Source organism: Myotis nattereri (assembly GCF_964212035.1).
Source record: "Myotis nattereri genome assembly, chromosome: 10".
Lineage (NCBI taxonomy): Eukaryota > Metazoa > Chordata > Mammalia > Chiroptera > Vespertilionidae > Myotis > Myotis nattereri.
Window position 1 is genome coordinate 40,071,426 of NC_138085.1, and position 1,153,433 is coordinate 41,224,858.

Consider the following 1,153,433-nt stretch of genomic DNA (forward strand, 5'->3'; position numbering starts at 1 on the left):
CATGGTTCTGTGGCCTCTAGTTAGGCCTTTACTAAGGGCAGTTCAAATCCCTACTGTATGGTGGGAGGCACAGTTCCTTGGCCCCTTCCCACTCAAACTGCATCCCAGTGGGAGGCTGCTTATAATGAAAGCAGTGGTTGCTTCTGTGGAGCTGGGGGGGCACAGCAGAAGGGTTGCAGGCGGGTCTGGGGAGTTAAGAGCCTGACAGGCCTCAGGCTTGTCTCCCTCTCCTGTCTTTGCCTGGCTGACTGTAGCTAGAAGCAGAGAACTGGCTCTTAATTATCTGACTCTCAGCCATATTGGATTACTGGCCTCAGGCAGAAAGAGCCTCTCTGGGCATAGCAGCATTTTCTTCCTCTGCTTTCAGATGGGCCAGAGCGTGTCTTTCTTATTGGACCTTACTGGGGCCACACCCCAACACGGTGACATTTTTCAAGTCCCCTAAAGTTCCAGCCTTGGTGGGAACATCGTCTAAGCTCCGGAGGCAGTGGGAGAGCTTGGTCAACTGCTCTGCTGCTGTGTAGCAGGGTTCACCACTTCCCAATGGGTGGAGCGGTACTAGCGTACTCCTCCCCTTAGTTCAGCTAATTCCTTCTTAGGGTCTATTACTTTCAAAAATTCCATTCCTGATTCTAATGTCTGGAGAACTTTTTCCTGGTGCAAGTAACACAGACCCATGGCCAGCTGGCTTAAACAGTGTCTGTGAGGAATCTCTCTTTATCTCTCTTCTTCCTTCCTCTTCTTCTTCCTTCTTCCTTCTTCTTCTTGGATTTCAGAGAGGAAGGGAGAGGGAGAGAAAGATAGGAACATCAACGATGAGAGAAAATCATCGATTGACTGTCTCCTCCACGAACGTGAAACCAGGGCATGTGCCCTGACCGGGAATCGAACCATGACCTCCTGGTTTATAGGTCAATGCTCAACCACTGAGCCACACCAGCTGGGCTCAGTTCTGCTTCTTTATGTGGGCTTCATTCCCAGGTGGTTCCTCCCAAAGATGGCCTCATCGGCTTAGAAACCTGAGCCCAAAGCGATGTTTTCCCCCAGTAGTTCCAAAGAAGTTCTGGAGAAATAACTCATTAACTTCAATGAGGAAATACTCAACTTGGGTGGTATGTGCTCATCCCAAGCCTCTGGTCGACCAGGCCTTTATCACATTCTTACCCCTGAAGCCAGGGATGGGCCATCAACCCCCACCCAGACCACATGGACTGAGAAAATGGGAAAGAAACAGTGGTTCCCCAAGGTCAAAGCAGGGTGCTCTTCTCTTGAGGAGGACTGGGTTGCAAAGGGAACAGACATCACACACTCATACATCCATGTGGAAATGCCAAAGCAAATGGAACTCAAGAACAGGTCAGGATGGAGAGGCAGAGCTGAGACTTAATGGATTTACGGTGTGAGTTAACTCCAGGGAGTGCATCAGACTGCCAGGGGAGAAGATAAGGCAAAGGGGGCATGAAGACCTCTCCCATCAGAAGACAAGATTAGGAAAGCAGCAAGAAGAGGAGGTCAGAGAGCCCAAACTAGGCACCTTAATGGTAACCTATAAAGACTGAGGGATCAGGAGAATCAGCCAACGGGTCAAGTCGGTGAAGATACCTGGTGACAAGTGAATTGTCTGACTAGCAGGTGGGCTGTGATCTGGTGGAGCATGTTGCCATCAGAGGGTGGTTGAAACCTGATTGCAGGCAGTTAGAAAGAAGAAGGCAGTGAGGAATGGGGTAGACATCCTAGGAGGCAGGGGAGGGTTGACCAGAAGCCAGAGGTGATGGGGGGATGCACAGTGGGAGTTGAGGGTGACCAGGGCTGGGATTCCAGGAGGGTGGCTGCTTGTGCCAGAAGAGGTCGGGGGAGGACAAATATTATGACCCTTGGAGTAAAGGGCAGGCAAGGCCACTTATTGGAGACGAACCTAGCAATGAAATCTGAGGAGAGGACCTAGGTGCCCGGAGTGGCAGGGATTGGAGAGCAGGGTACAGAGGGCAGGAACAAACAGTGACACACACAGGCGTATTGTCAGGTGAGGTGACATCTTGGTCACTGCATCATGGTACCAATTGTCCAGCCTGTCTTATGGGTGTGGTTCGCATGACATGGAAATAAGCCCATCTTTTAAGAATTTTTTTTGAGATGTAACGTACATCCAGTCAGGTACATGTAGTGCATGAATCTCAAGTATACAGTTGATTGTTTACATATGTATACACCTGTATCACATAAGGTTCCCTCCTGCCCTTCCCAGTCCGTAGAGACCCCTAGGGGTAACCTCCATTCTGACTTTGTCATCTCCAATTTAGTCTGTTCTTAAACTCCACGTATATCGAATCCTATAGTGTGCATTCTGGTCTGGCTTCTTGCATCCATGTTGTTGCATGTACCAATGGTTCCTTTTCTTACTGCTGGGTTACTATTCCGTTATGAATATATGAATATACCACAGTCTAGTCATTCTATTGGTGATGGGCACTTGGGTTATATCCAGGTTAGAACTATTATAAATAAAATGAATGTCTTTTTAAAGATATATATTTTTATTGATTTCAGAGAGGGAGGTAGAAATGTCAATGAGAGACACATCTAATGACTGCCTCCTGCACTCCCCACACTGGGAATCCAGCCTGCAACCCTGGCATGCGCCCTGACCAGGAATCGCACCCTGGGACCTCTTGGTCCATGGGACGATGCTAAACCCACTGAGCATACCGGCCATGCAAAATGAATGCCTTTTTTTTTTTTTTTCTTAAAGAATTCTTTTTGTTTTTCGCTCTCCTACATGCACAGGCCCTTGCACGGGTAGCACAGCAAGCCAGCCCCCTCTGGGAGGTCCGGCCATGGGTTTCCCCTTGCCCCTCTCTCTGGGTCTCTCTGGGCACATGTTGTTCATGGAAAGTCAATTTCCTCACGTGTACGCGGTACGGGGTGTGAGGAAGGGAAGCTGAGAAACCCTTCCTAAGACTTACTCCCTCTCTTCTAGCCTCCTCACCCCTGACTGCGGGTGTCCTGAGCCTTCCTGATCCCGCAGGGGGGCTCACCCGCGGCCCCCCATGAGTGCACCCGGTTGATCGGCGGGGCGGCCGCGGTGGAGCCCGGAGGCCGCGGGGGCGGCGGGGCCATGGCCTCGCTGGACCTGCCGTACCGCTGCCCCCGCTGCGGGGAGCACAAGCGCTTCCGGAGCCTGTCGTCTCTGCGAGCGCACCTGGAGTACAGCCACACGTACGAGACCCTCTACATCCTCTCCAAGACCAACAGTATCTGCGAAGGTGCCGCCGCGGCCGCAGCGGCAGCCGCGGCGTCCGGCTTCCCGCTAGTGCCCGAGCCCGCCGCCCTGCTGGCGGTGCCCGGCGCCCGGCGCGAGGTCTTCGAGAGCACGTCCTTCCAGGGCAAGGAGCAGGCGGCCGGGCCGGCGCCCGCCACGCCCCACCTGCTGCACCACCACCACCACCACGCGCCCCTCGCCCACTTCCCCGGCGACCTGGTGCCCGCCAGCCTGCCCTGCGAGGAGCTGGCGGAGCCTGGCCTCGTGCCCGCCGCCGCCGCCCGCTACGCGCTGCGCGAGATTGAGATCCCGCTGGGGGAGCTGTTCGCCCGTAAGTCCGTGGCCTCCTCCGCGTGCTCCACGCCGCCTCCCGGCCCCAGCCCGTGCCCCGGGCCCACCACCGCCTCGCCCGCTTCCCCCTCGCCCGCCGATGTGGCTTACGAGGAGGGCCTGGCGCGCCTCAAGATCCGCGCGCTGGAGAAGCTGGAGGTGGACCGGCGGCTGGAGCGGCTGAGCGAGGAGGTGGAGCAGAAGATCGCCGGCCAGGTGGGCCGGCTGCAAGCCGAGCTGGAGCGCAAGGCCGCGGAGTTGGAGACGGCGCGGCAGGAGAGCGCGCGGCTGGGGCGCGAGAAGGAGGAGCTGGAGGAGCGTGCGTCTGAGCTCTCGCGCCAGGTGGACGTGAGCGTGGAGCTGCTGGCCTCGCTCAAGCAGGACCTAGTGCACAAGGAACAGGAGCTGAGCCGCAAGCAGCAGTGAGTGGCCCGCCGCGCCCCGTGGGTGAATGTGCCCGGCACTGTTCCCTAGTGGGTGACCCTGTGAGTCATTGTGCTACTGCCATCACCGTGAGTGTGGCAATGAGTGTGTCTGTGTGTGAGGCCATGAACATGTAACGATGGTGCCTGTGGGGCCAACAGTGTCATGGCTGTGTTTAGGACTGTGAGTCCATGATCTTGAAACATGTTCTTTAAAATCTATATGTTATCGATTTCAGAGAGGAAAGGGAGAGAGAGAGATAGAAATATCAATGATGAGAGAGAATCATTGATCGGCTGCCTCCTGCACGCCCCATAGCGGAGATCAAGCGTGCAACCCCGGGCATGTGTCCTGACCAGGAACCGTGACCTCCTGGTTCATAGGTCGATGCTCAAGCACGGAGCCAGGCCGGCCGGTGAAACACATTCTTCACTTGGCTTCCAGGACACTCTCCTGGGATCTCCTTCTGTCTCTTTGCTCCTCCTCAGTCTTCGTTGCTTCTCCTTATGTCTCTGGTCTTTAAGTGTAGAATGATGAAATATGTAGATGTTACGCATCTGTCCCCATAGTGATGCAAGCTCCATGGTGGCAGGAATTTTTCTCTGCTTATTCACTGCTGTGTCCCCAGTACCTAGAACAGTATCTGGTACCAGGAAGGTGCTCAGTCAATGTTGAGTGGATGCATGAACGACTGTGAATGCAATTGGGAGTAAATACTCTGTGACTCTTAAGTGTGCTGTGTGTACATGGAACTCCTGGAGGTGGTAGTGCATTGGGAAGTGTGCTTCTGCATCTGAGAATGTTTCTGAAAAATGTGTGTGTGGTGGGGGTGGGGTTAGGGGATGTTTGAATGTGTTGGTGAGACTGTGCCTTTCTCAGACTGTGTGCCTGCGAATACGTGTATTTGAGTGGGGCTATGTATTGGACTTTGCGTACTTGGCTGTGTGACTGTGTGTGTCTGTGAGTTTGTCTGGAGGCAGGAGGTGGCTGTGTGTGACTGAGTATGCCTGGGGCACTGGGATGTCCAGTTGTGTGGGGCTGGGTGAGTGGGGTGTGAGTGTGTAACTCAGAATATATGCTGGCATTTCTTTTCTTTTTTTAAAACAATTTATAATTTTTATATATTTATTTTTTTAAATATATTTCTTTATTGATTTCAGAGAAGAAGGGAGAAGGAGAGAGAGATAGAAACATCAATGATGAGAGAGAATCATTGATCAGCTGCCTCCTGCACACCCCCTACTGGGGATCGAGCCCGCAACCCAGGCATGTGCCCTTGACCGGAATTGAACCTGGGACCCATCGGTCCGCAGGCTGACGCTCTATCCACTGAGCCAAGCTGGCTAGGGCTATGCTGGCATTTCTGTGTGTGCCATTGTGTGGGACAGTGTGCCTGGGCCTGTTCTATATGTTTCCATGTGACCATGAGCAGACACCGGGGGCAGCTGTGCCCCATGTCGCTCCCCCACTGGCCAGGGACTCCTCTAGAGGGTGGGTGGGCGGATAGGCTGAGGCACGGGGGTAAGAGACTGCTCCGGGCCCAGGGAGGTGGTGCAGATCGACCAGTTCCTGAAGGAGACTGCGGCACGGGAGGCCAGCGCCAAGCTGCGGCTGCAGCAGTTCATCGAGGAGCTCCTGGAGCGGGCTGACCGTGCCGAGCGGCAGCTGCAGGTCATCAGCAGCAGCTGCGGCAGCACACCGAGTGCCAGCCTGGGCCGTGGCGCTGGGCCCGGGCCCCGGGGCCCCGGGAGAGTGGTGAGTGCCCATCGCCCTTCCCTCCTCCACCCGCACACCTGATTTCCACAAACTCCCCTCACGTGTGGCCTGACATCCCCCCTGGGATGCTCCCTTTTTGGCTCTTCCCCGTGAGCAGACGGTAGGCCTGAAGTAGGGGGTCAAGGAATAGGGGAGCCCCTCTGAGGTGGCAGAAGCGCAGGCCTCTGAGGCTGTAGTGGGTGTGATTCAGAGGCCCATCCCTGCAAATGAGAGCCCAGGAGCCACAAGCTGGGCCTGGGGTGCGGGGTGGGTATGCGGAGGCGGCTGGCGAGCCTGCCTCTCGGCTGTCTGTCTACTATTTGTCCATCTTTCCCAACTTTTTTCCTTCTTCTCTCTCCTCTTCTCTCCACCTTGCTCCCTGTTTTACCTGCTCCTTCTCATCCTCTTGCCTCCTCTGCCCTCCTTTCCTTCCCTCCTGCTCTGGGGGCCCACAGCGAGAACACCACGTGGGGATGGCCATGCCTAGCACATATGCGGTGTCACGGCATGGCTCCTCTCCCAGCACAGGGTAAGCCTCGGGCCCACCTCCCTGCCCCCCCACGCAGCCCACCCTCACCCTGGCCCACTGGATGGCTGACCTGTCTGGAGGCTGGTCTCCCCTCTCCCCATCCTCCTTGGGTCCCCTCTGTCCGTCTGCCTTTCCACACTCAGAGGGGGCTCTTGGAAAGTAGGGTGGGTGGGTTGCCCTTGGCCAGCGTTAGGGGTGGGATGGGGAGTTCGGCAGGCCTGGTGCCTCTCCTCCTTACCATCTGCTCCACCCCACCGTAGGGCCTCCAGCCGCGTCCCAGCTGCATCCCAGAGCTCAGGCTGCTATGACAGTGACAGTCTGGAGTTGCCCCGGCCAGAAGAAGGGGCCCCGGAGGACAGTAACCCTGGGGGCGTGGGCACACGGGCCCCGGCTACCAACGGTGGCTCAGAGCGGGCTCAGGCCCCTCGAAGCTCAGGCCTGCGGCGCCAGGCCATTCAGAACTGGCAGCGCAGACCCCGCCGGCACAGCACGGAGGGCGAGGAGGGTGACATTTCGGACGTGGGCTCCCGAACCACCGAGTCAGAGGCTGAGGGCCCCTCGGACGTCCCCCGCCCTGGGCCTGCTGTGGCTGGGCCATTAAGCAGCTGCCGGCTCTCAGGTGAGTCCTAGGGGGGTGGGCAGAGAGGCCAGGCTTCCCCTGGTGCAGGCCCTCTCAGAAGACACGGGGCTGAGGCAGCACATCTCCTGGGCTCCTGCACCTCCTTTTCCCCAGCCCAGACTTCCCACGGTGAGAACGACACTCCCACCCAGCACTCGCGTCCAGACAGGGCGTGCTGCAGCACAGGGCACTCCGGTTGGGTTGTGCACAAGGGTGCCACACCAAAAGGGCTCCATTGATGTGGTGGGTTCACTGACATTTACAGGAGAGTAGCTAGGTGTTGGCTCCGGACTCTGTGGCCCCTGAAGCAGTTGGAGGAGGGGTGCCTTCCCTTATAGAAACAAGGCCATGCACATACGCGGACGGGTGAGGGCCAGGAGGGGAGAGGGCTCCGGTCAGGGTGTGGGCTGCCCCTGTGACTGCTTTGGGCAGCCTCTCACCTGCCTCTGCTCCCAGAGGCCCCATTTCTGTCCATCCATACCCTAACCCTCCAAACACTTTCCTTCTCCAAACCTGATTCAGTTGCCTCATCTCGGGGGTGAGTTCAGACTATGCGATGACATATTATCTTAAAAATAATTTACTTGAGGAAAGACTGCCTTTTCTAATTTGCAAAATTAGGGGCGGGGTGACGCAGAACAGAGGAATGCAGAGGCCCTTGTCTTTCTCCCAAGGCACTGGTCCCCCAGCCTGGGTCCCCCATGCCCAGGGCTCCTGCAGCTCCTACCCTACATCGCCATGCTGGCCTTTGACCCTCCACACTCACCTTTGACCCTTTGGTATTGTGCAGCCCGCTCTGAGGGAGGCAGTGGGCGGGGTCGGCGAGCAGAGAGGGGCAGCCCCTCACGTTCCAATGAGGTCATCAGCCCAGAGATCCTCAAGATGCGAGCCGCCCTGTTCTGCATCTTCACCTACTTGGACACCCGCACCCTCCTGCATGCCGCCGAGGTCTGCCGCGACTGGCGCTTTGTGGCCCGCCACCCTGCTGTCTGGACGCGGGTGCTGCTCGAGAATGCCCGAGTCTGTTCCAAGGTACCTGTTTCTGCCCACTCTCCCTGCCCTCCCACTCATCCCTGCTGTGAGCTCACACATGCACGCGCGCACCCCCCCCACCCCCCGCACCCCCCAGCTTTCCAGCATCTGGTCCCTCCAGGTTTGGTCCTTGCAGTCCTTACAAGACCCCCAACTCTTGCCTGGTTTCCTAAAATGCTCTCATGGAGCTCCTATCCTAGAGCTGGTCCACCTCCAGCCAACCAAGTTCAGGCCCCTCACCCCCGGTCACCCCTCTCTCCCTGCAGTTCTTGGCAATGCTGGCTCAGTGGTGCACCCAGGCCCACTCGCTGACCCTGCAGAACCTGAAGCCTCGGCAGCGGGGCAAGAAGGAAAGCAAGGAGGAGTATGCCCGGAGCACCCGGTGAGGCCGTGGTGGGTGGGTGTGTGCGTGGGTGGGAGGGTGCTCCTGGGCCATAGACCTAGGATTCTGTGGGGATGCTTCTCAGAGCAGGAGGGGGCCACAAGCCTCTCCCTGACCTCTTGGCCATCCCCAGGGGCTGTCTGGAAGCGGGGCTGGAGTCCCTGCTGAAGGCGGCGGGGGGCAACCTGCTGATCCTGCGCATCTCCCACTGTCCCAACATCCTCACTGACCGCTCGCTCTGGCTGGCCAGCTGCTACTGCCGCGCTCTGCAGGCCGTCACCTACAGGTGGGTCCATCCCACCGGAAGCATCCCCAAGAGGGGTCCCTGCACTCTGCTCTGCATACCCTTCTCTCAGGGCTCTCAGGCAGAGACCCAAGAGCTCTGTGGCCTCAGGGAAGGGAGCAGAGGCCACCAGGGAGAGTGGGTGGCCCCAGCTTTGTCTCTTCTCAACAGGAGCGCCACAGATCCCGTTGGCCATGAGGTCATTTGGGCCCTGGGCGCAGGCTGCAGAGAGATAGTCTCCCTCCAGGTGGCGCCACTTCACCCCTGGTGAGCCCTGGCTGGGTGAGGAGGGGACAGAGTTGGATGGGGTCTGTGGCTGAGGACTGGGCAGATCTAGGCCCACTCAATCGATTGTCTGTTGGGGAGACCAGATTTGCATTCATCAAACTGTGTTTAGGTGTTAGGAGCAAGGCTCAACATCATGTCCTGGTTATAGAGTATGACTTTGGGCAACCCAATTGTGCTTCAGTTTCTCAACCTGCAAAGTAAAGGTGATATTAGGGATCTGTTGACTTTATTAGGACTGTTCCTGGCTCAAATGAGATGTGTCCATGAAGCCCACAGGGCCCACAGTGAGTGAGGCGTGAACATTAGGGAGGTTGGTTTGGCACCTGAAAGGCAGTTCAGGGTGGTCAGTGTATAAATGTACAAAAGAGCTGGTGGTTGGTGAGTCCAGGCTGTGGTGTCACTCATGGCTTTCCTTGGAGCTCCTCGAACATGTCAGGCTTTTCTGCTCCCTGCACCTTGACCTCCAAGCCCTCTCTTCACGTGACAGCTCCTCCCAAGCCCTCCAGTGTCCCTGGGAGAATTTGTCACTGCTCTCCTGCCTTCATTCCAACTGCACCTTGTCCCCACCCTGCTATGGCCCACTTTGCAACAGTTTCTCTGTATTTCAGTCTCCATGAGACTCATGGTTCTCAGGGCAGAGGCTGAAATGTCCGTTCCACATCTGTGGTACCAAGGGTGTGGCAGATGTCTGTGGCCTGGGCGAGTGTTGAGGGATGCGTTGTTCAGGGAAACAGCCAGTTTGGTGTGAGTGGTAGGCAGAGCCCAGCGGTGAGTGTGTAAAGGCAGGTCGGGGAACGGTCAGGAAGGCCTTGCCTAAGGGGCTTAGATTTTTGCATTTTTTATCTAGAAAGTGCTGGGAAGCGATTGGGGATTTTAGATCTTAAAAAATGGGGTTACGCCGAAACCGGTTTGGCTCGGTGGATAGAGCGTCGGCCTGCGGACTGAAAGGTCCCGGGTTCGATTCCGGTCAAGGGCATGTACCTGGGTTGCGGGCATATCCCCAGTGGGAGATGTGCAGGAGGCAGCTGATCGATGTTTCTCTCTCATCGATGTTTCTAACTCTCTATCTCTCTCCCTTCCTCTCTGTAAAAAATCAATGAAATATATTTTTTTAAAAAAATGGGGTTGCATCAGACAAGTAACATTTTTTGTGCCCCTCTTCACCCCACTGTCTGCTCCTTCAGGGCAGGGACCATGTCTGTACTGTCACCACTACATCCCCAGGGCCCAGCTCAGTTGTTCTTGGCTTAGTAGATACTTACAGCCATTTGTTGAATGACTGAGTGAGGGAATGTAGGAATGACTGGCTTACCTTTAGCAGCAGGTTGTCTAGTCATAATCCAGATGAACATTGATCATGGTCTGAACTGTAGGTTGAAGACTTATTCAGGAATCGGAATCCATGGGCCTTGGCAGGAGATGAGGGAGGGGGAGTCAGGGATGATCCCAGGTTTCTGACTTGAGCAGCTGGGGTGATTGGTGGGGCCCTTGCCCAAGGGTGAGCCTGAAGGTGATCCCAAAGGAGGATGAGGCTCGGGGTGTCACATAACCAGCAGCTTTCCTGACAGCCCTTCCTTCCCCCCATTCTCCAGCCAGCAGCCCTTGCGCTTCAGCAATCGTTGCCTGCAGATGATCGGTCGCTGTTGGCCCCACCTCAGGGCCCTGGGGGTTGGGGGTGCCGGCTGTGGGGTGCAGGGCCTGGCATCACTCGGTAAGTTTTCCTTGGGGCTAGGGTGGGGTTAGTGGGATGCAGGCATGGGCGTGATACTGAAATCTCAGAGGAGCTCTGGGCTGCAGCCTGGGTGATAGCAGGAGCATCGGGTGGGCGGGAGGTAACCTGGAGGGTTCGGTCAGCAGCACCTCCCCTCTTCCTCTTCCTAGCAAGAAACTGCATGAGGCTGCAGGTCCTGGAGCTGGACCACGTGTCGGAGATCACCCAGGAGGTGGCGGCTGAGGTCTGCCGGGAAGGCCTGAAAGGGCTGGAGATGCTGGTGCTCACGGCCACCCCCGTCACCCCCAAAGCCCTGCTGCATTTCAACAGTGAGTGATGGGGCATGCGGGGTGGGGTACAAGTGTCACCTCTTACCATGCCTTGCCAGCAGGTAGCATAACCAGCTCCCTGTCACTCCTGGTCAGCAAGCGCAGTGCTGGGGTTAGACTGACCAGGGCTCTAGCCCTGGCTTTGCCACCAATGCCTTCTGAGGCCGGTGTGGCATTCAAGGCCTTCTAACATGTGGCCCAAGTAGTTCAGTTCAGCTACATCTATTGCCCTGTGCTCTACCCACATTGGAGACAGGAGCTATGCAGCGGCATTGGCCCCCATGTGAGCCTCCAGCCAAGGGCAGAGGCAGGAGAGCAGGCAGGTTAAGATCATAGGTTCTGGGGCTTGACTGACCTGGGTCTCAATTCTGACTCTACTGCTTATTAGCTGTGTGACTTCAGGCAGGTTACTATACATCTGAGTTCTGTACCCCATTTCCTAAGCTGAATTTCTAGAATGAATGAGAGGATTGAATGAGATGGTGTGTGTGAGCCTCCAAGGACAGTTCAGAGGGAAGACTCCTTTCCCTGGTATAGATTGCAAGTCATGCCTCCTCTGGCCCCACTCCCTCCAGCTATCCACTCCGTCTCCGGTCATTCCTCCACATTCTAGAGGACATGGGTGCCCAGCTTGGGCTGCCCACACCCAAAAGTGAGACCGTCATCCAAGACCATTTGACCCTCGGCAAGACCTCAGGTCCTGAGCACCAAAGGTTCTTTGACCTTATTATTCCCAGGATCCTCTTCTTCCCTCCCCTTCAGCTTCATGGCCTTGCCTTGGACTGACCACCAGAACTAACGGCTCAGCCTTCAAAATCCTGACCTTCAGGACCCTCTCAGCCTCCTGACCTTCCTGCTCCTCCTCTCCTGACTTCATGGCAACATTCGGTCCCTTAAGCTCCCAACTTGTTTGCTCCCTGTCTCCCCTCCTCTGTGCTCCAGCCGAGACCACCAGCCTCACTTCCGCTACTCTGTCTTTGTAATTCACTTCCAAATGCCCAGGCCACAGCACAACTGTCCCTTCTGCCAGGGAAGTTCCCAGAGCTCCTGCACAGCTGTTGCCCACACATCCTCCCAGAGTCCACCGCAGCCTCTGCTGTGACGTCACCTTCCACCTGCTCCCATTGTCTGGTTGAGCCCCGGGGCAGTGTGGGTCTGCTCTCCTGGTTATGATCTCAGTGCCTGGCATTTGATTGCCTCTCAGTAGGTTCTGATTTCATTAGTGATGGGAGAGGAGGCAGCCCGGCCAAACTCGGGCTCCTATCTTACCCACCTTTTCCCAGGCATTTGCCGGAACCTCAAGTCCATTGTGGTCCAGATTGGGATTGCTGATTATTTCAAAGAGCCCAGCAGTCCCGAGGCCCAGAAGCTGTTTGAAGACATGGTGACAAAACTCCAGGTGAGGAATTGGTTCTGAGGCCACCCAAGACCCCATGACCCTAGGCTGGGGCTGGGGATTTGGGTTTGTGATGTGAAGAAAGCTTCACCTGTGTGACCCTAAGGATTGGGCCCTGAGGAGAACTAACCCGGGTTTGCTCTGCAGGCCCTGCGACGGAGGCCCGGCTTCTCTAAGATCCTGCACATCAAGGTGGAAGGCGGCTGCTAACCCGGGTGAGGGGCGGCAGGGCCCCTGCCAGCCCCACCCAGGGCACTCTCTTTGGACTTCCAGAGGGACCCTGATTTGGACTAGACCTTCAGAGGCCTGGTGTCATCTCTGGCTTCCAGGAAGGGGTTGACGGTTTCCTGTCCTCTCCTGGGATAGCAGAACAACAGGCCTGACCCTGGGAACTGTCTCTTCAGGGCAGGGGCTCGGACAGAAGCTGCCCCCTGCCCCTACCCAGTCCCCAGCTGGAGCAGCCTTCTGGGCACAGCCAGCGAGGAGCTGTCACCACCAGCACCTGGTGTCTTCCCCCTGAGGGTCTGCAATAACCACCCAGTGGCCCTTGGCTGCTCTGGCAGGCCTTCATTCTTGAGGCCCAGCCTGCCCTCAGGTCCTCTGCTAGGCCCAGGCAGGTCAGACTTGGTAAGGAGGGCTCTTCTCCTCGCCCTGCTCCGTCCCCGCCCTCTGTGGGGCACCCTTCAGACAGCCCACCGGGGACTGGGTCCACATTCTCTGAGGATAACACATGGGCCGAGGAGCCTGAGCAAGTGTCAGCCGAAGGTGAGGTAGCGGGAGTGGGCTTGGAAGGGCAAAACATTCACTCAGATTTTCTCCCCAGGACATTGAAACCATCTCTCCCAAAGGAAGAAATTGCCAGGAAGAGAAAAAAGTTTCTATTGATATAGGCAAGACCTCCCTCCCCCAATAACCACATTTCCCATACACACAAGAGCTAAATTCTGAGCTAAAAGGTGCATGTTTCCATAACTGTCAGCAATCCTAATCCAGTCACCTGTGAGAAGCAGTTCCCGTCCTCAAGGAATGGCCTTTTTTTTTTTTTTAAATATATATATTTTATTGATTTCAGATAGGGAGGAGAGAAACATCAATGATGAAAGAGAATCATTGAATGCCCTCCTGCACGCCCCCTACTGGGAGGTTGAGACTGCAACCCAGGCATGTGCCCTTGACCGGAATCGAACCCTGAACCCTTCAGTCTGCAGTCCGATGCTCTATCCATGGCATCCAAACCGGCTAGAGCAGGAATGGCCTTCTAATCCAGGTGCTTGGGCAGGACTCTGATGGCCTTTGGATCCCCAAGGCTGTGTGGGAGGAAGTCAGTCACTGGCTGACCTCTGTATGGGGGCCTGGGCGAGGCTGGGAGGCTGGTTTGGTTTGCTTCCTTGTCTGGCTTGCTTAAAGATGTAGCCCTTTAAGGAAGCTAGGCCCATCTAGCTAAGAATGAACTGGTCCCATGGGCTAAGGGCTCGGTTGGGAGTTTTCTGCCCGGGGGTAGTTCTGAGGCCCAAGCCAGAGCCACTTGGCTTAGAAGCCACAGAATGGATGCAAGTGGGGTTTTCACTCACCCTCCCACGGTCCCCACAGGACCAGGTCCCAGCACTGAGACTCAGGTCTCCCAGTTCCTCCTCAGAGCTCCCACAGTGGCTGAGGTGGGTCCTGCCAACCTTCATTTGGAAAGTTCTTTCATTCTTCATCTTAGGGTTTCCTTCTCTCCTGCACAGGACTGGCTTTCAGCCCTAATCACTAGGCAGCTGGTGGCTGAGGCAGGGTTCCTCCAATTTCTCAGTTCTTCCCCGGGACCCAACTTTCTGCTACAACCCAGCTTGAACATCAAGGACCAGCCCTGGGTTACCCTGCAGTGAGGCCCCCAGAGCTGGGCCCCACAGACTCAGCGGTGCACCCCGCTTCCCTGGCTCCACACCCAGTTCTCCCGGCTCTTCCCATTGTTGATGACTTTTCCTCCCATGGCTTATTCTGGCCCTGCCCTTCGAAGATCCCCAAATACCAAGGGTGTCATATTGGCAACTCCCTGTCCTGTCCTGCACGGAGCCTTGGCGGTGTGGTATCTCCACTCCAGAGCAGCTGGCTTTATTGACTCCTCCTCAGCCCTGCCCCCAGGAATCATGGGAAGAAGCACAACTCTGCTGGCCTAGAGGGAGGCGGAGGTCTACTTAGACCTGGCTGCTCTGGGTGCATCAGTCCTGCCTTCCAACTGCACCCTCCAAAGCCCTGCTCCACATGACCCCGGGATCAGAGGTGCTGCCCTCCCTGTCTCCTGGACAAAGCACAAAGGGGTGCCCTGCTTGGCCAGAGCCTGCCCTGCCGGGACCTTTTCTGCCCCAGGAGGCCTCTGTCCCTGAACACAGGCTCTGGGCAGTTTCTCCCTGGGGGGGTGCCCACCGGGATGCCCGGCATCAGCCCTGGGAAAGGAAGTCAGTGCCCGGGCAGTGAGCTTAAGTGGGAGAAAGGACTGATGTCAGTAGCAGGTTTGTTCACTCATTTGTTCGTTTGTGTGACAGCCCTGCACACCACCAGCACTGCAGGCAGCGGAGTGAACAAGACTCCCTCTCCTGCTGGGGGGAAGCTTGCCTCTCACAGGTTTGGCTGTTTCCAGAAAACCCCCCAAGTCCAGCCAAGCGAAGGATGTATGGGAGTCTATATCGTACATGCCCAGGCCCCCGTCAACAGGAACATGGGTTATAGTATGTCCCATTGCACACCTGCCCCTGGGGCCAATAGGCTTGCATGGCTGAGAACTGGCAAGTTTGCAGGCCTCCACCCACACCAGCTCGATGCTATTTTTTGCTTCTCTTCAGGGGGGTGAGCCCTGCTGCTAAGCGGGGAGCTTTTGTTGGTGGGAATGCTCCATTTGTTCTTTGGCAACCCTATAGCTAGGGCTGATGACGGGAACGGATGGAGGGTCCAGCCCTCCCTCACTCGCCCCTATCTCACACCTGACAAGATGCAAAGAGGAGGTTCAAAGAGCAAACCAAGGCAGGTCCTGCTCCAGGGGCCCAGGCCTGTATAGGGGGCCCATGGGTGGGGGCCACTTGGTATCCCAACCACCGTCCTGTCGTACAGCCTGAACCCAGCACCTGGGGACTCCGAGTACTTGGATTGAGCGTTTGGTCATGCTTTATTTGGGCTGCCGCCTCTGCACTGGCAGGGAACAAAGGAGATGCTGTAGATGTCTGCACCCCAGAGGGGGAGGAGCAGGCTGCCCAGAACCATGGCTTTAACTGCCAGAAGAGACCACTGAAGGACCAAGGCAGCTCAGGTATTCCTAGTCCAGTGAATGGAGTTTGAGCCAGTCCCTCAGGAATTGCCTCAAAAAAAGAAAAGCCGCCTCCTTCCTAAGGTCTGTGGCTCCAAGGTTTGGCTCCGTCCTTTGTCTTTGGGCCCTGCCTCTAGTCCTTTGGGCCGTAAGTGGGAGCTGCCCAAATCCTAGTCCTAAGGCGCTAAATGGAAGACCTTAACAGAGTGACTATCGGTGCCAAAGACCCAGTTCCTGCTGGACTTGGGGTGATAACAGGAGATATGGTGAGTGGGTGCAGGGCCCTTGTGCTCAGAGGGCTCAAACTGATGGGATCTGTCCCAGCATGTCACCCCTGGTGAGTGTTACTTCTCTCCCCAAGGGGCCTGGCACATCTCTCTAGCCCTGCTGGCCATGCTTGCTCACCCAGCCTTGTCCCAGGCCTGCATTTCTGTATATATTGCTGTGTATCGTGTATATGTATTTATTCCTGGACAAGTGTGTTCGGCAGCCCTTGCCTGAGAATAAGGTGTAGGGTTAGGTGGAGATCAGAAATCAGAATACCAGGGCCAACTAAGGCAGCCAGGTCCTATTCCCTCCCCAACCCCTGGGAACCGGGCCAGTCCCAAGACCGCCCTGACAATCAGGCAGGCTTCCCCACAAGAGGCCGAGCCTCACCTGCCACCACTGGCATGGCCCCAGGGAGGCTTGGCCCCGGCCTTCCAGCCTCAGTTCTGCCCTGGCAGGGGTCTTGCACTCAACTCAGAGGCCTGAGGTGACCCAGGCTTGCCTCCTGGCTGGCATGAGCAGGCTTGGCTCTAGCGGGCACTGCTGGTGGAGACTTCCACCACTGACCCCAGGCCCTGCCTTCCCTGCACAGCCAGGCTGCAATGGGCCTGAGCCGGGAAAGGGTGGCTTCCCCCACCCCAAGCACATCAGGCAGAGGAGTGGAAAGCATTTTTCGATTTTGTTTAAGTGGTGCCTGTACCTCCAGTCCCCAGGGGCCTTCAGTGGCCCCACTTCTCTGCCACACCAGGCATCACCATCCCAGCACTTTGCTCCATGTCACCCATAGATGCCCTTTGCTGAATGTACCTGAGTGTATGTATTTAAGAGGACTCACACAGGCATCAGAAAATTTATGGCTTTGTATCCAATAAAAGATGGTGAAACTGGAATATCTGCCTCAGGGCAATAAATGGTAGGTGGCCATATTTGTTGGTCTGTGTCAACAAGCCTCTCTGCAGCTGAAGTGCACTGAAGCGGCAAAGAGGAGGGTGGCCAGAGCAGCATCAACGGGGTGAATGAAGCATCAGAAGACCTGTCTCTGGACGCAGACGTCACTGGAGCAGGCCATGCAGGTGACTGCCCCTGCCACAGCTCACTCCCTCTCGCTGTGTGTGTGTGGACAGCAAGCCTTGGTGCCATTTCTGCCTCAGCCAGGAGAGACCACCTTTAAGGACGCCTCCAGCACAAGTGCAGCGGGAGCAGCAGGCACTGCCAGTCCCTCACTGGCCTGGTCACATCCTCAGGAGGCTGATTAGCCAGTCAGGCTTCAGCCTGAGGGAGACACCAAATTGCCCAACATGGTCTGGCTTCAACCTCCCTATTTTACCCAATGGGGTTGCCCCACCGATTTGATCACTCAGGTATGAAATATTAAAAATCAGAAAAACCAACAGGTGTTTATACTTTAAACTGTGTGGCTCTAGCATCAAATAAGTAGATGAGCACTTATCACCCTGTTCCTATCTTCATTATACATTTAGAGCAGCTGAGACTCAGAAAAATTAGTTTACACTAAGACTATCAAGTTAGGATGTGGGATTCCAAAGTCTGGATCTGCCCATACCCCATTTCACCTTTGAGTCCATCTAATTGGGAGTGGTTGGGCTCAGGAATTAAAACAAAACAAAACAAACACAAATAAAAATCACGCCTGGCTGGTGTGTCTCTGTGGTTGAACGTCAACCCATGAACCAGGAGGTTAGAGTTTGATTCCCAGTCAGGGCACATGCCTGGGTTGCAGGCTTGATGTCCAGTAGGGAGGTATAGGAGGCAGCCGATCAATGAATCTCACTCATCATTCAGTTTTTTTTCTCTCCTCCCTTCCTCTCTCTGAAATTTATATATATATTTAAAATCATTTCCCAGTACCAAGCAGCAAAAGCTTCAGTGGTTCAATATGACTTCCATAAGGACCAATGACAGCTAGCTGCGGGCCAGACCTCAGGACTAGCACAGACAAGAGGCAGTTAGATCCTGCTTTCCATAGATCTGTGCTGGCCAATTCAAACTTATCCTGTTCAGAAGGGAGCTTAATGAGACCAGGTGGGTGCTCCTTCAGCCACCCCCTCAATGGACTGCTAAGGAGTCACTACAGTTTAAAAAGGATACGGCCTAAGACATTCCTCCAAGGCCCTCAACCTCAGGATCTTTACTGAGGGACCAAAAGACGGAACCAAAAGAATATGGAGGTAGAGGGGCAGACAAGGTCTATAACACGTTTGCTCAAACCTAGAAAATCCTGGGAGCAGTGCCTGGCGAGGCCAGGGCTAGGTAAGATAAACTTGGGAGAAAAGGAAGCGACTCCACATCTCCCAGCCACTTGTGGGACTGAGAAAGACACCAAAGTGAAACTTCAGGGCCCGGGCCGCTCAGGTGGAGCTCCCTGCAGGCAGAGTGCTGCACACTCTGCCTTAACGCGACCAGACGCTACTGAAGACAGCCCAAAGGAGGGAAGAGAATTTTTCTACCTTTTGGGTGACTGCATACAAAGCTAAAATCCAGAGCTGCAGTCAACGCATTTAAGAGTAAAACTCCTGTCCCCAAATAATTTGCAAAGTGAATTCGAAGTTTATTTAAATAGCCGCCAGTTAGAACAGGGTGGGCCAATCCCCCCCGACCCCTTTCTCATACCATTTAGCCAAGACAAGACAGGGAGAGTAAGCTTGCCCTGCAGCCAGCCTGCCAGCCCGTTAGGTGACGGGTGGGATGCCTCTCAATGGATGCGGCCACGACCTCGGCCCCGGCCAACAGCTGGGGGTGCGTCCACGGTCGAGCGAGGGTTCTTGATGGTTTCATCTACAGACACGATAAGGCACGCAGCCTCCGAGGCTGCAGTCAGGGCATTGATCCGCACCATAGCTGGCTCCCACACGAACGCCTCAAAGTTGTCAGCAATGTCCTCGTTGTTGATGTCTACCCCGTACCACACGCCCCCCTGAAAGATTGGAGAAAGAGGGGAGGTACATGGAACTGCTATGAAATTTCTTCTGGCTTCCCCTCCCTCCAAAAGTTAGGAACCCTGACTCTGAACTTGCTGGCATCGGCCTGTGGCATCACAACAGGAACCTGGAAGTCCGCCTTTTCCCAGCCCCTGCCCCTGCCCACCAACCACGCAAACCTTGGACGTGCTGAGCACATAAGAGCTCTGGCCACCTCCTAGGTATTTCCCTGTTTTGGGGAGGCCCCACCTCAGGTCGCCTGAGGATGCATGGTTCTCAAGAGGAACTCTTTCAATCCCTTGTCTCACTGTATCAGTGCACTGTTTCCATCAGTCCCCATTGGATGAGGAACTGAGACACAGAGGTAAAGCATCAAGTCAGACACAAGGCTGTCACTGAGTATTGCTGCTGTCAGAGTGCCGAGCGCTTAGAAATATTTGCTAAATAACAAATGAAGAAACGAAGTTCTCGGAGAGGTGGCAGAGCCATGGCTGGGCTGAGTGTCAGCAGGGCTCTGAGAGCTTCAGGCAGGGGCCACAGGGCTCCTCTCTTCGCACCATGAGGAGTGATCACTCTGGTAGAAGCACTAAGAAACCTGGGACCTCCAGTCCCGGCACTGTGGCTTTGCCTCTGCCCTCAGAGGAAGCACAGTTGGTACTGAGTTTAGTTTCAGCACTGTCACCTGGGCTGAACACACAGAGTTTGAATGGTGAAAGCCCACACAGAATCTAGCCCATCCCTCCAAATGCCTGGACCCCAAGGAGAGGAGCACCCACCTGGGCATGCCGAGCCCGCAGCTTGTTGAGGATGTTTGTGGCATCGAAGCCAGCATTGTCACACAGCTGGCGGGGGATGATTTCCAAGGCCTTGGCGTAGGCTCCAATCAGCAGCTGCTGCTTTCCAGGAATGGTCCTGGAGTAGTCCCGCAGGTACTTGGAGAGCTCCATTTCAATGGCCCCGCCACCAGCCACCACTGAATCGTTCTGTAGAGACCAGACCCATCTCTCAACACCAGTGGTCCCCCCCTGGTCCAAGCTCCAGCCACAGGAAAGTTGGGCCACTCAGCCAGTAGGTCCCCCAGCCCAGAGAGTGGTCCCTCATTATTTCCTCCTCCCAAGCCCCAGGAAGCCCAAACATGGCCCTTGTCTAGCACATCCCCACATCCACCAGGGAACTTTATGGTTTTTGACCATCTTCAAGGTCACCTGCAGCTTGAGGACACTGGCATATCCCGGGAATGGCTGACTGCCTCAGCCCCTCAGTCTGCTCACAAGACCAAGTCTTAGCCTTTAAGGCAGCAGGACCTCTTTTGAGAGACCGAGGCTATTTCTCTATGATTTGTGAGGCAAGTCAGGGCCCGAGTTCCACCCAGGCAAGGGGTCACCACACAAATGCAGGCTCTCACTGGCTTGGGAGGGAGAATGGGCTGTGCAGGCAGAAAGCTACCAGCCCAGTACCTTGATGGCCCTCCTAACAATCATGATGGCGTCGTGCAGGGATCGCTCTGTCTCCTCCATAAACTGCTCAGCGCCACCGCGGAGGATGATGGTGCACGTCTTAGCTTTGGGGCAGCCAGTGAAGATATTGTACCTACATAAGGGTCAAATCGTACACACACGTGAGCTCCCGTCTGCTGCCAGCCTGCTGTGTTCTGGCCTCACCAAACCCTCCCAACACTCAGCAGCTGCACTTTCGTTTCTCACTAAGGTTCCCCAAACCCACCTTTAGAAGACACCTTCTTAGGAAGGTCTGGGCTATACCAATGGGACATAAAAGATTATGGAGTCAAACTTTAGACCCAATGCAATCGTCTCTCCCCAAACACTCTACATTTGGGCTCTTTGTGCCCCAAAAGGTAAGACTCAACAAGAGTAGCACATGCTGTTTCCCACACCCAAAGGATGGTGTGGGAAGGAGGCCAGACTCAGGCAAGTCTCGCGGCTCTGCCAAGATGCTCACCTCTCGCCTCCAATCTGAGTTTCTTCAAAGACCTGGCAGTGGCCCAACACATCTGCTGTCAGAGCATTCACACTGGTCTGGATGGAGCCTCCACAGGCCTGGGGAGCACAAAGAAGGCAACATCATCCAGCAGCGAAGGCTCACACCAGGCCAACAAACTTCCTGCCGCCCGGTCTCAAAGCCAGTTCCCATGCTGGACTCTGCCATGGTGCCCACAGCCCTGTGCACTGGATAACCCACCTCACCCTTGACCTCGATGACCCTCATCCCTCTGAAAGAAGAAAACAAAATAGAACTAAGGGCAAACAGGCCTAGTTAAAAGGAGATGGGGACCCTTTGGCTCACTTGAGAGCCCTCCCCAAACTAGGATGCTTTGGGCCCAGCAGTGAAGTGAGGACCGATGTTGACTTAAGGCGACTTTGATGAGACACTGGAGAAGGAAGGAAACCTGGCTGGAAGCATCAATACTTGAGTGTATTCAGCTAATCACAGCATGAGTGCTGGGTTCCCTGACTTGTTTTGGTGAGGTAACTTTTATATCTGAGCACATGCACACTGGCAGTGAAGTGCTCCAAGGCAAAAAGAGTTAAGAAGACAGGCCAGGATTGACACACCAACCTAACTGTGCACCCCTGCCCACCAGAGGTAAGTGAAAACCCCTCCAGGCCACGAAGCAGCCGGTGAACAGTGCGTTACCATCATCGTCCTCTTCAGATCCTCCTCTGGCACTCGGCCAGCACAGAACATGTCCCTGTCGGCAAAGTACTGGGTGGCCACATCCCCAATAGGGAGTTTGGACAAGACGACTTTGGCTCCGGAAAAATGGATCTTCTCTAACTTGTCATACAGAATGTTCCACTCAGCATCGACAATTGCCTGATAATCCTGAAGAGACCCAGAAAAGGATGAGGATGCTTTGGAGGTCAGCATATAAAGTGGGCTAAAATGTATCTCCCATGATAAAAGTGTGCTTTTGGGAATTAACAGGGATAAACAGAATAGCTCTTCACAGTCCAAGTAAACAAGGACCCTGTAAGGTAACTCAGGGAACCTAAAACTTTCAAACACAAAAGCAGGAAGTAACCCCAGGACTAGAAGCTACTGCAGAGCTGGCAATGCCAAGGGGTGAGAAAGAGTTCAGTGCCTCCTTTGAGGCACTCACCCATGGAGTTCCCAAGGATGAGACCCCTCCCCCCAAAGGCCGTTCTGTGTTGGGGACACATTCCCCAGAGTACCTGCTTATAGTGGGTAACAACGCTACTCCAGAGACAGCCTTGGTTATATCAATGATGGGAGCACACCTGTCCCTGCAGCGTGGGACCCAGTCTAAAAGGGGAGGAGCCCACATCTGCCCAAACCAAAGGAATCAAAATACTAGGCTCATTGTATAGGTAGAGAGACCCTGCCAGCCCCTTCTCGGGGCCAGAGGATAATATTTCAACAGGTCTGTCCTCTCCCAATCTCCTCCAGCCCAGGTCACTCAGAGAGTACAGGCCCCGCATTTAGACATCCATGTTTAGGGTGACAGGAGGATAAAGGGATCCACAGAAGCTTGGAAAACAGACAACCACAAGAGCCAAGGCTTTGGCCCAGACAGTTGCCCATTTCCACTCCACTGCCAGCTGGTGGGGCCTACCTTAACGGTATGGACTCTGACTTCAGCATTATCTTTCTCAGCTTTCAGTTCGAGCTCCACATTTAAAAGGGCAATCTTTGGGTTGTGGTACTTTTTGGGTTGCATTTCAAACCCAGCATAAGAGAAAGTCTTCTTGAATGCAACACCAGCTACCAGCTGGGACTCCTATTCAAAAAAAATAAACAGTTCAAAAGTTCAGTAATGGAATAAAATGAAAGCAAGCTGGTGGTGTGTTGGACCACACATGTCCATTCCTGTGAATCTGAGTTAACCATGTCTTTATTTCACTGTTGTAACAAAACCTTTCCATTTGTCCCTTCAGTATAAGGAAAATAAGAAGCTAAGCATGGTAAAGGCTTGTTCAGGCTGTTTTCTAAGACTGGCCTTCAAAGAAGTGCCAAGAGATAGTGCTTAAAGCATTTACCTACATGCCAGGAAAGGAGCCAGCCATTTATGAATAAGGTATAGGCTGCCCAATGCCTTCTTCCCCTTCAATCCCAACTACTAACCCCCTGGTCATCTCCTACTGCACACACCTACACATACCCCTCCCTACCTATACCACATACACACACACACACACACACACACACACACATTCATCTGCTACAGCCTAGATGCGTCCTCTGCCCAGGAGATGAAGCCAAAAGATCATAAGGGTAGGAAATTTCCTGCACAGTTCCCAGGCCATCATTGTAGCTTCCCACATCTCAATCCCTCAAAACATGAACTTCTACCTCTTTTCAATAACAGAGCTTCCTGTGGGCTGAAGTTAATATCAGGGCATAAGAAGCATGTTGCACCTGGGATTGACTTTGGCACTATAAGGAGACTTAGATTCATATCTCAGATCTCTCTCTTTTTTTTTACTACTAAATGACCAAGTCTGTGCTAACCTACCATCTTGACCTACAATACTGTAGCCTGTCAGTGAACAGACTCCCATGTTATTCAAACCCACAGCCTCCTAAAGAGGGTGAGACTTGAGCTGAATCAAGATGACAGCAGAATTAGTCAAATGGGAGACAAGCAATCAGTGTCTCTTTCACGTCAATGTTTCTCCCTCACTCTTTCTCTCTCCCTCATCCCTTCCTTCCACTCTCTAAAAATCAATGGAAAAAATATCCGCAGGTGAGGATAAAAAAAAAAAAGAAAAAAAAAAGCAATATTTACACGTTTATAGAAACACAGATTATTCTGGAAGGACACACACTTAATAGTGGCAGAATCCAGGGCAGGAATGGTATAGGGAACATTTATTTTTTCCTCAGGTCCTTTAATACAGTTTGAACTATGTATCATCTATTCAAAATGGATGAATAAAAGAAGGAAGAGCATGGCTCTATCACTCAGAGAAGAATGAACTGTACTGCTCAGACTCATTCATTGAGAGGGTCAGAGATAGCCCTCCTCCCTCCCCCACATCAACACTGAGATTCGGAAACTCAGTCAGTTCAATCCACATTCTTCTGCTGACAAGTAAATATAGGTCCAAAGAGGTTATAGAATATATCTAGTCACAGCCTGCCATGGCAGTGTGGAGAATACAGCCCAAAGCTGCCTGTCATGTGCGCTCTCCTCCGACATGAAACTGTCTGAAGGGTCCATGTGAAAGCAGGAGCCTCCTGGGGAGGCCACAGCAGACTTACCTCTAGGGCTCCACCTTGCACCTTCTTGATGCCAATCATTTTAAGCTGCAGCAAATCATCGAGCATCATTACTGCATCCACCACCATCTTCGCGAAGAAGGCTTTCTGCTGGGAGATCAACTTGGAGCTCAGAGCAGTCACGGCACACTTCTCCAGCAGCCTCCTCTGCTCCCTGGGATATAAGGGTGGGACCTGCATCAGGCCTTGAAAGCCTCTCTTGTCTGATTCTACTGCAATGTGGGGGTGGTTGTCACTAAAATCAGCCCTCACCAACCTCTTCTGTATCTTTAGGGCATATTATCAGTGACAGATGGTGACTGCAGACAAAGACCACATGTGGACAGCTTTTAAACTATAGTCTACCAGCCTCTTTCGAGCAATGTGGGCTGGGGCACAGCCAAGGTCTAGCAAGAGCCAAATAGCCCCGGGGCCCACATAGGGATCACAACCTGCTTCTGCATCCCATTTGGCCATAGAGAGTCAAGTCCCACCACAAACTTACACTTTATTTTCCTTCTTCACAGTCACGGCAATCTCTTTGATCTTGTTAACTGCCTGCCAAGAACAGAAGCTGAGTGAGCCTCTCATGCTACAAACTGGAGAAGAGGACGCCAACCTCTCTTGCTAGTCCCTAATCTGTTTACTCCCAAATCTCAAGCATTTCTACACTACAGTTGAAACAACGTTTTTATGTTGCAGTTGCCCAGAAAATATAAATCTTTATAGTTTAGAAAACTCCCATAGCCTGAAATGTAGAATAGCTATAGTGCTGAAGAATCGTAAGAATATGCCCAGGATTCAGCTCTGGATATGCGGGTAACACACTAAAACAAATGAGTGCAAACAAGCTATGACACTAGATCAAGCCAAACCTTCTGGCTCATGAAAAACATCTACAAAATGTTTAGCACTTTATATATTAATTAGATGTTAAATAGCTCTCACTTACTGGAGCCTACAACATATCTACATCAGACTCTATCAAATATCTAATCAATAGCTACTGAATGGTAGGGCTGAGGTTCCTAGGGAGAATACAGAAAATGTCCAAGGAACTTTTCCCAGTCTTCTCTACCCCCCAGTACAGGTATTATCCTAAGAGAAATATGAAGGTGCCCAGGCACAAGGCCAAGTTAGCCGGTACTCCCATACCAACTGGGTGGCGGTTCGGAAAGCTCGGATGATGATCTGGGGGTGCAAGCCTTCCTCCACATAGGGTTTCACCTGCTTCAGAAACTCTGCAGCCAGCAGGGTCACGGAGGTGGTGCCATCACCGACCTGGAAGAGGATGACAGGAAATTCATGTTTTCTCATGTTCAGGGATAAAGCCCCAACTCCATTTTCAGGCAATCTACCCACTTCAACTGGGCACTGTTTAAATGAGTGTGGAGCTTTAATTTGGAAGCACAGGGGTTTGCTATAAATAGAAGGTGATGGTATTTAGGTGTCCATCCCATCAAATGGTCCTTAGCTACAAAATTAATTCCCCAGCCAGGCCCATTCCCCAAAGAAGACTAATTTGGATAATTAAGTTTCCTTGGGATAGGAAATCATATATGCAAATTATCTGATTATTTATTTATTACATATAAGGCACTATAATAAGTAATACAATCTAGTCATGCTTGTAATAACAATGCTTATATGTCACAAATAACCATGGTAGCAATTGGCATGACATATATATTCTTTAAGGAGTACAAAGTACTACAGGAGTTTACAAAAAAGATATTTTCCAGCCAAATCCCACTAAAACAGCGGTTCTCAACCTGGGGGTCGAACGACCCTTTTACAGGGGTCGCCTAAGACCATCGGAAAACACATATATAATTACATGTTGTTTTTGTGATTAATCACTATGCTTTAATTATGTTCAATTTGCAACAATGAAATTGGGGGTCACCACAACATGAGGAACTGTATTAAAGGGTCGCGGCGTTAGGACGGTTGAGAACCACTGCACTAAAACAAACCTCCCAGGACCAGCCAAAACCCTTTATATGTTAAACACTATTTGGAATAAGCAGACTACATGACATTTTCTATGATGACATCTAAATCCTATTTTTAATGAGGGAGAATAAGAGCTCACAAGAAAACTGGCCAACCTCTGATTTAGAAAAATTTTATGCGAAACTTATTTATATCTATTGTGTAATGTAAATAATTCTCAAGGGGAAAGAGAGTCACTACAGCAAAGGGTCTAAGCTGCCAAATTCTTGGCCAGAAGATATTATTCACTGGCTGAAGACATTAACAGGTCAAATTCAGACTCTTCTCACTTTAATTTTTAAAATGCCATACTATTTTATAGGCTACTGGGTCCTAATAAACCTTTTCACATAACTTCAGAACATAATACAAACCTGCCTTTCAACACTTATTATCAAGACTCCAGTATTAGAAATGGTCTCTGTTAAAATGATGAATTTTGTTATGTATATTTTATTCCCATAAAAAAGGGGGGGGGAGGGGGAATGCCAGAAACCTTAGAGTTTCCAGTCCTATCTTATAAGGTTAAATTATTTACCTAGCACCTCCTATGAATGACAGCATAGGTCCTAAGATCTCAGGTACAAGCAGTGGAACGGTACAAATTTTAAAAGATTATTAATTTCTAGATATTTTTACAAGAATGTATTACTTTTGAAATTATAATTTTAGATATAAATTAAAAAACATTTAGAGAGAGGAGAGTGAAGGAGCAAGCAGGCATGTGTTTCCACCTCCATTTAAAGTTATCTGCTTGATTTTCTTACCTCAGCATCTTGGGATTTGGCAATGTCCACTAAAGTCTTTGCTGCAGGATGGACAACGTCAAGGAGTTTCAGAATTGTGGCCCCATCATTAGAAATTGTGGCTTTTCCTTCAAAGAACACACAAAGTGAAAATTCAAAGACCCTTTCTTAAAAGGTCTTCTGGTTGGACCTGGAGCCCATGCACCCTTTATTAGGATGGGGCAGAGGGCACCATGGTGCACATAAGCTCATCTTTTTATAGAGAGTTCTGTGCACAAAAGGCCCCCCACCTAAAGTCACTAGTCTGCTAAACTTTCCTGCATGGCGATTTTCCGAAGACTCTGAGCACCCACTTTTCTTTGAGCAGCATCTGGCACGCCTCAAATGGATGTGCAAAATATGTTTTAAATGACAATGAGTAATCATTTAGATATTCTTAACCAAGTTAATACCCTGGTATCTCACGTCAATTAATGCACTAAAACATAAAAGGGAACTTGCCCTTTGTCTTGGCACCATGATACCATGGGAGGGATCACATGTTTCTAGGTTGTATCTCTCGACAAGGCAACAGTCTTCTGAGCCCAGCTTCTCCCATATATCCCCACAGGTCAGCATTCAGGACTATGGATGTATGAAGGGGAGCCACTTCGTAGTGAGCAAGCCTTCAGAGATCTGAAGCAGTAAGTGTTCTGATGCCAACCTCTGCTAGCCCCAGCACTCCCCAGAAGCCTTGTCCTGCAGGAGCCTGCAGACGTACCTCGGCCATCCACAAGGAGCTTGTCCATGCCACGGGGGCCCAGGGTGGTTCTTATGGCTTCAGCAATCACCTGGCAGGCACTGATGTTACTGACAAGCTGGGGGATGCCTTGGGAGCTATCAGTCCCCTCTTTCAACAGGATAACTGGTGTGGGCTAGAAAAGAAAGCAATTGACTGCTTTTAAAAATCATCTGTTACAATGAGTCATAAGGAGAGAAGGGCGAGGGAAAATGCTCCCATCTCCCCCATGACTGAAATATCTTTGAAAATCACATTCCCCCACGGTCCACGACATCAACCCCCTAAACAGCCTCTATCTCCAGAGACATGGCCAAGACCACAGCACACCTGGTAGGTGTGCTAGAAAATGGTTTGAGAAGAACAGATTTTGTTTAACTCAAATAGAGATGTGTTCTCCAGTGCCCAGCTAAATGAGCATAGCCTTTTCAACTTCTGACCCCATTCTGTTCTGAAGAATTAGGGCACGGCACAGGAGGAAGCAGCAGGCCACGCTCGGCATTCACCCTCCAGCTAAACATCCACTTATCTGCATTACAGCTTAATCCTAGAGAGGTAGATGGGGCACTGATGCAAAACTGAGGTGTCAATAGCTTCAGGAGTTGTCCTGGAGATGCCCAGGCAGGCAGCTTTACCAATGTTTAGCTGGAGTGTAGGAAAGCAGTCAGGCAGAGAAGCAAATAGCACCTTTGTCTGCCTCACAAAGTGACAACAAATCTAATTCACACAGCAACGTTTCCATTTCTCATGCTGGCTCCATAGAGCTTCCTGTGACTCATCTCCAATCAGATACTCCAAAGAAGTTTTTCTCTTTCTACTTTGCAATGGCCTCTAAAACAGTCACTATCTCTAGAGGTTTAATTTGCAGACCTGCTTTAGAAACTCTGGAAGTCAGGGATACTTATTTTAAAGGGCTTGCTTAAATACCTCTGCGCCACTGATCATTAGCACAGACAGTAATCTCTCAGTTTAGCAAACCAGAGTTCCCTGTCCCTGCATCCAAGCTTGACATGTAACGCTGAGTTCATGAACCAGACCCAGTCTTCCCAGTGACTGTGACTAATTATGTGTTTGTATGAAACAATATATTAAGGGTAAATATTGTTCAAAATCTTTGTTATATGCGTGCTATTAGGCTATGCTTTAAACTTTAGTTATGGAGCGCAATATAAAGTTTGAAAGCTTTTGCCCACATCCACCCCTAGGGGTACTTCAGGTGTCTGAGGGGGGAGGCACAGGCAAGTAAGGACTGTCTCACCCTAACAATAAGGGGTCAGGAATTCACACACCACAAAGGCTAGTGACTCATGAGGATTCCATCACCATATTAACAGGACAACTGCTTAAGAAGTTCCAGTCCTTTGACCAGTGCAGCTGGAGAGTAGTGAATGAGGCTGACGAGGCAGGAGGAAACAGACCACATACTCATTTGTAGACTGTGTTAAGGAGCTTAAATTTTGCTCCTACAAAGGGGAGCCCTGGGAAGACTTGCAGCAGAGGACTGGCATAACCTGATTTACATTTTTTTAAAAAATCACTAGGAAATAGTTAAGAAGAGGCAAGATATAAAATGTAAATGCATAAAGGAGCCGGAAAGATGCCCAACAAACTCTAAAGAGAAAGAGAGTGTTAGTAAAGAGGGTTTTGACACTGAGTTGTATATTTGCTGTTCTGTTTCTTTTCTCTAATGAGCTTATCACACATCATTATTATTATTTTTATTTTTAAAAAAGAATGCTTATTAGATAACCCCATACATCTGGGACCAGGCATAGGGTGGAGGGAAAGTTCCTTCCTTTTCATGGTAGTGTCCCAAGTCTCACCTCAAGAAATGGTTTCTCTATACTCAGCATTCTTTTGGGCCCTTGCACCTTCTGTAAGGAAAGAAGTATCTCCTGGAAACCCCACCTTCTCCCAGTCCCGGCTAATTATTCCTCATGGCAGCCTCAAATCTTCTCTGGTCCACCTCTGCCTCAGATGAAGTCGTAACTTTAAATAAAAAACCAACTTGAGTCTCAACTCCCTTCCTATTGCCTTCAACAGATTCTTCTAAGCCCCCAACAAGTTAACTTATCAAACACATTTGTGGACCCTTTCTCACCTCCACCTCCAAATTGTACCCCCATCTACAAGAGCCACCTGCCACTTGTACCAATACTACTTTCTTAAACATCAGGCCAGGAATTCTTCAAGCCCCAATTCTTCCAGGAAGTTTTCTCGACAGCTAATGGGAGTCCTCAACAGGGGAGCCCCTAACTCTGCCTCTGCTTCTTCTTGTGCGCAGCTTTTATACTGCCATCCTTTCTTAAAATATGAGCTTCCCAAAGGTAAGAGCTATAACAATCTCAATTTGTAGTGCGCCTAGGTTTGGCCACATATGGAATGATATTCAGCAGCTTTTGGTACTGAAAATTCAACCGTTAAATACACATGCTCAAAAGTGCTTGACTCTCACAGCCAGTTGGCCTGGAGGTCAAATCCCCCCAGTATTAACTACAATAATCAAGGCTTAATTACAACAAGACTGCGCAAAAGGACCACTAGGGGGTGCACCAAGAAAGCATAAAAAAATGCGGAGACAAAGAAACAGGACAAAATTGTCAATGGAAGATATAGAGTTCAGAACCACACTTTTAAGGTCTCTCAAGAACTGTCTAGAAGCCAACGATAAACTTAATGAGATCTACAAGAAGTCTAATGAGACCCTCGATGTTATGATAAAGAACCAACTAGAAGTTAAGCATACACTGACTGGAATAAAGAATACTATACAGACTCCCAACAGCAGACCAGAGGAGCGCAAGAATCAAGTCAAAGATTTGAAATGCGAAGAAGCAAAAAACACCCAACCGGAAAAGCAAAATGAAAAAAGAATCCGAAAATACGAAGATAGTGTAAGGAGCCTCTGGGACAGCTTCAAGCGTACCAACATCAGAATTATAGGGGTGCCAGAAGATGAGAGAGACCAAGATATTAAAAACCTATTTGAAGAAATAATGACAGAAAACTTCCCCCACCTGGTGAAAGAAATGGACTTACAGGTCCAAGAAGCGCGGAGAACCCCAAACAAAAGGAATCCAAAGAGGATCACACCAAGACACACCATCATTAAAATGCCAAGAGCAAAAGATAAAGAGAGAATCTTAAAAACAGCAAGAGAAAGAAACTCAGTTACCTACAAGGGAATACCCATACGACTGTCAGCTGATTTCTCAACAGAAACTTTGCAGGCCAGAAGGGAGTGGCAAGAAATATTCAAAGTGATGAATACCAAGAACCTACAACCAAGATCACTTTATCCAGCAAAGCTATCATTCAGAATTGAAGGTCAGATAAAGAGCTTCACAGATAAGGAAAAGCTAAAGGAGTTCATCACCACCAAACCAGGATTATATGAAATGCTGAAAGGTATCCTTTAAGAGGAAGAGGAAGAAAAAGGTAAAGATACAAATTATGAACAACAAATATGCATCTATCAACAAGTGAATCTAAGAATCAAGTGAATAAATAATCTGATGAACAGAATGAACTGTTGATTATAATAGAATCAGGGACATAGAAAGGGAATGGACTATTCTTGGGGGGGAAAGGGGTGTGGGAGATGCGGGAAGAGACTGGACAAAAATCGTGCACCTATGGATGAGGACAGTGGGTGGGGAGTGAGGGCCGAGAGTGGGGCGGGAACTGGGAGGAGGGGAGTTATGGAGGGGGGGGAAAGAGGAACAAATGTAATAATCTGAACAATAAAGATTTAATTAAAAGAAATAAAAAAAAAATAATAAAGATCCCTAAGCTCTTTAAAAAAAAAAAAAAAGTGCTTGAAGTAAGGATGAAGTAAGATACACTGGCTTCTTATTTTTGGGAAAGAATTGGCAGTGTGCTGGCATTGCATTCACTGAGAATTCTTCAGTACAAAGCAAGAAGGGCTGGAAAGGAGCTGGCCATTGCCCCCAAGTGCCCCAGGTTTGCAGGCCCTAGAGAATGACAGGCTGGGTAGAGATCCTGTGGGGAGGGAAAGGTGGCAGAGCTAGACTGAGCCAATCAGGTCAAGAGGATGGGTCCTCTTCCATCATTTCCCCAGGGGCAGGCACTGCTATGGAAAGCCCTGCTCTGTCCCCAGGTTACTTTTTGAAATAAGATATTTCATCTCAGGAATACATATTATATCTTTGGAAAGACACAAATTTTCTTACAGCAATTTATTATTTTTTTCATCCTTACCTGAGGACATGTTTTATTGGTTTTTATTTTTTTAATATATATATTTTTTGTTGATTTCAGAAAGGGAGAGGGAAAGATAGAAACATCAATGATGAGAATCATTGGCTGTCTCCTGCACTCTCTACACTAGGGATTGAGCCCACAAACCTGGCATGTGCCCTGACTGGGAATTGAACTGTTACCTCCTGGTTCATAGGCTGACGCTTGACCACTGAGCTATGTTGGCCGGGCTTACTGATTCTTAGAGAGAGAAACATTGATGGGTTGCCTCCTGTATGTGCCCCTATTGGGGATCCAACCCATAACCTTTTGGTGTATAGGACAAAACTCCAATTAATTGAGCCACCTGGCCAGGGCTGTCCCCAAGTTACTTTTTAATCTCACTCATTTTTATTCAAGTAGAGAAATAATTGCAGAATCCAGTGATCTGCCAAGGGTATCATGGAAGGAATGGTAATTTCAGCTTAATAATCTTCCTGTTCATCCTTCTTAAAAATTATTAAGCATGATGTTCTACAAAACCACAACAGGCCTTTATATTCCAAAGCTTACAGTGGTCAACACCAAAGACAAGAATAATACTTTCTATCCAAGATATACCAAGGTTTCAGGGGACCCTTTCACCTCCCTTCTTAGCAGAGAAGGCTTCTAGAATATCAAGGACTAATCCGATGACAGCAAGGAGGATTTTTGGTGACGGAAGTTTCCCATTCACATAAGCAGCCAATATAGGAGGGAAACAGAAAAACCCACTGTGGTGGTCTGGAGCCCGTTGTAGGTTTTTACCACTAGACAAAACTTGGTTTTGATCCAACTCATGGTGGCCTTGGCAGGAAGATGGGTTACAGGGAGAAGCAAGCAAGCAACCACCGAGCAGAATAGCTAACACTTGCTGAGTGCTTTTACTACATGCTGGACACGTTGTACGGGTTAATTTAACCCCCTCTAACAGGCTGAGGGCCAGAAATTTAATAACATGCTCAAAATCAAAGTCACACAGCTAGCAAGTGGCAGAGCTGAGTTACAAGCCTAGGCCTTCGGCGTGGTGGGAGCCCTTACTCTCCGCTGCCCTCGTGCGCTGCCCTGCATTAGGAGATGCAGACGCCTTCAGGGATCAGTGATGCTGAAGAGGGACTGAAAACAGGCGATGCTGGAGGCATGAAGGGGAGAGGGGAACGGATGATACCAGGTTCCTTCTAGCTTGGATTCATGGGGCATTTGGTAGCAGAATGAACACCTCCTAGGTGTCAGTTTGACATCTAACAGGACAGGGAGAAGGTGCAGGAACAGGGGAAAAAAACAAGAACTGACTCCGAGGGGGAGGCCAAAACGAGTGAACTGCCAAGGGCATAGAGAGCGGCCTCTCAGTCATGGCTTTGCCTCAAACACCTCCTCGGTGTGAGGTGGGTAACGGAACTACCAGGGACACTTTGAAAAGTGTATGATTGTCAAACCCCTGGGCTGTACACCTGAAACGAGTACAAAATAATATTGAATGTAAACTATAATTGAAAAGCAAAATGAAAGAAACCCCAAAGAAAATCCACACATATAAACCAAAGAAAAACACCGCCTTAAAAGCTGGCCCTGTTCAACAGCGATTCAAGAGGTGTCTCCGAGGGTTAGGGCCGGTGAAAAGTACCTGCAACTGTGAAGGGAAGGGGATGCCCTGTGTGGAGCCCAGGACTTACCAACGCCCTGCATCTAGGAAAAGCGGCCCCTCGTTAGGTGGCCAACTGGAGAACTCGGGTCTAATGCCAAGTCCGGAGGCGCAGGCAGGGTCGGAGACAGAGCGGAATCTTCCTACCTCTGATGCAGCATCGCCATCTGCCCTGCCCATTCTCCTGGCTGAGAAGTGTGCACCCCAACAACCAGCGGGGCACATTCACTAGGCACTAAACATGTGTTTAATGAGCGAACGAGTGAATGTACGAGCAGAGGTCGGCTGCCATTTATGCACCAACAGGCGGGTGGGGTACAATGAGACCATCGTTGAGACCGTGCGCTCTGCCCATTCTAGGAAGCACACCTTCTTCACACCCGCATTTCCTAAGGCAGCCGGGGCTTCCAGATCTGGCCACCGACTGCTTATGTATGTTCAACCCGTAATAGTTTAACACAGGTCCCGACTGTGGGGGGCTCCAAAAGCCAGGTTCCCGACGCGAGTCCGCTGCCCTGAAGCACCCTGGGACTTGTAGTCCCCACCCGGTCGACCACAGCCTCCCCTCAATACTCGCCAAGGGCCCTGGCTCCGTGCGTGGGCCCAGCCAGGCCGCGGCGGGCCGGGGTCGCCCCTAGACAGGAGATGGGGCGGGGGGAGGGCAGGATCAGCAGGCAGAGGAGAGCCCTACGGGTCGGGTGCCGGCCAGGCGGCGCCAGCCATGGGCCAGATGGCGGCTGAAGACGGCGGATGGCGAAGGATACGGGAGACACCACTCACCATCATTTTGGAAGCGTCCTCTGTGGCCCGCTACTCCTCTCCTTAGCTCTGCCTCCGGGCCGCCCAGCAACCCCACAATGCCCTGCGCCAGATAAGTCCCCAGAAGGTTCGACCAGCGTTAAACCGGTAGAGGAAGGGGACGGGTCACTTCCGTTACTCTATGGTTCGCTACCAGAGAGCCGGTGTGGCTAGAAGGGCTAGAGGCGGAGCCTCGGAGGGCGCTCTGGCAAGAAACTTTGGTTATGGAAGATTCGCCAAATTTTGGTCGTGTCCTTTTTTTTCCCCCTGAGCATGAAAGATCCTTGCTTGGCCCGCGACACCTACTATCCTTAATTCCATCTTATCTCCTCGCCCTGGACGCCAGACCAAGGAATGAAATAAATGCAAACATTTATTGAACGCTGACTGTGGAGCAAGCTTATGCTAAGTAAGCTCTTAACTTGAGTTTTTTCATTTAATGCTCACAACCTTGTTGCGTTGGTATTGTTACCACGTACATTTTACAGACGAGGACGCTGAGTCTGGGAGCTTAGGAAAGATAGCCAAAGCCACAATTGCACAGAAAGTGGTAGAGAAGCTGTCGTGGGCACCGGGTCCCAGTGTCCGCTTTCCGGCTCTGCACTGGCCAGAGCCTCCTCGAGGGTGGGCTGCACCTGCCGCGTCCTTCGCGCTTCCACTGGGGCCGCGCAAGCACTGGTGGGACTGGGCAGGGGGCGAGCTGGCGGGGCGCCAGCGATCACCTGGGCGGTAGATAAATATCTTTCCGAGGAGGGGGTCGTGGAGGAGGAAAGCGAACTGGGAGAAGGCAAATCACGCCGTGAGGCGGCCGCGGGGAGAATCCCGCCGAGACCGCAAGAGCTGATGACCAGGACTTTCGGCGGCTGAAGCGAGTGCTGCCAGGTGCCCACCTCGTTCCTGGTCATCCCCTGCCAGCCCACCCTCCATTCCCGGAGGTCGCGCAGAGTCCAATCCAAACTGAGGAATGCTGGGGCGGGGCCGAGTGGGGGCCGCAGTTGCTGTTAAGAGTTTAGACCAATCAGCCCTCGGCCCCACTTCTCTCGACCAGTAGGAAGTGGGGTAAGGCGCAGAGGTAGAAAGTGTGGCTAGAAGAGCAGGCGTCTGAGCCAATCAGCCGTGGGCCTCGTTCCCATTCGCCAACCAGCGGCAGGAGCGGGCCCGGGGGTGGGCGGCCGGGGCAGCTGTCAGGCTGAAGTCCGGCGAGCAACGCGCGGCGCCCGGCCGGGCCCTGGAGATGGTCGTCGGCGCCGCGGGCTGGTGGTGTCTCGTGCTCTGGCTCCCCGCCTGCGTCGCGGCCCACGGTGAGCGGCAACGGGCGGAGCGGGGCTGTGCTACGGGGCGGGCCGTCCAGCTTGCGCGCTGCTCGGGCGGGGGGCCACGGGTCACCTTGGGGGACCCGCGAGTTCGGGCGGCTGGGTGGGTGGGTGCTGGTCCTTAGGAACTTGAATTGGGCGCAGCCTGAGCCTGGGCTCTGAGCCTCATCTCCCTACATCGAAGCAAGGCTCTCCCTTACCCCCACTAACGCCGACCAGGCGGCTGAGGGAGCCACCAAGAGGAGGAGGAACCACTAGAGATCCTGCATGCTGTTGATATGTATGTGAGCACATATGGTAACACACATCCCTACACGCGGGCTCACACGCAAGCACAGATGTACATAGACAACCTGCTTGCACCTACACAAGCACAGAAACATATATACCCACACACATACATATACCACGCGTAATTTACACAGATGAGCAAATGCAAAGGCCAGGCAAAGATGTGCGGGGGGGGGGGGGGGGGAGGTAAGGGGGTGTTTAGTGCTAATCCAGGCGGGCTTCCTGGCATTTATCTGTATCTGATGGCAAGTCCTCACTCCCGAGATAAAAGGATGCATAGCCCATTGCCAAGGCAGTGGGGCTCTCCCTGGTGGCTGATCTGGGCAGTAAACAAGGACAACTAAAGCCACAGTCAGCCCCACCCGGGCTCACAGTAGTGGTTTGGTAGTTTGTTGATTGACTGATGGACCGGTGGCCGCAGCTCTCACCCTTCTGCATTCCTCAGTGGGCTACGGAAACCAGAGGCTCAAGTTTAGGTGAAACATTACACTTTGGTGCTAAAGAGAAGTTCCCACACCCCAGAAAAACCTGGTTCTGGCAATTCTCTTCCTCAGTGCAGTGGAGCTGGAAATAGTTGTTCATTCAACAACCCTTATTGTGCACCCACTCTATCCTAGCCACTGTGTTAGGTAATGTGGATACAGCATGGAATGAAGCTATAAACGTATGGTCCTTGCCGTAGTGGAGGAGACAGACATTAAACAAAAAATTATGAATACTCTAGAATTACAAATTATATTGGAAGTATCAATGGAGAAAAAGTATATTTTGAATGGGCATAAAAGGAGGGCAGTCATAGAGCAGATTTCTCTGCGAAAGTGACTTTTTTTTAAAATTTATTTTATTGATTTTTCACAGAGAGGATGGGAGAGGGATAGAGAGTTAGAAACATCAATGAGAAACATCAATCAGCTGCCTCCTGCACACCACCCACTGGGGATGTGCCCGCAACCAAGGTACATGCCCTTGACTGGAATTGAACCTGGGACCCTTCAATCCGCAGGCCGACGCTCTATCCACTGAGCCAAACCGGTCAGGGCTGCGAAAGTACCTAACAGATGAGTAGGAGTAAGCCAGGTAGAGAGGTAGAGGTGGGGTGAGGTGAGGGTAGAAAGCCTCCCACAGAGAAAAGCTTGCAAGAGGACTCAGAGTGAAGAAACTGAAAGGGGTCCAGTGTAGCTTGAACAGAGGAAGGAAATAAGGTTGGAGTAGCAGCCAATAGCCAGGTAGAGCAGGGCCTAACTTGCAGGCCGTAGTTAAGAGTTTAGATTTTAAGTGCAAAGGGAAGCTGTTGATGGGTATTGAAGCCATGGGAGTGGTGACATGACCATATATGCTTTAAGATGTTTTAAGAATATCCTTGGCTGTTGTTTGGGGAATGGACCTTAGCAAAAAGGGAAGGAGGTAGACTGGTCAGGACAAGAAATGAGTCGTGGCCCAGGAGGATGGCAGTGGGACCAGAGAGTCAACTTTTCAGTTTTAATAGTGTTTTGTACCCAAACTAACACATCTTCACTTGGAAACTCTCAGGTCCACTTCAGAGCAAAGACAGATTAACCCTCAGAGATCACACTAGAGCTGTCTTCCTGGCTCACCTTTGCAAGCAGCAGCAGTTATAAATCTGTCTGTACTAACATTTACTAACTCTGTCTGTATCAACTCTATCCTCCCCAAGGCAGGGACCATCTATCTCACCCACCTGGAGGACCCACTTGGCTGAAACTGGGTCCCGAGGCCCTGACTATAGACAGCCTACTTGCAGACACAGGTCCATGGAGGCTTCTCATCTGTACTTTTTACTTTTCAGGCTTACGCATCCATGATTATTTGTACTTCCAAGTGCTGAGTCCTGGAGACATTCGATACATTTTCACAGCTACACCTGCAAAGGATTTTGGTGGCATCTTTGTAAGTTTGGGGAGGATCCCTCCTCTCTGATCCTGTCACCATCTTGTCCCCACTAAGCTGAGGTGATCCCTCTCCTCCCTCCAACCAATACTTGAGTGCTGGGACTTGGAAGGGAGCAGTGCAGGGGCTGCAGTGCAGGAAGGAAGGGCTTCCAGTTACTTCCCTGGGCACCACGGAGGGACCAATTGTCCTTGGAAACACGAAACAGTGAAAAACCAAGGGCCCTGCTAGCTCTACCTCTGAATGATGTAACTTAAGGCAAGTTACTTCATCATTCTGGGTCCGTACCAACTCCCTTGCCTGTCTCCTGGAAAGGGATAGGACAACTATTTTGTGAGAATGAAGTACCCAGCACACAGCAACCACTCCACACCTTTTCTTCACACCTTGTGAGGAACGGATGGATAGGATGTCAGCCTGGTCCTAAAGCAGGTGCGTCTCCTCACACGTCGACCTGTCTAAATGTCTTTCAGCACACAAGGTATGAGCAGATTCACCTTGTCCCCGCGGAACCTTCAGAGGCCTGTGGAGAACTCAGCAACGGTTTCTTCATCCAGGACCAGATCGCTCTGGTGGAGAGGGGGTGAGGAGTGGACAGGCACTGGCACAAGGGAAGGGCAGGAATAGGAAAGCTCCTAAGGTCAATGATGGTGGCAGTCCTTTGAAATAGTTTTTAAATAACTCATCATTTTAAGTCTCTTTAAGGTTATCCATGCTTTTTGGCCATTTATTGATGAGCCTTTATGAAAAACTGTCCATGGTCCTTTCATCCTCCTAGGGTGATGGCCTCGGGGAGGGGTAGCTAAGACCCTGCCTTTCCTTTGATCTCATCACCTTTTCCAGGGGCTGCTCCTTCCTCTCCAAGACGCGGGTGGTACAGGAACATGGCGGGCGGGCGGTGATCATCTCTGACAACGCAGTTGACAATGACAGCTTCTACGTGGAGATGATCCAGGACAGTACCCAGCGCACGGCTGACATCCCTGCCCTCTTCCTACTCGGCCGAGATGGGTGAGGGCTCCTTGTCTCTGGAGGTCAAGGGCAATCACCAGTCCCTCCCACAAGCCTCATCTTGGGGTGAACCAGTTGGAGGGTCAAAAGTCCTTGGGCTCTGGATGGAACTCCCAAGTGATGGGGACAGTGGGGCATGATGGGGTGCTGAGAAAGTGACCATCCCCACCTCTCTTCATGCCCTCCCAGCTACATGATCCGCCGCTCCCTGGAACAGCATGGGCTGCCATGGGCCATCATTTCCATTCCAGTCAATGTCACCAGCATCCCCACCTTTGAGCTGCTGCAACCACCCTGGACCTTCTGGTAGAAGAGTTGGTCCTACCTTCCAGCCAGCTCCAGGCTGGGAAGGGGAAATCCAGAAATTCTGCTGTTTGGGACCTGGAGATAGCATTTGGGGATAGGTGGAGCCGGGTAGAGGAAAAAGGCTTGGGCCTCTGCTAGGCTAAGGGAAGTCACACCACTGTTCTCCCTTCCCCAGGGCCCCCAAGGGTGTCTCATGCCATGGGAAGATGCAAGAAACATGCCTCAGGGCTTCTTGGCTAGAATCTGGAACAAAAGGGGCTAAAGGCAGGTGGCCTGAAAGCCATCTGTGACCTGTCACCTCACCTGGCTCCAGCCTCCCCCACCCAGGGTCTCTTGTGTCCTTCACAGCAGTTACTGGGGTAGTTTAAGGAGCTGGTGTTTGAGGACTTAATAAACCCTCACTGACTTTTAGCAATAAAGCCTCTCATCAGGGTTGCAACTGTGTCCTAGGATAAGAGCTCATGGGTGGGAGGGCCTTCAAACTCACCCATCTGGCCCCATGCTCTTGTGTTGAGGGGAGGAGATTGAGGCCCAGAGACAATAAATGACTTGTCCAAGGTCTTTTAGGACCACTACTCAGATTGCTAATCTTGGATCCCAACACAGCCTCCTGCTTAAGATCTTAGGAGCCATAGTCCCTGGGGAGAAGGCTCATCTTGCTGCCTAGTGCTGGGGAACCATGCTTGTCCATGGAGGATCCTTGCTCTGGGGATTTAGAACATCAGCAAAGCGGAGTGTAGGTGAGACCAGAGATGAGCCTAAACTGGGAAGCTAGAGCTCCCACCTCCTGCCATTATCTGATCTACCTTTCGAGCCTTTTCACCACCCACATGACTGCTGTGTGCTCCAGCAGCTTGTCAAGTCATTCTCCACCAAGCATGCCTTCAGAGCCTGTCACCACTCACATTTTATTGAGAAGGGTGGGCAGGCGGGGGTAGGAGGGGATGCTGGCTGCTGTGAAGGAGCAAGAACCCAATAGGCCAGACAGAAAGGCTCCACCTGGCTCATAATCCAGAGAAGGGCCTGTGGGCAGGCACCTGTCTTCCTAGGATCCCTTAGCAGGGGGATGTGAAGACCCCTTAGGGAAGGTAGGCAGAAAGGAATCGCAGGTGATGGGTTATAATTCCCACAGCTTCCAACACAAGAGTGAGGGGTACTGCTAGTTTGAGATTGGAGGATACAGTCAGGGCTAATCTCCGAGTGTCTAACCCAGCTCTTCTAGTTTCTGGAAGACTTCAGTGTTCCTCTGCGGAGACCCTAACGATGGATCGAGGCCAGGAGAGCCCCTAACTGACCCATATTCAACTGGTCCCAGGGAACCATTCGGAGCATCCTCAGGAGCACAGGCCTGTCACCCCCAGGCCTCAGCCATGCTGCTGGAGTCTTCAGTGGGAAGTGGTGTGAGGAAGGGGTAATGATCGCCCACATGCCCCTTCTGAGGGAAGCAGAAGCCTTTTCTGTACCCTGTGGGGCCAGCCACTGTGCCAGGGCCTGAAAGGCAAGGCACAAAATAGAGATTCTGGAGTTTGGGGAAGGAGTTAGTCTCCACTCCCCCAGATGTCCAAAGAGAGGACGGTAATTCCCCTGGCTCAGTGTTTCCTGGCAGAGCCTTAGGGAAAGTGTTCTGGAGGCCCAGTTCCTCCTTCCTGCCTCACCCAGCTGTGCTAGTAGTCAGGCAGTTGCCTTATAAGCTACAACGATGGGAGGTGGGGAAGGTGAGGGCAATGCACCCACCCTTCTTTCTTCTTCAATAAAGTAAGGCTGTTCTCAGACTGCCACTTTGTTACCCCCTCAATAGCAAGTAGAGAGGGGTGAGGCCGCAGATGGATGGGAAGGTGCAGCCACGGGGCCAAGGGGGGAGAAATACTGTCAGGCCCTGACCTTGGTTCCAGCTGCTCACACTCTGGAATGGAGTACATCAGGAGGAGGCCAATTCTGAAAGGCTCAGCCACAGCGCAGAACCCAAGCCACTCAGCAGCAGTGTCCAGGGCATGAGGTCTGGTGGGGAGTGGAGGGCCTAGGGTCCAGCCTCTGTCCTACCCTCTGGCAGAAACAGCTGGAATGGGGGGTGGGGGGGAGCAGGCAACGGGAATGGGGAGTTCCTTCCAAGCCTCTTCTCTGGGGGAAGGCCCCATTTTCTGGCAGAGTCTGGGGTAGGGCCCCTTCCAGGCATGGTGACATCACACATCGGTCATCTCGTCCCCCAGCTCTGCATCTTCTGCCTCTCCTTCTTCCTCCTCTTCATCCTCCTCCTCTGAGGTCACGTTGGGTTCATCAGCTTCTGCCAGGCATTTGGGGCAGGAACAGACAAACAGATAGTTTTCCCTGCAGCGGATGGAGGGATGGTGAGGGTGAAACGTCAGGCAGCTGCTGGGATAGAGGATCTGAGCCCAGCTGCCCACCTCGTCCCCAGCAGGCACCTGAGGATCTTGTGGCGGCTGTGGCGGCTGCGCTCCCGCTGGCAGCAGTCTAAGTAGCTGATACAGATTTCCTGGAAGGCAGAGGAGAAGTGGGGTCTGACAGTCTGTGCTATTAGATGGAATGAGGGACTCCCCAATCACTACTCTCTCTCCAACTTCTCCATCCCCAAGGGCCTGAGCTGCCCTTCAGTGACGGGGTGGGCTGCCCCGATCCATTCCTGTGTCCTCAGCAAGCAGGTCACTACAAGACTCTAATAATCCACACATGAGGAGAGAGGGGACTGCAGTGGGCCTCAGGCCAGGCTTAAAGGCATTAAGGGCAAGATCAGTGGCCAGGTTTAGAGGTTATCTTGGTGAGATGCAACTTGTCCTGGAAGGTTCAACCAGACTGTGCAGCACTGACAACCAGGACCCCAAACCCACACTAGCTCCCCATAGTCCCAGCCACAGAGCCATCTCCTGCTTTCTCAGAAGTTGCAGTCCTTTGTCACAGGTAGCTGGGGACTAGAACCTGGCACACGGCTGTTTCTCAAACACGGCTCTGAGGCTTTCCGGAGTAATTTTTTAAGAGGTGGGGTTAGAGCATATCTAGGGGCAAAAAGACTCATGCCCTGGGGCGTGGGTGGTTCAACTCAACAGCCGGAACTTAAGGCCCTAGCCACTGCCGCTCCCAAAATCTAGAGAACTTGCAAGGCCCACTGCCACCCCCCCCCCCCCATGCTCCCCACAGCTCCCGGCCCCCTCACCTCTCCTGGCTTAATATCCTCCAGGGCGGTGACATGCAAAAGGAAGTTGTTTTCTGGGAAGGAGGTCTCTGCATTGGGGACACAGCTGTGGTTGCCTGGGTCATGAGAGGCAGGTAATGAGGACTGCTGACTAATAAAAGCAGCCTCAACTCTGCAGAGCACTAGGTCCCATCCTTCCTTGTTTTCTGGAAGGATGGGATCTATCTAGGGCTGTGCAGATCCTGGAACTCAGGTTTGCTGACTCCCTGTCCAGTGCTCTTTCCTGAGACCATTGAGGCACAAGTGTATCCCACATCGCGCCCTCTCCCACCCCCATGTCTGCCCTCCTCACGGGCCACCTTGACTCTCAGTTGTGTTCCCAGCGTCTCACAAAAGAGGGACAGGGCTTTGAAAGGGCTGCCCGTGCCAGACCACTAACTCAGTCCTGTCTGCTACCGGTCACCTGGTAACAGCTGAGCCTAGCCCTCTGAGAGCTTAGTTTGGGAGGATGGAGTGGCTCTGGAACCTGGCAAGAGGATTTGCAGTGAGGAAACTAGAGGGTGGGAGGCTGGGAGCTAGAACAGACAATAGTCTGAGCGCACTACCCCTTCCCAGCAGGTGGGGACTGCCTGCTAGCCTGAGTTCCCTCCTCCCCGGCTCCTGAGGGCTCCCAGGTGCTCACCACACAGTCCCTGCCAAATGCCAAATTTCGCAGGGCAGTGGTGGTGCACAGCTCATACTTCCCTTGAGAAAATCAGAGCTCAGTGCCCTACAGAGCACAGGGCCTGACCCACTGGGAGTTTTTATATATAAACATATAATAAGGCACCAGCAGTCCAATGAATGAATGAATGAAAAACTGATGGGCCAAAAAGGACCAGAGGAATCTCCAAGGGAAGCTCAGATCTAACCCCCCTCCCAGACTCAACCCCATCAGCCTAGAAGGAGCGAAACAAGAGAGATGAACTGTGACTACAAGGGCACCGCTCCTCAATGTCAGGACTCACAGCAGCTCTGAAGCACAAAGAGGCCTGATCCTTCACAGTTAAGGAACTCGCCAGTTGCTGTAAGAAGTAATATGCAGGTGTTATTCTACCCATTTTATAGGGAAAAGGAAACTAGGTTTATAAGGAAAGGCACTGCCTCACCGTCCTGCCACCCTACCACACAAATGAGCTGATCCCAACCATTTCACCTGAACTTACATCTCCGAGGCATGAGCCTTGCTTTTCTGTAAATGATAGCGCTCTATTTGTCCAGCACTCCCCCACCCCCAGCCTTGAGCCTTTGCACAGATCTCAGGCCCATTTCTCATCGGAGTGTCCCTCAGACAGATCTGAAGCTTCCCACAGGCACACAGGATTCTGTCCCCCATCAACTCAGACGTCCCTGGGGAAAACTGTGTCCACTATTTGACCACGGGGGTGGGGGGTGGGGGATGGGGGGTGGTGTCTCCATTTCACCCACCTGCCTCGATGTCCTTGTACAGCTGGTCAATGAAAGCATCCAGCTGCTCGCGGTCCTGTGGCTTCAGCTCCAGAGCGTCACAGGCATGGACCCACTGGCTCAGGGAGCTGGGGGTCCCAGGCAGCGGTGGTTGGAGAGCAGGAGGCCCAGCTAACAGGGCTCTCCACCTCCAGGCACGTTAAACCCATTCCTTTCTCCAGGGTGAGGGCCCCGTCTTCCCCACAGACCAAGAACCCCAATCGGAGCAGACTCCACCAGCTCAGTCTTTCTGGCCCCCCATCACTATGTGCAATGTAGCACTCTGGCCACAGAGTTGCACCCTGTCCCACCTAGTCTTGAAGGGAGCTGTGGCTACCTTCCTTAATCCATTTCCCACCCAAGCCCCAAGGAACAAGTCCAATGTATCTGGAACAGTGTCTCCTAACCTGGTCCCAATTCCTTGGCCATTGGTCCCAACAAGCGCAAAGAGAGACCGGAATCCATCTGGAGTGAACCACTGTGGGGGAGAAAAGAGATGAGCGCTCAGGTTGCAGCCACTTGTTTTTCTTCCTGATACAACTCTATGTTCAGGCAGTCTTCTGTGAGTCAGTCCCACCCCAACTCCCGAAGACTACGTCGGCTGTCGCTCGGCTGTCCCAGTAGAAAATGCTGACCCAGTTGCCCCTAGAGAGCTGAGTGGCTGGGGAAGACACTGGTCCCACCCTCCTCACACTCACCTGGCTGAGTGCTTCCTCATAAAGGGCCTCTGTGAAGAGTCTCCGCAGAAGTTCCAGTTGGCCCTGGTTTAGGAAAAACAGGGAGAGACGTGCATCCCTGAGGATTTCCCATCAGCACCCAGGCAGGGCCCAGACGACCTTGTGAGGGAAGGAAAAGGGCCAGCTCTGTAGACTGAGCTTTCCCTGGGGGCAAAGGAAGGCCACAGTCCTTATTTGCAAAGAGCCACGGCAGTTCACGGGTCTACTTCAAATCAGAATGGCAAGCCCCAAATCCCTCCCTATTTTCCAGCCCTCATTGCCAGCAGGGCCGAGGAAGCCTGGCTTCGAACACCAGTTCTCACCACCAACCTCCAGCCACCCCTAACTAGCCTCCAGACCAGCCCGACTCTCCCCCTGCACCCTTTCCTCAGAACTCAGTGCAGGAAGACCCACCCCAGATGCCTTTCCACACATCTGCCTCCACCTTCACGCAGCTCCTGCGTGGAAATCCACTGGCCTCAGATTTTGTAATTCTTTGATTGGCAGTGGGTACTTACTGCTCCCTGACCCTGTGGCCCCCAACCCTCCATCTTTCATTATACCTGATACACCCACTGCTGTCCTATCATATCAGGGCACCCCTCCTTCCTCTGTCATTATCCCACTTCCCAGTTTGGGGTCCACATTAGGTCATGAAGTTAAATAATGGCAGGAATGTTAAGTCCTCTGAATAGATTTTTCACTAGGAAGGGACCAAATGTGGAGCTCCCTCAGGAAGCCACAGAATATTCCAGGCTATTGGGGTGGAGGGGTCATGGGAAAAGACCAACCTTGAATTTGTCCCCCAAGAGTTTGTGGACAATTTCTTCCTCCTCATTGGCCGTTTTATTACAGAACTGGGAGAAGAGCCTGATCCAGCGATCCTTATCCTTAGCCTGCAGTGAACAGATGTTTCAGGTCACATTCACACACCCCTGTGCATGCATGTGCACACATGGACTCAGACACCACATCCTTACTACCACTGTCGCCCCTGCATCACACCTGAGCTTCCAGGTAGACCCTTCCCTTGATCTGGGACTTCCTTCCGACCCTGTATATCCCCAGCTATCTCCCCCAGCTGGGGCCAATCTAGCCAATTTAACACTTGAGCAACAATAGTAATAGGAGGGGTTAGCATGGCTTCTCTCACTTATGTAAGAGACACAATCCTAAAAAAGTGGTGCTTACAAACCCAATGCATGAATTGCTGCTGCACAAGAATGTCCTCTCAGAGGTCAAAGGCTATAGGCCAGATGAGTGCCCACTCCCCCTGCAGATGTATGGTTATCAACCCCTAAGGTTTCCGTAGGAAGCAGCTTCCCTTAGAAAGCCTAGAGGAACGCTGCATCCCAGCAGGAGACTGAGGCCGAGGGCTGAATGAAGCCTTTTCCGCTTCCCAGCAAGGGTCAGGTGGGCTCACCTGCTTCACTGTGGCCACCATCCGGGCCATCAGCATGATGCTAGCAGTCTCAGGGGGGTAGTGAACACTCCTGGGGAGAAAGAAAAAGGTTTGGCTCAGGAATTCCCTCCAAGTAGCGGATTTCAAGGATGTCCAGTCTGATTGCTACAGACTGGAGAGAGACAGTCATCGGCAAGGGCTTGGACAGGACTTTACATTCCTATAGGCTTAATGGGAAAGTGTAAAATGTTGAGGATGGTGGGACTGGCAGCTCAAACAAAAGGCAGGGGGTTGGGTAATGTGACCTCTGTAAGAATGGGGTGGGGGAATTCTGGGAGATGGTAACTTAAGAAAAATGGCTGCATCTGTTGAGCCCAGGCAGGGAGGCAGGGGAGGGAGGGGTAAAGGAAAGAAGAGATGAAATGCCACCTACCTCCATGCCTCCTGCAGCTTATTGAGAGGATGCAGGGGGTCATCCTGGGAGGGGCCTGGGCACAGGACCCGATGGTATTGCTCAGCAGCTGCCAGCCGACATTCTGCACTGCAGTACATCACCTGTTGGAGGGTGGAGGTCAGCACCTCAGGCTGGTGAAGCACAGATGTCCCAGGTGGTACTCACCTCCTCTAACTGCATTCCTTCCACAAACAGCCCCTGAGCAGCAGCCCAGGGTACTGTGACACAAGAAAGCATACAGTGCTCTGGGGGCACATGAGGGGTCCCCTACTAACCCAGGCTTGTAAAACCATGGAAACAAAGAGAGCTTAGCAGGTAGAGGGGAGAGCCCCCCAGGATCTTAGGAAGAGGACAAGCTCCCATCCAGCCTATTTAGACAACGGGACTGGAACAAGAGGATGAAACTGCAACAGTAGCTGAGCCTTTCAATGTCTTATCCTACATTGTGGTTCTCAAGGGCTGTAACCAGGTCCATCTTCCCTGCTGACTCCCCAAAGAGGACTTCAGTTAAGGTCTCTTCCATCACTCCCTTTCTGGTACCCTCCCCAAGGACACTCACCTGGCAGTGGGGACAGTTCTGGTGGAGGTCCTTGCGCACAGTGCACAGCTCAGGGTGAGGCAGCACCTGGCCGGGTTTCCCCGTCAGCCTCCGGGCATTCTCCTCTGCCTTCTCCAGTGCCCGCAGGCAGTGGTCACAGGCTGAGCAAGAGAGCCAGACATGACAGTGTCTCGAGAGCAGGGTCCACATTTGTCATTTTCACAGCAGTATCCCAGGGCTAGAATAGTGCCGGGCACAGAGTGGACGCTCACAATGTTTAGAAAGTGAGGAAATGAATATGTTAAAGAATGAAATGCCCTGACTGGTTTGGCTCAGTGGATAGAGCGTAGGCCTGCGGACTGAAGGGTCCCAGGTTCGATTCTGGTCAAGGGCATGTACCTTGGTTGCGGGCACATCCCCAGTGGGAGGTGTGCAGGAGGCAGCTGATCGATGTTTCTCTCTCATTGATGTTTCTAACTCTCTATCCCTCTCCCTTCCTCTCTGTAAAAAATCAACAAAATATATTTAAAAAAAAAAAAGAATGAAATGAAGGAATGGATTTCATATGCATTCAAAAGTAGAGGATTAACTAAAGTCTTTCCTCTCTGGAGTCCCCGCCCTGCCTGTCACAGGCACCCTGCTTCTCAATGGGACTTAGTCTGTGGGGCTCCCATCCCTTCCCCCAGACTGGGCTTTCCCCACATTTTGGAAAAAAGTGACCCTCCTTCCACAGTTTATCTCTGGCCTAAGAAAAGAGTGGGGGGAAGCATGTGGCTGGTTTCTGACCCGTAATGCAGCCTTTTCCACCAAGGGGCATGTGGCCTTTGGGCAGAAGGCTCCACTCTGGCACGGAGCCCTTCAGCATGACATCCAGTCCCTTATATTATTAGGGTGGACTCTGAGTTCCACCTGAGTGACAGCCCTCCCCCAGGGAGCACTTCGGAAGAGCCTCTTTCCTACAGGCTCACAGCCCCTAACAGCCTGAGATCAGACAGTGTTCTCAGGCAGTTCTCCAAGGGAAGACAGCCTTTCCTCCTAACATCCCAGGGACACCCACCAGTAGGGAGTATGCAGCTCTCTCCATGCACAGAGGCAGCTGGGCCAGCAGCCATGAGGCATGGGATGTGCTCACCTCGGTAGCGATAAAGTGCATTCCAGAGAAACTGTGCAGCCACCAGGGGCCGTTCTACAAAGATGGTCTCCCCCTTCCGGATCAGCTGCGTGGCAAAAAGCCCCTTTCCCTGAGAGGGCAGAGAAGGAGCAGGATGGCCATTAGAAGGGGCAGAGGACAGTTCCAAGGCTCCTGGAGGGCCTCACCCCACATGCTACCTCTTAGCAGAGGCAGGAGGGTTCACGGAGCATGGTCAGCACCCCATTACTGCCTCCGCTCTGACCTACTTTCAGTCACACTTCTTTCAGCCTGTTCAGAGAAGAGGGCCCGGGCTGTCAGCCACCCCAGAATACCCATGGGGGAATTTTTAGAATGGCCACAGGAGGGCCAGAGCTCATAGCAGGCTGGGGCCTCCTGTACCAGGAGCTGGTAACAGCAGGGCAGCCTTCTCTGAGTCACCCACATGCTCCTCCAGGATCTGGGCAGTGATGCTACTATTAATGGTTGCACAGGAATCCTACACCATGGGAGAGGGAGGCCTAGTTTGGGGGAGAATGTACCCTATTTCCCTGGTTGGACGGAAACTCACAGCACCTGGCATAGTACCTGGCACTTAACAACTTCTCAGAGGTTACTCTGAAAAGAATGACTAATCACAGCACTAATCCTAATGCTTATTTGCTTGAACTTTTGAGCTAATTGCTTCACTTCTTTGCATGTTTCCCACATGAAAAATGAGTATTTAATGATATCGAACAGGTATTTCCAGGATATAGCACGGGCCATGCACCCCATAAGCTCTAGCACCTTACTACTCCAAGTGAGGGGATGGACTGGCAGCCTGGGCATCAGCTAGGAGGCCTTCAGAAATGCAGAATGTCCGGCCCCACCCCAGGCCTGCTGAATCAGAATGACTTTAAGAAGATGCCCAGGTGATTCATGTGCACGTCAGAGTTTGAGAAGTAGTACGTAGTCTAAAGCACCATACACATGGGGAAAAAGACGAAGGATGAGAAGACAATCGCTGAATTGCCTCTCTCAGAGTGCAGAGGGATTCAGGAGACAGCTTTAGAACCCAGGGAAGTTACTGGCCCCCCCGAGGCATTTACTTCACCGTTCCCTCAGAGAAGTGCCTTGCAAACACTAAATTGTCACAAAAGGGAGAGAGAAAAATGATCAGCACAGCAGTTAAATGTCCTGTCATGTGGCCTCACGGGTAGCACCCTGTCTTCTAGCATTGGCGCTCTGGCTAGACAGGGACACCTCCCCAAGTCAAAGCAGCAGGAAGTGCAGACCAGAACAGGCCCTGCGCAACCCATGAGCCACAAAGCTCAACCATCTGAACAGCTCTGGGAGCTCTCACAGGAGAGTGGGGCCGCTGGAGCAAAACCACTGGGCAAAGCCGTGGATGCACTTTGGTTGTCTTCCTGAAAGCCCCACCCCGTACCTTGTGGCCCCTGGGACCCAATCTCCCAAAATGAAATTTGGCCTTCTGCTACGGGACACAAAGATGTGAATGTTATCTCTGACAATCTCAAACCTCAGTATTAGATAAATATTGATCTCTGTCTTGAGGACCAAAATGTAGACAATATCTAGTAATCAAAACAAAGTGAAAAGCAGAACTGTTCCTCTATAAAACCACACATTCCCCCAAACATATGGAAGTGTTTCAAGAAAACATATTTCCAAGAAGCTTGGAGAGAACTGAACCTGAATGGAAAGGGCACAAAGTATGCAAATATATTTCCAATTTGGCAAATAAATAAAAAATGTTGTACAAAACTCTAAGACTGCACTAAATTTTTTAAATCTTTATTAAATGGATGATTTTATAAAAAAATATAAATTGCCAAAACTTAATTCAAAAGTAAGAAAGCCTCGCCTGGTTTGGCTCAGTGGATAGAGCGTCAGCCTGCGGACTGAAGGGTCCCGGGTTCGATTTCAGTCAAGGGCACATGCCTGGGTTGCAGGCTCAATCCCCAGCAGGGGGCATCCAGGAGGAGTCAATCAATGATTCTCTCTCATCATTGATGTTTCTATCTCTCTCTCTCCCCCCCCTCTGAAATCAATAAAAATATATTTTTTTAAAAAGTAAGAAAGCCTAGAAGCCTAGACAGACTAAAAAGCAGTGCTGTTTTCTGGCTGATGTGTACCAGTATGGCATTCTGGTTGGCATCACTGTATTTGATCAGGTTTCTGTTATGATTAGTCACGTCCCTGGCATAAGAGTTGGCAAATTTTTAAGAAAGCATTCTTGCCAATATCCACAGAAGCAATAAAGTGATCAAAACTATCCCATGTGAAGCTCCTAATCTATATGGTTTTATGAGCCAGCTCTGTCAGATGAAAGAATAATTCTCATGCTATTTAAACTATACAGTAATGTAAAGCTTCTCCATTTTACTCAAAAAACAAAACATAACTGATGTGGTAACTGGGGAAATTACACAAAATAAAATCATAAACCAATCTCATTTGATGACTGTAGATGCAAAGAGCCTACTATCTTGTCACTAAGTCTGGGTAGATGTATGCTTTTCTCCAGCAGCAGGTCGGGTGTAGTCATGGGGAGGGCAGCCAGCTCATTCTTCCAGAGCTGGGGTTTTGACAGGACAATTAGGCAAGGAGAGTGGCTGGCGTAGTAATGGAGTGAGAGGGAAGAAGTGAAGAAAGAAGGGGGCCGAGAGATGGGAGGCTAAGTGATGGTAAAGGTGAAAATTTCTGCATGCCAGGAGTGCCGGAATGAGACACCATCCAAGTGCAAGCCAATCAACACTAGGGGCCCTGGGGGGAGATGGAGGTGTGAGCAGCTCCCCGGATGCAAGGGAGTGGAGTGCCAAGCACGGAGAGGAATGCTCCCTGTCCCCTGGGCGGAAAGGGGGCAATGGAATTGGGTTGGGCCTCTGACATGTTGGGCAAGGGCTAAGGATACACACAGCCCCTCCACAGGATAAATGAGTCAACCTCTAGTAAACAAAGAAATGCCAATGAGAACAAAGCAGTACCATTTTGCACATATCAATCAGCAACGGCAACGATCAGAGAGGAAATCCTCAGTGCTGGAGAGAACAAAAGGACGTGTGCTGGGAAATGAGCTGCCCGATCTTTGATCTCCGGGAAAAATCAGGTGGAGCGCAAGGGCCTACAGATAGGGTTTGGCTGTGGACACTGCCGCCCTCCCGGGAATTCAACTAAAACGATTATTTAGCTCTTAAAAACGAATACTCAGAAATAGGTTTAGGAGACGGGAAGATTTACTGCTGCATCAAAAAGCCGTTTCTAAAAATGTGACCTCACATATCTGCACAAGACTAGGATTGCCGGTGATTCCCCCCCCCCCTTCTTTCTTTACATGCAAGTTCACATTTCTTACGACGAACTTTTAAAAAAGCAAGAACAAAAGTGACAAAATCACCTCACTCTCCTGCTCCACCCCTCCAAATGCTCCCAGGGGCTGCAGGCTCCGGTCCAAGCGCTCCCAGGCCCTTCCTCACCCCAATCCCTCCAGAAAGTTCCCCGAGGACCCCCGTTTTTTCAACCCCGTCCCCCCGGCTCACACATCCCCGCCCACGGCGCCAGGGGCCGAGGGGCACCGATCCGCGTCCTGGGTCGGGAGCCCCGGGACCGCCCCCCACCCCCCGGCTCCGCCTGCCGCAGCCGGCCCGGTTCCGCGGAAGGGGGCGCGCACGGAGGCGCGGAGGCCCCGGCACAGCGCGTGACCGCCCCGAAGCCTGTGCGCGGGGACAGACCGAGCGCCCCGCCGCCCCCCCACCCCACCCCGGCCGCCAGCCGCCTGGGGTCGCACGGGGCTGTTCCCAAGGCCGGATGGGGTGGGGGTCTTCTCCGGCCTCACCTTGGAGCTGCTCACGAAGCGAACTTCCACGGAGACCCGGGCCCGGCCCGCCACGCCCATGCAGAAGGAGAACACGTCGCACATGGAGGCCGCCATCTTGGGCGCGCCTCCTCCTCCTGACCCTTGACCCGGGCCCGGGAGGCCCCGCCCCCACTGGCCCCGCCCCCGGTTTGGCTGCTGGGGTGGACCCACGCGCGAGTCCGAATTTGGGTCCGTGTGATCTGTGTTTAGATCCACCGGTGTGTGGACTGGGTGGAGCTGGGCCTGCCTTTGTGCTTTTTAAACGAATGTTTTTATTGATTTCACAGAGGAAGGGAGAAGAGAGAGACATCAAGGATGGGAATCATTGATCAGCTGCCTCCTGCACGCCCCCCACTGGGGATCCAGCCTGCAGTCCCTGCATGTGCCCTGACCGGAATGGAACCCTGACCTCCTGGTTCGTAGGTAGGTGCTCAGCCACTGAGCCACGCCCGCTGGGTCTGCCTTTGTGCTTCTACATTTGTGCAGTTTTGCATCTGTCTGCCTTCGTGGCCAGGATGGGCCTGTATCAGAGCTGGTGTGCTGTGTAGTTTTGTTGTGTGCATCTGTGTCTGAGTTCATGTTTGTGTGTCTGTTGTCTCTGTCCATTCACTGGCGCGTCTTGACTAAAGCAGGTCTTTGCACCCAGTCGAGGGGTAGGACAGCAGTGGGCAGAGTTACTCCTATCCTCTCTAACCCTCAACCAGAAGGGAAGGACTAGCTTACTCCACAAAGCCTGGCACAATAGTTCCCTTTTCCGTGGGCCCTCTGGCAGCGGGGCAGACAGTCCTACCAATGATCAAGTTGGACTTATTCCTGTCTCAGACTCTTCAGCGGCTTAGGGACTTTGCAGCCGGGGCAAGGGGCGGGGTGGAGTAGGATCCATGGTGGACGTCATGTCTGAGATCCCCTAAAATTATATGCAAGTGAGTATACATATGCACATTGTCCTGACAACAAGAGAGGGGCTGTTTTCTCATTCAGGACCCCAGGAAGCTGCAACCACTGGTCTCTAAGTCATGGGTCCCCACAGTCAGGCCTGACCACCATGCCCTGTTTCCTTGTCTTCCAATTGATTCTGTACGCTTGAAAAGGGACCTGTGTCTGCTTCTGCTGCGGTATCATGGCGACATTTGGGGATTGAGTAGAGCCCAGTAACTGCTGAAACGGTAACTGTTGATTTAAAAAAAAAAAAAAAAAAAGTGAGCCAGTTGTTCCTGGAAGAGGCAGAAAAGATTCAGCTGGGTTCTTTGATTAATGGAGTTGCCTTTGGGTCCAGCATTAGGGAGGATTTCCCTGAAGATGGGTACAGAGAAGCGTTCTTGGAGCTGGACTCTGGCCTCCCTCATGCCTACAGCCTGGTGTCCAGGAGAGGATGGTCCACTGCTTTGGGAAGCAGGTGGTTTTCCAAGGCTGACTCTCCTGCCCGCCTTTCCTCTCTCAGAAAACTAGAGCAGCAGGGACCGTGCCCTCTTTCACCACCAGGTGGCAGGGCAGGCCTCCTTCCACCAGCTCACCTCTGCACTCTAAAGAAATACCCGCAACAGCGCCCCACCCAGGAATGTGGAGCCTGAGAGAAATCTGCTCTGGAAATGCCTGTGACTGTCTTCCCTGAGGTAGGCTGTCAGTTAGGCTTCTTAGAGACAAACCAAGCAGATTCCGGGGAAGGAAAGGGAACTATGAGTCAGGGTAGTGAAGAGGGGTAAATAATCACTGTTTTATGAAAAAAACAGCAGAGTTTATGGTAAAATGCCACCTTGGCAGAGGAAGAGGCAAATTACTGTATATAAAAATGAGGGGGGGGGGGGGAGGTTTCAAGGTGGGAAGCTAGAGAGAAAGATGGTGGTCAGGGTAGCATGTCTGCTTCAAGGAGGCACCTGGGCCTGAGCCCCTTCTGAGAGTTATGACAGTTCAGACAAAACAAGAAAGCTTTGGGGAACCTTGTGAGGGGAAGTGGACTAAATAGCCTACCGTTCCCTCTTTTTTTTTTGCTGTCAACTCTACCATTTCTGTCGGGGAAGAATTTTCTATGCCCAGACATTGATTCAAGGAGCCTCTCTCTGCTCCACAACCAGGCCAGGAAGAGATTAATCCCTGGGGAAGCCAGGGCTGGTACAGGCACCACCAACCCAGGTGAAGGGGTCTATAAGCCTTGACAGTTGCCACACACACAGCACTGGGCCTGGCACACTGTAAGTGCTTTACAGACATCATCTTAGCCCTGGGAGCTCTAAGCTATCAACACACCCATGACACAGGTGAAGAAAAAAGGCTCAGAAGTTCAGTAACGTGGCCAAGGACATAGCTGAAGGTCAAAGTCTGTGCTGCTGACCGTTACATTATTGCAGCTCCCAGGAGTCAATATTGAAACGTTCTCAACGGTTCAGATTTCTCTGGTGCCCGTTGACCCCGATGAGACTCTTTGTTAATATGTAGAGCAGGTAGGTCCAGTGCGTGTCCCCAGGAAGAGCTAGCCCAGGCAGCCTGGGTTGAGCCTTCATCCCAATCCTCAGCTGTCCCCTCCTGACTCCGTGTCTTCTCTCTGGATGATGGTGTCAGAGCTGCTGGAGGGCTCGTCTGGGGAGGCAGCCATGGCAGACACAGCTGGTGGTTTCAGCCTTTGCTGCTTCTGATACTTGACCCTGCGGTTCTGGAACCAGACCCTCACCTATAATTGGAGGCAGTGGGCAAAGATCAGAGTGTGACTAGCCATTCTCATTGCTTCCCCCATTCCCACAGTACCCACTCCACTCAAAATTGGCTCTTCCATTTAAGGGAAGCATTGCCACCAGCACATCTTTTCCTTAATTCCAGTTGCCATTCATTCATCGTTCATCCAACAAGTATTTTTTGAGCTTCTATTACGTACTAGGCACTACTCCAGGTGACGGTGATAACAGTGGTGAGCAACAGAGGCATGGTCCCTGCCCCCATGAAGCCCACAGTCTAATAGAGAGAGAAACTAATAACAAGCATGAAAACAAACACCTAGATAAATGCAAGTGGGGGTAAAACAGGCGTTTGAGTCTCTCTGAGACTCAGTGGATAAGAGGCCAGCCTGGTGGGGACCCTGCCCTGGGTATGAACTGTAAGAAGGCTCTGAGGTAGAACCAAACTTGGAGTATTTGAGGACCAGGAAGGAGGAGAGCATCCCTGGCACAACCAAAAGTGAGAAGAGAAAGTAAAGGAAGAGAAAATGGAAGAGGCCAGTGAGGGCCAGATCACCCAGGACTGTGAAGGTCAGGGGCAAAGAATGTCAACTTGAAGGCTTTTAAGTGGAATGTGACATAGTCCTATTTACTTGTTGAGTCTTATTTACATGGCACATCTGGCTGCTGTGTGCAGAATGGATGAAAGGAGATGCAGGGGGATGACAGGGAGGTTCTTGCAGGTGATCCAGCAAGAGCTGGGGCTGATAGGACTGGGGCTGATATGGACTGGGGCAATGGAGAGAGATGAAGCGATTCCCGCAGTATTTTGGAGTAGAGGTGACAAGGCTTGCTGACGGGTTGGTAGCGGGAGAGAAGGGGAAATCTAGAATGACTAGGTATTGTGAGCAGCTGGAGGGATGGTGGGGTCACATGTGGGGAGAGGGACAGATTTGGGGAGGGGAAAAACGTCAAGAATTGAGGTTTTAGACGTGTTAAATTTGAAATGCCTATCCGTAAGACATCCAAGTGGAGACCTCAAGAAGGGAGTTAGATGTACAAGTCAGAAAAGGGAGTCCTTGGCTTATAGATGGTATTTCAAACCATGAGAATAAATGAGATCAGCTAGGGAGAAAAATTTGAAGTCACAAAGAGAAGAATAGCCTACAAAGGCAACAGAGAAGTGGGCAGAGAGCTGAGAGGAAAACCAAGAGAGAGTGTGTCTGGAAACCAGGAGAAGAGTGTGTTTCAATGAGAAAAGGAGCAGCCAGCTGTACTGAGCGGTGGAAGAAGAAAAGAAAGGACCGCATCTGTTGACTTTGGCAACACAGAGGTCGTTAGAGACCCGGATGAGAAGTTTCATAGGAATGGACGGGAAAGAGTTCGCATTGGAAAGAGTTAAGGAGTAGATGGGAAGTGAGGACATGGGGACAGGGAACATAGCCAGTTCTTGAGAAGTTTGTGAAAAGAGCAGAGAAATGGTGCAGTAGCTGGAAGGGAGTATGGGTGTTAAGGGAATGTTTATTTTTAATATTCAGTTATTTGAGTACCTACTTAATTTCACTGCCAGCTCCTTATTTAGCACAAAAACGTAAAGTTCTAGGTTAATATTTATAAACTAGAGGCACAGTGCACAAAATTCGTGCATGGGTAGGGTCCCTAGCCGCTGCTGGCTGCCAGCCACGGCCTTCCTTCACACCCACTTGGCCTGGTGCTGCCCACTCACCTGCTCCACCATCCCACCACGGTCCTGCTCTCATCAGGGCCCATTGGGCCGGCAGCGCCTCCACTACCACCCACTGCCAGCACCATATCACCGACACCCGCCATGTTCTGCGCCCCACCCTGGTGGTCAATACATGTCTAACTTCTGGTCAGTTGAACTCCCGCCCGTAGGGACAATTTGCATATCAGCCTTTTATTATATAGGATATTATGTGATGTTTCCGTAATGTAATTTCAAATGGGGCTATTTTTCTCATTCATGCAGGGAGTATGCCAATGAACACATTTCGTACCGCTCAGGAGTTTTCTCGTGTTTCGCGCGCCATCTGTTAAGGACCGCTCACGACTGTTCTCGTTTTTCACGCCCATGGAAAAAGGAGTGAATCTAGTGTAAATTTTGTTTGGTCCCTCTTCATAGAGGAAAATGTTTTACGCAGTACCATATGTTAAAAAAGTACTAGGGACTTTACTTGTTTCATTGTTTTTGTAAATAAAAATGTTATAATTATTGAAAAACAACGCCTAAAATGCATTATGATGATTTAAATAACGTGCAGTTTGCCCCCAAACGTGCGGTCATTGGCGTATGCCTTAGAGATTTCCATGCGGTACGCAATGTGTTAATTAGGCCTGCCTCCCCCAACAGCCTGGCACGGAAGAAGGAAGCCTGTTTCTTCATCCCAGCCACCAGGCTCTCCCAGAGAGCAGTGTCTGTCCCCAGGTGCCGCCTGGGCCCCAGGAGGCTCTGTCCCTACCTGGTTCTCTGTAAGGTGGAGCCGGGCTGCCAGCTGGGCTCTTTTCTTTCCTACGAGATTGTGCTGTTTTGCAAACACCTTCTCCAACTCTTCCAGCTGCTCCAAGTTAAACATAGTTCGAATCCTCTTTTGGGGTCTCTCCGTGTCCTGAAGGTCCTCACGTGGGGCCCAGCCTGGGGGACTCCAGAGGCCTGGGCAGTGAATCAGCTCCAAACCTAAAGAGTAGGAGGGGAGGTTAACCAGCACCCACAAGCCCACCGCTCCACGGCCCGGCCTTGCCCTTGGCTGGGTAACACAGCAAGGGGCATAGTGGGAAGAGACTGCACAGAAATAACAACACAAGTGAGACAGAAGGGACAGTGTTGTGAGACTCCTGCCGCCACGATTCTCCAGCTGAGTGGCTTAGCTTCTGACCCTAAGAGAAGTTGTTGAACCTTCATCTCTCCTTGCCCTCCACTCCTTTCCTTGGCTCTCTCAGGGACCCCACAGGATGAGCAGAGAAGGGACCCTCAAGGGTTCCCCCTTTTTGTTCATCAAACAAATACTTTTTGAATGTCTGTGTGTCAGGCATGGTTCCAGGACAAAATAGAAAAATCTCTGTATAACAATAGAAAAGGTAAAGAAAATATTGAGTATGTCAGACAGTGATTAATACTAGTGAGAATATAGCAGGAAAGGACAGTGAGTGTGTGTGTATGTATGTTGGGGGGAGGATAATTTGCATTTTTAGAAAGGAAACTGAGGTGATATTTGAATAGGGCCACTATATGCAGTTTGTGCTCTGCACAGGGGTACCCAGCTGGGAGGGTAAGTGGAGTCTGAAATTCTGCTCGCTCTTCACAGGCCAATAGTTGCCCCCTGACAAGGTGCTGTGTCTGCCTGAAGGAAGGGGTGACTTTTCCCAGTGCACACACAGGTGCTATTCAGCTCGCCGAGATGTAGACAATGGAGATGAAGATTCGTCCACCAGGGGCAGGTACCTGAATTATAACGCGAAAGGAACGAGAAAGTGGACCATTTGGCTGTCTGGGAGGGGAGTGTTCCAGGCAGAGGAACGGAAGTGCAGTGCTAAGACCCCCTCAGCTTCCCTTAGTCTTGGGGAGGCTCCCAGGGCTGCAAACTGCTCCAGTGAAGGGAGTGAGGCCAGGACCATGGCTGCCCAGGACACCAACCACTGAGCAAACCAGACTTACCGTAAGTGTAAGCAACATAGCAAGAGGTGAGACACATTAATAGGGTCTGATTAAATAAAGTATGGTGCACCCTTACAATGGACCACTCCGAGGTGTAAAGAAACTCTATGTGTATTGATATGAAAAAGTAAGGCACAGAGCAGTGTGTCTAGTATGGGGGAAAACGTGTGTGTATTCAGGTATTAAATATGCAAAAAGTACTTCTGAAAGAATCAAGAAAGGCGTCATGGATTGCTTGTGGGATGCGGGTAACTAGGTCTTTGAAGGTCAGCCACCTAGTGGTAGAGGGAATTTCTCCATCTCTTAGTAAACATTTTTTTCTTCCTGAAATCAGATACTGTATTAGTAAACATTTTGACATTTGAACTGTGTGAATGTAATAGCTATGCAAAAACGAACTTGAAAATGGGACAACTTTAATGTAAAGAAGTTACGTGCAATTCAGACCTCAGATGGGTGAGGAGGTTAGAAACCGTGGCGGGGTGCGATGGGGCTGGCTCCCGTCTGCAGTGGCATGAATTTGCATGGGGTCGGGAACCCAGGGTTTCTCTCCAACATGGGTGGGAGGCATAGCCCTCCAGAGCCCTGAAATCACTCTAAGAAAGCAGGCTCAGAGAGGTTCAGGGTGGAGATGAGCTCGCAGAGGCGTGAGCAGTGGAGGTGGCACTGGGGCCTGGGGATGGCCAGCTCCCAGCAGCTCCCCGCTAACCTGCACCACCTGTAGCATCTGCTCCTCCCGGCTAAGACGGGGCCATGGAGTCACCATAAAGGCTGCTTTGGGGAATAGTCTGCGCCACCAAGCATGGTCCAAAGGGGGTGTGGGAGGGAGCAAATCCCCCGTGGAGGACGCCGAACCCCCTGCAGTCCCAGCGCTGGCCGTGGTAGCCTTCCGGGCCCCGCTTGGGTCCGCCGGCACCTCTCGCTCCGCACTCGCCCTCACACTCAGCTTCTCCCACCTCAGCAGCCTGCGGGGGAAGCCTGGCGCCAGGGGCTGCTCTCAGCCAGCCCTCCGGGGCCTCGGTTTCAACTGCACGGTCAAGGGTCATAGGGCCCTTTCCACTCCGATCGTGTGCGGTTCCCAAACTCAGGGACTAATCCTCTAACCTGTGCAAGCCACTGTCGGGGCCTCACTCTCCACCTACCCCGCCTGCTTCCCGGGGCACCTCATACCTGTGACGCCGAGGCCCTGGAGACCGCCGAGGTGAGCCGCGCGCAGCCCCAGCGCAGGGGGCTGGGGGGACGGCTGGTAGAGCCCCAGGCTCAGGTAGGCGGGCAGCCAGGGAGCGGGGCACGCGCCGGGCAGACCCGCGGCGGGAGACCGGGAGGGAGCCTTCCAGATGCCCGAGGAGGCAGGGGCGCGGGCGGACAGCAGGGAGGCGGCGGGCGCGCGGGGCGCTGGCCTCGCCAGGATGGCCTCGACGGAGAAGGAGGACGCGAGGTGTCGGGGAGCGCGGGACCCGCCGGGGTCGGCGCGGGGCCCGGGGGCGGGAGGGCAGCCTGCGCGCGGGCACTGGGCCTGGTCCCTCGCCGGGCTGGGCATGGCGCGGCCCTGGCCGGGACGGTGCAGGGGGCTGCGCGAGAGGCGAGGGCGAGCACCCTGCAAAGGGGAGGAAGACTTGCTGGCGTCGGAGCGCCCGGGTCTTGGGCTAGGGCTCTTCAATTTGGCGGGCGGGGCGGGGATGGGCGGGGTAGGATGGGCGGGGCGGGGCAGGGCCGCCTTTTCCCCTGCGGCCCAGGCGGGGCCGCCCGCGACCTGCGGAGCCCGGGCCCGCCATACACTATGCGCTTAGGACGCCCAGTTCCCCAGTTCGGGGCGAGCCAAGGGGCGCGCGGCGCCAAGGACCACACTTCCTGGGTTCCTCCGCATTTAAAGGTGCCCACCCTGTGCGGTGCTGGGGAGGAGCCCTGTCGCTCGCTGGTGATCGTGGGCGAGCCACCCCGCCACGAGGCGCCCCCAGGCCTCTGCTTATCTTAGAAGCAGAGGCTCCAGCCAGATTCACCTGATACGGCGCAGCCCTTTCATGTTTAAGCAATTCCATGTAGATATCTTGCTTATAAGCACAGTGAAAAGTAAATTGTCCACTCTGTCCCTCCAGCCGCTTACTTTCCCTGTCTGCCGACACCGTTGTTTACCAACTTCTTCCAGGAACTTTCTGTGCCCACATTACCTAGGCGCCACTGGAGAAATCTGTCCTCCATCCAGAAAGGGGGAGGGAAGAACTGTAACGGTTTCAGATTTAAAAATACTAACCTATTGTCGATGTATGGGGGTTGACGGCCTACAGAACTCCTGTGTTATGGAGTTGGCGGGCAGGCATTCTATCCCTGTTTTCCTCGTGGGTAACCAGTACTTGCTAGCTGTTGCTCTTGGTTAAGTTACAAGTTACTGTTTGTCTTTCCTCACCTGTAAAATGGTGACGATAGTAGCTACTTCATGGGATTGCTGTGCAGATAACGTAAGTGCTGCAGGCAAAGCATTCAAAATTAGCCTGTGCATGGGGAGCCCTCTGCTGTGACTGTGGGGCTCGGAGGGACGGGTTCCTGGCTGCCAGGCTAAGGATGGCTTTCTGCTTCCCCGAATCAGTCAGTCCCTGATACTGAAACGACTCAGACAGGTGCAGGGCACTTTCTTGTCATTGTCAACTGGGACACAAACATTCCCATCTGCTCTGCCAAGGAGGGGCCAGAGGCACCTTGCTGGTGGGGCAGCTGCTGCCCCACCCACTTCAGGCTTCAACAAATAATGGCTCTGCCTTCTGAGGACCCCCTCCCCCGCACCCCTGCTTCCCCAGCAGGCAGCCTGGAACCTGAGGGTGAAATGATGGGCGAATGGACTGGTCCAAGGTCTGGGCCTACTGTGGTCTGGCTAGAGGCTGCTGGGTCAGAGATGAGGGGACATCAACCAGGAGGGCCCTGGGGATGCAAACCCCCAAGACCCAGCCAGACATCAATGCCAGGATGCCAACAGCATGCTTCATGAAGAGGGGAAGGAGGACCCACAGTTCATGCTGTTGGGGGACAGTGGAGCACAGTAACAGAAAATGTGGAGTTGGGTGTTGGACAAAGCTGGCTTCACATCCCTGCTTTGTCATTGAACATTTCAGCACCTTATTCACTCTAAGACTCAATTTATTTTCTTTTTTAAAAATTCTCACCTGAGGATATTTTCCCATTGATTTTTAGAGAGGGTGGAAGGCAGGGAAGAGAAGGAGAGAGAGAGAGAGAGAGAGAGAGAGAGAGAGAGAGAGAGAGAGAGAAGGAGAGAGAGAGAAGGAGAGAGAGAGAGACAACAATTGGTTGCTTCTCCTTTGTGCCCTGACCCGGGCCAGGTATCAAACCCATAACTGAGGTACGTGCCCTTGACTGGGAATCAAACCTGAGGCCCTTGGTCCGTAGGAAGATGCTCTAACCACTGAGAAACTGGCTAGGGCTAAGCCCCAATTTCTTATAAAATGGGAATGATCTCTTATGTGAGAAAATAATACTTACCTGGTGAAATTGTTATAAGAATTAAATATGATTGTGTTTTTAGTTAAGTGGTAGCTATTATGGGGAGAAAAGGGTCTATTTGCAATGGTAGATGAGCTAGACCAGTGGTTCTCAACCTGTGGGTCGCAACCCCTTTGGCAGTCAAACGACCCTTTCACAGGGGTCGCCTAAGACCATCCTGCATATCAGATATTTACATTATGATTCATAACAGTAGCAACATTACAGTGATGAAGTAGCAACGAAAATAATTTTATGGTTGGGTCACAACATGAGGAACTGTATTTAAAGGGCCAGAAGGTTGAGAACCACTGCTCTATAGGAGATACTATCCATCTTCATCAACAAATAAATTTTTAGGGAAAAAAGATGAAGAGAGACCTATAGGTTAAAAGAATCATAAGAGACATATTAACCAATTGCAATGATTGGACCTTATGAGGAGCCAAAGAAATTATGTAAGTATTTATGGGGTAATTGAGGAAATTTGAGTATGGATATTGGATGACATGAAAGATTATTGGTGGATTTTTTAGGTATTATAATAGTATTTTTAAGTGTATTGAATCTTAATATTTTAGAAAAACTACTGAACTATTTATACATGAAAATATATAATGTCAGAATTTGCTTTAAAGTAATCTCGGATTGATGATTGCCCAACATGAGATTGACCATCAGTTGAAAATTGTTGATGTTGGCTGTTGAGTACATAGTATTCTTTCTGATTTTGTTTCTACTAAAAATTTTCTGTAACAAAAGTAACAATAAAATAAAGACTGGCATTAAAGGAATTGTGTTCAATTTAAGTAAGGGGTTAAAAATAAATAAGGAAAAGTTAAAATAGGAGAAAAGAAAAATATGGATAAGAACATAAAATAGTGAAGTAGAAAAATTGATACAGCTAATGAAAACAGATGACACAGTTGAGAAGATCAATACTATAAAATAAAAAATGGTTCTTTGGAGGCAATACTAGAAGAAACAAACCACTATCAAGATTTATCAGGAGTAAAAAGAGAAAAGGCATAATAGACATTATTAGGAATAATATGGCAGACCTAGAAATAAAACAGAGATTATTCTATTGTAAAGAATTATTATGAATAACATTGTTAATACATTTGCAAACTTATATGAAATAAATATTTTTTAGAAAGGGGTAATTGTCAAAATGGACTTTAGAAAATAATATGCCATTGATTGTTAATTGGAAATCAAAATTTTATTAACCACTTTTCCCTTTCTCCAAAAATATACCCAGTCCTAATGGCTTTATGGAATAAGCATTCCTAGTTTTATACTGTTTCAGAGTTGAAAGAGGGAAAGCTACCCTAATCATATTTTTAATTTTTAGGGAAAGAGAGAGAGAGAGAAAAATTAATGTGAGAGTGAAACATCAGCTGCTTTATGCATGCCCCTCACGAGGGGTCAAGCCCACAGTCTGGGCATGTGCCCCAACTGGGAATGGAACCAGCAGCCCCTCAGTAGTAGGATGACACCCAATCGATTGAACCACACCAACCAGGGATACTCTAATCATTTTTTAAAAATATATTTTATTGATTTTTTACAGAGAGGAAGGGAGAGGGATGGAGAGTTAGAAACATTGATGAGAGAGAAACATCAATCAGCTGCCTCCTGCACACCTCCTACTGGGGTTGTGCCCACAACCAAGGTACATGCCCTTGACTGGAATCGAACCTGGGACCTTACAGTCCGCAGGCTGATGCTCTAACCACTGAGAAAACTGGTCAGGCACCCTAATCATTTTTGAGCCTAGTGTAACCTTGATCTCCACACCAGAAAAGAATAGTTTATGAGAGGACCATAAATTAATTATCTGTATGATGCTAAGGAGATAATATGTTAAATAAAATATTAGTAAATCAAATGTGGCAGTTCATATAAAAATAATAATTAATCACGATCAAATAGGGTTTGTCCTGAGAATGTAAGAAATGTTCAACATTATAAAATCTCTGAAGGAGTACACCATATCAACAGATAAAAGAAAAATGTAATACTTTTTAATAGATGCAGAAGGAAACATTTGATAAAGTCCTACAATCACTTATAAAATGAAAACTTATCTTTTAGCGTAAAAAGTAGTCATCAAAGTAGTACTGCATATAAACAGATTGAAGAAAAGTATAATGATCTTAGTAGACTCAGAAAAAAATTATAAAAGTCAACATTAAAAAAAAAAGTATACCTTTTACCAAATTACCCCAGAGCAAAGACACGCAGCAAGACTCATATTTAAACATAAGACTTCAGAAGAAGTTCCAATTAAAATAAGAAATAAGATATATACATCCATTATTGTAGTGTTCTTCCGTGATTAAAGGGCATAAAATAAGGCCTGAATAAATGAATGGGAAGAATCAAAGTCAAAAGATGATCAACAAACAAACAAACAAAAAATGGAGGTAGATCCAGTGGAACAGAATGCAGACCTCAGAAACAGACCCAGGTGCCTGTGGAACCTGATGCCGACTGTGGAAGGCCATCCGGGTACATAAGGCATTCTACAACTTCCTGGGTGCGGATAGGGAAAGCCACCCTGTGTCATAGGAACTGGGTATTCCAGGGAGAACAAACCACTGCCCCTTCCTCCCAGCACCCTTGTGAATCCCGGTCCGGTCCCTTTTTTCCCTTTTCACTTTTTTACAGTGTCTCTCTCCATCTCATTCTTTCTCTTTCATCTTCCCAAGGACTGTTTTTTGTTTTTTCACCCAGAAAAAAAAATATGTTAACTGGGGCATATGCAGGTCTTTGGAGCCGAGATGGAGGGCCCACACACAGGCCTCCAGTGAAGCAGGGTAAGAGGGCCCTGGGCTGGCTTGGGGGAAGGCCCACACTCCCCCTCTGCCCGGCTGCCTCAGCTCCAGCACACACCTGCTCCTCCCCTCCCCTGCCCCTCCTGTGTCCTCTGCACCTGACGGGCCAGGAGCAAACAAGGTTGTCTGTTTGTTCCTCCCTCCGGGATGCACAGGGACACACAGGGGGCGCGGTAGATGCTAACACACATCGCACTTTGCAGTGACCTACTGTTTCCCAGCTTCTTCTTCTGTATGCTGCTTTTAAGGCCTTCTCTGAAATTCTGTGCTCTTCCAATTAGACTGCAGTCAGCAAACATCTAGTCGTTTGAGGTCTGTTTTCTGTGCGGGGTTTATGAGGGGTACAAAGGAATGAAGAATACAGTTTCTCCCCGTTGGGAACTCACAGCCTTGCGGTGGGGGAGGGAGGAGCACAGAGACTCATCCACAACCAAGTAACCCAACGGTCAAGCTAAAGGGGCCGATTCCCTGGGAATATGAAGGACGGAGATTAGCCATAACTTCAAAGTCTGGGAAGGCTCCCGGAGGAGGCTTTTCTCCGCAGACACCTCCAAAGGAGTGGGTGAGGTGATGCAGAAAGAAAATGCTGCAAGAGAAGAGAGAAGCACTGGCTACGATGGGCCCACTGGGACTCCCGACTTTAAGGATGGGCAAAGACAGAGGAAAGAAGGCATGATCAGAGCGGAAGGACAAGGCCCAGGCAGACAACCCTTGTGCAGTGAGACTGGTCTGTTTTCTGCCACTCAGACTACTTTTAGAGCTGGCCAGGACCTTAGCAGCAAACCAGTCAAAGCACTTTGTTATACAGAAAAGGAAGACATGAAGGTCCAACCAAGTGGGGAGTGATTGGCCCAAAAGGCAAAACTCAGCTCAGGCCTCTGAGCTTCCAGCTTACTCCATACTATGCCCCTGTGACAACCCAAAACTCAGGTCAGCACCTTATTTGTTGCTTTTTCCAGCAGCCATGGATACCTCAGTGCTTAGCACATAGTTGGTACATGCATATTTCCTGAATTAAATTCCCTTATTTTTCCAGTCTGAAGAAAGGGACAAGAAAGAGGAATGGTCCTCTACCGAACCCCTATTATCCTCCAGACTGCGGGGTCTGCATTGATACAGAACAGCCGATTCTCACCATCATGCTGTTATTCCCGTTTTGGGTCTTGGAGAGCTAAGTGACTTGTTTTACAGCTAGTGAACTGTCAGAATTCAAACCCAGGCCTGCCTCCAAATTCCAGAATGAGAGTGTCCATTTCAGTGAAATTAAATGGAATTGAATTGATTTCTCCTCTGTGCTCTTAGAGGAGGAAAGGGTATTTCTTTTTCCTTTGAGGGTGAGTGGGGGGTAGAGTTGTGAGGATAGAGTTGTGACAGGAGTGTGTGTGAAAGAGTAAGTTCTTCTAAGAACGAATATCTTAACTCCTCATAACTGACTGAACTTCCAACACCAGTACGAGAGGCAAGCAAAGGTATAGGTTCTTCTTAAAAAGTCACTGCCTATCTGGCTTTAGGCCCTCTCTGCACCATCAATATAGGTCCAAAACCTCAGGGGCATTGTTGAGCTAGAAAGACAAAAAGAGTTGGATTGTAATGTGTGTGGCCTTTCCAAGAGTCTTGTAAGCAGATGGAGTTGGAGGGGGCGAAACTTAGAAAGAGGTTTCTATGCTCAGAAGAGAGGATAATAGAGATGAAGGTGATGATGTGATGGTGCTGGTGGTGGTGCTGGTGGTGTGTGGGTGTGTGCCGGTAGATGTCGGGTGGTGTTGGTCAGGGGAAGAGGACAGACTTGTCACAGGCCCTGATTACCAGTCCAGACCTTCCCTCAGCTCACTGTAACTTTTATTTTATTTAATTTATTTATTTTAAATATATTTTATTGATTTTTTTTACAAAGAGGAAGGGAGAGGAATAGAGTTAGAAACATCGATGAGAGAGAAACATCAATCAGCTGCCTCCTGCACACTCCCTACTGGGGATGTGCCCACAACCAAGGTACATGCCCTTGACCGGAATCGAACCTGGGACCCTCGAGTCCGCAGGCCAACACTCTATCCACTGAGCCAAACTGGTTAGGGCTCTCTGTAACCTTTTAAGGCGCTTCCACAAGTGGGCTTCTGGGGTTGTCACCAAGCCTTTGCACCACCTACTAAGGCTGGGGAGGTTGAGTCCAGGCCTGGGGCAGGTTGGGAGAGAACTGGTGTGGGGAGGGGCGCTGGGAGTCCTGGGAAACCTCATTCCCCAGGCCAGGTGCGGAGGCTGGGCCTGGCCGCCAGCTGGGGGTCTAGGAGTAGGACCAGGGCGCCGGCTGCCTGTTTGTTCAGCACAAACTGAGGTTCCTGTTAGGAAGTGTCCTTGTTTGTGTCCAGACTGATTTGTTTGCTGTTCACACTTATATGGTGAGCTGCCCCTGGGACTCCTGGCTTCAAACATAGGGGTGGGCGTGGGAAGGGGGTCACGGGTCCAACTCAGAGCTTCCAGGGTCTAGAGCAGTGGTTCTCAACCTTGGCTGCACATTAGAATCACCTGGGAATCTCTTTAAAATCCTGATTTCTGGGCCTCATCCTCCGGAAATTCTGTTTCTTTGTTACTAATGTTGTGGCCCCACCCCATAACAAAGAAACAGAATTTCCGGAGGATGAGGCCCAGAAATCAGGATTTTTAAAAGATTCCCAGGTGATTCTAATGTGCAGCCAAGGTTGAGAACCACTGGTCTAGATAGAGAATAGTCTGGGGAAATTAAGGTCTACAAGCTCCTGATGAGGAGAGGGGCAGGTTGGACGCCACTGGGAGCTCAACCCTGCTTTCTGCTTTTCCAGAGAAAAGCCAAGTGGGGCGTGTCTAATGAGGAGCCCCGAGTCAGAACGGACAGCAAGTCCAGACCTCTACAAACCAGGGGAGGAACTGGGGGCTAAGTTCTCCAGGACACTCTGTAGAGACAGAGAACTCGGTCCTGCCTCCCAGGAACCTGGACTCCAGCGGGCGGGCGGGAAGCTACGGGAGCTTTCCTGGACGGAGCTTTCCTGGGCTTGGTGCTGAGGAGGACCCTGTCAGTGCTCACCGCCTGGGTAGGCTATGCCCACCCACAGAACAAGAGACTCATGAGGCTGGCCTGCGTGAGCAACTGACAGGGCACAGGCCCCATCCGCTGTCAGGATTTGCAGGCTCTGGTCTGGTTCTACATCTCCCTCACTCAGGCCCCCTGTGACGTGGGATGATAGACTTACAGGGTGCAGAGCCAATTCATGGAGGCACCAAATCTCAGAGAGGAAGGGAGAGGAAGAGAGAGAGAGAAACATCGAAGCTGAGAGTCACTGATTGGCTGCTTCCTGCGCGCTCCACACTTGGGATGGAGCCCGCAACCGGGCATGTGCCCTGATCAGCTCGGATCTTGGCCCTGGTTCATAGGTTAACACTCAGCCACTGAGCCACGCTGGCCGGGCCCATCATGCTTTTGTAAGTGCCTGTCCTGCCTGGGTGCCGACCAGCAAGGCCAGGGGATCCCAGCGCCCTGGGAGAGGTGGGGAGCGCCTGGAACCGGGCTCTGAAGGGCGGTCCGACCGTGCCGTTCCCGCTGGAGGCAGCAGGGGGCGCGCGCAGACCGTGTGATGGGGCGCCGGGCTCCTCGGCTGCTGGCGGCCACCGGACCTTCCCCTGGGGAGGGCGCTCAGGGCCCGCGGGGGTAGGGGCCGGGCTCCCACCCTCCTCCCGCCGCCCCGCACGCGGCAGAGTCACGCCGGGCCGGCGCCGCCGCGGGCGGAATCCAGGACGGGGGATTGAGGCGGCCGCCGCGTGTTTGCCCAGCGCCCGCCGCCGCCGCCGCCCGCCCTAATCTCCGATACACTTGCGAGTTGGCTTCCTGCCCGGGGCCCCGGCTGCCCGAGCAAACAGGCGGAGCGCGGCGCTGCATCCCAAATGTGGCATTGGAGCCCCGCGGGAGGAACGCCGAGCGCGGCCGGGCGGCTGTAATTGCCCTTCTCCGCCCTAATCCTCCGCCAGCCCCTCCCGCCGGCTGCGGCCCATTGATTAGGGCGGGAGCCGCGGGCTCTGCCCGCCTCCGGCTCCGGGAGGGGCGCCCCCAGCCCCGCCGTGGGTCCAGGAGACAGGCAGGACCCTCCCCCACCCCAATCTCCCTGTGCCCCAGCCCATCGGGTTGTCAAAACTTCCCCAGGCACACCCCAGGCTGCGGGAGGTGGGACCCCAGACCACCCCTGTCCTTTGTGTGATGAGGGAGGGGGTGCAGAGCGTCCGCAGGGGCCTGGCGGGGCTCGACACCCTAAGACCCACCATGAAGCTGGGGTCTGGGAGGTCCCTGTGTGCCCCAGTGCTCTGCAGGGGCCAGGCCCACTTTGACTTTGGGCGGCCTGCCCGGGGCCCTGGAGCTACAGCACCTCAGCCAGCCATTCACGCCCTGCACACAGGGGTCCAAGCTGCATGACAGACAGGCCTTTACTCCGGTAGTTAATGAGAGAGGTCAGTGCAGGGGAAGAGAGAATGGGGTGACATGGGAGCCTTTGGGGGCAAGCCCGTGGGCTCCTGGGTGATGGCTTCTAAGGGACAAGACCTGGTTCCCAGCTGGAATGACTTTTGTTTCTTCCCTCCCTGTGCCCAGCCTTCCATTCTGGCCCCCAGCATGCACTTCTCCCTCCCAGAATCGCCACCCCAAACCGGGAAAACATTCCTCGGAGCCTGTCTCTGTGTTTAGGCCCCAGTTCAAGGCTGGGCTTCTCTGTGCAAGGGCGAGGCCCCGGCGGGTCCTCCGACACCCCGAGGCCCAGGGAAGAAAAGCTGGGCTGGGGTGGAGGCTGGGCCAGGGCACGCGGAGGTCTTCAGAAATGGAACACAAAGGCAGATGTAAAGAGAAATCAGGCTGGAGGCCTCGATGGGAAGCTAGAGCCCCATGTCCCAGCGCCTCCCCTTAACAAGCCCTGGGCAGGGCTGGGACAAGTGAGGAGCCACCCAGGGCACACATTGAAAAAGGCATTCCCTCTCAAGGCCATATAAGTGCAAGGTCAACATCTGAGAGGGAGCGCCTTCTGGCCTCACCCTGGTGCCAGGCCTGCCCTCATTGCCCTGAGGGAGCCGTCCCCTGGCCCAGTCACCTGTGGGTTCACCTCAGAGACGAACACCACCTTGACCTCACCCCCACCCTTCGCGTGGTTGGTGTTGACTGTCTCTCAGCTGGGACAGAAGCTGCATGAGGGACCTCGTCCCTCAAAGTCACTGCCAATAGCAGTACCTGCGTCGGCGGTGAGCACTAGATAAACATATAGCTGACGAGTGAGTAAATGGCCCTGCATGTCCCACCCGCCTCATCCCCAGTCTGAATGCTTCCCTCAAGACACGGCCAGCTGCACTGGCCACTGTCGGGATTACTGGCTTTACTGCGAACCCCATTTAATCCTCGGTCCCTCCGCCGGATGGTGAATTTGCACAGTTGATGTGTTTTTTGTTCTCGCATCCTCTGAGACCAAGCCCCACTTCTCCCCCCAGCCAGATGCCACCTCCCTGAGGGTAGGGGCCAAGCCTGGCCTGGGATTCCTTCTCTGCCCTGCGGCCCAAACCCCAGGGCGGCCTCAGTACATGCTCATGGTGAACACTTGTGACCTCACGCCCTTCTGGGACTTTGGACAAGTTCTCCTGATGCCTTATTTCTGGTTAAGGAAAGAGTGTGAACCAGGCCGCATGTCTTTGCAGTGACAGAGCTGGCTGAAGGCAGGGCCCTGCACCCCGGAAGCTATGGGCTGTGTTCCTTATGTTTAGTAATTGCATCATGTATGTAGGGTGGGCTGGGGGGTGCTTCTTTGCTTTCTCAGATCCAATGCCTGTGTGAACGGATAGGAGTGTGTGTATTTGTTGGGTGTGTGTGTGTGTGTGTGTGGTGTCTGCTGTGTGTGAATGTGTATGTGTGTGCCTGGGGAGTGTGTGTGTGTGATGTCAGCGGAGGGTGTGTGGATTCTGTTGGATCTGAGTGCAGGTTGGTGGGGGAATGTTGGCTGTGTGTGTGTGTGTGTGTCTTCTGAGTATATCTAGTGTCTGCGTTTTTAGTGTTTTGTAACGAGGAGGGTCAGTGGTAGCTGTCGGGTGTGTCTGCAGAGTATGTGCAGTGCTGGCTGGAATGTAGGGGTGTCATGTCTGCTCTGTGTGCACCTAGGTGGCTGGGGTGCCTGCCTGCAGGCTGTCTTGTGATGCTGCCTTCCAGAAGGCTCTGTGTAAAATGCATGGTGATATCCCCGACCAGTGCCCCTCTGCTTGGCCAGAGCTTGCTGTCCCCAGGCCTGGCTGGCGAGGGAGGCATGAACCCAGGGCCTGGGAAGTACATTGTTTCAGTAGGTCAGGACGCTGAGAGATGGCAGTGACTGCTGTGACCAGGGGCATGGAGACCCCACCAGGGACAGGTGTGGCTGCCATAAGTGGACAGAGGCCAGAGCCTGGAGAATACAAATGGCAAGGTCCCGTGCACCGCGTAGAAACAGGGCAGGGGAGTGGGAACACCAAGTCTGGGTCTCAGTCCAGGCAATACATTCAAGCTCCGGGGAATTCAGGAGAGGGGCCCTGGGAGAAGGCTGAGCTCAGATGGCTGGAGCTCAGAGAGAAGCAGGCCAGCTGGGGAGGGCCAGGGCGAGCCCATGGCACCCTTCTGGGCAGCTGCTCTGTGCCACGGCACAGCACCCAGTGAAGGAAGCAGGAGCAGGAGCTCAGCCCCACTGCCCACCTGGTACAACCTGCCCAGCTGTACACAGTGGCCCTGGACCTTGGCCTTGGCAGCTGTAACTTCCAGTTCCTCCAGGGCAGAGAAGAGGACGGCCTCCTCGGGCTTCGGAGGAGAGGGAAGGCCTGGCCGGCTGGGGAGGGCCTGGCTTTGGAACAGGATAGCTGGAGGCCTGTTGGCTGGGCAGGCCATCTCCTGGGTCCTGGGCTGGCCTGCACGGCGAAAAAAGGGCGCAAGGAAGCACCAGCAATCCAGAACCTTCTCACCCCCACAGAGTGCCAGAACGGCCACTCATCACCCATGGGAGAGCGACGACGGGGAAGACACGACAAAAAAACGGAAGGAGGCTTGACTGGGAAGGGCATCAGAGAGGAGTCCGACAGGAGAGGGGGAGCCTCCGGAACAGTAACAACAATCACCAAGGTGACCCACTGACTGTATTTGTGAACCCTGATTACTAACTTCTTTCTGGCCTCAGTTTTGTCATCTGATTAAGGGGGTTGGACTAAAACAACTTCAAGGTTCTTTTCCCTGTGACTGGCACCACAGACAGAACCAGCCTGGCAGAGGGCTGGCCCAGAAGACAATTGACACGGGCTCCTCCTGTCCTCATTGGCAAGGGAGTCTGGGTGGGGAAGCGGAGTGTGGATGCCTCAGTGCAGCCCCCCCTCCCCCCCTAAAACCAGCCCAGGGCCCAGACCCCGCTGTCTGGAGTACTGTGCTCACCTGTGAACGAAGACTTGAAAGGACCGTTGTGGACTTTTAGTTCCAAGGAGGGCAGCATCTTTATAATAACTGGAGCATAAAAGTTAGAGCTCAATCATCTCTAGACTTCCAGGCTGAGGTTCTGGGACACTCCAGCAAGCCCAGCCCCTGAGCGGATGAGAGTTGCCTTCCACCATTTCTTTTTTCTTGGTCGCTGGGGCCTGGAGGGCAGAGAAGGGCAGGCGGCAGAGAATTCAGGGCCTTTGGAGGTCACGAAGAAAGTGGAGGAGGCAGAGGGAGCCGGGCGCCTCAGCACCCAGGAGGGAGGGGGAAGTGATGAGCAAGATTTTTCACACCTTCAGTAAAACAGAAAAAAAAGATTATTTCTCCTATTTTCTTCCCTGAGATTAACGATAAACGGCCTATCCCCTAAAAGAAAATGATAAAGACTCTAATTTTACTTGGAGGCGTAGAAATGCCATTTCTACGCAAAACAGGGAGCCCGTAATCAGACCAGAGCGGAGCAGCGCTTTGATAGGAAATGTTTTCCTCTCTCCCTCTATTGCGGCCCCTCCTGCTCCTCCCAAACCAAGATGCCCGACAGCTAAGAACAATGCTCAATAAAGTGAAATAATATTTTAGTCAAAATAGGCCGAGACTGCTCCCAGCCAACTGTAAATTAGCATTTTGAGGGCAAATATGCAGACAATTTGAGATAATGAAGCCTGATTATTCAATCCAATGAATGTTAACTAGGGAGCAGAGGCTCCACGGCCTTATCTCACTCCCTTCGATTTATTTTTTTAATCGTTTCACATTTGAACTCTTTATTTGTTTCTGTTTTATGTGCCCCCTCCCTTCTCCCTGTATTTCTCTCTCTCTCTCTCTCTTACACACACACACACACACACACACACACACACACGCACACACACAGTCTCCTTCCCTTCTCCCCCTCCTCCACTCCTGCCCAGGAAGCAGAAAGACCAGACTGGCCCTTGGGGTGGGCTCAGCAAGCCCCATAGAGCACCCACTGTGTGCATGGCCCTTGTGGAGCCAGAGGGGCTGGGGCCGAAGTGCAGTAAAGAGACAACACAGACCCTGCTTTGCAGTGTTTAGAGCAGGGCTGCATATAGGATCTGGGAAAGTCATGCACACTTATAGAAAAACTAGAGGGCCCTAACCGGTTTGCTCAGTGGATGGAGCGGTGGTCTGCGGACTGAGGGGTCCCAGGTTCGATTCCGGTCAAGGGCATGTACCTTGGTTGCGGGCACATCCCCAGTGGGAGGTGCGCAGGAGGCGGCTGATTGATGTTTCTCTCTCATTGATGTTTCTAACTCTCTATCCCTCTCCTTTACTCTCTGTAAAAAATCAATAAAATTTATAAAAAAAATAAAAACTAAAAAAACTAGAGGCCCAGTGCACGAAAATTGTGCGGGGTGGGGGGGGTGGGGGGGTGTCCCTCAGCCAGGCCTGTACCCTCTCCAATCTGGGACCCCTCAGGGGATGTCTGATTGCCTCTCACAATCTGGGACTGCTGGCTCCTAACCACTTGCCTGCCTGCCTGCCTAATCACCCCTAACCACCTCTGCCTGCCTTCCTGATTGCCCCTAACTGCTCCCCTGCTGGCCTGATCGCCCCTAACCGCCTCTGCCTTACCCCGCCCCACATCCGGGACCCAGGATTCCCTCCTCCGGCCGGCTGCAGGCACCCAGGACCCGGGCTGGCTTCGCCCAGGCCGGCCGCAGCCACAGGGAACCGTGGGAGGGCGACTTCGCCTGGGCTACAGCTGCATGTGCCCGGGACCATGGGGTGGGTGCCTTGTCCCTCTTCTGGGCCGCAGCCTGGCTGGTCCCCATTCCTCTCTCCCCAGTGTTGAGTGTCTGAGCCCTTACAGCATGAGGGCGTGAGGGTATGAGGGCGTGAGGGTGTGAGGGCGTGAGGGTGTGACGACCATTTGCATATTAGCTCTTTATTATATAGGATATGCCAAGTACCTGTGAGGTGCGGAAATCAGGGATGCAATGAAAGCTAAAACAACACAAGGAATGCCTTTAAAGCCTTTAAGCCACCCTCCTTGAAAAGGCCACGAGGAGCCACCTGCATCCCCAGGAGTCATGAAAACCCTTTAAAAATTATTCCTCACTCCAGGCCAGACGAACTTCATAATTTGCAGGGCCCAGAGCAAAATGAAAAAACAGAGCCCCTCATTAAAACATTATTGAGAATTGAAAGATGGTGATGGCAGAGCATTAAACAGGCAAGGGGGCCTGCCGATGAGCACCGGGCCTGGGCATCTGCACAGGACACACCATGCGGCCGGCCCCGACTCCAGGAGCCCTGGGTGGAGGCAATCCAAGGAGGCTTTCTGGAGGAGGAATGAGGCAGGAACCCCAGCTGCTGAAGAGCTGTCAGCATGGCCTTGTTTCCCCTTGGCAGTACCTGCTCTGCAGCCCAGAAATGATGCTTATTTGGTACCGAAGACAGCTCCCACCTGGGTGAGATCGCTCATGCTCTGGTGGCCCCCAAGTCTTAGCTTCCTCCTTTGACATTGGCCCTGCTCTTTCCCTCACTGGTTCCTGTCACTGTCCCCATGGCCCTTGCCCCTGTGCCAAGCCCTGCTGCCCGCTTCCCTTGATGCTCATTGAGTGCCCTCATGCTGTGTACAGCAGGAAGTCTCCTCCCAAGCATGGCCTCACTCCTTTTCTGCCCTCTTCTTCAGCATATCCTCTTCCCACCAAACCTCCTGCTCAGTGAGGCTCATGCTCTTCACACTATTCAGACCCCGTGGCGCCTCTGCTCATGCTGGGCCCCTCACCTGGAGAGTCTTCCCCTCCCACCCACCCTTATTTTCATCCCTCTCTCAACACCCAGCCAGAGCTTTGGTGCCAAGCAGCCCTGGTTTACTCCCAGCTCTGCCCTATATTGGCCTGTGCTCTTAGGAAGGTTATTTCACCTCTCTGAGCCTCAGTTTCCCTGTGAGCAAATGGGGATGTACTAGGCCCTGTCTCATGAGGTAAGTGGGAGGACAGAATGAGCTGCTGCAGGGAGCTGGCCCTCGTGAGTGGGCATACATGTTAGCTCACCACTCTGAGAGGCCACTGGGGCCGGCTGCCCTCTCAGAACATCTGTACCAATTGGAGGTCCCATCACACAGTGTGGTCCACAGTCTTGCACTATTTCCTCCACTTGGCTGAGTCTCATGAGTGGGTGGTAGGCACTGAGGATGGGCTCCCTCAATCACTCAAGCCATCCTCCTTTTGGTTGGAGGGATTGGAAAACCAAAAACTGTATTTACCAGACTCCCTTGCAGCTAGGGTTCTGGAAGTGAATAGGGATTGTACCCATCAGTTATACTCATGAAATTTGGAGGGTGAACATGAGGCCAAGGCTGTTTTCTGCATCTGGTTGTTTCTAATGACTACCAAGATTGTAGAAAAAGGATTTTTTTTTTTCCTGCAACAGCTTCCATAATTTACTCTCTAGCTTCTGGGAGTCAAGAGTCAAGGACAGTGGTGACAATGTCAGTAGTGGCTGACTCTGGTTTTTGATCTCCGTATTACAATGGTTTCAAACCTGTAGTTCAAAGAATGGTCTCAGAAGTTGGAGTGCCACTGTAGTCAATTCAGTACTAGTCAGGTTAAAACCCACTATGTTGCCCCTTCCAATAATTTTAAAAGCACCTAATTCTCTATATTAAATCTCTCCTTCGTTAAAATGCCCAGAGGGTTTTTTTGTACAGAACCTTGGTAGACACAGGGATAAACCATGCCTACTTTCCCTCCTACACACCCACACACAGCACCTAACACAGGTCTCCCTTTCTCAAAGAAAACCTCATCCTTCACACCAGCAGGCCCAGTCAGTGCCAGCCTGGCCTCTGAGCTGCCCAGCTCATGTGCTGGTCATTGCCTGTTTGCACATCCATTCATTTCCTGCTCATCCCCTGTTCTGTCCCAGATTCAAGGAGCCAACTCCTGCAAATTACTTTTCCCAGCCAGGTCTGTTCATTGGTTTCCTGCTGTGTTCAACCAAGGCGAGGCCCTGTTGGGAGGCTGGAGGACAGGAGATGGGGCAAGGGCAGGGTACTTCTCATCCTTCCTCTCTTTCTCTTGTTTTCAGCGGCATCTATTCTGTGCAGCCACCTTCTGCCAGGCATTTCCCCCCAAATGACTCCAGCTCCCAGTTGCTGTCCCCTCCAAGTTGTAGCTTTGACCTGGTAGGCCCAGCTCTTGGCTCTGGTAAATATCATCTCCTCCTGCAAATGTTAATCTTGGAGTTGCCTCACCATCCCATTTTCAGCTCTTCCAACACTTTTGTAACTGGGTTCTCACATTAAAAACCCTCTGCAGCCAGCTATCTGGTGTGAACGGGGTTTGCAGGACAAACTGGGGCGTGGGGACTGGGGAGGAGCCAGGGTGAATGGCAGCTTTCACCAACACCTCACTCTTCTCTTCTCGACATGTTTACTCACAGGCTGTCTGGAAAGTGAGAATCCTCCCTAATGGATGTTTCACCCAATTCAATAATTAAATCAGAGTGTTGCTAAGCATCCTCGGCGAATGTCTCCCAGTCCTGGAGGCTCCCTCATGCCAGGCCGTGACTGCTGCCAGCGAGGGTCTGGCCAATGCTGAGAGGACAGAGGCTGGTGGGAAGAGCGAGGAGGCTGGGTGTGTGGGAGTCCCCATATTTCCAGGCCAGGCTGAGGGAGATGAGTGCCCTAGAGAGTGAAGGGGAGGCGGGTGTTTGGGAACGGGAGGCTGGGGCCCACAGGAGGGTGCAGCAGAGGGGAGGCTAAGGATGTATGAGTCTTTCATACTGTGGAATATCACTCAGCCCTTAAAAGGAATAAGATAAATTTACATGTGCGGACAGGAAAAGATCTCTAAGATACTACAAGTGAAAAAAAAACACCCTGCAGCTTAATAGTACATACCGCTCAATTTAATATGAGTAAAAATAACATACACATGCACGCGTATACCTGGCTGTCCACGGAAAAGGGCCGGAGGAAGCACACCAGCATGTTTCTCGGGGTGACCCTGTGCCTGGGCGTGGAGTAGGGAGAAGGCGAGCGTTCTCATTTTACTCTCTGCCCTCCTGACATGCTTGACTCTTACAACCAGAATGTGTTCTTACATCGCTTCTATAATTAAAACACACAAATGTTGTAAGGAATACTGTTAGAAAAAAAAGAAATAGCTATGTTTTTAAAAATGGCATTGCCAAAACCGGTTTGGCTCAGTGGATAGAGCGTCGGCCTGCGGACTGAAAGGTCCCGGGTTCGATTCTGGTCAAGGGCATGTACCTGGGTTGCGGGCACATCCCCAGTAGGAGATGTGCAGGAGGCAGCTGATCGATGTTTCTCTCTCATCGATGTTTCTAACTCTCTATCCCTCTCCCTTCCTCTCTGTAAAAAAATCAATAAAATATAAAAAAATAAAATAAAATAAAAATGGCATAGCCTGGCCGGTGTGGCTAAGTGGTTGAGCTTCGACCAATGAACCAGGAGGTCCGGGTTTGATTCCGGGTTTTGGGCTTGATCCCCAGTAGGAGGCGTGGAGGAGCAGCCAATATCAATGATTCTCTCTCATCATTGGTGTTTCTATCTCATTCTCCCTCTCCCTTCTTCTCTGAAATCAATAAAACATATTTTTTTAAAAAATGGCACAAAGGGGGATGTAGGAGTTACGATACATTGAAGAAAATAGATTCTTAACTCCGGGGAGTCCAGATTCTTGAATCAGTATTTTTCAATCATTTCGGCCCCATGTCATGGTGAGAAATACTGGGATCAGATCCCAGTACACACATGTGTATATATATTCGAAACAGAAGTTTCACGAAATGATGTTTGCATTTCGTACATATTGTATGCTCTAGTGCAGTGGTTCTCAACCTTCCTAATGCCGCGACCCTTTAATACAGTTCCTCATGGTGTGGTGACCCCCAACCATAAAATTATTTTCGTTATTACTTCATAACTGTAATTTTGCTACTGTTATGAATCGTAATGTAAATATCTGATATGCAGGATGTATTTTCGTTGTTACAAATTGAACATAATTAAAGCCTAGTGATTAATCACAAAAACAATATGTAATTATATATGTGTTTTCTGATGGTCTTAGGTGACCCCTGTGAAAGGGTCGTTCGACCCCCAAAGGGGTCGCGACCCACAGGTTGAGAACCGCTGCTCTAGTGTCTTCTATTCTTTTCTAATTTTCTCTTTAAAAATACTGATTGTGATCCTCTAAATAGGTTTCATGAGCATTAATGGAAAGACACTGCCTAAACTGATGGGGCTCTAGGGCCCTCTTAGGAGAGGCTTGCCCAAGCCCTCAGGGACAACCCCACACCCAGCCTGGAGAGGGCCCCAGGAGTCTTTTCCTTTCCCAGTCCCAGGGAGGACAGGGAGAGACGTTCTTCACGGGCATGACCACAGGGTGGCAGCGCCGGCTGTATTTGCTACTAATCCCAGCATCCGCCCAGAGGTCTACCTTAAACCGTCACGAAACAGATTGAACTATTGCCTGCTGCCCACTCCACCCACTCCACCTCCAGGTTTTGAGAGGAGAGAGAGAGAGAGAGAGAGAGAGAGAGAGAGAGAGAGAGAGAGAACCCAAAACACTCCACATGAGGGGCCCAGACCTCCTCCCTCACTGGGGTAGCTCAGTCTTAAAGATGGAACCAAATCCCACCCCAAATTCAAAACCCAAGTTCTCACTCATTGGCTGTGTGGCCTTGGGCAAGTTTCTTTTTTTTAAAAATATATTTTATTGATTTTTTACAGAGAGGAAGGGAGAGAGATAGAGAGCCAGAAACATCAATGAGAGAGAAACATCGATCAGCTGCCTCCTGCACACTCCCTACTGGGTATGTGCCCGCAACCAAGGTACATGCCCCTGACAGGAATCGAACCTGGGACCCCTGAGTCCGCAGGCCGATGCTCTATCCACTGAGCCAAACCGGTTAGGGCCTTGGGCAAGTTTCTTAACCTCCCTGTGTCTCCGTTTCTTTTGAAAACATGGGCATAGATAATAATGCCTCCTTCCCTCAAAGAGCTGTAAAGACAGAATGAGTTAATACATGCAGAGCTCTGAGAACAGTGCCGGAGGTCGGAGGTCGATAAGTATTCGCTATTGTTATATTGCTTTCCCTCCTGATTGCTTCTGCTCTAGAGGTGCTGCTGGGGGGGGGGGGGGGTGCTTTAGAGGTCAATTAGCTGCAGAAATGAATGAAGCCCAGGAGAGCCCATTTCCACCCTGTCCCCTGGCTGGGCAGTGGGCTGGAGCGGAGGGGAAGTGGAGTGTGGCGGCTCAGATGAGGCTGATAAGCCTTAACTCCAGCTCCCTTGTGATTGTGCCCTGGGGTCTGGCCACCCCCCCCTCCCCACACACACTCCCCTGCTGCTATTTACACCCTCAGAGCCAGGCCTATTTTGGCCATCACTGCCCCTGAACCAGGCCCACCATCTATCTCCCTGACCCCTTAGGTTGGGTGAGAAACAGACACACCCCATAGACCCTGAGAACTGCTCACTACCTTCTGTGCCGGCTAATCGCCCTCAGGAAGGTGGGGGTGGCCCACCCTTCCTTCCTCTGCACCTGGGCGCCTTGCACACTCCCCTCCGCCAGGTACCTGGCTCCAGTCCAAGGTCACCTCCTCCCCAGGGCTCCCGTCCTCTGGTTAGCCTCCCTCCTCTCTTCTCCAGTCCTACTAAAAGCACCCTTAATGCACGCTGCTCCCCAAAGCCCTTTCCCTGAGCTGGGCTCCTTCTCCAGACCCAGATCCAGGCCTATCTCAGCCACCACTGGGCGCTGAGGCCAGTGTCTTCCGTTCCACCGTCATCTAAATATCAGCACATGACATAGTAAGAAACCTGCACACCGCACCCGAAAGTACAAGGTGGCCATGATCTTTCTTTTGGGACTCTTTCCACTGAGATGCAGAACACAAGGTAGGACAAAGGAGGGCCAGAGAAGTAGCCCCTGCATTTACACTTGAATGCGGTAAAATTCACTCTTTTTGGCATATAGTTTCACACCTGCAGAGAGCCCTGTAACTATCATTCAAATCAAGATACAGAGCAGTTCTATCACTCGCCAAATGTCTTCCTCCTGTCTTATTTTACTTGCAACCACACATTTCTTCTCCTTTCCTGTAGCTTTACCTTCTCCAAAAATGTCATATCAATGAAACGCTACAGTATGTAGCCTTCTAAGACTGACTTCTTTCGCTTAGCATAACGCATTTGGGATTCATTTTTGTTGCTGCATGTATTAAGAGTTTGTTCCTTCTTATTGCTGAGTAGTATTTCATCATATGGGTGTACCGCAGTTTGGTTATTCATTATGAGTTGATGGACATTTGTGTAGTTTCCGGTTCAGGGCGCCAGAATAAATAAAGCTGCTACATGTATGTTGGGGCATAGGTTTTTGTAAGAACTTAAGTTTTCATTTCTTTTGGGTAAAGAGCTAGGAGTGGGATTGCCAGGTTATATGCAAGTTATTCAAAAATAAAGAATGAGAGCAAATCTTTCCCCCCGTCTTCTAGCTCCGCAGACAACGTGTTACTTTTTTCTTTGTATTTTTCCAAAGATGTGTGCATGTGTGTGTGTGTGTGTGTGTGTGTGTGTGTATGAGAGAGAGAGAGAGAGAGAGAGAGGCAGAGAAAGAGAACATATAATATTAAAAAATACATACAAATTATCAGATAATATATGTTTGCTTTTGTTGCCTTTTCCACTTCAAGGATCTTAAAGATTTAATTGTCTCAGTTTTTTCTATAGCTGCCTTGTATTCCATATACCGATGTACCATACTTCAACTCCTTGCTGAGGGTTCCTGATTTTTTTGGAATTAGTGTTGCAACAAACATCCCTGTATGTGCTTCTGTGCCGTTGTTTGACCACAACTACAGGGTAACTCATAGGTGCAGCTCTGAAAAGAATAAAGTACATCCCAGCCGCCACCGTCTCTCCTTCCCTCTTCCTTGGCCCATAGCAATTTGGCCTGGGCCCCTACCCACCAACGAAACTGCCCTTCATCACTCCTCCTCCTCCATTTCTCTGAGGTGGGCAAGGTTGCTGACCTACCTTCTGTTTGGAATGTTTCCTGTGGGAGCTCCGGGCCTCTCTTGGTCCCCCCACCTCTCTGATGGTCTCGTTCCCATTTCCACAACCTCCCCCAACCCTCCTGCAAGGCATTCGGCCAGACCCACACGGCTCTCTCCTGCGCCCCACAGCTTCAGCCACACTTGCCTTCCAGCTCTTACTCTATGTCCACAGCTCTGACCTCTGTTCTCAGCTCTAGTCAACGTCCTGCCCACATTGTGAGGCCAACATCCCAAACCCAACTCAGCATCTTGCTTCCCCTCAAAAGCGGTTCTCCTCTGCCTGCCTGGTTGCATTTAGGGAGCTGCCATGCCACCCGGGAACGGGAAGGGCTTGTGTCTCCTCCCCCCCCCCCCCCCCCACACACAGCCACCCTCTCACGCTCCCTCCATTAATTAGTTACCAAATGTTGCCCTCCCCATGGTTCTTCCCCTTCCTCCCCGGAGCCAACCATCGGGGCTGGGTTTCCCTTACAGCAAGGGCTGGTACTATCCGCTAGGCACTGTGCAGGAATTACCAATAAGGTGTCTAAACTTCACACAGCTTTAAAAGAAAGATTCTATTCACCGTTTATTTATTTATTTTAAATATATTTTTTTTGATTTCAGAGAGGAAGGGAGAGGAAGAGAGAGAGAGAGAGAAGCATCAACAATCAGAGGGAATCATTGATTGGCTGCCTCCTGGACACCCCACATAGGGGATCGAGCCTGCAACCCAGGCATGTGCCCTTGACCGGAGTTGAACCCAGGACCTTTCAGTCTGTAGGCTGATGCTCTATCCACTGAGCCAAACTGGCTAGGGCTTTATTTGCCTTTTAAAGCTCAGACTTAGTAACCCATCTAGGGAGTGGTGGACACAGGATTTGGTCCCTAGCTCTGCGGAGCCCGCTTGCTGCACGTGATCACACCATTGTACCTCCTCACTCATTGAGATTGTCTTACAACAGACCATCTGGCCTCCAGACCTCACTACATCCAACCAACACTCAGCTCACAAATGGATCTTCCTGCAACATTGCTCTAATTCAGCGGTTCTCAACCTGTGGGTCGCGACCCCTGAAAATACATCCTGCATATCAGATATTTACATTACGATTCATAACAGTAGCAAAATTACAGTTATGAAGTAGCAACGAAAATAATTTTATGGTTGGGGGTCACCACAACATGAGGAACTGTATTAAAGGGTCACAGATCACAATTCTGACCAAAGGCCTTCGCTGACTCCAAATAAAGCCCTGATCCAGGCTTGCTCTTCAGGATCCTCATGCACTAGGCCCAACCTTCCCATGCCCCCAAAATACATTCCAGAGTCATTTAAACTTTTATTGATTTCGTTTTGGGTAATGAATAGATTTACATTGTTAAACACTCCAAATATTAAAAGGATACAAACTAAAAGCCTCTTCCCTCCCATGTCTCAGCCACCCAGTTCTTCTCACAGAAACAAATATTAATATCTCATGTATTTTTTTTTCTGAGCTATTTGCTATGGTAGTTGAAAAATGCCCCCAAATTCTTTGATACTCCTCCCTTGAGTGTGGGCTGGACTACGGCACTCCCTTGTGGTGGTGGGTAGACTTCTAAGACTAGGCCATAAAAGGCCTCCGGCCTCCTCCTTGCTGTGCTCTCCCTAGTGGGTCTGGCCACCATGTCATGCGGGTACTGAAGCAGCCCCCTGGAGAGGCCTGCATGACAAGACACTGGGGCCGCCTGCCCACAGCCCTGTCAGATAACCATCTTGGAAGCAGATCCTCCAGCCTCAGACGAGCCTTCAGATGATACAGCCTCAGCCCACATCCTGACTGCAACCCCATGATAGCCTGGGCCAACCCACCCAGCTAAGCTGCTCCCAAATTTCCAGCCTGCAGAAATTGTGAAATAATACAGTTGATTCTTATTGCTCACCGTAATTATGTTCTATGAGTCGCGGAGAACACTGAATTGTCAAATACTGACCTATTGCTTCTAGGGGAAATACCGTTAGGTGTCTACAAAATTCTGCTCACATTTTCCTAAACTGATCAATACATAACTTCGTGTTATGTGTGTTTCTGTTTAAGAACACCTTATTTAATATTCTGTTGATTCATAAATATTGAATTCATGGCCAACAGCATTATTACTCATTATAAACTCAACAAAGTTTATCCAACACATGTTTTCTCTGCAAGGCATGTCCAGCCGTCTTGTGTTTAAGGGGCCTTTTTAAACAGTGAAATCACCAATGAAAAGCACAAGAATGCAAAAACCCTGGCACTAAATAGAATAAAAGATACCTGTTTACAGTATGAGGGCCGAAATAAGAAAGCAGAATTTGTTCAACCTCAGCTGGGAATGTGCTCACGGGGCAAGTAAAATGTTTGCTGCTCTGCATATATATGCAAATGACCGTGAAAGCATGCTGCGTATTGATTTTGGGGTTGTAAGTTAACTTTCGAAAGTTGGTGAGCTAACAACAACAAAAGAATACATGAATAATGAGATTAACTGTAAATATCTGTTGTTTTAGCTCACTAAGAATTGGGGTAATTTGCTCTGCAGCGGATCAATAATATGCAAACCCTATAATCCCAGTTTTTAAAGAATAATGATACATCATAGAAAAGGATCTGGAACCAGAAATGCCAGTATAAGTAACGTTAGATGAGTGGGATTATGGGGGTTTAGTAGTATTTTCTGAAATAATTATGTATTACTTTGGGATAAAAAGAAAACGCTATTGTTGGATGTTGTTTGTTCCAATTAGTTATTTGATGTTAGACAATTATTTTGCAATAAGTTCCATGTTGTTAGACATTTAGTTGGCCTAACCAATCCATTTTTGGATATTTAAGTAAGTCCATCCGTTAGATTACTTTTGGCCGAATTGTTTTGAGCCACATGTTATACTTCCTATTCGGTCATCCCTTCTTGTTTTTTGTCTTCAACCTCCCCTCTCCAACTCCTTTCCAGACCCTGCTCAGGTCTCGCCCATGAAAACAAACAGCATCCTTCTTTTCCTACGATGCCTACGTTCACTGCTTCCCCTGTCTCACTCCAAACTCTGTCCACTATAGTCCACCTTCGGACTCCATCCATCCAGCAGCACTGTTCCCCCAACCTCCTTGTGGCGAAATCCAATAGACATGTGTCAGGTCCTTTATTATTCTGGGACTCACCACTGCCTGCCCCCCGCTTCCTGAAGCAATCTGTCTGGGCTTCCATGTCCACACACTCCCTCCCTACCTGTCTGCCTGCTCCTCTGTGGCCTCTTTTGCAGACTCTTCAGAGTGAGTGATCCTGGGGCTTCTTTCTCGGTCCTCTCCTCTCCTTACTCTACACCCCCTCTACTGGGAGCTCAGTCACAGCCTGGCTTCAGTTACCTCTGTATGTTGAGGGCTGCCACCAGGTTCCAGCAGCTCCCTGCTGTCAAGCCTGAGCTCCTATTTGTATGTCAACCATCCGCTGGGCCTGTCACTTGGATGTCTCCACTCACTCAGCTTGTCCATGCAGGACCCATCAGCCCCCTCCCCTGGCTTCTCTAGTCTGTTTTTCCCCTTTTCCCATTTCAGATTCTCATAATAGGAACTTCCTACAGTGCTGGAAACTCAGGAGCATTCAATTAATACTAATTTAATGACTTTAATCAACCACCAAGTCCAGTTGATTCCACCTCTGAATGACCTGTTGGCTTCCCCCTGCACCCCCGCCCCCCTTCAGTTGCTGTTACTTGTCTGTCTCTCCATCAGACCTGTGGCTGACTCCCCCACCCCTCACAGCCATGCAGGAGGCAGGGGTGCCTTGGAAGCTGCCATGTCCTCAGGGCTGCATCAGAATGGGCACCTCTTTCTAAATACTGACAGGCGCGCTGAGGTCCATCCACACCCAGAGCCCGGGCCAGCAGGCTGCTCGTCCGTCTTCGCATTGGTTCGGCCTGGTTTAGTCCAAGGAAAGGGCGACTCGGGCCTCCGGGAGGTCTCAGTGAGCCAGGAGAGGAGAGAGGAACAGCAAGGGGAAGGGCCGAGAGGTTGTGTGCTTCGTTGGGCAATGGAGGCAGTGGGCATGATCAGGGGTTGGGAGAAGAGGAAATGACCGATTTACTCACTGCTCACAGACCGCTCTGGGGCCAGCCTCATTCAGCCGGAGGCCCTAATCCAGTGATGGCGAACCTGTGACACGCGAACTCATTTTTTTGGTTGATTTTTCTTTGTTAAATGGCATTTAAATGTATAAAATAAATATCAAAAATATAAATCTTTGTTTTACTTTGGCTGCAAAGATCAAAAAATTTCTCTATGTGACACGGCACCAGAGTTAAGTTAGGGTTTTTCAAAATGCTGACACGCCGAGCTCAAAAGGGGCAAGTGAAATGTTTGCTGTAAGTTAAACATAGGGCCTCATCCAAACCCTGTTAGACCAGCCACTCTGCTGTCTCGGCTCCTTGAAGGAATTGTAGTTCTTGAACCTACCAGCAGAGGGAGCGCTCAATTCACCTCCGCTCTGTGCTGGGAGGGCGGTGTGAGCTAAACCTTGATGGGAAGGTTCTGATAGTGAATGAGGGGAGCAAGTGTGAAGATGGTGGTGACTTACACGTATGGCGTCCAAAACTCGGACATACAGGAGAGGAGCAGTGTGGAGGTAGTCCGGGAAGGGGCGGGGTTTGAACCTGTGGACTCTGAGGTCCTGTAGGAGAGGTGCCCTGTTCAATTGACATACAATTCTGGAGCCGGGAACAGATTGGCAGAAGACATGTAGACTTGGGGTCATCATTGTGTGACAATGATGCAAGCCCGAAGTGGCTGAGACTGCCCAGGAGGCATGAGAAAGAGGCAGGCCAAAGGCAGAGGCCGGGGAAGCACCAGTATCTAAGGCAGCGGCTCTCAACCTGTGGGTCACGACCCCTTTGGGGGTCGAACGACCCTTTCACAGGGGTTGCCTAAGACCATCGGAAAACACATATACAATTACATCTTGGTTTTGTGATTAATCACTATGCTTTAATTATGTTCAATTTGTAACAACGAAAATACATCCTGCACATCAGATATTTACAGTACTATTCATAATAGTAGCAAAATTACAGTTATGAAGTAGCAACGAAAATAACTTTATGGTTGGGGGTCACCACACCATGAGGAACTGTATTAAAGGGTCGCGGCATGAGGAAGGTTGGGAACCACTGCTAAGGGGCTGGAAAGAGAGGGTGTGGACTATCAGAGAGGTAGCAGAATAACCGAAAGGGACTGCGGTGGATGCAAGGGATGAGAGAGTTTACAAATGGATGAGTGTCTCCACTGACAGTCCTCTAAAGAAGACGCTTTGCCAGCTGGTCCAGAGAGACACAACAGAGAGGCTGAAGGGAAGGGGGGCCCTTATCTAGAGAGGTGAATTACATAATAAAACCAGGCAGAAAACATACTAGGAAAAGAAAACCCATGGGAGAGGGGGAGGTCACCACACTGGGGCTTATAAAAAGCTTTGGGGTTGCCCAGCTATTTTGGCTCAGTGGATAGAGTGTCGGCCTGTGGACCAAAGGGTCCCTGGTTTCATTCCGGTCAAGGGCACATGCTCCGGTTGTGGGATTGATCCCCAGTAGGGGGTGTGCAGGAGGCAGCCGATCAATGATTCTCATCACTGATGTTTCTAACTCCCTCTCCCTCTGCATTCCTCTCTGAAATCAATTAAAAAATAAAATAAAATAAATATATAAAAAGCTTTGGGGTTTTCAAGTGTGAGGGTCTCCGGCGTAACCCCAGGATGAAAGAAAATTGTGGGAGGGAGAGAAAAAGGGACTATTGGAAAGCGTGTTTTAGTAGAGTATAAATAAAATCTCTTCTTGATTTTTATTTGGAGGCCAGATTTGAACGAAACACATCTTTGAACCACATAGGACCTCAGTTTTATTAGAATCCATTAAACTTTAGCAAGCTAGAAATAGAAAAAGAAATCTTTCTTACCACGACAAAGGGAAATGACCAGAAATTAATAATAGCATACTTAATGGTGAAATGTTGAAAGCATTCCCACAAAATGTAAGACCAAGATAAAAATTTCCATTACCATTGCTATTATTCAACACTGTACTGAAGGCCCTACTTTGATGAGAAGACAAGAAGAAAGAATAATTTTTGGAAAGAAAGAAATCAAACTATCATTATTGCAGATGTTGTTGTTATGTGCCTAGGAAAGAAAGTTAACTGAAAAACTATTAAAACTAACAAGAGAATTAAGTGGCCACCACAAGATTAACATACAATAATCAACCATTTTCCTACATACCAGTAATAAGTGATTTAAAACCATACAAACCCAAAGATACCAATTCCAATGGCAACTAAAAACTATAACAGGGAGCTCATACAACTTAACAAAAGGAAGATAAACAACCCAATCAAAAAATGGGCAACGGACCTAAATAGATACTTTTCGAAAGAAGACAGAAGAAAGGCCAAAAGACATATGAAAACATGCTCAAAGTCACTAGTCATCCGAGAGATGCAAATCAAAACGACAATGCGGTACCATCTCACACCTGTCAGAATGGCTATCATCAACAAATCAACAAACGACAAGTGCTGGCGGGGATGAGGATGTGGAGAAAAAGGAACACTCGTGCGCTGCTGGTGGGAATGCAGACTGGTGCAGCCACTGTGGAGAACAGTATGGAGCTTCCTCAAAAAACTAGAAATGGAACTCCCATTTGACCCAGTGATCCCACTTCTAGGAATATATCCCAAGAAACTAGAAACACCAATTAGAAAGGATATAAGCACCCCTATGTTCATAGCAGCACAATTCACCATAGCTAAGATTTGGAAACAGCCTAAGTGCCCATCAGCAGATGAGTGGATTAAAAAACTGTGGTACATCTATACAATGGAATACTATGCTGCGGTAAAAAAGGATTTCTTACCATTTGCAGCAGCATGGATGGACCTGGAAAGCATTATGCTAAGTGAAATAAGCCAGTCAGAGAAAGATAAATATCACATGATCTCACTCATTTATGGAATATAATGAACAACATAAACTGACGAACAAAAACAGATCCAGAGACAGAGAAGCATCAATCAGACCATCCAACCTCAGAGGGAAGGTAGGGGAGGGTGGGGGTAAGGGGGAGAGATCAACCAAAGGACTTATATGCATGCATATAGGCCTAACCAATGGACACAGACAACAGGGGGTGAGGGCATGAGTGGGGGGGATGGGGGGTAATGTGGGGATAAGGACACATATGTAATAACTTAATCAATAAAAAATTTTAAAAAACTATAAAATACTGTACATATACATTTATAATGATTAAAGTGGTAAATTTTATGTTATTTATATTTTACACAATAAAAATACTGTACCTAGAATTTAAATGAATAAAAAGGGCAACACCTAAATGAAGAAAACTCTGTCTGCTGGTGGGATTGTAGTTCAGCCACTGTGGTACAGCCACTATGGAAAGCAGTGTGGAGTTTCCTAAAAAAATTAAAAATGGAACTTCAGGAATATAGCCTACGAAGCCTGAAACACCAATCAGAAAGAATATATGCACTCTATGTTCATAGCAGCATTATTTACAGTAGCTAATATCTGGAAACAGTCCAAGAGCCCATCAGAAGAAGAGTGGATGAAAAAGCTGTGGTACATTTATGCAAGGGAATACTATACAGCTATAAAAAAGAAGGATCTCTTACCCTTTGAGACAGCAGGGAGGATCCTGGAAAGTATTAAGCTAAGTAAAATAAGCCAGTCAGAGAAAGACCAGTATCACATGATCTCACTTATATGTGGAATCTACTGAACAAAACAAAATAGATCCAGAGACAGTGAAGCATGCAACTGACTGAGGATTCTCAGAGGGAGGGCGCGGGGAGGGGAGAGACCAACCGAAGAACTTACATGGGTATATGTGTAACCCATGACAGAGGCAATAGGGGAGTGAAGACCGGGGGAGGGATGGGAGCAGAGAGGAGGGGTGTCAATGGGGGGAAAAGGGGAACGTCGGTAATACTTTCAACGATAAAGATAAATTTAAAAAAATTAATTAAAAAAGGAAAACTCTAAAGTACTACTGAAGAGAAAAGAAGAAAAGCTAAACAAATGGAGAGACATCATATTTCTAAGTTGCTATTGTTGTGCAGTATTTTAACGAACTATAGAAATGATCCCTGGAAGTATAGTCTTATTGTTGTGCAGTATTTTAAATTGTTTTAAAACCCCATGAGTTGGGGCTGGGAGGAGAGGAGAAGAGGCGGGGGGGGGGGGGGGGAGGGGGGGGAATAGGGGACATCTGTAATAACGTCAACAATAAAAAATAAACTTAAAAAATCAAAAACCAAAAAACAACCAAACTAACCACCCCCCATGAATTAGACATTATCATAATTATTTCATACAGGCAGCATTTGTTTGTCTACGTGTTCACCAACTTCCTTGTTCTTTCTTGACTCTCTGACCTTCCTTCCAGGATCATTTTCCTTCTTCCCGGAGGGACATTCTTTAGCAATTCTTTAGTACAGGTTTATCGGTGCTGAACTCGGTTTCTGTTTAGCTAGCTATGCCCCTAATTCCCCTCATTCTTCAAAATAGTTTTGCTGAGTATATAATTCTAGCATGACAGCTATTTTCTCTTAATCCTCTGAGGATACTATCTGCCCCTTCTGTTTTCTACTCTTGCTGATGAGAACTCTTTGTCAGCTTCATTTTGTTTCTTTGTCGGTGACGTGACTTTTCTCTGTCATTGCCTTAAAAAAAGCTTTTTATTACGGGAAATTTCCAATGTACCCCAACGTAGAGAGAAGAGTTTAATGAACTCCCACATTCCCAACACCTGGTTTCCGTAGTTAACATTTTTGCCACCAATGGTTCCTTTATTCTGACTCCCTTTCCAGGAGGCATTTTTTTTTTTTCTGCACTATTTAAAGCAAATTCCATATGGATCAGATTGTGTCGTTGATAGATAAGGACTTTTTGCTTTATGTTTATGTTAATCTCGTACTATCATGGAATTCCTCATGGGTGTTCAAATTCCCCTGATTGTTCTAAAGAGGCCTTTTTGCAGTTGGTTTGTTTGACTCAGCATCCGAACAAATTCCACACTGTGCAGTTAGTTGATATGGCTTTTAAGTCTCCCTTCATCTATTAAATCAGCCCCACCCACTTCCTTTTTTATGCCATTTATTTGTTGATAAACACAGGCCATTTGTCCTGTAGAATTCCCCACAATCGGGACTTGGCTGATTACTTCCTCGTGGTGTCAACTCACTTGTCCCTGCAGCCCCTGTGTCTACCACACATTAGTAGTTATCAAAGGGCTTTGACTAGGTTTAGGTTAAATTATTCTGGCCGGTGGCACTGTGTCTTTTATTGCACCATGCCAGGGAAGCACACTGTGTTTGGTTGTTGCACTTTGATGCTAGAGTCATCCATACGTAAGTGATGGGGTGCAAAGTGGTAATTTCCTTCTAATTCTATCATTCCCTCTTCACTTATTAACTGGAACTCATATATTAGAAACCTTTCTTCATCACCTACTTGATTGAAATGCAGCTGACGTTCCACCAAGGTAACTGATGAGTGATGTGCGTGCGTGTGTGTGTGTGTGTGCGTGCGTGCGTGCGTGCGTGCGTGTGTGTGTGTGTATGTGTGTGTGTGTGAGAGAGATCTCATTTGACTTAGTAAAATGTAGTCACTATTTATTAGTATTTTTGATGCTGAAATTATTCCATCTTCACCCAATGTCCCTTCAAGTGGCTCTTACGACCTTTTAGTATTATTCTAGTGGTTACTGACAACTTCCTTACTGTTAGGTTTCATCAAATAATTGAACCGGTCCCCTCCCCTGGGAACTGACCTTCAGGCCACTTCACAATGGACATTCCCTTCCGCTGAGACCACATTCCACTTGCTAAGACCATTCTCTCTCCCCTCTCATCTGGTCTCCAGACGACCTAGTACATTTATAATTCCTTACCACTTTGGCCTCGTGTGTTCCTCCTTCGGCGACCCTAACACTTACTTTATGGCTCAGTGAGACTCCCATGTTCATCGTGTACATTTCCTGCCCTGGTTCGTGTTAGTGAGAGAGAGATTTAGAGAGCAAAATTTCATCACTCAAGGTGTTTATTATTACTTGGTAGTCATTTCTTTAGAGGTTGTGGAGAAACTGGATCTCACACATTCCTGATGAGAGAGTAGAATGGTAGCTACTTTAGAGAATGATTTGACAGTCTCTTAAAAAGTTAGAAATAAAGTTATCATTTGATCCAGCACTTCCATTCCTAGGTGTCTTCTTGAGAGAAGTGAAAACAGATGTCCACACAAAGTTTGCACATGCATGTTCATAGCATCATTTTACTCATAATAGCCAAATCAGGAAACAACCCAATGTCCATCAACAGGTTGGTAAATAAACAAAATGTGATATAATTCACACAATGAAACACTACTCAGCAATAAAATAAGTAACTACTGATTGTTGACATATACTATGATGTAGATGAGCCTCAAAAACATTATACAAAATGAAAATAGACACAAAAGATGATATATTGCATAATCCCATTTATAAGAATGGTACAGACAAGGGAAATTTATATAGATGTTAGTAGATAAATGATTCCCTGGGATAACTTTGGGAATGTCAAAGTTTGGGACATTTGGGGGTGGGGATTGACTGCAAAGGAGCCCAAGGGAACTTTTTGGGGGTGATGGAAATGTTCTAAATATGGATTGTCATGGTAGTAGCACAACTATAGATTTACTAAAAATCATTGAATTGTATACTAACAGTGGATAAATTTTATAGTATACACATGAAACCTCAAAAAAGCTGTTTTGTTTGTTTTTAAATCATAGGTCCAGGGACCAGAGTATTGAGATATTTTGGGGATATTTTATCATTTGGGGGAAATCTGCAATAAGTTCAAATCTGAGTGCTGTATTCATGTCTCTACCTGTCGTATACCTGTGGTAGGCTGGATGTTGTCCCCCACGACGTTTGGGTCTTAATCCCTGAAACCTGGGAATATAATCGATTATGGCAAAAGGGACTTTGCAGATGTGATTAATTTAAGGATCTGGAAAGGAAAAGACTATTCTGGCTTATCCGTTGTAGTGGGCCCCACATGTAACCACAAGTGCCCTTATAAGAAGGAGGCGGAGGGAGACTGACTACAGATGTAAGAGATGTGAAGATGGAAGCAAGAGGCTGGAGGAAGGGGCCCCGAGCCAAGCCATGCAGGCAGCCTCCAGAAGCTAAAAAATGCGAAAAAGCAGGTTCTCCCGAGAGTCTTCAGAGGCAGCCGTGCTGACACCAGTAAAAAGGATTTCAGACTCCTGGCCTCCAGAACAGTGGGGACTACATGTGTGGGTTTAAACCACCAAGATTGTGGTAATTTGTTACAGTGGCAACAGAACACTGATATAATACCAACCTCAAACATATTTGATTTACAGTTTCTAATTTTGGATTAGTTGCAGAAAGGAAACATTTTAAATTTCATGTGTAATCTGGATTTTTTCTTTTTTAACTGAGAAATTAGGCAGCACAGATCTTCCCCATCAACAAGGCAGTAATAAAACTGCCTGGAGCTGAGTACTGACGCCCCATCAGCCTTCACTTCTCCCCGCAGCCTGCTGCATCCTCTGCGTCCGCCTGGCTCCTGCAGGCATGTTTTGTGACTCCCACTTTAGAATGGTTGCCATAGCTTTCTGCTGCCATATTAGTGTCTGCATCCGAGGGCATGACACAGTCACTTGGAGTGGATGCAGCATCTTCCATGGATTACAACTATCTCCCTTTTGAGAGGGTCAAGGAGGAAAGAGGGGTCACTTTTTTTAAAAATTAAATCTTTATTGTTCAGATTATTACATTTGTTCCTCTTTTTTCCCCCCATAACTCCCCTCCTCCCAGTTCCCGCCCCACCCTCCGCCCTCACTCCCCACCCACTGTCCTCATCCATAGGTGCACGATTTTTGTCCAATCTCTTCCTGCATCCCCCACACCCCTTTCCCCCCCAAGAATAGTCAGTCCATTCCCTTTCTATGTCCCATATCTACACTAATAAAAGAGAAAAATGGTAATTGGCGTACAGCAATACCGTTTTCATTGGCTAATCAGGGCTATATGCAAATTAACTGCCAACTAAGATGGCGGCTAATTTGCATATGTAGGCACAATGCAGGGAGGTGAAAGGGAAAGCAGGAAGAAGCCCCCTGCCACTGACAGTGATCGGAAACCCAGGGGGGAGCTAAGAGCTGGGGGGCAGGGCAAAGGCGGCCCTGGGGCCACCTTTGCCCTGCCCCCCAGCCATGATCGGAGAATCAGGCGCCTTTGCCGCCCTGGCCAGTGATAGCAGGAAGTAGGGGTGAAGCCAGCGATGGGAGCTGGGCACGGTCGAAGCTGGTAGTCCCAGGAGCTAGGGGTCCCTTGCCTGGGCCTAAAGCGAAGCCCACGATCGCGCCGCCCCCCGCTGCCACTGCAGGTCCCCGCTGCCCAGGCCGGACGCCTAGGCCAGAGGCGTTAGGCCTGGGCAGGGGCAGAGCCTGCAACCGCGGGGAGCTGGGGGTCCCCTGCCCAGGCCTGACACCTCTGCCGGAGGCCTCAGGCCTGGTCAAGGGGCCGATCCGGTGATTGGTGATCGGAGGGTGATGAGGGTCAACTCCTCTGGCTGAGGCATCAGGCCTGGGTTGGGGGTTGGAGCTGGGGTTTGGGGGGATATGAGGGTCCCCTTGCCCAGGCCTGAAGCCTGGGTCAGAGGCATCAGGCTTGGGCGGGGGTGGAGCAAGCGATCAGAGGGAGATGGGGGTCCCCTGCCCAGGCATGATTCCTGGGCCAGAGGCCTCAGGCCTGGGCGGGGGCCAGAGCCAGTGATCGGGGGGAGATGGGGGTCCCCTGTCCAAGCCTGACACCTCTGGCGGAGGCGTCAGGCCTGGGCAAGGAGCCGATCAGGCGATCGGAGGGTGATGGGGGTCAACGCCTGAGGGTTCCCAGTATGTGAGAGGGGGCAGGCTGGGCTGAGGGACACTCCCCCCCCCCCCCCCACACACACCCAGTGCACGAATTTCGTGCACCGGGCCCCTAGTTCTATTATAATCACCAGTTCATTCTGTTCAGATATTTATTCACTTGATTTTTAGATTCACTTGTTGATAGATGTGTATTTGTTGTTCAAAATTTGTATCTTTACCTTTTTCTTCTTCTTCCTCTTCTTAAAGGATACCTTTCAGCATTTCATATAATGCTGGTTTGGTGGTGATGAACTCCTTTAGCTTTTTCTTATCTGTGAAGCTCTTTATCTGGCCTTCAATTCTGAATGATAGCTTTGCTGGATAAAGTAGTCTTGGTTGTAGGTTCTTGGTAAGGAGGGGTCACTTCTGAAGCTGGCCTGTGTTACCTTGTGCCATTCTGTGCCATATGATGTCCTCCTGTGTCACTGACACATCTGCTGGCTGAAAAGGGACTCATTTCCTGTCAGACTTCTGGCCTTCCTAGAATATCAGGGGGACAGGGGTCTCTCATATTCACACTGTGCTTGCTTTTTCCACTTTGCCATGTGCTGATCCATTGCCTCCTGGAGTTCCAAGACGACCACTCTCTCTGGAAAGATGTTATTAGTGCCTTGGTGGCCTCCTGGGTATAGGAGGGGACACTGGGAAAGCTGTTCTTGAGTCTGAGACAGGAGCACAGATCTGTTTAATTATTTGCTTGGCAAACTTACCTGAAGTCTTAGGGTGAATTACAATGCACACAAAAGTTAATCCTAAAAGTATATAATAGAACGCGCCTGCGTTTAAAGGCCCAGCGCCTCCACTTAAGCCCTCTTCTGGGCCCTTCCTCTCTCCCGGCTCCTGTTCTCCCTCAAGGGAATGAGAAGGACAGCAGTTTCCTCCACCAGGAGTCCTGGCTGCTCCAGCCCCTTATCTCAGGTCAGGATTCGAGGTTGGTCTTTCCACATTCTGACCTTCCAGAGAGACTGACAGCTTTACAAAACCGACCCACTCGCTGCACCCCACCCCCACCCTAGAACGCCACAGCCCTGGTCGGTGCACCTCCCATGTCTGGGTTCTCCAGTCTGGATTCCAGTGTGTGCACAGCCTCCCGAAGTAGCCCTGCAAATGCGCTTCCCACGCACGGCAAGTGGAGGCCACTCAGGGGTCTCCAACATGAGGAGGAGATTCGGTCAGAGTCCCTTTGGCAGCCTGCCTGGCTCTCCTCCCAATTTCCTGAGGGTGACTGCTCTGACCAGGACATACCCACACCCTTGCCCAAAACATAGCTACAGAGACTGCCTGGTCTGAATCATATTTAAAAAAACATTTTTTTTTTTTTTTTTTTTGCCTGGCTGGCATGGCTCAGTGGTTGAGTGTCGACCTATGAACCAAGAGGTCATGGTTCGATTCCCGGTCAGGGCACATGCCCGGGTTGGGGGCTCGATCCCCAGTGTAGGGCGTGTAGGAGGCAGCTGGTCAATGATTCTCTCTCATTATTGATGTTTCTATTGCTCTCAGCCTCTCCCTTCCTTTCTGAAATCAATGAAAATATATTTTAAAAATTTCCCCTCCTAGCCCTAACCCATTTGGCTCAGTGGATAGAGCGTTGGCCTGCGGACTGAAAGGTCTCAGGTTCGATTCCAGTCAAGGGCATGTACCTTGGTTTGGGCCACATCCCTAGTGGGGGGTGTGTAGGAGGCAGCTGATCGAAGTTTCTCTCTATTGATGTTTCTAACTATCCCTCTCCCTTCCTCTCTGTAAAAAAATCAATAAAATATATTTTAAAAAATAAAAAAATAAAAAATGTCCCCTCCTAACCCATAAACGCATTGCTCTTGGTAGGAAATCCCAAATCTTTAAAGTGCCCCACAGGTCCTAGAAAGATGGCTCTGGCCTTTGCTTCCTGCCATCGTCCTCTGTGCTCGGGCTACACCAGCCTTTTCTGCTTCTCATCTTTCTCCGGTCTTGTTCAGTGTTAATTTCCTCAGGGAAACCTTTCCTAACGTCCCATCAGAAACAAAGCCCCTCTATAATGCGGGCTCCCGCCATCCTATGCTCTTCCTTCACCGCGTTTACTGCACTTTTCAGTTTTATATGTTTGTGGTTGTCTGTATATTTAATAATCTGTCTCCCCTGCGAGGGTCCCCAATTATGGGGGGAGCTTCTTGAGAGGCCGTGTCTGTCTGTCCCATGTTTTCTGAGTCAATACATGAATGAAAAGGGATCATTTGCAAAGGCACTTCTCCCCTCCCTCTCCCCCCGCCCCCCCCCCCCAATTTAAACTATGCAGAGATTCTAAAAAAACATGCAGAGCTTCTCACTGTTTCAAAATATTTAATTTTAAAATAGGATGTTGGATGTATCTTCACAATTTCTCTAACCGACAGCCCCGGGGCTTAAGCATTTTTCTCAGAATAAACAAAAAGTCAGCAAAGAAGAAGTCTAGCAACACCAAGAAGCCCTGACATGGGAGACCTTAGCTGGGACTGAGGTCAGAGCGGCCCGCAGCCTGTGGAGGAAGGTTTTCCAGGGTGGGGAGGCGGCTCTGAGGTGAGGAAGCCTCAGCCACCATTCCCCTGTCCTCGGCCACCTGCAGTGCTCACATTTTTCTCAACAGACAGGTGGGGACTTCTTTATCTCTGTTCATGGATATTTAGGCCCCGCCCCACGCGGTTTGCTGTTTTAAGTCACGCAGAAATAAAACTTCTTACAGAGAATTCCTTGAACACTTGTGTGAGGATTTCCACAGAGTAAATACCTAGAAATAGAATTTCCATTAAGGGATGACCCATTTTAAATTGTTGATAGATATTGCTGAATTGCAAGGGTGCCCTTTTGCCCCCTACACTGGCTATCACTATTGTACTAATTTGTGGCTTTAAACTTGTAGTGAGGTTCAGCATATTTTCATATGGTTAATTGCCCTTTGCAGTACCCTATGAACTCTTTATTCAAATTCTTTGAACACTTGAGATAGAACCCCCAGTATAAAAAATAGACTCCCGTATTTTATTCTGTTACGTCAGTGGGGTTTATGCTTATGGAGATCTTTAATCTGACATTTTTAAAGAGTTGGAACTCTATATTTAATATTTATTACTACTATGTTTTTTTACAAATGAAAAGTAAACTTGCCCTTTTCCTACATGTGTGAAATACCATCTTTATCAGAGATGAAATTCCTAGGCGTGTGTATGTGTTGAGGTCCAGCCCCAACAGGTCCAGGGAAGAAACATCTGCACAGCATATGTTTCAAGGGACCTGGCGTATATGGCATACTGTTCTTAATATGTTTGCTCACCTTCTTGGCACTATGTGTTTTAACCAAGGTCACCTCTCCAAGAAAGGTTGTTTCCCCAGGTAGGGATTTTTCCCTGAAGTTAGGGAGGGAATAAAACCCCTTAACTAAATGCCAGGCGGGTAGCTAATCACTTCAACTACAAACAATCACCCGTAAGCTACATAATCTTTACTCCCTGGAATGGAGATAAGAAACGCCCTAACCTTTGCAATTGAAATTGACAGGATTAAAATCAACTGGTATAAATTCAGATGTAACAAGACAATAAACAACAGAACTTGGCTGGAGATCCAAACCAGAACTTCGCTGGAGATCCTGGCTAGAGATCCTGGCTAGGCTGCTGATCAACTGAACACTGTCTCTATGTCATTCCTTCTTCGCCGACTCCGTCCACACCTTTGGGGACCCCTGGACCTGCTGGGGTTGGACCCCAACATGTAGGATTATTTCCAGACCTTCTATTCTGTTTGCTGCTGACTCTTTTTGTCTCCTTCTGGCTCCACCCCACATTGTTTTAATGATTGCAGCATTACAACACCTGCCTGGTACCCAGGCGTCACTTACTGTGAGAATTTGTCATTCTCTAAATCTATCTTTGACTATATTTTAGAGTCAGTTCATCAAAAATCTAACCAGAATCTGATCAAGTCTCTAGATCCAACTAGAAGTTTTTAGGAACTATGTGGGATAGAGAGAAATGTTAAACAACAACTCAGGGATGTAACCAGCAAAATACAGACCACAGGACAAACAATCCAGTTTTTTCAAAATATAAATTGCAAGGGAAAAGAACTAGAAGAGGTACACAGAAACTTGAAAGGCACATTTTAAACAATGAGTAAATACACCAATGGCAGTGAGCACACCCAGGACCCAGATTATGGTTTCTAAATCTCATTCTCCAGTGAAAAGAACCAGGCTCCTTGGAGAAATGGCTGATTCTAGGAGCAGGGCAGGGGAACTATAAGATGAGCCTACATCATTCTGTAACGCTAGAAAGTAAGGAAGTCCTCAGGAAAATAAACAACTCTGGTGCCAACCTGAACACAGATGCCATCTAGAAATCCAGGAGGGAGGGACAGGTAGGAGAGATTAGAGGACAGAACTCCCAAAGGCCAGAGCTGGAACAATTTGAGCCACAAAATAAATCATAATAGTATTGGATTATAATCTATAAAATAACATAAATACCCAGGAGTTTATAGTGCTATCAATAAATGGTTGAGTGAATAACTAAGGTAAATGAGGAGAAGAGAAAAATATTCTTTATGGAAAAATTCTAAATCATACATGTTATTTCTGCCCCCTCCAAGAAATGGAGCTTAATTCTACTCTTTCTGAGTGTGGTTGGACTCAGAGCCTCGCCTTCAAAGAATAGAATATGAAAAATAGTGATTTTTACAATGACAAAACTTGGCAGACGTTACTTACCTTAATCAAGAAATCTAGATGAAAGTCCCTGTGATAACTCATATTGAGGAGCATGTACCCCCGACAATGCAACAAGAAGGGTCCTTCACGTTTGTGCCTTTCTAAGAACTCAGAGCCACTTGCTAATCAAGACAAAAACATCAGACAAATCCAAGCTGAGGGACATCCAAGTGTCCAGCAGAAACAAGGGTCATCTTCTGAGTTACCAGGATCTGCCCTCCTAAAAGGTTTTTAATGGCAACTTCACACAATCAGTATTTATGGGCTTTCTGTCTCCACCCAACACCAACATCCTATGTTCAAATTAAAAAGTTTAAGTTTATGCCCTAGCTGGTTTGGCTCACTGGTCAGAGCGTCCGCCTGCGGACTGAAGGGTCCCGGGTTGGATTCCGGTCAAGGGCACATGCCCGGGTTGCGGGCTCGATCCCCAGTAGGGGGCGTGCAAGAGGCAGCCAACCAATGATTCTCATCATTGATGTTTCTATCCCTCTCTACCTCTCCCTTCCTCTCTGAAATCAATAAAAATATATTTTTAAAATAAATAAATAAATAAATAGCCCTGATCGGTTTGGCTCAGTGGATAGAGCGTCGGCTTATGGACTCGAGGGTCCCAGGTTCGGTTCCGGTCAGGGGCGTGTGCCTTGGTGGCGGGCACATCTCCAGTTGGGGGTGTGCAGGAGGCAGCTGATTGATGTTTCCCTCTCATTGATGTTTCTAGCTCTCTGTCCCTTCCCCTTCCTCTCTGTAAAAAATCAATAAAATATATTAAAATAAATAAATAAATAGATAGATAAAGAAAACGTTTAAGTTTAGAAGATCTGAATATTGGAGACAACCAGGAAGGCATGAGCACACCCAGGGGGTCCTCTAACCCTCCCGGCAGGGGGTGTCTGCGTGGAGGGGGTTGGTGGTCTCGTCTTCTAGAGAGGGAGGCACACCTCTAGGTGGCCAAGTCAGTGTCTGGGTAGTTTCTGCTCATTTTCCCCCTGAAGACAGCTAGCAGGCCCCGCCCTTTCCCCCTGGGCCACGTGGCCAGCAGGGTAGCCCTGCCTGACTTCAGTGCCCTCCCACAGCCCCAATCCGGCCAGCAGGAAGCCCGAGCTTGCCGAACTGCGCGGGCCAGGCAGGGGGAGGGAGAGCTGGAGGAGCCCGTCTGAGTTCTCTCTGCTCTTTCCTAGAGCCTTGTTACCCATGAGATGAGGAGGGAGGCAGGCGGGAGAAGGCAGTCCAGGCAGTTTGGAGAGCTAGGAAACAGATGAAACAGAGAGTGACAAATATATTTTAGTTGTAGTTTGGCAAAGATATCTTCATTTACAAAGCCCTTGGGGAATCCACTCCTTTTAAATTTTTTTTTAATCCTCACTTGAGGAGTGAGGATATTTTTTTCCATTGATTCAAGAGAGTGGAAGGGAAAGGGGAGGGGAAGAAGGTGGGGGGGAGGCAGAGAAAGAGAGAGAAACATCCATGTGACAGAGACACATCGATTGGTTGCCTCCTACATGCTCCCCAACCAGGGGTGGGATCAGACCTGCAACCCAGGTAAGTTCCCTTGACATGGAATTGAAACCTTGACCCTCCAATGCCCAAGCCTATGCTCTAATCACTGAGCAACACCGGCCAGGGCGGGAAATCTATTCTTAAAGTGGGGGGGTTTCATCTTGACTCTGTGACCTCAAGTAAGTCTGTTTAACCCCTTTTTATACCTCAATATCTTTTTTTTTTTTTTGGTGAGGACTTTTTTTTCCCCTATTTTTTTTATACCTCAATATCTTTATCTGTAAAATGGGTATGAAAATACTTCATGCTTAGCTTCCAATGGATGTAGGGCTCAGATGACCAACAGCCTAGTTTGGGGGCAAATTGCCACAGGCAGTAGAATCACTTGAACTGAGTTCAAGTCCAGTCTCTGCAATTTTCCAGTTGGAAACTTGGGGAAAATTACTCAACCTCTCTCTGCTTTAGTTTTCTCATCAGTAAAACTGAGGGTAGCAATCCCACCTGCCTTAAATGGTTGTCTCTTGGGGTAAATGAGATAATACATATAAATGGTAGAACCAGGATGCCAAAGCCCACAGGTTTAGCCATTATACTACAGTTGCCTCACAGGAGCTGGAAAAAAAAAAAAAAAGGAGGGGCTGGGAGCAGCTGGAGCAGAGAAGCCAAGCCTCGCTGCTGCGGCCGAATCAAAGGCCGGGGTCCTGGGTTCTGGAGGAAAACCAGTGCCGGCAGCCAGGGGAAGGAAGGCCTGTTGCGCAAATCTTCGTGAAACGGGCCATTAGTCTATATATATAAAAGCCTAATATGCAAATTGTCCCAGCAGGAGTTCGACCAGGAGACCGATTACTTGCTATGACATGCGCTGACCACCAGGGGGTGGCATGGAATGAAGAAAGGCCCCAGCTGGTAGCCGGCAGCTGGGAAAGGGAGGCCCCAGTCAGCAGTTGGAAGGCCCCAATCGGCCCTGACTGCCGGCCAGGCCTCGGGACCCTACCCATGCATGAATTTCATGCACCAGGCCTCTAGTAAAATATATAAAAAACAACAACATATAGTGTAGAGAAAAGACTGGAAAGAAATACAATAAGTTTTTTTAGCAGTTTTTATTTCTGGATAGTGCAGTTATGATTTATTTTGATTTTCTTCTGTATATTTTCTGTATTTTCTAAGTTACTTTTAGAATCAGGAAAAAAGGCTGTATATGTTGTGCAGGTGCCTGCAGATCATTCGTGACGGTCTCCACTGCATTACAACCTTTGACCACATTTTCTCATGTTTGAAGTAGGAATCATTGTCCCCATTTTCTTGATGAGGCTAAGAGAGGCAAGAGAGCTGGCTCAAACTTCAGGTCTCATTGCTGCTAAGTGGCAGAGAGCCAAGATCCATAGGCAGATCTGACTGCCTCCAAAGCGAGGTGCTGTGCACAGGGATTCTGGAGTGGGGCTCAGTGCCAAGGACTCCTCTACCCCAGTCACATGATCATAGAGTTAAGGTGGGAGGTTGCCAGGATTGGGCCTTGGCGGCTGTGCTCCCATAGGTCTCCTGTACTGGTTGCCTACACCCATATTCCTGGTGGAAGACATGGCCTGCAGAGTGGGGATTTTGGCATCTTCCGCTCGCAGCATAGCAAGTCAAGCAGTACGGTGGAGAGTCTCCCCGAGAAGAAATAAAGGTTTCCAGGAAAAAGGCATTCCATAGAGGAACTGAAAACAATAGCTTACCTATACAAGACTGAGAAAGGGAAGTGAGTGTGAGAGCATTAAATCGTTATCCATCAGAAAGAAGACAGTAATGGCCAGTCCTGATCAATCTAAATATAGCTATGTAAGCATTTTATATAAAAATATGGAGGTAACCACAAGACCTACGCACAAATGGCTGTAAGTGCTATCCCTGATTCCAGGGGTGGAGAGGGAGTTTTTGCTTTCATCGTAAGCACTTCTGTCCTATTTGATTTTTAAAAAGCTGTATATGTGTGTGTTGCATTACATTTTTTTTTTTTTTTTTTTTAAGTACAGGCTCTGAAAGTAAAAAAAAGTTCAGGCTTTGGGGTCATCTCTGTGAATTCAAATCCTTCCTCAGCCAGTTAAGGATCTTGGGCAGCATAACCTCTCTAAATTGCAATTTTATCTTCTGGAAAAAACAGGGATAAAAATTATATTTACCCACCAGGGTTACTCCAAAATGAGGTAATGCATATAAAGAGCACAAACTAATACTGGCTAGAATTCAGCATCTGTAATTATTAACAATTGTTATCACTATTAATAATAAGCCACGCGGGAAAGTAGGGCTTTGCACATAGTAGGTGCTTACGGGGTGAAAGTAATCGTTTGACCCCTCCACCAGAGCCTATGATCTCCCCCAGCTCGTGACGGCTGCGCTCCAGCGCTCGGAGCGAACACTTAAATATTGATGTGGCTCCTCATTTATTCATCACTCTGTTCTCCGCGGCAGTGTCCGCTGAGGGCGAGCCCAGCTCTCCGGCCCTTCGCGCCGCAGCCACGGTCCCCTCCCGCGTGGAGGTTGGAGGCAGCGGCAGCTCAGCTGCTTCCCGGTCGCCGACGCGGGGACCGTCCCGTGGCGAAGAGGGAATCGCTCCTAGTTCCAGCCGGGGGTCTTCCCGGGCAAAGGGCAGGGGGAGCGCGGCTCAGGATGAGGAGGGCAGCCGGGTCTGGCCTCACCGCCACGATCCTGCGCCGAGGGGTTGGTCCTCCCCAGAGGGGCGCGCCGGGCCGGGGCATTTTGCGGCGAGAGCAAGGACCTACCGAGGGAAGGTTCGGGATTGGCCGGGAGGCGCGAAGCGGGCCTTTCAGAACCGGCCGAGGGTGCCGCGCTGGCCCCTAGCAGGCGGGGTTGAGCTGGTGCCCCGAGTCGGGGGCGGGGCCTGCAGGAGCCACGCCCACCTCTCTGCGGAGGCCGCGCGCCCCGCGGCCCCTCCAGCTCCGCGCGCGCGGGTCTGCGGCGGCCTAAGCGCGGGCGCGGGCGCGGGCGCGGGGTCGGCGCCTCCGCAGCGCTGCCGCACCGCCGCGCGGGGCTGGCCCAGAGCCGCGGGGCGGGGCGAGGGGCGGGGCGCTGACAGCGGGCGCTGACGTCGCGGCGCGGCCAGCGGGCGGCCGGGGAGGTGGGGCGGCGGGAGGCGGCGGCCGTTTGGGCTCAGCCCATCCCGCAGCTGCGGCGGCCGGGAGAGCGGGCGGCGGCGGTCCTCCGAACCGGCTCCTGACAGCCCCCGCCGCTGCCCAGTCTGTCACTCGGTCCCGGTGGTTCCGCCGGGTGGGGCCGGCCTCGCCCGCCGCCGCGTCCGCTGCCATGGCCCTGGTGCGGGGCGCCGAGCCGGCGGCGGGGCCCTCCCGCTGGCTCCCCACGCACGTCCAGGTGACCGTGCTGCGGGCCCGCGGGCTGCGGGGCAAGAGCTCGGGCGTGGGCAGCACCAGCGACGCGTACACGGTGATCCAGGTGGGCCGCGAGAAGTACAGCACGTCGGTGGTGGAGAAGACCCCGGGCTGCCCCGAGTGGCGCGAGGAGTGCTCCTTCGAGCTGCCGCCCGGCGCCCTGGACGGCCTGCTGCGGGCGCAGGAGGCCGAGGCCGGCCCGGCGCCCTGGGCCGCGGGCTCGGCCGCCTGCGAGCTGGTGCTCACCACCATGCACCGCTCGCTCATCGGCGTCGACAAGTTCCTGGGCCAGGCCACGGTGGCGCTGGACGAGGTCTTCGGCGCAGGCCGCGCCCAGCACACACAGTGAGTGCGGGGCGCGGGGGCGCACACGGTGAGAGGCCTCCCCGGGCGGGGCGGGTGGGAGAGCGGCACCCCGAACCGCGCCCGGCCGGGGTGGTGCGCCCTCCGCCTCGCGCTCAAGGGCTCAAGGGCGTAAACCGACCCGTTGGTTCTAAGCATTTCGGGGTCCCCCCTACCCGTTCCTAAACGGTGCGCTGTGCTTGGCCGCTGGTGGGCCCTGGGAGGCCCCGGGAGGTGTGAACGGCGGCCTAGCGTTAGATGTAAATTGTCCAGGAACCTTAGGAGTGGGGTCCAGAGGCTCTTGGACTGGGGGAACCTCAAGAAGGAAAATCTCGAGGCCATAGGGCCTCCGGGCTGGTCTCCCTTTCCTGGAAGGGGAGGAGAACTGCAGGCACCTGACCCAAGCCAGGCCCTCAGGGGAATGGAGAGGTGCCGCCTCACCCTGTGGGGGAAGGAAGGGGCAGTGCTGTCCTCGAGGTGCCCCCCGACCTAGAAACTGCGAGGGCATCTGCTTCTTGTCTGGAACTGGGATGTGTCCTCTGCCACCTAGACACACCCCCGGACCCCGTCCCTCTGAGTCCCTGGCCTGAACGCTAGAGTTCCTCTACGTAAAGCGAGGAAACGCTTTAATCAGTCTCAGGCTCCTGCCGGTCCTGCCTGAGGTGGAAACAGCAGTGGCGCATGCACTGCTGGGGATCATCTCCCAGTCACTTCCACCTAGAGGGGCCAGTGGGTTTTTTTTGTCATCATTTATTTTGGCAGCGTTTAACCTTCCCTGTGTGAAGATCAAGGCTTCAGGCTGGGAGCCTCATTTCCTATTTTGGGCGTGGGCAGTGTCTGGAGGCCAGTCCCCAGGGCTGGCGACCTGCTGTGGATCACTCATCCACTGGGGCGACACCTCCCCCGGGTCTCCTGGGTCCCGGGTGGGGAGGGTAAGGGCATGAGGGCAGGGGTGTGCCTAGGTGGGGACAGGTGCTGGGAAGGTTTGCCTGATGGGAATGGCATCCATCGGCGTAAATGTAGGAAGGCTTGCTGGAGGAGACTGATGAGCCTGGTGCAGACCCAGAGGAAAGCAGGAGTTGGCTAGAAAAGGATCTGACCTTGAACATTTTTCAAAGTGTGGGTAGGGAAGGGTCTTCATGGCTCTTAGTGGCCTGGGTGGGAAGCACAGGGCAGGGTCCCCGCAGGTCTGACCTGGCTCCATGTCCCCCTCCCCTGGCCTTCTCCTCTCCTTCCCTCATGACTTGCTGTTTGGTTGCCGGGTGTGGGATCATGTGGTATAGCTTGGCCCTTGTTTTGTTTTCTTTTTTCCTCACTTTTTCTGTCCTCTCCCTCCTTCCTGGCCTAGGGAGCCTACGGGGGTGGGTGTGGGGCTGAAAACTCTCCCCTGGATCTCTTAGCCCTTCCTTTTTTCTGGAGAGGCTCCTGTCCCCAAATTCTTTCCTCCCCTTTTTTATCTTAGTCCTTCGACCTCCACCTCACAGCTAATCTGACCAGGCTGGTAGATGACACATCCGGGGGACACACACCAGTCTCTAGGCTTGTAGGGAGGGGCTTCTGTGAGGTCAGTGACTTGGGAGGGGCCTTTGATCCCCCCCTCCTCCCCCAGTTCCTGCCCTTGCTTTCTTCTTGGGCTGTGGGTCTGACTCAGCTGAGCTGTTTATGCCTTAGGCCCAGGTGGGCCTGTTTTCAGCCAAGGACAGTTCCCCTTGGAGAATTTGACTTGCTACCCCTTGATCAGAATGGGAGCCTTAATTGACTTTGTAGAAGTCCTCTTTGCACCAGGATCTTTCCGCACCCAACCCGCTGCCTTTCCTCAGATGTATTGACCTGGATTATTTATAGAACCTGGAGGGGGCAGGGGGAGAGGGATACTTGTGGTGGACAGAGGAAAAGCCTGTGAAACTGGCCTAATCTCCTAGTCCACTGGACCTCACACCATGCCCACCAACAGAGGGTGAGGACTGCTGCCCCCACTCTGGTCCCCACCTCCCTCCTCTGGCTCTAATGGTCATTCCTGGTGGCCTTCCCTGGAGCTGCTAAGACAGTGAGTCTGCACATTGCCCATTGGGCAGAGGACAAGATGGAGAGGACCGGGGTTTACCCTCCTCAGTTTTGGAAAAGAACAGTATCACACTTTAACTTCAGGAACCAGGTGTGGTGGTCTCAAGGAGGGCAGGTGGTAGCCCTGTGTTGCCAAGACAGGACCAGGCTGGGGAAGGGCAGCCTCACGGTTAAGAGGAGGGGCCTGTGGAATGGCACAGCCCAGATTCCAGTCCCAAACCTGCCAGCTTCTGGCCAGTCAAGTAAATTCTTGATGCCTTAGTTTTCTCATCTGTAAAATGGGGCTAATTAGCACTTTCACAGGGTTGATGTAAGGGGTGAAATGAGGATGCAATTAAAATATCTGGTGTAGTTTCTGGACATGGTTGGTGCACAATGTCTGACGGCTTTGATCTGAGAGACATCCCCTGCCCTGGAAGAGCCTCTCATGTGATGGGGAAGACAATTTAGGACGTAGAGCCTAGGGAAGACTGGATGGCAGGGTACATGCAGAAGTGTGAGAGCCCCTGATAAAACTGGCTGGCCCTTCACAGCCCTCCACCATTCTCCTTACTGCTAGAGGTTGGAGAACTAGGGCTGGCTTGGCGGCCTGCAGTCTTGAAGCCAGGCTTGGCTCAGCCTGCAGCTCTCTTCCCAGCAGCCTTCCTGGGAGCTGCCTATACCCTTTCGGAAAGGCAGGACAGCACAGGGTTTAAGAACCTGGAGATGGGGCTTTCACTCCCAGTTCCATGACTTCCTAGCTGGCAAGTTACTTAACCTGTTTCCTCATTTCTACAAAGGCCATGATAGAAATGAGATAGCATCTATAAAAGCCTTCATGTAGTTCCAGAACCATAGCAAGCTTTCAAAATATTAGTGTTGGGGTTACTCTCTGGGCCCTACTTTGTGTGGTGATGGTGAAGATGGTGGTGGATGGAGTGCTAGACACCTCATCAGCCCCCAAAGATCCTTTGTCAGTGGGATACTCTTTGAGGTGAGGGATTTCACTGGAGACTTTCCAAATAATTAAATTCTCAAAACAAAATTTAACATAATACACAAGGAGATTGGTTATAACCCTTTCCCCTTAGTAAAGCCACACGTGAGTCATGGTTCTGAAAATCCTGAGATGCTTCCCAATTGTTTCCTTTCTGGCTTTTGCCTTCAGCATCCTTCCTAGTGCACTCCCGTGGGTGCTCTGTGTGGTCCTGCCTTAAAGAACCCCTGCCTGTGTGGCTCGGTTGGAGTGTCATCCCATACACCAAATTGTGGCGGGTTTAATTCCCCGTCAGGGCACATATCTTGGTTGTGGGTTTGATCTCTGGTTGGGGTGCATGTGGGAGGCAACCAATCAATGTTTCTCTTTCTCTCTTTCTTTCTCTCCCTTCCTCTCTTTAAAAAAAAATTAAAATAAAGCACCCCTGTCCTGGGCTTGTTGGATCAGTGGTTAGACAATATAGGAGTTAGAACCTAGGAAAGACTGTGGATGGCAGGGTGCATGCAGAAGTGTGAGAGCTCCTGATAAAATTGGAGCCTGGTGGTTAGGGCCTGGCCCCTTGGGAAAGTTGAGGCGGTGGGCTCGCTTGGGTTGGGGTCAGTTTTTCTTTTTTCATTCCTAAGAGTAAAGCTGTTGTGACCATGTACAGGCTGCTGACTGTGGCCCCTAAGAGGTTCTGTCAGCTCTGGTCAGACAGAGGCATTGGTTTTCAGACTGTGGCCGAGGAGGACGTAGGTTTGAGACCAGAGCCTTCTGGCCTGAGATCTCCTGAGGGTGGCTTTAGGGGCACCGGGAGAGGCACCCTAAGGAAAATGCAGCCTGTTGGCCTAGGGTTGGGTGGTCTTTGAGGGCATCCACCTATCCCTTAGCTCCAGATGCCAGGCAGAGTACTGTTGGGGGCAGATGGCACATGACCCCATGGCCTTCTCTCCAGATGTGACTGCTCCTCAGGAAGCAGCTGAAGCCACAAGCGTCCTTGGCTTCCTTGGCTCCTGTTCCAGCCCCAGACCTGGAGCTGGAGGCCTGTGGGACGGCCTGGGAAGTCGGCTTTGGCTGCCAGGGAAGGGTGTGGCTGTACTTAGAAGCCAGTCATTAGGACACAGGAGGCTCTATCTCCCTTAGTTATGGGGCAGTTTTTATGTGGGGTTGCTTGAGCAGCAGTGTCTGGGAGTGTGGGGAGGGGTAGGAAGTGAGTCCCCTATCAGACGGGGCAGCTCCTGCAGGCTGGCACAGCAGCTTCCCCTTCCCCTGCATCTGGCACTGGGTGGGACCCATCTCTGCCCTGTTCTCCCCTCCTGTGGGCAGCCAGGGACAGGCACCACTTAGCAGAGGTCCCATCCCAAGTGACCTGGAGGGCTGTCCCTTTCCTGTGCTGGGGGCTGCCCAGTGCCTTATTATTGCTGCCTCCTGGTGTTATGACTTCTTGCCTTGTCCAGATGTTTCCCCTGCCCTCCCCACCCTGCTCAGGGACAGATGATTAACACAATGGGGGGGATCTGTGTGTTTTATGGGAATCAGTACTCTTTTTCTTCTAGTCCTTTGCAAAATGATGTGATCATGAAGAAGCTTTGCCCTGCCCTGGCCAGGTGGCTCACTTGGTTGGAGTGTTGTCCCATGCACCAAAAGGCTGTGGGTTCGATTCCTGGTCGGGGCACACACCTAGGTTGTGGGTTCTATCCCCGGTTAGGACACATACAAGAGGCAGCCGATCAATGTTTCTCACATTGGTTTCTCTTGTTCTCTCTCTTTCCCTTTCTCTTTCTAAAACCAATTTAAAAAACATATCCTCCATGAAGATTAAAAAAAGAAGCAGCAGCTTTTCCCTTCCTCCCAGCCAAGTAATAGAAATAAGCCCACAATGTGGACTGTCGGTCCTGTCTGGGATAAGTCTGATCACTTTGCTTCTTACTGAGCTGGCTGAGGCCCCCTTACATTTTTCTTCCTCAGGAATGGCTGCCAGACAGGAGAGCTGGGCTTGGCAGGTCAGTCTGAGGCCCAGAGTGGCTGGCCCAGCCCTCACACCATTGAGCAGTAAGCATGCAGGGACCCGGAAAGTTCAGTTCCCAGAAGGCAGCATTTCAAAGGAGCTACATAGGGAGGGGCTTTGTCTCTGGCCACTTTGACCTTCAGCTGACCTAGGTGTGGGGAAGAGAAGCACAGCCCTTAATCCTGGAATTCTGATGTCAGAGCTAGAAGAATGCTTAGACCTGTGGAAATAGAGGCTGGGGAGGGAGAGGGACATACTGTCAGCTACTCGGCAATTAGGAAGGGTGGGGCTCTGTGTGGCTCCTGTTAGGCCCTGGCACCAGAAGAGGAGGCATTTGGGGCCCTGTGTGCACCCCAAGGCATTTTCTGTGGAAGTGCCTATGAGGTTTTAGAGGGGACATTTCAGCTGGGATGGGAGTGGGAGCCTGGAGGCTTATCTGTGGACCTGGTGGGCAGTCTAATCCAGAGGCCTTTCTGGAGTGCCTAGGCGGAGGCCGAGAGGGGGTGTCCAGGGATATGGACACCCCCGCCTGCATGCCTGGAGGTCTTGTTAGGAGGATGGACCCCAACATGTGGATGAAAGACCACGGCCAGGTATTTGGCACCGGGGCAGGGAGCACTGGAGATGTTCAGAGCAGACAGACCCCAGGGAAGGCCTCCTCCAGGAGAGGACACACACCCCCACCTCCTCCGCGTTCCCACACCGACAGCATGTGGCACTCTGTTTCAGGGGGTTATTGTGGCCTCCTTGGCCTAGTGCAGTGATGGCGAACCTATGACACGCGTGTCAGAGGTGACACGCGAACTCATTTTTTTGGTTGATTTTTCTTTGTTAAATGGCATTTAAATATATAAAATAAATATCAAAAATATAAGTCTTTGTTTTACTATGGTTGCAAATATCAAAAAATTTCTCTATGTGACACGGCACCAGAGTTAAGTTAGGGTTTTTCAAAATGCTGACACGCCGAGCTCAAAAGGTTCACCATCACTGACTGGCCTAGTGTGTTATCCATCAAGCCCTTTCTAGGTGCTGCCACTGTTCTAAGGACTTGACTTAAGTTAGCTCAGAGCAACCTCTGGAGATACAGGCACTGTTACTGCGTTTAACAGATGGGGAAACAGAGAGGCCAGGTGACTTTCCTAAAGGCACACAGTACAGGGTAGAGCCGGGAGGTAGGCCCAGGTGCCGGGCTTCCCGCTCTGTTTTCCACCACCATGCTGTACTGCCCGTCTCAGTTTTCTTCCATGTCTCCCACGGGTCAGCTCAGCAGGGCCCGGTGCTCAGCAGCTGTCCTCCGAGGGCTCCTCTCTCCTCTTCAAAGCAGTCCTTGGGTTAGCCTTGGGGGCTCTGTAAGCATCACCTGCTTCTCCAGTGTGAGGCCCTGGCTGACTGGGATAAGCGTGTTTAGTCTGTCTCTGTGCCTGTTGTGTCTGTCTTGGGATGGGGCGTTGCCTGGCACTTTTGGAAGGAAGGTATCACTGCCACCAGGGTGTGTCTCAGGAGATGTGGGAGGCCTGCGAAACTCGGCCTGTGCCCTGGTACTACGTACTGCCCCCCCACCTCAAGGAGATTTGCTCCCCTTGGCTTATGTAGTAGCTCAGGGCCTCGGAGCATCAGCAGAGACAAGACTTCCTGACCTTTCCCGATACGTCACATGCCTGTTCCGCTGGGACAGAACACTCCCGAGCCATCTGGTTCCTCCCCCTACAGCAATGCAGATGCAGTTGCTTGCTTTTTTTTTTTTTTTAAATCCCCACCCAAAGATATATTTTTATTAATTTTAGAGAGAGAGGAAGGGAGAGAGAGAGAGAGAAACATCAATGTGAGAGAAAAACATCGAATCGGTTGCCTCCTGTACATGTCCCGACCAGGGGGTTGGGATAGGACCTGAAACCTTTTGATGCTGCAACCGACTGAATCACCCAGCCAGCCAGGGCTCGTTTGCTTTTTTTTTTTCTTCTCCTTCTTCCTTTTGTTCAACATCTAGGAAGCAATGACAGGCAATGACTATGCCTGGGTCAGGGCTTTGGAGAAAACAAGAGAGAGAAAATGTATAGCTCTTTCCCTAAAAGGGTGAAAATACGTTTGAGACAAGACTTACACAGGAAGGATAATTAACCTACAAAGCAGCATACAAAAAGTGTGAGAGAAGGAAATGATTAGAAGAAGGGCAAACTCACCAGGGTTAGAGTGAGCAGGGTGGGTTTCCTGGGGGAGGTGGTACTTTGAATTACAGGAAAGGCTGTGGGGGGCTGGGCAAATTTCTGAGTGGGAGACTGTCCCTCTGGAAGGGAGGTAAATGTGGTAGAGAGTGGAAGGGAACCAAGCTGAGTTTCCTGTATGCCTTTCCCAGCAAAAGAGCCTTTACTTCTTATTTATTTTTAAGTAGTTCACCTGGTTCAAATGCTAAAGGTAGAGGCTGCATGATGAAAAGCCTCCCTTGTCCCAACTTTGAGTCACCCAGCTCCTCTCTTCAGAAGCAACCAACATTACCAGTTACTTCCAGAGTTATTCCATGCATTTAAAAGCCAATGCATTATGTATTTTCTTCTCATCGTTTTTGTTTGTTTGTACAGATGCAACATTCTCCACACACAGGCCTCTACCTATGGTCAGCCTGCCTTCTCCATGAGGGATGTTTAATGTTTGTTTCTACCCGTAGTGAATCTGAACTGAGACCTTGGCAGAGGGGATGGGCACTTCTTAGGTTTGACCTCCATGACCCAAGACTCATTTTTTTAGGGTGAATCTGGGGTTAGGAGCAAACTTGGGAGGAGGGTGTGGTTAATTAGAACTTTTATTCTCCTTTCTGCCCAAGACCCCCGGGGGGAGGTCATCTTGTTGGTTCTTTCATTCCTCCTGGGCAGATTGTCGACGGTTGGTCTTGGGCCACCTCCCGCCCATGGGCTGATGCCAGCCTACCTATAAAAGGCCCCAAAGACAACAAATCCCAAGTCTTTATGTGTGGTTTGCCCTAGTTTTCAGAGTGCTTTCTCAGCATCGCCTCATTTTGTTCTTTCCTGAAGGCAGGCAGGGTGACCCCCATTTCACAGATGCGGAGACGGGGGTGTCAGGAGGTAGAATGACTGTTCTAGGTCACGTGACTCATTAGTGGCAGCCAGGTTTCTGACCTGCAAGCCAGTGCCTTTCGCCCTGCATGGTGCTTTTGGTCATACATATTTTCTGTTGCTATCTGTGCTGGCTAGACTGGTCTCCAGGCATTTTTATAGCTTTTTTTTTTTTTCTTGCTGGGTGAGTGCGGTCACAGCCACGTCTGAGGCAGCTGATGGTGACAGACCTTTGGAGCCTCCAGCAGTAGGAGGGATGAGGACAGGAGTATTAGCCAAGATGTTTGTGCCCAGGAGGGAGGGAGGCGGACCTGGCTGGGTCTGCAGGGAGCTGAGTAAGACATGGCCACGGAGACAGGGAAGCTAATAAAGTGACGGTTCTAGGCGACAGGGACTGTCTCTTAGTGCCGGGCAGGATGCCAGGGTGGGCGATGAGAACCATCATCTGGCCTGATAAGAGGTGATATCCTGTCCTATGGCTGTGTCAGGCTTGCAGTTCTGCTGTAGGTACCAAATCAAAGGGTGGGTGAGGTGGTGGGGGTGGGGAACCAGAGGGGATTGGCCTGCCACCCGCACATCTCCTGTCCGATCTGTAGAAGGATGACTGCTCATGGGGGACTTGGAGAAGAGGGAAGGTATCTGGATGGGGAGACTCTGGGGAAAGGTTTTCCAGCGTCTCTCCAAACTCTGAGTAATAACAGTTTTGGCTGGCACTTCCCCCTGCCTCTAGCCTGCTTATTTTATCACCCCTTCCCCCCTTTTTTTTAAAAATATATTTTATTGATTTTCCACAGAGAGGAAGGGAGAGAGATAGAGAGCTAGAAACATCGATGAGAGAGAAACATCGATCAGCTGCCTCCTGCACATCTCTCACTGGGGATGTGCCCGCAACCCAGGTACATGCCCTTGACCGGAATCGAACCTGGGACCTTTCAGTCTGCAAGCCGACGCTCTATCCACTGAGCCAAACCGGATTCGGCAATCACCCCTTTTACAGAGGTGAAATGGCTGCATTAAAGCCACTTAATAAGTCAGATTCCGGACGAGACCCCAGGTCTCCTGTCTTCAACCCACTGGGGTCTTTCCACTCTGTCCTTAAAATAATCTTTTTCTTCAGTTTATTTCTGGGACTAGCTGAGCCCTGTGGATTCCATCTCCTTTACCCAGCAGGTATTAGAAAGTGTTCCATGTATCAGGGCCTCGGTTGTGGGGGTAAAGGTGGGTAACAGTACCTGCTGTCAGTAAGTGGGGAGCCTGCAGGGAGTGTCTCTGCCAGAGGGGCCCCTCCCACCTTCCCCATTGCTCCTGTCCTAGTTCAGGGTTTTTTTTCTTTTTCTTTCTTTTTTTTTTTTTTTTACCTCTGCTCTGGACTGTTAATATAGCCACTGCTTCCTTTTTATAAACCAGAATGCCAGTTTATTCATTTATGATGAGAAATAACTGCTAAGGCATAAGGATTTGCTGGGGTTGGCCCAGCCATGGCCCCCACCCCACGTTGTGCTGGCTTCCAGCCAGACCCCCTTGCCTCACCTCTCCGCTGTCCCTTTCCCTGCTGTCCCTCGCTGCCCTGCAGCCCAGCTTCCATCAGTCCTGTCCTTGTTTCGTGCCCTACAGTGCTCTTCAGGGCCAGAGTAAAGTTACAGCTCTTCAGCGTGATGTTGCGGCATCTCCTGTCTGCCCCAAAGCGCCTTCCTGTCTGACTTTGCCTGTCCAGCCTGGGCATCCGCCTATTTTGTTCCTTCCACCTGGACTGTCTCCCTAGCCCTGTCCTTGCCTCCTTCCTGCCCATCGTTCAAGGCCCAGTATAATGCCATGTCATTCCCCATGAAATCATCTTACTGCTCCCCTTTAACCTCCCTGTGCAGTTTGTTTGTGCATTTTTGTGGTGTCGATCACCTTCTGCCTTTATTTGTGTGGCTATCTTATTTCCTCAACACGATGTAAGCTTCTGGAGGGCACCCATTACTTGTTCCTTGTTCCTGGCACATTCTTGGGAAATATTTTGAGCGGAGGCCTGGCTGAGGCCTCCTCTGGTTGGGTGAGATTTCACTGGTGAGTTAGTTACCTGTGCCTCTAAGACAGTGATGGCGAACCTATGACACGCATGTCAGAGGTGACACGCGAACTCATTTTTTTGGTTGATTTTTCTTTGTTAAATGGCATGTAAATATATAAAATAAATATCAAAAATATAAGTCTTTGTTTTACTATGGTTGCAAATATCAAAAAATTTCTCTATGTGACACGGCACCAGAGTTAAGTTAGGGTTTTTCAAAATGCTGACACGCCGAGCTCAAAAGGTTCGCCATCACTGCTCTAAGACATTGTGAGTGCCAGGATGGGGTCAGGATCCCTGTGCCAGGCCCTGTGCTGGGCCTGCAGCCGTGAGTAGGTGGTTAGCACAGCACAGGCACAGGCTCAGGACAAGACCAGGAGCTGGGCTCAGTCACAGGACAATGAGGACAAAGCCTGTGTCTTGGCCCAAGGCTACCCCCCTTACTTCCTCAGGGGTCTGATATAAACGCACTGTTAGTCCCAGGTGAGCTCTGAGGAGAATATAAATAAGTCAGTGCTCCCTAAGTGCTTTAATATGTGTTTTCAACCATCTCCAAAAGATTCAGGGACTTAAAAAAAAAACATACCCATTATATTATTATCACACAAACAAAATCAACAACTCCCCCATAACCATCCAATATCCAGTCCATATTCAAATTTCCCTGATGTCAGAACTCTCTCTTCATAGGTGGTTTGTTGAATCAGGATCCCAACGGGCTCCCAAACTGTGCCTGGTGGTAGGTCGCCCAGTATAACAGTCTCCCCTCTTCGTTTCAATCCTTCCCTGGTGGAGGAGCTGGGAGAATATCCCACACTGCCCCGGCTGAAGGGCTCCTGATGATGCTCTTCCATCCCCTGATTCTCCAGCCCCGAGCGCGAGGTCTGGAAGGCCCGTGTCCCAGGTCCCACCTCCCGCAGGCGTCCTTTCTGTGGGGTGGCTGACTCTGCTGCATGGTCTCCCACACGAAGCGGTGGGTTCTGGGCTGTTCGTCCGACCCAGCCGTTATGAAGCTCTCCATCACCCTTTCTCCCAGTGGTTTTAGTGCCATTGATGATGACTGCACTTAGGTCTCTGCTTCTGCCCTTTCTTCTGTGTCTATCAGGAATGGGGCATAAGGAAGAGCTTTCCCTTTCAACTATTTGGTCGCTCTACATACAAATGGCGGCTGGAATAGCAGGGTGACAGTTTTTTGTCATTTTGGTGATGACTTTCAAATTAAAAACACCCCCCGCCCCAGGAGAGTGGGCATGATACCAGTCATTACGTGTCAGGCGTTTCCTGCCAAAGCTGGGACAGCGTGGCATGACTCTGAAGACGGCTGGTCTTTTGAGCGCAGATGGTTTAATCTACACAACATCTCTTGAAATGGCCAGTGCTGGCCTGGCCTAGAAATCTGGGGCAGACACTGTTATGGGCAGAGAGATATTTTGGTGTTTTCTCCTATAGTTTCCTTAACATTTACTTTTTGAGTCCCTGTGTTCCCCTCTGAACCCTGAAGCCCCCACTTGTTCTAGCTCTCTAGGGAAGCTAGAGGTGGAGAGTGAGGCGGAAAGGAAACCCACCAGGATTTCTTCTTCCTCCACTTTGGCCCCTCACTTTCCCGTCTCGAAGATTTTTCAGCGGGCGCATCAGGGCAGCACAGTTGTCTTTGCTAAGGGACTGCTGGCTTCATTTGCCTCAGGGGTGGAGTTCAGTTCTGCATCTTTCAGCTTTGCAGGCCCTCATCCCCAGCGTGGTGGTAGCTTTTCGTCAGCCTGAGGGAAGGCCAGTCTCCCAAGAGGCCGGGACTGCAGCCACAGCCAGAAAAGAGAAGCTGCAGACCTGGTGGGTTGCAGCTGTAGCAGGGGGGCTCAGGTGGGGACCAACCTGAGGAAGTTGGAGATTGTGGTATTGGGGTCATGATCAAAACAGGCCCCAGTTAGCAGGTACACTTGGCTGTTTTTGTTTCTCTGGAGTCACCTTCATTGGCATGCAGGGTGGTGAGGGTCAGGCTGAGCACTGTAGCGTGACACTGGGGAGTCTCAGGGCGTCTGGCTAGCTTCTTGCCTGTCGTCATGCCCTCCTAGTTCCCTGAGTGGAATCTGGGAGCAGTGCCTGCCCTCTGCCTTGAGGCCCAGCCTGGGTGCCGTGCACTGAGGCAGGAAGGCAAAGGCCTGCCTTCTGCTGCCGTTGTGCCCTCCCTCCTCTAGAGCAGGTGCTCTTAGCCCTTTCTGTGCCATGGACCTCTTCTCAGAACAAGATCTCCAAATACATAGGATTACCAAGTACACCGATGATATTGAAGCACATTTATCAATATATTAGAACATTTGCTAAAGTACCTGGGCTTTATTACTGTGTTAAACAATGTGATCCAGTGGGAGGACTAATAACTTTAAAGTTCAAAGTAAAGATGAGTATAGACAATATTTTGTTACATCTGTAATGTGATAAGAAAATCCCTGGTTTCTCCTGGTGACACACTCATAGGTACTGCTACTCTACTACTACTGTTGGAAAAATTCATAATTGAAGAGATGCTTAATTTCAGTTAGAGATGAGGGGAAATAAAGATGTAATTTTTCTCTTATCTAAAACATACCCTTTACTTTGGAGAAATAAGGAGTGACTTTAGATTCCTTGGTTGGGCAGGGACATAGGAGTTTCTGGGCCTGCAACGTGTGTGTGTGTGTGTGTGTGTGTGTGTGGTACTTGCAGAGGGAGGCAGTCTAGTGCAGTGATCAAGGTCTGGCCAGGCTCTGGAGAAAGGGAGCCTGAGTTCAAATCCTGGCTCTCCTACTTCCTGAAAATACGTAGGTGACTTAACCCAGCAGACTTCTCTGTGCCCCTGTGTCTGCATCTGCAAAAACATAAGAGCTGACACTTATGTGGCGTTTCCCATGTGCCAGGCCCTATTCTCTGAGTGTTTCACACACAATCCACTTACTCCTTTTAGAGTTTTGTGAGGGGAATGGATTTCCATTACCCCCATAGGTGTGGAAACTGAGGCATAGATCAGGTGATCTGCCCAAGGCCATGAAGCCATAAGTCCTGGGGCTGGGGCTTAAACTAGGCAGCCTGGCTCCAAAGTCTATGCTGGTAGCCACTCTAGGGTCAGCCTCCCACACCCACCTCAACAGGGCTGTGGAAAGGATTAATGGGATATACTTTGTTGTGTTGAGTGCTTAGTATAGTGTCTGGCACACAATAGGTGCTGAATGAGAGAAGTTGTTCAAGGTGAGAAGACCAGTGGCCTAGTGATGGGCTAGAGTGGATCAACAGCCACCGTCATTCACAAGTCTGGTCACTTCCCAAATCTGGTTGGCACCTTCTCTCTCAGAGAAGCTAGTGAGAATCTTAGCTCAGAGATGGGGATGAGGGTCTCGGGGTTAAAGAAGGTCCCCGTTGGGAACTGTCCCCTTGAAGCCTGGCTCTGCGGTCCCTTCCTCAGGAAGCGCCTGTTTGGGGATGGTGGGCAGAGAGCCCCCTCTTTGCTCTTTGGGAACCTGGTGTCATGGGTAAGACCCATGGATTTGTAGTAGAAACATTACACAGTTGTTCAGTTGTGAACAGGGACAAACAAGTTCTTAAGTCAATTCATGGATTAATTTGTTAGTTCATTGAACAAAAGTTTGAGTGTCCACTATTTTAAGTGCTGAGAAGCAGAGGTGAGCAGAATAAAATTGCTGCCTGTAGAGCAGGGAAAGACAGACATGACATGGCTGTGCATAATATATCATTTTACCGTGTGGGATGCGTGCATGCCCATGTGCACATGTGCACGAACACACACCTGGGTACTGCTCTTCTGCTCTTCCACATGCCAGGTAGTGTTAAGTATGCTCAAGAAATAAAACAGGGTCAGGGACGGTAGCAGTTGGGAACTCAGGGAAGACAGAGGCATTTCAGATGAACTGACATGAGTGAGTGAGTCCGTGAGTGAGTGAGCCATGGCCTGAGATCTAGGCCCGTGTAAAGCAGGTGCGGTGGCCTTGAGGCGGGAACATGTTCGGGTCAGTGTGGGATGAGACACACAGAGTCAGGGAGCTGGGAGCCAAAAGATAGGTCCTTTCCACCTCTGAGGAGTGGGGTGATGTGCGCTGGCCTCACCTGTTTGTGGGTGGAGCATGGAAGGCAGGGGCAGGTAAGCAGGGAACTGTAATGTCCAGCAGGAGATGGTGGCGGACTGCACTGTAGGGTGACAGTGGTGGGAGGGTTGGATTCTAGATATAATTTGCAGGTAGAGCTACAAGAGTTCAAAGTTACGATGTGAGTTGTGTGGGGAAAAAGAGACAAATGTTGGTTCCTGGGTTTGGGGCCTGAAATAAATGACATGTGGGGGCTCAGGAAGGGCCACAACTGTTTGGGTCATAAGCTGAATTTGGACTGATAGGAATGGAAATGAGTCAGGCGTGCCGGGCCCGTGGCTGTCACAGCTCCAACGCCACAGTCTCTGACAGGAACCCCCTGGCACCTGCCTGTGTTTGATGTCTGCCCTAGGTGGGCCCTCCCAGTGTTGGGCTTTTTCAGTCACGCTGTGTGGCACCTGTTAGCCAGCTTCGTGCCCAGAGAGCTAGGTGTGTTGGACCTGGGAGTCCACGAGCAGGAGTAAGTAGGGCCATGGTCTTGATAACAGGTGAGGCAACCAGACCCCCACTCCTTGCATCCCACCTTTGTCCTCTGCCCCTGTGGTGTGTGGGTAGGGGTCCATCCTGGGGAAGACTGAAAGCTGAGTCCTAAGTGCACACTGGGCCTGCTGAACTTTGTCCGGCTATTAGCATGGGAGAGAGATTGTGGCTGAGCAGGGGCCCTGTACGAGCTTTCCCACGGTGGGCCCTCAGGAATTCTGGACCTTGGGCTGAGGGGGAGGCTCATCTCAGACAAAGGTTTAATGTCCTGGGATCAGGACAAACCCGAGGTTTCCTCAGTGACCTCTCAGGGCTCTGTCCTCTCAGGATTGTGCCAGTCCTTTGAACGGGTTTCTGGTCTCCATACCCATCTCTGTGCCTCTTTGGGAATCTGTGATGTAGGTCCAGAGCCCGCACGCAGTGAGCACACAGTGAGGCTAGGCCAGCCCTGCCGATTCTCTAGCCCCAGGGCGTGTCTCCCTCTGCCCATGCATGGCCCCCAGGCCCCTGTGCACCCACAGGCTCAGGTCTGCATCTGAACAAGACTCAGGGACCCTTTAGCACGTTGCAGTTTGAGAAGCGCTGCCGAATGCCACTCCCGAGGACCAGGCTTTGCATGTATCATCTTCTCAGCAGCCCTGATAGGGTGGTATCCCCACTGGATGGCCAGGGAAGCGGAGGCTTCGGGAAGTAACCTGGTAGGTGGAGGCTACACACGAATGAGTGGTGGGGCCAGCTGTGTACTCAGGGTGCAGAGCCAGGCTGAGCCATCAGCTGTGCCGCCACGTGTGTCCAGATGAGAGCTCTGAGCAAGGGGTGGGCAGAGCTAGGGGGCAAGAAGGGGGAGGTGGGCAGTGAAAAGCTGAGGGCTTATAGCATCTCAAGGCTTTACTGCCAGCATTGCTTCTTTACTTTGGAGCTGTGTGCCTGGGGGGATGCTTGTTAAATATCCACAGGGCATACCGTTTAGTGAGGGAGATCCTGGCCACCTGGGGATGACACCAGGTGGTCAGAGCAGATGTGGCCAAAATGGTGGCAGGTGAGAAAGCTTCCTAGAGGAGGTGGGACTTGAACTGGGCCATGGGACCCTATTGTCTCGTTCCCCGAGGGAGTCTCAGTCTGCAGGGAAGAGATGCTCAGAGCCTGTTTGCTCTGGGGCGTACTGTGTGCAGGGCTCTGTGAAGAGAAAATTTCCATCATTTCACGGAGGGATCGTCAGGCCACAGCAGCTGTGTTCAAGGCTTCCTGACCTCACCTGGGCTGTGCTGCAGTGCCTGGCAGGCCCGGGGTCTGCAGGGGACCCTGTGGGCAGACAGGAGGAAGAAGGAAGCAGGGGTGGGAGGGAAGGATGGAGCAGCTGTCTCAGCCCATGAGGGTCACACTCTGGGAGAATGCCTGCTGTGTTCGGGTCCCTGGGCATCTCAGGTGCCAGGCAGGGGCCCGTTCAGGCCTGGCCTGGAAGGCGGAGGGAAGGATGGTAAGTTGGCAGGAAGATAGCTGGGTGATAGTGGCTGGAGGACTAGAGGCAGGTGCTGACCATTCTCAACCTCACTCTGCTCTGGATGGGAGACTCAGAGAATGGTGAGGAAAGTCTTTTCCCTCCTGGCCCCCCTCCCAGGACCTTCCTGCCCTAAAGGGGGCCTAGGCTGGGTTTGGGGAATGCCTAGGGCTTGGCCTTTAAAGAGTCCAGATGGTGCCCAGTGCTGCTAGTGAGGACCCGAAGCTGTTCTAATTCCTGATGTACGAACCTGCCTCCCTCTTTGGGAGCCTCGGGGTCTCCTCTGTATACCTGGTGTTCTGAGACACACCGTGACACCCGTGGCTGGGTCTTCCTTAGTTCCTTGTGCTGCATGCTTGTGGCCCTTCTGTCCTGGTGGTCATATCCTTCAGTTAAGAAAAACTTTCTTGCATTTTTTTCTTTCACTGTTTCATCCACTTTGTGTTCTCTACATGTACTCTCTCTGTTTTTTTTCTTCTTAGTTAATAAACTTTGTTTTAGACCAGTTTTTTGTTAATCTTCACCGGAGGATATTTTTCCATTGATCTTTTAGAGAGAGGGAAAGAGAGAGGGAAAGACAGAGAGAAACATCTATGTGAGAGAAACATATCAATTGATTGCCTCCTGCATGTATCCTGATCAGGACCAGGGAGGAGTCTGCAACCAAGGTAGGTGCCCTTGACCAGAATCGAACCATGGACCCTTCGGTCTGCACACCAACACTCTATTTACAGAGCCAAACTGGCCAGGGCTAGACCAGTTTAATGTGTACAGAAAAATGAGTGGAAAGTACAGAGAAAGTATGTTTATACTCCTTAAATTCCCTCAGTTTCCTCTATTATTAACACCTTGCAAATTTCCTGGGCTCACTGGTGGCTAAATTTGTTACCACTGATGAGCCAATATTGATATATTATTGTTAACACATTGTATTCGGGAAACGTGTTTACACGTTTTACGTATTTATACGTTCTACCAGTGTAGTAGAGTGCGGGACACGCATTAATACGTTTTTTATAGACTAGTGGTAGAATGCGGGTAACGTATAAATATGTAAACTAAAGTTATCGTAATTTTACTGAACGTTGCCATTTGCGCAAAAAATTAGCAAAAATGGCCCACACCACCTGTTAGCGCGCGATAAAAACTACCCGCAAACAATGTGTTAATTAGAACCTGTAGTTCACATTAGGGTTCACTCTTTGTGTTTTATATTCTGTGGGTTATGACAAATGTATAATGGCATGCACCTATCAGTATAGTATCATGCAGGATGGTTTCACTGCCCTGAGATGCCCTGTGAATTGTTGATTTTTTCAGCTTGCTCAGCTTTGGTCTTGTTTGTGGATGGGAGAGAGGACTCCCAAGCTCCTCACACTCGGGAGCCGATTGCTCTCCTGCTTGACTGTCCAGTTATCTGGGGTGGACTTCCTTGGATTGACGTCTAACAGTTGCTTCATCCTTATCCTACATTCTGGAGGTTTCCTCCAATTCATCTTGGAACACATCCTTTGAATTTTCAGTTTCAGCTCTTATGTGCCGGGGAGGTTACACGTTCTGGGTGCTAGTGTGAGAAGGGGCCTGTTTCCAGATGTGCCTGCCCGCATCGTTTAGGCCTGGTTCCCGACGTCCAGAACCTTTCCGGTTCAGTCTCTCCGCTCACACCTGTGGAGGTGGGCAGGCGTGTGACCTGGGTGAGTGGGGTGGGAAGGGGGCCTATGGAGGTGTCCAGGAGCTCCACACAGATGCCGTGTGGTGCGCCAGCCAGCCAGAGCCAGCTGGGTCAGCCCTTCCTTCTTGGGCCTTCCCCCAGGAGTCTGAGCCGTTGGTGAGGAGGATTTGGGAAGCAGAGGAAGGAAGAGCTCTGCGCACACCCCTCCCCTGTAGCATGGGCTCCATCCCCCCGGTCATGTGTGTTAGGGTGTCTCTGGGAGTGTGTAGTGGGAAGAACATGGGCTTTGGGGTGATAGAAACCTGGCTCCGCCTCTCCCCTCTCCTTCCTGGCAGCTTGTTCTAGGATGAGTGACCACTTGAGCCTCGACCTCCTGATCTGTGAAATTGGGGTCGTGTCCCGACCTTGTGGGCTGGCTGTGAGGTGTGAATAAGTGGGAATGAGGTGAGAAGCCTGCACTCTGTTGTCACACACAGTAGACGCTCACCAGACACCAGCCCTCGCTCCCATCCCTGGGCCTCTTGCTTACGGCCCCTTTGTGCCGTCTTGTCTGCTCCTCCATCTTGCAGAGCTGCTCCTGGTGGGACGTGGGGCGAGTCAGTGAGTGGGTGAGGTGTGTGTGTGCATGTGCTAGTGCTCCTGTGTTCCTGGCCCAGGGCCTGTGGGTGAGCTGTTCTTTCCTGGGCTCACTGGTGGCTCAGAGCAGAGCTCTGGCTGGGACTGGCCAGGGGGGTGATGTAAACAGGGAAGAATGTGGGCAGGTCTGTCTGTAACTGGGGCCTGAGATGTGAGAGTCCTTCCCAGACCCAGCCTCACCTCTCCCGGCCTCCGAGTTCCAGTTGTGGGGGGATGGGGCACTCCAGGGAAGGTGCTGGGGTGGAGGAGCTATGGTGTGGTGACCCCTGCCCTGCCTAGCAGCACCACGGAGCTTCCCCTACTCAGGATGTGGCTTTCTTCATCATGGAGGAGTTTTGGATAGTTTCTCAGCTATGCCTGTGGCCTGGGAGGCAGGGCCTGTGTGTCAGAGCAGGAGCCTGTGGTGAGAGGCTCATAGCCCCAAAGCAAGGAGGGGCCCTGTGAGGTGACAGACACTGAAGGGGAGGGGTGTGGCGGGGAGGGGGGGGGCAGACTCCCTGTGTCTGCGACCAGAGCTCTACCCGACTTCCCATATCCTCTCACAGGTGGTACAAGCTGCACTCCAAGCCAGGCAAGAAGGACAAGGAACGTGGGGAGATCCAAGTGACCATCCAGTTCACGCGTAACAACTTGAGCGCCAGCATGTTCGACCTGTCCATGAAGGACAAGCCGCGGTCCCCCTTTAGCAAGCTCAAGGACAAGATGAAGGGCAAGAAGAAGTATGACCTGGAGTCCGCGTCTGCCATCCTCCCCAGCAGTGCCCTGGAGGACCCCGAGCTGGGCAGCCTGAGCAGGATGGGCAAGGCCAAGGGCTTCTTCCTCCGCAACAAGCTGCGCAAGTCGTCCCTGACCCAGTCCAACACCTCGCTGGGCTCGGACAGCACCCTGTCCTCAGCCAGCGGGAGCCTGGTCTTCCAGGGCCCCGGGGCCGAGCTCCTCACCCGGTCCCCGAGCCGCAGCAGCTGGCTGTCCACTGACGGCGGTGAGCGAGGGGGGCCGCCCCTGCTGTGGTGGGTCGTGGCGCTCGGGTCTCCATCCAGGGAGCAGGGGAAGCCCCTGGCCAGGAAACGGGGCTTCTCTGCCCTGTGCTAACCCTGCCTGTGCTTCCTTTTCAGGCAGGGACACTGCCCAGTCCCCCAAGTTGTTCACCCACAAAAGGACCCACAGCGACGAGGCCAGCCAGATGCGAGCAGCTCCTCCCCGGGCCCTTCTCGACCTTCAGGGCCACCTGGACCCCGCCACCCGCTCCTCTCTCTGTGTCAATGGAAGCCACATTTACAACGAGGAGCCCCAGGGCCTCTTGCGGCACCGCAGCTCCATCTCGGGCCCATTTCCACCCTTCAGCTCCCTACACAGCGGTTCTTCTCGGCCCTCTGAGGAAGGATCCCGGGCTGCAGATGACTCCTGGGGCAGAGGCAGCCGCCGCACCAGCAGCTCAGAGGCAGTGCCTGGACAGGAGCTGAGCACTCAGGCTAAAGCGCTGGCCTCTGAGGCCAGGCACTCTGGAGAGGAGGAGGGGGCCCAGCTCTCAGAGGGGAAGCCAGTGCAGGTTGCCACACCCATGGTGGCCTCCTCCGAGGCTGTGGCAGAGAAGGAGGGAGCCCGGAAGGAGGAGCGGAAGCCCCGGATGGGCCTCTTCCACCATCACCATCAGGGGCTGAGTCGGAGCGAGTTGGGGCGCCGCGGCTCTCTCGGGGAGAAAGGGGGTTCCACCCCCGGCGCCTCACCCCATCATTCATCCACCGGGGAGGAGAAGGTCAAGAGTAGCTGGTTTGGCTTAAGGGAAGCCAAGGAACCAACTCAGAAACCCAGGTATGTCCTTGGCAAAACCAGCTTTGCCCCTTGGGGAGGATGCTGGAGTGTTAGCAGCCTGGACGGGGCTGGGAGGATGGAGCTGCCGAGGTGGCCCTGGGGCAGACTGCTGGGGCTGCTTTGCATGGTTGAGTGGGGCTCTCCCTAAGCCAAGGCTCTTCGCCTGCACTTGGAGGCAGTGAGTGTGAGGGCCCAGTGGATTGAGGAGAACTCTTCAATGGTGGCCTCGCTTCATGGCAGACCCACCCACCGAGGGAGTGGGAGGAACAGGAGAAAAACAGGAAAGCCATTTGTATGAATTTTTGTTTCTTAACCTCCACCTCTTGCCCTTCGGCCTCCAGGTAAGGAAGCCTTGGCAGGTAGAGAGGTGGGGACTGGGGTTACACCTCAGGCTTCCCCACCTCCCTGAAGCTAGCCGACCTCCCCCACTTGCCCCCGCTGTTCTTGATCTCTTCCCCCTAAGAGGGAAGTCAAGTAATTGATGCCCCCCCATATACCCACCTCCAATTGCTCCCCTGTCTTGGCAAGAGGCTGTGGGCAGCTCCCCTGAAATCTGAACCTCCCCCTGTCCCTGGAGACCCTGGGCCCTGGCCCTCTGGGGGTCTCTTGGTTCTGAGGCATGGCAAGTGCTGAGGATGGCCACTTGGTTTTGAAGGTGCTGAGTCCCACCAAAAGAGGGATGCAGGAGTCCTTTAGCTCAGGCCCTGGACAGAGCTCCTAAGAGGGTTCTGATACCAATTAGGATAATGCATCCAGTTCCAGTGTGGGGGTGGGTAGGTTCCCCACACATCAAAGGGATTCTCTGACACCAGCTGGGTGTCCTACAATTCAACTCAACTCTGACACTGTTTACTCAGAGGTAGCACCTGATTCCACAGGTAAAGGACTCAGTCCTACAGGACACCCGCCCTCTCCCACCACTGCAGACACCAGTCCCCAGTCCGTGCTTCAGACTGGCCAGCCCTGCTAGCAGGCTCCAGCAGCTCCCTCCTTGGGTTCAATTAATTTGCTAGAGCAGCTCACAGAACTCAGAGAAACATTTTACTTACTGGGTCACGGGTTTGTTATAAAAGGCTATAACTCAGCAACAGCCGATGGAAGAGATGCATAGGGCGTGGTATGGTGAAAGGGCACCACACTTCCATGCCCTGTCAGAGCACAGCCACTCTCCCCAGAACTCTGAGTGCTCACCATCCGGAAGCTCTCCCAGTCCTTGCTAGTTTTGTGGAGGCTTCATTGCATGGATGTGAGGGATTACATCCTTGGCCATTGGCTCAACCTCCTCCCCCAAAATTAAGGGGTGGGACTGAAAGCTCCAACCCTGTTTATGGTTGTTTCCCTTGGCAACCAGCCCCCTCCCATTAGGTGCTTTCCAAAAGTTACCTCATTACATAAACCCAGATGTGGTGAAAGGGGTTTGTTAGGAATAACAAGCACCCACTTCACCTTCATGGCTCCGAAGTGTTTTCAGGAACTGAGAACAAGAGACCAAGTATTATAACAAAAGGTTCTCCATTGTCATCTCTCAGGAAATTTCAAGAGGTTTGGAAACCGTGATCCAGGAACTTCATCAGAGCACATATGAGAAATATGTGTTTCTTGTAAATCACAATATCGCAGCCCCTGACCACCACTCTGGCCCCTTTGCCTTTTTCCAACTCAGCCTTCCACAGCTGCTGACAGTCTAACAGGGCCCAGGGTGGGGCTCTAGGCCTGGGCGATAGGCCATGTATTCGCCATTCTCAAAGGCCTGCGGCCAGTTCTACACAGGAGCATGCATGGCAACCCTGATGAGTGTGGCAAAGGCAACCGTTCCTGCTCTTTCAGCAAGCCTGCTCCTCCCCTTTACGGATACAGGGGCAGGAAGTGGGGTGGGAAGGCTGGGCACAGTGGTGAAGGGTCAAGTGATAGGGAAGAGGGAAGGTCCCTAAACCTCTTCTTGAAGTCCTGGTTCTTCCTTTCCCTGTGAAATTCTGCTGAGAGGAATGGGGATGGAATGCAGGGCCTTTTGCAGTGTGGGCCCTGGCCAGCTGGTAGCCTCATAGACAGGAATGAGGGTGGATCAGCCTTTGAGTGAGGCTGCCCTTCGCTTCCCCTGCCTAGGACATCACCCTTAGTCCCTTCTGCCGAGCCCCTACCCACCAGAGTCCAGGGGAGCGGCTGCCACTGGTAGCCTAGGGGAGGAAGTAGGAAGAAAGGTTTGGTCCTGTGACAACTCAGATCTTTGTAGGAGGTGGAAGAGAGGGAGGTAGTAGAAGACCCAGACAGGGCATTTGCTGGGAGCAGTTGGGGGCCAGGGTCAGAAGGGGCACAGACGCTGTCATTTATGGGTATCTCCGGGCCTTTTCTGGGCAGGACAGATGCTGGGGGACACCCTTCTGTGAGGTCGTTTCTAGGCGCTTGCCCAGGTTTGGGGCGTAGACCCCTGCAGGCCGTGTCTCTGAGTGCTGCTGGGGCTGTCACTGCTCCTGCTTACAGCCTCCGCTTTCCTTCTGTTTCTCCATGGCTCCTCATGGCCTTTGAGAGGCCAGGTGGGCATAGGAAGCTGTGAGATGTTTGCTCTCCTGTTTGAATTCTGAGCTTGTCCACAGCTGGTTGGAGGGCACCTGGGGCACCCCTGCCCTCCCCCGGGCCCATTTGCAGCGTAGGCTCTGGCCTTGCACCCAGGCAGGGCGGAGGGGCATTTCTTTGGGTGAAGGGGCTTGGCCAGGAGGGGCAGGAAACCTGGCCATTGAGCTCCATCAGTGTGCCCCTGGGCCCGTGTGCCTTGAGGGGGTGGGGAGGCTGGCCTGGAAAAAGTAATGGTCCGCGCTTACCCAGAAGGCTTGCCTAGGGCTTTTGAGGAGAATAGGAGAGCTGAGCTGACTCACTGCAGGAAGCGATAGGCTAGACACCCAGAACTGGACCGCCTGCCTGAATATGGCTGCAGGATCCCCAGCTGGGGACACGAAGCTGTTCCCGGGCTCAGAGGTTTGGGGGGCTCTGCCCTGGGGCTGCCCTTGTGCTCACGCGGAAGGGCAGCGGCGCCCTCTAGTGCTCTCAGGTGGCACTGATGCCCCGTGGAGAGACCCGAAGCGTGTGTGACACACAGTGTCCAGAAAAAAGAAGGCAGTGGCTGGAGGAGGGGAAACAGTGGCTTGAGGGCTGAGAAGAGAGTCCTCCTGTTCCTTCTGACCTGGCCCCTCCTTTGCCCGGTTCTGTGGCTGTTACACTAGGCCCCTACCAGTGTGTGTGTGTCCGGGGGAGGGGAGAATTGGTAACGGACACCAAGCCCCATCGGGCCACTGGACACGTCCCCATTCCCCAGCCCTGCAGTGAGCCGTTCATTTTGAGCTGCAGTGAAGGCTACTTGGTGTGTGTTTAGGGCCACCACGACCATGGGCGCTATCCTGCCAGGTCCAGGTTTGTTTTTGTGTCTGTTCCTCCCTTTCTGATCCTTTTAGAGCATCAGCTTCCCAAGGGCAGACCACTCTATCCCCTGCCCTCCTCCACAAGTGGTAGCTACAAACATTGTTTTAATCGGGGGAAAGTGAAACTACACAGATGCAAGTGTACTGTGGCCTTTCTCCATCTCTGCCTCTGCCCCAGCCCCTCAGCGGGGGTGGTGGACAAAGTCCCCAGAGCCTGGAGGGTGCAGTGGCCACCGGGAGAGCTCGCATTCTCAGTGGAGTAAATGAGTGACTATGCTGTGTGCCCAGTGACTTACAGTTAGTGTGGCCATCCGCCTGTTTGTGCCTGTTTCCGGGCATAGCTAATAGTGTCTCTCCCATGGTTAAAATGTTCCAGTTTGGGAGATAAATCATGTGGCTCCCTACTTACAGCTCACAGGCCCCACCATGTCACCTCATTGTGCCCAGATGCTGGGAGAGAATATGTCCCGTCTCCCAGACACGCCTCCTGGCCATTGGGCACGTAGCAGGCAGAGGACGGGAGCTCATGCCTCAGGACAGGTGGCTGAAGGGCGCTGTGGCTGGGGCTGGTTACACCTCATAGGCTGGCTGCAGCCTTTTGGGAAGCTGCCCGGAGGCGAGCCTTTGCAGATCCACAGGTCATCTCTGGGGTCAAAGTGTGGAAATAAAAAGACAGAGCTCATCTCAGCCTAAGGAAGAGCCGTCCACCAGCCACGGAGGTGGCCCGTGGTAGAGTGAGTTGCCAGTTCCAGGGCTTAAGAAGAGGGGGGCTGTTGGAGAGAACAGGTGATTCCTCCGTTAAATGGCAGGTTTAACCAGTTGTTCGAAAGTTCCTGCAGGCCCTACAGTTTTATTTCCATAGCTTGAGAGGGCAGAGCCATTTGGATTTCTGATTTCTTTCCCTAATTCTTGATCTTAGAAGATGAGTCAGCATACGTTGAAGCCCCCACTGCGTGATGGGAGCACGGCACTGTGCTAGGCTGGCACGGTGGGTTCTGGGGTGCAGGTGTTTATGTCTGTCTTCAGAGCATAACCTGCAAAGCTAAGCACATATGGGCACGTGTCTCATTCTGCCAGGTGGAATGGTAGGGAGGGGATGTTCCAAGGTGAGAACCTTCAGAATGGGCATCTCATGGATCAAGGGTGAGCTAGGCTGGGGGAGGGGTGTATTGCTAGGTAGGAGGGATGGATGGATGTTCTTAGAGGGAGCCTGTCCAGCTCTGGGGAGCCTGCAGGCACCTGGAGTCCCTTACTCCAGGGAGACGTGCTTGCCGGTTCCATACCAACGGGTTTGTGTGCACCTCTGGGGAGGCAGTGGCGTTGCCAGCCTAGGCTGGGGCTCCAGCCTGCTTCCCTGCTGCTCTGCTGCCCTGTAGTTCCGACTGCCGACCCAAACCGCAAGGGTGAGTAGGGCCAGCCGGGGCTGCGCTTGGTGCTGTTTAATGTTGATGGAGCCCTCTTCCCTCAGGCCCCTATGGCCACTTGTCATAAAGGAGACGGGGAAAGCGGTGGCTCAGAGGACCCAGCCCTGCTCCTTGGGGCTGAGACCTGCCCACAGGGGTGGCTGTGTCTGGTATGGGTGCTTCAGTGGAGGGGGTGTTTGATTCACGTAGTGGTGGTGCATCACTTTCCTTAATCCCCAAGGTAGGCGTGTGCCTTGGCCCTGGGGCCTGCCTGCAGTGAGGGGAGAAGGGATGTTTGTGGAGGCTGGGACTCCAGGCCTAGGATCCTCCCGTGTTGTAACCACAGAGGCAGAGTGGTACAGGGAAGCCTCCCCCTTCATCTCTAGGTGGTGGCATGAGACTGAGAACCCGCCCTGGATGGGGACTTACTGTAGCGCAAAAATAGGGGCAGCAGAGTCTCTGGAAGCTGGATTCTTAATAGAAACCCAGGATGGGGACCGGGCTCCCAGACTTACAGACTGTTGGGAAGCCCACCTTTGCCTTAGTTGAGCCAACCTCTTCCCGTCCCCTGCCCACGGTGTTTGTGGACAGGCCGACTCTACCTCTGCCCAGCTCTGTGTGGGGCCTGCTCTGTCCGGGGCCCTGGTTCTTGGAAGAATCCTGGTAAGCACCGGACTTCTTGGCCTCTTTCCCTAATGCCCCTCTAGTCTGACCGGTAGCCCTTAGGACTTCTGCCAGCTCATGGCCTGTCCCCAGGACTTCCCCATGGAAGGCAGCAGCTTGAGGGGGAGATGGATGTGTAGAAGTTCCCATGATGTATCCACTTGGGCAGGGATTAAGAATTGGGATCTTGGGGCTTAGAGTCGGGCCTGAGAGATGAGGCTTAGTAGGTGAGCCCACAGGAGTCTGGATCTGACTTGGGGTCAGCGACAAGGCAGCTGCAAATCGCAGTCTGACTGGGTTTGGGGTGCTGGGTCCTGACTGTCCTCTCTGGCTCTCTCTGTGTCCTGGGAGTGTCCTGGGGACACTGAGAGCTCTAGTTTCAGAGTCTGCCCTGCCCACACCCCTAAAGCCCGCTGCACCCTGTAGACAAGATGCACCTACAGAGGATGCCCCCTCCCAGAGAGGAGGGGGCATGTGCAGGCCAGCCAGTGCTCTCCAGGATTTTGGGGCATGTAGGCTCATTTCCATGGGATGGATTTTCCAGGGGAGCCAGGGATCTGTGTGGGGGGTGGGGGGAACCCAGGAGGCCCCTGGCGACTCCCAGCCAGCTGCTTTCCAGGCTGGCCTGTGGGTGCTGGGGTACAGAGCACCGTCTGCCCGATGCTGGTCCCTGTGAACGCCTGACAGCAGATGTCCTCAGCAGCGCCTTGCTGTCCTCCTTGGACAGTTATGTGCTGATACCTTGTCATGCCTGACAGCAGCCCAGCATCACCACCTGTTTCTGTGAGGGGTTGGCAAAGTCAGTCATGTCTCTGATAGTGAGGGCTTTGTCTAGCCAGATACCAGGCTGGCCTTTCTCTGGCCTCTCCCTCTCCAAGCCAGTCCTGAAGGGATGTGAGGTGCGTTCTGATTGGCTCCCAAGCATAATTCTGGTGTTGAGTGGAATCTTCAGCATGGGGTAGTGGAAAGAACACTTGGTTTAGGTTGGGGCCCTGCCTGTAAAATGGGATTATTGTTTCCCAGGGTTGGTGTGAGGCTTCAATGAACTCCACCCAGCATCTTCCTCCTTGGGTGGTGCCTAATGTAGGTTACATGTTGGGTTTTCCCTCTGTCTGCTGGCCTACACACGTGCCTGAAACCAGCCTGGGTGGCGTGTGGCACCTCGTCCAGGGGCAGCTGGGGGGCAGGGGGCATGGTATTCAGCAGGGGCGTTTCCAGTCTTGGCATTAACCAGGAGGCTCATGGTTTTGTCTCCCTCCACAGCCTGGACGTGTCTCCTCAGGTAGAACCTGACCCAGCTGCTCTTCCTCACCACCTCCCCTGCTCCCCCTGTGCTCCGGCCCCCCCCACTCCTGCTCCCACCGCTGCTCCCATGCTAAGCACTAACCTTTTTGCAGCCGCCTCCCCCGCTGCAGCTGCCGCCACCACTGCCCCTGAAGCTACCCCACCTGGATTCTTGGGTCTCACCAACCCATTCCTCACCTCCTTGCAGAGCAACCCTTTCTTCGAGGAACTCCTAGCCGACAAAGCACTAAACTTTCCTTCACCTGCTCCCTCTCTCCCCAGGGCCTCGAGGGCCGGTCCCACCCCCCTGGCCTCCCCTGGGAAAGCCCTGCCTGAGTGGGAAGACACCTTCAACGTCTTTGCTGCCAGCAGGCTGTGTCCAGAGGCCAGGAGTGAGATCCTGGCCCCTGAAGGAGTGGGGCTGCAAGACCCAGGCCCTGGGGCCATGGCAGTGAAGGCAGCTGAGCCCCCAGGGGGCCCAGGGGGAGGAGGAAGAGGTGGGAGCAGCGAGGGGCTGGAGTCCAGGGCTCCTCTGGACTTGGGACTGGACCACCAGAGTTTGAGTGCTGCCGCCCCGGGGCCCCTGGGGTCTGTAGAGGCCGGCCTGCCCTCCACGTCAGCCTTGCTGCACCTGGGAGCCTCAGACTCAGAAGCAGACAGGGAGCCGACGGCCCCAGGAGGGGAAGCAGGGCAGAGTCCAGCAGACAGTTCATCTCTGTTTAGCTCCCCAGAAGTGATCAGCGTGTGGGAGAGGCTGCCAGGCCCGGACGACGCCCCTGAGGGCCAGCGTGAGGAGGCTTCCAGAGGCAAAAGCCAGGTTTTGCAGGAGCTCAATACGGTGGACGATTCCTGGCCTTGGGATGTGGTCACCCTTTCTCCTGCGGCTGAGATGTCCTCACCAATCACACGGGGAGAGTCTGATGAACTGCCTCCTCCCCCCATGAGGCCAGAGTCACCAGAGCCTGTGAGCCCCAAGGGGAACGAGGGGCTCTCCCAACTGGAGCTGGAGCCAGAGCCCAAACCCGAGTGGATGTTGGACAAGGAGCTGCCGCCCAGCATGCTGCCTCCCAAGCCACCTCGCCTCTTCATACCCTCAGATTTCCAGGAGGAGGAGGAGGCTGCAGGGGGGCTGAGTGGCAGCGGGGCAGAGACGGGAGAAGGCGACGCCTTCCCAAGTGCGCTGGCTGCTGGTTCCCCGGAGGCCAAGGAGGACGGCCAGAAGCCAGGGTCCGAGTCTGACAGCTGTTCTTCCGGAACCCTGCTGGGTGAGCCAAGCCTGGAGGAGCCAGTGGAGGACGCCAGCCCTCCTGCGACTTTATCTCTGCCCACCAGCTGCCCTGAGGGTCCTGCCTCCATGCCCTCTCACTCAAAGAGCCTGGTTCTTCAGAGCCAGCAGATCTGGGGGGCTCTGGAGAGAGGACAAGGCCCTGAGGCTCCTGAGGCCCAGAGCCAGGAACCAGCAGGAGAAGAGCTTGGACCCCTGCCGGGCAGCTCCCCCCAGCCTGACTTGTGGGCTTTGGAGGAGGATGCCTTGAACCCCTTCTTGTCTCAGGAGAGCCGAGATCCCCCCAGCCTCCCCTCCACATCCCCTCCAGAGTCCAGGGAATCATCCATCCACTCTGGACCAGAAGAGCTGCCTACACCCCCGGAGCCCACCTTTCCACCGCCCCCTCTCCCGCCCTGGGCCAGCCACTGCCACGGGGGGCCCAGTTCTCCATGCTCTCCTTTGCCTGGAGCCTGGCCCCTGACCTCTTCCTCCCTGTCCCCCGGGGAGCCAGCCTCCCCCCCGGGGGGTTCCCCTGCCCCACTTGGGGAGGACCACGCTGCAGTCACCCCAGCCTCCCCGCTTGCGCTTCTGCCCTTGGAGACACGACCAGCTGAGGAACCACAGCCCAGTGACAGGTGAGCGGCCACCCGACAGCAGTCTCCAAGAGGAAGGGTGAAGGGGACAACTCAGCCTGCAAGGGCCTCAGCCCTCCAGGGGCTGTCCCTCCTGGGCGAGGGCTTGCTCACCCCGGCAGGACAAGGGGGGCTTTGAAGACGTGGGTCTCCTGTGGTCCCGGCTCTGAAACTGCCTCCATTTTGGGACCTTGGACCAGCAGGTGCCCCCACAGGCCAGGACTCTGGGGGATGACAACGCTGATGAAATGCAGGGGGTGAGGAGTGGGTGGGGAGGTATTGCAGGTGGGCAGGGAAAGGGAGGTGAGAGCAACTCGGGGCTGGTGGGGGGAGTGTAGCTTGTCAGATGCCCCCGTCCCTCCCGTCCTCTGCGCCAGGCCCCAGGGTGAGAGGATGTGGAAGGCAGAGAGCCAGAGGACAGAGGAGGGGCTGGCACTGAGGTCAGAGAGGAAAGCGGAGACACCACTGAGGAGGAAAAGAAAAAAGGAATGCGTCCCACATCTGTGACCCTCAGAAGAAAGGGTCTCTAGCCTCATCAGGTGCTTCACTGGTTTGTGGTGGTGCCTTCAGGGTGGCCCCAGGCGCTTAGGACTGTGCTGAGTTGCCAGTGGTTGCCCGTGTGACTGGTCACTGGCATTGGTCTGCTTTGGAAGAATTATGAGGCGGTGTCCTCACCGGGTGGCTAACGAGGAGTGCCCAGGTCACTGTTGGTGACAGGGTGTGACAGCAGGGGCAGCAAAGTCTAGAGGCGTGCCAGCGCCCCAGGAGGCCTGAGGGGAGCAGCGAGGGGAGCAGAGGTGCTGCTCTGATGAGCAGGGAAGGGAGGGGTTTGGGGAGCAGGGCAGGCTCCAGCACCGGCCTCTGGGAGGCCAGCCCCCGGCTCCTGCATTCAGTCCTCCCAGTTCACTGAGCATCCAGTGTGTCAGACACTTGACAGGGATGAAAGATGCTGTTTCTGCTGTGTTGTCAGGAGTTCCAGCCCAGTGGGGAGGATGGAGGTGAAGCATGAAGGGAAGGCCCAGGGGCCATGCTGATCTGAGAAGGGGTGGGAAGCAGACCGGGCTGCCTGCCTGCGGCTGCAGTGCTAGGTGGTGTGGCCATTCCCAGAGATGTGGGGGAGGAGGCGGAACAGCTTCCCAGTGCCCTCCGCTGGCCCTGCTGTATCCCAGCAGCACTTCCAAGTGCACTCGCCACTTTTTACCCGTTTTATTCTCTTCAGAGTTGGCTTCCTGTCTGTACTTTGCATGTTCCTTACATCATGGGAAAAATAGAACTGTCCCCATTTCTCAGATGGGGACATAGAGTCCATAAGAGCTTCAGGGTCCAGGGTCCCTCAGGTGCAGGGGAGCAATCAGACCCGGAGCCCAGGATGCCTGGCCCCCATTCAGGGTGTTTGCATGCCTCACTGGTATTCCTCCCTGCCCCTAGCACAGCCCATAGGTGGCAGCAGAGCTGCCTTTACGCCCCCTTCCCTAATGCAAATGCCTGGGTGGGAAGGACAGATGTTCTTTTCCCTGCTGCCTGCCCCTGCCTGGGCTCTCTGCTCTCTTCCCAGGTTGTGGGCCTCCCTGCATGTGGGTGAGCCCTTCTGCAGTGGATTTCAGGCCCTGGCCTAAGCCATTTGCTTCCTACTCTCTAATGGTTCGAATCCTCCATGAAGTAGATGTAAAGAGGTCCTCTAGGGCAGTGGTTGGCAAACTCATTAGTCAACAGAGCCAAATATCAACAATACTTCTTCAAAATAGACTCGCCCAGGCAGAAAACTGACTTCTGCGCATGGGCCACGAAGTTTCAATTGTACTGTACGTGCACCCGCACGTGGTATTTTGTGGAAGAGCCACACTCAAGGGGCCAAAGAGCCACATGTGGCTTGCAAGCTGCAGTTTGCCGACCACGGCTCTAAGGGTAGGTTAATTGAATTAGGGGCCTGATGCTTGCAATTTGGGTAACTGTCACAGGTACGGGTGCTGGGGGCCCAGAGGAGGGACAGCTTAGTCTGGGGGAAGCAGGAAGGTTTCCTGGAGGAAGTGGCCTTGCTCAATTTTGAAACCTGAGTAGGAGTTAGCAGGCCCACAGGCCAAGGGGCAGCGCTCCAGACAGAGGGAGAGCCTGTGTCCTGGCTGAAGTGCATGGAGGGCTGGGAGGGAGGCTGAAGTCATGAGCCCGCAGCACAGTGGAGTGGTTGGAGGTGGGCAGGACTCTGGCAGGGGAGTTGGGGGGCGGAGAGGGGGGCTGACTTAGCAGCTGTGGCCAGAGGAGGGAGGTTTAGCGAGCCCTGGCCTGGCGAGGAGGGAGTGGTTTGAGAGGAGGTAGCAGGGCTTAATGTTTGTTAAGGCTAAAGCCAAAGCTGGGGGTTCAAAGGAGGTCCCAGGTTTCTGACTAGAGCCATGGGCGGCGGATGGTGCCACTCAGCACTGGGGAGCCCAGGAAAGGGCAGGCGTGGAGGGGAGGGTGACATGCCTGGGGTGGACCCCACGTGGATAAGCCAGCCCGAAACTGTCTGCGTGGGTCTAGAACAGGGGTGGGCAAACTTTTTGACTCGAGGGCCACAATGGGTTCTTAAACTGGACCGGAGGGCCGGAACAAAAGCATGGATGGAGTGTTTGTGTGAACTAATATAAATTCAAAGTAAACATCATTACATAAAAGGGTACGGTCTTTTTTTTTTTTTTTTAGTTTTATTCATTTCAAATGGGCCGGATCCGACCCGCGGGCCGTAGTTTGCCCACGGCTGGTCTAGAACTTGGGGCTGAGGTCTAGGCTGGAGACCGCTGTGAGGAGGTGGAGGGGAGAGAACCCCCGGCAGACTCGCATTTAAGACGGAGAAGTTGGGAAAGCAGAGAAGGGCATGGGGTGGGGGGAGGGCGGGGAAAATGAGGGAGGAGAGCAGCCCAAAGGAAGGAGTGGTCCCAGAGTCTACGCCACAGAGCGGTCAGGAAGGAGAGAACCGGGTCTCCGCAGGAACGTTTGTGATGGGCTGGTGGGGCCCAGTCCTGTTCTCTGGGTTGAGGAGTCAGTGAAGGTAGGAACTTAGACGGAATGTGGTCTACACGCTCTGGAGAGGCTGGGTGAGGAGGAAGAGGTGGGTGACTGAGGGCGGTAGCCAGGCAAACACAAACCCGTGTAAATGCTGAGGGGAAGCAACCAAGGGAGAGACACGGGCAGCCCAGTGTCCCAGTTTGCCCAGCTCTTTCCTGGTTGGCACGGCAAGTCCCACCTCCTGGGAGTCCCCAGTCCTGAGAAAATTGGGAAACTGGGAGGGTTGGTCACACTCCTCTCCCGCAACCAGAGAAAAGTTACAGTACAGAAGAGGATGGAGGGAAGATGGGAGGGAGGGGCAGCCCTGGCGAAGACTGGGCGCAGGTGCAGAGAAGTCTGGGAGAGGCCTCTGCTGTCCCGGTGAAGGGGCAGGGCCATCTGAGGGAGTAAAGTGGGGAGGGGCAGGTGGCAGGGTGCTGAGGAATGTTGGGCACAGCTGCCCGGAGGCCTTGCTTTGTAGGGGCAGCCACCACAGGAAGTGGCGGGTCTCTGTCCTGCAGAACTGCGGCCCCGCCTTCTCCGTGTGCTGCCCGTCCGTCCCCATAGCGCATCTCCTGTCTGTCTCCGCAGCCCCCACCCCGTGAGGCCGCTCACTGCTGCCCCTGCGGAGGGCAGCCCCGACAGGAAGCAGCCCCGCTCCAGCCTGAGCACCGCCCTGAGCAGTGGGCTGGAGAAGCTCAAGACAGTCACGTCCGGCAGCGCGCAGCCTGTGGCGCCCGCCTCCCAGGTTGGCCAGACTGTGGACGCCAAAAGGCTGAAGGTGAGGCCTCGCAGCATGCCATGGGGGATCAGTCAGACGTGTGGTGCTGGGGAGAGAGGAATTCAGAAACAGGGTGCTGGGCAGGGTGCAGCGAGGAGCAGGCCTGGCCTCCCGTGCCAGAGCCCGGAAGCCAGTTAGGCCGTTTCTGGCATTGGCGACAGGCAGCTCTGGGGCCGGTGGTGGTGTAACTGGGGTGTCGGTGGCCAGGCAGGCAGTTAGGCCTGAGGGTGCCCTGCTCACTCCCGTTCCATCTGCCCTCAGGATGCTGGTGTGCTAGACCAGTCCGCCAAGTACTACCACCTGACCCACGACGAGCTCATCGGCCTGCTCCTGCAGCGCGAGCGGGAGCTGAGCCAGCGGGACGAGCACGTGCAGGAGCTGGAGAGCTACATTGACCGGCTGCTGGTGCGGATCATGGAGACCTCGCCCACACTGCTGCAGATCCCCCCTGACCCCCCAAAGTAGCCCTCTCACCCCCACCCCCCAGGAGGGTGGGCGTGGACCCATTGTTCAAGCAGGGCTCACATCCTCCCTCCTGCTGAACTCACTCCCTGGGCAGGCGCAGTCTGTCCTTGGTTGTCACCCCTGGCTCCCCCTCCCTCCTGCCTCAACTGGGGCTGCTGGAAGGAGGGCCTTTGGACTCCGATTAGAGGTGGGTCTCACCCACCTGCCTATTTTCCTACCCCTTAGCTTTGGGGGTTCCAGAAATTAGAACAAAGAATTTAACCCTCAAGACAGCAGGGGTGAGCTGCAATTTGATGTGGTATCTGGGACATACTTTATTACCCCACAGGGATGGTCAGCCATTTCTCCCACAGCTAAACGCTTTTCCTCTTCATCTTCCTCCAGCCCCTGGAGGGCTCCTGGTATTACTAGGGCTGTGGCAGGGACCAAGCTGCCGATTTGTCTGTGAGTTATGGGCAACCAGGCACCTGCTCTTCAGCCTCAAGTCGTTCTCCGAGAACAAGGAGCCTGTATGGTCTAGTGCAGCGGTCGCCAACCTTTTGGACCTCACGGACCACCAGGGGTCCGCGGACCACCTGTTGGCCACCGCTGGTCTGATGTCCTGTCTGCCATGCCCTGAGTCTGTGTGTGTCCAGCTGTTTGAGAAGCGGATGTGGTGTGGATAGAAGGAGATACTGTGCATTCTCCAGGCCACTCCCTGCCCCCCTCTTCACCGGTCCATGGGTGTCATCTGTGAAGGTGGGGAGAGCCCGGGCAGGTGTGGGCCCCTCCAGGCCTTGGGGCTTCGGGCTATTTGTTGGGGATCAAGCCTCCATCCCTGTTCTCGTTGCCTGTCCAGATGCCAAAACTCTGTGCTGCTACAGGATTTGAACTTTTGGAAACTGATTAAAACGTGCCTTTTGTGGTGGGGTCAGGGGCTTCTGGATGTAGACCCCGCCCTCTGTTTGGCGCCCCTCTCCCTCCCTGTTGAGCACAAGGGGCTGGATCTGGTAGGATGCTAGGAACGGAAATGGATGAGGGGGCAGCCCTGTTGCTGCTCTGCCTTCCCCTAGAGTTAATTTCAGTGAAGGGTCCGGCCAACCTGCTGCTACCCCCTTTACCTACCTGCTGTCTTCTCTTACTCCCTCAACACCAATAGTGGGGGTCCCGGGGGGAAAAAAAACTACATTCTGGAAGTGGGAGGTCCACTCTGCCTATACTTAGGAAAAAGCCTTCCCATCTGTCCTCTACCTGCTGTCCCAGCCTGTCCCTTCCCCGTAGCCTTGACTGGCTTGGCTGTAGTGCACTTTGAACGAAGTGTCTGCCCTTTGGCCCAGCGCTGGTTTGCTTGCAGAAAACAGCAGGCTTCCCCATGGCATCTGCAGGGGACCTTTGGTGGCTTGGGGCACCCTGCCTTAGCAAAGTTGTGGGGTGAGGAGGTGCTGAAGGAGGCAAGTTCGGACCCAATAAGGAGGTAAGGGCTCCTCGGGGATCCCTCTTTTTCTTGAGCTGGCCTGTGGGGTCACTCTCTGGGATCGCTCAGAAAGCCTCGGAAGGAGATTTGCTCTATGGAGGATGTCTTCCGCCAGGACAAAGCAGAGGAGCCCACATATGGGGGAAAGCCCCTTAACATTATCTACCTTAAACACTCACTGAGGAGGAGGAAAGTGTCCACAGGTACCTAGGACTTTGGTCCTGCTTTTGGGGGGTCATTGGATGTTGGATATCGAAGGTATCTCTTCTGGGGGAAGAGGGTCACTCCGCCACTGGGTATTCCTCTGGGCTCTAGTCAGTCCCAGCCCTGAGGCTGACCTTCCACTCATCTTTGTGAACTTCCAGAAAGCCCAGGCCAGGGATGTCTCTGGAAGTTTGGAGTTGAAGCCCAGGTTCTTGTTGGATGTTTCTGCTCCTGGCCATGAGTTGGAAGGGCCGCAGGTGGGGTGGGCAGGGAGCAGGCACAGTTCTGCTTTGCCGTTTGTCTTCCTAGTTGTAACTCCTGTTTATAAAGACCTTGCTCTTCATGTTTCGAGCACTTTATGAAGAATAAAAAGTTCACAGACTGCAAGTGGCTCTGTTGTGTTCCTGGTTTGATGAGCATGTGGAGCAGGCTTCCTGGGGAGGCAGGTGATGGCCTTCTTGGGGAACACTGTCACTGCCCTGACATCAAGGCAGCGGCACAGCATTGCCCAGCGGCCGGACTCAGTCCTTTTCTCCCAGGATACAGTTATTGAATACTTGGGGGATACAGAGGATAAAAGACTTGATTCCTATTCTCAAACCATTTAGCCTTGGAAGGAAAGGTAAGCTACAAATCCAAGGTACAAATGGTTCTTCAGGGCTAGCTGGAATGTCTCTCCAGCTTTCAGGAACGTCTGTGTCTTGTGGTTCAACTGCTGGAGGATGAACTGACAGCTGTGGATCATACATTGTTAAGAAACACATGGGAAGGCATGAGGCAACCCTGCACCTCACCACAAGACAGGAGATCCAAAGTGGGGTTCCCTAGGGTCAGACTAAATATTTCTACTGTACTCTTGTGTTCATTATCCCTGCTGGTGCCTTGCTTTACCATCTGCAGCACCCCCCTCCCTAAAGTCCTTGTAGTGCTCCCTAACCCCCCTGAGCCCCACTGGCCACTCCCAGTTCTCCCTGCCTAGGAATTAGCCCCAGGAGGGATCTTCCTTGGCAAAAGGAAGTGGAGGCTGCTAAGGCTCCTAAGACCTGTGCATTTAACTCAGCCAACAGCTATAGGGTGTTCCCCCAAGATGTATACACACTTTGAATATTAATTCCAATGGGTTAAATCGGAAAAGAAACATCAACGGAGCTATCAGCTTTTAGTAGTGTGTACATTTTGGGGGACACCCTGTATTTGAGTCCCTACTGTGAGCTCTCCCATGTCTGGCACCATGGACTTAGCAGTGAATCAAAAAGTCACAAACGGCCCTGTGGACCTTACAGTAGGAAAGACAAGACACTCAAAACAATTATAAATGCAAGGCTGCAAAAGAAAGGCGTTGGTTATAGTGGGTTTTGTAGAAGTAGGGACATGGATTGGGAAACACAATGTTTGCATTGAGGCCATAAAGAGAGGGAGCCTCAGGCAAAGACAGTTAATAGTTTTCTAGGTACAGAATGTGCCAGGGTGGGCGGGGAGCACACAGCATGCCCCAGGAACCGACTATCAGGGTGGCTACAGAGCACAAGGCAGGAGGCAGGTGGGACAGAACTGCAGGAGTATTCCGCAGTGCAACTCCCGCAGAAAGCCTTCGGAGAGTAACCCTAATCCGCCTCCAGTCCTGGCCCATCAGGTCCGGGGGCCCATGCGCTCCGGGAGTGACGCCCCCCGCAGCAACTCAAACTTCTCGGGGCAGGGGACCGGGAGGGGTCGCTCCGTGGTCCCCTTGGCGGGGACCTGAGACACGCACACTTGCAGGGTGTGCAAACCTGGCAGCGGGAACCCAATCCGGGTCTGCGTGGGCGCAACTCCGCAGTCGAGGGCTGTCCAGCGTCTTGGCAAGAAAAACTACACTCCCCACAACACTCTGCGCCGCCGACTCGCTGCGGTTGCTCATGGCCAATCCGGAGAGGTAGCTGTGGCGGGGGCCGAGGAGGGACATTTTAAAAGGGCCGGGGATTGCGGGCGTCAGTGGCCATGGCGGATACAGCGACCACAGCATCGGCGGCGGCGGCAAGTGCCGCTGGCTCCTCGACCGATGCACCTCCTTTCCAGCTGGGCAAGCCGCGCTTCCAGCAGGTGAGGCCCGGGCTGCGCTCGGAGGGTCGGCGGGTGGCACAGGGCGGGTGAGCGAACTCCTCTCCCAAGTCCCCTTTAGCCCCGGGGTCTCGGACCCGCGGCCACCCCAGAGCCTGCGGCTACTGGATGGGGACAGCGGCCAAAGCCACTCCTTCCCCATTGGCCAGCGGGGTGAGCGAGGACCCCCACCTCGGCTGCCCATTGGCCGTCGGCGCCGTCGCTCTGCGGCTGCTCGCGCCCTCCTGCCTTTCCCCGCGGAGACGCTCTGTGATTGGCCGCTGCGGCCGCGGCCGGGGAGGTGGGCGCCGGGTCCGAGCGGTGCTGCAGGGTCGCCTGGGGCCAGGCAGCTGCCCGCTCGGGGCGGAAAGTTCGAGTCCGGCCTGGAGGAGAAGCTGCCTGGGCCGAGCTGCCGCCTGCCCTTTTCCCCGGTGGGGACTGGCCGCCTTTCCGAGCTTCTGGAGGCGCCCCCGCTAGCGCCAGTGCCCCGGTCACGCTCCCAGCCCTGCACCCCAAACGGGTCCGCCCGCCGTGCGCAACAGGCCCGGGCCCCGAGCCCAGGGGTCCCCTCCGGCCGGCGATTCGCTGACGTGGCGAGTCGGCCGGCCGGTGCCCTGCGGAGGATGCAGCGAGGACTGGCCGGGAGAGCTGGGTGCGGGGCAAACGCTGTGTCATCCCCGGGGCAGGAGGGTGCAGCCCCGGAAACGGGCACCGGCCTCCGCCGCTGCCCCCTCGGCGAGGGGTCTGAGCACCTGAGCCCAGCGGCTCTGAGCGCTTGGCTCTGTCCGTCCTGCTCGGACCCGTCACCGGGGTCCTATCCTTCCGGGACCCCCGGTGGGGCGTCGCTAACTTGGCCACGGAGACAGGGATCGAACCCGCAGCCTGGCCGGGGCCGGGGCAGAGGCTGGGAGGGGCCATTCCCACGCCGCGGGCGCGGGAGCCCAGCCTACGCTTGGGCCCGGCTGCCTGCGACGCGGAGGAAATGAACGTGTTAGGAAAAGGGCAAAAGCCTTGGCTGAAGTGAGGGCCTAGGGTGCGGTGGGGCGGACAGAAGGCAGTTTGCAGGAAGAAAGGAAATGTGCAAAGGTCGGTTTTCTATTTTATTATTTATTAATTATTTAGTTATTACTTATTTTGGTGGTGGTGGCGGTGGTAGAGAAACTGGTTCTAGCTAGGTGGTGCACGGAGCCTCGCGGATAACTAGGGAGCTGTGTTCTAGCTTTCTGAGAAAATGTCCCCACTGTTTTAAAAAATAGGACTTTAATTGCTTTAAAAAAGAAATCAGCACGGCATGTAGGTGTCTGAGGTGAGACTGACTGTGTTCCTGCCAGTGTAGCGTGCTACCCGGGCGAGGCTGTCAGGGGTGCCGCTGCCTGAGCTTGAGTGACCCCTCATTGGCTGCCTCCCTTGCCCGGCCCTAGGCATTGGTCAAGGCTCAGCCAGGCCACCTTCTTCCCTGTGACATTACCCGCCAACCCCCCGACCCCCAGGGTACTGACTCCTTTCCGCCCACCTCCTTGGCCACCCCAGTGGGATCCTTATAAGTCCGCCTGCCCCACGGTCCTCTGATACTCCGATTACCGGTCTCCTTAACTCCTGTGCGCACTTTCTGAGCGAAAGGGCTGGTCTCCATCCTAAGCCTGAGGTGGGGCCGCTAGCCACATAGTAAGGCGCTGGATAAAGATCTGTGCGATGGCTTTTCTCTGGGACTTGTTCTGGGACATTCAGTCACACAGCAGACATTTATCAAGCCCGCCAGGGGACTGAGCCCTTTGCTGTGATCGCTGCTGGAGCCATCGGGCACATTTGGATCCCCTGTTCTGGCAGCCATTGCCAGCATCTCTCTGGCAAGCCTCTGGAAGGCAGGAACAGTGTTTGCTTTTGAAGGGCTCCTCCTCCAGCACAGGAACCTGCACAAAGCACAGGGCATGTGATCCCTGCATGTTAAAGAGCTCGGCTTCCCCCCAAACCTGTTCCCCACCACACTGCTCCCAGCCCTGCAGGCGGCCCCCCCAAACCTGTTCCCCACCACACTGCTCCCAGCCCTGCAGGCGGCCCAACCCACCACCCAACTGACTCCTAAGAAACCTGGGAGTCACCTCTCCAAGTTTCCTCTCCCAAACTTGCTCTTTTCTGCTCTTCAGGCCCATTTTGGGCAAGTTGGGGCCCCTGGACAGGAAACAGAGAGACATACATGCTTTTTCCCATTTGTATTTCAGTCTATCCGGAAATAAGTGGGGTTTTTTGTTTGTTTGTTTGTTTGCTTTTTTTAAAAAAAACTTTCTTGTCCTTCAGAAGTCTTGCTCATCTGCTAAGATAACTGGGGTTAGGTGTGTGCTGTGGGTGTGGTGGGCTCTAAAATCAGCTGAGGTCTACGGTGGCAGAGCCTGTGGGTTGCACGGGGCTCCCTCTTGGTACGGGGAGCTTGCTGGGCAGGAAAACGCACTCTGCGCTCCGGGGTGCGGAGGTTTGTGTGGGCTGAGGTCGGGGTCAGTGGGGAAGTTTCTCATGCAGTTTGCCTGAAGTAAGTTCTGAAGTGAAAGTGGCTTGTAGGTAGTTACGTGTTGTAATGATTTCTATCTTACAGACTTAGTGACTGTTCTAGGGCTGGCCCTGGGGCTGGTTGTGCTGGGGAAAGGGTCAATACCTTCTAGTCCAGTGGCTCTCCGCCCCTGCTGCACATGGCTCATCTGATGCCTGGAGCCCCCCTCAGGCCAGTAGAATTTGAATCTCTGGGTGTCCAGCTGGGTTTTGGAATACCAGGTGACTCAGTGTGCAGCTTGGTCCAGGATTAGTGAGCTGGCCCAGTCTTTTTGCCTTTGAGCCACAGGTTCAGTGAGCATTTTATTCCTAAGCACAGTGATTTAGAGGGCTGGGTACAGGAGGCTGAAGGTTCCTTCTCAGCCCATTGCCTCAGCTGCTGCTCCCAAGGCCCGCTCTCCCCCATGGCTGCGGTGGTGGAAGGCCTTGTACTGCAGGCCCCAGGCCCTGCTGAGAATTAGCTGACTCACCTTTCTTGTGCAAGGAACTGGAAGGAATCACTTAGCTGACTCATTCTTCAGGTAAAGAAAAAGGGAAGGAAAAACATCCATCGACTGATTAAGAAAAGAGGGGGGCTGAATTCTGGAGGAGGGGGGAAGCCATACATTTTAAACTATTGAGAAAATAAAAATGAATTAGACTGAGGAAGTAGGAACCTTCTCTGCCATTCATCAGGCTGGGAGGACAGGCATCAAAACAGCTACAAAGAAACAGGGTTTCTCACAAGGACCCGTTGCATCTAAACAGTGTCCCACCAACCCCGTCTTCCACACTCACTGAGAAATCACCTCTCCGAGATCTCTGGGGTCTCTTATACGGGCACTAATCCCACTCCTGAGGGCTGTGCCCTCAGATCTAACTGCCTCCCCAAGGCCCTACCTCTCGTACCGTCACCTTGACCCTTAGGATTTAATCTATGACTATCGGGGGGAGGGCTCAAATATTCCGTCTGTAGTAAGAACCACATTATAGTTACTACATTAAGTAATTTAATATGGGTAAAATACTTTCATTAATCTATGACCTACATTTTTGTCAGCTGTCTCAGTTGTGTCCTTGAAAATATTCCCACCCCATTCCTGTCCAAGATTCAATCAAGAATCATATGATACATTTAGTTGTCGCTTTAGTTTCCTGTGATGTGGGCTGTCCCTCAGTCCAAGCACAGTGATTTGTCTTTATGGCATTGTCATATTTGATGAGTAAGGCCAGTTATTTTGTGGACTGTCCCTCAGTTTGGGTTTGCTTGATGTTCCTTCATGATTAGATTCAGTCCTTCCAGAATCCTATGTGAGCGATATTGTGAACTTCTCCGGCATCACATCCGGCGGCACACAGTGTCCGTCCCCCCTTCCTTGGTCCTTTTAACATGTGTGTGTGGCGCTTCATTACTTTCTGGCGCAACAAAACGTACCAGTCTCATCTCACCAGTACCTTCCCTGCCCCAGCCCTGGAACTGGCCGCTTCCCTGAGGAACCCTGATGCGTTTTAGTGATAAACAGGGTCTGTATGTCATTCTGCCTCTTTACCATTCACTTGCCATCCATCTGGCTCTACTCATTTCCCTGTCTATTAATTGGAATCATCCTCTTCATACGCATTTCACACCATCATAAGCATTTTTCTGGGTCATAAGCAATCTCTTTTAAATGGCGGCATAGTGTTCAGCTGCCGCCCACCTTTACGAATAATGCCGCAGTGACGTCCTCAGCATACAGTGCACCTCTGACCAAACCTCCGGCTGTCTGACTGTTTCCTTGGGTGACATTATGAGGCCATTTTGCCCGGACAACAGCATGAGCACCGTGGGTTAGGCCATTTGGGTTGTGAGAGTTAGAGAAGCCATGTTTCCGTTAGGAATGGCCCCGAAGCTTGGTCTCTGGGAAAGGCAGGAGGTGGAGAGGCTGCTCCGGGGGGGCGTGCCACGGCGAGCAGAGCTGGAGGCAGCGCTAGAGGCAGCGTGGGGCCTGGTGTGTGCAGGGGACTGTGAGGTGACTCGGGGCCTACGACAGGGTCTTGACAGGGAAGGGAAAGGAGCAGACGGTGGCTGCAGGGTCGGTTTCCTAGTGAGCAAGGGGGTGGAGTGTGGAGGCGTCTGTTCCCTCACTGTGCAGAGCAGAGGACGGTGCTGGGAGAGCTGTGGGGCTCCGGGGAGCATCTGGGACAGGGCCTGGGAGTGTAGCGAGGCATGACCCCCCAGCATTTGCAGCTTCTCCCTTTGTCCCCTAGCTTGGCACCCTGTCTCCTCCCTTGCTTGGCTTTGCCAAGCTGGCTCTGTCCCTAGGGCAGAGGGCCCAGCACCAGGGTTGCCCGGTTTCTTTTCATTGGGCTCTAATGCCTGTGGCCTGCTTTGCACAAAGCCCTTCTTTTCCACGCACCCTGCCCCGGGGCAAGGCCGGAGGGAGTCGGCCCCTGGTCCCGGGCCTCACAGCAGCTCCAGAGCCGTGGGTGAAGGAGGGCTGGGGGCCGCACGCAGGGGGCTGAGGGCTGGAGCTCTGCCTCTGGGGAACTTGACCTGGGAGGGGGCCTTCCCTCACTGGAGAGGTCCTGGCAAGGCTGGGAGGCTGTGGTGGTCAGGGAAGGCTGGGAGAGGGTGGGGACCAGGTCTGACCTCCAGCCTCTGTGCTCAATGGTGGGGGGTGGGAGCTGCCGAAAGGCTTGGAGTGGATCTCAGGGCACCGAGGGAAAAGGGAGAAAAATGGGAGGCACCTTGAAGAGAAGTTGGGACAGTCACTGAGCCGTAATGGTCTTTCTGAATTGATGTTAGAAAGCCCTCCGACTGGGAAAACTGCTCTCAGGTTACTGAGCAGTGAGGCCTCATTGGTATTCATCTCTCATGTTGGGGGCCCCAACAGTGGGGGTGAGGTGGGGGGTGGGGTCCCCCAGTGGCTGGAGGATGGTCTACAGCAGCTGATCTCCTCTCCTCTCCCACCCCCTTCTCCAGACTTCCTTCTATGGCCGCTTCAGGCACTTCTTGGATATCATCGACCCTCGCACGCTCTTTGTCACTGAGGTAAGTCATGGCTGTCACTCTGGGGAGGCCCCTTGGCCTTTGCACCTTGTCACTTTAGGAGATCCGTGGGCCATCTGTGTGTGTCCCTCATACACATTGTCTCATTTCATTTGGATCTCACCATGTCCCTTCCAGGGTAGATAGATCAACACCATCATCATCACCATCATTTCAAACTTTAATAAACTTATTTCCAACTACATGAGTTACATGCTCATTATAAAAGTCCAAACAGTACAAATGTTTAAGTAGAACCAAAAAGTATCCTTTGTACACCCTTCGTACCCAGTTCCCTCCTCCCCTAGGTAATAAGGTATAATTTACCTTTTCCATGTGAACCATGCTATGAATTTTGACAAACATTCAGTCATGAATCCAGCCCCACAGTAACAATGTAGGGCATTTCTATGACCCGAAAATGCCCCCTCATGCCCATTAGGGGTCCATCTCCCCTTACCCAGCCCCTGGCAACCACTTACCTGTTTTCTGTCCCTACTGCCTGGCTGTTTCCAGAATGTCATATAAATGGAATACAACAGGGTGTGCCTGGCTTTCCCTTCACGTCATGCTTTTGAGTTTCGCCTGTGCTGTCGCGGGTATCAGCCCTGCCTCCCTTCTCATTGCTGAGTAGTTCCACTGAGGCTGTTCCAGCCTGTGTTTGTCCGTCCGTCCACGTTGACGAACACCGGGGCTGTTATAAATAAAAGCGCTGCGAGCCTTCTTTGTGTGGATGTATGCTTTCACTTCTGTGGGTGAATAACTAGGAGTGGGATCGCTGGCTCGTACGGTCAGTGTATGTTTCACTTCGTAGGAGTCGGCCAGACTGCTCAGAGTGGCTGCAGGTTTCACATGCCCATCCACCATGTCCCAGTTGCTCGCCATCCTCACCAACACCTGCCCTTGTCAAATCTGAACAGATTCCGTTTACTTCAGCTGTCCCAAGAAGCGTGTCTTTGTAGCCTCGGTATATGTATTTACAAATGTGTGTAGGGATGCATGCACACACAAAACAGCAAAGATTTATTAAGCACTTGCTGTGAGCAAGGCAGTGTTGTAAGCATTTTACATGCATCCGATCATCAGATTAACGCAAAGCAACCCATGAGGTAGATCTGTTTCAGTTCCGTTTTGCAGATGAGGACAAAGACAGAAGGTAAGTCTCATGGTATGAACCAGGTAAGCTTGTCTCGGAGCCCTTACTCTTAGCCAGTTTGCATTCTTGTTCAGGCAACAGTTTGGGGAGCTTTTCCCCAAGATGACTGGGCGGGCGGGCCGCAGGCCTGAGCTGCTGCGCTGGCCACACCCCTGAGCAAGTCACTGAGCCCCTTTGTGGGCTTCCTGCGTGGACAGCACTTCCCTGCACATCTCTGTGAGCACTGCCTGGCTTCAGCCCTGGAGCTGATCAGCTCAGGGAGGGAAGGGCCATGGCGGAAAGGAGCACAAGGCCTGCCAGGCCCCTGGGCCTGGAACACCCCGCACTGTGCGTGGGAGCAGCCAGGGCTGTGAAACGGGGCGTTAACTGGGTATGGTTTCCACTGCCCGTCAGCAGGAGAGAGGGCTCAGGTATTGTATTGCTGGTCCTACCTGCCTCTGGGCCTACTGCCTCCTAAGGACAAGGCTGCTGTGCTCTCGGCTCCATCTGCATTTTCCTAAGGAGTTGTCGATGCGATCACACAAGAATTGGGAAGAGCACCAAACTAGAGAAACCCCTTACCTAGCCTAGGTTATGCGTCTTTCTAGAAAGTTCCAGAATGGTGCAAAACTGGATACAGTTGCCACATAAATCCCAACATAAATGCTACCCGTTGATGGAGGAGTCAGCAGAGGCCAGTGCTGAGCTCAAAAGATGGAGGTGCTAAGGGTGGTCTGAGGGGTGCTGAGAGGCGGCAGAGGGGCACTGAGAAGGTTGGGAGGCGTTTCAGTGCTCCCCAGTCACCGCGAGCCGAGCCAGCCGGGGCTCTGGGGATGGGTGGGCGGCTACAGAGTGACATGCTGCCTGTGCTGGGGGCCCACCCACCGCCAGTCCCCCTCTCCTCGCTCCCAGACACTTCACCTTACTGCTCTGCGCCTGTACCACACCTTTCATCTTCAGCTCTCATTTTGAAAGGCTGCAGCATTCTGGTACATCACTAAACCGTTTGGGTCTAAATCCCATTACTAAATACACAAATCTCCTGCTTTATTAGTAATCGAACTCACTGTCAGAGCAATTATTTACTAGCTAGAAAATAAAACCACTGCACTGTGGTTTTAGGATATTTTTCTGATTTCACATATTCCCTCCCCTCATCAAAGATATCGACTTCCCAGAACGATCTTCACTTTTCCCCTAGCACTGCCTCCACCGCCCCCCTTGCCCCCCGCCCCCCTGCCCCCCCCGGCCCCCCCCACGCCCCCCGTCCTCCCCAGCAGTTGGGGACTGTTTCCACAACTGCCTGCTGGCCTTTTGGAAAGTTTCTGCCCACAGGAGATGTAGGCCCTAAAAACCCTGGAAGAGCCGTGAGTGGGGTCTTCAGGCCTCGCTGGTTCTAGTCGAGGCAGGTGGCTTGGCAAGGCCACAGTGAGAAATCGGAAGCCCTGAGAGGCAAAGGGGCTCTTCCCTGAGCCCCTCCCCACGAACTGTGGCGCTGCCAGGAGGGCCAGCCGCCTCCCCCCCGCCCCCCCCCCCCCCCGGCACTTCTGCTGGGCTCACTGACCAGGCTCCTGTCTCCAGAACACGGCTTCTCTCCCAGGGCCCTTGGCTGGTGTCCTGGGAAGCGGAGCGTGGGGCGCGGCTGCCCAGCCGGAGGACGGGCCAGTTTGCCTGTGAGGGTGGGAGGGTCGTGGAGGACAGGAGGAGGTGGCCCTGGAAACCAGTTTCCCGAGGTGGACAGATCCTGGGCAGCGTGAGCCATCGGGTGCCCCGGTTCTGGGGGCAGTCGCTGACTGAACAGATAGACTTGTCTTGCGAGAGTTTGCAGCCAGTTGTTTGCAATTTTTGAACTGACCAAGCTTTCCAAAGATTCCGACCCTCTTGTGTGTAATGAGGCGGAGGAAGTTGTATTCACAGTAATTTCTCTTAGGAAGAAGGCCGGCTTTGTTTTCTCACTGTGTGGAGCCAGGCTTCAGAGGAGGAGGCTGGTCTGTGTGACAGGGGGAGGGACTGTGCTTTGATCCTGGAGGAGAGAGGAGGGAGGAGGCAGGAAAGGGAGAGAGTGGGAAGGAGAGCAAGTAACCTGGTGAGCCAGTGCCTGGGGGCTCTTTTTAAATGTTTTTAATAGTTTATTGATTTGTAAAGAGAGAGGAAGGGAGAAGTGAAAAACATCTATGTGAGAGTATAACATCCATGGCTGCCTCCTGCACGCCCCCTACCGGGGGAGCCACAATCCAGGCATGTGCCGTGACCCTGAATCGAACCAGCGACCTCTAGGATGCCCAACCAACTGAGCCACCCTGGCCAGGGCCCTGGGGGCTCTTGTGAGGTGGGTCGTGCCTACTGTGCTTTGAGAGTCGTTGACCTGACCCAGGATTGTCCCTTCCACCATCATTCCTGGAAAGCTGTCAGCAAAGTCCGCCTGGCTCATGAAATGTCTGCAAGAGCGGATCATTTGAGGGGATATTGAGGGGGTGTGGGTCTCCGTCAGGGTGCAGTGTGTGTGTGTCGGGGGTGGGGGGGTGGGGGGGGTCAGGCCTGAGGAAGGAAACAGCCGGGAGCCAGCATGGATGTCAGCTTTGGCCCTCCACAGAAGTCATGGGATTCCACCTAGGCCTCTGAGGGCAGCGGTGCTACTTTTAATTATGGGCTGAATGAAGGTAAAGGGATTTGCTATTCTGAATTCAATAACTATTTAAGGCAGTGAATGGTTGATAGATGATCATCCTGAAGAGCATAGAAAACTAATGAAATAGTGTTAATCGCACCATTTTAATACTAGCACTGGAGTGGTTGGTGATCTGGAACCTGGGGCTGTAGTGTAGGCTAGAACAAGTCAGTAATTATATGGATGTTGGGAACCATCATCACCTGGGAGCAGGGAGATACAAATGTGAAGTAGGGAAAAGACAAAGAATTATGTGATGTTGAATTTGAATTGGAGGTATCGGTGTGAACTCATGATTCACACACACACACACACATTTCCCAGTTTCCTGGCTCTGCTCACTGAAAGGGCCTAGAATGATACCTGGTAACGATGTACCACTCACCATCCATAAAAGGAACCGGGGCTTCCTGTAGAGATGGCCAGACCCACACGTGGGGCAAGGAGAATTGTTACGTAAAGTAAGAAAGTGCACAGAGAGTGACCGAGACCCCGTAAATGGCTTGAAGGGCAACCCACTGGCCACATTTGGGACAATTCCAACCTTACGAAGAATAAGAGCGATGGATTATGATACACTGAGTAATAATAATAAATCCATGAGTCCATAGTAATACTAAAAATGTGGGAGAGGGAAGCTCTTTGCAGAAGAGTGTCAGCTAATAAGCATAGAAGGAATAACCATTGTATAATCATTAATGGACGATATTTCCGTGGAGCCAAAGACAGTTGGGGACAGGATATTCGTGTGCTCTTTAACAGTTTCACCCTAAGGATTATTTAGCAATTACAAAGGGGAAAAGGTGCCTTTACGGCGGTTGGAGGATACCCCTTTAACCAGATGGCCACACTTAGCATCACTGACAATGACAATAACGGACTCTGTGCCTCCTGATATGATGTGATTCAGGCATTAACCCCTACATATAGGGAGATATACGAAAGTCTAAAGAAGAAAGTGAAAACTGCTTATTACCCCACCTGCCAGAAATAATAATCTAGCATTTTGATGTATGTTTATGTTCAAAATTAGGATGTTTACAAAATATGTATAAATGTAGCTCTATATAGACACATAAAGAATCATGTATGATATATTTGTATACGTAACATAAATGTATACATAATATATATTCTTTTTCCATGTAACATACCATGAGCATTTTTCCTTGTCATTAAATGTTGTTTTCAAAATGTGTTTAACAATTGCATGTAATTTACCATGTAGTTATTCCATGGTTAGTTGTTTTCTCTATTGTTGACCATTTGAGTAGTTTCAAGTTTTTTTTGCCATTATATTGTAATAAATATCCTTGATCATAAATCTCCTCATTTTCCTCTTTATTTCCTTTGGATAAATTCCTAGAACCAGGATTTCTGCACGAAAAGCATTTTAAGGCGTTTGAATATGTTTCCAATTGCCTGTAAATTGTACCAACCTGTACCAAGATTATATCAGTTTATACTCTCACTAGCGGTGAGTGAGGATGTCCATTTAAATGCATTAGATATTCTAATTTTTAAAATTTTTAATATATATATTATTGATTCTTAGAAAGGAAGGGAGAGGGAGTGAGAGAAACATTGATGTGAGAGTGGAACATTGATTGCTGCCTCCTGCATGCTCCCTACAGAGGATTGAGCCCACATCTTGCAACCCTGGGCATGTGCCCTGACCAGGAATTGAACTGGCAACCTTTTGGTTCATGGGATGACACCCAACCAACTGAGTCAGCCACACTGGCCAGCTTTAATGGAACTATTTTTTATTTTTAAAAAATCCCCAAATGTTAGTACCTATATACACATCAAGTTCTTGCCCATCAGCATACATTTTTGGCATACTTATTACATTGAACATAGACTTTTTGTTTGCTTTTTCATTCATTTCCAAGTCTTTATAACTTTTTTAAAAAACTTAGCCTTACAGTATGGACAACCGTTATCAGTAGACTTATAGGTATAGCAGATAGGTTGTTACTGTCTTCTGTGATCCCACCCAAAAAATAAAAAATAAAAAGACTCAGGCGTGCCGCTTTCACCTGTGCTCAATTTATATTTTAGAATTAATTCCCAAGAGAAGGATATTCAGGCTGGAGGCCACGGTTGTTTTTATAGTTCGTGGGGTAGCTGGATAGATTTATTTTCTAGAGCAGTGATGGCGAACCTTTTGAGCTCGGCGTGTCAGCATTTTGAAAAACCCTAACTTAACTCTGGTGCCGTGTCACATATAGAAATTTTTTGATATTTGCAACCATAGTAAAGCAAAGTCTTATATTTTTGATATTTATTTTATATACTTAAATGCCATTTAACAAAGAAAAATCAACCAAAAAAATGAGTTCGCGTGTCACCTCTGACACGCGTGTCATAGGTTCGCCATCACTGCTCTAGAGGGTGGTAGTACCTGCCATGCTGCCGGGATTATGTTGGCTTACCTCACACAGGCCCCCTGCAGGCGCCCAGGGGCCAGCCGCCCGGAAGCAGAACCTCTCCCCTTTTGACCCTGGTTTCCTCTCCCCTTGGGCCTGCCTCCCAGAGGGTGGCTCGTGGCTGGTGGGAGCCACACCAGAGCGCTCTGCAAGTCCCCGGGCTGCTGGGAGGGAGCAAGGGGGGCCTAGGAAAGCCCAGGGAGGATGAGAGAGTGGAGGGCATGGCTCTGCACGCACAGAAATCGCTAGCATTGGCCCACAAGTCCCACCACCTGGGGCCACAATAGGACTGGATCCAGCCAGGGTTGCAGACAAGGTAAGGATGCACGGCCCTGCACTTGGCAGATGCCAGACTGGCCCAGGTGAGAACCAGCAGACAGATCAATGCTGAGCAGTTAACACGGTGTGACATGACCTGCTGCCCCCACCCCCCGCCAGCAACCCCTGCTCCATTCCCTCACGCACACCCCGCCGCGCTGTCAGTCCATTCTCCCTGACCCTTGACGCTGCTCTTTCTTTTCCATTTTTTCAGTTCTGCAAGCTCGGGATTCCCAAAGCTTTGCCTGAGATGCCCGCGTTTCAATTGTACCCTTTCTCTACACCTGCTCTCCGTTTTCTCTATGTCAAGCTGGGCTTAGCTTTGAATGAGAGTGAAAAAGGACCTTCCTGTTCTTATCCGGGGCCCCCGCCCCAGTAGGAGTCGGCTTTGGGTTGGGGGGCAGGATGCAGGCCTTGCTGTGGTTTCCTTTTGGGACGGCCCTGATCTCAGTTACTGTGGTGAGGACGGGGGTTCTTCCATGCCCACATCTCGGGGAAATGGCCCAGAACTGGGACGGGATGGGTTTCCAGTGCCACCCACCCACTCTGTGACCCCGAGCAAGGAAACGCCCTCCCCTCTGTGGCCCCAGTTTCTCAGGAAGGGGTGGCCACATGGTGCTATGACATACACACACAGGGCGTGTTTTTATTTGTGTCCTTTGTGAGCCGGGCACGGTCTCTTGGAATCGGGGGAATCTGTAAACCCTCATCACCTTCAACGGACATGGGTCTGACACTGTAGAGCAGTGGTTCTCAACCTTGGCTGCACATTAGAATCGCCTGGGAATCGTTTTAAAATCCTGACTTCTGGGCCTCATCCTCCGAGTATAGATAACCATTGTCACTAGACTTATAGGTATAACAGATAGGTTGTTACTGTCTTCTGTGATCCCACCCAAAAAATAAAAAAAAAAGTCTCAGGCGTGCCGCTTTCACTTGTGCTAAACTTATTTTTTAGAATCAATTCCCAAGAGAAGGATATTCAGGACAGATGAGGCCCAGAAATCAGGATTTTAAAATGATTCCCAGGTGATTCTAATGTGCAGCCAAGGTTGAGAACCACTGCTGTAGAGCCTGGATTCCTAACCCTGACCATGCCCTTTGCCTCTCCCTCTAGAAGCCTCAGTCATGCATTTTTGTTAAATGCACATTATATGTGGCCCAGGGTTAGTGATGGGCTGGGCTGGGCATGTCCCGTGGTTCTACACAGATACCTAAAACCAGGCCCCTGCTGCCTGCACTTGGCAATCTCTGACAGGTAATGCAAGCACACAGGCAGGAAGTGGTCAGGCACCTCAGAGAGCGCAAGCCCAGGGCTCTCTGACTGTTCACAGGAGGGGACGTTTCTGGAGGATTCCTGGAGAAGTGAGCCTGGAAGGATGGAGCGGGTTGGTGACGGACTTGGGGAGGAAGGGTGTCGTGGTGAAGTGAATAGTATGGGCAAAGCAGGAGGTGGGAACATGGAGGTACCAACTGGAGAATGGAGGGGCCCTTTACCCAAAGGAGGGTGAGATATTTCTGGGCTTTTCTCACATCCTGGCCAGATGCTGTCACTTCCATCATCTATTTAATATATTAGATATTATTCTACGTTAAATATTTATATCAGTTTGCCATCTTCCCTTAACCATGCAGGGATTATACTCAGTCTGCATTGAGTTTGGGGGTATGCTAGGCTACCCTCTCTGCCCCCCTAAAAAGATGAGTTTTCCTCCTGATGACTGCCCAGCTTTCCTTTCTGTGCCCTTTCCGTCCTGTGTCCCTCTGTTCCCATTCCTGTCTGGCCTGGTCTCCCGCCTCTGTGTCCACCACCCTAACACTCCATGCCTGTCCCTTTGCTTTCTTCTTTCTCTGGGGATTTGGGGCCAGGATTCTCCTCTGTCCAAATTCCCTGCCCCTGGAGCAGGCCTCCCAAGCACCAGCATTTCCTGAGGGACCTTCTGATCCCTGTCAAATACTAGGAGACACTCTCATGGTGACCCTTTCTGGCAGGTGAGCCAGAGGCAGGCAGGCCGTGAAGGAGTCTGGGAAGCAGCAACCTGCCCATCCATGCCCCTGGCCCCCGGGGGCCCCGGAGAAGAGCCCCAGTCTTCTCTCCAGCCGGCTGGGCTCCTCACCTGTCCGCATTCAGGGCCTGGCTGCCTGTTCCTGGTTGAGCAGACTTTCTGCAAAGTTCACCCTCCCACTGGCCTCCAGCGTTCCCCGCCCCTCACCTGCCCAGGGCTTTCCGCCAAGCCCCACAATGCATAGGCGTGAGAGGAGGGTAGACTCTCCAATCTCTCAAGTCTCCTGAAAACAGACCCCTTCTCTGTGGGGAGACCAGCCCCAGAGCAGCCAGCCCTCAGGGACCTAAGATAAGTGGCCGAGGCACCTGTCTGTCCCAGGGTAGCCTGGAGCCCGAGGCCTTCCGCCTCTGACAGGGGGCCTGGCTGAGGGCTAGGAAGGCCCGGAAGCAGAAGAGCACGTTCTAGCTTCCTTCAGTCCTGGATTCTCAGCTCTGTCTTCAGGAACTTTGGATTTAGTTCTCCCTCCACCCATGCCAAGATGGGAGCTCTTGGGAACCCATTCTTGTGGCAGGAGGCCTCCCTTTGATGACCGTGTCAGATGAGATGGAAACTGGCCAGGTTGTTATAGGAACTCGGAAGAATCCCTGGAGTGGGGAAATAATGAGAACACGGGGCCATTCACCATTCAGCGGCGGAAAGTGGAGCACTCATTGTCTGAGGGCAGAAGCTGCGGCCCAGAGAGGAAGCGGGCTTGGGGTGGGGGGCTTGCTGCAGCACTAGGAGGCTTTGAGGGTGGTGGGGGGACAGAGGAAGGGTCTGACCAAACTGCTCACTTTCTATCTGCATGACTTCAAACAAGTTAAAACAGCAATCAACACGAAAAACAAATGTATGAGACTGGAAGGAATATCACCCTACTTTTGCGGCAGTTATCTCAGTGGTGTGTTTACAGGTGATTTAAAATTATTTTTGTGCTTTTTCTGTGTGTGTGTGTGTGTGTGTGTGTGTGCGCGCGTGTTTTCTCCTGGCATTTTCTCTATAAACAGCAGGAATTAATTGAAAGGGGAACCCTGAAAACACAACGCCATCTCCAGTTTGGAAGCACAGCTTCTGGGCGGGCTCTCTGGAGTTTTGGAATTGATGTGCATGTATTTGAAAGGGCAGGGACAGTACTTGCCAGCAGTCAGGCTGCCCCCCAGCAAGTTTTCCTGCCCCTGATGCCCGGGGTTAGACCAGCACGGGCCTCGGGTACCTCACACACAGGCCTGATGGGTCGGGGTGTCCCGAGGGGCAGTCATTCCCATTGTTACGGTACAGGAGGTGGCTGTCCGTTTTTCATCCTGTGAGGCCACCCTTGTCAGCTGGCTCAGCAAACGCGCTGTCTGCTCCACCGGGTGCCCTTCCTGGTGCTGCCTCCTCCTTTAGACCAACGAATGGGCTTATGTTGCGGTTTCGGCACTCGGTTTCCGGCCAGCCTTGTCCCTCCTCTGTCAGAAGGGGAATGGTGCACTGCCAGTGTGGCTCAGTGATGAGCGTTGACCTATGAACCAGGAGGTCACAGTTCCATTCCTAGTCAGGGCACATGCCTGGGTTGTAGGCTCCATCTCCAGTAGGGGGTGTGCAGGAGGCAGCAGATCAATGATTCTCTCTCATCATTGATGCCTCTCTCTCCCCCTCTCTCTTCCTCTCTGAAACCAATAAGATGTATTTTTTTTAAAAAGGAAGGGAATGGTGGCTTCACTTGATTTTTTTTGCCCAAGCTGGGCATCCCTGGTGGCTGGGTCCCTCACCTGACTTTGACATAGGCTACCTTCTATCACTGTTGTCTATTACTAATTTTTTGAGGTGCAACATACATGCAGTAAAATGCACATATCCTAAGCTTTTTGCTTAATGGATTTCAACATATATTTAAACCCATGTAACCACCACTTAGATCAGACCTTTCCATTTCCATTACCCTGGAGGGTTCCCTCATGTCCTTTCCAAGTCAGTATCCCCTAAAGGTAACACTCTAATGATCCCCACCACTGTAGGTGAGTTTTGACGTTTTTTTAAACTTTATATACTATACTCATTTGCATCACACTTATTTTGCTTCTCATGCATATTAGCTGTCCATTGCTATGTAAGGCATCACCCCCAAAATATAGTGGCTAAAACAACAACAGTCAATTATTTTGCTCACGATCCTCAATTTGGGCAGGGCTAAGAGCGGGTGGTTTGTCTCTGCTCCATGCAGCATCAGCTGGGCAGCGTGACAGGGGGACGGAAGGTCCTTTCCAAGGTGACTCACTTGCATGGTGAGCAAGCTGGTGCTGCTGACCATCACCTGGTGGTTCAGCTGGAGCTGTGGGCCAGGCCCTCAGTTGCTCTGCATGTGGTTGTCTATATGGGGTGCTTGGGCTTCCTTACAATATGGCAGCTGAGTTCCAAGAGAGCAACCATCCCAAGAAAACAAGGGGGAGGTGCAAGGCATTTTTATGGCCTAACCTCAAACTCTATTTGTTGAGGCAGCCATGAAAATCTTTCCTGGATCAAGGTTCGGGGGCATGGAGGATGTGAGAAGGTTCTAGAAGAGCATGGGGAATGGGAGATATGGGGGTGGCCATTTTTGGAAAACACATTTGGCTATATTAAGTTTGTCAGATTCATCCACGTTGTAATATATATTTGTAATTTGCTTTTTTTATTGTATAATATTTCACTGTGTACATAGACTACAATTTAGTTTATTCAATCTATTATTAACATTTGAATTGTTTATAGTTTTGGGCTATTTATTTTTATTTTTTTAAATATATTTTATTGATTTTTTACAGAGAGGAAGGGAGAGAAATAGAGAGTCAGAAACATCGATGAGAGAGAAACATCGATCAGCTGCCTCCTGCACACTCCCTAATGGGGATGTGCTCGCAACCAAGGCACATGCCCCTGACCGGAATCAAACCCGGGACCTTTCAGTCTGCAGGCCGATGCTCTACTGAGCCAAACCGGTTTCGGCAGTTTTGGGCTATTTAAATAGTGCTCCTGTGATTATACTTACACAGATGTTTTGGTGGACAGAGGTGGCCATCTATCAGGGTTGCTGTCTCTTTAGCTTTTAAGATTTTAAAAATCATGCAATTCTTATTCTCTTTTATTTTCTCTCTTTCCCCATCAGTTACTGTAGCCATATGCACTTTAGTATGTAAATTTCTGCTAGTGTTTTTAAAATCTTGAAAAGAAATTATAGCAGTAATACATAAATATGTTTTCTTTATAAAAACTTTCAGTATTGCAATTAAGATTAAAGTTAATCTTGACACTCCTTGCCAAGTCGGGCCCTTTCCTCCCACCCCAAGATAACCCTTGTCACCAGTTTGGGGTGGTCTCATCTAGAGCTTTTTTGGATGCATTTACACACAAAAATATTCCCATAGAAAATACTGTTTTCTGTGTGTGTGTGTGTGTGTGTGTGTGTGTGTGTGTGTGTTTTGTTTGGTACAATGCATGGTATCATATGGCTCTGCAATTCGCTTTCTCACTCAAAAAATATCTTGGAGTTATGGCCATAGAATCGCATGTAGATCTACTTTGCTTTTTAAACTGCCGAATAATGTTTCACAGTATTATGATAGCACTGCCATTTGGCCATTTTCCTATGAAAGGACGTTTAGGTGGTATCCATCCTTGTTGTGCAGCGTGTGCCCGATGAACTGGAGGGCAGGCCTGGTACACTGTGATATTGTCAGTACTTGATCAACACAGATGCATTCCGTAATGGGAAAGAGTTTCTGGAGCCCTGGGTCTGTGCCCCTCAACGTCCGCTCTCTCATCCCTGCAGAGACGTCTCCGAGAGGCCGTGCAGCTGCTGGAGGACTATAAGCATGGGACTCTGCGCCCCGGGGTCACCAATGAGCAGGTAAGTCTGGTGGAGGTGGGGAAGCAGGGAAGTCACAAATTCCCAACCTTTCCCTGCAGCCAGACCACTCCTTTTTCCTTCAGTACCTGCTTCCACTGCGACTACATACCCCTGTGGGTCTCTGGCTTTTGGGAGGACAAACTCAGGTCTCGCCAGCACCCTGAGTCTGGTGGGAAGCATGGTGGCTGGTGAGGCTAGAGAGGCCCAGAGGCAGTGGTTTGCTGGAGCTGGCGTGTGTACCTCTTCCCACTTCCACAGTCAGCGACATCATGGTGATAGCTTGAAATCAGCCACGATGGCAATACTTACACCACAGAAACTGGCAAATGCTACAAATTAGGACTCTTTCCCCCAAAGAATTGATTAGTAATTACTAACCAGCATACTACTCCCCAAAAGTTCAAGTTGAGGGTGGGAAAGGGGTGCGGATGGTGGGGATTAGGCTAGGACACTGTAATTTTTTTAATTTTAATTTATCTTTATTGTTGGAAGTATTACAGATGTCCCTCCTTTTCTACCACTGACCCCCTAATTTTTTTAATAGTATGTAGGAACTTGAACTAGAGCTAATTGAAATATTGATGGTTGTGTTTGGTTTGGGGGAGGAGTTGAGGGATGTAGTATAAGGCAACTTTAATGATACAGAGAATGATAGTTAATGTATTGAAGTCATTTTTTTTATTCATAAACTTTATTTCAAAAACTTAAAAAATTAATTTCACATTTTTTAAAAGTAATGTGTGTGTATAGTTCAAAAAGTCAAATAGTACTAAAACATTTGTAAGGAAAAATAGTATGCTGCCCATCATCCCTCTTCAGTTCCCATCCCTTTTCCCCAGAAGTAAATACTTTTAGCTGTCTCTTCAGATAGAAATCTATATTTCAAACTAACGTGTTTATCTATACTGCTATTTCTCAACTAATTCTTTTGTGTTATCTGTTATGGTAGTTGAGAATCCAGCTCTTATATCCACCCCCATAAACATGCTTCTCTCCCCAACTCTTCTCATCATCCCAAGATAGTTATCATGGTTTGGAGGTCTATGGCTGTTGAGAATTCACATCATCATTTTATTTCACATCATTATAAATAACATTTACTGTAGAGTCAAGTTGGTTGTATCATGACTGTGTTTTCTGTTTTTAAACTTTATGTTTTATCTGCAGTTAATGGTTGCCTCTTTTTTCCTTATAAGCATAGTTTTTTTTGTCCCATCTCTAATTCTCACTACACCCTCTAGGGGTATGTTCAGTGCCTCCTTTCAATCCTGAAGACTCCAGCTCTACAGTTCTATTTTTCCCTTGGACATGTCCTTCCTGGGGCCCACCTCCCTCCAGCTCCAGGCCTTCCTTTTGGTGTTTGTACACTTCCATTTTGGTGGAATAACTCTTCCAGTAGCTTTCTGGGGAAAAAATTAAATGGGAAGAAAATTTTGAGTACTTTTATTTCTAAAAAATTGTGACTCTGCACTCAGCCTTAATTGACAGTTTGGCTGAGGAGAAAATTCTAGTATGATAATCATTCTCCTTCGGAATTTTGAAGACATTACTTAGTTGTCTTCCAGCTTCCAGGGTAGCGGTTGGAAAACCCATGCTGTTTTATTCCCGATTCTTTGCAAGCGACCTCTTCTCACTCCTTGGAATGTTTAGGGCCTTTATCTATACAATTTATCGATACAATTTATTTCTGAAATTCCACAGTGCCTCTTTTTTAAAATTCATGATTCAGGATTCTTGGTGACTCCTTTCAGTTAATACTCCTCTCTTTCAGTTCTGGCAAATTTTCTCAGCCTGTTTATTTAATAATTTCTTCTCATTCTGAAACTCCTATCAGCAAATATTCACATCTTAGATAAACACTCAGAATTCAATTTCCGTGAGCTCTTTGACTGGTTTTATTTATTTATTTATAGATATATATATATTTTTTTATTTCAGAGAGGAAGGGAGAGGGAGAGAGAGATAGAAACATCAATGATGAGAGAGACTCATCAATCTGCTGCCTCCCGCACGTCCTCCACTGGGGATCGTGCCCGCAACCCAGGCATGTGCCCTGAACGGGAATCGAACTGTGACCTCTGAGTTCATAGGTCGATGCTCAACCACTGAGCCACGCCGGTTGGGCTATTTATTTATTTTTTAATAGAATCCTCTTCCTTTTTTGTGAATACAGTGTTATCTCATGTCTCCAAATTCTGGGAGCCAAGGAAGGGAAGGAGGCTGGGGTCCCAAAACTCTCTGCAGACTTCCACTAATCTTCCTGCATTCAGCCTCACCTACTCCCACCTTCCACTGTGCTAGTGTTCCCAACTTTGGAGTCACCACACTTCAGTTTGTCCAGAAGGCTGGTAGCCGTCAGCATCTGCTAGGGATGCAGGTGCGGGTGGTAAGAGTCACCTTGCTGTGCGGTGAAGGTCTGGGTATTACAGCTTTGAGGACAGACTTTCGATCGATCCTTGTGATTAGCCCCTTTTTCCCGTGGTCCCCGGTCCCTTTGAGTTCTTAGCTTTGCTGGTATCCTTGGGGTGATGGGCTGGCTCCTTAGGCATGCCCTCTTCAGGCATTAAGGGGATGTCTTCCTCCTCTCTGCTGGGTCAGTTACTGAAACTCTACTCATCTTCCATCCAAACACATGTTGCTGTCCCTCCTCTGCTGCTGTCTTCCCTGCCGTTATTTTGGTGATGATGTGCGCACTGCCCCTCCTTCCTCTAACACCTTCAGGCGCAAAGCCCAGGCTGAGGCTCCGTGCTGCCACCCGACACACCAGTGCCTGCAGGGTGTCCTGGGGGCAGGCGGCTTGGCCATCAGCCCTCCCATTCCAGTGCACTTCAGTGCGTCTTTAGGGAGCACCCACAGGTCAGGCTTGGTGCCAGGGCCTGGGGGACAGACCAGGGAAGACGCTGGAGCAGGGTCTTGCTTCATGGACTCCCCAGAATCTAGGCAACAACAGTGAAAACACGATACTGTGGGAGAGCAGAGGAAGGAGGGACCCAGACGGGCCTCTGGAAGAGATTTCTGTCCGGAGGTGTGAGGGGTGAGAAGGGGCGGTGGAGAGAAGGCGCCGATAGGAAGCAGTGCAGATAAGGGAGCACACGGTGAACGCGGGGAGAGCAGCCCCTGAGGAAGTGGCGGATGTGCTCCACCGGCCCAGCTCCCAAGGGCATGTGCATGGCGGACGCAGCACCTTGGCCAGGTGTCCTTGTGCAGGGCTGTGAGGGTGGCCGAGACGGTGCCGTGCTTGGCTGGGAAGGGGCAACCTCAGGCATCTGAGCTGAGTTGGGGGCTGCAGTCAGCAGGGAGGGCAGGCCTCCATCTCCTCATTCCTAGCCCAGAACTTCTTTCTGGCCATGGGTCCCGGGGAGCCTGGTGGCATTCCTGGCAGCTCCTCTCCAGTCCTGGGCCTCCTTGTTTTCTGTCCTGAAAGCCTCCATGTACCTCCAGGGATGGGGCAGGGGAGGCGGGGGCTTCTGGCCCCGGCTTTGCTTCCCTTTCTGGCTCATGTCGGTGAGGCCTGCAGTGTCCCTCTGCTGGCTCGCTGGCCCAGCGCTCCACCGGTGGACCTGCCCCCAATAAGCAGATCCTCCCTCTCCCTCCCTTCCCATCCTCCCAGGGCATCGGGACTGGGCTCTGGGGCAGCCCTCCCTGGACCTCCGTTTGCAAAGCCATACCTGCCTCTGGCCTCTGTAGACACAGGAACGGAGGGGACAGGTGATGACATTTCAGCTCAGGATTTGGGCAAACCTCAGCAATCTGGGATGAAGGACAGTCCTGGTCCTGGTCCTGGCTGGCCCTGCTCAAGGGTCACTTCTGTGGCCTCTGAGAGGCTCAGGTGGTACTTTATCTCAGTCTGGACAGTGGCCTCATCTGCTCCCAGGCACTGGGCCTGCTCTGATGTCCTTCTGTCGGTGTGAGGGTCAGAAGCCTGTGCCTGTGTCCTGATACCTGCGGGCCTGTCCTGATGGCACGGATAGCACTGGGCACCTGCGTGCCAGCTTGTTATGTAATCTGCCCTCCAGTTACAGCATCTTACCAGTGGGCATACCCTGGGAGATGGACGGACGGTTTGTTCGCACCCGATGGGCCTTAGTTTGGTTGTCTGTTAGTGAGGGTTGGTATCTCCTTCCAAGACTGTAAACTTGTTTTTTTAATCCTCACCTGAGTATATATGAGTGTGTTTTTTAAAAGTGATTTTAGAGAGAGAGGAAGGGAAAGAGAGAGAAAGAGAGAGAGAGAGAGAGAGAGAGAGAGAGAGAGAGAGAGAAACATGGATATGAGAGAAACAGTGATCAGTTGCTTTCCGTACGTGCCCGGACCAGAACCAAACCAGCAACCTAGGTATGTGTGCCGACCGGGAATCGAACCCACAACCTTTTGGTGTATGGGATGTCACTCCAACCAATTGAGCTACCCGGCCAGGGTGACTGTTACCTTGTTAAAAGTTTGCTACACCATGAATAATTAGTCCTGAGGATAAAAATAATTATAATTTACCCTTTGGGCTTAACAGGTGGAAATTTGGTATGCCAGGAGCCCTAATAAGGACTGTAGCTATCACTTAAACAACGAAGCCATAGATGAGAGCGACAACGTAAGTACAGGCAGTGAGGTTTCTGGGGCACGGCCCTGCTGTGTGCACTTTATGTGCTGGGTGGGTTCACATGGATGCAGATGGGTGTGGTTAAATATGGAAGGACACCACCCCCACCCACCACCACCACCATGGTAATGAGCCAACACTCACTGCGTGCCAACCAAGCGCTAGGCACCATGTCAAGTACTAGCACTTGACATCTATTACCTCCATTAGTCTTTGCAGGAACCCTGCTTGGTGGGTACCTCTATTAACTCCATTTTGCAGGCAAGAAAACGGAGTTTCAGAGAGGTTGAATTAGTTACTTGAGGTCACACAGCCAGTATGTGGCAGGACAGGGATCTGACACTGGGCCTGGGAGGCCCAATGCCTGTCTCTCCCACTGTCTGCAGTGGCTTTGGAAGGGAAGACGATACTCTGTGGAGCAGAATAGTGTACACAAACATGGACAGAGGAGTGAAGGGGGTTGTGTCAGAGGAGCTTGTGAGGGTCTGGCAGCCCAGTTAAACCTGTGTGGTCTGGGCATCTGCTGGTTGTCCAATATGCAAACGGTAGCTGGGCACCGAGGGGGAGACTGACACATGCCCTGGTTCCAGCCCCCAGCACAGGTGAGGCCACCACACAAGTGGGTGGCTCGCGGCCAGGCTGCTGGCTGAGCCGCGTGGAGCTAATGCTATGGTAGGTAGACGTTCATCGGCGAGAGAATCCTGAACCTGCTGGTGATTGGAAAGGCTTCGTGGAGGAGGAGTACAGGTGGGCCCTGAGGGTAGATGGAGCGTAGAATAGAGAGACCCAGTGCAGTGGGAGGATGTTCCCTGTAAGTCAGACAAAATCTGAGAAGTAGAGGAAAGAGAGAGAGAGAGAGAGAGAGAGAGAGAGAGAGAGAGAGAGAGACAGAGAGAGAGAGAGAGAGACAGAGAGAGGCAGAGAGAGGCAGAGAGAGGTCAGAGAGGGAGAAACAGGGAGAAAAGATGGGCTTAGAGAGATCGTTGGAGAGGAAGTTGGGAAGTGACAGGGCAGAGTGTGAGAATCTGTCCTGTAACTTCAGGCCGAGAGATGCTGAGTGTGTCCAGTGGGGCAAGAGGAAGCTGCCGGGAGCTGTTGAGCAAGGGAGCAGCATGACAGCGCATGGTGGGGGAGCATTCTGGTGGGTGCCTGGTTAACGGGGCAGGAAACCCGTGTGAAGCTGCTGGAGTGGCCAGGAGGGGTGAGCAGGTCTCTGGAGCCGTTGCCGGCTTCTGCGTGGTGGTGCTTGTGTCTCATCCCATGTTCCTCAGGGGCTGGGAACCAGCCACCTTTATTAAGTGCTGGCTCTGCACCCAGCAGAACGTATCACCCTCTCGGAGGCCCCGTGCAGGATGGACTTCTGCCTGTAACCGACCAAGGCAGCTGGGACCTACCAGACCCTGCAAGGTTCCTCTGGCAGAGAGGAAAGGGGTCAGGGTGTCTGGGCTTTGCTGAAAATAGCAGAGAAAATACCGAGTGAAAATACTTGTGCCCCACATCTTCTCTGGGTGTCGGTAGGTTTGTCAGTAGCTGGTGGAAAGGAAGGCTTGGCTGACCTCCACCCCCTGACCCTGACCCCTGGCCTCAAGCTTCTGGGATGCTGATCAGCACCCTGCCCCTGGGGGCTGGCCCGGGTTGGCCCTTCCAGTTGGCACAGAACAGGCAGGCGATCAGTACTAGTTGGAGCCTTTGCATAACGTGCTGGGTGTTGTGCTGGAGGCTGTGGCTGCGTCCCTGGCTGGGTCACTGCCGTGGCCTCCTGGGTGGTCTCCCACTCTCCCTGGGCCCCTCTGGGACCAGACAGCAGTCAGAGCCGTCTGTGAAAACAGACATCGCTTGTTCCTCTGCTCCAGGGCTCCTCAGCCTCGGCATAATTGGCCTCTGGGGCCGGATAATTCTTCGTTGTGGGGCAGTCCAGGGCGCTGTAGGGTGTTTGGCTGGCTGTCCTATCTGCCGGAACAGTCTCTCCTACTGGGTGTCTGCATGGATCACTCCCTCCTTCGAGTATTTTCTCCAGTGTCCCCTCAAGGAGAACTACCCTCACCACCTCACCATTGTCAGGGCCTAAACACCATCCTATTTAAGACTCTGTCAGGGGAAAATAGTCTTTTCACGTAGCCACTAGGGCCAGAAGCAGGACAAGAGGTGGAATCTTAGGGGGCCAGGGTGGAAGGGGGATCCAGGTACCAGAGGTGCTTCAGGGGGTGGCGGGAATGCAGCCCAGCGTGTCCCTCTTCCCTCTTCCGCCTCAGCTCCAGCCTGGCCTTTCTCTTCATCCCTCCTCCCCATGCAAGAAGCTGTGGCCCTGGCCATGTCATCACGCTCCCTGTCCCCTCCATGTTCCCCATCCTTCACCTTCTCCTTTTGTGTGGGCGCCATTACAATAATTTAAAAATAAAAAATCCATCCGCACTGCCCGTGCACACCCTTTCTCATGTGTCCTAACGCACCCAGTCTTCTCAGCCATCAGAGAATTCACGTACTTATTATTTTTATTACTTATTGTCTGTTGGCACTAGCATAAAGCTCTATGAAAGCAGATATTTTTTAAATCTTTTTTGTTCACTGATGTGTTTCTAATTACCTAGATCAGTACCCAGCACATAATGGCTGCTCAATAAGTATACGTTGAACAAATGAATTTTCCTTAATCTTTGCAATATCCTTGAAAATAAGTATTCACATCCCCACATTACAAATGAGGAAATGGAGGCTCAAAAAGATTGAGTAAGTTGCCCCAGATTGCATGGCCAGCACGTGGGGAATCTGGAATTCAAATCCAGGTGTGACTCCGCGGCCCATGCCTGTGTGGGGAACTCGGGCTGCAGCTGTGGGCCAAGCTGCGGAGCCAGGGGCACGTTCCTCCTCCTCTCGCGATTCTGTAGAACTGGGGGTAGCTGCACCCCACATAGACTGGCGTAGGTACATAGTACCTGGGAGTAACCATGGCAACAGAATTAATGGTAAGGAATAATGGGATTGGCCCAAACGATAAGTTAGGAAGATCTTTAAAATGTTAGTTTATGGAAGCAGCCTTTGCTTTGCAGAAGGATCCCCTTCAGGCTCCGTTTAATTACCGTCTGGAGCTGTTTTAAATAGGCTTCGTCTTTGCTGCCTTCAGAGGCTTGAAGAAGCAGCTTGGAAGGAGGCAGAGGGGAAGGGGAGCAAGCAAACTGGGGGTGGGGCCTGGGCAGTCAGTGCCTCCATCTGGGGTCTGGGGTCTGGTGCTGGGGACATGCCCTGCTCTGCCCCTAGGAGGCAGGGCTTCTCCTTCCGAGGCTTGTTAGGGGCCGCCTGCCCTCTGCCCCTCCCTTGGTTTCAACCTCTCAACCTATTACACGGGGAGGTTCAGGTGGCAGCTCAGCTCAGACTCAGGCCGTTTCTGAAACCAGCAAACATCTGCATTGTTCCAGCAACCTCTCACCAAGACGGCTTCTACACGCCCCCCCCCCCCCCTCTGTCCTCACCCTCCAAGTTAAAAATCAAGCCGGGTCCAAATTCTCAGAACCACAGGGGCTGTTGCTGCAGCCCGTCAGTTCCAAAGGGTCAGGGCTGCGCATTTTTACCTTCGGCCATGGGCACCGAGGGAAATGGGCTGAGCCCAAAGGAGACTGGTCACGCCCAGGAGTTATAGCTTAGAGTGGAGCTGCTTCCGCGGGCTGCCGCGAAGACGCCGGGGGCTCCCTGTCCTAGATTCTCAGTGTGGAGGGACCATCCACGATATCTCTTTTGGACTCACGTTCAATGCTTCACATTCCATCTGTCACCTGGTTGCAGGACTGGCTCATGAAGCTACAAGCTAGTGACCAGCTCTTGGCTTGTGGGCGGTTCCTGCTGCTATTTCTGCATCCAGCATCCGACATATGGGTCCAGCAGGTCCCAGGGAAAAGCCCAGGCCTGGGAGTCAGACCCAAGCCCTTGTCCTGCTCACTCTATAAACGGGGTCTGGCATCCTCAGACAGGAAGGGACCCTGGAGAGACTTGCTTCCTGCCCCTTCTCCTGCCTGGTTAATTGAAACACCCTGTAAGTCTAAGGCAGCGGTTCTCAACCTGTGGGTCGCGACCCCTTTGGGGGGGTCAAATGACCCTTTCACAGGGGTCGCCTAAGACCATCAGAAAACACATATATAATTACATATTGTTTTTGTGATTAATCACTATGCTTCAATTATGTTCAATTTGTAACAATGAAATTGGGGGTCACCACAACATGAGGAGCTGTATTAAAGGGTCGCGGCATTAGGAAGGTTGAGAACCGCTGGAAGGTGTGTGGTGACTCGCACAGGAAGGCCATGTAAGTTAGTGGCTGAGCCAGGGCCAAAATCTGTGAGCCTGGCTAGTGTTGCTACAGGCTGGAGATGGGGCGAGCCTGCTCATTCAGGTCACGGCCAGGAATTTTAGTTTAAAGGGGAGAGGTCCCTCCCACCTCCCCGCAGAGCCCCCTGAGGCGGGAGCATTGCCAAATGTCACAAGAAGAGCCTCAAGCACTATCTTAGCTTTGATTTCTTCCTCCCGCCTCGGGAAATGCGTATCTGTTATCATGGGAGGCAGTTTCCTCTAACCCCACATTGGTTATCTTAGTTAGGGTTATACTAACTGCTGTAGCAAAAAGATCCCAAAAGGCACCAGCTCAAACAACACAGAAGTTTATTTCTCGCCCATGTGACAGTTCAAGGTCCCGGTGGGCAGGTGGCTCTGCCCCACAGGATCGCTCAGGGCCCCAGGCTCCTTCCATCATGCTTCTCCACCGTCTCCTTGGGGTGTCCTCTGCATGGTTCAGGCTGGGCTGCAGCCACATCCTGGCTCCGGCTCACAGGAGGGGGGCAGAAAGCATGGAATGGGAGGCCCTGGTTAGGGAAAAGCACATCTCACTTCCCATCCAGTGCCACTGGGGGACTCAGTCACGTGGATAAGCTTAATTGCAAAGGAAGCTGGGAGATATAATACAGCAATTCAGCCACCTGCCCTGCAAAGGAGGCTGGGAAATGCAGTGCAGCAGGTCGGCTCCCTGCCCACCACTGTCCTATTACTACAGAAGAAGGGAACACAGATTTTTGTTGGACAATAAACAGTTTGTGCCATAGAGGTCGATAAACAGTTTGTGCCATAGAGGTTGTATACCCTATATCTATTTTTTCACGGTTGCTCTTAACATTTCTTTCTTTTTTTTTTTTTTAAATATATATTTTATTGATTTTTTACAGAGAGGAAGGGAGAGGGATAGAGAGAAACACCTATCAGCTGCCTCCTGCACACCCCCGACTAGGGATGTGCCCGCAACCAAGGTACATGCCCTTGACTGGAATTGAACCTGGGACCCTTGAGCTTGCAGGCCGACGCTCTATCCACTGAGCCAAACCGGTTAGGGCTTAACATTTCTTAACAATTCTTTTTTTGAATAAGTAACAGATGAACAAGCTACCGCATTCTAAAGATGTAAAAAACAGAGACTAAAAAACAAGTTTCCCTTCCCCTGCCCCCCAGTTGCCCCCTGCCTCTCCCTAGAGTAACCATTAGTTCCCCTGTATCCTGCAGAAATATCTGAGCACATTCATCCTTTCTCTTAAAATGCTGATGATATAATAGTGACAACTCCAGGGAAATCCTCCAGAGCATGGTTGTCACAGTGAAAGATGGGACAGACACAAAGGACAAACATCGTATGATCCCACGGGTAGGGAACATCTTGAGCGATCAAATTCACAGAGACAGAAAGATGGTGGCTGCCAGGAGTTGGGGAAGGAGGACGGGGCCGGGGTGGGGGCGGGGGGCTGGGGGTGGGGGGTTGGTACTCACTGGGTACAGAGTTCAGTTGGGAAAGATGAGGAAGTTCTGGAGATGGATGCTGGTGATGGTGTACAGTAGTGTGAATGCACCTAACGCCGTCGAGCTGCCACTTTAAAGTGGCTCAAATGGTAAGTTTCACATTATGTATATTTTACCACAATAAGAAAGACTGAAAATAGGCTAAAAGTCCACTCATAGGGCACAGTAGAATATACAATGCATTCATTCAAGGTTTCTGTGAGGAAAAATGAGGTGCTCTCTGTGCTCTGATGTGGGAAGATCTCCACAATATTTTATTTATTTATTTTCCAAAAATAAATAAATAAATATATATTTATTTATTTTATTTATTTTTTTAATTTCAGAGAGGAAGGGAGAGGGAGAGAGAATCATTGACCAGCTGCCTCCTGCACATCCCCTGCTGGGGATCGAGCCAGCAAGCCAGGCATGTACCCTGACCAGGAATCCTGTTTCATAGGTCGATGCTCAGCCACTGAGCCACGCCAGCCGGGCTCCACAGTATTTTAGATGCCCCGAGGGCAGAACGGTGTGCACGGTCGTGCCAGCGTTAGAATCGGGAGATGTGGGGATTAAGAGCGGGGCCCCTGGAACCACACAGCTTGGGTTCAGATCTCAGTGCTTTTGTGGGAAAGTGCTCAGCCAAATAGAAAGCATGGAATGATCTATCGTGTGAGATTTACCACGGCCCATATCGGTGCCACTAGCCTGCCCAGGTCACGTGTGTGGAGGTGTCACTTCAGGGGAGGGAGGAAGGGACAAGCCTGTGAGCTCTGGGTTCCTGGCCTTGCCTGCTGACAGCCCTGCTGGATTCTGCCTTTGCCGATAAGCCAGCACCTGCCTGACTCTCCGTCGCTGCCCCTGGGTGGAGATGAAGGACAGTCCTTGAGCCTGAGGGACACGGATGTCGCCATGGGTTACCGGTGCTGCTTGGCGGGACTTCGGCGGGAGGAGCATCAGCTGCCAGGAGGCTCTGCGCCCTCAGGATGATGTCAGCCAGTTCTCTTCCTCCTCTCACGCCTCGGGCCTGGCAGTCACGCTGGCCAGACCAGACGTCATCTCCTCCAGGGCCCTGGAGAGAGGGAGGACGCGAGCCTGGAGGCCAGGAGGCCTGGGTGCCCATGTCCATCCAGCCACCAGGGACCCGGGGCTGCGTTCCTTAGTCTCTGAGATGAGTTACGTTGTCTGAAAAGAACCTACCCACCTCACAGGCATGTTGCAGGCATAAGACAATAGATGTGAAGTTACTTTAAAATTAATTAAGTCATTAAACATGTTGCTCATTTCAATGACTGTCCCTCTGCTTTAAGTATTTATGGAGCATGTCCTATGGGCCGAGCAGTGTAGATATGTGTATCTCATTTAAACCTCTGTGTGAGTCAGGGTAAGCCAAGTGCTGTAACACACAGGCCCCAGAGTTCAGGGGCTTATACAGTACGGTCCATTTCTCACTCATGTCAGAGTCCAGCGCAGCTCAGGGACTTGGCGCATGACATTGTCCAGGGACCCAGCTCCTTCCCCTTCATGGTTTTACCATCTTCCAGGGCCTCACCGTCCTCCCCTGGATTCTCTGTGGGAGGCTTGGGGCCAGGCCTGGACGTGGCAAACATCACAGGCCATCAGCCAGCACCAGGTCACGTGGGTGGCCCCCCCAATGGTGGGGGAAGCTGGGAAGTGTACGCTTAGCTGTCTGCCTGAGGGAAGCTCAAACTGCCCAGGAGCATCCAGCCTCCGCTCCACCTTCACAACAGCCCATTTCACTGATGGAGAAACTGAGGCATGAAGGCGATGTAATGAGCCCAGGGGCACGCCTCCAGTAAGTGATTTGAACACAGGCCTGCCTGGTTCTAACACCGGCCCTTTACACTGTCCTCTGATGTTTTTTTAGGCCAGTGTTATCTGCCCAGGCTCTTCCTCAGAATCATGGGGAATTTTTTTCAAAGAACTGTACGAAGAAATTTTGAGGTTTTTTTTTTTCTCAATAAAATTTTAATTTTAGAATAGCTTTAGATTTTCTGTGTGGCCGGCGCTGTGGGAGATGCAGGACGGTGCTGAAAGGTTCACGCCTAAAATGGCCCTGGGACTTGGGGGTGCACTTCAGGAAGGCAAAAGAGGGTCAGTCTTTTATCTTTATTTTTTTTCTTTCATCTCTGCTGTATGCTCTCACTTACCTCCTTTGGCTGACACTGATTCTGCATTTGGTTTTTCTCTCTTCAGTCCCTTCTGTTCCGCAATTATTATTTTTCAAAACTCTACTGCCTTCAATCTTCCTGGAATAGCAGACAATCAAACATGTTTGAAATGTATCTAAAATAAGAGTAATTAGGCTGTGAATTAAGGCTTGAGGACTCTGCTGTGAGTATAATGCATAAGCTTTAATATATCGATTTTATAACTTCTATTTTTGCTACCCAGTAGCCTTCTGCAACTTAATTTATGTTCCAGGCAAACAACACTGCCATGTAAAGGAAGCATAAGTGAACTGTTCTGTTACAAAACTAAACTCCACTCCTGGCCGCATCTTACCTCTCACCTCCTACCCTTTTGGCTCCATTAAAAGTGCTCTGGCCCTTGGTTTGCCACAATGTAAATGTTTATTTACCGGGGTTGCTTGCCTCTAACAGGCCCATTTGGTCACATGTTAACATCTCTTAAATGGGATGAGTCTTTGTATTGATGGTGGTCTTGGCATTATGTCATTGTTTTCTTACTTAGCGGCACATAATAATGTCTTCGGATTAACGATGTCTTAGATTCAATGAAAGGCAGTATTTATATCATTTGAAGGAATTGACAGATTGTTCTGTTTCTCCAGCCTGTGCCACATGCTGGTGCTGGAGAGAGACAACTCTTCCACTCATTTGAAAGCAACTTTCTTCTCCTTACCGCCTTTTTATAATAACAACAATAGGAATAATAATACCTACCACAGCAAGCCGCTAAAGGGCACTTGCTTGTGCCCAGTGCTGCTCCACGAACTTGGCACAGGTTTTTTCAACAACGTTAGAGGCACAGCTATTATCCCCATTTTACAGAAGAGGAAATTGGGGCTCAGAGGTGGAAGTGGCAAAGCGGGGAACCCCGGCAGTCTGCCTCGCTCGGAAAAAGTCATGTGAGGCTGCCTCTACCGATTCTGGGGGACAGTTGAAGGATCTTCATTTAAATCAGGCTTTTTACCTGGCCCTACTAGGAAGCTTTAGAAAAATGTTGGGAGAATTCTTAAAGCAACCTTACAGCAGCCAGGGTTGAGAACCCTTCGTTTAAATCAGTGGTTCTCAAGCTGTGGGTCGCGACCCCTTTGGTGGTCGAAGGACCCTTTCACAGGGGTCGCCTAAGACCATCCTGCATATCAGATATTTACATGACGATTCATAACAGTAGCAACATTACAGTTATGAAGTAGCAACGAAAAGAATTTTATGGTTGGGTCACAACAGGAGGAACTGTATTTAAAGGGCCAGAAGGTTGAGAACCACTGTTTTAAATGATCTGTGTGCGATCCCCTCGCCCTGCTGTTCTGGGGTCCCTGACGCCACACCCTCAGAGTAGTTGCCAGACCTGGGGGGACCAGGACAGCCTGAGCCTCTTAAGCCCTTTGCAGCTAGATGTCTTGGTTAGAAATGTGACTTTGAGACCTTAAAGCAGTGGTTCTCAACCTTCTGGCCCTTTAAATACAGTTCCTCATGTTATGGTGACCCCCAACCATAAAATTATTTTCGTTGCTACTTCATAACTGTAATGTTGCTACTGTTATGAATCGTCATGTAAATATCTGATATGCAGGATGGTCTTAGGCGACCCCTGTGAAAGGGTCGTTTGACCGCCAAGGGGGTCGCGACCCACAGGTTGAGAACCGCTACCTTAAAGGGATATGTACTTTAATTTTTTTCCCCTCCCCACCCCCCTTCCTTCCTTCCAGCTCTGGAGTGCACAGAAAATCAAGCAGGTAATCCAATTTTGGCTTCTTTTCCTCCCCTCCCCTCCCCTCTCCTGGACCCTGCCCCCACCTGTCCCAGGGATCCTTTCGTTGTGGGCCCATCTTCTCCCCTCCGCCTTGTTCCTCGCCTTTTCCCAAAGCAAGTACCCAGGGCCTGAGTTTTTGAAGACTGATGCTCACCTTCCCCTGGGCCCCTACGCTCCTTCCCTGTGATGCCTTCCCCACAGTCCTCATTGCAGGCCTACTGTGTGCCAGGCACAGGGGTTCAGGGGGCCCGAGAGGTAGACACAGTCCTGCCCTCCCTGTGTTCAGCTTGGAGCATTAGTCAGAGGACCCGTGCTGATTGGGGCTGTGTGTTAGCTTCCTCTTGCCCCAATGGTGGGAAAGGACTGCCTGGCCAGAAGGCAGGACACAGCCACTGACCATCGGAGTCATTCGGGGGAGGGGGGGGGGACTCTCCTTTCCCGCCTCCTTCCCTTCCTCTCCCTGTGCCCCCTCCCTCTCCCACCGTCACCAGTGCTCTGTTCCTTGCTCTTGCCAGGCTATTCTACACCCGGACACCAATGAGAAGATCTTCATGCCCTTTAGAATGTCAGGTGAGCCCCGGGACCTCTGCTTCCGCCCAGCCAGGGCCACTTACCGTGTCACAGCTCCAGGACCCGCTAGATGTGCCGGCCTGGGGAGGGGAGGGAGCCTGTGACACGCACATGTGTTACGCACATGGCCACACTCACACCTGCATGTTCACATTGACTCAACTGGGTAAGACTCTAGCCAGGCCTCAGAATCACCTGTGGAGCTTTTTAAAAATGTGCCTTTTCTAAAAACAAAACAAAACAAGTGCCTTTCTGCCTGAGCAGCTGGGGTGGGGTCTCTGCAGGTTACTCCCAGGTTATTGGCAGCCTCCGGGGTAACACCTGCTACAGGCGAACCTGCCTCTGAGGAGCCACTCCTCCCACCTGTGCACGCGCTCTCTCCCTCCAGGTCCTGCTCCCCGCTCTGCCCTTCCAGGCAGTTAACCCTCAGACTAACTCGCTGGTCTCTGAACCGGCTATTAACCTGCCCTTCAGAAAGTCCTCACTATATGTGCCCCACTGTGTGCACAGCGATGGCAAATTCCATTCTGTGCCGACTAGTGGGGCAGGGGGCTGGGGGAGTAGCTGGAAGACGCCCGCCTCCCGGGAAGTCCCCATCCTGTGGCCACTAGAAGGACAGTTCTGTGTGGTGAACCTCACAGCCCAGAAAGACTTGCACACACACCGGGCTGGCGGGGTTACCCTGCCTGCAGTGCGGAGGGGTCACAGGCCTTGCCTGGAGTCAGACCTGACTCCTGGTGGATGACCCGAGGTACAGGGTGGGTGGCGCGGCTGCTGGATGCCCCCTTGGGAAGTCCTCAGCGGCTGGAGGAAGGGTCTCTACCAGTGGGTGTTCCCGGTCGGGTAGGTCAGCCAGGGTCCCCACCCCCAGAGAGCCTGACCTCATGGGGGGAGAGAATGAACAGCCATGTGACATCCTTGTGCAAACGGGGCAATTGGTGCCAGGTGACCCCCTTGCCTTGCTGTGAGGAACTCTAGCCATGGCTGTGGGTGCTCCCCAGTCCCTGCACGAGGCCCTAGCAGGCTCCCACCCTGAGCCTGGTTCCTCTTGTACTTCTCCCATCAAGCTTTGGACCTCTCTCCGGAGAATGCGGGTAGGAGAGCGCTGGCTCATGTGCATGCGCAACGACGCGCCTGAGGATGCAACCCTTTGCTTTACATGTAGCTCAGATAGAGGAGCGTGGTTGGCTGCTATCCGGCTACCAGCTGCCATAGTTAGAGGCTGGGGACAGGCGGCTGCCCGTCCACAGCGGTGGGGACGGTGGAGGGAGCCTTGCCATAGCCCCGGGCCATGAGCAGCGAGGAAACAGCGCCCCGGCCGGGCCGGGCTTCGCACCAGCTCTGTGCTGTGTGTGTGTGAGGGTGCCTCGCAGGGCACCGGCGACGGAAAGAGCTCTGGCTCTTAGAGGTGCACCCCTCAGGGGGGGAGGGAATGTCCTTTCTAGAAATGGTCTTGATGCCAGGGAGGGAAGGGTGCGTGCGAGAAAGAAGCTGAGGGATAGTCCAGGGCCTTTGAAGACATGGTGGTGTGTGCAGTGAGCGTGGCAGGGGCGTTGCGCCTCAGGAGGGAAATGATGGGAGGAGCCCCCAGTGTGCGCCCTGGGGCCCGCCTGCCTTCAGGAACGGGTTTGGGAGGGGAATGAGAACTGTCTGGCTGAAGGGGAACAGAGAGAGGGAGGCTGGGGGACAGAGGGGTGCCCTCTGCTCTGGGGAGGACTGAGCTGGGAAAAGGTCTGGGGACTAGAGATGCCTCTCCCCTAAGGGACCTGCACCCCTTCATTGAGGCCACTGTCAAGACCAAGCCCAGAAGTCTCCTCCGATGTCTAAATTGAGAGGTCTGTGGGGCGGAGGGCGGAGTTATGAGGCCTGACTCTTCTCTCTCCTCTCACAGGTTACATTCCGTTTGGGACGCCAATTGTAAGTATTACCTTCAAAGGATTTTATTTTCCCCAAAGAATTTTTAATGTATAACTTTAGGTCATTGCTCACAACTGTTTGACTGAGTTGTTGATTGAGGCTAAAATCCTGGACGTGAATAACTGGCTAATACAGCGCACATTTCTTTTTTATTCTCTTGGTTGTATTGTCAAACGTCTTTCGGTTAGAAGGTGCACCAGCATAACACAGAGCACTGTTTGGGCCTTCATCCCTGCACATCTCCCGTCCTGCGTATTATCATTAAGACATGCTCATCTGGTCACAGGGACGTTCCCCCCAAATCTTGGGAAGTTGGAAAGTAAGGATGATTTCTGAAAACTCAGGTTCAACATTAACTCAGAAAGGATTCAGTCTTCGTGTTGTTCAGTTTTAGATTCAGGGTTAAGTTTCCTTTTTAAATTTTTTACATTAAAATAAAACAAATATACAGAGAGGCACAGTCATCTTAAAGGTAAACACAGCTTGGTAAGTTTTCACAAAGTGAGCTCATCCAAATAACATCACTTAGATAAAGATTCAGAGCAGCGGCCGCCAACCTTTCGGACCTCGTGGACCACCAGTGGTCTGCGGCCCACCGGTGGGCGACCGCTGATTTAGAGCAACCGCAACATCTCAGAAACCTCTCCATCACGACGCCCGCACCACAGGAAACCACCTCTCTGACTGTCTTCACTATCTTCTCATTTGGCCTGCGGTTGAACTTTACGGAAATGGAATCATCAGTATGTAATTTTGGGGGGCCTTTGCTTTCTTTCACTAAAAGTTGCTTGTGAGATGTGTCCTTATTGCTATATGTGCTATTAGTTTATTTTTCATTGCTGCATAATATTCTATTGTTATAACAATATTGACATTTCTTTATTCATCCTACCGTTGGTGAAAATTTGGGTTGTTTCCAATTTGGAGTTCACAACCAAACAGTGCTGCTTTGAACCTGATTGTACAAATCATATATATATTCTCATTTATCTTTAATTACACCTAAAAGGCTAAAGAGATAAGAACTAAATGCAGTGTGTGATCCTAGAATCAGGTTTAGGGCACGGGTGTGTGTAAAATGGTATTACAGTCTCTTATAAAGTTAAACATACAGTTACAATGTGAGCCAACAATCCTAATTTTAGGTATTTACTTCAAGAGAAATGAATACACACGTTCACCCAGAGATCTATATGTGAATGTTTGTAGTAGCTTTCTTCGTATTAGCCTAAAACTGGAAACAGACAAGAATGACCAACAAATGTTAAGACCACTGGGTGGAAAGCCTGATTGGAAACAGGATATTTACCTAGTCTCAAAGTTTCCTATCTATTTCACATATATTATTCCTTCTGTGTTTAATAGTTGGTAACCTCCTGTAAATAAGGGATTTCCCTACTGCCTCCTTCTTAAAACTATCACTATGGTCTCGTGTATTTTTTTGTATCCGGGGGTAACAATTTACTTCTGCCATTATTCATTTTTATATACAAATGGTGCCAAATTTGACCAAAAGGAACTCTTTAAATAAGTTTCTCTGTTCATTTGACATGCCTTTTTAATTTTTTTTAATTTATTGTTATCAGTATTACAGATGTCCCCATCCACTGCCCCCACCCCCCACCTTCTTATTCTTTGAGTACTTAAATACTTTATGGCACAAAATATGGCTATTCCAGACTCATCTTGTAGTTTCTGTGTCCCAGTCCTGGAATCATCCATTTCTCCAAAGAGCCCTGGTTCCTCTCAGAGGGTAATGGTACTTAGAAACCAAGGTCTGGATTCTGGGTGTGCTCACTGTTACCAGGGTGCTGTTGTTGCTAGGCCATCTGAGCAGACAGGTTTAGGAAGTGCAACTTTTAAAAAATCGTGAGTTTATACTACCTCTAATTCCAATCCAGCATCTCAGAGTTCTTCCCCTCCTTCATTCCATAGTTACATCTCCCTCCTCCCTGAATGAGAGGCCAACAGCAACCTATTCTGATTCTCTCTTCTTTTGTAGGTACATGTAAATAAAAGACGTTCAGAATTGCTGTGTCAATACCACTCCCCAAAAATGTATAAGGAAAGCCCAAGATTTCTTTGAAGTTCTTTATGTCCATTGACTATATCCTACTGAGAGTATATAATCAGAGAACCATGTTTAAAAGTTGTTTGAATTTTTTCTTCTGTTGTGTTTATGCTATTTATTTTGTATACCATTAAGTTTATTCATTTCTATTATTAAGTTTCAGTTGTTTCCCATTCTTACTGATTTTTTTTGGAAATATATAAAAGATCAACATGGCTCAAAAGTCAAAGCTATATCAAAACTCATAATGAAAGTTTCATTCCCCTCTCTATCCCTTCTACCTCCTTCCCACCCATCCTCTGGAAGTAAATATTTTATTCTTCCCTTTTCTTTTGTAAAAGTAAGTAAATTTTCTCTAGTGTTTTTTTTTCTTAATGACATCCTGGAAATCATGGTAAATCAGTTTATAGATATCTTCCTCATTTTTTTAATAGCTGCATAGCTGTCTACTATGTAGAATACCATAATTTTTTATCAAGCTAATTTTCTATATGTGGATGTTTAGGTCATTTCCAATATTTTGCCAGCATGAATAATATGAGAATGGATGATCTTGTGCATATGTTTTTTTTTTATATTGACAGTAAATTCCTGGCTTCTATGGAGGACTAATTAAATAGACATTTCTGGCAACAGTGAGCAAGAAAAAAAGAGAGAAGGTGCAAATAAACAATATTAGGAGTAAAAAGTACAATAACTATAGATACAATAGAAGTTTAAAAGACCAGAATGTATTGAACAATCTGGAGCAATAAACTGGAAGATTTAGAAGAAATGGACACATTTCTAGGAAAGCTTAGCTTACAAACAGCCACCTAGCAGGTATAGTAAATGTCACAGTTACTTAGGCTTTGTGTGTGTGTGTGTGTGTGTGTGTGTGTGTGTGTGTTTGGCTAAAGTACTTCTGAGTAATATTCACTGTGTGTGGGCAATGCACTTTGCGAATCCCTGCATATCTGGAAATGTCTTTTCCCCCTCTTAAACATGAACAATAGTTGGCCTGATTATCTTTTCTTTTGTAGGTAAACATTTCCCCTCCCCTGGGGATCCTTTGGTTTTTTTTCTCTTTATCTTTGGAGTCCAGAAATAGCCTCAGGATTTAAAAGTTTTTTTCTTTGTATATTTTATAAAATTATACAAGTAATACATGAATATGCTCTTGGAATTCAAAATTACCACCAAGAATTTTTTAAGACTATTTTAAAAGTTATGCAAGTAATACATGAATATGTTCTCTCAGCTCAGAATTCAAACAATACAAAAAGAACTAGAAGTTCCTCTGACAACCCTCAACCCCAAATCTGCTCTTAGAAGTAAACTCTCTTAGAAGTTGGTCATGGACTTTTGGCTTTTTTCCTATGTATTTGCATACTAGTGGCCTGGTGCATGAAATTCCTGCATGGGGGTGGGGAGTGTCCCTGAGCCCAGCCTGCACCCTCTCCAATCTGGGACCCCTCGGGGGATATCCAACATCCCTCTCACAATCCTGGACCACTGGCTCCTAACTGCTTACCTGCCTGCCTGCCTGATCACCCCTAACCACTCTGCCTGCCAGCCTGCTCACCCCCAACTGCACCCCCTGACCGTCTGATCACCCCCAACTGCCCTCCCCTCCTGGCCTGATCGCCCCTAATAGCCTCTACCTCGGCCCATCACCATGGCTTTGTCCAGAAGGACATCCGAAAGGTCTCCTGGAAAGTCTCCGGTCTAATTAGTATATTGCCCTTTTATTAGTACAGATATATGAATCATCATTTAAACTATTCTTTTGGTTTGCATTTTTTTCTATTAAAATATAACAATATTCTTATTTATCTACAATTAGCTGATTACATGTAGCTGTTTAGTTACTTGAAGGTCTGCTTCATTCATTCATTTATTCATTCATTCATTTGTTTTTTTCCAGCTGATAGTATTCTCTTCCCTAGTGATAGATTTAAGTTGTTTCTTATTATTTGCTAATTAGAAATAACAGTGCTGGGAAAAATCCTTGTAAAGCTCTTTTTGCATAAGTATGATGATTTCTCAAGGGCATTCAGAAAGTGAAATTTCAGTGTAAATGGCTGTGTGTGCACATTTGAATTTTTTTTTTAAAATATATTTTATTGATTTTTTGCAGAGAGGAAGGGAGAGAGATAGAGAGTTAGAAACATCGATGAGAGAGAAACATCGATCAGCTGCCTCCTGCACATCCCCCACCGGGGAAGTGCTCGCAACCCAGGTACATGCCCTTGACCGGAATCGAACCCAGGACCTTTCAGTCCTCAGGCCAACGCTCTATCCACTGAGCCAAACCGGTTTCGGCTGCACATTTGAATTTTTGATAACTATTGCCAAATTTCCCTTCAGAGAGGTTAGATTTCATCAAACCTTTGTAACATGGGTATTCGTATATTCAGTGTTTTCTTTCTTTCTTTCTTTCTTTTTTTGTCAGTCTGATGGGAGAAAGGTATCATCTCATTATGGTTTTAATTGTTTTATTTCCCTGAACATCAAAAAAGGATTCTGCTTCTTTTCAATATTTATTGCCATTTATATTCATTTTCTCTGAATTTCCTGTTCACATCTTTTGTCCATTCTTCCACTGGCTGTATTTTCCTAATTATTTGTAAAAGTTATTTTTATATTTTTGATATTTTTTAAAAAATATATTTTATTGATTTTTTTACAGAGAGGAAGGGAGAGGGATAGAGAGTTAGAAACATCGACGAGAGAGAAACATCGATCAGCTGCCTCCTGCACATCTCCCACTGGGGATGTGCCCGCAACCCAGGTACATGCCCTTGACCGGAATCGAACCTGGGACCCTTCAGTCTGCAGGCCGATGCTCTATCCACTGAGCCAAACCGGTTTCGGCTATATTTTTTATATTAATCCCTATATATTGCAAATCTCTTCTCCCAGCTCTTTCCCCTTTACTGTCTGGTGTCTTTGTTGTAAAAAGTTTTGAATGTTGATGTTTTTAATAATTTTTTTTTCCTTGGCTTGATTCAAATCTTGTCTCTACTTCTCACCTCCATCTCTTTTATTACAGTAACTGGGTTGGTGAGACTTGTGCCTAGGAATTAGCTCTTGGATGCATTTATCAATTCTTCTGTTTTTGTTTTATAATTTATTCATTTTGTTTTTATAATATTCTTTTGATCTCTTATTTCATGGTAGGATTCTTTTTCTTTACTTTTCCCTTGATTGCTTAATTTATTTATTCTCATTCTTCCTTCTAATAAAAAATGCTTAGGGCTGTGAATTTTCTTCTGAGTACATCTAATACCTGACTATATGTAATACATTTTTATATATAGTGATCTATGTTTTAATTTCTAAATAAGTTTGAAATTACAGTTTTGAATTCTCTTTAATCAGAGTATACAATCTTTTAGCTTTAATTAGAAGAACACATTTCAAATAAGTGGTTTTTTAAAAAGGTATTCTTCTGTTATTATATTCTAGTTTATCTTATTTTCAGAAACAGTGATCTCTACAGTTCTGCCACCTGAAATGTATTGTGTGTTTTTTTTTGTTTTGTTTTTTGCAGCATAGTATGTGATTACATCAGTTAGGGTCAGGACCATCTCCATATAAAAAAGTTCAAAATAACAGTGGCTTAAACAATTTAATTTGTTTTTCTCTCATGTCAGAGAAGTTCGGAGGCAGGTAGATCTCCGCCATGCGGTCCGGAACCCAGGCCCCCACTTTCCTATACCATTCTCAGTGCTGCCTTCTACCATCAAAATTCCCTCATAGTCCAACGTGGCTGTTGGTGTTCCACCATCACATCCACAGAAGAGGGAGGAGAAAGAGGGAGGAGTGAAAGGACACACCTCCCAGCTGGGTCAGTTCCCTTTAAGGAATCTTCTCTGAAGGCCCACACAGCAGTTCTGTCTATATTTCATGTAGAATTTGGCTGGATGTCTAGTCAATCCCCAAGTATAGGGATTCAGTTAGTGAGAAAGAAGGAGAACATGCTTGCTCAAGAGGTGGGCAAACAAGAGCCTGCGTTAATAATTGTTTATAAATATTTCATTAGCGCTTGAAAAACATACATCATTTGGCAGTATCATCTCTGCCGAACCAGAGAAGTTGAATTTGGGGCTCATTTCCTCGTAAGAGGCCAACTGGGTCCTGACGGAAGTAATGGCTGCCGTCATCTGGGATGAACCAGCTCACGCGAGGGGTGCCAGCATGTCTCTAGCTCACAGGGTGTTGTGGCGGACGGCCCATACTTTCCCACTCTCCCCTCTTCCTGCCCAAGGCGGGTCAGTCATTTCAGGGTCCCTGCAGCCCTGTCGGCATCCTGGGAACTCGGGTGCTACTGGTCCACTGCCAGGCTGCCAGGACCTCACTGCTGAAGTAGCTGCTGAGAATGTCCTGTGGGCGCCAGTGCTCGCCCAGCCCGGAGCTAACAGCCTGTGCCGGGCATGACGCCCTGGCCCCCGAGACCCTGAATGAACACTTGGCTGAGGTGAGCGAGCAGCATGGCCTGGGCCTCAGTGGCAGCCAGAGCCGAAGGACAATGCTCACCGGGCCCCACTTCTCAGCCCTCCATGTTCATACTCAGGGTTAGAGCAGCTGGCCAGGGGCCAGGTCCTGGGAGGAGCCATTGGACCTGGAGGACCCGTAGGCTTCCATCTGGGCACTTTGACGTGGACAGTGGACAAGCCACAAGCTGCGTGAGGACTCATTGGCCCCACTCCCTCCCCGGGCCACTGCCTTCCCTACGTGGAGGGAGCACATTGGCTGTCCCAGCACTTCCCTCCCAGGGCTGGCTCCCACCAGCCACGTCCGCTCCCCCGAGGCCCCACTGAACATCTCAGCAAATGCCGGGCCTGAACAGGAGTGAAGGTTCCAGTCCACACCTTAGGGAAGCCCCTGAATGACAGAGTGGGTAAGAAATACAGGCATGCAGAAGCCACTGAATGCTCACCAAAATAGAAATGGGGGTGCCAGTGAAGACACTGAGCGCTGAAGGGAAGGGGTCAATAACGTTGGCGGGTACCTTAGCTGAGAAGCTTCTGGAAGCAACACCTGAGCTGCCTCGGCCAGGTGAGCATTCCTGGCCGACCCTGCACCCCACCCCGCCTGAGAGGAGCCCGCCCCCACCTGCTCACTCCCCAGAGCGCAGGGGAAACGAGCTGGTTTTCTCCCAGAGGCTGGTGCCAGTTTAGTCAGCAGATTTCACAGATCCACTGGCACCCATGTAGTGTCTTATTTTAAGCTTAACATTTGAAGATGGAACTTCTCCCCCTTGGGTGTGTGGCGACGAGATCCCGATTTATACATCAGCAGGGCGGCTGGTCCCGCGGCCAGTGCAGCGCAGGCTCCCTGCTCCAGGCCTTTGGCACCAGAGCCCACCACCAGCAGCTGCTGCCGACCACTGGCCGCTCCCCGCCAGGCTCCGCTGAGAGGCTGCAGTGCCACCACTTGCATGGACCTGTGGCTGCGGCAGGCAGGCCAGTGACCCGGCCCCACCTGCCTTCCCCACCTGCCAGCCTGTGCCCTCAGCCATGGCCACCAGAGCGGCTCAGCTGCGGGGAACTGCGTCTCTCATGGGCCTGAGTTTCTCCTAGGTCGCCCAGGCCCCCCCCCGCCCCCCCCCAGCTTTGCTCCCCATGCCCCCGCTGCCTTCCTCTCCCCTTCCCCCATTTTTCCAGAATCTCAGAACTCAAGGCCCCAACCCCATGCCCAGCTGGGGACTGAGGAGGGCAGACTGCACGTCCAGTCCGTGAGTCCAGTGGCCTTGGGTTACATCCAAACCGGAGTTCTGTGCTGGGACGTTCAGAGCTTGGACTCCGGACGCTGAGCCCTCTCCTTTCCTCAGCAGCTGCTCAGGGGACTTTGCAGTCCTCTCTCTCAGTGCTGGTGTGGGTCACGTCATCTGGGGGTGGGGGACAGGGGTGGACCACAGAGGCTCGCTTTACGTGAGGATTTGACTGTGTCCCGGGGCCTTTCTGACATCTCCCAACCTCCCTCACCCCAGACTCTGCTTTTTCACACACTTAAATCCCAGCCCCCATGTTTTCCCACTGTCAACGGCACCAGCCATTTTGGCCCCATGTATGTCCTACAAGAAGTGTCGCTCGGTTATGCTGGGTCTGACCAGTCAGAGGCAAACACTCATTTGACAAAAGATATTGTCTTTCCCTGGTTTGCCCCCTTTAAATAGCAGCACCCTTAATGCACTGGAGTGCTACTTTTCAGATCATTAGTCACATAGATCAGAAGATGGAGACAGAGGAGAAGGAAAGAGCAGGCACAGTGTTGAGTAGCGGGGCTCCTGGCGGGTCTTTGAAAAATGCAGAGGAACATCTGGAATGGAGTGTGTCTGTGTGGGGGAAGGGGGCACGCTGCTTTCCCAGCGAGGACCCCCAGGTATGTGGGATGTGAGCGTCACACGGTCTCCCCCCCTGAAGCTTCTGGAAGCTCTCGAGAGTGGCACACTTTAACAGGTACCACTGAGGCGAATGCTGCAAAGAAAGTAGGCAGGGTGCGGGGGGGAGGGGGACGTATGACAGGGGGGTCTGACCTCAGCTTGAGGGTCAGGGAAGGCTTTCTGGAGTAGGCGACAACTGAGCTGGAAGCTGCAGGGCGAGGAGTGATTAGCCAAGCAGAGTCGGGGTGGGGGGTGCGGACAGTTATTTTGCCGTTACCTTGCTTGGCAAGATAGTCCTGTGCCCCGCAGCCCTCCCCTGACTTAAGTTTCACCACCCCGTTGTTTTGACACACACCCTGTTTTCTCTCTGGATTGGCTACGCTTTTATTTTAAAAATCTTATTTTTTCCTATATTTGAGTTAGTTTTGTATGGACAGTGGCCAAGGGGTGGAGGGTTGCTCCTGTCTCCCACTGTGGATCCCAATATCACGGTTTACAGTGGTCTTGGTCTGCTGTCCCTTGTTCAACTGTTCGTGTCCCCCTTTTGCCAAGCAGATTGGGATATTTGGTGGCACCTTCCTCCCAGATTGAGACCTCATCTCTCCGCAGAGGTTAGGGCACTCAGAAGGAAAAGGGCTGAAGGGCAGTGGTTCTCAACCTTCTGGCCCTTTAAATACAGTTCCTCATGTTGTGACCCAACCATAAAATTATTTTCGTTCTACTTCATAACTGTAATGTTGCTACTGTTATGAGTCGTAATGTAAATATCTGATATGCAGGATGGTCTTAGGCGACCCCTGTGGAAGGATCGTTCGACCGCCAAAGGGGTCGCGACCCACAGGTTGAGAACCGCTGGCTGAAGGGCAGGTGTGGTTTTTCTTGTGAGCCAGCTCCCAGGTGGGTGCCGTTGATTGGCCCCATCCCAACTCTGTCCTGAGACAAACTGTCTTTCGTCGCTTCCAGGGTGGCCCCAGCCTTGGGCTAATGGTCACCAGGTGGAGTGGATGGATAGTGAGGCTACTCAGAAACCAGCATCACGAGTGAAGACATAATTCAAGGTGCATTAATGATACAGAACATTAAAACCATAAAGGACAGCACATTCACTCTTCCTGTATGGTCATCTCTGTATTAACGAGATTTTGCTATGATAGTGCCACGTAACACACAGCCACAGAACGTTAGTGGCAGTCGTACACATTTGTTGTTAGGGATCTGGGGTTTGGCTGGTCTAGACTGGGCTTGACTGAGGCAGTTCTGCTGCTATAACCACAGGCCTGGGATCGGCGGGGAATCAGTGACCCAGGCTGGACTCTGCTCCTCACGTTGCATCCTCCTTGGACCGGGCACCAGTCAGGGCACGTCTCCCCGCAGTGGCGTTAGAAGCACCAGAGGGCGACCGAAGCACACGAGGCTTCTGGGGCCTGGCTTAGAACTGGCACACTGCCACCTCCTCCCACACGCCATTGGCCAAAGCAAGTCACGTGACTAAGCCACACCAAGAGCAGGGAAATACATCCCTCCCATGGCCAGGGTATAGATACAGGGAAGCGTGAAGACTCAGAACCAAACTCAGTCTGCATCCTCTCTCCAAAGGCTACCCCCTCCCCCAGCCCCCATGCAATTCAAACTTTAATAAAAGGGGCAAGGAAGGGATGGCTGGTGGTTGTCATTGTCACGATCCATCATCCATCTTTTTCTGGCCAATAATTGTTTAATGTTCTGAATCAGTTGGCAATGTTTCCGGCATGTCATTTGGGCCCATCTTTGTGCTGAGTGCTTGGGGGGACATCAGGGAGAAAAGCCCTTATTCTACCCTCAGGAGCTCCTGATCCACTGAAAGATAAGGCTGGTGTCCAAAGATAAGATGGGGCAAGATGATGCTCAATTGTGTCAAGCAGACTGGAGTTCAGAGAAAAGAGAGACGGGCAAAGACGGGAAAAGAATGAGATAGGAGGAGAGGACATACTAACCTGGTGGTAAGCGCGGGCTGAATGGCAGTCACTGTGCCGAGTGCTTCCCACGCCTGCTCCCATGACATCGGAGAGGAGCCGTGATCACATGTAACCGATGAGAAAAACAGAGGCACAAAGGACTCAAGTAACTTGCATGTGGTTGCCCTTCTGATAAATACTGGAACCAGGATTTGAGTCCAGCTCTTCCCGCAGCCAGAGCCTGAGAGTTCATCACCAGGGCCCATGGCCAGCCGTCCAAGGGGAAGGGGGTGGCAGAAATAGACAGCTGTGCATAGGGGGCAGTTCCCAGGGGGTGGGTGCTGTGGAGGAGACCCCAGCCATGTTATGAACTATAAATGGGAGCAAAGATAGGATGTGCGATTTGGCCAAGGTCCTGCGGCAAGACAGGGTGGAGGCTGGGCTGGAAATTCTGGCTGTTGGCTCTCCTTCCACTTTCCCTGGTACCAGCCGCATTCTGGGCTCTCTCCACCCATCTGCGCGGCCACGCCTGAAGCGTTTCCCTCTTGGAAGAGGTGCAATCCACTGGCATTGAAGCCGGGTGGACTGGCTCCCTCTCTCCATCCATCTCTTTCCTCCTTTCCCCTGCCATGTTCTGGAAAGGGCAGCGTGAGGGAATGTGGGCAGGTTGCACCAGAGATATACATCTGAGAGCTGAAGGAACATTTATTTTTAATTTAGACTTAAAAAGAAAAAAGGAAGTTATAAAATATCTGCTCTTGCTCCTGGGATTGTGCAGATGGTGCTGCGTGTTGCCTAATAGGGAATGGGGCTGGCACCGCGTGCTCCTGGCCCCACCAGCCTGACTGCAGGGCCTGGAGGGTGGGGTCCCTATTCCCTTCGCCTGGGCTCAAACGGGCCCCTTCGGCTGTCGGGCTGGCCAATGCAGCATGGTGCTCCGCTGCCTTCTAACCTCACCCTTCCTGGACTCCAGTCAGCTGACTTCCCAAGCCTCCTCCTTAAATGAGGTCAGTCTCAGCTGTTCCACTACCCTGAGCTCACACAGGCACACCTCAGCGCCACCTTACCGCCTCCGCCGGAGAGAGCCGGAGCCCACCTACCTCTCCCTGCCTGAACCCCTGTGTGGACATTAGAATTTATCAGATTTACAGACACAATTAAGTGCCCGATTAAACCACCGTGTCCCTTTCCCGACCATGTGGTGTAAAGACTTTCTCATGCACTTTGCTGTTGGGTTTTGGTTTGTTGTGGTTAGGGAGGTTGTATTTCTTTCCTCAGGAGGCAGCAGGGAACGTGGTGCACAGAAGATGCTCAAAAACGGGCATGGAGTCTGCTTCTTCCTTTGTGTGCAAGGAGAAGAGCTGGAGAAGGAGCCCCTCAAATCAGAGAGATGGGGCTCCCAGGCCAGGAATCAGGAGACATGCCTCTTTAAAAAATATATATATATATATATATATATATATATATATATATATATATGTATATATATATTTTTTTTTACAGAGAGGAAGGGAGAGGGATAGAGAGTTAGAAACATCGATGAGAGAGAAACAACATCGATCAGCTGTCTCCTGCACACCCTCTACTGATGTTGTGCCCGCAACCAAGGTACATGCTCTTGACCGAAATCGAACCTGGGACCCTTCAGTCCGCAGGCTGACGCTCTATCCACTGAGCCAACCCGGTTAGGGCAAGACCTGCCTCTTTTTCTAGGAGCTACGAAGCCTTGGGCAGGTCACCAAATGTCTCTCATCCTCAGTTATCCCATTTGCAAAATGCAGAAAGTAATTTCTATTTTTTTCTGAGCCCCAGAGTTATAATAAGGACCATGGTAAGTGACATAAGGGGAAATGCTTAGCAAAACCCATCCATCTCCTTCAGAAAGCATAGGGAGTCAGAGGTGCATGGACGTCAGGCTCGTGTGAGGCAGAAGGTGGGCCAGCAAGGTGAAAACCCGACCGGTTACAAGCCGTGTGTGTGTGTGTGTAGTACATAGCCTGGGTACTGGTTTAGTTTAGGGCTGTGGTTTGTTCTGGAAAAGACTTGATATCATCAGATTTTAAAAATACATGGCACAAGATGAACAAATGAAGATGAAAATGAGACAAAAGGAAATTTAGGAAGGGAAGGGAAGATGAAGTCAGGAGTGGAGTTTGGACACAAAATATGTGCCATGAGGATGTGTACACGGGGCAGAGGTGGGCCCTGGAGCTCTGGCCTGACCTCGACAGTCAGGGCAAAGGGAAGCACAGTTAAAAATGCCCCGTGTCTGCAAGGCCAATGCAAACCAGATGCATTTCTGAACCAGTACGATTTCTGAACCCAGGGGAGAGGACTCATAAGGGTTCCCTCTGATGTAACGAGCTGCAAGGGTCCTGGACAGCAGCTGTGTGGTACCAACAGTGAGTCCCATGGGGCTGCATCGTACCCTCTCCTGGTGGCCAAGCACAGTTCTGGGGGTGCAATGGGGATTGAGGGAAAGAAGGCAATGACGTTCATAACACACCCACGTAATAGAAACCAGCAGATTATGGGGAATGATATCCCCCCAACAGGGAAGAACTACTCACAGACACACATTTGCTGGCTCATGCTGTCTGTTCCCAGCTTCATGCCTCAGCGTCCCCTCTATGGTCTGGCTCCTGACTGGGGTCCGACTAGAAGGAGGTCCTGTGTTCCCCATGATACCTCTCAATTGGGTTGGGGTGGGGCGAGCTCTACTGACTTTATGTGTATTATTTGGAAACTGAGAATAGAGTTTAAACCAAGATAGGACCCCCAAGGTCAACCCCTTCACCCTATAGGTAAGAAAGGCGGAACCCCAAAGGGGACTGTTTTATGCTGGAGATCACACAGGGACGGAACTGGAGTGAGAACCCAGGTCTCCTGTTTCCCACTCCAGTACCCGCAAGCTGCCATGGCAAAGAAAAATGGAGTTACCATCTCATTTTGGGGAGAAAAATATCATCATAATTTCTCACTGGAGCTATGGAATGCCTTTACATTGTATAATTTTATTCAAACTGATATGGGCCAATAAATATAAATGTATGTGCATATTCACTGTTTTAAAAACATTTTAATCTTTAAAACATGATTTACTAATGTTGCTGAGGATGTCTAGAATTTGATTTACTGCATAGGATTGAGTGTTTATACTTGTTCCTTACAAAAATTCTTGCCAAAGAGCCATTTTATCACAGGAATAATAAATAAGTCAATATGTGGATGGTTGTGCACATTTTTTCCCATATGCAGCAGAACTGGGTAGGTGTTATTTTGCACACAAGCACCCAAAAGGTAAACTTCAGAGACCTGTGGATCCCTGAAGTCCAAGGTTTGGCCAGTGTTAAAATCAGACAATCTTGACTTAAAACAAAACCAAACCAAAAACCCAAAACACCAAAGTCAGTGAGTGTGGGCTTTGGGAATAGTGGATCCACACATATGTAGCCATGCTTAGCTCTATGGCTCATTCATTCATTGAACAAATATTTATTAGACATCCATGTTTCGTTCAATAGCTTAAACATGGTGTAGGTTTTGCTTCATGAGGGCCCAGTGATAACATATAAATTCCACCAGCTTGTATTTGTAAAGCACGTAAGGTCTTTGAAATGAGTTCTATTGAATCCTCACAAAATCCTGCTGGGTGGCTGGAGTGTGGAGGAGCCGGGTATGCTGGGCAGAAGTGATGGTGTTTAGTTTGCTTGTTTGTTTTATTGTTCCCCTGCCCACAATTATGAACAGAATGCCTGTCAGCTGTTTAAAAGAATGCAGAAATATTCAAGAAGAATGTGAGGAAGTCCTATGTAACCAGACCTACATGCTGTGCTACAGTTTTTCTTCATGCTTAGAGATATGTATGTGTGTTTGTGTATATGGTTTTATATAAGATGTTTTTCTTTAAAAATAAAAAAGGGGACTGTGCTGTAATACGATGCTACAGCTTGGGTTTTTTTCATCATGCACAGTCTCGCTACGGGCAGCAGGTTGTATGAACACATCGTCCATATCAGTCTGTGCAGATTCAGCTTGCTCTTATTCGTGGCTGTTTAATTTTTATTTGCAAAAGTGTAGGGTGTTTCTTTTGCCTTTTTCAGCCTTTCCTCTCTCTCTCTCTCTTTCTCTCAGGTGGTCGGTCTCCTTTTGCCCAACCAGACACTGGCATCCACGGTCTTCTGGCAGGTAACAGCCTCCTGGAAAACAGTCTCCTGAGGGAGGGCCCAACAGGTACTGGTTAGAACTCCTGGCCTCAGCGTCTCCTCTCCCATCCATGCCCCTTGGGGAAATCACCCCATTTTGTACTTCTCACCAACCCAGAAGCTACTGGGAGAAGCCCAGGTCTTCATTCTCCTTTGCAAGAAGGTAATGAGGGCTGGGCTGGTGCCCTCAGCTGGATGGCTGGTTGGTGGCCGCCCACTCTGTCCCTCGGTTGCTTGTCCCATGGCCAGTGACCTCGAGACCCACAGCCTCTTTGACATCAGCCTCACCCAAATCTGTGGGGAAGGTAAATGCACCCCAACCCCAAGGTAGTGAGCTGGGTGACAAGGCATCACAGACCCTGGTCTCTGCTCTTGAAGAGCGTCTGGGTGTGGCTCTCTGACAGTAGTTGAAGCTGTGTGTGTGTGTGTGTGTGTATCTGTCTGTCTGCAGAGAAAGAGGGGAAGGAAGAAAACCTGTCAGTCTTCAGGAGAGAATGTCAGTCTTCCCTGAGCACAATTCCAACAGTGCTGGTGTCTGGGCATGGCAGGTGGTGCAAGACATGGGGCTGGGATGTTTTTGAAAGAGATTCAGGGCTGTCAGTCATTCCAGGGGCCTAAATGTCTGCCTCTGTCCAGTAAGTAATGTAATAAGGAGGACGAGGCAAAGGCAGGGGATCCATTAAGGGCATGATTTTGGAAGAGGCACTGTCTCTGGAGCAAGTTGGACTGCCGGGGTGGGAAGAACCAGTGTCCTGGTTTGCCAGGAGCTGGGGGGTGTCCCAAGGCTGCGGACGTTCAGTGCTAAACCTGGCACAGTCCCGGGCAAAGTGGATAGTTGGTCATGTTAATAGTGGGATGGATGGACCCACCATGAGCTAGCGACTCAGGTCTTTCTGAAGGTGTGTGGCCTCCCAGGGCCCTGGCCTGGCTTCCAGGGAGGTGAGCACACCTTCCCTGACTTCTCCTCTCCCCCCTTGCCTTTCAGTGGCTGAACCAGAGCCACAACGCTTGTGTCAACTATGCAAACCGCAACGCTACCAAGGTGAGCACCAGGGACCACCCTCCAGAGGTGGGCTTCAGGTTGGGGCGCCCTTCATTCTCCCTGCAGTGCGTCACACCACTCGTTTGGCTAAGCACTGCCCTCCTGTAGGCACCTTATTTACACTGCTGGGAGGGGCTGTCCACGTGACGTGAAGAAGGCCTGTAACATGGGAATGGGGGGCAGCGACAGGGGTCAGCTCCACTGGCTCCAGAATTCTCTGTGGGCGGCTCTTATACGGATGTTGGACCTAGACAGCCTCAGCCAGAGGGAACCGAATTTCCCTACAGCTTTCTCAAGCTTCCCTGGAAGCTGCCTCGCTGCCCCCAGACTATTGGCTACAGAGGGTGAGGTGTGCTGGGTCTGCAGGGACTGTCACCTTCTCCCCTCCTGCCCTTCTGGGACAAACTCTCCATGGAGGCCCAGTCACCCTTCTGCTATCAGGAAGGGGCTGGGCCCTGCTGCACTGGCGAGGCTGCCTTTCCCCCTGTCAGTTCTCTCGGTCTTCGGTCCAAAGTCAGGAAGAGGGGAGGTGGGGTCTTGGTCCCCTTAGGGGGGGTGGGCTGTCAGTTTGGGTAGGAGAGGGTGTGTGCTGGCCTGAGGGGGTAATACTTTGGGGCCTAATATCTTGAATACACACACTCTCCCCATCTAAGCCTTCAGTCCATGTCGCGCTCATATGCTTCACACACGTACATCTCTGCTTGTTCAGCTCCCGTTTACCTTAAACCAAGCATCTCCCATTGTGGTATATAAAGGCAAGTTCTTCAGCTCTTCCCTATTTTTCTGCATTGCAATTTGAGGTGCATTTTTCCATAGAAATATTGAGCAACTGTCATCTATTGCCTGGAAGCACAGCTGCTACCTGGGTCAACAAAGCCTGTGAGCGCCAGCCAGGCGGGAGCCAGCCCTGACCCCGCCATGTCTAGCCAGGAAGTGCTCCAGGGCCAGAGAGCCCACTCACACCATGTGGTCTTCCTAAACGGGTTCTGCTTGCCCAGCCATGGGTGACCCAGTTGACCCTTGCTGCTCTCTACCGCCTGCCAGCAGTGCCTGCCAGTGACCTTGTTAGGACAGGGCAGAGTGCAGGGGGCCCTTTGGCATCTCCCTGGATGTTGCCGCCTCGTATTTCCATATTTAGAACTGCACTGGGGGTGGCTGGGGTCCTTCTGGCTTCCAGAGGGTCCTCTTCCTTCTCACCCGACCCTCCTGTCTTGGAGGCAGGAATGCCCCTTGCTGGCTGGGACTATTGGCAAGGGCAAAGTGTGGGCACCCAGTGGGCCTGAACTTCTGTCTCTTGTCTTCCAGCCTTCACCTGCATCCAAGTTCATCCAGGGCTACCTAGGAGCTGTCATCAGTGCCGTCTCCATCGCTGTGAGTAAGCCCTCCCACCCACCCACCCCACCCCAGCATCTCAGGCTAGACCTTGTCTGAGGGTCAGACCCAGGCAAGGAGTATGGGAGACGGGCTTCTGTGGGCAGGCTATCAGGACTGGCTTTCGAGGCAGAGAAGAGTAGATCTTGGGAGAGCATAGGCTGGTGATTCTGGTTTCAGAGAGCAGGCGGGAGGTGCGGTGGTGCCTATGGGTGACGGGAAGGGCTGCCCACTGCAGCTGAGGGCACATGCCTGTCCCTAGAGGCCGGCTTTGCCTGTCACTCCCCTGAGCGGAGCTGGTCCTCACACTCAGGAGCGCGGCTGATGCAGGAGGCGAGGGCCTCTGGAATGATGCACAAGGTTGGCCCAAATGCCAGCTGCCCTTTGGTTTTTGCCTGAGCCCCTGGGGCACTGTTGTCCCCCCTCCGTAGCCTTGGTCATGTGGTCACATGTCCAGTCTCTCCTGGAGGCCTGTAAGTTCCTCAAGACAGAGGCAATAGCTCATTTAGAGTCCCACAGGACTTTGAGGATAGAGCAGCGATTAAGTAGGGGAGGTTTGCCGACTGTGTGAGCCTAAGGTCGGATCCCAGGTGAGGGAAGAGGGCAGGTGACACTGCGAAGGGCCGAGGCCAGAGCCAGAACGGAAGCTCACGCTCCCAGGACCTTGGCTACATGGCCCTCTGCCTGGATCCCCCCCCGGGAGCACACCCTTGCTCCTGTCTGGTCCTCTCTCGACTCTGGCTGGGTGCTCTCCTGTGGCTGACTCCGGGGCAACTGTCACTTCACAACTTCGTTATTTTATTCATTAAGCAATAAATATATGCAACTGTAGGAGGGAAATTAGAAAATTCAAATAAAAAAATCCACATATAATAATCTTTTTGCAAAACCCAATTTCCTCATCCCCTCCCATGTCATTAAATAAATATCACAATTGTTCATGAAAAGGCATTGACCCATCATCTACTTCACTGTTCTCCTACAGTCGGGATTGGGGCTCTTCTGAAATGGCCTCATTTACTCCACTCCCACGTAGACCAGCTCATCTCCAAAGAGCTGTTGGGTGTGTGTGTGTGTGGGGGGGGTGTCCCCATTTCATGACCAAGAGCGTTCTCCTTCCCTGAATCCTTATGTCTCATCCCAAGGCATTGCCAACTCTGCCCCAGTGGTTGGCCAGGAGGCTCTAACCCACCTGTGACCTAGATGAGACCATTTGGCTGGGGTCATACAGATCGGGGATCCCTGATTCTGTGGGGGTTGCTGGCCAAGGTCAGGGCTCTTGTGAGAGACAGGAAGGGGCTCTGTCACCTCTTTCTTGCCGATGTCACCTCCTCTCCCCTGATGACAAGAGGAGCCGATGGCTCAGCCTCGTTTCGAAGCTTGAAAATCCCGCTTTCCCTCTCTGAGACTGAGGGGTGAGGTGGGGTGGCGCTGGGAGGAGAAGCCACGTGGGGGAATACTGGGGGGCTCTGGTTGGGGAGGGCTTGAGAGGGAGGATCACTGTCCTGGGGACGTCCTCCTCCTGCAGGCCGGGGCCCAGGCCTGCACCCCAGTCCTGCTGTCTCACCCCAGGGGCCCTCAGTCCTTCCATCCCAACCACTTCCCAGGGCCAGAGGCAGCCCAGGTGTGGGGAGGAGATTCTGAGGCCCGCGCCTCCCAGCATTCTCAGGGACTTGGGGTCCTTCAGGGCTCTCAGAGGCGGGGTCTCACCCTAGGGCCTGGGGACCTCACCCTGGGCTGCCCTGGCTCCCAGGGGCTGTGCCTGTGCCTCCTTCCTCCTCCCCACCCAGCTGCCGAGACCTCGAAGAGGCTTTCCCCAACCACACCAGCCCACACCGTTCTCCCCCGCCACAAGTTCTAGAAACTTCTGTCCTTCACACACGCTTGGTGATACCCCATGCCCTGTCCTCTCATTGTTCCGCTGGATTACCAGTTAAAAGGGACGGCCCTGTGTCTTCTCCCCAGAGGGGGGCATGCAGCACTGCTCCATAAATACTTGTTAATTAGGCCGCTGATTGATTGCGGCCTCGGGAGGCCCCTCTCGCTCTGATCCGAGTCCCAGCAGCGGCAGCCCTCCGCCCGCCGTCTTCACACAGCGAGGGTCTAACTCCGGCAGATGGAGTGGAGTTTCTGACTTGGAAAATCTGCAGCTCGCTTGCTTCTCTTTTGTGTGTGTAAATCACAAAACCTCCGAAGAAAGAGGCTTTATTTTATTTTCCTTTCCCTTGTTCTCTGGAACCCCAGGCCCCGCGGCCTCATTAACTGATCTCTGCTTCAATTAGTGACAAATCCCCTCCCAGGGCGAGCCTGTTAGGAGGAGATGACCTGCAAACAAGTGTCAGGGCCCCGGTGGTTGGCCCAGCTCTGGCATTAATTAAAACGAGTCCCTACAAGCAGCCGCGTGGACGGGCTGACAGGCCGAGGGCAGATCCCAGGGACCGGGGACGAGCTGCAGTGGAGGCCAGGCCCTGGGGAGTCCAGCCTCCTCTCTGGACCCTGCAGAGCCCTTTCCCCTCTCACGGGAGCCCATGACCTTGGTCAGCACCCCCCAGATTCAGAGAGCCCCAGTTTGCATGCCCCGGAAGAGAAGTCTCATGCTGGTTGCAGGACCTCCAGTGTGGGGTTCGCAGCCTTTTGGTGAACCCTCTAAATAGCTCAGTGTCTGGCTTCTTGTTCGAGAATAAGTTTGCTGTCTGTTAACAAAGGAAGCCTCCATCGGCCCTCGCTGTGTGTTAGTCGGGAGTTGGTGTTGAGCCCTTGGTGGTCAGCGCCCCTGACCCGGCTGCATGAGGCCGACCCACTCAGACCCTGAGGGGTGCATGTGTGTGAGCACTGTGCAGACACTGGTGCAGATGCACAGACTGGTGTGTCCTGCAAAATGCCGGGAGGGAAAGCTGGGATGTTCTGTGATAAAACCAGAATTATGAAGAAGGCGACCCCTTGGGTGTGGGACGCAGGCAGGGGACCCCTCATTTACACAGGGCTGACGGTTACAGGACAGACCAGAGAGAGGCGGAGGCAGGGCTGTGAGTTCCACAGAGGGGGCACAGCGGGAGGAAACCAGAAAATGAGTGGCATGATGTGCAGAGTGATGGTGACGAGGTGACGAGGTGACGAGGTGATGAAACGGGGTGAGCGGGGGTCACGGAGTACTGTAGTGCCACGCCAGGAACCCCTCCCGGAGTGCAAGACCATGGCGTTGCTGGGGGTGCAGGCAGAAGCGTGCTGGAGAAGTCGTGGCAGGGGGGCTGGCAGGCCCAGCAGATGGACCGCCTTCATGGACACAGGGTCTGGGACGAGAGTGGTCCTGGGGCTGAAGAGGAAGGCTCAGGGCTGACGTCCAGCCAGGAGCTGGTTGATGGAGCCAGAGTATGAGAGCTACTTCACGTCTGATCCTCAGACCCTCCCCACCACAGCCAGGTCTTAGCTGGCTGAGGACTTTCCCTTTTGGAGCAACACTGACCTCCATTTCCAAAGGGCCTTGGCTCCCAGGCCTGTGTTTTCTGGCCAGAGCCAAGTCAGCTACATGCATTTGCCCCTGGTTCACAGGAACCTCTGCCCCTGCAAGATGCACCTGGCTGGCTCTGGGGTCCAGGGTGCACGTCAGGTGTTCTCTGTGGTCAGAGGTGTTCTCTGTGGTCAGGGGTGTTCTCTGGGGTCCAGGGTGTACCTCAGGCCTTGCTGTTCTTCTCTGGGCCTGACGGAGGGGCCGGCAGCCTGGGCATCCTGGGCCAGACTGTTGTCTTGCTGCTGTCACTAGGACTGGCTTCTGAGTCGAGGGCCCATCGCATGGACCCTGTGGCATAATCTGAAGTGTTCCAGAAGCCCACAGAGGGCGATGTGGGCAGTGGGGGCTCTGACATGACTGTCAGCTCTGTATCTATTCTAGGGAGGACGATGTGGTGTCCCCTTCTACGTGGAAGGGGTCTGATGGATTTGGTTTCCCAGCAGGTGGCTGGCTGGTCTCTGTGGGTTATGGTTCAGGGGTCAGGTCTGGTCAGTGTAACCAGCAAACAAGCCCCTCAGGCACAGCAGGAGCCGACTGGAGTTTTAACCTGTACCTGACGCTGACCCAGCCACGTGGCCCTTTGCTCCTGAGCCTGCTGCCAAGCAACAGACCTGCTGGGGTTGCAGGCAAATTAGAGGGTCATGGGCCACTTTGTTACCAAGTTTATGCTACAGGGAGCGCCATCTGGTGGGAGGTTTTGGTACCTCAAAGAGTCTTTGACCTGCCCCAGCCAGTGCCCTCCAGCGCCCACCACACTCCTGACCATTTGGTTACGTTACTTTCCACCACCCGAGAGTGGATGCAGATTCTGACCTCATGCCATCCCTCCTTCCAGGCATGCCCCCTCCTATTGTTCTCCAGGGGCCCCTGGACCCCCGATGGCAAGCTCCGTGAGTCCACAGAGCCCTCTCTGCAGCCTGCTGAACCCTTCCTTCTAACCTGGCTGCATCCTACTCACCCCTCAGGGCTCAGTCAGGCATCTCCCTTCCAGAAGCCTCATGGCCTGGGGCCGCCCCTCCAGGACCCTCCTCCTGGTGGAGTGGATGAGCCGTCCTCGCAGGTGGACTTAGACCCGCGTGTGCAGCACCCAGTGCTGGGAGAGCTGCTCGCTGAGGTGGACAGCCGTGCCGGCACAGGGCGTCTCCTTGTGGCTCTTCGCAGGCCCCTCCTCTTTCAGAAATCACTCACTTGGTATACCCTAGGGGCATTGACTAAGCACCTGCTCCTTTCACCAGGCAGGAGTTCAGTGAGGATTGAGAGAGACAGAGGCTCTGAGCCCAGTGCTTCGGGCCTATGAGGAGAGATGGATGTTTAGTAGAGTCCACAAGTAAAACCGTTTCTGTGAAATTCCGTTTTTAAATCCTACACGCGTATTACTTTGATTTACAACATTTTAAGAAGGTAAATAAGCAGGTACTTACAGACCACGATAGGTATAAGGAAGGAAGAGGCCCAGGGAAGGGCAGTGCTTGGAGGCCCTGGGGAGAGAGCGATCGGGGTGGGGCAGGGAAGGAGGGATGGAGAGAAAGAGAGAAAACTGGCTCATCAGAGGAGCAGGGGCAATGGTGAGGTGGCTGGAGCCCTGCAAGCAAGGCCAGGCCATCCCGTGACGCTGTGCATGTGTCTAATTGCCACGAGAAGCCATGGAAAGGCTAATGCAAGTTGACAGCCATATTTAGGAGGTCACTCTGGCTGCTGTTGGTGCAAGCATGTCAAACTTGCGGCCCTCGGGTCGCATGCCTCGTTTATTTGGCCCGCGTTAGCCTTTGCGTTTGACATGCTGGTGTAGTGGATTGGAGCGGGGCGAGAGTGGAAGCAGGGAGCTGAGCTAGAAGGTGGGCAGTCGTCTAGGGAGCCTGGTGCTTAGGCTAAGTGGTGGGAGCAGAGAGAGAGGAGTAGCCACGTGCCAGGTGTCCAGGAAATGGAACAGGTAGCTCTGCAGGACGGGCTGGACATGGGGTGGAAGACTCCTAGGTCTCCGGCATGAGGAGTGAGCTGGGAATGAGAGAGGAACTGGCATGGGTGAGGAAGAGCAAGGCAACCTTCCTCTGGGGTGTGTGAAGGTGGAATGCCTGAAGCCCCTTGGAACAGAGGCATGCCATGGGGATCAGATGTATGGGCTGGAGGAGAGGCCACAGGCTGGGTGAGAGAAGGCTGCATGCATTGCTCAAGCCCCACCCGGTGTCTCCCTGCTGGCCTTGCCGAACTTAGGGGATGTTGTTGGCCTGGGCAAGGCCCTGATACCTAAGGAGCCAGCTAATAGCCACATAGCTCATGACATTGAAGGTCTGTGTCATGGGGCTCCCACCCCACCCCAGGTCTTGGTGCTGGTCAGTCCCCACCGTGGGGATTGCCAGGAAGCCAGTCTTCCCTCCTCTTGCTCTGCTTCCGCCAGTTGCCATGGCAAAGTCACCAGCCCCAGAGCGGGAGCTTGGCGAGAAGTGGCCAGAGAAGGCCCACTGCTTCCTCAGGCCTTTGCTGATGTCCTGCTTCTGGCTTCTCCCAGGATCCCCGGCTGCTGGCCACATGCGAATTCTTGTGCAAAACCCACACCCTGTTTGTTTTCCCCTCCGCCCAAATGGAGCCCCTGTTTGGTTAATTTCTTCTTGGTGGCTTATTTGGAGGCTGTTAAAACAGACCCAAGGGGACCCTCAGCAGCGATGGTTCCATATCTCATTATCTTTCCCAAACCCGATTATTAGCTCAGATTTTTCTGATCGCTAGCTGCTGTTCGTGATGAGTTGTGTGCCATTAATGCCAGCTGGTTCCCTTAAACAGGACCCACCATGCCAGGGAAAACGAGCTGGCATTCAGAGCCACCAGCCACTTGGCTTTTTAATTATAATGGGCTCCACCAAATGTTCCAGGCCAAAGGGCCCCAAGAAACCAGAACAGACGGGCTCCCAACCCCCGGTCTGCAGCCCACCCTGGCTCTCTCCTGGGCTGTGGCCATCCTCGCTGCTGGGACCATAGGGCCTGTGTTGGGGGCTGTAGGAGCCAAGGGGGTGAGTGGCCACTTGTCTTCCCTGTGTTCATGCCTGTCTGGCACCCGCCCATTATCCATGCCCAGGAAGGAGCCCGGGCCTTCTCCCAGCTATGCCGGTCCCCAGCCCCTTTCCTGGGCATGCGCCTGTTGGCCATGCTCTCAGAAACGTGTGTGTGTGTGTGTGTGTGTGTGTGTGTGTGCCTTACCCGGTCTGTGTTGGGGAGACTCCGGTTGGCCTTGGGGAAGGGGAGGCTGGAAGGGACCTGGGCCCCCGGCATGGCTCTCTCTCCTTTCCTCCTCTCCACCCTGGGCTCCCATGTGGGGTGCGGGAGACAGGCTGGGCCAGTCACTCTGGACTGTGCCATCCTAGCCCGGGAGGGGAAGGCTTGAGGTTAGGAGGCAAGTCTGAATGTTGCTACAACTGCGGCCCCTATTCCTCCTGCCCTGGGCCATACCCCAGCCCTGCCTGCCCGCACGCTCCCTGCTGGCTTCTTGGAGGGCTCCTGCTCCCCACTCCTCTCACACTCTGCCTCGGTCCAAATGAATGTGAGCGCTTTGAACCCAGACCTTCTGATTTCTAGCTTGGGGTGGGGAGTCCAAGAGCTCTGCCTTCCCCCTTCCACTCCTTGGGGCCCCAACCCCAAGCTTGTCTTTCCAGGGGGGCTTTACTGAGCAAACAGCCAGTTTAAATGGCATGTCAGGCATTAAAGCACTCCTCATTGAGGTGTGAGCCAATTGGAAATTAAATAGCACAGTGGTTAAGAACACAGCTTTGGAATTAGCAGTCCCCGGGTTCAATCCTAGCTTCACCTGCCTCCTAATAGCTGTCTGTCCTTGGACAAAATTACTTAACCTCCCTGAACCTGAACCTGTCTGAACTTCTCTGAATCCGTGAGGAGGGGCAACGCCCTATCTAAAAGCCTTGAAGTGGGGCCCGAGCTGGTTTTGTTCAGTGGATAGAGCGTCAGCCCCTGGACTGAAGGGTCCCAAGTTCAATTCAGATCAAGGGCACATCCCTCAGTTGCAGTTTCAATCTCCAGCCCTAGTCAGGGCCCATGCAGGAGGCAACCAGTTGGTGTGTCTCTCCGCATTTATTTTTTTCTCTCTCTCTTTCTCCTCTTCCTCTTCCTCCTCCTCCTCCTCCTCCTTCCTTCCACTCTCTCTAAAATATCAATGAGAAAATATCCTCAGATGAGGATTAACAATGACAACAAATAAAAAAAATAAAAGCCTTGTAGTGGGGTTTAATTGAGGTATTTCATGTGAGGTGAGTGGCCGGGCATCTCCCCATACCCTCCACACTTTCCCTCTCTGCATCTGTAGGAACATGTTCCCTGGTATTTGGGGGTGGGGGTGGGGGTGGGGGGAGAGCACCATTTGAGTCACAGAATTGAAAGTCACTGGCTGCTGGGAGCTGGGAGGACTGGGCTTGATGAGGTCCATCTCAGGCAGGGGCAGCCCTGAAGCAGGGCATCAGGGCCCAGTGTATGTGGCAGCTCCCAGGCTGCTCCGTCGCCCACCAAAATGTGTCCAAGCTGCCGTGCCTCCCAGCATCCCAGCATCCCTTGAACAAGCAGAGGACAAGGATTGGACTCTGAGCACCAGCTTGAGGCTTCCAAGGGAGGCCAGGCACCCAGGAGCCCAGGCTGGGTTTGTGCCTGGCAGCCCTCTGGCTCTGTGGGCCCCTGGGCTAGCCAACGGCTGGCTGGCTGGCACTTGCTGTCTTCCTGGGTCCCTGGACCGTCACTGCCGTGCCCTGCTTTGACTGCTGCAGGCACCCAGCAGCCCTGGAGGCCTCCCAAGGCTCAGCACCTTCCCCAATAATGCAGGGAGTTGGAGCCAGGGCCAGGGCTGTGGGTGCAGGTGGTCTGCTGAGCCAATAGGTGTGCCAGACCAGAGCAGGCAGCCCTCGGACTCCTCCCCGGGCCCTGCCTCAGGCCAGGAATAACGCACAGGGCAGGGCTGGCTCTGGCCTCCGTTGGGGAGCAGGGCCCTCTGCACACCTGTCTCCTGGCCGCATGCATCTTGCTTTCTCTCTCTCCATGCCTGTGCCTATGCTGTTTTCCCCACCCAAAGGCCCTGTTCCTCTGCCTGGACTACCTTCCCTCCTTCCCTCCTCTTCCCGTGGCTGATCTCTCCACCCACTCATCTCTTTATTGGTTCCTGGGTTTAATCCTCAGTCAGCGTGTACTATGTGCCATCCACCGCCTTCAGTGCTGGTCATACGAAGATGAAAAAGACACGGTGCCTCCCTCCCAGCCTGGCGGGGACATCACACCCGTGAGCGGCATTCTGAGTGCCGGGAAGGAGGGACTCCTGATGTGCAGGGCAGGGACTTCCTGCCAGGGAGAGGCGACCTCGTTCTTATGGAGCTTCGTTTATTGAGGCCTCTTACGCGAAACACTTATGTACATTCTCCTAACAGCCCTGGGATGCTGTAGATGTTGTCCCTTTTTACAGACAAGGAAACTGAGGCAAGGCTTAAGAGACTTTACGACTAAGGGTTAAAGCTCATTTACTCCCACTGTAGTAAGTGACACTGGAGGTGGAGATCAGAGGTGGGCCGTAAAAGAGCAGGTGTGGACTGAGTAGAGGAAGGAAGGCATCCCTGGCATAGGGACCAGCATGGGCAAAGGCCCTGAGGCCAGGAGTCTCATGCAGCATCTGATAAGCAGTAACCTGCACTCACAGAAGAGAACATGGGTGGCTGGGGGTTTGGGGAGTTGAGGTCATGGAGGCCAAGACTGCTGCATGGAGATGGTACCTTCCTGCACAGATCATGGGGAGGAGTGGGTGGTGGTGAATGTGATTGGATCTGTGTTCTAGAAAGACGAAGGGCAGCATGGGGATGGACTGGAGTGGGGAGAGCCCAAGGCAAAGGCCAAAGGTCTCTGGTGTCCTGGGCCGGGTGAGGGGATCTGGGGTGCGAGTGAAGACAAGCAGGGAGCCCAGGATGTCCACTGAAACCCCTTCTGCACCCCTGCCCTGCCCTGGGCTGCTCTGCTTGGCTCTGCAGGCACCTGTGGGCAGGTGCATGGATCTCACTCTCCTGAGGCCTCATGGTCTGGCCAGGCCCGTGCCTGGGCTCACAGCGGAGCCTCAGAAATGGGGTGCTGAGAGCCTGGGAATAAGGGGGTCCTACACTACATTTATTTGCAACAGAAACCACCCCACCTTCACTTTTCCCCTCCTCAGAGAGGCCGTGTGTGTGCGTGTGTGTGTGTGTGTGTGTGTGCGTGCGCTCGTGCGTGTGCATAGCTGATGCTTTACCTCATTCCTTCCCTAGGAGCTGGTTACCTGGGATGACAGGGCAGTGATGCTTTAAACAGCCGCACTGCAGCTCTGCAATTGAGGGTCTGGGGGACAGCGGCAGGGGAAGATGGCGCCCCTCGCTCTCCCCCCAGCCTGCCCCCGTCCTCCCACAGGCGGCTGTAGCACCGTGCACTTTCTCTGTTTTCTCTCTCCAAGGTGGGCCTTAATGTCTTGGTTCAGAAAGCCAACAAGTTCACCCCGGCCACCCGCCTTCTCGTCCAGAGATTTGTGCCCTTCCCCGCCGTAGGTAAGACCTGCACAGTGCTGAGCATCTGCATGTGTGTGCGTGTGCGTGTGTGTGCGCGTGCACACATACGTGTGCACGGGCATGTGGGGCTCTCAGGAGCACGTCAGCAGCTCTACACTCTCCTGACATGGGGTGGGGGGTGTTTCTTCGCAGGGACAACTGGAACAGAACATATGTAGATAGAGAAAAAGTGACAGGGGCCAGGCTGACTAGCCCTGTGTCCAAAATTCTACACAGGGATTCTTAACCTGGGACCCCAGGCTCCCGAAGGGTCAGAAGATAGAAGGCAGTGGATCCCATGAACTTGGTGGGGGAAGAATTTATACTAACCTCTAGCTGAAATGTAATGTTTCCTTCCATTATGAATGTAGGCAGCAAACCACAGTAATAAGCAGGTCGGGTGACTGTCACCAATAGAAATCACAGATGTTCCCACGTCTCATCACAGTTACAGAGATCTTAAAATATTGCTCAAAATTAATACCAATAGATCCACTTGTCGATCTTGTTTTTAATCATTAGTTAAAAAGCAGATCTATTACTGTATTACAATTTTTAAAGTATTTTGATAACGTTTCGATATGATTCCTTTGTGGTCCTATGTATTTTGTTTTATGCAGTTAGACACATTGTTTGGAGAGAGGTGCATGGGCCTTACCAGATTGTCCCAGGTTCCTGACCCAAAGCTCCTGCTAGTCTCGTGTTCCTGGGGTATTGTGGGCCCGTTAGGTTTCGGAGCCCCCAGGTACCTTTGGGTAATTGTGGGTGCGTGCGTGCGTGCGTGTGTGTGTGTGTGTGTGTGTGTGTGTGTGTAGAGGGGATCTCGCCTGCCTGCAGCCGAGTCCTTGCTGGTCTTGGCGTCTCTGAGCTCACAACAGATGCCCAGGCCTGGACCCGGAATCCCTCAAAGCCCAGCCTGGCTCTTAAGAAGCCCACGCCTTTTTTGGGAAGAGGACACCACAGTGGGAAGATTTTTAAAAATTAAAAAGAAATCAACAACATCGAAAGAAACCTGGGGCAGTCCGTGACTAGTAATCAAAAGAGGAGTATAAGCCAGTGTTTGACCCATGACACTGAGTTCTCCATCTGAGGCCAGAGGAGAGAGATGGGGGCCAGCCCACGGGCGCGGGGTCCTGTGCTGTCCTTGGTGCCAAGGCTCCGTCTGAAGAGCTGGGAGTCAGACCCAAGTTCATGGTCCAGACCCTGCTCTCCTCCTCCAGAGCTCAATTTCCCCATCTGTACAATGGGCACCAGTACTTACCTTTCTACAGGCCAGAGCTGTGGGAGGATCAAATGAGACCACAGACCAGACTCCCCTCCTAGGAGAGTGCTTGGAACCACCTGAAAAGCTCCCGGGAGATCATTCCTGGGCAGCCCCGCCTCCTCGATGGCCCAGAGGCTAATGAACTCCCAGGACCAACCTGCTCGATGAGCCTCGGCCAACCCAGATAATTGCTATAGCAACTCCACACTTTTAATGAACCCTCAGCTATTCCTAGTGCGGGCCATTAATGGAATAACTCTTTAGATCTGACTTTGTTAAGGGGCCTAATTGAGTGAATACAGCTGCTGTTCTTTGGGTCCTTGCCCTCCTGGGCTGGAGGGTTAGGTGCAGCCCGAGAAGGCGGCAGCTCTCAGCCGCACTGGACTGGATCTGGGACTCGGCTGAGATGTAATCTGTCCTTGAGCCAAGCTCCAGACAAGGACTCCGCCCGGGGCCCATTCCAGCCCTGCTCTACTGGCCATCTTGCTGTGTGACCTTGCGGTGGTCTTCACCTCTGTGAGGCTCCTGAAAGCAGGAGGAGGGTCCCTGCTCTCAGGGCTGACCCTTTCTGTCGTCCCCACCTGAGACTTTCTGTCTCTATTTGGGCTCCAGTTTGATTACTCTCCTGCCTTCTTGTTGGGGAGGAGCCCACAGCCCCTCGCACACCTGCAGCCACCCATGAGGGGCCTCGCGTTCCTGTGTATCCCTGGCCAGTTGCACAGGTTTGCACTCTGTGTGGTTTGCAGCCCTGAGAGTCCTAGGTTGCCAGGATCCGGAGAGAAGCAGGCCCTTCCTGGCCCCTTCCTCAGGCCCAATGCCCAAGTCCTGGCTGTGGACCTGCCTGTCTTCCACCGCCTGCCCAGTCTCCTCTCCCCCACATTCAAGCTTCCAGCTCTCTGGCCCCCAATGCCCATCCCAGGCTCAACTGCAAATGGGCGCTAGCTGACTCCCGTGGTCATTGCTGACGCAGTGGTAGTGGGCATGCCTCTCACTCTCCAGGGGCTCAAAATTCCCTTGGTCCTCAGGCCACCATCTAGTCCGTGCATGCGGCCTCCCTCCACCTTATCCCCAGGGGCCTCTGGCCAGGACAGAGCATCTCTAAGCTTTCCACGGCAGGCTAGTCCCACCAGCGGTTCACCCCTGCTTTCCACGGCAGGCTAGTCCCACCAGCGGTTCACCCCTGCTTTCCACGGCACGCTAGTCCCACCAGCGGTTCACCCCTGCTTTCCACGGCAGGCTGGCCAGACTGGGACAGGCCACAGCTCAGACCACCGAGAAGATGGCTCAGGACTTTCTTTACCTTGTAGAGCAGTGGTTCTCAACCTTCTGGCCCTTTAAATACAGTTCCTCCTGTTGTGACCCAACCATAAAATTATTTTCGTTGCTACTTCATAACTGTAATGTTGCTACTGTTATGAATCGTAATGTAAATATCTGATATGCAGGATGGTCTTAGGCGACCCCTGTGAAAGGGTCGTTCGACAGCCAAAGGGGTCGCGACCCACAGGTTGAGAACCGCTGTTGTAGAGGGTTCTTTGCCCCTTTGGAGGCCTGGACGGGTGGGGAGACAGGACTCACAGAGCTGTGAGTGCACAGGGGAAGTGACGGATTGAGCTCTGGTTGCTGGGATGTGTGTGTAGGAGGCTGGAACAAAAGGGGGTCTTCAGGGTGAGGGGGGTCCTGAAGGGGCTTCAGTGCACTGTGCTCAGAGGCCACCTCCCCACTCTGTCCCTCCTGGGCAGGCTGGAAACTCAGGCTCTGGGGAACCAGGAGACTCCCGGGGGTCAGTTGCTCCTTCCCACCGCTCTGTCCAGCTCCTCCCTGGGCTCCTGACCCAGGCTGAGGTCTGGGAAGCAGGAGGACAGCTCTCTGCACTGAGACCCATGAGCTGCCCAGGAGAGAGGCCTGAGACCCCTGGCCCAGGACACCTGGCTCACGCCTGGCTCTGCTACTCCTACCGTCTCTGGCCTTGGACCAGGTCCTATTTCAGCCCCTTTCTGCTGGGACTGCAGGCCTCCCCTGGGTTTGTAAAGCCCAGTATTCCTGGGGCTCCACAGCTCTCCCCATATCCCCCAGCCGACCTCTGTTCCCCTCAACTCTCCTCATTCTCTCTCTGGGAGGACCCTCGGGCAGAGGGAGCCATCCCATTTTACAGAAGAAGAAACCAGTTCAGACTCACTAAGGGTTATCCTGACCTGGCCACAGCCCAGGCTGCTCCAGTCACTCAAATAACCTTCACTGCAGTAGCTGGGAGACCGAGGGGCAGGGTCCAGAGGCCGGCTGTTCCGTGTCCCACCAGGAGCACCTCCAGTTTCGCCCCTGGTTTTTCAGCCGGGGTTGTGTGTGTGCATGTGCGTGTGCACGTGTGTGTGTGTGTGTGTGTGTGTGTGTGTGTGTGTGTGTGTAGTACGTGGGGAGCCACAAGGACACTCCCTGCAGCCTCTCCCCCGAGAGGGTTTCAGAGCTGTGCTGGGCCCTGGTCTAGAACAGCAATCATGTGGGAAATCTCGTTTCTATTTATACATGGACATGTTAGGAAAGACGGTGCGTGCTGGCATCGGAATCGATTGGGGACTGGTAATTAATTTGTTTAGACCTTAATTAATTCTCCAGTTCTTTCTTATTTGTGGACTGTCACGCTTAATTGTGTTTAGGAGCTCGAGCTTGGAGCAGGCCCTCCATTAATTGACGTGAGGTGGAAGTTAATGGTTTGGGGAGCTGGGCAAACAGTGTAATTAAAGGTCAATTGAGGAGGCATCGGAAAAATACAAACCTCCAGGTCCAGCCGTCAGGCTCCAGGCGCAGTCCATTCCCGCAGAGGCAGGCCCCATAGCAGCCTTCACGGGGGGCCTTGGGTGGGGGCTGGGAGCAGTGGCCAGCAAGAGGAGGTCCAGCCGGTGCCATGGCGAGAGGAGCAGATGCACCTTGTCAGGGATGGGCGGGGCAGGGGCTTTAGCCAGGAGCTGAAGGTGGAGACCCCAGGGTCACCTGGCAAGCACGGCCGTGTGCTCAGGCTCTTGTATATATGTGTGTAGGGGGCAGGGCAGGGAGCTCTGAAGGTCACCCCAGACTGCCTGGTTGAATCCATGCCGAGCAGGGGACCAGCAGGGCCCGGTGCTCATAAAGACCCCCATGTGGGCTCTGAGCTCCCCATGGGGAAGCCTAAGCCTTAGCACCCGCCCGCCGACTTCCTGCAGAGGGAGTAACCTTCCCGCATGGACCAGAAATGCCAGCCTGGGCATCTCTTTGCCGGGAAGTGACTTTTCCCTGTGCTGTCTCCGGCTCTCCGGCTCTCCGCAGTGGCTGCACCAGTCTGCATTCCCACCAGCAGTGCATGCGGGCGCCCTTTTCTCCTCATCCCCACCAGCACTTGTTGTCTGTTGATTTGTTGATGATAGCCATTCTGACCGGTGTGAGGTGATACTTCATTATGCTTTGAATTTGCATTTCTCTGATGATTATCAATGACATTGGGCATCTGTACAGAGGAATGTATTACTTTACAAAGGTCGAGTCCTGGGTGAAGCATGCAGGGCCCTTCCTTCCACTTCTCTGCCAGTGGCTTCACCTGCAGGGTAGCTCCCTGAAGATGGCACCAGCAATTCCAAAGGTCACATCCAGACCCACCACTGCCCAGAGGACAGGAGGCACTGCCTGCTACCTCTTCTTAAATAAAAGGAGTCTTTTCCTAGAAGTCCCCTGCCGCCATCCCTCATTGGCTAGGACCGATCACCTGTTCTTTCCTAACCAATTACTGTCAAGAAAGGGATTATTACAATTAGTTTAGACTAATCGTTTGGGGGTAGAATAGCGGTTGAGTCAGTCACCATAACCCTCCATAGAGTAATATTAGTAGCTCGTTGTCACTTATAATAAATACATTTCCCACTTCTCATCGCATAGCTTATGGAATAGATATTGCATGTCACACTCTGTATTCTAAGGTGCCTCTCGTACAGGAGGCATTAAGACAATAGCCACTGAGAAGAGGAGAGGGCTGTAGTTCTTGTTCACTTGAAGGAATGAATAAGCGTTCACTACATGTTCAATCCAAGTCACTTTCTTCAACACCACAGAGTATGAGTCTCAGCCTTCTCCACATCTTCCAGGGGCCGAAGGGTCAAGATTAGAGGTAGGGATCACGAGAGGCAATGGTGGTTGTGATGCTGTTCAGCAACCATTGTCCAAATGAGATGGTGTCACTTCAAAGCATACAAAAGAATATTGGGGATTTTTTTTATCTGCAGATCCTATTTGGTTATACTTGCAGTTTCATTTTTCCCCTTTACTTGCAGGAAAATGATTCCTGACGTTCTTCAGCTTCCTTAGGTAGTTTCAGACATATAGATGCCTAAGTGTCGGACCCATGAATAGGTCGCACCAATCCCTGCTGGCTTTCAAACTTTTATGATCGACTTCAAGAAGTTTGGCTACTTCTTTTCAATGTTTAAACAAGTAACACGTGATTCTATTCTCACTGTAAAAATGCAAACAGTGTAAAAAATTTTAGGGTAAAAAGTGGAAGTCCTGCGACACCCCCTAATTCCTAAATTTGGTTTCCTTCCCCAAGGAGACCACTCTGTGGTGTGAAGCTTCCAGAACCTCACTTGTGGGTTTCTGTGCACACAGATGTGTGTATACCAATTACAAGGCTTTGCATTCCGTAAACCATTCTGTACAGACTCGGTAGCTCTTTTCATATAGTTTGTTTTGGAGAGCTTCCCATGTAGACTCCGTAAATGGTGGACATTTAGGTTGTTTCTAATTATTTGCTCTTACAAACAGTGCTATAATTAACATCCTTGTAAATGTCTCTTTGTACATATGGGCAAGCATTTCTTTAGGGTAGCTATCTATGGTTTGGCAATTTCTGCTGCCTTTAATTGCATTGCCTGGTATCTGGCAGACGATCTTCCGCATGTACAATAACTTTTTGCGTCCGCGCTCCATTATAGTGTAAGTTTTAAAAAGAAGTTCTAGGCGACAATTAGGGATCTAAGTTTAAGTTCAAATTCTGTGTGGATCGCTGTAAGCAACTGAGGTGACGCTTGAATGAACAGATACACACGGCTAAGTTCACCCACGCCCGGGCAGTTGTGATGGGGAGCAGATAAGATCCCCCTCCCTCAAACACCCATTGTAAGGTATATCATGATTTTGCAAGCATTAAAATATGAGAAAAACGCATCTTGGGATAGAGGAGTTATGGTGTTTTATTTTCCCTAAGAGAATAGATAGCCTATTGCTTCACCCCCATATTTGAAGAGTCCTTCCCTTGTGAGTTGATATAATTGCTTTACTACTAACTCATCCTCCCTTCCCTCCTCGCCACAGGTGGATGTATCTCTGCACAACTTTTTTTCTTGTTGTTAATCCTCACCTGAGGATATTTTTTTCCCATTGATTTATTTTAGAGAGAGTGTGAGGGGAGGGGGGGGGGGAGAGCGAGAGGAAAACATCAATGTGAGAGAGACATATCGATTGATTGCCTCCTGCACACGCCTCCACCAGGGCGAGGATTGAACCTGCAACCCAGGTACTTGCCCTTGACAGGAAATTGAACCCGAAACCCTTGGGTGCTCCAGCCGATGCTCTAACCACTCAGACACACCAACCAGGGCTGGACTATTACCTTTTGATCCATGTGTCTGTTCCTATGTGTCTGTGGTAGTTCAGGGGGCAAGCTCTCCTGTAGTCTTATTTTTGAGAACTTTCTTGCACATTTGTCTTCCGTCTGCTGCTCTTGCTTCTTCCCACACTGTCCCTTTTACACGGGGCACTTCATAGCTGTTCACGCCCAGCATGATGGTGCATCGCGACGGGTCTGATGTGCGAACATCTGCAGCAGTCAAGACCACACTTTCCTCGGGACTTGACACGGCGCTTGCATCAGCACGCAGCGATCTCTCGTTCTCTCTCTCAGCCTGTGACATCTCCCAGCATCGCTGCTCCAACATCAGTTATGCCTGAGTCTTGAATGGTGTCAATCCGAGTTGAAAATGTGCCAGCTTCCTTAGCATTATCACTAACCCACTGTTTAATTAACCTGTACTACTGTCAACCGTTGATCATGCCAGTGTGCTAGAGAGGAGACCCGTGGCCACCCATGGTTGGCCTTGATCTTGGTTTCTCTCTCTCTCTCTCTCTCTCTCTCTCTCTCTTTTCCATTTGCTATTCCCTTGCGGCTCTCAGTGTCCGTGACTCAGGAGTGGACTGGTCAGGAACTGATGGGAGGGACCAGGATGGCTTGGGAGAAAGACAGCAGAACTGAATGTTCTGGGTGAGATCATGGAAATGAAATGACTGAAACAGGCCAGCAATCTCACTGCTCAAAGGTGATAGCAGCTAATCTGTGCATACAGCAGGTGCCCAATAAATGGACAGCCAGTATACATAGTCAACAGGAGAAATGACGGTGCATGTGCCATTTGAATAGGCAGTAAGGATGGGGGTGTTCCAAGGGAGGAGCCTGGGGATTGCCCTCATTCTGAGGTGGCTTTTAGGGTTTTCACTGCTTCCCCCCCCCGCCCCCCCCGCCCCCCCCCCCCAGACAGCTTAGAGGAGAGGGCAGCTTTCTCATTCTGAAGAGTGCCCTGGGGGCGCTGATGAGGAGAGGGAGGCTGGGTTTTCACTCCCTTTCATACTTTATCTTTCGTATCAAGTCATTTTGTGTTTGAACCAGAGTCCTGCTCTGTCCTGATGTGGCTACATCGCACATTTGAAAATTGAGGAGAGCAAGCAGGATGCCACCTAGGACTACTGGGCCATCAGCTCCAAATCCACACTCTTTTCTTTGTCTTTTTCCTACACACATACACACGCGCGCACACGCACACGCACACGCACACGCACACGCACACGCACACGCACACGCACAGCTAGAGATGTCTCCGCCTTTCCTGGCTCCCCTTGACCTGGCGTGAGCACTGGTGCAGAGGCTGTGACCCCATGCAGCCGCTTCATGCAGCCCCTCCTTCTGCACCCAGGGGGCGGGGGGAGCAGTTTGCAGTGAGCTGCCGCCTCCTGACCTGAAGCAGAGGCCCCTCCCCTGGACCACATTCCTGTAGCCTTGCCTTTCAGAACAGCAGTGGCGGAAGCTATTCTCTGAGGTCAGAGACCCATGCCTTTCAGGGCAGAAACCCCCGATGTCCTCTCCGGTGGTTGTGTTGGGTCTCCTGGGAACTGCAGGCCTGGCAGCTCCGGGGGTAAAGGACGAAGAGCATCCCTGTCACCGGCTAGGTGCCCTCCTTCCCAAGGCCACTGTGGGGGCCCTTCCTGGCCCTGAGCCCTGGGAGGGCCTGGGGCTGGCGGGAGCTCTCCTCTGAGAGTGAGGAGGGGGAGATTCGGCATCAGAATTAGAACCCAAGCCCCGTTGTCCTGAAGCCGGGGTTCCCAACCTCTCAGATCCACTTTCCTCATCCTGTGGGTCTCTAGACGTGCGTGACACAGGGGTTTTCAACATCAGCACTACTGACGTTTCGAGCTGGATAATTCTTTGCCGTGGGGCAGTGCTGTGCATTGTAGGATGTTTAGCAGCATCTCTGGCCTCTACCCACTAGATGGCCTATAGCAACCCCTACACACACCAGGCTGTGATCCATCAAAAATGTCTCCAAATGTTGCCAGATGTCTCACAACATCGCCCCCGGTTGAGAGCCACTGTATCAGACCACTGAGCCTGCCTGCCGTGTGGACAGGAGTGGCCTGGCGAGAGGAGGTCTGCCCGTGGGTACCAGTGCGGCTGAGTGTCTTGTGGAAACATGAGAGCTACTCAAAGATGACATCTGTGCTGTAAATACATTTAAAAACTGTATTTGGTCGCCTGCTTTTCTCTCCAAAGACTGCGGAGCCACTTGGTCTTCCCTCTGCCTGTTCCACCTTCCACTTTATTGAACAGGGAGACTGAGGCTTAGAGATCCCAGGGCCTCAAGCCACCCCTCACCTGCAGACCCTGTCCCCCAGCTGCGAGCACCCTGGGCCCCTCTGCTCCCCTGCGTTGGCTCAGGCACCAGGAGCATCTGCGGTCCTCCTCCCACTCCACCTGCCCACCAGGCCCTGCCGCCCTCCAGCTCCCCAAACCCGGGTGCCCCCCCCCCCCACTGGAGGGAGTGGGGAAGCAGCAGGTGTTGATGCTAATCAGCGTTCACAGCCCAGAACTGCAGTCGCTCCCAGGCTCACACACTCCCCAAAATTAAACACTCATTATACAAAATTAATTGACATTAATTAGCAAAAATTAAAACTTTAAACACAGCAAGGCGCTTTGGGGGGAGGAGTGAAGCAGGCGGGCTCCACATTTGTCACCCCCCACTCCCCACCCGCCCACCACCCCCTTGTTCCCCCACTTCCATCCTGGAGCAGAGCTGGGGGAGTTCAGGCGAGGTCAGCACCCACACCTAGCCTTGGGCCTGGGCCCAGGCCCAGCCCTGTGAGTCCCTGGGAAGGCTCCCGAAGCTAGCCACCAGCTCAAACTCTGGCATCCAGTGTTTAACTATGGATCCAGGAACCCTCCCCTCAGCCCAGGCCCCCATGATCTCAGCTGAGATGGGTGGGCATGGTCAAAGGATGAACCAGCCATCTGAAGCCAAAAGCAGAAGGTATTCCCGTAGCGCTGCCTGACCCCGCCCTCTCCCCACCTCCTGGGTGTCCGGAGGACCAGGCTCTGTGGCCTTTCAGCTCTGCCTCACTTTGCTATGTGACCTCGGATAAATCCCCCCGCCACACACACACATACACCCTGAGCCTCAATTTTCCATCCATATGATGAGGGGGCGGTGCTGGGTGAGCGCTGAGGTTCCTGCCGCTCTGGCACCTGCTGTCAGAGAAGCAAATCTCTGGGAACTTGATTCACTCTGAGGAGCAAGGGGCTGGATGTGGGGTGCTGAGTTGCTATGGGGGAGCATCAGGCACCCGTGGGGGATGTGTCTTCAGGCCCCAGAGCCCCCCAGATGGGCACCCCTTTGGCCTGCCTGCAGGGGGCAGTCTCCTTGATAACTGGCCGCTCTCTAAGCCCTGAGCAGTTCCCCCTTCCTCCCTAACACTGGTTGTTTTCCAGCCTTGCGCACCAGGTTCCCAAGGTCCCCCAAACCCCTCACCAAGCTGATAGGCACCAGGACCACACCTTCCCCCGCTGCACTTGCACACAAGCTTGGTGTCTATTCAGAACTTCCTTGCTTGGGCTGGGGAGTCTGGGGCGAAGGTGGAGCCCAGGGGTCCTACCAAGTGGAATGACATCCCCCCCCCCTCACTCCTGCTCCCTTCTCTCTCTCCAGCCAGCGCCAATATCTGCAACGTGGTCCTGATGCGGTACGGGGAGCTGGAAGAAGGGATCGATGTCCTGGACAGCGATGGCAACCTCGTGGGCTCCTCCAGGATCGCAGCCAGACATGTGGGTCCTCCTGGGCCTCAGGGGGCGGAGCATGGGGGTGGGGGTGGGGGGCAGCCACAGGGAGGGTGTTGGTTTCCCCTAAATGTTTTCATTCCTCAAAGACTTTTGCCCACAGCACCCTTGCTTTGTCCTCTTAATCTCGCCTCCTCACCCTGCCCCACCTGCCCTCTGTATGAGCCCCAGCCTGGAGGTCTGGTCCAGCCACGCCCATCCCCTAGGCATCCCTGTTTCTCTCCAAGTGCCCTGTCCTCACCACTGTGAGCTGTCCCCATCTCTCGTAGCAGCCCCTCAGGACCCAGCTTCTCTGATCTGTTAATTGGCGAGGGCAGAATAGGCCCCGGAGCTTTCCCTTCCCTCCCAGGACCGGGACCCTGTCCCCTGGGCTTTCACGTCCTCCTGGGTAAGATGAGGAAGTGTGGGCTCGGGTGCTTGTGGTTCTGTGCTAATAAGCACTCCTGCACTTGGTGCTTCGCTGGGGAGTGAGGAGTGAGTGTGCTAAGGTGTGGGATTTCAGGCTTGCCCCAGGCCTTGCGGGTGGCTGGAGAAGAATGTTTTGTTACTGGAAGGCCCTTTCCCACCTCTGGTTTCACCCTCCTCACCCACTCCAGCAGTTGTAATATTTTTTTAACTCCAGTATGCTTGTGTCCAGCCCTCTTCCCAGTGGTGATCAGTGGCTCTCCCGGCTCTGGCTTCCAAGGGCTGGGACAGGGGGGTTCGGCTGCGAGGTAGCCAAGCATTTCTGCTCCAGGCCCTGTCCCTCCTCAGTTCCCACAGGGGCCCGAGTGGAACCTCTGTCAGGGTGGCCTCCTCTATGAGCCTCCAGTGTAGGGAGAGCCCTCCCTCATCCAGCCCTCCCCTCCCCACTGTTTCGGGGGAAGTGAGTGCCCACCCAAGGCTCTGAAGGGAAGGGGCTCAGGTTGCCGGTGCCAATGCTGCCTGCGCCCTCTGCTTCCCACACACGGGCTCTGGGCCCCTCATTCCCGCTTGGGAGGGAGGCTGGAGGGACCCTCTCCCAGGCCTTCCTAAGGCTGGTCACAAAGAACCCCAGTTCCTGGGAGAAATTTCCAACCCCGAGCCTGTCCTCAGAAGGGATTTGGCCTCCGTCTCCTACCTGGTACCAACCTCCTCTCTAGCCCTATACTCTTTCTTGACTTGCTGTGAGGGAGGCTGATGTTGATGGTCCTCTTCCTGGTCCAAATGGCAGGAGCCCCAAGCTCTCTGCAGCCCTGGGTGTTCCCCAGCCTGGCTACAGCCCCTTGCTGTCTAAGGCAGTGGTCGGCAAACTCATTAGTCAACAGAGCCAAATATCAACAGTACAACAATTGAAATTTCTTTTGAGAGCCAAATTTTTTAAACTTAAACTATATAGGTAGGTACATTGCTATTAACTTAATTAGGGTACTCCTAAGGCTTAGGAAGAGCCACACTCAAGGGGCCAAAGAGCCGCATGTGCGAGCCGCAGGTTGCCGACCACGGGTCTAAGGGAAGACCAGGGACCCGGGGGACTACCAGTCATTCCTGGAGGGACCAAGCCTGTGGGGTTAAATGGACTCCCCACAATGACCGGCAGAGTGCAGGGGTGCCACAGCTGTGCCCTGACTGTGTGCCCTGCTGGGAATCCCAAGGGACCCCCAGAGCCAGGCCCAGGCAGGGCCCATTGGGAGACTCGCAGACACTCAGTGGAAGTGCCTCCCCCTGGTCTCCAAGAAAGCCGCCTCCTCCTCGGACCTTTGTCTTTAAGGGATGTCCGAGAACAGCAACTCCCAGAGTCTCTGTCCCCCCTCGGCACCAGGCCCCAGCTCTTTGCTGGGGTCCTTCCAGGGCCTGCTTAGATTTTAGAGCATCTCAAGTTTTCCTGCTGCTTCCCCCCAAGCCCCTGCACCTGCCACCCACCCGAGGCACCCCCTTGGGCACTTCTGTGTTGCTGTCCCACCCCCACATATGGCAGGTGTCGGGGACCTGCTCTTCAAATGTGTGTGATGAGAAGATGGGGGTGGCTTTTCTCGGTTGTTGGAGTATGGCTTCGTGAGCAAATCCATGAATTATTCCACTCAGCCAGGCCTGCTTAGCACTGATGCACACACCTCGGGGCTCTGGGGTGGGATTGGCTGCCAGGCGGCTGTGCTCGGACCGGGGAGCCCCACTCACCACAGCCTCCGCTTGCTCCTCAGGCCCTGCTGGAGACGGCGCTGACGCGAGTGGTCCTCCCCATGCCCATCCTGGTGCTCCCTCCAATCGTCATGTCCATGCTGGAGAAGTGAGTTGGGGCAGTCAGGACCGTGGGGCCACCACTGGGCAGGAGGGGGGAGGGGGGCTGCTTGCCCAGGTCAAGGGATGGGATGGTGGGGCAGTTTATTCAGACTCTCCCAGGCAATGCGACTGGAATCTGAGAATTCATGGACTTTAACTGTGCAGGACCCCGTGCTAGGTGCTGGGGAGGCTAGCCCTGCCCTGAAGAACTGGAGATTCTGGCGTGTGTGAGTCTGTGTGCATACATGTGTGTGTGTGCATGTGTGTGTGTGTGTGTGTGTGTGTGTGTGTGCGTGTACACGCGCTGTTGCTGCACAGGGCAGGACCAGTTGTGAAGAGAGTGTGAGGACTAAATATGGAGCCAGCACCACCCCTTCCAGGCATCCACCATGAGGCATGTCACTGTCGTGGAGCCTCAGTTTCTCCATTTCTAAAACGCGGACAGTAGCAACCTCCCTGCCTCCCTCAGAGGGATGCTCTGAGAACACAGGCTTGCCATGACTGGAAAGAAATGAAGGAACACAATAACAAAACAATGGTAGAGTGATTGTATTAATTAATGGGTGTGAAATTGAGTCGTGAGGACTGAAATGCTGCTGGAAGGAGAAGAAGCTGAGCAGGGAGGGGGGGAGGGGCCAGGACCCATCTTCACGTGGTTTGGGCAGGAATAGGGTGAATCCAGGAGGAAAGGAGTGGGGAAGGGCCTAGGTGGGGGGAACAAGATGAATAAAAACCTGAAGGTACAGACCCCTGGGGTGCAGGTAATACAGAGGTGACAGCTGTCTCCCTCCTGGGGGTGAGCTCAGTTGGGCCTAGGGGCGGCGTGAGATAAGGGAAGGGTTGGGGCACCCCCTCTGGGGTTCTGGGGCAGGATGTTCTCCTCAGCATGGAGACCTTCTTATTCCCACAACACGAATTATAATAACAGCTAATATTCATCAAGCACTTGACTACATCCCAGTCCTCTCAGCCAGGCCTCTGCCCAAATCCCATCCCAAAGAGGCCCTCCCTGACCACCCCATGGAGCTAACAGACACCCCACTCCCCTCACATTGCCTTATTTTTATTCACAGCACTTAGCAATCTCTGAGATCTTTTATCTGGTTGTCTATTATCTGTCCACTTTACTAGAATGTAATCTTCGTAAAGACAAGTAAATCCCTTTTATTTACTGCCCTGCAAAGCATCTAGCACAGTTCCCAGCACACAGTAGATGCTTCGTGTTTGTTAATGAATGAATGAATGAATGAATGAATGAATGAAGTGAATCATTTAGCCTTCACAACAGTGCAATGAGGTAAATACGGTTTCTGGTTTTACCATATTCCATGAGGAAAGGAAGGCGAAGGCTTTATCACCTGCTTACAGTTGTACCCTAGGAAATGGCAGAGGCAGGCGTGGCCCAGGACTGTGGCTGCAAAGCTGTGCTCTTCCTGCCACACTGGCTGCCTCTTGGGTCTTCAGATCACCTCACATAACCAGCATGTCTTTGGGCCCTGCCCTGCATGGAGACTGGGGAAGAGCAGATTTGGGGGCCTGACCTCAGAAAGCCTGCATCATGATAGGGGAGATGGGTAGACCCACACACAGGTCAGCGGCAGGTGGGACGGGGCCATGTGTGAGCAGGATCAGGTGACCTTGAGGGGAGGGAGCACTGTGGGCCCAGCAGCAAGGAAGGCTGGTCCACAGGAGAGGGGCTGCAGTTGACTTTGAGAGCAGAATGGGACTTTGGCAGGAGGGAGGGCTTTCTGGGCAACAGTGGGCCTGTTGCGTAGACAGCAGGGAGTCAGCCCAACAGAAGCAAAGTGTGCCCCACCCTTACACCTCCCCCCTCCTCCCCTGCTGCCAGGTGTGAGGGTGGAGCACCTGGTCAGGGCACGGTATGTTGAGCTGAGCCCGGGATAGAAGACAATTAATCTCGTATGTAAGTTGCAAAACTAAACAGATCCTGGGAAGGCAATTGCTTCTGTGCCCCTGAGCCTTGTATACGAGCTGCCTTGTGAACTGAGGCTGTCCCCAAATACCAGCCACTGCAGTACACAAGACACCACGGAGAAATTGGGAAGGTAGGGCTTCTGTCTTCTAGATGACCAAGTCCTGAGCCTGGAGTTTCCTGGGGGGGGGGGGGTGGGGGGGGGATGTGGTCTGTGAGGCCTTCCTGGTTGGCATCTGAGTTGAGTTTCCAGAAAGTGCAGTGACCCTTAGTGTCCCATTTGTTTGGGAGCTTAAATTCAGCTTTGAGAGGCACGAAGGTGGGTGGGATGGTTCTAGTTCTGAGCCTCCCTCGCCTGGGATCTGCTCAGAGCCTGGCTGCCACGGGTCTGGCTCAGCTCAAGGTCCAAAGAAGCCCCTTGGGCTCGTACAGACAGGTTGGCTTTGTACTTGGCTGGTCCTTCCCTGAGGCCTCTTGGACAGTCTCTGGGGAGAAGGAAGAGTCCAGCCTGGGTCCTCCCAGGAATATCAAAATGAAGAAGACCCAGTTTGTGCCCTCAAAGACTTACTAATTCACGGACATGGCGGCACTGCAAGGCTGGGCGGTGGGAGGGCCAGTGTAGCAGCACCTGCTGAGACTCCTGGTAGGAAAATGAACTCTGGGTTCTTGCTCTGTCACTATTGGGCCGGTTTGGTTCAAGAGACTCCCTCAGCCTCAGTTTCCCACCTGGAGGATGCCGACTCTGCCAGCTTCTCCATTTTGTCCCCTGGGGCCTGGCATCCGGCAGGCCCTTGGCTCCTTGCAGGGGTCCCACTGAGCACCCCATGGCCTTCCTCTGCGGGGTGCTAGTGGCAGGGCCCTGCTGAGGAGGGGGTGGAGAGGTGGCCCCACCCTTGATGAGGGAGCCAGAGGGAAAAGACAAAAGAACACTTACCAAGCAGCCTGCTTGCAAATTAATGGAGCGCAAACTCGAACTGCTCCAAGTGCTGAGGGAATGCATAGCAGTGGGGATAGGAGCTGTTCGTTGTGTGTGGGGCTGGAGCCCAGCTCGCTTCGCCTGTGGCCTCAGTCTCTCCTCTCTGCGAGGAACCCTCTGACCTGCCTGAAGCCTTGGGTTTCCTGCAGGAGAGAGTGGGCCCCAGGACGTCCAGGTGTCCCTGGCTCTGAGACCGAAAGGAAAGGTGTCTGAAGTCAGAAGCAGAGGAGCCTCAGCTCCCAGCCCACAGTGCGGGCCTCCCTCTGAGGGTGCCCACTCCCCAGCACACATCCTCTCACCTAGCACAGCCTCGCTGCTGAGGAGGAGGCTGGTTTTAGACCCAGGCTGGGGGATTGGGAGATCGGCCCCTCCTCCACAGTCTCCCTAACTCCCAGGCAAGTGCGGGGCTCTCTGCCCTCAGCCCCCCACCCCTGTCCCTGGAGTTCACCCCTCACCCCAGCCTGGGTTTCAGCTGGGTCTGGGGTTCAGCTCACACCCTCCATGGTGGTTCCTGAGGCCGCTCCTGCCTCCTTCATTCCTTGGGATCCGGGTCTTTCCTTTCTCCCAGGCAGTCGCACATCTCTCCATCTGCATATTTTAATTCCCCCAGCTGCCTTTCCCATCCCTCCCTGCCATTTCCCACCTCTCCTCCCCTCCCCCTGTCCTGCTGTGTTCACTCTAGTGCCTGGGCTGGGCTGGGACTTCTACGGAGGCTCCCGCTTGGCTGCAGTCTCAGGCCTGCCTCCTTCTGGACTTCCTGAGTCCCCTTCCCCGTGGGGACTTCAGCCAGCCACCCCGAGGGAGAAGCCAGCATCACGGCCCCACATAGAAGGGGGACCGTCTGGAGTTCCCAAGGATGAGTTCATGGCCTGCCTCTCACCTGCCACCTTCTTTCTCCCTGACACCTTCCTTGCCCTCAGCGACCCCTGGGAATGAGGTCCTGCCTACCTTCCAAAGCTTCGCAGAGCCGGGCCCCAGGTCTGTGTGCAAGTCCGGAGGGTGAGCCCTGTATCCCACCCCCTTGTCCTGCTGGAGAAATCGATCCTCATTAAAAAGGTCTCAGGGCCCATCTCAGCCTTTCTCCTGGCCCCTCCATGACTCCCGTGGAAGCCCAGGCGGCCTGGGGCTGAGTCCATGGCTGGTGGGAGGCTTGCGTGGAGGAGAGGGAGAGCGTGGGGCCACTGGACCGAGGCCAAGGGGGAGGTCAGATGGGCTTGAGTTTGATTCAGGCACTTTTTGTCCTGCAACTCTTGATGCTGTGGAAACTCCCTCTCCAGCAACTCAATTCGGGCTTAATTCAACAGCTGGACAGATCTTGAGGTCTGGGCTGGTGGGAAGGGCTGGAGGATCCCCCCTCTTTCCTGCACATACGAGGGCAATAACAACGCACAATTACTCAGCACTGACTCTGTCCAGGCCTTTCACTTGCATAGAGTGGACAAGTACCTGGATCTTACTGGTTCTTTAGCAGGAACATCCTGGACCAGGGTTTCTCAGAAGTGACTGGGACCGATCACCTGTTTTAGACTCATGAAGGTTGTTTGAAATGCAGGTTCCCAGGTGCTGTACCAACTGAATCAGGATTTCATGGGGAAGGGACCCTTGGGTGTCTGCATTTTCAACCAGCTGCCTAGACACCAAGTTTGAGAACTGCTGCTCCGTAGTAGCTGTCTGCCCCAGGCCAAGTGCTCCTGGGATTCTTGTCCCAGCAGGTGAAGGTGGTGTGGGGTTTACCCGCCCCCCACCGAGGCCCTGCCCCCAGGAGGGCCTCTCACCTGCCAGTGGCCACAGGCAGTCCTGCTCTGGCAAGAGCCCGAGTTATATTGTCTTCATGCCAGGAACCAGTCACAGGCCTGTGGAAGCTGACACAGTGACTGAGGTCAGACTTAGCCCACCCAGCATCCCCTGGCAAGTGGTCCAGTCATCTATCCTGCTGGCACACCCTACCCTAGACCTCCCCAAGCAGGTGCTCAGGGTCCTCACCATACAATACGGTGGACAACACAGTAAAGGAATATCTGCCAGTTGGTATGCCCCCAATCTGTCTGGACAGTCCTTTTTGTCATGGATCTGGGGGGCCCCGGGCCTGGAGGGAGGTTTTTCATACCCCTCTCCTGCCCGGGAATCCCATCTTCGAAGCTTGTCCTGGAGAGTGGGTGTCAGCTGTGACATGCTGGCGATGAAACTTGGGTCCTGAAGGCAGGAGCCAGGAGCAGCACGGGTGGCAGCACTTGCAGGGAGTCAGGAGTCCAGGCAGCAGCCAGCTGGCCTCCCTCAGATCCAGCTTTGGCCTTGGGCAAGTCACTGCCCATCTCTGTGGCTCTTGGATTGAAGTTGATGAATAGTCAGTGGGGTATGTTCTGTCCCCACACACAGAGGGGGTCATCCCCTCCCGGTTGTGTGTATATGTGTGTGTGTGTACATGTGTATGCGCATACATGGGTATGTGTGAATGCACGTGTGCACGTGTGTGAGTGTGTATACATGTGTGGGTGCATAAGGCTCTGATGGACAACATGGTGAAGATATATGTGTGCATGTGTGCACATGTATGTGTATATGTGTCTGTAAAAGGCTCTGATGGACAACACAGTGAAGTTATGTGTGTGTGTGTGTGTGTGTGTGCACATGTATGTGCCCGTGTGTGTGTGTGGTCTGACTCCTCCCCTGCACTTGGCACCTACTCTGGTTTGTTTGCTATTTCATGATGTGCTACCTTCGAAGGTGATCTTACCTCCTGTGTGTCTCTCCAGGCACAGAGGCGACAGCCTCCTCTGTTGTGTCCGCCACATGTTTGCACAGGGCTGGACACATGGTGGGGTGTGGGAAGGGCCCCCACAAGTGCTCATATATGATTTATGGGTGAGAGTTCAACCAGCAATGTCCTTCAGGGCAGGGTGCACTTGGGGAAGATGCAAAGACAGAGTTCCACCGCAACCATTTAGTCACGGGCTGGCATTGGCCTGGAACCATGCTGCCCTGGTCCTGCATTCTGGTGGGACCCAGTGTGGTGACCCAGGGCTGCTCACCCCATCTCAGCTCTCACAGCTGGCCTCCTCTCCCCACAGGACGGCTCTTCTGCAGGCGCGTCCCCGGCTGCTCCTCCCTGTGCAAAGCCTCGTGTGCCTGGCAGCCTTCGGCCTGGCCCTGCCTCTGGCCATCAGCCTCTTCCCACAGATGTCAGAGGTCAGTGAGGGGAGGGGCTAAAGGGCAGGACAGGAGGATGTAGTTAGGCCATTCATTAACAAATCCTTATTCAGCGCTGACGCCCTCACACTGGGCTAGGTGCTGGGGTTAGAACCATGAATGAGACAGACATCTCTGAGCTCAGGGTGAAGCAGTGAACACAACAATGAAACAGGGAATAGAAAATGAAGGATGAGGATTGTTAGGGTAGGACCAACTGAGCTGGATGTGGGAAGAGATAGTGGAAGCGCCCCAACAGAGCCTTGAGGGAAGTGGCATTTTCTGGGACCTAAAGGAAGGGTTAGAGTTGGCTGGGCGCACAGTGGGCGATGGGACACATGGGCTGAGGTCACCTGGGATGAAGGCAGCACATAGCATGTTCAAGAGCTGAGCAAAGTCTGCAGCTGGAGCAGAGAGTGGAGCAAGGTGAGGTGGGTCAGGTGCAAACTTGGGAGCCAACGCAGAGGGTCATTGTCATCAGAAGGAAGGGTTGAGCAAAGCAGGACCACAGATGCTGATTTTGAACGGTCCCCACGGCTGCATGGCGAGGCTGGGTTGGAGCTCTGGGGGAGAAGCAGCCATCAGGAGGCTGTGGCTGGCGTCCAGCGAGAGATGATGGCGGCTTGGACCAGGCTGTTGGCAGTGGGCATTGAGAGAAGCGGGTCCTTTCCGAGAGAGTTAGGAGGCAGCTTCGTGAGAATTGAGGAGCTGCATGTGGTGGGAGGGAAAGGGAGCTGCAGGATGTGTGCCCAGCTTTCTGGTTTCGAACAACCAGGCAGATGAAGGTACCACGTGATGAGATGGAGGCACAAGGCGGGACCGGTTTGAGGGAGGACAGCGTGTTGCAATGGATGGCCACGTGGGGTTGGAGGAGCCTGGGGGAGTTGGCACTGGGTCTGGGAGACAGAAGTAGGGCCACCAACATAAGAGATAGTAACGGAATTGAGGGCGTAGTGGGACCCGCCAGTGAGCCTGTGGAGGAAGGAGGTGCTCGGGTAGGGCTGGTGACTAAGGATGAGTGACCAGGGAGGCAGGGGCAAAGCCAAGCGGGATTCGGGGCTGGTGGGCCAATCACAGAGTCAGACGCTCTGAGAGGTGAAGCTCCGGGAGGTTGAAGAGTGTCTGGGTGTCTCGGGCAGTGAAGGCAAACCCTGACCCAAGGGGCAGGTCCAGCTGAGGGGCGAGGAACCGGGTGGCAGGGCGGAATGCTTGGCATCAACGGAAAAAAGAGAAACAGACCCGCAGCTGGAACGAGGTGTGGGATCAAGAGAAGCTTTTATTTATTTTCCCCTTTTTATTTTTATTTTTTAAAACTTTTAGTTGGATTTATTGGGGTGACATTGGTTAGTAAAACCACATAGGTTTCAGGCGTACAATTCTATAATACATCATCTGTAGATCGTACTGTGTGTTCACCACCCCAAGTCAAGTCTCCTTCCATCAGCATTTATCCCCCCTTTACCCTCTGCTGCCTCCCTCACCCCCCTTTCCCTCTGGCATTCGCCATACTGTTGTCTGTGTCTATGCGCACCCCTATGTTATTTACAATAGCCAAGATTTGGAAGCACCTACGTGTCCATAGTAAAATGAGCGGATAAAAGAACTGTGCCACATGTACACAATGGAATACCACTCGGCCATAAAGAAGAAGGAAATCTTACCTTTGCGACAACATGGATAGACCTGGAGAGCATTATGCCAAGTGACATAAGCCAGCCAGAGAAAGACAAGTACCATATGATTTCACTCACATGTGGGATTTGATACACAAAATAAGCTAACAAACACCATAGAAACAGATTCATAGATGTTTCCCCTTTTATAAACGGGAGGAAGTGGCACTTGTTTGTGCAACAGGAACACACCAAGAGAGAAGTGGAGAAAGAGGACGGAGAGCAGAGTCTATGAAGTGGGGGGTGGGGGTTCAAGGGGGTCACTTTGACAGGGAGAAAGCCCTCCCACCTCAGCAGGGGAGGCAGATGCAGTTGGGGTGGGGTTCAGGGGTGGAGAGGTTAAGGAAGTTGTTCTGATAGCTTCTGGTCTGTATTCTCATGTCTGAGCAGAGAGGGAGCAAGAGGGTGGGGAAAGGGAAGGTCAGAAGTGTGAGGACTGTGGAGAAGCTTCTAGGCCAGGGGTCCTCAAACTATGGCCCGCGGGCCACATGCATTACAAATATTGTATTTGTTCCCGTTTTGTTTTTTTACTTCAAAATAAGATATGTGCAGTGTGCATAGGAATTTGTTCATAGTTTTTTTTTTAAGCTATAGTCCGGCCCTCCAACGGTCTGAGGGACAGTGAACTGGCCCCCTGTTTAAAAAGTTTGAGGACCCCTGTTCTAGGCGTTCAGAGAGTTAGTGGGAGAGACAGCTGACCAAGGAAGTCAGAGAGCCTGATGGCAGTGCAGGTGGGGGGGCGGGGGGGAGGCCTATAGCTCTGTCAGCAGAGGGGAAGCTGAGGGGGGACACAGGCCTATGGCTGTGGGTGGGGCCTGTCCACCCAGAGGTGCTGGGGACCAGCTCCGGGCACCACAGGGCTCTCTCAGAGGGTTTCATCCAGCTGGGTGGGGCCTGAGGGAGGTTGGTAAGAGGTCGGGAGAAGCGGTGGGCTCTGGCATCTCAGCGGGTGGAGGGGAAGGTGGGCAAGCAAGCTGATGGGAAAGCAAGGTGTGAGGCGGTCAAGAGTGGACGGGGAGTGTGGAGTCACTGAGCTCAGGCAGATGGAGGCTGTGGCTGGAGACGGGCACTTCTGAAGCTGCTGTTGCGGGACTCACCCTGCTCTATCCTCCAGAAACAGCGGGAGGGTATCGGTGCCCAGAGGGAAGTCGGGGAAGGTGAAAATTCGGGTCCTGGTATTAGACCTGGCCTGTGAGGACTGGGACCAAGGGTCTTAGAGCAGGAGTTGGTGACCCAGCCTGTAGGCCCTGCAGTCCTAGGAGAGTGAGAACTGAGCCCCCAGAGTTTTAAAAGGAAGCTATGAGGTGATGAGGCTCCTTTCTTGGGGGCCCCCGGGATGGCAAGCCTAGTGTGTGATCTGTGCCAGCAGGGCCCAGCCTTGTCATGAAGCCAGGGACACCCCTCCCGTCTCCTTTCCCCCTCCCCTCTGGAAGCTGCACAGCTATTACCTGATGCTTGGGGCCTCCACATGGAGCCCAGGGCTGCAGGTTGTCTGGAAGGTCTAAAGATGGAGGGAGGGCACTTCTCGAGGCCGTGGCATCCCCCTCCTGGAGGGCCGGACCGGGCAGTCCCCGAAGCCGCTGCATCTCTCTGTATAGTTGGGCTGAATCTGCGGTTCTAGACGAGGGTCCAGGTGCCCCATGTGCTTGAAGGCACCGCTGTGGTCAGATGTTCCAAGCAGCCCTCACAGCCCCCCCTGTCTGCACCGGGGAGGTACCCAGGGCCGACAAACCCAAGGTACAGGATCCGAGACTGTGCCTGTGGAAAGGACTTGAAAGGTCCTGGTTTACCATCCTGCTGACTCTGCTGGGGGCAGGAGGCCCAGAGCAGCCCCGGGACCAGCCCAAAGTCACAGAAGTCAGGGCTGACATGGAGGAACCCCAGAGGCCACTCCCAGGCCAGAGCTCCCAGGAAGGGCTGCACCTGCTTGTCCTGTGGGATTTCCTCTCCTCGCTCAGCCACCTGACCAGCCTGCGAGCAGTGAGAGAGGCGGAGCTGGGGGCTGCCCTACAGCGGGGAGGCATCAGGAGGCTGTGGGTCCTGATGGGTGTTCCTCTGGGGCAGGGAAGGGGGAGATGGCAGGAGACAGCCTCGGTGAGCAGTGCTGGCCTCACAGAGGTTCCATGTCCGGGCGCAGGCTCCTCTGGTCCCCCAGGCCCGCCTCAATAGGCAGAGTTCTCTGGGAGTCTCATTGCAGCCCCGGCTTCTTTCTCTAGACTGGGAAGAATGTAGTCTTTGCACAATAAGGCTGTTCCCTGGGAAAGCGGGGTAGGGATGTGATTTTTCAGCGCCCCCTCCTCACCTGAATCAACCCCAACAGGATGCAGGTAGGCCTGGGCATTATGGGGTGTTTTGAGACCTGTCTGTGACCGACAGCGCCAAGGCCATCAGCCAGTTGGCTGAGAGGACCTGGTCCCCCCCCCCCCCCACTCATCCTCCCAATTAATTCTCTCTAACAAGGCGCTGCCTCTGCCATAGGGGGATCATGTCTCACATCCCAGAAGCCAGTGGGACTTGCCACAATAAGTCTGGACTTGCTTGGGCTGACCCAACCTTGCCAAGAGCCACCAAGGTTGTCAACAGGAGTAATCGCTGGAACACTAATGAATTAATTAGGGAACTTGGAAATTGCACTTAGGAGCTGGTTCCTAGCCTGGCTAAGGCGGCCTTGGTGTGTGGTGTTTGGCTTTCAACCCTCTAACCCAGGGGTGGGCAAACTTTTTGACTCGAGGGCCACAGTGTGTTCTTAAACTGGACCGGAGGGCCGGAACAAAAGCATGGATGGAGTGTTTGTGTGAACTCATATAAATTCAAAGTAAACATCATTACATAAAAGGGTACGGTCTTTTTTTTTTTTTTAGTTTTATTCATTTCAAACGGGCCGGATCCGGCCCGCGGGCCGTAGTTTGCCCACGGCTGCATCCCCAGAGGCTGAGAGAAGAACTTCCATCACCGGGCGAGAGTCTTGTCTGGCCTTTTCAAATCAGTATTTCTGCCTATTGAAATGGTGCTAAATTTTTAAATGAAAATAGCAAATAATAATAATAATAGCTACCATTTACTAATCATCTACTATGCCAGGCAGCATGCCGGGAACCTCTGCATGTCTTGCTGTGTTCCATCTCCCTAATGCCCTTGAAGGATGTTACCTAGACAGTTCGATGTGTGCATCTCGGCCTCTGGGGAGAGATGTTGGCTGGAGACACAGAACTTTAGGTGCCTGGGGGGAACTGAAGTTGAGGAAGGGGTGAGGTCACTGTGGGGAGAAAAGGCATCCAGAGCAGCCAGGGGCAGAGGGGGACTCTCTATGGGGTGGCTTCATTGATGCTGAGGACAAGGGTATGTCAAGGAAGAGGGCGCTCTCTGCAAGAGGGCTGCTGCAGAAGGGACTAGAAGCCGACGAGACTTGGAAACGGGGTGATGGTCTAGACTAGGCGGTGTAGGAGGCAAATGGTAGTCAAGCTTCTCTGTTTAGAGCAGTTGGCTCGGGGCTGAGAAACCACTGGAGAGCAGCAAAGGAAGTTTTATTCACTGGGTGTTCGGTTGAGGGTTGGGAGCCTGGAGAGAGGACAATGATGGGGTGCCTGGGTCCAGCATGTAGAGGGGTCTGGTTGGCTGTGGTGGAGACATAGGGGTCCAGAATGTGACAGTCCTATGAGGTCGGTACCATTGGCTTACAAATGACGAAACCGAGGCGTCCCAAGGTTAAGTTCCTTGTCCAAGGTCCAAAGTTGGTAGTGATGGAGTGAGCTCTGGACCCACGGAAGGATTCTGTTACCCTCCCCTGCCCACCCCACCTCACTATGAAACGAGAAGACCAAGTCCGAGACCCAGATGACTCCCCTTCCACAGCCCTCCCAGCCTTCATGGGGAACCCATGGCCGTGTTCTCAGGGACCTTCTGGGGTAGCTATTCTCTGACCCAGGGCTGCGGGCTTGCCTGGCAGGCTAGCAGGCGGGGCAGGAACCTCCTCAGGAACCTGAGCACGAGAACAGGGGCACAAGGCTTGGCCTCCCTCCCGGGCCCCAGCCGTGTGGCCGTGCAGGGAGTATGGGTCTGCCCTGGCGGACCCTGTGACCTGCAGATAAGGCTATGGGGCATTGGCCAAGGCTAGCTCAGCCAGGCCATGCCCAGGCATCAACGGGCCCATCACACCCAGAGTCTGTTCCCCCATCATAGACACTGGGTTGCTTTCCCCTTCTTCCTGGAACTGGGAGGGCCCTGTCAGAGCCCCCAGCCTCAGGGAGCCTCTATTCTGTGGGGCAGACAGAAACCCAATAAACAAGAAACGTTAAGGCCAGGCAGGTTGTGGAGGCCTCGGTGACATGGTAGGTCCTGATTTGTGATGGCCTTTCTGGCCCTGCCCTCACTGGGAATTGAGGCTCTTGTGTTCTAGGCCAGTGATGGCGAACCTTTTGAGCTCGATGGGTCAGCATTTTGAAAAACCCTAACTTAACTCTGGTGCCGTGTCACATATAGAAATTTTTTGATATTTGCAACCATAGTAAAACAAAGACTTATATTTTTGATATTTATTTTGTACATTTAAATGCCACTTAACAAAGAAAAATCAACCAAAAAAAATGAGTTCGCGTGTCACCTCTGACACGCGTGTCATAGGTTCGCCATCACTGTATCTAGGCAAATGTGGTCATTTGAAAAAGAGTGTCAGTTCTCAGCCTTAGGGACACCCTCTGTATTGAGGGAGTGAGAAAGGAACTGAGGAGGGAGATGGGACGCTGGAAACACACGGCACCAGAGTACACGTGCGAGGTAAGACAGATCCTGGTGAGCTCATCAGGGAGGACTTCCTGGAGGAGGAATCATTGCTAGAATAGTGTGACACAACACACATGCACACATGCTGGTGACTTGGGTCCCTCAAGGGAGATGTTCCAGTCTCTGGGCCCGCGGGCTTTGCTGCCAAAAGAGGCTGGACCAGGGAATGGGGACTGTCCCTCCAACTCTGAGAGCCAGTGCTCCCTACCTGGGGGCGCATCTAATCCTGTTTCATGAACCTCCTGTCTCCCCAGAGCAAGAAGCAGTACCTTGGCCAAGGCCCCCTCCCGCATCCCTGCCTAGCTCTGTTTCTGTCCGTCTTTGTGCCTCTTTCTCCCCTCCTGGGAGCTCAGGGGCTGGGGAAGGGGGCTGCACATACAAGCCGGAGCCATTGTTCAACAATCTGTTTTTGTCTTCATCTTGTTGGCAGGCGGCAGGAGAGGAGCAAAAGGTTAATGAGGCACTGTGCAGCGGGATTACCGCGTGAACGGCGAGCGGCGGGCGGCCGAGCCAGCCGTGTGACAGGGAACTAATTAGGAGCAGTTTAACAGGAGGAAAAAGTGAAATCTCCTCTTCACCAACTGTCAATAATTAGCGGATTTGGTGAGGTTGAAATATGTCCACAGGAAAAGGTGGGGCTCTTCTGTGGAGGAGTGAGGCTCGGGGGAGGGGGGCCCCCGGTGGGACTGTCCTGACCCTGAGGTTGGGGTTGCCCCGTGTCCCCCAGGCCTGCCCCCCTAGGGCTGGCCTCTCTTAGCTCTGTGATCGTGGTCTTGACTTCCAAGACCTCAGTTTCCCCAGCCAGAAGATAAGGTGCTGGAACTCACTTTCTTCCTGGCTCTGTCCTGGAAGTGAAGCTTGGAGACCGGGTCCTGGTCCTGGAGGGGGGACTGCTGACAGTGGGCTGTGTGGCCTTTCGTCCGACGCTGACACTCGGTGTCTTGTCTGAGAGCCGCCTTCTGGGGCCCGGCGTGGCTGGAGAATGTGCCGAATTATGAATGGGCAGAGCCTAGCCTTTCTCAATACACCACTCACTGGGCTTCCCGAGACCTCCAACCAGCACTAGGGGCTGGGGCGGGGCACAGAAGAGGGGGCCGTGTGCCTCTGGCTGGGCTGCGGGTGGAGGGGGCCTAGGCTGCTCTGTAGGGCTGTGGGCTGTCCGAGGGAGTGTGTCTCTCTCTTCCCCCGCATCAGCGCTGCAGGAGCCCAGTGGGGCCAAGGAGTCAGGTTCGCTGGCAGCCAGGATTGTATCCTGTTGGGCCTGTTTGCCCTGTGTTTGTGGGTTTGTTGGCTCCTGCCCTTTGGCCTTCCCTGACACCTCAGCGGGGGACCCCTCCCCACTCTCCCTCTGCCCCTCCAGCTCCTGCCAAACACCTTGACTGGAAGAAAAGACATCATCAGAGCCCCCAGGGCTTCCTGCTCAGAGCTCCATGGCAGCCCTGTTAACCCCCCACCCCTCCCTCTCAGCCTGGCCCCTCCTCACCGCAACCCCAGAGGGTCCAGGGCACTAGAAGCATGTTCTGAGGACGGCTCAGGCCCACTGTACAGCCTCCTACCATTCACAAGCCACATCTTGCCCTGGCCCCAGAGGGTGGCTTAGAGTCCAGGCCCATGTGGTACATGGGATACCTGAGGGTCAGGCTCAGCCACCCCCTTCTCCCTCCTTATCCCTACTCCTCCTTTCTCCCCCTCCAGCTTTCCGAGTTAAGAAACAAAGAGGCATGGAGTCCCTGTACAGGAAAAGGATATGGATACTCCAGTGGGTACCAGAATCTCTACCATCTCTCTTCCCTTGGTGGTTTTGATGAACCAACTTGGCTGGGAGCTGTGACCCACCCAGAAGCAAATGGTTGCCTCTCTGACTCTGGAAAAGCATGTGAACTCCCAACCAAGAGTTGGGAATGAGCTCAGGTCTTCATTCAAGCTGTTCTATAAGTGACCCCTCCTCCAGGAAGTCCTCCCAGATGAGCTCCACCATGATTTGTTTGACCTCACACATGTAGACTCTGGTGCTGTGTGTTTCCTGTGTCCCATCTCTCTTTTATGTCCCATCTCACTTTCTCCTTCCCTTAACACACAGGGTGTCCCTAAGGCTGAGAACTGGCACTCTTTATCAACACCTAATGCCAAGCATGGGTCCTCTGGGCTCACCTTGACCTTGTTGGTTCCTACTTCTCCTGCTCCTCAGGGCTGATGTGAGGCCAGAGACAATGCCCAGGGGACATTGTGTTTTTCCTGAGCCCACAGGTGTTCACCATCTCCCAGAGTAGGGGCCTCCTCCCCTCCAATCTCAAATCCATCTCCTACTTTGCATAGCGATGTTTGTTTGGGGTTTTTCTCGTTTACTGGTTTAATCAGTCCTTCCTGAACTCCAAAGTGGGCTATTTTTGCCATCAGAAATCTGCTGCCTCCCCGCCCGCTGCTTTCTTGGAGTTTGCCTACAGGACCCCCCAGGAGGATGGATGGGAATGGCAAAGCTGCTTGGAGCCCAGGAACGCCAACGCCACCTGTCATATTGCCTGTTCCCCGCACCCCCAACCCACACCTGCGCGTGCATACAGGCACACGCTTGAACATGCACACACATGCCCCTGTGACAGGCCTCAGCAAGGCTGCCTCTCCGCCTGTCCCTCCTGGTTTTTTCTAGGACCTTCTAGAACGCCTAGATGAATTCAGGACAGGGCAGGAGGAAGCTTGGTTGTGCAAAGCTTCTATTGAGAAGATTAAAAGCACCGATATGTGCGAAGTGCTTAACCTTGTGAGCCATGAGGAGATGCAGGTGGCAGGATTGGGCCTGGGCACGGGGATAGCCACAGGGCCCTGCCTTCCTTACGTCGTATCCCATAGGCTTTCTAAGTCTCCGAAGGGCTCTCCCATCCGTTTCTTGATTTATCCTCATCCCAAACCCAAGGGTAGAAAATCTTCCCACTGCACATATGAAAACACTGAGGCCCTTAGGACAGAAAATGATTCTGGAATTGGTCCACCAGAGGGCACTCAGGAACAAAGCTCCGAAATGGGAGGGGGTGCGGGAGGGAGGGAGGGAGGGCGTCTGAGCACCCACTGGGAGGGAAAAGATAAGACAGGATTCCTGCGCTTCGAGAGCTTGGTTCAATGTGATTCAGCTTCTATGGAGGACCTATAGTGACAAGGCACAGGAATGCTGAGCTGCCTCGAGTGGCTCACACTGGGCTGAGGTGGGGGACTGCTGTGTTCACATATGGTTAGTGTACAAATTGGCCTACGACTGGAGATGTGATGGAGATGGAAATAAGTGCCAGGGGTACCAGGGGTGGCAGCATGGATTTGGTCTGAGAAGATCAGGGGAGGCTTCCTGGAGGAGGCAGCCTTAAAAGATTAGGACATAGCTGGACTCAGGCCTCGAAGCCTAAACATACAATGTATTGGAAATAGAGAGAAGCCAGTGAGTGATGAACCTGAAGAAGGTTCCAGAAGGCCTTGAGCGTCCAGCCAAGAAGGCTCACATTCACTGGGAAGTCAATGGGAGCCCAGAGCCAGCACTAGAGGCCTGACAGAGGGTCTAAGGCTCAGGCCTCAGCTACTCCTCCGCCCCAGCCTAACACCCCTACAAACCCATCAGGATAACTTCCCCAAAGGTGGGGCCTGGATGTGTGTGTCTGAGCAAGATCCGAGGTCCGCCCTACCCTGGTGAGAAGGGATGGGATGTGGCTGCCCAGCAGGCAAGTTGGTTCCAGGCCTGGCAGAGGCCTCAGGCACACAGGGCCAGCCAGGTGCCAGGGTCAGTCAGGTTCCAGCCTGGGCATTGGACCCCGTGTCAATGTTGTCGCCACCTGTGGACCCTCGGAGGCCCAAACCCTTGGCCAGGAGCAGGAGGCAGCTTTGAACAATGTCACAGGGTCACGCTGAACACCCCAGCCCCCAGCCCTGTGCCTTTGAAAAGGAGGCAGAAAAGCCACCAGAAAAAAGGCCAGGAGGAGGAAGTGCTTTGTAGTAGGTAAAAGCCCCTGAGAATGGGGCACAGGCTGCGGATCCAGTTTCCTGTTTATGTCTCGGCACCTTAGCTCCAGGTTCAAATATGTAAACTATCTGCTGGCCGCTGGCTGCAGGTGTGTGTGCTCCGAGGCTGCAGAGGCAGAGGGTGGCCCCAAATGCATTCCTGACTCTGGCCCCCCACCCAAGATGCGCCAGGGGACAGAGGCAAATAGCTCAGGGTTAACCCTTCCCCTGCCACACAGGAAGGCTGCCGGGCTGCTCTAGGGGACTCTGGGGCCAGCTGGGCCTTGGGGAGGGGGGTGCTGCGGGATACAGGATGTGGTGCTTTATGTCTGCTACCTCTGATCTTAGTTGCAACCAGTGGTCTGGAGGTAGCAGCTGCGAGGGGCAGCAGGGCCTGGCTGGGTCTAGACGAGAGTTGGGGCTCTGATATGGGGCGGGGGGGCGGGGGGGGGGGGAGGGTGGTGATCTGGAGTGAGGGAGCAGGTTCCGGCTCAGAGTCCCGGAATGCTAGCAGGGCAACAATGCTTATGTCGTGGCAGGGTGGGCATGTTCCCAGCAGACCCACGTCTTCATGGCACCCCCGTTCTGAGGCTGGGGGTTCCATCAGCCAGTGCTGATGCATAACTTCAGCTTTCTTGCTGGTGCCTGCGGCCCCCACCCTCCAGGGCTCTGGCTCCCCATCCCAGGCACTCCCTTCCCTCAAGGGCCCCTGCTGACTGGCCAGCAGGTGTCTGGGGAGGGGTCCACCAGATGAACAGAGGGGCCCTAAGGTGCCGCCTGCCCCCACCTGGCAGCCTGGGACTAGATCTTCTCCCTGTGGCCACTTTTCTCCTTGTCACCCTCTTCCCAGAGGTGGCCCCTCGGAGCTCTTCTGTGGTCAGAACCAAGGCCCTGTCCTGGGGCTCCAGCTTTTACTCAGCTGGTGCTGCTGGCCCTGCCTTGCTGTGCCCACTGCTCCCACTGGGCCCGGCACCTCCCTCCCACCACACCTGCCTGGGAGCCACTGTAGCCACATGCCGTTCATTGTACTTCCGACGTGGCACATACGGCCGGCTTCTGCGTCTTACCCACCAGTCCCCCAAACGGCAGGGGACTCCAAGAGCACAGCACAACTCTCTGTCCCTGCCTCGGGGACTCCGGAGGGGGTAGGGCAGCGGCAGGGTGCTCCACTGCCCTCACCCAGGTCCTGAATCACATTTATTTACTAGCAGGGCCCGGGGTATGATTTCCATGGAGGACACAGCCCCCCATACCCAAGGCAGGTGATCTTCAAGGCAGGGTACAGCCCAGGCGCCCCTGCCCCAGCCTCCCTCGCTAGCCCAGCGCGGAGGAATCCTAGTGGTCCAGATGCATGAGACCTCAAGATGGGGGGCTATTGAGCCAACCCCCCACTGTGGCCAGAGAGCGGGAGGGGTCTTCACCAGTGGCCAGTGGAGTTGGCCCAGGACAGAAGTGAGAGGCTGTGCCTGGGCTCAGCACTGAGTGAAGGTCAGGACATCTGGACTCCAGGGGTCACCAAATCCCAGTGCCAAGACCACAGCCTCTCAGCCTGGTGTCTGTGGCACCCTCTGCCGTTGCTTCCACTCCTTGGGCTGGTCCCCTCAGGCCGCCATCACGGGCTTGTTCCCTACGCCCGCCCCTCAAATGTGCCTGTTCCCCAGGCCTGGCACCCTCCCCTGCCATCTGCTCTCCTGGGCAAGCTCCTCCACTCCGGGGGCTCCGGCTGTGCTCACATCCCGGCTCGTCCTCCTGCCCAGACCCCTGGCCAGAGCCCCAGAGCCGGGGACCTGCCTGCTTCTCCGGCCTGTCTGGCTGGGAGGCTCATCATGGCTGAACCTGAGCCCATCACCTCCCACCCTGACCCATCCCCCTCCCCCTCCCGTGTTCCCTGCCTCTGAGAACGGCACAGCCAGCCACCCAGCTCCTGAGTTAGAATTAGGAATCATCCAACGCACAGTCATTCTCGACACCTCCCTCTTACCCCCACACGGGATTGGTCATCAACTCCTATGGGTTTCATCTTCGGAAAGGATCCCCGCGGGCGCTCTTCTCTCAGCCACGGTGGCAGCGTCTTAGGGCAGGGCCCGGCACCTCTCGGATTCCCACAGCTGCCGCCCACTCCTCCGGTCTGTCCCCCACACCCTCCGCCACCAGGGAGACCTTTCTAAAGGGGAGCTCCCCCTGCCCAGACTCTTCCCCGCTGCCTGGTTGCCCTCAGATGAAATGCTGACACCTCCGCCTGGCCTGGGCTTCGAGCGCCTGCCTGTCCCAGCCCCACCTCCATTTCTTGCCACATACCCCACATGCCCAACACTGCCCACAGCCAGCAGGCCATGCTGGCCCAGGAGTGCTTTTCCTTCTCCCAGCAGGTTTTTCTTGCCCTCTGGTCAAAATGCTCCCTTCTCCTCCTGGCCCACCTCCTCTGAGAAGTCCTCCTTCCCTGCTCTTTCACTAGTCCATGCTGACTCCGCCCCCTCCCCAGTTTCCATGGCACTTTTCTCTCTGGGATCCATCTGCTTTCCTATCTGCTCCTCCCCTAGGCTTGGAGCTCCTCAAGGGCAAGGGGCTGATCTTCTCCATCTCTGTGTGCCCAGCCTTGGTGGATGGAGTTGGCAGCCATACACATCTGCTGGCTTGAAGGCTGATGGAGTTGAAATGTGAGAAAGAGCCGTGCATGCCAGCTCTGTCCCCAAGCCCCTGCTCCTGGGTGCCCCAGTCACCTCCCCCCAGGACCTTCCCACTGCCTGCATCTCGCCCCTGCGTCCCTCCCACCAGCTGCCCTCAGCACAGTGGGGAGCCTGGGGGGGCCTGGGGGGCCTGGGTCTGTGCCAGCCTCCACTGGGAGGGTCACCGGGCCAGCCCTCTCCAGCGAGTGAGCCGAGTGGCCGTGGCCCTGGCCCGTGGCCCTCCACTGTGGTGGTGAGCAGCAGCCTCTCCCTCCGATTTTCATGCGGGCCTTGGTGCTTCAGTGAAAGCCGGCATGGGAAGTTGCTAATAATGGCACTAAAATAAAATATGCTACATCTGTTATGGGTAGCAGAACAAAATTAGCTGCTCACACCTCTGACATCCAAGATGTCTTAACTTAAAATACTCCTTGGCTTACTTTACATCATTTACTGATTATATTTAAAAGAAATACAATTTTGCAATTACTGTTCTTTCCAGCGTGATATCTATGCATCATTTTCCTTTTATGTTTATATATTTCTCCTTCATTAGTGCAGTCTGAAGGGTGATTAGGATTCTTCAAACATTTTACAGAGGTTAAACGTTGATTAAGATTTAATTATTACTGTAAATAGCTTGGAATGACATATGGTGCAAAAGCCTGACATATGTGCATTTGAATAAATGAAGTGCTATTTCCCAGGATGCCTCAGTAGCTGTTTAACAGCTTTCCCGAAGGGTTATGTTACACCTCATGGTAAGATTGCTGGGATGTTATATTTTGTTGGTTTTTGCAGCTGAAAGCTAAGAACAGTTTTCCAGTTTTTTAAAAACATTGAATATTTTAAATACCTAAATTGTTTTGCACAAATTTTTGCTAATTTGTCTAACTAGGTTAAACATTTTCAAAAGCATTTAGATTTTTAAGCGTGGGCGCTGTGCATTGTGTCAGTGGCAGCGTGGGGACGAGGCGAGCGGGTGGAGTGGAGGGGACTCGGAGGCCAGCAGGGGTGGGGACGGGGAGGTGGTTTGAGGCGAGGGGGCGGGGAAGAGGCCCAGGCCTTGAGCCTAGCTCTTGTCTCTTTGGCCCTCTCAGATGGCCAGAGCCTGGGTATTGGGGTACCCGGGACTACAGGGGAAGGGTCCCCCTTCTCCAGAAACTGCTATGCCCACCACCCTAGTCCACATCAAGCCCCCTCTTGTCTGGCCTCTGACCTGCGCAGCCTGTGTTCCACCAAGGTCTTTGCAGCCAGCGCTGGTCTGTGGCACCCTGTGCCTGGGCCCCAGGGTCCTCCGGCCAGAGCACCTTTAGGTGGCAGCATGGCGGGCTGGATTGGGGCAGGGGTGGATTCAGTTCCGTTTTAGATAGGTTCCGTTAAGGTGCCCAGGAGACATCACAAGAATGCTCAGTAAGCAGTCTGTTGTGGGCCCAAGACTCGGGGGGAAATGTGGCTGGAGACTCCTCAAATCGGGGAGTCACAGAGAAGGCTGTGTGTGCAGGGAAGAGAGCCCTACCAGGGACCCTGAACAGTGTCCAGTGGATGTCACACACAAAAAAGGGGGGTTAGCGGTGACCTTGGAGAGAAAGATTTTTTGTGGAACGTGGTGGGGACGGAAGCCAGGTTTCCTGGGGGTTGAAAAGCCGGCGGGAGGTGAGGAGGTGGAGGCGGCTACGGCTGTAGGTAGTGCCTTAAAGGACTGTGGTTGCTGGGAGGAGAGACGCCGGCAGAAGCCACACTGTGACGTGGGGTTGAGGGGAGGTCTTTCTTAGACAGAAGGTGCTGGTCTGTGTGGAAATGCTGGAGGGCAGGAGTCAGCCAGAGAAAAGGTGGGGAAGCGGGAGGGCAGCCCAGGAGTGGGCTCCTGGAGGGGACGGGGGAGCTGGGCTTATGGGAACACCTCTGAGGGGAGGGTGGGGTAGCAGGAGGGCAGGTGTGGAGCAGCGTGTGGGCACCGATGGGAGATGGGACATGAATGGGTTCCTTCTGACGCCTTCTGTTGTTTTCCCTGAGGTAGTGAGGAGGCTCATCTGCTCAGGGCGAGGGGGAGCTGAGGATGAGGAGGCCTCTGTGGAGAATGGGAGAGCGAGGTGCCTGGCGATGTGGCCAGGGGGTGAGGGTGCTGCTGGCTACTGTGAGGATCCAGCCAAAGTCATGGACCCTGAATGTTGAATGTCTCCATTAGGTGGTCAGGTTCAAGTGGAGACAAGGAGACTGCATGATGGGTTTTCTCCAAAGCCAGTCAGGGCTGGAAGGACCTGGGGCTGAAGTGATAGCCCTTCACGTCCAGGTTAGAGGAGGAGAATGGGAAGCTGAGCCCTGAGGTCTCGGTGGTCTAAAAACAGACAGGGAGCCTGGCTGGCCTGGTCCAGGGGTAAGCATCGGCCTATGAATCAGGAGGTCATGGTTCGATTCCCGGTCAGGGCACATGCCCGGGTTGTGGGCTCAATCCCCAGTAGGGGTGTGCAGGAGGCAGCCGATCAATGATTGTCTCTCATCATTGATGTTTCTCTCTCTCTCTCCCTCTCCCTTCCTCTCTGAAATCAATAAAAATATATATTAAGAGAAAACAGACAGGGAGAGTGAGTGGGATGCTGGAATGATTGGGGTCTGGGAGAGTAGGGTTTGGATTTAAGGAGTTTGGGTAGAGCAGCCCTGGTTGGTGACCAGGTCCAGGGTGTGGCCCTGGGAAGGGATTTGTGCAGCACAATGGACAAGGTATTGGAGAGAAACACAGAACTCAGAGGCCAGAGCATAGGATGCTCACCTGCATGGACACAGGGTCCGAGGAAGAGGCCTGGGCAGGAAGGGATACTGTGAGCCCCTTAGCAGGAGGGCAGAAAAAATTAAAGATGGGGTGCCAGGGGCAACTGTGGGCTCCAGAGCAGTCCTAACTGCTACTCCCAGCCTCCCCACTCACCCCTCCCCTCTCATCCCCCTCACCTTTCCTCCCTCTGTTCTCTCTCCTCAGATCGAAACATCCCAGTTAGAGCCTGAGATTGCCCGGGCCACCAGCAGCCGGACAGTGGTGTACAACAAGGGGCTGTGAGTGGTGGCCGGCTGGCCTGGGGATGCAGCCTTGTCCAGCCTGGGGAGCTGGGGGTGGGGAAGGGGTCTCGTGAGTAGTGCCTGCAGGGAGGGCAAGCTGGCCCCACCAGTCCTGGACCACCTGGGGGTGGGGGGGTCTCCATCCACAGTGGTAGGGAGACTAATCTATTCACCTGTTAACATAAGGGAGAGGAATTCTGACACATTTCCTATAAAAATAATCAAGTGCATTTCTGGGCCTTACGTGGGGTTGCCAAAACTCTACTCAGCACAATTATGTGTGAAGCTGAAAAATTGTAGAGTGCCCACAGGGTAGAATTAGGATCCTTTTATACTTTTTATTTTTATTTTTTATCAGAATCAAGCCTTGGTTGCAGCTGCCCAGATGCTGCTAGCAGGTGGTCTGGTGGTGGGAGTAGGGGTAGGCCTGCGGCGAGCTGGCTGGCTTGGTGGTGGGGCTGGTAGATTTAAGATATTGCTGTGGCCAAGACCGACGTCTCCCTGGGTGTTCAGGGGTAGGGAAGGGAGGGGAGGCAGTCTACACCTCGCCGGATGAGCCAGCTATGACTAAGGTCCTCAGGAGGTGGCCCAGGAAATCAAGGAGCACTGGAAGTCTCTGGAAGGTTCCATGGGCAGCTGGCTCAGAGTGTGGCTGGCCTTCAAGATCCAGGCCACACCTGCAGAACCGATTCCTCTACATGAAGCCCAGTGGCACATGGGCTGGCATCACCCTTCATGGAGCCCCGATATTTGGGAGGCGCCGGAGATGACCCCAGCTCCAGAAGCCCCAAGAAGGAATGATGTTGGGCAGGAGCCGGGGGCATGCAGCCCGGCCTTTGCAGGAAGATCTTCCTCCCTGCACCAGGCTGGAAGCTGGGCATTAGGGCCGAGTGTGGGGCTGGAGCCAGGCTGACTGCCACTGAGCAGGAGGGCCCGGTGCCCGAGAGTACAAAGGCCAGATCTCTAGGCACCTATCGGAGAGGAAGCATCAACCCGGGAATCAAAGCAGGCGCTGGCTCTGGCCGGTGGCGTAACCTTGGACAAGCCCACTTCCTTCTCTGAGCCTCCACCCCCATGTCTGGAGCCCGAGGACTGGATCAAGGGATTCCCGCCTGCTCGTCCAGCTAGATCCCGTCTTTGCCTGTCCCGCTCAGATGCTGGTCATCCCAACACGGACACTGGACTGGGAAAGGGGCGGGTCCCTGTGGGCATGGCCAGCAGTTGGCCTCAGGACCCGGACTCTGCTGTTCTGTAAGTGATCCCTCCTCCTGGGAGCACTGGGCCTTTGCCAAACACTTTACAGTTGTGAAGGAGGAGGTAGTATGGATGCCTGGGCTGGAGTGGGGAGCCACATCCACCTGCCGCCTCTCACCCTGCACTGGCCTCTGAGGCCCCTGGCTGCCGGCTGCCGCCTCCCTTCCAGTTCAGGCCAGGAAAGGGGAGAGCTCTGCAGAGGAAATCAGGGCTTGGGTGGGGTGAACAGGGTAATCTCTCGTCTGAAAGGCCCCAAAAAGAGGACGCATGGGTCTCAAGGTACCTCTCACCTGGTCACAACTGGAATGAGCCTTCAACATGCAGCCTCAGGGCTCCCCTGCCCTGGTGCCTGACTCCGCCTGGGGAGACGTGGCTGGAGGTGGACAGGTACGTGCAGGGAAAGGCAGTGCGGGGCAGCGGAGGCCTGGCCACAGGCTCTGCTCCCCTTGGGGAGGGGTTGTGGCGAGGTGGGTCTTCTATAGGCACTGGCCCCAGACCTCCCACCAGAAGCCCCTGCTGCCCTCACCTCCCAGCCAGCTCTGCAGGGTGCAGCCCTAGGGCCCCCACTCTCCCAAGGAGCAGCCCACCCACTGCCCGTCAGGAAGGGGAGAGGCAGCGACACGCATGGAAGACAGAGCAGCAGAGGGAAGGGCTGTGGTGGTGTTGGAGGGTCAGATATTTTTGCGTTACTTCCGCCATAATGTGAATGTGCCAGCAACTGGGGCCTGGGCACGTCTGGGGCCTCTTTTGCAAACTCACCCCACCTTACCTCTTATTGGGTCTTTTTTTTAAAAAATATACATTTTTAATTAATTTCAGAGAGGAAGGAAGAGGGAGAGAGAGACAGAAACATCAATGATGAGAGAGAATCATTGATTGGCTGCCTCCTGCACGCCCCCCACTGGGGATTGAGCCCACAACCTGGGCATGTGCCCTTGACCGGACTCGAACCTGGGACCCTTCAGTCCGCAGGCTGACTCTCTATCCATGGAGCCAAACCAGCCAGGGCTTATTGGGTCTTATTCTTGTGCACTTTACCTTGGGACCAAAACTGCTCCCCCCAGCTCCACCCCCAACCCCTCCAGAGGCCTGGCAGAGATGGGATCTCTCCATCGCCCTCTGGGCTGGCTGCCCCGGCCCAGCCCTGTGGCCCCTGCATCTCATAACCTATTTACTGTATCTCCCAGCTGATTTCCGGTGATGCTCCCAAATGCAGTTTCAGGTGACTTCAGGGGGCTCCTCCTGGTAGGGGTGGTGGCAGCGAAGGATCCTTATAGCTCAGGGTGACGGTGTCAGAGATTCAGCAAGCCGTGCTGCTAGGCCCTGGTCTGGCTGCGAAAAACACCACGAGGGGAAACTTTCAGTTCACATCCAGCCCCTCTCAGCTGAGGCCAGAGGAAGGGAGGCCTCATGGGAAGATGGTTTCATGTCTGGGGAGGAGGCTGAGTCAGGGCAGGGCTGGCCCAGCGGTGCCAGAATCCAGGCCATACCTGCAGCCGTTTCTCCAGCTCTGGTGTATCTGCCTGGCCCTCCTCTGGTCACTTCAAACATTCCTGAAGGCTTGGGATACCCCTCTCCCATTTCCAGAGAACAGTCCGCATGTGCAGGGACCAAAAGCCCAAGATGTCAGGATGGCTGCCGAGTCAGGATGGCCAGCATCCCGTTCCATGTCCTGATTGGGGAGGAGGAGGAGGGGGGCTGTATCCTGTCCTGGGCCTCTACCCTGCCAGAAGGGTGGGGTTCTGAGAGGAAACAGGCCCGTGGACAGAAGCAAGGTGGTTTCCCAGCCCTGGGCCTCGGTCATACCTGGGTTACTTTGCAGTGTCTTTTTAACCTTCTCAGAAAATTTCTCAATCTCTGTGATTTGTGTACTACTAATGAACTGTGGGCAATAAATGATGGATTTAAAGCATCAAGGCTTGGCTTTGTGAATTATGGGTGGAGAGGTGGGAGCAGGGAAACACAGTGGGAACAAGCCAACGGCTACGCAAGGATTTTATAGGAAGGCCCCCGAGGAAGATGCGGACCCAGGCTCAGGAGGGGTCAGAGGGAAGGGTAGAGGGAAGGACAGAAGAGCGTGTGAGGGCAGGAAGCTGGACAACGGAGATGAATTGAAACTCTGCAGAAGGAACCCCCTTTGCAGAGCGGTTGCTGGGCACTTACTAAGGGCCCCACTGCAAGGAACTAGAGTAGAAAAGGGATTTCAGTAGATTCTCCTACTGTTTGTGTCAAGGGGACTAGAAGGGAGAGTGGTGGTGGTGGTGGTGGTGGTGGGGTGGGTGTCATTCTGGGCTGCCTGGGGGCCAAGAGAGGCTACACAGGGTGGAAAGGTTTGAGCCAAGTGGAAAGGTACCTGATGTCCACAGTGTGCCCAGCACCAGCCCTGAGAACTCTGCCCCTCCTAACTCCTCCATAGTCCCTCAGGGCCAGGCCTTGGCTGCCTCCTGACAGCTCTGGGACCTCCAAGCATCTTCCACTCTTGCAGGGTGACCATGCAGTGGAGGTGGGGTTTATGGTTGGGGTCTGGCCAGCCCGGATCCCGGCCCCAGCTTGGCCCCGGCATCACTCATTCACCCATTCCTTGGGTCAGATGTGTGTGGAGCATATTCTGTCTTAGAGCCGTGGTGTCCTTAGCGATAAAATGCCAGGAGCAGCATCGTTCGCTGGACTGGTGGACAGAGGTTAGAGGGACTAGGTGAGGAACTCACCCAGACTCTCCTCTCACCTCCCCAGTGTCAGGGGTGCTGGGCCTCCCTAGGAGGGTGGAGGAGGGAAAGGGGTGGGGGAAGGGTCTGATCCAAAGTGATACTCCTGGGTCAGGGGGCTTCTGGTCTCTGGGGAATTTCTTTGCTAAGAGCCCCACTGGCCACAACCCCCATCCGGGTGTCGGAAATCCTTGACTCTCGGGACAGACACAAATCCCTCCTGGGAGCTGTTTGTTGTTTTTAGCTGGTCTGGGGTCTCAGCTCCTGCCCTGCCCAGAGATCATTAACACTCCAGGAATGTGGCTCCCACCCGCTGGCCCCTGGGGCCTCCCTCCTCCCACTCAGGCCGTGGTTAGAAGGAGAGTCTGAATGCTGGGGGATGAGGGCAGTGAGGAGTGGCCCTTTCCCAAGGCGCTGGGGAGCCTCGCCTTAATTTCAGAATGCAGCTTCCCCCAGTCCCCAGAGCTGCTGCCGCTCCTGCCATCTCACCGGTCCCCATGTCACTGGCTAGCCTGCCACACAGGAACTTCTCAGCCACTCCCCGCCATGCTCCCCTCCCCCCCCCCCTCCGGCCCCGCATGCCCATGCTTCCAGGTGACTCTCTGGGCCGTAGCCGAGAAGTGTTCCCTCTCCATGACCCACTCTGAGGTGCACTAGCTGCTGGCAGCCTTATCTAAGATCTGAGTCTGGCTCCTTCCCCACAAGGAGCAAGAATCTGGGCTCCCCCCAGTTCCCTGGGCCTTATGGAAGGATGGGGAGAAGGAAGGGGAGAACGAAAATAGGAAAGAGAAGGTGAACAAATGGGCAAACAGGCATAGGCAGATGACACCCCCTTGAAGAGCCCATGCAATTCAGCGAGGCAGTGAGGGAAGGGGGCGACCCCTGCCACCTGAGCTGGTTCTCCTCTGCCCAGGTGAGCCTGGCAGAGGGAGGGACAGTAAGCAGGGCCCTCGCTCTGCCCCGTCCAGGGTTGAGCTGCCAGAAGCTCAGTTGTTAGAGAACAGGGGGCAAGACGCTGGAGGTGAAAGAGGGCCAGCTGCTGCAGGGCCGAGGACAGCTGGGAGCCATCAGAGGCTTTCAGTGGGGAAGTGGATTCATCTGGCAACAGAGTGGAGTGGAGCGTGGACTCTGGCAAGACTGCTGGGGAGCCCAGGGAAGAGGCCACTGTGGCAGCCCAGGTGAGGGGACATGGGGGCTGGGCCAGGTCATGGGATGGGGATGGAGAGAAGTGAAGACATCACCACTGCTCAGCTGTTGGTGATTGGCTGTGGGGAAGAGGAGGAGTCAAAGATGGCCCCAAGTTCCCCGCTCGGGCAGCTGAGGACATGGATAGTGGCGCCATTTCTTGGTGCTAAGGAACAGAGAAGGAAGAACAAATTTGCAAAGGAGGTAATGCATTCTGTTTTACAAGTTAATAGAGTTTCCTGCAAGATAACCAAGTTGAGATATCGAGACAATGAATGGGTGCTTGTCTGGAACTCAGGAGGCAGTTCGAGATTGGATATGCAGACTGGCATGTTGTCTATTTATTGACAGCACCTGGAGCTGAACGGACACCGCAACCACCCAGGGTAGTATGTGAGGTGAGAAGAGGAAGGTCTGGGATGTTACCTTGAGGAGTCTCCAACTCTGAGGCCTGGACAGAGAGACAGGAGGCTGCTAAGAAGTACAGCCTCAAGAAAAGTGTTAGGGACTGAACCGTGTCACCCCAAATTCATGTGCTGAAGTCTTAATTCCCCAGAATGTGACTGTATTGGAGGATCTTTAAAGAGGTAATTAAGGTAAAATGAGGTCATTAGGGTGGGTCCTAATCCAATATGACCTTATAAGAAGAAGGAATTTAGCCCTAGCTGGTTTGGCTCAGTGGATAGAGTGTTGGCCTGCGGACAGAAAGTCCAAGATTCAATTCCAGCCAAGGGCACATGCTCAATCCCCAGTAGGGGGCATGCAGGAGGCAGCTGATCAATGATTCATCATTGATGTTTCTATCTGTCTATCCTTCTCCCTTCCTTTCTAAAAATCAATAAAAATATTTTTATTAAAAAAAGAAAAAAATTGAGACACAGACAAGCATCGAGGGAGAATTCTATGTGAACAGGAAAATAGTCATCTGCAAGCTAAGGAGAGAGGCCTCAGCAAAAACCAACCATGCTGGCACTTTGATTGTGGGCTTCCAGCCTCCAGAACTGTGAGAGGAGAAGTTGTTTAAGCCACCCCACCTGTGGTGCTTGTCATGGCAGCCCTAGCAAACTAGACAAGAGGTAGGAGGAAGATAAGGAGAGCATGATAACCCAGAGGACAAGGGATGAGCATCCTTCAAGTAGGAGAAGCTGTTCACATACTTAGTCAGTGCTGAGTGTTTAAGGAAGATAAAGACCAAGGACCTGCAGAGAAGGATCTCAGTGGAGTGCGGTGAGGGCAAAAGTCAGATCTTCCTGGGCTGAGAAGTTAGCAGGACGCCCACTGAGTGCCTGTTAGGAAATTCTTGTGAGGTGGGTAGAGACATGACAATGGCTGCAGCATGACATGGGGCTAAGGGAGGGCTTTAGATGGGAGACTCTCGGGCCTGTGGAAACTCTAATGGGCGAGAGTGGAAGAGACTGTAAAGGCAGAGAAGAAAAAGAGCCACCCAGGAGAGAGGTCCTCCAGGGTGAGGGGAGGATCCTCCTTGAGGAGAGAGGAGCCTGGGTGGTAACAGGAGGCAGGTGGAGAGGATGGGTTGGAGGCAGGTGGTGTGGGTGTGAGTGCGGGAAGTTGCGGGGTGAGAGGGTAGCTTCCCTGGCCCCTCCAGATCAGCTCTGCACCCTTTGCCATCAGCTCTCCATCCCAAAGGCTGGCTCAAATGGACTTGATGTCTGGTTCCCACCACTGGGAATCACCACTAGGAAACTGGTGATTGGAGGAGAGTGAGACTGGGGGCTTTACCTCCTCCCTGCCCTCCCCCCACCCATTTCCTCTGCAGTCTCAGGGCTTCCTGCTACTGAAGGCTGCAGCCCTAGCTGGGGCCCTCTCCACCCAGCTGTCCTCTCAGGTTCTGGTAACTGCTCCTGCCTCTTACCAGGGCTGTGTGAGCTCCCCGTTGTTGCTAACCTTGGGACACTGCAACATCTCTGCTGGCTTTCCAAAATTCATTATTCAACTCTCTTCAAAGTGCCCCACTTGAAGGGGCCGTCTCTTCCTGCAGGCCCCTGACTGATAGGAAGGGGTTCTCTTCCTCTGCTGCCTTTTTCTCTCTGAAGATGCAAATCAAGTCCTCTGCTGAGGGTGAGGGAGAGGAGGTAGGAGGAGAAGGATGACCGTTTGAGACGTCCCCTATGGAGAATGAGAGTGGACTTATCAACAGGGGTGAGCCTCAGCTGAGGCTGGGATCTCGACCTCCAGGGGGGGCCATCGAGCAAGCTTGCCTGGTGTCCTTACAGACTGAGCTGCAAGGGCAGACAAGGAAACGGGTTCAAGCAAGTTTGGGATTTTGCCAGGCGGGTGCAACTAAGGAACAGTGGGACAGAGCGTGTTGGAGAGAGAATAGAGGAGCCTGCGGCAGGGGAATTTCATGAGGTCAAAGCGCGGAGGAGGAGGAGGAGGAAAACTGAGTGAGTGAGCGGGAAGAACATGGGGTCTGGTGGGAAAGGACAGCTGAATGTGGGATTTGAGAGCAGCCACAATTCTGGGGTCTGATAAGGCCTGAGAGTGGGTGGGGATGAGGTGAGAGGGAATGAGAGGCTGGGGTGCTGGGTGGAGGTCTTGGGGAGACAGGAAGACCATAAGCTGGTGGCCACAGTCTTTGACAAATGAGGGGGTACAGCTGGGACATGCAGCCACACTGCCCACGTGCACAGCCGACGGCCCACACACACCCACACAGTCACACTCATGCACACACGCCCACAGCCCTCCCAGACCAGACAGACACCCTCACATGCACTCACCCTCACACACGCCCCAGACAGCAGATGGGGCGCTCGGGTAATTGGTTAAACCTGTTCTGATGTCTGGCTCCGAATTGGCAGCACCCGTCTGACAGGAAAGCTGGCTGGGCCTGCTCTGCTCAGCCTGCTGGCCGCCCTGCCCCTCCCCCTGCATGGCTGCCCTGGAGCACGGGCTCTGGGAGAGGCCTGTGGGCCCAGCCTGGCTCCCTCCTGGCCAGAACCCTGGTCGCGAGGCGTGAGTTCCACAAAGCCCCACGGGAAGCAATCACAGCCCCTGTGAGGAGGAGCTGGTGTAAGCCAAGTGCAGGGATGCTAAGAGCACGAGCCATGCGGCTGTGGAGGCCCGAGGGACCAATCCCGGAAAGTTTCGAGGACAAGAGGATGTGTAAAGATCCTTCCCTGGATGTGAGGCCCAGGGCGTGGGCCACAAGAGTTACGAACAGCTCCCCGGGATTGGTATTCCCTCCTCTTCAGTGCATGCAACGTGGGTCCTCACAGGAGCTCCTCACACCTCAGCCCACTGGACTCTGCAGGGCCCCCGAGGCCAGCAGGGCGGAGGGCTATGGCCCAGCAGGTTGCTTCAGGGAAGGTCTGACCCGGCAGCTCCTGTCCACCATCCTCACCCCTGCAGGCCCTGATCTCCAGGGGGAGGAGTGGTCGGGGAGGGAAGGGAGCATCATTCCGAGGCTTCTGCTCCCCTTCCTGGCTGCATCTGTGTGTCTTTGAGAGAGACTTTGGTTTGTTCCCTGGAGAGGGCCCAAAAACTCCCAAATTAGCAAACCTGGCAAGCCCACAGCTCAGAAAATAGTTCATCCTGATTCCATGTTTTTCAGGCTCACAGAAGCCTTTATTAATGAAGTCACAACACCAATATTTACCGTCTGTGGGGAGAGGCACAACACGGGGGACGGATGGGAGTGCTCGGGGACTCCCGCCCCGCCCCCCGCAGGCCTGGCCTAGGAAGATTGGCAGGTTTCCTTGGGTCCTTTCCAGCTCTTTATCGGATGACAGGGGGTGCTCTGCTGTGATTTCCCTGCACCCTTTCCCTACCAAGTGAGAGAGAATCTTGAGTGGTACGGCTCACCCATTCCTCCGTGTCTCCCCCCCCCCCCAATTACTCATGCCAAAAGGGATGTCTTCTCTTCTCAGTCTCATCCAACCTGTGCACCAAGCTTCCAAGAGGTCATCCCACCTGCCTGATAGCGAAAGAGTCCACCTGAGGTTTAACCGGGTCTTATGCAGGATGTGAGGGATGCATTTTCCTGGTTGATGCGGGGAGGGGTGTTGGGATGGGACTTAACCCTTTGGTGTCTAGCCCCAAGTGAGATGCTCATAGTCCCAGCACAAGGACCTTCTGTGTTTGGATCCCTAGGTGTGCCCCCGGCAACAAGGCTGGGCCTTGGACATCTTTCCAATGACTTTAACATTGACCAAGCCACCAGGACATTCCAGGCACCAAGAACTATGTAAGTGAAGGCACGGCAGAACCCACAGCTCACTGAGGGACAGGGATGCCCTGGGTGAGACTGAAGCAGAAGGTACAGGAGTGATGTAGGAGAGGTCAGGGTGGGGAAGAAGTTTAGGAAGAATCACTTAGGAGACTTAGGAAGGGGGAGACAGGATCCTGTTTGGGCTAAGAGAGCCCTAGCTGTAGCATGGAGGTCCTCCTTTGAAGTGGGCCTCATCCTTGACATCCACACAAACCTCATTATACCTACCGTTCATCCCCTCCCCTCCCAACACCCCAGGAGCCTTGTACACTGTTTCCCAAGAGAGACAAAACCTCAGCCAATTGCCAAGGTGGGCGATCCTGCAGAAAGAGTGGAGAGATGCATTGGGTTTGAAGTGCTGAGGGGCATGGAGTACACCAAATGGCTGGTGGCTAGCTCAGTACAGGTCAGCTGGAGGCGTGAACCAGGGAGCCAAAGACAAGTCCTGGCAGTGGATGCGAAGCCCCAGGCCAAAGGCACAGGACTGACCCTGGGGTGGACAGAGGTGACGAGGCAAGGACAAGACTGGGAAGGACTTGGAGAGGCAAAAGAAGGTGTCAGGGGTACCCAGATGCAGGCAGGGAGGGGCGAGGGAGTCCGGAGGAATGGCCAGAAGATGAGGGCTGGTGAAGCCAGATGAGAGGCAGTTAAGTTTGGCCACAAGTGGGTGGCAGCGATTGACTGCCATCAGCATCAGCAGAGGGTTGGGGACCACTTGGATGTCATAAGGGAAAGGCTGTTAGGAATACGGGTTTTGCTTTTTTTGGAATGAAAGAAACCTTGGTGTGTGAAAAGCAGGGAAGACAAGTGGACATATTGAAGGGCAGGAGGACTGAAGAGCTTAGCGTGCCCTGCTTTGGCACTCTTTCCCAGGCTGGGAGGCCCTGCGTCCTTGGGCACTTGTTGCAGGCCCACACTCAAGTCCTAGTATCCTGGTCAGGCCAGGACGTGGGGCTGGGATTGTCAGCCTCTGTGAAGGGTGCCTCCCCCACCCAACCCCCAGTACTCCCCTTTCCCTCTGGTTTCTCCTCAAATGAAGAGTCTCTAAACATGGGAAGTACGCACACTCTCTGTCTCCCTTGACCCACCTGGACCTGATGCTCATTGCTCAACACGATTGGACGCCTAAGCATAACCTCCCTCATGTACAGGGTCGTCCTTCCCTATGTCTAGCCTCAGTTTCTCTTGTTGTGGAGTTGGAGCTAGAGGCCAGGTCAATGACCAACAAAGGACAGGAGTTAATAAATTGAGTCTCTAAGGCCCCACTCCAGGCTCCCAGGCCCTGAACAAGCTTGCTCTGCCAGTGCCCAGTGGCCCAGAAACCAAAGCCACCAGCCCCAGCTCACAGGCTCTGGGGTTGGAGCTGGATGCCCGCGTCATTGAGAGAGACTTTTATTGTTCCCATAGGGAAGGGAAACACAGGGGAATCACTAAGAACTATAGTGGGTGCCTGGAAAATAAATTAAAACAGAAATGCATCAAAAGGAAAAGAGAAATGGAGAACGGCTGGGAGGCAGCAGTGGCTGTGGGCCTGCCCAGGCAGGCAGGCAGGCAGGCTCTCCGAGGAGAGGGTTGAGCAGTCCCAGGCCTCAGCCAGCCCATTTCTTGTCCCTCCGTCGATGTGGCCCCAGGCTCCGAGCCCTATGGGGCTGTGACTTGAGGCTTCCCCGCAGCTGGGCCGGGGAGTGGCCAGAGTCCAGGTGGGTCGCCGAGGGCCCTGGCAGCACTCTGCTCTCCTGGGTTTGTGGCTGGCTGCCCACCCTAGTCATTGGAGGTGACATCGATGTCCTCCCCGTTGGCCTGCTTGGTGGCGATGCGCCACCGGTTGATGTGGTGGGAGCCCTTCTTCTTCTGCTCCGACTCGGGTCCCTCCTCCTCCAGCTTTTGCCGCTTGTACTTTGTCCTCCGGTTCTGGAACCACACCTTCACCTGGGCCGGGGAGGGAGGGGCACAGGTGAGAAACAGCCGCCAGGACCTCAGCGCTCAGAATGAGCTGGGAGCCAATGGGGAAACCGAGGCCAGAGTCCTTTTCTCTGGCCAGCTGCCACCTTGGGTTTGGAGAGGACGCAGTGGGCAGAAAGGGGCGATTTTCCTGTCCCTCTGTCGAGAGGGGCAGGAAGGATGGTGGAGCTGCCGAGCATCCTGTAGCCACAGCACACAGAGGGGGAGGCCCAGGCTCCGGAGCCCAACAGACCTGGGTCTCTATGGTTCCTAGAGAAGAGATAACAATCACTCTTCCACAGGGTTGATGGGAACATAAATGAGAGGACATACGGAGCCATTGCATCTCCGTCTGTCCGCTTCTCTGGACCATGCAGTTTTTCACTTGGCCTTGTGCAGCCAGTGGACCGGGTCAGCCTGAGTCAGTGACAGGAGCCTCTGCCGAGTTCCTTCCCTCTCTGGGCTCAATTCCCTCATCTATAGGAGAAAGGCTTTCTGGGGCCCTTGGGGCTCCAGGGCACCTCCTGGGCTTTTGCTCCAGAGAATCTCAGGGAAGGTGATGCAGAGTGGCCAGGGTTACAAGGCATAGATGCTTTCCTGGAAATGCCAGCACACTCTGAAGCAAGCAGTGCCAACTGCAGCTAGGGCGATCCATGGTGCCAGTGTGGATGGTGAGTGGTAAGCTGTGTGTGTGGAGTGATGGCGAGCACCTTGATTTTGGCAGCAGCAGTGGCTGCTAAGGGGGGGATCCTTGACTCCTGGGCAGGGTCAAGGGGAGTCCTCAGAAAGACTACCCAGTCCAGCCCCTACTCCCCGAGGATGGGTGACAGTCACCGGCCTTTGCCATAAAGCCAGGCGATGGCAGTCAAAATCAGGCCTGGCATCCAGGTCCAGTTGGCAGTTTCCTGCCCAGGATGCCCCACCCTCACAATTCCCAGGCAGTCCCCTCTGTCCCTTCCATGGAGCCCACCTAACCCAGAGCTGCTCCTACCCCCACCCCCAACCAGGGTTTCCACAGCTCTATCTGCCCTGCCCTTGATTTTAGAGCAATAGGCATAGGGTGGGGACACCAGTGCTCAGTGCTACACAAAGCAACCAGCCAAGGACAGGAAGAGATGAGGGGCCTGGCTTTAGGCAATAAAATGAGGAGAGTACCCTCTTCCCTCATGTCCAGGGCAGGGTTCAAACCCCTCACCTGTGTGTCTCGCCTCAGGTACATGGGGAAGAAGGGGGATGCTCTAAGCCCAGGGCTTCTGGATTCTATGCCCACCTTTCCTTGGGCACAGGGCTATGGGGCCGTTGGGTGGTTCTCAGCATAACCATTTGGCAGCCAGCCTGGCCCCTCCCCCTCCCCCATCCACCCTGGAGCCTGCTGTGACTGTGCCATCCAGTAGGTGGGTGCGCTTGCCCTGCTTCCCATGCAAGGCATGTACATGAGTCACGTCTGGATGCTGGCCTCGGTAGCATTCCTAAGAGCCCAAGGAGCTGAATGAGGGTTAGGCATGCCTAGCCTGTTGGGGTGATTCAGGGCCGCACTGGACTGCACCAGGGACAGAGGGCCCCTTTCTGCACCTTCTCCCTCCCACACACTCCCATCTCTCCTTCCAGGAAGGAGACACAGCTATAGTGGAATGGACCCAACCTGCTACCCTTGCCTAGAATCACTGGCCCAAAGAAGGAAAGTTTCAATGGTGGAACCTCCTGGCACACCCAAATGAAAGTTGATTCTGAATATTTTCTTCATGAAAACAGCCAGTGTCAAGGAGTCAGCTGTCTAGAAACAGGGCTGCAAACCCTCTCCCTGGGCAGCCTGGCTATCTTCTGGAGAACAGCCTTGGGCTGAATGTCCAGATGCTGTTTACAAAGACTGAACTAACAGGGGGATGCTTATGATGTAGTAATATTAGTAAAAATGGCAGGATGCACAGTTTGGGCACAGTGTGAACACAACCATGGAAAAACAAAATCTATGCATGGGGGAAAAAAGACTAGAAGGAAATGTACCCAAGGTATGGGTGACTTTTCTTTCTTTTCTCCACTTTTCTGATTTTTCTTTAATGCATCATTGATAACAATTAATAGTTACTTTTTACTTGGAAAAGAAAAGAAACTGGACTCTGAGTGTAGTGGAAAATAAGAGTGACACTCATGACATCTCCAACCCAGCCTCACCCCGAGCCCCTTCTCTAGAGGAGAGAAGACCTGGAAAGGAACCAGGTCACATAGTATGGCTACCAGCTCCGTGGGAGCCAGCCTTAGGAGGCCGTGCTTCTTCTGTACCTGTTCCCACCCCAATATCCACACACCTCTCTCTAAGCTCCAAAGGCACAGCTGAGATGTTGGCTGGAGGAAGCCCTCACCCATCTCTGACCCCTTGGGGTTGGGGTGAGGTTCCTTATGGTCTCCCAAGTCCCTACCTCATTAAACACTTCTCAGTTTTTCAGATAAGACAGGCCCTTTCAAGAGTCTCTGCTTTTCCCTGAGTTACCCAACCTGAAATGCTTTTAGCCTTCAAAACCCTGCTCAGGTGTTCTGACTTTGGCCCTGCCTCACCACCCATCTGAACTTCTTTAGTACTTTTCTCTGTCTCGGGAGCAGTGACCCCAGCAGTGCACTGATTTATTTGCTCGAACCTGTCTCCTCACCGGACTATGGAACCTGGAGAACCAAAGCAGTGAGTTAGTCCGCTTTGGAGTCCTAGTGGACAGGTTCCAGGTCTGTTCAGCCGGCTGGACAGAGAGATGAGGTGACCCAGCCCTATGCTCTGGGCCAAACCTGGAAAACAGGAGAGAATCAATGGCAGAGGGATTGAGACCTAATAAAAAAAAGGGGGGTTTGGAAAGTGCTAATGGCTGAAGAAATGGGATTCTCTTTTGGCTTAGTTCAGTGGGCACTTCTACAATACAGTCAATCCTTAATTCTCCATGTTATGTACTATATTAACCACTTGAAGGGGGAGTTTGGGGGAGGGAAACATTGTTGGTGGTAACAAGGGTCAGCTTGAGTCAGACAGGATGAAGAAGGTGAAACTGCCCAGCCGGTGTGGCTCAGTGGTTGAGCGTCAACCCATGAACCAGGAGTTCACAGGTTTCATTACCAGTCAGGGCACATGCTGGGGTTGTGGGCTTGATCCCCAGTACGGAGAGTGCAGGAGACAGTGGATCAATAATTCTCATCATTGAAGTCTCTCTCTCTCTCCCTCCTTCTCTCTGAAATCAATTAAAAAACATTAAAATTAATTAAATAAAAAGAAGGTGAAACTGCTGTGGATGAATGAATGAATCAATGCATTAGTGGATTTATCAATTTATGCTTTAATGAATAAAGGCATGCATGTATTAATGTATGATTAAATAGGCAAATGAACTAACAAACAAGGAAACTACAGCTCCAGCCAATATTTCAGACTTAAGTTTGAAATATACTGCTGTTTGAATGAACCAGCTCTGGATCCCTTCTTTTCCACCACTCCTCAACCTTAGCTCATCCCAAATGGAAGGGTCTGTGGCTTCTGGCCCCTGCCTACTTTCAGGGGAATATCTGTCCTCTTCTCAAGGAGTTAAAATACTCCTATTCAGTATTATTTGAGTTTTGTAACTCTGACACAAAAAGTTCCTCCTCATGTCCTACTATTCTCTTGTGCTTTAACTTAAGCCTGTCCTATTCTGTCATCTCAGACACAGAAACCCTCAGACTAGATGGAGGTTTGGAGACACAACTCAAGCCACCCCTCAGCCTGCTCTCCTCCCTGCTCTCTCACCTTGAGGGAGAGGCACAGGATGAGGACTCCATTTCCCATCATGTGATCATGTGAGCTGCTCCCACTCTGAAGGTCAAGCCCAATGCCATGCTAAGCTCAACTCTCACCCCATAGAACTGAGGTCACCTCCGACCCCACATCAACCATAGCCACAACTCTTCCTGAGCCTTCTTTCTCCTCTCTTAGACCATCCTGGATGCTTGCCCTTACCCTCAGGTGAATCACCCGTGTGGGTCTCCCTGACCTCCCTCAGCCCATCCCCACACGCATACCTATGACTTTAACAGGACTCCAGTTGCCCATCCTATGCATGTCACACAAGGGTGCACATTTTGTTTAAAGTCCCACCACTAAATGAGGAATCTCCAAGGCCAAGGAACATGTTTCTGCACCATTTCCCCTCCCAGCTCAGCCAAACTTAAAGCCAGGAAAGGTCAAGAAACACCTGCTGAACTATTCAGAGCGAGACTGGCAGCTGGAAACATCAACCAATCAGCTTGGAGCAACCAAATGCTTCTCTCACTCCTAAAACTAATGTGCCCTCCTCACACACACACACACCGAAGCACACAAGCTGCACTCCATGACGGCTTGCTGGCATCTGGTGTGAACATATGAAATATCACCTGACCTTTGAGCACCAATAACACTACGCCTACATGTGCCCCATATTGTGTGCACACACCCATTATACGCACACACACATATACTAACACTCACTCACTTGCATCACTTGTGGCTCTGATCTGATCTAACCACCAGGACTGAACTTGGATGGGCATCATCCATGTCAGACTCCAGGGCTGCACCACAGCGGTGAGGAGCAAGTGATTAGAGCCAGAAGGGAGAAGAGCCTGAGGCCCGTCCCTCCACCTCCTGGATAAACCCACTGTAATTCCAGCACAAATACCCTACTCCCAACCACACATACAGCTCACCCCGACAAAGACACTCAGGGTGCCCACCTCCCCACACTCCATGCTAAAGCTCTGGGCGTACAGAGACCCCTGAGCTCTGGATTAAGACTCACACACTGATTTGCTTAACCTTCCCAGAAGCTCTATCCATGGATAAAACTAGATCATCTTCTAGACCAGTGGTTCTCAACCTTCTGGCTCTTTAAATACAGTTCCTCATGTTGTGACCCCAACCATAAAATTATTTTCATTGCTACTTCATAACTGTTATGTTACTATTGTTATGAATCGTAATGTAAATATCAGATATGCAGGATGGTCTTAGGTGACCCCTGTGAAAGGATCGTTTGACCGCCAAAGGGGTTGCGACCCACAGGTTGAGAACCTCTGTTCTAGACCAACAATGTAGAAGACAGTGCAAGGGAAAGATAGAAAACAGAGAACAGTGAGAGTAGAGAGCAAGGGAAATGACTGATAAAATTAACATATGGATATGTGTACAATCAAGAGAAGTTTGCCCATCCATTCATTACGTGTTTATGGAGCCCTGGGGTACAGCGAGAAATAGGAAGGCTTGTTCTTCCCCACACAGGCCAGCTGTTCATCAGAATCACCCAGAGAGCAGTTTAAAACTTTTCCTGGGTCCTCTCCTGAAACTACTAAGAGAATCTCCTGAGTGGAGATCAGGAGTCTGTATTTTAAAATTTCGTTGTGAGACAGATACAACCTGTCTACAGACTGACATTTGGACATGGCAGATAATTAAACAATAGCAAAGGCCTGTGCGAACTTTTATATGTAGGAGGTATACTGTGAGCTCTGAGAACTTAGAGGAGGGATTCTAGAGAAACACAAAGTAGAATAATGATGAGCCAGAAATTTAGGGCTGGAAAGAACCCTGGAGTTAATTTCATTCAGTCTTACAGATACTGCAACTGAGGCTGAGAAAGAAGACAAAACCAGAACTGATGAAATGATAGGTAGCCATTAGCAGACGTAGGAATACACTATCTGTCAGTTGGTAAGTAGGTCTATAGAGAAGTTTGACATGGATGGTGTATACACAGAAGATAAAATAAAATAGATGATAAAGAGATCATCAATCGTTGGATAAATAGGAGTTATTGTTAGGAAAATTATCATGGACAGGAAATATAGGAAATAGGAAATATAAATTAACCAGCTTTATGAGGCAGCTTAATGAGAGCAGACATAAGTAATGGCTAGATAGAAAACAGCTATCTGTGAGGGACAGTTTAGGGAGCTCTGAGAGACAAATACAGATATTGACAGTAGAAAGAAATGGCAGGGGGCGGATGGGAGTGACTGATGCTTGACAAGTAGCTGATAGCTGGAAATGACAGGTAAGTTTGCCTGGCAAATACCGAAAGATGAATAGGTCATTAGTTAATGATATAACCCACGTCCAAATGACATTAGGAGAGGGACAGAAAGACAGCTCTGATGATAAAGGAGACTGGATGTAGCAGAAAGAACACTGGACTGTCAGTCAGCCTAGACTTGAATCTTATTGTAATACTAACTTGATATGTCACTTTAAATAAAGGAAAAGGAAGGACTGGGAATGAGAATTAATATTATTTGATTAATATTAAGTGCCTTTACTTCTTAAACAACCTGTTTTCTGAAGGAGAGAACCAGAGTTCAGAGAGGTTGAGTACACTGCCCAAGGATCACACCGTCAGCTAGCAGCCTGCCTGGGAGCTCTGCCCAGTCTCTCCATCTCTGTCACCTGGAAACAGCCTCTGCAAGGAGGTTTCTCAGGCTCAAACCTCCTGTGGTTCTATTGTTAGTTTGTGTTCTGTATGCTAAAACCAGCTCACCTATATAGATGGAACAAGATTAGGCGTGAGTTTTGATAGTGACACTGTTTAAAATGTTTGTTTTAAATATGTTTGAACTACCTTACCGTAAAAATGAAAGAAACAATCATGTTTACTACCTGGCATTGTTAGGAGCAAATACTGACAGGCAGCTAGATTCAGTGTAAGAAAATTAATTAAAAGTGCTCTCACCAAGCTAAAAAATTGAAAGTTTAAAACAATGACATTATTTCAACAAGTGTTCATCTGTGGGTGGTGGAATTATAAATAGTTCTGCAATTAAAATTTAATAACTAGTACTTTTTAAATGAAGTTAACTGTAAACACCATTCATAAATTGGCACCTTGTTTTAGACAAATTTACATGCTGTTTACCAGAAGGGAAAAGGGGGTATTATTTTTTAAGTGGGTTTTTAAACACATATCTTTTTTAAAAAACGTTTTTAGAATTAACTCCGTTTTGTACACTTTATTTCTATGGTTAGAACAGCCCAGCTAGCAAATCATATCTCCTTTAGCGGAGACAGGGGCATTGGCGCATCAGACAGATGGGACCTTAGTAGATACCAAAATGCGACATGAGGACAAGCTTGAGAGGTCTGGAGTTCAGAGGCAGTTAGAGTTTGGACTCTCCCGCTAAGCCCCTCATTGCTCCCCAGGAGACCCCAAGCTGCCCCTGCTACACCCCAGCCCAGCACTGCGCCTTTTCCTAGTCATGGACTACGGTGGAGGGTGGTGGAGGGTAGGGAGCCAGTAGTACAGGAAAGCAGAGTGAAGGATAAAAAGCTAGCCAGCTTGCAGACCTCTCTCATTTGCAAATCTAGGCATTGACAAGGGCGGACACTGAAATCCTCCCCAGGGCAGCACCCGCCCCTCTAGCAAGATTACTTGGGCAGAGGGAAAGCTTAGGCCGTGCTTCCAGGCAGCATTCATAATGGCCAAGTCTTTTCTTACAGTAAACCAAATTTGCTTCCCTATAACTCTCATCTACTTCTTTCAAATTTAAAAAAAATTATCCATAACAAAAATACGTGGTGATTGTAATTTCACCCCGTTCAACCCCACCAATACCTCAGTATAGTCTCTCCCCAGCTCAACAGCCCTTCAGGCGACTGAAACCAGTCCCCGAACATCCAGAATCTCCTTTCCACATTCTCAGATGCCCTCGCATTTGCAAAGCCATTTCCATGGTCCCCTGCCAGCGTGCCTGTGAGGAGACAGGGACACCCGCCCACCCCAAGCACGGCTGGCGGCTCCCTAGCTTAGCCCCTGTCTCTGCTGTGTCTGCCCTGAGGACACGTGGGCTTTCTCCCCCCACTGCATGCGTTAGTGGGCAGTCAGGCCTCTGCCAGGTCTGCCCGTGCCCGTGACCGGCAGCAAAGCCAGTGCGGGGAAGGCCTGGGCATCCCCCGGAGCGTGAGCGCCGGGAAGAGCGGCGGGAGAAGGGGGCAGTGATCACAGCGCTGCGATGGCTCCGTGTCCACTGGTGCGCCCGGGAGTGACGGGTAACCCGGCTCCTCCTGCGGGCTTGGGAGCGGAGCGGCCTTGGTCTGAGGTCTGACCCCACTTCTAGTGAGTCCTTAGGGCTGGATTACAATCCTTCCGGGCGCTCTAAAGACGGGCTTCGCGGGAGCGCCGCCGGGTGGCCTCCTGAACCGGGCAGGAGAGGGCTCCAGGGAAGGCCAGGGGAGGACTCTACCCGCCCGCTCCCACCTCTATGGGGGCTCCCAGGTGAGCGCGGGCCGCCCACTTGGGGCGATTATTACCTGAGTCTCCGAGAGGCTGAGGCTGCCGGCCAGCTGCTTCCGCTCGGCGCCCACCACGTAGTGGTTCTTCTCGAAGGCGCGCTCCAGGCGCAGCAGCTGCGAGGGCGAGAAGGCCGTGCGGATCCTCTTGGGCTTGCGCGCGAAGGGGCCGTGCAGAAGCAGCCCGTCCTGGGGCACATCGCTCGCTGCCCGCGCCGCCGAGGCAACACACGCGGGTACAGACAGAGAGAAGGGGCGCCGTCAGCCGCTGCCCGGGCATCCCTTACTCCCTTGAGAACTCCGATACCCTCTCCAATCCATGGCCCTTCTTTCTTCCCTCCCCCTTCGCCTCCCCTTCCTGAAGTCCACTCTCCTCCCCAACACCTCCACATTCCCAGAGGCACCCTGTTGGGAGCCAGGCAGAAATGCGGAGCTGCTGATGGGCCACGGGTGGGGCCCGGCCTGGGGAGGCGCCTATGGGCCCAAATCCACACCGCCTGCAGCCACCCAAGAGGCCGAGACAGAGAAAAGTCCCTTAGTTCTGTCCATCTGCTCGACCCATCCTATTTCACTCAAAGTGGATCAAGAGCAGAAAAGGGGCTGGTTGTCGGAAAGGTGCTAAGGGGAACAGTGAAGCTATTAGGCATCCCCAAGCCAAACACAGACTCAAGAACTAGAAGATACCCAAGGAACTCTCCCCTCACTTAAACCAGCCTTGCTCAGGCCACTAGCCCCTTAAAAATGCCCACCACTGGCCCAGGCTCTCCCCTGCAAGTGGCAAAAATAGGTCAGCAGTTAGGTCATTGGCCAGGCAGCACCTGCAGGCCTAAGGTCAGGTTCTTCTACCCTTCCCTCACCTCTCTCCCTTCCCCCTCAGGTAAAACCCTCTCCCACAGGAGCCTCTCGCTGCTCCCTGGTGGGAAAAGACCTTGCTTCATCCCTGAATAGTCCCGTGCTAAAGGAGCGTGTTTATAAATATCTCGATATTATCTTTCTCTCTAATATATATAGATATAGGTATATAGGTTTCTGCAGGGGCGTGTGTAAATACATGCTCCAGCCTCCCTACTGTCTTTTTCTCCTATCTCCCAGACAGGGTTTTCAAAGAGTGTGACTGTCTCTTGCAAATATTGGCCACCATGGAAACTCAGCCCCCAGATGCAGGAGGAGGGGATGACATTTGGAGTGGGTGAGGCTGGGGTGGTGGGTCAGAAACTACGAAAGCTAAGCAAGCTTCCACAGACAGTCCCAGTCTCCATGAACTCCCACCCCACCCCCACAAGGCCCCTTCAGGCTCCGTGGCACAGGCTAACAAACTCGAAAGGGTCCTGAAATCACCCGTGGATGCTCACGCAGCCGCATGTAACAGTCCCCCCTGACCCACCAATAATGTAGAGCCCTAGATAGAATGTTTCGACAGAGTTAGCTGACCGAATGAATTTCTTCAGAAATGGCCTTTGGTTTGACTCCATTTGACCTGTTGTTTTGTTCTTAAGACAGTTGTTTAGATTATTCCGTTCAGATCTCCCATCTCTGGAAATATGGCTGTAAGTGAAGCAAGGCATGTAATTGAGGTGATGTTGCTAAAACGCTCCAGGTTCATGTCCCTCTGCTGGTGGAAACTGCCTGACATTACTTTCCACAAGTCCCTGGCTTCAGACACTGACACAAGCAGACAGGGTTGCCTAGGAATGAGGGGCTAGTGCCTGGGGGGGGGAGACAAAGTCCCCTGACTGGGAGAAGTCACTAATTTCCAGTCACCTTCTCTATCTCAAGTGGTTGGATCTGTGCTGCTACAATAGGGAGGAGGAATCATAGACTAGGAAGATAGAGAGAGGGACACCCTGACCATTGGGTCCTTCAAAACGGGGCAGGCCCCGGACTCTCGGGCCTGATTGAAAGAAGAGTTTAACTTGTGGTAGTGGAGGGGACAGATGGCCAGAGAGGTGGTCTGACAGAACAGGGTAAGAGGGAGAGAAAGGAGGAGCTTGATCCAGGTAGGAATAAGGATTTCAGTCTCAAGTGTGGGCAAGAGAACGGTGGGAGAGAGAGGTGGGAAGCCGATACTTCTCGTCAATGTTAAAATAAACTGCTTCAGAAAACACCTCATTCTGAGCCCAGGTGAAGTCCCAACAGGGGTGTTCTCTGGACAAATGAGCCAGGCAGGAAGCGAGAAAGCCTGCCTCACGCCAGCATTTGCAGGGTTTGGCTCCAGCCGCTGGACTGGCTCAGGCTAGTCAGAGGTGAGGTGGCAGACCCTGTAGGTGGGAGTGAATGGGCTGCAGCGGTGTGAAGGGCCATATGGATCAGAGGACGCAGGACTGTGGTCTGGCCTCAGTGTGTGTGACTTGATGGCTCTTTTATAATGTGGTTTGTGTCTGCCCGACCCTTGGGACAGGGGTGCGGTGTGGTCTGTCTCCCCCACCCCCACCCCCATCCCCACCCCCAGTAATTCTGGGCTGTGAGAGTGGGCTGGCAGTTTCAGACAAGGACAGTAGATTAAAAAGGGGCTGTCTTAGTCTTCCCTGGAGCTAGCAACTGACCCCCACCCAACCCAGCTTTCCTCCAGCCTCTCTTGGTCCACTTCAAGGCACTGGCTACAGAACTAGCAATAGAGACTCCCAAGAGCGAGGCAACTGGAGGCGGGAGCTAGGGGTGGGAAGGGCCCAGGGCTGGAGCTGCGGTCTCTTCAGCCAAGACGGCGGCCGGCCCGGGGCTCTAGACCTGACGGCGGGGCTCAGGGACCTGGGGCTACAAGAGGGAGAGGCTAGCCACGCCGCGGAGATAACCTCATCCCCCTCCTGCCGGAACAAAGGCGCCCTTTGAAGCGCCGGCCCATTACCGACGCGGGTCCTAGCGGGTAGGGTCTCCCACAGCCCGCTCCGGACGCTGCTCCCTGGCTTGGAAAGTTCCTGATGTCCGGGGACATAACACCGAAGGGCAGCCAACGCCTGGTCTCCCCCGTCACCTCCCTGCGGGCCTCGAAAGCCGCGCCCTGCTTCTGGCTCCCGCCGCCCAGTTCGGACCATCCCGCGCCGGCTTCTCCTCTTCCGCCGCCTGGCTCAGCGGAGAAGCCGCTTCCCTGCGCACCGGGACGGGGCTGCCGGAAAGCCCAGCGAACCCACAGCGCAGACGCTCCCGTTCGTTCCTGTAGGGTTTCGCTTCTAGCACTAAAACCGGGCTGAAATGAGCATCCCAGAGACCGGGTTCTCTAGAAAACGCGGCGCCGGAAGCCCCGGGCCGGCTCTGCTCGCCGCGCCGAGGCCCCACTGGGACCGCAGGGCGCGTGGCCACCGGGGCGCGCACGGGTCTGGGGGTCCGGCGCGACGCTGACCCGCCCCGAAACCCAAACCAAACGTCTCAGGGTTCTAAAGTCCTTCACTGGCCAACGAATTTCCGCGTTTGAGAATGCGCTCACACTCGGCTCCATCTCCGCATCCAGACACGGTTCTAGGGAGAAAAATCCAACCGTTTTTGCAACTCGACAACGTGCCCGCCGGGGCTGATGGCTCGAGGAGCGGCGGCAGTTCCCTAAAGGGTTTTGCGGAGGATTTATCGGGCCTCGCCTGACTGGGGATGCTCAGAGCCGGAGCTGGATCTCTAGGGAGGCACCTCGGCCCTGGGCGCCCGAGCCCGCGCAGGCGAGGCTGGAGGCGAAAACGATGGCTGGGAGGACGTGGGGCGCGTGGGTCGGAAGCGGAGGGCGCAGCGGGAGAGGCCTTCTCCCGCTGAGCAGAGATCACAGGGCTTAGGACCGGCTGCGCCCTCTCGCCTGGGCCGCTGTACCCTCCACCAGTCCCTCTGCAGAGCTGGTGCAAAGGTTCACAAACACGCGCGACTCTCACATCGGTCCGCGGGCACTGGGCTTCAAGACTCAGGCCAGGAACCAAGCCCATGGAGGACCGAGGGAGTTTGCTCAATTTTGAACAAAACTCAATTTTATCAGTAAACATTGATTTTAATTGACAGGTTTCCCGCCCAAATCGCCCTCCCCCCACACTACACAAACCGGATGAGTTGGACAAATCTTCGAAATCCCCAGGGGAGATGTGTGACCACAAAAATTCTTGTTTCAGTAATTACATTCTCTTATTTTGTGGGAATCTATTGGGTCAATGTCTACCAGCCAGAAGGGATTGAGAAAACAGTCTGGCAGATCGGGACCCGGGACAGCGGCTTCCCGTGAAACAAGCGGCTATAGCTAACACTTCAAGAGATCATTTCTCTCCTATTAGCTAGATAACTGTACCAAACATCCAGTTTACTTTGACTGTGTAGACGGGTTTAGCGCCAGATTAACTCCCGAAGCCTTAGCTCTAGCTATGTCCTTCTCATTTGTTTCACTAAATGCCGGGTTCCCTAGCTCTGGGTCAGGGAACCTCACAAGGCTGAGGTCTAGTCTACACTAACAAATAAAGCCGGAAACTAAAACAATTACTGCACAAATTAAGGCTACTCTTAAAAAAGAAGATGAAGAAGAAGAAGAAAAAAAGAAAGAAAGAAAGAAAAGGGAAAAAACTCCAACAAATTAAAGGAAGAAAACAAACTCCAACAAATGCAGTTCCCCTTGGGAAAAGTCAGATAATTGAAACGTGTGTGTGTGTGTGTGTGTGTGTGTGTGTGGCCAGTGGGAGAATCTTCATTAGCAAACCCATTGCCCATAGAAGACCAGGGGGCTCGGACTGCCCACAACCTTAGCAGCTTTTTGCCCCCACGCCCTGCCTGGGAGGACCGCAGTGCCGCACCCCCTCTCCCCCCCCAGGAGCCTGGTGGGCTCCCAGAGTAGGCAAACGGCGAGGAAGCTGGTGTGCTATCGCAAACCTTCCTCACTCTGGGTCCAAGAGGCGCGTGTGACTTGGAGAAGTCGGGCAGAGGTTGCTGAGAAACATCTCAAGGCGGCAGAGAATGCCATACTGAACATTAACTCTCCAGTTTGCCCTGCCCGCGGTCCCTTCTTCCCAAAGACCCGAGGCACGCGGGTGGACCTTGCCCTGCTCGGACGGGCCAGCTGGGGCGGATCCCTGGGAATCGGTGATGGACGTGACTGCCGAGTACGGTCCCAGATCCAGCCGGGGCGGAGGGAGGGCGGCGGACACTGAGCTCTCCGGGCTGGGACTGGCTCGGCCAGGAGAGATTAAGACAGGCCGCCGGGAGAGGCTCCAAAGATGCTCCCGGGTTTGGCGTCCAGTCGGCATCATAACTAGGAAAGCCTGGACATCCTAACCTGGTTCTCCGGGAGGGAACCCAAGGCGGCAGAAGCGTGATGGGTCTGACGCGGCTCTTCTCTTGGCTTGGGAGTCTGCCTCCGAGGACCCGCAGCCTTCTCGAAACAACTTCCGAATAGCCCCGCGCACCCCCGAGCCTCCCCCGCGCCACCACAGCGCGGGCGCTGGCCGGCCGCTTAGGCGGGCACAGCGTGGGCACTCACCCTGGAAGCGGTGGCCGAAGAAGCGGTTCCGCAGAACCCAGGGGTAGAAGTGCAGAGGGTCCCGGTGCTGGGCGCCGAAGAAAGAGTGCGGGGGCTGCAGCGGGGAGGCGCCCAGCTGGTGCGCCTGGTGCACGGTCAGCGCCGGGTGGTTCATGGCTTCGGGGAACACGAGCTCGGGCCCACCGTAAAGCGAGCGGCCGGCGCCCGCGGCGGCGGCGGCGGCGGGGAAGCCGCTGACGAAGGCCGCCTCGGCCGCGCCGGGGTGAGGGTAATTGAGTGCGGTGGGCCGGAGTGGCTCCTCCGAGACGGCCGTGGCCAAGGGGTGGGAGCCCGCGCCCCCACCGCCATTGCCCCCGCCGGTGCCGCCGTCCTTGGCCACCAAGGACTCGATGGTAAAGCCGCGCTTGGCTGTGGGCTGGAACATGGTCGCGGGCGCCAGAGCCGAGAGAGGCAGCCGGGCTCTGGGGAGCGCTCCGCGTGCGGGCGCCGCCGCCGTGCGGGGTGTGCACCCAGCCAGGCACATGCACTCACACCAGCACCCCTCACCTCCCCCGCCCGCCCTCCCGTGCTCAGCCCCTGCGGGTGAGCCAGGCACGGAGCGGCGAGGGGCGTGCAAGCCAGGGAACGCGGAGTCGGGCCACCGCGCACAGCTAGGCGAGCTGGCCTCGGCCGCCAAGCCAGCAGCTCCCGGCTCGTGCACTGGCGCGGGATCAGTGTGATGCCGGGAGCTGCCTCCACGGCCTGGGGGCTGAGCTCGGCCCCCTCCCTCCCGAGTCCGGCCAGGTCCGACCCCAGCCCCGGGTCCTCCAGCAGTGCCCTAGCCAGGCTTCGGCAGTGGCGCTGTGAGGCGCGAGTTAGCCGGCACCTGCCCCGCGCTCGCCCATTGGCCGCCGCTCACCTGCCCCAAGGTGGGGGGCGGGGTGGGGCGGGGCGAGGGACCGCGGGTGGGGAAAAGGAGCCAGCAGTCGGAAGCAAAAACCGGACTGGAGCATTAGCAGGGCGATCTAGGCTTCCCCCCCTTTCCCCACCCCTTCCCCCCTCGCCGCTGGCTTCTCTGGTCTCCGCCCTTTAGCTGAGTCTGGCGGCCGCCACAAACGTCTCAACCCACGCGGGAGCAGCAGAAGAAGGTGTCCGTGGGGCCGGGGACTTGGGAGAAACTCCAACCCCACTCCCCGGTGTGTAACTCATGAGCCTTCTCCAGTTCGTCCCGGGATGTTGCTTCAGTTCTTAGACAACTTGGAAACGAGTGGAAAGTGGGTGTTTAAGGTTCTCCCAAGAACCAGCTCCCCGCGTACCCACCACCTGTCTCCAGGGCGGCCCTGTTCGTGGAGTTTCGCGTTTTCTGGGTGTCATGGGGGGACAGCTCCAGAAAAGGGACGCTCATTTCTTTTCACAAGGGGCCAGGCCGGGAACAGCGCGAGAGCAGCCGCCAGAGCTGTGGCCCTGCAGCCCTGCAGCCGAAGTTCGCGGGCCTCGGAAGCATCTTCTTGGCCCAACCACCGCCACCGCGGCAGCTCGCACAGGGACCGCCGGCGTCGGCGCAGGGCGAGCTGCTTCCCTCGCCGCCTCGGGTCAAATGCAGGCGGGCCAGGCCAGGTCTGGGCCTCGGGCACAATGCCCTAAATGGGAGCCGACTGAGCAGCCGACTCCGTCCACGAGAAGACACACCGACAGTCCCGGGAACGCAACGGCCGCTGGGCCTCCCCTGACCGTCACCTTAAGCCCGGGACCGCAGAACAGCGACGCGTCTGCTCTGGCCAGTTTCCATTTCGTGCATTAATCTCGCCGGGGGCGAGGGGGCTGGAGAACCCGTACTCCGCAAACTTTTTCTCCCGGGCCTTCCAGGCCGCAGGAAACACCGCGCCGAGGCCTGGGAGGGCGCGGGGCGGCAGGAGGGGGCCGAGACCCGGACGGGCCGGCACAGTGCGGGATGGGGCCCGCAGCGCCTTCCACCTCCTCGCTGACGTTGGGGTCCGTCGGAGCAGCCCGGCCGCTGCGCTCCGGATGCGCAGATCCGGGCTGGGCCTCGGGGCGCCGCGAGGCCAGGGGGTCGGCGTGCCCCGTGAATCTGCAGGCACTCCAGGCCGGGACTTGGGAGTGGCCCTTGTGAGCGCCGGGAGCCCTGGACCGGGAGAGCGCTCCGGGCGCCTCGGTCGCCACAAAGCGGGTTAAAGTCTATTTTCCACTCGACTGCTCCGAAAAGCCCCCGCGCGCCGACGCCGACCCGGCCCCGTCGGGCGAGATGGAGGGATGGGGGGAGCAGCGAGAGAGGGGGAGGTGAGACCGTAGCACCCTGCAGCCCTTCGTGTCCTGGGAAGCCAGGACGGAGCACCGCGGAGGCGCCCAGAAGCGTCTGCGGAAGGAATCCGTGCAGAATCCTCCGAGGCGAGCACTCGCGTCTCTTTTGCTGGCCTCTCGGGACCTGTCTGGCCCTCTGTGCAGGTCTTTCCTCTCTCGCATTTGTCTCGGGCTTTCTATTTCCCCTCTCTCCTGCCTCCCTGCGCCTCCATCCTGACTTTTCCTCTATTTTTCCCCCCCTCCTCCTCTGCCGCATCCTGGATCCTGGAAAAGGGGAGGCTCCGTCCCATGCGGACGAGGACCTCACCAGGACACATCACTAAGAAGGCGGGAGTGCGGTCTGGGCAGAGGCCCCGACGAGGAGAGTGTCGTTCTATCTGGAAAGAAATGCAGGAGAGCAAGCTCCCGGCAGGACTGGACGCGCGTTTCGCTTGATGAGCACTGCCTGGGCCCGGGCTCTGAGAACACAGACCAAGTGCTGGGGGCTGCGAAGGAGAAGGTTCGAGTTGAATCTGCCCCTAGGATCTTGTGCCCGGAGCCAGAGATGAACCCCACCTGTCCAGCCGCAGGCCCTCGGCGCCTGCCTCACGGTGAGGCTAGGCTTGGACCTCAGCTCGCTAAACTGGGCAGGTAGAGGAGCTGGGAGCCGACCAGGCCATTCCTAGACTCGCATCTACAGACCGGCCACGTCTCCTTCCCATGGCTCTGGATATGCATGATCATCTTTAATTCGATAGAATTAAAAACAACACTTTATCTGCTGTGGTGCTTCCCAAATACTTGGACATCCAGCCACCTGTCATGAACCCCATTCTGCAGGTGAAGAAACAGATTGCACAAGACCAGTGACTCCAGTCTGGTCATGGTGTGGTTTCCACTGGGAGGTCTCGGTTGTCTGGACTTGGCTCAGGTTCTACCCCCATGCCACCCCCACCTCTGAAGCTGCAGCCAGCTCTCCCGAGATGGGGCGTTCATAGGGGTCGGATGAAGTGTTGGGGTGTGCTGGATGTTGGGGGTTCTACCTTCATCCTCCCTCTCCTTTTCCTTTCCTGACGCCTCTTCCTCATGTCTTCCTGTAGTTCCCTAATTTCCTTCCTTTGCAGATATTTATCCCTAATCCGGTTTCCTCTGTTTTTGCTTTTCTTAGAGCCTCTTCATCTGTCCTTGCTTCCCCTGACTTTGGTTAAGAGAAGAAGGTGTCATCCTCAGTGGGGGTCTCTGACCTGCCACTGTGTTCTGGATCCAGCATCAATGCCCCACCCGGCCCCAGTATCTTCCTAGGCCATCTCCCCTTCTCAGGGTCTCTGCGAGATCACACCTCTCCTATTACCCACTCCCTCCCCCCTCCTCCCCATGATTATGTATACAAATGCCTCCTCTCCTCACAAGACCCTACCTTAACCAAAACCTGCTGCTCCCTCCCCCACCTCTGTTCCCCAACCCTTCCTCTCTACCTTTCCAGACCTCCCTCCCAGGTTGCCCAGGTCTGTTCCTGACTAGAGGCTGGTCATGCCTTCCTCCTGCTGGAGGGCCTTATCCTCCCCACATATGTGGGCGGCTTGCCTTTCACTGGCACCTGCTCACCCTGCGGGACCACCCGTCCTGGCTCTGGCCCCTCATCAACTTTTCTCCCTTCCTCCATCTCAGCAAAACCCTGGGTTCAAATTCCCACTCTTCCATTTACTAATGGTGACACCTGGGGCCAATAAGCTTACACATGTATGAAACGGCAAGCATTATATGGGAGCTCTGTGAGAATTTAATGAGATGAATATGTGGTGCACAGGATAAGGCCTGACTCCAGAGAGGCAGTAGGTAAATGTTACAGTCTCTACCTTTTGCCCATGCGGGAAACTTGGGAATGGTCCTCAAATCCTCACTCTCTCTCATCCTCCACATCCAATCAGTCACCAGACCTTGTAGTTAAGTACTTCTCAAGTCTAATCCCCTCCCTTTTTGCTTCTTTGCTGGCTAACTTTGTTCTTTACAATTCAGTTCAACAACTCCCCAGGAAATCCCTTCCGCCACCACCAATCTCCACTCTGTTTAGCATTCACCTGCAGGACGGAGTTGTCTGTATCTGCAATCTGTCTCCCTCACCACCCCCAAGCTGGGAAGCTGTAGCGTATATCATGACCCTCATCAAAGCTCAGGCAATGTTTATGCAACAGTGCCCTTGCTCTCACGGAGCGCTTAGTCCAACGACATCCCCAACCATCTCCCTCTGACTTTCCATCCCCCTCTTTTCTCTTCAGCCTCCATTCATCTTCATGTCTCCCTGCTCTACAGAAAGTCTTCTGTCCTCATGTTTCCCTCACTCCGTTAACTTTTCTTCTTCACAGCCCAGCTTCTTGAATACGTTTTAGTCTCTCTCCAGCTCCGTCATTTCCCCTTGAGTCAATAAGCCTTTGCAACCGGCTTCCACACCATCACATTAGCAAAAGGGCTTGGAAAAGCTCCCAGGCTTTTTGTATGGTGTTATTACAACAGCAACCTGTGCTTGTGGGGACCATAATAAGCACAAGTTTATGGAGCTATTGTGAGATTGAACGAGTTATAATCCCCGCCCAATGGGCTTAGAACATTGCCTGGCGCATAGTAAGTCCTTGATACATGTTAGCCATTGTTTTACAGAATTGTGCTGTCTAATATCAAAGCCATGTGGCCATTGTGTGCTTGAAATGCGGATGGCCCAAACGGAGGTGATCTGTAAATGTTAAATGTGGAAGGCTAAGTGTTAAAAACATGTAAAATATCATTAATATTTTCTGTATTGCTTACATGCTATAATGATAAATACAGGATTGAGCAAAAGAAGATTAATAATAATAAATAATACAATAATTAATAAGTAATATGAGAGTAAACTGTTTCATGTACTCACAACTCTAATCCTACTTTTGCCCACCCCTGTATTTGGGATATATTGGTGTTAAGTAAAATACGTTATTAACATTATTTTTACCTCTTTCTTTTCACTTTTTAAATGTGGCTACTAGAATATTTAAAATTACATATGTGCCACACATTATATTTCTATTGGACCGAGTTGTTATAGAAAATACAGGTAATCCAAAAGAATGAGGGAGGGTAAATGCATGTGGGGAAGGGAAAACAGAGATTTTATAATTATCACATCCTACCACCCAGAAACAGCCATCATAAAATTCTTGTAGTATATCCTTCCATTTCTTTTTCTTTATATATATGCCTCCCTTAAAAGGAGGGAAGGGAATCGTGTTGTACACAATTTTGTAAGCTGCTTCTTTATCTTTATAACCAATCACAAGTATCTTTGTGTCTCATTAAATATTCTCTATTGGATATTTATGCTGTTTACAAATTTTCACCAAAATTTTGATCAACAGCCTCATAGCCATATTACTTTTTTATGTAAATGTCTATCAGTATAATTTCTAGAAGAATAATTTCCAGATCTGTAATATTTTAATTATTTGATGCATATAACCAATTTGGCTTCTGGAAATGATGTACCCATTTATTCTCTCACAAGTAGAGTCTAAGGGTTTCTCTTTATCCTCCGAAACATTAATCATGACTCCTTATTTCCAAATTCCAGGGTTTTTTTTAAAGTCATAATTATCTGTGGGCTTTTCAGCATTTGACTACTTTCAACTCCCTTTTCTTTTGGAAATTCTCTCTTCCCTTCACTTTCCTAACAAGGTACTTGCCTGAATTGCTCCTTCATGGGCTTCCCTTTCTTTTTACTTTGGGCATCCGCTAGCTGTCCTTGTCTATTTTATCTATCATTGTTTATTCCCATAGCTTCAACCAATACCTTTAAAAAATATATTTTTTTATTGATTTCAGAGAGGAAGGAAGAGGGATAAAGATAGAAACATCAGTGATGATAAAGAATCCTTGATCAGCCTCCTCTTGTACACCCCCTGCTGGGAATCGAGCCCCTACCCGGGCATGTACCCTGACTGGGAATAGAACAGTGACCTCCTGGTTCATAGGTCGATGCTCAACCACTGAGCCATGCCGGCCGGGCCAACCAATACCTTGATGCAGACCTGTAAGTGTATAGGTTTGTAATGCTACCTCTATATTTTCCCCTAGATCAAGTCACCAATTTTCAAATGCTTGTAAGATGTCTTCATGGGGGTCCCACAGGCTCCTTAGACACTCATTATTACCCCAAAACCAAGCTCAACATCTTCCCCACCAAATCTGTGTCTCTCCTTGGCTCAGTCTCTTCTGATAATGGGCCCACCTTCTGCTCCAGGACACCCAGTCTCAGTAGCTGAGAGGCATCTGTGATATCTTCCTCCCAGTCACTGCCCTGCATATCTAGTCAGTCTTTGCATACATTTCCTTCTGTTCCCCTTACTGCTGGCCTACTTCAGGCTCTTGTTACCTTTCCCTGGTGATTCTCTTATGATCACCCTTTGTGGACTCTCCTGGTTACAATTCATCTTACACACGGCTGCCAGATTTCTACAACACAACTCTACCCTGTTAAAATATTTTGACACAACTGTGGGACCTGGGGCAGTTTCTTTATCTCTCTGTGACTTGGTTTTTCTGGAGATAATAGTAGTACCAGAGAGTTGTTGAGAGAATTAAAATGAGGTAATTCATGTATAGCTCTTAGTACATAGTAAGCATTCAATAAGCATGAACCATTAGTGTCCAAATACCTTAGCATGAATTAGAGGCCTTTCATGAGCAAGTCCCTACCTTTCTAGCCTCATGTTCTCTGCTCACCAATGGGTAGCCTGCCCTGTGGCGTTCATCCACGGAACCCTTGCTCTCTCTGCCTCTCTGTTCATGCCCTACACTTCCCCCTCCAACCCTGTTCAAAAACATCACTTCTGATCGTGTGTCAGTCCAACTTCTGAGAGGAAGAAAATTGTCAAAAGTACATGAAATCAACTATATAAAGTAGCAACTTCATGAGAACTTCATTTATTTTGTTCATTGCTGTGTTCTTAATACCCAGCACAGTTTTCTGGCATATAATGGGCACTCATTAAAGATTTGTTGACTGAACATATCAATTTGAGAAACATAATTTAAGACTTTTTTGAGACAGTGTATGAATGAAAATTTTTATCACAATAGAACATAAACATGAAACTGTCTATGCCCTGTGAGATTTGCCAGGGTGAAATGTTTCTTTTCAACGTATGGATCCAGGCTGCTCTGTCCCTGAAAATTAAGGCTCTTTCTTAGGAGTTGCGGATGTGTTCTTACTCAAATGGAGAACATAGAACTAGAAATAAAGGGCAGGGAGACCTCTATCTTACCTCCCAAGGGGTCTTGACCAGAATTGCCAAAGCCAATCGTGAGCTATTTATACTGCTGAATGCTCACTCAGACTTTCATCCAGAAGGAATCCCAGGCTCTGGGAAATGTACTCATGTCAGACAATTATGTAGTGATAGATTGGCCCAGTGGGACCCTAGGCAAGACCAGCCTCTGGGAGTTCTGGAATGGACATGATAACTTGCAAGCATCCTGTGAGGCAACAGAAAGGGCTAGAGTGGGTATACTTACAGAGCAGGCGAGATTTAGGCTGGAGGTTGGAGACAGTCTCTGCTCCCTAAAACTAGAGAGGCTGAACCTATGAAAGAGAGAAGCTGGATCCTGCTGTCACATGGATCATGGATCATGCAATGAAAAACTAAGCCCTTTGTTAGTTCAATATCAAGACACTTCAGCAGTCCCATCTCTACCTGATTTGGTGTTCTGCCAACCTGCTCACCTGCCCGCCTTCCCAATTTCCCACTCATACAAATTTGTTTGTTCATATCTGGTTCTGAATAGCTTTGTATTAGTCAATACACACATTTCTCACTCTCCTTCAGTTGTCCAACAATTTGACCAGGGTAATCTGTGGATTTTTTTCTTAGTACAATAATGGAATATGATGTCACATTTGTTTATAATAATATGGTAGATTAGATGTCCAGAGAGCCCTCCCAGTATAGCACCTAATAATTCTTTTTATTACATTTTGACTTTTTAATTATAAAAATTTCCAAATATACATAAATGTAGACAAAATACTATAACGAACACCCATATATCCTGTTATCTAGATGTTACAATTAACTTTTTAAAAAAATATATTTGTTATTGACTTCAGAGAGGAAGAAAGAGGGAGAGAGAGAGAGAAACATTAATGATGAGAGAAAATCATTGATCAGCTGCCTCCTGCACGCCCCCCACTGGGGATCGAGCCCACAACCCAAGCATGTGCACTTGACCAGAACCGAACCTGGGCTGCAGGCCGGCACTCTATCCACTGGGCCAAACCGGCCAGGGTCAATTAACTTTTTTTTTTTTTTTCATTTTGCTTCATCCCTTTTTCTCTGAAGTATTTTAAAGTATTTATCTATTTTAAACTAAGCCTTTTTATTATGTGAAATTTCAAACATACTTTGTAGAGAGAATGGTATAATAAATCTCCACATGTTTATCCCTCAATTTCAATTATCAATCTTGTGCCAGTCTTAAAAACATCTTTTTGAATGATGGCTGAGCTGGCAGAAGAATAAGAAAAAATTCTTAATGCCCAGAAATGATAGATAGCTTGAATTGAGACAAACAAGTGAGTTCTGAAGCTAGAGTTTGTGTTGGAACAAATCTGAATTCACTGGTGGCCCATGGCTTGGACTTTAAAGGGCCACAGTGAGAGGGACAGGAAAAAGCTTGGGACAGGAAGTCAAATTAGAGACCCCTGAAAGGTGACATCTTTACTGAGTGAATGAGAAAAAAATGCCACCCTGCAAAGGGAGGTGATGGATGTATGTGTCTGGCTTAGCTTTGGCTAAGTAATTCCATACCTAAAAGAATTGAAAGCAGAGGTTTGAAGAGATATTTCTTATACCCATACTTATTGCAGCATTAGTCATAATAGCTAAAACATGGAAGCATCCAAGTATCCATGGATGGATAGATGGATGGATGTGTGGATGGATGGATATGCAAAACGTGGTATATACATAAAAAGAAAGAAAATTCTGCCCTGTCTGGCGTGGCTCAGTGGATAGAGCATCAGCAAAAGGTTGTGGGTTCGATTTCCGGTCAAGGGCACATGCCTGAGTTGTGGGCTCAATAATGCAGGAAGCAGCTGATCGATGTTTCTCTCTCATGGGTGTTTCTCTCCCTCTCCCTCTCCCTTTCTCTCTCTCTAAAATATCAATAAAAACAAGAGTTAAATAGAACTGACATGAGAGTTGCTGTAGAGTGACACTTTCCAAGCCAAAGTTCTGCACATGGTTTGAAATTTATGAAAGAAAGTTATGGGCCTGACCAGTCCAAACCTACCTTCAAAGTACAGAAACTTCAAGGTTAATTTAAAAAAATTATTTAAAATAAAATTAAAATATTTTAAAATAAAAATATGCATATCTTTTCTTTTTTGTTAATCCTCACCAGAGGATATTTTTCCCATTGATCTTTTTCTTAAGAGAGAGTGGAAGGGAGTGGGAGAGACACAGAGAGAGAAACATTGATGTGAGAGAGACACATTGACTGGTTGCCTCCTGCACGCACCCAGACCGGGTCCAGGGAATGAGCCTGTAACCGAAGCATAAGGTACAGGCCTTGACTGGAATCGAACCTGTGTCCCTTCAGTCCGTGGGCCAATGCTCTAATTACTGCGCCAAACCAGCTAGGACAATAAAATATCTTTTTGGCAAAATTAAAACTTAGCAACTCCTTGCAAATATAAATATTGATTGTGAAAAACCTTAATATTTCTGTATAATTTATTTGTAGGACTAAAAAATAGTAAACATTGAACAACAATAGTACATAAGTTGGGGCAGAGTGATGACAAAGTTAAAGTATATTTGGATCATACATTTTTCTGAAGGAAGGTAAAGATAGTTTAGATTTTTTTAGGAGTTAAACATGCCCAAAATAATGTCTGGCGTAACTACTGAAGGAATAGAAACAGGGTATTACTTACAAATTAGTAAAAGAGAATAAAATAGAATCTTAAAAATCTAGGCTGAATGATAATTAAATAACAATAAAATTGTTTCTTTTTTTGTTAATTCTCACCTGAGGACATTTTTTCCATTGATATCATCTAGACTAGAAAGTGGGAGGGAAAGAGGGAGAGGGAGAGAGAAACATCAATGTGAGAGAGACACACTGATTGGTTGCCTCCAGCACGCACCCAGGACTGGGGCTGGGGATTGACCTGCCCTTGACCGGGAATCAAACCCTGACCACTGACCCACAGCAACCAGAGCTAAAACAGTTTCTTAATAAAAACTATAGTCAGTGGAAGAATCTTAAAATCCACGGTTTCTAGGCTATGACAGGAGTATGCCACGAGGCTGAAAGAGCCCTGCTTTGGGACATTAATCTGGTTAGAAAATAACTGAGAAAACATGGAAAGTGTCATAACAAGAAGTGTTAGAGAATCTGTCATTGGCATTCTCCTCTTGGAGATGGAACACAATCACTGAGCACTTCTAAATAAATACTTAAATCACAGGAATTTAAAAAGTGATGTCAAAACAAAAATTTGAGTTCTATTTTTCACTGAAATGTCCAAGAGTTTGCCATCAAATTATGATGCCAATAGTATTGTGAGGAGTAATTAAGTATTTCACCATCAAGAGTTAATCAGAACTGACATGAGGGTTGGTGTAGAGTAACACTTTCCAAGCCAAGATTCTGCACATGGTTTGAAATTTATGAAAGAAAGTAATGGGCCTGATCAGTCCAAACCAGCCGTGGGCAAACTACGGCCCGCGGGCCGGATCCGGCCCGTTTGAAATGAATAAAACTAAAAAAAAAAAAAAATGACCGTACCCTTTTATGTAATGATGTTTACTTTGACTTTATATTAGTTCACACAAACACTCCATCCATGCTTTTGTTCCGGCCCTCCGGTCCAGTTTAAGAACCCATTGTGGCCCTCGAGTCAAAAAGTTTGCCCACCCCTGGTCCAAACCTACCTTCAAAGTACAGAAACTTCAAGGTCAATTAAAATATTCTCTTAAAACCTTTGAAATCAGATTGCTGAGGGATGACACAGAGCATTGTTAAAGATACGCTATTCTGTTACTCTTCTAGTTGTTCTGCTAACAAAAATTCAGGAGTGAAAAAGCACTTTACTGAAAATTTCCAGAAAACCAGAAAAAAAAGTGTAGTTTTATAGTAAACATATATTAGTGTAGTTTTATAGTAAACATCTGCTCTTTGGTGACATTGCCTTTTGTAAACTACACGGATTAATTGAAACCTAATGAGGAAAGTAAAAATGTATCTAAAGCTGAAAATATTTTATTTCTGAGAAAATTTGTCTACCAAGGGCATAGGGAATCTAATTTGTGAACAAAGGTATTTTTTCTAAAATGTGTAAATACTTTATTTTTTTTTTAAATATATTTTATTGATTTTTTACAGAGAGGATGGGAGAGGGACAGAGAGCTAGAAACATCAATGAGAGAGAAACACCAATCAGCTGCCTTCTGCACACTCCCCACCGGGGATGCGCCCACCACCAAGGTACATGCCCTTGACCAGAATCGAACCTGGGACCCTTGAGTCTGCAGGCCGACGCTCTATCCACTGAGCCAAACCGTTCAGGACTGTAAATACTTTATTAACTAATAAACCAGCTTATCTATTAGCATCCCAACTATAAAAGTTTTTTTGACCCATTTTCATTTTGCTATACTATTCATCCTAAAAAAAGGAAGTGATACGTACAGTGTACTCATGATTTTTTTTTTCAACTTGGTAATTAATTAGAAATTAAAGTTTTCCTCACACTCTTATGCTCCTTTTCTTCCCAAACACATTCAGTGACTTTTCGCTGGTGACTTGAAGTGAAAGAAATGCAAAGGCAAATCTTTTGAGTTGAAAAATACAAGAGAAATTGGAGAGAACTTACAACTAACTTAATTTGGTTTCTACAAACTGTGCAGATTTACTATGAAACTTGGGAAAATTACTTAACCTTTTAATGCCAGTTTCCTTTTCTGAAAAATGGAACTAAATCACAGGACCTGCCTTATAGTCAGCTGGGAAGATTTAATGAGCATATATATGTAAAGCACTTAGAATAGTGTCTGGCACATAGAAAGCATTTATACTTATTGATGAAATTATTAAAATAGACATCTAGCCGAACTGGTTTGCCTCAGTGGATGGAGCGTCGGCCTACAGACTCAAGGGCCCTGGGTTCGATTCCAGTCAGGGGCATGTACCCTGGTTGCGGGTGCGTCCCCGGTGGGGGGCGTGCAGGAGGCAGCTGATCAATCTCTCTCATCAATGTTTATGGCTCTCTGTCCCTCTCCCTTCTTCTCTGTAAAAAATCAATAAAATATATTTAAAAAAAATAAAAAAATAAAATAAAATAGACATCTATATATATAAAAGCCTAATATGCAAAGTGTTCCCTTGGGAGTTCGACCAACCGGGAGTTCTATCACTCACTATGACGTGAACTGACCACCAGGGGAAATAAGGAAGGCCCCGGCTGGTAGCCAGCAGCCAGGGAAGGGAGGCCCTGGCAGCAGGCAGCAGCTGGAGAAGGGAGGCCCTGGCCAGCAGCTGGAAGCTGGGGAAGCTGCTAGGGACCCTACCCATGCATGAATTTCGTGCACTGGGCCTCTAGTTGTTTTCATAAATTACTCATGAGTTAACAATAAGACAACTGATAGTGTCATGATGCCAAACTCAACCTGTGCCGCATTCCTACAGAAAATGCTCAAGACTGTCTTAATGAAGCAGACATTCATAGATGTGATGGGTGTTCTTACACCAGGTTATTATGGAAGGTGAATTTAATAAAATGTACAGCTATTTCTACATGGGAGCTGCTGACACAAGTGAAAGATTTAATGTTATTGCTCCAACGTTTAAAGAAGATGAGCCAAGAGCTTTGTACACACATTGTCATGCACATCTTGGGGATTTAATGGTGTTGAGGTTTGTCGGGATATGAAAGAACTCCGAGGTGATCTCAGTACTGTCAATTCTTTATATGACACTAATCGTGCATTTCTGAAAAGCTGGCAAATTTTCAAAACGTTTGTAAGCAGAGTGAAGGCATAACATACAGGAAGCTCCAAGGTTGTTGAAAACATGTTGGATTGATGGTTGTGATGGAGGAACTTCTGCAGATGACTCAAATATGGGAAGTTGTATCAAGCTATTCTTTAAAAAAATTTTTTTTTAAATTCATTTCAGAGAGGAAGGGAGAGGAAGAGAGAGACAGAAACATCAATGATAAGAAAGAATCATTGATCAGCTGCCTCCTGTACACCCGCCACTGGGCATGTGCCCTGACTGGGGAATCAATTGTGACCTCCTGGTTCATAGCTCAACGCTCAACCACTGAGCCATGCAGGCTGGGCTCAAGCTATTCTTGAAATGCACAGGAGGCTGATGCAGTGAGGTCTTGGCTGACTTCATTTTCCAAATTTGAATTTACCTTTTGTTTTCAAATTTTAAACAATGGGCTAAGCTTGAAGACATTTTTTTTTTTTCTAAAGAGTTTCTAACTGAAACGTAGACATTTTTCTCTTTGCCATCAAAGTTTAGAAGCAGAAGTTCATGGCATATCAGCTGAGAGAAGTGATAAATATTTCAAAATCATTTGGGATAGAATAGAGAAATTATGCCAAAAAGTTATACCCAAAGGTTCCAAAGTGTAAAAGAAACATATATTTTAAGGGAAAAAAGTTCATGGTAATTCAGGTAGTACATTTCCCCTACTACATCAGAAAAACAATTTATAATAAACTTTTATGTCAAATAATAGCCATATTACTAAATTTGTCTTTTCAAAAAGCAATGCCAACATAATGAAAGAAATGTCAGAAATACTATTTCATGCAACACTATATGAAATGAAGACACAGATAAATATATGCAATAATTTCTGGTGTGCCTGCCTGCTGTGGCCCCCCCCCCCCCCCCCACTGCCCTGAGTGAACTACACTGACTTCCCACGGGCCGCAACTGATTGAATTGAGGTGGTGACCATGAGTTTGCCGGGGACCTTGGTTTGGGGCTGGCCTCAAACCATGAGATTCTCTCTCAGGCACCTGAGGTAAGTGACTCAGAGGGAAATGAAATTTGGTAGTGGGCAGAGGCAGAGAGTGCAGCAAACCAGGGAGGCAGGGAGAGTGCATGGAGAGCCTGATGGCCGAGCTTCCGGGAGTCCAGGGCAGCAGCTCCTGCAGAAAGGCCATCCTGGCTTCAGTCTGAAGGTCTATTGTACTTAAGGTCAAAAGCACATCCTTTATCATGGCACTTCTCTACCTATGTCTGTCTCCCCTGAGCGGCTGGTAAGTCCTTGAGACTCTTAGGATTCTTATGTCTTATTATCTCACATCCCCCTATAGATGTTCACCAGGCTCCTTGGGAAATGGATTAATTAGTATAAGAGGACATTTAGGAAATCCAATCAGGTGAAGGGGGTGATGAGTGTGGAAGGCACTGCAGGAGAGGACTCCTACTGGATCCCCAGAGTATTGGTGACATCAGTGTCTGGGGAGAGGCCTGGAGGGAGCCATAAGACAGCTCTGGGAAGTCTCTGGAGCCTGGTGTTGACGACAGGGGTGTGATAATGTAGACACTCATCCCCAGGCAAGTAGCTCATAAGCCGCAGTGCTTCAGTCCAGTGCCTCAGAGACATCTGTCATCTGGCTTCGTCCACTCCTCTTCAACAGACCACGAGCCACCGGCTACCTGGTGTCCTGTTCCCACACATTGTGCCATTATTTTAAGAAAAAAAATAAAGTTTATGGTAATTAACCTTAGTGCTTTTGCTCATGAGGTTTCTGCCACCTGGCATGCCTTCCTCCTCCCCACCAATGCCGATTCTCAACCTTCAAGGCCCGTTCTAGTCTCACTTGCGCTGGGCAACCTTCATCCATGTCCGAGTTCCTAGTACTCCTGGTCCCTGCCCAGAGAGCCTCTGGTTTCAGCTGTTCTCTCTCCTTCTGCCTCTACAAAGGCATAGGATACTTCTCCCAGGCTGCAGCCCACCACTCACCTCACCCAGCCTGGGGACACCCCTGTCTCTGCCCCAGGCTGCAGCATCAGTCCGGGCCCTCAGCCCCAGCACCTGGCTGCCAACCATCCTTCAATGAGCACATTCGTGCTCAGGTGTGGCGAGTCCAGGATTCTTCATAAGCTGAGGCGAGCTTCTCCTTATCCTAATGAGCCGGCTGGCAGCTCCTCTGTCTCGGAACCACAGGCTTTGTTCCCTTTGTTGCACCATTGGGTCTTCCCATCCCGCTTCTACTTGCAGCTCAGGCCTCAGACTTGCTGCCTCCATCCCCCGTCCCCAACGCTGATGCTGTGGTTGGTGGCATTTCTCGTTGCTCAGGCATGAACCACAAAAAAGGCCTGGACATGCTAAGCCAGGCTCTCCCTTGCTGCAGTGGAAGCCCCATCTTGCTTCCTTCAGCTCATCTGCTCTTCCTCCAGGAGGCTGACCACTCTGACTCACTTGGATCTTCTTGTTCTCTCTAGAGACATCTGAAGCTCACAACTGATTCTCCTGGAGGTAGGAATGTTTGTCATGGTATGAGTAAGACTGCCAGGGGACATTGGCCGTACAACCCCACCCCCCATAGCGTGAGTGAAACAGCGGAGATGTAGTAGAAACTAAAAACAGCAGAACTACATTTTCTTTGAACATCTGCCGACCCTTCCTCCCTCCCTCCCTCCCTCCCTCCCTTCCTTCCTTCCTTCCTTCCTTCCTTCCTTCCTTCCTTCCTTCCACATTCTTCTTATTACCAAGGAAATGCATGTTCACTATGGGAATTTTTTAAAATACAGGAAAACAAAAGAGCCACATAAAAATTCTCCAAAATCCTGTCACTCAGATATCATTATTTTAAAATCTTACTGTTATTAATATTAATAACAGCTAATATTTATTGAGCTTTTTTCTAGATATAAGGCACTAGTATAAGACTTTCCATGCATTATTTTACTTAATCCTCTCGACCTTGAGACAGATGCTCTTTTTAACCCCACCTGACTGATGAGGAAACCGAGCCACAGTTTAAGTAGGTGGCAGAGCTTCAACTCGAATCCAGCCAGGCGATAACCAACTCAAGCGCTAGGCAGTGTTAAATTTTTGATGTACATATTTATGGTCTTTTTAAAAGTTCGTGAACTAACGCGAACTCCTTTCCTGTTTCTTTGTACAAATGTATTTTGAAAAATTTCAAGTAACACAGTCATATTATTCAAGTAGTATATTTGTGCTAGAGAAAGTAAAACGTACAGATGATTTTAAAGAGGAAAACTAAAATCACTTGTAATCCTCCCACCCACAGGACCACTGTTCACATTTGGGCGTCCATCCCCCATCCCTGGGATGGATTTAGGATTAGGAACGGAGCGCACTACAGTTCCTAACCAGGGCCGCATTGCCAGGGAGTCTTCCAAGGGGCCAGGAAACCACGTGAACACTCGGCAGCTGGGCGCACGCTGGAGGATGTGAATTACGTTTGAAACCTTGAGGAACGCTTCTGTCTGATGCAGGCGAGTATGTCCCAGATTGTAGTGTTAAATGCTGAACAAAGTCTCTATAAACACCGGGGCTGCAGTGGAAGGAGAACTGGGCCAGGGGTCAGCAAAGCTGGACTCTCCACCTGAGATGCTTGAGCTGGGAAGTCATTTCCGGCCTGAGCCTCAGCTTCCTCACCTGTACAATGAGCTACTACAATTCTGCGGAGCTTCATTTCTGAGCGATCTGCTGTGTTTTGGACGGTTCCTGACAAGTTCCCACCCAGCTCTGGCAGAAAACACAAGAGGGTTGGTACTATGAAAGAAGCAGGGGTCAGGGAACACCAAAGGCTTACGGATGCCCCAAAAGAGGGTGTGAGTTTATTTTCCTGAAGGGCTGGGCCAGCCAAGCCGATTAGGGGCCCGGAGCAGCTGTGGGCCGAGGGAGGCCGCTGGGAGCAAGGGGATTCAAATGGTTCTTTCCCACCCTCTCCCCCACCAGCCAGCTCTGTGTAAAAATTCCAAACTCCCAATCAAACCCCCTTCTCTTTTCTCTTTTCATTCACCTGCCCATCTTCCTCTCCTCTTCTCTCCTTTTTCTATCCAAACTCATAATTAATCGCTCAAGGCAAAAGTAATGAATGTTAATTGGCCATCTGTAGGAAGACTAATTAAAATCTACCACGCTGGGGTTTCAAACATACCTATAGCAACGGAGTGAATCGGGAATGAGGCGAGGAGGGACTGAGGTAACAGCTGAAAGATACAAAACACCATTGGGCTTAGGTGTGAGGGAACAACGCCAGAGAGGGGCCAAGATGCTGGAGAGAGGGGGGGGAGAGAGAGAGGGAGAGGGAGAGAGGGAGAGAGAGAGAGAGAGAGAGAGAGAGAGAGAGAGAGAGAGAGAGACTTTCTTGATTTACTCTTATCACTGTAGGACCTGGTACTTTGTCACTGTAATGTTTTATGTTTAACAAACACACATTACACATTTCCTTCTCACTGGACATGGCTTATGGGGTGGCTGGAGTTTGTCAACACACAATTGTTGTCCCTCAGTCACAGGCTTGGATGCACCTATTTACCCAAAAACACCATTTCAAAATCACACCAAGACAGACAGACGCACACACACACACACACACACACACACACACACACACACACATGCTGGGTAAATCTCATGCACAGCTCTGTACGGGTTCATCCTTGCAAGGCAATATCCTGTCGCATGTGTACACACGCATACCCAGTTATAAACTGAGAGCAACCCAGGGACACAACATGTTATACACAATCACACATAATCACATGTATGCACACTGTTGCATGCTTTTATGCTTTAAACACACAAACCCAGTTATTCAAATATATGTGGGTGTGCACTCACAGTGCACTTGCATTCACACAATAGTCTCACGGGATGTACATATAGTTGTACACCCAAACCCACCTTTGTATACACAGTTTTACATCAAAGTGCTTATATGCAGGTACATACACAATTACACAAGCTCCCCCTCCAGGCATAAGCAAAGTTAAAGCACCTGTATGACTAATGTTAATACTAAGGTGGCAAAGAGTTATAAACACACACACACACACACACACACACACACACATACATACATACACTCTGCTGGGGCCTAGGGCAGGTCCATGTGGGGTTCATATACAACCATATGTGTGTACACAGAGACCCCAGCCCCAGGAGGAAACACCCCAATGGTGGCCTCCTACCTTCCTGAAAGGCAGGGATCAAGTCACAGATCTCAGGGTCTAGACCCCCTCGCTTCCCTCAGAACACCCTGCTTTGAGATCAGGAGCACTCATGGCCTGCATAGAATGTCCTGTCCAACCTCCGGGCAGAAAAGATGGTGGATCTGAGGGGGGCACGAGAGAAGGCCTGGGGGTCGGGATGGGCTTTGATGAGGCCGGGCAGGGGTGAGGCTGCCAGCCTGTGGGATGGGTGGCAGGGAGGGCCTCTGCACCCTGTGTGTCTGGAAAGGCCAGTTCTATGGGTCGGGGAGGCTTGGCCTATGTGGCCATGGCATTGTGGGAAGAGCCCTGACACAGGGTGGTTCCTTTGGTCAGGGTCCCTGTTTTCTCTTACTCAGAGAGACAAGCCAGGGGACTTTCTGGATAGTTTCTGGGGCCTTCCTCATCGCTGCAAAATCTCATCATGATCAGCTTAAATTAGAGCAGGAGGGAGTGCAAACACACACAAAATCTTCCTGACCCAGGGGAGATGAAAACCTGGAAAGGGTTGCCGGAGAGAAAGGGCACAGTGTCCTACCCAAGGATCCTTACAAGAAAGGGTTAAGCATTCCCGTGTTCCCTGGCTTTGTGCCAAACATCTCTGCTCTTGGAGGCTGGGGGTCTGCGGTTCTCAGGCCTCTGCAGCCCAGAGTCAGTGCCCATGGCACACCCTCAGGTCCGACAGGGAAAGCATCTGGGAGAAGGGCAGCCAGAGGAGGGCATGTCCTCCATGCTCCCAGGGAGACCTGGGTGCCGGGGGCATCATGGGGAGTCAGGAGTCAGACACAGAAGGAATTCCCGGCTATAATAAGCAGGATGCCAAGAATCCCCGATGTCCCAGGAGTGGGCGACATGCGTGAGGCCAGGTGCTCGTCGCCACCCCTCTGGGATGCAGGTAGCCTGGCTACTTCACATCCCCACCTGCCAATGAGGAGACTAGCTACTCTGACTGCCCAGGGGCACACGGTTCTAAGTGGCCAAGCCAGGCCACAGAAGTTAAGTCCAGTGGGCTAGCTCTACAGCGGGGCAGCCCCCGGGCTTCTCCCTGTGCAGGACGCGAAGGAGCAGCACCGCCTTCCCAGGCGTGGACTTCCTGGGGAGCCTCCAGGCCCTCGGGGGTCTCCCCCTGCCCGGCTAAGGCCTCCGAATTCTCGGGGAGGAACAGGCACACCACACACACACACTCTCACACTCACACACACAACCCTATGGCAGCTTCCACATTTGGAGCTGACAGATGTGCAAGGTAACAGCTCGGCACCGCCTGTGCAGCTGAGGCCCCGCGTCGAGAGCGGGATTGTTTCCAGCGAGGCTCAGGGAGGCTGCGTGAGCACACACCCGGGCGTGTGTGAGTGTGTGCGTGTGTGTGTGTGAGAAAAAGAGAGGGTATGAGTGTTTGAGAGTGTGTGTGGCTTCTCCCGCAATCTCCCTCCCTCCATCAAAATATGTCTTACTGTATTTGCTAATCTTTCTGTCTGTTCTTCTGCCCATGTTCTCTCTGTGTTTCTTCAATTTCCTCCCACTGTCCTGTTCACCCTGTCAGTCTCACCCTCCTCCTGTTTCTGTCGTGGCCTGGATGCTCCAGGGAGGACAGGAGACTTGGCTCCTCTCCATTCCCTCACTTTGCCCCCAGGCCCCTTCCCTGTCCCACCCAGGCAGGCGCAGGGACAGCCTCTTAGAGAAAGCCCGTTTCGTTCCAGATAGTGCTGCTGCCGGCCAGGGGTCACAGGGGAATCTGGGGCTCTCTTAGGGCCCAGGAGCAGCTCCCCAGGCTTGGTCACTGTCTTCAGGCCTGGCCTTTTTCTCTTAATGGGATGCTCATCCTTTATGTGTAACTTAGCGATTTAAAGGCCAAGAGTGCAGGCCTCTCCCCCTCTCCCATTGCCCTCTCCACATTCCCAACCACAGACCGAGCCAGCCACGGCCCTGTGCTGACCCCAAGTCTGGCCTCACAGTGGTCCTGATCCTGGCCATATATTGATCTTTAATTCTGACCTCTGACCCCTGACCCTGACTCTGTCCCCTGAACTTTCCTTACCTGAGGGACTGCTTCCTTTGATCACTGCCAATACCACATGCGTTCTAAAGTCTCACAGCTCATTTTAAAAATTAATTAACTATTTCCACAGCTCACTTTTTTTTTAAAATATATTTTATTGATTTTTTACAGAGAGGAAGGGAGAGGGATAGAGAGTTAGAAACATCGATGAGAGAGAAACATCGATCAGCTGCCTCCTGCACACTCCCTAATGGGGATGTGCTCGCAACCAAGGTACATGCCCCTGACCGGAATCGAACCTGGGACCTTTCAGTCTGCAGGCCGATGCTCTATCCACTGAGCCAAACCGGTTAGGGCCACAGCTCACTTCTTAATGCTCTAGTGCAAAGTGGGGACACACCTAGATCCACTGAACTGGCACCTGGGTGAAGGAAGAGCTATGGGACAGTAACTGTTTTTTGAAAACTCCCCAGGTGATTCTGACACTGGTCAGCCCCACCCACCTCCACAATACCCACATGTGGGATTTCCTTTAGGGGTCCCGAGGGGGGCTTGAACGGGCTGGGTGGGGACCCATACAGCTGGAGCTGGTCTGCAGAGGCCTAACTCCTAGGCTCTAGGCATCACACCCAAACTCTTCAAATGTTTCACTATACACCTGGCAGTGGGCATTCACTCCCTCACTTGCTCATTCATTCATTCATTCATTCATCAAACACTCAACAGTGCCTCAGTGGTAAGGTCTGGGTAAGATCTGTGGGGTACACACAGCCTCTTGAGCCTGGGGCCTGGGATCGCTGGTATCGAGCTGGAGCTTAAAAGGGCAGGGCCCAGGCAGAAAATACCTCTGCAGCAGTGGACAAAACCTGAACCAGAGTAGCGGCCAGACTCCTTCAGCTCCAAGAGAAGGTACCAGCTCCGAGGAGTGCGCCCCTCTCTTCCCTTGCTATGGGGAGGGGCATGGGCCTGTGGACTAAGAAACCACCAAACAGCTTCCAGGTTAGTCAGCTAAGGAATCTTTCTGAGCCTCTGGGGTCAGCTGGGTGTGTGTGGGAGGGGGGGGGCGGGGGTAGGGTTAGGCCTGAGAGGTAGAGCCCCCAAATTTAAAAATGAACTTCAGCCGGCCAGTGTTTCCCAGTGGTTGGCACCAACCTATGAACCAGGAGGTCACGGTTTGATTCCTGGTCAGGTCACACGCCCAGGTTGTGGGCTCGATCCCCAGTGTGGGCATGCAGGAGGCAACTGATGATTCTCTCTCAACATTGAAGTTTCTATTTCTCTTTCCCTCTCTGAAATCAATAAGAATATATTTTTTAAAAAAGAAAATAGCCCTAGCTAGTTTTGCTCAGTGGGTAGAGCGTTGGACTGGGGACTGAAGGGTCCTGGGTTTGATTCTGGTCAAGGGCACATGCCCAGGTTGCAGACTTAATTTCCAGTGGGGGATATGCAGGAGGCAGCTGATCAATGATTCTCTTTCATCGATGTTTTTCTCTCTCTCTCTCCTCTCTCCCTTTCCCTTCCGCTCTGAAATCAATTAAAATATTATTTTAAAATGAAAGAAAATAAATAAGAAGGAACTTCCTTCTCCCTCCTTTCTCCTTTTCCCCAACCCCTTCCTGAAAATAGAAGCCCAGGGCTCTCCCTTTTCACACTAAAGGTGGGCAGGGCTGAGGGGGATGTATGAGGAGGGTAGGTGAAATGGGAGACAAAGAGCAAAGTAGGGGAGTCTTGCTGGGAAGCAACAATAATTCTGGGGTGGGATGGGGAGGTGGGCTCTACTTCAAAAGTCAGAGACAACATCTAGGCGTGGCCCTGCCCCCCAACACTGCAGGCGGAAGACCTCAGGATTGGGGTGGGGAGCAAGGACAGCTCACTGCATCCTCTCCTCAGCCACCCTCTAACCCTTCCCCAGCTGCCCAAGGCCGAGTCATTCCTCAGTTAACTTCCCTACAAGCTATCTAGTGGCCTGGTCCATCCCTTCCGCCCCCACACCCCACATCACTGAGAGATGCCCCAGTGACTGGAGAGGTGTCCCCACTCTGGCAACCACCCTGTTACCACCTGGGACCCCAAAGGTGAGGGAGCACAGCTGGGCAGTCTTGGGCATGTTACCAGGGGTATGCACAGGTGTTGTGTGATGGAGTTACTGCAGACACATGTCAGCATAGGAGGCCACGTTCTGTGGGGAGCGGCTGCGGTTCATGTGAAGGAGGCCAGAAGGCAATTGCCTGGCGCCCAGCTCCTCAAACTAGACATGGAGATGCTAGGGTGCAGCAGGACACGGGGCTGTGGTTCTGGGCGGGGGGGGGGGGGGGGGGGGAGCAGCAGCTGGGTACCTCCAGGCTTGGCTAACAATGGGCTCGAGCACCAGCCTGCACTGTATTTGAGGGACAAAGGACAGGAATTGGGAGGGGGTGGGGTGCATCTGACCAGCCTAGTCCCAGCTGTCCACCTCGTGGACAGAGGTGCTAGAGGTCCCTGGAATATTACCCTCATTCCCCCGCTCCTCACAGGCCAGCTGCTGCCAGCCCCCAGCTCAGGGGTATTAAAAACACAAAACCAAAAAACTGCCCCACTCATTCATGCCAAAGACAAAGAGAAACCTTGTTTGTCTTTTGGCTAAGCTGAGGCCCCTGCTCAACCCGGCAGCTGGGCTCTGGGCATGTGCAGGCATGTATTGTGTGTGTGCTTGCATGTGCCCCTGTGTGTACTCTGGGAACACAGATTGTTAAACCTCTGATCGGTGGCTGCTCGTGGCCTGGAGGCTGGCAAGAAAGTCTCCCTGCCCCGGTGGTGGAGGACCTGGGAGGCTGAGTCCAGGCCCAGGAGCGAGGCCTGGAATTCCCTGTGGCCAGAGCCAGTGGGTCACTAAGGAGGCCGTGGGGTCCGCCAGGGGAAGTGATCCAGGCCTTTCTGCTTCTCCAGCTCCATGAGGGCCCCTGAGAGCCCAGAACCCTATAGGACATGAAGACAGAGAGACAGGTCTAGGGTCATTTCCAAAGCTCTTAAATCCCTGGGCTCCTAGAGGACAAGTGTCAAGCGTGAGAGGTTCTCGCCACCTCGTGGGGACATGTGGTACTGCTCACTAAGTCCTGGGCAACCAGGCTGGTGGGGAAGGAGAAAAACTGCTGCAACAGCCACTAGGGCAGAGGTGGGCAAACTTTTTGACTCGAGGGCCACAATGGGTTCTTAAACTAGACCGGAGGGCCGGAACAAAAGCATGGATGGAGTGTTTGTGTGAACTAATATAAATTCAAAGTAAACATCATTACAGAAAAGGGTACGGTCTTTTTTTTTTTATTTCAATAGTTTTATTCATTTCAAACATTTTAACAAAAAGAATGTAAACACTAATTATTATAATTTGAAACTTCAAAAAATGGAGGAATCATAGCACAATAACATACCTTATATTGAAGATGGCAAAGGCAAAATAAAATTGCCTAACAAAGGAAAGGTACAAAAGCCTTTCAAATTAAACTTAAATATAATAAAATAATTTAAAACTAAAACAAATAGAAAAGAACAAAATGTGTAAACAGTAAATTAAACATTTTCTTTAGTGCAACTTCCAAATTATGCCCGGGACGTAGATGTAGATGGCAATGTAGACTGGGTTGAAAGGTTTTTGGTCCTTAAAACATCAACTTCAGTGGGAACAGTGTTGTTGGTCTCCTTTTTTAGCTAATGCATCAAAGTCTGGAGTTAGTTTTGTTGTGGCTATTCTCGGGATAGATCTGAGGTGTTCGTCAGTTAAGCTGGATCTGTGAGGGGCTTTGTTGATGTTCATGACGCTAAATGTCTGCTCCCAAACATAGGTTGACCCAAACAGCACCAGTATCTTCTGTGCCAGCCTCCGGATGTTTGGAAAAGTGGCTTCATTAAGTGAAGCATAAAAGTCCGCGGGCATTACAAGGAGCCTCTGGAAGACTGAGAGGTTGTTCCTTCTACTGAATGGGCGGATATAAATCCACCCACTCAGAAGAAGGAGCTGCGGCTGTGTTTCCGACGTTGCCATGTTAACACTGCTGCTGGTGAAGGAGCGGAGGGGAGAGCTAGAGAACCCTCCGCTCTTTCGGCTCCGCGGGCCAGATAGAACAGCCGAACGGGCCAGATCCGGCCCGCGGGCCGTAGTTTGCCCACGGCTGCACTAGGGGTTGGGCTGGCGCTGACTATCCTCACGCTTCCATGGGCACAAGGGGTCTGGTAGGGAAATCCACCCAATACCCACCCAGGCTGGCCCAGCCCCACCTGCAGAGGCAAACCTGATGCCTCAGAGGCTGTCGGACCATGTCTGAAACAACTTAAAGCAGTGATGGCGAGCCTATGACATGCGAACTCATTTTTTTGGTTGATTTTTCTTTATTAAATGGCATTTAAATATATAAAATAAAATATCAAAAATATAAATCTTTGTTTTACTATGGTTGCAAATATCAAAAAATTTCTATATGTGACATGGCACCAGAGTTAAGTTAGGGTTTTTCAAAATGCTAACACGCCGAGCTCAAAAGGTTCGCCATCACTGACTTAAAGGAAGGTTTGCAGGAGGAATGTTAGTGCTCATCTGTCCTAAGGAAAGCCCCGGAAGGGAAGGGCCCTGTCTGAGACCCCACAGCACCTCCATCACAGAGGGAAGTTAGACTGAGGGTTGTTGACTTCAAGGTCCATGCATTTCCCATAGGTCAGTGAGTCCAAGACAAGGTGTCCAGCCTGTAGCCCAGACCTACCGAGGCCCAGAACAAGAACAGCACAGTGAGAGTTCTTGCCTCGGTTTAGCCCGTGGGTGGGCATCTGGGACACGAGGAAGAGATGAAGCTGCAAGTGGGGCTCTGGGCTGATCTGGATCTTGATATTAAAGGGCAATGAATAACAGTAGCTTCTATGGGGCAAATACTGTGCTTAACATTACAAACATTGGCTTATTTAATACAATGGCCCTTTAAGGAAGGCACCTGATAACCCTTTTTTAAAAAAATATATGTTTTATTGATTTTTTACAGAGAGGAAGGGAGAGGGATAGAGTCAGAAACATCGATGACAGAAAAGCATCGATCAGCTGCCTCCTGCACATCTCCTACTGGGGAGGTGCCTGCAACCAAGGTACATGCCCTTGACCGGAATCGAACCTGGGACTCTCCAGTCCCCAGGCCGACACTCTATCCAGTGAGCCAAACTGGCTAGGGCTAATCCTTTTTTTTAGATAAGGAAATTGAGGCACAGAGAAAAAACTTGCCCTGGGTTACAGCTGGTAAGTGGCCGAGCAGGGATCTGTGTATAGCGATTTTGATTCCAGTGACTAAAAAGGCTCTGAGTGAAAAAAAGAGCATGATTTGCTTGCTCCCTCCTAGGAAACCCAGCAGGGCACCCCAACTCCAGCCCAGGGCCTCCCTCCAGCCAGAGGAGCTGCCTTTCCTCCAGGAGGCATGGCCTCGGTGCGCCCTCTGCTGTGCACAGGAGGAACAAAGAGTTCCCTGCTGCTTGGTCAGACCGAGGCGGGAGTCCTGGAGATGGCTGGCAGGGACCAAGCTCTCCTCCCAAATACAGGCCAGGAAGGGGCTGGCTGACCACCACTGCAGAGCCCCCAGCTTGTCCACATCTACTCACCTGCAGAAGCGGGGTTTGGTCCTACCCCTGGTTTCTTAGCGCTTCCCTCTCTTGGAATCTTGCCCACCTTCCCCTAAGGCAGCAGTTCTCAACCTGTGGGTCGCGACCCCTTTGGCGTTGGAACGACCCTTTCACAGGGGTCGCCTAAGACCATCCTGCATATCAGATAGTTACATGACGATTCATAACAGTAGCAACATTACAGTTACGAAGTAGCAACGAAAATAATTTTATGGTTGGGTTACAACATGAGGAACTGTATTTAAAGGGCCAGAAGGTTGAGAACCACTGCCTAAGGCATGTTGGTCCTAGGCCCATTCCAGGACCTGGACCATGGACCAGGTGGGTATAACCAGGAGGGCCCACAACAGGCCCGTGAGGAGGTGGGATCCATTCAGAGCATTGCCATGTGGGCAAGGGGTAGACATGCTGTTATACTGAAATTCAGCGAGTCCAATAGAAAACGCCACAGCCAGAGGGTCGAATATTAGAGCTTTTATTTCAAAGCCGACAGCCACCACGAAGGGCTATTGCCACTCGAAACCTTGAGGTCCCAAAATGAAGTTAGGGGTAAGCTTATAAAGGCAAAAAGAGCAAAAAAAAAATCCTCTGGGATTGGTGCTGTGAGACCCTACGTCAAGGCCTGGCCTGGCACCAGCCCTGACAATTCCGTCTGGGAGCGTCAGTTTATGGCCTTCCCAAGGTGGTAACAACGCTTAAGCAAACAGGTCCTGCAAGACAGATGATTTAAGAGGGAGCAGTGACCAGACCATAGACTGATTAAGAACATACACCAGATTTCCAGCCCCCCCACCCCCCTTCACTTCCCCTTTTTCAAGCAAGCATATTTACAGAAGCTAGAAATAGCATAGTTACTTATCTGGTTTAGTTATATCCTGGAATTAACAGGTCAATGGACCATCTGAGCCTGAGAGGAAGTCCTAACAAAATTTATGGGAATGAAAAGGGATGCCGAAGGTTCAGGTAGAGGGCAAGGGGATGAAAGGAGTCAGTTCTTTCAAGGTCCATTCTTCAATGGGAATCCAAGAGAGCCAGGGAAATGACCCATCCCTACAGGCTGGACCCTCATGAGTAAGTCAAGGGTGAGGAAAGGTTAGTCAGGACTGGGGTCACTGTAGGCAAAAAAGCATGAAGGAACAGGTGTCTGGGAATGCCCATCTTGGCCAACTTTGTTTGAACCTGGGCTTACCACTGGGTGGGACTCGGTGAGAAGAGGCACACAGCCCCACAACTCCTCTGGAAATAAGGGCAGCACCCCATATTTGGGTTAATTGCCTCAGGAACACCCCAGGGCCCAGCAAACCAGGGGATTAGTCATGGGCCCTGTATCAGAGGCATGACTGTACTCCAGGCACTAATAAAGGACAATTCACACTTTATTTGTAACTGCCTTTGACATGTACAAAAACTCTCAGCCCCCCACCCCTCACCTGGGGAACAAACAGTAGGTTCTGGAGAGAGAAGGTATAAGAATGAGGCTTTGAAGTTCAATAGAAGGTCCTGTTACCCTGAGTAAAGGGCATCCATATAGGCTAACACTTGGCTGTCCTCCCTCCCCGCCAGCCCATCTGTGAATCTACTGGGCCCTCCTTCTTGAAGCAGCCTCCCTCCCTCCCCCCATGGACTGGCCATGGAAGGAGACCCAACCCCTTCTCTTCAGTGTTTCAACTTCTTGTCCTACTTTTGCCATCCTTGAGATTCTATTCCTGGAGAGAGAACGCCAGTGCCCATCACTTCTCTCACCTAACTCCCATAAGCCTCCCCCTAACTCAGGGTGCTCAACACAGACTCCTAAGAACTGAGTGCCCCAGTGACCTCGCAGCTGGCTGGGTCTGAGGGCAGGACAGTAGGCATGAGTGCTTATCTGTGTAAAGCAGAGTTGGTGGTGCCGTTGTGGCAAGATGTGAGGAGGCACAGGGCTCCTGGGTGTGCCCGAAAGAGGGGGAAGAGAGCCCCAGGAAACCAAGGATAGGAGCTTATTTATCGAAGAAGTCAACATGGGCTCCAGACTTGAACAGATCTTTCTGAAGCAAGTTTAGCAGTTTCTGGGCTGACATCTTACAATCCACCAGCTCCCCCTTTGTCTTCAGCTCCTGCAGCCATTTCCGCAAGTCTGGGTCCACAGAGGTCTCCCGGGCCACCTGCTGCATGTCTGTGTCCAGGGGCCCTAGGGGAGAAAGAGCAGAAGATGAGGGGGCCCTGCTGTGTGTGTGAAGTGGGGTGGAGTCAAGTGTGGCCAAAGGCAACACTTTATCTTGGCTAATATGTGTGGTCAGAGGCTCCACTCTGTCACTATTGAGCTCAAATTCCAATGCCCACTGAACATGGTTCCTCCAGACCACCCGGTGTACAACCAAACTTATTATCTCCTGCCCAACCAGCGCCTCCTCCTAAGGTGATGTCAGTGAACTCTTATAGGCACTTTCTGTTTTTCATATCAGAACGATAGCACCCCAGAATCTGGAGTTAATGGGCCTCAGGGGCAGAAAGTAAAGAAATCCCGTGGCTGCAAAAGCCAGCCTCCTGATCCTTGAATGTCTTTCAACCACCTGTGCATTCCTGGTGAGTGGGGACTTGCTACTTTGCCAAACAGAGGCCGTCCTCTTCTCCCCCACTTTGGACACCGGTTACAACATTCTTTCAGAGACTGAAATGAAACCACGACCTTCATTCAGGCCCTGGCAGCCTTGCAAAAAGTTCAACTTCCTCCTAATTCCCAGAGTCCGCTGGGATCTAACCCAGTCACATGGCATTCTGGAGTCTGCTCCGCTCCTGGCTGTGGTTCTTATTTGCGCACTGTTGACTAAGTCCTAGGCTGAGCTCAGATTGGCGGCTGAGTTGCCTGTTGGCTGGAAAAGTAGCCGAGTATGTGTTAGGGAGAACTGGGTACTGGAGAGCATGAGGAAGTAGAAATGGCACTGGTCATGAATTTGGAGGTGAGGTTTGATCCTGGGACTTTGATCCTTGGACTTCTGCCACATCTGAACTTTGGTCAGGTCATTCTACCCCTTGGCCTCCAGGGTGCCAAGAGGAAGAGACTATTGGATCTCTAAGCTGCTCAGACATTAAACAATAGCTGTCACCACCTTCTAATTGCAGCAACCTCAAGCCTCACTTTTCAGAAAGGCACAGTGGCATCATGGTATGGTCGCGAGAAACCACACTACACAAGATCCCTGATACTTTAACTTGCGTGAGTGCCCTACCTGATTTACCCCAGAATTTCCCCCACCCCCAACCAGTGTTCCAGCACAGCTCAGGCCGATACCGTCAGCATTCAACAATGTCTGTGTGCTCTTCACTCAACTAGCATTTTCTGCAGACTGATTCGATAGGGTACTCTGCTACGTGCTGGAGACATGCAGGCATATTCCCTGCCTTCAAGGCTTTCCTATCAAGCTAGAGAAGCATACAAATGACGTGAATATAGTGTGGTAAGTCCTATCAAACAATCTGAAGTGCCAACAATTAGATCGCCCTTCACCATGAGGGATTTTCACATATATTTCCTGATTCAGTCCTCCTAACTGCCCTGAGAGACAAGTAGAATCTTCCGTTTTACATGAGGAAATGGGGTACAGGCTGGAATTCAAGCTCTGTCTCTCAAACTCTCAGACTTTCTGGGCCCACTCTCCAGTTCAGGCAGCTCCCCACTCTCTCTCCCGACCCTCTAACTATGGCTCGCTGCTCCTGCCAGGTCTAACCTCCTTGGACCCTTTATTTCCCTTAAGGAATGATGGCTCATGATTCAGGGACACTATATTTGGAGGGACCAGACTAGGCCCCTTGCCCAGCCCCCAGAGGGGAACCAGCTGGTTCTGGGGGACAGGGATGGCAGTAACGTCCCACCTACCTGGAGCATAGCTCAGCACCCTCACACCAGGCTCCTCTGAGGCCAGCACCTTGAACATCATCTCACGGGCCGCCTTCCCCGCACAGTACAGTGTCCAGCCCTTGAAGGGCTGCAGAGCACAGAGGGAAGAGATGTTAACCACAGTCCTGCTGAGGCCAGGACTGTCCGGGAAGGCCCTCAGGATGCAGGAAGTCAGGCAGAGCATGGAGGTTAAGTTCAGAGCCCAGTAGCTGTTCATTTCAGCAGCATCAGCCAGGTTGACGAAGCCTTTGGACACATCCCCAAGCGTGCCTGAAAAACCAGACCTTAAGAATCACCCAGTGCAAGCGGGCTTTCTCTTCTCCTGGCCCTCTCCACATTCCTCCCGACACCGCCTTCCCATCCAGACCTATCGGGGCCGTCTCCCTAGGGGTCCTGAAGGCGCCTCTCCCTTGGGAGCTCTGCAGACGCACACACCGGGGGCGCCCACTCACCCCAAGTTGCAGACGGAGAAGGCCCTGGTCTGGGTGGGACTGGGCGAGAACTCTGGGGCCATTTGCAGGAGCGGGGAAATTTCCTACAACTGGGAGACCCACACCCGGACTCAGGCCTCCGCCAGAGGGCGCCGAGCAGGACGATCGGGAAAGTTCCACGGGGTTCCAGGAAAACCTGGCCTTTAACCGGGAGGGGCGGAGGGCGGAAGGCGAATGGGGCGGGGGGCATGGAATGCAATGCGCACAGGGTCCTCCTCCACACCTCAGGGAAACAGCCAGGACTTTCGGGCGTCTTTTCTGACTCCGAGCAGTCACCTTTAAAGTTCCCAGCGCCGGAGGCAGTGCGAGGGAGAGGGAAAGGGCGCTGAGCATTCCCAGCGCCCACCCGGGGAGTCGGTGCCCGCCGGCGGGCGTCCTACCTGCATTGTTGATCAGCAGCACCCGCTGCAGCCCCTCGGGCCTGGGCAGCGCGCGCACGGCGTCGAGGAGCCGCTGCAGGCCGGCCTCGGCGCCCAGGTCGGCGGGCACCCGCACCACGCGCGGCCCGGGCCGCCCGGCGCCCAGCTCGGCCTCCAGCTGCCGCAGCGCCTCGTCGTTCCGGGCGTTCAGGACCAGCACGGAGCCGGGGGAGAGCAGCGGGGCCAGGAGGAGGGTCAGCACCCGGCCGAAGCCGCGGGAGGCCCCGGTCACCACGCACACCGCGCGCCCCAGGCAGCCCTCCGGGCCACAGTCGCCCTCCATGCCTCCGACTCCGCCGGCTCGCAGGTACCGGGACCCCGGGGCGGACCGGGCCGCGTAGGGAGTAGGCGGAGACCTCGCCCGACGGGGCGGGGACCTAGGGCCTCGGGCTGCGCCGCCCTCGCGCTTGTTTTCTGGGCCGCTGGTGGCCGAGGTGGAGGACCAGCTCCGGAAGAGCCGGTGGCGCCGGGAAAGGGCTAAACCAAAAGGGCGGGGCATCACACCCCCCCCCCCGCCCCCGCCCCCAGGAAATCCGAGCCCGGCTCTGAGCTGGCACGGCTGCACCCTCAGTTCCCCGCCGGCACGCGTTCTCCTCCGAAGTCCAGACCCGACTTCCTTGCACAAGTGACTTCCTCGTGGTCAGGCCAGCTTGCACCGTGGCTCGCATCCTCTTTCAGCCAAAGCCCTAACTGAAGCCCGTGCCAAGTTAGACTTCGGGGTTTCTACCGGGCCTGGGGAGCTCACCGCCCTGTGGGTTACAGGAGGTACCTTCGGGGGAACCGCAGTCGCTCCTCCAAGTGATGTAAAAACCCCTTCTTCCTTATCAGGCCCGAAGCAAGTTGGTGCCAGTGCCAGATTTCTTACTCCCCCATTTCCTAAAGGCCTGAGTACCCCGGGATTCTGTACCCACTCATGCTGCACTCTTCCTAGGGGGCGATTGGGTTTACTCCCAGCTTGAAGTTTGCAGAGATGGTCACCTAAGTCCTCTCCAGGCCTGTGGTTCAGGAAACTCACATTTCGGCCTTGTACTTGTCCATCTGTATTCCTTCTTTAGAAAAATGTCTACTCATGTCTTCTGCCCATTTTTATTTTTTAATTTTAATTTTTGTTTGTTAATCCTCACGTGAGGATTTTTTTTCCCATTGATTTTCAGGGAGAGTGGAAGAGAGAAGGAAAGACAGAAAGAAACATCAGTGTGAGAGAAACACATCCATCGGTTGCCTCCTGCAGGAGCGTGACCAGGGCTCAGGTGGGGGAGGAGCGTGCAACCAACGTAGGTGCCCTTGACCGGAATCCAACCAGGACCCTTTGGTCCACAGGCCAACCCTCTATCCACTGTGCCAAACTGGCTAGGGCTCTTCTGCCCATTTAAAATATATATATATTTTTTATTGATTTCAGAGAGGAAGGGAGAGAGAGAGAAATAGAAACATCAAGGATGAGAGAGAATCGTTGGTTCGCTGCCTCTTGCAGGCACTCCCCTGGGGATTGAGCCTGCAACCGGGCATGCGCCTTCACCTTTTGCTTCATAGGTTGATGCTTAACCTCTGAGCCTCGCCAGCCAGGCTACCCATTTTTAAATCGGATTGTTTTGTGTTTGTTATTTTATTATTATTATTATTTTATTTATTTATTTATTTTGCTGTTGAGATGTATGAGTTTTTTATGTATTTTGGATATTAACCCCTTGTCAGATATATGACTTGCAAATACAGTATTTTCTCCCATTCAGTAGGTTGCCTTTTCATTTGTTGATGGTTTTCTTTACTGTACATAAGCTTTTAGTTTGGTGTAGTCTGATTTGTTTATTTTTGCTTGTGTTGCTTTTGCTTTAGATGTCAGAATAAAAAAAACCATCACCAGGACCTGTGTCAAGGAGCTCATTGCTTATGTTTTCTTCTGGGAGTTTTATGGTTTCCAGTGTTGAGTTCAAGTCTTTAATCCATTTTAACTTAACTTTTGTGTTTAGTGTAACATAAAAGTCCAGTTTTATTCTTTTGCATGTGGCTGTCAAATTTTCTCAACATCATTGATCGAAGGGACTGTCCTTTCTCTATTGTGTGTTCTTGTACAGTATGCCAGTACCATACTGTTTTAATTACTATAGCTTTGCAATATATTTGAATTCAGAAAGTGTGATGCCATCAGCTTTGTTTTCCTTAAGAATTTTCTCTAGGAATTTTTAAAAGATCTCCAGGTGATTCTAATGTGCAAACAAGTTTGGGGACTACTGTAACAGCAATTGGTAGTAACTTTTTTTTAAGGTACAAATGCCTGAAAGGTAAGAAATATTAAAATAGATTTGACAGCCTAAATCTGATAAAGGACATTAGAAGAAAAATTGGTGAAATTTGAATAAAATCTGTATTTAGTTAGTGGCCTTGCATCATTTTCTGATTTTGACCATTACACTGTTGTTATATAAGAAAATGTCTTTGTTCTTGGAAATACACTGAAGTATTTAGAGGTAAAGGGAATCTTATCTTCAACAAAATAGAATGAATAAAGCAAGTGTGGTAAAATGTTAACATTGGAGAAATCTGGGTTAAAGGTGTATAGGAGTTCTTAATACTATTTTTGCATCATTTTAAAAATCTGAAATGATTCCTGAATAGCACATTTAAAAAAAATTAACCTTATTGCCTGGCCAGTGTGGTTTGGTGGTTGAGCGTTGACCCACGAACCAGGAGCCACGATTCAATTCCTGATCAGGTCACATGCCTGGGTTTTGGGCTCGATCTCCAGTAGAGGGTGTGCAAGAGGCAGCCAATTGATTCTCTCTCATCATCGATGTTTCTATCTCTCTCTCCCTCTCCCTTCCTGTGTCTAAAAAAATCAATGAAAACATATATTTTTAAAAATTAACCATATTTACAACCCAATAACAAAAAGACAAATTAAATTGAATTAAAAGAGTAAAAAAATCCATCCTGGCCAGTGTGACTCAGTTGGTTGGAGCATTGTCTCATACACCAAAAGGTCGCAGGTTTGATTCCCAATTAGGGCACATACCCGGGTTGCAGATTTATTCTCCGGTTGGGATGTGAAGAGAGGCAACTGATCGATGTTTCTCTCTCTCCCTCACCCTTCCTTTTTCTCTAAAATCAATTAAAAAGAATATCTTCAGGTGAGAATTTTTTAAAAAATTATTTTTAAGTAGAAAATCCAGAATGTGAGAACATTGATCAGTTTCTTTGAGTCAGTGCATGAAAAAAAGGTCGGAAGAACTGCTTCACACTAAAAAGACATAATCACTCAATATGTTTCAATTCTGATTCAAACAAAGCAATGTAAAAAAACCCTTTTTTAGATAATTGAGGAAATTTCAATATAGTTTGGGTATTAGATGATGTTGAGGATTTATTATTGATTTTAGGTGTAATAATGGAATATGGTTATGTAAGGAAATAATTAAATTTTTTTAGACAAAGTGAAGTGATATGAAGGCTGGGATATGCTTTAGAGTACCCAAGTAACAAAAAAGGGAGGAGAGGAAGCAAACAGGGATAGATAAAGCAATGGAGGCAAACTCTGGATAATTATTGAATCTGGATTTTAGGTATAGCTATGTAGGAAACCTGACAAGCTCAAAAGCTACAGAAGTAACTACACAAAATGATCTGGTTATACATTCCTAACTGGACAGGTCACAGTGGTAATCACACCCCAGGCTTATATTTTTCTTACTAAAAGGTTAACCTTTATCTTAAAGGAGTCCCATTCATTGTTCTTATAAATCTAGGATAACAGACCTTTGAAATACCAAAGTAATCTTCTTTCCCAGACCCCTCAAGGCCTCACCACCCTCACAGGCGCATTTTAATGTTAACTATTTCTCTACACTGTAAATGTTAAATATTAACTCTCTGCACTGCATATGTTCAGTGTTAGCTATCCTGTACCCACCAATGTAAAAGTTTGCCTCTCTCCATTTTGCTCTTTGTCCAAGTCCTAGAGATTGGACTGCTTTGCTTTCTCCCCACTCCTTAATCCACACCATCAGAGGATTTCCTGTACCTTCCTTACACATTTCTAACGCAAAACTGCTATTCTCCAGAGCATTTTTTCAATCTGTTGGGATATTGCTTCTGGGAATATCCTCAGTTTGGTCCAATAATAAACTGTAATAAGCTCTTATAAACATTTCCTGTAGTTTTGAACTTTCTTTTTAAAATATTTTTTAAAAAATATATTGATTTCAGAGAGGAAGGGAGAGGGGGAGAGAGATAGAAACATTAATGATGAGAGAGGATCATTGATCCACTGCCGCCTGCATGCCCCCTACTGAGCTCGAAACCCGGCATGTGCCCTGACCGGGAATCAAACCATCACTTCTTGGTTCATAAGTGCACACTAAACCACAGAGGCACACCGGCCGGACTTGAACTTTCTTTTGTTGATAGGTGTATTGTGGTCCATTATATAATTCTCTTTCTTTTGTGTAAATGTGAATATCTTCTATAATAATAAAAGTGTAATATGCAAATTGACTGAATGACCAAACAGCAGGACGACCGTCCGGATGACCACACTATGGCACACTCTGGCGCCAGGCCAGCCAAGGTGGGTGCAATGCTATTGGTCAGGGGGCCCCGCCATCGCCCCATGTTTGCCCCAAAGAGGGAGGCCCAGGCCCCTGACCAGTGGACTGCAGGGCGATTGATCACAGGGCTCCCAGACGGCGAGAGGGCGCAGGCTGGGCTGAGGGACCTTCCCCCCTCCCCCCAAGTGCACGAATTTCGTGCACTGGGCCTCTACATTTCTATAATAAAACATAATTTAAGCCCTGGAAACTGGTAAAGGTACTAGAATATTCTACTATTTAATAGAATGCCCAAAAGACCTCTGAAAAGGTTAGAATAATTCCATATTACAAATAGCATATAAGCATGTCCATTTCACCATACTAATTTTCTTTCATATCTTTAGGTTTTAGTAAGCTGTGTATATTTATTTCTTTTGTGAGTTGCTCACTCATGTTCTTTGCCCATTTCTTTTTTTTTTTTTTAATATATTTTTTTGATTTTTTACAGAGAGGAAGGGAGAGAGATAGAGAGTTAGAAACATCGATGAGAGAGAAACATCGATCAGCTGCCTCCTGCACATCTCCCACTGGGGATGTGCCCGCAACCCAGGTAGATGCCCTTGACCGGAATCGAACCTGGGACCTTTCAGTCCGCAGGCCGACGCTCTATCCACTGAGCCAAACCGGTTTCGGCCTTTGCCCATTTCTATTAGGCCTCCTATTTCTCGGCTTTTGTGTGTGTGTGTGTGTGTGTTGTTGTTGTTGTTGTTTCCTCCCTCCCTCCCTCCCTCCCTCCCTCCCTCCCTCCCTCCCTCCCTCCCTTCCTCCCTCCCTTCCTTCCTTCTGTTACCACTTTATTTCTTTTAACCCAAAACTTTTTGTTCCACTTACTAGTACTTTTTCCCCTACTGATTTGGAAATGTAAATGTAAACATCACAGTTTGGGGGAAACAATGTGACTGTGGACTTGGAGGCAAGCGGGCCTGGTCCGAATCGTGTTTCTGCCTTTAACTTGTGCAGCCTTGCCCAAGTCACATGGTATGTTTAACCTTGATTTTTTTTATAGGATTGTCTGGTCAACCTTGCACAAATATTTGTTGAATACCTAACATGAACCAAGAAATGGGCTAGTTCTGGTGAGCAACTCAGATAATCCCTGTGTTCATAGAGTCTGGAATAAAGCAGCTAAATATAAAGCACTTAGGATATTGCCTTATGGTTGTTGTTATGATGATATAATGATGACTCCATTTTATGAGAGCTTTGGCACATTTTAATTCCTTCCTCCACACCTTCCCAGGCACCAGTTTTAAAATTTTATGTGGCCTTTATATTTAACTTATTTATATTTACTTTTATACATCATATCTTCCCCTTCAGGAATTATTTTTGACATCTTACTATTTCATCAGCAGGGAAACCAAGTATTTAAGAATTAACTCTGTTTTCTGGTCTCAGTGGTTATATTTTTATCATATCGTATCTTTCATATACTTGAGTTCTTTATTTTGATTAATCTCTCAACTGGAATACTTCGTTGAGTTTGTTAGTTTCAGAGAATTTATATGAGTTGCTACTTCTTGAGCCCTTAAATGTATAGAAGTGTCTTTCTGTTGCCCTCTCTAATGAACAAGACTCTAATAAAACATAGAATCATTGACTCATGAAATTTTGAATTTGATACTCTGAAATGATGATCTGTCACCTTTCTAATATCTGGTATGATCCCCCAAACCGGCTAATGCTGCTCTGTTTTTTATTTTGTAGATAATTCATTTTGTCTCTGGCTGGATCTACTTGCTATGCTTAGGTGTAGATCGTATTTTTATCATTTATTACACAAAAATTTATTGAGAATCTACCCTATGTTCATAGTAATTTAAACTTAATGAGCCCTTTTGTTATGAAGACTCAAATCTTTTTTCAGTTTAAGAACATCTTTCTGCAATTTTACTCATTTTAGTCTTTTTGAGTAAAATTCCCACAAATAGTTCATTTGATCTCCTGGATCTACTTCCAAGTCTTTTATATCAGATTAATCCCTTTATCCTTTTCAGATGAATTGCATAAGTATTTCTGAGCAGTCTTTTTTATATCCCTGTAGCTTTTTATTTTATTTTTTTAGTTTTATATTACTGTAGCTTCCATCGCAGCCATTGTCTCCATAGATTCACCTTTTTGAATAAACAGCTTCAAATGACTACCAACTGTAGGGATGGAGCATTATGTGTCAGTCAGGTTTTATGAGGAAGAAAACTCTACAATCATGTAAAACAGCATTCCTGCTGAGACAATTTTGACCCGATATAACAAGGAATGTCGACTATGAATGCAAGGAGACCGTGTCAGAAAAATTAGCTATCCTGAACCTATTCATTTCTTCTAACCACATTTCAAAACAGCAGACTTCACTTAAAAAATATTTCAAGAAGATAGCTACTTCTACTTTTGAGTCTATGCAAAAATTTAAACAGAAAGCCTGATAAAAAACGTTGCTCTAAGTTGCTATTTTTACTGGTAGAAGATGAAGGATTTTGGGCATTTGATGAAGAAACAAAAATTTCTTTCATAAAATGTGTTACTGAAAAACAGTTTTTAGAATTAAGATCTGTGTGTAAAAAGGTTAATGATATTACTTTTAAAAAAGTGTATCTTTATTGATTTCAGAGAGAAGGGAGAGGGAGACAGAAAGATAGAAACATCAATGATGAGAGAGAATCACTGAGGATTGAGCCTGTAACCAGGGCACATGCCCTGACCAGGAATCAAACCCATGACCTCCTTGTTCACAGGTCAACACTCAACCACTGAGCCATGCTGGCTGGGCTAATGATATCCTTAAATGTGCTATTTCTGTATCTTGTATATCAGACCCTTGCATATGCAGAAACAACTGGAGCCTTAAAAAAAATAATAATAAGATAGCGCCATGGATTGCTGACAATAAACAGAGTAGACCTTTTCCAGCCAAAAACTATGTGATACACAAGAAACTTTGGAACTGCTTTATCATGTAATTACACAAGACATTCTAACAGGGTAAAATAGCAATGGTTACACATTAAGAAGGCCATTTAACCAAAAGAAAGCCTTGCTAATTTCCTTTTCAGTAGCAACAGGGCAGGACTTTCTAACAACTCAGAGTAGCTTGAAGATAAATTAGTTTATTTGCTGGAAGCTTCTGAAGAACTTCTCAACTCAGTTGTTTTGTGAGGGCAATACTTCTTTCACTGTGTGAAACCTGCTATTGGAATGGGAATTTACAAATAAACGGGAGCAGGGGGAAGGCTAGAATGAATCGTGTGGTAACTGATTAGCATTGGAGACATCAATATGAACTCATATTTATCTTAATACAGATACAGAAAGATAAATAGACAAGTAATTGTAGATATGTCTATACACATATATTCCTGAGCTCTGCCCTCTGAGAGGATCAAGAAGCAAAGGCCTGCCCTAGCCGGTTTGGCTCAGCGGATGGAGCGTCGGCCTGCGGACTGAAGGGTCCCAGGTTCGATTCCGGTTCGGGCCTTGCTTGCAGGCACATCCCCAGTGGGGGGCGTGCAGGAGGCAGCTGATCCATGTTTCTCTCTCATCGATGTTTCTGACTCTCTGTCCCTTTCCCCTCCTCTCTGTAAGAAATCAATAGAGCCGAAACCGGCTTGGCTCAGTGGATAGAGCGTCGGCCTGCGGACTGAAAGGTCCCAGGTTCGATTCCGGTCAAGGGCTGCGGACACTTCCCCAGTGGGGGATGTGCAGGAGGCAGATGATCGATGTTTCTCTCTCATCGATGTTTCTAACTCTCTATCTCTCTCCCTTCCTCTCTGTAAAACATCAATAAAATATATTAAAAAAATAAATAAATAAAATAAATAAAAAAATAAAAAAACCAAAACTTGTAAAGAAATCAATAGAATATATTAAAAAAAAAAAAAAAAGAAACAAAGGTCTGCCCTAGCCTGTTTGGCTCAGTGGACAGCGTCGGCCTTTAGACTGAAGGGTCCCAGGTTTGATTCCGGTTGGGGGCACAAGCCTGGGTTGTGGGCTCGTGCAGGAGGCAGCCAGTCGGTAATTCTCTCTCATCATTGATGTTTCTGTCTCTCTCTCCCTCTCCCTCTTCCTTCCTCTCTGAAATCAATCAATTAAATAAATAAATAAATAAAAGCAAAGGCACCTCAGTAGCCATAAGCACACCCAGTACCCAGATTTTGGTTTCTAATACCTTTCTCCAATAAAAGAACCAGGGTTTCTTGGAGAAATGGCTAGTTCTAGAACTGGTACAGGAAATAGCCTGAAGCATCTTGTAGTGCCAGAAGGTTTTTAAAAAAGGCTTAAAAAAACCAAAGCACCCACAATGATTGGGGTATGTCAAAGAGAGACATGGGGGACAACTGAAAGTACTCACAGTAGCCAAAGCAAAATGAATTGAGCAACAAAATCAAGTACTATTGGATTATAACCTAAAGTATAAAATAATGGTCTATGAGTACACATGCTATAAATGAATTATTAATAAACAAGTAAGTGGTCATAATCCCCACTTTTAAAGTGTGAGCTGTGCATAGATAATTCCTTCCAAATTGCACAGCATGTAGTGGGGAAAAAGAGTAACATTTCAATGGAGAAACCTAATAAAAACTAACTTATCCTGGACATCAAGTTCAAGATCAACAGTGATGAGTCATGTTGATAGCATGTAGCCCTGATATAATATGATGATGAGACGAACACTTTACCACTGTGGTCTTCCTCCCCCAAACCAGCAATCGCAGTATAATCATGAAAAAGACATGAGACAAACTCAAATTGAGGGACATTTTACAAAATTCATGGCCAGTACTCCTCAAGCATGTCAAGGTTATAAAAAAAACAAAGAAAGCCTGAGTAACCGTCATTGTCTAAGGACACTAAGGAGAAATGGTGACTAAATGTAGTGCAGTATCCTTGAGCAGGAAAAGAATATTCAGGAAAAACTAATATTTGAATAAAGTGTTGACTTTGGCTAATATCAATATTGGTTCAGTAATTGTGAACAAACATTCTACACTAATGTAAAATAATAATAGAGAAAGCTAGATGTAGGTATATCTTCATAAGTTTTCTGTAAATCTAAAACTATTCTAAAAAAATAATGATCCACTCATTATTTTCTTTTCTTTAAAAAATTACTTGAATTTAGGTAGCTATGTCTTCATGCCCGTAATTTACTTTAAAATGCATCCAAAAGCCGAAACTGGTTTGGCTCAGTGGATAGAGCGTCGGCCTGTGGACTGAACGGTCCCAGGTTCGATTCCAGTCAAGGGCATGTACCTGGGTTGCAGGCACTTCCCCAGTGGGGGATGTGCAGGAGGCAGCTGATCGATGTTTCTCTCTCATCGATGTTTCTAACTCTCTATCTCTCTCCCTTCCTCTCTGTAAAAAATCAATAAAATATATATTTTTTAAAAAATGCATCCAAAAAATTAAAGGGAGCCCAGCTAGTGTGGCTCCGTGGTTGAGCATCGGCTCATGAACAGGAGGTCATGGTTTGATTCTCGGTTAGGGCAATGCCTGCCTGGGTTGCGGGCTCCATCCCTGGTGGGGAGTGTGCAGGAGGCAGCCAATCAATGATTCTCATCATTGATGTTTCTATCTCTCTCTCCCTCTCCCTTCATCTCTCTGAAATCAATAAAACCATATTTTAAAAAAATTAAATGGATCAATGGAAGAATAGAGGGATGACTAAGTGGATACATATACTTTATTATATATGTGATAAAGTGATTGTAGTAACTTGTTTTTGACATTTTTTTTAGTTATAGGTTGAGAGAGAGAGAGAAAGGGAAGGAGGGAGATAGGGAAAGAAGGAGGAGGGAGGGAGGGAGGGAAGAAAGAGAGAGAGAGAGAGAGAGAGAGAGAGAGAGAGACAGACATTGAATTGTTGTTCCACTGATTTATTAGTTGGTTCTTGTATGTGCCCTGACCAGGAATCAAACCTGAAACCTTGGCATTTGGGGATGACGCTCTAACTAACTAACTGAGCTACCCAGCCAGGGCGGTGAATTGTTAATAGTAAAATCTAGGTAGTTATTAATTCCACTCCTAAGTATGTGCCCAAGAGAAACAAAAACATGACTTGTATGCAAATGTTAACAATAGCATTATTCACAACAATCCCAAAATGCAAGCAATTTGAATGCCCATCAAATTGCTGAATGGATAAACAAATGTGGCACAAACAATGGAATACTACTAAACAGTCAAAAGAAACAAAGTCCTAATACCAGCTACAAATAGGTGAAACTCACGAAAGAAGCCAGACACAAATAACTGGATGATTCCATTTACATACAATTTCTAGAAAACGCACAACAATAGAGACAGAAAGCAAATCAAAGTTTAAGATAGAGAGTGGAAGCGAGAATTAGCTGCAAGTCAGCGTGAGGGAATCTTTGAGGGCAACAGAAGTGTTCTGAAATTGGATTGTGGTTTGTGGTTATGGTTGCACAACTGTGAGAGTTTTATAGTTTTAGCTCTTAAAATTTAAGCTTTGGACCCATTTTGACTTAATTTTATATATGGTGTGAGGTAAAATCCAATTTCTTTTCTTTTCTTTTTTCTTTTTTTTTTTTTTTTGCCTGTACATTTCCTGTTTTTTCAAAATACTTTGTTGAAGAGACTAACTTTTTCTCCTTTGAATGTCTTTGGCACCCTTGTCAAAAATCAATTGACCATAGATGTGAGGATTTATTTCCTGCTTTCAATTTTATTACACATTAGACTATATGTCTATCCTTATGCCAATACCACTGTTTTGAGGGCTGTAGCTTTGTAATAACTTTTGTGAGTCAAATTTTATTCTTATTTTTCAAAACTGTTTTGGCTATTCAGGGTCCTTTGAAATTCCAAATGAATTTTAGGATACACTTTTCTACTTTTGAAAAGAAAAAAAACAAGTGACCAAAAAATGACATTGAGATTTTGATAGGAATTATACTGAATCTGTACGTCAGTTTTCCAACCCATGAACATGGGTTGTTTTTCCATTTATTTAGTTCTTTAATTTTTTTTGATGATGTTTTGTAGTTTTCACTATTTAAATTTTGTGCCTACTTAGTTAACTTCATTCCTTTTTTTTTTTTTTTTAATCCTCACCTGAGGATATTTTTTCCATTGATTTTTACGAAGAGTGAAAGGGAGAGGGAGAGACACAGAGAAATACCGATGTGAGAGAGACACATTGATTGGTTGCTTCCCAAATGCCCCTGACCAGGGCCTGCAGCCTGCAACTGACATATGTGCTCTTGACGGGAATCAAACCTGGGACCCTTCAGTCCGCAGGCTGACACTCTATCCGCTGAGCCAAACCAACTAGGGCAACTTCATTTCTAAATAATTTCTTTTTGAGACTATTTAAATGAAATTGTTTTCTTAATTTCCTTTTTGGATTATTTATTGCTAGTATACAGAAATGTAACTGGATTTTATGTGTTAATTTTGCATCCTTCAGCTTCACTGAATTTGTTTATTAGATCTAACATTTGTGTGTGTTTGTGTGTGTATATTTTTTCAGTTTTTCTACAGATAAATTTATGCCATCTGTGTATAGATGTAAATTTACATCTTCCTTTTAAATTTAGATATCCTTTATTTCATTTTCTTGCCTAATTTCTCCAGCTAGAATTTCCAGTGCAATGTTGAAAACAGGCATCCTTTTGTTTCTCCTGATGTTAGGGAAAACACTTTCAGTCTTTTACCATTTGGGAGGATGTTAGCTATGGCTTTTTGTATATGTCCTTTTGTATATCTCCTTCCATTCCTATTTTGTTGAGTGTTTTTCTCACGAAAGAATGTTGGATTTTGTCAAATAATTTTTCTGCATCAATTGAAATGGTCATGTGGGTTTCCCCTTCATCCTATTAATGTCATGTGTACATTTATTAATTTTCATATGTTGAATCAACCTTTCATTTCTGAGGTAAATCCCACTTGGTAGTGGTTATAATCCTTTTTAATGAATTCAGATTGCTAGTATTGATCTGTAGTTTTCTTTTCTTGTAGACTCTTTGTCTGGCTATGGTATCAGGGTAATAGTAAGAGATTTGAACAACATAGTTACAAGTTTGGCTTAATATATATAGCGTATGTATAGGCACAGAGAATTTTTCTATCCACAAGTAGAGAATACCTATTCTTTTATTATCCAAAAAACATTTGTAGAAATTCATCGTGTACAGAAAGATCTCTATAAATTCACTAAATTCTCCTAATCCAAGTAACAAAATGAAAAAATAGAAATAAAATGATTTTTTTTCAAAAATTCACTTGAGCTCTGCCTGGTGGGCTTAATGTTTAGAGCGTTGGCTTGTGCACTGAAGGGTTGCAGATTGGATTCCCAGGCAAGGGCACTTACCTGGGTTGCAGGTTCGATCCCCAGCCCTGGCCTGGCACATGGAGGAGGCAAGCAGTCGCTGTGTCTCTCTCACATCACTGTTTCTCTCTTTCTCTGTCTTTCCCCCTCCCTTTCACTCTCTAAATATTAATAGAAAAAAAGATCCTTGGGTGAGGATTAACCAAATAAAATACATTTTATTTCCACAATTGAGCTATCAGCTGTTAAAGTATGTATACTTTTTGGGGGACACCCTTTATATTTTAATAGAAAACAAGAAAAAAAATAAGTGAATCAATTATTTGCCTTGTGGGAGTTAAGGATCTTTGTTTGCAAAAAAAACAAATCAACTCAGACAAAACAAAACAACAAAAAAATAAGTTTTTGGCTCAACTCACAGCACTGAAAGAGAAAGATGAAAAATCAGGCCCCAAATGGTTAGGAACTTTAAGTGGCTCTAGGGCTGGTTGCTTGCTGAATCAGGTAACAGAAAGCAGAGACTCATATACTAGATGAATCAGCTCCTAGATGAATCAGCTGCTGCTGTTTTCAGTCTTATAATTTTGGTTAAAATGTAGTTGCCATGGAGTGAGCATAAAATTAGCTTAGGTCGGGTTTCATGTCTATTTTTGAATCTAGAAAAGTTCAGTTCGTCTTCATCAATGGTTTCACCAAAGAGTATCCAATGAGGAAAGGATAGTTCCCCAAGAATAGTGGGGATAGTGTCATCAGCAGAAAAGACCATGGATGTGGGGTAACAAAACCAACCAAATGCCCATCACATACCTTCAGATTCTTGCTAGAATGTTCACTACAGCATTTATTACAGTGCCAAGAAGTTATGGCTGTGAGTGCTTTCTCCCTCTCCCTCTCTCTTCTCCTGTTTCCTTCCTTCCCTCTCCCTCCCTCCATGGGGTGTGTGTGTGTGTGTGTGTGTGTGTGTGTGTGTGTGTGTGTGTTACATCCTAACACCCGGACCTATGAATATGACCTTATTTGGCACAAGGGTCTTTGTAGATATAAATCTAATTTAATGAATGATCTTGAGATGAGACCAGCCCTAAATCTGATAACCTTACAAAGGACAGAAGAGAAGGCACAGACACAGAGAAAGTCATGGCCGTGTGAAGTCAGAGCTTAGAGTAATGCAGCCACAAGCCATGGACTGTCTGGGGCCACCAGCAGCTGTAAGAGGCGGGAAGGGTGCTCTCCTGAAGCCCTGCTCACACCTTGACCGTAGATTCTTGCCCACCATCACTGTGAGAGAATGAATGTCTGTTGTTGTAAGCCACCCGGTTTGTGGTGATTTGTTACAGCAGCCCTAGGAAACGAATGTATATACACAAATAACAGTAATCTCTGTACAGAAGATAGATGGGTAGAGAAAATATGCTTTCCCCAAATTTCCATATTCTCCCACAATATGGTATGTTGTTTTAAAATGTGCGTATAAAGGAGGCTAGTAAATTTAATGCCAGCAAAACAACTTAAACAAAAACAAACAAACAAAAAAATTAAGTGTGCCTATATTCTCATGGGCAATTCCGGATGAGATTAGCCACTGTGACTCAGGACACCCCTCCAGCCACGTTTCCTATTCGTTGCTCTGAATGCCTGAGCTCCTGTCTGATCCAACCTCCTTCAGTATCTGTTTCTCTCTCTCTCCCACCCACCTCCTCCGTTAGCTTCCGCTCCATGTCCAGGTTGGCTGGGGGGTTGGATCTCACTCCCCGCCGCTGCTGGGTTCCCAGCACTCAGCATCCTGGATCCCCACTCGTCAGGGGGGCTGTTACCACCTTTCAAGTGCTCAGAGCACAAGTGGAAAAATAAGGAGAAAAACCCAACAGTAACACGCCCATACCACTTGGTGCATCCCAATGTGGTGACTGTTTCTATTTCTAAGGGCTGAGGTGGGGATTAGAGCTGTTGTCTTTGTTGGTGGGTGGGGATGGGAGTGGTCTGGCCGTGAAAGCGCAGGCCACCTTATTTTGGAACCGGGAAGTGGGAGGTGGTGCTCTCGGTATTCTCCGTAGCCAGTATCCCCAGCCACCCCACGGAGCACCGCCATCTAACCGGGCGGGTCCTGGGAGACTGTAGCCCTTTTTGGGAGTCTCACCAGGTGGCGGATCACTTGCACAGCACCATCGTCCCAAACCGGATTTACCCCGGGCTGTCAAACCACCACCAGGTGGTGCCCAAGAGCAGCCGAGACCTCGTGGATCCAAATCCCGCAGCCTCAGCATAGCCATGTCCGGAAAGTTCCAGTATCAGATGCTGTGTGTGGGTCTCTTGAGAAGGGGCCCTGCTCTCTGCTCCCCCGCACCACCAGGGTGAAACTCCCCGGAAGCGGGTATGGACCCTCCACATTCCCACCGGTCAGTGAAATGGAGAAGTGGAGGGTGGGGAGGTAGCAATGCTTGCAGAAGTCAGCCCACAGCAGCCTATAGATATCAAGATTGTCAAAGGACTAGGGGACCAGAGTATGCAAAGGTTTCACGAAGGTGGTTGGGAGAGGGCTGGCAGAGTGGAAGTGACCTTGAGGTCTGGGCCAGTTGTGCTTATACCAAAACCGGCCAGTGTGGGGAAAAGACCGCTTAATCTGTGCCGGTGACAGGCCTGGGAGGGGAAGAAGATGTACGTTTCAAGGGATGCCCAAAGGGCAGGTGGTGACCACAGAACATTTAGATGACCCTCCTATAAGGTACAGAAGTTCCCCATGACTTAGATGCAACATCCAGGGAGAAGGTGGGAAAGGGGAACCATAATTGCCTGGGAAAATCCTGAAAATCCAGAAATTGCAGAGTTTACATGGAATTCGCTAATATTTGTGTATAGTTGATGGGTTTTATTTATTTTTTAAATACATATTTTTATTGATTTTTTACAGAGAGAAAGGGAGAAAAATAGAGAGCCAGAAACATCGATGAGAGAGAAACATCGATCAGCTGCCTCCTGCACACCTCCCACTGGGGATGTGCCCACAACCAAGATACACATCCGGCCCCTGACCGGAATCGAACCCGGGACCTTTCAGTCTGCAGGCCGACACTCCATCCACTGAGCCAAACCGGCTACCGCTGATGGGTTTTATTTTTAATAGTCATTAGGAGTAATGGATACCCAAAGTAGAGGAAAAAATTTGTAACAGAAACAATTATATTTTATTTTACCAAACCTGGATCTGCAGCCTGTGAAATGCTTGCCAGCTACAAATATTCATAAAAATTTATTGCATATAAGAAACCTTAATAACGCCCAAAAAGCAGAAATTGTATAGGCTATATTCTATAGCCATGCTGTAACCAATAAATATATGAACACAAACAGGTAAGCACAGCCACTTGGAAGTCATAAAAAGAGAGGTGGGAGGGGATAATCCTAATAGCAGTAGAGTCACAGAGAAATCAAGATTTCTTGATTCTGTAAAGAATAAGTAAGAAAACAACATATTAAGTCTAAGATATATGGACTAAGCTGTGTTTTCACATATAAAATCATAGCTTTTAAGTGCTTTTGTTCCCTGAGAGAAAGAGAGAATTGCTCAACTGAATATTTTAGAATTTTAGGAAAACAAAAAGTCCTTTATCAGGAGTAAAGAGTCTAGCCAGCAAATAACTATGGAAATAAATTAATTAGGAAAAAAAGAGCAGGTTGGGGGTTTAATGGGGGGATAAGGACACATTTGTAATACCTTAACCAATAAATAAATTGAAAAAAAAGAACAGAGTTAGTTATTTTTCTTGAAACTAGAAATTACATTAGGAGAAAATGAAAAATAAGCACTTCTTATCTGTCTTTCAGAACGCACTTAGTCATCTGTCCCAGCAGAGGGCTCTTCACTCCCTCCAATTTGCCCACTGTGCCCTTCTAAGGTAGGGGTGGGCAACCCCTGGCACTCGAGCCAAACATGGCATGTCAGTAACTTTTGCTGGCATGCAAAACCCTCTCATAATCTTCCATTTACAATTTTTTTCTGAATATCAACTTTTAATTTTTCAGATAAATTCAGTGTAGGTGCATCTTAGATAAATAAATAATTTTACATAACAAGTTATCTTAAAGACCATAGACGGGATTGATGAGAGAAGGGAAGAGCAATTTCTATGCCTCTGCCTTAACTCTCCCTGCCTTCCTAGATCCGACCAGTATGTTTTGGTTTCATCCACATACGCTTGTGAATCTTTGTTCTCAGTGATGAATTTTGTTAAGTCTCGTAATAGGAGTAGCCTGACGGATGAAAGTAGTAGCTCGTGCATATCTCTGAAGGTCACGAAATATAAACCTGATGCAAAATCTCTGTCATCAGTGATGCAGCAGCAAAAGTCCCACTGATAATATCAAACGGAGTCATAAAGTTTTCTGTCGGACTATCAGTGTACATGTATACATTAAAAAATAAATGTATTTTTCATCATCATATACTGTGTTTTTGTCGCTTGAATGAATTTTATTATTTCTTCAAGGTTCTTCACATACATACACCTTAAGAGATATCAGTAGGCATAACATGTTCTCAAAAAATTAGGGTTGGCACGCAGAAGAATTTTGAGTCAGAGATTTTGCTGGTTTGGGCAGGCACTCACAAAAAAGGTTGCCCACCCCTGCTCTAAGGAAAGTCACAAGACATCTTTCTTTGTAGATTAGAGCTTACTCCCACAACATCTAAAGTAACCTTTAAAATCCTGAAGTTCCCACACTACATAGCCCAGATGAGATAGGGAACAGTCCTCCTTAAAGATGACAGCAGGATAATATGAGCTACTATGACCAATCGGGAAGAACTTATCCATGTGTGCACGCTTTAAGTGTGGGTAGGTGTTTCCTTTCAGTCCTAGAATTATTCTGAATTGTTGAATCAGGTAGTCTCTAAGCACCCAATCCCAACACATAAGTACATTTTTTTATGTGTAGCACAATCAGGGATGAGCATGCATTATAAACCAAGGATTTTGACTCACTCAAATTGTGCACCCAAATTTTTTTTAAAAAGAAGAAAACATCCAGAAAAGAACTACCCTGATTTCCTTGTCCACCTTTATCATTCATCTATAATAACCGAGCACCATATACCAGGGACTCAGCGCCCAACAATCATTATTAACACAGTTAACCTCTCATTGCGTGGAGGTACGTACTATTATTATTTCCATGTGAGAGCTAGGGCTCACAGAGGGGTTAAAGTGACTTGCCCTGCATCACACAGCTAGCCCAATGCTGAGCCAAATGAGGTGTGTATGGCTCACAAGATACTGGTCTTATCATTATGCTATGAAAAGTATTATAACTATTTTATAATGAAAGTACATTTTCCAATTATTGTATGCGTATAACAATTAACCTGTGCCCTAATTGGTTTGGCTCAGTGGATGGAGTGTCGGCCTGCGGACTGAAGGGTCCCAGGTTCAATTCCGGTCAAGGGCATGTACTTGGTTGCAGGCACATCCCCAGTAGGGGGTGTGCAGGAGGCAGCTGATCGATGTTTCTCTCTCATCAATGTTTCTAGCTCTCTATCCCTCTCCCTTCCTCTCTGTAGGAAAAAATCAATGAAAATACATTTAAAAAAAATTAACATGTATGCCTGCCTTGTTCTTTTTGGCCCTAGATTTGACCTGAATCAGGAACCAGAGTCTGGCACACTGTGTTGTGGTATGCCCGCCATAAGGTGGCAGCAAAATCTGAAGCTTTTTCGCTGACATGAAGTCCACGCCCCTTCGTGCTCCGCACGGATCTGCCCAGGTAGAGTGGGGGTGATCTGCCTCGGCAGCTGGAGACCCCACTGTGAAGGTTGGGAGCCACCCCTGTGGCAGCACCTCCTACCACTATCATCTCCCCATAGCCAGTTGTCCCAGCCCCTCACAAGCCTCGAGGGTTTTTTCCCCCTCTGTTTTTGGCATTTGAGAGAAATGACTCCAAAGTCTTACATTCATCTAACAGACCCCTTAGTTAAGGCTTAGTAGGTCTGAACAACGAAGGAGAATAGGAGTCAAGAAATGGGGTTGTGCCTGGCAGGCATGGCTCAGTGGTTGAGCATCAACCTATGAACCAGGAGGTCACGGTTCAATTCCCGGTCAGGGCACATGCCCGGGTTTTGGGCTCGATCCCCAGTGTGGAGCATTTAGGAGGCAGCTGATCAATGATTCTCTCTCATCATTGGTGTTTCTAGCTCTCTCTTTCACTCCTTTCCTCTCTGAAATCAATAAATACATATTTTTTTTAAAAAAAAATGGGGTTGCAGTGGAGGGAGGAGTACCCCAAGGTAAGGCGCCTGCATGAGGTGCAGCTGAGGTGGCTGGAACTTGGACAGTGAGGAAAGAGTGGTGCAAAGTAAGGTAAGGGATCTGTAGGGCTAAAATTCTTGGTCTTTATCATGATAGCGATGGAGAGCAATTCAAGGGCTTAAAACAGATCAGTGGGATAATCTGATTTGTGTTTTAAAAGATAATCTGTCTGTAAAATGATTTGGAGTGTAAGGCTAAGCATGTGATGGCCTAAGTGAGAGATGTTGGTGGCATGAGGGTGGTGGCAGTGGAGATGGAGAGACGACCTGGGTAGAATCTGGGGGAGAGGAATGAAAGGTGGGTTTGTAATACAAAGATAAGTTAATGCTCCTCTGAAACATGCTCACCCTTCTGTACACACTCGCACCAACATTTACGCTTTTACTCCACCTTCCCCATTCACTTGGTGCGTGGCTAGTTGCATAAATACCAAAAGATACCACATCCCTGGTCTTCCTCTTCCACTCCTCGGGGGAAACGTTTTCTCTGCCAGTCATCTCAGAGGGAGAACTCTGGAACTGGGTGGCTTTGGGTAAGAAGATAAACATACAACATTCCTCCTTTATTTGTGATTTTGCTTTCCTTGGTTTCCCATGGTCAAAAGTAGTCAAAAATACTAAGTGGAAAATTCCAGGAATAAACAATTCATGAGTTTTAAATTGTGCATTGTTCTGAGTATGATGAAATCTCTCTGTCCTCCTGGGATGTGAATCATCCCTTTGTCCCGTGTATCCACACTGTACGTTAGTCCTGGAGGGGTTCAGGACAGGCCTCCCCAGATGTGCCCCTTTGGCATGTGAATTAGTTTGAGCTGAATGCAATTGAGACCCCTGAAGGCTCACGAGAAACTTGCCCATAATAAGCGTTATCATCTGAAATAACATTTTACGACCGATCCATAGGGCAGGACAAACTTCTAATTACTGAATATCTTTTCTTTTTACCCTGGGATAGATCTTCCTCCCCTCTGAAGCCCCAGGCTCCATACCGTATCCTTGGCTCAGAATGTCATATAGATACCATTTTATCTTACCCGGATTCCCTCATGTATGTGGGATTTTCATTTGTGCATATGTAATTAAATGTGGTCGTATTCTCTGGTGTTAATCTGTCTCATGTCTATTTGAGTATTAGACCAGCCAAAAGAACCTAGAAGGGCAGAGGAAAGTTTTCTTCATCCCTCACAGTAAAATAAGATATTTTGAGACACACACACACACACACACACACACACACACACACAGACCACATTCATATAACCTTTATTATAATATATTGTTATAATTATTTCATTTTATTAGTTACTATTGTTAATTTATTAATATGCCTAATTTATAAATTAAATTTTATTGGAAGTATGTATGCATAGGAAAAAACCTAGTATATATAGAGTTTGGTACTATCCACAGTTTCAGACATCCCCTGGGGGTTTTGGAACGTATCCTCCATGGATAAGGGGTGACTTCTGTACAAGAGATGATGTGAGATCTCAAGGTGTGGGTCTAGCTCAACAAATCTATGACTTTATCTAGCCAGGCTCTCTCTGAGAGCCCTGGAGAAAAGCTGGCCAGCTGTTCCCCTATAGACCAGCTCCCTGTGTCCTGGTCCCTGGAGAAGCTGCACTGGAGTGCCATGGCTACAGTGGTCATGTGACAGATGTCGGCCCCCACCTCCAAGTCCTGGAGTCCCAGTGCACCACAGTTGGAGGGAGGTTTGGGAGCAAGACCCCTGGGCTTTCATGCAGAGCCTCTTAATTGTCTTAGGGACAGACACAACTGAGATGCAATGTTTTTTAATTATACAAAGTGGATTTGGAAACACTGCTTTTATTATTTATTTATTTATTTATTTATTTATTTATGTATCGTTATCCTCACCAGAATATATTTTTGCATTTATTTTTAGAAAGAGTGGAAAGGAGGGGAACAGATAGAGCCAAACATCAATGCGAGAAAGATGCATCTATTAGTTGCCTCCCACATGCACCCCGACCAGGGCCAGGGATTGAGCCTGCAACCCAGGTATGTGCCCTTGACCATAATCAAAGCTGGGTCCCGGCAGTCTGAGGCTAACGTTCTATCCATTGAGCCAAACCGGCTAGGGAGAGTGCAATGTTTTCTGACTTTAGCCCTCCACAAAGAGACGGTCCACCCCAGCCCCAGTGAAGGCCAGATCCACTGAAGAAGGAGAGGAAGACTAGTGGCTAGCCTCTAGGCAACAGAGTCAAAAAAACAACAGGATGGGAATATATCTAAAGGGCACAGGAACCAACCTGAAGGAGCTCCCAGTGGTCAAAGCTGAGACAATTTGAACAATAAAATAATGTAGTGTTAGATTACTACCCGAAACATAAAATAAATGTACATGTGTCCATAGTGACAAAAATATATGTTTGAATAAATGAGTAAATGGGTAGCAGGGTGGAGGATTGGGGGGCGGGGGTGATCTTCCTTTCCTAAGAGTTTCATTGAACATATGCAGATATTTCCTCTTCTAAAAGGCGGAGCTTCGCCCCCCTTCCACACATGAAGGTGGACTTGACTTAGTGTCTGGATTCCGAAGAGTTCGGAAAGGGAAACATAGTACCATTTCAGTGCAGAAACCTGGCAAACCCTGCCTTAGCCATGAGATCTGGGTGAACATCGCCAGCGATGCTCAGTGCATTTATGTGCCCCCTACTGTGATGCAATGAGAAGCCACTTCACCTCTGCGGAATTCTTTTCTAGAAATTCATAACTCCAGTCCAGTCATGGGAAGAACATCTGCCAAAGTCAGACTGAGTGAGATCTAATAAAATATCTGACCAATATTGTTCCTCAAAATCACCAAGGTCGTGATAACGAGGGAAGCTTGAAAAACTGTCACAGGTGGGAGGAGGCTAAGAGATATGATGGCTAAATGCAGTGTGGTATTCTAGATTGGATTCTGAAGTAGATAAAGGATATGAATGGAAAAACCCAGTGAAATCTGAATAAAGTCTGGAGCTTAGTTAGTAGAAATGTCCTAGTAGGATATACTATTTACACCTGTGAGAACACCTGTAGAGTAAATTCCTAGAAGTGCAATTGTTAGATTAAAAATATTGGCACTGCCCTGGCTGGTCTAGCTCAGTGGATAGAGCATTGGCCTATGGACTGAAGGGTCAGGTTTGATTCAGATCAAGGGCACATGCCCGGGTTGCAGGTTTGATCCCCATTAGGGGGCCTGCAAGAGGCAGCCGATCAATGATTCTCTCTCATTGATGTTTCTATCTCTCTCTCCCTCTCCCTTCCTCTCTGAAATAAATAAAAACATATTAAAAAAAAGAAATACTCTTATCAGCATGAAAAAAAAGAACAATAAATGATACATATGAACAGCCAGATGAGGAGATATAAAGGGGTTGATCATAAGGGTTCTAACACAGCAGCTTCCATCCCAGGGGAGTTTGGGGTATACCACCTTTCTGGCACATAGATACATTTAGTTTAGCGCTCCAAACCCCATAGTTCAGGGATTGTATGGAGGCTTCATTACTAGATATGATTGACTAAATCATTGATCATTGATGATTGAACGCAACTTCTAGCACCTCACCCCTCCCTGAAGGTTGGAGGTGCAGCTGAGAGCTCCAACCTCTACACATGGTAGGTCCCCTTGGCAACCAGCTCTCATCCTTAGCTTGCCTAGACGCTTTCCAAAAGTTACCTTTTAATATAAACTCAGGTGCAGTTGAAAGAGCTTGTTATTATAACAAGACATCTGTCTCATCTTTATGGCTCAGGAACTAAGGACAAAGGTCCAAGAGTATAACAAAAAATGATCCCATTGCTCTAATCCCATAAGAAATTCCAAGGGTTCTGGGAACTGGGAACCAGGAACCATAGACAAAGACCAAAACATATAATTATTATAAAGTACAATATCACAGGTTTATAATAGTATGCGGTAGGCAGAAGAGTGGCGCCTAACGAGGTCCATGTCCTAATCCAGTGATGGCGAACCTTTTGAGCTCGGCGTGTCAGCATTTTGAAAAACCCTAACTTAACTGTGGTGCCGTGTCACATATAGAATTTTTTTGATATTTGCAACCATAGTAAAACAAAGACTTATATTTTTGATATTTATTTTATATATTTAAATGCCATTTCACAAAGAAAAATCAACCAAAAAAATGAGTTCGCGTGTCACCTCTGACATGCGTGTCATAGGTTCGCCATCACTGTCCTAATCCCTATGTGACCATGTTACCTAACATGACAATATGGACTTTGCAGATGTGATTAGGGATCTTGATATGGGAGAATGTTCTAGGTGGGCCCAATGTAAGGTGACTTGAAAAGGTTCTTATAAGCAAAAGGGGAATGCAGGAGTGTCAGACTCAGAGATGTAATGACAAAAGCAGAGGTCGGAGTGATCTGATTGGTGGCTTTGAATATAGAGGGGGCCCCGGGTGAGGGATGCAGTCAGCCTGCAGAAGCTGGAGAAGAAGGAAATAGATTCTCCCCTAGATCCACCAGAAGGAATGCAGCACTGCTGACACATCATTTTATTTATTTTTATTTTTTAAAAATATTTTTTTTATTGATTTCAGAGAGGAAGGGAGAGGGAGAGGGAGATAAACATCAATGATGAGAGAGAATCATTGATTGGCTGCCTCCTGCACACCCCCTACTGGGGATCAAGCCTGCAACCCAGGCATGTGCCCTTGACTGGAATCGAACCTGGGACACTTCAGTCCGCAGGCCGATGCTCTATCCATTGAGCCAAGCCGGCTAGGGCTGACATGCCATTTTAGCCCAGTGAGACCCCTTTCAGACTTCTGACATACAGAATTGTGAGATGATACATATGTGCTGTTTCAAGCCACTAAGCTTGTGGCAATTTGTTACAGTAGGAACAGGAAACCAACATGTGGTAGTAGTGGTATAATTTTTATATTTTAGGAAGAAGGCTCCATCACCTCTCCACAACCTAAACCTCAAAACACTTTCATCTATACCCTACTTCCTATTATAATGGATGAATCTCTTGCCCCCATCAAAAGCCAGTGTTAACTGTTGACTCCCCAAAACACCAACAGGAAATAACCTGTTTGTCAAGTTAAGCTTACTTTGTCAGACTCACTGTAATAAAAGAGAATACCACTTGCTGAATCTTAGTAGGGAAGCAAGGACAGGATATTTACAGAGTTTTAGGGCCCAGGTTGGGTGACCTTAAAGTGGGTCTTGCAAGGAGGAGAACTGGTGAGGATTGAACAGAGCATGTAACAGCTTTGGAATGGTGGGCATGAAGGGGCCTTTAGTGAAGGGGAAGTCTTGAAGGAGACTTTAAAAACATTTTTTTTATTATTGATTTAAGAGAGGAAGAGAGAGGGAGAGAGATAGAAACATCAGGGATGAGAGAGAATCACTGATCGCCTGCCGCATGCCCCAGACTGGGGATCGAGCCCGCAACCTGAGCATATGTCCTGACCGGGAATCCAACCGAGACCTCCTGGTTCATAGGTCAATGCTCAACCACTGAGCTACACCAGCTGTACTTGAAGGAGTCTTGATGAACAAGTCATTTTAGTTGGTTCAGCCTTACCTCCCAAGAACAAGTATTTCCTGGAGCAATCAGCTAAGTTGCTTTTACTTGATTTCAAGATTGTTTAATACAAGGACAAGAAAGTATACCTAGTCCCAGTATTGTTAAGTATAGGAACAAGGCATTATGTTGGCGTCAATGCTCACCAAAAACTCCACTAGTGGTCTGGATCTCATTCCCTCTCTCTCTTTTAAAAAATATGTTTTTATTGATTTCAGGGAGGAAGGGAGAGGGAAAGATAGATACATCAATGATGAAAGAGAATCACCGATCGGCTGCCTCTTTCATGCCCCACACTGGGGATTGAGCCTGCAACCCGGGCATGGGCCCTGACCGGGAATTGAACTATGACCTCATGGTTCATAGGTTGACACTCAACCCCTGAGCCACGCCAGCCGTGCTGGCCTATTTCTTCTCTTTACTGAAAGTGTTTAGTCTTATAACATTGCCTCTCTCCTTCTCTACTAGATCATTCCCATGTTGGGGGGGGAGGGGGGTGTGGGGGGAGGGGAGGAATCTCCCCACAGACATTTTTGACATCTGTCCCATTTCTGTTTCCCTTTATTAAAAGACTCGTTACAGAGTTGTCTATGGGTATGATGTTGACCTCTTCACCTGCCATTCCAGATGCTCTCCCTCCTTTTTCTCTATGCTCCCACCACATCAGCCTTCCATAGGCTTCTGGAACCTCCTAATGCAGTGGTTCTCAACCTTCCTAATGCTGCAACCCTTTAATACAGTTCCTCATGTTGTGGTGACCCCCCCAACCATAAAATTATTTTCGTTGCTACTTCATAACTGTAATTTTGCTACTGTTATGATTCGTCATGTAAATATCTGATATGCAGGATGTATTTTCATTGTTACAAATTGAACATAATTAAAGCATAGTGATTAATTACAAAAACAATATGTAATGATATATGTGTTTTCCGATGGTCTTAGGCGACCCCTGTGAAAGGGTCGTTCGACCCTCAAAGGGGTCATGACCCACAGGTTGAGAACCACTGTCCTAATGTGTTCCGTGTTAGGCCTTTGCACTATCTGTACCTTTTGCCTGTATAGCTTGTCCCTCACCCACCATCTTTACATGGCTGGCTTCTTATCTTTCAGAGCCCAGCTTCAATGTCACTTCCTCATTGAGACCTCTAACCATCAATCTAGAAATGACCTGTGCAGGCTTTATTATGTCACTCCACTTAAAATATTTGTTATAATTGGGGCAAAATATACATAACACAAACGAGACCATTTTAACCTGTAGCATTCAGTGGCGTGCAGCTCATTCATATTATTGTGCAACCATGGCCACCATCCAGCTCCAGAACTTTTTCATCTTCCCAAACCTGAACTTTGCATCTATTAAACCACAGATCATCATTTCCCTTGTACCCCAAGCCCCTGCAACCACTGTTTAATTTCTGTCTCTATGAATTTGCCTAGTCTAGGGACCTCATATAAATAGGATCATTTGTGGGGGGCCACTGGCAAACACAACAGGGGGTTCTTAAAAATATTGTCAACTGAACCCAGGGCGCAGGCAGAGCCACGCCCTGGAGGCGGCCCTAGCCAAGAGGCAAGGACGCCACTCAGTCTGACCTTTCCAGCCCAGGTGCTGGGAGGGGGGGGTGGATCCCATTATCTCGCCAGGAACTCAAGGCCCACCCAGATGTGATGTAACTTCCCCTTACTTCGAGTATATATTAAACTTACTTCCGGTGTTGGGGGCTCTGTTCATCTATCAGAGGGCAGACGCCACACCCAGGCCCAGCTTTTCCTCTATTTCTGTCTCAGTCTTGGTTTTTTTTTTCATTCTTCCTTAACCCTCGTCGTGTTCTAATCAATATTCGTGAACCCCCACGTCCTCTCTTTTGGCGCTGGTCGTGGGAAGAGAGAACGTACCCCCATAATCATGCAATTATTGTCCTCTTGTGTCTAGCTTGTTTCAGTTAGCATAAGGCAGGGGTCCTCAAACTTTTTAAACAGGGGGCCAGTTCACTGTCCCTCAGACCGTTGGAGGGCTGGACTATAGTTTAAAAAAAAACTATGAACAAATTCCTATGCACACTGCACATATCTTATTTTGCAGTAAAAAAACAAAACGGGAACAAATACAATATTTGTATTTGCATGTGGCCCGCGGGCCGTAGTTTGAGGACCCCTGGCGTAAGGTATTCAAGCTTCAACCATGTGTCAGAATTACATTTTTAAGGCTGAATAATATTCATATACATAATGTATATAGAAAAACAGACTAAACAAAATATTCATCTGAGGCAGGAGAGTAAGAAGCTAGGAAAATTCCTTGGCAGGTGGAATGGGGAAACTAAGAGCTGAAAGAACTGGCTGAGCAGTTTACAGCCAGATGCAGAAGGTCACCAGGTGGAAACCCCCCGGGGCCTGGCAACGGGCAAAACTGGTGCTGGACCTCACCCCCGGGGTGCCTTTCCTTCCTTAGCATATCCCTGGTCATGAGGTTTAGATCCCCTGACCTTTCCACCTGAGAGATAACATCTAGGCCTCAGTTATAATTCAGCCCCAGGCCCAGAAAAGCAGCAAAACCAGACTGGTGACGCTAGGACAGGGTTGGGCAAACTTTTTGACTCGAGGGCCACAATGGGTTCTTAAACTGGACCGGAGGGCCGGAACAAAAGCATGGATGGAATGTTTGTGTGAACTAATATAAATTCAAAGTAAACATCATTACATAAAAGGGTACGGTCTTTTTTTTTTTTTTTAGTTTTATTCATTTCAAATGGGCCGGATCCGGCCCGGCCCGCAGGCTGTAGTTTGCCCACAGCTGCGCTAGGACCAGCTGCAGTGACTAATGACCCCCTGAAAGGATACACCTGGAAAAGCTGATGAATATTCATTCTATTGAGATCCTCCCCTGGGACCTCCCTGAAATCCCTGTCTTGGAAAGCAGACAAAACCCCCTCAAGTCAAAGAAGCCAGCATGGGCTCTCTCTGGAGCATGCTCATCCCTGATGTCAGGTGCATGTTTTACTTTTTTTCTCTTAAACTCTAAGGGTCCCCATGAGACTTGCAACCAGGGGAGCAATGGGCAGCAGCAGCTTGTTCTGGGCTAACCACCTGAACTTGTCTCCAAGGCCTTCTTTTCTCTGACTTTCCAGTGAGCTGACAGCCGCTCAGGGTGGCTCACTTCTTTCCTATAACATTTCTAGTGAGCCAGAGCAGCCCACCCAGGCTCTCTCTGTTGCTTCTTATACCCTAGGTCAGTGGTTGGCAAACTCATTAGTCAACAGAGCCAAATATCAACAGTACAACGATTGAAATTTCTTTTGAGAGCCAAATTTTTTAAACTTAAACTATATAGGTAGGTACATTGTTATTAACTTAATTAGGGTACTCCTAAGGCTTAGGAAGAGCCACACTCAAGGGGCCAAAGAGCCGCATGTGGCTCGAGAGCCGCAGTTTGCCAACCACTGCCCTAGGTCAGTGGTTCTCAACCTTGGCTGCACATTAGAATCACCTGGGAATCTTTTTAAAATCCTGATTTCTGGGCCTCATCCTCTGGAAATTCTGTTTCTTTGTTATGGGGTGAGGCCACAACCCAGGTGATTCTAATGTGCAGCCAAGGTTGAGAACCACTGCCCTAGGTCTTTCCTTGTTTCACTGTCCCCAGCTTTTTTTATTTTTTTTTTAAGGTTTTTTGTTATATATGTATATATATATTTTTTATTTCGGAGAGGAAGGTAGAGGGAGAGAGAGATAAAAACATCAATGATGAGAGAGAATCATTGACTGGCTGCCTCCTACACGCCCCCTACTGGAGGATTGATCCTGCAACCCAGGCATATGGCCTGATGGGAAATCAAACCATGACCTCCTGGTTCATAGGTCGACGCTCAACTACTGAGCCATGCCGACTGGGCCTAATTAATATTTGTATTTATTAAATTGATTGGGGTGACATTGGTCAACATGAATATATAGGTTTCAGGTATAGGTTTCTATGTTACAAGATACGTATATTGCACTGTGTGTCCATCACCCAGACTCAAATCTTCTCCTGTCACCTTGAGATGGCTTTCTTATAAGTAGCAGAGACTGAAAAGTTTAAAACCCAAAACTTCAAGATTGAAGCCATTTCATGTTTCCAGCCATTTTAAAGTGGAACGGACCTGTGACAGGCAGATCCTGGAAAGGCTGACAAGTTGTCCTAATTTCCGATTGCTCATCTTCTCCCTTTTCCAGTCTGACAAGATCTCTGGGGAGATTTTTTTTTTTAATTCCCTGTGTTTCCTGATTTATGTGGGTGTGTCAGAGGTTCCAGGCAGTGTTTATGTAGAGCAAAACACTGAATATAGCTTACAATCTTGGGGGACAGGTAAGTTACAATGAGAGACCTGGAAAGAGACTTCTGGGCAAAGGAAAGGACCCCTAAATCATGATTACAGAACTTGTCTTTGGCAGGGGCATGGGCAAGGTCTGAGTTCCTTACTAAGCTCCATGGAAACAAGGGTGATGTCAGTGTGATTGTGGTCTCAGGGGCCTGGCAGGGCAGGAGGCTGATATCACCGCCCAGGGGACAGTGAGCTCAGACTCTTGGGAGGTTTCCTCACGGCCCCCAAAGATGCTGGAGCAGCAAACGTGACCGAGAGAGTCCTGGGGGTCAGCTGCTTTCATCTGCTGTTCAATCATTGTTCTTTCACGCTTCTGCCAGCACAGAATCCGGCCTCAGCACTGCGGAGAGACGGAAGAGAGAGCGCTGATGCTCTGCCCCCAGGAGACATTAGGACTTCTGGGAGACAGATTTCTTCCCCTAAGAGAGCCAGCTGCTGGCACAGGCCCCTGCCCCCAAGGAACTCATGGTGTAAGTGGAGAGGCAGACTTGAAAACTAATGAAAGCAATAAAAGAAAGTGTTTGAGCTTTGAGGTTAGGCCTGGCTACGAACCTGAGTCTGTTACTTAGCTATTAGCCATCTGATTGTGGACATGCTATTTAACCACCCTGGGCATCAGCTTTTTTCATCAATGAAATGGAGACAACACTTTCTGCCTCACAGCAGGATGACTGTGAAGATTAAATGAGAGAAATCATGTTAGGTTTCTGGAACCCAGCAGGCATTTAATAAGTGGCATTGTTTTTATTGCTACTACTCAAGGTCACACAGTGTGATAGGGACAATGTAGAATCATCCTATCTAATAAAAGAGTAGCATGGAAATTAACCATCACTGCGTCACTCCGTCACTCCGTCACAGAGATGGCGGCGCCCAGTCCCCTCAGCCCTGCTGCTGAAGTGTCAAGGCCTGTCACCACTCTGGCGGGCTGATTGTGGCAGTGTCCGGGCCTATGGACCCGGCCAGGGCTGTGGGGATGAGCAGGAAGGCATGAACCACCCACCTGTGGTGGGCCGATGCAGCCTTGCCACTCTGCTGCCGCCGCTGCAGTGTCCAGGCCTGTCAGCCCCTCCATGAGGCTGAATGCTGTGTCCAGGGGGCACATGCAAGTGGGTGGGGACTTGACTCTGGGTCTTCTGGTACAGGGGGACTTGATGCTATGTCCCCGTTTGTGCTGGCCAGCAGGTGGACATCCCCCAAGGGGTCCCAGACTGCGAGAGGGCACAGGCCAGGCTGAGGGACCTCCCCGAGTGCACAAATTTTTGTGCACCAGGCCACTATTCTACACTAATAAAAGACAAAGATGCTAATTGACTGTACCTTCGCTATGCCCATCAGCCAATCAGAAGAGTATGCAAATTAACCCAACAAAGATGGCCATTAAATTTGCATACTGCAGGCGGGCGGGGCGGGGCCGTGCCATCCGCTGCCCGCCCCAACCCTGGGATCAGGCCTGCCATCTGCCACCTGGGGAGCGGGCCTAAGCCAGGAGGTGGTTATCTCCTGAGGGGTCCCAGACTGTGAGAGGGCACAGGTCGGGCCCTCCCCCCCGCCAGTGCATAAGTGCACAAATTTTTGTGCACTGGGCCTCTAGTCTATATAATAAAAGGGTAATATGCAAATCGACCCTAATGGCGGAACTACTGGTCATTATGACGTGCACTGACCACCAGGAGGTAGATGCTCAATGCAGGAGCTGCCCCCTGGTGGTCAGTGTGCTCCCACAGGGGGAGCTCCGCTCAACCACAAGCTGGGTTGAAGGCTGCGAGCACAGCAGCGGTGGCGGGAGCCTCTTCCACCTCCTTGGCAGCGCTAAGGATGTCCGACTGCAACTTAGGCCAGGGGAGTGGGCCTAAGCTGGCAGGTGGACATCCCCTGAGGGCTTCTGGGCTGCCAGAGGGCGCAGGCTGGGGGCTGAGGGATCCCCTCCCCCACAAAGTGCACAAATTTTTGTGCACTGGGCCTCTAGTGTATTAATAATACAAGATAGAGATGTTGACAAAGGACCCCTTGATTACCTATGTTAGGAAGGGAAGGCTTGCCTTCACAAAGGAAGGTCACACAAGTTGGATCTTGAAGGATGATTTCACAAAGTAAGCAAGGAGGAGGAAGGTAGGAAGGGTATTTATATAGAAGGAAGAGAATAGCATCACTAAAGACTAAAAAAAGGGACAAGCAGTTAAGTTCATTTTATTTCATGCTTTCTATTCTGAGTCCTTTGCTAAAGTGCTGGGGTCCACAGGTGAATAATAGTATTAACATTAACACTTTAAGTACTTTGAATCTATTAATTTAATTTAATCCTATGAGGTAGTATTATTATTATATTCATAATATGGATAAAGAAACTGAGACATAGAGAAATAAAATAATTTGCCAATCACACAGCTAGAAATTGGTAGTCAAGATTTTAATTTATATTGTCTGACTTTAGAGAGTTCCAATTACTCTGCTATAAGAGACTGAGCTTTCCTGAGGGGAAGACAGTGGTAAAATTGTGTGGTAAATCTTGGGACAGATGTGTACACAGGAGGCTGAGAGCTCAAGTGGAAGAATGAGATCATATCGCAAAGACTCCCCATGGGAGAGGGTGACTCTGGACTTAAGTCTTGAAGAATGAGTGTATTGAGGCAAAAGCTGCCTGGATGGGAAAGGTCTGCAAGAGAAAGACGTCCTCTGCAGCATGAGGGAATCACTCAGCACAGGAAACCGGGGTTTCTGCCTTCTGCCTCTAACCCCGGAGCCCCCAACCCTGGCCTCTGCTCACACAGCTCCAGTCCACTCTGCTCTCCCTCTGCCAGAGCCCAAGGTCAGTAACTATGGATATCTGGTTCAGAAATCTCCCCAACGGTATGTAGTTAAAAAGCTCCGGAGCCAGGATCTGAACAAAGCAGGAGGCAGAAGAACATTCGAACACACAGGGGAGAAACACAGTGTAAAGAACAGGGTGGACATAAAGTTGATAATCCATTCCTTGAAAATTGGAATGATGCAGCCACAGTTAAGAAATGCTAAAAGCCACAAAAAGAATTTGGAAGAGTCAAAGCTCCCCATAGTCCTGCTGACACATGGATTTCAGCCCAGTAAAATAGATTTTGGACCTCCAGAACTGTGAGTAAATGAATTTGTTGGTTTAAGCCACTATTTTTGTGGTAATTTGTTGCAACAGCCCAAGGAGGCTAATAAAACCACCATACTTAAAAAAAAAAAAAAGTGTTGTGCTAGGTGGAATGAACAACATTAGCAAGAATGGAGACAAGTAGATTGATTATAATAGTCCTGGTGTTAGGTGCAAGGACCCAAATTAAATAGGGCAGGAATAGATGGGTTAAAGAGGAGTGGCCTATTGGATATAGGATATAAGGGAAAGCAAGAAATCTAGACTAATTTTTGAGTTTCTGTGAGCATCTAGTGCCATTAACTGAAATGGATTTGAGAAAGGAGAGAGTATAAAATCAACTTTGAACATAATGAGTTTAAGGTACCTGGGAGATATTTAAGAGGAGATATCCATTCAACAATAATAGTTGGAAACTTCATTGTCTTCAGTAATGGATAGAACAACTAGGAACAAGGGAATAGAACACTTGAACAACAGCAAAATACACATTCCTTTCAAGTGCACAAGGAACATTTGAGATAGATATGATAGACCATATCTATACATTTAAAAGGATTGAAATAAATAAAATATGTTTTCTGTGCCACAATGGAATCAAATTAGAAATCAATAGAGAAATTTGGGGATTCACAAATATGTGAAAATTAAACAACATATTCTTAATAATCTGTGGGTCAAAAATCATAAGGGAAATTAGAAAATATTTCAAGATGATTAGAAATGAAAGCACAACTTGCCAAAACTTATGGGATGCACTAAAATAGCACTAAAAGAGGGAAACTTCTAGCTACAAATGCCTGTATTAGAAGTGAAGAAAGTTCTCAAATAAATAACCTAAACTTCCATCTTAAGAAACTAGAAAAAAGAGAAAGAGCAAACTAAACCTAAAAGAGATGAAAGGGAGGAAATAATAAAGATTAAGGAAGAAATAAGTAAAAAAGATAATAGAGCCCAGGTAATATGGCTCAGTGGTTGAGTGTTGACCCATGAAGCAGGAAGTCTAGGTTTGATGCCCACTCTGGGCACGTGCCCAGGTTGAAAGCTCCATCCCCAGTGTGGGGCATGTAGGAGATAGCTGATCGATGATTCTCTCGTTGGGGCTATTTCTAACTCTCCCTCTCCCTGAAACCAATAAAAAGTATTAAAAAAAGATAATAGAAAAACAATTGAGACAACCAACAAACCAAAAGTTGACTCTTTGAACCATCAACAAAAATGGAAAAACTTTTAGCTAGACTGATCCAAAAAACAGAGAGAAGACCCAAACAAAAGAAAATAAAGTACTTAAGAATAAATTTAGTAACATAGAAAAATATCTTATGTTCATGGGTTGAAAAGTTTGTTAAGGTAACAATACTCCCTAAATTAAACTATATCCCAATCAAAAGCCTAACTGGAATTTTTTCCTGCTGAAATTGATGAGGTTATCTTAAAATTCAATTGGAAATATATGAACAACCCTGAAAAAGAACAGAGTTAGAGGATTTACCCTTCATAATATAAAAACTTAACACAAAGATACATTAATCAAGATAGTGCTGTAGTGTCGTAAGACTAGATATAAGACTCAATAGAATATACTTGAATGTCTAGAAATAAGTTTTTACTTTTATGGTTAATTGATTTATTTAAAAATATTTTTATTGGTTTTAGAGAGGAAGGGAGAAGGAGAGAGATAGAAATATCAATGATGAGAAAGAATCATTGATTGGCTGCCTCCTATATGCCCCTCCTACATGGAATAAAATGAGATCACTCAGGGAGACATTGTGAAGTGGCTAGAAAAGGAGGTTGAGAAGAGGACCAACTAAGTAGACAGAGTAAAAAAAAACAAAAAAAAAACGGTGAAGGAAGTTAAGAAGATACAAGCACGGGAGGAGTGATCCAGGATTGTTGCCTGTCCCAGAAGCTAAGGGAAGAGAAACTTTTATGAAAGAAGGCAGAGTGTACTGGATAGCTATTGTTACAATAAAGCCTATCAGCCCAAAAGGCAATGGCTTATAACAAAAAGTATTTAGTTCTCATTTGGAGTTTGTGGTCAGCTGGAGTGGAGGGGCTCTGCTTCAGGCTGCAGTTTGTAGAGTGGTTGGATAGCTTTGCCCCATATCTTTCATTTTTACTGGACCAGTGGGCTTTGTTAGGCATGTCTTTCTCATGGTGATGCCAGAAAGGCAAAAGAGTAAGCCCAATCTGGTATGTACATTTCAGACCTCTGCTTGTCTCTCCCATTAGCCAAATCATGGTATATGGCTGAACCCAAAGTCAAGGGTCAGGGAAATGCACTCTACTTGTAGTGGGAGGAACTGCAAAGTCACATGGAAGAGTGAAGAGCTGGGAAAAATAATGCAATGAACTATATACAGGTAGTCAGCTAGGCCTGCTCACTAACATTTCGTGAAGACTTGGGATAAAGGTATGAAAGGAGGACCACTCCCTTTCTCTTTCTGTTTCCTGTCTCCATTCAGTGTTTGGGGGCAACACTTGTCAAGTATTGGATAGAGATCAGGTAAATGATGACTGCAACATGCCTTTGGATTTGGTGGTTAGAAAGCTTAAGATCACCTGTGAAAAGCTGTTTCTCTGAAGTTAAGACATTTAAGGAACAAGTGGTAGGTAAAGAGAAAGAGTGAGTGTAAAATACATTTCCAAATAATGAAGGGAATGGAAAGAACTGGAATAGCTCAGAGAAGCAAGGTTGAGAAGAGAGATTTTAAAAAAATTTTAATTTCCCCCCAACTTTATTGAGATATAATTGACATATTACAATTTATCAGTTTAAGATATACAAACTGAAGATTTGGTTCAGTTATATATTGCAAAAACAATGACCACTATAGCTTTAACTAACGCCTCCATTATGTCACATATTTACATGTTTGTGTGTGTGTGTGATGAGAACATTTAAGATCTACTGTCATAGCAACTCTCACGTATAAAATACAGCATTATTAGTTGAAATGACCATGCTGCATATCCCCAGAATTTACTCATAACTGGAAGTTTGTACTCTTTAACCAACATCTCCCCATTTCTTCCATCCCCCAATCCTCTGGTAACCACCACTCTACTGTTTCTATGAGTTTGGCCTTTTTAGATCCCATTAGAAGTGATATCATACAGTGTGTCTTTCTCTGACTGACTTTTTTCACTTACCATAATGCCCTCAGTTTTAATCCATGTTGTTGCAAATGCCAGGATTTCCTTCTTTCCCCTGGCTGAATAATATTCCTCTATCTATCTATTATCTATCTATCTATCTATCTATCTATCATCTAATATCTTTTTTTTTTAAATATATTTTATTGAGTTTTTACAGAGAGGAAGGGAGAGAGATAGAGAGTTAGAAACATCGATGAGAGAGAAACATCGATCAGCTGCCTCCTGCACATCTCCTACTGGGGATGTGCCCGCAACCAAGGTACATGCCCTTGACCGGAATCGAACCTGGGACCTTTCAGTCCGCAGGCTGACGCTCTATCCACTGAGCCAAACCGGTTTCGGCTCTAATATCTTCTTTATCCATTTATCTGTTGTTGGATACTTAGGTTGTTTCCATGTCTTGGCTATTGTGAATAATGCTTCAATCAACATGGGAGTGCAGATAATTTCTTTGAGTTCCTATTTTCATTTCCTTTGGATAAATATCCAGAAATGGGATTGCTGGATTATGTGGTAGTTTTGTTTTTAATTTTTTGAGGCACCTCTACACCATTTTTCATAGTGACTGCACCAATTTATTATCCCACAAACTGTGCACAAAGTTCCCTTGTCTCCACATCCTTGCCAATTATTTTGTCTTTGATAAGACACATCATTTTTCTTTTTTAAAAAACATATATTTTATTGATTTCAGAGAAGAAGGGAGAGGGAGAGAGAGATAGAAACATCAATGATGAGAGAATTATTGGTTGGCTGCCTCCTGCATGCCCCCACTGGGGATGTAGCCCACAACCCAGGCATATGCCCTTGACTGGAATCAAACCTGGGATCCTTCAGTCCACAGGCGGATGCTCTATCTACTGAGCTGAACCAGCTAGGGTTCATTTGTCTTTTTGATGCTAGCCATTCTAACAGGTATGAAGTTATATCTCATTGTGGTTTTGATTTGCGTTTCTTTGACGATTACTGATATTTAACATTTTTTCACGTGCCTGCTGGCTATTTTTGCTGACTAAGATAAAGCAAAGAAGGAAAGACTGAACCTGTAAGAGGGAAGAGAGATAATTGTGTGAACTTTTCCCAGGGGAGAAGTTGACTTTGGAAAGTGATAGAGATCCCCATTCTTACATAGGAGATGCCAAGGAGTTGGATGAAAAGATGGTAAAGGGGAGGGAAAATAAGGTTTTAATAATAGACGGTGGTCCTTCGAATGTGAAGGTATCTTCTAGGAGTGAGAAGGATGGGAGCAGGGTTGGGATCTTAAGTAGAGATCAAAGGATTGCACGTGGATGCGGTGAGAAGGAACAGAAGTCAAAGAATGGGTCAGCAGTCCTTAGGGCTCAAATGATATTGAGCAACTCAAATGTGCCCTGGAGCTAGTTGCTATGGTCACAGTCTTCTTTCTCCATTACAATAGAAGGGGGAGGAATTGTCAATATGGGTGTGGTGAAGGTCAAGATGTAAAAGGATTCTAAAGAGTAGGGAAGGCTTAGTCAAACTGATGACTCATAGGCATACACGTGGTGGATAGCAGCTAACAGTTATTCTGCCAAGTTCTGTGCTTACATTAGTTATTTCTAATTCTTATAGCTGCCTAATGCATCTATAATAATAAAAGCATAATATGCTAATTAGACCAGACAGCCGAATGACCTTTCGGATGTCCCTCCCGACGAAGCTGTGGTGGCAGAGGCTGAGGCAGAGGCTGTTAGAAGTGATCAGGCAGACAGGCAGTCAAGCAGTTAGGGGTGATCAGGCAGGCAGGCAGAGGGGTTAGGGGCGATCAGGCAGGCAGACAGGTGAGCAGATAGGAGCCAGTGGTCCCGGATTGCGAGAGGGTGCAGGTTGGGCTGAGGGACCCCTTCCACCTCCTGTGCACGAATTTCATGCACTGGGCCTCTAGTATATTATAAACACTATTTTATATATAAGAAAACTGCAGCTTACGGAAGCCACATAACACTCAAATTACCCTACTGATGAATGGAAAAGCCAGGAATCAAACTCAAATCTCTCTGAATTGGAAGCTTGGCTGGAAAAAAAAAAACCCAACATAAAAGGGAAAAGGTGCCAATAGATTACATAGAATAATGTGTGGTTCCCAGAGAAATTAGGCAGATGAACTGGTGTATGGAAAAAGGCAGAGAGAGGAATGTCAGAGTTTGTGGTCTTCTGGGTAAGGCAGAATGGTAGGGAAAAAGTGTGGCCACGAATGAAGGTATTACCTGTGTGGAATGAGGAACATGGCTGGGATAGTTGGGATACATGAGGTCAGGTGTTGGGTGGGTTATCCAGGTTGATGTTGAAGTGCTTCAGGATGATGGCAGAGAATGAAGTGGAGAGGAAGTAACTGTGAGCCAAGTGGGGAAGTTTCTGAGGAATATGAGCATTAGCAGATGGCCACAGCACAACCTGATGACCTAGATTTCAAAGGGGAGCTGAGAAATTTGGGTTTTGGAATAACAGTTTAGAAGTTGCCGTGGTGGGAATATTGAGAATGTTGACAATGTAAATCGGGTTGGGGAACGTTCAGCCCTCTCAGGTCGTATAAGGCCCACAAAGTCATTTGGTCTGGCCCTGCCAAGGCATTAGGGGTGAGTTAATTACATGTTTGATCAAATATAGCAGGCTCATTTTTAAGTAGATAATTTTGTATGGCCCGAGAATGATGTGATAAATATCCAAATGGCCCTTGGCAGAGAAAAGGTTCCCCACCCCTACTGTGAATCTACGGATGCAGGAAAAGAGAAAAGAACTTCATTTAAAGTAAGTGGAAAGACACCCTAACTGGTTTGGCTCAGTGGATAGAGCATCGGCCGGTGGACTGAAGGGTCCCAGGTTCGATTCTGGTCAAGGGCATATGCCTTGGTTGCGGGCACATACCCTGTAGGGAGTGTGCAGGAGGCAGCTGACCGATGTTTCTCTCTCATCGGAGTTTCTAACTATCTCTCTCCCGTCCTCTCTGTAAAAAATCAATAAAATATATTTTAAAAAAATAAATAAAGTAAGTAAGTGGAAAGAGGTATGTTTGAGATGAGGTCTTCAAAACAATTTGGAAGGGGACTGAGAAGTGATATAATAAATTATACTAATGTAGAAGCAGATGTTTAGAGGCAGAATGACTAGCTGAAGCTCACCCTATAAATTGGCAATGGAAGGTATGGGTGGGGCAGTATGGCCCAATGATCAGGAAATGGGCCTTGGGATCAGATGGACCTGGGTCTGAATACCAGCTTCATCATTTACTAGCTGTGAGACTTGAGGTATTACCAATTCTCTTAACATTCTCATCTGTGAAATAAGATACTTAGTATCTGTTGCAAATGATTGTTGTAAGGATTTAATGCTGTATGTGAAGCGCTTACTTCGTGTGTTGTGCCTGGCACACAGGAAGTGCTCGACATTTTAACTACTCATGCTGGACCAGCATGAAAGGCAGCCTGACTCCAAGCCGAGTGCTTTCTTGGTCCATTCCACACTGACCTTATTTGCAGTTTTTGTATTTAGAAGGCGGGCCATGTTCACTGGGGCTTTCCTATTGGAGTTATTCCAGACTCACACACACTTGTTGGTAATATGTGAGATCTCTGGCCTCTGTGGGGCTCAAAAGAATTGCTGAAAGCAGCAGGAGCTAGTTTAACCACTTCTCTATGTATCTGATCTACACATCCATCTGCTTCTTGACTTGGACAGAACGCTTTTTGCTGATTGAGATGCTAAAATGGGTAACTGAAGGGACCCTCTGCCATGTATTTCAAGAGATCTTTATAAATATGAAAGGCTCCATACTCTCTGTACCCTTCCTACATCCATCTGGAATGGTTTAAACATAAGTAATGAAATAAAATGAGGACAACCAGAGATGATCTAGACACAGACAGGTTTAGCAACTTGCTCACTACCTGGCAAACCAGGACTTGTAACCCAGTCTCTTCACTATTGGTTTGTTTATTTTTAAAATTTATTTTTAGTTAATACTGACTCAATACTTTTATTGAGAAAGTAATACATGCACAAAAGAAAGAATTCCAAAATAAACACATAATTTAAAACTACCTTCTTCCGGAGTGGGGGAGCAATTGGGGGGAGGGGGTAAGGACATATATGTAATACCTTAATCAATAAAGAAATTAAAACAAAACAAAAAAAGAAACTGCCTTCTTCCTACTTCAGGCCCCTTGTTTCCAACCCCTCTCCTGGCTGCCACAACTGTTAGCCTCCTGGGTATCCTTTCAGAAATATTTGATGTATTTATAATATTTTATATATATGTAAGCATATAATATTTACTCTTTTAATAAAACAAATGAAGACGTACTATTTCATGCCTTGCTTTTTCACTTAACACTACAATTGGAAGACAGTTTCGTATCTGAATATAGAGTCTTTTCTCTTTCTCTTCAATGATTGCATAATAAATAATCCATAGTATGGCTATAGTACAAATTATTTAGCCTCAACTTCTAGTTTAATTCTTACATGCCTTTTGTTGTTGTTGTTGCTGTTGTTGATGGCAACACAATTCTCCCAGTGACTCTGCTTCAGACCTCAGAGTAACATCCAAGGGCCCCCTTTCCCATATCTAACAACTCATGCCAATTCTGCTTTTAAATGTATTTCCTATTTGTCCATTCTTTTTCATTTTCATTGCCACTTCCCTGGTTTAGGCTTTAACATTTTGTATAACATTTCCCTGCCGGCAGATTTTCTATTTCTGCTCACATTGCACACTTGCTTTTGATCAAATTTCTTAATGCCAAGGTTCTGATTGTGTCACTATTTTTCTTCTTCTTCTTCTTCTTTTTTTTTTTTTTGTGTGTGAGCATTTCAGTGATTTTTATTTGGAATTGAACTACATAAGTATCCTCAATTTTCAACATCTATTTTATAAATCCAGAAATCACTGAAAATTATAGGAATAGGAAAATATTATTTTAGTACCAAATATTATTTTGGTTTTCTTCCTTCCTTCCTTCCTCCCTCCCTCCCTCCCTCCCTCCCTCCCTCTCCCTCTCCCTCCCTCTCCTCCCTCCCTCCCTTCCCTTTCCTTCCTTCCTTCCTTCCTTCCTTCCTTCCTTCCTTCCTTCCTTCCTTCCTTCCTCCTTCCTTCCTCCCTCCCTCCCTCCCTCCCTCCCTCCCTCCCTCCCTCCCTCCCTGCTTGCTTTCTTTCTTTCTTTCTTTCTTTCTTTCTTTCTTTCTTTCTTTTTCTTTCTTTCTTTCCCTCACAAGGATATCAGCTTTATTTTATTTTATTTTTTATTGGCTACTTAAATTTACTTTTTTTTTATTGTCTAAAGTTTTGCGTATGTCTCCTTTTTCCTCATTGACCCCCCCCCCCCAGCCATTCCCACCCCTGAGGGCAAGCCCCCACCGCCCCAGTGTCTGTGTCCATTGGTTATGCTAATATGCATGCATACAAGCCCTTTGATTGATCTCTAACCACCCCCCCCCCCCCCACACACACCTCACCTGCCATTTGTCTCCGGATCTATTTTTGTTCAGTCACTATTCTTAAAAACCTTCAGTGGATTCCCATTTGTGTTATGTAAAAATTCAAGCATTGACCAATAAATATGATTTTAAAATTCTAATCTGGGGAGTTTATGAAATGCAGATGTGTGGACCAGAATGCAGATGTGTGGACCAGAATGTCCTAATGTAGGACCTTTAATCAGCATTAAAAACAAAAGTTTCTAGGCGCTTCTGATACAATTGGTCATTGGATCAGTAGAGTCATTAGAATAAAGTACACATTTCTCAGCCCAGTATTTCTCTCCAAAGTACTTTCCCAGCCCCACCTCTTACTACAGCTTCTCTACATAGAGCAAATAAAGTTCTTGCTGGCTTTCTGAGATCTCCTCATACCTTCCAGACACACCTTTAAACCTCTGGGCCCAGTCTATGAATCCTTCACACCTGCAAGAGATTTCTGGGCTTGATGATCTGGACTGGTTTACAGCCACAGTCTACCGTATCTCTTTTTTTTACATTCTACCCTATCGCTTATTTTGGGTTTCTTTAGCCTTCTCTCCTCCTATCCCCAACCTCCCAGCTTGTAAGATAGCTGTCCACAGAAACCTAGTTAGTCCTTTCTTATTTTTCTTTTTATATGTTATATTAATTATTTTTAATTTAATTTTATCCTTTCTTATTTTTCGAACTTGTTGAGCCTTTTGAACTTTGTGGCAAGGGCCTTAAACAAGAATTTGTAGGATTAGGGCCAGTGGCTGACTAGATCACCGTTGCATAAGCAGTCGTTACTTGTTGCTGCTGTAAAGCGCGGCTTTCCACGCGTATTTGTGGACTTAATGTGTATATGAGCGGAATCCTGCCTAGCATCGCCCAGAGAACTACGAATCCCAGAGGGTATTGCGTGGAACGTCGGCGGACGCGGTGACGCAAGGGGGCGTGTCTAGCCTGAGGGAGGGGTCGTCCTGCGGGCAGCCGGAGACTGAGGGGGCTCGGGAACCTGGGGTGAGAGTGGGAGCGTCAGGTGAGTGGAGCTGAAGCGGGAGGACACGCTGCGGGGCACCCCAGTCTATGGAGCGCGGTAAGATGGCGGAGGCGGAGAGCCTGGAGACAGCGGCGGAACACGAGCGGATCCTGCGAGAGATCGAGAGCACCGACACGGCCTGCATCGGGCCCACGCTCAGGTATCCAGGGGCCCGGGCTACCCACGGGGGCACGAGCGGGACAGGGGGCCGGGCTCCTTCGGGGCCGTGGGTCTGCCCAGCCGTCGCAGGGTCAGCGCCGGCCCCTCCCTTCGGAGAGCCGGGCGAGCCACCTCCACCCTTGGCGGGGCGGGTCTCCCTCGGGAGCCCCGACGTGGGGTCCCTTCCCGATCGCCGCCTTCCACAGCCCAGGTACCCTGGAGGCACCCCGCCTCCCTTCGGGCCGCGGCAACTTTCCTTCTCCCTCCGAGGCTGGCCGGCGCCCGGCAACTGGAACGCGCCGGACGGATGGTGGCTTTATCACCTCTTTCCCCGGGGACATCTCCCCTCTCCCTCCGACTCGAACCCCATTCCGCTCTGCAGACAAAATAGAATTTCACCCCATGGTCTGTTGCTTGGAAATTAAACTCTTACCTCCTTACAATCACAACCACTTCTCAGAAATGAGTTCCTGAAAATCCTGGGCCAGGAAGGAAGTTTCCCTCGACCCGTGCCCGTCTCCTGGGAGCGGGTGCTCCCTTAACCCTGTCTAGCCCACCTCTCCCCAGGGTGCCGCCTGTCGCGGTCTCACCGCCGGGAAAAAAGTTATAATGATCTCCCCCTGACCATTACTTTGCCCCCGACACCTCCATTTTATTTGGAGGTGTCAAAAGAAACCCCCACTTCCCTCGATTTATTTAACAAAAGTTAGGTGTCACTATAGATAGTGCAAGACATTGTATTAAGCAATTTACACATACAACTTCTTAAACCGGAACACATTCCCGTTAGGTATTATTATTATTACCTTCATTTTACGGGTGAGGCACAAAGAAGTTAAGGGACTTACTTGCCCAACAGTGTTATGGAGACAATAAAGTGGGCGAGCTGAGCTTCCTGGTCAGGCCGTCTGGATCTAGCGTCTGCATTCCTCTCCTCTGTTGTCCTGCCTCCATTGGGGGGTTACCATTCACCTGACCTTGTTAATTACTTGCCAAGCCCAATTGGGAGCTCCCTGTCCCTTTCCCCCCAGGTTCCCAGTGCCCTAGAACTAACTCCTCTTCATCCTTCCTCTGGCCCTTTCAGATCTCCATGCCGCCAGTATTTAGGTAACTGTCTTATCCACCTTGTACCGTCTTGGGTCACTGCTTCTCCCTTCAAAAATGAGTTATTACTCACTGCTTGATTTTTTTTCTCATGGGGATATTGCCTTTCGAAAGACTATTTGCAGGAGGGGCAGGACTGGGGACTTTACTCACCTCCGTCTGCACAGCTTCCTTCCCCAGGGCACGTTGTTAGCACAGCTCTCCAAGGGCTATCCTTGAACATGACCGTCCGTAGTGATCATGATGCTTTTCTCTCTATTCATTTTCTTGAAGTCTTTGAGTAAATGATCCTCATTCATTATCGTTTATAAGAACCAAAGGTTACTTACGAGTATTATAAGTGCATTATGAATGGTTATTACTATTTGGTTTTCACAAAACTAGATGCTGTTAGAGTTACTGAGGATGCTGTTTCAGTATGCTGCTAAGAAATTTGGCTGCTGAGCTGCAGTAGGCAGCCAAGCAAAGCTCCCGCTGGAGCAGTTGGGATTACCAGAGTTTTTAGGAAGAATTCTTTCTCAGACACCGTCAGTGTTGTCTTGAGTTGGTTGTGGTTTTCCGTTGCTGTAGTTCTTGGCTTATATGATAAACGACTTCAACTGATCAATTTGGTTTGTTGTGATTTATAATGTTAACCCTCCACTGAATAGTAATGCATATTTGTATCAACTGAATATTGGCCTGTAATTTTCTAGTATCTTTTAAAAAAATATATAGTTGTATTGATTTCAGAGAGGAAGGAGAGGGAGAGAGAGATAGAAACATCACCAATGAGTGAGAACCACTGATCGGCTGCCTCCTGCTGGAGATCCAGCCCCCAACCTGGGCATGTGCTCTTGACCAGAATAGAACCCAGGACTCTTCAGTCCCCCAGACCGACTCTCTATCCACTGAGCCAAATTGGTTAGAGCCTTTAGTATCTTGACATAAGAATATATGAATTATGGTTCGAATACAAGTTACCCATTCTTCCTAAAATTTGCTTCATTGTGCCTGGCCAGCATGGCTCAGTGGTTGAGCCTATAAACCAGGAGGTCACAGTTTGATTCCTGGTCAGGGCATATGCCCAGGTTGCAGGTTCGATGCCCTTGGGGCATGCAGGAGGCAGCCGATCAGTGATTTTCTCATTGTTGATGTTTTGTTTTCTCTCTCCCCCTCTCCTTTCCTCTCTGAAATCAATTAAAAAAACTATATATATGTATAAAACTTACTTCATTGTTATCACTGAGTTCTTTTCTCACTGGAAAGTGGGGCTTTATGGGGTTAGATGAATTAAGGGATCTTTTGCCCTAAGTGGACATGGTAAAAAACAAACAAAACCAGTTTGAGAACCTCTGTATTATCCTATCAGTTCTAATTGCTTTTCCTAACTCCCTGTATCATTATCAGGGGCTTTTCATTTTTGGCCTTATCCTGTCTTTGGCAGATAACCCTAAATCTTACTGTCAGACCCAAGATTCAATCACTTGAACATCTAAAAATACAAGTAGTATGCACTGTCTTTGTCTTTAGTCTAGCTTGCCTCTGCCCATATTCATAGGGGCTGATCTCACTTTTTTTGTTTTCCCATTCAGAGACAGTAGCATGCACAGACTTGATGCATGCTTTTCCTTGGATGCACCCCCATCATCATTATATCCTGCTTTCTCATCACAATCATTAGCCAGGATTGATTAGGGCAGTAGGCTTTCTTTCGTAACTTTACCCTTAACTGTCTATCTCAAACTCCTCTACCCTTCTTTTTTTTTTTTTTAAATTTATTTTATTAATTTTTTACAGAGAGGAAGGGAGAGAGTTAGAAACATCTATGAGAGAGAAACATCAATCAGCCGCCTCCTGCACATCCCCCAGTGGGGATGTGCCCGAAACCAAGGTACATGCCCTTGACCGGAATCGAACCTGGGACCCTTCAGTCCGCAGGCCGATTCTCTATCCACTGAGCCAAACCCGCTACGGCTCCTCTACCCTTCTTAATCTTTTCTCTTTCTCCCATCTTTTGAGATAGCCCCTTTTAGGCACCAGATTCTTAGCTATTCCTGAGGTAGGTATTGTAACTGAAGAGGAATGAAAGAACAGAAACAATAAATTGATAGCAGACATAAGATTAGTATGTCTATACCTAAAATTCCTGCTCTTTACAGAAATCCACCTAGCTATATTTGCCTAACCAGACAGACTCTTTCTTTTGCCAGCTATTACTTGTGAATCATTACTTGCTTTCTTTCCCATGTATACCAAATTATTCTTCCAGTCATTCCTTTTTGTTTAAAGAGTCACAGTAGCTTGACTTTTTCATTATATAATTCCTTATGTTAATATTGAATAATCATGCAATGTTAGTCAATTCCACATATCATAAGGGAGTGCCTCTCCTTTTTTATTGTAATTCTTAAAGGCCCAAGCATATATGCATATAGAGGCTTTTGCCTAGTAAATCCTTTTGGGAAAGCAGCCATCTCTTTCTTCATCTTAAATATTATTTTGTTAGTTGCAAGCCTTGAATTTGCAGATGATGAAAGAGGCTCATAAGATACTGGGTTCTGTCTTGTTTTTAAAATAATATTGATTCCAGCTTTGTAGCACTAATGCTAAAATATTGATTGCAAATCACTCGTGTATAATAGCTCCATATTCCCATCTCTGTATTTCTAGTTTTCTCTCATATCACTTATTCAGTAGGCCATTTCCTTAATTTGTTCGGTGGATACTAGCAGTTAACATTTATTCTTAATTGCTATTTCAGATTTTGTTTTTAAATTTAAAAAATAAATTTATTGAGGTAACATTGGTTAATAACATATAAATTTCAGATATACAACATTATAATTTGATATCTCTATACTCTGTTTTGTGCTTACCACCCAAAGCCTAGTTTCCTTCCAATACCATATAACTTTTAAGTTTAACAGTAAAATACAATACCTTTAAAAATAGCTTTATTGAGATGCAATTCATATACCATATAGTTCACCCATTTAAAGTGTACAATTCCGTGTTTTATAGTATACTCACAGTTGTGCAAAAGTCACCATAATCTAATTTTGGAACATTTCCATCACTCCAAAAAGAAATCCTATACCTATTAGCAGTCATTTTATATTCTGTCTCCCCTCCCTCCCCAGTCAATCACTACTTTCTGTATTTATGAGTTTGCATAGTCTGGACATTGAGGATAATAAAGATATTTTGGTTCTTTATATCATCGAAGTTGATAGTTTGCAGTATCTGTTAATCATGTAATGATTGATTTAATCACATCAAAATCAAGCTTTCAGCTGAAATCAACTTAGATAGAATTAGTGAGTGGCTTATCTATGAAATGTGTGAATCTGGATTGAGAAGCTGAGCAATGATGACATTTCAAATTTGCTTGTGGTGGGGGGAGGGGAGAAGCAAAAATATTGAGGGGGAGGAGTTAGTAGAAATTGAGTTACACACACATACCTGAGCTTAAACATTTTGAGACCTAAGGTGTCTAATAGGTCATTTCTTAAGTGTCTGCACTTGCTGTGGGAAAGAAGAGTAAAGCCGTTTTTGCAATGTGGTAGTATCTGCTGTAGTATTTCAAAAACAAGGAAGACAGTTACTTAAAGACCAACTGACGTTGCGTGGACTTGGTTCCAATATTTGAATTAAGGAACATTCAGCTAAGAAATAAGTAACAATAATGGGAAATTTAAATATTTTGGCTATTTTATTTATTGATTTTGAGAGAGAGAGAGAGAGAGAGAGAGAGAGAGAGAGAGAGAGAGAGAGAGAGAGATTTGTACCACTTATTTATGCATTCATTGGTTGGCTCTTGTATGTGCCCTAACCTTGGTGTATGGGGATGATGCTCTAACCAACTGAGCTTCCAGGCCAGGCTATTTTGGCTATTTATTTATTTCATATATTTTTATTGATTTCAGAGAGGAAGGGAGAGGGAGAGAGAGATAGAAACATCAATGATGAGGCAGAATCATTGATTGGCTGCCTCTTGCTGCTCCACAGGGGGTCAAACACACAACCGGGTATATGCCCTGACCCAACTGTGAGTCATAGGTTGACAGTCAACCACTGATCCATGCCAACCAGGCAAGAATACATTTTTGATGTATCGAGAGGTATTGAGTCAAAGTGTAACTTCTTTTTTTCTTTTTTAATTTATTTATTGATTTGAGAGAATGAGAGAGAGAGAGAGATGAAAGATATTTGTTGTTCCACTTATTTATGCATTCATTCATTGATTCTTGCATGTACCCTGACCAGATATTGAACCCACAACACTGGCACATCCAGATGATGCTCCAACCAACTGAGCTGCCCAGCCAGAGCTCAAAGTGTAATTTCTTAGTGGAGAAGCCACTTACTGAATTCCAAAAAGAAAAAGACATGGAGGGAAATTAGATGCACAAAAAAAATTGTATTTGAAGGCCTGTACATTTTTTAAAGGCCGTCACTTTGTCACTAGGTTTTCTAGCAACTAGTACAAAAAAGAGACATGTTCAGTTATTTGAGTTATGTTGTTGTAAAATAAAAAAGTAGTTACTTAGGAGAAGCACAACTATTCTTGGTTCTGAGTTAGACTAGAGAACTGTTTCTCCCATATGTCCTCACAAAGAAGGTCCTATATAATGTAACTTTAGTATCCATATAGTCAATGCAGCAATATGTGACAGGCTGTTTCCTGAATTGTCCTTTAGCGAAAGCATATGGCATAACCAAAGCACAATTCAGTAAAAGCAGTTTTCCAGAGAGCCAAAGGAATACAGTTCTCTGCTGGTTTTGGCTTAATTAAGGCATAGATTTGATAATATTTATATTGGGAGTTGGAAAGTGCATTATTCCTCTCTTCCTTTTTTGGATCATTGATCACTTTGAGAGACTTATAAATGCTACAGACACTTTCCTAAGTAAAATGCATGTGTTCAGTCTCTATGATTTCTGATCTGAAAGACTGTATGCATTGCTTATACATTAGTTATTCTTCATAAGTGCTATTTTTAATCCTCACCCAAGGATTTAAAAAACTTTTTTTGTATTTGTGAGAGCGAGAGAGAGAGAGAAAGAAAGGAACATGGGTGTGAGAAAAACATCGGTTGCCTTCTGCAAGCACACTATTGGGGATTGAGGCTGTGACCTTGGCATGTGCCCTGACCAGGAATAGAACCGGCAACCTTTCTGTCCACAGGATGATGTCCAGCCAATTGAGCCACACTGGCCAGGGCGAATAATCTTAATTTTGATGTTAAAAAACAACACCCACTTGGCTGGTGTGGCTCAGTGGTTGAGTGTTGGTCAACCTATGAATCAGAGGTCATAGTTTGATTCCTGGTCAGGGCACATGCCCCGGGTTGTGGGCTTGATCCCCTGTCGGGTGCATGTTAGAGGCAGCTGATCAGTGATTTTCTCTCATCATTAATGTTTCTATCTTTCTCTCTCTGAAATCAATAAAAATATATTAAAAAACAAAAACAACAACAACACCCAACCCATGTTAGCCATTTAAAAAATTGCCAACAAGTAAAATAACTATAGATGTTTTGCGTTAAGCTATATAATTTAGAATACACTGGCAGGAAAATATGTGTCTTATTAGGAAGGTTATTTACTTGGAATGTCTGGAAACTTCTTGTTCTAGATTTAGAATTTAAAAAAAAGTTGAGATATGTAACTCTCAAGGACATAATGATTGTTAAAAGAAGTTTAAGCATATAATATATGTTAGCATAATTATAATTTAGAACTTTAAAATACATTATCTAGTGAAACATCTGTGAGCAAGAACTGTCACAGGTAACCAATTAGATTACCTTAATGTGATTTGTGGTGATACATATGGATTATGACTGTTGAAACAACCAACTATTTCAGTCTTGAAGATATCACATTGATATGCACATTGCACTGTAGTGAATTTACCTTCGGTCGATACCATGGTTTGATAATCAGCTTGATCTTTAGATAATGGCAAAACAATGACATTAACAAAAACCTTTTTTTTTTTAGAGTACTTCTGTCATTCTTTTTTTTTTTTTTTTTGAGTTTAGATACTTCCAGTGTTCTGAATACTAGAAAAATGTTCTATTGTTAGAGAAATGATGAAGGCCAGCAAAGTCACAATGATCCAAGATAAACATACAAAAATTAATTATATTTCTACATACTAACACTTAATACATTGACACCAAAATTAAAAATACAATACCATTTATAATCACTTTTTAAAAAAGAAATACTTAGGTATAAATCTAACAAAACATGTACTGACTTTGTAAGCTAAAAACTAAATAGCCCAAAATAAAGAAAAACAAGAAAAAAAATGAAAAGAAAAAAAAGAAATAAAAAAATTAAAAAAAAGAAAAAAGAAAGAAAGAAACAAAAACAAGCAAAAAAACAAAAACAAAAACAAAAACAAAATACTACATAGCCCTGGCTGGCTTGGCTCAGTGGATAGAGCGTCGGCCTGGGGACTGAAGGGTCCCGGATTCGATTCCAGTCAAGGGCATATGCCCGGGTTGTGGGCTTGTTAATAGTGTCATTGCTCCAGTATACAATATTATAGTGCTAAAAGATATGCTTTTATCACAGAGCTTGTCATGTTTCAAGTGTATACAAACAAGATCAAAACTGGAAGACTATTTTACCCCACAGCTTTTTAATAAAAAAACAAACACAGCAAAAAAGCTTGCCTCCCTGGAATAGTCACTGTTAGCTTAGTCACTGTGTATGCATATTTCTTTTTATATACTTCTGAATTCTATTTGCCAATAGTTTTTTAGGGATATTTATGTTTATATTTGTGAGAGGTATTATATTTAATGTAATTATTGATATGCTAAGGCTCAACTCTGTTTTTTATTTGTTGTTCTATGTTTATTCTCTCCTTTTTTTGTTACTCTATTTTTTTTTTTTTGCTTTGCTTTGAGTGACTTGAACATTTTTTAAAATTATAATTTGATTTATCTATACTGGTTTTGAATGTACCTTTTTGTATAGTTTTTTGGTGTTTTCTCTAGTTGTTAACATTATTTAGTATATAACTTATCACAGTTTACCTGTGTCATCATTTTACCAGTTTGAGTGAAATATAGAAACTTCACTTCCCGTTATGTTCCTTTATCCTCTCCTATTTATAACCATCTTAAATATTTTCTCTATAGACATTTAGGACCATGTCAAACTGTTTTAATTTTTGTCTCAAGCAGCAAATCTAATTTAGAAAATTCAAGAGAAGTAAAACCTGTTATATTCACCCATATTTTTGCTTACTGTGTTCTTTTTTCCTGTATGTTCCAAGATTCCTGTTAAAAAAAAATCATTTCCTTTCTGTTTAAAGAAGTTCCTGTAGACATTTTTTTTTAAAGAGTAGGCAGCAAATTCTCTTTACATAAGACTGGCTTAGTTTACTTCATCTGAAAAGGAATGAACGATTATTTCTGCTGCGTGTAGGATTCTGGGTTGGCAGTTCTTTTCCTTTAGCACTTGAAAAGTGTTGTGCCGCTTCTTTCTGGCCTCCATGGTGTCTGATGAGAAATTTGCTGTCATTCAAGTTATTTTTTCCCTGTAGAAAAGGTGTCACTTTTCTCTGGCTACTTTTAAGATTTTGTTTTTCTTTGTCTTTAGTTTTCAGGAGTTTAATTACAATGTGTCCTGGCATGGATTTCTTTGGGTTTATCCTGTCTGGGTTTGCTGAACTTCTTTAAGGGTCTGTAGGTTTATATGTCCCTTGCCAAATTTGGGAAGTTTTAATTCATTATTTCTTCAAGTAGTTTCCCATTCTGTCATCTTTCCACTCTCATTTTGGGACTCTGGTGACATAAATGTTAGATCTTTTGTTATTGTCCAACAGCTCCTGGGGTGCTGTTTATTTCTTTCATTTTATTTTCTCATATTCAGGTAATGTAATTTCTATTGTTATATCTTTGAATTCACTGATTCTTGCCTCTGTTTCTTAGTTACTGATTCTTGCCTCTGTTCTTTCTGAGGCCATTATTGAGGTTTTCTTTTCAGTTATTGTTTTTTTTAGTTCTAAACTCTCCATTTGGTAATTCTTTGCTCTATCCCCCCCCCCCCCCCCCCGCCCCAGGCTCTCAATCTGTTTCAAGTGTGTTCATAATTGTTTGTTGAACCATTTTTGTTATAACAACTTTAACGTCATCAGATAATTCTGACATCGCTGTCATTTCTGGCATCTACTGATTATCTTTTTTCATTACTTTGACAACTTCCTTGTTCTTGGTGTGAAGAATGATTTTTAATTGAAACCTGTACAGTTTCATATCATGTTTTGAGACCCTGTTTCTCATTTAAACCTACCCTTTAGCTAGCTTTCTTAGACACTGGTCTGGCAAGAGGTGTGGATTAATGCTTCATTATTGCTAGGTGGAGGGAGATGTCCATGTTCCCCTCTTGGACTCTGTTGACCTGAGAGGGGATCCTCATCTGCTAGAGCTGAGAGTCCTGGCTCCATATATGGTTTCTGCTAATAACATTGTGTGAGAGAGGGGATTGTAACCATCTGTTGGGGGTGAGAGTCCCAGCTTCCTTCTTGGCCTTTTCTGACACCCTGACCAGGGTATTGGGTGCTTCTGGAGGTGGAAATCTTGGCTCCCTCTCTGCCTGTGCTTGTGTGAATGTGGGTGGGGCCACAGTTTTTTCTGTCGTGTTTGTCACGAACACAACAATGATTGTGTCAATGTCTTCTATTTTGGTAGGCCACCTCTTTTGTCATCTTTGGATAGAGAGAACAAGCTTTTGTTAGGGCTTTTTTTGTTTGTTTGTTTGCACCTGATTATGTCTCTTTAGTTTCAAGCTGGGATATGTAGTAAAAAGAAAATTCAGGAAACTTACCAGTGTTGTTTCTTTGGTCCTGAGGTCCCAAGCCTATCTGCCTTCTTCCACCTTTCCGATCTTTTAATGTTTGTTTTGTATATGATGTCTAGAGTTTTTAGTTATACGTGGTGGGAAGAATAGCAAAAACTATGTCTGTTTCACCTTCTTAGAATGAGAGACATATTATATGTCTTTTAATTTTTAAATTATTTTTCTTTTTCTAATTGTGATGCATGCTAATCTGTAAAAGTAAAACCAAGCAGAATAGAAAACTGTAAAGATGACACAAATACATATCAGGCAAAAATCTGTTTTTGAGAAATGACCATTATTCACTTTTAGTGAACATCATTCCAGATCAACATCACTTCACACAAATATGCAAATAGGAGGGTGAGTAGAAGAAAGTAATTTTCATAGAAATTGGGTATTGGATATACTATAATGCTGTTTCTATTAAAAAGTATTACATTTAATTTTACGTGAAGAGGAAACTGAAATGAAACATGGAATTAATGTTTATTAAGGTGAATGTTTTTTCATCACAAATAAAGTTTATTTTTAAAAGATCTCTTAAACATAAAATAAAAAGTCAGTTTCTATATTAATAATTAATAAAAACTCACATTCAATTTTAATTGATTTTCCACTATGGAAAAAAAGAAAAATTGGTGCTTTTTCTTTTTTCAAAATAGCTTTTTTTGAGATATAATTGACACACTATGAAATTTATTTATTTAAAGTGAACAGTTTGATGGTTTTTAGTATATTCTCAGGCTACATTACTTCTCCAGAGAAAAATCCTGGAGGCATGATGCCTTGCCTAGGATTAGCTTTGGCTCCTTGAATATCCATGTATGGAGTAAGTATGCAGGGGTTTGACTATTCACTCTTTCAGTTAATCTGTTTGTTTTCAGTGCTTCCATTATTGTTGGCTTTCTGAGTCCTGATCTCCATGATTATGGTTGGTTCTCAAACTCCCTTTTGGATTTCATTTCTTTGGCAAAGACGCTTTTTTTGTGCTACCTGCTTCATCCTTACTGCTGTTTATCAGCTTTTGTCTTCCAGAAATTTGTTGCTATTTCTTGTTGGCTGTAGGGTCTTTTCTTGTTCTTTTGGAGTAATGGGTTTGTACCTTTTTCTGTAAGGGGTTTCAGGAGAAAGGACAGTAAATGCATGCGGTTGTCTCATCACATTGAAATGGAGGTCTGGAAACCAGAGTTACTCCTGCTGGCTCAAGTTGTTACCCTCTAGGGTGAAGCCAGTATACATTAAATAGAAGATATTTATGCCGTGGCCAGGTAGCTCAGTTGGTTTGAGCGTTTTCCTGATATACCAAGGTTGTGGGTTTGACCCCTGGTCAGGGCATATAGTAGAATCAACCAGTGAATACATCAATTAGTGGAACAACAAATTGATATTTCTCTCTCTTCTTTCTCCTCTCTAAAATCAATAAATAAAACACACATACAACACACACACACACACACACACACACAAATGGAAATGGCAGTGTGCATAAATAAATTTTACTGGGAACAGACCAACCCCTTCTAGAAAAAAAAGATATTCACTAGATTTTTTAAAATGAAGGACAACTCTAAAAATTTTCCATAGCCACTAATTGCTCTGTCCCATCCTCCTCCCCTATTCTTAAAAAAAAATAAAATATTTTTATTGATTTTGGAGAGGAAGGGACAGAGAGAGACAGAAACATCAGTGATGAGGGAGAATCATCGATTGGCTGCCTCCTGCATGCCCCCCACCGGGGATTGAGCCCCAAACCTGGGCATATGCCCCAACTGGGAATTGAACCGTGACCTACCATTTCATAGGTCGGCCCCTAGCTACTGAGCCACACTGGCCGGGCCTTTACCCTTATTTTTAATACTGTTTTCATAAAATGTGATGACCCTTTCCCACTTATGTAACTATATTTTCTCTCAGTCTTTTGCTTCCTTCTTTTGTTTTATACTGCCAGTCTTTTGTCACCCAGTCTGCCTCAGTTCTCTCTATCCAAGACTGTCCTCTAGAAGTTTTGCAAACTTATTTGAGTGTCCCAATGTTTTCAGTTCTTCTTTTCTGTTCATATTTTATAGAAAGTGGAGTAGTTTACATGATTTTCCTTCAAGCTTTATTATTTTCTATTTTTATGAAATTATTTTATGTCATATCATGAGGATGTGGCATTCCTAGCTGACTCATTTAAAATTTCCTATTGCTTATGGAGAAACTTTTATGTACCACATACTTTATTTTTAAATTGTAATGGATTTTTAAATATTTTTAAGTTTTATAAGTTTACTAGAGGCCCAGTGCATGAAATTTGTGCACTGGCAGGGTCCCTAGTGGCTGCCAGTTGCTGGCCGGGGCCTTCCTTTGTTCTCTGCCACCCACTGGTGGTCAGCCACATCATAGTGAGCAATCAAACTTCCAGTCGGTCGAACTCCCGAGGGGACACTTAGCATATTAGGCTTATATATATATAGATTGTGAAAAAAACCCCACAATTTAGAAGTACATGAGTAAAATTCCCTCTCCTAAGCTCCCCCATTTAAAGCATTATTATTAGCTTGATGTGTAGTTTTCTAGACTTTTTTTCTTTGCTTATACAAGCATGTACACACACATTTGATATACATGTAGTCTTATAGTTTTCCTTTTTAAGTGAGAATTACCATATACACATCTATTTTTTCTACTTAATAATATATATGTCAGATATCTTTATAAGTCAAAACTTCTAGCTCTTTCAAATGATTGCAGAATATTCTGTTGTATGGAATTACATACTCCTCTGTGGTGGACATTTAGAGAATGTCTCCTTTTCCCTCCCTATATTGTTCTAACAAACAATAATGTAGTCTTATAAATATCTCTTTACATATTGATAGTGATATTTCTGTAAGATAGACTCTTAAATGTGGGATTACTGAGTTTAAGCTTTGTAAATTTAAAATTTTGATAGATACAACCAATTTCTGCCCCATTCTTTTTTGTTTCCAAATTAAGATTACTGTGGAAAATCTAAAATCCACAAAATTCAAGAAAATAATATACTAAATCTCTGTGTACCTTTGTTACAGTCCTAACAGTTAAACATACAACAAATTTTGTTTCATCTGATTCTCTCACTACTTACCCTTTCCCCCACTGCCTACCTTGTCTAATTTTGAAGTATATCCTAGATATCATATCATCTTTAAACACTTCAGTATCAGTGAATTACTTTTGGGAAGTATGCATTGATTTACCAATATTTGCTTTTAATACATAGGCTCCCAGAAATTTATTTATTGAGTGAATCAAGGACTGCCTACAGTTGGCCTGAAATTATTCTTTAAAAAAATATTTATTGATTTTTGAGAGAGGAGGGGAAAGAGGAGGAGAGAGAGATTGATTTGTTCCACCTCTTTATGCATTCATTTGTTACTTCTTGTATGTGCCCTGACTGAAGATCATACCCACAACTTTGGTGTATTGGGACAGTGCTCTAACCAACTGAGTTACCTGACCAGGGCTTGGAATTATTCCTTTTGGCAATAATTACTTATTAAGGCTAGTTTTCTAAGGTCATACCTACAGCCATATAATTGGCATATAAGATACTGCTTTTCATTCTCTGTGGGGGTAGTGGTAGGAAGGGAAAGCAGAGGAGAAGAAAGGCATACATTTAGCTAAAGCCAAAGAGTAATCAAATCCTTAGGGTATGGACTAAACAATAACAACAAAAATCCTTGTTTATCTCACTGAAAATTATCATCTGATTTTTCAGAAAATTTTGTCTGCATTTCCCAACTCCTGTGCCACATTTAAGGAGTAGGCTCTAAGGATCAGAAAAGGATTTCTTTTTGTTTGAAGTCATAAAAATTTTACCTAGAGTCTTAAGCTGAGCAAGGGTCAAAACAAGCCTCATGTAGTCAATATTCTTTCTTTTTACTTTATATGATCTGTATTAGAACAGCTATGCCTCAAGTTTGCCAGCTCCTTGCATAATGTTGACTGCATTTATTGAGGATGCTGGCATGTAATTGTATTGGATTATACATTTTTTACTGAGGACGAGCAAAATATTGTCCTTTAAAATAATGACTCAGACTGTATTCCAGTCAGAAAAGACCACTCATGTGGAGTAGGTAAATTGGCAAAGTGGTTCTTGAATAATTCTGGAAGAAGGAAATCTTTCTAAGGGCTTTATTTAGCTTGAATTTTTAAGACATTTGTATAGTATGGAGGCCTTTGGCCAGTATTAGGTCGTGGTCTCTTTTCAGTATACAACATTCTGGCAGTTTCTTAAGCTGGGAAAATAGCCTCCCCAAAGTATGCCAAATTTAAATTGTCATTGGTTTCAATTATCAAATTTATACAGCATGACCCAGAATTTGCCCTTGTTAACCAGACTTATTTTAAAAAGTCAGAAGTTTATAATAAATTCTAAAAAAAATTCAGGTGCCCTTTTTTTTGCAGTTTTATTTCCCATGTTATTACACAAACTTGGTTAGGAGTTTTATTTTTTGCTGCCTGGCAGCCTTTGACAAACTAGGACAAGTCCCATGTTGTGTAGGATCATTTTTAAATTGCAACAGTTTGTTGATAGGAGAAGCAGATAGAAATTTCTCAGTATACTTGAGGTGGAGATGAAAAGGCTTCATTTCATTATAGCATGCTACCAGAAAGACCTTGAAATTCCCTTGATCCTCCCTGTTTTAGTCAGTTCGCTTGCCCTCTAAGGCCAATCGTTCATGGGGATGGCCTCTGCAGTAGCTCTCTTACAAGTTAAATGAAGGAGAAATGATCACCTGTTTGGTCCAGAAGTGAAGAGGGGCTGCAAAATCCAGATTGCTGTATACCTGAGCAGATTTTTTTCTGGTACTAACATTTTGCACTGTTGGATTCTGTTCATCAAATAAAAAATTTTAAGACTCTTTCATTCAAGTCAATATGTTGTCGCTAAATTTGCTAGTAACTAGACCACTCATTTCTTCATGGCTGTAGGACAGGCTGCATCAGACCGTTGTCTCTTTTTGTCAGAGCTCTAACAGACAAAATAGGCAACGAGACCTATTTAAAACAAGTGAGTAAAATTAAATAAACTCTGAAATAAATGAGGAGAATGAGTCTGTAGCAAAATTATCTAACTTGTTGTACTAGAATCCATAGTCAAAGCAGCAGCATCCTGTTTGATGGGAAGCCAAGAGCCAGAGACAGCTTGCTGTTCTTTGTCTGCAGCTAGAACCCCAGAGCGGTATAGCCTAGTCATTAGTTACTTGGAAAGGTGAGGGTATAGGTTATGCATATAGCTGGGAGGCTCCGGTCAGCCTAACTTCTGGGAACTTTATAGTCAGATGTCTTAAAGATGTCTAATTCACTGTGGAGGTTCAGGTATGGTCTTTTTAGGTTAATTCTTCAGTATGGTTGCTTTGTACAGTTGTGCAGGTTATAGAGTGGATAGCTGAGCTATTTACAGTATAGGTAATATAGATTTATAAATTCATTAGGACAGGTTTCCAGCAGATATTGGGCAAGTATATTGAAGAGGGGAAAGATACCAAATGGGTAAGCATAGACCCTATTTTTAAGTATTTTCAATTTTTTACAAAACTGTGAGACCTCTTTTTAAAGTTGTATTTGTAGATGCAATAATTTTAAGTGCACTGTTCCTATATGTATCCTCTTCCTATATTTATTATCTCTCCCCCATTTTCCTTGTTTTAATACTGACAGCATTATTTTTTCTTTTCCTGGAGAAAAGAGCTCTCAAGTGAATTTGCTATGAGATTGTTTGGACTTTTTTTTTTTTTTTTTTTTTAATGTGTTTAGTTTGTTCACAATTTGTCAATTCTTAGGCCTTAATGTGCATGTTCTTGCCATGTTGAGATGACTTAATGCTTGTATTCTGTTAATAGATTCAGAGTATGTTGAATAAAGCTCACATCTTTGCCAGAGATTTGGGTATTACTCAGTTGTGATTCTATCAGTATGTGGTCAACTGGGATTCCAAGTTCATTTGTCATTGCTCAGAGTTTCCAGAAGGTTGCCCTGGGTAGCAACAGGCTTTTTGATAGTATTCACCATCTAGAACTGTTGTTTCTAAAGTTGGGTTTGCAAGTTTTGTTATTCTTTTTGTATCAAGATTAGTCACAGTTCTGGTGGAGCTGCTGCTTTATTTCTGATATTTTGAATATTTTTGAGGTTTTTATTCCCAGTTTATTGGTATACATTTCATCAAAATTAAAAAAATATATATATTTTATTGATTTTTTACAGAGAGGAAGGAAGAGGGATAGAGAATTAGAAACATCAATGAGAGAGAAACATCGATCAGCTGCCTCCTGCACACTCCCCACTGGGGATGTGCCTGCAACCAAGGTACATGCCCTTGACCGGATCGAACCTAGGATCCTTGAGTCCGCAGGCCGATACTCTATCCACTGAGCCAAACCGGTTAGGGCAAATTTCATCAAAAATTTTCATACATATTGCCAAATTCTCCTCCAGCAAGATAAGTAGTATGAATTAACACTTCCACTAAGTTCTGTGCTTTGCCTGTAAGCTGAAATGGTTTAAAGATAGTAACTTTCTTTAGTCCAGTCTTATGGTAGGAATTTTTTTTTTTCTAGGTAAGAACAATGAGTCTCTTTGTTGCAAATAAAAATTTTAATATTTCAGGGATCAATAGAGAACCATAGCTCTACTAGTTCTGATAAGATTATTTAAACTTGGTGAGCCTCAAAGCACTGTCCTGGACATATACTTATACTGATTATACAGAAAGGAACTTTTCAGATGACAAATGCATTATTTATAAAAGGTATTGTAGAGAAATTATCTTGTCTCATTCTCTTCATTACCTAAATTTTAGTATAGTGTAGTGGTTAAGAGCCTTGTTTCCAGCATCCGACTACAGAAAATGAGTCATGGTAGATACTCAGAGTTTATTTTCATCCTTTATCAAACAACAGTCACTTAACTCTTTCAAATGCTTATCTTAGGTTATAATCTATCATCACCTACTCTAGGAATTGGACAAAGGACATAGAAGTTTATAAAGTTGACTGATTAAAGTGTTTTTTAAAAAATATTTTTATTGATTTCTGAGAGGAAGAGAGAGGGAGAGAGAGAGAGAAAACATCAATGGTGAGAGAGAATCATTGGTTGACTGCCTCTTGCATCTCCCACACTGGGGATCAAGTCTGTAATCCAGGCATGTGCCCTGACTGGGAATCAAACTGTGACCTCCTAGTCCATAGGTTGATGCTCAACCACTGAGCCATACCAGCCAGGCCTGATTAAAGTGTTTTTATTATTACTGGATTTTACATGAATAACTTTTTTTTTTCCTTTGTTGCTCCACATTTCACCAAAATATCTGGGTGGTATACTAAAATTTAGGTAATGAAGAGAATTTCAAGATTGCATTTAGGGTTGTTGGACATTCACTAAAGTTCTGGAGCAGAGGTCCTCAAACTTTTTTAAGCAGGAGAGGCAGCGGCAGCAAAAACACCCGGCGGGCCGGATAAATGTTTATGGCGGGCCGCATGTGACCCGCGGGCCGTAGTTTGAGGACCCCTGTTCTGGAGGGATGGTCACCTCAAAGCTAGGCAGTTATCATTCCAGAGCAGCTGATACTGAGCTGGGTTAAGAGGCCCATATGCCAGTTTGGAGACTCATGCCTTACATATTTAAGGTGCCATACATAGAGAAACTGGTTTTAGTTTGAGCTCCGAATAAAAAATCAAATGGCAGCTTATCTATTTTATAAAAATTTTGTCTGCTTCTAACAAGGGCAGATCTATAAGGCATGCTATATGATTTCTGTATTTATATGGTGATTAATGAGTTTACTGAGCAACATGGCAGTGGGTAGTGGAAGGACAGTTAGTTGTTCATAAATTTGTATTCATCTCTTATCCCTATACTGAGGAGCAGTCTTTACCCGTGGACAACTCCCTTTTGGGATAAGATTTAGAGCAGCTCCTACTGGCACATGTGGCTCCAGTGGAGAGATTGAGGCTGAGCTTTAGTGCCCTCAGCATTCTCTTCTCTTCCATTTTATTAATATGTCTTACATAATATCTAGCAACTTTTTACCCATATCCTATTTGTTATTATAAGTACAAATTATCATGGCATCTTCTTTTTTTATGTACCCTTTTCTTTCTAGTGTAAATCTTTACCTTTCCAGTGACAAAAGGGCTCATCTCCCACTTCATTTACCCCCTTTAATCGTTTTTCCTGAAGCTGTACCTAGTTACATCCACTTATATCTCACTCACTGTTTGCAAGGATTGTCCATTTGATCATTTTTCATCTGACACCCATACCCACTCTTCAAGGCCTACTTTAAATATCTGCCATCTCTTTTTCCATAACTCTTCCAGGTAGTTAAGTAATTTTCTTTGCTTCTAAAGAACATTGTTCATAACTCATATAATAATTTATCACATTATTATAGAATTGACTTGTTAATTTTTCCTTCCCCTCAAGCTAAGCATTTTACCCTCCTATGAATTTTATATTAGGAACCAATGTGTCATAGTAATAGTTAGGGTTTGGGATGGGCAGGGAGTAAGGAAATAGGCAGAACTAATCAATATTATTACTGTATTATAAATGTAGCCTGTTTTAGGCAGATTGGATTAAGGAAGGAGTATATATGGAAATTATGAGTCTGAAATTGGATTATTGAGAAACTATATGCTTACTTACCATTTGGAATGTCTCTGTGTATTATTTGTGTATCCTTTATGTAGGTTTGTGTCTCTTTGAAGTTCACTGCTCTAAAGAAAGTTCTGTGCATTTGCATCAGGTTACATATAAAGGAAATGGTCACAGCACCAATGTACATAATTATGCTAAAACATGGAAACAGTGCAGATGTCCAAAAAACAGTAGGATTGATAAATATGTTCATATAATAGAACATCCTATATAATAAAGATGTAATATGCAAATGGTCATTACACCTTGATGCATAACGACCAACTGGGTAATGACCAGATCATGGATCAGCAGGAGGGTGGGGCAGCAAGCTACAAGTGGGCGGCAGAGAGCTACAGGAGGGGGCAGGGCAGCAAGCTATGGGGGAGAGGGGGCGGGGGAGCTACAGGTGGGCAGGGCAGTGGGCAGAGAGCTACAGGAGGGTGGCAGCAAGCTACTGGTGCACGGATTTGTGCGCAGGGCTACTAGTTATACAATAAGAAAATGAATGAACCATAGGTAAGGGAGAACAACTTGGGGTCATCTCATTATTTACATAATATTGAAAGAAAAGGCATAAAAGAATACAGTACTATATTCCCTTTGTTAAAATTTAAGAATAGGAAAAACTAAGCAATACTGTATATAGATGCATACATATGTGCTCAGATATAAAAAAGAGCAAGGAAATGTTTATCATAAGCTCATGGTAATGGTTGCCTCTGGAAGGAACAAGGTATTGAATTAGAGATATCTGGTAGGTCAAAAGTAACTGTGATTCTGTTAACCAACTGACTTTGGGCAAATTATTTAAACTCTTGGCCTCAGTTTCTTTGGGCACATTATCTAACCTCAGTTTCCTTGACTGTAAACTAGAATTATATAACTGCCTTATGAAAATTGTAAGGATTAAGTGAGATAAACTTTATAAAGCAGTTAGCCCAGTGTCTAACTCTAAGTAAATGCCAATATTTTCCTTATTATATTGTGTTTCTCACTAGATGCTGTATGCAGGCTTTTGGTAGGGAGGATAAAGTTCAAACAAGTGGATGAAATTAAAATAAGAACATCTGGAAATAATGATAAGGACAAGCAAACTACATTTGGGTGCTATCACTACTTTGTCTCACATGCCTTGCTATTTGGGCATACTATTTTATTTAATCTTCAAAATAACCCTGAGACCAGATTCAGTTATACCAGCCAGAGTTAACCCATGTCTTATGACTTAGATGCCAGTATTACTATGTTACATTATATCGGTTTGGTAACTTTTCCAGGGTTCTACAGTTAATAAGAGATAGTGCTGGGATTTGAATCAAGATTTTTTTCACTGTGTTATTTCCTCTTTGGGCATCCCATTGGTTCTTTCTTTTTTTGTTGTTAAATGATCTTTAATTGAAATATTTTCCTTTGTAGTTCTTAACTACTGGGTATTCCACTGCACCACTGTTGATGTCATGAGGGTGGTGGCCATCAACATTGCAGCCCACAGATTGGGCCGTCCCCAGGATCTCTTTAATGGTTCCAGAGAGTTCTCTAGCTAAAGATCAGGTGTTGCATCTGTTGGGCAATGGTGACAACCCCATCAAAAGCGATATTTCCACTGTGTTTAATGTTTTCTTCTTCTTTTTGTCTCTTGGTAGTTCTTTGAGGGTTTTGATGATCAGGGCAGAGGTTGAAGGTAATACCTCTATCTGGGGCTGTCTGTTCTGAATGGTCAGTTTCACTATAATCTTCAGACCCTTGTAATCATGGTTGCTTTGGTGATGTCATCACCAGCCTTTTTTGGAGATGTGCCCAGGGGACCAATTGTGGGGCCAGAGAAGACTTGAAACCAACTTCCCCACTGGTACACCTCAGATATGCTACTTTGATTTTGTTAGAATTGAACTTCAGTGGCATGGTAGAGGCAGCTGGTGTCAGATGAACTCAGATTTGGGATGTCCAGAGAAAGTTGCACCTAAGGCAGTGATGGTGAAGACACGCGAGCTCATTTTTTTGGTTGATTTTTCTTTGTTAAATGGCATTTAAGTATATAAAATAAATATCAAAAATATAAGACTTTGCTTTACTATGGTTGCAAATATCAAAAAATTTCTATATGTGACACGGCACCAGAGTTAAGTTAGGGTTTTTCAAAATGCTGACACGCCGAGCTCAAAAGGTTCGCCATCACTGACCTAAGGCCTTCTCCAATTCGAAAACTGAAAAAAGTCACATCGGTCTTTTCTTATATAGTTGGCAGAAAATTAAGGTTGGCACCATCAGTCACTAGTTCTGATCTTTACAGTATGCCTGAAAGGTAGAACATTTTGATCTCTGAGTCATGAATGAAGCAGTTTTCTTTCCGATAATGTTAATCATGATACAAACATTAACCATGTAATCAGACCCACTTTTAGGAACTTGGTTGACAGCTAAAATTTGATAGCAGGAGACTGGTATCATTATTTCACATTCACCTCCGAAGATGTTGAGGCCTTTGTAAGAACCCTGATGCCTGCAAGCTGTGCGCCAACAAGCTGCATGCACACGTGTATATCCTAGTCTCCCAGACTTTTTCACCTGACAGTCCTTAGAGGTGGGGATACAGCAGGGAGAGACTGGAGAGAATGGAAAGACAGTAGCATTTATTTATTTTATTTTTTAAAAAATATATTTTTATTGATTTCAGAGAGGAAGGAAGAGGGAGAGATAGAAACATCAATGATGAGAGAGAATCATTGATTGGTTGCCTCCTGCACCCCTCACACTGGGAATCAAGCCCACAACCTGGGCATATGCCCTGACTGGGAATCGAACCATGACTTCCTGGTTCATAGGTCGACTCTAAACCACTGAACTACGCCAGCCGGGCAAGAAAGTAGCATTTATTGATTGGAGCTTGATGTGCATGTTAACTCATTTAAGAATAACAATGCTATTATAGATATTAGTATAATATCTCATTTTATATAGCCAAGGAGACTGAGGTTTAGATAAGTTAAAAAATATGCCCAGCCCTCATTGGCTTGGCTCAGTGGATAGAGCATCCTCCTGCAGACTGAAGGGTCCTGGGTTTGACTCCGGTCAAGGGCATATGCCCGCGTTGTGGGCTTGATCCCCAGTCAGGAGGCAGCTGATCAATGATTCTCTCTCATCATTCATGTTTCTGTTTCTCTCTCCTTCTCCCTTTCTCTCTGAAATTAATAACAATATATATATATATATATATATATATATATATATATATGATTTGCCCAGCGTTACATATGGGTAGTAAGTAGAGGAGGAATATTAAAAAATATCTATTATCTAGAGACCATTATAAACTTTTGAACAATAATAGATACAGAGGCAGAGCTGCCTCAAACAGATTGTCAAACTGCAGCGGGAAGGCCGGGGAGGGTTGGGGAGCAGGAGGTAGGGGGGTAAGAGATCAACTAAAGGACTTGTATGCATGCATATAAGCATAACCAATGGACATAAGACACTGGGGGATAGGGGAGGCTAGGGGACTGTCTAGGGCGGGGTGATAAAATGGACCCATATGTAATACCCTTTGTAATACTTTAAGCAATAAATAAAAAAAATATATCTATTATCACCCAGCCAGTGTGGCTCAGTGGTTGAGCATTGACCCAGGAACCAAGAGGTCACTGGTTCACTTCCTGGTCAGTGCACATGTCTGGGTTGTGGGTTTGATCCCCAGAGGGGGGTGTGCAGGAGGAAGCCAATCAATGTTTTTCTCTCATTGATGTTTCTCTTTATTTCCCTCCCTTCCTCTCTTTCTAAAAGTCAGTAAAAACCTATTAAAAAAACATGTTGTCATTTCACTCTGATGACAGTATGTCAGGTACATTTGAATTAGAGATCTCAGGTGAAAATGGTGCTTTTAACATTTTTATAATTCGACTAGAGGCCCGGTGCATGAAATTTGTGTGTGTGTGTGTGTGTGTGTGTGTGTGTGTGTCCCTCAGCCCAGCCTGCACCCTCTCCAATCTGGGACATCCCTCTCACAATCCAGGGCTGCTGGCTCCCAACCACTCGCCTGTCTGCCAGCCTGATAGTCTCCTAACCGCTCCCCTGCCAGCCTGATTGATGCCTAACTGCTCCTCTGCTGGCCCTATCACCCCTAACTGCCCTCCCCTGCTGGCCTGGTCACCCCCAACTGCCCTCCCCTGCCAGCCTGGTTGCCCCCAACTACCCTCCCCTGCAGGCCTGGTTGCCCCCAACTGTCCTCCCTTGCAGGCCTGGTTGCCCCCAACTGCCCTCCCCTGTAGGCCTGGTTCCCCACAACTGCCCTCCCCTGTAGGCCTGGTCCCCCAACTGCTCTCCCCTGCAGGCCTGGTCCCCCCCAACTGCCCTCCCCAGCTGGCCATCTTGTGTCCACATGGGGGCAACCATCTTGTGTGCTGGAGTGATGGTCAATTTGCGTGTCACCTCTTTATTATATAGGATAACTTATTTAAGTCTCACATGATTGGCAGTGTGGGTGGGACTTGTCAATAATGCTTCTTAGAAGATAGATACAAAGGTCTGTCTTAATTCCTTTGGGATTATAGAGAGCTTTATAGTGCTAAATACAAAATTTAATAACAGCAGTTAACAGTCATGTTTTGTGCTTATATCCCTCTTTAAAGAAACAGTGGAAAATTACAAGGTAAACGAGCCTAAACACAGCTGAATTCCACCACATCAGCATTCTCAGAAGAGATAGTGCCAGACATGGCACTGCACCCAGAATCAGCCAGGCACAGCCTATAAAAGAGGCTAAGTCAGGAATTCACTGGAGAGGTTGTGACTCATCCTAGGATCCTGTAGAAAAAGCTGAAGTGAAGATTTAAGGAGTAAACTCAAGTTAAGAATGGGATCATAACTTGCTCAGCCAGTACTAGGCATATGGGAGATTCTTGATATTCCTGAAGGACATATGTTGTTAAGAATGTCCAATTTCAGCATGTTGCAAAATTGAAATGTTGATACTAGTAGTTTGCTCGGCTCATGCACAGGCTAAATGACTAGCCTTCACATTAAACTTATCACCTATATTTGTACTAGATAATTTTAATAACAGCAGTTAACATTCATTGAGTATTTACTTTGTGCCAGACCCTATTCAGTTTTACACATATTAACCCATTTAATGCTGCAATCCCTTGAGGTAAATGAGGAAACCAGCTCAGAGATGTTGAATAATGCAGAGATCATGGCTAGGCAAAGAAACTGGAATTTGAACTGGAGCCTGCATCTAGTGTCTTTGCTCTTGACTGCAATGCTATATCAAAACTTATATGCTATATTAGGAAAGTACTATACGGTAGGTATTGCCTCATCCTTTCATAAATTATTTTAAGGTCATGCTTGAATGGGAAAATATGAATATAAAGTATTAAAAACTCTTTTAGTCATGTCTCGCTTATCTAGCTCAGATGGCTTGATGGATCTTTCTTTTAGTCTTTGAATTTAATAGTGCTGTCTCAGAAATCTCTTTTTGATCTTAACTGAAGTTTGTGTTATAATTAAGCTTAAATCATAATCTTACATTTTCTTAAAACTACCTCTTATGGAAAAAAAAAAACCCAACCCTGGAGATTGAGGCATACAGGCTTTTTAAAGATCTGAGAATTACTTTTTTTTTTTTTTAAAAAAAATATATTTTATTGATTTTTCACAGAGAGGAAGGGAGAGAGATAGAGAGTTAGAAACATTGATCAGCCGCCTCCTGCACATTTCCCACTCAGGATGTGCTCGCAACCCAGGCACATGCCCCTGACCGGAACCGAACCCGGGACCCCCCAGTCAGTAGGCCGACGCCCTATCCACTGAGCCAAACCTGTTTCAGCGAGAATTACTTTTTAATAATATGTAATACATTAAAGATTGTCAGGTAGTTGTTTTTAGAGTTCTTTGTGTTTCTGTGATCAGATTGCTGCTCTAGTCTCTGTAGCTAAGTTCCTGTAGTTCATAAATCATAAAACTTAGCATTTAAATAAACACTTCACTCAGTATTGATGTCATCCCCACTTTCCCCTGACAAAGGCCTAATTCAGGCCCTTAATGTTTACCTTGGACAACAGTTTCCTTGGTGGTGTCTCTACTTCATTCTTTTCAATTTTTGGAATAAATATATACTTACTTAAGGTCTACTATGTGTGACATGCTGTGCTTAGCACGGAGTGTATCAGCAGTAAACAAGACAGATACAGTCTTGCTCTAGCTGAGTGTAAAGTCTACTGAGCAGTCTATTTTCCATACCATTGCCATAAACTTTTCCTAAAATCCAGATCACAACTTTACTGGTTCTCTTTTGCCTACTATAGGCTCTTCATAGTCAAGTTGTAGCATACCTTACCTTTATATCCTTAAATAAATATTTCCTGGTTGTTATTATTCTTTCAGCATCTTCTGCATGCTAGCCCTATTGTTTAGAAAAGCATTTATTGATTCCTTTTTAAAAATAATGTATTACTTTATTTAAAAAATATCGAAATATTTTATTTAACTTTATGCCTGTCCTGAACAGGTATTTATCTTATTGATACTGTGATTGATAAGATGACTCTTTCTTTCTCCTGCTGGGCTATTACAATACTTACTGCTAAATTTGTGCCTCACCTTCAAAAAAGATACATGCTTTCTTAATATGTACCTTGTGTATCATCTTCACTTGTGATCTTAGGTTGCTGCTCTCTCCTATTTTTATTTTATTTAATGTTATATAGTTTGTATCTTTACATGCCACTTTAAATCCTTATACAAAAAAAACAGAGACAGCAGCAATACTTTAGTTTATTCTACAAGCATTGATTGAATTCCTCTTAAGGCATAGTACTAAGTCTTATGGAATATACAAAGGATCAATAAGATATAATATATGGTCCTCAGATGATTTACTTTATTAATGTAGAAAACACTTGATATAAGAAAGGTTAGACAAGAGGGCTTTGAGAGATGATGAGAGGCATACATAGTCTTTGGAGACTCAGGGAGTTTCTGGAGAAGGTAACATTGCAACTGAATCTTGAGAGATGGTTATGGTTTGAATTTGTAGAGAAAGGAGAGATGGGCATTCCAGTAAGTGGAAACAAGTGAGCAAGAAAATAAACTTTGTGGTATTCATTAGGATTATCCACTTAATATTTCTCTTTTTCCTCCCAGGCACATGTTATGTCCTTACCCTTGGAAGTTAGGTGTGACCATGTGAGTTGCTTTGAGCTGAAGTGATGAGTCACTTCCAAATGGAAGTTTTAAGAGTCCATGCTTTCTTTTACTCTACCACAATGACCTGCAGTGCTCTGATTGGTATGTGGGCCAAGTATGTTCTGCTGCCTGTACTTGTTAATAAAGTTTTATTGAAACATAGCCATACTCTTTGTTTATGTATTATCTGCAACTGCTTTTGTATTACAACAGCACAGTTGAATAATTGCAACAGCGTCCATATATTTCACAAAGCTGAAAATACTTATTCTTTGGCCATTTATAGAAAAATCTTGCTGACAACTGCTCTAAATGTTGGCTCTTTCTTAGAGTGAGGACATTGTAGAGGAGAGCCTCCTGCTGACCCACAGTAGTCATATGCCATCAGCAAGAAATAAATCTTTGTTTTAAGTCGGTGATATTTTGGGGTTATTTGTTATAGTAGCATAATATAGTCCATCCCAATAGTCAGGCTGTTTATAGGATTAAAAAAATTGTTTTGCTTGGAGAGAAGGCAATCTTATGGAGAGCAATACTGTGAAGGAAAAACGAACAGAAATGTTAGGGTAGTATTGTGGAAGTACTAGTCTGTTAAGCTCAGGCTACAAGAAATGTTAAAGAGTCTTCTTTAAAAGGAAGAAGAAAAGAAAAAACAACAGGAACATAGTTAAAAGAATAAAATGGCAATAAATACGTACATATCAATAGTCATTTTAATAGTAAATTTCTTAAATGATCCAGTCAAAAGACATAGTGTAGCTAAATGGATAAGAAAATAAGACCCATGTATATGCTGTCTACATGAGACCAACCTCAGAACGAAAGATACATACAGACTAAAAGTAACAGGATGAAAAATGATATTCATGCAAATGGAAATGAAAAAATAGCTGGGGTAGCAATACTTATATCTGACAAAATATACTTTAAAACAAAGGCTATGATAAGAGACAGTGCAGGACATTACATAATGATAAAGGGAGCAATCCAACAAGAGGATATAACCCTTGTAAACATTTATGTACCCAGTGCAGGTACACCTAAATACATGAAGCAAATCGTGATGGTCATAAAGGGAGGATCGACAGTAATACAGTCAGTAGGATATTTTAACACCCCATTGACATCAATGGATAGATCTTCCAGACAGAAAATCAAGGAGACAACAGCCATAAATGACACATTAGATTAAATGGGTTTAATTGATATATTCAGAGTATTTCACCCCAAAGTAGCATAATATACATTCTTTTCAAATGCACATGGACCATTTTCTAGGATAGACCACATGTCAGGACACAAAACAAGTCTCAATACATTTAAAAACATTGAAATCATATCAAGCATCTTCTCTAACCATGATAGTATGAAACTAGAAGTCAATCACAAGAACAAAAATGAAAAACACACAAAGAGATGGATGCTAAGTAACATGTTTCTAAACAATGAATAGGTTAATAGACCAAGGAAGAAATCAAAGATACCTTGAAACAAATGAAAATGAGAACATAATTGGTATGACAGAATTGGATTATGGATTGTGGATTAGATTATAATTGTATCAATGTAAATTTCTTTATTTTGATAAGTGTACCTTAGTGAGATAAGAGAGGAAATACACTGCAGTTTTAAGATATAATGTATACAACAAATTCTCAAATGTTTTAGAAAAATTTACATGTACATATATAGAAAGAGAATGATAAGATAAATGTTGCTAAAATGTTATAAATTGGTGAATTCTGCATGAAGGCTATACAGGAGATTTCTGTATTATTTGTGCATTGTGACATTATTTCAAAATAAAAATTCTGAAGTAATATAGTGAATCTCAGAAGCATATTTTACATATTGTGTTCCATTCATTGTGCTCTGCTGCCCCCTAGTGACTTTTATGCTTATTAGCAATTCATTCTGCAAGTATAATAACCTGGGATTTTAGAGCAGGATAATTTAAAAATAACTTAGTATCAAGTAAAATAATTTGTTTTGAAGGTGAAGAATGATACTGCTATGATGCTGTACCTCACGGTCTCTTATTTTTTGAATGGAAAAGTATGTATTTTTGTGGTGTCTTTATATTGTATCCTCAGTTCCCTTTTATTCCCCTCCTTTTTTAAAAAAGATAGTATTTATTGGTTTCTCATCTGACAGCAACAGGAAAATTTATTTATACTCTTCCCCGTCTCTTTTTCTTTACCACTAAATATTAATAAATAATATTGTTTACTTTATAGTCTTAATATGCTTAGAACCCTGCCAGCCCATTATCTCTGATTTATGATTTGAAAATCCCAAAGGCTCTGAAAACCACCTGTTGTCAAAACCTACCTAAATTCATTTGGCAACAAAACTTAATATGGGATGAGATGAGATATGATATTCTGTATATTTACCACTTGTGGGAATATTCCTACATTTTGCTACAGAAACACTAATGTGATTGATTGTGGAATGTTTCTTAAGACCTCACATATAATCCTCCTATCTAATAATAGAGAAACATGATAATTAACCATAACTTCGCTACCCTTCCCATTGTCTAATCAGTGAGATATGCAAATTAACTGCCAACCAAGATGGCGGCCAGCAGCCAGGCAGCTGAAGCGAACATGAGGCTTGGTTGCCCCGGTGATGGAGGAAGCCAAGGTTCCCCGCCTCCCGCAGCCCAGCTCTGAGCTCCAGATGCAACAATGTTGCAATTATAGAAGCTAAACAAACCCAGGAACCTGCTTTCAGCCAGCCACGGCCTCAGAGCTGGAGCTGGCTCTCAGCTCCAGTGACAGCTATAGAAGGTAAATAAATCCCAGAATTAAAAAAAAAAAAAAAAAAAGAGGCTGGGAGCTTCAGTCACCCGCCAGCCTGAAAATGGCTCTTAGCCCCTCACCTAGACTGGCCAGGCACCCCAGTGGGGACCCCCACCCTGAAGGGGGTGTGACTAGCTGCAAACAGCCATCAGCCCGTCATCCAGGCTGGCCAGGCACCCAAGCGGGACCCCCACCCTGATCTGGATCACCCTTCAGGGCAAACCAGCCGGCCCCCACCCGTGCACCAGGCCTCTATCCTATATAGTAAAAGGGTAATATGCAAACTGACCCTAACAGCAGAAAGATTGGGAATGACTGGTCACTATGACACACACTGACCACAGGGGGCAGATGCTCAATGCAGGAGCTGCCCTCTGGTGGTCAGTTGCTCTCACAGCGGGGAGCTCTGCTCAGCCACAAGCCAGGCTGATGGCTGTCAGTACAGCGGTGGTGGTGGGAGCCTCTCCTGCCCCCTCACCAGCGCTAAGGATGTCCGACTGCAGCTTAGGTCTGCTCCCTGCTGGCAAGTGGGCATCCCCTGAGGGCTGCCGGGCTGCCAGAGGGATGTCTGATTGCCAGCTTAGGCCCAATCCCCCGGGGAGCAGGCCTAAGCCAGCAAGTGGTCACCCCTGAGGGGTCCCAGACTGCGAGAGGGCACAGGCCGGGCTGAGGGACCCCCCCCCCCCCGGGGGGGGGCACAAATTTTTGTGCACTGGGCCTCTAGTCCTGTATAATAAAAGCCTAATATGCTAAGTGTTGGACCGTTCCATCAGTCACTATGATGTGCACTGACCACCAAGGGGCAGATGCTCTGACCGGTAGGTTAGCTTGCTGCTGGGGTCCTGCTGATCGGGACTGGGCGAGACAGGCTGGACATGCCCTGGAGCCAACCTCCCTGGCCTCTAAAATATTTCTTCTAATTAATTTCCTTTCAAATGTGCACAAATCTATGCACCAGGCCTCTAGTGTATTATATATGCATATATTTGTTTTTTCAAATATGAAAATTTCTGAATTATGTAACATTTCTGTACTAAGGATTTTAGATTAGGGATTGTAGACTTGTACTTGATTTGCTTAGCTTTGATTCCCAGGTATTAGGTAGGAGACATTCCACCAGCTTATTCCACCTGCTATCTTTTCTCTCTTATTTTTATTAGTTGTATAATTTTACACACTATTTTTATATTCCATATCGTGTCACCCTTAATCTGATCTTGTTTCTGTCTTAGAGTTGCAGTTAATTATGTTCACTTGTTATTTCTGATCTTTATAGTAGAAGTTTCTCTTGTTATCTACATTAGATAGAGTTCTTTCTCTAGCATTTGTCTTAAGAAGGACTTACATAAACAATAAGTTTTGAGTTATTGTACATGCAAAATGGCTGCTCTATAAACTTTATACTCAAAGACAGTGTGGTTGAACTTCAAATTCTTGGCTTATATTACTTTGAGTATCTTGCCTTCTGGTGTTCAGTGATATTGTGGGTAAGTGATGCCTGCTGCTTAAAAAAAAAAAAAAAAAATAAAAATATATATATATATATATATATATATATATATATATATTTATTGATTTCAGAGAGGAAGGAAGAGAGAGAGATAGAAACATCAATGATGAGAGAGAATCATTGATTGGCTTCCCCCTGCATGCCCGCTACTGGGGATTGCGCCCGCAACCAGACATATGCCCTCATTGGGAATTGAACCATTGACCTCTCGGTTCATAGGTCGACATTCAGCCACTGAGCCTTGACAGCTGGTCTGGATTTTCTTTTTTTAAAAATTGAGTATAATTGACTAATATTAGTTTCAGGTGTACAACATAATGTTTGTATATATTATGAAATGATCGCCACAATAAATCTAGTTAATATCCATCACCACACATAGTTATAATTTCTTTTTCTTATGATCAAGCCTTTAAGATCTGCTCTCAAGAATTTTCAAATATGTAATTCAGTATGTTAACTCTAGTCACCATGCTGTACATTATCCCAGGACTTATTTATTTTATAACTGGAAGTTTAAAAAGTTTGTACCTTTTAATCCCCTTCACCAATTTTGCCCACCTCCCGTCTCTGGCAACAATCCATCTGTTTAAGCTTGTTTATTTTTTGTTTTAAGGATTTACATATGGGTGAGATCATGTGGTACTTGTCTTTCTCTGTCACTTAGCTAATGTCCTCTCCAGGGTCAATCCATGTTTCACAAATGGCAAGGTTTTCTTCTTTTTGATGGCAGACTAATATTTCTGTGTGTGCGTGCATGCTACATTTTCTTTTTTCATTCTTCCATCAGTGTATACTTAGGTTGTTTCCATATCTTGGCTATTGTAAAGAATGCTTCAGTGTACATAGGGACACATATATCTTTTTGAGTTAGTGTTTCATTTTCTTTGGCTAAATACCTAGAAGTGGAATTGCTGGATCATATGATAGTTCTATTTTTCTTTTTTTGAGGAACCTCCATACTGTTTTCCATAGTGGCTGCACCAATTTCCATTTCCATCAACAGTGTGCAAATGTTCCATTTTCTCCACCTCCTTGCCAACACTTGTTATTTCTTGTCTTTGGGATAAGAGCCTTTCTAATAGGTGTGAGGTGGTAATTTAACTCAAAGTAGATTAAAACTCAGAAGTAACTCAAAACCAAAAGGCAGTAAATAAATAAATAAATAATAAACAAACAAACAAGTGGGATAATCTCATTGTGGTTTTTGATTTATTCCCATAATGATTAGTGATTTTAAAAAAATGTGGAGGTTGCCCTGGCCAGTGTGGCTCGGTTGGATGTCATCCCATGCATGGAAAGATTGCTGGTTTGATTCCTGGTCAGGGCGCAAGCCCAGGTTGTGAGCGTGATCCCTGGTGGGGGCATGTAGGAGGAGGGGTGATCAATGTTTGGCTCTGATATCAATGTTTCTCTCTCTCCTTCTCCCTTCATCTCTCTCTATCAAAATCAATCAGTCAGTCAATCAATAAAATAGAATGGGGGCAGCTGTGGGCAGTCTACCATTGCCCATATGTACCTGCAACACTTCCTCAGTTTCTTCCTTAAAAAAAAAAAAAGTGGAGGTTTATCCAGCCTCTCCACCCTCTGCTTTTTGTGAGGCAGCTAGAGTGGCAATGAATGCTCTTAATCCAAGCAGCACAGAGCTGGCTAAATTAGCGTCTGGCTTTGGCAGGGCTGTGGTTGCCTGGGTTCAGTCCGGCTTTATGGTATAGTCCTCCACATTTTCCAAAGATGCTGGAGTGATGATTGGGTCCCCTTCTCTGAGGTGGATACTGAATTCTAATGTTTATTTCCTTCAGACCTCAAGACTACCTGAAAATATGCAGTAGATATCTAACAAATTTTAAATTTTAATCATAGAGTTATTTCTGAAAGGAAGGCAAAGCTTTCCTCACAGTTACCCATTGTAATTCCTTAATTCTGTATATGGAAGCAATCATGCAGTTTTAGTAACCTCTCTTTCAGAAAGATGTCTCTTAACATGTTAAGCTAGTCCCTTTCAAATTCTAATTTTATGGTTTGAGTTTTGGTATCACTTATTTTGTTAATTTTTATTGTTTTAGGACCATTTTTCCAAATAAATTCATGTAGGTAAAGGCAGTGTCAGATTTTATTTTTATCTTCCAGAGTATTAAAAATAAAATCACTTTAGTATCAGTTATATAGTTGAATGTGTATTTGATTTCTTGGTCTACATGTAAAGTGAAATTATTGACCAGAGAGGACATTAAAATGACTCCATGCAGAGACAGCTGATGACAGAAATGAGGTCTTAGTTTAACTAACGACCATGACCACCACTGAAATAATTCTGTCTTGGAACGCAGAGGACTGTAGAGCAGGGCTGATTGTGAATGCCAGGCCATTGTTTTGGGAGTGGGATCCAGATCATTGGTTTTGGATGCTAACCTTTGAAAATGATTTCTTGATGGAGTATATGTGAGCTTGGAATTATGAATTGTCTTAGAATTTCTTTTCAAGGGAAGGAGCAGATGAGAGGAAGGGTAAACATAATATTTTTATAATTTGCTGTAAAGATGACTTATTACAGTTTAATATTTAACAGCTCAGGAGGCCTAAAATTTATCTCACTTGGTCCTAACTGGTGTTTCTCTCTGACACATGGTGTGAATCAACTGTCCTTCCAACTTGAAAGAGCAGAGAGCTTGCTGACGCAACTTCTTTGTTCTTGGGAATTGTTTCCACTGTGCCTTCAAAAAGGAGGGACCTTAAAAGCGTTGGCTCATGGCGAATTCTCTCCAAGTTGGACACAGTTGGGGGGCTGAATGTTGGCTGAAGGAAGTGGGGTAGTGACTTCTTCTATATTCTGGACTTTTTTTTTTTTTTAAAGACCGAACATTAACTTTTTCAAGCTCTCTAATTGACTTTATGTGATTGATAGTCTCTCCTTTCCACTTAAAATGGAACCAGGGAATCTCACAGTTTTATATGTTGGTGTTTTCCAGGATTCTTTTTCCTCAGATCCTATAGAGTTGCTTGGGTTTCTGCCCTTCCCCATAGTGAGTTTTCGTTTGTGAACATATATATCTAACAAAGGGAAATATGAAAATGGATGGTTGAATGACAAAATTATGGTCTCAAAAGATCTCAAAAGTCTGGAAAAAATGGACTATACTTGTAATAGGTAATGAGTTGTAGATTCAGAATATCAACTGAATGAGTATAGCAATAAATAATCAAAAGATTTTATGTGATTTTTAAGCTCAATGTACAACACAATGTGACTGTCAAAACTGCTAAAGCATTATTGTTAGGCTTTTGTAGTAGAAGCTGAGTAACAAAGTTAAAGGAGATGTGTATTTTCCTAGTCTGACCATCCTCAATTTTAAAATTGCTGATACTTGTAGCATGCTTTTTGTGTGCTAGGCATTGTTTGAATGCTTACTTATATTGTGCCATTTAATCTTTACGCAACTGTCTGAAGTGGTTGCTGTTATTATCTGCATCTTACAGATATGGAAACTGAAGTATAAAGTTTAATAACTCGCCCTAGGTCACACAATTAATAAGTAGCAGAACCTAGACTTGAATCTAGGAAGCCTGGCATTGAAGGCTGTGCTCTTGACCACTGTACTATACTGCCTATATTGTTACACTTTAAGAAGAATGTTGACTACTAGAATGTGTCCAGAGGGTAAAAACCTGAATTGAAAGGCTGTTTATATATGGAATAGTTGAATAATTTGGGATTGTTTAGTCTGGAGAAGGGAAGGGAAGGATCAAGGCCTTGTTCCCTGTGATCCTCTGAGGGCACTAATAAGATAAATGGTGAAAATTATAGGAAGGCAAATTTCATTTTTGTATAAGAACATTGTAACAGCTGTTGAAATGGGATTAATTGCCCTGTAATGAATTTTCTTTTACTAGGGATGTTTCAGCAGAAGCTGGATAGATATGTGATAGTGATATCTAGAAAAAATTGAATGTGTGTCTGTGAGTTTGGGCTGGATCATCTCTGAGGTTTCTTTTTTTCTGTACATTTTTGTATTGAAGAGAGATCTTTAAAATGGTCTAGTCTATACTATCTGTAAACAAATGTGGCAGGTCGATTGGGGCCTGCTGGCCAGGGGGAGGAATGGGGCACAGGAGGCTGGCCGCCAGCCCCCCTGGGAAAGGGGCTGCGTGTGTCTGCTGCCACCCACCCTTGGTTCCCCGTTCCAGCCTGGGGACCTGGGGGAGGGATTGCAGGAGGTTGGCCAGCTGGGGGAGGTTGGCTGTGGGAGCTCACTGACCACCAGGGAGCAGCTCCTGCATTGAGTGTTTGCCCCTGGTGGTCAGTGCATGTCATAGCGGCCGGTCGTTCTGGTCACTTAGGCTTTTATATATATAGACTAGAGGCCGGTGCACAAAAATTTGTGCACTGGTGGGGGAGGGGGTATCCCTCAGCCCCACTTGTGCCCTCTCACAGTCTGGGACCCCTCGGGAGATAACGACCTGCTGGCTTAGGCCCACTCCTGGGTGGCTGAGGGCAGGCCCAATCCCTAGGTGCCTGCCCCGCCGCCCCTGGTCGGGCTCAGAGCAAGGCCGATTGGGGAGTTGGGGCGCCGCCCCCTGTCATGCACAGAGCACAGCGGATCAGGAGGTTGTGATGTCACCCTCAGCCACGCTCAGGGTAGGGCTGATTGGGGGGTTGGGGCGCCGCCCCGTCACATTCAAGGCAGGGTCGATGGGGAGGTTGCGGCGCCACCCCTGTCACATACAGAGCCTGCCAATCAGGGGGTTGGGGCGCTGTCCCCTGTCACACACAGTGCAGGGCCCATCAGGGGGGTTGGGGCTCCGTACCCTGTCACACACAGAGCAGGGCCGATCAGGGGTTTGGGGAGCTCCCCCCTTCACGCACAGAGCAGGGCCGATCAGGGGGTTGGGGAGCTCCCCCCTGTTATGCACAGAGCAGGGTGGATCAAGAGGTTGTGATGCCACCCTCAATCACGCTCAGGGTAGGGCCGATTGGGGGGTTGGGGCACCGCCCCCTGTCACACTCAAAGCAGGGTCGATGGGGAGGTTGCGGCGCCACCCCCTGTCATGCACAGAGCAGGGCGGATCAGGGGGTTGGAGCGCTGCCCCCTGACACACACAGAGCAGGGCCCATCAGGGGGGTTGGGGCTCCATACCCTGTCACACACAGAGCAGGACCGATCAGGGGGTTGGGGCACTCCCCCCGTCATACTCAGCGAAGGGCTGATGGCGAGGTTGCGGCTCCACCCTGCCACACACAGAGCAGGGCCTATGGCGGGGTTGGGGCACCGCACCCTGTCACACACAGAGTAGGACTGATCAGGGGGTTGGGGAGCTCCCCCCTATCAGGCACAGAGCAGGGCTGATCAGGGGGTTGGGGCGCCTTCCCCTGTCACGAACAGAGCAGGGCGGATAGGGAGGTTGTAGCCCCGCCCCCTGTCACACACAGAGCCGCAGGGCGGTCAGGGGATTTGGGTGCTGCCCCCTGTCACGCTACTCCAGGGGCCAGGAGGCCTTGCTGCTCTGCTAATCCCGGTGCTGGGAGGCCTTGAGGTCCGCTTGACATAGGGGCAGTGAGGCCTCGCAGCTCTGCTGATCCCGGTGCTGGGAGGCCTCGCTGCTCTGCTGATCCTGGTGCTGGGAGGCCTCGCTGCTCTGCTGATCCCGGTGCTGGGAGACCTCGCTGCTCCGCTGATCCCAGTGGTGGGAGGCATATTACCCTTTTACTATATAGGATAGAGGCCTGGTGCACGGGTGGGGGCTGGTTGGTTTGCCCTGAAGAGTGTCCTGAATCAGGGTGGGGGTCCCGCTTGGGTGCCTGGCCAGCCTGGGTGAGGGGATGATGGCTGTTTGCAGCTGGTCACACCCCCTTCAGGGTGGGGGTCCCCACTGGGGTGCCTGGCCAGTCTGGGTGAGGGACTGAGGGCCGTTTTCAGGCTGGCGGGTGACTGAAGCTCCCAACCTGTCCTTTTTTCCTTTTTTTTTTTTTTTTTTTTTTTTAAATTCTGGGATTTATTTACCATCTATGGCTGTCACTGGAGCTGAGAGCCGGCTTTACCTGTGAGACCTTGGCTGCTGAAAGCAGGTTTCTGCGCTTTGTTTACCTTCTGTTTTTGAAACTTTGTTGCGACTCCTGCTCTGAGATCCCAGCTGACTGAAAGCAGGTTTCTAGGGTTTTGTTTAGCTAGTATATTTGTAACAATGTTTCTTAGAGAGCAGCTCAGAGGCCCGCAGTGGCAGGTGGGGAACGTTGGCTTCCTCTGTCACTGGAGCAAGCAAGCCTCCTGTTCGCATCAGTTGCCTGGCTGCCGGCCACCATCTTGGCTGGCAGTTAATTTGCATATCTCGCTGATTAGCCAATGGGAAGGGTAGCGAAGTTATGGTTAATTACCATGTTTCTCTTTTATTAGATAGGACTAGAGGCCCGGTGCACAAAAATTTGTGCACTCGGGGGGGAGAGGGGGGTCCCTCAGCCCAGCCTGTGCCCTCTCGCAGTCTGGGACCCCTTGGGAGATAACAACCTGCCGGCTTAGGCCTGCTCCCGGGTGGCGCAGGGCAGGCCCAATCCCTAGGTGCAGCCCCTGGTCGGGCTCAGAGCAGGGCCGATTAGGGAGTTGGGGTGCCATCCCCTGTCATGCACAGAGCAGGGCGGATTGGGAGGTTGTGATGCCACCCTCAGTCATGCTCAGGGTAGGGCCGATTGGGGGGTTGGGGCACCGCCCCCTGTCACACTCAAGGCAGGGTTGATGGGGAGGTTGCGGCGCCACCCCCTGTCACGCACAGAGCAGGGCCCATCAGGGGGGTTGGGGCTCCGTACCCTGTCACGCACAGAGCAGGGTCAATCAGGGGGTTGGGAAGCTCCCCCCTGTCACTCACATAGTAGGGCCGATAGGGGAGTTGGGGCACTGCCCCCTGTCACACACAGAGCAGGGTGGATCAGGGGGTTGGGGCGCCACCCTCTATCACCCACAGAGTAGGGCCGATCAGGGGGTTGGGGTGCTGCCACTCTCACACTCAGGGCAGGGCCAATGGGGAGTTTATGGCTCTAACCCGTAACACACAGAGCAGGGCGCGTGGGGGGGCGTTGGGGCGCCACACCCTGTCACACACAGAGCAGGGCCGATCAGGGGGTTGGGGCGCCGCATGCTGTCACACACAGAGCCGCAGGGCGATCAGGGGGTTGGGGAGCTCCCCCCTGTCACTCACATAGTAGGGCCGATAGGGGAGTTGGGGCACTGCCCCCTGTCACACACAGAGCAGGGCCGATCAGGGGGCTGGGGCGCCACCCCCTGTCACACACAGAGTAGGGCCCGTCGGGGGGGGGGTTGGGGCGCTGCACCCTGTCACACACACAGCCGCAGGGCGATCAGGGGGTTGGGAGCTCCCCCCTATCAGGCACAGAGCAGGGCTGATCAGGGGGTTGGGGCGCCTTCCCCTGTCACAAACAGAGCAGGGCGGATAGGGAGGTGTGGCCCCGCCCCTGTCACACACAGAGCCCCAGGGCGATCAGGGGGTTTGGGCGCTGCCCCCTGTCACGCTGATCCTGGTGCCAGGAGGCCTCACGGCTCCGCTGATCCTGGTGCTGGGAGGCATATTACCCTTTTACTATATAGGATAGAGGCCTGGTGCATGGGTGGGGATAGCTGGTTTGCCCTGAAGGGTGTCCTGGATCAGGGTGGGGGTCCCCACTGGGGTGCCTGACCAGCCTGGGTGAGGGGATGATGGCTGTTTGCAGCTGGTCACACCCCCTTCAGGGTGGGGATCCCCACTGGGGTGCCTGGCCAGTCTGGGTGAGGGGCTGAGGGCTGTTTTCAGGCTGGCGGGTGAGTGAAGCTCCCAGCTGCTCTTTTTTTTTTTTTTTATTCTGGGCCAGCTTTAGCTCTGACTCCAGCTCTGAGGCCTCTGCTGCTGAATTAGGTATCTGGTTTGTTTGTGTTCTGTAATCGAAACATTGTATCAACTCCAGCTCTGAGATCCTGGCTGGCTGAAAGCAGGTTCTGGGGTTTTATTTAGCTTCTATATTTGTAAGTTTATTTCAAACTGCAAGCTCAGAGGCTGGCAAGGCAGACGTGGAACGTTGCAGTCCGCCGTCACTGAAGCAAGCAAGCCTCATGCTAGTTTCAAGCTGCCTGGCTGCCGGCCATCATCTTGGCTGGCAGTTAATTTGCATATCGCCCTGATTAGCCAATGGGAAGGGTAGCGGACGTACGCTAATTACCATGTTTCTCTTTTATTAGATAGGATTATACCTCAAGGTATCCCAAAATGTTTGTTCTTATTTGGTTCTTATTTCAATTAATATTTTATTGAGCATGTACTATAAACCAGGTAGTATCATAGACTCTTTTGGATAAATTTCTTCTTTTAATTATGAAAGTAATGAATGTTTATTTAAATAAAATATGAAGTTATGGAAAAGTAGAAAGAAAAATGTCACAATTTCATTATCTAAACATGGTTATTTGTATTATTTTGGTGTTTCTTCTCTCTTTCTCTTATTCTCATCTACCTTTTTCTCCCCTCATCCTTTTTCTTTCATCTTATCCTTGATATAACTAGCAACCTGGGGAAGGTAAATGTTTCTTTGTACTAGCAATATCAGAAAGGTTGCTTCATGTGTGAAGTGAAGATAATGATAAGTATCCCAATGGGATTATTTTTGAAAAATAAGTGAATTAATGTATGTAAATTGTTCAAAAGACAGAACTTGGTACATATTTCTAAAATGTCTATTACTTTTGGTATTACTTTATAATGTTGAGCTGGATTTATCCTTTAATTTGATATTGGTATAGTAAGATATCCTAGGTTAAATTTCTGGGTTGTTGAATAATTGGCCTGTAGTTTTCTATGCTTTTATTTTTTTGTTTTTTCGCTTAAAAAAGTCATATCTTATTTATTTATTTGTTTGTTTATTTACTTATTTGATTGTTGACAGCATTACAGATGTCCATCAGCCCCCGCTACCCCTCCCTTAGCCTTCACCACTCTGTTGTCTTTGTCCATGGGCTATGTATATCTGTTCTTTGGCTACTCTCTTCACCTTTTTTTTATCTATTCCCCCCACCACCCTCCCTCTGATCTCTGTCAGATTGTTCTATGTATCCATGCCTCTGGTTCTGTTTTGTTCATCAGTTTATTTTGGTCATTATATTCCACATATAAGTGAGATCATATGGTATTTGTCTTCCTCAGACTGGTTTATTTCACTTAGCTTAATACTCTCCAGGTCCCTCCATGCTGTTGCAGAGGGTAAGAGATACTTCTTTTTTACAGCCTCATAGTATTCCATTGTGTAAATGTACCATAGCTTTTAAAATATATATATATATATATATATATATATATATATATATATATATATAAAATTGATTTTAGAGAGGAAGGGAAAGGGAGAGAGAGATAGAAATATCAATGATGAGAGAGAATCATTGATCGGCTGCCTCCTGCACACCCCCACACTGGGGATCGAGCCCAAAACCCGGGCATATGCCCTGACTGGGAATCAAAACAGTGAACTCCTGGTTCATAGGTTGATGCTCAACCACTGAGCCATGCCAGCCGGGCTACCACAGCTTTTTTCTCCACTCATCTACTGTTGGGCACTTCGGCTGTCTCCAGAGCTTGTCTATTGTAAATAATGCTGCTATGAACATAGGGATACATATATTCTTTCTGTTTGATGTTTTGGTATTTTTAGGATACATTCCCAGAAGTGGGATTGCTGGGTCAAAAGGTAGTTCCATTTTTAATTTTTTAAGGAAACTCCATACTCTTTTCCAGAATGGCTGTACCAGTCTGCATTCTTACCAGCAGTGCACAAGCGTTCCCTTTTCTCCTCATCCTTGCCAGCACTTGTTATTTATTGATTTATTGATGGTAGCCATTCTGGCAGGTGTGAAGTGATACCTCATTGTAGTTTGAATTTGCATCTCTCTGATGATTTAGGTCTATTGGCCATCTGTATGTCTTCTTTAGAGAAGTGTCTATTCAGGTCCTTTGCCCATTTTTTAATTGAATTGTTTGTCTTCCTGTTGTTGAGTTGTACAAGTTCTTTATATATTTTGGAAATTAACCCTTTATCATATGTATCATTGGCAAACATGTTTTCCCATACAGCGGATTCCCTTTTCATTTTGTAGATGGTTGATTTTGCTGTGTGGAAGCTTTTTAGTTTGATGTAGTCCCATTTGTTTATTTTTTCATTTGTTTTCCTTGCCCTAGGAGATATATGGGTAAAACTATTGCTACCCAAGATGTCTGAGATTTTATTTTCTATGTTTTCTTCTAGGATTAAATTTTTTTTAAAAAAATTAATTTCAGAGAGGAAGGGAGAGAGAGAAACGTTAATGATGAGAGAAAATCACTGATTGGCTGCCTCCTGCATGTCCCGCACTGGGGATTGAGCCCACAACCTGGGCATGTGCCCTGACCAGGAATTGAATTATGACCTCCTGATTTATAGGTGGATGCTCAACCACTGAGCCACGCGGGCCAGGCCCTTCTAGGATTTTTATGGTTTCATGATTTACATTTAAGTCTTTTATCCGTTTGAGTTTATTCTTGTGCATGGTGTAAATTGGTGGTCTACTTTCATTTGTTTTTCATGTACCTGTCCCATTTTCCCAACACCATTTATTCAAGAGACTGTTTTTACTCCATTGTATGCTCTTGCCTCCTCTTTCAAATATTAATTGGCCCTAAAGGCATAGGTTGATATCTGGGCTCTCTGTTCTATTCATTGATCTATATGCCTGTTCTTGTGTCAGTACCAGGCTGTTTTGGTTACAGTGGCTTTGTAATGTAGGTTGATATTCAGTATTGTGATCCCTCCACCTTTGTTTTTATTATTATGATGATGATTATGATTATTATTTTGTTGTTACTGTTAATCCTCACCCGAGGATATTTTTTCCATTGACATCTTTGAGAGAGTAGAAGGCAAGGAGGGAGAGGGAGAGAGACACACAGAGAAACATTGGTGTGAGACAGATACATCTATCGATTGCTTCCCATATGTGTCCCACCAAACAGTGAAAAACAAGACTACCTGGGAGAAATTTTTGTTTTTTTAAATTCTAAAATGGTTTTTTGTTACAAATGGGAGGTGAGAGGATTTTTCTATGAGCCTCACAGTTTCTGCAGAATGTGTCCACTGTGGGCAGGGAGAGAGTATATAATGAGATGAATATGTGAAAAAATATATAAATTATATATATATATATATATATATATATATATATATATATAGAGAGAGAGAGAGAGAGAGAGAGAGAGAGAGAGAGAGAGATGTGAAAGAGACACATTTATTGGTTGCCTCCCGCACACTCCTTGACAGGGTCCTGGGGTGGAACCTGCAACCCAGGGACATGCCCTTCCGTGCATTGACCGACGCTCTAACCACTGAGAAACTGTCCCAAACTTCAATATTGGGACTTTTATTTCTTTTAGAGTTGCAAGGATTAGTTTTAATATATTATTTAGAATTCAGTCTAGACTGCTTTAAAAATTGGCTTAAACTAGAGAGAGTTTTATTTACTTCATTTTTCTCTCCTTCAGAGCAGCATATTTGGTGACAATGGAGTTGGTGAGGCACCGTCCTTCTCTCTTACAGTTGTGCTCTCCCAAGGTGTTATCTTCAGCCAAAAGTGGAGAATCAGATGGCTTACCACACATCTTTATTCTGGCCAGTGGAACACGGAAAAGAGAATGTATGCCTATGTCCATTTCTTTTAAGGACCATTATATTAACTTACATCGCTCTCTCATCTTGTTTTCAAGACCTTACACCATGTGTAATATTTAAATGGAAAGGAGGTTAGGAACCTCAGACTGGGGTCTTTAGCTAAGAGATCATGTGTTCAGCTAACATATCTGCTGGGGTAGAAGAAGGGGAAAAAACACATGATATATGCAGAGTGGGAGTTGGTAATACTCTACCAAAATGTGTTTTCTGGAGATCTTTATTGATAGATGGGATAAATTTTAACCATGCAAAGGTCTTTAAAGGTAATATTTTCTCACTTCTTTATGTTCTTAACTGTTCTGTCCAACAGTGTACAACATTAATTGATCTGCAATAATCCCTCACCAAACACAGTTGCAGTGATTGTGGTTTTGAGAAGTTTTGGGCCCTCTGTTCGGTTCCATTGATCTATCTGTCTGTCTCTATGCCAGGACCAGGCTGTTTTGACTATAATGGCTTTGTGGTATAGTCTAATATCCAGTATTGTGCTCCCTCCAACTTTTTTCTTCTTTTTAAAGATTGCTGAGGCTATTTGGGGTCTTTTTTGGTGCCATATAATTTTTGGAATATTTTTTATAGATTTATGAAATATGCCATTGGTATTTTATTTTATTTTTATTTTTTTTAAAATATATTTTTATTGATTTTTTACAGAGAGGAAGGGAGAGAGAGAGTTAGAAACATCGATGAGAGAGAAACATCGATCAGCTGCCTCTTGCACATCTCCTACTGGGGATGTGCCCGCAACCGAAGTACATGCCCTTGACCGGAATCAAACCCGGGACCTTTCAGTCCGCAGGCCGACACTCTATCCACTGAGCCAAACCGGTTTCGGCGCCATTGGTATTTTAAAAAGGATTGTGTTGATTCTATAGACTTCTTTGGGTAGTATAGACATTTTAATGATGTTGGTGTTAATTCTTCCAATTCATGGTCACAGATACTTTTCCTCAGAAGAAAAAAAAAACTAATAGAAGAACAAAGTGCCCTGCAAAGTTACTGGGAGGATGGGAAGTGTTGTCTTATCTGAGCAAAAATTTTTTCGTCGTGAGAGTCCCAGCAGTTCTCATCTGCAAGTGGAGATGGCCTCAGTTTGAAAAGTGAAATTTTAAAAAAGCATGGGGGAGCAGATCAGACTGTACCAATGAACAGAAAGCAAGATAGAGAGGGCGATGAGGCCATGGCACACCCATGCACCAATGGCAAACATCTCTAAATTCTTTAGTAATCTTTTTACTGGCAAGATCCCTTTAAGGCTATAAGCCCCTAATAGCCTAGCTAGCCTCTATCAGTGGTTCTCAACTTTTCTAATGCCGCAACCCTTTAATACAGTTCCTCATGTTGTGGTGACCCCCAACCATAAAATTATTTTCGTTGCTACTTCATAACTGTAATTTTGCTACTGTTATGAATCATAATGTAAATATCTGGTATGCTATATGTGTTTTCCCATGGTTGGGACCCACAGGTTGAGAACCACCGCATCCAGTTCCCTTCACCAATACAGTATCTAGCCCTGCTGATCCCTCTTTCTTCTGCCAACTTCCTTCTCTTTCCACAACATTTTTAATTCTTTAGTTTACATAGCAATTGTAACAACACAGTCCACAACACAGGACCAAACACATTTTGATTAGGGAGTGGGCTTCTCTTTAGCATAACTTCTGAGCACAATTGTGATTATATTTAGCAGTACATTTTGGGCTGTGTGTGTGTGGTTTTTTGTTTGTTTTACTCACACTGATGTTTCCTTCTATTAAACATTAATGATTGTTTTCCAAAATCTACTAACTTTTTACTGAAGTTCCTATTGGCATCTCTATAGTTTTTTAAATAATGTAGTTTTTGTTGATGTTGTATATGTATTTACTTCCTCTCCCTATGCCAGCTAATCCTTGAATAGTTACAACCACTACAGCTCCTTTTTTTAGATTATAAACTGCTGAAATGAAGCGGTGTCATTTCCTTACATTTCTTGCCTGCATTCCCTCTCTGAGTCCGGAAATGTATTGACATCTTTTGTCTTATCCTTTCCCCTATTTGTCCTTCTCAAGTACTTACTCTCTTTAAATCCTTTGTTTAAATATAGTTCAAATACCATACAATTCACCCATTTAAAGTGTATAATTTTATAATTTTAGTATTTTCAGATATGTACATCCCCACAGTCAATTTTAAAACATTTTCATGACTTCAAAAAGAAAACTTACAATCTTTAGTTGTCATCTCTCCTCCCCTTTCTTCCCCCACCCCCAGCCTTAAGCAACCACTAATGTATTTTATATTTCTCTAGTTTTGTCTGTTTTGAACATTTCATGTGAATGGAATCACATGTGATCCTTTGTGACTGGCTTTATTCACTTAGCATAATGCTTTCAGGGTTCATCCATGTTATAGCATGTATTAATAGTTTTTATTGCCAAAAGATATTACATTGCATGGATATACCACATTTTATTTACCATTCATCAGCTGATGGACATGTGGGTTGTTTCCACCTTTTGAGTATTATGAATACTGGATGCTACTGCTGTGAGCATTTGTTTACAAGTTTGGTGTGGACATGTGTTTTTATTTCTCATGAGTGTGTACTTAGAGGTGGAGTTGCTGTTTGACATTTAGAGGACGGCCCAGACTATTTGTCAAAGTAGCTGCGCCATTTTCCATTCCCGCCAGCTATGTGTGAGGGTTCCGTCTTCTCGACATTCTCAGCGAGACTGCTTCTAGCCTTTTTGTGTGTGTGTCTGTTGTTATCTCACAGTGCTTGTGATTTGCATTTTTTTCTGATGGCTAGTGATATTGAGCATCTTTTCATCTAATATTTTACTTTTAATGGCATTTTTGGAAAGAAAGAGATAAACAAGTGTATCTGATCTGCATTTAAGTCATTTGCATGCATAACAGGAAAAATTCTTCTAAATATTTGAAAACACAGTGTTGTTGTTTTTAATATTTTGTTGAAAAGTCCCCATCTCATGGCTTCTTGCTTCTCTCTGAACAGTGGCCCAGCACATCTGTTGAGCAAGTGGTGATGCCCTCAGTTTGAGGAAAATGAGATTTGCCATGGATTTGAGGAGCTTTGTAGAGAGATTAGACAAAGGAAACAGGGAGCTGAGCTCCATTTGTTTTGTTCACATGTAAGCATCGGAGCATTATTTGTGGAATGAATGAGTTCCAGATAGTTCCATGGAACCAGTAGAACCCATTGTGAGATCTAATCTAGTAGTGGTCAGTTACTTATAGGAAGCCATTTCTAGAAAAACACAGAGTTGAAATTTGTAGGAAGGATTAAAGGGAACTGGAAGGGGGGCCCATTGTCTTGGAGCTTTTGAAATGTTAGTCACTAGATGGACCATCAAGTCTACCTTAGTAAGGGAGGAAGCCAAGAGCTTTGTGGATTGACAGGGAGTGAGTGGATAAATGAATGACCTGGAATTGAAAAATTAACAATGGGCATCTATGCTGGAAGGATAGGGGATGAGGCCCAAGGGTCAAAGGAAAGACTATATTATTCCTGAGGCAGAAATGTTCCTGGTAATAAGGTCTGCAGTGTGGCAGTGACTGCACTGGAGCGGCAGTAAAGGACCCCAAGATGAGATGGTGTAGGAACTGGGAGACTGCGTTATTGGCCGCTTGTCCACATGGATGTTACAACCCTCCGCTGCCTGCTCACCTCTTCACGGCCCCTGCCTTGGGCCCCATTCCACCTTTAGTTCCTTTTTGTTCTGCATTTTTTCTCTGATCTCTAGCTTCAGACATTGCATGGCCAATGGTATAACTCTAGACAAGAAGATGCTAGTGTGGTAGTGAAAGGGGGCTCTGTTTGGTTTTTGTTTTGTTTTGTTTTTTTCTATTTATACTCAGGATTCACAAGGTTTACTGGAAAAGCTACCTGAAGTGCTCATGAGGACGCTCATTCCATTTTTGTGTTTTAGTCTGTACAAGTGGATTTGCCTTCCCTCTAGACCGCTGTAGAAAGGGTGTGTGTGTGTGCACATTTGTCAGGGGAAAAACAATATCCCCCCCCCCCCCCCAACACTCCTATTCAGGGTTTACCCACCTGTGGGATCCTCTGATCACTGACTTCTAAATAATGATTAAGCCACTGTCTCTTCTTCACTAACACTTTCTGAAAAATATACCCGTCCTTGATCTTCTTCAGATGTGGAAGGCCTGTCTTCCCTGCTGCTTTCCAGGACATACAGCATTCCCTGAAGGGGAAGGTGTGGACTGCTATCCCTGTTCCTTAAGGCTAAGCTATGAGGAAGGAGACAGAGCCCATCTCCTCAAACCTCATCAGGGAGGAAGTGGGCTTAGGGGGAGGGCGCATGGTATCTAGTTCTCAACAAGAGCTCCAGGGAACGGTCACTTTTGGAAGCCAAAGGAAGCAATCAGTAGGAGCTGAACTTACTCCTTTCTTTCCTTAAGCACAAGCCCTGAGAAACACTTGTCCCCAACTCAGGACACAGAGAAGACATCACTATTATTACAGAAACATTAGGAAAGTCAATATTCCCCACAAGGAGGGAATTACTTGGGGGTGGGAAATGTTTTCCCCTGGAAATTATAGAGCAGCATTGTGTGTCTAAATCGTGGAGGCTGATCTCTGAACACAGCGCCTCCAGCAGTGGTGAGAACAGCAGGAGGCCCCTTGGCAGCTTGAGGTTTGCAGTTGGGGCTTGGATGGGGCAGAGTCCCCCTGAGGGGCACAGATTGAGGGTGCTTCTGACATATTTGCTGACCTTTTGATGCCACAACGTTTTGGGGGGGGGGGGGTCTGTCCTTGTTTCTGGTATGTCTAGTATTGGTAGAGCCCTGGCCAGCCAAGATAGCTGTGTGGCGGCCGGACACGGCATTTGTCACATCATAGGAGGGAGCCCTGCGCTGGAAATGACGCCTCTGCACTGGCTCTGCCTGGGCCTGCACTGCTCCCTTCTGCACAGGCTTCCCCGACTGCGCTGCGGAGGGAAGGGGCTCTTGGGGGCAGGTGGTAACTACTCTAGGCCGGCGCCCCAGTTTCTCTTCTGGGAACTTCCCAATGTCTGACATGACTCTATAAACTTGGGTAGTTCCAGTAAAGGGAGATCTGCTTTGAAGTGGGCCTCTACTCTGTGCAGATGATATGTGCCTTCCCATTTCCTGGGTGGTTTCTTGCATTTTACATTTGATTGAAGGACAAAGCCTTTGAAAAAGGCTCTTCATTTGATTTAGCAAAAGGCTATCAGAAGGAGCCATCTGTGTTAGGCTGTGGAAAGACTTGCTCCCAAGCATGTCTTCTAAAGCGGTGTCCTGAGAAGGAAATTTCTTCCCTCCAGGTTGGGAAAGTCTCAGTCGTGCATCTCCAGCACCAAGCTCCTTGTATTTGGGGCCTGTAGGCTCTGGGGGAGGGCACACGATTTCTTTCTTTACAGCTGGTGGGGAATTCTGATCCTGGCAGGACCTCAATGCCTGCTTAGGAAGCCATGGTTCCTGCTGCCCCATACTGACTCCGCTGTCCTCCAAGTGGACATGCAGCACCTGGTGAACCTCCGTGTCCACACTGGACACACACTTAGCAGGAGTCAGGGGGGCTTTGTAAGTCAAGATGTCTGAGTCACTGGACATGTCCAGGGGTTGGCCTTGGGCCTGGCTCTGCTTCCTGCTCTCCAACTTCAAGTTCATCTCAGCAATTAGTTGCTTTCTAAGTTCTGATAAGTTAGGAGCTAGATCTGATATTTTAGATGGTGGGTTTTCAGTGGTCACAGTGGTGTCTCTCTCTATCTTTTGGGAGATTCCTGGCTTGCTGGTTGTCAAGACGCCACTAGTTTTGGGTTGAAGAGCTTTGAGCCTCTCAGCCCTGACTATCTCCCTAGACATGCCGGGCCTGGAAGCAGGTTCTGATTTCTCCCTATTTGCGCCCTGTCGTATTTCTGCTCTGTCATTAGAATTCACACCGTTATTATTTGTCTCCTGTGGGGTCCCTGCTCGCCTTGCAGGCAGCTTCGGGGGTTGAATGTTGGCTATCAGAGAATGTATCTGACTTTTTTTGCCACTAATGGTGTTTGTAAGAGGCAGTTTGGCTTTCAAAATTTTTTGGATTTCCTCTGCGAGTGTGCCTTGGATATCAATGGGTTTATGTCTTTTCTTGCCCACAAGTGAGGCGTCAAGGAGAGGAAAATTCAGGTCATCAGCTGCATTTTCTGTTCCCACTTTGTCCCCAAGGAGGGATTCAGAGCTTCCTCTCAGGGGCATGAAGGCCCCAGATGTGGTGTTCATCTCAGAAATCAGTTTGGTTGAGGAGGAAGAGTTGGAATCGATCAAGGAATGAGATGAAGTATCTTTCGATTTGAAGCACTCTTTGGATTCAAGGACTTTGGCGGGAAGGGCTGACAGCATCCCCATCTGAAACTTGGTAATGTGGGGTTTCTGCATCTTCTGTGCACCGCACTCAAGTGAGGGAAGCTCCTGGGATGTGTTCAGGGGGTAGTCCCCACCCACTGATGATGGCAAACTACTTTGCTCTAATTCGGTGTGGAATTTTATGGAAGAAATCTTATTGGTAGTGTGCTGTGAACTATGCTCAGTTTCAGGAAGCTGGCTTTCACTGACTTTCTCAACCGTTTTGCTCACATGTACTTTCTGGACATTTTCCAGTTGTCCCTGAGTTACACTATGTCCTGCAACCATTGAGTTTTCTCTTGACAGACTCATGTCAAAGCCACTTCCCACATCCTTATGTGAGGAGGTCTTTGATTCACTCAGCAGATGAACTTTTGGATCATTCTCTTGGCTGTGTCCCTCCTCCTTCCCTTCATTCTCCTCTATTTGAAACATTTCTGAGCTCCTCTCATAGAAGCTTCCTGGTTGGCTCAATCCAACATTTGGATTTTCACTATTCTGGTTCTTCTCCACAGAGATCCATGAGAGGCCAGAACTGCTCTTTGACTCAAGTATGCCTGAGCAATTGCTCAGAGGCCTCATTAGTGACAGAGACCCATTGATCATGCAGGGCTGGCCCTGGTGGTGTTGGATGAGCCTCTTTCTAAGGTGATGCTCAAATTTATCTCGAAATTCACTGCTAAGAGGAAACTCTACAGGATCGATGGAGATTGCAACATCGCCCTTAGAACTTTGAACCACAGAGGTTAAACCCCACAAACTTTCCTGTTCTTTCAGCAACACATTGCATTCCAGGCGTTCAGTTTCAGACGAGGTGTGACATTCTGATTCATTACTGGGTATGTGGGCATTCATTTCACAGACCTTATTCTGGGTAATGGGACTGGATGGTAGGATTGGGAGTGGGGATTGAAGGTGGGCCTGGGTTTGGATCTGAGTGAGATGTCAGTGCTGGGACTGAGGCAGGGTTTGAAGCAAGGGTTGAGGTTGGACCTCTGCCAAGGATGGAGATTGTAAATCAGAAAGTCCTGGGGATTCTTGGTCTGTGAAGGAATTTGAGATGCTATTGAAGACGATTGAATATTCACCAGAGGCATGGACAGCAGAGGACAAGGACTCGCTGTGCAGAGTTGGGAGACCCCAGAATAGCTGGGGTCTATTTAAAAACCTTAAAGAAAGGTTTTTCTTTAAGTTGTCTTCCCTGGTCTTAGGATATATGTACTCCTGTGCTGAGTCATGCTCATCAGGGCTGAGAAGTAAGAGATGACTAGGATCTATAAGTTTGGCTTCAGGGTCTGCCCCAAAAGAGATCTTTGTCGAACGGAGAGCAAGAAACCCTTGATGTAAATCATATTGTGTCAAGGTCGAAGAGCACAGGTCTTTGGGTTGAGGTGAGGAATGGTGCACTGTCTCTGGAGGCAGAGTTTGACCCAGTGGTGAGGGTGACAGAAAATTACCCAAGGTTGTCATTGAGTTAGAGGGGAGAGTGGAGGGAGATGGTTGGGAAGGTTCAGGCAGTGGAGTTGGTATGAGTTCTCCTGGAGGGACTCCTGAGAAAGCAGAGGACTGATTGAATGATGGCTCAGCCACAGAAGCTGTCACAGGAGCTGTGGAAGCCACAGTAGACACAGATGGAGTAGAAGCTTCCAAAGCCTTTAAGTAAAGCCCACTGATTTCAGTGGTGGCATTGTTACACACCTCACAGGAGGAGTCTGGACATAAAAGTTGACGAAAGCGGGTGTTGTCATAATTCTGTCCCAGGGTGCTGCAGGAGACAAGAGGTAAAAAGATGCAGCCAGGACCAGAATAAGGAAAGGAGGTCCTGGTGAGGGTGGGGCCACCTGAAGCCTGCTGCCCCTTATTACTCCACATCTATGACTTCATAATGCACTCAGTTGCACTCATCCAAAGCATTCACTCACATTCCCCTTCCTATGGCAACCATTCCCATGACTAGGGAAGGCTCCACCGAATCCCTGGGATTGCACAGAACATGTTATAGAGAGACCAGGGAAAATGGGGAAAGACTAGTCACCTTTTCATGAAAGAAATCAGCTCCCTTTCGTCGTCCTCACTGTGATAATGTCTCGAACCTGGGAACCAGGAGAGTGAGTTACATGTAAGGAAGGTAGACATATAGGCATTACACAGGGGTCCTTTTATGGGAGACCATTGGGATAATAGACTGTGAAACACTCAAGAATTAGTAAATGAAATCAAATGGTCAATGATAATATTAATAAGGTGCCCCCCCATGTGTGTGTTGCTTAATTGATAAAGTACTTTTATATGTATTACTAGAGGCCCGGTGCACAAAAATTTGTGCACTGGCGTGGGGGGAGGGGGGGGTGTCCCTCAGCCCCACTTGTGCCCTCTCACAGTCTGGGACCCCTCGGGAGATAACGACCTGATGGCTTAGGCCCGCTCCTGGGTGACAAAGGGCAGGCCAATTCCTAGGTGCAGCCCTTGGTCGGGCTCAGAGCAGGGTCGATTGGGGAGTTGGGGTGCCACCCCCTGTCATGCACAGAGCAGGGCGGATTGGGAGGTTGTGATGCCACCCCCAGTCACGCTCAGGGTAGGGTCGATTGGGGCATTGGGGCGCCGCCCCCTGTCACGCACAGAACAGGGCGGATCAGGGGGTTGGGGACCTCCCCCGTGTCATACACAGAGTAGGGCCGATAGGGGAGTTGGGGCACCGCCCCCTGTCACATACAGAGCAGGCAGATCAGGGAGTTGGGGCGCCACCTCCTGTCACAGAGCAGGGTGGATCAGGGGGTTGGGGCGCTGCCCCCTGTCACACACAGAGCAGGGCGGATAGGGAGGTTGTGGCCCCACCCCCTGTCACACACAGAGCCGCAGGGCGATAAGGGGGTTTGGGCACTGCCCCCTGTCACGCTGCTCCAGGGGCCAGGAGGCCTCACGGCTCCGCTGATTCCGGTGCTGGGAGGCATATTACCCTTTTATTGTATAGGATAGAGGCCTGGTGCACGGATGGGGGCCGGCTGATTTGCCCTGAAGGGTGTCCTGGATCAGGGTGGGGGTCCCACTTGGGTGTCTGGCCAGCCTGGATGAGGTGATGATGGCTGTTTGCAGCTAGTCACACCCTCTTCAGGGTCGGGGTCCCCACTGGGGTACCTGGCCAGTCTGGGTGAGGGGCTGAGGGCCGTTTTCAGGCTGGCGGGCGACTGAAGCTCCCAACCTCTCCTTTTTTTCTTTCTTTTTTTTTTATTCTGGGATTTATTTACCTTCTATGGCTGTCACTGGAGCTGAGAGCCGGCTTTAGCTCTGAGGCTCGGCTCCAGCTCTGAGACCTCGGCTGCTGAAAGTAGGTCTCTGGGTTTGTTTGGGTTCTATATTTGAAACACTGTTTCAGCTCCAGCTCCGAGGCCCGGCTGGCTGAGAGCAGGTTTCTGGAGTTTGTTTAGCTTCTATAATTGTAACATTGTTTCTTAGAGAGCAGTTCAGAGGCTGGCAACGGCAGGCGGGGAACCTTAGCTTCCTCCGTCACTGGAGCAAGCAAGCCTCCTGTTCGCTTCAGCTGCCTGGCTGCTGGTCCCCATCTTGGTTGGCAGTTAATTTGCATATCTTGCTGATTAGCCAATGGGAGGGGTAGTGAAGTTATGGTTAATTACCATGTTTCTCTATTATTAGATAGGATTGCATTTGATGCTCAAAACCACTCTGAAGCAGAGGGGCCAATGGTCACAACAAAGAGGAATCTGATCATCCTGAAGTCAGAGTACTTTCTCAAAGTCAGGAGACAGAACTTCTGACTCTCGACATCTACTAGGCAATACCCATGGCCTAGGTCCCTCACTGCTACTTACCCAGGGACAGCAGAGCAGGGAATCTGAGCAATATCTCAGGTCCAGTCTTTCCATGAGCCTCTCCTCTGAGGGCTCTGTTTCATGAGAGGGGCTGTATCTACCAACTGACAGAGACGTGGACCTGGTACCTCATGGGAAGGAGAGAGAAGGGTCAACCTTGGGGAGCTCAGGTGGAATAGGCAGAACCTTACCTTTTCCGTGTCCCACCTTTCCTTCTCCTCTTGGCTCCGACCCGATGCTGAGAACAAAAAGGAATGAATGGATGATTAGGCCTCATTTCTCTCCTCCTCCCCCTAGGAAACTCAGACATTTACTACTATCTAAGAATAATGTCTCTCTGAGCCAACCAAATACATTTTAACTAATAGAACTTTGTGTTCCTTTTACCATTTTTAAAGCTTTAAAATGTTTTTAATTTTTCCTTTTTTAAAAACTCAAAAGAAGGACTTTGTTTATGGGGTCCACACTTGGTATACTCAGAGGTCCTCTGCTCAAGGTTGGCATATAATCTGAGGCTTACAGTCAATCTCTGTCCCATCAGATAGGACCCGGTAACCTGATGGTGCTCAGGCTGCATCCTCTGCTCACTCAGAGGCTCAGCACTCCCGCTTAGCAGCCCAACACAAAGGCTTGGTTAAGTGATGCCTGCCAGGGCAGGATGACTCAGGATGAAGTGCTGGTTAATTCTGATGTCCTACAGAGATTCCCACGTCTCTAAATAACTGGATCCAGGACTAGGGAATCCCTGTGTTTGGAGCCAGAAACCTGTCACCACACCCCGATGGTCTGTGAGATTCAGATGGAAGCCTGAGTCCTCCCTGAACCCCTAGCCCTGCCTGGTCTCAAAAGTGATGTTCTGTTCTCTCCTCAGATGTCCCATCTTCAGTGTCTCTCTGACTCATCCAGACTCATTTAGAAATGTGGGAATCGAAATGGCAACAACAATGGAGAACTCTTTGGGGGCTCACTCACTCAGGGTTCCTTACCTTTTGGGTATGTTCATTTTTCCAGAAAGTTGGGATGGATGGAATTCCCACGAAGAAAATGAAGAAGAAGAGCAACAAGCTCAACACCAAGATGGAAATTATGTTGAGGTTACCATATAGACATTCTGAGCAGAAGAAGCTCAGATAAAACTCTAGAAGGCTATTCAGAAATAGACTGAGTCCCATTTTCCGAACAACAATGCTGCTTAAAGCAACTGAGCTCTGAGAGCTCCGACTCTTGGCTTTATAGCCAGGCCTGCATCACAGAGCACTGTGGAGTCACAGAGGGTTTCTGAGAGTGGGGGTGGGTCCCGCCCCCCAACCAGCCCAGCAGATTCCCTCCATCTCTTCTGGGTCTCTAGGTCCTTCTGCCCTACTCTCCTAGCCTGTTTTCCAATTTGCCTTTTAACATATCATATATTTATTTACCGTAATGAATGCTCTGCGTGTTTCATCTGTAACCCAGATATTAGCTGGGTCTCCTTTAATGTTGGAGACTTTGACTTTGGTCTCACGAGGTCCACTACGTTACAAGTCTGAAATACTCCCTGGAAATTTTGCTTGTGCCCAGACGTTTACACTGAGGATCATATATGTCCTCAAATCCAACTTACATAAATGTGGGTAAAGAACTTGAAGGTCTTTTAGACTTCCATAGTTTTGTGAATGTTAAATAGAAATATTTTTTTAGTAAGTTATAATTGAATAATAAAGTCTAAAATATCATCCCTCCCCCACCTCCCAAAAATAAATTTCACTGAACTCCCGCCATCATGGGTCCATGGAAATTCTGTGCCATGGGGTTTTCCAAATGCTGTTTGTGAAGGGAAAAGCAGGTACTCATATTGCCCACATCCCCTCATGCGCATGCTCCATTGTCTCCATAAACTTTACTTACAAAGCTGAGTTTTAAGGTAAAGTTATTAAGAATCACAAAATGGTGACAGTGGAGCATTAAACCCAGCACTGAGTGCTCCTGAGTGTCCCCTGAGTGACAGCACAGGTTGTCGTCCTTGACCTGCTCTGCAGCTTTCTTTCTCGCCTCAGTTTACATTCTGGTCTTCCCTCCCTCCATTCCTCCCTCCCATCCGCGCTCTCTAAAATCAATAGAAAAGTATCCTTGGGTGAGGATTAACAACAACAACAACAACCAAAAAAAACCTAACCTAGATCTTTATTGCTTGTGATATGAGAATATGGATAAACTATTTGAGGATAAGTTTTTAAATATACTTTATGGAATCTTAAATAATCATTTTGTGGATGATGCATGAATATTTCTGTAAATGTTCTCTCCAAGTAAACAATTTGATATACTACATTATTTAAGTATCCTGATATTCCATATATATTTACGTACATGACTTACCATGAGCTGATGTTATTTTAAAATTTTACTTTCTCTTGTATTTCTACTTATTTCCCCTTGCTTAAAGTTTCAATACCACTATACTATTAATTCTGAGTTTAGCAATATAAAACAACATTTTTACCCTGGTTTAAACTTTTTTGCTTTAATTTTACTTTGATAACAATATATCTATGTTTGCTTGAATATAGTTTTTCATCTGTTAATGCAAAACTGTCTTGTATCATTTTGAATGTCCCTCTGTATGTATCCAATTTTCAAATCTTGTTTTAAAGCCAATTTTACTTATGCAGACAGTGTCTGCATTTTCTCAACCTAATAATAATTTATTTTATTGCTATCATTTAAAAATTGCGTACTACTATCTTGCTAGAAAATGCTTTATTTGCTTTCATTATAGTTGTTTGGAAGATAAATATTTGGTCTAAATTATCATAAATCTGTAGTAATCTAATAATTAAAACATTAGTTTTTCCTCTATAAATATTAGGTCTAGTTAAAATGTCTCTTTCAGGAAATATTAGGAATGTGGTACTTTTATTATTTTAATTTCATATTACTTTTTAATCTTGGGTTATAAATCACATCAATTTTTACATAATTAATTTTCATATTTTTGAATTTTTATGTATTTTATTATAGAAATAATATTTATGAGCTTTAGGTTTCCATGTGTAATTTTAATTTTTAAAATTTTAATACAGTTTGGTTCAGCGTGTCTGGTTCATTTCAGTTCCTTCACTGCCAAACCTGAGGGCAGGGACTGCTTCAGTTTCTCTGCCTGCCCTGTGTCTGTGATGACCAAGGTATAAAGATATCTTACTTTTCTTCATCTTGACACATTTAGTGTCTTTTCACCTGGCTGAGAACAGGAAGTCATTGATTTCCTCAGTTTTTGGGAGGCATGGCTACTAGGCTTGAAGAGTGTGTGGTGGACAGCACAGCAACTTAAAACAGCGAGGAGGATGTGGGGGCTGGGGGGGGGGGCGTTAATTTTATTTTTTTGGTGTGATTTATTCATATTTATATTCAGTTCTTACTACTTAATTCAGTTATCCTTACTTGGATAAGAGTACATATGCCATTTTTTTTCTTTAAAGTTTTATTTATTTTTAATTTTATTTTTTAAAATATATTTTTATTGATTTCAGAGAGGAAGAGAGAGGGAGAGAGAGTTAGAAACATCAATGAATGAGAGAGAATCATTGATCGGCTGCCTCCTGCATGCGCCCTACTGGGGATCGAGCCCACAACCGGGGCATGTGCCCTTGACTGGAATCGAACCTGGGACCCTTCAGTCCTCAGGCCGATGCTTTATCCACTAAGCCAAACTGGCCAGGGCTACATATGCCATTTTAAATAGAATAAATGCTTGGGTAGCATATCTGAAATTATCTTTTTAATCTTGGCTGGGTATATAATACTTGTGGCCTGGTCATTTTATCTTAAGTCCTGGTAGGAGCATTTCTTTTGTATCATTTTATTACTGAAGTGAAACTCTGGTGTCTTTTCTATTCTGAATGAGTGATTTCAGTATGTATTCTTGAAATTCTTTTTATTCATTTATTTAGAGAGGGAGAAACATCGGTTTGTTGTTCTGTATATTGATGCATTCATTGTTTGATTCTTGTATGTGCCCTGACCAGGGATTGAACCCACAACCTTGGTGTATTGGGACAGCGACGCTCTAACATACTAAGCTACTCAGCCAGGGCTGGGTATGTATTCTTAATCTTCAAAATGTAAAATTTCATTACATCATGTTGGAATTCATCTCTATTCACTTATTTTTCTTAGCTAGTGTGATCCCTCTCAGTTTTCAATTAGAAGTGTTTTCCTCGAATTGGGAGTTTTCTTTATTCGATTTTCATTATTGCTTCCTTTCTAAGCAGAATGCCTATTCCTTGTAGATTGTCTTTCCTTTTATCAATCTGCATTGATATCATCTGCCACTGAATGTGCTCTTTCATTTCATCCCCTTCATGTCTTCATTTATCTCAGGTTATATATGCTTTCATCCCAGAGTCTTTCTGTTACTGTGATTTAGTGTTATTACCCTCTTACTACTTTGGGCTCCTCTTATTTAATGCAGGAACTATTTATAATCTTGCTTGTATCTAAATCAGATATTCCCTACCTTTCCTGAAAGTCAGCATATTTGGGGGTGGGGGGAGGGGGAAGTGTTTTCTTCTTAGCACGTGGGTCTCTTTCTTTTGCGTGTTGATTTTTGAACACAAAGCATTCTATTCTAACTGCCTGAGGAAGACAGTTTTGAGGATTTACATCAATGTCCTCATAATTGGCCTGACTGTTGTCTCCTACGCCTGGAGTTGGACAGTTATGGGGCAAGCCTCACAGAGGCCCTGCATGGCAAGTTTTCAGCAACTTCTGGGGCCTGCTTCCATATATTAAGTTCTCCAGAGTTACAAAGGACACCCCACGCCCTCAGTACTCCAATGACTTATTTCAGTGGTTACTGGACTCTAATGCTCTCAACAGTGAAATTGTGTGCCACCAATTTCTGGTTATTAATTTTGTGTCCTAGTACTCTTCCAAATTCATTTATTAGATCTAATAGTTTTTTTGGTGGAGTCTTTAGGGTTTTCTATATACAATATCATGTCATCTGCAAATAATGACAGTTTTATTTCTTCCTTTCCAGTTTGGATGCCTTTTATTTCTTCGTCTTGTTTGATCGGTGTCTAGGACTTCTAGTACTATGTTGAATAAGAGTGGTGAAAGCAGACCTCCCTGTCTTGTTCCTGATCTTAAGGGAAACGCTTTTAGTTTTTACTTCTGTGATTTTCTTAGGAGTTGGTACTGTAAGTTACCCCTTCTCCTATAATTGAGCCATGATTGAAAACTCAGACATACACCTCCAACTTTTTTCAGAACGATGATAAGTATAAATCGACTTAGCTGTTCCACATGGTGTGTGGTAGGATTTCACTCTATGATAACCATTTAATAGAACACTTAATCCAGGTCAAAATAATGAAAATTTGGTAAGTAATAGGACATTTAGCATTGATTGGCTCTCCATGACTGTATATTATGTGTCTAGTCTTAGTATGGGACTGATGTTTATCAATATGATGTAGAGTTCTTGACTACTTTTATGTTCTACCAAAAACAAACTTTCCCACCTTTTTCCTTAAAAAAGAAAGAAAAGACTTTGTCAATAAATTTTTTCTCTCCTTTGAGAGTTAGGTTGGTAAGGAGCATATAACCATGATGTTTGGGAGTTACCTGTTTCCTTTGTTGCAACTTGATTGCCTATGGTTTAATTATCAGTAGTTGAGAAGGAAAGCAAAAAATGGCTCCAGGTTTACACAGTACCATAAAAAATTTCCACCTGGAATCAATTTTTTTCTAAAAGCCCTTAGGGACTGCTGTCACCCTCCCCCTTCTATTGGCAGCAAGGCCCAGAGAAACCCATTCCCTTCAGAGCCAGGTCTTGTTGCAGTTTAATCGTCTTCTTTCTTCTAGCTTCCAGAGGAGGTTAGAGGAGAGCTAGGGAAATAAATTATTCCCAGACACTTCTCTTCTACAATAGGTTTTCTTGAACCTTTTAAATTCTACCTTTTATTTCTCTTATTCTCCTTCTATTTAGCATCTAGCTGAAGTACCAATTTTTTTTTGCACTGCTAGAACTTAAATTTATTTTTTAGGTAAGAATGTTTATTATTAACTATAGTGCTTGTCTTTGGAGAAGATTTAAATGTTGAAACATTTTTGAGCACTGTTTTAGCTCTTTGTCATTTTATAATGCCTTCTCTGTGGGACACAGGCATTGTTCCAGGTGTAGATCCTCAAAGAATTCATGGTCCTGTAGGGAAGATAGACATGTAAATAAATCTTTATAGTGTAGAGTGCTCAGTGTAGTACCCTTTCAAAAATATGAACAAAAAAACATTTCAAAACAAAAGAATATAAACTCAGCTTTCCACCAGTAAAAGTCATTAGTGGTGGTGCCCATTCATTTCTGGAATAATACTAGGCATTTGTTCATGAACTTTATGTAAAATAGGATGATAGTATTTCTGGTGAAATTTACTTCAACCACACATGGTTTCATAGGTTCAAGGCCAGTTCAAATCTGTACAGTGTTAAAGTGAGGGCCAGGTGGTAAATGAGAATACTATGGCTGTTAAGGGTTACTATACTTGTATCACTTTTTATCAAGAAAGGGCTAGGTGCTTCAACAGATTTTGTTTATTCATTTTTAAACATAATTTTAAAATATACTCCTAAAAAAAAACTAGACTATTACATACTGCAAAATATTTTTATTGTAGATGAAATTGGCCTCTTTTGGGAAAAGATGCCTAATATCAGTATATCACTAAGTAGGAAAAAGTATTTTTCAATATGAATATTCAAAGAATGACTCATGATGCTGTTTGCTGTAAATGCCTCCAAAGAGTGCAAACTTCAACTCTCTGTGGATTGCAAACAGTTTCTTAGGTTCTACCTTATTGGTAAGGAGGGGGAGCTTCTCAGTGTATAGTAGTTGTCCTAAGGAGGGAGGTTTTATAGGAGTGAGTTTTGATTTGGATATTGAAGGATGAGTAAGAATTTTCCAGATAAAGTGTTAGTGAGGAGATTCTGGGCAGAGGGATATAATACACTCAAGGAACTTGAGGTAGAGTTGTAGACTGAATGTGGGGAGCATTCAGAGATAAATTGGTACATGTAAGGGTCTTCTAAACTAGGGACTTTGGACTTGATCCTGAGGCAGGACTTAATCCTAAAGTGGTGTGTGTGTGTGTGGCCGTGTGTGTTTGGCTGTGTGTGTGTGTATGTGTGTGTGTGTGTGTGTTTTCTTTATGATCACGATTTAATTTAAAGGAGATTACTGTGAAAGAAGTATTGAAGGTGGATTGTTAGGGAAATAAAAAGAAAGGTGAAAAGAGTTGAACCAAGAGAGATAATGAGCCAAGGCAGGGGAGGATAGGGAGGAAGAATAGCACAGAAGAGACCTTGTGGAATTTGAATTGGTAGGTCTTGCTGAATAATTGGATTGAGGTATGAGATAGGGAGTGAGGAATGAAGGTTAACTTATATATTTCTTAAAAACTAATGCATAGTTTGAATAACTCGGTAGTTGGTGGTACTTGAGATGGTGAATATAGGAGGGAAGTACAGGTTTGAGTAGAAAGCTAATGAATGATTTCAACTTCTTACATGCAGTTGAGATGTTTTTGAGATGAATGGTGGTTAGATATTGAGGTTTATAGGATTTGGCAGAGATATGCCCTGGTGTTATTGTTTTGAGAAGCAAAGATATCTAATAATAATGAAAGCTGAAATATTGATATCTCTGAGTGAGTATGTATGAGGCATGAAAAGATATGAAGGAAGAAGATTTATTGGAGACTAAGAAGGAATATAAATGGAAGCTCTGGGAGTGGAGATTTAAGAAGGAAGTAATGGTTAGCTGTTGGCACATACAAAAGAGGAGTCAAGTAAATGATGAACTGAAGATTGAATATTTGATTTGACAATTAGCAGGCTTCTTTGACTTTAGCCAGAATTGGTTTATTGGCATGATGTGGGAAAGAAACAGGTTACCCAGGGTTGAAGAGCAAGTCCAATTTGAGGAAATGGAGGCAGTGAGTGTAGATTGCTCTTTTAAGAATCTTAACTGAGAGAGAGAGAGAGAGAGAGAGAGAGAGAGAGAGAGAGAGAACAGAAAGATGTGTGTGTGTGCACGCACGTGTGTGTGTGTGTGTGTGTGAGAGAGAGAAGAGAGAGAGAGAGAGAGAGAGAGAGAGAGAGAGAGAGAGAGAGAGGTGACACCAGAGGAAAATTATTAGAAAAAAGATTTAAATTTAATAGTACCTTTTTTTTTAAAAAAAAGGGGGAAAAAAGGGCTGTGTTGTTTTTTTTTAAGGTAATAGAGATGAAACATTTGAAGGTACAGAAATTAAAAAAAGTATTGATGGAGTAATAACATTCCTGGATAGAGGATAAATGAGATATTTAGAATATAGGATTAGTCTTATATTGAGGTGGGATATTTATTTCATTGAAATAGTAAGGCACAAGTATAAGGGTAGATAGAGATATAGATTTGTGTATTGGAATGTTGGTGATAGATATTAAGTGAATAAGTAGTTTCATTTAGCCCCAAGTTTTCATGTCTCAGTGTTAAACTTGACACTTTGAATTCCATGCAGTGTTTCCTAGGTTAGATTCAATGGGAATCATCAGGTTGTAGATGGATTATTTTTATTTGGCAGCAACATCCATAATTCTACTTTTAGCTGCCAGATTTCATGACCAGCACTGAACACTGCAATGGAATAAGGTCTTATTGCACTTTAACTCAAATTGATACAGAGGACAAAGTGAAGCCACTAACAGGTGTTGTGTCTTCAGTTATTTAGGGTGATTAATTTTTCTAACCATGTGACGCTATCATGGTTATGGCAGTCTCTATATCCTTAATTTGAAGTTTCCTTGCTTTCATTAGTTTATTTCCTAATAATTTATTATTGATTTGAGTGATAGTTTATGACAAGTCCCCTTCTCTACTTTCCTTTACATTTAACCAGTACCAGGCGTTTAGTAGGCTCTTTGGCTAGGTGCCAGTTGAAACTTCTCCACTCTGCTTTTGTCCCTCTGAGAATAGCCATTCTAGAAATGCGGGGTTCCCTTTCTGCCTTGAGGGAGATCTCCATCACAGCATTATTTTGGTTGCATGGGCTATCTTGGTGAAGTCAGTTGGGTATTTTGGTATCTGCAAAGGTGAAAAAGGATTTGAATGAATGTATTTGGTCACCTATAGAAATACAAAATCATTTGGCTATGGTCTACAACTTAGATTTCATTAACTAACACATGTTCCCCTATCATCGTTGATATGCAGTGATCTACTTTCACTTTTATGTGCTCACAGCATTCACATTACCATAGTAAGGTCTGAATTACATTGATAGACAAACTGCAGTAAGGAAGGGCTTTTAACTTTTATTGACCTTCTGCAATTTATCTTTCAACATCATGTTCAAGTCTGGTTTCCAACTTTATTTGTAACTTTTGCAGTAAACAAAAATACCAATGATGCTTTTATGGAGCTTAATGAGAAGAAAATGTTCCAGGACTAAAACGATGACAGAAGTTAAAAAACATATATATGAAAAAGAAAAGACCACAGTAAACTCTGGAATTTTTTCTTCAATTAATCAAAACCAAAAAGCAAATTATTCAGTCTTTTGTATCTTGAAGTTTTTGGTTCTGAAAACATCTCAACAGATAAACTTTGATGTGATTTTCTTTTGCATCTGTCCCTGAGAATGCAATCAGAAGTGCACATTATTTAAGTCTCCTGCCCTTCCTTCTTTTTCTCCATCTTCACATCCGTGGACGATCTCCTTTGTGCCAGGCTCTGTGCTAGATGCTGGAGATAAAATAGGCAAGACACAGTGTCTCCCCATAAGGAGATTACCAGAGCAAATTGGGACTCTTCCAAGAGGAAGAATAATGGAATAGCTGTTGTATAAACAGATGTAACTAAAAGGCAATTGGCTCATCTCGAAGTAGAAGTGTCTGTCTGTCTCTCTCTCTCTCTCTCTCTCTCTCTCTCTCTCTCTCTCTCTCTCTCTCAGCTTTGGGCCAGGCTTCATATTGTATTAGCTTTTCCCAGTTGTATTTTCTGTGGGAGTCATGTTCAGATATATCAGTAACAAGCAATGGAATTTTGATCGAGAGATTTAACTTCTCTTGGCCTCACTTTTCTCCGTTGCACAATAAGGGCTTTGTGTTCCATCTTCAGGACCCCTTTCAGTTCTAGGGGTCCATCTGACTTATTTTGCTTTCCTTGTTCTGAAAGGAGACAGACTGATGTACTCCAGAGGACACTTTCTAGATGTGTGAATTTGGCAGGATACTTAATCTTGTTGAGCGTCAGGTTCCTTATTTATAAAATGGGAATAATGTCTAATTTATAAGATGCATGGGATTTAAATGAGATTCCATATGCTCATAATATTATTTATTTTTCTCTTATGACAAACGTAGTTGAGCTAATGTAGGCTCTAGCAAGTGACATAATCTTATAATGGGCAATGATAGATATTTGTTGGATACAATGCCTGAAGTGCCATTTTATAAGTTAAAACCTCTCTCAATATGTACATGAAGTCTTGGTGGGATGTTCAGAGGTATGCGTCAGATATAGACCCTAGGATAAAACATTCACTTTATAAGGCAGCATTTATATAGTTGAGTCAAAATATAGCCCATGATAAGTTAATTTCCAAGAATTTCTTCTTGTTTATCTTTTACTAGGTACTCGGATATTCTTTGGGTTATCAAAAAATAATTTAACCAGTGATGCCATTTATTTCATAGTCTTATTTAACTCTGACACACCCGGACATGTCAAAAGCACATGACCTTATTCTCAGAATTCTGTTTTCTTCCCTGGTTTGGCTCAGTGGGTCAGCCTGCGGACTGAAGGGTCCCACGTTCGAGTCCGGTCAGGGGCATGTACCTTGGTTGTGGGCACATCCCCATTGTGGGGTGTGCAGGAGGCAGCTGATTGATGTTTCTCTCTCGTTGATGTTTCTAACTCTGTATCCCTCTCCCTTCCTCTCTGTAAAAAATCAATAAAATATATTTTTTAAAAAATTCTGTTTTCTATCGGAAATGTAAATATTAGAGCACTTTATATAAAATGCAATTTAATAACTATAGTTATAATTCTTTAGCCAGCAGGTGTATAGAATATAGTTTTTCAGTTTTTGAGCATTCCCTTGGACTTGGCCACATCAAGTTTAAGCTTCACAGAATGTTAGAAACAGGCCATCACTAGATGGCAGTCTTTCTCTAAGTTACTGTTGGGGTGGGGGTGGGGTGGGCAGGGCAAACCACTCTTTGTTCAGGTACAGTGTTGACGACCAATATTAGGTTAAATTTTGTAGGTCTATGACCTTCCCAGAATTTAAGACTTTTTATTTTTGTTTTTAGCATTTTCTCTCAGATAGTTATGCTGATTTGCACTAAGTAAAGCTGTGTATATACTTGAAATGTTGATTCAAGGTGAACTATTAGGTAGTGACCAATAATTGCCTTTTTCTATGGTAGGCAACTAGAAACAAGACCTTTAAATTAGTGGCTTAAAAAAAAATCACCTTCCATTTTATTAAAATAATTTTTTTAAAGCTTTCATCTTTTTTTTTTAATTGATTGAGAGAGGAAGGGAGAGGTAGAGAGAGAAACATCGATGAGAATCCAGCCGGCATGGCTCAGTGGTTGAGCATCAATCTATGAACTAGGTTCGGGCACATTGCCTGGGTTGTAGGCTTGATCTCCAGTGGGGGCGGGGAGGGGGCTTACAGGAGGCAGCCAAGCAATAATTCTCTCTTATCATTGATGTTTCTATCTCTCGCCTCCCTTCCTCTCTGAAATAAAGATACATTAAAAAAACAGATTGAAAAAAAGAAACATGTATGAGAAAGAAACATCAACATCGATCGGCTGCCTCCTGCCCACCCCCAACTGGGGATCGGGACGAAAGCTGGGCATGTGCCCATCCCAGGAATCGAACCAGTGACCTCATATATGTGCCTCTGCCTGTGCACACAAAAGTAACATAAAATCTAGAAATTGTGGATTTCCTGATGCATACCCATGGAACACACATTTATTAAACATAGTCCCAAACCCCTGTTTTAAACATATGGGTATTACATTTTATTCTAACTTCTAAAATTCTCAAGCTATTCTGTATCAAGACACACTATAAACCTTTCGTGTTATTCAACGTTATTATTAATTAAAGAGAGTATTAGAATCATAAAGGTCCTAAGATAGGAGAAATAGGCAGGGGCTAGTGATGGGATAGAGAAAATTCATTAACTTGCTTTGAACTACCTGTCTAGACTATTCTGAAAATGTATGATTGTTTTTATTAATAATGTATGATGCACATTATTATTGACTGAACTTGAAAGTGGAAGTGAATTTAGAGTTGGGCTGATACTTCAGCGAATATGTAAGTGATTATTTCCTATTTTCTAAAAGAAAGATTAACAGGTTGGCCACACAACCAGGTAGTTAAAATCCATCTTTTCTTTCTTTGATTTATATATTTTTTTATAGGAAGTTCAAGGAGGTGGGGAGCCATTATTCACATGTTATAAATTTCTTAACTTTGGGATTTTCTTCTTGAGGTTATCTTTTGTAATATTAATGTAGACCTTTGGGAGGGAAAAATGAACAGAAGTTTTACATAGTAAAAGGAAATAGACTTGCTACTTAGAAGCATTACTGGTTCAAGATATAATTGAATTTGAAACCAAGTTATCTAATATTGAATAATGTCTGCTTATGCCATTTAGATTGATAAGTTTTTAGTGGTTTTTCCTCTTCTTCAAATGCAAGGAATTTTGATATCTTTACATGGAAACCTTTCTTTACCTTATTTTTTTTTTTTTTTTTAAGGGGAAAGGTTATGCTTATTTGAGGTAAGTTGGAAGGTCAATGGTAGGGAACTAGAGAGAAGAGAGAAATGAGGTTAGAAAGATAAAGGCTAGATAGATTATGTAGACTCCCATAGACCATGGTAAGGGTTTAAGATTTTTTTCTCTTTGAAAAGAGAGGCCATAGGAGAGATTTAAGCAGTGGGATAACATCTGAATTGTTGGTTTTTTTGTTTGTTTTTTGTTTTTTATTTTATTTTTTATTTTTTTATTTTTTATTGCTAAAAGTATTACAAAGGGTATTACATATGTGTCCTTTTTTTTTCCCCCGCCCTTAACAATCCCCTGGCCGCCCCTACCCCCCAGTGTCTTATGTCCATTGGTTATGCTTATATGCATGCATACAAGTCCTTGGGTTGATCTCTTACTCCCTCTCCCTCCTGCTCCCCAACCCTCCCCGGCCTTCCCGCTGCAGTTTGACAATCTGTTTGAGGCAGCTCTGCCTCTGTATCTATTATTGTTCAAAAGTTTATAATGGTCTCTATTATCCATGAATGAGTGAGATCATGTGGTATTTTTCCTTCATTGACTGGCTTATTTCACTTAGCATAATGCTCTCCAGCTCCATCCATGCCGTTGCAAATGGTAAGAGTTCCTTCTTTTTTATAGCAGCATAGTATTCCATTGTGTAGATGTACCACAGTTTTCTAATCCATTCATCTGCTGATGGGCACTTAGGCCCTTTCCAGATCTTAGCTATGGTGAATTGTGCTGCTGTGAACATCGGGGTGCATATATCCTTTCTGATTGGTGTTTCTGGTTTCTTGGGATATATTCCTAGAAATGGGATCACAGGGTCAAATGGGAGGTCCATTTTTAGTTTTTTGAGGAAATTCCATACTGGCTTCCATAGTGGCTGCACCAGTCTGCATTCCCACCAGCAGTGCACGAGTGTTCCTTTTTTCTCCACATCCTCTCCTTCACTTGTCGTTTGTGGATTTGTTGATGATAGCCATTCTGACAGGTGTGAGATGGTACCTTGTTGTTTTGATTTGCATCTCTCGGATGATTAGTGACTTTGAGCATGTTTTCATATGTATCTTGGCTTTCTGAATGTCTTCTTTTGAAAGGTGTCTATTTAGGTCCTTTGCCCATTTTTTGATTGGATTGTTTATCTTCTTTTTGTTAAGTTGTATGAGTTCCCTATAAATTTTGGAGATTAGGCCCTTATGAGATATAACATTGGCAAATATGTTTTCCCACGCAGTGGGTTTTCTCGTTGTTTTGTTGATGGTTTCTTTTGCTGTGCAGAAGCTTTTTATTTTGATGTAGTCCCATTTGTTCATTTTCTCTTAGGTTCAAGTGCCCTAGGAGCTGTCTCAGTGAAGAAATTGCTTCGGCATATGTCTGAGATTTTGTTGCCTTTGGATTCTTCTAGAATTTTTATGGTTTCCTGTCGTACATTTAAGTCCTTTATCCATTTTGAGTTTATTTTTGTGTATGGTGTAAGTTGGTGGTCTAGTTTCATTTTCTTGCATGTATCTGTCCAATTTTCCCAACACCATTTATTGAAGAGACTGTCTTGGTTCCATTGTATGTTGTTGCCTCCTTTGTCAAATATTAATTGAGCATATTGGTTTGGGCTGATTTCTGGGCTCTCTATTCTATTCCATTGATCTATATGCTTGTTCTTGTGTCAGTACCAGGCAGTTTTCAGAACAGTGGCTTTGTAATACATCTTGATATCTGGTATTGAGATCCCACCTACTTTGTTCTTTCTCAGGATTGCTACAGCTATTCGGGGTCTTTTTTTATTCCAGATGAATTTTTGGAGAGTTCGTTCTAGATCTGTGAAGTATGCCATTGGTATTTTAATGGGAAGTGTGTTGAATTTATAGATTGCTTTGGGTAGTATGGACATTTTAATGATGTTGATTCTACCAATCCATGAACACGGTATGTTCTTCCATCTGTTTATGTCTTCCTCTATCTCTTTTTTCAATGTCCTGTAGTTTTCTGAGTAGAGGTCTTTTACTTCTTTAGTTAAGTTTATTCCTAGGTAGCTTAATTTTTTTGGTGCGATGGTAAATGGGATTGTTTTTATAATCTCTCTGAAAGTTCACTATTGGTGTATAGAAATGCCTCAGATTTCTTGGGGTTAATTTTGTATCCTGCTACATTGCCAAATTCATGTATTAAGTCTAGTAGCTTTTTGATGGAGTCTCTAGGGTTTTGTATGTATAATATGTCGTCTGCAAATAAGGATAGTTTTACTTCCTCTTTTCCAATTTGGATGCCTTTTATTTCTTCTTCTTGCCTAATTGCAATGGCTAATACTTCCAGTCCTGTGTTGAACAGGAGTGGTGAGAGTGGGCATCCCTGTCTTGTTCCTGTTCTTAGGGGAAATGGTGTTAGTTTTTGTCCACTGAGCATGATGTTGGCTGTGGGCCTGTCATATATGGCTTTTGTTATGTTGAGGTATGATCCTTCTACTACCGCCTTGCTGAGAGTTTTTATCAAAAATGGGTGTTGGATTTTGTCAAATGCTTTTTCTGCATCAATTAATATGACCATGTGGTTTTTTTCTTTCAATTTGCTTATGTGATGTATCACGTTTAGTGATTTGCGGATATTGTACCATCCTTGCATCCCTGGGATAAATCCTACTTGGTCATGGGGTATGATCTTTCTGATGTAATGCTGGATCCGATTTGCTAAGATTTTGTTGAGGATTTTGGCATCTATGTTCATGATTGGCCTGTAATTGGCCTGTAATTCTCTTTCATTGTGTTGTCTTTACCTGGTTTTGGTATTAGGGTGATGCTGGCTTCATAGAATGAGCTTGGAAGTGTTCCTTCCTCTTGAATTTTTTGTAGTAGTCTGAGGAGGATAGGTTTTAGTTCTTCCTTGAATGTTTGGTAAAACTCCCCTGTGAAGCCGTCTGGTCCTGGGCTTTTGTTTGCTGGAAGCTTTTTTATGACTGCTTCAATTTCTTCCATAGTTATTGGCCTATTGAGATTTTTAGATTCTTCCTGTTTGAGTTTTGGAATGCTGTATTTTTCTAGGAATTTTTCCATTTCCTCCAGGTTGTCTAGTTTGTTGGAGTAGAGCTGTCCATAGTATTTTTTAACAATCATTTGTATTTCTGTGGGGTCTGTTGTTATTTCGCTTCTATTGTTTCTGATTTTGTTTATTTGGGTCCTCTCTCTTTGCTTCTTGGTGAGTCTGGCTAGAGGTTTGTCAATCTTGTTTATCCTTTCAAAGAACCAGCTCTTGGTTTCATTGATTTTCTGTATTGTCTTTTTGTTCTCTGTGTCATTTATTTCTGCTCTAATCTTTATTATCTCCTTCCTTCTGCTCACTCTGGGGTTTTCTTGTTGCTCTCTTTCTAATTCTTTGAGTTGTAGAGTTAGATGATTTACTACCATTTTTTCTTGTTTTTTGAGATAGGCCTGTAGAGCTATAAACTTCCCTCTCAGGACTGCTTTCATTGTGTCCCATAGGTTTTGGATTGTTGTGTTTTCATTGTCATTAATTTCCAGGATGTTTTTAATTTCTTCTTTGATCTCATTGGTAACCCATTCAATATTTAATAACATGCTATTCAGCTTCCAAGTGTTTGAGTATTTTGGGTTTTTATTGTAGTTTAATTCTAATATTATCCCATCGTGATCTGAGAAGATGCTTGGTATGATTTCAATCTTCTTGAATTTGGGGAACTTTGTGACCCAATATGTGGTCTATTTTTGAATCTGTCCCATGAGCCTTTGAGTAGAATGTATATTCCGTGGCATTGGGGTGAAGTGTTCTGAAGACGTCAATTAAGTCCATCTGATCTAGTGAGTCATTTAGGATTGCTGTTTCTTTGCTGATTGTTTGTCTAGAGGATTTATCCAGTGATGTCAGTGGTGTATTAAAGTCCCCTACTATGATTGTATTGTTGTCGATCTCTCCTTTGATATCTTCCAGGAATTTTTTTTATGAATTTGGGTGCTCCTGCATTGGGTGCATATATGTTTACCAGGGTTATATCTTCTTGTTGTATTGATCCCTTTAGTATTATGAGGTGGCCTTCCTTATCTCTTGCTATGGCCTTCACTTTGAGGTCTATTTTGTCCGATATAAGTATTGCTACCCCAGCTTTCTTTTCCTTTCCATTTGCCTGAAAGATATTTTTTCATCCCTTCACTTTCAGTCTGTGTGAGTCCCTTCTAATGAGGTGGGTCTCTTGTAGACAGCAGATGTATGGGTCATGTTTTTTTATCCATTCAGCCACTCGATGTCTTTTGGTTGGAGCATTTAGTCCGTTTACGTTTAAAGTTATTATTGGAAGGTACTTGTTTGTAGCCATTTCTTTTTTCGTGTGGCTGTTTTCTTTCTGAGCTTTTTATTTCTTCTTTTTACACCAGTCCCTTTAGCATTTCTTGCATGGCTGGCTTGGTGGTGATAAACTCTCTTAGCCCCTTTTTTGTCTGTGAAGCTTCTTATTTCCCCTTCAATTTTGAATGATAGCCTTGCTGGATAGAGTATTCTTGGATTCAGTCCTTTGCTTTGCATCACTTTGTAAATTTCCGTCCATTCTTTTCTGGCCTGATGTGTTTCTGTTGAGAAATCATTTGATAATCTAATGGGAGATCCCTTGTATGCAACTTTCCGTCTCTCTCTTGCAGCCTGTAAGATTCTCTCTTTGTCCTGAACATTTGCCATGGTAATTATGATGTGTCTTGGTGTGGGTCTTTTTGGGTTCACCTTGTTTGGGACTCTCTGGGCTTGTGTGACTTTTTTATTCCCCACCTCAGGGAAGTTTTCTGATATTATTTCTTCGAATAGGTTTTCTAATCCTTGTTCATCTTTTTGTTATTCTGGCACCCCTATTATTCGTATGTTGTTTCGTTTCATGTTGTCCCAAAGCTCCCTTAGGCTCTCCTCTTGTCTTTTAATTTTTTTCTCCAATTGCAGTACAGTTTGGTTGTGTTTTGCTTCCTTGTCTTCTAATTCACTAATTCGGTCTTCTGCTTCTCCTAGTCTACTGTTGATACTTTCCATGGTGTTTTTTTATTGCAGCGATATCGCTCTTCTTTTCTTCTTGGGTCTTACTTAAGTTGTTGATTTTTCATCTGTTTCTTCTCGCTTCTTGCGTATGTTACTGATTTTTTCCTCCATCCGGTTTATGCACTCTAGGATCCTTATTCTGAATTCTTTTTCTGTCATGTTGCATGCCTCTGTACCACTTAGCTGCTTTTCTGGAGAGTCCTCCTTTTCTTTCCTTTGGGGGTTTCTTTGTCTACCCATGTTTGATCTCACTGACATATCTAGACGTTGAGTCATTCAGTGGTTGCTCCCTGGGTGGCAGTGGCTCCTTGGGGTGTGGTTGCTCTTCGGGTGGTTGTGGTAGCAGCTGCTCCTCAGTTGGCAGCAGGTCCTCTGGTGGGTGCTGTTCACAGCTGTGGTGGCTCTTTGGCTGGTGGGGGGAGGCTTCACGTACAGCTGCTGTTCCTCAGACAGAGGGTGTGGTGCTCAGGAGGCTGCTGTTTCTTGGATCTGCTGCATTGATTTAAAGGCACAAAATATAACACAACAAAGCATCATGTACCAGGCACTAAACACAAATATATTCACGCTATTCAGAACCCCACATAAAGGTGACCACCCGAATTAAGAGAATTAGGGGATAAGGAAGAAAGAAGAGAAAAAGATAAAAGAGAAAAAAAAGAAAAGAAAAGTAGGGGGGGGGGGAAAGGAGTGCAAAAATGAAATTGGGAAAAAGGAGGGGGGAAAAAAGAAAAAAAAAAGCTAGAGGAGAGACTGAAGTAGAAGAGGGGAAGAGACTATTTATATGAGGAGAAAACTCGAATAGAACCGCCACTTATCCCAGCAAATTCCAGCAACAGTTCCCTGGAGATGAATGCAAACTAGAAACAACCAATAATATCAAGAGAGGCAAGGGAAAACAGAAGCACAAAAGTAACCAGGGAGGAGGGGGAGCTGGAGGGAGGAGAAAAACCAGCAGAGAAAAAGAAAAAGAAAAAGACATAGCTTCACAAGCAGTCCTAAAACACACACACACACACACACACACACACACACACAGAGACACAAAAAAAACAAATAAACAACAACAACAAAACAATATACTCAACAATCAAGCAAACAGCAACAAAACAATAGAAAGATAACAGAAGAAGAAGAAAAAAATTTTGGATAGTGAAGAAAGATAAGGGATATGTATATAAGGATTTAGAGCAGTGGTTTGGAAATAGGATATATAAATAGGGTGAAATTTTGACAGGAGGTAAACAGAAGGAATAGGGAAAATCTAAAGCAGGAATAGGGTAAGAGAAACAGGACAACAAAAGGGGAAAAGTGAGGGAGAGGGTTTTAGCATAGAGGTAAAATTGAGGTAGGGAAAATTGATGCTAAAGGAACGATGAAAATAGAATGGAGAACACTAATCCCAAAATAAAATAAAGAGAAAATAAAATGGCACTTTAAAAAATGGTAAAATGGTAGCAGTAATAATACTGGTTAAAAATAAAAATGTAGTAATTAAAAGGGTAAAATCAGGTGATGGAAAAAAAAGAAAAAAAAATTGGTTTCTTAGTTAAAAGGTGAAAAAAGAAAAAAAAAATTTGCAGTAGTGAAGGTCCTTCGGTTCTTCTACTCGTCAGCCTGGCTTGCCTTAGTCCTATCCAGAGCTGGTTCTTTAATTGTTACCCTGCTCTGTGTTGTTGCTGGGATTGAAAATCCCTCTATTGGCCAGACCCTGTTAACTCCCAGGGACTGATCAGATCATTTTAATCCTTGATCTCCTTCAGGGTGGAATCTGGGTGTGTCTGTGCTCCTTGCCTGGGGGCTAGGTGGAGGAGTCCCACCCTCTGGAGAGAATAGCTGCCTGGGCCCGGGGGTGTCTCAGCACTCAATTCGCTGCCACCTCTCCCGGCCCCCCTTCTCTCCTCAGTCTCTCCCCAGATTCCACTCGTCCGCACCTTCTCCCTCTCTTCAGCACAGGTGAGTGTCTATATCCGAAATGTCTTATGAACAGGATTCAGTGAAAACAAACAAACGCCGGCTGCGGAAACGGGGAAGGCTGAGTTTCAGTAAGCTTTTCTCTTACCGGCACTGCATGGTCTGGTCAGCTCTTCACGCTGCCCCCTTTAGGCTCAGTCCTCTGTGATCACAGAACCCAGATCTCAAATCCCCTGGCGCCAGGAATCCCGAGGTTCTCCTTCCCTCCCCCTCCCCCCCTCATCAGGGGCTGTGCCTGTCCCAAGGGACGCGGCTGTCTGCCACGCAGTCTCCCTTTGACCCTCTGGGCTCAGAGGTCTGGAAAACTTTCCTGCCCAGATCCCTGGTTTTTTACCTTTCCAGGGGAGTTCTGCTCTTCCCGGCTGCAAACCGTCTCACCAGCTGAGTAATTTCGCCAATTCGGGGTGGGTGTTATTAGTTTCAGCTGCTTACTCCATTTGCTCCGGGACACGACCTGGGACGCGTCTGCCTATATCGCCGCCATCTTGTCGACTCCACTTTACTATTCTGAATGTTGAATTGTTGTTTTAACTGCTGTATGTACAGTGTGTGCACGCAGGTAGGGGGTGGGGTACATGAAGAATGGAGAATGGAAACTTTTAGCAAGCTATTGCATTGGTAAGTGTGGCAATGATGCAGATATGGACTGGGGTTTTAGTGGACATGATGGGATGTTTTGGATGTTGAGTTGTCAGGACTTTAATGGATTGGTATGGGGAGTGTGGGATGTATGATGGAAAAAGATGGATTAGGTGTGATTCCTAGATTTGTATTTTTGACTCGGGCAACTGGATAGTGCCATTATCTGTGATGGGTTGGGTGAGTGTGGGTGGGGGGACATTTGTGGAAGGAACAGCTTTGGGAGTGGAGATAGTTTGGTGATAGATGATTTTTTAAAACATATATTTTTATTGATTTTAGAGAAGAAGGGAGAGGAAGATAGAAACATCAATGATTAGAGAGAAACAATGTTTGGCTGACTCGTGCACACCCTCTACTGGGGATTGTGCCCACAACCTGGGCATGTACCTGACCGGAAATTGAATCACGACCTCCTGGTTCATAGGTTGACACTCAATCACTGAGCCACACTGGCCGGGCTAATTCCTCCCCCCCCCCCCCCCTGTGTTAAATTTGAGATGGCTTTTAAAATCCAATTGGAGTTGTTAAATTGTGGCCAAATACTTGCGTCTAATATTCAGGGAAGTGCACTGAGTTGTAGGTATAAAGTATGAGTAGGAAGTCACCACTATATGAATGGTATTTTAAAGCCATGGGATTAGATGGCACTGATTGGTGATAGAGGATAGAGAGAAGAGATTTTAGGAATATTTAGTAAAATAACAGAGAAGAAGTAGCCCATAAAGGAAATTGGGAAAGCATGTCAGTGAAAGGATAAAAACTGCATTAGTGTGTACCATTGAAGTCTAGAGAAAAAAGTGTCTCAAGAAGAAAAGTGTGTTAAACCTTAGCAAATGCTGCTATTAGATGGAGTAAGATTGAGAGTGAGGAAGTGGAAAGGAGTTTTGCTGGGAAGGGGAGCAGAGAAATAAGATGGTCCCTGGAGGGAACTGTGAATATAAAGACAGGTTTTGTAAAGTCATGTATATATATATATCCATAAGAATGATTTAGTAGAGTGGGATAAATACATGATGCAGGGGAGGGATAAAAGGGAATAATTGCAGGAGTCAAGTTCTTGAGACAACAAGGATTAACTAGTTAAGAGCTTGAAGTACTTTTCCATTACAGAAGGGTGGACAGAACAGGAGTTACAGATGCAGGTAAGTTGGTTGATTTTAGTGGGAGAAGAGGACTTTTTTTCTGGGGTCAGCAGCTGAGAGTGAGTGGTGGACATTTGAAGAGAGGAGAAAGCAAGGTTTTTACCGACAGTTATTTTGAAGTATACAAAGTGCCTTTTTTTGTTTTTTTGGTGGTGGTGGTGGTGGGAGATAAATTTAGTAGTATTACGTAGTGATGTTTATTAAGTGCCCAATTTATATTTGTAGTGATAGAGCCCACCTGAGCCTAGCCAGCACAGCTATGTGATTGTTCTCCAGCAGTGTCAGTTTCTTGGGTATAGTCATGGAGTATTTCAAGTTTTGTTTATCCAAAATTAAGTTTTTCTAGAATAATTTAATTGAGGAAGAAAAGTGCAAAGGACATGTAATTCAGTTCTTCATTTTATGATGAGAATTCTATGATGAATACTTTCAAACACTTAAATATTTCTGAATGAATAGGAAGCAGAATTTTGGATTTTCCTAAAAAATACTCATCTAGCATTGAAACAGTATTAATACAACTGGATTACTCTGTGGTTTATGTACTTTCATATCTAATTTCCAAATAAATTTGCTTCTAGGTTTGCAATTCTTTTTCTATTTCTTAGAGTAAGCCTGGTGTAATCTTCATGCCATTTTTTTTTAAGGTCTGTCTATGATGGTGAGGAACATGGACGATTCATGGAGAAGCTTGAAACTCGCATCCGCAATCATGACCGAGAAATTGAGAAAATGTGCAACTTTCACTACCAGGGTTTTGTGGACTCTATTACTGAACTGCTGAAAGTGAGAGGAGAAGCCCAAAAACTCAAAGTAAGAACACTCTAAGAGGGACTTTTTTTCTCTGTCCTTGCTGGGGTTTTGACTAGCATTAAAGGAATAGGGACTACATTATAGGTTACATATTTACTACAAATAGGATTTTTGTATAGTAAGAAAGGAATTTATACTGAAACATGGATAATTGCGATTATGGCTTTTAGCCAAAAAAGAAAAACGTTTTAAAGTTAAATTTATTTGGGATAACTACATGTGATGAGAACCAGTAATAGAATAAGTAATAGTTTCTTTAAAACAGAAATTCATGACATCTATTTACTTCTTTGTTAGATAAAAGTCATCCCTGTAGAATGATGGTATTGCAGGGCCTGGCTATAGAAGTTGGCAGCATGGCAACCTAAGCCAAAGGGGGAAAAAAATCAGTGATAGTTGTGGAGTGTCTTCTACCAAAGCGTGAATTCTTTCTTGATATGACAGATTTAAGTTCAGGAAGGAGGCTAGCCATGCTAGTTTGGTACCTGGCCTAGCAATTTCACTTCTCTTGGGAACTTGATAGTGAGTGTAAAATCATCTATAATAATAAAAGTGTAATATGCTAATTAGACCGGACGTTCTTCTGGGCGTCCTTCTGGATGAAGCCATGGCTGCTGCACCAAGGCAGAGGCAGCTGTCGCAGTGGCGGGAGCCGAGGCAGAGGCTCCTGGCCACTGTGGCAGCGCTAAGGATGTCCGACTGCCGGCTTAGGCCCGCTCACTACAGGGAGCAGGCCTAAGCCATCAGTCAGACATCCTCTGAGGGCTCCTGGACTGTGAGAGGGTGCAGGCCGGGCTGAGGGGACCCCCCCTCCCCCAAGTGCATGAATTTCGTGCACCAGGCCTCTAGTATAAAATAATACACTGGTAAGAAAAGCAAATAAACAGTTTTATTGAGGGGAAAGTGGACTATTAGATGTTTAAAATTATATTTTAAAGCTACAATGATTTAAAAGCCAATTTAACAGCAAAATCTGGCCTGAATGAATATGAAGCTATCAAACTTCTTACTCAACCACCCCAGCTTCACACCCTCACCTTAGTCTTTTTTTTTTTTTTTTTTTTTTTATGTTCCTGGAACACTTGTATTCCAAACTTCTCCCTTTGCTCTCTCTGCCCCTCATGCTGGGTGCCAGGATATTCTGTCTTCAGTTACTGAAATAGTCAAGTGTAGGCAGGTAGCAACAGAATATTGCCTATAATGCTCACCAACTGCTGATTGGTACTCATCTTTTCCTTCAAGTTGCAAATTCCTTTAAATCATTCAGGATGTCCTTAAGGAGAAACAAGAATTAGGGACTACCAGTTCAGGTTTTTTGGCTGCTTAGGCTCCACTCACTCATTCTAAGAATTGGGGGGATTACAGTTTAGCAGTATATCTTGGAGACTCTGTTCTAGGGGGATCCATTCAATTAGGGTTAAGAACCTATGAAATTTAGAGGTTCTTGAATTCTAGAAAAGAGTTTAGAAAATGGAAAAGGTTAAGCATTTACTGTTCAATACTATTTTAACATAACAATGATAAGAAACTAGTCTATAGGAAGCCTGCTATTTCTTTTGATTCACAGCATGTGTGTGTGTCTGTATGTGTGTATTTGTGTATTATGAATCTTGAGAAGTTGCATCCTAGAGGGGCAGTATAGTTACTTTTCATTGTTATGTTAAAACTAGAGGCCTGGTGCACGAATTCATGCACGGGTGGGGTCCGGCCTGCCCACCCTGATTGGCCAATTGGGCCAGACCAACCAGGGGGAGGGGTTGCGAGTGGTTGGCCGGTTGAGGGGACAATTTGCATATTAGCCTCTTATTATATAGGATAGTATTGAAATAGTAATTTCTTATCAGAAGCATTGTTAGGCTATTATGGATACGTTTTAGTATCTGGTTTGCATGAAATCAGTTAGTGGGCCGTGATCAATATTCTTTTTTTTTAAAAATATATTTTATTGATTTTTTACATAGAGGAAGGGAGAGGGATAGAGACTTAGAAACATCGATGAGAGAGAAACATCGATCAGCTGCCTCCTGCACACCCCCTGCTGGGGATTTGCCCGCAACCAAGGTACATGCCCTTGACCGGAATTGAACCTGGGACCCTTGAGTCCACAGGCCGATGCTCTATCCACTGAGCCAAACCGGTCAGGGCTCTTAACAAGAATTGATATGAAATAGGCTAGACTAGACTAGAAAATAAAGTGTATTACATGCAGTAAAGGTAAACAAAGCTTCTTGAAAATTTTGCTTCAGTTGTGTGTGTGTGTGTGTGTGTGTGTGTGTATTCTCTATACTTGTGTACTGGGCTGCAGTATAAAATGTATTTCCTGTAATGAGTTTAAGGAAAAAAAACCTCAGAAATGTTGTCTTTATATGGTAAACAAGGTTTTGTAGCAGAGTCAATGATACTGTTTAGTAATATTTATGGAAGGCTGAATTTTATGAGATGTCCAATTTAGGGTAAAAAATAATCGAATTATTCTAGAATACTTGCTCTAAAGGGATAACACTGCCATTCAGGGCATCTTACCCCATTTTTATTTACATTGCTTGAAAGCTTTTTTTTGCACTGAGTTAATATTTATCCTATTTTCTAGTAACATCCATTTATTGGTTTGAGTACTAAGCACTATTTTTAGGCTAACACCTTTTTTTCTGATGGGTTTTGAGATGTTTGAAGGACAGTTGCTGTCCAGGTATGGAGTATAGTGTATAGTGCCCAGGTTTAGCATATAGTGTCTCCAAGAGAATATTTCCCCCTCTTTGTGAGACAGGCTAAGTCTCTCCTAGAAAAGTTTGGAATTTCAATCAGTTGCCCCTCAAACTCTGTACCTAATTAGTGCCAGGTATCGCTTTCTCCAGCAGAGATTTTCTTGACCCTAATGCATATACAGTTAAGCCCCTGAATGATCAATTGTGAGACCTTACACTCATTATAATAGTAAAAATACACCCCCCTGGGTGGGGATTTAACATGCCAATGAGACATGTTACTGTGAAAGTGCCAAAGAGTCTCCGCCCCTACCTACTTAGATGCCATACTTACACATCATCTTTCCTGTCTCCACTTCTTTAAAACTGTTCTCTGGCTTTTGTTTAGGGAGCAGCATTTCTCTTTCTCCCTTTAAATGTTGCTTCCCTGGGTGCTTGAGCTATATATAATGAGCCCTACTTATGTGGTGAACTCTCTAGATTTCTGTGTTGGGAGTTTCCAAGAACCCAGGTTGGTTAAATGGTAGAAATCTCCTCTTTCATGTAGGATACCTGGGTTTGATTCTGGCCAGTGCACTAGGCCCTGGTCTCTGGTGATCTTTCATTTCTATCCTGGGAGAATGAAAGAATCCTGGGCACTGGTAACATTTCAGCTAAAAATTCCTCTTTCTATTTTTCATGTGGGTAGCTTTGACTCCTTCTTCAAACATTATCACGGCTAATCATGCTTCAGTTTGCTAATGACTTTCCTAAAACATGGCATCTGAATGTAATTCTCATAGTGTGATTTTAAAGACTTACCGTCTCATTTATTGCAGGCCAAATCCAGCTTGCCTCCTATTTTTGTAATTAAAGTTATTGGAATATAGCAGTGCCCATTCACTTATGTTTTTGGCTGCATTCTTGATACAGTGGCAGAGCAGAGTTATTGCAACAGAGACTATCTACCTGCCCCTTTAGAAGAACAATTTGCTGACCCCTGTTTTAGACAACATGTTTATTAATGTAGTCTTAGAGTATTTGGATGGCTATATCCCACTCTCTCTTTTTTAAAATTTAAATTTTTATTGTTTAAAGTATTACGTATGTCTCCTTTTCTCCCCCTTGACCTCTCCCCGGCCATTCCCACCTGCTAGCACCTGCCCTCACCCCCCTCCTGTCTGTGTCCATGGGTTATGCTTACATGCATGCATACAAGTCCTTTGGTTGATCTCTTACCCCTTCTCCCTCACCCCCCCACAACATCACATTCTTAATTCATGTTGAACTCACAGGTCAATAAAGTGTTTCTCATGTGGTGCTATTAAATAAATAATCAAGAGGGAATTTGAGGATTTCTTGCGTCTGTTTTATACTTTATAAGGACTTTCTGGAGGAGGTCAGAGTTCATTTTGTCTTTGAAAGGGGGTGCATATTATAATCTGCTCTGAAAATGATAGTCCAGGTATAGTTTAGGGCAATGTTTTCAAAAGTCCGTTACTGAAAAACTAGTTTCTTGATATGATCCTCAATAAAAGGGTGTTATGCTAAATAACTTTGGAAAAGACTCTGTATGATTTTCCCTTCTTGGGCATTCACAGTGCATGTACTAAATTAAAGGCTCCAAGAAATCCTCAGTAAACTCATCTGTTCAGTGGTATTTCCCATACATATTGTGTATGTATGTGTGTTTGTGTATGTATGTGTGTTTGTGCATGTGTGCACCTCTGTGTGCAAATATAGAGTACCCAATAACTAACATTTCTTGGTGTTTCTAAGGAACATAATAGGAAATGCTGGGTTAAGGGAATGCCTTAAAAGTATAAGTAGTGGCAGTTACTGGTAGAAGGGTAGAGAGCCTTTGTCAAAGAAAGCTTTAGAAGTTAATATTGCTCATGTTTTGATAATGTCTGAGATGGTGAGGAAATTACTATTCTATGTATTTATATATTTTTATATCACTTGAGTCTTCAAAAGTAGATATCCCCAAAAGTGGTTCCAATTCCTTTAAATTATGAACTCTAGATAATTTTAAGGCTTGTTCACATAGGTTTGACTATCTGATGGAGAGATTAATTTAGGAAAATGGGAATATGGAAGCATTATGGGCTGTCAACAATTAATGATACAAAAAAAATTAAATTAAAGTATTTTTTAAAGTTAGGATAATAAATAGGTTAAATTTGGCCTGAGTTAAAAAGTTCAATTTAACTTCCAGGAACACATTAGTGAAGTGAGGAATATCTATGATAAAATTAGTTATTTTTGCACAAAGTAGAGATGGTAAGATTTTGTGTGGGTTATTTTTTCTACTTCCTTTTTCTTTTCTTTTCAAAATTTAAGTACGATTTTTAGTTGTTACAGTATTGTTTGGAATATTCAAAATGGAACATACCTCTTAGTAAATTTTTCTTTTCTTTTCTTTTTTTAAAATTTTTCTTTTCATTGTTGAAGAGGCCATGCGACATTTAGTAGAAAAGTTGATATGATTTCAACCAAGAGGATGCCATTAAGCCCAAATGTGTTGGAATACCGAAGCTACCTGAATATTTATTCTCAGTCTTTTCATTGTAAATTTTGATCTTATCTAACTGTTGCCTAAATGTTTGTTTTTATGAGTTTAAATTGTCTTCTCTCCACAGAATCAAGTGACGGACACTAATAGAAAACTACAACATGAGGGAAAGGAAGTAAGGCCAGTTTACCTTTTGAAAAAAACCTTTTCTGTTTTCTGTCATTCTCTTTTAATGATTATGTTCTTGACTTAGTGGCTTGTAAGACTATAAGCAGTGTATTGGAGGCATTTGGATACTATTGTTGCTGCTCCTAATGTTTATCTGAATTAAATGAATGCAGCCACTAGAAAGCGTAATGAGAGAGGATGTAGCCTTTCTTAGTTGTGTTTTCAAATCACTTGGGTAGTCATCATAAGAACAGTGCTGTTCCCTCTGGCTGGAGTGCTCTTTTCCCAATATTTATTCACTTCACACCTTTCTGTTTTGTAATGAGGCATTTTCTAGCCACCTTATTTGAAATTGCAGTTTCACTCTCAACCCCAGTATTCTTTTTACCTTTCTTGCTTTATTTTTCTCCATTACATCTATCATGCTCTGATGTTTTATATTTTTATTTATATATTTGTGTGTTTTTTTTTCTTTTGGCCTATCTTCTTTTATTAGAAATTAAACTCCGTGAGGTCAGGAATTTTTGTTTGTTTTTATATACTGCTATATCCCCTCTACCTGTCTAGTGACTGGAACTAAGTGGATGCTCCATAAACACTTGTTAAAAAGATTCAATTAATATACTCATCAATTAAATCATCACAGTTTACAACATTATTCTATATCCATTTTCTCACTTGATCTTCATGACAGACTTATGACAAAGTCAGGACAGTTGTTATCACTATTTTATTGATGAGGAAGTGAAAACATGATTTGCTAAATTTATATAGTAAATGGGAAGACTGGGACTAAAACTCTCTGATTTGCATGTAGTCCATTTTAGTTCTTTGTATTATGTACTTTACTTATTGCCTCATATTTATTGTTTATTCTCAATAATTTTGAAGATTAGCTCTTGATCATAACTTACTCAGGACCATTTTGTCTTGTTCTTTTTTGCATGGTATCTAAACATTTTAAGTTATGACTATGGGAATATTACAAGAGGCTATGTAGATAGATTAGTACTTTTTGAAAGTTTGGCACATATTTTAAATTTTGCAGAGAGTAAATTCTTCTAGTTTTATTGTGGTCTGACATTAGACCAAAGCCTTTAAAACAGCCTTGGGTAAAAAATTGAGTTACTCTTCACTAAACTGGAATTTTTGGAAAAGCACAACTTCTAAGTGTATGGTTTATTTATTGAAATAGAGTATTAGTTGAGATTAAAGACTTATTTGAAGTTGTATAGGAAGGGTTACTTTTCTCTAGTACTCTAGCAATGATGGAAGAAATATAGGATTTTTTCAGAAGATGAAACCATAAACCATGAAGAATCTGAATAGGGTTTGAGAAAATCTGAATATTTTCTTGTTTCTCCCTGGATAGCCTCTGAATTTAGGATTTCATTTTACCTAGCCTTTCCTTGTATCTTGAGGAGAAAGTAGGAAACCACAGAGGAATGTTTTACTGGTTGAGAAAGGTGGTTCTTTAGTTACTTGGCAGGTCTTACTATGAAACTGCCTGGGATTTTCTGATGAATTGAACACAGGGTGGAAAAATGTGACTGAAAGCTTTTTATTTACAGCTATTGGCATAATTCAGTTTTTTCCCCTCTTGCCAAGCTGGTAATAGCAATGGAAGAGCTGAAGCAGTGTCGACTACAACAGAGAAATATTTCTGCCACTGTTGATAAATTAATGCTGTGTCTTCCAGGTGAGGAACTAGAAATGGAGTAGGATTCTTGATGCAATTCCTTTAGCTTTAATTAGTGTTTCACTTTCTCTAAATAATGATTGTGTGCTTTTCCCCCTTCTCTTTCAAGTTCTGGAGATGTATAGCAAATTGAGGGACCAGATGAAAACTAAAAGGTAAGATTTTTTTATATTGAATATCTTTTGCTACCTAAAATTTCTATTATTTAGAATACTTTCAAAGTATATATTTCGCATAACCTTTAAAAATAAAGTTCATATAACATCTTCTCTAGACTTTTGTATAGCTATTGATTTATCCTAAGATTTATTTACATATACTAGTGTTATGCTGATTTATTTTGTCATGTATTATGTTTAATAAGAAACACTACTCAGTTTGAGTTTAGAAGACCCAGTCTTCCAGGGGAAAAACCTATAACTGTGTTAGTGATAGTTGGTTTGAGAAACATGCTTTGGTTTAGTATTGTAGTAGAATAAATAGTTACTGGTTCTGGTGCAGGTGTTCTCCATTGTAACAGAACCAATAGAGTGTGTGTGTGTGTGTGTGTGTGTGTAAATAGAGAGAGAGAGAGAGAGAGAGAGAGAGAGAGAGAGAGAGAGAGAGAGAGAGAGGCCACTTTAAGGAATTGGTTCACATGACTATGGAGGTTGGAAAGTCTAAAATCTGTGAAGTAGGCTGATAGGCTAGAGCAGCTGTGGGCAAACTACGGCCCGCGGGCCAGATCCGGCCGTTTGAAATGAATAAAACTAAAAAAAAAAAAGACCGTACCCTTTTATGTAGTGATGTTTACTTTGAATTTATATTAGTTCACACAAACACTCCATCCATGCTTTTGTTCCGGCCCTCCGGTCCAGTTTAAGAACCCATTGTGGCCCTCGAGTCAAAAAGTTTGCCCACCCCTGGGCTAGAGCAATGGTTCCCAACCTTTTTTTTGGCCATGCCCCATCTAAGAATCTCTAAAATCCTGATGCCCACCCCTGTGACATATAATTTTTATTATTCAAAAAGTAAACTCCTATTCATGTGGAGGAAGGCTAAAAGGCCATTAACTTGGTCTAAACAAGCTTCCAAATATCATGGCATCCATGAAAGAGAAAAATAAAAGGACAAAAGGACAGTTGAAGTACTGAGGAAGAAAATTATTAAGAAATTGTTAAAAAAAATGAAGTAATATGAAAATATAGCAAGTAAAGTTTCATAATATATAATAGAGAACTGAAATGCATAAATGTCACAATATATATTTACATACTGTATATGAGGCTCCTAGAACCATAAGAAATGCAAAAAATTCACTGTTAATAACTCATTCTCGAATTGGCCCCCCTTAAAAGTTGAATTGCCCTCCAATGGGGCGTGTGCCCCATGTTGGGAGCACTGGGCTAGAGTATCAGGGAAGTGTAAGTGTTGGTTGTAGCCTGAGTCTGAAGGCAGTATGCTGGCAGAATTCCCTCTTCCTCAGGGGAGGACAGTCTTTTTGATATTAAAGCCTTCAACTGAATGAAGCCCACCTACATTATTGAGAGTAATTTTCTTTATTCGAAATCTATTGATTTAAATGTTAATAATCTCATCTACAACATAACCTTCACAGACATATCTGGAATAATATTTGACCAAATATCTGAATACTGTGGTCTGTTCAACTTGACACATAAAATTAATTGTCACATGGGGCAAGGTCAAGGTTAAGTTCAGAGGATTTCTCTCCTGTGTGTTGTTCTGTTTATTCCAGAGGATATTCTATTGTGACTTTTTGGCTCTCCTTTCCAAACTAGAGTAAGCATCCCACTCTCTCTGCCTTGGGGTACCATGCAGTATCATGGGGGTATGTGAAACTGCAGGATATATGGGACACATCTTCTTGGAATGTTAATTTTACCCAGGTTTTGAGGGAAAAGTTATGAAATTAAAATGTATTTAATATTGAGATAAGAATAGAAATATTGTGAATAAAGATTCTACATTCTCGAGAATTTTAAAGCATGAGGCATCAAAATTTTTTTAATTTCTTAGGATTGTTTCCCAAACTCTATTCTTTTCTCCAGGAGACATGTTCATATAAATGAACATAGATAGAACAATATGAGTTATGAAAGTAGTATGATTTTCCTGACAATCTTTTTATAAATTTTTAATATTACAAAGAGTAAAAAAACCTTGTTTTTTCTCTGAATGAACAAATATTAATAGTTTTCCTGTTTTGATTCATATATATATAAAAATATATATAAACATATAGACAGAAAGAGGTAAAGTATATCATTTTAAGAAATTACAGATAAAAACTTATGTCCCCTTCCTTTGTCCTATTCCTTTCCCTACTCCCCTTAGGAAACCAGTATCATAAATATCATAAATTTGATGAGTGTCTTTTTGGTCCATGTTTTTTTTTTTTTTTAATATATTTTTATTGATTTTTTACAGAGAGGAAGGGAGAGAGATAGAGAGTTAGAAACATCGATGAGAGAGAACATCGATCAGCCGCCTCCTGCACATCTCCTACTGGGGATGTGCCCGCAACCCAGGTACATGCCCTTGACCGGAATCGAACCTGGGACCTTTCAGTCTGCAGGCCGACGCTCTAGCCACTGAGCCAAACCGGCTTTGGCGGTCCATGTTTTTAATACCTATAAATCATTGTATTATTTTATATTTTAAAAAATATTTGCATGAATGGGTCTCAATTCTCATTTTTTTGAGATTCACTTATTTATTCATTCAACAATAATGAATTGAGTACCTAAAGTTAGCATTGCTCTTGATGCTAGCGATACAGCTCTGACCAAAACAAACAAAAATATCTGCTCTAATGGGGCTTATATACTAATAGAGGACTGATTTTCTTTATTTATATAGGTGGATTTCCCTTTATTTTTTTTCTTTATTGTTGAAAGTATTACAGATGTCCCCTCCTTTTTCCCCCCATTTACCCCCTTTACCCCGCACCGTCCCTTTCCAGGCCTTCACCACTCTATTGTTTGTGTCCATACATGCATATAAGTTCCCAGGTTAATCACTCCCACCTGCTCCCCACTCTTACCCCCCACCTTCCCTCTGAAATTTGTCAGTCTGTTCCATGCTTCTATGTTTCTGGGTCTATTTTGTTCATTAGATTCTACATATGAATGAGATCATGTGATACTATCTTTTTCTGACTGGCTTATTTCACTTAGCATAATACTCTCCAGGTCCAAATGCTCTGTAGTAGTCTATTATATGAATAATTCACATTTCCTCTTACAGTTCTAGTGGCTGTTAGAAAGTGCTGTTCACCAGTATCTCTAGCTGATCCTTCTCTTGGCACATAGTAGGATTATATTTTCTTGAGCTCGCTTGGGCTGTGTAACTTTTTGGCTAATAAGATGTGAGCAGAAGTGATGAGTGTTACTTTTGGGTAGGGCAATTAATTTCTAGTGTAAGTCCCTCCAGAGTTTTATTTTCCCCTGGTCATGACAAATGGTAGCTTTAAAAGATGGTGTTGAGTTCATATTTGTAATGAGCAGAGCTTCCCTGCCAACCTGTTATGGGTGTATAACATGAGTAAGTTATAAATCTTTGTTTTAAGCGGCTGAGATTTTTAGGATTGTTGTTACTATAGGATAACTGACCTGACTGATGCTATGCGAGTCATTTGTTATGTTTCCAGTTGTTTGCTATGCAGACAATGGTGCAGTAAATATCCGTGTTCATGTCTCTTTGGGCTTACATTCAAGGTTTCCTGAGAACAGTGCTCTTCAAATATTGCTATGTTTACAAATCACCTGGGGATTTGTTAAATGTAGATTTTGATTGAGTGGGTCTGGGTTGCAGCCACAATGCAACAGAGAATAGAAATAAACATTGATAGATTAGTAGCATCTAATCCTCATACTTGATTTAAATTTAATCATGTTCTTTATAGCAAAAGAATCTAGTTTAAATCATGAACTACATCTAGGGCTCGTGTCCCTTAAGTTTCCTTCAGTCTGGAACTATCCTTAGTCTTTCCTTGATTTTCATGACCTTGTCACTTTTGAAGATTACAGGCCATTTATTATATAGAATGCCTCTCAATTTGGGTTTGTCTGGTTATTCCTAATGATTTGATTCATGTTGTGTGTCTTTGGCTATAATATCATAAAAGTGATCTCATTGCATTCTTTCAGGTGGCAGAAAATTTGATTTGTCCTATCACTGATTATATTCACTTTGATTACTTTATTTAGATGGTGCCTGACAGACTTTTCCATTGTAAAGTTACACTTTTTCCCCTTTGTAATGAAAATTTTGGGGGGAGGTCTTTGTACTTATGTTTATTTTTCTTGTCTTATTGAGCTGGCTAGCACCTGCAGTGCAGTGTTGAATAGAAGATATTTTTGTGCTGATCTTAGGGGGGGAAGCATTTCACCATTAAGTAACATGGTATAGTTTTTTTGGTACATGCCATTCATATGATTGAGACAGTTCCCTTCTTTTTTTGGTTGTTGAAAGTTTCTATTAGGAATAAAAAATTTTTTTCTATGAAAATTTTCATAGAAAAATTTGCTTTTTCTATGTCAATTGAGATGGATATGATGAATTTATATGATGAATTACATTGATTAATTATTGAATGTTAAACCAAGCTTGGCATTTTGTGGAATAATTTCCATTTGGAAATGGTATATGATCTGCTAAAATTTTGTTAAGGATTTTTGCATCTATGTTCATAAGGAATATTTATATTTTTCTTTTTTTGTAACATGTTTTCTGATTTTCGTATCAGATTAATGCTGGCCTCATAGAATGAGTTGGGAAGTATTCCATCTTTGATTTTTCTGGAAGAATTTGTATAGTGTTGGCATTGCCTTCCTTAAATATTTGGTTGAGTCTACCAGTGAAGGCACGTGGACAAGGAGATTTGTTTGTTTTTGGTGAGAAGGTTTTCAACTACAAATTTAATAATAAAAAAATCAATACTGAGTTGTTTGCATATTTGTTTTTTTTCCCAGTAAATTATGCTTATTTGTGTCATTTAGTAGTTTGTCCATGTCACCCAAGCTGTTTAATTCATTAGTAAAAATTGTTCATAATATTCCCTTATTTTAACATGTGTATGCTCTCTATAGTGTTACTTTCTCTTTCATTGCTTATGTTATTTATTTATTTATTTTTTATTGCTTAAAGTATTACAAAGAGTATTACATATGTCTCCTTTTTTTCCCCCTGCCCTTGACAATCCCCTGGACTCCCCTACCCCCCAGTGTCTTATGTCCATTGGTTATGCTTATATGCATGCATACAAGTCCTTCAGTTGATCTCTTACCCACCCCCCTCCTGCCCTCCCACCCTCCCCGGCCTTCCTGCTGTAGTTTGACAGTCATTGCTTATGTTTTATATTGACAATTTATATCTTCTCTGTCTCTCTTTTTTAAAATTTATTTTTCAATTTTAGTTGATATTCAGTATTAATTTCAGGTATCTAATAAAGTGATTAGACATATACCTTATGAATTGATCACCCTGATAAGTCTAGGACCTATCCATTTTTGCCTCTTTGTTTCTGTCTCTCTGATTATTCTAGCTAGAGGTTTATCACTATTATTAATTTTTTTCAAAAAGCACCTTTAGGTTTTATTGATTCACCCCCCCCCCCGCCCCATTGTCTATTCTATTGATCTGTGCTATTAACTTTAGTATTTCCTTCCTCCTGCCTACTTGGGGTTTAATTTGCTTTTTTTCTAGCTTTATAAAGTGGAAGCCTAGAGCATTGATTTTGGTTCTTTGTCTTCTAATGTTGCCATTTAAAACTGTACATTTTTCTCTAAGTCGTGCTTTAACTGAAGTTTACATGTTTTATGATTCTTTTCTTAAATATTTCCTAATTTCTCTTGTGATTTTAAAAATTAAATTTGCTAACTATTTAAAAGTGAAGTAGTTAAGTTCCAAACATTGGGGGAGTTTTTCAAAAATTTTAAAATTTATTTGTAATTTAAGTTCATTGTGTTTACAAATATAAAAAAAATATGGTTTCAACCTTTTATGTTTGTTGAGACTTGTTTTACACCTATCATATGGTCTATTTTGGTGAAAATTCCATGTACACTTCAAAATAATGTATGTCTGTTGTTGAGTAGAGCATTTTTTAAAAAAATAGATTTTTATTGATTTCAGAGAGGAAGGGAGAGGGAGAGAGAGAGAAACATCAGTGATGAGAGAGAATTATTGATTGGCTGCCTCCTGCATGTCCCCTACTGGGGATTGAACCCGCAACCCCAGGCATGTGCCCTTGACTGGAATCAAATCAGGGACCCTTCAGTGTGCAGGCTGATTCTCTATATCCACTGAGCCAAACCGGCTAGGGTGAGTGGTGCATTTTAAAAAATATATATTTTTTTGATTTTTTTAACAGTGAGGAAGGGAGAGGGATGGAGAATTAGAAACATCGATGGGAGAGAAACATCAATCAGCTGCCTCCTGCACAACCCCCACTGGGGATGCGCCTGCAACTGAGGTACATACCCTTGACCAAATCGAACCCGGGACCTTTCAGTCCGCAGGCCGACACTCTATCCGCTGAGCCAAACTGGTTAAGGCGAGTGGAGCATTTTTTAACTGTAATTTTGATACACTTGGTTGATAGTGTTGTTCAAATTTTCTATATCCTAATAATTTTGTATTTGTCAATTGTTGACAGAGGAGTATTGAAATTGCCCATTATGATTGTGGATTTGCATAAGCTTTCTTTTCTGTTCTATGTGTGCTTTGACTCTCTCTTATTGGGTGCATACACATTTAGCATTTGTTATATCTTCCTGATGAACTAACCCATTTATTATTATGGAGGGTTCCTCTGTATCCCGGGTAATATTTCTTTTTCTGAAATATATGTTGTTTGGTATTAATGTAATCATTGCTGCTTTCTTTTTGTTTAATTTTTATATTGTGTCTTTAAAGTTTTTTGTCTAAAATATTTTATCAGGTTTTTTGAGATATATTCACATACTATTTAATTCATTCATTTAAAATGTACAATTCAGTGGTTTTTAGTGTATTCACAGAGTTGTGTAACAATCACCACTGTCAATTTTAGAATGTTCTTATTCTTTCCAAAAGAAACTTTGAGTTTCTTAGACGTCACTACCCAATCCTCTTCTGGTCCCTGTCTTTCCTTGCCATCTATGGGGAACCACTAATTTACTTTCTTTCTCTATAGATTTGCCTATTCTGGAATTTCATATAAATGGAATAATACAATATGTGGTTCTTTGTGATTGGCTTTTTTCATTGAACATGTTTTCAAACTTCATTCATGTTGTATTGTATACCAGTGCTTCATTTCTTTATATTGCTGAATAATATTTTATTATAGGGATATGAATTTGTGCACAGGTGGGATCCCTCTGGGTGGCCTGCAGGGATTGAGCCGAAACCCACAGTCCAATGCCGCCTGCAGCTCCTACCTGCTGCTCCCGCTCATCTCGGCCCCACTGTGCCTGCCGCAGGCTCGTGCCCAATCAGTCCTGATCAGGAGAGGCTCACGCTGCCACAGCAGCGCTCTCCAGCCATGAGCCCTGAGTCTGGCACCCTCCAAAGGGGAGTGGCCTGTGGGATAGGGCTGAAACCGGCTGTCCAACATTCCCCAAGGGGTCCCGGATTGCGAGAGGGTGCCAGCCAGGCTGAGGGACCCCACTGGTGCATGATAGGGCCAGGGAGGGACTGCGGGAGGGCTCCAGGGCATGTCCGGCCCATCTCGCTCAGTCCTGATTGGCCGGACCCCAGCAGCAAGTTAAACTGCTGGTCAGAGCATCTTCTCCTTGGTGGTCAGTGCCCGTCATTGTGAGCTGTTGAGCAGCCTTAGCATATCATTAGCATATTACGCTTTGATTGGTTTTTCCGTTCTGTTGTTTGGTCTATTTGCGTATTTCCCTTTTATTATATAGGATATCACATTTTATTTAGTTATCAGTTGATGAACATTTGTGTTATTTTCACTTTTTGGCTTTTCTGAGTAATGCTGCTATGGATTTTTGTTTATAAGTTTTTTTGTGTGTGTGTGGAGATATGCTTTCATTTCTCTTGGTTATATACGTAGGAATAGAATTGCTAGATCATGTTTTAACTCTATGTTTAACAATTTCAGGAAGTGCCAGATTATTTTCCAAAGCAGCTGTGCTTTTACCTTCCCCCCATATACCAGCAGCATGTGAAGATTTCTATTTCTGCACATCCCAGTCAGTACTTATTTTTATTTGTCTTTTGATTATGGCCATCTTGGTGGGTGTGAAATAGTATCTTATTGTTCATCTTCACTTTTTTGTTTTTTTTGTTTTTTTTATTGATTTTTTACAGAGAGGAAGGGAGAGAGATAGAGAGTTAGAAACATCGATGAGAGAGAAACATCGATCAGCTGCCTCCTGCACATCCCCCACTGGGGATATGCCCGCAACCCAGGTACATGCCCTTGACCGGAATCGAATCCGGGACCCTTCAGTCCGCAGGCCGACGCTCTATCCACTGAGCCAAACCAGTTTTGGCTCACCTTCACTTTTGAAAACTATTTTTGATGGGTATAGAAGTCTAAGTTTATAGATTAATTAGTTCTTAAAATGTCATTTCTTTGACTTTTGGCTTATGTAGTTTTCTAAGGAGAGGTATGTGATCAGTCTTACATTTGTCTGTCTATACTTAATGTGCCATTTCTCCATCTTTTGTAAAACTTTTGTCTTGCCCTGACCAGGTTGGCTCAGTGGATAGAGCATCGGTCTGTGGACTGAAGGGTCCCGGGTTCGATTCTGGTCAAAGGCATGTACCTTGGTTGCGGGCACATCCCCAATAGGGAGTGCAGGAGGCAACTGAATTGATGTTTCTCTCTCATCGATGTTTCTAACTCTCTATCCCTCTCCCTTTCCCTTCCTCTCTGTAAAAAATTAATAAAATATAAAAAAACCCACTTTTGTCTTTATCATTTGTTTTCAGCAATTTGATTTTGATGCATGTGTGTATTTATCCTACTTGTGTTTTGTTTAGCTTCTTGGATTTGTGGGTTTAATTTCCCGAAAATCTGGAAAAGGTTCAGATACTATTTTTTTCAAAGATTTTTTTTTTCTCCTTTTTCCATCCTTATCCTGGGACTTAAATTACATCTATGTTGGAACAGAGGATCTATTCTGTTTTTTACCCCTCATCTTTTTTCTCTCTGTGCTTTACATGGTATAGTTTTTGTGTTTTTTTTTTATAATATATTTTATTGATTTTTTACAGAGAGGAAGGGAGAGGGATAGAAAGTTAGAAACATTAATGAGAGAGAAACATCAATCAGCTGCCTCCTGCACACTCCCCACTGGGGATGTGCCCACAACCAAGGTACATGCCCTCGACCGGAATCGAACCCGGGACCCTTGAGTCTGCAGGTCGATGCTCTATCCACTGAGCCAAACCGGTTAGGGCAACATGGAATAGTTTTATTGCTGTTTTCAAGTACACTGATTTCTCTTTTTTGCATTGTGTAAAAATTCCCATCCAGTGAAATTTTCATTTCAGAAAATATATTCCTTACATTTAGGAGTTCCATTTTTAAAATGTTTAATTTCTCTTATGTTTGTATTTTAAAATACAAGTATATAGCTCTACTCTCTGTTTTCATGTACTTCTTTGCTAGTTCTGTCACTTGGCATTTTGTATCTCTTTCTGCAGACTGCTTTTGTTTTTCCTAGTTATAGGTCTTTTTTGTTGTTTTTGTTCTTATCATGTCTAATAATTTTTGATTGCATAATGGACATTATATTATCTTGATGTGTCTGGATTTTGGGGGGTGTTTTTTTTTTCCTTAGAGAGTGTTGGTCTTTGTTTCAGCAAATAGTTTAGTTGTTTGCAGGTTTGTTTAAACTCCATTTTTAAGCTTTACTAGGCTTACCTTCATTCAGGGATATTTCACAGTAGTATTCATCTTCACTGAGTAACTCAGGAATCCTCAAGGACTCTTCAGCTTGGCTGTTTGAATATTTCTCTACCCTGTCTGAGCTCCTGGAAGTGTTTACCTTACATCTCCATGGTCTCTGTCTCTGTCTCTCTCTTCTCCCATCTTCCCTCCCTTCCCCACTTTTTCTTCCTTCGTTTTGCCTGTCCATATGGAATTTCATTTTTCCTATGCCTGGCCTAGTACTTAGCAAACACTCAAGGGAACCCCTGTGTAGATTTCTGCATTTCTTTTCTGCATTCCTCCTTTTTTCTTTTTGAATTCTGCTGCACAACCTCAAGGTGCATCAGCTTTCCTGAACTCTTCTGTCTGACTCCAATGCTGCTAAGCTGCTGGGTTCTGTTTGGGTTTTCTCTGACTTTGTCCATGATCTAGAAATCACCTTCTGATAGATAACTCAGATAATTATTAAGCTCACCTTATCAGTTTCCCTTTTTCAGAGATTGTATAGTTCTGTGTTACCTGAAGTCTACTATCTGAAAACAATTGTTTTATGTATTTTCACCAGTATTCTACTTTTTAAAAGTGGAAGTTCATGTCTGTTTCTTATTAGTCCTTCATAGCTGGAAGCATAGTTTATTTTTTTTAAAGCTGTAATTACTGATTATACTACTAGGTTTTATGTTCCCTAAGGAAAGATATCCGACCATCTTTCTATCTTTAGCTCATAGAAGGGATTAAATAGTTGTTAATGATGCTCTTTGATTAGGAAAGGCACTAATTTTCTATGGTGAAAGTTTTTATTTCATATTCTTATCATACTATGAATTTTAAAAAATTGTGATCTGCTTTAAAAAATCACTATTAGCCTGGCCGGTCTGACTCAGGGGTGGAGCTTCACCCTATGGACCAAAGATCGTGGTTTGATTCCTGGTCAGGGCACATACCTAAGTTGGGGTTGCAGGCTAGGTTCCCAGGAGGCAGAGCTGATCAATGATTCTCTCTCATCATTGATGTTTCTATCTTTCTCTCCCTCTTCCTTCCTCTCTGAAATCAATAAAATATATTTTAAAAAAAGATCACATTAGAATTTTAAAAACCATTTTTGTGAAACAGTTCTGCACCATGGCAAGGAAGTACCAGCATTTAATTAGCCTAAAATCTCTTCTCATGATAGCATTCGACCATGCCTAAATTATTCTGACTTTAGTTATTCAGTTTATAGAATTTTTTTAGACCTCTTTTCCTGTTACCTTTCTTTTTATTCCCTTTTTTAATTTTATTTATTTTCTTTTTGTTCACATTACTATAAGGTAACCTGCATGAGGGGAAGAGGCAGATAGCTAGCACACATGCAAATAAAGCTTAGAATTCGTTTTTGATTCAGTTTTAATAATGTTTAGAGGTTGCCAAAGTAATGTCTAAATCTTGTTTTAGATTTCCATGGCTGTTGGAAATAGAATTATTTTTCTTTTGGTGTCTACTATACAGGTGTTTAATTGGCTATCATTCTTTAACCTGTCACTGATATTTGAAATACACCAGAAATTTGTATAATCTTTTTGATCTGTTATAGTGGGAACATGAATATGATAGAGAAAAGACAATGGGGAAATAAGGTAACATTCTTTGTTGCCGGGAATCACTGGGTTTTATACTAATTAGCTTTGGTGGAGTTGACCAGATGTTTTCGGCATGCAGCCATGTGTCTCATCAGTGAATGTGTCTTGCAGGCAACATTGTTAGATTTTTCTCATTCTATAAACAATGTTCCAAAATATAACTAAACCCCAAAGTGTGTTTATCTTTTTGGCTTAATTTCTGGCTTTCTGTCCATTCTAAAGTTTCTCTCTAGAGAAATTGCATTTTATTGCACATAGCTTTTTATACCTAATTGTACTATAAACACCATTCTGTTTACACAAACCATGTGAATTGCACTGTTTTTGAGTCTGTAAAAATTTAATAAAACCAACCATTTCAGATTAAACTGTAATTATATTTCTAAATTTAGAAGAAATAAACCTTTCTTCCCTCTATGTATTTGACCGGGCTGGACTAACTTTTTTATTTTTGGAACACACAAAGGAAAAACAACAACAAAAACTTAAAATAAAACCAATCTCTAATCTTTAGTTTGTGGTATTAAATGCATTTGGGCAAGAAGAGAATTTCATTACTGTGAAATTCATTCTTAAAACCTAAAATAGGGCTGTAAGTACTTTATTTATAGATTTGGGATTGAATTTTTCCTATATAAATATATCATTGGAAATTAGGAAATTAAAAACATGAAGAAAATTATCAACCATAATGTTGCTATCCAAAGGGAAAAAATTATGGTTAACATTTTTGTATATATTTTTCTAGTCATTTTTCTATGTCCTTATGTTTGGGTATATTTAGTGATTATATAGTTTATGCATGCATATATATTCATAATCTATACATGTATACATACTTATGATGTTGAAAAATGTTATGATTATACTTGTAAGTTTGGATTTTTTAAAAAAATTCTCAGCTGAGGGTATTTTTTTAAATTGATTTTTAGAGAGAGAGTGGAAGGGAAGGGGGAGGGGAAGAGAGAGAGAGAGAAACATCAATGTGAGAGAGACACATTAATTGGTTGCCTCTCGCCTGCACCCTGACCAGGGCCAGGGTTAGAACCTGCAACCCAGGTGCCCTTGACTGGGAATCGAACCCGAGACCCTTAGGTGCGTGGGCTGATACTCTAACCACTTAGCAGTACTGGCCAGAGCTGTAAGTTCTGTTTTTGAAATAATTTTCATACAAAAGCATTATAAAAATTTTGCTATTTTATTAGTCTTTTACTATATAGATCTATAGTAATGTGTCTAATTCCTTGTTATTTGACATCTAGATTAGTATTTTTATTTGTTAATATAACTAATTCAAGAAACTTATGCATCTAATTTGTGTTTGTTTATTTTTGAAATGTAGCTGTTTAGAGTACTCGTGTTGGTAAAATTCTTTATTGAAAACTTGTATCATTAGTACAAATTTGTTTACCAGCAGGCTGTGAATTATCATTTATTGAAATCCCTGAAAATGTTACCCATGATCTTTTAAAAAATATTTATCAGTTTGAGTGACAAATTTATGTTTTTGATTTGGATTTATTAACATATCAGTTCAACTTCTTTTTTCAGATATGGGCCTTCTAAAAAATTCTTTTAAGACTTTTCTTGTTCACTGCTTTTAAAAAAGCTTAAGTGTATATGTTGCAGATAATCTTTACCAGGTTGTTGTTTTCTCTTTATTCTTTTAATGCATAGCTTATTTTGTTTTTACCTTGTCACCTTTATTATTATGCTTATGGAAGCTTTTCTTCCTGTTAGATAAATATTGTCCCTTTATCGTTATGAAATATTTCTCTGTATTACAGCAATATTTATTGTCTTAAACTATTTTCTCTTATACTAACATAGCTATTTAAGCATTTTTATGATGACTTTTTGCATGGTATATCTTACTTTTTCTGCTTTGTAACTTATTTGTTTCTTAGAATTTAGAGTATGTTTCTTATAGACAACATATAATCATATCATGCTTTTTAAATCCTTTCTGACAATGTCTGCCTTTTAGTTGGAGTGTATGTAATTGTTGATATGGTTGGATTTTGCTCTTTTGTTTTCTGTGTTTTTCATGTCTTTTTTGTTCTTCTGCTTTCTCCCTTTTTTGGAGTTAAATAATTTTTAGTGTGATATTTAAAAATACACCTGTTAATTTTTTAATGATTATTTTTGAGTTATTTTTTTAGAGGCTGCTCTATGGATTATAATCTGTATCTTAATTTATTACAGTCTACTTTAGGTCATTGGTGGTACAATTTTGGTATAATGTAGTGGCTTTGCTTCAACTTAGCTCCATTTATTCCTTCCTCTTTTGTACTATTTTGCCATATATATTATATCTATATATTTTATAGAGTCTACAATGCAGTGTTATAATCATTGCTTTAAAAATCTTTTCATGAAATTGAAAGAAAAGAGAATATTTTTTTTATTATAATTTACTTGTCTTTTAATGCATATATTTATTAATTGTTAATAATTTGAGATTTTCCATGGATGTTTTTATTAAAAAAGTTAATACTGTATTTGTCTTAATGTACAGTGAAAACTAATTCAGGCTAGCAATTTTGCCTGAGGAATATATCTGTGACCCTAAAACAGACTGAGTTGAGCTAAAGGTGATATAATTCCTTTTATAGGCATTACCCTGCACTGAAAACTCTGGAACATCTAGAGCATACCTATCTGCCTCAAGTGAGCCACTATCGATTCTGCAAGGTGATGGTGGATAATATCCCTAAGCTTCGTGAAGAAATTAAGGATGTCTCTATGTCTGATCTCAAAGACTTTCTGGAGAGTATCCGCAAGCATTCAGACAAAATTGGAGAGACTGCCATGAAGCAAGTAGGTCTTGGGTTTATGACAGGTTGGCCAATGACTTTGCAAGTGTTTTGTTAAATTCTTATGCTTTGTGTCTTAATTATTTCTTGTCATTTTAGGGAAGTCCTTCATCTTTCTGGGAACACACAATTAAAAAATGTGTTATATTTTCTTAACAGAGAAAGGAATTAATTATATATATATACATATATATATATACATATATATATGTGTGTGTATATATATATATATATATATATATATAAATTTTTTTTTTCCTGTGTGCATGTTCAGTAACTACTGATTGATTGTAATGATTTATATTGGGGCTTTGATGAGGTTTTTGTTTTTTGTTTGTTTGCGTGTTTGTTTTTAAATACTACCTTTGGCTTTGGAGATGATTTGAAGCCCAAGATTTTTAAAAGTTCTCTTTCTAGTTAATGAGCAAATTTGTGCTGCAGGTATTTTTGGTTGATTATTTACTGTGTAAGCAAACTGTCATGTTATAGATTTGAATATTTCTGTAATTTTTATTTCTGTATTATTGGGTGTCAATGAAAAAGGCCTATGGGAAATGCTGTGAATTATGATCATAGAAGGGATTTATTTACAGCTTATAAATTAACAAATATATTAGAAATCTTTAGATTTTTTTCCTTTAATTTCGTCATCTTTAAGTCACCAACACCACAAGAAGTATCTGGATTTTTTCTGTATTATGAATAAAAGAGCAGGAATGATTTGCAGTGCTACTTGCTTTTTTGAAATATAAGTCACATTGATTTTATTAAAATTTCTTAGTATACCTTATGATGTAGCCTGCAACAATAAATAGAGGATTCATTTGTTTATGGAAAGTATTTTTTTTTAATTTTTTATTCTGCATACAGCTGTGTTCTTGAAGAAGTCATTTGTGGTTCCTATTCTGTGAGGAAGGAGGGAGCAGGCCATGTTTGGGTCATATGCTAATCTCTCAGATGTCTGTCTGATTCTGCAGAGGAGATTTGCCTATTGAGAATCCCTTTCCTAAGGGAATACATATATTCATTTCCATTTCTTCTTTTTAATTTTGTTAGTGTTACATTTTGCAGAGTGGAAAGTTTAAAACTAATTGATGGTAAACCTGGTAGAAATAATGATATCATATCTGTTTTTAGTGATGAAGAAACAAAAGTAATCATTGAAAATATACCTTTGTACTGCTGGTTGACTTTTTTTTTTTTTTTTTTTAATTAAATCCTCATCCAAGGATATGTTTCTGTTGATTTAGAGAAGGAAAGAGAGAGAGAGAGAGAGAGAGAGAGAGAGAGAGAGAGAGAGAGAAGAGAAGAGAAGAGGTAAACATTGCCTCCTGTGCTCACTCTGTTTTGCACTCGCAACCCGGGTATGTGCCCAGACTAGGAATAGAATGCTCCAACCACCTGAGCCACACCGGCCAGGGCATGGGTGATGTTTTGAGTATAGGAATAAAGGTATCTTGTAAGATAAATCTTTATTGTAGTTGACTAATTTTTCCTAAACTTTCAGAATATAGGAGAGTATAGTACAAAGCCACTGTGGAAGTTTCCTTTTTAAATGTTTCCTTTCTTTGGGGTTTGCTTGAAAAATTAACTTGACTTCCTTATTGATAAAAGACAGGATTCCATGAAGATTATTATTTAATTTAATGTGAGATTACTTGGTACCTTTATTCATCTGTAGAAATTAAGGCCCAGGGCAGAGAAGTGACTTGCTCAAGTTTAGACAACTTGTAAAGGTCAGATTTTATAGTAGAATTCAGGTTAGATTGAGGTGAATTTGTCTACTGTGGCACTCTATGTAAAAGGTTACTGTTAGCTATATTTTTGTCATCTAAAGAAATGTTTTGTGAATTCAGGACTTTTAATTAACTGATAATCCTTCATTCTTCCAATAAAAATTTCATCACCCTATAGCTATTTTGCATATATTATTATCCTATGTTATAGTATATACTAGTGGCCCAGTGCACAAAATTCATGCACATTAAAAGGGAATTAGAGGAAATACTTTAATATTGCTATTTGCCCTTTCTCTATAATAGAAGTGTCAGAGATGAAAGAAAATTAGTAAAATGTATATGAAAATCTTCCTCCTGTCAGAGTCTGGGGTATGCCGCGGGACCCAGAGTCAAATCCCCGCCCACCCATGTGCACCTCAAAATCACGTGAGACCCAGACCCGGCCAGCCCCACCCCCGTCAAGGTCTGCCGGGTGGGTGGCGCAGCCTCAGGTCCCCTGGCCCAGTGCTGGGCAGGGGGAGCAGCCTCAGGTCCCCAGTGAAGCCCTGTTGGGCGGTGGGGTGCAGCCTCAGGTCCCCCAGCCCGGTGCTGGGCCGGGGGGGGCCGTAGCTTCAGGTCCCCCGGTGCACCCTCAGGTCCCCTAGCCCAGCACCAGGGCAGGGGGCGCGGCCTGAGGTTCCCCGGCCTGATGCTGGGGTGGGGGGCGTGGCCTGAGGTCCCCCATCAATCCCCATCAGGTGAGCGAGCGCAGCCTCAGGTCCCCTGCCCCGGCCTGGCGCCACGCAACCTCAAGTCCCTGCTGACCACTCATTACGGCTCGTTACGGTTACCCTCCCTCCGCTGTGGGTGCAGCCATCTTGTGATGGTGTGATGGAGTGAGGGTTAATTTGCATATCACTGCTTCATTATATGGGATAAGATCTTTGAATAAGATATCATGCACCTTTTAAAATCCTATATAATAAAAGGCTAATGTGCAAATCAACCAAATGGCAGAATGACTGGTCGCTATGATGCACACTGACCACCAGGGGGCAGATGCTCAATGCAGGAGCTACTCTTTGGTGGTCAGTGCACTCCCACAGTGGGAGTGCTGCTCAGTGCTGCTCACGGCTGGCGAGCGCAGTGGCGGTGGTGGGAGCCTCTCCTGCCTCCGTGGCAGTGCTAAGGAGTGTCCAACTGATGGCAGTCGGACATCCCCTGAGGGCTCCTGGACTGCGAGAGGGCACAGGCTGGGCTGAGGGACTCCCCACACCCCGAGTGCCCGAATTTTGTGCACAGGACCTCTAGTCTTCTGTAATACTCAAATGCTAAGGAAAGTAGGTGGGAGAGAAACTACCATGTACTTTGTAGATAATGGTCAATAAATTTTTGTTTCAATTCATGGAAGTTGGAAAAGGAGAGTAAATGGTCTCCTTTTATGTCAAGCCCAAGATAGTTTTTCTGATGGTTTTCTTCACAATGGTGACTTAAGTACTCTTTCCACTATGTTTCCTGTGCCATCTTTAATATGACTTTGAAGATTACTGCAGAAGGGGAAAGACCAAGGAGTGTTACGTTTGGGAGGGATTTAAGGGCTAGGCATGGATGCAGCACATTATCACTTCTACTCACATTTCATTGGCCTGAACTTAATTATATGGCTATACTGACCTGTAAAGGAGGCTGGGAAAGGATATCTGATTGTTTCTAAGAGGAGAAGGACACAGGTTTGGTAGTTAATTGCTAGTCTCTGACACAGTCAACCCTTCTGGTTATCAAATATCTCTTCACTCTTCCTTGGACTTTTTCTAAGAGTGGCAACCCAATATCCCACCCAGTCACTGCATCCATCTCAAAGTCTAGTATCTTCCAGAGATACTCAACATTCTCCATGAGATCCATATATGTCTCTTCAAGGGCTGGTGATCAGGAACTAGGATGACAAGTTTTCTGGACCTGCGTCCCCTACCATCCCCAATTTATAAGAAAAAAAAAACAAAAATAGAATAACTACAACAAAAACTCCCATGTAGAAAAGGGAATAATGGGAGACACACAGTATGACCTGCTTCATAGAAAATAATGTAATCCTTTTGGGTCAGCATTGGGAAATCATTCCACCTTGGTAGTGAGGGAACTTCTTGCGTAGATGTTGACTTCTTGCCCATTGCTCTCCTGGGCTCCTGGCTGCACACTGCTTTTTCTTTTCTTCTTTTCTTCTTCTTCTTTTTTTCCCTATGTGCTCCATCTATATTTATATCTACAACTTAGTTCTTCCTTCTCTCCTTCTTTCCCTCCCTAATTTCCTTCCTTTCTCTGCCTGCTTTCTGCTCCTGCAAGTGTAGGGGCCTGGAAGTTGTTTGAAGGCTATGAACAGTCAAAATTTATTTAGTCCAGATTTATGGGGTTTTGACACGCTAGTTATCTCAAAACTTAGTAGGCCTTTGATCTGTTTCCTTCTAACAGGTGCTATGTGGACATCATACCCAGTGTCAGGTACTATGTGGACATCATTTCTAAATATAATTTTCAGGAACTTTTTTCTTCTCCCTTGTTTGGTGATAAAGTGGAGGTGGGGAAGGTGCCTCATGTCACCTTCTTACATTAATGCTTTTTTTTGAAGCTCTGTGAAATAATGTGTTGGGAGACTATACCTGAATCTGATCTTTGCCTCAGGATTGAGTCACTTTGTTCAACTAGAAGTCTTCTAGGGATTTTCTTCCTCAAACACTTACCTTTTTTTTTCTTCTCTTACTGTTTAGGATCTATATGTGTTTAGCTTTATAACCCTCTGAGGCCGAGTTTCTGGACTTCTATTCCCTATAAGTTCATTTTGCAAATCAGTAAATTCTTTTCTATGCTCATCTTTTTTTCTATTTTTTTTTTTTTAAATTCTTTCCCAAGGATATTTTTTTCCATTAATTTCTCAAGAGAGTGGAAGGGAGGGAGGAGGGGGAGAAAAAGAGAGAGAGAGAGAAACATTGCCGTGAGACACATCGATCGGTTGCCTCCTGCACTCACCCCTACTGGGGTTGGGGAACCTGCAACCAAGGTACCTGCCCTTGACTGGGAATTGAAACTTCCACCCTTCTGTCTGTGAGCCAATTCTATAACCACTGAGCAAACTGGCCAGGGTATGCTCATCTTTTTAAGTAATACCTTGTTAAAGCAGCAAGTAAATGCCAATATACACTGTGACTATGACTGCCCGTTCACTCATACAGCTGCTGGAGGCACATGGTGTGCTTTTTCATTTGTTACAGGTTTTCCCAATTGTCTCATCACATTATTACAGGGCTCTCTAGGCTTTTGATTTGTGAAATATATATTCTTGCTGCCTACTGTCTGATCTCTAAATTAATGCCTTTTATTTTAAGGTGTTTTTTGTTGTTGTTATGGCCACACTGTTCTTCCAACACCAGTTTCTGTTTTCCTTAAATAATGCTGCCTGCTATTGTAGCTAAGCTTCAAAATCTCACCATAGAATTTTTATTTTTAGCTCATGTAAAGTCTAAAATGGATGTTCTGGTAGGGTGGCACTGTTCCAAGTGATCTTCAAGGATCCAGGACTCTTCCAACTTGTGGCTTTACCACTTCAACCTGTGGCTTTCAAGATTACAGCAGTAGGGAAAAGAGTAATAAATAATACTTGGAGGTTTATTATGGACCAAGCTTGTAAGCGATCCATATCACTTCCGCCAATATCACATTGGCTATAGCTTACACACTGCAAATGAGGCTTGGAAATACAATCTATCTGTGTGACCAGGAGGAAGAGGAAATAGGTTTGGGAATAGCTAGCTAGTCTCTGTTACAACCTGCTATTATATAGCCTAGAAAATACTTGTCTTCCATGTCTCTTGCCTATTTTCTTCACAGTTTATCTCTGACATTTCCCCTACATGTTTGTTTCCCTTCAGATTTATTAATTGAATTTTTAGCATTGTCAATGCTGCTATTAAAAATTTTATTCTTGCCCTAGCTGGTTTGGCTCAGTGGATGGAGCATCGGCCTGCAGACTGAAGGGTCCCAGGTTCAATTCCCATCAAGGTAACATGCCTGGGTTGCGGGCTTGATCCCCAGTGTGGAGCATGCAGGAGATAGCCGATCAATGATTCTCTCTCATCATTGATGTTTTTTTCTCTCTCTTCTTCTCCCTTCCTCTCCAAAATCAATAAAAATATATTTAAAAATGTTTTAATTTTAATTTTTAGTTCAGCAACCAAAGTTTTGGCTTTAAAGAGTTTGTTCTTATCTTTTTTTTTTTTTTTTGAAGCCTTCTTTAGAATCATATGAGAAAGCGTATGAAAGTCTTATTTATATTGATAGTTGGCTGGGTGCCTCCAGAAATTATGTAGGTGAATATGGGTTGCTATAGTAACCCATGGGGTGGGCTTTGTCCTTGGTACAGTGGAATGATAGAGGCAGTTAGTAAACTGATTTGTCTTTGTGATACACCAGGCCAAAACAAACTACTAGAAGGTTTCCACAATAATTAAGCTTTAATGAGCAAATTAGGTTTCATACTTTTATTTGAGATTATAACTTATTTTTTATTGATTTCAGGGAGGAAGGGAGAGGGAGAGACAGAGATAGAAACATCAATGATGAGAATCATTGATTGGCTATCTTCTGAATGCCCCGTACTGGGGATTAAGCCTGCAACCCAGGCATGTGCCTTGACTGGGAATTGAACCAGTGACCTCCTGGTTCATGGGTCGAAGCTCAACCCCTGAGCTACACGGCCAGGCCTAAACTGTACAGTTTTAGTTTGCCTTTGGATGTAGGAAACAATGGTATAGTCCGCTTTAATATGATATCTACGTGAAAGTGTCTGCGTCTTCCACCTGTCTTTCAATATGCCTGGAAAGCTGCACAAAGGTAAGAAAATGTGCAGTTATGATAACTAGGTTAGAAGTTCAATCATTTAGCAAAATTTGAGGAGAAATTTTAACATTGTTCATTCTACTTTTTTTTATTCTACTCTCTTATTACCAATTGAATTTTAGGTTCAGCAGTTGTTTTTATTTTTAAAAAATCTTTCATGTTCTGAGATATATATATTTAAAATGGTATTGGATTGAAAGCACCTATGGGTTCTTGCCATGGAAACAGAGCCATCTTTAAAGCAGGCAGAAAAAACTTTTCTTTTATCTTATCCCATTTTCAATGTTGACTGTCCTTCAGTGCGTTTCCTAAATAATGTGCATATCAGATTTGGAATTACCATTTCAGCTTGAAGTGATTTTATTAAAAAAAAAAGTCTAAAGAAGTTCTTTCTTAATTGTCTATTGTTTTCTAGTTCCTTTGGAAATTGATTTCTGTAATTCACTTATGGAATTGATTTGTACAGGAGGGAAGTTCTGTATTTCTTATTCTGATTAGTTTGCATTAAGCTTTGTGAGACTAAATAACATTTATAATGTAAACATTCTTGGCTAGGTTGATTTCTGTGCGAGGCCCTTTAATGAAGGGAAGGATTTATTTACTTTAAAAATTCTAACTTAGGTTTGCCAAATTATATGAGTTATATAACTGATGTTTAGGCAAGGAACTGGTTCCATAAAAGAAATTGAAAGCTTCCTGCCATTCTTTCTTTAGTAACTAGTTTTAAAGAAACTGACCCTTGGGTGAGATTAGTTGTCACCATGGTCCTTTACACCTTATACTTTATTTGGTTAAGTGTTGATTAGAGCAAAATGTACTCTTTTATTTATTGTGTAGACTATCTTTTGACTTAGATCTGGCACAGAATTACCAACCGAGTTCACACAGGACATGTGATGACTGCCAAGGAAAAGCAATATTGTTGAAACCTCTTTTGTGCTGGATGTTATGCAACACTTCCACAGAATATGGCCTTTGGAGTCAAAGAAGTTGGTATTTAGTTGGTCTGGTATTCTTGGATTAACTTTATATTCACTTTTCTTCTTAATTTTGGTATTTATTTCTTCTTGCTTTTTGCTGATATGGTAGGTGTAAGGTGGAGGACTATGAGAGCTGCTTTATAATTAGGATTCTTGAAGTAGGCAACAATTAGAATAGCTATGCTAGATAGTATGATTTTTTTTTCCTGTTAAGTAATGACAGAAGAAAACTCAGTCATAAACTACTAGAAAAAGTGGATAACAACCCAATTTTTAGTGTTTTGCAGAACCCCCAGGTCTTAGAAATTAGCTGCATCAGGTTCTTCTGGGAAAGGGGGTAAAATCAATGCCCAAAGAGGATTGGTTGAATGTCTATTTCAAAAGCAGTTAAGACAACTGATTTCTTCTCTAGCTATTCCCTAGCAGTCAGCTGCCTTATCTCAGCTCTAGCAGAAGACCAGAGAGAACAGATGCAAGTTGAGGGTAGGGTTACCAAACTGAAAACAGTGAAAGTTTATATGCTAAGTATTGAGATTTATCCTCAATCTCACAGCTCTCTTCTGATTTGGTTCCCAGAACTCTGATAGCCAGGCTTAAATCCTTCGTGTGTGAGATTGTAAGGTACTCTGAATAATATGATGAGTCCAAGAGAAATGTCCTAACGATGTGTCCCATGGGTAGTCCCCAACAAAATGGACAAATCAGATCTCTCTGGAGTCCACAGTTGATCAGACTGATGTACATGCACAGAACTTTCAGTCAGCTTTTTAGCTTCCCAATTTAAAATATAAACAGACAGTAAAGGGTTACAAGACATTTAAGAAGAGCTCTAACATGAAAGAGGTCAGAACAAACACGTAGATATTTTACAAGAAGAGGAAAACCAAAAAGGCAAACCAAAACAAACTGTCATCAATAGTAGCATTAAAGAAGTGAGGAAGTAAATTACATGCAAAAAAGAACAGAATGCTACATAAAAGGAAGAATGTAGAGAACAAAAAGAATGTTTAGAAATTAAAATTATGATAGCAGAAACCACTTAATGGGGGTTTGGAAAACAAAGTTGAAAAATATCTTCCAGAGAGAAAAGTAGAAAGAAAAAAAGGTGGAATGTGGGAAATATAAAATCTATAAGAATACTAAGGAGTCATCCAGGAGATCCAGCATTTGATGCTAGGGATTCTAGAGAAAGAAAACGAACAAAAGGAATTCAATCATAGAAATAATATGGGAAAAATTCCCCGAATTCCAAGACATGAGCTAACAGATTAAAAGACTCACAAAGTAACCAACAGAAGGGATGAAAACAGACTTACTTTAAGGCATGTTCTGAAATCTCAGAAGCCAGAGGACAAAGAGAAAAAAAATCCTGAATGCCTTTAGAGAGAAAAAACAGGTCACATACAAAGATTTGGTGTCAAAATTATTTTAGACAATGCTGGAAGCTATACTGTAAGCTAAACTGAAATGGAGCAGTGTCTTTAAAGTTCTAAGGGAAAATGATTTCCTTAGAAATCATATTTCCATATGTAACCACAATACCAAGAAGGTGTGAGGGTACAAGTATTTTCAGTAATGAAAGGCCTGAAAAGTTTACTTTCCATGAACAACAACCAAAAAGTATCTGATATATTCAGGACATAGATAATCCAATAGAGGACAAAGGCAGATAGATTTCCTAAGATGCTGGGTAAGGGAGGCAGTTGGTTGACAGTGGAGTAGCCGGGCAGAAAGTACAACTAGCACAGCCTAGAGCATTTTAGAAGTTTTAAAACATATTCCTACGAAGATGAATATGATAGAACTAGAGACCCGGTGCATGAAAATTCATGCACTGGAGGGGGGTCCCTCAGCCTGGCCTGCCCCCTCTCATAGTCCGGGAGCCCTCAGGGGCCGGAGGAAACCTGGCCATTAGGGGAAGGCTACATCCCATCACACCTCTGCTGCTGCCACTGCTGGCAGCACAAGCCTCGGCCGGCCCTGGTTACCTGAGCCTCGGGTGGCTCTGAGCGGCTGGGCAGCTGCCATCTAAGACTTGCCTGCGCCTTGGGCTGGCCCTGGGCGGCTGGGGGGCTGAGGGTGGGTCTGGCCACACCATGTGCCTGCTGCCCCCCTGGCTGAGCTAAAAGGACTGTGGGACTCCAGTGGCAGGAGCAAGGAGCGGCTGGACCCACCGGGGCTGAGGGGACTGGGCACTGCCATCTTTGTGATGGTGTGATGGTCAATTTGCATATTCCATCATTATAAGATAGGATATTGGATATATTTATGCATATTAAGAGGATATTTAGATAGTTGGGAAGAACTTGGGAACAAAGTAATGATAAGTACATAGAAAACTTAGCAAACATATACATAAGGAAAAACAAAAGTGTGTAAGGAACGAAAAGTGATTGTAGTATCTTGCATGGCTTGACTGTGAATTGCATTTATATAGTTACTAGAGGCCTGATGCATGAAATTCGTGCAAGAGTAGGCCTTCCTTCCCCTGGCTGCTGCCACCGGCTTCCCTCTAGCACCCGGGACCCGGGCTTCCCTCCGGCTGCCGGCAGGCACCCGGAACCCTGGCTTTCCTCCGGCCACTGGCAGAAGCCCGGGATCTGGGCTTCCCTTGCAGCCCTGGCTTCATCCAGAATGTCATCCGGAAGGATGTCCAGTCTAATTTAGCATATTATGCTTTTATTATTATAGATAATAATTAAATACTAAAAGTTAATTATCAAAGTAATTCATTTATTTATCTTTGTTTTTGGGAGATAGGTTAATGTACACTGTGCAGATGTGTGGTACTGGTGTGTTATGTCTGTGAATGAGACCTAAATCCTCATCTTCCCTGTTGGAAAATCAGTGCTTAAAGGTAATGCTTAAAAGTACAAAAACAAAACAAAACAAGACACAAAAACACAATAATAGTCAAAAGGCAGAAGCAACCTAAGTGTTCATTGACAGATAAATGGATAAATAAGATGTGTTACACAAATTCAATGGAACAATTTTTCAGCCTTAAAATAGAAGGGAATTTGGACACATGCTACAACATGGTTGACCCTTGCAGACATTGTGCTAAGTGAAATAAACCAGGCACAAATGAATGAATACTGTATGATTCCACTTTTGTGAGGTTCTTGAAGTAGTCAATTCATAAAGACAGAAAGTGGAATGATGGTTTCCAGGTGCTGGGGAGAGACGGGATGATAAGTTAGTGTTTAATGAGTACAGAGTTTCAGTTGGGGAGGATGGAGTTCTGAAGATGGATAGTGATGATGGTTGTATAACAGTATGAATGTGCCTAATGCCACAGAATTGTACACTTACAAAGAATTAAAAAGGGAAAATTTATGTTACATATACTAATCACAATCATAAAACTAAAAAACCCACCAGGCATTAGCACATATAACCATGCTGTATAGAGATAAAGAGGTAAGCATCAAAAGAGTAGTTACCTTTTGGAGTAAATAGGAGAGGAGGAAACTGTTGTTTCTCATAATAAACTCTATAGAACTATTTGACTCTGTATGACTTGGCTATGCATGGCTTTTCATGAATAATTTGGATAAAATCTATTGATCAAAAAAAGAAGAAATATAAGTCGTCTGATTTGGAATATGAATCCTATCTAATAAAAGAGAAACATGGTAATTAGCCGTACTTCTGCTACCCTTCCCATTGGCTAATCAGGGTGATATGCAAATTAACTGCCAGCCAAGATGGCGGCCGGCAGCCCGGCAGCTTGAAGCTAACATGAGCCTTGCTTGCTTCAGTGACAGAGGAAACCAACCCCGCCTGCCTTGCTGCCCTCTGAGCTTGCAGTTTGGAATATTGTTACAAATATAGAAGCTAAACAAAACCCCAGAAACCTGCTTTCAGCCAGCCGGGATCTCAGAGCTGGAGTTGATACAGTGTTTCGATTATAGAACCCAAATAAACCAGATACCTGCTTTCAGCAGCAGAGGCCTCAGAGCTGGAGCCAGAGCTGAAGCTGGCCCAGAATAAAAAAGAAAAAAAAAGATAAAAAGGAGTGGTTGGGAGCTTCAGTCACCCGCCAGCCTGAAAACAGCCCTCAGCCCCTCACCCAGGCTGGCCAGGCACCCCAGTGGGGACCCCCACCCTGATCCAGGACACCCTTCAGGGCAAACCAGCTGGCCCCACCCATGCACCAGGCCTCTAACCTATATAGTAAAAGGGTAATATACCTCCCAGCACCGGGATCAGCGTGACAGGGGCCAGCGCCCAAACCCCCTGATCGCCCTGCGGCTCTGTGTGCGACAGGCGGCGGGGCCACAACCTCCCTATCCGCCCTGCTCTGTTCGTGACAGGGGAAGGCGCCCCAACCCCCTGATCAGCCCTGCTCTGTGCCTGATAGGGGGGAGCTCCCCAACCCCCTGATCGCCCTGCGGCTCTGTGTGTGACAGGGTGCGGTGCCTCAACCCCCTGATCGCCCTGCGGCTCTGTATGTGACAGGGTGTGGTGCCTCAACCCCCTGATCGCCCTGCGGCTCTGTGTGTGACAGGGTGCGGCGCCCCAACCCCTCCCACCCCCCAACGGGCCCTGCTCTGTGTGTAACGGGGTAGAGCCATAACCTTCCCATCGGCCCTGCCCTGAGTGTGAGAGTGGCGGCGCCCCAACCTCCTGATCGGCCCTGCTCTGTGGGTGATAGAGGGTGGCGCTCCAACCCCCTGATCCGCCCTGCTTTGTGTGTGACAGGGTCGGTGCCCCAACTCCCCTATTGGCCCCACTCTGTGAGTGACAGGGGGGAGCTCCTCAACCCCCTGATCGGCCCTGTTCTGTGCGTGACGGGGGAGCTCCCCAACTCCCTGATGGGCCCTGCTCTGTGCGTGACAGGGGGTGGCGCTGCAACCTCCCCATCGACCCTGTCTTGAGTGTGACAGGGGCGGTGCCCCAACCCCCCAATCGGCCCTACCCTGAGCGTGACTGAGGGTGGCATCGCAACCTCCCGATCCGCCCTGCTCTGTGCATGACAGGGGGCGGCGCCCCAACTCCCCAATCAGCCCTGCTCTGAGCCCGACCAGGGGCTGCACCTAGGGATTGGGCCTGCCCTCTGCCACCTGGGAGCAGTCCTAAGCCAGCAGGTCGTTATCTCCCGAGGGGTCCCAGACTGCGAGAGGGCACAGGCCGGGCTGAGGGACCGCCCCCCCCCCCCCACCCCAGTGCTCAAATTTTTGTGCACCGGGCCTCTAGTATATATATATGTGTGTGTGTGTGTATAGTGGGAAAAATTTAGTGTACAAAGGAAGAGTGCTCTTATTTAAGAGATTATTTATAGTAACCTTTGCACTATTGGTTTTCTTTCCTGTTTTATAGGGGTAATTGAGAAGTCTTCAGTCCTCTGATTCATAGATGTAACAAGATGGAATTAGAGTTATGTGTAAATTAAATTAAGGTCCATTCAATTCTTTGGTATATTGTGTGCCTCATTAAAGAAGAGAACAGATAAATTTGGTAGAATGGGCAACAAAGCAAATGTTTTTTTTATAATGTAAACATTTTGAAGGTGTTGAAAATTTGTGATAATCAGAGTGATCTCTTTCCTTTGCCTTATATTCTTAAGATAAATATTTACCTGTGTTCAGAAGAGAATATGAGTTCTTCAGCACCCTCTTTTAGTTGCAAAATAAATGTTACACTCTGCCACACCTGCCACTACTACAGGTCCACGCCCTGATTTCGTACTTGGGCATGTGCTCTGATGAATGAGTTGTCCGTACTGCTGCAGGAGAAGATTGGGAAAGAGGGAATTAGAAGAACAATGAAGGAAAATGGTGCTGATAGGCTAGTCTTCATAAAATTGGCTAGGCCTCAGAATTTTGTGGGAGGGAGCCTGCGGCCTCATATTATTTCATTGGGAAACAACTTTTTGTTAAATTTAAAATAAAGGAACATGACCCACAATGTGAAGTTTTTCTTGGGTGGTTTGTAAAATAACTGAACCTCATTCCAATACAATACTCCTAGAATTTGCTACTGCCCCCAAGTGTCATAAATAAATGCACCACACTAATGTGGAAATGAGGTTCAGTTCACTGAACACATTTTTTACTTGAATTTGAGACCAATACTTTAGATCTAAGTTATGAGGTGGAAATGATTGATTTTATTAACATAAGTAAGATGCTATCTGGTTATGTTTTTATTATATAATTTAACCTCTGAAATATGCAAGGATATATAAGAGGTTATTTAAAATGATTCTTTAAATATGATAGTAAATATGTAACCTAAGTACTATTAAACATTATTACACAGGGGGCCAAGAATAATCACTTTATTATTTTTATTATCAGATAAATTTTAGATTGGTCAGACACAGCCTCTCTCTGTCTTTCTAAAAGATGAATGGAAGCAAGATGTATTTTTCATCTCATCACTGTAATGGATTATTAATGCTTTTGTTTAGTAGGTAGTGATCTCTCACTGCAGGTCTAAATGAGCTAGTATTCTTGTGTTGTATTTATTTATAAAGTTACTATCACACTTTGTTTATATTTCAAGTCAAATATAAAAACTGCATGATTGAAATATAGAATAAATATTTTAAAACAAAGACTTGCTTCTCTTTTACTTCCTTTCTCTTTACATGCTAGGTGTTTCCCCCCTTTTTCCCTTCTCTCCCCCCGCTTTACTTTTTTTCTTGCTCTTTTCCTCTCTCTTGGTGTAGAAATCTTGCTTGCAAGACCTGAGGATTCTGCTTCTTTCTTAGCAGACTTACATGCTGACCAATCCAAGTGAGAATCTTTATTTTAAAAAATATCAACCGTGATGTAAGATCTAAAACCATAATAAAGTTTAACTCAAGTGTGAAAGCTATAGTATTTGCTCTCTATTATGTATATATTTAGTTGTGTGGATAATGGTTCTTTGGCTAAAGAACAATTCCAACTATGGCATTTTTAGAGGGTTTAAATTCAAGGGTAAAGACTAGTCAGTTCTGGTTTGTCCCAGAGCCCAGATTTTCTTTATATTCTGATATAATTTTATTATTAGTTCTAATTACATTAAATAGGTTCCAATACCTAATTTGATATCAACACAATGAAAAGTGTACAAAGCAAACAAGGACACCAAAGACATGGTTTAAAATGGTTGTAAATTTTGCCCATTTTTAAATTAAATGTGATTCATCCTTGGATCCTGCCTGCAGATAATTTATTCTACTGTTTTAATTCCATCTTAAATTTGGTAAGTGCTTTCTCACATTTAGTTCTTTTCTATCCTAAGTTTAGGTCTATTTAATGTAATTCTACAAAGTAGATCTTATAGAACATGATTAATATGTTTTGTCATTTCGATTGTCTTTAAAAAATGCTTTTGTTGGGGTGTCAGGGATCATTAATAATAAAAAAATAGGTCTCTTATGTAATTGACTATAGACAATATTGTAACATTTTATAAATAGAAGAATTATGAATTATAAATCAGAATAGTTGGAGAGAAATTAGCACCAATCAAATTTACTTAAAAAAAGATTGAGTTTGATTATATTGATTATAAGAAGACTTTGAGATAATGGTCTAAGATGGTAGATCCTTTAATATACTTAGGGAGAAAGGAGACTGGTTCCATTGTTGACATTCTCAAGGGCTATAGCCATTTACTTATTATGAATTTGACTTGCACTAATTACAAAGTAGGAGAGCTAATGCCTTACCTTATCTTTGTCATTCCGTTGTAGTGATACTAAAAAATACCAAGCATCAGTTAAACCTCTTTCTAATAATTTTAGAGGGTGTAAGCTCATATCTATTCCTAGTCAAGTCTTTTTTTGTAGAGAAAATTTTATAATACTATATAATAAAATATGCAAATCGACCAAATGGTGCAATGACCAGTGGAATGACTGGTCGCTTTGACATGCACTGACCACCAGGGGGCAGACGCTCAACACAGGAGCTGCCCCCAGCCTGCAGGCCTCAGGCCAGCCAAGGGGGTGCCAGCAGGGGCCTCTCTGTCACCCTCCCGGTTCCCCCACAGATTGGCCCTCATCACTGGCCAGGCCTAGGGACCCTACCCATGCACGAATTTCATGCATTGGCCTCTAGTCTTTTAATAATTAAGGAACATAGGTTTGGAATCAAAAAAGCTAAGTTAAAGCATGTCTCTCTCAGTTATAATGTGAGTGGACAAAACATTTAATCCAAGCCTTCCTTTCCTCTTTTATTTTGTTTGTTAATCCTCACCCGAAGATATATTTTTCATTGCTTTTTAAAGAGAGTGCAGAAAGGAGGGAGGGAGGCATGAAGGGAAGAAGGGGGGAGAGACAGAGAGAGAGACACATTGATTGGTTGGTTGTCTCCTGCATGCTCCTTGACCAGGTCTGGGGATCAAACCTGCAACCCAGGTAGGAGCCTTTGACTGGGAATCGAACTGGAGATGTTTTGGTGTTTGGGAGGCAACTTCTCTAACCACTGAGCAACACAGGCCAGGGCCTTCCTTTCCTTTTTTTATTAATAAGAGTCAAATAAAATTATGTAAGTAAAGTACTTAGCACTGTGCCCAACACACTGCATGCCCCCCAAATATGGCATTTTTGGATGATTTTTGTTTTGAAATCAATGTGATTCTTTCAGGCAATTACAGTCTTCACTTGGGGGTATCTTGGGTATTAATAGCCTGATACCAACTGTCTTTCCCCCTCTCCATCTCCTTAGTAAATGATTGCAACTCTGTTTTTCTGTGAGTATTTAAACAAACTGATTTGGAAAAGCATGAGTCGTGACTTTTTGAGGGGAACATTTTTTTAACCTTAAAAGGGTTTTTCGTGCTTTGGTGCTAAGAAATGCAGGAGTTGTTGTTGTTTATTTTTGTTTTTTACTATATCTGTAATGATGGCTTTAATGTCAATGAGAAACTAATCTCTAGACTTGTTTAAGTAAGCAATTCAGACTATAGAAATTAATGAGACTGAAATAGATTTTCCAGAGTGTGAGGCTTGGATCTAGAGCCCTCTCCAGTCCCTATGTGTTCCCTTTGACCTGGGGGACGCCTCTGACTGGTCCTGGAGAAATCAGTGGATAATTCCTAGGATTGTTGTGCTCTCAGCAAGTGGTTTATTCTTATCCTCTGTCAGATGTTTTCATTACTGAGCACAAAAGCTCCATTAAAATAATGCTAAGGGAATTGATGTGTGAGGAAATGAAAAGAAAGGGAGAAAAAAATATTTAAACATGTTCCGGAGAGCCAGAGATATAGACTTAAGGATGGGCTAAAAGAGAGAACTCCAGCTTAGTTGTATTTTCTCACATCCTTCTAGATCTCCTGACAAAGTATTTTAGCAGGTAACCCTTAAAGTAGTTAAAATTTTTTTAAAAAAATTACATACAATAAAATTCATTATTTTTTGGTATGCATGGTTTTTTTAAACATGCATAGTAGTTTCATGTAACCAGCACTACAAATATGATACAGAACAATTTCACCATTTCCCCAAATTCCATTGTGCTGCCCCTTTGTAGTCAAACCTTCTCTCTACCCATAACCCATGGCCATTGATCATGAAATGGATAAAAAAATACAGGATGGGGGCCTTAGCCAGTGTGGCTCAGTTGGTTGGGTAGCATCCTGTGCACTGGAAGGTTGCCAGTTTGATTCCCAGTCTGGGCACATGCCCGGGTTACAGGCTCAATCCCTGGTAGGGGGTGTGCAGGAGGCAGCTGATGTTATGTTTCTTTCTCTCTCTCTCCTCCTTTCCATTCTCTTTGAAAATCAATTAAAAAATCTTAAAAAAAATGGATGTGAAACACATCCAACAAATAATTAGGACTACTAACTAGAACTTTAGTTAATTATTGCTACACTACTCACTGGTGGGGAATGTGTCATTTCTCTTATTCTCTCTTGTTTAGGATCTTTACAGAAATGAACCCCAAACCAAAAACACAAAGTTAAATTTTTGCAATCGAATAGTGACAGACGAACATCTAAATGGTTGTTTTTTCTAGGTCTATGGGATTCTAAGGTTTAGAGGTCTTATCACCTTTGAACCTGACTCTTGGGATGGATTCTTTCTATTTTCATCAGAAGGGGAATGGATAAATGACTGCTCTGAGATGGCTAGGGAATATAACACTTTGGACCAGGAAGTATGGGAAATGGTCAGGTCATTAGAGTTGAATTTTTCAATTGTGGACTTCTCTGTTCTTCGTGAGAGGCTAAGGAGCAGTGTAATGGCAAGAGTTTATACTATGAGCTGAAAGTTTTCCACCGATTATGTTTTATTTGTTTTGAAAGCTTGCTAAAAAAGCTGTTTTGTTGACAAGTTCAGGCTACTTTACCTTCCTGACATACTTTTCTAATTGCACATCTATAGCAAATTTAGAACAGCTTTCAGTTATTACTTGTGTGTGTGCATGCGGAGGAGAACGTTCTCGGCAGATTAGGGCATTTGTTTTGGGGGCAACAAAAGCTTGGTCAGGTTGTGGTGCGTACTTGCACGTGTGTGTGCTTGCTTAAACTCTGAAGTCAGCCAACTGTGGAGGCTTCTGAGTGTGGTTAGACATTAGTGCAGAACAGTGATAATGGACCTTAATGGAAATTTTTAAGCATTTGGAAATTTTTAAAAATTTAGAAAATACTGTTTTAGAAATGAGGGGGACCTGTTAGGGGAGATGATTATACTCTATACCAGTGAGATGTTAATGAGATTGGGAGGGAAGTAGTGAATTGAAGAGCTCTTATTTTTAAAAAGTCTTACAGTGCCAATGATTAAGATGTATTTTGTCCCATGGTACACCACCATGAAGGAAGTGGACTTTAAATGACACGGGACCCACTTGAAGAACAGTAGGTAATAAAAGGGACCTGGGGCAGGCATTTGAAAAAGGGGAACCTATAGTTGGATAGAGTCCAGGAAGGGAACTAAGATGATAATCATTTACTGGCATTTTCTTATGGGCACGTGTCTGAATTGGTTTCATCTTTTCTTTCTCACAGAACCTCGCACACATATTTGTATTAACTTAGGCATTCATCAAATGTTTGTTATGATATATATATATATATACTTTTTTTCTTCCTCTTGGGCAGAGCACTTATGCATTTAGAAACAGGCAATCTCCATGGATATTGTAAAAGTTTTAATATTTTCCTGCTCTTCTTAGGCTATTAAGTTGCTAATGAAACCTATGACTGTTACATACAGCTTTGATATCTCAAGATGCAATTTAATTGATTTTTTACAGAGAGGAAGGGAGAGAGATAGAGAGTTAGAAACATCGATGAGAGAGAAACATCGATCAGCTGCCTCCTGCACACCTCCTACTGGGGATGTGCCTGCAACCAAGGTACATGCCCTTGGCCGGAATGGAACCTGGGACCTTTTAGTCTGCAGGCCGACGCTCTATCCACTGAGCTAAACCGGTCAGGGTATCAAGATGCAATTTAGCTTTGAAAGCCCTGATGAAATTTTTTCACTCACGTATAATTTTATCTTGACTCTCCCCAGTGAACCATTCTCAATTCTATATATCAGTGAAGTTTTTTTTTTTTTTTATTGTGGTAAGATGTACATAATGTAAAATTTACCTTTTTAAATTTTTTTTATTTTTTTTTAACCTTGCTTTATTTTTATTCTCATAATTTTAAAAAGATGAAAATTATGTAGCCAGTGTGACAATTCCCACTGGGAGTAAAATTATAGTATTCTTTTTTTAAATTAAATATTGTTCAGATTATTACAGTAGTTCCTCTTTTTTCCCCCCATATTTCCCCTCCACCCGGTTCCCCTCCCACCCTCCGCCCTCACCCCCCCACCACTGTCCTCATTCATAGGTGCACGATTTTTGTCCAGTCTCTTCCCGCACCCCCCACACCCCTTTCCCCCCCAAGAATAGTCAGTCCACTCCCTTTCTATACCCCTGATTCTATTATAATCACCAGTTTATTCTGATGATCAGATTATTTATTCACTTGATTTTTTGATTCACTTGTTGATGGATGTGTATTTGTTGTTCATAATTTGTATCTTTACCTTTTTCTTCTTCTTCCTCTTCTTAAAAGATACCTTTCAGCATTTCATACAATACTGGTTTAGTGGTAATGAACCCCTTTAGCTTTTCCTTATCTGTGAAGCTCTTTATCTGACCCTCAATTCTGAATGATAGCTTTGCTGGATAAAGTAATCTTGGTTGTAGGTTCTTGGTATTCATCACTTTGAATATTTCTTGCCACTCCCTTCTGGCCTGCAAAGTTTCTGTTGAGAAATCAGCTGACAGTCGTATGGGTACTCCCTTGTAGGTAATTGACTGTCTTTCTCTTGCTGCTTTTAAGATTCTCTCTTTGTCTTTTGCTCTTGGCATTTTAATTATGATGTGTCTTGGTGTGTCCTCTTTGGATTCCTTTTGTTTGGGGTTCTCTGCGCTTCCTGGACTTGTAAGTCTATTTCTTTCACCAGGTAGGGGAAGTTTTCTGTCATTATTTCTTCAAATAGGTTTTCAATATCTTGCTGTCTCTCTTCTTCTGGCACCCCTATAATTCGGATGTTGGTACGCTTGAAGCTGTCCCAGAGGCTCCTTACACTATCTTTGTATTTTTGGATTCTTTTTTCATTTTGCTTTTCCGGTTGGGTGTTTTTTGCTTCTTTGCATTTCAAATCTTTGACTTGATTCTTGCGATCCTCTAGTCTGCTGTTGGGTGTCTGTATAATATTCTTTATTTCAGTCAGTGTATGCTTAATTTCTAGTTGGTCCTTTATCACAACATCGAGGGTCTCACTAGATTTCTTGAGGGTCTCATTAAGTTTATCGGCGGTTTCTAGAAAATTGTTGAAAAACCTTAAAAGTGTGGTTTTGAACTCTATATCCAGTAGTTTGCTTTCCTCCATTTCTGTCATTTGTGTCCTGTTTCTTTGTCTCAGCATTTTTTATGCTTCACTGTGTTGATAGAGTGGCTTTCTGTGCTAAGTGTCTTATAGGGCCCAGTGTCTCAGCCTCCCCAATTACCTGAAGTAGACACTCTTGGTGCACCCCCTTGTGGGGTTTGTGCACAGTCTTGTTGTAGTTAATCCTTGATTGTTGTAGGTAACACTGGGGAGATTTGACCTCCAGGCCAATTGGCTGTGAGAATCAGCTGTGTCTACGGTGGGAGAACTTCTGTGCTGAAGACACCCTTCTGGGGTAAGACTTGCTTCAGTGGGGCTTTGGTGCTCACTAAGTCTGCCCCCTGAGTGTGTCCCTTATGGATCTGAGGAGTTGTAATTGGATGGTTTCACTCTGACCACTGGGTACACTGGCTCTTGGATTTAAGGAGGTGCTAATCTAGCCTCTGCCTTGAGGCTACCCAGCAGAAGCCAGCTGTAAAGCAATGCAAGTTGCCCTGGGGCCTTGGGGCAGCTGCAGTTTGTTAAGTAATTTTCAGATTACAAAGGGCTGGGCCTTTCATATGCAAAAGCCTCCCTGCAGAGCTTGGGCAGGGTGGGGTCACAGGGGTTCAACAGGGCGGGAGGAGCAAGCAATATGGCTGTTCTCAGTCCTGCCCTTAGAGGCCCCAGCAATCACTGCGAGCACCTCCGAGAGAAAGCTGCCCTTGAGTTCCGACCGATGCTAGACAGTCCTGTTTCTCCCGTATGAGTCTGGGTCCCGAGAGACTCGCCTGGAACTGGAGCTCAGAGCTTGAGACTCCCTCCCGATTGAAAAAGACAATCGTGTCCTCAGCCGCCAGCCCACTCCGCATGCACCTCCGCACCTTTGTATTTTACTTCCGCACTGCACCTCTTTTGAGTCTCGGTATGCTTTTCTCTTTCCTTCTAGTTGTAGAATTTCCACTCAGCCAGCCTTCCTGTGATTCTGGATGATGTCCGTTCCATCTTTTAGTCGTATTTTTGAAGTGGTTGTGCGAGGCAGCAATCTCCAGTGTTTACCTATGCCACCATCTTTGTTTCTCAAATTTACCTTTTTTTTTTTTTTTTTTAAAAAAAATCTTTATTGATTTCAGAGAGGAAGGGAGAGGGAGAGAGAGATTGAAACATCAATGATGAGAGAGAATCATTGATTGGCTGCCTCCAGCACATCTGCCACTGGGGATTGAGCCCGCAACCCAGGCATGTGCCCTTGACCGGAATTGAACCTGGGACCCTTCAGTCCGCAGGCTGATGCTCTATCCATTGAGCCAAAGCAGGTAGGCCTAAAATTTACCTTTTTAATAGTTTTTAAATGTGCAGTTTTATGGCATTAAGTACATTAACATTGTAATGATACTCATCGCTACCAACCATCTCTAAAACTTTTTCATCTTCCCAGACTGAAACATTGAAACAGTGAGTTTTAAGCTTGTAATGCGTGTTCCAGTCTGATGAACAAATAACCTTTTACATACCTGCTGAGGAACTTGTGCTCTCTTTGCAGGGAAGAAAAAGAGGCAAAGAGCAAAACTGGAATTCTTTTAATTTAATAAGAAGCAGATTATAATTATTCAATTTTGTAGATTTTTTTTCTGTTCTTCTATTTTTTTTTCTCTCAGAAATTTGTTCAGAAGCAACAGTTGGGAGAAGAGAGAGATTCTGTGGTCTTTTTAGATTGCAAGATATGTATACAGAAAGCAATTTTTTCTTTTAGATATAATCTTATTTGTTGACTTAGGCTGAAGTCTGTTGCTAATTTGTATCTTTTTCTTACTTATAAGTAAACCATATGAGAAAACAAGTGCCAAAAAAAACAGTACAGATTACTTCCCAACAAAACGACTTGAGGTCTTCTCAGTCTTCCCCGCATGGATCTGCTGGCTGTCCTGATGAAGAGGCTGTGGCCTACTGGGCATGTGTTTTGTTTGTCTTTGCTGGTAGGTCTTCAATCAGAGTTGGTCTTTTAACATTGGAGAATAGAAATATGTATAGCAGTGGTTTATAAACATTGTAGAGATATAAGCCTTTTGAGTGTCTAATGAAAGCCATGAACCCTCTCTAGAAAAATTATCAAGTGAATAGAAATTTTTCATAAAATGCCAGGGGATTTAGGCACTCTTTGAAATACATCCAATTACGTATCCCTGGTGGGAACCGTCTGGATGTTAAGGTTCTCGGTATGTATCAGATTCAGTAGTATATTCTGGGATTCTCCTATTCCAGTTTCATCATGATTGGTGAAGAGTACAGAGAAAAGATTGAATGAAGTTGTGACTCTCTCAGTTTCATTTTATACCATGAGCGACAATGGAGGCTATCTTCATAAACACATTGCCAGATAGGTTCAAGATGGTGGTAAACTTTTCTGAGTAGCTGAGTTTAAATAGCAGATAGGTGTCAGAGAATAAGTTGACCTATATTGCATTTTGTTATGAAAGTTGGATAAAGTTTTATTTCCAAACTTTGGTTTGGCTTAAACTTCTCATATGTTTTTGTCAGTTATATTTTTCTCTTATATTTGCTGTACAGGTAATACAGAAGAAATAGAGTAGGGCAAACTAATTTTAAAAAAAGTTCTAATTTTGACTTGAAATAGCTGGAGATAGCATAGTATGAGTAAGCTTAAAAATAGGTATCAACTTAAATATTTAGTGTGACATAAAAAGACATTTTACTTTGGGGAAGACTTAACCTCTTTCTTCCCAGAGAAAACCCTCCTTTTTCTTTATGGGTGACCTTACCTCTTAACCAATGTCATAGAGAAACTGAGGACTATTAGGCAGAAACTCTCTTGGATTTCAGCACCCTTGTTCCTTAACTATTTAGGTCTCCACCATTCGCTAATGCTTTAACTCCAGTCTCAGAGGAAGAGGCTCTTTCTCCTTTTTAAGCTATTTCTTTAACTTGTGCTTAGTCTGATTTTTTATTTTGTTTTGTTCTGTCAATTATTCTCTTATGCTCCTCTCTTTTTCTTCAACCTCCCCCTTTTAGTAACTCTTTTCACTTCATAATTGACATGCTAAGGTCTCCCTTTTGTTGGCCACCTTACTATAATCCCTCTTCCTTTTACCAAACCAACCAATGCTTTTCTTTCATATTCCCTGTCTCATCATATGATATCACTATTTATCCAAGATAGAAATCTGATATGCTAAGAAATTGGATAGTTCTGTAGGGATTTAAGAATAGTAAAAATATTGTGGGGGTGGGGAAGAGTATTCATAATATTGTAAAATGAAATTGCATCGTATTAGTAAAAGCAGAATATAAGAACAATGGAGAGTCTTCTTGGGATAGTTTGAGACTTGTAATGTTTGGAAGTAGAGGTGGACAAATAGCCTGATGAGGCTTTTTTCCAACTTTACTACATTTACTACAGTTACTAGGAATTTTCAAAAAATTTGACATCCATATTTTCAAAAGAAATTGAACATTTGTACCTAATATCTGTATATTTGTATTTATAAATTGTATATGTATATTACTCTCATTTTTTTTTATTATGGACTTTCTTCAGTAAAACATTTTTGTCTATATGTACCCCATATATGTATATTTCATTTATTTATAAATTATATATATACACACACACACACACACACACACATACATATGTACTACTCTCATTAACCACTGCCTTAGAGCAGGATATATATTTAGGGGAGGGATCCATTGTTAATAATACACTTAAATCCATTTTCAATTATCTTGATAATTTCAAATTTTGGGGGTTATTTTCTATCAGATCAGCTTTGATCATTTTTATATTTACCACATGATATGTTTGGCAAGGGGTTCTTCACAGGTGTATCAAATTTCCATTGCTGTTTAACAAACCACCCCATAACTTAATGGCTTAAAATAATACCAACTTATTATTTCTTATGAGTCCATGGGTCATCACTTCAGGCTGTGCACAGCTGGAGAGTTTGCCTGCTGACCTCACCTGGAATCACGCAGGAGGCTGGCTGGCAGTTGGTGCCCACTGTAGTTCTGTCCTCTACCTGGCTTCGTTCCTGAGTGGGGTTGTCTTAGAGTCTAGAGAGAAAGAGAGCTGAAGCTCTAGGCTTCTTAGGATCTAAACACTAGAATTTGAAAATGTCCCTCACATTCTGTTATCCAAAGCAAGCCACAAAGGCAGTTCAGATTCAAGGTGGTGCAGAAATGATCTTTACCTCTTGGTAGGAGATGCAGCAGTGTCACATTGCTAAGGGGCATATGCACAGGGAGGCATAATTCATTAGGGACCAGTATTATAATGGTTTTGCAACACTAGGATAAAGGCAAGTATTCACCCTGCTATTTTCTTGTCAGTTGCATGTGCTAGCATTATTAGTATTATTTGCAGTTTCTTTCTAGGAGTATGTTAAAGCCATTTGTTCATTTTCTACAAGTTTAACTAAAACTAATATAATTTAATTTTAATTAACTGAGCACAAGTAATCTGTAATATATTGCAATAAGATGAAAGAAGATAAACAAATGAGGCTATTATATCAACCACTTTGCAGTCTTCAATATAGTATATCTTGAATTCATTTGTGGTACTTACTTGACTTTCTGACATAGAGTGAGGGTGTCAGTGTTATTTCTTAAATCAAATGTTAGTAAAGCTTAGTGTTGTTTTTTTTAAGGTGAAAATAAGTGTAAATACTAATGGATTGTTTTTACTAAATTGTGGGGGTAGACACATCCACTTTGGAAACCATGGGTCAAACTAATATGGAATAGTTATGTGACACAAGTCTGTACCATTGGTATGCCCATTAGTGTCAACTCTGCAGAAGCCAGTGATTTAGATGGCACTCTTTCTACTGCACTAGACGAAGCCTGAGAGGCCTTCTGAATGTTGTGATCTAGGCAGGCCTTTACAAATAGATCATAGATGGCACGTGAGATAAAATGTGTTTGCTATTCTGGTTATAAGAGATTCATTTGACTCGTGTAAAAGGTAGAGTGTTCATATATTTTATAGTTGGCATTTTAGGAAAAAGCCTATGTGTGTGTGTGTGTGTGTGTGTGTGTGTGTGTGTGTGTGCGTGCGCGGCACCCATATTGGGGTTTGTATGAGGGAATTGGGAGATTATGGCCTTCCATTTCTCCTTTAGCAATATATCTTTTTTTTTTCTTTCCATCAATGGTAACTCTCATGTGGTTTCCATATGCAAAGAAAAACATTGAGAATAATTTCATATATTTTTAACTTGTGTTTGGATGGGAGATGAAACAAGTGTTTATTTCAGATGAGTGAGGTTGGTCTTAATCCTGTTCTCCACAAAAATCAGTTCACAGTTGCAGTTTCCTGGTGTATATGAGTTGCTGTTATCAGTTCTTGGCTTTTGATACATGCTTTTCTATTGTACAGCTGGAGCTTTACTAGCTTGAGAAGCCGTGTTAACATTCTAGTGCAGTCATAGCTACTTCTCGATAGCTGTGCTTTTCTCTGTCCTGGTGACTTCAAAATGCTTCTTCCATGCAGCCAGCAGGATTAACAAGTAGGCAAGCTGAACCCCAAAGTGTTCAGCCTTCTTTCTTGTCTTGACCCCATAACCTCTCCTCGGGTTGGCAGTGTGCGGGTGTTGACAGTTCTCCTGGTTCAGCCAAAGGTGAAAGATAATTGCTTGTGGAGTAGCGGCTGGGATGGTATGTGTTTTAGCAGCAAGCACCCAACTCTCATCCCCAGGCAAAGCTTTGGATCTGGTGCACATTTCAAAGCATGTGTTAAACTTTATGTGATACTGATTAAAATGGAGGGCTCCAGGGTGAATTGGCAGAGCCCCACAACTGCATCTGCCAGATGACATGCAGAGAAATGTCTTGCTACAAATGGAAGGGCTGAATTCTGTCTATCCTAGCATATGCAAGGCTGCAGAAGCAAAGGTGACTCTGGGAATGTGTACATACACAGCCTGCGGAGCATTCGGGATTCTTTAGCAACTCCTTTGTTCCCATGGCATTTTAGCAGGAAAGAAAACCTTCTCATTTTCCTTCTCCTTTAAACAACAATAACAAAACACATGTGGAAATAATAATTTGCATCACCATGCCTTGAGTTTGCCATTCCTTCTGAACATTTATGAAAAGCTTAACTTGGACCAAAGACACGGAGGAGGAAGAAGTGTCTACCTTCCAAAGCTAGACTTATGGGTCACTGGGATGAGATCTATGAAGTTCATTCTTGAAGGAAGCAAGCTCTTATAAAGCAGATGAGTTTGTATTCCAGCTTTTAAGGTTCTAGGTCTCCTTAGGACTTCTTTCTAAAAAGAAGTATGTATTTATATCATATGTATAGATCATCGCCTCCTCAAAGGCAACAAAGACAACATTAGTATCTCAGGCCACATTTCCATATCCATCTTGCCCTGCTTTTATGACAGGGTTAGGATAGAGAGAACATCAGTTCTTTAAAGGGACTTAGGCATTTTGTTAGGAAAAGGTAAGGAATTTTGAGGAGTAACAAGGGTGAATGGCACACACGCAGGGGGATTAAAAAAAAGAGAGAGAGAAACAGGTTGAAGACATTGGTGGAAAGAGGAGGGTGAATTTGCAACCATAATAACAATTCATGTGAATATGAATAAGACTCTTCAATGGATGCTAAAATTATGGGTGAAAGTTTGAGGAGGAACAGAATATTCATAGTCTCAAAGTGTCCCCTGCCAAATAGCTTATTAATTATAAAAGCAAAAAAATGGTAACTACAGGGGAGAAACCTGACAGACCCTACCTTAGCCCAGTGCTTAAAGTTAACGTCACACTGACAGGACAAACCCACCTGTGTGGATGCACCCAGGAGGCTATAGCCTGAATTTAATCATGAGATATCAATTAGACCGAAATGTGGCCTGACCTTCTAAATATGTCCATGTCAAGAAAGAAAAAGAAAGGAACTTAAATGAGACTACAGAGAATAACAACTAAATGCAACATGTGATTCTGAATTGAATTCTGCCCTAGGAAAAATTTGCTATAAAGGATATTATTGGGAAAGTTGTCAGAATTTGAATGTGAACCATGAACTAGATCATTGTAGATTGCTCATTGTTAATTTTTTTTTTTTGATTTTAATAGTTATACTTTGATTATATAAGAAAATATCCTTGTTCTTGGGAAATATTTAGGGGAAAAGAAGCATGTCGTCAACTTACTTTCAAATGATTCAGATATGTGTGTGTATATATGTATGTGTGTGTATATATATTTGAAAGTTAGGAGGGAGGGAGAGAAAGATAATTTTATCTACTTATTTATTTTTTTCTTGAGTTTGTTGCGTGACATTGGTTGGTGGAATTGTGTAGGTTTCAGTGTATAATTGTATAATTATCTGTGTATTGTATTGTTTGTTCACCATCCCAAATGAGAAAAATAATTTTAAAATAAATATGGCAAAATGTTAACAATATGTAATTCTAAGTGATTCTGTGTCAAGGGCATATGGGAGTTCTTTGTTCTATTCTCGTGACTTTTCCTGTAAATTTGAAACTATTTTAGAATAAAAGTTAAAAATGTAAAAAAAAAAAAAAAAAGGAGAGGGAATAATCAGCCAGACTTCTAATTCATGGGCGAACCACATGGGAACAGATATAAGAATAGGGATTACAAAATGTGGAGTAGGTATAAAATATCATTAAAAAGCCACCCCAATTATATTGATGTATGGATTTAAATGGCCCCACCAAACATTGATATATTTTATCTCATTTCTTTCCTGCTCAAAGACTGAAGAATTGTTTGACCCTCTGTGGTATCCTTTTGTTTTTCAGAATGGCTCTAAAGATGGCTTTGGGGACTCACTATGGGATTCTGTTATCATCTCACTTATATTTGAGGTGTTGCAGATCCTGGATTACATTTTATTCTTGCTTTTATACATTCTATATAATAAAAAAATAAGCTTTATACATATAGATATTCCAGTTTTCCAGGTGAGACCATCAGATCTGTTTTGCTTTTAAGTGTTTTCTATGACTTATCATGTTTTTTTGTTAAATCACATTTCTTCCTTTTTTCCTTCTCCTACTCCTTCATCTTTACTCTTTTGAAATAAGGTTGGAGAATTTGCAGGGAATAGAAAGAAAAAAAATGCTGGCTGTTTGCCTACATTGTGGAACTTTTATTGAATTTCATGCAATTTCTTCATTTTCTTCTGGTTATTAAAGCTCAGTTTTCTGTCGTGAAGATACTTATTTCTAAAGAGTATTTTTGACTAAAATTTGTTAAGAGTGTTTTGGGGGTGGGAGGTTGATATCTGTGGGTTTTTTTTTTCTTCCTCTCCTAGAGTCTTGGTTAGGTCAAATAGAATTTGCCCCAAGGATATTAGTATTGAATTCATGTAAAAGAATTTTGAAACACAAGATTCCACTTAATTTCCTCTTTTGGGCTTTTGTATTCTATTTTGCACAGATAGAAAAACGCAACTGGAATGTACTGAACCACTAAATCTTAGTGACTGCCCCTTCTTTCCAAGGATAATCCTAGAGTTTCAAATGGATTGGTTACCTAATGGAAGCTTCCCCTTAGGTAAAGCAGTCTTATCTGATAAAGAACACTATGAAAAAAGAAGAGGAAGATTCTGCACACTTTTGTGTGTGTGTGTGTGTGTGTATGTGTGTGTGTATAGTGAAAGTTGTAGAAGAGAAGGGGGAATATAGAAAAAGGAATTTGCAACTTGTTAGTAATCACATAGTATTTTCCTTACGATAACACTTTCACCTCATGAATTTATTTTATGTCTGAAATATTACCTTTGTTTAGTAATATCTCATAGTTTTAATACAGTTTTTAAAAATGTCAAGATTACTATCTTGATGTTTTACACTTTGTAATAAATTTCAAGCAACAAATACCTATTGAGTGTGTATTAAAATCAGTTCGTATACAACATGCCAAATGGTCATATTTGCCGTGGAGGGAAGTTAAGCAGGGCAGAGGGTAAGTTTAGCTGTTTATTTGAAGTTGGATAAAGTGTTCAGTCCTTTAGTGTTCTATAGTTAGACATTTAAAATTAACCTTGGTATTTTCAAGATTTATTGTCTTTTCACATCAGCTGAAACTCATCATTTTGTTAGAGTTTAGGCTGCCTTTGGTTGGCAGCACTTACTACTTCTGCTTCTTCACTAGGCCAGGCTCTGACTATAAACAGCTGTTTATTAAGTAAATGGGCATAAATATTTGTGATTGTCCTTGTTTTTCATAGTATCTTTGGCTAGTGCAAAGCCAAATACAACAGCAGGTCACCAAATAATTGTATTTGATTTTAAAGAAGTACTTGAAACTTCAAGATTAAAGATGTTTTTATCTATTATAAATATATATATATATATATATATATATATATATATATATATATATACACACACACACATATGTATTTACAATGCATACACATATTTATAATGGACTAGAGGCCCGATGCATGAAATTCGTGTAAGAGTAGGCCTTCCTTGTTTTGGCTGCCAGCACTGGCTTCTCTCTGGCACCTGGGACCTAGGATTCCCTCCAGCAACCGGCAGGCACTCAGGACCCAGGCTTCCCTTGCAGCCCCGGCTTCATCCAGAAGGACAGAAGGACATCCAGAAGGATGTCCGGTCTAATTGGCATATTATCCATTTATTATTATAGATTTGAGACAAAAACGAATTTGGATGTTTTTTCTATTTTTGTTGCAGTCAACATCTTTGATAAACTAACTCATTTTTAGCCAGTTTGGTAGACACATTTGTGTTCTTCTATTTTATTTCAGGGCAGAAAGTTTCAAACTATTTAGTGTTTTTGTTGACACTTTCCAATTTTTACTTATTTTATTCTCTAATAGAGTTTTGAAAAAGCTTTATTGAATCCTTTGCAGTGTTTTCAGAATTTGTCCATTTGCTTGGTTGATAATTTTCATGAAACCTCAGAGTAGTCTGTGTATCATCAATCCAGGTTTAGTCGGAGGAGTGGAACCACTAGGAGAGTACTAACCCAGTTCCCACAATTGCAAGAGATCAATCCCGAAGCAGGGCTGTTATCTTTGTGTCCGATCCTGGAGTTTGAAGTCTAAAGGGAAGGTAGCCAGGAGAAGAAGGTAAATATAAAATAAGGGAGAGCAAGGGCAAGCTGGAACCTACAAGCATGAGTGGGAACCCATGAGAATGGACTGAAACTCATATTAGTTCTTTGCTATCTCTGATCTTGATGATGTGGATAAATTACAGGAGAAACTGGTGTCCTTCTTCTTGGAGCTAAACACACACCTGGCACAGGAGAAATTGAAGGAACACCTAGTCGTACGTGGAGTAACTGCAGGTTTGTTTGCTGCTGTGGGCCATCATGCTTAACCAAGCAGTTAGGTACAACATGAACTACAAGATGACTCCTGCTTCATTTCTACTCTAAATCTTGCAATCCTATGTCTTGTGCCTTACCTGGAGACATAGGGAAGGGAATTATGGGAAATGTAGTTTGGCCTAGCCAAGTTGACACATTACAACTTTGTTGTCTATGATCCCAGGACAATTAAGAAGCATTACTCTGTAGCAGGGGTTGTAACTGCAGGGGTTATAATTAGAACACAGTTTAATTTGTTTACATATTGACTACTTTTGTGCTGCCAAGGAAAGTTGAATAGTTTGCAATAACCACTGTATTGCCTACAAAGCCTAAAATATTTACTATTTGTCCTTTTAAGGACAAGATTACTGACCCTTATTCTGTAGAGACTAAGAGATTCTTTAGACCCCAGAGGACTCATATCTAGAAACCCTTCTCAGAAGCTCTAGATCATTATATTTATCCCTAGGAAGGCTTGCTAGTTTATATTTTCTTTTTGCAAGTGTTCCTGTTTTTCTTTACCCATATATTTTCAAATTTTCTGAAATATTATCCAGAAGTATAATTAAAAGTTATTTATAAAATATTATTAATTGACCTTTTTAGAGCTCTATAAATACAATTGCATATTCATCCTGGTTTTCCCCATAAATTCTATACTAAACTGTATTGTGTGTTAATTTTTTTCTTTTGAATTTTATCCCTGAGCTTATCGTTATATTTCTTAAGGTAGACGTATTAGTTTCACAGGGCTGCTGTAACAAAGTACTACAAATAAGGTGGCCTAAAACAACAACAACAACAAATTCATCCTCTCACAGTTCTTAGAAGCTAGAAGTCTGAACTCAAGCTGTAGCAGGGTTGATTCCTTCTTGGAGTCTCAGAGAGAGAATCTGTTTTATGTTTCTCTACTTGCTCCTGGTAGTTTTCAGCAATTCTTAGTGTTCCTTGGTTTATGGCAGTATAATTCCTTTCCTTAAGAGGATACCAGTCATATTGGATTAAGGGTCCACCCTGATGATCTCATCTTAACTTGATTACATCTGCGAAGAATTTCTGAATAAGGTCACGTTTTGAGGTTTTGGGAGTTAGAACCTCAGTGTATCTTTTTGGGGGACACAATTGAACCTGTAACAGTGGAATTTAAATTGACTGAGTTCTTGACACGCCCTTCTTAGCAGCTTTCTCTGTATTGTCATGCCAAAAGGGAAATGTTGAAACGAGCTCTAAACACCTCAGAAATCTTTAGCACAAGAAAATCTATACTTTATGAAAAGCGAATTAAAACTAAATAGGTATGCCGAAACCGGTTTGGCTCAGTGGATAGAGCGTCGGCCTGCGGACTGAAAGGTCCCAGGTTCGATTCCGGTCAAGGGCATATACCTGGGTTGCAGGCATATCCCCAGTAGGAGATGTGCAGGAGGCAGCTGATCGATGTTTCTCTCATCATTGATGTTTCTAACTATCTCTCTCCCTTCCTCTCTGTAAAAAATCAATAAAATATATTAAAAAAAAAAAACTAAATAGGTATAACAGGCTCTGTATTCAAAGACTAATACTGTATACACAGAGTTGTTGAATTGATTCGAAAGACTGACTCATGATTGTTACTAGTGTTTGTCAACAATTTGTGACTAACACCAGTTAACAAGTCAATAGTGGTTAGTCAGTGACAGCTTTTATGTGATTGTTAAGTATAAGAACTTATACTGTCAAAGAATTCAGAAGAAAGAATCCTTGAGAATCTTTTCAGGAAAGGTGACTTGCCATATGATAGACTGATATTATAACTCTAGAGGCAGCTTGGGAATTAGAGGAGTGATTAGGTTAGTTTTACTTGAAAAATAAGTTATTCTGCTTCTGTGAGGAAATAAGATACTCCTTTTTCTTTATTACTTGTCCCATGGTAATGAAATGACTGGACTATGCATAGGGCCATGATGATATGAAAAAGGCCATTAGTCATTTGTTAATTATAATGTTGCTGTCCTTGGTTATCATGTACCCAGATGTTGCTCAAATGATGGAAACATCATTGATGATATGAAATATCTTTCTAGAGGTTTGTAGGGTCTAATCGCTCCATGTGCACACTTTCACCTAAGTCCATTCAAGCTTCATTTACTACGTTCCCTTCCAGAGATACCTAGTACTGCCAGTGTGACGCAAGTTGCTCACTTTGTCTGGTTACCACTTTCCAGCTTTCAACATCTTCTTGCTGTTGGTTCTTAGGTACTTTTGATTTTTGTGGGTTTATGCCTCTTTTTAAAAAAAAATTTTTTTTTTAAAGCTGTTTAGTTTTGTTTCAGTGGAGTTTTGAAGTTCAGCTCAGCATACATGCTCAATTGCCGTCGTTGACTTGAGATCATAGAAGTTAGTTTTCACCAAAGAAAACATAATTAAAGAAGCTGTACAGCCAGCAGTATTGAATAAAGGGGTAGGTTATATATTGTGCCCAGTAGTTAACAATTTATGTATTTCTGAGAATCTGAGGAAAAAATTGTCAAGCAATTACTTTTTTCTAGACTAATCATAAAATACTATCTAGTAAGAAAAACGGAAGAGAAAGTTGGGGAATAAACTAAGATCTTATGATTTTAGTGTGTATGGGCTGAGTTTCTCTGTGAAGTATATTTGTATTGAATGCCATCACTTGGAGTATATTCCTTAAAGGTATTGTGCAGGCCTCTTCCATTATATTTGGAAGAAAGAAGACTCTAGTAGCAGTGCTTATTTACTACTGTTTACTAGTATATGAGAAGTTCAGAGTCTTTGAACATAAATACTTTAGGAGTGGTTAATTTTATTGATGGGTAAGTGGAGAATTCAGAATCTTGCTTAAGGTTTATAGAGAAGTGTTAAAACAAAGCATTAGGCCTTCATTTCTGAAACCTGGACTTTTTCAGATACTACTCTTTGGCAAAAAATTTGTGCCTCATTCATCAATTGTTTTGCTTCAGTAGGATTATCATATCAAAATTGTATATTCTAAGATACTTATTGAAAATAGTATTTTCAGAGGTACTGTCCTCTTTTAGTCTATCTTAAAGTTTATTAACTCAGTGAACTTCGTACATGGCCTGTTGGTTACATTTCAGAATCCTGTGGGTGGTTTTTCTATCATGACTCTTTTGCCTGTTAGACTTAAAAGACTGAGCCTTCCTAAGGAAATCCACTTTTCAGAACTCGAGACTTCATGTGTGATGGAACTTAAAAAGAAAAACTCTTGGCTGAGCTCGCATGCTGAGACCTAGCTAAGTGGTTTGCTCTGTCTGGAGGACATTGGGAAAAGGGAATTATTAAGCCCAGCAAATGTAGTTGTTGATGGAAATGCTGACAGGACTGGTCCTGCTTGGTGCCACTGTTGTGAGAAGTCAATCAATATTAGATGTATTGTAAGAGTTGCTGCTTATATACAAGTTGTGTCTTATAGACCATGTCACATATAAATAAACCTGTTCAAAAATGTTAAGTGATTTCCATAAAAAAACACTTACTCTGTTCTCTTTCTTAAGCCAAATTCTTGTTGTTTATGGCTTCCTGTACCCAACAGTTCCTGATTGTCTCAAAAAGCAAAACATGTTCTGCGTGGATTAAGCTGCTGAAATGCCTTTCAGGCATTGTTTATGGGTCTGCACTCTTTATTTTTAGAGAGAAAGCGAATACTTTAATGTCTTCCATATTCCATAAATCTGTCCCATGCTACAATTCAAAGCTGTGTGTGTTTTTGTTAGAAGGTACTTCTGGTTGTACTTAGGGAAGAAAAGCTGCCTAACAATGTTAGTGAATATTTGGGTGGTGGCGGCAGACTCCTCTAAAGTGGATTTGTACTAGTTGAAAGTGCTCTTGGTTTTTAGCTCAAGAAAGTAGTCACCAAAGGTGCTGTTACAGTTAGTAGCAGTGTAATTGCTCTTTGATTGCTTTGCACCAGTAGGTTTCCTGTTTGGTTCATCCTTTGGGACCAGTCTTCTCACCAGGCAAGCTTGCTGATTTACTACTTCTAGCTCCACTGCTGAGTAGCATACTGAGTGTGTCTGCTTAGTGGTCTTAGTATATATAGGGAAGTTAGACATCATGAGGAAGTTAGACATCACGTATCTGCTGACTAAGCAAAAAGTAATTTGAGTTGCAGATTAGATGAGAACGGGCGTGTTCAGGGTGGTATGGCCATAGACTTGAGTTGCAGATTAGAGTTTACTTTTTCTTCTTAACATTTTATTTTGAAAACTTTCAAATATACAGAAAAGTTGGAAGACTTATACAATGAACCCTCAAGATGTAGACATTATCATCACCCTAGAAAATTCTATCATGCTCCTTGCTACTCAGTCCTCTACTCTTACCTCCATAAAAGCAACCATTCCACCATAGATTAATTTTGTTTATTGTAGAACTTCGTATAAATGGAATCATACATTATGTATTCTTAAATACAAGATGGGTAAAACGTAGGTTTACAGTTGTGAGTATGTGCGTATGAACAAGGCTTCTTTCACTCAGCATAATGATTTTGAGATGCATCTGTATTGTTACATGTTTCAGTAGTTTATTCCTTTTCATTGCTGAATTTTGTATGAATTTAACATGTTTATTCATTCTCCTATAGATGGGCACTTGAGATGTTTCAGTTTTTGGCTTTTAAGAATTAAGCTACTCTGGCCTGGCCGGCGTGGTTCAGTGCTTGAGCGTCGACCTATGAAGAAGGAGGTCATGGTTTGATTCCTGGTCAGGGCACATGCCTGGGTTGTAGGCTCAATACCCAATGTGGGGCATGCAGGTGGCAGCCGATCAATGATTCTCTCTCATCATTGATGTTTTTATCTCTCTCTCTCTCCCTTCCTCTCTGAAATCAACAAAAAATATATATATATTTTAAAAAGAATTAAGCTACTTTGAACACGCTTGTATAATATGTATTTTTTCTCTGGAGTAAATGTACCTGGGAGTGGAATTCTGTGTCAGAATTTTATGACATACTGGTACTCGCCAACTTTTTTGCAAAGTGGTTGTATCATTTTGTGTCCTACTATTCATTTAGGAAAGTTTCAATTGCTCTGCCTCTTTGCCAACATTTTTGTTATCAGTCTTTTTAATTTTAGTCATTCTGTTCAGTATGTACTATTATCTCATGTGGTCAACATACATTTTTGGTTTAGTGTGGGAAATGAGGAATAAGAGATGGAAGGGACATAAAAACAAGTTGTAATACAAAGGACTTGTATGCATGCATATGAGCATAACCAATGGACACAGACAGGGGTGAGGGCATGTGCTGGGCGGTGGGGCGGCCAAGGAGAGGTCAATGGGGGGGGGGGGGGGGAGGAGACTTATGTAATACTTAAAACGATAAAGAATTTAAAAAAACAAAAACAAAAAACAAGTTGTAATAGCCCAGATAGTGAGTTTTCTGCCCTACTGTTGGATGTGGATGAAGTGAAGAGTGAAGAAAACGCAAAGAAAAAAGTAAGACAGATGGAGTGATCAGTCAAGTGACAAAAGGAGCCAGAACCGGAGGGATACCAGGATTGAAGTCACTTCAGGGATTTGGGAAGAAGAAGAATAGCAGTTGGCTTAGAGAGTTAAAATTGACTTTTTTTCCAACATAAAAACTTTTTTATTGTTTTGATATCTATAGGAGGGAGGGATTAGTATTCATTATTTTAAAATTTCACACACTATATAAAGGTGTATGTAAATAGGAATGTGAGAATCATCCCAGAATCCCACTGCCCACACAAATCAACTTATGGTGAAAAGATTTTTTTCTTAAATGAATAAATGACAGTCATTTATGTATATATGCATTTCATTATATACATATTTGCAGAAATGGGCTTGAGATATACATATAAATTATAGCCCTTTCATTTACAACTTAGACACAGTTAATGTCCATATGTATAAATAATGTGCAAATAATTTAAAATAGCTTATTATATAAATACTAGAGGCCCGGTGCACAAAAATTTGTGCACTCAGGGGGGACGGGGGGGGGGGGGGTTCCCTCAGCCCGGCCTGTGCCCTCTCGCAGTCTGGGACCCCTCAGGAGATAACGCCCTGCAGGCTTAGGCCTGCTCCTGGGTGGCAGAGGGCAGGCCCAATCCCTAGGTGCAGCCCCTGGTCGGGCTCAGAGCAGGGCTGATTGGGGAGTTGGGGCGCCGCCCCTATCATGCACAGAGCAGGGCAGATTGGGTGGTTTCAATGCCACCCTCAGTCACGCTCAGGGTAGGGCCGATTGGGGGGTTGGGGCACTGTCCCCTGTCACAGTCAAGGCAGGGTTGGTGGGGAGGTTGCGGTGCCACCCCCTGTCACGCACAGAGCAGGGCCAATCAGGGGGTTGGGGCACTGCCCCTTGTCACTCACAGAGCAGGGCCCATCAGGGGGGTTGGGGCTCTGTACCCTGTCACGCACAGAGCAGGGCCAATCAGGGGGTTGGGGCGCTGCTCCCTGTCATGCACAGAGCAGGACCCATCAGGGGGTTGGGGTGCCGCCACTGTCACACTCAGGGCAGGGCTGATGGGGAGGTTATGGCTCTACCCCATCACACACAGAGCAGGGCCCGTGGGTGGGGGGGGGGGGGTTGGGGCGCTGCCACTTTCACACTCAGGGCAGGGCTGATGGGGAGGTTATGGCTCTACCCCATCACACACAGAACAGGGCCCGTGGGGGGGTGGGGGAGGATTGGGGCGCCGCACACTGTCACACACAGAGCTGCAGGGCGATCAGGGGGTTGGGGAGCTCCCTCCTATCAGGCACAGAGCAGGGCTGATCAGGGGGTTGGGGCGCCTTCCCCTGTCAGGAACAGAGCAGGGTGGATAGGGAGGTTGTGGCCCCACCCCCTGTCACACACAGAGCCGCAGGGCGATCAGGCGGTTTGGGCGCTGCCCCCTGTCATGCCGATCCCGGTGCCGGGAGGCCTCTCAGCTCCGCTGATCCCGGTGCTGGGAGGCATATTACCCTTTTACTATATAGGGTAGAGGCCTGGTGCATGGGTGGGTGCCAGCTGGTTTGCCTTGAAGGGTGTCCTGGATCAGGGTGGGGGTCCCCACTGGGGTGCCTGGCCAGCCTGGGTGAGGGGATGATGGCTGTTTGCAGCTGGTCACACATCCTTCAGGGTGGGGGTCCCCACTGGGGTGCATGGCCAGCCTGGGTGAGGGGATGATGGCTGTTTGCAGCTGGTCACACACCCTTCAGGGTGGGGGTCCCCACTGGGGTGCCTGGCCAGTCTGGGTGAGGGGCTGAGGGCTGTTTTCAGGCTGGGGATGACTGAAGCTCCCAACCGCTCCTTTTTTTCTTTTTTTTTTCTTTTTATTCTGGGCCAGCTTTAGCTTTGAGGCTTGACTCCAGCTCTTAGGCCTCCACTGCTGAAAGTAGGTTTCTGGCCTTTGCTTACAATGTTGCGATCCTGCTGGCTGAAGCCCGGGACTAAAGCAGGTTTCTGGGGTTTTGTTTAGCTTCTATATTTGTTACATAGTTGCTTAGAGTTGCAGCTCAGAGGCCTGCAGCGGCAGGCGAGGAACGTTGGAGTCCTCCGTCACTGAAGCAAGCAAGCTTCATGTTAGTTTCCATCTGCCTGGCTGCCGGCCACCATCTTGGCTGGCAGTTAATTTGTGTATTGCCCTGATTAGCCAATGGGAAGGGTAGCAGTTGTACGCCAATTACCATGCTTCTCTTTTATTAGATAGGATTATAATTTACTTACTCCGGTGTTTCTGTACATTGGGTTTCTAATATTTTAAAAGCAGTGTGACTGGTGTGGCTCAGTGGTTGAGCGTCAGCCTATGAACCAGGAGGTCATGGTTCAGTTCCTGGTTAGGGCACATGCCCTGGTTGCAGGCTCGATCCCCAGTGGGGGAAAAAGTATAGTTCTGTCTTTTAGAAACTCATAATCTAATGAAACTGAGTCAGATGTTAAAAGCTTTCAAATATATATATTTTTTGCAGAGTATTTAGTGGTTTGTGCAAAAACTCTTTAAGTTAGACTTAATATGATTCTTGCTGGTCAGTTCTTTGTCGGTGTACCTGTGCAGCAAGATTGCCAAATTTTGTTAGAATTTGGTGCTCTAAGAAGTATAGTAAATGAGTTACATTTGGGAATGTGGATTTCAAAGGTTGTTTGAGAGAACTCTAGAATTGCATGAGAATTTTATGGGGGTTCATTGAAAGAAAGAATAATTATAGAGGATATGGCTGTCTCAATGTTTACTAGTACATATAATTCTACAATAGGATTTGAAGATCCAGGTTATGAAACAGTACCATAGAATAGCTTCCTGACTTTTTACGTTAACTGTATATGTAAATAAGATGGGTTTCTGATTAGTTATGTTTATAAAGTCAGAACCAAATCAGTTCAAATATTAATACTTGATAACTTTGTCACTAGAAGACTTAAATCTTTTAACTTTATTGAATGAGTGAATAGTTGGTTTTCTCATGTGCCCTCTCCGTCTCTCTCTCTCTCTCTTTTAAAAATATATGGAACATTCATGAACTTGCGTGTCATCCTTCTGCATGGGCCATGCTAATCTTCTCTGTATCATTTCAATATTTAGTATATGTGCTGCCAAAGCGAGCACTCTCCTTATCTGCTGGGGTCCAACCCCAGCGGGTCCAGGGGTCCCCAAAGGTGTGGACGGAGTCGGCGAAGAAGGAATGACATGGAGACAGCATTCAGTTGATCAGCAGCCTTGCCAGGATCTCTAGCCACAATCTCCAGCCAAGTTCTGTGTCCATGTTCTCTTGCTAGGTTCTCCAGGTTCTCCAGCCAGGTTCTGTGTCTAGGTTCTCCAGGTTCTGTAGCCAGGTTCTGTACAGGTTCTGTTGCCATGTTCTCTCGCTAGGTTTTCCAGCCAGGTTCTGTCCAGGTTCTCCTGCCAGGTTCTGTCCAGGATCTTTTGCCAGGTTCAGTCACCAGGTTCTAGTCAGGTTCTCTTGCCATGTTCTATCCAGCTTCTGTCTCTAGGTTCTTCAGCCAGGTTCTCTCGCTAGGTTCTGTCTCTAGGTTCTGTGGCCAGTTTCTGTCCAGGATCTTTTGCCATGTTCTCTCCAGCGAAGTTCTTCTGTCTCTAAGTTCTGTGTAGGTTCTATGTCTAGGTTCTGTGTGTAGGTTCTGTCTCTAGGTTCCTGTGTCTAGGTTTTGTGTCTAGGTTCTCTGGAGCTGTTGTCTTATTACATCTGTATTTATACCAGTTGATTCCAATCCTATCAATCTCTATTCCAAAGGTTAGGGCATTTCTTATCTCCATTCCAGGGAGTAAAGATTATGTAGCTTAAGCATGATTGTTCGTAGTTAGTGAATAATTACCCGCCTGGCACTTAGTTAAGGGGTTTTATTCCCTCCCTAACTTCAGGGGAAAATCCCTACCTGGGGAAACAACCTTTCTCAGAGAGGTGACCTTGGTTAAAACACAGTGCCAAGAAGGTGAGCAAACATATTAAGGACAGTATGCCATATATGCCAGGTCCCTTGAAACAGCAAGCATGGACCGGCTCCTGGCAAATTCCCCCTTTTTTATTTTTTAAAAGCAGGCATTAAAAAGAAAAACCCCAAATGCCCTCTTGTATCCACTTTAAGAGTAGGATTGGTGCTTTCTGCTATTACCTGAGTCCTGATCTATCACCCCAGGGAGAGCTTGCCAATCCTGCACTTTCCTGGGGTGGAAAGGCTGCAGTGGGGTTAAGGATAAGGCTCAAGGAATGACACAGAGGCAGCGTTCAGGTCATCATCATAGCCGGATTCTCTTGTCAGGGTCTCCAGCCAGTTTCTGTAGCCAGTTCTCCAGCCAAGTTCTGTCTAGGATCTCCAGCCAGGTTCTGTAGCCATATTCTCTCGCTAGGTTCTCCAGCCAGGTTCCGTCGCCAGGTTCTGTAGCCGGGTTCTTTAGCCAGGTTCTGTCTAGGTTCTCCAACCAAGTTCTGTAGCCAGGTTCTGTCCAGGATCTTTTGCCATGTTCTCTCCTAGGTTCTGTCTCTAGGTTCTGTGTCTAGGTTCTGTCCAGGATCTTTTGCCATGTTCTCTCACTAGGTTCTGTCTCTAGGTTCTGTCTCCAGTTTCTGTCCAGGATCTTTTGCCATGTTGTCTCCAGCGAAGTTCTTCTGTCTCTAGGTTCTGTGTAGGTGCCGTGTCTAGGTTCTGTGTGTCGGTTCTGTCTTTAGGTTCTGAGACCTGTTGTCTTGTTACATCTGTATTTATACCAGTTGATTCCAATCCTATCAATCTCTATTCCAAAGGTTAGGGCATTTCTTATCTCCATTCCAGGGAGTAAATATTATGTAGCTTAAGCATGATTGTTCGTAGTTAAAGTGATTAATTACCCGCCTGGCACTTAGTTAAGGGGTTTTATTCCCTCCCTAACTTCAGGGGAAAATCCCTACCTGGGGAAACAACCTTTCTCAGAGAGGTGACCTTGGTTAAAACACATAGTGCCAAGAAGGTGAGCAAACATATTAAGAACAGTATGCCATATATGCCAGGTCCCTTGAAACAGCAAGGATGGACTGGCTCCCGGCACTTATCTCTTATGGTCACCCTTGGTTTTATGAGAGCCCATCATCTCTGCTTTCAGAATTACTCTAAAATATGCTTTCTTCTAGGAAGCTTCATACTAATTTTCCTTACAGAAGGGATAGCAATTAAAAAGGTAAAGGAAGAGGAGGTATAGAATATAATAAAATATGTCTAGATGTTTGTGCACTTTTTGTCTTACTGTTGTCTGAATTTTATCTGGTTTAATTTGTGATTTTCAACTCTGGGGATCTTGTTTCTTGAATGGAATAAAAAATAAGTCTATCCATTTGTGAAAAAGGAATCTTAGGAAGAAAGAGCAGATGGTTGGAGCCCTTATGCTTCTTCCCCAGCTGGGAAGGATACTGTTTTCAAATGTTATTTCCATTGTGTTTAATACTGCTCAAGGGCCTGTTTCCAGCACCTTTTTTATTTGGCCATGTGTTTTTCCCAACTCATGGTGCGAAAGGGAACTCTGGTCAAGACTTTGATAATAGGAATTAACCAGGCATTGTAACTAAGAAGATTAAAATCCTTTTCAGACAGATTTTATTAGTTTTTTTTAAAAAATTCAAATACTCTGGTTCGAAATAACTTTATGAACTAAAATTAGGCTGTCCCATTTCATGGCTAATGGACAGAAAGGACTTAGAGGGGTTGTCATTTTATATGGTATACTAGAGGCCCAGTACATGAATTCATGCACCAGTGGGGTCCCTTGATCTGGCTGGCAATTAGGGCCAATCAGGGCCATCTTGCCCTGTCTTAATTGGGGCCAATCGGGGCCGGCCCAGGGGAGGGACTGCGGGAGGTTGGCTGGCCACAGGAGGATGGCTGTGGGAGCGCACTGACCACCAGGGGGCAGCTCCTGCATTGAGCATCTACCCCCTGGTGGTCAGTATATATATATACTAGAGGCCCGATGCATGAAATTCATGCAAGGGGCTCGGCCCTTGCAGCCCCGGCTTCATCCAGAAGGTTGTCCAAAAGGACGTTCAGCTGTCCGGTCTAATTAGCATATTACACTTTTATTATTACATATATAAGTTATATATATATATGTAATATATATATATAAATTTATATATATATATATAAATTATATATATATATATATATTCCCTGACAGCAAAAGCATTTCAGTTATTAGTATTGCTTTTAACAAATTAAGGCCACAGTATTGTTGTGAGTGCTGTCTTCTAGGAAATCCATAAACAGGTGTTCAGAGGAACCCTTTTCTAACCAAACTACATTGCCATCTCCTTTTTCTGAGCTCTGAGGCACAGAGCTATGGGTTTTTTTTGTTACTCCTTACCTGAAGATATTTTTTCTATTGCTTTTCAGAGAGAGAATGGAAGGGAGGGAAGGGAAAAGTGTGTGTGTGTGTGTGTGTGTGTGTGAGAGAGAGAGAGAGAGAGAGAGAGAGAGAGAGAGAGAGAGAGAGAGAGAGAAAGAGAAGAGAGAGAGAGAAACATCGATGTGAGAGAGACACATCGACTGGTTGCTACTGGCTATCTCTCGCATGTGCCTTGGTCAGGGGTGGGGAGCAAATCCACAACCCATGTACAAACCCTTGACCAGGAATTGAACCCATGACCTTTCTGTGCCTGGGCTGATGCTCTACCCACAGAGCAACACAGCCAGGGCATAGAGCTAGTTTTTAATTATCCAAAGTTATGTGGCTAACATTTTATATATTTGGTTAAAAGTATAGATTTGCCTTAAGCACAGCCCTCCGTGTTTGACAGATACTTTCATTTGCCACTCAATAGATTATTCTATGTGTATATACATATTAGAATTTCTTGTCAAGAGATTCATCCACTAAACCCCAGTTGAAAGCCTATATTATATCAGTTTTTATGCTTGCAATTCAAAGATTTGTAAGACAAACTCTCACCTTTAAGAACCTTAGAACCTAATGAGCATGACAGACTAATCAGTGATTATATTATCACACTGTGGTAGAGGTGTGCACATAGGGTTTTGTGTGTGCAAAGAAGCATCTGTGCCACACTGAGATAAATTTTGAGGGTGAATATGGGTTTGGTAAATGAGTGAGGATGAAATCCTCTTCTAGGCAAAGAGGGTACTGTTTCAGGGATTGAAGATTTGTATTGAAAGAAGTACAGGTAGTTCATTGAAGCCTCAGTGAAGGGTATATTTGTGGAAATTCATTGAGAGATAAGAGCAAAGAGGTATGCTGTAACTAAATCATGATGGGTTTTATATAATAAATGAAAGGAATTAGAATTTTATTCTTAAAGCTAATGTTGAAGGTTAACGTCTCAGTGTTGTGTGTATCAAGAGTCATGGGTGCAGCCTTTCCCTGATAGCAGTCAGACAATCATGGGACAGCCAGCCTGGAGGTAGGGAGCCCACACTGAAGATAAACTTGAAGCTAAAAATGAAAAACCATGACTTTTCCATTGTGTTTTGTTCCCCCCTCCCACTCCCCCCTATAATTGGCATGGTCTAAGAGAATGGTAGGATGGAAGGGGAAGGGAATAAAGGTGATATTTGGAAAGGAATATTAACAACAATAATTTGAGTGCTTCTTATTTGTCAGATACTGTTCTAATAAGTGCTTTACATGAATTATCATTTTATTGTTTATAACAAATTGAGGTAGTACTATATTGTCCCTATTTTACAAGTGAGGAAATGAGGCAAAGAGAGGTTAAAAAATGTAATGTGCCCAAGGTCACATAGGTAGTGATGGGCAGAGCTAGGATTTGAACCTAGGCAGACATACTCCAGAGCACATGATTTTTATTTACTTATCTTTTTGAAAGAATTTCAGACCTAAAGAAAACTTGCAAAAATGGTACAAACAAGTCCATATATACTTTATCCAGATTGCACAGCTATTAACATTGTACCATATTTGCTTTATTCTCTCTGTACATATAATTATACATATTATTTTTTTCAAATGATTTTAGAGTTATGTAGACATAATGCCCCCTTAAAAAAAATGCACTATCTTATATGATCACACTAGAGGCCCGGTGCACGACAATCGTGCACTGGGGGGTGGGGGGGGGGGAGGGAGGGGAATCCCTCAGCCCGGCCTGCGCCCGCTCACAGTCCAGGACCCCTGGGGGGATCAGTTCATTTACAACTTTAGTACCATCAGTGAGGTCCCATGGGTTTACTAGTTCTTTAATGTCAGAAATGTTATTCTTTCTCCCAAACGTCCTTCTCTCATTGTAAATAAACTCTCCCAAACAAGCAATCTTGACAGATTGCTATTAAATTCTTTGTTTACATAAAAAATTATTTTTAGAACTATTTAAATACTTAATCTGGGTCCCATAAACTGTAGGTCTTGGAGGTTCAGTTGCTGTCTAAAATTATGTGCAATATTATATGTATTTGCAAGTACTTCTGGGTAGAGAGTTCATAACTTTTATTAAGGTTTATAATAGTTGATAGCCCAGAATAAGTTTGAGAATTACCCTGTTAGTTAACTTCTAGAGGAAAGAGATTACATCTTGATGTATTTTTTTGTGTCTTATGAAATCCTAGTAGGCAGTTAATCAAGTGCAGTTATTTATTACTCACATTGCACACCAATTTGATGTGTGCACTTGCACATGTTAGTATATCTATGTTCCTAACGTAAGTAGACTGCTTTTGTGTATGTTTTAACTATTAGTTTGCTCCAGTTTCTTAATAAGCAACATTATCTCCTTCCCATTGCCAACTCTTCCAGGGAGCCAGTGCCTATCCAGCGACCCTGTTTCACTACTGGGCAGTGAAATTAGATTGTTCACTAGTGGCAGCAGCATTTATAGGCATTAAAACAGAAATTGGTAATTGTGTTACAAATGTTCAGCAAGCCACATTTCATGACCAGCTTTGTAAAAAAAATTGAAAGTGTGAACAGCTGTTGGTGCATTGCATTTGCATTTCTGAAATTTCAAGTGAAAATTAAACATTAGCAGCTGCAGATAGATTCCTGCAATTGACCTAGTGCCTCAGGGTAAGCAATACATTGATGTCTATGGGACATCAGGGTCCTGGTGAGAACTGTGGGGAGAGGGAGACTTCTAAGAGATGAAAATAGATTTGTTATTCTTTTAAATTTTTGTTCTTTTTCTTTTTAAAATCTAGATAGTTTTGCCTGAATCTAGCAATTCCTGTAGTTACTGAAGGATCTTTTGACATAGGAATTCCAGTGGTTGATTGTCCTTAGACCATGCATGCTTTAAAAAATATTAAAGTATTCCTCCCATGGATTGCCCATCTTTTTTTATGTTGTCTATTCTGAATGGTATCTTTTAATGAGATTTTAATTCTGCCTTTGAATGTGTTTGGGTTTCTTCCTCTGTCTTCACTTAAAGCACTATTGAGGAACTCTTTTATGAGATCCAAATGCTTGAGGGCAGAATTAAACGTTATTGATGAAATTACTTTAAGCCCAGTTCTCAGAACATGTATTAGTAAAATACTTTTTTCTCTCTAGGAGTTTTGAAGTAAACTGTCAAGGAATATACTACTGGTTGGCTTGCTGGCCCACTGAAACTCAATTTCTAATGTTTTGGAGAGGGTCTAAATAAAGCATTAAACAGGATTAAAAGTATGAAGAGTAGACTTGAAGGTGTTGAGTGCCTGAAGCTACAGAAGAAAGAGTTGAGGAGGAGCTGAATATGATCAGTCCTTACTGTTTTGAGCAACTGTCCTATATAATAAAAGCCTAGTATGCTAAGTGTCCAGTTGTCCAGTCAATCAATCAAAGCATAATAGCTAATGATATGCTAAGGCAGCTCAACCGCTCACTATGACATGCACTGACCACAGGGGTCAGATGCTCCGACCGGTAGGTTAGCTTGCTGCTGGGGTCTGGCCAATCAGGACTGAGTGAGGTGGGCCGGACACACTCTGGAGCCCTCCTGTGGTCTCTCCCCAGCTGGCCAACCTCCGGTGTCCCTCCTCGGCCCTGATTGTGCACCAGTGGGGTCGCTCGGCCTGGCCTGCACCCTCTCGCAATCCGGGATCCCTCAGGGGATGTCAGAGAGCTGGTTTCGGCCTGACCCACAGGCCAGGCCGAGGGACCTCACTGGTGCATGAATACGTGCACCAGTCTCTAGTTTCTTATAAGTTTGAAGGTACTAAGCTATCTTTTACTGCCCAGCATTTATTCTCACACCTGTTGTGCTATAGGAAGGAAGGCTTAGGGTTTTTGGTCTGCCAGCTGAGAATCAAGTTAGAGATTAGGGCTGTATGGATTCTGAAACACAAATGTATCCCAGGAGTTAATAGATTTTTGGTCTACTCATTTAAAATAAAATAAATCTTTATTGTTTAAAGTATTACATTTGTCCCTCCCCCCATTGCTGTCTCATTCCTTTCTCCCTCAAACCTTCACCATCCACTGTCTGTGTCCTTGTGGTCTACTCATCTTAATAAGAAAGGTAAATTAATGTTTTGTCTGGAATGGCTTTATTTAGAAAGACCTTGAAGACCTTTTAGTCCAAGATTCTGTATATTTAAACATTCTGGTACTAAGACTTACTGGTACGTATGATAAGAATAATGTCATTTCAATTTTTCTTGTATCTGGTACATTTGGTTTCCAGAGCATTAGATGTGTCATAAGGTGGGTTAACCCAGAACTACATTAAAAAAAAAATTCCTTCCTTGTTCTGGAACCAAGATAGTTATGCAGTCAGTGGTAGTATCTTCTTCAGCTGCCTAGGAGGTAGGAAAATCTTGTGATCCCAGTCATTTCTCAAGGGTACAGTTGACATCTAAATAGATAGGGATAATTTTTTCTTGCCTTCTTTTAGTTAGAGTTATTGCCTCTGTTTTGGAAATAGAACTTGGTGGCTCCCCCTCCACTCTCAACCACTAGACCTGTTAATCTTATTGAAGACTTCAGATTTTATATGCAGTCTGTGTAGGTAGCCAGATGCCATATGCTGTTAATTTCTGATTCCATGAAGGCCAGACCATACAGCTGGAAATGATTGAAAGGAAAAGCATGTTCTTTTGTTTAACAAGACAAAGCCTATTGTGTACTCTGCTTCTGATGCTTAAAAGATTTTTTTTTTTTAACTGCATACTATGTAGGGCTAAAAGTTTTGAACTCTTCACTTCAGAAATTACTTTTCCAGACAAAAGAGCAAAACAATGTTTATTTAAATTGTTCTCTGGAACATGACTGATAGTGTTTACAACATTTCTATGACATTTTGATCCAGTGGGGAGTACTTGGAGAGGTATTTAAAGTGCTTTTCACTAAATCAGATGCTTTGTAGTGTTTGAACCTTTTTAAAAAATCATTTGAGAAGTTGAGTTGAGAGAAAGAAAATGGCCAGGGCATTCTCTAAAGACTCAGAATGACTTGTCATAAGCAAAACAGATTTTTTTCCCCCCTCAAAAATTGAAAACCTACTTAAAAAACACACACAACTAGAATGAGTTGTATACATATTGGTTTAGAGCTTTGTCTATTCATGTTGGCCTTTTTATCAGGGCCGTTTTCCAGGTTCTACCCTCTATTGAGTGAGAATTTCTTTGGAAAAAGCCACTGAGGGGTGTGTGTGTGTGTGTGTGTGTGTGTGTGTGTGTGTGTGTGTGTTTAACGTCTACTAAACACAAAGTTATAGCTTTATTCAGGTACTAGGGACATATTAGTAGAACAGAGGAAAACACCACATAAGTGTTTGAATTGATCCAAAGATAGAGTATTTATAGAAAAATTTGTATTTTGTGCATTGTTTTTTTAAATCCTGATGTTTGACAATTTATTTCAAGGCATTTAACTGCTTGAAACTACCTCAGGGGATCTGATGAACCATAAGCAATTAACTCAGTTTGCAGTCAGTTACTTAAAGAAAATCCTAGTTTTAATGTTGGATTTTAAAAAGGAGATTCTGTGTAAAACATCAGACTAATAGATGCTTAAATGCTGTCTTTAAACTGGGAAAGATCTTGTTTAGTTTTTAATATATTTTTAATCATCTCTGCTTTCCTTCCCTGTTAGGCTTACATAATATTCAACATTAGCCATATACCTCTCCAGGTAACTTCAACAAAGCCCAGGAAATGACTCAGCTTGAGTCATATGCTCAATCTTAAACTAAGACCACAAGAATGGGGTACTCTGGCTAGCCGGAATTGTGTGGGCATCCCTGTGATGGGGAAGGCAGAGATGACAATAACATCATTTATTCAATAAATACCAAAACCCTACATTCCATATCAGTTGAATCTGAATTACTGAGGATGGGCCTGGGCACTTATATATTTTCCCATCACAATTGATTCGAGTATGTATTCAAGCTTGATAAGTACTGATGCAGGCCTTGAGAGTTAGTATAAAGGTTTACTTTTCAGTGAGAAGGAAACCACTGGTGGGCTTTAGTCCCTTCCGATATCTAAGAATAGATGGCTTTTTAAAAATTCTTTGGATACATTGCTGTCACTTCTATGTGGAATATAGACAAAGAGAGTGTAAGTGTGAATAAAAAGACCAGGTAGTAGGGAATTTTAACAATACACGCACGAGAAGATTGTGAATTAGACTAGGCATTGAGGTGGAGATGTTGAGAAAGATTACATTCTGGATTTAGTATATTTTGGGTATAGAACCAATAGGTGGATTGATTGGATTGTAGGATAAAGTGATATCAAGAATGACCTTTAAGGCTTTGGTTTGAATGGTTGAAAGAATGGAATTACTCTTTACCAAGGTGAAGAATGTGGGTGGAGTAGGTTTTGGTAGAGGAGGAGAGGCTGGGAGAGACAGTCAGGACTTTGATTCTGAGATGCCTATAAGACATCCAAGTAGAGATGTTTAGAGGAATGATTGCATTTATGAATTGGGGATTCAGGGAAGAGGCCTAAGCTGGTCATATAATTTTGAGACTCATCATAGAATCAGTCACCTCAAGAATAGTGTAGATAAAGAAGAGGTCCAAGGACTGAGCACAGGAACCTTTCCAACATTTAAAGGATGAAAAAAGGAGGTGTAGTCAGCAAAACAGATTAAGAATATCATTCAGTAAAGAAACAGAAGCCTCTCTGGTGTGGCTCAGTGATTGAGTGTGACCTGTGAACCAAGAGGTCACGGTGAGATTCCAGGTTGTGGGCTCAATCCCCCATGCAGGAGGCAGCCAATCAATGATTCTCTCTCATCATTGATGTTTCTATCTCTCTCTCTCCCTCTCCCTTCCTCTCTGAAATCAATAAAAACATTAAAGAATACAAAACAAAAAGAAACAGGAAAGCTAAAAGAGAGAAGTGTTCCAGATTCTTCCATAATGAAGGTTTTCAGTGTGAGGGGGAGAGCAAGTTCCTGAAAAGAAAGATTGTTGGGCAAATAGTGTCATATTACAAAGGGTCTTAAATGCCATTTTGAAGAATTTGTGTGTGTTTTTTTCCCTGTCAGCTCTATGAAATATTTAGGAACAGAAGAGGGGCATGGCAAGTTTGTGTTTTAGGCAGACTTACTGGTAAGTAGTGTGATGATAGCCAGATTAAACAAAAAGGGATCTAATTGAGAGACTATTGTAGAATTTCATGGGAGATATGGTATAGTTTAATGTACTGGTTCAACCCTGTCGGACCTAATGCTGCCGTTTTGTAAGGGATATTTTGTAATGCCCTCTTTACAATCCTGAAATAAAATTCGTAGATAATAAAATCTACCTATATACATAATTCAAAAACAAATATAATACCCTTAACTGTAATGTAAAGGAGAAATAAATTGAAAGTTATTTACAGGAAAATATTATTATAACATAAAACCTGTATTATGAAAAAACTTATTGACTTAGAAAATATTGTGACTACAACCCATTCTGATGTTCGTGAATGAATTAGAAACAGGCTGCAGTTTGTTTTTAAAATTATTTTTAATAGTGTCTTTTACACAGCAACAGTTTTTAATACCAATGAAGTTCAGTTTTATTAGAATAAAAAAAGAGGATTATGATTTTAGTGTCATGTCTAAGAACTCTTTGCCTAATCCTAAGCATGAAGAGTTTCTTCTATAAATCTTTTATAGTTTTAGGTTTTGCAATTAGGACTGTGATCATTTTCAGTTAATTTTTGTATAAGGTATAAGATTAAGTTCAAAGTCTATTGTTGTTTATGTATGGATGTCCAGTTGTTCCAACACTATTCAATGAAAAGACTTTTTCTTTTTTGCCATTGAATTGTTTTTGCAACTTTAAAGTTAAATGGCCCTAATTGTGTGAGCATATTTCTGTCATTTTTGTTTCAGTGATGTGTGTATCTGTCCCTTCACCAATAACACACTGTCTTGGTTACTGTCACTTTAAAGTAAGTCTTAAAATCTGATATTATAATTCCTTCCACTTGATTTTCCTTTTTCCAAAATTAAACAAATTCTAGTTCCTTTGCCTTTCCCTATAAATTATAGAACCAGCTTTTCTATATCTATAAAAATATCCTGCTGAGATTTTATTTGTTTCCCCTCTGAGATTTCAATTATAATTCACGGAATTTGGTTTATTTTGGGGAGAATTGAATCTTTATTTTGTTGGGTCTTCTAATCCATGAATATGGTGTGTCTCCATTTAATTGATTTCTTCTATTAGCATTTTGTAGTTTTTCAGTATATAGATCTTATATATGTTTTGTCAGATTTATAGCAGTTATTTCAAATTTCTTTTAAACTTTATAAATGATACTAGATTTTTTGTTTTTCAATTGTTTATTGATAAGAAATGCAGTTGATATTTGTGTGTTGATCTTATATTCATTCTGTAAGCTTGCCAAACTCACTTATTTGTTGTAGAAGTTTTTATTGTTGTTGTTGTATCTTTAGATTCTTGGTATGTTCTAGGTAGATAATCATGTCAACAGTGAATAGTGACAGTTTTAACTTTTTATTTCTGATCTGTATGCTTTTAATTTCTCATTTTCAGCTTATTGTATTGACTAGTTACTTTTCAGCTCCCTGGGGCTTTTTCAGCTCCCTGGGGCTTTAACAATTAAAAAAAAAAAAAATCCTGCCCTAACTGGTTTAGCTCAGTGGATAGATTGTCGGCCTGTGGACTGAAAGGTTCCAGGTTCGATTCCGGTCAAGGGCATGTACCTTGGTTGCGGGCACATCCCCAGTAGGAGGTGTGCAGGAGGCAGCTGATCGATGTTTCTCTCTCATCGATGTTTCCCACTCATCGATGTTCCCAACTCTCTAGTCCTCTCTTTTTCTCTCTGTAAAAAAATCAATAAAATACATTTTTTAAAAAATCCTCTGGCTAGAAAGCTGGGGCTTTTGTTACTCTACTTTGCTGTGGACTTACCAACTGCCTCCTTATCTTGAGCTGGACAGGGGAGGACAGAGAGAAAGAAACAAGCACTGGGGTTTGGTCCTGCCCCCTTAGAACCACAGCTCCCCTGTATGGAAGGAGAGGGTCTTCTCAGAGCTTCAACTCTTATGGGTGCTCATTAATGAACAGCGCCACTACTGCTTGGAGATTATAGGCTGTGGTGGGATGGAGAAGAGAGAGAAAAAAAGGGGAGATGTTTCCGTAGTCTCTGAGTATTAGATTTTCCCTTTCTTGCTCCTTGAGCCAGAACCAGAGAGCTGGTTCGGGAGCTTTATTGCCCACCTCCTCATTTCTGGTATGTTGTGTTCAGGCTAAGAGATACCAGAAGAGAAAAAAAAAGGTAAATTTACTGTCAGTTTGGGGGTACTTCAAATTCTGGTCTTCTTTCCCAGTCATCCTGCTATTATTTATTTTTCAAAGTCCTCAAGTAAGATAATCCATGCCTTCTGTTCAGGGTGTATAGATATATCCAGTGGAAGAAATAGGTTTGAGTATACTTACTTTGTTTACCTGGAATTGGGCTCCATGAATGGAACTTTATAGAGACTGAGCTAAACCATCTCTCTTCTGTGACAGATACATGCAAAAATATGAACGTAGACCACCAAATTACACCATACACAAAAATAAGCTCAAAATGGTTAACAAGCCTTAAACATAAGATGGGAAACCATAAAAATTTTAGAAGAATCATAGGCAGCAAAATATCAGACATATCTTGTAGCAATACTTTTACCAACACATCTGGAACTATGGACAATGGAAACTAAGGAGAAAATAAACAAATGGAAGTACATCAAAATAAAAAGCTTCTGCACTGCAAAAGAAACCATCAACAAAACAACAAGAGAGCCCACTGCATGGGAGGACATATTTGCCAATGCTACATCTGGTAAGGATTTAATCTTCAACATTTTTGGGAACTCATACAACTTAACAGAAGGAAAATTAACAATCTAATCAAAAAATGGGCAAAGGACCTATATAGATACTTCTTGAAAGTGGACATACAGAAGGCCAAGAGACATATGAAAAAATGTTCAAAGTCACTTATCATCTGAGAGATGCAAATCAACACGACAATGGGGTACCATCTTAAACATGTCAGAATTGCTATCATCAACAAATCAACAAATGACAAGTGCTGGCGAGGATGCGGAGAAAAAAGGAACCCTCGTGTAGTGCTGGTGGGAATGCAGACTGGTACAGCCATTGTGGAAAACAGTATGGAGTTTCCTACAAAAATTAAAATTGGAACTCCCAGTTTGACCCAGTAATTCCACTTTTAGGAATATATCCCAAGAAATTAGAAACACCCACAGAAAGCATATATGTATCCCTATATTCATAGCAGCACAACTTACCATAGCTAAGATTTGGAAACAGCCCAAGTGCATCAGCAGATAAGTGGATTAAAAAACTGTGGTACATCTGCACAATGTAATACTATGCTGCTGTAAAAAAGAAAGAACTCTTACCATTTGCGTCAGCATGGATGGAACTGGAGAGTATTATGCTAAGCGGAATAAGCTCATTGGAGGAAGATAAATATCACATGATCTCACTCATTTGTGGAATATAATAAACAACATAAACTGATGAACAAAAATAGATACAGAGACATAGAAGCATCGAACATACAAACAAACCTCAAAGGGAAGGTAGGGAAGAGTGGAGGGGGGTATAAGAAGTCAACCAAAGGACTTGTATGTATGTAAGCATAACCAATGGACATAGATAGTAGGTTGGTGAGGGCATGTGCTGGGGATGGGAGTGGGTGAGGAGAGGTCAATGGGGGAAAAAGGAGATATATGTAACACTTTTTGAACAATAAAGAATTTAAATTAGAATAAAAGAATGAGCTTGTGCTGTTGCCACAGTTATAACTGAAAAATTCTGTGATAGTCCAATTAATAGGCAAATGCACTGATGAAGACACAGTTGTTGTTACTGAATCATGATAACATTTGTACACTGTTCCTGAAGGGAATTCCAAGGATACTGTAGATAATTCTTTATCTGTGTCATCAGAAAGCTCCATTTCTGTAATTTTTTAATTAAAGGGAATTTTTTAAAAGCTAGTTTTCGTAAGGCTAAGAAAGGAAAGTGTTTTCTGAATACTAGTATACAAATGTCACAGGAAATATGTACAATAAATATTTATTGTTAACTGTACTCAATGTAATTAAATAATTACAGGCTTTATTTCTTTCAGCTTTTTTTATTAGGTAAATCAGAGTTTTAAAGAATTAGGATGGGCCCTGGCCGATTAGTTCAAATGGTTAGGGTGTTGTCATTGTACACCAAGGTTTGAGGTTTGATCCCTGGTCAGGCCACATATAAGAAGCAACCAATAAATGCATGAATAAGTGGAACAACAACTCTCTCTCTCTCTCTCTCTCTCTCTCTCTCATCAATCAATAAAAAGAATTAGGATGGTATGTACTGCCCGTCCGCAGACTGAGTTTTAATAATCAGTTTCATTCTTACTCTAAAAAAAGTTTATAAAAAGGAGAGAGTAAGATACAGTAGCAAAGGAAACTTGTACCAGTTTATGCTGTGATTCCTTATTTTGAATTTTTTCCAAACTGATCAACATGGGATAGATCTTTTGCTGTTTTCAAATTGCCTAATCTTTTTGTAAGCTAAGGCTTTTTAGAATTTAACATTACAAATACCTTAGGTTCATTGGCATATGCAGAACAAATGTGAATCAAACACAAAAGTGATTCTTTCAAGAATTTTATTTATTGATGTGGTAGCAGTATCTACACTGTTTACGATAGCGAGCTAAATGGGATTTGGGGTATGCTGAGAAGCTGACAGTTTGTGGGTCCTAAACAAAATAATGTCTTTTGTGGGATAAAAGAAGAAGAGATGTGTTCTTGAAACGATTATTTATAAATTATTTGAAATTTTGTTCTGCTTCCAACTTAGGAGGCATTTGCCAGCACTGTGGTCACTGCACTAGTGAAATTTTGGATTCAAGAAAAACCTCACAGAAGTCTGTTTGCATTTGAATAACAAGATAAAGAACCCAATATAGGCTTGGGAAAATAATCTGTAGTTTTGCACAATTCTTTCACTTTCTTTCTTATGGTAAAGTAATTAGTAATTGGAATAAAAAATTGTGGAAATTCAGTGAAAAGTGTGGAAAGGATTTTGCTTGTTGTTATGCAATGTGTAGCAGCTCACTTGATTGAAGGACAGAGATCCCTATGGAGAGATATTTGCTCTTGTGTGATTTTATTTTCTTCAGAGAGAGGATAATATCCCATTTTAGGTTTTTTTTTTTTTTTTTGAATTTGGGATATAGTCAAAAGACTGCATTATTTTTATATTGTATATTTTCCAGTTTGTTTATTAATTAAAAAATATTTTTATTGATTGCAGAGAGGAAGGGAGAGGGAGAGAGAGAGATAAAAACATCAGTGATGAGAGAGAATCATTGATCAGCTGCCTACTGCATGCCTCCTACTGGGGACCAAGCCTGCAACCAGGGCATGTTTCTTGACTGGGAATTGAACCGTGACCTCCTGGATCATAGGTGGATGCTCAACCACTGAGCCACATTGGCTGGGCAGTTTGTTTCTTAATTTATTGTATGTTTCTGCCTACTTCCAAAAATAATTTGAAATACTCTGGGAAGAGACATAGAACTACAAATACTGAGGATAAACAAACAGTAACATAGTAATGATAATGATGGTGAATTGCAGACAAAACTAAAAGGAAGAGTAAATAATTGTACCAGGAAATTGATCTACAGAAAGTTATTCTATTTCTATATATAATCTTACTCTGAATTTTCTATCAGTCAAGCTTTAAAAAGACAAACATTGATTGCATAAATTTTATCATTATCTGATAAAAAGAATATAACTTTACCCCTGGCAGTTTCTAAGAGAATGCAAAGGACAGAACTTAAAAAAATAAATAAATAAAACCAATAAAACTTTCAATTATTGGGGAGAAGGGGTTGCACAATAGCTATTTTCACCAAAGGTTACCCATTTATGTCTATTAAATTTTATAGGCCAAGATATCAGAAAATAGATAAATTTCAAGTTGGGAGCCTTTGCAAAATATCTTAGACATGGTTAACTAAGTTTAATATTATTAAATTAGAAAAGCACTTTCTACATAAAAATGAAATTTTCAATTTTGGACATCATGCTTTCAGCAATTACTTGAATCTGTTATATATTGCAGTGTTCATTTTAGGTTTTGGATGCTGAAATCGCTCCATGTTGGGCTCTTATTTTGATTAGTTTTGTGTTTGACTGATGAATGCATCTTTGATACTTTTTCAGTAACTCTGCATGGGATGGAATTTACATGGATTAAAATCTTATGGAACTATTGTGTATCTGAAGACTTTTTTCCTCCTCTAACAAATAACTATTGAATAGAGAATTCTTGTGTCACATGTCCGTCCCCCCCAGAATATATTTATTTTCCTCCATCATCATCTTACATTTATGGTAAAAGTCTTTTATATCTGCTTAATTGTTCTTTTTAGATTGTCTTTTAAAAAATCTATAAAGAATTTAAAAACATTGATAGTTTTCAATAAGTTAGCATATAGTTATTCATAATATGTACTTGTAATTTTTATTGATTTTGATATTTTCAAACTAATGAGCTAAGTGATTATAGTTATGGTTATTTCTGCATAAATATCTGATCCTAGCAGTGCTTTGTGTAGTGTGGTTACTAAAATCTGTTTGTTTAATTGAATCATTAATCTAATAATTCTGGACACTGAGTGTGTGTTGCATGTCAATAAGAAAACTACATATGTTTTCCTGAGGAAAATTATTAGTTGAAGTATGGGTAATTTGTGAAACCTGTAGCAGTAGGATTTATACTTAGACTTGGCTCTACATGTACTACCAATGTTCAAAAGATAAATTATTTGTAAGAAGAGCGGATTAATTTATTATTCTATTTATAGTGTTTGTTTTCAATCAACATCCCTGTCTTTTTCTTGAAAAGTGTTTATGGTAGTTCATATAGAGTCAAACCTAAGAAAACAAGTTCAGCCTGTTTTCTGCTTAATTAAACTATAAAAATCATACAGCCACTAACTTGTTGAGAGAATTTTGTGGCTGGAGCATTGTGGCAATCTTGATGTGTGGGTGATAACAGCTGTTGGGCATTATATTCAGGGGCTTTGAGTTTAAAATAATCCTGGCATAAAGTTGTGTGGTCAAGAAAGGCAAAAAGTGAGAGAAAGAGAAAATGAAATGACCTACCCTCTTTGTTCAGCATGTAAACATTTAATGCATTCAGAAAGGGTAAAAGGACACTTAGCTGTTTAATTTACATCTCTGGAGAAGCCTAAACAACAAGACAAAATCAGACTTAGACTTTCTCCCTTTTCTAGTTTCTCCCTTTTCCCAAGCTGTGTGAATTTCCTTTGGGTTTTTCTTGGTTAACCTAGTTGAACAGAAACGTGAGAGAAATGAGGAAACTTACCTCAGGATTCGATATATACCCCTTTTGTGAATAAGATAAGACTTGCTGGAAGACAGTTGTTAAAGACTTCTATGTATATTGAAAGCTGTAAGAAAATCTAATGTCTAAAAGTGTGTCTTTTAAAATTAAATGCAGGATGTTGTGCAATGGTATGTTATCAAAGAACTATAATGCCCGCCCCCTCCCCCACCAGATTTTAAACCACTTTCACTAGCCCCATAGCCCTTTTGATGTTATTAATACCTAAGTTTAATTTAGATCCATTTCTAACAATGTTTTAATCATTGCTTACTAGAGGCCCGATGCACAAAGATTTGTGCAAGAATGGGCCTTCCTTCCCCTGGCTGGCGGCACCACCTTCGCTCCAGCTGGAGCCGCCTTTCCGCCTTCCCACGCTGCCCAGAGGCCCAGAGTGGCTGGGGCCCGTGCGGAACGCCTGCGTTGTTGCCATGGTGACAATGCAAGCGTCCTGCCCCGCCCCCAGTCACTCAGCACCTGCGTATGCAAATTAACTCACCATCTTTGTTGGGTTAATTTGCTTGCTCACTCCTGATTGGCTGGTGGGCATCATGAAGGTATGGTCAATTTGCATCTTTCTCTTTTATTAGTATAGATGGAAGCTTGGTATATCCCATTGAAGCATATATATGTGAGGATGTATATTTGATAAAATCTGTTAAATTTTTGTCTCAAATGTTAGATACCAAATCAATAACTGCTCAACCAATATTATTTCCTTCTTTGTGTATTCAGGATTAGGGAATGAAAGTAGATGATTTTTAAAAAAAATATATTTTATTGATTGTTTGCAGAGAGGAAGGGAGAGGGATAGAGAGTTAGAAACTTCGATGAGAGAGAAACATCGATCAGCTGCCTCCTGCACACCCCCTACTGGGGATGTGCCCGCAACCATGGTACATGCCCTTGACTGGAATCAAACCTGGGACTCTTCAGTCCGCAGGCCGACGCTCCATCCACTGAGCCAAACTGGTCAGGGCAAAAGTAGATGATTTTTAAAGTCTCTTTCAATTCAATGTCTGTTCAAAGACATTGGTCTAGCATACTGCTTTCTAGTAAAATGCAGAATGATTATAAAAGTAATTTTTCCTTTTATGCATAGAATTATATATATGAATATTTTATAACTATGTAATATATACATAATATGTGTATATACACACATGCATATATGTAAATAAGCTGTATGTATGCATGTATATGTTTGTTGTGTGTGTATATATGTATATATACGTAATAGCTTATTTTAATGGAATTTTTTTTTCTCAGACAGCTAAGTAATAGAGACTGTAATTAGGTTGTTTAGTACCAACAAAAAGAAAATTTCTATCATTAGATCATTGTTGATAGTTGCAAAGTTTTACTTGGTTAATCAGGAAAAATTATAGTAAGAGTACCTTTTCTTTAGAAACTGTTATTGGCTAGAAAAGGCAACATTATTTTGGTGAATTATTTGAATTTTTATTTAAGCCACTATGACAGACTTTTTGATGTGGTTTGCACTGTGGTAATAAAATCTGTTGAAAAGTTAGGATTTGTGAGTCTTCATCAGTTTTTTTATCCATAAAGTGGTTAACATTTTCCTTAGTTTTCTAATTTTAATATTTTGCAGAATAAGGGTACCGAGGAATTGGTAATGGTTCTGCAGTTGTTGGGTAGTTTTGGATTGACCTGAGTAAACGTCATATGAAATTATAGTTAAGAGGCTGGGAGCTCTATCACTGATAATAGAATTTGGATTTAATACAAAGTCCAGCAAACTAGAAAGATGTAGATGAAAACTTGGTATTGATTAGAGAAAATAATGTGCATAGGCCATAAAGAAGATACAGATTCACTGGTTTATTAAAAGATGATTTCATTCTAACTAAGTAGGGCTTATTATGGAATACAAATCTTTAATATTATAGAATAACACAATGTACTCGTTATTATCACCATTCAAACTTTAATAGAAATTCAATCAGTGGAATAAAAGGACAATGTGAAATGAGTTGTGGAAAAAATAAAGAGAAGCAGACTTACTCTAAGTGCAATGTAAGCTGTTTATTGGGGTAAGCCTAAGAAAATCAATTGGAAACTGATTTTAACTAATAAGAGAGAGTTAGTGACTAGCTACAAAGATATAAAACAATTATTTACCATGTGCAAGAAATAACAAGTAGAAATATAAAATGGCAAAAAAGATCCTATATACAAGAGCACTGACAACAACTTACACATACACTAACACATGTATATTTCCTAGGAATAAATAAAATACAATTAAACAATTAAATTAAATTAACAAACTCACAAAGAAGATGCAGCATCTATGTGAAGAAGAAAACAAAATATTATTAAGGAACATCAAATAAAACTTTAATAAATGAAGAGACCATATTGATGGGTAGAAAATCATAAATTTAACATAGTTATGTTGAATATCACAGTGAAATGGGATTCTTTTGGATAAAATTGAAAAAATGATCCCAGAATTTACTTGCTGTAGTAACTACAACCATATTACCATGAATAATGGTGTGTGGCTTTTGTGGTATGCATTTGTGATATGTTGTGAACATACGAAATATATAAAGCTATAACATACAGTAATGACGGACAAAGCAATAGATTAGAATAGAAAATACCTAAACAAACCATACATGATATAGGTGACATTTTAAATCACTTTGAAGACCAAAGGGTTTAGTGTGGCACACAAACACTACAGGTGGGTTAAAGAGGTAAATGTAAAAAACCATCAAAGTGCTAGACAATATAATTAACTCTATTAATCGTTGACTTCTAAACATGATAACAGAAGAAGTATAACAATACCTGGGAAAAGTTTGATTCTTAGAAAATATTCTCCACCATTTTGTGAGGAAAAAGAATTTGGTTGATGCTACAGCAGAATTTAAATTCAATATATGGGGCGGGGGGGGGGGGGGGCGGGAATCTAATGACGGCCAATAAATCCTAGAATTATTTACTGAGGCAATGGAAAGTGCCAATTTTTGTTTTGTTTTAATTTGTAAAAAAAACCTTGGAGATGGAGAAGTATTGTAAAGAAAATAGGTAAAGGTGATTTCTGATGTTTATTTTGTCAATCAGTAAAATACAGAAAATTATAGGACCTCAGACACTATGGGGATTTAAAACTAAAATTTCTTACCCTAGCAATCCCACTTCTGGGCATTTATCTGAAGAAACCCAAAACACTAATTTGAAAGATATATGGCAGCATTTTTTTTACAATTAGATATACTAGTAGAAACATTGATAGATGATTGGATAAAGACGTGGTATATTATTACAATGGAATATTACTTGGCCATAAAAAAGAATGAAAACTTACCATTTGCTGTAACCTAAATAGACTTAGAGGGTATTTTGCAGAGTGAATTAAGTCAGAGAAAGACAAATACTATATGATTTCACTTATATGTGGAATCCAAAAAACAAAATAAGTAACCAAAACAGAAACAAACTCATAGGTACGGAGAACAAACTGATGGTTGTCAGATGCGAAGGGAGTTGGGTGGCTGGTAAAAAAGGTGAAGGGATTAAGAAGTACAAATGGTAGTTACAAAATAGTCATGGGGATGTAAAGTACAGCATTGATAATATAGTTATTAATGATGTAATAACTATGCATGGTGTCAGGTAGGTACTAGACTTAACGGGATCATTTCATTTATAATAATAAAAGCATAATATGCTAATTAGACTGGAGGTCCTTCCAGACGATCTTCCAGACGATCTTCCAGACAAAGCCGGGGCTGCAGGGGAAGTCCGGGTCCTGGGTGCCAGAGGGAAGCTGGTGCTGGCAGCCAGGGGAAGGAAGGCCTACTCTTGCACGAATTTCATGCATCGGGCCTCTAGTAAACTATATAAATGTCTAACCACTATGCTGTACACCTGAAATGAATATAGCATTGAATATCAGCTGTAATTAAAAAATAAATTAAAAAAATATTCCTCCAAAAGAGCTGTTTAGATTTGAATATTGTTGATGGTAATAGTTTTCTAATTTCTAGGTAACCTCACCAATTTCCTCTCAAGATTTAAGAAATCTTAGCCCTAATTAATGGAGAAAATACTAATGTCAAAATCTGAGATGTTAATAATCAATATACAAAGAGCTATTTTGGGGTAACATAAGCTTAGCAAGCAATGTTGACTTAAATGAGTGATGTGTATCCTGTATAATCAGTAGAATGCAAGGTTTAACTTTCTCTGCAGCTGCAGGAGACATATTTAATTAATACTGAAGCAATTATCTTGACAAGTAAATCAAACTCAATTAGATCTCAATTAGAACACTAACATTTTCTCAAATATTATATGGTTGCCAGATGGTTACACTTTTTTCCCCCCCTTCCTTCTTTCTTTTAAAGATTGACTTTTCCCACTACTGTTGTTCATTAGGTATAATCACTGGGTTTTGCTTTCTTATTTGGGGGAGGAAAATTGAAATTTAACATATACCAACATTCTCATACCTAGCAATGTATGGTTTTGTTTTATAGAACTTTGGAAAAGTAGTAAATGTTCTCATTTATAAAATTCCTAAGTTTCAAACTAGAGATTATGGATATTTAGGAAGAGATTTTCAGAGGCATTTAATTCATACCCCCTGCCAGAGGCAGCTCAAGTCAGAACTTGATCATTGTGCCATAATTATATTTTGTCTTCAAGTAGAATGGAAACATATTTCTTTTTTTTTTTTTTTAAATATATTCTATTGATTTTTTACAGAGAGGAAGGGAGAGAGACAGAGAGCTAGAAACATCGATGAGAGAGAAACATCGATCAGCCGCCTCCTGCACATCTCCTACTGGGGATGTGCCCGCAACCCAGGTACATGCCCTTGACCGGAATCGAACCTGGGACCTTTCAGTCCGCAGGCCGACGCTCTACCCACTGAGCCAAACCGGTTTCGGCGAAACATATTTCTTTCAGGATTAATAAGTTCAGGCATTCCAATTACAAACTGTTATGTAATGCCCACTAAATAAGACATTATTGTGTCATCTTCTACTGACCAGGTAGTTGTACTTAGAACAGTTGTATCCTTAGAGGTTTTCCTTTCAAGTGACTTTTCAAAGGTCAACTAAATTTATATCAGTTCAGGTGCAGCTACTTCACCTCAGTCTTAATTTCCTGCATCTTATTTGGTTGTTCACTCATAGATAAAGGTGGAGGATAATACAGTGGAGGCAGTGTTGAATCATGGATTAGAACTACAGGCTTTGTGGTCAGACTACCTGAATTTTAAATCTGGGCTCTATTAGTTCTTAACTGTGAGGCTTTGGGCAAGGAATTTAGCTTCTACGATACACAGTTTCAGGTAATAGATCTAACTTAAAGGGTAGTTGAATATTTAAAGCAGATAATGCATAGCTAGTGCTTAGTATATAATTCATGATAAATAGTCACATTCACTAAAAATTGGCTGTTGTTTTTGTTATTATTTACTTACTTTATCATTGGTTTTATTCAGTGAATACTTGGGTAATACTAGTCTTTTGAGCCTAATTTAATTCTGAAACGTAAGGATTCTGGATTTTATTTTTTAGCATATGTATAAGATTTTCAGGAGAGATGAAATAGACTTCTAAATTATTTTGTTTCCATTTTTAAAGGAAATATATTTTATTGATTTCAGAGAGGAAGGGAGAGGAAGAAAATCATTGATTTGCTGTCTCCTGCACGCCCCCTACTGGAGATCAAGCCTGCAACCCAGGCATGTGCCTTGACCAGGAATTGAACCATGACCTCCTGGTTCATAGGTCAACGCTCAACCAGGGAGCCATACCAGCTGGTTTGGTTATTAGTTCCATTTTTTAAACTCTTCTATCCATTCTCCAAATATCTTACATCAGGTGTAAAGGGCCAGAGAGTAAATACAGGTAATAAATCTTTTAGGCTTTGGGGCCACATATAGTGTCTACTACACCCCCCACCCCCGCCCCCACAACTGTTTATAGATTCACAGAAAGTTGCAAAGATAATACAGAGAGGTCTCATATACCCTTCACACACTTTCCTCAATGGTTACATTTTAAGTAATTATAGTGCAGTGTTAAAATCAGGAAATTTACAATGATTAAATGTGTGTGCATAGTTCTGTTATCACGGGTATATTCCTGTAACTACCACCTCAATCCGCAGTCAAGACACAGAACTATTCCATCAACCACAAAGAATTCCCTCATGCTGCCCCTTTATAGTCACACCCACCTCCTCATCTCAACATCCCTAATCCCTGACTGATCTGTTTCTATTCTTGTCATCTTGAGAATGTTATATTAATAGAATCATGCAATATATGTGACTTTTTGTGATTGGCTTCTTTCACTTGTTCTTGAGATATATTGTTTTATATTACGATGTACACAGTTATTGCATGTACATTTTTGAGGAGTTGGTCCATTTTATCTAAATTGTCAAATTTGTGTTTGTAGAGTCGTTTGTAGTTTCCCCTTATTACTCTTTTCATGCCTGTATAATCTGTGGTGCTATTTTCTCTCTCTCTTTTTTTATTGTCAGCTTGTTAGAAGTTTCCAATTTCATTGATATTTTCAAAGAACTGTTTTGTTTCATTGATTTCTCTGTATAATTTTCCTGTTTTCAACTTAATTGAGTTGTGCTTTTATCCTTAGTATTTTCTTCCTTCTGCTTATTTTGGGCTTATTTTACCTTTCTTTTTCTAGTTTCTTGAAGTGCGAGTTTAGAATATTGATTTGAGATTTCCCCCCTCTTATCTAGTATATACAATCAGTGCTATAAACTTCCACACTGCTTTCACTGTGTCCCACACATTTTGATGTGATTTATTTACATTTTCATTCAGTTCAATCTATTTTTAAATTTCCTTTGAGAATTTCTACTGAGGCATGCATTGTTTAGAAGTGTTTTACTTAGATTCCAAGTGTGTGGGAGATTCATTATTTTCAGAGATTACATCCTATGGTTTTAATTCTTTTAAATTTGTTGACATGTGTTTTATGGCCCATGTTATGGTCTATCTTGGTATATGTTTGTGGATACTTGAAAAAAAATGGGTATTCTGTTATTGTGAGTAGTAGTCTATATATGTCAATTAGGTCTTGTTGGTTAATAGTATGTTGAGTTCTTCTACATCTTTTTTGATTTTCTGTGTACTTTTCCCATCAGTTGTTGAATCTTCAGATATAACTGAATTTGGCTATTTCTCCTTTGCGTTCTATCACATGGTTTACGTTGACACTTTGCAGGGGTTCCTTGTTACTCCTGGCCAGGATTAAAGTCCTTGCTCCTAATTCTGCATTTTCTGACAGCATCCTTATAGTTGAGGGGTGGGAGTAGAGCATTTCATTATAGCTCCCAGTGGGTGTAAATCTCAGTTCCTCATAGGCCTTTGATGAGGTGGTGGTGGGTGGGGCCTCAGGTTTTTCCCTGTGGTATTTGGCTAGAGTAGAGTAGTTACTTTGTAAAATATTTCTGTCTTGGTAGACAGTCCCTTTCCTGGTCCTTTGGCTAGAGACAGGGAATTTTTATATCTTCTTTTGTCTGCTTTCATTGGCTTTTCCAGGTTGCTGGCTGCCTCAGTAGCCAGTGTGGCATATGTGAGTCAAAGTACAACCCAAGTAACTCACTATCATGTCATTTGTTGGTTGGATCCTGAGGTTCCTATATGATATATCACCTTCTCGCCTCTTCTTAGATTCTTTATTTAGAGCTTTTATCTCTGACCGGTTTGGCTCAGTGGATAGAGCATCAGCCTGCGGACTCAAGGGTCCCAGGTTTGATTCCAGTCAAGGGCATGTACCTTGGATCCGGGCATATCCCCTGTGCAGGAGGCAGATGATCAATGTTTCTCTCTCATCCATATTTCTAACTTTCTATCCCTCTCCCTTCCTCTCTGTAAAAAATCAATAAAATATATTTAAAAAAATATTTAGAGCTTTTAGCTATAGGTAGCAGAAAGAGTAGGAAAAAAGTACATCTATCTTTCAGGAAGTGGAGATATGTTTTTTGTTTCGTTTCATTAGTTTTTTTTTACTAAGGCTTTATTTTTTTAGGGTAGTTTTAGGTTGACAGCAAAGAAGGTAATGAGATTTCTCTATATAACCTCCCACCACACACGCATAGCTATTGCCATTGTCAGTATTCCTCCACCAAAGTGGTACATTTGTTGCAATTAATGAATATACATTAACATGTCATAGTCACCCAGAGTCCATAGTTTACCATTATAGTTCACTCATTTGATCCCATAGTTTATATTATGGTTTACTCTTGGTATTTTACATTTAATGGCTTTGGACAAATCTATAATGACTTGTATCTGTCATTATAGTATTACACAGAGTATTTTCACTACTCTGGAACTCCTCTGTGTTTTGCTTATTTACTACCCATGCTCAGCCCTTGGCAACCACTGGTCTTTTTACTTTCCCCATTGTTTTGCTTTTTGCAGAATGTCATATTTTTGTAATCATAAAATAAGTAGTCTTTTCACATTTATTGTAATACCAGTTTAGTGGTGACAAACTCATTTAGCTTGTTATTATCTGAGAAGCTCTATATTTCTCCTTCATTTTAAGTGATAGCCTTGCTGGGTAAAGTAGTCTTAGTTGTAAGATCTTTCTTTTCATTACTTTGAATATTTAATGCAGTCCCTTCTGACTTGAAATGTTTCTGTTAAGAAACCAGCTGACAGTCTCTGGGAGCTATTTTGTAGGTAACTGTCTTTCTCTTGCAGCTTTTAAGATTCCCTCTTTATCTTTAACTTTTGCCATTTTAATTATGATGTGTCTTGGTGTGGGCCTCTCTGGGTTTACCTGGTTTGGGAATCTGTGCTTTCTGGATTTGTATGTCTTTTCCCTCATCAGGTTAAGGAAATTAAAAAAAAAAAAAATATATATATATATATATATATATATATATTTATTTATTATTGATTTCAGAGAGGAGGGGGGAGGGATAGAGTAATAGAAACATCAATGATAAGAATCATTGATCGGCTGTCTTGTCCACATCCCATACTGGGGTCGAGCCTGCAACTCAGGCATGTGCCCTGACCGGGAATCGAACCATGACATCCTGGTTCATAGGTTGATGCTCAACCACTGAGCCATGTCGGCCATGCAGATTAGGAAAATTATTGGTCATTATTTTTTCAAATAGGTTCTCGATTACTTGTTCTCTTATCTTTCTGGTACCCCTATGATGTGGATGTTGCTGTGCTTCATGGTGTCCCAAAGGTCCCTTTATCCTTATTTTGAAAACTTATATTTTGCCCTAGCCAGTTTGCACAGTGGATAGAGGATCCCAGGTTTGATTCCGGGTTGTGGGCTTGATCCTCAGTGGGGAGCATGCAGGAGGCAGTTGATCAATGATTCTTTCTCATCATTGATGTTTCCATCTCTCCTTCACCTTTCCTCTCTGAAATCAACAAACGAACAAAACAAAACAAAATTATTTTTCTTTTTGCTGCTCTGATTGGTTGTATTCTGCTACCTTGTCTTCCAAATCCTTGATTCAGTCCTTTGCTTTATCCAACCTATTGCTTAATCCTTCTAGTGTATTCTTCATTTCAGATATTGTTTTCTTCATTGCTGATTGGTTCTTTTTTCATTTTTATTTTATTTATTTATTTTTTTAAAATATATTTTTTATTGTTGATAGTGTTACAGATTAATTGGTTCCTTTTTTATGGGTTCTTGGTCCTTTATCATTCTGTGAACATCCTTATAATCATTACTTTGAACTGTATAACTGATAAATTGCTTTGAACTTTATAACTGATAAATTGCTTACCTCCATTTTATTTAGCTATTTTTTCTGGAGATTTCTCCTGTTCTTTCACCTGGGGTCTCTTGATTTGTCTCTTCATTTTGGCTGCGTCGTTGTGTCTGTTTCTATGTTTTAGGTAGCTCTTCTATTCTAGTTTTCTTGGGGTCCAGTGGTAAAGTCTCCTTGATCACTTGAGCTGGGGTGCTCCAGGAGTGTCCCTTGTGTAGGTTATGTGTATGTTATTAATCTCATCCTGAGTCTTCTCTTGGTAGCTGAGTATTCTGCAGAGACTGGCTTTTTATTTTTTAAACCTGCCAGCTCTTTTTCTGTCTTTGGACTTTCATACCATACTTACCTCTATTATCTCCTTATATATTTTCTATTTGTCCTTTAGATTTCATCTAAAATATCATCATATAAAATGGGCCTTTCTTGACCCTTAGCAATCTAAGTTAGATCCCATACACTGCTTCATAACACAGTCAACGTTTCTTTTATAGTACTTATGACAGTATCTTATTAGAGATTTATAAGCATGATTATTTGTTTAACATTTGTTTTTATTTTTACAAAATTGTAATTCTTAATGGAGCAGACCCTATGTTTTATTAAACAGCTTACACTGGCCTAGAATAATATTTCAGTATTTAACGTAATAGTTGATATTTCCGTTTTAGTAAGGGGAAGTTGAAACTTCCATTGGAGTCATCCCTAAGATATTATTCTAAGTGTTTTACCTATGTTTGTTAATTTAATATTCATAGAAATCTGTAAGGCAAATATTGTTATTCCTTTTTATAGGTGAGGGTGCTGAAGTTGTAAGAGCTAAAGTAATTTAAGGTTGGAGAGTTAGAAAGGACCAGAGTCAGCAGGTAGCCTGAATCCAGACTAATTTCGTTTTGATTACACTGCTGGTTCTCACTGAAGCTTCAGAATCTTGATGGTGATAGGGCGTGATGAAGTGATATTAAAATAACAACAACAATAAAGACAAACACTTACGATCCTACTAGCTCCTTTCCCAGTTCAGGGGCAAGAAAACAGGCTGCTAGGAATGTGCTTTTATGTTTAGAACTCCTGTACCTCCACCTGCTGGCAGAGAGAATATTTTTTGTTAAGGGGCATAATATTTGGTCAGAGGGACAAATTTTGTGTTTAATAATTTGCTATTGAATTAATATAAATATACTGAAGAGGGTACAGTTTATTCCAGCTGGTCAGTTTAAAGAAGTTTGTTCACATCTCATTTCCTTCACTGGGATTGCAGGGTGGAAATTAAGAAGCTGGTGTCTAAGATTTACTTCCTGGGGGACAATTAGTGTGGTCTCTTATTAGGTGTAACGTTAGTTACAAAGAAGTAGAAGGCAAACTAAATAGAAAATAAAAGACTACCATTGTTAAATTTTTGCTTATTTTTTTCTAGAAAATTTGTCTCTATGGCTATACTTTTTAAGATACATTTTTAATTATATTGTATGTGCAACCTGTATTATTTTACACATTTACTTATGCAGTACGTATTTTCATGCTATATATTCCATGTGAATGTCACTTTTAACAAATGTTTTGTATTAATCTAGAGATTTATTATGCTATATATTAATCAATTATTTTTATAAAATGATGGATATTTAGATTATTCCCAGTTTTAATAAGTATTAAAACACCAATTATGTGCTGATAGCTTTTTCCATATTAAGATTATCTCTTTAAGATTGATTATGAGAAATGGAATTATTGCATTGAAGAATATAAATACCTTTAAGGCTCTTGCTACACATTAAAATTTTTTTTTACCAAATTTAATTTTTACATTTTACTGATACTTTCAAAGAGTTTCTGTTTCATTGTACTTTTGCCAGTGTATGTATTATTATTTTCTTCAGTCTTTTAAAATTTAATAGGCCTTGCTTTACTCTATCTCTAATCACTAGTAAGACTAAACATTTTAACATGTGTTTATCCACTATGAATTATGTTTATTTCCCTTGTTCATTCTTCTATTTTTTAAAATATGTTTTTATTGATTTTTAGAGAGAGAAAAATATGGCTGTGAGAGAGACAAATCTGTGGGTTGCTCCTGCATGTGCCCCACTGGGGGGTTCGAACCCACACCCTGGGCATGTGCCCTAACCTGGAATTGAACCAGTGACTTTTCAGTGCACGGTGGCCAGGGCAATTTTCGTCTTCTCTTTTAAAGCATCGATATGTATCTACTCCTATATATTATCTTTTCTATTCTTTTTTTTATTAGTTGTTTTTATGTTTGTTTGTATTTTAAAATATAGTTTGAGTGTTTTATTCCTTTTTAATTTAACTCTTTGGATATTTGGAATTTTGGGGGGAATGTGTGTATACTGTGATGTAAAAATCTAAATTGCTTTTCAAGTTGGCATCCATATTTATTGGCTAATCCTTGTATTCTGTCATTAATTTGACTCCTGCATATGCCCATGTACTTGTGCTTTGTCTTTCACAGGTTTGATGTGAGAGTTAAACATTAATAGGGGTCCTATTTAATAGTAAAATGGAATTATTTAAGTTACAGTGTTTTTACACTTAGATATACAAATAAGTACATCTGTGAATATACACACATGCATTAGACGTATCAGGGCATGGTAGCTATGCCACATTGCCTGTTCATGTTGTGATATATTTTTCTTTATAAATAAAGATTAATTCTTTAGGATGTTCTGATTGGTGGTGGTAATGCAAAGTCATGATGAATGTGCTGTTATGTAGTATGCTATGTTAGGACATCACTTTGGGATTATTTAGTTGAGTTTGGTGATTTGATATGGTGCCAGTGTTTCTCCTTTAGGATTAACTACTGTAGCATTATTACTGAGATTGCTGCTTCCTCCTGAGATTTGCACCTGAGCATTAGAATTTTTTTCCAGTGCAAAAAGACAATTAATATGCTTTAGGATTGCCATTTCTCCTACTGTAATTGTTTAATTAGCTAGCTTGGGAGTACTTTTCTCTCTTCTTTAGCTTGAGAGGTAATCCTATATTTCTTAACTTTGGCCAGCTCTATTGCTTTCAAAAATGTAAAAAGTTTTATTTTGTTTTCTGTTAGAAAAATATATACACATTTATTGTACAATACAGAAGAGTATATGTAGGAGTTTGATAATCCCAGAAAGAGATTCCAGAAGTCACAAAAGGAGGGTAGGGGGAAGAGGTCATGGACATGTGTAGGACTAGGTCATATTGGGATAGATATTGCGTATTTAGTTAACTCCATGAACTAAGCAGATATGTAAGTCAGCATAGTGAGAACTGTGCAGATCTAAGAGGGTTAGCTACTATTCAGTTCTAGCTGATTATTTCCATGGAGCTCAGTGTTTCTAGACATTGATTCCCCTCTCCCCAATAGGTATTGGAAACCTAGATTTTTGTGTGAATTCTCCTAATTTCAAAATATTGGTAGGTGACACATTTGTGATTTCTCACTTAGTAGGTTTAAAGAACATGTGGGGATGACAGTCTGAAGGATAGTGGTGATTAAAGACAGTTATACTTGCCTGGCTAGCGTGGCTCAGTAGTTGAGCATAGGTCCATGAACCAGGAAGTTATGGTTCAATACCTGGTCAGGGCACAAGCCCAGGTTTTGGGCTCAATCCTCAGTGGGCATGTAGGTGGCAACCAATAAATGATTGTCTCTCATCATTGATGTTTCCATTTCTCTCTCCTTCTCTCTTCTCTCTGAAATTAATAAACACATTTTTTTTTTTAAAAAAGAGAGAGTTATATTTCAATCACTAAGTTAAATGGATGTGAGGCAAGACAGAATTAGTACCTAGGAAATGATGGTGGCTAATCAGATATCTTCCTCTGTTCGTGAATATTTCTTTCTGCATTTGTTGTCTCTTTGAGGCCTGGCCTGATGTAATGCTACCCATAGCTAATGTTGCTTCCAAAGGCTTGCAATCTGGTGAGCATTAAAGACAAGCAAAGAAGAAACTATAATAAAGTGCAGTGAGTGATATAACAGAGGAACTATAGCGCGTTTCTGAATTTCAGAAGAGGGATATCTAATCCAGATTTGGATGATCGAGGAATGCCTCCCTTAATAAGTGGTGTGTTGACTGGAACAAAGGAGTCAGATCAAGGTGGGATGATGGGTGGGCATGTTGTGGGTAGAGAACAAAGTTTACAAAGGACTGAAGGCTAGAGAAGGTGGTGCATCTAGGAGTTGTAGAGTAATTCACTTCTTGTAACTTGTTGTCATTTTTAACATTGTTTTATATCATTGATATCTTAGTTACTGTTTATCCAAGGGAAAGAAATAAGAATTGAGTAAAAAGACCAATAAATAGATAACTGGTTGAACATAAAGTGCAGTGATAAATAAATCTTTGCGAATAGAGTATTATTGCTATTGCTGCTGTTGTAGAGGGTCCTTTGTGTTGAGTATTGGCTCTTTTATCAGAATAAAGGTATTAAGGATATGCTTATTATATTACTGATTAGCAGCTAATGAATAGGATGAATGCCAGAATCAAGATTCTGAAAGCTCTTTATAGGGTGATGAATCCAGCTTCATCTAGTTGAAATTTTATCTTGAATACATGGCATTGCTCTTAAATCTAAAACAACTGATGTCAGTACAGGATGGGAAAAGTTTATAAGCAATATGTGTGTGTTTAGAGGCAATGCAGTGTGGTCATTTACAAAAGCAAAGGCTACATGAATAGTTTAACATGGGATGAGGGTAATGGCAGTCCCATCCTGTTCTGTTTGGAATTCACCTGGAATGTTACATATTGCTTTTGGAGACACACTTTAATAGGATGTAAGTGAAGCAGAACATCTTCAGGGGAAAGGAAATAGAATGGCTATCTAGCAAATCACCATTGCATATGATGAGTGGTTGAAGGGCTAAAAGATATTTTAAACCTAGAAAACAGAATTTTGGGGGGCTATTGCTGTAGCTTTATATTTTTAAATGATTAAATATGGAAAGTTGATATGAATTGTAATTTTTTGGCACCAAGAGAGTAGCATTATAGCAGATGGATAGAAGCTTTGGGGTTGGGGAAAGATTAGGGTGACAGAAGAAAGCAAAGTGATGGGAAGTGTCATTCCATTATATATATGTAACTTTATATGCGTTATCTCATATAATCCTTAATACCCAATGCATCACGTATTAATTTAAAAATAATTTTCTATAAAAACATTAACTTTTTATAATATAAAATATTTTTTAAAATTTGCTAATTCCATGCTTGCTTAAAACTGCTTTTAAAAGTCAATCCTCCACTATGGATGGCTTCCACATCTTGTTTTACAAAAAAACTAAGAACAACAAATGCATCTACAAGAATTCACATATAACAAACATACAACAAAAATGAGAAACAAAGGAACCTCAACCTACACTTTTGTGTTTCTTGTGAATGGATTTTCCAACGTTGTCATTTTCGGAATACCAGCAACTAAAGCACCACATACACACTGTATCAAATTTTCTCTAAAAAACAATAGATTGTAAGGACTTTGCAAGTGCACATGCTTCCAAGGTTGCCGAAATATGCAAGGCAATTGAGTAACAACCAGCACTTTTCATTAACTATTCATGTAAGAGCTTTTGTTAGTAATTTTATTGATTTTTAAAATAATATAATATTTTCTTCTTGAAGCTAACTATATCCAATAGCCTTTCCACCTCAGAAATGATTTCTGTGGAGGGAACACTGGTTGCATGAGAGTGTACAGCATAGTTTGTTAAATTACAAAGGTTCTGCTCCGTGAGTGGCAAGTTATTATACAATTGTGCAGGGTTCTCTGATGTGGCACTAGTAAAGGGAGCCCTGCTGAAATGGAGAGTGTTTTTAATATGTACATTTGTAGGGTCTTAGAGTCAATTAGAGAAGGAATTTGATTTGTAGTTTGCCCTGACTTTCAGTAACCTGAGAAGCAGAGATGAAGAAAGGAACAATTTTGGATACAGAACAGCTAAAGAAAAACAATAAGACACTGATTTTCCATTCTGCTTACTAAAAGCCTGTGCATGAATTCCGCCCTCACTGCCTATCTCCATAACAGCTCAGATACAGTCTCTCCTTACTCAACTACAAAACATGATATTCCTCTGATACTGCTTTCTTCTTTAAATCTTCAACTTTCTGCAATAGAACACTCAATCATCCCCATTATATAGCAATTAACATTGTTTCTGAATACTGTCTATCCAATAAGGCACAGATCAGAATCATCTTAATTAAGATCATTGGCCAGCAGAGATCAAACTTTAGCCCACAGCACAAAGTTTTTACACCTTAGAAAGCTAAAACATATTTAAAAATAATATAAAAGCAAAAAGGGGGTTTTCTCCCATTTAAGTAGATAATGGGATACTGGGGAGGGAAAAAGCTCCTCCTCATACTTAGCAATGGTTAATAGTATGTGTAAAGTATGGTACCAGTTAGATGCCAAAAATTATTAAAAGGTCATGATATTGTCTTTAATATCATAACAGTCTACATGAGAAGACAAAACTATAAATATATTAAGAAACCAAAATAGTAGTATATAAGTAGCAAACATTATAGGAATGTATAGTAAAGATTATCAGAACAGGAAGCAATCACTCTTGATGAACTGGCCAAGGAAAGCTAAAAAAGAATCCACAGAACTCACAATTTGAAGGGACTCTCAAATCATCTTTTAAAAAATTAACCTATTTAAATATTGACTAGTCTACAGTCAGATACCCCTAAAAACTGGGAATTTATATCTTTGGAAGAGGCTAAGTCATAAATTATTCCTCAATTTAGATTTGGGAGCTATTATGGTAGCTATTTATTATTTTTAGGTGAACCCTAAGTATCATTAGGAGTCCTTGGTATCCTCTGTTTGATAACAATTTAGTGTTTATTCTCTTCCTCTTTTTTCCTATTTATTACATTTATTAGGGTGACTCTGGTTAACAAAATTATACAGGTTTCCCAGGTGCACAATTCTATAAGATATCATCTGTACACTGTATTGTGGGTTCATCAATACACCCAAGTCAAATGTCTGTCCGTCACCATTTATCCCCCCATACCCTCTTCCACCTCCCTCTACTCCTTCACCACACTGTTGTCCATGGCCATGATTTTTTTCCTCTCTCTTTCCCCCGCTCAATCCCTCTATCTTTGCCCCAGCCAGCTCCCCCATTCTCTTTTGATGAATCCAATCAGATGAATGCTCAAGAGCCAATATTGTTGAATGTGAATTCATCTACAAGAATGATAGATGGTTTTATATTTTGTTATGTATTATTTTTTTAAGTACAAAAAAACACGTGTTTTGAATTTTTTTCCCCCCTAGATTTATTGAGGTGTTCTGGGAAATGTGGAAAAGTATAGCTTTAAATTACTTAATTTATACAGTAGTCCTGATATTGGAAAGGAAGGGCTACTATTAAATTCTGAAGATGAATTCAGAAGGGAGGGCTGAGTTAGTAGAAACTTAGAAGGATGGCCAGAACATACAAGTTTAGCTTCTTTGAAACCATGAAGCAGTTATAATTTTATAAAAACCACAGTAAATTCAATTGACAACCATTATTCAGTGTAAATAATGACCACATGTGAATTGGAGGTGAGGTTATTCCTGAAGTTAGTTTAGTAATGGATCAGCTGTGATGGTCTTGTAGCAATGGAAGGAGAACAGGAATACCTTCTGATGTTTCTACAATCCAGTAAAGACCAACAATCCCAGGAAAATGCATGACATTTGGGACTTTGAATAAGAGTGTAGGAATTTGGAGATAATTGGTATGGCGTGGAGCCTTTCTTGGCATATGCTAGCAAAATTTTGGGGGAAAAATTCTCTTTCCAGATGTGCTACATGGAGAGTTTCTTATGACTTGCTGGAAGGAGGACAATAGGGGAAACAAGAAACCGATGTTTCCTTGCCCTTCTTGTGGACAGGAGAGGGGTCATCCCCGCAGAAGAGTCTGAGAGTAAGTGTTGCATGAGAGATAACTGAAAGCATTGAACCTAACAGAGCTGCTGTTAGGGTGCTGTACATGCATTTGTCTATATAGTCACAGACACATATGAAGAGAGGGGTGCTCCACTAGTACATTATGGGAGTTGAAGTCTAGGATCCCCATTTAACCTCCACTGACCATGAGGAGGGGCTGTGTTACTGCCTGATGAGGGCAGATGTCTAGGCTCCCCATTTGGTCTTTCCTGATGGACTAGGAGTCGGGGTTTACATTTTCTTCCCAATAGTGTTTGGTTAGGGTGGGATAGCTACTGTCTAACAGTTTGCCATCTTGCTAGTCTTGTATTAGAAAGAAGGGGTTTTGATTTGATCATGTCTACTTTTGTTGGCTTTTCCTGGTTAGTTTCTATTCTGGGATACATGAGGCCAACCCCTTCCTCCCCTAAAAAACAACCCAAACCAAAAACATCAACACTAAAAACCTAGGAAACTCACTCTCATGATCCTCAGTTTTTGGGGTCGCTAGGCAGTCTTTCTCTCTCCCTTTCAGGATTTTGGCCAGGATTTTTAGCTCTACTTAGTTGGAGGACTAGGTAGTGTGGTCTACTTCATCTTTTGTTAGTTAATTTTTGTACATTACTTAGAGTTAGCAAAATATTTTTATGTGCATCATCTCACTTGACTCTCTTAAGAAGTTTATGTGGTGTATCTGTTCATATTATTATCTACATTGAATAAATTTAGATTTGGGCTCAGAGGATTAAAAAAGAAAATTCAAGAGCAAAGTCAGGATCAGAAACTCAGCAATTCTGATTCTACATTTCTTTCTTTTTTTTAATTTTGTTTTATTTCTTAAAGTATTACAAAGAGTATTACATATGTCTCCTTTTTTTCCCCTCTTGACATTCCCCTGGCCTCCCCTACCCCCCAGTGTCTTGTGTCCATTGGTTATGCTTATATGCATGCATACAAGTCCTTTGGTTGATCTCTTACCCCCACCCCCTCCCGCCCCCTAACCCTCCCCAGCCTTCCTGTTGTAGTTTGACAGTCTGTTCGATGCTGCTCTGCCTCTGTATTTTTGTTCATCAGTTTATAATGGTCTTTATTATCCATGAATGAGTGAGATCATGTGGTATTTTTCCTTCATTGACTGGCTTATTTCACTTAGCATAATGCTCTCCAGTTCCATCCATGCTGTTGCAAATGGTAAGAATTCCTTCTTTTTTACAGCACCATAGTATTCCATTGTGTAGATGTACTACAGTTTTCTAATCCATTCATCCGCTAATGGGCACTTAGGCCCTTTCCAGATCTTCGCAATGGTAAATAGTGCTGCTATGAACATAGGGATGCATATATCCTTTCTGATTGGTGTTTCTGGTTTCTTGGGATATATTCCTAGAAGTGGGATCACAGGGTCAAATGGGAGTTCCATTTTTAGTTTTTTGAGGAAACTCCATACTGTCTTCCATAGTGGCTGCACCAGTCTGCATTCCCACCAGCAGTGCACGAGTGTTCCTTTTTCTCCGCATCCTCTCCAGCGCTTGTCGTTTGTTGATTTGTTGATGATAGCCATTTTGACAGGTGTGAGATGATACCTCATTGTTGTTTTGATTTGCATCTCTCAGATGATTAGTGACTTGGAGCATGTTTTTATATGTCTCTTGGCTTTCTGAATGTCCTCTTTTAAAAGGTGTCTATTTAGGTCCTTCACCCATTTTTTGATTGGATTGTTTATCTTCTTTTTGTTAAGTTGTATGAGTTCCCTATAAATGTTGGAGATTAAACCCTTATCGGTGATAACATTGGCAAATATGTTCTCGCATGCAGTGGGCTTTCTTGTTGTTTTGTTGATGGTTTCTTTTGCTGTGCAGAAGCTTTTTATTTTGATGTACTCCCATTTGTTTATTTTCTCTTTAGTTTCCAATGTCCTAGGAGATTATCGGTGAAGAAATTGCTTCAGCATATGTCTGAGTGATTCTACATTTCTTTTTATCCTACTCCAGACATTTGAATTAGTATAGCAATTATTCTCTGAACATTAATTTGGTAATCTTCACATGATTTTTTTTTATTGAACCATATTTCTTTATATATTTCTCTTGAGTTTGTAATTAGATTTATTTATTTATTTATTTATTATTTTTAGTTTAAAGTGAAAGAGAATTTATTAGTGAAGTAGTGAGACAGAGTGGCTACTCTACAGACAGAGCAGCTCCTCCTTAGTGGGATTTCTTTTACTGAGGCTCATTTAATCAAGGGGTAGGGCATTCAATAAAGGGGAGGAATATTCAAGATTTTTCTGGGAAAGAGGTGGAGACTTCTCGGAAGACTCCTGGCAGTTTTAAATTCTTTGAATCATTAGTTTCCTCTACCTCATTTTATCTTTTTTTTTTTTTGTACAATACCTTGATCATAATTAGTATTTAAAAACTTTGCAATTGGTGTTCCCTTCTTATTACTGCTTCAGATTGCCTATATTTGTCTCAGTGTGTTTGGAACATTTTGACTCTTATATGGGAAGAATTAGTAGCAAAGATGGAAGGACTGAAAAGATGTTTTTGGTTAGGGGCTGGGCAGTTGAATGAAAACAAGAGCTATGGGCAGAAGTAGCTTTTCTTCTTTTTCCTGCTCTATCTTCTCCATCTCTGTCTCATCTAACCCCCCCCCCCCCCCAGCTGTTATGCTTTCCTTCTCCCTATTTAGTGCCTTTTCCATCTTTTCATAATCATCTCCATGATTTCCTAGTAGTTCACTCTTTTTTTTTAAATATATTTTTATTGATTAAGATATTACATATGTGTCCTTGTCCCCACATTGCCCTCTACCCCCCCCCCCCCACCCGCTCATGCCCTCACCCACCCCCCCGTTGTCCGTGTCCATTGGTTAGGCCTATATGCCTGCATGTAAGTCCTTTGGTTGATCTTTCCCCCTTACCCCCACCCTCCCCTACCCTCCCTCCAAAGCCCGACAGTCCAATCAATGCCTCTCCGTCTCTGGATCAGTCCTTGTTCATCAGTTTATGTTGTTCATTATATTCCACAAATGAGTGAGATCATGTGGTATTTATCCTCTCTCCAGTTCCATCCATGCTGTGGCAAATGGTAAGAGTTCCTTTTTCTTCTTCCTCTTCTTAAAGAATACCTTTCAGCATTTCATATAATGCTGGTTTGGTGGAGATGAACTCCTTTAGCTTTTTCTTATCCGTGAAGCTCTTTATCTGACCTTCTATTCTGAATGATAGTTTTGCTGGATAAAGTAATCTTGGTTGTAGGTTCTTGGTATTCATCACTTTGAATATTTCTTGCCACTCTCTTCTGGCCTGCATGGTTTCTGTTGAGAAATCAGCTGACAGTCGTATGGGTACTCCCTTGTAGGTAACTGACTGTCTTTCTCTTGCTGCTTTTAAGATTCTCTCTTTGTCTTTTGCTCTTGGCATTTTAATTATGATGTGTCTTGGTGTGGTCCTCTTTGGATTCCTTTTGTTTGGGGTTCTCTGCACTTCCTGGACTTGTAAGTCTATTTCTTTCACCAGGTAGGGGAAGTTTTCTGTCATTATTTCTTCAAATAGGTTTTCAATATCTTGCCCTCTCTCTTCTTCTGGTACCCCTATAATTCTGATGTTGGTACGCTTGAAGTTGTCCCAGAGGCTCCTTACACTATCTTCATATTTTTGGAATCTCTTTTCTTTTTTCTTTTTCAGTTGGGTATTTTTTGTTTCTTTGTATTTCAAATCTTTGACTTGATTCTTGGGATCCTCTTGTCTGCTGTTGGATCTCTGTAGATTATTCTTTATTTCAGTCAGTGTATGCTTAATTTCTAGTTGGTCCTTTTTCATGTCCTCCATGGTCTCACTATACTTATTGAGGGACTCATTAAATTTATCGGCGGTTTCCATAAAATTCTTGAAAAACCTTATAAACGTGGCCTTGAACTCTATATCCAGTCGTTTGCTTTCCTCCATTTCTGCCATTTGTGACCTGTTTATTTGTCTCCGCATTTTGGCTGCTTCCCTGTGTTGATAGAGTGGCTTTGTGTGCTAGGTGTCCTGTAGGGCCCAGTGGCTCAGCCTCCCCAGTTACCTGAGGTGGACACTCTTGGTGCACCCCCTGTGGGCTTTGTGCACAGTCTTGTTGTAGCTATGCCTTGGTTGTTGTAGGATCACTGGGAGGAATTGACCTCCAGGCCAATTGGCAGTGAGAATCAGCTGTGTCTGCACTGGGAGAACTTCTGTGCTGGAGACACCCTTCTGGGGCAAGACTTGCTTCAGTGGGGCTTTGGTGCTCACTGAGACTGCACCCTGAGTGTGTCCCTTATGGATCTGAGGAGTTGTGATCTGGATGGCCCCCCTCTGACCACTGGGCACAGTGGCTCTTGGATCTAAGGAGGTGCTAATTTAGCCTCTGCCTGAGGTTACACAGCAGGAGCTATGAAGAGAACTGCAGATTCCCCTTCCTTTTTTGGAGTTTGGAGGTGCCCTGATGAGGCTCAGCTGTGAAGCAATGCAAGCCGCTGTGGGGCCTTGGGCCTTCTCTTGGAAGTTCTAGGTCTGTCTTGCCCAGCTGCAGTTTGTTAGGTAATTACAGGTTGCAAATGGCCCGGGCATTCATATGCAAAAGCCTCTGCCGCAGCCTGGGCGGGGCCGGGTCTCAAGGAATCAAAGGGCGGAGAGAGCAGCTATGGCGGAGCCTCAGCCCCGCCCTAAGGAGTCGCGAGTCCCAGTGTCCCGGCAATGGTTGCAAGCACCTCTGAGGGAAAGCCGCTCTCAAGCTCGCCCGCTGCCAGACAGTCCAGTTTCTCCCCGTATGAGTCCTGGGTTCCCAGAGACTTCCCGGAACCGGATTTCAGAGCCGTCGGGAGCTTGTGTCTCCCTCCGGATTCAAAAAGACAGCCGTGCCCTCAGGTGCCAGACCCTTTCCGCGCGTGCGCGAGCCCCCGTACCTCTGCACTCCACCTCCGCAGCTCCTCTGGCTCTCAGTGTGCTTTTCTTTCCTTCTAGTTGTAGAATTTACACTCAGCCAGCCCCCCTGTAGTTCTGGATGATGTCCACCTTGTGTTTTTGATGCATTTATCAATTGTTGCGGGAAGCAGCAATTTCCCGGTGTTTATCTATGCCGCCATCTTAGTTTCTCAGTAGTTCACTCTTGTTTAAGGTGTATGTATGTGTGTGTGTGTGTGTGTGTGTGTGTGTATATATATATATATATATATGGCATATCTCCATCTCCAAACTATCACACTTATCCTTTCTCCCCCCCAAAAGACTCTACAACCTGCTTTCATCCACTTGTAATAATGTCCAAGTTTTGTCCATGGCCATTCTTTATTTCTACTGTAAGTTTTCTAAGAAAACATGAAAATTCTCAGGACTTCAACTGTCATTGACTTCCAAATATCTTTGTCTGCTCTGAACTCTCACCTGAATTCTACTCCTGCTTTCTGACTGTTTGTAGGACAGCTTCACTGGGATGAAACTCATAATGACGCCTGACACGTAAAATGTCTAAAATGAAACTCATATTCATTCACCCTGGAAGCCTGCACAAAACTTCCTTTTCCCTTTCCTTTCTCAGTTGGTAGCTTGAGTAACTAGTCTTTCAAATTAGGGACCTAGACACTCATCTCTCTCCCTCCCTCTTTTCACATCCATCTCATATTGCAGCCTGCACCGCCATCACTGCTGCCATTGCTGCCACAGCTGCTAAACCACCGCAGTGTCCATGCTTTGGCAGGCACTGTTCTGAGCTCTTTACATGTGTTAACTCATTCAGTTCTCACAGCACAGCTTTGAGGTGGGTACTGCTAACATCCCTACTTTACAAATGAAGACTTGGAGACACTAAGGAGTTACAGTGCCCAACATCATACAGCTAGAAAGTAGAGGAGCTCGGCAGGTTTTGGCAGTCTGGCCGTAGAACAGCTGCTCTTGTCAAGTTTTGGTAATTTTGTTTTAAAGACAGTTTTTGAATCTTTCACCTCATATCCATCTCTACTAAGGACTCAGTTCATACTCTCATCATCTTGGGGATGGGTTAACCAACTTTCCAGCCTTCCATTGTTTTCTCCCTCAGGTCCATTCTCTGCATAGTCACAGGGATGACAGCACTAAAGAGCAACTCCCCCTTTTCAAATGTCAGTCGCTCATTAACACCTGGAATAATGCCTAAGCTTCTCATTCCTGCATCGAAGGCTGTACATTACCTGGTTCCTGCCTATTTCCTGTTCTTCTTGTGCCACCTCTTGTGTCTCTTCATCCTAGCAACTATACATTTGATGGTTTCTGAAGTCATTTAGACCAGAAACCTGTTTGTGTGAACATTCTTTTTCTAATTCCGTCATGGGTTCCTTCTTCTCTGTCTCCCACTTTTGGTGTCTTTCCTTAGCCAAGAATTTTCTCATACCATTTTCTTGCCACTATGTCTATTATCATATTTTCTCTTATGTTTTATATATATTTTCTCTTTTTGTTGAACAACCTTCTAAGATTCAATTCCTGGTCACCTTGGAAGCTGCCCCTGAATCCCCCCCCCCCCCCCCACCCGCATCTGCGTTTAGTGGGCAGAGATCCATTTTTTTTTGTTTTCCCCTGAACTCTGTTTTTTCTGATGACTGGCTCATATCGCTGGATTTCTTTAAGGAATCATTTAGCTTATATTTTCTGGTGACTTTTTTTTTTTTTTTCTAAATAGACTGGTGTGTGTGAGTCAATTTTCTTCCCCTGTCATCAATGATACCAGGTCTTGTCATTCCTGTAGTCTAACAACATTCCCACTTTATCTTATGAAATTGTGCTTTTCAACTCTTTGAATCCAGTCAAAGAATATGTACTTTGTTGTTGTATGCTTGTATTTTTGGACACTTGGCAAGTAAAACTCTGAAAAAAAAAATCCTACACATTTGTTACGCAGCTGTAGTCTACTAGTGTTCAAAGTGCTTTGCATTGACTGCTTAATCCCTGTCATATTTATGATTTATTTTGGATAAGATAAAAAAATGAGAGGATTAGCCTTGTGCTCACCAAATTTGTCATTAAGAAGAAGAAACGAAGTGCTTAGCTTTCTATTCTGTGCTTGCTCTGCCTTCTTTGAGAGTGACATTATTATATTACCATATTAATTTTTACTGGTTTTGTTTAATGTTCATACTAGGATACATGTTAGTCAATATATAATAGAGATTATAGGTAAATCGTAATCAGCTTGCTCTAGCACTAGCATGTGAAGAAGAATCTGGTGGATGTATTAAATTCTAGTTTTGGCCTAGACTTGTGACTTTAGCAAAGTCACTTAAACTTCCTGAATATATTTCCCCAACCATTACTGAGGTGGTTATCTCCTAGAATAGAGTGAAATGATATGAATTGCCAGCAGAATCAGCAATTCTGGGAACATATGCTAAATACTTTGAGAGTATGAGGAATTAACTGACGTTTTAGATTTTTTAACAATAGATTCTAGTATAAATCTTTTGACTTGGTCTTCACTCACTGTTGACTTTGTATTCTGTTTGCATGTTTGCCTTCTTTTTCTTTACATTTACTAGTACCTGCTTTTTCTTTACCTACATTTTCTCATCCCTACTATTCTTCATCTTACAATAACAGATACCAAAATGATGACTGTATAATTTCATCGCCTTCCATAATTGTGAGAGAATAAAATACTTTAGGAATGGGAGATGGTATGTCAACCCATGTTTTACCTTTTATCTCTTGAGAATATTTTAGCTGAATAAGTTGCCTATCTGTTTGTTGACTCTTGTTCATCTTGCATGGAAATGATCAGTTCTATGTAACATCTGTAGACAGTTAATTATCAATTCACACAGTATGCTTTTTGGGGTCATATGTTTTTGGTTTTATCATAAACAGAAGTCAGAGTTGAGAACATATTTTTTACATCCAATTTCAGTTGTGGGTATTTGGAATAGTTTGTTACCCACATCTTTCGGTTTTTGATGAGGCTCTTGGCCTGAGAACACTGACCATTTCAGTATTCTACTATTTTTCTGAAGTGCCCCAAAGGCTACATCTTTGCGACTTTCCTTATGTAAAACATAAAAGCGTTGTTGTTATTGTTTTAAAAATTGCATCCATATATTTTTATTAAAATCAATTGTAATTCTAATGAACAATAAGGCAAAACTTTTTCCAAACATTTGCCTGGAATTGTTGTTTCTATTTTTAATTTTATGGTATCTAACTTTATTTTTCTAATTTGAAAAGAAATACATATTTATTCTAGAGAACTTGGAAAATGTTAAGAGGTACAATGAAGAAATACATATCATTAAGGATGTATCATCCAGAAAGAGATTGTGGACATTTTAATAAGTTTTAAAAGAAATATAAGTATATATATTTATTAAAAGCATTGACATATTTATGAATACATTATTGGACATACTTCAGTATTGATATTTTTCATTTGTTAAAATGACATAATTAATGCACTCAAATATATAATATATGTAGATTATAAAACATAAAAATAAGATAAACATCTTCATAAGACTACCCAGGTTAAGACAGATGGTGTCAACAACTTGGAAGCCATCTGAGTTGCTCAACTTCATTGTATCCCTATTTCCTCCTCCACCAGAGATAGCTAGTGTGCTACATTTTACATCATTCACTCCTGTTTCCTTTAGTCATGTGTGTAACTATATGTTACATATTATTTAATTTTCCTTGTTTTTTTAAAAAATATATGTTTTATTGATTTTTTTTTTTTACAGAGAGGAAGGGAGAAGGATAGAGAGTTAGAAACATTGATGAGAGAGAAACATTGATCAGCTATCTCCTGCACATCCCCTACTGATGTGCCCACAACCAAGGTACATGCCCTTGATTGGAATCGAACCCGGGACCCTTCAGTCCGTAGGCCAACGCTCTATCCACTGAGCCAAACCGGTCAGGGCTAATTTTCCTTGTTTTTGATCTTTGTAAAAAGGGTAACAAAGCTCAGGCTTGCATTTTATGCTCAACATAATGTTGCTACAAATAATCCATATCTTTATAGGTCATTTATTTTAAAAATATTTTTATTGATTTCAGAGAGGAAGAGAAAGGGGGAGAGAGATAGAAAATCAGTGATGAGAGAGAATTTTTGATTGGCTGCCTCTTGCACGCCCCACTCTGGAGATTGAGCCCGCAACCTGGGCATGTGCCCTGAATCGGGAGTTCCATAGGTCAACATTCAACCACTGAGCCATTCTAACAGGGCTCATTTATTTTCATTGCTCTAGAAAAATATAACGATGTACTGAATTCACCATTCAACTAAAGATGGGCATTTGAAGATGACAAGTTTGATGACCTGAAAGTAGTATAGTATGATTTGGTATATAAAATTATATATATAATGGTTATGTATGTAGATATTATATTGTGCTTACTGTCACCTTTTGTTTTATTTATATTAGAATTATGTTATTAGGTGTTTGAATCTTATAAGATTATTTTTATTGCTAGTAATACTTTTGCCTGACATTATGTAATATTAAAAATATTCTACCTAGCTTTTATTTACTTATTTATTTGATTAGTATTTTTATGGTCCTACATTTACTTTCAGTTTCTTTGAAAATAAGTTTTTCAATGTGTCTCTTGTGAGTAATATATGGCTGTACTTTAAAAATAATCCAGTGTGATCTATTATCAGGGTTTATTAAGAGGGGCATTCTAATTACATTTAATCTGCTACTGATATATTTGAATTTTTACCTATAATCTTCATTTGAATTTTCTTCTTTGTGGCTCTTCTCTGTCACTCACCTTTCCTTGTCTCCTTATGAATTGATTTTAAAAAAGTCATTCCTTTCTGTATCCCTCAAAACCCCTCCCTCTTTTGAAAGTTATACACTTTATTTTTTTTAGCGTTTACCCTAGAAATTACAATTCACACCCTTAACTTATGAAATTCTGAAGTTGATAAAAATTTATACTCTCTTTAGAACACTTAAATTCTGTTTACACTCTACCTCACTTGCCGTATCTATATTTTACTTTTCTTTCTAATCCTACTAGACATTGTTTTATACAGTCAATTCTGATTTATATTTGCCTGCATTTTAGCTTTGAATTTCTTCTTTCCCTCCCTCGACCTCAGATCTTCCATTTGAGATCACTTATCTTCTGTCTTAATTGTGTTCTTTACAATTACCATTAATGGAAGTCTGTCTGCAACCAGCGTTTTCAGTCATGCATCCCCCCGCCCAAGCTTGGCTTAAAATTTATTTCATCCTTATTCTTAAAAATAGGTACGTAATCCAGAGTTTGCAGTTATTTTCCTTTAGTACATTATGTATGTTATTTATTTCACTGTCATCTGATTTCTCTTTCCAATGGTTTATGTCAGTTGTCGGTCTGAATGCCACTCTGAATGTACTAGGTTATCTTTCTTTCCTGTCAGCTTTTAAATTTTCCCCATGTGTTTGGTTTTCAGCATCTTCGCTGTGATATGTTTGTGAGTAGATTTCTTTTTATTTATACTATTTGGGCTTTGTTGTATGTCTTGAACCTATGGATTGGTGTATTTCATCAATTCTGGAAAATTCTCAGATTGTCTTTTTATTTTTATTTATTTTTATTTTTTTTATTTTTTATTTTATTTTTTTTTCTTTTCAATAGCTCTTTATTATTTATTTTTTATTTTTTTTTTAATTTTTTTTTTATTATTAGTTAAGGTATTACAAATGTGTTATTTTTTTTATTTTTTTTTAATTAAATCTTTATTGTTCAGATTATTACATTTGTTCCTCTTTTTTCCCCCCATAACTCCCCTCCTCCCAGTTCCCGCCCCACCCTCCACCCTCACTCCCCACCCACTGTCCTCATCCATAGGTGCACGATTTTTGTCCAGTCTCTTCCCGCATCTCCCACACCCCTGTCCCCCCCAAGAATAGTCAGTCCATTCCCTTTCTATGTCCCTGATTCTATTATAATCACCAGTTCATTCTGTTCATCGGATTATTTATTCACTTGATTCTTAGATCCACTTGTTGATAGATGCATATTTGTTGTTCATAATTTGTATCTTTACCTTTTTCTTCTTCTTCCTCTTCTTAAAGGATACCTTTCAGCATTTCATATAATCCTGGTTTGGTGGTGATGAACTCCTTTAGCTTTTCCTTATCTGTGAAGCTCTTTATCTGACCTTCAATTCTGAATGATAGCTTTGCTGGATAAAGTAATCTTGGTTGTAGGTTCTTGGTATTCATCACTTTGAATATTTCTTGCCACTCCCTTCTGGCCTGCAAAGTTTCTGTTGAGAAATCAGCTGACAGTCGTATGGATATTCCCTTGTAGGCAACTGAGTTTCTTTCTCTTGCTGTTTTTAAGATTCTCTCTTTATCTTTTGCTCTTGGCATTTTAATTATGATGTGTCTTGGTGTGGTCCTCTTTGGATTCCTTTTGTTTGGGGTTCTCCGCGCTTCTTGGACCTGTAAGTCCATTTCTTTCACCAGGTGAGGGAAGTTTTCTGTCATTATTTCTTCAAATAGGTTTTCAATATCTTGCTCTCTCTCATCTTCTGGCACCCCTATAATTCTGATGTTGGTACGCCTGAAGCTGTCCCAGAGGCTCCTTACACTATCCTCGCATTTTTGGATTCTTTTCTCATTTTGCTTTTCCAGTTGGGTGTTTTTTGCTTCCTCGCATTTCAAATCATTGACTTGATTCTTGCGCTCCTCTGTTCTGCTGTCGGGAGTCTGTATAATATTCTTTATTTCAGTCCGTGTATGCTTAATTTCTAGTTGGTTCCCCAATATAACATCGAGGGTCTCATTAGTTTTCTTGTAGATCTCATTAAGTTTATCGGCGGCTTCTAAACAGTTCTTGAGAGACCTTAAAAGTGTGGTTCTGAACTCTAGATCTTCCATTGACAATTTTGTCCTGTTTCTTTGTCTCCGCATTTTGTTATGCTTCCTTGGTGCACCCCCTAGTGGTCTTTGTGCGCAGTCTTATAGTTAAATCTTGTAGCTAATTCCAGGGAGGGTTTGACCTCCAGGCCAAGTGGCTATGAGAATCAGCTGTGTCAGCAGTGAGAGAACTTCTGTCCTCTAGGGAGGTGCTAATCTAGCCTTTGCCTGAGGCTATCCGGCAAATGCCTCTGTGCAGGGCTTGGGCGGGGCGGGTCGCACAGGATCAACAGGGTGGGCCGGAGAGAGCAGTTATGGCGGCTCTCAGTCCTGTCCCCAGGGGCTCTGCCTCTCTGAGTCCCAGCACCGGCTGCAAAGCTCGGAGAGAAAGCTGCACTCGCTCTGACCGAAACCAGGCAGTCCCGCTTCTCCCATTTGAGTCTGGGTCCCTAAAGACTCGCCTGGATCTGGAGCTCAGAGTCTTCGACTCCCTCCCGATTGAAAACGCCAACCGCGCCCTCCGCCGCCAGCCCGCTCCGCGCACTCCGCACCTCAGAATTTGACTTCAGCGCTGCGCCTCCTCTGAGTGTCCGTATGCGTTTCTCTTTCCTCCTAGTTGGTTCCTGTGGTTTTGGGTGATGTCCGTTCTGTCTTTTAGTTTCACTTTTGAAGTAGTTGTTCAAAGCAGCAAACTCCGGCGTTAACCTATGCCGCCATCTTGGTTCTCCTGTCCTCAGATTGTCTTTTTAAAAATATTGCCCTTGCCTCAATCTCTCTGCATTCTTTTTCTGGAACTTTAAGTATATATTAAATTAATTTCACTCTAAAATGTGTTAGTTACTTCCTGGTCTATGTTTTCATCATTTCTCTCTGGCTTTATTCTATATAATTTCTTCTGATCTATTTCCAACTAACAGATTTTTCTGTTGTGCTTCATCGATCAATGACAAACACTGACTTTTAAATTTCATTGGTTAGTTTTCTTCTTCATTCTAGAATTGTTATTATTTCCCCAAATTTGGAATGAATCTCTCTCTCTCTCTCTCTTTCTCTTTACCATCTTCTATTTTTAGAAGATAATTTCAACAATTTCATTTCTTCAAACAGAGTAAGAACAGTTGTTTATAATATCTGTGCTTATTATTTCCAAAAGTTGGAATCTTCATGCTTGTTCATACTCATAGATCTTAATTTCCTTTTTTGCTTGGTTTTCTTTGTGTCCTGCCTATTATCCTTGAAAAAGTGTGTGTTTGTGTATTCCTTGAGATCTATGATGAAAGTACCTTCCCCCAGAGATGAATTTTTCTTTTTTTGTTCTATCAGGTATCTAGTAGCACTGCCAATAAGGGACTTTTTGAAACCAAACTCATGTGGTCCATCTAGGCCTGGGCTCCAGATTCCTGTGACGCCTTGGCTGTGACAACTGCTTCTTCAGCGTCTTGTTTTTGTTACCACCGCCTCCCCCTCATCCTACCTCTCCCCCACGCTTCCCCCTTAATTGAAAATACTGTGCTCTGCTCTGTACCAAGGCAACTTTCCTTGGAATTCTAGCTTGATGGGAAGGATTTAGTTATAATGTGTCCTCATCTCTAGGGTTGTAGTCCTTTGAAGCTTTATATGGGAGGGAATCACCTACAACACTTCTCATCTTGGATGGACTCTAGACTTAACTTCTTTCCTCCCTGCCCTTTCAGGCTTTTAAATTCCAAGTTTTGGGGTTTTAATTGGCATATGCCCACAGTTCAAAATTAGCTTTGGTACTCTAGTATTCTCCTTACTTCTCCAGCTATAAGTTTTATCCTGGAATTTGTCCTGGTGGGTTAACATGCTGGGGTCCTGCCCCAGCAGGTCCAGGGGTCCCCAAAGGTGTGGATGGAGTCAGTGAAGAAGGAATGACACGGAGGCAGCGTTCAGTTGACCAGCATGGTTGGGTTCTCTCTCCTGGTTCTATCTAGGATCTCCAGTCAGGTTCTGTCGTCAGGTTCTGTTGCTAGGTTCTCCATACTGGTTCTGCCCAGGATCTCCAGCCAGGTTCAGTCACCAGGTTCTAGTCAGGTTTTCTTGCCATGTTCTATCCAGGTTCTGTAGCCAGATTCTGTCTCTAGGTTCTTCAGCCAGGCTCTCTTGCTAGGTTCTGTCTCTAGGTTCTGTGTAGGTTCTGTGTCTAGGTTCTGTGTCCTGTTGTCTTGTTACATCTGTATTTATACCAGTTGATTCCAATCCTATCAATCTCTATTCCAAAGGTTAAGGCGTTTCTTATCTCCATTCCAGGGAGTAAAGATTATGTAGCTTAAGCATGATTGTTCGTAGTTAAAGTGATTAATGACCCGCCTGGCACTTAGTTAAGGGGTTTTATTCCCTCCCTAACTTCAGGGGAAAATCCCTACCTGGGGAAACAACCTTTCTCAGAGAGGTGACCTTGGTTAAAACACATAGTGCCCAGAAGGTGAGCAAACATATTAAGGACAGTATGCCATATATGCCAGGTCCCTTGAAACAGCAAGGATGGACCGGCTCCCGGCATTAACAGTAGTTTATTAGTCTCCCAGTGCTTTTTACTTGATGTTTTTAGTATTTTAAATAACATTTTAGTTGTTTTAAGCAGAAATATTGGTTTGAGTAGCCAAGCTCTCCATTAGTAGAAATAGAATTTCTGTTGTGATTTGTTAGTGCAAACTCAGTTTCTCTGGAACTTTATTTATGGATGCTGTAGTCCTTGTGAGAAAATTTGTATTGGCTTCAGTCCAGTGTTTGTAAGGTGGGGGACACTGATTACTTGAGTCCAATTTAAATTAAATTCTCAATTGGGTTTTTTAAAAAGTATCGTTGACATACAATATTATATTAGTTTCAGGTTTACAACATTGTGATTCCACATTTATATACTTTCCAAAGTGATTCACAATAAATCTAGTAACATCTGTCACCATACAAAGTTATGATGTTATTGACTACATTTCCTATGCTGTGCATTATATCCTTGTGACTTATTTTATAACTGGAAGTTTGTATTTCTTAATCCCCTTTCCTTTTTCTGCTCATTCCCCCCCCATCCTTTCCCCTCTGGCAGCCATCAGTTTTCAACTGGGTGTTTTTTGAGCCTCAGACCCATCTGCAGGCTGTTTAGTGGCCACAGATGCTCAGGGGAACTCTTCTTCTATCCCCAGGTTCCCTACCCTCCTTTCTGTTCTGTGAAGAGTCATTGTGGAAGCAGGCATGTGTTGTGGGATATACATTTTTTAAGTCCACTTTTGATTAAGTTTCTAGCCATTCGGTGTTACTGCTTTTTTACCGCATCTCCAATTTGATTCCTTACCCTGCATGAGCCCGAGGCTTTATTTCCTGTCCCCCTTGTGTATTCATTAAAAATGAAGCTCTGGGCCAAGGGTTGGCAAACTTTTGCTGTAAAGGGCCAGATAAAAAATATTTCAGACTTTGCAGGTCATACAGTTTCTGTTGCACCTACCCAGCTCTGCCATTGTGATATGAAAGCAGCTGTAGATAATACTTAAATGAATGAGCATGGCTGTGTTGTAAAAAACTTTATTTATAGACCCTGAAATTTGAGTTTCATATAATTTTCATTTGGTTAGGTTTTTTTCTTTTTTCTTTTCGACCTTTTAAAAATTTAAAAACTATTCTTAGTTTATGACTATAGGCTGGATTTGGCTTGTGGACCATAGTTTTCCAACCCCTGCTTTAGGCCCATTAAGGTATTGTTCCTCCCTGCTGCTCTCATTCCTGGCCCTTTTAGAAATTTTCTCACTTCAGTGCAAACTTAGGAAAGCTTAATATTCATTTTAATGCAAAATTAAAAGTATTTTTTATTTTATTTTTCCAGCAATTTAGGTGTTTTGCAGTGGGAAGATTTCAGGATATATTTAAATAGCCAGAATTGTATTTATTTAATCCTTTCATGCTAAGTAATATATAGTGAAATATGAAAAAAAATGACAAAACATTTTCTATATTAGATTTTATGACCCTGTTGGATTCTTATTTTATTTTTAATATGTTTTTTATTGATTTCAGAGAAGAAGGGAGAGATAGATAGAAACATCAACAATGAGAGGGAATCATTGATTGGTTGCCTCCTGCAAGCTCCTTAGTGGGGATCAAGCTGAAAACCAGGCATGTGGCCTGACTGGAAATAGAACCATGACCTCCTCATTCACAGGTTGATGCTTAACCATTGAGCCATACTGGCCAGGCCTTAAGGCTTTTGAAATTTCTTAAAGCCTTTGTATTGTAAATATTAATGCTCCAGTCTGAGTTCAAGAAGAGAATTGTTAGAATCTTATATATTATGTTCTATTCATTTATTTAGCACTGTGCATTCAGGTCTAAATAACATTGTTAAGTTAATTTAAATTTATTTTTTATGATGGCCTTCTTTCATATTTACCGAAATTATATAAAACTATCCTTCCTTCAGAAAAATACCACATGATCTCACTCATTCATGGATAATAGAGACCATTATAAACTTTTGAACAGTAATAGATACAGAGGCAGAGCTGCCTCAAACAGATTGTCAAACTGCAGCAGGAAGGCCGGGGAGGGTTGGGGGGCAGGAGGTAGGGGGGTAAGAGATCAACTAAAGGACTTGTATGCATGCATATAAGCATAACCAATGGACATAAGACACTGGGCGATAGGGGAGGCTAGGGGACTGTCTAGGGCGGGGGGATAAAATGGACACATATGTAATACCCTTTGTAATACTTTAAGCAATAAATTAAAAAACAAATAAAAAAAACACAAAAAAAAACCAAAAAAACACCTATCCTTCCTTCAAATAATATCCCATTTGTTTTGATTCATTTCTGATTTTAATGTCCTTTCACTTTGATTTGGAATCTTTTTTTTTCACGTTAGCAACACTTTCATATTTACTCTTTGCATTCTATCATCTAAACAGTTATGATAATTTCAGTCCTAGGCTTCTGACCACCCATTAGAAAATCTTACTGAAGTTCTATCAGGCGTTTTTGAAACTTGGGTGTTGGGTGTGACCTGTCAGCTAATAGGCAAGTTGTCTAACAAACAGAATGATACCCATATTTTCTTAGATTGGCACATTGAATACAATCAAATATTTGCGTTATCATGTGTTGGCTCTTTTTTCTTGTTTAAGACATATATCCCTGTCTTCTTCACACATGGACTTTTCCCCCCCTAGCTATATTGAGGTATAATTGACAAATAAAATTGTGAAATATTTGATATACATCTATAATAATAAAAGTGTAATTGCAAATTAGACCAGACATCCTTTCACACGACCTTCCGGATGAAGCTGGGGCTGCGAGGGAAGCTTGGGTCCTGGGTGCTAGAGGGAAGCTGGTCCCGCAGCTGGGGGAAGGAAGGCCTACTCTTGCATGAATTTCGTGCATCGGGCCTCTTGTATATTATAAAAGAGCTCCCCATGGAGTTAATGAACACATCCATCATCACACACATTTACCTTTTCTTGTGGACGGGGGTGGTTAGAACATGTAGGTTTTACTCTCTTAGCAAATTTCAGTTATACAATATGGTGTTTACCAATTATAGTCACCATATTATATGTTAGAGTCTCAGACCTTACTCACCTTATAACTGAAAGTTTGTATCCTTTTAACAATCTCTATATTTTCCCTGTTCTCTACCTTCTAGCACCTGACAACCACTTCTGTTTGTTTCTATGAATTTGACTTTTTTTTTTTGTTCTACTTATAATTGATACCAACACATGGGCATTTAATTGACTCAGCATGTTTCACAGAATCTTAGACAAGTTATTTACATTAAATGTTTCTTAATTTAGAAGAATTTATCATGTTACTAATTGTCCATTTGCCATGTAAACCTTATTAAAAAGGAGGTCTGATTTTCTTGTCTATGAACTAGGGTATGACCAGATGTCTGAACTCTAGGGAATAACATATTTTTCACATATTCATCTGAGACTTGGATTGAGCATTATACAGTATTTGTAAAAATGTTATTTCTTGAGAGAGTTTCTCAAACTTAGATGGTTTTTAAAAATTGGGAGGATATAGTTGTGTTATATGTACTAACAATAAAGGTGATTTTGTTAAGTTTAACACTTGGAATATTTGTAAGATTAAATCTTGAAATATTTAGGTTAAATCATTGTGAATGTACTATATGTTTCTGGGAAGTGATTATCTTCTAAACTTCATAGAATCTTCACTAATATCTTTTTTTTATGGAAAGGGAATGGGTGGAAGGTTTTACTAATATGGAATAGATTTTTAAATTGAATTATTGGGGTGACATTGTTAGTAAAATTGTATAAGTTTCAGATGTATAATTCTATAATACATCATCTGTATATTGGAGTGTGTGCTCACCACCCCAAGTCCAGTCTCCTTCCATCACCATTTATTTCACTTTATACCCTGAACCTCCCCCAACTTCCCCTACCTCCCTTTTCCTCTGGTAATCTTCATGCTGTTGTCTGTGTCTATTTTTTTTTTCCTTAATGGAGTAGATTTTTAATGTTTATTCCATAGGCCTTTCCAATAGTGTGTGTGTGTGTGTGTGTGTGTGTGTGTATTTATAAATGTTTTCATCCTAATAGGACATTGAACTTAAATAAGCTTGGTAAATGCTAATTGAACCTTTGCAAGAGTTAAAAACAGGTAGAATATTTTGTTTGAAATTTAAATAGGTTAAAAATGAGAGCAATTACTATTGGTCCATCTAGAAAATAAAATTGCTTTAACGAATAGTAACTGAATCTGAGGAATCTTTATGTAGCTTTCTCCTTTTGTTTCATTCCACTAGTGGCCTGTAGAGGGCATTACATGTACAGTAAATATAGCTTTGTATTATCAATTTCATCTATACTATTAGTTGAATAGTTTGAGTTATATTCACATATACTGTCCTATGTCATAAGTGTCAAGTTTATTATCTTTAGTGTTATTATTGACATAAAATATAGTTATGAAACTATAAAGTTAATTCAATCACAATTTTTTGTTACTGTAAATTTTAAAAGGTTTTTATATTTTCCGAGGACTAAATGAAGAAAGTAGGCCGAAAGGGATTTTGAGAACATGTAAATAAAGCTCCCAAGATTTATTTGCCTGAATTGGATTAGTTAATGAGTCAGGCTTTAACATATGTGTGCTAATCTAATCTTTCCTAAAATTCCACAGGAGTGATCCTTCCCCCTGCATAACAAGAGTGAAGGTTTCTTCTTATTACAGGCATTTAGTGAATTTAAAATGCAAAGAAAACAGTGTAATTCTTTTTATCTTTGAGATAAGGTAATGGGATATAGTGAGAACTAGTAAAAATGTATAAAATGCTTTTCCTTTGGGTTAAGAGGACAATTATATAATCAAGATAAGAATGGGAAGCCTGGTCTGTGTGGCTCAGTGGTTGAGTGTCCACCTGTGAACCAGGAAGTCAAGGTTCGATTACCGGTCAGGGCACATGACGCGGTTTTGGGCTCGATCCTCAGTGTGGGACGTGCAGGAGGCAGCCGATCAATGATTCTCTCTCATCACTGATGTTTGTATCTCTCTCTCCCGCTCCTGAAATCAATAAAAATATATTAATTAAAAAAAGATAAGAACGGGAAGAGACTACTAGATGACACTGACAGTTGTAAAGCCCTCTCTGATTGACATGCCTTCTTGTGCTGGGGTTCTAGAGTTCCTCTCTATAAGTTGGAGATTCTTAATTGTAACCTTTATAGGTAGTGTTTTGCTATCCGATTTTATGAGATTCTAAGTGCATAAGACATACTTGTATTTTTGTATACACATCATTCAATAATTAAATGCATAGTGATCTCACTATTTTTTTTAATGGTGTTTAGTTGGACTAATAGGGAGAATGAGTGAATGAATGATTCTGAAGAAATAATTTCTGTAAAAGCTGGTCTTTACTACAGAATTTTTTTTTTTGTCTAGAAAGATTTTCTTTCTTTTTCATTTTTTCTTTCTATCTTTCTTTTTTTTGCCAAGAATGTTTTAATGATGTTGCTCACTCTTTGGTTTGGTATAGGCCAGATTCAGGATTAAATAATTTTAATATAAAATAACCTGAAGAGATCAGTAAGAGAAATGCAGTTATGCACATGAGACTATAATTGTAATGATTGAAGATACAGTCACTGTTGATAGTTTTACCTTCAAATCTTGGTTCTGCAGTGTCTGGGATTTATAATATGTGGTCACTCAAAGCATGTCTCTAAACTTTAGATTCCTCTTCTCTAAAATGAGAATGACAAAAAAAATCTACTGTGCCGAGTTGTGTGTGATATGAATAAAACAATGCAGATTATATATAGTACTAGGGGCCCGGTGCATGAAATTCGTGCACTGGGTGTGTGTGTGTGTGTGTGTGGGGGGGGGGGAGTGTCCCTCAGCCCAGCCTACCCCCTCTCACATACTGGGAGCCCTCAGGGGTTGACCCCCATCACCCTCCGATCGCCTGATCGGCCCCTTGCCCAGGCCTGACGCCTCCGCCAGAGGTGTCAGGCTTGGACAGGGGACCCCCATCTCCCCCTGATCACTGGCTCTGGCCCCCGCCCAGGCCTGAGGCCTCTGGCCCAGGAATCATGCCTGGGCAGGGGACCCCCATCTCCCTCTGATCGCTTGCTCCACCCCCTGCCCAAGCCTGACGCCTCTGACCCAGGCTTCAGGCCTGGGCAAGGGGACCATCATATCCCCCCAATCCCCGGCTCCACCCCCACCCAGGCCTGATGCCTCAGCCAGAGGAGTTGACCCTCATGACCCTCCGACCACCAATCACCGGATCGGCCCCTTGACCAGGCCTGAGGCCTCCGGCAGAGGTGTCAGGCCTGGGCAGGGGACCCCCAGCTCCCCACGGTTGCAGGCTCCGCCCCTGCCCAGACCTAACGCCTCTGGCCTAGGCGTCCGGCCCAGGCAGCGGGGACCTGCAGTGGCAGCGGGGGGCGCTGCGATCGTGGGCTTCGCTTTAGGCCCAGGCAAGGGACCCTTAGCTCCTGGGACTGCCAGCTTCGACCTTGCCCAGCTCCCATCGCTGGCTCCACCCCTACTTCCTGCTATCACTGGCCAGGGCGGCAAAGGCAGCTGATTCTCCGATCATGGCTGCCCCCCAGCTCTTAGCTCCCCCCTGGGTTTCCGATCACTGTCAGTGGCAGGGGGCTTCTTCCGGCTTTCCCTTTCGCCTCCCTGCATTGTGCCTACATATGCAAATTAGCCGCCATCTTGTTGGCAGTTAACTGCCAATCTTAGTTGGCAGTTAATTTGCATATAGCCCTGATTAGCCAATGAAAACGGTATCACCGTACGCCAATTACCATTTTTCTCTTTTATTAGTGTAGATAGTGCCTGGTGTGGAAAGAGCACTCACAATCATTATTATTAGTAGGATTTCTTTTTGTAATTATTTTTTTAAGATTCAAAAAATTACTATTTTAGGGTAACGTGAAAATCTAAAAGTATTTTTGAAGGACCTGAGTTTTTTTTTCCACAGTTTTTTTCTAGTGGGTTTAAGACTATGAATAATAATAACCCTCAAGGGGATATCCCCAGGCATCTATGAAATTTATTTCAATAACACTGACTTTGGGTTTTGTGTTATACTTCTTAAGGTCATTGGAGTCACTAAGTCATTTGGGGACTCTAGAAGATCAGTGTGACAGAAACTTCCATCAGCATCAAGGGACCAGGGACTAATAAATCTGTGCTGATTGTTTTTTCTGGTACAGTTAATAATTGTTCAGAAACTATCTTGATGGAACATATAAATGGAATAAAAATCCTTACAGATCAAAATTCCAGTCTTGATATTAACAAACAAAAATAGTTCAGGACCATAAGAGAAAAAATGTGGTGAATAGGGGAAGTCCTTGAAAAGTTGTTAACTTGGGTAAGGGAAATAGCAGTATCTCTGTGGTCTTTCAGGAACAAAAAACATCTTTTGCAGAGGGCCCAGTGTTTGAGCCAAGATATAAAGTGACCTTCATGGCTGCCTGGCTCAGTCTCAAGTTTTCCTAGGGAGAATTAGCATTGCTTCAGTGCTTGACAGTGGGCAGCAGATCACTTCCCAGTGGGAAGCAAGGAAATGATGGTTGAAGCAAGGAATGACTGTTATTTCTCACCAGCAGGTAGGTATACATCACTTGTTGAAATGATTCAGCAGTTTAAAGGTGAGAGCTGTGAGACTTTGTGAGTTCCACGTGGGGAGCACAGGACCCAGGAGGGTCAGCTCTGTTTGGAATACTTCTGGGATTGCTCTGTTCCCTTCTGCTTTGAATCACAGGCTGATGTGCGGTTGTAGGCTTTTTATTTTTTTCTCCTCACTCTTAACCCTGCCCCCAAAGTTCCTTGAATATTTGTAATAGAGTATTCTAGACAGCAGCAGGTAAAAATTTTCAGGTGCTGGGGGCGCAGGGGAGGAGAGGGCTAGGAAGGAAGGTGTTTCATCTATCCCATCACTGTTTAAGGTACTTCCATCTTTTAAAACTGACATTATTCTGTTCCACCCTATTCCCTGGAAAAAAACAGGCCTCTTGTCTGGATCTTTTCGTTTTAATGATTTCCATGAAAAGGCTTTTACCCAGGCTCTGACATGACTGTCAGAACACACATTTAAATGCGAGACTGCTTAAAAGGCTATTGATATTCCCTGGTGGAAAAGAAAGTGCTTTAAAAAATCCATCTGTCCATACACAAGTTAACCCTGACTATTTTCTTTCTTTCTCTTCCTTCTCTTCTCCTTTTCCTCTCCCTCCTCCTCTTGTTTCTCCTTTTTTATTTTTTAAATCAAAGACTCAAGTTAAAGCCAGATCCTTGTGTGCCACTATCTTCTAGAAGCTGTCATTTTTATACATTATGACTCTAATTAATTTAATGCAGATCTAAAGACATTGAGTGTGGAGGAAGAAGGCTTAGGTTTGATCTGAGGCTGCTGTTTTTGCCTCAGCAGACTGTTCCTTCTGAATCTGGGGCTCATTCTGTTTTTAAGTCCTGGACATGCTAGCACAAGTCAATAAATGATAAAATGGTGCTATATGTAATAGGAATTGTGTGCAGTATTTATAATCAAAAACACATTTGGCATGAATTGACTGTTAGTGGGAATTAAAGTTGATACCAGATTGTTATACTTCATAAGCAGTCTGTTATAGCAAATGAGTTCTGAAGTAACAACCAGGTATTTGGTAAGATTTTAATTGATAAGCATGTGAATATGGAGATGTCAACGTGGTTGGTTTGTTCTCATGTTGTTGGATGCTCTCTTTATTAGCTATTAACGACTATGTTCATTGATACTGTCTATTCCGAACATGAAGTAAGATGGTTCTACTGAACGAGCAAGAGGCATAGGCAGTAAAGTATAGCAAGAAAAAAGTTGAGAATTCATTCATGGAAAAAGTAATATAATTATACAGATTTTATCCATTATAGTCATGCTACCTACACTCACCTAGACATTCATGGCTACTTATAAAAACTTACAATTAAATTATCTTAAGTCCCCATTACTTTTTCTGGGGTCACTTTTCTAAATTTTTTCATGTCACTCAGTTCCACAACTATTTCTATCCTACATTTTAGCAGATAATCTTTTACCTAGAAAATGGAATTCATTAGGTAGAGGTTTAAAAGATGTCTAGGTTATTTAGAATAAACTTTCTCAAATTTATTTTTTTGTAGTTCAGATTTCTTCTGGGCCATTACCCTTTTTCCCATTTCAAAGAAAGAAATGCTCGGCTTCCTTAATGAGGCTAATAGGCAGTAGCTTTTTTGACCTCGTTTCTTCCTAATTTTTTCTAAAATGTTGTTGGACTAGTAATCCCCTCTCTTCCTTACATTTTTAGTTTCTCAGTTGGCACTTTTCCTTATGCCCACTAACTGGGTATTATACTTTATAATAACAATTAAAGAATAAAACAAAACATATCCTTGTACCCATATTTTCCTCTTGAATGAACTTTAGCTTTACTGTTGTTTTTAACGCTTTAGAGTGCTGCCTTTAATGTTTTTCAGTTCAACTCAGTATTTACCAAGGCCTACTGTGCACTTAGCACAAGGATAAAACAATTATGGTCTCCGTCTTCTAAGAGTTTATGTATATTTCAGTCTGATAAAGAGAATCAGGTCTAGTTTTAATATTAAGTGGTAGGTGCTTTGATAGAGACATGTATTCAGTGCTATTGGAGTTTACCCTGGCATCATAGTGTGCCCTCCCCTGCCTTTCAACTTTTATTGTTGACTAGAGGCCTGGTGCATGAAATTCGGGAGCCCTCAAGGGATGTCCTACTGACGGCTTACTCCCTCTGCGGGAGGCGACCAGCTGATCAGGGAAAGGCGCCACCCCCATCACCCCATTGCTGCTGCCACTGCCGGCCTCTGCAGCCACCAAGGTGTTTTCATCAACATGGACTCCAGTCCCTTCACCACGAAAAAATGACAACTTTCTTTAGGCATTTTCAAGATGTTTCTTTCATAGGATATGACATTTCTTTTTTTTTTTTTTTTATCCTCACCTGAGGATATTTTTCCATTGATTTTTAGAGAGTGTGGAAGAGAGAAGGAAAGACAGAGAGAAACATCAATGTGAGAGGGACACTTTGATTGGCTGCCTCCTGCATGAACCCTGACCTGGGCCCTGGCCAGGGAGGAGTCTGCAACCTAGGTACATGCCCTTGATCAGAATCCAACCCGGACCATGTGGTCTGCAGGCTGAGGCTCTATCCACTGAGCCAAACTGGCTAGGGCAGGATATGACATTTCTTAGCCCCTCCAGTAGTGAGGTAGAAAAACCCTAGATCACCTTCTTGGATTCTTATTACCCAAGTTACCAAGAACACTGAGTGGCATACACGGAGCTTAACCAATGAGTGGTAAAAAAAGGTGTTTCCTCTGTAGCTCATGTGCAGAGGCGGGACTGCTGGCACGCTGTCTCCCAGCGGGGTGAGCCCCCTATGTGTTGTATCTCCACTCCGGGCCTGCCCCCAGCCCCAGTGGCCACAGGCGGCATGCAGTCCCCTCCTACCCATCTGCGTGTGCAGCCTCCTCTTGAGCTGGTCGTGACTGTTACAGCGTCCGGCTAATTTGAATATTACCTCTCTCTCTATATATCTATATGTAGATATATATATCTATATATATAAAGATATATCTATCTATCTAGATAGATAGATAGATAGATAGATAGATAGATACATAGATAGATGTAGGGATTGGTTGATGAGTCTCCCAATGAAGGAAAAAGAAATTAATGCTCTTATATCTTTTTTCTTTTCATCTCTTTTATTCCTATCTTTTTCTTTGAAGCTCTGCTTATAATTAAATGTTCTTTTTATATAATCCCAAGTTTTTATTTATTGTAATTTTTATATAACATAAAACTAATTATATCAGTTTTGTGTTGTCTTATCAATATGTAATAAGTTACTTAGAGTAATTCACCTTCCCCAGTGACAAGTACTTTATTTTGAATCAAGATTAGTTGCATTTCTACCTTCAAGTAGAATTCATTGAAATGTGGTTTTTACCCAGGGGTTGTTAAAAATATATGTGAATATTTATCCCCGATATATGTTATTTTAGAATACCTTCTTGGCTTTAAAAAATACACTTTTAAAAAATAGACTGTGTTTTTAAAGAAAGTTTTAGGTTTACAGAAAAATTGAGCAGATAGCAAGAGAGCTCCCATGTACCCCTTCTCCTCCTATCACAGTTTCCACTGTTATTAATATCTTGCATTAGTGCAGTATATTTGTTGGAATTGATGAACCAATATATATTTTAAAATCTTGATATAATTGACATGTGTAAGTTTAAGGTGTACAAGGAGTTGATTTTATACATTTATGTATTGTAATATGATTACCTGTCTACCTCTATAACATCCCATACTTTTTTCGTGTGTGGGGGTGGGGCGGGTGAGGACATTTAAGATCCAGTCTCATAATAACCCTGAAGTTTATAACACAGTATTGTTTACTATAAATCACTTTGCTTTCTTCAGGACTTATTTACCTACTAATTGCAAGTTTGTACTCATAAACAACATCTCCCTAATTCGCCTTCTCCTGCAGTCCCTGGTAACCACCATCCTGTTCTCTGTTTTTATGAATTTGGCTTTTATAGATTCCACATTTCAGTGATATCCTGTAGTATTTGTCTTTTTCTGCCTGACTTATCTCATTGAACAAAAGCCTTCAAAATTTATCCATGTTGTTGCAAATGGCAGGATTTATCTGAAGAAAATGGAAATAGGATATAAAAAAAGATATCTGCACTCCCATGTTTATTGCTGCATTATTAACAATAGCCAAGATATGTGAACAACCTAAGTATCTATCAATGGATGAGTGGATAAAAAAAAGATTAGAATATTATTCAGCCAAGGGAAAGAAGGAAATCCTGCCATTCCAGACAACATGATATGTTATTACTACCCAAAGTTTATAATTTACATTAGGGTTTATTTTTTGTGTTGTAAAGTTTGTTAAGTTTCAGTAATGCATGCGATGTACCCATCTTTGTAATGTCATACAGAATAATTTCACAATACTAAAAATCCCCTATGCTTTACAACACCCCCCGCCTAAATCCAGGCAAGCAATGATCTTTTTTATTGCCTCTAGAGTCTTGCATTTTCCAGAATGTCTTATAGGTGGAGTTTTATAGTATGTAGCCTTTCAGAGTGGAATTTTTCACTTAGCCATATGCATTTGAACTTCCTTTGTGCCTTTTTCTGGCAGGAGAGCTTCTTTCTTTTAATTTCAGAATACTATTGTATGAATGTACTAGTTTGTTTTTCCTTTCATCCATTGAGGGACATCTTGGTTGCATCTGAATTTTGGCAATCATGAATATAACTGCTACAAATATTTGTGTGCACATAAATTTTAAACTCACTTGGGTAAATGCCTAGGAGTGCATTTGATGGCTTTCATGGTGAGACTATAGTTAGCTTTGTAAGAAACTACCAACCTGTCTTCCAAAGTGGCTATACCACTTTGCATTCCCACCAGTAAAAGATGAGAGTTCCTGTTGCTCCACAAGCTCATCAGCATTTGGTATTGTCAGTTCTTATTTTATTTTAGCCATAACAGAGCTACAGTGGTATCTTGTCGCTTTTTTAATTAGCAGTTCTCTAAAAACAGATAATGTTGAGCATCATTTTATATGCTTATTTGCCATCTGTATGTCTTCTCTGATGGGGTGCGAATTCAGAACTTTTGCTCTTTTTTTTTTTGAGGTTAGGAATATTTAATTTTTAAAAAATCTTTATTGTTAAAAAATATTACATATATTCCTTTCCCTCCCTTTGACTGCTTTTAGCCTGACCCCGCCCACTGCCCCAGGCCTTCACCACCCAATTGTCTATGTCCATGGGTTATGCATATATGCATACAAGTTCTTTGGTTGATCTTCCCCTGCCACCCAGACCTTCCTTCTGAGATTCCACAGTCTGTTCCATGCGTCTATGTCTCTGGATCTATTTTGTTCATCAGTTTATTTTGTTCATTAGAAGCCACATATGAGTGAGATCATGTATACAATACTTGTCTTTCTCTGACTGGCTTATTTCGCTTAGCATAATACTCACTTTTTATTTGTTGTTTGTATTTGTTGAGTTTTAAGAATTCTTTATATAGTATTTTGTTCACCTGTTCTTTTATCAGATATGTATTCTGCAAAGATTTTCTCCTAGTGTGGATTGTCTTATTGTTTGAACAGTATCTTACACAGAGAAAATGTTTTTGATTTTAATGAATTCAAACTTACCAGTTTTCCTTTCTTGGAGATTATATTAGTAATTAGTATTGTTATCACCAAACTCAAGGTCACCTAGATTTTCTCTAATGTTATTTTCTAGTAGTTGTACATTTTATATTTAGGTTTATGATCCATTTTGAGTTAAATTTTTGTGTGAGAGTAGTATATAAGTTTGTGTTTAGTTTTATTTTATTGCTTGTGGATGTCCAGTTGTCCTAGTACCATTTGTTGAAATGGCCGTCTTTTTCATTGAATTGCCTTTGTTTTATTGTCAAAGATCAGATGACTGAATTTGTTTGTATTTATGTCTGTACTCTGTTCTCATTGGTCTGTTTTTCTATTGTTTTGCCAATACTACACTGTCTTGATTACTGTAGCTTTATACTAGTCTTGAAGTTGGGCTCTATCAGTCCTTTGATGTTCTTCATCTTAAGTGTTATGTTGATTATTCTGTGTCTTTTGCCTTTCCATATAAATCTTAGAATAATTTTATTGATAACCACAAAATAACTTGCTGGAATTTTTATTGGTACTGCTTTGAATTTATAGATCAAGCTGTGAAGAATTGATACCTTAACAACATTGAGTCTTCCTATCAATGAACATGGAATATTTATTTAGATTTTTGATTTCTTTCATCAGAATTTCATAGGTTTCTTCCTATAGGTTTTGTATATATTTTGTTCTATACCTAAGTATTTCTTTTGGTTGCTAATGAGTTTTAAATTTATAATTCCAATTGTTTATTGCAGGAATTTAGGAAAGCGATGGACTTTTGTATATTCACATCTATCCTGCAATTGTGCTGTAATCACTTACTAGTTCTGGGAGTTTCTTATTCTTTTTTTTTTTTTTCTGCATAGACAAATCATGTATCTTTAAACTAACAGTTTTATTTCTTCATTCCCAATTTGTATATGTTTTATTTCATTTTCTTGCCGTATTGCATTGACTAGGATTTCCAATATGATGTTGAATAGAAATGGTGGGAGAGAACATTCTTGCTTTGTTCCTGATCTCAGGAGGAAAGCATCTAGTGTCTCACCATGAACTATGATGTGCTATACGTTTTTTATAGACCTCCTTCATCAAGTTTAGGAAGTATGCAAATATGTAATGCCCTCCTTATCCCTGATCATTTTCCTTATTCTGAAGTCTGCTTTGTCTGAAAAAAAACATAGTTACTCCATCTTTCTTTGAATCAGTGTTAGCATGGTATATCTTTCTCCATTCCTTTACTATTTTGATCTATCTGTGACTTTATATTTAAAATGTGTTTCTTATAGGCAACATATAGTTGGACCCAGTTTTTTAATCCACTCTTTGAGTCTCTTTTAATTTACATTTGAAGTGATTATTGGAATAGTTGAGTTATTATTGACCATGTTTATAATTTTTCTTTTCATTGAATTTTTTAAATCTCTTTTTTGCCTTCTCTGGTTTTAATCAAGTATTTTATAATTTCACTAGAGGCCTGGTGCACAAAATTTGTGCATGGGTAGGGTCCCTAGGCCTGGCCGGCGATCAGGGCTGATCAGGTTCCCTGCCACCCCGTCTCCCTGCCTCCCCGCCTTCTCCTTCCCTAGCTCCCTCAGTGCCCCACTGCTGGTCGCCCACCATGTTCTGCCCCACCCCCTGGTGGTCAGCACACATCATAGTGAGCGATCGAACTCCTGGTCTCCCAGTTGAACTCCTGAGGGGACACTTTGCATATTAGCCTTTTATATATATATATATAGATTTTCTCTCTTCCCTCAGTAAATAATTATAATTTCTTTTTAAAAAATTTTCTACTTTAAGAATTGGAATATATATTTATAATTAATCTACATGTACTTTCAAATAACTATAACAATTCACTGGTAGGGAAGATAGAGTGTTTTAGTTCTTCCTTCTGGTCCTTTATATCATTGCTGTTATACATTTCCCTTATCTATAAACTGTAATAACCTAGCATATTTAGCTATTATTATTCATTTTTTTCCAATCTTATTTTTATTGAGGTGAAATTCAGATAACTGAATTAACCATTTTAAAGTGAATCATTTTAATGGCATTTAATACAGTCACAATGTTGTGCAACCTCCATCTCTATGTACTTCCAAAACATTTCCATTATCCCAAAAGGAAACTTAATATTTATTTATGCCATCATCTCTCTAGCAGACATAATGTACCAGATAATAAGAACTGAGCTAAATAGGATTTTAATATGAGTGCTTATGTGTATCTGGGTAGGAGTTAGACTGTATTTAATGTTTGCTGTAACCATAGTTTGTTAGAGGCTTTAATTTGCTCAGGTGTCTGTTTTTGTTTGCCCTATTGTCTTTGGGTTGTCTTCCTAGTGTTCCCTAGTTACTCTAGGGCTCCCTAATCTTATGTCTATCTTTTGTGTCTGCTATGATGTCCTGCTTTTGAATTTTTAAAGTCTGTATCTAATAATTACACATTTTGGAGCTTGTATGTAAATGTATTTCATCTGTCTTTCCCCACTCTGTTGTTTCCTGTTGTCTTATCTCGTTTTGTGTACGGTTACTTTTTATTGTGTGCTGGTCATTATACTTTCAAAATTGTAGAAACATTTTAAAGTCTAGGATGATAATTTTCTCCCTTGGAGAAGAGTTAAGTTTGCTTTTACCAGACATCAGTAGACAGTATTATTCTTGGATGTTTAGGGACAATAGTATTAAATCCAGTTTAATGCTTAGTATGAGTTTCTACAAGGGCTCTGTGTAATCCTGGTTTAAACTTGTCATAGGGTGCAACTGTTCAAGGTTCTAACCCATAATGAAGGATATACCAAGTCTATTCCTCCTGGATGGCACTTAACTTTCATGTCTGTTTTTAAATCACTTGGCATTGTAAAAAGTGCCATTTAGCCCAGACTGTTATCCTTTTAGTATTGGTAAATGCCCCAAAGGAAGAATGGCTGTAAATGTTGGTGTCTCTTCCCCATGCCACTTCCCTTTCCTGAATACTGGCTTCATAGACTTTCTCCATTTTATTAGCTCTCTGAATCTTAAAGTGGATGGCTTTTATATTTTGTTCAGTGTTTCTTATCTAAATTCTGTAGTTCACCGTTTCCTGAAGTAGATATTTATTTATAGTTATCTATACCCACATCTATTTTATAAAATTTTGATCATATAAAAATATATCTGGATATTTAAAGCTTGACATATTAAGAGTATTCCTCCATGTAATTATGTGTTCTTTAAAGACGTGTTTTACAAAATTATTGAATAATATTTTTTCACACTTTTGTATAATTTCCCAATCTTTTTTTGATCTTATTTTCTATTAGTAGACATTCACTTTCCCTCTTATTTGCTATATAATGATATTTCTAGATTCAAAGTTATTTACAGATTGTCACTTTACACATTTTATAAATCTAAACTTGGTCATCCTTACTGCAGTAGATCCCTACTGTGATAACAAAATGGAATTTTATTAGTAGGATGCATGGGAACTTTTAATATTTTGAGAAACACCTGGCTTTTAAGTTAAAACTGGAAACAGAAGCTTGTGTGAGTGTATAGTTTTACACCTAGCAATAAGAGAACACATGTCCATCTGATCTTAGGAAGATTTTATAAGTTTCAAATGGATCTTTGGCCCTGAGCCATTCTTGCTGTCATTTTTTATTAACATTGTTCTCTTTTTCTTCTTATGAAAAGCCTGCTTTTTGTAATATTGTTTCTAAAAAATATGATTCCATTCAAAAGGATATTGTAAAATGGTGTCTTAAAATTGTGTCTCAGTCCATTAAAAAGACTCATAAAACATCATAACACAAAATATGTAGTAACTAGTCAGAACCACAGAGTTAACCATAACTCTCTTTTAACTCTGTTTCATAGTAAATCAGCTTGCAGTCATCATCACAAAAGAGCAACTTTTTTTGAGACAAAAATCACTAGTTTCATTTAAAATCACATTTGTAGATAGATAGTCTAAATTGGAAATTTTAATAACAGCATTGAGATTAAATCTTACAGTTTACTAAGTTTTTGTGTAACATTTGTATCAGCCTTTTTATTTTCATAAACTAGATTATATATATAACTAGAGGCCTGGTGCATGAAATTCGTGCACGGGTGGGGTCCCTAGGCCTGGCTGGCGATCAGGGCTGATCTGTGGGGCGGCCTGTGGGGCGATTGGGGGTGGGAGGGGCTCGCTGGCACCTGCCTTGGCCAGCCTGGTGCTGCCTTCTCACCGACCCTGCCCCCTGCTGCTGCTGCTGCCAGTTGCCTCCCTCTGCGGGGCAACCAGAGGGGCGATTGGGGGGTCGGGGGGCGCTGGGTCCTGCGGGCTGGGGGCAGCTCCTGCATTGTGTGTCTGCCTCCTGGTGGTCAATTGGCGTCATAGCGACCAGTTGTTCTGGTTCTACCGTTCGGTCGATTTGCATATTAGGCTTTTATTATATAGGACTAGAGGCCCGGTGCACAAAAATTTGTGCACTTGGGGCGGGGGGGGGGGAGAAAGGGGGTCCCTCATCCCGGCCTGTGCCCTCTCGCAGTCTGGGACCCCTTGGGAGATAGCGACCTGCTGGCTTAGGCCTGCTCCCGGGTGGCAGAGGGCAGGCCCAATCCCTAGGTGCAGCCCCTGGTCGGGCTCAGAGCAGGGTCGATTGGGGAGTTGGGGCGCCGCGCCCTGTCATGCACAGAGCAGGGCGGATTGGGAGGTTGCGATGCAACCCACAGTCACGCTCAGGCTAGGGCCAATTGGGGGGTTGGGGCACCGCCCCCTGTCACACTCAAGGCAGGGTCGATGGGGAGGTTGCGGTGCCACCCCCTGTCACGCACAGAGCAGAGCCAATCAGGGGGTTGGGGCACTGCCCCCTGTCATGCACAGAGCAGGGCCCATCAGGGGGTTGGGGCACTGCCCCCTGTCATGCACAGAGCAGGGCCCATCAGGGGGTTGGGGCACTGCCCCCTGTCATGCACAGAGCAGGGCCCATCAGGGCGTTGGGGAGCTCCCCCCTGTCACGCACAGAGCAGGGCCCATCAGGGGGTTGAGGAGCTTCCCCTTGTCACTCACAGAGTAGGGCTGATAGGGGAGTTGGGGCACCGCCCCCTGTCACACACAGAGCAGGACCGATCAGGGGGTTGGGTCACTGCCACTCTCACACTCAGGGCAGGGCCGATGGGGAGGTTATGGCTCTACCCCGTCACACACAGAGCAGGGCCCATGGGGGGAAAGGGTTGGGGCGCCGCACCCTGTCACACACAGAGCAGGGCCGATCATGGGGTTGAGGCACCACACCCTGTCACACACAGAGCCGCAGGGTGATCAGGGGGTTGGGGAGCTCCCCCCTATCAGGCCCAGAGCAGGACTGATCAGGGGGTTGGGGCGCCTTCCCCTGTCACGAACAGAGCAGGGCAGATAGGGAGGTTGTGGCCCCACCCCCTGTCACACACAGAGCCGCAGGGTGATCAGGGGGTTTGGGCACTGCCCCCTGTCACACTGATCCCAGTGCCAGGAGGCCTCTTGGTCTGCTGATCCCGGTGCTGGGAGGAATATTACCCTTTTACTATATAGAATAGAGGCCTGGTACATGGGTGGGGATAGCTGGTTTGCCCTGAAGGGTGTCCTGGATCAGGGTGGGGGTCCCCACTGGGGTGCCTGGCCAGCCTGGGTGAGGGGATGATGGCTGTTTGCAGCTGGTCACACACCCTTCAGGGTGAGGGTCCCTACTGGGGTGCCTGGCCAGTCTGGGTGAGGGGCTGAGGGCTGTTTTCAGGCCGACTGAAGCTCCCAACTGCTCCTTTTTTTCTTTTTTCTTTTTAAATTCTGGGCCAGCTTTAGCTCTGTCTCCAGCTCTGAGGCCTCTGCTGCTGAAATCAGGTATCTGGTTTGTTTGTGTTCTATAATGAAACAATGTATAACTCCAGCTCTGAGATCCCGGGCTCACTGAAAGCAGGTTTCTGGGGTTTTGTTTAGCTTCTATATTTGTTACAATGTTTCTTAAACTGCAAGCTCAGAGGCCTGCAGCGGCAGGCGGGGAACGTTGGAGTCCTCCGTCACTGAAGCAAGCAAGCCTCATGTTCGCTTTAAGCTGCCTGGCTGCCGGCCACCACCTTGGCTGGCAGTTAATTTGCATATCACCCTGATTAGCCAATGGGAAGGGTAGTGGTCGTACGCTAATTACCATGTTTCTCTTTTATTAGATAGGATGTTTGGTCTTTCATAGATTGGCTGAATTGTAATAATTGCTATTCTCTTTTCAATGGCATATTTTTTAGGTAGTAGAAATGTGTTCTGTCTGTCTCATAACACTCTTCCTGTCTACTGTGGTTCATCAAAACTTAATTTTGTGGGAAATTGGGTTCAGATTTTTCATTTACCCTTATGAACTAGATTGTGGTTATGTTTAGTCTTTCATAGGCTGACTAAATTGCAACTGTGCTGTTCCTTTTTCTGTGATACTTCTTAAGGGAATGGATAGTAGATAGGTTCTTCTTATTCTGATACTCTTTTTACCTGACTAGTGTGGTTTAGGAAAAACTTATCTTCTATTTTGATAGGAAACTATTAATAAAAATAATAGATTATGGAAGGAACAAAGAAACTGTCATTTTTCATAATTTTACTCTGCCAGTTAGAGTGCTTGTCACACTCTCATAAAATTAATAGAATGGTTTGTTTAGAACTTTAGACACTTTAATGAAAACTTCTCAAGGTGGTTGAAGCTAATCTTTGGTAACTTTAATTTTTGCACTTTTCTCCTTTGTTATTTTTGCTATTTCCAGAGGGTGTGAATCAAACACAGTACAATAACTTAGGTAATTTTCCAATAAATACCCCAGTTCTGTATAAATTGCGTCCCTTGGTAGGTTTTCTTTAGATACTCTTTATGTTAGAATGTGGACGTAAGCTTAGTGTTTTTATAACTTTTCTATGCGTATTTATAAACTACAATGTTATCCATATTATTTTTCCAAATTTGCTTTGTTACAAGTGGTTTATTTGATATATGAATTTTAGTAGGACTATAACCAGGTTTTTCCTTGTGTGGAGTTTTTCCTCTGTGAGAAGTTGTCTTATATACATTTGGATTCCCCATCCTTGGTCTCTAGCATTCTTCATAGCCGGTGACATATCCAGTAACTTGAGTGCAGTCCTAAGATCATGCCCCGAAGTCAAGGTAATTTACTGGATCGAAGAAGCATACCCTGGTTTTCCTAGTAAACCACACGAAAGGTATGGGTTTCCTTCACTAAAAATTGGCTTCCTTCATCACTCTCTCCTCTTTAGAGGGCAGTTCGGAGGAGTGCCCTTCACTTTGATGTGGTTTTTAAATTTCTTCTCTTCATTGGACTTCTTATAGAAGCCTTCATTTGAAACAGAATGTTTAAATCCAGTGTGGCTTTCTGACACATCATTTTTTCCCCATTCAGTACATTTTCAGTCAGGTGACTTATATTGGATCTGTTATGTCATTTCGACGGTACAAAACATGAGAGAGGAGTAAGTAGGTGCACACAGGGAAGTAGTTCTAGTGACTCAGTGCACACACTTGCAGCAACTGGTTTTTAGATTTCTCTTAATTTTGCTAGTGGAAGGCTAATTTCTAGGCAGACAATATGTCTCTGTGGATCACTTGGGCAGAAAGAAATTACAGGATATACCTTACTATCCTGCTCCTTTCCACAATTTAAAACTTATTCTATTAATAAAATAATAGTGTTCTTCTCTGGACCATATGCCTTTGTGTTATGAATATTTAATATATGCTACTGAATATTTTCCATTTTCATAACATTTAAAACTCAAGGTACTTTGTAGCACTTGGTTGAAGTAGATGGAAGGGAGAAAATAAATTTGCGATTTACTTAAAATTATAGGTGCTATTTTAATTCAGGTTATGTGAATGTTATTATAGGAGTTATTAATTTCATATCATATATCTTGTCAGAAAAATTCTGGCACTTAAAAAATGATCCATTTATTATTTTCATTTTTAAAGTCCAATAATGATTTATTTTCTATGTATTTTTTTCTTTACTGAGTTAATGTGTTTCAGGTGTTGAAATAATAAATCTTTATAATTTTAAAGCTAGACCTTCACTTAACAAACTAAAATTATACAAGGACATATGTACAACCAGTTAACAGCAATTGGAACTACAAGTTACACTTCATGATTCTTTGTCCAGTACTTTTTTTTTCTTTATCACATTGTTTAGTTGTGTTGTCATAGCAATTTCTTTAATTTTAACTTCCTTGTGAAGAAATCTGTCAGAAAAAAATTTCTTTTCCAAACTGGGGCCTAACTGGATTCCTTTTTTTAATGATATTTTACTGCATCTAATGGTACATTTGAAAGGAAGTGTCATACTAGATTGGAATTGTCAATATAACGTTAGAATAGGATGCATTTGCTGTCCTTTGCAGTCCACTATTAGTGATATTTGATTTAAAAAATTTACCTGCCATTATTTTTCTCCTCCTACTTCCTACCACTCTTGACTCCCCTCCTGCACTCATCTACATTTAAACAAATATAATAGTCAGAGTTTGGAAGAGTTTGAAGAAATATAATAACAATATTTGCTTAGGTGACTAACTTGTACTTGAGACATTTTAGAAAGATACCCATTTGTTAATTTAGCATTTTGTTGAGAGCTCTTGAGACTCTGGCTTTTATTAGGATTGCATTCCTGAATTTAAAGGTGTGGGGAAAGGCAAGACATCTAGCTTCCTAGAAGGAAGACAGTGGATAAAGATTGATTTATTAGAATTTAAATTTTGCCAAAAGGGTGAGTCAATATAATTATTAATGAATAATTTTTGCTGTTCTGGAATAGATGTAAAGATGCTATTGATTTTATTTTCTACCACTATAATTATTCATTGTATTCTTTCTTAGGTGTTTGTTTTTCTCATTTGGGTTTTGATTGTAAGTTTTATAAATGGGATATCATAGGAAGTCTAGACGCTGATGCACATAATTCCTGCAAGAGTAGGCCGTCCTTCCCCTGGCTGCTGGCACCGGTTTCCCTCTGGCACTTGGGACCCGGGCTTCCCTCGCCCCATCTTTGTCCAGAAGGTCGTCTGGAAGGACGTCCAGTCTTATGCTTTTATTATTATAGATATTTCTCCTTAAGCTTGTTTTATATAGCAGAAATGGAAGGGACATGGAGAATAATAGCTTATTATCTAGTTTGGTGATATACAATGACTATGCTACCTGGTAACACATTTATTAGGTATTTGTATTTTAGATTTCATTTAGGTTGAGTTGACTGAGAGGAGTAATTTAAAAGTTACGTGAATTGTTAAGCCTGACCACAGAATATGCATAGTTGGTGGGTGGATATATGCCTACTTTCTCTTCCTCTCAATTTTAGCAGTTGTCTTCTGAAAAAAAAAAGGGGGAGGGGGGTTACATAAAAGTCTTTTTTTTTTTTTTGATATAATTTTATCCTTTGCAACAATGAAAGCATAGAAGTAGGATGTTAATTTAGCATTTTGTTGATACCATAGTTATAGTCGAAACGATTGGTTTGGTTGAAATATTGACATAGTTAAATTATGACTTTTTCTGGTCCTTTTCAGGTGGGATGGGTAATCCTTGGAGAAAGCCTTGCTTGTATAGGCCTTATTTTTCCTGGATGACTATGTTAAAACATGAAATATTAAACACCTAGGAGAGTCCTACTCTGAGGTTAATAGCTATCCTTGACTATTTTTCCTCCCAACTCTACCTATAATTTGGGGTCATTTTTATCACCACACAAAGATTGACAATAACAATGAATGTAAAACTCAACATGATATGTGGTAAAAAATTGTGGAGAAGAGTTAATGCTATTCTCAGATATAGTGTTAAGGATTATCTTGACATTGAGTTTATTCATAAACCATCCTGTTTTGGAATCATACATAATGACTTTAAGTTACCTGTTAATGTTCTAGCCATTCAGCAAAACTTACCACAATCCTTCTATCTTCAGGTAGCTAGTATTCTAAACAAATGTATTTGGAAATGATGAAGAAATTCTTGAAATATGACTAATGTGGTGGACATTGTTCTTTCAGTTATTAGAGTATGTTATAATGTTTACAATAGTTTAAAATCTGTGTGACAACTCAGGATTAAAGGATCGACTGCAGATGTTTGTCTCTCTTTCCTTAAGCCCCTACCAATGAAATAAATAGGCACTAAGGTCTGAAACACAAATGCCACTATGAAAGAGACTCTCCTTTATCACTTTGTATTATAAAAAGCAACCTCTCTTTCCTTTTTTGTATTTGATACCGTTCATTCGTTCATTCATTCAAGACCAATAAGGAGATTGAAATCATAATAAAAAACTTCCAACAAAAAAGGCCCAGGATTAGATGGTTTTACTAGTGAATTTAGTAAATTTACAAGACGAATTAACATCAGTCCTTTTCAAACTCTTCCAAAAAATTGAAGAGGAGGGAACACTCCTGAACTCCTTTTAGGAGGCCAGCATTACCATGATACCAAAACTAGATAAGGACACTACAACAAAAGAAAACTGCAGGCCAATATCCTTGATAAATAGAAATGCAACAACTTTAACAAAATAGTAGCAAGCAGAATTCAACAGCACATTAAAAGGATCATACACCTGATCAAGTGGGTTTTATCAGTCTTACCTTTCCTTTTCAACATAGTACTGGAAGTCCTAGCCAGATAAATTAGAGAAGAAAAAGAAATAAAATGCAGCTAAATAAAAAAGTAGGAGGTAAAATTGTTTCTGATTACAGATGGTATAATTTTACATATAGAAAATACTAAAGATTTCACCAAAAAAAGTTAGTAATAATAAATGGAATGAGCAAAGTTGCAGAATACAAAATCAACATACAAAAATCAGTAATTTTTTTTTTTTACATTGACAATGTATTTCTCGTAAAAGAAATCAACAGTCCCATTGACAATATCAGACATTGTAAGATACTTAGGAATAAATGTAATCAAGGAAGCACTGTTATAACACATTGATGAAAAAAAATGGAAGAAGACACAAATAAATGGAAAGATATACCATGTTCATGAGTCAGAAGAATTAATATTGTTTAAATGTCCACACTATCCAAAGCAATCTACAGATCCAAAGCCATCCCTGTCAAAATTCCAATGGTCTTTTTCACAGTAGAAAAAAATCTAAAGTTTATATGGAACCACAAAACATCCTGAATAGCCAAAGCAATTCTGATAAAGAAGAACAAAACTGGAGGCATTATTCACAATAGCCCAAACATGGAAACATCGTAAGTGTCCACTGATGGATGGACAGATAAAGGAAATGTGCTGTATAAATACTGTAGAGTATTATTCAGTCGTGAAAAGAAGGAAATCTGTTTTTGGTGATAACATGGATGGATATTGACGTCATTATGCTAAGTGAAATAAGTCAGGTAGAGAAAGTAAAAAACTACATGGTGTCACTTATATGAGAAATCTAAAAAAAGCCAAACTCTTAGAAATAGAGAGTAGAATGGTGGTTGTCAGGGCCTGGGAAGTAGGGGAAATGGAGAGATGCTGGTCAAAGGGTACAAACCTCCAACTTTAAGATGAATAAGTTTTGGGGATCTAATATACAGCATGGTCACTATAACTAACAATACTATATACAGTACTTGAAAGTTAAGAGAGTAGGTTATAAATGTCACCACACACAAAAATGATAATTATGTAATGGAATAGAGATGGTAAGTAACCTATTGTGGTAATCATTTTGCAATATATATGTGTATCACATTAGCACATTGTCCACCTTAAACTTACATATGCTACATGTCAATACCATCTCAATAAAGCTGGAAGAAAAAAAGCTGAGGGAAGTGTATAACATAGCAGAGTGTATGAAGTCACAACTGAAAGTACAAACAAAGGTACATGAGGAATGGAGAAAACAGTTTAATACAGAGAACTTCATTGTCTGAGACTTTGGAAGTCTGAGTTATGATAGATGATAGGGGCACATTAAAGATGTGATTTGTTGAAAGTTAGAATATAAAACTTTTAATTCCTCCACTTTTCTTCTCTTGTTCCATGTATGGAATATTTGTACTTACATTCTTAGGTGGGTGATTAGAAGATTCTTTTTAAAAATAATCAATTTTTATTGAATTTATTGGGGTTACATTGATTAATAAAATTATATAGGCTTCATGTGTACAATTCTATAAAACATCATCTGTATGTTGTATTGTGTGTTCACTACCCAAAGCCTCGTCTCCATCACTATTTACCCTCTGTTCCCTCTTGTACCTGCCCCACCTCCCTTTCCTTTTGATAATCACCATACTGTTGTGTCTATGAGTTTGTTGTTCTTATTTTTACTTAATCTATTCACCTGTTTCACCCAGCCCCCATTCTCCCTCACCACTGACAGCTAAAAATTGATAAAAGATTGCCACAAAGTTCCATTGATTTCCCCAGCAAAGAGGTGATCTCTCTCCTAGTCTCCCTAAAGTGAAGTTTGCTGGTTGACAAGTCTTCCTGTGCCCACAGAGCTTTCCATAGCTCCTAAGTGATTCATTATAAAATACTAACGACCAGCAAGGATCCAAAGACATTTGAGGAAAATATCCAACTTGAGACCAAAATCTATCAATATGAGAAAACAAATATTAATAATAAATAACTACCTGGAGACAACAGAAAACATAGAAAACAGAATATGTCGAAAAATGTAATTTGAGTCCTCAAAACTTAAAAATTTGGGTCTTTATGTGAAAATGTTACAAAGATCATCAGAAAGAACTATAGAATTCAGTACTAATTAAGAATTCTAGACAAAGGGAGAAAATTATCCAAGCAGTAATACAAGAAAATTCTCCTTATCTGAAGGATGCAAATTTTCAGATTCATGGATAAATTACCCAGTATAATGAACATAGGCAAATTAAATATGTTATATTATTGTTTCTTCCTTTGCTGTCATGTTTTGAAACCTTTACATTCAATGGTAAAGAGAAGTAATGCCTATTGGTGCTTCGGGGCTAGGAAATAAGCATCCATACACTTTTATGTGCTATTATGAACTGGCATCGTTTTTCTGGAGGGAAGTTTATTGATTTTGCAACACTTAATATTTGATGTAGGTTTTCTATTTGTAAGAATTTCCCTAATAAGACAATTAAGGACATGCACAAATTTTTTTCTCTGGAGATAGTCTTTGCATCATTATTAAGTAGCAAAATATTGAATATAAATGTCCTGTGGTAGGCTATGTTTAAATAAGCATTTGTTCTTTGAATTGCAATGCAATGTTATAAATGTTTTTATTTGTTGAGAAAGGTATTTATAGAATATTTTTTGTGCAAAAGATTACAAATTTTTATTTAGTGTAATTCTTTTCTGGCATACCAATATAAATGCAAATTGCAGATAAATAGAAAATGCAGAGAAGCAAAAAGAGACATATTTATATATGCACAGAAAATTGGCTGGGTTGTCATTCACCAAAATAACTGATTATTACTAAGGGGAGATTTTGATAGAAACCCTGTTTTGAAATTGCAGCTCTTTTGCACTTATGATTGTGGAGATTTGAAGGGCAATTGTAGAGTCATCATTTCTTGATCTTGCCAGTTATTTTCAGAGCTATTCATTGGGCTTCAGACACAAAACAAGGGCCATAATCCTGCTCCACTGCTTTGTTATATGGGGTGTTATTTTAGCCTAGGTTTCCCTGAGGGAACCTGAGTGGTTGAGATGTGAGTGATCTATGGAACAGGAGTTCAAGGATCAGGAGGAGTGAGAAGAGAAGTTCGTGGAGTAAGTACAATGCTAGGGTAGTTTGGTTCCTTAGTTCTTGGGACTTTCTAAGAAGCCATATGGAATGGATGAGGGGAGGGACACAATGCATTTATCTTGGTCAATGGTTGCCTCACTTCTGGGCTGACTATCTTGAGTGCTAAGTAGTTCTTGTGGGATTTTACACTGTGGTATTAACAGCAAAGCCCCAGGGAAGGAAGCTGGAGGTGTGGAGTGTTAGACCTGGTTTCAGGTTACATGACACTTCCAAGCTTCCCAGAACTACTTACTGATGCTAGAGCTAGCTAGAGTAAGAGCTGAGGTATCTAATGCCTGAAATGTTGTACTAATGCAAAATTGAATGGCAATGTGTAGTAATATTAGATGCCAGCAATAATTAATATCTAAATATTTTTTAGATCTCAGAGGCTTCCACAGTAGAAAGTAAAACAGATTTCTCTCTGATTTTCAGAGGGAAGACAGTAGAGCTTAAAACTTTTAGTGTTTTTGTTTTGTTTTACTTATCTATTAATTCAAGATTCTTTACTTATATTATCTCATTTAATTCTTGTGGCGGTTCTAAGGTACATTTTGTTAACCTTGTTTTTTTTTTGTTTTTTTAAATAGATGGGAATGTTGGCTAGAGAAGTGAAGACACTGCCCAACATTATAGGATTAATAAGTTTCAGAGCTTAGATTTAAAGACCTGTCTTACTCCAATAAGGTTTTTGTGTGTGTGTTGGTTTTTTGTTATAGCACCCTATTATTAAAGTCCATGTAATTATGTCCGGTCTCCAACCCTTCTCAATTAGTTTCTGATTCTAAAGGTCACTTGCATATGTTCCTTAAGCCCACTAGAGGTCAGTATTGGGTTGATAAAGACAGGAGCCTTCAGTTTTTGATTCACATTTTAACTCTGAGTCTTATTGCTAGGCACCCTTGGAAGTTGTAGTTCGCAATAAAACTTTATTTAAGTGTATATATATATATATATATATATATGTATATATATATACATATATAGTATTAAATTATTAATTATATGTGTATATATGTACATATATAATGCCTCATAGAAACTCTTCAAGAGTTGTAAACTATTAATAACAAATTTTTAGGATAATAGTTCAGATTAGGTAATTCTTATGGGTTTTTGGGTTTTCTACCTCTTCTAATAGGTAGGAGAACATACAAACCCTGTCTTTTGCAGATAGCCCTCTCTTTTACTGGGCTATATCTTATTTGCTCATAGATTTCCTTTGTTATCTATTGCCTTTATATAGTAACCATTTATCCAAATTTAGTGTATATGTGCCACTGAATCTGGGCTTTGTGGATTCTAAGAATGATAAATGGGTTTCTTAGACTCAAAGAAAGAAGAATCTGTACTGAAGTGTGGTACTGTCATTTGTTTATCTGGCTATCTGGCAGGTTTACTGAACTCTTCTCCATCCTGCTCTCAACTTACTATTCCCATGGTTCCTTCTATTTGGAATGATCCCACCATCTAGTCAACAAGGCCAGAATACTTAGAGTTATTCTTATTTCCTTCCTATTTTTTATGTACTACAATCAAATTAGTAAATTCTGGTGCTTCTACCTTTTATATATCTGCTGATGCCTTAATTCAGCGGTTCTCAACCTGTGGGTCGCGACCCCTTTGGCGGTCGAACAACCCTTTCATAGGGGTCTCCTAAGACCATCCTGCATATCAGATATTTACATTACGATTCATAACAGTAGCAACATTACAGTTATGAAGTAGCAACGAAAATAATTTTATGGTTGGGTCACAACATGAGGAACTGTATTTAAAGGGCCAGAAGGTTGAGAGCCACTGCCTTAATTCAAGTCCTCATCATTGTTATGGACTATTATAGTGATCTATATTGATTTTCTTATTTCTAGTCTCTATCTTCTCCCAGTTGAGCACACCTGTGATCCTAGAGGATTTGCCTGAATTGGAAAGCTGATCCTTGCTTTAAAGTAATTCCCTTGCTTACACTCTTTCATTGTTTCTCCATTGCCTACTAGCTAATGTCGAAACTGCTTTGTATGACATCTTTATAGTTCTTTATAAACTACGTTCCTATACAAAATTACTTATTCCTTGGGTGGATAATGTTATTATAGCACACATAGTCCTTTCTCATGCTGTTTCCTTTTTCTGGAATGGTCACCCTTTCTACTTAACTACCTTTGGAAAAATTATATTTATGTTTTAAGAGCATGCTACCTGTTCCTCTGTGAAGTCTTACCTGAGACCCCTCCAAGCAGCTCTGATTATGTTCTTTATTCACCCACTGTCTTCTGTATTATTTCTATTATACTTATTGTGTAATCTGCTTTCCATAATAGTTTGATGTGAGATTCATGAGTCAGAGACTATTTTTCTTTCTATATTCAGTGTGTAGTACAATGCCTGGTACCAAGTAGACCTTCAATAGATGTTTGACTGAAAACAGGATTACAGAGAGAAAGCACCATGAATTAGGGCAGTGAGAGGAGGCTGTCTAAAGTCAGAATAATTTAGTTGGGTTTTGAAGGAAAGGTTAGAGTCAGGCAGAAAGAGGTCATTCAGTAGAGGCACAGAAGTGGAAATATACCTAGTATATTATGAGGTAGAGTCTGATTCAAGTGGAAGATTCATGTTGGATAAATACATTGGAAAATTAGGTTCAACTTCCATTATGTGGAGTCTAAGTGACGGATGTGGAGTTTGGATTGTACTTGTTTAACACCGCCCCCCCCCCCCCACCCCAGTCTCTCCCATGTTTACTTGGTGTGATGAATGATGTGAGTTAGGAAGAGCCTGGCCTGGCCGTAGTAGGCAGGGGAATTATAATGAGAAGGTGATGAGTTCCATTTTAAGTATGTGGGAATGGAGGTGATGGTAGAGCACCCAGTAATAACAGGAAGCTGGAGATGTGCTATTTGATCTTGGGAGAGTGGAAAGAGTGGTAAGAGAAGAGGGATTGAGGAACAAACCCTGCTTAATTTCTACATATTAGGAAACCAGAGAAGAGTGTATATGAGGGAACCTTAAGGAAGAGGTGGTTAAATGTGTAAAAATTTTCAAAAAAATAATGAACAACTAAGAAAAAGAAAACACCTAAATGTTTTCTAAGGTCTAGCTGCTACTTGTGTGCTTCGTATCCTCCTGCCTCCACTTCATCCCACGTGGCAGAAGACAGCTGCTTCTTTGGCTCATGATTATAAAGGTTGTCTCTGGAGGGACAGAATATATGGTCCTGGGGATATAGCCTAGCAGCGGTTCTAACTGTGGGTTGCGACCCCTTTGATGGTCCAACGACCCTTTCACAGGGATTGCCCAAGACCATTGTAAAACACATATACAATTGCATATTGTTTTTGTGATTAATCACTATGCTTTAATTATGTTCAATTTGTAACAATGAAATTGGGGGTCACCACAACATGAGGAACTGTATTAAAGGGTCGTGGCATTAGGAAGGTTGAGAACCATTGGCTTAGAGTGTTAGGAGAGAGCTCTGAAGGGTATTTACTGTCTGCCCCCCCCCCCAACCCCGCCAAGGGCTTTTTATTTTAAGATATATGTATGTATTTATACGTCGATATCTATATTTACTCTTCTCCACTCTTGCCAGTCCCATACTTACATTCTGAATAGCTGGTAATTTTCATTTGCAGTCATAATGGGTAACATCTGAGGATTTATTTCATTGCTTACCTGCGATGCAGTGTTTCTAACCTGGCCAGTTCATGCTTAGCAGCTCTGCCCTGACTGCTTTTTTTACACACCAGAGAAGCCTTGATGATGCTAACAGAGATCCCAGGTTCGATGGAGCTTTGGAATAGTAGTTGAAATGCTTTCATTTCCAACATAGGGTTTGTTATCTTAATTTGTGTTCTTCCAAATTGATGTGAAAACCAGATACATAGCATCTAAAAAGAACAGGTCATAGGAGATTTAAAATTAAGTGTGGCTTCTCTTGATTACTTTTGATACACTGGTACTATTTTATTGATTGTGATAGAAAAATAATTAACTTAGGATTCAATAAAATGAGACCAACTTAAGAAAAAAGTGTTTGGCATTGCTGTACTGAAGGAGAGAATGGAGTTAGGGACAAGTGGCCACTCTCTAGTTGAGGGCTTGCTTTTCAAAGTATAAAAGCTGTAGGAAGTTCTCCCTTCCTTTGTGCCTCCCCAGAGTTCTTGATCCCTTTTTGTGGGGTTCGCATTAAAAGTAAGGGGGAAGAATTTACTTTTGAGAGGAAAAGAAAGAATATTGTATCTGTATCTAATTTTAATGCTTGAAAGATATGTATGTTTTATGTACAAACCTAAATTAAGTGTTTTTGAATGCCTTTGCTACCTCCGTTTGTTACCATTTTTATGTAAGTCAAAGCAAAATATCAATGAGTACTATGTAGAGAAACAAGTTTGTCCATTGATTCAAATCTCTGGAATGTAGATTCTTTTCATTTTCTTGGCAGAAACTAGCTCACATAGTTCAAGTTTTTCTCTGTCCTATTAACCAGTGCCTGGACTAACATCTTATACTTAATATTTCTCTTGAATTCCTTAATCTCATTCAGAACATTTGGAAACTGATTTTTTTCCTGAACTAATATCCATTTTTCATTGAGGAGAAATATCGTATATTGATTAAGGTATATATATTCTGTCAAAATTCTCAAGCTTTATATTTTAGGATGATATTATTATTAAAAAAAGGAAACTTCCATTATGAAATACTTTTGGAATATGCTGGGTTAAATCAAAGAAGTTTTCTAAAAATGAACTTCTCCCTATTTTTATTTTGTTAATAAACATTATATGTCTATAAGAAGGCTACATGATATGCAGTGTTTCCCATTTATTTGATCACAGAACCCCCTCTTTTGGGGGAAACATGTTGCCATGCTTTGAGGGACTATTGGAATAGTGGGAAGATCACTGATGTGGAATTTAGAAGATCACACGTTGAGATTCTGATTTATTGCTAACTGGACCCCATCAAATTCTTTGTCTTCTGGCCTCAGTCTCCTGAGTGGGGACTGCGGTCACTTCCAGCCCGAATGCCGTCTGCTTTAATACTTCTGGTGTTGACCCTGGAAAGTGATGCTGCCCACCTCTTTGTATCTATTGAAATCACACCATCATTTGAGTCTATTTTATTAGGTTGAGGGGATTACACTTCCTTTTCTCGAAGAGTTCAGAAGAAAAATCTTTAAAACTTTGTTTTCCACAGGGGAAACAAAGGTCATGAAATCCTGTTGGATTATTAGTTCAAATCACTCTATTAAGATATTTTATTTCTGATCAGGAGAATTGTGTTGATCTCTTACATCCACACAACTGCTTTTAAGAGTCCCCTGAGCTCTCCCCACAAGGTTTCAGCATGCCATTTATCTTGTACTATTCTCTTGGCTACTTAGAGGAAAATGGGTAGATTTCATTTTTGTGATGATTTAGTGGGTATATTTGAAAAGTATGATGATAATACTGTATTGACTGATTATCTACCCCCCCCCTCACCCCCCCGTGGAAAGTGGGAAAATAAATCAAGAGGTGTAACTTCAGGGTTAAAAATGTATACATTACTTTGTTTGGGTTTATTTCTGCGACTAAAACTTCATGTATTAAGGTATTTTGTTACGTTTTCTTTATGATACCAATTTGTTGAAAATGAGTTTTTTGAATGCTTAATTGCTTTTTTCTTAATGTGTGTGTGCATGTCTCTGTCCTAGGCCCAGCAACAAAGAAACCTGGATAACATCGTCTTGCAACCACCCAGAATAGGTAGCAAGAGAAAAGCTAAGAAAGATGCATATACAATTTTTGATACGGAGATAGAAAGCACTAGCCCCAAGTCTGAGCAGGACTCAGGAATTCTGGATGTTGAAGATGAAGAAGATGAAGAAGAGGTAACTAACATTTGAACTGGGGATGTGAGACTGTTGTTAGGTTTAAATACAGTATGTTTGAGATGTGATGGAGAATCTATTCAGCTTTTGTGATATTCTGGAATTTAATGCTATTTTAAATACAAATAAGCTCCAATTTAAGTAAATGAAGATGCACTAAGATATCTTAGATTTTAATTCTTTAGATTTTTAAATGCACTTGTCCATTCTTTATGTTTCAGGGTTTTTTGTTTTTTTTTATTGTACACTGACTGGGTAGGCACTACATTAAGGGAAGAGTAGAGTTTACCTGACCCGGAGAAAGAGATCTAGGTGGCCTCCACTGAAACTAGAAAAGGGTCTTTGGAGACCAATAAAAGATGATATAAAAGTAGGGAATGAACACAGGAATTTCTTAGCCTTGAGTTATGGTTCAGATTGAAATTATAAAGTTGAGAATACATTTCTGGAGGAAATAAATGTATGAGCTATTATAGAGAATCTGGGAATTTTGTGACATATCCATAACCTCTTAGATTAGATCTGTGTCACTTTCAGGTAAAGAATAAGATTAAGTGGCTTACCTAGTACATATTTTTATATCCTTCTTTGTTGTTGGAAGTGTGTTTAATGTGTTTTTAAAAATAAAACTCCCATGACATGAGATTTCCTGTTAAAATGTTTTTGTAAATACTTATTTGTATAATGGGATTAGTTTCTCTGTAAGTCTGGTGGTTGTAGCATGGTCATTGGAGTCAGACAAACCCTGGCTCTATCATTTTATTTTTAAAAAATTAGCAAAAAATCCCATTCATTTACTTTTATATTGTTCAGTGACATGTGCGAGGAACCATTTACTCCTATACTCAGTTAATCCGTTTGCCTTTAAGTACTTGTCTCGTTTTAATTGTTTTATTTCTCCACATAAAACTGGGCTCACTGCCTTGTCCCCTTCCTTGTCCTTTGTTATACCCTTACTAATCTCCTTCACTCCTCTTCCCCCAAAACTTGTCTAACTTCATAATCTTAGGTAATTGTTTAATCTGTTGGCACTTTATAGTGTTTCATCTATCAAGTCAAGGTAGTATTCTCTGCCCCCATAGGTTTGCACAAGTGCCTGTCATAAAAGCTGGTTTATATAAATGTTAGTTTGTTCCCTATTTTCATTACTCTTCCTTCCTCACTTCTATTAAGTATCACTAATGTCAGTATCCCTGTCCTTATTCTTCTTCTTCTTTCATGTCAAAAATCTAATAGCCACCATTTAAACTGTTAGGGCTGAAAAACAAATAACCAAGTTAATTATGTGTCTAAAACATTAACATTTACATTTGATTGAATGTCTGAGAGACTAACATATGTGTAAAGTATTATATTTTTAATATAGTTGTCATTATTGAGAGGACATTATTGAGAGTGAATAATTGCATTTAAAATTTATACTTTATCAGGATATCTTTAGTGTATAAATGAGGTACATTAATAGTTAACAATGTGTGAAAATTTTATCATAATCCCTATTGTACTTGGGTAACAAGAACTTTTAATAGCTCTAAGAAATAGAGCTAAGAAAAGAACCAGATAGTTGCCTAATACCCATGGAAATAGAAAGGGGCAGAGAAGACTTGATATCCTGAATATTTTCTAATATTCTCCTTGCCTGGAATGACTGGTACTGTAGGAGGTAGATCTACCTTGGAGACCAGACTGTCAGGTATTAGGCTCATCACTGATGACAAGTTACAATAGTAGTACAATAAAGAATCAGTTTCAAGAAAGACCAGTTAATGCCTTTTATTTACATTCTGGGTACCTGTCAAGGAAATTAAATTAAATCAGGCACTATGCCTTAAGGAAACAGAAGTTAGACATAGTCTATGCTCTGGGGTAATACACACCCCAAAAAGATGCTTAGATGATAAGTTAAAAGATTGAAATATATACACAGTTCTCATATATCATTGAGAACCTTCTGGAAAAGAGCCATTCTTTATCACTAACTCACTGAATATTCTGAGCACGTCCCTTTTAATTTTTGTGCCATATTTCTTCTTCATTTTATCTTCTGAGGTCCAGAGAAGATGAAGATGGTGGGACTAGTAAAGTGTGTTGGGGTTCCTCATAAAGGAAGTATTAGAAGAATGTGCTTGGAAGTTAACTTCTTAAAATGCTCCCAAATCCCAAATCAAACAGAATTCACGTTAGAAATTTGCTGATTGAGCTCTTACAACAAGAATTCAGCCCTGCACTGTCATCTAATGGCATCCTATCTCTAAAAAAATGTCTACTTTATATTTATTTACTTCTCAGTTTGAATCTTCTTCAAGAGCACATTCTTAATCTCAAACCTCATGTAGAGAATTATTTATTTAGATGTCTCCAAACTGGTTTCTTGGCATAGTTCTTGCATGGTGTGAATAAATTCTTCAGATAAGGTCTTTCGTGACCCACTGTGACGTTCTGACCTTCATTCTTGTCATTCTTCAACAGACCTCATTGAGAGCAGCGTAAATAGTTTTAGAAATATTTTGACTTTTAAACTGTGGCATAGAATGCTGTAGGACAGATGTTCTTAGTCTACTTGGGGTAATATATTAGTTTGAGAGTTTGATAAAAATATATGGAGTCTTTCCCCAGTAAGACGTACATATATTCATTTACAAAGAATTCTGCGTGGAATTTCAGGGGATTCATGAAACTCATATTGCCCCTAAGGCCAAAGTTAAGAACCTATATTGTAGGGCAGTACTTCTTGAACTTTGACGTGCATAGGATCACCTTGTAATCGTATTAAAATGCAGATTCTGATGCTTCAGGTTGTGGGTGAGATTCAGAATCTCCATTTTTAATAAGCTCCCAGGTGAGGAGGTGCCTCTGGTCTCAGAGCTCACTTTGAGTGGCAGTTGTATAGAGGACCACAAAGAAGCACTTTTAATGCATAAAGAAAACAAACCCAGGGTTTGGGGTTCCTACTGATTCTTCATGAATATGGCTTAAAGTTTGCCAACAATGACTGCAGTACTTGAGGAGAAAGTTATATTTCAGTAATCGGTTGCTTATAACAGATTGCCATTATTGTTTTTGAGATTTTGATTTAACTTACTTTAGATATTTTTTATTCTCTGAAGAACTTTTTACCATTTCTTACGCGTTGAATGGAAGTATACTTAAATCATTCTTTAAGTCAAATGATATTTTTAGGTTATTTACTATGTCTTTAGCTTGATGATACTTAATAATGTTACCAATGTTGCTAATAGGAATGGGTTTCTTGCGATATCCCAAGAAAAGAAATTTCCTGAGACTCACATGGGAGGATGTGATATTGTAGAAAGCTTTATTACTGTGGAATCAAACCCCTGAGTTTCCAAGCTTTCATTTTCTGAGTCCCAAGAAAAGTTCCATTTTGCCTTTAGCAGGGCTAAAATCAGAGCCAGTGTCCTGAATTTCCATTCCATATTTGCACGCTCCAGCTAGCATCAGGTTGGTTTAGCTTGTGTTCCCAACTGCAGCCCATTAGTTCATTGCTTGTAGGGTCCACATGGCTGTGGACCATACAGACGAATGCAAGGAAGCAGGAACAAGAGAGCCAGGAGCAACAAGAGTGCCAAGAGAGCATGGGCTCCTTTGTTTAGGGGATTATGTATTCCCAAATTTTCCCACACTTGCAGTGGCCATGCCCATTCTGGCCAATGATCTCTGTTCCTAGGTGACTGACAGGTATTTTCCCTATGCCACCCTAATCTCACAGTGAATATGTTTCCCCTTTTTTCAGTTCCTTCCCCCAGCGTTTTGCAGAAAGTAGGCCAGTGGTTCCCTGGGGAGTGTGAAATTGCAGCTTCCTGGTGAAGTTGCCCAAAAGACATGCCTATAATGTCTGGCTTTCCCTTTGCTTCTTTCCTATTATTAACTAGAGGCCCAGTGCACAAAATTCATGCACGGTGGGGTGGGGGGGTGTGACCCTCAGCCCAGCCTGCACCCTCTCCAATCTGGGACCCCTTGGGGGATGTCCAACTGTGGGTTTAGGCCCAATCCTGGCAGTCGGACATCCCTCTCACAATCCGGGACTGCTGGCTCCTAACTGCTCCCCTGCCAGATTGATTGACGCCTAACTGCTCTCCTGCTGGCCTGATCACCCCCAACTGCCCTCCCCTGCCCACTTGATCGCCCCCAACTGCCCTCCCCTGCTGGCCTGATGGCCCCCAACTCCCCTCCCCTGCCGGCCTGATCTTGCCCCCAACTGCCCTCCCCTGCAGTCCTGATCTCACCCCTAACTGCCCTCCCCTGCTGGCCTGATGGCCCCCAACTGCCCTCCCCTGCAGTCCTGATCTCACCCCTAACTGCCCTCCCTGCAGTCCTGATCTCACCCCTAACTGCCCTCCCCTGCAGTCCTGATCTCGCCCCCAACTCCCCTCCCCTGCCAGCCATCTTGTGACGACGTTTCGGTGGCCATCTTGTGACGGCGTTGTGCGAGGGCATCGCATGATGCCATCTAGGCTTTTGTTATATAGGACACTAGGTAATCACTATGGTATCAATAGGAGACCATAGAATGAAATGGTAGGAAATCCCAAATATCTAGAATATAACTTTGCACAAGGTTAGCATGTAGTTAATATATTGTTAATTTGAAATCAAGTTTGTATCAGAGATGGAAAAAACTAGGAACTGTGGATGAAGTTACAGTAGTAAATTGTCATTTTGGATGAAAAACCATCTCACATGTTGAACCATCTCACATTTGAAAGAGTCAGTCTCTTGATTGCTGATAAGTGTTGCAGAAAAAGTATTCCCCAATAAAACTATCTGTTTTATGTTTGTCTAAGCTAATGAAAGGGTCGCCTTAATTAAGGTAAGGGTTTTTTAATTTTTTCATCTGATATAATAAAGTTGAACTATATAAACTGCTGATATTTGACCATTTTTGATTCATGACTTAATTCAATTGATTTTTAATGGAAATATATATGATTTCAGGAATTTGGTTTGAATCTCTATGTCATCCTGTGGTATATGCAGATGTACTTGCTCTTCTGTAAATGTCTAGATAGGACTTAAAATATTTTAGAAGTAGCAAATACTTTAGATTGAGAGTGTATTTATGGATCTAGATTCATCAAGAATGTTATTTTTGAGATATTTTAAGGTAAAATACAAAGAACCCCATAAGGTGATTTGTAAGAAGAAGGACGTAATACCTACTGAGGGTAGGGTTATTGTGAGGATTGACTGGAATAATATGTATAAAGCTCTTTTCACTGTACTTTGGACACACAATATCTATAACAAGAAAAGAGTAATATGCTAATTAGACCAGATGTCCTTCCGGATGTCTTTCCAATTGACCTTCTGGATGAAGTCAGGGCTGGGAGGGAAGCCTGGGTCCCAGGTGCCAGAGGGAAGCTGGTGCCGGCAACCAGGGGAAGGAAGGCCTACTCTTGCACGAATTTCATGCATCAGGCCTCTAGTTATATAATAATTACTAGTTAGGCATTATGTCTGTGTGCTGTGTTTGGAGAATAAAGTTTATAAAACTTGATACAGGTTTCAATAATGTATATTTGTATGGACTTAGAAACACCATCTTCTGTAAACAAAAAAAAAATACTGAAATTAAGCAGTATTGAGTAAGAAATAGTTTGAAAAAGCAGGGCCTATAATTTCTTCTTTGTTTTTAGGTTCCTTCAGAGCTTCTGCATTATTAGAACATGGCATTGTAACACACCTAAGGCACATTTTTTTTTTTTTTTGCGAAAGAGATGATTTTTTAAAAATTTTTTTATTTTTTATTGCTTAAAGTATTACAAAGGGTATTGCATATGTCTCCTTTTTTCCTCTGCCCTTGACAACCCCCTGGCCTCCCCTACCCCCCAGTGTCTTATGTCCATTGGTTATGCTTATATGCATGCATATAAGTCCTTTGGTTGATCTCATACCCCCCCCCCCCTTCTGCCCCCCTCCTCTCCCCGGCCTTCCCGCTGCAGTTTGACAGTCTATTTGAGGCAGCTCTGCCTCTGTATCTATTTTTGTTCATAAGTTTATAATGGTCTTTATTATCCATGAATGAGTGAGATTATGTGGTATTTTTCCTTCATTGACTGGCTTATTTCACTTAGCATAATGCTCTCCAGTTCCATCCATGCCGTTGCAAATGGTAAGAGTTCCTTCTTTTTTACAGCAGCATAGTATTCCATCGTGTAGATGTACCACAGCTTTCTAATCCATTCATCTACTGATGGGCACTTAGGCTGTTTCCATATCTTAGCTATGGTGAATTGTGCTGCTATGAATGTAGGGGTGCATATATTCTTTCTGATTGGTGTTTCTGGTTTCTTGGGATATATTCCTAGAAGTGGGATCACAGGGTCAAATGGGAGTTCCATTTGTAGTTTTTTGAGGAAACTCCATACTGTCTTCCATAGTGGCTGCACCAGTCTGCATTCCCACCAGCAGTGCACGAGTGTTCCTTTTTCTCCACATCCTCTCCAGCACTTGTCGTTTGTGGATTTGTTGATGATAACCATTTTGACAGGTGTGAGATGATACCTCATTGTAGTTTTGATTCGCATCTCTTGGATGATTAATGACTTTGAGCATGTTTTCATATGTCTCTTGGCTTTCTGAATGTCCTCTTTTGAAAGGTGTCTATTTAGATCCTTTGCCCATTTTTTTGATTGTATTGTTTATCTTCTTTTTGTTAAGTTGTATGAGTTCCCTATAAATTTTGGAGATTAGGCCCTTATGAGATATGACATTGGCAAATATGTTTTCCCATGCAGTGGGCTTTCTTGTTGTTTTGTTGATGGTTTCTTTTGCTGTGCAGAAGCTTTTTATTTTGATGAAGTCCCATTTGTTCATTTTCTCTTTAGTTTCAAGTGCCCTAGGAGCTGTATCAGTGAAGAAATTGCTTCGGCATACGTCTGAGATTTTGTTGCCTTTGGATTCTTCTAGAATTTTTATGGTTTCCCATCGTACATTTAAGTCCATTATCCATTTTGAGTTTATTTTTGTGTATGGTGTAAGTTGGTGGTCTAGTTTCATTTTCTTGCATGTATCTGTCCCATCTTCCCAACACCATTTATTGAAGAGACTATCTTAACTCCATTGTATGTTCTTGCCTCCTTTGTCAAATATAAATTGAGCATATTGGTTCGGGCCGATTTCTGGGCTCTCTATTCTATTCCATTGATCTATATGTCTGTTCTTGTGCCAGTACCAGGCAGTTTTGAGAACAGTGGCTTTGTAATACATCTTGATATCTGGTATTGAGATCCCACCTACTTTGTTCTTTCTCAGGATCGCTGCAGCTATTCGGGATCTTTTTTTATTCCAGATGAATTTTTGGAGAGTTCGTTCTAGGTCTGTGAAATATGCCGTTGGTATTTTAATGGAAGTGCATTGAATTTATAGATTGCTTTGGGTAGTATGGACATTTTAATGATGTTGATTCTACCAATCCATGAACACGGTATGTTCTTCCATCTGTTTATGTCTTCCTCTATCTCTTTTTTCAACGTCCTGTAGTTTTCTGAGTAGAAGTCTTTTACCTCTTTAGTTAAATTTCTTCCTGGTAGCTTAATTTTTTTGGTGCGATGGTAAATGGGATTGTTTTTTTAGTCTCTCTTTCTGAAAGTTCACTATTGGTGTATAGAAATGCCTTAGATTTCTTGGGGTTAATTTTGTATCCTGCTACATTGCCAAATTCATGTACTAAGTCTAGTAGTTTTTTGATGGAGACTTTAGGGTTTTGTATGTATAATATCATGTCGTCTGCAAATAAGGACAGTTTTACTTCCTCTTTTCCAATTTGGATGCCTTTTATTTCTTCTTCTTGTCTAATTGCAATGGCTAATACTTCCAGTACTATGTTGAACAGGAGTGGTGAGAGTGGGCATCCCTTTAAGGCACATATTTATTCTAGTTTGTATCTCTTTATTTGTTTACACACTTGCAGAGAGCAGTGGTCAGCATGTTATTCACATGACTCTTTATGTAGCAAGGGTCAAAAGCTCAATGTGATCAAATGATCCACCTCAGGTTTAGCTCTCAATATTTTGGTGCTTCTTTTGAAATATGGAATTAACAGATGGAATTGCTAATTTAAATACAAATGACATGTAATATAAAGCTTTTTAAGGTGTCTTAATGGTTATTGTAGGTACTTATTTTGAGGTAACAGTATGCATTTGTTTGCTACGGTTGCCATAACAAAACATGCACAGATTGTATGACTTAAATAATAGACATTTGCTTTCTCACAGTTCTGGAGGCTGGAAGTCCTAAGATCAAAGTGCCAGTGGCGTTAGTTTCTCCTTGGCTTGCAGATGGCTACCATCTTGTGGTGTCCTCACATGGCTATTCTCTGTACCTCCTCCTGATGTGACTTCCTCTTTTGATAAGGACACTAGTCCTATTGTATTAGGGCCCCATCTTATGATTTCATTTAACCTTAATTACCTCCTCAAAGGCCCTATCTCCAAATGTAGTCACATTGGATGTTAGGGCTGAAACATATGAATTTTGGGGTTGACACAATTCAGTGTATAACACAGGGTGATTGAAAAGAACGAAATATTTGTACTTAGAAGGTTTAAGTTCTGTCAACTTTGTGCTATTGGAGCCAATTATGCCATCTCTCTAAGCATCTCTTTTCTCACCTATAAAAGTATAAAACTTAATTTATGTCAACTTGCTTGGGAAGAATTCTAGTTATTAGGATATTTGATCCAAAATTCAAATATTTTCATTTTTTACAAAACTTTCTATTGATAGGAAAGTAACAGAAAACGAGGATCATTTCTCAGTAAGCTAAAGTGAATAAGGATGCCACAAGAACTTTAGAGTTTAAATCAGAGGTTGCTGATTGGCAGCTCATGGACCAGAAACAATTTACAAAATGGTTGTTGGCTTGCATAGTGCTTAACTTTTTTAAAAAATTAGTTGCCAACTTTTAATATATTTTATTGATTTTTTACCGAGAGGAAGAGAGAGAGATAGAGAGTCAGAAACACCGATGAGAGAGAAACATCGAAGAGCCGCCTCCTGCACACCCCCCACCGGGGATGTGCCCGCAACCCAGGTACATGCCCTTGACTGGAATCGAACCTGGGACCTTTCAGTCCGCAGGCCGACGCTCTATCCACTGAGCCAAACCGGTTTTGGCTAGTTGCCAACTTTTAAAAGTCAATTGAATTCACATAAAAATCTGTATTTCCAGCCTAGGCTCTTTCTAAGCATGGTAGTAATAGACTCGCCCTGAGTAGCAATGTTGCCACAAGGGATCCAGTTTTTCCACTAAGCCACAACCCGTGTTGTAACTACATATTGGCAATTGCCATTGATTGTCACATTTATGCTGTTCTTGAAGGAAATATATTATTATTTATACTGACTCTATTTAAAAATGTTGAAATGGAAGATAGACTGACTGGACCACATGTTTGAAAAACAATGCTGATAACATAGTCTTTTGTAAAAATAAATAATAGTATATCTATCCAGAGAATGCAATTTAAAATGCTGGCCTACTTCACTTATTCCCAAAGCCCACTGCCCCTGTGGGCTTTGAGTTTTTCATTACTGTTCTTAATGTAACTGATCTGTTAAAGCTGATATACAGTGAAATAAAAAGTAGATACCCATACATGCAATTAAATGTCAATAAAGACAGTTTAGAAAGTTGAATGAAATCATTTTGGCATGTTTGAGATATATTTTGGGTTTTTTAATCCCATTTGTTGACCTTTTAGGTCTGTTCATTGGCAAAATTATATTATGGCCCATATTGACTTAAGATCTTTAAATTTTTCATTGTAGTGATATTAAAAAGGTTTTGTCATTTTGAAAGTACTTGATTCAGTTACAAACATCGACCTGCCTTTCCAAAACTTCTAGAATTTCTCCTTCATATACTCATTGCTTACTCAAACACCACCTTCACTTAGTGCTAAGTTGCTAATAATACCAAGTAGGCACTGTATACCTTTTTTCTCCCCCCTTGTCTAAAATATCTAATGCTGCCTTTCCGTGACTAGTTTATTCTCACCTATCCTGTATTACCTTCTTTAAAAAATTATTTTTCTTTTAGAGTCTTAAATCTTCAGAAAAGTTACAAGAGTGGTAAGACAAACATCATATTCCCTTTACTTAAATGCTCCACTTACTAAAATAAAGTAATAATATAGAGTAAAATAATAAAATAGAGTAAAAAAAATACATATATCCACTTATCCCACTCACAGCTAAGCCATTGCAAGTGTCATACTTCATCATATTTGATTCTCAATACAGCCATCTGTAGTTTTCTGAGAATGACATTCTCTTTCATAACCACAATACAATGATCACATGCATGAAATGTACCACTTAATATACAACCCATATACTAATTTCTCCAGTTATTGCAATAATGTCTTTTATAGCAGATTTTTTCTTTCATTTTCCCTGCAGCCATATCCAGACAAGTATCACACATTTTATTTAATTTTCATGTCTGTTTATTCTCTTAAGGTACATTTGGCACATCCTTGTGATTAGGTTAAGTTAATTATTTTTGGCAGGAATATTACAGAAGTAATGTTATGTTTTTTTTCAGTGCTTCACATCAGGAGGCACACAATAGTCAAGAGGTATCTGTGAGAAAGGTACCTTTCACTCTTTGTAATTAATAAGTGATCGGTGGAGTGATACTTTTAGAGTATGTGACTATCCTGTTCCCTAATTGTTTTTCACTCATTGGTCTTAGAATTCATTGGTGATTCTTTTCTGAATCATATGTTACTATGGTGATTATGAAGTTGTGATTTTTCTATTTTTACAATTTCTTTGACAATTAGTTGCATTTTTCTGTAAAGAATAAAATTTTTTTTATCTCCCTCTTATATTTTAGTGTTAGTATTGCCACATGGGTTCTTATTTTTATACAGTGTGTTATATTCCATTCTTGTCTTTCATTTTGATTCTCTAATTATTCCAAATTTGGCCAGTGTGTGTTTCATCCATTATCCTTTGGCATGTCTCCACCAATTTTTTAAATTAAAAATTTTTGGGTGATGTTAGTTTATAAAAGTATATAGGTTTCAAGTGTACAATTCTATAATACATCATCTGTGTATTGCGTTGTGTGCATCAAAGTCAAATCTCCTTTTGTCATCATATATTTGATCTCCTTTTTCCTTTTCTACTGCTCTCCCTTTTTCCCTCTGGTAACCACCATACTGTTGTTTGTGTCTATTAATTTTTGTTTTTCTTGTTTGTTCATTTGTTGCTTTCATTTTTTTATGTCCCACATATGAGTAAACTCATATGGTTTTTGACTTTTTGTGTCTGACATTTCACTTAGCATGATATTCTCAAGATTCATCCATGTTGTTACAAATGGCGGTATTTTATCTTATGGTTGATTAATATTCTATTGTATATATGTACCATATTCTATTTATCCAATCATCTACTGAAGGACACTTTGGTTGTTTCCATGTTTTGGCTATTCATGAATAATGCTACAATGAACATAAGGGTGCCTATATCTTTGCAAATAAATGTTTTCAAAAATTTTGAGCAGATATTCAAGAAGGGAGGTTGCTGGGTCATGTGATAACTCTATTTTTAATTTTTTATGAACCTCCATACTGTTTTCCATAGTGGCTGTACCAGTTTACATTCCCACCAGCAGTGAGTGAGGGCTCCTTTTTCTCCACAATCTCTCCAACACTTGTTATTACTTATTGGTAATAACCATTCTTACAGGTGTGAGGTGGTATCTCATTGTAATTTTGATTTGCATTTCCCTAATAGCGTCCATCGACTTTTGAGCAATTCCTTTTTTGCTCAAGATGCTCTTGGTTCACTCAGCTCCAGAATCAGCTATTTCTTCAAAGAGCTCTTTTCCTTTTACTGGAGAATGATATTTAGAAACTGAGATGTGGACATTAGGTATGTTCCTCTGTGGACTGAGCTAAGAAATACGCATACCACACCAACACATAGGCAGTTTTATAAATCATGAGTTAAAACTGATGCTTCTAATTTCAACCTGATATCATAGGTAGTATTTTTTTCTATTCTAGATTTGTATCTCTAAGAATTCTGGTTTCCAGAGTATCTATATATTTATTTATTTGCCTAATCACATAGCACAAAATAGTTCTATCCCGAATTGCTTTGCAAATGTTACCAAAAGCAGTCAATTTATTAATTTTGAGATTTTTTTCAGTTCTTTTAATCCTACAATATGGCCCAATGATGTTATATACTTCAGACTATTTTGTTTAAATGTTTCTTGGCTATTTTTTTCTTCAGTGTGATTGTTGCTAAATAGGTATATAATTAAAGTTCCCTTATCTTTATTATTTTTGACTATGTAAAATATGAACATGGTTAAAAAGGCAAAAGTATATAAGAAGATATATTCAATGAAATCCCTTTCTCCTCTTTATCCCTTCCACCCTGTTTCTACTCATCCTTTGTAAGTAATTGGTATCCTTTGCATGTGTGTATCACCTTACAGAACATGACTATTAATAGCATAATACATACATGTTTTTTGTATTTTCTTTTTTTAAAAATTTTATTGAGGTGACAGTCAACATGAACATATAGGTTTTATGTGTGGATTACTAATTTACAAAATCTGTATATAGGACCATGTGCCCACCACCCAAAGTCAAATCTTCTCCTGTCATCTCATATTAGGACCCCCTTCTTTCCTCACCCCCCTCCCTCTGGCAACCAACACACTGCTGTTTGTGTTCACAAGTCTCAGTGTTATATTCCACATATGAGTGAAATCATATAGTTCTTAGCTTTTTCTGTTTGCCTTATTTCACTTTGCATAATGTTCTCAAGGTCCATCCATATTGTTGTAAATGATGCTATGTCATCCTTTCTTATGGCCGTGCAGTACTCCATTGTGTATATGTACCACATCTTTTTTATCTAGTCCTCTATCGCAGGGCACTTTGGCTGTTTCCAACTCTTGGCCACCGTGAATAATGCTGCAATGAACATAGGGATGCATATATCTTTGCATATAAGTGATTTCAAGTTTTTCGGATATTTTTCTTTTATCCTGAAAATATATCCACATCAGTTCATAGAAATCTTTCTCATTTTACTTTTACTGCTAGATAGAACTTCATTAATTGAATGTACTTATGGTTCATTCAGCCAATCTCCTATTTGTGGGTGTTTAATGATTTTCAATATTTCCCTATTAAAATATAATGTTTCAACTACATAACTTCTAGAATTAGCTAAAAATAATACTGACAATACCAGGTATTGGCAGATTGCAAAGCAACCGGAATTCTTATGTATTCATTAAAAATGCAAAATAGTGTAGACACTTTGGAAAACAGTAGATAGTATATTATAAAGTTGAACATATACTTATCATACACACACACACACACACACACACACACACACACAGTGGGGCCTTAACTTACGAGTTTAATTCGTTCCGTGACGGAGCTCGTAATTCAAGTTACTCGTATGTCAAATCAAAAAGTGAACAAGTGAGACACGTGATGCTGGGCTGATGTTGTGGCGTTCACTGTGACGTTTGCTGTGCCAACTAGTGGTGGGGTATCTGAAGCTGGCTCGCAACCCGAATTTTAGCTCGCAACTCAAAGCAAAAAATCGGCTGAGAGACCTATCTCGAAAAACTCGTTAGTGTGGACACTCGTAAGTCAAGGCCCCACTGTATATGATCCAGCAATCTCACTCCTAGGTATTTACCAATTATGTTCACACAAAAACCAATACCCGAATGTTTATAGGAACTTTATTCATCCTTACATTGCTAGAAAGTAGAAACAACCCAAGTCCTTCAGTAGTCGAGGGAATAAATGAACTGTGGTATATCCATAACTGGAATATCACTCTGAAATAAAAAGAAAAGAGCTACAGACACATGAAACAACACAGGCTCATCTGTGTTGGACCTCAAATGCAGTATGATAAATGAAAGAAACCAGATTCAATGGCTGCATACCATCTGAGTCTATTTATATGACACTCCTAAAAAGGGAGAACTCCAGGGATATAAAATGGGCCAGTGTTTGCCAAGGGCTGGGTGTCAGGGAACAATTTAAGTACAAAGGAGCATGAGGGGGTTTTTGTGGGTGTTGGAATTTTTAAAATCTAGATTGTGATGATGATTATAGGAATATACGGATTTGTCAGAACTAATTATTGTACTGTATGTAAAACACCCTAAAACTTTTAAAAAAATTCAAAATAAGCCCCATAACCTGAGAACTGTTTTCCATTTAGTCAGAGGTGTATGTTCAGGGCAGGTTCCTAGAAGCAGGATGGTTGATTCAAGGGGTAAATGCATGTGTAGTTTTGTTAGATAAAGCCAGATTTTGCTCCATAGAGGTTGTACCATTTCCTAAATCTCTGCTCTGCAGCAATGTAAGAGGTGCCTATTTCCTGACAGCTCCTTTAAAGAGAGTATTTTGTTAGGTTTTGGATGTTTGCCAGTTGCATAGATAAAAAATGGTATCTTTTTATTTTGTAAAATTTTTATTATTTTTCCTATTACTCTGGGTGAAATTTAGTATCTTATAAGTTTGAAGGCTATTTGTATTATTATTTTTTCCCCTGTAAACTTTCTGCTCATGTATTTTGCCCAATTTTCTAATGATTTTGTTTTATTCCTTCAATTTTAATGAGTTCTTTATATATTGGGGATATTAGTTCTTTACCTATAATATCATAACATTATTTTTTATTATTTAGATTACCTTAATTTTTCCTCCTCTCAGAACTTTTATACTTAATACCATATTTAGTGCTAAATTATCTTTTTTACCTAACAGTTTACAATTTCTTAGACTGTTGTTAAATAAAAACCAGTTGAACTCTCCGCACCCCTCACCCCCACCCCCCAGTGTTTAGCTTCAAGAAAAGAATTCTTGAGGGATTATCTTTTGATTTTGGTCACAAAATTCTTTGCAGTGTCTCAGTAAAGAGAAATGGTGATTTTTTTTTTTTCTTATTCTATGCTGCTTAGTGCAAACACTTGAATAAATGAAGTGGTAATCTCTGTAGGGATTTCTCAGGAAGAATCCTAATAATTTGTGAGAAGCTCTATAGCAAAATCTGGTACTTTTGGGCTAGGGCTCTGCTCAGGGTATTAGAAAATCCTTTACAATTTTGTTACTTGTAGTCCCTTAGAATCCCAGGCCCCTAGTGTGTGGGTGTGTTGTTGGTGTTCAACCCAGCTCTATGAAAGCTTATGTCCAAATGAATTCTATCCTTCTTTTCTCTGAAGTTGTGGAAGCAAAGTAGGACAGAAAACTACACTGGTGAAAAATGTTTGCCAGGTATTTCCTGGCTTCCAGACATAATATGGGCAGTCGGAATTGATCCTCTAAATGCAAAGGCAATGCCCCTTCAGCTAATCATTTGTTGTTGTCTCCCTTCAGAAAGATGCCTGGTACATTTTAATGACTTGAGATCCAACTAATGCTCAGAAATGTGCACCCAGAAACTGTTTTGTGTAAAGTGGTAATCAAAAGTATTTTCAAGAAGGAGAATGGCTCAAGTAATTAGTGAGAAGCAGTCGAAATTCCTTGCAAACTTCTATCATACTCTTTTTGGATGATCCACCTACTTTGAAAGATTTCATAAGAGAAAAATAAATGGTGTGTGTGTCTCCTGGGACAGCTGTGCGAACAACAGGGCTAGCGCGCACTAATGCATTTCTGTTTTCATGCACTGTCTTTCTCAGCAGCGGAGGTAAATTTCTCAGTACATTGGCTTCTACTCTTGAGTGGAAGGCGGCAAGCAATCTTTTCTTGTAGTCTGTTCTTCCCTAATGGTATGCTTGCCCAGTAATAAAGCAGGTAGATTTATCCGGTTGTTACCTGTGGAGACTTTTTTTCCCTACCTCATTCACTAGTGAGTCTTTTAACATAGTAGAAATAGCTCCTTTTTTAGGGGACAGGGGTGTTAAAAATATTAAATGGATTTATCTGATTAACACTTAAGTGCCATTATTTATTTTAAAATCAAAATATCCTTTTTTTTTCTTTAATAAGTTAAATCATTTTCTTTATTCTGTATGAGAGGAACTTACCCATTAACCTTTAAATTTTCAGAGGCTTGGACCTGAACTAAGATACTATTAAAAAAGAAAAACACCATAAAAATCAGATCCTGGTATTTTGCAAGAATTTTTATAATTAAACATTCACGTTTCTTTTCCAGTATTACCATTTCTACTTGGATTTTTTTTTTTTTTGAATCCTCACCCACAGATATGCTCTTATTGGAGAGGAGAGAGAGAGAGAGAGAGAGAGAGAGAGAGAGAGAGAGAGAGAGAGAGAGAGAGAAAGGAAGAAAAATATGGATTGGTTGCTTCCCATACACCCCCCTGACCAGGGATTGAACCCACAACCTTCTTGGTGTATGGATGAAGCTCCAAACAACTGAGCCACCAGGCCAGGGCTCTACTTGTAATTTTTATATCTTCCTCAAAATATATTGTCTGAAGAGGCTTATAAGACTATTTTTTTCAGTGTGCCTTTCATTACCCCTATTTATAAATTTACTTTCTTACTTTAGAGCTTCTTTTGTATACAGACTCTTTTTAGTCATTTATATAGTGGCAAAATTTGTTTGCTAGCTGATGTATTGATGGATACAAGGCTACTTAACAACAAATATTTTTGCAGACAGTAATTAAGAATTATTGCCTTGATGGAAGCTGTTAATATTTATCATACAAATGTAAAAGTTATTTGTATGATAAATAATAGTCATATAAATTGTTACCTAGTGATACATGTTCTCTAAAAGCTATGTGATTGTGTAATTGTAGAACGTAGTAGTTTCCTTCCTTATATCTGCCTCTGAATGTTGTAGTCCAGTCACCCCTAAAGTCTCACTAAGATATTACTTTAATATCTTAGTTTATATAATACCATAATGTGCTCTGAGGCATCGATTTCTTAGTTACAGAATCTAACGTCTTATTTTTTGCTTCTCTGAAAATATAGAGGTTTGAGCTGATAGAAGCTACTAATGCTCTCCATTCAGAAACTATATAGGGAATTAGCTGCTGTCCTTGGTGTTGAAATTATGTTGTGTGAATTCATAAGGAAAGGAATTAGTTAAAAAAGCAGAATAATCTTGACTATACTATTTGTGGCTGCGGTTGATATCTTCCTAGATCTATTTGAACTAGAAACATGCAGACTCCAGTATCTTAATGTCTTGAGTTCCTGACTGCCAGGCAGAGGAAATGTTTAACTATTTTAATCATGTTTCTGTATCTCAGAAAGAAAGCCCTTATGAGAGGAAATGACAACGTCCTACCACAAAGTTATCTCTTATCAGTTATAGCCTCAGTCAATAATGATTTGTCAAACTTGGACATGTGTAAAATGCAAGGGCCGTGTTATTTACTTTGGAAAGGAAAAATTAGATGAAGCTGATAACAACAGAGTCATGGCTTTTGTTAGGAGACAGAAACCATTAGAGACAGTCATTGTTAGCTTAGGAAAGTGTCCTTGGACCCCTCCCTCTGCCCCAGCTGAAACCTAACCCCGTTTGAATCATTCCTGCAACTTGAGGGAAGGGAGGGGCACAGGAGGGGAAGAAGAATGAAGACAGCTTTGACAGAGATTTAGCATTTTAAATGGGGAGCAAAAGGTGGCCCTTAAAACAGACCTGTTTACGTGAGTCAGAAAAACTGCCTTTTGTTCTCTTCTCCACCTCCATTTATTTAGATTTTTGAAAGTTCATTTCTTATCCTTCCAAACATGTAGCATTCCTTCACGTACAGTGCAGGTTGCTCTCTTCCTCTGCCTTCCCCGAGATGTGATTCTTTTTCATTAGTGAAAGTAGGGAAAACACCTCTCGCTCAAAGCAACATGAGTCAGTGCATGCTTTACATACGTTTCTCCTGCACTCTGCTTGGTTCTTCACATAAGGAAGCAAAATGATTTCTACATAGTAGGCTATTTTGAAGTTGGGGTAAAGTTTGTGAACTGAAACCCCATTTTGCTCCAACTTTTCTTGTCTAAATTTTTGTCTAGATCTTTTCTTGTCTCGATTTCAAAGCAGGAGGTCTTAACTGGATTATGGTGTCAGAGCTAAGAATTAGCCAATATTTCCAGGTCAGAACAATTAGCAGTTTGAAGTTGAGTGTGATGATGTCAAGACAGCCTCACAGAAAATGGTTTTTGTTGTAAAAATTTGCTGGAGATGACAGGAAAGACCTTTGTCTTTTCTTTCTATGTCCCAGGTAAACCAGTCTTATTAGCTCATTAATTAGTAAGGGGCCCCATTAGCTTATTCATCACAGATTTGTAGAGAAACTGTCTCCTAATGTGGATATCCTATATAATAATCCTATATAATAAGAGGCTAATATGCAAATAGACCGAACGGGGGAACAACTGAAAAACTGAACAACCGGTCGCTATGATGTGCGTTGACCACCAGGGGAATATGGTGGGTGTTGACTGCAGTGAGATGGTGGAAGTGAGCAGGGGCACCAGACCAAGGTGGGGTGCTGGTAGCTGTCATTGGGTCGAGCCTCTGGTGGTTACTGAAAATTCTCTGCTCCTCACGCTGCAGGCCTGCCTGGCACTTGCACCTGTTGCTGGCACTGGCCCCAATCGCTTTGCGCTGTCAGCTGGTGCAAGCAGCGCTGGCGCTGTCAGTGCGTGGGAACAGTGACAGTGGGAGCTGGGCTGCCGGCAGACAGGGGACCAGAGGCCACAGTGGGAGGGGCCAGAGGGGGGCATGGACGATGGGCCGAGACCCGCTCCTGTGCCCACCACAGCCTCGTGACCCACAGTTCCTTTCAAAATGTATGAATTCATGCACTGGGCCCCTAGTTTATTCTATAAAGATGGGTCCTATATGTGAAAGGGCCAAGGCTCTGTCTGAAGAATGCTTGAAGCAGTTTCCTTTTGAATAAAACTATAGGTCTGAGGCAAAGCAAAACAAAAGGAATAAATTGCACAAAGAACATATAAACAAAGTTGTGATTGAATTTTTTATTCAAAATTAGGTAAGGAAATATCCTTAACTTTTTGTAAATCTATAATAATAAAAGAGTAATATGCTAATTAGACCAGACATCCTTCCAGACAACCTTCCGGACAAAGCCGGGGCTGCAGCTGAGGATCGAGGCTGCTGTGGCAGCTGTGAAGGCCTACTCTTGCACTAATTTCATGCATCGGGCCTCTAGTATATTTATAATAAATAATTTTGTAATAATTTATTCTAAATCATTTCCTATACAGATCAAGTTTTTTTTTTAATGTTTCTTGTCTTTTTTTTTTTCACATGCATGTTTAATTTTTATGTAGTGTAAATACTATTATAAATTTGATTTTATCAAGTTTTTCTAGCTTTCCTTTTTTTTGAGATTGTGTTTTGCTTAGCTGTAGTTTTCACTGGTAGGGTCTGGTTTTCTGGAAAGACAAATTTCCTTCAGATCTCCACTTTTCAGTCAAAGATGCTTTAAAGTGGTCATTTCTAGTAAAAGTGCCCCAATGGTCACTTGTTGGTTCATTTTGTGTTAAGCTATGCTTTTGAATCTTACTTTTTCTTTAACTATATGTCCCCATGTGTCTGTAAATTTTTTTCTCAGTAATGCTGGTTGGGCCATAATGTAGGATCTGGAGCACCTTACTAGCAATCTTTGAATTCATATAAAAGTTTGTTTGAGTGCTTACAGAGTACACAGCACTATGAGATTCTTAAACATGGAGATGTAATCTCTGCCTTCATGGATGCAAGCAAATGAACAAAATTGTCAATAAATTTGAACCGATAAACATAGAAGTGCTTATATTCTGATCAATCATATATTTACCAGTGTTACAATAAAACTTCAGCTAGGTCTTTAAAAAAATATTTCTTATGTTATTTTGTCTTTTATGCTTTATTTTGTTTTGTTTAATATTTACTTTCATAGTCTCCTTTTATTCTTACTAAATTTCTATGAGTCAACTGGTAGTTTCCTTTTTAGTTGAAGAAATTAAGGCCAAAGTAAATTGTGATTTACTTTTGTCAGGTCACATAACAAATCAGTTTTAGCACTGAGACTCTACTCCAGTTCTTACCTGATGTTTTCTGTTTTACTTTCTCTTTTGATGTATAGGTTTAATCTCTAGGCGTTGTTCATTTGCTGGTATTACTTCTAGGTTTGGCTTTTCCATTCTTCATCTTATTTTTTATATGATCGCCCCTCTCTTCTTCCTAGCATATTTCCGTATCTTTTTCTTACAGTGAGTAGTAAAAATGAATGCAGTTGCTATTAATAGCTTTGTTTGAATATTTTGTGACAATCTGATTGTTTTGCAGGTACCTGGGACCCAAGATTTGGTGGATTTCTCTCCAGTTTATCGATGTCTACACATATATTCTGTCCTGGTGAGTCTTTATCTGGCTTTGCCTAATAAAGATATATATTGAATTCAAACTCTGCTTTCTCATTTTTGATATTTTTCTGTTTATTAAGAGTAAGGACAGAAAACTATTACTTAAGGAGTATTAATTATAAAAAATCTTTTTTTCTTGGACCTTTTTATGGTTGCCATATAATATGCCTTAGCTAGTAACATTAATTTCTATGTCAACCTGTTTGTAGATTATACCTAAAAATAGTTACATGTTCAGATTTCAGTTCTTAATTTAATAATGTAGTTATTTAAATAACAATATCCTATATTTACATATTACATTAGTATATGTAAAAACTTTTTTATTCCTGATGACAGTTTTTCCTTTTGTCATACAAAGCATATGGAAAGGGGGGAAATTTTATAGGTGTGAATGGTATTCTAATAAATGAATTAGAATTTATCTCCATCTGTACACCTATGTGCAGACACACAGATATATACAAAGTCAGTAAAAAAAAAATTAAACTATGAAGTTAAAGTATCATGAAAGACAAATTGATGAGAGAAGCCCATTATTGATCATTTTTATAGCAAAGTTCAGAACTTCTATCAGGTTGTTTTTAATATCATTTTAAGCGAAATAAGTTTGAGCGTATCTTATTGCCCAGTCCAGTCTGTTATTCATTTTCTTTCTTCACGTATTTAATGTATTGTCACTAGGCCATTACTGCAGATAGTTTGGGACTGGTCTGTGGATTTAAAAAATATGTATTTTTATTGATTTCAGAGAGGAAGGGAGAGGGAGAAACAGAAACATTAATGATGACAGAGAATCATTGACTGGCTGCCTCCTGCATGCCCCCAACTGGGTATCGAGCCTGCAACCTGGGCATGTGTCCTTGACCGAAATTGAACCCAAGACCCTTCAGTCGCAGTCTGGCGCTCTATCCACTGAGCAAATCATTTAGGGCTGGTCTGTGGACTTCATGGCCTGCAGTATTTGGTGGTGATCTCCATTAGTTTGAGAAAAGAGCTGGTAACGTCCTCTCTTCTGTTCTCCTTTCTTTTAGTTCTCCTTGCTGTCCACCAGCTCCCTCTTCCCCTCTCTGTCTATTCTCCTTCTCCACTCTTTTTCGTTATCATTCCTTGTTATATAAAGATGAAGCAGGATATAGATTGAGATGTATCAAGGCTTTAAAATAAGTAGACAGTTTTTTTCATTCTCATGTACAGAGAATTACAGAAATCATATATATCTTACTTAGCGACACAATATTATCATCATTTCATACAAAGCCGCCTTTGTATTTTATTTTATCATGTTTTTTCCATTTGTCTCTTATCCATAAGCCCACTTGTCTCCCATCCCTAACTAACTCTAATATGTTTAACATATGGTCATGATTGTGTCCTTGAAAATTTGTGATTTTTTTTTATGTATAGGTGTTTTTAACTTATTCAAATGGTGTTGTCTTATGGATTGAGTTTTACTTCTTGTAGTTTTTTTTTAAAATTCAGCACTATTCCTAATATCTATTCTTGTTATTGTCTGTATATCTAACTCATTGCCTCCCACTTCTGCTTGATAGTTAACTGGTGGTTTGTATTTGCTGTTGCTATTATCTATTATGTTAATGATCAAAACTTAAATTTGCCTCTAACATTTTTCTGTAACAAATAGTATATCCTTATGGACTAGTGTGTACATTTCTATGACTTCTTTACCTAGGAATGAAATTTCTGGGTCATAAGGAATATGTAAAATACTTAATTTCACTAATTTTTAAATTTTGTTAACCTGATGGATATTGAATGACAGCTCTTTGTTATAATTTGCATTTCTCTGATTACTAGTAACATTGTGCTTCTCATTTTAGACTTACTAATCATTTAAGGTTTGTCTTCTCTAAACTGCCTATCTTTAACCTTTGTTCAATTTTGTATTGCATTTTTTTTCTAGTAAAGCACCTAGAAAATAAATATAATTTTTTCCCTCTGAAATGGCTAGCCTGTTATATATAAAGTATGTGAAAAGGGTTTTTTTGTTTTGTTTCTGTGTCTTAGTGATTTTTTTAAAAATTACATTTGAGATGACATTGATTAATAAGATTATATAGGTCTCAAGTGTACATTCTATGATACATCATCTGTATGTTGCATTGTGTGCCTACCACCCAAAGTCAGATCTTTGGTCACCATGTATTTGATCCCCTTTACCATTTACTATCTCCCTAACCTGTTTCCCTCTGGTAACCATCATACTGTTATCTGTGTCTATGAGTTTTTGTTTATTTTTCCTGCTTATTCCTTTGCTGCTTTCAGTTTTATATCCCAGATGAGTGAGATCATATGGTTCTTAACTTTTTCGGTCTGACTTATTTCGCTTAGAATGATATTCTCAAGATTTCTTATTTTAGTTTTCTCTTTTTGCTTTCAGAAATTTCTTATATATGGTAGATATTAACAGTTTAGGTTACTGTGAATATTTTTTTCCAGTTTGGCACCATACGCTAAACTATGTCTATATTATTTTTCATGAAACAGAAATTATTGATTTTGATATAATCAAGTCCATGAATTGTAACCCTTCATGTAGTTTGTATTGTATTTCTTGTTTTTTTATTAATCCCTTTATATTCTGACATCATAGAGCATTCCCTTACATTATCTTTAACATTTTACCATTCACATTTCAATTTTTATCTAGCTTGGGTTCATCATTTTATATACTATGAAGTATAGATCGAACTTAATTTTTTTCTGTATGATGAATTCAGTTTTACCAATCTCATCTACTACATAATTTGTATATCTCCAGTGATTCCTGGTAGTACCTCTGCAATACCCTAATATGCATATTTATATGAATCTATTTTTCAGCTCTATAGTTTGTTACATTTGGTTTTTTAACATATCTACATAAAAGGTAAAAGAAGTCTCTTCTCATTTCTTCTCTTTTAAATTGCTTTCACTATTATCAACCTCTACTTTTAAATATATATTTTAGAATCAGTTTGAGTTAATAAAAAAGTACTTCTAAGATTTTGATTTGAATTGATTGCATTTATAGATAAATTTTGGGTAGAATTGATACTTTTATAATGCTGAGTCATCTCATTCATGAAAGAATAAGATATTTTAAATTATTTAATTGAGCTTTTTCTATGTCTAGTAACAGAATGCTTGGGCATTCTTTGTTCGGGTAATAGTAAAATAGTAATTTTTGTTACTGTTTTCTACTTTATTTCTAATTAGTTATTGCTGATATTGAAGAATGCTTGATTTTTATATGTTAACCTTACACCTGCCAACTTTGCTCAACTCTTTTATTACAGTTTGTTTTTTAGTTTATGATAGCTTACTATATAGTTAGTTGATCATTATGTCTGTAGATATTGATTTTGTTTCTTTTATTTCTGTTTGTATAGCTCACTGTTCTTTTTATTGTCTTATTGTATTCACCAGGATCATTATTACCTTGTTGTTTAGGAAGGTGATATTGTGCATCCTGGTCTGATTTCTTATCTCAAAGAGAATGTATCTGTAGTTTCTCTCTTAACTGATGTTTACAGTAGGTTTTTGGTAAAGATTCATCTAGTTATTCCTAGACTCCTGAATTTTTAAAAATAAAAACATAAATGAATGTCACATTCTATTGAATTTGTATGCTAGATATATTGATATAATTCTGAGGTTTTTATCATTTAGTTTATAAATATGATAAATTTCATTGATAGATTTTTCTGATATTAAACCATCCTTGTATTCTTTAGATAAATCCACCTTAATGAGGATGTATTACTGCTTTTTTAACATCCTGTGGAATTTAAGTCTTATTTGTTTATTCATTTATTTATTTATTTTTACTCTTTATTTTCGGTATTTATATGTATGGTTGGTTATAAGTAACACAGGCCTATACTTTCCTTTCTTTTTTTTTTTAATATATTTTATTGATTTTTTACAGAGAGGAAGGGAGAGAGATAGAGAGTTAGAAACATCGATGAGAGAGAAACATCGATCACCTGCCTCCTGCACATCTCCCACTGGGGATGTGCCCGCAACCCAGGTACATGCCCTTGACCGGAATCAAACCCGGGACCCCTCAGTCCGCAGGCCGATGCTCTATCCACTGAGCCAAACCGGTTTCGGCCTTTCCTTTCCTTTTTTTGGTATTGTCCTTATATGGTTTGTAAGTCAGTGTTATAATAGTCTCATTAAAATGGTTGAACATTCTTTCCTTTTCTCTATTTTATGAAATTATTTATATAAGATAGGAGTTATCTATTCCTTGAAAATTGAGTAGAAATCCCATGTGCAGTGATATGCATTCTTTTCTTTGCCATACAACTTGCTTCTTCCTCCCTATCATCCTGATTCCATTTTCCATGATTTTATTTAGTCTCTTCATTAGCATGTATGGTTTTAGGAATTCACAGTTGTTTTTAACCCAAATGTCATTAGAATAAGAACCATATTCACACATATCAAGTTTTAAGGTTTATGTTAGGCCTCATAATAGCAAAAATGATTTTTTCCTCTTAAATAGTGTGAAGTCTATGAAAATGGATAGTTTGTTTAGTTTAATGTTATATTCTTAGTACAAACAACAGTCCTTGACATATGGTAGTTCCTTACTATTAGTTGAATGAATAAATAGAAAAGTGGTAGCTGAAGAATGCAGTACATTTGTTTGAACATATGCAAACTCTGACCTTATTATTCATTTACTTATTTACTCAATAAACACTGATTTTCTCTTCAGCATGAAATGGGTTTGGAGACGCAAGGATGAATGAATAAGTCAAGAACTTCTGCTTTAAAAGGAAATTACAATCTATCATGGCAGAAGTTACAATTTTTGAATGACTGTAATATGACAGCACTATATCTCATTACTGTGTGCATGCTAGTTTTTGTCAGATTTTATGATATTGAAATTTTAACAAATTTTCCTCAAGTGAGAGCTCTAATAGTGATTCATAAGAGTATTGAAGTAATTTATTTGTGCAATTAAACCTTAGCTTTTCACATGGGGAATGCGATAATAATTACCTGCTTAGTGCAGTTATAGGTATTGTATGAACAGTGCCTGGACCAGTCTGTGGCACATAATTAGCATTTAATAGAGGACAGTTGCGCTAACAAAAGTTATGTATTTCTGATGCTGATTATTAGACACATAATTAGTATTTTAAAAAGTATTTGACAAAGTATAGACATGTAAATAGCAGTTCTAATCTCTGCCATCAACATAAAAAGTTGATCAATTATTTAAAATCTGTACATTCTTAAGTATACAAAGACTATATAGTCCTAAACTGTGAAGACTAAACAGGAAGACCTTAAATTGCCCATTAAAAATAAATTCTACACAGTGGTATTTTGTAATGATGAGATATTTGATATTCATAACTTTATTGTAACAATTTAATGAGCCAGAGTTTATATGGCAGAAACAGACCTTCTCTCCCATGTTTTCTGATTTTTAAAAGATATAACTCTCCAAAGTGGTAAGATCTCAGCTCTATATTTTCCTGGAATGCATGGTTATCTTTTAAACATTGCTGTTCCAGATTTATAGGGACTTTAATAACTCAGATATATCCTTTGCTAAAGTAAGGGCCAGGCCATATATAACATCTAGGGATGACTCTTTTCAAAGCTTTTGGGGGGCTGTAATTTGTCACTTTTCTGTATTTGTTTCCTCATCCTCAAAGGAGTAATTTGTATTTTGTATGGTGAAGGTTAGGTCCTCATAATATTGGCAAAGATATTTAAAAGTGGATTATTTAATATAAATATTTGTAACAAATATTTTCTTACATTCTGATGTAATTAAGATTAATATTAGATTTGGGAATAAAGAAATTAGGACTGAGCAGAAAATAAACCTTATTCCTCTCATTGCTTTCCATTCCAATACTGCTCTTTACTTCTTCATTCTTCGTTTCTCATCAACTCAGTATATTTATCTTCTGTTCATATCACCACCCTCAGTCTATATCTTACTGGACTTTTTAGCTGCTTTTGACTTTGTTGATAATGTCCTTCTTAAAATTCTTAATCCCTTCGTCTTTCGTCTCAATATGTTTCCTTCTCTTCTACCAGCCTTTTTGAGAATTGTTACCTGTTTTGGTCCTTGTGGGCTTTACTTCTTTGTGTCCTTCAGTATTTCCACTTCTTTCTCTCCTTCCTTTCTTGAATGATAGTACCTATTTTCATGGTTTAATGTGCTAATGACTTTCAAACCTGTATCTGTATTTCTCAGCTTTTCCTTGAGCTTTGCACTTTTTAGTATATAGTGTGCTGAACCATACCTTTTGGATATTCCATAGGCAGCACAAGCCCTATGTTTCAAAATGAACTCACTGTTCCCACCACCACCGTAAAACTTACTTCTGAATTTACAGTGAGCCCAGGTAATAACAGTATCATCTACCTAGTTACCATGCAGAAACCTAAACTCTTCCTTTTTCTCATACCATATTCAGATCTCCAAATCTTACAAATGTTACCTTGATCTCAAAATTTTTACTTCATCTGCCCTGACCGGTTTGGCTCAGTGGATAGAGCGTCGGCTTGTGGACTGAAGGGTCCCAGGTTCGATTCTGGTCAAGGGCATGTACCTTCGTTGCAGGTACATCCCCAGTAGGAGGTGTGCAGGAGGCAGGTGATCGATGTTTCTCTCTCATCGATGTTTCTAACTCTCTGTCCCTCTCCCTTCCTCTCTGTAAAAAACAACAACAATAAAATGTATTTAAAAAATTTTTTTTTACTTCATCTGATCTTCCCATCTTAAAATGGTTGCCCTAGTTCAGATTCTTATAGGGATTATTGAAACTAACTGTTCTCTACCTTACAGCATAAACCACTGACTCACTTCTCCCTCTTGTGACAGTTATCTGTCATGCAAATTTGACATATATGTTACTGATGAAAATTCTCTAAGTGGTTGTCTGTGGAATAAAATATAGAATTATAGAAGATAATATAGCATGTTGTAGTTTAGAAGGTTTTCCATGTCCTGTCTGTCATATTTCTGCTGCTTACCACCTAGCTTTCATGATACATTCTCATACATTCCTCATGTTAGTCCTACTGCCTGAATTGCTATTCTCATTTCTTTTTAACTCACTAATTCATATTTATTTCATACCAGCAAATTTTCCTGACATTTCAGGTTGACCACGGTGGGTCCCCATCCCCTTTGCACTATTATAGGACTCAGTCCATATTTCTATTAGTGCATATTATATTATATTATATTACTCTAAATATGTACTCTTTTCCCTCAATAGAGTATAAGCTCTTTTAGGGCAGGTACCATGTTTTATTCATCTTTTTTTAGCCCTTGCACCTAGCATTCAGTACTCAATAAATGCTTGTTTTTGATTTTGAAAGATACCTGCCCTCCTTTGACCCGCAAATGAATCCAGCATTTTAGTCTCAGGCAGTGTTATACAATATCAGGGCTGGGACTCAGACGAGGGAAAACAGTTCTATTGGTGTCCAACGGAAGGATCATAACAGAAGTAACAAAAAGTTCTAATATTTTGTCATTTACAATAGTGTTTATCTGAACTTTTGGCCTGGAGGATAACAAGGCACACTTTGAATAAACATGGCAATATTTATTATTTTTAGTGAAACCGACCTTCCATTCACCCCCCTTTTATGGCTGTGCTGCTTATAAATTCCCAAAGGATTATTTGAAAAATCCTACTTATATCTGCCAGCCTTATCAGTAGGGCAGGAGTTCACGTATTGTAACAGGAGGTCAGACTTCGGTCATGGTCTTATAGATGGGGCCAAGCACCTGTAAATTCTTCCTTTGGTGACTAAAGTGAAGTACAATATCAAACAGGCAGTGAGACTTTTCTAGGAAGTGCTGAACTTTGGCAGGAAGGGCAAACTTTGGTAGGAGGAGGGGAGGGAAGAAAGTGAACAAGGGTCAGATAGTGGTTAATTGAGACTTGGTCCTTGATGTAGTAATGCAATGGAAGTGTGCAGGGCAAAGGTAGATATATTTTATAGAATTATTTTAAACAGCTTTTACTATTTAACTCTTCATATACAGTTTAGAGATGAGCAGGTAAGGGGCAGGATATAAAACATTTTACAGTTATTAAAGAGAATATTTTTAAGAAGGGATAAAATAAACTAAAATGTTTTCTGGAATGGAAGTGATGAATAATAATAATCTGAGATTCTTGTACATGGTGGAGTAGTAGTTTAAAATATGGGTGGACTATCTGTTTAATGAAGATAAGAAACCAGTCTGTCTGACAGATTTTTTTAAAAAATTCTATCAACTCAGTGATGTCTGTCATGTTGATGGGCTCCAAGCCTTGAAAACAGCTCATTTTAGGAAAGATTTGTATGTACTTTTAAGCTCCTCTATATACTGCAACATCTTTCTGACTCTTCTCCAAATTTGCTGCCCACTCACCCTTCTATCACTGAAAGGATACATATTCCCCCCCCCCATATCCCGTAAGAAGAACTTGGGTGTCATTAAGAGACTGGGGATCAAACCTGTAAATACCACCCTACCCCCAGGTATTTTTCTGCATGTGTGTTATACTATAATAAAAAGTTTACTTTAAAGATTTCTGACATCTTGGGTTTAGGGATAGAAATTATAGCAACACATGAATTTTTTTAGTAAGCAGCAGCCCCTCAGTATTACATGGATTATGAGAACCTCAGTTGTATCTAATTCCCTTCGATCACTAAAGAAGACTGTAAACCGGCCAAAGATATAAGGACATGCAGAATGCAATAGTGCATTGAATTCATTATTACAAAGGTTCTAGCAAGTTCAGTATAATTTTTTAACTTCCTTGGGCAAAGGGCCTCTGAGAGTTTGATGAAAGCTGTGAACCTTTCCCCCAGACAAAATGCACATAGGTACATGCATGTAGAATTTTGCTTAGAATTTCAGAGGCTTCCCCAGTTTCTGAGTCTTATCCGTCATAGACCTAGAAAGAATCCCTCATCTAAAGGGAACTACAAGGTGAGTTATGCTTTAGGTATCTACTGATTCTAGACCTGTGCCTCAGAAAAGCTCACCCCAGTTCCATTGAGTGTCCCCTTTTATGTCTCCTAAGGACTCCCTTGCCTTTTTTTTTAGGTTTAGAAGCCTTGCCAAAATCTAAATTTGAAAGCATATTTCAAAGTGACCTTATTTCTGTATCATAAATCCTTATTCTCTGAGCAGCCATTATCCATGGCAAGCTGGTCACCTGCTTTTTTTGTTAAGAATAAATTAGCCTTAGCACCTAAACTAACACTTTTGTCCCCTGAATTCTTCTACTTGGAAAGGATCAGAGCAGAGATTTAGGAATAATTAGGAGAACTCTAGTCAGTAATTTATCTTCTTGAACATAAGTAATTGTGTTGTTTTAGAGTATTTTACTTTTAATAATATCTCTTACTTTTAATAATATCTCTTTTTACTTGGCTATAATTAGGAGAGGTGAATCAGCAGCAGAGCTAGAACTTACCCACAAGCTCTTTACAGTCCTTCAAGATCATCGCTGGAGCAGGGGATGGGGTGAGGTGGCGTGAGCAGGAAGCTTCCTGGAACATATTTCTCTCTTTCTAATCTGAAGGTTTCTGCTCACATGGTCTGCACTGACAGCTGGAGGAGACTACAAATTCATGGTGTGTAGCTATAGATAATAGCAAGGAAAGGATGTGGTGAATGGAAAAAGGACAGATATAAGCAGTTCTAAGTGACATGTTTTCTGAGGTGTTCAGGGAATTAGTGAAACTACTTAGAGAACTTTGGTAGCAATCGGCTGTTTTAGTAAAACACTTGGGAAATAAATACTGGAGTTTTCAACTAAAGGAAAGTGAATAGTTTTGGCATTCTCAAAGCTAGACTAAAAGATCCCCTTGTATAATGGGAGTTGAAGGGTTGTTGTTTACATATGTATTTATAATAATATTATCTTGGATTATATATAATACTTTGTTCACAAATTTGACTACATTAAGTAAGTGACTTATAGGTTAAATATGAAGAAAACACCTTACTTGGTAGAGACTGGCCTTATGCTGAATCATGCTATGAAATAGTTTTGTCGGCACCAGAGGTAAGAGTTTTAGGGTTCTTATTCCTGAACTTTTATCAAAAGGCACTGGTGTTTAATAGTCTAGCAAATTTAGCAGCAAAAATTGGAACATAGACTTAAAGTAAATCTGAAGAATTAAATGTAGTTTTAATGGTCAGATTTTAATATTATTGATTTAAAAAAATGAGATCCCCATTTTAAAACTATAGCAAAACGTTTCTGCTACGTGTAGGTTGGCAAATGAAAAAAATTCACACATCAACTTCGTGTAGTTTTTTGTCAGTGCTTCTCACCAACCATTGATCTGACAGCGAATTTCTAATAGGTAAATAGAGCTCTGTTTTTTTGTGTTTTTTTTTTTAGTTTTCATTAAAATTGATTGTATTTTACCATAGCCTAGTTTTTTTAGAGCTACTTTGATTCTATTATAAATGTTGAGACTGTTGAGTTGTATTTATTTTAAATAATTATAGTGAAAATCCTTTATTTAAACTCTTTAAATATTTTACAAAGACACTTGAGTGAACATTTAAACATTCCATCTGGGTGTTAAATACAAGCAGGGTCATTTACTCCTCCTATGGCAGAAGTTAAGACAAATGAGAATGAGACCTATGTGCAGGATTCTGGGTGCCTAGTTTGTGAGCAAGGTGTTTTTCTTTGTGTGTGTGTGGTTTTTTGTTTTTTTTTCTTCTTTGGCATTTTCAAAGATGGTGTTACAAAGAAAGAGAGAGGGAAACATCACCTTATTTTGTGGGTCACACATATTTGGAAACTGTAGATAGAACTCTAGCATCGCCAGAGGTGTAGAGCTTAATATTCCAGATTTGCTTAAAGTTGTCTCTAAAGATATGTTTCTGGAGAACACCAGTCTCATCAGTTAATCTGTTAAGAAAAAAGAGGTAGGCTCCTGTTTCAAATGTCATTGAAACTCTACTCTGTTGCTGTTTTGGGTTTTTTATAGTTCATATTGGTATATTCAAGTATATTCTGAGAAGATCTGCAAAAAAATAACCATTTTAAATTATAACCATGATAAATTTTATTTATTTTCAGTGAAAGATGTAAAGATGGTCAGGAGACTTTCTGCTTTCAAAAGTTTCTAATTGCCTAGCCAGTGTGCTCAGCGGTTGAGTGTCTACCCGTGCACCAAGAGGTTGTTGGTTTGATTCCCCTTCAGGGCACGGACCCAGGTTTCAGGCTTGATCCTCAGTAGGGGCATGCAGGAGGCAGCCTATCAATGTTTCTCTCTCATCTGTATTTTTCTCTCTCCCTTCCTTTCTTCCTAAAAATCAATAAAAATATATTTAAAGAAAGTTTATAATTTAATGGGTCTAGAGAAAAGCTGCTTTGTAAGGGACAGTGTAAAGGCCTGGTTTCTTAAAAAAAATTCCATCATTCTTATTTGAAATATATACATTTTCATTGGGAAATAAGAAAAGAACATTGAACTTTTAATGGAAAAGCTTTCCTGAGAACAGTAATTTGAAATGAGTATGTAGCATTTTCAAATCCTTTGGAATGGCATGCTAGGAAGGAATTCTGATGTTCATGTACTTGAAATTTATTTTTTAAGAACTTTATGTGACTAATATTTCAGGTGCTGATATTTAGACACTATTCCTCTTAATGATCTTTATAACTGTTTTGTTTTTTTAAATTTTCATTTTAAATGGACTCCCCCCCCCAGAATGTTCATCTGTTTGGCCCCACTATCTAAGACAAATGCAAGTTGCAGTGTGGAGAAGCCAGCTTATACTGTAAGAACAGAGCTGGAAGCCTGGAAGCTTTCTCGTTTGTTTCCATAGTGATCTTGAGTACTTCTGAGCCATAGAATGTATGTTAAGTATTTTCTCGAGAGGTTTTTTTATTTTTTAATGTGGAAAGTTTTGCCCTGAAATATTTGGTGACTCCTAGTCCATCTCTGACACTTAACAGATTGTTCCATCACTCTCCTGCCATATCTCACGGCCTCTAGTTTCACTGACCCACCAAGTGCCTGGTGAGGTTAGATAGGCGTAAACACTACATAGATCACAGAGAAAAGCTGAGGGTGAGATACTTTGTGCACTGCATTGATAAGGACACAGGAAAAGCCATTTATAGTGATAACTTTCCTGTAGTATGGGCTAATGGGCCCTGGTTTGTAGTAGCTGTAATCTAACTTTTTATGATTGTCATATTGCTCTTTTAACCTGGTGACCTTATTACCCATGGGCATACATATCAATTGGCTTTGAACAAAACAAGGGGAAAAATGATTAAATTTTTTTTCCTAGACATGTTTGCATTTGTTTTTCAAAATGCTTACTTTGGGAACATTGAACTTCTCAAGTGTGTTTGCTTTTTTTCCCCTTTTTTAACAATAATATCTCACTTAAACAGCTTTCGATACCACAATTAACATAACTATTTATTAAGCTGTGGTAAAATGAATAAGAAATAATTCATTTTCCATATAACACCCAGTAATCCTTCTAAACACAATTTAAATTGTATCAAAACTGTGCTCTAACTATTTTAATTTCTCATTGTTCTTAGAATAAAGTAAATTTCTTAACTTGGCTTATACAGTCTTCCATATTCTATCCTTGGCTTGGTCTTTCCCTCCTGCCTGCCTGTGCATGGTCTCTATTTCAGATGGACAGACCCCATCTCTCATAATGATGTTGGACAGGCAGTTTTCTTTCCTGAAACTTACTTTATATTTTGTTTCTTCCTTTTAATGTTTCTTTGTATAATTATGCCAAATTTCTCCCATTACTGAGAACTCTGGATTTGGCATTTATAATCTTCTCTCCCTCATCTCATGTAGTGAATCAGATCACTTACATCTTTTTCTTCCTTTTCCTTTCTATTTTGGTTGTGACTGCCAGGTTTTTGTTTGTTTTCAGTTTTTAAATTTAAAATTTTTTTTTTTTTTTTTTTTACTTTTTAAAAATGCCTTCTATACTGAAAACTTAGTTTAATACATTGGCCCAGTAGTTTTGGACATTATGAGGAGGAGTATAAATAACTGTAACCAGAGCCTCATGATCTAAACTAGAGGACAAGTAGAGGAGGAATTTCCTTTTGTTTTATAGGGGAAATTTGCTCATTCACACAGTTACGTAAGTTGCATCTACCAAAATGATCTAACCAGAAGCAAATGCTATAACTGGAGCTCATGTTTATCCATGGTTGTAGCAGGTGTAGTGAAGAGTTTGTTTTTAACCTATGACTAGAACTGATTTATTTTAAATTATGGGGGATGGAAAAGCTGAGCTTGCGACTGTAGTGGATTCTGTATTTTCTCAGAGCCCTATAACTCAGACCACAGTGTGAAGATGAGGTAGTTTAGAGCCTTAACACTGGATTAGAAACTTAGACTTTTAGTCTATCCACATCCCAGATTTTCTCCGAGCACAGATAGAATCCATCTTATTTTCTTGCCTCAATGTTTTTCTTAAAAATACCTGTATTTTATTGATTTCAGAGAAGAAGGGAGAGGGAGATATAGAAACATCAATGATGAGATAGAATCAATCATTGATCATCTGCCTCCTGCACACCCCTTCCCCACCCTGGGGATTGAGCCTGAAACCCAAACATATGTGCCCATAAGTGACCAAGAATCAAATCCACAACCTTTTGGTGTAGGGGATGATGCTCCAACCAAATGAGCCACACTGGTCAGGGCTCTATTTCCATATTTAAAAACATTCAAATAATTTCATTCTTACAGTGTTTCTGTGAGAATGAAATTAAAGAATATATGTAAAAACACCTGACATAGTATCTGAAGCAAACTAAATCTTAAAGAAAGATTTCTCCTTTCAACTCTTACTAGTACATATTCTGTTCCCTTTCCCCAGTCTACAAAGTTCCTCTTATAAAAATAACTCTTTAAGAATGCAATGGGGAAGGAATAAGGGACTAAGAACTAGACTAATGCATGTGCAGACATAAATATACAGATATAATAAATAATACAAGAAAACCTGTGCCTTTCCTCCTGCAACCCATCCCTATTTAATGTTACCATTATAAAAATTCTAATCTGGCGATTAAGAATCATAAAATATTAGGGGGAGCAGGGCTTTTGAATATTCTTTCTTTTAGTAATCTCTTTTCACAAAAAACTATTCTTGGCCTAGCACAGTTAAATTACTCGTTTAAGTCACATAAGTGGTAAATAGTGGAATTAGAATTAAAAATTAGTTATACATTCTGTCTTGTGTTTTTTCCTCTATCCATTATCATCATGATTAAAGTGGCTAAATTCATTGTGCTAGGTGTGAAGTCCAATTCTAAGCACTTACAAGTATGGTTACTCAGTATATTATATTGCGTCCTACTCTATATAATAAAAGCCTAAACGACCGTTAAGGCGGAACGACCAGAATGACTGGTCGCTATGATGCGCACTGACCACCAGGGGGCAGATGCTCAATGCAGGAGCTGCCCCTTGGTGGTCAGTGCGCTCCCACAGGGGGAGTGCTGCTCAGCCAGAAGCCGGGTTCATGGCTGGCCAGCACAGCTACCACGGTGGGAGCCTCTCCCAACTTCGCGGCAGCACTACTAAGCAGTGGCAGCAGGTGCAGCAGGCCATGATGAGCGCGAGTGGTGCAGCCACCTGGCCCCGATTTAGGCTCCTACCTGGCTGCCTGCCACTTGACACACTGCTACAACCCCCGAGGGGTCCTGGACTGTGAGAGGGATGTCCGACTGCCGGCTTAGGCCAATCCTGGTGCCATTGTCTGTAGAAGGCAGTCAGTCTGAACAACTCAGTGACTCAGGGAAGTGCAGGGAACTCAGGGTGAGCCTGCCTTCATGCTTCACTCACCCACTCGATGGTGTTCGCAGGAAAGACCATGGTGGCTGGCTCAGTCCATGCAAGTATAGCAGCTGCTGAAGCTCAAGCAGCAGGCTGTGCAGGCGCAGAAAGCCATCCAGCCATAAGCCGGCAGTCGGACATCCCCTGAGGGGTCCTGGACTGCAAGAGGGTGCAGGCCAGGCTGAGGGACTCCTCCGCCCCCTAGAGCACGAATTTTGTGCACTGGACCTCTAGTGTTATATATAATAGATACATAAACTTTATAAACATAATCCATAATTTTTCTTCCTCTGCTACTAATAAGGGACTAGACCTAAGGGTTTTCTGTCAATAATGATTGGAAATAGGAATGGAAGTGGGAAGGCCTTCTGCATTTTTTAGTCTACCTTTTCAAAAAGTCTTTCTCCTTCAAAGTTGACTTTGCTGTGAACTTTAACAATTCTGAATTCTCAGGTTTTATATGACTATATTTATCAAAATGGTTGTCCAGAACCATCTTATGGGGAGGCCTGCTGACCATAGGTATAAGGAGAAGTACAGTACTATCAGATACTTTTATTACATGAAAATGATCTATCTGCCTATTAGTATTTTTTTTCTTATCACATAAAAAGATGCTATTGAAACCAGTATCTATAAGCAAGTGAAAAGTCCGTATGTAACACATCACACTTGCTGCTACATATGACTTCTTAAAAAAGCTATTATTCAGGTTTTTAGGAGGGGCTTGAGGATACTTTCCCTAAGTTTTAGTTGCATTTGGCATATTGTCTTTCCAGATTTTCCTACATTATTCAGAAATTCAGAAGTATAATCTCTTCCATCAACTAACACAGTAAAAAAGTAGCTCGGTTTTTAAAAATCTTAATGGAAAAAACAAAAGGTTTGCAAGTATGGGTGTTTTCATTGGGAAGGATAGAAAACTATGAGTCTCTACTAATATTAAATAGATTTATGAATGAATGAATACATTTATCCATAAATACAGGCATGCATAAATAGAGGAGAAGATTGTGGTCTTACTTGTAGCAATATACTTGTAGTAGTTGACATGTGGGAGACAGTTATGTGTCGCTTGCATCTCTGTACATCTTGTGTACAGAAGCACTGACTGTTGTAGACTATCTTTTCAAGATGTGTGTGCCATCAGCTTTGTAAGTCAGGGATAATGTCTCCCACCTGAGAAAAAAAGCAGCTGTGCTTCCAGCTTTGGAAGATCAAGATAGTGTTTTTTTGTGGAACAAAGATTTTTGGATTCCCTGTGCTCCAGGTTCTTCTCTGGTAAAGAAAACTGCTGTGTGCAGGTGTCACCTGGACCTCTTCACATTGCCCTGTGGAAATTGGGACTCTGAGGATTGGTGCAAGCATAAATGCTGATTCTCTGGCTACTGCTATTGATACTAGCCATGAAGTACTTTATCTCTGATCCAGGAATTTATGCCTTCCGCTAGCATCCATGGGACTGTGGTGTGGTAGTTTGTTGGCTTGCAAGTGGTTAATATCTCAGACTCTTCATGGTTCTTCATTTTGCAGTCATTACAATAAAGATTTATTCAGGCAGGAACCATCATTATATACTAAATCTAGATGGGACATTTTGGTAAAGAATAGTATATTTGTGTGGTATTAAAGTTTCTTTCCAAGATTGTTTATTAATAACAAGGCAAAAATTGTAATTGGACGCTCTCTTTATCAGTGATCAAAATTAACATCATAATTGAGGATCAGGTAGACTTGTGTGCCTCTGAGTGAGATGCCCTGAGAGGGATGCAACATTACTTATGTAGTATTTTGACCCCTAGTACATAACCTGAATCTAATTTATGAGGAAATGTCACAGAAGCCCAAAATGAAGAGCATTCTGTTAGGAAGGAAAGAAGGATGAAAGGAAGAAAGGAAGGAAGAAAGGAAGAAAGGAAGGAAGGAAGGAAGGAAGGAAGGAAGGAAGGAAGGAAGGAAGGAAGGAAGGAAGGAAGGGGAGAAGGAGAGAAAAAAATATTTTTCAAAAATGTCACTAATAAAAGGTGAGGAACTATTTTAGATTAAAGGAAAGTAAAGAGGTATGACAACTAAAGGCAATGTATTGTCCTATACAAGGGATTGGCAAACATTTTCTCTAAAGGGCATGATAGTAAATATTTTAGGCTCTGTGGACCATAGGGTTTCTGTCATAATCACTGAAGTTTACTGTTATAGCTTAAAAGCAGCCAGACACAATATGTAAATGAATGAGTGTGGTTGTATTCCAGTAACTTTATTTATATAACAAGTAATGGGATGGATGTGACCCCTGGGCCATGGTTTGCTGACCCTTGTCTTAGACTAAAACTTTTAGTTGATGGAACATATGCTATAAAGGACATTATTGGTTCTGTTGACAAAATTGGAACATATTTTCTAAAATTAATAACTATTCTGCTATTATATAAGAAATTGTTCTTATTCTTAGGAAATGCACAATTAATTATTTAGGACTAAAAGGATCATATATATTATAATTTCAAATGACTAAGGAAAAACATCTATGTAGAAGAGAGAGCAATTGATAAAGGATATGGGCAAAATATTAAAGGTATGTGAATCTGGGTAAAGAGTATATGGGTGTTTTTCCATACTAGTCTTACACTTTTTCTGTAAATTGAAATTATTTCCAAATAAAAAGTTAAGCCCAGCCAGTGTAGTCTCAGTGGTAGAGCACTGACCTATGAAATGGGAGGTCATGGTTTGATTCCCTGTCAGGGCACAAGCCCAAGTTTCAGGCTCGATCTCTAGTGGGGGCATTTAAGAGGCAGCTGATCAATGATTCTCTCTCATCATTGATGTCTCTATCTCTCCCTCTCCTTTCCTCTCTCTGAAGTTAATAAAAGAAAACATTAAAAACAAACAAAAAGAAATTTATTTTTAAAAAGTTAAAAGTATGTGTGTTTATATATGTAAATTTACATGTATGCACATAGGTCATTGGGAGAGAAAAATATTAAAAATTTGGTAGTGCCTTTACAGTCTCTTGAGAAATACCTATAAAAAATAGAAATTAACCAAAACATGAATTGAAAAAGAGTATCTGTGACAAGGGAAGCCAGCAGACATCATCCTTGGCCTAATCTGAATGCACTTAGTTACCAAAAGGCTGTAGTCTGGGGGCCAGAGGTTTTAGTGCGGTCTAAGAACGACGGTGGGAGCCACATTTTCCAGACTGCGAAACACAGGGTGCCTTGTTTAGTCAGCACAGTTTAGGTCAAATGTGGTTATGAAAAACAGATGAATGCTGGTGATCAAGTTGTACTTTGACAAATATTCCATTGTTTGAACATGCAGTAATTTCTGAAAAATGTGAAGCAGCCTGGACTGCAGAGATTGAGTTTTCTCTTCTCAACTCCCTAGCCTGCTCACAAAGGTCTTGTCATCGTGGGGAGTAGAAATAACAGGGCAGAAGAAGTATGTTAGATACTCCCCCCCCCCCCCCCCCGGCCTTTTTCTTCTTCATCTTCTTCTTTTTTTTTTCTTTTTTTTTTTCCTTTGCTTTGCTTTACTGGCAAATTAAGCAGTTTGGGCAGGCTGTTTTGTCAGCTGGAGGTCTTGGGCTTTGGGGACTGCTTTTGTACTTCGGTTTTGTGTTGTGAATTAGATACTTTGAGTTTATCCCATTAAAAGAAAAATGGTACTTGAGGTTTAGTGAGACATTGTTATATTTCACTGGCTCTTCTGTGTATAATCTGTGAGTTATTATTTCATCCAGTGTCTACTCCTAGCTCAAGAGGCTCATCTATAGAGTTGTTCTTATAACTTAAGAACCATAATGATAACATAGCAGGGCACAGGTGCTTGATGCAGAGAATTCTACCTAGAGCCAAGTCCTCTTTGGTAGCTTAACTGTCCGTTTATATGCTTATGTTGTACTTTCTTGTTTGCTTCAGTATTTTGTCTCACTCACTTTGTTCATTCATCCATTCAGTAACTGTTTAGTGCATACTTATTGTAGGCAGAGCACATGTTCTATTCTTTTGTGTTTGGGTAAAATTTCTGTTCTGGATGATTGAGACTTGTGTTTTCCAATGTGGTAGCCACTAGCCACATGTGGTTGAGTACTTGAAACATGGGTAGTTTGAATCAAGATGTACTGTAAAGCATAAACTACATACCAGTTTTCAAAGGCTTGATAGAAAAAAAGCATGTAAAATATTTCATTAATTTTTATATTGATTAGATATTAAAATGACAATAATTTGGATTCAATGAGTTGAATAAAATACATTATTCAATTTTATATCATCTGTGTTTTACTTTTTAATTATGGCTTTTTGAAAAATTTAAAATTGTATATGCACTTAAGGCTTGCATTATATTTCTGTCAAATATTGCTGCTCATCAAATGTGAATACATATATGTGAACCTGAGTATTTCCTCCCTTCTCTTATCATGAAGAGATCCGGGTCATTTCTGGTAATTGTATATTTAGTATATATCTATATCCTATCTAATATTAGAGAAACATGGTAATTAGCCGTACCTCCGCTACCCTTCGCATTGGCTAATCAGGGTGATATGCAAATTAACTGCCAACCAAGATGGAGGCCGGCAGCCAGGCAGCTTGAAGCGAACAGGAGGCTTGCTTGTTTCAGTGACAGAGGAATCCAAAGTTCCCCGCCTGCCTTGTTGGCCTCTGATCTTACAGTTTAAGAAACATTGTTACAAATATAGAAGCTAAACAAAACCCCAGAAACCTGCTTTCAGCCAGCCAGGCTTCAGCCAGCAGGACCGCAACATTGTTTCAATTATAGAACAAACGCAGATCCCTGCTTTCAGCCAGCCAGGATCTCAGAGCTGGAGTGAGCAGGACCGCAACAGTGTTACAATTATAGAACACAAACAAACCAGATACCTGCTTACAGCAGCAGAGGCCTCAGAGCTGGAGCCAAGCCTCAGAGCTAAAGCTGGCCCAGAATAAAAAAAAAAGAAAAAAAGGACAAGTTGGGAGCTTCAGTCACTCGCCAGCCTGAAAACAGCCCTCAGCCCCTCACCCAGACTGGCCAGGCACCACAGTGGGGACCCCCACCCTGAAGGATGTGTGACCAGCTGCAAACAGCCATCATCCCCTCATCCAGGCTGGCCAGGCACCCCAGTGGGGACCCCCACCCTGATCCAGGACACCCTTCAGGGCAAACCAGCCAGCCCCCACCTGTGCACCAGGCCTCTGCCCTATATAGTAAAAGGGTAATAGGCCTCCCAACACCGGGATCAGCGGAGCCGTGAAGCCTCCTGGCACTGGGATCAGCGTGACAGGGGGCAGTGACCAAACCCCCTGATCGCCCTGCGGCTCTGTGTGTGATAGGGGGCGGGGCCACAACCTCCCTATCCACCCTGCTCTGTTCATGACAGGGGAAGGTGCCCCAAGCCCTTGATCAGCCGTGCTCTGTGCCTGATAGGGGGGAGCTCCCCAATCCCCTGATCACCCTGCGGCTCTGTGTGCGACAGGGTGCGGCACCCCAACCACCCTCCCGCCCCCATGGGCCCTGCTTTGTGTGTGACGGGGTAGAGCCATAACCTCCCCATCGGCCCTGCCCTGAGTGTGACAGTGGCAGCGCCCCAACCCCCTGATCGGCCCTGCTCTGTGGGTGATAGAGGGCGGCACCCCAACCTCCTGATCCACCCTGCTCTGTGTGTGACAGGGGACAGTGCCCCAACTCCCCTATCGGCCCTACTCTGTGAGTGACGGGGGGAGCTCCTCAACCCCCTGATCGGACCTGCTCTGTGCGTGACAGGGGGAGCTCCCCAAACCCCTGATCGGCCCTGCTCTGTGCGTGACAGGGTACGGAGTCCCAACCCCTCTGATGGGCCCTGCTCTGTGCATGACAGGGGGCAGCGCCCCAACCCCCTGGTTGGCCCTGCTCTGTGCATGACGGGGTGGTGCTGCAACCTCCCTATTGACCCTGCCTTGAGTGTGACGGGGGCGGTGCCCCCACCCCCAATCTGCCCTACCCTGAGCGTGACTAGGGGTGGCATCGCAACCTCCCGATCCGCCCTGCTCTGTGCATGACAGGGGACGGCGCCCCAACTCCCCAATCGGCCCTGCTCTGAGCCCGACCAGGGGCTGCACCTAGGGATTGGGCCTGCCCTCTGCCACCTGGGAGCAGTCCTAAGCCAGCAGGTCATTATCTCCCGAGGGGTCCCAGACTGCGAGAAGGCACAGGCTGGGCTGAGGAACCCCCTCTCCTCCCCGAGTGCACAAATTTTTGTGCACCGGGCCTCTAGTATATATATAAAAGCCTAAGCGACTGTTTGATCTTTCGACCATTCAATCTTTCTTTTTTTTTTTTTGTCACTAATAACTCCATTTTTAAAATGAAATGTATTATAATAAACAAGGACTTTATAATTATTCCTTGTGTGTGTATACATTTTGGGGGGGACACCCTATATAAATTCTTTTTTTTTTTGCTTTTTTATTGCTGAAAATATTATAAAGAGTAGTACATTTGTCTTCTTTATTTTTCCCCCTTGACCTTCCCCCAGCCTCCCCTACCCCCCAGTGTCTTGTTTCCATTGGTAATGCTTATATGCATGCATACAAGGCCTTTGGTTGATCTCTTACCCACCCCCAAACCCTCCCCAGCCTTCCTGTTGTAGTTTGACAGTCTGATTAATGCTGCTCTGTCTCTGTATCTATTTTTGTTCATCAGTTTATAATGTTGACCATTCAATCTTTCGCCCGTTCGATCTTTTGACCATTCGACTGGTAGCTATTACACACACGGACCACCAGGAGGCAGATGCTTAACACACAGGCATGGAAACATGGAACAGACTGATGAATCTCAGAGGGAAGGGGGGAGGGCAGTAAGAGATTAACCAAATATCTTATATGCATACTAGAGGTCTGGTGCACAGATTCATGCACTGGTGGGGGTCCCTTGGCCTGGCCTGTGGGGATTGGGCCAAAACCGGCAGTCTGACATCCCCCCAAGGGGTCCTGGATTGAGAGAGAGCAATTATTCTCTCTCTCTCCCTTCTCTCTCCCCCTCCCTGCCCCTCTTTCAAAAAAAAATTAATAAAAACATATACTTTGGGTCATGATTTAAATAAATACAGTTGACACTTGAACAACATGGGGTTAAGGACACCAATCCCCCTTGGAGTTGAAATTCTGCATATAATGGTGTGTAGCTGAGAACAGTCATGCGCATCTAGACAAGGCTGGCTCCATACTGGGAAGCCAGAATGGGAAATATCCTTTTTTCTTTTTCAATTCTTTTTAACTAGTGTTGAGAATTTTGAAATGGAGTTGTTGGAAAAAAGACCAGTCAGTCTGAGAATATTGTTTTTACTGTGCCTTATATATTGAGCAGAGACAAAGAAGTATGAGACATATTCTTACATTTAAAAAATTGATATATTTAAGATTTGAGATAACTATTAAGATATATGCAAATTTCCTAATTTGGGTAAGGGCTTCTATGAAATATCCACATCAAAAATCATACTGAATGTTAAACTTTAGAAGGATTCTGAATAAAGTCAGGAAAAAGACAGAAATACAATGACAAAGATGCCATTTACTACCCATCATGTTCATTATTCCCAAGGTTCTAAGGCCCAGAAAAAGAAATTAAAAAGAGAGAAGATAGTATTAAAAACTCGTACAACATACACAATAGCATTTTTCTAAAGCACAATTGAAAATAAATAAACCTTTCGACTGGTTATATAGAAGTTAACCTAAAAAATGTACATGGCCTTTACGGGGAAAATGTCAAAATCCTATTAAAGGATGTACAGGAAGCACTGAATAAATGAAGAGAGGTCTATTTTTTAAAATAGATAGGATGTCTGGACATTGTAAAACATTCAGTTTCTCCCCAATTTAATTTATAAAATCAATGAAATTCAAATTATAATCTCCATAGGAAGTTTGTGGTAACTTGGCAGCCCTTTTTATAATTCCTTCAAGGTTACTGTGCTGTTTAGGCTAGTGCAGCCGTGGGCAAACTACAGCCCGCGGGCCAGATCCGGCCCGTTTGGCTGTTCTATCCGGGCCTCGGAGCCGAAAGAGCGGAGGGTTCTCTTGCTCTCCCCTCCGCTCCTTCACCAGCAGCAGTGTTAACATGGCAACGTCGGGAAACACGGCCGCAGCTCCTTCTTCTGAGTCCAGTTTAAGAACCCATTGTGGCCCTCGAGTCAAAAAGTTTGCCCACCCCTGGTAGTGGCTTGTTGTCTAGACCTGCGGCTACATTGTGATGGCCCGGACTCCACAAGAAGTTCTCCTTTATTTCCATAAGGCTACATTTAGGAGGGTGTTTATTTTGGCATTGTTTCTGATAGCAAGTAGTGGAGGCAAGCTAGGTGTTCATCTGGGGGACTGGAGGAGTAAAAATAGTATTTACTTATGATTGTAATATGCAACATATACAAGCAATTGTAAATTACAAATAATAGTTATATACCACAGTATAAATATTTCAGAAATATGGTGCTGGGCAATTCAAGTAAGAAACAATTCCATTGGTAGCTTAAAATAATTTGTGTAAATGAAAACAAATCCATGAAATAACACTCTACATACTTTTTTCAAGACACATTTTTTATATAAGTAAATATTAAAGGTTCATTTGAATAATGTTTGAGTGCTTTGTTGATAAGGGGAATGGGATTAGAAATGTGGTATACAAGAGAAAAAAACAAAATTTACTAATATATACTTAACAGTATGTCTTGAACTGGGGTAGTATTATAAAATCAATCAATTCTTTGCAAATGATAATAAAATGCTCTAAACTGTTTCTACTTGAATGTCACATTATCAGACCAATGCCATTAGCATTTGTGAAAAGTCTGGGAATTTCTTGTTTCACTCCCCCTTCCTTAAAAATAAAAAAATATATTTTAATTGATTTTAGAGAGGAAGAGAGAGGGAGGGAGAGATAGAAACATCAGTGATGAGAGAGAATCATTGATCAGCTGCCTCCTGCACACTCCCTACTGGGGAGTAAGCCTACAAACTGGGCATGTACACTGACCAGGAATTGAACTGTGACTTCCTGGTTCATAGGTTGATGCTCTACCACTGGGCCACACTGGCTGGGCTTCCTTAAAAATCTTAACAGAATTGCCGCTAACATGGGTGGAATATTTTATATATTTCTTCTTTTCTGTGCAACTTGAAAATCAGTAGTTCTTTTTAAGGTCATTCATGCACATACATATCAGTCCACATAAAGTTGTTTCCTTACCTATTTTGGAGATCTGTTTTGATGCTTATAGCCACAAGTATGTACACATCCAGTATGCCTAAGTGCATTTTAGCCATCATACATTCTTTAAAGGTCACACTTCCAAAGGAAAAACAGCTATACCAAAAATAAACGAAGTAGCCACATCTTTAAAACAACTATACTTTATTCATTCAATAAATTTATTTTGCAGAAATATTTTATTTTATATGGGTAGATTTCAGACCAGTTAGCACTCTAGGTTTTGAAGAGATGCATGAGGTTCCTTATTTGAAAAATAGAGAAAAGTTCCTTGCTGTAAGTTTCAGCACCTTTGTGAACATGAATGACATTGAGAAGGTCCTTGTTCTTAAACAGGGAAAAACATGCAAATTATATGATTGCAAGTTTTCCCTTTCCATTTTAGGCTTTTCATCTGCAATCAATATGAAACACATTTCTTCATTAAAACAAACAATTTTGATGGAAGTTTCTTGAAGCCACACTAGGCCTGTCTACCTCCTCTGAAGTTTAGTGTGATTTAGTCTTGAAATTTTGATTTGAGGGAGTGGAGAGTTTCAGAAGAAAACCTTCATCCATTATTGGAGGGAAAAAAAGCTATGCATGTCAGGTTGCTGGAAGTAGCGTCTATGGAAGTAGACAGAAAAAGCTGCATGGGAAAGGGTGGTAGAGTAGAAACAACAAACGCTGGTATCAGACACATTTGTCTTGCTGTCAGTGAACTTTGTAACTGTGGCTTTCAGTTTTGTTACAGGGAAGGAAAAATGTACTTTAAAGAGTGGTTGAGAAGAATAATTGAGATAATAAGGTTGTTTTTATAGAGCACATAGTAGGCATAGTGGTTGCTCGATATATATTAATTCTTTGTAATATTTCATAAGGGATATATGTAAGCTTGCTCTTCTACTTCCATCACATCTTAAATTCAACCACATCTCATCAAGACTATTAGGTCAAGTTTATTTTTATGAATTACATACAGGTGACCCTTAGGTGACATGAATTTGAATTGTGTAAGTCCGCTAATACTGATATTTTTCAATAAAAGTATACAGTTTGTAAATGTGTTTTCTCTACCTTATTATTTTCTTAGTAACATTTTCTATAGCTTACTTTATTATAAAGGTACAGCATATAATATAAAACAAAAATGTGTTAATCAACTGTCTATATTATTGTCAAGGCTCTGGTCAACAGTAGGCTATTAATAGTTAAATTTTGGGAGAATCAAACGTTTATATGCAGAATTTCAACTCCAAGAGGGTTTGGTGTCCTTAACCCCCATGTTGTTCAAGCATCAACTATTTATTTAAATCCTGACCCCTAGGATATGTTTTCATTGATTTTTTTTTTTTTTTTTTTTTTAGAAAGAGGGGCAGGGTTGGGGGGTGGGGGACAGAGAGAGAGAGAGAGAAAGAGAGAGAGAGAGAGAGATATGTGAGAGGAACATCTATTGGTTGCCTCCTCTATGCACCCTGCTGCCAGTATCAAACTCGAAACCTAGGTATGTGCCCTGACTGGGAATCGAACTTGTTGTGCCGTTCTGATGCTCTAACCAACTTAGCTGCCTGGCTAGGGCCTCAACAGTTTTTGAACACATGAAAATAGAAAGGTATCGAACTGATTTTCATTAGAAGGAAAGATAGTTTTTGTCTTTTTTTTTCTTTCTCCATTTGACAGTATTAGCTATAGCCCTGAAGTATACTACGTTAACATCCCATACTGCCGAGTTTTTTTTTTAAGTAAGCTTAGGAGCTTCGTGATTTTTCTACTGCACTTTCACATACACTTTATTTCATTTGAGCCTCACAATACCAGTCTGATACAAAGCAGGTTTTCTAGAGAGGATCTTATATTGACTTGGTGGTTGAGGGAATTGAGGCGCTGTGAGATTGATTAATTGATCTGCCCAGTGGATCACAGAGCTAGTGACTGGCAAAACTAGGAGCCAAGCCAAGCCTGGGTTTATGAGTTGTATTTGAAGTCTCTTTTTACTTTACTGCGTCAGTGTTTCTGTTTCAGGGGCAAACGCTGTACACTAAGTAAAAAGACTTTTTTTCATAATGATACATTCTGAGGGTATCAATACAAAATAAATTGTCACTATTTGGACAATATCTGGTCTTTCAAGTTTAAGGAGAAATAATTATTTATAATTTTTTAATTAAGAACGCAATGCTCTTGGTAGTTTCTGGGAAAAGCTATGTTGAAAATAACAGTCATGCCTTACCTTCTAATATTGGCAAAGACCTGGAAACCAGATATAGGAACCTGGATAAAGACAGTCACATATAAACCACATTGGTTTTGGCCTAGAAAAATGACTGGAGTAGAGAGAGAAGATGGACAAAATATGTTTAATAGTTTGCTCCTTAGATTGGGTGTGTTGCCTTATGAGGAACTCAATATTGTGTTAGCGTCGTCATGCAAGGTCTCTTTGGGCCTGCCAGGGTTCTGCAAAGCTATGTGAAATGTCAGCCTTGCTGGGATAATTCTCTACAGTTCATCCTAAGGGTTTATTTTTAATTAGAAATGACCCTGTGCTCTCTGACTGCTCTTCACTCTTGGCCTGGCTTGCTTATGCTGCTGTTTTAAAAGGATCACTGCCAGCCCCAACTTAGGCAGAGCCACACTCATTCTGCATTAGTCTTAGGGTAGATCATCCTTCCCTAGGTTATCAATTAGCCTTTCTTAATGTCTGGCTATTGTGCAGTTTGTTCCAGGACCCGGCTTCATCTGGGCCCTCCGATTCAGAAAAGAGCGACAATTTCCCCTCTTCCCAGGCCTACCTTTATTACTCTGTTAAGGGAGACTTTCAGATGTTTAACTATTAAAAAAAAAAAAACTTTCCTTAAAAGTTTCTCCTGTGTAGGGTTCCTTCTGTTGTCTGAAATAATCTCATACAGTTATTCTCAAGTTGCGTATTTGGTATTTACAGGGAGGAGTCATCAGGTAGCCAGCCACTTTATCTGTAATCAGAAATGGTAGATGACAGAGTCAACAAAGTATTGGTTTTATGGTCATCTTATTGCTCCTAGGATGGTGAGTTCCTTTCCAGGGGCCAGCACCGCTAACTCTAACCCTGTCTAACTCTAGATATAGTACAGGAACCAGTTTTATTCTCACCTATCAGCTTTGGGGGAAGCACTTTTTTCTTTTTCTTTCTTTTCTTGTGTTCTTTATCTTGGCATCTGGCAGATTCTGTACTAATCTTTCCGCCATTGTGTGCTCTAGGCTCTTTCTGGCCTGACCGGGTGAGATCAGCCAGTGGACTGGAGACATCAATTAATGATGCCTTTGACAAAAGGCAACTAAGGAAATAGCTTTATTTTTTCCTAAATGTCATTGTTCATTGTTTAAAATATAAGTTTGAAGAAACCAAATTACTCACAATTCCACCCCAATTTTGGTCTGTTTTCTTCCAGACATTATTCTCTGGAATCATATGATATATTTTTTTTTATAAAATTTTAATTAGACTATATGCTTTCTTTATAATTTTATTTTCTCCCTTAATATATATCATATCACAAATATCTGTTCATGTTAGTAAATATAGGCCCACTATTGTTGCTTTTTTCCACGACATAGGTTTACTTAATACAGTGTTGTTGGAATTAATGATGATGATGATGATGATGATGATGATGATGATGATGGCGGCTACCATTTATTGAGTACTTGTTACATACTAGGCATCATATTATATAACTTGGCTGCTAAGAATCATATATAATTTGCATGCTAAGCATCATCTTACATGACTTGCATACATTGTCTTTGTTAATCCTCATAGCATCCCTGAAAAGTGTACATTTTAATATACTTACTTTGCATGTGGGACAATTGAGACCTAGAGAGATTAAATTGCTTAAGATCGCAAAGCTAGGAATAAACCAGGGTTCTAACCCATACTATTAGAATCTGAATCCAAGTTTTTCAGCTTTAGACATTTTTAAAAATTTTTGTCACTAATCTGGGTATCACTTTAAGTAAAATAATTCAAGTGAATTAAAGGGCATACACGTATTATGATATCTAGCCTTTCAGAAGAGTCTTAACAATTTGCTTCCTGATGTCTAGCCTTTCAGAAGAGTCTTAAAAATTTGCATTCCTTAGCATAAGAATTTAGGTGTGCAGTTTTACCATATTTTCAGCAATATTGGGTGTTGACTTTTTTCTTTTGCTAATTTAGTAGGCAAAAAAGAAAGTATATTGTGAATTTCATTGACTGTAAAGTCAGTATTGATTGTGGCTTTTTAATAATGTGTAGTGGTCACTCATTTCTTATTTGTGTGCATGAAATGTTTATAATTTATTTATTCAGATAAATACCTTTTTTGTTTGATATGTATTTATGATATTTTCTTAGTTCTTATTTGCTTTTTAATTTTATTTTTAAAATTTTGATTTGTAGAAATTTAAAAATCTTTGTGATCCTATCTATCATTTTTTCCTACTGTGTGTTTTTAAAGTATAATTTGTAACCATTAAAATGTGCAGATTTTAAATATGTAGCTTTCTGGGTTTTAACATATGTGTACACTTGTATCAGTACCACCCAAATCAGGATATAAAACATTTCCATCTCGCACGAAAGTTCCTTCTTGCCCCTTTCTAGTTATTATTAGCCTTCTTCTCCCCCAACAATAGAAACTCTTCTGATTTCTATCACCATAGATTAGTTTTGCCTGTTCTTGAACTTTATATACTTATTACACTAATAAAAGAGAAACATGCAAATTGGTGTCACTCCGCTATGCCCACCAGCCAATCAGGATGAGTATGCAAATTAACCCAACAAACATGGCGGTTAATTTGCATATGCAGGTGAGGCGCGAAGCCTGAAGACTCCACCAGAGCAAAGACTGAAGACGACTGAAAACTGAAGACTGAAGACGACTGAAGAAGCTTGGCTTCTCCGCTGTGGTTGGAGTGGAGAAGCCTTGAGACTTGCCTTCTCTGCTGCGGTCATGGCGGAGAAGCGTCCAGGCGTGGCTTCTCCGCTGCAGCTGGAGCCAAGGCCTGGGTCCCGGGTGCCGGAGGAAAACTGGTGCTGGCAGCCAGGGGAAGGAAGGCCTATTGCATGAATCTCTTCGTGCAGTGGGCCTCTAGTAATCATATAATATGTGTTCTTTCTTGTGTAGCTTCTTTCTCGTAACATAATGTCTTTGAGATCCACGCTGTTGCATGTATTGGTAGTTTGATCTTTTTTATTGTGGAATGGCTTTTTATTTTAGGAATATTGATAGACATTTGGTTTTTTCTAGTTTGGGGCTAATGGTGAATCAAACTTCTGTGACATTCTTATGTTAGTATTTTAATTGGACCTAGATGCTCTTTTCTCTTGAGAAAATATCTGGGACTAGAATATTCTAGTTATCTTTTTGTTACTGATTTCTAGATTTCCAATGGAGTCATTTAATATACCCTATAGATTTTTACACTTTGAAACTAATGGAGATTTTATTTATGGTCCAGAATGTAATATAATTTTATAAATGTTCAATCTGTACTTGAAAATAATTCATATTCTTGTTTAATAGAGTGACTACATATGACAGTTCAATTTGCCAATATTTTTTGATTTGGTTCTAACAAAATATATAGAAAATATGTAAGGCTATTATAAATGAAGAAGGATTAAGATGTAAAGGGAAATAGGGTTTCTCTACTTCCCTAGAACTGGGAAAATGGCAGTATCAATAGCCAATGATAAGTTATAGCATGTATATGTAATGTAATGCCTAGGTCATATATATACATGTATATGTATATATACCAGGTGTATATAATATAATATCTAGATTATAATATATTATAATAAATAATATAGATATTATAATATAATATATATAATAACCAATAAAAATATTGTATAAAGAGATAAACTTCAAAACACTATAGTAATAAAAGCATAATATGCTAATTAGACCGGACAGCCAAACATCCTTCCGGATGTCCTTCTGGAAAAAGCCAGGGCTGCGAGGGCCAAGGCAAGCTGCCACGGCTGCAAGGGCCGAGCCCCTTGCACGAATTTTATGAATCAGGCCTCTAGTCTATAATAATAAAAGTGTAATATGCAAATTGACCGAACGACTGAACAGCAGAATAACCGTCTGGACAACCTTCCGGATGACCACGCACACTGACGCCACGCCAGCCAAGGTGGGTGCAATGCGATTGGTCTGGGGGCTGCACCATCGCCCCACGATCACCCCACAGAGGGAGGCCCAGGCCACTGGCCGGTGGGGTGATCGATTGGGGGGGGGGTGGAGGCAAGAGGTCAGCTGTTTCACCTGCTGGCCCTGCCCCCCACCCAAGTTCCCCATTCGCCAACTGGCAATCTGAGCCTGCTGGCTGGTGAAAGAGACCAAGAGGGTAGTTAGTGAGCCTCATAGTGACTGGTTGAGTGGTCGTTCTGCTGTTAGGGTCAATTTGCATATTACCTTTTATTATGTAGGCTAGTGCTGGAAGTTCTAGCCAGTGTAGTAAGATAAGAAAAGGAGATAAAAGGCATACAGATTGGAAAGGAAGGCATGTAACTGTCCCTATTTGCAAATAACATGATTGTTAATGTTGAAAACTCCAAAGAATCAAGATAAAACCACCTGATAATAATAAGTGAATATAGCAAGGTGGCAGGATGCAAGCTATACAACAACCAGTTGTATTCCTGAATACTAGCAATGAACATATAGATACCAAAATTAGAAATGTAATACCATTATGATCACTCAAAAAATATATGCTTATGTATAAATCTAAAAACACATGTACAGTGTTTGTATCCTGAAGACTACAGGATGCTGATGGATAAAATTAACAAAGATGTAAATACATGGGAAGACAAATTGTGTTCATGGATTGGAAGGCTCAGCACAGTAGAGATAGATATCAATTTTTTCCAAGTTGATACACAAATTTAATGAAATTCTTATCAAAATCCCAGCAAATTTTTATAGATATGGACAAGATTATTCTAAAATTTGTATGTAAAGTTAAAGAAATTAGAATAACTAAAACAAATTTTGAAAAAGAAGAATAAAGTGGAAACATCAATGTACACAATTTCAAGATTTATTATATAGCTACAGTAATCAAGACTGTGCTGAGGGACAGTTGGGACAGAGTAGGGAACCCAGAAATAGACTCACAAAAGTATTTGACAGAATTGCAAAAGCAATTCAACAAATGGTCCTGGAATAATTGGATAGTCATAGGCTAAAATTCACTTAAAATGGATCATGACTGAAATGTCAGCTGCAAAACTACAAAACTTTTAGGACAGCATAGGAGAAATCCTCAGAATTGAGGGATTGACAAGGAGTTTTTAGACTTTATTCCAAAAGCACTCACCATAAAAGAGAAAAATTGATAAACTGTAACTTATCAAAATTAAACAATTTTGCTCTGTAAAAGACTCTCTTAGGAGGATGAAGAGATAAGCTACAGAGTGGGAAACAATATTTGCAAACTTCATACCCAAAAGGCTTTTCTCTCAGAACCCCCAAATCAAACAATCCAGTTAGGATATAGGCAAAATACAGAAGGAAACAATTCACCAAGGCAGATACATAGGTGGCAAATAAGCACATGAAAACATCTTCTGTTCAGTGCCATTAGTCATTAGAGGAATTAAAAGTAAAGACACAATGAGCTATCAGTACACTCCTATCAGAAGAGTGATGACACCGAAGGCCAGGAAGGGTGCTGCTAAGAATGGAAAATGCTGCAGTCACTCTGGAAAACAGGGAGTTTCTTATAAAACTAACGATGCAACTGCCATATGACTCAGTAGTGGCATTCCTGACCTTTTTTCCCAGAGAAATGAAAACTTAGTGCAGGTATTTTCTATACACGAATGTTGATAGCAGCTTTATTCATAACTAGAGACCCAGTGCACTAAATTCATGCGGGGGGTGGGGGGGCCCTCAGCCCTGCCTGCAACAACGCCAGCATCCCTCGCCCCGGCCTGAGGCCCCTCCCCTCCCTCTGCGTGTCCGGGGCCCCTCCTCTCCCCTCCCTTCGCACGGCCAAGGAGCGAACGCTGGGCTCACATTGCCGGGGTGACACCACCAGTGTCCCACCCTGGCCACTATGGGCACTGCCATCTTTGTCACAGAGTGATGGTTAATTTACGTATTACTCTTTTATTAGATAAGATAGCCCCAAACTAGAAACAGCTCTGATGTCCTTCAGTAGGTGAATGGTTAAGCAAACTGTGGTACATTTATACCATACCATGGACTAATATTCAAATATAAAGGAGAGAATTATTGATATATACAACAACCTGGATGACTCTTCAGAGATTTATGCTGAGTAAATGAGCCAACTTCAAAAGGTTACATATTATAAAAATTCTATTTATGTAAGATTCTTAAAATGAAAACATTGTAGTAATGGCAAACAGAGTAGTGCTTGCCAAAGATTAAGTAAGGGGTTGGAAATGAGGGAAGTGGGTTTGGCTCTGAAAAGGAAACAAGGGATTCTTACAGTTTTGGAAATGTGAATCTTCACTGTTGATAACCTGCCTGTACTATACTTTTTGAAAATGTTTACTATTGCAGAAGCTGGGTAAGGCACATGGCAGCTGTCTATTATTTCTATTAACTGCATGTGAATTCACAATTCTCTCATAGTAAAATGTTTAATTTTAAAAATTGGTATTTTATTCAACTTTTAATTTTCTTTTTTTAACTTGTATTCATATATATATATATATATATATATATATATATATATATATATACTATATACTATATACTAGAGGCCCAGTGCATAAAATTTGTGCATGGAGGGGGTGTGTGTCCCTCAGCCCAGCCTGCACCCTCTCCAATCTGGGATCCCTCTCACAATCCAGGACTGCTGGCTTCCAACTGCTTGCCTGCCTGCCTGATTGCCCCTAACTGCTTCTACCTGCCAGCCTGATTACCCCCCCTAACCACTCCCCTGCCAGCCTGATTGACACCTAACTGCTCCCCTGCCGACCCGATTGTCCCTAACTGCCTTCCCCTGCTGGCCTGGTCACCCCCAACTGCCCTCCCCTGCAGGCCTGGTCCCCCCCAACTACCCTCCCCTGCCGGCCATCTTGTGGCCACATGTGGGTGGCCATCTTGTGTGTTGAAGTGATGGACAATTTGCATATTACTCTTTTATTAGATAGGATATATATATTTTACCAAATGTTGGTCTAATGTTTGTTGTCCACTTTGTCTGTTTTTAGAAAAATCTGCGTATTTTTCTATCTAAAGCTCAGTATGACAGATTTTTATTGTTAGATTTTAAATTTTCTGTTTCTGTAAAGCATTTGTAACTGAGGGCAGGGGAGGGGGGACTGCATAGATTTATTTATACAGAATTTCCCCAATCCTCATTTAATTGTATAAAGGGCTGTTTTTGGGGGTATGTGTGGCAAATTTGATTTTGAAATTCAGGGAGCAGCCATGTCTTTAATAAAACAGCCATTACATACATTTATGTATCATAAAAATAATGTGTATAGCTCTTTCAGTTTATAAAAGTAGTACTTCTACTGAACCTCAGATTTTGTGCTTTTCCTGGCATTGGTTTCCTTTATATGTTTGGGATATAGCTTTTAAGTGACTATATCCCTGAGTCTTTTGGTATAAAATCCTATACTGTACCTTCTGGGAAGCCAGTGCTTTTCATTGTGAGGACTGTTAGTAACATCATTGCCTTCATCTCCATGAAGTGATTGTGTGGAACAACTGTGAGATGCTGGTTTTATTTGTATGTACATTTTTAGATGCCATATTTTCCTACTAGCTCTTTGATAATTGTTCAGAGGCCATACTCCTTTTGGCCATGTGAAAAAAATGAAGAGAGTTTTGGGGAAATTTTAAACTTTCAAATTGTGAAGTGCTTGAACAGTTTAAAAGATGGACAGGTGTGAGTTAGAAGAGACTTCCCTTAAAAATTGGCAAGTATGAAACTGGGCAGTTGAATAATAACTTTGGAAAGCTATCAATATTGGTAATAGTTCTTTGGAGAAAATTCAAAAAGCCTCATTGTTCCACTCTAATTAAAGGAATAATTTTCCTTCTTGTCATGTGTATAGACCCACCTCCCTAAGAATTCTTGGTGTCCCATTGTTGGGCAATTAATTTGGTGTACTTTTTTGCTCACATATTCTTGGATTCCTTGGTTATTATAAGGGACAACCCTATAAAATGATGGATGGGGGTGTGTGTTATTCAAATCATAGTGCCTTTTTCCTTAATAGAAAAATAACATGCATTTTAATTATTTTGTACTAAAAGCTATGTTACATATTAAAATTCTCTTGTGAAGATGGATATTAGCTGAACCTACTTGGGGTAATCATGTCATAATATATGTAAATAAGACCATCATGTTATACCCCTTAAGCTTATGCGATTATATATATAAATTTTCAATAAATCTGGAAAAATAAAACATTCTCTTGCTAAATATCCACAAATGGATTAAATTTATTATATTTGTATTATAATATAATAATGGCACATTAAGGTACACGTTACTTGCAGATTATTCAAGTTAGGGTTTCTCTAACAAAAGGAACATTTATCTTAAAAGTGAAATCCAAATTTTTCTCTGATCAATTACCTTAATCATAGAGGAAGTCTAGGTGTTTGTTCTAACCAGGTATCTAGGTTGTAATTTTAAGCAGTTTGGTTTGCTAAGCATGATTAAGACACTGTTCCCTTTGAAGTATACCCTTTTGCTTCTAAGGTACAACTGTTTATCATCTTGGGTCAAAGGTTATAAAAAGTAGTCATCAATTAAAGCTTTATTGGTTGTAATTGGAAATGCTATGAAAGGAGCCAGCCAAACTGAATTTGATAATAAAAGACTCTTTGTTAAAATATTTAATAAATTAACACTCTCTCTTGGAAGGGGAAAGCTAATTACAAAGCCCACGATTGTTAATCATAATGTTTACTTTTTTCAAAAGCACAGCCTCAACTACTCCATAATCATTAAACATCAGATTTCTTCTTTTGTCTTTTCTTTTAATTCCTACAGACTCTGTCATTCCTGGAGGGGATGATCTTTCTATGGCTCAGGCTGGGGATATGGCAGAAGGAGGAAATGCCAAGACAAACATAAGTTGTAAGGGCCATCTTAAAAATAAACAGCACTCTGTTAGAAGGTCGGATTGCCTTTGCTGTTTTCAAAAAGGATCAGCTGTTTATGTAGATTCATTTAGTAGGCTAATTGAATGGTATCAAGAATTGAGCATACCTAGTTTTTGTGTGTGTGTGTTTTTTTCGAGGTGTTTTGACAGTGTTGTGGTTCTTGAATTTTAGACACTTTTCAAAGCCCTGATATAGGGAAGGGGAGCTGCGATACATATTACCATCACGGCTCTTGAATGACCTTGCATGGGAACTCTAAGAATGGGCTTTTACATCTGAGAATGACATGTTTCTAGGTTTAAGCAATAGAGGGCATCTTGGGTTTGTTCTTTATACATGTTTCTGTTGTCTAATCTTGAGGGCAGTTCTAATGAAAGAGAATCCTGCTTTAGACCTGCAGTGCAAATTAGCCATATGGTGAAGTGTAATATCCCGCTGCATGTCATTATGGGGCCCTATGAAAAGTGCTCCTCTTTTCACATGGAAGCAAATTAAAATGGCCCTTTCAGGTTTTTTCCCCCTTTAAATAAACTCCCCCCAAACTCTGAATAAACCTGTCTTCACTTGGAAGCCGGGACAGTTAAAAGGGAGTTCTCCAGCTGCAGTCAGGGTGGTGAAATTACAGGCTTTGCCCAAGACCAAATGGAAATATTGCTTCCTGTAGGCAAAGCTGAAAGAACAATGGTATGTGCTTCCCTTCTTTCATTTTCACTCCCTTGTTTCTCTGTGTATTTGTCTTTAGCTGCTTCTCAATCCAAGGGTTACTTTTCTGTTATTGTGATTGATTAGATGGAATTGGCCCACTCTCCAGTAGACTCCATATCAATCTTTACCTTGAGAGACCCCCTAGATGAAGGACTGTTTAGCCAAATAATTGCACAGTAAATATTTAAGGAAGAGGATAGGTTTGTCCCTCTTTGCCTATTGTACAGCCCATATGAAGTAGCATTGTCCCAACATAAGTTTTTCTCCCTTTTTCAAAACTAGCATGTAGATACCACTAATGTTTGGTGGCATATGGGGCTTAGTAATCATGTGAAAGGTTTAGGGTGTCTGTGCATGGTACATATTATTATTATCTTTTATGAAGACAAAGCAATGGAAAGGTCTTTCATCTGGCCTCCCACCCCCTCCCTCAAGAGCAAGGTCACATGATCCTGACTTATTTGTTTACTAGTGCACATTTGTAATTTCTAGTAGCTAAAATTTGACTTTTGAGCTTTTACAAACAAACAAACAAACAAAATAATCCTCTTTCATTGGCCCACACTGAGTGGCAATACTGTGTGTGTTTCCTATGTTTATATCCAGACAAGTGTCTAGACACATAAGGAATTAAAGTTGTCACTTATGTTTTTATTTTTAAACATTTATTCTAAACCCTTGTTTGTTCCAGCATTTGTGAGAAGGTTTATAGCATGTGTTTGAAGAAAGGGAGTTGGAACAGTGTTGTGCAATAAAAGTGGATCATACGCAATTATGTTGTTTGAGAAAAGATTTTTGCGTGCAAAATTCAGTGAGAAGAATATGTACAATATGATCTGATTTATATGTGTGTTAATATACTGTACATATGTGTGTATGCATGTGAAATATCTGTCTTTAGAATAGGAAAAGGTCTGTAAGGGAGTATACTAAAAACAGTAGTTATCTCCAGGTGATGGAGTTATGAATGACTTATTTTTCTCTTTTTGCCTGATCTTTATTTGTTTTTTCTAAGGCACATATTTTAATTTTGTAATTAATAATAATTTAAAAAGAGATAGATAATATAGAAAACACAGCTAAAAGCAAAATATTTTAAAAATCCCAAAGAATTTCTGGCATAGCCTGATAAGTGGGTCATTTCCTGGTAAAAATCTAGTGCTGGATTTAATGATTAGACTTAGGGAATTGTCAATGGCTTTTGGAGCGTTTGACTATTAGCACCCTTCTCCAAGTTAATCACTAAAAATGATATAATAGTTAAATCAGATATGAATTTAGAGGATAAAGTACCCAGGAAGTTGAAGAAGAGATTAACACTCCCTGGAGAATATTTCTTTCTCTTGTTTTAACAGTAAGTAAAAATAGGATATATTCTTTGATCATTAGTTTTTCTTAGTTGTTCTATAAATGAATGGCAAAAATTTGCTGTAGAGATTTCTTTGTAATGTAAACTAAAATCTAGGTTACATTTCAGATGGGATGCACACATTTAACATAGAAAATACTAAACCAAGTCTTGCCTGGCTTCTAAGTTTTTCTTAAAATTTACTAAAGTACTTTAGATGCATTAAAATCTGGAAACTTACAACATTAATAAATGAGGATGATAATTAACATTGCATTGTCTGAATTTGAATAAGATTTGCTCTAACTTTAGAGCTGATTGAATGGATTGAAAAGTCCAGTAGTAGAGTGATGTGTGTTTTGCTGCCCTAAACAGAGCAAACTTTAAAAAGTCAGAGGACACTTTATCTCTTTTCCACTGTATGCCTTTTTGCCTGAAAATGCAATCCTGAATTGATGAATACATTGGTTGTCCACCCCTGTATGCATGGATTCTCCTTTTGAAGGCTTCTAGACTGTGGGGTGGGTGGGAAATAGGAACTTTGGTGGCAGCCCAGTTCCTCCTGTGCTGGCGAATACGTAATAGTGCTTATACAAGGGCACAGATAAGGATACCCTATATAATTGTAATTTTCACTCACTTTAAGAAGTTCAGAGAGTGTAACATGAGAGCTGTGTGGTAGGAGAATGTTTATCCATATTTCGTGAACCTAGTAGGCCAATTGCTTGCTTGACACGAGAATCAGTTTGTGGATAGTCTTTGAAACCGCTTTGGTCCTGCGCACATCATCCTGCTATAAATTGCCACTTCCATAAGGATGTTTGATCTACTGCCAGATGAACGGTGAGTGGGCCAAAGGCAAACCACAAACCAAATCTGTGGTCCAGAAAGTACTTCTGTTGTTCAAAATAGAGCAATTGGGAAAATGAAACAATACAAAGCAAAATTTGAGACCTGAAAAATCATACAGGATAAAAAGGGATAGGGAATATTATTCTAAAAATTTCAGAGGAAACATGATTCTAAAAATCATTTTCTGTAAGAACCAAAAGAAAATTTTAGAAAGTTGTTTGGTGTGAAGAAGTCATAATCTCTATGAAACAGGAACAAAATTCTTTAAAAGACTAAAATGGTCCTATGGAGATAGAAAACCAACAGGATGAGATAAGTAGGAATAATTACAAAGAAATGATTTTTGTAATAGCAGATAAAGTATATATATGAAAATGAAGTCTTAAAAGAAAATATTGATTTCTATCTTATTCACAGTTTTAATGATTTATTCAAAGACATGTATATTGAATGGCATTTATGTGCCAAGCATGGCATAGGGTCTGGGAACACAACAATAAATAACACAAACAAAAAATGTGTTTTCATGGAGCTTGCATCCAAATGAAATGGCACAAACTAGAAAACAGCATTATCAGATGGAGATATATGCTGCGCAATGAATTAAAAGTGGGCTATGTGTTAGGCATCGCTTTTCATTTTAAATTGAGTAGTAGAAAAATCTTCTCTAAGTAGTTGGCATTTAAAGCAATATTTTAATTATAGGAGAGAGGCAGACATTTTTTTTTTTTTTTTTTTGGTGTCACTTGGGATTCTTGTGTTAGGCTCTTTTGTACTTTCATTCTACAGATATTCCTTATATTATCTCATTTTCTCCTAGGCTTCAGTTACCATCTCTCTGCTAATGATTCTGCAATCCATTATCGGTAGCCTAGCTCTTTCCCCTGAGCTGTAGACCCAATTACGCCTGCTCCCAAACACTTAGCACTTGAAACTCACAAACTAAACATGTCCAGTACAGAGGAGGACATTATCATCAATATCCCCAGATACAGTCAGTTCTTGTTATTCATGGTAGTTCTGTTTTATAAAGTCACTATAAACACTGAGTTAATGAATACTGAGCCATTGCACTAGGGAAATAGAGGGTTATGTTTCTGTGAGCTTCTGATCACAACATTTTCATCAGCCAATCAATTCATAACCTTGTTTTATGTGTGTTTCTCTTTAAAGACACATTTTTCAATATATATTATTGATTCATTAATATTGAATTCATAGTCAACAGCATTATAACTCATTCCTGAATGAAGCTTATTTAAAACATGTGTTTTCTCCATAAGGCACATCTTGCCTTATGATTTTTTAAATTTATCTTTATTGTTGATAGCACTACAGATGTCCCCTGTGTTTCTGTTACCCACCCCCCATTGGCCCCCTCCACCCCACACACGCCCCTCCTAGGCCTTTACCAAACTATTGTCTGTGTCTGTGGGCTCTGCATATAAGTTCCCAGGCTTATCTCTGCCCTCCACATCCCAATCCTGCCTTCCTTCTGAAATGTGTCAGTCTGTTCCATGCTTCTATGCCTTTGGATCTATTTTGTTCCTCAGTTTATTTTGTTCATTAGATTCCACATATGAGTGATACCTTTCTCTGACTGGCTTATTTTGCTTAGAATAATACTCTCCAGGTTCATCTAAGCTGTTGCAAATGGTAAGAGTTCCTTCTTTTTTTAAATAGCTATGTAGTATTCCATTGTGTAGATGTACCACAGCTTTTTATTCACTCGTCTGCTGATGGGCACTTAGGCTGTTTCCAAATCTTAGCTATTGGACTGCTATAAACATAGGGGTGCATCTATTTTTTTGATTGGTGTTTTGGGTTTCTTAGGATATATTATTAGAAGTGGGATCACTGGGTCAAATGGGAGTTCCATTTTTAATTTTTTGAGGAAACTTCATACTATTTTCCACAATGGCTGCACCAGTCTGCATTCCCACCAGCAGTGCACTATGGTTCCTTTTTCTCCACATCCTCGCCAATAGTCATTTGTGGATTTGTTGATGGTAGCCATTCTGACAGGTGTGAGATGGTACTGCACTGTCGTTTTAATTGTATCTCTCTGGTGTTTAGTGATGTTGAGAATTTTTTCATATGTCTCTTGGCCATTTGTATGTCCTCTTTGGAGAAGTGTGTGTTTAGCTCCTCTGCCCATTATTTGATTGGATTGTTTGTCTTCCTTTTGTTGAGTTGTATGAGTACTTTATATATTTTGAAAATTAACCCTTTATCAGATGCATCATTGGCAAATATGTTCTACACCTGAAACTAATATAATGTTATATGGCAGTTATAGCTCAATTAAAAAAAAAGAAGCACAAATACAAAAAATGTGGCACTAGATAGACTATGAAAAGGATAGTTGTTTATATATAGTATGTAAACAACAATAAGAAGGCAGAGCATTGCTTTGTTCAGCCTCAGCCAGGAACGTGTGCATCAGGCAACTCAAATTTTTTACTCCTCTGCATACACCCCTAAATGACCATGAAAGAGTCACAAGAATGGATTTTGGGGTTATAAATAAATTTTAACAAGTAGGCAAATTTACAAATATGGAATCCACGAATAGTATTCGACTGTATATTCTTTCTCGTATGTTTCCTTTCTTATTAAATGGCACCACTGTCAAACTAGTTCCCAGTTAGAAACCTCACATCAGCCTTCTTTCCTTCCTGTATCCAATCAATCATTGGCTTGTACCTCCTAAATATATGTCAGATTCTGACTGATCTTTTTGTATCTAACTTCCCCTTTCTTTATTCTATGCATTACATTAAACTTCCACGTGTCAAAAACTCTTAAGCCTTTACAGTTCAAGTCCAAGTATCTTAACGTCATCTCTCTCATGTAACCCCCGAGTTCCAGCCATAAATAACTTTCAGTCCATGGGATGTGTGATGCCTCTTTTCTCTGACCCCCTGTGTCTCTATAAGGATCATTCCTTCTCCCCCTTTTTTATTCTTCTGACTTATTCTTTAATTATGAGTATAAATGTCATTTTTTTTCTGGCAAGCCTTCTCTGACATTCCCTCCACTCAGTGTACACACACACACACACACACACACACACACACTCACTCACTCACACACTCACTCCCTGTAATCCATAAGGTTTTGTAGTTAATTTTAATATAATTGCTTGCTTAATTGTTAGTCTTCCACTATAGACTATAAATTCTGTGAAGGCAGAGGCAATTCTCAGTGACTATCACCTGGTAATATGGCACTTCATAGATAAGTGACTTGTTTTTCTGTGATATTGTATGTATTAATTATTACAAAGCCTTTGGAGCACTGTAACACTAATGGCACAATGATATAAAATGAAAAAACAAACAAACATCTTTTTACTTGCCTGTCTATTGTTTTGTTTCTATTTTGCTTATGCCTTTAATAGCTTTTAAAAAATATTAGTGATTGAAAGAGTTTGAAGCTGAAGTGGAAATCTCTACTGTTCACATTTGACATGTTTGTGAGTAGGCAGGCACTTCATCAGTTACTCAGCTGCACCGCTCAGACATCTGCTTCTCAAATTCCACCTGTAAGCACCGACTTGACAAAATTGGCAGAGGAAATAGAATAATCAGAGGTGAATGTTTTTTAGCAGCCATTAGGGAAAATCTAACTCATTTTTGTAAATTAGATAAGTTGGTCTTTTCTTATGTTTTTATTCTATTGAGTGATTATTTGAAAGGCAAAATTGTATCTAGTTTAGAATTAAGTAGAGGACCATGATTTGGTTTTTGTATAGAATTTCATCTTGTGTATTTTCAATCATTTATTAAAAAAATAATTAAATTAGTATACTATGGTCTAATTAAAGAGAAGGCTTTCCCTAAATTCTCAGCTAAGTGTATCTTGGCTCCAAAGCATGTTGAATATGTAACATCACACCAGAATAATAAAGGGCCTTTAGGACTGTTAACCTTAAAATGAAAAGCCCTTCAGTGTGTACAGAATGTAATTGACATTTAATAATACCACTATGCTGTGAAATGGTGACAAGTGGGGAATAACTTTAACAAACCAACAGGCAGTTTCCACTTCTTAGTTTTTAAATAGAATCATTTGCTACCTCATTAACTTATGGACTAAGAAAGCCTTAAAATAGCTGTCTTAGTGTTTGATTTGATTTTATAGGCAGAAAAACTCAGGTGTGTACAATTATTATCACTTCAGCATTTTTTAAAACCTGTGTTTTTAAGTTACACCAGGGTTCAACAAATCATGACCCCTGGGCCAATTCCTGCCTCCTGCATGTTTCTGTATGACCTGTGAACAAAAATGTTTATATTTTTAAATGGTAAAAAAATCAAAAGAAGAATGATATTTCATGACAGGTGGACATTATGTGAAATTCTAATTTCAGTTTCCACAAACATGGTTTATTGGAACCCAACCACACTGATTTATGTGTTGTCTATGGTTGTGTTTGCTCTGCAACGTTAAATAGTTGCAACAAAGACCGTATGGTAACCAAGCCTAAACATACATACTTACTATTCTGCCCTTTACAGAAAACATTTGGTAAACCCTAAGCTACACTATTGTGTTTGCATGCTCTACCTTAAATCAAATTCAAAGAAGTCATGTTGGGTGAAATTCTTCAGACTTCTGGGGACGCAAAGGAAACTGAGCTTCGTATTGCAGGATGTTTATACTTTCTCACATGGGCAGGGCTTTCACTTTCTTCACTGATTTATCTTATTTAATTTTTAAACAGACACTTGCATAGTGGTTATTATTTATCAGACACTGTTCTAAAAGCTTTGTAACTCTTCTAAATCTTCATAACAACTCTGTGTGGTTGGCATCTTTACAAATGAGAAAACCATGGTACATCTATTTGTGAAAGCTAAGTAGTTAAATAGTGGAAGTTACATTACTGAAGGGGAGTTATATAGCTAGTCATGTGAGTTGTAGAGCTACTAAGGGGCAGAGTCACGGTTTGAATGAAATCGTCCGGTTCCAAAATCATCACTTTTAACCAGTGTGCAATGCTGTCTCTCCCTTTCCACTCTTGCTCACTTAGAGAAGTCTTGGATTAAAAGTAAAGTTTAGTTATAAGGGAGCATCATGTTTTAAAAGCTTTGAATTTATATTAGTTTTCTTGGGCTGCTGTAGCAAACTGCTACAAACTATGTAGTTTAAAACAGCAGACATTTGTTCTGTCATAGTCTGGGAGACTAGAAATCCAAAATCAAGGGGTCAAAAGATCACCCACCCTCTCAGGCCCCCGGATAGAATCCTTCCCTGCATCTTCCTAGCTTCTGGCGGTGGCTGTCACTCCTTGGCGTTCCTTGGCCTGTGGCCGCACTACCCCAGTCTTAGTCTGGGTCACCACGTGATGTCCTATTTGTCCCCTCTCTGTGTCTTTTCTCCTCTCTTTTGAGGACACCAGTTACATTGGATTAAGGGCCACCCTGCTCTAGTCTGGCTGCATATTAATTTCACTAATTGCATCAAGGATGACCCTGTTTCTAAAATGATCACATTAAGAGATCCAGGGAAGGACATGCATTTTGAGAGGACACTTCAGTATAATCCAGTTCCAGAGCTCTTGAGGCAGCCTTTGTTCCTTTAGCACCTACAGGTAAGCCTAGAATTATAAATGAAAAGGGGAAGCTATGCACCCAGAATTCCCAGGGCTTTTCCCCTTCCTCTCCTTCCCTTCCCTTTTGTGTCAGTTCTGTGCTAGAGTATATTCTATCTGGGAAGACTGATTTACTATCCTCAGTTCCTACCTTTTTCCTGCCTCTCTTTGGCCCTTTGCTCATGATTCAGTTTTATTCTAGACATTTTTTCTTGAGGAATGTTCTGTAAGGTTTTTTAAGGAACGTTTTCTCAACCGCTAACCTATGAGAATGTTGGTTCGTCTTTATTCTTGTGAATCTGTGATAGTTGATTCAGAAACCAGCTTTGGTGTTCTTGACGTTGATTTCCGGTGGTTTCCTCTTAAAAATCGTTTCTATCCTTCCCTACAGGATTTGTAAGTAAGGTTCAACAAATGGTAATAGTTATTTTTTCTATGATTACTGTAATTGTTAAAATAGCATATTTTGAGAAAGGTGGGGATGCCTCAGTTCCAGACCCTGGGACCTTCTCTTTTCTCATAAAATACTAGAATAATTGGCCCTGTTGTGTCAGTCCATTTCCTTTCATTTATTTACAGGGCGCCCGGGAAACATTTGAGAACTATTACCGAAAACAGAGGCGAAAACAGGCCCGTCTGGTGCTCCAGCCTCCATCCAACATGGTAGGAGCCCCACCTTTATTTTCCTCACCTTTTCACTTTCCTGGAATCTTTGAATTATTTTGCATATGTGCTTAGCAAATTTTTTTTTAACTGTTAGTTTGAGACCACTTTTGATGAATGTAAGAAAATGGCAACTCTAACACCTATTGATTACCATGTGTCAGGCATTGTTCTGAGTCGCATTTTGTTCTCACTGTAACCCTCTAAAGCAGGTACTGTTGTTATATTTTTCTTGTAGTTTTGGGAACTGAGTCTTAAAAAATTACAAAGCTGATATTAACTCTGTCTTAATGTATCAAAGCATAAATAATAACTTTCTTTTTTACTTTGTTGCAGCATGAAACTTTAGATGGCTACAGGAAGTATTTTAATCAAATTGTAGGGTAGGTATATGCATCTGTGTGCATGTGTGTGTTGAATGTATATTATTTGTGAGACTTGGAAAAATCAAGTTTTCATTATTTTAAAAAATTTTTAAGACAAGATTTATTTAGTTTTGACTTTCTGATTATTTTAAAGGAATGTCCTATTGGTTTCAACATTATATTGTTGCAAAGGACTTTTTATGGATAAAGGGAGAAAAACATTATATTTGATGTTTTGTTTATCCATGCTTGGTAGGAGGGAACCAAATAATCAGCAAAAGTTGGCAAACTTTTTCTAAAGTGGCCAGATAGTAAAATATTTTAGGCTTACCATGCTGTAATTCTTTTTTTTGTCACAACTGTTCAGCCTTGTTGCAATGCAAGAGCAACTATAGGCACTACTCAAATGAGTGAGCATGGCTGTGTTCCAATAAAACAATATTTATGAAAACACACAGTGGGTTATACCCTCATGTAGAGTGTCTGTACTAGTATGGAATTGCAGTCCCAAGGTAAACATCCCAAATGTAGGCATCTTATTCTAATTCAGAATATGACTTTGCAGTTAAAAGAAAAGGAAAAAAATTGAATTGTTCCATGAAACTTATTTTTTAAGACTAAGATTGTTTCAATGTAATTGATAGTTTTGATTAAAATATATCATAAATACTCTGTATTTAAAGAATTTTTATTTTAATTCTATGGAAATCCTTGATTTTGTTTGTTTTTATATCTGTTTATTTCAGTGATTTACCCATTTTATTTTTTTCCTGGGAAAAGCTGTTTTTCTTTTAGGAAACTTAGATTTCTTTCAAGCATTTTTTTTTTTAATGTAGAGCAGTGGTTCTACATTATTATTTTAATTAGTATGAATATTTAGGCAAGATAGCTGAAAATACATTTTAAATGCATAAGAATGTAAAAGCCTCAGCAGAATTTTAAAAAATAAGTATGCATATTTTTTAACCTTTGTAAGATACCTTTTTAATACTTTGTTGAGAAAGTCTATATAAGGGCAAGGGTAATTATTTTGATATTTTTGTTGGGTTCTTAAAATATATGTATTTTACCTTTTATTGTCTTTTTAAAACCTATTGGTTTTTTAAAATATACTTATAGGGATAATAAAAATTATCCTCTTTTACATATAAACATTTTTTTCCCTTTTAAATTGCTAGATAATATGGTTAACATTTAACAAAAATGTAACTCCAAGTTTTTTAAAAGTGGTTAAGAGGATATCAAGATCAGGAGCATAATACTAAGTCCAAGAAATCTGATTTCATTTATGATACCAGACAGCTTTCTTTTAGAAAAAAATGACTATTAACTTAGAATTTAGTGACAGTTCTTAATGTTTGTCAAACCCTGGAAATAGTATGCAAACTGTAATTTCTGACAACTATGCTTTCTCTTTTCTCCAATCTTAGCTTTTTTGTGGTTGAAGATCATATTTTACATACGACCCAAGGCTTAGTAAATAGAGCCTACATTGATGAACTATGGGAAATGGCACTTTCCAAAACCATTGCCGCACTCCGTACCCACTCGGTATGTAAGAAGCCCAAGAGAGGTGCTTACTTCGAGCTTATTATCTATATGCTATTCAGTGTTTCACTGTTTTAAAATAATTATATGTGTATCATTTGAAATCTGAGGTCAGGGTGCCAGCATGGTGGTTTTTGGTGAGAACTTTCTTCCTGGTTTGCAAATGGCAGCATTTTTATTGTGTCCTCACATGGTCTTTCCTCAGTATATTCTAGTGTTTCCTTACCCTTCTGTAAGGACACCAATCCCATTAGATTAATGCCCCACCTTATTTCATTTGATCTTAATTATCTAAGGCCCCATCTGTAAAAATAGACATACTGGGGGACATAACATTCAGTCCATAACATCTCTTTCCCAACATATTTTGAAGCCCACCTTTATCATATAATAATATGTATACTAAGGTCTGTTTTTAGACTCTATGATTCTCCCTTGCCCTTTCCTTCTCTCTGTGAACATACAAAAAACTAATAACCAATGAATTATGTACTTTAAATAGGAGACTTGTGTGGTATGGGAATTGTATCTCAAGAGAGTTATTAAAAAATAAGTTAGCATCATCCTCATTTATTCACTGAACCATTTTATCCTTTCTGAGACAAAGTAGTTGACGCCACACATGCTAATTCTATTTTATGACACTGTTTATGGTTTATATTATCCAGCAAGCCAAGCAAAATAAGAATGACCCAAACATCAAAACAAATCTCAAAACAAACTCTATATCTGAGTGATTATGTCTTTTTGTTTATCAGAAATCACATATATATAGATATGTAACTTTCTATGTCACTGTTTAAAACTGCTTTTTTCCTTTTTCAATTGCATTATTAGTCATTGTATAATTTGGAAACTTTTCAAAAAATATAACATTTCAGGTACTAATGTGTGTAATAGTCTCATGCTGATTTCAAAATAATAAAGGTCTTATACAATCTGTCTCAGAATTCAAATTTAGCAATATATTAAAAGAGTAACATGCTTACACAAAGAAGTTCATATCAGGAATAGTTTAATATTAGATATGCTAATATAATTGCTAATATGACTATTAGTATGATGAACAGATCATCTGATAATACTGAAAAGGTATTTTTAAGATTCAAAATTATGCAATAGTATAATTCTTTGTGGCTTAAAACACTTATTTTTATAGATATAAAATATTGATCATTTTTTCTTCTTAGTAGACAAGATTGTGTACTGTGATAGTCATTTTATACACACCCACACCCACATCCAAACCTATTCCCTGTTACACACATATTTTAAGTTTTTTTTTTTTTTTTTTTTTTTTATTCAAAGGGTATACTAAGCATGTGTGCCTTCCAGATCTCCTAACCTAGTTCTCATGGAAATAAATGGCAGGGGCTGGGAGGACAACCCAAAAAGAGAAACTCTACAAAGTAGCATCTACAGGCTAGAAATTTCAAAAAATTTCTTTGAATGTAGAAAATAGATGGAATCAGAATAATGACTGAACCCGAGAATAAAAAGTATATTATGCATGGTAGGGTTATTGTCAACGTAGGAGACATTCTTCCAAGTGGAATATAGGAACACTTAAAATTCAGAGTCAAACCAATACAATGAGCAGGAATGGGCCTAGGATAAATCATAAGGGAAATTATTTAGAGGTTTGCATTCTAAAACCTTTGGTCATCCAGCTGCTTATCCAATACCTTTGGCCAACCTTACCATCTAAATAAAGAGAAAATAGCATGGTGGAAGTGCTCTGGTACTGTTTTTTGAACACAGTGATTCATCTGCCCCATTCACTTACAAAGAGCCTGTACTCACTTATTAGTTCAGACAATTTGAACTTAGAATTTGGACATCCTGTTGGGCCTACCAAAGATGGAGATGGAAAATATGAATGCTGAAAAATATAGATAATTGAAGTAGAGTTTCGGTTGTATCTATTAGCTATTTTTAAAAAAGACAGTCACAATGGAGGGGACTTTAATAATTAAAGAAATAAAAGAAGCAAATTTCCCTGCAGTGAAGAAATACTATATTATTAAAGCTGAAAGAATGCATCTTATATCAAGCAGGGTAAATGACAGCAGGCAATTTTTTTTTTACATCTGAAATTTTATATTTTAATTTGAGGGCAAGAGAAAGGCATTTTCATACATATCAGGATTCAAAGTTTACATGGAACCTATCCTATCTTATTGGTATTCTACAATAAGGAATGTAAAATGAAAAAGAAATCCAAAATATAAGATGAGATAGGATTAAATATAATATGTTAAAAAGAGAGTAAAACTCATAGAAAAATCTAAATAACTGATTATTTGTTTGCAAAGTTTAATGCTGTTAAGAATCCATACAAAAGGAGAGGCTTAATGTTTTAAAAGTTTAAGTGAAAACTCCAGATTATTTCAAGTAAACTAGTGGACAGAAAGTATATAACTTATTAATAACCACTATAAGATAATGTAAAAATAATTGATCCAATGAAAAACATGAGAGGAAACAAACAAACAAAAGAAATAATTATAAATAGAAAGCTTAAAATGGCTGGAATAGGTCCAAATATGTCAGTAATCATGGGAAATGTCAAGGTTAGAAAGTTTTATAGTTTGGTTAATAAGAGAGATTCATACATAATGAAGATTACCTACAAAGTCTGAAAATGAAGAAAGAGGAGCAGAAATAGCAATATTCTACAAGGCAAATAAAAATGAAGTTGAAGACCATTAAGTGGGGGAAGAGAGGCATGTTTTGTATTAATATCAGTTTTAACCCACCAAAAAGACAGTAGCTTATTTGCAGTAGACAAGCAAGCATAAATAGGTTATACCTATTTTATAGAACAAAAACTGTTAGTAATAAGAATTGAAACTAATGAACTGCCCCATTGTGGGAAAATTTAGCACACATCTTTCGGGAACCGAGATATCAAGTACAGAGCAAATAACCAAACTTGAATTCCCAAAATTTGATACCCAAATCACTGAACTTCTATTTATTTAGTTATTTTAAATATGTTTTTATTGATTTTGAGAGAGAGGGAAAGAGAGGGAGAGAGAGATAGAAACATTGATGAGAAACATCAACATCTATCTGCTGCCTCCTACATGCCCCCTACTGGGGATAGAGCCAGCAACTAGGGCATGTGCTCTGACTGGGAATCAAACCATGACCTCTTGGTTCCTGGTTCGATGCTCAACCACTGAGCAACACCAACCAGGCTGAATTTTTAAAACAGTGGTATATACATCTTTGTATCCTGATCAGCTCTCAAATCTCATGTTACCTTAAATCTGGTGTTGGACCCTTTCTTGGGATCCTTCACCAGGTGAAGCAGTAAACAATTAAATCACAATTTAGTTTTATTTTTAATGATTAAGATGTTTTCCTAATTGTCTTTTATTTCCTTTAGTCTTACTGCTCTGATCCAAACCTCGTGTTAGATTTGAAGAACCTCATTGTGCTTTTTGCTGATACACTTCAGGTTTGTGACTTCTGTTTATCTAGATTAGTATTTCCATCAGCTCTAAATCTTTTCACTGGCTGCCTAAATTTGAATAAGTACCTTTCAGTTTTTGTTTGTTTTCTTCTTTTCCTAGAGTTAGATTTTTTAATCTTTCTGTAGCATTTCCTGGCCCATCACCTTGAAAACATTTATGTTTTCATCAATAGTTCCCATCCCTCTCTTTCCCCTTGGAGAAAATCAGTTAATTGAACCAGCTACTATCGTAGTTTTCCAAAATTTTCTTAATTCAAATATAGTACCTGAGTGACTTTAGAGGTTTTTAGCTTCCATCTTGAATAATAATTATTGATTTGAACCATATATTATATTGATAAAATAGCATTAGAAGTGGGTGAGATTTGTAGCATTTTCAGTTTCTCTCCCTATTTCTTGTTACAGGCAGAGTTGTAGGGAGAGCTTAGCTGATGTTATAACCTGTATACAATATATTGATTTTAATATTCATCTTTTTATTTTTTTCTGACTAACAAATAATTTGGTATGTACCTTTTAATTTGTGAGAGATAAAACTAAATATTAGGGGAGAATGAAAGACTATCATGGTTACATTTAAATTGTTGGCTAAAGGAACAAAGATACCTTTCAATGCCTAATCTCTCTCATGTTACTAACAAAAATCACCTTATAAAATGAAGCTATTTTCTTATTTTGTTTCAGGTTTATGGTTTTCCTGTAAATCAGCTTTTTGATATGCTATTAGAAATTAGAGATCAATATAGTGAAACTCTGCTAAAGAAGTGGGCAGGTATTTTCAGGTGAGAAATGATCTATAGTCATATAGTGTGTGCAAGTGCAAATACATGTGTGTGCAATGTGTTTGTGCATAAGGTTTTTCAGATATAACTAGAGGCCCGGTGCACAAATTTGTGCACCAGTGGGGTCCCTCAGCCTGGCCTGTGGGATCTGGCCGAAACCGGATCTCCAACATCCCCTGAGGGGGCCTGGATTGCAAGTGGGCACAGGCCAAGCCAAGGGATCCCACTTGTGCACAATTGGGGCCGGGGAGGGACGAGGGAGATTGGCCAGCTGGGGAGGAACTGTGGGAGGGCTCCAGGGTGTGTCTGGCCCATCTTGCTCAGTCCTGACCTATCAGCCGGACCCCAGCAGCAAGCTAGCCTACCAGTCGGAGCGTCTTCCCCCTGGTGGTCAGTGCACGTCATAGTGAGCGGTTGAGCGGCCTTGGTATATCATTAGCATATTATGCTTTGATTGGTTAACGGATGACTGGATGACCGGACACTTAGCATATTAGGCTTTTATTATATAGGATGGGTAACAAGGAGGCTTATATTTTATGTCTATGATCCAGGTTATGATTGTTAATAAAAGTAAATTGCAATGATGTCCCAAATAAAGTTTCCTAGTTATCCAAAAATCAGTGATAGGTCTAACATGTGGGGACCCCCCAAATCTTATTGTGGCTTTTTTTGTTTCTTTGAATAAACGTCAAATATTTTGGTTCATACCGTCTATATAATCTTTTGTCTTCTTATTCAATTTTTTGTTTTCTCTTTGGAGAACATGTCTATTGCTTATTCATAAAGTAGTGGCTTTTGAGCCCTTTTGAATAATTTATCTTCTTTGGAACCTTTTTTGAAGTCTTACTCATGAGATTCCTCATCTTTTTCCTTCTTCACACTTAGAGAAGAGGCCTATTACAATCCAATATTTGAAGCATATTATTTAAATAGTTGTTATAACACTATTTAAATAGTTTGAATAGAAGGTCTAGTATAGGGTTAAAGAACATTAATAATCAAATATATCTTATTTAAAAACAAATGAAATCCCTTTGCTTTTTCCAGAGCACACATTCTTTCATTGTTAACTTTCTTAACTTAAGGCTTCAATGTATTGCCTTAAATTTTCTGTATCATCTATAAATCTCAAATACCGTGAGGTCATATTTGTTCTATTTGTGTTCTATTTGTTTCAGAATATAGTTTTCTCTTTGTCTTCCTTTGAAGGATGTCCTTATCCGAAACCAAATAGTTATGTCGTAGAAGCAATAGAATAGGGACTGGGAAATGTTTATTTTGGGTTGTAAATTTCAAGTAATTTACCTGTTATTTATCCCTACAGTGATTAACCCTTCCTCTTTCCTTCCTTCCTTCCTTCCTTCCTTCCTTCCTTCCTTCCTTCCATCCATCCATCCTTTATTTTCTTTATAGAAACATACTTGACTCTGACAACTACAGTCCTATACCAGTAACAAATGAAGAGATGTATAAAAAGGTGGTAGGACAATTCCCATTCCAAGATGTAGAGCTGGAAAAGGTAAGTAATTTAAAATGAACTTCCCTGTTTGGGTGGCATCCTTTAGAAGCTTTCATTGTATCAGTCTTATTAAAAGGATTATCTCTAACTCAGTGGGTTAGAACTAGAACACCTTCAAGGGATACCTTGGGCTTAGAAGAACAGAAGTTTCTGTTTTGGGAGTCAGTAGATGGCTTTGGTGGGGTCCTCTGAAGTATTTGGGGGATTGAAGTATTTGGTTTACACTTTGAAGTACTTGCTTTTATTATACCCTTAGGACATTTTCTCCCCAAAACATACAGTGAAATTTACCTTATGTGCTATATAATTCTATTGGTTTTGACAATGCATTGAGTCATGTGTGTACTACCACAATAATGACACAGACCAGTTCCATCATACCCCAAATCCCTCATGCTGCCCCTTTTCAATCAATCCCTCCTCTCACCCCCAGCCTTTGGCAACCACCAATATGGTTGATGTACATCTATGTTTGGCTTTTCTAGAATGCCAACATAATTGGAGTCTTTTGAGACTCTTTTTCTCCACTCATATAATGCTTTTGAGATTCATCCAAGTTGTTGCATGTTATCCATAGTTCATTCCTTTTTACTGCTGAGTACTTATCACAGTTTATTTATCCCTTCATGTTTTGGAGGACATTTAAATTATTTTTATTTAAATTTATATCTTATTCTTTTTACTATCAGGAAACTTACAGAAATACTTTCTTAAATTGAGATTGTTAAGCAGACAGCTCACAATGTAGTAGAAAATTCCTTTTGCATTTTAACTAATTTACAAGTACCTTCAATGTACGTTCATTTGTGATTCACGTTCATGAATTCTTACATTTACAGCAACCATTTCCAAAAAAGTTTCCTTTCTCTGAATTTGTGCCAAAAGTTTACAGCCAAATTAAAGAATTTATATACGCCTGTCTGAAATTTTCAGAAGATCTTCATTTAAGGTATAGTGGAAATGTAAGAGATATTGAGATTGAGATTATATTCATAAGTGTTCTGAAATACTTCTGATATTGTGTCCAGCTTTGATTTTGAAAGTCTTAATATTAGTCCTTCATAGCAAAGCACTGCTATATTTATATAGTCATGGTAAAAGGGAAGATTGGAAACTTTTGATTAACTTGTTTTTGCTTGTATCACTTAGTTTATTCTCTACTATTTACAGATTTACACTTTAACATGTCTTAGTGGGAATTCAGAAAAGCGTAGTAAAATGTATTAGTTTTGACTTTGCGTTTGATGAACTTTTAAGGCCAATAGTAGTGTAGCAGGTAATACCCTCCTCTCCCTTTTTTTCTTTTTTCAAGTAGTCTCTGGACTTGTTATAGATATCCATAATCCCTTTAATTTATGTTTAATTATTTAAATAACATTTTTAAGCCTATTTATATATCAGATATAGCTTGCTTTTTGAGAATACAGAAATAAAAGATGTAGTTTTTTGTCCTTAGGTATTGTCAGTATCTACTGAGGATAACAAACGTGAAAATAGACATGTAAAATATACTAGGGTGAGGCTGTAATATGTGTCATGTACTTTTAAAACACCTAGAAGGACACTTAATTCATCTTAAGCAATTTGAATGAGAATAGTCGTGATAATTGGCTTTCTAAAGAAACCTTTTCTCAGGAATGATACCACCATTCATTCAGATCAGGAACCTGAGAATTATTTTCAACTCCTATTGTCAAATAATAATTCCTTTCCTTTTTAAAAAGAATTTTCAATTACAGTTGACATACAATATTATATTAGTTTCAGGTGTACAGCTCAGTAATTAGACATTGATATAATTTATAAAGTGATCACCCCGATCAATCTATGGTCCATCTGACAATATACATATTCATTACAATATTATTGACTATATTCCCATATGATGCACTTTATATCCCCATGACTATTCGGTAACTACCAATTTGTACTTCTTAATCCCTTCACCTTTTTTATCTCCCCTAACCCCCCTCCCATGTGGCAACTGTCAAAATGTTCTCTGTATCTATGAGTCTGTTTCTAATAACTCTTATTCTACCTTTGGAAGTTGTGTTTCAGTGTGTGTGTTAGACTGTATCTATGAGTCTGTTTCTAAAAACTCTTATTCTTAAAAACAAAATTTTAGGCATTGGCCTAAATTCCTGTAAATACTTCACAAGTATGTTATTACATCTGTAAAACTCAAAATAGTACTCATCCATGGGGTACTGGGAAGCAAGCATACTTCAGTTTTACAGAGGAAGGTTAAGTAACTTCATCCAGATCACACAGGGAGTATGTGTTAAAGCCAGACTCAAATCTGATTGTATCAGCATCAATAAAACAATCACTGCCATGTTTAGAATTCTTACTCTTTGTATTAATATCTTACATACATTACTCAGGTAGTTGTTATAATATTTTTCTGAGATAATCACTTAATTGTTCACATTTAACAAATGAGGGTAGTACTCATTTGTAAATGAGTTTCTTTAAATCTATTTTTCCCCAGCTTGTTTTTTTACCTTTTAAGTTGGCAGTGTGGCTGCTTTAATTCACACGGTAGTCCTGTTTGACCTGGACCAGTTCAATGGTCTCCTAATTGTTCTTCTATCTCTAATTTTACTTTCCCAACCATCTATCTTTTCTTTTTTTCCTGATTCTATTCTGTATGTCTCCTAGAGTCATTTTTCAAAAATCAAATCTCATTTAACTTCTCTTCTTTTCACCTTTTCAGGGATTCCTCATGGCCTATAGGATAAAGTTTACTCTAGTCTGACATATTTATCTATTTGTCTCCCCCCACGCCCCTTGACCTAGTCCACCTTATACCATTTCCGGATTTATATTCAAGGGTAATTTCCCTGTCACCCCGTGCTTCAGTCATACTGACCTACCTGCTGTTTTCTGATCATAACATATTATTTTATAACTCTCTGACTTTGCTCATGACTCTTTCTCTATTTCAAATCATTGTTCCCTGTTAGTGCTCTTGACTAGCTTCTAACTATCCGTCAAGATGCAATTTAAACGCCATGTACTGAATGAAGCCTTTTGGACCACTGTTATTCCTAATGGAGCTGCTCTAATGACTTCTTTGTGCTACTTCTGTACCCTATGAATACTCATCTTACATTGTATTGCTTTACTTGTAGCTATGTGTTTCTGTGTGTGTGTTAGACTGTAGGTTCAAAATAGACATTTAAATTGGGGTGCATTTCTGCCTTTTACTATTTTCCGTTTACCTTACTTTCTACATTTACCTTATAACCTGTAGTGACAGAGATTACTTTGACAAGTATAGCTGTCATTTGGGAGGTTACAATAGGGGGTGTGAGACACAGTACATATAAAACAATTCTCTTAAACACAAGGCTTTCAAAACAAGGAAAACTGCTGTATTGAGATTTTTATGAAGCTTTAAGGATAATTATTCTCAAATCAAGTTTTCATTTTTTCCAACAAGAATTTTCACTTTCACATTAGCTAAAAATGCTGAAAGAATTATAAAAATTGAAAAAATATACAATTATGAATTCTGAGGATATATAACTCTTTTTGAAAGAAAGTTCTTTTTAAAACAACAAATAAATGTCATTTCTATGGTTAAATAATGTTCTGTCATTTGTACTTAAAAAAGTAGAATATACACAAATATATGTATATATACACATCTCTTTTTTAAGTTATTAAAATTCAATCTATGTAAAGAATTTGGGAGATAGAGAATAGAATAAAGAAGAAAAATTGATAAGACCCCAAAGTACCACATAGTGGTAATCACTCCTTACATATGGGAATTTTTTTTCTTTTAGTTTTTTTCCATTTGAACACACACACACTCTCACACACAGCCCTTTTTTTTTTTTTTTAAAGCAAGTTACTATGAGATACTTCCACTTCAGTCGGTAATATTGAAAACTGGAAAGAATATTGCTTTCTAACAGTGAATAAACACACACACACACACACACAAACAAGACTAACTACAAAATGAAAGCTTTCTGGGACCCATCAGGAAGCTAAAGTGACAGGATGACCAAATACCCTGAAATCCAAAACGAGGCTGGCCCCAGCCAGGAGAGAGTGATAGGATGCACAGACTCCGTGGTAGAGTCAGGAAGAAAGGCATAGCTATCACATGGGTGAGAAAGTAGAAATTAATTTCATCTTAATGAGTCACTAATGGCTGGAGCTAGCATGTTAGTTAGTGTAGAACTCCTAGTTGTGTGTCCCAGATCCAGGAGGAATTTATACTCACATGTTATTTGCAGTGGTCTTTCCCTGCATGCTCATGAGAAAGACTGGAGCTGGCTATGAGAGCAGAGAGAATCATCCATGATCAGGCATGGAGAAGGGGACCAGCCACTGCTGTGAAAAAGGGCATGGAGCCCCACTCCCCTGGTTTGGACACCTCTCTCATACTGATCAAAAACGTGAGAGCACTGGTAAGATTGGGTCAAGGAAGTGTCTGTCTCTCTGGCAGGCACATTGCTACAGGGAGACCTGAAGTAAAAAGAAAGCTGTTTCACCCCTGGGAGAATGGCAGAAGACAAGATCTTATACCAAATGCCATTAGTCGTTTACAGTGGGAAAGAGCACAAAACTGCACTATATTAATCACGGAGACAAAGCCAAGTTTGGCTGCCACTGCAAGGAAGGGCAGGGATGTTGAGGGAGCTCCACCCCTTAGCATCGAGCACAGAGGACCTACCTAAGACTGAGCCTGGCCAGGGCAGCAGAAAAAGTCCTTTGATCTTTACTAATAGCATACAAGAACTATATAACAAATGACAGTAATCTGCCATTGGGTGATGGGCAAGAATGGAGAGGGCGGGAAGAGAGAGAGAGAGAGAGAGAGAGAGAGAGAGAGAGAGAGAGAGAGAGAGAGAGAGATTTTGTATGATAGGCATATAGGTATAGCTTTTGGGATCTCAGCACTCACACTAGGCACATGCTAGCATTAGAAAAATTTGAAATCTGTGAAGCACTGAAGGTAACCATAGCAACAACCAAACCCAAACCGAATTCAACTCCTGAATATACTAATGGCCCAATGGAAGGAGAGAGGAGGTCATTTTCAAGTATAAATACTATTACCTCAGCCTCTACTGTTTTACTTATGATATTCAACCTTCAATACAAAATGTGAGACATACAAAAAAACAATTAACAACTTATTGTCAAGGGACAATTTAACAAACAGAACCAGACTCAGAGGTGACCCAAATGATATTAGGGACTTTAAAATACCACATGCATGAACAGACGGGGACTTTTAGCAGACAGATGGAAATTATTGGGAAAAGTTAAATGGAAATGCTTGACATAAGAAACAGTTTTAGAGATGAAAAATTCCTTTGAGAGGCTCATCAGTAGATTTGACATAGCTGGGAAAAGAACTCAGTGAATTTGAAAATAGGTAAATAGAAGTTACCCAAACTGACACACACCAGAGAAAAAAATGATGGAAGAAATAAAAGATCCATTATCTGTAGGCCAATTCCAGACAGTGTAATTGGGAGTCTCAGAAGGAGAGGATGAAACTGGGAAGAAGAAATGCTTTATAAGATAATGGCTGGAAAAAAAAAAGATAATGGCTGAGAGTATTCTAAAAGCAATAAAAGACATCAAACTAGAGATAGTCTCCTATCAATTTAAACAAGAAAATAATAACAGAGAACAAAGAAAAATATTTAAACACACCATATGCAAATTCATGAAAATGAAAGGTAAAGGGCATTCAGGCGAAAAAAGTGATTACATGCAGGTTTAATGACAGGAATTGCATCAGACTGTAGATGAGAGGTTATAGATTTCAGAACCACTTCAAGATCCACAGTCAGATCAAGTCCATGGTCTCACCTCCCTGTACATGAGGGGTGTGTGGTCTGGCAGGTCTTTGGGCAGGTAGGATTACTCCTGGCCTGTAGTTGAGTGGACATGGGGCCAAGTTACAGGGCTGTTTTAGTATTTGCAATCAGAACAAGTTTGGAAGGCTTGCTTCTGGGTTATGGATGGGCATGTCTTCTGTGCAGTCATGGACAGGCAGGATTGGGAGCTAGTGGGTGCTGGAGTTGGGTCATGGACCACATCTGGGACTGAGGTTGGCAGGCAAATGGCACTGTTGGCAAGGTCAAATAGGCTCTAGCTGAGTTCACAGTGAATTGTAGTTTGTTCCTGTGTGTGTACTTCGGATTATTATGGGTAACAGCTCTGCCACCTGAACATGGGCTTGCTTTCTCAAAATAACCCTCTTTGGTTTTGGGTTCCACCAGGTTACAATCTTTTATCTAGATCCCAGAATTCCATAAAAGTAACTTTGTCCATGTATGACTGCCAAATTATTTTTGCTAATGGAATATGAGTGTGGGATCTCCTGTTCTACTATTTTACTGATGTCACTCATCTATTTTTTATTGCCCTTGAAGAAAACTACTTATCTAGTTACAATGTCTAGTAAAAGTAAATATATGCCAGGAATAGGACAAAGACATGAGAGAAAAATTGGATATGTTATAAGATGTTCAAAATAGGTGAAACTAATCCTATATAATAAAAGGCTAATGCGCAAATCGACTGAATGGCAGAACGACCAGTCGCTATGACGCGCACTGACCACCAGCTCAACGCAGGAGCTGCCTCCTGGTGGTCAGTGCGCTCCCACAGGGGGAGCACTACTCAGCCAGAAGCCAGGCTCATGGCTGGTGAGTGTAGTGGCGGTGGTGGGAGCCTCTCCCGCCTCCACAGCAGTGCTAAGGATGTCCGACTGCTGGCTTAGGCCTGCTCTCGGTGGGGAGCGGGTCTAAGCCATCTGTCTAAGCCATCTGTCGGACATCCCCTGAGGGCTCCTGGACTGCAAGAGGGCACAGGCCGGGTTGAAGGATACCCCTCCCCAGCCCGAGTGCCAGAATTTTGTGCACCAGGCCTCTGGTAACTAATAAGCCAGTGATGCAGATAAAATCAAATCATTGAAAAAACAAAAAAAGCAGTCAACAAAAAAGCTAAGTAGGAATATAGAACAGGTGAAACACACACAAAACAACTAGTACGATGGTAAATTTAAATCCAACTACAAGTGTTCCATATGCATGTGATTAGAATATGTTTACAGTTATTGAGTTTAGTATTCTCTAAATGACAAATTACATTTGTTAATAGTATTGTAGACATTTTCTGTTTTTCCTGTGTTTGGTCTACTTTTTCTGTCAATCACTAAGGATTGTTAAAAGTATCCTGCTATTATTTTACATGTGTATCTTTCTCCTTTTTATTTTATTTTATTTTCTATCACCACTTATTCCCTCTATGCTCTCTTCTACCTCTACCCTCCACCCTTTTGCTTCAGATATATTGAATATACTTTTAAGTTCAGATACAGTTAATATGTTATATCTTCTATTCATCCTTTTAAGTTTATGAAATGTCCCTTGTTATCTGTGTTAAAAATGAGAATAGTTGCCCTCGCCGATTTGGCTCACTGGATAGAGTGTCGGCCTGGGGACTGAAGAGTCCCAGGTTCGATTCCTGTCAAGGGCATGTACCTTGGTTGCAGGCACATCCCCAGTAGGGGGTGTGCAGGAGGCAGCTGATTGATGCTTCTCTCTCATCGATGTTTCTAACTCTCTATCCCTCTCCCTTCCTCTCTGTAAAAAAATCAATAAAATATATTAAAAAAAATAAAAAAAATGAGAATAGTTGTAATGTCTGTTTTGCCCACTCTTAATTTAGCTGTAAGTTCTTTTCTATGGTATGCATTTGTCTCTCCTATTACTTAGCAATCTTTACTTTTAACATATTTTCAAATACTTTAAACATTAAGGAAAAGTTTTTTTTAAGTATATTTTTATTTATTTCAGAGAGGAAGGGAGCAGGAGAGAGAGATAGAAAAATCAATGATGAGAGAGAATCATTGATGGCTGCCTCCTGCATGCCTCCGACTGGCGATCGAGTCACAACCTGGGCATGTGCCCTGACTGGGGATCGAACCGTGACCTCCTGGTCCATAGGTTGACACTCAACCACTGAGCCACGCTGGCTGGGCTAGGAAAAATTTTTGAGAGTATTATGATGAACGGAATACTTCTTACCTAAATTTACCAATAATTGACATTTTTCCATATTTAGTTTATTAATTCCTCCTTCCTCTTCCTCACTGTCTCTCTCTCTCTCTTTTCCTCACTGTATATATATATGAATGTAGTATTATAAACCCTTATGGTTTGTGTTAATTTTGATTAATTGGTTAAGATTTCTGTGAATATTTTGTATATGTACTAGCATTCTTTATTAAGGAGTCCTTCTCCCTTTGCTGTCTGTCAATCTGTCTATCTATATCCATCACCCATCAGTCATCTATCTATCGTTAGATCAGACTCATGGTTTCTTACTTCATTTAGTTGGTTCATTTTTTTACTGTCTTTTTTCATTTGGATGCTCAAATTATCCCACTTCATGCTGGCTCCTGTGCCTTGTTGATGCATTCCCATCATGTTTGACATTTCCCTTCTTATCCACAATGTCACTAATTTCTCCAAGGAGCCCAGTTCCTTTTAGTGCTGATTGGTATCTTGAAAATAAGATTTGGGAATGTGTCTGTATGTTTAAAACATGTCATTTTCAATCAACAATAGTTGCATATTGGTTTTTAATCCAACCTGCCTAATTGGAGTGGTTATGCTATTACATTAATGCATTTAGTGATATGCTTGGATTTAAGCCTGCTGTCTTACTTTTGTTTCCTATTTGACCCATTAATTAACATTTTTTTAAAATTTATTTCAGAGAGGAAGGGAGAGGGAGAGGGAGAGGGGGGGGGGAGAGAGAGAGAGAGAGAGAGAGAGAGAGAGAGAGAGAGAAGAGAGAGAGAGAGAGAGAGAGAGAGAGAGAGAGAGAGAGAGAGAAACATCAATGATGAGAGAGAATCATTGATCAGCTGCCTTCTGTACACCCTCCACTGGGGATGGAGTTGGCAACCTGGGCATGTGCCCTGACCTGGAATTGAACAGTGACCTTCTGATTCATAGGTTGATGCTCAACCACGGAGCCACACCAGCCAGGCCCCATTAATTTTTGACCACCTTTTTAAATTTACTTCCTTCTTTTTGGTTAACTGCTTTTGGTATTAGGATTATTTCCCCCACTGGCTTGAGTATAACATTTTTATTTATTTATTTATTGTTTCTTAGTGTGGTTTCTCTGGGGATTACAGTGTGCATCCTTAACTTACTACAATTTACCTCAAATAATATATCACTTCACATTTAACCATCTTACAACAGTATAATGTAATGTATCTTCTTTCTCTTTTGTTATTGTTGGCTTATACTTCACTTATATACCTGTTTTTACACCCTAAAATGTGCTTTGAACATTTAATAGCATTTTAAAATTCAAGGAAAAAGGTAGTTCTTTATACTTATCCACATATTTTTCCATTTTCAGGCCTTCTAATTCTTTCCTGCAGATTTAGGTTACTTTTGACATTATTTTCCTTCAGTGTGAAGAATTTATTTTAGCATTTCTTTTAGTGTATACCTTCTGGTATTATATATTTCTTAGCTTTTGTTTGTCTAAAAATATTTTTCACCTTTGTTTTTAAAAACATATTTTTTCAAGTTCTAGAATTCTAGGTTGACGGTCCCCCTTTCCCTACACTTTAAATATGTCATTCCACTGGCTACTTTCATTATTTCTGAAGAGTAACAAGTTGTCACTCTTTATTGTTGTTTTTTTCTCTGAATTATTGTCTTTTTTTTCTCTGGTTGCCTTTAAGATTTTCTCTTTATCTTTGCAATTTACAGTTTGTGATGTTCCTATGTGTTGTTTTATTTGCATGAATTCAGTTTGGGCTGTGCTGAATTTCTTAGATCTGTAGGTTAAAATCTTTTATCAGGTTTGGAGAAGATTTTGCTAATATGTCCTTAAGTATGTCTCCTTTCCATATTCTTCTTCTGTGACTCCTAGCTGCTTGATAAATCATTCAGATTTCATCATAACTTGAGTGAACTGAATGTGAGTCTCAGTTTTAATTAGTTTCAATTACTTCTGCTTCTAAATGGCATTGCAGAAGTCTTTTTCTTCCTAAGACCAACTCTAAAATTCCAAAGCTTCTATCCAGGGCCTTATCTGTGATCTTAACAGGATTTGAGCTGGGCTGGGTTTCAGCTTTAGTTAGTTTTTGCTCTCCTTTGGATTGGTTTCAGTATAGGCCTGGAACCTAAATCGCTTGCAAAATTTGCAAGATTTCTCTTTGATTTCTAGCACTGCCTCCACCATTTCTTATGTAACATCGTTTTTATAGGAAAGAATTGTTGGGTCAGTATGTTTATTTTTGTTTGGGGGCTTTTCCAAGATTCCAATCTGTAATATTAGCCCACGCTGTTAAAGGTTGGGCTGATTTCTCTCCATCCCACCAAAGCCTGTCAGCCTATGACTCTTACTCCCTCTTCTATCTGTGCCCAGGTTAGGTTTTGGCCCGAGATATGAAAGTGGCAGGTAGTCTTTGCTCACCTTTCAAGGGCTTGTTCCAGTGTGCAGTTAGTTCATTTACACATTACACTTTGTTGACATTTAAGGAAAATATAGCTTTTTGCTTAGACCTAGGTTTCTTGTTGATAGTCTTTCTTGTTCTTCTACATCATCTAAAAGTCAAACTTCTGCTAGTTCTTGTTAAAGCATAATAGAGATATGTAGTAAGCAAAGGATGCCATGACAGTAATTAATATCGTGGTCACCAGATTATTCTGGGCACCTGTGTTAATCATGATTATAGCAGCCTGTATTTATTCATAGCTCATATTACAATCAATATGATGTAGTTATGACTTTAATATGTGGAGGCTGAACAATAAGACCATTTTGTACATCGTTGTCACCTGAATATTCTAACACAATGCCTAGCACCTTATATTTGTGGAATGAAGTATTTCAATTCAGTAATCATTTTGGAAAGGATGGCGGTGGGCCAGAAAGTATTGGTTAATTAAACACATCCTTATGTGGATGCTGTAAAAATATTTTTGTGTATCACTTTTCTTAACTGATTATGGCTTTTCATTTTATAGTCTTATTTGTTTCTAATATTTTTTTCTTTTCAACATAGCATGACAATGTAGCTTGCCTATTATGTATTCAGAATTTTAAGATTTTTAATTCAACTGTAATAAGCCTCTGATTTCTTTCTGCAGAAAGAGAAATCAATGAGATAAAATTTGTGACCATTGTCCACAAGCAATAAATAATTGACAAAGAAATGTTCACACATCTTTTTTTTTTTAAATATATTTTACTGATTTTTTACAGAGAGGAAGGGAGAGGGATAGAGAGTTAGAAACATCGATGAGAGAGAAACATCGATCAGCTGCCTCCTGCACATCTCCTACTGGGGATATGCCCGCAACCCAGGTACATGCCCTTGACCGGAATCGAACCTAGGACCTTTCAGTCCGCAGGCCGACGCTCTATCCACTGAGCCAAACCGGTTTCGGCCACACATCTTTATTTACAGTTCTTGATGTGTATAAAAAGTATTATTACAGTAGTAACCTTATTATTGAAGAAATGTTTGTCTCAAAAGGATATCTGTTCTAGAAAGCCATCCTGGATAATGTTTTCAGGAGTTCATGAAGGATGTATACGTCTCAAATTTAGTCTGTTGGTTGCAAGACTGTTTTCTTTTGAATTTTGCATATAAAAATAGCTTTGGAATATTTTCTTTGTTTAGTTTTCTTTACTGAATAGAAAATGTCTTTACTTATTACCCTTGAAATAATAAGTGGGATTTCAAAACATATACTAGTATGCAGAATTAAATTACTGGCTTGACACACTTATTTTGGAATCAGAGCAAAATAGAGATGATAATACAGGAGGAGAGATATCCTCTTTATCAGCTAATTGTGTAAGAAGTCTATAGAGAGATCAGGCTGGAAAATTATAAATATTAATCTGTGAAGGAACTTGCAAGTATAGGAGAAATAATGGTTTTAGGCTGAGGAATCATCCTGGGGAACTTTTTATTCTGAGAGAGAGTACAGTGTAGTGTTTAAAGGCTGTGGCCTTTAGAGCTAGACTGCCTGTATGAAATCTACCTCCCCCCCTTTTGTTTTGCTCTGTACTCACTGTGTGACCTTGAGCAAGTTACTTAATTCCTCTGTGCCTTCATTTTCTCATCTGTAGAGATAATAATAAAACCACTTCATATGTTTATTGTGAAGATTAAGTAAATTTTAAATCATTGAAGTACTTAGAATAATTTCTGGCACACAGTAAATGTTATGTGCTACTACCATTATTTATTTATTATTATTACTATTGTTATAAGCACCACCTAATTTGTTTGCAATATAATTCTGCTACCTGTTATGACTAACTATTGACATTTCTTTTTCAGCACAACGGAAGTTGATGACATGATTAGAAAATCTACAAACCTGTTGCTAACCAGGACTCTGAGCAACTCTCTGCAGAATGTCATTAAAAGGAAGAATATTGGACTAACCGAGGTAAAGCTGCTCTTAATGGAGGCAGCCAAGGCAATATGTCAACAGATGTCCTAAGCTGTGGGGTTTCTTTCTTTCTTTCTTTTTTTCTTAAATTTATCACAACTTTCTATATGGTTCATCATGCTCTTCCAGGTGGACCCCTAATGGTGAAAGTGCAAAATAATTGTCTTGTGTTTTTCTTTGGTCACCCTGGAGAAGTCCATTATTAGTTTTTGAAAGTCACTTTTTCTCTCTCTCTCATTGTTTTCACTAGCTTAACTTATTTTCCTTTCTGAAGATGTTGGGTTAAATTTGTATTATTTGCCATTGATTATATAATCAAAATTGTTGGTTGAAGAATATAGTCAATATCAGGATCCTGTCCAAATGAGTGGCAGTCCAAATACAACATACAAGATGAGATCATATTTTGCCTGCATAAATCATTGATGCCACAGATATTGGTACTTATAGTCCTTGGTCAGTGTTAGACTTAGCTTTAATTTGTGAAATACCTCATGTCTATGAATGGCATTTTACTCTTTATCAGCATGTAAGTCTGTGGATTTGGGTGGGGAAATGTGAGAGAAAGGCATTCATCACACTTCTGTGGAAGCTTATGCAGTCTCACAAAGAGAGGAGGGATATCGTACATATGTTGGGGACAGGATCTTGGCAAAATGAAGATTTGGAGCATTGGCATGAAGTCCTAAAATTTAGAAAGATGTGAAGTTTCCTTTCTCTTGGGCCCAGGATTGCATGGGAGGCTCAACCTGCCATTTTATGGAAATTATAGTGCCAAAGTGAGTGCTTGGAGGAATTTTTGTTTTCACAGGGAAAGAAAAAGGCTGTTGACCATCTGTTTTACCTGTAGTGGTAGTGTAGTTAGAAAGGCAGTTGCTCTAGAAAAAATTGACATTTTCAGATATGTACTGTCAGGGATTATAGTGAAAGTTAGTAAATGGTTAATGATACTGACCCACAGGTGAAGACAGCTTGAAGCCAGGTGAACATCTTCTTCTGTTTTAAAATTATTGTTTTTATTCCCTCTGCTTAGATACAAAAATATTATAATGTGGGATATAAGCAGTGATGGAATTCTACTTATAACAAACTTTTTTTTTTTAAATTGAATGCCGCATATGACATTATTTAGGATAGTTTTTTCATTTTGCAGAGATTCCTTTTTATTGTTGGGTATAGAAATAATAAATATTGCTTTTGTGTGTCTGATAATAGGCTAACTCATAATCAGGCATACTATAGAATAGGAAAGTTGGAGTGAATAATAGAAAGTCCTGCTTTTGTTAGATTGTGCTGTTCTCCTTTTCTGAATCCCAAGTAGGACAAGAAGTTTGTTATTTATTTTGTGAACTATTTCTACATATTAACTTGATATAATTCTTCTTATGCCATTTGATTTAGCAGTCTCTTAAAAAGTCATTTTAAACAAGTAGTATAGCAGGAACATATTGTGTTAGAAACAGCTTTGGCCTCAGAAGACTCTTGAGTTTAGTTGTGGCTATGAAATTGATTTACTGTGACATCTTAAGAGAAAGACCTAAATTCTTACTTCTTTGGTTTTCTTGATTCCATTGTCAAGGGCACTGTTCAGATCAGATAATGATAGGAAGAAGCAGTATGAGCTTATCAAAGAAGTAAATGAAAATTCTTGGCACTATCTAAATGAATGCTAAATGTTATTCCTAAGTCATTAGATTTCTTTAGTCAAATATACTTTCTTTTTTTAAAAATAATGTATTTTATTGATTTCAGAAAGGGGAAAGAGATAGCAACATCAATGATGAGAGAATCATTGATTGACTGCCTCCTGCGTGCCCCCAACTAGGAATCAAGCCTGCTACCCAGGCATGTGCCCTGACCAGGAATCAAATTGTGACCTCCTGGTTCATGGGTTGACATTCAACTACAGAGCCACACCAGCTGGACTAGGCAAATATACTTTTACTATCAGTATCTTTGCATATGAATGAAGGAATGAATATCCACAGGCATTTATTTTGGAGGTTATGGTGGTATGTACATGTATAGACACACACCTGGTGATTTTTTTCATCACCAACCAATAAATCCTGGAATAACTATATTACCTTTGGAAAGAGAAGATGTTTTGTCTTGCATTGTTGTTAACTAAAGTGAATTCACATCTGGAATTGTCATTATAAGGCAACATTTGTGGAATGATTTGTATTCTTCAAAGTCTATTCATAAATACCATCTCATTTAGCACAATAACATCTGAAGCAGTCTGGGTATGTGTTATTCCCTTTTTATAGAAGACTAGAGGCCTGGTGCATGAAATTCGTGCACAAGTAGGATCCGTAGGCCTGGCCGGCGATCAGGGCCAATCTATGGGGTGCCCGGTGGGGTGATCAGGGCCCCTGCTCACACCCGCCTTGGCCTGGTGCCCCCTGCTCACCTGCTCCACTATCCCACCACGGTCCCACTCTTGTTGGGGCCCATTGGGGCGGCAGCGCCTCCACTGCTGCCCTCTGCCAGTGCTGCCTCGCAGAAGCCCGCCATGTTCCATGCTGCCCCCTGGTGGTCAGCGCACATCTAACTCCTGATCAAACTCCTGCCTGTGGGGACAATTTGAAAATTAGCCTTTTATTATATAGGATATATCATTAAATTTCAAGGAGATTGCCTAAGGTCATATGGCTAGCAAAATGATGGAAAAGAGGCTTAAGTCCAGGTTGTTTTTCTCCCAAATGTATTAACTTTTACTATGTGTACTACCCTTCACAGTGACTTAATTATTTCATCATAACATGATAGAGAGTTTTACATGAGGTCCATAGTAATGTGGAAATATTTCTTATTAGAGTTGGTTTTGTAACAGGTGGAGCTGAGCTTTCTATCCCTTGTGTGTAAGCTGTGTTTAGTTACTTCCTAAAAATAGACTATGGAAGGAGGAAACAAGTTACTTTACAGTAAAGAAATATGACAAACTACCTCACTCAGGTGATCAAGGTTACCATCATCAGAGATAAGTTGTGTTGTTATGATGTGATGAGAAGGTACTTCACCTCTGTGGTATTTCTTCTAAAACCTCACTCTAACCAAGAGAAAAACATTAAACAAGCCAAAATTGAAGTACATTCTAGAAAATAACTGACTAGTATTCTTCAAAACTGTTAGGGTTATTAAAAAGAAGGAAAGTCTCAGAAACTGTCACAGACCAGAGGAGCTAAGGAGACATTTCAACTAAATGTAATGTGGACTCTTAGATGGAATCCTGAAAAAGGTTAAGAACATTAGTGGAAATCAGACGAAATTGGAATAAAGTGTGTTGTTCAGTTAGTACAAATGTTGGTTCCTTTAGTTGTGGCAAATGTAGCATAGTAAATGTAAGATGTTAACAATAGGGGGAACTGGGTGTGGTGTATTTGGGAACTCTTTGCAACCATTTTATAAATATAAAACTATTCTAAAAGGAAGTGTTTATTTAAATTGAAGAGTGAGAGAGAGATTGAAGATAGGAAGTATAAGACAAATCTTTGAGGGAATTTTGTTACATAGGTAAGCAAGGAAATAAGGTGATAGCCAGTAGGAGGAGTGGGTTAAGCAAAAGTGTGTGTGTGTGTGTGTGTGTGTGTGTGTGTGTGTGTGTGTGTTAATAGAAGTAATACCATGTTATTTCTGACGAGAACGTACAATAGAAAGCAAAAGTTGATGTAGGAAAAAGGGGGAACTCCCTGCAGCAATGTGAGTAGGAAAGAGTTTTAGAACCTAGTGCAATGCAAGGGATTGGCTGTAGGTGGTGTAAACTTCACCTCCGGTAACATATGAGCATCAGAGTATGTGGATGCAGATGGTGGTGGTTGGGGATATATTTTGGTGGTAGGCTCTAAAAACCAAAAACTTTCCTGCAGTGGCCTACAGGGCCCTGCATAATTGATTCCTCACCTCCCTCCCCCCTGGCATCTGTGTCCCTCTCCGTTAGGTTTGCTCTGCCCCATCACTCTGGCCTCCCTTTACTTTACCTGAATGAAAAGCTTGAAAGTAAGTGTTGGGGTTGAAGGAGAGAGAAAAAAATCTCTGGGTGTATGGAAAAGAGAATTGATTTGCCCTTGATTATGTCATTATTTTGTAGCATTAAATGTCCATTAGTGGATATGAATTAAAGTGAGTCTGGCCAGCATGGTTATACACTTTCTTAAGCTGCAGTTAACTGGAGATGTAACTAGTAAGTCCATATCAATAATTGCCTTTAGGAATTTGGTATATATTATGCTCAATACTTTATTATTTATATTAGTATTTATATTTAATTATAATGTATTTATTACTTCTTTGGTCTCACATTGATGTTATTACTTCAATTTTAAGATGATAAAAGATAATAACTTTGCCTAAATCTAGACAGCCAATAAGTAGTTTAGAAATAAGGTTTCAGGTAAGTTTTGAAATATATTTTCTTTTCAAAATAAGATTTGAACCCTAGCCTGTTTGGCTCAGTGGATAGAGCGTTGGCCTGTGGACTGAAGGGTCCCGCGTTCAATTTTGGTCAAAGGGCACATGCCCAGGTTGCAGGCTCGATCCCCAGTAGGAGACATGCAGGAGGCAGCCGATCGATGTTTCTCTCTTATGATTGATGTTTCTATCTCTCTCTCCTTCTCCTTTCCTCTCTGAAATCAATAAAAATATATTAAAAATGAATAAATAAGATTTGAAATGAGTTTGAAAATAATACTTTTTCTGGACTTTTGTTCTTTCATGACGCTAATTTAAAACCATCAATATTATAGAGAGAAAGTAAATAACTACTAGTTTATGAATCACAGAATATCATTGAATTAGTTAAGTTTGGAAGAAAGTCTTAAGATGAATCAGAGGACCCCCTATTTATTTGTGGAGAATATATTGATAGAAAGGTTTAAGGTAAGAATTGGATTGAAAAGAACTTATTTATTATAGATAATAGACATATTTCACCTTCACTTTAAGTCCCTATTCAAATATTTCCTTAAGGAGGCCTTCCTTGACCACCCTGCCTCAAAAAAGGTCAGACCTGCCATCACCATGTAACTTCTTATTCTCACTTCTATTCCCAGTGCCTGACATTATACTATGAGTTTATGTGTATATATGTTTACTGTAATGCCATGAGGTCAGGGACTTTGTTTTGTGTATAATTTTGTACAGCTGTATCCCAATTCCTTGGCATATAGGAGTTCTTAGTTGATGAAAGAGAGAAGAAAGAAAAGCAAAAGAAAATAGGTAGGTAGGTTCTTAGAGTAAAATTAGAGAAATTCAGAATTTCTATTAGTGATTATTTCATGTTATTTATATTTTTATGATTAAAATAGTGCCCCAGGAGACCTGAATAAATGACCAGTGCTTTGCATTTACCCTTTGTTTTTAATATAATTTAGAATGCTTACATGGCTCTAGCCTTTGTTATTTATCTCCCACACACCATTTGTCTCCAACCCCTGTGGTTAAATAGCAATGATATTGCTAATATTATGTTAAAATATTTTATACTGAAATTTTGTCAAATATAAGCTTTGTACTAGACCATTGAATTTGGAACCAGTAGTTCCAAGTATTTTAGGTATTTTCCTTGGAGATGTTATAAAATCAGCAGTTAACATTCCTTTTTGTACTCTTGCAGGGGTGAAATGGAGATAAAAATTCCTTGAAGTCTTAGGGATCATGTTTTTGTGAGTGAGAATCAAGGCTGCTATTTAGTTCTTTATCTTCTTGCAAATATAGCAGTTGAGAAGCACTGGTGGTGTGGGGAGCAGTGTGACTTCTTATTTACTGGCTTTGATTTCATCCTTTTGGAGAGAATTTCCCAATTCTCTGCTTTGGGAAATAAGATAATATCAATTTTAATATAGGTAGATGTAAACACCCCAGAAGTAGTTTGTAATTGGGGACAGAAATTTGTTCTTGGAATTTAGTGCTTAGTTTTGAGCTATTGAAGATGATTAAGTCATTTTCTTTTCTGGAGTTTGTCAAGAATATGAACATCTATCTGTCATCATGGTTCAGGCTCTGCTGGGGTGTTTCATCAGAGTTGGAGAAGTGACTCCCACAGTCTACTCTGCCCTTACTCACTTGATTCTCTGTGATACTGGGAGAGACAGAAACATGTTCTGCTTCTTAATGATATTTTAACCAAAGCGACTTTGGTCACTTAATTGTGAGAAGTGGTTGTTTGCAATATAGTGTTTTCTTTTTTTGGACAATTCTCATCGAACTTTGCTTTATGTAAGATGTAACTAATATCTAATCTGTTGTTAGTTCCACGTCCTTGAAGCAATATTAAGGACAGTTTAGATTGCTGCAGTGATGTATTTTTGTAGTAGAGTGGGAAGTAGGGGTTAAAAATACCAAAGGAGCTCAAACTCTGATGGAAGTTGATATCTGAAATTGCTTCGTTTCATCCTTACGTTCAAAATTACCCCAAAGCATCTGGCTTCACATTTGTAATAAATGCCCTTGTAAGGATTTTGGTTAGCTGTCATTCAGGAGAAGAGACACTTAGACCTCATTAACAGACAATATTCCCTTTGAAAATGACATGGTATCTACTGTAATCCTAGAGTGTTTTAATAGTCTATTCTATGCTCAGCAATGAAACATTTCAGAAGTGACTGACAGCCAATTGATGTAATTCATGGTGATCTTTTGTGTTGACAGATCTTTAAAAAGTCATGGGAAATTACTACTGTACCCAGTGAAGCCGCCTCCTTTTTTTTTTTTTAAACTGACAATATCCTGCAAAACAGGACAATTTTCTCTTTGACTGCCACTGTTTTTTATTTCGATAACATGACACGATTTCTCCTTATTATTAGGATTATTTTTGATAGGTAGAATATGTTCTCGATAGGTAATGCTGACTTTAAAATAGAAATTCTTCAGTTCTCCAAATTAACTCGTACTTTTCTGACTTCCACATCAAGGCAACCTTGCTAATAGCCACTTTTGCACTCAGGAAAAAGAATGATTTAATTTAGACTATTAAAATCTTGAAAACTGATTTTAGTCCTCCTCAGAGGGAAAGACATGATGAAAGGAAAAGGATGACAAATTGCTATTTGGGTGTATGTTTTTTCTAGAGCACTCCAAAGCTAAAAGGCTGATGTTTGGGGTAATTTTATAGGAGGTCATATCTGTGTCTAAAACTCAAAGTCTCCAAATTCAAGCCATGGAATGAGTGGAAAGGGCCTAATGATGAATATGAACTTGTCTGATGAGTTGTGGAGAATAATACAGAGATCTAGTCCCAATGTTGCCCTAACTTTTCATCTTTGTTGGAACTGTATCTCTGAGTCTTTGCTCTTCGTCATTATGTTAAAAAATAACTGTTTTTCTCAGATCTTCCAGCTTATCCTTAGGGGAGTAGAAGGTATGTTTTCCCTCAGTCCAATCTGTTGCTAAAGCACTGTCATTATGAGTTGACATCAGTTTTTTTTGTTTTTTTTTGAGAAAAAACTATGTGCTATGTGCTATGTGCTGCTGAGGAGGTAAGGATGTACTACCTGATTATAGCCCTATTCGTATTTTTGTTTGATATTTCACAGAAATATCATTTGACTGTAAAAAGGTTTAATACCTCTCTTCATCTTTAGTTCTAATTTCCCCTTTGTGTCATCTACCCACTCTCGCCCCAGCTCACTATCTCACTAGACTAAAAGAAGGACCAAATTCATCTATTGTCTGATACACCAATACTCCCCCTACTTTCCACAACCCTGCCCCCAGAAAATAGTCTTATGAAAATGAAAAGTTAAAGATGTAGCCCTGGCTGGTTTGGCTCAGTTGTTGTAGTGTTGGGCTACGCAGTGATGGCGAACCTATAACACGCGTGTCAGAGGTGACATGCGAACTCATTTTTTTGGTTGATTTTTCTTTGTTAAATGGCATTTAAATATATAAAATAAATATCAAAAATATAAATCTTTGTTTTATTATGGTTGCAAATATCAAAAAATTTCTATATGTGACACGGCACCAGAGTTAAGTTAGGGTTTTTCAAAATGCTGACACGCCGAGCTCCAAAGGTTCGCCATCACTGTCCTATAGACTGAAGGGTCCTGGGTTCTGTTATGGTCAATGGCACATACCTTGGTTGCAGACTCCCCAGCCCTGGTCAGGGTGCATACAAGGGGCAACCAATCTATATATCTCTTTCACATCGATATTTCTCTCTCTCTTTTGTCTTTCCCCCTTCTTTCCATTCTCTCTAAGAATCAATGGGAAAAATATCCTTTTGTGAGGATTACAAAAATATATATATATCCTTTGGTGATGATTACAAAAAAAAAAAAAAAGAAGTTAAAGATGTAGAAGAGAGAGACACACAAAAAGGTTCCATTCTAATTTCTTTTTGTATTTTAAAATTTCTTTTAGATTCTGGGGACTGTGAATAGTTTTCATAGTTGAAATAAGTAGTAGTTATTTCTCCTTTTTATGGTATTTTTTTGCATAGAGTAGAATCAAACCATGGAGGGTTCTAGCTGGTGGAAGACCCAGAGTTTTACTTCAGCCTACTGTACTGACGCTGCAGCATGCCAGGGCTAGGGCTGCCAGCTGTGCTCTGCTTAGAGGCACTGTCAGAAGTCATGTAGATGAGCTCATTTGAGTCATATATCCATTTAGTTATATGATCTAGAGAAAATAATTTTACTTTTGTTATAGTAAAATGGAACTAATAATTATTCCCGCTTAATTTATTTCTGTAGGTTGCTGGGAAGACAATGTAAGAAAATGAATTGCGAAGTGCTTTACAAACATTAAATCTGTGTAGATAATAATAGTGATTCTTCCTTATTCTCCCCTCAAAGTAATTAATAGATTACTTTAATCTTACCAGCACTGTCTCCTTTAAGGATCTTTTCTATAAGAAAAGAGAAAGAGTATTAACTGAAGAAGATGAAATTTTCACAATAACTGTGAGTTAGAAGTTATTATTAACATTTTACAGGTAAAAACACAGGCTTAGAGAAGTTAAGAAGTGTCCTCAAGATCAAGAATTTGTACATTGTTAATCCCGTGGTTTCTCTGACTTCAGTGCCCGTGTTTTTTCTTCCATAGACTAATATAGTTTAACTAGGGGCCCGGTGCACAAAATTTGTGCACTGGGTGTGTGTGTGGGGTGTCCCTCAGCCCAGCCTGCCCCCTCTCACATACTGGGAGCCCTCAGGCGTTGACCCCCATCACCCTCCGATTGCCTGATCGGCCCCTTGCCCAGGCCTGACGCCTCCGCCAGAGGTGTCAGGCTTGGGCAGGGGACCCCCATCTCCCCCCGATCACTGGCTCTGGCCCCCGCCTAGGCCTGAGGCCTCTGACCCAGGAATCATGCCTGGGCAGGGGACCCCCATCTCCCTCTGATCGCTTGCTCCACCCCCCGCCCAAGCCTGACGCCTCTGACCCAGGCTTCAGGCCTGGGCAAGGGGACCATCATATCCCCCCAATCCCCGGCTCCGCCCCCCACCCAGGCCTGATGCCTCGGCCAGAGGAGTTGACCCTCATCACCCTCCGATCACCAATCACCGGATCGGCCCCTTGACCAGGCCTGAGGCCTCCGGCAGAGGTGTCAGGCCTGGGCAGGGGACCCCCAGCTCCCTGCGGTTGCAGGCTCTGCCCCTGCCCAGGCCTAACGCCTCTGGCCTAGGCGTCCGGCCCAGGCAGCGGGGACCTGCAGTGGCAGCCGGGGGCGCCGCGATTGTGGGCTTCGCTTTGGGCCCAGGCAAGGGACCCCTAGCTCCTGGGACTGGCAGCTTCGACCGTGCCCAGCTCCCATCGCTGGCTCCACCCCTACTTCCTGCTATCACTGGCCAGGGCGGCAAAGGCGCCTGATTCTCCGATCATGGCTGGGGGGGCAGGGCAAAGGCGGCCCCGGGGCCACCTTTGCCCTGCCCCCCAGCTCTTAGCTCCCCCCTGGGTTTCAGATCACTGTCAGTGGCAGGGGGCTTCTTCCTGCTTTCCCTTTCGCCTCCCTGCATTGTGCCTACATATGCAAATTAGCCGCCATCTTGTTGGCAGTTAACTGCCAATCTTAGTTGGCAGTTAACTGCCAATCTTAGTTGGCAGTTAATTTGCATATAGCCCTGATTAGCCAATGAAAACGGTATCGCCGTACGCCAATTACCATTTTTCTCTTTTATTAGTGTAGATGTAATGCAATCTAGTGCAACATCTCTCTGTTCATCATGCCTAATTTGAAAACTTTTTCTTGCCATTTCAATTATTCTTGTTCTTTTAGTGGAGTTTACTTATTTAATTTATTTGGCTGTTATTTAAGGCTAGGCATTATGCTAAACACTATTATTTTTTTTCTCTTAGTCTAGTCTTTTTTAAACAGAAGAAAACATGTGTTTAAAATAGAGTGACAAGAGCTCCTACAGATAGTGGGGGGAATACAAGATGTTCTTGGTAAGCAGAGAAAGCTTCATAGATGACGTAGTAACCCTGCTTTAAAATGCCTTTTGTAGAATGCAGATGACCTCTGCCATTATGCCTTTTGTTTTTCTTGTACCAGCAGATTCATATTGAGCCATTCATCCTAGGGTGAATAGTCAAATGATTCATGCATGTGCTTGCTATTTTCCAGCTTGTCCAGATTATTATCAATACAACACACTTGGAGAAATCCTGTAAGTACTTGGAAGAATTCATCACCAATATCACTAATGTGCTTCCAGAGACAGTCCATACCAGCAAGCTATATGGCACCACGACTTTTAAGGTGAGAGGCCCTGCAGCAGGCAAGCATAGTCTGGGCTATTCTACCTAGTATGGCTTTGTTTCTTCTAGGTTGCATAGCAGTATGCTATCCTTTTATCCCCTTTCCCTATTTATTGGTTCCTTGTCTTGAGAGTAGATTTAAGAGCAGAAATCAAATTTGATTTCCATTGCTTATTAAATTTTATGAAAGATAAAAATTGTTGGAATTATCTTCTCTTTTTTCTGTTATAAGAAAAAAACATGAGGAACATCCTGAATTGCCAAAGCAATCTTGAGAAAGAAAGCAGGAGGCATCATGCTTCCTGATTTCAAATTATATTACAAAACTGTAGTAATCAAAACAGTATGGTATTGGCATAAAAATAGACACACAGTCAATGGAACAAAATAGAGAGCCCAGAACTAAACCCACGCATATAAGGTCAATTAATTTTCAACAAAGGAGCCAAGACTTTAAGATGGGGAGAGGGCAGTATCTTCAAAAAAATGGTGTTGGCAAAATGGGACAGTCACATGCAAAAGGATGAAACTACACCCCTATCTTATACCAAAAATCAGCTTAAAATAGATTAGAAAGACTTGAATGTAAGGCTGAAACTAGGAAAGTCAGAGAAAAAAACATAGCAAGTAAGCTCCTTGATATTGGTTGTAGCAGTAATTTTCCATTTGACACCAAAAGCATAAATAAAGCAACAAAAGCAAGGATAGACAGGTGGGACTTCATCAAGCTAAAAAACTTCTGTATAGTAAAGGAAATCTTCAATAATATGAAAAAGCAACTGATGGAAAGGGAGAGAATATTTGTAATTCATATATCTGATAATGGGTTAATATCCAAAATATATAAAGGACTTTTACCACTCAGTAGTGAAAAAATTCAAACAACTCAATTAAATGTTTATGGGCAGAGGAACTGAATAAACATTTTTCTAAAGAAGACGTAGAAATGGCCAACAGGTAATTGAAAAAACTGTTCAACATCACTAGTCTTCAAGGAAATGCAGATGACAACCACAATGAGATATCACCTCACACCTGTTAGAATGGGTGTCATCAAAAATAAAGAGGTAACAAATGCTGACAAGCATGTGGAGAAAACCCTTGCATACTGTTGGTGGAACTTTTACCTGGTACAGCTACTATGGAAAACAGTATGGAAATTTCTCAAGAAATTAAAAATAGTACTATCATATGATCCCATGATCTCACTTCTGGGTGTATATTCAAAGAAATCAAAAACATCTTCAAGAGATATCTATACTTCCATTTTCACTGCAGAATTATTTGCGATAGCTAAGACCTGGAAACAACCTAAGTGTCCATCAACAGATGAGTGGATAAAGAAAATGTGGTGCATGTATACAAAGAAATATTATTTAGCCATGAAAAATAAGGAAAACCTGCCACTGTGACAACATAGACGAACTTTGAGGCATTATGCTAAGTAAATAAGCCAGAGAATGACAAATACTGCATGGTATCACTCATATGTGGAATCTTTTTCATAAAAGTCAAACTCATAGACACAGAGAATAGAAAAGTTTTTGCCAGGGACTGAGAGAAATAGAAATTGGTAAAAGGGTACAAAATTTCAGCTATAAGATGAATGAGGGTTGAGGATCTAATATAAAATGTGGTGAATATAGTTGATAATACTGTATTGTATAACTAAAATTTGATGAGAATAAAATATAAATGTTTCTATTAAAAAAACTATGTGTGGAGATGAATGTATTGACTAACTAGATGTGGGTATTCTTTCACAATATAAACATACTAGAGGTCCAATGCACAAAATTCGTGCAAGGAGCTTGGTCCTCGCAGCCCCAGCTGCCAAGAGGCCCTGTGGCTCTACCCACTGGTCATTCTGTAAGGTCATTGTGGAAGGTCGTTCTGCCATCTGGTCTAATTAGCATAGTAGCTCTTTATTACTATACTAGAAGCCTAGTCTGAGAAATTGCGTAGCCCCGCCCACTTACACACACCCCGCTGCGCTCACAGCCCCACCCACCCGTGCTGGTCTTTGGTCGTTACAGTGTTAAGGCCACAGGCCTTTTATAATATTGACTAGAGGCCCGGTGCATGAAATTCGTGCACAGGGTGGGGGGGGGGGGGAGGTTGCCTCAGCACAGCCTGCACCCTTTCCAATCTGGGACCCCTTGGGGGATGTCCGACTGCTGGACATTCCTCTCACAACCCGGATCACTGGCTCCTAACTGCTAACCTGCCTGCCTGCCTGAACACTCCTAACTGCCCCCCATGCTGGTCTGGTCAACCCTAACTACCCCCCGCCCCCTGCTGGCCTGATCACCCCTTACTGCCCCCATTCCAGCCTGGTTGCCTTCAACTGCCCCCCATGCCGGCCTGGTCACCCCCAACTGCCCCGCACACTGGCCTGGTCACCCCTCACTGCCCCCCTCTGCCAGCCTGGTCGCCCCTCACTGCTGCCCCCCGCCAGCCTGGCCACCCCCATCTGCAGCCCCTACGGGCCTGGTCACCCCACGCAGCCTGCTTTTCGGTCATTTGGTCACCCCCAACTGCCCCTGCTATGGGCCTGGTTGCCCCACACAACCTGTTTGGTCGTCAGTTCAGTTGTGATGGTCACTTAGGCTTTTATATATGTATACTAGAGGCCTGGTGCACAAATTTGTGCACTGGTGGGGTCCCTCTGGGTGGCCTGCCGAGATTGGACCCCAGCTCATGCCCCCAGCCTTGCAGCCCCAGCTCTTGCCCCCAGCCTCACAACCCTACAGCCCCACCTGGCACCCCCATCTTGGCCTGGTGCCGCCACCTCAACTGCTCCACCATCCTGCCTGCAGGGCAATTGATCAAGGCCCATTGGGGCTGGGCCCCCTGCCTGGGTCTCTCAGTGCCTGGTCACCATCTGCGGGGCGATCAGCTGATACCTGCAATGTTCCGTGCCACCCCCTGGTGGTCAGCACACATCATAGCAAGCGGTCAAACTCCCAGTTGAACGACCGCCCCAGGGATAATTTGCATATTAGGCTTTTATTATACAGGATAGGTAGGACTAGGGGCCCAGTGCATGAATTCATGCACGTTGAAAAGAACTGTGGGCTGCAAGGCTGTGGTGATCACAGGGGCAGGTCTCGGCCCATCCTCTGTGCCCTCACCAGGCCCCTCCTGCCGTGGCCGTTGGTCTCCTGTCTACCATCAGCCCTGCTCCTGCCGCTGCTGCTCCCATGCACTGGCTGGCCCCACTTGCACCCACTGACGGTGTGGAGCGATGGGGCTGGTGCCAGCAGCAGGTGCGAGCGGGGCCGGTAACAGCAGTAGGTGTGAGTGGCGGCTATGGCTCCAGCAGTGGGTGTGAGCAGGGCCAGTGCCAGAAGCAGGTGTGTGCACAAGGCAGGACCATGGCACATGAGAGCAAAGAATTTTAAGTAACCAACAGAGGCTGCCCTGATGACAGTGACCGGTGCCCCGCCTTGGTCTGGTGCCCCCGCTCACTTGCTCCATCATCCTGCTGTGACCAATGCCCGCCATGTTCTGTGCTCTTTTGCCTGCTGCCGAGGCCTGCCATGTTCTGCGCGTGCCCCCTGCTGGTCAGCACATGTCATCGCAACCGGTTCAGTTGTTCCACCATTCGGACTATCTGCATATTAGCCTTTTATATATAGGACTAGAGGCCCGGTGCACAAAAATTTGTGCACTCGGGGGGGGGGGGGGAGGCGGTCCCTCAGCCCGGCCTGTGCCCTCTCGCAGTCTGGTACCCCTCAGGGGATGACCACCTGCTGGCTTTGGCCCGCTCTCCGGGGGATTGGGCCTAAAATGGCAATCAGACATCCCTCTGGCAGCCCAGCAGCCCTCAGGGATGTCCACTTGCCAGTGGGGAGCAGGCCTAAACTGCAGTCGGACATCCTTAGCGCTGCTGAGGAGGCAGGAGAGGCTCCCTCCACAACCGCTGTACTGGCAGCCGTCAGCCTGGCTTGTGGCTGAGCAGAGCTCCCCCATGTGATAGCGCCCAGACCACCAGAGGGCAGCTCCTGCATTGAGCGTCTGCCCCCTGGGGGTCAGTGTGTGTCATAGTGACCAGTCATTCCTAGTCTTTCTGCTGTTAGGGTCAGTTTGCATATTACCCTTTTACTATATAGGATAGAGGCCTGGTGCATGGGTGGGGGCCGGCTGGTTTGCCCTGAAGGGTGTCCCGGATCAGGGTGGGGGTCCCACTTGGGTGCATGGCCAGTCTGGGTGAGGGGCTGAGGGCCGTTTTCAGGCTGACAGATGACTGAAGCTCCCATCCTCTCCTTGTTTTCTTTTTTTTTTTTTTTCTTTTGGGATTTATTTACCTTCTATGGCTGTCACTGGAGCTGAGAGCCGGCTTTAGCTCTGAGGCTCGGCTCCAGCTCTTAGACCTCGGCTGCTGAAAGCAGGTATTTGGGTTTGTTTGGCTTCTATAATTGAAACACTGTTGCAGCTCCAGCTCTGACGGCTGAAAGCAGGTTTCTGGGGTTTGTTTAGCTTCTATAATTGCAACATTGTTTCTTAGAGTGCAGTTCAGAGGCTGGCAGCGGCAGGCGGAGAACCTTGGCTTCCTCCATCACTGGAGCAAGCAAGCCTCCTATTCGCTTCAGCTGCCTGGCTGTCAGCCACCATCTTGGTTGGCATTTAATTTGCATATCTCACTGATTAGCCAATGGGAAGGGTAGCGATGTTACAGTTAATTACCATGTTTCTCTATTATTAGATAGGATATCAAATCACTATATGTCCATTTTATTTTAAAGAGCTTATAATTTTATTTTCAGTAGTACCTCAATTAGACTGAAAAAGGATAAATGATAAAGGATAAAAATGAATTGGTCAACCACAAAATATTCTTTAGGTAGGTCAGCTTCTAGATGAGTCACATGTTCAAGGTGTGACCATGGCTTGTTTCAAATTACCTATAAAATTACTTAAAACAAAGTTTATTATTTACGATATTATGTGTGTATCATTACTTATAAACTTTTCAGTCATTTTTTTTATTATGTTAATATTGATACTCTTTTAGTGAGGAAAGGGCTTATTTAATTCCCCTGCCAGCCTAGTTGCCCCACGCAACTAGTTTGGTCATCTATGGCTCAGTGGTTGAGCATAGACCAGGGGTGGGCAAACTTTTTGACTCGAGGGCCACAATGGGTTCTTAAATTGGACTCAGAAGAAGGAGCTGTGGCCGTGTTTCCCGACGTTGCCATGTTAACACTGCTGCTAGTGAAGGAGCGGAGGGGAGAGCAAGAGAATCCTCCGCTCTTTCGGCTCCGCAGGCCGGATAGAACAGCCGAACGGGACGGATCCGGCCCGCGGGCCGTAGTTTGCCCATGGCTGGCATAGACCAATGCACCAGGAAGTTGATGGTTTGACTCCCTGTCAGAGCACATGCCCATGTTGCGAGCTCGATCCCCAGTTAGGGGGTGTGAAGGAAGCAGCCAATCAATGTTCCTCTCTTATCAATGTTTCTATCTCTCCCTCTCCCTTCCCCTCTCTCTCAAAACTCAGTACAAACATTTTTAAAAACAAACAAAAAATAAATAAAAAGGCCCCAAGAATGATTATGGAAATATGACAAAAGCTTTAAGAACTTCAGAATAAATGACCCTAGGCAATTTAATAAGAATTGTAATTACTCTTAAATATTAGCATTATTATGGAGCATGGGTAATATTGTATCCAAAATATATCCAGCACTGGCTGGTGTGGCGAAATGATTAGAATGTCAGCACCCACACACAAGGGTCTTGGGTTTGATTCCCAGTCAAGGGCACATACCTGGGTTGCAGGTTTAATCCCCGGCCCTAGTTGGGCAAATACAGGACACAACCAAGTGATGTCTGTCTGTCTGTCTGTCTGTCTCTCTCTCTCTCTCTCTCTCTCTCTCTCTCTCTCTCTCACCCTCCCTCCCTTCCTTCCTTCCTTCCCTTCAACTCTCTAAAATCAATGGAAAAAATACCCTCAGCTGAAGATTAACATATATTTTCCCTTGATTTACTGTGGAAGCCAAAATATCTCTAGGAGAGAAAATGTAGGGGCGCGGGCGGGGAGTGGGACTATAGTTAAGTGTTCAGCAGAGAATAAAGCATTAGAGAAAACAGGATCATTTATACTTGTGTATCATATGGGGAATATGTAATAGGTACTTCTACTCTTCCCCTAATCTATCTCAATTTTTTTATTTCAAGGGCTTTTCAGACTATGGTCAGATATCCTCTCAGAGAATGACTTGTATATTTCGTTGTTGCTTTAGCATTAAAATCGCTGAGGGAAAATTAAAGGCAGACAGGAAGCCATAGGGGTTGAGCAGCCAGTTAAGTGCTTAGTAAAGGAGAGGTTCTGGAGACCATGAAAGGTCATGTCGACAGTGCTTATTGGAAACACTGGTTGCGTAAAACACGTTGGGAGTTTATTTTTACCAGATCATTTCAGACCAGCTAACTCAGAACTCAGTGTAAACATGGCAATTATAACAGCTACATGTTGTGTATTTTCCTAAGCTACTGTTTCCAGAAAACTTTCCCTTGCAGATGGAAATCTTTATGCTGAAAAAGGGGCAAGAAGAATTAGGAGGTCTTCAAGGTATTTTCTTGCAGTGTTCCCTTCTCTTGCCATACGCGTCATAATTTTTTCATTGCTTTCCTTGTTCATAAGAATGTCTTCATTCCCTTACAAAATTGAATGAAGGTATTTATTCATTTACTCCATCGCAAATATTGTTTGTATACTTACTATGCAATAATGTGTTAGATTCTTAGAGAAAAAAATAATTCTTAGTCCTTAGAGTTTATAATCTACACAGACGTCAGAGCCTGTAAGTTCTATACAGAACAACGTGAGAAGTACTAGGATAATACATTATATACATTAAATCTCTGATTGATTCTACAAGTTTCTATAAAGCATCCACTACATACCAGGCAATTTATAGGTATGAACTAAATAAACAAGTGTTATATGCTAGTTGACTAATGGGGATGATAGTTCATAAACACACACACACAAAATCTAATTTAATGTCAGGGAATGGTAAAAAGTAGGAAGAAAAATAAGTGACCTGAATGAAATGAGAATGGAATCATTTGAATTTCTGATAGCATTTTGGTCAGAGGGAGCTGTACAATAGTAGGCATTGGTGTGTTCAAGGAGTATAAAGAGGTCAGTCAGCAGTGATGTGTCTATCATTGGTGGTAGGAGTGATAAGAGATCAGATAGGAGTCAGATAATTTCTAGCCTTGTAGGTCACAGGAAATACATAAGATTTTATCCTGGAATGAAATTTGAGGCCATTAGAAGATGGAAGTGATAAATGGATTTATATATTGGTGGTAACGTTGGTTACTGTGTGGAAGGCAAATACATCGTGGATCAGTAGGGTTGAAGAAGAGAGCCCAATTTGGAGATTATTGCAGCAGTCCAGGTAAGAGACAGTGTTCACTTGAATTACAGTGGTGGGGATGGAAATGGTCAGAAATATTTTTAAAGGAAGAGATGGCAAGTTTATTGTTGGATTGGATATGGGGTTATAAGAGAAAGAGTAGAGTCTAAGATTTTTGAACTAAGCAAACTTAGTTCAATGATTCAAACACACACACACACACACACACACACACACACACACACACCAAAACAGTAACCACAAAAATTTATCTGCACAATTAAAGGTAAAAGTAAAGAGAAGAAAGCAAGGATGATTAGTGTTAGAATATTATCTAAAATTATTTACAAATAGCTCAAATGAGAAAAAAATGTATGAGCATTTAAAAAGATACTAAAAAGGAAGTTATAAGTCAACATCTCTTCCTGCTAACATCTCTTAGAAGGCCCCTATATCAGTAATTGACAAATGTGGGAGGCAGACAATCAGTAAGGATATAGTTGAACTGAATAGTACAATCAACCAACTGGGTCAAGTTGAATACTTTATCTAAAAACAGTGAATGCACATTCTTCTCAAGATATTAAGAACATCCACCAAGACAGACCATGTTTAGGTAATAATACACACCATAACAAATTTTAATGAATAGAAATCATACAAAGCTTGCTCTTAGACTACATAGAATTAAACTATGGAAATAATTAACAGAAAGATAGCAGAACATTCCCCAAATATTTGGAGATAACCAACACACTTCAAAATAACACTTGGGTCAAAGAAAAAGTCTCAAGAGACATTAAAAAGTATTTCCAATAGAATGAAAATTAAATACAGCTTTTCAAAATTTGTGGCATCAGTGAAAACAGTGCTTAGAGAGAAATGTATACCATTAATTGTATATATTTGAAAGAAATAAATTTCTAATAGCAATCATCTAAGCTCCTACCTTAGGAAACTAGAAAAATAGAGCAAATTAAATGCAAGCGAATCTTTAAAAAAAAAAATAGAGCAGAAATTAGAATGGAAAATCCAAAGAGAAAATTGGTGAAACCAAACACTGATTCTTAGAAAGATCCATAAAATTAAACCTTGAGCCAGGCTAAGAATAAAATAGAGAAGACACAAGTATTAATATCATAAATGAAAGAGGAGCCATCACTATTGATTCCATGTACATTAAAAGAGTAATAAAGGAATATTGTGAATAACTCTATACCTATAGTTTTATAGTGATGAATAAATGTGGGGTGATATATGTGCTAATTGATGTGGGGAATCCTGTTTCGATGTATACCTATATCTAATCCTTCCATAGTACATTCTAGATATCTTACAATTTTGTCAATAATACCCTAACAAAGCTGAAGTAGAGGCAATACTTCCTTCCTCATTGTTTGAGGCCAGGATAACTCTCATACCAACCAAACATTTCAAGAAAGGGAATTGACAAACCAATATAACTTATGAATATAGATGCAAAAATACTTAGCAAAATATTAACAAATTGAATTCAACATGTATCAGAAGCATACACAGTTGACTCTTGAACAGTTATAGGGGTTATGGGCTGACCCCCTGAATAGTCGAAAATATGTGTTATAACTTTTGACTCACCAAAAACTTAACAACTAACAGCCTACTGTTTGACCAGGAACCTTAATCATAAACAGTCAATTAACACATATTTTAAATGTTGTATGTATTATATATGTATTACTACAATGAAGTAAGCTAGGGAAAGGAAAATGTTATTAAAATCACAAAGAAAAGAAAACATATTTATAGTATTTATTGGGGAAAAAATCCACATTTAAGTGGACCCAAACAGTTCAAGGGTCAACTGTGCAGTGCAACCAGTTGGCATTTATTTCAACTGCAAGGCTCATCCAGCATTCAGAAATCAGTGAATATGATCAATCACATCAGTGGGCTAAAGAAGGAAAATCAATCATTTCAGCAGATGCAGAAAAAGCATTTGACAGTATCTAGCATCTATTCATGATAAAACCTCTCAGCAACCTAGAATGGAAATTTCCTAAACATCTTCAGAAGCTGTATAGCTAACAACATACTTGATAGTGAGAAACCAGAAGCTTTCCTCCTAAAATCAGGAAAAAGGAAGGGATCCCCTCTATTCAGCATGCGATAGGACAGGAAATATAAGATCTACAGATTGAGGAGGTAGAAATAAAACTGACTTGTTTGCAAATGACATGGTTGTCTATGTTGAAAATAAGAAAGAATTGACAACAACAACAAAGAAAACACTTTTCACAAACTCTACCAGAACTGATAACTGTATATTAACCCTATATACTCAACCGTGCTGTATTCAAATGTCAGTCTGGTAGAGAATAGCAATGTTGAGGATACAAGGTTAACATACAGAAGTCCTTCGTTTTCTTATTATACTAGTAATAAACAGCTGGAATTTGTCATTAAAACACTATATCATTTACATTAACATAAAAAACAAATATGTATAACTCTAAAAAAATAAAAAAGGTCTATGTGAGGAAACCTATAAAACTCTGATGAAAAGAAATCAAAGAATAATGATCTAAATCAGTAGTCAGCAAACTGTGGCTCGAGAGCCACATGTGGCTCTTTGGCCCCTTGAGTGTGGCTCTTCCACAAAATACCGACTTCTGCGCATGGGCCATGAAGTTTCAATCGCACTGTACGTGTGCGCCCACACGTGGTATTTTGTGGAAGAGCCACACTCAAGGGGCCAAAGAGCCGCATGTGGCTCGTGAGCCACAGTTTGCCAACCACTGATCTAAATAAATGTAGATATGTTCCTTATTTATGGATAGGGAACATTCAATATTTTATCAAGGTATCAGTTCTTCCTAACTTGATATATAGATTTGAGATAATTGCAGTCCAAATTCCAGCAAGTCATTTAGTGTATATTGGAGAAAGGAGTCTTTTTAATAAGTATTGTTAAAACATCTGGACATCCACATGGAAAAAAGAGGAAAAAATGAATCTAGACACAGATCTTACATTTTTCACAAAAATTAATTCAAAATGGATCACAGACTTACAAGTAAACACAAAACTATAAAATGCCTAGAAAATAATATAAGGGAAAATCTTGATGACCTTTCATTTGGCTATGACTTTTTAGCTAAAACACCAAAAACATAATGTACCAAAGGTAATATTAAGTTGGACTTCATTAAATTGAAACCTTCTGCTCTGGGAAAGACACTGTTAAGAGAATGAGAAGACAAGCCACAGACTGGGAGAAACTATTTGTAAAATGCATATCTCATAAAGGACTTACATCCAAAATATACAGAGAACTGGTAAAACTCAACAAGTAAACAACCCAATTTGAAAATGGGCAAACAATCTGAACAGACACCTCATGAAAGAATGGAGAGGGAATATTAAAATAAAATGAGATACCACTACACAGCTGTTATAATGACCGAGAGCACCAAATGCTGGAGCAACAGCAGTTCTCAGTCATGCCGTTTTGGAAGATGGGTTGGTCAGTTGCTTAAAGGTTGAACATAGTCTTGCCATGCAATCCACCAGTCATGCTCCTTGGTATTAACCAAGTGAGTTGAAAACCTAAGACACACAAGTACTTACACATGAATGCTTAAATAAGTTTTTTTCATAGTAACCAAAACTTGAAGCTACAATGATGTCCTTCCAGAAATGAATGGGTAAACAAACTGACACATCCAGACCGTGGAATGTTGTTGTTCAGTTATGAAAAGGAATGAACTGTCAAGCCAGGAAAAGACATGCAGGAAGCCTGAATGTACATTGCTAAATAAAAGAAACCAATCTGAAAAGCTACATCTATTCAACATCCTATTCAGTCATACAATATATCATACGATTCCAAGCATATGACACTCTGGAAAAGGCAAAGTTATAGAGAAAGTAAAAGGATCAGTGGTTGCAGGATTCAGGGGATGAGTGAAGAAGGGATGAATAGGTAGAATTGAATGGATTTTTAGGGCAGGGAAACTATTCTTTATGATACTGTATGGTGAATGTATAACATCATGAATTTCTTAGAAGCCATAAAACTGTACAATATAGAGTAATCCCTAATTCAAAACTATGGGCTTTAGTTAGTAATAAATTGTCAATATTGGTTCATCAATTGTAATAAATGTACGACACTAATGCAAGATGTTTTAATAGGGGAAACAGTGCGAGGAAGATAGGGAGGCAGTATATGTGACTGCTCTGTACTTTCTGCTCAGTTTTCTTTAAGCCTAAATTTCTAAAATAAAATGTTTATTAATGAAAAGAAAATATTTAGTAAAATGGGAATTTCAGGATAGTTGATTATCATATAAGTTAATTGTCATGCTTGTAGATTATTATATAAATATGTAAAGAACTAAGCACAGAAATGTCCATGGAAGCAGTATTCATATAAGTCAACATGATAAGTGCCTATATTATAATATGTAAATACACTGCAAAATAAGTACCACAAAAAAGGTGAAAATGGAGAGTGATATTACAGGAAGGGAGGATCTTGGAGTCCCAGAAGAGATGAAAGGGAATGGAATTCTGAGAGTGAGTGTAATTTTGAACAAAGATATGAAAGTGAAAAAGGATGCACGTAGCTAAGGACAGTGCCAGTTTTTCTTTTTGGTGAAGCAAAATAATAGTTTGCCCTGCAGACACAAAATAGGACATATTTCACTGTGCTTTTGGAAAAAGAAAAATTCATGGAATATTACTTAATATCCCCAATTCCATTATTTAGTGGATATGTGTGCAATGTTTCCAAGCAGATATTTCTGGTATGCTTATACTAAAAGTCTGAATGATTTTAAAAATTTCATATTTCACAGGATGCCAGACATGCAGCTGAAGAAGAGATTTATACCAACTTAAATCAGAAGATTGACCAGTTTCTCCAGCTGGCCGACTATGATTGGATGACAGGAGATTTGGGAAACAAAGCTAGTGACTACCTAGTCGACCTCATTGCCTTTCTACGCAGCACCTTTGCTGTATTCACACACCTTCCTGTAAGTGACAGTTGCTTTACTTTGCCCATCATGTAGAAAAATGTTCTCTTAAAATTGAGTTTGGTGAAAAATTTTTGTCTGTTTCTGGAAGCTCTTTAGGTTATAAAAGCTCACTCTATAATTATCATCCCTTAACAAGATTTAGAGATATCTTTTATTATTTTTTCATTTAATTTTATATTTTGTTTATTCTAAAAATAGTCCGTAACGTTATGTCTACTTATAGTCCTTCCAACTTAAGGGTAATTAGTACAAACACATAGTGAATGCCTTGGTGGAAATAGAAGAGAAATTTAGGAGTTAGGATTTCAGATATGTATTTTTTAGTCTTAGAATGTGCATTTAATTTTTTTATAATCTCAAATTTTCTGCTAAGACTCTCCATCTTTTTATTTAATTTTTCTCTTTTCTTGAGCTATGTAATCACAGTTATTTTAAAGTCATTGTTTAAAAATGCTAATGTGTGCTTTACCTACATATTGGTGGATTTCTTTCTGATCCTTTTTTTTTTTTTTTCTTGATTATCGGTAACATTTCCCTATCTCTACTAATTACTTTCTGGTTGACATAAAGTCCTGTGTTTAAAATATGTAGAGGTTTCTGGTGCTATCATCTCCCACCAGGTTTGGTTTACTTTTTTTGTTTATTAAGTAGGTAGAATGGATGGGTGAGTTGTGGTTTGAGCCTCATCACCTTAATCCAATCATGGGCTGATCTGGGTCAAGCTTGGATTGCAGTTGTGTGTATCTTTGGTTTGCCCCTGTTGATAGAATGTGGTTCTTCAGTGCTTTTAATGAGAGCTTGACAGGTCATTGTCTCTTCAGCACAAAGAAGATCATGGAAAGGTCCTCTTTTCTAAAGAAGTCTTATTACTTTAGCCTCCTCCTTTCTTCTTTGATTTTAGAATTTGCCAAATGTCTTGAGGAGTCTTACTCAGATCAACAATTGCCAACAGGAAAAAATGTGGTTGGCTTTCAGCTCTCACCTGAGATTCCCATGAATTCTCCCACTAGTGAGTCTTTTTCTCTGAAACACTGTAAGACTGGGAAATCTTACTTTGCTTTTCAGAAGTTGGCTTAGACCAGGGGTGGGCAACCTTTTTGTGAGTGCGTGCCAAAGCCAGCAAAATCTCTGACTCAGAATTCTTCTGCGTGCCAACCCTAATTTTTTGAGAACATGTTGCACCTACTTGATATCTCTTAAGGTGTACGTATGTGAAGAACCTTGAAGAAATACTAAAATTCATTCGAGCGACAAAAACACAGTATATGATGATGAAAAATACATTTATTTTTTAATGTATACATGTACACTGATAGTCCGACAGAAAACTTCATGACTCCGTTTGATATTATCAGTGGGACTTTTGCTGCTGCATCACTGATGACAGATTTTGCATCAGGTTTATATTTCGTGACCTTCAGAGATATGCACGAGCTACTACTTTCATCCGTCAGGCTACTCCTATTACGAGACTTAACAAAATTCATCACTGAGAACAAAGATTCACATGTGGATGAAACCAAAACACTAGTCGGATCTAGGAAGGCAGGGAGAGTTAAGGCAGAGGCATAGAAATTGCTCTTCCCCTCTCTCGTCAATCCATGTCTATGGTCTTTAAGATAACTTGTTATGTAAAATTATTTATTTATCTAAGATGCACCTACACTGAATTTATCTGAAAAATAAAAAAGTTGATATTCAGAAAAAAATTGTAAATGGAAGATTATAAGAGAGGGTTTCGCGTGCCAGCAAAAGTTATTGGCGTGCCATGTTTGACACACGTGCCTGGGGTTGCCCACCCCTGGCTTAGACCCTTATTTTTCTCAGCTGTGCAGATTTAGATTTCAGAAAGTGTCTTGTGGAGAGAACTGACTCTCAAATCTCCAATTTTGGCACTTCAGCTTCATAATAAAAGCAACAAAAATTCAGGATATTTTTTTCACCCCAGTAGCTATTCTCTACCTGGACCTAACCAAGTTCACAGTCTGTTCCAATGCCTAGGTTTGGCAGATGGCTCCTCAGCTCACCTTTAAAAGGTTTGCCCTCTTTGTAGTTTTATTTCCTTTAGTCCTTATTACTTCACAGTATTCTAGTGTCTTAAAATATGTATGTGTGTTTTTCCTAGTTTTTTATTGCCTTTTCTAGTGCTTAGTGGGAACACTGGTCTGCAGAAAACTAGATGATTTCATTTAGCTTCATCTTGATACCAAAGCAAGATAAAAGTAGCACAAAAGAGCAATCTAGAAACTAATCTCACAGTTATGGTTAAAAAAATAAAATAGAGATTTAGTAAGTTAATTCCAAAGTGTTTTAAGAAAGAAATTTAGTACTACTTTGTAGGATTTATTCTAGAAATGCAAGAATGGTTTGATATTTTAAAATCTAAAAAAAATTAGTTATAAAATTTATAACATTAATAGATGGAGATAAAGTATATAAATCTTTACATTTTCTAAAACAGACATTTATTAAAATCCAGCTTAACATTCCTGATTAAAAATACACAACTGACTAAAATATGAGCAATGGCTCTAGCTGGTGTGGCTCAGTTGGTTGATTTCTGTCAAATATAGAAATATTATTGCAAACAAAAAATAATTTAAGTAATATCCTTCTCACACTGAAATAGACTGATAGATTAAAAATCTTTAAGTAGTTCAAAGTATACTAGTATGTAAGAATTTTGTATATGATAAAGATGACATTCAGCAATTGCCTTTGCCAATACTATCTTTTTATTTGGATAAAAAGAATGTTAAGTCACTATCTCATATATCAAAATATATTCTAGATCAAATACATGTTTAAATTATTAAAAAGAAAGAAATTATTGGGAAACCAATAAAAATATTAGCAAATATCTCTATAATCTGAAAGTAGTTCATTATTATAGTGATCACACCAAAAAGTGAAGTCATTAAGGAAAAGGTTAATAATTTGACTGCATAAAATGTTTTTTAAAGTATTTTAAAGGAATTAATTAAGAAAATGGAATGTAAGCTTATCCAGAAAAATAATTACAGTAAATATTTGTAAAGGTTAATGTCTGTCGTACATAACAATATAGCACATTGTTTCAAATTTAATAAGAAGACACAATTCGATGGGAAAATTTGCAAAAGTTATATTTAGACAGTCATAAAGAAAAAAAAATAAAAGATTAATGATGACATGGACAAATTGTATAATTCTAGTAATAAAACATACATATTTTTGCCTATTAATTTGCCAGAAGTAAATAAGAAAATGATAACATTAAATATTTGTGAGAACTGTTTCAGAAAATAGCTATTTGTATACATTCCTGATAGGTGTGTGAATTGGTATAGTCTTCTTAGTGGTCAGTTTTTCAATATGCCTTAGATATCTCTTAAAATTTGTTTACTTTTTACCCCGCAATCCCACTTTTAGAAATCTGACTTAATGAAATAATCATGGGTGTATTACAAAATTCAGATATTAGTATGTTCAACACAGTATTTTCTTTTGTGTAGCAAAGAGTCAGGAATAAGAAGTTTTGCAATAGACATATTAGCTAAATTATTAGATTTTCACATAGTGTAATATTAATCATTTGTTAAATTAATGTAGAGGGATATTTATTTATGTTAAACATTTTAATTATTTCTTTATTGTAAAAGCAAATTGCAAATAGTATATATAAATTATTCACTTTCATTAATATAGATATAGACACATTAATCATCTGTTATATATAGTAAAAATCTAGAATTATATACTCCCTGATTTACTTGTATTTGTCTCTGTGTAGCTTTTACTTTTTTTTCCTGTGCTTTAAAATATTTTCTCCATCATGAAACAGTTGCTGCTTTTATAATCCTATGGGTGGGAGAACGTGCTATTTAGATTCTTTAATCTCTCTCTCAAGATTATTGTCTTTGATAGTTAATTTATATTAAAAACACATTTACTGAAGAAAAATTGTTTTAAAATTTATTTAATTTTTTTGGCTATTATGTCTCCTTGAGCATTGTGTGGTTATTTGAGTAATATTTTTAAGTATAAGAAAAAAAATGCAATAATTCAAAATCAAAGTCCATCTGGGTAAGTTTTCCCTATATTCATCTTCTTCGTTTTTTTACTTTTTATCTTTCTGTTCTTACAAAATAAAAACAACACCCTAATAAGTGTCACTGTTTATACATTTCGTATAATACAGTGTGGTGCCTTACTTTAATGTCCAGGCCACTTAAGTAGTACTGTGAGTCAGACACAAGTTTGTCTAACTCATGTGCATGTTTTCTCTACTTTTAGAGTAGTGCCTTTCCTTATAGGGCTGTCCTATAAGTAGTTAGTTGAGGATTTATCTTCTTGTAAATGTTTATTTTGAGCTGCCTTTGCTACCTAAAGACTGTAAGTTCTCAGTGTGGATTGAGTTGATTTGACCATTCAGAATCACCTCACCACTTACTTCTCAAAATCATAGTCAGAGTTAATTCACAGCCCTAAGTCCTCAATATTGTGTCTACAAATGCCTCTTTCCTGTCTTGCCTAATATAGAGATCTCTTTGTGAAGCAGTTATATTCACCAACCATCATATTCTTCCTCTAGAGTCAAATATGTATGGCTTCTAAATCCTTTTGGTTTTCCACAGACAGCCAATAGATTGCCCAGCACTTGTGTTTATGTTCCCCAACATGCTAGGCTACTTCTTCATGGAACCTCGTATTTATAAAATGCATTAGAAAAACAAATCTGTATCTAAAGTTTGCTATTATGCATTATTAGTGAAATATGAGAGAGAAATTAGCTATTTCTGAAAAAAACCAAAAAAAAACCCCAATCATTTGTCTCTGACTATTTGTTTTTATATTTGAAATTCCCTATCAAGAATGGCTCTCTGTCAAAGGATATTGAATGATAGCAAATATGTATATGGTATGGAAAGGACTATAAAGGAAAAGGCAAAGACTCTTGGCTTACATTTTAAAATCCCTAGTTTTTCATAGTGCTCAGGGATGTTTTGTCACTAGGTGTGTGTGTGTGTGTGTGTGTGTGTGTGTGTGTGTGTGTGTGTTTGGGTGGGAGAGGATGTCCTAGATTACACTCCATTAGATAGTGAATGAATGGTCAAGGGGAAAATTATTGAAAAATTCCAACTATTTTCACCTTGAGGTTTGGTGACTAAGGTGGCCTGCCTACTTTCATGAGACAACCAGAAATGATTGTAATAATATGGTTTTGCACAGTTAAGAGTTCTAGAATGCTGCTGTGTACTTTCAGTTAACAGATGAGGTAAACTCACAAGCATTTTTTCAAGCTCCAATTACATAATTTGCAGTTGTATGCACAGCTTCCCATTTTGCATGCTCAGCATAAGTGCATAATTTTGAGAATTTATTCTGTTATCCTGATAATTATCTTCAGAAATGCTTGAGAGAGAGGAAATGCTGTCTCAAGTAACAGACCCAAAGGAGGGAGTCCTGAATTACTTTTCTCTGTCTGCTGCTAATGTTAATTTATATGACCTGGGGCAAGTTTGCTCTTAATCCACCTTATTTTGCCTTAAATTTTTTTGACTGAAAATACAGTGATACCTGCCTGTCATTGGCTTTCCTTTCTGGGCAGTTGGTTGGTCATCTTTAAGGGAAAGGTATTTTTTACATAGCAGTTCTTGAAATTCTTTCTATCTAAAACCCTTCTAAAACTGACATTTCTCTTACCACACCACTTAATTTTGTGAACTGTGGCATCTCAGCATTAACCAAATGATTCTGCTGTTTAGACTGTCAGTGCCTCCCATCAAGTACAAAATCTTCTCTTTGACCATCAAGACTTTCCATGCTGTGACTCCCAAACTACCTTTTTTACTTTATCTCTATCTCAATTTTCTATTTATGCCTCTTTGTCTACTTCTGCCCTTTAACTATATATATTGAAATCTTACCAATATTTCAAGATTTACTTGAAATCCTACACTTTCCATGAAACCTTCTCCAGTTTCTCCTAATCAATTCTGACAGCTTTCTTCTTTATAGCAGTTGGTGTTGCTCCAGGTCAGAAAATGAATCAATAGCATGGGTAGGTCCTAGATCTTTTTACTCTGAGTCATGCTTTCTCCATAATAGAAAAATCATCTTTCATTTTTTAACAGTAGCTACTAACTTTTGAGTACAAACATGTACCAGATACTATGTTAAGCATATGCATATTCTCTGTGTGTGGGTATGCATGCACACGTATAACAGGGGGTGTGTATATATATATATATATATATATATATATATATATATATATGTTTATCCTATATAATAAAGAGGGAATATGCAAATTGACTGTCACTCTGCCACAAAGATGGCTGCACCCACAGCTGAGGCCGAGTTCCCATAACGAGCTTTAAGGAGCAATCAGCAGAACCTGAGGCTTTCCCCCCACCCCCCCACCCCCGCCCTGTGGGGCTTGACAGGGGACCTCAGGCTGTGCCCCCCACCCAGCAGTGCTTGACAGGGGACCTCAGGCCATGCCCCCCGCCCAGCAGGGATTGATGGGGGACCTCAGGTCGCACCCCCTGCCCTGGTGCCAGGCTGGAGGACCTCAGGCCACTCTCCCCACTTGGCAGGGCTTGACGGGGGACCTCAGGCCATGCCCCCCGCCTGGCAGGGATTGATGGGGGACCTCAGGCTGCGCCCCCTGCCCTGGTGCCAGGCTGGGGGACCTCAGGCCACGCTCCCCGCTTGGCAGGGCTTGACGGGGGACCTCAGGCCATGCCCCCCGCCCCAGCACTGGGCCAGGAGTCCTGAGGCTGTGCCCCCCACCCTGGCGGGGCTTAACAGGGGACCTCAAGGTGTGCTCCCTGCCCCGGTGCTGGGCCGGGGGAACCTCAGGCTGCACACCCACCCTGGTGCCAGGCTGGGGGACCTCAGGCCATGCCCCCCACCCAGTGGGACTTGACGGGGGACCTCAAGGTGAGCCCCCGGCCCTGGTGCTGGGCCAGGGGACCTCAGGCCATGCCCTCCACCCCAGCACCAGGCCCGGGGACCTCAGACCACACCCCCACCCCGGCGCCAGGCTGGGAGACCTCAGGCCATGCCACCCCCCTTTAGCCTGGTCCCAGGCCAGGGTACCTCAGGCCGCACCCTCCCAGCCGGTAGGGCTTGACAAGGATGGGACCGGCTGGTTCTGGATCTAGCCCAATGAGGGGGGGCCGGCTGGGTCTGGGTCTCATGCAATTTTGAGGTGCACGTGGGTAGGTGGGGACTTGACTCTGGGTTCCGTGGTGCACCCCAGACTCTGACAGGAGGAAGATTTTCATATACATTTTACTAATTTTCTTTCATCTCTGACACTTCTATTATAGAGAAAGGGCAAATATCAATATTAAAATATTTCCTCTAATTAATCCCCTTTTAACGTGCACAAATTTCATGCACCGGGCCACTAGTGTGTGTGTGTGTGTGTGTATGAATTTGTATATACATACATATATGTAAATGAGAATATATGGAAATACATGTATATATGTGTATAGGTATATACACATATTCTCTTTATTCCTTGTAATAAATTTGCAAACAAGTATTATCCCATTTTACAGATGAGAAAAGTAAAGCATGGACAGTAACCTAGCCTAGTTCTCTTAGCTGACACCTCATGTGGGAATTTTCTCATCTACTGGTAATAATGATCCTCTAAATCAGCCCAATCCCTATGGTTTTCTCTGGAACAAATTAAGGGAATTGCAGGTGTCATCAAGGGACCAGCAGCATCATAGCTTTCAGGATATCAACCAAATTTTCTTCAAATTAATTATGTAGGTAGAGCTAGTGTCCAAGGAATGATTTTTTTTTTCTCCTCTGATGGAGTAGAAATTTATAGATCTGCTAATTATTTTTCTGCATACTTAGAAATTAATTGTTTACATGCTATTAAATCTGGTTATTTGAGCCACATAGAGTACATTGAAATCAGCATATTAACTCCTTATTGGTATGGTATTGGAGTTATTAGTTTAGTTAGTCATTTTAGTGACTAAATCCTTTAGTTTTGTATTTCTTCAGAGATATCTTTATGTATTGAACTGTTACTTAACACTTTCCCCCATAAAAATGCTAATCCCAATAGCCGTGGCCATTCTTTCTGGTTGTGTTTGATGGAATGACCAGAACGACTGCTCAACCAGTCACTATGAGGCACACTGGCCACCTCTTGGTCCCATTCCCCAGCTGGCAGGCTCCAATCGCCTGATGGTAACGGGAACCAGGGCTGGGTGGTGGGATACATGAGTAGCTCCAAACCAAGACCCCTGCCCCACCAGTCGCCCCACACACAGAGGGCAACCTGCGACAGAGGCGGGGCTGGCAAGTGGGCGGGAATGACCGACCTCTTGGTCCCTTCCCTTGGCTGTCAGGCTCTGATCGCCCAATGGCGAATGAGGAACTGGAGTGGGGGGCGGCAGGGGGCGGGGCTGGTAAGTGGGCGGAATGGCTGACCTCTTGGTCCTTCCCCCCCCGCCGGTAGGCTCTGATCACCCGATGGTGAACGGGGAACTGAGGGTGGGTGGTGGCAGGGGGCAGGGCTGGTTTCGGGCAGCTGGGGATAATGGCCCTGATTGCAGGCTAGTCCTAGGGACCATACCTGTGCATGAATTTTGTGCGCTGGGCCTCTAGTTTATTAAGTAAAAGATTAAGACTGTTTGATTCCAAATAATGAGAGCCATCTACTTCTAATCATGTTTTTGGTGATGAGAAATAAAGAAGCATCTAGAGCTTAAAGAACTATAAATCCTTCAAATCAAACTCTCTAAATCTAATATGCTATTCATAAGTTAGAAATGCCACTGAGAGAATCTTAGGTACTGCTATTTATAGTTACCTTAATATCTCATATATATATGCAAAGTGTCCCCTCGGGAGTTCCACCTGGAGACTGGGAGTTCAACCGCTCGCTATGATGTGCACTGACCACCAGGTGGTGGTACTGAATGAAGGAAGGCCCCAGCCTGCACAGGGTAGCTGGGGAAAAGAGGCTCTGGCCGGCAGCCGGAAGGCCCTGATTGGCCCTGGTCGCTGGCCAGGTCTAGGGACCCTACCCATGCACGAATTTCATGCACTAGGCCTCTAGTACCTTTATAAATGAGAGGAGACTGCTCTCCTTCTTTCTCATTGGTGCTGGGATTATGGGAAGCTAAAGTATGTTCTGAGGAAAAAACTAATTATTTCAACATTGCTTATAAGAGTAAATCATTAAAAATAATTTTAACTGTAATAACAGGTAAATGGTTATATGAACTGTAAAACTGCTCAATGAACAATGATGCATTTATTAAAATTACTTTTATGAATATCAAATAATAACATTGCAAAATATTTAAAATGTTAAATGAAAGAAGCAGAATAAAAATCTTATAAATAATGCTTATAATTGTGTAAGAGCTCTAAAAATATATTAATAGCAGGGAAAAAAGTCAGCAGTAAATATGTTAAGTAAGAAAAAAAAATATGTTAAGTAAGTAATTGTTTTGGTGATGTGATTTTGAATTCATTTCAAAATAGTACTTTATAATTTTTTGTTATTGGCAATAAAAAAAGATAAGCATTTGCTTTATTAAAATAATTTAGATCTTTATAGCTGAAAGGCTATTTATCCAAGTTTCTAAGGAGAAAATACTACTGCTTGGCAGCACTGCAGTTATTCTTCCTGCTTGACAAGATGGCAAGTTTGATTCTGCTGCTTGGTGCCAAGGTGCTCCAGCACATCCAGTGCACGTTGTGGGTGAGGAGTTCACAGTTAAGTGAACAGCAACCTTGTGTATGCCACTGCTCGGAGATATGTTCATGGTGGTTTACAGCCGCAGTTTTCATATGGTTTAGGAAGTGCTTGAATTTCTCCAAACAAATAACACATATTATTGGGAATCAAACACAGTGTATACTTACCCCTGGGGACTCCTATTTTGAATTAGCAACTGCAGGCTATTTGCTCTCTAGCTCCTGGATTGTGAATGAGGTCCAGGCTCTTCTTAAAGGAAAAACTAGCTTTTTTAAAAATTATTATAGCCCTAGCCTGTTTGGCCAGTGGACACTGTCGGCCTGCAGACTGAAGGGTCCCCATTCCGGTCAGGGGCATTTACCTCCATTGCAGGGTTGATGCCAGGCCCTATTCGGGACGTGTGTGGGAGGCAACCAATCAATGTGTCTTTCTCACTTCGATGTTTCTCTCTCTCTCTCCCCTTCCCTTCCATTCTCTCTGAAAATCAATGAAAACGTGTCCTTGGGTGAGGATTAACAACAACAACAGCAAAATTTGCAAAGTAACACAGACAGCCAAAAAATGGATTTTCTACCCTGAAATGCATTAGGTTATATTTTTAAAAGAGTTTCTGTTAAAAAAAAATCTACTTGTTATTTTTATTTAATGTAGGATAATTTGATAGCCTTTATAGTACTCATGCAAAGGAATGGTTTGCTCTCAACTATTTCAACATGGAGACTTTTGTCAACACTTAAGAATGACTGCCTGCTAACAAAGTGAGGAAGTTTGATACTGTGTGTTGGCATGTGTGGTTTGTTCTGTTTGGGTGGATTGATGTTTTTGTTTTTATTTTAAATTTCCTTTGATCGTTGTATAACTTGATAACTCGTTTTGAAGATAGTCTTAGTATCAAGAGTTGACAGGGACCTAAAAATGGGAAGCTGTCTTTTAATAGACAAACAAGAAGTCTGACATGAACCCTTAATAAAGGTCGTTTACTTCTGTGTCTGTTTTTTCTACATGTGAATATAGATTCCCACTGGAACTGTACAGAACCTAAGGATTATTCTCTAGAATGATGGTTTTGGGACCATGTTGACCTTATTTACATTGCTGTTGTGAAACAGTGACCCCAGTATATCATTGTTTCAGTTAAGAAGTCTGTAAAAAAATGTGTTTTTTAAATCAATTCTTTAGAAAAGGAAATACCTTTTTGTTTGTTTTCTTTTTAAATTAAAGAATAATAAACATGCAGAAAAGTGAGCAAGTTATAAATGCTAAATAGTTTGATGAATTTTCACAGAGTAGACATATCCATGAGATCAGGACCAAGATCAAGAAACAGAACATTACCAGTTCCCCAGAAGGCCCTTCTAGCCTTTCTTCATCACATCTTTACCTGTCTCCCTGAGGGTAATCGCTATCTGTATTTCTAATACTGTAGCTTAATCTTGCCTGTTTGTGGAATGACACAATATATCCCCTTCTTTTGGTGTCATGTAGACTCAACATTACATCTGTGAGATTCAACATTGCATGTAGTAGTAGTTTGTTCATTCTTATTTCTATGTAATATTCCACTATGAATATATTACAATTTGTTATCTCTTCTAATATTGTTGGACATTTGAGTTGTTTCAGCTTTTGGTTATTAGAAATAGTGTTGCTTTAGAAACTTCTGTATGTATTTTGGTGAACATATTTCTTCTGAGTACATACTTAGTGGTGGAGTTACTGTGTCATAGGGCACAAAAGTGTTCATAACCTGCCAAACAATTTTCCAAAGGATTAAAAAAAATCCATATTTTTTACCAGTAGCATATAAGAGTTATAGTTAATTCACATCCTTGCCAAAGTTTGGGTTTATCTGTTTTTATCATTTTAATTCTTTCATTGGCCCTATATCTATACCTATACGTGTATCCATATCTATATCTACATATAACATTGATGTTTTCAATTGCTTTTTTTTTTATCACTGATGAAGTTGAGCAACGTTTTTTATTCTTATTGGCTATTTGCATATAGTCTTGTTGTGAAGTATCTGTTCAATTCTGAGATCCATTTTTAAAATTGGGTTATCTGCATTTTTATTAATGATTTTAAGGAGTTCCGTGTATATTCATTTCAGCAGTGTGGTAGACAGAAAAATGGTCTCTAGAGATGTCCACATCCTAACCCCCAGAACCCGTGAGTATGTTAATAGCAAAAGGAACTTCTGCAGTTATGATTAAGTTAAAGGATCTTGAGGTAGGGAGGTTATCGTATATTATGTGGATGTAGAGTCCTTATAAGAGGAAGGTAAGAGTGTTAGAGTCAGAAATGGAGATGTAAAGGTGGAAGCAGAGTGATATAGCCAGGAGCCAAGGAATATGGGTAGTTTCCAGAAACTGAAAAAAGCAAGGAACAGATTTCCCCCTAGAGCTTCTAGAAGGACTGTTGCCTTTAATTTGAGCCCCATCAGACCTATTTTGGACTTCTGACTCTACAAAACTGTAAGATAATAAATTGTATTGTTTGAAGCCATTAAATTTGTGGCCATTTGCTTCAGGAGCAATAGGAGGCTAATACAGCTGTGTTCAAGCTTTCTGGCCACCAGACTACTTTAGGACTCCAAAGAGCTTTTGTTTATGCTATTTATACCTTCCAATATTTGTCATATGTGAAATACTGCGAGCTTTGTGAAATATGTATGTATGTATGTATGTATGTATTTTTAAATCTTTATTGATGAAAGTATTACATAGGTCCTCCTTTTCCCCCCACTGACCTCTTCTAGCCTGCTCCCGTCCTCCCCTCTGGGTTCCCCAGGAAGCCCTCACTACCCATTGTCTGTGTCCACAGGTTATTATGTATTTATTTTAAAATAACAATATTTATCTCTTATTTATTAATATGAATAAGATATTTTTCAAGAAAAATAACTATTTTCCAAAAATATTAGTAACATGAATGACATTGTTTTATATTTTTGTGTATAATTTTAATGTCTGGCTTACTAGAAGACATTTTGATATCTCAAATCTGCTTCTGCATCAGTCTATTGTAATATTTTTTTCTGGTTGAAGTATATGAGGAAATCTGGCCTCATGGATATATGTTTGATAAAGGAGGAGTACTTTAGCCTTTTCAGATAATTGTTGGTATTCTTTGGTTCACTGGTCTATTTTGTATTTGGAGTAGATCTTTACCCATGCATGTAGCATCACACATTGGTTATTTAGAAAATACTGACTCACTGAGTTAGGAAAATCTGCCAATTGTTGATATATTTTATTAAAGAATATAAAAATTCACCCTCAGTAATATTAGCACCAGCCGAAAAACGTTTTAAGTTTTGGGAAGTCATATCATGGTGGCCGATACTAATTTTCTAAAATTCAAAATTTTCTTGTAAGCTTTACTTGTGTCATTGGCAACTAATACTGTCAGTTGTTTTCTTTCAAGATGCAGTTAGTCTCATTTCTGTCATTTTCAGGAAAATGCCCATCAAAACCCGTTTGAATAACATAATTTGTCTGTCAGCTGTTCTTTCAAGTGAAAAGGGTGTTCCATGAAAAAAGTAGCTAGTTCAGTTCGTAACTCAATCACACAAATGCTTTGCCTGCGACAGTTATTATACTTGAGCATGCAACATCGTGCTTTATACATAGTATCCTTTATACATACTATAAGATATAAAAAAGACATACTCAGAGACATACTCAAGATACATTAGTTATTTTGAGATGAATAAAGGAATGCTGTCTATATGCTACCTTGTTGGTGATAAAGGAAATATGTGACATTAGTTCCCCAGGGAACATTTTAAAAAGGAATATTTTTTTTAAAATGAAACTGGAATTTGTTTTATTGTGAGTGCCTGGCATTGAGCTATACAAGGATTACCGGTACTGTTTGGTACCACAGCCTTAATTCAAGCTATGGCACTAGTGGTTTTGCCCATCATTGCTTTTGCAAATGCCAACACAAGTGAAACGTCATTAGTGGAAATACCAACACAAATAACATCTCAATGTTATTATGAAAATTGTCCTCGTGGACCCCCTGAGAGGGCCTGAAGGACCCGCAGGCATTTGTAGACTACACTTCTGAGAACTCTTCTAGCTATGAGTTCTTTATGGGATATTTGTATTGCAAATATTTTACTCCAGTTTGTGGCTTGCCTTTTCACTCTCTTAATGGTGTCTTTTGATGATGTTTATTACCCTTTGAGAAATATAAATGTATTTTCTAATATAATTTTCAAAATTAAACTTTTTTTCCTAAGGGATTCAAATATTGGTCACAGCAAGTTAGTCACATTATCATTTCCTATTCTACTTCTCTGTGCCACACTCTTACCTTCCAGTTCCTCTATTTTCCCCCCTAGTGAATGCAATGTCCATTCTACAGCGTTAGTATGTGTGATCTCTGCTTCTTACAGGTCTGCCTTCTTTAGAAAGCAGTATGCTTTGCTTATGGTTCAAACATTGCAAGTAACTTGAAGCATTCATGATATGGACTGGTAGTAGGAGAAGATAAAGGGAGGGTTTATAAAATTAAATTTCCAATATTTACATGATATTAGATTCCTCTAGATCACAGATTTTTCTTTTTAAATTAACAGTTATTGCCCTAGCTGGTTTGGCTCAGTGGATAGAGCATCGGCCTGTGGACTGAAGGGTCCTGGGTTCGTTTCTTGCCAAGGCCACATGCCTGGATTGTGGGCTCAATTCCCAGTTGGGAGCATGCAGGAGGCAGCCTATCAATGATTCTCTCTCATTCCCTTTCTCTTCCTTCTGAAATAAATAAAAATATATTTTAAAAAAATAAGTTAATGAACAGTTGTAGGCCTAGAAGAGTTTTATTTCAGGAAATGAGTATTCAAAAACTACGAAATGAATTAAACTAAAACAGTGAAAACTTTATACATCCTATATAATAAAAACCTAATATGCAAATAGACCGAACGGCAGAACTACTGGTGGAACAACCAGTTGCTATGATGCACACTGACCAGTAGGGGGAAGATGCTCAACGCAGAAGCTGCCCCCAGCCTCATTCCCCAGGCCAGCCAAGGCCGGTGCCCCCCAATCACCCTGCCAGTCACTCCGCAGAGGTAGGCGGCGGGGGGCGGGGGTGCGGCAAGTGGGCGCACTGGGCTGGCCAAAGTGGGTGCCAGAGGGGACCCCCCCAATTGCCTCACTGGCTGCCCCACAGATCGGCCCTGATCGCCAGTCAGGCCTAGGGACCCTACCCGTGCACAAATTTTGTGCACCGGGCCTCTAGTAGTAAATAATAACACTGCCTAATACTAGTATGTATAGCAAGCATTTTAGAAATATTAACTATGTAGTTGTAATAGACAATATTAAACCTTATGTAATATATTGTAGATATTATTAAAACATTATTAAATGATTATTAAAAACATCTTTCTATACTATATGTGAGGGACATTGATTATTTTGAGATTATTAAGGGACTAGTATTGATATGCTGCCTTGTAGGTTAAAGGAAATATGTCAGTTCCCAAGAGGACATTTAATTGTGATCTTTCTTTAGGGTTTCCCTTTCCTTTTAACAGTGGTCCATGGGGATCCTTCCAGTGTTTTTTGTTTATCTCTTTACCTTCTTGGTGGAACTGGCTCCCAGGTGTAGGGCAGGGACTGAGTCTAATGAGCATAAGCTTATAGCATGTCAAGATTCAACAGTAATGCTTGAAACTCCAGTCCTAGTTCAGCTCTAATGTTAGTTCCTGGCCCCAGTCTACTGCAAACAATATGGCTGTGATTAGCCTTAATCATCCCTATTCTGTACTATTGAGGGAAGATTGCTACTCCTGGCACAATTGTATTACTGATGCTAACTATAGAAAGTCACCAGGAATGTTGAGTGACCTTCTGTCTGATGCAATGAATTTCTTTAATTATGTTAGATAGCATTTGAAACTTCATTATAACTCTATCCTCCAGTAACTGCAATGGAAATAGCATTTGATCTGCTTTTAATTAAAAACCACCACTACCCAAAACTACCAGACCACAATGTCTTTATGGATAACTCACAAATGTTTACTTGTCTTATGACTCACCTTGATTCTGTTTTGCCCCGAGTTAACGAGTCACCTCTCTCACTGTTTAATTCCTTTATTTTTTGAATTTTGGGAAAGTCATGATGGCTTATTAATGTACCCTCCACAGTATCTGAACTCTACCTATCAAGGCCTCTGGTAAACTTGCTAGGCTGTTTCTGATCCCATAGAGGCTGAGCAGATATTTGGCTCCAGTGCTACTAGTTTAAGAGCCTAGGAAGCACTCTGAGAAAGTGATCTTGTCTACATACCAGTGTTTAGCTTTTTTCCCCCTCTTTCCTTTAGTTCTCTTTGCAGTCCATTTTACCCTCTCTGCATTAATAGGATATATGAATACCGGGGAGCCTGCCACAATTTTCTGGTGTGCGGATTTTGTCTATTATTTTTCCCAGAGGATAGACTTTCAAATTGTTATGGAAAGAAAACAGTTTATAAGCTGGCTGCTACGGATATTGTTCCTAACTCTTACCATTAATTTGCTGCCTTTTATTCAGAGTAAAATTTGAATACCAAATGGACCTCTGTTTCCTCTTCTAGAAATGAGAAAGCCAAATGCTGGAAAATGTGGTCATATGGAAGATGGATTTGACTTGTGTTGAATGGATCTAACAAGTGGAAATTAGAAGTAAATTAAATAGAGCATGAACTAGTTAATTCTCGGTCAGCATTGGAACAGAGGAGAGATGATTTTTTATGGGATGTTGTAAAGGCAATCCTTGCATATGACAGTGTTAGGATAGGACTCTGCGTCTTCCAACCCTGAGATTTCCACATGCTTCTTCTTCGATGTGCTGGAACTACACATGAGGAATAACTTGGTATATAATTTGACACCATGTCTATATAATATTTAAAGGTCATCCGACCCAGTAACTGTAAAAGCATATTAGAAATTAAATTAATAGTGAAGATCATTTTAGATACAGGCCTGAACTTAGAATAATTTTCACCTTATGTTTCTCATGTTACTCTTATTGAGTTTTTAAATATGTATGTTTGATCCAGTATACTTATAGAAACTCATTGTGAAGGATCTTTTTTGAAACTTAATTATAACTCTAGCCTCCAATAACAGCAATGGAAAAGAAAAAGATAATGCTGTAAGACAAATTAGAAAGTGAAATGGGGAACATAAACACCAAAAGTAAGGGATTTAGAACATAAACTATATTATTTATATTTATAATATAAGTGGAGGTATATTTAATATTTATAATATAAGTGGAGGTATATTTTCTTTATGGGCTTAAGTATAAGTGAAACAATAGATTTGAAATTATGTGCTTTTCTTATGTCACTGTCTGGCACTATGGAAATATGACTCTTTAACTTGGGAATATATAAAAGAATGCTGATCACACTCCATCTTTCCTCAAAGTCCTTAGCCATCTTCCCAGATACAACTGTGGCAATTACTATTGTGAAGTGAGCTGGTCCACAGTTAGTCTCCTGTCCAGATCTCCTAAGACAGCACTGTACTCAGTATTTATAAAGAACTTATATAGGGTATCCCCAAAAATGATATACACCCTTTGAATAATTATAAAGGCAGTGTTTATTAAAATACATTTAATTTTCAAATTTGAGCTCTCAGCTGTTAAAGTAAGGATACAATTTTGGGGATGCCTTGTTTTTTTGTTTTTTTTTTTTGAGCAGTTTAGGTTTGAACATGTTACCAGGTTTAACAAGGGGTTCCAAACCAAGGGAACTGCTTTTATAGCACAGCATCTAGTAATTTTTGCTAACTTTTATGTTCGACTTTTATGTTAAATACTAGAGGCCCAGTGCACAAAAATGTGTGCACTCAGGGGGGTCCCTCAGCCCAGCCTGTGCCCTCTCACAGTCTGGGACCCCCGGGGAATGTCCACTTGCTGGCTTAGGCTTGCTCCCCGGGGGAACGGGCCTAAGCTGGCAGTCAGACATCCCTCTGGCAGTCCGGGAGCCCTCAGGGGATGTCCACTTGTCAGCAGGGACCAGGCCTAAGCTGCAGTTGGACATCCTTAGCGCTGCTGAGGAGGTGGGAGAGGCTCCCACCACCACCACTGTGCTGGCAGCTGGCAGCCTGGCTTGTGGCCGAGCAGAGCTCCCCCTGTGTGTGTACACTGGCCACCAGGAGACATCTCCTGCATTGTGTGTCTGCCCCCTGGTGGTCAGTGTGTGTCATAGTGACCAGTCATTCCCAGTCGATCTGCTGTTAGGGTCAATTTGCATATTACCCTTTTATTATATAGGATAGAGGCCTGGTGCACGGGTGGGGGCCAGCTAGTTTGCTCTGAAGGGTGTCCCGGATCAGGGTGGGGGTCCCGCTGGGGTGCCTGGCCATCCTGGGTGAGGGGCTGATGGCTGTTTGCAGGCTGGTCAAGCCCCCCAGTGTGGACCCTCACCCCATGGGGGTGTGGCCAGCCTGGGTGAGGGGCTGATGGCTGTTTTCAGGCTGGCCACCCACCCACGGGCTGGAAGCAGGTATCTGGGATTTATTTAACTTCTATAATTGAAACTTTGTAGCCTTAAGCAGAGCCCGGGTCGGGTTGCCCCTGGCAACCAAGGCTCCCAGCTCCTCCTTGAGTGGAGTCCACACTGGCTGGAAGCAGGTATCTGGGATTTAGCTTCTATAATTGAAACTTTGTAGCCTTGAGTGGAGCCCACAGCCAGCCAGGGCAGGCGGGAAGCTTGGCTTCCTCCATTGCCAGGGGCAACACAAGCCTCCTGCTTGCTCCTGTTCCGTGTCTGCAGTCATCTTTGTGACGGACTGATGGAGGAGGATTGATGGTTAATTTGCATATTACTCTTTTATTAGATAGGACTAGGGGCCCGGTGCATGAAAGTTCATGCACTGGATGGGGGTCCCTCAGCCCGGCCAGCCTCCTCTCACAGTCCGGGAGCCCTCAGGGGCAGGAGGCAACCCGGTGATCAGGGGAAGGTTACGCCCCATCACACCTCTGCTTCTGCTACTGTCAGCGGCGCAAGTCTCGGGCGGCCCTGGTTACCTGAGCCTCAGGTGGCCCTGGGCATCTGGGCAGCTGCCATCCAAGGCTTGCCTGCACCTTGGGCCGGCCCTGGGTGGCTGGGTGGCTGAGGGGACTGGGGGTCTCTGGAGGCAGGCAAGCCGAGTGGCCAGGCCCACCTGAGGGCAGGCCCAGCTTTGCCACACACCTGTTGCCCCAGTGGGGCTGAGGGGACTGGGCGCCACCATCTTGTGGTTTTGGGCGCTGCCATCTTTGAGGGCAGGGCAGTCAATTAGCATATTCCCTCCTTATTGTCTGTGGGTGCTGCCATTTTTGAGGGCAGAGCAGTCCATTAGCATATTCTCTCCTTATTGGCTCTGGGCACTGCCATCTTTGAGAGTGGGCAGTCAATTAGCATATTCCCTCCTTATTGACTCTGGGCACTGCCATCTTTGTGACAGCGTGAGGGTCAATTAGCATATTTCCTCTTTATTTGATAGGATAGCCCATTATTTCAGTTGTCTAGGTGGTATATTTGGTTTAATGTTTAGTTCATTCTCTGTTCCCACAATAAAATTGTTTTGTTGTTGATTGCAAGACAGTGATGAATGGTATCTAAACTTGTCTCCATCCGGTTATTGTTTTAAGTATTCCTAAAATGAGAGTGCATAAAATAAAGCATTTTTCAAAATATATTATTTGCCTCAATATAAGTTAATTTTATAAACAATTGCCTAATCATATAATTTGAAAACCGGTTACTTAAATTATTAGAGAATGGGGTATATTCTTCTATAGCTAAAAATAGAGACACATAAACTATGTTTTTTCAAAAAGATGAGGAAGACTCAAGAAATTATATAACAGTTTCATATGCCGTGTAATCTAGTAGAAGAGAAAGGAAAAGACAACTCTGTGTGCCAGGCACTGAGAATACATCGAAACAGGAATAGTCCTCTTTTTATGTTATTGTAGTACCTAGCCTGATGCTTAACATATTTCATTCCACTGATTAGGAAAATGAATTTCAAAGCCCTTAAGTGACTTTACTCCAGGCTTATTACAATTACTTAATGGAAAAAAATAAAATAAAACCCAGATCTCCTGATTCCTAGTCCAGCGCTCATTTTATATAGCATACTAGAGGCCTGGTTCAAGAAATTCATGAATGGGTGTGGTCCCTAGGCCTGGCTGGCAATTGAAGCACAAGTGTCTGGAGGAAGGGCAGGTCCCAGCTGACCTCTGGGCCCTGGCAGCACCTGGGCCCCAGGGCCTTTGCGTGTCCCCCTCCACCTGAGTCACGGCGCCCAAGTCCCCACGTGGAGATGCTGCGACCGTGGCTGGACAACGCGGGCCGGGGCACAGCGTGGACCTCTGGGCCGCGCCCAGTGGCACCTCATGGAAGCTGGGTGGGTAGCGCGCTCTCTCCCTGAGGTTCACTGCTTTCAATTTAGTTCAACAAATATTCTTTGAGCACCTAATGTGAGGTCAGTGATGTGCTCTGCTGCTTGGTAAAGTTATAAAAATGAATATCTTTTCTGAGGAAAAATATAAGTGTAATGATTTGGGGTGTTGCTGATTTAATTACATGGGAGGCATTTGGAATTCAGCTGTCCTAAAGATGCACTTTAGGGATAATTCACCACTGAAATAAATAGATGCCACTAAGTAAAGAGATTTAGTTCAGGTTGAATTCTTTGTCCTCACTGAAGATCCAAGTAAGAGAACAAACTAATTCCATTCCTGTTCTTACAGCCACATCAGAAAAGAACAAATCCTAATTTAGTGCCCAGTATTCATGGAGGTAATATGCAACAAAATTTAATGAATAAGCTATTCATCAAAATAATTGTTTAAAATTTATTATGAAGTTGTCGGTGTCTTATTTGAAGCCAGGGCATCAATTCTGGAAAAGTATGTGCAAAATGAGAGTTTATATACTAGATAGAGTACTATAATGTAGAGAGCGCCTGGGAAGGCACATGGGCATTTCTTTAATTATTGTTAGCTGAATCCAGTGGCCTTGGGAAAGCTAGGTCCTGGAAACATGCTTTACCAGAGGCAGGAGTGTTGTCAGTTTGAGCTTCAGCCCAGGTGCCAGGGGATGGGTTTTGTTATTTAAATCCAGCCAAGCACCAGGAATGAATATGACTCCAGGCCCACCCAAGAATGCGCATAATCTCCTTTGTCTTGACTTTTAGTAAAACTTCCTGGTTTTTGCTGTATAAAATAAACTCCCTATAGTGGCTCCTGGGTCCCTGTCTCTCCATCAGAGGATAGTGGTCCTACCCGTCCCCAGGTTTTTCCTTCCATCTGTGTCTGTCTCTTCCTTTCATTTTTTCAATCCCCAGCAGCCCCTACTCAGGAACTGGACTGCTCTCTAGCCATGCTGGACGCGGAGAAGAGAGAAATATTCACACTATAATAGCTTAAAAATGATGCTATGGTCTTTTTAATGCTCTAGGAGATTTAATCAGGCAGGCTGAACTATTTGGTATTTTGGTCTCTCTTGCAATTTGTGATAATAATAGCACACAACTCCTGAGAAGGCAGATTTTAGTATCCCATTTCACAGTGGAGAAAGTTAGGACCATTATGGTTAAGCACCTTGTATATGTTCCCATCGCCATGAACTGGTTGCCCCAACAATCAGTCTCAAATCTCTGGCTCTAAAGTTTGTTCTTTTTAGTGCACAGTGTGTTACATCTCCCATTGGCAGGATGGGCAGTGTTGGCAGCCCAGTTTCTCTGAATAACAGTTAAACCAAAATAGAGAAATTCAGCATTTCTTCTTCCTTTTTATTTCCCTTTGATTAAGGTTATTCATTTCTTCAATAGACCTTGATTGCTACTGAAATGATATCTTAAGTGAATTATAAAGTTAATTTTTCCCTCTGGTATGACTTTTCAGGGTGCTAAAGAGGTTTTATAGGTTCTAGTTTCTATTTACATATTTTTTCCCCCAGACTTTATCATAAACAATCTTTAAGATTTGTAGAGAGAAGCATAGCTTTCATCCATATAGTTGGAAGCAAAGGCCAACTTTATAGACGAGCAGAAGATGTTGGTTACATCAACAGTTTTGTTTTTGCTTCCTTATAAAATTCTGCAGGTAATAAGTTGAAGAAATGAAACCTCAGTTGTGTTATGCATCCGTGGTTGTTTGTGTGTGTAGTTCTTAAAGCAATCTTATCATAACATACTTCCAAATAAATTTTATCCTTCAAAATAGTCTTGGAAAGCCTTGCAGTTTTCCCCCAAAAAGTATATTTAGAGCCATTTTGTGGATCATGTTGTTTTGCAGTTACTATTTATTATCCCAAAGTATGTCATTCAATTTAATTACTTATTTAAAAAATATTTGTTAAATGACTGTAGAGCGCAAGAAACCACGATTAAGTAATCTCCCATCTTATTCCTCACTATTGGCTCCAAAGCAAGGATTCACAGCCATGGCACCGTTGGCGTTTTAGACTGGATAATTCTTTGTTGTGGGGTCTGTGCATTGCAGGATGTTTAAAAGCATTCCTGGCCCCTACCCAGTAGATGCCAATTGTCCCCTTCTTGGCTCCCTCCCCCTGACCAAATTGTGACAACCAAAAATATATCTAGACATTGCTAAATGTGGCCTGGAAAGCAAAATCATTCCCGGTTGAGCATTACTGCTCTAATATCCGAATTAAAATAAAAAAAAAACACTTAACCCTTTGTACGCCATAAGCGTCTTTAGACACAAGCGGTGGACCTTTCCCACATGCCACGTGCGTCTAGCCATAAACCTCGCGTGTCAACTCTCGTCGCCTAATTTTAAAATCAGGCTTGTTAGTGACCTCTCTGGGTTTGTAAAGAAAATTATGGTAACTTAAATTCGTAAATATTCCAGCACATATGGCAGAAATGGGGGTGGTTTCCGTTTTAGACGCGTGGCAGTTAACTAGATGAATAATTGCTACCACTGAAAATGATAAAAGCACTGGCCATGAAAGCTGTTCTAAAAAGAGGAGTTTCAAGAATATCCAAAGAATGATTAGCACTATTGTATAACCTCCTGTGGCTATCTAAGTCCTGAAATGTTTATTAAAATATTAAACCTCTTTATGTTTATATCATATATCAATACTTGCCCTTGATGCTTTAAAAAATTTTCTCCTCATATGGCCTGTTTGTTTTTAATCAGACTTGTTTAATCATCTAAAATAAATTTCAACTTTAAAAATGTTGCATTATCTTCTAGTATCTTCATTGTTTTATCTGCCTTTCCAGTTTGGGCAAGGGCAGTTCATTGAAAACAATTTGGTGCTTATTTGGCACAGTGTCAGAATATTCCCTGGCATCAAATGCAAATATCAGAAAAGTTATTGAAATATGGGTAGTGTCATTGCAACCAGGTAAAAGATAAATATAACTTTTTTTTTTTTTGGTTTGGTTTGCTTTTCTCTTAAAGGGACTACGTTAATGAAATGATCTCTGAACACTCTAAGCTCAAAATAAAATTCAAATATAATTACTACTGATCACAAAGTCCCATTACTTAATATCCTTAAATTTTACTTCATCAACTTCAATGTGAAATCATCTGAAATGTAGGTGAAAATTGAAATTTGAAAGTTCTAGGAAAGATGACTGATTGCTCTATGAGCACTCTGAAGTGGACACAAAAAGCAAAAATAGAGATGTAAGCATCACTCATAAATGAAACTGTGGGAGTGACCTTAGCTCCATTCCTTTTTTATTGCAATGACTATTTTGTAGATATTAATAAAATTTGAACCAAATCAAAATTGGATGTCAGTGGCTGATACACACATCACCAATTTCAAGCAGCCTCTAGGTTTTGCAAAGTGAGAAAGTTCAGAAAGACCTTGTCAGTAACTTAGAGATAGAAGCACTAGGGATATGAATGGCAAATTTCGGCTAATTTTCATACTTTAGAATACAGAATGACAGGAGAGTTGGGGCTGATAGAGGGTCATCTTTATTTTTCTCAACGTGGCTTTCTATTGTGGAAAATCCTTCCATTTTTGCTGCTGGCCCTGAAGCGAATAATGGCTAAAATCTAAGAGAATTACCCTCGTGGAACTTGACAAGACCAAAGAGTCATCCAAAGTGTTTCGAAGCAATATGTTTGAGTTTAGATCATCTCAGGCAGAGTCACTGTTTTCTCCCAATCTGTCCCACCTTTTCACAGCATCCAAAGGAGCAAACAGAGGATATGTCCAATCAATTTCTAGATTTCCTGTTCAGATTACAAAGTATGTTTTAAAAAATGACCGAGAAGCAAAAGAATCCAACCACACTAATCATAGTAAATAGCAGATACAACCAAATTGCCCCTCTTCTTAGCTAAATGACAAGTACAACTTAGAACCTGTATAATGAGCGCTGCCAAATAAATAAATGGAAACATAAAAGCCAAATGAGGAATATGTATTGAAAGAAAAATTACTCCAGGAAACTGAATACCACTTTAAGAAAAATAATTCTCAACACTCTCAAGGAGATAAAAGTGAGCATGGACTTTATGATAGGAGATCAAAGAAGAGATTCTAGAGATTAAGATATAGATAAAAGAACACCAAAGTAAGGTCTGGCAGAGGGGGATGAGTAAAACTATCAAAATAATTAAAACCACAGTAGATACAGGAGATGAAGTGAATGATGCTGTAGATGGACTTAATGGCTTAAAGAAAATGCTTGAGAAAAGTCACACAAAATGCAGTGAGAAAGATAAATTAAAAGCTATTAGTAGAAATTTATTGATACAGAGGGGAAAAAATCATGCCTGAAATAAACAAGCTCAATCTATAGATTAAAAGAGTTTACGAAATACCTGGAAAAAGTTAATAAAGGCTTAGACTACGCCTGTCAATTTTTAAGATTTTAAAAAATTCCATAAGTATTACTAGACTAAGAAAAAGTCACCTACAAAGTTTAAAAAAATTAAGTTAGCCTCATATTTTTTTTTTTCAGACCCCAAATGACACTGTAATAATGTCTATAGAACGTTGAAGAAAAACCAAACAGGTGACTTAATTTAGAGTATAAAAAATTAGAGCTTTTATGAACTCTTCCTAAAAATTTACTTGGGAGATACATCAAAAGATGAAATCTGTAAATGTTAAAATTACCATATAGAAAGATTGGTAATGAGCATATTAAACATAGAATCAAGCAGACTAAAAATAAAAGGATGTAATGTTCAAATTTTTAGATAGAAGATATATAATTTAGAAATAATTATTTGATGATAGTTAACTGGGATAAAAAGTTTAGAAAGAGTTGGCAAATGGAGTCTTTGGGTGTTGGGATTAGGAGAGAAGGTCATATTTATATGCTAATTATTTCAGGGGAGTTTATTTTTGAAGTATAGAAATGGAAACTGTGGCTTTAGTGTACTAGTGCATTTCATCAATTGTAAAGAACATTTCTTCCCACATTTTAACATCTCTGGATTTGGAATATGTTTTCTGATCATTAGTAACCCATGGTTATAATTGGTACCATATTTTCTTTCATTGTCATTTTAACTGCAATACATCTCACAGTTAATGACATTTTAGAGTACATTGCATATTGATTTTAAACATATAAAGTCATCACTAATGGAACTAAAACTGACAACTTTATGTATTTTTAAAATTAATGATTGAAGGGAAGAAGGAGAATGAAAAAATTTAATAGAATACAGACCATAATGCAAAAGATTGAAAAGAAAAAAATGCTGGGAAAGGAGACAATAGAGGATGATAGTTGGAGATACTGATGTGGTTTCAAATTGCAATGCCAGAAGATGTGGAGATAGTCAAAGTGTCTGTGTAACAATAACACTAACAATTAGAAAATTTTCTGTTAAACAATGTTTTAAACATAGAAGAAGTCAACTTGTAACTCAGATTATTTAAAAAATAATGATAATAAAAGCAAAAACATCTCATATAGCCCATGAGCTACAATTAGAGTCATACTTCAGGGGCATTCATAAACTAAATGATTCCAGTTTTAATCTAGCAAGAATGAAAAACAAGTAAGTTTTTAAAAAGCAACAAAAGAAAAGCTGAAAAATGATAAAAAGCATTAATCAATGAATTAAATATCAATTGAACAGATAGACTTAAGAGCTTTTTCATTGATAGTGTAAATCATTAGTCTAAAGTTGGGGAAGTGAATGTGAAAAGTATAAAATTAAGGATTGCCGGGAGCCGGTCCATCCTTGCTGTTTCAAGGGACCTGGCATATATGGCATACTGTTCTTTTTTTTTTTTTTTTTTTTTTTTTTTTTTTTTTTTTTTTTTTTTTTAAATATATTTTATTGATTTTTCACAGAGAGGAAGGGAGAGAGACAGAAAGCCAGAAACATCGATGAGAGAGAAACATCGATCAGCCGCCTCCTGCACATCCCCCACTGGGGACGTGCCCGCAACCCAGGTACATGCCCTTGACCGGAATCGAACCTGGGACCCCCCAGTCCGCAGGCCGACGCTCTATCCACTGAGCCAAACCGGCTTCGGCGGCATACTGTTCTTAATGTGTTTGCTCACCTTCTTGGCGCTGTGTTTTAACCAAGGTCACCTCTCCGAGAAAGGTTGTTTCCCCAGGTAGGGATTTTCCCCTGAAGTTAGGGAGGGAATAAAACCCCTCAACTAAGTGCCAGGCGGGTAATTAATCACTTTAACTACGAACAATCATGCTTAAGCTACATAATCCTTACTCCCTGGAATGGAGATAAGAAACGCCCTAACCTTTGAAATAGAGATTGATAGGATTGGAATCAACTGGTATAAATATAGATGTAAGGAGAGAGAGAGAGAGAGACAGAAACTGGCACAGAACCTACACAGAACGTTCTCTAGAGACAGAAGAACTTCGCTGGAGAGAACATGGCAAAAGATCCTGGACAGAAACTGGCCTCAGAACCTAGAGACAGAACCTAGCGAGAGAACATGGCAAAAGATCCTGGACTGAACCTGACTACAGAAATTGGCAAGAGAACCTGACTAGAACCTGGTGACTGAACCTGGCTGGAGAACCTAGCGAGGGAACATGGCTACAGAACCTGGCTGGAGAACCTGGAGAACCTAGCAAGAGAACATGGACACAGAACCTGGCTGGAGATCCAGAGCAGAACCTCTCTGGAGATCCAGACCAGAACTTGGCTGGAGATCCTGCCTAGCCAGGATCTCCAGCCAGGATCTCCAGCCAAGTTCTGGTCTGGAGATCCAGAAAGGATAAGAATTGGGAGATGACAAGATAAAGAGAAAATTCAGTGCTGAAAATTTTCACAAGTATATACTGCATATTTAAAAATTTGAATGAAATAGATGATTTTCTAAGAACTGGTGAGGGCATGTGCCAGTGGGTAGGGGTAGGGGAGGCCAGGGGAAAGTCAATGGGGAAAAAAAGGAGATATAGGTACTACTATTTATAATACTTTAAACAATAAAAAAAAATAAAGCAGATTGAAAAGGAGATAGAGCCCTGGTCAGGTAGCTCAGTTGGTTAGAATGTGGTCCCCATATGCCAAGGTTGCAGGTTAATCAACAGTCAGTGCACATACAAGAATCAACCAATGAATGCATAAGTAAGTGCAGCAACAAATCTATGTTTCTCTCACACAGAAATCAATTAAAAATATCACATTTATAATAACAACTAAAAGATTGAGACATTCAGGAATAAACATGAAATATGTAAATACTATATTAGTATATTTTAAAAAATATTATATATCATACAATAATGTTTTTATATATGCTGAAAAACTGTAAAAATGTTAATTTCCATTAATCTAAAGAAGCTCACTAAAAATTTCAGTGGGATATGCATTGGAACTTATGTAAGTTTTATCTGGAAGAAAAAAATTTGAGAAAAGGAATGATCAATAAAATTCTAAGGAAGAAAATTTGAGAGAACACACTTTTCTTACTTAATTTGGGAGATTAGACTCATGCAAACATTTGGCACTTGCAAGAATATGACTATATAGTTCCATGGAGTAGAGTAGGTAATCCAGAAAATACAGCAAAGTCTATTTGGGAATTTAACATACTATATATTTCTGATCACTGGAAGCAAGGATGGGTTATGGAATAAGTGCTATAACAACAGAATTGGGCTGGAGAAAAGTGGATTCCTTCACTGCCCTCACACCAATGATTTAAATATGTTTTTAAAAAGTTATACTAGTAATACTAGAAGAAGATGGAGTAGAGATTTTCTCAGCATGGTATAAAACTCAGGAGCTATACAGGAAAAGTTTGTTAAATTTGACTATGAAAACTCAATTCTTCTCTGTCAAAAATCACTACAAACAGAAGTCTAATAGGGACAGACAGGGATAAATTCTTAGTAAACAAGATGCTCATATATTAAATTCCAGTGGGGCCTTGACTTACGAGTTTAATTCGTTCCGAGACCGAGCTCGTTAAGGAGCTCGTTAACTCAAATTACTCTGTCAACTCAATGCAAAAAATCAGCTCAGAGACAGCTAGTATCTCAAAAAACTCGTTAGTCGGGACACTGGTAAGTCAAGGCCCCACTGTATGACCAATAAATGTATAAGATCAAAATAGGCTAGACACACATCTCTAAATATTTAACCTTCCAATCCCATAAAATAATAGAGCAGATATGTTTTTTAAATGGAATTAAATTAGTAGCAGTGCAAGGAAACAAGAAAAAATGTCATTGGCATACTAGATATTAAAGGATTTTTTTAATTTAAAAAAAGGAAAATTTATGAGATTATTTGGAGAAAGAATCCTGGAGTAAACCATCTTCTAAAGGTCAAGTAGGAAATTGCTGTGGTTCCAGTGTACCAATTAAAGCGGGTACCCAGTGAGTCCTCTCATTTGGATGAAATGGCTCAAGAGGAAAACAAAAGACTAACAGTGTGGCTTTCCCAGAAAAACTTGCTCACCTCAAGGAACTTGTAGTTAAGTCTAGAACAAGAGGCGTATCTGAGGAAGAGTTGTGGGTATGGCTATTGGCATAACAAAATGAAGTTAAGTAAAATGTCAGTTAAAGTTTTTGAGAGAGGTGTACTGCCAAATGTGCTAGTAGGTTCAACTAAAAGAGACTGTGATTATTCATGACTCCTGTGCCCCCTCCCTTCTATAAGCAGGAAGCAGTCTGATAAAGCTGCTCAGCCCCAAGGTGGTGGTGGGACATCTTTTTTCCCCAAAAAATCTCATTTATAGATCCAAGGAGGATCAAGGAAAATGAATGACGTAGAGTGTGGAGCCAGCAAACTCAGAGAACAGTGCACTGGGAAGCTACTCCAAGAGAGCAGAACCAGGACCCAATGAAGGAATGTTCTCCACTCCCAGGGCAAGCAGCCCTCACAACTTCTGCCCAGCCAGGTTTCAAAATTCACATGGATAAGCAACTGCTGTGTTCCTCCTTCTTCCCCTTTTCAAGTTGGAGATTTATTTTAGTTGTATTATTCCCATTCTACAATATGTTGGATGTTTGAAGGTCAGCTAACTTGTCTTTTTAGTTTATTGGTCTCCAAAGCAAAAGGTGCCACATCTGTATTTTAAATAGAGTCTATTATAAGATCTGGGACTTTGTAAGCCTATTGTCATGATTGGATAGGAGCAGGGTATGAGTATTTTGTGTACAGAGGAAAAAACAAATGCTTGTTACCATTTGGTAGATTGTCGTATAATTATTTTCCCCAATTATTTTCTGCTTCTCCCTGTGAGTGAATTATAATTTCACTAGAGGCCTGGTGCACAAATTCGTGCATGGGTGGGGTCCCTTGGCCTGGCTGGCAATCGAGGCCTATTGGGGGGCCGGCCAGCCGGGGGGAGGGACCCCAGGAGGTTGGCCAGCCGTGGGCGGTTGGCTGTGGGAGTGCACTGACCACCAGGGGGCAGCTCCTGCGTTGAGTGTCTGCCCCCTGGTGGTCAGTGCGCATCATAGTGACTGGTTGACCGGTTGTTCCGGTTGTTCTGGTTGCTTAGGCTTAGATAGATAGATAGATAGATAGATAGATAGATAGATAGATAGATAGAGATAGATAGATACCCACTGACATCCTACTTGTCCATGTGACTTTCTATGTCCAGCAAAATGTGAGCAGAAGGGATGGATATCACCTCCAAGCAGAATCCTTATAAAACATTACATAGTTCTGCCATGGCGATCTTCCCTCTTCCATGAACCTAACATGTCCCAGGAAAGGGTTGCTTCTTCGGCATGACCCCTTCCTGACATGTCACATGAGTAAAAAATAAATCTTTGTACTTCCAAGCTGCAAAGATTTGGGAATTATGTTATTGTAGCATAATCTAGTGTAAGTTGTTTGACAAGTCAATATTGGTCAATGTTGTGTTCACTATTACTGGTAGCATCCTGAAGATGATAATAAGTCTCCAAAAATCTCCTAGAAATTACTGTTCCTCTAAACTTTACTGATGAAAGATATAGAGTAAAAACTATTATTGCTACTTGGCACTATTCCATTTGTATCATATATACTCTTGTTATTTCTCCAGTTCTAAGATCTTCATTGCTAATAGTCAGAAATTTCACTTTGTGCTGCTACCTATTCTTCATTAGTGGAGTGAAGCAGTTTTACTCACTTGGCTTTTGCATTGGCATGGTAATTCTAGAAGATAGGGTCTAAAATTGTTTATCACACTTTGGACCCTTAGAGACAAACTTGTAGCATCTGTGGTTAATACAGGAAAAAAAAGTACAGAGAAAAGATCTCATACATTTCAAACTACAGTGTTAGTACATTTGTAAGAGTTTTCAGGATGCTTTTCAAACATAGGTTTTTGTTATTTGTTTTAATATGAGAAGACCTTCTCCCCATTGCTTTTCCCATAACTACAGTGCTTTGGCCTTTTTGATCAATGTATTCTTTGGAGGACCCCAGGCTCAACATCTTTTCCTTTCTGTAAATTTGTTCTTTGATTTGTAAGGTTCTAGAATGCCATAGCTAAGTTTGGGAGACTGGGGCAAAAGCTTCAGTCCGCAGATTCTGTTTCTTTTTTAATTTAACCCATTATCTTTCCTAAGTTGAAAATTTGAATGAGTACCTGAGTCTTAAGGATACCTCGGCATTGTCATAGTAATTTATTATGTTTCTTAAAAAAAAAAAAAAGATATAAAAACTCAGCATGTTCATATCCTTTACAAAAACATTTTCACCAATTCAGTACTTACTACCAGGTCAATTCAGCCAAGGCAGTGGTCTTGAAGTCTTAAATAGGCATGTGAAATAAGAATTATCATTAAAGCTATATTGTAATCCAGTAATTGTCTGTCGATCCTCTGCTAACCAAAGCATCTTGAATTTAGGTAAATATGAGCAGAGCTGGGCAGTCTCACTCAGCTGGTGCATTTTTATAAAACTTTAAGATTGTATTCTTGGGACTTAAGTCTTTCAAACGGACTTGAATTAAACTTTGGCACTTAAGAAGTTGGCACAAGAAATAACTTAGCAAGGCTAGTGAAGGTCATTGATTTCTAAAGTTTAACCAATTGACACTGAGTGCATCTGTTCCTTGAACGGCTGTTCTCCTGGCATAATAATATCCTTGCACAGAGGGCCTCTGTCCATGTAGTGTGGCAATGGCAAGGTTCTTTGTCTTCTTGTCACATTAGCTAACTGGAGTCAAGGACTCAAACTCGAAAGTAACTTTTTTTTCCCTCCAGTTTTGGATAAGTATGTATAAAACTTTTTTTTTGACATCTAGTAATTGGACAGTTAGATAAACTATTCATATAGTTGAGAAGGAGCCAACAGTTATTTTTTCAAGGGTTTTTGGAAAGCATTATGTAGTTGACTCATTGTTTTTTGACGTTCTTAGCAATCGTCGTTATGGGATTTTCGAAAAATAATTTGTACAATCCTCAGTGCAGAGCCTTTGAATTCTCTTAATGTCAGGGAAAGGACACCAAGAGATCTCTGAAACTGGCTCACTTATAAATTAGAGATGACAGGGATCTGGCACTCCTTTTAGCTTGATGAACTAAAACTAAAATATAAAGAATAATATAAAGAATACTCTGTCATATATGAATATACCATTAATGATCTACCATCTGTGACATGTTTTTTGTTAATTTTTCTCAATTGAGATAACCAGGAGTGGGATAATTAAGTAGGTTATTCAAATCAATTATGTCTGTAAAACAGATTTGAGAATTTGAGTTGACTACAAGTTCGGGTTAAATACACAAGGTGATAGGTCTACCTAACAGTTTTCAAAGTGTAGCCCCTATAACAGCAGTATCAGTATCACAACAGAAATGGTTCATGCAAAAGCTCAGGCCCCATACCAAGTGTACTGAATCAGAAACTCAGCTCTTGGCTTATCAGTGTTTTAATCAGTCCTCCAAGGAATTCTAATGAATGTTAAATTTTAAGAACTGATCTAGAACAAAGTTCTCTTCTATTTAAATGCTCATAAGAGCATACCTGAATCAATTATTTTGCTTTTATTTTGTAATCTAAAAAGGATGCTGGCCAACTAGAGAACTTCTAACAGAGAATGCTATGGTATAGAAAGGACTGGAAATGAAATGCTATGGGGATATTTGAAAAAATTTTTGGTTTATTCAGCCTATGAAAAAAGATATCTTAGAGGCTTAAAGCATATAATTGTTAACTTCATCACCTAAAGGGGGGATCTTAGCTCCAGATGATAGGACTAGGCAGACAGAATCTTCTGGAAAGGTGTTCCATTCTGTCTCTGTGATTTAGCCGGCTTCACTTCCCTGGAGGCATTTGTGTAAGTTCTAGACATTCTAATCATTCATGTGGTGGGTTGAGTCAGATGGCCACTCACTAAGGTCTGTTCTAGACTTGGAGAGCATATCTCTATGACTTGCACTATGTCATCATACTCTCAGTGAGCTTCTGATTGTTACCTAGAGCAGTGTTCTCAAGTTTAAGTGATGCATCAACCTGTCTTACTTGAAAATATTATTATTTCACCCCTGTTCATGTGGAAATGGCAGGGTTCTTTATCTTCTTGGGTTAGAATTTGAATTAAACCTTATTTTCCTTCTGCCTATTGAAGATATTATTTCATTGTCTTCTAGCTTCTTGTTGCTGTCAGTCTTATTTATTGCTCCTTTGTAGGCAATTTATCTTTTCTTTCTTGTTACTTAGAAGAATTTAATATTTTTACATCTATGATTTATATTCTGGGTAATTCCTCAGATCTGTCTTCTGGTCCAATCTATTATTTATATAATCTGTTGAATTTTAAATTTCAGTGACAGTATTTTTCTAGAAATTCTATTTGGATCTTTTTCATGTCTGTCTGTTTCATAGTGTTCTGTTATTTTGTAATGATTTAAATTCCTTTTATGTTGTTTATCATCTTAAACATGTATTTTAACTTTCCAAAAGTTCTCTTTATCTCAGATCTGTCTATGCTTTTTACTTTTTTTGTTGTTGTTGATCATTAGACTCTACCTCATGAAAAATCAATTTTTCACTTAGTTTTAAATTTTTTAAAAATATTTTTATTGACTTTAGAGAGGAAGGGAGAGGGAGAGAGAGATAGAAACATCAGTGATGAGAGAGAATCATTGATTGGCTTCTCCCTGCATGCCCCAGACTGTGGATCAACCCACAACCTGGGTATATGCCCTGACCGGGGATCAAACTGTGACTTCCTGGTTCATAGGTCAACACTCAACCACTGAGCCACGCCAGCCAGACCACTTTCAAATTTTTGATTGTGAGCTTACCTTCAAGAAGAGTTGTTTTTCCATGGGAAATGATGTTTCTTAGATAACAAAAGTGTTTTTATTGAGTTCTTTGACAATTGTTTTTTCTGGTTGTCTGAAGGGTTTCACTGATTCCTGATCATTTTATTTTTTCTAATCTTTTAGCTTAGGGATTCCTGTGCTACATGGGGTTGTAATTCTGATAGCACACTACCACTATGATTTTGATTTTTCATGGGAGACCATTTTTTCTCCAACACTAAGTACACAGCTAACACAAAGATTCCATGTCACTTGAATCTGATCCCTTTTCATTGATCCCTTTTCACTTTAATCTAGTTTCTTTTCACTGGACCTTTTGAGGTTTCAGAAGTATGCAGATATGAATGAATATTTGTGCCCCCCTAGAATTCATACTTTGAAATCTAATGTCCAATGTGATGGTATTGGGAGATTGGGCCTTTGGGAAGTATATAGGTCATGAGGGTGGAGCCTTTATGAATAGGATTGGTGCCCTTATAGGAAGAGGCAAAGAGCTAGCTTGCTTTCTTCCCATCATGTAAGGATATAGTGAGAAGTTGAGGGCCTGGAATATGACAGAGAACTATTACCAAAAACCAATCATGCTGGCATAAATTTCTGATGTGTATAAGCCACTCATTTTATGGTACTTTCATGTAGGAGCCTGAGTGGACTAAGACAGCAGGAGACTAGCTTATAGGCCCATTCCTTTTGCAAAACCTGAGACCTATCCCTGTGTTGATATTAATTCAATATGTAGGTGTTTAGTAATTCTGGCCTCATGTCCTTCTGACATCTGAGCAAAATAAGCTCAAGAGCCTACTCTTTTGGCTTTCCGTTTCCTTTTCATTTCTAGTACCTAGAGATTTTTCTTTCCTTCAAGTTCAGTTTAGCAACTAAAAAATACCATGGTATTTAGTCCATAATTTCTGTGACGATGTCAGCTTGGAGCTAAAATTCCTTGGTCTTCCCCTATTTTTTTGTAGTGTTCCTATGTGTGTGTAAACATAAATATCTTATACATATATTTCTTATAGCACTAAATATAAAATTTTACATTGAATAACATTAAAATTAATAACATGAGATGAATGTTGTTATTTTGCTAAGTTCCTACCCCAAACATAAATAGTACTAATTACCAATGCAGAATTTTCAAAGTTCACATGTATGGTATGATCTTTCAAATTTTCTGCCACTTTTATCTAGTTAACCTATTGTGAAACTGCCTTTTTTTTTTTTACTGTGTGGTAAATTATTTTGACGTTTACTTTGTACAAATGCATAAAGGTTCACATAGCCTTTTGCTCGTGGCAAAAATATTCCCTTACTGATACCAGCCTAATCGTAACCATAAGGGCAATTTCAAACACTGAAATCACATAGTGGGTTTCAGTTATAAAAAGTAAGCATTCAGATAAAACAGACCACACTTAATTTTTGTTTTTAATCAATCACAAAAATGAAAGTTCAGTTGTTTAAAAGTCCCATAAAAAGCTATGGAACTTGTCTCTGAAGCTAGTTTGGGAAATTCTGATCTGTGACATGGCTGCTTGAATCAAGAAGAGTAATAGCTTGAGAGTGGTGTCAGCAAAATGGTGGAGCAGACAGCTCCAGGCTCATCCCTCCACAAAAACACTGACCAAATGAGTGCTGACTCAAGAAAAAGAAAATCTAAAACAGTAGAGAATCTGTGTGGTTGCCGCTGCTCCACTCCACTACCAGCTCACGGGCAGTCCTGAGCCAGCGGTAGCTCGTGTTTCTTGTGTGGGATCCTGTTCACTGACTCCAGAAGGATCAGGGCAGATCTCATACAAAAGGTATTGTGTATGTCTCTGTTAACCCGGCTAAGGGCTACTTCATGCCAGGGACTCATCGGTTGAGTCAGACCTAGCACTCAGACTAGAGAAGAGGTGAGCACGTTCCAAAAATGATGTAAAGTGAACTAACAGTTGTCAGGTGACTAGAGTAAAAAATAACAGTGACGACATACAGTAGACCATCAAAGGTCCAGGAAGAAAAACTGAGGTCGACTTTTTGGGAAATTAGGACACTTAAAAGCACCTGTTTAACGGGGAGGGGGGCAGTGTAGAAGGCCACGTGCATAGCCGAGGAAAGATGCTCATAAGGAAGACACTAAAAAGTTTTCACTTTGGGCTGATGTCCAGGCTCACTGCAAGACTGGAGGGAAGGAGAGAGGGAGGGAGGGAGGGAGGGAGAGAGAGAGAGAAGGAGAGAGAGAGAGAGAGAAAGAGAGAGAGAGAGAGAGAGAAAGAAAGGTGAGAGAGATACATTGGTTGGCATGCACCCTGACCAAGACTGGGGTGAAAGCTGTAACCCAGATATGTGCCCTTGACCAGGAATTGTACCCGGGACCCTTTGGTGCGCCCGCCAATGCGCTAACCTCTGAGCACACCAGCCAGGGTCTATAATAGTGTCTTTAAATAGTTCACCCTTAGTATAATAGTTCCTATGTTTTTGCTGTTTTTGGTTGGTGGTTGGTTTTGGTAGATATTCTTATCAGACTAAGAAATTGCTCCTGTATTTCCAGATTATGAATAGTTTTTCTCCTGAGTTGTTATTGAGTTCTTTGCATTCTTTTCTTACATTTATTGAAAAAAATTATTTTTCCCTTTTGTTCAGTTAATGTGTTGAATTACAATGAATGTCTCTTGCTTTACTGGAATAAACCTGATTGTGATGAGTTTTTATATAAAACTGGATTTCATTGGCTAATATTTTGTGTAGTGTTTTATTTCTGTATTCATGTGAGACGATTGCCTTTGTTTCTTTCCTGTCATGTCCTTATTAGATTTTGGTATTATAGTGATTCTGCCTCATAGCACAAATTGGGAAATGTCTTATTTTTGGAAGTATTGTATAATATTGTTGTTATTTACTTTCTAAATGTTGGAAGATTCATTGAAGCCATCTGGGCCTTTGCTTTCAGGAAAAGTTTGCTTTGTAGGGAAAGTTTTTAATTATAGCATCAGTGTATTTTATACTTTCAAGGTGTTCATATTTCCTGTTTTTTGCATTTCACTTTTGGTAAGTTGCATTATTTGTCCAATTCATCTACTTTGTTAATTTTATTGGTGTATTTTTTTTAATAATACACTTTTATTTTTAATGCTAATAGTATTTATAGTGATGTAGTGTTTTTCAATCCTCCTGATATTATTTATACTTTCCTTTATAATTTAAAAAAATTATTTATTAGTTGATTGTAATTTTATTTATGCTTTCAAACACCAACTTGTGATTTTGTCAGTTGTATACTTTGTACATTTCATTTATTTTGCTCCTATTTTCATTATTTCCTATTTATATATTTTAAAATGCAATTTTCTTTTTTTTCCCTTAGCTTTTTTGAGATAGATACTTAGATAATCGACTTTCAACCTTTTCACTTTTTAAATATATATGTTTATGGCTATAAATCTTACGTCTTTAGCTATCGCCCAGAATTTTAATGCATTATATTTTTATCCTGGTTCAGCTCAAAGTACTTTTTAGTTTACATCGTGATTTGATTCTTGGCCAATAGTTTATTTAGAAGTACAGTGATTTAAAAAAAAAGTTTTTTGATTAGGAGGGTTTCTTGTGTCTTTTTAAAAAATTCATTTCTAGCGTAATTCCACTATGGCTAGAGACCAAACTCTGCATTGAATTTTAATACTGTCAGATCTGTAGGGATTTATTCTATGTCCATGACTTACATGAACACTTTAAAAACATGTATATACTGAAATTGTTAAGTGCTGCATTATTTTATATATGTCAGTTAAGTTAAGCGTATTCATTGTGACATTTATAACATATTTGTATTCTGATTTATTTTGATTAGTCTACTTTTACTTGTGTTAATTTTGTTTAATATTTTTGAAGCTTGTTAAGTATATACAGATTTAGATTTATTATGTCTTTCCACTATATTAACCCTGTATCTTTAAGGATATTTTATACCTTAAACATCTTTTTCTAATGTTTGCTAAGGCACACAAACTTTCTTTTGATTTTAAAATAGTTTGTCTTTTCACATCGCTGTGTCCTTATTTGAAGGCACATCTCTTTAGAGTAGCATATAATTTTGTATTTTTAAAAACTAGCTTGAATATTTTTCTTTAATTCTACTATTTATTCCACATACACCTAATGTAATTACTGTAGTGTTTCTATTTAAATCTACTGTCTTACTTTTTATCTTCTATTTTCTTGTCTTTAAAAAAATTCAGTTATTTGCCTTCTTTTGATTTAATTGTTTATTTCATTTTTCTCCTATATTAGCGTGTCACATTAGTTTATTATTTATAGTTGTTTCTTAAGAAATCAGAGCATGTATTTAAAATGATTTACATGTGCTATGAATAAGTAATTTCACTTGTTCCTTAATAGTGCAAAAAAACTTTTAGTATTCTAACTCTATTCCTGCTGCCCTTTGTGCTACTGCTGTCATGTATGTTAATTTTACATTTCTTTCAAATCTCTTAAACTTTATTATTACTATTTTTTTTACACTCTATGGAACATCCTCATTTTCCTTTCTTTTTGTATTATTCTGCTGCCATCTGGACATTATTTTTGTTCTGCGTAGGCCCTAGGGGATTCCCATTATTATTATTAAAATTACTATAAGCCAGTCAGAGAAAGACAAATATCACATGATCTCACTTGTATGTGGAATCTAATGGACAAAATAAAACTGAGGAATAAAGTAGAGCCAGAGACATGGAAACATGGAACAGACTGATGAATCTCAGAAGGAAACAGGGTGGGGCAGTGGGGGAGAGATTAACCAAAGAATTTATATTCATATATGCATTGCCCATAGACACAGACAGTAGGGTGTGGAAGACCTGAGGCAGGGCAGGAACTGGGTGGAGGCGGTCAATGTGGGTCAAAAAAGAGGAACATCTATAATACTTTCAACAATAAAGATAAAGAAAAAAAGAGAAAATCAATAAAAAAATAAAGTTGTAACCTAATTATCTTCTTGCATCTGTCATTACTATTGAAAAGTCAGTTGTCAGGCCGAAACCGGTTTGGCTCAGTGGATAGAGCATCGGCCTGTGGACTGAAAGGTCCCAGGTTCGATTCCGGTCAAGGGCATGTACCTGGGTTGCGGGCATATCCCCAGTGGGAGATGTGCAGGAGGCAGCTGATCGATGTTTCTCTCTCGTCGATGTTTCTAACTCTCTATCTCTCTCCCTTCCTCTCTGTAAAAAATCAATAAAATATATTAAAAAAAAAAAAAAAAAGAAAAGTCAGTTGTCAGTATTAGTGTTGCTATAAATTTTTTCTCTAGTTATTTTTGTATTTTTCTTTTAAGTTTTTTGTATTTGTACTAAAATGTTCCTAGAAGTAGGATTCTTATTTACTTTAATTGGCATTCATAGAGCTTCTTATATTTTGGACTCAATGTCCTTTGTTAGTTTTGGAAGTTTTCCAGCCAGTATCTCATCAACCATTTCTTTACTTTCTCTTTTCTTTCAACCTAGCACCTTAGTTATACATATATTAAGTATTTTACTGTACTGCATATGTTTCTTATAATATATTTGGTCTTTTACATTTGATTTATTTTCTGTGCTTGAGTCTGAATATTTTCGTTGGGCCTATTTTTCCAGAGTATTAATTCTCTCTTCTGTTCTATCTAATATATCATTAAAAACATCATTTGGGTTCTTAATTTTAGATATTGCTTTTTGTTTTTAGAAATTTTATTGATTTTTTATTTTAGATATCAGGTTTCTAGTAAAAGTCTCTATTTTTAAATCTATTTTTCTAAACACCTGAAATTATTTTGTGTGATAATTGCAATATCTGAATCACCCAAAGGTTTTTTTTGTGTGTGTGTTTTTTGGTGTGGCTTTGTTTTCTACTATCTTGTTTTTCCTCATCCTCCCCATGATACATTTCCATCTTTTGTTACTTCTAATAATTTTTTCATTAAATGCAAACATTATCTGTAACATTTTTATAAGTTCTGAATCATGCTATCTCCCTGCAAAGTAGGCTAGCTCTTTAATTTTTTTTTTTAGAGAGAGAAAGGGGAGTGGGGGTGGGGGAGGAGAAACACTGATTTGTTGTTCTACTTTATTTATGCATTTATTGGTTGATTTTTGTATGTTCCCTATTGGGGTATTGAACCTGCATCCTTGGTGTATTAGGACAACACTCTAACCAACTGAGCTACCCAGCCAGGACCAAAGTAGGCTGTATTTAAGACTTTGTAAGAACTGATTTATTTCTGGTTTACACTTAATCAAGGGTATAGTCCTACTTGTATCTCAACTTAAACTGTGGACAGATTGTTTACCAGGACCCTTCCTCATTGGGGAATTTTGATATCTAACTTTCTGCCCACTTCCATGAGACTGCTTAGATTCTGCTTAGTTTTCTCACCTCTCAGCAGGTGCTTGCTGATTGCTGTTTCTGTTTCATGCCCTCTATACAGCTTGGGATTCAGTCAAGGCAAACAATATAATGAATGTTAGTTTCATTTCTCTGCAATATACTTTACCCCCAAATCATTTTATGTCCTAATTTGACTATTGTGTTGGGTGGAATGGGGGCAGGACCTGGGTATGAGTGCTGAACTTCATTATTTTTTGACTTTACATTATTGCAAAGCTCTTTTTTTCTTCTCAGCCTCCATGCCCTATGTTGGGAATAGGAAATTCTTCAGTGGGAAGAAACACTGGAGATATTCCATGTCTCCTCAATGTTTAACTTCTCTCTTTTGTTTCTTTAAATCTCTGTGTCCTTGGTTGCTCTTTAATGCCTTCAAACAGCTGTTTTTGTTTTGTTTCTGTTATTTTATCAAGTTTTATAGTGGGTCTTGGTGGGAGGATTTGTCTTATATAAGCTACAGTGCCTTTGGCAGAGGTGGAAGGCTCTTTAAGTCTCTTTTGTTTGTGGGTACTCTACCTTTTTAAAAAATGCTTGCCAGCACTTGTTTAAAAACTCAGTTATTTGTTTTATAGGGTTTCCTTTGGTACATCCCTGTGATGTTATTTAATACTAGAGGCCCGGTGCATGACATTCATGCACTGGTGGGTGTGGGAGTCCCTCAGCCCAACCTGCACCCTCTCCAATCTGGGAGCCCTCAGGGGAGCCCTCTCCAATCTGATAGTTTCTGTCTGTCTTTGCAATCATATGAGTGAATTGTCTCCAACTCAGTTTGGTTTGTTGCTCACAGAATAATAGAGGCTTTTTCCCCCCCTTTGCTTCATTGGTAGAGATTTCCTGGAAGTTTTAGGATATCTTCCCTTTAATTTTTCCTAGACACTCTGATTTTACTTATGTCTCTCACCTTTGCTTTCCCTCCATCCCTCACGGCAACAGTAACTTGCTCCAGGCTCACTTTGCTCTAGTGTCTAGGAGATCCATCTGCCACCAGAACTACGATTCCCAACATTCCTGGTGCTCCCCGCACTCTGGGCTTCTGCTTCCGGTCCTGGGGCTGCCACCAAAACTGCTATTCCCAGAATTCCTGGTGCTCCCCACGATCTTGGTTTTCCCTTCCTGCTCTGTCTCTGTCCCATGGCCTCCCACTCTGCCAAGTCCTCCAAGCCGCCAGCTCTACCTCTCTGCTCTCAGTCTGGCGGTTTGGGGAGCCATTTCCCCAAGCCGCTTCATTCTCCACTGGCTCTCCCACTCTGCTCTCCGCCCGGGTGCCTGTGTATGCAAATTAACCCACCATCTTTGTCAGGTTAATTTGCATACTCACTTCTGATTGGCTGGCGAGCATAGCAGAGGGATGGTCAATTTACATATTTCTCTTTTATTATATAGGACTAGAGGCCCTGTGCCCAAAAATTTGTGCACTCGGGAGGGTCCCTCAGCCCGGCCTGTGCCCTCTCTCAGTATGGGACCCCTCGGGGAATGACCACCTGCTGGCTTAGGCCCGCTCCACAGGGGGTTGGGTCTAAGCTGGAAGTCAGACATCCCTCTGGCAGCCCGGGAGCCCTCGGGGATGTCCACTTGCCAGCGGGGAGCAGGCCTAAGCTGCAGTTGGACATTCTTAGTGCTGCTGAGGAGGCGGGAGAGGCTCCCACCACCACCGCTGTGCTGGCAGCCGTCAGCCTGGCTTGTGGCTGACCAGAGCTCCCCCTGTTGGAGCACACTGACCACCAGGGGGTAGCTCTTGCATTGAGCATCTGCCCCTGGTGGTCAGTGTGTGTCATAGTGACCAGTGATTCCCAGTCGCTCTGCTGTTAAGGTCAATTTGCATATTACCCTTTTATTATACAGGATAGAGGCCTGGTGCACAGGTGGGGACTGGCTGGTTTGGCCCTGAAGGGTGTCCTGAATAAGGGTGGGGGTCCCCCTGGGGTGCCTGGCCAGCCTGGGTAAGGGGCTGATGGCTGTTTGCAGGCTGGCCACAGCCCCCAGCCACTCAAGGTCCCAGTGGAGGCTGGCTGGAAGCAGGTATCTGCGATTTATTTAGCTTCTATAATTGAAAGCTTGTTGGCTTTTGGAGGCCACAGCCCGCCAGAGCAGGCGGGAAGCTTGGCTTCCTCCATCGCTGGGGCAACCAAGCCTCCTGCTTGCTCCAGCTCCGTGGCTGCCAGCCACCATCTTGGTTGGCTTAATTTGCATATAGTCACTCTGATTGGCTGGTTTGCATGGCTTGGGTGTAGCAAAGATACAGTCAATTAGCATCTTTGTCTTTTATTATGTAGATGTTCCTCTGTACTCTGTGTTTCCTTTAAACAGGTGGTTTGTTAGTAGATGTAATTTTGACAAAAATGCTTTATAGATATTTGCGTGTATTTCTAATTGCAATGAATTGGGAGGCTATAGTGTCTGGTTTTCCTATTTTTATGATGTTAAAATAAAATCATGGGTTCAATTTTATTTTAATTTGCATGTATATCAAATGATAAATGTATATTTTTTAACTTTTTAAGGAACTCACAAATGGTTTTTGAAAATAGCCATACCATTTTATATAGTAAAACCAATGCATTAGAGTTTCAGTTGTTCAAAATTCTTGTCAACATTTGGTATTGTCATCTTCTTTGTTAGTTTTAGTCACTCTAATGAGTATGTACAGGAGTCGGCTTGTGTTTTTTGTTTATTATTTCTTTGATACCTAATGATGCTGAGCACTTTTCATGTGCTCTTTGGCTATTCATGTGTCTTCTTTTATCAAGTGCCTGTTCAAATCTTTTCCCCATATTTTCACTGGAGTTATTTTATTTATTAAGTTTTATATTATTTCATATATTCTGGATACCAGATTTATTTCAGCTATATAAGGTGAGTCCTTGCCTTTTTACTGTGTCCTATCTAAGAAATTATCTACTCCAAGTTCTAAAAAATTTTCTTCTTTTTTTTCTAGATTTATAAAACTTTAACTCTTTTGTTTTCTTTAGCTGTATGATACATTTAGATATGTTTTTTTTGTATAACCGAGTGACAAAACAGTTGAGATTTATGTTTAGCTATATGGATATTCACTTGTTCAAGCACTAATGTTGAGAAATCCTTTTAGGATTTCACTGGATATTACCCCATTTACAGATAAGAAGACATATTTCCTGCCAATAATGTACAAAGTTAAATATATGAACTTAAAGATATATATATATATATATATATATATATATATATATATATCTTTAAGTTCATATTATTGCATTATTATTTAGACCTGAATTATCCTAATTTTTGCTGCTCAATCTGTCAAAGTCTCAATGTATTCTGTTAGGATCTCTTACTGTTTTTTGTTGTCTGTGTTTTTTAGGTATTTTCCCTTTTCTGCAATTTTTTATGTATTTTGATACAATGTTATATGTTGCATTACGACTTATAGTAGTCAGATCTTTATTTTAGTCTTTAGGAAATTACTCTTGTTTAATAACTTTTTCCTTGAATTTGAACTTATCTGTCAATTAATATGTTATTACCTCTTCCTTTACAGTTTTCCTTTTATGGTTTTATTGATTATTTTATTTGTCAGCTTCCTCAGTTTTTAGTGTTGCCTTTGTCTTTTAATAGGGTAATTTACAATTATTGTGCTGTTGACTTGGTTATGTTGTTTTGTCTCATTATATCTCTTTTTCATTTCCTTTGTTTTAATGCATCTCATATTTTTAGCTTTGCATATCCTTAGAATTTTGAACATAAGTCCTTTCATTTTTTCAAAATGTTTTTCAACTTATAATTCTCTAAACTTTGAAATTAAGCGTAAACATTCATTAGTAACATTTAATATGTGGTTTATCACACATTTTTATTCTACCTCTTCCTCTCCTATATTTTAAAATATTTCAGTATTTTAGATCAAGAGTATTATTATTATTAAAGCATTATTTTCCATGTTATATATCTTTTTCAACAGTAAATACTGATATTTCCATTTAGTTTAAGACAATTATTAACCTGATCTCACTTTTAATTAGTTTCCATGACAGATCATAGCTTTCACTATGCATATCTTCAAGTAAATATATTTGTTTCAGATTTTATGAGGTCTTTCTTATGTATTAAATGTTTTCTTTTTACCATTTTGCTTGATTTTTAAAAAAATTTTATGTCACATTTTTTTCCCTTCAATACTCTGTACATGTTCCATTGTCATCTAGTTTTTAGTGTTGCAGTAGAGAAATCTGATTTTGTTATTTGGTTATTGACCTAGTTTTTCTGCCTGAATACTTGTACCTTTTTGTAATTTTTTCTCTGATAGATTGATTATTCTTGGTGCTTCATTTATTTTCTTGGCTCCACTTTGCAAACATCAGTTAACCTGATGTTAACTTTATCTTCTGTATTAAACCGGTTATTTTCTCTATCATAATTTTCAGCTTCAGGCTGGTTTTCTAAGTACTGGGAGAATGTCTCATGTTTGTTTTCCACACAACTTGGGGTAGTTTTCCATAGCTATGTCCTACACTTACTCCCTCTCATGTGGATTAATTTAGTTCATTTGTTTGTTTTTCTTATAACCCTTTTTATCTTATCCATGTCTCTTTATATTTACTGTTGAGTTTTTGATTTATCATGCTATCATTTCACTTCACACTCTTTTCTCCTTATTATATCTCTCTTTTGTTGAGAACAGTTTATTTTATACTCTAGATGGTGACAACAAAGAGTTTATTTAAAATTTCCTTTTGAGCTATTAAAAAATTTTCTGAGGCTTGAAAATACTTTGAGTCTTTTGGGTACTGTATTAGTCAGGATTCTCTAGAGCAGTGGTTCTCAACCTTCTGGACTTTAAATACAGTTCCTCATGTTGTGACCCAACCATATAAAATTATTTTCGTTGCTACTTCATAACTATAATGTTGCTACTGTTATGAATCATAATGTAAATATCTGATATTTAGGATGGTCTTAGGCAACCCCTGTGAATGGGTCGTTCGACCACCAAAGGGGTCGCAACCCACAGGTTGAGAACCGCTGCTCTAGAGAAACAGAACCAACAATGTATATATCTGTGTCTGTGATATATATACATATATATATATATAATATTAGAGGCCCGGTGTACAAAATTCGTGCACAGGGTGTGGGGGGGTGGAGTCCCTCAGCCTAGTCTGCACCCTCTCGCAATCTGGGACCACTGGCTCCTAACTGCTCACCTGCCTGCCTGCCTGATTGCCCCTAACCACTCGGCCTGCCAGCCTGATCACCCCTAACTGCCCTCCCCTGCTGGCCCAATCACCCCTAACCGCCTCTGCCTCGGCCCCCACCACTGCAGCTTTGTCCGGAAGGAGGACTGGACCATTGGAAGATCTCTGGTCTATCCGATCTAATTAGCATATTACCCTTTTTATTAGTGTGTGTGTGTGTGTGTGTGTGTGTATGGAATATATATATATATATATATATATATATATATATATATATATGGAATTTCCTCATGGAATTATGGAAGCTGAGAAGTCCCAAGATCTGTAGTCAGCTAACTGGAGCCCAAGGAAATTGGTGTAAGTTCTGCTCTGAAAGGTCAAGGCCCAGTAAGAGCCATATTTCTCTTCAAGTCTAAAGGCTGGAAATGACTGGTATCTGCCTTCAGGCAGTTAGTCATGAAGAGTTTCTTCTTAAGGAGGGCCAGTCTTTTTGTTCTAGTTAGGCTTTCGACTTACTGCATGGGGCCCATCTACGTTAGGGAAAGGAATCTGCTTTACTCAGTTTAGTGATTTAAGTGTTAATCTCATCCAAAAATACTCTCACAGACACACCCAGTATAAAGTCTGAGCATCCACTGACTTGGTCAAGTTGGCACATAAAATTAGTTATCACAGGTGCTGTAGTCTTTGTTTCACAGTATTTTTATTGGGTCATGTGCTAGCATTTTACTTCCCTCCTTACTTGACCTAAGATATGGAGGACCTATGTAGGCTGTGTACTTGTAAAAAAAAACCAATATGGGTAAACAGTCTTTCATCTTTTTCTCTGCCCCATTTTGTGGCAGTCTTATTGTTTATCTAAGCTATTTAGGTTTTTTTTTTAATTTTATTTATTTTTTTATTTTTTACAGAGAGGAAGGGAGAGAGATAGAAAGTCAGAAACATGGATGAGAGAGAAACATAGATCAGCCGCCTCCTGCACATTCCCCACTGGGGATGTGCCCGCAACCGAGGTACATGCCCTTGACCGGAATCGAACCTGGGACCCTTCAGTCCGCAGGCCGACGCTCTATCCACTGAGCCAAACCGGTTTCGGCTATTTAGGTTTTTTAATGATGTACACATCTCTCATCTGATTCTGCTGGCTTTAATTCGATTATCTGTTATCAATAACAGCTAATCAGCTTCAGTAACTTGAATACCTAAGAGTGTATTTTTTTCACATAATAACTGCAGAAACGATACTAGCTCAGAGGCTCAGGAACATCAGGGCTGAGATCTTCATCATTCTCTTGCCCTTTTCCTCAAGATTACACGATAGCTGCTAGAATTCTAGCCATCACATGACTTTGACAGCTGCAAGAAGGAAGGGCGAGGCAAAAGGGCTTCTGCAGGAATTTCTACTTTCAAATCATTTGCCTTCCTTATATGACAAAACGTAAATATTCTAACTTTTTATCTGGTCAAAGATACTTTATTAAGGTAGAAGGGATCATGGATAATGAATTAGGTAAGTAACATATTCTGTAAATAGGTTTTTCAGTGGAGGTGGCATCTTTTTCTATCACCAGTTTCTGGTGTTCTGAAAATGTTCTGAACTTGTGTAGTCAGTGTAAATGGTCAATTTCTAGCATGCCCTATTATAGAGATCATTCCATTCTTTTTCTGACTTTGCTCAAGGGACTATACCTCTAACATTTTATTATATTCCACCAGTTTCTTTCCAACCATAACTTTATCTCATATTTTTAAGATTTGTAGGTTCTGTTTAGATAAGGAAGAAGTTAGATGGCAGAAAGTAGGTGAGGGAATCACTAGGAAAAGGGAGAATCTTGTTCTAACTTAGAAGTTAGGAGTAGCAAAGTATAGAGAGGAAGAGCTGCCTTTCTCTCTACTACACAGGACCCAGGGTCTCTGAGAACAGGGCGTACATGGTAGAGGAATTTCTTGTTTAATGTCCCATACTCTGAATTCTAGGATGGTTTTTCTTAATTCAGCTGCTGACTCCTACTTAGGATAATTTTATCTCCGGTTTCATCAGTACTGGTTTTAGCATTATTGCGGCTTTTCATCTTGTTGGGGGTCTTTACTATTGGGAATGTTTGTGAAAGGCTATATTGAGGGGCTGTTAGCCAGACAACCTTTATTCAGTGGGTATTTTTTTTTAATCGCCATTTGGTTCCATTACCTTTTAATGAGTTCTTTGATAACAAGTTCCTTAATGAACAAGGCAGTCTTTCAGTTTCCTCTTCTCTAGTTATTAACGTACTTTGGTGCTTTCACACACATTCACTCTGATGAAAAGTTTCCTCTTTCGCGGCTCCTGTAGGACATTCAGGAGGGAAAAGATGGGGATGGGGGGAATATGGCACGTTTCCTTGAAATCGAAATGGTTTACGGTTATTTGTCCTCACAAACTGAGACTGACTGAAATATTCATATTTTGTGCTCAATTTCCTGCAACATGATTCACTCAGTAGATTTCTAGGTGTATGAAAGTTGAGTTCAGCTCACATTAAAATTTGCATGTTGAATGTTTCTATAAGCACTTTTTAAGAAATGGGAACGCAAATAAATTTTCATTAAACATTTCCTTGAACTATAGGCAGTACCACTCAAAAAGACAGGAATATTTTGTAATAAAGTACCTATCATTCATTGAGCCCCTACTATTGCCAGATACTGTATAGGGTTCTTTATTATATCATCTCTTTAACTCTACAATTTCTTTCTACAGTGTTGCTGACATTATCGTCATTTCATTGATGAGAAAGCTGAGACTAACCAATATTAGACAACTTTCATAAAGGTCACATAAGTGATAGGGCCTGATTTGAACCTAAGTTAATATGAACCAAATCCTTGCTCTTTCTCTATGTATCTCTTCCACTCTGTCTCATCTTGTTTTCACTACTACCTTCCATAAAATTGACATTAGGGTTCATTAATCTCACTGTTCTTCCATAGTGAGATTAATTAGAGGGCTAATCAGACACTTGTAAAGAAGATCTTAAATTATTTCGCTCAGAGAAACCTAAGGTTTTAAATATTCTGAAATGGAGCTTTTGTTTTGGCAGCAAATAATGAACCGAAGCACCTACAGGATATGTCAGCTCAAAACAGCAAAAAAGGAACTCAGGTTAATGAGGTGTTTAGGGGGGGAGAAATGGTCTTATTTAGGGTATTGACCAGTGAGGAGCAGAGTAACATGTTGTATGTGGAAGTTAAAAGCGACTGGCTGGCAGACAGGCAGGCGTCTGTACCATTGTGTTTTGTAAACTCTCTCCTATGGCTGTGGTGTGTTTTCTCCAAGCCCACTTAATTTTTTATGAGGTTTGTAAAGGTCTTGAATAAACAATTGAGATTATAGAGGTTTTCCTGGAAGCTTTGGTTAATATTTTAATATGTTCTGCTTTGTCACATTATTAAATAACTTATTGGAAAGTTTGAAAGAGAGGGTTTATTTTTATTTTCCTATTTTTCCCTTTTTTAATAGTAGTTAAATATCAAAATTGGGTATAGATTTTAGCTGATTCCCTCCCTTTTTATTTTAACTTTATACCTCTGCAGGTCACCCTTGTATTGGGATCCAACATCTGGGAGGCCTCCAATTAAAATGCACTTCAACTGGAATTACAGTTTAGTGGGTATATCTTGAAACTAAGCCAGTGACTGTAATTTATGTAGTAAGAGAGGGCTGGAGAAAGGGAGAGGGAATTGGATAAGGTAAGAAAAAGCAGGAACTAGTAGAACTTTGAAAATTAACTCATCTTGACCTTTTGCTTATTAATATTTGAATCTGATTATTTGGCATCTTGGTTGTAGTCTGGTGAAATGTCCAGCATGGCAAAAACGGAATACCTTCAAAGACATTTCTGTGTTAATGAGATGACTTGATGAAGTTAACCTTTAACCTCAATAGGAGCTGAGGAAAGAGAAAGGAAGAGTTTTTATTTCTTATTTGAGGTCTTATTCTGTGGTGGTTTGTGTTATAGTGATTGTTATTATTTGTAGAGTACTTTATATTACCTCAAATTATAAGCCACTTAAAATTATTTCCATGATGTTGGTGTCAATTTGTAATGAAGTTCTACTATTTTTTTGTGAAGCCTTCTCTGACTATTTTGGCCTCATAACCTTTTCTTCTAAAATCATATAGTGCTTAGAGTTTATTCTGCTCAATTTAGCACTTAATTGCATGCTCTCCTTGATTTGTTTTAGAATAGGAAGTACACTTTCTACTTTTTTGCATGACAGAATTTTTGGTATAAAGGAAGAAAATCATAAGACTAGAATAGGGATAAATGGTTAGCAAATATTATGCACCCATAAAGTACTTACATTTTAAGCAAATATATGCAACATTTTTTAACTGTTTTCCATATTCTGGACCATAGGAATATTCTAATAAGACATTTACTGAATACTTAATGTAAACCAGGTAACTATGGAATTATAAGGTAGGAAATGCTACATAGGAATTATTTCTACTTAGCCATTATAACAATCTATTTTATAGATGATGAAACCAAGACAAAGGTTAAAGTGGTCTGGGATATTATATTTACTATGTATGTTGGTTTTCATTAAACCACATCCCTGTAATTTCTCTATATACCTTTATATATTTTTCTTTTTCTTTTTTTCCTGACAGTTTTGGTCTATGAAACTAGAACATACAAGTTATGGTATCTGCTGTGGTGGTATTGTTTTGTAATATGCTAATTAGTTGGCTATATCCTTTATCCTTTATTATGAATTTTAGTTAGAAAGACACATATATGTATGCATTTTTTAAAATAATGCACAATGTTGGCTAATCTGATAATGGAAATTAAGACAAGTGCGTATAAAATTATTGACCAGGGAGAATTTCCTTAAATGGTTATTATAGTTTTTTCTAGTTTGATACAAATTTGTCAATTAAAGGGATTTTTGAGGAGGGGCTCTAGTTGTGAAGCCATAGTATCAGGTTTATCCTCTAGTGTAAACAATTCTGAAAACTGGACAAAATATAAAATCAAAGTATTAACTAAAAAAGGAAGAGATTATTACTTGGGATGTCTATAAGAATAGGCATTAGAGGAATAGGATACCAAAAAGAAAGAAAGACAGAACCCCCCAAAATGTCTGTATAAAATTCCCTTTCATCCTTAACTAATTTCTCTGCTATATATGAATAGGGCACACACTCTGGGTCTTTAGAAGGCAACAGCCACTGGAATATGGGCAAGTATTCTAGAAATTGCACAGCCAAAGACATTAAGAATTGAACCTATGGTGAGACTTTTTCATTTAAATATCAGTAAAGCCATTTACAGGGATTGTAGACAAAGTCTTAAGAGTAAGGCAAAGCTAAATATAACAACTGTAACTTTAAAAACAAGCCTGACAAAATAAAGGGGATCCACTAATAATTTAATTGCCTGGATGAACAAACTTAAAACTCTATTCAGGAAGATAAGATCATCAAAAGCCTCTATAACATCTTATTTGCAATGTATGGCATATAAAACAGAGTTTCTTAACATGCTAATATGCAAGAAAAACTGACCTATAATTAAAAGTTAAAATAGTCATAGTAGATCATTAGATAATTTAGACATTTATGGGAGCAAGCGAAGATTTAAAAATAACTATGATTAATATGTTAAAGAAAACTGGAAAGAACGGACAAAATACAAAAAATAATTATTTGAATAGATATTAAGAATAAAATATATATTCTAGAATAGCAAGATGTACAATTTGTAATAAAGAGCTCATTAGGTGAAATTTTAAGCAAAAGTTAGGTTAGTGAACTCAATGACAGGTCTGTAGAAAATATCTAAACTTAAACACACATTGAGGGGAAAAAAGAATAAAATGGCTTTCATTTAAAAAAATGGAATAAAGCATAAAAGAGATAGAACACAGATGAAACATAAGTATAACATATAAGTACTTGAAGTCCCAGAAGAAGAAGAGAGAATGAGAATGGTACAGAAGCAGTTCTATAAAAAAATAATGCCTGGGAATTTTCCATATCTGAGGAAATGCATCAATCCACATTTTCTGGAAGCTCAGCAAGTCTATGCAGGAGAAATACTAGTACAAAGAAACTTATACCTAGGCATATGAATATTAAATATAAAGAAACATTTTAAAAACAGCTGTAGAACAAAAACACATTCAAGGCAAAACAGTAAGAATGATGGATGATTCTCATGAAACAATGAAGGCCAGAGAACAATAGAATGAAACTTTTAAAATCCCAAAAGTAAGAGAAAACTGTCAATATACAATTCAGTACCCAGCAAAAAAATATCTTTCCAAAATAAAGGTGAGATGCTCTCTGCTGACCATGTTGCAATAATTGGTACCAGAACCTCTTGACAATAAACATTTGAAGTGACAAAATAAATGGAATAACTTTTTCAGATACTGGATAGCAGGCAGTGTAGGACAGTGATCTCTGAAAGAAGGGAAACACGTGAAACATTGCACCAGCAATTTGCCTACAGGTACTTTGCAAACTGTGGTACAGGGAGGGTACCCACAGTAACCCAAGCACAGCAGGAGAGTATTGTTGAATTAAGAAGACAAAGAATGGCCCTAGCTGGTTTGGCTCAGTGGATAGAGCATCAGCCTGTGGACTGAAGGGTCCTGGGTTCGATTCCAACCAAGGGCACATGCCTGGGTTGCGGGCTTAATCCCCAGTAGGGGGCATGCAAGAAGCAGCCGATCAATGATTCTCTCTCATCATTGATGTTTCTATCTCTGTCTCCCTCTCCCTTCCTCTCTGAAATCAATAAAAAAATATTTTTTAAATAGGAAGAAGACAAAGATTGAAGTTTAGGGAATAAGTCGCTGATATTTGTAAGGAAGTAGTTTTGAGGTAATTTGAGGAATAGCACCAGATATCTGCATTGGGATCCCTTGAGGCTTTGGCTGTATACTAAGTTGTTCATGTGTAGGAAAAATTCATGATGTCAGGCAAAAAATAAATGCTAGGGTACAGAAGCTGAGCACATTTGCCAGGAGTCACACAAGGCAGGGAGATGTTAAAAATTTAACCTGTAAGAAGGGAAAGACCCCACTGAATTCCTGAAGCATTTAGTAGAACTACCGGAAGAATAGCTAGTAGTTGGTCTAAAGCTACATTTGTAGTAGGTCTAAAGTAACTATAGAGAATAGGTTATTCTAATCCCTACATGAAAGAGTAGACCTACAAACCTTAAAACTGCAAAAGAAACCGAGCTGTTTGCCATAACAGAAATCAACTCTCTTTAAAGAAATTCAACAAAATAGAGACATTTAGCAACCTAGCATTCACAGTATCTAGTGTTAAAAATTTACTAGATGTGACAAGAAACAGGACAATGTGATCCATAACAAGGAATATCATCAGTTCATAAACAAGTTACCCAAGTGACATAAGTGACAGAATTAGCAGGTAAATGCTTTTAAAATGCTCATATACCCACACATGCACAATAGGTTCAAGATTTAAAGGTACATACAAATTTAAGGAAGGAAGTAGAAGTTATAAAAAATTAATCAGTCCTGGCTGATGCTGCTCAGTGGTTGGAGCATCGGCCCACCCACCAAAGGGTCGTGGGTTCAATTCCGGTTAAGGACACGTACTTGGGTTGCAGGTTTGATCCAAGGCTCCAGCTGGGGCATGGGCAGAAGGCACCCAATCAATGTGTCTCTTGCACGTCGATGTTTCTTTCTCTCTCTCTCTCTCTCTCTCTCTCTCTCTCTCTCTCTCTCTCTCTCTCTCAAATATCCTCGGGTGAAGATTTAAAGAAATAAATAAAATGGAACTTCTAAAAACAAAAGTATCAGAAATGAAAAACATGCTGAATTGGATTAGTAGCAAAAATTAGCCACTTTAGAAAATAAGACTGGAAAATTTAAAAGACTATTCAGTTAAAACTATACAACCTAAATGCAGAAAGAGAAACCAAGGGGAGAAATTTTTACAGAGCGTCAATTATACGTGGGGAGTAGCAAGCAGTGTCCTGCACTTGGTGCTCCTGGTTCTCAGGCTTTCAGACTCAGGCTGAAAGCCACACCATCAGCTCTCTGGCTCTCGTGCCTTCGAACTACACACACCTCTAGAGCAGTGATTCTCAACCTTCCTAATGCCGCGACCCTTTAATACAGTTCCTCATGTTGTGGTGACCCCCAATTTCATTGTTACAAATTGAACATAATTAAAGCATAGTGATTAATCACAAAAACAATATGTAATTGTATATGTGTTTTCCAATGGTCTTAGGCGACCTCTGTGAAAGGGTCGTTCGACCCCCAAAGGGGTCGCGACCCACAGGTTGAGAACCGCTGCTCTAGAGGAAGATAAAATTTGACACAGCGAAATGTGAGCAGAAGAGTGTTACTTAGGAAGCAAAAGCAAAAGAGAAAGTTGGTGTGAAAGGACAGCTCTCCTTCACAGAATAGTACCTGGCCCTCCTTCCATGTTTCTTGAAACCTTTTAGGTTATCTGGAGAAGGAGACATTGGGCCTTGGCCATTTGTAGTCAGATAAAATCCTTGTTCCTCTGGGACTCAGGATCTGATCCCAGTGGGCTGACAGAGAGCTGTGGTGGGGGTCCATTTTAAACCCCTACTGTGAACTGAACCATCTTTTGATGCTTCCTTAGATGAGTAAGGAAGAGAAAAGCCTCTCGCTCAGTACCCTGGCCTTTCACTTGTGTGATTTTTTATCTTCTTGTCCTCCCCATTTCCTTACCCCAAGTCTCAGAGCAACAGACAGTACTACAAAGCCCTTGACTGGGAGGCAGGATCAAATGATTGTTAAGAGTTTTTTTGGAAAGTCTGACAGGGCTGGATTCACATCTTAGCTCCACCACTAAGAATATACAGTAAAATAATCCTATTTCTCTGTCCTTATCTGCAAATTGAGTATTAAATACCTCATGGGGTTCTTGTGAGAATTATATGAGAAAATATTTTCAAAACATTTGGCACATTCTCAATGCTCAGCCAACAGAAGCAGCCTCCCTGATGGTGGAGGAGATGAGTGATATTGATGATGCTCTCTGAGTCTTCACCTCCACTCCCTTGCATGTAGTACTATGATGTACATAGTAATGGAAAGTAATGCATATTGAGCTTTCTATAATTCTTTGAAGGAGTTTGTAAGATTTCTACACATTTGTTTTAGTTGTATTCAGTTGTATCTTTGTATAAGAAATAATGGATGATATCTCCCTTTTTGTAAAAGAAAATTGGGTACTCCCTGGTCCATTGAAATATATGGAAAAAACACCTAAAAGGACCCCATAGTGAGAATCTGGAATTTTTGTGAATTTTTACTAGACCTACATTACTCTATGACCTACCTAGTTTATAGTAGGAACAAACTAAATCTCCAAAATCAAAAGAATGGACAATATATTGTCATATACTGTAGAATAATTAAAGGAATAAACTACAAGCACATGCATTACACTGAAAAAACTTTACATTACAATATTGAACCAAAAAATCATGTTGCAAAAGGACATGCCATATATGATTATGGAAAGTTTTAAAATACATAAAATAATACAGTATATTATTTTTGTTATATGTATACTTATAATAGTATTTTTAAAATACAAATGGTATGCCTAACAACAATAATGGTCTCCTGTGGGGAGAGGGAGGAAAATGATTAAGGAGGTCACACAGGGGCTGAACTATATTTGTAATGTTTAATGGATACATGAGTGTTCATTTTGTAATTTTATACATCTTCCCACATGACTGAATTACTCCATAATTTCAGAAAAGGATTCACTAAGTTGAGAATTCCGACTTTTAAAGATACATATCATCCTGGTTTTCAGAATAGATATTGATAGTAAGTAACAGATAAATAACAGGAAAAAAAATGGATATATGTCTGGAAAAAAATGGATATATTTTCTATGAGGTATGACCTAGACCTGAGACTAAGATGTCATTCACTAAATATAAAGTGTTTGAATACTTTAAAGAAGATAGTAAGATATTTTCAATATCATATTTAAAAATTAGCTTATAATTTATGTTAATAAACTTCAGTGTTCATTTTTTAAGAAAACAAAATTTATCCTTTTAATTATTTCTTTCAATAAACCTTCTTATTAATTGATTTTAGAGAGAGAGAAGAAGGGGGGACAAGACAGAGAGAGAGAGGGAGAGAGAGAAATATTGATTTGTTGTTCCACTTATTTATGCATTTGTTGGTTGTTTTTTGTATGTGCTCTGACTAGAAATTGAATCCACAACCTTGGTGTATCAGGATGATGTTCTAACCAACTGAGCTATCTGGCCAGGGCCTACATTTTCTTTTAATTTAAATTCTTTATTGTTTAAAGTATTACATAAGTTTCCTTTTTCCCCCATTCACCTCTCCCTGGCTACCCCCACCCCCGAGCATGTGCCCTCACCTCCCCCCACCCACCATCTTTATCCATTGGGTTTTGCTCATATACATGCATACAAGTCCTTTGGTGGATCTCTTACCCCCTCGCCCACCACCTTCCCTCATAGGTTGGACAGTCTATTTGATGCTTCTATGGCTCTGGTTCTATTTTGGTTTCTCAGTTTATATTGTTCATTATATTCCACAAATCAGTGAGATCATGTGATATTTATCTTTCTTTGACTGGCTTATTTCGCTTAACATAATGTTCTCCAGTTCCATACATGCTGTTGCAACTGGTAAGAATTCCTTCTTTTTTACAGCAGCATAGTATTCCATTGTGTAGATGTACCACAGTTTTCAAATCCACTCATCTGCTGATGGGCAGTTGGGCTGTTTCCAAATCTTAGCTATTATAAATTGTGCTGCTATGAACATAGGAGAGCATATATCCTTTAACTGATTGGTGTTTCTGTTTTCTTGGGATATATTCCTAGAAGTGGGATTACTGGGTCAAATGGGAGTTCCATTTTTAACTTTTTGATACTGTTTTCCACAGTGGCTGCACCAGTCTTCATTCCCACCAGCAGCGCATGAGGGTTCCTTTTTCTTTGCATTCTCTCCAGCACTTGTCGTTTGTTGATTTGTTGATGATAGCCATTCTGACAGGTGTGAGATGAGACCTCATTGTTGTTTTGATTTGCATCTCTTGGATGATTAGTGACTTTGAGCAGGTTTTCATGTCTCTCAGCCTTCTGTATGTCCTCTTTTGAAAAGTGCCTATTTAGGTCCTTTGCCCATTTTTTGATTGGATTGTTTATCTTCCTTTTGTTAAGTTGTATGAATTCCCTATAAATTTTGGCATAAACCCTTATCAGAGATAACAGTGGCAAATATGTTCTCCCATGCAGTGGGCTTTCTTGTTTTGTTGATGGTTTCTTTCGCCATGCTTTTGATTTTGTTTTTTAAGAACTGTGATTGATACAGAAGGGACTGTTTAAAATTTTTTTCTGTGTTGAAAAATTTCTTCTTGGTTTAATTAAGATTTTGAATATTGTTTATCTGTTGTTGATTTAGAAAAAAAGTGCTTCCTGAATAAATAGCTGGGCTTTCTGAATTTTAACATAGTGTCATAGCTACATGACTGGTCATGATGATGCTACTATTTAAGATGATTGCCATCAGGTACTATTAAGTCCAGTATTATTTGAATGTTAAGGGTATTGTGATGAAGAAAACAAAGACATTCCTAATGGAAAAATAAATGGTTTTAATATTGTTATAATTTTACTTTAATCCATTAAAATTATGATTTACATTTTTGTATTTCAGGGAAAGGTGGCTCAAACAGCATGTATGTCAGCTTGCAAGCATTTAGCTACATCCTTGATGCAACTTTTGCTGGAAGCTGAAGTAAGGCAGCTCACCTTGGGAGCATTACAGCAGTTCAACCTGGATGTCAGAGAATGTGAACGTAAGACAGTGAACATTCTTTTGCTTGCTTGTTTTGCCTGCATACTCACTTCTATAAAAAGAAATTTAAGTCTATTGTGTCTTTGTTCCTGATGATGTCAAAGAATACCTAGATGACAGAAATAAGTTATAGGATGTCTAGAAATAGAGTCTATCAGCAAGCTAACTCGAGCACCCAAAAGTGCCTAGGCCAGGGGTGGGCAAACTTTTTTACTCGAGGGCCACAATGGGTTCTTAAACTGGACCAGAGGGCCGGAACAAAAGCGTGGATGGAGTGTTTGTGTGAACTAATATAAATTCAAAGTAAACATCATTACATAAAAGGGTACAGTCTTTTTTTTTCAATAGTTTTATTCATTTCAAATGGACCGGATCTGGCCCGCGGGCCGTAGTTTGCCCACGGCTGGCCTAAGCCCATAGGTAGAGCACAAAAGATCCCTGGCTACACGGGAGGTTGCAGTCTAAAGGGGGCTATATGGACACCAAAGAAAACCTGATTAGTTCAGGCTTCAAGAGAAGGCAGTTCCCAGGCATTTCCTTTTTTATGTTTTATTTTAAAGCTATTTTTACATCCTATTTGCAAACCCTTAGTTTACAGGACAAATGCTGTGTGTATTTATCAGTCAGAAATGCTTTGTAGTACAGGTAGAAACCAAACCTTTGACAGAGTGGTTTAAACAAATAGGTTTACTTTTTTCTCAGAGGCAGTAAATTACTGAATTGACTTAGTTGCTCAGTGCTGTCACCAAGGACCCAGGCTCTTCTGTACCTTCTCCTCTCTCATACTTAGAGTGTGGTCTTTTCCTGCTCTGTGTTATATTTAGAAGAGACAGGAAAAAGAGGCCTGTCTCACTTATTCCTTTTCCCAAGAAAATAAAAAGAGATACCTAACAGACCTACCTCTGTGTCCCATTGGTCAGAATACAGTTGTATGGCCACCTCCATCACTAAGGGAGACTGGGAGTTTGAGTATCTGTCAAGGTGAGAGGGGAGTGTCATCATTGGCACAGTTGATTCATCATGAGTCATTCACTTTGTATTAAACACAAAATAAAGCATTGGTTAGGAAGGAAGAAGGAGAGAATGAAGAGTGTTGTGGTGTTCATTGCTCTGTCAGTGAAAAATGAAAATGAATCGAAATGATCTGATTCAAAATGATTTTTTCTGATTCTAAGAAAATTAAAATAGTGGAAAATTATCTGAGTATGCTAATACTTCTGCCACATCCTTTTAATTTTACTACTTATTGTTTTTCCTTGGTTAACTTTGATGACTAAAAATTAAGGTTTTATTTATTGACTATGTTATTTTAAATAAGACTTCCAGTTCCAGCCATCACCAAGTAACAGGTATCAAAGTCACCCTTCTTAGATAAACAACTGTAAAACTGGATAAAATGTGTGAAGCAACTCTTCATGCATTGGGCAGCAGACAGCACAAGGCTGTGATCGTTTAGAGAGGGGAGGTGCACAAGGTAAACTTGTCATTCACTCTCATTTTCTGCCCGGGCACTATCCAAACAGCAACACATGAAAGTAGGTCCCAAGTAGAAAGCAGTGTTTTACACAGATAAATGGAAATTGGTGGACAGGGCTGGTGATGCAGCTGGGATTTGTGGGGCAAGCGACTAGAAAATAGGGAATTGTTTAGAGAAGGAGCTCCAGAAATCTGCATTAGAGAGCCTGTGAGTCTTTGGCCAAAATCTAACTTGCTATGTGCAGGGTAAAACTTTCTGAGGTTTGGCAGAGAATAGCTACTGAGGATCTGCTAGCTCAATAGTAATGCCAGAGGTTAGAGAGTGCTAGGAGACGCTAGAATTCTGACTCACCAGAGTGGAGAGACTAGCTGAATATCTTGTATATTCAGTGAGACCCCAGAAGGTTAGACCTTAAGAGTATACTACTCAGGCTCTAGAATGAGAGCTAATCTTGATCCACCATAACAAAGCCTAATAATAAGACTCAACAAGATAGGGATAATCTGTCAATAAAATAACTGCCTGCCAAAACAAAACTCAACAGTCTTTGAACAGAAACAAACACACAAAAATTCAGACTGTCAACCTCATAGTAGCCACAATTTCACAGCAATAAAAGGCTATAATTTGACATGCAAAGAAGCAAGAAAATGTGATTCATAACAGAATAAAAAACAGGCAATAAAAATAGATCCATTGAGAACACAAATGTTGAAAATAGCAGACAGGCCCTTTAGGAATCTGAATAGAAATATATTCAATAACTTAAAGAAAAAGATGGACATAATGCATGATTGTTGCTGAAATATTTTTAGGTTTGGTGAAAAGTATTAATCTACTGACTCAACAAATCTTTAGCAGGAGAAACACAAAGTCACACCCAGAGTACATTACAGTCAGATTTCTAATAAACAAACAAACAAAAAAAGAAAAGAAAGAAAAAAAATGATAAAAAAGAAAATCTTAAAAGTATCCAAAAAAGAAAAGATACATTAATAATGGAGACCAATAATAAGAATTACTGCTCACTTCTTATCAAAAACAGTGCAAACTACAAGGCACTAGAAGATCTTTAAAGTACTGAAAGAAAATAAAAGCCTATCAATCTAAAACTCTTTATCTTGAAAAAATATTCTCCAGAAAATTCGTCACCAAAGGTCTGCACCACAGATCTACAGTGCAATTACATTGTTCAAAGATGTCAACAACAGTATCTCCCTTCCCACATCTTTTTCTAGAATCTTGGCACTTCCTTATTAAGAAATTGCATTTGCCTGTTTGGTGCTGCTCAGTGGTTGAGCATCAACCTATGAACCAGCACATCACGATTCTATTCCTGGTCAGGGCACATGCCTAGGTTGTGGGCTCGAATTCCGGTCAGGGGAAGATGCAGGAGGCGGCTGATCAATGATTCTCTCACATCATTGATGTTTCTATCGCTCTCTCCCTCTCCCTTCCACTCTGTGAAATCAATAAAAACATATTTTTTAAAAAAATGACATCTAATTCCCCTTCTTTTGAATCTGGGAAAGCTTGTGATTTTATTTTATCCAACAGCATGTGGCAGAAGTGGCCTTGTGACTTCTGTTGCTAGGTCATAAAAGACAATGCGGCCTCCATCTTCTTAATTAGCTGCTGGATGAGAAGTGTAACTACCCTAAAGCCTCCATGCTGTGAGAAAACTCAAACCAGCTCATGTGAAGAGACCACACGTAGAAGGCCTGATGCCTAACATTTTACATTTTATGTTGTTGGTGCTATATTTTGTTATACTTCTTTAACTAGTATTAGATTTTGTTCTGACTTGCATTTACATTACTTGAAATTGGTTGGATCCTTTTGAGACTTACTTTTAGGTTTATAGTGGGTCCAGAGCATCCTTTTGTCTATGTCTTATTTAAACCCAAACCGAAAGTAATGTCCTTTCCAGAATTCTAACCCATCCCTAGGAACCTAGAGGTTTTTCAACTCCGGCTGGTGCGAACACCAAGTGTGCCCAGCTCTATAAGACCTCCATGACTTATTCTGCGTATCCATTTATGGTGGGTCTTTCCCCAGCCTTGGGTAGTCTCTCCCCATACATGCACACATTAGTACTCTGCCCAACACTCAGCGGCACTTCTCCAGTTTTTATGAGTGCTCTCTTTTGCGACCTCTTTCACTCTGGTAGTTGGCCCTGCAAATACTAGTTGCCTTGGCATTCTGAACCACAATCTCTGACTTTTCAACTCAGAATACTTTGCTTCCTTTAGGTTCCCTCCCTTTGCAGGCTTTGCATAATGGCTTGGAAACTCCCTCTAGTTATGCTCACCTCAAATGCTTTCCTTTTTCAAGAATCACAGTCCTGCATTGACTGTTGCCTAATATCTAAAACCATTCTTTCAGATACGTTATCCAGGTTTACAGGTTGTTGTGTGTGTGTGTTTTTTTTGCAGTGGGAGATGAGTCCTCTATTACTCCATTATGACTGGTAACAGAATAAATGAACATCTTTTCAAGTTCTTTTTAATTTTTATTTTTCATAGAAATAATACCTGCTCTTCATAGAAAATTTTGAGGGAAAAAGAAAATAAAAGCCACCATAATCTCATTATTCAGAAATAAGTACAATTCCAGGGATTGTATCCAGACATGATAATCTAGCAGCCACAGAATTCTTTCAAGAATTCACCCATCAGATTCCATGCATCTGGTTAGCCAAGATGGTTTTACATGCCTCTGTCTTAACCAATTGTTTGCTAGAAGAATAAAAACTTGATTAGCTGGACTAATAAATATTGATTCTTTTAAAATACATAGATTTTTATTGATTTCAGAGAGGAAGGGAGAGGGAGAGAGTGATAGAAACATCAGTGATGGAGGGAATTACTGATCAGCTGCCTCCTGCACACCCCCTACTGGGGATTGAGCCAAAACTTGGGCATATGCCCTGACCAGGAATCAAACTGCGATTTCCTGGTTCATAGGTTGATGCTCAACCACTGAGCAACACTGGCCGGGCAAGATTGATTCTGGATGTTGAGTTTTAAGTCACTGTTGTCTGAGTTTTGATGAAAGAGTAGAACCTCATTCTGCTGTGAAGAAAAGGAAGAAAAGGACTTTGGAGTAGGCAAACAACAAATACTGTTGGTTAAACGGCAATGTCTGATGAATGATTGGGAATGATTACAATTACTACATTTTTAAAAATTTATTTTTATTGATTTCAGAGAGGAAGGAGAGGAAGAGAGGGATAGAAACATCAATGATGAGAGAGAATCGTTGATCAACTGCCTCCTGCACACCCCACACTGGGGATTGAGCTCGCAATCTGGGCATGTGCCTTGACCGGGAATCGAACCGTGACCTCCTGGTTCATTGGTCAACCACTGAGCCATGCTGGCTGGTTCATGACTGCATTTTTGATAGAGCTAAAAGATAAAGAGAGATTGAGGATGATAAAGCTAAATTTATGGGCCTTGAGGAGGAGGAATGATGGTCTGGGAGAAGCACTAATGAGTAAGGAAAATGCCCATTTTATGACCTGATTCTGAATTGCATTTTGTATAGAAGAATGAGCAGCTTCTACTTGAGAAAATGATAGGCGAATTGGTATCATTAGCAGAGAGCCAGCTTTCATATAAGACTAAGAGATGGAGAGATCATTTAATGAAAAGGTGGAAACATAATAAATAGAGTTTGTTAACCTTGTGGGGTTCCAGAGAGCCCGTATCTTTTCTAAAAAGCAATTCAATATTTGTAATAGCCTTTCAGACTTAGGACCAGCTTAAAATTAACATTTGTAAGACATGGAATGTCACCACTGAAACTTATTCTCAAGTATTGTGGAACCACTAAGTTTCATTGATTTAGAATTTAATGTTTCATTTCTGATTGGCAGTAATTTGCCTGTCAAGAAACTTTCCATGGACATTTATTTTACTTTAAAAGAAAGAATTCTATTTTATGTCTTTTGCTATACCACCCCCCTCATTTTTTTCCTTTAGATGCTCAGTGGTCTATAAAAAATCTTAAAGAAATGATACATAAGATTCAAGTAACTATACAGAGGCGTATAAAAGCAGCCCCAAATGACAAGATAATTAACACTTACATCTTCCTACCCAGTGGTGTGTGCATGCAGTATTTTCCCTATTGTCTGTGAGTCCTTGGAAGAACTGTATAGGTCCTGAAAGAAATCAAACTCTGGACAAGGTAGAATGGAAAGTACCTTGAGTGTTTGACTCTGAAGGCTGCGCTGCCAGTTTCTTAGATCTCATATACACAGAAGAAGTGTGTGCATTGCCACGAGCCCGAGGTATTCAGCTGGTATAGTGTGGTATTAAGAACATAGATTCTAGAGTCAGCTTGACAAGACAGATTCAGGTCACACTTACTTTTAGTGTGACCTTGTGTATTCTATTTAAACTCTCACAGTTAGCCCCATTTATGATAAGAATAAGAGTAGTATCTAATATTGCAGGGCTGAGCTCAGAATTAAATGAAATAATGCACGAAAGGGTTGATTTCATGGGTTGACAAAACACTGAATAAGCAGTAAGTAGAAGCTTCTATTGTTATCACTACTATCGGCAGTAGCAGCAGCAACAGCAGTTAATAACAGAAATTTAGACATAAGGAAATATCTTTCCCTTAAAAATAGATAGTGACCTCTGATAATTTCTGCCTTGCAAGGATTTCTATCTCACATCTCCATTTTTTTGTGTCTTATATTTGGTTTTGAATATTGGAGCACCGGATTCTGACAGTGAAACTGGATTTTAAATACTAGCAGGTCTTGATAGCCTAATACTTACCTCCTTGATCAGCCTGGACTACTATATCATTCATGCAGTGGATTTTTCAGTCATAACTGGATTTGTCATTTCCTAAGCTTTCTCATTGTGTATTCTAAATAAAGAGGTCTAGGTTCATATTCTAGCTCAACTTCTTGTTAACAGCATTCATTCAGGAATCTATTTATTCAACAAATATATGTAGAGGCCCTGCACTGTACAGAGTACCATGCTAGAGGCTAGAAATAAAATAGGAAACCCTGGATTTGAAATAGGAGAATGATTTGATTAGATTTGTGTTTTTAGAAGGAATTCTGCAATTTTATTAGAAGCCTCAGAAAAGGCTGCTGCAGTAATCCATGTTAGAAATTATTTGGAGCTTTAGCATATTTCTGCATGGTAAGCTAAGCCATGGGAGTGAATGGCTCAACTCACTTAACCTCCCTGAGTCCATCAATAAACTAGAAATAAGATAATATACTAGTATATAATTATAAAAGTCAAATAATATATATAAATCATTTGTAAACAGCAATGGAAATTTTTGTTTTATTTTGCTTTGTTAATCCTCACCTGAGGATATTTTTTCCATTGATTTTTTTTTAGAGAGAGTGGGAGGGAGGGAAGGAGAGAGAGAGAAAGAGAGAAATATCAATGTGAGAGAGATACACATCGATTGGTTCCTCCTGCATGAGTCCCAATCGGGGCTGCAACCCAGGTATGTACCCTTGACCAAGAATCTAACCTGAGACCCTTTGATCTGCGGGCTGACACTCAAAGCACTGAGCCAAACTGGCCAGGGCTGGAAATCTATATATATAAAAGGCTAATATGCAGAGTGTCCCCTCGAGAGTTCAACCAGGATAGCGGGAGTTCAATTGCTCGTGAGGATGTGCGCTGACCACCAGGGGGCAGCGCGGAACATGGTGGGTGACCAGTGGTGGCGGCAGGGCGATGAGCCAATGAGGGAAGGAGGAGGCGGGGAGGCAGAGAACCTGATCGGCCCTGATCACCAGTCAGGCCTAGGGACCCTACCTGTACACACATTTTGTGCACTGGGCCTCTAGTTTTATTATAATTTTCATTTCTTTATCCATCTTTTCTTCTTATTTTTTCCTACTTCCACTCTTACATGGTTTGTAATGTTAAATGTTTTCAGTTATCTGCTCAGATCCCATAATTATTCAAAAGCCTGTTATATTAAAAATATAACATAATTAAGCCAAAACCAGAGCACATTTGCTTGCAATGAAATGAAGCAGCAATTGCATCTATTTAAATTTAGTGGAACCCATCATTTCCCAGGACCCATTAGTCTTTGCAGAGAATAAACTAGGTCCTTCAACAGGAAGGCAATGGGATGCATCTTGGCAAATTCGCTCAGTTCTTTGGTGGCCAAGTTAATCTGGCCTACATTTACTACTTTGGAAAGGAATAAGAGCTCCAAAGCCTTGCGTTTTACCATTCTTACCATAATAGCCCTCACTTTATAGGTCAGGAAAGCAATGTGGAGAATCTGCCTCAACTCAGGACTTAGTGAAACATCTTCAGAGTAAATTCATGACCTCACTGAGCCTACTGTGATAAAGGTAGTGGCAGAACTCTAATCTCCACAAGTCCCTCCTCTCCCTGAAAGGTCAGATAACTGTCATCATCCTTGAAGAATGCATTTTAGTTTAAATTCAGGACCCAGTAGTTTGAAAAGTTTGAGTATTTCCATCTGTTTGTATATATTCACTAAGATAAATGGCTGCAAGTCCCTTTTGGTATAGCAGGCTCCCCTTGACTCAGGTGTGAAGTATGTTAGCCAGTGTTAATCAGGCAAACCTTAATCAGCTTGCTTATGCTTTTGCCACTGGGACTTCTGTATAAAACAATCTCTCTGAACTTTAAGTGCCAAGGCCCAAACAACCGCCAATTGGGATAACTGTACTCACTTATTTTGATTTTCTGCATTACTGGAGCTCAGCTATCCTGGACTCTCCAATTCCATGTAGTTAATAACCCACCTTGGTCACTCCCCATGAGAGTCTCTCGTAGGGCTTCAGGCATTCCTTTACCAATCTCTTCCTGATGTGAGGGAAAGAAGAGAGTTCTCAGGACCCTGGTGAGAAACATACGGGAAGCATATGTGACAGACCCACACTATCATCTTCTCCTGCAGCCTTTGAAGTTTATATTATGCAAAAGGAGTTCTGTTCTGGCCCTTAAATAACAACTAAGCCAGCGCTACACCCAAATCTGCATCAGCCAACCGAGCAAACTGTTAAAGTAACTACTAGCTAGTACATACATTAAATCAAGCTTCTCCAGCGAGATGCCCTGTAGTAATTAATTTGTCAATCAAGATTATGTTTAGTCTTCCTTGAATAAGTAGTACAGTATGCATACCCACACAGTCTTCTCTGTTTTTGCTGAGATTCCCTAGAAAACTCTTACATTTTCTCCTAGATATAATTCTTTTCTTCCTGCTTCTTGTTTTGCATGTCACCCTCGAGCCCATGTTGTTTGGATCCTCATCACAGGACAGGAGTCAATAAGAGAGAGGACATAGCAGAGCAGAGCACTACCCTTCCCTGGCAAGTGGGACACAATGGAAAACATTTTGGGGGAGGCTGAGGGATCAAGGTTAGACAGTTTCCTTAGTCCCCTTGCATTTATCAAGGAAATCAGGTAACATAATGAAGGCAGCTGGTATACAGGTTCATAACATGAAAGATCAGTTTATGCCCTATATTTTCACTTCACTCAGCTATCTAGCTGTAGATAAAGGGGAATTACTGCAAGAGAGCCTCCCCATGTTCTGTGTTTTCTTAGATTCTTGAGCTGCACATTCTAGCAAGGACCACAGTTTGTCCCATTTTCATTGTAAGTTGTCTGGTGTTGTTAAAAGCTTTCACATGATTCATATTTTTTCATTTTTTAAAAAATTGAACAATGGCAGCACACCTTAATTCTCCATAGTTTCACCCTGAGCGGGAACGTGTTCCCAGGTGGCTTAAGATAATGCCTAAGCCTGCCTGGCAGGTGTTGCTTAGTGGGTGAGTGTCAGTCGACCTATGAACCAGGAGGTCGTAGTTTGATTCCTGGTCAGGGCACATGCCCAGGTTGCGGGCTCCATCCTCAGTGTGGGACGTGAAGGAGGCAGCCGACCAATGATTCTCTCTCATCATTTATGTGTCTATCTCTCCCTCTCCCTTCCTCTCTCTAAAAAAACCAATAGAAACATATATTTTTAATAAAAAATAATACCTTAATTATGAGGTTGGCTACTACATTCCACAGACTGTTGACTTCCCATCCTAGGAAGTGTCAATGCCCTTTTCCCTGCCATTACCTGCTAACTAATTCCAAACATTTTCCTTTTACACAAAAGTCTTTTATTTGCCACCTTGATCCATAATAATCTATTTTAATTAGAGTATGTTTATTTGCAAGGAATAAAAATCTGTTAAAACCAGTTCAAGAATAAAAGAGGGCTTATTTTAAATATCTGGGTTTCATAGATTCCAAGTAAAAGATAAATAGTAGATCAGTTAGGTCAGGGATCATGTTTGTCCTCATTCCTGTCTCCTAAGCACCTACCACAGTGCCTGAATATTAATAAATATTTATTGAGTGAATAAAATAACTTAATTGGCAACTGCCTCAGTTCTGGATCTCTGGTCAGCTCTGTGAATGAGAGGGAATAGAAGTAGGAAGTAGCTTGGGATGATGTAATGTGATTTGAGCAGCAAGACAATCTGGGATGTAGTTGGAATCCTAAGGATTAATCTCTTAGGAGGATGTACAAGTGATAAGTAAATGATTGGCAGCTTTAGTACACATAGCCTTACCACCAGTTTCTATGAATTATAAAGCCATCTTTGCCATCAACACTCAATTCTCAATGTATCAGCTGTGTAATACATAATAATTAATATTGTAAGTGATAGAACCTGACAGGTGGGCCTTTGAAACCTGGATCTTCATTTTAGTAATTTGGACATCTTATCTCCTTTAAACCTCAGTTTCTTCATTTGTAAATGAAGAGAGGTACACGTGTAGCTAGCTACCTGATACACTTGTGTTGATTGAGTAATTACACATAGTAAATACTCGATAACTGCCAGCTGCATCCTCATTATCCCTGTCATTGTCAGCAGCCGCAGCAAGAGTACTGGACTGGAAGTCAGAAAACTTGCGTTATAACCTCAGTTTTGCTCCCAGTTATCTGTATGGCCTTAGGAATACATTAAACTTTGGCAGGCTGGGGACCCTCGTTTATTAAATGAGAACGTCAGGCTAAATGATTTCTGAGTTTTGTTGAGTGACAAGTGCGTGAGAGTTGTCTCTTCTAGCTTCCTGATTCCATTTTAAATGAGGTTGTTTATTAATTTTCACAAATATCAGCATTTTTTTTTCTCAAATTAACTTTCTATGTCATCCTTGAGGTAGGATTATCTCAGAGTCTGCATTATACTTTTTACTTTTGTATGATATTGGTTTAGGAAGAAAGCCAAGCTGTCTAGCCAAGACCTGAACCACTGTCGTATCCTGTAGAGATGTCAGTGTGGTTGTGGGCTTAAATCAGAATTGCCATGACGAAACATTAGTTAAGCAGTCCCTAATTTTAAAGAATACTAAAGAGTATACATACAGCCTGGTTGGTGTTGCTCAGTGGTTGAGTATTGACCTATGAGCCAGGAGGTCTGGGTTTAATTCCCGGTCAGGGCACATACCCGGGTTGCAGGCTCGGTCCCCATTGTGGGGTGAGCGGGAGGCAGCCGATCCGTGATTCTCTCTCATCATTGATGTTTCTGTCTGTCTCTCTCTCTCTCCCTTACTCTCTGAAATCAATAAGACTATATATTTTTTAAAAAGAGTATAAATACATTTCTCTTGGAAACTTGGTTATCAGAACATGAGTACTGATAGAAATAGATTTAAAGAAGAGAAGTTGGCTCTCTATAAAATTATGTAAATCTTATATCATTGTAGCAAATAGCACCATTTCCTACTAAGGGATTCTTGTGAAAAGGTTGGTATTTACTTCCTTTCCAATTAAAGTATATGTTTTATACTTTATCCAAATGTTACTTTTCAAATTATCTTGAGCATTTTCTACCTCTTCAAGTCTTAAAAAGAGAGCCATCTTAAGATGTAAGGTTTTCCCTGCCTGATATGGCTCAGTTAGTCGGAGCATTGTCCCATCCACCAGAAGTCGATGGGTTTGATTCCTAGTCAAAGCACATACCCAGGTTGGGGGTTCCATCCCTACTTGAGGCACGTGAGGAAGACAGCCGATTAATGTTTCTCTCTCACATAGATGTTTCTCTCTCTCTCCCTCTTCCTCTCTCTAAAATCAATTTTTTAAAAAAATTGAAGAGAGACAAATGGAAGAAGTTTGACCTAAGTAAGATTTTAAACCTGATCTCCCTTGGTTATCTATAATAATAAAGAGCTAATAGGCTAATTAGACCGGATGGCAGAACAACCTTCTGGAACAACCAGTGGGTGGGGCCGCTGGGCCACAAGGCAGTCAGGGCTGTGAGGGCTGAGCCCCTTGCATGAATTTTGTGCATTGGGCCTCTAGTATGAAAATAACAGAAGCCTCTTTTATTAGAATACATATACTGCTTATAGAGGCAAATTTCCTATGGGTAGACTACTGAAGGACATTTAGTGTGTTCCAGTATCATTAATTTCAGATCCCTTAGCATCTATTCTCAGCCTCTTCTTTCTGAATTATAATTTTAAAATAAGTTTTCCTTTTCTGCCTTCTTCCATCTGAGAAACATTAAAGTAAAAAGATTGATGATCGACTTCAAGCTTATATATGCAGAAAAACAAACTTATATCCTATAGTTTGCAGTGCTCTGCACATGTGAAAATCTAAGGATAATTAGTTGCTATTGCTTTAATATGATGAAGACAACTTCCATGAGACAAGTTCCATGGCTAATGCATTTTGTCTTTTGGTTGATTGACTGGTTAATGGGATTGGAAAAATATTTTATGTCTCTTTTTTATAATAATGTTTCATTATCTACTGGAAATATATAGGAATTTAGATAGCTGGTCTTTATTAAAGCACATCCTTCTTTATTCATTTTGTCATTTGTTTTCCCCTTTTCTCAGTGTTTTTCTGTATTCTTGTTTCTAATTCTCATTTTGTTTCAGCATTTGCAGCGAAACTTATAGATTTTCAAGGGAGAACATTAAGTTGGTAATTGTATATATTTATACACAGTAATCAACAGTTCATTCATTCTCTGCATTCTTGTTTCTGCTGTAAGACCTGGAACACTGTAGATGTTCTATACCAGAAATGAGACTTAAAACTCACATGCGCTGGGGATTTGTAGGATAAAGATTAGTCTGGTATTATATGCTCAGGGACATAGCTCTGAATCACCCTATGCCAGTGGTTCTCAACCTTCTGGCCCTTTAAATACAGTTCCTCATGTTGTGACCCAACCATATAAAATTATTTCCGTTGCTACTTCATAACTGTAATGTTCTACTGTTATGAATTGTAATTCAAATATCTGATATGCAGGATGGTCTCAGGAGACCCCTGTGAAAGGGTCGTTCGACCGCCAAAGGTGTCGCGACCCACAGGTTGAGAACCGCTGCCCTATGCAAAAGCTTCTCTGGAAATGTATGGATGATATGGCTTCTTTCTACCCCACTTCTTAGGCCCTTACCAGTTCTTTTTAAAAGCATGATTGAGCTTGGATTCTCAGATCTAAAATTATGTGGGAAAAGTACAAACTGCAACTATCTTCCTTTCATCAAAAGTAGGCAGCATAAGAGCCCAACTTTGTTTGCTGTTGTCTCCCAACACCTACAAGGTTTTTCATGCTAGGTGCTATGCTCTTATGATGCACCTTTCTTTTATTTTTTTTTAAATATATTTTATTGATTTTTTACAGAGAGGAAGGGAGAGAGATAGAGAGTCAGAAACATCGACGAGAGAGAAACATCGATCAGCTGCCTCCTGCACATCTCCCACTGGGGATGTGCCCGCAACCCAGGCACATGCCCTTGACCAGAATCGAACCCGGGACCCTTCAGTCCGTAAGCCGACGCTCTATCCACTGAGCCAAACCGGTTTCGGCATGATGCACCTTTCTTATCTCTGGAGTACCCAGATAGAAGGCTTCCCTGCCATTAAAATGGCCATGTCACTTCTCTTTGACTATGGATGAAGGACCCTGTACCCCCTGGGAGGGCTTTACTCAGACATGGGTCAGTGAGTAGTGCCCACTCAGCAGTTATTTCGGTTTATGGGCTGAAGTTCCTTGAATTCCAGAAGATAAGGCATCATTGTCTCTCGAGCCTGTTGTCAGACACCCAGTCACTTGATAGGAGATGCTGCCAACCTGAGCAGTGAGGGCAGGCAACCTGCTCTTCCTCACCATGGCCTAAGATGCCATCCTTGTCAAGCAAATGGAGATGGATCGTGCTGCTCTAACCTTGTTATACATCACTGTCAAGCTCTGCTATTGGCTTCCAGAGATTGGCCAACACAGACAAAGTACTTTTTCTGGTAGCAAATGTTACCTTGGATTGTCTGTAGGGCGTATTGATGAAGGGCTGAATATAAAGGATCATAATTCCCAACTAAGCTTCTTTTTCTGTGGCAAACTCTCTCAGTGCCCTAAATTCTGTCAGCCTGTTTGGTAAATGTGGTGCTCATTCCATGCCTAAATAAGGACAGTGACTAATTTCTCTTTGAAATTTTTAGATTTTTTTCTTCCTGATTTTATTTCAAAGGATATTTTGGGGAGTGGGGTGGCAGCAGGAGATTTAACTTAAACAGCAGGTAGTTTCCAAAAGCCATTTTCCTACTGCACGGGTTTGAAAAGGAGAGGACCACTTTTTAAAAAAGTGATATTCCAAACTTGATGCTTCTTTCCATTTTTATTTTGGACGTTTAAGGTTTTATTCCTTGTTTTTTTTCTTAACTTTATACACTGTAGAAGTTTTGGGGACCAGAAAGATTTAAGAAATGTCATTTCAAAGAAGAAAAAGTCAAGAATATATTGTGGTTATCTCTATATGTCAATACCTTTCACTTGACCCTGGTTCCAGACTTGGTAAAACAGATTTTCTACAGTTAAAAGAGTGTATCAGAGTAATGTCTTAGTCTCCAAAGCCTTTTCTTACTGGTTCTTTATAAGAAACTTTATAAAATAATTATTTGAAAAATTTCTTTAATCCTCATGATTTGCTTAAAAACAACCAGAGAGGCATTTTTCATGGAGAAATGAGTCAGTGGAAACTATAGTTGTTAAAAGTTGGCAGGCTTCTACTCAGGTGGAACAACATTTTATATATCTCAAAAAAGTTGATGAAAGTTCTACTTTTTATAAGACATTTAAAAAAAGTCATGCCTTTTCATTATTACCTGCTCTAGCATTTCAGCATTTACAAGATTCTGATTTGAGTTTTGCTGTTTTAATTAAATTATCTATCTAGTGTACTTTACTATTACAAATTTAAAAAATGTATTCCCTTTTCTCTTCCTTTGTTTTACCTGTTTATGTGTACACGCATGGGTATGCGTGAGAAAGAGAGAGAGAGAGAGATGCAAAAATCACCTTAGTATTCACAATTTCATATTTCTAAGATGAACTTTGGGAAATGTGAGGAAAATATCATTGCTGACACTTCCATTTAGAAAATCTGTTTCCAGGCACTAGTGAATCAATATATAGAAAGTTTTAAGACTTGCCTATAAGGTTCTGTAATGGTGGTTAATCTCTATTTTACTTCTATTACCCACTCCTTTCCTGGAAGAAGATGGTATGCTACATTCATGGGTGGGATAATGTGTACCTGGATAAGTGAATTGAGGCCTGAGGCTTCGTTTTTGTTTGACCACTGAGTAGCTATGAATGTGGACAACACATTTAATCTCTTTAAAAATCTTTACTAATTTGTATGATGTGAGTGGGTTGTACTAGGATACCCAATTGGCCCACGTAGCTGGGAGTTAGCCATTCAAGTGGGGTGAGGTAGATTGTGAAGGGTGTTCTGGCAAAGGCAGGTATAAATTCTGAGAGGAAATAAGGAGCATGGCATGTTAGAGAACTGAAACTAGTTCATTATGACTGGAGAACAGGGTGAAATGAAATGAGGGTAGCCAAAAGGAAATGAGGCAAGACTTATTCAGGACTTATTAAGAAGTATATACAGTTGACCCTTGAACAACACAAGCTTGAACTGCGCTGGTTCACTTACATGTGGATTTTTTTCAGTAAGCACCTGTACCGTTTTTGTCCATGGTTGGGCCTTCATGGATGAGGAGGGCTCAATGTATGCATTGATCTGTGCCATTTTATATAGGGGACTCGAACATCCTTGGATTTTGATGTCTGTGGGGGTCCTAGATCGAGACCACCACAGATACACAGGAACAACTTGAGTTTTTGGGGGAGTTAAAAGTTATATGCAGGTTTTCTACTGTGTGGGGGTCAATGCTTTGTTCAAGGGTCAACTGTACACAAGAAGCTGTTTATATATTTTAAGCATGAGAGTGACATCAGCATTTGCTGCCTTATAAATGTCACTGTGGCAAAATTGTGAAAAATGCATGGATACAGAAACTAGTTAAAAGTAGGGATGCCAGATAAAAAACAAGATACCCAGTTAAATCTGAATTTCAGAGGGGAAATTGGATTTCAGATAAATGAATAATTTTTTTTGCATAACCATGCCTTAAATACTACACAGTACATGCAAATGTCAGGTAAGATATGGACTGAAAAAGTGTTGCTTTCATAAAAAGGAAGCCAAGCTGATTTTGGAAGTACTTTTAGTGGAAATAGAGTGGTAGAAGCCAGATTGCAGAGTGATGAGGAATGAATGGAAGATAATGTAGTTGAATCAGTGCTTGTAAACAACTCAGAAATTGACTTTGAAAGAGACAAAAGTGGGGTTATTTCATTGCCTCTGAGAATGTCAGTGGTTATTTTTCTTTATGTTGCCATTGTTAAGCCTCATGATTTGGGACTGTTTAATTGCCAGTAACACCAAACATTTCATAGCATGTAACTAAGAATAAAGGAAAAATAATTCTCACTTTATTTTTTGTAGGCGTCAGTAAAGTTTGCCGAATATTATTTCTCTTCTTTGTCTCTTCCTCTGCCCTTTCTTTCTGGCTGATGTGGCTTTCTGGAGAAATTCAAGTCTCCTCAGTTTTTCACCAAATCCCAGCAGTCACACTGCTTGGGGCCTGCCTTTCTCTCTGGCTCACTGGAATCTCTGTCAGCTGCCTGCCTGTCAATGGGTGCAGACAAGGTGTAGCTTAAGCTCCTGCCCCAGCAATTAACCAGGGAAATTTTTGAGTGAGATTCTCTACTTTCCTTAGAAAATCATTTTTGAGGGCTTTTCAACGAGGATTTTTAAAGACAGGAGTGCTTTTTATACTTGAGATGCTCATTTATCTCCTATACCTTCTAGCACTTAGGGTATTCCTCTTAAAAGCACCAGTTTGTCATGGAAAGAAGATGCTTATGTACTTTAAGAAACAATTATTTTCATTTCCTGTTCCTCCAGCTCACCTAACTTCTCTTTAAACACTACCTCTTTCTCCCTTAGCCCTGCAGAGTACCTCAAGTGCCTGACACGCCCCTTGGAGCTCTGTCCTGAAGGCAGTTCCTGGCCTCTTACCTATAACTATAGCTCAAGGTCTCAGGTTTCACTGATGGAGATTCTCTTCTCCTTTTGTTCTTGTTTATTTGTTTTAGGGAGAAAAAAAGGAAAGGGAAAATACACTCCAAACTGAGCTCTTAAGTGGCAAAGTTTGTATTTTCTATTCAGGTGGATCCTAAGTTTAGATGTTGATTTCTGAAAATAAATTCATTAGCCTGTGTAACCAGAATGGCAGGCCAGTATTTATGTTGATATTGATCGAATGCAGAGATTTTCCGCCCTTTTCATCTCATGGCACACATAAACTAATTACTAAAATTCTGCTGCGCACCAAAAATACGTGTTATATTTTTTGCTCTTCTGGCCAAAGAAATAGGTATAGTTTTGATTCATTCATACGGGATGGCTATTGTTATGTTGGCTGTTGTCATTATTTTATTTGACCATCTAAGGGAAAAGAGGTCAGCGCCCATAACTAAATGGTCAGGTATTGCATGTTTTAAATTTCTTGTGGCACAGCAGTTGAAAATCACTGATCTAATGCAATCGTTTAACACAGATGTTATGTAACAAAACGGAAAGAATTCATCCACCTGGCGCTAGTAGAGCCAAACACTAGATACTGAGAATTGCAGTGGGGAGATATTATTTTATTATGAATGGGGCCATTCTGGAGAACAGGAAGCTAATGCTCAAAAGCCCGAACTCCCCGATGTCGTGTAGGTAACAGATTATATAGGGCAGATCACAAGACACTGTGGGTTAGGGGTTCATGATCATGCTGTGAGCTGATTGGTTTGAGGTGAGGTAAGGGTAATGAATCATTTCTTCAGATCTTGAAGACAGTTCTGAGGGTTTTGGTTTTTTTTTCCCAGTATCCCTCAGTCTGACTCATGGGAAAGTAGCCAAGGGGTGGTTCCACCTTAGGGCTCAGGTACTGAAACATAATTTAGGTCAAGATGTTATCTTTAGCCTGCCAGAGGTCCAAGGAGTCTGACCATTATTAGACCAGGGCTACTGTCTCCTATTGCCTTGGGGGTTGTTGATTTTCTGGGGCAAGGCTAGGTCTCTGAGAGGTATAGACATATTATTTCCAAAGCTAGGAGTTAAAACTAATTTTAATCAAAGTTATCAAGACCTGTGGTTTCAGTTGGATCATTGTTTTACTACTTTACATTAAAATTTCAGTAGGTGGGGGATTCTCAACTAATATTAAAATAATTCTATGAAGCAAAGAGACAAAGCTAAAAAAATTAGCTTTTTCCAGGCCAGATATTCAGAACTTTGTACTTTGCCATATGGGAAATGATTTCTAATAAATGAAGACTTGTTTTAATTTAATATTTTTAAAATTTTGATTATTTGAAGAAGTGGTCAGATAGGGAAAATTCGTATTATTATTTTAATGTATTCAATTCCAGTTTTCACATTAATTATGCTGAGACATCTTTGGCTTTAACCTAAATACTAAAATGGACTCAATATCAAGTTATATTACACTTCATCTGAATTGGACCTTGTGTTCCTACAGCACATCTCTGACATCAATTGGGTGTCCTGCAATTCAAATCTGATGCTTACACTAACTAACCAGAGATAGTGCACACTGCACTCTCACAAGACTGCCCTTCAGCAGATATCAGCCACAAGTCTCAGATAACCTCAAGCCACTTGCACTTCTTCCTAGCTGACTATAGATTCAGGGCTCCCAACATCCCCTTTGGGTTCAATAATTCACCAGAAAAACTCACGGAACACACTAAAAGTGCTGTATTCATGATTAATTTTCTTTTAAAGGATAGACTCAGGAGCGCCAAATAGGAGGTGGATAGAGCAGGGTCCCGGGGAGGAGGAAGGCAGCATAGTTCCCATGTCCCCTTCTCATGGAATTGGGGCATCTCACCCTCCTAGCATATCAGTTTGCTCCCCAATCAGAAGATCCATTGAGCTTCAGTGTGCAGAGTTTTTATATGGGATTTCATCACGTAGGTATGATTGAGTAAATAATTGGCTACATGACTGAAATCAATCTCCAACTTCTCTTCCCTCCCTGGAGATTGGGGATGGGCTGAAAATTTCAACCCTCCAGTCAAGGACTTGGTCTTTTTGGCTTGTCCAGCCCCTCCTTTAAGCTATCTGAGGGCTACCTCCAGTTACCTTGTTAGTGTAAATTCATGTATGGTCCAAAGGAGCTCATTAGGAATAACAAAAGATATTTCCTGTTACTCAGGAGCTTCCCAGAGAGTTTGAAATTCTATTACAGGAGCTGGGGGCAAAGACCAGGTATACAGTCTTCATTATATCCCAGACTTCAAGAGTATATTTGATTCAGTTATATAGCTTTAAGCAAGTGAAATAGTACCTTCATTTTACAGCTGAGACATCTGGCACGAAGAGATTATATGATTAGCCCAAAATTACATGAGTAAATTCCAGAAAGGACCACAATCCCCATTGTCCTAGCTAATGAAATGTCTGCTTTCTGTGGACATCAGCTTAGACCAGGGGTGGGCAAACTTTTTGACTTGAGGGCCACAATGGGTTCTTAAACTGGACCGGGGGGCCGGAACAAAAGCATGGATGGAGTGTGTGTGTGAACTAATATAAATTCAAAGTAAACATCATTACATAAAAGGGTAAGGTCTTTTTTTTTTTAGTTTTATTCATTTCAAATGGGCCAGATCCGGCCCACGGGCCGTAGTTTGCCCACGGCTGGCTTAGACTATGAGACTAGTTTTCCTAGCAAATTCTGAGACCATTCATGAAATGTATACCAAAGAAACATTATCTACTATCAGTTTGAAAAGAGTTGTGTTGACTTTAAAAAAAAATCTAGCTCATTTTACTTGGGAAACATCCCATGTGGAGCCTGCCTTACTCATTTCTCTGATTTTGAGCTTTCTTCAGAGTGTAGTTAGGCCTACCTCCCCCTGTGAGTCTTGATACTTCTCCTTTTAATGGTTCAACATTTACTTTATATTGTACACTTATAAAATATTTTGCAGTTCAAGATTGCTACGGTCATCATTGGCTGGGTAATGGAGACAGAGAACTTTGTCCAGAAAATTATATGCTAATCAACTATCATCATTTAAAAAAATTATATTCTACTGTTTCTCAAAAATGATCTAAGACCACTTTCAACAGGATACATTGAAAAATAAATAAGCTAAATGTAAGAAAGGGAAAATGGGCCCTGGCCAGCATGGTTTGGTTGGTTGAGTGTTGGTCCATGCACCAAAAGTTGCCAGATTGATTCCCAGTGGGGGCAGATGCCCAGATTGCGATTCAATCCCCTTTTAGGTGTGTTGCAGGAGACAACTGATCAATGTTTCTCTCTCACATCAATGTTTCTCTCTTTCCCTCTCCCTCTAAAATATCAATAAAAACATATTTTTTTTGAAAAAGGGAAGATGGGATGAAGAGAAGAAAGGTAAAAATACTAGCATAAGGATTAACAGAAAGGTGATATAAAAATTTACTGACAGGCATGGTAAAGAATTTATAAAGCATACAGCCATCTCAGAGAGTGACATTTTTAAAAATATCAGCTGAATAAATCCATAACATATATTGTGGACATATGCTTTAATCCTTATTTCATAGCCAATGTAAAAATAGATTTCAGATTGTTATGAATTTTGGGAGTGCTCTTTTTTTTTTTATCACTTCAAAATCTGAAGTCATTCTCTGCACATTTTATTTTGGTTTACATTCATTACAATTAACATCATCCAAAGCTGTGCTGACCAATATTACAGATACTAGCCACAAGTGTCAATGAGCATTTGAAATGCAGCTCGTTGGAAATGAGATGTGTAGTCAGTGTAAAATACATATTGGATTTAAAAAAAATTGAATAATATTTAAAATATTAATTCATGTTGATATTAAAATATTTTAGATATATTGGGTCAAATAAGATATTATTAATTTTAAAATTGATTTTTCTTTTTTTTAATGTATCCACTGGAATTTCTTAAATTTCACATGTGGCTTGCATTTCTATTTGGACAGTGCTTTTCTAGGGGAATTGGTTTTCACTGTTATGTTAAATGCCATACAGAATTCTTTCTCCATGTAAAATTTCAAATAGCCATAACTTTGTGTATATATTCAAACAACAGAGTAATCAGTGCTGAACAAACACATGGGCAAAATTAAGTCCTTAAAAGCATAGTAAAAATATCAAGGGTATAAAGTTACTTCTTCAGAACACCAGTCTTTCTCGTCTCTCAGGGAGCCCACCCTCTTACGGCAGATCCTCAGAACTATTACAAAATCGGCCCTTATTTTGCAAAATCATAAAACATTTGGAATACTGGAGAATAAGTGTGACTTTACATAAATGTATATAACTTCATGATTTTATTGTTTCCTAACTAAGTAGAAAAGAGTGTGTAATCCTATATTATAAAAGCCTAATATGCAAATTGTCCCCTCAGGAATTTGACTTCTCATTATGATGTGCGCTGACCACCAGGGGGCGGCCCGAAATGAAGGAAGGCTTTGGCTGGTGGCTGGCAGCCAGCAGCTGGGGGAAGGAAGTCCTGATCAACCCTGATTGCCAGCCAGGCCTAGGGACCCTACCCGCGCATGAATTTTGTACACCGGGCCTCTAGTGTGTATATAAAGGAACATGTAAAATGAATGTTTGTTTTTAGACATTCCAGGTGGGAGATGCATATTGAAATAGACTGAGAGGGATTTGATTCTAACTGGTTCACTGATTTAACCATTTTGGCCTTAATTTTTTCATCTGTGAGCGTTCTTGGTAATTATTAAGGCTCCTTTCAATTATAGAATTCCGGGATATAGGCTCAAGTCCTAGGACATCCTTTGCTAGTTTTCTTTTTTGGCTATTATTTTTCTGTGGAATATTAAGGGGAAGTCCAGTACGATATGGCATGGCATTTTTCTGGCCACTTCTTCCTCTACAAATATTCACACAATAAAAAAGTCACTCTGTTTAATTTAGTGAATGCAGTAAAAGTATTCTTATCTATCATTTAGAATATTTTTTTAAAAAATTTATTTTTAAATTTATTGTGGTGACATTTGTTAATAGAATCATATAGGTTTCAGGTATACAATTCTATAATACATCATCTGTATATTGTATTGTGTGTTCTCCACCCCAAGTCAAGTCTCCTTCCATCACCATTTATATCTCCTATACCCTCGTCTACCTTCCCCATTTCCCGCTTCCACTCTGGTAATCACCATACTGTTATCTGTGTCTATGAGGTTTGCTTAATCACTTCACCTTTTTTACCTAGTCCCTTCCCCCTATGCTCTGACAGTTATCAGTCAGTCCTCTATCTATGAGTTGGGTTGTCTTTTCATTTTGTTGATGGCTTCCTTTACAGTGCAAAATCTTTTTAGTTTAAAATATATACACTTGGACAAGGGAAACAAAAGAAAAAAATAGAATATAATTTCTTTAGATAAAGAGGAGCACTGTGTTTCTACAAAGGAACCCAATGTCCCCTAGACTTCATGACACTATAGGAACTTACATCATCTCTTTCTTTAGACCTTGAACAGAATTGTTTTCTAGTTTGTTTTACTAGATGAAACCAACTAATTTCATTGAACTGTTTTACTAATTATTATTACATGTGAAGCAAGGCATAAAAATCAGATTCTCCCATTTTCTATGTTTATTTCTCATAAGAGAACTTCCCATTCCAGGTGAATGTGTGCTGTCATTGACACCAGTCACTGCAAGTGCCTGGACTCTCATTTCCTCTCAGTGGTATGTTCAACGGATAGCCAGATGGCGATTGATGGACTTGTTTGCTTACCAGCAGCATGAAAGTTCATTCCTATGTCCATTTCCTAGTTTCTAGGGGATTCGTTCCTTAATAATTAAAAAGCTATGTCTATCTGTCCTACTTTTCAATGGTCTTTCAAAGCAAAAGGATCTTGGAGAATTGAACTTAGAAAATTAAACTTTAAAAATTATTTATAAATCTGGAGTACTGGTTTGGCATTTGCTATCACACTTTATTATTATCAGTTTTCTCTCACAGAAACTTTGAGATTCAAGTTCGAGTTAGCCTGTACTGATCTTCTATCGAGGTAGAAGATCTAGTGACTTACATATTTAATATACGTAAAAGCAAAGAATAGTTAACATCACAGAGGCATACCCTGGGTATATAAAGGTAGCTGTTTTTATGATCACATGTCCATACAAGCACACTTATACAAATATAGGGTGGCCCCCCCATAATGTATACACACACTTGCATCATTATAAAGACAGTGTTTATTAAAATACATTGCATTTTCAAAATTGAGCTACATTTTTAGGGGACAGCCTATATAGTCAGTTGAATCTCCAAGGATCGTTTCCCTTCCAGACCCCCACCCCTCTGTGTTATTGCTATCTCTCACCTTAAATTCTTACTTCCTTATGTTCTGGCCAAACTTTCTCTGACCAGCAGGGCCTTGAGTGCATTCCCTGTGGCACCATCAGCTCCTCTCTGTAATTAGCTTAGTGGAGCCAGTGTGAAGTGATGCAAGAAGGCTTTAGCTTCCCTAGAGCCACACTTTGTAGGCTAGCATGCTCCTTATCTGTTGCTCCAGGGAGCCAGATACCAGGAAACCATTATGTTAATATAGCAACAGCAGCTCTTATTTTTTCAATCCCACAAAAACCACATGTGACCTGACATGATCTTAAGATATAAACAAGTACTCAACATATTTTGCGCTCCCAGGTGCTGAGTTTTCTTTCTTGCCTGGCATTTTGGCCAAATCCATCATCCATTCAGTGAGGGATGGTGACGATATCATGTCCATTGCCTGGCCTGGAAGTTCATTGGGAGCCATAGTATATGATGTTATTCAGGGACCACTGGTTAAAATGTTGTCTACTGTCTTTTCAACTTTCTTTTATTTGAAAAAATGTTTTCTTCTAACAATTTTATTTTTCCTATTTGCCAGGTATTGTAGTAGTTTTATTTTTCTGAAATAAAATTTACCTTGTTGTTCATCTTCCTTTGGAAATTACTCTTGTTCTGTAGACAATTGGCTAAGATTCAGAAGAACTGGTTTTATATTTTGTTTCTCACAACTTGCTTTCAATAAACTCCAAAATGTCCTGTCTAGCTATATAGGTTGCAGACATTTTGACTTCTCAGAGCCCGTTGTAACTGATTCAACCATTTTATTCTAATTAGAGTTCTGTGCTCTTTAGAAATGTATACCTTGTTTTTCTTCAGCTAAATGTGAATGTGCCTGATAATTTTGGATTAAAAAATATTTTTCTTCCCCCCCCACCCCCCCCCAAGTGACAAAGTTAGTAATTTTAATTTTAATTTCCTTTAGGAAATATAGAAAGCATTTTGAAATTAGTGTACTCCCTCTTTTTTTTTCCTTCTTTACTAATTCCATTTCATTATAATATGAATATTATTAGAAATGTAAGCCTACAGGATAGTTTTGAGAAATTAATATTGTTTTCAAAAATGATTGTCACACTTCATAGGTTTAATTGTATGTATGTGAGAATGTGAGGGAATGTTGGCTATTTGGTAAGTAAAATACTCTTTCTGTGTGAACTTCTTTCCCTGGTTAAATCTTCGCTTAACAGTATGCCTTCTTTTTTGTAACTTTTACACCTCCTTTTAATGTATTTTTAATGAAAATAATTCCTTCATTAAATCCAATGAGTTGGCAATTTCCTCTTGAAAAGATTTTTCACATTTGCAAAGTGATACCAGCTTCGACTCTGGGAATCCATCCCATGTTGGACCAGGGCAGGGAAGAGCCGCTAAGGAGAGAGGACTTTCTGTAGGATGGTTCGGTCCTGCTCAGGGGCTTTGCCAACCTCAACAAGTTTCCTAAGAGGAAGCTTTCTTGCCAGCCTCATTGGAACTTGTCAGTGCCCAAGTCATATGAGGTGGTCAAAGGTGAGGTTTGGTTCTGTGCTAAGTAGAACAAGCACCCTGTTATTTTTGCAATAGGGAGGCCATTCTGTAGAACTCCAGGTTATGGAAACTTCGGTGTTGCCTTAACCATTTGGAGACTGAAAACCTACAGATACTGGAATCCAGAGGCAAATCCAGAAAGGGACTGTGCATTGTGCCCTATTTATCCATCGGCTCCTTTTGGCCAGAATTGCTTGCATGTTCCCGCCGTCTATGGTGTCAAAGGAGGAAGGTTTTCATTCGTGACTCTCAAGAGACTTGTGTGTCCATAGAATCCATTTGTGCGTGCATCAGTGTGTTTTTCGCTGGGAGCTTCTTGCCCCCTCCTATATGTGGTTTTCCTCCTTTCTATCACTTTAATTCAAAATATCAGGCACATTCCATCATCTGGGAATCTGGGTGTGCAAATCAATCCCAGGCGATAATGATAAATCTTGAACAACTTATATCTCTTTTCACTAGAAAAAGTACTACTAAATGAGCACCACTAAATAATTTGGGGTGTGTGTGTGTGTGTATTCTTCTATTTCATTTTCTCTGATTATAAAAGTGGGCTGTACTCATTTTAAAAATTTATAAGATATAAAAAGAATAAAGCCCTCTTATAAGCTTCCTCTCAGTAACAGCCTCAGTTAACATTATCAAATGAGTGCTTACCGTGTGTCTTTGATGCATATTACATTTTATGTAGTTGAAATCAGACTATATACAAATTTTCATTTTATTTTTTAAATATTCACACTTTTTTATGCAATCAACATTTTTGATATATCTAAAAAAATTGACTCTAGGACAATAATCATGTTTTCAAAGATACATTGAGTCACAAATTAGATATGTATTTTATGCATTTATTGAATTTTTAAAATAATAGCAGTGAAAATTGCTGTGGCTAATTATCATATTAATTTCCTTTCAGTGAAGCACTGAGGTACTTGCCTATAAATTTGCAATGCCAACTTTTCACTGAATAGTAACTGAATTTCTTTTAATGTTTTGTCCTGGGTTTACAATTATTTCTTAACCTTTGGTCACCAACCCTCTGAGAATTCAGTGAAAGCTATGAATCTTCTTCCCAGAGAAATGCATATTCACACCAAAAACTAATTGTAATGATAATCAATTATGATATGCCAGGCACTCTGCCAACTGCTTTACATGTGTTATTTCATGCAATCCGCAAAGCAGCACTATAAGGAATGCACTGTTATCCTCATTTTGGAGATAAAGACATTGAAGGGTAAGGAGATTAATTTTCCCATGGCCATAGAGCTAGGGGAACTTGGGCTCAAACTCTGGTTTTTATGACCCCAGAGCCTATCCCCTAAATCATTGTGCACCTAATTTTAGGGAACTTATAAATTCCTAAAGCCTGCTCATCGATATTCATGTTATAACACCTTCCCTATTGCGATCAAAAGATTGTTATTGGCAGTGAAGAGTTTGTGTGATTAATGAATCTTGCTATTTTTGTAACTTATTTATTTAATATATAAGTATTTGATACACATTTACTGTTTTGAATACTTGTTAGGTTCTGTGATATGTTCTTTATCCTTAAGGAGTTTACTATCGACATGGGATGACAACAATCACACACATAAGACAATGAGAAAAAAATACAAATATCAATTTGACTATATTGTAATTAGACATTTCGGTAAGCTCTACATGAAAATTAATCTTTACTTTGTCATATCTTGATGCAGTTGTCATTCTTGGATTTCTTGATTTATAAAAGGAAAGTCAAATCTAAAAGGCCGCTATGTCCTCTGGGGATCTGGAAGATTCAGTGTGTCATAAACATGAAGTCTACAAAGTGAGACTCTGAGAACTAAGTATGTATCACATCCAGAATCCTGAGGGTTTCATCAGCTTCACCTGTGAGCCCCAGGGAGCATGCCCAATAGGAGATTCAAGAATGTTTAGCCAGCTCTCAAACCATGCATCGCAGGGTAACTCTTCTGAGTTGCACATGTGTAGGCTAGAACATCTTGCTAGAAGCTGCATTTTGACTCATGTAGGGTTCCTACTGATGGAGAGGACTGCAATCCTGCAAATGATGCAGCGTAGCCTTGAGTCATGCAGGCGCAATTGTAATAATCTACCAACCTTGGATGAAAGCACGTTGCACGGGAGGCCTATTGAAGCTGACCACCTGCCAATCAAAGCTGTCAAAGAGAGGGGCTGTGGCCATAATTCAAAGGACTGCTTTCTACAGGAGCGTATAATGGGAAAGTTGTACGTGTGACTTCAACAGCTGCTGTGTACAAGGTTATCACAGATAATGGCTATTGTAAGATATGAAGGATGGATTATGTCAAGCTTTCTATTAACTGGGCCCTCATCAAGTATTGTACAGTTTTAGAATTTTAGTCTTTTAAAACTTTAATCATTTGGGTTATCCATATGATATAATTAATTTATAAATGACATTTGAATTTTCTTTTCAAAGCAAATAGAAAGTTATGTGAATTGTGGTATATAGTTTGTCTTCTTCATTTATGAATAATTTTTATTTGGAATGTCTAAAATAAGAACCTTTTATATACATTTGTGCTATATTTTAATCATTTTAATAAGTTGTTTAAAATTTCATGGCACACACTGGTAGCATTATTTTTTAAAGTTAGGCCAGGATTTTGTGAAAACCTATTATGTCTTAGGAGCCTGTAGGTGGAAAATATTTTTAATGGACAGAAATTTCTATCATTGTTCACACATCGTCATTTGAATATATCCAGTCACTAGTTGTTTGAAGTGATTTTCCAGACAAATATGCAAATATCCCGATGGATTTTATTTAATTTCAAAGGAAAAGTATGATATCAACTCTCTATAATTTCTTCAATTCATTCCTGGAGGAAAATAAAATTGAAAGGAAAGCATTCCTTTTCATATTTGCTTTGAGCAGATCCTCGAGAGTTATTTTTGAGATGAGTAGTAGATTGATGTTAATGTCCATCACACTTTGGCTTCACAGAGAGAACTCAAGACATAATAACTGTCTACCTTTTAAATTTCCTGTGTGTGTGCACGCATACACACACACACACACACACATACACACACACACACGCTCCTGTGTAGGGGGCTTACACAAGACCTTTTAATTTCATAATGAGCAGGCCTAGGGACAATAAAATTTGACATTCTTAACTGTTACTAGTATTTGTCCCTGTAGCCCTGTGCAGTTATCTTCTTGTTAACGATATAGAAGCCAGAGTCATAAACTGAGCATGTACCCAAGGCACTACTGTAAATTGCAAATTGCATTCATGTGGTCTGTTCTTTTTGACCTAAGACTAAATTGGAGTAGAGGAAAGAGAAAAGGAATGTTCGAAAGTGGAATAAGAAGTAGAAGTCAAGAAGAAAAACTATACTAGAAAGAAGGACATGTGCAAATGTTCCCCAAGTTTCTGTAGAAAGATTTATTTCGATGGGCCTTTCTATATCTGCAAATACTCTTTTGCTCAAAAGACAAACACTGCATTGGGCGCCTCTGCTGCTGGTGTGTGCATGTGTGCATGGTGTGTTGGCAATAGTGCACTCATGAGATAATGCAAATAATCAGTAAGGGAATAATTAATGATGTGGCAGGGAATATTTTTTGATAAATGCTTGGGGAATGAGGTGACAGGCGTGAAATTGGAAAATTCCTTCAGCGATCTAAAATATAAATAGCTTTCGGAACTGAAAAGAGTTTCACAGCTGAAGATTTTATTGTGTTGAGAGGAAAAACTTTTTTCTCTCCCCCACTCCCTCCTCCTTTGCAAGTTGTTTGTCCATTCACAAAACAAATACTCTGAAGCCCAGCGCAGCTCATGGGAATAAATTTCAGGTCGAATTAGTACAGTTTCCTTGCTGTCAGGATGCTGGAATTAATGGTGTTTTGATGACACGAATTTTGAAGGGCAAACAAAGAAGCTGAAGGGAGAGAGACATGACTCCTTAGAAGCTTGGTCCTCCTCTCCCCCAGCCTCTCTTGTCTTCCCTGTCATCCGTCTGCCAATCTCCCTGTCCATGGTTAGTTAAAGGCGCTTTTTATCCTCTTTTCTTTCCCACAGAGTTTGCCAGATCCGGCCCGGTGCCTGGGTTCCAGGAGGACACGCTGCAGTTGGCCTTCATCGACTTGAGACAAGTAAGTCTTTGTGTTTTTGTTTTTTGTTTTTCTTTTAAGATGTGTGACTGAAGACCATCAGGTCTTAAGGAAAAAGGGGAGGGACGGGGGATTGGCATTGGCGATTCACACTGGAGACCTAAGGGTTTTTCTCTGTGTTTGAGGCCACCTCTTTTATTTAGCTATCTGGGATCCTTAGCTATGGTGGAGTTAAAGGTTTTGTGGGTAGAAGGGAAGGCAGGAGGTGGGAGGAGGGACCCAAAGAGTAGAGGGACTCAAGTGACCCTCAAGTGATGCGACCCATTGTGTTATAGTTGGCTTCTGCAGACACAGCAAAAAGATAACTCAGCAAACCAATGCTAAGCAGGTGCACTGATGCAGAGACTGCCTGCCTAGAGAACTTTTGTTTGCAGATAATGAGGGCAGGAGCATTTAAGGAAAATGAAATATTTTACATTCTGGACTGTTGGTTAGGCTTGTTGACTTTTTTCTGTTGCCTTAAGTCTTCCCATCCCCTCCTTTGTAGAAGGTGGTCAGCCATGAGTGACTAAATGGTCATTTTAGAAGATGATTAGCAAAGGCCCTGACCACTCACGCTAACCTGACAGGCAACCCCATTAAAGTAACATGATGAAAACCTGTCCTTATGCATACCAGAGCTTTGCAAGCCCATCAGACAGAAAGACTTGCTCTATAGAGCTATGGCCTGCAGGTTGAAATGGTGGGTAGGCCTTGGTGGTTTGGGTACAGAGGAGCAGGATGGGCGGGGGCCTCAAGAGGGAGAAAATGAACTGGGCTCTGTCATCTCTTCACTCTGAAGATGGATGGGGTTGGATAGAAAGTGTGAATGAAGTAAGAATCAATGACTGATGCTTCTCTCCTATTAAAACAATCTTTTTTTTGGTCTGTTTTAAGAAGGGGGCTGGCTTTGTTTCTCCTGCCATAATGATGCAGTGCCTCTTGTTTTCAGAGCTGACATAGTTTGCATTCTGAAAACTTTTAGATGCCCAGGGTATTTCTTAAAGCTGTATCGGTAGTCTCCTTACCACTGTGACTCGATTCATGCTGGAACAGCTTTTGCCCCATAATGGATGGCTTGAGCTACCCCCGAATCCTTGTGATGGGTGGTGTAATCTGTCATCTGATGACAATTCTGGAAAGCCCTGTTCAGCAGAAAACAGAAAATTGTGTCTCTATAGATCCGCCAAAGTTTGAGGATTCAGGCCGCGTCCCAGAAACGTGTGTCAACTTAATATTTGAGGGCCGAGGTGGGGGTTCGCTTACACATAAAGGCTTTCTCAGCATGGTCACAAATGGAGCTCAGTATCTCTTTCTACGTTAAGACCTTCCACCTGTGGATTCAGCAACTCAACTGAGACATTCAGGTTTTAGCCCGTGGGCTGACGTGAGGCTGAGAGATTGGGATTTTGCTTTAGGTTTTTGTGGAGTGGATCTGTTGGACTTTTCCCCTTGTTTCTTCTCAGAAACTTCGGAGCCAATTGGCCTTTCTTGGAAAGCAGAAATTGAATTTCATTGGAAAATCGCATCCAAGGAAAAAATGTTTCCCTTCTCACTATTCATGAGAAGGAAGTGTGGTCATTCTTTCTACTTTGTGGTTTTGGTCCCTATGGACAGCAACTAGTGTTCACAGAAAATGTTAACGAAGGGAATGAGTTAGAGCACAGCCAAAATAAGGCGGATCTGAGCCGGGGAGCAATGTGCACGCACTTGTGAGCTCTCAGTGAGCCTTGTTTATGCTGAAGTTCCTGTTTCCTGTCACATTTCTGTTCTCCACACCCTTTTATGACGTTGGAGCAGTAGAACCCTAAACCTCAACATTTTACTAATAAAGAAAGAGTATGTCTTCCGATTGTATAGATCGCCTAATTTCTATTAATGTCTGTCCGCATTAGAGCAGCTTACATTTTTTAACAGGTCATTTGGAAACCTTTCCTAGCTCTCAGGCTGCAGCTCGTTATCAGGAGGTCTCAGATAGGTTGAATTATTGTGAGAAAAATTATCCTTCCACACCTGATACTGAAAATATTGATCTTCTTACAGTTATCTTAGTCATTCTCATAACTTATTGAAAGTGAGCATTTTTTTTTTAAAGAGACGATTATTTTGAACCATAGAGATGTTCAAACTATAAATAGAAAGCTTGGGAGTAGGTTTCCAAAGGAGGTATCTAGACTTCAAATGAGGCATGATTAATGTCTGAATCTGTGTCCTTTGGATGTGCTCTTCGGAATCCTAAAATAGAGTTAAGGAGTTTTGGGGGCCAGGGACTAATCTTAAAAATCATGTAGTATCACCTTTGGCTTGATACTTGACTCCCTGGACAACACCCCAGCTGTGCTTGATTTCCTCCTTGAAGAGAACTCAACTGCCCCAAAGCAGCAGGCCCACCTTAGGACAGTCTGAATATGAGAAAGATATTTCTTAAGTTGGCTAAACTCTGTCTCACTTAACATTGACCCTTTGACTCTTCATGTTTTTATTAATAACATTAATAACCTCAAATTGGGGGATGGGCTTTTTATTCTGATTTATTGAACTTCCTATCTTCTAGTAATTGAATCTTTTTCAAATGTAGCATTGTTACCCATTCCTCAGATAGTCCTCATATGGTTGATTTTATGGACCAGAATTGGGGACTTTACTCTCTTTGGTCTATGCTTTTCTTTTAAACATATTAACAACACAGGTTTTGAGCATTTTTATTTATTTAGCCTATCTAAACCTTTTAGGTTCTGATTCTGTATCCACCTTATTAACTGAATAGCATGCCCTTTTATAAGTCAAACATAACAATAAACAGGAATGGCAAATGTTAAAAGGAAGAAGTTAGAGTTAGGGTAAGTTATAGGGAGCACGCCCATGCCAGAGGAGGACGTGTTCCCAGTTCAGTGAAGCAGGATGTGCTTTTACTGTCCTTAAGTGTATTTATCTCACTGGTCATGAGTGTGTTCATTCTGAGCATGCTTTCATGTTCTCTTGCTTTACAGTGTTTCAGTCCATCAAGTGGATGATAATTTTTAAAATATTCAAAACCTGGAATATGTGAAGAAATCATCTCATTGTAGATTATAATAGCAGAGTGTCATTTAAAAGCTATAGAATTTTATTAGGAAGCAAATTAGATGTGGATAGCAAAACTATTCATCCTTTCTTGCCTGTCCTGTCTATTCTATTTTTTCTACTTCTTAAGGAAAAGACTGAAATGACATTTTGAATATACAAGCTTTCATGATATTTTACATTTGTATAGCACTTCAAAGTTATAGTCATTTCCATATATATCTCGTTTGTCAGATCTCTGGGTTTAGAAAACCTGCTGTTAATAATAATGTGAATTAGACAGTGAACATCAAAATCTCCTTCTTTGCCACTTTATACTTTCTATATTTCCAAGTTCATAAAAGTAGTATTGCAATGCAACTTCATATTCATATACTAAATATAAGTGCACATTTCTATCAAAATCTAAATTTGGATTAATACTAAATCTTGAGAAGGACAACTTAAGGACTCATTTATGAACTATCTTGAAGGATGGACATGTACACTCCAGCTACTAATGCTTACTGGCCTAAAATAATTGGAAATTAAAATAAAAACCAATAGTAGATTCTCAGTAGTCACTTGATTCTTTAACAGTACTATGATTATATTTTTCTCATTAAACATTCAGTAGATAATGCTGATGAACACCAGAATTTGAACTTCAGTTGATTTCTATTGCAGTTTATCAAATTCTGAGTGACTACTTTGAACAAAACACAACCTAGGTGCTGTGGGAATACACAAATGAATATGATACAGTCCCTGCTCTCCAGGAGCAAAGAGGTGATCAGCAAATACTAGACTCTAATATAAGATGCATTGTGATAAGTATAACATTGGAAGGATGAAGTCATTATGTATGTTTCAATTATATTTGCAGCTTTTGCTGCATAACACTTCACTCCAAAATGTATTGGTTTAAAACAAGAACCATTTATTAAGCTCAAGTTTCTATGCATTGGCAGTTTGCAGTAGGTTCCGCTGAGCTCACTCAGGCTTTGGGGTAAGTTTGCTAGATTGGCTGGGGACTGCCTGGTCTAGAATGCCGTGGCTAGGCCCGCTCTTCTCTGCTCCATGTGGTCTCTCACCCAGACGCAGCCTAACCCAGGCTTATTCACGTTCATCTTGGCACATATCCAAGAGAGCAAGAGGAGATGTGCCTTGAGGCCTATACTTGGGACTAGCAAACCATCTATTCTATTGGCTAGAGCTAGTTACAAGGCCAGCCCAAATCAAGGAATGGGGAAACAGATTCCAACCTAACACTTCAGTTGTGATATAAGACTTTCATATAAATGATGCAAAATAAGCAATGCAAGTCAAGAGCGAGATTATATCTATAGGTACCAAAAGAAGCTATAAAATGAAGAGGTTTTATAAAATATTGCATGGAAAAGGTGGAGAGTTAAACTGAGGGTTAGGCAGAAGGTATTTCAAGCATAGAAAGTAGCTGGTTTTAAGTTTTGTTTAAAGTGTGTGTGTGTGTGTGTGTGTGTGTGTGTGTGTGTGTTTGTGCACGTGTTAACACCAGTTTTAAATGAATATACAAATAAGATATGCATATGTTGTTGAAATAAGTTACATGGTGTTTATCTTTATAAAAATATGCTATCTGAAAGTTTGGAAAATACAGAAATGTTCAAACAAGAGAAAAAATATTTTTTTCAATTTCTTTACCTGTATATAAGTTTATACAAAATCAGGTTCCTACTGTATGTATAATATTTTAAACCTGATTTTTATTGACATAGCATTATTAGACTGTGAGATTTCCAATGACCTTAATTATTTTAGAACATATTTATAATGTAAATATTTTTATAATATTGGGATGGAGCATTCACCTGGTTCATGATCAAAAAATATAACAGGGGTGAAAGACTCATTCATGGTCAATAAATTTGTCTTCCAAGAGTAGCTGCTGCTGCTAACTTTTTGTGTTATTTAGAAATATTTATACATATAAAAGTAATTACAAATACATACTCCTCTTTCTTTTCATTTAGCAGTGTAGCTTAGAAGGGCTTCAGTATCAGAAAGCCAGGCCTCCTCCTTCTTTTTCACCACTGCATAATATCCCGCTGTGGTTTTTTCCGTGATTTTCTTAAGCGATCCCTACTGCCTGGCCTGGCCGTTTCCAATGCTTTGTCATTTCAATGAGAAACCTTGCATGCACACTTTTTTATCTGTAAGTGTGCCAGTCTTATAAATTCTTGGAATAGAACTGCTGGGCCAGGACACGTTCATTTGTCGTTTTTATAAGTATTGTTAAATTTTCCAGCCCAATTCCCTGCTCCAAAAAATGTGCAAAAATGGGTAGCAGACATTTAAAATAACTGTTTATTACATTACTGGTCATTTCATGCCTAATTCACGACTTGTACTTTCTACCCTTTTGCACCTGGACTGCTGGCTGGGAGCGGAGAACCATGGCATCCACAGCCCCAGCTTGCTGTTAAGTCTTCTATGCTTCTCTGGCCTCCTTTTCTCTCTTTTCACACCAATCCCTTTTGAGTTAGGCCAGTATGATAACATCTTCTGATTTTGTATCAGTCACACAGCTGTGATCGTCTTCCAGCACATTTCACCGTTTTCAGTTATAATACCAGCAATATCACCATTTCTCTGCCTCAAGCCCGCGTTTACAGTTCTTATCATACACACAGGGAGGAAGACCTGGTAACTGGATCCTCTGGTAATACCTGCCAGAGATCCACAAAGGGGCACTCGAGTGCACCGGGCGCCCAGCAGCCCTTCCTCCGCGACTGTGTGTGTGTTTTGACTTAGCCAGGACCTAGTCTATCTGTCCTCCTTTAAGAGCTAGGCTAATTTCTTTAAACTACCATTTCTTAAGTTCTCTCCTTTAACCTTATTTTTACTGTTCAGCTTCTTCATGGGCCTCTTTGTTTTATGCTGCTTTTTTGCAGGCCACCCTGAAACATTTCACATTTCTGTTACTCGCCTTCATTTTGAGGGACTCTCAACTCCCCCAGATAATTATTTATATAATTTATATATTTATTTAATTTATGGTTGTTCACCTTACATGTCTGACCAACAGGAAAAGGTTTGAAAAGGTTCTTTTCTTTAGTAATATCACATTTCTGTTCCTCGGTTCCAACTGTTGTTTACTTCCAGTATACATACGTTTTTATAAAACTGAATGAACTAGGTTGTGACATTGCCTGAAATCTCCTGAATGGAAATTGTTGGCAATGACTCTCGTGCAGCAAAGCCATCCCAAGATATCTACAGCTTTTTTTTAAACTGAGCTGGTTGCATTCCCTCTAGGCCAGTTATTCCCCACTTTCTACACCTTCAGTCTAAAGTAAACACAGTGCATTTCCATTGCAGGCACTTAACCTGCCTTAGAAACAAGTATAGGACCTGAGAAAAATAATTGTGTATTTCTTTGGAGATATTGTACAAAATTTGATGTAAAATCAATACTTCGGTTAGTCAACATCAGGTAGAGAAACCTGAAAATAACTTAAGAATCTAACTACTCCAAAATGCCCCTCCTATTTCCCATCCTATTCAATAAAATGTTGGTTTATGAATCAAATTGCTTTTCCTTCTCTTTTGCCCTGCCCTAAGTCTAATGAACAATATTCCCTCTAAGAGGTACATTCCTTCTTTGCTTGTCTGCTTTTGGCTCTTTGGCAGAATCTTAACTTTTTTAAATAATTACTTATATTTTAACCTCAGTAGAACACCCATTTATATCAAAAAACTTATTTTGTCTGATATACCACATATCAAAATGATATATAGTCAGTAGAATTTATTTGTTAATATTTAACCCTGGCCAGTCTAAACAGTCCCTAACTCGGAGGCTAGATGTAGGGCAGGCCCACATCTTAAAAGGCCTCACGTATCAGTCTCCATCATAATCATTAAGCTGTATTTAATGGGAAGAAAGCCATCTCCCACCTGTACTTCTTAATACTGGCTCTTAATCTACTGGGCTGTAACTTCGGTTTTATTTGCGGGGGAGTGGGAGTCTGTAGTTTTCCCAGGTATTTACTGAGTTGCTGTCATGGTGGTGAAGACAAGAGGTGTGGGGTAGGAGAGAATTGGGAAAATTTTCATGAAAGGATATTCTTGGTGGAGGAAACAGATTGGCATGTGAAGTGTACAGATCAGTGATGCTGTCAGAAGAAGTACTCTCCAAATGTTCAATTGAAGTATTTTTTTTACCTTCAGATTGTGTATGATCTTGAATAGACTGTGAAACGGAGTCATGTGTACCAGAGTCAGAAATCAAACAGTTTGATAACTCATGAAGTTGGAAGGTGCTATTCCTGTGACTGACGTGGGTGGTGGGGGAGGAAGGAATGGTTTAAGTCATAAGACACGTAATCTTGGAAAAGATTATCTGCATCACCCATATGATAGCATATGTGGATAGCAGGTATATGTGGGTAGATGTCATTTCATCATATCCCAAAGGCATTTGGTGATTAGAAGAAGATGTAGTAAGTAGTGTATTAGAACACCCACATAGATATCATTGCTACTAAAAGTTCCTACAGACCATAGTCCATATCTTAACATAGGCAGAGCCAGCATTTGGGTATAATTATAAATCTCCCCCATCAAAAAATATTCATTCACCCATTCAACACTATGCCTAGCATTGTTACTGTGGGTAGAGTGATACAGTGGCATAGTGCAATGAATAAAACATGGTTCCTGCCATTATGAAGCTTACATTCTTGTGTAGATTGCCCATACTTATAAAACAGGCCTTTTTAATATTCCGCTCTTCCAAAAATCTTCCTTCAGATGGCCCTGGAGCTTCAAGGGGATGCCACTTTATCCCCTAGATTTTGAATTTTTGTATTGATTCTGCAAAGGCCAGTTTTAGGGACTGCTGTGGAGTTTTCTGGAAAGATCCCCAGGAGGATAAATCTGCTGTATACTGATACCCAGGCTTTCAGAAAAGAACATGTAGCTATGGTTTGATATAAATAATATGGTCAACTTGAAATACTTCAAAAGGCTTTTGAAAGCTGGGTCTTCTAGTTATATTGACAGAATTATTTTGCCCAAGTTGTTTTGACAGACCCCATATCCTTCAGAGTTGTCCTTCTAACCTCAAAGGAGGTTCTGACAGCAAATAATTCCAGCAAATAATTCCTCATCCCCAGAAGGGGAGAGTTAACACCTTTGGGTCTGGTACTATTAAAAAAGAAAGAAAGGAAGGAAGGAAGGAAGGAAGGAAGGAAGGAAGGAAGGAAGGAAAGAAAGAAGAAAGAAAGAAAGAAAGAAAGAAAGAAAGAAAGAAAGAAAGAAAGAAAGAAGAAAGGAAGAAAAAAAAGAAAAGAAAAAAAAGTAGGGTCATTTTTTCAAATAGATTCCACCGAGTTAGACCTTTGACCTCATAGAAGCCAAGGCTGGATCAGCATACACAAGGGTGGGCACAGGTGCATAAAGTCTTTAGCTGCTGTGCTGCTGCTGTTGCTTCTGCAAACCAGATGTATCTCCTTCCCTTGCTTGGGACATTAGTATCTAGAGCCATCATGGAAAATTTTCAGATGGAATAAGTAATAAGTAACACATTCTGGGATTACTGAATGTCCTTGGTTGGAGAGAGTCTGTTCTTGAACTGCTGAGACTCTGTCTCACCTCATACCAGCCTCTGAACCAGGAAGGAGGTAAGCTCAGAAATTCTGCCTCAGGGATTTTTTTTCAATTTAACACAGAATCTTTTTTTCCAGACCAACATCTCATGAAATAATATCCAAGCAGAATACAACTCTTTGGTATATAAATTATGTAAGGTGTCATTTAAATGCTAGGAAAGGACCCAGGTATTTACTGGGCCAAATAGCATCATAGCATGTTGGGAAGGCTGTTTTCTACTCATTAGCCTCTCACTATGGAAATCATTTCACCAACACGTAGATCTAATTTCTTAAAGTCCCATGGAGCTGTTTCAGGATGTTGGGAACTAGAGGAAAGGGAACAAGTATTAAGAGTGGATGCTGACCACATGAGACTATGGTGATCTTATAAAAGGTAGACTTTTCATTGATTTTTAAAAAAATAGTGAACAGTTAGGGTCCTTGAAGGGAGGGTGGATGGTCTGATCATCTGCAGTGTATATTTTCAAGGGGCTTTGCTCTTCCTCAGAGGAAGCACACCCACTTAGCAAGAATGTGGGCAACAGACACTTGGTTCTTGGCTCAGTTGTGCTTGATAGAGAGAGAGAGAGCTCCTGAGCCATTTTAAGGGTCTTTTCCATTAGACAATGTGTGTGTGTGTGTGTGTGTGTGTGTGTGTGTAGAAATGCTGACTCATGGTGTGTGTGTGTGTGTGTGTGTGTGTGTGTGTGTGTGTGTAAATGCTGACTCATGGTGACAGGCACTTGGGCCCTGTCAGAGCCCTTAAACTGCATTAAGGATAGATATGTGGAGATTAGCAATGGTGTAGGAACTTCAGTTAGGAACAGTTGTAGACTATTTTTGGTTATCAGGAGACAAAACATCAGGCTTTTGACATATTTTACCATGAATAATACATTGGATTTGGCCTTTGACTTGTGGGCCTCCCAGGTTAACATTATCCACTAGATCAGGGGTGGGCAAACTTTTTGACTCGAGGGCCACAATGGGTTCTTAAACTGGACCGGAGGGCCGGAACAAAAGCATGGATGGAGTGTTTGTGTGAATGAATATAAATTCAAAGTAAACATCATTACATAAAAGGGTACAGGCTTTTTTTTTTTTTAGTTTTATTCATTTCAAACGGGCTGGATCTGGCCCGCGGACCATAGTTTGCCCATGGCTGCACTAGACTCTAGTGACTAGAGGCCCGGTGCACGAGTTCATGCACGGGGTGGGGGGTGGGGTTCCCTCTGTCTGGTCAGTGATCAGGCAGTTTGGGCCGTCTCGCCCAGTCCCGATCAGGGTGGGGTTGGCCAGCCAGGGGAAAGGACCGTGGGAGGTTGGCGAGCCGCGGGAGGTTGGCTGTAGGAGTGCACTGACCACCAGGGGAAGGTTGAGCGTCGGCCCCCTGGTGGTCAGTGCGTGTCATAGTGACCAGTCGACCAGTTGTTCGGTCAACTGGTCATAATGGTGGCTTAGGCTTTTACATATATAGATTGTTTCTGTCAACCTCTATTGGCATGGTGCTGGGTTAGATAGGAAATCTAATCCAAAATAAAGCTTGGTCATCAGAGTTATCTAGCACTTCCTTTTTAACCCAGAGGCAGAGCTCTGCCAGTTAGAGGTTCCTCCAGAGTAAGAACAGCTTTTCCAGTAGATGTTAGAAGGGCCTTTTCCAGAAGTATGAGCCTAATCTGTGACAACCCTCCTACCCTTTTGCTCCAGTAGAACAACTGTAACTTTTATTGTGAGCATGTTGCCAGCCTCATTTTAGATAGCCTCATAATGACATGTGTCAGTTCAAAAGCTAGAGTTTCATTCAATTTCAGCTCTTATGTGAAGAGCTAATAAGCATAGCATAGTAGCCACCTGGCAGTTTCTACCTTAGCTCATTAGGATTGGTAATTCTCTCATGCTACATTCTAAGAGACCTAGGTAATCGGTGAGGCTAGCTGTTAGGCTTGCCTGAAGCACTGGACTACTCTCTGCTTCTTCCAACAAGCCAAGTCTCAGAAACTCTGGAGGTTTCTCCCTTATCTCCAACACACAGCACGAATATGCATACCCACAAACCTGGAATCTGACAATCACATCTTCAGGAGAAAGGACAGGAGAGTCATCACCAGTGACTTTCCCTGGGAGTACCAGTGGTATCAGAGATTGGTGTGACAATGTTGGCTTAATAAAAGCCTAACAGGTTATGATTAAACAAATCTCATCTCTATTAACTACACTTCCAGTGTCCTACTAGAGGACACTCATAGGCCAAGGAAAGGGCAGCGGAGCCAGGCCTTGGAACTAATTTCTAATGAATACATACTACTGGTAGCCGCTGGAGGGCAGCAGAGAGTGCCAACAAAGGGCTAGATTTAGGGAATAGGGGCATATATCAGTTTGCCAAGAAAGAAACCCCCTTACCTGTAAGAGAATTAGCCATGGTTACAAGCATGGGCCCCTGGGGATCAAGGACCAAAAAGGGCATCCAGAACCCTGATCTGAAGGTTGGCAAGTAGGACGGACTGCGAAAGGGGAACCAGACAGCATCAATAAAGGTAGAGATCCAAAAGGACATTATGAAGTGTCAAGTCCCAAGGGTTGCAGCAAAGATGGAACAGAAACCAAATGAAAGAAAGAACTACAGTCAGAGGTAAGTCAGAGTGAATAAGTTGAGGAGGCAAAGGTACAGTCAGGAAAGGTGGATTCTCCGAGGCAGCCATAGCCAAGAAGGCAGCCTACTCCACAGGTTGTTGCAAGGGGTCCAATTTCAGACACATCACATAGGGATTCTCGTCTCTTAAAGTACCTTCTCCTTGATTAGTCAGGATCATTTGTTTCTTAGTCTTTCTTGATTTCAGTGGCAAAATGCCTGGTTGAGAATGGAGAGAGAGAGAGAGAGAGAGAGAGAGAGAGAGAGAGAGAGAGAGAGAGAGAGAGAGTATTGACAGTATTACAGATGTCCCCCACTCCCCCCCTTTTGCCTCTCTAAATTCTTCATTTTTATACCCTAGGATTTGTTTTCAGTAGGTTACTTCATAAATACAAACAGGTAAATGATTACATAAATTTTGATATACCCATATAAAGAAATGTCATTCATCAATAAAAAAGAATAAACTACTGATAAAATCCAGTTCTAAAATTTATGTAAAATTCTAGAAAATGCAACAAATCTGGTTGCCTGTGGGCAAGGAGTCATAACTGACCACACAGAAGCACAAGGGAATTTGGGGGGGATGATAGAAATGTTCTTGGTAGTTACATAGATGTGTATATTTGTTAAGCCTCATGAAACTCTGCATGTAAAATAGGTTCATTTTATTGTACATGAAATTATATCTGGATACAAAATATAAAATTTTATATGTACAATTATATAGAATGCTATATAAAATTCTAGAATTTTTATTTTTTTTATACCCTTTATGCCTGGCTTCTTTCATTCATTATAATGTTTTGATATTTATCTATGTTACTTGGATGTAATTTTTTTAAATTAATAAGTGATATTTCTTTATATGGTACCAGAGGCCCGATGCACAAAATTCATGCACAGGTAGGGTCCCTAGGCCTGGCTGGTGATCAGGGCCGATTGGGGCCAGACTGATCAGGGCCAGGCTAGAAAGGAGGTGTTGGTCGCTGGACCGGGTGCAGAAAGAACAGACACCTTGGTGCTCCACTGTCACATGGTTCCCGGCCTCCCTCCCCCCACCCCTTCCCTCACCACTGTGTTGCCACCATGGTGGGTGGGCCAGTTGGGGCCTGCCCACCAGGGGGAAGGAAGGTGCACAGGAGGTTGGCCGCCAGCCCAAGGAGGGAGCTAGCCCTCAGCCCCCCTGGGAAAGGGGCCCTGTCCACCACCACCCACCCCCAGTTCCCCATCCCAGCCCCGGGGGCCAACCCCGATCGGGGGATCAGGGCCTGCTGGTGGTGGGGAGGGGCTGCAGGAGGTTGGCCTGCCAGAGGAGGTTGGCTGTGGGAGTGCACTGACCACTAGGGGGCAGCTCCTGCATTGAGTGTCTGCCCCCTGGTAGTCAGTGCGTGTCATAGCGACTGGTTATTCCAGTTGCTTAGGCTTTTATATATATAGGTATTTATGAACATTTTGTTGTTTCCAGTTCTGCATTATTATGAAAAAATCTGCTATGGACATTTATGTACAATTTCTTGCATGGATATTGGTTTTTATTTTTCTTGGATAATAGTAGGAGTGGAATTGTGGGGTCTATAGTAAGTGTCTAGCTTTATTTATTTTCTAAACTGTTTTCCAAAGTCATTTTTCATACCCACCAGCAGTGAATAAGAGTTTCAATTTGCTTTATCTCCTCTTGAACACTTGTTGTGACAATCTTTTGTTTGTTGGTTTATTAAGACATAATTTACATATAGTAGAATTCATTTTTTTAGATATGCAGCTCTATACATTTTTACAGACTTATGCAGTTATATAACCACCACTAAAATCAAGATACAGACCATTTCTATTACTCAAAAAGTTTCTTTATTCCTCTTTGCAGTGAGTCTCCTCTTCCCACTCCCAGCCCCTGGCAATGACTGCTCTGTTCTCTGATGCTGCCATTTTGTCATGTAAATGGAATCAAATATATAGCTAGAATCATACTTTTAATTTTGGTCTCTTTAACTTAGCATGATACTTTTGAGATGCATCCATATTGTTGCATATATTAGTAGTCTGTTCACTTTTCTTGCAGAATAGTATATTATTACAAGGATTATTTGTTTACTTATTGTATTGTTGATAAATATTTGGATTGTTCCCAGTTTGGGGATATCAAGAATAAAGCCACAATAAACGTTTGTGTAAAGGCTTTTATGTGGGCATATGTTTTCATTTCTCTAGGATACATACTTAGGAGTGGGATTACTGAGTCATATATTAAGTGTATGTTTAACTTATAAGAAACTATCAAACTATTTTTTCAAAGTTGCTTCTCCATTTTGCATTTCCATCATCAGTATATGAGCATTGCATTCATTCTGCACTCTTGCAAATATTTGATATTGTCAATTTTGTAAAATTCGCATCATTCTAATAGGTATGCAATAGGATCTTGCAGTGGTTTTAATTCCTGTAGTGACTCTTGATGCTATCTCTTCTTTTGTGAAGTGTTTGTTCAAGTCTTTTGTCCAGTTTTTATAGTAATTCTTATTATTGAATTGTAATAGATTCTTATTTATTCTGGTTAGCAATCCATTATGAGATATGTGTTTGGCAACTTTGTTTTTCTCTTAGCCTGTGGCTTTTAATTTTCTTAACAATATCTTTCAAAAAGTATGAGTTTTTTGTTATAATAACATATATTTCATAATGACATCACCTTTTTTTCTTTTATGGCTCATGCTCTTTCTGTCCTATCTTAAAAATGTTTTGCCTCATATGTTTTCTTCTAGGAGTTTTATAGTGCTAAGTTGTTCATTTAGGTTTCTAGTGATATATTTTGAGTTAATTTTTCAGTATGATATAAAATATGACCAAGGTTTGTATTTTTATATAGAATGTACAGTTGTTCCAGCACCATTTGTTAAAAAGACTATGCTTTCTCCATTGATCTGCTTTGTCACTCTAATCAAACATCAATTGACTTATATGTACTAGTATGCTTCTGTTTCTGGACTTTCTATATTCTGTTTCATTTATCTTTGTGTCTATCTTCTTGCTATATGTAGATGTTTTATATGAAGAATTGAAATCAGATAGGATGGTGTGAATCCTCTTATTTTTCTTTTTCAAACTTTCTAAACTCACTTATTAGATCTTGTAGTATTTTATACACGTTTTGGCATTTTCTAGGTATACAATTATGGCATCTGCGAATAAAAACAGTTTTACTTCTTTCACTGCAAGCTAGATGCCTTTTATGCCTTGCAGTAGGATCTCTGGTAGATGTAAATGGAAATGCTGAGAGAGATAGCCTTGCCTTCTTAACGGGGAAGTATTCAGCTTTTCAATATTAAATATTGTGATAAGTGTAAGTTTTTTATGCCCTTCATCAGTTGAAGAATTTTTCTTTAATTCTTAATTTGCATACAGCTTCTATTATGAATGATAGAACAGTTTTATATATCATAATTAATTACTTATTTTTGAACCTATAAGTAACTTCTAATGTTTTGTTTTATATTTAAATTATTATAATATATTTAAAGCCTTTTTTAAAACCCAAATTTTTTTAAGGTAATTTCTTTATGCAATAATTATAAAAGCATTATTATGGGTTTTTGATGTATTGCTGGTTCCTATAACAAAAGGATAAGCCAACTTAAAGTACATATAGCAGTGTATTCATGCATTAGTTTTACAACAGCCTCACAAACATTGAGTCTTAAAAAGAGTTTTGGTTAATTTGACAGGTATAAGAGTATAACCTTATTATTTTTATTCTACTCATTTTTTGCTACAAATAAAAATAATTGAGTGGCCCATTAACATCAGTAAGGACATGAATTTACCATGCCCTATAATAAGTTTTTTTGCAATCTGATTTGATGCATTTCTAATTTAACTTTAGCATATTAAAATCTAATAAGGAAGGCAAGACTGATACCTCTAAAAAGTTAACTAGTAAAAAGCAGCATGTCATAAAATGCCCAAGTAAGTAACATGCAAAGCATTGTATGAGCTTGAAGGAGAGAGATATTGCTGTACCATTAGAAGTGATGATTTTTGCCTTTTTGGTTAATGGGTTGGTAGGAGCTAATTTTGTTTCTTAGTTTTATTCTAGTTATGTAGTTTTACAAAATCATTCCATGACCCAAACATTTGAGAGTCACTATTCATGGTGTCTCTGAAAATTGTGGTCATCTGGGGAAATTTAATTCCATGCTAGTAATAAGAAATGTTCAAACCATTGCTTGGCTCCAGTATTACCAGAGAAAAGAGCAAATTAACATGCTATTTGCTAGCAAAGTTATGAGATAGCTTCTCTATTTTCTAGACTGTGCTAAAAAATATCTTCCAAAGGCTTACCCGAAGATTGAAATGTTCATCTAAGATTCTAAGCAAAATATCAGTCAGAGAGAGGCCTTCCAAATTCTTCCCAAATACTTTGGGCCTCATCAAAGCAAGCAGCAGATTCTCTGTAGTGATGGTATGGCCTCCGTATAAGCTATTACTAGTATAGTTTGCAGTATTCAGTGACTTGAGACCACGAGAGATTTGGAGAGATAACAGGGAGAAAGAGTTTCTCAGAAGCGACTAGTACACACCAAGGCTGCATTAAAAACTACCTTAGGCAACAGTAAACTGGCAGCATCATTGACAGTGGATGTATGTTATGAAGTGAGAGGAGATGTAGTTATTCTTTTTAGAGTATATACTGCTTATCATTTGGTAATATGGTATTTGGGGGGTGCACATGTGCATGCCCATGTTCATACATGCTTCCCTGTTCTAGATCCAAGTGCAGTGAGAGTTCCTTATGATGCTCTTAATATTTTCCTCCCCTTAAAAACTCAAGGAAATCATTAAAAGGTGTTTTTTCATGTGTTTTCTCTGGGATACCAACTTCCAACATCTATCGTTCTGTAGGGACAACTTTTCTTTCACTACTTGATGAAATGAGAGTGAACGGGGACTTCATTTCATTGGTGGGAGGTTATAGTAGGTTTGGGGAAGGGGAATGGAAGTGGATGTGTTCATGGTTCTTTCTGTTAAGCATGAAATGCTGTTCTTCTCTTGATCTGTTTTATACTGTTGCCATTGAAGATCTTTTATTTCTTTTCTTCCATTCGGCCACCTATCTTTTTAAAACACAATTATGATCGTGTCATTTGCCTGCTTCAAAAGCCCAAGAGCTCTCTGTTGCCCAGTGAACAAAAGACAAACTCCTAGCAAAGCAAGTCTAGTCCCAGCTTATCTTTCTAATCTCTTCCTCCTGTCACTCTTCCCGTGTTAACTCCACCCAGGCCTGCTCTTGACACCTCCATAATGAAAAATTGGGTAGGCTGTAGGAATCCTCTGTGGATCCCAGAGTGCTCTCTTTTGGTAGAGTGACAAACTCCTTCCCTTCCCTTCCCTCACAGCTTGGATCAGATGTCATCTCCTTTATAAATGCTTCCTAGCCTCCTCAGGCATATTTAATTTTTCTCCCTTCGGGTTCCTGACATTTTGTATGTCCCTTCATTACTGATTCTCTTGTAATTACTTTTTTAATCATCTGCCTTCTCCATTAGATTCTGAGTTCACCAAGGGCAGGAACCCTGTTTTATTTATCCTTGAATTCCTTCTCCCCACAGCGGGTAACATATCCTGTTAGATATTATGCTTCCATAACTGTTTGCTGAATGCATTTTTAAATATTGTTTTATGGTATTTCAGAAGCAAATGGAATTAGATGGAATTTCTGAATATTTGTACTCATATTCCCTTAAATAAATAGTCATCATTTTCCTCCCACTCTATGCTCTTAATTTTTACTTTGCTTTAATCTTATTAAATGAAGTACAGAGGTCACAGCCCTGGGGAAGGCAGGACCAAATATGGAGAAAGGGAGCTTAGCTGGCAGCCCCTGGGACTCATACATGAGGACTTTGTCTTCATGAGGGATGGCTACCTAGGAAGAGCACCATGCACTAGGTGGTTCATGCTGGAAAAGAAAATAGCTTCTCACCTGATAAATTATTCTTACTGCTTTAACAGGAGATGACTTCTTCCAACCCTGGTGAGCATCTGGGTTCAGGTGTCAGGTGTTGCTTTTCTCTTTCTGTTCCCAAATGAGGGCCATTTTTATCAATGCAAATGCACCCTTAGAGTTCATTCAGAATTCCAACCTGCTATACACTTCTGACATGTGTGGAGCCCACTAACTGAGCTCCAAAATTAGGCCAGTATGTCAATCCAAACTCTGGCACCAATTCAAGGTGTGGAAACCTCTCTAGGAATGACTTATAATGTAGTTTACAAATAATTCCTGCTGAGGCAATGAGGAATTTTTAATGAAAGTGATTAATATGTTGAAAATGTAATATGTCCTTATTCTCCATGCCAGAGATATATATATCTTCATCACATGTGATAATAAAATACTCTTAATATGTTATTTTGTAGCTTAAAATGCTCTAAAACTATATTCCTGATTTCCCCACTTCCCCCATAATAACTTCTGCAGTCCTCTTCATCTCAATTAATGGCAGTTCTGGTCTACCTTCTAGGAATGGATACCTTAGAGTCATCCTTGACTCTTTTCTTTTTCTTACATCCCACATCTACTCTGCCAGCATTTGTGTTTCTTTTTTTCTCCTTTCAAAATTTAAATGAGCCCTAACCAGTTTGGCCCAGTGGATACAGCGTTGGCCTGCGGACTCAAGGGTCCCAGGTTCGATTCCGGTCAAGGGCATGTACCTTGGTTGCGAGCACATTCCCAGTGGGGGGTGTGCAGGAGGCGGCTGATCGATGTTTCTCTCTCATCGATGTTTCTAACTCTCTATCCCTCTCCCTTCCTCTCTGTGAGAAATCAATGAAAATATATTTTTAAAAAAATTTAAATGATGTAACCTAAAATTAGAATCTATAAATTTAGTAGCCCATCCTGAGGAGTGGCAGAGAAATCAGAATAAGATTTCCAAGGCTAATTAGGCACCTTCTGTTGCTTCCTTTATGTCCTTTTCCTTTATTCCGTTTCTTATATGGTTGTCAGTGTCCTGGAGGGCTTCAGGCCAACAGAAACCCAGAGCATGGAGGCCGACCTGTGGAGGCTTTAGCCTGCTGAAATCTCCGACTGCTTTTACAGAGGGCAACTGGCAAGAGCTCACTATCCTTAAGTAGCAAATTGCCTGGACAGGGATCATAGGATTTAATTGCTACGTCTGTGACCAGCTAAGACTAATTGCATAAATGCTAGGGTTGGGTGGCCTAGATAGGCTAACTGACTCCTTGAAATGTGGATTTTTATTTTTTAATTTCCCAGTCTGGAACAGAATAAAATAGCTGTGGTTTTGTGTTAGTTGTGTCCTGTAATGTGCTCGGGATCATAGGTTTCAGAGATTTCTTTATTGTGGCTCCTGCTTTTTATGGGGTAATAGAACGAAAAAAAAATCTTGGCTAAAAGTCAGAAGTGGCAGAGGTAAAACCATTAACCTTTTTTCCTACTTTCTCTTTCCCATTTTCTTTCCCCACATTCCAGTAATTTTACACACACACACACACACACACACACACACACTTCTCTAAAATACCTTATGTAGAGCTATTGAGTCTTCTAAGCATGCTCCCCTCTGGGAGAGAAGCTCATGGCTTTTCGTAAGTCAGTCCCTATTACTTTTGAAAAGATGTTCTTTAGGCTCAGAAATCATAGAACCGAGTTCCTAGTAGAGATGAGGCTGGCATTGCCTACAGTGGTAATGATTGGCATTGTTTCACCCACATTTTTGTCCTCCTAACTGAGGCACCAGAATAAAGTGGCTGAGAGATTAGAATCCATTAAGCAACGAAGATTAGAGCTACCTCTTATGGACTACCCCAGGATGTATTAGAACACTGAAGGGGAAGTCAGGCTACCTCTAGTATTGTAAGCAGTTAGGTTACTTTGGAAAAGTCCCTTATATTTTCATTTCCCCAAAGTAAAATGAAAAGATTAGGTTAGATACTCTTTATGTTCCCTTTGATCTCTTATGTTCTATGTTTCTGGATCATCCTTGGTAGCTTTAGACCTGTCCTCTTTCAGGATGGCTTCTTCCTTATTTGTACTGGCTCAGAATTCGTACATTTCTGTTTTAGATGATACCATTTAATAGGACGCTTTTTAGCTTTCCTGTCACTGATGATCCTCAGCTATAACACAGGATCCACCAAAATGTTTTACCAATCTACATGTCTACATCTCATAGAACAGGCTTGACCCAGTTGGGAAAAATAGTATTGACACCAGGAGATTCCCTGCTTGGTTTTCTGCTTTTGAAAACCTGAGGTAAGGCTCTTGCTTGCCAGCAATGGAACCTGCCTCCTAGGTATTGCAGCTTTCCAAAGCTACCTTGCTTGAGGGAGTTTTAGTGATGATCTATTGTTTTATTGCCTGGAGCAAAATGTTCCTGGAAAAGAGGTCTCTGAATGTTCAGCCAATTGAGCAGTTCATTGGCTGAGTGCTCTAAGATATTTCAGGATATTATGTGCAAAATTGAAATTCGGGTAGTCACTGCCCAAGAATCAGCACCATTAAAGATGCCTGGATTGGGAGGTAAATGACTGGGCAAAAGAGCCTTGAGAAAATTATTTCCAGGTTAAAGGAGGAAATTAGTAAGTTATGATCAGGCAAAATGTCACACAAAAATCTTTCAGATCAGTGTCCCTTTGGATCTTCCGTTCTGATTGCTCCTTCTTATGCTCTTTTGGGGGTTCTTTTCCTCTGCCCATCTCTTAATATCATACTTCAAGGGCTCTGCTATAAGTGGTCTGTTCTTTTTACTCTGTATATTCTACCTAGCTGAGAAAACACGTGTGTGTGTGTGTGTGTGTGTGTGTGTGTGTGTATGAGAGAGAGAGAGAGAGAGAGAGAGAGAGAGAGAGAGAGAGAGAAAGAGAGAGAGAGAGAATAATGCTCCACTCCCCCAAAGATGTTCACATGTTCAGTCCTGGGTCCTGGGACTGTGCTACCTTTAGAACAAAAGATACTTTTAAAAATATATATATATATTTTATTGATTTTTTACAGAGAGGAAGGGAGAGGGATAGAGAGTTAGAAAGATCGATGAGAGAGAAACATTGATCAGCTGCCTCCTGCACACTCCCTATTGGGGATGTGCCCGCAACCAAGGTACATGCCTTGACCAGAATCGAACCTGGGACCCTTGGGTCCACAGGCTGATGCTCTATCCACGGAGCCAAACTGGTCAGGGCGGGACAAAAGATACTTTACAATGTGATGTTAAGGACTTGGAGATGGGGAGATTATCCTGGATTATGTGGCTGAGCCCATTTTAAATCCTTGAATCCTTAAAAAACAAAAAAGGGAAGCAGAAGGATGGGTTGGAGAGATAAGGTGGAAGAAAAAAGAGAGATCCAAAGTGTGAAAGGGATTTGACCCACCTTGTTGGTTTTGAAGATGGAAAAAAAGAGGCCATGAGCCAGAGGCCTTTAGAGAAGAGGTTCTCAACCTGTGGGTCGCGACCACTTTTGGGGGTCGAACGACCCTTTCACAGGGGTTGCCCAAGACCATCGGAAAACACATATATAACTACATATTGTTTTGTGATTAATCACTATGCTTTAACTATGTTCAATTTGTAACAATGAAATTGGGGGTCACCACAACATGAGGAACTGTATTAAAGGGTCGCGACATTAGGAAGGTTGAGAACCACTGCTTTAGAGTCTTAGAACGGCCCTAAACTGACAACCTGAATGGAAATGGGAATCTTAGTCCTATGACACAAGGAACTGAATTCTGTCAACAATCTGAATGATCAAGGAAAAAAATCCTGCCCTAGAGCCTTCAGAAAGGAATACAGCCCTGCCAACTCTTTGATTTGAGCTGAGGGAGACCCAATCTAACCTATAGAAGATAAGAAATTTGCATTGCGTAAGCCACTAAATTTTTGGTAATGTGTTATGGAAGCAATAGAAAACCAATACAACATACATTCCTTCTTATGCTGCCAAAATAAAAAACAACAACTTTACATTATGCTTTTCAATAATGACTTTGAGGGGTGCAAGACTTCAGTGGAGGAAGTAACTGCAGATGTGAAAATAGCAGGAGAACTAGAATTACAAGTGAATCTGAAGATGCGACTGAATTGTTTCAATCTCATGATTAAAATTTAATGGATGAGAAGTTGCTTCTTATGGATGAGCAAAGAAAAGGGTTTCTTGAGATGGAATCTACTGGTGAAGATGCTGTGAAGACTGTTGAAATGACAACAAAGGATTTAGAATAGTACGTAAACTTAGTTGGTAAAGTTGACAGGGTTTTAGAAGATTGACTCCAATTTTGAAAGTCCCGTGGGTAGAATGTTATCAAACAGCATCGAATGCTATAGAGAAGTCGTTCATGAAAGGAAGAGTCAATCAACGCAACAAGCTTTGTTGTTGTCTTATTTTAAGAAATTGCCACAGCCACCCAACCTTCAACCACCACCACCCTGTTCAGTCAGCAGCCATTAACATCCAGGCAAGACCCTCCGTCAGCAAAAAGATTACAATGCACTGAAGACTCAAATGATAGTTAGCATTTTTTTTTTTTGCATAACATATGTTTTAATTAAGATTAGACATAATGCCCTGGCCAGGTGGCTCAGTTGGTTGGAGTATTGTTCCATACACCAAAGGGTTATGCATTCAATTCCTGGTCAGGGCACATACCTAGGTTGTGGGTTTGATTCCCAGTTGGGAGGCAACCGAATAATGTTTCTTTCTCTCTGTTGCTCTCTCTCTCTCTCTCTCTCTCTCTCTCTCTCTCTCTCTCTCTCTCTCTCTTCTCTCTCTCCCTTCCACTCTCCCTTCCTCTCTTTCTATAAATCAATAAGAATATATCCTTAGATGAGGACTTAAGAAAAATCAGACATAATGCTATTGCACACTTAATAGACTACAGTATAGTATAAACATAACTTTTATATGCACTGGGTTACCAAAGAAATTCATGTGACTCACTTTATTGCAGTATTTGCTTTATTGTGGTGGTCTGGAATGATACCCAAACATCTCTATGGTATTCATGTATTTCTGCTACCTTTACAAAGGGGAATTTATGCCTTGCTCTCAGGAAGAAAGGGGGAGAGCAGAGAGCTCTTCCCATGTCTGCTGTTTCTCATTTGTCTTTAGCACAAAATAATCTTTATGCCTAAGTGGCATATTGAGGTGTAGCATTTTCTTTATTGAGAATCATTGTCCTAAAATACCCTTGTAATGTTTTGAATACTGTGAATTCTTCCTGAATTCTGACAGATAAGTTTCTTAGTTTCCAATAAGGTTGAAACTTATCATCACCTTCTGTATTTTCATGAGAATTTTAATGGGAAAGTGGGAAAGAGCAAATTGTTCACTTTCCCATCATTACTTGGAAAATTCTAATGATTAAAATGCAGGAGTCAGACGGCCTTTTTTGAGAATGCTCTGTGAAGAGTTCCTTATGGAATGGAAGATTGCATGGATGACTGCGAGGTAACCTCCCACCCGAATGTGTTATGATTTAGTAGTCCTTTTGTGTGTTTCACACAGTTTATATACATCTCCATAACATGGAATCAGGTGAAGATTTATAAAAGAATACATCTTTTAGAGTGTTTAGCTATAAAAACTCTTTTACTCTAAGATTGTGACTTTCTTAGAAAGATTGGTCTCAGTCTTTTTAAAAATCATATAAAATGTTAAATCATTGTTGGTATTTAGTTCATAATTTACACTCATTATTTTAATTTATATCCCCATGAGGTTAACCTTTTGATTCACATTTTATAATTGAACTAAAATGTGACCAAAGAGTGTAAGCAACTTCCTTTATAATAAAAGCCTAATATATTAAGTGTCCAGTCATCCAGTCGTCCGTTCAACCAATCAAAGCATAATATGCTAATGATATGCTAAGGCCGCTCAACCACTCGCTGTGATGTGCACTGACCACCAGGGAGCAGACAGTTGACTGGTCGACCAGTCTCTGTGACATGCACTGACCACCAGGGCGCAGACGCTCCAACCTGTAGGTTAGCTTGCTATTGGGGTCTGGCTGATCAGAACTAGTGAGATGCCCTGGAGCCCTCCCGCAGTCCATCTCTGGCTGGCCAACCTCCCATGTCCCTCCCCGACCCCAATTGTGCACCAGTGGGGTCCCTTGGCCTGGCCTGCGCCCTCTTACAATCCAGGTTGAGGGACCCCCCCCCTCCCCCTGAGTGCACAAGTTTCGCGCACTGGGCTTCTAGTATTTGTCATAATTTAGTTCAGTGGTTCTCAACCTTCCTAATGCCACGACCCTTTAATACAGTTCCTCATGTTGTGGTGACCCCCAACCATAAAATTATTTTCATTGCTACTTCATAACTGTAATTTTGCTACTGTTATGAATCGTAATGTAGATATCTGATATGCTATATGTGTTTTCTGATGGTCATGACCCACAGGTTGAGAACCACTGATTCAGTTGATAATTGCAGAACCTCAATTTCTTACTGGCTATGTACCCTTCTCAAGTGACTAATCTCTGTGTTTTAGTTTCCTCATTTATAAAAAGGACATTATTATATCTAACGGCAAAAGTTCTTGTGAGGATTGAACATGTCAATGTATGTCAAAGTGTCTGGCATAGGGTCTGGTAAGTAGCAAAAGCTCATTGACTGTTTATTTTCTCCCCTTTCCCAGTTGTGGTTTCTCAGGCACACTTTGTGCTTTCCTGGTTTTGCCACTATTCTCAATCTACTAAGAAAACAGTTATTTAATTTAGACAAAGGAAATAATCATACAATTGCATTAATGTGTATATACCAAGACGTTTGTCAAGTATTCTTTGTAATGACAAAAATTTGGAGTGATTTTATTGAAATTTTAATTTAATTAAAAATTGATTCATTTGATCAAACTTTGGGTTAAATTCTTTTAATTTGATTAATCTGATTAGGTAAATTATGGTACATATATACCATATGGTATGGTATGGTATGGTATGGTACATACCTCAGATATAATGAGGGTTATTTGAATTGATATTTATAAAGCACTTAGAACAGTGCATACTGCATAGTAATTACTGTTTTGTTTTATCCTCACCTGAGGATATGTTTATTGATTTTTAGAGAGAGGAAAGGAGACAGAGAAACATTAATCAGTTGTCCCCTTATATGCTCCCGGACCTGGGATCAAACCCGCATCCTAGGCATGTGACCTCACTGGGACTCTAAAACGCCACCTTTTGGTGTACAGGACAATGCTCCACCCAACTGAGCCACATCTGCTGGGGCCACTGTGCTTGTTATTAATGGCACATTCAAACCACAGAATGATGCACTTGTTCAAAATGATAATGCAAATCTGTATTTATTTACATTCAAATAGGTCACAATATATTGTTAAGACCAAAGATAGTTTACAACACATTATCTGTGATATCTCTAAAAGAGGTCCAGAAGGATATATTTAAAAAAAAAATTTTTAATTAAAGAATTTTAAGACTACAGAGCCAGAAATATAAACTGATTTTTTAAACAGCTGATTTCCCTGGCAGTAAGTCAGAATTGAGTTATATATGACCTTGAGAGATTTATTTAATGATGAGGATTTTTAAGTATTTGCCCTCAGCTCCTCTTGGTCCCTGTCAAAGTAGATTCTTATGGGCCTTGTTTTCATTTTGATTGAGTGATAGTGAGACTCTAGAGCTCACACTGATTAGGCCTGCTTACTGGAAATGAGGAAGCTTTGGAATTAAAAGACAAGTAGCAACTTGTTTAATCTACCTTGGGTGGAGATGCTTCGATAAAACAAACAGTTCCTTAAAGGGAAAAGTGTCAGAGTCTCTTTTCTATGAAAATACTATTTAGAGAGATTAAGTCTAGTTATTCCTCATAGAAGAATATCTAGCAGATAGTAAGCATTATTTCTGTTGCTTATTGTTATTTTTGTGTTCTTGTTTGAGCAGTGCAATGTTTAAATGGAGCAAAAGTTCTAGGAAAGTACTATCATCCTCTGACTGCTATCACTCAAACAAAAGACTAAGAAATGACATTTTTTCTTCATGGTTTTTGACTAAATATCAAAAACTATTGGGAAGGAGAAAATGAGCTGTCCTTATTAACAGATTGTATCACTGTCATTCCTAAAATTTCAAGCGAATTGACTGAAAAACAATATACTATTAAAAGATGATCAGCAAGATAGTCACACATAGAATTAATGTTCTAAAACAAATAGCTTTCCTATATAACAGTAAATATCAGTAGAGGGAGAAAGCTCCCAATTATAATCAGAAAAAAATCAAAACTCCTGGGGAAGAACCTACTTAGAAATGTACAGCATCTATAGGGGAAAAGAATTAAAACTTTGCTGAAGGACATCAAAGAAGAATAAATATAGTGACATACCATGTTCCTGGATTGGAAGATCTAGGAATTTTATCATTAATTTTGTCAATATTTTCGTCTCGAACTAATCAACGCGTGCAGTGGAATAGCTATGAAAGACCCTGTGGAATTTTTAACAATGAAACTTGATAGGCTGATTCTCAAATTTATCTTAAAGATCTAATGTGTGAGAACAACCAAGAAAATTTTGAACAATAGTTAGCATATTTGAATTCTTACTATGTGCTGAGTACTGGTTTAAGTATTTTACATGCATCTATTATTTAATCCTCCTAGTAAAATATAGGAACTGTTAGTATCACCATTTTTCAGATCATGTCTGCTAGAAAAGTAGAGAGAGGTTAACTAGCAAGTAGAGAACAGAGCTGGGATTCTAATACAGTCTTATTCCAGCCCCTGTTCTGAACAACTACACTACTTCCCACATATTGAGGGAATATTTTCACTTCTTGATATTAAAACACCGTATAAAGCTATAAATTAGAAATTATGATTTGGGGGCAAGAATAAATTAACACAGTAGAAAAAAATAAACCTTTGGTAATTTAGTTTATCATGATAAAGTGGAAATTTCAAATTAGTTAGAAAAGTGTTAGTAAAAAGTGATGAGACAATTCACTGTCTCTTTGGGGAGAAACTTAAATTATATCCTCGCTTCATACCATGCCCATAAATATGTTCCAAATGTACTAAAAACTAAACAATTAAAAGTAGTAATAGAAAAATAGGAGAATATTTTTATACTCAGGATGGGGAAAGACTTTCTAACTAAAATACAAAGTCTAAAGCCATAAAATAAAAGACTGACAAGATTTAAGGCTTCAATATGATATAAGACAGCATAAACAAAGTTAAATCACAGTCTGAGAGAATATTGTCAGCATCTATAATGGAACAATGATTAATATCCAGAATATATATAAAAATTCTAAGGACTCAATAAGCAAAAGGTTAACAACCCAGTAGAAAAACTCACAGAGGATATCAACAGACAGTTCCTAAAAATAAAAGCTAAAAGTGTCCCCCAAAATGAAAAGATACTTACCTTCATTATTCATGGAAATTAAAATGATAATGAAGTATCATTTTCAACTATTAGGTTAGTAAAAAAAAGTTTAATTTATAATGTCTAGCATGGGGAAAAGTAGTGAAGAAACTGACACTATTTGAAGCTATGAATTAGGGTATGAATTGGTGCAGCATGTTTGAGGACAGTTTGGCATTAACTTTAATATTTTAAACTACATCTTCCATTTGATCTCTAGTAACTTAGCTCTCACATGTGTACAAGAATACAAGTATAGACTATTCATTATGGTGTAATGTGTGAAAGTGAGAACAAATCTAAATATCTATTAGTAGAAGAATGGCTTCTTCTTTACTTGGGACATTGCACATCTCTTTAAAAGGTTGAGGCAGCCATATATACTGGATGCAAAGATCTCCAAAGACATACTAAGTTTAAAAAGTTAAGTCACCAAGCAATACTTAAGTAAAATCCCATCCTCACCTAAATATCTATTTTGTGCATATTTATATTTGTTAACAGTTAAATTATCCTTTCATCTTGAGGAAGAAAGGGGGTTTAGAGTGGGGGGAAAGAGGTAGTCAACTTCTACTTGATTGCCTTCTTTAAATTTTTGAAAATGTGTTCATGTATTACACTTTTTCAAAATACAGTTAATTATAGAGAATAAATTAGAGGTAGAAAATCCCTGTTAGAAATTCTGTTCATCTATTGTCCTTCTTCTTTCTGCAGGTTTATCCTCTGTAGAATAGTACAAAAAGAACAGTCTTGCCCTTGCTGGTTTGGCTCGGTGGATAGAGCGTCAGCCTGCAGACTGAAGGGTCCTGGGTTTGATTCTGGTCAAGGGCACATGCCCAAGTGGTGGGCTGGATCCCCAGTAGGAGGTGTGCAAGAGGCAGCCAATCAATGATTCTCTCTCATCATTAATGTTTCTATCGCTCTCTCCCTCTCCCTTCCTCTCTGAAATCAATAAAAAAATAAAAATAAAAAGAGCAATCTTCACATGATGACAAACAGTCTTCCTCAGAGACTTTAGTTCACAAGTAGAAACTTGGAAAAACATCAGAAAAACATTCTGTTTATCCTGCATTTCCTTTTGCCTAATTTCATCCCATTACACCTATTTAGTTAAGTCTCTTGAGATGTTTCACTTTTCTCTCCTCTTTAATAGTCATGTTCTTTAAATACCTGGAGAATCATCATGTGATTATGTCTTTTCTATTTCCATTTTAAAAACATTATTGTACATATATCTTTCATCATGAGACACCTAGAGCACTTTTTGGGAGCAGGTAAAATAGAAAAATAATGATAATAAATCATATTATCTTCATCTATGTGCTCTACTATTATCTATCATTTAAATGTATGCTATACATAGAAGAGGCTAAAAATAAATACTGAATGACTTATCTTTACCTAAATATTTAAGGAATTCTTTAGAGCTCCCCTTTTCCCCTTTCCGTGTGGGCTGTGAAGAGAACAGTGGCATTGTCTTCAGACAGGCCAAGGGAATTTGACCCTCTGGTTGGGGGCAGCTCAGAAAGCTTTACGTAAGAATAGGAAAGACCCATGTTTCTTCTCCCCAAGCCATCAAGGTATCATTTCAGCTAGCAGAGACTATATTACATGAAACTTCCTGTATTATGATAGAAACTGCCAGAATAAATATAATCTTATATTTGGCGCTTCAGGATCATATACTAATTTATTCAGCAGCAAATCTATTATTTTTAACATATTATTTAATGTCATTTAAAATTGGCACATACATGTTTAGGATTCTGTTTTAATTCTCTTTCTGAGTAACCTTGGACAAATCCATGACCACTCTAATCCTTTACTTCTTTATCTTTAAGGAGATGTCTTTGTATTTATTTTACAGAGTAATTATGAACTAGGATTCTTATTGGAAAGGCTCCTTATAAATATTCATCTTCTACCTCTTTTACACAGTCTTTTTCATTATATTCTGAAAACAATACATACTATAAGTATGCTTATTTCTTCTTAATTTATTTTATGTACAATCATCTAATTTATTTGAAATTAGTAACAGAATGTTATCTGGTCTAATAATCAGCTTCAGGCAGGCAGATGCTTCAAGAACTCAGGACATAGTCATTTTTTCTCTGCTTGAAAAAGCTCGAAAGATGCGAATTTCCCATCTCTCTTTTTCAGTCATTCAGTCTGATATGATATTCAGGAAGTCGTTCCTTAATCCATGTTCCAGTTCTTATTGTTTTAGTAAATATTGATGGCAGTGCTTCTTGAGCATAGAGAACAGCTCAATATCTATTCATAGGAACACTCCTTACACCTAATGGGCAACTTAAACTTATCTATTAATCATTTGTATTAGTTATCTGCTGTTGCATAATGCATTACTACAAAACTTAGTGGCATAAAAAACATTTATTATCCTATAGTTTCTGTGGGTCAACGATGAGTGTGGCTTAGCTGTGTTCCCTGGCTCAGGGTCTCTCACTAGCTGCAGTCATTTCAAAGCTCTATAGGAAAGGATCCATTCCTTGATTATTCATTGGCTGTTGGAAGATTTAGTTCCTTACAGGTTGTCGGACTAAGCCCTCAGTTCTTCAAGAGCTGTCAGCCACAGAACTCCTTTAGTTCCTTGCCACATGTGCCTCTCCATAGGGCATCCTCAATATGGCAGCTTTCTTCATCAGAGCTAGCAAGTGAGTGGGTAAGAGACAGTACGATAGTAAGATGGAAGTCACAGTCTTTTGGAACCTAATTACAGAAGTGACATCTCATCACTTTTACTATATTCAGATGTTTCTTCTCAAAATAAAAAATTTCACCTATAGGTAGCTGTAGATATTTAAGATCTACACCAATTTGTAGTCAGCTGAATTCAGTCCTAGGACCAGAATTCAAACCAGGGATTGATTCCACAAATCACTTGACAGAATCATGAAACCAAATATTCCTTGTTTTCTTCTTTCCTCTGGATGTCTAAAAGGTTGGAACATGTGTCTAAGAAGTTCTGGCTTATATAGCTGATGGAACATCTCCCTGCAGACTAGGTCAACACATGTTTAAAGCTAGGTTTATTTCTCTCTGGCAGGGGTTATTACCTGCAATGATTAATCAGGCAGTGATCAGGTACTTACCATTGAATCACTATTGCCACTGTAAGATGAACATATGAAGCAAGGCAGGAAGGAATACAGAAAGATCTGGCTTTGGTAAGGAGAGGGCTTCCTTAGATAATAAAGCAAGGGGATCGCTTTCTCCCTGGGTGATACTAAACTTGACCCATCTTAGGGAATTAGGGTGGCAGTTTGTTAGGAGGACATGGTCTTCACTATTTTTGAGAAAAGAGGCTCTGCAATCCCTGATGACTTCATTCCAGTGTTTTCAGCCTTTCACTTCAGACCTGTTTGTTATTATTCTGGCCTTCGTTGAGCTCACAAACCATTTAGGACAATTACTCCATTACTTTTGGATCGTGATTGGAAATGGACACACATACCACTGTATATATAAACAGATACCTACTCTCCAGGAATTTTTTTCTCATTCTTTCTCCTCAAGGTTCATCTTCCCAATTCTATTAGCCTCTTTGAGAACCTGTGTTCCATCTTGTAAATTTTGTGGCTGAAGGCATTCTTTGAATTTTTGGTGATTTTTTTTCTATCTCCATGGTTCTGATAGCCTTAATTTCAGCTATTATTATGGATATCTCATATAAAAGTGAGTTTGGGTAATTATGTACAAGCCTTTTTATCTAGTCTCTCATCCTAATTTTACTTTGGTTTTTATTGTTTATGCTTTAGTTTTTACTTGTTGTTTGTTTGATTTTCTGGGGGTTTTATTGACAATTGAATCAAGAGCATATATATTCTAAATCATTAGCAAACACTAAATCAAAGAAAAATATATCTGTGTAGTAAAAGAAATAAAAAAGAAAACAAAGCAGAAAGTGTGAAAGCAGGTAATACAAGATCAACCATAGTCATTATGATAAGAAATGTAAATAGGTTAAGTAAAAGGCTCAACTTGGCTTTAAAAAAAAAATCCAGATAATAAAAAATAACTCTTGGATGTTAAAAGACAAAAAATTCAAGCAAACACAACTTTTAGGGAAGTAGAGGCTGGAGCATTAAAATTGGTGACCATGTTTAGGAGTTAGTATATTGATTTTTAATTGAAGAAATTGAAGTGCAACTGCATGTACTTTCATTGAACATTATGCTAATGAATTATTGATGAAGCAAGGTCCTTTAAGCCTGTCATTACAGAAAACAAATAAACACTCTGTGGAGGTTATATAGTCTTAGCCTTTGAACTGTGCATATGTGTGTGAGAGAAGAAAATCTGCCCAAGAGCAATAGAATATATCCAAGTTTCTGAGGAAAGAAAGGGAGATGGAGGTGATCAGCAATTGTATCAGATTATTGATGGTCTGTCTCTATTATGAAGAATCGAACTGAGGACCAAAGAGTAGAAAGACAGACTATAATATATGTCACCTTGGGAAAGTAAACAGTAAATAATTGATTCAATTCTTAGGTCTTGTCTACCCATACAAATCATCTCCTCTTTTTATTTATCTGTGTGTTGTTCTTTTAAATCTCAGCATTCTTATGAAAGTTATTTAGGCTTGTCCTTTATATCTATTGTTTAAGATGCTGACTTCATGATCATTACTACCTTTAATACTAGTATTTATGGAAATTCTACTATAGCAATTTTTTTTTGCATTGTTTCCACTATCTCTGTCATCATAACTGCTTTCACTGTGGACTTCTTCCTTGCATCTTATTGGGAATGCAAATCAGCTTTTATCTTTTTCTGGTGTCTATATTAAATATTTTCCAGAAGTATATCTTTTCTCTTGAACTTTAAGGATGATAATCCTTTGCAATGATCCTAGAGTAGTTTTCCATAATTTTTTTTCCTGATTACTCATCAAAGAAGGAATATTTAGATGCATTGTTTATTTCAACAGATAGAATATGTGGTTCACTGTGGTCTTCTTTACTTGGGTTTGATTGCCATAGTATCCCCAGAAATATCAGAAAAGAAAGTTCCTGCTCTGGTCTCCAAGTTAGGAGCAGCACAGTAGCATGTATTATAAGCCTGGAGCAAGAATATTGGCTCATAAGCCACATCACAGTAGCTATTTATTTTTAGGCCAAAAGCTTAAATACCAGATTTTTCATTTTAAAAATCATCTATCTCTTAACCCTATTCTTCAGTGTGGTTAACTCCACCTCAGATCCTCAGCTGGAGAACACAGTGATATGCACAGTTCCTATCCAAGTGTCTCTCCTTTGGCAATTACTCTTCTAAAGCAACTGCTTATCATAAGCCTACCCCCATTGTCTTCTCTGGCATTAACCAGTAGGATGAATGGAAATGCTATTGCCCCAACATGTCTTATTTGTAATTACCAAAAACTGGAAATGTATTTCCAAGGTACAATTCAAATGTATTTCAAAGGATGAATGGACAAACAGTATGTGATACATCTGTACAATAGAATACTACTTGACAATAAAAAAGGATGAACTAGTGATATATACAAATTGCTTGGGGTCTTTTAATCTGTACCCACAGTGTGACTCCATAATGCTTTGCATCACCTCAAGTCTTCTTGCTTTTTTCCATCTTATAAAACCATAAGTACTAGGTGGAAGCTGGAAAAGGATAACTAGTTTTGTGCACCTCAGAAAGCAGCAACTGAGAAAACAACTGCTGGTGAGAATGCAGAATATTTGTATCTCTTATGCATGCATTACTGGTGGGAATATAAGTTGGTGCTATCACTCTAGAAAAATAGCTTAGCAGTCACTAACAAAATTAAAGATATACTTACCATATGGACCAGCAATTACACTCCTGAACATTAGCCTAGAAAAATGAAATCATGTTTACACAGAAACCTGTACATCAATGAATGTTCATAGTAGCTTTATTTGTAATTACTAAAAACTGGAAATGTACTTCCAATGTACAGTCCAAATGTATTTCAAAGGATGGATGGATCACAGTCTGTGATACATCTATACAATAGAATACTTCTTGATAATAAAAAGGGTTGAACTAGTGATATATACAAAAAGTTGGATGGCTCACAAGGACACTATGCTGAAAGAAAAATGGAAGCCAATCTCAAAGGGTTATATACTTACTGCATATTTCCATTTATATAGCATTATCTAAGTGACAAGATGATAGTGGTGAAGAACAAATTAGTGGTTACCAAGGGTTAAGGGTTGGGGTAAGGGCCGGTGTGACCAGTAAGAAGTTAAACAAAAGAGTTCCTTTGTGGTGATGGAACAGTTCTGCATTCTGGTTATAGTGATGGTTACACAAATCTACACGAGATAAACTTTTATACAGTTGTATACAACATACACACACACATAAGTGCATATAAAGCACACGTACAAATGAATGTGTGTAAAAACTGGTGAATTCCGAATAAGCTCTACACCTGAATTCATAGTATTGTATCAATGTCAGTTTCCTGGTTTTGACAATCTACTTTGATTATGTTTAAAGAAAAGCATCAACTATGCAACAGAGGAATGGCCTGTCTATATCAATCAATTTTTTTGATTGGTATAGACAAGTAGTTTTCAAACCTGGGGGATCATCAGATTCACTTAAAGAGCTTTATTTTAAAAAAAATAAAATTCCCTTCTGGACACTTCTCTCCTTCCCTCCCCTCCCTTCTCCTCCCCCTGCTCCCAACCAAACCTGATTGAATCAGGATTCTCTAGAAATGGAGCCAAGGAATCTGTATTTGCAGAAGATTGCCCAAGGTTGGAAAACACAGTTGTAGAGCTTGGTTTCTGAGCCAGGGGTAGGAGTGGAGAAAACCCGTGGGTCTGTTCTGTGTGAGCTGTGGATGGTGATTCTCATTTCTGCTCCATTCTTGTTACAGCGAAAATCCTTCTGTATTCTGGCAATAAGTTAGGCATTTGTTTTAGATTTTTACATTGTTAAGAGAGTTTTTGTTTTTTACCTTTTCAGAGTTTTTATAGTAATTTCAGTGGAAGTTTCTTGAGGCTGTGTCATTAGCTACTAATCAGTTGCCAATTTAAACCAGAAGTGGGGCAGTAGTACTTCGATCGATGGACCTTGTCTTTGCCTTTTCCACATGTGAACAGTGACTTGCTTCCAGCTTTCCCCAGCCAACCTGCAGAGTTCTACTTCACTTGATCAGATTTTCACATTGATGTGGCGGCAACATAAATCATGTTTCCCCCAAGATTGGCTAGTGAGTGGAAGACAGCCAAGGGACACCACAGTGAAGACATCAGTTAGGAAAATTACATCCAAAACCTGAAAGCTGCTGTCACTGAAGTTTTTGTTTATGAAAATTGGAAACGCTCTCCCCTCTAAGCCACTGACATCTCTGATTTATTGTTTCTCTGCTGAAAATTATCCAAAGATGTTTTCAGACATTAGCTGGTGAAAGCCAAATTTATTGAAGGTGGAGGGGAATGTAAAGAGCCATTATATTTGTGAATTTCTCAGTCAGACATGGCAGCCTTTTAAAAGCTAGAGTGGACCAGATTCTTTCTGTGCATTTAAAAAACCAGTTGAGGAGCTAGTTTGACCCATAGTGCTAGAAGGAAAAGCTATCTTATGCTGTGGTGCAAGAACTCTGGACCAGTAAACAAGTTGCAACTTGAATGTTTACCCTGACTCTGCCACTAACTAAAAGTGTGTCCTTGGTCAAATTGCTTAACTATTGGGTGTCTCAGTCTCCTAATCTGTAAAAGTTGGGGGTAGACAATATACTAACACTTTCAAACATTTATGAGTTGTGGAATTTACAGTAAACAAAATCTCATGATTACCCCCCTTCAGAATTTAAAAATAAAGTTCCCTCCCCCCAGTGGCATGTGCTAAAGAAGCAATTAAAATTCAGATTTTGCATACTAAAGATTTTAAAGTTAATTTTAATGTAATGTTTATAAATATTAAATACATGTCACTTGTTCCCATATAAAAAGTGTGCATAATATTTCATTATTTTAGACTAATTATGTAAGAAGAAGCATAATTTAGTAATACAATTATAATATTTTATTGGTTTGTAGATAAAATGTAAGGAATACCAGCTATTAAAATATGGATCAAAAGAGCCAAATCCCACTTATATGACTTACTGAATTTTTAAATTTTGAATATTAAAAAATAATTTGTTTTTAAAATTTCCAAGTTGTGTTTCTAAATAAAATAAGGAAAGGTATTTTGTGGTAGTTAGTGCAAATAATTTAAAAATGAGAGTCAATATGACTAATCTTATAAGACTAAGGACATTTTTTGTACATTATAAGGAGTCTGACCAATGAATTTAATTATAAGATTGTTAGCTTAAGATCATCTTTGAGACTTATTTGCAAAATTAGAATCATCTTTATGGTCTTTATTTTTTCAGTATTCCTTATGTTTTCTGCCTTTAAGACTCTATTATGATCAAAAATATTAAGCAATATATGGGTGTATTAGTCAGAGCTCTCCACACACCCACATATATATTTATTTTTCCTTTTTTATTGAATTTATTGTGGTGACACTGGTTAACAAAATTATATAGGTTTCAGGTGCACAGTTCTGCAACACATCATCTGTACACTGTACTGTGAGTTCACCACCCAAGTCAAGTCTCCTTCCATTACCATTTTACACACACACATATATTTGTTTATTATAAGAGATTATTAGAAGGAATTGGCTCTTTTGATTATGAAAGCTGACACCTTTCCCAAGATCTGCAGTCAGCAAGCCAAAGACAAAGGAGAACCAATGACGTAGGTTCAGTCTGAATGCCAGCAGGCTTGAGGCAGGAAAAGAGCTGATGTTCTAGATCCAGTCCAAAGGCCGGAGAAGACTAATATCTGACTGAGGGCACCCGGGAGGAGTTCCCTCTCACTAGTACTTGCAGGAGAGTCAGCCTTTCTGTTTTATTCAGTCCTTCAACTGATTGAATGGGTCCCACTCACATTAGGGAGAGCAATTTGGTTTACTTAGTTTATCAATTCAAATGTTAATCTCATCTAGAAACACCCCCAGAGACATACCCAGAATGTTTGACCAAATGTCTGGGCACCCTTTGGCCCAGTCAAGGAGTAAAAATGAAAACATTTTCAAATTTAAAATGGTAAATACACACATACCAGCACCTACCTGTGTTCAGCTGAGTGGAAAATCAACCAAGTAACAGGCTCATGAACATATCTTGTGAATTTCTTTGGCTGCTACTTATGACATACTGTATACCCACTTAGAGGTTCTCAAGCAGTATAGATTTAAAGGGGCAAATTAAGTATTCCATTTATTGACATTTTAACATAAACATGTTATTGTAGGACAGAAAAATCTATGTCATAATTATACAGCTTGATACGTTTTCACAAAATGAATATACCCATAAAACCCAGATTAAAAAATAATTACCCCATCCCTCGAAATTTCCTTTATACCTACTCCCAGTCCCTAATGCTTCACACCCAAACAATAGTAACTACTATCCTTATTTCTATCAACATTGATTAGTTTGGCCTGTTTTGAACTTTATATGATTGGGATCATATAGTTTGTACTCTTTTTATGTCTAGCTTCTTTCATTAAACCCTAGAGGCCCAGTGCACGGGATTTGTGCACTGGTGGGGGGTGTGGCCTGCGGGGATCAGTAGGCTGTGGGAGTGCCGCTCATCCCAGTCAGCCCAGCGGTGCTCCCACTGTGGGAGCGCACAGACCACCAGGGGGCAGCTCCTGCATTGAGTGCCTGGTAGTCAGTGCACATCATAGCGACTGGTTGACCAGTTTTTCTGGTCATTCCGCCATTCATCTGCTGGGCTTTTATTATATAGGGTTATATTTATGGGATTCATTTAAGTTGTTGCATGAAGCAGTTTATTTTTTTTTTTTCATTGCTCTTGTCAATGTAAGAAACATCCAGCCTATAAGATTTTTTTTTTAATATATTTTATTGATTTTTTTACAGAGAGGAAGGGAGAGGGATAGAGAGTTAGAAACATCGATGAGAGAGAAACATCGATCAGCTGCCTCCTGCATACCCCCTACCGGGGATGTGCCAGCAACCAAGGTACATGCCCTTGGCTGGAATCGAACCTGGGACCATTCAGTCCGCAGGACGACGCTGTGTCCACTGAGCCAAACTGGTTAGGGCTGTAAGATTTTTTATGAGTTTATTTGAACTAAACTGACAACAATTGCCAGGAATCAAAATCTCAACAGATTGAGAAAATGCTCTGGAAAATGTCAGTTTTACCACTTATTTTATACATTAGAACAGGGGTCCTCAAACTACGGCCCACGGACCACATGCAAATACAAATATTGTATTTGTTCCCGTTTTGTTTTTTACTTCAAAATAAGATATGTGTAGTGTGCATAGGAATTTGTTCATAGTTTTTTTTTTAAACTGTAGTCCGGCCCTCAACGGTCTGAGGGACAGTGAACTGGCTCCCTGTTTAAAAAGTTTGAGGACCCCTGCATTAGAATCAAAGGGAAAGACATAAGGTGGTTACCTGAAATCCACTTGTGATAGATTAGGAAGGTGGGAGAAAGCCAAGCAGGGAAATCTCTGGCATAGGATAAAAGGTAAAACCAATAGCCCTAGCTGGTTTGGCTCAGTGGATAGAGCATCAGCCTGCAGACTGAAGGGTCCCAGGTTCGATTCCAGTCAAGGACATATGACTGGGTTGCAGTCTCCATCCCCAGTAGGGGGCATGCAGGAGGCAGCCAATCAGTGATTCTCTGTCATCATTGATTTTTCTATCTCTCTCTCCCTCTCCCTTCCTCTCTGAAATATATATATATATATATATATATATATATATATATATATATATGTAAAACCAATATATATTTCCTTTATGTAAGTGGGTATAGGATAGTTAACAATTAACATAATAATACAATGAGGGGATGTGTGGTGTGGTGTGGTGTGGTGTGGTGATTATGCTTTGAGGGGGTGAGGGAGGGAAGGAAATTACTTTCATACTCCAAAGGTATGTTATCAGGTATGTTATCATAGATGCTAAAAAAAGATAACAGGCTCATTTAAGGCAAAGATTGACCTTTGTTAGGGAAAAAAAATACTTTGATATTCCAAAGGTATGTTATCAGGTATGTTATCACAGATGAATGCCTAGGACATGACTACTTGCCGTGCACTGCTTTTAGTTAGAAATTTTTAATTTTGGACCATCCTGGTCTCTGAGTTTATAAGGCTGCCTTGTAGGCCTCCTCTGGGCTTGTCAGGTTTAGTATGTGGCCCTTTTCTTTGTCCACGTTGTAAAATATTCTATTATATGAATATGCCACAATTTATTAATTCTGTTTGCTTGTTGATGGACATTTGGGATATTTTTGTTTGGGTTTTTACAAATAGTGCTCCCTTGAAAAGTCTTGTAGGCTTGTATACGCCTTTTGATGTACCCATTTCTGTTGAGTGGAATATGTGCATGTCAACTTTAATAGATACTACCAGTTTTTCAAAGTGATTGGAGTCAGTTTATACCGAGTTATGATAATTCAACTTGCTCCACATCCTCAACAACACATCGTGTCATATTCATTTTATTTTTAGCCATTCTGGTGGGTGTGTATTGGTATTTCAGTGTGAGTTTATTTTGAATAATAGAATAATATATTGTACAATATAATAATACTAGAGGCCCAATGCACAAAATTCATGCAAGAGTAGGCCTTCCTTCCCCCGGCTGCCAGCACTGGCTTCCCTCTGGCACCCGGGACCTGGGATTCCCTCACAGCCCTGGCTTAATCCGGAAGGACATCCGGTCTAATTAGCATATTATGCTTTTATTATTATAGACAATACAGGCATCTCTCAGAGATATTATGGGTTTGGTTCCAGTCTACCTCCATGAAGCAAGTATTGCCATAAAGGAAGTTGTAATCTTTTTGCTAGTGGTAGATCTTGCCTTCAATTTGTAAAAAATGCATCATTTATGAAGTGCAATAAAGCAAAGTGCAATAAAACAAGGTATGTCTAGTATTATAGCCCTAATACTAATGATATTGAACAACCTCTTTATATGTTAATTATCCATTACCATATCTTCCTTGGTAGAGTGCTAGTTCAGGTATTTTTCCCAATCTTCTATTGGATTTCATTTTTTATAATGGCCTTTTCCAGTTTGGGTATCAAGGTTATGCCAGTTTAATAAAAATCAGTTAAGAAGAATTCCCTCGGTTCCTTTCTCAGGAAGAATTTGTGTATGAATCAGTGATCTTTCTTCCTTTAACATGAGGAAGATTTCACCAATGAAATAATTTCTGGGAAACTTATTGTGGATTCAATTTCTTTAAATATAGTGACTAGTCAGATCTATTTATTCTTATGTCGGTTTTGGTAAATTGTGGTGTTTTTTTTGTTGTTGTTTTTTTTTTTTTTTAGGAACTTATCTGTTTCATCTAAATTTCCTAATCTGTTGACATAAAATTATTCATAATATTTTTTAATTTTATTTTTAATTATCTGTAGGATCTTTAGTTATGTACTTTTTTCATTCCTAATATTGGGAATGTATGTCTTCTTTTTTCTTGATTATATAGAGATTCATCATTTTTACTAGTCTTTTCAAAGAACCATTTTTAACTTTGTTGATTTCAATTTACATTTGCCTATTACTTCTCTGATTTCCTCCATGAGCAGTAGCAACCACCAGCAGCAGCAACAATAGCAGTCTGCTATTCTTTAACTTCTTGAGATGAATACCTAGATCCAACCTTTTTCTTCTTCAGTGTTTCTTCATTACTAATGTATGCATTTAGGGCACTAAAGTTCCCTTGAGGTACAACTATACCTTCATCCCAAAGATCTTTACATGTCACATTTTCATTAACATTTAGCTTAAAATATTTTTATTTTTATTCCTTCTTTGATACATGAGTTATCTAGTAGGGCATTATTTTCCATTTTTTAATTTCCTGGCTATCTTTTTGTTATTGATTTCTAGCTTGATTTTATTATGGTCAAGAATGTAATGGAGTGATTTCTAGTCCTTTGAAATTTGTTGAGACTTGTCATATGTTTCAGCATATGGTCAATTTTGGCAAATATTCTATATGCCCTTTAAAAATATGTGTTTTCTGCAGTTACTGGTTGCAGTGTTCTAGAGACATCAATTAGAACATGTTTGTTCATCACAATGGGTAAATATTCAATATTTCCTCTGAGGTTTTGGTTGTTCCAATTATTCTGTCAGTTATTAAGACAGATATGAAACTCTCCAGATGATTATAAATTTGCTTATTTTTCCTTTTAGTCCTATTCATTTTTTGTTTGCATATATCATAGCATAAATTTCTAGGTGCATTTAAATTTAGGATTGTTGCATCTTCTTAGTAGATTGATTTTTTTTTAACATTCTGACATGTACCCCTTATCTCTATAACGCTTTTTGCCTTAAAGTCTACTTTGTCTGATATTAGTATGGCTGCATTAGCTTTCTTTTTAGCTAGTTTAACATGGTGGTACATGGGCAGGCTAAATAGCCATCTCAAATGGGTAGATAAAGAAAAAATAAATTTATTAAGGAAAGGGGATGAGGGATGGGATAACCAAAGGGAAGGGCTGCACTGCACTGAGCCAAGGGGACATTGATTGAGGACCGATACATGCTTGCTGTGACTATATTTTTAGGAATCCTTACTTACTTGGTTCAGTAAGGCTTATTTGCTTGAAGCTTGTTGTTGTTATCATTGCTGCTGAAGATGATGTTATTCTTCAGTCACCTGACTGTTTCTAAATGGCTCAGTAGCTCTAGAAAAAATGTCTATATTAATTGTTAGTTTACTAATGTTGGTCCGAAAGGGAAGGGTAAGTTCAGCAGAAGTTCCTTTATCATCATAACTTTGAAAGGAGTAAAAAATGACCTCCATCTCAATTATATTTTATCATATGTACCATAAAAAGCAGTTCTTTAGTATTTTGGGTCCTTATACAATTTTTAGGTGGACCAAGGCCCAAATTTTTTAAGCCACCTGATCCCCATTTTGAATCTGATATTAAGGACTGGGACAGATTATCCCTGAGGACTTTAGAACTCCGGCAAGTTTGGCAGAAGAATAATTACCTAAAGGACTGGATCTTACCACTGGTAAATAGGCCTGTGACCATAGGATTCTTCCCAGTCTGTGTTCTAGCTCCAGGTTAGCCCTGATTCAGGTATAAAAGAGGGTCAGGAAAAGAGGAGTGACAGGGAGGAGATAGCGATGGGAAGGATGCAGTGATTGAAATGAAAGTCCTTTTCGTATCATACAGCAGCCCTTAGTGTGATTGTCCTATAGTCAATCCAATGTGGCTCTGGTTCTAGCCTTTAATCTTAGTAGTGGTCTGAATCCGGTTCAATTCGATATCTCCTGAGGTTTGCTTTGTTACAAACTGAGAGCCCTGGGTTCCTCCCACTCCCATCCCGCAACTTTAGTCCCCTACAGCCAGGCTTGTATCCCTGCTACAGAGTGCCTGGGATCTATCTACCTTATGGAAGTTGACTTACAAAGTCACAATCCGTTTCTTTGTATCTCTCCTTTGATCCTTCACGTAGCTGGGATCCACAGGGGATCCTGGATCAAACATGCACCAGGAGCAGTGCTAGATATTCTCATAAATAATTATCTTTTTTTACCTTAAAAATAATCTAGTGAGGTAGTGATTGTTATTCCACTTTTAGACACGAGGAAAGAGATACTCAAGCTGTTCTTGAGCACTATCATACTGCTCTTCAGTAGCAATACTAAATCTGGGCTCCAGTGTTGTGCCTTCAAGTTCAATGCTCTGTTTTAGGACCCCCAGCGATGCCAGTAAATGCATAATTGATTATTGACTGAGAAGGAACAATTCCCCTAAAATGAAAGGCAGACTTCAATGATTTCCTACCTTGGTTTAACACTCACCGCTTTTTTGTGGATGAAAATGGGCAACTAACCCTGACAAGCTTAGGGAAGACCTGTGTGGCAGGCCCTACAAACCCGGAGACCAAAGTAGTCACAGGGTTGCCTGAATGTGAAAATTCCTAACTCAAGTCCTGTGCATCTTAGATAACAGAGTGATCTTCTGTTGTCATCATCGCTGCTGCTGCTGATGTTCCTCAGTCACCTGACTGTTTCTAAATGACTCAGTACAGAGTGAAGAACCTGCTTTTCCAAACCCCCTTGTTGGCACAGCCAGCAGCACCAGCATGTGTCCACATTGTTATCTTGTTTCCCACATACATTCTATGTTCTGTAAATGTTAACTGTCTTGTACCCACCAATTAAAAGACTAGAAGTATGTGTCTGTCAGTGTTATTTTTAGTCCATTCGCAGAGGTTCCTCCCTTTCACTGGTTTGCTTTCTTTCGCCAGTCTACTACCAGTGAGTTTCATGTAACTCTCCCTATGTCTCCTTTGCTTCTAATGCATGAAATGAGGGCTGCAAAACTGCTAGTCTCTAGAGCAGTGGTTCTCAACCTGTGGGTCGCGACCATCGGAAAACACATATAGCATATCAGATATTTACATTACGATTCATAACAGTAGCAAAATTACAGTTATGAAGTAGCAACGAAAATAATTTTTGGTTGGGGGCCACCACATGAGGAACTGTATTAAAGGGTCGCGGCATTAGGAAGGTTGAGAGCCACTGCAGAGCATTTCCTTAATTCATTGAGATTTTGCTTCCCTGCAGTTGTCGTCAGTTTGACTCAAACTCTTACAAGACTTTTTCTCAGGCTGCACTTGCGGATGTCCTTTGGAATGCCAGAAATGGAAATTATCAGTTTGTTTCTATTTGTAAGTGGAAGGGTTGAGAGCAAATAACGCTTTATTGAAGGCCTCAGCTTTCAGTTGTCATTCTACATTTCTCCCTAAGGAAGGTGGTGACCATGCTTGAAGGTCAGGTGGAGTGTTTCTGTGGTGAAGAGTCTCATGTGAAGACCAGTCTCTCATCATGCCTGTGATGATTAGGGATTTCTGGGCGAATGTGGAGTGAGGGAGGAGGGAGGTGTCATTTTTGCCCCCTGAAAAGGACATGCTCTGCACAGAGAGAATTTTTCCCGAATGAGGCAAGATAGAATAATGTAACATTTATTGAACATTTAGGATGAGCGAGGTATTGTGGGGAGTATAATATAAATAAGCCAAAGCTCCTACCTTCAGGAGATGACAGTGTAGTGGAAAAAGTGTTTTAGCATGGTCATTCCTATATCCTGAGTTAACGAAGTTTGGGGAAAAGATTTGCCACTTACACATACCTACTTTCTAATTACCACCCGTGTCCATAGCTCGGTGGTTTTAAGCTGTGCTGCATGGTGGCTAGTGGTTTGACTGTGCTCCCTCAGGTCAGTGGTCGGCAAACCGCGGCTCACGAGCCACCTGCGGCTCTTTGGCCCCGTGGCATGGGCCACGAAGTTTCAATCGCACTGTACGTGAGCACCCACACGTGGTATTTTGTGGAAGAGCCACACTCAAGAGGCCAGTTTGCCGACCACTGCCTCAGGTGATTTGAGGCTGTGGCAGTAGAAGCTGGCGGGTGGAGTGGGTGTGAGGGCTGAGCTGACAGTCCCTAGGTGGTTTATCCTACATTTGCCTAAACAGCTTTGATATTCTATGTTTTATACTTTGTGCTTCTTATAAGATTCATTTGGGGGAAGAGAACAGGCTAAATCACTGGGTTATGCAACAATTACAAAACATTCTTGCTTTCTGGTGGGGCACTCGAGTAAATGCTTTGTGGTCCCGCAGCAGCCAGAAATTACCTCCCTCATCTGAAAAGCAGTACTGAGATAATCTGCGGTTAAGTTCTGAGAGTGAGAAAGCTTGTTACACCACCCACTTGTTTGCCAAAAAAGGATCCTCTGAAGAGGGAATGAGCGAACATTATAGAAATTGTCTTTTTATTTTGTCAGAGGGCTGACAAGGCACATCAGGCTGTAAGCACACAGATGCTGCCCAAGCCAGTCCATGATCTAAGTGCCAGGGAAGACTTCTCTTAGGCAACTTGAGGCAAGTCCCATACAACTAATGATTGTTTCAAGGGGAACAAATGGCCAAGAGTGAACTATGCTGGTGGGGTCTCTGCTTATTTTTGGCCTCTTAAATTCAGCTCACAACATGAACAATACTATGAGCAGCTGAATCATTTAGGTAGTTTGGGGGAAAAAAGAAAAGAATTAAAACAAAACAAACAACTAAGCTCTGTGAAATGGAGAATGAGATTTCTGTACAGGATGAGTGATGAGTTATGCAGAAAGCATTCCTGAGCAAAAGCTTTGGGGCCAGTTGTTCTGGTTTGGTTGTTAAGTGGGAAAATGGGTCAGTTGGTCCCACAAAACTTGTCCTTCTGACATGTGATACAACATAGGCAGCAGGGGATGAGAAATCACATCTGAAACGACTGCTCTCATTGATGTTACCTGGGCTCTTTCAGCCTAATTGATAAGAGAAAGGGCCCTTGTTGCAGAAAACATTTACCCCTCTGAGAGCTTCCTTTTCTCTTCCTATTCACGGAGGAAGAGGGAGAATGTAACACAGGCTGCTTCGGAGCCAGTCTTGCTCTGGCCGGGATACAGTGATGCAGTCATCAAGGGAGACCCTGGAAACTCCTGCAAGGCTCCACCCTGAAATTGCCAGGCCTTTCCTCAGGAGCCATAACCCGCACACCAAGATGGCCATGGGCACTGAACTTCTCAGATCTCCCCAAGTCAGGAGCCATAGCTCTCCTTCCCTTCCTCACCCTCTCCTTCCCCATCCCCCACTCCCTACTTCCTTCATAGCTACTAAGTGCTCTCTCTGGAATGTTTGGAGGTGAGGATTTAGGTCTGGGCAACCTGTTAAAAATATGAATTGTTACCATGAACTCTGAGTGGCCTTTCAGCTTTGCTGACAGAAATTTACTCCGTGTAGACCACTCTCCCCTCACCACCCCCCCCCCAACAAAAAAATTAAGCAGGTAAGGTCATTTGGAGTTGAAACAAGCATGCAGTCGGTATGTTTGAAAATGAAATTATAATTAACCTGCTGATGGCTGTGAGGTGTTACCTTGAACTCTGTGTGGCCTCTTGGCACAGCGGCTGAACTTGCTTTATTGAATACCCAGAGACCTGAACAGGTGAAATCAGGATATGTCCGGGCCAAATGTACTTTTAGAAAGAAGATTATGTCTCCTTTAGTGCCGATTGGAACAGAGTTGAGGATTAATTGAGCAGCACTAATCAGAAAATAAGAATGAGTTTTGACCATCCATGTCCATATGAAGCGTAAAATTTGTTAAAACTGCTGAGGAAAATGACTTTATTTTCCCACTTTGTGAATTGATTCCTGAAGTGATGAGAGGTTGCCAGACCCAATAGTGGCCTAGGAAGATTATTGCAATTTGGCAATCATATATCATCTATATGTTTAGGAAAACATTGTAATCACCCATCTGAGAGCTATGAAGTGTTGCTTGAACTCCAAGTGGTCTGTTGACACATGGGTTGGACAACTTTATTGAACTATTCAAAATGAGGTAGGTAAAATCATACAGCAATAACTTAGCATTGTTAATGACAAGGAGGGGTAGTGAGGTCATTCATGATGTAGAATGAATGAGTCTAAGATAAACTTTTAACTCTCTCTTGTCCATGAAATATTATTTTAAAGTAAATGTGTGGCTTCCTTCCTTACATAATCAACAGAACTGAATAATGGCGCTGCAGTTATCATGTGTGTGCTAGGTTAAGGGAATACTGGAAATAATTGATTTATTGTCAGAGTTGGTCATGAGCTGCACCTTGTCACGCCTGGTGCTTTAAACTGGCAAGAAATCCATTTCATCCTTGTCATCCTGAATAAAAAAAAACTGCGTTATTCTGTTGCTTCCATCTTCACATTCCTTCCCTCAATTACAGATCATCCCATGGTAAAGCCACATTGTATAAAAGCAGAAATTGGGGAATCCTCTTTGTTTTGGCTGAGAGCGTCAATTGTTAGAATAAACAAACTATTTAGTTGACTTTGTGCTTTGGACAGGCTGACTAGAATGAATGCTCTTGTTGGTTTAATAATTAACAAAGAACAATAATCCAAAACGGGGTTTATTACTGGGTGGAATTACTTGATCTGGAGGATTGGAATGATCTAATTATTCACATCTCTGTCTCGTTAAAGCATTAAATGTATAAGTAACACTCAGGTTTTCCTGTTTCAAAAGTAGTTTCAGTTAGGTCACAGGCACAAACTCTCATGGCCTTCCCAGCTCCCCTCTCAGCAGCCTGTGGTATATACTCTTGTGTTTCCTGAAGAACACTTATTAGATAAAGAGGATAGCTTCACAAGGTACTAGTTTGTAAGCCCGGCTCATCTCATGTCACATCACTTGGTTGGTGATTAAGGAAAGAAAATGCTTTGCGTATTTTATCTCAATCAAATGCACAAACTTAGAAAGGACTAAAACCTCTACAACAGTTACAGGCATGATCGTGTCAGCTCAGTGTCCACAGAGATTAACGGCCTAGTCCCACTTTGGGGTGCCATTTGGATTGCGGTGGACTGTATAACTTGGAAGTCCAGCCTAAATGTGTAGCGCCTCCAATAATTTTATTTCTGTTTCCCCATCAATCTGATAGGTGTTCTCCAAATCATAAACATATCATGTTTCTCTTCTGCAGTTAGAATCACCACATTTCATTCGTGCTATTCCTGCCATCCAGGATACTCCCCCTATCCCAGCCTTAGTTGTTTCTCAGTTCCTGCCTGCCTCCTCCAGGAAGCCTTCCCTCATCTGCCATTCCAATCTCTGAATTCGGATGAGATTGTATATAGCACTCATAATGGTGTAAGATGCATGAAAAAACTTACACAAGTATCCACATTAATGTCAGCATTTATCATGAACTTTATCATAGTTATTTTGCATATTGTCTCAATATGTCCCCTTTGCTTTTGCATGGTAGAGTGCCCCCACCCCCCTCCAATTGCTGTCTGAGTGACCTTTCTAAAATACAAATTTGATTGAGGGTTCTTCTGCTTAAAACTCTGCAGGATCTCCCATCACCTCCAGGGAAAGGAGGGGAGCGGTGGGGTGGGGGGGGGCCGCGGAGGAGAAGCCCTTGCCTATAAGTGCCTTCTCTGGCCAGCCCCTCCCTCTTCCCAGCTGCAAATTCAACCATTCCCTTGGTATACCCACACAAAATTTGTTGCTGTTCTTTGAACATGCCATAGCAAAGTTTCTTCCTTTGCGCTAGGCATTTGTTCCCCTAGAAAACTTTTACTCAACTTTTAAGATACAGGTCAGATGTTTCTGTCCCTGGGAAACTCCCCCTGACTCTCTCAGGCAGGGACTGGCCCTCCTTCTGCACCTCTTCACACCTTACACAACGCTCTGTCACAGTCTGTCCTACTAGACTGTGTTTATTTCCCCGTATTTATGTCTCCTCTACTGGCTGTGAAATATTTAAGATAAAGACTACTTGTTGTCTTACTCATTTTTATATCCTTATCTCAGTTTCCTGGCACACAGCAGTTGTGTTGAATGAATGAATAAATGAACGAGTGAGCAAATGAACGAATGGATACATGAACATCTTTTTTAACGGAATTAAAAGAAAGCCAAATAATTTCTAATGAGAGAGATGGTCAGAAATTAAAGTATTCTATGTCTATGAATGTCCTGCTTTTATGTTGATATATAAGCTGCTTGCTGAGGGGCCTGGGTGCACCCCCACTGTATATTTAACCAGAGAATACAGTCCCTTGAAATGTGTCTTGACTATGGATATTTTGATTTGTGGAAGTCTTCTAGTTTGAGTAGAAGTGATGATTGCCATTGTTGATCACACCTAGACTCCAAAGGAGGTCCGATAGGTGTAGGCACAATTTGACTGTAACTAGGAAGGTAGAGTCTTCCATCTCATCTCTTACCTTCTCTTCAACGCAATGTGTGTTTCAGAAAATGAACACTTCCCTTAGTGTGTTCCGCAGTATTTTCAGCCAAAACTTAATAGGAGAGAATTAGTCAGTATTCTCACCTGATTTTTAATTATTCTTTAGTAGAACCCAAGCAATGGCCAATTTTACCCAAAATTAACACAGCAGGACAATGCCACTAACATTCTGTTCAGGACCAGCTAAAGGGCTTCCCGGTCAGCCAACCCTCAGCTCCAAATTCCAAAAGCACAAGCTCTTGACATTTGATCTTATATTTTTGTTTTTTTGTTCAGAGGCTTAGTGTTTCTACTCCCCAGCTCTCCCTGGGCAGGTAATAGAAGCAGCTTAGGAATAAGCAGTGAGGACTGCCATTTTCTAGGACAGGAAAACAAGGCACCAGAGTGACGTAGGTAGTCTGTGAACTGATGTAGGAGAGGTCAGGTACAGGTCAGTGCAGTGGTGAGGAGAGCACTCAGGTATCCTTGAAAGGTCGTCCCTGGCTAAACACCCAACTCTTCCATCCTGGGCAGTCTCACTTGTGCCAGTGATCCCAAGGATTTTCTGAATGAGTTACCATAACTGGATTTAATTCAGGAAGGGAGTGTTTTCTGTACACACCAAACAGGCTACACACTGGATTCTTTTGCCTAGATCACAGGGAGGTAGAAATCCAACAGGAAATACATCTTGGCAAATTAGAAAGGTTGATGAGCTAAGTCCCGCAAACATTGGGCACTTATCCAAGTAACTCTAGTAACCCCCTGGCACCTTGGCTCACCTCACTGCACTTCACAGCCAGAAGCATACCAGGTGAATTCACTTTCTTAGCTCCCTGATAAGGCAACAGGACTTGGCCACACCCAGACTCACATCCAATCTCCTTTCCTGCTTCCCCTGACCCGAGGTCTGATAAAAATTCAGGGTGGTAATGTTATTGAGGTACAGGCTATAAACCATATCAGTATGTACGTAAGTAGAGGGAGGGGAAGAGGGGGAGGAAAAAGCAAAAAAAGTCCAAATGGCGAGTTCAGCGTCACCTCTAGGTGACCTTGGCAGCACGTGGAGTAGAAAGGAAATTGCCAGGAACTTGCAGCCTTTTTTTTTTCCCCCCAACATTGTTTTGACTTGGCTTCGCTACAGAGCAACTTCAGGGGACCAGGCAAAAAAAAAAAAACCAGGTCATTGTGAACTGCAGGTGGAGTTTTGATTTCCAACTATAAACTATTGTATATGTGCAAACCCAGAAGTATTTATCCTGATGAAAAGAAAGCTTTTCCTCATAGGTTTATAGACCATTTTATATTATACTAGTGGCCCGGTGCACGAAATTCATGCACATTGAAAGGGAATTAATTAGAGGAAATATTTTAATATTGCTATTTGCCCTTTCTCTATAATAAAAGTGTGAGAGATAAAAGGAAATGAGTACAATGTATATGAAAATAATACATAATTTTATTAATAAATAAACAGTAATAAAATGATATAACAACAAACTCATGATGTAAAAACAACACTGATGCGAGAGCGGGTCGGGGGCGTGACTGCGGGCGGAAGCCAAAGCCGCCTCACCAGCCTGGGTCTGGGTCTGCCAGCGGGAGCGGGTCGGGGGCGTGACTGCAGGCGGAAGCCGCAGCCGCCCTGCCAGCCCTGGTCTGCGGGCGGGAGAGCCAGTTGGTGTCTTGGCCAGTAGGGGACAGCTGCGGTCACGCCCTGCCAGCCCTGGGTTGGGTCGCCCGCCATCCAGGTCACAGATAGCAGGCCTGGGTGGCCGAGGGGCAGGCAGGATGGCGCTGTCCCATCCTGCCTGCAGTATGCAAATTAGCCACCATCTTCGTTGGTGGTTAACTGCCATCTTAGTTGGCAGTTAATTTGCATATTGCCGTGATTAGCCAATGGGAAGGGTAGCGGTCGTACGCCAATTACCATGTTTCTCTTTTATTAGTGTAGATTAGCACCAACATTATAAGCCCCTCCCCCCCCCCCAAAAAAAAAAGAAAGAAAAGGTAGGGTTGACTGGAGTTATCTTCTCTCTCCTTCTTCCTGCCTTAATATCTCCTTCTCTCTCCTTTTCTCACTCCCATCTTCCTTCACCCTCAGTTTCCATTGACCATGCTTCTTTGTTATGAAAAACCTCATCAGACAAACTACTTCTGACTTTTGGGGTACCCTACTGAGGAGATACTGCTTAGTGTAGGCAGACTCACTCAAGGATTCAGTGACAGGCAGCATATTCAAGAGGCTGGGCTTTTAATTCTTACTGCCAGGTAGTCGGCATTCACTATGGTCGTTGCCTACTTGGTTTAAACTCTTGAGAGAATGCAGACCAGTATGCAGAAAGAATGTATTCCAACAAATGAAAGAGGGAGAGTTTTAAAACTCTTACTCTTGGCCTCAATCATGTCACTTAATCCCTCCCACCATCTGTTTCCTCATTTTCTAAATGTAATAGGAAACATGTCACTGCACCTGGATGCTAAAATGATAGCCACTGTCCTGGACTGAGGAAAATCTGGAGAATATTGCTTAAGCAATTTTATCCTTGAGAACTGCTAGAAACATTGCTTGGGTTGCTGATTCCTTCGTTCCAAATTATTCTGTATCACAAAAAGGAGTGAGAGCCCGGCTGGCGTGGCTCAGTGGTTGAGCGTCAACCTATGAACCATGAGTCCACGGTTTGATTCCCAATCAGGGCACATGCCCAGGTTGCAGAATCACTCCCCAGTGTGAGGCATACAGGAGGCAGCCAATCAATAATTCCCTCTCATCACTGATGTTTCTTTCCTCCCTCTCCCTTCCTCTCTAAAATCAATAAAAATATGTTTAAAAGTAAAAAGATTGAGAAGACAGAGGTTTAAATTTCAGAAGAAACACTGAACATAGCCTATAAATGCCCTGCCACCTGTGTGTCTAAGGAGGGAACCATTTAGGTGAGGCTTAATACAAAGGAAGGTCAGTTTTATTCATTTCCTGATCATTGTGATTTTTGAAAATTAATAACCAGAGAGAAAAAATACCTAGAGGAAAAATAGGTGTCTGCTACTGAGACTTTGGGGTAAAATTGGGATTAATTGGCAGAAAATGTTGTTGAGAAACAAACAGCTAAGAAAAGCATTTCATTATGGCCTTTAACAGTGACATGTGATATGTTCTGGACAGTGTGGGTAGGAAGTTGAGAAAGGGAGATGGTCTCACCTTGAGGTTTCTTAAAAGTTTGTGATGTCAAATTTTTTGGTCTTTTGTTCTGAACCCTTATTGATATTTGGAGGCAAGAGACATATATAGGGTGTCCCAAAAAATGTATACACACTTGAAAAATTGTTAATTCCAGTGGGTTAGATCTGAAAAGAAAGAAGCATCAATTGAGCTATCAGCTGTTAAAATATGTATACATTTTTTTTTTGGGGGGGGGGACACTGTATATATTACTGTCTCATTTCAGGAGGGAAGTGAGACTTGGAGTGGACAGATATCATAGGATATCATATTGGCCTTTATTTGGGATTCCTGCCCTCTGGTATTGGGTGTGTCCCCTGAGACCTCTCATACTGCTTCCTGGGGGTGTAGAATGAGTACCAGCCACCATCACCTTTCTGTGCCTCAGAATTTTGTACACCCAGGGGTTTCAGCTGCTGTCAACAGGAAGTCTCACATTTCTGTCATCTTTGGAACTTAGGTTCCCAAAGAAAGCAGTGATCCAAAGTTGCCACCAGCTATACCTCTGCAGTTTTAGGAGGCTAAAATACTCAGAACTTGGTTCTGCTGGAGTGGGACAGTAATTCTCAGTACTCATGGGAAGGCAGGGGGGTTGGGGCTCATCTAGAAGGCTTCCTGTTCCTGGGTCCATCTCACATCCAGTGTTTGTTTATCCCTTCATTTCCCCCACTATTATGATGGGAATGCCCCATATTCACCATATGTAAAATAAAAGAATGATTAATTCTGTAAAGCCTGTGTATAATAATAAATTCTTCATCCCTTTCCTTTTCCCCAACCATTCTTTGAATATTTTCTATGTGCTAGGCAGAAACTAAGCAGTGTACTCATACATTATCTCAGGTAATTTCCCCAAAACTGTGTGAGATAAGAATTATTCCCATTTTATAGATGAGAAAGCTGAAGTTCAAAGAGGTTCAGCTGCTTAGCCAAAGTCACACTAAGTGGCTGAACCAGGAATTGAACCCAGATCTCTCTGATGCTGACACCACCTAATTGTTATGCAGTTCTGCACCTTCTCTCCAATGACTTTGTCTAGGCCCAGTACAGCTGAATGGCTGGCCCATGTCTGACGTAGCAACTTCTTATTCAAATAGCTATGAATGCTCTGCCAATAGATGCCTCTTCCATAACGCAGTTAAATGATTGGTCCCTTTGTGATCTTTTTTTTTTTTTTTTTTTGAGAAATTGAAATGCAACAAATAGTATATTCTCACTTGAAAATTAACACTTTTTGTTTTTTTATCCTTTATTTTAAAATCTATATAGTATGTAAGAGGAAGCATAAAAAGAAAGGAAAATAGTTGAATGAAAATATAAAAGAAGCAAAACATTGTGGTGTAGATAACATCCTATTTGATCCCCAGGCCTAGACAGGCCTGTTCCTGCCATAAATTTGGTAGTTTTCCCTATGAACATTATGTTTCTTTGTGTGTTTTCTAAATTTATGTACATAGTTCACGCTATGTATTGTTCTGCAATATTTTTTCATTCAGTAGTATTTTCAAGATTTCTCCAGGCCAATAATGAGATATAATTTGTCCTTTTTATCTGTGGTATCACATTCCATTATATTAACATGCTACATTTTATTATCCTTTCTCCTCTTGATAAACATGGAAGTTGTTTTCATTTTTTGCTGCTGTTGTTCCAAAAGGCGTTTCATGGAACATTCTTCTGCTTGTTTCCTTGTGCATACATATGTGTGTTTCCTGAGAGTTTTTACTCAGAAGTGTCTTGATGCACCTGAGATTTTTATTTGCTGAGACGACCTCAAGGGAAACCATAGGTGGGTGTTTGCAGTAAGAGAAGAATAGTGTCAGGGTGGAGTATAGAAATGAGACACCCGGGTCCCATGACTGTCAAGAACTTGTTCCCAATCAACAGACGAATGTCAGTCTTCAGCTCTAAAGGAAGGAGAGATCGACATGATTTAGTTGATTATGTATGGCATCTGCTCTTTATTGGTTCATTGTCCTTTTTTAATACATCCAGGGATAGGCCCATTCTTAATTCAGAAAAAGGAAATAAAACATCTTGTGCCCAAAATTCAAACATCAGCCAGTTCTGTGGTGTTCCACGCAAACTGTTTTCAGGATCTTCATGACATTTTGACTGCCAGATGCTCTACTGTGGTGTCTGTCAGAAAGAGAGAATTCCCCTTTGCAGGAATAGCTGAGAGCAGCAAGGCTGCATTGTCTGGGTGTTCTGCTGGACATATAAAGCATTTATTTACTTTATTTAGTGGCTGTGACTTTATCTTCTTGTAGCTCATTTTCCAGCCTAACTGGATGAGACCACTCCTGCCATTAGAATTTACCATGCAGTAAACAATGAGGGCTTTTGGAGTGCACTTTATAGAATTGCTTTATTCAGCCTCTCCTTCAAACCCCTTTGGGAAAGAATTGACAATTGATATTTTTCTTTTGGATTTCTCAGTGAGTTCAGCATTCCTAGATTTGGTTTCTATTTGTCATTTGGCTCCTAAAGTCCATGGCTTTGGGAATAAGAAAGGCTTGTTTCCAACATAACAGTTTTTTCCTTGCGAGTCTACCCAGTGACGGGAGGGGAAAGACCAAAAGGGCTTTTCTCAGCCCTGTCTCAGTTCTTTTCAATTCTCTTGTCGAAACATAGCAGTCCCCACACCAAACAAACAAGGACCAAACCACGGAGCATAGTCTCTTCCCTGCAGCCCATCTTCAGTCATGCCAAGTTCAGGTATGTCAGCGTCTAAGGACTGCACAGCTGACCATATGGGGATGTGTAACCAAGTTTGACACTGGCTGCTGTCCTCCTGTCAATCTGCTCGGGCAGCCTGTTGTACAGATCAGCTCATCCTAGGGCCCAGTTCATTTCACAGGGCAGTGCATCCCCCTGACAGAAGAGGGGGAGTTCCTGAGTCTTTTGTGTTATGAGACTTTCATGGAATTTCAATCTGATGTCAAATGCAAATTAATTCCAATTCTAAATTATCCCCCTTGCTTGCAGATGAAAAGCTTCAGTCTTGGTATGTTTATATTTTGTGCATCCATTTTTTTTCTCATACTTTCTCATAGCTTCTTTATTGCATGCATGTTTGTCTTTTTTACATTAGTTGCTGAGTTCATTAAGGCAAGAGAGATCCCATTCAACAGATGGAATTCTGTGTGTGTGTGTGTGTGTGTGTGTGAGAGAGAGAGAGAGAGAGAGAGAGAGAGAGAGAGAGAGAGAGAGAGAGAAAGAGAGAGAGAGAGAGAATTTCAATCCTCAGTGCCTTTTGTCCTGTTGATTTGCAGTAAGTATATAGTGAATTAATTCCATATGTATTTTGAGGAATGAATGCCGAACTTGAGGGAGGTGGGAAAGATACAAAGAAAGCACGTAAGCCAAGTACCAACCTGTGTGCACCAGAATGCTATTCTGCCCAACGCTCTCAAATGTAATTTTAACTACTGCTCCAGAGGCCATAAACATAACTTCACTCTGCACCTTTGCAATATATTTTTTTATATTCAAAATTCTGATTTAAAGGTGAATATAATTTATATGCCAGGCCACACAATAACCACCACCACCCAGGCCAATATTTATTATTTTGAACTTCTTTATTATTATAAAGCTGCTTTTAATATCAGGGGATACTATTGCCTGACCAAGTTCATGTTGGGATTTCAGTTGGGAGGTACAGGGAACCTTTCTGGACTCACTGGACCTCTTAAACAAAGACCACTGTTACTTGTATGTTTTGATTCTCTGCTACTAGATTTTGTAAGATCTTTACTCGGAGAGGTTACCTAAGAGTACATCTTGTTTCTTTTGTGGACAGGAGTGGAAACCCAAGTAAGGGAATTGAGTTGGCCTCGAAGAAGGAAGTTCTTTACCCTAAGACTCCTTGTTTTCATTCATTCCTTTATCATCACAAAAACTCTATTATCCATATTAAAGAACCATTTTTTTTTTCTATTCAGCAGGTTATTTTCTGTGTGCTGTAGGGAAAGACCTGATATTTAGGAGGTCTATTTCCTAGTTCTATCTCTGCTACTACCTGCCTGAATAAATGTGAGTGAGTAATCTAGCCTTCCTATCCATTGTATCAGAGGCAGTTAGCAATGGTAATAATGCATTGCATTTCATTTGGAGAATCACATTTTAAGCAGTACACTGATAAAGAGCATTTAGAAGAAAAAGTTAACCAGGTTAAGAAAATTTGAAAATCCTCTTTAACAAATTGTGGCTTTTTCAGCCTGGGAAAGAGCATACTCGGGAAGATTCATGATGTCCACTTTACACTTATGAAGACCTAACTTGTAGAGAGCTATGAGTGAACTTCTGTTTTGCTAACTGGGACCAGTGATTGGAAGTTAAAGGGAAGCAGATTGCTTCAATATTATAGAAAAACTTGTCAACAGCTAGAGAGCTCAAAAATTGGAGCAGACTACATTTCCTATAATTTGAGGCATTCAAGGAGAAAACAGAATCACATTTTATAAGGAACGTTTTATATTGGGTAGCAAATTATACTAAATGAGTCTCAAGGTCCCTTCCAAAACTAAAAGTCTATGATTTTGTGAGTAGACAAATTCAGACTCCTTCCAACCTTCCGTTCTATAACTCTAGATGATCTATATGTTTTAACAAACTTTTCTTAAAATCTTAAGTGTGAGGAGAATAGATAAAACATGTTGTTTTACTACTTTCCAATCCAGCCAAACTTCTTAGCTTCTGATATAATCACAAGTTCCCCCTGGAGGGGGTGCTCCAAGCATGTCCTTCTTCTCTTGTTCTCCCTCCCTCTAAGCACATCTGCCACTTTTTTTCCTTCCTCTTCTTAGTGATTTTTGTATTTCTTTGAATCTTTACAGGTGGTAGCAATTTTGGTTCATCTGACTTGATGGTATGAAATTCTAAATAGTTGGGGGTCATTTGGAGTGATTACTTTTTTCTTTGTGTTCTGGGAGCCTGGGGGAGTGTGTTTGGAGCTGCTTAGTTTATAGTCCTTGTCAACATAAACTCTTTATTCATCTTCCCATCTCTCTGAAGAACAGACGGAGGAGGTTCATGATATCACAGATGCCATGCAGCACAGACAAAGTCACGCTGGATAAATTTAATAACTTACATTTCTAAGTCAGTGATTGAGGGGAAAAATTCTATAGATTATCGCCAGGTAAAAAATAAGAGCTCAGTTTTAGTGGACAGCGTTCTAGTAGGAAATCTGTTAGAATATGCTCTTGCACGTGGGAATATCTTCACCGCACCATCCCCCCAAGGATAAAGTTACCCAGAATTGCAGCTATTACAAGGAAATTGCCAAGATCTTCTCTGTTCTCTTATCAAATTATCTGGATGGCTGGTTGTTGTTCTTTTTTTTCTTTTTCTTCCCCCACTCCCCTTTCTAAAATCTGCCGAGCCCACATTTTTTATGAGATTCTGTTCTATTACACTTTCAGGGTGTTTGAAATCCTGTCTAGATTATTGGCCACGGGGCAAGGAAAGGGGACTTTTGAACTTCATCTGTGTTGCAACATTTTTTAAAACAATCTCTTCCGACTTCACAGAGGTTGTGCTAGTACTCTCAGTTTGTATTTGTTGCCTCACATAATCAAAACTGGATATGACTTCTGTTGTCCTACAAGCTAACTCCAAAGCATGGGTTTTCAAAAAGTAGATTGCCATGCTTTTTTTTAAAATATGTTTTATTGATTTTTTTACAGAGAGGATGGGAGAGAGATAGAGAGTTAGAAACATCGATGAGAGAGAAACATCAACCAGCTGCCTCTTGCACACCTCCCACTGGGGATGTGCCCGCAACCCAGGTACATGCCCTTGACCGGAATCGAACCTGGGACCCTTCAGTCCGCAGTCCGACGCTCTATCCACCGAGCCAAACCAGTTTCGGCAATTGCCATGCTTTCTTAATGCCCCAGTCAGTCTCACCTCACCCTGTGGTACTGATGAAAGGCCACCAGCCTCCATGGGCCACATCATTCCCCTTAGATATGAACACAGTTCCATTTTCCTTCATATATCTACATTTCTAGAATGCGTAATTAAAGATACCACTTTATTATCATATACAAATTTTATTATCTATAAATGCCACCACTGCTTATCTTCCAAGGCAAATGAATTCAGAATGGCATGCTGGGGAGCTAAATTGTTCGGTTAAAAAATGGGCTGATTAGAGCAACTGAATTCTCACATATTGCTGATGGGAGTGCAAAATGGTATATCCACTTTGGAAAATGGCAAGTTCTTATGAAAGTAAACTGCCTTACAACCCATCATTTATGTACACAAAAAGACTTAAAGAAGAATATTCATAGCAACTGCCTTCATAATTGGTAAAAACTGAAGTGTCCGTCAATAAGAGAATGAATAAACTATCATATGTTCATGCCATGAAATAATATTCTTCAATAAAAAGGAACAGTTGCTGATACATACAACAACATGGATGCCTCTCCAAAACATATGCTGACTGAAGGAAACCTTATACAAAAGAGAACATATTGTATGCTGTCATTTATGTGACATTGTAGAATAGGTGACTACATTATTCGTGGATCAAGCAAAACTAATCTAAGATGGAAGAAAATAAAAACCTGGTTGCCTCTGGGGTAAGGACTGAGTGATGGAAATATTCCATCTTAATATGGATCTGGGCTACACAGGTGTATGCATTGTCAAACACTTAGGATGTGTACATTTCATTATACATAAATTTTCCCTCACAAGAAAAAGTAGAACAGTAAACAAATATCAAACTTTGGTTAATGATATGCATGATGAGGTTGTCTACAATTTACTTTGCAATACATCCAAGAGAGAATGATGGCCTAGCTGTTAAACCAAGAGGTCCCAGATTTGATTCCCAGTCTGGGCACATGCCTGGGTTTTAGGCTCAATCCCCGGCATGGGGTGTGCAGGAGGCAGCTGAATGATGTCTCTCTGCCATCAGTGTTTCTATCTCTCTATCCATCTCCCTTCCTTTCTCTCTAAAATCAATAAAACATATTTTAAAGAATGATTAATTTAGGTATGCTAAAACAAATATAATAACATGTAAATTATAGAATTTAGGGGGTGGGTACGTATATGGATGTTCACTATTGTTTCAATTTTTCTGTATGTTTGAAATTTTTCATAAAATGTTGGTTAGGGCTGCTTGGGAAGCAGTTATAGCCACAATGACAAGAAAATCCAGGCTTAAAATTTTCAGTGGAGTAATTACTTCTCAGTCTGTATATGTTAGGGCCTTCTATTATTATTATTACTCACTCATTCATTTATTCAGCAAGCATTCCTAGATCACTTACTCTGCATCAACCCTGGTCCTACTACTGTGAACAGAAAGATAAAAGAATCACAAGCCTGTCCTTAAGGAGCACAGGGTCTAAAGGGAGAGATAAGAGGTGCTTCCATACTGTTCATTCTTGACTTTTCATAAAGAAACACTACTGTGTTTCTTTGCTTGAGTTCACTGTCCTGGGAGTCTGAGAATTTAAAAAGAAAGGAAAGGATTAAAAGGATGTTAGGCTATTTAGGTTTAAAGAATGAATAAGAATCTATTCATATGTAGGCATTTAGCTTGACACTACTTAGACTATAACTGTGAGACCTGGTGCATGAGCCAGCCTTCTGAAAAATCCCCCAGAGGGCGTCCGCTTTTCAGGACTCAACACAGAACCGTGGGAAGAGGCCCCGCTACCTGATGGAGATATTTCTTTGCCCATTTAACTTCAGCTCTTCAAAGAGCCTGGAGCTATAAGAATCAGAATGCTGTTGGGGACCATGTAATCCCTTCCTAAAGTCCGGTGGTTGTATCAGGTGTGGTGACCAGCCCAGCCCAGCCTGGGAAATGGGGTGCTTTGGAGTGAACAGAAGAAATAACTCCTGCTTTGATCTTCCTCAAGATAAGGAGGCATCAGTGTTTCATTGACCTTTCTTGGTCTTCCTGATTCTACAGAATTCACAAATCCTGTCTCCGTAGGATCTTCTGGTGGCTGACAGACATGTAACTCAGGTTCCATCCATGTGTGAACAGGCCTTGTTAACACACTATTCAGCTAATGCTGAACAGAATGATATGTTTCTTTTAGTATTAATTTAATGACCAGAGACTGATAGTGACTTTTTATTCTGTTAAGATGGGGTTTACTCAGGATCAACTGATTATAATGATTAAACATAGGCTCTAATACAAATGCGACTTTTACAACCCTAATATGCCACTTAGAGATTAAATTCAGGAGAAAAAAAGTTAAACTGGAGAGCCAAAAAGATAATCCAAGCCTGGGTTTAGAAACAAACAGAAAAATCTTATTTAGTCAAACTGGTCTTTTTCTAAGAAGGGAGATGTGTTTTGTTTTCTTTTTTTTCTTTTAAAGCTTTGTGACTTCTGAAAGATGGAAAAGATTTTGTGAATATTATTCTCAGATGTGACAAATCCATGCTGGCAGGACCAGCTTATATGCAGACACTTTAAACAATACCTGCTTCACGTGGCTGGTGCCGTGTCCAGTATGTGCGTTCCCTTTGTGGAGAGAAAACACTGCACCGTCATTTTGTTCCCAGAACATGATGAGATGGGGCAGGAGGGGGTCAGCCTAGGGACAGTGACTGGTTGTGCAGAACAAAGGATACTAAGAGTTACTTTAGGCCCAAATTCCATGCCCCCGGAACCTGGAATAAATGGGTTCCAGATACTTGCTTTTACATCAGCTTCTTCATGCTCACAGACACACACGGTCCCGGCCGTGCAAATACGTAAGGGCTGAAAACTAGAAGTTAGCACTAGAAGAGATTTGATAATCCTCTAACCCTGGGATTCCCAAACTTGGGTGATTTTGAATTACCTGAGAGTTTTTAAAACATAGATATCAGGGCTACAGTGATTCTGAGTTGGCAAACTGGCAGAGTGGTGTGGCGAGGGCTGGGAGTCTACAGTGTTAAGTAGCGTCTGCATGATTTCAGTTGATGAGCCATTTCGAACTATACTCACCAATACTCATCATCCCCACACTCAGTTTTACAGATGAGGCAGCTAATGCCGCGAGAGGTTTTGACTTGCCAGTCATGCAGCTAAAGCCAGAACTAGAACTCCGGTCTCCGAATTCTCATTCCTGGGCCTTTCACTCCACCTTGAAGCAACAGCTGCAAAGACCATCTGTTTCATGCTTTTCCTCTGAACTGAAGTCACATAACTTCTTTAAACTTTACTTACCTTATCTACAAGTGGTTTGATAATATCTTAGTTGCTGTATTAGATTCCTTTGGCTGCTGTAGCAAATTACCACAAATTTGGTGGCTTAAAACAACCGAAATTGATTTTGTAACATTTCTGAAGCCCAGACTTCCAAAATCAAAATGTCAGAAGGTCCATGCTCCCTCCTAAAGGAAAGAATCCTTCCTGGCTTTTTCCAGCTTCTGGTAGCTCCGGGGGTCCCTTGGCCTGTGGCTTACATAGCTCCAGTGTTTGCCTCCATATTAACGTGGCCTTCTCTTCTCCCCGTGGCTTCTCCTCTTCTGTCTCTTATAAGGATAATCACCATTGGATTTAAGGCTCGCCTGTTTAATCCAGGAATGATATTAAGATCCTTAATTTAGTTACTTCTACAAAGGTCCTTTCTCCATATAAGGTGAGATTCACAGATACTAGAGGTTAGGACCTGAACAAATCTTTTTGAAGATCCTTAGTCAACACACTATATATATCACCTTCTGGCCCTCAAAAACTCACATCCACCTCACATCGACCAAACACATTTACCCTATCCCAACAGCTCCAAAAATTCAACCCATTTCAGCAAACTCTAAGTCTCAAGGCTTATCTAAATATCATCAGCTCAAAAAGCCTAAATGCGTCATCTAAATCATTAAGATCAGATGTGGGTGAGACTAGTAGGTATGATTCATTCTGGAGCAAAATTCCACTCTATTTATGGGTCTGTGGACCTAGAAAATAAGTTATCTGTTTCCAAAATACAGGAATGGGATAGACATTTCCATTCCAAAAAAAGGATAAGTTGACAAAATAAAGGCATCAGCAATCCTAAGTGCCTTTGAAGTCCAGCAAGGCAAATTCCATTAGGTTGCAAGGCCTAGGACTAATCCTGTCTGACCCTCAACTCTGGCCTTTGGGCCTATGGCTCTGCCCTCTAGATCTCTGGCATCTCTATCAGCCTCTGCTTCTGCACCTGAGTCTCTGTCATAAAAGTCATTCTTTCCTTTTCTTGAACAGTAGTGCACATGTTTGAAACTAAGTAGCTCTGTCAGCACATTCTCTGCTTGTAGAATTGTACAAGACCAATGGACTTTCTTTACTTCATCCTGTCTTTCCCCTCCAGTTCAAGCTGGCAGTGTTGCTGCTGACACAGCATTCCTAAAATCTTTGTAGGTCTCCTATGTATGTCACAGGGATCCCCACCATAAGATAGGAGGGCCCTTTGTAGATCTTTCCTGGATAATCCATGTCTATTTCTGGCTTCTGTTGAAATGGTTGAGTGGATCAATGAGTCATACACAGACTCTTTTCAGCAAGAGGTTGTCCAGGCATACTCTTGGCTTTCTCCCCAAAGTACACTTTCCTAACAGTAAATTTCCTAATGTTGGCATCCTTTGCAATCTGAATAGACCAAGAACTTCCCAAATTGAAGTACTGGTCTCTTTCTATTTAACAGTTTCTTTCTCATTTTAAAAATATATTTTATTGATTTTTATTTTTACAGAGAGGAAGGGAGAGGAATAGAGAGTTAGAAACATCGATAAGAGAGAAACATCAATCAGCTGCCTCCTGCACAGCCCCTATTGGGGATGTGCCCACAACTGAGGTACATGCCCTTGGCTGGAATTGAACCTGGGACCCTTCAGTCCGCAGGCCAACGCTCTATCCACTGAGCCAAACCGGTCAGGGCTCTTTCTCCTTTTAATTTTTAGTGTTTCTTTATCTCTTTTCTCTTACATTTTAACATAAGCAGCGAAGAGAAATGAGGCTGCACCTTCAACACCGTAAATCTCCTCAGCTAAATGTCCAAGTTCGTCACTTACATGTTCAACTTTCCACCCAAGTATAGAACACAATTCAGTCAACTTTTCTGCCACCATATATAACAAGGATCACCTTTCCTTCAATGTCCAATATCATGTTCCTCATTTCCTCCTGAGACCAATCCAGAAGCACCTTTGATGTAGACATTTCCCCTTTGTTTATATAAATAAATAAATAAATAAATAAATAAATAAATAAATAAATAAATAAATAAATTGTATAAGTTCCAAAAATAGCTATAATCCCTTCTGTGTCTCCAATGTCCTTCTTCCCTTTCCTGTGCCCTAATATTACTCAAATTATCAGATTGGGAGATAGTACAACCATGGTCATTGATGATGGGGTCAAGAAAGAGGGGATAACTGCAGGAACAAACCTCTTGAATAAAGAAAAAGGAGTGGGATTAGTGCACAAGTAAAAGAACAAGAATAGTTACTTCATTATAACAGAAGCTATTGGTACAGATGCAAGGGTGCTAATGGATTTGGTGGTGACAAAATGGTGTCAGCAGAAATGTTATCTAATGTTGATATTGATCAGGTGCGGAATTATTTAACCTCTACATTTGCTAAATGTTAAATGAAAAGTCTCTTAAATCTTATTTCAGTTATAGTTGTGCTATTCATGATTATACTTAATGGGTAAAGTTACAAAAGAGTAGAACTGAGAAAATGCTACATTTATGCATTTCTTTGTAGGAAGTATCACAATATGGGTAAATGTATATTTACCTGAGACCCAGTTGTCTCAAATGCTATTAAAGTTATGGTTTCAAACCTTACCCATGTCATTTGTCCTACTTAGATGCTCTCCTCAAACTCAGACATGCATCCCATTAACCAACCTCTTAACACTTCCTACCATCTTGCAAATGCATGCCTTTAGTTTTAAATGAATAACAGTAAGAATGGACTTGGGTCCTTACTTTTCCTATCCCTGGAGAAATAACCCAGTTGACATTTGAGAGCAAGCATGTCTAGTATACCCATTTCTTCTATATAAAGCATTTAAATTAACTACTTCTTTAGATTATTAGACTCAGGTGAGAAAGAGTTGTATTACCTAAACATAAATTCCCATGTATACTTCGAACTATTCTATGTGTGTAGAAAACCTATTCTAAGAGCTTGGTTTAGGATGAAAGACTTGGAGTCCAAGTAGGGAAGGTTCTTCAAATAATAAAATTAGGAACAAGCACACTAAGGAATACAGTAGATGGGGGTGGAGATAGGGTGGCAACTATGGAGACTGCCAATGTCAAACAGAAAGAAAGCCAGTGAAATAATGAAGACCTGTGTTTCTTTCATCTTTAGGAAACAAATTGAAATAGTTTTCAATAGCAGTGAGAGGAAAAGAACTATAAATTTTCAAAAAATTATAATATTGCAAACGAAAATAAATGCATTAGTTTAGAAAAAATATGACTTTTGCAAAGTATGTTTATATCTAGACAGTGCTGTCAGGATCAGAAAGGTACTGCTCAGTTTGGCCCAATATCATAGAGACGGTATAGGGGCATCACATTATAACTTTGATTGCCATTTTTATACAAGAATTTGGAAACTGTTTTTGCCTCCAAAATTATCGAAACTTGATCATGGATCCCTCTACTGTGTCATTCAAGCTTTATGTTACTTTCTGGATAAAAGGTTTCCTTGAAATAACTCGAGTAGAATGTCCATTTAATTTAAGGAAGCATTATTGACCAATTTCTATATGCCAGACAAGATTTAGCAATGAACAAGCTAGGCTAAATCACTATTTTCAGGAAGTTTACATTTTAATGGACAGTTCTAAATAATATCAATCAAGATTGAGCTCACTCACCCTTGGTGTTTAACCTAAATATCTCGATAAAGCCATTCTACTAGCTGGGCCGTATAAAACTACCAATACTCAACAAAAACAGCAATTTTATGCAGTTCCACCAGCTATTAAGTGCTTACCTACCATACCTAAGAAGAACATATGCATTCTTTCTGTGCTATTGACATGATTTATTTAAAATTTATTTATTTAAACTTATTTAAGATTTATTTACTTATTTATTTATTGAAATAGCTTTATTTCTATAACCCAGAAATGACTATACAAAGCATGTAAATCCTCATTGGCTAGTAATTCATCTACATAAACTTATTCATTTATTCAGCAAGCATTTATTGAACACCTCTGTGCTCACATATTTTGTGAGTTGGAGTGTTGAACAAGGCAGGCAAGGTCCCCATTCTTTTACAAGCTGATGGAGACAGAAAATAAATGACCATATAAATAAACAATAAATTATCATTTAGTAGTAAGCTTTATGATATATATAAACTATATACACTTGACTTTCATAGATGCTGATATAAGATATATCAATTTGGTAGAAATTTTACAAATATTTTATAAAATTAAATATAAAACCCTGTATACTTTTTTTTAAAATCCACCATCAATCATATAAGGGTTCTTGCAAAAAAAATGTCTCTCCTAGAATTCAGTGCCAGGAAAATGTTTGCCTCTTCAGATGGACTGCATTGAAACTAGAAATTTAGTGTGTTTCTCTTTTTCTTTGGCAACCAGGAAGCCAGTAAATTGTTCAGAGCTCTATTATAGTGATAAATTTGCCCAGATTCCTGGTTCATCATTTTTTCTTTCCCTCTTATTTTATTTGTCTTTTAATCTAATTTTTCCTATTTTATGTCTATTTTTAAGTTTTATTATTTCTGTTATTCTATTTTATTCATTATATATTTATTAATGTATTAGTATCATTTCTATATATTATTTTATTTCTATTTTTTTCTTATTTTCTATTGTTTTTTAACTGTTTTGTTTATCTTATTTTGTACATATTTGAATATAGCAGGTAAATTTATTATTTTATTTCTATTTTTTATTTTCTATTGTTTTTTAAATTTTTTATTGATTAAGTTATTACATATGTGTCCTTATCCCCATGTTACCCCCAATCCTCCCCACCCATGCCCTCACCCCCCTGTTGTGTCCATTGGTTAGGCCTATATGCTTGCATATAAGTCCTTTGGTTGATCTCTCCCCCTTATTCCCACCCTCCCCTACCTTTCCTCTGAGGTTTGATGGTCTGATCAATGCTTCTCTGTCTCTGGATCTGTTTTTGTTCATCAGTTTATGTTGTTCATTATATTCCACAAATGAGTGAGATCATGTGGTATTTATCTTTCTCTGACTGGCTTATTTCACTTAGCATAATGCTCTCTAGTTCCATCCATGCTGTTGCAAATGGTAAGAACTCCTTTTTTTACAGCAGCATAGTATTCTATTGTGCAGATGTACCACAGTTTTTTAATCCAATCATTCTATTGTTTTTTAACTCTTTCTGTTTATCCTATTTTGTATGTGTTTGAGTATAGCAGGCAATCTTATGCCCTTTTAGGTAGTAGGTAGGGTCTGAATAATTTAATTAGCTGTTAATACACAACACTTTGCAATTTATTTTACAAATATTTATTGACTTTATTGCGCTGGACATAAGAGAACTAAACAATGAACAAGACAGACAAGGTCTATTCCCAGAAATTATGGGTGAAAATGGACTTTTGGTGTTCCCAAAGAAATGAACAGTTAGAGATGGAAGTTTTGGTGGGGAGTCTGGACATTCGGGAATCTGAGTCACTCCAGGTAACAGTCTTTGAATGAACCTGCACTGAATATGGCATGTGGTGAGACGGTGAAACTTGGGCTAAATTTAACCTAAAATATCTCTGCCTACAAAGCATTTAAAGTTCAACAATTCCAGATCTAATTATTACTTCTTAAGTGTCCCTAAGTGCCGTTTGCAATAAAATGACGATTTATGAAATCTAGATCCTACTTTCAAGACCACCAACCTGCGTGGTAAATAACAGAAATCTAAGATTAAAGGAACTGAAATATAGTACCTATACCTGCCATGGGACATGGAATTATAGCAATGAAAGCATTCTAACACATTTTCAGTTGTTGTGGTAACTGTTTTTGTGTTATCTATGTAGTTCAAGTTCTGGCAGGGGAGTTGGATAATGTGGAGTCACGCTTCCAAGAGGACTGAGAACCAGCCAATATCCCAGGGCCACTGGCAAGCATATCCAGCAACAGAATCATCAAGATTTGGTTGTACTTTATTATAGAATCTTTAGTGGAAAACTTTTCAAGGACAGATAGTCTGTCTCCCATTCACTAGGCACCCTTCACCTACCAAAATTCTTAATTAAGAAAGATCCTGCCCTAGCCGGTTTAGCTCAGTGGGTAGAGCATCAACCTGTGGCCCTGAGTCCTGGGTTTGATTCCAGTCAAGGGCATGTACCTCGGTTGCAGGCTCCTCCCTGGCCCAGGGCCTGGTTGGGATGCATGCAGGAGGCAACCAATTGATATGTTTCTCTCACATTGATAGTTCTCCTCTGTCTTTCCCTCTCTCTTCCACTCTCTCTCAAAATCAATGGAAAAATATCCTCAGGTGAGGATTTAAAAAAAAAAAAAAAAGAAAAGAAAAGAAAAGCAAGATCCAAGTTCAGATTCAGAACACCACTTTTTATTTTTATTTTTTACACTCAATATTATAGAACATCTTCATATGGCTTCCAAACTTTCTCATAAGATGAATCAAAACAAATGATTAAAAGATTGAAAGTATCACTTTTGAAAAAACGACCAACCGCCCTTCTCCTTTCCCCCAAGAAAGAATCTCATCTATGAGCCAATCATCATGTTCTGATAAATTTGCAAATTTCCCATGTTTGCCTTCCAAGGCAGCTGTAGAAAGGAGCTGGGAGTTTACATGAGTAGTTACAGTCACAAACCTTTGCCTGCCAAAAAGTGTCTTAATTTCATAGCAGATCTAAGAGGGAGGACTCTTGACATCTGGATGGAGCTGGAAAGGTTTGAGGCACACCAGCAGGTCAGCACAGTATATTATCCTTGAGAAACCCTGGGAGAAGAGCGAGAGGAAGAGGAGAAACTTTTAAAAGGCACCAAGTTAACATCAGCATCTCTGTGATAATGAGAGTATCCCTCGCATCCTTTCTCTCTCAGGCAGTAGTCTCTGCTGAAATGTTTCTCCTGCTACTTCAGACGTCCTATTGCTGTACCTTCCAAGACCTCAGGCTCCACACAGGAGGGCTCAGGCTTCCTTATCTTGTATATGTGGAGGTATCTGAGGAACAACAACTGGTGTTTCCCATGTTTTGCCTTTCTAACTTCTTCATATCTGAGACAGGGATAAGGTTGACCAAATAACTATCCTATAGAATAGAATATGTGGTTTATTAAATTAAAAACATATATCAGAAAACTCCTCATCTTCTTGATGACATCTTCTTAATGTTTGCCTTACCGCACAGAGTCCTACCTTCTGCGTTTCTGAGGTAGCAGGTTGTGTTAACCCCTTCTTCATTTCAGTCAGATCCCCCATGGTCTAACCACACTGGTTCCCCAAGTGATCCCCACGAGGCATTTGTCCATCAATGCCGGGGCTGAGCACTCCCATTCCGCAGGTATGTTAGGCTCTGGCAAAACCCCATCTAGGTTTTTGTTAAGAACAAGCCTAATGAAGAACATGATGCTCTGGGTGTATTTCAAAATGACTACTGAAAATGGGCATGGAGTTTCTTTTTGGAATGATGAAAATGTTCTACACATGATTATGGTGGTAGTTGCACAATTCTTTGAACATCCTAAAGACCATTGAGTTGCACACTTATTTAAATGGGTGAATTACTAGTAGCCCAACCAGTGTTGCTCAGGGGTTTAGCATTGACCTATGAATCAGGAGGTCACAGTTTGATTCTTGGTCAGGGCACATGTCTGGGTTGTGGGTTCAATCCCCAGTAGGGGGCATGCAGGAGGCAGCCAATCAATGATCTTCTCTCATCATTGATGTTTCTATGTCTTTCTCCCCCTTCCTTCCTCTCTTAAGTCAATAAAAGTATATTTTAAAAATAAAATAAAATAACTGGGTGAATTACTTGACATGTGAATTGTATCTTAACTAAACCCCAAGTCCAAAAGTGAGAGAAATTTTTGTTTCTTTCTTTGGCCTTGGCTCTCACCTGCCTCTTCTCCACCCACACTTCAAGTCAGTAGCCTCCAAGGAGCACTCAGTTTACAGCCCCTGCTGCCACAGTGTCAGACTCCGTCGAAATATGTTACACAGAGCAGAAATCAAAAGCCGTAGTATGTGAAGTCCGACAGAAACTGGCAATTACACAGAGATCCAGAGGTCAGGCAGGGGGCGAGGGTAAGGAGGAGGACAACGTTTACTCTGGAACATGTTTAAATTCTCTTTGCCATTTAGCTTGTTTTATATTGTCAGCCAGAGGCTTTACTTCATTTATAGTCCGTTTTCCAGTTTTCTGTGTGTTTTATTCATAATCTGTGTATTGGGTTCTTTCCATATTTTTTATTATGCATAACTGTTGACTCTTCCACTGTGGTATTTTCCCTCTTTGCCTATTAAACATATTTTATTTGAAATTTGCATATGTACATTTTCAACTTCCTGATTATACCCTCAGAGAGAAAAGTGTATTTCGTTAGCCAGCTGATAAAAATCACTGATCAGAAGATAAAGGAGGCGGTTCCCTGACTGCCAGATCCCTGCCACAGCATACATCCCTTTCTAGCGTGGACCCATCTTACTGTTATATTGAGCTTTAGGAGTTTAACCTTTTGCATTCCCGCCTGACCCCTCCTATGTGCTCCATAAATGTCTGTGAATAAATGAGTCAGTGAATGAGCTATCTGTATGGTGTCCATCTACCATAGGAGCTTCTCCTTTCTTCTGTTCTCCATGGGTCACTGTGCCTTTTTCATTTCCAAGACTTTCTTTCTTCCTTGAAGTCTCAGGAAATGCTGACTTGAGTTTATAACCGTGTCATCTGTCTACCCAGCAAGTAGAAGGCCTTTCTAGAAGAAGAGAAAGCATGGCTACTACCATGCTGTTAACGATGGGACTAGTAGTAACCTGCTGTTGATGGTGATGAGAGGCAGCATGGATTGGCTTTGCCACAGATCGCCGGAATCAACGGAAACTGTAGGAGAAGCTGGGACGGCTGATGGTCCCCGCATTTGGATGTCCTTTCTTTGCCTGGGATCCCACTATTTATCTATTTGCCCAAGATCTGGCTAAATCATAGTTAGGTCAAAAGTTGTCAAGAAAATAACCACATCTTTCAAGACTCTTCTGCTGAGTCACAGAAATCCCAGCCACTTTGCCTGTGGAATAGCATTGCTAATTGAGTCATCATGGGCCAAACATGTCAAAACAATTCAGAGACAGGGACATGCTGGGATGAAGTTTCCAGGGGATTCTGCAGAACCTAAGAATACTTGAACCTGTTGGTAGCTATCTTACAGGAAAGTGTGTTGAAAGTTATACTGTATTTGAAAACCAAATATTTAGTGATTTTTGAAAATCTGAATTCAAGACAGTATTGACAAGCTGGTGCCAGGATGTGATTTACTTCCCCTTGCCCTCAGAAGAGCGTAGCCAGGTTATTTTCCAAGATCAGAGAAAAGTAGGATTCGGAATATTTCCAACCATTTAATCTCCTCTTGTGTATGCAGTGGTCTACCGTTACAGCCTGTTCTCTAACTGCCATGAGCCTGCAGCATAAATCAACACCAGTTCTGCTGGTAAGCAACCAATGTTACTAAAGGGATTAGGTGCTTTGATTTGCCAAGAGGCTGCCTGATCTGGTGAGGACAGGAGCATTCTCAGTCCATGTTGGTTCAGCTCAAGAATCCAAAGGAAGTAAATTAACTCTTCTAGACATCAGTGCTCATTTCCATGAAATGTGAGTAGGAATCCTTTCTTCTCAGAAATGGTCGGAATGGTAACAGATTTGTTAAATGCTTTAAGCTCCCTCATCAACTGACATCTAAGAACTTTTGTATGGCTGTGCTAGCCTTGAATGTTTTACAGCCCTCTTGAAGGGGAGGCAAAATATACCATAAACCACAATACAAAATGGTATATGATAATGCCAAATAAGTGTTCCAAGCAGTGGGAAGAAGAGGCGATGATGGAGGCGACAGTGACATACGGCAGGCTCCCTGGAGGGACTAAGGGCCTTAGCCATGCAGCAAGGGGACGGACGAGGACTGCACCACAGAAAGGAGCACAGCCTGTCCAGAGAGCTTGGCTGGGAACAAGGGCTAGAGCAAGGGAAGTTACAGGCTGAAAGCCCCATACACTGTGCAGGGGGGTTGCTCTTAGGTTTCATTGTTTCTAGACAGCACCATTTAGAAGCTATATTTGTCAATTCTGCCTGAATCTTCTAGTCCCTTTTGTTTAATAAAGAAAATATGGTTCCAGCCTGGCGGAGCCACTCAGTTGGTTGAGCGTCATCCTGTGCACCAAAAGGTTGTCAGTTCGATTCCCGCTCAGGGTGCATACCTGGGTGGTGGGTTCGATTCCAGTTAGGGCACATGTTTCTCTCTCTCTCTCTCTCTCTCTCTCTCTCTCTCTCTCTCTCTCTCCCCCTCACTCCCCCTCCTACTCTTTCCCTCCCTCTCCCTCTTCCTCCCCCTCTCCCTCTCCCTCTCCCTGTCCCTAAGTATTTTCCTTTGGGTGAGGATTTAAAAAAAGAAAATATTGTTCCATGGTCATGTGAGCTTCTGAGATTTTTTAGTCCTATGATAGCTTTCTGAAGAGTGTCATATTTAACAGGGTTTCTTTCCCTGGTTACAAAAGTAGAACCTGTTTATTATAGAACCTTTGGAAAATATGGAAAAATATAAATTTAAAATAATATTGAAATATTATTTATATAGGTTTGTGTCTGGAATTTTTCACTTAATGTTATCTTACAAGCATGTGCTCATATTAAAACTACATAAAATCATATTTTATATTCTACCTTAGGGAATGTGAATTTTAACTATTTTCTTGTGGTTAGACATTTATATTGTTTCTAGTTTTTGCCTAGTATAAATAACACTATGATGAACATCCTGTACATATATATTTGTCTAGATTTTCTGATTAGTTCCTTAGGATCCATTTCTAGAAGTAGAATTACTAGGTTAAATGTTGTGGACATTTATGGCTCTTTAGGTATATTAACAAATTGCTTTCTAGAATAGTTTTACCAACTTATTCCCATGTATATTATATGTAAGGGTTCCTTTTAATCTCACTATGACCAGTAGTAAATATTCTCAGCTAAAAAATTTTTTTGCTTATTTTATAAGCAAAAGGTATCTCATTGTTTTACTTAGCATTTCTTCGTAATATGCTAATGATATGCTAAGGCCGCTCAACTGCTCGCTATGACATGCACTGACCACCAGGGGGCTGGCAGCCAACCAGTCGCTATAACATGCACTGACCATCAGGGGGCAGACTCTCCAACCGGTAGGTTAGCTTGATGCTGGGGTCCAACTGATTGGGACTGAGCAAGATGGGCTGGACATGCCCTGGAGCCCTCCCGCAGTCCCTCCCCAGCTGGCCAACCTCCCGCATTCCTCCCTGTCCTGATGGTGCACTAGTGGGGTCCCTCAGCCTGGTCTGCATCCTTTCGTAATCTGGGACCCCTCAGGGGATGTTGGAGAGCCAGTTTTGTCCTGATCCCGCAGGCCCAGCCAAGGGACCCCACTGGTGCATGAATTCGTGCACTGGGCCTCTAGTACTATTATGAGAGAGGAAGAGGGAGGCAAGGAAGGAGGGAGGGAGAGGTCTTTTATGGGAAATAGGAAGTTGGGATAATCTTTAATCTCGAGATATTTTCATGGATGGAAAAAGCATTTTAACTATTTCTTTATTGACTCCTTTTTTTTGTTAACCAATATTTTGTAACACATCCCTGTAGGGCCTGTTTTTTCATTCTTAGGGATATGTCATTTCTATTCCTGCTTTCTTTCATATTGTTTTTAGTTTTATTGTGTGTGTGTTTTTTGCCTGAAATGCCTTCTTACTGGCTATCCCTAGCACTACTTCAATACCCAGAGAATCTTTGAAAATACTTTGGAAAATAGTGCTGTTTTATTCGTTTCCTTCTGCACTCACACCTTTTCTTTCCTGCTGCGTATTTTTCTGCCGGGAGCCGGTCCATCCTTGCTGTTTCAAGGGACCTGGCATATATGGCATACTGTTCTTAATATGTTTGCTCACCTTCTTGGCACTATGTGTTTTAACCAAGGTCACCTCTCTGAGAAAGGTTGTTTCCCCAGGTAGGGATTTTCCCCTGAAGTTAGGGAGGGAATAAAACCCCTTAACTAAGTGCCAGGTGCCATTAATCACTTTAACTACGAACAATCATGCTTAAGCTACATAATCTTTACTCCCTGGAATGGAGATAAGAAACGCCCTAACCTTTGGAATAAAGATTGATAGGATTGGAATCAACTGGTATAAATACAGATGTAACAAGACAACAGGACACAGAACCTAGACACAGAACCTAGACACAGAACCTAGACACAGAACCTAGAGACAGAAGAACTTCGCTGGAGAGAACATGGCAAAAGATCCTGGACAGAAACTGGCCGCAGAACCTAGAGATAGAACCTAGAGACAGAACCTGGCTGAAGAACCTAGAGACAGAACCTGGCTACAGAACCTGGATAGAACATGGCAAGAGAACCTGACTAGAACCTGGTGACTGAACCTGGCTGGAGAACCTGGACAGAACCTGGCTGGAGAACCTAGCAAGAGAACATGGACACAGAACCTGGCTGGAGATCCTAACCAGAACTTCGCTGGAGATCCTGACCAGAACTTGGCTAGAGATCCGGGCTAGGCTGCTGATCAACTGAACGCTGCCTCTGTGTCATTCCTTCTTCGCCGACTCCGTTCACACCTTTGGGGACCCCTGGACCTGCTGGGGTTGGACCCCAGCATTTTTCTTTCTTGATTTTCTATCTATGATACATTGTACAGTAAGGTGATCCTGCCTTTATAAAGATGCTTTGAGATGGGGATTCCTAGTAGAACCCTTTGTCTTGATGTACTTATGTCCAGTATTACAAAAATAGCCAAAGCTTTCCCAACAGTGTAGATTTTAAGGAATGCTGTTAGATGACATGGAATATGTATTTTTCTGTACACAGGCAGCTCTTCTAAAAGAAATATTTTGAGTTAATGTGCCATAATTTACCAATTCCAACTTAGATGGTTTCACATTTTTGCTATTGCAAGTACTATATGTAATACACATTTTGATGCGGCGTTAACTATAGAAGAATGAAAATGGAACGAATATTTGAATTTGTGGATTGTCTATTTTCTCCTTTTTTCTTCCTTTTGTGGGATGCTCAGCGGCCACATTGGGGAACTCCCAGCCTTGTCTTACTCTGCTAAATACCTGATTTCTTCCAGGTCTGAAGATGTCTTGCTTTTTGTTATAGACCATAAATCGTTGGTCTAAAGTTGTCCCAAAGATTGTGGTTTTATAGCAAATGGCCGACTGATTCTGGCTGCCCAGTTTCTGCCAACTTGAATTTTTCTAGCCTCTAATCTCCTTGCTTCCTCTTTGCTTCCTCTAAACTCTCCCATCACTGTCTGTTAGATCTTCTTATGGATATCCCACCAATACTTCAAATGCAGTATGTCCTGAATTCAATGCTTTATTTTTTTCCGCCTCCTCTCCTACCTGCTTTTCCTTTCTTCCTCATTTCTTTCCATTAATGGCATCACCACCCAATCAGTCACTCACACTAAGAAATCTTAGATTTCTCCTTATTTCCTCTTTTTCTCCCACTTACTCATTCTCCTGGATATAGGGTAAGTTATCAAGTGATGTCAGCACCATGACCTTACAACATCTTAAACCAATTTGTTACTCTGTGTCTTCACTGCTTCTATCCCAATGAAGCTCTTTCAGCTTCTCACTCCCTCCATTTGGTGTAGTCCATCCCGCACAGTGGAGTAGGATGATCAGACTTATCAACCCCACACTTAAGACACCTTTGATCAGTTCCCTCCGGCTAACTGATAAAATTCAAACTTCCTTCTCCTGGACAAAGTCCAAACTCCAGTCTACCTTAACAGCCACTTTGCTACTATTTCCTTCTCACCTGATGCTTTAATCTTACTTTACCCCCGAATTCCTTGCTCTTTTATACCTTTTTATCTTTGCCAATGCTATTCCTCCACCAGCAGGATCCTCTTCTTGGCCTGGTGAGTGACAGTGGTGAGCAGCACTGGTTTGTAGTGCTGAATGAAGCTGGCACTTCCTTAGCTGTTTTGCCCCACAAGTTGTTCTTGTAGTCATGTAAAATTATAAGCTTCCTGGTGAGAAGACGTTCTTCTTGCTGTTTTTTAAAGACATGCAGATTTAAGTTTTGATTTATAATGTTATTACTTGATTCCAAGAATGTGGTAATTTTGGATGTTTGCTTTATAGAATCTTTGTGACCAATTTTTGTAAATGCCCTGCAGGTGCTTGAAAAAAGTGTGTTTTCTAGTAAATGAATGCAAGGGTACATAGCCAGTGGGTCAAACTCAATAATTGTGCTATTCAGATATTCTGTATCTTTACTCATTTTTTAAAATCTGCCTTATCAAATACCAAAATAAAAGCGTTAAAATCTCCCTGTAACATTGTGGTGTATCCATCTTCCCTTATAATAGTGTCAGTTCTTTCTTTGCATAGCTGCATATTTTGGTACTAAGCTATTGGGTATATAAAAAGTTAGAAATTTTATGTCTTGGTGAAGTATTCTTTTATCAGTGCATAGTGACACTATTCCTAGTATTGCTATTTTTTGTCTTATAGTAGATACTACACTAGTCTCTCTGTCTTTAGTATTTCCTTAGTAAGACTTTTACATTGCTTAACTTGGAACTTTCTGTGTCCTCATAGTGATATTTTAGAACTATCTCTTATAAGCAGCATATACTTGGATTTCCTTATTAATACTATATGAGAACCTCTATCTTTTAACTGATTAAATTAGACCACTGCTATAATATTTTTATTTCTAACATTTTATTTGTGCTATTTACCATGCCTTTTCTTTGCTTCTTTTTGTTCTTGTCATCTCCTGCCTTCTATTTTTTATATTTTGGTTTTAAATGTTAGCATTGCATATATGAATGTATAGAATGCAGATACTTTCTAACACTATTTTACACATGATATTACTTTGAGTCTTTGACACACTTATCAAGGATTGTATCTTTTTTTGTTTTATATAATAGTTGTTTTATATAATTTCACACTTCCTAGTTACCTAATAAATATACCTGTATAAATAATAAATATACAGACAACTTGCTTCCAATGAAGAGGACAGAAAATACACTATCCCTAATTTCAAAGCACTTGTTTAAATGTCTGGCAGAGATGCTATATTTAATATAATCACCACCACTTGGCTGTTCACTTATGTACCAGGTCTACTGACGTAATGAATGAAGTTAGACCCGTCATAGTTACTGCCAGAACGACAGTGTTTTGATGATGGCATTATGATCTAATCAAAGTGAACATAAACCCTACATTTATATTTTTTCTTTAAAACATGACAACCAAGTAAACCTAGATCATGCTGTTCTAAAGGGATGTTGAAGAAAACACAATAACTAATCAACTCATACATTGAGACGCAACAACAACCTGCCTGCAGTTCCTTGCATGGGTGGTCCTGTTTCCACACACCCTCCCCCAATGTCTTACTTATACTACCCTTCTCACCTGCTGGGAAGGCTTTCCCTTTTCCCCCTTTTAAAAAATCAAATTTGGGGTAGGGGGGTGATTTTATATGTACATAAAAGTTATCAAGATAATACAAGGAGCTCCTGTATGCCCTTCAACCCAGTTCCTAATGTGAACATCTTTTATATCACCATGGCACATTTGGCACAACTAAGAAATTAAGATTGGTACATTTACATTAACTACAGACTTCGTTCAAATTTTACCATTTTTTCCACTAATGTTCTTTTTCTGTTTCAGGATCCAATCCAGGATACCTGCATTGCATTTAGGCATTATATCTCCTTTGTCTCTCTGCCTTCTATTTGATTGATTTTCTTTTAATCTCCTTTCCCCATTTCCCCTTTGGTTTAATGGTTTTACATTCTACTTCTGTTCTTCTAAAAGTTATCCATGCACTGTGTTTCCAAGGATATAGAGAGATGGTTGCTTATGTTGATGTGGTAAATTAATACAACTTCTAAGGGAGGAACGTAATATCTTTTGATCCATCAGTTCTCCTCTAAAGACTCAGTCCTACAGATTTGTATACTTGTACACATGTACTAAGTTATTCACTATTCATTATTTATAATTGTTTAATGGGATATTAATGAAGAAGTTCGTACACTGATATGAAAGTATGCCCAGTATAGTGTTAAAGGGGGCAGAAGGAAGCAGAATTCAGAACATTATATTTGAAATGCTACAGTAAACAGGTTTCCTTTTCCTACTATGTTAAAGGGTGGATTTGTTTTCAGGTCTGCCTATCATCAAGGTTCGACCCTTGGACAATCTTGTCCTTACATGGCAATTTCAGGCCCTGTAGACAGTCTAAGTCATTGTCCCCAGTCCGCATGTGGGCTTACAACCCAAACTCACACACCTTCCTGTCCTCTGCAAAACTAAGTGGGTTTGTCATTAACTACCTTTTTCCAATAATAATATTTTTACATAAATCTAAACTGTCTCAACTACTCTATCTCCTAGGGATATGGAAATTAAATGAAGAATAATGTACAGAAAGAACTTAGTTCAATATCTAGCACATAAAGTGCTCAATAAACATTAATGTTGTTGTTGTTGAGTTTCTTTTTCTAATTTTGTATTTTGTTAGGCTTGCTATTATATGTAGATGGCTATTTATCGAACTTGCTTTACTCATACCTCTTTTTAATGAACATAAAAATATCATATCCTTTTTAATATTATTTAAATTTATAAAATAAAGCAATTTTGTATCTAAAAGAAAATAAAAGCAATGATAATTCTCAATATGCTTTTTAAGCTAAACATAGATTTGTTTCTTTCCTCTTTTCCCCTGGGAAGAAACTGATGTGCTTCCCTCTCCCCTAAAAGGGTGCTTGCCCCCCAGTTGAGATCCATTCACTGAGCTTGTTTTCAAGTTCATGTAGTTTTTTCTGAGGATCCTGTAACATACATATTTATACATATAACATTTTTAGTCTAGTAAGTTATTTCCATTCAGGTAAATTTCTAGGAGTGTAAACATTGTGCCAGAGGATAGAAATATTTTTCTGATTCTCAAGGTCATATTTCTTCCTAACTGATTTGCCATATTATAGTGGTATTTGCAATGCATAAGTGTACTAATTTTTACCAAAACCTTGCAAACATTGAGTTAACATTTTTAATACATTTGCTAATTTTTAGGTGTAAAATGTCTACTTTCCATTGCTTTGATGACTAGTAAATGTAAGTTAGATGTGTATGCAACATAATATTTCTGGTATATTTTATTAGTTTATTGCATATTGCTAGGCATTAATAAAAAAAATCCTTATTTGGCTTTTGTACTCTGAAAATATTTAGCGCTTAAACAAACTGAAAAAGGAGAGAAATTAAACTGGAAGGTAGCAGTGTTTATAAACAAGCAGTCTTGAAACACAAGACCATTGTGGTAGTTGGAATGGTCTGCATCCCAGAATGTCCTGCTTCATAGATGCCAAGCTCGCCAAATAGCTGGAAAGGACAGAACAATGTGTTTACCCCCAAGGGTGTCAGATGAGGCAAATCTGAATTCCTAAGCTCCACAATTACTTCTACCCCAAAATTTATCATGACCCACGCCATCTGAGTGTTTATGTTAAGGGTTCTCTTTTCCTCAAGTGTTACAGGATTCTTGCTTTTTTTTAAAAAGAAAAACGGGCATCTACTAGGTCTGAGGACATTTTCTCTCTTTATAAATGTATTTAATAATAAAACAGAAACACATGTGCTCTTTCCAAATACCATGTTAATTCAAAAAAGGCCTTTTCATTAGATGATATATACACAAGGGCTAAAGATTACAAAGGCCCAAAACATTAAATTGTAAACTGTACAAGGATGCTTAGGAGGAAACTTTAACAGGGGTCGTAATCAGAGATGCCCTCCCTTGGGCTGGCTCTGTTTGCAGTCTCACATTCACAGAGAATACTATCTAGCGAGAGCCTGACATGGTTTCATAATCTGTAACCACAAAGGGATGGCTCAGATCTTTATCTTTTATAAACTGCACTCATAACTTGGTGCTTCCAAAGTTTAAATGAGTTTGGTCCAATTATTTAAAACAAGTTGAAGGAATCTTTGTGGGCTCCCCCCCCCCCCCAATGCATTTTCTGAAGAATGGTTTTGCAATGGCTATTAACTATTGAAATCAGTTAACTCAGAACTTCATCTGCCTTTTGGGCTTCTTCTACCTTCTGACCAAATTAGAATGGGGCCTTGGTGACCAAGGAAAAGAGAGCAGTGTTCTTTGGGTAGGATTGGGGGGCAGGGATACCAAACAGAGGGGGTAGACCTCAGATATACTGGACACAGGTGGTGCTGCTGCCACACACTTTCAGTGCCCGTGACTCACGTCTAGAGCAGTTAGACCAACTCAGAAGAGAGTGAGTATGCTGCAAGCCCTCACATGAAAGTGTCTCCTCCACTGAGGGTCTCAGCCATCAGCTTCACATTATTGGTTCAGTTACTGAGGAATGAATGATTAGTACTTGAGGGGACTTGTAGCGTGAACGTTGCCTCTGCCCAGTTAGGGTTCAGAGGAGCTTTGATGAGTAATTTGAAGTGTTGGGGATATGTTAAGTGATATACACAGCTCATTGTGCAATAATAGCATGTTTCAGGAGAATTACTCATGTAGCCCAGCCAGCCACATGACCTGTCTCCAAAGAGGAGACAGTATCAGGTAGTTCCTGAGAAAGGTACCAGTGCCCCCATAAGGAACCAGGTGTGAAACACTGTGTCACAGGAAGAAAGGCTGTGTGCTCTCCCCAGCTGATAATCAGCTTAACTTCTAGCCCAGGATTGTTTATCTTAGTTTGTGTTGAGTTCCATAACTAGGCACAGTGACACGCAAATCTATATATATAAAAGCCTAAGTGACCGATACGGCAGAACGACTGGAACGACGGTCGCTATGACACGCACTGAGCAGGCAGGCAGCCAAGTGGTTAGGGGCGAGCAGGCAGGCAGGCAAGCGGTTAGGGGTGAGCAGGCAGGCAGGCAGGCAAGCGGTTATGGGCGAGCAGGCAGGCAGGTGAGTGGTTAGGGGCGAGCAGGTAAGCAGGCAGCCAAGTGGTTAGGGGCGAGCAGGTAAGCAGGCAGGCAAGGTGAGCAGTTAGGGGCGAGCAGGCAGGCAAGGTGAGTGGTTAGGGGTGAGCAGGCAGGCAGGCGAGCAGTTAAGGGTGAGCAGATAGGCAGACAGGCGAGTGGTTAGGGGTGAGCACTCCTGGATTGCGAGAGGGATGTCCGGCTGCCGGATGTCCAACTGCAGGGATTGGGCCTAAACCGGCAGTTGGACATCCCCTCAGGGGTCCTGGATTGCACGAATTTTGTGCACCAGGTTTCTAGTATACAATAAAGTTTTTATGTTAAAACAATGATTAAGAAGCTTCTTGAATGAATTGTCCTATGCCCTCAGCACTGCCTATAAAAATATAATTATTACATACTTGTTTTTATGTTTACACAAAAACGTTTCCATACTTTAAGGCCTGCCTTCCCTGCAGGAAGGTTTCTGTGACAAGTTCTGAACGCCAAGATGGCCTGTGAGCTTTCCTCACGCATTGTAGTTCCCTGCTGCAGTGAGTAGGTGCTGAGCAGCTGTGTGTAGCACTGGCCCTTCTTTTTTTGAAATCTGATTCTGTTTTTCAGTGGCAATCATAATATTCCCTATATCTTAGAGGACTCGTTATAGAAGTGCCTGGGTGCACCAGGCAGTGGGGCCCAGCCAACAAAAGAACAGAAGTTGTGAATGTTTAAGAGAGTTTTCATTTCTATGTTCTGGCTATTCCATTGGTGTGAAGCTCTTAATGACTTTTCTTGTGAGCACACTGGCTATTTCTCAGTTTTTCTGGACCTTTGCTCCATCATCCCTTACATTTTCCTTTATATTCCTTGTCTTTACCCCATCCACAGCTTGACCCTCTTACCTGGCTGGCTAATTCATAAGGTGTCTTCCCCAAACCAAGGAGAAGGCAGATAAAAGAAGGTAGTTACAGAGTACTTATGGTTTTCAGATGCACATGTCAATCAAATAGAATGTATTTTTAAATATCGTCTGGGCCCAAACCCTGAAATGAGTATAGTGGTAACTCAAAAGAAGTTAACCTTTGCCCTCAAGTAATTTAAAAATAAAGTATTCTTTAGAGGTTCATTCATTCATTTATTCAGTAAATATTTGCTGTGGAAACAGTACTAATCAGTGTATTGAAGTTTTCCCCCCATTTTAAAACTAATACATGCTTATTAAATAAATTGAGAAAATATAAAAGGCTAATTCATAAGGAAAAAATTGCCCATTGTCAAACCATCCAGAGATAATCACTGTAAATACTCTGATGTATCCTTTCCTCACTAATATGTGTTTTTGCACAGTTAGGCTTATACTATATACTCAGTTTTATGTGCTGATTTTTGTATATCATTTTAAGAACATTTCCTCCTATATTTTTGCAAACATATTAAAATTGTTATGGCTGCACTATAAATTACCTTATTGTTGGATGTTGCCAATTTTAAGTTATAAATAAATCTGTTGTGATAATTTTGGTTTATAAGCTTTTCTTTTTTTTTTTTTTTTTTTTTTTTTTTTTTTTTTTTTTTTTTAGCAGGTCAGATGATTCAGAATAAACTAGCAGGAATAAAATGACTGTGCCAAACAATATTAGTGACAGTATATGAGATGTCTATCTTATTTTAGTTTTCAGCATCCATTTGATTCTCTTTTATGAAAACTGAGACAGCATTTGGTCAACTCTAAGCTTTCATCATTCTGCTTATTTTTCCATAGTCTTTAAGCATTTATATATTCAAAAAACAAAATGAAGGGTGAGAAGGTATTTCTGCAAAGGAATGGCCTGGCATGAGTGTTAGAGTCTGAGCAGAATGAGGAAGGTGCCTATGAGTGGAGTGTGGCCTAGTGTGAGGAACCAGAGTCCAGCAGGGCATGAAGGCATCCGCACAGAGAGGTGGGTTGGCGTACAGTATCAGAGCCCACCAGGCAGGTAGGCTGCATGCACGGGGGCGATGCGGCTCAGGTGCCACAGCCCACCAGGATAAGGCATGGGGGCGGTGTGGCTCAGGTGCCACAGCCCACCAGGGGAGGGCAGGACGGTGTGCATGCATGGGGAGGCTCAGGTGCCACAGCCCACCAGGGTAAGGCAGGTAGGGTGCATGCATGGGGGCAATGCGGCTGAGGTGTCACAGCCCACCAGGGGAAGGCAGGTAGGGTGCATGCATGGGGGCAATGCGGCTGAGGTGTCACAGCCCACCAGGGGAAGGCAGGTAGGGTGCATGCATGGGGGCAATGCAGCTGAGGAGTCACAGCCCACCAGGATAAGGCAGGAAGATGTGCATGTGTGGGGAGGCTCAGGAGTCACAGCCCACCAGGATAAGGCAGGAAGATGTGCATGTGTGGGGAGGCTCAGGAGTCACAGCCCACCAGGATAAGGCAGGAAGATGTGCATGTGTGGGGAGGCTCAGGAGTCACAGCCCACCAGGATAAGGCAGGTAGGGTGCATGCCTGGGCATGGTGTGGCTCAGGACTCACAGCCCACCAGGATAAGGCATGGGGGTGGTGCGGCTCAGGTGTCAGAGCCCACCAGGGGAAGGCAGGTAGGGTGCATGCATGGGGGCGGGGCGGCTCAGGTGTCAGAGCCCATGCAACTCAAGAAGAGCACGCTCTGAGGGTGGTCTGGCCTGGGGAACTGGAGCACCGAGGCTGCATGAGGCGGGCTTGCACGTGGAAAGCTGTCTAGAAAGGGGAGTCAGAGCCAAACAGAAAAAGGAGAGGGTGGCAACAGAGATAAGAGATCCGGAAGGTAGATTGAATATTAAGGATAATGGAAGCCAATTTCTAACTCTCAGAGAAGGCGCTACAGCTATGGAAGGGGGAAGAACTCCAGTGAACCCTATAGTGTGAACACATGGTTTTTATTATACATAAATATAGAGGTAAACGTGTATGTTAATATGTTGTATATACCTCTATAATAGCGGTTCTCAACCTGTGGGTTGCGACCCCTTTGGGGGTCGAACGACCCTTTCACAGGGGTAGCCTAAGACCATCGGAAAACACATATATAATTACATATTGTTTTGTGATTAATCACTATGCTTTAATTATGTTCAATTTGTAACAATGAAATTGGGGGTCACCACAACATGAGGAACAGTATTAAAGGGTAGCGGCATTAGGAAGGTTGAGAACCACTGCTCTATAAAAACATATATATTACATATATTTCCTGATTTTTTTCTGGAAGCAGTAATACCCTATGGCAAAGAGCAAGCATCTCCAGTGCTATGCCTCAGATTCTCAATATAATTCTCCACTAAAAGAAACCAGGGCATTTCAGACAAATGACTGTTCCCAGGGAAAGTACAAGATGAGCCTAGAACATCTTTTTGTACTAGAAACCAAGTACTTAAAGAATAGTGGGGGGTTGTCAGAAGGATCCAGAAGCCAGCTTCAAGGAGCCTCCATTGGCTAAATTGGAGATAATTCAAGCACCAAAGTAAATTATTATAGTAGCAAATTATATTAAAAAAATAAGCCGAAACCGGTTTGGCTCAGTGGATAGAGCGTCGGCTTGTGGACTGAAGGGTCCCAGGTTCGATTCCGGTCAGGGGCATGTGCCTGGGTTGCGGGCATATCCCCGGTGGGGGATGTGCAGGAGGCAGCTGATCGATGTTTCTCTCTCATCGATGTTTCTAACTCTCTATCCCTCTCCCTTCCTCTCTGTAAAAAATCAATAAAATATATTAAAAAAAAAAGAAACCACAAGTCCATACAGATATTAAATAATTGATTAATTCCCAGCTGATGTGGCTCAGTGGTTGAGTGTCGACCTATGAACCAGGAGGTCAGGATTCAATTCCTGGTCAGGGCACATGCCCAGGTTGCAGGCTTGATTCCCAGTAGGGGGCGTGCGAAGGCAGCCAATGGATGTTTCTCTCTCATCAATGTTTCTCTCTCTCTCTCCATCTCCCTTCCTCTCTGAAATCAATAAAAATATGTTTTAATAAAACATATTTGACTAAATACATTGAAAGTTAGATGAGGATGGGGCATTAATATTATTTCAAAGTACCTCCCCATAAAACACTTATTATGTGGGGGAAGTATACTTTTACAGTGGAGAAGTCTGGAAGCCATCTCCCTAATCAAGTGATCAAAGAGTTCATCAGTCATAGGATAATTTCCAATCATGTGCCACTCGATAGGATGCACTGAGGGGAAGAAAGCAGTATCGGTTGTATAATATTCTTGCCCAAAGTGAATCATATGAATTTAATCAATAAGAAAACGTGAAGAGTGGAAATCCTTGGTTTATGTCTTCCCTCTGCTTCCTCTCTGAGGGCCTCTCTTCTGGCAGTTTACTGGTGCTTCGTTGCTTGCTGGCTTCGTGTTAAGGAGTGGAGGTGTTTGCCTTTTCTTTCTCAGTGAACCGGTCCCCCTCTCCAGCAGTAAGGGACCTCTCATGATCTGGACCAGCTCCTTTTCCTGTCTCCCCCATGGACACAGGGTGGTGGCTGGCTTTTTGGTGTGTTTTTTTTTCCTGATTTTTCTCTAGCTGCACTACAGCTTCCCCTCTGCCATGAATGCTGCCCTCCTTTGCTCAGCAGCTTAAGGCTATGGCTTCGTGGCGGAGGCAGGACAGAAGCATCGGGGCAGGGCTTTGTTTCTTCCCTGAAGTGACTACTGTACATCTCCCCCAGGCTGCCACCATGAAGGAAGTCTTCTCAGGTCTCCTGTTCTGCTCCTCATTTCCCATGAGCCCTGAGGCCTGGGGGGAAGAGTTGCCTGACGGTACGGGTTCCTGTTGGGTGTATTATCCCCGGAGGGTCTGTGCTCTCAGACTAGTCCACACTCGGCCCGTAGGAATGTGTTAACACCTTCAGCTAACTTCTTCTTACCAGCTTGCCGGGCACCCAGCGTCTGCCCCTAGTGATCAAGTGGTCATATCTCCTGTCTGCATGAGGCTTCCTGTCTTTCTTTAAGTTTCAGGCTAGTAGGTCCTGCAACCTTAGCTGTTTGATATGTTCAAGAGCTGTTCTTTCCTGTGAAGTTTTTACTCTGCTCTTATTTCCTTGGTCACTTTTGTGTAATACAGTGACATCTTTCTTGGAAGTTAGTTTCGGCAATGAGCATTGTGTTAGTCGGAGAGGGAGACATGTTGGAGAGGCAGTGTGAGGCAGAAGATGTATCTGCTTTAGCCTTCTTGGTCACTGGGTGATGATAGGGCAGTAAACCAAAGGGCTATGATGGAAATTGTGTCTAGCACAGGGCAACACAAAAATGAAACAAGATTTCTCCCCTCACATCTGACCTCAGAGGAGAGACACTAAACAATAAAACTTACTAATTTGAATGTCCGTCCTTTCTGTACTCAGCCTGCCCAGAGAGGAGGTGTTTAGAAGGCAAGTGGAGAAGGTGAGAGTATATGGCCCTCTCTCACTATTCAGCAAGAGGAGAGACGTGGCTGCCTCACGAGCAGCTCTTGCTCCCCATTTGCAGTGCAAGCTACACTCTTGTGATGAGATGGGGCATTCGGCAGTGCTCTTCAAAGATGCATCATTGTGAAAAGGCCCCGCCCAGTTTCCTGCATTTCCTCCCTGAGAGCAGTGGGTCTTGACAGAAGCTAGGCGAGCTATCCTGTCTCCCATTAACAATGACCTCAACGGTTTGTTTTAAAGAGAGTTCGCAGCCCCAAAACAAAATCTTCACCCGTAAAACACAGCGTCCATGAAACCTTTTGGGAAACCTCTCCTGAGCCCTCATCCTGTGCTTCTGTTCATTAAATCAGATCAATCCCCTATGGCCAGTGGGAGCCTCCCCTCAGGGGCACTGATATGGTCGTGAAGGAGGAAGCCTGCAAGTGGCCCCCCTCCACACCAGGTGTCTTCTCACTGCACGTCAGCTGATGAGTGGACAGTCGGCTAGTGTGAGGGGAAGAGCAGACGTGGTTACGGGGAAGCTGGGTTGACTGGCTAGGGAATCCCAGCCAGAAGCAGACACGAAGAAGGGGCTTGGGCGGCCACAGCGGTGTGGCCACACACAGTCATCAGGGAGGATGCTGCAGAGCACAGCCTGTGCCCCAGGCACCAGCAGCAATTCTCGATATCCAAACAGCACGAATGGGAGCGGCTCCTTCTTGACTTCGGTTTTCCACAGCAGGAAGGGGCTCTAGGGGTAGTGGGCACAAAGCCTCTCTGGAGCCTCTTCTGGGCGATAATGCAGAGTTTCTGCTTCAAGACCTACCAGCCTACAGAGAAAAACCAGTTTCCCCCAAGTTCCCCCTGGAAGGCTTCCTATCGGGAACTCCCCTACAGAAATTCTAGCAAGACTCACTATGGAGTCTCTAGGAGAATTCCTCTCTTCTCTTTACTCATGTTCAGGGATTGTTAAAACCAGAAAGGTGAGTTTGAAGCCTCAAACTCCCTCTGCCTCAGTTCCCATCACAAATGACTTAACGTGCTCCTAGAATCTATGTAGGAGAGAGGTTATTACCTGTTTTGATTATATTTTGCCACGTTAAAAAGCTACCCCAAAACTTAGTGACTTGAATCAACAAGCATTTGGCGTGGGATTTGTTCGTTCACAGTTCTGTGGGTCAGGAATGTGGCCAGGGCTCAGCTGGGCAGTTCTGCTTTATAGGGCGTCTTTCATGACGTTGCAATCAGACGGCAGCTGGGTGGAGAGCCAGGATGGCTCAGGAGGTATACAGTGTCACTCCTTATATTCTCTTGATGAAAGCAAGTCCTGGGGCTCCCTCGGATTCAGAGGGAGGGGAAAGAGACTCCACCTCTTGATGGTGAGTGGAAAGGTTACTTTGGCAAAAGAGCGCATGGGGTGGGAGATACTGATGCAATCATCTTTTGAAACATCATCTGCCGTACAGCCTGCCGTCTCTCCTTCGAGTGCCTCAAGTTCTACCCTGCTAAGAACTGTTTTATGTTTACCCCAAGCATTATGTGCTGCAACAGGCATCCGTGCCTTGTTGTCCACTTTCAGTGCAAAAGGAGGCTTTGGGAGTCATCTCCCTCCATCCACCCCTGAAAGGCTGATTACGCAATAAGCTCCAACTCTGCTTCTCTTAGGTAAGATTAGAGGCTGTGAGGGGAGACCTGGAAGGAAACAAGATGCAAGTTCTCGGCTCATTTCCCCCGTTATTATCTAGGTCAAATGCACTTTTGTATTATTAAGTGGAAGGTGTTTTATTATTCACACAGGGATTGTCAGTTCAGTTAATATGCTTGATACTGACATTTAATTTTTTTTTATTACTCTGTTCTTTTATCCCTCCTCGGCACCAGCAACTCCACGTCTTCTTTTATAGGGCCATTATTTTCTAGGGCTGTTCTATTCCTGTGTGTGTTGGAAACTTGAGTTTATCTGTATAATATGTTAGTAATTAAAGCAAATCTCTACGAGAAGACATAAAACAGCCTACCCTGCTCCAAGAAGCTGGAACTACGGGAAGGACTCAGAGCTGAATCGGACAAAGATAAAAAGCTATGTTGGTAGCCGATGGCCACCCTTGAAACACTGTTTTTGGTCGCTACATCTAAATATGCTTCAGATCCCCTGAGGACAAAGATGCCATCTTTCTACAAAGAGGCACCAACCAAGGCCAGACAGCACTCATTCTGACACAGCATTCTTGGGCCAAAGGGAGAAATGCCCTTAGCACATTCCAAAGCAATGGAGCCTTGGAGCCTCCCCGCCCCCCACCTCTAACACGCCTATCATTAGACTCTCCTTAGGGCAGTACAGGGCCCCATGGTTTGGGGGAAACCCACTATTGAGAATGACTGGGATAAAACTTTAAGCAGCATAAGGTAACACTGGTTGGCAGAGCAAGGTAAACCAAGAGAACAGGTAAACCAAACTGACATACATACAGTCTTCTAAATCCCTCACACAGCCTCTGAGGGTTACAAAACAAAACATACTTTTATTCGCAGTCACATTGGTTTCACGGTGATCTCCGGCTATGCTGCCTGGCCACAGACTACATTTGCAGTGAGAAGTGGGAGTTGTGTGATTGACAATCACTCCTAAGTCTGCACATCACCTAGGAACCTCAAGAGGCATGGTGCCTCATGGTGCCTCATGGTGCCTCATTAAAATCTCCGTAAAGCTGGCCTACAGTGTGTGTGGTAGGATGTTCCCTCTTAAGCAGGGACAAATGTTTGTTTCTCTTACGGCTTTGCACTCTTTGGCACATGATAGGCATTCACGATAGGTCTTCATTACCGAGTCAGTGAGAAAATGAATGCATCTGACCTTGTACCAGATTCCTAAAGGCTTTTCTTTCCGGGACAGCACAGCTCTCCCAGAAGGGGAGAGCTCATTTTCCCACCTTAGCCTCTCAGTGGCCAACATGGCAATTTAAAGATTAAGTTTCAGAGCTCGAAAAGGGCCCTAAGAAGGCCACCGGGAGATGAGGGCTGCTCTCAGGGCCTGAGCGCGCCCGCAGACACCGCCCGGCCCGCCCGCCCAGTTCCTACCCACCGCTGCCTCTTTGGGACCATAGGCTGCTGGCGGAGGAGGAAGCAGGCTGGCTGTGCTCTGCGCGCTGCTCACCGCCCTGCTGGCTGCCCTGCGCTGGCGGTGGAGCACAATGTGCTGACCGGCAGGCCTGGGGCCAGCATTACCCTGACCTGTCCAGGCGGGGAACCGGGAGACAATGCCACGGTTCACTGGGTGCTCAGGAATCAGGTGGCAGGCTCGAACCACTGCAGACGGGCTGGTTGGGGAAGGAGGCCGCTTCTGAAATACCGACAGCTCAGCGACTCTGGAAACTACTCATGCCACCAGGGCGGCCGCCCGGTTGGAGCTGTGTGCCTGTGGGTGGCTGTTCCCCCAGAGCCTCAGCTCTCCTGCTTCTGGAAGAGCCCCATCAGCAACGTCCACTGTGAGTGGTGGCCTCAGAGCCCTCCCTCCCCGAGGACCAAGGCTGTGCTGTCGGTGAGGATGTTTCCGTTTCCGTGCGGTCCCGTGGAAGACACCCAGGAGCGGTGCCGGTGTTCTCAGGCGTCCCAGAGGGAGACGACTCTTTCTACGCTGTGTCCCTGTGCATCACCACTAGTGCCAGCAGCAAGCCCAGCAGACCCCAAACATTTGAGGGGTAGGGAACCCTGCAGCTGCCCTACCCGTCAACATCACCGTCACCGCTGTGGACAGAAAACACCGCTGGCTCATTGTCACCTGGCAAGACCTGCCTCCTGGAATTCCTGTTTCTACAGGCTACAGTTTGAGCTCTGATACCGGGCTGAACAGTCCAAGACATTCACAACACGTGTGTCATGGAGCTCCAGCATCACTGCACAGTTCATGATGCCTGGACAGGCCTGAGGCACGTGGTGCAGCTACGAGCCCAGGAGGAGTTTGGGCATGGCCTGTGGAGCACGTGGAGCTGGGAGGTCATGGACACCCTCTGGACAGAGAGAGAGGGAGAGGGAGAAGAGGAAGAGGTAAACATCGTACAAAACATCGATTGGCTGTCTCCTGCACACCCCCTACTGGGGATCGAGTCTGCAACCGAGGCATGTACCTTCACTAGGACTTGAACAGGCAACCTTTTGGTGCACAGGATAACATCTAACTGAGCCACACCGGCCAGGGCATGAATCCACAAGGTTTTCAACTGAGACCACGAAGGAAGTGTCCCCGCCATGAAGGCACCTACTGCCAATGAAGACGATGAAAATATTCCCTCTAATTATTCTGCAGATACAACCAGCCTCCCAGTGCAAGATCCTCCAACAGCAGTGCACACACTCCTGGTGGCTGGAGGGTGCCTTGGTGTTGTCCTGAGGTTCCAGAAGACGTGGAAACCGCAGGCCCTGAAAGAAGGCAAGACGAGCCTACACCCACCTTATTCTGTGGGACAGCTGGTCCCTGAGAGGCCCAAGCCCACCCCAGTGCTCGTCCCCCCCATCTTCCCACCAGTGTCCCCCAGTAGCCTTGGTCAGATATCACCCTGAGGCACAGCAGACCTGATGCCTATGGCCCACCGAGCCCTATGACATCAGCAACAGAGACTGCTTCTTCCCGCAACAGCTGGCTGGCTGGCGCCTGGCCGGCAGGGGTGCAGGCCGCTGAACTGTGTGGGTGACAAAGCACAGCTGGCTTCTCACTGTCATTTCCGCTCATCTCAGGTGCGTGGGTCTCTGGCTTCGCTGTTACAGGTTTTGCGCTGGGTAAAGACAGGTTTGCTGCTGCACCTGCTCAGAAGGAAGAGGTGGTTGAGTTTTTGAAACACTCTTCCCCGAAGCCCTGCCTGCAGGGGTCACAGTGAACGCTGGCCCTACGCAGAGAGCGGTGTCAAGAGTCCCCTGGAACTCAGGGCAGAGCCAGGCATCTGCAGAGGCCTCGGGCCCTGGGCTTCCTGTGGACAAGCTGCTGGCCGCCTGCACACCTGACACAGCTCCACAAGCCACAGCCCCTGAGGTGGGGCGGATTTCCAGCCAGACACCCCCCCTCGCCTATCTCCTGGCCCACTGCACAGTTTCATCTTCTAGTTCAAACTCTTGGAGCCCTTTTGCAGTGCAGTTTTTCTAGGCCCGAGGATGGCGTTTCGTCAGGCGCCCAGGCTGGGGAAGCTCTGGACTGCCTTTCCTCCCCACACTGGCAAACAGCTGAGGGGGGTGAATAGTATCTCAGGACCAGGTGGTTTGACGTGAATTGCAATTAGTTCCTCATTAGCATTTTGGTAAGTGTGAACGTTAACCCTAGGCACCTGCTGAATCCAGAAGCCACTGCACGGACTCAGTTTCCCTCTGGATCCTCGGACTTTGGGGGAGGGAAGCAGAGAGGAAGTAGGAGCGTGGGGACAGGGTCTCCACTCATAGTAACGGAACGGGGTGAGGCGCAGCCTCTGAAAACCAATGTTCTCCTTCCTCCTTGTCTCCCATCCCCAAAGGAGAACTGGCCCTGGGGGAGGGCTCCTGCCATTGGTGAGATCAAATGTGTGACTCACACATCACTCACCTGAGCCTGAGTAACGAGGGGAAAAAATATTCATGTGAAAAGACAGAAGAACCTGGCAAGGATGTATTTTAATGTGGCTTTTAAAGAAGTGCTGACTATTTTTTCTTGATAGGGTGGAAGATCCCATATTAGCAGTGGGAGGATCCGTATGTAAATAACTTGGGGAGAAGCACAGTCGCTTTGTTTTGGCACAGAACTGAGTCAAATGAAAAAGAGGAGGAGAAAAAATTATTCTGCCCAAATAGAGAAGAGACTCTGGTTTCATTCTAAATTTTGTTTTTGTCTTAAAAAGTGAAAACAAAAAAAAAATTGTTGCTTCTCCTCTAATTTAGGGGAAAGCAGCTTGTGACAGCTCCCCCCAGGGGTTGTGAAGGACACGATGTCCAGCTTCTGGGGGTGATGCTGGGAAGCTGGCCCCCCACCACCGAGCGGGGTCCGTTGAAAATCCCCACCCAGACAGCCATGGGCCCTGCTTATCAGAAGGAGGAAGATTCATTAAAAATCCCCCTTGGTGCCTTCCTCTTATTTAGTTCCTTGAATTTGATTCCGTTCAGCTGGTATTGAAGCTCCGGCTAAATGTCTAGCCATGGCTCTGAGACTAGCCCACTTCAGCTCACTCTTCTGTCCAGGCTTTGACAATCGAGTGATGAGAGTGGTTACCCAGACAAGTACCCTCAAGTATCACGGGGTGTCCCAGAATGAAGCTGTGATTAAAATCAGTTGTGTAACCACAGACCAAAAATTTACCAGACCACAAACTTTTCTGTACCCTTTTAGAAAAACAATCAGACAGGTGGCAAAGGATCAAAATGACCGGGTTTTATTTACTGCTTGCTGGGTTCAAGCTGTTACTGTCTTGGGCAAGCAGTGTTGTCATTGCTGTCTTTGTCTGTCAAGTTTCAGACCCTGTCTCAGGTGTGTGGTTTTTTTTTCTATAAAGTTTCTTTGGGAACAGCAAAAGTGCTGTCAAAGGCAAATATAAAAAAAGTGAGACTCTGCATGAGAAAGGGTGATTCTGCCCGTGGTTCTTTAACTCTTTATGAAGGTTTTAACCATATGTAATATTACCAAAGCCGGGAAGGAGACGTGCTAGTGGAAGACGTGAAATCCAGGTAGCTCATGAGTGCCGAGAGCAAGGCAGCTTTCATCTCCAACTTGCTATTGCTTTCATTATTATTGTAATGAAATTATTGCCTTTTTAAAAAATTATTATTGAGGAGGCTTTTTTTCCCCTTTACATTGTTATAAGCTAGTGTAAAGGAAGGAACAGTATTCGTCTTCTCTGGGCTGTGGGCTTTGCTCAGAGTACGCAGGTATACACCCCAAGCTTTCTCTGTCCTGGAATCTATGGTTAGTGCCCATGGTCCGTGGTCATTCTTGCTTGTGTTTCTGCAGCTCATGTGCTGCCTTTTATCCTCAGCCATGATGTTACTCACCCAACGCTTGGAGCAGTCTGCCACACAGCCAGATGTGAAATGTCGGGATGGTGACAATTTATATTAAATATGACAGCTTATCCTGCTGGGTTGGAAAAATTAAAAATATGCTGGTTGGTTCAAGGTCTAGACTAAAGTGGTCATTAATTCTTGTAGCATTAATAAACTATTGTTTTTCAAATGTCAAGGGGTGGCATTAGCTGTGTCAACAAAGCCATTGGTAACTCAGCAAGCCCTTTGCTCTGTTGGAGCCCAAGTCCCTGTAGTTTCCTGCCAGGCTCTGGACTCACTTTGTCTTGATGTCCCTGCTCTCCTGGGGGGAGGGTGGGGGCAGGAAACACCATTACAAGGTGTGGAATCTGCTGCTGGGACTGGGGTGGGAGTCCACCTGGTGGTGAACAGGGCCCAGTGGAGCAGGCGGGGAGTGATGATGGTTTGTGGGTCTCCTGCAGAATGTTCAGGAATGTCTTCCCTGCTGCTTGGTGCTGAGCTGTATTCCCTCCTCTAAGGTTGACTCAGCTGGGGAGGAGGCTGGCATCCAGCTCCAGGTGGAGTTGGTGAGAAATTTACCTTAATTTGGAGAAGCAGGGGCAAGTGTTGATCCTTCAGACCATGAGCGCAGAACTCACTTTCCTGTGTGGGCAGCGGGGCTGTGGCTGGAAGGCCAGCTGGCTCAGTTCTCCTGAGCGTCCCCTAAAGGCCCTCCCAGCAGCATATCTGCTGTGAGGTCTGGTGCTAGCCCCGTGTGTTTCTATGGCAACCTTACTGATTATTTTTAACTTTGCTAATTTATATTTTATTTTTTCAATTACAGTTGACATTCAATATTATTTTGCAACCTCAATGATTATTAAGGAACATTGTCAGTTTTATGAACATGTGCTTAAACAAAGATCTGCTTTAGAAGGGACGGATTGGGACCACATGTAGCAAGGCTGTTAATTAATAGAGAAACCATTTTTGGATGGAGATCACACATCTGTTAAATAAGTACCTCAATTTTTTTTTTTTTGGAGAGAAATAATAGTTTTAAGTTTGTTTTTATTTTTTACCTAATTACCTAAAAGCAAATTCCAAAGGCTGATGTGTCTGTATGGGGCAAAGAGTCAGTATAATATGTTTTTCAATGTGGTTTTTTTCTTTTTATCAGCTATTTTGCATTTAAAGTGAAAATTGTAAGTGAAATAAATAATTTCTAAAATGAAGAAAAATAAATCAATTAGCCCTGGAGTTTCATTTTATAGATGGAGACATTGAGTCCAGGACTAGAGTGGCTTTTTCAGTATCACCTGTTGGCACATCTGTATTTGACTCTCTCAAGGCAGGTGTGAGACTGGTCCACTGAGGGATGAGCCCCAGGGGCCCAGGCAGTTGGTGCAGACAGGATGCATTTCAGGGGCAGCGGGAGGAAAGCAAAACGGTACCGCTTCCCGGGTTCCGCTCTGGCAAGTGGGAGCTGTGGCTGCCTGGAGAGGGCAGAGAGGGGGTGTTTTCCCTTCTACGGATACCACTTGACCCAGCCTGTGGCTCTTTCCTAATCCTCACCCGCAAATATGTGCTCAGTGAAAACACTTGGAGGAAATGCCCTTGTAAACAAGTGCTCTCTGGTAACCCAGCCGCAGTATCAGAGATTTCATGGAGGAATGCCCTCCCCTGAGCAGAGACTGCTGATAAAGGGGAGCGCCGCGGGGTGTTGATTGGGGGCGTGCGCTTGCTTTGCTGAGGAAACAGGTTCACCCCTGCAGACCTGCATCACCTCCTTGCTGCTTCCCCCCACCCACCAGAAAATCCAGTCTCGTTAGATGTGCACACCAAGCTCCCAGGGACACTGTCCCCAGAGAAGCAGCACACACTGCCTTGTTAGCTGAGGCAGAGCCCCTCTGGGGCGGCTGCCAGAAAACTGCACAACCTGATGGAAACTGTAATGACTTGGGGCCCTTTGGGAAGGCAGATGGCCTGGAAAACACCTGGTCCCTTAGCTTTGCCATAGATGGCAGGTCAGAGAGGGAGGAGTGTCCCACAGATGTGTATTGGGTGTCCGTTACGTGTCAGGCACTGTTCTAGGACATGGGTGTCCAATATGAACAAGACATTGTCACTGTCCACTGCTCTTCCTTCTAAACCAGTGGTTCTCAACCTTCCTAATGCCGTGACCCTTTAATACAGTTCCTCATGTCATGGTGACCCCCAATTTCATTGTTACAAATTGAACATAATTAAAGCATAGTGATTAATCACAAAAACAATATGTAATTATATATATGTGTTTTCCGATGGTCTTAGGCGACCCCTGTGAAAGGGTCGTTTGACCCCCCCCCCAAAGGGGTCGTGACCCACAGGTTGAGAACCGCTGTTCTAAACCTTCTGTGGGGATCCATACCTTACCGCACACTGATATCCTCATGGTACTTTTATTGACTTCAAGATGTTGGTCTGGATCTCCAACTAAATTCTACACTCCTTGAGGGCAGAAGCAGTATCTTCTCCTTCCTTTTTAGTCCTCCTAGCATCTCACATACAGGGTAATGGATCAGATGCCTAAAAATCCTGTCTGGAAACCACCCAGAGAGAACTGGGGAGGAGGCTGAGGACAAGCCAAGGTTTAGGACCCAAAAGAACACCTCTGAAGGTGGCCGCTACAGATGCCCATCAAAAGAAAACCTTCCTCTATAGAGTAGGTTTTTAAAAGTTATGCCTGCATAATCCATACATAGCAGCAGCATTGGGTGCATTATGTTTGAATGTAAAGAGGAAGAATATGAAAATTTTATCACTGAAGACCAAAATTAAGTACCATATATTTTAAGAAAAAGGGACTGCCTTGATTGTGGTCATTGGTAAGTAAGAGCGTATTCAAATTCCTACAGTTGTATTATTACCGGTACACTTGTCTTGATTGTAACATCAGGACACAGATTATAGTGCTCGTTTTCCCATGTGACAGAAGCCTTTACTTCGGCAGATGATGTAATGATCAGAAACGTAACTAGAGCCCATTTTTTAAGTGATCCACTTGTTCTTTCCTGCTGTGAGCATGTACCTGCATGGGTCTTTGGCTGAAACACGTATAGCTTCCAATAGAGTGAAATACTCACACTTCCTATTAGCAGGGGACGGTGCTAAGATGGAGAATGCAGGGAGGCCCTAAAGACACTAAGCTGAGAAGCTTTGCTTCTTTAGAAACCTGAAAAATTAAGGAAGGAGGGTATTTTTTCAGTGATTTTCGGACCAGGGAGAAGTAAGATAGAAACAGCTAAGGAACTTTCACTATCAAATTCTAGTAAATGCTTACCTTTGATGACGTGAGAGACAACCATTCCAGGCTACTTCAGGTAACAAGATTGTATCCTTAATTCCTGCCTGTGTGTTCATTTGATACAAGAGTTACTAGAGAGTGGAGATAGATAGCTGTGGTTGCAAGTAAAATCCAAAGAGAAGAAACTTCTGAATGCTTGGTAGTGACAGTGGAAGAGAAGAGAACCTTAGAGAGCTTTTGATCTGACAGTGGTGAGGTGAATGGTGCAGGCAGCCTGGGTGCAAGGCTGGGTCTTAAGATCTGATCTAGAAACAGGTTAAGATGAGATCTGGCATCCCTTCAGTTATTCTGTTACCTAATCATTCCTTAATGTCCCAGTTGGAAAGTACAGGTTTTCATAACCAATAAGTTAGATGGTGTTTATGCCAAAAAGATTGAAAACATTTTCCAAATTACAAAGCACTATCTAAATGCAAGTTAGATAGAGCCTTAGAACATTTTATTTCAAAATGTTCCAAGTTTTTCCACATGTTCTCCTGATTTTCATTACATGTATATGACTTAGGAAGAGGGCAAGGAAGCATGGGACTATGAGGTAGACAGGGATCATAAAGCTTCTGGCTTAGCGAGATAGCCCCTCTAGCATTTCTGAAAGATGCTCATGCCAGCTCTGTTCAGGTTTTTCTATTCAAAAACACTGATTCCTACTAATGGGAGAGTAAATTGAGACACCATTCTGGAGGGCAGTTCATCAATGGGTACCAAAAGCTTTAACCAAGAATCGTGCTTCCAGGAGTTTATCTGTCATCATCATCATCAACATCATCATGGCTAACATTTGCCACGCATTTACTGTCTGAAAGGAACGATACTAAAAGCTTCACATGAATTAACATATTCAATCCACACAGCAACCCTATGATATATGTACTACTTATTCCTGTTTTATTGATGATAACACTGGATTGTAGAGAAGTTCGATAACTTGCCCATGATCACAAAGCAGGTAAGTGGAAGAGCTAGGAACCCAACTTAGGCTGTCTAGAGAGTCAACACTTTAAACCACTGTACTGTAGTGCAGCTTGTGTCATTTCCTAAGGGAGCCATTGCAGAAATGCACCAAGATGTATTTGTAAGTATTTCATCAAGACATTGAGTAGTGAAGGATTGGAGGGGAAAAAAAACAACACAAGATATCTACCAGTAGGGGATTTGTTCGACTTCGTATGGTATAGAGCCATTAAAAATAGACACTATAGAGTCTTTAAAAATGTAGAAGATTTTGTGCTTTATTACTGAAAAATAGTCAGCTTTTAAGAGCATGCAGGATACCAAATCATCAGTAGTTATTATCCCTGGGAGATGAGATTATGGGTGGTAGGTTCCCTGCTATCCTTTTTTGAGTTAAAGAGGTTTTTAATTTTTTTTTTAATTTTTGAAAAGAGCATATGTTGTTTTTATAAAGAAATAATACAGTAAAGCTACTTATTGGGGACGGGGGAGGGGAGTTATACACAAAAGAAGTAGGGCCCTGTCTACTCTCATATCCATATTCCTATATCCTCCACTCTAGAACATTCTACTAATGAACAACTCTCTTCATTAGAAAATGCTTCCTTATTGTGTACTTTAGGGGATTTTTATTGGTTTCTGGGAATTTGGTCACAAATATACTAAGGTCCCACTGTGTGTCCCTTGCTGTACTAGGCATTTTGGACCTCAGGCCTCAAAGAATTGACTTTCTATTCTGGGAGGTAACAAACAAAACACTTAGGTTTCTTTCTATATCAGCATCTAGTTTACTGACATAATCAGTTCAGTTGTGAGGGACAAACAGTTGGAAGAATAGAAAAGTTGTGATACAGTGCTTCCTGTGCCCCATAAACAATAAGACAAATAGAGTTCAGAGAAAGGATAAATCTCAGAAGCTGATAGTAGTAGTCAAGGTTTCCTACAGGAGATGAGCACTTAAGCAGCGCTTGAAGGATGGTAGGAAAAGGAAGAGGACATTTCATTCAATCTGACCAGCATGAACTTTTATAGATTTCTCTTTAGTTTCCAGATTTACTCTCATATTTTAAAATGCATTGAATCAGATAGGCCTGGATTCAGATTCTGACTTCCTTATTACAGTGTGGTTTTGAGCAATTGCTTAATTGTCCTGTGCCTCAATTTCCTTATCTTTAACATTGGCATAGTAATAGTATCTTCCTCTTAGATGAACATTAAATGAGACAGTGCCCTACAGCACTTGATTTCATACAGTGACTGGCCCACTTTCAGCTCTCAACAATTGCAACTTTTATTATGCTTTCCCCTCTCCCCAAGTTTCCACCCAACAATCTAATCTTGTGTTTTCTAGCTCTTGGTACATATTTGCCTTTCCTCCTCTTGTGTATGCCTTCCTGGTTCCTGGCTGCCCTATTGAGTCTGTCTCATTGCCCTTGGCTGGTACCTGTGTGTTGAGCGATTGTTGGCCTGATTTCAGGCTGTCCGCGTTAGTACCGCCCCCTGCGTGCTCTCACAGCTTTCCCATGAGTCTCAGATCCCAGCCTCCATATGTTCACACTCCTGGACTTACCCCCAAACACAGAACTCATCTTGAGAGACAAGAACCCGTTCTTTTTCTTCTCCAAGTCCAAACTAGGACTTTGGAGATGGGTTGCCCCCTGTGACCAGAGGGTGACTTCAGAACTCCCATGGCAAACATAAACATTCCCAAGACTGTCCTAGCTCCATGGACATTTCACTTCCTGGCTCAACTCAGTGCATCAGAGGCAATGCCTGAGCATTTCCAAAGGGCTGCTCCTGACTCCTGGAGGATTCGTACAAGAAGTGAGAGACTTGCCGAGAGTAGGCGCTGAGCTAAGCCATCGGCTGCTTTCCTTGTGTGATGGACTCTGGGCTTTGCTACGTTGTGGACGAGGCCTTGCCAACTGTAGAAACAATGAGCCTCTTTAGCACCCCTGTCACTGCCATAGGGTAACCAGAGACCGAATGACTCCTTTCCAAAGGTGGCTTTGCTGGCCAGAGCCTGTCACCTCAGTCTGGCTTCCTGACCACTTCTTACAATTCGTCTGGATCACATAGAGCACTCCGTGGCCTTTTCTGGTTATAGAGGTCTCATTGTTTAATGACCAGCACAGGCCGTCTGCAGGCGTATCTTGGCTTTGGAATCCTAGAGGATTTAGCAAACTTTACTTAAGTGGAATATCCATTTTTCTTCCCACTTTAAGTATAAAACAGTGAATCATAGAAATAAATGCTCTGAGGTCATCTGGTCAGTCTCCTGGGTATAGCTTCAGGGTGTTTCCTTTAGAATACGGTCTAGTCTTTGTCCAATCTCCTTTTAAATGTCCCAGATGTTAGGGCGTCCTCCTCGCTCACAGCAGCTCAAAGAACAAAACAAACTGTGTTTTGCAGCCTTCTCTCCCCTGCCTGCTTCCCTGTCCATTGCCCTACTGTAGAGCAAACCCAGGGATGAGTATCACTCTCTCGGGCAGAAGTCTTGCTGCAGGGACACCCTTCAGACAGGCCCGGGGCAGACAGAGCAGGTCCGCTTTCACCTGCGAACTTTCAGGTTGCCTGGAAATGGGAGCAGAGCATCGTGGCTATTTTGTTGAGTTTGGGGCTTTTGAAGTCTTCTAGAACTTTAATTCCTCTCACATGGCCAAATTTCTTTCCCCTTCTTTCTGGGACACCTATCTGCAATGTTTTCTCTTTTGTTCAGAACTGTGAAAAGGAACTGTTTGTTTGACTACATTTCCCTTTTTTTAGCTCCCCCCACCCTAAACCCATTGCTCTCTTCCTCTCCCAAAGAAGAAAGAGGAAAGCAAGCCACAATAATACTTCTGTAAATTTATGGCCACTCTGTAATGTTTAATCACAGCTACGTGACTGGGGGCTTCAGAGCAGGCGTACAAGTTCAGCGCAAGGTGAATCTTGTCTGAGATAATCTGAAAGTTCATTCAGAGGTGAGGGCAGCAGCCTCTTGCAGACGGGCGAGGTTACCAGGAGGTCACCTGCTTTTTTTTTTTTTTTCCTTCTGGTCTTCTCCCCTTTAATGTGTAAACAAAGGGAAAATGTAACTTCCAATGAACTTGGCATATGTTGTGCTCATGCTAATCTTGGCCTGGCCAACTGTAAACAGTCCAATATCCTGTGGCTGAGCCTTTCCACCCATTCTCCGCCTTTTGGAGAGCATGGAGAAACACCAGCAGAAAGCAGAGACTAGCACCTTGTGGAGGCAGGTCCTGCTGCCCCAGAGATTAGCAAGGAGCCTGGGGGGAAGGCCCGGGGGGAAGGCCCTGGAGAAGACCGTAGGCAGAGGGGTTTGCTGCGATGCTCTCAGGGCCTCCCAGGTCACTGGCCTCCTGCGATGCTTCCTCACAACCATCAGTCAGTACGCACTTATTGAGCCCATTTCTGCCCACCACACCATGCTAAGCACTAAGGAGACAAACACCACAGCCCTGAAGGTGCTTATCATCTGAAGGGCCAGACAGGAAGATGAAGGAGAAGGATGTTGCTGGTACCAGAGAAAGCTGAAGACAGTTCTGGATAGAACCTTGTCAGAAGTTCCCCTCTTTTGTTGGGCTGACCTGTGGTTCCCACCCCATTTTCAAAAGTCAGAGAATTCCAGAAACTTATAGAGGAAGTGTGTATGAGCAGAATGGGGTCCATATCCTGAGCATCAGTGGCTTACAGAATAGCAGTGGCCATGATAATTTTTTTTACCAACTCTCATCTGCCCTAAACCCAGTTCCATGGCAGTCCAGAGTGCCTGGGCCAGTACCGACGTGCTTGAGGAACACACCTCGGTTGTACCTCTACAGACCTCTTGGGCGTGTGGAAATATAATTAGTGCCCTGATATGTAGGGCAGGAATAATTGCCTAGTGAGTTATACATGGCAAGTGGTAAATCTCAAACCAGCATCTAGAACCCCTTACTCATTTCCACCCCTTCAGCCGACATAAGACCATTTTAGTAATATGGGGTGATAAAGTCCAGAGGATTTGATCAGCCAAGAAGGTGCAGCTGTCAGCTGTGGAATTCCCTTTGTACTGTGCTTGGTACCACTCTGTGACCAGGAAATAGAAACCTTCTTGACTGTGCTTGATACCAGATATTTCTTAGCTCACATGAGCCCAGACCCATTCTAGGTCAAAGCAGATAAAAAGATCCTGCCCTGAAGTAGCCTACAATGTCCTTGGGGAGGCCAGACATAAGAAATAGTTAGGATGAGATAGACTGTGATACTGCCAAATGAGGTATTGTGCCTGGAGCTGATTGAAGAAGGTTTCTTAAGGGTCCTTTAGGATGGAAAGGACCTGGATAGGTCAAAACAATGAGGGTAGCATTCCAAATCAGAGAACAGCATGAGTGAAGTTGCGAAGGCAGAAATGAGTTGTTCAGTTTCATTGTCACTTTCTTCTTCTTCTTCTTCTTCTTCTTCTTCTTCTTCTTCTTCTTCTTCTTCTTATTCTCCATCTTCTTCATCATCATCATCATCACAAATATTTGCTGAGCATTTATGCTGTGCTAGGCACTACTAAATTAGGCATTATTATTTCCACTTAGTATCTTGCCCAGGGACACATAAGTAAGTAACAATGGAAATCCTGAACTGACTACATCTCCTACACAGAATGAGGCGATATGCCTCAACACCATTCCTCTTTGTAACTCTAAGGATCTCCTAAACCCCCCACTCTCTGCCACCACCCCAGGTTGTAAAGTGTTTGAGATCCATAAAAGGGGACAGGGGAAGGTGTTGGGAAGATTTATCTGCTATGAGAACACCTTCAATTCAGGAATGACACCAGACAAGAGAACTAGTCAAGGGGACTGGTTAAAACAACATGATGGTGATTGGCCAATGTATCTACTTTTAGGTGATTTTCTTGCAGACATGGGCGAGACCTCAGGTAAAAGAATAGGTTGTTTTTCCCACAGTTTGCTCATGTATTTCAACTGTGAATGGTCTCCTCAAAACAACAACAACAAGAAAAAACAACAAAACCAAACACTGCTTATGATCTGGCCCTTGAAGGAACTCATCTTCCAGGGAGCAAGCCACATGGACAAATCTAATCTGGAGAATATCCAGATGGCTAACACAGAATATGGACATGATGGCTCCGAGGTTGGGAGAAGGGAGTTGTAACTTGGATGAGAGTCAAGGGCTCCGGTCTACAATGAGCAAAAGTCAGACAATTTCTGTTGCTTCAATGTTCATGAAGGGTAATGTTTGGTTGCTTTTAAAACATATTTTTGAATATTAATGGTACCCTGTGATAATAGTATTAACTGTAAGTGCTTTCACTTTACTACATGTCTCTTCATACCCTTATACAATAAATTTGGAGCATGTTTTTAACCAATTCATATAACTGATTGAGAAACTGAGTCAGAAAACTATAATGAGTTATTTGAGACCTCATAAGCCATACTATAACCAGAGATAATAATCACAAAAGCCTAGTGTTGGATAAAGGCTCCCATGCCATCAAAGACCAAAGTCCTTATTGCTCTGGCCATGCAAGAAATTAGAAGATTGGGCTTATCTGTGCAGAATAGGAGAAATCTTTCCATCCTAGGATCTCTAAGAATGGCATCAAACTCTCACACAGATTTCTTTATTCTCATAATTTCTTCTTCCCACTCAACTCAAACACTATTATAATATATGAAATTTACTTGGAAAATTCAGAGATGGTCTATTCAGATTCAAGGAAATCGAGGAGAATAGTCTGGAAGCAGAGCTTGCCCTTCTCTGGGCAACCTCAAGTAGCTTTGAAAAGTCTGTAGAAACTTCTTGATCCATTCTCAAGGGCTCAATAGTAATGTCAGGATGTAATCTCCTGACATTACTATTCAGAGGAGAAATATTTTGTGCTTTATATTAATTCTGGTCAGCATTACTGCATTTTTTCCTTCATTCCTGTGGATGTTCTTTTTCAAGAATATTTGGATTTCCTTTCTGTTATCTCATTGAGAGTCTTTTCCTGTCCTAGCCATCTAAGTTTTCTCTGTACCATTTGTTGTGGTATAAAATGTAGGGGGTATTTAAGTTGGTCCACTGGGTGACCTGCCATTTTTCATAATTTCTGATGTATATGGTGGTAAATATTGGCTGATTCTCCTTTCTCATTACACTCCCCGAGTGGGTACAGACAGGCACTCTGGAGATTCCCCTACCAGCCAGAAGCACAATTACACAAATTCCCGTCATTGAATTAATTAATAAATACATTGTAGTATATTTAAGTATGCTTCTACAGTAAGAACATTATTGCTTTAATTGGTATGGCTCAGTGGATAGAGTGTCGGCCCGCGGACTGAAGAGGGTTCTGGGTTTGATTCCAGTCAAGGGCATGTACCTTGGTTGTGGACTCGATCCCCCAATAGGGGGTGTGCAGGAGGCAGCTGATCGATGTTTCTCTCTCATCGATGTTTCTAACTCTCTATCCCTCTCCCTTCCTTTCTGTAAAATTAAATAAAAATATATTTTTAAAAAAGAACATTATTTTGCAGTCAAAAATCAATGAACTAGGTTCACATGGATCAACATGGATAGATCTTGAAAACAATATTGAAGGAAAAAGCAAATTGCAGAATATTGTGTACAATATTATATATGAAAACATAAAACATTTCCATATACTGTTTTTCTATTAAAAACATAAAAGATATAGGGGATACATAACAAAATCCCTTTCCTTCTTCACCTCGTTAGGCAGCAGACCTGTGTTCTGTTCTCATAGATGTTGGTTCTCCACCAGCGGATTACATTGCTAGAAAGGAAAGTGGACTCGGAGTCCAGGGTTTCTGTTCCAGCTCCAGCCCATTCATGGTAACTTTGCATATGGCCATGAATCTTTCCCGACCTTCATTTCCTCCTCCGTTAGATAAAAAGAATGGCCCTGTTCTCTGTAATTCCTCGCCATCTGCCATAGATGGAAAAGCCCAGTCTTGGGAGTCAGGCTATCCTGGGTCCAAGCCCTGATGGTATCACTTACTGAGTATGTTCCTCTTGGTACATTCTTTTACCTTTTTAAGCATTCATTTCTTCATCTGTGAAGTGGAGATACCTACTTCTTAGGCTGCTGATTTTCCTGGGGATTACGTGAAACAGATGAGTAAGATGGCTCGCTGATTATCTGTTACATGGTAGGGAGGTGTTCAAGAACTGTCCAGTAGCTTCTTCCCTTGAACACTTCTCAGCTACTCCTATCTCCGCACCTTGGCTCCCACCAGTCCCTTTGTTTGAAATTCCCTCTGTTCTGTTCTCTGTTTAATATACATTGTGCCCATCTTTTTTATTTACGTCTTTTGGGCCTCTCTCTCCTTTTCTTGCTCTGAACGCATCATACTCACTGTCTTGGCCCTTCATCGGACTCTCAAGCACAGGTGCTGTGCTCATTAGCACTTTTTATCAGAGTTGTCTAACCCCACCTATTTCCAAAATGGCCTTGAGGTGGCTCATTGAAATGATTCATAAAATGTAATTAGAAAAATCGAATTGAAAGGACGGAAATAAATTTCATGGGAAGGGAAACAGCAAATACACCAACCCCGTGGGGCTGAGACTGTGGCCTTCCTAGGAACTAGCATTACTTAACACAATTGTTGGGAGTCAGCACCCTTTTGAAATTTGGAGTTTATAGAGGGGGGGAGAAAAGGATCTTTCGGTGGTTGAGAACCACTTATCATCCAGTAGCTCTTTAATTGATTTATTGATTGGTTCCAACATTTGGCACTGGAATCCGAGTTGCAATTTTATTCACTCTCCAGTCCCTCAAATCCAAAACAAAATAGATTTTAAATGCATATTTGACTGGGCTAAGGGTCTTAAGGAATTAGCTGTCTGGTACTAAGTCTTTAGTTCAAATTCACCTTTCCCAATCCATTGAGAATCTAGCTTATTGTAAACATACCCAGAATATAAGGATATTTCCTGCTTCACTATCCTTTAATGTTGGATATTTTCCTTAGTTCCTGGGCTGTGATTTGTAATGACTCACATAAGGCAAGAAGTAATTTCCTACAAATGATATTTCTTATTTATAAAAGAGAACCCAAATCATTTTCATTATGAATCTGTGATAAGTTTTTCCTGCAGATTATCTCTAACCAGTGTCCCAAACTTTTTTAAATCCTCACCCAAGGATATGTTTTACATTAATTGATTTTAGAGAGAGAGGAAGGGACAGAGAGAGAGAGAGAGAGAGAGATCAGTTGCCTCCCATACACACCCCAATCAGGGATCGAATCTGCCACCTAGGTATGTGACCTGACCAGGAATTGAACCCGAAACCTTTTGGTGCACAGGATAATTCTCCAACCACTGAGCCACCCAGCCAGGGCTCTCTAAACTTTTTTGATTGATCATCACTGTTGGCAAAAACATCTTGAGAACTCACCCCTAATGTATTTGTATGTTTGACAATTTATTAAGAAATTGTGACTAGATACTGAATAACTTCCAAAGGGTAGTCCCCCCCACACCCTCTTCCTCACTGTGTTTTAAGGGACAGAACTTGCCATTACCTTTGAAAGTCTGCTTGTGAGTATGCCCACAGGAGTGTACGCACACATATTACTATCACTACTATTTCATGGCACTATATATGCTTGGGCTACGTAAAGTTCACTAGTCACAATAGTGGATACAAACCATATTTTAAATAGAGTGATAATTTCACCTTTGGAGCATGGCTTTATCATATCTGATTAACTCCTTGCTTTTACTTTATAATGTGGGCAACAAAGAGCTTGCACATGGTACTGAGAGGTGTGAACACTCAGAACATCGTTTTCTTGACTTTTGCTTATATTCCCATTGTTCAGTCCATGGTATCTTTGCAGGGGTGCTTTTAAACCACTTACTCATTTTGACCAGAGAGGGAGGGGGGTTTAGTTAAAAATTCAACAATATAGTTTCTAACCCACTTACCTAGGAACCTTTAACAAATCAGAATATGCTGAAAGAAAATGAACTCTGCCCCACAGCTCTGACCTCCTTCGACCACCTCTGTGGCCACACCTGCCTGCCTTCCCCACCCCACCAGGAGCAGCTCAGTCAGCCCAGAGCAGAGGCCTCCACCTTCCCCTTGAACCTGTATGCACAGTAGGGTTGTTACCACCCAGTGTGATCATAGGTTTTCCTCTGGCCCCTGCAGCAGGATAGATGCTGTCATCAGTGTGCACATCCATGTGCAATGGCCTCGCAGAAGCCTCTGACACAAAGGAATGCTTGGAGTTGACGTTTTTATTTGGGAATCTTCGCCCCCACCCCCTCCCCGCACCAGCTGATACAATGGGCGAGCCTTACGCCTGCCTCCTGTCTTTCTCTTTACCAAGGTAGTCTCAGAGGTGAAGAGTTTAGGTAGCAAACCTATAAACCCACATTTATGAGGCAAATAAATATTTCTCAGAGTGACGTTCAGGGGAAGCTGCTGACGTGCAGTTGGTCTCCGGTCAAGAGCTTAAGGAAGCCTCCGCCCACCGCGTAGCTGAGCGGGAGGGGAGCCGCGAGCTGCACAGCCACCACTGGCCTTCCCTTGCCCCCGCTCAGCGAGAGCAAAAGAAGAGGCCAGGCCTTTCTGGGAGGCGCAAGAGCCAGCCTACTGAGGGGCTGTGATTGCAGAACTTGTTTTTCATTTTAACTTGGAGAGAGCCAAAGGAACTGGGGACCTGTCCCCAGCCGGGCCCGTAGCCTGTGGGAAACCCCAGGCCGCTTTCAGTTTGCTGTGAATCCCTAGATACCCCCGGGCTTCTTTTCCCCTGGGCTCCCATTTCCACAGTGCAGTTTTGCAGCTGGCTAGTGTGAAACTCAGTGCCTTTGGATTCACCAAAAAACAAAAAATAAATTCACCCAAGCAATTGAGAGCACAGTAGATTTGTTTAAAAATTGGGACTAAGGGGTGATTTTTAAGGGAGATTTATATCCCATGCTACACAGGTCCTTCCCAGACAGCCCCGGTCTCCAGAGTTGTTTGGGGCTCCCACACCACTAGGGCTTTCCTTCCTCACCCCTCACGCATGTCAGTGTCCGCTCCCCTCTTTAGATTCGCTCTCCAGAAACAGACTAGCAGACTCCTTCCCCTTCTCCCCTACCCTGGGGGTCTCACAAAGCAAGGTATTTCCCCAAACACATTTCAATTCTGATGCCGCATGTTAAGATAATGACTTTTTTGCCACATCCTTACAATTGGAAGGGTCTCCCCCTTAGCTATTTTCTTTCCTTTTTTCACTTAGTTAGTAGATATTAGATATCTTACATCTAAGAGAGTTTCAAAGCATACCGCCCTCCCTGGCCTGGATCTAGAGGCGGCCTTTTTCTGTAAAGAAGTGGATAGTGAACACTTTATGTTTTCCAGGCCATATGGTCTCCGTCTTTACTAAACTCGGCTGTTAGAGCACATAAGCAGTCCTAAATCATGTTCACCAGCGAGCATGGCTGTGTTCCAATAAAACTTTATTTACAAAGACAAGTGGTGGCTGTAGTTTTTCAGCCCATAGTCTCAAAGAAAGCAGATAGCAGCCTTGATGAACACAAGCAGAGAAACTTCCAGGCTGAAATTCAACCTCCTTAGCTTAGTATCCGAGGCCATTTGCCGCTTGCTCATTGTCTCGCTTATTCCTAGAGTAACCCCCACCTCCCTGGCTCAGGTTTGGATGTCCTTCTTTTGAACTTTCTCTGCACCCGGTTAGAGTACTCACATCATTTTGTACTGTTATCTACCAGCCTGAGTTCCCCAAGACCAGAGAGTCTCATTCTTCCTTTCACGTGCCCGGAAGAGCTCAATGCATCGCTGGTACTCAGCTTAAGTTCGTTAAAATAATTCCTGCTTCCTACTTCCTCCTGCATTCGCCTGTGTGAGGAGTGCTCCCGAGGATACCTGGAAGGTAGGCAGACACTCCCCTTTGAATGAATGGCCCAGACAAGGAGCTGGAGGAGATCTTGGTCAATAAGCACTAGTCAATTCTGTGTTTCTAGTGAACTTTTCACAACCGTGCTCTTGATCTGCCCTCAGCTGTTGACAGCTATTGTGATTCCATATCTGAACAAGAAAAGTAGGTTTGGTGTATCTGCGCTCACCCTGTCAGTCCGGGGCCCACCAGCCTCGGGCTCTGCTTTGCGGTGCTGAACTGCCTCCTGAAAGGCACCTGGGCCTCAGCTTTCATGAAAAGATGCTTCATAATGATGTGATCTGTTTGATCCTGTCAAAGGCAGGGCGTGGACAAACGTCTCCTGGTTCAGTGTTCTGTGAATTGCTGTTCTCTTTACACCGCGCTCTGCATAGTCGCCGCGTTCTAAAGAGGCAGCGTGTTTAGAACTTTGTCAGTCAGATGACATGCGACGTGCACCAGAGGAGCATGCTATTTGAAATCATAGTATAGTCTATCCTGTTTATCATGAGGAATTATCCTGGATGTATAGAAAGTCCAAACTCATATTTTCATAGATCAAGCTTATTTCAAGGACACACCTGCTTTGGGAGCACAGTTCTCTACAGGACTCAGTGTGTCTGTTCAAGAAAAAAACATGCAAAGAAAATAACCTCTAGGCAGCGGTTCTCAACCTGTGGGTCGCGACCATCGGAAAACACATATAGCATATCAGATATTTACGAGTCATAACAGTAGCAAAATTAAAGTTATGAAATAGCAATGAAAATAATTTTATGGTTGGGGGTCACCACAACATGAGGAACTGTATTAAAGGATCGCAGCATTAGGAAGGTTGAGAACCACTGCAGGGGAAAGAGAGCTAGTTGTCGGTGTGTCTTATCTTAGTTTCTACAGATTAAGACCCCAGGCCCATGGAATCTTTGCAGGCATTGGGGCGAGTCCCTCCCCCCCTACCCCCCTTGACTGCTTCCACACCCACCCCCCTCCCCAGGCCTTCACCACACTATTGTCTGTGTCCATGAGTTATACATATCTATAATAATAATAAAAGTGTAATATGCTAATTAGACCGGATGTCCTTCCTTCTTGACAAAGCCACAGTGGGCAGTGGCCGTGGCGACGGGTGGAGGCTGCAGCAGAGGCCCCCAGGCCGAGGTGGCAGCGGGCGGTGGCCGGGGCCAAGGCCCCGGCATGAATTTCGTGTCTCGGGCCTCTAGTACGCATATAAGTTCTCTGGTTAATCTCTTGGGTGGGGGAGGTCTTTTTAACATGAGATAGGCCCCATGCAGCCCACCAAGAATCAGCCCAGATGTCACCTTAGAGCCAAACACCTGTGCTGGGGTCCTGCCCCAGCAGGTCCAGGGGTCCCCAAAGGTGTGGACGGAGTCGGCGAAGAAGGAATGACACGGAGACAGCGTTCAGTTGATCAGCAGCCTAGCCAGGATCTCTAGCCAGAATCTCCAGCCAAGTTCTGGTCTGGATCTCCAGCGAAGTTCTGGTTAGGATCTCCAGCCAGGTTCTGTGTCCATGTTCTCTTGCTAGGTTCTCCAGCCAGGTTCTGTAGCCATGTTCCCTCACTAGGTTCTCCAGCCAGTCTCTGTCCAGGTTCTCCAGCCAGGTTCAGTCACCAGGTTCTAGTCAGGTTCTCTTGCCATGTTCTATCCAGGTTCTGTAGCCAGGTTCTGTCTCTAGGTTCTTCAGCCAGGTTCTCTCGCTAGGTTCTGTCTCTAGGTTCTGTTGCCAGTTTCTGTCCAGGATCTTTTGCCATGTTCTCTCCAGCGAAGTTCTTCTGTCTCTAGGTTCTGTGTAGGTTCTGTCTTCTGTTGTCTTGTTACATCTGTATTTATATCAGTTGATTCCAATCCTATCAATCTCTATTCCAAAGGTTAGGGTGTTTCTTATCTCCATTCCAGGGAGTAAAGATTATGTAGCTTAAGCATGATTGTTTGTAGTTAAAGTGATTAACTACCCGCCTGGCACTTAGTTAAGGAGTTTCATCCCCTCCCTAACTTCAGGGAAAAATCCCTACCTGGGGAAACAACCTTTCTCTGAGAGGTGACCTTCGTTAAAACACACAGCGCTAAGGGGAGCAAACATATTAAGAACAGTATGCTATATACGCCAGGTCCCTTGAAACATATGCTGTGCAGATGTTTCTATCCTGCAGCAACTGTGTCAAGCAGCAAGGATGGACCGGCTTCCGGCACACCAGCTGAGTTCCCATTCACCAGTCATAGGTATCTTCCCTGGACCCTTGGAATCAAATATCTAGGGCTGGGCTTCCTCTCACCTGTCATAGGTATTCTCTCTCCTGTTTGATGTCTTCTTCTTTCTCACACAACCTTCCTTCTAGTTCTGGTCAGGAGGACCCTAGGTTTGGTCCATTTGGAAAGCTTGTTGTGAGAAACAAATTACAAGCCTGTCCCATCATCTAGCCAATATCATTTCTATAAAAGTCAGTTCACCTGCTTTAATTCCATTTAACATGTCTGTGGTGACTGCCTGCTGGAAATCTACCTATGAGGAGTCTTCAGAAAGAGGAGGCACAATCCCCATCCTTGGCGAGCTCCCCCTCTACATGGGAGTTGAGGCGCATATCATGGGAATTAGTGACGAAGGCAAGGATATATAACACAGTTCTCCTCACCAAGAGTGGGCGTGATATGAATTGGTTGGGTAACACTAGTCCAGTAGTGGGACCAAGCAGGGCATTCCTCATCAGGCTCTTCATTTGTACTTTCTGAGTTTTGTTTTGTGGGGAGGGAGTGTGATCCTTTCTGCCTGAGAGAACCAAGGGCAACCTCAGGATCATTTGATTGACTATGAGCCTGTAATTCTTACTGAAAAGTTCCTTCTACTCCTTTACCTGCGAACAACTCATCCCTTTGAGTCACTGCTACATTTCTGGGGAGAAGTGTGCCTGTTGGTACGCACTAGCAAGGATCAGGAGGCCTGCATTATCTTAACAACATCTCCTTCCACAGGTCTCCCCTGGAATCTGCATTTGTTCTGCTGTTATGCTGCTCTCTGTCCTCTGTCCAGTTAACTCGCTCTTGAGCTCATTTTTACTTTGACTCATTTGGATTTTTCTAGTCTTTCTCAGCTATGATAGCAAAAAAAGAAAGACTGTTCAGAAATTTGACCTAGCCTCAGGCAATATACCTAATCTAGAGACCAAATCAATGACAATTTTTCAAAAATAAACACCTAAGCACATTGGGAAGTATAAGCCATTGAGCCATCTCTACCACTTGTCTGCGTTGTGATTTCCAGCAAGTTGTTTATGCTGTCTGGGTCTTGTCCTCCCCATCCCCCTACCTTCATGAAACCAAAGTTATAATTGAGTACTGTTAAGCCATGGAATGTTCTGCAGGAACAATGAAATATAGTAGAAGTAGAAACAGCTTTAGAACTGCCAAAGCCCTAGTTAAAAATCTTATAGATAAAAGTTATAGAGGAGGCAAAAAAAAAAAAAAAGAAAGAAAAAGATTCTATCATAGAAAGTTTGCTTAGTATAACCTGATTCAAATGTCTTTCCTTGTCCTATCCTTTCCCACTGCAGCACGTTTTTGTATAATAACCAATAATCACATAATTTACAATGTTTATTAACCTATGTAGCTTATAAGGTGTCACTTCAATTACTGCATTAGTTTAGTTCTCCTGTTCTGATAAATAAACAAATGCTTCTGTGTTTGAGGGCAAAGCATCATTAGTGACTGGTGGAATCACTGAATAAAAGTGACACATTTATTTGTGTGTCCTACTCTCTAAATAGCTGATACTCTCCTGTTCCGCCAGCTTAATGATAAAATGCCCCAAAACATAATGTCTTGTCTGTGCCTTGAAAATGACTTGTCTGGTTTATAAAAAGAGCACTTGTATGAATAAATAAAAAATAGGGTCACTAATGCGCAATTAGCATCTAGGGAGCGAGTTCTAAGATACACCACGGAGTGAAAAAAGCCAAGTGCAAGGGAGTATCTAGAGTGTGCTCCCCTTCAGGTGAGAAAGGAGAGGGTACAGGAATGCACCCGGACCTTCCCATGGCACAAAGGAAACAAAAGAGGGTAAACCAGAAACTAGACTGGTTCCCTGCAGAGGTGGGGAGGAAAGATGTAGAAAGGAGTGGGGAGAAGAGAACAGGTTAGTTGGGATGAGGAGGGAGTGATACTTCTGAGTATATTTTTTATACAGCTCTGACTTATTCCCCAAAATAAATAAATAGTTAAAGCCAATTAGCATGTGGAAGGAATCCAAAATGGAGCATAAGCAATGAAAAAATAAATAACTTAATTATGAAAGAAAACTATCCCGCACTGAAGGAGGTGAGGAAGAAAGAACTAACCCAAGTATTTAAAAACCGGTTCTTTTCACTGAAAAGCCTGAAGACATAAAGAACGTTCAGATCCTGTATTCCAGTTAGTAAGTTTGTTTCTCACAGCGCTGGCTGCCAGCACCTCTACAGGGCTCCCGGCAGAGGGCTGACTTCTGATGGCTACTCATTAACTTTCTGTTGCATTACAGTCTGTAACCATTCTTTCTCTTATTACATTTTTATTTTGCAAGTATACTGGTGGCTGGTGGTGAAGGATGCTGAGGATTCCCGAGGGGTTTGTCTTGTCTGTCTGATTATTCCCCGGGGTGGGGATTTGGGTATTTTACAGCTTTTGGATCTCTTCATCCAGTGGGACTGGTCAACCTACCTTGCTGACTACGGTCAGCCCAACTGCAAGTACCTCCGTGTAAACCCAGTGACTGCTCTGACCCTGCTCGAGAAGTGAGTACCCAGTCCAGTGGTCTGTGTGGGGAAGTGGGGCGAGGGGCGTGGGTGTGGGGGGTGGACAGTTCCTGAACAAGGCAGCAGAGAGGCCCTGCTCCTGAAGGGGCCATCCGTGCTGTCAGAGTCTCCATCATTGGATTTGAGAGGCCAGTCTTCGTGTAGCCTCTTAATTCATGAAACCCACAAGCTAAGCCAAGTACGAGTCAGTTGGACTCTGAGATTACCTTGGAGTTTCATGGGGTGTCATATCTTTAACTAGAGATGACAAGAGAAGGAAGATACCTTAGTGTGGGGCTCAGGCCAGCCTGGTAAACAGAGTGTGGTGATGGATAGAATAGCCCCACAGAGCAGTGATCTCTTCCATTCCTGGCAGAGAAACTCCTGAACCTACTGAAACCTTCACCAGAACTGACTCACTCCCCACTGCTCCCTAACAAATTGAGCTTTATTGTGCTGACTGTCCCAAGGAAGCTACGTTGGAAAAGGTATCTAATTCTTGCCTGAGGCAGTCACTAGTTGACAAAGGTTGCTACCACTGAGATTGGGTGAGTCAGTTCTAGAACATTGCATGGCTAACCATCATATCACCCACGTGCTGGGATCCCCTAGGCATTGCAGCCTGGCTCTGACATTTGCTAACCTCGTTGAGAGCTGGCAGGCCAGAGACAAAGACCCATGTAGAAGGGAAGCTTTCTCTTGTCTTCAAATTAATGAACCCCGGCTTCTTAGATGCCTCTTAGAAGAGTGTCCTGCATCTAGGGGATGTGGCAAGTCTATGTATACAGCCAGTCAAATCCTAGGAAGGCAAAGACCAGAGTCTAGGACAGCCGTGGGCAAACTACGGCCCGCCGGCCCATTTGAAATGAATAAAACTATTGAAAAAAAAGACCGTACCCTTTTATGTAATGATGTTTACTTTGACTTTATATTAGTTCACACAAACACTCCATCCATGCTTTTGTTCTGGCCCTCCGGTCCAGTTTAAGAACCCATTGTGGCCCTCGAGTCAAAAAGTTTGCCCACCCCTGGTCTAGGAGGTCAGAGTGGAGCCTTAAGCAAGAGGCTGGTGTATCCTTCCCACTATGCAGTGTGACCTGGGTACCGAAGGGGAGGAGGTGGAGGGTGGGCAAGAGCAGGATGCAGACGTATGTGTTTAGAGCCAAGAAACTAGAAGCCCAGAGTGCAACTTTGTCCAGACCAAGACAGAGACTGATATTCCATTTTAACCTTTTTCCCATGGTTCTCTCTTTCAATGACCTTCCTCCCTAGGATATCTAGAGAGTAAGTATATTATTCACTTGGGCCTTTTTCATCATTGAGGCAAGTCCTTCTGGTTTCCTCATTGACACTAATGATTACACTAAAATCCCTGCCCTGTGAGTTGTCCCCACCCTGACATACTAATCTACTAAACCAGCCTGGTGCCAACCGGCTGACTGCCTCCTTTACCCTTGGTCCTTAGAGTGACCCTTGGCTTACCAATTCCTTTGGGGCTGGGAGTGGAGGCAGGAGTGTTCCCCCATCAGTGCCAGGTAAAGGGCTGTTCCCACTCAGCTTCCCGATGCTCGCAATACTCCCGCTGGTGCAGGGCCTGAAATTTAGCCCCACCAGAGGGAACTCCTCCGCACCTCCCCGCCTCCTGCTGGTGAGGCCCGTGGCTTTAAGATCTGGAGCCACATCTCCCACAGAAGACTCACTGTTAGAGGCAAGACCTAATCCCAGAAATCTCCATGCCCAGCTAAAATGGGGAACGCGTTGGCTCTCGAGTTGGTGCTAAGATGTCATATTCGTTATATGTCCACCTGTGCCCTGGGATTCCCTTTCAGCCAATGACCCAGAAGTACTGGCCCCTCTACTTCCTGTGGACCAGCCACAGGGTGAAATAGCCTGCCTCTCTGAAGCATCCTGGAGGCCCAGCCAGTAACACAGCCATGTGCTTAGCCCAAGCCATCAGCGGGGTTTAACAGCTTCCTTCCAAACATAGTTGAGCCAAAGGCCACCCTAAAACCTGTATTTCCCAGCCTCATAGGACTCATCCCTTTTCCTGGCCTGTTCCTGCCTTCCCCACCACCGGCTACACCAGAGCTTGACTCTCCCCCTCGTCCTGGCCCTTCTTAAGGGCGGGGCGGGGTGACCCAGAGACCTGGGAGGGCACTCAGGAAGGAGAAGATGCTCCTGGGTCACAGAGTGGTGGCCATGGCAAAGCGAATCAGGATCTGGTCATGAAGAAGGGGAGGGCGAGGGCTCTCCTCTGGTATCCGAGCATTCTACGGACAAACCAGCAGCCGCCGTCAGCCCTCGGGGCCCCTGAGTTTATCTGTCCAGCCATCCCAATTCCAGGCCTAATGACCAAGGAAGCTAACCTCTGAGTCTCAAAGACTCCCCTCTTCTCTCCTACCCATTGGGGAGCTTCCCATGGGAGCCGACAGCCAGCTCCAGCCGCTGGTCTCTGGGTGGTGTGAGGAGTCGGAAAGCGAATGATGACATAGGCTGTTAGATGAAATGTTCTGTAAATCAGGAAGTGGTTTTCTTCCTTTCTTCTTTCTTTTTGTTTTGTGTTGTTTTGTTTAGATTTATAGCACAGTTAAGAAATGAAAAGGACTCCTTCTCTGGGATAAAGGATCTTAAACCAGGCCGGTTCCACAGACACAACTGAGGCGTCATGTGGGCAGGACCCAGGACCGTGGTCCTCGTGGCCTTGAGGACTCTTGTGCTTTCTTTTCAACCTAAACCTCTGAACCTGTCACCTCTCCGTCCCCCCCACACACACAGGGCTCCTCAGGCAGGTGGCCGTGCGCGCGCGCAGTGTTCCAGCGCTGATGCCTGGAGGCCCTTAGGCTTAGGTCCTAGAGGAGTCCCACCGCCAGCCAGAGCCGTACAGCTGTGGTGCTCCTCAGAACCTTACCCTCGGATATAAATGTCCTGGTGGGATCTCTGGCCTCTCATTTGCCCCGCAGCACAGAGCCACCTCACAGAGAGCAGTGGGCAGCATTGGCCAAAGGAGTGTGCCTGCGAGGGTTTACTCCCCCTGCCGGGTTTCTCCCCCCCCTCCAGGGAGCTGTGAGGGCCGGGAGCAGATGATGGAGAAGCCCGCCTACCCCACCCCAGGGAGAAAGTGGTCTGGGCAGTTCTCAGTCTCTGGCACTAGAACTCGCTGAGGGCTACAAGTCTGGTGTGCAGAGGCTGGGGCCACAGTTACTAGTTACCAACAGATGCCGGGGGGCATGTATGGGCCTCTGCAGGGAATAGCAGATTCCTGGCGTCTGTGCAAAGTGTAGTCAGACTTGGAGGATGCTGTGCAGCCTCAGCCTGCCCTTGGCTTTCTATATCCATGCTTCCCATTGTGTCTCTCCATTGACAGGACCACTGTTCAGAGCTGTCCAAGGTCTGTGCTTGAGGAATATGCTAGGTGTGTGCTCTGGACCGTTAGTGTGGCCTAGTGATAGAAAGTTCTCCAAAGTCCAAGGCCTGAGATCTAGACAGCCATTGAGAACTCAGGCTTCTCTTGCTGAAAGCCCTGGTTTATCGAGTTCGAGAATGGGGCTCATCTGTTTCCTGAGCACCAGGCTCTCTGCCACCTCCCGCCTCTGGGTCCTCACTCTGAGGCAGAGGGAAAGAGATAGGTCCAGCCCTCAGTCTTGTTAGGCCTGGAGTGGAGTAGCCAGCTGCAGTGAGGTTTAGAGTTACACGGTGTTATTCTCCTTCTCCTGGAAGTGCTGGTGAGAGCATGTTTCTGCTTTACCTTTCAAATGCCAGCTCTGAGGTCCCAGCAGGTGCGAGACGGCTTCAGAGGTGATAAGCAGATCCTAGATATTCCGTGAGAGCCCTTGGCCTCCAGTGCTGTGGCAGGTCCCAGGTTCTTCCCTGCAACAGATGTATACGTGGGGATGGAAGGGGATGAAGCAGGGAGGGTGCGGAGGGACCATAGGGGTTAGCCCCTCCACCGCTGGCTCTTGACTGATTCTGAAGGTGGGTGAATTGGGGAGACAGCTTCCTGAGTAATAGGCAAGTATTAGCCTGGCAATGGGATGCTCTGGACTGAAAAGCCGGGTGGCAGTTAGGGAACACTGTGCTGTCCCACCCTCGCCAGCTCCCCTCCCGCCGCTGTCCCCTCAAACACTTGCCTCTTTCTCTCCTTCTCTGCTCAGGATGAAGGACGCTAGCCGCAAGAACAACATGTTTGCACAGTTTCGTAAAAACGAGCGGGACAAGCAGAAGCTGATTGACACCGTGGCCAAGCAGCTCCGCGGGCTCATCAGCAGCCACCACTCCTGAGGCGGCCTGGCGCCGCGGCCCGCAGTCCGGCCCGGGCCTGGCTGGCCCTGCGTTTGTGCATTCTTCTTCAGAGAGAGAAAATGTATTTTTTTAATAACCTGTGTACAGAATTCGCATAACCTTTCCCCATAGTAATAGAGGCACGAGAGGAAGCCAGCATGTGAGCCGTTGCTGGGCTGGGGCTTGGGAGTGTTCGCTACACTGTCTGTGTCATCGTAGAGGTGGCGGTGCCGTCGGTCCTGGACGATGAGCACCTTTCGCCGTGGCTCTGGCGCTTGGGTCTGGGCCTCAGTCAACTATACAAACACCGTGGGTACTTGGCAGGGGAGGGTGGAGGGGAGGGGAGCAGGCAAAAGGATGATACAGTATATCCTGTTCACCCCTGGGTACCCCGTTCATCCGAGGTGGGGCCAATGCAAGGCAAGGGCCTGCACAGCGTTGCTGTTTAGTGTGGGGAAGGCCACACAGTCCTGGGGGCGCCTCTCCTCCTCCCGCTCCCACTTGCCGGTGACAAGCGTGGCAGATGTCAAGGTGACAACTTCCCTCTGGTCCCCCGCGGAGAGCAGATTCTTTAGCCTGGATCTGGCCCAGTGCTTCTGCTGCTAGTTCTTCTGTGGCAGGATAGAGCAGGGGTCATAGCTGGACCCCATGGCTCACTATTCGGGCCCCAGCCCCTTCCCCATTCATCTCATTTCCTTCTTTCAGGGTGCGGGTCACCAGTTACCCCTCACAGAACTCCAGACTTGCCTCCCCGCAGTGTCACTGGGGGAGGTCAGATTCCAGAAGTCTGAAAATGGCCCTTACTTGACCCTTAGGTAAAACCTGAAGATGACTTGAGATGGTTCCTTTGTGTTTTAAAATCAGCTTTCTGGCCACCATCATTACAGGAAATGTCACCAGCTCTGCACCATGGGGGCAGCCACTAGTGATGGAGCCACTGCCACCATGAAGGGGTGTCTCCTGGCTAGTGGTTTGCCACCTCCGGCCCAGCCATCCCTCCCTCAGTCGTATCCTGGGTACGGAAGCTCTAGCTCTGGCCCCAGGCTCCCATCCCCTTCCGAGATCCCCACAGCCATCTGTGGGCCTCGTCTGAGAAACACTATCTATGATCCTATCCCCCAAACTCGGGAGCGAGCTCAGAGAGCCGCACCCACCAGCTCCTGAGGCTTACGCAGGGGCTGTGCTGTGCGGCCACTCAGAGGAGCCTGCACTTTGAGACACTTCAGGAAGTTCCCACTGGCGCTCCTGGCAAGAGTATAATTGCGCAGCACAAACAATTACAAGTGAGCCACACAGGTATGTCCAGTCGCGGTATGTGAGGAGACACTCCCATGTCCCATCAGACAGAATCCTCGCCTCCTTTGTCCGCTGCCGAAGTCGCTTCTGGGGAGGGCAGTGCTTCCTTTGTCGTTCCCCACCCCTGGCCCCTCCCTCACTCATCACGACTGGAGAACACAGGGAAGAGCATATGCGGGGACACGCAGCCTCCTCCGGCCGGGGGACCAGGCTGCGCGTGTGCTCGCTCTGCAGGTGCCTCCGGAGGCACCCCTGGGCTGGGCGGGCGGGCCCGGGTCTCAGGATGAGGGTTGGGGAGGAGTGCTGCCCCCAGAACTTCAAAGGCCAAGGAAAGGCAGGGGCCCGTGGCAATGACACCAAGATGCCATCTCCCACGCCTTGGATTTTATTGAAAAAAGCCAGGAACAGTGACACTAATCTGAGTCCGGTTGCTAAAAGTGGCCCATAGGCCCTCCTTCCCTCTACTCGGTTTGCAGCGAGGTCCCTGAGCTTTGAGCACCGAAACTGTGGGGTGGGAATGGGGTGGTCCTTAAGTGCACCAATGTCTGTCTTTTTGTCAGCATTGCTGGTCTGGTCTCAGACCTGTCCCCTGGAAAGACTGTGCTAGAGAGGAAACCTGGGCGGGGAGAGAGGGTTGTCCTTCCCTTTGCTCACAGCCCTTCAAGGAAAAGCCTGTTCAAGTTCAAGGTGACTGTGGCAGCTCTCCCCTCTCCCAGCCCGCCTCTGTCTGAGCTGTCTGTAGACACACTGTTCCCGGGCACAGGAAGGTAAAATCAGGGGCCAGCAATGCCCAAGTTTGCGTTGGTGAAGCAGGATTTTCTACTTTTGTCTGGAGGCCTCTCACTGGGCCAGCCCTTGGGAGGACCTGTGCCCAAGCCCCTCTGTCTCCTGAGCTCTGGCCTCAGATGCCCTGAGATGCACAAGTGCCTGGAGCCTCAGCAAGAGGGCGAGAACATGGGTGGCTGGAAGCCTACCAGCCTTCTAGTTGGCATAAACCCTTGGCCAAGTTCTTGGGGGATCCAGGCTCATGTTTCTTAAAGGACAGTGTGGTTTGGGACCCTGAGGTTTCAGTAGTAACAGAGGGACCTTGCATAGTTTTAACATTCGGCCGGGAAGTCTCTCTGAGTAGATTGTAAATGAGGCTGTTGGTTGGTGGGGAAAGCAGGACCTGGAACCTGGAACCGGCAGAATCCCTGTTGGCAAAGGGAATGCAGAGCTTCCGGAGAGCGTTCCCCAGTGTCTCCTGGCCTCGGCCGCCTCGCTGCCCTGCACACCTGGCACGTGCTTGCTCAGCAAGTCCAGACCCAGGGCCCTTTGTCCCCGAGATGGCATTGGCCAGGACCTTCCTCTAAGGCCCCTGAGCACACGCCCTGGGCCCGCTGCAGAAACCCCCGTAGCCTCCCTCCTCCCAGGGCTCTGCTCCTGGCGGCTCAGTTGCCTCTTTCCTTTTTCTCTTTCTCTCTTTTTTTTTTTTTTTTGCCTAAATTCACAATTCCTTTTCACTCATATGTTGGAAATGGCCTTTTTATTTTGCACAAATAGTTGCACATTTACTGCAGAAATTTAGGAGAGTCCATTTTTAACTCTAAAGGGAACTTTTTAAAAATGGACTAGTAAAGCTACTTACTGATGCAGATGGGCCTCCCGGTTATTGGAGAACCTCCTGTGTGTAAAGAGCATGTCATTCCTCCTGTCCACGCTCCTCTTTCACCTGCTATTAAAGGAGAAGGCCTCTGCCTGTTTCGGAAGCCACGTGTTGTCTCTGGTGTTTGTTCTCCGCCGTCTCTGTACGGGGCGCAGGCGGTTGGATGACAGGCGTTGCACCGGGGACTAGAGAAGCCAAGCCTGGTGGGGAGGACAGCCTGCCCTCAGACAAGCAAGGAGCCCTTGGAGACACCCCGAGCACCTGGTTAGGTTTTCTTGTCTGTGCATTCACACTGGTGTCCTCATCAGGAGGAATGACCTTTGAAATGCCTGATGTATGGGGAGCACCAGGCGAGGCAGCGTGGGCCCAATGTGTTTGGGATACCAGGCCCCACCATGGGAAGTTTCCCAATCAAGACAGTGATGCTGAACAAAGCTGGGTAGCGGGGAGGGGAGAGCCTGTTCCAAAGCTCAGGAGGGGAGGGAGGGGGCAGGCCTCATGGCCTGCTGGAGAGACAGTCTGGTCAGGGAAGGCAGCTCAGAGAAAGCAGGATGCTAGTAGGCTGGGCCTTGAAGGAATGAAATTCAAACTTGGTTAAGCCATGGGAGCATTTTAGGTGCAGACACATTAGAGTGAAAAGCCGGCGTGAGCCAGGTATGTGCCCGGAGGACGGTGAGGAACCTGGTGGGCACATCTGAAGCCGCGGTGAGTACGGATGGAAGTGGCACAGCAGCGCCCAGCCTGCCTGTGCCCGCGGCTGGCATGACGCCGCCGTGGGAATAGGCTGGGAAGAGGTCTGGATATTGCAACGGGGCTTTGATGCCTGAGCCGGGCTTCAGTCCCGGCTGCACCACTCACGGGCTGGACGGCCTTCAGCACCTCCCCAAACCCAATAATCCTTGTCAGTGAGAGCAGAACAGTCGTCCCTAACTTACAGGCTGCAGTGAAGTGTGAATGAGCTGGATGGTCAAAGCACTTAGCCGGTACCTAGACATTGTCCTATATTTAAGGCCTTTCCCTCGCTCCCCTCCAATTCCATAACTTCCCCTGTGGCTGAGCATCGGACAAATCTCTTTGGAACTGTGGGTCTCCAGTGAGGGGCGCCAGGGCTCTGAGCAGTTGCCTCCTCCCTCTGCCTCTAGTGATTGATGGCAGGAGCGTCTTCAGGACCTGGAACTCCGGCACCTGCCTCTTCCAGAAGCCCCCACGCGAACCCCAGGTCCTACCAGAAGGCAGTGCAGCCATCATTCCTAGCTTTCTCTCTCCACACCAGCGGAGGGAACCGAGGGGGGCACGAGGCCCTGCCCTTCTGAGGATACAGACACTCCCAGCTGGTTGGGGAGACTGCAAACAAGAGGGTCCAGCACAGGGGCTTGGGGTTGTCAAAGCCACAGTGAACCCGACTCGCCCCAAAGCGTCTGAGCACTGCCTGGCCCAATGTCTGGCCCCAGGCCTTGTCCACAGAAGCCCTGCAGCCTGGAGGTGCTCTGGGGGGGGGGGGGGGGGGCTAACAGGAACGGATGTGAAGCAGCCACCGCTTGCCCCTTTTCTCACAGCCAAGCTTATCTGCTCACCAGGCAGATGGGGTGGGGAATAGAGGCAGATAAGAGGAGGGCAGGAGAGAGAGTGCCAGACCCTTTCCCCAAAGGCCTCAGATTTGAATTTAATGGGCAGTGATTGCTGGAATGAGAGAGGCTTGGGGACCCCAGGGACCAGAGGACAAAGACTGGAGGAAGTGGAAGGAGGAGGAGGAGGGAAGTGGGGCCTGGGCATTGTGTGGGAGAGCTCCCCCTCTATCTGTTTCAATCGCCGGTGGGGTTAGGGTTACCCTGCACTTGGGGCCCAGCTGCTGGATGGGGTCGGTGGCGTCAGCCACTGTGATGGTAATGGGGGCCTCCCACGGGGCGCCCTTCCATGGCCAGCCACACAGGGACCCCAGAGAGGACCACAGTGCTGTCCCCTTGGGTGGGGCAGGATGTGGCCCAGAATGGATGCAGGACAACAGCCCCCTCCAGCCCAAACCCCTGCTAAGTATACCTTCCAAACCCAAGCTCTGACCTTCCTCTCTCCAGAGCTCCAGAAAGGGAATGGAATCTGAACATTGAGACGCCTTTCTGGCCCTAAACAATCCTTCCATTCTCTCTGCTCAATGATGGGCCTATTTCCCCCTGTAAATAGGTCTCGTAATCTCCAACTCTTACCTTTGCTTCTACGGTAATTAATTGGGTCTCCCTCTTGTTCTCCTCACACACTCCGCTCTCGGTTACAGGCTCAGGTTCGGCGGGCTGGATGGCTTTTCTTTCTGTTCCATGAAGTGCTTATTTTTAAAGCGGATGGAGTAAGGCCCTCCCCAGTGAACCCCTTCTCCAGAGAAGCCTGCTGGGGAAACCCCCTTCCGCGGGCACAGCGACGGGCCCCAGACTGCCCAGCGAAAGGCCTCCAGAGCCCCATCTGAGCAGCCATGATGCCAAGGTTGTAAGGAAGATTCCAGGAAGGGAATGTTCAGTGGCCCCCTCAGGGAGTGTTTTGGAGCCACATGGAGACAGCGGGAGGCAAAGATGGGCATCAGAGGAAGATCAAAGTTCAAAGAGTCCCCCCACCACAGCCCCAGGGTGAGGGGAACCAGCAGGGCCTCGGGTGCAAGGCAGCATGAGGGCCTGTAGGCAGGAAGGTGGAGATAGAGCCCAGCCTGGCCTGGTGAGGGGGCAGCTTCGGGGCGGGCCTGCAGCAGGTGGCTGCGCCCCAGGGAGACTGAGGATGTCTGGATTTACGAGCGCACTTGCCGGATGCTTCCTCTGCAACTGAGATCTCAGAGGCAGGACCCACATTGTACGCCTGATGCCCTGCAGCCCCTGCCCAGCGAGTGGCACCAGGGCCTTAGACCGGATGAATCGCACGTGCAGGGGGCACAGTCCCTGTGAGAGCAGCCTCCCTGCTGGGAGCAGTATTCTGTCATGGACCTGTTGGGAAAGCATATGGTGATCCTAGAAAACAAACCAACTTTAAGTCCGTTTTATTATGGTTTTGAAATTCCCTACACACGTGGACCACCCTCTCCGGGTGCCCTGGAGCAGGGAACAGGGTGAAACAGCCTGCGCCAGGGGAGGAACCGGAGCGCAGCTCACTTCCCCACCGGCAGGATGTGGTGGGGCGGTGGCTGTGGCTCCATGCCTCCGTGTAGGTCCCGGGGCTCCCCCCCTGAGCCCCATCCCACTCCCCACATATAATCTCGGCCGACAGGATGGCGATGTTCTTCCAGATCACTTCAATATGGAGATGCTGACTTTTTCCCCCACACAAAGTTATATTTTCTCTCCCAATGTGTCTGACACGTCTTTCATGGCAACGTATGGGATTTCTTCATCCTTTACGAAGCCCGTAAGTACTTCCTTTAAGGCATAGGTGTACGTTGAGTTTATTTAACTAATTCTGAATTGATGAATATTTGAGACAAAACACTATTTCACAACTAAAAACAATATCTTTGCCTTCTTGCTTAGGGGTTTCTATAACATAATATTTCAGGAGTGGAATTGATTGGCTAAAGGCTATAAATATAATAAATGTTAATAGAAATACTGTGTAGTACTCTTTTGAAAATCACTGATTTACACCACCCTCTCCCACAGGACAAGAATTTGTTTCTCTGTATCCTCAGCCCTAAGTAATATCCATACTTTTCCTTCTTCCCAACCTTATATGTAAAAAATGTTGACATTTTGTTTTATTTACATTGTTTAAAGTGAGCATAAGCATCTATTTGTATTGTTTATTGGCCATTTCTATTTCTTCTTATTGGAAGTGGCTATATTCTGCCTCCTTTTTAAAAAATTAGGTTGTTTCCTTTTTCATATTTATTTGTAGCTCTTTGTTTATTAGGGGTTTAATTATTTTGCAAATATTTTCCCAGGTTGTCTTTTAACTTTGTTCAGGATCCACTTAGAATTCTTTTTTTTTTTTTTAAACAGGGAACAAAAACCAACTCAGAAAAGTTGATACTTTTGACAGCAGCGAGGCCATCCTGAATCTCACTTCCCTCCGGGTGGCTGAATGGTTCTAGTTTCCCCAGTCTCACATCTCCCCACCACTCTGCGAGGAGGCAGACGCCCAGCGGCCCCTCCGAGGAGTGAGGCACCTTGTCCCATGAGCCTCCTGTCGTGAGAGCCCTGAACTGGATTCCAGGTCATTCCTTTCAACCAGGACCACACCTCGGCCTTACTGCTTAGACCAGGCTTACCTGAACCCAATGCTGTGGCAAGGGCCCCAGGATTACCTGGCAGGTTAAAGCAATCAGTTCTCACCCCTGCAATTTGGAGTGAAGAGGTGTTAATACTCGGCCCCCAAACTCACTGCTTGGCAGCTACGCAATGGGGAAACCACAATACTGACCGCCTGGTGTTTTTTTTTGCCATATAGAGGTTTTTTCGGTTTTGCAATGTCAGCTTATCAGACGTTTCCTTTATAATGTTTAGATGTTATGTCATACTTAGATTTCCCCCTTCAAAGTTATAAAAAAGTTGACCCATGTTTCCTCCTGATAGTTCATGTTTAACATATTAATCATTTATCAACTTGAAACGTACTTTGAGGTGAAGAAGGTGGAAGGTGCCCCAAATGGCTAACCAGTTGTCCCACAATATCCCTGACTCGTTTTTAAACATCTTTATCACACATTAAATCCTCATTGATCCTTGGGTCTGTTTCTGGATTTCCTTTCCTGTCCGAGATCATTCTGTTTCTGAGTCATTACCGCATTGATTAATGGCCATATCTTTGTGATCTGTTCTAATATCTAGTAGTCCCTTCCTCCCCACATCATGCCTTTTTTCAGAATGTTCCTGAACAGGGGTGAGGATATGGAGACAGGGTGGTAGGAAGATGAAGTGATACAACTATATAAGGCATTTAGGTGGTGGGGACCCCAACCCCTATCTGCGATCCGTCATCCAAAAGCTCTGGAAACGGAAAGTTCTTAACTCATTCAGTGGCAAGATCTGACCTGATGTGAAGCTATTATTGTCTTCATCTCCCATCACAAGGATATTTATATTTTTCACCACAGAAAAAGTAATATATTGATTATGGAATACTTCCCCAAACCCTGCTGAGAGTGTTCTATTTGTCGCATACACTGTATTGCCTTTCTAAAATCCAAATATTCTTATTCTGAAACACACCTGGCCCCAGGGGTTTTGAATAATGTTTTGTGAGCTGGTATCTGGTAAAGTTAAAGATATGTATATCCTAACACCCAGCAATTCCACGTCTAGGAATATTTCCTAGAGAAATCTATCCACAGGTGAATAGGAGGCACATATAAGATTTTTTATTCTAGCATTGTTTATAATTATGAAAAATTTAGAAATAAGCTAAGTTTCCATCAATGGGATATAACTTGTGATATCTAATAGAGTACTATATAGCATTTAAAATGAACTGTATCTACCTGTGTCAATATGAATACATCTTTCAAAAAATTGTTGAATGCTGAAACCGGTTTGGCTCAGTGGATAGAGCATCGGCCTGTGGACTGAAGGGTCCCAGGTTCGATTCCGGTCAAGGGCATGTACCTGGGTTGCGGGCATATCCCCAGTGGGAGATGTGCAGGAGGCAGCTGATCGATGTTTCTCTCTCATCGATGTTTCTAACTCTCTATCTCTCTCCCTTCCTCTCTGTAAAAAATCAATAAAATATATTTAAAAAAAAAATTGTTGAATTAGAAAAACAGTTAAAGAATGATAACAGTACAATACAACCTAAAGTTAGAAAATATGCATGAAAATAAACACCAATTTCAGTATAGTATGATCTATCTTTCAGAGGGAGGACAAAAATGAGGTCTCCACCAGCTACCAGCCAGTTACTTGTTTATTCAGTCCTAGTATATGGTTTCAGAATTGCTAACCCATAACCTCATGTTCACCTGTTTGTTTGTTTTTTATTTTCTAATACATTTATTTTTAATTTTATATGAGTTCAAATAATTACATTTTACATTCACAATATTTTATTGTTCCTCCAGCAAGATACACATGCTGAGCACAGGAGGCACACACTAAATGAGTAACTTTTCCTAAATTGAGAATTTATGAGTTTCACCTATTTTTAATTATTATTCATACTAGCCTTTATCATACAAAATTTTGAAATTTAATGTAGCTTAATTGTCCATTTTTTTTCTTTAAGCTCCTGAGTTTTGTATCTTGGTTCAAAAAGCTTCCCAACTCATCACCCACCCCCAGATTATGAAAATATATTAGTTTTGTGTTGTTCAGGTATTCATCCTACCTGGATTACAAGTCATGTAAAATGAAGCTTTAACCATTTATTTTTTTTTTCTCAAATGGCTATCTGAAGGTCCTAAACAGCTATTACTGTTAGTCAACCCTTTCCTTGCTGTGTTGCAATGCATGGGTCTATTTCTAGACTTGGTATTCTACTGGTCCATTTGTCTATTTCTTTGCCAACATGAGACTATTTTAAGTTTTATTACCTTAAAATATGTTTTGACATCTAGTAGCGAAAGTCTCCCATCAATGATCTTTTTCAAAAATGTCTTGGCTCTTCTTGTATGTTTATTCTCTCAGATGAGCTTTAGAATTAATTCGCAAAGTTTCATTCTTAAAGTCCTATGGGGATTTTGATTGGGATCACATTGAATTTATCTCATTTTAGAGATAGTCAGATCCCAACACAGTAAGTCTGTCTCTGGGTCTTCTTTTATTTCTTTCATAAAGTTTTATGCTTTCTTCCCATAGTCTTGCATTATTCATGAATCTACACTATTCACATCCCTCACATAAATTCACATGAATATTCACATTCAATATATGTTTTAAATTACATGTTTAGATTTATTAATGCTAATATATAAGAAAGCTATTGATTATATGTTTGTCATATGTCTGAACAAGTGCCTGCATGGTTTTATCGATCTGATAGTTTTTCAGCTGATTTCCAGGATATTCTATTGCAGGCAGTGACAATGTCTGTCAATAATGACCACTTCTTATTCCTTTCTAAATCAAAGAGCTGCTGATTGAGGGGGTGGGATGAGTAGACAAATCACTAAGCCAACCTAGTCAATGGAAAATGATTTTTAAAAGTACAAATACTTTCCTGACTCCTGAGCAAAATTAGGAATTAGAAAATAGAAATAACCACATACTTGAGAAAAATTAAGTAATTAAAATACAAGTAATGTTGACAATACTTTATATAATTTTGTGGAAATAACTTCATAAACTTAAAGAAAGATAGCAGATGCTTCTAGAATATATATATATATATATATATATATATATATATATATATATCCAAAATTAACCCAGGAAGGAAAAGAAAGCCCCAAAACATAAATAATCAAAAGAGAAATTAAAGTTGTCCAAGAGCTATCACTAATATTTATATTGTTATACTTCTGATTTTTCTTGCCTTTCTGTTTTGTTTTTTTTCCCTCTTATTTAATTAGCTCAGACAGCCAGACGGTGTTGAATAACAGGGTAATGTAAGAATGTGTGTCTCGCCCTGGCTGTGCGGCTCTGTTGGTTGAAGCATCATCCAGTACATCAATTCCCAGTCAGGGCACATACCTATGGGTTGGGGAAAATACGGGAGGCAACTGATTGCTGTTTTTCTCTCAGATTGATCTCTCTCTCTCTTGCTCAAATCAATAAAAACATATCCTCAGATGAGGATCTAAATCTATAATAATAAAAGCATAATATACTAATTACACTGGACATCCTTCTAGACGACCTTCTGGATGAAGCCAGGGCTTCGAGGGAAGACCGGGTCGGGTGCCAGAGGGAAACCGGGGGAAGGAAGGCCTACTCTTGCATAAATTTTGTGCATCGGGCCTCTAGCAAAGAAATAAAAGCATATATCTCTTTCTTTGCTTTAATAGAAGTGTTTCTAATGTTAGTTGTTAATTATAAAGTTAAGGGGATTTACTTCTATTCCTAGCTTATTGTAAGCTTGTATAAGAAAGTTATCAAATGCTTTTCTTCAGCATAGAGTGGAATGATTAGTCTTTTTCCTTTACCTGTTAATATAGTAAAGTCTGAATGTTGAAACATCTCCCAGCTCATTTATGGGATCAACACCGCTTGGTTATAATGTCTTCTTATTTTGGTGACCCTCTGGATTTCATTGAGTAGCATTTGATCTAGGATTTTTGTATAAATAGTCATGAGTTAGATTTGTCTGTACCAGCTGCCTTCACACGGGTTTGTTCCGGTACACAGGAGGACCTTTGGGGAAATGTTGGCGCTCCTTTTGCTTTGGTGGATCAAAGGTTCTATGTTCCTTGAAGTGACTTGTAAAAATGGGAGAAAACTAGAGTATTGATCCTCAATGGCTTGTAATCTAGAAGCCATCCGATGAGTGGAGAGGAGCGGGTGAGACAGAGAGGGAGGGAAATAACCTGAGGAAATAAGTTACAACAGCAGACTTAGTCCTGTAGACTGTCTCTAAACAGACCCCTATCCACGCTGAAACTTCCTTTACTCGAGGACTGGCAATGGGGATGTAAATGAGGGACAGATCCAAAAGTCCACGTGGGAGGTGAGCCCATTGATTCTGGGGTTACGAAACATCCAGGGAGGTGGGAGAGGTCAAGCCAATGTCCCCTTGGTTCACCGGGGAAATGACAGGGTTGCTAGAAGCTGGGTTGCTGGTTCCAGAGGAGGGTAGGTTTGAGAGCAGATATGGAATTCCCTTTGGACATGTGTAAGGACCTCTCTCAGAAGCTCGAGGAAGGAAAAGCCTAGGCCCAGAGGGCCGTCAAATGGTGACTGTAATCCTCACGATTAACCTGTCTGCAAGGTTGACTGTCCAGGTCAGTAAAGCAGGAAAGTTGAGCTCCATCTTTCATCTCTAATAATCATGCATCCTTTGTGAGGAATCATCACAGAACTCACTGGCATTACGGGAACGTCCGCAGGCCACGAGAGATGTCGGCTTGGCTACAGGCAGGAGGCAAGGCACATTTAGCAACGGCCGGAATAAAGTTGCTGGAGATAGACGTGAGCGCGTGAGGTCCTGGGCGCATAAGAGAGGATTTATTCAGAAGGAAAAGCACTCCGAGCCGAGGCCCTGGGGCTGTGAAGGGAAGCATGCAGTGTCTGTACTTGCTATCATTTAATCGACCAAGAGAGAGGAGCACAGAATGAATTGCCTGATTCCCCAGCTCCCACCAATGCGACCCACCTCACTTCATTCTTGTCCGTCCTCCCGTCTCCGATGGTTCCAAGGGCAGGAACCATTTCCGTCTTCATCGCCACGGTAGGGGTCGGTGGGTGAATGAGAAAGAGAAAGGACTACAGTGACAGGATAAACGCTACGCTGGAATGTACAGAATGTTCTGGAGCACCACGGAAAGGGTGACAAGCTAGAAAACGCCATAAAGAAGATGACATTTGATTTGGGTTTTGAAAAAGAAGAAGGAGTTTACCAGCCAGTAAAACCAGGATGTTTAAAGCTGAAGACTGTGGAAGGGGGTGTAACAAGGACGGATATTCAGAGCAGTGGTGACTGTGTGAAGGCTGATGGCCTGGCACCCACCAGCCTGGCACAGCTAGAAAGTGGAGCAACGTCAGTGTTGTTGGCGATGAGGAGCCAGGCCCACCGGGGCCAGCGCAGCCCCTTGAGTCACAGGAACTTACCTGGAGCGCGCACCTCGGGGAGCCCGAGGGCCCCTCCTGGGTGGACACCCAGAGAAAACGACCTGCGCTGCACAGTGCGTGCGGCCGCGGGAGCTGGAGGAAACTAGGTGTCTGTCGCTAGAATAAAACCTGGTAAACACCGCACACATCTGGGAATATTTTGCAACAGTCGGAGTAACAAACTGAAAGTACATAAAGCAACATGAATAGATCTCAAACACATGGCATTTTTTAAATATCTGAGACAAGATGTCTAGTACCAGGTCATGTATGTCCATTAAAAATACATATGATAGCGCTATTTTCAAAGATATGCACACAGCACCTGGGACAGCGCAGTGGCGTGTGAGTCGGACATGAAGGTGGGGGACGGAGGGGGGCTGGGGGTCAAAGGGAAAAGGAAAGAAGAGGGAACGAAGGCTGCACTGGCGGAACGTCCGGGAACTGGAGGCTCCGTGACCAGGGCCCGGCCCCGCGGTCCGCGTGGAGGACCTGGCGGTGCACACGTGTGTGGCCGCTTTCACGTAGAGGCTGGGTGAGTTGGAGGGAGGCCAGGGCGGAGGCTGGGAGAGGGGCTGGTCAGTGCCCGCCTGGACCCCCATCCCGAGGGCCCCGGGAGCTGCTGGCCGCTTTACGCAGGAAAGAACATGTGGTTTTAAAGGTCCGTTCTGGTGGCCTAGAGGATAAGGAAAGACTAGAGACAGTGCAGTGTTTAGGAGGCGCCTTTAAAATGACAAAAGGAAGATCGGAACTCAAGTGGCTGATGGGTGGTATGGAGTGGGTGCCATCTGTGGGACGCCCGGCAGACAGCCCCCCCCCCCCCCCCCCCGTAAGAGAGGCATGCTTTGGCTTGGCAGACTTCAGTCGGCCTGCTGAGGCCACAGTGACAACCTCTCCCCTCCTGATCCACTGCTCCTCCGTCCTGGTCACCCGCACAGGGAGCAGGAGGCTCAAGTGCTCATTCCCGCTCTTCCCTCTGGTTCCAGAGGTGACCTTGGACGGGTCACACCTGCTCCCTGGGCCTCACTTCCTCTCTTCCCGTTCCACGTGGCGCTGCCTTCAGCTGCATGTATTTCCCTGGGAGGAGCCCCTGCAGGGAGACCTTGCCCCTCCTGAGGCCCCCCAGGTGTCTCCACGTCTGGCCGCCCTCCTCAATCTTCCAGCTCCACGGCCCCGCCCTGGTGAGGAAGAGCAACAAATTGGTCTCGTAATGGCCCCGCTGATTGTGTTAGGGTGTCTAATGCAATATGCCCTCATGAGGACCATCCATCAGCGCAGAGCCCCTCCCCACGTCCCTGCCAGCCCAGTCACATTAGCCAGGCAGCCCATTCATCACTACCACCCACCTCCATGGAGACTGGCCTAGACAGATGAGGGGCCAAATCAGATTTATGGGGAGGAATCGTGGAAAAAATCAGCCCCATCCATCTCTCCGACACCGAGGAGGGAGCCCTGTGTCCCCACTCCCGCCGAGGCTCCTGAGGGGAGCGGGTGCTCGTGGAGAAGCCGGCCAAGTGGCTTTTGTTTTCCTCAAGGTCCATTCCTGAGCCCCTGTGTTGCTTAGCACAGCCCTACCACTGGCCTCTCTGGGAGTTCATCATGTGTGGAGCAAAGCCCCTGCCAGGCTGGGACACTGTGCCCAGAGGCAACCACAGCTTCTGAGAATCCAGAGAATTCATTTAACAGGGTTCCTGGGTCTGGCCGATTGCTGTGCGTGGAGGATTGTGGGGGGTGCGGGGAGGTGGCGAATCGACAGCAAAATCGGCAGCAAGTCCAGTTCAGGGATGAGGCCAGGGCTTGGCAGCCTCTCGGGAAGGGATTCACTTAGGCCTCCATGGGGTGGGGCGGGGGGAGACCTCCCCCAGGATCACCATGGCTCTGCCAGGCCAGACCGACCAGGCAGTCCTGTGCGGGAAGTTGCTGGAGAGGATTGAGAAAGGCATGAGATGGGGAGGGGAAAACTGTCTTTCAGGTCCCAGGACTTGTGAAACCTGAAGCTTGTGTGATTTGGGGGACCCCCTTCAGGAAAATAACGCCAAACGAAGACTTGCTAGGGCCCCTCCCAGGATCCTGCACACATGAGAGACCCCAAAGCTTCAGCTTCACCTTCAACCCGACCCTCTGTGAGCCCGCCGCTGAGTCAAGCGTGGTGTAGAGACTATCTGTTTTTTTAATCCTCACATCTGCCAACTGTTCGGTGAGGCAAGACTCTTCTTCCCACTTTTTAAAAAAATATATTTTATTGATTTTTACAGAGAGGAAGGGAGAGGGATAGAGAGTTAGAAACACCGATGAGAGAGACATCGACCAGCTGCCTTCTGCACACCTCCCACTGGGGATGTGCCCGAAACCAAGGTACATGCCCTTGACGGGAATTGAACCTGGGACCCTTGAGTCCACAGGCCGATGCTCTATCCACCGAGCCAAACCGGTTAGGGCTATTCTTCCCACTTTTATAAGAAAATTAAGCCTCAGAGAGGTGAAGTGACTTGGCCAAGACCATACAGCTAGCGAATGGCGGAGCTCAGGCCCGGCTGTGCCCGCCGCTGCCCTCGGCCTGTTCTGCTGGCTGGGAGTGTGGTGGCTGGGAGGGGCCTGTGGCCCTAACGTCTCCTTTCCAGACAACCCTCAACCTGTGCACAGGGTGTCCCCTCTCTCTGCAGTGGCTCTACACCCATTGCTGCATCTGCCCGGGGGGCTGGGGGGCTGGGGGCCTGGCAGAACCATGGGGTAGGAGGGTGGGAGAACTTCTTTTAACCCTAGAGCCTGAGGAATCAGCGATGGGCGCTCTGAGCTGGGCTGCCTTTGCACAATAATTCATCTGTGTCCCCCAAACTGACCACGTGCCCATCTGAGCTGCATCCTGGGAGCCCATACCTGCGGCCCAGGCCACCCCCGGGGTCCTTTTCACATGGGTGGAGCCTTCTCCACCCTGAACGCCATCCTCATCCCCCCAGGCCGTCCTCACTCTGCCCAAGGCTCCCCTGAGGTGACCCACACGCCGCAGGCCACGCTGGTCGTTGCTCACCTGGGCCCTCAGGTGCTGAGGATGGTGGGCGGCCCTTTTGCCGGCAAGAAGCTCCAAGGCCATGAAGCTCAGCCCCTGAACAGCTCACAGAGTGGGAAGGACCGGGCCTGTGTCGGTCAGTCTCCGTAAGCGAGGTGCATCCACCAGGAGAGGAAGCATTCAAGCTTCTCCTTGCTCCTTTGGTCTCCAGCTGGCGGTTGTGCCTGGTGTCTTCCCCGCAGCTGCCTCTCGTCCCTGAGGGCAATGCCTGGCCTCCCCTCGGAGGGTACGGCTGGCCCAGGGCTGCTGCGCTGGTGCTTTAATGACCAGCTCTATCGCGCAGAGATCTGGCCTGAGCGCCCCCTTCCTCCTCCCCTGCCTTCCCTGTCTCATCCTTCACTCCTGCCTCCACCAGGCCCCGGCCCCTCGAGGCCACCTCTGCACCCTGCTTGCTCCCGCGTGGGTCAGGAGAGCGCGTGGGAAGGGATGCCAGCCCCCCCCCCCATTCCCACAGGGGTCTGTGTGACGACTCCCTCTGGTGGGCTTTGGTCCTGCTGCTGACCAGAACAGTGTGTAGTGTGAACAGGCCCTTCTCACTGGATCCCCCACTGCCCGCCCCCAAAAGCTGCCCTTCTTGTCTCAGCCCTGAGCTCAGAGCAGGGGGCTGCAGAGTCAGGGTGTGTTCTCTGGAACCCAGAGTCTGATGGACACAGTGCAGGGGGGGGGGGGCTGGGATCCCACAGTCTGATGGACACAGTGCAGGGCAGGGGGGCTGGGATCCCACAGTCTGATGGACACAGTGCAGGGGGGGGCTGGGATCCCACAGTCTGATGGACACAGTGCAGGGGGGGCTGGGATCCCACAGTCTGATGGACACAGTGCAGGGGGGGCTGGGATCCCACAGTCTGATGGACACAGTGCAGAGCAGGGGGCTCTGCCCAATGACAGACATGCAGCCTGAGCAAATCTCAGTCTGAGGCCCATACCCCTTGGGAGGCGCTCCTAGAAGTGTTCATGTCACCGTATGGATGTGGGGGATGCCTCTGTGAAATAGATGGTTTCAGATACGATTCTAAGACACCAAATTCGCTCCTAAAAGGCTGCTGGATGAAGACTCCTCCTGCTGTTCATGGGTCCAGAAGCTGTGTGTGAGTGTGTGTGAGTGTGTGTGTGTGTGCTCCTAGGGTTGATAGGGTGAGTGTGTGTGTCTGTGTGTTCCTAGGGTGGGTAGGGTGAGTTTGTGTGAGTGTGTGTGTGAGTGTGTGTGCTCCTAGGGTGGATAGGGTGTGTGTGTGTGTGTGTGTGTGCTCCTAGGGTGGGTAGGGTGAGTGTGTGTGTGTGAGTGTGTGAATGTGTGTGCTCCCAGGGTGGGGAAGGTGAGATTGCTAACTCGATTTCCTTGATACCCCTGACATGCTGAGTGCTGAGGGGAAATGAGTGAATAGCAATCTCAGTCCCGAGTGAGGCTGATGAGGACCTGTGTTTTGTGCAAAGAAAAGAGCTCCTCTTTCCCAGACCCTGTTCCTCCGCTGGAAATGGACCGCCCGTGTTCCTGGGCCCTGTGCTGGCCTCTGCGTCGCCTCTCCCTCCTGTGGCTCCATCAGCCTGAGTGTCGGCGGCGGCCACGCCTCCCCGGCTCCGCTCCCTCTTCTGTGCTTCTGTCTCCACCGCCCCCCAGACAGCGCCACACGGACATCTCTTAACCACCTAGAACCTTCCAGGACAACACCCAACTCCTCACCCGGTTCCCCAAGCCTCACCCCCGGTCCCCTGGCTCAGTAGGTAGTACCTTCATGCACCCAGTCACCCAAACGGAATCCTGACCCCTCATCCCTCCACACCTCAGAGCTGCCAAATCTGCCCACGTTCTGGTTGCCCAACACGGGCTACCCCAGATTCTTCCTCTATCAAGTGAGGTGATAGTACCTGCCTCCTGGGATCGCTGTGAGGGTGAAACCAAGTAATACATGTGGGAGTGCTTTAAAAATGCCAGGCACATGGGACGTGCTTGGTACCTGTTGGCTATTCTTATTGTGTGGTCACTATGGCGACCACTATTATTATTATCACCTGAGTGAAGACCGAGCTCCTAATACAGTGGTTCTCAACCTTCTGGCCCTTTAAATACAGTTCCTCATGTTGTGACCCAACCATAAAATTATTTTCGTTGCTACTTCGTCACTGTCATGTTGCTACTGTTATGAATCGTCATGTAAATATCTGATATGCAGGATGGTCTTAGGCGACCCCTGTGAAAGGGTCATTCAGCCGCCAAAGGGGTCGCGACCCACAGGTTGAGAACCGCTGTCCTAATAGGCCTGCCTGCCTCCACCCTCCTTCCCTTCTCATCCGCTCACCACACTGTGCGCACCCAGGCTCAGAAGGGAAGCATAGCGCTCAGGCGCCTCAATGGCAGAGCTAGGCCTCAGGGGCCCCAGGCCCCTGGTTCTCAGCGATGAGCCACTCTGCCTCTTCGCGAGTGAGAAGAATGAATGGGTGTGGAGGAGCCGGGCCCTGAGGAAGGAAGGGATCCCACGGATGGAAGGCTAAGAGAGAGTCAGAGGTGCTCCAGATTTCCCATAGAGAAGGGTGTCAGGGTGGCCATCTGCTCGCGAGGCTGGGAGACTGGGGCCTTGAACTGAAGCTTGACTTGAGAAAGCGTGGAGTCTTGGTACGGATGCTGATGGACAGAATGTGTGAGAGGCGCCAAAGTCCCCCCACTAACCTCTCAGTGCCCCGGAGTGGTCCGGCCCAGGCCGGGGGACCAGGTGAGACCCTGGAGGCAGGGGTGCGCCAGCATGGCCTTGGCCCTCAGAACAGTCGGGGCCGGGAGGTGCTTTTGTGCTTGGGAATTGTTCCTCTTCTCTTTGGCCACAATATGAGTGCCTAGGGAGGAAACTATGAAAGCCACAGCATGGGGACCCCGGTAGCCTGGAGCTGGAAGGGAGTGCTGGTGGTGGAGGTGTGAGGAGGAAGGGGGGATGCTCAGGCGGCTACCACACAGCCTCCCTGCACTAGCCATGGCCTCAAGCGTGAGGGTGGCGACTTCTCCCAACAGGGCTCCCAGGCTAGCTCTGCTCGCCGAGCTCCCACAGCCACTGGGAATGGGAAGGCAGGGCAGGGGTGGGCTTGTTCCTGGCCAGTCTCCACGCTCTGGTAAGGGGATCTCTTTCTTCCCAGGCTGTGCTTCTGCATTAAAGACGGATAACTTGGGCCCTAACCGGTTTGGCTCAGTGGATAGAACGTTGGCCTGCGAATGGAAGGGTCCCAGGTTTGATTCTGGTCAAGGGCATGTACCTTGGTTGGGGGTACATCCCCAGTAGGGAGTGTGCAAGGAGGCAGCTGAATTGATGTTTCTCTCTTACCGATGTTTCTAACTCTCTATCCGTTTCCCTTCCTCTCTGTAAAAAATCAATAAAATATATATATATATATTTTAAAAAAGACTGATAACTTGGGTTGCCGCCCTCCCTTTAGTCCCCAAAGAATGGAAACCCTTGGGACGAGCAGTCCAACACTTTCATGTCCTCTGCCTCAGGCCCCAAACTGCCCTGACAGTCCATCCTTCTCCACCTAACAATCCTGGGAGGTCAAGTGCAGGATGGAACTTCGATTGGCAGGGAGAAGCCCAACCCATCCCCGTCCCAACCAGACCCCTAGGAGGCAGCTGGCTGCACAGGCCCAGGTAGGGCCCTGCACCTCCAGGGGCAGCTGCCTGAGAAGACTGCCCGGCAGGGGCTGGGCGGGGCGCGGAGGGAGGAGGCTGTGCTCCGGCTCCCCGGCTCTCCGACGCAGCCCGTGTGAAAATGAGCAGCGTTCCTTCTAAAACCAACAACCTCGAAATTTCTGGGATCCATGGGATTTTTGCAGCTAAGGTTGAGGGTGGGGAAAGCAGTTTTTAATACCAGACAACGTGAAGGCAAATTCCCTTAGAGCCACCCAACCACATCCCCCGCCTCTCACGTCGGTGTTTTACCTTCCACAAAAGCCTGGGTTCTCTGTCATGCCTGTCTTTTTTTCTGCCTGGATCCTGATTGTCAAGCCTTCAAGAAAATGCACTTCAGTCCTTTGTCACTGAGTGTAATTTGATAAACTGAGCAGAAACACACTGCTCTCCTCGTCCTTTCAAAAACTGTTACTGCCAGAGAAAGGGGATGAGGGAAAGGGATCTGAGGTCTTTGAATGGATGTTTAAGCACTCGGGCACACACACAGACACACAGTCTCATAGACACACACAGGCTCACACACACACAGACACACAGTCTCATAGACACACAGGCTCATACACACACAGACACGCAGTCTCATAGACACACACAGGCTCATACACACACACACACACACAGTCTCATAGACACACAGGCTCATACACACACAGACACACAGTCTCATAGACACACACAGGCTCATACACACACACACACACACACACAGTCTCATAGACACACAGGCTCATACACACACAGACACACAGTCTCATAGACACACAAGCTCATACACACACAGACACACAGTCTCATAGACACACACAGGCTCACACACACACAGAAACACAGTCTCATAGACACACAGGCTCATACACACACAGACACACAGTCTCATAGACACACACAGGCTCATACACACACACAGACACACAGTCTCATAGTCACACACAGGCTCACACACACACAGACACACAGTCTCATAGACACACAGGCTCATACACACACAGACACACAGTCTCATAGACACACACAGGCTCACACACACACAGACACACAGTCTCATAGACACACAGGCTCACACACACACAGACACACAGTCTCATAGACACACACAGGCTCACACACACACAGACACACAGTCTCATAGACACACAGGCTCACACACACACAGACACACAGTCTCATAGACACACACAGGCTCACACACACACAGACACACAGGCTCATAGACACACAGGCTCATACACACACACAGACACACAGTCTCATAGACACACACAGGCTCACACACACACACAGACACACAGTCTCATAGACACACACAGGCTCACACACACACAGACACACAGGCTCATACACACACAGGCTCATACACACACACAGACACACAGTCTCATAGACACACACAGGCTCACACACACACAGACACACAGTCTCATAGACACACACAGGCTCACACACACACAGACACACAGTCTCATAGACACACACAGGCTCACACACATACAGACACACAGTCTCATAGACACACAGGCTCATACACACACAGACACACAGTCTCATAGACACACAGGCTCATACACACACAGACACACAGTCTCATAGACACACAGGCTCATACACACACAGACACACAGTCTCATAGACACACAGGCTCATACACACACAGACACACACACATAGTCTATACACACACACACAGCCTCATACACACACAGACACACAGTCTCATAGACACACAGGCTCATACACACACACAGACACACAGTCTCATAGACACACACAGGCTCATACACACACACACACACACAGCCTCATATACACAGACACACACAGTCTCTACACACACACAGATACAGACACACACACACAACCTCATATACACACACATACACACAGACAACACACACAATCTCATACACACACATCCACATGCAGTCTCATACACCCACACAGACACACACATACACAGTCTCATACACACAGAGACACACACAGTCTCATACACACACAGATACAGACACACACACAATCTCATATACACACACGCAGGCACAGACACACACAGTCTCATACACACACATACACACACAGTCTCATACACACAGACACACACACACAGTCTCATACACACAGACACACACACACAGTCTCATACACACACACACACAGTCTCATACACACACACATACACACAGTCTCATACACATACCAGCACACCCAGTTGCCTGAGATGGGAGGAGGTTGAATCCCAGATTCTTGTGTGCAGGAGGCCTGGCCCTGGGGTCCTGGGGTGGATGCCCTCCCCGCTCCTAGCGACTCCCCTAGTTGCAGGCCTGGTTACAGCCGCCCAGTGGGCGGTGCCAGGGCAGGTTGCAGGCTATAAAGGGCTCTTGGCTCCCCAGCCATCGCCGCACAGTGTCCTGCCAGCCACAGCCAGCGTGGGCCCCGTCGCCACCGGCAGGCCGGCCGCTCTTTCCCAGGCAGTGCTGATTTGGACACAGTTGCCAGGTGCGTTCCCCCTACCTACCCTGTTGGCTCTATGGGCAAGTCCCTTTGTGGGTTGCTTTCGTCTGGGTTGGGTGTGGGGTGGGAGGAAGAGGACCTGTATGGGGGCTTTGACTAGGGGGGCGGGCGTGTTTCCATTTCTTTGGAAAAATTCCTTCTGGGGCCAGTCGCTGGACCGAGATTTCTGGGATAAGGCACCGGGTGAGGCTCGTTCCATGTTCAGGCAAAGGAGAAAGAAGCCCAGTTCTTTCCCGAGGGCCACCCCCTGCCCAGGCGGCCAGAGGGGCGGGTGCAGGGCTCTCTCCGTTTCCATCTGAGGAAGCTCAGGTGCTGCTCTCTGAGCGCCTGGGGCTGGGCTTACATCTGCCACTACGAGGGAGAGACATGGGTGGGGGTGGTTGTCTATAAAACAAAAGTAAAAAAAAAAAATCTGAAGAGCCAGGGACCAGAGGATACCTGTGCATGTGGGCTGGGAGCGAGTCACACTCGGGGACAAAGAAGAAGGAAACCTTTGAGAAACGAACCACTAGGATCCGGAATCCAGCTCTTGCTCCATAGCATCCCACACGGCAGGATGGCGGCTCCGAAGAGGTGGGTGGGCCGGTGGGCCTCTGGCCGGCAGTGGCTTTGAGGGTCAGTACGTGTTCTGAGCGAAGGCCTCCGAGCCCGAAGCTGCAAGGAGGGGGCTGTGGTGATTCCCAAGCCAAGCGGGTTAAGTCCCCACCCCCACCAGCATGGCCAGCAGGGGTTTCTTCCCCTCTCGGGATTGCCAGGGCACAGCCAGGGAGCGTCCTCTAAACTGTCCTTGAGGATTGGGCACCGGAGGGGCACTGCCAGCCAGAATGGTGCCTGCTCGGGAGGGAGGGCGCGGAGTGGGAGAAGGCCGGCGAGCGCCTCCGGAGGCATGTCTGTGGCCACAGATGGGCTCCATGGCTGAGGGGCAGCGCTGGCCGCCGGCCGGAGTGGCTGCTTTGCTCCAGCTCCGCAGAACGGGGTGAGGAACAGGCCTGAGCAGGAGCTGGCGTCCCGGGCAGGCCTCTCTCTGTAGCTCCTCCGATGGAAACAGATTGTCCCTTGCACTGGCCTTGGAATGTGTCAGGGGAGGGGGCCTGCCACTGGGCCGAGAGGCATTGGAATGAAAGGAGGGCCAGCCTGAGGCCCTGGGGAGGACGAGGAGGAGCTGAGAGCGGATTCCCAGGGGCTCCTTGGTGCCAGCCAGCGGGCAGGACGGGGCCGAGCAGAGAGGATCCTGAGCTCTGCCTCTCAGGCTGGACCACACGGCCCAGACGGGAAGCCAGGAAGACCCCACACAAACTCTGCAGACCTGAGTCCTAGCCCTGTCGCCTGCCACCGCCTCCCGGTCCCTGCTCCCTGGGCACTGGCCGGTAGGACCAAGGAGCCACCCCCACCATCACCCTGGGCTCCCCCCACCTACCTTTCCATTTGGCTCTGGTTGGAGGAAGCAAGGTAGTTTTAGCGAAAAGAAAGTAAAAATATTTCAAATTAAAAAAAAATTTCCAGGCCCAAATTGTGCAAAACCGAGTGTAAAATTGACCACTCCCTCTGTTGTCAGCTTTAAACAAAGGGGCAGCCGCCGCCGCCGGGACAGGACCTCATGTCTCAGTGGCTGCAGGCTCGCTTGGTGGGGGTGTGACCAGGACAATACAATGGGGGTGGGCAGGGGGACTTTGGGCCTGTTTTCTCATTAGTACAAAAAGTAGTGTGCAAGCCTAGTATCTAAACATAGTGTCACCCCACGGGGCTGTTGTGAAGATGAAATAAGATGAATTTGTTGCCCTCATAGGACTGTGCACGGGTAAGGAGTTTGGACGGTTAAATGCCTTCACTCCTTTGGGCATAGTAAGTCCAGGGCACTCCTGGAGAGCCTTGCCCTGGGTGAGGAGCGGGACTTTAGGCAGACCCCCCCCACCCCCTCCCCCCACCCCATGAGTGTTTTCTGAGCCCAGTCAGAGGGTCAGAGGCTGTGCCTTGCCCATTGAATGCATATTCCCAGAGTGCCTGAGGCCTTGTCCTCCACATTCGCCCAGCCCCTCTGCCAAGCTTTGCCAAGTTCATCCACATAGAACTCCCTTTGGACCAGCATCCCCACAACGGACACCCCAGTCTGTTTTGACTGATTTCAAGGTGCCTTAAGGACGACAGGGACCTGAGAGGCCAGCTGTGAGCCCAGCCTTCCGAGTTCTGCAGGCAGGAGCTGAAGCCTAGGAGGGTGCTCTGGGCCCCCTGGGAAAGGGCTGTAGGCAGAGAGTGTCCATGAGTTCCTGGGACATTAGCTACAGCCGTCCTGGGGGGAGAGGGATGCTCAGAGGGGAACAGGCAGGTCATTCTCAGGCCAGAGGGAGGAAAATATTCTGTCTTCGAGCCACTCCTGCTCCCAGAGCCAGCTTTGGGCCAGTCCACAAGGGGCCAGTCGCACTCTTCTGACCAAAGGTGAAGTTGGGTGATGCTTGCTGGGACTTGAGGTCAGTCTGGGATGAGGGATAGGGTCAGCCTGGGACCAGGATTAAGCGTCAGTGTAGGAGTAGGCTCAGGGTCATAGGTGAGACTAAGGACTAGATCAGGGCTCAGTCTGGGGCCAGGGTCAGATGTCCATCTGAGGTCAATGAAAGAATGTTCTCTGATGGACTCTGACTGGGAAGATGGCTGCTGACCCTTCTGTGTCCCAGCCCCTCCACACGAGAACCTGTTCCACAGCCCAGCATTCCTCCTCGCCACGACATGGCTTTCCCTCTTTGTTTCCTAAGGGCTCTTGGGATCTGAGCAGAGAGATGGTTCCAATTAGGAAATCCAGCAGCTATTGCTGTGAGGCCATGCTGTCCCTGTGGACATTCCCCGAGACCCCACTCGGTGGCTGGGCAGTAAGGACTCAGAATGCCTCCCCCAGGCCCATCCCACGCCCATTGCACACCTGCCCATTAGAGGATGGATGTGCACAAAAGCCGTTCCCTGGATGTGGAGGAGGGGGAGAAGGCAGTGCATCCGGGAGACTTCTGGGGCTGTGATCCCGCAGAGCAGGCACCTCTTGTGAACTCTGGAAGTTGCTGGCTGGAAGGCAGCTATCGCATGAATTTGTTGACAATGATTCTCTAAGTACACGTCCTTCCTCTGTGTGTGTGTGTGTGTGCTCAGTATTTGCCTGTGCACCTGTCCACATCTCTGCAAGGCTGTGTGCCCTGCTTTCCGTGGTGCCTGTCTTCACAGGTGGGTTCCGCAGGGTCCTCTTGCCCATTTCACCACCACAGGGCCAGGACCATGTGATGGGGTGGAGATCAGGCTGGATGCGTAGGGCTCTCCAAAACAACAGAGCCTCAGCAATCTCTCCCAGCCCCATTATCACCAGCTTCGTCCCGACACTGCGGATGGGTGGCCTGGCCTGGCCACTCCTGGGTGCCCAGTCCAGAGCTGACGGTCCAGTGAAACTTCCCTGTTGTGAGAATGTGCCCCAGCTCTCTATTTCTGGGTCCACAGTGGTCCTGACAGGGACTCTGTGAGTCCTGAGCTCCAGGTTGCCTGGGGTGGAAGTCTGAGCCCTTTGGGAGTCTACAAGCAGGCCCTCTAGGGGCAATCTCCCACATGAGAGGAGACCGAGGGAAGGGGAGCAGGAATAGCTTCCCTCTGCATCTGTTGTACTATAACTGTCCACCAGGTGGGGTTCCAGGGCAGAGAGTGAGAGTCGCGATGACCCAGCGCTAGAAGCCTGCGAGCAGCTTTAAAACCTGCGCCCATCCGCCGCAGCTTCGGAAGCGCTCACGCAGAGAGGGACAGCACACAGGCTCGCACCTGAGAGGCTCGCACACGCCCCCTCCCAGGGAACTCGAAAACCGAACTCGTACTGGGGGCATGGGAGGTTTCCAAAGGGGAGTCTGGTTTCCCTTACATCCACACCGTTCTAAACTGAAGGAGGGATAGCAAGTCCTCGGCTCTGGGAGTGCAAAAGTGACAGGCAGAGACTAGGGGGCTGGGGAAGTAGGACGCACGGGAGAGGGCGAGCCAGGCACACGAGCTAGATGATGGCCGGGTTGGCACGCACCGCTCCATGTGTCCTAGACACGCTGGAGGAGAGGCCAGATGACAGACGGATGCAAGGATGCACAGACACACATACCGCAGAGAGCACGCAGACCCTGAGGCACACCACAGCTCCCCGACTCGGGGGCACACGCGCGCGCGCGCACGCGCCTGTACACACACACACACACACACACACACACACGTGCGTCCCGGGGCCACACGCACACCTCGCGCAGGCAGGCGCGCCGGGCCCTCTGAGGCCGGCGAGGAGAAGGTGCCGCGTTCCCCTGGCGTGTTTATTTACCCATTTGTATCAATGAACGTCTGTATCCGACTCCTCCCGCCTCCAGAGGCCGGGGCCACCGCATTTGTCCCGGCGTGGGACACTCACCGGGACCAGCAACCGGGCTCCTCCGACGCTGCGGGGGGCGGAGGGGACTTCAAAGTTAGAGGGTGTCGGAGTGTCCCGGCGGAGGGGCTGCAGTGTCGGCGGCCCGGGACGCGGATGGGGAAAGGGGAACGTCGGGGTCTCGTAGGGTAAGAGACGTATGGGGTGGGGGGGAGACCTGGCCATCGGAGGGTTGGGGGTGTACGGACTAGGGATATAGCCGGCGGGGTTCCGCGGGATAGCAGCTCGGGACCCTGCGCACAGGTTCAGGGTTTTCTGGGGCCCCTCAGTCGAGGGGTGGTCCGGCCGAGCCCTCAGCTGCTGGGACGACGGGCCATGCGGGACTGCCCAGGGAGGGAGGAGGGGGCCAGGGACACCGGAGGGAGGGAAAGAGGGAGGGAAGTAGCCTAGCAGCCAAGCAGGCACCGTGCGAGTGCGCACCGTGTGTGTGTGTGTGTGTGTGTGTGTGTGTGTGTGTGTGTGTCTCATCTCGTCCGTCTGTAGGTGCTGGGATCAGCGAGACGCCAGAGAGAAGGAAGAGGAGGCGAGAGGTGAACTGAGTTTGATCCTGCGGCGGCTACAAGTGGGTCCCGGGCGGGCGGCGGGCGCGGGCGGCGGGCGGCCGGGGCGGGGCGGGCGGCGGCGGGCGCTCACACGCTCGGGCCGCCGGCCTCTCACCACGCCTCCGGCTTTGTGAGCGCGCCGGGGAGGGGGGGGGGCTGGCGGAGCGCCCACGGCGCAGCCTCCCGCCTCTATATAAACACACGCATCGCCTGGCTTTGGACTCAAATTCACATTGAGAGAAGCTTTTAAAACCACCAGCCCTGAAATCCTGCCTCCTGCTTTCCCCCTCTTTCATTCTTTTTTTGCCTTCCTTTTCTTTTCCCCCCCTCTTTCTTTCCCCAGCAGCAACTCCAGAGCCGAGAGCCTGCGTCCCGGGACGGACTGCCTTTTCTTAATTGATACAATAGCCCAGCTCGGGTTTTCACCTCCTCCCCCAACTCCACCCCGCCTCACCCCTCCCGCCCGCCACCGCCGCCGCTGCCGCCGCCCCAGCGCTCGCCCCGGGCTCTGTCGCCGGCTGCGTCCCATCCCGGCCGAGGTCCGCCGGCTCCGCACCCGCGCTCCGGCCGCCGCGCCGCCTCGCCCGCCGCGCCCGCTTCGGGGGTGCAGCCAAGGCGCGCCGCCTGGGGCAGCCCAGGGACGCTGGGCTCCGGCCTCTCCACTCGCCTCCGCTGGGGAGCCTCTCCCCTTGCCCCCAAAATTTCTGGGTTCGTTGGAATTTTTGGATTCAGGATTTTTTCCCTTTTTTTTTTCCACCTAGGAATTTGAGGGGGAAACTTTTGACCAATCGATCGCATTTTCTCTCTCTCTCCCCCTCCCCCTCTTTTTTTTTCTGAGCAGGGGAAGGGGTTTCAAGAGAGGTTCCCGCTGGACAAAGTTTTTCAAAGTTTTCCGAGTGTGATGGTTGCGGGGAGAGCTAACCCACCAGCTTGATTCACGGCTTCATCTCACCACCCCTCGAGCTGCCCCTAAGTCCGCTATAAGGGAACAAACAAACAAACAAACAAACAAAGTTACACTCCGAGTCGCCTCGTGTCTCCTCTCTCTCTCTTCCAGGCATTTTTTTTCCCCCTCCCGCTCTCCCCTCGAAGCTTCCACTCCCCTCTCCCCTTCCCTCGGCCCCTTCCTCCTTCTCTGTTTCGGCTGGAGGTGCCAGGACCCTCGGCCGCAGTCCCCCCTCCCCCGCCGCTCCAGTCCCTCGTCGTCCGGCCCTCCCCTCCCCCGCCGCGGCCGGCACAGCCAATCCCCCGAGCGGCCGCCAACATGCTCTTTGAGGGCTTGGAGCTGGTGTCCGCGCTGGCCACCCTCGCCGCGTGCTTGGTGTCGGTGACGCTGCTGCTGGCCGTGTCGCAGCAGCTGTGGCAGCTGCGCTGGGCGGCCACCCGCGACAAGAGCTGCAAGCTGCCCATCCCCAAGGGCTCCATGGGCTTCCCGCTCATCGGAGAGACCGGCCACTGGCTGCTACAGGTAAGGGCGCGCTCGCTCCGTGGCTCTCCGGGGTCCGCTAGCGGCGAGCGCGGGGCCGCTGGTGCCGCGGGCCGGCCAGGGGGCGCCGGGAGCCCGGAGGCGCTGGTCCCGCCACGCCCCTTCCCTCCGATCTCCCCGCGGCGTGGTTCGGAGCCCCCTGGCGCAGGGCGCGCAGGTTCAGGGAGCTGATCCGAGAGGTCCCGGGGCCCGAGAAGGATCCCCAGACAGACTCTTCGCAGTGGCAGGCTATGCGGCAGAGGTGCACCGGGCGTCCGCTTTCGCCTCCCCTTGGCCCTCGAGGCCCCAGTCACCGTAAGCTTCCTGGGCTTTGGCGGTGCCGTTGGAACCCGAAAATTGAGTCGGGGAGGAGAGGGAGGGGAGCAGAGGCAGTCAGAACTGCCTATTAAAGACCCGGACTTGCTCCTGCCCCCTCGTTGGCTGCTCCAGGTACAACTCCGCTGGGTCACGGTCCGAGAAAATGTGTGTTTTGTGGTGGGAGAGGAAGGAAGTAACCCAAGGAAAATGAGAAGCCTGAGACCCGAGGTTTCTCTGCTTTCGGGGAAAAGGGTCTGTTTACTTATGGGGTGAGGACGGTGCGGCGGGGGAGTGAGCCTGGGGAGAGGTGTGTGAGCGATCCCTGGAGTGCATGTGTGCTTGCTGTCGGATGCCGCACAACCCAGCACTGCTGGTGATAATGGGGTGCGCGTCGGGAACCCGAGCCAGGTAGGTAATGGGGAGATTCACCTGGAGTTAAACCCGTCAAGTGCTAGACAATCGCTTTTGCAATTTGATACACACCAGGTCTTTTTCTTGGGGGCGGGGGTGGGCACGACGTCTCCAGGTTTACCGCAGGAGGTGTGTGGCGTGCGCTCACGCACGAGTGCTTGTCAGGCTGATGCTGATGAGGGGAGGAGAAGGATGAACGTCCTGAAACGGACAACCACGGCCGGGAGAGGTGAGGTGGGAGGTGGACGCAGGGACCTGTGGAGTCAGAAGTGAGAAAGCTTGGCTTGAAAGTAACAGACGCGTGCAATTCGCTCGCACACACATCCCGCTGGGCGCCAAGTGTCAGCGGACCTGGCGCGGGGAGAGGGATGCTGTGGTCTTCCCCAAGTTCCAGAATCTAACCTTTTCTTTGGGGGGTTGTTCGTGCAACTGGTGGGGTTCACTTTAACCAACGAGACTACCTCCTCCCCTCCCATAAAGAAATCCCCAGAGCATATCCCGAGCCACCACACTTTTTAAAGGGTTAACTGCAGCGGTGGTCTAGGCTTTTGGCCGAGAATTTAGGAAATAAAATAACTCACTTGGGCATAAGCTCCGGCCTCGTTAGAGCCAATCTGCGGAATCCGCGGTCTGTCACCACCCCCACCCCCGTTTCCTGACCTTTCCCTGCCCCCCCCCATGTCCCCCTGACCTTTTCTCAGAATCCCACAAGGGCCCTAGGGGCTCAGCGTCCAACCAAGCGCAGAAGATGGGGAGGAGGACGCAGGCCTGCGCCTCCCCATCCAGTTGCCCTTGGGGTCCTAGACTCCGCGGTGGGAAGGGGATGGGGGGGAGGGTGCGCGCAGAGGGGTGCTGAAGGGGTTAACGGGAGCCTTCTGAATCCCAGCTTTATTTTTTCGGAGTCATTTATCAGATTTTACGGGGGGACCTCCAAGGGCTCTCCGTTTCCACCGTGCGCCATCTAAACAGAGCCCAGGGCTAAAAATACAACATTTTTGTATAAATTGGACTCGCGGCCCGAGCGGCCGCCCCTATGAAAGTCCTCTTTGTGAAGACCGTGGAAACGGCGGACAAATAACTCTTTATTAATGCCACAAAAAACGCACTTTAATTATAGTTAGGCAGATCAGAGGCTGGGGGGCGGGGAGGGGGGGTGGCGGGAGAGAGGCGGCGGCGACCTTGGAAAATTCACAGCCCGACTTTTGTGTCGAAAGAAAAGAAAAACAGAGGAAAAGAAGGAGAGGAGAGACGGAGAGTCAGACGGAGTGAGCGAGACGGTACAGCAGACGGAGGGAGGGAACCCCGCTCTTCACCCCCGCTTGGTCGCACCTCCACCCTCGCCTAGATTTCTCTTAAAGGCGTAGGCGCCGTCTAGGTCGGCGGCCGGGTGGGGGCTGTTCTCCCCGACCCGCCGACCGGGAGTGGGGCGGCGTCCCCGCGGCCCAGCCCCCCTGCCGGAGGCGCGGGAGCTGCAGACTCGCTCCCTGTCGCGCGCCGGGCCGGAGGCGCATGTGGAAAAGTGATTAGGGCTCCGGGTTCTGCAGAGTCACTTTTCGGCGGTGCTGGGGTGTGTACACCTCTAGCTGGAGAGCACTTTTCCGTGGAAGAGAGGAAAGGGAGCAGGGGGGACCCACCCGGGAACAGGGGGAGCCAAGTGGTCCCTTCGGGCGTGCCTGCCCCGGGAGCCTGCAGCCCGCATCTGGCTGTTGTGGGCTGGAAGGCCGGGCGGCGGGACAGGTGACGCCCCTCCCCTGGTCGCCCAGCGCGGCCTGGGCAGGAGAGGGGTTAACGTGGGGTGGGGTAGCAAGTGCCTACGTCAAAGGTGAGCGGGACGCCCCCGCCCCCGCCTCTCGGAGGTCCCCTTGGTTTCCGGTACCCTCCGGGGGCCGGCCCCACCGGCTCCTCCGAGTGCGGCCGGGCTCGGGCCTGGCTCTCTTCCGCCTGCGCCGCGGCGGCCGCTGCGGGGGATCCAATTACCTGCGCGGGCCGCCCGCCCCGCCCCGCCCCGCCCCGCCCCGCCCCGCCCCGCGGGACGCGCCTTCCTCCCGCTCCTGTTCCCAACTCCAGGGCGGCGACGAAAGCCCTTTGCAGTTGTTTCCAGGGCACATGGCACCAGGGACATCTCGCTCTCGGATCGCGCACGGACCCCGCAGGGCCCGCAAAGGGCCACCGGGCCCCCTCGCGGTCCACACCCGAGAGCCGCGGAAATCCCGCCCCCCGCGGCGGAGACGGCCTCGGGGCACGGACCGCTCGCCGCTATAAATAATCCTTGGCCTGCGGCCACTCCGCGGGGTCTCGCCAGCCCGTGGCCGGGCGCCTGGAAATATTTATTCCACGAGGAGGCGGAGGAGTTGGGGGTGGTAGGAAGGGTGACGGCGGCTCGAGCTTCGGGTGCTGCCGTCCGGGATGCCTTTTCCCTCCCGACAGTCGTTAGTGAAAAACAGCTTTCGCGGGGTGCCCCTGGGCCTCCCGCCTCCTCGCATTATTTATTATCCTCTGGGCCCTACTTCCCAGTTCCTGTGCTTGCTATGAAAAATAAAACCGACGCGCGTGCTGTGTATTGCGGGGGGGGGGGGGGCGGGTCAGGGTACTGGTGCCTTGAATGGTGGCCCCCCCACCCCCATCCCCACTCCCACCCCGCGGGCCCTGGAAGCTGGGCCGCTGGTGCGCCTCCTCCGGAGAAGCGCGCCCTCAGAGAGGTCTCCATGGTGGCTCCCGCAGGGTTCCGGCTTCCAGTCCTCGCGGAGGGAGAAGTACGGCAACGTGTTCAAGACGCACTTGCTGGGGCGGCCGCTGATCCGCGTGACGGGCGCGGAGAACGTGCGCAAGATCCTCATGGGGGAGCACCACCTGGTGAGCACCGAGTGGCCGCGCAGCACGCGCATGCTTCTGGGCCCGAACACGGTGGCCAACTCCATTGGCGACATCCACCGCAACAAGCGCAAGGTAAGAGCCCCGCGGCCCTGCCGACCCTCTTCTCCCGCGCACCCCTCCTGGGGTGAGGCGTGCCCGGAGCCCTGGGGACGTCTCCACCCCGCCTGTGCCCGGCTGGCACGCCCTCCTGGGGTTCTCTGCTGCGCTGCGGAGCGAGGGCCTGCACAGGCCTCCGCCGGGTCGGCCCTCTTGCTGGCCCGCTGTTGGTCCAGCGGGTGGCTTTTTGAGGGGTGGTTTGGACAGAGCTTGGACGTGAGGGGATTGAGGCCTCTAACGCCAATCCTCACGGTGCTCCCCAAAACTGGAAGAAGAAAGGGGTAGACGATGGCTGGGTTTCCCCTTCTTGCCATGGTTCCCCCGTGAATTCCGACGGGTCATTCTAAAATCAAACCTAGCCTGCCTGCCACAGGTTGCTTTCATAGCGACGCCAGCAGGCGCGGGGGCTGGGGGCACCTTGGGCGCAGCGGTTCCAGGGCTCTGTCTGGGAGCGGCGAGGTGAAATTGGGGCCACGACGCGCGCGGGCCTGGACAGGGGGGGCGGGACGAGGCGGATGGGAGAGCAGCGGAGGCGCGGCGGGGGATCAGAGCGCACCGACCCCCTCCCATAAAGGGGAAGAGAAAGTGGGTGTTTATCCTGTGGATTTCCCGAGCGCCTGCAAGAGGCGCGAAGGAGGAGAGCCAGCGCGCCGCGAGCGAGCCTCCCCGCCCCCTCCCGGGGCGGAACCGCCGCCGCTGCAGCCGCCGGGGCTCGGAGCGCGGGCGGCACGTGCTGTTTGAACTGCAGTAACCCGAGAGCTGAGCCGCCGGGGGCGGGAGCGGGCTTGCGGGCTTAGGGCGTCCAGAAGCGGGTGGGGGAGACTGCACGACCTCTCCTCCTTCCTCCCCCCCACCCCCCATTGGGTCAGAGTACTCAGGTTTGAAACCTGAAGGAAACCGACTGGCAGCCTCTGATCTCTGGATAGAGTGGCAGAGCCCAGGAGAGGGGAGGGGGCGACTGTGGGCAGCCCCCCTCGGCCGGAAGTCTGCGTGTGAGTGGTCTCAGGGAACGTAGGAATTCGTCTTACAGTATTTGATGTCTTCGGAAAGGCCTGTGAAGAGTAGTTCTCCGTAGCAGACCAAAGGAGGAAAACCCGCGTGGAGTGGGCTGGTCTGCGCTCACCGCCAGCGCCTCTCCTCCCATAAAACATGTATTTCAGGACAGGAAAGGGACTCCCGAAGTCTTCTCTCCTATGGCCTCCCTAGAGCAGGAAGCCGCTAACAGGGCCCTGGTCACATTGGAGGGAAGGTGTTCTGGGGAGTGGCAGGGAGGGGGCTGGAGGCTCAGGAATGGGGGCTTTTCCAATATCTTGGGCACTTTTTTTCCCTTAGTGTTTGTGGCTTCACCAAAAGCTCATCTCGAAGAATGTGGAGGGAAGCTGAGGCTCAGAAACCCAGCTCCAAAGAGCTCGATTGCTTCTCCTTTTATCTTTATAGAGTCTTTGACAAGAAAGTAATTATTTTCCCCTTCGCAGGGGGGAACATTGAGACTCAGAGAGTTTGAGAGGCTTCAGTCCAGGAGACATAGCGAAGCAGGTGGAGTCCTGAACATTCCTCCATGGGAAGAGGTGTTTCCTCCCGGGCTACCAGGCAGAGCCCTACTCAGCCCTGCCCACCTGGGGCTGGCAGACGCTGGAGGGTGGGGATGGGGAGGGATCCTGGGAAGAAGAAGGCTTGGTCAAGACCTGAGTGTGAGCCCCTGGGCATTCAGAGAGCTTCCGGGTGAGGCTGTTGCCTTGTGGAACCAGCCACCCTCTGCCTGACTTGGCCTCGGGCCTCCAGGTGGGGAGGGCCTGCCTGGAAAGCCCCAAGGTTTTGGGCTCCTGTTGTTGATTTGGGAGGAGTGGAGGAGGAGCGAGATGGTGTAGATGACCAATGTCAGAGGGATACACAGGGAAGGGGGAGAGAGGGCTGTGGTGGGACAGAGCTGGGAGCAAAAACTGAGGACCCCTATGGGGCCTACACGGGGCATACGCTTGCCTTGCCCTCTAGCTCCCTGGGCATGGGGAGCAGCCATAATGAGGTTCATCCTGACACAGGCTTGGGAACCAATGCAGGGCCCCCCCTTTGTGTGTACTAATTGTGTTCTTGCTGTGTGACATGTGTACACATGGTCTACAGTAAGTGCGTTGGTGTTCCTGAACTAAATAGAAGACTTGGGTTAGATACAGACATAAAGCAGGAAACCTGGTCCTTGCCCGCAAAGAGCGGAGTGTAGCCGGAGGGATGAGAGGGGGATGCTCAGGGGCACATGTTGGTCCTGGAGAGAATGGCCAATCTGCTGGACTCAACACCCAGTGGACCCAGTGCAGTCAGCGCGGGGCTGCGGGGTGGGGTGCCACCCACTGCCTTCTCCAGCTCACGCTGCAGTCGGGTACGTGCCTGGAGAGGGGGCTGCTGGGCCGGGCCCAGGCCTGGTTAGGATGCATTCGCAGGAAGTGAGGCCCAGGTGTGCTGGGGCCCAGCTGGCAGGGTAAGTAGGAGCGTCACTGTTTCCACTGGGGCCGGTGACCCACTCCTCCTCTGGGAGGCCTGACCAGATGTTCTGGGAAGGGACTCCTCACGGCCATCACCGAGTCCAGGTGTTAGCCCCGGCTGCCCTGGTTGTCTAGGGCCAAGAAGGGAGGGGTTGCCAGGGAGAAAGTTCAAAAAGTCTTTCCCAGTCTAAAATAGTCCTCTCTGAAAGCCAGGCCTGTGTCCCTACAGCCACCACCAAACTCTGTCCCTCCTCCTCTGCTACACTTCCCCCACCTGGAGTGCCCCTGATTGACAGAGGAGGCAGGTGCCCCCCCCCCCCTTCTTTTGTGTGCAGAGAGGCTGGGGTTTGTCCCGGAAGGGTGGGTCGAGTCTGGTAGGAATGATTGGGGGCGGGGGGTGGAATGGTCAGACATTTCCTCTTCCAGAGATAGGGCTGGGTCTCTGCACCAAGGGGCTAGAAGCTTCCGGGCACCTCAGACAGTGGTCTTCCCAGAACTTAGAGATGCACTTGGCCTGGGACCCCTGGACTGGGGAGGCCCAGGAGTAGTCTTCTTGCTTCTCCTTCCCAGATCCCTGGCTACAAGGACTTCTGTGGCAGAGGCTGAGGTGGGGCAAGGGCTCCCCAGGCTTTGGAGGGAGGGACTCTCACTAACCCTTTAGGCCCCATCCTGGGCGGGAGTGGAGCTTAGACTCAGGGTCACTGTACTCCTCTCAGAAACCCTGTGCATTTATGTGGGGATGGAGCAGCCAGGAGGTGCTTCCGCAGGCAGGCAGAGCCAGGAGGGCCGTGGTTGCAGGGTCCTGGGGGGAGGCCAACCAGGCCTATCTCTTGGTGGCCTTGGACCAATGACTTCGAAGTCATTTCCATGAGGCTCAGCTCAGAGCAGAAGTTCCCACCTGCTTTGAACGGGAAGGAGGGAGGCAGGCACCTCTATTATTGGGAGGGCCTCCTGGCATAGACCTTTGTCCCACCAGCTGAAGTCCTTCACCCAAAAGTCACTGTAGCACCAGCTGGTGGGCACAGGGGCCATGGAGGGGGCAGGTGGCAGGAACGGATGTCTCTGAAGGTCAGTGGGGGAGGAGCCCACAGCCAGCCTCCAGGGCGCCTGAGAGCGGTGCCTCCCTCTCCATGCCCTTGTGCCAAACAGTGGGAGGGTGGGTTGGCTGGAGCTGGGGGCCACCCCCTCCCTTTTCCCCTCTGTTCTGTGTCCTCCTCCCAGGATGGGGAGGGGTCTGTGCTTGTGATGCTGATGTGCTTGTTCACTCTTCAGCCTTGGGAGACAAGTGTGGCCTTGGTGGGGAGGGGGTGGGTGCTTAGCCCTGAGCCCCTTATGCCACTGATGTATCCATTCCAGGTTCCCAGGCAGAAGGGCAGGGATTGGGACTGTGTCTCCAGGGCTGAGAAATACTGAGGGCAAAACAGAGTAGCCCGGACAGCTGGCCTTGCCCTTAGAATAAACTTGGGCCAGAGAGAGGGGTCCCCCTTAGGGCTCTGTCAGAGCCTTGGGGTTGAGTAGAGGGCTGATGGGGCTAGGAATGGTGCCAGGCAGGGGGTTCAGGGACCCTGGTGGGTGTGGCCAATCATGCCCTGGACGTGACCTTGGGAGGCCCTTCCCCTTTGGGCCTCAGCCTTCCGGGGGGTTTCACTGTGGCTGGAAGAGGAGTGGGTGGGCAAACCTTGTCAGTGTCTGTGGCTCTGCCAAGTGCTGCCCCCCTCTCCCGCCCTGGGTGCTCTTGTGGTGAGTGGAAGCGTGAGGGGCGGTGATCAGAGCTGGAGGCAAATGGGGGGCAGGTACACTGTTTCTACAGATGCTGGGAGCCCAGAGGGACACGCACAGGCTAGGAGGCCTGGGCCAGCCCCTCCCAACCAGAGGGGCTGCGTAGGGGCTGGTGCAGGAGGCAGCCAGGGTGCAGTCCAGGCCCAGTGGAAATGCCAGGCGGCTGGGAAGATGACGTCCTCTCTTGTCCTCCCTCTTGCTCGAGTATAAAGCACACACCTTGGCGTCACCCCTGTGCTGTGCGGACAGCGGCCCGGTGGCTTGGCAGGGTGGCCTGCCTCGGCCCCCACCCTCCCGGCAGCCGCCTCCATTCCTCCCAGTCTGAATCACCGGCCCAGGGAGTGGGTTCCCTCTCTGGCTCTTCCAGCTCTGGAGGCTGCCCATCCATCTCAGTCTGTCCATCGTAGCGGCCAGCAGAGAAGGGGGAGGTTATCTGGCTGGGCATAGCCGTATGCAGGGCCCCGGGGGTTCACTGTGACTCCCCGCCCAGGGACACCGGGTGAGAGGCGGGAGGGGGGAGGAGGAAGGATTTGTAAAATCAATTATAGGGAATTTGAGCTTTGACAAGCCCCTTGGTGGTCCCCCCTCCCTCCCCTCCCCACCTCATTGTGGCATCATCTCTCATCCAGGGGAGAAGGAGAGCCAGGGATGTGGACTCCTGAGCCGCGGTGTTGTTGGGAAACCAACAGGGGCAGGGGCAGGGGCAGGGGCAGGTTTCCAAGCACATCCTAAAGGCAGGAGCCCAGCCTGCCCAGCCCGTGGCTGAGAGTTCCCGGGTCTCCCCCACCCTCTGCCCTGGCCCTCCCTGGCTTTAACCCTGGTAGAGAGTCCATACCTGCTGCTCCCTCTGCGGGGCCTTGCCGGGGCCAGGCCTGGTTCCCGATGACCTTTGTCCAGCGTTCTTGGCTCACTGTTGGGAATTCCAAGGGAAGCCCAGAGGGGGACAAAGCCGCCCTGGCTGCTGTTACTGTTGTGGTCAGGGAAGGCGGCTCTGGGGGCCGGGAGCCCTTCCTTTCTTCACACTGAGCGGCTCCACTGGGCACCTTCCCACATGCCCCAGTCCTGACCCCGCCCGCCCCACTGCAGCCTCCCTCTGCCCTGGCCAGCACCTCCGCCTCCTCCTGGCCTGTGTGGTGGGGGCTGCCCCTGCTGCGGGAAGTGCCCCGTTGTTAACCCTGGGCACAGACCCAGGGATGAGGCCCTGGAGTTTTCCTGGGGCCTGGGAGGCCCAGTGCCTATGGAACAGCCGGCCAGAGGCAGGCGCCTGGCCTTGGGGACTTGCAAGCAAAGCCCCTTGGTCCCAGAGTGCCGGAAGCTGCCTTTTCGTGGCTTCTCATTTGGGTAGTTTCTCCACCCCAGGGGGCTCTGAGGAGAGTCCTGGCACATCCAGGTGAAAAAAGACTCCAGAAGTTAGATTTCTTGTTAGGTCAAGATAAGAGCCTTGCTCCTGGCTGCAGCTCTCCTTTTGGAAGCCCAGCCTGGGGTGGGGGTGGGGGATGCAAGTTCAAGGTGTTTGTGGGCTTCCTGAGGTGTGGACCATGGGCCCTTGCAGTCCCTGGGCTCAGTCCCAGGTCTCCCTGAGTCCTCCCTGCCCTCCCCAAGGCTCCAGAAGGCGCTATTCAGTCGGCCATCGCTAGAGGGCGCAGGGAATGTAACCTTTGGGGCAGGGCAGGGCTTGCCAGTGGGTCCAGCCTGGTCACTCCAGAGGTTGCACTGGGGGCCCGGAGAGCTCCCCTTTTGGTAACCCTGAGATGGCCCCTCCTGGGCCACCGTAGCCCTTGTAGGGTGTGTGCGTGGGGGCCTGGCAGGCACCAGGGGACTCGTGCAGTGCCAGATTCTGGGCTTCTTGGAGGGGATAGCATCTGCTTAGGGACATATGGCTACTGGGGTTTATGTGCTGTGTACATTGAAAGGAAAAAAGGGGTCACCAGGCTCAACCTCGCCATTTTATAGATGAGGACGCTGAGCCTGGGGAGTGACTTGGCCATGATCGCACAGCAAGTTGGCGGGTGATCTGGGGTTAAAATCAGGCCTCTGGGCACCCAGCCTGCCTTTTCCCGCCACCCACTGCCCCTTAGGGCCCAGCTGGCATTGACGTTGCCGGTTCTGGTGGTCTCTGCCCTACTGCCCCTCTACGTGCCCACCTTGGAGCCCAGGTCTCCCTCACTCGGGGGCCTGGCCATCCCCGGCCTCCATGCTTTCCATGTCAGCACCCCTCAGGCGGCCCCGGGCTGGCCGACGCTGGGCCAGGTGTGGCTTCTTTGTCCTTGCTTGTCCCCACCTCCGGCCTCCCCCCTGCTCCTCCCCCGAGGCCTGGTGGCCACAGTTATCTTTCCACCTTCCCAGTGAGCCCGCTCAGCTCCCATGTGCCACTCTCTGCTCACCCTGTGGGCGCCTTGCTGTTCTGTAAGGCCCCTTAGTTGGCCAGCGTTGGGGTCTGGGGACAGGGCCCCCACTCCCAGCCCATAAGATTTTTGACCAAGAGCTGAACCTAGAATCCTAAGGAGGCCAGGGTGGACGGCTGAGACAGAGAACACTGCCTTCATCCATAACCCTGTGAAGGGCGCTGGCAGCCGAAGTCCCCCCTGGGGATTCCTGGGACCCCACACTCGACAAGGTGTGTGTGACCCGTCCAGGCCTGGGTTGCCCTTGCCCACCTCCCATCGCCCTTCTACCTTTCAGCTGTCCCTTCCTAGCAGGAGCAGCCCCAAACAGGGCGGCTTCTCTGCCCCTCACCAGCGGCCTCCCCCCCTTCCCTCCCTCCCTCTGCCCACCGGGAATTTCGGAATGAAAGTGCTATTGTGAACGCCTGGCTGGGCCACTGAAGGGCCAGCACTGTTATTTCTGCAAACCAGCCCTCCCATTAGCCATGCAGGGCCCAGGCCAGGAAAATGTTACCTTTCCTCCTCGAGCTGACTGCAGGGGAAATTCTCACATTTACAGTTTGTGCGGTGGTTGTGTTTGGGGGGCAGGAGGGGAGGGCGGGCGCGTGTGTGTGGTTTGCATGGGGCAGGGTGGGGGGGGCTGGAGGAATATTTGCCTCCTTCCCGTGAGCTGCCCCTCCCCCTCCTTTCCCCATGACCTTCCCCTTGGTGCTGGCGGGAGGGCACCCCCCTTCTGCTCCAGACTCTGGGTGGGGGGGTGGGTGGAGGGTGTCGGTTACAAGTGAGACCCACAGGCCATCAGTAAATAAACTAACATCCTCCCCTCTCTCCCCTCCCGTATACACCTTGGCAGCAGCAGGGGCATCTGGGTGAGGAGGGGCAGGAGGGGTTGCTGAGGAATCAGGACGACTGAAGGCAGGGGGGGTGGCAACAGGGTCTCATTGGCTACTTAACATGGACCAGGAAGATGCCAGGAATGAGAAAGGGCTTCCGTTAGCCTTTGTGATCTTTTGGGGTGGAAAGCCTAGCCCCCACCCCCTTGCCTCCAAACCTGGTCACACTGAAACCTTTTTGATGGCCCAGCTGTTAACAGGCCCTCTAGGACAGTGGTTCTCAACCTTCCTAATGCCGCGACCCTTTAAAACCCACAACCATAAAATTATTTTCGTTGCTACTTCATCACTGTAATTTTGCTACTGTTATGAATCGTAATGTAAATATCTGATATGCAGGATGTATTTTCATTGTTACAAATTGAACATAATTGAAGCGTAGTGATTAATCACAAAAACAATATGTAATTATATATGTGTTTTCCGATGGTCTTAGGCGACCCCTGTGAAAGGGTCGTTCGACCCCCAAAGGGGTCGCGACCCACAGGTTGAGAACCGCTGCTCTAGGATCTCCACCTTGTTCATGGTTCCCAGGGAGTGAGAGCAAATTTGGGCTTCAGGAAGTCCTACTTGCAGTCTAGCCTCAGACTCTCTTGTTCTCCTGTCAGTGGAGCAGAAGAGCCACCTCGTCCTCGCCCATTCTGCTCACCTTTGTTCCACGCCTGGGCACGTCTGCCCTGTGGCCCGGGGATTCTGGAATGGGCCAGTGCCTCCCCTCCAGCCCTGCCCAGACCTCTCTGTGTTGCCTCCGTGGCTGGGACGGCCGCCTCAGCCACAGGCCTGTGGGCAGTTGGGCTGCCCAGCCCCCAGGGCTTTGCCGTTGTTTGGAGCACAAGCTTTTCTGAGCTCCAGACAGAAGATGAGCGCGCAGGTCACCCTGGGAGTGATGTGGAAGGTCTCCGAGTAAAAATTCTGATGAATGATGTTTTCATCCCGTCCTGCCCCCGCCACCCGCCATCAAGACACAGGCCCGTCAGGCTAGGGCCGTGGTCAGCAAACTGCGGCTCGCGAGCCACATGCGGCTCTTTGGCTCCTTGAGTGTGGCTCTTCCTAAGCCTTCGGAGTACCCTAATTAAGTTAACAATGTACGTACCTATATAGTTTAAGTTTAAAAAATTTGGCTCTCAAAAGAAATTTTAATCGTTGTACTGTTGCTACTTGGCTCTGTGGACTAAGGAGTTTGCCGACCGCTGGGCTAGGGGAGCCAGGGAGGGCACTGGGTCCAGGAGACAGAAGGTGGAGCGTGGCCAGGGTGAGGACCTGGAGTTTTCCCCAGTCACAGCCAGGGGACCTGTGCCCCAGCCAGGCCCCCGGGGGCCTCGAAGGCAGCCCGAGCCCAGCTGACCGCGAGCCCGCCCACCTCTCTCCCTCCAGGTGTTCTCCAAGATCTTCAGCCACGAGGCTCTGGAGAGCTACCTGCCCAAGATCCAGCTGGTGATCCAGGACACGCTGCGCGCCTGGAGCAGCCACCCCGAGGCCATCAACGTGTACCAGGAGGCCCAGAAGCTCACCTTCCGCATGGCCATCCGCGTCCTCCTGGGCTTCAGCATCCCCGAAGAGGACCTCGGGCACCTCTTTGAGGTCTACCAGCAGTTTGTGGAGAACGTCTTCTCCCTGCCTGTCGACTTGCCCTTCAGTGGCTACCGGCGGGTGAGCACCCAGTCACGCAGATGGAGGGGCTGCCAGTGGGAGGGCGGGGGGAGCCTTCACCGTGGTCTCTGTGGAGAGGGGGCGTTCTCATAGAAACCCCCCGCCCCGCCCCGCCTTGGAGGAGGCCCTTGGTGGCCCTGCCTTTCCCCTTGGGTGACAGGATGGCCCCTTCTCCGCCCAGGGCATTCAGGCACGACAGACCCTACAGAAGGGCCTTGAGAAGGCGATCCGGGAGAAGCTGCAGTGCACGCAGGGCAAGGACTATTCGGACGCGTTGGACATCCTCATCGAGAGCAGCAAGGAGCACGGGAAGGAGATGACCATGCAGGAGCTGAAGGTGGGGGCCTCCCCGCGGCAGCACCAGTGCCCATGGGGGGGGATGGCGCCGGCCGCCTCGGCCTCCACAGGGACAGTTTCTGAGCAGCTGCTGCGGCATCGCCGCACTGGGCTGGCGCTAAAGCAGGAGGGAGACCACGTCCCTGCCCGCCCTGCACAGGGTCTGGTGGGAGGACTGGGAGCGTCTGCGATGGGCGGGGCTGCCTTTCCTCTGCCCTCGAACCGCGAACCGTGAACCGCTGTGCACCCAGTCCTGCTGGTGAAGTGTCCCCATGACACGGGGCCCCAGGCTCTCCGTCCCGCCCAGTCCTAGCCACCATTGGAAAGAGATGTGAGAAATTGGTCCTTAGCGCCCTCCGCAGGGACTCAGTGTCAGTGGTGCTTGCCCGCCTCCTCCCCTCCCCCGAGTCTCTAAGATTTCAGTGCATTTTAATGGTCCCAAGAGCCCTGGTAGGTCACCTAGGGAAACTCGGACCCAGAAGGGGAAGCCACCTGCTTGCCGGCAGCCCAGTCCTTAGATTTGGAACTAACTCGTGTCTCCTCCCATCCCACCAGCCTTTTCTGGTTGGTGGCCTTTGACGCCCTCCCAGCCTGCTTGGCACTGATGAAGCCCACTTGGGCTGCTGGCAAGAGATGGTCCACAGAGGGCTCCGAGAAGGGCTTCCTGCCCGCCTTTCTTAGGGGGTGTTCGCCTGAGAAGGGGCCCATTAGTTCACCTCCTGTAGACCCCGCCCCCCACACACTTGCCCGGAGCCGGTGGAGACTTGCTGCAGACTCCCACCCCCCCCCCACCCCCCCCGCCTTTGCGTCCTCCTCTTCTAGCCTGTTTTCCTCCTGGTGAGCCAGGAAGAAGCCGAATAGCTCGCCCATTTCCCAAGACGTTTTGGACTCCTAGGTGGAGCCATGGCAAGCAAGGGGCCCAGGCCCCCTCACGCCCTCTCCGGGCCTGGCATCCACATGTGTAAAATGCAGGGCTTGGGATGAGGCCACCGGCTGGGCCCTTTCCACGGGGCTCCCAGGGCCCAGGGGTCCTGCTCCCCAGGGTGCCCTGGAGGAGTCCCCTCAGCCTTCGCACTGCTGTGCCCTCCCAGGTCCTCGTGGGCCTGGCCTCAGACTGCCTCCCGGTCCCCGATGCCCTCCTGGGGGTGGTGGAAGGAGCTGGGGATGGGAAGGTTGGGGTTTTGACCCTGAGCCCCCACCTCACTCACCTGCCAAGTGCCTGGCTCCTGGGAATTTTCTTTTTCCTGTGAGCTCACTGCACGGACCAGGCTGCTGGCTCAGGGCCCGGGATCCAGCAGTGAGTGAGAGGGGCCCCACCCGGGGGCTGCCAGGCCAGTGCCCCTGCCCTGGGCGGTAGCAGCTGTATCTCCTGCTGAATCAGGGCATGGACCCCCTGACCTGTGTCCATCGGGGCCCAAAAGCTCCAGCAACATGAGGCTTGGAGGAAGCAGGCAGGACCCAGCTAGAGGACGCTGAGGCTCCGGGGACCCTGGCAGAGTGGGGTTCTCCGGGCTGGGTCTGCCTGGCTGAACGGATCCCTCACGGTGCCTCTCCTCTCTGCGCGGCAGGACGGGACCCTGGAGCTGATCTTTGCGGCCTACGCCACCACCGCCAGCGCCAGCACTTCGCTCATCATGCAGCTGCTGAAGCACCCGGCGGTGCTCGAGAAGCTGCGGGAGGAGCTGCGGGCCCACGGCCTCCTGCACAGCGGCGGCTGCGCCTGCGAGGGCACGCTGCGCCTGGACACGCTCAGCGGCCTGCACTACCTGGACTGCGTCATCAAGGAGGTCATGCGCCTCTTCACGCCCATTTCCGGCGGCTACCGCACCGTGCTGCAGACCTTCGAGCTCGACGTGAGCCTGGGCCCCTGGGGGTGGGCCTCAGGGGGCCGGTGGGAGCATCGCCTTGGGCTGATGGGAAAGAACAGATTCCCCTCCTCGGGGTACCTCAGTCTGATGGGGAGACACCCCTTGTTTCCAAGGAGCTTTCCATCTGATGGGAGAGACCTCGACCCAATTGCTGGGTCAGACGAAGCCAGCCTGGCTGTCATATATGACGTTGCATGTAGACACTCTATAAATAAGAGACAACTCACATGCTGAGGGTGCTGGCCAGGCCAGGGGATCGCAGTAGGGTGTCTCTGGAAACATCTGGAGGAGGGGCTGGCAGGCAGGGAGTCCGGGCCCTCTCGGATCTCCGCTGGCCTCACCCCCACCCCCTCCCCCATCTTGCCTCCAGGGTTTCCAGATCCCCAAAGGATGGAGCGTCATGTACAGCATCCGGGATACTCACGACACGGCGCCTGTGTTCAAAGACGTGAACGTATTTGACCCCGACCGCTTCGGCCAGGCTCGCAGCGAAGACAAGGACGGCCGCTTCCATTACCTCCCCTTCGGCGGCGGAGTCCGGACCTGCCTGGGCAAGCACCTGGCCAAGCTGTTCCTGAAGGTGCTGGCGGTGGAGCTGGCCAGCACCAGCCGCTTTGAGCTGGCCACCCGGACCTTCCCCCGCATCACCCTGGTCCCTGTCCTGCACCCCGTGGACGGCCTCAGTGTCAAGTTCTTTGGCCTGGACTCGAACCAGAACAAGATCCTGCCCGAGACGGAGGCCATGCTAAGTGCCACGGTCTAACGGGGCCTGGCCACACCCCTGCCTCAGCCTGGCCAGGCCCTGGGGTGGGGGGGCGATGGAAGAATACAAACCTGTGTGTGGGAGGGGGCTGCAATCCGGGGGAGGGGAGCGGCCCCCATACCTGGCCCTCCCGTTTTCTCTCCCTGGCAAGCCCTACCCAAAGCCCAAAGGGCCCAGCTCTTTGGCTCCTGCTTCTCCCAGTCTCTCTCCAGTTCCCACCAGCTTAGCTCCTGGGGCAGGGCATGGCGGGGGCTCCGCATGCCCGTTACAGTGTTAAATGGCAGTCAGCTCACGCTGCAGCATTTGCTTGTCATGTTCCCAATGGATCCCTCCCTGCCCATTTCGTTTGGACCCTATTGGTTTGAGGTCATGTGGTCGACATGGGGGGGTGGACAGGAGGAAGAGTTGGGCTCTTCAGCACCCCGCCCCCTCCTGCCTCTCTTCAGAATCAGGCACCTGCCCCTCCTGGTCTTCGCCTAGAGTCCCCCCCTTTGCCAGTTTGGACATTTGAAATTACCTATTGCTGCTACTTTTTTCTTTCCTCTGAAGTTGGGGCAAAGAGCTCCAGGCCCTGTCCTCCCAGCATCCTCTCTGGTGGCCCTGGGCATGCACACAGCAATGACATCCCCACTTCCCGGCTGGGTGGCCTTGAGCCCATCCTGCTCCACTGTTACCCGCCCCCCCCCCCCCGCCCCCCAAGGCCCTTGGCTCATATTTATTCACTGATCTAACCGAATCTTGGCGTTACTGGGGACTGGAATTGCACCTCCTCCACCCCCAGCCTCCGTCCCAGCTGCCCGGGGACTGACTTCTGCGAGTGACAGCCTCTCTGGCTGAGGTTCAGAAGCTCCCCCAGGCTCCAGACCTTCTGTGGGCTCAACCTCAACTGCACTTCTGGGGTGAATCCAGCACCTCTGCCTTTGTCCCCCGGCTGAAGGTGAGGAATGGCCCGCTGCTTCTCCCCACCCCCACCTCTGTCCACAGCATGGGGGCCTGGAGGCTGCCACCATCTCCCACACAGTCACTGGCCCCCCGGGTGCCCCCCTGGGCTGGTGAGTATGGGGAAGGATACGGGTTCTTTCTCTGACAGGGAGCGAGGGGCTCCATTGTCCCTTCCTTAACCTTCACCCTTCGGCCTTGGAAAGGTGTCCTTGAAGTCCCTTCCCACCTCTCTGCCACTGTCTGCTTAGCCCAGCTCAGGGGTGTGGGATGAGACGAAGGCCAGGGGAGGTGAGCTAGAAGGCAGCCCTTCCTCAGCGGTCCTGAGGGGCTGCGGGGAGGCTGCAGGGAGAGCTGAGGAGAGCATGTGCGAGTTGTCAGAAGTGATTTGCTTGGAAATGGGCCAGTCGGGGGATGACTGGGAGGAAGAGGGGTAGCTGCTGCCACCAGCATTTGGAGTCGGCAATTTGGGACGCCCCCCGGGCTGGTTTGGGGCCTTTGATGAGTCTTCAGCGATCTTGTCTGGTTGTGGATTTTTCTTTGCTATCTATGTTTCTCAGTTGGCTTCTGATGCTATAAAAGCGATGAATCCTCTTTACAAGAAAGCCAGCACACAGAGGAAGGTGCCGGGCATCGATGCGTTTGCCTGTCCAAGAGGCGACCGCTGTGACCACTCAGTGGCCGCCTCTGATGGTGCTGAGGGGACAGATGGCACTCCGCTCTGGACCCCACTCAGAACCACCTGTCCTCAATTGCTTCATTTGGTTTCTGCCTTTTCATTATTAAAAAAGAGCGTGGAGCAGATATCATTGGCAAAACATAGACATTTAAAAAATTTAGTCAAATCTCTCAATTTCTCTGCATTCTGAAAAGCAGGCAAAAATGTGTGAAGACTCATCAGAACTTGCAGGATAGCTGCCTGGTTCACCAGAATTGGCCGTCCACAAAAAGCCCGGAAGTTAACCCTTCAAGCCAACCCAGCTTGCCCCGGCCCAGTCGTGCTCGATCAAATAGCTAGGGATGCACGGGTGCAGCTTCAGGCAGGGAGTCCACTGGGCATGGGCATGGCCCTGGCGGGGTGGGTGGCTGGAGGGCGCTGGAAGGCCTCAGTGCACCTTCCATGTGGGGTGACCAGCTGGAGAGGGCCAGAGAGGAGGCTGAGGAGGGTCCCTGTGAGGAGGAAAGAAGGATCGTTTGCCCTGCTGGGTCTCAAAGGTAACCAGAGAAGGAAGAAAGCTCTTGACCGGCTGAGCGAGGGGTTCCCATGTTGACATCCATCCATCTCTCCTGTGTGCGTCCATCGGTGTCCGTGTGTCTGTGTGTAGGTTTTCTAGACGTAGCGTAGATGGGTGACGTTTTCTCACTTACCATTCCTAACGATCGTAACTTGACGTTAAAGAGACAAAACCCCACAACCCTTCTCCTGCCCCGGGCTTGCAGATTGAAGCACTTTCGATGTTGGGCGCTGGTGTTGTGTTCTGGGCGCCATCCTGACCCTGCCCAGATTGCTATGATATTATTTTATACACAAAACTTTTTTTTTTCATAAATGTTATAATTTTGTGTCTGTCTTTATAAACTATTATAAGTACTATTTTTGTTATAATTCAAAATAGATATTTAGTATAAAGTTTTTGCTGTTAAATATTTGTTATTTAGTAAAATATGAATTTTTCTCTATTGTAAACATGGTTCAAAATATTAATATGTTTTTATCACAGTTGTTTTAATATTGAAAAAGCACTTGTGTGTTTTGTTTGGAGATGAATCCGGGGCCGTGTGAGTGTTTTTGCTGTCACGTGGGCTTCATCTGTATATAATATTCCGTGTTGCATATTAAAAAAAAATGAATGTGGTGCATTTTGTGATTTTGAAAGTGCTCGATGTGGCTCTTTTATAGGCTTCCGTAATAAACCGTGGGGACGCACCTCGCTTGGCTCTCTGGTCTCTGCCTTCTCGGCCTCACTGAAAGGGACACCCCCCCCCCCCCCATTCCCTTCAGCAGCTCCCAATCCCACCTGCCCGCAGCGGGTTCTTCTGAAAGCATTTGCCCTGTGAGCCCACCTGCCACTCCTTGTGCGCAGGCGGAGAGCAGTCCGAGGCAGGGTCCTTCGACAAGCAGGGTCCCAGGGGCAGGGAAGACGCAATTAGACGACCACTGGCCCCGGAGGCCTGGTGGGGGAGGAGGCAGCTGGATCCAGCCCCCCGCCAAGTATGGCCATGACCACCGGGGTCAGGCATCTCAATGCCGGACACGGCAACCCAGCGTGCTCAGGGCCTGCCCTCAGCGTCCACCGTGTGTAGAGGGATGCCCACAGCCACATGGCGGGCTGAGCAGAATTCAGTCCCTGGACTCCAGCCTCGTGTCACACGAGGCACGTTTCAGAGGCTGTTCCCTGGAGCAAATAGGCCCCAGGTCACATACGTTTGAGGAAGGGGTTAAACAGGTGGTCGGATCCCCTCACGCTGGGACCTTTCAGGACCGGGTGCCTGAGAACGGCACGCTAAAGGGCAGTGTGGTGGGGAGTGGGCACCGGCGACGGCCCCCAAGCCCATGCGGTGACAAACAGTGCTCTCTGCCGATTATCAACTGTGAAGGGCTGCTCAGCAACCCGTCATAGAGGAGGAAGGCGAGACCAGCCCAGGGCACGACCGCCAGCCCCGAGACAAGGGACGTCCAGGGCGGCTTCCGGGATCGAGGGGCCACGGGTCGGGAGGCAGAGCCGAGACCCCAGAACTGCACCAGGCAGCAGGGGGGCCAGGCCTCACAGTGCCCAGGCTGGTCCGGCCCCTGCCACGCCCGGTGTCGTCCGCAGGCTGTGCTCAGGGAAGGCCCCGAGCTGGCCTGAGAAAGGCCTTCTTGGGGCTGCAACAGGTCTTTTCGGTTCAGGCTGTCAGACCCAATCTCGGCTCAGAGGCCCCAGGCGCAGACACAGCCCCGGTCGCAGGGCCTCCCTCCACCTGGTCGCAGAGCCTCGCTACCCAAAAGAGAAACACCAGCACATTCCGAAGACTGCCATCAGGCCTGGGCACTCAGCAGGCCCGGCCCCCATCCTCTGCCCTGTGCCACCTTCTGCCTCACCTACCCCCCCCCCCCTCCCCAGCCAGGCCCTGAATCCTAGACCTACACTACCCCCACCCTGCCTGCCCTCCCCAGGGGGAGGAGAGCGGAGCAAGGTGAGTCCTTCGTTTTCTTTTATTACAATTATTATTTTTTAAACTGTCTCTTAAAAATATATATTTTTATTATTGATTTCAGAGAGGAAGAAAGAGATAGAAACATCAATGATGAGTGAGAATCATTGATTGGCTGCCTCCTGCACGACCCCTCCCCCTCCCCCCCCAGGGATCGAGCCCACAACCTGGGCATGTGCCCTGACCAGGAATTGAACCATGACCGCCTGGTGCATAGGTCAATGCTCAACCACTGAGCCACACCAGCCTGGAGAGCCCTCCTTTTTCCATAGGATAGAGTCTCAGAACGACAGAGACTTCCCCATGGCCTCACAGAACCGAAGGGGCGTCCCTGCACCAGAAGCAGACCACCTGACCCCGCCTGTGCCCACTCGGAGGGGCCCCCTCAGACAGGGTCTCCAGGGTCAGTGCGGGGCGGCGTGAAACCCCGAGCTTCCCCCTTCCCCCTTCCCCCGGGGAGGGCGCCGGCAGAAGGCAGTCGTTCCTCAGAGTGTGAATTCCACCTCCTGTGGAATGTCCCTGTGGCAGCAGAGGGAAAGGAAGCGGGTCCTCGGCCTGCCCTGGGTCTGACCGCCCGCCGCAGGGTGGGAGGGCCGCGGGCGGGTGGCAGGCCTGTCATCACCCGGCCTGCCCGTGCCTCTCTCCCCTGGGCCGCGGGCCGTGACGTCCGCCTGCCGCCTGCCCGCCTCCCACACGCTGGCTGCCCGGGATCTCCTGGCCTGGACGGAGAACAAGGCCCTTGTGGACGGCAAACACGCCGCTGTTTGTCCAGGGATCAGGGCGCCAGTTCGGAGGGAACTCGAAGACCGCACATTCTGCCACCTCCCAGCATTTTTCCAAAACAGCCTGGCCTTGGCTGGGCCTGGCTGCCAGGGGTGGCCGAGGGCTGGGAGCCAGGAGCAGGGCAGGGGAAAGAGGGCCGTGGGGCCAGGGGGTGAGGCGCCCAGGTGAGGGCAGACAGCGCCCGGGCAGGGCCCGCCTGCTCAGCTTTGACGTGCCTTGGAGGGAAGGAGAGAGGAGGAGTGACTGTGCGTCTGTGTTGGGGGCTAAGGAAACACGAGCCTTCCGGCCGAGCCAGCCAGCTTCCACCCGCACAGAGGCTCCGGGGTGAGACGTGGGCTGGGACTTGGGTCAGCCCTGCATCTCCCACCTGACCGCCCTGTCACCAGAACAGCCTGGTCTGGCCCAAGTCTCGGCATCCACTGACCTGGCCCACCCCAGGGACTCTGGCCTGCAGGAGACCAGCCTGGGCCTCCTCGCAGTGAGAAGAACCCCTCCCTCTAACCCACCAAGCCCTGTACTCTAGGACCCTGGTCTCCTCCAACTGATCCCTCACCCCACACAACAGGCGAGTGACAGGTGAACCCACAAAGACTTCCCTGGGAGTGGGGCACTGTGGTGCCACCCCTGGAGGGAGCCGGGCCTGCCCCGGAGGCTGGGAGACACGTGGAGGTTCCTTGGCGGGCAGTAGCCCACCTGAGGTGACATGTAGGTGGTAGGGGAGGAGTCCTGCCTGTTTGGCGATGGCCCCCTCCCTCCTGGCTCGTCTACAGTTACAGAGGCCCTTCTTGCCTTGCCCGGTGTAGACTTGACATTTTGGCAAGTCCTTCCGTTCCAGTTTCTACCTCTGGGACTCAAGCTTCGCATCCCTCTGAGTCAACAGTATGTAGAGTGGTGCCCCTTGAAGACGTGCAGCAAGACAGCCTCACCTGCACCCCTCATTGCTGCGGTCATGTGACACCCCTGCAAGGGCTCTGGCTCACATGCCTATTCCTTGGGGAGAAGGATGGCTCCCTCTGATTAGTCGCCCTGGGGTGGGGTGGAAAGGTGGCACTTGATTGGCACCCAAGATAGAGGTGGAAGGAAGTGTGGGAGGGGACCGAACACAGCCCAGGAGGGAGGGGAAGGAGCTAGCAAGGTGGGGGAAGACCAGGGCTGCTGAAGTGATGTGCCAGGAATGTAAAGGGAGGGTGGGTGATGAATGACATTGTAAGAGTGGAGAAGCTGTTAGGTGCAAGCCGTGGCTGCTTCCAGTGAGGTTTTTTAACTTTACTGTGATGCCAGCTCTTCCTCCATCAGAACAGTCTACTGCCCTGGTTGGAGCGTCATCCCCTACACAAAAGGCTCCGGGTTCCATCCCCCATCTGGTGTGTGTGGAAGGCAGCTGATCAATGTTTCTCTCTCTTTTTGTTTTCTTCTCTTAAAATTAATTAAAACCAACCAACCAAACAAACAAAACAACACACCATAGTCTTCTATGCTCCCAAGTCTTTGTGAGACTCTGTGTGTGTGTGTGTGTGTGTGACTCTGTGTATGTGTGTGTGTGTGTGTGTGTGTGTGTGTTCTATTTTGAAATAAATGTAGATGCACAAGGCGTTGCAATGATAGCACAGTTGACCCTTGAACAACACAGATTTGGGCTGCGTGGGTACACTTACACGCGGATTTTTTCCAATAAATATACAGTCAGCCCTCTGTCTCCCCGGGTTTCACAGCCAGGGCTTTAACCAAGTGCAGCTAGAAAGCTGTACTTCCCATCCACAGTTGGCAACCTTCGGATGAGGGGGGCCGACTGCATGCATTGTTTTCTGCCGTTTTGTATAGGGACCGAGCATCTGAGGACTTGGGTATTGGAGGGGATCCTGGAACCCATCTCACAGATACTGTAGAGGGGCCACTGGAGTTAAGTTTTGGGGAGCCAAAAGGTATACACAGAATTTCGTCTGTACGGGGATCGGTGCCCTAACCCCCCGGTTATTCAAGGGCCAGCTGTAGGAGAGAGGTCCCGCTTCACCCAGTTCCCCCTTCACTCCGTTTCTGCAGTGGCTTCTCACATAATTTGAGTGCAGTATCAAAACCAGGAAATTGGCCTTGGCACAATGAGTAAGTGTGGTTTGATGGCATTCCATCACAGCTGAAGATGTGTGTAATCACCACTGCAATCAAGATACATAATTATTTCATCATCACAAAGATCGCCCTTGTTTTGTAGAATCACCAGGCTCCCCCACCCCGTTCTCCCCAAGCCCTGGCAACCACTAACCTGCTCTTCATCTCTATCGTTTTTCATTTTAAGGTTATATCAATGGAATCATTCAGCATGTGATCATTTGAGAATGGCATGTTCACATAGCATAATGCCCTGAAGAGCCACCCACATGACTGCAGGTGCCAATTGTTTTTTGTTGCTGAGTGGTATTATGGCATGCATGCACTCCAGCTTGTGTAACTACCCACTCACGGAAGGACATTTGGGTTGTTTGCAGTTTGGGGGGGTCTTTGGTAGTCCATCTTTATCTCTTATTCCTTTGCCGATATTTACTTTTTCATTTGTTTCAAGAGAATTTGTAATCATTTGTTGAAGCGATTTCATGACAAATACATTTAAAATTCTTGCCAGATGATTTCATCTTATTGTGGGCATCAGCGGATTGTCTTTTCTCATTCTAGCTGTGATTTTCCAAATTCTTCGTATGGTGAGTGATTTCTTTCATTGTATCTTGTATGTTTTGGCTATAATGTTAGGACACTCTCAGTCCTGAATACATGTTTTATTGCAGTAGTCAGTCACTCTGCTTAGGTTTAATACGAAGGTCTTGGCTTAATTTGATGAACTGCAGTTCCAATGAAAATGTAATTTTCAAGGTGTTTTCTGTTAGTTTGGTCGACTTAGTTTAGTTAGTGCCCCGCGGCTCCCACGGCCCCCCTGGTGCTGCTAGAGAGGCAGAGGAGCCTCCCCAGACTGGTTGCCGGCTGCTTCTGGGTGGGAGACGGGTCTGGCCTGCAGGGGTAATGAGCTCTACAAGGGCCAGGCACTGGTGGTGGCGGGATAGTCCTGACTTGAGCAAAGAAGAGAGTCCCCAGGTTGGGTGCCAGCTGGAGCAAGATCACCGTAGCTGGTGCCACGGGCACTCCTGGTGTCTCTGGCTGGGGGAGGGGAGTACCTACAGGAGGAAGGTGTTTCCAAGCTTGGGGGCTTGTCTTGATTACTGCAAGCAGGATAAGTCTTAAAATTGGGTAGGATTATTCTTCCACATTATTCTTTTTTTCATCCTTGTCTTAGCTATTCCAGTTCTTTTGCCTTTTGATATAAATTTCAACATAATCTTGTCTATATCTACAAAACTCTTGCTTGAGACTCTGATCAAAATTACATTATATTTGTATATCAATTTGGGGATAATTGTTATCTTGACAGCCCAAGGTCAAGATGGGAAGGAGCCCTAGCTGGTTTGATGAGGTGGAATCGGCCTGCAGACTAAAGGGTCCTAGGTTTGATTCTGGTCAAGGACACATGCCTGGGTTGTGGGCTCAATCCCCAGTAGGGGGCGTGCAGGAGGCAGCCAATCAATGATTCTCTCTCATCATTGATGTTTCTATCTCTCTCTCTCTCCCTCTCCCTTCCTCTTTGAAATTAATAAAAATACATTAAAAAAAAGATGGGGAGGGAACAGATGGAAGCTAATGTTATCCCAGAGGAAGCGGAAGGAGCTAGCAAGACAGTGGGTGGGCTGGGGGTGGTGGGAAATGACATTGAAAGAGTAGAGAAGCTCTAAGATGAAGCTGCTGCTGCTCCGTGTGAAGTTAAGTAATTATGATGGGAGAATTAATATTCTTGCATCAAAATTAGGTCTACCATGTGCCAATGGCTTTGCGTGATGCTGTGTGACTGTGCGTGTGTCTGTGTGCATGCGCACATATGCTCTGAGGTTCATATTCAGGTCTGAATACAGAGGTGTAAGGTGGCATGGAAATAGGAGTCCAGGGCCCAGGGCCCAGGGCCCAGGGTCAAAGGACGGGCAGATGTGCGCCTCTGGGGCCCCCAGAGGCTGTCCTTGCACCGGCAGGAGGCATGGGAGAAGCCGAGTTTTCTTTTACTTACTGTTTTTGTTTTTAACCCATCTCCTGAGAGCAGAGGGACCTGGCTGACATCATGGTTTGCTCCCATTCTGCTGTGAAAAGAACCAGAGTTAGAACCTCCCCAGCAGTTCTCCACCAGTTTGAAAAGTGGATGGGAAAAAAGAGGATGAAATTAAGTCAGGTGTGGCAGAGTGACTTCTACTAGGGACAGAAAGGGCCCATGGTGGGTGTGGACTGTGCAGAAGCCTGGTCTTCTCACTTTTTCTCCGAGAGGGAGGGAGGGTTTGCCGTACAAGCTGCCTCCACAGGCACTTTCTCATTGCCGCACTCACTTCTGCATTCTCCACTCCAGGATTTAGAGCCCATTTCCAGGGCTTTTGGGTGGAAGAGGAGATCCCATCACCACCATCATCCTTAACTAAACTTCCAGACCACCAGGGCCTGCCCAAAGGCACCGACATCCCAATCACAGCTCCACGAGGCCAAATTCCAGTTCCATAAACAAACCAACAAACTTGGGATGTCTTCTGGAGCTGGTAGCAAGCATGAAAAGTCATCCTCAAGGTCTAACCTACTATGCCGTTCCCACCTGCTGGGGTTGGGGCCTGGGAGGGCGGTGAATACCTCCCATAGTGTTCACACCAACAGATGCCCAGCTTGCCGTGGGGACTCGAGACACACGTTATTCTGTTGTGATCCAGATGCCTCTTCTTTATTATTTCATGATTCAAGTTTAGGTTCAGTTTCATAACCTGTGAAGAACTAATATCTCACTTGGGGCAGGGATCTAATAATAAAAGGGTAATATGCTAATTAGACCTGACGTCTTCCAGACATCATTCTGGACGTCCTTCCTGATGAAGCCAGGGCCCAAGGGAAGCCAGCCCGGGTCCCAGGTGCCTGCTGGCGGCCGGAGGAGGGAAGCCTGGGTCCCAGGTGCCGGAGGGAAGCCGGTGCTGGCAGCCGGGGGAAGGAAGGCCTACTCTTGCACGAATTTTCATGCATCAGACCTCTAGTTGATTATAAAAAGAATAACAATTTTTTTCTTTTCTTTTTTATGCTCGCTGACCAAGAAAGTCTTTACTATTTATTTATTTGCTTGTTTTTGTATATTAGCAAAACTGGAAACCCCTAATTTCGGCCCTATCCCTCTCCCATCATTTTTTTTTTAATCCCAATATTTTCTTTTATTTTTTAAAAATTTCACTCCCCCCCCCCCCCAATTCTACCATGTGAGGACATGGCAAGAAGATGGTCATCTATGAACCAGGAAGTGATCCCTCATCAGCCACCAAATCTGCCAGCCTCTTGATCTTGGACCTCCTCGCCCTCAGAATTGTGAGGAAATTGAAGCTCAGAAAAGTGCTGGGAGGATTGGGGTAGTCTGGGGAGAGGCCCAACCAGTCTTTGCCCAGCAGAGAAAGTCCCAGAAGCGGAGACAAACAGGCAGGGAAACACCGAAGACGGAACCTCAGGGCAGGTCACCAGCCTGCTGGTCCTTCCTGGCTTCCTGGGGCATTTGGTGCCAGGACACTCTCTCCTGCATCCCAGTGGGCTTGGCAAATCGATGCCACAAGAGGGCTTGCTCCTGCCACTCTTGGGCTAAGGAGGGGTGGTGTAGCTCCCTAGGCACACTGAGAAGGGCCCGTTCTCTGAAAGGACCACCCCCTCCATCCTCCTGGCTGCTCTGCAGGGTGACTAACCATCCTAGTTTGCCCAGACATTCCTGGTTTTGCCACTGAAAGTCCTGTGCCCAGGAAGGCCCCCGGCCCTGGAATGTGGGGACAGTTGGTCACTGAGTTTCTGTGAGTGGCCATGGAAGTCCGTTATAGTCCAGTTGAGGGGCAGCCCTGAGCACCCCATCTGGTGCAGACAGCTAGAGGATCCCCGAGAATGGAGAGGTAGCAACAGTGATGGAAAATGCCTCCAGCCTTGGCCAGTGTGGCTCAGTTGGTTGGAACATGTTCCGTACACAGAAAGGTCATGGGTTCGATTCCCAGTCAGGGCATATACCCAGGTTGAGGGTTCCTGGGAGGCAACTGATCAATGTTTCTATCTCACATCAACGTTCTCCGGTGAGGATTAAAAAAAAAAAAAGTTAAAAAAAGAAAAGAAAATGCTCTTCTAATCAGCCACCTTATAAAGCAGGGGAGCTCAAACCCTGGCCGGGGAGCTCAGTGGCTAGAACATCGTCCCGATACACCAAGGTTGTGGGTTCGATCTCCAGCCAGGGCACATACAAGAATCAACCAATGAATGCATACATAAGTGGAACAACAAGTCAATGTTTCCCTCTCTGTCTCCCTCCCTCTCTCCCTTCCTCTCTCTCTCTAAAAATAAAATAAATAAACAAACAAATAAATAAAGCAGGACTCAGAGCATCCCACCTGGGCCATACCCAGTCTGCGCCCTTCCAACCCGACCGTCCATCCCCTGGAGAGGCAGGTGGTTCCTCCTGCAGACCCCTCCCCCCTGTCAGCAGGACACCTGAGGCCAGATGCCCTCTTCCACAGCCTCTGCTCTTACGGGGAAGCCAGCCGCTGCTGCTAGTCCCACCTCCCAGGCTCTCCACCCCCAGACGCTGCTTCTTCTGCTGAGAAGGGGGGTTGGCTAACACCCAGCAGCTGCGGAGTGGCTCTCTGAGGTCCTCACCTAGAAAATGTCACAGGTTCCAAGAGACCTCACAGACCAGTGACACATGCTCCCCTCCCCTCCCTTTGCCAGTGGGGAATCCGAGGCCAAAGTCACCTGCCAGTCAACTTTGGACTCAGCATCCAGGGTGCTTCCTCCCTCGCTCCCTGGGCAGCCCCCGCTGGCCCTGGTCTGGGCAGATGCATGGGTGCCTCCTCAGCTTCCAGGAACCAGAGCGAAAGCCAATCCAATTGACCTGGTAGGGGCCATGCCCGAGGGTCTGCACTGCAGGGACCGCAGGGTGAGAGGCCCCGGTGTGCTCTGGGGCGCCTCGCCTGGCCTCTTCGCTCTGTGCTTGAGAATGTGGGCGGTAGTTACACCAGTGTTTGATTTATATGTGTTTTCTAGACTCTATGTATATACTTCTATGTACCGTTTCCGTAGGTCTGTTTTATTTCACACACACACAAAACTTAAAAATGAACATGAGATTTGGCCTTGGGCAAGAGATGCAAGGAACTGAAGAGGGTTGTGTGGGACCATGTCCCTCCCAGGACACCCACACTGCCTGGAGGCTCCTGGGCCCAGAGGCTGCGGGGCTGGGGGCAGCCTGCAGGAGACCTCAGCCTCCGGGCAGGGTGGGGGCTGCACAGGGAAGGTGCTGCCATCTCCAGGCCCTGGTGGGAATGGAAGCCAAAGTCGCAGGGAACTCCTTTCTGCCCCCAAGGCCCTGAAAGCACTGCTCCTGGAGGGGCCAGCGGTGGGTGGAGCAGAACAAGCATTTGGTTGCAAGAACGCTGGCCTCCGACTAAGCCCTGAGCCCTGAGCCCTGAGCCCTGAGCCCTGGGCCCTGAGCCCTGAGCCCTGAGCCCTGAGCCCTGGGCCCTGAGCCCTGAGCCCTGAGCCCTGAGCCTTGGGCCCTGAACCCTGGGCCCTGAGCCCTGAGCCCTGAGCCCTGAGCCCTGAGCCCTGGGCCCTGAGCCCTGAGCCCTGAGCCCTGGGCCCTGAGCCCTGGGCCCACACCGCATTGTGGAACAGATGTCTAACCCAGGTCCTTGCGGAGCTGCAGGAGTCTTTACACCCTGGCATTGTATTTACAGTGTTTTGTGCTGTGCCTTCTTGGAGGTGAGAGTTCATGGCTTCCAGAGCTCCTCAGAGGGGTCTCTGGATCGTAAAGAGGCTAAGATCAGTGCCTCCCATCTAAGCCAGTTACAGTAAAACAAGAAGAGATGATCTTTATTCACCTTCTATGTCCCAGACCCAGTGGGGCTCAGAGCGCTGAATAACTGACTGGCCCAGGTTCCCACAGCTTGAAAATTGGAGTCCCCGAACAGAGACCATGTTTGGGGCTTTCCCCTGGCGAGGAAAGGAGCGGGAAGGCTCCGGCGTACAGCTTGCGGGATGGCCTGGGCCTCTGTCAGGCTCAGCGCACAGGCAGTGGAGTGTGGGGCGGGATGGCTGCCCGCTGCCCCATGGGCCGGAGTGCTGGCTGGTGCAGAGGCTCTCAGGCGTGACTTCCTCCCTCCCCTCCCGGAGGGTGGCAGAGAAGGGGCTGAACCGGGACAAGGAGGCCCCGCGTGGGGCTCTGAGCAGCCAGTACGAGAGCAACCCCACCAGCCCCTTCTTTGGCCTGTGAGTGACCCCGGGTCCTTGGCTGTGGCAGGCTGGGATCTGCGTCTGGGAGGCTGGGAAGAGTGACGAGAGCATGGAGAAGAGTCAGGGCATGTGTGGGCTCACACTGGAGGAATGAGCAGAAGATGTGTCCTGAGGGGCCAAACGGCGGCGTTCCATTAGGGTGGGGGAGCCGATGAGGCATACCTGCTCAGGAGAGCGGTCTCGGGGTCAGGGCTCACCCCGAGCTGGGAGGGTGGGGGAGGGTGGGGCCCCTGACAGGGTGTAGAAAGTTGGAGAGCCAGGAAGTGGTATTTCCTCTGCCCTCAGCACCCACACCACCCTCACTGCAGTGTCTGCCCGGAGTTCAAGGACCACTCGGGCTGCCCACGTGCCTGTGCCTGGGGACGGGTTCCCTTTTCTGCGTCTCTGGCTTTGCTCCCCTGGCCCACGGCTCTGGCTGAAGAGGGGTGTGAGAAGGGAGGCGATGAGGCGGGAGAAGGAATGAGACGAGTGGGCGCAGAGGGTCCCGCAGGTCGTGGAGGGTGCCTCGTGCAGCTTCTGGGGGAGCTGGGAGGCTAGTCTGCCCTCAGTGCCGCCCTTTCCTGGCACTTTCACTGCCTGCTGTCTGTGATCCTGTCTGTCAGTCAGCAGCTGAGTCAGAGATGCCCTGGGGCTGGGGGCCGCCTGCCAAAGGCCTGACTCACAGAGAATGGCTGACTGGTTTCCCCAGCCTCTGTGCCTCCTGTCACAACACGCCGCGGGGGTGGGGACTGGGGACCCCGGCACCTCTCTCTTGGACGGCTCCTCCCACCACAAGGGGCCCCTGGGCTTCTGTTCTGGAAAGGATGACCCCCTGCCACTGGGAACCCCAACTGCCCACAGGATGCTCCCCAGCCTGGCAGGATCATGTTCTCAGTGCACACGTGGTGAGTGGATGGGGGACTCCCCCCTCACTGCGGCTGAAAGGGCACTCGGGCCTCCGTGCAGAGCCCCGGCCTCCTCCATCCCACAGGATTGGAAATGCTGTGCTAACTTCTGTGCGTGGCTCCCAACAGCAATTTCCCAACACCCCGCTCAGTCCCCCTGAAGCCAAAACTCTGGCTTCACATCTTATTTGAATGAGAAAAAACGCACCAACTGGAAAGCTAAGGAGACAGAATGGCAAGGAACGAGAACAGTGCTTGCTAATGACATTGGGTGAAGGATTGGGGCACGGAGTGAGCCTGAGAAGCCTGTGTCCCCGAGATGGGGGACTGGGCTACGGGCTCAGATCTCAGATGACAGGCAGCCCCAGGGGCCAGGACCAGGGACGGGGATGGGGACGCAGGCGCTGCGGCGAGGCCGGGCTGGGACCCAGGTCCTCGGATGTTGAAGCTGAAGCAGCAGAGCCGCGGGGGCGGGTGGGGGCGAGGCGGGTGAGGCGGAGGGGCCAGCGGCTACTGTACGCAGCTGTGAGGCATGAAGGTCCAGGGGGCACATGCGTCCTGTGTTTAGGACTCGTGTCAGCAGAGACTTTTATGGACAAGCAACAGGACACAGGGCCCCCTGGCTCCCAGGGCTGCCCAGGCGGGACGGGGCTTTGGTTCAGGCTCTGCTGATGCTTGGCATCCAGTGGGCCCCCCTGGGCACTCCGACTTTCTCTCTTGGTCATTGGTCGTCTGTGTCTGGCTCCATTCTACATGGGTAGGAGGCAGGTTAGCCACGGGCCATCCCAGTCCCCGTAGCCCCATTGGGGAGAGAATTCTCTCCCATCCTTCACACAACAATCCGAGGACGGGCTCTGATTGGTTGCGGGCAGGGACTTGAGTACTTGGTTGGCCAGTGGGGGTTATGTGCCTGCCCCTGTGGGGTGATGGTGGGGACACATGACATCAGTCCCACCATGAGTACCTGGAATGAGAGAGGAACCTCCTCCAGGATGCTGAGCCTGCTGCACAGGTGGGTCTTTGTAGCTCTGACCCCTCTAGCTGTGACTGAGTGAGTCCTGACCACTTCGAGGCAAATGGTTCAGGGAGACAATCCAGTGATGGCAAACCTATGACACGCGTGTCAGAGGTGACACGTGAACTCATTTTTTTGGTTGATTTTTCTTTGTTAAACGGCATTTAAATATATAAAATAAATATCAAAAATATAAGCCTTTGTTTTACTATGGTTGCAAATATCAAAAAATGTCTATATGTGACACGGCCCCAGAGTTAAGTTAGGGTTTTTCAAAATGCTGACACGCCGAGCTCAAAAGGTTCGCCATCACTGCAATAGCCTGAGGGGACTTACATGGGGGCTAGCAGAACTAGCGTCTCAGTAACAGAGGATTCAGTCCAGTCCCCGGCAGACAATTTCCCGCAGGCCGACTCCTTTTCCCCTGGTGTTCAGCACACGGAGCCCTGGACGGGGCTGCACACGCATGTTGGGCCCCGGGGACAGTTGATTGTGGCACCTTCTATGAGGCCAGTCGGGTGTGTGGGTCCTTGTCGCCACCTCATGTGGAGGCAGCAGCACTCAGGAGCCGGGCAGAGCCAGATGTGGCCTCGGGGAGAAGGACCGAGGTTTTGGAGCTCCGAGGCCACAGGTGAGGATAGCACCCATCCCCCACCCCCTCCGCTTCTGAGGGTCCAGTTGCCCTGAGCACTGGGCTGAGCTGGTTCTGGGGGCCCTGCAGGAGGTGGCTTCCTCTCTGGGAGGCCGGTCACAGGGACTCCTTTTCAAACAAGCTTCTTATCTCCCACCTCCCCACCTGGGCCCAGCCACAAGCCACCAGCTCCTGCAGGGCCATCTTCCAAGCACCCTGCCCACTGCCGGATGGAGGGGGCCGGTGGGTAGGGCCCCGTGCTCCCTGCCCTGTGCTCTGTCACCACCACAGGGTCAACAGCCCGAAGGTGCAGGGGTGTCCTTGTTGCCTGTACTCCTGCATCGAGCAAGAGGGGCCTCGGCCTCGAGGAACAGACACGCACCTCCTCCCGGAACAGGTACCTGCACCAGGCGCCGCACTGCACGGCCCCACACAGCTCCCTCCCCGTGGGACTGGGTCTCTGCTCCCGGCCACCTGCTTCCAGACCTGAACACGGGCATCTCCCTCTCCCCCGACCCAGCCTTGGTTCCGGCTGGGCCTCCCAGGGCTGTGCAGAAACAGGCAGGAAGGACCTTCTCAGCTTTCTCTGAACCCACAGGACACTTGGCTCCCGGGGGCACTCCCTGCTCCTGTCCGTTCCCAGGTGCCTTCTCTCGGGGCCTGTGTGAGTCTGTGCTCCGCGTCTGCCTTCCCTGGTCCTGCTCCCCGACTGTGTGCTCCAGCTCAGCACAGCCATCCTCCTTTCCCTCCCCAAGAATGAAAGAGCTGAACTGAGACCCACGTGCTCTCTGGCTGAAGCGACTTCAAATCCCAATCCTGGGTAAACAGAGGGAAAGTAACGTTTACTAAAATGGCCAGGGCGTGAGCAAGAAGGAGCCCGTATCAGTTCTCTGTGGCTGTCTCACACGTGGCCTCCAAACCTAGTTGTCTGAGAGAATAATGAACACTTTTGATCCGTCACACTTTCTGTGGGCGCGGAATTGGGAGAGGCAGAGCAGGGTGGCTCAGTCCGGGGATCTGAGGAGGGTGGACCTCCACAGAGCACGGGGAGGGGGCTGAGGTGCCTCTTGAGACCCAGCCTCAAAGGCCACCCACCATCACGCCTGCACAGAGGCAAGAATCCATGGCTCTCCCAGGTCAGCCCTGGTTCACAGAGGGAGGGGGACACAAGGGGCAGGCTGGCGACAGCAAGGACTTCCAAGGAACCTGAATGACTGCCCCCCCCCCCCCCCCCAGAACAGGGTTACTGCAAGAAACAAGAGAAAACAAAACAAAATGAAAATAGGTAACATGTATATCTCTCTTTATAGTTTCGACAATGTTTATTGCATCTATGAGAAAAGAATAACCTCAATTACAAGAATTCCTTTTCTCTGAAAATTTCTCCATTAGAAATTTAGAGAGTACAAGCCATGAATAGCATAAAACCAAATGATAAAAGAAATCCAGCTTGAAAATTTCTATTAGATATCAGATACAGATATCTCTAAAAAAGACATAGAGAATCCGAGTGATACAATATTTGTATAACAAGAAGGTGAAGAGGAAACAATAGAAGGAGCAAAAAAGATTCATTCATTTGTTTGTTACTCACTCTACATATATTTATTGATCCTATTATGAGCCAACCACTAATGGAGATGTTATATACACAGTTAAAGTTTCTAGTTAAGCCAGAGAAAGACAAACGCTGTTTGGTCTCACTTAGATGTTGAATCTAAAGCAAAATAAAACTTTTAGAAAAAGATATCAGATTTGTGGTTACCAGGGTTGAGGTTGGGGATTGGGGGAATGGATAAAGGTGGTTAAAAAGGTATAAACTTTCTGGTATAAGATGAATAAGTACTGGGGGTGTAACGTATAGTTGAAAGTTGGAAGGCAGTGGATCTTAAAAGTTCTCATCACAAGGGAAATAATATTTATTCTCTCTCTTTTTTTTTTCTTTTCTTGTGACCCGATCTATCTATCTATCTATCTATCTGGTGATAAATATTAACCAAAGTTATTGTGGTAATCATTTTGCAATATATGTAAATCATGTCATTATGCTGTATGTCAATTCTGTCTGAATAAAACTGGACAAAATTTAAAAATAAAATTCCAGTTAAAGATGAAAGATTTTGTTTAATTATTTTCTGTAATCACTACTTCTATAATCAAAGAAATAGAACATTTCTCTGACATCAAGGAATCTGTGAACCATCAGATTTAAAGGGTGAAATGAATATAAAGGGACTGCGCATACTTATATCTTTGTAAAATCTCAAGTTTCAAGGATAAAGGGAAAACACTTCAGTATCTAAATAGGAAGGAAACAGGTTACAAAGAAAAAAGTGGACTTTTCACAGACTTCATTTATGTAACTAAATTCTACAATGAAGCAATGCCTGTTGAATTTTGAGGAGCAACAATGACAAAGAATTCTGTACATAGTTACGATGTCATTCATATATGGGTCAAGAGAAAGACATCCTCAGACATGCAAGAACGCACGTAATCTGCCTGACAAACAATGCCCCCAAAGGTCCATCAGTCAACTGAGAAATGAGTCAAAACGAAGAAACCAAAAATGGAAGAAGCGGCACAAAAGGAACAACCATGAGTAATTAAGCCAGTAAAGGAGAGTTGATGTTTAAATCATTGTTTGGAACATAACTATGAAACCAAATGCAAGTGTCAAAAGAAATTCTTGAAGGAAAAAAAAAGTAAACCCTAAATATATAATTATTCTGACAAACATTTAAGATTAGGGAAAGGCAAAGAAGGAAATAAAAGTGTTCTAAATTTCTCATTTAACTTTAATGCACTTATAGATATTATTTAATGATTGAAATTGGTAGATTTTTTTGTTTTATTTTATTTATTTAATATTTTTATTTTAAATATTTTATTATATTCTACAGGCACAGAACCTTGAAATTATTACAGAAAAGGGAACCAAGAAAACTTGATCAATAAAACAAAATTCAGAAAAAGAAATAGCAACGAAACATAGAACAAAACACAAAAGAAGTTTACAAAAGCAATGCCAAATTTCATTTAAATATAAAGGTCTGATCCCTGGCCAGTGTAGCTTAGTGGTTGGAGCATCAGCCCATGTACTGGATAACTGGAAGGTTGTGAGTTTGATTCCCAGTCAAGGGCATGCCCCTGGGTTGTGGGTTTGCTCCCGGGCCCTGGTCAGGGTGTGTGCGGGAAGCAGCCAATTGATGTGTCTCTCTGGAATCAATGCACTTTTCTCTCCCTTTCCTGCTCCCTCCTTCCCTTTCACTCTCTCTAAAACAATCAATGGAGAAAACATCCTCTGGTGAGGATTAACAAAAAGCAAATATAAATGTATGAAATTCTACTGTGAAAAGATACAAACTTGTAGATTGTGTAAAAGAAATCAAAGCATATTCTGTTTTCCAGAAACTACAGTGTTAATGAAAAAGTGATAACTAAATAAATGGGGTAATATTATACACAGAAAATGCAAACAAAAATAGTAGCAATATATTCGGAGCATATGAGGTAGAATTCAAAGGAAAATGCAAATAAGAAAGTGTTGTTTTATATTGATCAAAATAAAGATATCTTATAAACATTTATAAACCATTTAAAATCTCATTTAAGGACATAAAGCAAAACTGCTATAAACAAAAGAAATGTACAATCCATATATCAGTGGGGATTTAAACCTTCAATCCGGGTATTTGACCAACTGAGGAAAGTTTAAAAAGCCATAGAGAAATTGGGTAACCTGGGTCTAACAATAAAGGGGAGAAGTGGGGGCCCCTGAGGTTTCATCTGAACAGGACAGAACCACCTGCCGAGGCTGCCCGAGCCCCCTTCAGGGCGTGTTTGGGGAGAAAGGAGCACCACACTTCGTCCTCAGCCCAGCCCCAATTTTTGTTCTGGGATTAAATCACTCACCTCAGGGCCTTTGCACCAGCTTTCCCTTAGCGTGGAACTTCCTGGGCCCTGCCCTCCCCCACATTTACCTGACTCATCCTCACTTCGTTTTGCTGAAGGCTCAAAAGTTACCTCCCGAAAGAGGCCTTCCTTGCCTCTACTTGATGGGATTCTCCCTGCTGGCCCCGCCCTGCTCCAGGTCATCGCTGTTTCCTCATTCTGCTTTATTTATTTGTTTGTTTATTTATTTGCACATAATTATCGCTGCTTGATGTTAACCTTTTGTTTGTTCACCTTTGTGTCCCCAGTACTAGAGCTCTGGCACACATTAGTATTGGCTCAATAGTATAGTTCACAAATGAATGGAATTTTTAGATATAAAAAATAACTTTGATAAAGTATGTTTTTATTGATTTTAGAGAGAGAGGAGGGGAAATGAAGAGAGAAACATAAATTGGCTGCCTACTGCATGCTCCCTACTGGGTATGTGCCCTGACCGGGAATCGAACTGGCAATCATGTGGTTCACAGGACAGTGCTCGACCAGCTGAGCCACACCGACCAGAGCTATAAAAAAATAACTTCTGCAAGTTCTTTGTGTTGCTATAAATCAGTTGTTGTTGCGACTGGGAGTGATTTTCGCCTGCTAGGAACATTTGATAATGTCTGGAGAGATTTTTGGTCGTCACAACTTGATGCAACTGAATGCACAGCAAAGTCACTCCAACAAAGGATTGGCTGGCCCCAAACAATAGTGCTGAGGCTGGGAAACCCTGCTACAAAGCCATTCTTGTCTTCTTTGTTTAGGAAGAGACTTTCTTAGGGTTTAAAAAATTATAAATATGTAATGAGAAGTTAAAAATCAAAGTTTTAAGTGGTTGAGAGAGGTTGCAGATAGGGAGACATGAATAGGCTGAGTGCGGAAGATTGGGGGGCAGTGAAACTACCTGTGTGATATGGTAGTAGTGGATACATGTCATTACATATTTGTCAAAAACCATAGAACATACAACACCAAGAGTGAACTCTAGTGTCTACTGTGGCCTTTGGGTAATTATGTGTCAATGTAGGTTCCCTGATTGGGTGGGATGTTGATGAAGGGGCAGGCTGTGCCTGTGTGGGGACAGGGGGTGTAGGGGTAATCTCTGTGTCTTCCCCTCAATTTTCTCTGAACCTAAAACTGGTCTAAAAAATAAAGGCTATGAAGGAGGAGGAGGAGGAAAAGGGGGAGGAGGAGGAGGAGGGGGAGGAGGAGGAGGAGGAGGAGGAAGACTTACCAAGGCACTTAGATATTCTAGCTCTTTGATGCTCGGATTGTAGTCCTTGGATCAGACGTGTCGACATTACCTGGGAGCTTCTTAGACATGCAAACTCTTGACCCCATGCCAGACCTGCTGAACTAGAACCCGCAGTTAATAGCCTCCTGGGTGCTTCGTAAACACACTGACGTTTGAGAAGCACTGGGTAGGACATGGGCTCTCATTCTTGGCTGCTCATTGGAATCACCTGGAGGGTTTTTTTTTTTTTTTTTAAACTTACAATGTTCAAGCCACACCCCAGGCCAATTAAATGAGAATCTGGGGCCTGGGCCCAGGTATTAGTATTTTCAAATCATCTTAGTGACTTCAACGTGCACATAAGTTGTGGACTGCCGAGACTATGTGGAAGTTACAAAACTGTTCGTTAAAAACCTCGTTTGGTGACCTCTGCTCACGTCAAGGGCGGAAACCACTGGGAGAGGCCAGGCTAGTGGGATTATGAGGACTTGCCGGAGAGGGTCTCTCTGGAGAGTGTGGGAGTGGGCCTCCGTCTCCCCCTTGCCTCAGGGCCACTGAGCAGGTCCCCGGAGAGCTTGGTCTGTGGCCTGGATTTGGGGACAAAGGAGCCTGGGCTCCAACAGCTGCCTGGCTGGCTGCACGGGGACCGAGGTCACCTTCACTGAGGGCTGGCTGGGGGCCCCGGTTTCTCATGAGCAAGAGTGAGCCTGTGAAATGGGAACTCACGGGCTGGCCTGGAGCTGTTGGACATCTTGCCCGAGAAGACCCCTGGGAAAGCGAGGCCCCGCCAGTGGCTGTGGACGTGGGAAGGGGCCACGGGAGAAGATGCATGTCCGCCTTCACAGCCAGTGCAGCCGGCTGTTCCCTGCGTGGCTGGCCTGGGAGGATCCCAGGAAGACGCACCCTCAGAAAGCCATTCTAAATCAGAGCACAGAGCAGTGGTTCTCAACCTTCTGGCCCTTTAATACAGTTCCTCATGTTGTGACCCAACCATAAAATTATTTCTGTTGCTACTTCATAACTGTAATGTTGCTACTGTTATGAATCGTCATGTAAATATCTGATATGCAGGATGGTCTTAGGCGACCCCTGTGAAAGGGTCGTTTGATCGCCAAAGGGGTCGCGACCCACAGGTTGAGAACCGCTGGCATAGAGCCTTCTCATCACAGTACCTGTTGCATGTGAACTGGCCTATCCCTTCTTCTCCCTCTTTCCCGCACAAGACCCCCAGCCCTGAAGGGGGCAGACATCACAGATGCTGAGCTGGGAGAGGGAGTAAAATTTCCGGCAGTAAAAAAGAGAAATAGACTGCCTGGCCAGTGTGCTCAGTGGCTGAGCATTGATCTATGAACCAGGAGGTCACAGTTCAATTCCTGGGGTTGCAGGCTTGGTCCCTGGTGTGGGGCATGTAGGAGGCAGCCGATCAATGATCCTTTCCATCACTGATGTTTCTGTCACTCTCTCCTCTCCCTTCCTCTCTGAAATCAATAACAATATTTTTTTTAAAAAAGAGAGAAAGACGTATGACCAATACCCCCACCCACACAGTTGCCCCCTACTGACTCCCCCTGCACCCCATAACCATGTAAGTGAGTGCCCTTGCTGAGGCAGGGGAGAAAACCAAAACCTGGTTTGAGGATTTTATTATTACACAGGTCTGGACACTTTCCATTACTGAAATGACTCAGTATTTGGGACTTGAAACAATTTTTATTATCAGAAAGTGAGAGAGAGGAAAAGAAAAAGCAATGCTCTGATTTTCAACCCAAGAGTAGGGGACTAAATAATGTCTCTCATATAAAAAACATTTTTTTATTGATTTCAGAGAGGAAGAGAAAGGGAGAGAGAGAGAGAGAAACATCAGTGATGAGAGAGAATCATTGATCGACTGCCTCATGCATACTGGGGGTTGAGCATGCAATCCGGGCATGTGCCCTGACAGGGACTCCAACCATGACCTCCTGGTTCATCGGTCAAAACACAACCACTGAGCCATGCCAGCCCAGCAATGACGTCTCTCATTGAATAAAGTTTAAGTGAGCGATGACGGGAGACAGAGTACGGGAGCCATCGGATGCCGTCCCATGAGCCAGGCTCGATGTGTGGCTGCAGGAGAAAGGCCAGTCTGGAGACAGCAGGGCAGGAGGCTTCATGGGAAAGGGCTCGGTCCTTCTGTGAACTGTAACTGAGTAATGGAGAAGGGAGGAGGGACAGAGAAAATGGGGAGCAGAGTCGGGCGGACCTGTGCGGCGAGGGGCCCTGGCTGGGAGCAGGCTGGGAGGTGCTGTTCTGAGGTTACTGAGAGAATTCTGTCCGGGCCTCCCCCACACATGGCTTGTTTCTAGAACTGTGTGCTGCACTTCGTTTTTTCCTAAGAAGACAAAGCGCCCAAGCCACCCACATTAGGTTCTCTGTTCACTGCGTCTGTGGCAGATAAATGACCCCTTCCCCACACTCAAGGTCACACAGGAGGGAAGGGCCGGCCGCGAGGAGCAGCCGCTCACAGCCAGTCAGGCTGGTTCAGATGACAATCCGAGGCCCCCGAGGCCTCTGTGCCTTTTCCTGCTCAAGAAACAGAACAAATTGGGACCTTGGGCGGCCAAGTGATGCCCCTAGAGGGGTCCCCCACACCCAGACCATGGCCGGCCACTAGTGCCTGAGGGACAGCGTCCAGGCCACCCTCGGGTCCTGCCTCCAGACGGGCAGGAGGACCGGGCGGGGATCCTTCCATGCCTGTGCCTTTGCCATCCACCCAGCCCCACCCTTAGCCTCTTCGCCTCTCTGGGCGTTAGACTGGGGATGGGGATGGTTGCAGTCACGCTGACTTCCAGCTTGTTCAGGGGCCACCTGAGCGAACTCCACACGCAGAAGAGACACATTCTCTTTCAAAAACGATTCTTATGTCCGGTCACAGAGTCGTGGTCCATAACCTCTGCTACATACGGACGGTGCAGGTCACACTGACCAGCAGCCAAGGAAGCCGGGACTTAAAGACCAGAGGAGGAGCAAAGAACAGAAACATGGAGCCACTCGGGAAATTAAAACTCGCTTTTCTAAGTAAGTCTTGGGTCTAAAAGGGAATACAAACGTCAACAACAGGCTGTGTAGGACATAATGATAATAATGACAACGCAGAAGAATAAATGAGCCAAACGATTATTTCCAGATGCCAGAAAAAGAGACGAGCAAACGATCACCACCACCCACACAACCCAAGGAAACAAGAAGCAGAAGCTAATCACAAAAACCCCCAGAAATTAATGGATTAGAAAATGGGAAATGTAAATTGATGAATAAAGCCAGAGCCTGGCTCTTTAAAAAGACCATTGACTTAGAGAAACCATTGGCAAGCCTAATCAAGAGAGAGAAAATATGAGCACAGAAATGAGAAATGATATTGAGTAAATGAAAAATAGGATTCGGTTTTATAGCTTTATGCTAATAAACTTGAAAATCTCAATGAGGTGGATAGTTTTCTGGGAACATATAAATGACCGAATTTGACTGAAGAAGTGGTAGAAAACTCCAGTAGATTAATAATCCTAGACAAAGCTGAGGAAGTTGTCGAAAGGAAGTATCAAACCCAGGCCGTTTCCGAGGCAAATTCTTTTGCACCTTCTCACAGATCATCTCTGTGCCGTTTAAATAGGGTTAGTGCGTGGGAAAAGATGGGCAGCTTCCCAAGTCATTTCACGAAGCTAGCATTGCCCTGAGACAAAAGCCAGCCAGGCAGATGGGCAAAGAGGAACTGCAGCCCAATTTCACAAATACAGACACAAAATATTAGAAAACTGAACAAAGTCATGTGTATAAAATAATAATACACTATATACAAGCAGGCAGTGATGCCAGCAGAACAAATGTTCAGTACCAGGAAATCTCTTAATGTGATCCATCATGCTAATAGATCAGAATGAAACCCACATTATCACTATCTTAGGAGATTAGGTATTTTTGCTTTCTTTTGTGTGAAAATTTTAAATTATTATCATTTTTATTGATTTTAGGAGGAAAGGAAGGGAGAGAGAGAGAGAGAGAGAGAGAGAGAGAGAGAGAGAGAGAAACATCAACACTGATTGGTTGCCTCCCATACGTGCCCGACTGGGGATTGAACCCAGACCCTTCATGCGTGGGATCATGCTTAACCAACTGAGCCATGTTGGCCAGGCAAGAGCTGAGTTTTGATGCCCGAAAGCCTGAGTACAAATCCTGCCATTTTTCAGTTCCTAACTGTAGACCCATGGGCAGTTTCCTTATCTTCAAAGTTGGAAAATTTGTCTAAATTTGGGTCACATGCACATTAAATGAAATAACGCATATGAAACTCAACATAGAGCTGGACACATAATCAGAGCTCAGTAAATCATAGCTTTTTAAAAATTGCAGGGCATTGCTATCCATTCCTCAGATGTTTTTGTAAATAAAACAAGAATTGAACACTCCTTTAGTGTTACAAAGACAATCTCCATCAAAGTAAAGCAGCATCATAATGAACTGTGAAAACATTAGTGAGATGCCAATTAAGTCCAGGAGCAGGATAAGGATGCCCCTGTGCCTCCACTATTACTTATTCATGTTCTGGAAGTCCTAGCAATGGAATTAAACAGGGAGATAAAATAAGAACAATAAATATTCCCAAGGAGGAAATATTACCATCGTCATTTTCAGGGTATATGTTTTTTTTTTTTTTTAAATGATAACAACATCTTCAACAAAAACCAATTGAAGAAGTCAGAGAACTAACAGATGAGTTTAGTAGAGTAGCATCCCAAAACATGGAATTATAGATATAAAAACCGATACTTTTCCTATGATAATAAGTAAGCCGTTAGAACACATCATGGAAATGTATTGCATTTACAGCAGCAACAAAATTAATGGTAATTAACAAGAAATGGGCAAGATTTATGTAAATAAAGCAAAAAGGCTTTACAAAGACACTCAAAATGAGACTTGAACACAGGGAGAGACACTCTTTTCTAAGAAGAATCAACAATAGAAGTTTTCAGTTGTCCCACTCAAACTATAAGTGAACACATTTCAGTCAAAATCCCAAAAAGGATTTTTCCTGAAGGAAATCTTCACAAAGTTATTGTGAATTTCTCTGTGGAGAGGAAAATGTTGGAGGAGAGCAAGGTGGATGGACCTGCTCGACCAGGATTAAATGTAATTAAAGGTTCCAAAAATTAAATCAGATTCTCAGGTGCATAAAACCAGGCAGAGGGGTTCCTGCGACCGCTTAAAGCAGGAAAAGATCCAAGTGCAGGTGAGAATTTATTACTGATTAGTAAGGTACTTCATAGATGGCGAAATGACAACTCGGTAAACAATGGCTAAGTTAAGTCCCTGCCTCAAAATGCACATAAAAATAAATCCCAGTTTTGAATTATGCATATTTTATGCCTGACCTTTTGTGTTGAAAAATATTTAAAAATTTCAGAAAGTGTTAGAATAGTATAACCAAGTCCATCATATCCTTCACAAAGATTCACTGATTACTAACAGTTTACGATTGCTTTATCGTATATCTGTACATACATAAACGAAGTATTTAACCTTAAATACTTGAGTGAGGATCTTCAAAGAACAAGGGCAAGTTCTTATGCAAGCACATTATAATGACCAACTTCAAAATACTTAACTTTGATACAACACTCTTATCTAATGCTTAGTTCATATTAAAATTTTGCCAAGTTCTCCAGTAATGATCCTTTACAGCAGTCCCCCTCCTCCATCTAAGACACAATCTAGGATCATTTATATATTTATTTTATTTTAAATTTATTTTTAATTCTCACCTAAAGACATGTTTAGAGATAAGAAGGGAGAGAGAGAGAGAGAGAGAGAGAGAGAGAGAGAGAGAGAGAGAGAGAGAGGCATTGTTTGATTGTCCCGACCAGGGACTGAACCCACAACCTAGGTATGTGCCCTGACCAGGAATCATACTGAACTGGCTATCTTTCAGTGCACAGGACACTTAACCAACTGAGCTACTCTGGCCAGGCTAGGATCATTTATTGCATTTAGTTGTCATTCTTTTTAAAAATATATTTGTATTTATTTCAGAGAGGAAGAGAAAGAGAGAGAGCGGTAGAAACATCAATGATGAGAGAGAATCATTGTTCGGCTGCCTCCTGCATGCATACACGACCCGGGCACATGCCCTGACCAGGAATGGAACCATGACCTCCGGGCTCATAGGTCAACACTCAACCACTGAGCAAGACCAGCTGGGCTAGTTGTCATCCTTTAGTTCCCTTTAACCGGGGATAATTCCTCAGCCTTTGTCTTTAACGTAACTGATATTTTTTTTGCAATGTGCAGGCCAGTGGTTTTGGAGAATCTCCCTCGTGTCTACCTGTCATTTCTTCCTAATTAAAATCGAGTTATGCATTTTTGCAGGAATACTGCGGGTGTCCTTCCCAGTGCAGCACTTGGAGGCACAGGATGCAGGTTTGCTCCATTATTGGTGACGGCAGCTTTGATCCACGAGTTGGCTAAGTAGTGCTTAATGGAGTGAAGGTTTTCTATTTTCTTTTGGGACACATACCAAAATCTGTGAAGGGATACTTTGAAGCTGTGAGAATATCTGTTACCCGTCCCCCCCCCCCATCCCCCTTTTGTTTGTTGTTGTTGTTAATCCTCACCTGAGGGTATTTTTCCTTGATTTTTAGAGAGAGAGAGAAAGAGAGAGGGAGAGACAGAGAGAAACATCCACATGAGAGAAACACATCGATTGGTTGCCTCCTACACAAGCCCCAACCAGGGCCCGGGCCAGGGAGGAGCCTGCAACCGAGACAGGTGCTCTTGACCAGAACGGAACCCTGAGCCCTTCAGTCTGCAGGCTGACGCTCTATCCACTGAGCCAAACTGGCTAGGGCCTGTAACCCATTTTTTGTCTACATGAACTGTTACTAGAATTGCAAGGTGGTGATTTATAGCTCTATCATTCCTTCTGTATTTATTGGCTGGCATTTTACTGTAAGGAAGAGCTTTCTCTCCCTCTCTTCTTTCTTTCCTTCTCTCTCCTCTCTCTGGTTCTGTCCTGTCATTATGAACTCATGGATTCTTGTATTATTCAGTGGGCCATTACCCATTCCTGTCATTATTCATTATGATACTCAAATTGTTCCAGATTTGGTCAGTGGGTCCTTTGCCTTTTTGACCTGTTCCCATAATTTGTGAGCACTTCCTTGCTTTCTGGCACAACAAGATGTTCCAGGCTCATTTTGTACTTTCTCTGCCCCAGACTTGGAATCAGCCATTTCTCTCACGAACTCTGGTTCCTTGCATTTGGGAAATGCAAACAAAGATTTGGGCATATTAAATAAAAAAGTTAAATCTTAAAAGAAGCGGAGATAAATAGTTACGTACTCTTTGGGTGAGATAGAACTTTTTAATACAATAAATGCAAAACCCATAGATTTTACTACATGTAAATTTAGGAACTTCTCTAGAATATCATCATAAATAAAATGTCCCTAGGCTTACTCTTTGGATTCCTTCTCTTCTTTGTCCTCACCCCTCCCTTGGTGATCTCATTCAATACTATAGCTTTTAGGACTAATGTTCTGATGTTTAGCAAATTTACATCTGCAGCATGGACTTCTCTTCTGACCCTAAACTTGTGTCTTCTCCTGCCCGTTCACCGTCTCCACTTAGATGTCCACTATACATCCCAAGCAGCTCTCTCCTTCCCAGCTTCCTTTTCCTGCTGTCATCTCCATATCAATTAACGGCAACTCCATTCTTCCAGTTGCTCAGACCATAATTTTTGGATGGTTCCTGAATATCTTCTTTTTCTCACTTCTCACCACTAATCCATAGCAAATTCTGTCAGCCTTAATTCAAAAGGCATCCAGAATTTGATCCCTTTTCATCACCTCCATGGTCACCACTCCAGGCCATTTTACTTGGATCCTTCACTGTCCAGCCTTCTAATGGGACTTCCTGCTTCTGCCCCTGCTTTCTTATAACCTCTTCTCAACAGAGCAGCCAGTTGATCAGACCACATTATTCCTCCGCATGATTCTGAAATTCCCCCATGGCTTCCATGCTTTTTGGAGAAGCAGCCCAAGTCCTCCTAACGGCCTCCACAGCCCAGCACCATTGGGTCTGAACTCTGGCTCAGAAGACGGTGACTCAGCAAGTGGCCTCCCCTCTAACCAGCTGCTCTGGCTGAGAAGGGCCAAGTGTGTGGGGCTTTGGTGGCCGCTGGGGTGAAGGGTGACACCGCCGGTTGCAGCTGCACCTTTTGCCACGAACACAAATTGTGCCCACACTCAGGCAACGGGGGTGGGGCAGCGAGAAGTGGGAGTTTTCTCTCTTGTTACATAACTCACCTACCTTGAATTTACCTATTGGTCTAAACAGTGGTCGGCAAACTGCGGCTCGCGAGCCACATGCGGCTCTTTGGCCCCTTGAGTGTGGCTCTTCCTAAGCCTTGGGAGTACCCTAATTAAGTTAATAATGATGTACCTACCTATATAATTTAAGTTTAAAAAATTTAGCTCTCAAAAGAAATTTCAATTGTTGCACTGTTGATATTTGGCTCTGTTGACTAAAGAGTTTGCCGACCACTGGGCTAAAGTACTTACTGTCTGGTCCTTTCTCAGAAAAAGTTGATGAACTCCTGCTTAAGAGGATAAGCTTTGTGAGAACATTTTTTAAAAATTAAGGTATAATTGGCATAGAACATTAAATTAGTTTCAAGTGTATAACATAAAGAGTCAATACAGGTATATATTGTGAAATAATTACCACAACATTTAGTTTAGTTAGCATCTGTCATCATACAAAGTTATAATTTTTAGGGCATGGTTTTAAAATTTTATTTTGTTCCCTGATGATTTTTCTGTACCTAATAGGGTGTCTGGCACATAGTAGGTTTCTCAATAGTTATTTAATAGAGTACAAGGTGAATTAGATAACTATTTGTATCATATATAACAGAAATCTTTAATATATAAAGAGCCAGAATACATCAATATGAAAAATATGAACATGCTAAGAGAAGATCAGGTAAAGACATGAAGATAAAGATTCACAGAGTAGAAATACAGTGACCAGTAAACATATGAAAACTTTAATACCAAGCAAATCCAAGTCTTAAAAAAAGGACACAATAAACATAAACCATAAAAGAAAAAAAATTGATCAATGAACTTCATTAAAATTAACAAGTTTTGCTTTTTAAAAGACATCATTAAGAAAAGTGCTCAGGCAGTATGGCTCCGTGGTTGAGCATCAACCTATGAACCAGAAGGTCGCAGTTTGATTCCCAGTCAGGGCACATGCCTGGCTTGCGGGCTTGATCTCCAGTGTGGGGCGTACAGGAGGCAGTGGATCAATGATTCTCATTATTGATGTTTCTATCTCTCTTTCACTCTCCCTTTCTCTCTGAAATCAATGAAAATATATTTAAAAAAAAGAAAAGTAAAAGGCAAGCTACAGAATGGAAGAATATATTTACTAAACCAGTGGTTCTCAACCTTCCTAATGCTGCGACCCCTTTAAAAATATATATATATTTTATTGATTTTTTACAGAGAGGAAGGGAGAGGGATAGAGAGTTAGAAACATCGATGAGAGAGAAACATTGATCAGCTGCCTCCTGCTCACCTCCTACTGTAGATGTGCCCGCAACCAAAGGACATGCCCTTGGCTGGAATCGAACCTGGGACCGTTCAGTCCGCAGGCTGACGCTTTATCCACTGAACCAAACTGGTTAGGGCACCGTGACCCTTTAATACACTTCTTCATGTTGTGGTGACCCCCAATTTCATTGTTACAAATTGAACATAATTAAAGCATAGTGATTAATCACAAAAAACAATATGTAATTATATATGTGTTTTCCGATGGTCTTAGGCGACCCCTGTGAAAGGGTCGTTCGACCCCCAAAGGGGTCGCAACACACAGGTTGAGAACCGCTGCCGTATGTTTGATCAAGGTCTTGTATGCAGAATATTTAAAGAACTCTTATAATTAAAAAATAAGACAAATAATCTAATTTAAAAATGAGTAAAATATTTAAAGAGACACCACCAAAGAAGACACATGAATGGCCAATAAGCACATAAAAAGGTTCTTGACATCACCAGTATTTAGAGAAATGCAAATTTAACCCACAATGAGATACTGCTACATGCCCACCAGAATTACATTCAAAAGATTGACAATGCCAATCATTGTTAACAATCAGCTAGGAAGCTGGTACATTTCATGAGAATGTAAGATAGCATATTCACCTTGCAAAGCAGTATGGTTCACACTTATCATACAGCCCAGCGATCCCATTCCTGGCTAGTTACCCAAAAGAAAAAAAATATGTCCTCTCAAATACTTCTATGTGAATGTTCATTGAAGCTCTACTCATAAAAGGCCCAATTTGGAAAATCCCTAATGTTCATCAACTGGCAAATGAGTAAACAGGTTGTAAAATGTCTATGTTATACTATTTAACAATAACAAATATAAAAATACTGATACACAAAACGTCATGAATGAATCTCAAAAGCACTAGGCTAAGTGAAAGAAGCAAAGCATACAAGACTACATACTACATGATTATATAATTCATTTCTATTACGTTCTAGAAAAGACAACATTATAGAGACAGAAAGTAGATCAGTGGCTGCCTTGGGCTATGGGGCTAGAGGAGGAGATTAATACAAAGAGACACAGGGAAACTTTTTAGGGAGATGGAAATGCATCTTGTTTTGAGAGTAGTTACAGGTCTGTATACAATTGCTCAAACCCACCAAACTGTACACTTAAAATGAATGTTAATGTGTGTAAATTATACCCCAATAAAGTTGATTTTTAAAATGATGGGGGGAAGGTAAAAAAATAATAGGCAGGACATTCAAAGAAGAGGGAACTGCAAAAAAAATTCTGGCTCATCTTTACGGTGTGGGAGGGGGTCACCAGAAACTGAGGGATATTGTATCCCTAGACAGAGAACACAATGTTTTTGGTGAGAAAGTTGTCTTAGATTAATGCCTACATTGAAGCTGTCACCTGCCCTACTCCCCATAACTCCCCAATATAACTCTTAAGAAAATGCTGGCCTATAGAGAACATCTCCCATTTGACAATGAACAATAAACAGAAAGAAATAAACAAGAAAGTTGTTACAATAGAGACAGGAGAAAAGATATACAACAAGTGAAAAGCTGATAAAGAATGTATATCAGAAAAAGAATTATTTCAGGAAACAGAGGAACATTGCAGAAAACACTCTGTCCATGAGCTCAAAGAAATTAATGAGAACATAAACTCTTAATGGGGAAATGGAAGAGCTCAGGGAAGAGAGAAAGGAGATTAAAGAAACAACATTAAGCCCTGACCGGTTTGGCTCAGTGGATGGAGCATCGGCCTGCGGACTAAAGGGTCCCGGGTTCGATTCCGGTCAAGGGCATGTACCTTGGTTGCGGGCACATCCCCAGTGGGGGGTGTGCAGGAGGCAGCTGATTGATGTTTCTCTCTCATCGATGTTTCTAACTCTCTATCCCTCTCCCTTCTTCTCTGTAAAAAATCAATAAAATATATTTTTAAAAAAAGAAGCAACATTAAGACAACAGAGAGATTAAAAAGTGACCCAATAAAGGTTAAAAATGAAAATGTAAGATAATAAATGTGCTAGAAAGATAAAAACCTTATTGGCAATCACCAGAATGGAGTAGATTTTTGAAAGCAGAGTAAGATGCACAGTAGATAAATATGAGAAAAATCTCATAAAATAAAATGAAGAACAGATAGGAAAAAATAGGTAGATATTCATGACAGAACAAAGAATTCAAGCATAGGTGCAGTTGTTGTTTGAGCAGAGGTAGACAGAATAAATGGAGTAGAAAAAACAGAGAACTGTCCTGTTAAGGAAGACCTGAATGTACAGTTTGAAAGGGCACATTATGTTCCAGGAAACTATATCCTAGTGAAGTAATTCATTATTAAAACTAAAGAAAAAAAATCACATGGCACCCAGGCAGAACAAGCAAGCCACTCACAAAGCAGAAAACAGTGTCAGCTTTCCCGAGACTTATCCCCAGTGACACTCAGCAGCAAAAGGTGGTGGAATATTGTCTACAGAGTTCTGAGAGAAGTGTGAGCCGCCAGCAGGTGCTCACTGAGCCACATGGTCACTCAAGTCTAAAGACAATAGCCGTTCACAAATGTGAACTGACTTAGGGACTGCGGCACCCCTAAGTACCTCTTGAAAAACTGTCTGGTGATGGAATCCAGCTAATCAGGAGATGAATGTAAATAAAGAATGAAGAAACTATTATATTGAAGGGCCAGGGATGAATCTTGAATACATTGACATGTAGAACCATTATGTTTAAATAATTAATAAGATACTAAAACTCTAAAAACTCTTGCTGCAAACTACTGAGATTTGGGGATTGCTGGTTACTGCAGGCTAAACAAGCACAAGCTAATATTAATCTAAGTAGGGGCTCGGTGCATGAAAATTCATGCACTGGAGGGGGCATCCCTCAGCCTAGCCTGCCCCCTTTCACAGTCTGGGAGCCCTCAGGGGTGGGAGGCAACCCGGTGATCAGGGGAAGGCGATGCCCCCATCACACCTCTGCTGCTGCCACTGCTGGCAGGGCAAGCCTCATCCAGCCCTGGTTACCTGTGCCTCGGGCTGGCCCTGGGCGGCTGGGGGGCTGAGGGTGGGTCTGGCTGCACCATGTGCCTGCCATACCCCCTTACCCCCCTGCTGGGCTGAAAGGACTAGAGAACTCTGGCGGGGCTGAGGGGACTGGGCACCACCATCTTGTGGCTATGGGAGCCGCCATCTTTGTGAAGGAGTGACGGTCAATTTGCATATCCCCTCTTTATTAGATAGGATAATTGTGAGTCTATTTGAGAGGGACTGTGGGGGCTTCTGGGAAAGAATATTCTAAGATCGAAAAGATCCTGGCTGGCTTTTGAGAGGCTAAGAGAGTGTAATGTAGGTGCTGCTTATTACTTCAATGTCCTTGGCTGTGTCCCATGAGCTCATATCTTGCCCTTGGGAGAGAGAGAGGGCTCTAATGCCAGTAAAATCAAAATATCCATTTCATGAAAAGTGTGAATGGCATTGAGGCCAGAGCAATGAGCTTTAAGGTCCTCTCCCAGAGAGATAATGTATCTCACTCTGTCTGGGATGCTTTGAGGGCTTTGCATTTTTTAGGGCTCTGAGACATTGGTAGCAAGTGTTGCATAGCAGGAGCCATGCCTGGGGTAGAAACCAGAGCCCTGTGGGAGACGGCACTGGTAACCAGTGATCATGCAGGGTCCTGCTCTAGACTGTGGATCTGGACGGGGCAGAGGATGTGGCAGTGATGGTTTCAGTTGCAAGTAACAAGATTATACATGATATTAACAAGAATGGGAATTTATAGGCTTAGGAAATGTCCAGCAATGCAGTGAGCTTCATGCAGTTTGATCTGGAGGTCTGAGAATTACACTCAGGACTTGATTTCCTTTCATCTCTCTGTTTTCTTTCCACACAATCAGCTTCACCTAACTGGTTCCCCTTGTGTTTGCAGGAGGGCTTCCCTCAATTCCTAGGTTGACATCAAACAGGTGAGAAAACAACCGCTGAACATGGTTCTTGCACTTCATTCCAATTGGACCAATTTAGGTCATATGTCTAAACCAAGTACTATGGAAAGGAACAACATTATAATATTAGTTTAGCTGAGCAATTTTGCTCCCCAGGGGACATTTGGCAATGCCTGAAGGACATTTTGTCACAGGTGTGTGTGTGTGTGTGTGTGTGACTGGCATCTAGTGGATCAAGGCCAGAGATGATGCTAAGCATCCTAGAATACCCAGGACAGCCCCACATCCCACTCCCAACATAGAATTATCCTGCCCCAAATGCCAATAGTGCTGAGGAACCAATCAGGATCCTCTTGAGTTGAGATGAGGTCAGGACCATTCAAACAGCTTGGCTACACATGCAAAAAGGGTGACACGGATGCTGAGAAGGCAACATGACATCCTCCACAAGTGCCCAGCAGACCACTAGGTGGCAACTGAATTGTGTTTGGACATGGGTGAGACGCTGTTGGGGTCTTCCAGAAGTAGTTAGTATGGAGGTTGTGAGGAGACAAATTCTTACATGACATGGGCCAGAGAAATTGGGGTGATTACCAATAGGGTGACTTCATTTGTGCCCAGAAGCTAGTAAAGCCTTAGCCAACCCAGATACATGATTGTAGGATTTTGGAATAAGACCTGGAGGCTTGGGTTGGGAAGGATGGACTAGGGCTGAGATTGGGTGCAGGGCAGCAGCTGTGGAGGTGGGCAGCTTCAGGACGTGAGGGCTTCGGGGTCAGCCAGGGATGACCTTCTCCTCCCAAAGGTGATAAGGGTCCCTTGAGGATGTCAAAAAGGGGGAATAACATAGTCAGATTTGCGTTTTATAAAAATCACTCCTCGGGTGGAGGATGAATTGGAGTAGATGGATGGAGAGGGAGTGGGCATGGAGTGAGACAGTCAGCAAGACGACCAGTTAGGAGACTGTAGCAGTGTCTTGGGTGAGGTGAAATGTTACTTGAGACTAAGAAGGACGTGGAGAGGATTCAGTGGGTTTGAGAGCTACTAATGAGGAGATAGTTATAGGATTTGGAGATGGGTTGAAAGAGGGAGGTAAGGGAAGGCAAGGAGTCAAAATATGTCTCACATTTCTGATCCAAACTGCTGACTAGGTGGTGGAACCACCAACAGAGATGAACTACAGAGGAGAGAGCTAGGGTGGTGCTGGTGAGGGAGGAGATACGAGGGTGGGTTTTGAATCTGTTGGGTTTGACGGGCTTGTGAGATTTGTATTTGGAGTTCAGGAGGTCGGCACCTAATCTGTAGAATTAAATTGATGGGAAGGCATTTGCAGGTAAAGGGAAGAGAAAGGGCTCCCAGGAGAGAAAGCTGGGGAATCCAAAATACAAGGAGAGGCTAGAAAGAGAGTCTGAAGGACGGCTCAGAGGAAATGCAGAGAGAAACAGGAGAAGCCTGGAGTTGCCAAGTATCAGATGCTACACTGAGAAACTGTGCATGATAAGGACTGAAAGTGTCTATTGAAATGAGCTCGGGAGGCTGCTCGAGACCTTGGGGAGCAGTCTTCCTGCAGTGATAGAGGCGGAAGTCAGATTGCAAAGCACGGGGGAGAGGAAGGGAGGTGAGGCGATGGAGGCAGTGAGTCCAGACCCTTCTCTGGAGAAGTTTGACTGGGCAGGGAGCAAAAGGAGATGGTGGCAGGAGGAAGGAAAACCGGACAGAGGCAGGTTCAGAAAACTCTGCCACTTCTATTAAATTTAAAGACCAAACAACCGAGAGCTACATAATTATATTAATAAAGGACTTTCACTGAACGAAAAAAAAAAGTGTTAATATGGACTTAAAAAAAAAAAAACCCTCAATGTTTTTAAACCAATATTTTTAGCTTTTATTTAGTAATCTGATATTTTCTTATTATAAAAACAGTACACATACTGTGAGGATTCAGCACGGGCCACCCCAAGATGTGCCTTAGTGGTGTGCAGATTCCTTTGAACTAAAAGTAATTTTAGCTTCAAATTCAAGAGAAACTTCTGCCCCTCCCTTTCATTACCCAGATGAACTTGAATTAGGGGCCTTGCCCATAATAAGAGGTTATCAAGGATAACTTTTTAAAACTTATCTGTAGGGCAGGGCAAACTTCTATTTATTAAATGTCTGTACTTATCATCCTGCAATAACTCTTTGAATGTCCCCAAGGTGCATAACCTCATCCCTAGCCCAGGATGCCTTCTCCACCTCAATCCCCCTTTCTATCTCTGAATATCTCATGGATGTGGGGTCTCTGACTCTCTCAGGTAGGTGGGGTTCCCATACATATGTGTGAATTAAATTTGGTTATTTTTCTCTTGCTAATCTGCCTCATGTCTATTTGATTATTAGACCAGACAGAAGAACCCTGAGGGTAGAGGAAAGTTTGTTCCTCCCCCACTATAACTTTAATTGCAGATTAAAATGACATTTTACATTCAATATAACTTATGGATATAGTCAATGCATATACATGTAATATATATTAAATCATTTTATAATTTATTTAACTGTTTCTCTATTAGTGAAGTTATCTTTGTTTAAAAGACAGTTGGAATTTTCATGCTGAGAGTTAGTGGAGGGGAGAAGCTCAAGGACCAGGAGAGAATGAGATGCTTTGTTCATGGCCCCTTAGGACCTGGAAGTCTCCTGCTTCCAGTCCAGAGACCTCTCTAATTTTTACATATTTTTGAGAAGAGATGAGTAAGGACAAAAGGTGAGCAAGTCCTTGCCAGCTGAAGTCACCAGCCTTCTCTAATGCCCAAGGCCTTCCTCTCACCTTTAAGTGAGATCATTTTCTGGATACTGATCACTACTATTTTACATTCATGTTTCAAAATGTGCAGTCGCCATGCATTGAGAAACCCCGGACTATAGTAGTCATTTCCTCCTATGAGGCTGAGGAGTTTGGACTTGATCTTCCAAAATGAGAAATTGGCTCCTATGTTAACCACCCCATTAGTACAAGCAGGCCTCCTCCTGTTGCCTTTGGCCTGTATTTCCTCTTCCCTTAGGTTAATAATCCAGGATAATTCAGATGTTCAGTCTCATCACTGCCCTTTTGAACCTAATTACTCAGACAATGCCCAACAGTGCCCCAGGGTAATCAATTAATGTGTTGATATCCTGTTGGTAAACTGTGGGTCATGACCGGCAGGCCAGGAAACACCTCTGCACTTGCACAATTGCAAGTCATCATGGAAACTGGGAGAGGGTCAGGACACCTGGGCAGATGTCATTCTGAACTTAAGAACTGGAGAGAGGATGGATCATGGCAGAAGGTACCATGCCCAAGGAGGCTCCTGACTGGATGGGTAAAAATATGATTTGAGAATCTAGAAAATAAAGAGGTTACTGTTTGGGTTGCTGAAGGAGGCTGTTAATTTTTGGGTGGTATCTCTGATTAGGCCTGACTGATTGACATAAAAACAACATCCTATATATTAAAAGAGTAATATGCAAATTGACCCTAATAGCAGAACAACCAGAATGACCGCTGGACCAGTCACTATGAGGTGCACTCACCACCTCTTGATTTCTTTCCCCGGCTGGCAGGCTCCGATCGCCCGATGGCCACCTGTGGTGGGGGCAGGGCTGGCAAGCGGGAGGGAACAGCCAACCTCTTGGTCCCTTCCACTGGCCGTCAGGCACCGATCACCTGATGGCGAATGGGGAACTGGGGGTGGGTGGCGGTGAGGGGTGGGGCTAGCTGCAGGCAGCTGGTGAAGGTGGCCCTGATCATAGGCCAGGCCTAGGGACTGTACCTGCGCACAAATTTCATGCACTGAGCCTCTAGCTAAAAATAAAACTGTTGAAGATAAACTAACTAGATTCTAATATCCACAACTGGGTATATGGAATCTATTGAAACACATTCCCCCCTATTTATTGGGTCATCTGGAAAACCAGATGGGCTGAGCCCCAAAATGGTGCTAGCACCTAGAGATGGGGAGTCAGAGGTTTTTAAAGGACTCTAGGCTGGCTTTTTTCCAGCAGGGAACCCTCTGGGCAGGTCTGGATCCTTGGATGGTCTTAGCAAGTAGAATGTGGTCTTAGTGAGTGGAATGTGGTCTAAGCAAAAGGGAATGTTGGCTGTGAAGTGGCCTAAAGGTCAGTTCCTCATGACATCATTGGGGACCTCAAGAACTTGAGGAACTCACCCAAATCTATAGGTATTGCAGGAAAACCTGATCGCAACTAGTTGGCTCAGCTCTTTTGCCTTGAGGGGCTAATGAAAGCTCAATCATGAGATTCCAGCAAAGCAGGTTTTTAAAAGCCTATATAATCAATTGCTATTCCTATTGTGTTCATGCAAAAAATCAGGCCTAATTATAGCTAGACTTCATGTAGTGAATAAATTGGTCTTGGCTTGGATCTTTAATAAAAATAAGGGTGATTTTTTTTGGGGGGGAGGGAAGATGTGTTTCAATAGATTTCATATACCCAGTTGTGGATATTAGACTCCAGTTTATCTTCAACAGTTTTATTTTTAATGTTGTTTTTATATCAATTGGTCTGGCCTAATCAGGGGTGCCACCCAAAAATTAACAGAAAGGGTGACAAAGATTAGAGAACGTCAATCAAACTCATGGAACTACTGGCTAAAGAATATAAATTGGTATACCTGGCTCCTTCCCTTCATAGGACCATTAACATCCTATTCTTCCTCCTTGTTTTGGGCCCAGGTATTCAGCCCCATTTTTCATCTTTCCTTCAGGACCACTTTTGAGCCTTCACCAACCCGTCTCTCAGGGAAGTCATGCTGCTGCAACCCCTTGCTCCAGCCACCAGGAATCTACAGTGCTCCAGCCGACTACTAGCCAAGTCCATCCCCCATGACCTCGATGTCCCCCCTAAGCAGGAAGTAACTACGGAAGATATGACCTTTGTTCCTAGTCCATAAAACAAAAAGGCTGGAATGTGAGATCTGATCAAATAATTGAATCGATACCCCCTCTCCTGGGAACTGACCTTTAGACCACTTCATAACTGACCTTCCCTTTTGCTTAGACCACATTCCATTTGCTAAGACCATTTCCCATCCAGACTTTCCCGGATCCGGACCCACCCAGAGAGTTTCCTGCCGAAAAAGCCCACCGAGAGTCCTTGAAAAACTTCTGACTCCCCATCCGTGGGTGCTGGTGCCATTTTGAGGCTCAGCCCATCTGGTTTTTCCAGAGGACCTAATAAACTGACTATTCCTTACCACATCTGGCCCCGTGCGGACCTCCTTTGGCGACCCTAACAACAGTACCATCAGGAACCACCCTGGCTCTGCTGGAAAGACCTGTGCAATCACATTCATTTTTTCTGAGTTAGGGATTAGGAGGGCAGGGAGCAGGTGTGTCCATTCACCCAAAGACTCTTCAGTCTCAGCAGTGCAGACCCGAGGGCTGGAATGAACTGGGCCTTCTCTCTCTCTGACTCTTTCCTCCCTTACAGCGGAGACTAAGTGGATATCCAGCTACTGGGGAGGCTGATTCAGAAATAAACCCCAATCCAGGTTTTGTAGAAACTCCGTCTAGAATTGGATATAGGCAGCGTAGTTACCTCTTGTGTTCGGCCTTGCTCTGCCCTAACACTCAGATCCGGAGACAAGGGCTTGCCATCCATAAAAACAACATTAAAAATAAAATGCCATCCATGCCCCAGTCTAATATAGGGTCTGCCTTGTCCCTGAGGCCTTTCAGGAACACCAATCCATCCAGCTGTTGGGTCTGTATCTTGTCCTTGCCTATCTGCTGCACCCCCTCTTCCCTGTGAACCCCAGGCTGTACAGCCTGGTCTGCCAGGACCCCCACAGATGTCCCTGTTTATTCTTCCCTCTGGGCCCCTTTTGCTGGGCCTCTTCAAACAGACCCTGCCTGAGCAGTATGGATGAAAATGGGGTGCTGCAATAAATGTAACTGAAAGTAACCTCATAGGGTGATCTGATCATAAATTCCTAACTGGGCAGGTCATGGTGGGTAGTCATGGCCCAGGCTATACCTTCTTTAGCAAAAGGTTAATCTTTGTCTTAAACAAGACCTGTCATTGTTTCTGTGAATCTAGGTTAACACCTTTGAAATGTCTCTTTTTCAGACCCCTCAGAAGCGAACCACCCTCAAGATGTGGTAGGCAGTGACACAGATGCGAGTAGAGCAAGGGTGATGGGCCAGGTACAGAAGGTCACCAGTGCAGAAAGCCCGTCATGCTAGCAAAGGACAATTATAGGGTGGAACCTTGTTCCCAGGGTGACCTTTTCTCCCTTAGTATATCGCTCATCATTCAATTTGAACCCCCTGACCTTTCCTCTCTAGAGATAACATCTAGGCCTCAGTTGTATTTCCCCTCCAAACCCAGAAAAGCAGCAAAACCAGACAAGTGACCTCTCGGCTGACCTCAGGACTGCTGCATTGGATAACCACCCCCCTGCCCTGGAGTTGACCAATTCATCAGTGGAGACCTAGACCCTGAAAGGACACACCTGGAAAACTGCTGAATATTCTATTAAGATCTTCCCATTCTCACAGGTGGTGGCCAGAAATGCCGATTTGTACCCATCACCCCCACTGCACCATTCTGAGGGCAACGGCCTTGGGCAGCTCCTTGCAAATGAATGCTGGCTGTGTGGTCTGAGACCTTGCATCTCTGTGGCCACAACAGGTTGGTCCTGGAAGAAGGACTGGTCTAAGGAAGCCATTTATTGGCTGCCTAGGAGTCGCTCTGGTGGTAAGATTTTGCTCACAAGGGTGTTCCATCTTTGAAAACGACTAGCTGGACCAATGAGATCTTCTCTAGGGAATTTCAGAAGTAGGGTAACTCACAGAAGTCAGGCTGGAAAAGGAGAAACAAAGGCAAGGGAAGGGGCAAGAAGGATGCCTGCTTCTGAGATCATGGGGGAAGACAGGACACTAGAGTCAAGATGAGCCTCCCAGACCAGCCTAATTCCCTCCCCTCCTCCAGCCTGGCTGAGCCCATCGGGGCAGCTTTTTCTCCTTCCCCATCGCCCAGGTTTACCAGCCACGCCTTGTTTCTACCCAGCCTCTTCAGGGGTGAATGGCCACGCCCAAAGGGTGTTGATTGGGGACTAGATTGAGGTCAGATGCAGGAAAGTTTCAGCAGAATGTCTCAGCTTGTTTAATGACTCCAGTAGCTAAGGAGATGAAGACATAAATGACATGCTTATCAAATGAGGGCATGACCTAGACCAGGGGTGGGCAAACTTTTTGACTCGAGGGCCACAACGGGTTCTTAAACTGGACCGGAGGGACGGAACAAAAGCATGGATGGAGTGTTTGTGTGAACTAATATAAATTCAAAGGAAACATCATTACATAAAAGGGTACGGTCTTTTTTTTTTTTTTTTTTTTTTTTTTTTTAGTTTTATTCATTTCAAATGGGCCGGATCCGGCCCGCGGGCCGTAGTTTGCCCACGGCTGACCTAGACTGAGAGGGACAGGGAATGGGTGTCAGGCGGAAGAGATAGGCCAATCCAACGTGACGACACTCAAGGGACATGGGAAACACTCCCTCCACCCATAATGCAGCTCTATAGCTCTTCTGAAAGATACTTGGCACATCTAATTGGCTGCAGAAAAACAGCCCCCAGGGTGAAGGATCGCCCCAAAGGGAAAAACACCAAAATGCTTGAATCCTAAGATAATGAAACTATGATCTCTAGTTCAATCTCCACCAATGGCCTGGAATGAAATGCCATCCATGCCCCAGGAGGCCCCGTTGGGCTACTGCAGTAGTAGATGTTTTCCATGGGAGGGGTAAAGGGGCTGATGGCACCTAGGGCATCATCTCAATCTCTCATTCCTCCTTCCTTCTCTCCCTCCCTCCCTCCTTCCCTCTCTCCCTTTCTCTCCCTACCTCCTTCCTTTCTTCCCATCCTCCCTAGGTATTTGGCCTAACCTAGTGAGAAGGCCAAAGAAGTTTCACAGGGAAGCTTGTATCTTGAAGAATGAGTAGGAGTTTGGTTTTGTCTGATGGATTTAGGAGAGGGTGAGACATTTGAACCACCTGGAGGTTGGGGAATGGCTGAAAGAAGCTGTGATCATACAGTGCAAGACTTTATGTGTCATATGAAGGACTGTGGTCTTTATTAAGGCCCATTATTAAAAGTTTTAAAGCAGGGATCAACCAAATCTCAGGTTAGATAGATCACTCTGGTAGCAGGATGGAGGATGGGCCAGAGAGGAAAAAGATCAAGGGCAGGTAATCCAGTTGACCAGAACAGTAGCCTCCTGTCTCCTTGCTGGCAGAAATCACCCTCTGGGTAAAGGGCTAAAAATGTAAGACACTGCTTCCCCAGTCTCCTTTGAAGCTAGATATGGCCACGTGACCTGAATTGGCCAATGTTATCCAAGGGAATCCTTCTGGGGAAAGTGGGAAAAAAGTCCTCCCTGATGAAAAGAGAAAATTGAGGAGGAAAATGTCTTACCTGCATTTAGACTTCCTTGTGAGAGGTGATGTTGGATCCATGGCAGTTGTTTCACACATTATAGGAGAAAGCCAGGAGAATCAAGCCTAACATCTGTCCTGGGGTTGACTGCCCCCTGGCTGCCTCCTGCGGATAGAGGTGGCTAACATTTACAGAATGCTGTCCCTACACAGTTGCATATATTGATTCCTAAATTTCTCATAATAACCTAATAAGGAAATGAAAGAATCAATACATGTACTATTAGCTATACATGTAATACATGTAGGTTATTATCTATACCTTACAGTTGAGGAAATGGACGCACTGAGAATTGAAGTGATTTGGGCACAGAATGACCAAGTCCACACAACAACTGGAAAATGAAAGAACCAGTACTCAACATCCCACTTAGCTAAGGTCTCTATTGGGCATTCTGTAACGGACAGCTGTGGGGATCCAGACTGATGGAGGAGGCTACTGTCAGGGCCTAGGAAAGAGGTGATTCACCCTGAACTGGGCATTGGCCCTGGGATGGGCACAGGACATGGATTAGAGGGACATGTGGGAAGTAGACTCGGTCAATCTTGGTGCCCTGTTGGGTGAGAGCGGGGAGGGAGGGAGGACAAAGGCGACTGGGAAAGGGCAGGTCTCAGGAGAAAGGTGAGCTTGGTTGGGATGGTTGAGTTGTCAGGTGGCACTGGGGTCTGGCAGGCCCTTGGAAACTCGTATGTGGCAAAAGGGGGCAGGTGGCTCAAGAGCTGGAACTGTTGATAGGGACAGAGAGCTAATGATGTGCAATTGGATGAGGTGACCCAGGGCCTGAGGAGGAGGAGGAGGAAAGGGGACTGACAAGGGGACCCTAGGGAACAGACAACATCCAAAAGGAAGCGGACTGAGGAGAGGCCAAGAATCAGGGCAGAGCGTCAGAGCCGAAAGCTCTGACGGAGGGACAGGAGTTAGGACAGGCAGGCGCAGGCAGCTATGAGGCCAAGGTTGCTTTCCCAGAGTGGGCGGGCCACAGAAGAGAGAGCTGAGGGCTGAGAGTTGGGGCAGGGGGGTGGGGGTGGGGGGCGGTTGGGAGGTGAGGACCAGTAGGCATTTAGTGAGGCTCATTCTTCCAAGATGTTTGAAAGGAAGCAGAGAGATTTAGGGTAGAAGGAAGGGGCTCAGGAGGGAGAAAGTCTTTCAGAAGAAGGAGTTTTGAGCATGTTTGAGGCGGTGGGGTAGGAGCCAGTGGCGAGGTGGAAGGTAGGGAGAGGATAACAGAGGCAGCCATGCTGTGAGAGTGGACCTGAAGCACAGGTGGAGGCTGTTGCCTGTCCCCCGCCCCACCACCACCCCCCGCTGTTCTCCCCAGGAAGCAGGAAGTCGGGTGTCTGGCCCTATGCCTCATTTCTCTCTGCATTATCCAGGGTCAGCTGCTGGGCAAAGAGCAGGGCGGGAGTGTAGTGCAGAATTAAAAGGTTAGAGGAGGCACACACCTGCATCTTCTCACCTCCCTCCAGTTGAGCACCTTCTCCTGTCCCTATTAGCTCCTGGTGAGCTCCATGTTGTTGGGAGCTAGGGGCCTCTGGGAACAGAGCCCAGAGCTGCTGGGGACGATCAGCATCACTCAAACACAGCTTCCTCCAGGCAGCCTTCCTGGGTTGGTGGAAGCTTGTGGGTTCCAGCACAGCTTACAGCTTATCCGGTAGCCTCACTTCCTAGTACTTGGCCTGGCTGCTTCGTATTGATCCTCACTCTGACCTTGGAATTTCTGAAGAAGGCAAGTGTCTGTCTACGAACATGGCTTCCTTCCCCCAGAATGGCCCTTCTTTCCTCCCCAAGGCACATTCTGAGTGAGAAGTGGGCTTGGGGACAGCAAGCTGGGCAGCCCCTGGGGGCTTGCTGGAGCTCCAGAGCAGAGTCCTCATGAGGGGGTGTCGAGAAGGGACTGTAGGCAGGTGAGGTGTCCTTCCAGGGCTCCCGTGGTCCTGAGGCCCACCCTCTAGCCTGGGCCTGGGCTGAGCCCCATGCCTCTGCAGCTGTCCTGACTCAGGGGGCCAAAGAAGATGCCTCCCTAGAGCCCTGGCTGCTCCCACCTTCACTGGGGGCAGCCCCAGGTAAGCCGCCTCCTGGGCAGGGCACTGCAGGTCACCCAGCTCTGGGGCTGCCAGCCCCTCCTGCCTCTTAGTCCACATGGGCCCTGGGGCCATATCCCTCCGCGGGCAGCAGGGCCTTGTGTAGAATGGGTAGTACCCGATGGTCTGGGACAAGCCCTGGAGCCAGGCTGCTTGGGTTCCTGGGTTCAAATCCTCACTCTGCAAGTGCCAGCAGAGCAGCTGTGGGCATGTGTTTAGCCGCCCTGAACTTCTGCTTCCCCTGGTAAAACAAGGCTAATAGTCGTGTCTGCTGCATGGCATTATGGTGGGATTTAGACAGGGATCCATGAGCTGGCCCATGGGCAGTTGCCACAATGGTCGGCTGTGGTATTTTACGGCTTGATGCTCCTGTGGGGGCAGCCCCGTCTCCTGGCTGCTCAGGGCACCCTCCATCCTGGGGCTGCGGGGGAGCAGACAGACAGGAGACAGCACAGTCTGAGGGTGGAATGTGCGTGTGTGCAAGTGGAACTGATCCGTGAAGCGGACCCTGGAATTCACTCCACTCATCCGCTGAATCCCAAATGGAAACAAATACAAATGCTCTTTATAAACAAAGACAGCGTCTTGAGAGAGAACACACCAATAAGCCGGTCTGAACTGGAACCGAAGCTCTGGGTTTTCTGACAATTTTCCATCTAAACAGAGACTCCCCCCAGCCCCCCTCCCAAGACCTCTCTCTCCTCCGGGCCTGGATTCCGGGGGCCGCCTGCACCTCCCGCTCCTGCCGCCCTGCCACGTGCCGGGACTCTCCAGCTGTGGGAGACTCCTTCAGCTGCCAGCGGCTTCCCTTCCAGTGGCAACCCGATGTGAGCGAGCGGGACGATGTGGATGTGGCCGTGCGTGCCCCTTGGGGGCGACTGAGGTCAGCAAACACGTTCCCCCAGACCCGGGACACGTGCGCCGCTTCCCAGGGGATGGGGGTTCCCAAGGCCCACCTTCCCCTGACGACACCATCTGGGGGACAGAGGTCATCGGGGAAGAACAAGGTGACCGCTTTCTTTTTTTGTTTACTTTTGTCAATCCTCACCTGAGGATATTTTTCCCATTGATTTTGTAGAGAGAGTGGAAGGGAGGGGGAGAGACACACAGAGAGAAACATCGATGTGAGAGAGACACATGGATTGGGTGCCTCCGGAATGTGCCCTGACCTGCAGACCTGCAACTGAGGTGCATGCCCTTGACCTGAATCGAACCCGCCACCCTTTGGTCCTTGGGCCGACACTCCAAGCACTGAGCCAAACTGGCCAGGGCCGTTATCACTTTCTTGGGACCCAGTGCAGGCTCCTGAATCCTCCGCCTGGTCTGGCTTCACTTTTCTCTCTGTCCACCCCTCCCCTGCGCCACCCCTCCCCACCCCAAGGGTCCCAAGGCCTGCCCCCACCTTCAAACCTGTGCCACCAGTGACTGCCCTGCCCTCCCTGTCCCTGGGCCTCCTGCCTCGGGCAGTGATTCACTGAATCCACATACATTCACGGGCCCCTGCTAAGGGCCAGGAATGATACCCACCAAGGTCATGGCCCCTTCTCCTTGCCTCTCTCCCAGGCTATCTCCACACGCGGCCAGCCCTCTCCCCAAACAGCTCTGACTGAATGCCTGTTCCTCTCACTGCTCCCCATTTCCAAAAAGTGAAAACCAGGGTCCTTGGCAGGCGTTCAAGGCTCTTCACAGTCTTTCTAATTTTAACTTATCATTCCTGCCTCCCCATATGCTTCCCATCTTCCAAGCTCCAACCTCCCGTTACCGGCACCCTGAGGCTGCGCCAGACTCTGGCCGCTTATGCCCAGGCCTCAGCGTGCAAGCCTGCAAGCGTGGCCTCCCCCACGGGCTGTGGGCTCTCCTGAGAGAATTGGTGGCGGGGGTGAGGGGGGGAGGGGGTGAAGGGGTGAGGGGGTGAGGGGGTGGGAGGGGGTGAGGGGGTGAGGGGGTGAGGGGGTGAGGGGGTGAGGGGGTGGGAGGGGGCGGGGAAAGGCAGATTGCAGGACTCCCCCTGCCTCAACGCCTCACACACTGGGGATGGGAGGCAGCTCTTAAGCCAGCTGCCCTGGGGGTGGTACTGGATCTTGCTAACTTTTGAGGAGCCCTGTGGGCCACGGGGTGGGGGGCACTGAAAACTGGCAGGAGCGGGTCTCCACCTCTCCCACAAAGCCCAGCGCAAATGAACTTGAAGGAAAACCGTGTTCCATATGAGGCCCCCCTGCCCTGGGGTGAGCCTGCCTGCGGATGGGGACATTCACTTCAGCAGTGACCGTGGAGGGGCCACACTCAGGGGGGAACCTCACAATACCAGTCTCCGTATGAAAGCGAGGTGAGAAGGTGGGCAAGAGGTGTCTGGGTGAGGCTGCATGCTGGGGACCCCTCCCCTGTGATGTCGCCAGCCTAATGGGTTGCAAACTGGAGAACACGTAGGGGAGTCATTTTCTCTGAGAAGGTGATCACCATCGTGGCTGATTCATCCTCAGAGCCACCCCCCATTTCACACGAGCAGGAAAAATCGCACCTCCACACGGCACACGGCACAAAGTTGCCGACAGGAGGCTGCACCAACAGGCCGAGCCCAGGCAGGTGGAAGGTGGCCTGGCCCATGCGTGCCTTCGGGTGACACAAGGGCAAAGCTAGCCTCCGTCCTCCGACCAGTTTCTGACATCCGGTAGCCCGGCCTGGGGGCACCACTCCCCGCAATCCGCTCCCCGAGGCTTGGCTCGTGCTCATCCTGTTGTCAGCACTGCTCTCAGGGCCAGAACCTCCGTGGTTACGGGCAGCGCTCGGAGCGGCAGCAGAAGAACAATGCATGACTCAGGGTTCCATGCTTCTGTTGTGGGTTCTAATTTTGGCCATTGTTCCATTCCTCTCTGTGCCTTTCCCAGAATTCTAGCGGGCGGGGCAGGCCAGCTTGCCAAGAGGGAGACCAAGCAGGGGTGGGGGTGCAGGGCAAAAGGTGAGCCTGAGGTGCCGGCTCCAGGGGCAGGGCTGGGAATGGTGTCGTGGTCGGATCTTGGGGCCCTGAAGGGAGATGACCTTATACGAAGGGTCTGCTGCCCTAGAGAGAGGCCTGAGGGTTGGGAAACCGGTGGCTCTGACCCGTGCCACCCCTCCGATTACTCAGCGATGCCACTTGAGCTACAGGGAGGGAGATCTGGAAACCCTAAAGCTCTGAGTCACTTGGGTTCTCAGGCGAGTGATAAGCCCCACAAGTCTGAGAGGGACATCGGGCTCGTGAGCTGGCGCGTGAGGCCGGCGTGCCTGTGGTTCACACTCACAGCGGCTGAGTGAGGGGTGGAGAACCGCTCCCCGCCCCTGGCGCACCCGCACCCCATCCAGAGGGACCCGCAACTGCCCCGCTGCACACGTGGTCCGGGGGTGGGGGTGCACCCTGGGGGTGGGTCATTCCTTCCGGAAATCCATCAGGCCCTGCCCCCCAGGCTCTCAGGCATCAGTGTTCCTCAGGACGGGTGGGCAGAGGGCTGTGTGGGTCTGACTGCCTGTGTCACTGTGCTCCGTGTTTCTGGAAGGTTCTTCAGACCCCAAGTTTCCCCAGAAACTTGTAGTAATTCATGGCTCTTTGCAGTCTAACACCTGTGTGTTTGTGTGTGTGTGTGCGCGCGCGCGTGAGCATGTGTGTGTGCGTGAGCATGTGAACATGTGTGAACGTATGTGTGTGTGCGCGTGTGTGAACGTGAGTGCTTGTGTGTATGTGCGTGTGTGTTTGTGTGAGCGTGTGTGCGCGCGTGTGTGAGTGCATGTGTATGAGTGTGTGTTTGTGTGTGCATGTGTGTGCGTATGCGTGTGTGTGAGCGTGTGTGTGCGCGTGTGTGAGTGCATGTGTATGAGTGTGTGTGTTTGTGTGTGACTGCATGTGTGTGCGTATGCGTGTGTGTGAGCGTGTGTGTGTGTGTGTGCGCGCGTGAGCGCTGGCGCAGTCCATTCCCGCCCTGGGTTGTGACTCCCCACGGTCCTGCCTGGAAACCAGCGCTGAGCAGAGCTGCCCCCGCTCACCTGGCCTCACCCCCCCCTCGCTTCCTCTGCGGTGGCTGTTCAGGTGCAGTCAGCTGGAAGGAGCAGGGCTGGGAAGCCAAGCGCCCGGCGTCCAGCTCCCCCCTCCGACTGGACCGGCTGTCCAGCCCTGGGCAGCTTCTCGTTCACTCTGGGCCTGGTTTTCCTGGAAGGAGGAGCCTTGCCTGCCCTTCCCTCCTTCCTCAGAGACCTCGGGAGGGCAGAGGGCTCCGAGGGGGCTGCCGGCCCCTCTGGGTGTGGCTCTTGGCCCGGGAACGGTTTCCTGGCAAACGAAGACAGCCCCTCTCCTCCCTGCTGACTCAGGCGGGACCACAGCTCGCTGGGTACCCAGCACCCCACGGCTCAAGGGGCTAGTGCTCCCCCTGCCTCCTCCTCGCTTTCCTTCCCATGGTGCTTTCCTCCCCTGAGCGTCCCCCCCAACCCCAACCCCAGTGAGGGATGCTCTATTGGCCACCAGGCCACCACACCTTCCAGGCTCTTCCACCAACGGTGCCCTCCTCACCCCCTTTTCATCAACGGTAGGGCTCCTTTTCTCCGCATTCAGCACTCCTGCCTTGCCTACTTCCTTCCCATCAAGGGCAGAACATTTCCTGTGTCGCCTGCCACGCAAATTCCGGTGCCACACGGAGTCACACAGCCACCCTCCAGCTCTCTCATCTGTGAAGTCTTTTGGCACCTGTCTTGGCCCTCAGTGGTCTGCCCCCATTACCTACTGCTGTGTAACAAGCCACGCCCCCACCGGAGAGGTTCAAAACCACCACCACTTTACGATGGCCCACCATGGCGGGGCCAGGAATGTAGAAATGGCTCGGCTGGACAATCCTGCTCCTCATGTGATGCTGATGACAGTCATTCAGTGGGCCTCAGCTGGGGAAAGGGCGGGCTGGAGGGTCTAAGATGCCTCCCTTATACGTCAGGTATCCCCACTGACTCCCCCCAGAGCGAGTGTTCCCAGAGGCTCGAGAGAAGCTGCTAGGCTGAGCCCGGCGGATCCACCACGGATTTACAGGCGACCTCTCCAGCGTGCAGTCTCAAGGGGAGGCGTTCTGGTCGACAGCCCCAGCTGAGCCAGCCACGTTTAGGAAGAGGGACTTAGATCCATTCCCAATGGAGACTAGCAAAGACTTCCAAGCCATCTTTTATCTACCACACCACCTTTCAGCGGGCTGAGCTGAGGCCCCTCTTTTTGCCCTTGCAGGTGAGTGGTTACTTTTAACTCCTTTCTAGGTCCCTGGTAACCTTGGCTTTCCTGAGAGGCTGTGTGTACTCTCCCAGGGAGGGAGGAGAGAGACATCTCAGCCAGGTGCTGCCAGCAGAGGCTGTACCCCGCAGATGTTTAACAAAGACAGCAGGAGAGGCCCCCAGAAGCTGGAACGGGGGTTCCAGCTGATACCCATGAGCTGTCCTCTAAGCCAGTGGTTCTCAACCTTCTGGTCCTTTAAATACAGTTCCTCATGTTGTGACCCAACCATAAAATTATTTTCTTTGCTACTTCATAACTGTAATGTTCTACTGTTATGAATAGTCATGTAAATATCTGATATGCAGGATGGTCTGAGGCGACCCCTGTGAAAGGGTCGTTCGACCGCCAAAGGGGTCGCAACCCACAGGTTGAGAACTGCTGCTCTAAACACTAGGTACAACCCTGTGACTATGAAATCCTGGCTCAGATCTTGTTAGGGCGCAGTGATGTGGGACCCCAGACAGAGGAAGTAAATAGCACCTGGTCAGAGTGGGCAAGGCGGGCGCAGTCTTAATGATGGCAGTTCTCATGCACGGCTCTTGGTTGCTGCAGGTGTGGAGTTAGCAGACTGAAATCAGCCGAAACCTTGTGATTTGCACCTGCTTCAGCAGCAGAGGGCTGTATGGCACCAAGGTCAGTGCATAGGTCCTGGGGTCATACCGCTGCTGTGTTCAAACCCTTGATCCACCACTTGCTATTGTGCAACCCCAACGAAGTTGCTGCATGTCCCCGAACCTCAGGTTCCTTCTCTTTATGGTAGAACAGGAAATAGCACCGATCTCATGGTGGTGTTGCAAGGATTTAATGAGATAACAAAGATTAGCAGCTGTCGTTACTGTCAACATTGTCCTCAATCATTAGGCCCCAACTAGGAGGAGAGGGAAAGAAGAAGAAAGAGGAAAAACTTCAGGAAAACTAATAATTACAGAAAGAAGCACCATTAATTAAAACATAAATAAAAATAAGTTATGACTACTTAAGTTGTACTGCAGTACAAGTTCATTTACAGAATGCCTTCACACACTTCAGCACCTTACTTAAACACGTGCTTTATTTTGACAAAATTATATACATACATGGTTTTAAAAGTTTGGTAGTCTTACCTCTCCGCTCCTCTGGTCCCACTTCCCAGAGGCAGCCACATTTAACTCTTCAGGGACATCAGTCTCCATGTTTCTAAGTATCATGCTTATCCAGACTTTTATTTTTTGTAGATTTAGATATTATCTATTGGTTTCCTAGTTCAAGAAATGAAATTTTAGCTACCACTCCCTCCCCAACATACAGATATACTTGCCCTCTGTCCAGCCTTCTAATAGAATTTTATCTGTTTGGTTGGACTAATACTTAGTCTTTTTAAAAAAATATATTTTATTGATTTTTTACAGAGAGGAAGGGAGAAGGATAGAGAATTAGAAACATCGAAGAAAGAGAAACATCAATTAGCTGCCTCCTGCATACCTCCTACTAGAGATGTGCCCGCAACCAAGGTACATGCCCTTGACCGGAATCGAACCTGGGACCTTTCAGTCCGCAGGTCGACGCTCTATCCACTGAGCCAAACCAGTTAGGGCTAATACTTAGTCTTGACATCATGACCATATAATCCATTCTTCACAGCTGAGCCATGTAGTGTATACTATGAGCACATTTCCTTTCTTTTACAACTTTCCATTTTCCCTGGGGTTAATAATGGATTTTTGGTTGCTTAGTTGCTTTTTAAGGTTTGAGAACCATTGGGTTGAAGGAAGCATAGCAAATTTACATCTTACATGGGAAGTAAGTGGACAACTTACCTAGAAGCCCTCCAGAGAGCCCAATCTTAGAGCAGACAGGCACAGAGTTGAGGGCTAGTTATGAGACAAACGTAACTGTGGAACTGGGTAGCAGAACATAGAGAGGAGGCAGGGATTTCAATTCCATGAATGATTTCAGAAGATGTGGCATGTGCCACATGTAGGGAGAGATTGGCAAAGGCCTGAGGCTCCAGCCCGCATTTAGTAGGAACATCTTTGACGTCATTGTTTTCAGTGGTTCCCAACCTTCTGGCCCTTTAAATACAGTTCCTCATGTTGTGACCCAACCATAAAATTATTTTCATTGCTACTTCATAACTGTAATGTTGCTACTGTTATGAATCGTCATGTAAATATCTGATATGCAGGATGGTCATAGGCGACCCCTGTGAAAGGGTCGTTCAACCGCCAAAGGGGTCGCAACCCACAGGTTGAGAACCGCTGTTTTAGGTACACAAGGAGCAAGGACACAGCCAGCGTTAGGGTGCGGCCAACACCATAGGAACAGAAATCTTTCTGCATAAATCACTTGGCCCTTAACCACCCCATCTCCTGGGAAACTGGAAACCACTCTCAAACCAAATCTAGCAGAGTAAAATTATGGGAAAGGTCTATTTTATCCAGGACTAAACAGTTTGAGTAGATGTCAACACATAAACAATTGTTGATGGTTTCTAACGTAAATCCTAGTCCTGGCCCAATATATGCACCCTCTGTATGGGTAAGGAAAAGTCACCAGATGCATGAACAATTTTAGCAGCTCTAAAGGGATCCACTCAGAGAAAAGAGAAGATGAATGCCCCCTATGAAACAAATTAACTACATTAAACATGATTTTTTAAACATATTTTTATTGATTTCAGAGAGGAAGGGAGAGAAAGAGAGAGATAGAAACGTCAATGATAAGAGAGAATCATGGATTGACTGCCTCCTGCCCGCCCCACACTGAGAATTGAATCCGCAACCTGGCTACGTGCGCTGACTAGGAATCGAAGGGTGACTTCCTGGTTCATAGGTTGACACTCAACCACTGAGCCATGCTGGCTGGGCTAAACATGATTTTAAAAAGGAAATATTTTACATTTATGTTCCCAATGAAATGAGGAGGAACCTGAAATCAAGATCCAGCAGTAGTTGAATCTATCTTTTGGATTTTTAGTTGTCAATCATTACATTCATTTCCTGGCAGGGCCCAGTACTCAAGAATTGGTTTCCTGTCATCCTCTTTCTGTGCAGTTACTGGCTTCTTTCTCATCTACATGGTGGCCCGATTGGCCATTGGCAGCTCTGGGGCTTTGCTTTTGTAATAGTGCCAGCAGAACTCACTCCCACTGACCTGGCATTGGTCAGTGCCCATTATTGTATCAATCATATGGCCAAGGGATTGCCATGCTTTCCTTTTCCTATATCTGTTTAACTTGGGGTCTGGGGATAGAATCATCTCCACCCAGATCATCCGAATGGAGAAGGAGCGAGAGGTGGTTCCTAAAAGGAAGAGATGGGTGCTGGGCCAGCAGAAACAACTGTTCACTTACCAACCTAATTTGTACTCATGTGGAAGGCATCGCAGAGATATTCTTAGATACACCAGGATTCAGAAAGTATATCCCTTCTAAAAAATTGCTTGAAGAAATATAACTGAGAAGCGGATCAAAATAACTCCAATATAGAAGATGTGCTGTGAAATAAATGGCAGCAAGCAATAAAACCGTAAAATTTAGAGTCAGTGTACAAATCTCTAGTAACATAATTAGAAATTTAATAAAATGGGAAAAAATTCTTTAGAGAGCTAACCAAAGTGAAATTTATAGGAGTAACCTAGACCCAAAACCTCTGGTTATTCCAATGAAATTCCTCAGATTAGGTTAAGCCAGGAAGGGGGATGGCTGTGAAGTAGGAAAGAGTAAGAGTGACCTGGAACCCACCAGGACAGAGAGGAAACATGTCTGCCTCCCACCGCTTTCATAAGCCAGCACTAACGGACTTGCAACAGGACCAGAGTTCTGAGAAGCAAAGGCCTGGCTGCTGCCCACACCTAGATCAGCTGGCCGTTACACAGCATTTGTAAACTGCAGGAGTAGCGGTTGCTACACTGACCTTTGATTTAAAAGGATCATTGCTCCTTTGCTTTGGCCACCCAAATAGCACAAACATTTCCCTCCGAGCCTACTCTAACCCATAGCCTCATACAGAAGGGAATTCTGTGAAATGTCGCTCCCTCAGTTTAGCTAAGTGGTCACAGTGCAAAGCCATAACAATAATAAAATAAGAGAGAATGAAAGCAAATGCATTGAATAGTTAGCTAAAAAATGTACAGAAGAGTAATAAAACCTAATGAAAGGGAAAAAATTAATAAAGACAAAAGTAAAATAATGAACTAGAACATGAAGACTCAATAGACTTAATGAAAAAAACCAAAGTGTTTATTTGTGGAAAAGTCAATAAAATAAGAAAATCTTGCCTGGCCAGTGTGGCTTAGTGGTTGAGCATCGACCTGAAGGTCATGGTTCGATTTCTGGTCGGGCACATTCCTGGGTTGAGAGCTCAATCTCTGGTGAGGGGCTTGCAGGAGGCCTCTGATCAATGATTCTCATCATTGATGTTTCTGTCTCTCCCTCTCCTTTCCTCTGTGAAGTCAATTAAAAAAAAAAAAGATAGGGCCTGTTCTTTTAAAAAAAATCTTTATCAGTGCTAATAAATAAGAGAATTCACAAAACGTTATGCATGACAGAAAGAACAAAACCTTAGTAAGCATAATTTCTAAGAAAAGAATAGAAATAAGCAACTGGAAATCCAAATTAAAAACACCAGTTGCAAGAACATTAAAACCTTAAAATAATAAAATGCAAGATCTTTACACTGAAAATTACAAAAGCTTGCTGAGAAGTTCAATACAACTAAAATAATAAGAGAGATGTACCATGTTCATGAATTGGACTTACTATTGTTAAGATTTTAATTGTCCTCCAAATTATCTATAGATTCAGAACAACCCAAATCAAAATCCCAGCAGGCCTTTTTTTTTTTTTTTTTTTTTTTTTTGGTTGGGAGAGTGGAAGGGTAGAAATTGACAAGCTGATTTTAAAATTTATACGGAAATGCAAAAGATCTAGAGTATCCAAAACAATGTTGTAAAATAGGACAAAGTTATAGGACTTAAATTATTTGGTTCCATGAATTTAAAACTATAGTAAGCAAGACAATGTGATATTGGTGTGAAGATAGACACACAGATCAATGGAACATATATGGTTCATTGATTTTTCTACAAAGGTGCCAATGTAATTAAATAAAGATAACTTTTTCAGCCCATGGAACTAGAACAATTGCATATTCATATGTAAAAAGAACTAATACTATAAAACTTGTAAAAGAACTAATACTATAAAACTTGTAAAAGAAAACAGAAGGAAATCACTGTGATGTTAGGTTAGGCAGGTTTCTTAGGACACAGAAAGCACAAAGTATAAAATAAAAAAATTAAATCACACTTCATAAAAAATTCTTGCTATTTAAAAGGCACCTAAGAAATGAAATACATGCCATAGATTGGGAGAAAGATTTGCAAACCTATCTGTTGTATAAAAAAGTCGTATACCTTAATATCAAGGCAAATATGAGTAAAAAGTAGATAAAAGATTTGAATAAATACTTCATCAAAAAAGATATATGAATGGCAAAAAAGCCCATGGAACTTGTATGCATGCATATGAGCAAAACCAATGGACACATACATATGTGTGTGTGTGTGTGTGTGTGTGTGTGTATGTGCTGGGGGGGTGGGGGTGGCCGGGGAGTGGTCAATGGGGGAAAAAGGAGACTTATGTAATATTTTAAACAATAAAGAATCTAAATTTTTAAAAAAGCCCATGACAAAATGGTCATCATCATGAGTCATCAGGGATATATAAATTAAAACCACCATGAGCTATCGCTGTGCTCATACTTGAATGGTTAAAGTTAAAAAGTTTGATAATACCAAGTTTTGGCAGGGATGTGAAAACAAAAACTCTCATACATTGCTGACGGGAATGCAAAATGGTACAGTCACTTTAGAAACAGGCAAATTTTTTTTTCTCAGAGGAAGGGAGAAGTAGAGAGAGATAGAAACATCAATGATGAGAGAGATTGATCGACTGCCTTCCGCACGCTCCCCACTGGGGACCGAGCCCACAACCAGGGCATATGCCCTGACCAGGAATCAAACCATGATGTCCCAGTTCATAGGTCTACACTCAAGCACTGAGCCATGCCAGAAGGGGAACAGTCAAATTCTTATAAATTTAAACATATATTCCAGTAATCTCACTTCTATTTATCGGAGAGAAATGAGTAATATGTCCACACATAGACTTGTACACAGAGGTTTATATAGCAGCTTTATTTGTAATAGCCACTGAATTAGTTTCCTGAGGCTGTTGTAACAAATTCCCACAAACTTGGTGGCTTAAAAAAACATAAAATTATTCTCTCACAGTTCTGGAGGCCAGATGTCCAAACAGTTTCACTGTAATGAAATAAAAATGTAGGCATGGCCATGCTCTGTCAAGGTTCTAGGGGAGAAGCCATTTCTTGCCTCTTCCAGCTTCTTGGCCTTGCGGCTCCATTACTTCAGCATCTTCAAATTTCTCTCTGTTCAATCTTCATATCTCCTCCACTGTGTCAAATCAGTCTAGGCCTCTATCTTACAAAGATACATGTGACTGCATGTAAGGCCCACCCTGCAATCATCTTCCCATCTCAACATCTGTAATTAAATCACATCTACAAAGATGCTTTTTCTTATAAAATAACACAGGTCCCAGGGATTAGTATGAGATTCTCTTTGGGGAAGCCATTTTTTGAGGGCACCATCGCCCCAACAGGAAATAATCCAAATTTTCTCCTATTGAGGAATGGATAAGCAAATTCTGGCATATCTGTATATTAGAATCCTACTCAATAATAAAAAGGGATAAACTACTGATACATAGATGGATAAATCTCAAAAACATTATGCTGAACAAAAGAAGTCAGATACAAAACACAAATTCTGTCTGGTTCCATTCCTGTGGATTCTAGGAAGTTCTATCACAGTTATAGATAGAAAGCAGACCAGTGGTGGCCTGGGGTGGGGGTGCAAAGAGGGCACAGAGAACTTTTCAGCACAACAGAAAAAGAACTGTAATTTTTGGTGGGAGTTACAAGAGCGTGTTAATTTGTTAAAACCTATTGAAGTATAAAATTAAAATGGATGAATTTTGAATGTAAAGTATACTTCAGTAAACTTATATTAAAAAGGAAAAGACTATCTGCCTAAGAAATTTGAAAATCTAGATGAATTGGTTGAGTTTAAAGAAAAATGTAAAGTCTGAATAGAGCTATAAACAAGAAGTTTGTGAAGAACTTTGTCCTTTTTCCTCTCCTCCCAACTGTACCATCAAGACAGAAGGTAGATCTTCTTGCTGGTGATTTATTTCAAAACAGAGTATCGCAATGCAACTTAAATCACTCTAGTGAATAGGTAAAGGAGGAAAAGTTTTAAATTTATTTAATGAAATTTATTCCACTCTAATACAAAAACTATATGGAACAGCACAAAACAGAAAGCTACTGAATAATAGGCTCATGAATAAAACATCAATAATAACACATTAACAAATCAAGTTCATTCCTAGGTGAAAAGAATAAACACATTGTTAAAATAGGGCTCACTCCAGAAATGCAGATTAAGTTTGAGGAACTAAAAAACAAAACAAAACAAATAACACACACACACACACACACACACACGTAGAGGTTAATTAACTTTGGACATTTGCTTCTCTGCACTCCCTCTCCAAGTATCCAGGGCAGGTGCTGGTGGTGGTGGGTTTCTGGTGACAGCGCTATTACTTTCTAGGGTGCAAAGGTGAGTGAAACCCAGTCCCGAAGAGTTATTTGCATTTTTTTAAGTGACTAGTTTTTTTTAAGTGATTGAGATGGATTCCTGGTGCCTTGCCTCTTCGCCCTAGGACTCTTCCACTCTCACCCCCTCAGCCCCTTGGACTCACATAGAGAGGGATCTGGCTTTCTCTCAGTTACCCTGACTAACAGAGAAGACAATATCCCCATCAGAGATGAGCTCACACCAAAATAAGACAGGCTAGAATCATAGTTATTTCAAATAAAAAATAACACACAATCAGAGTATAATTCCTTCAGAAGGAGAACAGGCAGAACAACAATTTAAAATTAGAGTAATAAACTAAACGATAAAGGAAGATAGTAGCAATCTCTAACATCTTAGAACAAGACCAAGAAACCATAAAGCAATGATCAAGAAGAAATATTAGGTATGAAAATATAGTAGTTAAAGAATAGAATAATGGGGATAAGTAGGAGGCTGGATCTATGTGGGGGATGAATTAGTGGCATGAAAGACCGGACTGACATATTCTCCTTTAAGGAAGAAGAAAAAGACAAGTAAATAGAAAATATGAAAAGAAAAGCCAAGACACAAGGAGGATCAAGGTAGAATGCTAACATCCAATCTAGTTCATGGGAGTCCCAGAAAGAGAGAAAAGTAAAAAGTGGAGAGGAGGACGTACTGAAGAAATAATGATGACAAACTTCCTAGAGTTAAATAGAAGGGAATGAGGAGGAGGAGGAGAAAAAGGCTTTCAATCAAAAGATATGGCAGAGAACAAGTAGAAAACGTGAAAAGGAAATGTGAAATTTAAAAATAATGAAGTCTATGAGAAATTCTAGCTGGTTTGGCTCAGTGGATAGAATGTCAGCCTGTGGACCAAAGAGTCCTGGGTTCAATTCCAGTCAAGGACATGTACTTTGGTTGCAGGCTCCTTCCCAGCCCAGATTCTGGTTGGTCTTGTGCAAGAGACAACCAATCAATGTGTTTCTCTCACATCGATGTTTCTTTCTCTCTTCCACTCTCCCTAAAAATCAATGGAAAAATATATCCTCAGGTGAGGATTAAAAAAAATAATAAATAAATAAATTAAAAACCCAGATGTATGTTATTTACAAGACACACTTAAAGCTAAGTACAAGTAAAGTTAATAGTAAAGAGAAGGAAAAATAGATCAGTAAATATTAACCTAAACACAACTGGTGTAGCTATATCAATATCAAATAAAATTGACATTAAGGAAAAGGGTATGATTAAGGATGGATAAAGCACTACACAATGTATTGATAAAACATTAATAACATTAATTTTTGCCAAGAAGATATGACAATTTTAAACATATTGAAGAAATAATGATAATAAATTTACATCAAACAAAAGAACCTCAAAAGAGAAAAAACAAATATAAACAACACAGAGGAAGTAAATCTACCATCACAGCAGGAGACCTCAACTTTCTCAATTATTTTAGCAAAGAGATATGAATAATACAAATTATAAGCTTGATGTAATGGGCATTCCTGAAGTCCTGTATACCAAAATTAGAAAGTACATATTTTTTTCTCAAACACACCAGAAATATTTATAGTTTCAAATAGTAGGTTTAACACAAAACATGATATCTGACCACAGTATATTTAATTTAGAAGTAACAGAAAGATAAATAAGAAACCTTACATATTGAATACTTGAAAAATACATTGCTAATTAACTCATAGATCAATAAGAAATTATAATAGAAATTTAAAGATAATTAAATCTTATTGATCATGAAAACTCTAAAAATCAGAGCTTGTGGAACTTTTTAAAAGTATAGCTTTAAATATCTATGTAGAAAACAGGACAGCCTCAAAGTTAATGAGCTGTGTGTCTAGCTTAAGAAGGTAGGAAAAGAACAATGGAATACAACAAAATGAAGAAGAAACAGATAAACATAAGAATGAAAAATCATGAAATAGGAAAAAAGACATAATAAAGAGTATCAATAAAGCTAAAAGTTGGATCTTCAAATAAACTCATAAGATAAACCAATCTCTGGCAAGACTATACCCCCTCCCCAAAGACACATGTAAACACATATTATGAATGTAAAGAGAGGAGCAACTTCACTTAGAGATTTAAGGATAAGAGGACACCATCAGCAACTAGCAAGTATATGCCAATAATTTTGCATATGTAGACAAAACAGGCAAATTCCTAGAAAACTACAACTAAAAGAAGTAAAATAAAATCTTCCCACAAAGAAAACATCAGTTCCAGATGGTTTTACAGATGCATTCTATAACCCTTTCAAAGAACTCATCATTACATACTGTGCAATTCTTTCAGGCAGTAGGGGAAAAAAGGAATGCAACATATTCTGTGAAGACTGTACTCTCCTGAAACCAAAGCTGAACAAAGACATACTGAGGAAAAAGAAAAGGAAAAAAAGAAGGAAGGGAGGGTAGGAGGGAAGGTGGAAAGACTACAAGCCCATTTCACTCAAAGGTATAGATGCAAATATCTTAAACAAAATATTTTCTTTTTTAAAAATAAATTGTATGGATTAATTGATTGGTTGATTTTGGGGAGAGAGGGAGGGGAGAGAGAGAGAGAGAGACGTTGATTTGCTGTTGTTCTAGGTATTTATGTAGTCACTGGTTGATTCTTGTATGTGCCCTGACTGAGGATGGTACTGGCCCTCTTGGCATAGCAGGACAACACTCTAAACAACTGAGCTATCTAGCCAGCCCCCCCCCCCCGCCCCCCACTTAATGGAACTTAATAAAATGATTCTAAACTTTGTGTCAAAATAAAAGACCATTTTTTGTTTCTTGATTTCTTAATCAAGAAACAAAAATGTTAACTATAAGGAAAAGATTGATAGATTTGTCTATGTTAATATTAAGAACTTGTGCTGGAACCACTGGATATCCATATGCAAAAAAAGAAAAAAATCTAGATACAGACCTAGATCCTTCACAAAAATGGACTCAAAATGGATCACAAATCTAAATGTAAATCTCTAAATGCAAAGCTATAAAACTCCTAGAAAATAACATAAGAGAAAACTTAGATGATATTGGGTATGGCAATGACTTTTTAGATACAACACTAAAGGCACAATCCATAAAAGAAATAATTGACAATCGGGACTTAATTAACTGTATGATTATAATGGTGAATGTATATCATTATGCATTTGCCAAAACCCATAGAATATGCAATATCAAGAGTAAACCCCAATGTATACTATACACTTTGGGTATTTATGATGTGTCAATACAGGTTCATCAATTGTAAAACAATGTGCTACTCTGGTGAGGGATATGAATAATGGAGGAGGCTGTGCATGTGTGGGGGCACAGGTACTGTACGTGGGAAATCTCTGTACCTTCCCCTGAATTTTTCTGTGAACCAAAAACTACTGTTTAAGTCTTAAAAAGAGGGAGAGAGAAATGAAGACAATATGGCAAAATTTAAAAATTTAGTTCTCTAAAAGACTTTTAAAAGAAAGTAAAAAGTCGAAGTAGAAACAGAAAATATTTGTAATATCTACAGATGATGGTGGATTTGCATCAAGATTACATAAAGAATTTCTACAGATGAATAAGAAAATATATAATAACCCAGTAGAAAATTATCCACAGATGTGAAGAGACGTTTCCCCGAGGAGGAAGATACCACCCACACATAGATGAAGAGAAGCTCAACGTCATTAGTGATGAGAAAATCCTAATTAGGACTACAATGAGATGTCAACCAATTGGCAAAAAAGTCTGACAATATGGTTTCCAAGGATCACTTTCTTATACATTACTGCTGGGAGCTTAAATTGATATGACCACTGTGGAAAACACTTTGGGATCACCGCCTAAAGTTTATCATACCTTTTGAGCCAGCAATTATACCTCTGGAATTCTACTTCTATATATATATATACCCAAGACATTTGCACATGTACAACAGGAAGCACCTACAAGAATGTTCAGAGCAATATTGCTCACATTAGCAATAATCTGGCAACCTAAGTGCCCATCAGTGGAAGAGTGAGTGGATAAACTGTGATATATTTACATGATGAAATATTACATAGCAGGCAAAACAAATGAACTAACATAATACACAGCTATATGGATGAATCTTAGTGATATAATATTAAATGAAAAATATAAGTACCAGAAGACTACATGTTGCCTAATACTGTTTTTTTTAAAAAGTTAAATAAAATAAAAACATATACAATATTAAGAAATATATAGTCAATAAAAAGAAAAGTAACAAAAATGAATACAGGTTTATGAATGATAATTAACTTGAGTTGGGTAGAGGGAGATCATGTGGTTAGATGCACGTTATTGTCAAGGTCCAAACTTTTGTTTGAGTATGGGTTCCTATATGTTTATGCAATTCTAATGATCTATCTGACTAACTATCCATTTCAATTATTTACTGCCCCATAACAAGTCTTCCTGGGGTTAATGACTTAACATTTGTTGTTATCATACTTCATGATTCACTGGGTCAGAATTTAGACGGGGCACAGAGGGACTTGTCTTTGTTCCACAATGGCTGGGTCGGTTGGGATGAATCCCATAGCGGAGTTGGGGAGGAGAGACTAGAACAGTGAAGGTTGGCCAGGCATTTCTCTGTCTCAGTGGGACGAGGCTTTCGCACAGCATGGCAGCGGCAGCGTAGCTGGACTTCTTCCACAGTGGCTCAGGGCTCTGGAGCAGCTGCATTGAGAGGACTAGGTGGCAGCTGCAAGGCTTCTTAGGATCTAGCCTCTGATGACAAGGGAAGGGAGGAATAGACCCCACCTCTCAAAGAGGGAAAGGCCTGTAATATGAGAATGGAACCAATGGCAACCATCTTGGAGACAAGCTACCACATGACCTACCTAACTACATAAATAAACGGATGCATGAAAATAGGTCATGCGTAAGTCAATGAGAGTGAGTCATGAATCAATGTTAGGATTAGTCCAATTCTCTGTGCCTGAGTTCAATTGGAAAATGGAAAAGCTAGAAAACAATGTCCTGTGTACTATTATGTTAACACATACAAAATTCCAGGTTTTGTATGCCAAAATGGCCAAATATTAGCCATGTGATCAAAGTAATCAACTAGCAATAATTATAGATATAGATATCACATTTAATTTCTATATGGGAAGAAATGTATTGTAGATAATCAATTATCAAATTAATCTATTAATTTGATGTGATTCTCATCAAAACTCAATGACTTAAAATTTGTGCAAAGACTCAATATGAAGCATGTTATAAAGTTTATGCAAAGATTCAATATAAAAGAACAGTCAATAAAATTATGAAAAAGAAAATACTTTTCCTACCAGATAACAAAATATATTTTAAAACTATAATAAATAAAAGGGTATTATATCAGTATCAGAATAGACAGTTTAGAAGTAAATGAAAAGTTCAAATGTAGACAAGTATTTGTAAGGTAAAGATTTCATAATAGTAAGAAAAAGATAGGCTATTTGATAAATGGTATCTGCATAATTAGCTTCTTTTTTAGAGAAAATATGGTTTGATTCCCTTCTTTATTATTTATATAAAAATAAATATCATATTGATTACATATTTAAATGAAAAAATTAACAGAGAATATTGAATATTATTTTTACTCTCTCAGGAAAGGGAAACCTTTCTACTCTTCTAAGCAAAAATAATGAAATAATACTGATAGATTTGACTACATAAAAAGTATAAATTCATGCTGTAAAAAGCTGTTATGAAAAAGTGAAAAGATAAAGCTGTCAAAGTGAGATCTTTTTGCAATAAAAATGCAACAAAAATAACCTTCCTCCTCTTTATGTTAATCTTTCTCTGCGTCTTTTTTTTTTTTTAAATAAGGGCACTTATGCATTTTATTTTGCAAATAAAATACAGTAATATTCTCTATATAAAGAGCTCTTAAAAATCAGTAAGAAAATGAATAGCCAAATTGTAAAAATTGGCAGATTACTCAGGCAGACAATTCACAAAAGTAAAAGCCGATCAATACATGAAAAATATTGATATTCAATAATGAAAACAATCTCAAAATGAGATATCTTTTTCTCCTGAACAGATTGGCAGACCACAGAAGAAATCCTGCACAATCCTTGTCAGAGTACAGAGAAACTGGCCCTTTCATACACCACTGGTTTGAGTCTAAATTTTTTTTAAAAATATATATTTTATTGATTTTTTACAGAGAGGAAGGGAGAGAGATAGAGAGTTAGAAACATCGATGAGAGAGAAACATCGGTCAGCTGCCTCCTGCACATCTCCTACTGGTGATGTGCCTGCAACCCAGGTACATGCCCTTGACCGGAATCGAACCTGGGACCTTTCAGTCCCCAGGCCGACGCTCTATCCACTGAGCCAAACCGGTTTCGGCCTTGAGCATAAATTAGTACAACTTTCCTAGGGGGCAATTTTTCCATCTCTACCAAAAGCCTTATGATGCAAGCCCTAGACACAGTAATTCCATCTCTAGGAAGGAATTTATCCTAAGCAAATGATTGGAGAGCTTCAAGTAAACCATGATGGGTTGAAGAAATAGATTTATCTCTGTCCCCTGCTGAACCCCACCAGACTGACACAGAGTTAAAAGAGAAGCGTAAAATAACAAGGAGATGACAAGGAATAGAGTTGTCAACATAGCTTTGGAAGTTGAAAATGAATGGATGAGCAGAGAATGGCAAATTGAACACATGCGTTTAATTTTGCTCTCTTTTAAAACCCCACTAAAGCTACAGCAAAGGGGTTGTTTAAAAAGGCTTGAACCCACAGGGTGTAGGGAGTGGAAGAGAAGAAAAGGGGAACACAATTTTGTAAACTGGAAAATCGATGGATGAGTCATAACTTACTCCGTGAACCTGAGAAAGCTGAGAACTCACCTGGTTTATACCACAGAATCTTAAAAAGACCAAGAATTGAAGGCCCCAGTCGGGAAGGAATGTGTGTGGCTAACATAGCGAGGATTGTTTTAAAGCTGAAGAGGCAATTAGATCCCGAGGTCCCCTCTTCAACTCTGTGTCAGTGAGTGCCTGCCTCTCCCCCAGCAGGTTCCTGGGAGTTTATTCCCTGGAGAGGTTTGTTGGCATTCCTTTGACTTGTGGCCACATCATGCCAGCCTCTGCCTCTGTGGTCACATATGATCAAATGGTTTTGACAAGGGAGCCAAGACCAATCAATGGTGAAAAACAGTGTTTTCAACAAATGGTAATGGAAAAACTGGATACCCACCTGCAAAAGAGTAAAGTTGGACCCTTACCTTACACAACATACACAAACTAATTCAAAAGGATCAAGACCTTAACATAACAAATACAACTGTAAAACTCTGAGACGAACATGTAGAGTAAAACCTACATAACATTAGATTTGACAATGATTTCTTGAGTATGACACAAAAAGTACGCGCAACTGAAGAAAAAAATAGATAAATTGTACTTTGTAAAAATTAAGACCGTTTATGCACCAAAGGACACAATCAATAAGTGAAAAGGCAGCCCACAGATGGGAGGAAATATTTGCAAACCATACCTCTGATAAGGGATTAGTATCCAGAGCATATGAAGAACTCCCACACTTCAAAAAGAAGTCAACCAAAAAACAAGTAAAGGTGTTGATAGACAGTTCTCCATCGAAGATATAAAGATGGTCAATAAGCACATGAAAAGATGCTCAACATAACTAATCATCAGGGAAACACAAATCAAAACCCCAGTGAGACACTGCTTCACAACCATTAGGATGGCTACAATAAAACAAAACACACCCAGAAAATAACAGATATTGGTGATGGTGTGGAGAATGGGAACTTTTGGGCATTGCTGGTGAGAATGTAAAATTATACAGCTGCTATGGAAAACAGTATGGTGGTTCCTCCACACCTGCTGTCTTGAAAGCACCCAGGCTTGTATATATAAAAAGTTATATACACAATTAGCATAGATGTAGCAATCCCACTTCTGGGTGTATATCCAGGAGAATTGAAAGCAGAATCTGGAAGAGATATTTGCATATCCATGATTATAGCATCATTATACACAGTAGACAAAAGTGTTCCACAATAGCCACCAACCAATGAATGGATAAACATAGTGTGGCATCTATAATAATAAAAGGGTAATATGCTAGTTAGACCGGACATCATTCCAGATGAAGCTGGGCTGGAGAGAAGCCCCGGTCCTGGGTGCCAGCAGCTGGGGGAAGGAAGGCCTACTCTTGCACAAATTTTGTGCATCGGACCTCTAGTATATGGTACATATAATGGAACATTATTCTGCTTTTAAAAGGAAGGAAATTCTGATACATACTACAACATGGATGGACCTTGAAGACATTATACTAAGTAAAATCAGACAATCACAACAGGATGATTTAGTTTATAATTCCATTTATCTGAGGTACTGAGCGGAGTATAGAGATAGAAAGAGAATAGTGGTGGCCAGGGACTTGAGTAAGGGAAGAATGAGGTATTGTTTAATGGGTTCAGAGTTTCAGATTTGAAAAATGAAAAAGTTCTGCAGTTGGGTGGTGGTGATGGTTGCACAACAATGTGAATGCAGTTAATGCTACTGAACTATACAATGATTGATTAAGAATGATTAAATGGTGAATTTTATGTTATGCCTATCTTAGCAATAAAACATACAGCATTTTGCATCTGACCAGGAGAAATTTCTCAGCAGAAAACATAGATGAATATGTTCTTCCATTCAGTGGGTTTTAAAATTTTGTTGATGGTTTTCTTTGCTATGCACACGAACATATATATATTTTTTTTACTTTTAAAATTATGCTCAGGGTATCTCTCTGGATGAAGAGATATTTTTAAAAATGCATTGATTGATTGATTGGAGAGAGAGCGAGAGCTTTGTTGTCCCACTTATTTATGAATTCATTGGTTATTTCTTGTGTCCTGACTAAGAATCAAACCCACAACATTGGCGTATCAGGACGATGCTCTAACCAACTGAACTAGCCAGTCAAGGCTTTGAGATGTTTTTAAAGTATACAAGTGCATAGAGATGTGTTTAAGGATGTTCATCTCAGCCTTGCTTATGGTAGTGGGGAAATTGCCATCTACTTGGGGAAATAATTTGACTGTATATCCTTCATGCAGTCATTCTGCCAAGGAGAACAGTCTAAGAAGACAAAAGAAGGAATGTTTGTGATTAGTGGCCAGATGGATTATTAAATCTTATTGATGTAGGAGTTCAGAGGAGGGGGAGGGCCTGCTGTCTGGGGTTAGTTGGGGAAGATGAAGACTGTGCTTGACTAGTAAGATGGGACTCAGAGGGCAGGGGTTCTAAAAGGCCCCAAGTGGGGCAGGAGCCCAGGGTCAGGGGAGAGTAGGCACACTTGCCTGGCAGGTTGGGAGAGGGGATGGAGGAGAGGAGAGGATCTAAGAGGGCGTTAGGGCTCTGCTGGACAATGAGGGCTTTGAATGGCTGGAGCAGTCATTTCCAACATGCAGCCTCGTGTCATTCCCACCATGCCCTATAGCTGTGTGCTTTGTGGTGTTTCTCCAGAAACATCTATATGCTCTTTGAAAAAAAGTATTTATTTCAGAGAGGAAGGGAGAGGGAGAGAGAGAGATGGAAACATCAATGATGAGAGAGAATCATTGATCAACTGCCTCTTGCATGCCCCCCACTGGAGTTCAAACCTGCAGTAGACAAAAGTGCCCTGACCAGGAATCGGACTGTGACCTCCTGTTTCAGAGGTCGATGCTTAAACACTGAGCCACATCGGCTGGGCTATATGCTCTTTTCTTGTACCTTTGAGATCAAAACAAAGTGTTGAGGTGGCCAGTAGCCAAGATTAAGCTCAGTGAAGCAGGAGGAGCTGGGATTAGAGTAAATCTGAAGACAGGTTTAGTGGAGAGGCTGGGCCAGGGTGAAAGTTCAGTCTGAGGCCAGATCAGGGATCAGTCTGTGATCTGGGTTAGGATTTGTCTGCAGTTGCTTATTTCTGATTGGATCTTGTTGTTATTGTTTTCTGTGTCAATAAATGTTGCTTAAGTGCATGGATGAATGGCAAATATTGTCCAGCTGTTCTTCTCAAAATTCCTCAGCTTCTGCCTCTCTTAGTCCCTTCTCCCTTGGGGGTCTCTCTCTCTCTCTCTCTCTCTCTCTCTCTCTCTCTCCCTCTCTCTCTCTCTCCCCACACCACACATGTGAGTATCTTTCCTAGACCTCCCCAGACCAAATCTTCCTTAAATTTCAACCTACCACCTCCCCCCATTTTCACCATCTGGGCTCCGAACTCTCAGGCAGTTGCCTAACCTGTGCTATAGAGAGGGGCCCCATGGTGGTGGGAGAAGGTGTGTGTGTGGGGGTGGGGGAGGGAGAGGGGGGGTGGTTCTGGCTCCCTACAGGGGCAGTTGGACTCTCTGTCCCCCTGTCCACCCCACCCCAACCAGCAGCCGGTGCCTCTGCTCCCTCATCCTTGCTAGGATGGCTGTCTTACTCAGTGCCCTGGAATCCCGGCCTGCACAAAGCCTGGGTGCTTTCGAGGCAGGTTACTGAAACTTTAATCCCAGCTTTCCTTTTCATTCCTGACACCCCCGCACCCCCTCCCCCCAACAACCATGGTCTCAGTTGAGCCACTCCCTTTCCTTGTCCCCAGCAGACACCTGAGTCAAGCCTTGGAGAAGGACACCCATCCAACCTGGCTTACTCGTGGCCTCCAGCTGGGTGTGGCAGCTGTCCCTTGGCTGGGTCGGGGTGGGGTGCTTGATGGTGGGGGCCATGAGACAGGGCAATGTCTCCTCGTCCCACTGCCACCCGCCTGGGTGCATCACCCCAGCATCTGGTCCTCGGCTGCCTTCCAGCTTGGCTGCCTTCCTCCTGGCCTTCATGCTCCAACATGCAGGAGTTTCAGGAGAGGCTCTGAGGATGCCAGAACCCAGCCTGGCACTGAGGCCGTGAGGAGGGAGGGGCCCGCTCTCCTGCTGTCCTTCACCCTCTCCGGGCTTTGGTTGGCCTCCTTTTCCCTCTCTGTCTCTTTGCGTGTCCCCACCCCACCCAGGCCCTGGCCTCTTCCTGCCTTCTGCTCCCTGCTCCCCTTTCCTTGACCCGGTTTCTGTCTGTCCCTGTCACCATCTTTCTCCTGCACCACATCTCGGCCTGCATCCCTGCCTGGTCTCCGTCCCATGTCTTGCTGTTTCTCCCTTTTTCTGTCTGCATCTCATGCTTGCAGACTTCTTGCTCCATCATCACAGATTAGAGGGGCACGTCTTGTTCCCAATTAATCAGCCACAGACATATGACAAATACCTGTTAATGCTAATAATTTGATGGAGAGAACCTTCCCTCAACCTCCCCCCACCCAATTATCCTGCATAGGAGCCTTCATCACCAAGTCACCTCTTGGAGCTGAGGCAAGTCAAAGCCACAGATGGTGGTCTGAGCTCCTACCCAGTAGGTGCCAGCCCTGTGCTGGGGGCTGGACTGTGTCAGGAAGACAGGCCTCCATTCTCCAAGAGTCTACAATAGAGTGGAAGGGGTGGTGGTAAGGGGGCAAGACTACAAACCCTGAGAGGAGGAATAACAATATAAGATATAGTAACCATTCAAGGCAATAGTTGCAGTCTCTAGTTTAACGGAAAGAACGTGCAGCCATCATGGGCTGAGGGAGCTGTGCAAACCCTATAGGGTTTGTGAGAGGAGAGCCAGCTGCTGGGGGTTGAGTGCACACGGGAAGCAGGGCAGCCGTTCCAGGCCGGGAAAATGTGAGCAGTGGTGTGAAGATGAGAGTGTGCATGGAGCCAGGGTCCCCAGAGGTTAGCCTGCTAGGACCTCGGTGTTGGTGTTTGTAAGCAAACGGATAAAGGTTGAGAGGCTGCTTGAGGCCAGACAGTGGACCTGAACTTGACTTGCTGGGCAGTAGGGAGACACGGCAGCTACTTGAGTATGGGGATGATGGGCCTCAAACAACGCTACTGTGAGCATCCTGCTTCCTCCTTTGACACCGAAGCATGAGCGGCTTAAACCATGTGGTCTATAGCATGTGGTCTATATCCATGAAGGCAGCTGTGCAGATCCTGGCCCCCACTGAGAACCAAACTCCAGGCCACAGCTTCTGTCTGCAGTGGGAGGCCACAGGGATGGGGGCCATTGGGCATATGCCCAAGTGGGTCAGGGAAGGGACTTGTGATGGCTGTATCACCCTGTGCTTAAAGCCCTCAGTGGCTTCTCATGTGCCGAGGTCTGCAGGCCCTGCATGGCCTGGAACCTGTGTCCTGTTGTGTCTCCCTACATGAGGGTCTTCTCAGTGTACTTGACTGTCTCCCTACACGCTGCCTCTCGGGGTGCTCTTGGGGGCTGTGCTCGGGGACTTCCCCAGGGACACCTGCGCTGCCCACTGCAGATGGTGTTTGGTCATGCCAATGTGTCACACCCAGGATCCCTGGATCCTCAGCAGGCACCCTCGGGTGGGGCGCTTGGCTACTAATTGGTGCCTGTAGAGCACTTGAGAGCATAAAGAATGACACCAGTGAAGAATGCAGCTACAATCCCAGTGTTTCTTGAGTCAGAGGAGAAGCTGGGGAGGGGTCAGCCCTGAGAAGCTCTTGGACCTGTCTCCTTCACATCCACAGGCGATCTGCCCTTAAGGGTGTACACCCACTGGGAGGGCCCAGGAGACCTGCTTTCCAGGAAGCTCCCTCTGAGCCGTGACCTGGTCCTGGTCGCTTCTGTCCCTCTGGACAAGGTGGAGAGAGGACCCTGTGGAGGGTCAAGAGACCTGGGCTCTGATTTCTAAACTGGCTGTAAGGTCCGGAAAGGTCACTTCTTATGTCTGAACACCCTCAGCGACAAGGAACTCAAGGCCCACCTCAAAGCAGCTTCAACAAGAAGCTTGTCTTCTCACCTAGCAGGGAGTCTCGGTGTACAGTGATCCAGGGCTGACTGATCTAGGAGGCCAGCAGTGCCCTCAGCCCTCAAAGACCTGGGGACTGCCCATCCTTCCTCTCCCTAACCCAGCAGTTGGCACTGTCTCCCTCAGGATGGTGAATGGTAAGCTTCAGCTGGTGAGCACGGGGAGCTTCCCTCTCCTGAGAACAGTGAGAAAACTTTCCCTTATGCCCCCAGGTTCCACAGATTGGGTGACACCATCAGGCCAGGGGACTGAAACCCTGTCATCAGCTTTCACCACTGACTCTCAAAAGAAAACCACGAACCCAGCTGGCATGGCTCTGTGGTTGAGCGTTGACTTATGAACCAGGAGGTCAAGGTTTGATTCCCAGTCAGGGCACATGCCTGGGTTGTAGGCTCGATCCCAGTGTGGGGTGTGCAGGAGGCAGCCAATCAGTGATTCTCTCTCATCATTGATGTTTCTCTCTCTCTCTCTCTCTCTCTCTCTCTCTCTCTCTCTCTCTCTCCCTTTTCCTTCCTCTCTGAAATAATATATATGTATATATATTAAAAGAGAGAGAGAGAGAGAGAGAGAGAGAGAGAGAGAGAGAGAGAATGAGAGAGAGAGAAAGAAAACCCAGGTACACTGTGACTTTCCCGGTAATGGAGTGCTGTGGCTTCTGAAGGTGCGGGCTGGCTGTCCTGCAATGCTGGAGACGGTCATGACCTTCCTGTGAATGTCATACCAGCCATTCATGGAGGTGAAAAACCTGCTTTTTATTATCCAAGCCTAGGACCTAACTCCGTTTTATAGAAGTACTCTTGCCCAAGACTCACCTGGTAAATGAGGGAACATTCTCTGTGGTTTAGAGCCGCCCACCACTTCTGAAGGTCCCACGGCCTGGGCAGTGCTCCGCGGGACGAGCGGCCACGGTGCCTCGGTCCGTGACGCTGCGGCAGTGGCTCCTCTGGGTGGGTGGTCTTGCTTTACCAAGCACATCTCGAAACACAGAATCTTATTAGCAATCGCTTTTCCTGTATTCCTCTTTTATGTTACTTATAGAATTCTGTTGATTTTTTTTTTCTTTGAAACTTTAGCACCTATGGATTTCACTTCAGGATGAGTAAAGAGGGTGGCTCGAGATGTTTGCTGTCAGATAGGGTATTGGGTTTGAGAGGGTTGTGAGCCCTTGGCTTAGGGCCTAAGCCTTAGGCTAATGAAGTTCATCCCTGGGGCCAGGAGGGGCCATTCTCCTTGATGATCAGGGATGATGAACTCTGGGACAAAATTAGGAGTTCCCCTCCATGGGGTGGGGTGGAATGTCAGCTGGGAAGCCACCAACGCACCCGCTGCACTGATCCTATGGGCGCAAGTTGCTCATCTGTGAAACACGTTGATAATCTCAGCTCTGCGGCCTTCCTCCTTGAGAGACTAAGGCAGGGATCTGTGAAAGTGCCGGGACAGGGGGCAATTGCTGATCAAATGTGATGCGGAGGGCACGGCTGTGCGCCTGGGGCCCTGCAGTCACCTTTATTAATCCCTGTCATGTCTTCAAGAGCCCGTGTCCTCACAGTCCAATAATTTAACCCCAGAGTCACTAAGGCCACGCACATCAAAGAGCAACGCCGTGACTGCACCTGCACCAAAGTGTGCTGTTCCTTAGCCTCCGTTCCCAGGAGGCCGAACACCAGGTTGGGTGGCCCCTCCAGGGTAAGCCGCCTGCCCCTAGGCCCCGTGTTCCACAGAAAAGACACAAATGGAGATGGTGAGGTGCCAGGCACCAAGAAAAGTGGAAACGATGCAAATTCTACCTGGAATTCTCCCTGCTGCAAAGACTTGCCTGGCTCCCTCTGGACTCCCAGGCCTAGAGATTTAGATGCTCGAGGAGGAAGCGGGGTTGTGGGAGAGGGAGAGCTTTGGCAAGGCCACCCCTTGCTTGAGCTATCTTGCTCTTAAATCACAGAATACTGAAGAGCAAGGCAGACCCCCGGGTTTAAAACCAGAGCCTGGACTTAAGTGTGAGAGCCACATACTTAACCACTTCGTGCCTCCGTTTCCTCATCTGTCAATGAGATAATAGCACATCCTTGGATTAAAAGAAACAATGTAAATCAAGCTTTAGAACTGTGCCTGCACAATATGATTTAGCCACTGGCCGACTCTTCCTTGCTGACGCATGAGGTTCCAGGGCTGGCTGCGTGCTGCTGGGGTACCCCCGTCCTTTGCTGGGTCCAATAGCTGTAGTCCTAGGGATCATGACTCACAGATACTCTGGGGGAGCCGCCTCAGAATCTCTGCTTTCCCTCCCAGGCCTGGGGTGGCTGGGCCCATGGAATGACCTCAGCCAGAAGGAATGAGGGGTGAGGAGTCTATAGTCTGGGTGTAGCCCCTGCCTACCCCTGGGGCCCTCTCAGCCCCACCTTGTATCTGCTCCTTAGTGGCTGACCCACAGGCTATAGGATGCCAGGGGTCACCCCGGTGACTCACTGTGGCCTCCTGGTCCAGAACCCCAGTGCACAGGAAACCCCTAACCCCTCCCTTCTGCAGCCCAGCCTTAGATGCACCACTGGCCCTGACCTCTAGATGAAACCTCAAGTTGGCCTGTGACTGATGTGTGACCCTGACCTTTGACTGACTTGTGATCCTGGTCACAGACAAACTCCTGGGCTCAGATTGGGCTCCAGTTCTCATCCCTGGCTGAGAGCTGGCCAATACACAGACTGACCAACCTCCAAGTCACGGGAGACACTCAGGGGATATCTGGGGTGAAGGCCCTGTCTCTGTACCACTCGTTCCTCCCTTCTGATCCTTTGGGTGTGGGCTGGCATGCTCCATCTGCCTGGCAGCCTGGCTCCCTGAAGGTGGGGAGTACCTGCCTGGCCCCCCCCCTTGCTGGGACTGCTCGCAAGGCAAGGGGCCTTGGCCTCGGAGGAGAAGGTGCTGACTGTGTCCCTTCAGGCAACTTCTCAGTGATGCGCCCAGAGGAACATACTTCCTCCTGCCCCTTCTGACTGCAGCTCCCAGACCGAAGGGACCAACCCTTCCCCATTAGCTCAGGGCTCCCTAGCAGCAGCGGCAGAGCTCCCCAAATAGAACGGGTTTCTCTTTTTAAAAATTATTTACTTAGCCCTAGTTGGTTTGGCTGAGTGGATAGAGCATCAGCCTGAGGACTGAATGGTCCTGGGTTGATTCTGGTCAAGGGCACATGCCCTGGTTGCGGGCTCGATCCCCAGTAGGGGGCGTGCAGGAGGCAGCTGATCAATGATTCGCCCTCATCATTGATTTCTATCTATCTCTCTCCTTCTCCCTTCCTCTCTGAAATCAGTAAAATATATTTTAAACAATTAAAATTAAATTAATTATTTATTTATTGAAACATCAATATGCGAGAGGAATATTGTTCAGTCTCCTCCCACACATGCCACTACTGGGGATCGAACCAGCAGCCTGGGTATGTGCCCTGACAGGAAATCAAACCCACCACCTTTTAGTGTATGGGAGGACATTCCAACCACTGAGCCACACCTGCCAGGGCTGGACAAGATTTCTTAAGGACAGAACCATGTCTCTTCCATCAGATTGGAGGATCCCTGGGAGTAGGAGTTGTATCTCAATCACCCAAGGGGGGGTCCCCAACAAAGGGATAAGAGCAGACTAGGTGCTAGAGTTGTACCAACTTGGTTTCATCATTTATTAGCTCTCAGTCCTCTTAACCTCTCTGAGTTCAGCTTTTCTCTGCTGCAAAATGGGGCCAGTGACACTACTTACCTCATCGAGTTGGGAGGATTAAATGGGATGAGCTTCAGGAAGCAGTGGGCGTGGTCCCTGGAGTTCTTAAGTGCTCAGCAGACGTCAGAGGTCACAGATATTGTACGATAGTCATGATAGAGGCTCCATAATGTTAGGGCAGGGAGTCAGTGACGCTGAGCTCTTCCCACCACCCCCTAAACCAGGGGCTTCTCACTGGAGAGGGACCAGAGAAGGGTGTCTAAGCTGGCCTCCCTTGCCACCCTCATTTCTTGTGGTTTCTTGGGAGCTCTGGGCCTATAGAGCTTGGTCTAACCTCTCCACAGAGCTCCTCTCTGCCCTTCAGCCTAAGCAGGCCCCCACCTTTCTACATAGTCCCGTTCTTGCCTGACCCAGCCTACTCGCACCAAGAAGCCTCCTGGGTCGACGTCTGCCAGGACCTGGCTCTGTAAGGCTAAGTCACAGCAACCAGGCCTGATCCTCCAGTGCTCATGGCCTTGCCATGATCCCTGGCTGCCTGATTCTCCAGAGACAGAGAGGATCCGGGACCCAGGCTGCCCCTCCCACCATGGACTAAGGGTGAGGCCACTGAACCAGAGCCACAGTCCTGGGAACATCTCCATAGCACCCGTGACCCAAACAGGTACCCAAACTGCCCTGGGGAGTGTCTGGTTTCTTTTTCTCACTCTTCAATTAAGCAAATCACTTAAGTCATTTTGAATTACTCCAGTTGGCCACTTGGGGCTTTCTCCTTTGGGAGGCTTGATTATTAAGAAACAGGACAGGTGCCAAGATCAGCCATGACTTCATGAACTGGGGGCACACTTCCGGGGGGTGGGCTGGGGGATCCTGCCCACAGATGATCACTGAGGAGAGAGAGACGAGCAAGGCAGGTGCTCTCATGCATATGCCCCTGGACTGACCTCCAGGAGAGAGACAGGGAACAAGGCTTTGATGCCCTGGACCGTCACTTGGCCAAAGCAAGATGTGAACTCAGGCTGCCCAGGGGACTGGGACACCCTTTTTATTTTCAATCAGCTACAAACTTTCTTCAAGGTTCTGGGAGAGGATGAAGAGATGGTTCCATGACTCCCGGAGACTCCCTTTTCACCTTGGCTGTTGGGGAGCTCAGATTTAAATCTAATCCTTAATCATAGTGATTTATGCCAACCTCTATGTTTGACATATTTGTGTCTTTCTCTTCTTTTTTATTGGTTATCATTATATTTTGTTAAGAGTGACATTATATAAAATATTTTATTATAAGTTACTTCATGTCTTCTCTGGAAATAAGTAGAATATAATTTTAAAAAATCAAATAGTGGGGTTCAGAAGAAGAGTTCACAGACCATTAAAGGGAACTCGCAGGAATATTCTGCATCTTACCCTTTTGGTTGGAGGCAACCTCAAGCAACAGGGGGTGGAAAAAGTCAACTTTCTTGGGCCTGAAGACTCAGAAACAAATTCCAGCTGCAGCCCTGGCTGTAGTGAGCAGACAGAGCAGGGCTTTGGCCCCGACCACGGCTCTCTGCGGAGGGAAAGTGGCCTGGGTTTAGGGCTGCAAGCCCTGACTTTCGGCCCAGCTCCCCGTCTCTCTAGCAGTGGGAGCCTGGGCAGACCCTCTGTATATCTGGAGTTAAACGGGAACAGACAAGGACCTGACCTTGGTTTTCATGGGCCTCCCCTGAGCCAATGGGTGGAATTTTAAAAAATACATATTTTTATTGATTTCAAAGAGAAAGGGAGAGGGAGAGAGAGAGATAGAGACATCAATGATGAAGAGAATCATTGATTGGCTGCTTCCTGCACGTCTCCCACTGGGGATTAAGCCTGAAACCTGCTCATGTGCCCTGGCCGGGAATTGAACTGTGACCTCCTGGTTCACAGTTGATACTCAACTACTGAGCCATGCCGGCTGGGCTAATGGGTGGATTTTCATAATTTTTTCTGATCAGGGCTGGGTTGCACACTGCTCTTGCTGCTCAAGGAAGAAACTGGGTGGGTTTGTTGAGACTCAAGGCCTGAAAAGGCCTCCTACACCCAGCTCCTAGAAGAGGAATCCATGCGTTATAAGAATGGCTGTCCCCTAGCCTCAGAGAGACCCACTCCTAACCTGAGGTCCAGTGCCTTCTGGTCACTGCCTTTCCCACTGGCCCAGGTCCTCCCAGCATCCTGGAGTGACCAAGCACATGAACCAGAGCTAGCCTCCCAGTGTGGGGGTGCCCTCCTTGGGCTCTGGGCAGGAGGAGCTTGCTGAGCAAGCCATAGGGGCCTTCTGGGAGTGTCTCCTGACCTGGAAAAGGGCTCAGTGGCCCCTGATACACCTGCCTCTCATGATGCTGTGCTGATGGCACAGTCAACATTTACTGAGCACACGCCAGGTGCCACCCACTGAGTGGAACACCTGTTCAATCCACACAACAGCCCCATGAGTCAGGTGTCATTATTACCTTACTTTACAAACAGGGAAACCGAGGCACAAGAAGTTGTATCACACAGTTAGGAAATAGTGGATTACGAATGTTCTCTTAACCATTACAATCTATGGACTCTCATGCCTTCATTCATTCCGCACGTGCTTACTGAGTGGGTACCGTGCGCCAGGTGTTAAGGATCCATTAGTGGATGAAACAGACTAAAAGCTCTGCCCTCCTGGAACTGGTATTCCAGAGGGAGAAGAAAGACAATAAACAGAGCACACAGTAGGCAGGTAGATTGTATAGTATGCTGGCTAGAAGGTAGCAAGTGGCATGGAGAAAAAGAGAGAAGAAAAAGAGAAAGAGAGAAAGAGGGGAAAGAGAGAAAGAGTGGGCTGGGGATGCTGGAGAGGGGAGAGCTGTGATTTAAGTGGGATGGCCCTGGAAGGCCTCATTCCACCAAGACTTGAAGGAGACAAGAGAGGGAGCCATGTGGCTACCTGGGGAAAAGGCACACGTGTAAAGCCAGCAGGGCAGCAGGTGTAGCCAAAGGAAGGCTGAAGGCAAAGGAAGATGGAGAAGGTAGGAGGCCATCATAAAGCCTTTCTCCTTCCCCCACCCCAGAACTGAGTTGGCCATACTGTGTGAGTAGGAGGGTGGCTGCATCACTGGGGCTTGGGCTTCTACTTTGAGACCAAATGGGCAATCTGCAGATTCTCAGCACTTCAGCGACTTGATGTTTACAAAGGAACCTCTGACTGCAGTGGGGAGACCTGACGGGAGGGGGCCGAGAGCAGGGGTCCCCCAGTGGTCCAGGGCAGACCATGGGGTCTGGATGGTGAGGGAGGAGATGTGCAGTGAGAAACAGAGGGGTTCTGGATCTATTTTGAAGGTGGAGCCAAAGGATTTGCTGCTGGATTAGATGTGGGGTGGGAGAGAATGAGAGGAGTCAAAATGTGTGGCCTGAACAACCGGAAGGATGAGTTACCATTTACGGAGACACAGGGTGGGGAGGTTCTTCTCCGGCGTGTGGGGGATGATCAGAGGTCAGTCTCGGGCACGTTCAGTCTGAGCTGCTCATGCTGCATCCCAGGCAGAGCTGTTGAGCTGGCAGCTGGACCTGCATGTCTGGGGTGCACGATGCCATCTGTAGACTCGTTTCTGGGTGTCTCTCTGTAAGATGGATGGGCTCTTAGGGGAGGCCGAGGAAAAGGACTTGCAGTGTGTGCCTGCCGGGCTGGGACTTGCACCTGCTATTCCCCAGGAAAGGGGCTCTTGTGTCCTTGGCCTCCTGGTGACAGCCAGGACAGGAAGGGGCTGGGCTGGCTGAGTGCACCAGGCCCTGGGACAGAGATGGGAACCGAGGCCCACGTGACCTGCCTGGGCCAGTGAGGAAAAGCGGCAGAGCTCAAACCCAGGCCTCTGGCGCGGGGCTCAGATTTGTGCATGGGATGGTAGCACTCATGGAAGCGCCCTGACAGGTCTGGAATGCGGGAGTGTTACTGGGCCCCATTGGCTGGCCAGGGGCGTATTTTGGTAGGATTGCCCTCTCACCCAGTGACGGGGACCAGCACACGCTCTTCCTGCTGGGAGAGGCCCAGGCCCCTGGGTGGGGGCCCCACACTCAATCCTTGCTCCCTGATTCATTCCAACTCTCAGGTGTCCTGAGTCACTTTCTTCCCAGAGGAGAGCTGCGTGTTTGGCAAATCCCTGGATCCTGGGGGAAGGAAGGAAATTGGAGCCCAGGGTTGGTCTTGTGCATAGGTGAGGCAGGCAGCCACCCACACCTGCCCCAGATATCTGCCCTGGCTTGGAATTTACTCACTTGTCTATCTGTCTATCCGACGATCAATTCCTGAGTAATCAACCATCTCCATTCAGGTGCTCAGCACTGTGCCCTTTACAAATAACTTTGCAATCGTTTTATTTTGCAGATGAGAAGAACATCAAGACTCAGAGAACAGAAAAGGCTTGTTCAAAAGTGCCCTGATAGTAAAGAGGAGAACCAGAGTGCAGACCAGCTTATCTGGCTCCAGGAGCTCTTCCATATACCATCTCCACTGTCCCCAAGCCTGGCTGCTCTTTCCAATGCTTGGTCCCAATTCTCCACTCTAGGAGAGCAAGCTGTGACTTTGGGGAAATATCTCCATTAGCCTTGACCTTTGGGCGATGGGAGAAGGAGGAGATATGGGATATTGATGAACAGCCTCATGGGTGTCTCTGCAGCAATGGAGGGACAGCAGCTGTGGGAGTAGTCTCTGGTGGTGGGTGCCTAACAGTTCCTTGGAAACAATCAGAACATGAAAGAAGCAAGTAGGGCAAAAGGCAGCCAGAGGAAAGGAATGAACTTGCATTCAGAGGCCAGACCAGAGGATGTGTGTGTGTGTGTGTGTGTGTGTGTGTGTATGGGGGGGGGGTGGAGGAGGTGTATAAGGTAAGGGAGGGTCAGATTGCAGAAGTTTCTAAAGTCTATGGAATGTTCTGGGTAGTACTGGTGAGAGGTTGAGGTGCCTCTTCCCCCAGGAAGCCTTCTAGAGCTAACTCTGCTGGTTTCTCAGCTCCAGCCAGCTCTCCTTCCTTCACTGGTGTAGCCTGAACTACAGAAGGAAAGCATGAAACTTCCTGGGTCATGCCCTCTCTCCCAGGGACCAGGGCATGCAGCTGCTCACAGGATACCCACACTACTGCAAGGAATTATGGGATGTCAGGAAGCCCAGAGACTCTCCCAAGAAGGATCAAAGTTCAGAAGGAGGGCCAACCCCATAGACAAGTGGACTGTATTTTACTTAAGGTGTATCCAGAAATGTTCTCTCCAAATAGCCCCAAGGGAATGTTATGGTGGCTGGAATTCAAGCCATGGAGATTCACCCTTTGGACTAAGTCACATCCCCTTATAGGCAAGTTTCCTTGGAAGGGGTATCACTGTTCCCATCACCATGGAAGCCTTAATCTAACACTTTCCTCTCTGGGTACCTGGGGGTGGGACGGGAGAGCAGAGCAGGGAAGGGCGGCCTGAGAACCCCAAGGGAAGGCTGAGTGCCAGAGGCTCCTTTGGGCCACTTTGCACTTGTGTTGTGTGTTTGAAGGCCTCACAGCGGTCCATCCCTAAGTTTCACCAACGCCCCAATAGTCACGTCGATAGCCCTCTTCCAATAAGACTCCTGGTGTCTCTTGGGCTTCCTTGTAGAGGGGGTGTAGGAGCTGATCTAGGGGAACTGTGGAAGGGGGTCTTGGAGTCCAGTTCCTCTCAGCAGGAAGAATCTAATTCAGGGAAAGAAGTCCACACAAAAGATCAAGCTGGAAAAGAGTGCCCTCTAACCCGGATTTCCACCTGTGGCCCCGTCCGTAACTCACCAAGTGCAAAGTAGCTTCACCCCCACCGGAATAGACAGTGTCCCTGAGCAGAACCAAGAAAACGCTCTGCCAACCTATCTTGACCTTGTATTTCTGCAATAAGCATATACATGCTGCATGATGCAGGTACATGCCACACCTCAGGGACCCGGTCAGAGCTGCAATCAACCGAAATCCCACAACCAAATAATGCATGGTGCATACAGCATTATTTCTTGGGGAGAAGGGGTTGGTTTTATTATATAAGGCTTAAAGTCTTTGACATGACCCTCAAAAGCAGGTCCAGTTTAGAAAAAGGAAGACCAAGAACTTGAGGAAAGTAGGCAGTTGATGAGCATAAATCAGAATAAAAATAATCTTCAAATATATTGTGATTAAGACCTAGTAATAATCCTATATAATAAAAGGCTAATATGCAAATCGACTGAATGGCAGAATGACCAGTTGCTATGATGCACACTGGCCACCAGGGGGCATATGCTCAATGCAGGAGCTTCCCCCTGGTGGTCAGTGCACCCCCACAGGGGGAGCACCACTCAGCCAGAAGCCAGGCTCATGGCTGGTGAATGCAGTGGCAGTGGCAGGAGAATTTCCTACCTCCTCAGCAGTGCTAAGGATGTCCGACTGACGGCTTAGGCCCGCTCCCCTTGGGAGCCGTCAGTCAGACATCCCCCAAGGGCTCCTGTCGAGAGGTGCAGGACGGGCTGAGGGACCCTCCTGAGTGCAAGAATTTCGTGCACTGGGCCTCTAGTACGTATATACGTTAGAGCACGTGACTAATAGTGGCTAGTTGTACTAATGGGAAGATTGTGAAATAAAGACAAATCCAAGTAAATTAAAATATATTACATTTACCACAAACAGTTGATCCCGTACTTTAAACATAAAGAAGAAAGCATGTAATTTATATTACTTGAAAATTTATTTCTCCATTTTTACTAAATAAAGGCTGCACACAAATAGTTTTAAATAGCTCATTGGGACACTGAATTATTAGCTTCCTTGCGTTCCCCCTGATGAGAACGGCCTGCGGCACAGCCACTGCCTGTGGGAAATTGGAAAGACACAGCTCCAGATTTGTGATATGATAATAGACGTGCTTCTTATTAGTGATTTCAATAACAAGGTCCCGCAGCAGGTCTAATGATCATTGCAATTCCAGTGTAGTGACGAGTGTTTTGATATTTCAAGGTATCTTTGCCATTGTAATGTGATATGAAAATACCTGGTTTCTATTGGTGACAGAGTCATAGGTACTTTGTGAACAATTGACTCTTGAGCAGCATGGGAATTAGGAGCACTGACACCCCCCCGCCCCCATGTTCTAGTAAAAAATCCACAAATAACTACAGTTGGCCCTTTGCATCTACAGATTCTTAACTCTGGATAAGAAATACAGTTGGCCCTTAAACAACATGAGTTTGAACGGTGAGGGTCCTCAGTACTGGTATCTGGTTTACACCTCTGTCCTGCCTCCCCATGCTCTCCCCAGTGGCTGCTACTCATGGCTCCCCCTCTGCCCACGTCTGCCTGCCCCTGTGAGTCAGGGCCTCAGCCTGGCCTGCTGCCAGAGCCCCCTGATCCTCTGTGTTGGTCTCCCATTGGTGCTCCACAGGGAAGCCAGGCAAGATGCAAAGTTCCTCAGGGCATCCCCTCCTTAAAAATCCTTCAGTGGCTTCTGAGTACGCTTATCCCAAGAACAGGAGGGAGGCCTCGGCCCCTAAGGGCCTGGCCACGCTGCCTTCCCAGGCCCAGCAATCTCACCTCCCACTGGTCCCTCCGTACCCACTGTGGCTTCCTTTAATTCCTGGCTCGTGCCATGTGCCCATCCACCCCGCCTTGCCACTAGCTGTTCCCTCTACCTGGGGCGCTTCTTGCTCAGCGTAACACCTTGGGACGCCTTCAGCTGTTGCTCAGACATGACTTTCTCCAGAAACCTTTCCTGCTCTGGGCAGTGGTCCTGTCCCACACTGGCTGCTCCGCTGAGTGCTGGTTTATTGTAACATGCACTTTACCTCTCACACTGGGGATGGGTGGAGGTCTTCATGAGGCAAAAGGGGGCACCGTGAGCATCCTGTCACTGGGAGAACCACGCAGGACTGGGAGAGCTCTGGCTTGAGGCTTAGAGCTGACTTCAGGAGCAAGCTCAGGCCTGCGGCATATCACAGGGGCAGGCAGTTCCCGCGTGGGGCACGCAGTGCTGTGCAGGCTCTGGTGGCACCGGAACCTGTGGTCTAAAGTCCCCAGTCAGTTTTAATTTTACTCTTTGCTCTTCCGATCTGGCTGTAAGTTCCAAGGCAGCACCGATGGTGCCGGTGCCCAGCACCTCACATGCACCCGGCATGCATGCACCTGGCAGGCAGAGTTCAACTGTGGCTTCTGCTGGAATGTGAGCGTTCTCCCCGGAAGAGCCCGTGTCCCCTCCCCTTGTCTCCCTGAGCCTCCTGAGAATCTGCCCACCCTCTGGTGGGCGCTAGTGGGCATTTCCTCATTCACTGCTAAATTGTGCAGGAGGGTTGCCAGGGCCTCATACCCAGTCTGGCGGGGCCTGGCTCTGAGGGAGCTCCCGGAGACGGAGTAAGAGTTTAACAAATGTGTGCCTAGTTGAGTGTCAGGTTTGGAGGGCTGGACAGGATGACCTCATCGGAGGAGGGTGGGCCCTTAAAGGAGGGAAAAGAAGGCCAGCTGCCCCAGGTCAGAGTTCGATTAGGGGTTAGGTGGTGGGGCCCAGGCTCAGGGGAAGGTGCTGGGGTGTCTGGGGAGTTCCACACCCCATGATCTGGGCTGGGTGCTCAGAGAGGATCCTGGCACACCCCCGGCGGCCTGCTCCCACCTGCTCCTGGGGTGGGGGCAGCAGGTGGGGCCCACTCGTCACCAACCGGGCCAGCGGGCGGAGCTGGCCTTGCTCTGGGGAGATGGCAATCACACAGACACTCCTCAGTGGAAAATCACTTCATCGCACGGCCCCTTCCTGGGAATGAGAACAGAAAAGGCCTGGGACACACGGGGCCAGAGGGCTGCCACCAAGTATCTGGGTCTGTGGAGGGCACCTAGGCTCCTCTCAGCCTGGGGGCAGGTGGGTGCGCTGCACGTGGGCAGTACTCAGACTGGGTCAGGGTGAGCTGAAGGCCAGTCCTGGGCAACGTAGATTGTGGCCTTTTAGGGCCTTGGAAAGCAATGGCAGCTTCCTCCCAGCCCTTGGGGTCTCTGGAATCATCTCTAAGCAGACCTGGCGGGCCTGGACTAGCCCCAGTCATGGTCCCCTGAGGTCTAAGCTCCCAACAAATGTGTGCCTAGTTGAGTGTCAAGTTTGGAGGCAGAGGGTTGCACAGAATGACCTCATTGGAAGAGGGTGGGCCCTTAGAGGAGGGAAAAGGACAGGTACCTGAGGTCAGGACTCAATTTGGGGTCAGGGGTGGGTATAACCGTGTCTTTGGTCTGGGCCAGCTTGGGGCTGAGTGCTCTGGATCCATTTTAATGGGGCCATGGCTACGGGCCCCTTATGGTCAGGGTGCACAGGCTGAGGAATGTCCATATCATTTGCTAATTAGTTTGCTTAAACACAAGGGCTTGTACATAAAACATAAGTACACATTCTCAGACACCGGCATGTGCTTCCCCACTCATGTCTACAAATGAAGACATTTTCTTGCAGGACCACAGACATAATCAGGCTCCTGTGGGCCAATGTGCAGAGACTTCCATGCAAAGGTAGACACATGTGCTTCAGACAGAAGCAATTTCCGCGTGCTGGCTCAGCTCCCCAGTCCTGCCGGATGGTGGGCAGTCATACAGAGTCCCTTCCAGTCTCTTTTCTGTGCACTTAGAAAACATACTTGCAGTTGAACTGTTTATACAATTTTTATCTCATGTCATGAAATACTTTTTATTAACATCATTTAAAATCATTGCATAATCTACTGTCATATGGGTGGACCATAATTTATTAAACCAATCCCTTATTATTGAGCATATAAGTTGTTTTCAGTTTTTCACAAGACTGTGCATAAATCTTTATCTACCTAGCAGATGATTTCCTTGGGCTGAATTCCCAGAAGTCACAATACTGTCAAAAGGTAAGACTTTCCCCCCATTTATATTGAGATAAAATTGACATATAAAAGGCTAAGACTTTTTTAAAGGCCTTTGATACATATTGCCAAATTTACTGCTGATTAATTTACATGCCCACCAGAGGTTCCCTTGCCAAGCCTAAATACTCTTAACTTAAAACTATTAATTTCATGTGCATTTTTTTGGTCATTCTTTTAGTTTGCATTTGTGGATCATTAATGATTGCAAGTATTTTTACATGTTTGTTAGCCATTTATATTTCCAGTATTTTTTCTATTTAAGTACTTTTACCATTTATCTATTTTGGTCCTAGCTTTTTAAACATATTGATTTGTAAGAACTCTTTATATATTAAGGACATTAACTTTCTCTTTACTGACCACATTTGTTTTAAATATTATTTCCATGATTCCTATTTGGCACTATCCAGTGTATTGATTTTATATTTTGCTCATTTCAGTTTTTGATATAGAGAAAATATATATGCTAAACGGTCAGATTGAAAATGTTTTCTTCAGAACTGCTACATTCACCTTTTCCCCCATTTAGTTTAAGTTAAGAATGCTCACCCTAGGGCCTAGCCAGTTTGGTCCAGTGGATAGAGTGGGCCTGCAGACTTTAGGGTACAGAATTTGATTCCAATTAAGGGCACATGCTCAGGTTGCCAGCTCAATCCCCAGTAGGGGGCATGCAGGAGCCAGCCAATCAATGATTCTCATCATTGATGTTTCTATCTCTCTCTCCCTCCCCCTTCCTCTCTGAAATCAATAAAAACATATTTTTTTAAAAAGAGAGAATGCTCTTTTCTATTCTAAATGTTAAATATTACTTTTCTTCACCTGGGAAACAAAGAAGAAATACATTATCCCTGTTTCAAGGGGCTTACAAGGAACAGAACCCAAGGAGTATAGTGCCTGTGTTATCACTGATCTGACTGTGAGTCAGAGATGTGATATGCACTTAGGGTTCAGTGAAAGGAGAGCTACACTGCAAGGAGGAGATGGGACTTTTTGCTGCTCAAGGTTGTAGGGGGTTAGGAGAGGCTTTATTTATTCATCAAACATGCGCATAGACTCATTATGTGCCAGGCACTGGGTTAGTGCTTTATAACTATTGACTGATTCAACCCTCATACTAACTTCCTGAATACATTCCCCATTTTACAGATGAGGAAACTGAAGCCCAAAGAGTATAAATAACTTACCCACGGCAGTACCTGGAAGGGCCAGGATTTGAACTCAAGAAGTTGGGTTGGGTTGGTGGGCAGAAGGGGTGCTTATGGTTAAGGAACTTGAATGTTCAAAGGAAGGATTTAGATCAGCAATTGGGAAATTTTTCATGCAAAGGGCTAAGTAGTAAATATTTCAGACTTTGCAGGCCAAGAGGAAAAATCGAGTTTCATAGGTACTTAATATAACTAGAGAGAAAAATTTCCACAAATTTCTATTGATGAAATTGAAAATATAATAACAATTATATATCCATAAAATAGACCCTAATATGCAAATAGACCAAACGGCGGAACAACTGAACAACTGATCACTATGAAGTGTGCTGACCACCAGGGGCCCGGGCAGAACATGGTGGGTGTTGGCAGTAGGTGGGATGGTGGTGCAGGTGAGTGGGGGCACCAGACCAAGGCAGGGCACCGGTTGCTGTCATCAGGGCGAGACTCTGGTGGTTACTGACAATTCTTTGCTCCCACGTGCTGTGGTCCCACTAGGCACTTGCACCTGCTGCTGGTGCCAGCCCCGCTCACACCCGCTGCTGGCACCCGGCGCTGGCCCCAATTGCTTGGCATCATCAGCAGGTGCAAGTGACAGCTTCCAGCCCCGATTGTCCCTCAGGACTTTTCCACCTCCCCCTGCTCCTGAGGGGCAATCAGGGCTGGCAGCCACCTCTTGCACCCACTGCTAGCGCCGGCCCCACTCGCACCTGCAGCCAGTGCCGGAGCTGCCACTTGCATCCGTTGCTGACGCCCATCAGCAGGTATGAGTGGCAGCTGCCAGCTCTGATCACCCCTGAAGGCTTCTCCACCTCCTGCTGCTCCTGAGGGGCAATCGGGGCAGCAGTTGTGCTTGCACCTGCTGCTGGCACTGGCCCCAATTGCTCCACACTGTTAGCGGGTGCGAGCAGGGCTGCTGGCAGACAGGGAACCGGGGGCTGCTGTGGGAGGGGCCTGGTAAGGGCCCAGAGGATGGGCGGAGACCCGCCCCTGTGCCCACCTCAACCTTGTTGCCCAAGTTCCTTTCAAGATGCACGAATTCGTGCACTGGGTCCCTAGTGTGTGTGTGTGTGTGTGTGTGTGTGTGTGTGTGTGTAGAATAAAATGAGTCTACTAATGTGAACAATGTAAATTTTTCCGGGGGATGTAACATTTTGCTTAATAGGGTTTTAAAGTTAGTGGTCTCTATCATCTGATTGTGAATGTTCATCTATAAAAAATACTCTCAACCCATAGCTAGTGTGCTCAGTGGTTAGAGTGCCGGCTCTCATACTGAAGGGTCTCAGGTTCGATTCCCAGTGAAGGGCAGCTACCTGGGTTGCAGGTTCAATCCCTAGCCACAGTTGGGGCATGTGCAGGAGGCAACTCATTGATGTGTCTCACTTACATCAATGTTTCTCTCCCTCTCTCTCCTTCTCTCCCCCTCCCCCTTTCCACTCTCTCTCTAAATCAATGGAAAAAATATTCCCTGGTGAGGAGGATTAACAACAACAACAACAAAAACTGAAAAAAACAACAACACTCAGCTGTGGGGCCTCAGGAGCACAGTTGGGGGCCTGGATTTGGCCCGTGACCACACCTATGGTCTGCCCACCCCCTGTGTAGACCTATTGTTTCAGGGCAGAGCTGCCTGAGGAATAACGCCCCCGAGGAGCTGTGCACCCATGGGGAAGAGATAGGAAGCTACCGCCAAGGTTCAGGGAGATGAGGCCACCTCAGGGCCGGGGCAGTGTGGGGCAGAGAGGCAGGATGGACTTGCTGGGCTTCTGAGGTAGACTCCCAGGCTGAGGAGGTGGGAGGAGAGGGAGAGGGCCCCCGAGGCAGTGTGGGTGGTGGGCATGGGCATGGGCATGAGCTGGCACAGGAAGCACAATCCTGCCCACCCAGTCAGCACTGCCCTAAGCACCTGCCGTCTCTCAGCTCCGGGGGTTGTGGAGGTGGGGCAGTGGGGCACTCAGGAGACTTGGCTAGGAGCCAAACCACCAAAGAAGAAAAGGACATTGCTCCTGCCATAGTTCGGTGGGGCCTTGCCTCTACTGGACACCAGGGAGGCCCTGTGGCCAATAACTGTCTCCACATTTGCTGGCCCCAGGACCAGCGAGCCCACCAGCAGATTGTCCTCTCCTGGATTTAAGCCCTGCCTCCTCAGGCTCCATTCCCAGGGTAGCAGGGCATGTGGACCTTCCCTTCAGGGTAAATGAAGGGAGGGGCGGTATGGCGGATGGGGCCAATATGGCCGAGACGCGGGAGGGAACACAGACAGAGATGGAGGCAGCCTGAGAAAACGTCACCGCCGTGGCCACAGTTTCTACTGAGGCTGATCATGTTATTGGGAAAGGCTCCTTGATCTCTCTCTCCCCGATACCTTCCTAGTGGAGTACAAACCTGCCACCTCCTGTGCCCACGTGGGGGCGGGAGGTGGCCACTGGCTGTGGCTGGGCTCTGTAATTAAGTCTGTAGCAATGGGCGGGGGAAGGGACAGAGCTTGTCCCAAAGCTGTTCTTGCTGTCAATGGGCTTAGACGCAGGCAAGTGGCTTGCGACATGTTCTGAGAAACTGTCCCGGGTGAGCCTGAGGTGTGCCATATGCAAATGGGCCTGAGAGACAAACGCGGAGCATCTCTGCTGTGGGTGCGGTCAGCTCTCCTATCCACAGGCCTAGAGTTAGAAGGCTGTGGGCCAGGCCGGGCAGGGGGTGACCCGACAGCAGCCAGCACTGTGCTGAGGGAGTGTAACCTCTAATCACAGGCCAGTCCCTTAAAGCTGACCTCAGAGTGACCCTGTTCTAGCCTTGAGCTAACCCCTGACCTTGGCTTCCGACAGAGCTTTAATCCTCTCCCTCGGCTGACCTTTGAATCCTATGCATCATCCCTATAAATTAAGCATTTATAAGATGCTTAGTTGGGTGTTCAGGGAGATTGGGCACAGCAGTGTGAGCAGCTCCATGTGGGCACAGGGGGGCTCAGCTCCTAGCCTGCGTCTTAATGCCTGGAGGGTGGGCCACGGAAGGGCCGGGGGAAGCCACTGGATCTTCCCTCTCCTACAGCTCCCACTCAGCCGGGAGACTCTGGGCAACTGTCTTAACTGAAGCGAGGTTGGATACTCAGAGGGATTTACTCACCTGTCCAGTGGGTATAATGACACCCAAGTACCTGCCTTTGCCGTCTCTCGAAGTAGGTGTGAGGGTTCAATGGGGAGGCATGGAGGTGGTTTGGAAAGCGTACGTCACTATGATACAAACAGGCAGTGTTACAATGAAGAGGGTCGCTTGCTGGGTTTGCTCCAAACACTCCTGCATAAGGGAACTCGGTTGTACTTTCTTCCTCCCTGGAACTTTCCACTCACTTCATTCTTACTTTTCTTTTGATATTCATTGAGAAAAAATTCAAACACACACAAGAGTAGAGAGAACGGTTTAATAGACTGTTAATGTGGTGGCCACGAGAGCATGCTTTGCAGCCCTCCTACTTCTGGGAACCTGAGGGACCTGGGGCCCAGCTGCTGAGCTCTGGTGGTGCTGAGGCGGTACCTCCCAGGGTAGGCCCCTGCAAGCCTGGCAGCGATGCTAAGGCAGGCCTGGCTGGTGACTTTCCCTGAGGGACCACCGTACATGGGCACACTGTCCTCAGACTCCAAGACAGCACTGCAGTCTCAGATGCACTGCCCATACCCTACCTTCTTCCCTCCTTTACTTGCATTTATAATGACACTCTCCCAGCCTTTCTGGCTCCTTCCCTAATTCCTTTGTGATAGCCATGTCCTCTAATACAATGACACCTTCAATCCCATCATGGTGTCTGTTTCTTGGAGCACCTGGACGAATAAACCCCATATCCCAAACCCCATCTTCCAGCCAATAGTTACCAATATTTCCCCACATTTGCTTCAGCTATCCTTTCCTCATCCTCCCCGCTGCTGACCCCCCAAATAATGTGAAGAAAATCTTAGACATTATACCATTTCATTCTTAAAACATCGATCCTCATTATTCACAGATTTTGTGTTTGCCAATTCTCCTGCTGCTGAAATATATCAATAATGCCAAAACCAACACTTGTGGGGCTTTTGTGGACATTCATGGACACGCACAGAGCGGTGAAAAATTTGAGTCACCCGATATGCAGGTTCTCAGCTGAGGTCAAGCAAGCCAACATTCTGCTTTTTTGTTTTGTCCCAGCTTTATTGAGGTATAATTGACATATACCATTGTGTAAGTGTAAGGTGTACCAGGTGTCGGTGATACATTTATATATTGCAAAATGATTACCACTGTGATGTTAGCTAACAACTTTATCATGTCACATAGTTATCATTTATTTTTGTGGGAAGAACATCTAAGATCTGCTCTCTTGGCTCTGCCTTTTTGTTTCAGCTCTCATACCATAACAAGCGTCCTTTACAAGGTCTACTTAGTGCCACATATGTATGTGTGTTTCGTTGCTGAAGGTGTCTTTAAACAGTAACACATAAAAACAAGGCTATGTATTGGTCAATTGATGAAAATGAGACCAGTAGCTCATAGGAACCTAACCTGGTATTTCCCCTGGGAACAGTGGTTCAGATAATTCAGTGTTTTGGTGACTTTATATAACGTAACTTTCAAAAAAATTGACTGCACTTCAATATAATGAACATTTTCTTATAGGACCACAGGCCATTATCATACTTAAGGAAATTAACACGAATTCCTTGGTGTCATCTAACACTCAGCCCATTATCAAACTACCTCAACTGTCACAAAAATATCTTTTTATGGTTATTCAAACTGGATAGGATCCAAACAAGAGCCAAAGTTCACATTTTTTTTGTTTTGTTATAATTCTTAAATTTCTGAATCTAAAGCATCTCTCCTTTTCCTTTTAATTATTTTCATGCCATTGATTTGTTGCAGAAACCAGGTTAGTTGCCCATGAAATGTCCCACATTCTGGATTTCATCTCTTTGTCCCCTTCTGTTATCATTTAGTTTCTTTACCCCTTATATTTTGGGGCAATGGAATTTCTCTGTATAGGATTCTATTACTGATGGGGTCAAGGTACAAAGAGTTGGGGATGGAGTTAGAGTTATATTGAAGAGGGTGACATTAGGGTTGGGATGGAGTTTGAATTCTGGGCAGAGCTGCGTTTGGCAGGATGACCTAATGGTTAAGATCAAAGACTCAGGCTCAGGATTTCTGAGCCCAACTTGTGGCTCTACCACTTATTAGCTATTGACCTTGAACAAGTTATGTAACCTCTTTGTGTCTTAGTCTCCTCATTTCTAAAATAAAGATAAAAAGAATTCTTAACTCACAGGAGTTTAAATGAGTTAATATATGTAAAGCACTTGGACTGGTGCCAGGCACCCGGTGAATGCTATGTAAGTAGGTTAGTTACAAGGTAAAGAGGGCTCTAGTTCATGTTCCACCTCATGGTTGGAGGTGTTGGGGGTGGGAGTACCAGAACCACCCCTCCCTTGGGTTACCTTCCTTCGCTTCCTGTCTGGGGACCAGATGGGGATTGAATGGGGACACGTGGGGCTCTGCCTCACTTTTCCTCGGAAGCCTTCTCATTTTTTAACCAGTTCTGACTCTGACCCTTCTCCTTCCTCATCCATGTGCCAACAGGGCTGTGGAAGTTCTCTAGAAGGGTGGGGAGAAAAGGCCTTGGCCTCTAACTCACTTCTGAGAAGGGAAATTTGTAGAGTGAGGACACATGTGTGGAGATTTAAATCAGTTGCATGGAACTAGAATGAAGGGCGGGTGCAGTTCCAACCAAGAACAAGACACACGTACAATGGCCACTAGAGGTGCTGGTGGATGTGGGAGCAGTCTTCATCTAACCATTCATATGTCAACCATCCATCTGTCCATCCATCCACCCATCCATCCACACCACCACCACCACCCCATCCATCCGCACGCTTATTTGTCTAGTCATGTATCCATCACCACAGCAAATGCTGGGCACCCATTCTGAGTCAGGCACACTGTCCCTGCATTTAAGCAGCTCATTGTCTAGTGCGAGGAGGCGCATGTTTAATGACTACATGCTGTGCAACTAGAGGAATGTACAGTATGTGAAGAGAGTTCTGGAAAGGGTGGAACTGTCTATGGCTGGGGCCAGGAGCTAGAAATGAAGCCTCCTCCTTCTTTCCTTGGGTCTGACTCTTCTGCCCTAATGGCAACCCCTGTTCTAGGCCTGGGTCCAATGGCAGGCTCTCTTCAGTTTCCTGGTTCTAAATCACAAGGTGCAACTTGAGAAGAGACCTGTTCCTTCTGGGAAGGGATTCTGGAGTTACCAAATCACTCCACCACACCTGGCTAGGCACCCTGAGGTCACAGCCTAGTTCTCTGGAGACAGACTCTCTTCCTCATGGAGACTCCATTGAGGAGATGTGGACACAGAGAGCCCAGGTCACCTCCATCCACTGGAGCGGCAAGACCATGGATGCAGTACCTCCACTCTCCTTTCCTTGGGGCAGTGGACAGCGGGCTAGAAACCCCTGTATACCCTTCTCTTCTATCATCCCCCACCTCAAGCTCACCTCTTGGCTTTTGGTCTCTTAGCAATGGCTGTCAATCTGGGGCATCCTAATGGAGAATATTTTGCTTCTAATTAATTGCAAGCTCTAAGAGTGAGAGTGTGGGAAATGTGGATCCCTAAATAAGACCAGGTTTCACAAGGCTGCTGCATGGTGGGGGTTGTCTTTGCCACTCGCCTAGGGTCAGACGGCAGGGGTTATGTCTGCTCCATCTGCCTAAGGCAGGGCCTGGGGCCTCAGCCTATTTCTCTCCCCAGCTCCAGAGAAGGAACAAGCCGGTCTGGCAGACTGTGCTGTTTACAGGGAGAACCTGGCCAGGGCCTCAGGTGGTTTCAGCACTTGCCCTCCCTCCATCTGTCTGACTAATGTTCCCATCTGCCAGCCTCAGGTGAGAGATGGCAGCGTCTTCCACTGTTGCCCCAACGAGCGGCTTGTTTGCGGTGTAACTGCCTGATGGTATCTCACACGGTGCTTTGGGTGAGCTGTCTCTTGGGAGTGTCTGCCTGTGGTTTGCCTCAGCCCCCACTTGGCCCCCAGCTCAGCGCCTGCCTGAGCTCACGGCATTATTCATGGAACCATAGGTCCAGCACCCCTACCCCCAGCGCTGTGCGAGACTCCTGCCTGGCTGACACTGGTGTGTGTGTGTGTGTGTGTGTGTGTGTGTGAAGGGGTCCTCTCTGTACCTCCACTTGAACTAGTCCCACGATTTCTCCTCTGACATGTTCCTAAGTAGAAGCTTTGGGGATATCATTGCTGCCAGGGTGTCTCCAGCTGAGAGGCCCCATTTCCATTGTCTGGCTCACAGAGAACCCCAGCAGTGAGCCCTGGGGTCTGGGCTCCCCTATTCTGGAATGGCCTCTCAATACCCTCTCCTGTATCTATGAGTTCCCACCTGCTCATTTGAGATTTTCTCTCTGCTCCTTCCAGCTGGAGATGGCCTCTTCCGGGCCCCAAGTCCCTCCTATGGTAAGAGAAGATGAAGGACAATGTCATCAACAGAACCTGTTGCCCAGCCTGGCTTATCGTCTACCACCAGCTGTGTGAACCATCACCACCAACCCACCATTTCACCATGCCTGTTTCCTAACCTGTAAAATGGGATAATAGTATGAAGAGCCCTGTGACATTAAATGAGATCATGTATGCCAGTGTGCTCGGACACAGAGCCTGATGTCTTCTTCCTCTTCCTGCATCTCTCCCCTCAATCCTGTATTCCCCAAGGACTGTCTCCTGGGCAGCAGCCAGGTACACTGGAGCAGGAGACTAACAAAGGCCTAAGAAATAAAGGAGGGAGAAGAGCGAGGCCTCTCAGGATGCTCTGAGCTGATGGGAGAGAGACATTTTCGTGTGTGTGTGTGTGTGTACAGGGGGCATTGCTCAAGCAGGAGAGAGGAGTCCAGATGTGTGTATCCAGGCTAGACGGTGACTACTGTAATGTCTTCTTAGCAGGCAGGAGCAACCAACAAATTCATTAATTTCCTGTTTACACATCTATTGTCAAAGCTAATAATTTGATTTAACGAGGCTGATTACCTTCATTAAAAACTATTAGTTCCCATAAGCAAACGTTCTTGTGTTTGCATTTTCATAATTATGTTGGCATTTCACAATGTGCTCTTCAAGGGAGGCCTGTGCTCAAACTCAGCCTCATCCACCCAGCTCGGGGCTCTCTCTGGGCTGACCTCCTTAGCCCTGGCGCCTTGTTAGGCGCTGTGGGGCAGTGGGAAACAAGACAGGCCTCATTGTCCTTTGCCTGCAGCCCACACTTTGCTGCTTCTGATGTCCTGGATGGTCCCGGTCCTTATGCCTGGACAGCACTACGGGCTTTCTGTCCATGGCTGAGGCCAGCCTTACAGCCCGCCTAAGCCTGGGTGCCTGGTTGCCTAACTAGGCATTTTCCTGTGGGACAGCCCTCAATACATGCTCTCCAGGGCATCATTGATTGACACGCCCACCATTAACTGGGAAAAGGGAGGCTCCCAGGGTCCCCCTCAGGGAAGGGAAGGAACCAGACTTTCTCAAGTACTCGCAGCTGCCAGGTGCTGGCACTGTGGTTCCCTCTTTAACCCCTCCAAGAACGTATCAGCATCTCCATTTTACAGAGCATGATACGGAGACTCGGGGAAGTTAGGTAACTTACCCAAGTTCACATGGCCAGGAGGAGGGTCTGCACCCTCAGCCCATGCCCTTTCCAACACATCACGCCTTCCTTCCCACGAGACATGAACAGGGCCCTGAGCCAGGCTCTCCCTACTCCTGGCTTGCTGGGTCCATGTGCCACCTTCGCCTGTCTCCCTCAGGGAGGAATGGGACTGGATCACCTTGTTCCTTGATGAGGGTGGGTCTCCAGGACCCCAGCCTTCCTCCACTGCTTCGTGATTTCCCCGTGATTTTCTAGGTCCTGGTCTGGCCCCAGGAGGAACCCAAATCCCAAAGAGTCTTGTGATATGTGCCTTTTGGGGCCAGTGCAAAAAAGTGTCTACCCTCCTTTCTCCCCTATGGCCTATATCACCTGGCATCCCTGAAGCCTGAGACCCCACAGGCAGAATATGTGTAGGGTAACAGAAGTCTACCATCTGTCCTTCTACGTCTCTGGCTGGTGCCCAGATGGGTTTTCCTGGGTGCCAATCCCCCTGGAGCAAGAGCTATGGCCCGGCCAGGGCCAGAGCCGGGGAAGTGTAGAGACGGCACACCCTAGGAGGGCTCCAAGGAAGACAGAGACTTGACATTGACTGGGTCCTGGTTTTCTGCCCAGGCCCTGTTCTAAGCACCTGGCCACTGACAGGCAGGAAGATGTGCCTCTTGGAACCTCGGTCTCCTCATCTGTAGAATGGGTAGAAGAATCTGAGACGGGAAGTGAGGCTGCTGGGACTAGAGGAGGCACTGCCACAGAGGGCTTTGCCCTCGGGTTTCTTGGAACTGGAAGCCCCCTCCCTTCCTCATGGGCTGTGAAGGCAGGGGGAGCTGTGTCTGCCAGCACATCCAGGCTGGCCACGGGGAAGCCTGAGCCTGGAGGCAGGGTTCACGAAGGTGGCGCGAGGGGCCACAGGAGCCACTGGGCCAGCCAGAGAGGGAGTCTTCCCCCGGCCTGTCGGGCCTGCCCTACTGGTCCCTTCTGCGCCCTTGCTTCCTTCTCCTGTGCCCTGGCTTCCTGTGAGGGCTGTCTCCCCACCTCTTGTCTCCTCACCCCCGTCTGACTTGCTTTGCCCAGGCCACACTCAGGGGCACTCCTGCTGTGGGTGCTGTTCCCAAGGACAACCCTGGCAGCTGCAGGGCACAGAATACCAGCCCCACCCCTCCCCCTGGCAGAGCACTGTCCCTTCCTGGGATCCTAAGGCCCTCCAAAGCCACTGTCCTTTCCCTTGCCTCTGCCTTTCCTTCCCTCTCTTCCTCCTCCTCCTCCTTCCAGCCTTCCTATTCCCATAGGTGTCTACCTGGCTGTGAATACCTCCCACCCCTGCTCTGCGCACTCCCCCCCCCACTCCCCACCCCTTCCTCCCCATGCCTCAGAGTACTGTCTCTGCTATCTCCCTCCCTTCCTCCTCTGGCCCTTAGCCCCGTCCTGGACCCACACGGAGCCTCCACCGCTAGACCTGAGACAGGAGCAGCCTCTGCAGGAGAAGAAGCTGGCCCTGCTCGCCCTCCAGAGCTCATGTCCAGTGGACTGGGAACCCGCAGGCTGCACAGAGCGCTTGTGGACATGAGGGAGACTCAGTCCAGAGTCAGCTTCCCTGGGGGGAAGGGAGCTGAGATGGGAACGTCGTCCTTGAAAGTGTTCTTTGGACATGAAGAGCTTGAAGGCAGGCACAGTGCTGAGGCGCAGGGAGCGGCTGGCCGGGGGCCTGCTGCCTTAGAGTGCAGCCCCCCCACACACACACTTTCTAGCCACGTATGTGACCACATGACTCTCTGGGACTTGCTTTTCTCATCTTTAAAATGGGAGTGATGTTCATCCCCATCTCCGTGCTTGTGTGAGGCTTAACGATGGAATCCTGAGAGCGCAATCCAATCTGGCTTTTACAAAGGGCATTCCTCAGAAGTGTCCCCTTTCAAAAACACTTTTAAGTGAAGCGCACAGCCTCCTGAGCAATTCCACAGGAGTCGCCCATCCTCTGGCGCCTCTCACGGGGAACGCTGGGTCCTGCTTTGTCTCCGCCACTCGCCTGTTGGAAGGGAGGAGGCTGCAGGTTTGACATTATTACCTCCAGAAGCCAGCGTCACTGTTTTTCTGTTGCTGGTCCATGGCAGCGGGGACAGTTACGGGGGTGCTGGGTGGTGGGGTGAAGGCCTCCTTCTCCCAAGAGCCTGGATCCAGAAAAAAGAGACCCTCATAGGAGACCTTGGTCTTGAGTCAACTTCTAGAAGGGACTAGGGCCCATGCATGCCCTGGAGCCCCAACCCCAAATCTGGAGGCTTTTGCACTGGGGTGTGGTAGGGGTGAGGCACCCAGTGTGGGCGGGGGGAGGGGGGGAAGAGTTGGGAAAACAAACCGGGGTTCTTCTCCTTCCTCTTCCCAATGCTCGTGAGCAGCAGCCTGAGCAGCATCAAAGCCACGTTCACTTCCTGAGAGGAGACACTGGCATGTTTAGTCACCTGGGCGAGTGGGGTGGGGGGGGGGGGGAGACTATCCTGGATGTAACAATGAGAGCACACACGCTGGCTCCCCAGCAGCTTGCAGTGGCTCTAATGAGCCCCTGGCAAAGCCCTGGCCCTTTAAACAGATCACGTCCATCCACGTCAGAAAGAAGGAAGAAAGCATTATTAATAAGTTGCCCTGGGCACCGGTAATGATTGTAAGCGGCTGTGAGCCAGCGTACACGAGGGCACCGCAACTTGAAAGGGAACATTTCCCAGAGGGAGGTGATAGGTCCTGATAATTGTTATAATAACAGCTCAGCGGGCCTGGGTTGGTTCCTTTCATCCTGTGAGGTCATAAATGGCTTTCTCCACCGGAGAAAGACAGGGCCTCCGCCCACCGCAAACACCCTCTGGCCCCCACTCACCCAGCTGGGGACTGGCCCAGCTGTGATTTCTGAGCTGGGGAAACTTCGGGATTGTTCAAACAAGGTGAGCTAATCGTGGCCGGCCTCCTTGCGCCTTGCTCCCAGGACAGGGTGGAAATTCCACTTGTCAAGTAGGTTCTCGAGCCCTCTGCCGGGAAGCCCATTACACTGGCCAGTTGCCCTCCTCATCTCTCGCACACACCGCAGCGTGCAATGCGGTTCATGCCGTGTCTGCCGCGTGAGTCACCACAGATGCACTTTCCTCTTCTCCTCAGTCTGTTTGCACTTGAAAAGGTGACAGTTGTGTCCTGAGGACGGAAGCATTAACCCAACTCTGACTTCTCTGTCAGGCTCAGGTGTCTCTTTGGGACTCAACCAGACACCTGACCGGGCCAGCAACCAGGGGCACTGGCGGTCAGAGCACCAGCAACGGGCTGTGGGTGAGCCACCCAGGCTCTGCAGTTACTAGGCTCTGTCTCCTGCCTGACTGCTTTCTTCCCTGTTGGTCCGAGATGGCGAGATCAGAGAGCTGTGTGCCAGCCTGAGACCCTGGTACTGCGGTGCCCCAGGTGTTCTCCTGCAGAAGGAGGTGGCTATATATTTGGGGCCACCTGGTTTGGAAGATGATGGGTTTCCTCTCCACTTTGCTCCTGCCCCTGCCCTTGTTCAAAGACCCCCCTTCTCAGCCCTCCACAAAGGCCTTCTGGGGTCTTCAGGCCCAAGGTCACTGGCCTGGCTGAGCAGCGATGGCCTTCGCTAGGAGCTTAGTGGAAAGCTCACGCCGCTGACTTGCTTGTAAATTGTGTTGGCTCAATGCTGAAGCCTTTGTCACAAGCTGCCCACATTTAGAATTTGGAAAAAAGACCCTTGATTTTATTCATCACACATGTAGATGCCTTGCAGCAACTCAGATGATCGTAAAATCGCTGTAGACTTGATTTTTTCACGTGAAGTTCTGTTCTCTTGTTTGACTGCACAGACCTGGGCACAGAAAGGGCTCCTGGGAAATGCTGCCGAGACCCAGGTGGAGGGCATTCGAAGACAGGCAGGTCTGTAAAGAGCTTAGGAACAGGGGTTCCTCTTCCAACCCCGTTGGGTGTGGTCTGGGGCAATTTGCCTTTGCTGCTTAGTTTCTTCAACTGAAGAATGGGGCTAATAATGTACCCAGAGGATTGTGCAAAGATGAAATGAGTTAATACATGAAGAACATTTAGACAGTGCCTGGAACACAGGCTGCCAGCTGCTGTGGTAATACTAATTATTTTTTTATTATTGTGAAAGTGGAGGAGGGGCTGAACTCTGACCTTTCCAAGTCCTGTTCCCTAGAACCTGGGATCCATGAATCACAGGTGTGGAGTGGAGTGGGATACCAGCAGCTAGCAGACAAAGGTCTCATGAGAAGACTTCAGGGAAAAAGCATTCTAAGACCATCTTTGAGTCTTAAGAGCTTCAAACTTTCTCTGTTAGGAAGTTCTCCCTTAGGCCAGATTTCTAGTCTGCATGTTGCAGCCAATTCACATCTCTGTGCCTCCCTTCATGCTTAAGCAGAGAAAGAGTATGGCCTGGCTTCCCAGGGTATGAGGAATCCCAGGGACCAGAGCCCAGAAGATGGGGCAATGCCAGGGCCGTCCCTGGGCATGCACAGCCTGGTACCTGTGGTCCCAGTTCCTTGGGTCCAGCCCTTAGAACAAGAGCAGCCATTCAAAACCCCAAATGAAATGCCCATAAAGGCTTACACATCCTCACTGCACCCACCCCACCCCAGAGCAGCCTTGGACTTCAAGGGCCACGCCGCTGTTCCTCCGCCATGGCTTTCATCCTGTCACCTGTGGTTCAAGGATGCACATTCTCCCAAGCGCCAGATCACCGCCCAGGCAGCTGCCGCTGCAAAGACTATTCGCTTTGCTCTGTGATAATCCCATTCCATCCTTCATGGCTCAGCTCACACATCACCTCCACCAGGAAGCCTTCAGTCCACACCAACCTCTCTTTCTCTGACTTCCTCTGGCCTTTGGCATGAATATAAAGTAGGCCAAAGGTTACTGGGTCTATGCCACCCTCCCACCCTATTCCCCCGTGATGGCTGAAGGCTGTGGCCAGGTGAGGTGGCAGTCTCTTCAGAGGCCAAGATACAGGCTTGCTTCCCTGCCTTAGGGAGCTGGGGCCTCCGCGGTGTAAGACTGCGGTGGAGCCCTGGCCACCCTGCTTTGGGACCTTGCTGTGAACTGGCTTTGGGTTGCTTACAGGATTCAAAGCGAAAGGCTGGCACGGGAGAGGACAGGCAGGCCTCCGTCAGTGCTGCATTGGAGGTTAAGTGCGAGAGAAAGCTGCTGGGGAAACACCAGCGTCTCAGGGAAGGCTGCTCTGCGGCTGATGCGCGACCGCCCTGTCTCCCTGATTTGCTTTGGGTCTCTCTTTGCTCCACTTCGGTCTCTTGACCTCTGTCTGCTGTTTGTCTCCTTTCTGCGTAAGGCAGGCTCACAAAAGTGCCTGGATCGGCAGTTGCCCCACAACAACCAGATGTGTGTGTGTGCGTAGACCCAGCTTTGGCACAAAGAGTGTGCAGCCACCACATCCCCGCTTAAGACCGAGTTGGCACATCTTCAGGGCAAGTGACCAGCCAGCTGACTCCCAGGTATCTGCTTCCAAACTTCTGCCATTGTCAGCCATAACCTGACCTTGTAACGCCACCCTGCTGCCATCCCCCCACATTCTGGATTGTGCTGTAATGAAGCACCCCTGGCTCAGAGGTTAATTTTTTAACCTCTGGGATTATTTGCATCATAAATTATAAAAAGAGAAATATCTGCCTCCCAGAAAAGGAATTCAGGGGGGTCCAAGACAGGACATGACTGGAACCTAGTGTTAACCTCAAAGGTGGCTGAGCCCAGCCAGGGGTGTCCTCTGGCCCCTGCCTCTCTCCCGCTAAGGCTCCGGCTTGGCAGGCAGCCCCAGCGAGTGAAGGAAGCATGTTTGGTCATCGGGCAGGGTGGTGGCACAGTGGACAGAAAGGGGTGACCCAACTGCTTCTCTCTCTCCCAGGATCCTCTGGGCCCTCAGCCCCTTGTAACCTGAAGGTCAAAGGTCAGGAGAGGCGTGTCCTGGTCTTGACTGCGGCAGCTAAGGGAAGACTTGTTCCCAGATCCAGGCATCCTTGTTTCCTGGCTGGACACACCTTGCCTCTCTCCCTGTGGATTGTCCTTCTTCTGCCCCAGGAGTTTTCGCACACAATGGTTGGCAGACTCCGGCATTCATTTTCATCACTGTTTTTAGGCTGAATGGCATTTGTCACATTCCTTCCTGGCTGGCTTTGATGTGGGGCGATTTCCCACTCCTTAATGACAGGTGAGGAGCCGGCCAGCTAACACCCAGCACCTCTGGGCGGCTAGCTATCCCCGCCAGATCTCGTTCCCACAGCTGCTGCTTGTTCTCAGGATCTATTTCAGGGACCTTAATTAAGATCCTCTTTAATGATGGAGAGGAACTTCTCCAGAGATTACCTCCTTATTTTTACAACTCTCTCAGGCTCTTTCTCCCTCCTCCTCCACGGCTCCCACAGTCTCCACTCCTCACCCTGCTAGAGATGGCTGAGGACGCCGCTTTCCACAGGGCCTTGGGGTGCAAGCAGAGCACCCCCAGACATCCCAGCAGTACTCAATGCACCATAATAAGACTGTGCAAGATTGTTTCAAAGCCTGTGCCCTAAACAAACTGTGAAACTACAGTGTAGCGCAGTGCCTGGCACACAAGAGACTCAACAGATGATTGCTTGATGACCGACATGAATATGAAGATTAGCGTATGGGTGAGTTTTGTATTCAACACAAATATTTGAGACAGGACACTCCTGATTTTCGACTGAAAGTGGTCTTAGATTCTGAACATAGAGTTTTTCATCAGTTCAGAGACAGGAATCCGGTCATGAAGTGGACTATGTTGGGGCCAAAGCCCACCTAGGGGGAGAGCGCTGGTCCAGACTCTGCCCTTCTCAAGTCCATAAAAGTTTGGTCTTGACCTCACTTTTCTGGCCTCAGGTTTCTTTTCTTTTCTTTTAATTTCAATTTTTTTTATTATATTTTTATTGATTTCAGAGAGGAAGGGAGAGGGAGAGAGAGAGAGAGAAGGAGAGAGACATCAATGATGAGAGAAAATTAATGATTAGCTAGTGCCTGCATGCCCCCACCAGGGATTGAGCCCACAACCTGGGCATGTGCCCTTGACTGGAATCGAACCCAGGACCCTTCAGTCCACAGGCCAACGCTCTATCCACTCAGCCAAACAAGCCAAGGAGAGGCGTGAGTTTTCTTGACTACACATTGGGGATCCTAATCCCAATTGCAGAGGGAGATTGAGTGGCAATGAGACCCTGTAAAAATGTTGAGTGAGAACCATTCCAGGTTGATTAAAGGTAAAAGTAGGCCTCTGCTTTTGCATCTGGAGGGAGAAGGGGGTAGACATGTTAGGACAGAGCCTTGGGCGGGGCTGCAGCCTCACAGAGTCCCAAAAGGGCCTTGACCTTCTCTCGGTCTTTTGCTAGGCCCAGGGGTCCTGTTCGGTTTCCTCCGCAGTGTCTGGCCTCCTCCTGCTATCTCAGGGCAGCTGTCCTGCCCCCACCTCCCACCACAATCCAACACCTATCCCTGTGTGTTCTGACCCTCCACGGTGTCCCACCTCACTTAGCCACATCTTCTCTCTCCAAGGAAGAGTATCTCTCCTACTTTCTTAAAGGAAGTCCTGGGATCCTAGAATGAATATTGAGGCCAGAAAGGCCCGGGACTCATTCATGTCACCTCCTTTATGGTGAAAGCTGAGAACAGGCTCTCAAAGCTTAAAGAAAAGGCTCGAGGCCACCTACATGGTCAGTTATCAACTGGGGCTGGAAGAAGGAACTGCTCCTGCCCAACTCATGCTCCTTCCAGAAGACCTAGTGCCGCGGTTCTCAACCTGTGGGTCGAGACCCCTTTGGTGGTCGAACGACCCTTTCACAGGGGTTGCCTAAGACCATCCTGCACATCAGATATTTACATGACGATTCATAACAGTAGCAACATTACAGTTATGAAGTAGCAATGAAAATAATTTTATGGTTGGGTCACAACATGAGGAACTGTATTTAAAGGGCCAGAAAAGGTTGAGAACCACTGACCTAGTGGCTAGGACTCATAGAGAGTTCCTTAGATGTATAGGAGATCGAGAGTGAAATATGCGTGTGGCTAAGTGAGAATCTGACCCTTCAACCACTACCGATGGGTGCTCAATCATCCCCAATCCCGACTAAGTCCTGAAATTTGCCCAGCTCTGATCATGGAGTGGGCGCGCTATGTGGGATCTCTGAGCTTGTGCCCCCTCCCTCTCTCTGAGCTTCAACTTCCCCATCTGTGAAGTGGAAGGTTTCAATGCAGAAATTCTTGGGTTGCCTCTGGTTGGGTCATTCCCTGGTGCTAAGAAGTGAATAGAAGATCTGGAGGTAATAGTGTTCCAAAGAACCCCCTACCCCTTGCCTCACGCCTGCCTTACACACACTTGTCCACTGTGGGCTCCCATTGTCCTTTGACAAGGCTGACCTGTCCTGAGAAGGTAGCTGGTTTTGGAGAAAGGGTTGGTGTGAGGAGTGTCCAGTCAGGGAGCCTAGAGTTCTGAGTTCTGCTTCCCACCAGAACATTGACTTGTGGCCTGGCTGTGGGAAAACATGGGATGATTCTGCGCCTGATTCATTATTTGTAAAATTGAGATGACAATTATCTCCCAATCTCCTACCTCCTGGTTGTGGGGCAGATCTAAGGAGATCTTCTGCCCTGCTAACATGAGGGACTATTATGACTAACCTCAAAGAGCCAGGGAGAGACTAGAATGAGTGCAGCCAGGTCAAAGCCCAGAGGACCCAGGGAGCTGGAGGGTACAGTGAGAGGCCGCAGGCTGAGTCTCCACAGGGGGTGATTCTGCAGAGCCAGCTGGGAGGAAAGATATGCACAAGGAGTTGGAGAGGGGGATGGTTAGAGATTGACAGGTGGGTCTGGCATGGCCAGAAAGCTGGTGGCCATGGGGGACTTCTTAGGGCTCTAGATGCACTAGACTTTGGTCACTGAATGTGAATTTGACAGGATGTTTTAATCCATGTCGAGAAAAAAATTGGAGACGATATCCAGGACGACCACCACATTTCTTTGACCCAGTCATGGGACTGAAAGCCTAGTTCTCAGCATCTGGGGCCCTGAGGGGTGTGCAGGGGCTGGCCGGCCTGGAGCCCATCTTACAATTCAGGTCTTCCAGGTGCCCTTCGCTCAGGCCTTGGTTCTTATTTGCCTAGTGCCTTCCTTCCAAGGAATGCAGAGGAGGGGCACTTTGTTATCTCAGAGCCTTTCAACACCTAGGGGAAGGAGGGAGGGGACTGGGATCCTTATCAGGGGTGCGGCATGGGGCTGGGGAGGGGCCACCCCATCTCTGCTCTGCTTCCCATAAGCCCATCAATCGCAGTCTAGATTTTGGGGGGCAGCTTCATTTCAGCATTTGGGCCCAGGAGACAGGTGACCCTGCTTTCTAGAAAGAAAGATTTAAATACTCTGTCAGCAAAGTCATTATTTTTGGTAGCTGTCCCTTGGCTTTGAACAGCAGTGAATCATCGTACACCGGTCTCCTCGCAGCTACCTTGGGTTTCATTTCACAAACGGTTTATCTTGGAAGGTATAGCAGGAAGGAGACTGCTCAAAGCTAGGCATCCCAGGAGGCTTTACTGACACTTTCAAAAAATAAAAGTGGGTTGATGTTTGCCTGGCTCAGCTTTAACATTTTCCCAGGCTTGTCATTTGCAGTATATTTCATTGAGTCCCTCATTAGCTTCTGTCAAAGTGCCAGTCACTAGATCCCCCGCCATCTGCCGGAACCTGGCCTGGAGACATTATCTTTCAAAGCAATATTGAGGAATCTGCTGATGAACCCCCACCCCCTCCCATTTGCTCTAGCATGTCCTTCTGGACGCAATCAGATCATCAGACACTCGAGGAGTATGGAACCTCACGCCCCACCCCTCAACTACCTGCATGCCACACTAGGCAGACTCCTCTAAGCCTCCTGTGGAATGGAAGGACCAGAGCTCATGGCTGTGCCTGCTGCAAAGATGCCCCTGAGTGCTTCGCTCATTGTCTTGTCCTCTTGGGGGGCAGAGTGGGGGGGGGTTAGGGGAGGGGGTGAGGAGACATTGCTTTCTGTTCTCTGGGACATCAGGAATGCTGGTGTTTCTCTTCGGCAAGAGGACGGCTTTCATCTGGAGGATCCTGGGAACTGCGCAGCTGATCATGTTTCATCTTGGCACTGGCTGCTAGAAGTTTGAGAGCCAAATCTGTGGCCCACCCCTCGCAAATGGATCAAAGTTTATAGTATGTTTATTTTGTATTAGTCCCATCCTTGGCTCCATTTTATGGCTTTACCCTGCTTTTACATGTGTTTTTTTTTTTCTTCTTTCTCACCTGCTTCTAATTTATGTCATCTTGCTAAATTTTATGCATCTTTGTAAGCTGCCTTAAATCTCTTGGTGAAACAGAAAGGTAAATACACAGACAAACAAACAAATGCATATCCTGAATCATCACTAGACAACATATCATAATTTTTGGCATGGGAAATCAGGTCTGTATAGCTCCTCTTGTCCCCAGGGCCACCATTCATCTGTAAGACCAGCCAAGCAGATAAACTATGAACAAAGCCAAGCATCTACTCTCCAAGGAGTAGAGAAACAACAAACATAAATAAATAACACAAAATACACAAAAAGTCAGGTGATGTTAAGGGCTGTGATGAAGGTAAAGTAGGGTAGGGGAATAAGGCACTGGCGGCCTGGCCAGGGGTGATCTTATTGAGAGGGGACCTTTGTGCAGAGCCCAAGGGAGGTAGTCGGGGCATCCATGGTAGAAGAGCATTCCAGGAAGAGGGTCTGACTGGTGCAAACTTTGGTGGCAAGCTGAGAATGTTAGAACTCAAGGAGCTGACCATAGCTGGGGCAGAGTGAGGAGAGTGAAAGGGGTTGGGGGAGCAGGGACTTGATCCCTTAAGGTCTCCTAGGCCACGACAAAGACTTGATCCTCTTCTGAGAAGAGAAGCCTTTGCTGGGTCTGGGCAGAGTGTGACTTGACCTGAATTAAGTTTCAGCATAATCGCCGCGACCATTGGGGGCAGGGACAGATGACCATCGGGGGCAGGGACAGATGACCATCGGGGGCAGGGACAGAGCAGGGAGATGAGTTAGGAGGCTACTACAGCTATTCAGACAAGAGGTGATGGGGGTTTGAATGATAACAGTGGCAACAGAAGGGGGCAGATTCTGGTTCTTTCTCCATACTGTATCACCAAAATCGAAGTCTGTTTGTCTACTCTTGTCCACACATCCTTGTCCTTTTATACCTCAAACAGTGCAGCCTGGCTGCTGCCTCCATTCCCTCACAGGTTGTCAGTAACTCCTCTGCATAAGAAGGGACTCCTGGGACCCTCACTTCTTTCACCTCCACGACCCACCTCTCCTGCATCTCCTCCCGCCTGGCACAGGGCTCTGTCCCAGCCTTACCAGGCACCTCTTGTACCACCTGCCCTTTCAGCTTGAAGCTTCAGAGAGTTTTGTCATTGTCCTTCTTACTCTCAAAAACTGCCACGCAATTTGCAGGGCCCGGTGCAAAACAAAAACGTGGGGTGCCCCCTTTAAAAATTATTGAGAAATTCTAAATGGTGAAGCAGAGCATTAAGCCAAGCGTAGGGCTTTTCTTCCTGTGTGGTCACACGTCTACGAAGCCAGCCTTGCTCCCTCTACATACGCTGAGGCCAACCTCATCCGTGTTGGCATTAACTACCATGTACTCGGACTCCCAGATGCATCTTCTTTCTTGAGCCCCAGACCCAATTATTGGCCCAAACTATTGACATCAACACTTTGTCATTTTGCAGGCACCATAAAAGCAGTTAAGTTCAAGACGGAACTCATTATCTTCCCCCGAAACCTGCTTCTCCTCCTGTATGCTCTATCTTGATGAGTCGCAAGTTAATCCTCCGAGTTGCCCAAACCAGAAACCTCTGAGTCATCCCTGACTCTACCCTCTGCCTTATCCCCCCTCCCTCTTTTCCAATAGGTCTTCAAGTTCAAGTGACTATAGCTTCCTATTATCCCTGGCACCGGTCTCCTCCTCTCAGTGTCCTGAGCCATGCACGGCCCTCATTCAGGTGCTCAGCAGCTCCTGCATCCTCTGGTATAGTCGTCGCTGTCTCCTCAGCTCTTGTTTCTTAGCACCACCCACCCTCCTCCAGCCTGTCACCACTATGATGTTTCTAAAACACATACTCAATTACCTCACTGCCATTTCAACAACTCCCAGAGTCTGCAGAACAAAGTTCAAACTCTGGGCATGGTATGCTGGCTCTTCATGGTCTGACCCCTGTCTACCAGCATCTCCTGACCCTGACCCTGACCCAGGACACACCCCTCCAACCTGCAAATGATGGCGATGGCCCAGCTATCCTTGTCTCTCCCCGACATGCCATGCACTTTCATGCTGCTTACCTCTGCACATCCTATTCTCCCAGCCAGTCCCCACTCCCTGGCTCCCTCTGACGGCCACACTCCTTCCAGACCTGCATGGTGCAGTTCCAGGATAGCAAGTTACGTATTCTACCTCCCAAGAGAACAAGAGTTAGAAAAAATCTAGAGCAGCTCTGACAAACAGAGGAGGCTGCCATGAGAAGAGAAGGCTTTTGTAGAAATTTCTGGGAGAAATGAAGCAGACAAGGTCAGGTTGAAGGGACAGCTGATCAGGTCACAGGTGAGCATGCACTATAAGTGAAGAGGATTCCCTGAAAGTGAGGGCAGGGGCCTTGCCTACAAAACTTGAAAGGACCCAATACTTACGGCAACAGGGACAGTGAACAGGGGTGGGTGGTGGGACAGTCTCAGTTGGCAAATTGAAAGGACGTGAGCTGGAAACCGAGTCACTTCCCCACGGTGAGAGTGGTGGGTTCATTTTGTGTGCGTTCCCTAGCAAGTCTCAGTGAGGATGAAGAATAAAGTGGGGTGTATTAGAGCCCCAGCTAACTCCGAACACCACGGATATGGAGAATTGAAAGAAATCTAAAGGGTGATGAGATCCCCTAAGGCCCTCAACACCCATGATGGCAACTCCTTTCCTTCTTCCTGTTGACATAATCCTTTTGACATCAACAACTTTGCTGAAGACACACGTGCACCAAAGGTCTCTGAGCAGGAGGCCAGGGAACCATAAGCAGGGAGCAATCTGATGGCCTCCAGAGCGCCTCAGCCCAGTTGCTGTCCTTTGGGTTCCCACTAGGACCAGGCTGCATACCGGGTGAGGATGAGATGAGGCCGGGAGTCCTTACAGCCACATGCCTTTTACTCTGGCCTGCTGCTCTGTTCTCAGCCCACTCACCTTAAAAGAAAGTCCTCCTCAGTGTGGTCCAACTCGGTCCCCACTCCAGGCAGACCCCACCCCTGGAGACTGGCAGACATCACTCACCTACCTTTCCTAGGGGAAATGATGGTGACCTGGAAATGTATACCTGCCCAGTGGATGTGTATGAGAGAGAGACAGCCACTTCTAGAACACAGAAGTCAAAATACCTAGATGCCCTTTCTGAAAGATTAGGGCAGAGGGGCTGAAGAGAAACAAAACAGAAAATGAGTCAGAGAAAAATAAATTCGGGTAAAGGGAAGATAGAGGCTATAAGAGACAGTTTAATCAAAATAATGTGTTAGCAATGGGATTTGAAAATTTAATGCAAGTATTATGGAAAGACTATAAAAAGAAGAAAAACATAAATATAAATATCTGGGAAGTAGGAAGAAAACAATAAAAAAGCAAATTAAATTCTTTATTTTGAGGTAGTGTTTATTGATATGCATACTTTATTTGTTAAAATTTAGAGATAACAAATAGTAGGATAGAAATAGGACATAGGACTTTGAAACTATTAGAAAATAAAAGGAACCAAAATTTTATATAGTAAAACTTATAAAAGGGAAAATAAGAAATATTAATAAATACAAATCAGAAGGTAAAGTGTCAGGGATGAGATTAAACATAAAAATGATAACAATAGTGTGACTAAGTTAAATTCTCTACTTAAAGAAAAACACATTTCAGATTGACTAAAAAGGTCAAATCTAGTATTATGCTGTCTCTAAAAGAAACATGTAAGCCAAACTGGTACAAAATATAAAATAAAGTGATATCAATAAAGATATATTAAGAAATGCATGTACAAAAAAGAGAGAATATTAGAAAAAATAGAAGCAAAAAAAGATGGTAAGATCAATATCAAAGTAAACAGAATTCAAGGCAAAAAAACTAGATTGGAAAAAATAAAATAATTTATAGTTATTAAAGTTATAATGAATGAAAATATATAATATTAATGAAACTTTATACATTGAAAGTTAGGTATAGAAAAGTACAAACTCCTAGACTGTGAAAACTTAATGAAACCACAGTTATACTGGGAGGTTCTAGCACACCTCTGTCATTCTCTCTCATCGATGTTTCTAACTCTCTATCCCTCTCCCTTCCTCTCTGTAAAAATCAATAAAATATATATTTTAAAAAAAAGGATTGGACAGACACTCAAAAGGACTTAGATAACACAGTTAGTGAGTTTGATTTAATGTATGCAATAGACAATACATAAAAAATATTTTCAGATACCTGTGACTCATTTACAAAAATTCCCCATCCTATATAATAAAAGCCTAATATGCTAAGTGTCTGGTCGTCTGGTCAGCCATTCAACCAATCAAAACGTAATATGCTAAGATATGCTAAGGCTGCTCAAACGCTCACTATGATGTGCACTGACCACCAGGGGGCAGACACTTGTTGCTGGGGTCTGGCTGATGGGGTCTGAGTGAGAAGGGCCAGACACACCCTGGAGCCCTCCAGTGATCCCTCCTCGGCTGGTCAACCTCCTGCATCCTGGCCCCAATCACTCACCAGTGGGGTCTCTCAGCCTGGCCTGTGCCCTCTCGCAATCTGGGACCCCTTGGAGGATGTTGGAGAGCTGGTTTTGGTCCAACGGTGAATGACCATTCACTATGATGTGCACTGATCACCAGGGGGCATTCACTCAATGCTGCTCAGCCAGAAGCTGGGCTCATGGCTGATGAGCGCAGCGGCATGGCAGTGCTAAGGATGTCCAACTGCCAGCTTAGGCATGTCCTGTGGGGAGCAGGCCTAAGCCAGCAGTCGGACATCCCCTGAGGACTCCCAGACTGTGAGAGGGCACAGGCCGGGCTGAGAGAACCCCCTCAAGTGCACAAATTTCATGCACCTGGCCTCTAGTGTATATATAAAAAATACATAAACAAATTTTGAATAAATCTCCCAAACCTACTACAGTGCATTAAAACTAGGAATAATAAACAAAAACAAAAAGTTTTATGAAAATGGAATTACTTAAAAGCAATTAAAGCCCTGGTCAGTGTAGCTCAGTGGTTAGAGCATTGCAACAAAAGCTCGAGGGTTTGATTCCTAGTCAAGGGCACATACCTGTGTTGCAGGCTTGATCCCTGGCCCCTGAGGCTCATGTGAGAGGCGATCAATCGATTTGTTGCTCTCACATCAACCTCTCTTTCTCTCTGCCCCTCCCTCCCTTCCACTCTAACAATCAATGGAAAAATATCCTCGGGTGAGAATTAACAAAAAAGACAAAAACAATTAAAAATGTTTTTCTATATAAAAAATTAATAACAAAAAATAGAGTATATAAAAACTTATGAGGTGAAGCCAAAGCTGCACTCAGAGAGCATTGTTTTAATAATTTTATTTAAAATAAAAGATTTCAAGAGTCTGGCTGGGAGTTTTGTTTCAGAAACTAGAAAAAACAACAACAAAACATCAAAAGAAATGTATGCATAAGAAAGAAAAAATTGATGTAGAAAGTCAAAACAAAGCTCTATTGATTTACCCTGTCAATAAATGTTGATTGCATGGTTAATATGTGCCAGGTACTGCACAAAGCCGCTGGCGATGCTCAGAACACAGTACTTGTGATAGCTGATCTTGTGGAATTTCTTTGAAAGGATTTAAATAAATAGACAAATCTCTTTCAAGACTGGCAAGAAAAAAAAAGAGGAAAGAGCAAAAAAGAATACAAATACACACTTTTATAAATAAGAAGGTGGATCTAATTACATATACTGGGGGAAATTTTTTTAAAAATTAGTATTATGTAAAGATGTATGTCTGTGAATATTAAATTCTAGAAGAAATTGGCACTTTTCATAATAAATATAAACAGCAAAATTGGTTCAAGAGAAGGCAGAAGACCTAAAAATATCAATAACTACAGAAGAAAGTATAAATGTGATAAGATATTTAATACTCAGAAGACCTCAGGCCAGATTTCCAAAGGGCAAATATTTCTTATTTCATGAGACTCATTTAGCCCTGACTAAAAGCTGACAAAGAGACCACCACAATATGAACCAGTTTATGAAAGTGTAAAAATCCTAAAGAAATCATTGGAAATGTCAATATAATAATATAACGTTTTAAAAGATAAAAATACCATGATTAAGTTTGATTTTGGAAATCAAAGGTTGGTTCAGTATTAGACAATTCATTAACTTATATTAATATATCAAAGAAAAAAATGATGATCATTTTAATAGATGCCAGAATATTATCTGAGAATATACAAATTCTGGCCTTGATAGAAACTTACAGTAAGCCAGGAAAAATAAAGAAATGTATTAAATTCATAAAAATTATTTAGCATAAAATGACAATAACCATTATCCATACTAGAGGAATATCATTAAAATCAATAACAAGACAAAGATATTCATCATCACTGCTATTTATTACTTACCACTGTTTTGAAAGTTCTAATCAAAACAATGAGATAAGAAAACCAAATAAAGAACTACATATAGTAAATAGAAAGGGACAACTTGTCATTATTGTAGATGATATGAGTAACTGAAATACCCAAGAGAATCAACCATCAAATATGTAGATAGTGAGTTCTGTGAGACTATTGGATTAAATCTTTGTAAAAAACAAACAAAACAAAACAAAAAAAGCTATAGGGCTCTTAAATACCAACAACAGCCTGTTAGAAAATAAAATGTAAAAGAGAAAGTCATTCAAAGAGCATACTTAACTACAAAATAACTAGTTACAAATTTGACAAGAAATGTATAAGATGTAGTACATGAAAAAATCACATAATTCTTTTAAAGGATATAGATGAATATTTGGATTAATAAATGGAGAGACACAACCAAGTTCTTGAATGTATAGATTTAATTGTGCAAAAATGTCAATTCTTTACAAATTTATCTGTTAATTTAACTTAACACCAATAAAAATCCCAATGAGATTTTAACATTTGAATGTGGCAAATCAATTATAATTTTATAATAAAAGGTATTTGTTTTATGAACTATTAAAAAACACTAAATATACAGTAATGAAAATTGTATGAGATATAGAAAAAAGCAATTAATAGAAGAGAACAAAATGTATAAAAATAGATGAATGTTCATACACATAGAAAGAAGAATAAAGTATGTAAAATATGCAAAAGGTTGTAATCATATTAACAGGGGGAGGATTGTTGTTTTTTAATAAATGGAGTCAGAATATGTGGATATTCATTAGAAATACATTTTGTGTCTATTGTTCCTTGATACCATATACAGAAATAATTTTCAGACTAATAATAATTAAATATAAAACATTTTACCATAAAATTATTGCAGAATCTTTTATGATTGCATAATCTTTCCATTTGAAACATCTTTCTAAGCATAACTTAAAACCTAAAAGTTACCAAAAAAATGTCAGATTTTATCAAATATGACTTTATTGCTAATTTCTGCCCAGTAAAAGACTTACATAGATTTAAGACTATAAATGCTAACAGAAAAAAGTCATCAATATCCACAGTATATAAAAAACTTTTATAAAAGTATTAATAAGTCATTAAAAATGGGTAAAGATTAGGAAGAGCAATTCAGAGAAATCAATATAAGATGCTCAACCTTACTAATAAAGAAAGTCATATTAAAATACAAATTATCAGTTTGACAGAAATAATTAAGAGTGTAATTATCCAGTATTGGTATGGGTGCAAGTGTACACTAAGGCAAGTTGTTAAGGGGAATACGTTTGCAATGTCTGTCCCTTTCCCTCAGCAATTCCATTCCCGGGTACTTAATCTCTAGAAATATTTACATAAGTGCTCCCTAATTATATATACAGGTGTTTATTGCTGTGTGTTTTGTAATAATGAAAAATTGGAAACAACCTGAAAGTTCATCAGTGGGGACTAATTAAATCGATGATGATACCTTTAAGCACCAAGTTGTGTAAATGTGTACAAGGAGAGTGAGGGATTGGAAGGGAAAGCTGGCAGCACCGGTGTTAGCTCTGTTTGAGCATCACACTCCTAATACTGTAGCCCAAAGGCCGTACTCTACCAGGATCCTAACAAAGAACTCGGGGACCTAGATTCAACTCTTTCATTGGAGAGATGAGGAATCTGATCCTGACAAAAGTTTGTCCATCTTCTATTTGAAGCCCTTGAGAGGAAACCCTGATAAACCTTCCTTATAAAGCAAGTCTAACTCTCTGAAACCTACTTGATATCAGACAGCAGCAGAGGAGACTGGGAATGACGGATGGGAGTCAAAGGACACCGCATGCGTGCGATGTAATGAAAAAAAAAAACCGTTAGGAGTGACTAACGGTGCCCTGGCAGGAGGGCTGCTCGGAAGCACTGTAGAAGAAATGTAGATGTGATTTGTGGGCGTTGATTAATTGACAATCAAGGTCACATCCAGCCCTGAGATCTCAGCCCTGGTTTCACTCGCTGGGCTCTAATTTCGTCCTCTGGTGAAACACAGATTCAGCCTGATCTCTCCCCAGCTAACCCCCATCAGATATTTGCAGAGAGCGCTCTAGTTCACTTCTAGTGTTTCCTTCTTCATGCTCATATCTCTAGCTCCTTTTTAAAAAGACAAAAAAACAAAAACACTCTCATATATTATGACCTCTTGAGTCTTCCTCCTTCTGTCCAACTGCCTGTAGTCACTTCTTAATCGTAAACTATGGAACCAAGAATTTAACCAAGAACTCCAGCTGTGGTCTGACTACTATAGAATACAGCGAGATTTTTGCTTTCTTTACTTGGGACATATAGTTCCTGTTTGGAAAGTCCTAAGCTACTTCTTTGGCTGACATTTTACATAGCTGGGTCATATTGGACTCAACAGAATGGATCTTCTAAACCAGGGGTGGGGAACATCTGGCCTTAGCGCCATATAAGGCCCTAGGAATCATTTGGTCTGGTCCTGCCAAGGCATTAGGGGTGAGGTGATTAAATGTTTGACCAAATATAGCAAACTAATTTTTAAGTTGATAATTTTGTATGGCCCTCGAATAATATTATAAACATCCAAATGGCCCTTGGCAGAGAAAAGGCTCGCCATCCCTGTTCTAAACTATTGTAAGGTTATATACTGCACAACTCTAGGGGGCTCTATTTATGACAAAGTATAATTTATATACTTCTTATTGTAATTTTCCAGCAGATGGCAGTAAAGAGTCTGAGGAAGGGGGTGCCTTTTCTAATTCAGACAAAGACCTTCTGTGGGATAGCAATGACCTTGGCACCTAGTCAACCAAAGCAATAGATATTTTTAATGTCTTTATGGTGGGTTATCCAATATTCATCTCTTTCCTTCTTGCTTCCTAACAAATTCTAGTTTTGTTCAAATATCCACTCCTCTCTTATGTGATTTGGGGAAGGCATTCTCTTAATCCACAGCCTCCTGTCCCTCCCAGGGGTATATCTGAATTACTCTCAATGTCTTCAGACATTGTCAAATATCTCCTGGGAGGAAATTACCTTCCATGGTTGAGAACCACTAGCCAAATCATCTCAGAGAAGCTTTCATACCTGTGGCTACTTTTCCTCTGTTTCTTTGTTATTGGAGATGATAAATTGCCTTATCTATCTTGAATCAGGTTATTTTTGTTACTTGCAGCCAAAAGCATCCCCATCTAATACAAGAAATTATCTTTCTGTGCTTATATTATTGTTTTTCGGTACCTAAATTGAAAACCTTTTTACTCCCTGCATTCACTTTATTATTGCTAGCGTTAGCACAAGTTCCAGTCTATCCAGAGGCTTTGGAATCCCAATTCTGTCATCCAAATGATTAGTTACCCTCCTAGTTTGGCATCATTTGCAGATCTGATAAGCATGTCATAAATACTCTTGTCTGAGTTGCTGATTAAAAATGTTTTATCAACATTCTTTAGGTATAGTTGTTTAGCCAGTTACAAATTCACCTAATTTATTAGCCGCCAACTTACATTTCTTTTAAAAAATATATTTTTATTGGTTTTTACAGAGTGAGGAAGGGAGAAGGAGAGAGAGAAACATCGATCAGCTGCCTCCTGCATGCCCACTACCTAGGATCAAACTGGAAACCAAGGCATGTGCCCACCCTCTCCCTTGGGAATCAAACCAGAAACCCCCCGGTGCATGGAATGATACTCAACCAGCCCTATGGGCTAAGGCCCAACTCTCATTTACTAAGCTTTCCAGAGAGGCTTTGTCAAATGGCTTACTAAAGCCAGGAGGAGCCAGGCCCACAGTGATTCCTGACCCAAGAGGAGATAGACTATTGGGAGCTAGTCATTTCTTGAGGACCCATGTTTATGCATAGTGACTTAGAAATGGCCTGCTTATTTGTCCATTCTAGTATTTTGCTGGTAAGAGGTGTCATTTTCATCAGTCTGCAATTTCCACATGCCATACGTCTTGCCTACGTGAAAACATATCCAGCACCTGTCAGCCTCCTGTTTTGTGGTCCATCTCTAGTTCTCCACAATCTCTCAAACATTATCAATGATGGTTTGCAATGATATATGGTACTCTGAGATTTAACTCAACCAAGATGGGAATTCATTTAAAGTTCTCTCTGTGTCAAGGAAATTACATAAAGGAGCCTACGAACTTACTCAACCAAATACCACAGACGCAAAGGAGTGTCTACTAAACACAGTGCTGATGGGCCTGATTAAGAAATACTATTAAGCGTTGTCAGACTCCACCTCTTCATCCAAAACAAATAGCCAGGATGTTTGGTAAACTAAAAGGAAAAGAAAGCCCATGGGCATGCGCAGGACTCTGCTGGGAAAGGGAAACAGAAGGAAATGTGTTAGGCTGACAATGTCCACTGAGTTGGATTGAGTTCCTTTCTCCTTTCCCCCTGGCCAATCCCTTCCTGCAACGTACTCCTGCAGCCTCCACTCGCAGTGACACTGTTGATAGGAACTGCAGTGACAACAGGGCCCACTTGGCTGTCAGGAGTGAACGTTGCAGCAGATGCCAGCCCTAGGGGATGAGCCAGCCCCAGCAGAAATAACAATGTCAACAAGAGGAGCAAAGGGAACACACACAGCGGTTCGCCTTGACAATAGGGAATCGGAGGTCACATCACAGAGCTGGATGTATGCAACGTGGAAGGACACTGACTTCTCAGCCTGCACCAGGAAGATGTCACGGTACCCAGAGTCTGCCGTGGAGGAGGAACCAATCTGCAGGGGCTCCGGACCCCAGGCTGGGCCCTCATTTTCCATCTGTAGATCACATATAAGCAGGGTGGAATCAGACAGGGCTCAAACAATGGGTCTCCCGATTATTAGTGGGACCTTAAACAAACCACGTAACCTCTCTGAGTTTCGTTCTCTCTGGAAAACAGGAGAGCTTGCTTGTTGTGGTGCCTGGGAAACAGGGCAGCAATGTTAGCAACTATCACTTTTACACCATCTGCTTTGGAAACTTTCTCCTTGCAGAGGCTGTTGAAAGAGAAGGCCAAGACACTCTCAGCTTGATCCTCAAGCCAAGAATTGGTACTGGGCTTTATGGAGTCCTGAGATGCAGGTTTGAAGCTGGAACAGATGTTCAGGTGATTTTTCTTTGTTACTAGAGGTGGGTTCTTGGATTCATTCTCGGGCAATAGCCCTTCTGATTAGGCAAAGAAAGGGCAATGGACTTCCAAAGACCTAACTAAGTCTCTGCCAAACACTGTTAACAGGTTGTCTTGAATGAGAGTTGTGGAGGTGGGGAGGAGTGAATAGAGTTGCACCTCTGCAGAAACACGTATTTCCTTTAGAAAAAAAAATGCCTCTTCCACCACTACTGGAGTAGGCTGTCTTTCTCGGTATAATACTGCTTGTTCTCTGAGATGTTTTCCTGTGTTACTCTTCAAGCATTTGGTCACAGACCTTGGAGGAGACCGGAAGATGACAGATAGACTGTGAAGGTCTGGTCAACACTGTTGCTGGAGGAAAGAGGAAAAAGGAATGGTGTTGGCTTGGCTTGGACTATTGATAGCTCACAGATGGTATTTTCAAGACCAAACAAGTCAGAGTTTGGGAAATATTTTGATTTGCAACTTTGGGTTCAAATATATTTTAAGGACCAAAGGGCATGACTGTGTTCCTGTGGGTGGGGTTGTTTTCTTAAAGAAAGCTGATTTCTCATTGTCACTCATGCTTGCAAAAGGTTAATCATAGGACTGGAAAATAAGAACCTGAAAGGTGGGCCCTAGAATTACATGAGGAAAAACAGCCTGCCCTCTCTAGTCTTGGGATATGATGCCATGGGATCTTTGGCTGTCATGCTCAGGGACACTTCCTTTGGGGTAGACCTAGTGATAGTAGCATATTAGGACTAGGGAGGGAGGCCCTAGTGAAGTAGACCAGAATCATGAGAAAGAGAAGGACAGTTGTGGGTCCCTGTGAAGGGGCCTGGACCTGTGGATTCAAGCAACCATCGATGATATTCAGTGTAAACCCTTTGCGTGTTAATGTCACCTGTCACAGCCTACCCTTCAGCCAGTATGTGACAGGTTTTACACCAGCGGAGGAATCGCAGGAGATGCTATCGGGGAAGCATTGGTCCAAGGAGAGCAGGCTCATCTCGAGGAAAGCTGATCTTGAGTCTACAGGAGGCCACATTCAGAAGAGCTAGTCAGAGCCAGATGATGCCCTGGGGTGGGAAGACCCAGGACGCATTTGGTGAACACACCAGACTCCCCAGGAAGTCCAGACAGAGCTGGGAGAGACAGACACTCAGATTTCTAGGAATCAGGGGTTAAGGGGAAATGTGGTTTCCCAAATTGGTAAAGCTTAGGATGTCAGGGTACGCAACTGTGTCACCTTCCGGCTGCATGGCTGTGTCTAAGTTGCTTTTCCTTCCAAGTCTCAGTGTCTCCTTCTGGGAAATGGGGATAATAATAGTGATTACTTCATAGGGCTCTTGTGAAGATTAAATGAGCCATGGTAATAATCCAAGTCCTCCACACTGGTGATATTATCATTACTAAGCCCAGGAGTGTTGGGAAAGGGGAATGCGTACAGTAAGCAAAAAGCCGTTGCAATTAATGGCCAGGAGAATTCACACAAGGTGTACAGATAGAACTGCTGCATAAAGAAGAGGCATTCTTAGCTCATCACTGACTCAGAGATGAAAACACAATCCTGGCCTGGGAAGCTGATGTATCAATGGGCCTCTGGAAACTCTCAGGCTCACAGAATTGGGTCCAGCATCTTAAGGCCCTGAACCTCACCTTCCCCAAGTAGAGTTACGTTGGCAGAAATCCACTTGGAGAGGCCCTGAGATGATTCGAAGGAGAGTGCTACCCAGCAGGCCCCACCAGAAATGGACGTTGAGGATTTAGTACCAATCTGCCTGGACTCATTCTTCTCGAGCTTGATTTTAGCAGAGGCAACAGCACAAGAATTTTACTCTAGTTCTACTTGGATCCCTTATTAGACGGTCATGCTTGTACCTAGGGAGCTTGATACCGAGCCTCAGGAGCCTTTCTCAGCCCTTCCTTGCCTGCCCCCTCCAGTCGTTCCAGCCAGGCTTCCTGTGGTCTTTCCCTGGGCACACTGGCTCCTGCCATGGGGCCCTGCTTGCTGACCCCAGAACTGTTCTCTCCCAGCCTCGGTATGTTCCTTCATGGGTTACCGTTTTATGGAAGCTTCCCACAGCTGTACCCCCAAATAGGCTGAGTTAGGAGTGAAGTGCCTGTTCTTGGTTCTCTATTAGTATATCTCGCCTACCTCCTTCAGAGCGTTCTGTGTAATCGCTGATCTTCTGTTCTTTTCTCCTGCTGGAATGTATGCTGTTTGGGGGAATGACCATGTTTTCTTCCTTTGTCCCTATTTCTAGCTGTGTTCATTCCTATTTCTAGCATAGTAAGCATTCTTTAAATGTGTGCTAAATACATGCACGAGTGAAATGGACTCAAGTATAGAGTAGTCAAAATAGAAGGTATTCATTCATAAATTTATTCATTGATTGAGCACCTACTGACTGCCAGACACCCCTCCCTGCACTGGAGACTAGTGTTGAACAATGGCCCTGCCTTGGAGCCTGCACATTCCAGTGTGGCAGCAGGAGGGAAATGAGCAGATGGTGTGTTCTCAGTAGGCAATGCGTGGTATGAAAAAATAAAACAAGTAAAGGTAGGGCAAGCCGTAATTACTGCACTGAGCATTTTAAAGACTTTTTTTTCCTCTTAATGGTGTTTTTTGATGAATAGAAGTTCTTAACGTTAATGTAGTCGGATTTATCTTTTCCCCCATTGTACTTAGTGCTTTTTTGTGTTCTATTTTGGAACTCTTTGCCTACCAAAGATCATAGACATTCTCCCGTGCTATCTTCTGGAACCCTGTTTCTCAACCCTTTCCCCCCTCAATATCACCTGTGATAGACAGATGGTAAGGAGATCACCCTCATCCCTGCCTCCTAGCATTTACACCCTTGAGTAATCCCCTCCCCTTGCATACAGAAGAGACCTGGGTCTTGCTTCTAGACCAGGGGTGGGCAAACTTTTTGACTCGAGGGCCACAATGGGTTCTTAAACTGGACCGGAGGGCCGGAACAAAAGCATGGATGGAGTGTTTGTGTGAACTAATATAAATTCAAAGTAAACATCATTACATAAAAGGGTACGGTCTTTTTTTTTTTTTTTTTCAGTTTCATTCATTTCAAAACGAGCCAGATCTGGCCTGCAGGCTGTAGTTTGCCCACGGCTGTTCTAGACAATAGAATACAGTAAAGGAGCTGGACTGTCACTTCCCTCCTTATGTGACCAAGATTGTAACAGCTCTCTTGCTAGGGGACACTTTCCTTTGCTGGTTTGGAAGAAGCAAGCTTCCATATTGTGAGCTTCCCAATGAGGAGAGCCATGTAGCAAGGAACTGAGGGTAACCTCTGGATGACACCCAGGAAGAAACTAAAGTCCTCAATCCCAAAGCCTGCAAGGAACTGAAAGCTGCCAATGACCGTGCGAGCTTGAAGGGGATCCTTCTCCAGGCAAGTTTTCAGATGACCCAGCCCTGGCCAATGCCTCGATGCAGTCTTCCAGGGGACCCAGGCAAGCCGTGCCCACAGAAACAGTCACATCATACACTTGTTGCTTTAAGCCACTAACTTTGTGGTAATGTTGTTATGCAGTACTAGATAATTAAAATATCACATCCCCAGAGAATTGACACTTTTCTCCCTAATCACAACCTGTCCCGCTACTGTACAACTTTAATACCACATATGTACTTATATCTGTTTATGTACTATACGTATATCTGTGCTTTATACATAAAAAGAATAAGGTTTTTATACACACACACCTAAGAACCACTTTTTACTCCCTGGGGTCAATATCACCTCTTCGAGAATGCATATGATGGCATTGACTGTCCATCTGTTTTTGTAAATAAAGTTTTATTGGAGCACAGCCATGTTTGTACTGCAACAGTAGAGTTGAATAATCTCAAGAGAGACCATATCGCCCTCAAAACATTAAGTATTTACCATCTGACTCTTTGCAGATAATAGAGCTACAATCCACCTGGAATTTAGTTTTTGCCTATGATGTTAGGGAAAGGTCAAGATTCTTTTCGTTTTTCGTGTGGGTTTTCAACTTACACAGCATAACTTATTGAAAAGGCCAGTCTTGCTCCACTGCATGGTAGTGTAACTTTTATCTGAATCCTATGATTGTATATATGTGGGTCTCCGTGTGTATGAGACATAGTTTGGAGACAACTGATATCTGCAATATTGAATTTTCTAATTCTTTAAAAAATATATTTCTATTGATTTCAGAAAGGATGGGAGAGCGCGAGAGAGAAACATCAAAGATGGGAGGGAATCATCAATCAGCTGCCTCTTGCACACCCCTACTGGCGATCAAGCCTGCAACCCGGGCATGTGGGCTGACGGGGAATCAAACTGTGACCTCCTGGTTCATAGGTCCACGCTTAACCAATAAGCCACACCAACTGGGCTGAATTTCCTAATGCTTGACATGATATATACTTCCATTTATTTGTCTTTCAAAATTCTCTCAATGATATTTGTATTTTAATAATGTAGAGGTATAAGAGTTAAGCAAGAGAGGTATTTGATACTTAAGGCCTAGGTATTTGATGTATTTGATAGCTTGTAGGGAGCACCATATAAAAATTTCTATTCTTTAATTGTATGCTGCTAGTATACAGAGGTACAAATGATTTTCCTATATTAATTTTGTTTCCAGTGACTTTATTAAATCCATGTTAATTGCAATAATTAATCTTCAAATTGTTCTAGATTTTATATGAGCCCAACCATGTCATCGGTGAATAATGACATTTTTATTTTTTCTAATTTATATTATTTACTTGCCTTCACACATTGACTGAAATCTTTAATAAACGTTGAATAGAAGTAATAGCAGATAACTTTGTCTTATTTCTGATCTTAGGGGGTAAGTTTTTAATATTTTATCACTAAGTATGATGTTTGCTGTTTTTTTTGTAGGTACTATTTATCAAATTAAGGAAGTTTCCTTCTACCCCTGGTTGCTGACAATTTTTAAAAATTTATATTCTCATCAATGTATCTTGAGTTTTATAAATTTTTTTCTGCATCTACTGAGATAATTGATCAATTTTTCTTCTCAACTATAATTAATGTAGTAAGTTACATTGAGTTTTTGAATGTTAAAATAACCTTTCACCTTGCATTCTTGGGCTAAACCCAACTTGGTTTTTTATACAAACCACTGGCTTCACTTTGCTCCGACTTTGTTTATTTTTGCATCTATCTTCATAAAACAAGTGGGGAAGGACTTACCCCTTTTTCATTCTTTGGCACAGTTTGTATAACATTGGTGTTCTTTCTTCCTTAAAGTTTGATGAAGACTTTGAACTTCTTTGTGGAAGGTTTCAAATTACAGGCTCAATGTTTAAAATATATGTAGTACTATTCAGATGTTCTATTTCTTTTTAGTTCAGTTTGATAAGTTATACTTATCTAGCATATAATTAAAAATTTTGGGCATAAAGTTTTTCATAATTTCTTTTTCTTTATTCTTAAGTTCTTTTTAGTGCCTATAGAAGCTACAATAAAGTACCCTTTTAATAATGAAGTTAATAATTTGTGTTTCTGACCGTTTTATAAATGAGTTCTGCTAAGGATTTATCAGTTTTCATTAGACTTTTCAAAGAGTAAACTCTTGTTTTGAATGCACATGATAGAATTTCTTAACATTTAGGGGCTTTTTCTACTTATCTTTTTGTTATTGATTTTTAAGTTAACTACAATTTAGTCAAACACACACTCAGTTTTATTTCATTTTTTTTGAAATTTGTTGAGACCTGCTTTATGCCTCAGCATCCTAAGAAAATTGTCCATATTATCTTTAGAAAATGTGAATTCTATATCAAGTAGATCATGTTTATTAATCATGTTACTCAAATTCTGTAAGTTTTTATTGATTTTTATTTGCTTGTTCCATCAGTTACTGAAAGAGATACGTTAAAATTTCCAACTCACAGTTGGCATTGCTTATTTCTCAATTTGGTTTGTAAATTTTGCCTTGTATAATTTGAGGCTAATTATTAGATGTTTACAAATTTAAAGTTGTTATATCTTGCTGCTGTATGACCTTTTTATTATTATGAAATATCTGAGTAGTAGTGGTTTTGGCCTCACAGTTTATTTTTGATTGTTGTTGTTATTCATATAGCTAGCTACATCAACTTTTTTTCTGTTAATTATATGGTATATCATTTTTTATCCTTTACTTTTAATATTCCTTTGTCCTTATACTTAAGTTCTCACCCTTGTAAAAACAAACAAACAAACAAACAAAAAACCCACACATGTTATTTTCATTGCTGCTGCTATTTTTTTTAATATGGTCTTATAATCTTTGACTTTTGAGTAGAGTTTTTAGTCCATTTACATCTAATTTAATTGCTTATATATTAGAGTATATGTCTACCATGTTATTGTTTTATATTCATACATACTCTTCTGCTTTCATTTATGCAACTTTATTGCCTTCTTTTGCATTAAACAAGTATTTCAAAATCCCAATTTTATCTTTATTAGGTTATTAAGTATACATTTTAAAAATATTTTTAACATATATGAAATCAACATGGATATAGAAGCTTATCACATATATTACCACTAGAGATTGCTATATATATTATTGATCTATTTCAGGCAATTGAAAAACCATAAATACCTCCTCCTCAGGCTTTTGTCTTGCTGCTCCAATGTGTTTTAATTCACATGCGGTTTATACCCATGAGACTTTATTGTCACTATGTAGAGTTCTCATTTAGATTAGTTCTTATATTTACTCCTTTGAAAGTACTACATCTTTCTACTTGCAAGCTTTTAAGATTTTTTTCTTTTATTTTTATTCTCAGCAATTTGACTATGATGTGGATAGGTGTTTTTTGCATGTAGTTATCATTCCTGGAGTTCATAGTGATCATTTACTTTTCCCCATCAGTTTTCTTCAAATAGTGCTTCTGCTCCATTCTTTTTCTCCTCTCCCCTGGGTCTCGAATTATATGCATGATACATCTCTCCACTAGGTTCCATATGTCCCTTATCCTCTTTTTAGTATTTCCTAGACTATTTTTCCTCCCCATGATTTAATCCAGACTTTATACTCTTATATCTTTCCGTGTACTAATCCTCTTTTCAGTTTGGCTCAGTCTACTTGTAAGCTCACCTATTTAATTTTTAATTTCCATTATTGTGCTTTTCCATTCTCAGGAGCATTTTAATGTGTGTAGATATAGTAATAACTAAAACATAAAAGTGGAAGGGCAATGGGACCTATTTAATAGTAATGTTTCTAAATTTCACTTGAGATAGTAAAATATTGATTAAAAGAAGACTGTGAAAAGTTAAGTATGTTTATTATAATCTTATAGAAACTATGAAGAAACAGCACAAAAAGAATATTCAAAGCCTACTAGGTGCATTAAAATGGAGCACTGAAAAAAATGTTTGAAAATCTCAAAAGAAGGCAGGAAAGGGACAAAGAGGAACAAAAAATGAGGGAATAAACAGAAAATGAGTGACAAATACATCAATAATTGCATGAAATGTAAATGGTCTAAATACTCTAATTAAAACACAGAAATTATAAAATGAATTAAAAACAAGTGTTGTGTACAAATTATTCACTTTATCTATAATAATATAAAAGCATAATGTAGTATAATAGTAAATAATATATAATATACACATGTATATAATAACCATATACATGATATATAATGAATAAAGAAATAAAATGGATAATAATGGGTTAAAATTGGAAAGGTGGAAAAGATAATCCATGCAAAATTCCATCATAAGAAAAGTTGGAACCTGGCCGGGTAGCTCATTTGGTTAGAGCATTGTCCCTGGATACTTCAGGATTATAGGTTTGATCTTCGGTCAAGGCATATAAGAGAAGCAACCAATGCGTATATAAATAAGTGGAATAACAAATCAATGTTTCTCTCTCTCATTTCCTCTCTCAAATCAATGAATAAATAAAATAAAAAGTTGAAGAGGCTTTAATAATGTTGAAGTAGATTTCAAAACAAAAACGTTACTAGAGATTAAGAGCAACATTATCTCTCTATATAAAACGCTAATATGCAAAGTGTCCCCGTAGGAGTTTGACCGGGAGACCAGTTCTACCTCTCGCTATGATGTGTACTGACCACCAGGGGGCGGCTCAGAATGAAGGAAAGCCCTGGCCAGAAACCAGCAGCCAGAGAAGGGAGGCCTCGGCCGGCAGCAGGAAGGAAGGCCCAATCAGCCCTGATCACCGGCCACGCCTAGGGACCCAACTGTGCAAGAATTTCATGCACCAGGCCTCTAGTATAATGATAAAAGAGTCAATTTCTCAAAAAGTCATACCAATCCTAAATGCATATGTACTTAATAACAACGAATAAAGCTTCAAAACACAGAAAACAAAAATAAATGGAACTGAAAGGAGAAATACACAAATTCAAAATTATAGTAAGGAACTTCAGCATCTTCTCTGAGTAACTGAGAGAACTGGGAGGCATAAAATCAACATAGAACTAAACAACACCATCAAGTGTATTTAATTAACATTTATAGAACACTCCACCCAATAATAATAGCAGAGTTTATATTCTTTTCAAGTCCTTATCAAGCATTCATCAAGATAAACCTATCCTGGGTCATATAATGTCTTAAATTTTTTAAAAGAATTGAGGTCATATAAAGTATGTTATTTAGCAAAATGGAATTTACAAGAAATCAAAATAGAAAGATAATAGGAAAATCTCCAAATACACAGGAATTAAACTTCTAAGTAACATATGGGTCAAAAAAAGTTTCAAAGGATATTAGAAACTATTTTGAAATGAAACTAACTTAGCAACCTGTAGAATGCCTTAAAAGGATTTTTACAGAGAAATTCATTGCATTATAAGTTCCTTGCTTATATTAAAAAACAAGAAAGTTCTAAAATTAATAAACTAAAATTACACACTTGAGAAACTAGAAAAATTACAGCAAAATAAACCCAATGAAAGCAGAAATAAAGACATAATAAAGAGAAGATATCAATGAAATTTAGAACAACAACAACAAAATCAATCAAACCAAAATCTGTTTCTTAAAAAAAATCAATAAAAGTGATAAAATTAATACAACTATCAGCAAAACTGACAAAGAAAAAAAAAGGGATGTCACAAATTACTGATATTAGTGATAAAAAGTGTATAACACTACAGGACTTACAGTCATTAAAGGATAGTAAGAAAATAAGCAATTCTAAACACATATATCCAATAACTTTAATGAAATAAAATCCTTAAAACCAAAAACTATCAAAATTCAATCAAGATTAAATCATCTGAAGAGTTCTGTAACTATTAAATAAATTGAATTTTTGTTAAAAACCTTCTGAAAGGATGTATCAAGGTCCAAATAATTTCACTTGTAAATTCTACTAAATATTTAAAGAAGAAATAACACCAATTTTGAACAATCAAGTACAGGGAATAGAAGAGAACACTTCCCAACTTATTTTACAGATTCGCATTACTGTGATACCAAAACCAAAGTACCAAAAAAGAAAGAAAGAAAAGTAAACTATAGATTAATATATAGATTAATATTCCTCACAAACATAGAAGCAAAAATGTTTAACATTTAGCAAATATTAGCAAATTGAACCCAGCAATATATGAAAAGAATAATACACCAGGACCAGATTGGGTTTATCCCAGGGTTTACGGAGATTGGTTCAATATTTGAATATCAAATCATTGACTGTGGGTGGAACTGTAAAATGGTGGAAAAAGTCTTGCAGTTCCTCAATAAGTTAAATAAGTTCCTCAATAGAGTTACCATATGACCCCAGAATTCCACTCCTATGTATATTACCCAAGAGAAATGAAAACACGTGTCTACATAGAAACTTCTACACATGTTTATAGCAACATCCTATCTAATAAAGGAGAAACATGGTAATTAGCCATACATCTGCTACCCTTCCCATTGGCTAATCAGGGCAATATGCAAATTAACTGCCAGCCAAGATGGCGGCCGGCAGCCAGGCTACTGACACGAACAGGAGGCTTGCTTGCTTCAGTGACAGAAGACTCCAACATTCCCCACCTGCCGCTGCTGGGCTCTGAGATGCTAAGAAACATTGTTACAAATATAGAAGCTAAACAAAACCCCAGAAACTTGTTTTCAGTCAGCCGGGATCTCAGAGCTGGAGTCACAACAAAGTTTCAAATACAGAAAGTAAACAAAGCCAGAAATCTGCTTTCAGCAGCAAGGTCTCACAGCTAAAGCCGGCTCTCAGCTCCAGTGACAGCCATAAATCCAAGAATTAAAAAAAAAAAAAAAGGAAAAAAGGAGTGGTTGGGAGCTTCAGTCACCCGCCAGCCTGAAAATGGCCCTCAGCCCCTCACCCAGACTGGCCAAGCACCCCAGTGGGGACCCCCACCCTGAAGGGGGTGTGACCAGATGCAAACAGCCATCATCCCCTCATCTAGGCTGGCCAGGCACCCCAGTGGGGACCCACACCCTGACCCAGGACACCCTTCAGGGCAAACCAGCCGGCCCCACCCATGCACCAGGCCTCTATCCTATATAGTAAAAGGGTAATATGCCTCCCAGCACCGGGATCAGCCGAGCCGCGAGGCCTCCTGGCCCCTGGAGCAGCGTGACTGGGGCAGCACCCAAACCCCCTGATTGCCCTGCGGCTCTGTGTGTGACAGGGGGTGGGGCCACAACCTTCCTATCCACCCTGCTCTGTTCGTGACAGGGGAAGGTGCTCCAACCCCCTGATCAGCCCTGCTCTGTGCCTGATAGGGGGGAGCTCCCCAACCCCCTGATCGCCCTGCAGCTCTGTGTGTGACAGGGTGCGGCGCCCCAACCCCCTGATTGGCCCTGCTCTGTGGGTGACGGGGCAGCGCCCCAACCTCCCCATCGACCATGCCTTGAGTGTGACAGGGGGCGGCGCCCCAACCCCTCGATTGGCCCTACCCTGAGTGTGACTGAGGGTGGCATCACAACTTCCTGATCGGCCCTGCTCTGTGCATGAGAGGGGGGAGCTCCCCAACCCTCTGATCGGCCCTGCTCTGTTTGTGACAGGGTGCGGAGCCCCAACCCTCCTGATGGGCCCTGCTCTGTGCGTGACAGGGGGCAGCGCCCCAACCCCCTGATCGGCCGGCTTTGTATGTGACAAGGGTGGCACCACAACCCCCTGATCCGCCCTGCTCTGTGAGTGACAGGGGTGGCACCACAACCCCCTGATTGGCCCTGCTCTGTGCGTGACAGGGGGTGGCGCCGCAACCTCCCCATCGACCCTGCCTTGAGTGTGACAGGGGGTGGCGCCCCAACCCCCCAATCAGCCCTACCCTGAGCGTGACTGAGGGTGGCATTGCAACCTCCTGATCCGCCCTCCTCTGTGCATGACAGGGGGCGGCGCCCCAATTCCCCAATCGGCCCTGCTCTGAGCCCGACCAGGGACTGCGGGGCAGGCACCTAGGGATTGGGCTTGCCCTCTGCCACCCGGGAGTGGGCCTAAGCCAGCAGGTCGTTATCTCCCGAGGGGTCCCAGACTGTGAGAGGGCACAAGTGGGGCTGAGGGACACCCCCTGCCCCGGCCAGTGCACAAATTTTTGTGCACCGGGACTCTAGTCTATAATAATAAAAGTGTAATATGCTAATTAGACTGGACGTCATTCCCGACATCCTTCAGGACGAAGCCGGTGGCCGGAGCGAAGCCAGGCTCTTGGGTGCCGGAGGTAAGCCAGTGCCGGCAGCCAGGGGATGGAAGGCCTACTCTTGCACAAAGTTCATGCACCATGCCTCTAGTTATTTATAATAATAGCCAAAAAAGTGGAAACAGCCCAAATGCCTATCAACAGGTGAATGTATAAACAAAATGTGGACTGTCCATATAATGGAATATTATTCAGCCATCAAGAGAAATGAAGTACTGACACATGCTCCAACATGGATGGACCTGAATGCTAAGTGGGAAAAAAAAGCCAGTCACAAAAGGCCATGTATTATATGATGTCATTCAGATGAAAGTCCAGAACAGGGAAGTCCATAGAGACAGAAAGTAGATACTTGGTTGCTTAGGACTGGGAGTATGGAGATGATAGCTGTAAGTAAGGGATTTCTTTTTGAGGTCATAAAAATGTTCTAAAATCAACTGTGTTGATGGTTACACATATATGTGAATGTACTAAAATGATTAACATTGTATACTTTCAATTGGTGAATGAGAGTGGTAAGGGAATTGTATTTCAATAAAGCAAAGGAACTAGAATAGCCACCACAATTTTTAAAAGGAAGAATAAATTTGGAGGAATCACGTCACCTAATTTAATAATTTACTATAAAGCTACAAATAATCAAAAGTGTGATATCTGTGAAGGGATAGACACATAAATCAATGTCACAATAGACCCACACAAATGTGGCCAATTGCCATTTTTGGTATGCTAATCGCCTTAAAGATGCAATTCATTGGCATCTAATGCATCACAGTGTTATGCAACCATCACCACTATCTAGTTCCAGCAAATGTCATCACTGCCAAAGGAAACTGTCCCCATTAAGCAGTCACTCTTCATTCCGTTCTGGTCCCAGCCCCTGCCAATGTCTAATTTTCTAATCTGATTTCTATCCCTGGATTTGCCTAGTCCAGATATTTTATATAAATGGAATCAAACAATATATAGCTGTTTGTGTCTGGCTTCTTTAACTTAGCTTAATGTTTCCAAAGTTTATCCATGTTGGAGCATGTGTTATACTTCATTCATATTATGTCTGAATAATATACATTGTATGAATATGCCACATTTTGTTTATTCATTATTCAATGGACATTAGAGTTTTTCTATCTGAGTAATGCTACTGTTAACCACTTGTACAAGTTTTTGTTTGAACATATGACTTCAAATCTTTTGAATATATACCTAGAAATGGAATTGCTGGGTCACATGGCAATCTATGTTTAATTTGTTGAGGAACAGCCAAACTGTTTCATATAGCTTCAATATCATTTTACATTTCCACCAGCAATGTAGAGGGGTTCTAATTTCCCTACATCCTCATCAAAGTAGCATCCTTGTTACTTTTCACTGTTTGTTTTGTTTTGTTTTGTTTTACGCATCATAGTGGGTTTGAAGTGATATCTCTTTGTGATTTTGGTTTGCTTTTCCCAAATGACTGGTGGTGTTGAGCATCTTTTTAGGTGTTTAGGCCATTTGTAAAAATCTTCCTTAGAGGGATGTCTATTCAGACCTTTTGCCCATTTTGAAATTGTTGTCTTCTCATTGTTGAGTTGTGACAGTTTTTTGTATATAATAGATATTATACCCTTATCAGATGTGTGATTTGCAATTTTTTTCATTCTATGTGTTGTCTTTTCACGTTCTTAATACTGTCTTTTGACACACAAAATATTAAATTTTGTTACAATCCAATTTATCTATTTTTTTTCTATCACTCATGTTTTTGTTTTCATATCTACAAAACCAAGGTCATGGAGATTTATGCTCTTCTTCTAAGAATTCTATAGTTTTAGCTCTTATAGCTATATTTAGGTCTTTGGTCCATTTTGAGTTAATTTATATATATGGTGTGATGTTGGTAAATAGAGTTTTGACAAAGGTGCCAAAGCACTTCAATGAAGAAAGAATAGTCTTTTCAACCAAAGATCTTGTAACAATTGGACATTCAAATGTAAAAAATTAATCCTGACCTACGCCGCATACCTGTACCTTAAAAGAGAGAAGTTCTTAAATTAGTTTAAAGAGAAACTTGGAGAGAACACCAGAATCCAGAGTTGTTTCGGGGTCAAGTGGCAAATAGATGTAGAAGGTGTCATTCTCTGTCTTTTAAAATAATATTTTTTTTCTTGGGAAGGGAGAAAACAGAGAGATAGAAACATCAATGATGAGAGAAAATCATCGATTGGCTGCCTCCTGCATGTCCCACACTGGGGAGCAAGCCCACAACCAGGGCATTTGTCCTAACCAGGAATGGAACCGTGACTCCTGGTTCACAGGTTGACGCTATGCCAGCTGGACTCTGCCTTATTACATAGAACCCACAAAGCTTTGTTACCCCCCACCAAGGACTGGATCCTTCAGGAGCACACAGAATATGCATCTTTGCATCGGTAATGGGGGCTCATGCTAGACAACAGCAGTGACAACTTGACTATTTTTAGAGATGGGCTAACTTCACAGTGCACCCCAAAGCAGCCATCTGCGAGAGAGCCCAAGATAATACAAATGTGGAACCTAATAATGACAACCCAATGATACCCAGGAGCTGAACACATGTCCTAACCCCATTTATTTTCTTACTATCCTTGAGAAGCATAAAATCAGCCCGAAGCTTCCATAATTCTTTTCTCCTTTTGCCTGCCACCAGTGTGCAAAGAAGAGAAATGGGGAATGTAATTTTCTCTGAATCAAGACAGTTGCTAGGATGGTGCTGGCCATGGCATGTGAGTCAGAAAGGTTTGACTTCGTGCATGATATATCTTAGTCTCCCAAGACCTCTTGCTTGGAGGGCAGGAGGCTGAGCTCTTGCATTTCCTATTACTCACCAATCCTCCCAGCTGAGGGCCCTTGGCTCTCCTCAGAGCTGAAGAGTGAATTCCAGTTGTAGACAACAGTTGCTATGATAACAAGGTGTTATGATGTATCTATTTGTTTCCCAAAAGCACGCTGTTTCTATAGGATATGAGGCAATTAGGCCTGTATGTAAGTTTGTTCTTGGCCCAGTTAGAAGTCTCCTTTCTGTTCATTCATCTTCAGATGATTGACATGAAGGAAACCTTGGCTTTGGAGCCAGATAAATACACCCTCGTCCAAACCCTGATCTAGTCAGGGCTTTAGCTGTGTTACTGTGAGCAAGTTTCTTAAGCTAACTGAGCGTCAGTCTCCTCATGAATAACAAAGATAATCACACTCATTTTTGCAGGATTATTGGGAGGATTAAATGCTACAATATAGATGAAAACTTAGAGTAGGTGCTCAGAAAATGTTAATCTCTACTCTCTTTGCCTTTTTAAATGGATGGCTAAAATTTTTCTCCTGGATATCTGTAGTACGTAGTTAGGAATGAGGCTTGATGTATCACTCAAAATAATAGTGATTTAAGTTTAAGAGAAGTTTATGTCTTTCCCATCTAGTGTCTGGAATAAGCAATCCAGGTGGTACGGGTGATCTATTGTTTCAGCATCACTGGGTCCAGGTGATTCTCCACCACGTCCATGCTCCACACAGCAGCGCAGAGGAATGGGGAAGAACTCATCCTCCTTCCTTCAGGGAAATGACCAGTATGACTACTTCCCTTTCCCGCACATCCTATTGGCCAGATCGTAGTCCCATGGCCATCCTCGCTACAAGAAAGCTGGGAAATATAGTTTTTATTCTGAACAGCCATGTGCCCAGGTGATAGTTAAGGGTCCTATTATTGTAGAGGAGAGGGAAAGTGGATATTAGGGGATAGCTCACAGGCTCTGTCCACTATCCAGGCATTTTCTCTTTACTTTTAGCTCACAGTTAAAACCTTTAACCACAAGTGCAAGCTATGTGATAACAAATAAAATCAAACTAATCTTACCATTAGAAGAAAATGCATAGACTGAAATTACATTGGAGAAGCACGAAAACAAGAAATCAGAAAGGAGACTTACAGATCCCAAAAGAGGATCCTAAAAGTTCAGTTTCTACTGATGAGAGCTAAAATGCTTAGGGACTTTTAAACTTTTTATCTTTGTTCTGGACACCTGCGTTCTCCTCCAGATTCGCTCTTCCTATCTTCTCACTGCTTGGGCCTCAGCAGGCTCACCTGTAAGGGCCATCCCGACAGCTCCCTTTCCCTCTGCTTGCCCTGGGGTTTGGCCCGTGGAGAGCACCAGCAGGAGATTGGGGAGAAGTTGGACGGTGGGGCTGGGGTGCTTAGTTCCCTAGCAGCCTTCCTGTTGGCGCTGCTCCTCCCCTGAGGCCTCAGTCCCCACAGGCCCTCCCTGAGTCCAGGTTTGTATCTGCTCTCACCCTTGCCCTTCACAGCCTAAGGAAGATGATGGTCCCTTGCTGCTTCTAGCCCTTAGGGTACTGTCCTGCCACTGTGGCTTCACTGCCCCAGAGCCACACCTTTGCACACCGTCCCTCCTCAAATTACCCACTTAGAGGGGGCCACCTGTTTCCTTTCAGAATCCAATCAATACTTAATGCTCCAACCACTATGGTGTCAAAAGGCACAAAGCAAAACCTATTAGAACGGTAGAAAGAGATTTACAAAAGCCAAGTTTATTGAGACATTTTTAAACCATTATCCATCTAAACATTTAAAGCAGTAATGTAAAATTTGCATCCTAGATAGAAAGAATATGTGCCATTTTCCAATGTTCACGGACAATTTAGAACATTGAACAATATCTCTAATTGATGTGGTAAAAGATAATGTTTTTAAAATATAAGGAGCTTTGAAACAGAGTTATGAAAGGTTAATAAACACATTAAACATTTTAAACATGGCTGGTGGTCAAAATATGCAAATTAAAATGAGACGTCTTTTTTTAGACTATCAGATTAACAAAGATTGGAGAAAAAAAATAGTGCTTGCAAGGGTGTGACTTGACACTGTTACTCACAGCTGGTGGGAGTATGAACTGAAAAAAGTTTTCTGGAAAGAAAATTGTTCTTTCCAGACACCAAGGCTCAAATATTTGGAATCATCATGAGTCTTATAAAGATTTATACCCTTTTAACCAGTAATTCTACTTCTAGGAATGTATTATAAAGAAATAAAAAATGTGATGCAGGGGTGTTTAAGGATGCATTGCACACATTATAACGGCAAATGGGCAGAATCTAGATAATTGACAATAGTTGGTGATTACATTTGCGGGATGTGTCTGTGGGAAATACAGAAGTGGCCTCTTAACAACAGTCCCTGCCCCAATTCTCAGCCCACCACACCCACTGATGTTAGCATCTCCTTTTCGGGCGACTAAACCAACCAAGCCTATCCACTCACTGCTTGGCAGCTTTCAAGGCTTCCCCTTTTCCTACCAGATCAAACCCAAAGATCCTAATATGGCCTGAAATGACAAAAATGAAGGCGTCATCGGGGAAGATTATTCCGAAAGGTTTTATATGAAGCTCCCAAGGGAACCTCATAAGAGGATGCTCAGGGCCAGAGATTGGTCCATGGTGCCAGACGTGAACTCTGCTTTCTCTCCTGGATTCAGTGGTTACTTACTTCCACTGCTGAGTAAACCTGGTGAGGGTCCCACAGCTGAGCGGGGCCTCCGGGATCACTGCTGCTCTGGGTTCTAGGGCCAGCACACTCCTCATTGCACACAGAACCTTCCTCTTCTTCCCGGATCAGGAGTGCCCAGGGTTGCCCTGCCTCGCGTAGTGAGAGCTGCAGGGTCCGAAGCTGGGCTAAGCTGGAGAGAAGGTCACCCAACCCAGCCAATGGAGACCTGACTCAGCTCTGCACGGGGGCAAAGAACCCACCGGGAACAAGCAGCTCCTTTGCCTTGTTTTGTCTTCTGATTGTGTATTCCCTTGGGGGCCCTGGGGAAAGCTTATTGTTGAAAGCCATATTTGGGAGCCACACCGGGGCCATTTGTGTGTCTATCAATACCGATCAGTATGCCATTCTGATACAACTCAAAACCCTTGTGATTACTGTTTGTCATAGCAGGATGAATAAGGAAGGATGGAAACATGTTTTCCGGCAGATGGTATCTGGGAACAGATGACAGGGATAAGACAGGTCAGTCAACTCCTACTGAAAGAAAAAAATTGGCGTTCTCTGCCTGAGACAGAGACCTCCGTTCTTGGAAGTATAGAACAAATGCGGTCAGGAAGGAATGTGAATATAAAAATAGCAGTAGGTGGTCAGAGAGCAATTTATTGCTTTTGAAAATATTTAATGGCGATTTTTAAGCTTTAAAGAACAGTTTGAGACTTCAATATAAAAAAGCGAAGTCACTCGTCGTCCCACCATCCAGAGATAAAACTTTATTAACATTTATATTTTGTCCCTTCCATCCCCTTTTTCTTTTAACTATGCACACATTTCTCTTCTATTTATTTTATAAATTGCAATTTTAATATACACAAAATTTTGCTTTTACAAGAACATGAAAGAATGCCCATATTCATGTTTTATTGCACAGCTCTTATAAACCTTCGTTAATTCAACAGAAATACTTATCAAACACGTCCATTGCCCAGGCATGGGCTGATCACAGCGAAGCCCCTTCCCTCATGGCATCCACAGGCAAGTGAGGCACAGCGATAGGCAAACCTGCGGGTATCTGAGCATGAGACAAGGGCAAAGAGAGGATCTAATACGGAGCCGGGGAAGCACGTGGGAAGGGCCCAGATGTCTGTGGGGTGGGTGTCTTAGAGGCTTCTGGGGGAGGAGGTGTCTAAGCTGAGCTCTGCAGGGTGAGTAAGAATTGGCCAGAAAAAGAATGTGAGAGAAAAAAAGGGTGCCCTGGGGTCTAGAAGAGATTAAGAACATAAGGAACTGAAGAAAGTTTTACCAAGTGAGGATCTGGAGAGCTGGGGTGAGACTGAAAGGGAGGCTCTGTAAGAGAGAGAAGTGAGAGAGGGCAGCGGCGTGGTAGGCAGCGTCCTAAGGGGCCCTGCCAGCCTGCCAAGGAGTCAGCCTGCACGCTCTCTGGAAGGCAATGGGGAGCAGGCAGTGTTCTAAGAAAGGGACTGACAGGCTAGGGTTGGGGTTTAGAAAGATGCTTAGGCTGTACTGTGAAGGACACCTTGGAACACGGTACAGACAGTGTAGGGGAGACTGATTAGGAAACGCGGCAATAATCCAGGTGAGCGTTGATGGATCTCTAAATATTCTTCTCCACTCCCAGCCCTGGCCACCACCAGGTGTAGAGGAAACAGCCTTCCACAGACTTCTTCACTGACTTTTCTCAGGGCCTGCTCCTGGCTGGACACACCTAGCCTCAGGGGCCTGGTTCATAACTTTCTTCTGATCTTCCAACTCCCCCTTTAGGACCCCCACTTCCCTAGCTTGGCCCACAATATCTTATTCCTACAATATATCCCTCATTTCTTAATATCTTGTCTCTTCTTCCTGACTTAACCCTGATAGATGCAGCCCCTTGGGTCCCCGGTCACACTGGCCCATGACTCTGTTTGCTCTTATCCTGCATGGAATGACCTTGTTTTATACAATAGTGCTCGTCTCTACGGCATTGTTAACTCCCCCAAGAGCAGGGGCTTGATCTGTTTAATTCCTGAGAACAGTGCTTAGAAAGTGGTAGGTTCTCAATCCGTTGAGTGAGTGGGTACATGAACGAGTGAATGAATATGTAGGTCCAAAATGCAGGAGAAAGATCTGGGCTACAGAGAAAGAGTGCAGTCACTGAAGCCGTGGAAGTGAGTGAGAAGATCACACAGGGCAAGTGTGGAGTGAGAAGGAAAAGAGAAGAGTCAAAACAGAATTCGAAAGAGGCCCCTGATGAAGAGTGAGAAACTGCAGCCGGAGGGTAGGACGTAACTCAGGTGTGCTGTGCTGAGCAAGGCAAGGAGCGGGAGCACTTCAAGGTGGAGAGACAGGGCCATGGACCGCTGAAGGGAATTTAGCAACAGGGAGCCCTTGGAGAGAGGCATTTCAGAAAAGCGGTGGGAAGCCACACTACTATGGATGGAGGAGAGGGTCAGGGAGATGAAGGAAAGACAGCAACTGTGCCTGCTTCTAAGAAGTTGGCTGTAAATGGAAGAAGGGGGTGAGGGCAGCACCTGGAGCCGTGTAGTTTTAATGTGGCAGACGCATGTGATGGGAGGAACAAGTAGAGAGCGAAAGATTCAGTCATGGAGTCAGGGGTGCTCCATGCAAGAGGGATATCCCTGAGAAGGTAGGAAAGACATGCCTGTGTGGCTCTCGCAGGGCAATAAAGGCTTGGAGCAAACAGACAGCTCTCACATGCTAACCAGAGCGAGGGACTGAGCCCAGGAATCCCTGTTATGCCTGGGGTTAGGAGATGCCTGCTTTTCCTCATGGGAGGTGAGAGGCAAGGCCATCTGCTCAGAGGGCTGGGCAGTGAAGGGATAAAGGGCTTGGCCAACGTCAGCCCCTTCAACACACGGCGTTTCTACTAAGGAGAGCGCTGCCGGGGCCAGAACACTCACCGCTGGTTGCCTCAACTAGGCCCTGAAAGCGTTAATTCCAGTCTGGAGGCCTTGGCCAGGAGGAGTTTCCCTCTCTTTAGGAAAAGACCATTTCTTAAGCTCTTCTGAGCCTCCTCCCACCCTTCCTCTGGGAGCAGCTGAGGGGCCTGGCGCCTGCCCTTCCCTGCCCGGCTCAGTCCCTGAAGAGGGCAGTATTTTCACAGGTGGGCTCTGCTCTAAGGAGCTCCATTATAAGAAGACTCTGGCTTTTTAAACTGGGGCCAATAAAAGAATTTGCCAAGAGGGTCTTTGAAGTAATGACCTCCCTAGTTAGTGCCTTGAAACATATTTTTACATCTTGAAGGAGAGATTATGAGCTGGGGGGCCTGGGAGCTGTGGGAGGTGGAAGACCCGAGGGTGGCAGAGTCCTGGCTCCCCTCCAGCGGCCCAACCAGGGGAGCAGAGGCTGCCGCTCTGGGAGGGGTCCGGGGCCTGGGGAAGCCAGATTCGCAGAATTTGACGTGTCTCAGCCCAATTCCTGGGCAAAGTAAGGCCCATCTGGATTAGAACTGTTTATTCTCCACAAGCCCAGGCCCAGCCAGGCTCAGTGTGCGGTCCAGGCCAGCTGAAGTCACATGGAGTGACCTTCCCCTGTGTCGGGTAAGGATGAGCAGGGTGTGGGCAAAGGGTCATGAGGGCTGAGGGCAGGAGTGTAGAGGTGCTTATGGGCACCTGAGCCCAGAGGGTGGTTGGCCTATGTGGTGCTAAGGATCTTCTTACATGATTTAAAAAATTCTTATTTTTCCCATTCATTCATTCATTCATTCATCCATTCACTCATTCATTTATTCACCAAATCTTTATTGAGTGCCTACTAGATGCCAGGCTTCTTGCTGGGGATTGACTAGTGAGTGAAATAGACCTGGCCCTAGCCCTACAAAGTTTACATTCTGTTAGGGGAGACAGACATTAAACAAATGTGTTCCAACATGTAATTATGAACTGTGAAAGAACTGTGGAGAGAAAAAAACTGTGAGCCATGAGGGCATATAACAGGGACCCCAAACTATGGAGGGGTATGATAGCTGGGGCTCTGGGGAAGCCACCTTTGCGCTGGGACCTGAAGCATAGGTGGGCATTCGCCAGGGTTGTGTGGGATTTAAAGCTGAGAAAGAGCCCGCAGGAGAAGGGAGAGGACCGTTCCAGGAGCAGAAGACCATCAGGACACCAGGACACAGAGAGTGCGGGTGGGTGTGGAGGGGGATGGGTGAGGGAGGTTGGCGAGGGACAGATGGCACAGGGCTTTGTGGGTGGCAGTAAAGGTTTCAGATTTTATTCAGGGTAGAGATAGGAAGCTGCTGGCCGGGCCACAGTTCAGGGGAAGCCAGAAGTTGGGGTGTGCAGACCTCATCCGGGCAATGGAAACACAAGTCCCAGGAAATGGAGACACAAGTCCATGCCACTGAGTCCCAACCTCCCTTTTCATGGATTTCTCTCCCATGATCACTTCCCAGGGAACAGCTAGAAACAGGAACTCTGGCTTCTTTCTGCTCCTGGATCTCAGGCTTCCTCTGGGGAACCCACTGCTCTGAATCCTGTCATGGCCCACAAGACGGTCAGGGGCAGTGTTGGCCCGACCTCCTCACCCAACCCTCTTGTTTTAGGGATGTGCAGACCGAGGTGGGAAGGAGGAGTGAAGTTTGCAGCTCCCACGGGGTTCTGTGGATGCCAGAAATGCTTCACCCAGAGGCCTCCAGTGCCTCCCACCTGCCATTTGGGGTGAGACTTTATTGTGAACGAGATGCTATGGGAGGGGAACAAAGTAGGCGAAATGTGTGCATGAAAAGAGGCTAAGAAATATAACGTGATCCCTCCCATCGGAGTCTGCTTTCACAAAGTGATTTCCAGACTTTAGCTATTCCGGGGACTATCTTCACTTCAGTGATGAGGTTCAGAGAGGTTAAGTGACTTGCCCAGGGCTCCTTAGCCAATAGTGGAGAAGCTGGCCCAGCCCTCAGCCCTGAGGTCTGAGTTTCTGAACCTCTCTACAGTGGCAGCAGAAGAAAAGTGAGATGGCAGGACAAGAGAATCCTCAAGAAGGGAAGGCTTCATGGGACAGGAGGAATCTGATAGGAGTAAGGGGCAGAGGCATCAATGGGGGTATCCATTTGGCACAGTTGGGGGTTGTGCAAAGGGAGCAATGAGAAATCTGGCAGTGCATATTGGAGCCAGAGTGGAAGGTCTCAAATGGCAGACTGAGGAGGTTGGCTTTCGTTGGAAACCCTGAAAGGCCTTTGCGCAGAGGCGTGACCCAGGTAAATATTGGGAGTCTTGTCTGGTGCTGGGATGCAGGATGAGTTGGAGGAAGAGATAGGAGACTGCTGTGGTGAGGACACTTCGCTGGGGAAGTGAAGTAGAGTCTTGGAAAGGTGAGCTTAGAACTCAGAAGGGAGAGGCTCTGGGGATAACTAGTTCTGTTGTGGATTAATGACCAATTAATTGATTATTCCATAAGCAAAATGCCATCTCTAAATTCCCACACTTCCCAGTCAACTCTGCACCCCCAGTTATTCAATTCTGGCCTATCATTCCTGATGTCAACCCCACCCTTGACCACCAGCGATGATAACATTAGTTTATCCTTCATTTTCTACATTCTCTACCCTACTCTTAGCCAGCTCTGGGTGAAAACATACAGAGAACCTCACTTCTTAATTCCCATCTGACTTATCTCCTGAGCTTCCCAAGGTTCCCTGGCCATCCCCCAGGAAAATTGCATGGACCAGTCCTTTTGTGTTCTTGGCAACATTTTTGCTCCGTGTTTTGCCCATGGTAGTGCTCCTGCTGGAACGCCTGCCCTCCTCCTTGTCTAACTTTCCCAGGTAGGCAACCAAAAATTCTCACAGATAGAAAACCACAAGGCGATGTGAACCCTGCCCACTTTCCAAAGCCCAGCCCAGTTTTACTTCTCCAGGACCTGTCCCGTGATGGTGTTTCAGGCAGCTGCCCCCACAGGCCAGCACGGTGTTGACTCTATTGCATGGGTTATTTGGACTGCATATGGTATCTGCCTGTTTTTGCTGTCCCTGTTCATTTCATGCAGGTAGGCTTTGCCGATCAGGGTAGGCTGGGCGCTGTGGGAGCAACAGCTCTACACTGAAATGTTAATGACTTCACATAATGCAAGTTTATGTTTAGCTCATGCTACATGTCATTGTGAGTTGGTGGGAGGCCCAGGCTGATGGTGACCTGACATCTTGTAGCTTTACCACATGGGATGGTGTTGTCCCAGAGAACTTCCTGCAATGATGCATGTCCTGTATGTGCTGGGCAATGCAATCTGTGCTACTCACATGTGGCTACCAAGTACTTGAAATGAGGTTAGTGTGACTAAGAAATAGAATTTTAAATTTCCTTGTAGTTTTTACTAATTTAAATGGCCAGATGTGGCTAGTTGCGACCACACTCAGCAGTGCAGATCTGTAATGTGAGACCTCTGGGCTCACCTCCCAGGTGGCAGGAGGAGAGAATGTATGGAGAATCTTGCCTGCTTTTCTATGCTCAGCCAAGAAGCAATCATTGGTCAGAGGTGGTCACCAGGCCCCACTTAACGCAAGATGGCTTGAGAATGTGGGGGAGCCCATGAATATTCAGAGAGCAAGACACAGCTTTGTCACAGAACTCGTTTAAATAGAGTCAAACCTTCTTGGGACTAAGCTGTGTGGGATTTGGGGTGGGGTGGGGGGCGTTGATTGAGTTAGTATGGATGGAGAGGAAGACCACAGATGCACTGAGCTAAAGCAGAGGGATTGGAGTTTAGAGATGCACAGACAGGCCCAGAGAGGGCAAGGAGTGCAATCACCACCACACAGCCAGGCTGGGCCTGAGGTTCTGGCTCAGAGACAAGAGAAAGAGGAAGGAAGGGTGCTTTACCTGCCCTGGGGGAATAACAACCGGGCTGGACACATTTAGCCTTTCCTTTAAAAAAAAAAAAAAAAAAAATATATATATATATATATGGTTAGAAAGTCAGAAACCTAAATGATGAGAATCATTGATCTGCTGTCTCCTACACACCTCCTACTGGGGATCAAGCCTGCAACCCGGGCATGTGCCTGACCGGGAATTGAACCATGACCTCCTGGTTCATAAGTCAACACTCAACTGCTGAGCCACACCAGCTGGGCTAGCTTTTCCTTTTGAGTCCTTGGGAAGGGAAGAGCTCAGAGTTGCCAAAGGCTTGTTCTCGGGGCCTTTGGAAGAGAAGAGCCCCACAGGGCTTTCGGTTTTCAAATGGCCTTGGTTCTTCCTCCCCTGAGGTGAGTCACTGAGCTGCCTGCAAAGGGATGAATTGCAGGGCAAGAGCCCAACATGAGTTCATCTGGGCCACACTTCCCGCTTGACCCTGGCCCTGGGGCCAACCTCAGGGAGTTTCCCAAGGCCAGTGAAGAAGGAGGTCATGCCGGACTGCCGCAGAACTCCAGCTTTGCAAAGGGGTGGAGTGGGGTGGGGTGGTTTGTTGTTGGGGACAGGGCCCAAGAGCTGTGAGATGGACTCAGAATTGACTCCGCCAGGGGAGGAAACTGAAGCCCAGAGAGAGGCCCCAAGACCACTCAGGGAGTTAGCAGCTGAACCATGGCCAGTGCCCAGAGCTCATGCACGAAGCTCTTTAAACTCCCACATGAAGGAGTCCCCAAGGCAGCCTTGCTCCAATTTCAACCTCACAGTCTCCAGGTTGGTACCTGCTCCAGAGACCCACCGAGCTCAAGCCATGTCCACTTCTGGTTTTGGTGGCTCCTCCCTGCTGTGGGACCCATTTCTTTTCCTCTCCTTCCCCCAGGACAAGTGGCGATGCTCCAGATGGTAGAGAGAGACCAGTGTGAGGAAAGGAAATGTTTTGTCTGACTCTAGATCTTGAGAGGGAGAGCCTCTGCTTCCCCTAACCAGGCTGACACAAATCTGTATTTTCAAAAAAGTCAGAGTGGGAGAAATTCCTAATTTCATAGCCTACTCTTCATTTTGGAAGACTTTACCACAGGATTCCATAAAGGCAAGGCGTTCCCTGAGGTATTTCATATGGAATTTGATTCACAAAACTTCTAATTTCATCAGCAAAATGTTATTAACTTACCATCTGTAAGGTATCAAAGGTTTTTTTAAAATATGGCATTTAATCAACGTTAGGCCCATCTATAGGCTCCTCAAGCTTCAGGGAACCCGAAATCAGCCTGGACTATGCCAGCCTCCAATCTGCCCAGACCGGGAGAACTTGACCCCATTTTACAAAGGGACAACTGATGCTGCAGTAAGGAAGTGGAGCCAGGACTTGGGACACAGCCAGCCCCCTCGCCTGGGAAGAAGAGGACGGGTTTGCAACTCTGAATCCTCTCATCAATTCTGAATCCTCTCCTCCACCCCGAGTGTGTCCTGCGGCCTTGGGGCTGCAGGGCTAAGTGAATAGCTCCCACTGTGCTGGAGGCCTGTGTGCATTCCAGGAGCAAACTGTCTTGTCCTCGTTCTAATGCTGTTCAGGGATAGACCCCTTACCATAGCCCAAACTGACCGGCCCTTTGCTTGTATCTGTGGCTGATGGTATTTCCCAGACATTTCCAAGTATCTCCGATCCACGTGTTCTATAGGAATACCATACTACTGCCCCAATGGGGTAGAGTCTAATTCCTCTTCCCTTGTTTCTTGGTGGGCACAGGAGCAGTGATGCTGTGTGACTTTGAAGATGGGCCACAGAAGATGAGGCAGCTTCTGCCTGTCCCCCGTAACAGCTGTGAAGATGTAAGCAGTCCAGACACCTTGAAGTCACCATGCTGTGAGGAAGCCAAGCCACTTGGAGACGCCCCACAGAGGCGCTCTGGCCATCAGGCTTGGCCCCTGTGCCAGGCATGTGAGTGAGGAGCCTTTCGATGATTCCGGTTCCCAGCTATCCAGCCACTCCCACCCTTCCAGTCTACCCAGCTGAAGCCCCAGGCAGCATGGAGTAGAGACAAGCCACCCTTACCATGCCTTTTCTGATTTTCAAATTCTGTGAGCATAACATAGGGTTGTTCTAAGCTGCGAAGTTGTGGGGTCATTTACTACCTGGCCATAGTAACTGGAACAATAGCCTCCTCTGAGGTCTCAGGACATCTAGCATCCTCCTCCATAGCACTCATGGCAGTGACAGTTAATGAACTAACTACTCGGGCAATTCCCTCTTTAATGACTGTCCTCCCCATTCAACTAGAAGTTCCAGGAAGGCCAAGAGTCAGCCAGAGAGATGCTCAGTGAATATTTAATGAGTGACTGATCTTAATGCTGTCCTCAAATTGACCCCTAAACTTGACCTCAGAATGACTCTGGCTCTGGATTCAGACTGACTCTAACCTGGCCACAGACCAATTCCTGATTCTGGCATCAAAGACGAAACCCTGGCCATAGGCTAAACACTAAGCCCAACTTCAAACTGACCCCTAAATTTGACCTCAGAATGACCTCTGACCTTGACCTCAGGCTGAGTCCTGTGCTCACCATGGCAGGGATGAGCTGGCCAACCTCTTCTGGATCATGTTCTGCTCCCACCTCCATCTTCTCCACACATGGCCCTTCTTTGAGGTGCTTGAAGGAGTAAAGCTCTTTTGGGCATGAGCACCTTGGTATGTATTTTCCCCTACTAACTCCTACTCCCTACTAACTCCTACTCCCTACTAACTCCTACTCCCTACCAACTCCTACTCCCTACTAACTCCTACTCCCTACTAACTCCTACTCCCTACCAACTCCTACTCCCTACCAACTCCTACTCCCTACTAACTCCTACTCCCTACTAACTCCTACTCCCTACCAACTCCTACTCCCTACCAACTCCTACTCCCTACCAACTCCTACTCCCTACCAACTCCTACTCCCTACTAACTCCTACTCCCTACTAACTCCTACTCCCTACCAACTCCTACTCCCTACCAACTCCTACTCCCTACTAACTCCTACTCCCTACTAACTCCTACTCCCTACCAACTCCTACTCCCTACCAACTCCTACTAACTCCTACTCCCTACCAACTCCTACTCCCTACTAACTCCTACTCCCTACCAACTCCTACTCCCTACTAACTCCTACTCCCTACTAACTCCTACTCCCTACCAACTCCTACTCCCTACCAACTCCTACTCCCTACCAACTCCTACTCCCTACTAACTCCTACTCCCTACTAACTCCTACTCTTTCTTTCACTCTTGCTTAAATGTCACTTCCTGAAGAATCAGCCGATTTAGGGGAGACCCCTTTGCATTTGCTGTTAGCACTTTCACACGTTATGACTATATTTTCTGTTCTATGTTTTTCCTCTTCCTCGAGGCTGAGTACAGGAACCACGTTTGTTTACTCACCACTCTATCCACAGTGTACACAGCACAGGGCCTGGCACCTACAAGGGGGTTGATCAATAATTGTGGAATGACTGAACAAACCAATGACTGGATGTGGAATCTTCTAGGAAGCCTTCTCTGGGCCCCTCCCTGTCACGTGGGCTTCTCATCTCTCCCTGTTCTCTCCCAGGCCCTGTGAACAGCCCAAGAGGGGTCAGCCATGGAGTGGGTTCTTTGGGTGCTCCTGTGCCTCCCTTGCCAGCCTGTGGCCTCCTCCGGCCCTGAGCCTGGCCTCTCCCCTTGGCCACCCGAGCACGCACAGGCCCGAGCAGCTCCATAAACGTTGGTTGAACTGTTGAACTGAACCTATTCCTTCTCTCCAGCCTTCTCTCTGGCCTCAGCTCTCAAATGATTCATGTGAGTGGCCTTCAGGAGCAGCGCTTCAAACAGAGAAGAAACAAATGAAGAAGCAGAGAAATCGGCAGCAGGAGACAGGCGGACACATCCATCTCCTCCTGCCCTCTGTCCTCACTGCCGTCCCCCTGAGGGTTGCAGGCAGTCAAAAGTTCACGCTCCACGTTTTCTGGAAAAGGGAGGGAAATCTCTGTGTGGGGGATAAAAAAAAAAGTCCCCAAGCTCAAATCACGCACACAGAGCAACAAGCCATAAAACGGAACACCATTGGGAGAAGATGGGGTCACATGGTGGGAATCTGGATTGCAGGGGGGGCGGCACTTGAGAAAATGCAGTCTCCTCAATGGGAACCAGATGGGCTACGTGCTCTTAAATAGAATCCCAGACTCGCAGCGCTGGGCGGGAGCGGGCTGGGGGTGCTCTCCCCTCGGCCCCTTTGTGTGAAGAGGGGACATTAGGTGGGGGTGGGGGTGGGGTTTCCCTACCCGCCCCCCTGAAAGCCCCGAGGCTGCGACGGAGCAGCTTCCAGACCCCAGGCTCCTGGCTCTGGGTCAGTGCTCCTCTCACCCTGCCACGCTGTCTCAGCCCTTTGCCAGGATCTCCAAATTAGAAGCATATCGAGAAGCAGAACTGTCACCCCCCCTTTTCTGTTCTTTCTTCTAATTCTTTCTCTTTACAGCGTAATTTTAAAGGTGCCAGGAAGTCCTCCTTGTTCCAAAAACCCCCGTCCCAGCCCCCGCCCCCGCCCCATCAAGAGAACACACTAGGAGGCCTGTGAGGGGCGCTGTGCTGGGTGCTTTATGGCTGCTTGTTTATGTGATTGTCCCCACGCCCTGTGACACAGGGGTTGGTCTATCAGTTCAGTATCCCATTGGATGGGAAGTAGGATCGGAGGTGATGCTGGGGAGATGGGGGTCAGATGCTGTCATTTTGTTTATTGACCACTTCAGATTTAGTATCTAAACCAGAGACCTTGTAGCAACAAAAGCGTGAGGTACAGCTGGAGGATCAGGGAAATGTCTTGTGATATTGAGATCATCCACCTTTCCCAGCCGTGCCCATCACCCACCTACAAAAACCATGGAGAACATGAGGGTGGACATGCATTTCATTTTCTCACTGACCCCCTCCTCCCAGTAAAAAGACCTCACTGGTCTCTTTCCCAGCTCCCCTGGGAAACAGATTCTAGTAGTAACTTCCCCGGGTCACTGCCTGGGGCTTAGTAGGCCATTCACTACACAGCTACCGGGCACCACCATCAGAGGGGAGGTTACTATTGACTATGATGTGAATGACAGCTGGCCTTCCTCCCGGGTGTATCCCATGCCCACCCAGGCATGAGGTGGGGCTCTGGCCCTTTCAGGGCGCACAGAGGAATCCCTGTGCATCTGGACTCCAGAGGAGTCTGTGTCTCCGATGTGGGGCGCGGTGCGGGGAGAGATTGGGCATCTACTTTCTTTGGAATCTGTCCCCTTCTGGTTGCATTGGGGTCAGAAATTCTTTCTCTCTATCCCTCCTGGGGTCAGCAACAACCAAACGGTGGCCAGCACTTTGCAGTGTGCACCTGAGTTGTAGGTGCACGAACTGCTCCCTGAACAGCCACAGGGAGGGCATCCTGGCAGAGGGAAAGCCAGTACCCAAAGGCCAGAGTGGGGCCGGGCCAGGAATGCCTGGGAGCTGATGTGTCCATTGTGCAGAGAGTGAAAGAAGAGCAGCAAGAGAACTGGGAGATGTGAGGTTGGAGCCGCTCAACATTATTTCCTGAGCACCTACTGTGGCCCAGCTCAGAAAGGGCCTGGACGGCCATGGCCAGGAGTCTGGATTTTGTTTCAGGAGTGGCGGGGACACTTTTGAAAGGCTTTAAGGAATAAAGTGGTGTGACTAATGGACATTTTTGCAATATCATTCATGCTGGAGTGAATTCCAGAGAACAGAAGAGGCGCAGACGTCGAGAGAGGAGACCATTTCGGGGGTCCAGGGGAGTGAAGGAGGTGGTCTGGGCAGGCGCTGCTTCAGTGAGATGGTGAGAAGTGGGTGAATTTGAGTCTGTGTTGCAGGAGAGTTGCCAGGTCTTCCTACCAGACTGGATGTGGGGTGAGAGGCAGGGACTGTCATAAGTTTGGGGCCTGAATAAGCGGGGTAGCTGGAGGGGCCATCCACTGAGACAGGAAGGTTGGTTTCCTCCCCTACCCCCCATCTCTAACTGCCTCAACCCATGACTTCAGTGAGTAACATGTGCTGTGGCCTTTCTCTGCTCCCTTTCTTGCAAAGCAGATGGTGAGAGAAGGAAGAAGGCCAAGCCTCCGGGGCTGTGACTGTACTTTCCACTTTTAGCTCAGCAGTTGGGAGCCCATGGCCTTGCCATTCCTTGCCTCCCACTCCTGGTTCTCTTAGCTCTGCTCTAAATTAAATTCAGCTCAGTATTATTTACTAAGCACCTACTGTGGCCCAGCTCTGTGAAGGCCACTGTGGGCTAAACAGGGGGAGCAACACATGTGGTCTAGCCTTTGAGGCGTGGAGAGAGCCAGGGGCAGAGGCAGAGAAGGACTGGAGCAATCAGGGAAGCCTTCCTGGAGGAGGTGGGGGGTTTTCTTGGCATGAAGGTTGGGTATGAACTGGGTGATGGAGAGACTGTGAGGGGAATCCCCATAAATTACTTTCACGGTAGACAAAAAGAATCTTAGACAGCTGTGGACACTTATTTGAGGCCAAACAGTGGGAAATGGAGTCAGAGTCAGCATTCTGATGAACTAAGGCAGGCAAAGGCTAGCTCCATCCCCTTGCTACCCTCCCCCCGCCACCGCCACACGCACACACGCACGCACGCACGCACGCACGCACGCGTGCATGTACTTCCAGGAGGCCACACCTGATCTCTAACCCCAGCCTTCCCTCTCCCTGCTCCCTGATGAGATGGAAAGGAGGAAGACTGAGACACCATGTGTGCCATCCCAGACCACTCCCGGCGGGCCAGAGGCCCACGGAAACAGCCATTTGCTGACCTCTGTTCTGAACTTCCCCACAGAGCAGGCCATCTTGTCCATGTCTCTGGAAAGCTCCAGTTGTTCCCAAGGTGTGGGCCTGGACCAGCAGCCTCAGCATCACCTGGGAACTGATAAAAACAAACATTCTCTCTACCCGCCCTCCGCCCCTGACCCCGGCCCCAGACCTGCTGAATCAGAACCTCTGAGGGTGAGTCCTTAGAATCTGCGTTCTCCTGAGGCCCCGGGGGCTGCAGATGCACACTCAAGTGTGAGAGCCTCAGATGTCCTGAGATAAAACCTCCCCAGAAAAGAGAGACATTTCTCCAGGCCCTAACCTTCCTCCTCCCCAGAAGTCATTTCCGTCCATATGGACTCTTTAGCTCTTCAAATTTATTGCCCACTCCCAACCCACCGGGGGCTGTGGGAGTGAAGGCCAGGTGGCCACATCTGCCGCCTGCTCACCCTCCCATACCACCCGCAGCCTGGCCCGCCACATCCATGCATCCATGCAGAGGAGCCAGCATCATCCTTCGGGAACACTCCAGGCAGTGGAATAAAGGGATTGGCTTGTGATAAAGAAGTGGGGGCACCCAATGCCCCTTCGTAGTTCAGTTCACCTGGCTCCCCTTTCTGCCCTAGAACCCTGTCCCTAGCAGGGGGAGGAGTAGCACCAAGCCATCAACATCACACTTGGCTCCCTGAGGTTAGAGAGGAGAGGCTGGTGTGTGCTGCAGACAAAATCAGTCGTCCGCTGGCCGCCTCCTGGGATGGGAGAGGTTCCTTGCCCCCAGAGAGCTCGAATGACAATGTTATATCCAACCAGGGGCCCTGTGTTCTTCAAAACTACAAGCAAGAACCACCCACTGAACATATCCTCCTTCACGGAGCTCCTGTGGAAGGCTCTGAGTGTGTGTGTGTGTGTGGGGGGGGGCGCAGGGATGGGGAGGTGCTTCCTGTCAGTAAGGCCCCTTCCTCTCTTGTGAGCATTTGGCCAAATGCCAAATTTTTTTCATTGCTTTCTATCATTTTCTTGCTTTAGTGTCGAATGAGTCGTGAAGCTGTGTTTGCTTAAACTGTATATACTGGAGAGGGGATGTTTGCTGCTATGCGATACTGGGCTGGGCCAGGGAGGATGGGGGCACAGCCCAGCCCGCCCCAGATGTGTGAGCAGGGGGTCGCGTGTGAGCACATGCAGGCCTAACTTCCCACTGCTGGCAAGAACAGAGGAAGAGGTGGTTCTGGCCCAAGCTCCATCACCTACAGCCTGTGTGGCTCCAAGGGGGTCAGTTAGCCTCTTTGGGCCTCAGTTTACTTGTCTGACAAATGAGAACAATAATAGCTCTGCCTTCTCTTCAGGGCCCTTGTGAATATCCAAACGAACTAGTATCTAAAATAACCCGGAAAACATCGATGACTCCACAAAGCAAAGCCATGTGGTCACAGCAGGGTCATTGCCTCTTCCTGGAAGGCGGGGACTGTGTCTTTCCCATGTTTTGTATTCCCCAAAGCACCTGGTCCAACCCAGGACAGGTGGTCAATCAATACCTGTTGAACGCATGAAACAGAAGACACGGTCCCTGTCTCCACGGAGTTGAAGGTCTAGCTGGGGACAGTGGTGGGATGAGGAACACACAATGGAGGAAACCTAAGAAGTGGGGAGAGAGGCCCTTGTTAGCTCGGACCCCTCTAATTTAGAATTTGTGATGCTTTCGCAAGGCGAGAGAGGAATTGAACCCTGCTGATGGGAACATGTGCTGAACAAACTCCTGGTGGGAACAAGACAATAATAACAGGAGCTCCTGGCTTCCGAGTGTGGGTTGTGCTCCAGATGGCAGCGGGAGTGCGGTACCCTTTGGCAACACCTGATTTTATGGGAGCAGTTAGCATGCCAATCACAAGCAAACTCTGACCTTATCGCGGAAGCAGCAGTCCCTTCTCTTGGCCATGCTTTGTTAATGGCCGTTCAGGGTGACTTCATGTACTTAAGGAACATAAAATTTTATTTTGTTAAGACTGGACCATTACTGGCCTCCTTATGCTTCCTCCAAACAGCTCAGATCCAGTCACAGTCTTTAGTAGATTTGATGACAAAGAGCACACAACCCAACCAACATGGGCTTCCTCAACAGATATCAGGGGGCCCTTGGGCCTGGCAGAGAGTTGTTGGCTCTTGAGGACCCTGGCCGGTCCCTGGCCCTTCCTGGGCCGCAGTTGTTTCATACCCACCCCCAGAGAGGCGGCCGTTATCCAGTTTCTACAGATCGGGCCCTTCACTCCGCTGGGAGAGTGGCTCTGGGTCTGCTTCCCATGAGGCACACCTTCCCTCATCTAGGTTAGGACAGAAACAGGGGCAAGTGGATGTGGGGAAAGTGTGAAGGCACAGAATGTGAGGTGGTCCCCTGGACAGCCCTTCCTCTGTGGTCCCAGCCTGGGCAGGAAAGGGGAGTGTGTGGGTTTCAATCCTTGCACACCTCCCAGCAGGACACCTTCATGCAGTGAGCAACCTGCAGGACTCTCTAAGGGCCCTGGCTTAGCGGCTTCCCCTGTGTGTGGGTCCTTCTGTAGTCCCCCTCCCCATTTCCATCACCTCCTCCTCTCTGCTCTCCTCCTCTTCCTCCAGCCTTGCAACCTTACCTGGCATGCTGTCCAACCTTGTCCAGGAGGCTGGTGCAGGCCCCAGCCCGGAGGGGTGGGGGGGGGTGGGGGGTGGCCTGTTGGTTAAATGCCGGGAGCTGGTCCATCCTTGCTGTTTCAAGGGACCTGGCATATATGGCATACTGTTCTTAATATGTTTGCTCACTTTCTTGGCACTATGTGTTTTAACCACGGTCACCTCTCTGAGAAAGGTTGTTTCCCCAGGTAGGGATTTTCCCCTGAAGTTAGGGAGGGAATAAAACCCCTTAACTAAGTGCCAGGCGGGTAATTAATCACTTTAACTACGAACAATCATGCTTAAGCTACATAATCTTTACTCCCTGGAATGGAGATAAGAAATGCCCTAACCTTTGGAATAGAGATTGATAGGATTGGAATCAACTGGTATAAATACAGATGTAACAAGACAACAGGACACAGAACCTAGACACAGAACCTACACAGAACCTAGAGACAGAAGAACTTCGCTGGAGAGAACATGGCAAAAGATCCTGGACAGAAACTGGCCTCAGAACCTAGAGACAGAACCTAGAGACAGAACCTAACGAGAGAACATGGCAAAAGATCCTGGACAGAAACTGGCCACAGAACCTAGGGACAGAACCTAGAGACAGAACATGGCAAAAGATCCTGGACCGAAACTGGCCACAGAACCTAGAGACAGAACCTAGCGAGAGAACCTGGCTGAAGAACCTAGAGACAGAACCTGGCTACAGAAACTGGATAGAACATGGCAAGAGAACCTGACTAGAACCTGGTGACAGAACCTGGCTGGAGAACCTAGCGAGGGAACATGGCTACAGAACCTGGCTGGAGAACCTAGCAAGAGAATATGGACACAGAACCTGGCTGGAGATCCTAACCAGAACTTCGCTGGAGATCCTGACCAGAACTTGGCTAGAGATCCTGGCTAGGCTGCTGATCAACTGAACGCTGCCTCCGTGTCATTCCTTCTTCACCGACTCCATCCACACCTTTGGGGACCCCTGGACCTGCTGGGGCTGGACCCCAGCAGTTAAAGATGTTGACTGCAGCCTGGCACCTCACTTCCCCTGGCAGACACACTTAGATGTTCCGTGGGGTTTAGGCCTCAATGTCAAACACCTCTTGCAAAAGGAAGGCATGGAACCTTCCTATAGTCCTGCCCTCAACTGAGCAGACAGTTTCTGAATGCTGAATAATGGGCGTGGCCTGAGGGGTACAGGAGGAGGACATCTAGAGGCCAGTCTGCTGACTTGCTCTTTCTCTCGTGGGCACTCTCTCAGTAAGGAACACAGAACCCCCTCATGTGTCCTGTCTCATCTTGAGCTGAGCACTGCCTAACTCAGGGTAGGTGGGCCTTGCAGGAGCCTAAAGATGGCCCTCAGATGCATGCCCACCCAGACAGAAAGTCACTAGTGAGCTAAAGCAAAGCAGGGTGGTAGAGAGAGGGGAGCTGGGCTACCTCTGGGAAGGTCATATGCAGGGGATGGGATTTGCTCAGGCCTTGAAGGCTTGAAGGGCAAGTTGATTTGGCAAGGGCTGAACCTTCCAGGCACAGACCGATGCATGAGCCCAGGTCCCTGCCTGAGAGAGCAGGATGGTAGCAGTGCGGAGATATGGCGGAGGGACAGAATGCAAAGGCTTTATGTTCCAGGAAGAGGGGCCCAGTCTTAACTGTTAAGAGGGAGCCATTGCAGGCTGTGAGTAAGGATGGGCTGTGATCCGGGTCCTGTGCCCTGATCTGCAGCCACTCAAGTGAGATGGGCTAGAGCCGGCAATCTCTCTAGGTGGGAGACCTAGGAGGATTGGCTGCCACGGGTCATCCCCCAAAGAGCTGCAGGGAAGGGTAGAAAATCCCTCTAATAGTCAGACTTGCTAAGTAGGGACAACAAGAAGAGCCCCGGAGAGACCCCCTTGGCACCGAAATGTCCCAGATTATTGATTCAACCACCTGCCATTCTATATGAGACGTCTACATCTATTTCCTAATTGAATCCTCAGATAGCCCTGCAACATGGCTCTTAGATCCTCATCTCATGAGTAAGGAAACCAACACCAGAAGAGCTAGCAATGTAACTAGCAATGTAACTGGAGGTCACATGCTGGGAAGGATCTGAAACAGGTTTTTGGATCCCCTGCCTGTCTGACTCCAGATTCCCTCTCTTTCCATCACCATCCCATGTCCGAAAAGGACCCTCCACCTCCAGGCCTGAGCTGGCAATGGGATTGAGTTCCCATGGAGGGTATGGGCACATGTTGGGCAGAGGGTCTTGTTCTAGAGCCCAGTTCTAGAAGGAAGCAGAGTATTATCAGTGGGAGGAGGCAGGTCTGGTCCTGGAAGACACCACTACTGAGCTTTAGAGTCTGGGTGGCACAGAAGGCTGAATGACACTCGGATCTAAACACAACCCTGCTCTCTGTTCTTCACATCCTTACTTGGATTCTTTCTTCGGCCAGTTCTGCCATTTTCTGGCTGAGGTTCTGGGCAAATCTCCTCACAGATCCTCACACCTCCATTTCCTCATCCAGGCAGTGGGGCTAATGACAGCGTGGTTGTGAGCAATTAAATGAGATATTTGCTTAGCGCATATCATAAGAGGACTGCTTCATTCCAAGGAGCAGCATCTGCAGAGGTCTCCCCATTTCCCCGTGTCTGTCTGTTACACCTTCCTCTCAACCTTTAAAGCCTTTCATCCCTCTTGGAAGAATTGTTGCCCTGACTTCTGTCCTGTAGAAGCTTGGGAATAGCTCTCTTACATGATCCGGCTGTAATCAGTTGAGGATATGTCTGTCCTTCCAGACACTAGCCCCCAAGGGCAGGGACTGTGCTCACCTCATTTGTTTGCTCCTCGCTGGCTCAGGAGCTGACCGTTGTTGAAGCAGCTCTGATGGTACCCAGACACATACCCTCTGGCCATGCCCAGCTGGTTCCCTCTTCTTAAGGAGAGGCTTCTAGTCTCAAAACTCCACTTCCTCAAGGTCTCCTCACTTCCTGGCCTCCATGGCCTGCTTCCTTGCCTTTCAGATAGGCCATCTGTGACCTAATTGCTATTCTTTATTTTATTGACTCTCCTTCCACCTGATAATGTAAATTACTCCATTTCTCTAGCAAATGAATTTCTCCCTTTGTCTGTGTTACCACTTTCTCAGTCTTTTTCCTTCTGCCAGGCACACTCTTTCTCTATCCTTCATAGCAAAGTCAGGTATTCAGAACACTTCAAGATGACTTCAACTCAAGGCAGTTCTGAGAAAGGTCCCCTCTCTGTGTACATTCCAATGGCCATTCTTCCAAGTCTGCATGTACCTCTGCTTGGCTGCTTCCAAATAAACAGGCTTGAGATGGCAGGAAAGGAAACACCACCATACTAAGCCATTAACATGGAGTGAAAGACAAAGTCAATCTGTGTTTATATCCATAGGACAGCAGAGATGGTATGTTCTCCAAACTTCACTCCTGGGTAAGGCACTTCCTGCTTCCCTTGTAGGGACTAAGTTCTGGCCAATGGGACAGAGCGCAAGTGATGGAGGGCACTCCAGGCCTGGCCCTGAGAACCTCCTCCACAATCTTCCATCCTGGCTGGCTGTGGCGAGTCCAGCAGAGAACTCTGGAACCTGGGGAGTTGGCAGATTCCAGATTCCCAAAATCGTGTTAGAAAGGGAGTTACCCAATTAGCAATGCTTGCATTGGATTGCTACAGTGGAGAGAAAGAAACTCTTATTTCTAAGCCATTTCAAGTTGGGGGTTGTTTATTACCACAGTTACCCTGCTCTGGTTAATACAACCCCAAGAGTATTATCATAGATACACATTGAACAACATGAGGGTTGGGGGAGACAACCCTCTAATGCATTCTAAAATCCACATATAACTTTTGACTCCCCCAAAACTTAAGTTGTCCCTCATTATCCACAGGGGATTGGTTCGAGGACCTACAACAAATACTAAACCTGCTGATGCCCAAGTCCTTTATATGAAATGTGTAGAGATCAATGCATACAGCTGGCCCTCCACATCCGTGGACTCCCAACTACAGATGACAAACAGTACATGCAATTATTGGGGAAAAAAAATCCATGTATAAGTGAACCCAGAGAATTCAAACCTGTGTTGTTAAAGGGTTAACTGTATTTAGCAAGAATATAAAAATAAGATGAGGGCAAAACAGATTAGGGGGGGTGTATGATGAAGTCAGACATAAAAGAAAGTTGACAGGTTTTGCAAATCTTACAGAAGTCCATGAGAGAAGGACTAATATTCTAACAGAGAAGAAAAGGGACAAAGGCTCTGAACAGGTAACTAGCAAGTACGTTATCTCCAAGGCCAATAAATATATGAAAAGATGCTCCTGAGTAATTAGGGAAATGTAAATTTAAAAAACAATGAGATACCACGCCAATCACCTTGGCTTGGCAAAAACTAAGCATTGTGCATGATAATGCCAAGTGTTGATGAGCAGAAGAGAGAAACAGGAGCTCTGTGGACTGCTTGATGGGAATGTAAATGGCCTCAGCCTCCTTGGACAATAATTTGATAATATCTAGTAAAGGTGAAGATGAGCATTCTCTTTACCTAGTTATTCTACAGAAACTCTCACATTCATGCACAACTGATAGAGACAGGATACCAATTTGGCTCTGAGTTTCCTAGCAACCAAAGCAAAGAGGAACAGAGGATTACTTACAAGATCTTCAATGCCTATGTAAGAAAAAAAAAAAAAAGAGAGAGAGAGAGAGAGAGACCAGTGCCTCTGGCTTTTGGGCTGTGATGTCAGAGAAAATTTTCTCCTGTGAATTGCTCCTGGTAGGCAACATCCCCATAATAAATAGTGTATTACATACAACTTACTAAGTTTCAAAGCACATATACTGTTATATGAAACTTACTATTGATTATAGGGATGAAATCCAAGCTGAGGAGCAAAAGGCAATTCAGTAACAGCAATTACAGGAGAGTTCAAAGCCATGTGGTCCAAGAATGCACTCTCTGGTGACTTAGGATAGCCTGGCTTGATTCAGGAATGAGATTTTTAATATCACCAGGAACCCTCCCCACAACCGCCATGATAATTATGTTTCCAAACCAAGCTTTTGAACAGACTGAGTAGCAGAGAGTTCAGGTTACAATTTCAGGCAAACTACCAGAGTGAAAATATCCTCTGCTGTTGATTTAAGGCATGACCATGAACTCTGCTGATGCCATTGGCCAGAAGATTGCTATCTTTTATGAGAGTTAAGGAATTCTGACCAGGAAGTGTCTAGATCAGTGGTTCTCAACCTTCCTAATGCCGCGACCCTTTAATACAGTTCCTCATGTTGTGGTGACCCCCAACCATAAAATTATTTTTGCTGTTACTTCATAACTGTAATTTTGCTACTGTTATGAATCGTATGTAAATATCTGATATGCAAGGTGTATTTTCATTGTTACAAATTGAACATAATTAAAGCATAGTGATTAATCACAAAAACAATATGTAATTATATATGTGTTTTCCGATGGTCTTAGGCGACCCCTGTGAAAGGGTTGTTCTACCCCCAAAGGGGTCGCGACCAACAGGTTGGCAACCCACAGGTTGAGGACTGCTGGTCTAGATAGATACCCGCCTAAAGTAGAAGTGTGTGGAGGGAGTGGAAGTTAAATAAGAAAAAATATATCAAGAAATGCACACAAATGCAACATATGATTGATTTATAAATGCAAAGTTTTCATAGGAGCTTCTTTGCAGTAAAAAAGAAAAATGTGCAATGACCACATGGATTTCTAGCTTATATAGCTTCTCTGGGGGAGCTCATTGATCTTAGTTCTGAAAGATCTAGGTCATGGCCGAAGTGCACAGCTCCGGTCATTCATGAGTAAAGCTGGGAGGAGTGAATACTGGCCATGTCTCTTAGCCCAATCTTTCTGGTTGTTATGACAAAGTTGCCCTGCTGAACCAAATGCTTCCAGTCCCAGAGAGTCGAGTAAGAAGGACCCTAGAAACCAGTCTTCCTTTATCCCATTTCAAAAAGGGACTCTTTCTGTCAGATGATTACTCCTGTAACTCCAAGGTGCTCAGAACACACTAAATCAGCCACACTAAATCCAACAATTGGCCCCAAAGTGGTTCCATAGTAGGAAGAGGATGGATGCTCTTCTTGGATTGCCTCTGTTGGGTGGAATGGTGTGTCAGAGATCAATGGGGGAACCATTCCCATCCCAAATTTGAAGCTTACAGAAGAGAAAGCTGCCACCTCTTGCTAAACTTGAAAGTAGCAGCCTGGTAGGTCTGATACTTAGAACAGAGAGGTTGCCCCTTCAGTGGGGACCAGTGACTCTGCCCAGCCTGTGGGTACCCAGCCAAGAAACAGAATAGATAATTTGCAGAAATTTGGGCTCAGTGCTTAGGGAAAGGGTTTAAGAGCTCTTGGAGCAAAGAGGCTCTTCAATTCCTTTCTTCAGCTCTAGGAGGCAATCTTTAAATGTATATATATATATATATATATATATATATATATATATATATATATATAAACTTCAGAGAGGGAGGGAGAGGGAGAGAGAGAGAGAGAGAGAGAGAGAGAGAGAGAGAGAGAGACATCAATGATGAGAGAGAATCATTGATTAGCTGCCTCCTGCACACCCCCTAACTGGGCATGGAGCCCACAACCCAGGCATGTGCCCTGACAGGGAAGCGAACTGTGACCTCCTGGTTCATAGGTTGACGCTCAACCACTGAGCCATGCCAGCCAGGCAAGGAGGCAATCTTTAATCAGTGACACCACCAGGTGAAGAGGATGCTGTTGGACTCAGCCCAGATGCCCTTTGCACCCTTCCCTCAGCTCTTGCGAACTTCTCTGCCAAGAATTTGCACCTATGAAGGCTACTTTTGAGTCACTGCTGAGCGTTTCTATCCCCCCGGACATAATGAAGCCACAGCATGACTGGTGGAGGCATATGACAGCCCGTTTTCCTGGTCTCTGGAGGTGAGGGGGGTGGATGGGGAGACAAACTCCGTGGTATACCCAGAGCTCCCTGCAAGATCAGGCAGAGGCTGGGACTTCACAGTGTTACTCGGCTTCTCCCTGTCCCTGTGCTGCTTCCCCCACTCACTTCACTGGTTTCACCTGGAAGCATTTTCTTGCTAAATCACTTGCACATGAATCCCCCTCTCAGGGTCGCAGGTTCACCACGGGAGCCTTCAGGAGGCTGATGCAGAACGGAGGAGACTTGGGCTTGCACTAACTTTCCTCCCCACATCCTCTCACTGTGCCTGAGTCCAGAGCAGCAGGATCCTGGGGTCTGCGTTAACTGTCAGCTCTTCATAAGGAAGCCTGGGACCTCCTCCGAGACCTGTGACAACCAGCCAGGTGTTTAGACTCTTTGGAAATGAGTTGCTCTTAGAGTGACTGACATGCAGTGCTTCTTGGCAATAGGACTTCCTTCTCTGTGCTCCTCCGGGCCTGCCCTAGTAGGCTTGCCAGGGGAGTTCTGGCTTCCCAGAGAGCCTCAGAAAACAAGAATTTTATAGCCAGCGCCTCTGCTGCCAGATGGAGGAGGTCAGGCTGAGATCAAGCGGTCCCCATTGATGGTGTGTGGCCACAGGGAAAGCACGACTGGAGAGGTGCAGCACTGACCATCTACCTCCCCCCCGAGGCTATAGGATGGTCCCAACCTCCTCCAGTGTCTTCACGGCCACATGACCAGTCAACTCTAGTTCACCCAGAGCTGAACCCAGGCTGAGAGAGTTTGAAGGTGAGCAGGCTCCCTGTCTGAACCTTCTAGAACGCCCGTGTCACAGACACAGCAGTTGTTGCATCATCAAAGACACCAGCCCTTTGGCTGAACTGTGAGCCCATTTCCCGTCAATATATGCCATGGGCTGCTGTTGAGCAATAGTGTCAGTTGGATCGGATGGCCCCCTTCAGTCACAATGACTTTTCCAGAGGTGGGGCCCCTGGGGGAGCAATCTTCTAAGGCAGCTTGCCCACAGATGGGGCCAGACCGGGCCTTTTTGAGAAAGCCATAGCATTCCCAGCAGCCAAGTCACTTCCAATCAGTATGGCAAACAGGGTGTGCTGGGTAGGGAAGCTGGGACCCTGTGCCCAAAGAGCTTCCCCTGAACTGCAAAGGAGAGTAGATGCTGAAACTGGTCCCTTCGGGTTCTATAAGGTATCTGATGTTCTCCAGGGACAAGGTGGATGGCGTCCAGCAGGTCACCTTGTCACCCAGTGGCCAGCAGAAGCCAAAAATCCAAGGTTCTTACAAAGAGTATCAGCCTGGAAAGGAGTTGGGCCTGGAGTTCCCGTGCAACTCTCATCATATGCCAACCCCAACACTTCCCCACCCTCCCCCCAGCCGGGCACAAGCCTCCTCTATCTCCTGTCAGAGCCGCCTTCCTTCCCGTTTCAGAGGGAAAAGGGCCCGCATGCTGTCCAGGCTGCAGGAGCTTTCTCTGAGAACCAGCCCTCTGGTACCGTCTCTCTCCTGTCCCAGCACTTGGTTTGTGATCCTGTCAGTTCTTGTTCAGCCTGTGGGGTCAATCCCATCCTTCCTACGACACACATTCCCATGCTCCTGCCTCCACCTGCTGAGGGCTGTCCTCTGCTCTGTCCCCTCACTCCACCAAAAGCGCTCTTGCCGAGGTCATCAGTCTTTAGTGTGTTGTCCCCCACACCTTGGATGTTGTTGGACAGGTCCCCCATGTGACACCATCTTCCCTGTTCCGCACTGGGCCTTCCCTGATCCTGGACAAGCACAGCTGGGCTGTGGCCTGACATCAGTGACTATCTCTGTCCCAGCGACTCCTGGTTCTCCCTCCTAAATGCCCAGTGATGTCCCTACTGGACATCTCCCTGGGAATGTGGCAATCTTGGCCAACTCACTTGCCCCAAATTGAACCATCTCATCCCCATTTTCCCCCAAAGCTTGCTCCCTGTCAAGTAAACTCATCATCTTTTATACCCCTCTTGGCTCCTCCCCAACATTCCCCAGCCAACGGCATCACTGGTCAGGCAGGTGCTCACACCAGAAACCTGGGAGCCGGCTCAACTCCTTCCCCTTTCACACCTTCATCCTGCACAGAGTTCTGTGGATTTTTCTTACACCTTCCTGGTCACGTCCGCCAGGGCCTGGGCTCCCTTCAGACCTCAGCTTCACCTCCGCCTCCCCCACCTCCCCAAAGCGGGCTTAGCCTCTGACTGCCACAAGCTCAGCTCCTCGCCCCGGCCCCGAAGGAAGGCTGGCCCTCAGTGAAGTCTGTCTGGAGAAACAGGAGCTTTTGTTTGTTGGCTGCCTGTCCAGAAGCCTCTCACCCAGGCAGACACAGTCCTGGGGGCATCTTCATTGCCATGGCTATGCAAAGCTACATTCTCAGGCATTGCCTGGAGGGTGGAGGAGGGGAATGGAGGTTTCCCAACTGGAAACCTCTTGGGAATGTGCTCTCCCTACCAATCTGCAGGCAGCCATGGAGTGGAAAGCTCTGCTCTGCCCACCCCACTCACTCACTCAGGCTTCCCTCTTGGGAGCATAACCCCCTCCACATCGCTCTCCCCAACCCCAGCCACTCTGGATTTTGCACACTAATGGTTTTGAAAATCTACAACCACCCAACTACCAAGTGATCAACTTTCTGGGAAAGGGGCATACCCACTCCTGTGCGCTCACTCTCAGATGAAGGATGCTGGGGCCTTGGGAGTGAAGTGAGATCCCCCTCCCCCCAGACTTGAGAGGGGCCTCCCATGGTGGTTTATCTCAGGGAGTGGCTTGCTCAGACAAACCCTCTGACAGGAGGTGAAGGTAGGTGCACTCCCTGTAATTCTTCATTTCTCTGTGGCAAATGCCCCTACGGCTACAGCATGAGCCCCACAGTCTTATCCACTACCTTGACTGGCCCAGCAGAGTAAATGGACAGTGGCCGGAGGGGTGTGTGTGTGTGTGTGTGTGTGTGTGTGTGTGTGTGTGTGTGTTGGAATGGAGAAGCAGGGTGACTATCCCTAGGAGGACCTGCCATGTGGACACGTGGGGCACCTGAGAAGCAGTGGTGTTGGAGAGAGCCCCTGGGCCTAGCAGACTTGGGGAACCGAGCACGGTGGCCTGGGGGAGGGGCGGAGGCCAGTGAGAGAAAGGCTTTCAGACTTTCAGGGAACGTAAATTTTACCCCCGGCTACTTTCTCTGGGATTTATTTCTCAGTGAACTTGAGACTTTGCCTAATTACGTTTGGGTCTCTTTCAAAGCACATAAATTGCATCCAGTTCTTCTGCCTCCTTCTTAGGAATGAATAAATTGTCCCTGTGCAAGGAGGGGTCTGGGGGAGAGAGTGAGACTTTATTAATTCGACACAGAACTCTGTTCCCCTGCCCTCCCCTCTGCCCCCCGTTGAATAATAAAATAATGAAGATTTGACTTGGACCAGGATGTGTGGATAAATATATTGGTGACATGAATGGAAATGGATTTATTACATAAACAGGAGACTTCATCAATTTAAACCTGGCCTCCTTTCAATGGGCATAAATTACATTTTCTTTTCCTACCAGTTGCTGGGGTGTGTGTGTGTGTGTGTGTGTGTGTGTGTTTAGAAACTGGATTTATCGAAATTGAGACTTCCCTAATTTATTTCATGGAGCCTTGTGCTTCCTCTTTCTGCCCAACTCATTAAACACAAGTTTCCTTCCAGCAACCCTTCTTGGGTCTTCCTCACCTCAGTCCTGCTCAGAGTTCTATGGCCTGCTGGGAGGTGGGGCGAGGCGTGGGGTGGGCTGGAGTGTGGGTTCTCACCTTGTACCTTGAGAGGAGACCCTCATACCTCTACTCCCGATAGAACTATGCGGTCCATCTTAGGAAGGATGCTACAATAGGATGTCAGCCCCAGAAGGAAAAGAAGGTCTCTTTCCAGGCCTCCAGGAGGGCCAAGGGATGGCCCAGAGCAGGAGCTGGCCTGGGCTGCTTCCAGAATGGATCTGCAGGTGAATGGCAGATGGATCCTGTGAATAGCATTGCATGAAGAGGATCTAATGTGTTTCATAACAAAGAAACAGAATTTCCAGAGGATGAGGCCCAGAAATCAGGATTTTAAAAAGATTCCCAGGTGATTCTAATGTTCAGCCAAAGTTGAGAACCACTGTGCTAGAAGGTCCCATCAAAGACCAATGGCAAAATGCTCATGCCCAGAAATTGATTTCTTCAGAGCTCAGGGCTAATGGTCCCACTTCCTCCTCCTCTTTCCCTTTTCCTACTGCTTTATCTGAGCAAAATGGGGCTTTACTAAAATGTTTGGTCGGTGCAGGGAAGATGACTTGACACTGTCTTCTAGTGGAAGACATGGCTCCCTGACTCTATGGCTTCGCCTTTTCTGTATCGTTGCTGGCATGTCAAGGTTACTCTCAGCCTGAGGATCCGGCGTCTCCTATCTGTCTCTCTCCAGGTATCGCCCCTGAAACTTGGACAGTGCTGAAAGTCTTGAATATTCTCATCCACTTAAAATGGTAAAAGTCTTGATATGTTGACATTCCTGGGCTGTATGTATGACAACCTGAAGAGGACAATGATTAACCCAGAGAGCTGCCTAAGGGGGGAGTTCTGGGCACCACAGATTGCCCTTCATTGAGCCTTCCTGACACTCTCGAGTCTCCCACACCACAATGAGAAGGGCCCCGCCTCAGCAATGCCTGCCCTACGGGGGCTTAGGGATGAGGGGCTATGGAGGAAAGAGACTTCCCCCACCAAAACCCTCACCCCATCTCCCATCCCATCATCTCATCCTTTTTGCCAGCCCCAGGGTTGGCGGGTGGGGTGGGGGGAGTGCAGGCAGTGGCGGCTCTGCAAACTGTCATTCACCAGGCCTGCCGTCTGGCGCAGGTGTTTCTAATAAGGGCTCCTTCAGGCTTGCTTCATCCAGGAGGATGTTTACAAGAAGGTCTGATGAGAAATTGTCTCCAAATGCTGTCTTGTAAGCAAGACGTAAAGAAGGGGGGTAGTGCCTTAGGCTGTAAGCAAGCGGGGCTCCTGGAATGGGGCCTGGCCAGTGCTCTCTCCACCCCCAGTCCTCTTGGCCAGGGCTGGCAGGCTGGGGCCTGGGCAGGTCTGGGCCCACTGCCAAGGTTGGTGAGCGCCATGGGGGTTGGGTTTCAATAAACAAAAGCAATAATGTTGGAAGAACCTCCACAATAAACGGAGAGACTGGGGCATCTCCGTGACTACCCAAGCCCCAAGGCCCTTTCTCTGACCCTGTGATCTTTGTTCAGCCCCTCCTCCACGGGATGGGGTGCAGGCAATCACAGGTTTTATTACCATCATCGTGAACAATCCACACATCATTAAGAAACATCTTTCTGGAGAATCTGAAAGACAGAAGGGAGGTATCCTGTATCTGAGCCTTCACACAGAGAATCTGCCAGTGAGAGGAGACCCTCTGGAAGAAGGGTAGGGCCTGCAGACCAGAGGTGGCTAACTTTTTTCCAGAAGAACCAGATAGCAAATATTTTCAGTTTGGAGTCCCTACAGTTTCTGTCCCAACCACTCACCTCTGCCATTGTTGCATGAAGGTAGCCATAGACAAGAGCAAAATGGGTGAGCATGGCTGGATTCGATCCACCACAGTAGTTTGCTAACCCCAGATGAACACGATCAAATGGGTCCCAGAGGAGTCAGGCGACCAGCTGAGATAATGCAGTCTATGGGCAAGTGAGAAGGACAATTGCCCAGACTCCTGACCTCTCTGCCCAGTAGGCTACATAGACTGGCAAGAGACCCAACTCAGTATAATCAACTGTGGTAGCTCCCTGGAGACCTAAACTTGGCACAAGGGAATTGTACCCCATGGAAAAGGTCAGTACGTTCAAGGTTGCAGAGGAATTTGAGACTTAGTCAAGTTAGTTATACAAATAAAAAGGTAGAAAGTAGCTGGTTGTTCTAGTGTGGCTGGGCAAGAACTTCTGGTGCCTTCCCTGAATTGTGGAGGCAGGACATAAAAGGAGAACAGGCAGGACCCGGGTCTAGGCACTGCTGCCTGCAGGAGTCTGGGGATGGCCCCTCTTTGAATACCATCCCTGTTTGTGCTGTTTTGTGTAGGGTCACAGGGTCTGTGGGGTCAAGTTTTATTAGAGGATAATGGTGCAGTTGAACTTGGGTGGTCTCTGTGAGGATGGAATTGTAGGTCCCTTCAGGTGTGGGTGAGGTTGAAGGGGACAGAGTGAGGCTGGGCTTGGAATGTTTTGTGGTGGGTTGGTGTGTGTACAGGATTTGAAAGCCCAGTGTAGCCAGGGTTCAATGTGGCTTGGGGATCAGCGAACAGTGGGTGGGCTTGGAGCTGCCATCAGAGTACCCTCTCTCTGTGTCAGGGGGCAGTGAGGTTTGGCACAGGGGGTTCAGCTTGTAGTCAGGATGGGTGGTTAGTGTGGTGTTTGGCTTTGGGGTCAGCATGCCTCTGTTGGTTAGGCTTGGCCTGGGGCTAAGGGTGTGGATGGGGTTTGAGGGGCAGTGTATGCTTGGAATAGAAACCCTCTGAGGTTAAGTTTGGTAGGTCAATTTTGTTGGAACTGAGCGTGAGGTGAAGTTCTGGGATTAAGAGTATGGCCTTGTTCGGGAATCAGAGTGCCTGGTCTCGGGGTAGCTGTGATTGAAGTCATTGTTTGGTTGAGGTTCATGAGGTCAGTGAGTGCTCAGCTTGGGGTGTCTATGCCAGTGCCTCTAACTGGGTGGTGAGCAGAGAGTAATTGGGACTGGAGGTCAGCATGTGGTTGGAAAGCTGATAGCCAGCGCCCCTTGGGCTTTGGTGGATCGGTGTCTTACCCAGTTGGGAGGATTAGTGTATGTGCTGTTTTGATCATGGGAGCTGGTGTGCATTAAGGGTTGGGCCTTCACCAAGTATGACTAAGTTCAGAGGTAAATCTGTGGCTGGGCTGCATATTCCAGTGTGGTTGTGTCTGTGGGTCAGTGTGTGACTATGGAGAGAACTGTGGCATCAGTGCATGGTTGTACTGGGGGGTGGGGGTGAAGGGTCAGTGTGATTTGGAGTTACTCATTGTTGAGGATTCAAGATGTGATTGGAATTGCAATGTGTGGGGCTTTGCAAGTCATGGTATTAGGTTAGCAGTGGTTCTCAACCTTCTGGCCCTTTAAATACAGTTCCTCATGTTGTGACACAACCATAAAATTATTTTCGTTGCTACTTCGTCACTGTAATGTTGCTACTGTTATGAATCATCATGTAAATATCTGATATGCAGGATGGTCTTAGGTGACCCCTGTGAAGGGGTCGTTTGACTGCCAAAGGGGTTGCGGCCCACAGGTTGAGAACCACTGGGTTAGAGGGTCAACGTGCAGCCAGGTTTGGGTGGTCAGCATGTGCTTGGGACCAGTTGGTTATGTTGAGGTTCAGTTGGAAAGGTCAGGGGATGGATAAAGTTGGGGATGGGGATGAACGAGTGGTCTCCTGAAGAAGACTCCCAGAGGAAGAAAACTGCACAAGCAGAGACATGAAGGCTGAGCTGGGATCAGCTGGAGGTTTGGGCCATGGTTTCCACGTGCAATGGGGTTGAAGGTTAGCAGGTCAGCATGTGATGATGAGGGTGAGAAAAGGTCATAGGAGTTGGTGGAAAGAGGTAATATGGGGAGTCACTACCTCGTTTGGGGTAGAGAGTTTTGGGTGTGGACTTCTCAAACTGGGCTTCTTAGAGAATGTAGAAACCAAAGAGGATTAAGGGGTCAAGTTTACTTGAATGTTTGGGCAAAAATACTGTAGCAAATGCTACTGTTGTCCTGCCAACACTCTCTGGTACTCACTGTTCCTTATATATGCCAATAACATTTTGCTGCAATGCCTGCAACTCTGCCTGGGGATGTTGTCTGGCTGTGCGAACAAGTTCTGTCTTTGCCAGGCTATTGCCCTCAGTGGTGGTCCAACCCTCGTGATGGGCAGGAATCGGTGGGCAAACACCCTGGGTTTGGGTCCTCAGTGGTCTGTCGCTCATTAATGCACCCTGTGTGGGCTTCCTTCCCTTCCTGGCTCATATCTCCACCCCCCTATGGTGCTTCCTGGGATCACAGCCCAAGTAAACGACTTGCCTTCATATTCCTGGTGCAGGTTTGCTTCTGGGGAACCTGACCTAAGAGAAACATTTTTATAATAAAGCCAATGAAGATATATTATGGAGCATGGATTCCGTGTGACTTTTCAAGATAAAGCAAAACCATGATGGTGTAAGGGTCCAATTCAAGAGCCTGGCTAGGGAGGCTGATGCAGTCCCTGAATGCCAGCCTCCTAGGCACAGATGGCACAGAAAAGGGTGGAGCATGAATCTGGGGGAGGCGGCCAAGGAATACTAGTGAGCACAGCTGTGCACTTGAGTTTGGGGGGTTGACGTGTGGCCAGGGTGCAGTAAGTGTGCTGCTGTGACTCGAGTTCCTCGGGCTGCTTCTTCTAGTCTATCGTAGGATGAGTGGGGGATCAAGGGGGCTTGGCTTGGAGTTCAGTTGCTTTGGGGTGGTCTGTGTCCTGCTGACTTGGTGCGGATCAATACGTAGCTTCTGTGGGGTGGCCAGAGTGGCCCAGTTTGATCACTATGTGGTGAGTGGACAATTAGCACATGCTTAGGATTGGTGCAGGATCAGCACGCAGCTGATGTCAGAAGTTGACAATTGGCATGGGCTTCCCTAGTGGGAGGACTGTGTAATTGGTTTGGGGGGTTCAGTGAGTCATTGAATTTGGGGGTCAGAGTGGGGATCAGAAGTTATCCAAAGGGGCTGTGAGCACTGCTGCCAATCCGTATGGCACCCTTGTGTGGGTTTTAAAAAATGCCCTGCTCTTGGCAGACACAGACCTGTCCCAGGGGGTGGCGTGCACAGGGTGCTGGCTGGGTTTCAGCCCTCACTTGTTCCGTCATCCAGGTGCCTTTGGGCAGTGACCAACCTGCATGACTCCACACAGCAGCCCTAAGGTGGGTTGGGGTCTCTGAGCCAGAGTCGCCAATAACCCAGCATCCTCCAGTCCCCTCCTCAGTCATCTCCTCCAGCTATCCTGTTCTTCCACGAGGAGGCTGGGCAGGTTCCTGCAGTGTGAGACCCTGCACCCTGTGAGGCTTGGGAGTTGACTTCCTGGAGTGAGGGTCAGGGTCAGGGTTCGAGTCCTGGCCACGTCGTATATGTGTCAGAATGAGCAATGCCTTTTTAGGTCACATATACTTTGGACTTCAACACTGCTTTATGTAGGCCGTAAAATTAATAGGTGGGAACGAGATTTATGGGCCCCACTGGGCTGTTCTTTGCTTGTTAGGTTAAACACACTGATTTCCTGGTACAAAAGTGCTTGTTAAAATAATCTCCCCCAGAATGTTCAGAGGGGACATATCTGTCTTGTTTGGGGGGATGGGGAGAAGACCTCAGTGCCCCATCTCCACCTCCCGCCTGGCCTACCTGTCATGGCCTCCCCCAGCCCCAGCTGTGTGTATGATAGAATAAATGATGATGTTTCTGGGTGGGGGAGGCCCAGGCAAGGAATGTGCCTCTGTACAGATAATGCCAGAGCCAGACACACACTCCCATCATCCTGCCCACCCTGAAGAACCACTAGCCTTTGTTCCTGCCATATCTTGAAAAGCTAGAAGCATGTGGGGTGTGTATGTGGGGGGAGGCACTGTGTTGTTGGACTGAAGTGGGAGGATGGTCTTACAGCCACTTCTGAAGACTTGAACGTCAGAAATGGAGGCACAGAGAAGGGGAGGCAGGCCGTGCTGCTGAGCACCTCTCACTTCTCCCAGCCCTAAGTGCCCTCAGGTGGCACTGAGCTTGCAGATCTATGAGTATGGACTCTGCAGCTCTTTCATTTCCCACAATGCCCTGCGGCATGCACCCTCAGAATGACTCAACCACCCTTGGGAGTGAAGACTGTCTTGCCATCTCCTACCCACTTCCTCCTCTGTGGTTGTATCTAGTGGGATCATGGGTGATGTGGATTATTCAGAACATGCAAGAAACTTCAGAATCAAGCTACTCACAGATGCATAGGGCAGAGCTGGGAGGTGCACCTGAGTGGGGCTTAAGTGGGCTTGATCTCATTAGAGGGCACCATGGTGCTGTGAGCAGCTCCAGGGACATGTCACAGCTCAAGAAGAACGGCCCAGGCTGAGACAACTGAGGATGGTGCTTGGCCTTTAGTAGGCCCATGAGCTGCTTGATAAATGACAGCATGCTGCCCGGTCAGTGTTGCTCAGTGGTTAAGCATTGACCTATGAACCAGGAGGTCACAATCCAATTCCCAGTCAGGGCACATGCCAGGGTTCCGGGCTCAACTGCATGTGGAGTTAGACTGCTTGGATAAGAATCTTGGTTCTGGAGATCAACCAGAGGACTTGTATGCACGCATATAAGCATAAGCGATGGACGCAGACAACAGGGGGTGAGGGTGAGGGTGAGGGCAAGACTGGGGGGATGAGGGGACAATGGGGGGATAAAGACACATTTGTAATACCTTAATCAATAAAAAATTTTTAAAAAAAGACTCTTGGTTCTGGTACTTCTTGGCTCTGTGACTTTAAGCAAGTTACTAAACCCTTTTCACATGTAAAACAAGAATAATAAGAATACTTACCTATAGAGTTGTAGTGAAGGTTCAATGAAATGCTCTGTATAAAATGTGCATGACAACGTCTGGCACACAGTAAGAGCTCTGTACCTCCCTTTTGTGTGTGTGTGTGTGTGTGTGTGTGTGTTTGTTTGTTTTTTGTACCTCCCTTTTTACCATCCTAACCAACTTGAGTCACCTTCTTGTTCTGAAATACTGCCACCTGCTGGTAGGTTCCTGGTGCAACCACCACATACCATTGGTGGCCAGAGCCGCTGAGCACCCCAAGGGGCACCCACCTGATTCCTCCACGTGGACTATTCTCCTCCCCTTTACAATAAACCATCCTCCTCCTCTCTTTCTCGGTTCTACACAACAGCACTTTCTCCTGGGACTTCGTTTATTATCAACCCTGCACACCAGGAAGCACAGAGCCATCTCTAACTTTCCCCCTCTGTCCTTCCATCCTCGATTTATTTGATTGCATGGATCTTAGAGCCAAGCCGATGTGGATTTAGACCCTGGTGTCAACTCTTAGTAGCTGGTGACATGGAGTAAATTACTGAAGCCCTCTGAGCGTCATGATCGAAGGAGCCCCCAATAAACAGTGACAACAGTCATTTTTCATCTTCTGCCCCCTTATCTCAGTCAAGCCCCTGATCTTCCCCTCAGCTCCCAACAGGAAACTATTTGCCTTATGGTCCCGGATCGCACATACCCCCTCATGGCAGGTTCTGAAGAATTTTCCTTGCTAGTAACCAGAGGGAAAAGAGAGCAACATGAATGCAGAGAAGGGAGTTATCAAAAGGTCGAAGTCCCTTGTGATGGTCACACAAAAGGACCCCGAGTCCCCACTCTCCTGGTTCCATGCTTGGTCCTTATGCATTTCATTGTAGCCTTGCTTGGAGAGGGCCCAGGCTTCTTTGTCTCTGCTGGCCACACCCCATGTTCTCCCAAAGCAGCAAGCTGGAGGAGCTTGGCTTGTCCAAATTCTCCTGGAGGGGATCTCAAGGAGATGGATGTGTCAGTGTGGGAGCTGGACCACAAAGTTCTCTAAGGTCTTTTCTAGCTCTGGCGTGCTGTGTCTGAGTCAACCATGTTTTGACTTAATGACTTCCAAATGTCTGCTCCAGAGAACTCGCCTCTGCACCAGTAGTTGACCCTGAACACCACCCACACTGACCCAAGAATACCTGCTGGGCCCTGAAGATGGGCACTGGGTGCCCTGCTCTTGATGGAAGACCATCTCTCCGTTCAAATCCAAACCAAGAAGGTCCGAGGTTGGGAAATAATGCAGATTTCAGACTTTGGGCTGGAGAGACAGTCCTGGGCAATATGACACCCTGCTTGTTCCTCTCATCACTTACCTCTGAGATGAGCACAGCATCCCCCTGGGATGGAGGCCCTGTGCAGGCCACTTAGCCCTGAAATGTGCTCCCCTGTCTGAGATCTCACTCTAAGTTTGCTTCCTTTGGGTTCTCCTGTATAGGCACCTCTCAAACCCAGTCTTGCCCCAGAAGGGCGCCTCTCTCTTGGCCTGTGTGAGTTTCCCAGACCCTTGAAGGCAGCCTGTGAGCTCTCAAAAAGGTAGAAGGCAACAGGGAAGGGCTCCCAGAGGTCTGAGGCCCGGGAGCAGACGTTCAGACATTCAGACAGCCTTCACCGCGGTACAGAGCCTGCCCACAGGCCTGGTGGATTAGTAGGGCTATTTGGTGAGTCCACAACCAGCCCGCAGGGGTGGGGAGCTTTGCTCAGACTTTGTAGACCATCCAATGGCTTCTTTCAAAACAGGATTTTGATGAGTTAAGTGTAAATGAATGAGAAACACATGGTTGGATTTCCCTCCAAAAGCAATGGGGTTTGAATACAACTCAGGGAGGGACTGGTGGTGGTGGGGTGGGTCTGGGGAAGAGAGACATGCCTTAATCAAACAGGTCTTTTCCTATTTCTGTTAACATTTGCCACCTCTGTTCCAAGGCTCCCTGTCTCTACATCTCCCCCGTCTCACCCTTAGGGGTGTGAGGCCTGGGTCTTTGCTTGCTTATGCCCCGCTGACCCAGGTTCAACCTTGCCAGCATCAGACTTAGGGGGAGCTGGACGCTCCCAGCCTCCCTCCGGCTGCTGTCCAGGATGCCTGGCAGAAGCAGCTGGAAGGCTTTTCTCTGGAGACGGTGACTCTCTGCTCATCCTAGACTTCTGAGGTGGGGTGGCGCAGGATGGAGGGAGAGCCAGCGAGGGTGCAGGGCCTGCCTCAGTGAGGCACACTTGGATTTAGAGGGAGTAGACCCTCGCCTTAGAATGCAGAGTCTCATTAAGGAGGCAGCTTTGCAGACAAGACTGTGTCTTCATCTCTATTTAAATTACATGTATTATTTTACTTTACTATATTTGCCCCTTTTTTTTTTTGGTGTAACTCTCAAAAGCACAGAAAAGCAAAATAACAAAATTAAAACTACCTATAATCCCCACTCAGAGGTGACTTTGTCAACATTCTGGTACAGCTGCTTCAGGCTCATGTTGTTTGTTTTTTAAAAATACAGATGTAGAGTCACGCAAGATAGACAGTCAAGTGTAGTGGTTACAATTTTTTTTAAAATATATTTTATTGATTTTTTACAGAGAGGAAGGGAGAGAGTCGATGAGAGAGGAACATCGACCAGCTGCCTCCTGCACATCTCCTACTAGGGATGTGCCCGCAACCCAGATACATGCCCTTGACTGGAATCGAACCTGGGACCTTTCAGTCCGCAAGCCAACACTCTATCCACTGAGCCAAACCGGTTTCGGCAACAATCTTGAGTCTAGAGTAGAGTAAGCTACCTCGGTTCAAATCCCAGCTCCATCGCTTCTTGCATGGTAGATCAATTTTCCTAGATTTCAGGTTTCATTTCTCAAACTTTTTAGAACGAGGAAGAAAGATCGAAATCGATTTGTTGTCCCACTTATTTTTACATTCATTGGTTGATTCTTGTATGTGCCCTGACCGGGGATCTAACCCAAAACCTTGGTGTATTGGGAAGGTGCTCTAACCAACTGAACTATCCAGCCAGGAGCTCATTTTTCAAATTTATAACAAGACAACCAATATAACATTTTCCAGGGTTGAAGGGGATAACATATATAGGGTGTCCCCCAAAATGTTTACACACTTTGAATGATTATAAAGCCAGTATTTATTAGCATACAGTTCATTTTCAAAATTTAAAAGAATCTACAGAATTAATACCATTTTTGTCAATGCCTGTTTTCAAACTGATGATATTGCTGATAACGTGAAGCAATGGAATCACAAATATCAAGAATCATTTCATTTGGTATTTATACACTCTCAATTCATCAACTGCTGCCAGTTTTATGCCGTAAACTTTAGCTTTTATGTATCCTCATAAAAATTCTAGTGGATAAATTTTCTTTGCTCACAGCTTAGTCTGCCTTCACCCATTATTTCAAATCAGTTAACCTGAAAAAGGGGTGAATATTAAGTGAATTATCAGCAGGTACAGTGTGTATACATGTTTTGGGACACCCTGTATATACCACTTAGAGGAGTGTGCAATGCGTAGTAGCCACTCAGTAGTTGTTAGCTATTAATGTTTCCATTTTTTCTTCTATCTTTTCCATATAGATATAGATATAGATATAGATATAGATATAGATATAGATATAGATATAGATATAGATATAGATATAGATATAGATATAGATATAGATATATGGATATGGATATAGATATAGATATAGATATAGATATAGATATAGATATAGATAAAGATATAGATATAGATATAGATATAGATATAGCTATAGCTATAGCTATATATATATGCTATCATCTCCCTATATCATTTTCTATAACATGGTTACATTCTTATTGTAGGTTATTCATTCGGTCTTTTCCTTTAAACATCTACTATATAAATAACACTGTGATGAACATCCTTCTGCATTATAAGAGGGTATATGCTTGAGTCTGAGTTTTCCCCATGTAAGTTTCTTTTTGCATAAGTTGATTTGCATGAAGAAAATTAATTGGAGAATTTTATATTTCTGAGATGGGAGGAGAAAGAAATAGGGGATTTCTATTCCTATAGTTTGCCTTTTCCATAATGTCGAATAAATGAAATCATGTAGTGTTTTGTGTCTGGCTTCTTTTACTTTGCAGATTCATTCATGTTGCATGTATCAATATTCCATTCCTTTTTATTGCTGTGCAATATTCCATAGATATATATTATAGATATAACAATTTTTTATCCATTGCTAGTTGATAAACTTTTGGATTATTTCCAATTTGGGCCTATTATGAACAAGGTTCCTAAAAATTTGCATACCAGTCATTGGTGGACATATGTTTTTATTTTTCTTGAGTAAATTATTAAGAATAGAATTACTGAGTCATGTGTACATATTAAGCATATGTTTAACTTTGTAAGAAACTACCAAACTGTCTTGTCATTTCATTTCCTTAAACTGTGTCTTTTAAAGAGTATATTTTAAAAATTTATCAAATTTCTTTCTTTTATAAATTGTGCTTTTTAGGTCTTAGCTAAAAAAAAAAAAAAAAAAAAACTTTGCCCAACCCAAAGTCACAAAGATTTCTTTCAAAGTTTTTTTTTTTCTAGAAATTTTATACTTTTAGAACTTACATGTAGGTCTATGATGCATTTTGAGTTAATTTTTATAGAGTGAGGTATGGATTGATGTTCATTTTTTTGCATATGAATGTCTAATTGTTTCAGCACTATTTGTTGAAAGGACTATCCTCTTTCTAATGAATTATCTTTGATCCTTTGTCAAAAATAAATTATCTATATTTGTGTATTGCCTGGGTTTCTTCTCCCAGCATCAAGAAGGGTTCAGGAATCAAGGGCTGTGAGTAGATGACATAGGAACCCAGAAACTAATAAAGAGTCCGGAGACGAGGTATAATTTTGAAAGGTATTATTGGGGGTCAGAGGGGCTTAGCTCAAGGAACTAAGATCTAAGGTCTTAAGTCTAAGGTCTTAGGTTCTCTCCTTCCCCAGGACCCCATGCTTTTTATTAACACAACTTGTCCTGAGGTGAGGCAGAGATATACACTTCAAAGGGTCAGGGTTTAGTACAGAGTCCGTTGTCAGAATGGGGGAATTAGCCTACGGCTGTTCAGGTGTTTGGCCAGTAGGAGGCAATAACATGTAGATTAAGATGCCTTTTAGCTGTCTGGCAGCCACAATCAACTTAATGTATCCTATTCAGGTTTGGGGAAATGTCTTTAGCCATTCCAAGCAGGTGACTACATGTGTGACTCAACCCTGTTGAGTCCCCAAGTCTCATCAACTTTTTGATGAAACTCTTGAAATTATGACATGCTGGAATTGGTCCCTGGCATTTGTGATAGTCTATTTCTGGACTCTTCTGTTCCATTGATCTAAATGTTTGTCTTTTTACCAATATCACCGTCTTGATTATTGTAGCTCTATAGTAAGTTTTGAAATCAAATAGTATGAGTTTTTCAACTTTCTTCTTCAAAATTATTTAGCTATTCTAGTTTTTTTGGTTTTCCAATTTGATATTGTCCTACAGCTTTTGGGTCTTCTTGATTTTTAATCATTTCTTTTCTTTGTGCTTCGGTTTGGAAAATGTTTATTGACCTATTTTTAAGTTTGATGATTTTTTTCTTTTCTGCATGTAGTCTGCCAATTAAACTACCAAAGGAATTCTTCTCTATCTCTGATATCATGCCTCTGCCCAGTATTTCTATTTGACTTTTCTATAGTTCTCATCTTTGTTGAAATTCCCCACTATTTAAGTACCTTTACCACTAGATACTTTAACCTACTAATCATAGCTATTTTAAGGTTTCTATTTAATCATTCAAATAGAATTTGGGTCATCTCTGGGTCTGATTCTGTTGACTATGTTATCTCTTGACAAATTTTTACTTGTGTGGTGTGTGTGTGTGTGTGAGTGTGTAATTTGCAATCTTTTTTGCTGGAATGTTGACATGGTGTGTAGAAAAATAGCAGAGATTGAGATAACAAGTACTTTTGCCCTGAGATGGGCATGACTCTTTTTCTGTGAGACTATTAATGTATGTGCTTGTTTTGGGGGTTGTTGAGTTAATCTAGTAGATATTTGTACTGGGTTTGAATATTGTTGCTGCTATAGTTATCTTAACATTACCACACCTTGCAAATCCCTCTAGCAGTGGGTTACTGCTACCTTATGTGACCAAACCTTTCTCCTGTGCTCTAAAGGGAAATTATGTGTTCCATCTCTCCTCAAATGGGCTTTTCACTCTTTGAAATCCTGTTCATCTAGTAGTCTTGTGACATCAGCTTTAATATAGGTTCAGGAAAACTCATACTCTTGTAGATTGTCTGACTTTTTTAAAACAATTTTTATAGAGAAAGCAATGTCCCCTTGCAATTTTCTATATCCTAAGAGAGAGCAGATTTTTCTTTCTTTCTTTCTTTTTGCCTTTTGACACCAATCCAGAGAATCAAAGGGTTTTCTTCTTTGAACTAAAGATGCAGTAAATTATATTAATGGATTTCCTCCTGAACCATACTTACATTATTTTAATAATACCCATTGTCTAATGTTGTTTTGTTTGTTTGTTTTTACTGTAGTGCTGAATTTGATTTTCTAGAATAGGTAAGTAGTTTAGTTTTGTTACTATAGTTTTCATGTGTTTGTATCATGATTAATCTAGGTTTATAAAATCAACAATGATATTTTATATATTTTTCTATTTTCTGTGGAAGTTTATGTAGCAAGGAAATCAGCAATTCCATAAACATTTGTGTGGTCATTGCAATGTTGCAAAATAGGTCATTGCAACATTTTTAGAGTCAGTTCTATATCAACCTTCTCAATTATAATTTAATTACTTAATTATTGTCTTTTAAAGCTTTATATATTTTTAATTCCTGTGGCAATCTGTATTTCCCAAGAAAATAATTTATCTTATCTAATGCTTTAAAGTGTAAACTTGATTGAGTTATTAACCATTGGCTCAGCATGAGAAGGAAAGAGCTTAGATAGATCATCTAAGAGTACCAATACTCAAGAGCAGAAGAGAAATAAGTATTACAAGTGTGTGAGGAGCACCCCAAGAAACAGAAAAGTAGGAAGCTGTGAGAGCCTAGAACCAAAGGAAGAAATATTTCTAAAAACTGAAAGTAATCAAGCTAGGCTCATATTCCTTTGCCATGTTAGGAAACAGAAGAAACTAGAAATCTTTCCAATAGTTTAAAAGGAAAAGTTGAGATTCATGAGCTCTATTGGCAAGGTAAGGTGCCAATTGCGTATTGAGGCAAGAGAAAGAAATTATTAGTTACATACATATTTAGGAAAAATGCCACACATCTATCTTTATGACAAAAAAAAAAAAACCCCTACTTAAAAACATAATCCAGATAACAAGGAGAGTTTAACAAAAGAGTTTACAAATGGGGAAGTCATGGTATAAAAAAAACCCTGGTGATTATTGAAGTAATATGGACACAGAACTAAGTCTAAATTATTGTCATTACTGTTTTGAAGAAGACTGCTTTCTTGGTTGTATTTTTAAAAGATAAAAATCAGGAGGAAATTGGGGGACATCTAAAATACTCTTAATAAAAAAGAAAAGTAAGTAAATAAATACATATTTGACCATTATAAAACCGAGGTAAAAATATCACATTTTGATAAAAATTGAGGAGGAAGTATAAAGTAAAAATATACTAGCATTTTGGGTTTTTGTTGTTGTTATTGGCTTTATAGGGATATTTTAATACTCTTTTGAAAGATACATTTTATTACAGTACAATTTACTATGAGAAACATATTTTTGGTGTATGAACCAGAGCTTTGACTAAGGTATACAACAATATAACCACCACCGCAGACAAAATACAGAACATTTTAACTGCCTTCGAAGATTCACTCCTGATCTCAGGAAACAATTACTTTTTTGATCCCTCTTGATTAGTTTTCCTGGAGTTTAATATAAATAGAATTGTATAATTTGTACTCTTTTGTGCCAGTCTTCTTTTCTTCATTATAACATAGTAATACTTGAAATCAAGTATTGTAAGTTCTCCAACCTTGGTCTTCTCTTCAAAATCATTTTGGTTATCCTAATACTTTTGATTTTCCATATAAGTTTTAGAATCAGCTAGTTAACATCTATTTAAAAAGCCTACTAGAATTTTGATTGAGTTTCTCAGAGTTGGGAAAATGTGCATCGTAACGATCATCTTCCAATGCATGAATATGATTTCTCTTGCCACTTACTTAAATTTTCTTTAATTTTTCTCAGCGGTGTTTTATCTATTGTAATTTTATCCCCAAGTGCTCATATTTTGATGATACTGTAAGTGGTATTTTTAAAAGCTTAATTTCTAGTTGCTTATTGCTAATATATAAAATACAATGTATATTTATTTGTTGACATTTTATTCTATAACTTTTGTAAATTCATTATTAATTCCAGTAGGATTTTTTGTCAATTATTCCTTAAAATATTTTGTAAACCTAATTGTGTAATCTGTAAATAAAGAGAGCTTTGACTAAGGTATACAACAATATAACCACCACCGCAGACAAAATACAGAACATTTTAACTGCCTTCGAAGATTCACTCCTGACCTCAGGAAACAATTACTTTTTTGATCCCTCTTGATTAGTTTTCCTGGAGTTTAATATAAATAGAATTGTATAATTGTATAATTTACCAATACTTATCAAAACTATGTTTCTTTTGTTCATTTTACTTTCCTTGATGTACTTGCTAGGATCTGCAGTAAAATGTTGACTAGAAGAGATAAGAGTGAATATTTTTGTCTTTTTTCCTCTTTAGGGGGAAGGTATTATTTGTCATAATTATTATGTAAATATAATTTTTTCTTTAATTTCTTAAATAAAGACTTCATTTTTAGAGCAGTTTTTGGTTCGCGGTAAAATTAAGAGGAAGGTAATATATCCTCTGCCCCCACACATGCACAGTCTGCCCAGACTTCCCCTGTCCCCTCAGAGTGTGCCATTTGTTACAACTGAGAAATCTGCATTGACACATCATAATTACCCAAGTCCATAGTTTACATTAGGGTTCGCTCTTATTGGAATATATTCTGTAGATTTGGACAAATGTATAATGACATAACACATCATTATACTATCATACAGAATATTTTCACTACTTAACAAACTCCACTGTGCTCTGCCTATTCATCCTGCACCTATGGCAACCACTAATTTTTTTTTACTGTCTCCATACTTTTGCCTTCTCCAGAATGTCGTCTAGTTGGAATCATGCAGTATTGTAGCCTTTATAGATTGACTTCTTTCATATAAGCAATATGTATTTAAGGTTCCTCCATGTCTTTTCATGGCTTTATAGCTCATTTCTTTTTTTAGCACTGTATAATATTTTACTATCTGGATGTGGCACCGTTGATTTATTCATTCACCTACTGAAGGACATCTTGGTGGACATCTTCCAAGTTCCAGCAATTATGAGTAGAGCTGCTCTAAACATTTATGTGCAGGTTTTTGTGTGGGCATAGATTTTCAACTCATTTGATTAAGGAGTACAGTTGCTGGGTTGTATGGTGAGAGTATGTTTAGTTTTGTAAGAAGTTGCCTTCCAATGTGGCTGTACCATTTTGTATCCCCGCCAGCAATGAGCAAGAGTTCCTGCTGCTCCACATCCTCATTAGCTTCTGGTACTGTCAGTGTTCCGGATCCTGGTCATTCTGTTGGGTGTGTAATGGTATCTTGCTGCTTTTATTTGCATTTCCCTGATGATATACGATGTGGAGCATCTTTTCATATGCTTATTTGCCATCGGTATCTCTTCTTGGGGGAGGTGTCTATTCAGGTCTTTTGCTCAGTTTTTTAATTGAGTTGTTCATTTTCTTGTTTTAGGGTTTTAAGAATCATTTCTACGCTTTGGATAACAGCCTTTTTCATGTCTTTTGCAAATATTTTCTCCTAGTCGGTGGCTTTTCCTTCTATTCTGTTGACAGTGTCTTTTGCAAAGATGGCATGTTTTACTTCAATGAAGTTCAGCTCATCAAGTATTTATTTTGTGGATTATGCCTTTTGGGTTGTAAAAAATCTTCACCATACCCAAGGTCATCTGGATTTTTTCTTATTTTTATCTTCTAGGAGTTTTATAGTTTCATGTTTTACATTTAGGTCTATGATCCATTTCGAGTTAATTTTTAGGAAGGTTCTAAGGTCTGTGTCATTTCTGCATGTGGATGTCCAGTTGTTTCAGCATCATTTGTTTAGAAGGAAATTTTTAGTCATCATTTCTTCAAATATTTTTCTGTCCCTCTCTTTTTTTCCTCCTGAGAGTCTAATAACATATATGGGAATGTTTTACCCTTGATCCCTTGATATTACCTCACACATCACCGCAATGGGGCTATGTCCCCCTACCCCAGTCTTCTTTCTCTCTGTGATTCTACTGTCCCTTGAAATTTACTAATTTTTCTTTTGCTCTTTCTAATACATCATTGTCAATTGATGGTCATTGGCACCTATCCAATGCCAATGGAAGTCCCCAAATTAAAATAAGGTGGAGGAGGAGAATTTATTCACTGCAAACAGCTCTAGTGTGATAAGGCACAGCTGTGGAACAGCTCACTTGTGATACAATTTGGCTGTAGAACAGCACAGCTGTGAGACAGCTCTGTAGTGTTACAGATCAATTATGATATAGAACAGCTGTGGGACAGCATGGCCGTGAGGTGGCCGTGGGGCAAGGTGGCCCTGGTGTTGCAGTTCGGCCCCTCTTGGTGAGACAGGTCTGCTCCACTCCGGCCTGGTCTGGTCTCAGAAGACAGCTTTAGTGGTATAGCTCTAGCCAGGGAAATGCAGTCTTCGGTGAAAAAAATTGCTCTCTCCAAGCCAGGGGTCTCCACCCCTGATTGGTCCATTCTCATGCAAATGAGGACTCCAAATTCTCACAGTTTGATTGATTCAAAAAGCACTGTCCTGTCAGAATGGAGCTGCTCTGATTGGTCAGTGATGATGTTCATGAAAATATAGTAACACAGCTATAATTCAATGGGAAAGTCTCAGTCCCATTGGCTAAAATAGGATCCCAGGAACCCCATTAAGATTGGTTCCAGTGGTGGGATCAGAGTGCAGGCAGCAGGCAGTGCAGGCAGCAGGCAGTGCAGGCAGCAGGCAGTGCAGGCAGCAGGCAGTTTAGGGCAGGCTTCTCCCTGATGTGCAACCTGAGTGAGAGGCCCCTGTTTAGCAAGGGCTGCTAGGTAGGCTCTGTTTATGAATTTGAGCCTAATCAACCACCAGGAGCCCTTTTTAACAGGTATTTTCTTCCTCAGGGTCAACACCATAATCCAGTGGTTCTCAACCTGTGGGTCGCGACCCCTTTGGCGGTCGAATGACCCCTTCACAGGGGTCGCCTAAGACCATCCTGCATATCAGATATTTACATTATGATTCATAACAGTAGCAACATTACAGTTATGAAGCAGCAACGGAAATAATTTTATGGTTGGGTCACAACATGAGGAACTGTATTTAAAGGGCCAGAAGGTTGAGAACCACTGCCATAACCCAATCCAGTAAAGTTTTCATTTTAGATGTTCCATTTGAGTTATATAAACATATCTCCCATTTTCTCTACAGGGATTGTAGAACTGAATTTTTAATTTTCTTTAACATGAAATTAAATTTAAATTAAAATCCCATTTCCTTTAAATCTTAAACTCATAATAGCTGAGCATTAATTATCTATTCTCTACCATCTGAATCTCTTTCTATTGAGTGGTTGCCTCCCACTCCTCCCTGGTTTTGAGTCACATTTTTCTGCTTCTTGTCATGTCTAGAAATTTTAGATTGGATGCTGGACATTGTCAATGATACATTCTTGAGAGTTGGGATTTTGTTGTCTTTCTTTATACAGCATTGGGCTTTGTTGTAGTAGGCAATAAAGTTATAGTGGTTTAGTTGATCCAGTCCAGGCTTGTTTTAAAGCATTTTTCTGGTGCTTTTAATCTACGGTTTAGTCCTATTATTAATGAACTAGAGGCCCAGTGCACGAATTCGTGCATGGGTGGGGTCTGGCTGGCTTGGCCCCAATTGGCTGATTGGGGCCAGGCCTGTCAGGAGGAGGAGACCATGGGAGGTTAGCCAGTGGGCCTGCCCCAATTGGGGCCTGATCAGGGCTGGGGGAAGGGACTGCCCCAATTAGGGTGGGGGGGGGGTGATTGGGGGTGGAGCTGGCCATGGGGAGGGGCTGTGGGTGGTGGGCCAGCCAGCCCCACCCCCTTTTGGGGTAAAGGGGCAATCAGGGGTAGAGTCAGCCAGGGGGAGGGGCTGCAGAAGGTTGGCCAGCCGGCCCCACCCCCTATTAGGGTGGGGGGTGATCAGGGACAGGGCTGACTGGGGAGAGCGGCCATGGGAGTTTGGCCGGCCAGCCCCCCCCACCCCCCCATCAGTTGGTTCACTGGCCGCAGTGGGAGTCATAGCGACCTATGGTTCCAGTTGTTTCAGCATTCTGGTCACTGGCTTTTTATATATATAGATGATTTTTCTTAGGGTCTCTACTATATGATCTACATGTTCAACAAACAGTATTCTTCCATCCCTGTTTGATTACTTAGAATTGTTCAGCTTATGATTCCATGATTATTCTTTCCCACCCTCATGGAGTTTCACCCTATTTGTACCATCTCAGTTTTCATCAGATACAAGAGGACCTCTATGCAGATTTCTCAAACACTTTTCTGAAAAGCTTACTCTATGGGGGAATTCTTCCCCTAAACTTTCAGCTGCAACAGACTCCCTGAGCTCTCCAGTGAGGCTGCCAGCACAGCTTGGGATCGCCCTCTCTGTTCTGTGGTTCAGAAGGCTTCTCCAGGCTGAGGCCAATGCAGTGATAGGGGTTGCCTCAATTTTCCCCCCTTTGGGATCAAAATCTTGAGCTGCCTCTTGTCCAGTATCTGAAAATAGTTGTTTCATATATTTTTCTAATTTCTAGTTGTTTAAGGTGGGGTGGTAAGCCCTGTCCCTGTAATCCGCCATCCCTGGGATTAGAAAAGTAGATATTTTTTACCTCTTGACTTGGATAATCATAGAAAAATAAGTTGCAGAAATTAGCTTTTTTAATTTCCCTGTTGTTTACTGTATATATTACCAAAATACAGAAGTTACAACAAAGAAAATAACCACTATTAATATTTTGTCATGTATGTTTACAACTTTTATCTATACTTGGTGACACCCATAGATACAGGTTTATAATGTAATGAATGGTGAAGCTTTGGTAATTAAACAAACAATCAAAATAAAAAGAAGTAGTATTAAGCCTTTGAATGAAGTTAATAATGTTATTATTTACAGATAATATGATTACCTATTTAGAAAGTTAAAGGAAATAAAAAATGACTGGAAGTAGTAATACTAGTATTTTTCAGGAAGAACATTTTATATGCCAATAGAAAAAATAATGGGAAAAAGATCTTAAGTACAATAGCAACAAATATATGAAATGTTACATATATGTGTTATTAGGTTTATAATTGTATGAAGGAAATAAATTGTATGAAGAAAATTACAAAGCTCACTTTAATATTTTAAATAACTAGTGAGAATATTTTGTTCTGATTTGGGAATATTTAATACTGGAAAGTTGTCTCTTTGCTACAAATTAAACTTTAAATTATTTGTAATACTCATCAAAATCCATATGGGAATTTTTTTTTTAGAACTAGGCAAAATGATTTTATAAATTACTGAATGAATAAAGTTTGAGAAGATCCAAGGGATTTTTGAAAAAGGAAAGTAATGAAATGGGAGTTTTCCTACCAAATATTAAAATCCTATATAATAAAATCCTAATATGCAAATCAACCAAATGGCAGAAGGACCAGTTGCTATGACACGCACTGACCACCAGGGGGCAGATGCTCAGTGCAGGAGCTGCCTCTTGGTGGTCAGTGCACTCCCACAGGGGGAGCACTGCTCATCCAGAAGCTGGGCTCACAGCTGGTGAGCACAGTGGTGATGGCAGGAGCCACTCCTGCCTCCGCTGCAGGAAGGCAGTAAGGAGCGAAGGGTCCTGGACTGCGAGAGCCCTGGACTGCAAGAGGGATGATGTCTGTCTGCCAGCTTAGGCCCGATCCCCCCTGGGGATCGGGCCTAAGCTGGCAGACAGACATCCCCCAAGGGGTCCCAGACTGTGAAAGGGCACAGGCCGAGCTGGGGGACCCCTCCCACCCTGCACAAATTTCATGCACTGGGCCTCTAGTATATTATAATATTATACTAGTAATAATTACATTGGATGGAATTGGAGTAATAATGGTCAAAACAGATCAGTGGAACAAAAAGAAAAGCCTAGAGACAGTCCAAAAATAGTCAAGAATGTATGGCAAGATAAAAATGGCATTTTAAGTCAGTGGGGAATAGATAAATTTATTTAATAAATACATTTGAATTTACTATCTAATGTAATTGGAGGCAGGGGAAATATGAGGAGTTAAAACATAATTTATGTTAGAATAAATCCAGGTAGATTATAGGCTTTATGTAAAATATGAAGCTTATCAGGGGAGTGAGAAACAAGCACTCCCATATATTTTTGATGGAGAATAATTTGTATAACTCTTTGGAGGACAATTTGGCAATATCTATGAAAACAAAGGGATGCCCATACACTTTGGCCCCGCAATCCCTCCTCTGTTAATTCATCTGGCAATTCATGTAGATATACTGGTCCATGTGCACAGATAAATATCCTTGGACAAGAATAATAATAATAGCGCCATTACTTATGGTAGTGTTACAAAATATTGGAATGGAACTCTTCTTGGTTCAGGACACCAAAGTGAAAGTGCCAGAAACCCCTTGCTGTCTATCGATTGGCAGAGAAATTTGGCCAAAAACCCGTTCAATGATTCTTGGACGGCTCAGCCCAAGAGCTGAGAAAGCTATTGCCCTTCTGGGTCCTCACCCTACCTTTGGGAACTGTAGGGGAGGCTATTGTCAAGACTAGGGAGGGGGCTTTAGGAACTTCTTGGAGAGTTTCAAAAGTCTTTGCAGCAGGGAGACACAGAAGCGGGTGATTGGCCCAGGTCTGGGCGTGTTAAAGTGGCCTGGGGCCAGTAGCTGACTCTCCTGAGAAAGCCAGAAATCAGAGAAAGCCCTGGGACTTTGGTGGCGGAGCCCTGCAATCACAGCTGTTTTGGTTCAGGGATTGTTAGGACATGGGATACATGAGTGTTTCTGAGGCCAGATAGGGGCCATGTGCAAAAGAGAGGGTCAGCGTGGGGTTCCCCGGGTCTGGTTCAGTAGAGTTGCCCAGAGGGCCAAGGAGAACTTGCAAGAACAAGGCTGGAGATACCTTCCATGCTAGTGCCAAGAAAAGGGTCCTAAGCAATCATCAGAAAAGGTCAGCAGAACAGTAGGAGGAGGAGATTTACAGGGAATACCCGACAACCCCACAGAGCTACCTAAGAGATCCTGTCAGCGTGAGCTATCAACTAGGGGAGAGAACCCAGCCAAGTGAAAACAAGCATCTCATCCCTTTACCTTTCCTCACTTATTTACTCTCTCCCTTCCCCCACTCCTACCCACCTTGACTCTCTAGGAAAGTAAAACAGCAGCTAGTGGGGGAGGGGGGAGCCTGAGAGGAAAAGCAGCAAAGACCAAGTCCCCTTCCTGGCTGCAGGCTTCCTACTGGTAGCTGGCCAGAGCTGGGTGGGAGACGATATAATACTAAGTCATGTTCACATTCAGGGGTTTGGTTTATTACATAGGCAAAAAGACTAACATTTCTGAATTGAGGCTGCATTTTTTTTACCCAAAATAAAAACAAATGAGAACTGTCAGTGTTTTTCAAACAAAGGCAGGAAATGTTACCCTAAAGAAATACATTTGAAGGGATGATGGCATTGCAGCATCTTCTTGTTGTGGGACACTCAAGCATCCCTATGAAGAGGCCCACCTGGTGAGAAACCAAGGCCTCCTGGCTAGAGACATTTAGGGCATGGCCTTTAAAAGCCAATTCCCTAACCCCAGTCAGGACTTCAGATGACCGCAGCCTGGTCAATATCTTGACTGCAGCCTCATGAGAGACCCTAAGCCAGAACCACCCAGCTAAGTGGCTCCTAAATTCTCATCCCACATAATTTGCATGATAGTAAGTGTTGTTTTAAACTCCCATTTTTAGAGTATTTTATTACATAGCATCAGGTAGGTGTCTCTTGCAAGATGACAGCTGAGGGCTTTTTGCTGGCAGCTTCTTTGCAATTGGGAGAGAAAGTCCTACAGTTCTAAAGGGAGACCTGGGGGTACATGACAATGTTCACCCCAATCATAAAGAAAACACACAGCCAATGATTAGCCGGGTTTTAAAATACGTGCTTCACCCAAATATCAACTCCTGGCGCTACAAGGCACCTCGATGGTTTAGGTTTGCCAGTTCAGGGAGCATGGATGACTGGCTGTGAGGTCCTCTGAGATAGTCACTTCATGTCAACCAGGATGCAGAACTGAGGTCAAATGAACCACATTTACACCGAGCATGACCCTACTGGCTTCATGAGAAGGGGTTGTACTCTGGAGCCCACCTTCTCTTCTCTCACTCCCAACTCCCCACCTCACCCTCCATCCCCACATTCCTCCAACTTCCAATTCTTCTCCCTCTGTCATGCAGGAAAGTTCAGCTCTTCTGTGCTATGTCTTATTCCAGAAGCGAAAATACCCCAGTCCTTCCAGAACCTTAGCAAAACCGAGAGCCTGCCATCTAACAGGACCCTCTAATCTTAGGGTAGTTGACTTCTGTTTTATTTGTAACAAATGGCAGCCAAAAGGTGAGTATCTTTAAATATTCTCTTAAAATAATAGCTCTCACTTGAACATGTATTATGTGTCAGACATTATTTTAAAAACTTTACATAGATTTTCTAACTATGTGCCCTGACTGGGAACAGAACCTTGACCTCCTGGTTCATAGGTCGATGCTGAACTACTAAGCCACACCAGGCAGGCATCCATTCTGTGTTTTAAGCTGAGAGCCACCAAGGGTACATGTTGAAGACCACTCAGAATGAGGGGAGTCTTGAAGTGAGGGCCAGACCTTCAGAGTGTTATGAAAGACTACAGCTAGAGGCCATGGAGCCTTATTCCCCCCTTAGGGGCCAGAGTGGGTCTGCAGAAACCCAGAGGATGGGGCACTGAGGGCTGGGCTGCCCTGTGAGGTCCCTGCTCAGCTTGAATTGTTGCTCTGCCGCTTTACCAGCTGTGTGACCTTGGGCAAGTCACTTCCCTCGCTGTGTCTCAGTTTCCATATTGGTAAAGTGGGTTAATCATAGTAATATCTATCTCATAGAACTGTTTGAGGATTCAATGGACTAATTCATACCAGGACTTTAAAAAAGTTGCTGACACATACTAAGTATCCCACAATGTTAATTAATATTTGAAATTCTATTTTATGCTTCATTTACTTAAAAGCTATTTATGAAAAAAAAAATAGAAAGAAAAACAAACAAACCACAAAGCATCGATCCTGTCCCCAGCAACCCTTCTCCCAGAGGCCAGATGTCAGTTGAGAAGCTGGACCGTGTTTGGCCATTCTGGGCCTCCCTCCTGTCATTTCCTTTTCTCAAAGAAGAGGCCAATTTAATCTGAAACACCCCAGCTGAGGTTTCATCAGAGCCTGTTTGGCCTGGGGTGTTGATGGAATCTCTGTTTATGGAGTCCAGGTCCCCTTCCAAATCCACAGGGCCTGCTCCATGGCTGGGATGTGGGGTGAGGGAGCTGGCTCCCCTGGAGCCTGGGGCAGACACAGGTTAGTCCCAGAGGCAGCTCCTGGCAGAGTTCATAAAGGAGGGTGGGCTCTTGTCCCCAAAGAGAGCAAGGGCTTCAAAGAAGGTCCATACAGAGCAGTTCTCCCAAAGGCCTCTGGACATCTGAGTTAGTTATTCAATTCTGTCCAGACCAACCCGGGGTGACTCCTAGTTCTATCACTTTAAAAGCTGTTCTGACCTGGGGCATGTGAATCATACTTTCGGACTTTGTTCCCTTACAACTGAAGGTAACTCTTACATCCCCAAATTGTTCTGAGGTTATGATAACATGTTATTAAACCTTGCTATATGATACCTGCTCATAGGGCTTCAATGAGTTTTCAGTAGACATTATTAATCTCTGTTCTCTTCAAGACTTTCTGGGCTATGGCCTCAATCTCAGAAACAAAACTCTCCTTCTGTGTCTAGTCCAAGTCAGTACCCAAGTGCTGCTGACCTTGCAATGTCTGGGCTTGGTTTCCTATCTCTTTAATGTTCTCCTTGTCGTAAGTCTTCCCCAGGCAGCATTCTGGAGCAGGACAAGCTATTTCAACCCCTTCATTTTATAGAAAGGAGATCTGAGGCCCAGAGAGGAATGTGGCCAGTCCAAGATCACAGGACAGAGCCATGAGCAGAACCAGTGCCTTGGGTCTCTCGGGCCAGAGCTCCCCCTCCTGGGGGCCTGGGGTAAATCCTCTCTCTCTCCCCATTCCTCCCGCCCGCTTGGCAGTACTGGCTCTCACCATCACTCACTGAGCGTGCAAGTTGATTCTTGAACACAGCCAAGGGCGCATCCACAGTGAGCACGAAATGGGGAGAGGGAGTGTAGGGGTCATTCATCAGAAGGCCATAGCCAGGCCTTGAGCCAGGTGCCCGGGCAGCGAGGTGGGCAGCAGCCAGTCTTAAACCCTCAAGGCAGGTCTGCAAGACACTTACATGGTTGGAGGTCAGCTGTCTTGGTCTGGAGAGCCTGACATTTGGGTTCAGTGCCCACCGAAGTAAGTGTGGCCTGGGGCTGTGGGGACACTCTTCCCGGGCCCAGGACCACACTGGCTGTGCCCCTCTTCCCTGGTCTGGCTTCATCTGCACCCGAACCCTGACTCTGGGCTGAAGAAAAGAAATGGCATCAGCACTCAGAGTTTAGGGCTTGCCTAGACATTGGAGACATTTAGTTCTAACCTTTCGTGGATTCCATTCTTACTTCCCTCCTTTGCTTCCTCTACTTTTGCTGATCCCTCCCAGGGCTGATCCCGAGAAAGGGTGTCAATGGGCCTTCCTTCCGCCCAGCAGAGTCTGAAAAGTCACTGAGGGCACTTCCTTCCCTTGGAGGCATCATTTCTCCATTCAGTGTCTGGCCGCCTCTGTCCCCCTTTCTCTTTGTGGATTTAAATTCTGCAGATTCTACAGATCCAGCCCAAGTCCCACTTCATCACAGAAGCCACCTTCAAATGCTGTGCTGATCTTGCCCACCTCTGACTGCACTGAACTCACTGCCCGACGGGGCACTGGGCCACTGCACCAGGTGCTACTTGATTAACTGCGTGGCTTCCTGTGTGTCCCCCAGGGCAGCAGGTGAGCTTCCTGGGGGTACTGGCCCCATCCCCCCCCTGCTCTCCTTGCAGGGCAGCTGAGCACAGGGCTCAGCGACAAGAGAGGTGCGACCAAGGGTGCTGTTTAAGAATTCAGAGTCCCAGGTCCCACTCTAGACCTGAATCAGAATCACTGGGCAGGGTGCCAGGGAACCTGCTTTGACAACAATCCTTTCCAATAATAGCCACCCCCATGTAGGTTCTAGAACCCCTGTGAGGGGGTCACAATGTACCCCGCACTTCACCTCATGAGTCACATAAGTGGATGATTTTATAGAACCTTATGCCTTCGAGTGGGGTTTAGGAGGAAATGGGCAGAGCCATCATGGAAGGAGCGATGAGAGGAGGGGGTGAAGAAGGACATGGGCCCCTCACAAGTGTGCCCAGAGCCAGGGTCTTCAGAGGTCACAGGGATGCCCTGAAAGGCTGCTGAGGCCCAGTGAGGAGGGGCTGGGGCTGCCTCCATCTTTATGGCAAAAGGGCTTTCAGGTGCCAATGGAGTCCTCCGGGCAGCCCCTAGCTATCCAGGCCTGGCTACCCACCACAGACAAGGTTGGAGGCGGACCTGGGGAGGGGTCCAAGAGGGGAGTGAACAAAAGGAGACTGAATCCGGGATGACAATGTGAGGAACACATCATTTCCACCTCCCTGGAGAATGGGACCTAAGAAAATGAGCTCAATAGAAGAGAAGGTTGTCTGGATGTGGAGGAGGTAAAAGATGAACAGCTTGGGCAACTTCAAGGGGAGATGATTGGAGTTATGCTCTCAGGAGGCAGGGAGCAGAGGGACCTCTCCGAGCCCTCCAAGCACAGAGCTCTAGGTTCCTGTCCAGGTGAGCCGAGAAAAGACCAGCCACACACTCCGGCGTGCTTGCAGATCAGCTGGGTTTGAAGCCCTTTGAGCTGAGCCTGAGTTCTGTGATTGGGAAGACGCTGATGCTAACAAGTGGTTCTCGACATGTGCCCCCATGTGCAGTCCCTGGAGCACGCTGTGGGCAAGTTAATAGCTGACGGGTAGGCCCGAACACAGCACAGGAACCATTAGGGAGCAGCATCAGTACATGGAGGGGTGTCTGCTCTCCTCCCCATGCCCACCTTCAGCCTGGCCACTAGCCTAGCCAAACACACGATGTATGGGGCTGTGTAGAAGAGCTTCATAAATAATGGAAAAGGAAGGGACTGTGGAATGGTGCTGCCAGGGAGGGCTCTCTGGAGGAGGGCACCAAACTAAACCTTACAGAGCTAGCCAGGTTTGATGGGTGGATGGAACCTGTCTCCCCCCCCGCCAGATTCCTAAAAAACAAGTCATAGAAAACCCACCCCGCATTGTGTCACTGCGTCCTCATTGCTCAGAAGTCCCTGCCCTGCTCGAGCGGAAAGGAAGTGGGAGGAGGCTGTGCTTCTGACTAGGCCCTGGGCTTGTTTTGAGGACGGTGGAGGCGGTGCCCGGGGGCAGGGCTGCTGGGTCTCAGGGGAACCACTGCCCGGTGCAGAGCCCAGGGGACAGGAAGGCAAGTGGGCCCTTCAGAACAGAACGTGGCTTTCTTCTTCCCCGTCTGCCCTATGCAAGGCTTCCTCCTGGCAGGCGAGCAGCGGGCACGGGCTTGGGGTGGTGCCCTGCTGTTTTTGGCCTCTGCTCCCAGGCAGGGAGCATGACAATAGTGCAGTGTTTCCCACACGCTCCGTGCCAGGCCCAGCCAGCCCCCGACAATGCCCAGTGTTCCTGGCTGCACGGGCTGGGTGTGAGGATGATTCAGTAATGGAGTGGGACGGAGGAGGCCAAGTGGTGAGGCGGAGACCACCCCTCTCCCCTGCCCTCCCTGAGGGAGGCACGGGGCACGCTTCCCTCAGCACAGCCTCCTTCCTCCTGAGAAGACTTGTGGGGTCGTTGGTGGCTTATGGAGAATGTGCTGAGTTTTCTTAGAAATTCCCAAGCAACATGTAATAGACCCATGACCACAACCTGACCCTGAACTCAGACTGACCCTAACTGACCTCAGATTGACCCCTGGCTGGTGTGGGGAGCAGCTGGCTTGGCATAACAAGTGCTATTCCTTACACATCCCTTCCTATGTGCCGGGTGCTATTCTGAGCACTTGCTGTGGATTAATTTATTGATATCTATACAACTTAGCAAGGCGAGCACTGCTCTCAGGGGGCCAAGTGCAGTGAGGGAGTATGCCTCAGACTCCACAGCGAGCAGGCAGCAGAGCTGGGGCTGGTGCTCACCTGCCTTGGTGGACCCAGCCCTGCTGCTGGGAGGAAGGGGTTGGCAGCGCTGATGCAGGCCGGACAGGTGGTCAGGGCCTCATCTTCCTGGCTTGATGACAGCACAGCCACACTTGTTACCCCAGAGATGACAGAGAAGGGGCAGGGCAAAACTGGAAATGATCTGGCTTCCTGGGCCTCATGTGACCCCACACTGACTCTGGGAGTACTGGAGACAGCAGGTGCTGGTGGTTCAGACCCATGGATATCTGTCTCAACTTCCTCTCATCCAAGCCTTGCTCTTGTCCACCCATCCATCCTTTCATGAAGCATTGCTGTGTGCCCAGCTCTTCTAGGAATGGGAGAGGCACAGTGATGGATGAGGTTCCATTGGTGCCCTCATAGACTGATGGGGCAACTATATGGATCTATCTGTCTATCTATCTATCTATCTATCTATCTATCTATCTATCTATTATACATGTATCATCTCTATATGTTTATATATATACATATGTACCTATCTACCTATTATGTATGCATGTGTCTATCATCTATCTATCATCTGATACAGTGGACATAGCAAAGTATCTGGAAGAGGAGAGTTGCTAGAGGAAAGCTTTCTGGGAGAGGGGGTATAAAAGCTCAGTCTTGAAGATGACGGGAGTTAGCCAGGCTCAGGGCCATGGGCAGTGCAGGAGGGGCTACATGGAGAGAGTCTTGGCTGAGGCAGTAGGGTATTTGGAGAGCAGGGTGTGGGGTGAGTGGAAGGAGAGAAGCTGCAGAGTGAGGTGTGGCTCAGCCACTGGGGGGCCTTGGAGGGCACTCTGGAACATGCACCCCGAGGCTGAGACAGTTGGCCCTCCCCACTGCTGTTTGAGAGGGCCCCAGGTGGGCTTCCTGGGGTGTCCTTGGAGCCTCTCTCCTGGCCTACGAGCTCTTCAGCAGTCCGCTGGGTTCTGCAAACGGCTGTCCCTGCCGAGGGGGCTGTCAGCCACACCTTCACCACGTGAGCCACTCAGGTGCTCCAGGTGAGTCCCACGTGACAGGAAGCCTATGTGTGCGTCCTGAGGGTGCTGAGCATTTGGGCAATAAGGGTGACCCACGTGTCTGGTTTAAAAGGGACCTTTTAGCTAAACCACAGTTTGCAGCATCTATTTCTAACTGGCTGGGACTTGAGGCTCATCACAGAATCCATGGACCACAACGGCGGCCCATGGCTCAGCCAGCTGGACAGAGGGTGCTGGCCATCCATGGAGGGGCCAGGGCAGTGCCTTTCCATCCCTTCGCTGCAAGGAAGTGTCTATTTCAGCAGAGCACGTTTTCCCAGGAACAGCTAAGGGACCAGAGGGAGACAAAAATAACAGTCCCTTTGAGTGGCATTTAGCACCCTCAGGAGAGGCCTCAGAAATGGTAAGAATCGGTATCTTGACAAAAATTAATATTTTTAGCAGGAGATTCTGCTGATGCTTCCTTGAAACTGCAGAGAAGGAGTTGGAGAAGGAGAGAGAAAAGGAGGAGCCGAGAGGGAGGGAAAGGAAAGGAGGGGGAGAGGAGAGTGGCAGGACCTGCTGGGTACTAGACAGTCTTATTTTGTAGGTCCTCCCCTGCAGTATATAAAAGAATTAAAATGCACCCACATCCCACATTAAATAGAATTATTTTGCTATAAAATACTTGGAAGGAATTTTTATAATTTTGCTTTTGAAATTATTTGGCTGAAGTTTACTCATTTAGTTTACGATCGGCTCTGATTCCCAGCCATCATCACGCACGCTCAGGAATCCATACGAGGCGAGAAAGGCGAAGGTACAAATTGTTTTCAAATGGGAGGAAATTTTCATGAGTACCAAATTGGACAATTAATGGCGCTTGAATGTATTCATTAAAAATTTATTATTTCCAATTTTGCTCTTTTGTATGTTGGAGCCACTTCATCTTTTCCCAGGTTGCAAGGGTTTGACGGGTAGAGCTCATGGGTCCTGAATACTGTACGCTGTAGGGTGTACATTCCCGTGAAGAGTTTACAGTAGAGCAGTCCCAGGGAGGGCGAGACCCGGCTCCCAGGCAGAAGGCTTGCCTCAACTGCAAGCTGGGACACTCTGGTCTGGACAGTCCCTCCTCCAGCTGCCCTGCCCGCCAGGCCAGAGCCCATCCACTGGACCTGGTCTGGAGTCTGGGAGAGGAGCCTCAGAAAACCTAGGTCAACCCGGGTCAACTTGTCACACCCAATTGTGAGCCTGGGATTAGGAGAACCTCATCCCAGGCAGGGGGGCCTCTGAGGCCACCAAGGGGACCAGCCATTGGGCGCCTGCACTTTGTAACTTGGATTCGTTGTAACTAGGCCTGAGGGGACAGGGAGAGGGAGCAGAAAGCGACTTGATAGAGTCCTGCTTTCAGTCACTACAGAGGTTTTATGATCTGAGATGTAAACTGCAGAACAGCCACAGACTAGTTAATCCTGATACTAACGTACTGAATGGAAATGCAGACAAACCATTCGAGTTTGGGTTTTTTACTGTTGTTTTTTTTTTTTTTTTTCAAACAAAAAAGAAATCAAGCTCACCTCAGGCAATGGCGCTGGGATTTTGCAGCCTTCCAGGCCAGTTGGCGTGGTCCCTGCTCCCTGACAGCTTCCTGAGGGAAACCTTGCACCCCGGCAACAGTGACCCCACCACAGACAGAGCCCTCCCGTCCCTGCCCCTGGGGCCTGAAAGCCCTGCTGTGGGTCTGTGCTGTGCAGGCTGCTGCCCTCCATGTCCACCACCCACCGCAGGACGGCTGGGGCTCCCTCCCCGGTGGAGTGCGGCGAAGGGAAGTCACATTTGCAAATGAGGTGTTGTGATGGATGGCGTCTCTTCTGGACGTCAGGATGATGGATGGGCTCCAGGGCCGGGCCTGACCACAGGCTGGGGGGCCATGCCGGACCACACCCAGCAGAGCCCCATCACCAGGGGCCTGATGCTGACACGTGGGAGACACACATTACATGTTGAATGAATGTTCTATTGATGAAAACTTCCATATACAGTCAGCGCTGTGTGGGGGAAGATACACAGAGGGCTGGATGTTGTCAACTGTGTTCTGAGGCACTCGACTATGATGAGTGAGATCCCAATTTCGTAGTCCCTCGAATTTCTCTGAAGCATTTTCCCATTTTTCTAAGTTCCCTCCATGGGTGCCCTTCCTCTGCACTGCCTCCCATGCTGACCGCATGTTTAGTGGAGATAATGGTAGATGCCATCATAAATTACCTCTCGATTTCTTTCAGGGGCTTCACTCAGCTATGGTTTCTTGTTCCCTAGGTGGCAGTCCAGTGTGCTCCCGGCTGACCTGTGACTGATTCAGGGTCCCTGGCTCCTTCCATCTTGTGGCTCTATTATCCCACAGGGCCTTGAGCCCCCTCCGCATGCCCAGTGGATGGGCAGCGTGGGAAGGAGGCACACCCTCTTTTGAAGCCTCTGAGCTGAGAAGTGACCTCTCTATATACCATTGGTGAGAATCAGTCACATAGCACATCTGGATGAAAGAGGGGCAGAACAGTGCCTCACTGAGCAGTTGATTTTGCTCAAAAAAAAAAAAAAATTCTGTTCTATGGAGAGGGACAGTGGAGAATGAGCCACCTCACCATTCACTCCTCGAAGGCCTACATCTTTGTCATTGCCTCCTCGTTATTCATAGAGCTAACACGCACACACATGTGCTGTGTTCTAGACGTTGCTCTTGGGACTTTGCATTTTAAATTGTGCAATTATAAGAACCCTATGAGTAGATACTACTCTATGTCATCAGTTCCAAGATGCATGTTTTTTTCCCCACACTTTAGCCTCTCCAAAATCAGAATAGAATCCAAGGCATCTTTTGATCCCTATCAATTAGTGCTCTGTGTGGGAGACCTTCCTCTAACACTTTCTGGAAACATCACAAGAGTTCCAGCATCTATACATTTGGAAACTGAGGCCCAGAGAGGTTTAGTAACTTGCCCAACGTCCACACCCAAGGAGTAGTGGAGCTGAGGTCTGAAGCCTAGCATTCCCCTCCTCTCTGCTTCCAGATCCCTCCATGGGGGCTGAGAGACCTCTGGTCCTCTGTGGAGGGTGAAGGGGAAGTACTTCTCCAAGCCTAAGATCAGGGCCTCAAACTTGTAGAAACCAGGTCCTGGCTGGAGTGGTGGGACTCTGGTTACAAGGACATCTGCTGAGGCTAGAATGCCTGCTACATTCTTGCTTGGTTGATAATTTAATCTCTCAAAAAAGCAACAAGCGGAACTGGCAGGAGACACCAAATTCTGATCAACTAAGGGGTGTGCAGTGGTAAAATGTAAGTGATAGGGACCTGGGAAAAAAGGCCTTTATCATCCTGTCATTCGCAATGGCACGGGAAGGGAGCAGTGGGTACAACCCGTTGTGTAGGGCAGACCTTGAGAGGCAGATGGTTTTTAAATAGAGAAAATGTACTGGCCCTGAGGAGGTGACTCAAAAGATTAATGTGGCCCCATGAAAAATTAAAAACAAAAAAGAAAAACACTATCACCACCACCAACAAACAAGGAATAAGGTGATGGGGGCGGGGAGGTGGTGATGGGGGGTGGTGGTTAAGCACAGAGCCAAGAACACAAACAATCTCACTCCCTCCCACACGAAAGTGTTCCTCAGATCAGATGGGACAAAGTGTGCCAGGACTACCCCAGCCAGGATGCGTCAAGGCTCCTAAAAACATTCCCATTTTCCTTGGAGGTTGAGCATCCCTGGGAACTGCCTGCCCGTGGGGGAAGGGGGGGATCTCCTGACTCCTGGGGATTCAGAGAGGTGAGGAGGGCACCGGTGTCTCTAACAGGTGAGGGGAGTTGGGTTTCAAGCTCTGGGAGAAGTTGCTGATGAAGGCCCTAGATAAGAGGAGGACACATGGAAAGCAGAGATGGATAAAGACTCTCTTGATCATCAAGATGGAATCGACGCGAGCGACAGTGAAGCCAACCTCCAGCAGTAGAAGGGAGCAGGCTTTTGTGATTATGAGCAGAGCTGCTTTGGCCTCACCCTGTGCCGCACATCGGATCCCCCGGGCCCCGCCTGGCTCTCCCCGAGGCCCTGCTATGGGTCAGTGCTGCACAGCCTGCACGCACCCGTGGGCTCCACGTGACGGCCGGTTCCATGTCCTCCACTCTTCATGGGGCTGTTCCGTGAAGGTGGCAGCGGGGGCTCCCCAATGACCTTCCATTTGCCCTCACACGCTTAGAACCGGAAGTTCAGAAGAGTTAACGCCCCACAGGGGGAAGCTGGAGCGGGCAAGTGCTCCCCTTTTCCCCACGACAGGCAGCCATGAAGGGCATTTCCTATGGCTTCTTGGGCAGGCGCGTGGAACCCAGCGACCAAGTGTAGCCGAGGCCAGTTTCCACCCTCCTTCCCTCCCCAGTTAATTCCCCGGCCCTCCCTGCTGCTTCCTGGGTGCACCAGAAGCTGCTTTCTGTGCCATTCTTGGACGTCTGAACAATAGGAAGGATGAAGCTCTCACAGTCCTGTCTCCCTGCCCAATTCTTCAGCACTTGGATGCCCTCCGGCGTCCATGGCATTTTACATATCTGTCCTCACGGGGTGCATGTCATCTTGTAGCTTGCTTTTTTGAGTTCACATTATGTTTCAGTTTTTTCCCCCCTGTGTTACCACATACATATTTTTAAAATAATTATTGTTTTACTGGCGTCCCTGCTGCTCCGTGGAGAGGATTACCACACGGTCTTGGCCATTTTCCTGCATCTGGATCCTGGATCGCAGCAGCTCACGAGGCGGTGGGGTCGCCCGGTCTGAGAACTGGAACATCTTCATGGCTCTTGACACACACTGACGAAATAAAGACTCGCTCTGACAGCCTAGGAGAGGATGTGAAGATGCCTAGGAGCTGGGGTCACTTTGCAAAGAGCAAATAATACCTGGCTGACCTCATTCTCCCTCTTTCGTGAGTACCAGAGACCAGGGGAGTTCTGAATACTTCATTGTCTCAGCCGGTAACTGTCTGTGGTTACATTTTGTGGACAAAACGGATGAGAATACAGAAGGGATCAGAGATGGCGAAATGACCATTCCCCAGCTACTTTGGTTAAAAGTTGATATCCTTGCCCTAGCCAGTTTGGAGTGTCAGCCCGAGGACTGAAGGGTCATGGGTTCGATTTCCGGTCAAGGGCACACACCTCAGTTGCAGGTTCGATCCCCAGCCCCAGGGCATGTGTGGTAGGCAACCGATTAATGTGTCTTTCTCACATTGATGTTTCTCTCTCTCTTCCTCCTCCTCCTCCCCCTTCTCTTCTTCTTCCTCCTCCTCCTCTTCCTCCTCCTCTATCCCTTACACCTTCTCTAAAAATCAATAGAAAAATATCCTCCAGTGAGCATTAAAAAAAGAAAAAAGTTGATAGCCACATGCAGGGAGGTCTCTGGTGGCCTGCTTTGTTAGCAGTTTTGTTGTGAACACGCACAGAGATGCAGATTGCCTTTGTGTCACAATCCTGGATGAAGCAACTCTAAGAGGGATGAATAATCCACAGAGTTAAAAGATTTAAGATTTGAATAGACCTTTAGAAGTTAGAAGGATGGACTATAACTCAGCAGCATGAAATGTTACATAAGGTGTTTAGTTCAAAAAAAAAATCAACTGCATATGGACAGGATGGGGGAGCCCTGCCTTACTTAATAGCTGCTCATGTGAAACAGACCCAGAGACTACAGTTGACCTCAAGCTCAATATGAATCATCTGTGTGGTGTGGCTCCAAGGAGACTAATATAATCTTGGGCCACGTTAAGAGAAGTATAATATTAAGACCAGGGGAGGGGGCGTTCCCACCAGGCTCTGATTAATCAGACCACACTGGGAACAGCAAGTCGGATTCTCTAAGTCATTTTCTCATGGAACACTGACAAATTCATTCCTCTACAAAGCATTCATTGAATTCCTGCTATATGCCCAACACTGTGCTAAATGCAGAGGATTCACGGATAAACGAGACCTGTTCCCTGTGCATACAGCACTCACAGTCTAGTGATATCGAGTGGTGTCCAGTATTCCATATAACATTCAATACTTTATAAATAAATACTTATAAAGCAAAAAATACCGTCCGCTGTGCTTAGGATCCTTTGAATTGTTCTGAGGAATCATATAGATATCACACACACAAATACATAATAACGGTCCACATTTGAGGCGGTAAGTTAGTACAGACTCCTATTCTTCCAGCTGCCTTCCCAAGCCCACACATGTCATCTTGTACCTACATTCCCTCCATCCAGCCCTGTTTGACTCACCTATCATGTTGTAGGTTCTTCTCACCCTAGCTTTGAGCTGAAGCACCCTTAGAATTTCAGGGTGTATTTGCTATGGTGGGTGTAGGAAATTGATCCTCAGAGTCATTTTTAGCTTAAGCCACTAAGCTTTGATACATAGCAATAGATAGTTAGGATAGGTACCTACGTTCAAGAGGAAGTCAACTTATTTGACATAGCTTTTCATTCACTGGGTTAAGAATCTCTAAGCAGCTGCCATCTGGCATTGTTGGGTCCTGAAAGTTCAAAGGTGACTAAGACACCATCCTTTGCCTCAAGCTGCTTGCAGTCTTATAGGGGAAGATATATGGGCAATGAGGTCACTACAGTCTACTGATACTAAAACCAGAGCTATGGGAGGAAGACCAAAGCAAGTTCAACTCACTCTGATTGGGTGAGTTAATAAAAGATTCCCAGAGAAATAATACCTCACACTGGTCTCTTACACTGAACAAGAGTTTTGTGAAAAAGGAATGAGGAGAACGTTCCAGGAGGAAACAGCAAGTACAAGAGAATGGAGGTGTGACTAGCAAATCATGTCCAGGAAACAGAGAGAGACACTCAGTGGGCTGCCAAGAATGGCGCGGAGGGGAAGAAGTCAGAATCGGGGGAAACCAGCAGGAGGTGATCATCATCCTGGCAGGGTGAAGTGACAAAAGAGACATTGAAGGGAGATCCAGGGTATTTGGTGGCAATCTGGATGAGAGGAGTGAGAGAGAAGGAAGCACAGGTAACTGCAGACATTTTGGTCTGCTAACCTCAGCACACTGGCTTTGTCCCCTCACAGTCACAAAGTGGCTGCTGGAGATCCAGGCACCACCTCTAGATACTATCTTCTGAACAAAGAAAAGCAGAGTTTCCATTCATAAGTCTAGTTTAATAGAGAGGGAAAGTTTTCCAGAAGCCCCTAGGTCCATTGATCAGGACAAGGTCATATGCCCATATCCTAGCTGCAGGAGAGGCTGGGAGAACAACCATGTGGCCTTCACAGCCCCTGTGTGGGAGGTGGACTTTGACAGAGAGAAAAGGACAGTGAGAGAAGAATGGCTGTTGGGGAGGCTCCAAGTAGGTTTACCTGTGGTGCTCTCAGGTAGAGATGCCAAGCAGATAGTCACACACACAGGTCTGACACTCAGGAAAACATTTCAGGCCAGATATTTTACAAAGTAATGTTTCTATAGCTGGTTTTCTAATATCTGTTGAATGCTGTGTGAGGCACTTTATATAATTACTAGAGTCCTAGTGCACGGATTCATGCACTGGTGGGGTCCCTTGACCTGGCCTGCGGGGATCGGGCCAAAACCAGCTCTCCAACATCCCCTGAGGGGTCCCAGATTGTGAGAGGGTGCAGGCCAGGCCAAGGGACCTCACCAGTGCACGATTGGGGCCCGGGAGTGTCCACGGGAGGGCTCCAGGGCATGTCTGGTCTGTCTCACCCAGACCCAATCGGCTGGACCCCAGCATCAAGCTAACCTACCAGTCGTAGCATCTGCCCCCTGGTGGTCAGTGTGCATCATAGTGACTGGTCGAACTGTGAAATGGTCAGACTCTTAGCATATTAGGCTTTTATATATATAGATTCACTAAACTTCCTAAGAGGACTTGAATCTAGGAAACTGGAGGCTCTCTAAAACCACATTTGGTTTTGTTACTGTGTAGAGTAGATGGGAAAGGTCTTTGAGGCTCCCAGCGCTCCTGTAGGGTCTTTTCATATCTTCCCTGGTTGGGTAAGAATAGCCTCTCTGTGCCTGTGTCCATATGGGAAAGCAGAGCTCAATTTAGTGAAATTCTGGAGGCAGAAAAAGGGAGGCTTTTGAGTCCAAGTGGGGTGCTTGGGGAAACAGCTCAGCCCTAGACACATGGGAAGCCCTGGAGCCCAGATGAAAAATCTATGGTTCCCCAGGGATCTGAGGATCAGAGCAATAACCATGATGCTGGACCAAGGAAGAAAGCAAAGTTTGAACCAGGAGAAGGGTAAGAGCTGAGTTCCTCTCTTGCCTGGGGACAGGCTGAGACCGTGGGCTGGGTTTCTCATTCCCCTGAGGGCTCTCTCTCTACTGCAGGTGCTTGGGGCGGGGGGTGGGGGGTGGGGGTGGGGTGGTCTGCTGTCCAGGCTGTTGTAGGGAAAGGATTACATGACACAGTAAAGAGGAGTATCTTTCACATGCTCTTCAGAGGTGATCCCTATGGATGGTGGCCACAGAATGTGACCTAGAGAAGCAACCACTAAGAAAGTAAAACTTTAAAATGGACTTGGAGAAGTTGGAATTATCTCATGGGGTTCTTCTTCAAATTTGCCTGAGGCTGAGCCCTAAGTTCATGCCAGTTGAAGGAGCTCAGCCTATTGCAGAACCCAAGGACCCTGGAGGGTATTCATGGTGAGAGCCCGCCCACGGGTTTCAGGAAATTATATAGGGCCCAGCACTGACTTCTGGACCCAGGCTCGCACCATGCATGGCTGTGGATAGAGGGGGGTGCCCATCCACATTCCATCTGCCCCCAAACACCCCTTCCCTGCAGGGAAGCAGGACCATGTGGCTAGTTTTTACCAACCCATCAATGAACAGTCTCATCACTCACCCTGTGAAGGAGACGTCTTCTGCTGAGATGACTGAGCTCCAGGCCAAAGCAGTCTGAAACAAGAGAAGACAGTTCCCCTGAAAATTCCAGCTACAGACTTGAAGTGAGAGAAAAGTAAGCCTTTGTTGTATTAAGATTTGGGGTAAATATTGTCAGTAATCTATAATAATAAAAGTATAATATGCTTAGACCAGACATCCTTCCAGGTGACTTTCTGGATGAAGCCACGGTGGCAGGGGCCGAGGCTGAGGCTGATACCACCGCAGCGAGGGCCGAGCCCCTTGCACGAATTTCGTGCATCTGGCCTCTAGTATTATAATAACCACTTACATTGCCAAATCTGGGTACTAGACTCACCAGGGTTATCATTTCACAAGGTATATAAATGCCTAATCACTGTGTGATACACCTGAAACTAATATAATATGATATGTCAACTGTAACAATAAATAAATAAATTTTAAAAGACATTTGGGGGTTGTTTGTTACTACAGCATAATTTTATTTTTTCCAATTGGAAAAAAATTCCTGTTCATTTAAATTATAGGCTACTGCCAGTGACACGACCTTGGGTTAGTTCCTTCCTCTCTGGGCCTCAGTATTTTTGTTTGTTTTTGTTTTTTTTTATTGATTTTAAAGAGAGAGAAAGGAAGAGGGATAGAGAGATAGAAACACCTATGAGAGAAAAACATCCATCAGCTGCCTCCTGCATGCTTCCTGCTGGTGATCGAGCCCACAGTCTGACCCTGACCAGGAACTGAACCTGTAACCTCTTGGTTCATGGGTCGATGCTCAACCACTGAGCCACACCGACTGAGCAGGGCCTCAATTTCTTCATCTGAAAAGTGGGAGCGGTTACACTTGCTTCGCAGGATTGTTGTAAGGACTGAATGTGACAGTGCTTGGCTCATTACGCGATACGTACAAGTCGTTTCATTTCACTTCCTCTTCCATGAGTGAGACAGGCTACGTGGGGACCCATCAGGTGGGACGTAGCATTCTCTGAAAATCGGTGGATGGTGCATCTGGAGCCTCCAGTCCAATGTTTTGACTGGTTTTAAGAGTGGGATAGGTGAAGGGCTGCCTATTCTTCCTCATCTGAGAAATGGGTGTAACTCAGGAAGTCTTCCTCAGTGATGCCCACTTTGCTCCTTTGCCCTCCCATCTCTCCAGGTCTCTGTCAGGAGGAAGCCAGTTGTTCACGGCTGTCCCAGGTGTCCAGTCCCTGTCATTCTGGAAATCCTCCCCAAGAGGTGAGGTAGGGGTCCAAATCTGCTCTGAGGCTGCTGCTATTTCCTGCCCAGCTGTGGGCGCAGAGACTTAGGAGAGACCCCTGGCAGGAGAAGATTCTTGTGGGCCTGCTGACCGCTCAGTGTGGACTGTGCACTGGGTGGGAGTGAGAGGTCCTGGGGCCAGGTTGAGTAGGGAGAAGCTGTCCCACAAGGCCAAGGAAAAGCCCACAGCTCATCTTCATGTGCTCAGGGGCATCTGAGTTATTCTGGAAATGAGACAGACATGGGTTTGAGTTTTCTCTACACTTTTTGTGTGGCCCTGGACAAATCACTTATGACTTCTCTGTTTTCACCTCTAAAAAAAAGGAGAACACACCTGTCTCACATGCCATCAGATGAAAGGACCGTGCAATTCCTGGCACATGGTGTGAGGTCACTAGACACTGGGCAGTAGAAGAACCTTGCAGTCTGGTGGGGCATCCCACTGGGAAGGGCAGCGGCAAGCCAAGGGCCAGGAGTGGGGATGGCTGACCAACGTGCTGAGCTCTGGGCGAGGACAGGGACTGAATTCCCCAGGGAAGGCGGGTGGGCAGCCGGAGACAGACTGCTGGCTGCTTTGGCATGAGGCATCCCTTCCTCACATCCCACTTGACCTTGGAAAGCTGCAGAGCTGGCCTCCTCCCCAGCTATTCCTCGTGCCCTAGATAAATTGTTTCCGCCTGAGCTGCCTCCTCCTCCCCAGCCCTCTTCCTGTTGCAACACCTCGGCTGGGCAGTAAACACGGGCCCTATCTGTCTCCACCACTGGCTCCCTGCCGGCCACAGGCTCACCCTCCTCCAACCCAGCCCTGGCCAGATGTGCCTGTGGCGTGGCTTTCACAGCTGTTCCCTTGACCCCTGAGTCAAAGCTCTCTGTGTCAAAGGATTGCCCCTGGGCCTCTCCACCTTTTCCAATTTGCCCCCTCCCCCATCAGGACAGGAACAGAGGAGGTCCAGGGCCTGTCCTTTCTTTGCACTTTCCTCTCTCAGCCCAGCTCCTTAGCAGCCTCTCTAGACTTCAGCATTTGGCAACCATTTAAAAGATATTCATTGTGGCCCTGACTGGTTTTGCTCAGTGGATAGAGCCGTGGTCGGCAAACCGTGGCTCACGAGCCACATGCAGCTCTTTGGCCCCTTGAGTGTGGTTCTTCCACAAAATACCATGTGCGGGTGCACTCATACAGTGCGATTGAAACTTCGTGGCCCATGCGCAGAAGTCGGTATTTTGTGGAAGAGCCGGTATTTTGTGGAAGAGCCACACTCAAGGGGCCAAAGAGCCGCATGTGGCTCGCGAACCAGTTTGCCGACCACGCCAATAGAGCATCAGCCTGTGGACTGAAGGGTCCCAGGTTAGATTCTGGACAAGGGCATGTACCTTGGTTGTGGGCACATCACCAGGAGGGGGTGTGCAGGAGGCAGCTGATCGATGTTTCTCGCTCATTGATGTTTCTAACTCTCTATCCCTCTCCCTTCCTCTCTGTAAAAACTCAATATAATATATTTTAAAAAAGATATTCATTGTTCCCCAGCACCCTGCATCCCAGAGTCACAGAACTGGTCTCTGCTACCAGGTGCCCACCCCCTCCAAGTGCTCCAGGGTCCCCCTGACAAGGAGAAGACAGTCTGAGAAGCCCACCCATAGAAGGTGCCCCTGACTCAGCATCTCATGCCTCCCAGGCACCACGTTCCTTTACTGTCTCCACATGGCCTCATCTTCCCATGGGGGGTGTAACCTCCATTTCTCCCGCCCTGGCTCTGGCCTTGGCCTCATCCGAGCTCTCCACATTTATCCCCAAAGGAGAAGAGGACTTCTTCTGGTGTTGGGTAGGAAAAAAAGCAGAACACCTTTCTGGCCTGGGTGGGAATTTGAAGATGTTGGTCCAGTCCTTCTGGGCTTCCACATCCTCACTTTAGCACCAGGCCACAGCTCCAGAGCTGCTCAGCTTTACTGGTAGAGAGCAAAGATGCCCATATATATCTGTTCTGATTCATTCTCTCTCTCTCTCTCTCTCCCTCTCTCTCTCTCTCTCTCTCTCTCTCTCTCTCCAGCATACTAGAAGGAAAGGAAGGGAAGTGTCACACCCCACCTCCTCTAACAGCAGCATTTTTCTACACTCATTTGACACAACTGTGGTTAAGGCCACGATCAAAACTCCACGTGGGCGAAACGTTGTGAAAAGAAAGATCCTTCTGCTGGAATTCAGTGGCAACCTGAGGATCAGTCTGAGCATGAAAGAGAAGGCTTCCTCACAGACACCAGAGCTCCCTGCCCCTGAGGTTCAGAACCTGGCTGGGCTTCCCTCCCACACCGAGCCTTTTCAGAGCTCATCTTGACTAGCTGCCATCTCTCTGTTGCCCCTCAAATCCCTTCTCTAGAGCCCTGGAGATCTTTCCACAACTCACTGCTTTCTCATTCCCCACAAGTCCCAGTACCTGGAGGGAAAAGGATGTAGACTCATTCTTGCCATTCTCTCTTTTTACAGAGGGATATAACTGAAGCCCAGAGGGAGTAGCTGGGAATGGCAGTAGCTAGGATTTTCTGAATATTGTCTATGTGGCAGACCTTGAGCTGAGCCTTTTGTGTATATACCTCATTGAATCCTCACAACAACCCCTTGAGAAAAGTTCTAGCATTATCCCCATTTTACAGACAAGATAACTGAGACTTGGTGAAGTTAAATGACTTGCCCCAGGACATACAGCTACTAGGGGATAGAACAAAGATTCCAACCCAAGTCATCTGACTTTAGTGTTCAATGTCCTAAGCCACTAGCTGCACTGTCTCTAGGAAAGAAAGCAGATTTGGGAAGCAATTTGTTTAAAATCGCACAACAAACTGGGGGAGGCAGCTAACCCCAAAACCCAGGTTGCCATCACTTGCTGTCCATCCTTAGGGGTCAGGTCTTTGGTGAGCAATAGCTGTGATGGGGGCAGGGCAAGGCCCGCCCTCCTGCTGGCTCTGGCCCTGATCCTTTCCCTCTCGGACCCCAGCTCAGTCCAGTCTGTGAGAATGTCTGAGCTGGGAGGACTTGGGAGCTCATCTTGCTGAACTCATTACTATGACTTGCTCAAGGTCACAAGTGAGTTGGGAACAGAACCTAACACCCATAGCAGCCCCTCTCCAGCCTGGCTCCATGCTCTGACCCTGTCCTGATGGGCCAGGTCTTCCCGGGGTGATGTCAGTTCCAAGAGTAGTTTGATGTCAAGACTTGGTGGCAAGTCCCAACAAGTCCTCTGCGAGGAGTTAAGATTAGCACAGGGACCTCAGCTATGACTCAGAGATACCGGGGTCAGGTTAGCCTGGCTCCCGTTACTGCTCTCCTCTGATTCACCCGGGGAGAGTGGTCCAAGACCTGTCTCTGGCTGCCAGCTTCCTCCCTTTGCTTCTAACCCACTGGGCTCTGCAGAGTAGGGACGGGGCCTTCCCATTTCTCAGCCTCAGAAGCTGACCTCGGGAGCTGCTTGGGGTTTAGAGATTTCCTTCTTTGGGGCCCTCCCTGATGTTCCCCATCATTCTCTCATATTATCCATCCTTCCTGGTCTCCCCAACATTTAACCAACTGGCTTAAGCCTACCTTCTCTGCTTCAGAGGAAAAATCCCAGGTCAGAAGCTGGGGGCCCTGGTTTCACCCTGCTGTGACTTCTTCAACTTCATTGAACTTCTTTTTAAATCCTCACGCAAGGAGGGAGAATATTGTTTCCATTGATTTTTAGAGAGAGTGGAAGGGAGGGAGAGGGGGAGAGAGAGAGTAATATTGATGTGGGAGAGACACATCGATTGGTTGCCTCCCACTCGCACCCCAACTGGGGCTGGGGATCGAACATACAACCAAGGTACGTGCCTTTGACGTGGAATTGAACCCTCAATCCTTGGGTCCACGGGTCCACACACTAACCTCTGAGCAAAACCAGCCAAGCCTCACTGAACTTTTTGAAGTGTGATGGCCTCAATGCAAGTGTAAGGGATGTACCGTTTATGTGTTTCATGTCTCTCTCACATTAAAGTCCCAGAGGGGTGAGTACCTTGTGAATTAGCTGTGTGTGTGTGTGTGTGTGTGTGTGTGTGTAGAGAGCAAGGGGAAGGGGACTAAAGGTCTGCACATCCCATAGGGCTCCCAGGGCCCTGTTTCCAGAGATCCCAGATCTGGGCTGGCAGCACCCATTGTCCCCATCTGTAAGATGGTTGTTTAGACCCGATAGCCTGTTAGTGTCTCAACCTGCACACTAGCTTTTTCAGAACCAGTTACTCTTCAAATGCATTGCCTCCTTGACCCCACTTGCTCTTTTCAGACACAACCTTGGCTTGGGTCTGAAACGGGTATTTATTTGTTTCCTAAGCTCCCTTCCCAATATGCATCCTGGAGGCATCGGCAACAGAGCAGCAGAGGCCAACAGGCATCGCTGGTAACACTGACCATTCCAGAGGACAGGAGAGTGGAGCAGGAGGGAGGGAGAAGCCCTGTGATTTCTGTCAGTGACCATCAGAGCTGGTCCCGTGCCTGCCCCTGCCACCCGCTGACTTTGATTCAGGTTGGCTCTTTCTCCCAACAGCTTCCAAGTTCCTGGAATAGTGGATGTGGTGGTAGCCATGACATTCTCTTTTCCTTCTCCCCTCTTCTTTTTCAAGGACGTGGTGGGGACATGGCCCTGTAGAGCTTGGAATAGTGAACAGAATAGTTGGAAGGACCCAGGGCCAGAAACACCACTTTGTGGGCATCAATGGAACCACCATGTGAAAGGAATGACACCCCCCACCCCACCAGGACTGAAGAAGTGACCGGGCCATGGGGGAGAAGGCCTTTGGAAGGCTGTGCCTCCAGTGAGGCGGGGAAACGAGGAGGTGCCCTGGGTAGGGAGGGTGGGTGCCTGCTCCTGCCCCTTGCCTGGCACTGGACAAAGCTGCAGCAAGGCTAAGGAGGGCTGAGAGCCATCTCCGCTTCTACAGAGACCCCAGGACAGCCTGCCCTGCAGCCCAAATGTTAATTAAACAAAACAACCAGCCCTGGAGAAGAAGAAGCAGGCAGTGCGTCTAGAATGCTGCAGCCCTAATGGGCACACAGATGATAGCTATAAAAATCAGCAAAGGTGTGAACTGATGCACCAGCAGAGTCAGAGTCTCCATCATGCGGGATAGAGCTGAGGCCTTGGGCTTGGGCTTGGGCTTGGAAGGGACAAGGAGCTATGCCACTCCATGACAGCAGGGCCACGGGCAGAAGAGGGCAGCAGATAGTGTGTGAGGTCAGGAGGGGGTGCTGGGCAGAATGAAGGATGATGTGGGAACCATGCATCCGGAGGGAAGGGCAAGGGCCTTCGGCAAACTCTCTGCACTGGCATCTCGCCCATGGACAGGTGGTGTCTGTAGTCCCCTGTCAGTGAGTCTGAGGACACCCCGTGGTGGGTGGCTGTACCCTACAAAAGCCAGGCTACGCCAGGGTGCAAGGCCAGCCATGTGCTGGAGAAACTGCGGCCACACACAGGGTGGGCTCCAGCCAGGGCAAGAGGTTGCCTCTCTGGTTCCTCCCAGGCCTTCAGGGCAGATCTGGCTGTGCCGTTCCAGGCCACCCGCTGTGTGGGGAGCACAGCTGGCCTGCCTGGAAGAGCCCAGCACAATCCGCATCTTTCTCACTTCATTCCTGTTGCCCCCAGGGACCAATGGGGCCAGCCCAGGTCGGTCCAGCCCTCAGCAAAGGACGGCCGCACCCCCTAGCAGCCAGCCTTGTTTTCACCCTGACTTTGCTCCAGACCTGAGCATGGCAGAACGCTGGGGAGAGGTCTGAGGGGGCCCTCATAGCCCTGCCTAGGAGGAAACCCACTCCTCAATCCCCTCTCAGGGCCACAGACTCTTCCAGTGAGGGGGACAACAGTGAGGGTTGGGAGGGTGTCTTCACCAGCCCTTGCATCCTTGTCCCAGCTTTTAATATGCTAGTACCAGAGTGGGCACATGGGTACTGGACCAGAGGGACAACTAAGATGGCAGAGGCCTCTCTCCCATCTGAATACAATCTCTGTAGCTATTCCGTAGTAGGGCTTCCTATGGCTTTGTAGACACAACAAATATCCATCCATCCATTTTCCCATTTATCCATCTAGCTATTCATATACTGACATCCCGCATCTCCCTTTTCCTACTCTGGCTCCTGCCAGACTAAACTTCCTTAATATACCTTTTGTTCCGTGAAGCTTCCATACTTTGACACAAGCTGTTTCCCAGACTTTGGACATTCCACGCCCATCCAAGCCCTCTCGCCTGTCTAGTCTCAGCTCAGACATGACTTCTTCCAGGAAGCCATGGGCTGCCTGATGGTGATGTTCCTCGGTGCACCCACAGCCCTGGGTTTCTCACATTGTAGCATTTACCCTGCTGGGTTGTCATTGCCAAGATGAACAACTGGGCGATTTACTGCGTGCCTGCTGCATCGTGAGACCGATGCAGGCTGCTGGGGACAGGGGTGAAGGAGGCACCATCCCCTCTCTCCCCAGTTTACAGGGAGAGGCAAGTACCCAAACCACTGGCAGAAAGCAGTGGCCTCATTGACACCTGCGGTGGACCCATCAGCACTTCTGCTTCAGCTTCATCACCATCATCACGATCAGCACCGCCACGTTTCCAACAGCGGTGTTAAGGTATAGCTAAGGCATGACACACAGGCCTCTGTAAATTGCACAGTTGGATGATTTCTGACATATGCACACACCCGTGAAACCATCATCAAGGTCATTTCCGTCTTCTCCAAAAGTCTCCTCCTCCCCCCCGACTCCCCGTAGTCCTTCCTCCCGTCCCTCCCAGTCCACTCCTGTCCCCAGGTAACCCCTGCCCTGCTTTCTGTCCCTATAGATTCGTTTGCACTTCCTTGAGTTTCATATCAATGGAATCATACAGCAATACTCTTTTGGGGCCTGGCTTCTTTCCCTCAGCGTGGATTACTTTGAGACCGGTCCAGGCTGTTGCATGCACCAGGAGCCCGTTCCTTTTGATTGCTGACTAGTGCTCCATTGGATGGATGTACCAGGGTTTGGTGATCCAGGCACCTGTGGATGGGGATTTGGGTGGTTTCCAGTTTGGGGCTCCTCCAGATAACACTGCCCAGCATCTGCGTGCGAGCTTGCAGCAGCCTTTGTGGTGGTGGGTGCTGTCATTCCTCTTATCACCACCTTCACGCCTCCAGTGGGGGAGGGGGGTGGCTGCTGTAGGAGGATATCTGAGGGGGGCGGGAGAGAAGCGAGGAGGACTGAACACAAGCCTAGCTGGCTGTGGCCTGGCCACAGGCCCAGGGGCCGGAAGAGGAGCGGTCGGCTGCCTGAGGCCAGCTTTACACAACCCGCACACTCCCGTTAGGGGCTCCTGGCTGGTCAGTACCAGGGTCTCTGTCTGTACACAGCGGATTATAGAAAGCAGCTGTAGGGGCACCTTCGCTCGTGCCCTGTTCAGAATGAAGAGGTCGCTACTGGAACATTCTATTCCTGTGAGGGCTGTGGATGAGAAATCCCCTTCACTCTGCACACTGACACCTTTCTTTCCTAAAGTTGTAACTAACATGCATGCACGCATGCTCATGGGGATGCAGAGGGGCTGGGAAGGGAGACCCCTCAGGCCCCAGTGCTGGGCTTCCTGGAAGGGAAGGTGGAGTTGCCCTGAGGTCTGATGTCCTCACCTGGGAGCAGCTGCTCAGGCCTGACCTCAGGTGACTGGGGAGTTGCTGAGGGGGCAGCTGAGATACTGAGGAGTTTGAAAAACCCCAAGGGTATCTGAGAAGCATTTAATCCTGCAGCCCCAGCCCCTCCCTCTAGACCTCAGGACCAGCAATCCTTTGGTCCTGAAACCTCCCACACCAGCCCTCCCTGCATTCACCCCACATTGGGGTTACCAGTTGGACAGGCCAGCCTTCGAACACCTCACTTGCCCTAGCTCCCTCTGCCACAGGCCACCCTCTTCCCCACCTTCAAAGCGGACATTTTTGTCCTTGGGCCCCACTCCCAAGGCCTTTCTCACTTTCTCCTCCTTCAACAAGTTTCCTTTGATCAGCTCAACTCACTCCCTGAATCTGATTTGCCAACTTTATTCCTTTTCATAAGGCCTGTGACCTGAGGTCACTCCCTTGCTGAGCCTCACAGAGGGAAAACAGGATTGTCAGGGTCTGAGAGGCTGCCTCAGTTTCCCTTCTTCACCTGCAACGTGAACTGGGTGGGGGTGGGGGTTGGGTTAGCATGGCTCTGTTTCCGACGGGCTCAGGCTGCTCCTTTAGAACAAAGAGCACAGAATCACCCGGGCTTAACAAAGAGAGAAGACGCAGGTATAAGCTGTTCTGTGTCTTTCCCATCAGGATGGGTCCCCAGAAGCCAGGAAAGAGGCAGAGCTGGGGCCAGAACCCAAGCCCCTGACTTCCTTTTGGGTGCTCATCCCACCCTCGGATCAAGTCTGTACATTTAATAAATGCTCTCCCTTGCTTAGCATGGGGCATGGGCAGCTGAGGGCCAGAGTAAGACTAATCAGTTGTGGGGCATGGCAGGGGGGGAGCCAGCTGTGATGGCACCACATAAAAACCGTCAGAATGGGTAAAACACAAGAACTGGGGGTGTCTAATCCTAAGCACAAAGGACACAGTCTGACAGCCTAGGCAAAGGAAGCAGGCCCTGTCATCTCTGGGGCCCAGGCTTCACGAACAGGGCCACGTGGGAGCTAGTCCAGAAGAGCAGGCAGGGGTGACCTGGGCAGTGATGTGGGGGGCACTGCAAACAGCCCTGCCCGCTCAGAGGGATAGCAGGCTGGGCCCGAGGCCACCCAGTCTAGCTCCCTCTCCATCACCTGGGCCTCAGCCTTTTCTCTTCCTTCATCTTCGATCCTCTGAGGGCTCCCTACACCCTTCCCCAACCTCTAACAAACCCTCTCCCCAGGTCTCATCTCTAGAAAATCAGAGGGTCAGCATGGACTTGTGTCTGGGCACCAACACTTCCCCTTTCCTTATTGAGGCCGGCAACAGATCTTTATTGGGAAATGAACATCCTGTGCCCCCGCTACAGCCCTGCACCCGCTTCTTGGCCTCCCATATCATCCAATCACCTGCAGCCTCTAAGACCCTTTGGGTGGGGCAGGTGAAGATATGGAAATATTATTGCCTTTGGCTATAAATACTCCCAGGCCAGTGGCAGAGGTGGGGGTTGCTGAATATAGCACGTATCTGGTTCCCGATCTTGACCTGTGCGCATAGCCGCATCACCTTGGGAGCTTATTAAAAATACGTGTGCCAGCCCCACCCTGGAAACTGAGCCAGGGTGCCCAGGACATGACGTTAGAAGGCTTGTTCATATTTTTAACATTCACTCGCTGACTTTAACGTCCTTCCCGCGGCCCCACCTTCCCCTGAGCTGGAAACAAAGAGGTTGAGGGACAAGAGAGATTCACAGATCTGGCCATCGGTCCTCTCCCAGGCAGCCGGCCCTGGAGCAGCCCGAGCCCCTCCAGCCTTCCCTGGTCCCTCCGGAGGCATGGAGGCCTCCCGGTTTCACCATCCTCACAGTCGGCTTCAGGGCCATCAGACCCACCCTGGCAAGGGGATCGCTCAAAGCCAGAGCTCTCCCCTCTCGGGTTCACAGTGTTGGTCCTGTGGGCATTGCCTCCACTTGTTTCTCACTCTCATCTCAAGATGCTTGTGAACCCAACAGCTTTAGACTCAATAATCAGTGTCCCTGTTTCGGGTCTAACTTGAACCACATTTGAACACAGCTTTTCTTGCTCTTTTTAAATTATGGTTAAGATTCTCCTTCCAGTGATTCTATCAATATCCTCCTTCCCGCTCCCCTCCTCCAACTCTCTATACCTCATGCTCCAAGACCCTTCCCTCCTAGGACAGTGGTGATGGGTTTGCAGTCTCTACCAGAGCGCCCTCACAACCTGCACACCTCTAACTTGGTGGTTAGAGTCTACCACCTCCAGCACCAATGTCCTGCATCACTGTGGCCACCCCCACTGCAACAACCACCATCAATGTCATCTCCCTAGTTTTCATCACCACTGTCATCACTGCTATGTCCACCATCATGGTGATTTGACACCGTTACTACACCATCACTACCTTCACTCTGTCACTGCCACCACACCAGGTATCACTGCTCCCTTAATTACCAACACCACAAGCCACATATGTCTGCCATCATTTTCTTCATAAAATGTGCATGGGTGTGGGTTAACATCCCATCCTGAGTTCCGCTTGCACCTGACTTGTATTCTTGCTGGACACCTACACCTTGCAATGCTGCTCTTGTCCAGGAGCTCCTCCCAGGGACTGCCCAGTCTGCCGAGGGTGATGGCACCCTCCCCCAGGGACCCCAGATCATCGGGGAAGACATACTCTCAAGACCTTCACACAGAAGATCCTTCATGGGTTGTCCACAATGATGGAGACCCCGGAGGGAGATAATCACTTAGGGAATCCATGGACTGATGGCAGAGGAGTCTCCAGAAATGCTAGAGAAATTGCCTCAGGGATTCCCAGATTGTTGAGGAGGCATTTCCTCAGGAAGTGCCCTCCCCATACTGATGGGAGAGCCTTTTCAGAGAGTCATGTTCTGACTAAGAGGGACCCTCCTAGGGAAGCGCTGGACTAACAGGTGAAGCCATCTCCTGGAGGAGGTTGGAGATTGCTGACAGGTGCAGAAGTACCATGAAAAAAAAGGGGGCAAGGAGAGAAGGGAGGTGCTTTGCTGAGGCTGTCATTTGAGAAAATAGAGCTAAAACACATACCAAAAACCATACTACAACATATCGGGTAGCACAGTGGAACGGACCTCAGGCCTGCTGCCTCTGCCAGGTTTGGGTGGCCAGTATGGTAAGGCCTCCTGGAGGAAGGGGTTCTGGGCTGAGTGAGTCCCTTGCAGCAGCTCCCTGTCCCCAGGCTCTGGCTTCCCCAGTGATGACCCAGCCCAACTCCAGCCTAGGAGTGGCTGGCAGGCGTGTGCCAGACTCGCATTGTTTCCACAGCCGCTCCCTGTTTCCAGGTTGCGTCCACCCCGCCTTACGCCAGCCCCTGCCTGGCAGTCCCAAGTTCAGACCCAGGGCACTCCGGGCCAGGAATGTGTGGAGAAGTGCTCTTGGCCAATGGCAGTGAGAGTCCTCTTCCCCGACAGGGGAAGGGAGGATGACCTGGAAGTTCAGGTGGTGACTTCCCTGATCAGAAGACACCATTGTTGGGGGTCCGACACCGTCATTACGTTCAATTGTGCCCAACCATTCTTCCTAGTCCCTCAAGGTTTCACTTTGCCTTGCCCGGTTTCTTCTTCAAAGTCTCCCTGGAAGCTCATTCCCTCCAGAAAATCATCCCTGGGCTCAAATGTCGTGGGTTCAAATTCTATGTGAGCTTGTAGCCATTCTGTTTCCCGGCTACAGAATAACTCCAACTCTGAGCTCAGTCAGAGCCTTGACCTTGGCCTTATATTGATCCTAACACTGACAGTGGACAGAGTCTAACCCTAATGAAAGGTAGCCCCTAACCCTGGAAACTCAACTCCCAATTCTATCTCCTGTCCTTCAGAGAAAACCCATCGGTTGCTAAGGAAAACTGGGAAAGAAATTATGGTGGCCTGCCTCAGCCCTCTGCAGTGGTTAGAGCTTTCACTCACAGTAACTGCTCAACAAAAAAGTGTGTGTGTGTGTGGGGGGGGGGGGGTCCTTATTCTATTTTAAATATCCTTTCATCACAATTTCATCTCTTCTTCTCCAGGGAACAGAGAAAATAGGAAAAGGATCTCAGGTTACATGGGGAGGAATTCTCTGCTAAGCCTGGAGTTCAAAGGAGGACCACAGCCGCCTAGTGGGGCCCGGATGTCACTGCATCAGCTGTGTCCCTCCTCCCCTGCTCAGGGATGAGCTGGGAATTTGAGATAATGTGAGTGGGAGGCAGCCATTAGGACATGTTAGACCTGTAGAGCTTCTGTTTATCACCTTAGACCAGTGATGGCGAACCTTTTGAGCTCGGCGTGTCAGCATTTTGAAAAACCCTAACTTAACTCTGGTGCCGTGTCACATATAGAAATTTTTTGATATTTGCAACCATAGTAAAACAAAGACTTATATTTTTGATATTTATTTTATATATTTTAATGCCATTTAACAAAGAAAAATCAACCAAAAAATTGAGTTTGCGTGTCACGTCTGACACGAGTGTCATAGGTTCGCCATCACTGTCTTAGACAGTGACCAAAAGGAATGGAACCCTCCTGAATGCATCTCCACCCCACTCTCAGTCCAGCCTCTCATTTCCACAGCCACCTGTCCCAGCTTTGGGCCTCCTCCTGCTTCCTCTCATTCTATTGCCTCTCTCTCTTTCTCTCTCCCTCTCTCTCTCTCTTTCTCTGCTTCTCTCTCTCTCTTCATCTCTCTTATCTTCGGTCTTTCTCTTTTTCTTTTCTCAGCAAAATATTAAGCATCCAGTAAACTGTTTGCAAAGTTAATTTTACCTGACATGATAGGGCTTCACAAGCTGATGCAAGCGTAAGCCTTGCCTCTTTGACCAGAAACCTGAGCTGCCCTTTCTCTTGTCACTTTCACAGCAGAGTTTAGCTCGTGGCAAAATCCAAAAATACCAGAGTAAGGAAGGCCTTGGAAATTCAGTGCTCTCACTTAACAAAAGAGGGACATTGAGACCCCATAAAAGGAAGGATATTTCTCTTGGCAGCCCAACCTGCTGGTAATGGAGCTACAAGCCTGACCCATACTTTACCCCTATCAACACTGAGCCTTTGCTTCTCTCAAGAAACGTCTCTGATCCATACATACAAGTGGTTTCCACTGAATTTGATGTAGTTCCTCTGACCCAGCCAATGATATAGAACAGAATACAGGTAATTCTAAAAAACATGAAAACATATCTAGACCTGTGGGTCCGGGTTCTCAATGTGAGAAAGAGAGAATGAGACCTAGTGAATTGAGTCACAAGGAAATAGGAAAATGATGAGACTTGTTCCAAATTTTTCAAAATCGGAGTCTGCTGGACAGTTTGCTAGATGGGTGGGCAGATGGACAGACCAACTGAGTTCTGAGTAAGATAATAATATGAGTACAGACGTCCCATTCTCCGTCCCTCCCACTCACATTACCTGAGATTCTCATCGAAATGATCAAAATACTAGAAATGTAGAAATAGGAAGTGTGCAGGATCACTGATCGTATGGAAGAGTGCCATTCACGTCCAGAAAAGCAAGGGGGCTTTTTACGTGTAAAAAAATGAAGGAGAGCAGCAAAGCCGATCGGCAGTGGTTCTGCCTGAGGAGCAGCACCCTACAATGGAAGCGAGGAGAGAGACTACAGACTCCCTCTCCCTGATTTGGGGGATGAGGGTAAAAGAGAGAGAGCGCTGAGAGCAGACATGGAACACACCATGTGCACTCCCTCCATATTCCAGAGCTGCAGCCTGTGTAAGAGGCACTGGGAGGTTCCACAGTGAGTGACAGCAACCTCCCACAGAAAGCCTGCAGGGAGGTGGAGTTTGCCCCGGTGGGGTGGGCAATGATCCATGGAAGGCAGTTGGGTCCAGCTGTGGTTTCTACCTGGAATGAAGGCCAGACCTAACAGGAAAATGGAAGTGGAAAATAGCTTCCCTTAACACTGAGCCAGAGTCCCAGACACGCAGTCCCCGGCGAGGACTGCTCACAGCCCTGCCTTCCTTCTCCCTCTGAATGGATTGTGTAAATTATTACCAGCCACCTCTCCAGCTTAAGATCTGGCAGCAGGATTTGGGCAGCAACCAAAAAAAGTGTGATAGGAGCTCAGAACAATTCCTTCATTGGTTGTACTGGCTGGCCTTGCTGCTTTGTCCTCAGCAGGAAGCCGAAGAACCCAGCTTGGACCAAAAAGGTCTGCAAAATAAAGCACTACAACCAAGATGTAGATGAAAAATACACTTTTGTAAAATATTTAGTACAGGAAATATTAAATTTCTTTGTGTTCTCAGATAAGTCAATAAAACGCGAACTCTATGAAAAAAAAAGAGATAACAGATGAGATGATGAAATGTTAGAGTGAGATGAAAAGAGTTTAAGAGGAAAGAGGAGTTTGATGATGGGGAAAGAGAGTAAGGAAACTAAAATGCCATAGAAGAATTGAAATCTTCATTAGCTATGGAAAGGGGAGAAGAAACTAGAATCAATGAGGTGAAGGGTATTTGAGATGTTTTTCCAGAATAACAAGGAAAACAATAAGAAGATAGAATGCTTAAAAGGAAATTAGGGTCTTCATAGACAGGAAGACTCGATATTGTCAAGATGTCAGTTCTTTCCAACTTAATTTAAAGATTCAATGCAATTTCAATCAAAATCCCAGTAAGTTGTTTTGTGGATATTGACAATCTGATTCTAAAGGCTATATGGAAAGGCAAAAGATCCAGAATTGCAAATACAATCTGGAAAGAGAAGAACAAAGTCGGAGGAATGATACTGCCTCAGAAACAGAACCCGATCAGTACAGTCAACTGATGTTAGATAAAGGAGCAAAGATAATACAATGGAGTAAAAGTCTTTTCAACAAGTGATGCTGAACTACTGGACATTCACATGCAAAAAAGTGAATCTAGACCCGTATATTCAACTTTCACAAATGTGAACTCATAGATTGAAATGCAAAATGCAAAACTATAAAAATCCTAGAAGACAGCATAAGAGAAAACCTAGATGACTTGAGTTTGGCAATGACTTTTTAGCTACTCACCAAAGACATGATCCATGAAATAAATAATAGATAAACTGGACTTCATTAAAGTTAAAAACTTCTCTGCAGCAGACACTGCCAAGAAAATGAAAAGATAAGCCACAAACTGGAGAAAATACTTGCAAAAGACAGTTGATAAAGGACTGTTTCCAAAATACACAGAGAATCTTAAAACTCATAAATAAGAAAATAAAACAGTTTAATTTCAAAATGAGCAGAAATGGACACCTCCCCTAAGAAGACATGCAGATAACAAATAAGCATGAGAAAAATATTCTCCACATCATATGTCACCAGGGAAATGCAAATTAAAGCAACAGAGAAATACCACCACACACCTAACAGGATGACCAAAATGCAGAACACTGACAATACCAAATTCTGGTGAGGCTGTGGAGCAGCAAGAACTCTCATTCATTACTGGTGGGGATGCAAAATAGTGCAGCCACTTTGGAAGACAGCACTTTCTTACAAAACTAAATGTACTGTCTCCATACAGCCCAGGGATTGCACTCTTTACCAAAATGAGTTGAAGAAAACCTGCATATAAATGTTCAGAGCAGCTTCATCCATATTTGACAAAACTTGGAAGCAACCAAGATGTCCTTCAGTAGATAAATGGATAAACAAACTGTGGTACATTGAGACAATGAGATTTTACACATCGCTAGAAAGAAATTAGCTATCAAACCGTGAAAAGACTTGAAGGAAACTTAAATGTGTATCACTAAGTAAAAGAAGCCCATCTGAAAAGACTACATAGTGTATTGTTCTAACGATATGACATTTTGGATATGGCAAAACTACAGAGACAGTGGACAGATTAGTGGTTAGCGAGGTTATGCTGGAGGAAGGGCTGACTAGGAAGACCACAGAGGATTTTTAGGGCAAGAAATTGTTCTATGATACTATATAATAATATATTATAATCGTGGATACGTGTCATTATACATTTGTCAAAATCCATAGAATGTGTAATACCAAGAGTGTGATGTAAACTATGGAGCTTGGGTGATAATGACATACCAATGCAGGTTCAACTCTTGTTACAAATGTACCATTTTGGTATGGATACTAATATTGGGGGAGACTTTGGAGACAGTGGTATATAGGAACTCTCTGTACTTTCTGCTCAATTTTCCTGTGAACCTAAGAGTGTTCTGAAAAACAAAGTCTATTTAAAAGGGAGAGAAAGAAGTGAACATGATATTATAAAAGGAAAGAACAGGTCTTCCGTGTTCAGATCATTGCTATTCCTGAGGAAGAAATCAGAACCAAGGAAACCCATCACACAATAACAGAAACAAAGCCTTTTTGAGTTTAAGAAAGACCTGAAAAGGAACAAATACATTGGCTATACCCCCAATGAAATGTCCAAAATCCACGGGTAAAGAACGTCATGATGAAAAAGAAAGTAGGTTACTTACAAAAGAAAGAGGTCAACTTTGGACTTCTTTTCTGAATGCAAAAATTAAGGGAGCAAGATATTAAGAGCTTTGAGAAAGAAAATCTGTGATTAGAAATATGAAACACACATCTATGTGTGAAGGGCATTGTCAGATATTAGAGATCTCAAAGTATTGCACCCATGTACCCTTCCTAGAAGAAATATGCTTATTTCAAGCATATACAAGTCATAATCCACTTGAAGACATAATCCAGCCAACAAAGGACTCAAGAACGGGGAGGGTGTAAGGTCAGATTGACAGCGAGCACTGTTAAATACAAATTTTGGATCTAAGTGATTGTGGTTAATACGGTTTAAAGAAAAATGACCTTCCCTGTCCAAAACTGGAGAGAAGATATCGGGGATCTCAATGGTCATTTCTATATATAGCTTCTATTCCAGATTCATTAATTCTTTAGCCATAAAGAATTCTCTGGGCCATGAATATGCTACCTTGATGTAAGTGGTGTCTACATCGGTATATACATATGTAAACATTCATTAAGTTGTATATTTAAGATTTGTGTATTTTATTGCATAGAAGTTACCCCTCCATTAAAAATAAATAAATAAAACGAAAAGACCAAAAAAATCCACTTCTATCAAAAGCATCAGAACTCCAACCACTGGGAAGAAATACCATTAAATGGGTGCTCTTCAGTTGCCCCCATGACATTGCTGTGTGAGTTAGAAAATGGAATCCTCTTTCTCAAGAGCCTCTACTTCCAGCTCTTACAAACTGTAGTGATTAATATACATGCCTTTGATGACTACTGTTAAAGTGTATCCACTTAGCTATGGTACACTTGTGCAGTGCACAGCCTCGCCAACCCCTTCCTCCATAGCCTCTGCCTCTACCTTGAGTGGGAACCAACTGCTACTGGACTATTTTCTTGCCTAATTGGCCAAGTTCATCAATACTGGCCTGTTCTTTATTTCAAACTTAGCTTCTGGAGTAATTGGTAAATTTCTCTTCACAAGAGAAATTAAGTTCCCCATAAGTTTGGCATAAGATTTCTTGTGCCCGGCTGGTGTGGCTTCGCTGGTTGAGCATTGTCCCATGCAGCAGAGGTCATCCATTCAATTCCCTGTCAGGGCACATGCTCGATTTCGGGCTTGATCCCCAGTAGGGGGCGTACAGGAGGCAGCTATATGCTGGATGTTTCTCTCTTTCCCTCCCTTCCTCTCCTCCTAAAATCAATAAAAATAATAAAAGATTTCTTGCTACAATTGCCAGAAATGAGTGGATCATCTCCACCTCTTCAATGGCTCAGAAATCTCTTGTCTTTCCTAAATCTATCCCATACATACTGGGGCCTGTTGGCAGGTAGGAGATGAGCCAATAGTGGTCACTCCCATCCTGTTTGTGACCAGGCACCTAACATAGGAAGCAAACAAATGCGCATTGTCTCCACAGGACCCCCCCAGGGTTTGTCCGGAAAGTCTACTGATCAGGAATGGTGATGTAGCTCCTCCCACTCCCCAAGCCCCCTAGGTCTGGCCTGGTGCCACCTGTCCCTACCTTACTGTTTGTCCTCGAAGGACAGCTAATGTCTCCACTCTCTCTTTTTCTTCCTGAATTAATGATACTAACTACAATAATGAATGGGCACCTTTATTCTCATGAGCTGTAGGATTTTGTAGTATTTATTTCCCTTGACAGGTCTAAAGCCACCTTATTCTTATTATTGAAATCAGTTAATTTCTCTCAAGGAATAAATGCAATTAACACATTTTAATAGCTCTCTCTTGGAAAGAGGTCAGTGGCACAAGAGCCTGTGTGAGTCTTCCCTTAAAGGTGAATGTTACAAATTATAGCAAATAAAACACATGAGACGGGCAAAATTTTTGTGAGAAATTACTCAGCCTCAAACCATGTCAGTTTGTTATATGCTACTCTTACAGAACACAGGGAGACTGCCCATCATCCTCAAATACCATAAAAGGGTTAGGATTGACACTCACCGTGGCCAGTAATCTCAGCCCCAAGAAAAGTCATGAGAAGGCTCAGTGCACCTCCCCACTTTGAATCAAATGGCCAGCTGTCTGTCAGATCATCTGCGTCCATCTGGTCCCCCTAAATGGGAGGAGAGATCTGCCTAGCTCTTGTTTGGAAGAAGAAGCAGGGGGAGGGAGGGGAGAAAGCTTGCCAGCAGGTGGCTATAGCAATATCTCAGTGGGAACATTTGGGGTCACCGAGGACTCACTTCAGGTTCTTGGTCTCCTGGAATTTCCTCTTTATTTCTTATATTAAAACAGTGGCTCTCAGCTGGGGTGATTTTGCCCCCAGAGAACAAGGTCTGGAGATATTTTTGGTTGTCACAAGCCAGGGAGGGGGCTATTGCCACTGGCATCCAGTGAGTAAAGGCTAGGGATGTTGCTAGGTCTTCTACAATGTGCAGGATGGCCCCCTCTCCCTGGGGATTGTCCAGCTCCAAAAGTCAGTAGTGTTGAGTTCGAGAGACTCAGTTGTAAAAGAACCAGAATTCCTTGGAGAATGGGTCGCCTCCAATGGGCACGGGCGCCAGGTCTTCCTCTGGCCTCCCTCTGGCAGCAACTCTCTCCAGGTGGGTGTAATTGTGCAGTCTCTCCCCACAGCACCTGACTGCGGCGCCAAACAAAACCTCTTGTGTCCCAGCATATGTGTAGAGGCCTTTTTTCTTTCTTGTTGGTTATGGTCAGAAACCTTAAGGGCATTCCGGCACCTTCCCACATCACCACATGCCCAATGGAGGGCTGGCAGGCCTCATGCCTGCCGCAGATGGAGAGGCGTTTGTGGCTTTGAGACCATTTACGCTCCCACCATCCGACTGACCTATCACACTTTCTCTCCATCAGAGCTCTCTGGCTCGAAGCAAGCACCCCGAAGTCAAAACCACAGCCCAAAGGCCTTCCCCTCGTGCCTCTGGGTTAGCTGATCCCCACACTTGGCCCTGGTTTCTGTGGGGCCTATTCATCCATTAGGCACAGGAGATGTAGTGCCAAGGACTGGCGATAATTTCTAGACTCAGGAAAATATTTTAATTTTATCTGCTTTTAAAATCAGAAAAAAAGAGAATATACTGCTAGTAATGATGCAAAATAATTGAATGCAGTTGTAAATGTAGGCATTCATATTTTTTATGGAGGAAGAGGCCTATGAAGGCAACAGCATCTAGGGTCCATGAAAGTCTCAGTGAAGCACGAGTTTTCTGGAAGCACACACCCTCCACCATAGCCCCAGGGTCAGGGAGGCATGTTAGCAGGTGAATTGGGGTCATGGGAGCTGAAGGAAATCTGGCAGGGATCTCCCTTCCCTTTCCAGGAGAGACTCGAACTTTTAAAGAAATTGTTTGTCTCCTGAGGCCTGCTGTTTGCACCAGGGAATCTGTTAGACTTAACTTGAGTGAGTTGACGTAACCCTGCATGACCTCGGTTCTCTGTCTGAGGCATCCAGTGTCAGAGAGATCTGCCCCCAGGTTGTAAATCAAGCTCAGCGAGCTGCCCAGCTTCCCTCCAACTTCAAGGTGGACTCTAGGGCCCCAGCAGCTCACATGGGCTAGTCCCTCCTTCAGGCACCAAGTGTCCAAGAATTTGGCTTTTGTACTGAGGACACACTCCTGGATGATGAGTTCATTTGTGCCACATCTGGGTACTGCCCTGAGTGTTAAAAAAAAACCAACAACATGCAAACCTCCAAAGTGTGCTCCAGATACGAACTGCCTTCCTACGTTAGCCTCTTCTCTTTCCATACCAATTTGCATTTTATAGGAAAAAGACAAGAAAATATAGTGCACGGAGCAAGTGAAAGTTATGAAGAAACAGAGCCCTAAAATAGAGCTGTAAGCAACATGAATGAAGTGTGATAAAAATAGGATAATAAATACAATTATATGCCAATCACAAAAGACATGCCTATACCAATGGAACACAGAAATTTGGAGTTAAAAGGATGCCCTATGAATGCAGAAAAAGGAAAAGATGGCAGCAGTCACAAGAATATCCAGCAAAAGCAATTTGATTGGACAAAGGATCCCTTGATAAATACTACAGGACACATCTGCTTCAGTATTCACAAAATTTATGCCCCTATTAACACACTTGTTGAACTTTAAAGAGCAAAATCTGCTGTGTATGCAAGGAGAAATTGACAGGAGCACAGCAGATTTAAGATGCCATATTCCAATTTGACTAATGAAATAACCACAAAAGCAATATTATAGAGCATCTGGATGATATAGTTAATAAGGTAGGATTAATATGCTTATAAGCCTCACCTCCTACAAGCAGAATACACCTCCCTTTCAAGCATTCATAATACGTTAAAGACAACCATATTTTAGGCCACAAAGAATGCCTCAAAGTAAAATCCTCAAAGTAGAAACTGTACAGGCCATATCCTCTAACCACAACTCAATAAAACCAGATATTAATAACAAGAGTTCAAACAAAAAATTGCAACTACTTAGGAATTTACATTCAGTCCCCTGAATAACTTTTGGGGTAAAGAGGAAATCAATTCTGCAATCACAGATTTTTAGAGAAATAATGATAATGAGATAGTCAACATATTCAACTTTATGCATACCATATGATGACTATTATGTTGAAAAAATTGTCATGGCAAAAGAATGGAAATGAAATGCATCGAAGTATTAACAAGGAATGTCTCTGTATAACACCAAATGCCTCTTGGGAGCTGGGGACCATACACTGTTTCTCATTTTCTATTCCCAACACTTGGAAGGTAAAAATTAATGCCCACTTTTACAGGTGAGAAAAAAGAGGCTGGGAGTGTGTAATGCTTTGGGAAACATCAGAGTCCGGATTAAGACCAGGTCTGACACAACACACCCAGAACTCTTCCCTCTGCCACACTTTCCTGCACTGGGGCCTAGTTTTCTCCAGGAAAACCTAGAAGCCAAAGCTGGTTTCTGAGGATCTTTCCATTCAGTCCTCTGGACTCTAAGAAACAGGAGAGAGGGCAACCTAGCGCTCAGATGGATTTCATTCTAGCTGAGCAGGTAGGTTTACAACTTGGGAGAATGCAACAATTGGTCCACCTGGATGGGAACATGAATCACATGGGCTGGGTATGAAAGCCCCCATCTAATCTTATAAGACGGGCATTTATTGGGCACAAACTGTATGTACTGGCACTGGGCACATGACAGGTGGCCATCAAGGATATACAGAACAAGTGGCCATCTGCCCTCGGAGAGAGAAGCTGGGATAGCTCCCAGTAACTGCATAAAATGCAAGATACACGGTGGCCAGAGCCATGTGGAGCCTCTGAGGGTTGGAGGAAAGAGGACAAGAGGTGCCATGTGGAGCCTCTGAGGGTTGGAGGAAAGAGGGCAAGAGGTGCCCTTGGAAGGGTGGATTGGGATGGGGGAGGGGGCGTTGATCCTGCTGGACAAGTGACATGGACGAATAATTAAATTAACCTTGAAATATTGAAATGATTAGCACACCTCTGAATGTTCATAACCCTGAATAGAGTGGAGGTTGGTTGGGCTTTCATCTTGCCGGCAAGGTCAGATGTCTGGATTGTCTTATTTCTGGATAAGGCCATGCTCTCACCGTCACGGAGATCTCAGCTCACCTCCTGTTCACCTTCTCAACACCTGAAAAGAATGGAGTGTTTCTAACATCCCCACAGTCTCCTCTTCTTTCGTGTATCTTTACCACCCTTCACATCACAGTGTGCTCTAGATATTGTTAGCGTTGGAGGCATACTTTTTTCCTTATCTGTATTGTTGACACTAGTCTAGATGTCCCCATTTGCCCGCTCTTCCCACCTCCACCCAGTCTCCACCCTCCTTCCCTCTGGCCATCACCTCACGGTTGTGTGTGTCTGTGGGTGATGCATATATGTTCTTTGGCTAATCCCTTCACCTTCTTTCATCCAGTCCCCTCCAACCCCATCCTCTCTGATAGCTGTCAGTCTGTTGCATGTATCCATGCCTCTGGTTCTATTTTGTTCCTCAGTTTATTTTGTTCATTCCATTCTACATATAAGTGAGATTATATGGCATTTGTCTTCTTCTGACTGGCTTATTTCACTTATTTCACAATAGCCTCCAGGTGCATCCATGCTGTTGCATAAAGTAAGAGCTCCTTTTTTTTTTTACAATTGTGTAGTGGCGGGGGGAGCAAAAGCTATGGTATATTTACACAATAGAGTTGAGGCACAATTTAAAAAAAATTGGTGGCACACTTGCTGGGATTAAAAGATTCCAAACATCTTATGAATGTGTTGATAGCTGAGAGTGGAGTTGTGGGGGTGCCTCTGGCCCTGAGCCCAGCTCCTGGACCTTGCAATTCAGAGGTGAGACTTTCCCCAGGCCCTTCATATCTTCTCAGCTGCTTTTGAGGGACCAGGACAGACCCTGTTTCCCCATCAGATGGCAGTGCTCCAAGGGCAGGGACTGTGACCCTGGTGTCTGTGAGGAGGCTGTGGTCTGTGTTCTCCCGCACTCGTTGGTGTGGTTTCACCCACGGCTCCTGACATTTTGGAGATCAGACTTAGCATTGCAGCAGAAAGGCTGGAACATTAGCTTCATGGAATGTCAGCGATCCTCCAGCAACTTTCCCAAGCACCCGTCCATAAACAGGCAGCAGGCCAGGCGGATTTTTACTGGTCTACACAGTTTTCCCTGCTCCGCATTTCTTTCCTCCTAAACCTTAGAAACTGGAGCACATCCAAGTGGTCCCCAGCCTCCATGGACGTAGCAAGGGGTGTGCCTGGGACTCCTGTGGGGCTGGGCGCTTGTGTGGCATTGTTGTCTTGGTGCTGAGCCCAAAGCCTGTCTCTTCCTCCAGCCTGTCAAAGAGCCTGTGGTGGCCACTCATTCCCCTCCCTTGCCTATAGCCGCCTGGGCAAGTCAGGTTGCCTCACCTACAGAGTTTTCATAAGCTGTTCCCTCTGCCTGATATACACTTTCCCTTGTCTATTAGGCAAACTGCTATTCACCTGGTATCCCCTCTGATGGGAATCTTCTCTTGTTCAGCTGCCCTTCTCTGAGACTCAGTTGGGTGACCCTGTTCTGTGACCCAGTACACTACCTACCCCTCTCACTGCACACACACTCACACACTCGCTACACATACACCCAGACACACTCAGCCCCTGTGACTGTGTGGTCTAGCTCTGTCTTCCCCGGCAGACCATGAATTCCTTGAAGGCAGCCTCCTAGACTCCCCCATCACTGTGTTCTCAGGACCCAGCAGGGTGCCAGGTAAATATTCGCTGAGCGAATGAATTGGTAAGTAGATGAATGGATAGGTAGACAGATGGATGGTTGGAAGGGATCTGGATCTTGCTATTTATGCTCCAATGGATGGGGATGGGAGCAAGAGTTTCTGGCTAAGACCTACTCAGGATGGTGTGTCCACCCATTTTCCCTACTTCATGCTAGTTGGAAGCTGCACTCTGCATTAAAATAGAAAGATTTGAGGATTACATGTTTGTTTCCTCCCCTTTGTCCTCTTTAAGAGGGTGTGATGGCAGCAGGAGGGCCACAGGGAGAATTCAGCATTTGCTTCTGACTGTCTTGGTCCAGAAGTATCTGTAGCCCTCTTGATAACTGTCTCCATATGTAGACGTGTGTGTGTGTGTGTGTGTGTGTGTGTGTGTGTGTGTGTGTACAGATGGCAAGGAGTATAAGGACATGGAGAGGACCCCACGCCATCTTTATCCCCCACGCTGTCATCAGGCTGCTGTCAACCCTTAATCATCCTTCCCTGCTGTTCAGTCCACCTGATCAGTTGTTTCCTTTGCTGTAGCCCAAGTCATCCCAGGGTGGATAGCCACTCTTGGAAGCTTGAGTGCAGATACAAACATGAACACACACTCACACATATTCACATACTTGTCCATACTCACACTCGTTTGGGCACACACATCTACCCTCACACTCACTACTGCTCACACACAAATGCACACATTCATGTATCCCCACAGGTATCCTCTGTTCCTAATCAATTGGAAGTCAATGGGGATCAAAGCACATGGCCAGATCCCAATAATTCCCAGTGCAGCAGTCCTGGTGCCGCTGGATCAGGAAGAGAGCAGGGCCTCCAACCTCTTACCTGCAGTGACCTGACCCCTGGCTGAGGGTCCAAGGACTTCAGGCTCCCACCTCAGTCCTCATCGTCTGCTGCCAGTGTCTCCACAGTGATGGAAGAAATGCCTCCAAGATAGACACAGTTAAATTAATGCACATCATCTTTTTCATATGTTTTTAATAGCTTTATTGAAGTGTAATTCGCATGCCATAAGACTCACTTGTAATGCAATGTCACCAATGATTTCAGTAAATTCATAGAGCTGTGCGATCATCACAACGCAGTTTTAGAAGATCCCCATGAACCCCCATTAAGTTTCTCACACTGGGGAGGTTTCTCTCTTTTCCTATTTAATTGAGCCTTTTCATCACAAATGGAAGCATATTGCTTGGGGTGGAGGAGCAGTAATGAGATTCTTAGTTATTTATACCTTAGTGTGGATTAATTTAATGGATTACTTTTATAAATTCATTTAATTCATTAAACAATTATTTAGCACTATTTCTACCATTGTCAAGGCTGGTGAGAGCCTGAGGTCCCCTGGCTCCTCAGCCAGGAGGTGGGTCATTCTCCAGTGGCTCTGTCTTGACTCATGTCCTACTCTGTCCCCTGAGACAGCTCCACTAGGGAACCCCACATTTGGAACAGAGGTAGATATTAGGAGCCCATTTCCAAAGAGTCAAATTCTTATAGAGACAATGTAACAGTTACACAGTCACCATGATGCATTCTGGAAAGCAGTCAGTGGGTTAATAAAAGTGCAGAATGACAGGGTGCTGTGAAATTTAAAGGGTGGAATGGTCTTTCAGGGCAGGGAGAAGGCAGTGGAGTGTGAAAGGCCTTGAAGGTGGGGTGCTGAGGATGAGGGGTCAGAGGGTGAGGAAGGGGGACAGGAAGTGTGATGGGGAATATTGAGCCCACTGAGACATTGTGGTGAGGCCATTATCCCAGAGCTCCTCCTGTGGGGCCAGCCATCCAGCCATTTCCCCTGCTTCCTCGAGGGCCTCAGAGGCCCTGGGTGCATGGCCAGCTCTGGTGGGCAGCAATGCCTACTCAAGAGGAGGCTGGACAGAAGGTTTACTCAACCCCAGATCGAGACAGGATCTGCCTCTAGATGTTGTCACATGGGAGATGTGGGCCGTCTCCCTTTGAGCATGACCTGAGAAGACCCACGGCCATGGCCCCAGAGTTGCCCCCAGCCAAACCAACTAATCCTTGCCACTTCTTCCTTCAGTTCTCTCCCTCCTTCCAGGACTTGGTTCCATCTCATTTTATTTTTTTCTGCTATCCCTTCCCCCCACCCTTGCTCTCATTTCCTCTTTCCACAGTGCAAGGGAATTTCGGCTGGAATAGACCATAGTATGTGGTGGGCCTGAGGGGGCATCCAGAGGTCGCTGGAGCTGGGAGGGCTCCAGGCTGAGCAATGTGTCACTGCCAGGGCTTGGCAGGGGCTACAGCCCTGGGGGGTTGGGAGGCCTGGGAGTGGGAGACAGAGGGTATTTGGGAGGCCTGGAGCCTGCCAGAGGAGATGACCTAAGGTGGGGGTGAGGAAGACACTTGAGTTTGGAAAGGAGATCCTTGCTGGCCACTTCCTGTCCAAGCTCCCAGGGTCTTTAGTGGGGTCTGCTGGCTTGTAAGGTGCCACACTAGCCAAGAATTCTTTCTTTTATTCTTTTTTTTAACTAAATTAAATATAGAGGGACTGTATCTCCATTTCCATGTAGCCAAGTCTGAGCCTCGGCTGATCCTGGAAGCCAACCAGGTACGTGGAAAGAGGAAGAAGCAACAGCCAAAGAAAATGAAGTGATGCCTTGAAGGCCAGATGGAGGCCATGGGCAGGGATCTGCAGGAGGCCCTGGACTGGGGGAATAAGAAAAGGGGAGTCTGTCTGGCCTCAGAGTAGAGGGACAGCCTAAGCATGGGTGACCTTCATGGATGGAGATTCCTAAGGCTCTTGAGGGGCCCTGAGGGAGCAGGAAGCTCTCTAAGTTTGGTGGGGGGCAAGAGGGAGAAGGTGGTAGACTGGCTTGATGAGAGGAGGGGTCATTCAGTGCCTGTACCTGCTCCCTAGTCTGGGGTCCCTGCTCATTCTAGCCTGGAGCTCACTTTGACCCATAGCTCCTTACTCTTACTTCCTCTTGCTCCCATCTCCTCATGGTTGGCTGAGTCTTCCCTTGAGGAATGTTACACCTGAGTCCCAAGAAGGAAAATATGGTGGCAGGGTGGAGGAAAAGGAGTGGATACTCACCCACAGCTTTTCTGCCTTTAACCATCACCCTTATCTCCATGCCTGCTGCTTCTGGGTTGGGTGGGAGCCCTAAAACTCCACAAAGGCAAAGCCCTCCAACCAGTCTTGCTGCATGTCCTCCAGGAGCCCTCAGAACCATTCCCCACATCACAGAGTCATCTTCCTTCCCTTAGGTACCAACCCCTCCCCAAAAGTAAACCAGTCAATGTTTTCTCTCAAGTCTCGGGATCCAATCCAAGGTCCCAAGTGTGTCCCCAAAGGTCCTATAAGACCAGGTCCCCTCTTACCATCCCAATACCGTGACACTACTGACACCCCACCTTCCCAAGTTCCTGTACCCACTTCTCACCACTAAGTTCCCTGAGTGTCCTGCACTCTCCCTGCTGCGACATTGGCTGCCCTCCCCACCAGGACAGTACTCTCCATCATGCACCTGGTTAACACCTTTTGTCCCAGCACCAAGGACAGCGCCTGGCACAGAGCAGGTGCTAATAAATAATGATGAGGGAATGAGTCAGATTCTGCTCTCCTGCCCTTCCCTCGGCCCGGTGAGGCACCTTTAGCTAGGTTAGGTTTCCCTAGATTTTATCACAATGTGTTAAAATAGTCTGATCACTTATGTAGATGGTAGGATTTAGCATCTTCATTGATATACTTTTCCATCCAAGTATTTCTTTTCCTCCCATGGTTTCCCTTATTCAAACTAGATTATAAGGCATCTGTGCCCTCAGGAAGGGCTGTTTCCGTAGAAAGACAGAAATAGATTTTGGAGAGTTCAAAGCATAGACCCTGGGAGGATGAAACAAATGATGAATATAGTGGGATGCCCCAGATTAGGGCAAAGGGTGAGAAAGGGAGACATAAGGAAAAGTCCAGATAGAAAGGAAGGCACTGCACCCAGAGGAACCATGTGTTCAGGGTTAGGATCAGCATCCAGAAGTGCCTGGCCCCTCTTGGGTAGGCATCACTCATTACCAACAGCAGGCAGCCATGTGGAGCCAAGTTGGTACAGCCCTGAACCCTAATGTTCACATGAGTGAATTTCCTAGGCTTTCCTTCTGGATATCTGCATAGCACCTACTATGAGCAGCATCCAGAATGCTGTCCATTGACCATCCAGAAAAAGAGAAGTCTCTTTCTGCACTGGTACTCTGTGTCCACTCAATCACCACCCAACTCATCCAGGGTGGAACCCCGACAACACTGCAATATCTCAGGGTATGTGGGGCCCTGAAGGGAAGGGTGGGAATGGGAAAAGCTCCCCACACCCACTTAACACTTGATGAAACAGAGCCTGTTCAAGATGGAGGGCCATGCAGAATAGTAGCCAAGAAATCACAGCCTGGCTATCTTCATCTCTCTTCCACTCTTGGTCAGGATCCCTAGGCCAGCTGTGTCCCAACTCTTAACACACTCCCTGGCACATTGTAGGGTCTCAATAAATCTGAGGCAGATATTCTCCTCCACCCTTACTAATAGAACCTCAAATCTGTCCAGGGAAACACTATGATTTATTACAAGTGTCCAGCTTCCTAGAATCCTGTGCAGCTAGGATAGCATTAAGACTGTGTTCTGGATAATAAAATATAAGTGGTAACAATAAAATTATATATATAGTGAGGCTTCTGGGAAAGCTTGTTAAGAGGCTGACTCAATTGGTATTTTTCTGTCAGCTTTTGTCCTTCACCTTTTTCCTCTTTTTCCTGCCTGAAACATGGACATGGTGTTTAGAAGTGCAGGAACCAGCTTGCAATGATAAGGGAAAAATTTATATTCTATTAGTAGCAAAGCAGAATGGTAAAAAAAACAGGGTCTCCAATAGCATAATGGAGACCAGACTCTGTCGTTCCTAGATTGCCTATCTTTGGACTTCTTGCTAGTGAGTGTTTCAGTTAGCAATCACTTCAGCTGGGCTGTGTAACAAATCACCCCAAAAGTCAATGGTATGAAACAACAATAATTTATTTTCACTATACATCTGAGGATAAGCTGGTCTTAGCTCCAAGCCACAGGTTGTGTAGGCTTCATTCATCTCTCATTCTCCTAGGACCAGCACCTACTCACAGCATGTTCTTCCCATACTGACAGTGAAATCACAAGAGATCAAGCTCAACTGTGCCAGCACATTTCAAATCTCTATTTGCATCACATCTGCTAACATCCCATTAGCCAAGGTAACTCATGTAGATGAGTCCACAATTAAGAGTTGGCAAAATATACCCTGACTCTAGTGGGAGGAACCACAAATTCACATGGCAAAGGGTGTAGATGTAGAGAGAAGTGAAGAACTAGAGCCAATGATTAGAACACACTTGCTGAATAAATAAATGTTGAGTGCCCATTATGTGCCAGGCATCATCTTAGGTGTTTCGTGTTCATTAATCATCTCATTTAACCATTAAGCAGGTTTTATTACATTTACTTTGAGATTTAAAAAAAAAGATTACTCAAAGAGGTTAAGTAATATATCACTTGTGAAAGGGTAGGGCAGGGTCTCAATCCTGGTTCTTGTGGTTCCAAAGTCCATGGCACCCATTACATCATGTGCCTTTACTTTTCTCCTCAAGCCTTCTGGGAAAGCACAGGTGCCTGCCTTGGGAAACCAACACTGGAAAGAACGTCAGCTTTGTATCTTGTCACTGTAGATCTGACTGCAGGCCAAGTAGGTTTCAAGGTATGGGGGCAGGTGAGCATAGAAAGGCTCTGAGAATCCAGACTGTGTGAGTTACAAGCACCAAAAACTAAGTCTAACTGATTTAAGCAGAGAAAGGCTATTCAGGGGACAGGTGGAAACACAGCCCAAAGCCTGGGACAGAAGGGATCCTGCCACCTGCTTACCCTGCATGCTGGGCACCACAATAGCCATGACTACAGCGACCTCTTCAAACTGAAGACCACCAGGTTAATTCTCCCCTGTCCTGGGTTTAAAGTCTGGGCAGGGTGCCTCCAATTGGTCCAGCGTGGGTTAGCTGCCCATGTCCCAACTGCCCACAAAGTAACTGGCTTCAGCATTTATAGTGAGATATGGGATCTGTCTTGCACCAGGACTCATTCAATTAGGAATTCTTCCAAGCACAAGAAAAAGGTTCAGAGGCTAGAAAGCCAACAACAAACACATAAAGATAAATGTCCCTTCACAGGCTCAGCCAGCAACCAGCAGCTAGCGTAGTCAGTGTGTGTGTGAAGAAAAGGCAGGCCTGGCCCCTGGATTTCCAGCCCAGTTCATACATCTCTGGGGGGGAAGGGGGGGCAGTGGAGAGGCAGTGAGGCACAGAGCTGGAGCCCGGATGTTCTGGCCTCCAGTCCTCAGCCCTGCCCTGGGCTGAGGGAGGCTGTCAGGAGGCTGCTGTTTTTTCTGCCCTCCAGGGCTTCCAGGCGGGGGAGAGAGAAGTCTCGTGCACAGGGACCTTCAGGAGAATAGCACAAGGCAATTCTCAGCCTGTGAGTGCTATTAAGACTTCAGAGGAGGCATTGGGAATGTCAGGGAGGGTTTGACACTAAGCTGGGCCTTGGGAGAAGGCAGATGTTTCAGGATCAGGAGATGAGGGAGGGCATTTTGCTGGGAGTAGAATCTGACAAGAGGAGTTCCCTGTTCTGTCTCCTACTGAGATGGGCCAGGTGTCCCCCTGGGCCGGCCAGCTTTCTCTGGTGCCAGGGAGCAAAGGAGGATAGTGGTGGCCTGTTCAGACCCAAGCACAGCTATCATGAACTCCATAGCTGGGAGCCCTCTAGGTGCTGGGGAGAGCATGGACTTCAGACCCTGGTTCTATCTCTTCTCTCTTAGAACAAGTTACTTCATAGGTGTGAGCCTCAATGTCTCTATCACTGAAGTAAGCCTAATAGTGGTACCTCCTTTAGAAGTTTGCTGGAAGGATTGCAATGAGGTACTAGGTGCAAATGCTGAGAACACTGTCTGTACATAAGAACACTATATAAGGGTCAGCCCTGGAGCCAAGGAAGAGGAGGAGGGAGAAGAGGGGGAGGAGAAGGAGGAAGAGGAGGAAGACAGTGCAATTAAAAATCTAATATGCAGGCAAAGCACATAGTGGGTGCTCAGTAAATGCTTGCTCCTTTCTTCTTTCCCTAATTTTGGTTCCCCTCCCCACTCCCCAGGTATACAGTGCCCTCAGGACTGCCCCCCCCCCAAGAGGGGGGCTTGCTGTGGTCATAACCACTGCTCAGGTCTCTGAGAGGTAATTGAGGGTATGTGGGGAGGGCAGAGAGCAGAGGAAGGATGTACCCCTCACCTGCTCAGAGACCTAGAGGCTCCTCAGCTCCCAGCCCCTCTGGGACTGAGCCAGGGCTCCCTGTGCAGGCTGAGGTCTCATCCCTCCAGCCTAGTCTGTTCCTCACACAGACTGGGAGCCCCCGGTGGGAGGCCATGCCTGTTACCGGGCTGAGCCAGGGCTGAGGGTGGAGACTAGCTCTCAGGATGGTGGAAGGCACTGACCACAGCCTTACATGGATCTCACACCCCGCTGCCTCCTCTTCACCTCCCTGAACCCCCAGGGGAGAAGGGGACAGGCAGGGAGCTTAGGGCAGGAGGGAACAAACTTTGTTTCATCCACTGCAGAGGCTCCCAGGAGCTTCAGAGCCCTTGGCCTCTAATAGCCCCCAGCTGAGCTGGGGGTACTACCCCACTCTTCCCATGGGCCCCTGGGAAAGCCCCCTCTCTCTGACTCCCCCAGGCAGGCACAGGGTGTCCCCAAGTTGCTGGGGTCAGGATCTGGACACTGCACCCTCCAGTCCCCCAAATGCAGTCCCTAGGCCACCCCATCTCCTCTCCTAACTCAACAGCTGAGCAGGCTTGGGACAGCCCAGCCCCTCCTCGCTCCCTCCGCCTCTCAGCCCCCAGCACAGAAGCCCCGTCAAGGATCACTGCAAAGCACCACGTGGAGATCTAATCTGGGGCGGGGGCGCCGAGCAGAGGCGGGGTGGAAGGGGTCGACAAGAGGAGGAAATTAATGATTAAATAATGGGTTCCAAATGCAGCGGCTCCGAGTGAAATCCCCAGCCGCAAGCCGGCGGGCTGCACGCTCTGGGCCAGGCTCCAGGAGCCCTGAGGAGGCCTGAGCAGGCGGCAGAGATGCTGGCGGCGGCGGGCGGGCGGCTCCCCCCACGGTCAAGTGGTCCCGGCCCGGATGCGGGGTCAGTGGGGTACCCGTGGGGCCCTGGTGATTCCTGATGACAGGTGGGAGCCCTGCCACTTGGAGTGTGGCTGCTGAACCAGCGGGGCCCTTGCAAGGGACAAGGCAGTGGCGGCTGGGCCAGGCGGGAGGAAGTCTTGGCCCGCAGCTTGACCAGGCCTGCAGCCACTCTTGGCCTCCATACCTGGCACCCCTATCCCCATTTCATTCCATCCCTTCAACGTCCTGGCTACCCTTAATCTTAGCTCCTCCTAGAGGCAGCCCGCGCTGGACGAATCCAAGGGGAGGGGAAGACACCCCAGCTAGACCCATGGTGGGCAAACTGTGGCTTGGGAGCCACATGCGGCTCTTTGGTCCCTTGAGTGTGGCTCTTCCGAAGCCTTAGGAGTACCCTAATTAAGTTAATAACAATGTACCTACCTATATAGTTTAAGTTTAAAAAATTTGGCTCTCAAATTTCAATCATTAGTCTGTTGACTAATGAGTTTGCCGACCACTGGCCTAGACCATCATCATTCCCACCTTAAATCTTCCCTATGGTGGCACCCCCTTCCTATGTCCACTAGGATGTGCGCCCCTTATATGAGGGGAGAATTCTCACACTGAAACTCTGGTCTTGTCAAGAGCAAATTCCTTCTCACTGTGCCTCAGTTTCCCTCTGAAAGAGGGCTGGTTCCTCTATTGCACTGTCCTGAGAACTAGGGCCCTTTTGTATGTTTCTCCTGATCCCTGTAAACCCCTCAGGGGCAGGGAGGGTTTGGGAGCCAGCACCCTGGACTCTGGTTTTCTATCACCGGGAGAAGACTGCCATGCACCCTCACCACACCTCCTTCCCGTAGGGGGCGGGCCCAGGTCTGGGAAGCCTGGGACAAGCATCTTGGCCCCAGGGCTCCTCTCCCCCTCCTCTGGAACCCCGCTTGGAGCCTGAAATTTTCCACACCGAGTCTTTGGCTGCAGACGCTGGAACTTTTGCAATTTCCTGACTTGAGAACTGCTCCCCCATCCTACACCGTTCATCGTGTCCTACAGGTCTTGTGAGCTGGTCACCTCAGCAGGGGGGCTTGGAGCCCAGACTGTTGGGAGCAAAGCCTAGGTCTTCAACCATGACGTGGAGAAGTGCATTCTTTGGCTGGAAGCTCCCAGGCCACCACCATCTGCAATCATCTGCCAGGCTTACCAAGGGCCTCCTTTGAGAAGGACCGGCTTAACGGCCCGGGATCAGTGGGGCAAGAAGGAAATCTGTCTCTAGGTAAATGAGATCGAATGATGGGAATAGAACATCTGCAGGAAACTCCATCCTACAGAAGAGACTTTACTCTGGAGCTAGGGGTCAGGGCTATCTTCCAAGACCAGGTGAGGGAATGCCATATCTGGGCCCAGGAAGTTGACACACATAGCCCTGCAGAGCCTGCGACCAGGCCAGCACTTGGCAAAACTGGAAGCCAGGAGCCCACCCCGGCTCCCAGCAGGTTTGCATTGCCGAAGCTGTCACAGGCGGCCCCATCTGCTTCAAAATGCTGCTGGTGGCCAGGGCGCTGCCAGGCTGCCAGTGGCCCTGCAGGAGCCGCAGGTAAGAGCAGAGAGGGAGCAGTTACGCGCTTTGCCCCACAGGGCTGGGCCCTGTCCTTTTCCCATCCCGACGGCTCTCCTGTGTCATCTGGGGGCTGGCCAGGCCCACAGTGGACCTGTGTCACACCCACCGTGCTCTGGGGCACTAATCTTGGGTCACTTTTATGGACTTCCATTTTCTACTACTCTGGAAAGACATGCCAAATAAACACCAGGCCGAATAAGCCTGAGGCCTTCCTCGCCCCAGGTCCCCCACACCGCCTCATCCAAGATCCACACGCCATCCGGGATTGCGCGTGCAGAAGAATTTTAATAAAAACAAGCAATTCACAAGGTCTGGCGGGGCAGGCCGCCTGGCCGCATAGAGTCAGTGCTATTCCTGGCCTGGGAGGCCAGGAGGCTCTCCTAGGAACAAGCGCTCCCAAGACAAATACGGAGCAACAAGCAGGCTTTGTCTTCTCTCTTTGATGATGGAGTGTCCACGCTGGGACTTAGCCACACAGGAAGTGTTGGGGAGGGGGGAGTACTAGGGGGGAGGGACCCAAGCTGGGGGCTTCATCCTTTGGGAAGCTCCCTGAGGGTGGGCATTTAGGGTAGGTGTATGTGAGCCTAAGAGGAAGACATATTCTTTTGGCTTTGCCACCAGTCTGGCCTCCTGTTGTCACTTCACTCAACACCTTCCTACACAGTTCAATCAGGTGCCTGCTGTCCCCAACATGACAATCAGTCACTAAGGGCCCCAAGCCGTGACACAGATGGGGTGAAAACAAAAATCAAAAACAAAACTGAAAACTTTTAATCCCTTGGTTCTGTGGAGATGGATCTTTTCCAAAGAGGAACTTAATTAAAGACAGAAAAAGACTAACATAAACCAAGAAATCACACACACATGTGAAAAGTGCTGTGACGGCCCTGGAGTCCTGGCCTGGGAGTGGGGAAGTCTGGGCACAGGGCTCTGGGGCCCCCGGAAGCGGGGCCTGTGAAGATGACCTTGTCACAGCAGTTCAGAGGCCCTGGGGCTCTCAGCCTTTCTTACGTGTCAGCCAGGCAGGCGGTGGCCCCTTTGGGGGAAGCTCAGAGCTTCCCAATAACCATCCAGACCCAATGGTCAGGACCTGGAACTCCCACCTTGCGACAAGGTCTTTCATTGTCAATTTTCGGGGCAATGAGGGTTGATGCTCCCTGGTACCAAACAAAGCCCAATCTGGAGGAGTGGCTGGCCTTCCTCTCATGTGGGTCTTTCTTTCTTTCTTTCTTTCTTTCTTTCTTTCTTTCTTTCTTTCTTTCTTTCTTTCTTTCTTTCTCTCTTTCTCTCTTTCTTTCTCTCTTTCTTTCTTCCTTTCTCAGCAAAACAGGTCTATTTTTGTGATTTTAAAATTTGACAAATTTTCTTTCCCAATCAGTTCAGCACACTGTGGCTTTGGACATGGGCTAGCTCTTCCCTGGAAGCTCCCCCAGGCCCCATTTGCTCCCCTTTCTGATCTGACCTCAGTCTTTCCAGGTTTTGACATTGTGACTTGTCTCATTCCAAAGCTCTCACCTCACCCTTCAACCTCTTGCTCAGTTTGGGCCGGTGGTTTCTCCCTGTAACCAAAATGGATGGTTCCCATGGTCACAGGGCTGATCTTGCCCTGGGGACACACCTGCCCCCAGTCAGCCTGACCCTAGGTTCTTGCATCTGGGCAAAATAGTCCCAGATAGTCCCATTCCAGGATTACTGGGACCCAAAAGAGAGGTTGAATGAATGAATCAATGCATAAATGAATATCTGATTAATGGAGAATCCTATTTTGTCTTCACTCACAAGGCCTTTCCCAAGTGCCAAGGCAGGGTCCCTCACTCCATATTAACCCCTTCTTCATAACTCTTGCACTTATCACATTAGTGTCCAATATCTTATATTGGTTAAACTAATATTTCATATTGATTCTTTCCAGGCCCTATTTACCTTTGCATCCTCCTAACGTTAGAACAATATTCCTGGCACATAATAGATAAATGTCTGTGGAATTAGTGACTGTGGTATCATTTTGAGTCTTCTCAGCCTGGGCTGTGATCCTTGTTCTGTAGTCTGCGTCCATCTGTGCCTCTCACATCGAAGCTTACGCTCTTTCTCTTTCCTTTCCTCGCCATGATCATTCGAGATCCCCATGGAAGCATTTCTCTTAGGATTCTAGGTGATAAGAGCCTCTGCTCTCTGAGCTTCTCAACAACAGTGGCCTTCCATTTTTATCTCAGTGTCCCCGTCATAGCATCATGCCTGGCATGATGACTGTTGGATGAATAAATAGAGAAAGACTGATTGCATGTCTGAGTTAATGAATTAACACTTTTTCTCAGAGCTTTTGGAAATCTCATGGCCACAGCATGGTCACTATTCATCAGGGTTCTTCTCCCCTTTGTTTTTCTAATTAATTTCTTCTTGCCTATCAGAATTAAGTTCAAAAGAATATTCCATTTCCCTCAGTTACTTTATCAACCTTCTGGAAAATGACTCTTCTATCCTCTCTCCACTTTAAAGTCCCCTCTCCCCGCACAGAAGGTGCACTGGGTTCAGCTTGGTAATAGTTAGGATAAGCTAGGTCATGCCATAGTGACAAATAACCCTCAAATACCAGTGACTTAAATAGTAAAGGTCTGGGTGACTCTCCAGGGAAGGGTCTTCCTTCTGTGCAATGTCTTAGGCCTCCCCTCACTCCCCCCATATTAATGTCTACTTCCACTGCTACCTCAACAAGAAAGGTGGAGAGTTGAGCAGGGCCAATTAAAATTTTCCACCAGAAGGGGGTGCACTTTTCTTCTACTCACATTTCATTGACCAAAGCAAGTCATATGACCACTCTTAATTTCTAGGGGGTGGGGAAATACCATTTCTGCTGTACCTTGGAGGAAAGGACCAGATATTGGGGCATAGAAGCAAACCCTGCCACACAAAAATTGGGGTCAAACTCCAGCCTGCTGAGGCTGATAGAGGTTCAGTCTGTGGCTGAGGAGAGGAGACGAGAAACAGAACAATGGGAATAGCCCCACCCTGGATCTGAACTGGGATTTGGACTTCTCAGTCACTCTAATTACCATACCAGTCATTTCCTACAATTTCTGCCAGGAACTTTGCCAGGAGCCCTGAGTAATCACAGCTTCACAGTCAGCACCAGGGAAAACTTTGTCAAACTTCTCTCAGGTCAGTGTTTTTCAACTCAGGTCTGTGGGACTAGGGCCTAAGACCTGGGCCTGAACCTCTTCCCTTAGGGCCTCTTGTCTAAACCTTGCCCCTGAAGGGGATGCTCCAGGAAGGATGATGGGAAGGAGATAGTTTGCTGTGTTGGGTCGCCTACCATATCTCCGACACTGATATAGGCCTTTCCAGCCTCTGAGTGCTGCCTCCCTTCACCACCATGCCTACTATCCTTTATCTATTGGTGCCCCTTCCCCTCAGACTTTCTTGGCCAAACCCTAGGGTCTGAGTCTTTGAGGTACAGGCAGGGCCAGGGAGAGCAGGCTTGGTCTCTGGTTTAAGAAGAAGGAAGAAGCCCCTAAGTTGTGGGCTTTGATTCTGGGTCAGGGCTCATGCAGGAGGCAACCAATCATTGTTTCTCTCTTACATCAATCAATGTTTCTCTCTCTCTCTCTCTTCCTCCCTCCCTTCTTCCTTTCCTCCCTCCTCCTCTCCCAGTTAAACATACCCTCAAGTGAGGATTTTAGAAAAAAGAAAGAAGAGAAGGGGGAGAGGAAAAAGGAGGAGGGCAAGGAGCAAGAAGAGGAGGCGAAGAAGGCTGCTGTGGCTGTGGCTGTGGCTCTCTAATTAGGGCAAGATAGCTTAAATTTTGCGTATGGCATTCACTCCAGTGGCCCTTACGGATTCTTTAATCCAGCCATCCCTAGATTCTATCCTCATCGGCACTTCCAGCTCAAGATTCTCTGCTACCCCTACTCTCTCTTTTAGGGTCCCCAATGGGCTCTTCCCAGACATTTCTCAAACACTAAGACTTCCTCCCCACCCCCCACCCCCTGCCCCCAACTCACAGGTATAAACTCTTTGCATCCATTATCCTAATACCTCAGATGAAAAGGGAGATTAGAGATCCCACCTCCCAAACCAGCTGCCTGCAGCCCTTCATGGTCACTCCTGCCAATGACATGGAGTCTGGTGCAGCTCCTCCATCACCTTGAATCCATGATCTCTTTCCTTTTACTGGGGTGCGAAGCATGGAAGTATCCTCTCTTGGTTTCAAGTACCATATGCTCTGACTCTCAGTGTGCTCTCATGCTCAGAGCACGCTTCTGTGCTCCAGACAGTTCTCTTGACGTCTCTCCTTGGGTGTACCACAGACACTTCTATCTTAGCTTCAACAAAACTGAGCTCTTGGTCTTGCCCCTGCATCTGTTCCTCCATAGTATTCCTCACCTCTGGCACAGACACCTCCGCTTAATACCAAAAATCCACAAGTCATCTTTGGTTTTCCCCTCCCTCCCCTATTGATTGTGCCTCTCAAATATATCCAGAATCCACTCATTCTGCTTTCCTCCATCCCCACTGCCACCATCCTGGTCTAAACCTTGATCATTTTTTGCCTGTTTGGCAATCCTAACCCACTCTCTACAGAGCAGCCAGGTATAGTTTTGGTGATGTTACCACCTTGCTTTAAAATTTCCAGTAGGTTTCCGTATTTGCTCAGGATAAAGTTTGAACTCCTGAGCATGGCCCTCAAGGCTGTGCTTAGTCTGGCCCACCTTCACCTCTCTTCAGTCTCACTCAGCACGTCAGCCAATCTCCATGTTTTTTAAACAAGACGAGATCTTTCCTATTTAAGGGACTTTGACTTTGCTCTTGTTGAGAATGTTTTTGCCTCCATTTGTCCCCTGGTTAATGTCCTGTCATCTTCCAGGTTTCAAATGATATGTCACCTCCTCAAAAGGACTTCTCTGATTCTTAATCTAGATTAAGTCCTGTTGCTATTTTCTCATATACATCTAGCATCTTTCCTTCATAAAATTTCTGAAGTACTAAATTATAACTTTGTAGATGATATTATTTAATGCTTGGCTCTCCCACTAGATTGCAAGCTCCAACAGGAAGACACTATGTCTAGTTAGGTCATGACTGCAACCTCAGTGCCTTGAACAGTGTTTGGCACATAGTAAGTGCTCAATAAATATTTGGTGAATGAATAAATAAATAAATGGAACTACAGATGGACAAACTGAGGATCAGATTGGTCAAATGACCTGCATAATGTGGGAATGACAAAGTTAAGATTAGAACTCAGTTCTCCCAAAGGTACTGTGTGCTCTCCCCCCAAGTACTACCACCATATCATTTTTGCCACCACCAACAAGGGACTGGTTTCATTGGAAGAAGAGAATATTATGGAGAAGAGGCCACAGAAAGAGGTCTGCCATCCTCCAAAGCCACCATGCCTTCCTTTCTGCCCCAGCCTTCCCAGGTTCCTCCCTGCACCCCACACACCACCCGCCATGACCAATGGACCTTCGTTAAACGGTTCCCTATTTTGAATGCTGCTCCTTCTTCACCACCCCAACCTTTCCTATTATTCCAGATCTTGTGGAAGGCTCCCAGAAGCCTTCTTCAGTCACCCAGGTTCAGGAACTCTTTCCAGGGCTCAGCTGTTCTCTGGCCCCTTCATGAACGTAGATCTCCCTCCTCTAAGGATTCTGAGTTTCCAAGGATGGGGTTGACCCCTTGGGTCTTTTGAGGTGAAGTCTGCTGTGTTCCAGGAACTTTCTGGATCCCCAGGATATCAAAAGGAACAAGACAATATCTTTACCCTCATGGAAATTAGATTCCAATGGGGAACAAATAAATAAATAATATAATTTCTGGGGGTGACAAGGAGACATAGTAGCAATGAGTTGGGGGGCACTGATTTAGACCCAGGGTTCCTATAAAGCAATGAAATTCAAGCAGCGACTAAAGGGATGGCAGGAAACCAGAGTGTTCTGGGTAAGGGACATAGAAGGAGAGATGAGCCATTTCTAGAAGGGTCCCCTCTGCCTCTGACACATGGATATGAGAGCTGGGGAAGGACCTAGTAGGGAGGTTCCTAGCAGCTGGGAGAAGATAGTAAAGATATCTCCTTCCTGTGGGTAAGATGTCTTCTTCCCTTGTTTCCGTCACAAATAACCTAGAGCAGGTGGTCAACACTGCCTTGTTAATTACTTTTCAATAATGTCCTTTCTTGGTGCCTCGCCTGAAGCCATGCAGCAAGAACCCAGTTCAATTCTCTGAGTTGAGTGGGCAGAGGTTTCAGGGACAATTCTTCAAAGGCCTGACAACCTTCTCTCTTCCATTCTATTCCCTGTCTGCTTCCCTCTAACATTGCCTATTATTATAGAGTGTGATCCTCTCTGCAGAATTCCCATCTGCTCCCCTGGGCAGGCTGGGCAAGAGATGCCCAACCTCCTGGTCTCTAGGGCAGGCAGCAAGGCATCCAGCCCAATACTAGCCCCAAGGCCCTGCCTCCTGGGGCCTTCAGGCCTCACTCCCAACCCCTTGTTACATCCCAATCTGGCACATCCCAATCCTGCTCTAGGACCGAGGCCTCCATGGGTCTGGCTGAGGTGTGTGCAGGTGAGTTTGGGGTATTTATCGGAAGGTGTGTGCTGTTCATATAATCCCAGCCTGCAGGAGGGCGAAGGGCATGTTAAGGGTGTAAAACACTGTTTCCACTCAGAATGGTTCCCAGCCTCCCTGGGCTCCCAGGCCCATCCTGAAGGGACTTGGAGAAAAGGACCAGAATGAGTCAAGTACAATTCAAAGGTGAAGACTGGGGTAATAGCAGAGCAGACATCAGAAAGTACCTGATGGAGGGGTGGGGACACTAAGTAGGCTGACCTCTCCTGCCTGGGCCCTAGGGGGACCCAAGGTGCCCAGGAAAGACACCGTTTCACCAAGAGTAGGCACCAATGGGCCAGCAGGTGCCCAGGGCATGGGTTTCTGGATGCTACTGGCCCGGAGAGTCCCTGTGAAGCTGCAGTGGTACAGTGGGGCCTACCTGGGACAGAGGTGGAATAGATGTACTCAGGCTGTGGCAGTATTCTCTAAGGGTAATTGTTTGCCTTTGGGGGGGGGGGGCGGGGTGTAAATCTTCCCTTTTTTCTCCATCCTTGGCTCTCAGTTTCACCTGTCTCAGTTTGTTTTTCTGAAACCATTTTCCTGTCACTGCCCTCCATCAGCACCTCCCCAGGCTCGCTGCCACACCACTTGGGACTCTGCTTCCTCCTGCCTGTCTCTTCTGGGGCGGGGGGGGGGTTCTCTTTATCTGGTTTTAATAGCATCCCCTCTCCCCTGAGCCTGTGATGGGAATCCAGCAACATCCTTCTGACATGCAGACACATCACGAGCAGGTCCTAGCTTACTCCTCTGTAGTCCCCAGAGCTTCCCCATTAAACTATCATTATTCATCTTTGATAGGCAAGGGCTTAACCAGGGCGGAGGACAGAGATGAAACCCAGCCCAGCCCTCCAGGAATCGAGTGTGCTGGGAGAGGCACAGACCACATGCATCCTAGTTAGGGTTTCCCAGAAGCAGACCCTGAGACAAGGATTTGAGTGAAATCGTTTATTTGAGAGATGTTTCTAGGAAATGGAGTGGGACAGGAGACAGGGAATGGAGGGCAGTCAACGGGGGTCATAACAATTCAGCTACAACTGGGGGCAACTGGGGATTCTCTGAGGGTCAATGTAAGATGCTCACTCAGTTATTTTACCCAAGAGTGAGGGAGCTGGGTGTTTACTGGTTGAGAGCTGTATTTAGGGAGTATTGATGCCCCCATCCTTCTAGCTTGCGACACAGAGAACAAAGCTACCAGTAACTAGATGCATACCTGAGCTGTGACATCTATCAAATTTAGGATTAAGCCCTATCTCTGAAACTTCGTAGTTGTGTGACTGAGATAATTAATAAATCTCTCTGAACCTTTGTTTCCTTATCTGTAAAACTAAGGATAATAATATGTATCTTAGGGTTGTTCTGAGAATTAAATGGGATAATGCCTATACAGTGTTCAGAATAGAGCCTAAGTTATCTTAAAGAAACATTGTTTCTCTCTGTTTGTCTATTTTTCTATCATGTGAAAAAGATTGGTTGGGTTTCCACCAATGTAAGAGGTTATGTTTTGAATGATTCATAACATATGAATTTCAAAATCAGAAACTAAGAGGCTTGAATTTTACTGCTCACAGAGAAACATGAGAGCAGACATGTGTGCATGAAAGTTAGGAAATTAGAATTTATTATCCTTCGTAATGCCAAGATCTTGGGATATATCCTTACTTCAAGAATAGAATAGAATAATATTTAAATGCTCACTTTTTCTGACTATGATCTATATGTGGAAAAAAATTAAGCTCTGAGAAGATTTAACCATTTACCTTCCCTCATGCAAGTTTGGGCTTTATGTATACATTCTTTACAGAATCCTCTTGAAAAGCAGTTCCATTCAAGTGATATATCCCTAGAGTGCCTGGCAGACGCAAACACAAAATTCTTGAAAAACAAATACTTGACCCAAATAGCACTTTAGATTCCCATAAATAAAGACATTCTGAAGATGAAATTCAGAAGGAAAAATATTCTATCAGGATCAAGAGTTAGTAAACAAAATAAGTAGTTGGATTAGAGTCTAATCATTAGACTCACAAGATTCAGATAATAAAAATCTCAGATAGCTGCTATAAAATAAATGTCTTATTATTAAAGAAAAAAGTAACTATATGAGAACAAAATAAAAATGCTCTTTTTAAAAGTTCAGCTGAATTTGAAAAAGAACCAAGTCTAACTTCTAGAAATGAAAACTAGAATCCTGAAAATTAAAAACTCAATGAATGAGCATATTAAGCACAACTGAAGAGAGGATAGGTAAATTGGAAGACAGTTCTCAGAATATTACCCAAACTGCAGGACAGAAAGAAAGATAAGTGGAAAACAGAAATAAGAGTTTACAAAATATGGAGGGTATCCCTGGCCAGTGGGCTCAATTGGTTGAAGTGCTGTTCTGTACATCAAAAAAAAAGAGAAAAAAAATTGGGGTGGGGGGGTTGTGAGTTTGATTCCTAGTCAGAGCACATACCTAGGTTGTGGGTTTAACCAGTCAGGGGGCATACAAGAGGCAACCAATTGATGTTTCCCTCTCACATCAATGTCTCTCTCTCTCTCTTTCTCTCACTCTCTGAAAATCAATAAAAACATATCCTCAGGTGAGGATTTAAAAAAAGAAATGTAGAAAGTAGAATGAGGAAATACAACATATTTCTAGTAAAGGTTTCTGAATGGGAGGACAGAGAATGAGGGGCAGGTAATATTTAAAGATAATGGTTAAAAACTTTCCATGTTCTTGATGAAAGACATGACTCATATTTAAGAAATATCAATCTCAAACAGGAAATATAAGGAGAAACTCATACCTAGATACATCTTAGTAAAATTGCAGAATCCAAAAGTTAATGAGATGTTAAACATAGCCAGAGAAAAAAGACAGATTACTCACAAATAACATTTAAACTGACGCAGATTTTTCATCAACAACAGTGATCAGTTGACAATTGGATCATCCTCAAGTAACGTGGGTAATTGTCAGTTATGATTCCATACCCAGCTAACATATATTTCAAAAGTGAGAATGAAATAATATTTTCAACAGACAACAGTATGGTGATTACCAGAGGAAAGGGTTGGGGGGAATGGTGAGGGATAAAGAAAGCCTAATATACTTTTTTTAAAAAAAAATAATATTTTCATAAAGACAGAGGGTATATGCTACTCACCAGTCTTCACTGGGGAGAAAGAACTAGAAAGATACTTTAGAAGAGGAAAGAAATTGAATCCAGAAGTTGGTAATAGGATGTGAGAAACTATAACAAGCAAAGAAATTGATTAATGTGTAAGTAAATCTAAACAAGTATTGATTGTATGAAATAATAATTGTGATGATTAACTGTGGAGCATTACATACATTGGAATAAAATATTGGAAAATAACATTAATAAAAGTTAGAGAGTGCTTGGAACGAGAGTAGATGGGTAGAATGATTTCAGACTTTGTTACATAATAATGTAAAAAAAGTAAGTCCCATAAAAATGGAAATAAATGTGTATTATCCAAAAAAGATAAATGTGTATCAACCCTAGGATGCCCACCTTTAGGCTTCTCTCATGGGGGAAAGTAAATATTCTTTTTTTTTTTAAGGCATTGAAGTTATATCTCTAGTGGGCACTGCCAAATAAAATATTAATTGATATAATTATTTAATAACATTTCTCCATCAATATACCAATTTGGAATGGACAATTTCTACCTTGTATTCACTTATATTTTGGAACTTGGTGCAGTGCTAATATAAACCATATTCACGTAAAGAAGGAAAGGAAGGTAGAAGAAATAGAAGATAGAACAGAAGAGGAAAAGAGAATCTATCTCTAGGCCCTTAACTATCTGAATTGTCATAACCAGTTGGTGTTTATCAATGAATTCATGTCTGCCTGAAGAAGAATTTTAACCTATAATTACCCCAGTCTTCCTTAATATTTTTATCAATAATTTGGATGTGAGTAATGAGTGAATGTTAGTCAATTTGACATATGTTATAACTATTTTTAATATGTATATATTTTTATTTATTTCAGAAAAGAAGGTAGAGGGAGAGAGAGAGAGAAACATCAATGATGAGAGAGAGTCATTAATCAGCTGCTCTGCCTCCTGAACACCGCCCCCTGGGGATCAAGCCCACACATGTGCCCTGACCGGGAATCCAAACGTGACCTCCTGGTTCCTAGGTTGATGCTCAACCACTGAGCAACACCAGCCTGGCAGATGCTATAATTATTAGCAGGAATAACTAATACATTAGGTGGAAGAACCAAACCAAAAAATCTTGACTGGCTATGGGGGGAAGAATAATGTCCCCCACCAAAATGTCCAAGTCCTACGACCTGTTTTAATATGTGAATGTGTTACCTTACATGGCAAAAAAAAAAAAAAAGGACTTTGAAATTGTGATTTTATTAAGCACCTTGAGAAGGGGAAATTATCCTGGATTAGTCAGGCCCAATATAATCAAAACAGTTTTTTGAAGGGTCAGAGAAAAATATCTGATGATGGAAGCAGAGTCAGAGAGAGGTTCAAAGATGCTATGCTGCTGAATGTAAAGATGTAAGAAGGAACCATGGGCCAAGGAATGCAGGAAATCTCTAGAAACTGAAAACGGCAAGAAAATGAATTTTCTTCTAGAGTCTTCAGAGCTATGTGGCCCTGAATTTTAGCCCAATGAAACCCATTTTGGACTTCTGACCTCCAGAACTATCCTATCTAATAAAAGGCTAATATGCAAATAGACCAAACAGCGGAACAACTGGAACAACAGAACAGCCAGTCACTATGACATGTGCTGACCACTAGGGAGCATCAGCGGGTACAAGCGGGGCTGGCGCTGTCAGTGCATGGGAGGAGCAGCAGGGGGAGCAGGGCTGCCGGCAGACAAGGGACCAGGGGCTGTGGCAGGAGGGGCCAGGGCAGGGGTGCAGAGGATGGGCCGAGACCTGCCCCTGTGCCTACCACAGCCTCACAGCTCGCAGTTCCTTTCAAGGTGCACAAATTCATGTGCTGAGCCCCTAGTAAGATAATAAATTTGTATGATTGTAAACCACCAAACTTATGATAATTTGTTGCAGCAGCAATAGGAAACTAATGTGTTGGCTGAAATTATAAAAACTGTCTAAAAAAATAAAGTATTTAAAAATATAGACTTAATGCAAAATCCTATATTGATGTCAAAGAAAAAAAAAAATCCAGATTGCCAAGATTACACTTTATAATGTGTAAAAGGCCTAGGAATTTTAATTGACTACAAGCTCAGTAGGAAACAAACAGAGAAGCACACACAAAGAATGTTCAGGCTTGAAATGGAGACATAGAAGGGCCATATCACCATTGAGAAGGGCCTGCAGGCTCCACACCCTCATTAATGCACAGTGTCCATCCATGAGCTCAATACTTTTCAAAGGATACTTGGAAAACAGAAGGGACACCTGGATGGGGAGGGATCTAGAAAACATATTTTAAAAGGAAAGAACTGGGTATAAAAATTTCATCAAAAAAAAGGAGAAAATCTAAGAAGATGCCGTATTCTTAAAGGATGAGACTTCTTATCTGTGGTCCTTAGAATACTCCCACAGAGCTCCAACTGCAGAAAGAAACCTGGACAGTTAGAATTCTGCTTCCATCCTTGGAAAACCCAAGATCCTGCTGATAAAGGAGAAGACCTCATGTTCTTGCCAGCAATTCATCTCTACTCTCACCTCAAGGCTACCCCTCACGAAAAAACAACACCACAACAAAATAAAAGCCTGTTCACATCGTAGTGCTTCTCACAATACCATCTTCCTAGAACTGAGAACACGTAGTATTTGCTGGGCTCTCGTGCCAGTTCTCAAAAAATAAAAATAAAATATGGAGCACCAAAATGAGCAGTAGTGATTCATCATAGAGCCTCATTCCTCCTGACCATGAGGAAGAAGGAAGCCCCCACCGTACCCCCGTTCCACCCTCTCTGGAGGGGTCTGC

The 1,153,433-nt window shown here is 44.8% G+C and overlaps 11 protein-coding genes and 2 pseudogenes across 21 annotated transcripts; 7 read left to right on the top strand and 6 right to left on the bottom strand.

Annotated features, from left to right (window-relative positions):
* Positions 1 to 3,115: 3,115 nt before the first annotated feature.
* Positions 3,116 to 13,378, top strand: FBXO41 (F-box protein 41; the record flags this gene model as incomplete). The annotated part of the gene is made up of 12 exons (XM_081101455.1): positions 3,116 to 4,011; positions 5,557 to 5,767; positions 6,223 to 6,296; positions 6,557 to 6,915; positions 7,706 to 7,947; positions 8,214 to 8,329; positions 8,463 to 8,615; positions 8,784 to 8,879; positions 10,493 to 10,611; positions 10,782 to 10,940; positions 12,224 to 12,339; positions 12,484 to 13,378. 12 exons carry the CDS (start codon positions 3,116 to 3,118, stop codon positions 12,544 to 12,546), a joined length of 2,604 nt encoding a protein of 867 aa, XP_080957581.1. The 3' UTR covers positions 12,547 to 13,378.
* A 5,053-nt stretch (positions 13,379 to 18,431) lies between these two features.
* On the bottom strand, positions 18,432 to 34,402 carry CCT7 (chaperonin containing TCP1 subunit 7). Its single transcript, XM_081100906.1, has 12 exons — positions 34,244 to 34,402; positions 27,565 to 27,718; positions 26,826 to 26,932; positions 25,219 to 25,344; positions 24,569 to 24,621; positions 24,067 to 24,238; positions 22,418 to 22,582; positions 21,478 to 21,666; positions 20,782 to 20,879; positions 20,280 to 20,412; positions 19,599 to 19,805; positions 18,432 to 18,818 (listed from the first exon to the last, which is right to left on the bottom strand). The coding sequence occupies exons 1-12, from the start codon at positions 34,247 to 34,249 to the stop codon at positions 18,597 to 18,599; spliced, it is 1,632 nt and encodes a 543-aa protein (XP_080957032.1). The 5' UTR covers positions 34,250 to 34,402; the 3' UTR covers positions 18,432 to 18,596.
* Positions 34,403 to 35,329: 927 nt separating this feature from the next.
* PRADC1 (protease associated domain containing 1) lies at positions 35,330 to 56,568 on the top strand. 2 transcript variants are annotated; one of them, XM_081101098.1, is made up of 6 exons: positions 35,441 to 35,562; positions 37,673 to 37,773; positions 38,247 to 38,356; positions 38,617 to 38,784; positions 52,106 to 52,241; positions 56,454 to 56,568. In XM_081101098.1, exons 1-5 carry the CDS (start codon positions 35,496 to 35,498, stop codon positions 52,224 to 52,226), a joined length of 567 nt encoding a protein of 188 aa, XP_080957224.1. In that variant the 5' UTR covers positions 35,441 to 35,495; the 3' UTR covers positions 52,227 to 52,241; positions 56,454 to 56,568. The 2 variants fall into 2 exon arrangements, with proteins under 2 accessions (XP_080957223.1, XP_080957224.1); XM_081101097.1 differs by lacking the exons at positions 52,106 to 52,241; positions 56,454 to 56,568 and adding an exon at positions 38,974 to 40,863 and having other exon boundaries at positions 35,330 to 35,562.
* Positions 39,976 to 51,909, bottom strand: SMYD5 (SMYD family member 5). Its single transcript, XM_081101096.1, has 13 exons — positions 51,798 to 51,909; positions 47,963 to 48,071; positions 46,852 to 46,991; positions 46,272 to 46,393; positions 45,860 to 45,929; positions 45,228 to 45,332; positions 44,419 to 44,481; positions 44,128 to 44,198; positions 43,703 to 43,809; positions 43,243 to 43,299; positions 42,257 to 42,351; positions 41,511 to 41,581; positions 39,976 to 41,415 (listed from the first exon to the last, which is right to left on the bottom strand). The coding sequence occupies exons 1-13, from the start codon at positions 51,891 to 51,893 to the stop codon at positions 41,271 to 41,273; spliced, it is 1,251 nt and encodes a 416-aa protein (XP_080957222.1). The 5' UTR covers positions 51,894 to 51,909; the 3' UTR covers positions 39,976 to 41,270.
* NOTO (notochord homeobox) lies at positions 54,325 to 59,676 on the bottom strand (the record flags this gene model as incomplete). The annotated part of the gene is made up of 3 exons (XM_081101545.1): positions 54,325 to 54,483; positions 56,944 to 57,158; positions 59,307 to 59,676. The coding sequence occupies 3 exons, from the start codon at positions 59,674 to 59,676 to the stop codon at positions 54,325 to 54,327; spliced, it is 744 nt and encodes a 247-aa protein (XP_080957671.1).
* A 43,668-nt stretch (positions 59,677 to 103,344) lies between these two features.
* On the top strand, positions 103,345 to 139,280 carry RAB11FIP5 (RAB11 family interacting protein 5; the record flags this gene model as incomplete). 2 transcript variants are annotated; one of them, XM_081101562.1, is made up of 6 exons in its annotated part: positions 103,507 to 103,934; positions 123,047 to 123,483; positions 123,617 to 124,313; positions 131,053 to 132,975; positions 136,582 to 136,771; positions 137,033 to 139,280. In XM_081101562.1, 6 exons carry the CDS (start codon positions 103,507 to 103,509, stop codon positions 137,234 to 137,236), a joined length of 3,879 nt encoding a protein of 1,292 aa, XP_080957688.1. In that variant the 3' UTR covers positions 137,237 to 139,280. The 2 variants fall into 2 exon arrangements, with proteins under 2 accessions (XP_080957689.1, XP_080957688.1); XM_081101563.1 differs by lacking the exon at positions 131,053 to 132,975 and having other exon boundaries at positions 103,345 to 103,934.
* Positions 139,281 to 140,440: 1,160 nt separating this feature from the next.
* On the top strand, positions 140,441 to 241,191 carry SFXN5 (sideroflexin 5; the record flags this gene model as incomplete). Of its 5 annotated transcripts, none has more annotated exons than XM_081101099.1 (14): positions 140,441 to 140,972; positions 146,455 to 146,523; positions 158,906 to 158,983; positions 173,305 to 173,331; positions 173,864 to 173,918; positions 175,810 to 175,835; positions 190,345 to 190,398; positions 191,401 to 191,457; positions 192,763 to 192,828; positions 202,791 to 202,881; positions 213,418 to 213,533; positions 215,705 to 215,790; positions 221,761 to 221,878; positions 237,949 to 241,191. In XM_081101099.1, 14 exons carry the CDS (start codon positions 140,871 to 140,873, stop codon positions 238,024 to 238,026), a joined length of 1,023 nt encoding a protein of 340 aa, XP_080957225.1. The 5 variants fall into 5 exon arrangements, with proteins under 5 accessions (XP_080957225.1, XP_080957226.1, XP_080957229.1 ...); XM_081101100.1 differs by lacking the exon at positions 237,949 to 241,191 and adding an exon at positions 228,761 to 228,942; XM_081101102.1 differs by having other exon boundaries at positions 140,932 to 140,972; positions 158,851 to 158,983; positions 237,949 to 241,190.
* Positions 241,192 to 248,776: 7,585 nt separating this feature from the next.
* Positions 248,777 to 263,917, bottom strand: EMX1 (empty spiracles homeobox 1). 2 transcript variants are annotated; one of them, XM_081101565.1, is made up of 3 exons: positions 263,036 to 263,917; positions 257,629 to 257,813; positions 248,777 to 249,329 (listed from the first exon to the last, which is right to left on the bottom strand). In XM_081101565.1, exons 1-3 carry the CDS (start codon positions 263,556 to 263,558, stop codon positions 249,162 to 249,164), a joined length of 876 nt encoding a protein of 291 aa, XP_080957691.1. In that variant the 5' UTR covers positions 263,559 to 263,917; the 3' UTR covers positions 248,777 to 249,161. The 2 variants fall into 2 exon arrangements, with proteins under 2 accessions (XP_080957691.1, XP_080957690.1); XM_081101564.1 differs by having other exon boundaries at positions 262,832 to 263,572.
* Positions 263,918 to 289,649: 25,732 nt separating this feature from the next.
* Positions 289,650 to 294,421, bottom strand: SPR (sepiapterin reductase). The gene is made up of 3 exons (XM_081101104.1): positions 293,936 to 294,421; positions 293,044 to 293,334; positions 289,650 to 291,357 (listed from the first exon to the last, which is right to left on the bottom strand). The coding sequence occupies exons 1-3, from the start codon at positions 294,255 to 294,257 to the stop codon at positions 291,167 to 291,169; spliced, it is 804 nt and encodes a 267-aa protein (XP_080957230.1). The 5' UTR covers positions 294,258 to 294,421; the 3' UTR covers positions 289,650 to 291,166.
* A 41,338-nt stretch (positions 294,422 to 335,759) lies between these two features.
* Positions 335,760 to 866,622, top strand: EXOC6B (exocyst complex component 6B). Its single transcript, XM_081101107.1, has 22 exons — positions 335,760 to 336,017; positions 410,309 to 410,474; positions 415,801 to 415,848; positions 417,450 to 417,540; positions 417,650 to 417,695; positions 431,661 to 431,865; positions 553,747 to 553,923; positions 574,237 to 574,305; positions 618,634 to 618,717; positions 619,054 to 619,100; positions 620,513 to 620,633; positions 624,025 to 624,096; positions 624,796 to 624,893; positions 626,310 to 626,415; positions 627,255 to 627,364; positions 638,789 to 638,900; positions 649,474 to 649,608; positions 661,821 to 662,000; positions 718,766 to 718,907; positions 747,810 to 747,883; positions 859,185 to 859,297; positions 863,449 to 866,622. Exons 1-22 carry the CDS (start codon positions 335,905 to 335,907, stop codon positions 863,573 to 863,575), a joined length of 2,436 nt encoding a protein of 811 aa, XP_080957233.1. The 5' UTR covers positions 335,760 to 335,904; the 3' UTR covers positions 863,576 to 866,622.
* LOC308526350 (large ribosomal subunit protein uL11-like) lies at positions 356,029 to 356,539 on the bottom strand (annotated as a pseudogene). The gene has a single exon. The product of its transcript is annotated as a large ribosomal subunit protein uL11-like (transcript).
* On the top strand, positions 813,266 to 838,717 carry LOC308526351 (interleukin-6 receptor subunit alpha-like; annotated as a pseudogene). Its single transcript has 3 exons — positions 813,266 to 813,400; positions 835,307 to 836,385; positions 838,682 to 838,717. The product of its transcript is annotated as an interleukin-6 receptor subunit alpha-like (transcript).
* A 25,030-nt stretch (positions 866,623 to 891,652) lies between the features above and the next one.
* On the top strand, positions 891,653 to 907,702 carry CYP26B1 (cytochrome P450 family 26 subfamily B member 1; the record flags this gene model as incomplete). 2 transcript variants are annotated; one of them, XM_081101321.1, is made up of 6 exons in its annotated part: positions 891,653 to 891,856; positions 895,304 to 895,528; positions 904,460 to 904,735; positions 904,917 to 905,072; positions 906,640 to 906,924; positions 907,310 to 907,702. In XM_081101321.1, 6 exons carry the CDS (start codon positions 891,653 to 891,655, stop codon positions 907,700 to 907,702), a joined length of 1,539 nt encoding a protein of 512 aa, XP_080957447.1. The 2 variants fall into 2 exon arrangements, with proteins under 2 accessions (XP_080957447.1, XP_080957448.1); XM_081101322.1 differs by lacking the exon at positions 895,304 to 895,528.
* Positions 907,703 to 1,153,433: the final 245,731 nt, after the last annotated feature.

Bases quoted from the DNA above. Each gene is read 5' to 3' on its own strand.
- CCT7 (XM_081100906.1), bottom strand. The intron at 25,345-26,825 runs GTAAGAAAATCA...ATCCTCTTCCAG, and splicing joins CCAAATCCCAAGATGCTGAG to GTCGGTGATGGCACCACCTC. The intron at 18,819-19,598 runs GTGGGTGCTCCT...CCAATCTTTCAG, and splicing joins TGCGGGCTCGGCATGCCCAG to GGGGGCGTGTGGTACGGGGT.
- PRADC1 (XM_081101097.1), top strand. From the start codon at position 35,496: ATGGTCGTCGGCGCCGCGGGCTGGTGGTGTCTCGTGCTCTGGCTCCCC. The intron at 35,563-37,672 runs GTGAGCGGCAAC...TTTACTTTTCAG, and splicing joins CGCCTGCGTCGCGGCCCACG to GCTTACGCATCCATGATTAT. The intron at 38,785-38,973 runs GTGAGGGCTCCT...ATGCCCTCCCAG, and splicing joins TTCCTACTCGGCCGAGATGG to CTACATGATCCGCCGCTCCC.
- SMYD5 (XM_081101096.1), bottom strand. From the start codon at position 51,893: ATGGCGGCCTCCATGTGCGACGTGTTCTCCTTCTGCATGGGCGTGGCG. The intron at 44,199-44,418 runs GTGAGTGTGAGG...TCTCCCCCACAG, and splicing joins ATGAGGAAGCACTCAGCCAG to TGGTTCACTCCAGATGGATT. The intron at 43,810-44,127 runs GTTAGGAGACAC...TGGGACCCCCAG, and splicing joins GGCCAAGGAATTGGGACCAG to CTCCCTGAGCCAGTGGGTCC.
- EMX1 (XM_081101564.1), bottom strand. From the start codon at position 263,558: ATGTGCCTGGCTGGGTGCACACCCCGCACGGCGGCGGCGCCCGCACGC. The intron at 257,814-262,831 runs GTTAGGATGTCC...CGGCGCGGGCAG, and splicing joins GTTCCCTCCCGGAGAACCAG to CGAGCGATGTGCCCCAGGAC. The intron at 249,330-257,628 runs GTAATAATCGCC...TCCCCGGCCCAG, and splicing joins TCAGCCTCTCGGAGACTCAG to GTGAAGGTGTGGTTCCAGAA.
- SPR (XM_081101104.1), bottom strand. From the start codon at position 294,257: ATGGAGGGCGACTGTGGCCCGGAGGGCTGCCTGGGGCGCGCGGTGTGC. The intron at 293,335-293,935 runs GTAGGACGCCCG...CTGGTTTTTCAG, and splicing joins GCTGCTGATCAACAATGCAG to GCACGCTTGGGGATGTGTCC. The intron at 291,358-293,043 runs GTAGGTGGGACG...TTTCTCCCCTAG, and splicing joins GGTGCTGAGCTATGCTCCAG to GGCCCCTGGACACAGACATG.
- EXOC6B (XM_081101107.1), top strand. From the start codon at position 335,905: ATGGAGCGCGGTAAGATGGCGGAGGCGGAGAGCCTGGAGACAGCGGCG. The intron at 619,101-620,512 runs GTAGGTATATGC...CTCCAATCTTAG, and splicing joins TATTTTAATCAAATTGTAGG to CTTTTTTGTGGTTGAAGATC. The intron at 718,908-747,809 runs GTAAGACAGTGA...TCTTTCCCACAG, and splicing joins GGATGTCAGAGAATGTGAAC to AGTTTGCCAGATCCGGCCCG.